At 38.0% G+C, this 1,153,433-nt stretch overlaps 1 protein-coding gene across 2 annotated transcripts; it reads left to right on the top strand.

Moving 5' to 3' along the window:
* Positions 1–186,814: 186,814 nt before the first annotated feature.
* ROBO1 (roundabout guidance receptor 1) lies at positions 186,815–1,090,451 on the top strand. 2 transcript variants are annotated; one of them, XM_063448635.1, is made up of 31 exons: positions 186,815–187,055; positions 345,076–345,196; positions 712,411–712,494; positions 874,635–874,961; positions 991,943–992,100; positions 1,006,859–1,006,979; positions 1,007,568–1,007,706; positions 1,009,053–1,009,180; positions 1,014,863–1,014,987; positions 1,017,602–1,017,773; positions 1,019,434–1,019,642; positions 1,022,714–1,022,795; positions 1,023,523–1,023,691; positions 1,023,781–1,023,947; positions 1,025,427–1,025,548; positions 1,025,815–1,026,046; positions 1,027,303–1,027,424; positions 1,029,018–1,029,189; positions 1,043,448–1,043,645; positions 1,053,077–1,053,103; positions 1,057,651–1,057,693; positions 1,061,573–1,061,727; positions 1,065,315–1,065,647; positions 1,070,929–1,071,036; positions 1,072,549–1,072,693; positions 1,073,047–1,073,292; positions 1,074,183–1,074,592; positions 1,075,184–1,075,336; positions 1,084,124–1,084,429; positions 1,086,085–1,086,278; positions 1,087,791–1,090,451. In XM_063448635.1, the coding sequence occupies exons 2-31, from the start codon at positions 345,109–345,111 to the stop codon at positions 1,087,803–1,087,805; spliced, it is 4,950 nt and encodes a 1,649-aa protein (XP_063304705.1). In that variant the 5' UTR covers positions 186,815–187,055; positions 345,076–345,108; the 3' UTR covers positions 1,087,806–1,090,451. The 2 variants fall into 2 exon arrangements, with proteins under 2 accessions (XP_063304705.1, XP_063304714.1); XM_063448644.1 differs by lacking the exons at positions 186,815–187,055; positions 345,076–345,196; positions 712,411–712,494 and adding an exon at positions 811,514–812,347.
* Positions 1,090,452–1,153,433: the final 62,982 nt, after the last annotated feature.

Genomic DNA, 1,153,433 nt, shown 5'->3' with positions numbered 1-1,153,433 from the left:
GCCCGCCTCTGCACTTTTTCTAGTGCCATGATATCCTTCTTTAGAACGGGTGCCCAAAATTGCACAGCATATTCAATATGTGGTCTTACCAGTGATTTATAGAGAGGCAAAATGATATTCTCGTCCCGAGAATGAATGCCCTTTTTCATGCATGACAATACCTTACTGGCCTTGGCCACTGCTGATTGACATTGCACATTGTTGCATAGTTTGTTGTCTATAACAATTCCCAAGTCCTTTTCGTGTGCTGTTATCCCTAATTCGCTTCCATTAAGGGTATACGTTGCTTGTGTATTCTTTACGCCGAAGTGCATAACTTTGCATTTTTCAACATTAAATTTCATCTGCCATTTGAGTGCCCAGTCCTCCAGTCTATCTAAATCCTTCTGCAGCAAAGTAATATCTTGCTCACATTGTATTATTTTACAAAGTTTTGTGTCATCTGCAAACACTGAAACATGACTTTCAATGCTGTCTTCAAGATCATTTATAAAAATGTTAAATAGAAGGGGTCCTAGAACAGACCCCTGAGGGACACCACTTGCCACCTCTGTCCAGCTTGAAAATTTACCATTAACGACAACTCTTTGTATTCTGTTTTTAAGCCAATGTTCTACCCAAGAACAAGCATTTTCATCGAGACCGATTTCCTTGAGTTTGAACACTAATCTTTTGTGTGGAACTGTATCAAATGCCTTGGCAAAATCCAAATAGATCACATCCACTGCAACACCCTGATCTATACTTCTACTTACTTCTTCGTAGAACGCAATCAAGTTAGTTTGACATGACCTGTGCTTCATAAAACCGTGCTGATTTTTGCTGATAACCATATTCTTCTCAAGGAATTCTTGAATATTATCCCTTAATAACCTTTCAAATATTTTACCAGCCACAGAAGTTAAGCTCACAGGTCTATAATTTCCAGGCAAGGATTTTGAACCCTTTTTGAATATAGGAACCACATCTGCCTTCCTCCAATCCCCCGGAACACTTCCTGAAAGAAAAGAATCTTGAAAGATTAAAAACAGAGGTTCACTTATTTCTACACTTAGTTCCTTAAGTACACGTGGATGGATACCGTCAGGCCCTGGAGCTTTGTTTATATTAACTTTCTTTAGTTGCTGCAGCACATTGTCTTGAGTTAACCAATTACAATTATTCTGCAAGTTTTTAGTAGCAATCATTTGCACATCTATTGCCATGGGTTCTTCTTTAATATATACGGAGGAGAAATAGTTATTTAGAATTCCTTCTTCTGAATTCTACATACTACAGGGCAAACCTTTTCATGTGCTACCCATCACTATGTATATGTGAAATGTGTCCCTGAAACCATGGTGGATCAGGGTACCTTGCACACTGAAAACTCCAAAAGGCAATAGGGGTTTGGGATACTCATACAATCAATAACAAATTACTCCCAGGGATGTAGACTACTATTTCCTTTTGAAGATTTATGTTCAACATATAAATAATGGAGCGGAATGCTGTTGGCAATGTTTCACACATATACACCTTCACAATTAAGGGGGCACAGGTTCTGCAGATCAGTAGCAGAATGGTAAAAAATATTTAGACTAGCACACCACACCTTAGCAAATATTGATATTTAAGAGTAACCATAAATGAATAGCCCAATGGCGTATGTCTCTATAACATCTCCAAAAATTGTTCCTCCATACATCGAACAAATGCTGTCTTTCAGCTAGTGGATCGCCAGCTCACACCTGGTGGTTTTATCCAGTAATAACGAGCTTTTGGAAGCATATCATTGCCTTTATCCATTTAATTACTGGTATATCTTATCCTGCTACTCCTATGGCAGTTTTATTTTATTTACTTCTGATGCCCCTACACAATTTTTTTTTTTTTTTTTGGTAAAATTGAAATAAGTTTTTGAAAGTGTGCTTCAGCACCTTTGGACAGGAAGTGGGTTTAAAAAAGAAAAGAAAATGGAATCCATCAGGGTACTAGATGGAATTTAATGCCCACCACAAATATATACATATTTGTGCCCATGATTCCATGCACTTAGGGCCACCTGATGGGTATTCCATATTTATTGCTAAACATGGGTCTGGTCAGGTGCAACAGTCCTACTGGGCCCCTGTAATACCTGCTGGCTGCGAGGAAGTGAGAGCAAATCACTTATTCCCAGCCTCTTTAAAGACTGCACGGTGAGGGAGAGAGGAGGCGGTAGAGGAGGCACAGGCAGAATGGAGTGAGACAGATAGGAGCTGCAGCAGACCACTACATCCACTCTTCTCAGCCAGCAGCAGGACTCCAAAAAAGCCACCCTCCTAGAAACAGAAGGTATGTTAACAGCAGAGTGGCTGTAAATATAAAAGTTAACATTTATGTTTTTATTGAAAACCAAAGGCAAATATTGGGATACGGCTGAATAAATCTAAAACAAGGGGAAATAAACCAAAAATAGTGCAATACAGTAAATACAATGGATAATGCGCCACATAAAATGCACTCACAAGATGGTGACGAATATAGCGCTCATAGGGTTCCTTCCTCTGAAATAGTTGGGGGGCTGTTGGTCTCACTCTCCACTCCACAAACAGCAGATGATAATATAGGACTCCAGTGGGTAAAGGTTAAAAAGGATGATTTATTGTATAAAAAAGGTGAATAATCACCATAAGCATAGGTATAAATAAAAGAAAAGTCGGTCCTACGCTTTAGGCTGTTCTTTGATTCTTAAGCTAAGTATTATTTATGCTTAAAAAACTGCTTAAAGGTCGCCTTTGGGTAGCGACCTTGGGAGGCTGTTAGTTGATTCTTAAGCTAAGTATTATTTATGCTTACAACTCACTACTTTCAATCACTGTGGTGATATTTGATTTATGTATTTATATCAGATTGTGTATGTGTGTGTGTGTATCTGTGTCACAGTGTTTATGTGTGTCTGTCTCACAGTGTGTCTGAGTTTGTGTGTATCTGTATCACAGTGTGTGTGTGTCTGAGTGTGTGTGTGCATCTGTCACAGTGCGTGTGTGTGTCTGAGTATGTGTGTCTGTGTATCAAGATGTGTATATGTCAGTTTGTGTGTATCTGTAAGTTATGGTGCGTGCATGTGTTAGTGTGTGTATCTTTGTACCTGTGCTTGTATGTGTCAGTGTGTTTATATGTGTATCTGTGCCTTAATGTGGATGTTTATCTGAGTTAGTATGTAGGTGGGTATGTTTGTGTCGGGGTGTATATTTGTGTAAGTTTGTGTGCATCTCTGTGTCAGAGTGTGTGAGTGTCAGTGTTTACGTGTGTGCTTGTTGATGATACTGATAAAAAAAATGCAAGTGAACATTAATTTGCAAATGTGTATCCTACAGGATGCATTTTGTTCTGAATTTTAGTAAAACCGGTGCTTTGTGAATATTTGGAATTACATTCAATGTATAGGATTTAGATTCAAATGCACCCATTTTAATCTGGAAACTAAATACAACCAGGCAAGAGGCTTGAAAAACGGAATTCCGACCATATTTGGCTTTAGCAAATATGAGAATTGCCTTTGTAGTCAAAATGTGGTATACATTAATATATATGGAAGACCCTGTCTATCTCTGTTAGGCTCTCCCTTCCCCATGTGTTATATAAGTTGGAAATGGCTTAGTGGGCTATTTCATGCACAGTTGATTGCTTTTATAGTGTATCATGCAATGAAAATGTCTATTTAAGGAATAAAAATGTATCTACAAAAAGTACCTTCAATCATCACAGAAAAGCATGTAGACTTATTAAAGTACTTATCTAAAAGAACACTATAATGTCAGGAATACAAACATGTATTCCTGACACTATAGATTTTGATCACTATGCAGGCCCCCTGCCTTCCATTCCTGAATTAGATTACCCCCCTTTTTTTTGGCACCACTCCGTTCTCATCACGGCTCACCCCACCCCCACTCCACCTCCTTGGATGATCTCAGACAATCCAATTATTTCCCATAGGAAAGCACTGGGAGGCTATTACGCACGTGCAGCATCAGCATCTCCTCATAGTGATACATTGAATCAATGCATCCCTGAGACAAGCTTTCAGAATTTCAATGCAGAGCGTGGAGTTGCTGAACATCAACGCTGCACCCTAGGCACTGACACAGAGAGCGCCTCTAGTGGCCATCTAAGTGACTGCCACAAGAGGTGCCACTAAACAGTAATGTAAACAATGACTTTTCTCCGAAAAGGCAGTATTTACATTAAAAAGTCTGCAGGGACAGACTACACACACCAGAACAACTACATTCATCTAAATTTTGCTCTAGTATGCACTTGTTGGCTCAGCAACATGGGAAATGTAGTATACAAAATCTGCAGCACAAAGGTTAGATATCACTGCTTTAGTACTTAATTGTTACACCTAGAGCAAGTATTTATGTGGCAGAAATTCTTTATATGATGGAAACAAATAAAACAAAACAAACTCTCCACAAGAGTTATGTGAGTGGTCCTTTAATTTCTACGTGTGTGGGTTTTTGTATACCTATATAAACAAACAAGTGACTCACTGAGCCTGCTCACTTGGAGTTGCTTGAAAGTATTTTCTTTTAAATTAGTTATATTTAAGTATGTGTTCAAAACCAAGGAATTCCATAGGCTGTCATGGTTTATATTAGTACCAATGACAAAGTCAGAGGATCCTAAAGAATGAGTTCAGGGAATTAGTAAGTATACTGAAGAAAAGGGCCTCCAAGGTAGTATTCCAGAAATATTACCTGTGCCATGCACTACAGTAGAAAGGCAGTGGTAGATTAGGGCAGTAAATGTGTTACTAAAGTCATGGTGTAGGAGGAAGGATTTGGGTTTTTTCAGAGCACCGGGCTGATTTTGTGCTTGGGTACAATCTTTATAGCCATGAAGGATTGCACAACAGAAGAGGTTCTTCTGTGCTGGGGGACAGGATGGCAAAAAGATTGAAGGAGATTTTAAACTAGTGGTGGAGGGAGGGACACAGAAATCTACAAAATTAACAGAAAGACGATGGGCTTTAATTCAGCACAAGTGGGTGGAGATGGGGTAGGGACAAGATCAGAAAAGAGAAGTTATGTAATATTAATAAAAATTCACATAGAGTAAAAGTGACTCAAGATAATATTAAATGTATGATTACTATTGCAAGGAGCCTAAATAAAAAAGGGGGAACTAGAGGCAATAGCATACACTAAGCAATATGACATAATAGCCATAAAGGAAACATGGTAGGAGGAGACACATGACGGGGCAGTTAACTTAAATGGTTACACATTATTTAGGAAGCATAGAAAAAAACAAAAAAATTGTAGGAGTATGTTTCTATGTAAAACATTAGTTAAAGCCAAATGTTATGCAAGTGGAATATGACGAGGAAATGTGGAAATGTTATGAGTAGATGTCTGCTTAAGGGCAAAAGAAGGGAAATCAATTATTCGTTGAAATATGTTATAAACCATCTCATATAAATATTAGTGAGGAAGAACAGCTATTAGAGCAAATTGGGAAAGCTGCACATAAGGATAACATGTTAATTAATGGAGATTTTAATGACCTGGACATACATTGAGATAAAGGGAGTTTAGCAATGGGAATCATCTTTTTTAATCAATTAAATGACACTTTCATGTCACAGCTGGTACTAGCACCAACTAGAAAGGATGCTTGTTTGGATCTGGTTATAACAAACAATGTTGATCTTTTGACAAACACTCCAAGTAGGAGAGAAAAAAATCTAAAGAAAAGCAAATGCACATACGGTGTACTATAACATATTCTAATAATTCCAATTGCAATAAGATAAGGACAGCTTTACAACATATTGACTGGCATAAGCTATTTAGTAAAAAAACAAAAAAAAACCCTGAGGATGAATAGAATATCTTCTAACAAATATTTAGGTACATTACTCTGTATAAACCACTAGTACTAAATATAAAATAAACAAATTAAAACAAAGGTGGCTTAGAAAGGTAGACCATGACATTAAAAATGAGAAAAGAGCATGTAAAGCATTTAAATCAGACTAATCAAAGGCATCCAATATAAGATATAAAAAATCCAATAATGCATGCAAAAAAGTGATTTGACAGGCTGAACTAGAAAACGATCAATAGATAGCCAAAGAGAGCAAAACCAACCCCCCAATTTTTTAAAGTACATACTCTGAAAGTTTAGGTATACTAAACAAGATGGGTGTGTTAGATAATGAAGACCAGGAAAAGGCAGTCATTTTAAATAATTATTTTTCCTTTGTGTATATTAAGAGGATCCTATGACAAGAGATATGCAAATGATTGTAAAAAAAAAAAAAACTTGCAGAAAAATTGTGATTGGATAACTCAAGACAAGGTGCTGCAGTAACTAAAGAAAATTAATGTAAACAAAGCTTCGGGACCTGACGGTGTTCACTCACGAGTACTTGAGGAGTTTAGTGTGGAAATAATGTAACATCTGTTTTTAATCTTTCAGGATTCTTTCCTTTCAGGAATTGTACCAGAGGATTGGAGAAAGACTGATCTGCTTCCTATATACAAAAAGGGTTCAAAATATTTGCATGTAAGTTATAGAACTGTGAGCTTAACTTCTGTTGCTGGGAAAATATTTGATGGGTTATTAAGGGATAATATTCAGGAATTAATTGAGAAGAACATTGTTTTTAGCAAAACTCTGCATGGTTTTATGAAACATAGATCATGTCAAACTAACTTTATTGCATTCTACGAAGAAGTAAATTGAATTATAGATCAGCGTGTTGCAGTGGATGTGACCTACTTGGATTTTGCCAAGGCGTTTGATACAGTTCCACACAATAGGTTAGTGTTCAAACTAAAACAAATTAGTCTAGATAAAAATTATTTGGTAGGTTGAACATTGCCTTAAACATAGAGTAGGGAAAGTTGTCATTAATGGTAAATTTTCAAGCTGGATAAAAGTGATGTTTCTTATGGCTTTGTTCTGGGACCACTTATATTTAACATATTTATAAATATTCTTGAAATAGGCATTGGAAGTCATGTTTAAGTATTTGCAGATGACACATAACTCTGTAAACTAATGCATAGTGAACAGGATATTACTTTGCTGCAGAGGGATTTAAATAGATTGTGGGACTGGGCACTCAAATGGCAGATGAAAGTTTAGAAAGCACAAGCAACTTACACCCTAAACAGTCATGAATTAGGAATAACAACACACAAGAAGGATTTGGGAATTGTTATATACAGCAATGTGCAATGACAAATTATATTTTCATCCTGAGAATTTATGCCCCTTTTTGTACATGACAACACCTTACTGGCATCAGCAATTGCTGATGTATAGTCATGTATAAAAAGGGGCATTAATTCTCATGATTAAAATATAATTTGCCTCTATGTAAATCAGTGTGAAGACCACACATTAAATGTACTGTGTAATGTTGGGCACCTGTTCTAAAGAATGATATTAAGGCACCAAAAAAAAGTGCAGAGGCTGGCTACAAATTTAATAGCATGAATGGAACATCTTACTTATGAAGCTAAAAGTTAACAAATTTTAATCTGTTTATTTTAGAAAAACAGCGCCTCAAATGGGAAATTATTGCATTATACAAATATATTTCGCAAACCATTGTCTGGAAATCTATTCATGACACAAGGTCATGGATCTAGACTGAAAGAAAGGAGATTTGGTTTAAGGCAAAGGAAAGGGTATCTCACAGTAAGAAACAATAAGTATATGGAATTCTCTGCCTAAATAGGTGGTTTTATCAGAGTCTGTACAGATGTTTAAACAGCAACTGGATGAATACAAGCAAAAACATAACATTTAGGGGTATAATTTTTATTTAGTAGGGTAATAGCTTCTTGATCCAAGGAGAGATCTGACTGCTATTCTGTGGTCAAGCAGAATTTTTTTTTTTAGTTTTTGCAAAATTGGACATCATTTCAAACTATGTTTTTTGCCTTCTTTTGAATAAACAGCAAAAACAGATGTTAGAAAGGCCGAAATTCATGGATGCATGTCTCTTTTCAGCCTATGTAACTATTACAAGCATTTGTCATAAAATCACAAAATGAGCAGTGGATGCACATCAGGAATGATATGGAGTATAAGGCATTTATATAGTGCTACATTAGACCTTTTATGCTAGGATTTTACAAGGAGCATTATAAAAGAGATTGCTAGTGGACGCAGATTTTAAGAACAGCTCAATCAGGCAATATTGCATTTAGAATAGTAATGAGCAAATTGTAGTATCTCTATATTCTGTAGATGTTCTTAATATACATTTTATGTGTTCATAATCACAATTCTCTGACTCTTTCTGTCAGTCAGAATTTCAGAGAATGGTTGATAAGGAAGTCTGTAAAGACAAGTCTAGGTCAGCTTTCATTTTGCATTTGTCTGAAACATGTTTGGGCTTTGTAGACATACAAATCTAAATCCATGACATGATTGAAAGAAAAAGTACATTAAAAAAATAAAAACATAAATACATGTCCATGTTATCTGTTTAAATGGTCAGTAAAATCTTTATAAAATATATATTAAATATTAAAGCATATGCACTGATCAGTAACCTCATTAAAACCACCTGCCAAATAGCTTGTACGTCCACCTCTTTCTATAATGCTGAATGTGTCCTGTGGTATCTGGCACCAAGACATTAGTCCCACAAGCTGCAAGGTCGGGCCTCCATGGATCAGATATGTTATTCCCTCACATCCCACAGATTGTGAAGGCCAAGGCAACACCTTGAACACTTTGTCATGTTCCTCAAACTCAAAAAATAATTCCTGAACAATGTTTACAGTGTGGCAAGGTGCATTATCCTGTTGCAAGAGTTCACCAATCTCTAGGTAGGTAGTACTTGTCAATTTAAAATACCCTTGAATGCCAGGACCCAAGGTTTTTCAAGCAGTACATTGCCCAGTGCAAACCCTACCATCAGAAGATAGAAACATATTTCTAGTGCTTACTGTCCAAGTGTAAAAGGCAACTGGAGCAACCCAAACCAGAGTTTCTCCTATCTCATTGTTGATGTGTAATAGAGAAGATAAAATTAGGGAAGATTGGCTAAAAATCAGATTGGCTAAAATCAGATTGGCTATCGTCCATTTCAATGATGTCACAAAGGTGGCGGAGTCAGCGCCGGCAGAAACGCGCGGCCTTGGAAATAAGGTGCGTTTTAAACTTTTATAGGGGGGCGAAGTGGGGACAAGCCACCTAAATAGTGGGTTTAGCACTACATGGCCATGAATACATGTTTGTACTCCTGACCCTATAGTGTTCCTTTAATGGAACTTTTTGATGGCTCCTTGCATAAGGCCTGGAGTCAAATTACCCCTCTCTTGGATATATGTGCAGTCTTCTTTCTTGGGTGTGAATAGGTTAACATTCTCACCATGATATAAAAACAGAAAATAAAAATATGCCGTGCCAATGTATTTTTAACCCTGCAATGTGCAACATTGCAACTTCTGAGAAACTGCAATGATTACACCATAGAGATAAGTCCGCCTTTAGTTGCTGTCTTCCAGTTAGCCAACAGAGGCGTTTCCTGGTCCTGAACAGAATTTTCCTCTGTAAAAATGACATAGGTTATGCACCTTACTCATAGAAAATAATTGGTTTAATGGTTTCCTATGGTGTAGCAATAATGCCCACACAGCAAGTGCCACAAATGCAATTTAAGTCTCACTATCACCATAATGTTGAGGAAGGAGGAGACATAGCGAGCAATGAGGGAGCCTCAGCACTGTAAAGAGGAACTTAAAAAAAAGAGTTTTAAACCTTTTTACTGAATGGTGGGTGGACCTACAAAACTAGGGACAGGGACACTACAGCGTAAGCAGGGCCGAACTGGGACAAAAATTCAGCCTGGGCAATTAAAGGCAGAGCAGCCCACTATTAGGGGCGGGGCCAGAAAGGGGGCATGTCATGTCACCACCATTGACACGCACACCCCCTTGCCCCCCACCAAATGAGTATGTTAATGTGACGCTCCTCCAGAGCTAAAATAAATGGCATGAGTTTTTTTTTTGGGGGGGGGGGGGTGGTTTGAGTTTGTGCTGCGTTTGCTGGCGATTCGTCTCTGGTGTCCTCAATAGTGGGATACCAGAGATCAAAACAGGAACCGGACTGTTAAAGAGTTTTGTGCATGTGTGGGGATGTTCCTTGTGTTGTTGTATATGTTTGGACGTTGTATGTGTGTAGAGCAATTGTGTATGTGAAGGGGTCTGTTTGTGGCGTACTGCATGTGGCTAGGGGCTGTAGTGTCTGTGTCTCTGGGTTGTAAAGTATGTGTGTTTGTGTGTGTGTATTTATATAGGGCCTGTGGAGTGTGTGTTGTACTGTGTGTTTGTGAGTGTATCTAGGGGCTCTAATGTGTGTATGCATATAGGAACTGTAGAGCACATGTGTATAGGGGGGATAATGTATGCATAGGTGGTGTAGTCTGTGCCCAGGGGGTGCAGAATATGTATTTATAGGGGATATAAATTAGTGTGGGTGCATGACGGGGGTGTAATGTGTGTGTTTATAGGGGTATAACGTATGAGAGTGCAGGGAGTGTAGTGTAGGTTTATGGGGTATAGAGTGTGTTTAGTGTGTGTATGTGAGTGCCAGGGGAATCGTGTGTATATAAGGGGTATAGAGTGTGTGTAGTGTGTTTGTGTGTAAGTGCAGGAGGTGCAGTGTGGATATAGGGATATAGAGTGTGTATTGTGTGTTAATGCAGGGACTGTAGTGTGTATGTAAGGGTATAGAGTGTATGCAGTGTGTTTGTGTGTTAGTGCAGGGGGTGTAGTGTGTTTGTGTGTTAGTGCAGGAGGTGCTGTGTGTGTAGTGTGTTAGTGCAATGTTTGTTAGTGCAGGGGAGCAGTATGTTTGTGTGTTAGTGCAGTGTGTGTTTGTGTTACTGCAGTGTGTGTTAGTGCAGTGTGTGTTAGTGCAGGGGAGCAGAATGTTTGTGTGTTAGTGGTGCAGTGAGTGTTAGTGCAGTGTGTGTTTGTGTGTTAGTGCAGGGGAGCAGAATGTTTGTGTGTTAGTGGTGCATTGAGTGTTAGTGCAGGGGTGCAGTGCGTGTAGTGTGTTTGTATGTGTGTAATGTGTTTGTGTGTTTATGGCCTTAAAGTATTATTATTAAAAAGTAAAAAAAAAAAAATCCATTTACTCCCCCTTTTAACTTTGCAGGGGGGGAGGGAGCATTCACATACCTGGTGGTCCAGTGAGGGGCCTACGCCATACACACACACATCCCTGGCGGTCCAGCGGCAGGTAATTCAGTCTGTACCCCGCAGGGTACAGACCATCTCTCTCTCTCCCTCTCGCGAGCGCCGTTTTTTTCAGAGCGTTGCCGCCGGTTACCATGGCAACGCTCTGATAATCTCGGAGCTCGCGAGAAGAAGATAAAGGAAGCTGCTCGCCGTGCGCGGAGGGAGACCGGCTCACTGCCCGATCTCCCCTCCGGCCCGTGATGGGTTAGACCTCCATCTTGGGGCCGGTGCTGCTGCGCATGGGCCGGCAGGGGAGATCTCTTGGTCTTTCCTGCCGGCCTCGGCCCATGGCCATCGCGGCCCACCGGGCATTTGCCCGGTTTGCCCGATGGCCAGTCCGGGCCTGAGCGTAAGGAATATAGGTTTGTATTGCTAAAACTTTCGTTTTTCTTTAAGCATTTATTCCTACAAAAAGCCCTGGATTTTTTGAGAAAGTGGTACTTACAGCAAAGAATAGAAAATCCTATCTTATTTGAAATCACATCTTTTCATCCTGTAATACTTCAGCTAGGATTTTCTAAACAGGGAAATACATTATTGGCAGCAGCCTGTGTGTTGTAAAATGTAACATTTCTCTAGCACTAAAGGTTTTAATAGACACATCTTTGCATTTCTAAATATATATATATATATATATATATATATATATATATATATATATATACCATCACCTATAAATATACTTTTTAAATATGCAAGCTGAACTTAAGTTGAATCATAATTGTCTTGCTGGTAAATGTTGTACAGACCCCCAAAAATCTGCTTGACTTCCTGATTCGTGATACATCTGTCTAACACACATTCTGTTAGGTAACTAACTATTGGTAGGTAAATCCGTTACTCTGAGATTTTTAGATACGGAAAGGATACATCTGCGCAAAATATTGACGTGACTCATGCTACACCTGAATTCTTTGTCTGACTCTCACAAACAGCAGGTGCCTTCATTGATTGAAGATGGTTATTTCATGGATACAAACTTGTGTAATATATTGTAATTAGGTTTTATTTGTCACTGTTGAGCTAGGCATGATATGCGTGCAAATCATAGCATCTGAGCTGATCAAATGAAACACAGTTTGGTTAGTTTTTAATCATGTAGTTGTTAGAAATTGAGTTTTCCGTAATGTTTGAGTACTTTTTTTATAACCATTTATAACACTTGTTTCTTTAGTTAAAGTGCGTCTAATCACTCTGCTAAGCAGTCTTATACTATATGTTTTGTGTATGTAAAGTAGGAGCTAAAATATATGCGTTTAGCATGCAGTACTGCATGTGAATGGCATTCAAATAAAATGTTCAGCGAGGCAAGGGCCCTAGAGATATCTAGTAAGAACCAGTTAAGCCAGGATTTGGCTGTACTTCTGGATGTAATCGAACCTCAGACATATCTCATGTCTTTTCAGTTACATTTTCTTTTCTATTGTAATTGAGCATGCTATTTTGTGATAACACAGGGCTGTAAGGGGAGCCGTTTGAATAGTACAACTGATTACCAGTAGAATCTTGTCCATAGGGGCATTTATGGCAGCACCCCACCAAGTTCCATGTGGGTAGAAAATTTATTTGCAAATCTTACAAACACTAAGATCTTTTTTTCTATGGGAGAAAAAATATGGGGAAAAAATAGATTGACATATTGTGCATGTCAAAATAAAATTAAAAAAAATATTTGGGTTTTAGTTCTGCAGGGTCCCTACCTACTCCCTCTGCCTTTTTGGTGTATGTCTTGAGAAGATAAGAGCAACTACGCATGTAAAAAAAGGGACAAGTTTGAAATATGTCCTGTTTCAGCGAGTTTTGCACATGCCTAGTCTCCTTTAAGAGGGAATTTCAGGGACCTCCAATTGAATTGTCTATTGGGCAGCAGAGCAAGCTGCCCATTAGTTGAGACATGCTCTTCAGGTTCCATCATTTGCTCATGAAGTGGTGTTGCAGTGCCTACAGGAAGTGTGCACAAGAGAGCACAGCAGAAGTAGCCCCTGGCACCATCCAAATATAATACACTGCTTAATTATCTTTCATTTAGGAGTTCAATCATTGTATTTATGCAGTCCATGCCAGACCTCCTTTGACTGTGACTCACACACACTCCATGAAGAAATTTTTATTACCACACTGTTTTGTTTTTCAGTGCTTAGTAATGTTGTTCCTTTCTGGTAAAAATATATATTTTTTCCCTTTAAGTATATGAAATGTATCCATCTACAACAGTGGTTCCGCAATTAGTTTTCATGATCAAACAGTAGTCCAGAATGTAGAAACTAAATTAGATAATGCCAGGCACCCATATATTTGTTTTAATGGTAGGTTAAGATACAGTTATTTATTTTGAGTTTTTGCTTTTTTTCAATCTTCTTCAGTTTGTTTAACTACTAATTATAACTAATTCGCTTCGATCGATAAGACCACCTTGTCTACTCACTTCTTTCGATTCTAAAATGTTTCCTTTTTACTCCACAATTTCTGTTCTACATGATGTCATACCTTATTTTGCCGCATATTGTGGCTTATATGTTAGTTATTCAATAGCAAAATACAGACAAGCTCTGAAGTGCTTTAGAAACAATATTGAGCATCAATCACTTTCAAGTTTGGTTGGAGTTATGCAGGGAATATGGGAACATAAATTATAAATATACCAGTAGATTTATTTATTTTATTATTTTTATAGTTTTGAATATTTATCACTGCACTCTATATAATTATTTAAGAGAAATGGTTCTTGTGAGATCCTCTATAGCTACAATTGCAAGAAAAAGTATGTGAACCCTTTGGAATGATATGGATTTCTGCACAAATTGGTCATAAAATGTGATCTGATCATCATCTAAGTCACAACAATAGACAATCACAGTCTGCTTAAACTAATAACACACAAAGAATGAAATGTTGCCATGTTTTTATTGAACACACCATGTAAACATTCACAGTGCAGGTGGAAAAAGTATGTGAACCCTTGGATTTAATAACTGGTTGAACCTCCTTTGGCAGCAATAACTTCAACCAAACGTTTCTTGTAGTTGCAGATCAGACGTGCACAACGGTCAGGAGTAATTCTTGACCATTCCTCTTTACAGAACTGTTTCAGTTCAGCAATATTCTTGGGATGTCTGGTGTGAATCGCTTTCTTGAGGTCATGCCACAGCATCTCAATCGGGTTGAGGTCAGGACTCTGACTGGGCCACTTCAGAAGGCGTATTTTCTTCTGTTTAAGCCATTCTGTTGTTGATTTACTTCTATGCTTTGGCTCATTGTCCTGTTGCAACACCCATCTTCTGTTGAGCTTCAGCTGGTAGACAGATGGCCTTAAGTTCTCCTGCAAAATGTCTTGATAAACTTGGGAATTCACTTTTCCTTTGATGATAGCAATCCGTCCTGGCCCTGACACAGCAAAGCAGCCCCAAACCAAGATGCCCCCGCCACCATACTTCACAGTTGGGATGAGGTTTTGATGTTGGTGTGCTGTGCCTCTTTTTCACCACACATAGTGTTGTGTGTTTCTTCCAAACAAATCAACTTTGGTTTCATCTGTCCACAGAATATTTTGCCAGTACTGCTGTGGAACATCCATGTGCTCTTGTGCAAACTATAAACATGCAGCAATGTTTTGTTTGGACAGCAGTGGCTTCCTCTGTGGTATCCTCCCATGAAATCCATTCTTGTTTAGTGTTTTACGTATTGTAGATTCGCTAACAGGGATGTTGGCATTTGCCAGTGACTTTTGTAAGTCTTTAGCTGACACTCTAGGATTCTTCTTCACCTCATTGAGCAGTTTGCGCTGTGCTCTTGCAGTCATCTTTACAGGACGGCCACTCCTAGGGAGAGAAGCAGCAGTGCTGAACTTTCTCCATTTATAGACAATTTGTCTTACCATGGACTGATGAACATCAAGGCTTTTGGAGATACTTTTTTAACCCTTTCCAGCTTTATGCAAGTCAACAATTCTTAATCGTAGGTCTTCTGAGAGCTCTTTTGTGCAAGCCATCATTCACATCAGGCAATGCTTCTTGTGAAAAGCAAACCCAGAACTGGTGTGTGTTTTTTATAGGGCAGGGCAGCTGTAACCAACACCTCCAATCTCATCTCATTGATTGGACTCCAGTTGGCTGACATTTCACTCCAATTAGCTCTTGGAGATGTCATTAGTCTAGGGATTCACATACTTTTTCCACCTGCCCTGTGAATGTTTATATGTTGTGTTCAATAAAAACATGGCAACATTTCATTCTTTGTGTGTTATTAGTTTAAGCAGACTGTGATTGTCTATTGTTGTGACTTAGATGATGATCAGATCACATTTTATGACCAATTTGTGCAGAAATCCATATCATTTCAAAGGGTTCACATACTTTTTCTTGCAACTGTATAAGTGTTGTACTCTCACACATATACGTGAGTACACCACTGCTGTGGGCTCCTGGTGGATAAAGCTCCAAGAGCTGAAGATCAAAGAAAGTGGCACCTGTGGGGGACAGCATCAGGTAATAACTACTAATAACCTCTGCCACAACCCCAGGGCTACCGCACAGTTAGCGGCATTGTCACAATTGGTGGTCTTTGCAAAATTTGGCAAAATCACAGAAGTTGTTAGAGCCATTTTAAGTACATTTCAAGCACTCTAAATAGAAACACATCCAGATTATTAGCATATGCTTGTGATCTGTTCAGATTTTTTTTTTACTATTTAAAACAAATAGTTTTTTTTTAATGTATATTATTGTTATTCTTTTAAAAAAGAGAAAAAAACTAATTTCCAGAGAAACAAAAATAAAAAATGTGGGACACAGCCCATTTTTATTCCCGGTTATTGTGAAAAAAAAATAAATGTATACATATATTTTTATTGTGTTTTGTAGACTTTGACAAATTTGGTAATTCAGTAAATAATCTTTCCATAGATAAAATATCATATTAAGTTTTAGATACAAGTCTTTATTTTCATTTCCAATCCCTTCAGAGTTGCCTGTTTTGTATGTATTTCTTTTAAATAAATTAAATGTTTCTTCCAGCACAGGAACAGATAACTGAAGAGGAAAACAGTGATACAATCTAGCCATTCAAATCTTTGTTGGAGTTTCACTGGAACAAAATATATAAAATCTCTTAAGCCAAATGGCAGAAAATATACATTTACTTGCAGTTCAGTTTCTGCGATTGTGATCTTATAAGTATAGTCATAAAATCTTCCCCATCATCAATGAAGTACTGCATTGAGCCAGAGATTTGATATAAACTGAAATTTTAACAGTATCCATATCTATTAGCTCAAGGATTCTCAGAAGAACATTAACATATTTCTTATTTTAGTTTTTTGTAATCACAGGCAACTAAAAAATATATATGTTTCTTGTAAGTGCATATATACATTTTGTTGCACAATTGTTGGAACAATTATATATTATCCTAAAATATGACGTGTTTGTTGGTTTGCATGACCATGACAGGTAATGGGTTTTCAAGTAGATGGGAGTAAATGTTTGTTTTTAATCTCATACTTATTAAAACCAAAACTAGTTGACATTTGAAAATGAATCATAAGAAGCTGATAGCTTTTTGCAAGATCGTTTTACTTGCTATACGCAGGGCCGGCTCTACCATAAGGTGAATAAGATGTTTGCCTGGGGCACCGGCCTCTGGGGGGTGCTCACTGGGAAGTTTCCTGGTTGGCTGCTCTTGTCTGCAATTTGGGCTGGTGTTCTGAGCGAGCGGCTCCCTAGCCACCTCCCTACACCCCCATTCAGCTGCTGGACTCCTCTCCCTCGCTTGCCTGCTCAGGGACTGGGGTTTACTGTAACCCAAGCACCCGAGCAGAGCAATCAGGAAGTCGTGACATGACCTGGTATCTCGGCTGCTCCCTGCCTGTGAACAACGGAAGCACGGTGAAGGGAGCAGGAAGCAGCCTGTGCTCAGAGTGCACTGCTCTCCTGCTCCCCCAGAAAAAAGAAAACGTCCTGCAGGCTGGATCCCTTTTCCTCCAGACACAGCATCCATGTATGGCATAACTGGAGACTAAGGGGGATTGTTTACTGTATGAATCATTGTGAATTAGTGTGTGTGTAAATAAAGTGTGACTGTATGTAAAGTGGTGTGAGTTTGTGTAACAGTGTGTGTGTGTGTTAGTCAAAGTGTGAAAGTTACTCTGTATATGTCAGTGAGAGTGTGTGTTAGTGAGAGGGTGCAAGTGACTCTGGGTCTGTGTGTTTGTGTTAGTGAGAGGGTGCAAGTGACACTGTGTTAGTGAGAATGTGTAAGTGATTATTTGTGTGTGTGTTAGTGAGAGTGTGCAAGTGACACTGTGACATGGTGTAAGTGACTCTGGCTGCGTGTGTGTGTTAGTGAGAGTGTGTAAGTGATTCTGTGTGTGTGTGTGTTAGTGAGAGTGTGTAAGTGGCACTGTGTAAGTGACGCTGGCTGTGTGTGTATGTCAGGGAGAGTGTTTGTTAGTGAGAGTATGTAAGTGACACTGTGTTAGTGAGAATTTGTAAGTGACTCTGGGCGTGTGTGTATGTTTTAGTGAGAGTGTGTAAGTGACACTGTGTAAGTGACTCTGGGTGTGTGTATGTCAGTGAGAGTGTGTGTTAACTGCAACTGCATAACTCCAACCAAGTGACACTGTGTTAGTAAGAATGTGTAAGTTACTCTGAGTGTTTGTGTTAGTGAGAGTGTGTAGGTGACACTGTTTGTGTTTTAGTAAGAGTGTGCAAGTGACAATGTGTTAGTGAGTATGTGTAAGTGACACTGTGTGTGTTAGTGAGAGTGTGCAAGCGACAGTGTGTGTGTTAGTAAGAGTGTGTAACTGACAATATCTATGTCGGTGAGAGTGTGTGGTGTTAGTAAGAGTGTGTGATTGACAATGTGTATGTCAGTGAGGGTGTGTAAGTTAGTGTATAAGTGACACTGTGTATGTCAGTGAGCGTGTGTGTGTGTGTGTTAGTGAGAGCTTGTCTCTTTCTTTCCCTAAATACGTGCTCACCATGTCTCTCTCCTATAATGTTTCCCAGTCTCTGTTTCCTAAATATCTAAACAGTCTCTTTATCTTGTACCTAAAGGTCTCCCCATGCTGTTTCTGTTCTTTCTTACTGTGCGTCTGCTTTCACTTAAAGGGACACTATAGGCACCCAGACCACTTCAGCTCATTGAAGTGATATGGATGCACTGTCTCATGGTCATTATCATGCAAAGGTAATTATTGAAGTTTTTAAGAAACTTCAATAATTGCCATTCACGATTAACTCTACCTCTAGTGGCTATTCATGGGGATGTCCAGCGTCACTTAAAACCCCATTGGGAAATCCTAATGCCCATTAAAAAGTAAAGGTGGACCCTAGCCAGCACTGAAAGACAAGTGGCAGAAGGTGGTTTTTCACCCCTATTGCACCACAAGGGTGAGTGCACTTGATGGAGGGGGAAGCGATTGTGCCAGCTAAAGTTTCCTTTTAGTGTCTACTCAGTGCATCTCTTTCCCTAAATGTCTCTTCATTGCAAATCAGAGTTTGGTGAATAAACCTCTGAGGGAATGTAGTTGCATTCATGAGGGGTGGCAAAATGGATTGTTGCCCAGGGCAGGAAGAATTCTTACACTGGCCCTGGCTATATGATAAGAGGTTGTTTCAGTTTAGTTGACAAGCAAAATTAACAAAAATTAGAAAACTGACACTTTCTCCTAGGTGCAAGGCCTTCAAAAATATTATTTATTGAAATAAATAATGTTGATGTTATTTATATTATAGTATAATACATGTATCCCAGTTAGCGACAATTTAGAAATAGAACGCACACAGCCTTTCCTGGTTAGTTTAATGATTTCTAATATTATATTATATTTATACTATAAAAAATGTTAGATAAATAAAATAATCTATCTCTACCCACAGAAGCATAGGAATAAAGCACATGAAACAAGAATGATAGTAGAACCGTTGCCTTCTAAATGATTCCCTTTGAAAGGTACCTATTAAAATAACGATAACAAATAAGCAAACTAAGAATCACAATAATACAGATTTAGTGAGAAAATGTATGCAATTTTAAGGTCGTCTGTGCTTTGTTTTCTTACAGACATACACAGATAAATGTACACACATAGACATAGAAAGATACACACAGACACGAGAGACAGGCACAAGCACACACATACACAGACACACAAACAAGTACTGACGCACACATACACAGACAGGTACACATAGGCACACACAGAGAGACATGGAGAGGCACAGAATTGCACACAATGACACAGACAAACACAACCGGGTACAGACAAGCACAGATGGTTACACACAGACACAGACAGGCACACACAGAGACATATACACAATACAAAATATGCCTCTGTTCCTTGTCTGCCAGCCATGCCCTTTCAGGTCTCCCCATCTCCTTTCTTGCCAGGCTGCTCTTCTCTCACTGTCCAGTTTCATCAGTGAGTTTCAGCATGGAGCAGAAGTAGCATAGTGATAGAGACAGGGAATATGGCACTCTATCATATTTCCTGTGTGTCTCTATCATTGCGCTCATTCTGTTCCTTGCTATTTATTTTATTGTGGATGTGAAGCCTTGGGAGACATTGGGGTTAGTTTTGGGCCCGAGCTCCATGTGTTTAATGCCTTTGTATTAATATAGAATTTTTACTACTCCTACTCGTTTTGCTCTATTGGTTACTTTTCCTAACTTGATTTGTGTACCAAATGGTGAGAAAATACACATATTAGTGTACTGCAAAATATATACGTTATTTATTATTTATACGTTATTTATTTATAGGCCTATTTTTACACCCTTTTTTGTCTGCCTGAATCATTTTCTAAATATTTTTATGGATGATATTCGGATTAGCCACACCATAAACTAAACGAGTCCAGAAGTGAATTTCATTTCTTGGAAAAATGGTACACTAAACCACATGTCTAGTGCCCAACCCTAGCGCTTATAACATGTGGAAATCATGCTACAAATAATGACTATGAAACTAGTACTAAAAGCTGCTGGTCCCCTACAGAATAGGTTTCTAACAAACAAAAATGATTCAGAACAAAAAGCATGCTAGAGAGCATATGAATACCCTAAAATAAAAAAAAATAAAAAATGAAAAAATGTCACTTTAAAGACTGCTATGATGGCTAACTTGTCATGAGTAGAGTGGGCAACATGCTCGGAATCGACCACAATACTTCTAACAAGTGAATGAGCTGACAAAGCACATTGACCAATAAAGTAAACTATTAAATAATCTCTCCAAAAAGGTGCAGCATCTCTGCATAAATAACTCTTGAGTGGGAGTTATTCATCCTGGGCTGCTTTGCCTTATTCTGAAGGATTACTTAATGGTGTGCAGTGTTGTTTATTGTAATTTGTCAACTAATGCTCTTGTTATTTATCTTGTGGTCCATTGCTAGTGCCTTGTTTATGCCACTTTTACTAATATCATAATTATCTACATCGTACTCAACTAGGTTCATTTACAGCCATTTAACTTTTAATTTACAGTACCTGTTAAAATTTGTTTATATTCATCTCTATGTATTTTCTTAATAAAAATTAACCTGCGGTTCGCATGTTTAATATATATATATATATATAATTATATAATTTTCTAAAAAAAACAGGGCAAGACAATTTAAAAATAAATAAATTATGTATATAACAATTTATTTATTTTTAAATTGTTATATATATATATATATATATATATATATATGTATATTTATATAATTTATTTTATTTATTTTTAAATTGTTTGCCCTGTTTTATATATATATATATATATATATATATATATGTATACAAAATCCTGGTTCCCCGCACTCAGTTTAACCGGTCTTGTTCAGTGCCTCGGTGCAACAACTCCAGCCTCTCCATATATTCCCAAAAGAGTGCACTCAGAGGACTTGAATAAACTTCAAATAAATGCTTTATTGAGCAATAATGTGCAGAAATATGCAGTTCAAGTCGACGTTTCAATCCAGACGGACTTTTATCAAGACAATTTTCTAGCCTGCAAAAGATATTTAAATATACATCAGTGCATCATGATTGGAGAGTGAAAACTGAAATCGAGGTTCTGTGATGTCATCAGTGACGTGAATAGATTCAAATAACGTAGTGAGATTCTATTAACCCCATACATACATATATGTATATATATGTATATTTATATAATTTACTTTATTTATTTTTAAATTGTTTTGCCCTGTTTTTATTTTTTGGATTTTTTTTAGAAAATTCTCCTGTTTCTACCTTTCTTAGTTTGACAAAGTGGTGTTTTCACTATACCTTTTTAAACTTAGGTCAATCAAATTGACTGCTTCGCCATCTCAATGTTATGTACTTTATTCAAAAGCATTACCCTTTACTCAGCTGGAAACATTGATTAGAAGTGGAAAAACAACATTTAGAGATAAGAAGACAAGCTTCATTTTAAAAAGGTGGCACAGATTTTTTGATCATTTTGAGGACTGTTTGTTTTTCTGCAGCACAATAAGCTATTACTCATTTGTGTCATGTAGTATGTGCAGTCAATCTGCTTCTTGCTATTTGATAAATAAATCCTATTTCTCAAATATATTATTTTAATGTTTGAATATAGTATTTCATTAGTGTGAATTTTGTGTTATTCTGTAGATTATTATAATTACTATATTAGAGCATTTAAAGCAAAAAAGAATCTCTAACATCATTCTGTCTCCCTCTACATATGTCTCCTGAAGTCTACATGTCAAAAGAAGTTTACCATTACTGTATGGCTCTATAACCTTCTACATATATTCCTGAAAGAGGCTAATTTCTTCTCTTGACTCCTGTCTTTGCCTGCTCATCACACTAATGAACATTCCCTAACAATACTAGCAGCTCCCTTTACTTTATGAATATATCACCAGTCACTAGGCTCCAATTAGACTGCAAGTTCCCAAGAGCAAGGCCGTCAATCTCTTTTGTACCTAAAAAACAAAATCAATACACTCACTATTTTACATATCATAGCGCTGTTTCCTTTCATGCCAATGCATGCATATCACAATTGTATTGGATAGAACTGCTGTGAACTAATAATGAGAATAATATTAATAAACAGAAATGTTTTGCAAAAACAAAAATAACGGGATTGCTGTTGCTGTCAGATCGCCATATGCAAAAACTGAAGGGAACCTCCAAATACGTTTGTACACATTCCACTCAGTTAAAAACACTGATTCTCTTTTTTTTATTTTCAATGGACTGTTTTTTTCATATTTATTAAAGAACACTCCACGCATCATAACCACTACAGTTTACTATAGTGGGTATGGTACAGATAGTGCCTTAGCACCCTCCAATTGTGAGGAGTCAAACCATTTTTGAATGATTTGATGTCTTACATTGGGTCCATCAGGCACGGCTACCCCATCTCCACAATGAATGCCTGAGATCTGGAAGTTCCTAAGCTGTGCCAGGTGGTGATGGTGCTCAAAGTGTTCCTTTATCTGGTATCTACGTGCCAGCATAATGTAATAACTAATAAATACAGTTACTTGGTAAAAGCAGACATCAGTTTCAAAAAGCACTTAACTTTGTCATTGCATTCAACTTTTATGTCCTGATTTGAGCTCTGAACTTCTTGTTAGATAAGTTAAAAGGTTTAATCTATCAAGTGTAACCATTTATGTATCTGTACCCTCCATAGGTACAGAAGAAGGTAAATAAACCCAATCTTCAGAAATATGAGGTTTGGATACTCACAGAGTTTTAACCTGAATTTTTTTTTTATTGGGAGCAAAGAGACTCTTGGAGTCAAATGCAGTCTGCAACTGCAAAGGATGGTTTATATTTTATTATAGTGATATATTGTTGAGAAGAGATGATGGAACTTTTGTTGGGATGTTGGAATGTTTACCAGCTCCATCATATGGACTGAGGATGTTTGTAAGTTATCCAACAGTAGGTGGCGCTGCTGCAACTGTATATGCCTGAACAAAATGCACATTATTTTTAAAAGTTATCTGCATCTTCCCTTGTCAACTGGCACTTTCTGTTTCTAACACTTTGTTACAGTTAATACTTTCTTTCTCATTGTTTCTTACCACCTTGAGTTCAAGTTTACATTATTCCACCAAGCACAACTGAACTGTTATATAACTGTTTTTTTTTTTTTCTGGAATCCAAATGATAAGTGAATAAGTGAGAAAAAAAGTATTTAAGTTCTGTATAAGTGTGGCTACCAGTATCTATGATGCATTTAGAAAAAAAAATCAAAATCAAACTATTCTTTTGTATATGACTGACCTTATTCTAACCTGTTGTGTGAAATTGATTATTTTCAAGGTCTACAACAACGATTCCCTTTCAAGGACATGTTGGTGTATCCTTAATCATTGAAATCATCTTTCAAGGTACAGAGATATGGCTATTGAGATAGCTATTTGTAAATTCCATATGCTTCCTGTTTTAACAACTATAACAATTCATCTTTGGTACATGTGGATTATATTTGGTTCATAAATCGCTGTCTAAAATGTAATTACTTATGATTGTAATTAAGTTACCATTTGTAAAGCTGTAAAAATATACCTTTTTACTATGTACATAACATTTTACATTAAAATAATTTAACCATGCTGAGCAGTATTTTGTTTTTACACAATTTTACAAGCCTAATAATAAATTCCTGTTAGCCACAGTATACAGCCATTATCATTACTCGATTTAATCTTAATAAATTAATTAGGTGATATAAATTATATGTTCAGACAGGCAAATAGACATGTCAGAAAGGTTATTTATTTTCATTTAGATACACACCTTGTTTTACAGAATTCACATAACTCAACACAATTAACTATCCCCTACTGTTTCTAATAGTATTTTTCATGTTTTATTTTATGTAATAATTCCAATATTTTTCTATGTCGATTTTCAATCCAGACCAGATTCCTATTGGGCTGATCAGCTAACCATCTACAATTGGTGCCCCTGTAGAAGTGACCACAGGGAAGCATAAATTGAGTAGAGTCTCTGGAAGCAGTTTAAGCAACTATTATTATTATTATTATTATTATTATTATTATTATTATATTTGGTTTGCTAGGTCTATGTTGCCTTTGAGACTGTAAGGCAGCCCAGGAATTAAAATTACCCCCAACCATTTGCAAAAGATGACAATCCTGGGTTTTCAAAATGGGGTATGCACAGTATTTTCTAATTGCCTGGTAGTCACAAACACTTACCAAAATGAGACTTCATATTTCTTTTTTGCATTTTTCACAAAAGAATCTGCCCTTTCACTGATGACATAATCTACATTATATGTTTTACTGCTCTAAAATACTCATATTTGTGTTCAGCAATATCTCACCAGTAGAACAGTACCCTACCATGTCCAGGTATTATGGTGTTTTGGAAAATGGATCAAATATAAGGCTTGCCCATTTCAGTGTTTACACATCGAAATTTACCAGGTTGGCTATGTTACCTCTGAGACTGTATGGCAGCATAGAAATGAAAATTACGCCTGTGAAGGAATAGCCCCATCACTTGTTTCGGTTGTGTTCGTGGATTTATATTAATTTTTATTTGATTCATTTCTACTTGGTTCGGTTCCCGAAAGAGGACCACCCCAGACCCTCATTAGAACTTGGAAGTTAAGTATCTTGTACGATAACCACAAAGGAAACAATTAATAGAATGCTCCGCTGGGTGGCGGTCATTTTGTTCAAACGAATGTACATGGTCGAGGCAATGGATGAAGGCCATCTTTTCTCCCGAACACAGGCAGCAGGACCTGTTTGTCGAGTGCCTTGAACTGTTTTCGGCCAGGCATTCCCGCGAATGCCAGTGAAGATAGACCTGCTGCCTGTTCAAGTTCCTGACCATCTACACGAATGGCGTTCGGGAGTTATCAACAACCGAACAAAGGGAGCATTCTAACAGTGAAATCTTTTGTGTACCTTATGTGGTTTTTATACAAAAAAAACATGAATGGAGACCGGCCATTGCCACAATTTTCCTGGAACTATTTTGGGCTTCGACCTCGTGGCAGACCGGTCAAACCTTCCCCGCGATGCCGATTAAAAACTACTGAACCGATCTGAGTGATTTACCTCTCAGGAATAGGGGATGGATTACCCTGTTATTTTGTGTAAGAAAGCCTTTGCATGGGCTTTTTAATAAAAGGTTGTGTGTGGCCCTGAATTAAACAGTCTTCTCCCAGCATTAAGCCTTGGCTCATGTGTGGGATTTATGCGATACATGCGATCTTTTACTTCAGGATTATTGGTGTTGTTTTATTCAAGGGAAAGGGAATCCGTGGCGGTGATCTTTTGGCGGACTGCCACAACGCCCATCATGGCATACCATTTGCAAAAGTCCAGTCATTTTTTAGTAGATACACACTTAATCACAAATCCTGGCCAAAGGCACATAGCTGAAAAGAGACTTGCATCCATCAAGTTCAGCCTTCCTCACATGTTTTTGCTGTTGATCCAAAGGAAGGGGAAAAAAACCTAGTCTGTAGTGCGTCCAATTTTGCAACAAACTAGGAAAAAATTCCTTCTTTACCCCCAAAATAGCAGTCAGATGTCTCCTTGGATCAAATGGATATAAATATCAGGGAAAACGCTGTCTGGACCTATAAAAATTAATAAGACATAGTGAAGACTGTTACATATATAAAATAACAGACACTTTCTTGAGTGCACTCACAAGATGTAGGAAGGAAAATCGCTCTGAAATAGCCACCACCTACTCCTGTAGGGGGGTCACACTGAGGATATGCTGGATCTTGTAGATATTAAAATCCGGAACCAAAAGTAGAGCAGGAACAAAGTATGGTAGAAAAGGTATTTATTCATAAATACAATAAAAGGCACTGGTCCAACGCGTTTCGTTCAAACAGAACTTCTTCAGGGACCTTTCAAGTTAAAATTAATAATACATATACCATACATACAAATTCCCGCTGTACCCTCCCTTATCACACAGTCCCAATATATAAGGCAGCTACTAATCTCATTGGTGGTGTGGTGGGTGTGTTCGAGCTTGGTTCCGGATTCCTCAATCACTTGCCGACTCACAGCTGATCGTCAACTTCTTTTTCCCGCTTCCCGGGTTTCAGAAGTGTCGCCGGAAGTGACGTCTGCGTTCCAAAATACCACTTCCGTGCGTTCCATCTCTGATTTCGCATCCGCGTGAAGTGTGGTCCTCGTGAGTCTCTATAGTTATGTATACACATGCGTGGTCGGCGAAAAGCCGAACTTAGAAAAAATTATGATCAGTGACTGCTAATAACATAGCCCATTGGAAAAAAGAAAAAGGGTGTATCAATATCAAATCATAAAACTTTATCAAGTGCAATTATTGCTTCAAATTTTAGTTCATATAATGTCTATTTTTAATTAATTTATACCCTTTAATCCAATACATGAATATTTAAACATATTAAAAAAATTATATATGTATAATAAAAATGCACTCTGAATAATCAGTTTTACGTGAAAGAAAATTATAAATAAAACTGATAATAATTCCCATAAGATTAAACGAAAATACTCCATATATCTCAGACAGATAATTGTAATATTACAAACATCTAATCATCAAGAAAACAAATCAAGTCAATGTCCACATTTAACCCCTTCGGCTCCAGTGTCTGTAAGCAGTGTATAAAATAAGTTTCTTTCTGTCGAAGTCGTTTTAACCTATCCCCTCCTCTCCAATGGGGGGGGGATATATTCAATGCCTTTAAAGAAAACAAATCAAGTCAATGTCCACATTTAACCCCTTCGGCTCCAGTGTCTGTAAGCAGTGTATCCAATAAGTTTCTTTCTGTCGAAGTCGTTTTAACCTATCCCCTCCTCTCCAATGGGGGGGGATATATTCAATGCCTTTAAAGGCATTGAATATATCCCCCCCCATTGGAGAGGAGGGGATAGGTTAAAACGACTTCGACAGAAAGAAACTTATTGGATACACTGCTTACAGACACTGGAGCCGAAGGGGTTAAATGTGGACATTGACTTGATTTGTTTTCTTGATGATTAGATGTTTGTAATATTACAATTATCTGTCTGAGATATATGGAGTATTTTCGTTTAATCTTATGGGAATTATTATCAGTTTTATTTATAATTTTCTTTCACGTAAAACTGATTATTCAGAGTGCATTTTTATTATACATATATAATTTTTTTAATATGTTTAAATATTCATGTATTGGATTAAAGGGTATAAATTAATTAAAAATAGACATTATATGAACTAAAATTTGAAGCAATAATTGCACTTGATAAAGTTTTATGATTTGATATTGATACACCCTTTTTCTTTTTTCCAATGGGCTATGTTATTAGCAGTCACTGATCATAATTTTTTCTAAGTTCGGCTTTTCGCCGACCACGCATGTGTATACATAACTATAGAGACTCACGAGGACCACACTTCACGCGGATGCGAAATCAGAGATGGAACGCACGGAAGTGGTATTTTGGAACGCAGACGTCACTTCCGGCGACACTTCTGAAACCCGGGAAGCGGGAAAAAGAAGTTGACGATCAGCTGTGAGTCGGCAAGTGATTGAGGAATCCGGAACCAAGCTCGAACACACCCACCACACCACCAATGAGATTAGTAGCTGCCTTATATATTGGGACTGTGTGATAAGGGAGGGTACAGCGGGAATTTGTATGTATGGTATATGTATTATTAATTTTAACTTGAAAGGTCCCTGAAGAAGTTCTGTTTGAACGAAACGCGTTGGACCAGTGCCTTTTATTGTATTTATGAATAAATACCTTTTCTACCATACTTTGTTCCTGCTCTACTTTTGGTTCCGGATTTTAATATCTACAAGATCCAGCATATCCTCAGTGTGACCCCCCTACAGGAGTAGGTGGTGGCTATTTCAGAGCGATTTTCCTTCCTACATCTTGTGAGTGCACTCAAGAAAGTGTCTGTTATTTTATATATGTAACAGTCTTCACTATGTCTTATTAATTTTTATAGGTCCAGACAGCGTTTTCCCTGATATTTATATCCATTTGTTCTATTTTGGCACCTATGTGGAAAGTTGCCGTTGGGAAGCTGTTGCTAAGTTAAGTTTATTTATTTATTTTGTGTTTGCACAGTCTATTTGAGTGTGTATTTTGTGTTGTATCGTCTCCTTGGATCAAGCAGCTATTACCCCACTAGCATTCATATTTGTTTTTGCATTTTTTACACACAAACTGCACTTTCACTAATGATATCATTGCCGTGATAGTTTTTACTGTTTTATAACACTCATATTTGTGTTCATTAAAGTCTCCATTTACAGGTTTTATGGTGTTTTGGAAAGTTCCAAATTAAATTCTTTGTCTGTGATGCCATGTAGGTCCCGCAAATTGTAGTTTTTTTAAATCACATAATTATGTAAAAAAAACACATAGAATTAAAATATATATATGTGTACAATATATACCATATGCGGGTAGTTGAACACACAGTCATTCTGGTCATTTAAATGAGGCTGGCATAGAACACCATGATGGCATTAAGAGGTTAAAATAGTCATCTTGCATAGAGCAAATAAGTTGTAAAGTTACCTATTGTTACTAAGACTACACAACATATCAAACAAACTGAGCCCTATTTTGACACACATTTGTCAAACATAATAATGCAGGGATGGAAACATTTAAAGGGACGCTTCACTACCCAAATTAAAATAAATAACTAAAAATCATAATTTAGCAGATATACTCCACTGAAAAAAAATGCATGCAATTAATTATGCATCTTATTATAGGCTGTATATCTAAAACAGCATGTAGAAGCTGCAGATATTTTCAAGCCCTACAATTATTCCCCAGCAGACTTTCTGTGGCTGTCTAATCAGACTTACCAGTATAGCTCAGTGAGGTGTCTTTGCAAAACAGGGCATCTGGGCTATTGCCTGCCTCTTGAGGTTAGCTCCATTGAGCTAAGCAACCAGGAAGTAACAGGATCGGTTGTCTGACTGACAGCCAGGAAGGTGTATCAAGGTTAATTTCATAAACTTTTATATGGAGTGCTTTGACTCCAGTTGGGAACCTTTTACTAATTTGCATCACAGCAAATTCATATAATGTTTGGTGTTACTTTGCTGTGATGCTAAAAAATTCTTGGCGTTGGGGCTTTTGGTGTGTAATGAATCAAATAATATTATCTAGTTTTTTGTTAGTTACGTGTTACGTGTTATAATAGATAAAATCATATAATCTATTGAAATTAGAATGTTTTCTTTTTACTAACTTATCTCTTAGGACCATTAAAATGTCATAATACATTTAGGAGCCATCAAGAGAATATTTTCTCAAAGTGTTTATCGATCATATTTAAGCTGCATTTTTATGTTGTAATTTGTATAATTTTCTAAACTCATGCATACCAAATAGTGGATATCATATCAAACCTATATTCAATTACTGAGCACAAAATGAGGCATTTATAAGACTATATACAAAATGTATAACAATTGAAAAATGTAGCAATTACCTGTACATATTTTGTACTGCAAGATTTAAATGTTTTCTAGGTCATAAAGTTTGTATTACTTTAAAATAGTTAAGTATTTTAGTATATTTTAATACCTTTTTAATGGACTTTCAGAAAATGTTAGTGATAAGTTCTTCCCTTTATCAAGTCAAATGCATTTTTGCCCACAATGAAAGATGCACGCTAAGATAGCTGTAATGCATAGGTTAGAGCAGCAAAAGACAATTCCAGGGTATTGTAAATTTAGGAAGGTTGAAATGATCATCCTGGTTTGCTGTATCTCTCTTGCTTAGAGAACTTGATGGTTTTAAGGCCTGAGCAGGGATTTACCAAAGGGCAAGATACTAAGTTTCTCTAAGCTTTTGTCTGTTCTCAGAGTGCTGATATTTTCAGATTATGTTGCAATGCATTAACTTGGCTCTCCCCGAGTTCAAAAGGGAAATCCAGATGTGTACCAGTGCTCACTGTGCCTAGAGGGTTATCAGCTACAACTTGCTGATGAGGCCCAAAGAAGGCCGAAACAATCACCCAGGGTTGCTGTATCTCTCGTGCGGAGAGAACTTGCCAGCATTTCAGTTGTGGACTGCCCTTATGGGTGGGATCAGTCTGATATGCCCTTGAACTGGTTCTTTCTGCAATGGCACAAGTAAGCAAAAACTATTTTGAGACCTGAACGGGGTCTTACAGAAAGAAAAGCTACTGGGATTTTCTAAGCTTTTACCTGTTCTCAGAGTTCTCATGTTCTCTGCTTATATTGTAAATATGCCCTGGCATGGGAGAATTGGATAAAGAAAATAGGAGCTAAATGAAGAGACTGCAAGCTAAGGCAGGGGGGAGGTAAAACTTCTATGTTCTTTATATCCATTTATTAACAATATGGTTTTAGTGTAATATATATATATATATATATATATATATATATATCAGCTCAACCAGAAAAAGCAGAGTACCCATAAAAAAACTTCTATACTTTGCCTAGAAGCCAATACACATTTAGTCCATTATTTTCCAATTGATAGTCCTTGACTTATATCCGTTCTATATTAATGATTGATACTGAGTGTTTATTTGTTTCTTGTTGTCATCAAAGTCTGAGCAGATATGATGTTATCTTTTAACTAGGCTGTGAATAGTGGATGCAGGAGTTGTGTAAATAGTGTAAATAGTTGCCTCCGGCAGTGAATGTTTTGTACACGGATGTCTTGTATAATGCAGTCAAAATGTACACAATGTTAAAGTGACACTGTAGGCACCCAGACCACTTGAGCTAATTGAAGTGGTCTAGGTACTGTGACCCTTTTACACTTAGTGCTGCAATGTAAAGCATTGCAGTTCCAGAGAACTGCAATGTTTACATTGCAGCTCTAAGTCTGCCCTCTGTGGCTTTCTACCAGACAGCCACTAGAGGGCTTCCGGAATTCAAACAGACTTTTGGTCCGTTATCTGATGCTAAACTTCCTCACGGAACTCAGGCGTTAGATTTTAGGTCTAATGGGCGCACGGCCTTTGCATGCTCATTTGATCTCCCCACGGGCTGACATCAAGGTAAGTGGCTGAAGAGGTTTTAATCCCTTCAGCCCCATGGGAGTGAGGGTGCAAGGTAATAGGAAACTAGTAACATCACGTGTAGTACACTAATGGGAATTTCACATAAATATGGAATGTAGTAAACAAGAACAACACTTTTAATGCAATGATATTAAGCACTCTAGATTAGAACTTACCCATTGTATCTTTATGAATTGTATATATAATGCATCCAAACAACAAATCCAGCAGGTAGAAATAACAACAACAACAAAAAAATCAATCAATAAAATGATGAATACGTTTTGGATGGTGGTGTCCCCTAAACTTAGCTGCCAGCAGTTTCTCCCAGTACAAAACTGGAGTTGCCCCTTTTCTTAAATGAGTGTCAGCTAAAGGCTTTGAGATGCTCTTATAATTTTGCCTCAATGTATGCATGCCTCTGACCCAGGCAGGGTCAAAATGTGTCAGTGTTCAGTTATGGTTATTTCACTCCATGTGTATTTTTATTTCCCTTTGTTTTTTTTTTTTTTATCATTCCACTGTGTGGAAAATAAAGTTTGTATGATATGCATTGGAAGCTGGTCCTGAATTTACTTTGATATAGCAGCTTTGCCAGCAGTGAAATAACATGTTAAGGAAGATCCTGGAGTGTACCAGAGGAATCCTGATTGTGCCTTTTAGGTCTGAGTCAACATTTATTGACTCAGCAGTATGTGAGTGAAACATCTCTATATTTTTTGTGTGGCTTTCATAATTTTGCCATACTACACTATGTGGCTGTGATTTTATGTCTTTGCAAATTCGTATATGTTAATTCAAGAAGGGTCAAGTTTTAATGTTGATTGTGTGATAATCTGTGCACCTGCGCTTATCTTTATTGTTTTCATATACAGAGTTATTCACTAACATGAGACTACAAAGTGAATTCAAAGTGAATTTCAAATTTATGGCCACGCTAGCAGAAATGAAAGCATTTTTGATCTAGAGTTTGATATTCTGATCTTAAATTTGAAATGTAGTTTGACTTCTCACTTTAATAACCCTGATAAACGATTGTGATGTCCTTTTGAGTAAATGAAGCTATTACTGTAAATATTAATTTGTAAAAATTACCAAGGCTATTACTAAAGAAACTAAAAGTCCATCTTTGTAGTGCAATCGGTCTCCTCCACAGCTTGTGATATTTAAAGGAACTTTTTATGAAGGATTAATCTATTTATTTTTATAAAGGTCTGAGCTGTGAATTCTTATTATATGCTTTTAAAGATTTTATTAGTTTTAATCAATCCCTTCATGACTGAGCTTTTACTCAATGCTGTAACAGAGGGCTTTTTGGCATTTCTACTATGTGTTAGGTGTACTGTAGTTTAACAATTCCCTTTACTCATAACTATAAATAGCAAATACGTTTTTGAAGGACAGGTAGGACTTTCTTCTAATACCCATGTGTATACCTAACACAATACTTGTTATGATCAAAATATTTTTTAAAAAATGGGAACAAAAAAAATTTAGTTTTGCTCAGAATAATTTGTGCAAACTAGTACAACTAAAAATGAAAAAAATAAAAAAAAATACATATTAGTCCTAATTGTCAATATGTCAAGGATTTTGAATATTTTTTGGAGGCTATAGGACAAGTATAGCAAGTATTGAATTGCCATTTTACCTTGTTACATTGCATAGTTACCTGGGATGAAAAGAGACATGTGTCCATCGAGTTCAGCTTTTCTCACACCTTTTTTTGCTGTTGATCCCCAAAAAAGGCAAAAAAGCCAGTTTAAAGCACTTTCAATTTTGCAACAAGCTAGGAAAATAAAAATCCACCTTGATCTCAGAATGGCAGTCAGATTAATCCTTGGTTAAAAAAAACTTTACCCTACAATTCAAAAGTTAAATAATTGAATATTGTGTTTTTGCAAGTATGCATGCAGTTGCTGTTTTACAAGTAAACTTTAGCCAAATTAGGCACACTTACACTATAAATCTAATAGCAGTTGCAGAATCCAAAATCACTGCAAAAGTATATATTTGTAGAATGTAGACAGATCGTGGTATTTAACTATCAGTATTTTGACAGTTTTTATTTCATTGTTGTCACCAACCCAGCGAAAACTGTTGGGTGTTTCAGATTATTGTTATTTTCCCAAGCATGTGTCATTTTCACGGTTAATTTCACACACCGTGTATGTTCCATTACTGTAAAGACCCAGATGTGATTTGCATTCTGCTACTACTTCTGATTACAGTTACCTCACATGTATATATTTGCCAGGCTTTGGGTCACATTACAGACATATCTTCATTTTCACATGCCTTTTTACTTGCTTCTGAGATACGGTGCTTGGTGGTAACACGGTCTGTCTTTTAAGGAAAATCATTCTTATAACTGGCTCCATGGGTGATCAGTCAACAAAGGGGGCAATCAGGAAAAATTGCTGAACTGCCTCATTGACAGCTGATGGTGGGAGGGAGAACATTGATTTAAGGTTTTACTTTATTAACTATTTAATTCCAGAAGATGCAGAAAACCATCTGTCATTTGGCTTGGTGGAACTGCACTGTTAAAGTCAGAAGCACTGCCCAACAGTCTGACACTTTATCTATGAGTGAAGGACAGCCATTAACTGCATTCAGAGCATGGGGAAACCCTTAAACAAGAGCAAGGCATACAAGGTCTTGAAATGTTATCTTTCTGTATAAATGCCAGAAAATGCCTAAAACACAGTTTCATCAGAGTTGGCAAGAATCTATCATCTGAAAACGTTCTTTGTCTTACAAATGAGCATAACCACCTAGTGGGTATGCAGCAGCCTCCTGCACAGCAAGAGCATTTCAGCCAATCAGGTAATCAGGAGAGTCATGCTGTGCGCAGGAAACCTGATTACCTCAGATTTTTAAAATTGGGAAACTGCCGATAGTTAGCTCATCCCACAAAGCACTGAGAATATATATTACCCAAAACATGGGTAAAATATACCAAAAAGAAGTCAACCAGTAACAAAGGGAAGGGAAAACATATTTAAACTTATGTATACATAAACGAATTCAAGAACCCTATAGGAAAGGGAAAACAAGAATATATTTAATAACTCTTAAACTCTTAAAGATGGACTTGAAAACGTATGCATACTGCACACAGGTAAAACAGATAACATGGCAGCAATGTACAAGCTTAAGAATGTATGAACAAGACACTGAAACTGTTACATTATAAATTGCAGCAAAAAAACGTCTGGAAGAATGATAAACGAAATGTTGTAACAAGTCTCTAACAGCAGGTTATTTATGCAAGGAGCACATGAGAATTCCATATTGCAGATACAACTAGCATCCGATCTTTCTACTTAGGTTGGTCCTTGGTTTGTTGGTCTTGTCTTGGAGTATGGTTATAATTTGTAAAAAAAAAAAAAAAAAAAAAAATAGAAAGCAGTTAGAAAAAGGCCATATACAACCACAAGATAACCTTACATCTGGAAAGAAAAACAAAAAACTACCACCAGTAGGCAAAACCCTAACACTAGGAGAGGGTGGGATGGGAACTATTGCTAGGTGGTTATGCTCATCCTTAAGACAAAGACAGTTTGCAGATCATAAATTCACGCAAACTCTGATTTGTCCTCAGGAAGTCATAACCACCTAGCAAAGTTAATGGGTAGAAAATCACACAGCTGGTTGTGGTCCTAAGAAACTGAAGGCGTTTGTGACGAAACCAACCTCGCCACTGAGAACTGGAGAAGCCTGGTTGCCCGCCTGCTGCCTTTGGACTATGGCCCTGGGAGATTGGGCCCTTTACAAACAGTATTCGGCCCTAACAGAGTGCATGTCACTCATTCTGGCCCTTTAAATACAGTGGGGCCATTCGGTACTTGCCCTGTGTGAGCAGTGATACCCCCCAGATAGCTATGCCATGGAGCCTATTCATATAATGAAAGACTATGGGAAAGACTTTGGCTCCATGGCAATTAAACTGTATTTGTGTGGTCTGCGTGCCATTCACCTAATAATGTGCACGCAGACCTGAGCTATCTGGGGATATGTTAAATGTCTGTGTTTAATGTATAAAAAGTGACTTTATGTATTTTAAAGAGTTTTATGTTGTTTTGCAACCATGTGGTTAATGGAGTCTGCCTCTAGTCCTGGATAATTAGATTTCCTCTCCAATTATCTCCAGGGCAGAAGGGAGGAAGCCAGGATGCATTGTGGGGATGTTTTACTTTTACTGTTTGAGCCAGAAGGAACAAAAGATACTTTTAGTAACTTTTTAACCCCTGGTCGGATTCATGCCATTTTTTAATATGTTGTTCCCCTGAATGGATTGATTGTGGATATGTATTTTTATGTGAATGTGATGTATGGTTTTAAAGTTATGAAAGTTGTGTAAAAGTATATTTTGAACTGTACACATAATGGGATTAAGTGTCACACTAAGGGGAGGGGATGTGTGGGAGGTAACATCTATGTTATTGGTTATTTTATGCCTCCCCCTGGGTGTGGCCTGTATGTGTACTCATGTAATAAAAACCAGGCTGGGTGCCCAGCACCTCAGACCACTGCTTGACCTTCAACACGGAGCCTTGTCTCGTTCTTGGGGGGATTCACTGTATGCTGTTGGAGATTTGACTGCTAGGAGTGTAAGCTGATGTCTGCTTTTCCTATTCATCTGCTAGCAGCTATTTGTGAGGTTCCAGCTGGAGTGCTACCTTATTCACCTATATCCAGTTCGTGAGTTCTGATGTTCTGCAGTAGCTGTGCCTTTCTGAGGAAAGGGGATTATCGCCTAAACTGGGTTTTATCCTCTTGTATGCTGAAACGGTCCGTTACAATTGGTGGCAAGCGGCGGGATCGTTCCTACAGCCAGAAGGACAGCTACAGAACACCATTTCTTTGGATTTACAATTTGAGGGCAACGCATGTCTGAGTACAGCGACCCTGACAGCACCAGGATGGAACCAGCAGTGGAGTACAATAAGGGTGACATGGATGACCGGGATGCAATAAGGAAAGGCATCTGGTACCAGGCCCTGGATAATGTACAATACCAGCGGGGTGAGAGTCTCCCCAGTGAAGAGCAGCGGTTGCAGAAGCAAGTTGCCCTGCGGATGCCCTTCCTGGGAGAGCAGCCCCTGGAGGAATGGGTGAAGGAACTAGAGCACCGGGTATGGCAGGAGCTATGGCTGGAGGATGCCTACCAGGCGCTCTGGTGGTATATGGCACAGTATATACCCTGGACAGCCGAACATGACAAGCCAGAGGGAGAGGAGTTTGATGGTCCTGGCTTGTTATGGGAGTCCTTTGCAGAGCCTGGCTTCGGGAGCCCTGCGCAAACCAGACTGCAGGACATTTTCTATGAGAGGGAGGCTAGGCATGAGTGGGATGACCCCCATGAGGTCGAGCAAGACCTGGCTCACCTAGCAGCCCTGGAGTGGGAACTGGAGCAAAACTACCAAGATCTCTTCCGCTTCATTGGGAAGGCTCAGCAGGACAGTAAGGTGACAGACCCAGATCCAGACCCCTTCCGCTGGGAAGATATTGTAGAGATTTACTGGGAAGAACCCCAGGTGGCCTGTAGAGATGGGACCGAGGTCTCTCCACCGGCCCTGCAGGGAATTGGGAGCCCAGTCTCCATTCCCCAGCGGCAGGCTGAGTTACAGGGGGCAGAGGTAGTTGGTCCCACCCCCCAGCAGCAGAGTGATATGCCGGGAAGGCAGCGTGAAGTGCAGGGAGAGGAGAGCAGCGTCCTCCCTCCCCAGCGGCAGGCTGAGTTACAGGGGGCAGAGGTAGTTGGTCCTACCCCCCAGCAGCAGAGTGATATGCCGGGAAGGCAGTGTGAAGTGCAGGGAGAGGAGAGCAGCGTCCTCCCTCCCCAGCGGCAGGCTGAGTTACAGGGGGCAGAGGTAGTTGGTCCTACCCCCCAGCAGCAGCATGATTTTTTGGGAATTGGGAGCCCAGTCTCCATTCCCCAGCGGCAGTGTGAAGTAGAGGGAGAGGAGAGCAGCGTCCTCCCTCCCCAGCGGCAGGCTGAGTTACAGGGGGCAGAGGTAGTTGGTCCTACCTCCCAGCAGCAGCGTGACTTTTTGGGAATTGGGAGCCCAGTCTCCTTTCCCCAACAGCAGGACACTGTATTAGGAGAAGAGACAGTCGGTCTCCCTCCGCAGATGATGGAAGTATGCATGGGAGAGGAGCTTATTACCACCTCTCCCCAGCGGCGGATTATTAATGGGCAGAGTGTTCTATCGGGAGAGGAGCTTGTTACCCCCTCTCCCCAGCGGCAGTTTAATGTACCAGGGGGAGACTGTAAGCCCCCCACCGGTGCAGATGGGACCGTGGTCTCTGCACTTACCACACAGGGGGTAGGGATGGTCGGTCCTACCCCCCCACGACAGAACTATGTATCCAAGGGGGAGACAACCGGTCTCCCCATTCAGCAGCAGAGCTATGCAACGAAGGGGGAGACAATCCGTCTCCAGCAACCAGGCTCCAACCAGACTACTCCGGTGGTAGTGCTGGCATCAGGACAGAGTACCGCTGGTCTCTGCCCACTCAGCAACCCACCAAGGCAGCCTACCAGTCCCCTGCACAGCCGGGGTGAGGCACCTGGACATGGACAACTTTCTCCTCTACCCAGGTGTAGTAACCATTTATTGTGGGTGGGCTGTACTGATGTTTATGCTTTGTGGGTGGGTTGCTGGACTAACAAGGGCACTGACCGGCAGGAGGTCAGGTACCCTGTTAGTCTTTTTGGAAAGGGGGAGAGATGTGACGAAACCAACCTCGCCACTGAGAACTGGAGAAGCCTGGTTGCCCGCCTGCTGCCTTTGGACTATGGCCCTGGGAGATTGGGCCCTTTACAAACAGTATTCGGCCCTAACAGAGTGCATGTCACTCATTCTGGCCCTTTAAATACAGTGGGGCCATTCGGTACTTGCCCTGTGTGAGCAGTGATACCCCCCAGATAGCTATGCCATGGAGCCTATTCATATAATGAAAGACTATGGGAAAGACTTTGGCTCCATGGCAATTAAACTGTATTTGTGTGGTCTGCGTGCCATTCACCTAATAATGTGCACGCAGACCTGAGCTATCTGGGGATATGTTAAATGTCTGTGTTTAATGTATAAAAAGTGACTTTATGTATTTTAAAGAGTTTTATGTTGTTTTGCAACCATGTGGTTAATGGAGTCTGCCTCTAGTCCTGGATAATTAGATTTCCTCTCCAATTATCTCCAGGGCAGAAGGGAGGAAGCCAGGATGCATTGTGGGGATGTTTTACTTTTACTGTTTGAGCCAGAAGGAACAAAAGATACTTTTAGTAACTTTTTAACCCCTGGTCGGATTCATGCCATTTTTTAATATGTTGTTCCCCTGAATGGATTGATTGTGGATATGTATTTTTATGTGAATGTGATGTATGGTTTTAAAGTTATGAAAGTTGTGTAAAAGTATATTTTGAACTGTACACATAATGGGATTAAGTGTCACACTAAGGGGAGGGGATGTGTGGGAGGTAACATCTATGTTATTGGTTATTTTATGCCTCCCCCTGGGTGTGGCCTGTATGTGTACTCATGTAATAAAAACCAGGCTGGGTGCCCAGCACCTCAGACCACTGCTTGACCTTCAACACGGAGCCTTGTCTCGTTCTTGGGGGGATTCACTGTATGCTGTTGGAGATTTGACTGCTAGGAGTGTAAGCTGATGTCTGCTTTTCCTATTCATCTGCTAGCAGCTATTTGTGAGGTTCCAGCTGGAGTGCTACCTTATTCACCTATATCCAGTTCGTGAGTTCTGATGTTCTGCAGTAGCTGTGCCTTTCTGAGGAAAGGGGATTATCGCCTAAACTGGGTTTTATCCTCTTGTATGCTGAAACGGTCCGTTACAGCGTTCAATGTCTGATGGTCTCCAGTAGAATCTAACAAAGATTTTCCTGTTCAACCACCATGCAGCTTTCAAGATAATAGGGAGGGGAAGGCCCTTTGCTGCTGCTTTAGTAGCCGAGGCTCTCCTAATTGAGTGTATTTTAAACACAGAAACGTCAATATCGGGGGCGGAGCCTGGCTTCCAGGCTGCATGGACGTGCTGAGACTGAGCTCCAGACTAAATCGGCACAATTTGGGGGAAAAACCCCGAAAAACTTGCACGTACAGCACCTGGAAGGTGATAGCACAGCCTGGGATACCTGGGCGCATCGACTGGTACCAATCGTTAACCCAACATTAACCGGGAACCGGCACCAGTACCGAGAAGCCTACTCGAGACCCTGCCAGGGAGAGGCGGCCGCTCTCTTCGCGGATGACACGGCAGTGGGGACCTCCAAACTACTCACCTCCTACCCCCCCCCCTTCTGGACCAGCGGGGGTTATCCCGGTCCGCTCCGTGTGTGCCACGCTGATCTATGCACGGCGACAAAACAGTGTGATCCCCCACGAGGCATTCCTAAGATGGCGGCTGGAAGCACATCCCTCACGTTGAACCTGCTCCAGCAAGCAACGAACTACCACGACACCACACAGCACCTGAACAAAATATTCAGACGCTTCTGGGCAAAATTAAAAGACCGCCTGCAAACAACGCAGACCTCGCAGGGACCTGCACGAACAGCGGGTAAGCGGGACAGCCGGCAGCGGGGACAGGGAGGCATACCCTTGGGCACAGCGATGGACAACCCACGCAACTCCAAATCACAGAGCCTACCCGGTCTGAAGACCCAGATGCATCGCCCACACCCACGGAGGCTCCAGCACCGTAAGCAGCCAAAGTCCCTCCACTAACCCCGAAAGGGGAGAAAACTCGGGCTCCAGAAGCTGCAGAGTTGGTGGCACAGAGATGCAGGCCCATGCAACAGCCTGGGGCTGGAGGGATACCGCCATACTGTCCACTGCTCTAGCGGCCTCCAATACCTCACCACCAAACGCTAGCTGCTTTCAAAGAGACGGCAATGGATGAAAGAGACTCACGACACAAAGCCTCCAAAAGGTCAGAACCGGGCCCACCATCCATCAGCTCCATCTGACAGACTGCATGACCAGGACTGACAGCCAGGGAGAGCAGAGGGAAAAAATACAAGCAGCCCCGGATCACGGTGGCTTTCAAGCATACTGTAAAGTTAACTGTTGGACAGCTGTTATACTACTGTTTAGCTCTAGGAAAGTGTACCTAAGCATGTTTCTCATCTTATCATTACACCTTTCTACTCGTGTTTAACTTAGCATAATCATCATGCCCTGTTTATCAACCTAATTAAGTTATCTATGTGTACTTTAACTAATGGGACCAACATGTCTAGCTTGTAGGAATCTTAAAGTTCTTCATATATGAGCATATAAATTGTCTCTCCACTACCATTTTGAGAGCTGCAGTGTGAAATAGACCCCAGCGGTAACAAGCTATTATGTCTCACCTATACCAAGCCTTGTTTAAGCTTCACTAGCACCCAACATGTCTAGCTTTTAAAATTGTCAGCAATACTGCTCATTTTATTGCCCCAACACATTGCATGCTCTTGCTTTGTCTTCCGGTTATTGCATAGATAGCCATGATGAACCAGCTTAACGTATACCTAACTGTTTTCTTCCTTTACCTTAAAAAATGTATGCAAACCTAACTAGCCACACACCTGTTATACCTATGATCATTGAGCCTGTTACAGCTGTTGTGGCGATACAGGCACTGTTGTACTTTAAGGCATAGCAAAAATAAATAATAAAAAAAAAAGAAACGTCAATATCAGTCAAAGACATGGAGGAAAGTATCCAACCTACCAGGGCTGTGATCCACATCAGCTGCGGAGGCGTGATCAAAAAATCACTGGTTCCCTAAAAGCAGTCTACAGTCAAGACCAATGGGATTTTGGTTCCCTTGACTAACTGATGGATCAAAGGGTACAAAGGTCTGGAGGTCCATATTGGGTAAACAAAAACTAAACTCTGCACCCTGTCCCTGCGGATCTTCTCCAACACATTCATTAGTAAAGATGGATGGGGAAAAGCATAAGGGCTGGAACCTGTCCATTGGAAAGACAGTGCATACATTTTCCAAGCTCCCTTCGTCCTAATCCTGGAGACAAACCTGGGAGTTTGTGCTGAAGTTTGGACTGCAAATAGATCTACTTGTCTATGACCAAAATTGCTTTCTATCCATTGGAATAGAGCAATCTTTAATTAAACTGTTGCCAGAGAAAAACTCTGGCAAGAGAGAGAATCTGCAAGCTCGTTCACCTCTCATGTGTAGAGTACTCTCCAGTCTCCACTATTGTGCATCACTCACAGCTGGGTTTCTAGTGTGCTTGAAAGGAACATATTCTACAAAAACCCAAACTTGGCTTGCTGAAGCCCAAGACCAAAGATCTAGAGCTTCCAAACAAAGGCTCCTTGATCTTGCGCCCCCTCTGTGGTTTATATAAGCCACACTGTCCTGTTGTCTGATTGGACTTTTACCGGCACCAGTAACTGGTTTAGAGGAAGTGGCTGCTCACAAGTGGCTGCTCTAACAGGGGACGAGGAAGTGGGATTCCTAACCCCAGAATAGACTTCAACTCTTCTCTGACCTTCTTGGGGAGAATGAATTTTGATTCCCATTGGCCACCCTGTCTTAATCAATTTCCTAAAACAGCTGACTTCTTCTGCAAAGTAAAGGGGAATTGTCGTAGGCTGGTGTTAAAGCTACTAATTTCCTGATAATCTTTGCCAGATCTCTCAAGGACTAACTTTGGTGCCTGAGCGATGAGGTCAGATGTACCAATAATTTGTCCCATTTGTCCTGTGGGATTCCTAGTGACATAGTACCGGTGTTCAGTAAAAACACACTTTGAGTGGGAATTAGTACTAATTTCTGTAAATTCATGACAAATCCTAGGTCTTGTAAAAGGGAAGTAAGATAGTCCCTCTAAAAAGCAAGAACTTCCCCATCTGGGTGCATTAGCAGGAAGTCATATAGATAGTACAGACACATGCAACCTCTTAGTCTTACATGGGCTATAACAGATTTCCTAATTCTGGAGAATATGTATGTTGCATTGGATAGGTCAAACACCATAACAGTCCACTGCCAAACCTTTCTTTTCCACAGAAACCTGAGGAAACGCCTGTGTTTCTTGGTTATAGGGACTGAATGGAAGGCATCGTTTAGGTCTAACTTTATGCAGAAAAAAAATTGTTGTACTAAGCCTGGAAGAGCTCATACACTTTCCACCCTGAACCTTTTTCTCATGATGTAAGGGTTCAGAGACCTCACATTTAGCCTGAATGTCAGGGATACCAATGTGGTTCCTCAGGAGAAGGTCATACTCCTTAACTAAGGGAGATCTACAGACTAGTTTGGCAAAATCTCTAACCTCAGAATCATGCTCCATGGCCCATCTGGAGTGAAATAATTTAGATGGGAGAGTCTTTCCGAGAAAACTCACTCTAGCCGTCTGAATATTGCTAAGTTTCCTGTGCTCAGTGAAGCTACTGAACAAGCACTTCCTCAGACTCCCAGTCGGGACTGGATTGGCTTTGGGAGGAAGAATGAGCAAACGCTCTAGAAAAGGAAGGAGAAAGACTATCTAACCTCCAACTAAATTTGTCCTTTTTCTCTGGAAAGTGTTTCTGGTGCTCAAACGGGGGAAATCCTATTCCTCTTTTGGGATCCTGTCCCTTTAATTTTGCGCTTACTCAAATGAGTATGTGGGAAAGGAGGAGCAAAAAATGATCCTCAGACAAGGAACTGGCAGAAGAGACCAGCAGCCTTTCCTTATTATTTTTACGTAGAACTGGGAATGGGATTTTAAAAATCTGAGGTAATCAGGATTCCCGTGCTCAGCATGGCTCTCCTGATTACCTGATTGACTGAAATGGTGCTGGAGCACAGTGCAAGCGTTTTCAGCTCCAGCATTTGACAGGAGGGCAAATAATAATTACCTAAATTTGCAAACTGTGTTAAAAACAGGAAACACTGTTTACAAAATTTACATCTTTTAATTTATCTTTTTCTAGCTGATCAATTAGAAAAGTTATTTCAAGATTGTATCATCTTTATCTATATTATACTTGCAGTATTAATTTGGTTTATGCACTAAAATTGGAATTGTGGAGACATAACAAAGTGAATTACAATTTCTGGTCAATATCACAAAGCGAAAAAAAAAAATTCTCACATTGGAACCTAGAACTCACAGGTCTTGTACTTCTCCACCAAAACAATTTATTGAATGAACTAAGTTGTCTTCCTTAGCTTAAGTGATTTGACATTCTTTAAATAAGATACATTTCTAATTTCACAGACATTTTAGGTCAAATATAACGTTTTTGTTCTGCTTATTTGAAATTCAGTTATTTAAAAATTCACTTAGTAATATAATTAAAAAAAAAAAGTTCAAATCCCTTAACCTCCCTGGCGGTATGATTATGTCAGGAATTTTGTACCAAAAGCGGTACCATTTTTTTGCATTTGAATTACCCGCCCAGTTCCGCCCCCATGTCAGGCATGTCAATCAAATTTTAATTAATCAAATCACATAATTACGTTAAAAGATTATTTAAATATACATGTAGAATTTTAATATATATGCATTTATAGGTATTTAAATTCTACGTGTATACTAATGTAATCTTTTATGTAATTATATGTATTTATCTATATATATATATATATATATATATATATATATATATATATATTTGCGGTTATTTGTATTTTATATATATATATATAGATATATATAGAATGTCATTCTAAGTGTATTTTGTTACCGATATATATATATTAATAACAAAATACAGTTAGAATGAAATTACATATGCATATATAATTTATATTAAATTTTGTTTCAATATTTTATTTATTTATTTTATTATTTTATTTATTTATTATTTTAATTATACGTATTTATATATAATATATATATATGTACATCTATTATATATATAATATATATATACATATTATATATATGTAACGTCATTCTAAGTGTATTTTAATATTAATATATATACTTATATTAATATTAAAATACACTTTGTATGACGTTACATATATATAATATGTATATATATATTATATATATAATATATATACATATTATATATATATATAAATATATTTAATTTATTTTTACACTTGTCTTTTATTTTTATTTTTTTATACTTCCCACCAGCAGGGGGACTGTCTGATATTTCAAACAGTCCCCCTGCTGGCAGATCCACAGCCAGCTATAGAGGGCCATGTGATCGCTCTTTGAGAGCGATCACATGGCCTCCGGGGGCCTGATTTGCCGTGGGAGGGCTGCCTGGGCTGTGAGGCAGTCCTCCCGAAGCGGATCGCGGCGGAGGTAAGTACATCTTACCTCCGGGGGCTCTGTTATCTACCCCGAGCGTGACTCGGGGTTACCGCTTCTGGCAGCGAAAACGCTCGGGAATACCGCCAGGGAGGTTAAAGAAGGAGTGGCAGCTCTTATTTAGCATATGTTTTCCAGAACTAATATTTTTAAAGAAAAAAAAAATATGACCACTATTTAGTTCAACGTACATTATGTGATTGTGATTTGAAAACCTGTTCAGATGTATAGCTATACTTATTCATTATTTAGTCCTTACAATTTTGTTTTTAGCCTTTTGTTAAGAGATAAAAAGTATCTTAAGCTCTAGTTTTGGTTTTGTTCTTTTGTCAAACTAAGAAGAAGGAAATATAATAGCATTAACAAAGTACAGCATTAACATTCTGGATTTCTAAGCTAACTATTGCCATAGTATAAAATATATGTTCTTTAAACGGGCTCGATATTTAATTTCAATCCATAAATTTCTTTGACCTGGCAAAGATTCAAAGGCCTGTTTCTTTTTCCTGTCAGTTGATGACACCACTATCATCCTTTATCCTTGCTTAAACAGTATGCTGTACTTTTTCTTTTGATGTGCGCCTGATTTCTCCACTTTTTACTTGGCCCTTTTCCCAGGCTGCTATATCCTTTCTGAATTGCTTCAGTTAATTGCTTCCACTTGCATTTGATGGCTACCTCTATTAGTTATTACCATTTCTGAACTGCTGCAACATAAGGTACCTGTATCCTTACTGCAAGGTCATGGCAGTCCTTAATATCACATAGCCATATTTCCCAATACAGAAGAGTACAGCAGAAGACTTGAAAAATATTAATTTCTCTAGCATGCAAAGGGTCTAGTCTACTCTCGTTTCCCATGTTCCGCATAAAATAAGCTTTGCAAAAAAGTGAGAAACTTTGCAAAGCTGTCAGAAGAGTGAATGTCAAGAGATGTGTGTTTCTTTAATGTTTTAGGAAAAATGCCAGTAAGTGTTGTACTGCCTAAAAGAGAATACTTCATTATTAAAGCAATGTAGTCTATTAGCTTCCAAACCACAGTGCTGTGTGTCATTATGAATGGCTGTCATATTGGATCAATAAAATAAATAAATCCGCCAGCGTATCGAAAACTATACCAATTAGTTATGTTTCCCTGACATCTGTAGATCATAAGGGAGATGTACACGGATGAAGTGAGCTGATTTTAATCAGCTTCTGAATTTACTTAATACTGACGTTACCATATGGGTTAAGAATTAAGTATTCGCAAGAGCCTGCCAATAAGTTTGGAATGTGTATCAGCTCACATTAAGTAAATGTCTCTAGAGAGGAAAAATAAAAAGATAGAAAAGACAACACCAATATGTATTAGTTAAGATTTATTTATATATATATATATAAAATACTTCACACATAACGCTCTTATCAAGAGCACTTTACACAATATAGCAATTGCTCAAAGGTTAGGTAAGAGCAAAAAGGAATAGACAATATGAGTGAATAAGCATGCAGAAGAATAGCCTTTTGTGGGCCTCAATGGCCTTTATTCATAGGTCTACAAGCAGAATCTCTGCAGCCATCTAACACAGAACATGTAATAGTATAGATTAACCCTCATACCTTCCACCACTAGGATATATGAAATGTGAATATTGGATGTTGGAGTGAGTCAGGTCAATAGGGGACAACTGGTGATGCTAGAGGCATGGTCTAACCTAAAAAAGAGTGGTCCCACTCTGGTGTTATGCATTCATACCTGAATGACATGCCTCTTTCCTAAGTTAATAAACCAACTTAGTAAGCCAATGCACAGAACATTGTTGACGAATTCTCTCATAGATTGAATGTGTTGAGTACTATTTGCACAGCACAAGAAGATCTAATAATGTTCTGGGAAAGATGTCTCAAGTGTCCTCAAATGTGGGACTACAAAGAACAAACCCTGAAACTCCAATCCAAGTCTGTCATCATAAATCTAGGACTTTTATACAATACAAATAAGTATCACATATCAATATATATTGTTTTGTAAATATGTTTCTGTCATTCAAGATACTTTATGAGATATGGCAAGTTATGAAAACTACCTTGAGGCTCCTTTCGAAGAGTGCTTCCTGCATAATATAAAACTTTTTTTTTGTATATTATTTAAGCAGTATTTGTAGTGCCAAAAATATCACATTTAAATTAATTCAAATCCAAACTGCTAAATGATGGCAAGAATATTTATTTTTAAATTCTATTTTCAGTTTACATTTCACTGTTTAATTAATAAACTTCATAATGCCACCTACAGAGATTGAAATGTCACTGATACAAACTGCACCACGCTGAAGAGACCCACAAGGTCAAAACTACAGTCTGCTACTTGCATCTAGTCACTGGTACTTTTGGATCACTGTCTGTGCTCATTTGCATGTCAAGCTTGGAACTCTGGGCTAGTTATTGAAACACGATTTCTCGAATTTCTGTGTCCAAGAAAGACTTTCCAAAGTCCAATTTGATATTTGCAGTTGATGCACAACATAATTTTTTGTCCTATTTGAATAATTAAGGCAATCGTGGGGGCGTGTATGTCGAGGTGAGCGCGAGGTGAGCGCGCGTTGAGCGCGAGCGGGCGCATGGAGTGAGAGCTCTCAGCTCGCGGCTCGCTGGCAACCGATGAAGCATGGTTGGTAGCGGTAGTTTCTAGTTCCCGCTAACCGATATTTGTTAGCCGATGCCAGCTTTCTGCATTTAGCTCTCTGCTTTAGCCACCTGCCGTGCTACAAGTGCTACAAGTGCCCGTAAGTAGCTTTTAAGCTACTAAGCTGCTAAGCAGCTGAAATGGCCCCAGCTAAACTGACCGATCAACTACGCCATGTTAAAAGAGACCACCTACGGGCAGCACATGAGGATGAAGAGCTAGATTCATCACAGATCCCTAACTGGGTGCAAGAGAGTGAGGCCAGCCAGTACACAGATGATCCTGTTTCCGAAAAAAAATTGTATGCTATGTTGCAGAGCTTCAGGGTATCTCTGCAATTCGACCTGAAAGAGGTGACTAACGAGATAAAGAAGGAGATGGCTGAGATTGGGGAGAGAACAAACAGCTTAGAAATATGTTCGGATAAAATCTTTCAAGCTCAGAATAAAGTGGCAGAGAAGGTAACCTCTCTTACCGATGAGTGCAAGTTCTTAAAGAGTAAATTGGCGGATTTAGAGGATCGTTCAAGGAGGTGTAATGTCCGCTTTCGTGGGGTACCAGAGAGTGTCTCAAAATATCAACTCTCAGGATTTATTACGACACTCTGCAGGTTGCTGGTTCCAGATCTTGCTGAGTCAGATTGGCTTATGGATCAAATACATCGACTACCAAAACCACAAAGAGTGGGCTCTGAGATACCGCGTGATGTAATAGCACATTTTCAGATGTATAAGTCAAAAGAAGCGTTGTTTAAAGCGATGAGGAACATATCAGGTTTACCTGATCCATATTCCAGCATACAATTATATGCGGACCTCTCAGCATTAACTATGAATAAAAGAAGAGAATTCATCAACGTAACTAAGATCCTTAGACATAATGCCATTCAGTACCGATGGGGCTTCCCAACTAAACTCTTTATTTGGAGAAATGAGAGAACACATAGAATAAACGAACAGGTGGAAGGTATGAGGCTGCTAAAAGAGTGGGACTTAATCCCTACAGAGATTATGTGTGATACGGCAGGAGCTACGGCAGGAGCCACTCTGAATTTGAACCCTTTGCAAGAACAATGGCAGACGGCGGGATCATCAAGGAGGAAGAAGGAATGAAAAATGTCTGCTAACTATAATTTGGACTTACTGACCTGGGTTATTTAAATAATTTGGGTCTCACAGAACTCAAACTCTCAGGTATCCAGGTATCCAAGAACTCAATGTCGTGAGTATATATATGCACATTAATTACAAAAAAAAAAGAAAAAAAAAGTAATAAAAAAAAAAGAGAACAAAAAAATTATTCATTATTGGTGAATACATTAACACAGATTATAAGGTGGATACTAGGTGGAAAACAGAATAATGTGTAAATATGATGTTAAATTGGGTAAATATGAGAATTTATTTGCCATCTATTGGCTATACCTAATTTATCTAAATTATCTTGAACTATAAGTTCGATAAGTATTCCACAACAATAAGCTTCATAAATATAAGGTACGATTTGAAAAATGTGTTATAACAAGGTTCTTACTTGAAAAAGCTTAAAAAGAAACAAAAAACACTCCTTAAGCATAGGAGGAACTCATCATGATAATTATAATGCATATAGATTAAAGTTAATAAAATGGGAATAATGATATAAGGTGTAAATACAGGGTTGATTTGGGTAAACATTGAACAACTTAATTGGTATACATACCTTACGCACTGTAATGTGAACTATAAATTCAATGATTACACTATAATATTAAGTTTAATATATATAAGGTCTAATATGGACAATGTAATATACTATCTGAACTAACTTAAGGGAGGGTTATCATTGCTACTTTGAATAGTTAATTAGTAGCATTAGTTAAGTTAAGCTGTTAATAGAGTACTGAAATATATTGACGGCGCTGTTATATGATGCTAATGCTGTCTATCAGTGGAAATAAGTATGATGGCATTGTTTATTTGTTGCTAATGATGATAATTAGGGGAAATAAGGTTCAGATAGTAGATGAATTTGGATTGTAAATATTCTCTTAGGCTACTGCATAATGCTATTTAAATTTAAAATGGCAATTAAACAAAAAATAAAAAAAAAATAAAAAAAAAATGCCAGGGAGTTACTATGCATAACTAAAGAGGTAGCGGGACAGGGACTTCAAATAATTAAATAATTAATGGTTGCATGCACCTTGTTTAGTTAGCAGACACGCCCCTTGGATGAGGAATAGGTCGCTTATACTTCATTCAGGTAAAGCGCTAGGGAATAGTATGGCGCTGTGTATATACTTAGGTTGTTTCCCCCCCTTTTTTTTTTTTACTTATTTTTCTTCTTTTTTCTTTTTTTATTATTTTTATCTTTATTTTTATTCGTAATTTTTTCGTTTTTTTTATTTTTTAAATGTGGTGACCTTGCCCTTCCCTGGGTCACTCCACTACCTAGAGAACTAACAAAACTATTATACATTTGTATTTGCATAGTGCATACTGGACAATGAGGAATAACTGAATTGGGATTATGGCCAATTATTTAATTATACTTACATTAAATGTTAAAGGTCTAAATAGCCCTCATAAACGCAGAATGTTAGAGCATGAAATGTTGAAATCAAAAGCAGCAGTGGTATGTCTTCAAGAGACACATTTGTGTGTTAAGAACCCACCTAAATTTAAAATTAAAGATTACCCTCAAAGCTTTCATTCTATGTTCACGACTAAAAGCAAAGGGGTATCAATTTATATTCATAGCGATTGGTGATTTATTCCTGACAAACAATATATTAGAAAATATGGGAGACTGCTGATTTTGGTTGGATTATTAAATGGATTATCAGTAACTATAGTGTCATTATATGCACCAAATGATAAGCAAAAATTGTTTCTCACTATGGCTTTTCGAAAGATAGAACAATACAGGGCAGGACATATATTTATTTGCGGTGATTTTAACTGTGTTCCAGACCCCTTTTTTGATATTAAAAGAGTAGTGGATAAACCACCAAAACAGTTATCAGTCCACCTTGGTAAATATCTGAGGACTTTATTGCATGATTTTGATTATTATGATCTTTGGCGTAATCGCTACTCAAGTGAGAGAGACTTTACTTGTTATTCAACTGTACATAAGACTTTTACTAGAATAGATTTATGTCTGGTGGATATCAAAACCCTGCCCTTTGCAACTAGTGCACAAATAGGTCCAATAACGTGGTCAGACCACGCGCCTTTGAGCATTAAGATAAAAGTGCCATTTTCCATAAGGGGGAAAAGCTCTTGGCGTTTAAATGATAGCTTATTAGATGCTGATGAATACCTCCCAAAGTTGCAATCTCAGGTAGAGATGTTTTTTAGAAATCATGCTAACTGCCAGACTAATGTCACTACCCAATGGTTAGCCCATAAGGCAGTTATAAGAGGCATGTTAATGCAGCAAGGAGCAAGGGTGAAGAGATTACATTCACAGGAAATGAGTAAATTAGAACAAGAGTTGATTAAGATGGAGGCCATACATAAAGCTGCTCCTACCTCACGCTTACATTCACAATTGATGGGGATAAGGTCAGCCTTACATGATCTACAACTTTCAGAAACCGGGAAACATATGAGACTATTAAACCAATCACATTATGTCATGGGAAATAAAGCTGGTAGACTGTTAGCTAATAAAGTTAAACAAAAAAAAATACAAGCTAAAATTCCTTATATAGTCTCTAAAAGAAATGATAAACTATATAGCCCTCAAGATATAGCAAATTAGTTGGCAAGTTACTATTCAGTGCTCTATCAACTAGGAAAAGATACTAATACATATCAGCCATCGGAGGAGGAGATACAGATTTTTTTTAGAGAGGGCCCCCTTACCTAGGTTAACACCACTTCAATGTACCTCCCTCGAAAAATCATTTGAGGAAGAAGAGGTAGTAACAGCAATAAATTATCTTTCTAAACATAAGGCTCCTGGGCCTGATGGGTTTTCAAATTATTATTATATAAAATTAGGAAAACAACTGACCCAAACTCTTACGAAACTTTTTAACTATATAAAAGATACTGGTGGCATTCCCCAAGAAATGTTGGAAGCAAACATTGTGGCTCTACCTAAACCTAATAAATCACCTACACAGAGTGAAAATTTAAGACCGATATCCCTACTTAACACGGATATTAAGCTATATGCTAAATAAATAGCTTTACGGATTAAACACCTCCTCCCAGATCTTATCTCGGAGGAACAAGCAGGGTTTATACCTGGGAGACAGATAGGGGATAATACCAGACATTTTGTGAACTTGGTGGAATGGGCAAACACTTCATCACAACAAGGATTCATTTTAGCATTAGACACTGAGAAAGCTTTTGATCGATTGCATTGGGGGTATATGTCACTTACGCTTACTAAAATGGGCTTCTCATCAACTTTTCGAGCAAGTATATTAGCATTATATCAAAATCCGTCCGCAAGAGTGCTTAACACTGGCTTCTTTTCTGATAAAATAAGAATAGGTAATGGTTCTCGTCAAGGCTGTCTCCTCTCCCCTCTTATTTTTATTATATGTATGGAACCTGTAGTAAGGATTATTAAACATGATACTAGTATTAAAGGGCTGATTACACCATGGGGCATTAAAAAAATAGCGCTGTTTGCGGATGATATTCTGCTCTTTATCAAAGATCCAGAGTCTTCCCTACCTGTACTGATCAAATTGTTAATAGAATATGGGCAGGTATTGTACTATAAAAATAATGTAACTAAAACACAGGCGCTACCTATTAAATTACAACAAACCCTAATAGATAAATTGAAGTTACAATATAATTTTGATTGGCGTACCTCATTTATAAATATTTGGGAGTTAAACTCACTAAAGCAGCTAAAACATTAACTAAAGTAAATCATTATCCAATGCTTCAACAAATTAAAAATACAATGGCAAAATGGGAGGGTCCGGAGATTTCATGGCTGGGACGCATAAATCTCATTAAAATGATGATATTACCTCAGATACTATATCTTTTTAGAACATTACCTATAGCACTTTCTAACAAATTACTTAAGCAAATTCAGAGTACCATTAATGCTCATATTTGGAAGAGGAAACCCCCGAGAGTGGCACGAGGGAGTTCAGGTCTTTCATATGTAAAAGGTGGTCTGGGAATGTCAGATATTAAAATATATTATAGGGCATCGTTTTTAGCAGAAGGGATTAGATTACTCAGATTGAGGAAAATCTCTCAATACCCAATATGGCTAACATTTGAAAATGCATGTTTAGATGCAAATAATATAACATACTATTTATGGACATGCTCGGTTCCTCAGTCTCCTTTAAAACCTATGTTACAAAGTACAAAACTCTTACTAAGTTTATGGAAAAAATGGTGTCCATGTGTAATAAATTTAAATATGATGTTCAAAGCTGCACCAATAACGGCATTAGCGGCCCTCTCTTTGGACCTTCAGATGAGAAGGTGGCAAGAGAAGGGGGTAAGACAAATAGGCAATCTAATGATTGGGCCACAAGTAAAGCTATTTCCTGATCTTCAAAAAGAATTAAATTTAGAAGCTAAAGACTCGTTTGTATACTTAAGGATTAAGAATATAATAAAGGCACATATTTTGGATAATCCAGAAAATGAGGTAAATACCTTACCCACACCAGAATGTATTTTGTCACACAAATCTATTAAACCCTTTTCTTGGTGTTATAATGCACTGACGGAAAGCGCTGCACCAGATAAATTAAAATATATGATTAAATGGGAGAATGAAATTGGGCATCAATTTTCTAGGAAAGATTGGCATTTAGCTATGCTCGGTACCAAGCAAGCCTCACGTAGTTTATCGCTATGGGAGGCGTATTGTAAGGTGACAATGAGGTGGTACTTGGTACCGCAAAAATTAGCACGTATGTATGCAGATTCATTAGGGTTATGTTGGAGGTGTGAGAAAGAAGAAGGTTCTATGCTGCATATTTTTTGGGGGTGTCCACATTTAAGAGAGTTTTGGAAACAAATTCAGAATATGATTTATGATAAGACAAAGCTTTTGATTCCACTGCATGCGGAGAAATTCGTACTTCATATTATTCCAGGGATTAATACTCATGCCCATAGAAAGGTTATTTTAAATATCCTTACGGTAGCAAAAATAGCTTTAGCAAGCAATTGGAAGCAGAAAGTCATTCCCTCAGATGAGGTAGTATATGCTAAGCTGAATAAGACAAGCTCATATGAAAAGATGGCCAGTGAAGTTAATGGATGCCTTGACAAGTATAAAAAAGAATGGCATAGCTGGATAAAGCAACTGAAGTATGCTCTACATAGAGTAATTAAAAAGAGTATTTAAATAGGTAATGTGGTGAATAACCAGGATTCGGTGGGGTGAATTATTATTATTATTATTATTATTATTATTAAATCTTTGTTTGTTTTGTTTGGTTTTTGTTTCGTTTTGTTTATGTTAAGGAAATTATAAATTAATATTGCAACAGATTAATAAAGGAGCATACCACAATTGTAAGTTAGCTGAGAATAAGATAAATTAGAAGGGAAGGTACATAATAAATTGAAGTATTAATAAGGCAACATGGAAACGTTTCTATATAATATGAATATAAATGTTTACAATGTTAATGAATGTTATAAAGGTGCTAATGTAATTTAATGAGTTGAAGGAAAGGGATTCCCTTTTCGCCTTTCTTTCTTTTTTTTTTCTTTTGTGATGAAAAAAATATGTAAATCAATTGTGATGTACTGCTTGTTTCTATTCTTTTTGGAACCAATAAAAAATTACATTGGAAAAAATAATAATTAAGGTGTATTAAAGGTATATCGCTATACTTTACTATTGTGGACTTCATCTAATGCTTGTAAAGGAATCAGAGTTGACTCCGTATTAAAGGTCAATGGTATCATGTAGAATTACAGGTATACATAGCCTTTTAAATAGATAGATGGTCCTAGTCACATGACTTTTCAACATGCAGCTATATAGACTATATATGATATGCTCAATGTAGCCGTTATGCAGGTTTAGTTTGTTATTACAACCCTAGGGACATCAGAACTGCTCGGAAACCTAATACATATTTTATAGTCACATTAAGGTAGCGTATCAGCAAGGTATAGCTTGAAAGACATTCAGTGTAAATTATAAACTGTAGGTGCAGTGGATCTAATTGGCAAGGTCCCATTTTGCCTGTTCAGAAACAGGTGGCAGTTCACTGTGAAATGTCCCAATTTCCTGTAATGGAAAAAAGCCGCCTTAAAATGTTAAACTGCTGAAACATAAGCTTGATAATAATTCAAATGAAAAATAAATAACATATATAAAATTATATGGTGTCAAGCCATACAAATATCAAGGTATCATTGCACTATTTGCTGGTGGAGAAATGCACGCTACAATCGAAAAAACAATATGCATTATTTTGGAGAATGTATGTCTAAGCAAACAGTGTTATATATTTATTCAGTAATCAGAATAACATTGCCTTGAAAATATAATGAACGCTAAGCACTCAGCATTGTCCATACAGAGAATTACTTGCATTGAGATTCAATCTGGCTTTTGAATATTCATCTTGGGTGATGTAGACAAAGCACATAAAAGCTTACTAGGGTGTATGAAATATTTCATTATGATCATTTTAATAGAATCATTTCTAGCTGTATCCAACTGATGTAAGTCTGTATTTAAATTGTTAAGGAATTATTCTGATAATAGAAGCTAAATTTATTATGTGATTAGATTTGACTGTTATCATTAAGCCATAAATGCACTGAACTCAGACCTAGAGTGTATCGTTGTGTATGTTGCCAACAATAGCACGATTACTGAATAATAATCAAATACAAATATGTATGTAGGTATCTATTGCTAACATTGAATTGTGGTGAATTAACAACTGGGTTTCAATATTAAGTTCAAATAATTAGTTTGGAGTTAAGGCATGCTTTCATACTTCAACAATATGTATAAACTATTGGTGTCATTGCAAATTAATTGTGTTAATTGCAAATGTTTGTTTTTTTCAAAATATGACTTTTTTACAGATGGATCACTGACTGAAGCATGAGGTGATGTATCACAAGTAGATGTTCATACAGAGACCCAAAAGATGCGTTTCCACAACCTGCACAGGAACAAACACAGGGAGATAGATAATTAAATATGTGTTTCTGTCTCTGCTTGTAGAGATTTGCTCACAGTGCTGTGTCTTGAGTATAGTTGTTCATGTGTGTATATATCTCCTTAAGCGACTGTGTATCTTAGAAATTGTGTATGTTTCTCTGTGACATGTGTGTGTGTGTGTGTGTTTGTATCTATTCATAAGTAGAGAGTACACAAAGGGTAGTTGAGAATGACAGGGCTAAGTTCTAGTGGGACTTCAAGATTCAGACAGATAAGAAAGTACTGGCCAACCAACCTGACATTGTGGTGGTAGGGAAAGAATGGGAGACTGCAGTGGTGGTGGATGTGGCACTACCCAGTTACTATAACATCAGGAGGAAGGAACATGAGAAGATGGACACATATCAAGGACTGAAAGAAGAGCTAAAAAGGATGTGGAAAGTAAAGGCAGTATTATTTCCGTTTGTGTTAGGAGCACTCGGGGCTGTGACTCCCAAGTTGGGAGAGTGGCTTCAACAGATTCCAGGTTGGACATCTGAGATTGCTGTCCAAAAGAGTGTGGTTCTGCACAGTACCCTCAGACTCCCAGGCCCTGGTAGAGGAAATGAGACTGAGGAATAAATATACCACCCAGGAAGGGTGAGAAAAATCAATATTTGTTTTATATATATATATATATATATATATATATATATATATATATATATATATATATATATAAAGAAATGAAAAAAGTAGCTGCTCACCGGTCTTTTAAAATTCAAAAGTTTTATTAGATCATATTAAAATCTGCGACCAACGTTTTAGTCCCCGCTCGGGACTTTCCTCAGGGTCAGACAAAATGATAGGACAACACATAATGCATGTAGTAAATGACAATATATAGCTATAACAGTAATTAAAAGTGACTCACCCAGGTGCATGGTGTCAATCAAAAAAATGCAATCATCCACACACCAATAGAGTTTATGACATTAAGTACACCATCACTTGTAAAACCCCTTTTGTAATATACAAACTCATGTGCCCGTGTGGCCTCTATTATGTGGGAAAAACTGAGACACCGCTTTGTGAATGCATTAGGGGCCACCGTTCTAGTATTAGGTTGGCCTATAGAGATAGACACTCCGATAAACCCGTGGCCAAACACTTTTTGGAAAAGTGACACCCACTATCTTCCCTCAAGTTTGTGGGTATAGATCACATCCCCCTCCCTAAGAGGGGTGGCAATAGAGGCAGAATGCTTCTTCAGAAAGAAGCATTTTGGATATACCAGTTGGATACGGTAGCCCCTAGGGGTTTGAATGAGAATATCCCCTATTACTCGTTTATTTAGCTCCACAACCTTGTACCAGTATGTTTTTGTTTTTATTTATGATTTTATCTCTAACTTTATATGTATATGTCATCACCCTATTTAGAGGGTCTAATAGGTATTCTATATTAATGGCTATGACCTTCTGTGTTGTGGATCGTTTTGCACATATTTTTTGCACATCTTTTTGCATGACATTGCACTTTATTGTATGGCACGTTATCACTTTAAATAGTACTTTAATTAGCTCTTTATACACAACACGTATATGTCACATAACTGCTCCTTTAAACTTTTGGCACTTTAAGCCACAATGCATGAACTTCTATTATAAACCTTTCAAGGTTCTTAATCACTACATGTAACATTATCCATTAACTTTCATTCACGTTCTCTTGCACACACTTACACAAGGTGGTTTTAAATCAAGAAGTAGATGTACTGTACGCATTTTGTTGCCTAGCAACTTCCCCCTAGCTGGTATCCACTATGGCATGTATCATGTGGACATTTGAGGGTGGAGCTTCGGGATAAGTGCTCGCGCATACCCGGAAGCATAGCCGACGCTTAGGCGCGGTTGATATGCCGCATCCCTCTCAATGGTTTTGATGGCACTCCATTATGTATAGTGGAGCTTGGTGGTCACCTAATGCGCATACCCGGAAGTATACACGGCGGAAACGCCATTGACACCATGCACCTGGGTGAGTCACTTTTAATTACTGTTATAGCTATATATTGTCATTTACTACATGCATTATGTGTTGTCCTATCATATTGTCTGACCCTGAGGAAAGTCCCGAGCGGGGACTGAAACGTTGGTCGCAGATTTTAATATGATCTAATAAAACTTTTGAATTTTAAAAGACCGGTGAGCAGCTACTTTTTGGCATTTCTTTGTATCTTTGGAGTCCAGGCTCTGGCACCCGGCTAATGAGGAACTACTAAGCGTGAGTGCATGGGATTTTTTCTATTATATATATATATATATATATATATATATAAATATTATATGGGCAGCTGACAAGACAATGACAAGATAATGACAAGATAATGGAGCAGAAGAATTCTCCTGCTGAAGATTTTTCTGTAACATAACAACTACAGCATGTACTTTAGCTACTATTATTCTTCCTGGTGTGAGTCTTAAACTATGCTAAATAATTTTATATATATACATACGTATGCATATGTAAAAAACAGATAACATTTGTATCTCTTTTAATGAAATAACAGAATTTTGTAATGACAAGCTTTCGGGAAAACCTCCCTTTCTTAAGTCTAAAGCATCTCTGAGCAAAGACGACACATAGAATCCAAAGTTGGGGCGTGTCCTGACATCCGATGTGAGCGGTCGCAAGTGCTGTGAGCTCCCGGTCGGCTGCAATAATACTGGCATAAAACAAGTGAAAATATCTAATTAATGGGCAACAAAAGGAAACAGACCCAGCCCTTATACACCCAAGACTCGGGCACGCCAAGAAATTCGAATGGACTCGATAAGTATTTCCGAGATACAGTGAAGGTGCTCGGAGAAGGCCTAACTGACAACATGGCGACGCCATCTTGCCCGTGCAAAACACCCGATCCCAGCACAGCAGGAGAGGAGATCTCTCCGACAACCAGCATAGCAGATGGGCTAGCGAACATAAAGGAAACTCTCGCACATCTACCTTCCAGGGATGAACTGGCTAGCATGATAGCAAAGCTAGAATCCTCCGTGCAAGATCAGGTCTCCGCCATTTCTGCAGACATCAGGCAAGTGAACACGAGGGTGGGGGACCTGGAGGAGGATAGAGATCAGATATTAGACAGACTCCTCACCCTAGAACATCACCAAAAAAACAGAGACACCAGAACTCTATACATTATGAGAAATACAGAAGACCTCGACAATAGAGGTAGGAGGAACAACATTAGGATAAGGGGGATCCCGGAATCCCAGGAGAATCCTGAAAATCTACATAATATACTACAATCTCTGTTTAACAAAATTCTGCAGAGGCCAGAAGACACTCCAATTCTATTAGACAGAGCACACAGGGCTTTAAGACCCAAAGGCCTACCACAAGACTCCCCCAGGGACGTAATATGCAGAGTTCATTATTACACTGAAAAAGAAGACATTATGAGAAACGCCAGAGACACTTCAGACATAATGTTTAATAATGCGAAAATAATGATTCTCCCTGACCTGGCATGGCTAACCCTAAGGGGCAGAAGAGCGCTAAGACCACTAGCACTAGCCTTACAACAGGCCAATATAAAATACAGATGGGGTTTCCCCTTTGCTCTTACGGCCTCCCACCAAGGAATACAAGCCACCTTAACTTCAGCTCCGGAAGTAGAAGCTTTTACCCAACGCCTAGGCATACCCAACATAGAGATACCGGACTGGTATGACATATCAGAACCTGAAAAGACTAAACCACAAAACCAAAGACAGACAGGACAAGCTATGGACACGCGGAAAAGAACGTCATGGAAGACCCCGCCAGCCTCACCTTTCCTAAGATCGAGGAAAAATCCAATGACTCCTAGGAAAATAAATTGAAGCAAGGTCTAGAAGAAAAGGGGACACAACTTCTAAAGTAAAAGAGACATAAAATTGCCTAAAGTAATATTGAACTTACACAACCGCTTAATCATCGGCTAAGGGAAGGGTAATTATACTCAGTTACTGCCGAATAGTAATGTTATAGATAACTGAAAATAATACTTATAATCAGCAGCTAATTAAGAATTCATTTGCAACTGCACCGTGATATAATAGATAGCCGATGTTACACATGTAAATGGTATATAGAAAATGCAATTGACATGATGTTAGTACGTAGAAGAAATGTTTTATACTGTCAACCAGAAGGGTCAAGACACCATACTATTATCTTAAGTTGTCACATTGATACCTGTCTAAAACAGTCACATAAATTACACTTGTTCAAAAGCCAGTTAATGACGACAAGCGTCAAACGGCCGCCTTCCGGAGAGGCAACTCAGCAACGGAGGCAAAGAAACAGACGCACTATAAACAGTAATATAGTGCTCCAGCTCACTTGGGATATAACCCACGGCCCTGAAGGCCAAGAGCGGTACCAATACCTACTTAACTCCTACATCATAAATCTGAACACCATCTGGGCTAGCTCCTATTGCTAGACTAACCCAGGCAAGAGTACCGTCTCCTATTTAGAGATCTAACACATATCTATACTTCTCATTTTACCACAACTCATACTAAAGGTAGATCTCTATAACCACACGAGGGGACTCAAAGTTCATCCAGAACTTCCCTTCGTAGTACATCGTATTTGCAACTTCATTGAAATTAATTTGTAAATAGTTAATGTTATATTGTTTATTTGTTTTTGTATTTAATTTGTATACCTATATACCAGCAGTGTCGCACATATACACCCATCCCCAAACAGATACTCCGCTACTCGACTATACCCAACGTATTTACACAGTACTAGACTCCCATAGCGCCATCCCAATTATTAAGTAGACAAAAAATCTGTACAGCACTCAACAATGGGCTCACTGAAAATATGCTCCATTAACGTTAGAGGGCTAAACACGCCAGAGAAGAGGAAGATGGTCTTAACGGACTTAGCGAAAAACAAAACGGACATAGCATTTCTAGAAGAAACACATTTGAGAGGTGCAGAAGCCCCAAAACTCAAACATCAACAATTTCCTCACGTATATTACAATAACTATAACCAGAGCAAGTCAAGAGGCGTAGCAATATTAATAGGGAAACAAGTCCCATTCACGTACTCAACACATATCACAGACGACTCAGGTAGATTCATCATCCTGCAAGGCACAGTGGGGTCAGAACCTATAACCCTAGTGGCAATATACCTACCCAACAAACATCAATGCGGGGCACTAAGGAAGATAATGGCAAAAATAAAGCAAAATACAAAGGGCATTCTCATAATAGGAGGAGATTTTCATATATCGCTAGATGCCAATAGAGACAGCACCTCAACTCACAGTACTCACCTTAACGCCACCAGACTTCAAATGCAACACATCATCAAAACCCACCAATTATCAGATTGCTGGAGAGTATTTCACCCAACGACAAAAGATTATACCCACTACTCCATCCCAAACAAATCATATTCCAGAATAGACTTCTTCCTAATAGAACACAGAGACTTAGGTTTGATATCAGACACTTCGATAGGCCCAATGACCTGGTCTGACCACTCGCCAATATATCTCACAATATCTATCCCATCACTCCCACGTCCTAAAGGAACGTGGAAATTAAACCCCTTCTTATTGCAGACGACAAAAGTGAAGGACTCAATAGAAAAGGCGATAAAACATTACTTTCATGAAAATAAAACTCCAGACACTTCCGCTTTTACACAATGGGAAGCACACAAAGCTGTAATTAGAGGGGAACTGATCAAGTGGGGCGCACAACTCAAAAGGGAAAAAAACAAAAAAATTGACGACCTACATGAACAAATCTCACAATTAGAAGAAGATCACAAACTGTATATGACAGACAAGGCCTACTGCAAACTTCTAGCCCTTAGAGCAGATTTAAAATCACTCCTCCAAGATAAAGCGAAAAAAGCAATCCTCTGGACAAAACAACTCCACTACGCTCATGGAGACAGAAGTGGGAAATTCCTAGCACAAGCCTTAAAACAAAAACAAATGCTCACATACATACCTAAAATCAAACGCCCAGATGAGACTTATGCACACACCACAGAAGAAATAGCGGACACCTTTCATGCTTATTATACGTCTCTATATAACCTAAAAGAAAAAGAGGACAATACAGAGGGAATTAAATCATACCTAGAAACCAAATTCGACACAATCCTCCCAGCAGCTGCTACAAGATCGTTGGAAGAACCATTCACTATAGACGAGATTAGAATAGCTCTAAAACAGACCCTACATAATAAAAGTCCAGGCCCCGACGGGTTTTCAGCCTCATACTATAAATTGTTCCAATCAGAATTAATCCCACATCTATTAGAAGCAATTAACTCTATCCCACAAAAAGAACACATACCAAGACAGGCCTTAGAAGCAACATTAACTCTCCTACCCAAACCAGGGAAAGACACAGAGAAATGCACCAGCTATAGACCAATATCCCTAATCAACGTGGATATAAAAATATTCACCAAAATGCTGGCAACTAGACTCAAACCATTCCTACAAAACCTCATACACCCAGACCAAGCAGGCTTCGTCCCAGCTAGAGAAGCAAAAGATAATACCTCAAAAATTATAAACTTAATATATAACACGAAGTACACCAAAAATCCAACCTTGCTCCTAGCAATCGATGCTGAAAAAGCATTCGATAGAGTAGACTGGACCTTCATGTTCAATACTCTAGAAATGCTGGGATTTGGACAAAGATGGATAAAATGGATTAAGGCAATTTATTCCATCCCCACAGCCAGACTTAAGGTGAATGGACAACTCTCTAGACCATTCACGATAAGCAATGGCACGCGTCAGGGATGCCCGCTTTCCCCGATATTATTCATCCTGACATTAGAACCTCTTCTACAAGCAGTAAGAAACCACCCCGACATTAAAGGCATCATAGTTCAACAAAAGGAATATAAAGTATCTGCGTTTGCAGATGACTTACTCTTCACCATAGAACATCCCACTCTCAGCCTACCTAAATTAATTCAGACTATGGAAGATTACAGCAAACACTCCAATTTCAAAATCAACACAGACAAATGCGAAATCCTCAACATCACCACACCTCTGGATCAAATAAAGAAATTAAAACAAAGATTCCTCTTCCAATGGGCCAATCAATCCATCAGATACCTAGGGATCAAAGTAACCAACACACATAAAACCCTATACAAAGAAAACTTTCCGGACCTATTAGCAGCAATCCAAAAAGACTTAAATAGATGGGACAAACCACATTTCAGATGGATGGGTAGGATAAATATTATTTCAATGAATATCCTCCCGCGCGTTCTCTATCTCCTGAACACCATCCCTATACACATCCCGGGAATTTTCTTCCGGAATGTACAATCTATGCTTACCAAATTCATATGGGCCCATAAACGTCCGAGAATTGCCTTCAACTTACTAACTAAACCTAAAGAAGGGGGGGGGGTTAGGATGCCCCAATATACAAAGATACCACAAAGCAATTCACCTGGGAAGGATTCTGGAATGGTCGAGAGAGGGGAAATCTAGGAAGGCTTGGGTGAACATTGAACAAGCACAAGTACAAATTCCATTAAGATCACTTCCCTGGTCTCTACCCACAGACAAAGAGAACTCAACAAAAGACCTGCCGACCATCACAACTACCCTTCAAGTATGGAAAACCATATGCACGAACAAAGACTTTGCCCCAACACCTTCGCCCTACTACCCAATATCTCACAATCCCAAATTCCCCCCAGGCAGGAATAATACACTATTAACTAAACTTCAACTCAGACCTGAAAATAAGGTAGTTACGCTACAAGATATAGTCACCACAGAAGGACCACTGACTGACATTACCGGATTTAATCGGCCTACGCTATCGCAATCGTTTCAATATCATCAAATTACACACTTTCTATCCAAGGAAGGTCTACTACACTGGCAACCTAGAGAGGCCACTAGATTTGAAAAGCTTTGCACACACCCGCCCAAAACTAAAACAATATCCATATGCTACAAAATACTACAAGAAAACACGAATGGTACACTCCCATGGTACACAATAAGAAATAACACATGGTTTCCCTCCCCAATGGAGGAAAAGACTTGGAGAGCGATTTTTATGAAAATGATAAAAGCCCACTCTAGCATAACGATCCAAGAAATAAACTATACATTTCTATCTCAGTGGTACACAACTCCAGTAGACATCAATAAATATGATTCAAATGCACCACTGATTTGCTGGAGGTGTAAGAAGGTGCAGGGCAACTACCGACATTTATGGTGGGATTGCAGCAGAATAAAGGGATTCTGGAAAGAGGTACAGAGAATTACAGATCAAACAAGCAACGTTTCACTACCACTCACCCCAGAAGCACTCCTTTTCTTCCTCATCCCAATCCCCTTGAAAAAATTCAAACACTCAATAATACTCTATTTTTTAACCGCGGCCAAACTGGTAATAGCAGGGCTATGGAAAACTGATAATAGACCTTCAAGGCGGGAGTGGTTTCAAAAAATTGAACACATTAATAAAATGGAGGAACTGAGACTGTCAGCACTAGACAAATACCACACTTATCACACAATATGGGATCCATGGAACTCCTATCTAAGAAATCCTAGTTAATTAAAGACAGCAGCAAGTTGGGAAAACAGACATATTAATGGGAACTACTTGATCAAAAGTAGCTCAATTGCACCCTCCTTCAAGAGCTCACACATATGCACATGTCGATAGGAATTATCTTGTTTTGACTTGAATAGTTTTATTTTTTTTATAGTTTATACCACAACTGATGGGAACTGATTTACAACACCATTGTATTACATTGAACGATTTTTGTATTACTGTCACATCTACGCATATTGTATGTACACTGCTAACACTTTATACGTATACTACTAATTGTATGTGAAATGGAAAATTGAATATGTAAAACCAAAATAAAAAGAAATTATATAAAAAAAAAGAATCCAAAGTTGAGTTGTGATACAGAGGTTAAAAGGTATTACAAAATGCAAATTTTGGATGAAATCGAAGCTTCCCTTGTCAGTCTTTCTTTGCTGGGATAAGCCCCTGATGGCTGTCATTTTTTATTTACAGAGGAAAATAGTGCGTTTAATGCATTAATGGTATTTTATTCCTGACTGACAGAGACACAAATCTACATGTGTGAAACATCAGCTAGCATATTGCCTTGATTTTTTGTTTTGCTTTTGTTTTTTGTTTTTTTATTTATTATGTATTTATTATTTTTGTTTAGTTAGATAAAGAAAAATATGTTAGACTGTGCATAATGGATGGAATTTGAACTCAGTAGAGGGGCATCCGCTGCTAGAATTAAATCATTTTAATGTATTATACAAATAAGCAATTAAACAATATATCCAAAATGATCAAAAGTAAAGAAAATTATTAGATACACTCCTTTACTTTTGCATATCCCCAGGCTGCACAAATACTGACGTGAGCACAGACCAGGAAATGACTCAGCCAGCCAATGATAAAGCAAACTTTCTACTATAGCACTGCTCTAAATAGGATCTCTAGTAACAAGCAGTTTCTGTGGAAGCTGTGGAACTGTGAAACTGTAGAAGTAAACAGGGCCGGTGCAAGGATATATGTATACACAGACGAAGGCGCATTTTGCCACCCCCAAAATAAGCCTACACCTGTGTGTCTATTAATCCCCCTTTTATCCATCTTACCCATCCTTTTGCCCGTTTTGTGCTTCTTGACAACTTTTTGTTTCCCCTTTCCCTTTTTGCATACAGTATCCCCTGTTTGTCATTATTTTCATGCTTTTGAGTCTTTATCCCGCCTTTTGTGGCTTCTTAACCCATTATGTATTTTATCTCCTTTCTGAATGCCTTTCCCTCTTTAATTTAACTTATCTCTTTTGCCCCCCCCCCCTTTGTCTCTTACCCCTTTTTATGTATCCCCCCGCCCCTCTCTTTTTCTTACTACTCTATATATATATTTCTTTTTGACTAAGAAAGAAAATCAGTATATTGGAATAGAAACACTCTATCACACTCTAACACACACTATGTCTCATAGTCACTCTCAGGGCAACATTTTACTAATCTACATAAACACACACACACACACTTGTTTTATTTAACACACACACAAACAAACTCCCTGGCTTTTAACACACACACACACATACACACTGGTTTTTACACACACACACATACACTCACTGGTTCTTCCACACATGCATACACACTTACCAACCCTTACAAAAGCACACATACACACTCACTAGCCTTTACCACACGCACATAAACATTCACTGGCTCTTAAACACACACATACACACTCACTGGCTCTTACAATTACACACACACACATACACATTCACTGGCTCTTACACACACATACACGCACTGGCTCTTACACACATACATACATACATACATACACACATAAACGCACTGGCTCTAACACACATACATACATACATACATACACACTCACTGGCTCTTACACACATGTATACACACTCACTCATATATACACACTCGCTGTTTCTTATCATTGTTCCACAGAAGTCCCACCAGGTGTTACCTTTTCTCTCCCACAGCACATGGCCACCCTGATATCCCAGCAGCTTATAGCTCTTAAAGCAATGCTGCGGCCGCTACTTGCTGCTCCCATCTCCTTTGAGGCTATAGTATGAGTAACTGTGAGAAGATTCAGCATTGTGCTGGACAAAGACAGATAATTATTTTCTACACAGCATTTAGGAAGCTGTCCAGGATTTTACTTACACGGCTGTGTCCTGAGCGTATTCTCAACAGCTCCCATTGTGCTACACGCTGAGTATTTTTTTAAAACACATTTAACAAATGTCTCTGACAAGGGTACAAATAGGGAATGAACACTCGATTCTCAAGCATGGTTATTTAATTTACTGACAAGTCAGCTTGAATCAGTATTGTTATGTTGCTTTGGTCTTTGTCGTCAATATTTTGATCAGAGTTTTTTTGGACAAAACAAACCAGGCTGGTTGTTCTCAGTTTGTATTTCAAGGTTGTATAGAAGATGGGGGGAAAAAAGCTACGCATTTAGAATTAGAAGAGAACAAAAGTACAGGTCTGCAGGTATCTTTGATTGTAAACAGGAGCTAAACTGACACAACAGGTCTCTTGTGAATTACTTTTTTTGTCAATACTTTCAGTAGACATCAAAAGTGACACACAGTAGAGAAATCTCACATTAAAGAACACTTTAAAAAAAAAACATTCTTCAGAAAAGCTTTCTTTAATGCTGCATACTGCATTTAAACGAATATCGACAGACCCTATTGAAGCTTGAGCATGCAAATTAAATAATATGTGCCATATCAATGGTCTGCAGCAGGCAAACCCTAACATTATGTCAGGGTACCTGAGGCCTCTACCTCTAAGGGAGGTAGAGACTTGGTGGTGTATCCGTCCAGGCGAGCTGTCTCCTCCGTTCCTCGCGGTTCATCCAGTCACTTAAACACCGGCCGCGAGGAATCCACGTCCTTTTCTAGCAGGACGCTCAATACGTGACGTCATGACGCTAGCACGAGCAATCTGTCACTCAAGTGTCCGATATCCAATCGGTACTTTTCAGAGGCGTGATTTCCATCCAGAACCAGGGTATTTAAGCTTACTCCTTACTTCAGCTCATTGCCCTGTCGTGGTTCTAGCTTGTCTAGTCACTCAGTGCTCTGGTATTCTAGTTTGCTCTTTTGGTTTTGACTCGGCTCGTTGTACTACCCTGTTTCTCTGTTATCCCTTGACCCGGCTTGTCTCTCGCTTATCTGTCTTCTCGTTCCCTCGACCTCGGCTTGCCTCTGACTATTCTTTACTCTCGGTACGTTAGTCCGGCCATTCTAAGGCCCGGTATACGTACCTTTCCACTCTTTGTACTCTGCGTGTTGGATCCCTGTCCCGATCCTGACATTACGACAGGGCCAATGGATCCTGCAGGTACAAACAGTCAGCTTGGTTCTTCGGATCCCAGGTTTGACGCCATGGAACATAGGATGGATCAGATGGCTTTGGCACTACAGGCACTTTTGTCTCGTGCTAGTAATCCACCTGAGGAGACACGTACTCCTTCTATCTCTCCTGCAGTCTCAGGTCTAGAGGTAGCCACTGTAGGTGCTTCTTCCCGTATTACCCCACCAGTACGTTATGGCGGGTCACCGGAGAAGTGTCGTGGCTTTCTAAACCAGATTAGCATCCATTTCGAACTACAACCCCGCTCTTATCCTACAGATAGAGCAAAGGTTGGATTTATTATTACTCTGCTCATTGAAAAAGCTTTGAGATGGGCCAATCCTTTATGGGAGAATGATAATCCACTCGTCTATAATTATAATGCCTTTGTAGCTGCGTTTAGAAGAACTTTTGATCCTCCTGGCAGAAAGGTCAATGCAGCTAGATTAATGTTGCGCCTTAAACAGGACAATCGAACACTTGTGGATTATGCACTAGAGTTCAGATCCTTGGCGGCAGAAGTTAAGTGGAACGAACAGGCTTATATAGATGTGTTTCTGAATGGGTTATCAGATGTAATTCTTGACGAGGTCGCTACTAGAGAACTCCCTGAAAATTTGGAGGATTTAATTTCTTTTATATCTCGTATTGATGAACGCTTAAGAGAGAGGCAGAACACTCGAGATAGGACCCGTAGACCCTCCTTTAAACTAGCGCCAACCTTTCAAATCTCTGAGTTCGAAGACTTACGTATTCCTGAACCTATGCAGATAGGCAGTACTCATCTCACTGAAAGGGAGAGACAGTACAGGAGAAGGGAGGGTTTATGTATGTATTGTGGAGTCAGGGGTCATTTACGCCTAAATTGTCCCAATCGTTCGGGAAACGCTCGCACCTAAGTTCCTCTAGAGGACAGGCCTTGGGTGTTTCTACTTTGTCCTCTATTCACAACTACAAGGAGCTCAGGCTTGTGTTACCCGTTTCTTTAAAGTGGGAGAAGGGAGTAGTTAAGACTATGGCACTAATCGATTCTGGAGCTGCTGAGAGCTTTATAGATCAGGGTTTTGCTGCCAAGCATGCTATTCCATCCCAGTTAAAAGAGACACCTCTGGCTGTTGAGGCCATCGATGGTAGACCGTTACTTGAGCCTATTATTTTTCATGAGACCATACCGATTAACTTGACTGTTGGCATCCTGCATAAAGAGGATATATCCTTGATGCTCATTTCTTCTCCGTCTATTCCCATAGTTCTGGGGTACTCCTGGCTGAGGAGACACAACCCTATTATTAATTGGGAATCAGGGGAGATAGTTTCATGGGGAGAGAATTGTCAAGAAAAATGCTTGCGGAAGGTCTTACCTCTTGGATTAACTAATACATCGAATACCTCTGACAATCCTACAGAGACACAAATTCCGCCTCAGTATCTAGATTTAAAGGCAGTATTTGACAAAAAGAAAGCCGATACCTTACCCCCACACAGGTCCTTTGATTGCAAAATTAACCTACTCCCTGGTACCATGCCTCCCAGAGGTCATGTATACCCATTATCTATAAAGGAGAACTCAGTCCTAGAGGAATATATTCACGAGAATTTAGACAAGGGATTCATCAGGAGGTCCTCCTCCCCTGCCGGGGCTGGATTTTTTTTTGTCAAAAAGAAAGATGGTTCTTTGAGACCTTGTATTGATTATCGAGGCCTGAATAAGATAACCATTAAAAATGCCTACCCGATTCCCTTGATCACCGAACTCTTCGATCGTTTGAAGGGCTCTACAATTTTCACCAAGTTAGACCTCAGAGGGGCATATAACTTGGTGAGAATCCAGCAGGGACATGAGTGGATGACGGCATTCAATACTCGATATGGCCACTATGAATATACCGTCATGCCTTTTGGGTTATGCAATGCACCAGCAGTATTCCAAGATCTGATTAATGAGGTTCTTAGGGAATTTCAGCAAGAGTGCGTCATTGTATACCTAGATGATATACTCATTCATTCTAGTGACATTGAGATTCATCACAAACAAGTCAGGAGGGTTTTGCACAAGCTTCTCCAGCATGGCTTGTACTGCAAGTTGGAGAAATGTAGCTTTGATCAAACCCAGGTAACCTTTCTCGGCTATGTGATCTCTGGGGAGGGATTTAAGATGGATCCGGATAAGCTCCAATCCATTCTAGAGTGGCCTTTACCCACAGGTCTTAAAGCCATACAGAGATTTATTGGTTTTTCCAATTATTATAGGCGCTTTATTAAGGGCTATTCTTCCATTATTGCACCTATCACTAACATGACCAAACAGGGGGCTGACACTAAGAATTGGACTACTGAAGCTCTCCTTGCGTTCAAGACTCTCAAGGAGCTTTTCGCTTCCGCTCCAATTTTAGTTCACCCTGACACTTCTCTGCCATTTTTGCTCGAGGTAGACGCATCAGAGACTGGTTTAGGTGCTGTTCTATCTCAAAGGTTGGGTGTTGATAAACCATTACATCCATGTGGATTTTTCTCTAAAAAATTGACCGGTACTGAAAGCAGGTATGACATTGGTGACAGAGAATTACTAGCGGTTATCAAGGCTTTGAAAGAATGGAGACATTTATTGGAAGGTACATTACATCCTGTTACCATCCTGACAGACCACAAAAACTTGTCTTATATCGGAGAGGCCAAGCGTCTGTCCTCCAGGCAGGCTCGTTGGTCGTTGTTTCTTACCCATTTCAATTACGTTCTGACTTACAGACCTGGGTCAAAGAATTCTAAAGCCGATGCGCTATCTCGCCAATATGAACCCTCTGCTTCAGTTGAACCACTTTTGTCTTCCATTGTACCCAAATGCAATATTATTGCTAATACCAGTCTCAAAATTCATTCCCCGCTACTTGACCAGATCTTGAAGTCACAACATCTAGCTCCCGGAAACACTCCTGAGGGAAGAAACTTTGTTCCTCCTGAACTTCAACTGGAGCTCTTACAATGTTTTCATGAAAGTAAAATAGCTGGTCATCCTGGTATTCGCAAGACGTACTCTCTGATATCCAAGGATTTCTGGTGGCCTTCACTTCGTAAGGATATTGAGGAGTTCGTCGCAGCTTGTGAGACTTGTGCCAAGACTAAACTATCTCATGCATCCCCATGTGGCCTGTTACACCCCTTGGACATTCCTGAGAAACCTTGGTCCTGTTTGTCCATTGACTTTATCGTTGATTTGCCTGCTTCCAAAAGACAGACTGTTATTCTCACGGTGGTGGATAGATTTACCAAGATGGCCCATTTCGTGCCATTACCTAAACTTCCGACTTCCCCTGAATTGGCGGAGATTTTTGCGAGAGAAGTTTTTCGCCTACATGGGATCCCTTCAGAGATTGTTTCTGATAGAGGTTCTCAATTTGTCTCACGTTTCTGGAGATCCTTTTGTTCTCAAATGGGCATCAAATTGAACTTTTCCTCTGCCTATCACCCTCAGTCTAACGGAGCTGCTGAACGTACTAATCAAAAGATCGAACAGTATCTGCGTTGCTTTGTTTCCGAACACCAGGACGATTGGGTCGGTCTGATTCCTTGGGCGGAGTTCGCACACAATAACCTTGTTTGCGATTCAACTCGCTCTAGCCCTTTCTTCATGAACTATGGCTTTCATCCTTCGATTTTTCCTTCGGTTTCCTCTTCTCAGGGGATACCGTCGGTTGATGATCATGTCGCCAACCTGAAGAAATTATGGGATCAAACTCGACAAATTCTATTACATAGTTCCTCGCTGTTCAAGAAACACGCTGACAAACATAGAAGAGCGGCTCCTGTTTTTGTTCCTGGGGATAGGGTATGGTTGAGTACTAAGAATATTCGCCTAAAAGTTCCGTCCATGAAATTTGCTCCTCGTTACATAGGTCCTTACAGGGTTCTCACTCGTATCAATCCGGTTGCGTATCGCCTTGCTCTGCCACCTGCCTTACGCATTCCTAACTCTTTTCATGTCTCCTTGTTGAAACCCCTCATTTGCAACAAATTTTCCTCTAAGGTCTCCTCGCCTCGTCCTGTTCAGGTGGAGGGTCGGGAGGAGTACGAGGTCAGCTCCATCATTGACTCCAGAATTTCAAGGGGAAAATTGCAATATCTGGTCAACTGGAGGGGATATGGTCCTGAGGAGAGGAGTTGGGTACCTCAGGAGGACGTCCATGCTTCTCGCCTTCGCAGAGCATTTCACCTTCGCTTCCCATCTCGCCCCGGTTCATTCCGCCCGGTGGGCGTATCTGAGAGGGGGGGTACTGTCAGGGTACCTGAGGCCTCTACCTCTAAGGGAGGTAGAGACTTGGTGGTGTATCCGTCCAGGCGAGCTGTCTCCTCCGTTCCTCGCGGTTCATCCAGTCACTTAAACACCGGCCGCGAGGAATCCACGTCCTTTTCTAGCAGGACGCTCAATACGTGACGTCATGACGCTAGCACGAGCAATCTGTCACTCAAGTGTCCGATATCCAATCGGTACTTTTCAGAGGCGTGATTTCCATCCAGAACCAGGGTATTTAAGCTTACTCCTTACTTCAGCTCATTGCCCTGTCGTGGTTCTAGCTTGTCTAGTCACTCAGTGCTCTGGTATTCTAGTTTGCTCTTTTGGTTTTGACTCGGCTCGTTGTACTACCCTGTTTCTCTGTTATCCCTTGACCCGGCTTGTCTCTCGCTTATCTGTCTTCTCGTTCCCTCGACCTCGGCTTGCCTCTGACTATTCTTTACTCTCGGTACGTTAGTCCGGCCATTCTAAGGCCCGGTATACGTACCTTTCCACTCTTTGTACTCTGCGTGTTGGATCCCTGTCCCGATCCTGACACATTACACACATCACTTGGCATGCTGTAATTTGAAGGATGTCTAGTGTAGCAGAGAGCTATCATAAATGTCAGTGTTACATTCTGACTACACATACTGACTAAAACAAAAATTCAAATCAATTTTGTTGCTTATGGTAATATAAGACGTAAATACACCCATTAGTCGATTATTACATACAAATAATTATGTGATGTATGCAAATATAAATACTGTAGTTGAATTCTGATTTTACATCTGCCAATATATATCCTTAAAGGACTAATAAAGAAACTCAGGCCATTTCATATTGTTGAAATAGTCTGGGTGCTGTGGCCCTGTATTTATAGCTCTTCAATCTAAAACATTGCAGTTTAGTATTCCTAGGACTATAGTGTTTGCATTTCTAATGCTATAGCGTTCCTTTAATGTTAACTGTTCCACACCAACCCTGTTGGCGATTTTTGGAATGGACTATTTGGGGAATGGGCTCCCTATACCTTCAAATTTTAAAAGGTTAGAAGGAAGTAGATTACAGTTTATGGTTTTTCTGCTTTTTTATATTTGATTTAGAGACTGGCAGGGTTAATTACTGAAGTAATTAATTCAAGGTACATTCAAAGTGAATTTCAAATGTAAGGCCAAAATAGCTGAATTGAAAGCATAGCTTATCAAGATAATGTTTTCAGTTTGGTTTAAATTTGTAATTTCATCATGAATTCACCTTGAATTCTAACTTTAGTAAATAACCCTGTCGATAATGAAAAATATATATATATATATATCCTCATCCCAATACACTATATTCCCACCCAAATACATGTTGTAATGGATGGAAATTCCAGCCCCCCCCCCCCCCCCCCCTATAGTGACACTGTAGTCACAAGAACAACTACAGCTTAATATAGTTGTTCTGGTGAGCATAGTCAGTCCCTGCAGGTTTTTTTTTAATAAAACACTGTGTTTTCAGATAAAAGGCAGTGTTTACATTACTCCCTAGGTACACCTCCAGTGGCCACTCCTCAGATGGCCACTATAGGTGCTTTCTTTTTTTTTTCTATATTTTTTCATATTTTATTTTTTATTTATTTTCTTAGACTGTGAATGAACAAGTTCTCATATTTGCATAAAAACAAAGAATAGTAACCATGAAACAAAGAGCATAGTAATTACTATGCACACGTTGATACAATCAAAGAACGTCATTGAACATACATTGTTGAAACAGAAATCGTGAATACATGTTTTTCAGAGCATTATTGGCATTACAATGGCAGAATATACACAGTCGATTGTGTGTGTTGGTATTCAACAGGCTGATTACGATTTTGTTCATGCGCATTAATAATAACTATTTGGGCTCTCTAGTGTTTAAGCTTATGTCTCTAACATTATTAATTAGCAGGCGGGCACAGATATAGATCGTCTCTACTTTCTCTAGTTAGTACATTCATTCGCTCTAGTTTCCCCTCTGTCTTTGTTATCTACTTGTCTCCTATACCTCCCTGCTCTCTTGTTGTTAAGAATGTGTCCCATGGGGCCCATCTATTCTTGAATTGGTTAAATTTACCTATAGCGGATAGTCTTAATTCTTCCATCTTATATATATATATAGTCGACTTTTTGATACCATTCCCTTCTGGAGGGTCTTTTATTACTTTTCCAATTTCCAGTTATGACCATCTTAGCTGCTGTTAGTAGGTAGTATATCAATGAGTGTTTGAATTTGTTCATGGAAATTGGGATGTTGAAGAAAAGGACCATCTCTGGTTTAAATGACATAGGCACCCCAATAATGTGTTCCGTGGTTTTTGTCACCTCCCTCCAGAATGCCTCTAGCCTCCCACAGGACCACCAGATGTGGTGATAAGTGCCCTGTTCTTCCTCGCACCTCCAGCAAGTAGGCGAGTGGTGAGAGTCATATTTGTGAATGTCCACTGGCGTGGTATACCAGTGAGAGAGAAATTTGAAGTTTATTTCTTGAAGGGGTATGCTCGGGTTTGTTTTCATAATTTTGCGAAAAATCGTCTTCCATGTGTCCGCAGTCATTTGTGCTGAAAACCATTGGTTTCCGGCTCTGGTATATAACGGCAGCTGTCTGTCCGTCGTTTTTTGCATTAAGTTATAGCATTTGGCCACTATTTTTTGTGTGGGTGGGTTCGAGCACCATTTCTCAAACAGTGTTTCTTCTCTGGGCTTCCACTGCAGAAGTCCTTCTTTGCTCAAGAAGTGTTTAAGTTGGTGATATTGGAAGGTTTGAGATAAAGTTATTTGGTTTTGTGTCAGTCCCGTGATCATTTCTAAAGATTTCAGTCCCTCATCGGTTATTAAATCACCTAGTGATGTGTGGTTGTTTATGGGTTGGGAGGATTGAGATTTTAAAATACCTCCTGTTCCCGTGGGGAACAGGGGGTTTTGGGATATCGGGTACTTGGGGGACGGGGTAGGTGCGAGTTCTGGGCATTGATGTATCTTTTTCCAAGTCTGAAGGGTAGCAGCTGTTGTTGTGAGGTCGTTCATTATCCTACTTTTAGATGTGGATATCATCCATGGTAGGGCTTGTAGGGGTGTTTGAGTTTGCGTTTGTTCAATGCTAACCCATGCCTTTTTGGATATTGGTGTGGACCATTCCAGTATCCTCCCTAGATGTATTGCTCTATGATAGTTTTGTATGTTCGGGCACCCTAGTCCTCCCTTCTCTTTAGATTTTGTTAATAGTTGAAAGGCTATGCGCGGTCGTTTCTTGGCCCAGATGAAGGACGTGAATAGTGTTTGTATTGTGTGGAAGAAGTGTGTTGGTATAAGTATTGGGATCGTGTTGAGGAGGTAGAGGAGCCTAGGGAGTATGTTCATTGTTATGATGTTGATTCACCCCATCCATCTGAAGTGGAGCTTGTCCCAAGAGTTTAAGTCTCTCGTTATCTCAGCTATCAATCTCGGGAAGTTGGCCTTGTATAATGTCTGGTGTGAGTTGGTTAGTTGAACCCCTAGATATTTAATTCTCTGGTTAGCACATTGGAATGGGAATGATTTCGCTATAGGTGCTTTCTAGGTCAATGCTCTGCATGAAGACACTTAACACTCCACATAGAGATAATCAGAATTGACATTTTCAACCAACCCAATGCTTTCCTATGGGATAGCATTGTGATTGGCTGAGATCATAAATTATGATTATGTCAACCAAGGAGGCAGATCAAGTTTTCTTATTATTTAAGGTGTACAAGGGGTGGGTGGGGGGAGGGATTCTACAATATTATTTTATCTCTAGTGTCAGGAAAACATCTTGGGGCTACTGTAATTTGTTTCCAGAGTCCCATACAATTGATTTAGTTTGTTTATCAGGAGTTCATTTTGAAGTAGATTGCAAAAAAGGGAACCATGATTTGGAATTTGTGTATACTTACTTTTTATGAATTATCTCTTTGGTTCCTATCTAAAATCCGATTTGCTTTTATTAAATAAATAATGTATTATAGTGTACTCAGAAACAAATTGTAAAATATTGGCAAAAAAGGGTGATCTTGAAAATTAAAAATATCTACAAATCACATCTTGCTTGTTTTAACCTACATTTTGTAATTTAAGAGTTTATTTGTTGATATATGAATTATCATAGCAAATGGGAAGAATGGTAAAGCACTACAAAAGCCACTAGAGAGAATAGGGATAGGCATCATGGTCATCCAAACCAAGTGATCACTTTCAGCAGAGAAGAATATTGAATAGAGAGTAAAATATGTGGAATCAAAAATGACAGAAAGAAGCAAATAATAGAGTGCTTTCTTACAGTGGGAGCAGTAAGGAATGTGATAAAAGTATATGACAAACCTGGTTCAGGGAAATAGGAAAAACGTAATCGATAGGACAAGCCAAAAGTCAAGGAATACAGAATGGAGAATAGTCAAGGTACAAAGATTCAATAATATAACAAACTCTTGGATAAGCAATATTGTAAGCCACAACAGGGCACTGAGAAAAAAAATAATTAGCTTAAATAGCCCTAAGAGAGAGAGGTTATCGGGTGTTATGCGACATCAAAAGGAAGGTGCAATTATTTAGGTAGAGAGTTCAGAGCCATATGAGGGCTCAGGTCATCAGTGGCCAGCTCCTGTCAGAATGCTGGAGGAAAGCACAGTCGGAGGAGATGGGAGTGAGTGTGGTACCTCCAGCATGTGGACAAACCATGCCGGAGCACACGTCACTGCAGCACCCCGTAGGTGCCGTAACACTTGTGATTGTGATGCCATGGAGTGGTACAATCCCCACTGTGGTATCCTTGTCACTTTGGGTATAGATTTGGGTATGCACTTTTATAAGGACTTTTATAGCAGGTGAAATGCATTTTATCTTGTGTTTTTTTGTGTGTGTTTTAATAAATCATTTTTATAACTTATCCTAAGGCTCTGATTTCCTGCTGAAAAGTTTAATCTATATCCTACGGTGGAGATTTATAGCACCTGTGCCTTGTGAATTGAGCAATTCAATATTGCTCAATAAATGGTAAATATGATTCCTTTTTATTTCTGCTGTTATTATTGTAGTGTATACTATGTTGCTGATTTATTTATTAGATATCTCTGCTAAGTATACCTAAAATGGCAAGGATCTCAGAGTGCAGAATTTTCCACTCCAAACCATCACAAGAGAGCAAATTTGGGCTCACTAATATGTGAGTGTATATATTTAGCCTTTATTGTACTATATATAGTTCCTTTCTTTTTCTCTTTGTTTTTCACATATTTTTCTCTCGACTCTGAGGTGCAACACCCTTCTCTGCTGCAAGCTATTATGAATTTGAAGTGAACTCTTAATTAAATGTAAATTTTAGGCCAAAACAAGATTTTTTTAAATCTCAGCTTGCAACTATAAATTACATTTAAAATCTTGGTGTTAAACTAAAGCACAACTCTTTATATTTTTATTGAATTTACATTGAATTGACATTGGATTTTTTTTCTCAGTTTTCAAATGTTATTTGAAATTGACTGAGACCAGAAATGTTTTGTTGCTAACTAAATTATTTTTCTTTCATGCTTCACACAATCTTTAAATAACCACTTTAACGTATAAATCATGTTATGCAGTGTATGAACCAATATCAAGGATCATTACGAGACAAGTCACAATTGTCTGTAATCGGAAACGAAAGCAAAACATTTAGATTGTTCCTGAATGACATATTTTACTAAATAAATAATACCTGGGTTGAATTTAAAAGGCTGCATGGTGATTTAGAAAATTAAAAGGTCAATATAAGCCATTTAAGCATTAATGAAATGCTCAGGCTAATACATGTAGCTTTTTCGTAGAATTGTTAAGTATCATTTAAATTTTTGTTTCAAAATGTAATTATTTTTTATATTTACTTAAGCTAAATTTTTGTTTCTGCCTTGCAGTGAATTTTCAAAAACATGAAGGGGGTAATTAAATAAGGAGTTGTGGTGATCATACTTGAATTTAGTAGGATGTAGAAAATCTGACAAAATCCCAAATTTATCACATTTTCCCCCACTCTGTTAATTTTTTAGTTTCAGGTTGTCACAACTCAGTATGTTGTGACTTGTAGTAAATGCCTGCTGTCTATAACATGAGAATTATGGCATTATTCCATGATGCCAACAGAAATCTTGGTGAGGCGGGCAAGGTGGGTGATCTCTTGTCATGCGGATCACCATGCCTTCAAGAAGATCTCACCTTCTAGACTCTGGGGGTTAACCGGGCCCGCCAAACCTACAGCTCACACCAACGCTGTAACAGTATCTGTTAAAATAAATTCTCATCATCACCTAAAAAGATGCTGGCTGAATTCACTTCTACTTTGACTAGGCCTATGCAACCTGATCTGGAGCACCCACACTCAGCTGCCCAATTCTTGAAGCAGCTAGATGACCTCTTTGAGCACTTTTGGAAATCCTGGGATTCTCATCATTCTGCTACTACTCCTTGGACTCCAGAAGAGAATCTGGGGAGTGAGTGTCTGGCAGTATGTCTGAGCCTCCTCTGGGTGATTAGTATACTCATGCTGAGGGCCGGAGGACTATTGGCAGGGTTCCATTCAGGTCTTCTGTCTCTTCCCAGCGGAGAAAAACTTGTACTAGAGGAATCTTCAAGCCCATGGTTTGCAGATGCTGCAATCTGGCCTAGGGCTGGAGGGATGCTCTATATCACACCCAAACTCTCCACCTGTTTAACTTCTTGGATGTTGGAATAGGCCGCCTAAACACAGTCATTACTTTACACAGCCACCTAAATGTTTGATCAGCTGAGTTTATTTAGTTATTTACCTTGTTTATCTATTTTATTAAGCTTTATTTGTCTTTGTCTGCGTGCATGTTCCTCCTTAATTTTCAAACTAAGCTAGCCTTTCTCATCTCTGAATTATAGCATCTATCATTATTCCAAACATGCCAACCTTGCCTGTTATAGCTTGTTATTATTATATTTTTATCATCTTTGAACTGATTATCTATGTTTGAATATTGTGTTCTTGATTACTATTTCACTTGTCATGTCATTATCCTTACCTCCATAAAGAGAAAGATCCCATAGCAAATCATATTGTTCTGGTTTGAAAATGTAAATATTGTTTTCGCACAAAAAAAAAAAAAAAAGAGCACAATCGGGGCTGGAAAACATTCAATGCTGGATATCTTTATTTAAAATGCATTTTTTGTGTACTTTACTGTATTATCTTCATGAACTGACTAAATCTCAGATTGTGCTGACAGCATGGAACTCCATTGATCTTCAAGGTGATTAAAGAATACTCTGTTTCTATAGATATCCCTAATATATGACTAAAGTGATAGAATAAAATTAGCTTCAGCAGCTTGAAATTTTTTAAACAGTAGACCATAATCATATATTTATATATAATGACAAGTGAATTATTATTATTTGTTTCAAAAAAGCATACTTGTCAGCTGACAACTGTGTTTTTCCCCAAAAAATATAATTACAGGAAGGGTATCCACATTAGTATTTGGAATGCATCATGCAGAAACAAATTAAGACTACAATTAAAAATTATGAAGGCCATCTAAAGTAGGCCACCACCTCCCTTATGGGCTTGTTGTGTTGCCTTTTGAAAAGTATTCTATATTGTTTGCTTTACTTTCTATATTTTAAGCAATTTTGAGAGGTGAACATGTTCAACCCCTTAAGGACCAAACTTCTGGAATAAAAGGGAATCATGACATGTCACACATGTCATGTGTCCTTAAGGGGTAAAGCTCTTTTTCTGTTACCCTGATTTTGGTATCTTGACATTGATGTGCCTCGTTAGAGCACATTATTTATAGCGTCATTTTTGTGATTTTACTGTTTTCTGTTGTTTTATGATGTTATCATAATCATTCATAATATTGAGAAATTAACCAGTGTAAAGAAATGTTAAAAATATATATTCCAGTCACCAATATGTTCTATGATTTCTACTTCTATAATATATTCATACCTCAATAAATAAAAATAAATAAAAATAGTACTCATGGCCCCTTCTATGGGTGTACAATGAAAGTGTATGGAATATATAGAACAAAGATTGTTGAAGATATAATTGTTTTAATAAAAACTAAATGGGATAGTATTGAGCCCCGGAGGTTGCATGGAAAAGTTTTATAGAGTTAGTAAATCATGTCCATGATATAATTAATGTATGAACGCTATTTAACTATTTTGTGTACTCAATATAGTTAATTCATGCACGTGATCTACTAAATCATGTATATGAGATAACTATATCATGGGCAGCAGGGCTCTCTCCTTTCTGGCTCTGCCTTCTTTAGTCCCTACTTAGTTCCAACAAGGTGGCAGAGTTGGCCAGCTCTCTGTCAGCCAAGGACTGAAACAGACCAAAGCAGCAATAAGGGAGGTAGAGGCTCACTGAGGTGCCGGCTTTGATGCCCATCATAGAGTTATCTCATGCACACGATTTAGTAGATCATGCACATGACTTCACTTGTGGGCATGATGAACTAAATAGTGAGCATGATTTAAAAAAAAAAAAAAAACATGTTCAATGTCACCTGCAGGGCTCTGTAGGAAAGAGACAGATGATATTGAATAATATCAATATTAGATCATCTACTACCTACTACACTTGCATACAGTAATACAACTAGAGAATTTGTATTTAAAAGGGGATTTTCAAATGCATTAATCCATGGAATACAAAATTGACAAAAGACTCCTCAGTTACTATGAGTCACAATTTTTCCCCACCATAACCGTTTTGGTTTTTGCTTCCCAAGTACTGCCAAGCCTCAATAAGCAAACCAGTAACTAACCTCATGCTGATGATTTGCATTAACAATGAAACAGCTGTCCATGAATGGTTCACTGGCTTTGCATCTTTTCCTAAGTTGTATTTCAAAGTTGTTGTATACAGCAAACACAGACTCAAAGGAATCCATGTTTAAAATGGAATGAGGCAAAAATGTGATTCTTTGTTAAACTAATTTGCATATGCCCACCCAGTATCCTTCGGTAGTAACATCACTGCAAATTTGTGACTTCTGTGGGAAAATCAAGTCTTATGGCTTGACTGGTGTGCAGATTTTTGTTTAACATTGTATTAACTATCCACAGACTTCAGGTGAAAGGGCTTTTCAATCACAATTTTTTCCCCACCATAACCTTTTTGGTTTCTGCTTCCTATAAATATATATAGGTTATGGTGGGGAAACAATTGTGATTGAAAACCAGGGCTTAAGTCCTGCAGGCAATAACCAGGGGGCGGCAAAAAATGCCACCCCCAAATGCCCTGATTGACCCCCCCTCCTGGCAGGCGGCTGTCTCCCTGTCACACACGGCGAGGGAGCTGTGTTCTCCCAGCTCTCACCCTCTCGTGCTCCCAGCATCAGTAGACAGCCCGCGCGGCGAGAGGGAGCAGAGAGGACACAGTTCCTCCCATGTGACAGGGAGACAGCCGCCTGCCTCACTGCAGCCCCACTGGACCCCAGGGACCTATCCATGCCATCTTTCCCAAAAGGTAGGGAGGCTCATTGGGTGGGAAATGTTAATTTTAATAATATTACTAATTTGTATATATGTCTGTTTGTGTATGTGTGTGTATGTCTGTTAGTATATGTGTGTGTGTGTATGTATGTTAGTGTATGTATGTGTGTGTGTGTATGTCTGTTAGTGTATGTATATGTATGTCTGTTAGTGTATGTCTGTTAGTGTATGTCTGTTAGTGTATGTGTGTGTTTGTGTCAGTGTGTGTGTGTATGAGTGTATTTACGTCTGTTAGTGTATGTACGTGTGTGTGTATGAGTGTATGTGTCCAGGAAAGGGGACAACAGCCCCCCGCCATCATCTGGGAGACACCTTATGAAGGCCTATGCTACCTTCTTGTGAGTGCATCTAATTATAGCGCACATAATTTATAATGTGGATTTACACTATGTTTTGCAAATCTTTTTATTTTCAGATAATCAGCTGTTTTCCTATATTGTTGTACATACGTTGATATATATATGAATATAAATATAATTAAATACTAGTTCATGACAATAAGAGAGAGAAAAAGGTATTCTGTACCTCCTGATTGGGGGAGTAAAAATTACGTCACTATGAAATTGAATTAGAGAAGAAATTGCCAGGAGAAAGAGAAAATAACAAGTGTGTCGCTAATAGAGTGGAGGCGGCCAAAGGCAGGGCAACCAGTATATCAATTATCCACAAGGAAAAATTGACTAAAGTTAAAACTTAACCTTTAATACTACGGATAAAACACGCATCCTAATAACCAAAACAACCAAAATGAAAGGAAAAATAAGAAAAGAAGACTATGTACATATATACAATAACGAATATCCTGGGTCGTGGCTAGAATAGTGAGTAAATTTTATAACATGACAGGAGGCTTCGTATTTGCTTAAGTCTCTCTTTACTAGAACTCCACAGCAGCACAGAAAACAACCAATCAGAAAAAAGTTAGGTACTATAAAACTCCCCTCCACATGCATCATTTCCTCTTTCTTTGCTGCTCCGCATCAGTACAGGTCAGAGTACCACTGCCTCCTGCTTATAGTGGGTGGCTTTGGGTTTTATTATGATTTATTAGGATTAATTATGAATTATTGGATTTAATATGATTTCTTTGTTTTTTATTGGGATTGATTATGTTTGGTTGTGCTCTATATGTGATATTATTTATTATGCCTAGCCTTGGGGATTGATGTGCTTTTAGCTCTTCTTTGCGTCCCCTGTCTTCTACTTGGGGGATTTTCCGTTACATTGCGGTGGTTTGGGGGGTCCCTGGAGATAACTATCTACTTTGCTCTCCTCTTGGTTTTTGCCCCTTCCCTCCTCCACCCGCTCTCTCTCGCCCTTCTGCCTTTTTCCCGCCCTCTCTTCCGCGGGCTACTAGTGTCCTTTCGGGGTTTCAGGAGACAAGCCGCCTTGTTGCTGCTCCCTCTGATCCCCCGAGCTCAGTTGCGAGACTGCGGCATCCGGGGTACTCACGGTAGGAGGCGAGTACCCGGTGGCTGGTTTCGAATGCGCACGTGGCCGCCTCACCGCAATGGCTCCCTCTAGAGCCGCGGGCGTCCGACCGCCTCGAGGAAGGTGCGCCTGCTCGCGGCCGCCTCCCCCGTCCACGGTCAGATATCGGCCATTGTTGCCCCGCTGGGATTCCCCAACGGATGTCTGCAGGTTTTTTCCTTAGCTTTCTCTTATGGCACTTTTTCTTTTCTATGACAGTGTAGGTCAGTTTTTTCCTGTGAGCTTTGCTGCCTGTGTACATCCTAATAGGCTGCATGTTTTGCTATCAGTGTACATCCTAATATGCTGCAGGTTTTTGCTATCAGTGTACATCCTAATATGCTGCAGGTTTTGCTATCAGTGTACATCCTAATATGCTGCAGGTTTTTGCTATCAGTGTACATCCTAATATGCTGCAGGTTTTTCTATCAGTGTACATCCTAATATGCTGCAGGTTTTTGCTATCAGTGTACATTTCAGTATGCTGCAGGTTTTGCTATCAGTGTACATTTCAGTATGCTGCAGGTTTTTGCTATCAGTGTACATTTCAGTATGCTGCAGGTTTTGCGATCAGTGTACATTTCAGTATGCTGCAGGTTTTGCGATCAGTGTACATTTCAGTATGCTGCAGGTTTTTGCTGTCAGTGTATATTTCAGTATGCTGTAGTTTTTGCTGTCAGTGTATATCTCAGTGTGCTGTGTGTTTTTACTGACAGTGTGTATCACAAATTGCTGTGAGTTTTACTGACAGTGTACGTCACAGGTCACGGTGAGTTTTACGGACAGTGTATATCACGGATTTCGGCGAGTTCTACTATCAGGATATATCACAGATTACTGTGAGTTACAGGTATATTGGAAACTCAGTTATACAGGCTCTGTACAGGGCGTATACAGCGCCAGCTAATTCTAGGATTCATGTGCTTCTCAGTATATGTTTTCCTGGCCCAGCTATGAGACCTCAGATGAGACTACTCTGGTATGACTTAACAGACCTGGATCTGTCTCTAACTGGTATGGGAGACCAGTCTACGCTGATACTGTACAATTTTATCAGGTTATTGGGGAGAGTCATTGAGTTGGCTATTGTTTGACCCTACTCCTGGAAGAGTCCATGGTTACAATACCCTTCAGGTGGTATGGTGATGGTAATCTATAATGATCCTAAGATATTTCAAACGGATCTGTGAGCAAGTGCATACCGATTCACAGTTTACGGAGAGTATTGCTCAGTGTATCTTACATCCATGGACTTGATAGTCACTGGAACATCTTCCGCTTATATCCGCTACAGCTGGAATACCACCGTTTGCCTGCTGGGCATTTAGGGGCTGCCAGTCCCGGTCAGGTTACTCACTCGGCATTACGCTGTCTAAAAGGATTAGTGTCTAAGGGTCCTATGTCACAAGATACCCTGAGGATCTACAATTTAGGGGCCTCTACCCGAACTCAGAGGTCCCCGTTACTCATTTATGCCCACTGTAAAGCGCTACGGCATTGGAAGGCGCTAGATGAATACATGTTTATAATATATCATGGTAATATTGATTGGCCTGCTATGTCTGTGCCCATAAGAACGGCCTGCTATGTCTGTGCCCATAAGAACGGCCTGCTATGTCTGTGCCCATAAGAACGGCCTGCTATGTCTGTGCCCGTAAGTACGGCCTGCTATGCCTGTGCCCATAAAAACGGCCTGCTATGTCTGTGCCCCATTGATTGGCCTGCTTTGTCTGTGCCCCATTGATTGGCCTGCTTTGTCTGTGCCCCATTGATTGGCCTGCTTTGTCTGTGCCCATTAGAACGGCCTACTATGTCTGTGCCCATTAGAACGGCCTGCTATGTCTGTGCCCATTAGAACGGCCTGCTATGTCTGTGCCCATTAGAACGGCCCGCTATATCCGTGCCCGTTAATATGGCCTGCTAGGTCTGTACTCATTAAAGAGGCCGGTTATACCTGTGCCCCATTGATTAGTCAACTATTCCGTGTCCATTCGTTTGGCCCTTCTGACGGGCCTGCTCTGTGGGTGCCGAACCCCTTTTGGTCGCAAGCCTGGGGACTATCAATGAGGAAAAGCCAGTACCCACCAGTGACAGAGAAATAAGCAGGTGTCCAGGCAAACACCGTTGCCATACTATCCAAGAGGACGCTAGTATACGGCCATCTGAATATGGTGGGAAGGGTGGAAGCCCAAAACCTCATGCCTGAAAGGCTAGGTTTCCTTATGAAGACCCCGGACACACATCCACGGTTTGCGTAAGACCGGCGGTGGAGGCTACCTTCTAGCTGAGATGGAATTTGCGTTTTTACTCTTGTCTACGTTGTTGTTGTTTCTTTTTGTTTTCATGACTTTCTTTTCTTTTCGCTCGGGTCGTTGAGAGGCCTAACTTGACCTCCTCCGACCTCCCGGGCACTAGGGGATTGTGGAGAACGTCTCCAGCTTTCCTCGGACTACCAACGGTCGTCTTGGACCCCGCGCATGCGCACGGGATCCGGACGGTCAGTGGTCGTTTTTTCCATCATTGTTTTTCCGAAGTTTGCCCTCAGCCTTTGCTGACGTTAGCTTTGGTGTACCCTGCAGTTGGTCACCCTGAGTCTCTAGGGACTCTAGTTTGGATCACAGGAGGGTGCGACCCTCCATCACCTCGATCCGAAAATATTGTATCTTCGGGAACAGAGAGCGAACCCCTCTCAGATACGGAACTGGATGATGTTTTGTTATTAGAGGGCGCAGCCCTCCCTCAACCTCAGCCAGACAGTGAACTGGATACAGAGGCATGTTTGGGGGGCACATGCTCATAGGGGGTACCGGTCACGGATATAAACTCTAATGTTTGGATATTTACGAGTACAGCCCGCTCAGGCTATCTGCCGGACGCTATCACGATATTCGTTCACATTAGTAGTGAGCGCGACTCTCTCATACACTCGACACTCTACAGGGCTGGCCTTTTGTTCATCGCACAGGCTTGTACTTGTGCGAGACATCGGCGACTACATGGAGGGGCGTCTTTCCTGCATTCAATTAGTTCTGACGTCCGTGCTCCTGATTTTCATTATAGAGGACTGCCTGGTCATACAAGATATACATATTTAGGCTGGATTCCTCTATTTTATCTCCTGTAATGGCTCTACTGGGTCCGGACCACTTAGGTACCCACACTCCTGGAGATGGATGCCCAGACTATTGCGGACCAACCGCGCGGACAGTTTTCTCCCATATCAAGATGACAGGAGTTACGGAAACCTTCATGGAGCATACGGATACTGCCTTGCTTGGGTGCCTAGGTTAAGGAAGGCCTGTTCTCCGGTCTGAAGGTAACCGTACGCAGGGTTCACATGGTAAGACCGGACATCCCAGTTGTCTTGAGTTCCCCGGTCATTACGATCTTGTGTTAAAATGGCAGGTCTGTCCCATCTCCTCGGAACACATACCTGGTGAGCAGGGTTCGGAGATGGTGGGTCCTCCGTCTATTAGCTATTTACCCCTTGCGGGAGCCATTTTTGTTTTGGATTCCACTAACCTACTTTTCAACTACCGTCAAGGAGACCTACGAGATTTTGTGTGGGTACCTGGGGTACCCAGACACCTTTCACTCTTTGACAAGGACATATCTGGATGGAAATCTGCACTCCGGCTTGCACTTTCCATCCCTTTGAATATTTCTCGGGTTTCACTATTGCAGAATATAGTCGACCACTGTTCCCCCACACGAGTTCAGTTCGGAAGCATGAATGGACGTCCTTTTGGAATCTTTTCTCTACAGAATCCGAGGATTACACAGTCCGTTTGGAATATCGGAATCACTTAGGATACGGCTAGTTTGACCACACTCTCGCCTGCATTACAGATTTATTCTCGGATGAGACATCTCACCAGGTAGGTCAGGAGAGAACGAGAGATCCTACTCGGGTATATTGCAATTTGGTGGTGGATTTAGACGCATCTCTTGTGATTGGGGATCTACCTGCAAGGCCGCGTCGCCGGATGAGGAACCACCCTGCAGATCAAGATTTAAGACATGATGGCAGTTTCTTCTCGCGGCCCTACGTCCGCAAACGGCCTTCGATGGCCTTATCTTATAGTTAGGATAGCCTTATGCCTATCCCACGCATGCTTAAACTCCTTTACTGTGTTAACCTCTACCACTTCAGCTGGAAGGCTATTCCATGCATCCACTACCCTCTCAGTAAAGTAATACTTCCTGATATTATTTTTAAACCTTTGTCCCTCTAATTTAAGACTATGTCCTCTTGTTGTGGTAGTTTTTCTTCTTTTAAATATAGTCTCCTCCTTTACTGTGTTGATTCCCTTTATGTATTTAAATGTTTCTATGATATCCCCCCTGTCTCGTCTTTCCTCCAAGCTATACATGTTAAGATCCTTTAACCTTTCCTGGTAAGTTTTATCCTGCAATCCATGAACCAGTTTAGTAGCCCTTCTTTGAACTCTCTCTAAGGTATCAATATCCTTCTGAAGATAGGGTCTCCAGTACTGTGTACAGTACTCCAAGTGAGGTCTCACCAGTGTTCTGTACAATGGCATGAGCTCTTCCCTCTTTCTACTGCTAATACCTCTCCCTATACAACCAAGCCTTCTGCTCGCATTTCCTGCTGCTCTATTACATTGTCTGCCTACCTTTAAGTCATCAGAAATAATCACCCCTAAATCCCTTTCCTCAGATGTTGAGGTTAGGACTCTATCAAATATTTTGTACTCTACCCTTGGGTTTTTACGTCCAAGATGCATTATCTTGCACTTATCCACATTAAATGTCAGTTGCCACAACTCTGACCATTTTTCTAGTTTACCTAAATCATTTTCCATTTGGCTTATCCCTCCTGGAACATCAACCCTGTTACATATCTTAGTATCATCCGCAAAAAGACACACCTTACCATCAAGACCTTCTGCAATATCACTAATAAAAATATTAAAGAGAATGGGTCCAAGTACAGATCCCTGAGGTACCCCACTGGTGACAAGCCCAAGCTTCGAATATACTCCATTGACTACAACCCTCTGTTGCCTGCCACTGCCTTACCCATTCAACAATATTGGAATCCAAACTCAAAGATTGTAGTTTATTGATAAGCCTTCTATGTGCAACAGTGTCAAAAGCCTTACTGAAATCTAGGTAAGCAATGTCTACTGCACCACCCTGATCTATAATTTTAGTTACCCAATCAAAAAAATCTATAAGATTAGTTTGGCATGATCTCCCGGAAGTAAACACATGTTGTCTCTGGTCTTGAAATCCATGTGTTTTTAGATGTTCAACAATCCTATCCTTTAACATGGTTTCCATCACTTTCCCCACTACTGAAGTAAGGCTTACTGGCCTATAGTTGCCCGACTCCTCCCTATTACCTTTCTTGTGAATGGGCACAACATTCGCTAACTTCCAATCTTCTGGGACTACTCCTGTTATCAATGATTGGTTCAATAAATCTGTTAATGGTTTTGCTAGTACACCACTAAGCTCTTTTAATAGCTTTGGGTGTATTCCATCAGGTCCCATTGACTTTTTTGTCTTTACTTTTGACAGTTGAAATAGAACCTCTTCCTCTGTAAACTCACGTGTAATAAATGACTCATTTATCCTTTTTCTTAACTGAGGTCCCTTTCCTTCATTTTCATCTGTAAATACCGAACAAAAATATTAATTGAGGCAGTCAGCTAGACCTTTATCCTCATCTACATACCTTCCTTCTTTTGTTTTTAATCTAACTAATCCTTGTTTTACTTTTCTTTTCTCATTTATGTATCTAAAAAAACTTTTGTCCCCCTTTTTTACTGACTGTGCTATTTTCTCTTCTGTGTGGGATTTGGAAGCTCTTATAACTTGCTTAGCCTCTTTCTGCCTAATCTTATAGGTCATTCTGTCTTCCTCACTCTGGTTTTTTTTATAATTACTAAATGCTAACTTTTAGTTTTTTACTATTTTGGCCACATCTGCGGAGTACCACAGTGGTTTCTTGAATTTTTTGCTTTTACTGACAAGCCTAATGCAATTTTCTGTTGCCTTCAGTAGTGCAACTTTTAAATAATCCCATTTCTTTTGGACTCCATATAAATTGCTCCAGTCTGATAATGACTCCTTTACACATATTCTAATTTTAGAAAAGTCTGTTTATCTAAAGTCTAAAACTTTTGTTTTTGTGTGGTGTGACTCAGTCACTGTTCTTATATTAAACCACACTGACTGATGATCACTGGATCCTAAACTTTCACCTACAGTAATATCTGATACCAAATCTCCATTTGTTAACACTAAATCTAGTATGCCCTCTTTACGAGTTGGCTCCTCAATGACTTGTTTTAGAGACAATCCCAGTAGGGAGTTTAGAATATGTGTGCTTCTGGCACAAGTAGCTATTTTTGTTTTCCAATTCACATCAGGAAGATTAAAGTCACCCATGATGATAACTTCCCCCTTCATTGTCATTTTAGCTATTTCTTCAACTAGTAGATTATCTAACTCTTCAATTTGTCCTGGGTACCTATAAATCACACCTACACGAGTTACTGTGTGATTACCAAATTCTAACGTAACCCAAACGGACTCTATGTTCGCCTCAATAACCTTTATTAGGCTAGATTTTATGCTATCATTTACATACAGGGCCACCCCTCCCCCTTTCTTGCCTTCCCTGTCTTTTCTATATAAAGAGTACCCTGGTATTGCTATGTCCCAGTCATTTTTCTCATTATACCATGTCTCAGTAACAGCGACTAAATCTACATTATCAGTTGCCATTATTGCCACAAGTTCATGGATCTTATTCCCTAAACTGCGAGCATTTGTAGACATGACTCTAAGCTTATCATTTTTTAACACACTTGCTACAGGCACCTTCTGTCCTTGTTTTGGGGGACAATTGGATTGATGTTTTATCACCCTTTTGCCCCCCCTCCTAGTTCAAAAACATCCTAGCAAAACCTCTGAACTGCTCACTGAGAACATTTGTTCCCTTTTGAGAAAGATGCAAACCATCTTTTTTGTACAGTTTATTTCCATTCCAAACAGAGCTACCATGAGCAATAAAGCCAAATCCTTGCTCCCGACACCATTCACCAAGCCACAAGTTAAAGTCCCTAATACGCATCCGCCTGTCGTTCTGAGTGTTATGCACAGGCAGAACTTCAGAGAATGACAGTGTGGAAGCAACCTGCCGTATATCATTGGCAAAAACACTAAAAACTTCCTTAACCTCTGAAACCTCATTGCAAGCCAAGTCATTTGTCCCTAAATGGACAAGTACATCCAATTCCCCTTCCTGCTTTGCTTGCTTAACAATATTACAGATACGTCTCCTGTCTCTGTGAGCAGTAGCTCCGGGAAGACACCTCACAAGACCACCATTGTCCATCTCCACACCTCTTATGATGGAATCCCCCAACAACAACTGCTTTCTATTAGGCCTCACCATAGTCTTCAAGCCTCTCTGCACAACACCACTAGCCTCAGTGCCTCTCTGCACAACACCACTAGCCTCAGTGCCTCTCTGCACAACACCACTAGCCTCAGTGCCTCTCTGCACAACACCACTAGCCTCAGTGCCTCTCTGCACAACACCACTAGCCTCAGTGCCTGTCTGCACAACACCACTAGCCTCAGTGCCTCTCTGCACAACACCACTAGCCTCAGTGCCTCTCTGCACAACACCACTAGCCTCAGTGCCTCTCTGCACAACACCACTAGCCTCAGTGCCTCTCTGCACAACACCACTAGCCTCAGTGCCTCTCTGCACAACACCACTAGCCTCAGTGCCTCTCTGCACAACACCACTAGCCTCAGTGCCTCTCTGCACAACACCACTAGCCTCAGTGCCTCTCTGCACAACACCACTAGCCTCAGTGCCTATCTCCAGGACACCACTACACTCTGAAAGTGCAGAAAATGAATTATGTAGAACAACATACTGTGCAATATGCCTTTTATCCACAACTCCAAGTCTACCAGATCCTACAGTAATCCATCTGCCATTCCTAGTATGTCTTTGCGGCAATGGCTTTGCAGCAGTTCCAGCCTCAGTTTGTTTACCAGATAATTTACAAATCTCAGACTTCAAAAATACAATCTCCTGCCGCAAGATAGAGAACTGTCTACAGATTAGAACTGTCTACAGATAGGAAGCGGGTCGCAACACCAAGTTTGATGGATCTATCAGCGGATGGTGTTTTTTTTCCGTGTTTGAGATGTTTCGTCAGCTGACATCTTCATTGATCCGTCTACTGTCGTTTATCGCAGTTGGTAAGTACAATTAGGATTACTCTGCTATCTCCTGGAATAGGTACCAGCGACACAAACAGCGTTGGATTGGTGATCTGAGCGTTGAAACAGCAAATACGAAGCCTCCTGTCATGTTATAAAATTGTAGATTATGCTAGCTTTAGTGTACCTATAATCTTAATTTTATTAATGACAGGAGGCGAGTATTTCCCACCCATTCTTATCCCTCCCTTGTTTTATTTTATGGTTTAGTTTAATCAGGTACGTATGCAACGCTGCTTGTCTCTGCTACCTGTCGCTTGCTTCTTATCTCTGTTTTTCATAGTAGGGTTGGGATATCTACATGTTAAGATGATTTTGGTTGCTACATTGGGTACCTACATGTTTATTCAGAGTACATTTCTTTGGATAATCAACCTGTTCGATTCTGTTTTTTCTTTCGTTTCAGTTTACAGTCCATAAACATTATCTGGTTTGACAGCTCTTCTCGGGAGTTTACAGTCCATAAACGTTATCTGGTTTAACAGCTCTTCTCGGAAGGTGGACATCGTTGTATTCATTGTATCTAGGACTTCGTTTCTTCCCCATTATGTTTTCTGCCTTTTATTCTGTTTTTTGTCGCAGCTTGAAAGAGGAAATGATGCATGTGGAGGGGAGTTTTATAGTACCTAACTTTTTTCTGATTGGTTGTTTTCTGTGCTGCTGTGGAGTTCTAGTAAAGAGAGACTTAAGCAAATACTCGCCTCCTGTCATTAATAAAATTAAGATTATAGGTACACTAAAGCTAGCATAATCTACAATTATCAGCTAACTTAATTGCATTCTACGAAGAAGTAAGTAGAAGTATAGATCAGGGTGTTGCAGTGGATGTGATCTCCTTGAATTTTGCCAAGGCATTGACTAACTAAAAGAAATTTGTTTAGATGAATATTCTTGGATAGAATACAACAAATAATGGTACATTTTCAAGCTGGACAAAAGAAGTAAGTAGTGTCCTTCAGGGCTCTGTTTTCGGACAGCTTCTGTTTAACATATTTATAAATGATCTTGAAATAGGCATTGAAAGTTATGTTTTAGTGTTTTCGGATGACACAAAACTTTGTAAGGTAATAAAATGTGAGCAGGATATTGCTTTGTTGCAGAGGGATTTAGATAGATTTGGGGACTGGGCACTAAAATGGCAAGTGAAATTTAATGTAGAGTGCAAAGTTATGCACTTCGGGGTCAAGAATGCACAAACAACTTACACCCTAAATGGTATTGAATTAGGGGTAACCACACATGAGAAATTGTGGGGAATTGTTATAGACAACAAATTAGGCAGCAATATGCAATGTCAATCTGCAGTTGCTAAGGCCAGTAAGGTTTTGTCATGCATAAATAGGGGCATAAATTCTCGGGATGAAAATATAATTTTGCTTCTTTATAAATCGCTGGTAAGACCACACTTTGAATATGCTGTGCAATTTTGGGCACCTGTTCTAGAAAAATGTGCAAAGACGAGCTACAAAATTGATAAAAGGAATGGAGCATTTTAGTTACGAAGAAAGCTTAAAAAATTTAAATCTCTTTAGTTTGGAAAAATTGCACCTCAGAGGGGTTATGATAACATTATACAAATATATTCGGAGCCAGTAAAAATCATTATCTGGAAATCTATCCATAAACAGGGCTATACATAGGACACAAGGTCATGCATTTAAGCTGGAATAAAGAAGATTTAATCTAAGGCAAAGGAAAGGTTTTTTTTACAGTGAGAACTATAAGGATATGGAATTCTCTGCCTGAAGAGGTGATTTTATCAGAGTCCATATAGATGTTTAAACAGCAATTGAAAAAATACTTCCAAAAACATAACTAACAGGGATATCATTTCTAATTAGTGGGGTAATAGCTACTTGATCCAAGGAGATATCTGCATGCTATTTTGGGGTCAAGAATGAATTTTTTCCTAGTTTGTTGCAAAATTGGAAGTGCTTCAAACTGGGTTTTTTTGCCTTCTTTTGGATCAACAGCAAAAATCATGTGAGGAAGGCTGAACTTGATGGACGCAAGTCTCTTTTCAGCTATGTAACTATGTAACTATGTAACTATGTAACTAAACAGTGATATGGTAACTCTGCAAAAAACGGGATACCATAAAGAAGAATAGGGCAGTGTAGAGGTGCCTAATCTAGTTACATAGACAAAGTATCTAAATACCTAATATGAAGCAATGGATATAGGAGTAGGAAGAAATAGTGAAGTGTCTGTATCAGGAAAGATAATCTATGCTGAATCTGCCACTCTGTTTGATCTCCTACTAATATACTGGTTGCCCGGCCTTTGGCCTCCACTCCATTAGCAACACATTTATTATTTTCGCTTTCTCCTGGCAATTTCTCTAATTCAAATACTAGTTCACAGTTCATAATGTTTAACTATTTAATAATATACAGGGAGTGCAGAATTATTAGGCAAGTTGTATTTTTGAGGATTAATTTTATTATTGAACAACAACCATGTTCTCAAAGAACCCAAAAAACTCATTAATATCAAAGCTGAATATTTTTGGAAGTAGTTTTTAGTTTGTTTTTAGTTTTAGCTATTTTAGGGGGATATCTGTGTGTGCAGGTGACTATTACTGTGCATAATTATTAGGCAACTTAACAAAAAACAAATATATACCCATTTCAATTATTTATTTTTACCAGTGAAACCAATATAACATCTCAACATTCACAAATATAAATTTCTGACATTCAAAAACAAAACAAAAACAAATCACTGACCAATATAGCCACCTTTCTTTGCAAGCACACTCAAAAGCCTGCCATCCATGGATTCTGTCAGTGTTTTGATCTGTTCACCATCAACATTGCGTGCAGAAGCAACCACAGCCTCCCAGACACTGTTCAGAGAGGTGTACTGTTTTCCCTCCTTGTAAATCTCACATTTGATGATGGACCACAGGTTCTCAATGGGGTTCAGATCAGGTGAACAAGGAGGCCATGTCATTAGATTTTCTTCTTTTATACCCTTTCTTGCAAGCCACGCTGTGGAGTACTTGGACGCGTGTGATGGAGCATTGTCCTGCATGAAAATCATGTTTTTATTGAAGGATGCAGCCTTCTTCCTGTACCACTGCTTGAAGAAGGTGTCTTCCAGAAACTGGCAGTAGGACTGGGAGTTGAGCTTGACTCCATCCTCAACCCGAAAAGGCCCCACAAGCTCATCTTTGATGATACCAGCCCAAACCAGTACTCCACCTCCACCTTGCTGGCGTCTGAGTCGGACTGGAGCTCTCTGCCCTTTACCAATCCAGCCACGGGCCCATCCATCTGGTCCATCAAGACTCACTCTCATTTCATCAGTCCATAAAACCTTAGAAAAATCAGTCTTGAGATATTTCTTGGCCCAGTCTTGATGTTTCAGCTTGTGTGTCTTGTTCAGTGGTGGTCGTCTTTCAGCCTTTCTTACCTTGGCCATGTCTCTGAGTATTGCACACCTTGTGCTTTTGGGCACTCCAGTGATGTTGCAGCTCTGAAATATGGCCAAACTGGTGGCAAGTGGCATCTTGGCAGCTGCACGCTTGACTTTTCTCAGTTCATGGGCAGTTATTTTGCGCCTTGGTTTTTCCACACGCTTCTTGCGACCCTGTTGACTATTTTGAATGAAACGCTTGATTGTTCGATGATCATGCTTCAGAAGCTTTGCAATTTTAAGAGTGCTGCATCCCTCTGCATGATGTCTGACTATTTTTGACTTTTCTGAGCCTGTCAAGTCCTTCTTTTGACCCATTTTGCCAAAGGAAAGGAAGTTGCCTAATAATTATGCACACCTGATATAGGGTGTTGATGTCATTAGACCACACCCCTTCTCATTACAGAGATGCACATCACCTAATATGCTTAATTGGTAGTAGGCTTTCGAGCCTATACAGCTTGGAGTAAGACAACATGCATAAAGAGGATGATGTGGTCAACATACTCATTTGCCTAATAATTCTGCACTCCCTGTATATATTATATATATGAAATTAAAAGGCTGCTCTCATCTGAACATGCATACATTAGGTACAGCAGGCATTAGGGGCTAGAGTAGGACATGCCAAGAATGGGGTACATTGACGTTGTGGCAGGCTTAAGAAATGTATGATCATATACTGTATTATTTTTGCCTAGGTGAGGTGTTTTTATATAAAAGTTTGCATACCCTTAGTTCTTAATACTGTGTATTGCCCCCTTTAGCATCAATGACAACATGCAGTCTTTGGTAATAGTTGTCTATGAGGCCCCTAATTCTTGAAGGTGGTATAGCTGTTCATTCGTCTTGGCAAAATGCCTCTTGGTCATGTAAAGTCTTTGGTCGTCTTGCATGTACCGCATGTTTGAGAACTCCCCAGAGTGGCTTGATGATATTAAGGTCAGGAAACTGTGATGGCCACTCAAGAACCTTCACCTTTTTCTGCTGTAACCACTGGAGGGTCAACTTGGCCTTGTGATTAGGGACATTGTCATGCTGTAAATCCAAGAACGTCCGATGCACAGCCTTCATGTAGAAGAATGCAAATTGTCTGCCAGTATTTTATAATAGCATGCTGCATTCATCTTGCCATCAATTTTCACAAGATTCCACTGCTTTTAAAGCTCACGCCCCCCCCACCCCAAAAAAAAACACCAGTGAGCCACCACCATTCTTCACAATGGGGATTGTATTCTTTTCCCTAAGGCCTCGTTGACGCCTCTCCAAACATAGGGATTATGGTTGTAACCATAAAGCTCTATTTTGGTCCCGTCACTCCAAATTACAGTGTGCCAGAAGCTTTGCCGCATGTCAAGGTGTTGTCTGGCATATTGTAACAGGACTTTTGCAGTAAAGTCTTCTCTCTGGCAACCATGCAGCTCATTTTTCTTCAAGTATCATCGTATTGCGCTCCTTGAAACACCCACACTGTCTTTTTCCAGAGCAACCTGTATTTCTCCTGTGGTTACCTGTGGGTATTTCTTCGTATTCCGAAGAAATTCTTCTGGCAGCTGTGGCTGAAATCGTTCTTGTTCTATCTGATCTTGGCTTGGCATCAAGAGATACACAAATTTTCCACTTCTTAATAAGTGGTTGAACAGTGCTGACTGGCATTTTTAAGGCTTTGGATATCTTTTTATATCATTTTCCATCTTTATAAAGCTCCATTACCTTGTTACGCAGGTCTTTTGACAGTTCTTTTCTGCTGCCCATGACTCAGTATCTAGCCTGCTCAGTGCATCCACATGAGAGCTAACAAACTCATTGACTATATATACACAGACACTAATTACATAGGTATTAACATAGAAATACATGGTGCCCAGTTGCGAGGCAAGAACAATGGCATGTTATTTTTACAATATGTGTAACTCCTCATAATACATCTCAACTATCTTTGCAACATCGACAAATGGCTAAACCAATGCAAATATATCCCACTTTGCCTGAGAAAGACACATATTTGTCATCTTCTGGATATCCTTATGACTCTTGACTGCTTGTTCGTCACTAGTGGAGGCACATGGGGTTGTTAACAGTTATGTACCATTTTTGTAGATAGGCAGTCTGAAGGAGCGAAATGCCCTGTGTGTGTATTTTAATTTTGGAAGCGATTATTCTCATACCACACCATCACTGCAGTGCAAGAGTTGTCATGTACCCCAATCACTATTATTTGTCAAGGTCTGACCATGTTTTGTCCTGCATGTCCTATATGTAAGACTTCCTGACCTCCTTAACCACACACTAGTGGCTGTACACTGCAACATAGTAATTTAACTTGTTATAACAGGGGATAGGAAGAGGAGAGGGGTGAGGGGCTGTCCAAAGCTCTTGAGGTACACTGAATAATGCTTTATTGGTCTTCCTTGTATGTCCACCAGGATAGATTGCAGGTAGTGGTAAATTCTTAAAGATTAAGCAGAAAGAAAGCATTCATAATAGTAAGAGTAATCTACGAGTCCCTTATAGTTAGCAAAATACAGCGGTACACGCTTCTCCCAGCAATTCCAGAGTTTACTATGAGCTTTTTCTTTCCCTCTTTAATCTAAATTCCATTAGTTCATAATGGTAACTGGACTCCACCATATTCCATACCTCCTGTGTTGAAAGTACAGGTACTGCCCTCCAGGGGATTGCTATGCTGGTTTTCGCCACTAAAAGCATGTGGATAACCACTGTTTTGTTAGGGGAAGTCCATATCTCTGGGTCGATGTGTAATAAAAATCTTTCTGGTTTCAGTGAGAGTCTGACCTGTGTAATAGTAGTCACATTCTTGTGGACTTTAGACCAGAATACATTTAGCTTAGGGCACTCCCAGAAAATATGTACTAACGTGCCAATTGATTCTTGGCATCTCCAGCAAACTAAAGAGGTGTCTGCATATATTTTAGATAACCTTGAGGAAACCCAATACCACCTCATCAGAATTTTGCAGTAAGTTTCCCAATGTGTTAGATGCAACTTTAATCATTTAGATAGTTTGTAGCCACACAGGCAGAGGAAACGTGGTGCCCAGTTCTGCTTCCCATAAGGTCATGTAAGGCAACTTTGTCAACTTAGTGAGAGCATTGTAATATCGTGATAATAATTTAATATGCGGTTTGTTGCCAACACAACATTGCCCAAATGGTGTCAGGAGGGAGTCGACTTCAATTGTTATCTGGAGGTTCACTAGCATGTGTTTTACTCTTAAATACGTGAATATTTCCCTTGGAGGGGGGGACAAGTCTGCTTGTTGTGATGAAAATGATTTGATTCATGATTCGTCAAGTAGTGAACCCAGGTTGGTAGCTCTACCATATATCCACTGCTATTGACATATCGTGGGAAAAAAAATGTGAATGACTGTATTGGAGTATTGTAGGCTAAGCTACTTGATCCCATTTATTTAGTATAAATTTGATGGTAATCAGTCTGTGCTGAGGGGGATGTCCACAGAAAGTGGTGTAGTTTACAAGGTTTGATACATGCTTCCTCCAGGGGGAGCCACACCGGCTTGCTAGCCTGTGTTAGCACCGACAAGCCACAAGCCAGAATTGAGGCCTCATAGTACAGTTTAATGTTGGGGATACCCAGTCCACTCCTGGAGTGGTGTAACCAGGAAAGGCGACTAGCCACTTTTTTCGCTTTTTTTTTTCCAGATGTGGGCGTTGAAAGTGGATTGTAATTTGTGCAGAATCTTATTGGGCACTGATATGGGTAGTGTGCGAAATAGGTACAGTATGTTGGGTAAATACATAATTTTGATCTTATGGATGCGACCCAGCCAGGAAATATCGCCATCAGTCCACTTCTTGAGTTGTTTTTTTAGTTTGCATATGAGTGGGACATGTCCATCAAGCACATGTCTATTCTTGAATAAGTGGAATTAACCGGAGCCTTCTCCGCTGTTTATTTATGATGCCAAGTGTCATAAAGATCATGAGCTAACGATTGGCTTTGGGATACTGAGATTTTTGTAGGACATTTATCGTCTTCCCATTTCATATCCAAAGTGGGATCCAGAGTGCAGGTAAAATCACCACATATTGTAATATGACCATATTTCATTGCATTGATTTTCTTTCAGTACTTTAAGGAAGAGGGGTATTTGTGCTTCATTAGGTACATAGAGCGAGGCTATTGTGACTTTGTAACCATTGAAGGTCCCTGTTAGTATCAAAATCCTCCCTGTCTCATCTTTGGATTGGTCGTGCATCTGGAATACCCAGTCAGAGTGGAAAAATATGGATGCACCTTTGGATTTATGAAAAGAAAATGTTACCTGCGCTTTTTCCTTAATCCCTATGTATATTTAGACAAATGGAGGTCATTTAGTTGCTCCAATGGCCATTGGAGGGATGCCCGCCTGCCAACGTCAAGGCAGACCCCCCCTAAGCGGGTCCTAACACTGACCCTTCAGCCTGCTTCCTTGAGCTTCTGGCAAAGATATCTCTAATGAGACAGAAAGGGGCATTTTTTATATACACCCCTTTACTTATTAACCCTTAATAGGGAACACATGGGATGGATAGCAGCATTGTAACCAGGCTGTGTGATACAAAGTAAATACAAATACAAAAAAAAGAGAAGTCCTGCGCTTAAGCTGCAAGGACTACAACACACATCAGCCCCAATATATAGTAAAAACCAAAGAAAAGAAAATGTTACCTGCGCTTTTTCCTTAATCCCTATGTATATTTAGACAAATGGAGGTCATTTAGTTGCTCCAATGGCCATTGGAGGGATGCCCGCCTGCCAACGTCAAGGCAGACCCCCCCTAAGCGGGTCCTAACACTGACCCTTCAGCCTGCTTCCTTGAGCTTCTGGCAAAGATATCTCTAATGAGACAGAAAGGGGCATTTTTTATATACACCCCTTTACTTATTAACCCTTAATAGGGAACACATGGGATGGATAGCAGCATTGTAACCAGGCTGTGTGATACAAAGTAAATACAAATACAAAAAAAAGAGAAGTCCTGCGCTTAAGCTGCAAGGACTACAACACACATCAGCCCCAATATATAGTAAAAACCAAAGAAAAGAAAATGTTACCTGCGCTTTTTCCTTAATCCCTATGTATATTTAGACAAATGGAGGTCATTTAGTTGCTCCAATGGCCATTGGAGGGATGCCCGCCTGCCAACGTCAAGGCAGACCCCCCCTAAGCGGGTCCTAACACTGACCCTTCAGCCTGCTTCCTTGAGCTTCTGGCAAAGATATCTCTAATGAGACAGAAAGGGGCATTTTTTATATACACCCCTTTACTTATTAACCCTTAATAGGGAACACATGGGATGGATAGCAGCATTGTAACCAGGCTGTGTGATACAAAGTAAATACAAATACAAAAAAAAGAGAAGTCCTGCGCTTAAGCTGCAAGGACTACAACACACATCAGCCCCAATATATAGTAAAAACCAAAGAAAAGAAAATGTTACCTGCGCTTTTTCCTTAATCCCTATGTATATTTAGACAAATTGAGGTCATTTAGTTGCTCCAATGGCCATTGGAGGGATGCCCGCCTGCCAACGTCAAGGCAGACCCCCCCTAAGCGGGTCCTAACACTGACCCTTCAGCCTGCTTCCTTGAGCTTCTGGCAAAGATATCTCTAATGAGACAGAAAGGGGCATTTTTTATATACACCCCTTTACTTATTAACCCTTAATAGGGAACACATGGGATGGATAGCAGCATTGTAACCAGGCTGTGTGATACAAAGTAAATACAAATACAAAAAAAAGAGAAGTCCTGCGCTTAAGCTGCAAGGACTACAACACACATCAGCCCCAATATATAGTAAAAACCAAAGAAAAGAAAATGTTACCTGCGCTTTTTCCTTAATCCCTATGTATATTTAGACAAATGGAGGTCATTTAGTTGCTCCAATGGCCATTGGAGGGATGCCCGCCTGCCAACGTCAAGGCAGACCCCCCTAAGCGGGTCCTAACACTGACCCTTCAGCCTGCTTCCTTGAGCTTCTGGCAAAGATATCTCTAATGAGACAGAAAGGGGCATTTTTTATATACACCCCTTTACTTATTAACCCTTAATAGGGAACACATGGGATGGATAGCAGCATTGTAACCAGGCTGTGTGATACAAAGTAAATACAAATACAAAAAAAAGAGAAGTCCTGCGCTTAAGCTGCAAGGACTACAACACACATCAGCCCCAATATATAGTAAAAACCAAAGAAAAGAAAATGTTACCTGCGCTTTTTCCTTAATCCCTATGTATATTTAGACAAATGGAGGTCATTTAGTTGCTCCAATGGCCATTGGAGGGATGCCCGCCTGCCAACGTCAAGGCAGACCCCCCCTAAGCGGGTCCTAACACTGACCCTTCAGCCTGCTTCCTTGAGCTTCTGGCAAAGATATCTCTAATGAGACAGAAAGGGGCATTTTTTATATACACCCCTTTACTTATTAACCCTTAATAGGGAACACATGGGATGGATAGCAGCATTGTAACCAGGCTGTGTGATACAAAGTAAATACAAATACAAAAAAAAAGAGAAGTCCTGCGCTTAAGCTGCAAGGACTACAACACACATCAGCCCCAATATATAGTAAAAACCAAAGAAAAGAAAATGTTACCTGCGCTTTTTCCTTAATCCCTATGTATATTTAGACAAATGGAGGTCATTTAGTTGCTCCAATGGCCATTGGAGGGATGCCCGCCTGCCAACGTCAAGGCAGACCCCCCCTAAGCGGGTCCTAACACTGACCCTTCAGCCTGCTTCCTTGAGCTTCTGGCAAAGATATCTCTAATGAGACAGAAAGGGGCATTTTTTATATACACCCCTTTACTTATTAACCCTTAATAGGGAACACATGGGATGGATAGCAGCATTGTAACCAGGCTGTGTGATACAAAGTAAATACAAATACAAAAAAAAGAGAAGTCCTGCGCTTAAGCTGCAAGGACTACAACACACATCAGCCCCAATATATAGTAAAAACCAAAGAAAAGAAAATGTTACCTGCGCTTTTTCCTTAATCCCTATGTATATTTAGACAAATGGAGGTCATTTAGTTGCTCCAATGGCCATTGGAGGGATGCCCGCCTGCCAACGTCAAGGCAGACCCCCCCTAAGCGGGTCCTAACACTGACCCTTCAGCCTGCTTCCTTGAGCTTCTGGCAAAGATATCTCTAATGAGACAGAAAGGGGCATTTTTTATATACACCCCTTTACTTATTAACCCTTAATAGGGAACACATGGGATGGATAGCAGCATTGTAACCAGGCTGTGTGATACAAAGTAAATACAAATACAAAAAAAAGAGAAGTCCTGCGCTTAAGCTGCAAGGACTACAACACACATCAGCCCCAATATATAGTAAAAACCAAAGAAAAGAAAATGTTACCTGCGCTTTTTCCTTAATCCCTATGTATATTTAGACAAATGGAGGTCATTTAGTTGCTCCAATGGCCATTGGAGGGATGCCCGCCTGCCAACGTCAAGGCAGACCCCCCCTAAGCGGGTCCTAACACTGACCCTTCAGCCTGCTTCCTTGAGCTTCTGGCAAAGATATCTCTAATGAGACAGAAAGGGGCATTTTTTATATACACCCCTTTACTTATTAACCCTTAATAGGGAACACATGGGATGGATAGCAGCATTGTAACCAGGCTGTGTGATACAAAGTAAATACAAATACAAAAAAAAGAGAAGTCCTGCGCTTAAGCTGCAAGGACTACAACACACATCAGCCCCAATATATAGTAAAAACCAAAGAAAAGAAAATGTTACCTGCGCTTTTTCCTTAATCCCTATGTATATTTAGACAAATGGAGGTCATTTAGTTGCTCCAATGGCCGTTGGAGGGATGCCCGCCTGCCAACGTCAAGGCAGACCCCCCCTAAGCGGGTCCTAACACTGACCCTTCAGCCTGCTTCCTTGAGCTTCTGGCAAAGATATCTCTAATGAGACAGAAAGGGGCATTTTTTATATACACCCCTTTACTTATTAACCCTTAATAGGGAACACATGGGATGGATAGCAGCATTGTAACCAGGCTGTGTGATACAAAGTAAATACAAATACAAAAAAAAGAGAAGTCCTGCGCTTAAGCTGCAAGGACTACAACACACATCAGCCCCAATATATAGTAAAAACCAAAGAAAAGAAAATGTTACCTGCGCTTTTTCCTTAATCCCTATGTATATTTAGACAAATGGAGGTCATTTAGTTGCTCCAATGGCCATTGGAGGGATGCCCGCCTGCCAACGTCAAGGCAGACCCCCCCTAAGCGGGTCCTAACACTGACCCTTCAGCCTGCTTCCTTGAGCTTCTGGCAAAGATATCTCTAATGAGACAGAAAGGGGCATTTTTTATATACACCCCTTTACTTATTAACCCTTAATAGGGAACACATGGGATGGATAGCAGCATTGTAACCAGGCTGTGTGATACAAAGTAAATACAAATACAAAAAAAAGAGAAGTCCTGCGCTTAAGCTGCAAGGACTACAACACACATCAGCCCCAATATATAGTAAAAACCAAAGAAAAGAAAATGTTACCTGCGCTTTTTCCTTAATCCCTATGTATATTTAGACAAATGGAGGTCATTTAGTTGCTCCAATGGCCATTGGAGGGATGCCCGCCTGCCAACGTCAAGGCAGACCCCCCCTAAGCGGGTCCTAACACTGACCCTTCAGCCTGCTTCCTTGAGCTTCTGGCAAAGATATCTCTAATGAGACAGAAAGGGGCATTTTTTATATACACCCCTTTACTTATTAACCCTTAATAGGGAACACATGGGATGGATAGCAGCATTGTAACCAGGCTGTGTGATACAAAGTAAATACAAATACAAAAAAAAGAGAAGTCCTGCGCTTAAGCTGCAAGGACTACAACACACATCAGCCCCAATATATAGTAAAAACCAAAGAAAAGAAAATGTTACCTGCGCTTTTTCCTTAATCCCTATGTATATTTAGACAAATGGAGGTCATTTAGTTGCTCCAATGGCCATTGGAGGGATGCCCGCCTGCCAACGTCAAGGCAGACCCCCCCTAAGCGGGTCCTAACACTGACCCTTCAGCCTGCTTCCTTGAGCTTCTGGCAAAGATATCTCTAATGAGACAGAAAGGGGCATTTTTTATATACACCCCTTTACTTATTAACCCTTAATAGGGAACACATGGGATGGATAGCAGCATTGTAACCAGGCTGTGTGATACAAAGTAAATACAAATACAAAAAAAAGAGAAGTCCTGCGCTTAAGCTGCAAGGACTACAACACACATCAGCCCCAATATATAGTAAAAACCAAAGAAAAGAAAATGTTACCTGCGCTTTTTCCTTAATCCCTATGTATATTTAGACAAATGGAGGTCATTTAGTTGCTCCAATGGCCATTGGAGGGATGCCCGCCTGCCAACGTCAAGGCAGACCCCCCCTAAGCGGGTCCTAACACTGACCCTTCAGCCTGCTTCCTTGAGCTTCTGGCAAAGATATCTCTAATGAGACAGAAAGGGGCATTTTTTATATACACCCCTTTACTTATTAACCCTTAATAGGGAACACATGGGATGGATAGCAGCATTGTAACCAGGCTGTGTGATACAAAGTAAATACAAATACAAAAAAAAGAGAAGTCCTGCGCTTAAGCTGCAAGGACTACAACACACATCAGCCCCAATATATAGTAAAAACCAAAGAAAAGAAAATGTTACCTGCGCTTTTTCCTTAATCCCTATGTATATTTAGACAAATGGAGGTCATTTAGTTGCTCCAATGGCCATTGGAGGGATGCCCGCCTGCCAACGTCAAGGCAGACCCCCCCTAAGCGGGTCCTAACACTGACCCTTCAGCCTGCTTCCTTGAGCTTCTGGCAAAGATATCTCTAATGAGACAGAAAGGGGCATTTTTTATATACACCCCTTTACTTATTAACCCTTAATAGGGAACACATGGGATGGATAGCAGCATTGTAACCAGGCTGTGTGATACAAAGTAAATACAAATACAAAAAAAAGAGAAGTCCTGCGCTTAAGCTGCAAGGACTACAACACACATCAGCCCCAATATATAGTAAAAACCAAAGAAAAGAAAATGTTACCTGCGCTTTTTCCTTAATCCCTATGTATATTTAGACAAATGGAGGTCATTTAGTTGCTCCAATGGCCATTGGAGGGATGCCCGCCTGCCAACGTCAAGGCAGACCCCCCCTAAGCGGGTCCTAACACTGACCCTTCAGCCTGCTTCCTTGAGCTTCTGGCAAAGATATCTCTAATGAGACAGAAAGGGGCATTTTTTATATACACCCCTTTACTTATTAACCCTTAATAGGGAACACATGGGATGGATAGCAGCATTGTAACCAGGCTGTGTGATACAAAGTAAATACAAATACAAAAAAAAGAGAAGTCCTGCGCTTAAGCTGCAAGGACTACAACACACATCAGCCCCAATATATAGTAAAAACCAAAGAAAAGAAAATGTTACCTGCGCTTTTTCCTTAATCCCTATGTATATTTAGACAAATGGAGGTCATTTAGTTGCTCCAATGGCCATTGGAGGGATGCCCGCCTGCCAACGTCAAGGCAGACCCCCCCTAAGCGGGTCCTAACACTGACCCTTCAGCCTGCTTCCTTGAGCTTCTGGCAAAGATATCTCTAATGAGACAGAAAGGGGCATTTTTTATATACACCCCTTTACTTATTAACCCTTAATAGGGAACACATGGGATGGATAGCAGCATTGTAACCAGGCTGTGTGATACAAAGTAAATACAAATACAAAAAAAAGAGAAGTCCTGCGCTTAAGCTGCAAGGACTACAACACACATCAGCCCCAATATATAGTAAAAACCAAAGAAAAGAAAATGTTACCTGCGCTTTTTCCTTAATCCCTATGTATATTTAGACAAATGGAGGTCATTTAGTTGCTCCAATGGCCATTGGAGGGATGCCCGCCTGCCAACGTCAAGGCAGACCCCCCCTAAGCGGGTCCTAACACTGACCCTTCAGCCTGCTTCCTTGAGCTTCTGGCAAAGATATCTCTAATGAGACAGAAAGGGGCATTTTTTATATACACCCCTTTACTTATTAACCCTTAATAGGGAACACATGGGATGGATAGCAGCATTGTAACCAGGCTGTGTGATACAAAGTAAATACAAATACAAAAAAAAAGAGAAGTCCTGCGCTTAAGCTGCAAGGACTACAACACACATCAGCCCCAATATATAGTAAAAACCAAAGAAAAGAAAATGTTACCTGCGCTTTTTCCTTAATCCCTATGTATATTTAGACAAATGGAGGTCATTTAGTTGCTCCAATGGCCATTGGAGGGATGCCCGCCTGCCAACGTCAAGGCAGACCCCCCCTAAGCGGGTCCTAACACTGACCCTTCAGCCTGCTTCCTTGAGCTTCTGGCAAAGATATCTCTAATGAGACAGAAAGGGGCATTTTTTATATACACCCCTTTACTTATTAACCCTTAATAGGGAACACATGGGATGGATAGCAGCATTGTAACCAGGCTGTGTGATACAAAGTAAATACAAATACAAAAAAAAGAGAAGTCCTGCGCTTAAGCTGCAAGGACTACAACACACATCAGCCCCAATATATAGTAAAAACCAAAGAAAAGAAAATGTTACCTGCGCTTTTTCCTTAATCCCTATGTATATTTAGACAAATGGAGGTCATTTAGTTGCTCCAATGGCCATTGGAGGGATGCCCGCCTGCCAACGTCAAGGCAGACCCCCCCTAAGCGGGTCCTAACACTGACCCTTCAGCCTGCTTCCTTGAGCTTCTGGCAAAGATATCTCTAATGAGACAGAAAGGGGCATTTTTTATATACACCCCTTTACTTATTAACCCTTAATAGGGAACACATGGGATGGATAGCAGCATTGTAACCAGGCTGTGTGATACAAAGTAAATACAAATACAAAAAAAAGAGAAGTCCTGCGCTTAAGCTGCAAGGACTACAACACACATCAGCCCCAATATATAGTAAAAACCAAAGAAAAGAAAATGTTACCTGCGCTTTTTCCTTAATCCCTATGTATATTTAGACAAATGGAGGTCATTTAGTTGCTCCAATGGCCATTGGAGGGATGCCCGCCTGCCAACGTCAAGGCAGACCCCCCCTAAGCGGGTCCTAACACTGACCCTTCAGCCTGCTTCCTTGAGCTTCTGGCAAAGATATCTCTAATGAGACAGAAAGGGGCATTTTTTATATACACCCCTTTACTTATTAACCCTTAATAGGGAACACATGGGATGGATAGCAGCATTGTAACCAGGCTGTGTGATACAAAGTAAATACAAATACAAAAAAAAGAGAAGTCCTGCGCTTAAGCTGCAAGGACTACAACACACATCAGCCCCAATATATAGTAAAAACCAAAGAAAAGAAAATGTTACCTGCGCTTTTTCCTTAATCCCTATGTATATTTAGACAAATGGAGGTCATTTAGTTGCTCCAATGGCCATTGGAGGGATGCCCGCCTGCCAACGTCAAGGCAGACCCCCCCTAAGCGGGTCCTAACACTGACCCTTCAGCCTGCTTCCTTGAGCTTCTGGCAAAGATATCTCTAATGAGACAGAAAGGGGCATTTTTTATATACACCCCTTTACTTATTAACCCTTAATAGGGAACACATGGGATGGATAGCAGCATTGTAACCAGGCTGTGTGATACAAAGTAAATACAAATACAAAAAAAAGAGAAGTCCTGCGCTTAAGCTGCAAGGACTACAACACACATCAGCCCCAATATATAGTAAAAACCAAAGAAAAGAAAATGTTACCTGCGCTTTTTCCTTAATCCCTATGTATATTTAGACAAATGGAGGTCATTTAGTTGCTCCAATGGCCATTGGAGGGATGCCCGCCTGCCAACGTCAAGGCAGACCCCCCCTAAGCGGGTCCTAACACTGACCCTTCAGCCTGCTTCCTTGAGCTTCTGGCAAAGATATCTCTAATGAGACAGAAAGGGGCATTTTTTATATACACCCCTTTACTTATTAACCCTTAATAGGGAACACATGGGATGGATAGCAGCATTGTAACCAGGCTGTGTGATACAAAGTAAATACAAATACAAAAAAAAGAGAAGTCCTGCGCTTAAGCTGCAAGGACTACAACACACATCAGCCCCAATATATAGTAAAAACCAAAGAAAAGAAAATGTTACCTGCGCTTTTTCCTTAATCCCTATGTATATTTAGACAAATGGAGGTCATTTAGTTGCTCCAATGGCCATTGGAGGGATGCCCGCCTGCCAACGTCAAGGCAGACCCCCCCTAAGCGGGTCCTAACACTGACCCTTCAGCCTGCTTCCTTGAGCTTCTGGCAAAGATATCTCTAATGAGACAGAAAGGGGCATTTTTTATATACACCCCTTTACTTATTAACCCTTAATAGGGAACACATGGGATGGATAGCAGCATTGTAACCAGGCTGTGTGATACAAAGTAAATACAAATACAAAAAAAAGAGAAGTCCTGCGCTTAAGCTGCAAGGACTACAACACACATCAGCCCCAATATATAGTAAAAACCAAAGAAAAGAAAATGTTACCTGCGCTTTTTCCTTAATCCCTATGTATATTTAGACAAATGGAGGTCATTTAGTTGCTCCAATGGCCATTGGAGGGATGCCCGCCTGCCAACGTCAAGGCAGACCCCCCCTAAGCGGGTCCTAACACTGACCCTTCAGCCTGCTTCCTTGAGCTTCTGGCAAAGATATCTCTAATGAGACAGAAAGGGGCATTTTTTATATACACCCCTTTACTTATTAACCCTTAATAGGGAACACATGGGATGGATAGCAGCATTGTAACCAGGCTGTGTGATACAAAGTAAATACAAATACAAAAAAAAGAGAAGTCCTGCGCTTAAGCTGCAAGGACTACAACACACATCAGCCCCAATATATAGTAAAAACCAAAGAAAAGAAAATGTTACCTGCGCTTTTTCCTTAATCCCTATGTATATTTAGACAAATGGAGGTCATTTAGTTGCTCCAATGGCCGTTGGAGGGATGCCCGCCTGCCAACGTCAAGGCAGACCCCCCCTAAGCGGGTCCTAACACTGACCCTTCAGCCTGCTTCCTTGAGCTTCTGGCAAAGATATCTCTAATGAGACAGAAAGGGGCATTTTTTATATACACCCCTTTACTTATTAACCCTTAATAGGGAACACATGGGATGGATAGCAGCATTGTAACCAGGCTGTGTGATACAAAGTAAATACAAATACAAAAAAAAGAGAAGTCCTGCGCTTAAGCTGCAAGGACTACAACACACATCAGCCCCAATATATAGTAAAAACCAAAGAAAAGAAAATGTTACCTGCGCTTTTTCCTTAATCCCTATGTATATTTAGACAAATGGAGGTCATTTAGTTGCTCCAATGGCCATTGGAGGGATGCCCGCCTGCCAACGTCAAGGCAGACCCCCCCTAAGCGGGTCCTAACACTGACCCTTCAGCCTGCTTCCTTGAGCTTCTGGCAAAGATATCTCTAATGAGACAGAAAGGGGCATTTTTTATATACACCCCTTTACTTATTAACCCTTAATAGGGAACACATGGGATGGATAGCAGCATTGTAACCAGGCTGTGTGATACAAAGTAAATACAAATACAAAAAAAAGAGAAGTCCTGCGCTTAAGCTGCAAGGACTACAACACACATCAGCCCCAATATATAGTAAAAACCAAAGAAAAGAAAATGTTACCTGCGCTTTTTCCTTAATCCCTATGTATATTTAGACAAATGGAGGTCATTTAGTTGCTCCAATGGCCATTGGAGGGATGCCCGCCTGCCAACGTCAAGGCAGACCCCCCCTAAGCGGGTCCTAACACTGACCCTTCAGCCTGCTTCCTTGAGCTTCTGGCAAAGATATCTCTAATGAGACAGAAAGGGGCATTTTTTATATACACCCCTTTACTTATTAACCCTTAATAGGGAACACATGGGATGGATAGCAGCATTGTAACCAGGCTGTGTGATACAAAGTAAATACAAATACAAAAAAAAGAGAAGTCCTGCGCTTAAGCTGCAAGGACTACAACACACATCAGCCCCAATATATAGTAAAAACCAAAGAAAAGAAAATGTTACCTGCGCTTTTTCCTTAATCCCTATGTATATTTAGACAAATGGAGGTCATTTAGTTGCTCCAATGGCCATTGGAGGGATGCCCGCCTGCCAACGTCAAGGCAGACCCCCCCTAAGCGGGTCCTAACACTGACCCTTCAGCCTGCTTCCTTGAGCTTCTGGCAAAGATATCTCTAATGAGACAGAAAGGGGCATTTTTTATATACACCCCTTTACTTATTAACCCTTAATAGGGAACACATGGGATGGATAGCAGCATTGTAACCAGGCTGTGTGATACAAAGTAAATACAAATACAAAAAAAAGAGAAGTCCTGCGCTTAAGCTGCAAGGACTACAACACACATCAGCCCCAATATATAGTAAAAACCAAAGAAAAGAAAATGTTACCTGCGCTTTTTCCTTAATCCCTATGTATATTTAGACAAATGGAGGTCATTTAGTTGCTCCAATGGCCATTGGAGGGATGCCCGCCTGCCAACGTCAAGGCAGACCCCCCCTAAGCGGGTCCTAACACTGACCCTTCAGCCTGCTTCCTTGAGCTTCTGGCAAAGATATCTCTAATGAGACAGAAAGGGGCATTTTTTATATACACCCCTTTACTTATTAACCCTTAATAGGGAACACATGGGATGGATAGCAGCATTGTAACCAGGCTGTGTGATACAAAGTAAATACAAATACAAAAAAAAGAGAAGTCCTGCGCTTAAGCTGCAAGGACTACAACACACATCAGCCCCAATATATAGTAAAAACCAAAGAAAAGAAAATGTTACCTGCGCTTTTTCCTTAATCCCTATGTATATTTAGACAAATGGAGGTCATTTAGTTGCTCCAATGGCCATTGGAGGGATGCCCGCCTGCCAACGTCAAGGCAGACCCCCCCTAAGCGGGTCCTAACACTGACCCTTCAGCCTGCTTCCTTGAGCTTCTGGCAAAGATATCTCTAATGAGACAGAAAGGGGCATTTTTTATATACACCCCTTTACTTATTAACCCTTAATAGGGAACACATGGGATGGATAGCAGCATTGTAACCAGGCTGTGTGATACAAAGTAAATACAAATACAAAAAAAAGAGAAGTCCTGCGCTTAAGCTGCAAGGACTACAACACACATCAGCCCCAATATATAGTAAAAACCAAAGAAAAGAAAATGTTACCTGCGCTTTTTCCTTAATCCCTATGTATATTTAGACAAATGGAGGTCATTTAGTTGCTCCAATGGCCATTGGAGGGATGCCCGCCTGCCAACGTCAAGGCAGACCCCCCCTAAGCGGGTCCTAACACTGACCCTTCAGCCTGCTTCCTTGAGCTTCTGGCAAAGATATCTCTAATGAGACAGAAAGGGGCATTTTTTATATACACCCCTTTACTTATTAACCCTTAATAGGGAACACATGGGATGGATAGCAGCATTGTAACCAGGCTGTGTGATACAAAGTAAATACAAATACAAAAAAAAGAGAAGTCCTGCGCTTAAGCTGCAAGGACTACAACACACATCAGCCCCAATATATAGTAAAAACCAAAGAAAAGAAAATGTTACCTGCGCTTTTTCCTTAATCCCTATGTATATTTAGACAAATGGAGGTCATTTAGTTGCTCCAATGGCCATTGGAGGGATGCCCGCCTGCCAACGTCAAGGCAGACCCCCCCTAAGCGGGTCCTAACACTGACCCTTCAGCCTGCTTCCTTGAGCTTCTGGCAAAGATATCTCTAATGAGACAGAAAGGGGCATTTTTTATATACACCCCTTTACTTATTAACCCTTAATAGGGAACACATGGGATGGATAGCAGCATTGTAACCAGGCTGTGTGATACAAAGTAAATACAAATACAAAAAAAAGAGAAGTCCTGCGCTTAAGCTGCAAGGACTACAACACACATCAGCCCCAATATATAGTAAAAACCAAAGAAAAGAAAATGTTACCTGCGCTTTTTCCTTAATCCCTATGTATATTTAGACAAATGGAGGTCATTTAGTTGCTCCAATGGCCATTGGAGGGATGCCCGCCTGCCAACGTCAAGGCAGACCCCCCCTAAGCGGGTCCTAACACTGACCCTTCAGCCTGCTTCCTTGAGCTTCTGGCAAAGATATCTCTAATGAGACAGAAAGGGGCATTTTTTATATACACCCCTTTACTTATTAACCCTTAATAGGGAACACATGGGATGGATAGCAGCATTGTAACCAGGCTGTGTGATACAAAGTAAATACAAATACAAAAAAAAAGAGAAGTCCTGCGCTTAAGCTGCAAGGACTACAACACACATCAGCCCCAATATATAGTAAAAACCAAAGAAAAGAAAATGTTACCTGCGCTTTTTCCTTAATCCCTATGTATATTTAGACAAATGGAGGTCATTTAGTTGCTCCAATGGCCATTGGAGGGATGCCCGCCTGCCAACGTCAAGGCAGACCCCCCCTAAGCGGGTCCTAACACTGACCCTTCAGCCTGCTTCCTTGAGCTTCTGGCAAAGATATCTCTAATGAGACAGAAAGGGGCATTTTTTATATACACCCCTTTACTTATTAACCCTTAATAGGGAACACATGGGATGGATAGCAGCATTGTAACCAGGCTGTGTGATACAAAGTAAATACAAATACAAAAAAAAGAGAAGTCCTGCGCTTAAGCTGCAAGGACTACAACACACATCAGCCCCAATATATAGTAAAAACCAAAGAAAAGAAAATGTTACCTGCGCTTTTTCCTTAATCCCTATGTATATTTAGACAAATGGAGGTCATTTAGTTGCTCCAATGGCCATTGGAGGGATGCCCGCCTGCCAACGTCAAGGCAGACCCCCCCTAAGCGGGTCCTAACACTGACCCTTCAGCCTGCTTCCTTGAGCTTCTGGCAAAGATATCTCTAATGAGACAGAAAGGGGCATTTTTTATATACACCCCTTTACTTATTAACCCTTAATAGGGAACACATGGGATGGATAGCAGCATTGTAACCAGGCTGTGCGATACAAAGTAAATACAAATACAAAAAAAAGAGAAGTCCTGCGCTTAAGCTGCAAGGACTACAACACACATCAGCCCCAATATATAGTAAAAACCAAAGAAAAGAAAATGTTACCTGCGCTTTTTCCTTAATCCCTATGTATATTTAGACAAATGGAGGTCATTTAGTTGCTCCAATGGCCATTGGAGGGATGCCCGCCTGCCAACGTCAAGGCAGACCCCCCCTAAGCGGGTCCTAACACTGACCCTTCAGCCTGCTTCCTTGAGCTTCTGGCAAAGATATCTCTAATGAGACAGAAAGGGGCATTTTTTATATACACCCCTTTACTTATTAACCCTTAATAGGGAACACATGGGATGGATAGCAGCATTGTAACCAGGCTGTGTGATACAAAGTAAATACAAATACAAAAAAAAGAGAAGTCCTGCGCTTAAGCTGCAAGGACTACAACACACATCAGCCCCAATATATAGTAAAAACCAAAGAAAAGAAAATGTTACCTGCGCTTTTTCCTTAATCCCTATGTATATTTAGACAAATGGAGGTCATTTAGTTGCTCCAATGGCCATTGGAGGGATGCCCGCCTGCCAACGTCAAGGCAGACCCCCCCCCTAAGCGGGTCCTAACACTGACCCTTCAGCCTGCTTCCTTGAGCTTCTGGCAAAGATATCTCTAATGAGACAGAAAGGGGCATTTTTTATATACACCCCTTTACTTATTAACCCTTAATAGGGAACACATGGGATGGATAGCAGCATTGTAACCAGGCTGTGTGATACAAAGTAAATACAAATACAAAAAAAAGAGAAGTCCTGCGCTTAAGCTGCAAGGACTACAACACACATCAGCCCCAATATATAGTAAAAACCAAAGAAAAGAAAATGTTACCTGCGCTTTTTCCTTAATCCCTATGTATATTTAGACAAATGGAGGTCATTTAGTTGCTCCAATGGCCATTGGAGGGATGCCCGCCTGCCAACGTCAAGGCAGACCCCCCCTAAGCGGGTCCTAACACTGACCCTTCAGCCTGCTTCCTTGAGCTTCTGGCAAAGATATCTCTAATGAGACAGAAAGGGGCATTTTTTATATACACCCCTTTACTTATTAACCCTTAATAGGGAACACATGGGATGGATAGCAGCATTGTAACCAGGCTGTGTGATACAAAGTAAATACAAATACAAAAAAAAGAGAAGTCCTGCGCTTAAGCTGCAAGGACTACAACACACATCAGCCCCAATATATAGTAAAAACCAAAGAAAAGAAAATGTTACCTGCGCTTTTTCCTTAATCCCTATGTATATTTAGACAAATGGAGGTCATTTAGTTGCTCCAATGGCCATTGGAGGGATGCCCGCCTGCCAACGTCAAGGCAGACCCCCCCTAAGCGGGTCCTAACACTGACCCTTCAGCCTGCTTCCTTGAGCTTCTGGCAAAGATATCTCTAATGAGACAGAAAGGGGCATTTTTTATATACACCCCTTTACTTATTAACCCTTAATAGGGAACACATGGGATGGATAGCAGCATTGTAACCAGGCTGTGTGATACAAAGTAAATACAAATACAAAAAAAAGAGAAGTCCTGCGCTTAAGCTGCAAGGACTACAACACACATCAGCCCCAATATATAGTAAAAACCAAAGAAAAGAAAATGTTACCTGCGCTTTTTCCTTAATCCCTATGTATATTTAGACAAATGGAGGTCATTTAGTTGCTCCAATGGCCATTGGAGGGATGCCCGCCTGCCAACGTCAAGGCAGACCCCCCCTAAGCGGGTCCTAACACTGACCCTTCAGCCTGCTTCCTTGAGCTTCTGGCAAAGATATCTCTAATGAGACAGAAAGGGGCATTTTTTATATACACCCCTTTACTTATTAACCCTTAATAGGGAACACATGGGATGGATAGCAGCATTGTAACCAGGCTGTGTGATACAAAGTAAATACAAATACAAAAAAAAGAGAAGTCCTGCGCTTAAGCTGCAAGGACTACAACACACATCAGCCCCAATATATAGTAAAAACCAAAGAAAAGAAAATGTTACCTGCGCTTTTTCCTTAATCCCTATGTATATTTAGACAAATGGAGGTCATTTAGTTGCTCCAATGGCCATTGGAGGGATGCCCGCCTGCCAACGTCAAGGCAGACCCCCCCCCTAAGCGGGTCCTAACACTGACCCTTCAGCCTGCTTCCTTGAGCTTCTGGCAAAGATATCTCTAATGAGACAGAAAGGGGCATTTTTTATATACACCCCTTTACTTATTAACCCTTAATAGGGAACACATGGGATGGATAGCAGCATTGTAACCAGGCTGTGTGATACAAAGTAAATACAAATACAAAAAAAAGAGAAGTCCTGCGCTTAAGCTGCAAGGACTACAACACACATCAGCCCCAATATATAGTAAAAACCAAAGAAAAGAAAATGTTACCTGCGCTTTTTCCTTAATCCCTATGTATATTTAGACAAATGGAGGTCATTTAGTTGCTCCAATGGCCATTGGAGGGATGCCCGCCTGCCAACGTCAAGGCAGACCCCCCCTAAGCGGGTCCTAACACTGACCCTTCAGCCTGCTTCCTTGAGCTTCTGGCAAAGATATCTCTAATGAGACAGAAAGGGGCATTTTTTATATACACCCCTTTACTTATTAACCCTTAATAGGGAACACATGGGATGGATAGCAGCATTGTAACCAGGCTGTGTGATACAAAGTAAATACAAATACAAAAAAAAGAGAAGTCCTGCGCTTAAGCTGCAAGGACTACAACACACATCAGCCCCAATATATAGTAAAAACCAAAGAAAAGAAAATGTTACCTGCGCTTTTTCCTTAATCCCTATGTATATTTAGACAAATGGAGGTCATTTAGTTGCTCCAATGGCCATTGGAGGGATGCCCGCCTGCCAACGTCAAGGCAGACCCCCCCTAAGCGGGTCCTAACACTGACCCTTCAGCCTGCTTCCTTGAGCTTCTGGCAAAGATATCTCTAATGAGACAGAAAGGGGCATTTTTTATATACACCCCTTTACTTATTAACCCTTAATAGGGAACACATGGGATGGATAGCAGCATTGTAACCAGGCTGTGTGATACAAAGTAAATACAAATACAAAAAAAAGAGAAGTCCTGCGCTTAAGCTGCAAGGACTACAACACACATCAGCCCCAATATATAGTAAAAACCAAAGAAAAGAAAATGTTACCTGCGCTTTTTCCTTAATCCCTATGTATATTTAGACAAATGGAGGTCATTTAGTTGCTCCAATGGCCATTGGAGGGATGCCCGCCTGCCAACGTCAAGGCAGACCCCCCCTAAGCGGGTCCTAACACTGACCCTTCAGCCTGCTTCCTTGAGCTTCTGGCAAAGATATCTCTAATGAGACAGAAAGGGGCATTTTTTATATACACCCCTTTACTTATTAACCCTTAATAGGGAACACATGGGATGGATAGCAGCATTGTAACCAGGCTGTGTGATACAAAGTAAATACAAATACAAAAAAAAGAGAAGTCCTGCGCTTAAGCTGCAAGGACTACAACACACATCAGCCCCAATATATAGTAAAAACCAAAGAAAAGAAAATGTTACCTGCGCTTTTTCCTTAATCCCTATGTATATTTAGACAAATGGAGGTCATTTAGTTGCTCCAATGGCCATTGGAGGGATGCCCGCCTGCCAACGTCAAGGCAGACCCCCCTAAGCGGGTCCTAACACTGACCCTTCAGCCTGCTTCCTTGAGCTTCTGGCAAAGATATCTCTAATGAGACAGAAAGGGGCATTTTTTATATACACCCCTTTACTTATTAACCCTTAATAGGGAACACATGGGATGGATAGCAGCATTGTAACCAGGCTGTGTGATACAAAGTAAATACAAATACAAAAAAAAGAGAAGTCCTGCGCTTAAGCTGCAAGGACTACAACACACATCAGCCCCAATATATAGTAAAAACCAAAGAAAAGAAAATGTTACCTGCGCTTTTTCCTTAATCCCTATGTATATTTAGACAAATGGAGGTCATTTAGTTGCTCCAATGGCCATTGGAGGGATGCCCGCCTGCCAACGTCAAGGCAGACCCCCCCTAAGCGGGTCCTAACACTGACCCTTCAGCCTGCTTCCTTGAGCTTCTGGCAAAGATATCTCTAATGAGACAGAAAGGGGCATTTTTTATATACACCCCTTTACTTATTAACCCTTAATAGGGAACACATGGGATGGATAGCAGCATTGTAACCAGGCTGTGTGATACAAAGTAAATACAAATACAAAAAAAAGAGAAGTCCTGCGCTTAAGCTGCAAGGACTACAACACACATCAGCCCCAATATATAGTAAAAACCAAAGAAAAGAAAATGTTACCTGCGCTTTTTCCTTAATCCCTATGTATATTTAGACAAATATACATAGGGATTAAGGAAAAAGCGCAGGTAACATTTTCTTTTCTTTGGTTTTTACTATATATTGGGGCTGATGTGTGTTGTAGTCCTTGCAGCTTAAGCGCAGGACTTCTCTTTTTTTTGTATTTGTATTTACTTTGTATCACACAGCCTGGTTACAATGCTGCTATCCATCCCATGTGTTCCCTATTAAGGGTTAATAAGTAAAGGGGTGTATATAAAAAATGCCCCTTTCTGTCTCATTAGAGATATCTTTGCCAGAAGCTCAAGGAAGCAGGCTGAAGGGTCAGTGTTAGGACCCGCTTAGGGGGGGTCTGCCTTGACGTTGGCAGGCGGGCATCCCTCCAATGGCCATTGGAGCAACTAAATGACCTCCATTTGTCTAAATATACATAGGGATTAAGGAAAAAGCGCAGGTAACATTTTCTTTTCTTTGGTTTTTACTATATATTGGGGCTGATGTGTGTTGTAGTCCTTGCAGCTTAAGCGCAGGACTTCTCTTTTTTTTGTATTTGTATTTACTTTGTATCACACAGCCTGGTTACAATGCTGCTATCCATCCCATGTGTTCCCTATTAAGGGTTAATAAGTAAAGGGGTGTATATAAAAAATGCCCCTTTCTGTCTCATTAGAGATATCTTTGCCAGAAGCTCAAGGAAGCAGGCTGAAGGGTCAGTGTTAGGACCCGCTTAGGGGGGGTCTGCCTTGACGTTGGCAGGCGGGCATCCCTCCAATGGCCATTGGAGCAACTAAATGACCTCCATTTGTCTAAATATACATAGGGATTAAGGAAAAAGCGCAGGTAACATTTTCTTTTCTTTGGTTTTTACTATATATTGGGGCTGATGTGTGTTGTAGTCCTTGCAGCTTAAGCGCAGGACTTCTCTTTTTTTTGTATTTGTATTTACTTTGTATCACACAGCCTGGTTACAATGCTGCTATCCATCCCATGTGTTCCCTATTAAGGGTTAATAAGTAAAGGGGTGTATATAAAAAATGCCCCTTTCTGTCTCATTAGAGATATCTTTGCCAGAAGCTCAAGGAAGCAGGCTGAAGGGTCAGTGTTAGGACCCGCTTAGGGGGGGTCTGCCTTGACGTTGGCAGGCGGGCATCCCTCCAATGGCCATTGGAGCAACTAAATGACCTCCATTTGTCTAAATATACATAGGGATTAAGGAAAAAGCGCAGGTAACATTTTCTTTTCTTTGGTTTTTACTATATATTGGGGCTGATGTGTGTTGTAGTCCTTGCAGCTTAAGCGCAGGACTTCTCTTTTTTTTGTATTTGTATTTACTTTGTATCACACAGCCTGGTTACAATGCTGCTATCCATCCCATGTGTTCCCTATTAAGGGTTAATAAGTAAAGGGGTGTATATAAAAAATGCCCCTTTCTGTCTCATTAGAGATATCTTTGCCAGAAGCTCAAGGAAGCAGGCTGAAGGGTCAGTGTTAGGACCCGCTTAGGGGGGGTCTGCCTTGACGTTGGCAGGCGGGCATCCCTCCAATGGCCATTGGAGCAACTAAATGACCTCCATTTGTCTAAATATACATAGGGATTAAGGAAAAAGCGCAGGTAACATTTTCTTTTCTTTGGTTTTTACTATATATTGGGGCTGATGTGTGTTGTAGTCCTTGCAGCTTAAGCGCAGGACTTCTCTTTTTTTTGTATTTGTATTTACTTTGTATCACACAGCCTGGTTACAATGCTGCTATCCATCCCATGTGTTCCCTATTAAGGGTTAATAAGTAAAGGGGTGTATATAAAAAATGCCCCTTTCTGTCTCATTAGAGATATCTTTGCCAGAAGCTCAAGGAAGCAGGCTGAAGGGTCAGTGTTAGGACCCGCTTAGGGGGGGTCTGCCTTGACGTTGGCAGGCGGGCATCCCTCCAATGGCCATTGGAGCAACTAAATGACCTCCATTTGTCTAAATATACATAGGGATTAAGGAAAAAGCGCAGGTAACATTTTCTTTTCTTTGGTTTTTACTATATATTGGGGCTGATGTGTGTTGTAGTCCTTGCAGCTTAAGCGCAGGACTTCTCTTTTTTTTGTATTTGTATTTACTTTGTATCACACAGCCTGGTTACAATGCTGCTATCCATCCCATGTGTTCCCTATTAAGGGTTAATAAGTAAAGGGGTGTATATAAAAAATGCCCCTTTCTGTCTCATTAGAGATATCTTTGCCAGAAGCTCAAGGAAGCAGGCTGAAGGGTCAGTGTTAGGACCCGCTTAGGGGGGGTCTGCCTTGACGTTGGCAGGCGGGCATCCCTCCAATGGCCATTGGAGCAACTAAATGACCTCCATTTGTCTAAATATACATAGGGATTAAGGAAAAAGCGCAGGTAACATTTTCTTTTCTTTGGTTTTTACTATATATTGGGGCTGATGTGTGTTGTAGTCCTTGCAGCTTAAGCGCAGGACTTCTCTTTTTTTTGTATTTGTATTTACTTTGTATCACACAGCCTGGTTACAATGCTGCTATCCATCCCATGTGTTCCCTATTAAGGGTTAATAAGTAAAGGGGTGTATATAAAAAATGCCCCTTTCTGTCTCATTAGAGATATCTTTGCCAGAAGCTCAAGGAAGCAGGCTGAAGGGTCAGTGTTAGGACCCGCTTAGGGGGGGTCTGCCTTGACGTTGGCAGGCGGGCATCCCTCCAATGGCCATTGGAGCAACTAAATGACCTCCATTTGTCTAAATATACATAGGGATTAAGGAAAAAGCGCAGGTAACATTTTCTTTTCTTTGGTTTTTACTATATATTGGGGCTGATGTGTGTTGTAGTCCTTGCAGCTTAAGCGCAGGACTTCTCTTTTTTTTGTATTTGTATTTACTTTGTATCACACAGCCTGGTTACAATGCTGCTATCCATCCCATGTGTTCCCTATTAAGGGTTAATAAGTAAAGGGGTGTATATAAAAAATGCCCCTTTCTGTCTCATTAGAGATATCTTTGCCAGAAGCTCAAGGAAGCAGGCTGAAGGGTCAGTGTTAGGACCCGCTTAGGGGGGGTCTGCCTTGACGTTGGCAGGCGGGCATCCCTCCAATGGCCATTGGAGCAACTAAATGACCTCCATTTGTCTAAATATACATAGGGATTAAGGAAAAAGCGCAGGTAACATTTTCTTTTCTTTGGTTTTTACTATATATTGGGGCTGATGTGTGTTGTAGTCCTTGCAGCTTAAGCGCAGGACTTCTCTTTTTTTTGTATTTGTATTTACTTTGTATCACACAGCCTGGTTACAATGCTGCTATCCATCCCATGTGTTCCCTATTAAGGGTTAATAAGTAAAGGGGTGTATATAAAAAATGCCCCTTTCTGTCTCATTAGAGATATCTTTGCCAGAAGCTCAAGGAAGCAGGCTGAAGGGTCAGTGTTAGGACCCGCTTAGGGGGGGTCTGCCTTGACGTTGGCAGGCGGGCATCCCTCCAATGGCCATTGGAGCAACTAAATGACCTCCATTTGTCTAAATATACATAGGGATTAAGGAAAAAGCGCAGGTAACATTTTCTTTTCTTTGGTTTTTACTATATATTGGGGCTGATGTGTGTTGTAGTCCTTGCAGCTTAAGCGCAGGACTTCTCTTTTTTTTTGTATTTGTATTTACCTTTGGATTTATGTTGTCACTGTGCATGAAAGGTCTGGGTGTCATTTTTTGGTTGGAAATGGATAGGCTTGCTTGCACAGAAGTGAGTTTCCTGAAAGCAAATTATCGCAGCTTTAGAATTAACCATCTCTCTAGCTGCTTGTCTGTGTTTATATGGACAGTTAAGCCCTTTCACATTAAGGGATAGATATTTAAATGAGTTGTCAGCCGTGGAGCTGGATGTGGGGTGAACTTATAGAGATATGCGTCATCAATCTAAATACGAGATTACACTTATCGGGCAAGTTAGGATCTTTCAACATATTCACTGCATGGTATGATTGTGGCAATAAAGGAGGGGGTGTGAGATAGACTGTGGGCCAATGGGCAAGGAAGAGATAGCTGTATGGAAGGACAGATTGTCTAAGGGTGAATAGTGAACCCTATTAACAATCTTCCTGCTCCGTGAGCAAGAACATTGATCGAGGTAGGTGTGATGAAATTCCTCGCTCCTAGGGTCGGTCATAGGGGTCTTGGGGCTAACCACTGCCTGGGTTGCCCTAGTATTAATTACTCACTTATATGGCCTGTTCTTCTTAAACCCTCGAGGGCTGTTAGACTCTGTAGCTGTACTTTTAAACTGTTGCTTTTTTTTTTTTTAACATTTGTGTGACTCAACTTCACTGAACTTGTAACTTAACATATATTAATTATGTGCGTCACATGCATAATATGCAGCCACAACAGCACTGAAATGCTTGTGTCCTATAGCTTGTTACACTGTACTATTGTTTGTGCACTAGGGGGGCAACACATTACTAAATGACACTGAAATAAACAGTCTCGATGTTTACTCTTTACCTTGGGATGTGCCAGTTTATCCAAACTACTGCATCTTTGTGGGAGGTAGTGATAAACAACGCTGCAGGAGAGGTGATGGCATGGCCACGGGGACCGAGGGGGGCTCACCCGGGCCACCCACGCCCAACCCCTCCCGATCCCGACCCGCACTCCACTAACCCCAACCCCAATAGCCCACCCCTCCCTTCCCGACCCCATGAGGTTTCTTGACAAGTAAGCAATATAAAATAACACTGTCTACAACACCGGTTAGCCTTATGAGGCTACTTATGATATGCTCAGCACATAATGTACTATGCTTGCCTCCCCTTATACTTGCCTTAGGATACGAGCAGTCAGAGTAGTCACCCCTTACAGCACCCTATAGTTAAGTTTAGCCTGTGTAAATATGTATGACTATTGTGAAACCGTGACTGCATCTCGTTACTCTGATAAGAGCAGCTAACATGTTATACGGCAAGACTATAATGACATGCTCATAAGCACTAAAACTGAACCTGAGTAATTGAATATATAGCATACTTAACCAGTTTGGCGTTACTTATGACGGGCTCTGCACTTGAAGCATTATGTCGGCCTCCCCTTATACTTGCATTAGGATTAGAGCAGCCTGCGTAATCTTCCCTTACTGCGCTATACAGTTAAGTTTAACCTGTGTAAATATATTAGACTATTGTGCAACTGCGACAGCTTCTCGTTACTCTACTCTAAGCAGTTACCCTGTTATGCAGCGAGCTGTAAAAGACAGGATTATAAGCACTAAACCAGAACCTGAGATGTTTAATATATGGTATGCTTAGTCAGTTACATGGTACACATGAACATTACCGTTGGAGTATTCCCCAATTGCTGATGTGGTTCTTAATTACTATAAAATGAGGCTGCCTCTAACAGGAGATGTTGCATTGTGTTTTATGATCCCAACCTGTATGGAAAATGTACATCCCCTCATCTTTATTCTGTATCCCATTTAACAAATGCCTCAATAAAAGAAAGATTGTCAAAAAAACAAAAAAAACAACGCTGCATGGCAAATTAGCCACCGGTATGACCACAGTTGGGTAAAACTGAAGACTGTGCCCACAGTCTTATTATGTGGCAAGCCCCAGTGTGTATTAGGGGGACCATCTAAAACAAACAGCAGTTTTGTGCTTTTTAAGCCTCCATTGATATGGAATAACCACTATACATTGAAATCTAAGAGAAGTCACGCCTATTCTTAACTGCCCCATAATTCCTGTCGTCCTCTCACATTGTTCCCTACTCTATTGTGGGACCTCTATGTTTTGAGTGTCCACCCCTTTGCCCATGTGACCAGTTTTTCCGGTCAAGACCAAGTTAAGTGTCATATAAATGTTGCTCCCTGTACACATGTTAACTCATACATATTCAGTTAAAACAGTAATGACATAATCTGATAACTTGATGACGTATTAACATAAACATGCTAGTTTGTTACACTCTCCTTCGTGTGTTCAATCGACAGTAGAAGGGGGCCAAGAGCGTAATCTATAAGCACCATTACATAGCTCTTGATCAACATCCCATCAATCCAGACATTTAACTAGCATAGTCCCAACTAATCTAAATATAACTTTGTTTTAGAACTGAGTACTCTGCTATTTAACCTCTCAATTAACAGTCTAGTTATATAATTGGTTTACAATCCTCTCTGACCACTGAATTAAGACATGCATTATGCCAATGTTAAATTTCACCATGGTTGGGCATTCTCTGCCTCACTGGGCACGGTGCATCGGACACCCGACCATTCTGGTCGAAGCTTGGATGGTGAGTGACAGGGTGGAGAAGACAAGTCAGACACTTGCAACAGTCCCCACACTTTCAGTTTGGCTAGGCCCACCTCCGGTTCCAAGATGGGTACGACTCTATCGCCTCACCAGACCAGGAGTTTCGTGGGATATCCCCACCTATATGAGACATTGTTGTTGCAGAATGTTTTGGTGACTGCAATAAATTCTCTGCGTCTGGCCATGATCGTCGCTGACAAATCCGCAAATATGAGATGTGCTGATATGGTTCCAGTAAGGAGGTGAGTTTCCGTGTGTCTGTTAGGAGCAAATCCTTTGATCGGAAAAAATTGAACATAGCGATGGTGTCCCTTGGAGTGTCATTTGCAAAGTGCTGCGGTCGAAGTAGGCAATGCAAAGACATTCGGATACCTCTAGCTGCGGGACCAGGGTTTTACACAGGGTCTTGAGGTAAGCAGGTAGCTTCTCAGTGGTGACAGAGTCCACTATACCCCTAAAACTAATGTTGTTTTGCCTTGAGCGGTCTTCAAAATCGGTGATCTCGTGCCGTAAGATTGTTTGTTCCGTTTCAAGTTTCTGTATTTTGTCTGCAGCTGAGTTGTGGGCTCTGCATTGTTCCTCCATTTTCTGTTCAAGATGAGTAGTTCTGCTGTCTAGATCCGCTATCTCTCTGCTGAGATCTCTCAACAATTCTTGAAATCGACTTGCAGCGTGGTCTTTAAAATCATTAGCATAATAGAAATGCTTTTATCAGTAGCTGGAATGTCCTCAGGGGAGAACTGAGCTTGATCATGCTCAGAGGCCCCATCTGAAGTGGTTGTGTTTGCACCTTCATTGCCATTTTGAATAAACTTGAGGCGATCCTTACAGTTCTGGCATGGGATGTGTGAGCTTTAATTGTTTAGAGGGTGCCATCGGCTTACTGGGATCTCAAGGGTCCTTTTGATGTAAATGTTTGCTAAATGTGGCAACATGCTGTGTCTGGCTTAGTGGTCACGGAGCTCTGACGGCGTTTAGCCACTCCACCCTTTAATTACCATTTTAACCTATGCTTGTCACCTTGTGTTAAAACAAAAAACAAAGTTAGGGTGCGCCTTTAATGTAAATATTTTGTACAAAATATTTACATTAAAGGCACACCCTTCCTTTGTTTTTTGTTCTATCTCTAATTATCTATAGGGAATTAGAGGGTAGCCCCTTTTCTGTAGGTGTGCTGCCGGTATAATATTTATACTCCTTAATTCTGTGGCACTTTAGCGCTGATCCTACCTTGAACTTTTTTACCTATATTGTCACCTTGTGTGTCTGTAAAAGAGGCCAAGCATTCAAGGGTAACCTTTGATCATGGTCATTTAGGTGATATCTGTTATCATTAGGATTTAAAAAGGAGCCAAACAACTATGTGATCATACATGGCTTCATATGATCACCATCCTTCAATAAAATACATTTTATTTGCATGATCAGTCAGTCATACTTTCAAAATCAAAATCAATTACAACATTTCACAATTTCTGCTAACATATGCAAACTTGTGATCACAAATGCATATTTACTTTCTCACTAACTATATATATGTATTTGAAGGGGAGCTGTAAACACATTTTGTATATACATATATCATTTATTTACAGTTTTCCTTCAATTACACTAATTGATCTGACCTGACCATAAGCAAATAGAATCTGGATTACTGAATGTTCAGTGTGTTATTGGAAATACATTTACATGTATTAAAGCTTCATCACTAAAATGTAAATTGTGGTGAGTGACACATTTATACAAAATAAAATTCCAAGCTCAGTCAAGATGTCATCCAACTCAATATTGTTGACTTTATTTTAATGTAACTCATTGTGAATAAACTTCATTAGCCATTCCACTCTGCCCAAGCCCAATTATTTCTTGTCTGTATGTGTCATACCCATTCTTACTGACACTGTTTTTAATTACCCCTTCTATAGATGGCCAATTTATATTTGGATTTTGCTATTGTTTTATTGTATAATAGACCTCAATCTGGCACACTAAATTTATTTTTTATTTTTCTTTGCAGTAGTTATTTATTTTAGTGATCAAAGTGTGTTGTTTTTTTTGTAATGTGCAATATGGAGTTCTAGTGGACAGAATAGAATACCAAAATTGTCAGTGATTTAATTGACTACAGTTATTCATTCCCCTACAGGTAGTTCTGTTTGTTGTTCTAATTCACTGGTCAAGTAATATCAGTCACCTTTCATCCTCTTGAACTGGCAAAGTGCTTATGCAAAAAAGCCAGCAGCTTTGATTTGCCGTTTTCCTTGGTTATATGACTCACACCTGGTAACGTCTTGACATAGATCTATTTAGACATGCTATATAATTTAATTCCACTCTAATTCCACTGTGCAATTAACTCCTAATAACACACAGTAAAAGCAGATGGATGAAACCATGTTTTTACCAATTTCCTTATTTAAAATTTGCCCGCGGGGCTGCGTGTTATTTATTGATAACAACCAAATATCAAAACAACAAATGCCCTCTAAACTAGAAACATAATAATGAAAGTATAATACAAAATAGCCTTTAAATGTGTTTTCGTTCAACTGATCGAAATATCTTAAAAATAACTATAGTTAAGGAAGAAAGGTTTATTGCAGGTTTATTCAGCAAACAGTTTAAATAAAATGAAATAGAAAACCTCATTTTTAAATGGATTAAAAGCTTAGATTTTATGATCAGACATACATGTTTATATTTTTATTTAAAGAGACTTTATTTTTATTATGCTTTAAATGCACATTTAATACTTATATTTATGGTTGCTAATGCTTACACAAAAACTATGTATACACATTATATGTGCTAGCAGATATTTTTTATCCCTTTCGATATTCAATATAATAAAAATATAGCAAATATAGCAACATTTTATAATGTCGCTAGCATGTCCATATTGTCCATAGAATATCTATAAATCAAAATTGTGAAGCACCCCACATGACGACAACAACACTTGAGAACTTCTTATAAAATAAAAATACTTGCATTTTTGAAGTTTAAGTACAATTCACACAACAGGAGGGCACAAGGGTGATACGGTGCTATCCATCATTATCTAGAAAGCTTAAACTATCTTTTTAATTGTTGGAAAAGCTGTAAAACATTGTCTAGAGCAAGCAACAACCCTGGCTTAACCCCTTAACGCCGTTACGGCATTCTATGCCGTCCCGCATAAAATGGGCTTTAAAGCCATTGAGGCGGCATAGAACGCCGTAACGTCTTTGAGCCCTGGAGCCACTGGGATACTTACCTTCCCAACGCTCCGCTTTGGTAGGACTGCCTGACAGCCCAGGCAGCCATCCCATGGCAAATCAGGCCCCCGAGGGCCATGTGATCGCTCTCAAAGAGTGATCACATGGCCCCCTATAGCTGGCTGTGGATCTGACAGCAGGGGGACTGTCTGAAATGTCAGACAGTCCCCCTGCTGGTGGGAAAGTAAATATCTAATATATATACATCTTATATATATGTAACGTGATACGTCATGAATTTTGATGTTAATATAAGCAATGACATTCTATATATATCTATCTATATATAAAATACAAATAACTGCAAATATTTAAATATAGATAAATATATATAATTACTTAAATAACTACATAAGTATATATGTAGAATTTAAAAAAAATATATATGTATATATATATATATAAAAATTCTACATGTATGCATAAGTAATATTTTAACAGAATTATGTGATTTAATTAATTAAAATTTGATTGACGTGCATGACAACCCAGGCAGCAAGTGCAGAGAATTAAATTCACATGCGCTATATTTAACCCTGTAACTTTCCAAAACACCATAAAACCTGTACATGGGGGGTACTGTTTTACTCGAGAGACTTCGCTGAACACAAATATTATGTATGACAAAGATGATATATTTAGTAAAAGTGAAATATGTTGCATTTTTCACACATGAACGGCACTTTTACTGATGTTATTATTGTTGTAATATGTTTTACTGTTTTGAAACATTTATGTTTGTGTTCAGTGAAGTCTCCCAAGTATAACAGTACCCCCTATGTACAGGTTTTATGGTGTTTTGGAAAGTTAGAGAGTCAACTATTAGGCTTGCATTTCATTTTTTTCACATTGAAATTTGCCAGACTGGTTACGTTGCATTTGAGACCGTATGGTAGCCCAGGAATGAGAATTACCACCATGATGGCATACCATTTGAAAAAGTAGATAACCCAAGGTATTGCAAATAGGGTATGTCCAGTCATATTTAGTAGCCACTTAGTCACAAACACTGGCCAAATATTAGTTTTTTTTGCTTTTTTCACACAAAAACAAATATGAAAGCTAACTTTGGCCAGTGTTTGTGACTAAGTGGCTACAATAAAAGACTGGACATAACCCACTTGCAATACCTTGGGTTGTCTACTTTTGCAAATGGTATGCCATCATGGGAGTAAATCTCATTCCTGGGCTACCATACGGTATCAAAGTGTCAGGATCGGGACAGGGATCCAACACGCAGAGTACAAATAGTAGCCAGATACGTATACCGGACCTTAGAATGGCCGGACTAACGTAAGTAGTACAGTATAGAATGGTCAAAGACAAGCCGAGGTCGAGGGTAACAGAAGACAGGTAAGCGAGAGACAAGCCGAATCAAGGGTAACAGAGATAAGCAGAGTAAGGTAAACAAGCCGGGTCAAAACCAAAAGGGATAATAGAATACACAAGCACTGAGTGACTAGAACAAGCTAGAACCACGACAGGGCAATGAGCTAATGAAAGAAGCTCTGTTAAATACCCTGTTCAGAGCAGTAACCACGCCTCCGAGGCGTCCTGAATGGTCCTGCAGCAATTGAGTGACAGGTCGTTCCGGAGGAGTGTCCTGATGACAACTTCCTGCCTAGATGCTGTAAAAGGCAGTCACTCCCTCGCGGCCGGCCTTGCATGACCGGATAGACCGTGGGAAAGGGAGCCATCAGGCCGTCTGGATGGAGGAACAGCTAAGTCTCTACCTCTTTCGGAGGTAGAGACCGCAGGTACCCTGACAGTACCCCCCCTCTCAGATACGCCCACCGGGCGGAATACACCAGGGCGAGAAGGGAATCGAGAGTGAAACGCCCTGCGGAGACGGGGAGCATGCACCTCCTCCTGAGGTACCCAACTTCTCTCCTCAGGACCATAACCCTTCCAATCGACCAGATATTGCAGTTTCCCCCGTGAGATTCGAGAATCAACGATGGAATTGACCTCATACTCCTCCTGACCCTCCACCTGAACTGAGCGGGGAGGGGCGATCGTGGAGGAGAACCTGTTACATATTAATGGTTTTAGCAAGGAAACATGAAATGAATTAGGAATGCGTAAGGCATTAGGCAACGCTAAACGATACGCAACTGGGTTAATTTGAGACAGTACCCTGTAAGGTCCAATATATCGAGGAGCAAACTTCATGGACGGCACTTTTAACCGAATGTTTCTAGTACTTAACCATACTCTATCGCCTGGAACAAACACCGGTGCTGCCCTTCTACGTTTGTCAGCGTGTTTTTTAACCAGCGTAGAATTGTGCAAAAGAATTTGTCGAGTTTGATCCCACAACTCTCTTAAATTGGCAACATGAACATCCACCGACGGTATCCCTTGAGAAGAAGACTCCGAAGGAAGGATGGAAGGATGAAAGCCATAATTCAAGAAAAAAGGGCTAGAATGCATAGAATCACAAATGAGATTGTTATGTGCAAACTCCGCCCAAGGAATCAAACCGACCCAATCGTCCTGGTGTTCTGAAACGAAACAACGTAAATATTGTTCAACTTTTTGGTTAGTGCATTCAGCAGCTCCATTGGACTGAGGATGATAGGCAGAGGAGAAATTCAATTTGATGCCTAGTTGGGAGCAGAATGATCTCCAAAAACGGGAAACAAATTGGGAGCCTCTGTCAGAGACAATTTGGGAAGGTATCCCATGCAAACGGAAAATCTCCCTGGCGAATATCTCCGCTAATTCGGGCGAAGATGGGAGTTTAGGTAAGGGAATGAAGTGAGCCATTTTAGTAAATCTGTCTACCACAGTGAGGATGACAGTCTGCTTTTTAGAGATAGGCAAATCAACAATGAAGTCCATTGCCAGGCAGGACCAAGGCTTTTCAGGAACCTCTAAAGGGTGCAGAAATCCGCATGGAAGCGAATGGGGTAGCTTGGTCTTGGTACAAACTTCACATGCCCCGATGAATTCTTTAATATCCTTGCGTAAGTCAGGCCACCAAAAATCTTTAGAGACCAGCGCATAAGTCTTGCGGATGCCAGGATGCCCAGCCACCTTGCTGTTATGGAGACAGCGTAGCACCTCCAGTTGGAGAGCGGCAGGAACGAAGTGTCGATCCCCAGGAGTCTGTTTGGGTGCCAAATGCTGAAACTTCATGATCTCAGAAAGCAATGGAGAGTGAATCCTGAGATTCGTGTTCGCGATGATATTCCCCTTAGGAACTATGGAGGACAGAAGTGGTTCAGTTATAGTGGATGGTTCATATTGACGAGACAAAGCATCGGCTTTAGAGTTCTTAGAACCAGGTCTATACGTAAGTACATAATTAAAGTGAGTGAGGAACAAAGCCCAGCGAGCCTGCCTGGCGGACAAGCGCTTAGCCTCCCCAATATAAGACAAGTTCTTATGATCCGTTAGGATAGTAACAGGGTGTAGTGTCCCTTCCAGTAAATGTCTCCACTCCTTTAAAGCCTTAATGACCGCTAACAGTTCCCTCTCCCCGATGTCATATCTGCTCTCAGGCCCAGAAAATTTTTTAGAGAAGAAACCACAAGGGTGTAACGGTTTATCCACCCCTAACCTTTGAGACAGAACAGCCCCAACTCCTGTCTCAGAAGCATCGACCTCGAGCAAGAAAGGCAGAGTCGTATCAGGATGAACTAGAATGGGAGCTGAGGCAAAAAGTTCCTTGAGAGTCTTAAAAGCACCAAGAGCTTCCTCAGACCAGAACTTAGTATCAGCCCCTTGTTTGGTCATATTGGTAATAGGCGCAATGATAGAGGAGTAACCCTTAATGAAGCGCCTATAGTAGTTGGAAAAACCAATAAACCTTTGGATAGCCTTGAGTCCTTTCGGCAAAGGCCAGTCTAAAATAGATTGGAGTTTACCAGGATCCATTTTAAAACCTTCCCCAGAAATCACGTACCCAAGAAAGTCTACCTGAGACTGATCAAAACTGCACTTTTCCAATTTGCAGTATAGACCATGTTGCAGAAGTTTGTGTAACACCTTTCTGACCTGTCTATGGTGAGTCTCAATCTCCTTAGAGTGTATTAGTATGTCGTCCAGGTAAACAATAACACAATCATGCTGAAACTCCCTAAGTACCTCATTAATCAACTCTTGAAATACTGCAGGAGCATTGCATAGTCCAAATGGCATAACAGTGTATTCGTAATGGCCATACCGAGTATTGAATGCCGTCATCCACTCGTGACCTTGCTGGATTCTCACCAAATTGTAAGCCCCTCTGAGATCTAACTTGGTGAAGATTTTGGAGCCCTTAAGACGATCAAATAACTCGGTAATCAGTGGGATAGGATAGGCATTTCTGACAGTTATTTTATTCAAGCCTCGGTAATCGATACAAGGTCTCAGCGTGCCATCCTTCTTTTTAATGAAAAAGAACCCCGCCCCGGCCGGAGAAGAAGACCTCCTGATGAATCCCTTTTCTAAATTCTCCTGAATATACTCCTCTAGAACCGAGTTTTCCTGAACAGACAAAGGATATACATGGCCCCTCGGAGGCATAGTCCCGGGTAGAAGCTTAATTTTACAGTCAAATGACCTGTGTGGCGGCAAAGAATCGGCATTCTTCTTGTCAAACACTGCCCTTAAGTCTAGGTAAAGGTCTGGTATTTGTCTTTCTGTGGACTGAGTAGGATTCTCCTGTATGTTAATATTAGCTAATGGAGAAACCTTGCACAAACACCGATCCTGGCAGCCCTGGCCCCACGAGAGTATCTCCCCTAACTCCCAATCAATAATAGGGTTATGTTCTTTCAACCATGGGTACCCCAGAACTATGGGAACGGAAGGAGACGAAATGAGCAGAAGAGATAAATTCTCCACGTGTAGGATACCAACATTTAACTCAATGGGTATGGTCTCACGAAAGCTAACAGGGTCTAGTAGTGGTCTACCATCTATGGCCTCAACGGCCAAGGGTGTCTCCCTTAGCTGGTTTGGGAAATTGTTTTTACTAGCAAAGGCTTGGTCGATAAAATTCTCAGCAGCACCGGAATCTATCAATGCCATAGCCCTTACTACTTCCTTCCCCCAAGTTAAGGAAACTGGTAGCAGAAGCCTGTGATCTTTATAATCAGGAGTAGAGGACAAAATAGAAACACCCAAGGCCTGTCCTCTAGAGAGACTTAGGTGCGCGCGTTTCCTGGGCGGTTAGAACAGTTCGAGAGTAAATGACCCTTAGCTCCACAATACATACACAAACCCTCTCTTTTCCTGTACTGTCTTTCCTCCTCAGAGAGGCGGGTATACCCTATCTGCATAGGTTTAGGAAGCAAAGATACCGTGGAGTCAGGACTTGGAAAAGCGGGGGCTAACCTAAAAGAAGGTCTCCGGTTCCTCTCTCGAGTGTTCTGTCTCTCTCTTAAACGTTCATCTATACGAGAGATGAACGAAATTAAATCCTCTAAATTCTCAGGGAGTTCTCTGGTAGCAACCTCATCAAGGATTACTTCAGATAAGCCATTCAAAAATACATCCATATACGCCTGCTCATTCCACTTGACCTCTGACGCCAGAGACCTGAACTCTAGTGCATAATCCACCAGTGTTCGGTTCTCCTGTCTCAGACGCAACAGTAATCTGGCTGCATTAACCTTTCTACCTGGAGGGTCAAATGTTCTTCTAAAAGCAGCTACAAAGGCGTTATAGTTATAAACTAATGGGTTATCGTTCTCCCATAATGGGTTGACCCATCTCAGAGCTTTCTCAATAAGTAGGGTGATAATAAATCCTACCTTTGCCCTATCTGTAGGATAAGAGCGAGGTTGCAATTCAAAATGGATACTAATTTGGTTTAAGAAACCACGACACTTCTCAGGAGCCCCACCATAGCGTACTGGGGGGGTAATGCGAGAAGAAGCACCCACTGTGGCTACCTCTAGACCTGAACCGACAGGAGAAACAGGGGTATTACGTATCTCCTCTGGTGGGTTATTGGCACGAGATAATAGAGCCTGTAGCGCAAGCGCCATCTGATCCATTCTGTGATCCATGGCTTCAAACCTAGGATCAGGAGAGGCAAGCTGACTGTTTGTACTCGCAGGATCCATTGGCCCTGTCGTAATGTCAGGATCGGGACAGGGATCCAACACGCAGAGTACAAACAGTAGCCAGATACGTATACCGGACCTTAGAATGGCCGGACTAACGTAAGTAGTACAGTATAGAATGGTCAAAGACAAGCCGAGGTCGAGGGTAACAGAAGACAGGTAAGCGAGAGACAAGCCGAATCAAGGGTAACAGAGATAAGCAGAGTAAGGTAAACAAGCCGGGTCAAAACCAAAAGGGATAATAGAATACACAAGCACTGAGTGACTAGAACAAGCTAGAACCACGACAGGGCAATGAGCTAATGAAAGAAGCTCTGTTAAATACCCTGTTCAGAGCAGTAACCACGCCTCCGAGGTGTCCTGATTGGTCCTGCAGCAATTGAGTGACAGGTCGTTCCGGAGGAGTGTCCTGATGACAACTTCCTGCCTAGATGCTGTAAAAGGCAGTCACTCCCTCGCGGCCGGCCTTGCATGACCGGATAGACCGTGGGAAAGGGAGCCATCAGGCCGTCTGGATGGAGGAACAGCTAAGTCTCTACCTCTTTCGGAGGTAGAGACCGCAGGTACCCTGACACAAAGGCAACATAACCAACCTGGCAAATTTCAATTTGAAAAAAACAGAAAAATGGAATGTACTATATTTGACCCTTTAACTTTCCAAAACACCGTAAAAACTGTTAATGGGGGTACTGTTGTACTCGTGAGACTTTGCTGAATCCAAATATGTGTTTTTTTTGCAGTTAAAGCTAACGGTATTATGACATTAACAGCTAAAATGTCTACACATTTGTTTAAACATCTTAATTTCTAACAGTTTTTTAAATTTTATTCATAATAAATTATGTTTGAAATATAAATAGTTCATGACAAATTAAAGCCCAGTTTCTCCTGAACAAAATGATATATAATATGTGTGGGTGCATATAATATGAAAGAGGCGAATTATGGTTGAACAGACAGATAGCGCAAATACCAGTTTTTGTTTACATTTTGTTTTGATCAGAACGTGCACTATTGACTCCGTCCTGAAGGGGTTAAGGATAAACTATGTTATCAGAAGCATTGGGTGACAGTAGCAGGATATTAATATGTCGGCTTATTGTACTAGCACATACACAAGGTATGTGAAATTATTTGTGAAAATGAAATGCATGTTAAAAAAAAACAACATATTAATATAACGATCAGTATTGGCAGAGGTTGTGGATAAAATAGTTAAATTAAAATTGTCAAAATGCCCTTGGGGGTCTGCTTTCTGCAAATATATACTTTGTGTGCTGTTACTACTATTGACGCTGTAGGCTCCACAGCCAAAAATAAATTGAATTCTTATACATATGAAGCATTTTACAATCAGGATAAATAAGTGAATCAATTTTAAGTTATATTTTCTTGTTTTTTTTTTTCTTATGTGAATACATCCATTTATCTGTTATTCATGTTTAATGTTGTATTTGTAGAAATATATGGTATCAGAAAAAAACCTTTTTTATCCATTATAGAATGGTATGTAAAAGTATGGGTATAATTTGTATGCATATGAGTAAATGCATTTATTTGAATGAAACACATTAATTTATTTTATTAATTTTGCTTTTTGTTCCCCTCCTGATCTGAGTTGCGGTACTCCTTTTTAATATTTGGAATAAAAGTCAACATATATCTCAAATGCAGAGTTGCACCTTAGATGATTGAACTTTGGATTCCTTCGAGCAGTATTCTAGTAACTCTAGTATGCTTGGTTGCCTTTAAATGTAAAGTTTTAACCTATGGCGAAATACACATAGTAAAGGTGCCAAAAAGCCTTGGCCACAAAAGCACAAAATCCCAGAAAAGCTGTAGTCCTTTAAGGTTAGTGGCTAACATACAATTATATTTATTTATTATTTAATTTTTTTCTACCAATGGTACATACTAAATAAACTCCATGGTCTGAATTTGGTAGTTTTTTTTCAGTTAGCACTTTTTTAAATCAACAATAATTCTATAATTAATCCTATAAAATCCAGGCTTATTCACCAAGGTGAGAATTCAAAGTGAATTGAAAGTAATGTTTTAATTTAAGACAAGAGTAGCCAAACAGGCTACTGTTTCCAGTTCAGCAATTTTTTTTAACCTTAAATTTGATATCTCACTTTAATGAACAACCATGACTGTCTTGTGCAGAACCTTATCAGGTTAGATGTTGTATTGTGTGCACAGTTGAGTTAAGTACTTGGACAGGTAGATGAGGAACCATAGCCTCCTGTAACACCTATCACTGATGAAAATAGTAGCAACAATCTTTGCGCGCCGCAGCATTTGTAAGCTAATTTTTGCAGGCAAACAGGGACATGTAATATTGTATGTAAATATGTATGTATATATATATATATATATATATATATATATATATATATATATATATGTATCATAACCTGTGCAAAGAACATACAGTTGTGGTGCTTGGTATGTCTCTTCAAAGAGTTGGAGTGGGACATGTGAATGGATTATGCTTTTTTAATTAATAATTATTATTACCCTAATAAGATAGGAAAAACCATTTAGGTCTACAGCTAAGATTTATATATATATATATTGACCTATTGGGAATATATCTGAGGGTGGTATTACACATCTATCGAACAAACACGTATATGTGTGTTATGTGCTTCAAGTGTTATAAGTAATCCAGGCATAGTTAAATATAAATATAATCAGAGACCATGCATGTACATCTTCCTGGCTTATTTTTTATTTTTTTTTACATTCTTTATTTTTGCAGTGCGTATATTGGTCACAGGCATACATATGGTACCCCAACGGCATTCCATATGCAGGTTTCAAGACATTAGTTACAGTGGGGTTTAGACAGACAGTACACTTTTTTTTTTTTACATATCACGTATAGATATCAAGCTAAAAGATGTCGCTTTATGGCTCAACATGCTAGGTCAGGGGTGCGAGTAATTATAGTATAATAACAGGTTAGACAAGACATAGCAATGACATAGTCGTGTTCCATGCTTAAGGAGGGAACGAGTATGCAGTCAAATACTGTGAGTTATTGATTAAGCACTAGAGAACAAAGTAAAAGCAGTAAAGTCATACACTATAATATGTGCGATGTAGTTGCTTATCCAGGAGTATTCTAAGGTTGCTCACCCGAAAAGGCAGGCTACATGTCACAGGTACTGGCACAGTGGGAGAACACATAAATAACATTAAAGATCAAAAACATTTCAGTTACAGGTTAGGCATGAGTGATGGTAGGTTAACTATCTCTGCTTTGTTAGGGTGCTAGCAATGCTATCAATCTTGTGTGTTATAGCAAAAAAGGGTTTAAGGTGGTAAGGCTCAGTGTCTAAACTTAAGCATGCCAAAGTCAGACAGCAATCTGCAAGCATAACAGCACCCTGGCTGCTCAAAGTTCGTAGGTCTGCTCACACTCCAGGATCTGTCGGCATGGTGGGTCCGCTGCTGCTGTGTGGTGGTGTACACGTGGTCAGCCATTGCCTGCTCCAGCAAGTCGGCGTGACCCGGCGTTAGCATCAGGTCGGCTCTAGCATCTCATCAGGTCGGCTCTAGGTGCATCTCAGGAGCGTGATTTTGTCGGGCATCGGTTAACGCTGAGTGTTGCTCATGCTGGCGTGCTGCTGGGTGTCACTGTGTGGCTCTCCTCGCTCGGCAACCGGTTTGTGAGTGTGAAGCTGGTGCATCCGACGCCGGGCCACCACTGCTGCTTGCCAGCCTCGTGGCCAGCCGCCTACACAGGTAGGAAATTGCTTGATTAGCTGTGATGAAGCTGAGTATCCAGCTTCTTTGGGTTTTCCGAGCTCTGCCATCATGTGCCTCCCTCTGCTGGCTCCAGCGCTCGTGGCAGCCGCCAACTGAGTGCTGGAACATGCGGTCGGGCCCTCGGGTGTGGCGGTGGTGCCCCTGCGCTCCGGCTGCCATGCCTCCGGGTGAGGACCGGGATCACTCCCCCGGTCCATGGGGGGGGACAGGGCCGGGTCCGCACAGGTTCAAGCTCCAGGCTGGGCGCTGTGTGGCAGGATAGTGGTGTGGCGGCCGTCCGCCCCACTCACCGCCGGAGAAGGCCCCGTTGAAACATCAGGGTCCTCTCCGCCAGGGGACTGCAGCGAGGTAAGCCAGCCTCTCCCCGGCACCAGCAAGCCTTCTGCTGTGGGCACTATTGCTGACGGTCAGCTTTTTAAAGAAAGACGGGTTTTTTCCCAGGTTTGGTGGTATATCGCAGGAGCTCCTGCTGCTTGCGACCGTCTAGCTCGGCGGTCCGGCCCCGCCCCCCTTCCTGGCTTATTTTTACAGCTTACATGGGGAACTTATCAGGACAACAGAAGTACGTTGTATACAAGTACACAACACCATGCACAACAACCCTCAGATATGGATAAAAGATAGGTATATATATATATATATATATATATATATATATATATATATATTGCAAAAAAAGCAAAGGACAGAACTCAGAGAGTGGAGAAAAGCTTAGAGAAACTCAGTAGCTTGCCCTTCGGTAAAACCCTGCTCAGGTCTCAAAACAGTTTTTGCTCACTTGTGAATTACAAAGAAAACATATCTGAAGCATATCAAGTTGATCCTATACATAAGGACAGTCCAGAAATAAAAAAAATAATAATAATAAAGTATTTAGCCAGAAAAGGTACATTCAGATTACTCTGGTTTTCAAGTACATCCTTGGGGGTGTTAGCTTAGCCCAACATCCAGAGGTTGTTACTATTACCCAATTTAATGGCACTCATTTTATCAACTTTAGAAGGATGAAGGTCTAAGTCAGCCCTGCCGGGATTATGAACCAGCAATCCAAGGGTTGAACAGATTCTACTGATGATGCATTGGCCCACTGAGCTATATCACCAGCAACCTCTCTCTGCATGAGAGATACAGCATCCCCAGACAATTGTTTCAGCCTTCTTTGGGCCTTGTCAGTGAGGTGTAGCTGATACCCCTCTTATATATATATATATATATATATATATATATATATATATATATATATATATATATATATATATATATATATATATATATATATATATATATATATATATATATATATATATATATATATATATATATATATATATACAAATATATATAATTACAATAATAATATATATAATTACATTGAATAAACAAATGATATCATATTAACAGAATTAGTTAGAGCCAACACACTTAATTAATCTCTTTACCTCTAGCGTGCTATTGAGCATCAAAGCTCCCAACTCCTTCTATACAATAAATCATATAGCTCTGCAAACAATGAATAAATACAATTGCTGAGTTCAGCCAATGCTATGTTTACTATTGGATCAATAAACATGGCAACTACAAACAATCATTAAGCCTAAGTAAAAGATAAAGTTATATTTAACATACAAGACTAACACTAACAAGACTAGTTACAAGCAAGCTTTACAAGTACCTAACTAGATGTGACATTGTCAGATGTGTGTCTTTTCTATTAGCCATCTGCTTCTCTGTCTAACTAACTGATCTGACTAGATGGCTTGTTATAGAGTCTTCTATGCACAAACACCAATAGGCAGAGATTCTGATTGGGTGGAGTAATTTCCATTGAAGACGCTTGTGAAAATATGCCATGCCTGTTATGGATGTCTACTCTTGGCCTAGAATTAGCTGGGTTATCTAATATCTATTAGTGATACTGCAGAGTCTTAATGGGGCACCTAATTTGCCTTGATGTTCACACATATTGCAATCATACATGCATACACACACCTACAGGTATGTAAAATACACCAATGAATATGACTAAGCATATTCTTAACATTGGGATCTATATGCCCGTACGTTTATAAAAAATGGAAATAAAACATAAACAGCTGCCCAAACTGTAATAAAATAGAGTAACACAATAAAAATGTTATTTGTTGCATTTAACATTAGAATGTTCTTTTTAACTATTATATCATTGGGCCCTCCATTAGGAATGTAAAAAATCTTCAAACTTACCTTTAATCTAGCGATGTTCCGGCCTCACTGTGGCGGTCGCTCCACACGCTTACATTCATCAGAATAAAGGGATAGAGTCTGTGTACTAAAACCACTTTGTGAAGATATAATGGTTTGGTGGTTTACATGTCCCTTTAAATAGTTTAATTGACTAACACAGCAAAACACACAGCAAATGCTGTTACGTTAAACATTACTTTGATTTATTAATATTAAAAAATCTTCGGTATCATTAATTTTATATCTAAGACTTTGGAGAACCCATGGAAATATATTTAACAAATCCAGGTTGACAGTTTTGTTACACTAAATAGTGCTTTATCAAGAATTTAAGCTGCTGGGATAGATTTGTAACACTTCCACAGCTTCCCATTTAAATGATGTACTGTATTGTAACTAAGAAATGCCATGCTTTGCAAAATAGCTGCTAGATTTGTACGTATATTGCACTGACAAAGCACCATTTAAGGAAATAATCATCTCATCAGTATGTCTGTAAAGCTTTCTTAGAATTTAGTCTCTAAACTTTTATGTTATTTTGTGTATTCTCAATCCCCCTATAACCGTTGTTTTAACAATGAAGTTATTTAAGCTGTGCTATGTTCTTAGCTAAATTACACTTTTGGGTTGCTTTAAATTTGCAATTGTATGAAGAATGTACTGTATTCTTTAACCACCATTGTGCATGGTTAAACTGTCCATAACTGCAGAATTTTATTTAAAAAAAAAAAAGTATTTTTTGATCCTTAGAGATAACCCATTATGACGGATAGCAAAGTGTTATAATGTATTGTAACATATATAATTATAGTGTACATAGTAAATATTTAAAAGGCAAATAAGTTAGGGGGTAGGAAGACCTCTTGTACTTGGTAGCAGGGCAGCATTGACCTCTTCAGAAAATTATCATCCTTGGTTGATACACTAATTGTTTTTTACCTTACGTTTACTTTTTTTTTTTTCTTTGTGGTTTTTGTTGTCTTTGTTTGTTTTTCACTTTTATTACTGTTTTGTTTATTACTTTTGTTAACTAAGATGATTGCACCGGAGAAAGGCTGATGACTCATCACATATTGCTCATCAGAGCATTGTCTGTGTTGTTAGGGTAACTTAGTAATTGAAAACCAATAATGATTCTGGAAACAAAATAACATTCACGGAACTCGTTATGAAAGGCTCAAAAATTGTCGTTTATTCATCCATCTGAAAATGTAAAAATACACATGTGCTTCAACATTTTTCAATCTTGTGCACCTTGTACAAATCTGTGGATTTTATTGTATGCTATTGATTGCTTGTTCTCCTATATGCCCTAGCAGCCTTTTGGTTTAGATTGTTATTCTTGTTGTTGGAACATTATAAAATAAAGCTGAGGTCAAAGCCAGTATTAAAACTTTAATTTGTTATTTGGGTGAGTATTGGAGAAATAGTCATAGACCTAAACGATCATAATAACATGTTTTGCTTTAGCAATTTCTATATATATGTAGTAGGAATAGTATACCTAACAGCTTTTTTTATCAAATTCAATAATAAATATGAGCATATTTAAGAGATATTGTGGGAAAATAAAGTGTTTTAGATTGTGAGCTCACGGATAAGTCTTTTTGCATATAGTGTTTGTGGTTTTGTTTGTTTGCAGTATATATCATTTGTTAGCGTTATATCATTAAAGGGACACTAAAGTCACCAGAACAACTATAGCTTAATGTAGTTGTTCTGGTCAGTATAATCATTGCCTTCAGGCATTTTAATGCGACCTGCATCTCTACAAGGAGGTGCTGATTGGCCAAAACGGCATTTGGCCCCATCCCCTTGCCGATTGGCTAAAAATTGGCAATTCTAATGATGTCACTGGGGGGGCACCTGGAAATAAGGTGAGTTTTCACCTTTTCTAAGAGGGGGAGGGGGAGGGGGCGGGGCAAGCTACCTAAATAGTAGGTTTAGCACTATAGGGTCAGGAATACATGTTTGTGTTGCTGACTCTATAGTGTTCCTTTAAAGTATAGTATTCAAATAGCTGCATTAATAGTGTATAGAAAAAAACATATTTTGTATATCTCTAATACAGTGCAGACATTGTTATGCTTCGGCTATATATCAAAACAGAGGTATCAGTCAATATTCTCCTAGATGTTATAATAATTAACAGCAAACATATAAGAATAAGGATGATATGAAATGGAAAGTGGACAAAAATATTTCAAGAGCTCTGGTACTTGTTGGGAGAGAAACAAAATAGCTACGTTCTGCTCCTCGTGGATATTTATACATATGGGAATTGTAATATTTGCAATGGATTGCAACCATTATGCTACAGCTAGTTAAAGCAACATGGCATATCTGCCTCACTGGCCCAGGGTAAACTATTTGTCGAATAATTATGAGTGAAAATCTTTCTTACTACAAAACACACAGTAAATCAACATCTTAACTGCTCTCCAGAAAAGTTAAACAGTTAGCAGAAGCAAAGTCCAATATGATCTAGCTGGTGTGCCAGGGGGCAGTAAACATTCAACAGCCATTTCGATACACAATAAGAAATGGTTGTACCAATTAACATTGTTTAATCTAGCATTAGATAGTAATTGTCTTTAGTAAAGAACAGTAAGCTGCTTATTTACATGGAGCATCTGATTGGCCACCAACACTAAACAATGTAGATGCAGGCATAATTTGACACAGTTATAGTCCTTATAGACCAGGGTAGTCAACCTTCAGCACTCCCGTTGTTGTGGTCTGCATCTCCCATATTGTTCTCAAAGCCATGATGCTAGTAAAACATCAAGGGAGAGGAAGTCCACATCTGGAGTGCTGAAGGTTGTCAACCTCTGTTATAGATGAACTGATGTGTTTCATAAGGTGGTGAGTTGTTAAGAGAGCAATGTTCAGATGCTATAATTGTTATATAGAATTATATTCCGTAAATGTAATTATGTGATGTAGTAACTCATGTGTACATGCTCTGTAGTGGTTTGTGTTGGCTTAGCAACTTCATTTGTCACATATAATGAGTGAGCATGGCAGTCCTGACAGTTGATGGATCTGCTATGATTGTGCATATTTGTAGAATAAAGCACGTTTGTTTTAACCCCGTTTTTTGCATAATTCTAGGTTTACTTGACTGACTGTCTGGTTTGAATTTGTAATTATGTTGTTTCTTCATCAGTAAGTTTTAATGCCCTGCACTCATTTGAATCCTGCTCAGGTTTGTTCAGCTAGCATATCTAATGAGTTTACAAACTATGGTCTCAATTAAATTCTCTTTGATCAGCATGTGAAATGGTGAAAATCTGTTGGAAAAAGATTATTCAAATGATTTATCTACAAAAGTCACTATTCTATGGGAATTTACTACAAGTCTAAAGTTTTTGTAACAGATTATGATCACTTTAAATGCTGATCAAAATGAATTAATACGATGTGTATGTCAAGCCCAAACTCTCCCTTTGCCTTATCTTGCACTCCCTTACTGTGTCTTCCCTTCTCTTCTTGGAGGTTCAACCTTTCACATGAGTCCCAGGTCACCTGGGTCTGCCTATTCACCACCAAAAACTGGCGGTGGGGCTTTTTCTCTCCATCCAAAGTGGTACCATGTTACGGTCTGTGAATCAGAGGAGAAAGCCTCCTCCACAGAAGCATGGCAAATGGGTCCATTCCAGTGCATGTGAGCCTAAGGTAGCGGATCCTTCCTGAGTCTTAGTTGAGACTCGGAGAGGATCCGCCTCCTTAGGCTCATGTGTGCAGGTATGGTACCCTTTTAAAGGAGGAAGGGTGAAAGGAAGTTGTGAGTGATGTGGGGGGGTTGAATCTTCTCCCCTATTTAACAGCAGTTCTGTTCCTCTTTGCTTTGTTATATTGTGCGTATAGTGATAACTTTCTTTCCTGCTATGCTTCTAATTTCTGGTAATTGACCCTTGCCTGTTTTAGTGTTCAAGAACCTGTGGTGCCTTACCTGACTTTCTGCATTCCTGACCATGGTTCTGTCTGACCCTCATCAGCACTGTGATCTTGATATCATTTGATCCAGCTTACTGCTGCGTAGTGGGTTCCATCTACCAAGACTAACAGTGTATTATTTTTAGTAAATTTGTAATTCTGTCTATCTTTATACTGAATAAAAAAATCAGCATTGGATTCCATAAATAGCTAGTGTAGAACTGGGGAACACTTTATTTTAATTAAAGAAAATTAATTTGAAGAATAGGATGGTTGAGAACAAATACTGAACTACAAGTTTTTGGTTACCAGGAAAATATGTAAAAAGGAAATATAAGGAATATCGGGTGCTCTAAATGAATAATAGTACAAGTGCAGCCTAAAAACACGTGAAATAAGACTTTCAGGTATGGGGTGCCTACGATGGGTTTTATCAAGATAAAGACCCACTACATTTTATTTTGCCTTAAAGGTAAAGGATAATTATCACAGTGTGCGCTTTGACACTTTTGTCTTTGTGGTACCATGAAAATATATCCAGCTAAATAAAACATGCTTGTTACTATTACTGATTTAGAGTTTTAATACAATCGAAAAACACAAGTGCGAGTTTTAGAGAATTTAAATGAACATACATGTTCTTACTCCACTCCTGGATATCCCATACCTCTCCTCAGTTGGTTTATCCATTTGCATGCTTTTACATATCATGTGTGAATATTTAATGCAGGAGAATGATAAGGAAGGCAACAGTCTGATGTTTTATGTGCCTCAAGGCACTTTATCAAAGGTTTTTGATAAAAGGGATCTGGTGTGTGATAGTTTATTCAATTTGAAGGAAGGCGATCCTGTTCAGTTTTCTCAAAAGCCTAACAGGAACACAAGTAAGATTTGTATTTATTACAAAATGCTGAGCCCGTCCAGACTCCTTTAATTTGCATCCCTTTGATTCAAGATACAATCACTGTGTCTGCTCAAAATCAGGTATACTCTCTTGTATTGCTGAAATTGCAGAAAGTAATTTTCTTAATGTTGCCCTGATTAAACCTACGCCACTTGTGCTATTTAACAGGTGTAATGCCACAGAATGTCATAGCATTTAATAAGAGACAATCATTGTGTAAACATGGCATATGAAAGTAAGCACACAGGGAAAAGCTAATTACAGTTTAAGTAATTGCAGTTTTTGAAAAATTGATCTGCGAAGTCCCTGCCTGATTTTGAAAACTGTTGCGTTCCCCTTATCCTTTTGCCTTTTACAACTTTTTTTGACTCCTTCGCTGCCAAGAATGTGTATAGATACTTGTATTGTTAAATTAGCTTGCAAATAAAGTCAGCCAAACGTTCAGTAACAGAGCAGCTCTCTCAGTACTAATATTTGATTGTCATTGGCCACAGTGACTCCATGCCAATGGAAGGCTTTGATTGCAAGAAGAAGAGAAACAAGGTGCTAAAGAGATGTGACAAGTGTGGAAGAAACAGTGAGTATACGTTGGTGCAGAGTGACAGTCAGTAGAAAGTAACAGTACTATTAGAACTGATTAGAAAGAGTTGGACAATGGGATTGCCAATGGAGGTAAGGAAATGTATGAATGTCTGTCTGCTATTTATAGTTTTTAGGCTTGAATTCTTTCTGTTAATTTTGTAGGAACGTGTAGGATATGGGTCTAGATATGGATATTGCCTATTTCCATAATGTACAAAAATATAGGCAATCTAACAGCATGTGAGACAATGTAGCAATATATGGAGACAAAATGTAGGGCAATGTGACAATAACCACAAACATTTCTTCCTCGAGAAGTAATTGTAAAGTTGATAACACTATTCCCATTTTATTTCTTAAATTCTCCTTTACTATAATTTTGCTGATGAGGTAACAGTACAGACTAGATATATGATGTCATTGAGAAACAGTCATGCAACAGCATGCAAAGAACACACATGCATAGAACTATTCTGCCCATTTAGTCTGCCCAATTTTCTAAATACTTTAATTAGTTCCTGGCCTTAACTTAAGTCTAGGATGGCCTTATGCCTATCCCATACATGTTTAAACTCCCTCACTGTGTTAACCTCTACCACTTTAGCTGGAAGGCTATTCCATGCATCCACTGCCCTCTCTGTAAAGTAATTGTTCCGGAAATTATTTTTAAACCTTTGCCCCTCTAATTTAAGACTATGTCCTCTTGTTGTGGTGGATTTTCTTCTTTTAAATATAGTCTCCTCCTTTACTGTGTTGATTCCCTTTATGTATTTAAATTTCTATCATATCCCCCGTCTCGTCTTTCCTCCAAGCTATAAATGTTAAGATCCTTTGTTAAGATCCTTGTAAGTTTTATCCTGCAATCCATGAGCCAGTTTAGTAGTCATCTCTGAACTCTATCTAAAGTATCAATATCCTTCTGGAGTATTGTGTACAATAATCCAAGTGAGGCCTTTCTACTGCTAATACCTATCCCTATACAACCAAGCATTCTGCTAGCATTTCCTGCTTCTCTATTACATTGTCTACCTTTAAGTCATCAGAAATAACACTGACATTACATGATATATATATGAAATTTATGCAGATCACATGTACTTTTTAGGCATTTTTATTAAGAAACTGCTTATTGTTACATAGTTACATATCTGAAAAGAGACGTGTCCATCAAGTTCAGCCTTTCTCACATCTGTTTTTGCTGTTGATCCCAATCCTTCTTGACCCCAAAATGGCAGTCAGATCTCTCTTTGGATCAAGAAGCTATTACCCCATTAATTAAAAATGATATCCCTAAATATTATGTTTTTGTAAATCCATCTAGTTACCATCCTAATGAATCTGTTTTACCCTCCTGCACAAATGCAACCTCCATCCATTTCTGTCAGCGAGAGTCCCCAGTCTATATTTTACCCTTTCTCAATTTCATTCCATCTCTGATCTTATTTGGAGATCCTTATTGTTCTTACTGTAAAAAAAAAAAACCTTAATTTAGTTTTAGACTAAATCTTCATTCTTCCAGTCTAAACATGTAGCCTTGTGCCCTATGTTTAGTTCTGTTTATGACTAGGTTCCCAGTCAATACTTTGTATTGGTCCCAAATATATTTGTATAATGCTATGTGCTATTGAAAAAATATTTGTGAAACAGTTACTGCATACCAAGATGTATTGTTTGATAAGTAATTATATATTATATAATTATATTATATTACATTATATATTATATTTTATTATATATTAATAAAGTTCTCTTGACCATTGCATTATTGGGAACATCGTACAAAGTTGCATACAAAGCTCTCTCTAAAGAGATCATATTGACAAATTATTTTAGCTATTCAATTTTGCTAAAATTTAAATAGTGCCTTGAGTCATTTTATCCAGTAGAATTTCATTTCATAAAGCAAAATGAGTTTGCAACATATTATCCTCGACATGATTGCTCTGGTCCTATAAGTCTTTGTCAGGAAAGAAATGAAATAAGATGAGGTACATTTTTTCACTTTTGATTTCTCGTTTGACTTTAATTAAGTTTGCCTTAGGCTTTCGAGCTACTGGAGTTTATCAACAACAAAACCAAAACAAAAGAAATAAAGCAAATATATTAGTCAGTTCAGTTTGAAAGTAAAAATCAGATAGCATTTAGAATTTTTTTCTTAACTCGATTGATTTTTCATTTAATTTGTTTCGGTTATTTAATCTCTTAAAAAAGAAACTGTACAGCATACAATAATGAACTCCGACATTAGTACTGAGCAACAAACAAGATTTTGTATACCTTGGCCAAATATTGGAGATACTTCAAATATTATCACATATTATTTTCCAAATGGTTTTCCTGTCTCCTTATCACTTATAAATTGAAAACAACAAGGTAAATGATGCTCTTTAACTATAGATGGGTTGTAAACCATATAATACTTTGCTAGTTCTAGAATGCAGAATTTTAGATAAGCTGGAAAGTAAGGGTGACCATTGAGAAAGGCATGGATTACCAAAGTCATTAGCGTCATACCAAAAACAAAATGTATTCAAAAAAGCACATCGCACATTACAATCCTATTAGACCATTTGGGATGAGTTTGAGCTATCATTGGATGGATGCACCTGTAAGGACAATGCAGACCTGTAATACCAGTATCTACATTATTCTTCAGTTATTTTTGTGTTATCTGTACAACTGCAGAGGGGCTACGGAGAGAGACTTATTTTTGTCAAACCAATCCAAAACAGTTTGCCACAGAGATACAGCCTATAGATTCATAAAGCAACAATCATTAAGTTGAGCTGTATTTATTATGGTACTTAGAGTGACACCTTGATGTGACTGCAGCCATTACAATAATATATCCATCTTAAATTGTGAAGCATAAACTTTTTTATAGCATGTAAGTATGAAAACAATTCATGTATGTTTGAAACGATCTATGAGATTGTAAGGCATTGCCATTTGTATATAGATACAAAGTTCACAAAAAGAACATCAGCTTATTTTTATTGTTATATTTTTGTTCACTCAAGGTCTGGTCAAGTGCTTTCCTGAGTCTAGCCTGTTACGTTTAGCCAATCCAGTCTTGTAAAATTTTGATTTGACTCCAAGTCCATCAAATTCAGTTCTGTTACTGTAATGTTAAATTCGTATTAATGCATTGTCATAATGAAAATCACTGTCCTGGTCCTGCTAATTCATAGTCCTGTTTCTGCAAAGGCACAGTCACATTCATAGCTCCTGAATATCACTGTCAAAGTCGTGGTCCTGTTCAGCTACTCTTGCTATAACATTAAATGACACGATCAATTCTTTAAAATAGCAATACACTTCTTGTCAGATCACAAGTGTTCCGGATCATATGTTACTACAGTCGTATCAAAGTCATGTCATGGTTCTATGAAGTCACAGTTCTGTCAAATCTATTTTCAGTCTCTTCATCCTTTTCTGGCTCCTATCAAGTTGTAATCTAGTCATGTAAGTAAGAAGTAAAGCCAGCCAGTAATCCAGGAGATAAAAGAAACCATGATGATGAAGATGTTATATATACATTTAAATCTGTGTATCTATTTCACCTCATTGCTTCATCCGCATTGACTAGTCTTACATGTTTTCACAAAGTTTCAAGACTCCCACTACTCCTGGCGGCAGAAACGACCATAGTACAAATCAGTCCCAATACATACAAGAAAAAACAAAAAAAAGAGTTACTTGTATTGGATCTGATGTGTACTATGGTCGTTGATGCCACCCAGGAGTAGTGGGAGACTTATTTTTGTCTTTCTGTAAGGGAAAGCTGTCATCCCATGGCCGGTCCAGTTATCTGCCAGCTCATTGAGAAGTCTTTGTAAGGCTACTTCACTGAGCTAAACTACTTAGAAGTACCATGACTGGTACTCTGATTGACAGCCAGGTAGGTATAAAAAGGTTATTTTATAAAAGTGCCAATTTCCATTGTAATCAGCACTTTAATAAAATGAAAAAATATATATTTTCATACATAAAACACTTCACCAACCCGAAGTGCTTCATGTGTTTTGAGTGATATCTTTCTTCATGGCTCCTGCTTTTCAGGAGGAAACCCAGGGCATTTGTTGGAATCATTTCATTGTTTTAGGAGTTATATTGTCTTAACAACTTACCATTCCCACCAATTCTAGGAAAGGTTTTCTGGCCTCTGATTCCTTGATTAGCTAATGGATGGTGGCAGATTGAGGGTCTCAAAGCTCCATCTAGAATTAAGGCTCACTTGGATTGTATTTTGCTCTTAGGCAGCTGCAGCTCAAGTTCCTTTGGAAGACATCTGCAGAGAAGATTTGTTTCTTTTGAACTGTATGTGTTTTCTTTAGCATGTTTTCTATAGGGACTAGAACACTTCATATTTCAAACATAGAAACATAGAATGTGACAGCAGATAAGAGCCATTATGCCCAGTAAACAGAAACAGTAAAATATTAGGACAAGACAAATCAAAGTAAGCATAAATACGCTATTTAAAAAGCGTTGTCTCGGGAGCCTAATCACGAAGCGGAGAAGTCGCATGGCGCTGAAGCTCCAGCGATAGAAGCATAATTTAGACTGCCAGAGACCTATACACCCCCTCCAACTCACCACAGGTGCCGGTGAGAAGCGGCGGAACCGATATGGGGCGAAAACCAAAAAAAGTAAAACCCGACCAACCGAGACAGAACCAAGATATCGGGGCCATGTGGAGACAGGCCCATGAAGCAACAATGATACGTACTCCGAATTCTCTGATGATTTCTACCAGCAGGAGGACATGCCTGACAACACGCACTTACCTATAGCGGGGGCCAAGCCTCCAGACCCGGACAGCGCACCGGTAACCACGTCAGTGCTCAAAACCCTGTTGGCGGGCCTTCACACCACGCTACAAGTGGACATGGCCGCCCTCCGCACGGATCTTCAGGGAATAATGGGAAGGCTGGGAATCCTGGAGGACGCCTCCGCGGTGCGAGAAGCGCACATCACCGATATGCAGGCGGAGATCAAATACTTACAGCACAAAAATGCAGAATATGACCGACGGTTCGCCGCCGCAGAAGAAGAGTGCAGAGCGGCCAATATGAAGATAAGGGGGCTGCCAGAAGATATACCAGCAGAAGAGCTGCCACATTATGTACGCAGACTCCTAACGGAATTACTTACACCGAAACAAGTCAAAGCCATCCACATTGAAACCTTATTCAGAGTCCCGAAACCGGCTAGAGCCCCAGCCACTGCAACCCGCGACCTTATAGTCCGCTTCCACCAACGCAAGTACAAGGCCGCAATCCAGGCAGCAATTAGGAACAGAGCTCAAGTCATGTTCGAAGGACACTCCTTAACATTCTTTGCGGATTTAACAGGCGGTACACTGGCATGGAGAGGGTCGCTAAAGCCCTTCACTGCCCTCCTCAGACAACAAGATATAAAATATAGATGGCGCCGCCCTCGTAACACCTAGCAAGACACACAGTTCTCTACCTAACTACTAACCTGTTTATCTTACCATATGCTCTTCCTACATTTAAACATATAAAAATTGTGCAGAACCACTACCGCAATGTTTGCAATGTTATAGTATTCTAACGCGTACTACTGTTTTTAAGCTGTGCACAACAAAACTAAAGAATTACAAAAATATAGATGGCGCCTCGATCGGACACTCATAGTCCTGAAGGGAGACGGCAAACTTATGGTGCACTCGCTACAAGGTGCAAGAGACCTGCTACACACTTTAGGAATACCCCAAGACGCTCTTCAAGAGAACACAAGCCAGCAACACAGATGGGACCCAGAACGAGCAAAAAAATCTTCGTACCACGACGACCCAGGAAGCCCCCCTCTGAGGCGACAGGCAGCTGAGAAGCCTCCGGAGACCCTCAGGTTGCAGACAGCACCGGTCGGGACTATATAACACTCAGCCGCTATTTCGTGGCACCATGACTCAATGTTTATCAGTATTGTTTCTCACCAGTTAAATTTCTTATTGTTTTAGTATTGTTTTATTGAGGTATACAATAGCTCTAGATTGCAAGCGTCATACCGGTAACTCCCCGATTCCACTACATCTATCATGCGCAGCTCAACGCGCTCAGAGCTCTTCCCTCCCTCCCCCCCTCGGCCTTGGGTAGCCGCGGGGGAGCGAGCGAAGAGGCATCGAACAAGTACAACAAACCCATACACAACAGACAGGCACACGCCTTGATGTCATACGGATGTGCCTTGAAACATTATACGCCCATGGACATCCTTTGTAATACCGCATAGTCCTACATTAAGCTGCGCCCGTAAGCTAATATGCAAGATAACCTTACATACATATCCTGCAAATGCCCACAAATACACGTTAAGAATACCAAGGTTCCTAACAAATCTCGCAGACACAGCAATGTTTTGCCCACTACACCTGACACACGCATGTTTTATTTATGCTAATGTTATATCGCTAGTTCTTATCACTTCATAAAACACAATGTGCATGAGTCATTACAATACCCCACTGTTATCATTGTATCTGATTTAAGCGAATGGAATGCCTTTGGGGCACCGTCCACATGCCTGTTATGCATCTATACACGGAAAAATAAAGAATAAAACAAAACAAAGTGTTGTCTCTGATGTGCTCTTTGCTAAAGTAAATTTGTATAAGTATAAAAGTATTCAATTATTCCAGAGATGCAGTCCTACACATGGCAGGCTAGACAAGGTTTCTTCTTCCAATTTTTAAACTAGAGCAATATTTTGTTCTATTGCCTTGTGCGAAGTGCTATATTTTAATTTGGCTACTCATTAACATAATAGCCTTGTTTTCTAATGAAAAGCCTTGTCTCTCATCTTTTAACTACCACTCCCAGTGGTATCATTAGAAATCACCTAAGTGCAATGCTGCCATGACCGAGAGACATAACATTTATATGGTTGAAAACAGACTCAATTTGCAATGACTACAGATCAATAAACATGTAAAAAAGACTAAACTTTGCACTTAGAGTTGCTGTAAAACTTGACTACATGATAGGGCTAAACAGGGCTAAGAGGCAACAAACACAAACTTAATTTGTAATAGATTAATTGAAGCAACAACAAAAAAGTGCAAGTTAAATGGTGTACAGATTACACAAACAAGATAGGAGTTTTGATGTGTTTAAGCAATTATTTTGCAGTCTTTCCCTCGTATCAATATTATTCAAAATATTACCAATTTCTTTTCAGCCTTTATGTTAGATGCATGAATTCATCCATTCATTACCAAGGAAATAACAGAGCTGGTATCTACGTATCTAGGATAAAAACAAATCTATAAGACTCGGAGAGAAAAAAACATGTACATCTCTAAATGCCTATATAAATGGTATACCAACCTGTTTATTACCAATAATCATAGATAAAAATATAGTTTTGTTCAGGCCAGAAAAGTAAAAAAAAAATATTCTATGACATAGAAATTGAAAAATGGCAGGATTATCCCATATACCGATTACCGTATATACTCGAGTATAAGCCGACCCGAATATAAGCCGAGGCCCCTAATTTTATCCCAAAAAACTGGGAAAACTTATTGACTCGAGTATAAGACTAGGGTGGGAAATGCAGCAGCTACTGGTAAATTTCTAAATAAAATTAGATCCTAAAAAAAATATATTAATTGAATATTTATTTACAGTGTGTGTATAATGAATGCAGTGTGTGCGTATGTGTGTGTGTATGAGTGCAGCGTGTGTGTATGAGTGCAGCGTGTGTGTATGAGTGCAGCGTGTGTGCATGAGTGCAGCGTGTGTGCATGAGTGCAGCGTGTGTGCATGAATGCAGTGTGTGTGTGTATGAATGCAGTGTGTGAATGCAGTGTGTGCAGGGCCGGTGCAAGGATATTTGCCGCCGTAGGCAAAACATTTTTTGCCGCCCCCTCCCCCCCCCATATGTCCTGACTTCCCCTCCTCCTCCCTCAGTGGTCCTTACCTCCCACCCCCGTGTTCCTTCACCCCCCCCCCCAGTGGTCCTGACTCACCCCTCCCCTCCCCTAGTGGTCCTTACTTCCCCCTCCCCTCCCCTAGTGGTCCTTACTTCCCCCTCCCCTCCCATAGTGGTCCTTATCCCACCCCCTCCCTCTCATAGTGGCCCTTATCCCCCTTCTCCCTCCCATAATGTTCCTTACCCCCCCCTCCCTCCCATAGTGGTCCATATACCCCCCCCCTCCCTCCCATAGTGGTCCATATACCCCCCCCCCCTCCCTCCCATAGTGGTCCTTATACCCCCCTCCCTCCCATAGTGGTCCTTATCCCACCCCCTCCCATAGTGGTCCTTATACCCCCCTCCCTCCCATAGTGGTCCTTATACCCCCCTCCCTCCCATAGTGGTCCTTATACCCCCCTCCCTCCAATAGTGGTCCTTATCCCCCCCCCCTCCCTCCCATAGTGGTCCTTATACCCCCCTCCCTCCAATAGTGGTCCTTATCCCCCCCACCACCCTCCCATAGTGGTCCTTATCCCCCCCCCTCCCTCCCATAGTGGTCCTTATACCCCCCTCCCTCCCATAGTGGTCCTTATACCCCCCTCCCTCCCATAGTGGTCCTTATCCCCCCCCCCCTCCCTCCCATAGTGGTCCTTATACCCCCCTCCCTCCCATAGTGGTCCTTATCCCCCTTTTTTTTGTTATTAATTTTTTTTTTTATTATTATTTTTTTTTATTTTATTTATATATTTATTTATTTTCGTCCCCCCTCCCTGCTTGATATATGGCAGGGAGGGGGGCTCCTTCCCTGGTGGTCCAGTGGCAGTTCAGTGGGGGGGAGAGGGGGGCTGGCAGAGCTGTACTTACCTGTTCTGCAGCTCCTGTCAGCTCTCTCCTCCTCCGCGCCGTCCGTGCAGCTCCTTCTATCAGCTCACACTGTAAGTCTCGCGAGAGCCGCGGCTCTCGCGAGACTTACACTGGGAGCTGACCGAGGTGCTGAACGGACGGCGCAGAGGAGGAGAGAGCTGACAGGAGCTGCAGAACAGGTAAGTTACAGCTCTGCCAGACCCCCTCTCCCCCGGTCTGTATTATGGCAATGCAAATTGCCATAATACAGACAGTGACTCGAGTATAAGCCGAGTTGGGGTTTTTCAGCCCAAAAAATGGGCTGAAAAACTCGGCTTATACTCGAGTATATACGGTAGTAAGAATTAATTGTATAAAATGAATATATTACCGAGACTCTTATTCCTATTTCAAGCCATACCTATTTGAATTACAAAAAGAGATTTAGCTAGTCTATAGAGTAAGATAGATACAATTATTTAGCAAAACAAAACAAACATAGATTAGCCAGAAATCTATTATAGACCCAAAAACAAGGGAGAACTGTGCCTTCCTAATTTATTATTATATACTTTTCAGCCTAACTTTCCCAAATAGTGATGTGGCACGCACCTCCAGGAGACAGAGAAAGGTGGACCTAGAGACAAGTTTAATGAAATCGAAATTACTACAATTTTACATGCGGATCAACAAATCCTCTAGGACCTTCATTCAAACTAAATGCTCTTCGATATTAAACTCCACAGACATTTGGAACCGAACAAGAACAACGATGGTTCCAGTCGTCCATAATAGACTTTTCTGGCATGAGACTGCAAGACTTTAAATGCTTAGAGATAGTAGGTGTGACGAAATGCCTTTTGTCACTGGGTTTATTGGTGACAAGCTGCCCTTTACCCCTAGCTGTTGGAGGAGCCTGATTGCCAGCCTCTTACCTGTTGACTATGGTCCCTGGGAGATTTGGCCTTTCAGGTGCAACATTTGGGCATATTGGATTTGTATGGTGCTGCTGCTGGCCCTTTAAAAAACATCCGTGGACATATTATGACTTTTAGGAACAATGTCCCTTTAAGACTGTGTAGCAGATTGCATTCAGGCTGTCTTCAATATTATGTATGCTATTATGTGTTAGGTAAATTGTAAATGTGTAGGTTCTATGTGATAAATGTAACAGTATGTATTTTTACGTCTTTTATTGTCCTTTGTCTGCCATGTGGCTAATGGAGTTTTATCTCTGTCCTTGGAGATAATTGGATTACTTCCCAATTATCTCCAGGATAGAGACTCTGTGGAACTGTTTTGGGAAGAAAAAAAAATGCTTCATTTGGTAACAAAGGACTTTCCCTTAACTTTTGAACCACTGGTCTGATTCGCACCATTTTTTAATATGTTGTTCCCCTGAATGGATTGATTGTGAATATGTATATATGTGAATATGTATAATATTTTTATAGAGATGTATGGTTTTAGAGTTATGAAAGTTGGGTAAAAAGTATGTTTTAACTGTATGTATAATTGAGTTTCCTCTCAGGATAAGGGGAGGGGATATGTGGGATGTAACTGTGATATGATTGGTTGTTTTATCCCTCCCTGTGGGCGGTCCTGTATTTGCAACAACTGTAATAAAAGCCAGACTGTGTGTGCTAGCACCTCAGATCATCTTGTACCTTCATGAAGTTTCGGCTCATGTTTGGGGGATTGGAGAACTACACTCTGGGGATTGCTATAATCACTATACTCCCCAGGGTATAATCGCTGAGCTCTGCTAAGAGCTTGTTCCTGTTCCTGCTCTCTGGAATTCGGAGAGGTCCACCTACTGGAAGCTGGACCCTGGTCTTGCGTCCAGAGTGGGTGGAGTCGGCGAGACCCCAACCAAGCTGCGGCGGTTCGTGGGGTCTGCAGTGGTTATGGTGTCAGGCAGAGTGCTTGGAGACCTCAGAAAGCACTAGGAGCATCCATCAGTGGAGGGTACCCGGTCGGGGTGCCAGCGGTTCCGTTACAGTAGGGATCAAGAAACTACACCATTTCTGGCAAGGATATTCGGTGGTTAGTGTCAGGATCCAAACCTTAATTTTGGTATTTCATTCCTTTCATTCACGTTTATGTCTGCAGTAACTATCTTTTACCACTAGTGGCCTCCCTAACCACTAGGTCTAAACTTCGTTCTCTCATACTCACCTGCCTGGACTAATTTCTGATCCTATACGAGGCCACAGCCTGCTAAAGTAAGTTGCCTTTACATTGATTCAAGTTGTGGTTCTAAACGTGACATGAATTCTGATCCTGGCTCATACTGAGAAACCTGCTTTGTTTCCAGACGACTCTTTTCCAAGACGCTTGTGTAACGGAGCTCTGTGTACTCCGACCGAGTACCCTCCGTTGATGGACGCTTCCTAGCTTGCGCCGAGGACCACAAGCACCGCACTGGACACCACAACCACCGCAGACTCCACAACCGCCGTAGCTTAACTGGAGCCGCGCCGCCTTCCTTCCACCCTGGATCAGTTTCTGTCCTCCAGGACCGTGTGGGGAAGACCTCTCCTCCAGGAGAGCGTATCCGGAACAAGCTCTTAAAAGAGCTAAGTGATTAAAGCTCAGGGGAATATGCAGAGCATAGCAATCCCCAGTGTGATACAGCAATTCCCTCCAATAACGAGACATGGCTACGTTTTGAAGGGTCAAGAAGAACTGAGGACTGGGACACCCAGCCTGCTTTTTATTACAAAAAGGTACACACAGGACACTCCCAGGGGGAGGTTGAAATTAACCAATCACATACATGGTACCACCCCCACGCCTCCTCCCCTCAGATAAACACATAACATAATTATAGCATACAGTAAAAATACAGTTTTCACACATACACTGTAGCTTTAAAACTATACATTCAATCTCCATAAAAACATATTTGAACTCAGCATACATCAAACATAAACACTTCCAAAAATCAGCCAAATCCCTCCAGTGGATCAAAAGTTAGCCGGAGGTCCCTTTATGACCGACCGCAAGCACAATTTCCTGCCCAAAACAGTTCCATAGATTTGGGCTGTGCGGTCGGTCAATTTCATGCGGAAAAACGACTAAGTCCCATTTTGAACGGGACTTAGTCTCTGGAGCTGCAAGTTCAGTATGGAAGAAGGTAAGGGTCAGCGGTGTTCGGTAAAATGTGTAGCCGATTTCAGTTCCACAGAATCTTTAGCATACACCGCTGACCGCGTTCGACTGAACAAAGATGGCCGCCGCCACGTGCAATTAACCTGCAGTAACCTCACAGCCTGGGAGGTAAATTGCCTGCACACTTTAACTTCTGGGTGGTCCGCCTGTGTGGTACTTGGTTCAGTAAGCCCTATTTACTGAACCAAGTGGGAGAGAGCCAGGGGCAAGTTATTTTACAGGTCTGGGGACATAGTCTTAAAGGGGTATTGTTCAGCAAAGTCACAATATGTCCCCAGACGGTTCTTAAAGGGCCATACACACCCAATAAAAGTGAATAAGTTTTCAGGGGCACAATCTTCCAGGGGCCATAGTCATGAGGAAGGAGGCTGGCAAATAGGCTTCTCCACAATCCAGGGAAGCAGGGCAATTTTCCATTTAAAGGGCCAGTTACAAATAGCGATTTGTAACAGCTTGGTAACAAAACCTGATTTCCAATTTCAACTTGCTTTATTTCATATTGGACTTTATTACCTTTTTACCTTGTTTGCATACTAACTTTACAACTACCGGAGTCTCAACCCAACCAACCTGCTTTATTCATACTGGACTTTGTTACCTTTTTACTTTTTGTTGGAAACCCCTTTTACTCCAGCCAGATTCAATACAATCTACCTGGATAATACAGACTATCCTAACTATTTGCTTCTATCCTAAATAACACTGCTGCAATTATATGATAACTACATTACTACCTCCAACCAAATCTGAACAACTAAACATCTATCTAACCTGAATTAATTATACCTTCATGTTCTGTTTATCTCTGTCTTATTATGTTATGTTTAGTGATGTCGCGAACCCGAAATTTTCGGTTTGCAAACGGGAACTTCCGCAAACGTTCGCGAACCGCCATTGACTTCAATGGGCAAGCAAATTTTAAAACCCACAGGGAGTGTTTCTGGCCACAAAAGTGATGGAAAAGTTGTTTCAAGGGGACTAACACCTTGACTGTGGCATGCCGGAGGGGGATCCATGGCAAAACTCCCATGGAAAATTACACAGTTGATGCAGAGTCTGGTTTTAATCCATAAAGGGCAGAAATCACCTAACATTCCTAAATTGTTTGGAATAACGTGCTTTAAAACATCAAGTATGATGTTGTATTGATCAGGTAGTGTAAGGGTTACGCCCGCTTCACAGTGACAGACCAAACTTCCCGTTTAACGCACCGCAAACAACCGCAAACAGTCCATTTACACAACCACAAACTCCCCATTTGCACATGTTTTAGTGCAAACTAGTCTAACTACTAATATAGTTGAAACATGCTACTTTTATTCATGCCAGACAACCATGCAGGCCAGACTAACAAACATGCCAGTGCCAATCATAGTTAACCACCTCAGATAGTAACATGGCTCCCTCTATATACAGAGTAAACATGGCTCCCTCTATATACAGAGTAAACATGGCTCCCTCTATATACAGAGTAAACATGGCTCCCTCTATATACAGAGTAACATGGCTCCCCTCTATGTACAGTCTAAACACGGCTCCTCTCTATATACAGAGTAACATGGCTCCCTCTATATACGGTGTAAACATGGCTCCTCTCTATATACCGTGTAACATGGCTCCCCTCTATATACAGTGTAAACACGGCTCCTCTCTATATACAGAGTAACATGGCTCCCCTCTATATACAGTGTAAACACGGCTCCTCTCTATATACAGAGTAACATGGCTTCCCTCTATATACCGTGTAAACATGGCTCCCTCTATATACAGAATAACATGGCTCCCTCTATATACAGTGTAAACATGGCTTCCCTCTATATACCGTGTAAACATGGCTCCCCTCTATATACAGAGTAACATGGCTCCCCTCTATATACAGTGTAAACATGGCTCCTCTCTATATACAGAATAACATGGCTCCCTCTATATACAGTGTAAACATGGCTTCCCTCTATATACCGTGTAAACATGGCTCCCCTCTATATACAGAGTAACATGGCTCCCAGGGCTCGAGTCCTGCAGGAACGCGTGGGAACGGCGTTCCTGCACTTTTTTCACAGCAGGAACGCCGTTCCCCCTGCAGGCACTCAGGGGGCGGCAAAAAATGCCGCCCCCAAATGCCCTCTGTTCCCCCTGTCATGGGGGGGCCACCTGATTGCCTGCCCCCCCCCCCGCCCCCCGGCGGGCGGCTCTCTCCCTGTCACACGCAGCGAGGGAGCTGTGTCCTCTCTGCTCCCTCTCGCCGCGTGGGCTGTCTGCTGATGCAGGGAGCCAGAATATGACGTCATATTCCGGCTCCCTGCATCAGAAAACGGCGCGCGGCGAGAGGGAGCAGAGAGGACACAGCTCCCTCGCCGCGTGTGACAGGGAGAGAGCCGCCCGCCGGGTAAACTTTCCCAGCTATTGTATGTATTAATATCAGTAAACTATATTGGAGCTCTCCCATTTCCCCTTACAAACTGCAGGCTCCATATTCTAGGGATGTAAGCAACTGAAGTGTGGGCAATGCATTTTTTTTTTAGGGGGGGGAGGCTGGGTGGGTGGGCAATGTTTATTTGAATAATTTGTATATATGTATGTCTGTTAGTGTATGTGTATGTATGTCTGTGTGTATGTCTGTTAGTGTATGTATGTCTGTGTGTATGTCTGTTAGTGTATGTGTATGTATGTCTGTGTGTATGTCTGTTAGTGTATGTGTTTATGTCTGTTAGTCTATGTATGTGTGTATGTCTGTTAGTGTATGTCTGTTAGTGTATGTGTATGTATGTGTGTGTATGTCTGTTAGTGTATGTGTGTATGTGTGTATGTCTGTTAATGTGTGTGTGTATGTCTGTTAGTGTATGTGTATATGTCTGTTAGTGTATGTGTGTATGTCTGTTAGTGTGTGCGTGTGTGTGTGTATGTCTGTTTGTGTGCATGTCTGTTAGTGTGTGTGTATGTCTGTTAGTCTATGTATGTGTGTGTATGTTAGTTAATGTCTGTTGGTGTATGTGTGTGTTTGTGTCAGTGTGTGTGTGTGTATGAGTGTATTTACGTCTGTTAGCATATGTACGTGTGTGTGTATGAGTGTATGTGCTTCTGTTAGTGTATGCATGTTGCGTGTATGTGCTTCTGTTAGTGTATGCATGTGTGTGTGCGTATGAGTGTATGTGCTTCTGTTAGTGTATGCACATGTTTGCGTGTATGTGCTTCTGTTAGTGTATGTTTGTAAGTGTCTGTCAAATCAGTGAGAGTCTGTTTGTCATTTAGTGTGTGTGTGACTATTAGTGTGTGTCTGTCAGTGTGTTTGTGTGTGTCTCTCTGTCAATGAATGAGTGTGTGTCAGTGAATGTGTGTGTGTGTGTCAAATCAGTGACGTCTGTGTGTTTGTCACGTAGTGTGTGTGTTACTGTCAGTGTGTATCTGCCAGTGTGGGTGTCTGTCAGAGAGTGTGCTTAGAGGGACACTATAGGCACCCAGACAATTTCAGCTAATTGAAGTGGTCTGGGTGCAGTGTCCCAGTCCCCTTAAACCTGCAAGTGTAATTATTGCGGTTTCTCAGAAGCTGCAATAATTACCGTGAGGGGTAACTCCACCTCTAGTGGCTGTCTATCAGACACTAGAGGGACTTCCGGGTGGTTAGGTGACCAAAAGTCGCCTAACTGATGCTGGACGTCCTCACCCCTGTGCATGAGGACATCCAGCATCTGCTAAATACCCATAGGATTTTAACCCCATCAGTGTCGAATGAGGGAGGGGGGGCACTACAGGGAATTATAGTGCCAGGAAAACAGCTTTGTTTTCCTGGCACTATAGTATTTCTTTAAAAGGAGCAGGAAAAGGTGGAGTCTAAAGAGGAAGGGGTGGGTTCTAAATCAGGAAGCGGTGCGCCCTTGACAGGAAGGGGTGGTAAATTTAGATTAGGGGGTGCTCAGGTATAGTCATGCCTAGGGCAGCACAAAATTAAAATACACCACTGTGTGAGTGTCTGAGTATATGTGTGTGTGTCTGTGAGTGTCTGAGTGCATGTGTGTGTCTGTGAGTGTATGTGTGTGCACGCGTTTATATATGCATACGAGTGGGTTTTTTTTTTGGTGGGGGAGAGTTCCCACACTTTTTTCCCCAGGACTTGACCCCTGATGGCTCCCCTCTATATACAGTGTAAACATGGCTCCTCTCTATATACAGAGTAACATGGTTCCCTCTATATACAGTGTAAACACGGCTCCTCTCTATATACAGAGTAACATGGCTTCCCTCTATATACCGTGTAAACATGGCTCCCTCTATATACAGAATAACATGGCTCCCTCTATATACAGTGTAAACATAGCTTCCCTCTATATACCGTGTAAACATGGCTCCCCTCTATATACAGAGTAACATGGCTTCCCTCTATATACCGTGTAAACATGGCTCCCTCTATATACAGAGTAACATGGCTCCCTCTATATACAGAATTACATGGCTCCCTCTATATACAGAATAACATGGCTCCCTCTATATACAGAATAGCATGGCTCCCTCTATATACAGAATAACATGGCTACCTCTATATACAGAGTAACATGGCTTCCCTCTATATACCGTGTAAACATGGCTCCCTCTATATACAGTGTAAACATGGCTCTTCTCTATATACAGTGTAAACATGGCTCCTCTCTATATACAGAGTAACATGGCTCCCCTCTATATACGGTGTAAACATGGCTCCTCTCTATATACAGAGTAACATGGTTCCCTCTATATACAGTGTAAACATGGCTCCTCTCTATATACAGAATAACATGGCTCCCTCTATATACAGAGTAACACGGCTCCCCTCTATATACAGTGTAAACATGGCTCCTCTCTATATACAGAGTAACATGGCTCCCCTCTATACAGGGGCGTACCTGGAACATTTGGCACCTGGGGCGGATCCTTTATTTGGCACCCCCTCCCCAACTTTGAAATGTAAAAAACAGCTGCAATTTTTTAAAAATGTATGTTTATGCAGTGTGTGTATATTGTGTGTATATTGTGTGTATATGGTGTGTATAGTGTGTGTATAGTGTGTGCAGTGTGTGCATAGTGTATGCTGCGTGTGTATAGTGTGTATGCAGTGTGTGTAGTGCATGTAGTGTGTGCAGTGTGTGTGTAGTGTGTGTGCATAGTATATGCAGTGTGTGCATAGTGTGTACAGTGTGTGTTTAGTGTGTGCAGTGTGTATGCAGTGTGCATAGTGTGTGCATAGTGTATGCAGTGTGTGTATTGTGTGTAGTGTGTGTATAGTGTGTGTATAGTGTGTATGTAGTGTGTGTATAGTGTGTATGCAGTGTGTGTATAGTGTGTGCAGTGTGTGTATAGAGTGTGCATAGTGTGTGCAGTGTGTATAGTGTGTATATTGTGTGCAGTGTGTATGCAGTGTGTGTAGTGTGTGTGTGTGTGTATAGTATGTATAGTGTGTACAGTGTGTGTATATTGTGTGTATAGTCTGTGTATATTGTGTGTATAGTGTGTGCAGTGTGTGTATAGTTAGTGCAGTGTGTGTATAGTGCATGTAGTGTGTGCAGTGTGTATGCAGTGTGTGTAGAGTGTGCATAGTGTATGCAGCATGTGTATAGTGTGTGCAGTGTGTGTATAGAGTGTGTATAGTGTATGTAGTGTGTGCATATTGTGTGCAATGTGTATGCAGTGTGTAGTGTGTGTGTGTGTATAGTGTGTGTATATTGTGTGTAGTGTGTGTATAGTGTGTGCAGTGTGTGTATAGTTAGTGCAGTGTGTGTATAGTGCATGTAGTGTGTGCAGTGTGTGTGCAGTGTGTGTATAGAGTGTGCAGTGTGTGTATAGTGTGTATAGTGTATGCAGTATGTGTGCAGTGTGTGCAGTGTGTGTATTTTGTGTGCACAGAGTGTGCAGTGTGTGCATAGTGTATGCAGTGTGTGTATAGTGTGTATGCAGTGTGTATATAGTGTGTATGCAGTGTGTGTATAGGGTGTATGCAGTGTGTGTATAGTGTGTGCAGTGTGTGTATAGTTAGTGCAGTGTGTGTATAGTGTATGCAGTGTATGCAGAGTGTGTATAGTGTGTGCAGTGTGTGTATAGAGTGTGCAGTGTGTGCACAGTGTATGCAGTGTGTGTATAGTGTGTATAGTGAATGCAGTGTGTGCAGTGTGTTTATAGTGTGTATGCAGAATATAATAATAACAGCCGAGTGGGCTACGGCTGGTTTATATAGAGGTAAGCGGGCTACGGCTGGTTTATATAGAGGTAAGCAGGCTACGGCTGGTTTATATAGAGGTAACATGGCTCCCTATATATACAGAGTAACACGGCTCCCCTCTATATACAGAGTAACATGGCTCCCCTCTATACAGGGGCGTACCTGGAACATTTGGCACCTGGGGCGGATCCTTTATTTGGCACCCCCCTCCCCAACTTTGAAATGTAAAAAACAGCTGCATTTTTTTTAAATGTATGTTTATGCAGTGTGTGTATATTGTGTGTATATTGTGTGTATATTGTGTGTATACTGTGTGTATAGTGTGTGCAGTGTGTGCATAGTGTATAGTGTGTATGCAGTGTGTGTAGTGCATGTAGTGTGTGCAGTGTGTGTAGTGTGTGTGCATAGTGTATGCAGTGTGTGCATAGTGTGTACAGTGTGTGTTTAGTGTGTGCAGTGTGTATGCAGTGTGCATAGTGTGTGCATAGTGTATGCAGTGTGTGTATTGTGTGTATTGTGCGTAGTGTGTGTGTATAGTGTGTGCAGTGTGTGTATAGTGTGTATGTAGTGTGTGTGTATAGTGTGTATGCAGTGTGTGTATATTGTTTGCAGTGTGTGTATAGTGTGTGCAGTGTGTGTATAGAGTGTGCATAGTCTGTGCAGTGTGTATAGTGTGTGTATATTGTGTGCAGTGTGTATGCAGTGTGTGTAGTGTGTGTGTGTGTGTAGTGTGTATAGTGTGTACAGTGTGTGTGTATATTGTGTGTATAGTCTGTGTATATTGTGTGTATAGTGTGTGCAGTGTGTGTATAGTTAGTGCAGTGTGTGTATAGTGCATGTAGTGTGTGCAGTGTGTATGCAGTGTGTGTAGAGTGTGTATAGTGTATGCAGCGTGTGTATAGTGTGTGCAGTGTGTGTATAGAGTGTGTATAGTGTGTGCAGTGTGTATAGTGTATGTAGTGTGTGTATATTGTGTGCAGTGTGTATGCAGTGTGTGGTGTGTGTGTGTGTGTGTGTGTGTATGTAGTGTGTGTATATTGTGTGGTGTGTATAGTGTGTGCAGTGTGTGTATAGTGCATGTAGTGTGTGCAGTGTGTGTGCAGTGTGTGTATAGAGTGTGCAGTGTGTGTATAGTGTGTATAGTGTATGCAGTATGTGTGCAGTGTGTGCAGTGTGTGTATAGAGTATGCAGTGTGTGTATAGTGTGTATGCAGTGTGTATATAGTGTGTATGCAGTGTGTGTATAGGGTGTATGCAGTGTGTGTATAGTGTGTGCAGTGTGTGTATAGTTAGTGCAGTGTGTGTATAGTGTATGCAGTGTATGCAGAGTGTGTATAGTGTATGCAGAGTGTGTGTAGTGTGTGCAGTGTGTGTATAGAGTGCGCAGTGTGTGCACAGTGTATGCAGTGTGTGTATAGTGTGTATAGTGTATGCAGTGTATGCAGTGTGTGTATAGTGTGTGCAGTGTGTGTATAGTGTGTATGCAGTGTGTGTAGTGTGTGTATATTGTGTGCAGTGTGTATGCAGTGTGTGTGTGTGTATAGTGTGTGTTTATTGTGTGTAGTGTGTATAGTGTGTGCAGTGTGTGTATAGTTAGTGCAGTGTTTGTATAGTGCATGTAGTGTATGCAGTGTGTGTGCAGTGTGTATAGTGTGTGCAGTGTGTATAGTGTGTGCAGTGTGTGTATATTGTGTATAGTGTATGTGACAGAACCATCCGTCTGTCTATTTCTTTTGTGGATTCGTCTATTTTGTGCCATCCGTCTAAATGACTGTTTCCAGTATCATAGCCATCCGAATGACTGTTTTCACGAATAAAACTACCGAACGGATGGCCACCCAGAAGAGAAGTGTGCTGCTGGTTAACCTTTTCATCCCAATTAGAACATTGTGGTTAACCGCAGACACTTCTCAATTAAACCGACTTCAGGGTGGCCGCCGTTCGTATGTCGACCACGAGGCAGCGGCCATTTTTAACCGTACGAAAGCCCAGCGGTGTTCAGCTCTGATTTCATGGAACTAAAAACGGACACCCTTTCTGCCGAACACCGCTGAAACCATGGGTCATTCGGCTGTCTCGACAAAACCATACGAATACCAGCTGTTCGGGAGTTTTACCGTCGACCAAAAGTACTTAACCCAGATAGCCTTCCCATGAAGTCGATCGTCTGCCGAAAGACTATAAGAACTTTGACTCCATGGCAATTGAACTATACGAATGGGATCTGAGCGCTATTCGTCAATAATGTGCCCTCAGATCCCGGCTATCTTGGGATATGTGATATGGATGTGAAATATACAGTTATCATAAAGTTATGTATTTTTATGTATATTCTGGTTTTATATTTAAAATGGCGATGGGTCTTTGTCCTGGAGATAATTGCATTTCTTCCCAATTATCTCCAGGGCAGGATTGAGGAAACCCTATTGCATTGTGGGAAAAGTCTATGCCTGTATGTCTGGAATGTCCTACTGTACATCTGTAATTTCAGTCTTCCATTTGGTCCCCTAGGGGAGTGTCCACCAAGTGGGAGACCCGCATAAATACGGGAGGGTAGCCCACAGTAAAGCCAGATCCTGTTTGACCCTCAATACGGAGCTTCTGTCTCGTTATTGGGGGGATTTCTTATTTACGCTTAGAGACTGTTTATGGGAAACTTATGCCGCTTGGTGGATGTCGTGATTCGGCTGTTAGCGGCAGTTCGTGGAGTTTGGTTCGGGAACCAGAGTACGTTCACGGATCCCGTTCGGGAGATTACCGCTTCCCCTGGTTATGGTTCGTGGATTACAATTATACGAACAGAGACTTGATACGGTGAGAGGGGAAGGTGAACTAAACGGCGATTTACTTATAGACACAAAAGGTGTCTTTACAATTGGTGGCAGCGGTGGGATGAATCCCACAACACAGAAGGTCAGCTACACGGCCCAATTGAAGGAAAGAAATGCAGTATGAAGAGTTAAGACGTGCTACTCTTAAGGACATACTAGAACGCCGAGGACGATCAGCAAGTAATTTAAAGAAACGTGAAATTATTGCTTGCTAGTGGAAATGGATGCAACACAGGGAACGGAGAGAGCTAATGTGCCCAGCTGTTTGGATTTAACACCCGAGGAAATACAATTTAACCGGGCAGTGCAAATAAGGCTGGCACACTTTGGCCCCAACCCCTCAGCAGACATTGTGGAACGTGTGCAAGCCGCAGTAGCAGTACACCAGGCGCTCCAGGGAAGAGGAGCTGCAGCAGCAGAGGTACCCAATAACAATTTCGGAAGGAAAAAGGTACCCTTTGCTGCATTTAAAAATTTTATTGAAAATGAAGGAGAGATTGATGGGTTCCTGGCCGATTTTGAGAGGCAGTGTGCCCCACACCAGGTACCCACAGATGAATGGGTCACCATCCTCTCTGGGAAATTATCCGGCCGGGCTAGTGAAGCATTTCGGGCCATCCCAGAGGAGGAGATCACCAGCTACCGGGCAGTGAAGGATGCGCTCCTAGCAAGTTATGCGGTGACCCCAGAAGTTTACAGACGGCGCTTCAGGGAAACCAACAAGCAGGTTGGCGATTCTTATGTAGAATGGGCCTGCAGAGTTCACCGTACTGCAACCCACTGGATGGCAGGATGCCAAGCAGTGTCGGGGGAGGAGGTGCTGCAGGTATTTTTACTGGAACATTGCTTCGATAGATTGCCTGCCGGGGTTCGGGAATGGGTCAGAGATAGAAAACCCTCTACCCTACCTGAGGCGGCCCGGTTGGCAGACGAATATACCGATGCTCGCAAATTGGACAATACAGTTACCAAAGTCCCGGCCAGAGTGGAATACCGACCAGCAGCCACTCCGACTCCAACAACCTACCAACCCCCAGTGCATCGCACCCCAGCGGTACCACCGACCAATAATTATGTGCAGCCATCCAAGTTTAATGCCCGGGATTATTCCCAACCCATCCGGTGCTTTCTGTGCAAACAGTTGGGGCACAAACGCCCGGAGTGTCCACTGAACAACGCCAACCAAGCTCAGTCCTGGAGGAGACCAGCCAACGGGAATCAGCGCCCACCACAGCCTGCTGCTCACTGTGTAGAGCAGGAGGAATTCTGGGGCATCTTGCACGAAGCCGACCCGGTGCAAGCAGCCCATCAGGACAATCGCCAGCAACACCGGCAGACTGTGAGACTGAATGGCCGAGTGGTAAATGGACTTAGAGACACAGGAGCCACAATGACACTGCTCCAAAAGAACTTAGTCTCAGAGCACCAGCACACAGGAGACACAGTGGCAGTGAGGGTAGCAGGGGGAGCCGTATTCCGTTTACCTGTTGCCCGTGTTCACCTGGATTGGGGAGTGGGCGCTAGACACGTAGATGTTGGAGTTATGAAAGACTTGCCCGCTGATGTTCTTCTTGGGAATGGTTTGGCCCCTTTGGTTTCTGTCTATGCTCCGATGGGCCCCCTGGACGTTAACCCAGTGACTACTCGTTCTCAGGCCCGTGCCTCTGGAACCAGCCCACCTGCTGAGGAGACCCAGGTAAGACCCTTTTCCCCGACTGGTACCTTAGATCAGACCCCCTTACGACAGCCGCCTTACCGTATCCCTGAAGCAGTCCGAGACGGAATGCAGAAGGAGATACGGGAGATGACCCAGCTCGGGGTCATCGAGCCCTCTGACAGCCCTTGGGCTTCACCTGTAGTCCTGGTACCTAAGAAAGATGGGACCACACGGTTCTGTGTGGACTACAGACGACGCAACGAGCGGACCATCACTGACGCCTACCCGATGCCCCGGGTAGACGAATTACTAGATCGTATTGCCAGGGGACGTTATCTGACCACCATAGACCTATGTAAGGGCTACTGGCAGATCCCCCTGGCCGAGGATGCTATCCCCAAGCGAAACAAAGCATGGCACCTAGCGAGAGGCCTAATGATAAATTGTTCGTTGACGTTCCCGAGAGACGGGATATTCTGTCACTGTATCATGATACTAAGACTGCTGGACATCCTGGTATTTCCAAAACGGTGTCAGCCGTTTCTCGGTATTTTTGGTGGGATACCTTACGTAAGGATGTCACTGACTATATAAGTGCTTGTACTACTTGTGCATGTATGAAATCCTCTCGTAGAGTTCCTTGTGGGCTGTTGCATCCGTTACCCGTTCCTGAGAGACCTTGGTCTAATCTATCAATGGATTTTATTGTTGAATTACCCCCTTCGAATGGTAACACAGTCATCCTAATGATAGTAGATCGGTTTTCCAAAATGGCTCACTTTGTGTCTCTTCGCAAGTTGCCCACTTCCAAGGAACTGGCTCTTATCTTCGCTAGAGAAGTGTTTCGATTACATGGTATTCCCTTATCTGTTGTATCCGATAGGGGTAGCCAATTTATTTCCAGGTTCTGGAAAGAGTTTTGTTCGGAGATGGGTATTTCTCTCTCATTTTCTTCCGCTTACCATCCCCAGTTTAATGGAGCTGCTGAACGTGCCAACCAGTCTCTGGAGCAGTACCTCTGTTGTTTTGTGTCTCACCATCAGGACAATTGGTCTGACCTGCTTCCTTGGGCTGAATTTGCTCGGAATAATGCCACTCATGATTCTTCCGGCAAAAGCCCTTTTTACGTTATCTATGGCCAGCATCCCGTTGTTCTTCCGGCTGCATTCTCCTCACAGGGCATGCCAGTTCTGGATGAACATTTGGCTGGTTTGCGTAATACTTGGGAGCAGGTTCAGCGTTCTTTGGTGGACTCTGCTGCCCGCCAGAAGGCTCAGGCTGACAAGCATCGCAGAGCGGCTCCTTCCTATGTTGTGGGGGACAGGGTTTTGCTTTCCACACGGAATATTCGCCTCCGGGTGCCTTCTATGAAATTGGCTCCCCGCTTCATTGGTCCTTATCGCATTATACATAAGGTTAATCCCGTTTCTTATGCCTTGGGTCTTCCTAAGAATCTGCGTATACCTAATGTCTTTCACACCTCGTTATTGAAGCCTTACGTACGCAACCGCTATACCCGGCATACTCCCCCTCCCCCTCCTGTCTCTGTGGAGGGTCATGAGGAGTTCGAAGTGTCTGCTGTTCTTGACTCTCGTTTCCTTAGGGGTCGGCTTCAGTACTTGGTACATTGGAAGGGTTATGGGCCTGAGGAGCGCAGTTGGATTTCTGCGGATGCTGTTCATGCTCCCCGCCTTGTACGTTCTTTCCATTCGCGTTTTCCTGCCAGGCCTGGTCCTGCCCGCCCGGAGGGCGTGTCCTCAAGGGGGGGTACTGTAGCGTTACTTACCTTATCCGGGGGCCGGCCGCGGTCCTCTCTTCAAGCCGCGCGGGGTCCTGCGGCTGCACGAGCCGCGCGCGGCTCATCCGACTCTCCTAACAGGAAGACGGGCAGTGACGCGAGTCTCGGGCGCGCTCTTAAAGAGACAGTGGGAGCCTAAATTGCAAAAAGGCTCCCATTGGCTCCTGTCATGCCAATCACCCCATACACTTACCTTTTGGGGGTGTGGAAGTGACAGGAGCCAATCACATTAGTTTGAAGGCTACTTATACTTACCCTTTTCCCTTAGTTCCTTGCCCTATCGTGGTTTCTGCTACAGTTCCCTTTAGTGCTTGTTGTGTTCAGTTGTGTTTCTCCGTATTTGACCTTGGCTTTGTATTCTGACTTTGTTTTCGCTTTATCCTTGTTTGTTCTGTTTGCCGGCTTGCTGATTCCTGTGTACCAGACCCCGGCTAGTTCTCGTTTACGCTGTCTCTTTGTGCCCTTGACCTCGGATCGTTCCTGACTCTGTACTTCTCCTATTACGTCGAGTCCGGCCACTCTAAGCTCCGGTAGACGTATCTCTCCTCTGTGCTGTCTTCTGTTTGGCTGGATCCTGCGTGTAGGGGTATATTCTCGTTACAGCAGTGTGTGCACAGTGTATGCAGTGTGTGTATAGTGTGTATATAGTGTGTATGCAGTGTGTGTATAGTGTCTATGCAGTGTGTGTATAGTGTGTATGCAGTGTGTGTATAGTGTATGCAGTGTGTGTATAGTGTGTGCAGTGTGTGTATAGAGTGTGCAGTGTGTACAGTATGTGTATAGTGTGTGCAGTGTTTATGCAGTGTGTGTAGAGTGTGTATAGTGTATGCAGTGTGTGTGCAGTGTGTGTATAGAGTGTGCAGTGTGTACAGTATGTGTATAGTGTGTGCAGTGTTTATGCAGTGTGTGTAGAGTGTGTATAGTGTATGCAGTGTGTGTGCAGTGTGTGCAGTGTGTGTATAGAGTGTGCAAAGTGTATGCAGTGTGTGTATAGTGTGTATAGTGTATGCAGTGTGTGTGCAGTGTGTATAGTGTGTGCAGTGTGTATAGTGTGTGCAGTGTGTATAGAGTGTGCAGTGTGTGCACAGTGTGTGCAGTGTGTGCACAGTGTATGCAGTGTGTGTATAGTGTGTGCAGTGTGTGTATAGTGTATGCAGTGTGTGTAGAGTTTGTATAGTGTATGCAGTGTGTGTGTATAGAGTGTGCAGTGTGTGCACAGTGTATGCAGTGTGTGTATAGTTCGTGCAGTGTGTGTATAGTGTGTGCAGTGTTTATGCAGTGTGTGTAGAGTGTGCAGTGTGTGTATAGAGTGTGCAGTGTGTGCAAAGTGTATGCAGTGTGTGTATAGTGTGTATAGTGTATGCAGTGTGTGCAGTGTGTATAGAGTGTGCAGTGTGTGCACAGTGTATGCAGTGTGTGCACAGTGTATGCAGTGTGTGTATAGTGTGTGCAGTGTGTGTATAGTGTGTGCAGTGTGTGTATAGTGTGTATAGTGTGTATGCAGAGTGTGTATAGTGTGTATGTAGTGTGTATGCAGTGTGTGTATATAGTGTGTATGCAGTATGTGTGCAGTGTGTTTATAGTGTGTATGCAGTGTGTATATAGTGTGTATGCAGTGTGTGTATAGTGTGTATGCAGTGTGTGTATAGTGTGTATGCAGTGTGTGTATAGTGTGTATGCAGTGTGTGTATAGTTAGTGCAGTGTGTGTATAGTGTGTGTATAGTGTGTGCAGTGTGTGCAGTGTGTGTATAGTGTGTATGTAGTGTGTGTATAGTGTGTATGCAGTGTGTGTATAGTTAGTGCAGTGTGTGTACAGTGTGTGTATAGTGTGTGCAGTGTGTGCATAGTGTGTGTGCAGTGTTTGCAGTGTGTGTAGAGTGTATGCAGTGTGTGTAGAGTGTGTATAGTGTGTGTAGAGTGTGTATAGTGTGTGTAGAGCGGCGGGTGGGGGCCCTAAATGAAAATCCCCCCCTCCCCCATCAAAGGTGACTAGGGGTCCCCAAGCCCCTAGTCACACAACCAAATAAAAAAGCCCCTACCTACCCCCCTCACCCTAAAAAATAGTGAGGGGGGAATAAAATTACTACCCTGTAAAGTAAAATTCAACTTACTATTCAACGTTTTAGTCATGTTGTGTTTGTGGTGTAATGTGATGCATATGTGGCTAGGTGCTGTAGAGAATGTGTGTGTATAGGGGGTATAGCAAGTGTGTGCATACAGGCTATAGTGTGTGTGTGTGTGTGTGTGTGTGTAGGTGATGTAGTTTTTGTAGAAAGTATGTGTTTAGGGGTTTAGTATGTGTTTGCTTACAAGGAATCTAGTGTGTGTATAGGGGATCCAGAGTGTGTGTGTTAAGAGTGTAGTGTGTGTGTGTGTGTGTGTGTATGTGTATATATATATATATATATATATATATATATATATATATATATATATATATATATATATATATATAGTCTAGTGTGTGTTTGAAGGACCCAGAATGTGTATAGGAGATCTAGTGAGTGTGTATTTATAACGGATTCAGAGTGTATATAGGGATCTAGTGTGTGTATATGATCCAGAGTTGGGTAAGGGATCTAGTGTGTGTCTGGAATGTAATGTGTTTGGGGTGCAGTATGTGTGTGAGGGGTGCTGTGTGCGTATGTATGTATGCATATATATATAGAGAGAGATATAGATAGATATATTTGGAAGTAGTGTGTATGCAAGGGGTGCAGTATGTGTGTGTGATGGATGCTGTGTGTGAGGGGTGCGGTGTGTGATGTGTGTGAGAGTGCTGTGTATGATGTGTGTGAGAGTGCTGTGTATGATGTGTGTGGGAGTGCTGTGTATGATGTGTGTGAGAGTGCTGTGTATGATGTGTGTGACAGTGCTGTGTATGATGTGTGAGAGTGCTGTGTGTGACAGTGCGGTGTGTGAGAGTGCTGTGTATGATGTGTGTGAGTACTGTGTATGATGTGTGTGAGAGTGCTGAGTGTGGGAGTGCTGTGTGTGATGTGTGTGAGAGTGCTGTGTATGATGTGTGTGAGAGTGCTGTGTATGATGTGTGAGAGTGCTGTGTGTGACAGTGCGGTGTGTGAGAGTGCTGTGTATGATGTGTGTGAGAGTGCGGTGTGTGAGAGTGCTGTGTATGATGTGTGTGAGAGTGCTGTGTGTGATGGGTGTGAGAGTGCTGTGTATGATGTGTGAGTGCTGTGTGCGACAGTGCTGTGTGTGAGTGCTGTGTATGATGTGTGTGAGAGTGCTGAGTGTGATGGGTGTGAGAGTGCTGTGTATGATGTGTGTGAGAGTGCTGTGTATGATGGGTGTGAGAGTGATGTGTGTGATGGGTGTGAGAGTGTGTGTGATGGATGCTGTGTGTGATGGATGCTGTGTGTGATGGATGCTGTGTGTGAGGGGTGCTGTGTGTGATGTGTGTGGTGTGTGAGGGTGCGGTGTGTGTGAGAGTGCTGTGTGTGAGGGTGCGGTGTGTGATGTGTGTGAGAGTGCTGTATGATGTGTGTGAGAGTGCTGTGTATGATGTGTGTGACAGTGCTGTGTATGATGTGTGAGAGTGCTGTGTGTGACAGTGCGGTGTGTGAGAGTGCTGTGTATGATGTGTGTGAGAGTGCGGTGTGTGAGAGTGCTGTGTATGATGTGTGTGAGAGTGCAGTGTGTGAGAGTGCTGTGTATGATGTGTGTGAGAGTGCTGTGTGTGATGGGTGTGAGAGTGCTGTGTATGATGTGTGAGAGTGCTGTGTGCGACAGTGCTGTGTGTGAGTGCTGTGTATGATGTGTGTGAGAGTGCTGAGTGTGATGGGTGTGAGAGTGCTGTGTATGATGTGTGTGAGAGTGCTGAGTGTGATGTGTGTGAGAGTGCTGTGTATGATGTGTGAGAGTGCTGTGTGCGACAGTGCGGTGTGTGAGAGTGCTGTGTATGATGTGTGTGAGAGTGCTGAGTGTGATGGGTGTGACAGTGCTGAGTTTGATGGGTGTGAGTGCTGTGTATGATGTGTGTGAGAGTGCTGAGTGTGATGGGTGTGAGAGTGCTGTGTATGATGGGTGTGAGAGTGCTGTGTATGATGTGTGTGAGAGTGCTGTGTATGATGTGTGTGAGAGTGCTGTGTGTGCTGAGTGTGCTGTGTGTGACAGTGCTGAGTGTGATGGGTGTGAGAATGCTGCTGTGTATAAATGTTAGAATGGATTGTGTGTGTGTGTGGGGGGTAAATAAACAAATAAAATAACTGGCATTATGTCCCCCCCTCCCTTCTTACCTTTTAGCCTGGGAGGGGGGGACCGGCATGGTAGTATCTGGGAGGGGGGACCGACACTCTTTCATCCCTGGTGGCCCAGTGGTGAGTGAACTCTAGCCTGCGGGCTAGAGTTCACTCTCGCGAGATCCGGTCGTTGCCATGGCAACGCTCCGGATCTTGCGAGAGGAACCCAGCGGAGCTGCAAGATAGAGCTCCGCTGGGTTCCTCTGCTGGTAGGCTGGCTCCCTCCCTCTCTCCCCACCGGCGGCCGCAATATCCTGCATGTGGGCCGGTGAGGGAGATCTTTGATCTCCCCACCGGCCCGCCATGGACTACTGCAGGGCCGGCGCTCTGATAGTGCCGGCCCTGCATAGACCGGCAGGGGAGATCCTGGGACCTCCCCTGCCGGCCTCGGCCCCTGGCCACCGCGGCCCACCGGGCATTTGCCCGGTGTGCCCAATGGCCAGTCTGGGCCTGATCTGTAGGAAAAGGTTACTGACTGTACAAGGTTTGATTTCCTGTTGGTAATTACAAGGCATTTAATTTGATTAGTTAGCTACTTGCTATTGATTGCTGTTTAATTAGCATTTGTGTGCAAATAAGCAGAGGCCTACCCAGGTGTTAAACATTCCTAGTGGGTGGTGATTTTAGGAGTTATATAAGGGTTGTTGTCATTAGCTTGGCTAATATAGCTTGGTTGCTTCATCTAAGTGTTGCTTCTAAGTGTGTGGTTGGAGATATTCTGGAGAGTGTTGCTTCTAAGTGCGTGGTTGGAGATATTCTGGAGAGTGTTGCTTCTAAGTGCGTGGTTGGGGATATTCTGGAGAGTGTTGCTTCTAAGTGCGTGGTTGGAGATATTCTGGAGAGTGTTGCTTCTAAGTGCGTGGTTGGAGATATTCTGGAGATAACCTGGAGGTAATCTTAGGTATTCAGGAGGATAAATAAAAAGTTAAGATTTGTTGTGGAGAGAGGCACTGAGGCTAGTGGTGTTGTGGAGAGAGGCTTGGAGACTATGGTGAGGCCTAATAGAAAGCAGTTGTTGTTAGGGGATTCCATCATTAGAGGTGTGGAGATGGACAATGGTGGTCTTGTGAGGTGTCTTCCCGGAGCTACTGCTCACAGAGACAGGACGTATCTGTATTATTGTTAAGCGAGCAAAGCAGGAAGGCGAATTGGATGTACTTGTCCATCTAGGGACAAATGACTTGGCTTGCAATGAGGTTTCAGAGGTTAAGGATGTTTTTAGTGTTTTTGCCAATGATATACGGCAGGTTGCTTCCACACTGTCATTTGCTAAAGTTCTGTCTGTGCATAACACTCAGAACGACAGGCGGATGCGAATTAGGGACTTTAACTTGTGGCTTGGTGAATGGTGTCGGGAGCAAGGATTTGGCTTTTTTTCTCATGGTAGCTCTGTTTGGAATGGAAATAAACTGTACAAAAAAGATGGTTTGCATATTTCTCAAAGGGAACAAATGTTCACAGTGAGCAGTTCAGAGGTTTTGCTAGGATGTATTTAAACTAGGAGGGGGGGCAAAAGGGTGATAAAACATCAATCCAATTGTCCCCCAAAACAAGGACAGAAGGTGACTGTAGCAAGTGTGTTAACAAATGATAAGCTTAGAGTCATGTCTACAAATGCTCGCAGTTTAGGGAATAAGATCCATGAACTTGTGGCAATAATGGCAACTGATAGTGTAGATTTAGTCGCTGTTACTGAGACATGGTATAATGAGAAAAATGACTGGGACATAGCAATACCAGGGTACTCTTTATATAGAAAAGACAGGGAAGGCAGGAAAGGGGGAGGGGTGGCCCTGTATGTGAAGGATAGCATAAAATCTAGCCTAATAAAAGTTAGTAAGGCGAACATAGAGTCCGTTTTGGGTTACGTTAGAATTTGGTCCCTGAGAAAGTCCCATATTCTGTAGAAGGGCCGAAATGCGTAGGACCATTGTTTGTATTTATTTTATACATTTTTTATATATTATTAAAGCCGCAGTTTTTTCAACCTTCACCCGCAGTCCTGTACTTGAGTGGAAGTATCCAGGGGAATCTCCCAAGCCCCCCATATCATCAGGGGAGGCACCATGAATGCCTGAACTATACAAGATCTTGTGAGTGCATTTCAAATTGCGCAGTGTAAAACTTGTATAAGAGTATTACACTATATTTCTTTTGTATATTTTCATTTAGATAATCAGCCGGTTCCCTCATTGTGTGTGTATATAAATACTAGATTTAGTGTTAAAGGGACTCTATAGTCACCATATAAAAGCAAGAAAGACAGGTCCCCCAGCCTTCCTTCTTGCTTTTATATGAACTTTCATTCATTAAAAAAAAAAAAATCGGTGGTTTTATATTAAAAACTTACCTCCGTTCCAGCGCCGAGCTCCCCGCTAGGCCGCGCCCCCTTTTTCGTCAAAATGACGAAATCGCGGGGCCCAATGGGACGGCTTCGCGCTGGACCAATCGCGTTCTTCATAGAGCGGCATTGAATGCCGCCCTATGAAGAACCTGAGCGCTTTACCGCGCATGTGCGCGGAATGCGCGTTCGCGAGCTGAGCTGTCTGACTGACAGCTCAGCTCGCTTTCTAAAATTATCAATAATAATTTAGGGCCCCCACCCGCCCTGTGCGGCGGGTGGGGGCCCTAAAATTATCAATGAGGGGGGGGACCTACTTTCCCCCCCCCGGCCCCCACCCCTGTGCGGCGGGTGGGGGCCCTAAAATTATCAATGAGGGGGGGACCTACTGTCCCCCCCGGCCCCCACCCCTGTGCGGCGGGTGGGGGCCCTAAAATTATCAATGAGGGGGGGGACCTACTGTCCCCCCCCCGGCCCCCACCCCTGTGCGGCGGGTGGGGGCCCTAAAATTATCAATGAGGGGGGACCTACTGTCCCCCCCCCGGCCCCCACCCCTGAGCGGCGGGTGGGGGCCCTAAAATTATCAATGAGGGGGGGGACCTACTGTCCCCCCCCCGGCCCCCACCCCTGAGCGGCGGGTGGGGGCCCTAAAATGATCAGTAAGGGGGGGGGGACCTACTGTCCCCCCCCCGGCCCCCACCCCTGTGCGGCGGGTGGGGGCCCTAAAATGATCAATAAGGGGGGGGACCTACTGTCCCCCCCCCCCGGCCCCCACCCCTGAGCGGCGGGTGGGGGCCCTAAAATTATCAATAAGGGGGGGGACCTATTGTCCCCCCCCGGCCCCCACCCCTGAGCGGTGGGTGGGGGCCCTAAATACAAAGGGGGGGGACCCTAGTTAACCCTCCCCCCCCCAAAAAAAATATCTCCCTACCTACCCCCCTCACCCTAAAAATAATGAGGGGGGACCATTAACTAAAAACCTGTAAAAAAAATGAGATAAAATCAACTTACCATTCGATGTTTTCTTTCTTCTAAAATCTTCTTTCTTCAGCCCCAAAAAAGGCCAAATAAAAATCCATAATAACCGACGCAATTAAAAAAAAAAAAAAAAAAAAACGAGCGCAAAAAAAAATAATCCATCTTCACCCATGGAGGGCTCCGCGCAGACTGAGCTCCGCAGGGCGGGGGAAGGCTTATAAAGCCTTGCCCCGCCCTGCAATTAGGCTAAGAACACTCTGATTGGTGGGTTTAAGCCAATCAGAGTGCTCTTTGTCATTTTACAAGCGTGGGAAAGTTCTTTGGAATTTTCCCACGCTTGTAAAATGACACAGAGCACTGTGATTGGATGGATTTCAAGCCATCCAATCACAGTGCTCTGTGTCATTTTACAAGCGTGGGAAAGTTCTTTGGAATTTTCCCACGCTTGTAAAATGACAAAGAGCACTGTGATTGGATGGATTTCAAGCCATCCAATCACAGTGCTCTGTGTCATTTTACAAGCGTGGGAAAGTTCTTTGGAATTTTCCCACGCTTGTAAAATGACAAAGAGCACTGTGATTGGATGGATTTCAAGCCATCCAATCACAGTGCTCTTTGTCATTTTACAAGCGTGGGAAAGTTCTTTGGAATTTTCCCACGCTTGTAAAATGACACAGAGCAATGTGATTGGATGGCTTGAAATCCATCCAATCACAGTGCTCTGTGTCATTTTACAAGCGTGGGAAAATTCCAAAGAACTTTCCCACGCTTGTAAAATGACAAAGAGCACTGTGATTGGATGGATTTCAAGCCATCCAATCACATTGCTCTGTGTCATTTTACAAGCGTGGGAAAATTCCAAAGAACTTTCCCACGCTTGTAAAATGACAAAGAGCACTCTGATTGGCTTAAACCCACCAATCAGAGTGTTCTTAGCCTAATTGCAGGGCGGGGCAAGGCTTTATAAGCCTTCCCCCGCCCTGCGGAGCTCAGTCTGCGCGGAGCCCTCCATGGGTGAAGATGGATTATTTTTTTTGCGCTCGGGTTTTTTTTTTTTTTTTTTTTATTGCGTCGGTTATTATGGATTTTTATTTGGCCTTTTTTGGGGCTGAAGAAAGAAGATTTTAGAAGAAAGAAAACATCGAATGGTAAGTTGATTTTATCTCATTTTTTTTTTCTTTACAGGTTTTTAGTTAAAGGGTCCCCCCTCATTATTTTTAGGGTGAGGGGGGTAGGTAGGGAGATAAGTTTTTTTTTTTTTTGGGGGGGGGGGGGGAGAGGGTTAACTAGGGTCCCCACCCCCTTTGTATTTAGGGCCCCCACCCACCGCTCAGGGGTGGGGGCCGGGGGGGGGACAATAGGTCCCCCCCTATTGATAATTTTAGGGCCCCCACCCACCGCTCAGGGGTGGGGGCCGGGGGGGGGGGCAGTAGGTCCCCCCCTTATTGTGAATTTTAGGGCCCCCACCCACCGCTCAGGGGTGGGGGCCGGGGGGGGGCAGTAGGTCCCCCCCCTTATTGTGAATTTTAGGGCCCCCACCCGCCGCACAGGGGTGGGGGCCGGGGGGGGACAGTAGGTCCCCCCCTTATTGTGAATTTTAGGGCCCCCACCCGCCGCACAGGGGTGGGGGCCGGGGGGGGCAGTATGTCCCCCCCTTATTTTTTATTTTAAGGCCCCCACCCACCGCACAGGGGTGGGGGCCGGGGGGGGACAATAGGTCCCCCCTTATTGATAATTTTAGTGCCCCCACCCGCCGCACAGGGGTGGGGGCCGGGGGGGCAGTATGTGCCACCCTTATTTTTAGGGCCCCCACTCACCGCTCAGGGGTGGGGGCCGGGGGGGGGGGGAGGAGAGTAGGTCCGTCCCCCCCCCCCCCTTCAACCACTATTGTGGCCAGACAGCATCCCTGTGGGTTCGGGCTTCAGCTGTCAGCTGAAGCCACGCCCACAGCAGTGCTGACAGGCTGTCAGCACACAAAGCGCGTTCACAGTGCTTTGTGTGCTGATAGCCCGTCTGATGCATTCACCCAGAATGCATCGGACGAGAGGCCTTTTTAGGGCCTCTGAACTCGGAAGTCCCTCTGGTGGCCGTCTGATTGACTGCAACAAGAGGTGTTCCAAGCTTCCAATGTAAACACTGCATTTTCTCAGAAAATACAGTGCTTACAAGAAAAAGGCTCCGGGTAGCTGTAGCACTCACCTAAACAACCTCATTAAGCTGAAGTTGTTCAGGTGACTATAGTGTCCCTTTAACAAATGGAGATGTGGTATCCGATTTTACTGTAGGTGAAAGTTTAGGATCCAGTGATCATCAGTCAGTGTGGTTTAATATAAGAACAGTGACTGAGTCACACCACACAAAAAACAAAGTTTTAGACTTTAGAAAAACAGACTTTTCTAAAATTAGAATATGTGTAAAGGAGTCATTATCAGACTGGAGCAATTTAAATGGAGTCCAAGAGAAATGGGATTATTTAAAAGTTGCACTACTGAAGGCAACAGAAAATTGCATTAGGCTTGTCAGTAAAAGCAAAAAATTCAAGAAACCACTGTGGTACTCAGCAGATGTGCGCAAAATAGTAAAAAAACTAAAAGTTAGCATTTAGTAATTATAAAAGAAAACAGAGTGAGGAAGACAGAATGATCTATAAGATTAGGCAGAAAGAGGCTAAGCAAGTTATAAGAGCTTAAAATCACACACAGAAGAGAAAATAGCACAGTCAGTAAAAAAGGGGGACAAAACTTTTTTTAGATACATAAATTAGAAAAGAAGGTCTTCTGAGAGCTATTTTGTGCGAGGCATCATTCACATCAGGCAATGCTTCTTGTGAAAAGCAAACCCAGAACTGGTGTGTGTTTTTTATAGGGCAGGGCAGCTGTAACCAACACCTCCAATCTCATCTCATTGATTGGACTCCAGTTGGCTGACATCTCACTCCAATTAGCTCTTAGAGATGTCAAGTCTAGGGGTTCACATACTTTTTTCACCTGCAAATGTTTACATGGTGTGTTCAATAAAAACATGGCAACATTTCATTCTTTGTGTGTTATTAGTTTAAGCAGACTGTGATTGTCTATTGTTGTGACTTAGATGATGATCAGATGATGATCAGATCACATTTTATGACCAATTTGTGCCGAAATCCATATCATTCCAAAGGGTTCACATACTTTTTCTTGCAACTGCATGATATATATATATATATAACAGCCAGGTAGGTATAAAAAGGTTATTTTATAACCTTTATAAAAGTGCCAATTTCCATTGTAATCAGCACTTTAATAAAATGAAAATATTTTCACACATAAAACACTTCACCAACCCGAAGTGCTTCATGTGTTTTGAGTGTTCCATTAATAAAGAAGTAGACTTGATATCTTTCTTCATGGCTCCTGCTTCTCAGGAGGAAACCCAGGGCATTTGTAGGAATCATTTAATTTTTTTTAGGAGTTATATTGTCTTAACAACATACCATTTCCACCAATTCTAGGAAAGGTTTTCTGGCCTCTGATTCCTTGATTAGCTAATGGATGGTGGCAGATTTAGGGTCTCAATGCTCCATCTAGAATTAAGGCTCACTTAGACTGTATTTTGCTCTTAGGCAGCTTAGTGTTCCTTTAATCAAGAAGTAGACTCTATATCTTTCTTCATGGCTCCTGCTTCTCAGGAGGAAACCCAGGGAATTTGTAGGAATACCAAAAATTAAGTATATATATATATAATTATATATAGTCAATACAATGTTAAACAAAAATCTGCACACCAGTCATGCCATAAGACTTGCTTTTCCCACAGAAATCACAAATCTGCAGTAATGTTACTACCCCAAAGGATTCTAGGTGGGCATATGCAAATTAGCTTAACAAAGAATCACATTTTTGCCTCATTCCATTTTAAACATGGACAGCTTGAAACACAACTTAGGAAAAGATGCAAAGCCAGTAAACCACTCATGGACAGCTGTTTCGTTGTTAATGCAACTCATCAGCATGAGGTTGGTTACTGGTTTGCTTATTGGTGCTTGGTAGTGCTTGGGAAGCAAAACTATATATATATATATATATATATATGTATATGTATATGTATATGTAAAAAAAACAAAAACCAAGAGGCTGCACTCACCTAAACATGCTGCTGATACACAATTCATACAACAAGATCAAGCACTCACGTTTTCTAAACTGCAATTTCAAAGCTCAAAGAATGTAATAGACTGAGCTGGAACTTGTATATATATCTTAACCAAAGACGTGTGTAAACAGAAAATACAGGGTTATAACTGTATATCTAAAATTACATTTTAAAAAAATGCATCTAGCATAATACTGTTTCTTTAAGAATCACACCGGCAAACAATTATGGCTTCACAAAACATGCAAAATTATTTGAGCACACTGGTGCCTCCCCTCAATGTAGATAGGGGCTATTGATCTACAATCCACTTTTTAGCTGCATGTATATAGCCAAATGCCCTTCACTCGAACATTGGAAAAAATTATTTGGAAATGTATCACAATCGTAAACAAAAATATATAAATATAGATCTAGTCCCCAATTTGTCTTGTATATAGACCTCCTCAGGGACCATACTACTAAAAACTGAATCAAACATAAAAATTACAATAACCCTCCTCACCACAAAATTACAATAGCCCTTCCCAATCTGTGAAATTGAGACAGCCATGTGTGGGAGACTGTGTGCACAAATTTACCAATCACTGGAGGATATGGACACTATTTATATGAACAGATAGGTGGGATGGGTGGGAAGAGTTGATATATATATATCAATATCAATGATGGGGACAGAGATGAGAAACCCCATCCTTCTCCAGTGTATGCTGTTAGAGCCATCTCTGCCGGGGTTTCAGAGACAGCCAACTCATTACTTGGTACAGGTAAATTTAGGAACATTGTGTTGGCATGCATAGAGGTTTGGGTCTTAGTTTTGTGCTCAGAGACTACGTGTAATTTTTTAAAGTACAATTTGACCTCTGTGGCACTGACCCCAGATCCTGTGACTACACGTCAGGAGCAATTTAAAGTTGTTGGGAAATGTTACTCTTTGTTGCTGGATTTATGTTAATATGTATTCAATATTCCTTGTGTGAGTGCTCTCTATTGTTCTACAGGTGATATTTGAAAAATTAGAATATCGTGCAAAAGTAAAAGGGGAAACTAATATATGAGATAGACGCATTACATGCAAAGCAAGATAGTTCAAGCCGTGATTTGTCATAAGTGCGATGATTATGGCTTACAGCTCATGAAAACCCTAAATCCACAATCTCGGTGTCTTTTATTGCACATAATTCCACTTAGAATTAGGCTCATAATGCACCATGTTATCACATCATGAAAAATTTGAACTCTCAAAGCTTACCTTGTAATTTGATCTTAGAATTTTACACCAAGATGAAATCCATTGTTTCACCTCTTTTTATGGTATAATTTGTGATTTGGAGCAACATATCATTACAGATTTAGAACTTGAGTGGAGAGGACCTGGAAATGAAACGGGTACAGAAGCCAACATGCTCAATCTGGATGGGCCCATTCTTCTATTTCCTTCTGTCTAAATCACATAGTCAACTTTAGGAGCCTCCACCTCCTGCATACTCATATGTGGATCAATCTGGTTTCTCGGTAATGCGTCATAATCCTCCTGTTCTAGTATGCATTCCCGCATTGATGCAAACTTAATTGAGGATGGCCAAATTAAATAGAAAAAGACCTGTTAAAATGCTTTACACAATTAAGACATTTATTGAAAAAATATGGTTAATTTACACCAATCCCTGGAGGCTTTTGTACACAATAATTGTGGAGATATAACAAAGAATTTGCTGATTTTAAGCCAATGTAGTGGGGGTAAAAAATATTCAGCTGAAATATTTCCCAACTGGGTTTCTTTCATCTAAAATGTATAATTCTACTCAACTCTCTACAATTCCCAGGGTTGAGAAACCTTTTAAATGTGGACTGCCATATGTCCGGAATGCAGATGTATACAACCATGTTAAAGGGACACTATAGTCACCTGAACAACTTCAGCTTAATGAGGTTGTTTAGGTGAGTGCTACAGCTACCCGGAGCCTTTTTCTTGTAAGCACTGTATTTTCTGAGAAAATGCAGTGTTTACATTGGAAGCTTGGAACACCTCTTGTTGCAGTCAATCAGACGGCCACCAGAGGGACTTCCGAGTTCAGAGGCCCTAAAAAGGCCTCTCGTCCGATGCATTCTGGGTGAATGCATCAGACGGGCTATCAGCACACAAAGCACTGTGAACGCGCTTTGTGTGCTGACAGCCTGTCAGCACTGCTGTGGGCGTGGCTTCAGCTGACAGCTGAAGCCCGAACCCACAGGGATGCTGTCTGGCCACAATAGTGGTTGAAGGGAGGGGGGGGACGGACCTACTCTCCTCCCCCCCCCCCCGGCCCCCACCCCTGAGCGGTGAGTGGGGGCCCTAAAAATAAGGGTGGCACATACTGCCCCCCCGGCCCCCACCCCTGTGCGGCGGGTGGGGGCACTAAAATTATCAATAAGGGGGGACCTATTGTCCCCCCCCGGCCCCCACCCCTGTGCGGTGGGTGGGGGCCTTAAAATAAAAAATAAGGGGGGGACATACTGCCCCCCCGGCCCCCACCCCTGTGCGGCGGGTGGGGGCACTAAAATTATCAATAAGGGGGGACCTATTGTCCCCCCCCGGCCCCCACCCCTGTGCGGTGGGTGGGGGCCTTAAAATAAAAAATAAGGGGGGGACATACTGCCCCCCCCCCGGCCCCCACCCCTGTGCGGCGGGTGGGGGCCCTAAAATTCACAATAAGGGGGGGGGCCTACTGCCCCCCCCCCCGGCCCCCACCCCTGAGCGGTGGGTGGGGGCCCTAAAATTCACAATAGGGGGGGGACCTACTGTCCCCCCCCGGCCCCCACCCCTGTGCGGCGGGTGGGGGCCCTAAAATTCACAATAAAGGGGGGGACCTACTGCCCCCCCCCCCCGGCCCCCACCCCTGAGCGGTGGGTGGGGGCCCTAAAATTCACAATAGGGGGGGGACCTACTGTCCCCCCCCGGCCCCCACCCCTGTGCGGCGGGTGGGGGCCCTAAAATTCACAATAAGGGGGGGGGACCTACTGCCCCCCCCCCCCCGGCCCCCACCCCTGAGCGGCGGGTGGGGGCCCTAAAATTCACAATAAGGGGGGGGGACCTACTGCCCCCCCCCGGCCCCCACCCCTGAGCGGTGGGTGGGGGCCCTAAATACAAAGGGGGTGGGGACCCTAGTTAACCCTCTCCCCCCCCCCCCCCAAAAAAAAAAAAAAACTTATCTCCCTACCTACCCCCTCACCCTAAAAATAATGAGGGGGGACCCTTTAACTAAAAACCTGTAAAGAAAAAAAAAATAAGATAAAAACAACTTACCATTCGATGTTTTCTTTCTTCTAAAATCTTCTTTCTTCAGCCCCAAAAAAGGCCAAATAAAAATCCATAATAACCGACGCAATAAAAAAAAAAAAAAAAAAACCCGAGCGCAAAAAAAATAATCCATCTTCACCCATGGAGGGCTCCGCGCAGACTGAGCTCCGCAGGGCGGGGGAAGGCTTATAAAGCCTTGCCCCGCCCTGCAATTAGGCTAAGAACACTCTGATTGGTGGGTTTAAGCCAATCAGAGTGCTCTTTGTCATTTTACAAGCGTGGGAAAGTTCTTTGGAATTTTCCCACGCTTGTAAAATGACACAGAGCAATGTGATTGGATGGCTTGAAATCCATCCAATCACAGTGCTCTTTGTCATTTTACAAGCGTGGGAAAGTTCTTTGGAATTTTCCCACGCTTGTAAAATGACACAGAGCACTGTGATTGGATGGATTTCAAGCCATCCAATCACATTGCTCTGTGTCATTTTACAAGCGTGGGAAAATTCCAAAGAACTTTCCCACGCTTGTAAAATGACAAAGAGCACTGTGATTGGATGGCTTGAAATCCATCCAATCACAGTGCTCTTTGTCATTTTACAAGCGTGGGAAAATTCTTTGGAATTTTCCCACGCTTGTAAAATGACACAGAGCACTGTGATTGGATGGATTTCAAGCCATCCAATCACATTGCTCTGTGTCATTTTACAAGCGTGGGAAAATTCCAAAGAACTTTCCCACGCTTGTAAAATGACAAAGAGCACTGTGATTGGATGGCTTGAAATCCATCCAATCACATTGCTCTTTGTCATTTTACAAGCGTGGGAAAATTCCAAAGAACTTTCCCACGCTTGTAAAATGACACAGAGCACGGTTATTGGATGGCTTGAAATCCATCCAATCACAGTGCTCTTTGTCATTTTACAAGCGTGGGAAAGTTCTTTGGAATTTTCCCACGCTTGTAAAATGACACAGAGCACTGTGATTGGATGGCTTGAAATCCATCCAATCACAGTGCTCTGTGTCATTTTACAAGCGTGGGAAAATTCCAAAGAACTTTCCCACGCTTGTAAAATGACAAAGAGCACTCTGATTGGCTTAAACCCACCAATCAGAGTGTTCTTAGCCTAATTGCAGGGCGGGGCAAGGCTTTATAAGCCTTCCCCCGCCCTGCGGAGCTCAGTCTGCGCGGAGCCCTCCATGGGTGAAGATGGATTATTTTTTTTGCGCTCGGGTTTTTTTTTTTTTTTTTTTTATTGCGTCGGTTATTATGGATTTTTATTTGGCCTTTTTTGGGGCTGAAGAAAGAAGATTTTAGAAGAAAGAAAACATCGAATGGTAAGTTGATTTTATCTCATTTTTTTACAGGTTTTTAGTTAATGGTCCCCCCTCATTATTTTTAGGGTGAGGGGGGTAGGTAGGGAGATATTTTTTTTTTGGGGGGGAGGGTTAACTAGGGTCCCCCCCCCCCTTTGTATTTAGGGCCCCCACCCACCGCTCAGGGGTGGGGGCCGGGGGGGGACAATAGGTCCCCCCCCCTTATTGATAATTTTAGGGCCCCCACCCGCCGCTCAGGGGTGGGGGCCGGGGGGGGGACAGTAGGTCCCCCCCCTTATTGATAATTTTAGGGCCCCCACCCGCCGCTCAGGGGTGGGGGCCGGGGGGGGGGACAGTAGGTCCCCCCCCTTATTGATAATTTTAGGGCCCCCACCCGCCGCTCAGGGGTGGGGGCCGGGGGGGGGGGACAGTAGGTCCCCCCCCTTATTGATCATTTTAGGGCCCCCACCCGCCGCACAGGGGTGGGGGCCGGGGGGGGACAGTAGGTCCCCCCCCTTACTGATCATTTTAGGGCCCCCACCCGCCGCTCAGGGGTGGGGGCCGGGGGGGGGCAGTAGGTCCCCCCCCTCATTGATAATTGTAGGGCCCCCACCCGCCGCTCAGGGGTGGGGGCCGGGGGGGGACAGTAGGTCCCCCCCTCATTGATAATTTTAGGGCCCCCACCCGCCGCACAGGGGTGGGGGCCGGGGGGGGACAGTAGGTCCCCCCCTCATTGATAATTTTAGGGCCCCCACCCGCCGCACAGGGGTGGGGGCCGGGGGGGGACAGTAGGTCCCCCCCCTCATTGATAATTTTAGGGCCCCCACCCGCCGCACAGGGCGGGTGGGGGCCCTAAATTATTATTGATAATTTTAGAAAGCGAGCTGAGCTGTCAGTCAGACAGCTCAGCTCGCGAACGCGCATTCCGCGCACATGCGCGGTAAAGCGCTCAGGTTCTTCATAGGGCGGCATTCAATGCCGCTCTATGAAGAACGCGATTGGTCCAGCGCGAAGCCGTCCCATTGGGCCCCGCGATTTCGTCATTTTGACGAAAAAGGGGGCGCGGCCTAGCGGGGAGCTCGGCGCTGGAACGGAGGTAAGTTTTTAATATAAAAACACCGATTTTTTTTTAATGAATGAAAGTTCATATAAAAGCAAGAAGGAAGGCTGGGGGACCTGTCTTTCTTGCTTTTATATGGTGACTATAGAGTCCCTTTAATTCACTAAGGGCAATACCAAGGGTAGACAACCTTCAGCACACCAGATGTTATGGACTACATCTCCCCTGATGCTTTGCCAGCATTATAAATGTAAGTGCATTACAGGAGATGTAGTCCACTACATCTGGAGTGACAAAGGATGCCTATATTCTGCAATATACTAATATAACTGTATTTAGAAAAAATAGATAAATTAGTTATATATAATACAATTCATAAATTAAATATAATAAATGTTATATATAACTATACATATTTAGCTTTGCTCCACAAATCAACCTTTCTGTCTTTCTCTCCCAAACTGCTTTTTTTTCCCTTTTGGTCCAAAAATCCTGCTTGATGTTTTGACTTTTCTAGGGATTGCAATTAAATAATTACAGATGAAAGTTGATAATGTAACTACCACTCCCAGAAACCGTGTCCACAAAGGGCTACTCACAGTATATGCACAGCAGCATTATAGAAAATAAAGTGAGCTTCATTTTTGGCTGGGTCATTTTTGGGTTTTGTACAAGTTCACTAAATAAGCTGCCTGGAGAATATTGCAAATGCAATAACTTCTAAAATAAGTCTTTTATTGTTTGTCATTTATATTTGTATAAATAGGGATGTCTTATCTGTGTAAAATATTGATAAGCAGTATAGATCAGTTCCAGTGTTTATAATCTATATCCAGTTCAGATTGTACATTTATATGGATTTCTTACAAATTAAAATAACAAAAATCCCCTTTGTCTTTTTTCCTCACTATATCATGGACTGCCCTGTAACCAGTGTCCAAATATAACAGCAAATGTTTGTCTATAATTTGAGAAATGTAGAGTTACACTGTATTGTCACATTGTATTCCATCCTCTGATCTCCCTATTTCAAACGATCCCCTGCCCCCTTCAGAATAGAGGAGATGCTGCTTGCTTTGTACTGCTTTGCAATTCTATGAGAGCCAGGAGGCAGTAGGACCCTGCATCCTAACAGAGGCTTAGACAAGAGCTGCTGCATGCAACCATTTGTATGCAATGCCTTGTGCTGTCTGCATTAATAGTGATACAGATAACGGGTCACAATTCTCCACTGAAGAAAGGATTTGGATAGAGGTGGACAGCTACAGGGAAGCAACCCCTGGTTGATCTCTTGTTCTTGTAAAGTATTGAACACCTGGTGTCATTTTGTCCCCTATGCCTAAAGGTCTTCTGTGAAAGTTGCATGAATATCTATGTCAATAATGGAAGTGACTGACTTGTGAATGCAATCTCATCTCAGAAGGTAAGTCCCACAGTGGATAACAGTCTGTTTAACATGATCACTTACATATTTGTAAACATTTCATATTTGTAAATTCTACTACTTCCAGAGCAGAGGAGTAACACAAACAAACAAACAAAACAAAACAAACAAAAAACACACATCATAACATTTCACTTACCTTACATACTAAGTCATTTATGAAAGCTGGCTAAATTATTGTATGGTGTTGTTTTTGCTTGTCATGTGAACTCTCTTTCTAGGTCAATAAGTGAATAATCATGTGCTTGTTTGTATCTTACAAAAGGAAATATATCATGAATATACATTGGATAACATGGTGTAACTTTTATATGGGGAGAAGGCTTTTTTAACCCATTGAGTGCAATTTACAAGAAGAGAATAAGAAATAATCTCTGCCAATTAAAAGGCTGGATGCCCCAGCAAGCTTAAATTGATTCTAGATCCATTATTGATCTATTGTAAGCAGGGTTCTTGATGGAATTTGAATTATGATACATTGCATTTATTCGCATCACTCCAGAACTGCATACATTACAGGATTTGGTATCTCAGAACAAGTTGGCAAGAGTATTATGAACCCTATGTAACCCTCTCTCGTATCAGCACTGAAAACAAAAATATAGGAATGTTATATTTTCTGCTTGATAGAAAGAATTACATTTACATTACATTTTACATTTCTAGGATCATTTGATATATATATATATATATATATATATATATAAAACCACAAACACATAGCATACACACACCCTCTCACACACACACACACGCAATAATAATGCAAATATGTTCATATTTGACCAGACATTACTCTTCAATGTAATGGGTATGAAGTGCTGTTGATTGAAGAGGGTGTGCCTACTATTAACCCTAGGAATGCCAGATAGTTTAGTAGCACATGCTGGTGCCTACATAGTTAATTCTTCAAGTTACAGACATCCATGTGAAATAGTGCATAATTCGTCGCATTTTAAGGGTTAAAGGGACCTCATCTGGTCCCTAGAGAGCCAGTTCTTTCATGTAGAGAAAAAGGGGAAGTGTTGCTTTGCATCTGAGTTGTGAGTCTGCATCCATTGTTAGAGTGATTTTTAAGATTTACTGAAAAGGTAAGACTGGAGCTGAGCATGTATCTGTGTGCAGTGCTCAGAATACCAACCTTGCAATTATCTGCAGTGTTACTGCTAACAGAAGTCACTCTGCACCTCCCAATTGCTTCTCATGTGCAGAGAGGGGAGTCAGCAGGAACTCTTTAAGACTTTCATAGTCAAAGGTTGAATGAAACCTTAGGGTTTCTCTGTGGGAATCAGTAAATGTAAAACAGAGTAAGAGGGTCTCTCGGGATCAATACTACCTTTAGCAAAAAAGATTTTAAAATAATCTGTAAAGGCAGTAGCCAAGGGGTTGTCATAGATTTTGCAGTAAATCTCCTTGCAGTACAATGTGGTCAGCTTTACAATACAGAATTAGCAGTGGGATCCTAATGTTCTATTAACAATGGAAAGCAGTGAATGCAAGAATATATTGTTACCATCACAGAGATATCAACTATTAATGTGTGTGTGTGTGTTTGTGTGTGTGTGTGTGTGTGTGTCAATTATTAGTATGTTTGTGTGTATCAACTGTGTGTGTTTGTGTGTGTGTGTGTGTGTGTATCAACTGTGTGTGTGTATCACCTATTAGTGTGTGTTTGTGTGTGTGTGTCACCTATTAGTGTGTGTGTGTGTGTGTGTGTGTGTGTGTGTGTGTTTGTGTGTATTCTTTATTTCCATTCACATACTGTATGCAGTTCAGAAATAAATACTATATTTCATTGTGAATTATTTCTGACATGTCACAGCACATGAAATAAATATACTTAATTAATTTATTGCCATGTGGTTTGCTGTTTTATTAAGTGAGAAAAAAAAAATACAACTTTTGCCATACGCTTAAAGTGAAATAATTTGAGAATTGATTATAGTGGTAAATAGACTGCAGAAAAATAGCTCCCTCTGTTAACCCCACATGTATCAGGAGGTTATTCTAGCATTTCACTGGCAGCTCCACTTTCACTAGAACGATTCATTTAAGGGCTGCACATTTCCCACATGATTTCAGTTGGGTAAACAGAGGTGCAATGCAGCAAATGAAAGTGAAGCTGGGCAATGCAGAGCACAGAGCACCCAGCTAGATGGAAACTTGACAGCATGCTTGCACTGCACGCTTGTTTCACCCAGTGCCTGCTGCAAGGATCTCCAATGTCTTTTGTTTCTCAATCTGATGAAGTAATACAGAATAAGCTAAATGTGACTAAGTAGTCCGATTCTATATTTCAGTATTAACTGCCTTCCAGCTGTTGTGGGACTGGATCTATTTCATTTGACAGAATCAGTAACTGAATGACAGAAACCAGCCATCCAACTATTGTTGTAGTAAAAGTCCCATAATCGTCTGAGAACCTTAGCAATTCCCATGAGGTCACCGCTGAATGTCCAACTCCAACCTTCCAGTTGTTGGATTAAAACCCCCATCATTCTCTAACAGCTACATGAATTCCAGTTAGTTAACTCCTAGGAGTCCGTATGGAGCCCCTCAAGTGGATCAAGGCTCAAACTCTCACAATTCTTTGTCTTTCAGCCAGATATTTCTTATTTCTTGGCACTCAAGAGAGGCTTTTAATTTTTTTTATCAAAAATAATATAACATGTCTGTCTATAAAAATACAAAAAATACATTTAAAAGAATGAGCTAATATTTTTTCCTTGTATATTACATGGTGGCACATACATTCAAAACTGCTAACAAAGAGGTTCTACTGATTCTTAATTCATTTAATTCCACTCACACCCCTCCACTGCTCACCTTTGGCATGGGGTGTGGGGGAGTTTAACAAAAGAAGTCATCCATAGATTGCAGTCCTTACTTGTCAATCACTGTGTGTGAGATCTGTGTGTGGCAGCACAGACCTATTCTCTGCAGCATGTTTCTTTAGATAAAGAAGGAAAGGACTTATTGAGAAAACCGTGGAGAGTGTGGATAGACAATGCTAGACAATGCTCACAGTGCAGGCTCTGGATAGGGCTTATATAGAAACATGAAAACGGTTCTTGTTAGGCAGAATGACAATGGGGTTCATGGAGAAGTTTGTAATAGAGAAGGGTTCTTGTTGTGCTTCTTGAAATGTATGGAATGGGTGCTGATAGTTTGAGGGACCAATTAGTTTCAAAAGATGAGTATAGAACTAGTTGAGACAGATGTAGCATGCTAATGATGGGGATTGTGCATATGGAGTCAGGGCAAGGTGCTGAAAGGTTATGTTTGAGATGCAGCAGTTTTATAAGGATGAGCATTATATTGATAGAGAAGAATGGGCAGCAAGCCAATAGAGAAAGGTAGGGAGTGTTCATAGAAACGGTGATCTCGTAAAGATACACTGTCACCTGACAGATCTAATTTTGCTCACCCCGGTGAATGGTGTGGTAGAGTTATAAGAGTAAATTACTTTACCTTCTTTTCTGGGTGCTGCTGTCTTCAACTACCATGGTGATCTGATTGCTCTAGGCTAACACTCACTTTTAGTCTAAATCATAATTAAAAAGAACAATGTAAAAAAAAAATTACAACTCATACCCAACTTTTCTTATCTATTGAGTTGCAATGTTTTCTCTTTAGGGAATCTTCTTAAGATGCTAACATATAAAGAATCACAAGAATGTGCTGAGATAGAAGTGTAGGAAGAGTCCTTAATACTTGGTTGGGCACTGTGAAATCAATGTGAAATCAGAGAGAAAAATCATGTTGCCTTACTTTATGGTTTACCAATTGTATTCTCTTTAACCCCTTAAGGACCAAACTTCTGGAATAAAAGGGAATCATGACATGTCACACATGTCATGTGTCCTTAAGGGGTTAAACCACATACATTTTATAAAATATTCCTTCTTTTCTTCCTACCTTTACCAGTAGGTTGGGAACTGTGCATAGATTACCATAGATTTGGTGGCACAAGAAGATATAGATATGTTCCTTGATTTAAACTAATGACTTGCCAGCGTGGTGTAATAATGTAAGCCAGATTGGTGTGTTTTTATGATGCAGTACATCATTATGAAGTGTATAAAACTATAAAGGATGTGCTACAAGAAGCATAGGTCCAAACTTTCTCAAATATACTGCTTTAGGATACCCTTTGATATGCATTATGCCACTATTCTGTCTATTCTCAGCCAACCTGCACCTTTCACTTTCAGGCACATCTTCTGCTATTTATGACACCCCACCCCCCTCTCTCGCCCTCTCTATCATCAGTTGTTTTAAGTGTTAAACTCTATCAGATTGATCAGTATAGCTTCAGACCTGAGGAAGAGAGGAAAACTCTCGAAAGCTTGTCTGTGAAAAATTATGTTAGTCCAAAAAAAAAGGTATCATTGCATACTGCAATACTCTGCTATTTTGGCATTTTATATGGTATACACATAATGTGGTTGGAGGATCACCGTATGAGTTGTAATTTAACAACAGTTGGAAAACTACCTGTTGGCTATCCCTAACCTTGGCTTCTTTCTTTCTCTCTCTTTCTCTCTCTCTTTCTCTTTTTCTCTCTTTCTCTCTTTCTCTCTTTCTCTCTTTCTCTCTTTCTCTCTTTCTCTTTCTCTTTCTCTCTCTCTCTCTCTCTCTCTCTCTCTCATTCTTTATGTGTACTATGTAACTGATTACTTGGATTAATGAGAATTATAATGCGACAGGTGATGGGCCTCAACTGTGACTCTTACTTGAAATACTAACATTGCTTAAGCATCATAAGCAATGATATCCACAAGTTTACTTAAAACATAAGGTGTTTAGACATGTTGTGAAAATGCATGGCTTAGCAGCAGCGCAGGTGTTTAAAACACAGGTGGATCTGTCAGTGCATAACTCTCTAACTCATTCAGACAAATCCAACTGGACTAATAAAAGTACCACCTGTGCTCATATATGGATAAAAACCAGACAGGATGAATGACCTTCAAGATTATAACTAAATGTTGTATCTGTGATGCCTCTTGTTGCAACTATGACCGCTATGGAAACCATGATGCACACTTTCAATAGAAGCCATGGTACTTTTATGCCACCATACAAAACATATTTGGGATTCTGAGTACATTCGTGTCGTAATTGGTTGCTAGAATCCTTGCTTAGATTGTTGTAAGGGACAAATGTCTGGAATGGGATGTATCTAAACTGCCCAAGGTCCATAATGACTGTTACAACAAGACTCAAATGAAATACTTTGGTTAGACATTGATACCTTTCTGAATCACTAAACATACACATATTTATTGTATTCTTAAATTAACAAAATATGATTTTATTTTATTAACCTACAGTCATAGGGATAAAAAAACATCTTGACTTGATTTGATTGATGGATGAGTACTAAAACATTTCCTTTTACGGCTTATTATACATTATGGCTGTAGGATATCATTGCATATGCTATTGGCACTGAACAATGAGTTAACCCTTTAATTGTTAATAGCTTTTATTTACCGGTATGGCAATGCAATGGTTAAAACCCAAAATAGCAATTTCAGAAAAAAGCTTTTGTCTATAGTGTGAGTACCGTGTGCTACACACAGTTAAGGATTATTTGAATCTATATACATATATCTATATACCCTATATATACTATGATTTAAAGAGATTTTATCAAGCAGTAAGAAGTGTGTAAAGTCTTTTCAATCTAAACTGGTTATGTGTTCTGCAATTTTCAAATATAAATATTCAGTTTTTTTCAAATACTTTACTCTTTTCTCAAAATTCTTTCACAATTCCCTTGTTCCGCCAAGTTCAGCTAAGTGAGAATGGGCTGGGTAAAAAAGTTTGTTTAAGAGTTTGTATTCATCCCTAAAGTAACTAATGTTGTTGTGAGTTTCCTTCGAGCTCTTCTTATTAATAAGTCCACACTGACTTCTATAAAGGATAACTATGGGAGTTATGAATCACTGAAATAGGAGTTACTTTGCATTTAAAATGATGTGAATTTTGTAAATTTAAATACTTACAAAAAAAATATGTAACATATAAATTTAAAAAAAATAAAAAAAAACATTAACAATGAATGTCTTTGTACAGTTGTTTTCATTTTCTGATACATTTGGCCCCTTCCCTTATTCATAACAAGTTATGTTTGTGAGCAAACTGTGAGCAAGCTGTGATGATTGGACATATGTATTTAGTTCTATTTAAGCACAGAAAAAAAGAAAATTGCACATTTTCCAAATGTTGAACCCACACATCCTTCTATACAGGTAGCTGAAAGAAAAAAAATATTAAAGGCTTTTGCTAGATATATTTAAATCATAACAAGTTTCCTATGTATTTGGTCTTTTATTTAATTCAAAGTTTATTCCTACATGGAGATTCTGCCCAGTAAAGTTTGATACACATTCTATGGATACAGGGTGAAATAATAGTCAAATAAAATAAACTCTTCACTGAAGACAAAGTGGTGACAAATCGATTCACAGAGCTTACTAGTCTTTGGTTACATGTGAGAAATAATTGCAGTTATTAAGTAATAAGCACCAGTTTGTGCACATTCTCCAACTGAGACAGATAGACATTTAATATCAAACTGCCTTTTTCTGATCTGATTTACCCTGATCTGTATCACTGAATAAAATAACTGTATGTAAGTTACCAACTAGACTAACAATAACATGTGTGAATGCAAATACTTTTAAAAACGCAGGGATCCCTGTAGCTGCCTCAAAACAAGTAGACAAGTCCACCCCCATTCTCTAAGCTATGCGTAGCGGTAGTTGAACTTCCTTTTATCAATCCTAATGTTCATCAGTTGAATAACAAGCAGCACGTGGCTTGTCTCGCACCTTCCTGCCCACTAACCAAGAATAGGGTATGACGTTCTTGCAACAGAAAGGCTTTGATGCTGATCTTCTGTTCATTCTCTATCAAGAAAAGACAATGGGGTCCTTAACCCTTCATTGCTAAGGGACTGCATGACAAACATTCACTTTTCCGCAATATGTTAAGGAGGGTTATCTGGCCTGCCCTCATGAAGTGTCCTCTTTCAAATAAGAACTCTTATCTAGGGTATCTAGGCTTAACTGTGACAACATCTAGCGATCCTTTTACAACTCTAAAAACTCTCTTCATATCATGAAGAACACCTGACTACAGTACCCCCAACAAAACCTTTATTTAAACTATAAATGGCTCTGAGGGATCTTTATCTTAGTATTCGATTTTATTGTAATAGGTAAAGATAACTTTGGTAATGGCAATTTCTACATCAATGAGCTTGAATCTATTATACCATAGTCAAAATATCTCTGAAAATTGGACAGCACTTTTTCTTGTGGGGTCATGTAATATGTAATGTATTGTAATATTTTGCTATAACTACACAGTTGAGGTATTTTATATTAATGGGAAAATATAGAGCCAGAGATGTGGCCCCATTTAGTCCCAGAACTCTTACAGTACAATGTTTGTGCCCCCTTTCAATCATCCATATATCCTCCTGTGCAATGTAGCCTCTAAGGGGACACTATGGAGGACACTAAAGTAAATTTCAGGCACATTTATCAAAAATCTTAACCCTGGCAGTGGACCATCTGAAAGATGAAGGGGCCTTGCCAGTACCAGGATTCCATCAGGATGGACAGGTTGGTGCATGCTATGGTTAGCCAGACTGAATCAGAGACAGATCAATGACTGTCCAGTGATCATGTGGAATGTTGATGCTGAGCATGAAGATGCAAAACGTACAATGTGTTTTTTGAGAGAAATGTAAACACTGACTTTTTACAGAAAACTTATTGTAATTTAGTAATTGTAACTTAGTTTATTTAGAATTTGTCCCTGCGATGTTTCAGTTAGTATACATATTGTCCATGCAATCATTTCATAATAACTATTGAAACAAAAAAAAAACATGAAAATCAGTGTTCTACAAAATATAAATATTATGCAGGCACATTTTCCTGCCCTTTAGTTTACCTTTCATGTTTATAGCTGTAAGAAGAAGTAACCGAGAGAGAGAAGAAGATGAGGAGCAGTACCACGATTTCCCTCTCTATTGGTCACTTCTCACTTGTTCTGTGAATTAAATCAAAATTTTGTGACAGTGCCTAGGCATCAATCTTCTTTTACCATAAGTCATCTTTATGTTTTGTGCCATGGATGGAACTCTGAATCCATTGACCATTTTCTTTGTTTTGAGATTTGGAGTTACAGAATTAACCAAATATCCAAAATTAAGACAAAACACAATTAGTTGGAAATCGATTACAAACGGATGCAGGGTCAGTCTTTTTGAGCCAAAACCACTATATTAAGATGTAATGACTCTACTGCATACTGTGTTCTTTCAATCCCTTAAAGGGACTCTATAGTCAACATATAAAAGCAAGAAAGACAGGTCCCCCAGCCTTCCTCCTTGCTTTTATATGAACTTTCATTTATTTAAAATAATTTTCGGCGCGTTTTTATATTAAAAACTTACCTCCGTTCCAGCGCCGAGCTCCCAGCCATGCCGCCCAATAGGTGTGCAATCGCGATGTGGTGTGCATGCGCGGCTTCGCCCTGCACCAATCGCGTTCTTCATAGAGCAGCATTGACTGCCGCCCTATGAAGACACTCAGCGCTTTACCGCGCATGTGTGCGGAATGCGCGTTCGCGAGCTTAGCTGTCTGACTGACAGCTCAGCTCGCTTTCTATACCCGCCCCCCTCCTACTCCAAACTCTGCATGCAAACACTATATATAGAGACAGTGCTTACAAGAAAAAGGCTGCAGGGAGCTGTAGCACTCACCTGAACAACCTCATTAAGCTGAAGTTGTTCAGGTGACTATAGTGTCCCTTTAACCCCTTAAGGACCAAACTTCTGGAATAAAATGGAATCATGACGTGTCACACACGTCATGTGTCCTTAAGGGGTTAAAGAGCTATGACAGCTTAGGCTGTCATGGTTATCTGTTATTTAAAGATCTTTTTCTAAAATGTAATGAAGATCTCCAATAGTTGTCAAGGCAGGTGATGAAGAAAATGATGCAATTATTCAATAAGGTATTGTTGCTGCCAGATCGTCAGACTATGCCTTCTGTGTCCAAATCATTTTCCATTGTGAATAAATATATACCACAATTAAAATTAACCCCTTCATGCCATATCTACTGCGCTAAGTAATGAGCTACGCACAAAAACACCTTACAAATCAGGGGTCTTGCTGATTGCGAAAAGGCCTATATTGAACTCCTCGTGAGAAGGCAGTCTGACAATGGCATCCTATGCCACTATGATTGGATGCCAGGTGCTTTCAAAAATTATTGGTGGTAGTGAGAGCTCCTGGTACATGCCAATTGTGGCATATATTGGGCTATTGCTAAGCATTTCAAACATGAGACCTCTTGCTACCGTGTTACAGAGCCAGCCTGAAAATTGGATCACTGTGACTTAGACAGAGCTAGAAAGGGTAAGTTAAGTGTAGGGTTAGATCAGGTTAGAAATAGTATTAAAGTATGATGGACTTCAGTAATGTGACAGATATAAATACAGACACTGACAATTACAATAAAAAGTATAGTTATACACTGGGCATAATATTCTGTAAACGTGAAAAATAACAAGATATAGATTATTAGCATACACATACATACAAAAACATTTCTTCAAACAATAACCCTTAATGGATAAACTCACAAGGCAGGACCGACTTTGTGTCAATCAAACAGCTAAGCACCTTGGGAATCAAGCTCTTGACACCATTTGATCCAGGCAAATACAAAATTAGATCTTTCCCAAGGATGGCAGGATCACCAGCAATCCAGATTCAAATGCTTTACTTCATATTAAATACCATTAAAATCAAGTCACAGGGATAATTGTCTTTCAATGTCCGAGATTACAGCTTGTATTATAACCACTACATAGCACAAATGTAACTATATAAGGCAACGTGCCCGTAACAAAAGCATCAGGTTAAGACTTCAATCTTGATATATAATGGATTTTTCCCCATCTTTCAGGCTGTCGGACACTGGTGTCAACATGACTAGTTTTGCCACTTGAAATGGGGCTTTTTCAAGTGTAACTATATATGTATAACATGCAGTGAAATGTGACACTTAACAAACTCCTAGGTAGTTCAGGTATTTCAAGTGTTCTAGCTCAGGCACATCTGGTGCAACTAATAAAGCCCTTGATTAGTTGCATCAGGCGTGCTTGAGACAACACTTGTGTTGCATATTTGTGCTGTTGTGAGAGATTCTATTCAGGGGGTTGAATCATTTTGAGACTGGAGAAGTCATTATAAGTTGCATTTTCAATTGAATATGAGGAAACCACTTGAAGCATTCGTGATGTTGAGCTATTACAGTTGCTTTTGTTTGATGTGTTCATTGCAAACAGCTGAAAGTCTGAAAGTTTTGAAATCAAACTTGATTTGCAACTGTACAAATACAGTATATATATATATATATATATATATATATATATATATATATATATAAAATATAAAATAGGAGCACTTTCAGAACTTCCTATGCAAACGTTTCAGGTGAAACAAACAAGGCTATGTCGTGGCCCCACCTGGACAATTTTCATCTTGAAAAAGGTCCAGGTAGGGTTGAAACGTAGATGATCTGCTAATTTATTTATTTTTTAAACTCTGCAGGTCATCTGTACTACCATTCACTGTAATGAATGCGTAAAAATAATGGATTACCTCTGTGTAGTCTATGGACCCTAATCTCAGACCAAATCTCAGACCAAATAGGACATATATAATCCAAACATCATAAACACTACAGCAGTTATGATGCCACTAGTAGCTTGGCTCTTTTTTTCAGGCAATGGTTTGCCCTCTTACCTGAATCCTTTCCAAGCTCCAAGTGACCTGTTGGCCAGTGACAATATCAATCGATCCTGCCAGCATTCTTTGGATGAGAGTATCAGCTGACAACTCTCATCCAATTAATGCAATTCTAGACATAGGAGTATGTACAGAATTGACATTAGCTAGCCCATAACTCTTGTTTGGAACCAACCTAATGGCACCCAACTGATTAAATGTTAAAATCTGTATGTGCAGTGTCTCAAGGTGCACATACAAGCTTCAAACAAGGTGCTTGGCATATCTCACACACCACAACTATTATTTATTGAATAAATCCCTTGTTAGTGCAAGTGATTGATCAATGCACCTACATCATAATTCACATTATTTGAAAATGGACAATTTCAGTATATAAATGAAACTTCAAAGTATGTCAGGTATGAAAGATAAACATACCTTTTAAAAACATTATTTATAGCACTGCAGAATATCATCATAACGTCAAGTAAACTTAAATGAATGTTTGTTTCTAGAACTTGAAACATGTACCCAGTTAATCATGCAATAATATGGCACAATGCTTAGGATAGCGACAGGATTTTGTTTATCTTGATCAGTTAATAGGCTTCATGTTCGAACAATAACGTGAGATAAATAGGGCCGGTATTAACTCTCCTTGATAAATGCACAGTAGGGAATAAGCACATGGTAAAATATAGGACCTGCCACAGAAAGAAGAATACTTTTTAAAATGCGGGTTATGGAAAAGATATAGCAGAGAGAAGATAACCTTGAAGAAAGGACAGTAGACAAGGGGGAGCCTCATTGAAAAATAGTAATATCAGAAAAAGCACTGTAGTCAATAGGGAAATGACTGGAAATTAGCAATGTGATTGCATGAGTCACTTAGCTGATGGCATGAAATCCTGTTAAGTAGAGATGCCAAGCTATGATATATGTCTTCCACCGGCACAACTGTATAAACTTGCAGATTGAACAGTTACTCAAAACGGAACTTTAAATAGCTATGGATGTAGGGCAGTGTGGTTGGAGCACATTGCATACTTTCATTCTAGTAATGTTTGGTATTATGTGATATCATCTTGATACAGCTGATTAATATTTTATTGCTAAAGACAGGATTTTTTTTTAGTTACGTTTATTACTGTATTATCAATTTTATTATATTTCCTTTACACTAGATCATTTATTCTTCAGTCACAAAGCAGATTTGTTTTTTCAGAAAAATGAAAAACATGAACATTACTAATTCCAGGTTTTCATTCTGAATGCATTTTGCAGGCACATGTTTTGCTGTCCTTAATGAGCACAATTACAATTATTATAACAGCATTTTGAGAGAATAGACTGATAAAACAATTGCAGGGCAATCAGTCCGAAATTGGAGCTTCTTTTCCAACACCCCAAATGTGTTTCCTTGTGTCCCACATCTGTGGATCCAAAGAAATGCCACCCAGCAATCAATGCATGAGCCTATTTGACACTCTCATAATTTGTAAACGGTATTCAGAAGATTGAGTCCATGCCAGTGTCATCAGAACACTGTGCATGGGTTATCCTGAGTGGGAACAACCCTAAATCAGCTTCACAGCTTTCTTGGCCCATCTGACTCATGTTGGGAGGAATTTAAAAGGAAAAAAAAAAAAAAGGATTTAGAGTTCCTCGGACCAGTACAGGTGGTGGTAAGTAAATACAGAATATAAGCAATTCAAACAGCCACTACCCAGATGCCCAGGTGTATGTTGGCCAACAGGTTAATCAGAGGTACCCCTAGTAGAACTTTTGTCCTACACCCTCTCTCCACCCTGTGTGCATTGAAGTGGAAAAGAGTGGTCTATATGTCTGTCTAATAAAGTTTAATAATCCTGGGGATGCACTATCTCTTGATACCTCTTGGTGACTGGGGTCTTCATTTCACAAAATACACCTACTCCTAACATGCAATATACCCTAACATCCCCCTCTCACTAATAAGTAGTGTTGTCGCGAACCCGAAATTTTCGGTTCGCGAACAGCGAACGCGAACTTCTGCAAATGTTCGCGAACCGGCGAACCGCGCGAACCGCCATTGACTTCAATGGGCAGGCGAATTTTAAAACCAACAGGGACTCTTTCTGGCCACAATAGTGATGGAAAAGTTGTTTCAAGGGGACGAACACCTGGACTGTGGCATGCCAGAGGGGGATCCATGGCAAAACTCCCATGGGAAATTGCACAGTTGATGCAGAGTCTGCTTTTAATCCATAAAGGGCAGAAATCACCTAACATTGACACCTGTCCTCAAAGCCCAGCCCTGATACACACTGACACAGAGCAGAATAGAGACTGTTCCCCCTACATAGGGTCACTTGGCAGATATGGATTGACACCTGTCCTCAAAACCCCTGATACACACTGACACAGAGCAGAATAGGGACTGTTCCTCCTACATAGGGTCACTTGGCAGATATGGATTGACACCTGTCCTCAAAACCCCTGATACACACTGACACAGAGCAGAATAGGGACTGTTCCCCCTACATAGGGTCACTTGGCAGATATGGATTGACACCTGTCCTCAAAACCCCTGATACACACTGACACAGAGCAAAATAGGGACTGTTCCCCCTACATAGGGTCACTTGGCAGATATGGATTGACACCTATCCTAATGATCCCTGATACACACTGACACAGAGCAGAATAGAGACTGTTCCCTGTCCACAGAGACCATGATACACACTGACACAGAGCAGAATAGAGACTGTTCACCGTCCACAGAGACCATGATACACACTGACACAGAGCAGAATAGAGACTGTTCCCTGTCCACAGACACCAGGATACACACTGACACAGAGTGTCCGCGTGAAATAGGGCCGTGAGTAATGACGTCACGGGTAGCCTGCCCATAGGGTGGAAGAGCTGATAGGACATCTGAAACGTATTGGGATGGAGATGCTTAATTGTTCTCCAAAATGCTTGACACCACCCCATAGTGAATCTCTGCAAACTTTAATACCACCAGAGGAGGAAGAATGTGGCAGCCCACTGGGATTATTCGAAAAATTTCAAATTGATGATTTTCCAGACCCTGGGGTTGACATTAGTCCAGATTTACATCTTGTGACCCATGAGGATGTTCCAGGCACTACTTGTGAAATAAAGACAGATAATAAAGTGAATGATCCTTCTCCTTGGGACTTGCACCCTGTCGTTGAAGGTGGAGTAGGCAATGGCAAGAGCATGCTGTGGGTAGTCAGTGCAAACACTCTCTTCCCGGTGAATAATGAGGAGACTAACTATGATGACGTTATTTGCGTTGAAAGTAATGATGCCAGAGATCTTTTGAAACCATATGGAAGGAACGAATTGGGTAAAAGAAAGGCAAGAGACCACCTGCATATAGACAAGAATACGCATAAGAGAAAGAAGAGAACAGGTGAAAAAGAGAAGCTGCAGACTGCCTATCTGCAAATAGTTGAGTTATGTCCTGAAGATGTCCGTGTTACCACAGTGCAGACTCTGTTTGATACACTACTGAGGAGAGTCAGAGAAACCCCAGATCTTCACGTATTGGATGAGTCGGTGCGTGGAGTTGCAGAGAACGTAGAACAGGAAATATTTAAACTTTTCCTGTGTACTGACAGCAGATATACATAGGATCACTTGGCAGATATGGATTGACACCTGTCCTCAAAACCCCTGATACACACTGACACAGAGCAGAATAGAGACTGTTCCCTGTCCACAGAGACCATGATACACACTGACACAGAGCAGAATAGGGACTGTTACCCCTACATAGGGTCACTTGGCAGATATGGATTGACAAATCCCTGACAAACAGTTACCACATGCAAGGAAGGCAGCAGGGGCGCAAATGACCCACTCCCGACGCGGGAAGGAAGTGACGACAAATAACAATACAGGACTCTTAAGAGGCCCTGTAATTGTAATCAGTCCACTTGAAATCCTTTAACTTTGATCAATTGGAGGGAAGTCTGGTGCAGAGCCACTGACCCATGCGCAGGGCCAGCCTTAGGCCTTTGGGCGCCCTGTGCAAGAAATCTTCACCCTGTCACACCCATGTGCAAGAAATCTTCACCCTGTCATAGGGTCACTTGGCAGATATGGATTGACAAATCCCTGACAAACAGCTACCACATGCAAGGAAGGCAGCAGGGGCGCAAATGACCCACTCCCGACGCGGGAAGGTAGTGACGACAAATAACAATACAGGACTCTTTAGAGGCCCTGTAATTGTAATCAGTCCACTTGAAATCCTTTAACTTTGATCAATTGGAGGGAAGTCTGGTGCAGAGCCACTGACCCATGCGCAGGGCCAGCCTTAGGCCTTTGGGCGCCCTGTGCAAGAAATCTTCACCCTGTCACACCCATGTGCAAGAAATCTTCACCCTGTCACACACACACACACACACAGGCAGACAGCTATACACACGCACACACACAACTGCGACTGACTAGGTTTGTCACCTCCTCAAAAGGACACATGAGCCTACAGGCATTGCGCATGAGCGTCCAGTAACGTGGCAAAAAAATTCCCAGCTCCCCAGAGGCTGTCCTAGCACCCCGGTCATACAAATATTCATTAACAGCTTTTTCTTGTTGGAGCAGGCGGTCGAACATTAGGAGTGTTGAATTCCAACGTGTAGGGCTGTCGCAAATCAAGCGCCTCACTGGCATGTTGTTTCGCCGCTGGATATCGGCAAAGTGAGCCATGGCCGTGTAGGAACGCCTGAAATGGCCACACACCTTCCTGGCCTGCTTCAGGACGTCCTGTAAGCCTGTGTACTTATGCACAAAGCGTTGTACGATCAGATTACACACATGTGCCATGCACGGCACATGTGTCAACTTACCCAACTTCAATGCCGCTATCAAATTTTTTCCGTTGTCACACACCACTTTGCTGATATCCAGTTGCTGCGGAGTCAGCCACTTTTCCACCTGTGCGTTCAGGGCGGACAGGAGTGCTTGTCCGGTGTGACTCTCTGCTTTCAAGCAAGTCAAACCCAAGACGGCGTGACACTGCCGTATCCGGGATGTGGAATAGTACCTGGGGAGCTGGGGGGGTGCCGTTTATGTGGAGCAAGAAGCAGCGGCACAAGAGGACTCAGCCGAGGAGGTTATGGAAGAGGATGGAGTAGGAGGAGTAGAGGAGGAGGCAGCAGGACTGCCTGCAATTCGTGGCGGTGTCACCAACTCCTCTGCAATGCCACGCATTCCTTGCTTGTCAGCCGTCAGCAGGTTTACCCAATGCGCAGTGTAGGTGATATACCTGCCCTGACCATGCTTTGCAGACCAGGTATCAGTGGTCAGATGGACCCTTGCCCCAACACTGTGTGCCAGACATGCCATGACTTCCTTTTGCACAATCGAGTACAAGTTGGGGATTGCCTTTTGTGAAAAGAAATTCCGGCCGGGTACCTTCCACTGCGGTGTCCCAATAGCTACAAGTTTTTTGAACGCCTCAGACTCAACCAGATTGTATGGTAAAAGCTGGCGGGCTAATAGTTCGGACAAGCCAGCTGTCAGACGCTGGGCAAGGGGGTGACTTGGTGACATTGGCTTCTTACGCTCAAACATGTCCTTGACAGAAACACATGACTGTGGGCAGATGAGCGGGAACTGCTCAAGGCGGGAGACGGAGTGGCGGATGGTTGAGAGGGGGCAAGAAGGACAGCAGTGGTTGACGTGGCTGAAGATGCTGGACCAGGAGGAGGATGGCGGCTTAGAGTAGGCGTGCTGCTTGTACTCATGTGTTGATCCCATAGGCGTTTGTGATGTGAGATCATGTGCCTACGCAAAGCAGTTGTACCTAGGTGGGTGTTGGACCTCCCACAACTCAGTTTACTTTGGCACAGGTTGCAAATGGCATCGCTGTTGTCAGAGGCAGACACACAAAAAAAATGCCACACTGCTGAGCTCTGCAATGACGGCATTCTGGTGGTGGACACAGCATGCGTTGATTGGCGTGCTGTCGGGCTGACCCCGGGTGCCGATGCATGCTGTCTGACTGTGCCACTAGCTCCTTGCGACGACCCCCCTTGCTTCCAACTCGTCTCCTCCTCCTCCTCTCTGTCTCCACATCTGAACTTTTGCCCTGTTCTTCTTCTTGCCGAGCGGGCACCCACGTGACATCCATGGACGCATCGTCATCATCAACCGCTTCGCTTGTATCTGACAACTCAGAAAAGGAAGCAGCAGCGGGTACAACATCATCATCATCACACCGTACCTCCATGTGTTTAATGCTGCCTGCCTGAGACATATCCCTGTTATCTACAGCCTCTAGCAATAATGGTTGCGCATCACTCATTTCTTCAAACGGGTGTGTGAATAACTCCTCTGACATACCAAGTAAAGCGGCTGTGGTGCTAGTTTTGGTGGTGGCGGCAGGCGGGTGAGTGCTATCTTGAGAGGTGCCTGAAGCTAAGCTGGAGGAGGATGGTGCGTCAAGGTTCCGAGCGGAGGCTGTACAAGATTGGGTGTCCTGTGTTAGCCAGTCAACTAAGTCCTCAGAACTTTTCAAGTTCAGGGTACGTGGCTTCTGAAAACTGGGCATTATTCTAGGGCAAAAGGGAATCACAGCACCACGACCACGACGGCCCCTGCGGGGTGGCCTGCCTCTGCCTGTCATTTTTTGGGGGATTAGTGGTATTATGCGTGCAAGCTACTGTGAGACCAGATATGATTGGCAATGTGCACTGGAACAGTTCTGCAGAGCACACGCTGAAGGAAGGACTGACAGAGCCGCTTGAAGACAAGTAACTGCTATTCAATCTATAACAGTGAAAAACGAATTTTGGTTTTAAAAGCACGCTATAGAGACACCAGATATGATTGGCAATGTGCACTGGAACAGTTCTGCAGAGCACACACTGTAGGCCTGAGACACCCGCTTGAAGACAAGTAACTGCTATTCAATCTATAACAGTGAAAAACAAATTTTGGTTTTAAAAGCACGCTATAGAGACACCAGATATGATTGGCAATGTGCACTGGAACAGTTCTGCAGAGCACACACTGTAGGCCTGAGACACCCGCTTGAAGACAAGTAACTGCTATTCAATCTATAACAGTGAAAAACAAATTTTGGTTTTAAAAGCACGCTATAGAGACACCAAATATGATTGGCAACTGTCAAAGCACGCTGGAACAGGTCTACAGAGCACATGCTGAAGTAGGCCTGACACCCAGACGCTTGCAGACAACTAACTGATCTTCTATTACAGTGAAAAAAAATGATTTCTTTAAAATCTAAAGCTTAAGCTATTGTTAAAACAGATATGAGTGGTGGCACTGACTGTGCAAATGGGCAAGGCATCCAACCTGACACAGAAGCTGGCAGGCAGGCAACTGCTCTTCTATTACAGTGAAAAAAAATTATTTATTTTAAATCTAAAGCTTAACCAATTGTTAAAACAGATATGAGTGGTGGCACTGGGCTAGTGGGCACAGTATCCAATGTGAACCTCACACAGAAGCTGGCAGGCAGGCAACTGCTCTTCTATTACAGTGAAAAAAATGATTTATTTAAAATCTAAAGCTTAACCAATTGTTAAAACAGATATGAGTGGTGGCACTGACTGTGCAAATGGGCAAGGCATCCAACCTGACACAGAAGCTGGCAGGCAGGCAACTGCTCTTCTATTACAGTGAAGAAAAATTATTTATTTTAAATCTAAAGCTTAACCAATTGTTAAAACAGATATGAGTGGTGGCACTGGGCTAGTGGGCACAGTATCCAATGTGAACCTCACACAGAAGCTGGCAGGCAGGCAACTGCTCTTCTATTACAGTGAAAAAAATGATTTATTTAAAATCTAAAGCTTAACCAATTGTTAAAACAGATATGAGTGGTGGCACTGACTGTGCAAATGGGCAAGGCATCCAACCTCACACAGAAGCTGGCAGGCAGGCAACTGCTCTTCTATTACAGTGAAAAAAAATATTTATTTTAAATGTAAAGCTTAACCTATTGTTAAAACAGATATGAGTGGTGGCACTGGGCAAATAGGCACAGTATCCAATGTGAACCTCACACAGAAGCTGGCAGGCAGGCAACTGCTCTTCTATTACAGTGAAAAAAATGATTTATTTAAAATCTAAAGCTTAACCAATTGTTAAAACAGATATGAGTGGTGGCACTGACTGTGCAAATGGGCAAGGCATCCAACCTCACACAGAAGCTGGCAGGCAGGCAACTGCTCTTCTATTACAGTGAAAAAAAAATATTTATTTTAAATGTAAAGCTTAACCTATTGTTAAAACAGATATGAGTGGTGGCACTGGGCAAATAGGCACAGTATCCAATGTGAACCTCACACAGAAGCTGGCAGGCAGGCACCTGCAATTACATTACACAGGAAAAAAAAAAAGCAGCCTGATGTTATAGCCCTAAAAAGGGCTTTTTGGGGTGCTGTCCTTACAGCAGAGATCAGATGAGTCCTTCAGGATTGTAGTGGACACTGAATACCCTAGCCTAGCTATCAATTTCCCTATCTAATCAGCAGCAGCTAAACTTTCCCTCCTCTCCCTAAGCATGCATCTTCCGAATGAATCGAAAATGGAGGGAGGGAGGTTGGAGGGTGTGGAAGGGAGGGAGTGCTGCTGATTGGCTGGAATGTGTCTGCTGACCGAGAGGCACAGGGTCAAAGTTTGCCCAATGATGACGAATAGGGGGCGGATCGAACTGCGCATGTGTCTGCCCGCCGCGGCGAACGCGAACACGCTAAGTTCGCCGGGAACTGTTCACCGGCGGACAGTTCGGTACATCACTACTAATAAGCATTTGGCGAGTGGTATAAAGTAGTAACACTGAAAGTGAAATAATTTAGTACTTACTAATTACAAACTAGTTACTTACTTGATATATTGATTGGAAATTTTATAAATTTCTAAAACAAACAAAACAAATAAAAACTTAACGCAGCTAGAAATAATAAAGAAAAAGAAATAACAACATACGTCTAGATCTTTGCGTGTCTGGATCAGCGGACTGGCCAGGACATACTTGTAAATGGGAAAAATCTCAATGTATCCATCCTGGTAAAATATTTTATAAATAAATAAATGGTCCTTGTCCAGTTATCATTGGGTAAGGGGCTTGGGGACACACAGTAATGCCTTTCTTTAACACGTACAGTTTTAAGCATATCTAACCGATGTGACCAAAGTAACTTGCCTAATGTCACGTTGACCCCACAAAGACATTACATGAGCTATGAACGCCTCAAACACAGTGGGAAGGAAGCTATTCTTTGTGATTGTTATTTTTACTCACAGGTAAATTCCAAGGAAAATTGAGCAAAATAAGACAATTTTCTTGACTTATCACACAATTTTCCTAAAAGTCTGTAAAAAAATATAAAGATAGATATATAGATAGATAGATAGATAGATATGCACACAATATAATATAAGGGCAAATATGCATAATGAGTGACTCATGAGAAGAAAGAGAGAGATCTTGCTACATAGCTATTCAGACACATTTTTTTTCTGGAAACAGAATCAAGCAGACTGTCGATGTGCAAAAAAAAGAGGCTTTATAGTGTGTAGATATAAGGCAAATACAAGAGTAGTTTACATCTTACAAGAGTTAGCCACTTTTCAGCACGTGTTAACACTTTCAGTGTAAATTGTACACCTTTATCCTAAAGGAACAACACACCAAAGCAGCATAACATCTACGGCTATGGTGCTAGAAGAGTCCTGGCACCCTCTATTGTAGGTAGTAACACCATTTTAAAATGATTTGACTTTTCATCTAGGGTTTGCCAGATGCCGCTCTGTTCCTCCATTACAGCTCGGTGACAGGCAAAAGCTCTTTGTCTGTGATAAGCCCAGTGAATCAAGACTTAGCTCATTGGTTCAGAGCGATCAGCTGATATTATCAGGCAATGAGCAAGCACAGGGCTTAGCTCACTAGAGCTAACGAAAGCTTCTAACAGGAACTACAAGGCTCTCAATAATGCCTGCAAGGAGTTTGGGGAACAGTGCTCAGTAAACCCAAGATAAGTATGCACACCTAGTAATATAAAATAAAAAGTATATAGAATGTAAAAAAAGCAAAAACCATTACCAAAATTGAATTGTGCATACATCTTAGATGTGACAATTCCTCTACAATGTGTTTTTAAAAATCTCCCAGATAATTGTGTTATATTTTCATAAACTTACAATAATGTGTATTATACCCAGGTGAAGAAAACGGATTTTAAATGTGTTTGTTTAAACAGACTAAAACAAAAAAATATAGAACACATTAGGACTAGTTAGGCAGTCAAATGTCCTATTATCCTGGACAATTTTGTATATTTACTCTGTGAATGAATGTATGAAATAACAGTTTGCCTTTGGGAAGAAAAAGCTAAAACATGGCAATTGCTTCTATTTTTTTTAGTTTTTGTTTGCTTAATTTTACATAAATGCATTAAAAAGGCACATTTTTATTTTATTTTTTTAAGCATTTTTTTCCCATTTCTATTTTTTTTTGTATATTTTATGGGTAGTTTTAAAATTTGTTTGCTTTTATTATATATAGATAGGTGTTTGGAAATAGCATCTATAATGATGGCCTCAGTATTGTCTTATGTCTTCAAATGAAAGGTATCTAGCTTGTCAGTTTAGACTTTGGAAGCCCACAGCTTCCTTTAGGCTATTTACTTACTTCTGATGTCTAGTAAAACATATTAAATCAAACTTTTCTGATGTGATAAGGCAAAAGCAATAACAATTAAAAGTCAATTGAACTTTGTAAATAAAACAGCAAACAGAGTGTCTATTAAACATTGTGTTTTCATTAATATTTGTCTTGGGTAGATCTGTTATTTTGCAATGTAATATTTCCCGGAGTATTCTTTTTTCCCCCAAAGATGTACATCACACAAGAGTTTAGAATTATCACTTACGTACAATGTCAAACATTTTGATGCCTTTATTATTTATTTATTTCCGTTACATTTACCATTCAGTTTTTACTTTATAACAATTCCCATTGGTAATGAAACTAAAAGATGTGTGGGGACGAGCAATAAAGTTTGCAGTATATATTTCATTTTAAATTAAACAAAAATTGTACTGGGTGATAGCAGACAAAAAAAATAAAATAAAAAATAGGACAAATAAATGATGGGCATTTTACAGCATAGTAAGATTATCGTAATGCTAACATGCATATCCTATTACTCTGAGCATAAATGCGCCCATAGACCTCCTTATTATAGTCTAACTGGAGGGCTGCTGAATAATCTCAGCATGGTTGAGCAGCAAATGTTGGAGGATAATTGGATCTGCAGGCTAAGGTAGTACAAATGAAAGGATTTTAGGTTGTAGATTGATCGGTAGTTATTTTACGTTGTGGCTTGAAAACAATTTTTTTTTGCTGCCAGTCTGCCATATATCACACAATAAAATAGGAGAACAATAAAGGTTTTAGGAAATTGTATCTACTAAACCTAGTGATGTAATTTTGATGCATGAAAAATCTAAATTGCAACACATAAATCATCGTTAGCACTATTTGTAGAAATGATTACTGCATCGCTTAAAGTGAACTAGTCCCCTTTACTTGCCAACAGTCCTGATCACATCGAGAACATTCGGCTTTTTCGCCTCTGTTCTGGGTGTTTCTTTTGTGTCTAGTTTCTGATGATGCCAAACAAACATGCAGCAAGTGCATTTTTAAACAGAATTTTTAATACCAGGAAAATACATATTTTTCGTAAGCATTACTCCTTATGACAGCTGACACTTTCACTTGCCAATCACTGCTACCTAAGCAAATGCTTCTGCTTTAGAGACAGGTTGGACCGACCCTTGTGGGACTGCATTGTAGTGTAAAACCATTCAAAAATTGATTAATGCTTAGATATAAGAAGGTGACGATGGACTCTGGGCACCATAATCACTTCAGTCATGTGAAGTGGTTTTGGTGCCTGGAATAGACCTTTCAAATTTTCTCATTTTAAAAAATAGGAACTGTGTAGCTCACTCAGAACACACTATTATTAATAGTAGTGCTAAGTTAAATGCTTTCATTTATACAAAGTTTATATTAAAAAGGCACTATAGGCACCACGTCCATTTTAGGTTAACCCCTTATGACCGGAGGGCGTACTATTACGTCCTTTTAAAAGCGGCTCTAAACGCCGCAGGGCGTAATAGTACGCCCTCCGTTTTTTTGTAACTTACCCGGTCGCCGGCGATCCCACGCCGGCGATCGCGGTTGGGGGGACTCCAAGGGAGCCCCCTGCGGCACCTCCACCCTCTTCAGCCCCCCCCGGCCATGTGAGAGTGAGGTCCTTGCGAGGACCTCACAATCACATGGCCGGGATAGCTGGCTGGTGCAATGCCAGCAGGGGGACTAACTGTAATGACAGTTAGTCCCCATGCTGGCTGGAAATAAAATTAAAAACAGTTAAACAAGTGTAAAAAAATATATATATATACTTAGATCATATATATATATATATATATATTATATATATATATGGTCTAAGTATATATATACACATATACACACGTACACATACACTGTCTAGGTGTATTTTAATATTAATATATAAATAATTATATATATATATTAATATCAAATTACACGTAGACTGATACTGATTAAATATATATATATCATTATTGTTATATATATATTTATATATAATATAAAAAAAATGTAAATACGTAAAAAAATTTAATAAAAAAATAATTAAAAATAAAATATAAAAAATATATAATGTGTTTTATTTCGTTCTAACTGTATTGTGATATTAATATATATATATATATATATATATATATATCAAAATACACGTAGAACGAAATAATATATATATCTATATACATAAATATATACGTATATATCACTATATATATACCTATATATAAATAAAAATATTTTAAAAAAATTATATATATATATATATATACGTATATATACACATATGTATATATATATATATATATATATATATACATATATTAATTCTACACATATATTTATGTAATAATTTTACATAATTAGATATCCTAATTAATTACAATTAGCGGGACCTGCCTGACAACCCATGCCGAAAGTATAGGGAATTTAATTTGCTAGCACTATATTTAACCCTATAACTTTCCAAGACACCATAAAACCTGTACATAAGGGGTACTGTTTTACTCGGGAGACTTCGCTGAACACAAATATTAGTGTTTCAAAACAGTAAAATGTATTACAACGATGATATCGCCAGTAAAAGTGAAGTTTTTTGCATTTTTCACGCACAAACAGCACTTACACGGACAATATTATTGCTGCAATACTTTTTACTGTTTTGAAACACAAATATTTGTGTTCAGCGAAGTCTCCCGAGTACAACAGTACCCCTCATGTACAGGTTTTATGGTGTTTTCAAAAATTACAGCGTCAAATATAAGGCTTGTGTTTCATTTTTTTCACTTAAAATTCGCCAGATTGCTTACGTTGCCTTTATGACCCTATGGTAGCCCAAGAATGAAAATTACCCCTATGATGGCATACTATTTGCAATAGTAGACAACACAAGGTATTGCAAATGGGGTATGTCCAGTCTTTTTTAGTAGCCACTTAGTCACAAACACTGGCCAAAATTGGCATTTTTTGCATTTTTCACACACAAACAAATACTACTTTAACTTTGGCCAGTGTTTGTGACCAAATGGCTACTAAAAAAGACTGGACATACCCCATTTGCAATACCTTGGGTCGTTTACTATTGCAAATGGTATGCCATTATGGATGTAAATTTATTTCCTGGGCTACTATACAGTCTCAAAGGCAACGTAATCAATCTGGCGAATTTCAATTTCAAATGTAACGTGCTATATTTGACCCTGTAACTTCCCAAAACACCATAAAACCTGTACATAGGGGGTACTGTTTTACACGTGAGACTTTGCTGAATACAAATATGTGTATTTTATTGCAGTAAAAGCAAACAGTATTATGACATTGACAGTTAAAATGTCATGTAGAACTCAAAAAATGAAAAAAAATCTTATTTTCTCCCATTTTTTTCATATTAAATTATGTTTCATAGCTAAATATTTGATATTAAATGAAAGCCCTGTTTCCCCTGAATAAAATTTATATATATAATAAGGGGGGTGCATTTAATATGAAAGAGGTGAATTACGGTTGGACAGACATATAGCGTAAATGCCAGGTTTTGTTTACATTTTGTTTAATGAATCAGTTTTGGCAAATCACCTTTGTTTCTGTTTATGCAGCCCTAGCTACAGCTCACCTGTGTTTGACTTACACAGCCTGCATATACAGTTGCAAGAAAAAGTATGTGTACCCTTTTGAATGATATGGATTTTTGCACAAATTGGTCATAAAATGTGATCTGATCATCATCTAAGTCACAACAATAGACAATCACAGTCTGCTTAAACTAATAACACACAAATAATGAAATGTTGCCATGTTTTTATTGAACACACCATGTAAACATTCACAGTGCAGGTGGAAAAAGTATGTGAACCCCTGGACTAAGTACATCTCCAAGAGCTAATTGGAGTGAGATGTCAGCCAACTGGAGTCCAATCAATGAGATGAGATTGGAGGTGTTGGTTACAGCTGCCCTGCCCTATAAAAAACACATACCAGTTCTGGGTTTGCTTTTTACAAGAAGCATTGCCTGATGTGAATGATGCCTCGCACAAAAGAGCTACGATTAAGAATTGTTGACTTGCATAAAGCTGGAAAGGGTTATGAAGGTATCTCCAAAAGCCTTGCTGTTCATCAGTCCATGGTAAGACAAATTGTCTATAAATGGAGAAAGTTCAGCACTGCTGCTACTCTCCCTAGGAGTGCCGTCCTGTAAAGATGACTGCAAGAGCACAGCGCAGACTGCTCAATGAGGTGAAGAAGAATCCTAGAGTGTCAGCTAAAGACTTACAAAAGTCACTGACAAATGCTAACATCCCTGTTAGCGAATCTACAATACGTAAAACACTAAACAAGAATGGATTTCATGGGAAGATACCACAGAGGAAGCCACTGCTGTCCAAACAAAGTATTGCTGCACGTTTTCAGTTTGCACAAGAGCACCTGGATGTTCCACAGCAGTACTGGCAAAATAGTCTGTGGACAGATGAAACCAAAGTTGAGTTGTTTGAAAGAAACACACAGCACTATGTGTGGCGAAAAAGAGGCACAGCACACCAACATCAAAACCTCATCCAAACTGTGAAGTATGAAGGTGAGGGCATCATGGTTTGGGGCTGCTTTGCTGCGTCAGGGCCTGGGCGGATTGCTATAATCGAAGGAAAAACGAATTTCCAAATTTATCAAGACATTTTGCAGGAGAACTTAAGGCCATCTGTCTACCAGCTGAAGCTCGACAGAAGATGGGTGTTGCAACAGGACAATGACCCAAAGCATAGAAGTAAATCAACAACAGAATGACTTAAACAGAAGAAAATACGCCTTGTGAAGTGGCCCAGTCAGAGTCCTGACCTCAACCCGATTGAGATGCTGTGGCATGACCTCAAGAAAGCGATTCATACCAGACATCCCAAGAATATTGCTGAACTGAAACAGTTCTGTAAAGAGGAATGGTCAAGAATTACTCCTGACCGTTGAGCACGTCTGATCTGCAACTACAGGAAACGTTTGTTTGAAGTTATTGCTGCCAAAGGAGGTACAACCAGTTATTAAATCCAAGGGATCACATGCACTGTGAATGTTTACATGGTGTGTTCAATAAAAACATGGCAACATTTCATTCTTTGTGTGTTATTAGTTTAAGCAGACTGTGATTGTCTATTGTTGTGACTTAGATGATGATCAGATCACATTTTATGACCAATTTGTGTAGAAATCCATATCATTCCAAAGGGTTCACATACTTTTTCTTGTAACTGTAGATACAGCGCTAACTTCAAAGGCAGCAAAATAGGGTCTGTTACTTGGATAACCTAATAATCCAAGAGGAACAAGGAACAAATACAGAAAAACACGTTTTTTTTTTTTTTTCTTTTCAATCGGATGTTAAAACGCTTTATAAGTTTTTATCTCTTGCTCTGTAAAGTAAAGTTTAATAACACAGAGGAGTCTCCTGCAGGGTCTAAAAGGCTAATAACAGTACAGGACAGTGCTTGACGATTTTGTTTGGAATCTAGGAGCCAGCTAAAAAAGTTAGGATCCAGTTTTTTGTTTTTTGTTTTTTAAAGGGACACTATAGTCAACAGGACCACTACAGGTTAATGTAGTTGTACTGGTGTCTATAGCTTGTTCCTGTAGCCTTTTTAATGTAAATGCAGCATTTTCTTGCTGCCTACTAGGATCTCTAGTGACAGTCACTTAGACAGCCACTATAGGGTCCTGTGTCAGTGCTCTGTATGGATGTTACCCATAGAGAACACGTGCAATATCCTCCCAATGCTTTCCTATGGGCAAGCATTGGCTAAACTGAGATTATAAAGATTGATGAACTTAACTATGGAGGAGGGACAAGCTGCGGCGAAACTGATACAGCATTGGAAAAAGGTGAGTAAAAACACCTCTCATGTGATCAGTAGGTACCTAAACAGACACACACAATCTGACAGGCACACACACACACTAACACACACTGACAGAGACATACACACACAGTGATAGAGACATAGAGACAAACATGCACACACTGACAAAGACACACACACACTGACAGACAGAGACACACACACTCACTCACTCACAGAGACATACACACAACACACACACTCACAGAGACACACACATTGACAGAGACATGCACAAACTGACACATTGACAGAGACATGCACACATTTTCTCACACTCTCACAAATTAAAATTTTTAATTTTAATCCACCTATCCTCCCTACCTTTGGGAGAACTGAGTGGATCTTTCCCAGGGGTCCATTGGGGCTGCTTTCTTCCTGCGCGCGAGGGAGCAGTCTGCCTGCGGCACCTCTCTGCTCCCTTGCATTCTCTGTAGTGATGCCGGGGCCGGAATGACGTCATATTCTAGTTCCCGGCATCACCATACAGCGCGAGGGAGCAGAGAGGAGGTGCAGGTAGACTGCTCCCTCGCGCGCTGCCTCAGCATACCGCCTCCATGCAGCCCAGGGCAGCCGGCTACAACGCTCCATGAGCCAGCTTCCTCCATGCTCTCCAGAGCAAGCAAAAGTGGATTTTGTGCCTATGATGTCCCTTTAATGAGAAAGCACATTCACAAAATACCAAATACACAATTTTACAGAGCTACTTAAAATCACCTTACATACATACATATGGGCATTAAATTGCACCATGTATATGGAATTGTGTTTAAATTCACCACTGCTTTCAATAATGGCAATTCCTAATTTAATCTTTACATGAGAGATAACCATGTGCTAACTACAGGACCTATTGCTTATTCTGCTTCAAGAGTCTCTCATGACATGTATGCCGAGTACAGATGGACATCTAGATGCTTGGACTACATGGACTACTGCAGTCCATATATTTTGGACTACATCTCTCATAATGCTCTTTTAGCCATACTGCTGGCATAGCATCAGGGGACATCTGGTCCACATTTGGAGTGCTAAAGGTTGCCACCATGATAAACATGATGTTCTCTAATGTATGCACTCTCTTATCATTTCTGCTTGTATCTCTTCTTCTCTGCTTTTTCCCTCAATTGACCACTCAGTGATTTATTTTTACTTTTTCGTAGGTATACCACCTAGGAAAACATGCACATCATTGCTTGCAGTAACTGTAGATCTAGTATCTGCAAGCTCTCCTCCTTCTGTGCTGAGTGGAGGCTTCTCACAAAGAACCTGTGCTGACCTGCCATGAACAAGGCTTTCTAGTCACTGATTTCTCAATAAGTTGTAATACAGCTCATTGACAATTCTTTCAAAGTGTCCGTATTTGTGTTGAATGAAACTAAAAATAAACCCCTCCCAACTGTATTATTGACAGTCACAGGGTTGTTTTAGTTTTCAGCTTTAAAAGTGCGTATTTTTCTATTGAAATTAACACTTTTATAAAATAAAACACACGTATTGCACTCTAGCAAGCTGAAGTTTTGGAGTTTTCCTTTGTGTCTCTCTCTCTTCATAACTATCTTTTAAATGCCTGTTTTGGTGTGCTTTTCCTTTCCTAATCTGTCACTATTTGTCTGCTTCACTGTCTCACACCATCTTCCTCTTTGTCATGATAGCAAAGTTGATGGTGCACACAGCACTTTGTTCCTGATTTCTGCTCTGAGAGTGTCTTAGAATGAATTGGGGGAATAGGACAGTAAGAGTTGAAATGAGAGACAAGGGCATTGGTAACAGTATGGAGAAAGGCAGGCGGGCTGTTCTTGAGGTGCGGTTGGACTATGTGATTGAGTAATAAGATACATTGTTCTTGTTTTAAACTACATTTTAGCTGCTTAAATTATTAGTAAAATCTCTTAGAAACAGCCGTGCCCTTTCCCACACTCCACTCACACCCCTAAAATTAAAGTGTTTCTCCTTGTCCAAAATGTTGGGAGTAATGTAATATGAAAAAAAAACAGTTTTACTTTTATGTTGTAATGAGTATAGGAGATGGTTTGAGAGAGTGTAAACTGAAAAGAAGGAGTTTTCAAGGATGTGGTGCCAGCATTATATTCTTGGGCCGTAGGAAGCACAATAGCTTGGACTTTCACTGGATGACACTGTGTAGAGTAGTGTGCGCCAGTCAGGCAATGTATTTTGGTTGTAACAGACCACATATGATGATGGAGAGACTCCCAGCTTAAGAGACGGAGGCACCAATTATAAAAGTGAACTTGTAGTAGTAGAAAGTATACATCCAGCATTGGTTAATTTGTGAGTAGGTATGGTCCAAGCTGGAAGGAAAATATAATTAAAAAAACACCAGTTACATTACAGGTTTTCTGCAAATATGCAGGAGCATTTATTGTCCTTTATTGTCCTCAAACATAACTAAAATGTAAGAAAAGAGCAAAAAAAAAAAAAAAACACATAAATTAGAGAATAAAATGCTATACTTTGTTTGATAGAATATATATTGCAGGTTTGTTTGTTTGATAGAATATATATTGCAGGTTTGTGCCATAATATTACGAGGACGCTACTGATTTCTAAGGGTTGTTGAACATCCATCAGCTGCAGCTTTGAACGTAGATTGGATTGTGAGGCGATATAAAGGCATTAGATGCAGTGCTTTGCTCATGTAATTTATACATGGTGACCAGCTGTGAATGGGTGAGAGTTGGGAAGATCACCAACTGAGCATGGAAGTTTTCACTGTGAGATGCTTTCTACGACTCCCTTGGAGGAAATAACTGAAGAGGCGGCATGTTGTGATGAATATCTTCTTTAATGAGTGTGAACTTTACTCCTGAACCTGCAAAGGTCTCACATCTTTAATGGTCAATTATTTAGTTGTAGGAAATTATATGGCCATTTTTTTTCTGGGGTGCTCTTGCAGCCTAACAAAAAAATGCACAGAATACAAAAAAAAAAAAAAAAGAACAAAGACAAAAAATAAATAAATAAACGAGAACACATCTGCACATCTCACTGAACCTAACAAGCAAAGCATTTCAATTACATAAGTGGAATCTAGAATCAATTACAGTTATAGACCATTGGTTTAATTTCATTGTACAATTAGAAGCACTACAGAAACGTAATTAATGTATTAGAATGAGAAACGTGTGGTCCACGAAACTAAACTATTCTTGGTAAAACACCATAGTGTGTATCCAAAATCATATCTAATAACACTGTGGGATTATACGTGATGTCACATGACTAAGTTCAAAAGAAATAATTCAAGCTATAATCAGTAATGTGTCATTGATTTATTGTTATCCGTAAGGTGTATCCATAAAATAAGACCTTTAGGACAGATTGTAAAAACACTGATATGAGTAAAATTTGGAAGATCATACAGAACAAAATTAAAGGTATTTCTTTTTATATAGCATTAAATGTGTCTGTAGGCCAAAAAGTGTTGTACAGAAGAAACACTGCCCTGCAAGCCACAGCTTAGGGGCCTACATTTCACATCTGAATGTGGCCTATGATTAAATATTGTTCCTTTCTATAAATGTTTGATGAAGAAGTACTTTTTCAACAGACCCTTTTCTGTGAGCAAATCTATAGTTCTCGATGTTACCATCCAGTAGACTGGTTTATATTTAAGTGACTGTTTTAAACTGTGAATGTAAAGCAAGGCATATAATGGTGGGAATTATGGGAATTCTGTTTTAATGATGCATAATTGCAAGGTATATGTACAATAGAATCAGTTATTTTTTCTAGGTAATGGTCCCTTTGAGTTTTTCCTTTTGTGTCCTTTAAGACTTAAAATCAAAACACTCAACTGGTATTTGGGGTTCGTTGGGCAAATTAATGTTCTATTTTGCTGTAAATGTATGTTTCATTTCATCTTCATTAGGGGAACCAGGGGAATGGATTAGGATAGGTTCACCAATTTCTGGATGTCGCCGCTAGATGGGCATCAAGCTGCATCAACTTTGCTATTTGTTAAAATCAATAATGCAAAACAAATTGTCGGAATGTATGCAAATTTTGTTGAGAGGATCACACTAAAAATCACGTGCTTTAGATTTTTGCTGTAATATACTCCAACTCTCACTTTTGATATTTTGTATATCTGGCATGGGCCACTAGCAGTGGCCATTTGTATGTGTAAGTCAAGTAGGACCTTAGAGAGGGGATGTAAGATCTTGAATAGGTCTAAATCTTGGACTGATGGTCTACAAGACATTATGTGAATGATTGCAGCAGGTGTACAAGGGGTGCCTATCCTAAGTAGAAAAGCCATAAATATTATGCAATTTTCATATTGCTATACATTATATTGTAATTGCATTTTTGATTTGTAGAGGAAGAGGCTGAGAGTTGAAGGTCCTGTGTGCCATCTAAATAATTGAGAAAGCAACAGAGCTGGAATTGTGTGTGTGTGTGTGTGTGTGTGTCGCAAGGAGCATGGTGCACGAGAAATCTGCACCTTTAGGTGTCTGAGATGTAAATGTGTCCCTGTATAAGGCATGCATGGGGACACTAATTATAGTCACGAAAACAACGTTAGTTTAATGAAGCTGTTTTTGTGTATAGATTGTGCCTCTGAAATCTCACTGCTCCGTTCAGAGTTAAATAACTTTTTATATATAGAACAAAAACAATCACCCTTGCACATAAAACAAGGAGGTGAGAAACACGTATCTTATTAGACAGTGGTTACAGTTTCCTCCAGGGATATCCCAGCAATAATCCCTCCAATATAGAATAGGTATACACAAAAATGAGGATGCAGCTGTGGATCTACAAAAGAATATGGAACAAATAATAGTGTAACACTGTATAACAGGGTACAAATGCGCTGTATTAGATATATGTACAAGCTGTTATGGTACCAGGTCCTGAACCTGGTACCATTACAGCTTGTACATATATTTATTGTTTATATTTTTAAATAAAGAAGGAATTTGTTTACTCCATATCCTGAGTCCAACTCCGTTTTCCTGGGGGCAGAAGCAGTGATTTCGCCCCCCACCTACATCAGGGGAGGCACCCTTGGGCGTCATTAATTCATCCGTCCTGTGAGTTATATCTAATACAGCGCATTTGTACCCTGTTATACAGTGTTACACTATTATTTGTTCCATATTCTTTTGTAGATCCACAGCTGAATCCTCATTTTTGTGTATACCTATTAAATAACGTTTTCTGTTTATGCAGCCTTAGCCACACACAGCCTGCATAAAAAAAATGGTTTATTTTTCAATCAGATGTTCCTTACTTTAAAAGTTTGTGTCTCCTGCTTTGTAAATTGAACTTTAATTACATACAAGAGGCACCTGCAGGATCTAGCTAGTTAATAACAGAGCTAATAACAGAACAAGAGACAAGAAATTCTAAATTAAACGGGATGTGTAATAAAGGAAGTGTAAACATTAGATAACTCTTTACAGGAAGTATAAGTCACATGCAGGGAGGTGTGACTAGGACTGCATAAACAAATTGATTAACCCCTTAAGGACTGGACTGTTTTTGCGATGTTGTACATTTGCGACCAGGCCTCTTTTTACACTTTTGTGGTGTTTGTGTTTAGCTGTAATTTTCCGCTCTCTCATTTTCTGTTCCCATACAAATTATATATTGTTTTTTTTTCAGGACAAAAGAGGCTTTCTTTACATACCATTATTTAAAAAAATGAAAAAATATGATGAAAAATTGAAAAAAATACATGTTTTTTGACTTTTACGTGAAAAATCTTTTACTCATCTACAAAAGCGAATGAAAAAAACAGCTAAATAGATTAAAAATTTGGTCCTGAGTTTAAAAATACTCAGTGTTTACGTGCTTTTTTGCTATTTTTTTGCATGTTATAGGGCTATAAGTACAAGTAGGATATTGCGGTTTCAAAACATACATTAAAAAAATGTATCAATAGTGACATTGTAACACTGTTATCTGTCAAAAATCTCTGAATAACACCCCACATGTACATATTTTTTTAAAGTAGACAACCCAGGGTATTCAATATAGGTTATGTCCAGACTTTTTTAGTAGCCACTTAGTCGCAAACACTGGCCAAAGTTAGCATTCATATTTGTTTGTGTGTGAAAAAAGTAAAAAACTAAATTGAACGCTAATTTTGGCCAGTGTTTGTGACTAAGTGGTTACTAAAAAGGACTGGACATACCCCATTTGCAATACCTTGGGTTGTCTTCTTTTGAAAATGGTATGCCATCATGGGGGTAAGTCTCATTCCTGGGCTATCATGCGCTCTCAAAGGAAACGTAACCAACCTGGCCATTTTCAATGTAAAAATATTTGACCCATATATTTGACCCTGTAACTTTAAAAAACGCTGTAAAACCTGTACATAGGGGGTACTGTTATACTCAGGAGAGTTTGCTGAACACAGATATTAGTGTTTCAAAACTGGAAAATGTATCCCAACAATTATATCATCGGTAAACGTGCTGTTTGTGTGTGAAATATGCAAAAAAAGTCACTTTCACTGACAATATCATCACTGTGATATGTTTTACTGCTTTGAATCACTAATACCCACAATGTACAGGTTTTAGGGTGTTGTAGAACGTTACAGGGTAAAATACAGTGCTAGCAAATTAAATTCTCTGGACTTTCGACCTGGGTTGGCAGTCAATTGCAATCAATAAAATTACTTAATTATGTAAAACTATTACATAAATACGCACGTAGAATTTAAATATATATGCCTATTTATATATTTGAAGTCTCCGTGTATATTTATATAATTATTTATGTAATTATGTAAATGGACATATGTATATTTCGTATTATTTTTATTTATTTATATATATACATAGATATATATACAATTTCATTCTAAGTATATATATTAATATCAAAATACAGTTAGAATAAAATTTCATATAGATATAATTTTTATTATTATTTTTACATTTTTTAATTTAATTTAAATTACTTATTATTTGTATTTTATAATAATATATATATACAATATATATAGTTATTATATATATTATATCTATTATATATATATATACGCGTGTAATTTAATTATAAGTGTATTTTTATATTAATATATGTACATATTAATATAAAAATACACTTAGTATAACATTATATATATCATATATAGACCTATATTATATATATATATATATATATATATATATATATATACATATATGAATATTATTATTTTTTAATTAACATTAACTTTATTTATATTTTATGATTTTACACTAGCAGGGAGACTGCCTGTCAGCACAGACAGTCCCCCTGCAGGCAGACACATGGACACCTATTGTGACCATGTGATCGCTCTGTTGAGCGATCACATGGCCCCAGGCGTCCTAATCCGCCGCGGGGAGACAGTCTGGGTTGCAGGCAGTCTCCCCACACCAGGAGCAACGCCGATCGCCGCCGGGGGAACGACGGCGATCAGGTAAGTAACTAAGACCTAGATATGGGTGGAAAAATCTACCCTGGATGAGTGGAGAAAATGGTTAATTGAATTGTGGTCGCAATTAATTAATAGTGTAAATAATATTGAAATGATTTCTAAAATGTGAGTGCACGATTTTATGCTACATGTGATGACTGATAAAAAGGTAATTTTGATAACTGCAATATTGAAAAAAATATGTAGACTACAAGACAATTCTCAAATGATATTACATGTAAAGGGACACTATAGTCACCAAAACAACTTTAGCATAATGAATCAGTTTTTGTTTATAGATCATGCCCCTGCAGTCTCAATGTTCAATTCTCTGCCATTAAGGAGTTTAACCCCTAAAGGACCTAGGACGGTTCAGGACCGTCATCGGCATTTTTACATTGCCGACCGCTGACGGTCCTAAACCGTCCTAACGGTCTTAGTTACTTGTATAAGGGGAATTAACCCTAAACGTACCAGGAGATCTTCTAACCATAAAAAGAGAAACAGCAGTACTAGTCCAGAAATGGACCCAATACGTCAAACACACACTGGAGTTATGAATAGGTTAAACAAGCCAAAAGACTAAGCCAGAAAATAAATAAATAAAAATAAAAATAAAAATAAAATTAAAATAAAATTACTGTCTGTAATAATGTATCTGTATGATAACAGACAAACACAGAAATATAATCTAATGTCTTGCAGTGTGGGCTACTGCTCACGCACTAAGTCACTGGCATAGATCTAGAGTGATAAAGATAAGTTTCCTCTAGTACTTGGTAACTTCAAAAAACACCATTTTTTTCAGTAAAAATCTATAAAATTTATTTGAACAGCATCATCAATGGTAGAAAAAATGAAAACGTGATACATAGTATAAAAAAATCGATTGCTATATTTACAAAGTCCTTTGGGATAAGCAGAATCACAGTTAAGCGGTTGCTCACTGAACCTCTGGCCGGTCAAGAGGTAACAGTGGGAAGAAAAGCCGGGAAGTTGGTTTTCAAAATCTTCGCGTGCGTCTCACTCAGTGTTGGTCTGCGTTCCACTGGATCTCGGTAAAAATGCGTCTCCTGCCGTAAATTGCCTTACGCGTTTCGTGACTGAATGATGTCACTTCATCAGAGGCTCGTAATCCTAGGAGAGCAATCAATGTACTTATATAGCTCACATTAACAATATCCCGGACAGCTGCGGACTGTCTTAATCAAGTTAGTATCCTGAAAAAAATTGTGTTTTTTGAAGTTACCAAGTACTAGAGGAAACTTATCTTTATCACTCTAGATCTATGCCAGTGACTTAGTGCGTGAGCAGTAGCCCACACTGCAAGACATTAGATTATATTTATGTGTTTGTCTGTTATCATACAGATACATTATTACAGACAGTAATTTTATTTTAATTTTATTTTTATTTTTATTTATTTATTTTCTGGCTTAGTCTTTTGGCTTGTTTAACCTATTCATAACTCCAGTGTGTGTTTGACGTATTGGGTCCATTTCTGGACTAGTACTGCTGTTTCTCTTTTTATGGTTAGAAGATCTCCTGGTACGTTTAGGGTTAATTCCCCTTATACAAGTAACTAAGACCGTTAGGACGGTTCAGGACCGTCAGCGGTCGGCAATGTAAAAATGCCGATGACGGTCCTGAACCGTCCTAGGTCCTTTAGGGGTTAAACTCCTTAATGGCAGAGAATTGAACATTGAGACTGCAGGGGCATGATCTATAAACAAAAACTGATTCATTATGCTAAAGTTGTTTTGGTGACTATAGTGTCTCTTTACATGTAATATCATTTGAGAATTGTCTTGTAGTCTACATATTTTTTTCAATATTGCAGTTATCAAAATTACCTTTTTATCAGTCATCACATGTAGCATAAAATCGTGCACTCACATTTTAGAAATCATTTCAATATTATTTACACTGTTAATTTGTTGCATTCCTTTTTCCCTAATTTTTTGGTGCCTTTGAAAAGCATGTACTTATGATATAGAGTGACTTGCCATTTATAGCTAAGGTTGCTAAGTAATTCCTTTCTCTTACCCTTCCAATATTGTGGATTTCTAACTGATGTGGTCAAAGTAACTTGCTTTAATGTCACACTGACCCCACAAAGACATCACATGAGGTTTCAAGGCCTCAGACACAGTGGGAAGGAAGTTATTCTTTGTGATTGTTATTTTTGTTATTTTTACTCACAGACAAATTCCAAGGAATAATGTAGAAAAGTGTCTGTAAAAAGATCAAGATAGACAGAACGGTAGGTAGAGAGACAGACAGAAAGATAATAACTAGCATTTTTCCCAGTGGGACTCAAAGCACTTTTCAGCGCATGCTCTCGGAACTAATCAAATCAGCAGCTGAATAGTAATAGAAGTTATTATTACCCATTTGATGGTACTAATTTTTTCGACCTCGGAAGGATGAAGGGCTGAGTTGACCATGCCGGGATTTTAACCTGTGACCTTGCATTTTTGAACAAACTTGGTAGTCAGGGAATTTACCACCAGCTTGAAGATAGATAGATAGATAGATAGATAAAGTGGTGGAACCACTGCCGGTTCGTGGGTTTTCCTTCTCTTTTACATGTGTTTCCCCTATATTTCTTTTATTGTTTCCACTCCCCGTTCGGGAGCACTTCCCCGAAGGGAATTCAATTACCTTCCGAACTGGGACCACCCCAATACCTCATTTAGAATGTTAGGTTAGAAAGTTCACACCTCGCAAAATAAGTGTCAAAACCGCAAACTGTAAGGAAAACAATTAATGAGTGCTCCCCTGGGCGACCGCCATTCATACAGGCGCACGCCACCAGGGGGAGCATTCGTGGATTATTTCCCGACTCATTTGTCTCCCTAACGAGGACCTCCCCGATGTCCCATTAGAACATTCACACCAATTTATCAGAACGTTCATCCTCGCAACATAGGTGTGAAACTGCAAGGGAAGTAATTCATGAGTGCTCCCCTGTTTGGCCACCATTCGTATAGACAAACGCCAGCCAGGGGGAGCATTTATACCCCGAAAGGAGACACTAGACTTGTCTGGGTTTCACACCAGGACCTCGCAAACAGAGACTAGTCGATTGAGGGACCGAGGTGAGGGTTTCTGAGATTGGTGTAGGCACTTTTGGGGCACTGGCGAGTTTGGCAGGCTCTCTTGAGCCTGAGAGACAAAGAGACCAGCTCTTTTCCCGCGGGCGGGCTTTTCTGTGCCTGGAAGACAAAGGGACCCACCCTTTTTCCCACTCCTAGACTCCCAGGCACTAAGGCTCTTGGGAAGGAGACCCCTGGCGGTTGGTGTGTGGAACCCTGTAGATTAAGTGACGGGATTTAGGTGCAAAGGGAACGGAGTCCCTTCCCACACTGGGACCCTATGGAAGGGGAGGATCTTCGGATGTAACCTGTATGATTGTGTGGTAGACCCCTTGCATGGGGTTATGCATAAAAGTTGTGTGTGGCTAATAAAGTGTTGTTGTACCACCCGGACTGTGTGTCGTCCAGTTACTGGAGGGGAATTGGGTCTATTTATATTCTAAATGGGTTCTGACCGGTGGAAGGAAGGGAATTAGTGGAGGTAACCAGTCGGTAGTATCTTGGGGTGTGACCATTCATAATTGTGTGGTAGACCCCTTGCATGGAGTTATTCATAAAAGCTGTGTGTGGCTAATAAAGTGTTGTTGTACCTCCCGGATTGTGTGTCGTCCAGTTACTCAGGAGGAAATGGATCTCTTTATATTCTAAATGGTCTCTGACCGGCGGAAGGAAGGGAATTAGCGGAGGCAACTGGTAGGGTTGCTCTAGGTCCGCTTCAGAGACATAGATAGATAGTAAGATAGATAGATAGATAGATAGATAGATAGTGGAACCGCAGCCTGTTCGTGGCTTTTCCTTCTCTTTTACATGTGTTTCCCCTGTATTTTCTTTTATTGTTTCCACTCCCCATTCAACAGATAGCCAGGTCGATAGCTAATGAGATGTGATTTTTTTGGAACCAGATTGAGGGAAACTGTCCCTGTGCTAAAAACCTGGAGAAGAGGAATGACTGGATAGTGCGAAGCTATAAGGCATGATTACATGTAGTCTTACAATACTTAATCACTTTTCAGCATAACTTATCTTAAATCAACAACACACCAAGCAGCACAACATCTACAGTGTGCTGTAATGGTTATGGTGCTAGAAGAGTCCTGGCACCCTCTATTGTAGGTAGTAACCCCATTTTAGAATGATTTGACTTCTTACTAGGATTTGTCATGTGCAGCTATTTTCCTCCATTAAAGCTCAGTGAGAGGTGGAAGCTCTCTGTCTGTGAGAAGCCCTGTGGATCAGGGCTTAGCTCATTGGCTCAGAGCAGTTAGCTTATGTTTTCAGCCAATGACACAATGAAACAGCGCAGGGCTTAGCTCACTAGAGCTATGAAAGCTCCTAACCGGTGATACAGGCTCTCATTGATGCCTGCAGGGAGGTGGGGATTAGGGCACCGTGGACCCCAGGTAAGAAGTCAAATTATTCTAAAATAGTTTGACTACTTGCAATTCTGAAAGTGCCAGTGCACTCCTGGCACCATAACTACTACAATGTGCTGTAGTGGTTATGATACTGAGAGTGTTCCTTTAACCATTCCCTACTTTTATTTCTTGACCATCTTTTACTCCACAACTCTTCAGCTGACAGCCTTTATTTGCATCTCTTTGTCTTGTGTTTTTTAAATTGATTCATGCCGTATGAATATTTTAGTGATATGTATTACTATGCAGCTGCACCTTACACCAGTGGAGGCTCAACCACAGGGGCAGTCGGGGTAGCATCCCACCAGTTTTCTTACAATAAAAATAAAAAGAAAATAACCTATATAATTCTTTTTTTTATATTGTGTTTTTTACTTTTTTTTTTAGAAACAAACACATTTAATATGTGCGTCTGTTTGATAAAAATGTGTTCTTCCCTATTAAATATTAGTTACGGCAGGCATTCCCCTCTGCTTTTGTTAGGTAGAATAGAAAAAAAATAAGCTTAATCATATTGTCAATCGACGTCCTAGAAATCTAATTACACGCTATGGGAAGTTACCTGTTTCACCGTCTTTGGCTGCCTGGTAGTGCCCTATTGTGCTGTAATAGAGTCCTCTAGGGCAGCAAATAGGTGAGACAAACTAGCCCTTAGTAGACAGGCCAGCCTACTAGCCTACATACTGCGATCCGATTGGCTGTTTGCACCAGGGGGTGGAGTTGTCAGGATTGCTACCCATTGGGGTATGTTTCCCTCCCGCCTCCTCCTACAGCTTTACAGTCCCCCTTTCCCCATCCTACACAGCTCCCTACCAGCCTCACAGCCCCTTCTCTCGCTGCCCTGTCCTTCCCTCACACAGTTTCCAACAAGCCTCACAGCCCCCTCTCTCCTTGTGGCACACAGCCCTGTCTCAAACAGTGGGAGCACTCCGTGCTTCACACAACCCTGCCTCACACTGCTCTATCTGCCTCACACAGTGGGAGCTCTCCTTGCCTCATACGGCCCTGCCTCACACTGCTCTCTCTGCCTCACACAGTGGGAGCTCTCCCTGGCTCATACAGCCCTGCCTTACACAGCTCTCCCTGCCCCACACAAACCTGCCTCACACATCTTTCCCTGTATCACACAGTGGGAGCTCTCACTTACACAGCTCTCCCTGCCCCACACAAACCTGCCTCATACATCTTCCCCTGCATCACACAGTGGGAGCTCTCACTGCCTCACACAACCCTACATCACACAGCTCCCCCTGCCCCATACATCACTGCCTCATACAGCTCCCTCTCTCCCTGTGCTAGCAGCCCCCTGCCCTGTGTAAGAGCTAGCTCTGTTTTCAGAAGGGAGGGTGCCAGCTGGCTGCCATGGTGTTTTTAATTTGCTCTAATGGAGGCAGGTACGGCTGTAATATGAAGTTCCTGCCACCAACCTGCTTCTCTGTGTGCTCTCCTGTTGGTTCCCACCCTGCCTGACTGGTCATACTGAGGCAGGTACCCAATGTTTGTCTTATTAAAGGGACACTATAGTCATCAGAACAACTACAGCTTGATGTATTTGTACTGGTGAGTATAAGCAGTCCCTTCACACTTTTTTAAAGAATAGGCAGTGTTTACATTGCAGCCTAGGGACTCTTCCACTAGCCACTCCTCATATGGCCACTGGAGGTGCTTCCTGGGGCAGTGCTTCACAGTAGGCAGCACTACCGTTCAGCATCTCCACACTCTGCACGGAGACACTAAACTTTCCTCATAGAGATGCATTGATTAAATACATCTCTATGAGGAGATGCTGATTGACCAGGGCTGTGTTTAGCTTGGGCTGGCTCTGCCCCTGATCTGCCTCCTTGACAATCTCAGCCAACCCAATGCTTTCCTATGGGAAAGTACTGTGATTGGCTCAGATCATCACTTCTGATGATGTCAGCCAAGCAGGTAGATAAGTAGCAAAGCCAGCACTAGGAGACTGGAATAAAGGTAAGATTTTATTATATTTAGAGAGGCAAGAGGGGTCCAGAGGGGAAGAAGGGGAGGTGGGGGGTAGAAGGTGGTTTTAACACTATAGGGTCACAAATACATATTTGTGTTCCTGACTTCATAGTGATCATTTAAGCTCTACAATCAGGCAGCACAGGAGCTGGCTGTGGAGAGCAGACTATTGCATATTACAGCTGTAGTGCAAAGTAAAACAAAGAATTGCCAAATCTTCCCTCTCTTCTCTGTTTTAAGGACAGACACCACACAGACAGTAGTACCTCCAATTATTCCCCCAGTTCCCCCTGTATAGCAAAGTAAGGCAGGCACGCAGTGTTAGAAGAGGTGCCTGCCTTACCTTAGTGTTAGAGGTCCATCAGCCACTGCCTGCCCTGAGCCTAGCCCCCAGCCTCTCCAACAGCAGGTACCTGTCATTAATGCAACCTGGCCACTGGACAGGAAGCCCATTTACATTATTAAATTATTTTTTATTTTAGTTATAACATTTTATCCTGAGGAGAGAATAGGATTTATAACTAAAATATATATATATGCAAGAATATATGCCCACATTCACTTGTTGTTCATTATAAAGGAGTTAAAATAATTTAGAAACACAGAAGGTCACCTTAAGAATATTTTTTTGGAAGCAAGACTAATAGTTAAAATGCAAATTATGTTGCAAGGCATGTAGAAATGTAATCCACATATCTTGCCTGGAGGCTGACTAATTGAATTGCTATTGATAAGATGCCACCTAAACAGACATCCCAGCAGTGAGACATAGGTTTATTGTAAATGACCTGTCATTGGGGCATTGGTAATGTCTGTGTCAAGCCTGAGCAATAGTTTTCCCTCTAGCAGTGTGTATAGTACAACTGAAACTCCGAGTACGGAGCATTCACTACTAAAGACTTCTGCCTCAGGTACTGTGTTAATTTACTTACTGGCAAACATTCATTGAAACCAATCAATAAAGCCAGTCATAAAGCGTAGGAAATTTAACAGAATATTAATTATAGAATGTTATAGATGGCTTGAGCAATCGGTTGATCCCATAATTGCTGTTTTGAAATGCATCAAAATAATGCAGTCTATTAAAGGTAAGCATTAAGACTTAAAACACATTCAAAATACACACATTTTTAATAATAACTTTATAAATCTGCAGCATCCGATACAAGCAGTTACATGCTATTCACGTAACTGCTGACTTCAAAATACTGTGGCTGACTAGTTTAGATGAAGTTTAAAGTTTAGCAACATAACAAGAATACTCGTTACCCAAACTAGGTATTTACATATGTATTAAGGCCGTTTGGCCTGTATTTGTGGGAGGGGCTTAAATTAATTCACTCCCCTATATAAGGGACACCCCTTACCTGACTCATATCACTTGAGGTCAGCATCAGAATGATTTCCACTTCCGGGTCATCCAGACGCCATTTTACCTGATTACTCCATGAGGTTTTCTAAGCAGAGCTGTGTCAGGAATCCAGCCACAGGCTTTTCCGGCCTACCTTCTTTCTTCAATCCATCACCGTGGATGGTGTCCAAGTGACTCACAAACCGTAAGTCGACCTACCCGTTACGCCAGGCATCAGTCCCACGGCACCATGCACGGGTCAGGTCCTCACTTTACGGCTGCATTTTGTCTAAGTCTGTTCTAAAACCATTGCAAGTTCATGCATATCATTTGTTTAAACCCCCTACCGGCCATTCAGTGTACTACAGGCTTTTCAGACATTATTGCATTTCATGTACAAACCATCGAACCACTGCATTTTCGCCTACACACTGACCCCTACCGGTCATTCAGTGTACTACAGGCTTCTCAGACATTATTGCATTTCATGTAAAAACCAAACAACCACCGCATTTTCCACCTACACACTGACCCCTATCGGTCATTTGGTGTACTACAGGCATCTTAGATGTTTTTTGCATTTTCATGTACAAACCAATAAACCACTGCATTTTCACCTACACACTGACCCCTACCGTTTTTTGGTATACTACAGGCTTCTTAGACATTATCGCATTTCTTGTACAAATCAACGAACCACTGCATTTGCGCCTACATACTGACCCCTACTGATCATTTGGTGTACTACATGCTTCTCAGACATTATTGCATTTCATGTACAAATCAACGAACAACTGCATTTTCGCCTACACACTGACCCCTACTGGTCTTTTGGTGTACTACAGGCTTCTTAGATATTATCGCATTTCATGTACAAATCAACTAACCACTGCATTTGCGCCTACACACTGACCCCTACCGGTTATTCAGTGTACTACAGGCTTCTCAGACATTGTTGCATTTCATGTACAAACTAACAAACCACTGCATTTTTCACCTACACACTGACCCCTACCAGTCATTCAGTGTACTACAGGCTTCTCTGACATTATTGCATTTCATGTACAAACCAACTAAACACAGCATTTTCGCCTACATGCTGACCCCTACCGGTCAATCGGTATACTACAGGCTTCTCAGACTTTATTTCACTTCAAAAGCAAACAAACTAACTACAGCATTTTCGCCTTTATACTGACTCCTATCTGTCAAACGGTAGGATTAACCCCTTAAGGACATGACATGTGTGACATGTAATGATCCCCTTTTATTCCAGAAGTTTGGTCTTTAAGGGGTTAAAGGGTATTTTAACATACAATCAGCATTTCTGACCCCTACTGGTCAACAGCAAAACTGTCTTCACACGTCATATACAATTTACCAGCCAATATAAATTACACATAAGATTGTTTTAAACATAACCATAAACCATAAATTAAACTCCAGCACGGGCTCAACTTCAGGTTTAATTCACAATAATTTACATTTCACATAAAGACCAACAGTGGTTCTATCAACACTGCCACCTACAGGTCTGTCAAGTACGTTGACAATTTTCATGGGGTGTTACAAGCACCAAAACACTGACACCTATAGGTCAACAGACAAACAACATTTCACATACCAATCAGTATCCAACTACACTGCACCTATAGGGCACTCGGCAGATCTCCAGTGCACTTGCATTTTGCAACACCATGTTCACTGACCCCTACCATTCAATAAGACATACAACAATTCACATAGCAAGCACTATATCAACATCTGGTATAAATACATATATTATTACACAGTAGCAGACGCATCTGTATATACGTCACTGGTAATATAGTTCACATACATTTTTCACAGCACGCTGCTCACACAACAGACTTTCCCCTAGCAAGGGGACATACAACTTACAAGGTGGGGACAGACCACATTTTCACTTGTACATACGGCACTTAATGGGTTAAGATTTAACCAGTATGGCTACGATGTTTAATATTTACACATCACGGCACTTTACTTTTCACATATACTGTACGTATTAAGATAAGCTTGGTCTATGCCACATTTCCTTATGCCATACGGTTTTATCCATTCAGGTTACAGTTACTACTAAAAACTTATATGGATTGTCAGGTTCAATACCATACTACAGGGTGCATACACCTGCTCACGTAGTTATTCATCTCTTACCTTCCCTGGAATAGTAATAGTGTACTGGCAATTAGGGTTCTAGGGCCCAATAGGTATTACCCCCTTTTTTCTCTGCATTATGCTTCGGTTAGTGGTCCCGCGAGGCCAACATCCCGCCTCACACTCGGAGGCATACACCCCTCGGGCCACTCATGAGCTAGCCGCCTCGCATTGTATCATAGAGAGGGCCTCACCTGTCACTCCCCTTCCTATTTTCTGGTTACTGTCACCGAGAGGCCAACATCCTGCCACAACATTCAGTGGCCACAAAAAATCCCCTCACGCCAAGCATAGATAGAGCCTCTCAAGCCACTTGGCAACTAGCAGGGCCTCACCAGTCACCCAAAAAACACCAAGCCTAATCATTTCGCCTTACGGCTTAGCTAGAAAGCCAGTACAAGAACCCTGGGTACAAATAATAATTGCAATCTTTATTGTTATTTAAGTATTTCTCCAAAAGATGGTGAAGAATCACCTCTTCCTAGCACCCCGGCTAGAATTGATACACCTTCAAGCAGAGGAGATGTTGCTAGTCCAGCAGCAATCAGATCCTGGACGATCCCACACATTACCACCGACCTAAGGAGGTGACAAATCCCCTACCCTGCTACAGCAAGGAAAGCAGAGTTATTCAAACTCCTCCATACATCAACGGACAACACGGAGGCAGGGGAAGGCCCAGCTACATCAACTCAGGTGACATCCAGGCTATGCTAGCCTCACTCATAAACTCATGAGCCAAAAAAAAATAAAAATAAAACATTTATGATAGACTGGCAATCTCGAGTTGGTCACCACAGCCCTCACAAGGCTGGGCCTCACGCTACTCTACAACCAGCACCAACCGAAACTCTACCGTTACCTGGTACAATCAATTCTTATGACACACAAGTCGTTAACCCTGCACGTATGATCCCAGCACATTGGGGAAGCAAGGCATATATATGTATCGGTGATGGTCAGATCCAGGGATTCCAGGTAAATCGGGAACTGACCATCCCTTGGTTGGGTTGGCATTTGGAATATGTAGAGATGTTTATTTGTGCAGGTACCCATACAGAAGGGAGTTTGTCCCAAACAAATGGACGAGCACTCTCAGGCTCCAGGTACCAGCACCTCTGAACTACCAGAGACCATTGATATGAGTAGTTGCATTGCATATAGACTGTTGCATATAGACTGTTGCATATAGACTGTTGCATATAGACTGTTGCATATAGACTGTTGCATATAGACTGTTGCATATAGACTGTTGCATATAGACTGTTGCATATAGACTGTTGCATATAGACTGTTGCATATAGACTGTTGCATATAGACTGTTGCATATAGACTGTTGCATATAGACTGTTGCATATATGTTCAAATGGTTCAGGGCACATGACAAACCATGTGTCCCAATACAACTTACAAATAACGTACTCACCATCTGTACACACTAATGCATTTTCAACACTACTGACTCATCACCCTTCCAGACTTGTAGTAGATTTACTAAAGCTCTGGAGCTTCAAAGGGCTCCCATACAGGTATCATAAACACACCTTCAAGGAATATAGCATGCCCTCACTTACAGTCAGCACAACAAAACCATTGGCTGTAAACACACTCATAGCCAAGATTTGCAGAGGGGTCTTCCAATCTCCACCATTTACAGCATGGCACCAAACACAAACACATTGGTATTGTCACAAGGAATCTTCCCTTAAACAAAGACTAACCATAGACTTATTGGCACCACACACCTCCACTACCCCAAGTCTCAACTCGCTCATACCCTCCGAGGAGTTTTCTTACTATACAACACCATTGATCTACCTTTACAGCTATCACTCAAGCATGGGTTGAAGCTTGGTTAAGTAAGACCAATATCATCAACGCAGTAAACGGCTACCATCTACCCTACACACTGGCACTTACATGGCATAAATTGGGCAATCCTTTCCCTGCTCATCTTTCGAGCTAGTAGATTAGCCTACTATCGATATTCGCAGATACTCTGTGCTGGTTATGATAACATATCCAGATGCCTTAGTCATACACTATCTAGAAGATATTTTTCACTAGAAGCCTCACGGCAGCTTAGTCTGGTTGACCACTTGGGCGTCCCAGTACCCCATAAGAAACAGAAGGCTCAGACACTATCATCACATTACTGGGCATATGACTTGAGTCGGCATCCATACACGCAAGTTACCACAAGACAAATAGGGAACATTCTCAACTACATCATTCACTACCTCCTGCTTAGTACTTACAAATGCAAGGAACTACAATCCCTACCCGGTTCCTTAATTTTGCCATGCCAATCATACCACAAGACCACGCTTTCACATCCAGAGTACTTTCCCCTTTTTTCCACACTTCCAACATGACGATCAGAGGATGTCCCTAGACACCTCAGCAACAGCAGACCTGCACATGGGGGGAATTTCTTAACCACTTGGCATGGTAAAAGCATGTTCCTTCCAGGATTGTCTGACACTTCTCCAACCAGATGGTCAGATGCGGCATCTACCACGGGTTTGGCAGCGATCTACCGGGAACAATTGCTTTGGAGCTGTTGGCCATGGCATCCAGGTTTGGAATTTTTTCCACCACCTCAGCCCCTTTGGGAGATCTACCCCATTGTAGCAGCTGCTGTGGCATGGGGTAAGTCATGGTCAGGGTCATCAATCCGTTGTTACTCAGACAACTAGGCACATGTCGTATCATCAACAAACACCACTACTCATCCATAAGGTCATGATATTTCTGGGGAACTCACTTGGTTGGCCACTTATCACATTTCACTTTCATGTACCAGACGGGGGTATACATCCCTGCCGACAATTGTCTCATTTATATTCCAGGCATGTTCATCATACGCTTCCTACAGCCGCCCATACAGTCACGGCCACTCTTTTGTTCCAGAGACAAAATCATGGATTAGACATACTCATGCAGCATAGCATGCACTATCCCATCTAGCACTTTCATCCCATACTTGTAGAACACATAACACAACGTTTTACCTGGCTTAAAGAATCTAATTGGAACACAACATAGCTCAACCTGTGTCATAACATTTCTCCTAGGTTTTGCTTCTTTTTGCCACCTTAAACTATCTCACGCACCATTAATTATATATTTTACAGGCATTCAACAACACAGGATAACCTATGGCCAAAACTACCATAACTTCATGCTATCATACCAGACAAGAATATACTCAGAGGTTTTCAGGAATCCATTCCCCCACGATACTCTCAGAGATTACCAACAGCCATTCAACTTTTCATCCTTATCGGACCTATTAGATCTACAACCATTCAATTATACTACCAAGTTGGGCATTACCAGCCATGCACATTGCCTTTTATGCCTTTCTTGGGCCAGAGAATCCACTACCATCACCACCACTCAGACAGATCATTGTCTTCAATGATCTCACGTACGTAAACACATATATCATTACCTATTGGCTCTACCACATTCCGAAACGAGTCAACACGGACCAACAGTAGAGATAACATACTATCCTACCGACAACAAATGGTGTCCACTTTCGGTCCTAGATTCCTACCTTCAAAATTCTTCCAGGAATTAAATACTGTAATGCATTTAAGGAAATGTCTGGTTAATTTGTATATATTTGACTGTATTAAATCTTTGATTATTCATTTTTGCCCTCTTTATTTACAGGCCTACCGTATCGTCGGTCTCGGCACACCACAACCGACTTGCTCCCTTTATTTTATCCTACGCTTATGCTGGATCCTTACTCCATATATGGCTATTTGCCCCTTACACAAGTATTAAGGCCGTTTGGCCTGTATTTGTGGGAGGGGCTTAAATTAATTCACTCCCCTATATAAGGGACACCCCTTACCTGACTCATATCACTTGAGGTCAGCATCAGAATGACCCTCCCACCCACTCCTCATTTCAACACTTTCTCTTTTCTTTCCATTTACTTTTACTTTCTTACTCCTTGGTGGGCCCTCTTTATTTACAGGCCTACCGTATCGTCGGTCTCGGCACACCACAACCGACTTGCTCCCTTTATATTATCCTACGCTTATGCTGGATCCTTACTCCATATACGGCTATTTGCCCCTTATACATGTTTTCTTTTTTTTTTGAGAGAGAGAATGTCGATGAATGGTTTAATAATGCACTGTCTACTGTTCTTTATTTTGAACACTCCGAATTAGAATGTTAAAATAGATTTATTCACTGGGAATTATGAATAACTAATAATAACTTTTATATTTTAGGAATAGCTGACATGGAAACATTCACTATGATAATTATCTTAGCCTAAAATTTGTATTTGCATAAACTTTTTTTTTTTCTGTTAGTTTGTTTTGCAAAGCGATGAGGAATAATGTGCACAAATATATGCAATGGACGAAAACTGAGTTATTTAGGGAGATTCCAGTGAACATATTAGGTCAGAGCATCATTTTTGCCAAATAGGGTGTTTTGTTTTGGATATGCATGGTAAGAATATTATTTTTTTTTTTTTTTTACAAATTACTCCTTTTACAATGTTTTACAATGGAGGACTGAAGGAATTCAGGGGCAAGTAATTGCTAAGTAATTTAAGAATAAACAGATAAAATCTATTGGTTTCTATGATGATTGCTCCTTAGCAGTTTGGCACAGAATTGCTGAAGTTTTGCATTGATAAAATGGCTCATAGACTGATAAGGCCGCAGCACAAATGTCTTATAAAGTTAATTTATATGTATCGGGAAATTGATGTACAAACAACCTCTGTATGTAAATGAAATTATTCAGATAAGAGGCAGCTCTGAGATTATCCGGAGTGGAGTAGACAGTCAAATTACTATTGTCACAAGCTAAGCAGATGTGCCACAGTAGAATTCCATCTGGAACAGTATAGTAGTGTGATGCTTTACATGGTTATAGGAGTTGGGTATAATAATATGCTAGGTAGGTGTCATTTATTTGCTGAAAGGAATGGAAATGCAGCTCCAAAAATACAGAAAAAATATGAAAAACAAAAACAAACAACGGGAAGTAAACTAGTAGTGTTGTATGTTCAAATATGTGGATACTTATGCACATATATTTTGAGCTAAAAGTTAGCTCAATAAATATGGGCATACGTGGTACAATTATGACTTGTGAATATAATTGAACTTCTTATCTGTATGAATCCTCAGCAGATTATGCAATAAAAGCAGCCAAGACAGATGTTCTCTGGTGTGTTAGATGTTTAACGAACAAATGCCTAATGTGGCTCCACTGTGAAGGTGTGAAGTAGTATAATCCCCACTCTGTGATAATATTCTTACCTGTGGTTTTTATCTCCACCAAGGATGCAGCAAAGTAAAATGATGGTGCAGGATTAAGGTAAAACATGCCATTAATGCAGCAAATTATAATGAAGATCCAGGATAAAGTCAAAAACTATTGTAAAACAACAACAATAAAACAAAAATTAAATTAAAAAAATATACATGGAATCCTTGGTGGGGACAGAAAGCACCTACGTCCAGTGTATTAAAGGGATACTCCAGGTACCCAGACCACTTCTGCCCATTGGAATGGTCTGGGGGCCAACTCCCACTACCCTTAACCCTGCAAGTGTAATTATTGCAGTTTTCATGAACTGCAATATTTACATTGCAGGCTTAAGCTCTCCTCTAGTGGCTGTCTACTAGGCCGCCACTAGAGGACACTTCCGTGTTCATAGAAGCGCTGCCGAAATCCCCATAGGAAAGCATTAAAAGCATTGCCACACTTGCGCATTGAGTCTCCCCGCCGACTGATATCGGTGGGGGATGAGCGTAGGCGGAGCCTTACTCAGTGCTGAGGGACATTGGCGCTGAACTCCGGTAAGTCACCGAAGGGGTTTTAACCCCTTCAGCAACTTAGGATGGGGGGTGGGAGGGAGAGGAGCACTAGAGAGTCCTGCAGTGCCAGGAAAACAAATATGTTTCCCTGGCACTGGAGAATCCCTTTAAGTAATTTATACTGCTTCTGAACCTGTGAGTAGGCTTCTTCATTATTTATTCACCATCGTACACAGTGTGTATTATATATGTGTTTTTTTTTTTGCATATATGCTGAAGACTCCTGTAAGAATACTATCCCCGAGTGGGGTTTATACCACTTCACACCATAACAGTGGAGCCACACTAGGCTTATTAATATGTTAGTGCACATGTATCTTATATTGGTATTTTTTTTTATAAGAACCTACTACATCATGGAACATCTTTCTTGTCTTATTTTATGACAGATTCTGCGGAGGATTCTTACCAAGTTCAATTACACCCACAATTGATGATTGTACCACTTATACGCATATAATTGAGCTAACATTTAGCTCTGAAAGTTTTAATTTTAAGTATATTAGCTTATTTTCCATTTAGCCACATATCTGACCATACTACGCTAATAGATTGCTGCCTGGTGTTTGTTTTTGTTTTTTTACATTCTTCCTGGACGTCTTTCTTTATCCAAATTGGCCAAGAAGAGAGACTTATGGCTTTGTTGTTTTGCTGCCCAGCCTTCTGTGCCAATCACTTAGCCATCTACTCTATCTACTCTATTTTTTTTCTTAATTTATGCTGCTAGTTTATGTTTTTACAATGCAGGAACAAAAAGGAAGTGGAAGAACGTTTGGAATTGTTAAATTGCTTCAAATCTGGGCACAGAGTTTTACATATCATACAATAGGTGAGAGCACAGACCACACACAATGGATACTACCACTTTAAGTCTTGAGAGTAGTAGGTATTTTCACTTACAGTCTGTAACATAAACATAGAGCACACTGTAGTATGTACACTATAAATAGTAATGGATAACACCAAATTGGTCAAACTCACATTTCGCTGAGCCTATTAATTACCAGGCTCAGGATATCAGAGCTCTTTACAGGTTATTAACCTCTGGATCTCTGCTCCCAATACAGGTTTCCTTTCCAGGTTCTTTTTGACCAGCCAAATAATTTCGGTCCATTCAAGGTCAAATATATAACAATTTATTGGGGAAATTCCAGACAAGGTTAAAAAGATATAAAATATATACAAACAGGGGGCGTGGCTAGCCGTGGAGCTTAATGGACGCTTTCTAATCTCGCTCCTCCGGACCCAGGCACAATCCACAGCAATCGGAGGTATTTACCTACCATGGGCAACCCTTAACGACAACATCAGTCCCAGGGGCAATCCGGGAAAACACCTACCGCTAAATCATGCTCACTGGCCAGATACTTTAAAGAGAATCCGGACCGCGAGGCGGAGGCCGCGGCCGCAACTCTTAAAATGGCGGAGACAGAATCTCTCCCGGACTTACAGCCACGAAGCCCACAGGTATCAGAATGTTCACTGATTTCACTGGAAACTACCACTAATACTGAACTAGACATCACAGAACTTATACGAAACTTACCCTCAAAGTCTGACCTCCAACACATGATGATTAAGCTGGAGGCCTATTTTCACTCCAAAATGGAGGCGATGGGCTCTGATGTCCAACAGCTTCACCTCCGGGCCACTGACCTAGAAGAGGAGAGAGACGTCATGCAAGCCCAAATCATTAATATAACATCAACAATGGAAGCTCACACACAATACATGGCAGCAACCCAGTGGCACCTAGATGACCTGGATAACTGCAGTTGCAGGAATAACCTGCGCGTACGGGGACTGCCAGAGACTCAAGATGAAAACTTAACGACAATGCTCACTGAACTATTCAATCTAATCCTGGGCGAACCTAGCGATAATCAGATCCTGATGGATAGAGCACACCAATCTCTCCGCCCTAGGGGACTATCCCAAGACACCCCAAGGGATGCAATCTTCCGAATACACTACTTTACTATTAAAGACTCAATACTGAGAGCACTAAGGGACACTACGCAACCATTGCTCTTCCATGGCAACCCCATACAAATATACCCAGACCTATCCTGGTATACACTTCAGGCGAGAAGGGCTCTCAAACCCATAACGGAACTTCTCCGAAATAGGAACATAAAATACAGATGGGAATTTCCCTTCGCCTTGGTGGTGACAAACAAGGGAAACACCATTTCTATTACCACACCTCTGGATGTCCCACCATTCCTCAGTGCTCTTGATCTCCCAGTCACACCGATCATGGACTGGAACTCACCTCTGCCTAACCAAAATATCTCCCAAGCATCCCAACACCAGAAATGGCTCACACCAGCCAAAAAACGGAAAAATGACCAAGGGTTCCGTTCCCCTCCTATGAGATGAAACGGACCGCAAGACAACCGAAACCACCAAAGACTTATACCCACGGAATGAGATCTCTGCATCCAGCAACCCTCCCCACTTGGCTGGACTCGAGCGACGGACACTGTCTATGTTCACACACCTCTCTACAAGACGACCTACCTGATCCACTACTTGCCTTAGAGTTCAAACCGGAATGCCTAAGAAGATACCACATCGAGGAGGCAACCCACTAAACCATCAGACATTAACTCTGCCAACGGAACTATTGAACTTGAGACTTTTATTCCTCTCTTCTATAGTACAGATCATCCTTAAAGGACCACTCTAGTGCCAGGAAAACATACTCGTTTTCCTGGCAATAGAGTGCCCTGAGGGTGCCCCCACCCTCAGGGACCCACTCCTGCCGGGCTCTGGGGGGAGGAAGGGGTTAAACTTACCTCTTTCTCCAGCGCCGGGCGGGGAGCTTTCCTCCTCCTCTCCTTCTTCCTTGCGACATCATCGGCTGAATGCGCATGCGTGGCAGGAGCCGCGCTCGCATTCAGCCGGTTGCATAGGAAAGTATTTACAATGCTTTCCTATGGACGCTTGCATGCTCTCACTGTGATTTTCACAGTGAGAAGCACGCTAGCGGCTGTCAATGAGACAGCCACTAGAGGTTTTGGAGGCTGGATTAACCCTCAGTATAAACATAGCAGTTTCTCTGAAACTGCTATGTTTATAAAAAAAAGGGTTAATCCTAGAGGGACCTGGCACCCAGACCACCTCATTAAGCTGAAGTGGTCTGGGTGCCTAGAGTGGTCCTTTAAGAGAGTATCTCTCTCCCTGTGCGGTCCGATGCCCGGGACCCAGACACAGTGTGCAGGCGGCGAAGCAAGACCGGGACCCAGTATGCCTGATGTTCAGAGTAGGAGTCACAGTGTGGAGGTGGATTAGCAGGGTCTGGTGCAGGGTAACCGCACGCCCCCTGGTGTTTGTGCAGCCACATACCAAGACCCTGAATCAGCTTCAGCGGATACCAGGAACTAGGAGCATGGAAATAAAGCAGACCTCCCAGGAGCTGAATAGGGAGGCTCTGCAGCAAGATTGTATCCAGTACTAGAAACAAGGCAAGACTAGAGATAGGCACCAAACATGAAAACAATACAGAACTAATAGAACCCAGAACCAGAGAAGGATAGTAAGCTAAACCCAGAACATATACACAAGACATGAGGAAAACATGAACATAACATGGGCATGACTGGACAGGACTGTACATGGACTGGGTATACAAACTAAAACAAGACAAGATAACATAGGCAAAACAAGAGGAGAAACAACTAAGTACTACATATGGAAATTATGGGGATTTAGTCACACTATATGATCATACATTGCATAAGCCTACCAACAACGCCAATGTACCCCATATCTGGCAGGTCCTACACTGCCTAATATATGCTAAAACAACCAAAAGACATATATAGCACTTACCTGCAAGAAAGGGCAGAAGCCTTGAGGAGCTGCCTGCAGGAACACTGAAACAGAGTGAATGATGGGAAACAAACGGGTGTGGCAACATAAAACAAACATTTAAATTAAACCTGGAGACTGGGAATCCCAGGGATGGATTACAGGAATTAACCCAGAAATCCCAGCATAAAGAAAACCAGACATAGAATAGAAAACCAAAAAACCAAGAAAAACTAAACAAGAATTGTAACAAGAGTACTGGATACTAGAAGCCAAGACCAGACATCTCCACAGAACAGAGCAGGACGTGACATAACACCCCTCTTAAGGAGTGAACTCCGGACGCTCCAAACAGCTCCCAGGCAGAGACCAGGAATGGTGAGCGGATCCTGCAACGAAGTCCTCTTGACTTCCACGGAGGCAAGGATCCCCCACCGGAAAGGCCTCCTGCATAGGAACCACCAGCAACGAAAGAAGGTCCACTCAAAAACAGAAGTATTACCAGGAAACAGAATCAGAGCAGGTTGTGACCCAACGCCCCTCTTAAGGAGCGAACTCCAGATGCCCCAAACAGCTCCCAGGCAGAGACCAGGTATGGCGAGCGGATTCTGCAACAAAGTCCTCTTGACTTCCACAAAGGCAAGGATCCCCCTGCCGGATGAAAGGCCTCCTGCATAGGAACCACCAGAAAATGAGCACTACTACGAAACAGGAACCAAGCATCACAAGAGAACACCTGAAGCGACCACCGTACAGCTTAGCAGATCGACCTCCTCCATGACAAAAATAAGGAAGCCATCTCCAGCCGACTGGTCCAGATACAGGAACTCTTGCATGCCGAAACAGGAACTAGAACAAGAAGCAGAACAAGATGACACCTGCAGAGACCACCGAACTGCTTAGCAGATCGACCCCCTCCAAGACAGAAATCAGACAGACTGAACAGGAATGAGGAAGTCATCTCCAGCAGACTGGTCCAGATACAGGTACTCTTGTATGCTGCATAATCCAGGCAGGACAGGATACAGACAGAACAGATCAGGAAAGCTGCAGGGTCCACTCCACGAACTCCAAGGGCCTATGGCCATATGTCAGGGTGGCGGTCCGATGCCCGGGACCCAGACAAAGTGGTAGTATCCATTGTGTGTGGTGTGTGCTCTCACCTATTGTATGATATGTTCTAATGGTTTAGTGTGTTAATTTAGAGTGACTTAACACTGGAGATAGTACTTACACCTATTACAATAATAGCACTTTATTCCGGCACTGTACTTGCACATTTTGACAGAACTTTACAATCTGGGTCCAGATACCAGCTGTTCTGAAGTGTTCCGTCTGAATACAATCCAGACTATATTGCAGCTCATTCGGAGGCTAGTTGTCAAAATCTGGGTATTGTCACATAGTGTGAACACTCTGGATTTTGTATTCCGAATTGTACCGTACAGCACCGTATGGTTTTACTCCACTCCGTACAGGGCTCTTTAGAGTTTAGCGAATAACAATGTTAGTTTTCAGTTCACCACAATATAATATTTCATAAATAAATGCCTTTGTTCTCAGATTTTTGCAGATTTAATTTTCAATTAATTAATTCACCATCAATTCATTATTATACGCCTATATATTTTTTTATATTTATGAAATTCAACACAATCTTAAACAATGTATTCCTTCAATATACCTTACCAATGTAAAGAACTTAAAATTCATGTTAAATGCAGATTTTTATATTTTTAAAGTATATGATGGCAGACTGTTTCACACACTATATTCCATATAACAGTTTAAGTGCAGTGGTAATTTCAAAACATCTTTAATGCACTGTGATATACTTTTCTAAATTTTTCCCGTTAGACTTTTGGCCAGGTGTGAAAATCACCAGGGTCCCTTCAATTAAATCTATTTTTTTCAAATTACTGTTATACAACCTCACATCTTTTACAAAGGCAGACGAATGTGAAAAAAAATTAAAAGGAGGGGAATCATCCCATCACACTTGCTCAGATTAGCACCATTGTATACTAATGTTGTATTTTATGGTTATTTTCCCCTTGTGATATTTAGCATCTCCAATTTAAAAGATAAATGCTGTAAAAAGCTTTTCTACAATGACGCTGTGAAAATGTGCTTTTAATAGATTTCTTTTTTTTTTTCTGGGTAATACAAAAAATACTGAATTGCCCTTTGGTCTTTGTAAAGGGTATATTATTTACAGAATTTAAAATGCCATAAAACAGCTTGAAAAACTATAGGGAGTCTTGCCATAATTGTTGGAAAAAAAATACATTTTTATAAGCCAGTCATGTTTGAGATGGAGTTTCAGCATTTTTTTTTTTTGTACTCATAATTATAGCATTGTTCACAAAAGTTATTCAAATCAGTCTGTTAAATGACATTTTAATGTACTTAAATAGAAGGTGGCTGTGTGCTCATTATGGCAGTTAATTTTTATACAATGCATATTGTTATTATAGCAACACTGTTCTTGATTTTATATGTTACCATTAAAGACTGCATATTTGCCAAAAGAAAATAGTTGTTTGGTATGCCGTTATGTCCTTGAAAGATTTTCCTAGGATTTAAAAAAAAAAAAAAAAAAAAATCTGGAAAAAAAATATTAGTTTTGTCATTTTGTATATGGACTTGGCATACATTTATGTTATATTAGTGAAATGTTAAAACATAGTATACCATAGTCATCCTAATAGTTTGCCTTATTGTAAGCAGCCATCTTAGAATAGTTTACAGAAATGTTCATCAAATTAATTGATTTACCCTTTTTATCATTTGATGGAATGTGATTTGCATTTGGGCAAAGACAAACAAAGGCATAGGACAGAGCCAAAAATGAGACAGTAGTTAATACTGCCCCCTGGGGGTGGAGCTAAGGTGCTGGAACATTAACTGATGCCTGTCTATTCATTCACTCATCAATCTACCGAATAGCAAGAACATAGAGAGAAGATGACATATTTAGAGATTCTAGAATTGGTATAACATTGTGAGGAAAAGGCCCACCTTGTTTGGTCTTTCTGTTTTCTGTCAGTTCTGAGAATCTCTACTCCAGTTTTTCAACAAAGGGCATCTATTATGGAGCCCCATAGCTTTTATAGTGTCCTGCATGCTCTACTTTAAATGGCAAGCAAGTTGTTTTGTTAGCCAGCTCACGCTTTCAGCAAGCTGACCAGTTTAAACTGATTGCTATAGGCCATAGAATGGCAACCTTCGGTACTACAGATGTTGTGGATTGCATCTCCCCTGATGCTTTACCAGTTAGTTAGAACATTATAAGAAATGTAGCCCACAACATTTGGAGTGCCAAACTTTGTTAATATACCCTTAGGTTATTTGCCTCGATCTGACCATGAACACAAGCAGCCCAATTTCTGTCTGTATAAAAAAAAAAAAACATAGATTGCGTACAGTGGTGACATGTTGATTTTGTGTGCGTATTTCTTTTTTTTTTCTGGGAAATATTGTTTTTATAGTCAGTTGTTGTTTTTTCTGTGCCATACAACATATTTCAAAAGCATGACCGTCATTTTGTCCTCTTAATTGGGAAGTATTTGTTTGCTTAATGTACGGATTACTCAGATCCCTTACTCTCAGTAATGAAAACGCACAAAGGTAGTTTAAAGCACAACACAATGTCAGAGCTCAGGGCTGTAGGTCAATTTGAGGATTATATGTACGTGCATCCATGTCTTATAACATTGTGGCCAGCAAGGGTGTCCTGGCTTACAAATAATGTTAACATACTTATTTGCACAGCTTTGTTTGGCAAATGACCTAGTTCTAACACCACTATGGCATCTCTTCAATTCAAAGCAATTCAATTCATTGTTCCCCTATTCTTTGACACCTTCATCTTCACTGTTTTGTTTTTTAAGAGAACCCAGTGTAACCAATAAGTGTGCCTTGGATTGCAATTTATAGCCATATATTCATTCTCACTTATGTTATGATTATTTTTATGTTATGATTATTATTAATTCAATTCATTGTTCCCCTATTCTTTGACACCTTCATCTTCACTGTTTTGTTTTTTAAGAGAACCCAGTGTAACCAATAAGTGTGCCTTGGCTTGCAATTTATAGCCATATATTCATTCTCACTTATGTTATGATTATTTTCTAGAGAATCTATTATGGTTCAGAAAACATACCCTTTTTTACAACTGCCTTATAAATATGCATACCAACCACATAGCACGCCACGTTACAATATTGTTTCATTGTCATTGCGAGAACACTTCATTGAAGTAAAACTCCTGGACAATTTTCCAATGGACTTCTCACTGTAAAGTCATGGACTTTTCACAAAAATGCACTGCTTAACCCCTTAAGGACACATGACATGTGTGACATGTCATAATTCCCTTTTATTCCAGAAGTTTGGTCCTTAAGGGGTTAAGAACATTTTTCGAAATCAGTGCCAGCTCTAAATAGCGTGTAAAGTGCATACACACTTAAAATAAGAATGAGAGCTAAAAAATCCATGTTTTATACTAGTAACTATCAATCTCCTGATGGTGTAATAAACGTTTATTTTAACCACCTCAGTCTGTAATATATCGTTTAAAAAAAGTTCATTTATGATGCCACATACATTGAGAAATAAAAGATGGCACTCATATACTAACTTTAAATCCCAACAGTACTACACAACATATGCCTCCAATTTTATGATGTAGAAGAAAGGTCTGGTCGCTCAGCAACAGTGCAAGAAAATACTTTATTCAAAATACTTTTCCATTTTACTAGTCATTTTTCAAGTTGATCAATGCTTGTTAGAGTCAAGATTTTGCCCAGTCCTTTTTGTAAGGGCACTTACAATCAATAGGACTATATGTTTAAAGGGACACTACAGACCCCTAAAGCACTTGCTGAAAAGTTTTACGTGTGAATAGTGTGTCCTATTTTTTTTTTTTCATTTTGGAAAAAGAGCAAATTTTAATAGAAATTGTTCTAAATTATACTGGTTACCCCATTTCAATCAAACAATAGTGCTGTTACTTCCTGGTTTGGTTAGCTCATTTGCACTGAACTCAAGAGGCAGAAATTGCTCAGAGAACCTGCCTTGCAAAGACTTCTCATGGAGCTGCATTGGAAAGTGTGATTGGACAGCCATAGAAAGTCTGAGCAGGGTTAGAAGAGGAGGGGTTGCAAAGGTAGCAGACAAGAGAAACGCAGGTTTGGAGAGCTGTTTTTCAATATAAGTCCAACTAAAAAATGTATCTTAAAACACATGCAAGATTTCATTTGGAGTATATCTACCAAACAGGGATTTTTTTATTATTTTGTATTTAGGCAGTGGAGTGTCCTTTTAATCTGTATATTGCACAAGCCATTTTAAAATAGACAAAAGGGCAATTCTGAGTTGCGCACATATAGATGATCATGCATCACATCCATCCATAAATACTAGCAAGTGAAGTCTTCTTCTAAAAAAAATTTAGCATTAGAGTTATAATCGTTCAATTTTTTTCTACTTAAAAATTTCAGAGCACTGTAATTCTCAAGCTAGATTTATGTTTATAAAAGGGTTGTGTGAATTTAATTTAGCACATTTAATTTAAAATGCTTGTACTTGGCTTGGAGACTTTTGAGCACTTGCAATTAGTATAATGACTGCTAATTTGAGCTACTTTATTAAAATGCTTATAACCAACCTGCTGTATGAAACAAAATAAAATCGTTTTTTTTAATTATTATAGGTAAAGGATATAGAATGGGAATTTAATTATCGTAGCATGTAAATAATCTGCCAGGAAATTAAAAGATCACAAAAAAAACAAAAAACAAACTGAGAAGCATAACATTCTGGACTCTACTTCCCTTAAACAATGATATTTTAATGATCGAGCGACAGGAGGTGTAACGATTTTAAAAATGAAAAAAAAGTATGTATATATGTTTAGGAGGAATTGTATAAGAATCCCCTGTCCTATTATTTACAGATTGTCAGTTTGTGTCAATACATTAACTCCTCACACACACCACATCAATACCTTTCAGTTTTGCAGAGAATCACAGAGACCATTGGAGTCTGAATGTGTTAGTTGTTGTACAATTCTTCTGCTTTACAATCACTAGACACAAGTTACAATATAGCATCTTCTCATCACCCCTGGGGCTAATAGAGGCTAGCTGCTGTGGAGGAAATGGAAGCTTGATCATCAAAAACTGAGCTGGTATATATGTAACTGTGGCCATGTAAGTGTGTCTATAAACACGTATGCCACTGTATGTGTGATTGTGTGCCTTTGTATGTGACTGTGTGTGATATTGTGTGTCTATGCATTTATGTGACTGTGTTTTTGATTGCGTGTCAATGTATGCATGTATGAATGCTCATGTTGCTAGGTGAATGACTAGTTGTAAATATATGTATGTGTGTGATTGCAGTAAACGATATGGGGAGGGGGAACGTAGCCTTGACTGGCCTAAGGCAGCCAAAACCCAAAATACATTACTGACTCTTAGACCTTGTGACCAACAGCTGAACCTTTGTGTGTTTCAATTAAAATATTGTTCTGCTGAATCCTATTAAATATGAAGTCCTTATCTTCCTCTACCCCAAAGCTGTCAAATGCAAAAAAGCCATCTGTTGCTCTTAATTGAAGTTTTTCTTTTTTCAATTTGCATATATTTGCAAGGCTCATTCCTTTCTTTTTGTATCCCCTTGCTTAATTTGCACTGTAAAATCCAGTATAAAATGTCAGTAATGTAAAAATGTAATTAATAAAAATTTAAATTATTATAATTTAAATATGCTCAAACTTAGAAGGATGCAATGGACAGTACAGTAATTATGTACAGTTCAATTTACTCTATTTCTGTTACTATTTACTGTAATGCAATATATATTCCCTTTGTGTACATTTTGTTGTTATACATAATAGCATTTCAAATTAATGAAAATATATTACACCCCTCTGACAAAACAAAATAGCAAGAGACAAACAAACAAAGGCAGTGATATAGAAATGCAGCATAATGACTTTACTGGATGTTTTACGTGAATAACTACAGTGCTCGCATAAACATTTACAATGTTATTGTATTTTTGAAGAGCAAATATTTTTACAGTAAAAAAGATAAAAATCTTATATATGCATCTACACATTGTACATTTTGCATATATGACAAGCTATACATAAGACGTATTTCAGTAACAAATAAAGAATGTGTGCTTAAATAATTACACATGTATACATATGTCAAAGCAAATGAAAAAAAAAAAACATTTTTACATTTGCACAAGTCTAATGGGTTTAAGGAATTTTAACTCTGGATGAGTACCCCCAGTACTTAGTGGCTTTCTAGGCTAAATCAGACCATCATGCATTGCCTTGCTGAGCTGACATATTCGGTACTCTTAGGAGCGCTCAAATGTCCACCTCAAAGTACTCTGAGAAAATTTTAGTGAGAGGCAGAGCAAGTAAATGAGACAAAGTGCAGATGAGATAAGAGGGAACATGATCGAGGGAACAGGTGGTGGGGCGGGAGGAACGGAGCAGAGAAGAAACCTCTTCTGCTGTAGCGGGTGCAAATGAGCATGAGACAGCTGAAAGAATGTGGTTAGGGGAAAGGTTTGTAGTGGATGGAGAGAGTTGAGAGATCTCATCCCTGATTGTAGAAATATCCTCAGTGAAGTGAGTTGCAAAGTTTGTGGTGGTCAAGATGGCAGGAAGAGGAGGCACGACAGGGCACAGAAAAGAGTTAAAAGCGGGAAACAGTCATTTGGGTTCGCGGGAGAGTGTGGTTATGAGTGTATTGTAGTCGTTTTCTTTTGAAGAGGAAAGAGCCAGACCTTAGGAGCACAGCATAAATTTATAGTGGAGGAAGTCAGACACAGAGTCAGACACAGAGTGAGACTTTCTCCAGCAGCGTTCAGCAGTTCTGGAACATTTTTTGGGGTATCGGTCAGCTTGATGTTCCAGGGTTGTAATTGGGGGCGCTTAGTGTATTTAAGTGTAGAAGGTGCCATGATAGTTGAGAGGAGAGAGTGGAGTTGTAGAGGGAGGTTGCAGTGTTAGGACAGGTGAGATTTGAGATGGGTGAAAGGAGACTTTGGAGGTTAGTGGAGAATTGCAGTAGATCAAGACAATGGAGGTTTCTGCGAGACTGGTGTGGTGAGGGTAGTGTACTTTGGGTCCAGGGTATGTGGATGTCAATGGACAGCAGATGGTGGCCAGATAGAGGAAATGGAACATTTGAGAGATTAGAGGTGATACAGAGATTGGTGAAGATGAGGTCAAGAGTGATTCCTGCTCTATGAGTTGATGAATTAGACCACTGTGTGAGTCCAATGGAAGAGGTTATAGAGAGCAGACGAGAAGCATCAGGGCAGTTAGGGTTTTTGATTGGGATATTAAAGTACCCAAGGAGTGCTAGAGGAGAGGAAATGGGGTAGTCAGGAAGAAAAGTGTCCAATGAAGAGCCTAGGATGGCAAGACGGGGTTAGGGGGCTGGGGGGGAGGATAACTTATGGCAATTCTTAGAGAAGTGAGTTTAAATAGATGGACAGTGGGAACTTCAAAGGAAGTTCAGAGGTATTCAGAGGTGAAATATAGCGAGTGATTATACCCCACACCATAAGTTGAGACACCATGTAGGGCTTAAACAGAACTGACCTTATTGCTGCTGTGCAGATGGTTATTTGCATACAATAGGATAATTAACAGTGCATACCGTTAACCATCAAGTCCTCTTCCTATAACTCCTTTTTCTTGCTGAAAACAACCCTCAAGAAATATTCAGCTCCATTTTGTCCAAATAATTCAAACAACCTGAAACAATGAATGCACCTTGTAAAATTCCCACCCAAACAAGAGGAACCCTTACCCTGCCACCCTGGATCCATGGCAAGTATGAATTATGAAATAACTTCACATTTTCCACATTAGGGCCATTGTCTGGAACAAATTTATGTGGTCCAGACAATGACCCCAACGTGGAAAATGTTGCTATGCATGTAATTCTGTGCTGTATAGTTTATTCCTTGCTAGAGTGTGGCTGATTGCATTTCCATATTTAAACCATGTAACTACAAGTCACACAATATAACAATGATCCAGTATTGGTACCCACGCTAGTAGAAAAAAATGGAATGTATAAATTATAAACTATTTGATCAATTTTAGCATGACATATTTTAGCCACAGAACTGCACTCTTTTTAGTGTTCTTTAAGTAGTAGTTAATTATAATATCTCCAGAGCTCTTCAAAAATACAATTTTATTATAATATAAGATTTACTGTTACATTTTCTCTGCCTTTTTAGTTTTTATGTAATAAAGCAATATACTGATTTATTTCCAAATACACCTCATTTCTGTTATACGTGCTATCTCTTTGTGATGTGTATGCTGCGTTCATGCTAACGTCTGCCTTGTCCATTATTGGATTACAGTTTAATTTTAGGCTTATAAGGATAAAGTGTCTATGTTAACACCGAGTGATACAGAGGAAATCTTCTGACGCGTAATTAATTTCCCTTTTCTTTAAAACCTGATAAATATACATTTAAAAATGTAAAGCTTATGGTCAGTGATTGATCTAAAATCATAAAACTGAGTAAATACAATTTGTAGAAACTGTGTAAATTGTCATTTTAAAGCGACTATAGATTTTATTTCTTTAACTTTTCAAATATTAATAGCTCTCTTATGTTCATGAAATTTCATTAAGGGATAACAAGTACAACTAGAACAGTGCATCTAGAATTCACAAACAAAAGAAGAAAGTAATATATAAAGTACTAAATATAAAACATTTCTAAAAACATTGCAAGGTAGTTTTGTATGCATTTTGAACAGGGCAAGCCGACCATTGGTCCCATTGGCATTATGCCGCCCTTTACCTTTAACAAGTGTGCTGTGCCGCCCATTTGCATATATATATATATATATATATATATATATATATATATATATATATATATATATATATATATATATATATATATATATATATATATATAGAGAGAGAGAGTGTAACACTATATATATATATATATATATATATATTGAGAGAGATCTCTGGCACCCTGCTGCTTTATCCTTTGAAGAGGGGGCTCAGAGATCATATTTCCATCTCCTCCATCAGGTCCTTTTCTCTGCCAAGCCGCGGGATGCATGCCGGGGTGTTGCCATGGCAACGCTCTCGCGGCTCGCGAGAGGAAAGTACCTGATGGATGAGATGGACATATGATCTCTGGGCTCCCTCTTCACAATAAACCTACCTGTACCACTGTACCACCAGGGAATCTCGTGTCCCCCCTTCCTGCCCACATGTAAGAGGCAGGGAGGGGGGAATACATTGTATTACACATTAAAAAAATGACATCCCTCCCCACAGCCCACAAACACACATACACTACATCCAGTACAAAAGCACAGACACTGCATCCATAACACAAACACTGCATCCACTAAACAAATACACACTGCATCCAGTACACAGACACACACTGCATCCACTACACAAACACATACACTGCTTACACTAAACAAACACAGACACTGCATCCACTATGCAAACACACACTGCATCCACTACACACACAGACATTGCATCCCCTACACAAGCAAACACATTGCATCCACTACACACAAACACACTGCATTCACTACACAAACATTGACTCTGCATCCACTAAACATCCAGTTCACAAACACAAACACTGCATCCATTACACACTCTGCATACAATACACAATCTCAGACACTTCATTAATTACACACTGCATAAATTAATGGATGTAAGCATGTTTTGGAGAGCATGTTATATGGTTATATTGATAGGGCATTTGACAGTTTATGAAAAACCTTGACTGGTCTAACTGTAAAACAAATTAGAAAAAAAAATCTAACACAGTCTCTTATTTAAACATTTGAATGATGCATATAAGCCATTGTCTTTAATGTCACATCCATAGTATTACAGGGACTTATTATCCTAATTATTTACCACACAATGCTGTGTAGTGTTATGAAATATTACATCTAGACTTCTGTAACTTGCAAGGTAATAGATGTAAAATGCAAATATAAGTTAAGTGCTTTCAATAATCTGAAAAAACGTCATATAATTAATTTAATCAATTTCTTATTCTTTCTGCTGATGTTCTTTTGAAATGTCCTACATAGTGTGCATGTTAAAATTTCTCATGATCGAGCCAAAGTACTGGGAAGTACTGAAAATGCCACTCTCCTTGTACAAAAGACATCTTAAAAATTAAACACCAGAACAAACTATCTGTGACAGTTTGTAATCATTGAATATTATCTTTTGCTAACAGTCTATGTCAAGGCTGAGCAATTTCTAGAGGGTTTGAATAGTCTGGTAAATGACATATAATATGCTTAGTGGACAGTATTTTCTCACGCATTGTAACAAATAAATTTTTATTTTATTTTTCCACCTATTTAATAGTATATTATATTGTCTTCCTAAATAAGAATAATAGTTTATATTATAATTACATTATTGTTAGCACAATTGAGTTCAATAAGAGCAATTCAATATTTTCAAGCATACATATAATACAATGTATAATAATAATAATTATAATAATAATAATAATATAATTAATAAGAAGATAAATATCAAATAACCTAAACAGAAAGGATACATTTAGCTTGTTTTAGCTTTGAAAAATATATCTTGTATATTATAACACACTCCAGTTTATTGAAGTTCTAATTAGTAGAACCTTTCTTATTATAGATATTTTTTACTATAAATATTGAGTGATACTGGAAGCACAGGCAGAGCTGAGTAAAGTACAGAAAATAACACACAGAGCTGGGCACAATAAAACTATGCTCATAATTATCCCACACAGCCAGGATCATTGTGATAAATTGCACAGAGCAGCAATACAGAGATCCTCACACAGTGCATGTCTCTAAAAGGTTTTGCTTTCTCTCTATCTTTCTAGCCCTCTTCTAGCTCTACCTCCTATGATCTCATCCTCATTGGCTCCTGCTATGGTAACGTTAGCTATTGAATATTGCTGCTGTTATGAAACATGTCAGCTACTCCATTAGCTCTCAGCACACAGTGTGCACATGGTTAAAGCAGCAAAATACTGATAGATTCCAACCATTTCAGCTACTCCTGACTCACTATTAGCTCTAAGCACACAGGGTTAAAGCAGCAGGATGCTGACTCGTTTTCACCATTGCAGCTGGCAATATAATTAATCTGCTTTAATAATATGGAGTCAAGAAGTAGCTGGCATGGTTAAAAGAATCAACAATCAGAGTAAACAAATGACAGATTAAAACAGATTGAAATCAGAATCAGAACAGTCCTCAGAGTCACAGCTCCAGTCCTTCAGTTTGAAACTTCACAACATTTCAGGTCTCAACTGTAGTGTGACTGAGAACTTTAAAGAAGAGTATGTGCAGTAGGAGCTATTAAACTATTAAACTATTATTGACAGGCAGCACAACGTTGTGTGCCAGATATTTCCCCCTTTCATTGTCACCCCCTTTCTTTAAATTTAATATATCAATTATATATTTGTTTAATTCCCCTTGCTTAATCAACCTCGGGGCAGTCACTAGGGCTATTGAGAGAGAGAAAAAGATAATATTATATGCATACATTATGCATGGGCCAAGAGCTGCTGCTGTGCAATCTCGTTATTACTTCCAAGATGGCTTGTTGCTTCTCTTTTCTGTGAGCACTGTAAACCCACTCCCCTGGTGCTAATAGCCAATAATGGCCCTTGAATATAGAGGCCAATAGTACATCTCCACTTCCCCAAATGGCAACTCAATTGAAATTTCTTCTTAAAAGACACTAAGCATGTGCAAAACCTGCTGAAATGGCAGATTTCAAACCAGTCCCATATTTTGTTACATGGATAGTTGCTTTTAAGTAAATGTGTCCAAATAGCTGCCAATGAGAGGGGTGGGGACCCTGCAGAATTGAAACTTATTTCAGAATTAAAAAGACACTAATGTTTTCCTATATTGTTTGGCTTATCACCCTCCCCTCCAGAAAAAAAGAATCTTAGTGTTTCTAAAATACATTTTTCTCCATATAAATATTTATGGGATGCTGCCCCATTTGCCCATATGGATGAGCCTCCACTGAGCTGTATTGAGCCATGCATAGCTAAAAGGAGACATTTGAATTTGCCTGCCTTCAAGGGGCTCAGTGGACCCATTTAAGTTGTCAAACCATTTTTAAACAGTTTGACTACTTGTTTGAGAGAGTGCCACAGCATTTCTGATACCATAGCTAAGACATCAAGGTGTAGTGTTATAGTGCTTGGTGTGTCCATTTAAAATGTCAATAAACGCGAATTTCCGCAAATGTTCGCAAACGGGCGAACCGGGCGAACTGCCATAGACTTCAATAGGCAGGCAAATTTTAAAACCTATAGGGACTCTTTCTGGCCACAATAGTGATGGAAAAGTTGTTTCAAGGGGGCTAACACCTGGACTGTGGCATGCCGGAGGGGGATCCATGGCAAAACTCCCATGGAAAATTACATAGTTGATGCAGAGTCTGGTTTTAATCCATAAAGGGCATAAATCACCTAACATTCCTAAATTGTTTGGAAAAACGTGCTTTAAAACATCAGGTATGATGTTGTATCGATCAGGTAGTGTAAGGGTTACGCCCGCTTCACAGTGACAGACCAAACTCCCCGTTTAACACACCGCAAACAACCGCAAACAGTCCATTTGCACAACCGCAAACTCCCCATTTGTACAAGGTTGGATACCCGGCTAGCCATGTCCCGTTCCTTGTCCTCACTGATGTCATTGAAGGTCTCTTCCTCCACCCAGCCACGTACAACACCAAGGGTCCCCGAAAGGTGACAACAAGCCCCCTGTATTTTTTGTTTAAATGTACACTACTGTTAAGCCAGATATGAGTTGCACTGGTGTGACACTGTGCCCTGGCAGGCCCTGAAACGCACACGTGTGAAGGAAACTGACTGCTATTATATTACAGTATTTTAAATGCAAGCTATTGTGACACCAGATATGAGTGGTGGCACTGGGCAAGTGGTCACAGTATACGCTGTGAGCCTGACACACACACTGGCAGGCAGGCAACTGCAATTAGATTACACAGAAAAGAAAAAAAAAGCAGACTGATGTTCTAGCCCTAAAAAGGGCTTTTTGGGGTGCTGTCCTTACAGCAGAGATCAGATGAGTCCTTCAGGACTGTAGTGGACACTGAATACACTAGCCTAGCTATCTATTTCCCTATTAAATCAGCAGCAGCTACACTGTCCCTCCTCTCACTAAGAATGCAGCTTCCGGGGGCGGGGCCTAGCTGTCATGGAGGAAAGACGCACTTCGTGTGAGCTCCCTCAATATCTCACTTTAAGCAGCTATCAACATGCGAATTTCACCCCAGAAGAGGATGACCCAGCAATGTTGCTCCTACCTGACCGACCTGACATGCTTAATAGCGGTCAGCAACTCGACAGAGTCTTACTTACCTCTGCATGGCAAGTGTGGCCTGGTGCTCACCGGGCGGGAGTGGCGGACGATCTCCCGATCCTGGGATGCCCAGGAGCAGCTACTTCCCGGCAGGAGCTCCGTTACCCCCCCCCCTCGGACCAGTGGGGGTTATCCCGGTCCACCATTGAGAGGCTGTCTGGAGCTAATGGATGCACAGAGCACAGCCGCCCAGGCTGACATACTCATCTGCGACTCTCTCAATATGGTGGCAGCCGTTTCCTCCTAGTACCAGCAAAGCATGGCAGGATATTGAGTCTAAGCTGGACAGACTCTTTAATCAATTTTGGAAGCAAATAACAAGCAGGAAGCCCCAACAAGCTCCACCACAGCCCCAACAAGCTCCACCACAGCTAAGCGAAGCAGTCCCCATTAAAATCCACCAACACAAAAGGCGTTGAAGACAGGACCGGAGGCACAAACAGAAATGCAGAGCCTGCCCCACGTCAAGCACTCGCCTCCACCTTAAGCCACCACAATCCCGCACCGGACGTGAAGCACCACCGGGACAGATCCGACCACCCGACAAAACAAGCTTCCACCACCTCAAGCCGCGAACCCGGCACTCAGCCAGAGACTTGCCTTTGTTGTTCCAGATATCAGGGACTCCCAGGGTCTGCACCTGGCGCCCAGAAGGGATCGGATGAGCACAAGCAGTAAACAGCAGCCTGCCAAGCATGTCCCACTATAGCCGATCCTCCACACCATGCCTTTGATCTCATGAACTGTTCTCTGCACATTAACTAATCGTAAAGTAGCAAGCGTTTAAACATGTCATTATTTCACCTCCTAAAGAGTTTATTTTCATAGTTCCTTACATACCTTTACCGTAACCATTCATGTATTATGTTATTCACTAGTCTCATCTCATGGGGCGACTCTCACTTGATTTATAACTAGTGGTGGAGCTGCTGATATAAATACACAGTTGATAACGTGCAAGCTACACCCTAAACATGACAGCCATCTTTCACAACAATGTACTGCTATATACTCATACCCTCAGTGCAACTAGCCATGATATACGCACGTTCAGCCTAGCATGCTCAAATATAACACACTTCTGTCTAAAGAAAAAAAAAAATAATAATAATACAAAAAAAAGAATGCAGCTTCAGAATTAATCTAAATTGTATGCTGTCTAGGAGGTGGGAGGGTCTGGGAGGGAGGGTCTGCTGCTGATTGGCTGGAATGTGTCTGCTGACTGTGAGGTACAGGGTCAAAGTTTACTCAATGATGATGAATAGGGGGCGGACCGAACATCGCATATGTTCGCCATCCGTGGCGAACACGAACAAGCTATGTTCGCCGGGAACTATTCGCCAGCGAACCGTTCAGGACATCACCAGTCAGTAACTCTTTTTCAACAGGATCATGATTGCTCTAATGTTACTCTTAAATAATGCTACTGTTAAATATTACTAAATATCATGTTTCCAAAAAGAAATTATGTGAATAATTCAGAATAATTAACTCAGAGAAGGGATTGACAAATGCTTCTCTTTTTTAGATATGAAAAGAGGCACTTATAGGCTTTCTCAGACATCATAAGATTTTTTTTATTACATAGGACCAGACACCAATATTGTAGCTGGAATTGGAATTTGTGTCCTATGGAAGACTTTCATCAAGATATGAAAGAAAATATAGATACAGATTAAACAGTTCAACCTGCAGGACAAAGAGTCCAATGGTAGACATCAACACTATCATGAAGAATGGAACGTGATCTATTTTATATATTTACAATGCTCACTTTGATATATCAGATCTATGGAATTTGTTGGAGCTTTATAATTAATAATTATAATATGTACATGTTCAAAACTTTGAGGTTACATTATTTAATGTTTTGTTAAAGTATTGGTGCATCAAACATCTATAAAGTAACTGCTTTACTGATTGTGTAGCTGCAAGCATAACTCAGTACACTTGGGGATCACATAATTAAAAATAGTAATGTTTACTTTTATTTTTTATTTTTTTTTTCAATCAAGAATCAGTATTAGTTACATTTAACCCCTTAAGACCGCAGGACGTACCATGCCGTCCTTATTTGGGCGGCTCTAAACACCGCAGGATGGCATGGTACGTCCTGGGCGGTCTTACCCCCCACGTGGCCGGCGGAACATGGCCGCTGCAGATCGCGGTCGGGGGGCATGCCTGGCCCCCCAGGCAGCCCCCCTGTGCCTGGGGACCGCGGTCTGCAGCTTCCGATCGCAGTGACAGGCTGTCACTGCGATCGGTATTTACCATGTGTCAGCCGATTTTAAAATCGGCTGACACATGGAGCCGGCGGAATTCTCTGCAGCAGATCGCGGTCGGGGGACATGCCTGGCCCCCCAGGCAGTCCCCCTGCGGTCAGTGACCGCGATCTGCAGAGTCTGATCGCAGGGAGAGGCTGTCTCTGCGATCTGAATGCAGAGACAGCCTCTCCCTGCGATCTGATCGCAGTGACAGCCTGTCACTGCGATCAGAGTTACTATGTGTCAGCCTATTGGCTGACCCATAGTAACTTCAGGCAGGATCCCCCTGCAGATCGCGGTGGGGGGCATGCCTGGCCACCCAGGCACTCCCCCTGTGGCCAATTACCGCGATCTGCAGGAGGTGATCACAGTGACAGCCTGTCACTGTGATCACTGATCCTGTGTGTCAGCCAGTGATGTAAAATCACTGGCTGACACTGTCTCTGCCCCTCTCCTCCCCTATTAACCCCTTAATGTAAAAAATAAAATAAAAATTAAAGGTAAAAATAAAATACACTTACATCATTTATATATATATATTATATATATGATCTATATATAATATATATATATACGCACACATTTACACATACACTAAGTGTATTTTAATATTTATATATATAATTATATATATATATATATTAATATCAAAATACACGTAGAAGGATATTGATTAAATATATACATAATTATAATTATATATATATATATATATATATATTATAATAAAAAAATATGTAAATACGTAAAAAAAATTAATATAAAAAAATAAATAATTAAAAATATATATGTGTGTAATTTCATTCTAACTGTATTTTGATTATATATATATATATATATATATATATATATAGATATCAAAATACACGTAGAACGAAATAATATATATATGTATATACCCAAGTATATACGTATACATCACTATATGTATACCTATATATAAATAAAAATAATAGTAAAAAAATTATATACATATATATATATACACACACGTGTATATATAATAATTTTACATATATATTTATGTAATAATTTTACATAATTAGGTATCCTAATTAATTACAATTAGCGGGACCTGCCTAACAACCCAGGCCGAAAGTATAGGGAATTTAATTTGCTAGCACTATATTTAACCCTATAACTTTCCAAGACACTATAAAACCTGTACATGAGGGCTACTGTTTTACTCGGGAGACATCGCTGAATACAAATATTTGTGTTTCAAAACCGTAACATTTATTACAACAATGATATCGTCAGGGAAAGTGAAATTTATTGCCTTTTTCGCACACAAACGGCACTTACACTGACGATATTTTTGCTGTCATACTTTTTACTGTTTTGAAACACAAATATTTGTGTTCAGCAAAGTCTCCTGAGTATAACAGTACCCCTCATGTACAGGTTTTATGGTGTTTTCAAAAGTTACAGAGTCAAATATAAGGCTTGCGTTTCAGTTTTTTCACAATGAAATTCGCCAGATTGGTTACGTTGGCTTTGAGACCGTATAGTAGCCCAGAAATAAGAATTACCTCCATAATGGCATACCATTTGCAAAAGTAGACAACCCAAGGTATTGCAAATGGAGTATGTTCAGTCTTTTTTAGTAGCCACTTAGTCACAAACACTGGCCAAAATTGGCTTTCAAATGAGTTTTTTGCATTTTTCACACACAAACAAATATTAACGTTAACTTTGGCTAGTGTTTGTGACCAAGTGGCTACTAAAAAAGACTGGACATACCCCATTTGCAATACCTTGGGTTGTCTACTTTTGCAAATGGTATGCCATCATGGGGGTAATTTTCATTCCTGGGCTACCATACAGTCTCAAAGGCAACATAACCAAACTGGCAAATTTCATTGTGAAAAAACTGAAAAGTGTAACATGCTATATTTGACCCTGTAACTTCCCAAAACACCATAAAACCTGTACATAGGGGGTACTGTTTTACACGTGAGACATCGCTGAATACAAATATGTGTATTTTATTGCAGTAAAAGCAAACAGTATTATGACATTCACAGTTAGAATGTCACATAGAACTAAGAAAATTTAAAAAAAATCATATTTTCTCTCATTTTTTTTATATTTTATTCATATTACGTTATGTTCCATACTTAAATATTTGATGTTAAATGAAAGCCCTGTTTCCCCTGAACAAAATGATATATAATAAGTGTGGGTGCATTTAATATGAAAGAGGTAAATTATTGTTGAACAGACATATAGTCAAAATCTGTGGTTTGTTTACATTTTTTTTGGTTCACAACTTGTACATTTGGCTGCGGTCTTAAGGGGTTAATGTCTGCTGTGCAATAAAGCATTAGGCTTACAAATTCTCCAAAGACCCATAATGATTCCTTTCAGGTAAGAATTACTTACTTAGCAATTATTTTTTTTTTTTTGTTTGCACGTTTTTACAAATACATTTTTGTCAGTTACATTCAAGCTTGTGATTTGTAGTGCGCTTGTTAAGGTAACAAATTATAATTTTCAGATAACACAGACAGAGAGACAGACAGACAAATGTACACACATACATGTCTTTTTCATACAATACAAACTATATTCTGTGTTATGTCCCATGTGTATTTTTTTACTGACCATGATGAAAGTTTTATCCATGCATTTTAGATCCTACAACTACATATACACAAATTCTAAATGCGTCCCCACATGGGCAGTTATGGAGTTTATTGCCTGCTTTTGCCTTGTAGAATTTTTCGAAACGTAGCATGATATTTGCAAATATATTCACGGCATGTTCTTTTAGAACAGACTGTGATAAAATTTTTAGCTATTTGAACATGGCAGAAATTAAAAAAGGTTTAAGGTTTAGGTTCAGAAATGAAAGCATTGAGATGTGCAGCAATAATTACCTGCTGTCATTTCTGGGGAAAAAATGTGACTTGTGTGTTCTTCAGGAACACTGCCCATAAAACTGATGCTTCAAACTTCACATGATGATAATTAAATTCATGTCCCACAGACGACAGGCTTAGATAGGCTTTCCCTGGAGGCAAAACGAATGCTTCAGCTAGTGGTTCATTTTCCCTCCCAATCCCTACCAGTTAGGGACATAATTAGCGTATGATTGTCATATTGTGTGTATGGTGTATGTTTACATTATCGTCTGCATGGCATAGATGGAATATGAAAACAGCTGTGGATCTCATAGACTTATCTGATTTCTTTGAGAACTTAAAGTTTGCAAGTTATGGACTTGTTTGAAAAAAAGAAATGATTTCAAAGCCCTGTGTGCCTATAGAATGAAAATATATAAATGCAATTTTTTTTTTACTATACATGTGTTTCTCAAAGGATGCAATCATGTGTAGTAGTTCATACCTCTGTTGTGTTAGGTGTGACAGTGAAAATTCAGGGTTTATGAGAAGATGAGAAACACATCGGCAATTATTTCAAATTCTATGCTGTTCTTTGTTATTTAGAAAGAAAAATAGCAGAGTAGCCCTTTATGCGTGATATCCTTGATTAATAAACAAACAGTACCACCAATGTAAAAAAAGTAGATTTATATAGCAGCACATAATATCTAGGGACTGAAAATATAAGGGAAAAAAAAGATGATTTGGTCCATGACATTTTTTTTTTATATATAATACAAAAACAATACTTTGATATTTAAGTTAATCTATTACATACTTGAGGCATATTTCACTCATTTTGGGGAATTTTTTTTCATTTTCGTTTAGTTTAGTTATTTTGGCCTAATGTTTGAAATTCACTGTGGATTCACTTTGAATTGCTAGCAATTATTTATTTAAGCTTAGATTAGGCTGTAGTTGTTCTGGTGACTATAGTAGTGCCATTTAATGATGACAGTTTCTGGAAGTTCTTCATTATTATTATGCATTTATTCCCAGTATAGTAGAGGGAATAATGCATGCTTTACTTCCATGCTGTTTAGGAACCAGAATCAGAACATGCATGTTTTGGTCCACCCAAGATTGTTTATGGTCCCGAGCAGAATCTGTCTCTTTTTTAATTCTGATTGTTCTCAAACCTAATTAATGTGGCAGCTTACATATCTGCATCAAATCCATTAGTCTTGGAACTAATAGCAAACATTTCCCCTTATAGTTGTTAAAAGAGGGAGCAGCTGTTTCTGCTCTTATTACTTAGAATATTAACTTATTTCAAATTATACTTATATACTGCTTTTACTTTTCGGTTTTTGTCTCCACTTATCACCTACACTACCCTAGCACACTAAACCTAACTCTAACACAATCCCTTTTGCTAACACTAACACTATCATCAACCCTAACACACTAACCCTAGCCAAAAAAATATCATGTAAAATAAATGACAGATAACAGTTAATCATGGGCATCTAGCGATATATTTAAAAAAAAAAATGAAACTCTGCCTTTGTGGTTTATACTGAACTCATCTGGATATAGAGATACCCCAACACAAAAAAAACTAACACAAGTTACAGAGTTTGAACCTCTTTGGTTTCATCTGCATGGTGTCGATTCTAGTCCAAAAGTTGATGCAAAGCATGGTAAATCATTAAATGTTGCAAATTTTAAAATGCACTGGTATGCATCTCCGAGATGTCAAAAATCAAGCCTTGGGAAAAGTCTGTCTTGGACAAAGCATTGTGGGCAAGGTTATTTACTAAACTGAGAATTCACATTTAATGCCCGACTAGCTAAACTGGATGCATTGCTGAGTTGAAGCATATTTCCATTTAGGCTATGTTGGCCTTAAATTTGAAATTCACTTTGAATATACTTAGTAAAAAACGTTATGAGAAAATAAGTTTCTAAAATTCTCCCAGAATTATCCAATTCTGTTGGATATACAAATGAACACAGATAAGCATTATTTTTCAAACCTCATCTTTTATTTCTGCAGGTATCATCATCAAGTTTTCTTAAAAATATATGGATATTTAAATATATATATGAGTTCTTGCTTAACTAAACATAGTGCAATACTTAGTGAACATACTCAAATATGATTTTTTGATTTTAGTCTCTTCTCAAATTGTTTAATAAGGACTCATTAGATATTGAAATATAGAAATGTACAACACTGTTAGTAATACAGAAACAGCACAATAATTTACTGGTTTTAATTTTTGGTTTGCTAATTTTTAAAGCTTTCCAAATTGTGTTATTGGATTTGTGTATATACTGATTCTCTGTTCTGTTAGAACTCAGATTTATTCATTAAATGGCCTTTGCAGGTTACTTGTCCAGCAAAATTTAGATATTTTTCTCATTAATATTGCATTAGAAAGCTAATGAAACATTTGGGTGAATATATTATAAATAATGAAGGCATTATTGTTAGTTTTTATACATTCAATTATGCAAATCAGCATCTGTTATTTTTGTTTTGTATTTCAGAAGGTTACAATACATTGGCGAAGGAGCAGAGGCCATTATATATTTTATAAGATAAAAATCTAAAACCATTTTCGTCAAAAATGGAAAAACAAAAAGCTGAGCATTTTAATGCACATTTTTCCTTGAATTAATAAGACTAAAATATAATTAAGTAATCTTTACAATCACTCATCCTAGATATTTAATTTTCTCACTAAATTAGTGCAATACAAAAATAAACCTGTGCATAGCAATATTATTTTGCTTTTTGTTTTAGCTAATTTCATAAGAGCTTGAGTTTGAAAAATGTTGGTAATTATAGAAAATATTACTTGGAAAATAGAATATTTACAAAGGCATTGACAAAGAAGATTATATTATGACATGCCTTATGTACTCTGTTAGGTTATGTACCTTACACACAGCAAGATATATATCAATGCATATATTAAAAAAGATAAACAAATTAATTTATGATATAAAAATTCCTACTTGGAGATTTTGAAAATATGTAAGAAGTACACTTTAAATTAACTAGACAACTGGGTTTCAAAAAAATGTACCGCGCTGTTGTCAAATATAAATAATTATTTTAATTCTACTTTATGATAATGACACTAAACTAGGCATATAGATAGGTATACTGGGTCCTGGATATGAAGAAAATCTAAGAAAGGTTTTTTTTCTTTTATATCTCCCTTGCTGCCTTACGTTTGGGCAACAATAGTTATTTAGGCAATCTCTGATTAATCTCTCATTAATCTTCTGATTAATATTGGTCCTGTTGACTTTATTATTTTATATTAGTGCCATCCCATAGTTCATAGAATGAATGTGTAGCCTCCTGCCTTTTTATATAATCAATAACTCTACTGATCTATATATACACTTTTATTCCACCCAACATGGAATGAGGGAAGTAGATGAGACTTGCATATCTCTCCTTGTTATTACCAGGACACCACACTTATCGTCTGAACCATGTCACGCATGAGGTAAAGAACTCAGGTTTCAGCCCCTTAGTATTAACTCCCATGTCACTATCCAACAATCAATTTAAGAAGAGGAGACCCATACCACTTTTTTTTTTAAGATATCGAAGACATAGCTGTTTAATGTGGCCTTCTAGTGCCAACACTAACCTCTAATTTCAGGACTCTTCCTTTACCTGTCCTGGAGTCTCTATGTGGGAGATTTAGATAAAATATCTTAAAGTATGTTTTGGAAGTTGGGATTTAAAATCTAGTCCAAGTTATTAAAGTAGTCTGAAAAGTGTTGCCTTTTTTGTTTGTGTATTCAGACAGTTTTTGTTGGCTCCTCAATCATTTTGTACCATACTCTATTAATATTGTGTGAATATTCTGACTGTACTCAACTTTACTTTCTAGTTTATCCCTTTTTTGGGAAAAATACTAAATACATGTTAATGCAAATTGAATGAGCTAAACATAAATTGTAATAGAAAATAGGAAGAACATTACATAAAGGTAAACACCATCAGAATTGACCACTCACGACAGAAACAAATTGCAGATTATTCAGCTAAACTTTGATTTTAATTCTTCCCATTTGTTTGTTTTTTCCACAAAGTTTTCAAGTGAATAAACACAAGGATTGAATTCTATGTTTGTTATATAAATTCCTAGATAGACATATTGATAGAGAAACCAATGTAAATGCTAATAGGTTCCTTCTAGTTAGCTATTAGGAGTATGGTAAATTTTTTAAAATGTTTGATAAGATCATGTTTCATAAATGACCAACTTTCTATACATGTCATCTTGTAGAAGTAATGAGGTCTTATATTTGTTTTCTGTGGTCAATTAAATAAAAAAGGCTATTTTAGTTTCTTTTTAAACTTGTTCTCAATGACTCCAGCAGTCTGGAATGTAGGGTTATTCGGTTGTGATCCAATGTTCATGTTTAAAAAACCTGGACTATTTTTTGCCTTTAATAGAACTGCTACTCAGAGCATTTGCTACAAGTCAATATTCCTTACCTTTCTTCTGTATCTAAAATCAATCACAATCTTTACTCTATGTGCAAAAGCTTTTAGACCAAATCATTTCAGTATCATGTTGAATTTTAACGTGTGATCCATCATCTCTAAGAGCTGCTTGATACAGAATTTAGATTTGTTTACTTTTGAAGAGACATAGTTGTGGTCCATTTCAATCAGAGTCAATAGTAAAGCTTCTTTATTTCTCTCTCTAACTAAGCATGACAAAGCATGAGGAACCATGAGTGATATGTTGCCCTTAGATTTTCAAAGTGGTTAGGAGCATAGTATAAAGGTACTTAGAAAATTACAAAATATATCTTCATGTATAGCATATTTTTCTTATAAACAGTTGCATATAAACTATATAACACCGATATTGGTACTATTAGCATTATTATAGTATGTGGAGCCATTCATAAGCAGATTTTGTGCATGACAAATACACACACCTTGAGTTGTGCATATATTTAAAGTATATATTGGGATGTAGATATCAATGCTGTCCCACCCCAAAACGGGGTGCTCGTGACATCTCAGAACTATTAGCGCATTCTGGAATTTATTTACATCTTTTGGAGTGTCTACCTTTTTTCACACAGTATTCCACAGATGTGATATTTGTAGACTATACTGCTAGGTACAGTGCAAGTTTTATTTGTAAATGAACTATTAGTTTGGATAGTACAAAATAGAAATAGTGCTGTGTTCCCTATAAAGTGGCACATATTTGCTATGGCAGGTGTTTGTTAAATAAAAATAATAGAGGATTTTTTATTTATTTTTTTACTTTAAAGTTACGCTACAAATTTATAAAGCTCTACCGAAAGTTCTATAAAACTAAGTAAAAGATTGTCAGTGCTCTCAGAGAAAGAGGTGGAGGGCAAATGGCACAATCACACTGAACTTTTGTCACATATGAAGAATTGCTGCCATTAGGAAACATAATGTATACAAAGTAATATAATCAAACTGGAAACATGAAATGCTGCTTTCTTATGATAAACCGATGCTAGTGCCGAATGAGACGGTCAAAATTGGATTAGAAGTTGTTGGAAAGGTGGTGGACTCTGAAGTTTGGCTTCATATTTAATTTAACTAATACAATACTCGTTATATTGTGTGTATGGTAAATTGTAGCCTTATATATTGGATTGTACAGGAAATAAGCAGGACTCAGTAATTTACTTATCCATGAGTTCCTTTCAAATGGGGAAGAAAACAATCTTCGTGATAACTTTAACTTATTTTTCTCAAATCACACCATGATTCAAACAAAATAAAAAACATGTGAATGTGGGTTGTCAAGACCATAATGATAATCTACAGTTTTTTTTTAACCATTTAGAAATCATTGACAGCGTATAACACCAAGCAATCTATTCTTTAAGGATACAAATCAAAAATGGCAAGTTCTGCTCAGTTAAAAACTAAATGCACGGAGCTGTTAAAGTGAAATCAGAGGACATTTTAAGCTGGGATATAGTGTTTAGTAATTAATGCCATTTCCCCAGTGTACATTTCGGTACAGAAGGAGTTAAACATGTGAATAAAAATTGTATATATTTTATATAAATCTTGGTGCAGGTTATAAGAAAATTAGAAATCTTTATATAAGCTAATTATATATTGGGATTGGCATTGATTACATTATTACAGGAGGGGTGTGTACCGCAGACCCTTTTAAATGATATTGAAGCTGTAACACATGTAAAAAGCAGGTTAATAGCAACAGTTTTTGAATCTACTACTCAAATATTCCTGGCCAGTAATATAAACTAAAGAGGTGAGTTCTTTGCAATCTAGCATGTAGAATTAGTTTATGGGTAAATTATTTAGCAAATGATTTACCTACTATTTATTAATGAATTTACTGATGGCTTCAGTATCATTCATAGGAATCAATCATTTACATTAGCATCAATCATTTACACCAACGATTAAATCATGTAAAATGGAATTATGTCGTTTTTATACAAGTTATTGTAAGGAGTTCGGAAATAATAAAATGGGAAGTATTTACCTTAAAAGTTGCATTCCTGAAAAATATATTCCTACTAAAACGTAGATAGTAATAGATATGGATTGTTGGCACACGTCGTTTGTGAAGTGTAGCAGGTGTACTGTATTTTACACTCCTTGGATACCAAATTAAATAGCAAGAAGCACACAGAAGGGGATTTTACAGCAAACTATATGTCAAGGTGATAAAACAGCTCTATTTATAGAGACATTTAAAACACATTGCAAAAATACAAATAAAACAATATTCCAATTGTACCCGCTATTAATATTAGTTATTGTAAATGGAAAGTTGTTATCATGCACCCTGACTGAACAGTTTTAAATGCCAATTACATATGTAGTTAGAATCGCCAAACAAAGGCTTCTACATATATAATATGTGTACAGTGTGTTTGTATTGCAAAACACTTTACTTCTGATTTGAAATGTAAAAAGTAAGTTAAGCGAAACAAATATAGACCCACAGGTATAATGGATTATCCTGGCTAAACCATTTAATTTAATACAATTCACAATGTTAAAAACAGGTTGTACCTTATGATAATAGAAGGCATACAACACGTTACAATGTATAAAAAAAATTAAATATAATTCCGAAACATATATCGCCTTATTTATTATAATTGTCCAAAATAGGTCCTTATGAAGATACAGTTCCATATAGGATGGAGAGTTCTGGTAACAGTCTGATATCCTCAATGGGTTAGCGAATAGGATATGTAACAAAAATATACACAAAAAAGGCATATCATAGTATTATTATAAAAAGTGGTATACTGATATAAAAGTGAGAACACACTCACAAAAAGTAGCTATCAACTAGCTCATGATCAACAGAATGTATTGGTATAATCCTTATCAAGGATGTAGCAGATGGGTAAACAAGCAGGACACGCAACGTGTGTGGGTGTAGTCTCGACCACAGTCTGATGGAGTATATATGAAGTATGAACATAAGTATATAAAAGAAATACCAATAGTGTAGCATTTTTAGTCTCAGGTGGTATAAGTGATACAAGTCAAAAACACACTCAGAGCTTCACACTTAGTTTTAAAAAATTGCATTGAGAGGTACAATCCCTGCTCTGGGATATACATATATAGTTTTCTTCCAAAATCGTCAGTAGGGCATATGGTGCAAACATAAAAAGAGAAAATATAATTTAGTGCTTTTATCGGGGATATTCTTCTTCTTCCTAAACATGTCTCACCCCGCCTGTTACTAGCTTACTGAGTCCTTTGAGATGTATGTATCTATTTAGTGAAATCCTTTTATTACTTACATCTAGCAATATAAACACCGCAGCGTAGTTATAATGTGTATGGCATTTAAGCATCACTAGTGTTATTTTAATATTTATATTACACACCACCGCCCATTTAAGCGTTTCTTTTTGCGTTCATATTTTACTTCTTTTTATTTCGTAATATTTCCATGAATTGAATGCCAGGCAGATGTCATCTTTAAGAGTTTTTTTTTTTTTTTTTTAAATAAAGTGACCAAGATGTAAACCAAAATTCCTAGAATTATTTATTATAAAATGTCAAAGCTGAAGAGCTATGGATAGTGCATCATATAAAATATATTACAGCCTGGAAGACGGAACCTTCTGTTTGTTTGACAGAGCCCAGAAAACACCTTCAGCTTTCTGTCAGTGACCTTTTCAAAGCTGTATATCATTTCCTAGGACCCTTGGCTTGTTTTTTTTTTATCTCCCACAGGGTTACAAATGACAGTTCAGCAATACCTTCTGCAGCTGTGTTTCACTTGTAATGCACCATTTTGCACCTCCATTCAGAACTTGCTGTGCTGTTCCATAGCAACATTACGTTACATGCTGTGCAGGGGTCTGGTGTAGTTGCATCCACTGGGATCTATTAGTATGTTGTGCCATGTCTGCGGATGAACTTATATTGTATGTCAGACATATATAGACAAGATTTATAGAAATAATATCACTGTTTTATTCAGAAATACACCCAAATAGACTCTTTGTAACCTTTAATAAGTCAAAAACTGTAGAATTTTATTTTGATGTATCAACTGTTGATGAACTACTGAATTTTGATTTGCATTCTTTTTCTTAAATCCTGAAGCATTAACATAAATAATTAATACGTATTTTAATCATCTTAACCTTCTAATGATCCTTTAATGAATCTGAGCAATGTGTCTGTTGACTAAGCAGTGACTCGCCGTGGGTTGAAAATTGACTTGGGCCAAAATAGTCAACATATTCAGGTTTTACTTGTCTGTCCTAAATTCTGCAAATCAGTTGCTGTCTCAACTCACCATTTATGAATAGACACCAGTATTTTACTTGTGATGGTGGATGTTTGGAAATATGCAAGATTCTGGGAAACATTTGCTATAATGGATGACTGAAGTAATCAGTGGAGCTAAACTGAGAGGCAGGCAGTCGCCCAGAGCACCTGCCTCGCAAAGACTTCTTATTGAGCTGCATTGGGAAGTCTGTAATTGGACAGCCACCGCAAGTCTGGGCGGGGTTAGAAGGGGAGGGCTTGCAAAGGCTTCAGATAAGAGATCTGGAGTTTTTACATATAACACCAATGACAAAATAAATGTATAAACTACATTCATGTTTTCACTGTTGTTCTATCTGCTAAACACTGTTTTTTTGGAGGGGGATGGGGGGGGGGGGGCAATGTTCCCTTCTTAAAGATTGTTGCCATCACACCACCTGTAGCTGCAGAGAATAAATCTAATAATCTCTCTCCAAATAGGTAATTTTGCATTGACTTTATGTAAAAAGCAAATTAAAACCTTGCCACCTGAGATTCATTACATTGCTCTTTAGATCTACTTAGTGTAGTGAGAATCAGTATAAAACACAATTAACAACTGACTAAATCCCAATCAGTCATCTCATATTCAATCAGAGCTTAAATTGTATTCTAAATTTTAATGATTTCCATTGCAGTTATATTGTAGCTTTGAGATTGTCAAATAACATCTGTGATTATTTCACATTCATCTCAATAGATTACCATTATTATTTGAGAGTAATACTAAATTCTGTCAAAGTATCATCCTATTATAAATCATCCACTGTGTGTATTATACTCATATATTCATTTCATAGCTCTGAAATCCATGTTCATTGTTTTACTATGGCTGAGCTGTAATGCTTGTATGTGATTATATAAGGTGTTTTCCCTGCCAAAAAAACACTTTATCATTGATTTAAATGGAGTATTGCTGTAGGCATAAACTACTGTATCTCATTTAAATCATGTGTTCATTTCAAGCTGTGTAACTGTATTTCAGTTGCAAGTTTAGAGGATTAGAAACCACAGTCAAATACTTGTAAGAATGGCTGAAAAGACAACATTTCTAAATAGAGAAACAAATATTGTCCTCATATTATTTAAAGAGAAACATTGACTTCCTTGGATTTTGAATATTATATTTAACTATCCATGTATCATCCATATACATGCAGATATGTATTTGTGAGGTGTAAAAATTACAATTAAATGTTGACAGCCCACCACTTTATCCTACAACTAAGCACCTCCATCTTAGCTCTGTCAATCATTGTTATAAGCTCTATCATTTGCATTTGGCATTCAGCATAGAGATAGCATACAGAGTAGAAGTGAAATAAAACAATGTTTTTATTTCCCCATTTCATTTGCATTGTTTTCCCCTTGTCTAAGCTGAGTTAGAAGAATATTTTCTAAATCTTTAAATGGACACTGCAGGCACAGACTACTTCAGCTCACTGACATGGTTTGGATGAAGTGCAATGTCAGAGAAACTGCAATGTCTAAATTGGAGAGTTTTAGACAACCATATTGGCAGTCTTTCAGACAGCCACTAGAGGTGCTTCTTGGAACCCTGTAAATTGACTTTGGACATCCTCACACTTTCCATGAGGTTGTTCAATGTCTTTAAAATCCCAATAGGAAAATACTGATTCAATGCTTTCCTATGGGGAAGCCTTAATGCGTACACGGAACATACCACGCATGCAAATTAGGTTCCACCAGCGAGGGGATGCCGCTAGAGGAGTTGGATACCACAGCTGAATTTGTAACTGACTTTCCTTTAGTGAATACCATTTTATTGAAGACATCTTTTTTACTCAACATTTTCCATAGGTTCACATATTTGGAGCAACTTAACTTTTAGTTGATAGTCCTCTGAAATTTATAATTATTTTAGTCTTTTAAGACACGGTGTGGTAGGATTGGTGCAAAACCTGTTTTATTCAAGAAATACACTTATAAACACTGTGAAAGAAAGTACTTACATTTAAAAGAAACTCTGAGAACCAAAACAAGTTTAGTTTAGTGAAGTAGTTTTGGTGCATCAATCATGCCTCTATAGTCTCACTGTTCAGTTCCTTGCCATTTAGCAGTTAAATCAGTTTGTTTATGCAGCCCATGCCACACATCCCCTGGCTGTGACTCATACTGCCTCCCTACACACTTTCTGAAAAAGATCTGACATATTTAAACATTCTTTGTCGCATTGATTTTTTAACTTATAATTTCTTAATATCCTGCTCTGATAGAGCCTTATTTCCTGGTCTGGTCTGATAGAGACTGTTCAGCCTCCTTTGTGTGATTACATTTTAATTAACAGAGTGTCAGGATGGGAAAGGATCCTCAGAAAGCTATAAGACCAGCTATACTATCAAAAAGCACGGAGAGGATGGATACATAGGCGTATTAGCGGACCTCGGAGTGGTTGGGATTAATGCGTAAATTCGGTTAGAATTTGGAAGTATCGAAACTAAAACTAACCTAACAGACCTGCAGAAGAACATAAAAATAATAATGAAAATCAAAAGACAAATTCAAGGTCAGGTACATAGTTAGGTCTGGTATACTGGAGACAGGAATATAACTAGAGTCAGTAATTTAGCTGGGTCTGTAACACATAAACTGGACAGGAATAACTTGTGGTTAATATTGTAGCCAGGTCAGGAGCTCTGGAAGCCAAACAGGAACAACTCAATTTCATTATTCATACTCGGGTCAGGAACAGAAGTCAGGAGCAATAGCAAACGCACTTACAGGATATCAGAAACCACATAGGGGCACTGGACCAGGTATTACACCATTTTATACATAGCCTAACCATTGCATCAATTTTGTGTCGTTGGTGCATGCACAGTGCTTCAGTCATGACACAGATAGCTAAACTATATAAACAGGCATGGAGACTGGGGCCAGCATCAATTATAGGTGTCTGAAGAATGACACAAACTTGACCTAGTGGAAAATACGCTGTTTCCAAACTAACACCACCGTGGTTTCTGAATTGACACAGCTGTCTCAATATTGGAGCAAAGAGTTTGGGATCATGACTGAACTGACAAGGATGCACCAAAATTGTAATGAGGGCCCATATGATTGCATCTGAATTGACGGAAAAGTGTAAAGAATTGTAAGTTTCCCAACAAATAGCAGGAAATATGAACATCTAAAGTTAACACACTGTGCTGTAAAACTTATACCCGTTTTAATGGAGGCTGTGTAAATCACAGCCAGGGGAGGTGTGGCTAGGGCTGCATAAACAAAGTGATTTAACAGCTAAACTGCAAAGAATCAGTGAGACTGCAGGGGCCTGAGCTATACACCAAACTTGCTTTATTAATCTAAAGTTATTTTGATGCTTAGAGTATCCTCTAAACAGTGCAAATGTATCTTCGTTTTTGTGCTAAAAAACTTACTTTATTCTTCTTTTGTTTTAACAAAAGCATTCAGACTATTATCATAAATTAGTAATATTTTAGTTTTTTAGGTACGGTAATCAATGCTAAAGTATTGCTATATACAAAAGAAAACCATCTCCCTATTTATATATTTGTTAAATTTGGTAAAATATGCATTTTTGTCCAACCTAACTATACAAGTAACAATTCAAGCATACATTTTTCATTTTTCTTCCAATTTATGCACTGTGGAAAAAATATAACCATCTCTGTGATTTCCTTTTCTTTTCAATATATCAACAAAATAGTTTCTAAATTTTACCTTAAATTGCTAAACAACGGTTCACTGAACACTATCTCCTTGTGACAATCATGCCTCTGCAGGTTCTATTAAGCTGTCGAGAAAGTAAGTTTTGATATAGTCTAGATTTTTGTTATTTAAGTATGCACTGAATAGTAAATTGTGATGATACAATCTAGAAGGAAAGAAATAATAAATGTACATCGCTATTCATTCTTTAAACAGACCACGTATTTGGGAGTTTTAAAATATCTATTTTTTTTTTTAACAGGCTCTAACTAGTCATTGTGTTTTTTCTTTATTCCATTTTAATAGTTATATTTAAAATTATGTTAAAGCTACTTTGTCTTCTGTCTATATTACTTCTGATGGCATTAAATGGCTTAACTAGTATCTATGGCTTTTAAAGATTCCCATTTGCATCAGCCATCAGGTATTTCTGGTTCCGGTGCCCAGTATCTTCTTGTCCAACATGAATTACATACTAAGTAACTTCGAGGAATATGTTCATGAAGTCTCTGGTGATCACATGTGCAGGAACAATCCAGAAGATATCAGCCTCTTTTTATGATCTACCACCAGTTGTCACATGCCACAGGGCCGTTAATGTAAAACAGCAGTGTGATGAAAATAAGACTTCTAAATGCATAACTGCATTTTATGGAAGCATATGAAACAAGCTTAGGGGTCCTCTTAAACCCAGTCAATGTTCTTCTATATCAAGCAGCAATCCACTTCGTTAATCAATTAATTCTGGTGAATTGGCAGCAATTTTTAGCTTAAAATAGGCAAACATAAACATGTACAATATCCAAGTCTTGCATTTTGGAAGGTAACATTTTGCAGTGAGATTGGGATTTTACCAAAATGTTATGATTATGGAATAAATCCATTATTAATCAATTAATAATTTTAAAAAAGGTCAGTGTACGAAAAACTTTTAAAATGCTTTTGTTACGTTCTATATTCATTATCTTAGATGTATACTGTTCTTGTCCATACTTTTTGCACACGGTTTTCTCCATACCTTTTGTCTGTCTGTCTAGACATTGTATAATACGAATGATGCTTCTGTATATTTTCATTTTAATACATTTTTGTCTGGTACCGAAAGAGTTACAAAACCTTTGAAATTGGGCTTTGTATCTAAGACATCCAAAAGTCAGCAGTACTCCTTCCTTTGTGTGTTCTGTCGGAGGCAAGGGAGATGAACAGCATTTTCTAGGCTAAGAGGTTGTTCAATAAGGTCAAATGAATCCCCAGAGCCCTGCTCACGCTGGCATTATATTCTGCAAATGCTGACACAAATGAAGCAAAACAGTCATTTATATTCTTATTTATATTATTATGGTAATGCGGCTATTGATAGTAATATCAGTATGGTAATTCAGATAAAATATACATTTAAACTGATAATCAAGTTAGATTAATATGCATGCTTGAGCCACAAATGTACCATTAAAATGCATTCAATGTTTTTTATACCTGTGAAAGCTTTCCTAGTCTGGAGGGCTCGAAGGTAAACTAATAATTAAACTAATGTGTATACTCTCACAAGTGTGTATTTTTTCTGAACATATTTTGATGGAAGCTAAATAGATGGATGTCTTGAGAGACTGGTAACACAATGGACAAAGAGAGTTATATAAAGATAACTAGATAGACAGATAGACAGACAGACAGACAGACAAAAAGGCAGATAGTGTTGTTTTTTATTTTTATTCAGTTTAAAAATCAAGACACTAAAATGTTTAATTTTTGCGGGTCTTGAATTTACTACATTTTAACCATGACATACTATTTTCTATTATAATGTTCCTTACATAACCTCTCACCCACTACATTGTCGAGTATCTTCAGCTGTGCATTATTCATTTTATAATTCTAAATCTAATCTTCCGCAATGAGAAGGCAGTTTTTGTTTTGCTGTGGTTCTGAGGCTTTTCTACTTTTATTAAAAATTTTGTAAATGAATTTAAGGCTTTGGGGGCCTCGTACAAGGTTTTACAGGGAAAGAATTCTGTTGACGAGGACCAAGTAAGTCTTGGAGGTGAGAGTGTGAAATGTGGACATGGCATTAATGGCATCAACATATATTTGAAGATGCAGTATCAGAAGTATGTGTCAAAATTAAAAACTAATGGAATCCAGTGAACCAAGCTGAATGAATCAGATCATTTGTTTTCTTATGCTCCCCTATTCTTTATTTTTTTTCTACATTTGTTGCTTTTTGTTCTTTGACAGAAGTGTGGAAACATATTACCTGTAAGGGCACCTGCAGTAAAAACTCGGATGCTGCTTCTACCTCTTATTGAGTTGTTTTTCATTACCAATTATGTCTTCAGCATTCATTATGGACATTATCATTTGCTATTGATTATTTTGTGTTATCATGGTACCCAAAGAATATACTTTAGTGTTTAATTTAAACATTAATTATCTTAGAGCACAATTGATTATATATTCTCTGCACGTGGTATGATGCTCGTATAGATTCTCTTTGAAATTGATACAAAATCATTTCCAAGGGAAAGCTAACTTTAAATGGAAACTTTAATTTTCATGACTATATATAGTTTTTAAGGCTGTCCGTAGGCATACAGGCACCCTGTACCCAACTGACAATTAATTGTTATCCTGTTAGGTTAAAAAAAAAGATACAATGTAGTGGCAATCTATTTAAGAGTAACTGTTTGTTATTGTTTCCATCATAACTTTGTTTTAATAAACATGAACTAATTGCAAATGTATTGTATTAATTAAGCCCCCATTTTTATAAATTTCTAATAGAGGTAGTAGTGGCTCATGTCTGGCAGTTCGTTAGATGATGGCAAGGAGCACACTATATATGTGATAAAAACATAAAAGGATTAAAGTAAAATGGTAATAATAGGTATGTTCCCAAAATACCCAAAGTATTAACCTTCAAAAACAACACAACAGTGGACCAACAGAGATAAAAACTGTGATCTTTACTCATTCAATACCAAACACACACCAAATACCAAATACCAATACCAAATACCAAAAACATTCAATACACACACACAACACACTTGTAATTGCACCCTTGAAAAAAGCAAGTATCTGAAATGTTGGGGGCAGAAAAATATCTTCCCAGGCCTGCCTGCCTATCTATCTATCTATCTATCTATCTATCTATCTATCTATCTATCTATCTATCTATTTATCTATCTATCTATCTGTAATTGGTCATATTATCTCCTGTGGTCATAGATACCCTTTAATTTAATAAATTGCTGTTTTTTTGTATAATTTGAGTATTTGTTTTAAACAAATGTATTTAAAGTTGTAAAGTGGTGTAAGTGAAAACCCTACACCAATAAGTGAAGCGCTGAATTATGAATTATGTAAACTCACCCTGCGTGGCTTAATAACGACTGTGGTAGATAATATATGTATTATATAATGTTATATATATATATATATATATATATATATATATAAAATTTCAAAAAATTACCGGCACTCATGGGTTTCTCTCATCCAATTTATTGTAGGTAAGTACTGCTAGGTCAACGTTTCAGCTCCCGGTCGGAGCTTTCTTCAGGACACCAAAGGCATTTAACATGATAAAAAACAAACATATATAGGGCATCTAAAACATGAAAACCAATAGACACTCACCTTATCAGCTGAATTCTGTGTTTCCTGATTCTCGGCGTGCACTCAGCGCAACTGCGCATGTCTATGTTCGGCATGAACTTCCGCGTCATGTGATCGGGAGGTCGGGCTTACATCACGGGTGCGTCACAGTATCTAAGCAACCGCTGATACATTCAGCTTAGGTTGCTACTGTGTTACCAGCTGCCCTCAGGAGAATTTCCCCCTTCTGAAGCAAAGCCTTCCTCTCGATGACATCGGGTTCTAATACTCTGATAAGCAGTGCAGCCGAAAAACCTGATTAACAAAACAGCTATCACATCTCACATATACAAATCCGAATATGATTGCTTACACATATCTCTTATCTATGCAATATAGAGTAACTACCATATACAGTAAGAGATGATAGTAATAAAGAAATGACATTAAAGTGAAAACAATAAAGTGTAAAATTATGTGAAAAAACACTATAAACAAGTGTGTTACAAAAAGTGAAAATAAGTATATATAATGTCCAAAAAGTGCAACTACATATACACAGGTCTCTAGATGCCTATATTATGTCTCTAGGTGCCTAAATTATGTAATAACCCTAAGTGATGTGTAGTCAATATTTATATGTGTGACATATTATAAAGGAGTGTTTAATATTTACATATATAGTATGTATTAAAGGGATATTCCCTTAGTGATCAATATTTAAGGAGAGAAAATATGTACAACGTTCATACATGTAAATGAGTGTATGTGCATAATATACATGCCAAAATATTATTATTGTTCTGCCCCTAGAGGATAGATAGGTCGGAAAGGAAAAGATGTTCATCAGGAAATACAGAATTCCATAAGATCATATTTCAGATAGAACTAGGTGAGTGTCTACAGTCATAGTTATCACCATTATTAGGTGCATATAATTTTTATAAACAGAGGAATTTTCCACAAAATGTAATTAAAAATATTTTTAAGGAATTATTCCCAAAGGTCACTCCCAAGGGAGACCATCAGAAGTATTCCTTTTACCCATATACTGGAAAGGAGAAGACATGTCAATCTAAAGCCGAGGATAATATTAAACCAAAAGTACAAAATTATTTACAAAAAAGAGATAAAGGAACATTTTTCGTTTAAACCTCTAGGGGAAACAGTATCCAATTCTACTATCCAATAAGTTTCTCTTTGTAAGAGGAGTCTCCCTCTATCCCCACCTCTAGCTGCCACAGGCACATGGTCGAATGCCACACAGCGTAAAGCAGAGAGTGGATGTTGTTTTTCCAAGAAATGTTGGGCCACAGGTTTGTCCGATCTGCCATCACGATAGGCGAGTCGGATACTTGATCTGTGGCCCCTAATCCTCTCGCACAATGCTGTCTCTGTCTTTCCTATATAACTCAGTCCGCAAGGACATGTGAGTTTATATATAACAAATTCTGTGCGACAATGTATCCTGTGGGCAATTTTGTATATTTTACCTGTATGAGGGTGAGACAGTGTCTTAGAGGGAATTATATGCCCACAGGTTACACATCCTAAACACCTGACACAGCCATTATTCACTTTCCCTGTTGTAGAGGGGTTATAACAGTGGATAGGATCTGTTTTAACCAATAGGTCTCTTAAGTTCTTATTCCTCTTATAACAAAACATTGGCTTATTTGTCAGTTCCTTTGGAAGTGTCGGATCTTGTCGCAAGATGTTCCAGTTTCTGGTGACAGATTCAGTGATTTCTTTGCTTGCGGAGGGTAGTTTCATTGGAAAAACTATTCGGTTGGTTAATTCTTTCGAGGAATTGTTTCCCTTCTGATGTTGTTCTCTTGCTTGACTCAGCGCTTTTTCCAGTACCGGTAGTCTGTACCCCCTCTTCATAAATTTTAAGTACATCGTCCTCAGTTGTTCCTCCCGTTGTTCTTCCTGGGAGTTGTATACATATATATTTACTTTTTTAATTCTTTCTTACATATATTACCTACCACGGTCTTAATTAAGCCATGTTGGATAAGTTTACCTCGTCTATAATTCAGCGCTTCATTTCACTTACACCACTTTACAACTTTTTAACTTTATGGGAGTGCAGAAGAGGATATTTCCACACAAGTGTTTAGAGCTGTTACCATTTATGTTTTGACTTTAGCACCTTGTTTGAACACACACTCCTTCCAAAAGGAGGTACACTTCAAATGTATTTAAAGGTATATGTGCTAAGAGTCTTGTGAATAAAGACCACACTTAATTCTGGTTTACACTGATTTATTGTATTTTGATGTTTAGTTGAGGGGTCTGAGAACTTTCACAGATCTTTGTAAAAGCCCTAGACAGTGGAAAGTGGCAGAGTCACCTAGAATTGAACAGAACATACATAGCTCAATCTCAGATCATGAGATTTCTGAGTGGTGCCCTTTTCTCAGGCCCCCAACCTCCCCACCGTATTCCCACATACTAATCATTATTTTAGCCGTTTTATCTATACAACAGTGATAAAATTATAAATAGTCAACAAATGTAAACAGATTAATAGTAGCCATACTATATAGAATCTTGTGCTACATGTATTTGTTATTTTATGTCTGATATACCAACTTCATCTGCAGTGTTTATTCAGTATTGTAAATACTATTTTTGCTGCTTTGTTGGTAAGTTTGGCAAATATTTTTTTTATATATTTAATATAGGCAACTTATATATTTATGGAGAGCAAAAAATGGGTTGCAAGAGTATTCTGAGAACAGACAGCAGCTTAAATAGCCTGCCCTTCGGTGGGTCCCCGCTCAGAACTCAAGCTGGTTTTAGCTCATCTTTTGCCATTACAGAGAGAACATATCTGAAGCTAATCAGACTGGTCCCACCCATACGGGCAGTCCAGATCCGAAATGCCAACTTATATATTTACTTTGGCAGCTTTATCTGGTAAGATGATAAAACTGCTTCACCCAAATTATGTGTTAATAATCACCATCATAAGCATCCCTACAAACAGTCCCAATCTGGACATGGTATTCACAATGCTTTAGCCTTTGCCTCACTCTCCAGGAACAAAATAGAAAGCTACAGGCTGTGCATGTTTTACATGTAATCATAGCTGACAATTTCAGGGCATTGATGCCCGTGCACAACAGGAAAACCAACACGTGATTGACGGTCAACTTTGATTGGCTGCCATGCAAAGCAAACTGGTATCCTGACATATATTTGCATTGGGCTCATAAATCCAATTTATATCTTGTTGCATTACTAATGATGTACATTACAGATATTCACAAAGCTCTTTCAACAGATTATTAAAATACATTTTAACTAATTTAGCATTATTAAATATGTCTTTGACATTGAAATTAGTGTAGGACTCACCGATATTGGGGTACTCTGAAGTAGTGGTGGGTTTAGAAAACAATATGCCCATGTGGTGGAACTAAATCCTGATATTTGTTAGCTGAGATAGGTGATTTTAAGTAGTCTTAAAACATTTAAAACTGTATATTTATGTATGCTCTATTCCTTAATCTAGAAATTATATCTCTGGCACGTCCACCGTATTGGCTGCATTCCTTCATAAAAATACATTACTAGCTTCAGCCTAGTATTACCACTTTTCACATCATGTTCCACCTATCGAATAGCTGAAAAGTGTTCTTCTGCAAAATAGACATTGTGCATGCCAATGTCTAACAAGGGATTAAATTGGTAATTGTTTTAAACACCCAGCCAAGTTCATTAGGTAGTATATACCGGTAGTCCAATCTAAGTAGTATCTAATGCCATATGAGGACACTTGTCAGTTTTACTGGATGGACCCACAGTTGGGGGACAGATGGTAAGATTCCCCTACTCCACTTATGGATCTGCATCAATCTGTTTGTCTTCACCCATGTTAGAGCTGTCACATTCTGTCTTGCATGGACATCACACCTGGCATGTGGCATGTACATATTTTGCCTGTTAATATCTCATTTGAAACTGTATAGGAAAAGAAAAATGGATAGCTACAGTCATTTCCAAATATGCCTAGGTAATTCCATATTTTCTTATCAATGTGATTGTATTTGGGGTAAATAATTGTACACCTCTTTTATCTTTAGTAGTTTGTATTTCTACATAATAATTTTTTTAAATGAATTTCCTTTCATATTTTTAGAGTTACTCATGAAATAATCATTCACTAAATTGTTTAAAATACTTTCTGTTTGCTAATGTATGGCCTTTTTTTTTTTTGCCTTTTTTCATCTTTTCATAAAAGCATTGTTGTTCTATGGTTTTCAACAAATTAGTTCTCTGTGTTCTGAATGTTTGTTACCATAATTTATGTTATGTTATTAAGAAAAAAAACACAATTTGTTAATATAACAACACGCAATGTGTAATTACTTATTGGCTGTCCAAAAACTGCACATTAGCTCTCTGTCAGGGATTTGAAAAATGAACTGTGTCACAACAGGTTAAAAATGCAATAAAGACATAAAATAGATTTGCAATATATCAGTAGTATTATACAGTTATAAATAAGGAAATTTTATTTTCAGAAATATTCTTTAAGTCCATTAAGAAAATGAACATGGCACCAGTGTCCCAGCAGACACAATGATTTCTTGCTTGATATCAGCAGAAACGACTCCAATAAAGAAAATGTAGTCATCAACGACCTCCAAACACTTGCCCGTCCATGTCATTGCCTTTGTATGTTGTATGAAAAAGACACTTTGGGGAACATACAGAGAAATATGCTGATCTCACGAGTATGCCTCACTAAATTCTTAATCCCTCTTACTCTTCTTCTGACCTTGTTCTGTGTGCTCAGTAGCTTTTGTATAGCTGTGGAGAAAATTGCACACCCATGCTGACATTTGGAATTACATTTTATTTACCACCTGCTTACAAATCACTTAGTCTATTGCTAAAAAAATCTGCAATCAATATTCCAATCTAACCTCCACCCCACAATGTTGGTCAATTCTAACCTTATTTTTTTTGCGCTTTGACAATTTAGTAGAGACATTTGTTTTATGCAAAAAAATATTTTTTTCAACAAAGGATTGTTTTTGAATTTTTACAGAAATTAAACATCTTAGTAATCTAGGTTGAAAGAAGTCCAACAAATTCAACCATTAAAACCTATTCTTTAATGCTGTTGAACAAAACGAAGGCAAAAAAAAAAAAAAACCTAATTGTAAAGATTTCCAATAATGCCAAAAAAGGGGAAACAATGTATTCTTGTCTCCCTAACGACAATCAGACTTCTCCATGGATCGGTATTCTGTTCACATACATGCACAGTTGTGCTCAAATGTTTGCATTCCTTTGGAGAATTGGTAATATATGTACCATTTTTAAAGAAAACATGAGTGAGCAGGCAAAACACATCTATGTTATTTCTTATGGGATTCACATTCAACTGTAGGTTATAACAGAATGGGACAATCATAAAAAAAATATGGCAAGAAAGAAAGAAATGAAATGACCCCTGTTCAAAAGTCTGCATACCCTTAGTTCTTAATACTGTGCATTGCCCCCTTTAGCATCAGTGACAGCATGCAGTCTTTTGTAATAGTTACCTATGAGGCCCCTAATTCTTGCAGGTGGTATAGCTACCCATTCATCTTGGCAAAATGCTTCCAGGTCAAGCAAAGTCTTTGGTCGTCTTGCATGAACCGCACGTTTGAGATCTCCCCAGAGTGGCTCAATAATATTAAGGTCAGGAGACTGTGATGGACACTCAATAACCTTCACCTTTTTCTGTTGTAACAACTTGAGGGTCAACTTGGCCTTGTGCTTAGGTTCATTGTCATGCTGGAAAGACCAAGAGCATCCCATGTTCAGACTTCGTGCAGAAGAATGCAAATTGTCTGCCAGTATTTTCTGATAACATGCTGCATTCATTTTGCCATCAATTTTCACAAGCTAACCGTGCCTTTAGTGCTTACACACACCCTAAAAATCAGTGAGCCACCATTACAGTGTGCGAGAAGCTGTAAAGCATGTCAAGGTGTTGTTGGGCATATTGTAACCAGACTCTTTTGTGCCATTGGTGCAGTGAAGGCTTCTTTCTGACAACTAAACCATAAAGCTCATATTTGTTCAAGTATCTTCATATTGTGCTCTTTGAAACAACCATACTGTCTTTTTCGAGAGCAGATTGTATTTCTCCTGAGGTTACCTGTGGGTTTTTCTTTGTATCCCGAACAATTCTTTTGGCAGTTGTGGCTGAAATCTTTCTCTGTCTACCTGACCTTGGATTGGTATCAAGAGATCCCAGAATTTTCCACTTCTTAATAAGTGATTGAACAGTACTTACTGGCATTTTCAAGACTTTGGTTATCTTTTTATATCCTTTTTCATCTTTATGAAGTTCCGTTACCTTGTTATAGGTCTTTTGACAGTTCTTTTCTGCTCCCCATGGCTCAGTATCTAGCCTGCTCAGTGCCTCCACGTGAGCGCTAACAAACTCATTGATTATTTATACACAGACACTAATTGCAATTTAAAAAACTATAGGTGGGGGGGCGTGGCCGTGCAGCGCGCGAGGATGGACGCGTGAAGTGTCGGCTCCTGCGAGGGTGATTAATTTACCGCGATTAGAGACGAGGAAAACGACATAATTGACCCCGAAAACCACTCATAAGTGGATCGGAACCAACATGTCACACAAAATACCGAAGAAAACGAAGCTACGAGCAGCACAAACCCAAATCTCTCCACTTACCCCGCCGCGCATCAAATTCCAAGATGGCGCCGAAGGCCCAACATCACCAACTGCCAGCTCTGAAAAGAGTGACTGCACCTCGATCTCGCTGAGAACCGCGGAACCGGTGTCAGAACATTCCCTGCAATGCATGCTCCAAAAGCTCCAACAATCACTACAAGCAGAATTTGCCAAACTGGCACAAGATGTCCGCGCTGACATCAGAGAAATCAGCGAACGCACAAATATGCTGGAAGAAAAAACAGAGGAGCTGATAAATGCCCACAACAAAATGGCTGCGGCCTGTGACACTACAGAATCCAGATTAGCGTACTTAGAGGCCAAGCTTGCTGATCAAGAAGATAGAGACAGACGCAACAACGTCCGCCTAAGAGGGATACCTGAGGAAATTAAACCAGCGGAATTGCTGGATTATGCAACAGGCCTCTTTAAAGCACTATGCCCGACTCTCTCGGCAGAAGAACTCAGGCTGGATCGTATACATCGCCTTCCAAGACCCAAATTTCTAGCAAATACAGCTGCCAGAGATGTGATTACACGTATGCATTACTTCACTTCTAAAGAGATGGTAATGAAAGCAGCGAGAAGCCCTGACAACTTTCCTCCGGAATTTCAACGTGTCAAGCTATTTGTAGACTTATCTGCAGTGACACTTGCCAAACGTAAACATCTATCACCTATAACAACTGCACTCCGAGATGCTGCCATCCCTTACAAGTGGGGTTATCCTACTCGCCTACTTATAAGAAAGAATGGAACAGAGCACCAAATCCACTCAGTCGCAGAAGGGTCGAAATTGCTCAAAGAATGGGACATTCCGGTAACTCTCCAAACCGCACCGTCTGCATCCCGAGATCCAGATCGATCACCTACGAAAATCAACCACAACTGGTCCTCCGGACTTAAACTTAACTGAACTGCTCCAGACATCTCTATCGTTTTCTTAATGGATGCGTGAGCATGATTTATTTCTTTTGTTATGACATTTTCCTTGTTTTCTTTTCTCTATGCCTCTTTTTATGATATGTTTGAAAGTTATTCTCGTAAGGTTTAACACTCTAAATATGCGTGTTATATGGTAAATGCGATACCTAGCATAATGGGAAAAAGCTTAAGTTAGTTCACCAGCACTTAGCCAAACCTAGCAATAAGAAAATGTGCTATTTATAAACAATGTTAAGGAATGTGAACTGTTATAGTATAGTGATTTTCACCATAGAATCAATTATGACGTACTAAAGCTTCACCCTCCCCCCCGTCTCGCTCCATGGGGCGGATTAAAACCATTATACCACCCAGGTTAGACGACCTAAGTCTAAACCTCGGAATGTATATAGTTCTCTTTTCCACTTTATTCCCCACACCCATCCCTCTACCTCTCACACACCCTCCTATGTACACAATATACGGCACCAACAAAAATAAGGTCCGAACCACTAATGAGACAAAACTGAAATACTCAAACATAGCTACTACAACACCAACTGAGAGACGTACCACCTTAGTCCGATCTAAATGGCAAATACTACCTATCCTATTTAGAATCATATCCCACTACTCATGGTGTAGAGACAACCAAAACCTACTAAATGGCTTGCTTTTAAAACGCTGTAAGTTGACAAGCATTAACGAGGTAATATTATGGCACTGAATATCCTTTCGCTCAATGTTAAGGGCTTGAATTCTCCTCATAAGAGGCGATTGGCTCTGGAAGAGGCCTGTAAAGCGAAAGCCTCTGTGGTCTTTTTTCAAGAGACTCACTTTTTACGCTCCAAACTGCCCAAGTTCTCTTCGAGACAATATCCCACAGGCTTCCACACTGGGTACCTGAAAAAGAAAAGAGGGGTATCTACGCTAATCAGTAAAGATGTCACCTTTTCATTACATAAGAAAATGGGAGACAAGGAGGGCAGGTATCTGCTCCTCCAATGCCATATTAATAATGAACCATATACTCTCCTTAACGTATATGGCCCACACGAAAACCAGGCAACTTTTCTCAACAAATTACTAACATTAGCTGACGCTCACAAACATGGAACAATAATAATAGGAGGCGACACGAATTTTATCCTAGACAACACCCTAGACTCCTCCTCCGACCTCCGAATATCACGCAAGACCCTTGCACAACGCACTATATGCACCAGTGCCATTAAACAACACCTCCATGACATAGGCTACCTAGATATATGGAGGATACTGCACCCCTCAGAAAAAGATTTCTCATTCCACTCCCAGGTCCACAACTCATATTCGAGAATAGACCGGTTCCTCATTCACTCATCTCTAATACCCCGCATCCAAACCACCAAAATCGGTCTCATAACTTGGTCTGACCATGCCCCGATCACGCTCACCATCTCCACCCAATACCCCACCAAAGGGGGAAGCTCCTGGAGACTGAACGATTCTCTCTTGAGAGACCATAACATTGTCGCACAAATCAAAACGGAATTGGAATTGTACTTTCAGACTAATTCCGCGGCAGACACTTCCATTCCAAATACATGGCAAGCACATAAAGCGGTAATTAGAGGCCTCTTTATAAAACTGGCTAGTCACGCAAACAAAAAGAGGCAAAAGAGATACAACGACCTCATCCAACAAATCAAAGCCTTAACACACACCAATAAAGGAAACCCATCCCAAGATCTCTACCTACAGCTTAAACAATTACAAACCCAACTCCAAGAATTGGAACTAGATAAAACAAATTTTATATTACAAAGGTATAAACATAAATTCTTTGCGCAAGGAAATAAAGCAGGAGCAATTCTAGCTTCCAAACTAAAATCACGGATGATCAACTCAAGAGTAGCTTACTTAGTAAAACCAGACAAAACCAAAATCATGAATCCACAAGACATTGTAGAGACATTTGCACAATACTACAGCTCCCTCTACAACCTTTCCACAGATACAAATACACACACGCCCTCAATATCACAGATACAGGACTTCCTCACCACAATACATCTCCCGACAATAACTCAAGAAGATATAGCCATGCTCACTAAACCGTTCACAGTGGAAGAGCTAGGAACCATAGTTGGGAAACTGCCCTCCCATAAGTCGCCAGGACCAGATGGTTTTACCAACTTATACTATCAGACCTTCTCCGACACCTTAGCCCCACATTTTACTGGACTCATCAACCACTGCTTTTCCGAGGGGGTACTCCCATCGGAGATGCTCCAGGCAAACATTTCCACCCTCCCCAAACCGGGCAAACCAGCAACGATATGCCAAAACTTCAGACCCATCTCACTGCTTAATTGTGACACAAAAATTTATGCCAAAATAATTGCAGACCGTCTCTCAACCATTCTTCCACGTATAATACATAATGACCAATCAGGTTTTATCAAAACTAGACAAGGCTCTGATAACACGAGGAAGATACTAAATATCTTAGCTCACATGGACACACATAATATGGAAGGCCTTCTCTTAGCGCTGGACGCAGAGAAGGCCTTCGATAGACTCAACTGGGACTACATGACCCAAGTTCTACTTAAATTCGGATTCCCTAAAGAATTTATTACAGGCATTATGGCATTATATGCCTCTCCATCTGCTCGGGTATCCAATGCAGGATTCACTTCAAACCCGTTCCACATCACTAATGGCACTCGCCAAGGTTGTCCCCTATCCCCCTTGTTATTTGTATTGTCCCTTGAACCCCTAGCGCAAAAAATCCGACTGAACTCCGATATAAAAGGTATTACCATTAACGACACGGAATACAAACTATCAATGTTTGCAGACGATATACTTATCTCTGTAACACAGCCTACACTATCACTACCACAACTTCTGCATACCCTCGAGGAATATAGCTGCATTTCCTATTATAAACTTAACCAATCGAAAACCCAGGCCTTACCTATACGTCTCCCAACTACAGAGATACTTCGAATGAAACATAAGTACACATTTGACTGGAGACAGACCTCCCTCACCTACTTAGGTGTGAAGATCACAAGCACACTCAGAGGCATCAACACATACAACTTTGCCACGCTACCACAAACCTGTAAGCTACTACTACATAAATGGAAAAATGTAATGCTATCATGGTTAGGCCGGATAAACACCATCAAAATGATGGTCCTACCAAAAATACTGTATATATTCCGAATGCTTCCAATTCCCCTCTCCCCCACGTTACTCAAACAAATACAGTCCATATTAACGACATATGTATGGGAAAATAAGAAACCCAGACTACCGTTAGCCCTGTTACAATCCCCCACTAAAGAAGGGGGCTTGGGATTCCCTAACGTAACAATGTATCACAAAGCTGCCCTGCTAGAACATGCTATAAAATTACATGCACCGAGACATACGCTTCAATGGGTCGACATGGAAAATGGGTATGACCCCAAAGGTTCAGCAATAGACCATATGTGGACCCCCAAACACCTAAGGGACAAACGCAAACCAATTCTGCCACTCACCAAATACATAATCCAAGTATGGGATCACTTCCACCACTCCAAACTTGATGACACTAAATTCTCCATCTGGGCACCGATCACAGCCCTAAACTCGATATCTCCATGGCTATCGTTAAACAAATGGAAAGAAAAAGGAATCTCAAAAATTGCAGATTTGTGTACACAAGGTTCTTTGTTACCGTTCCCGGAGTTGAAGACGAAACATTGTTTACCCCCATCATTCATTTTCCCATATATCCAGCTGCAAAGTCTCATATCTGATAGGGTAGCTACATATGACAAACCTGACACCCACAGTCTATTGATGTACAACCGATGTCATTCTACACCGGTTAAAAATAAAGCTCTCACTACATGCTACAATACACTACTACACCAGATTCCTCGACCAGAATTTAATTATAGGAAACTCTGGGAAGCTGAATGTGCTCACTGCCCCTTAGACACGCAGTGGTTGGCGTCACTACAAGCCCTAAAAGGAGTGACAACCTGTTACTCACATATAGAAGCTCATAAAAAACTAATCTATAGGTGGTACTACACCCCTGATAAAATACATCGGATGTTCCCTCTCTCATCACCTACTTGCTGGAGATGTGACAAAGACAAGGGTACAATGACACATATTTGGTGGGACTGCCCAGAAGTAAAACCACTTTGGGAAGAAACACAACGCATATGGAAACAACTAGGGTTGAACCTCCCACCGATTACCCCTATGTTAGCTCTTTTCCTACTGATTCCAGTAAAGGTACCCCGAGCAGACGCCCACATATTATTGATGACAATACTAGCCACAAGAAATATAATTGCAGGCCATTGGAAAAAACTGGCCACGAGGTAAGGGGGAATGACGGAGTGCGGCGGGACGTAAGCGTACGCACGCACCAGGAGGTGGAGCTCAATGGGGGTATCGGAGGAAGGAGCAGCCACGAGGATATGGCGTTTGTGCTGAGCCCGTGTTGAGCCTGTCGGGGAACTGAGAAGCAGCGCTGCCTGGTATCTGTTCGGAGAAATGCGGACACATAACTACAAGGAGAGGAAGAATTGGGGTATATACTAATTATGGCAACCAATGTTATGTGGATTTATAACCGGACAGCCAGACGTATACCGGAGCGGTAGCTGGTAAAAAAGTGCAGCGATTTTTATGTGGCTTATTATGTGGCTCGGTTCACTTTGCAACGTGGCCGATACCATTTAATGATATAACTTTCGGAATCTGGAACTGCAAATATAGATCAAATCCAGTAACCTTTTTTTTGGTTTGTTTTTGGTTTGTTCCCTTTTTTTGCTACTAACAACTTATTAGAGAACAGCAATATATAAGCAAATATATGTGGCTTAATAAAGTGGTTTAACAGAATGGAAAGGTTATGACCACAAGATTTGATGGCTAACTGTCTGAGAAACAGATGAGGAGAAATCTAACAGCTTACAGCTTAACTCTCACTTGGTAAATAATTTACTACTTTGGTGCTATTTTTGGTGCTCCAGTTTGGTTTGTCCTTGTTAAGGTGGCACATACCACTTAAAAAAAATATATATGTTGGAACTGTAACATCATAGATGTGAATTTTATAACGTTTGATTTTCCTGACCGACATCACTTGTATCTTTGGACCTTTAATTGGATCCCTAATTGGATCATTGGATCAATAGACTTCTTGCAAAACGTGGAGATAAGAGGATCAAGAAATTGGGGGGAGAAAAAAAAACAGCATAAAGGTCATAAAGGTCAAAGACCAATAAAGCCAAGACCAGAGACATTGAATACAAAGACAGATTGTTTTCAAGACAAGATAAAGAAAAGAAGCTGGTGAGAAAGTGAAAGTGGAAAGGAAAAGGGCCCCTTGACACAATAGTAAACAAAGATGGCGATGCCAAAGATCTCAAAAAAAACCAAGGAGGTCAAAAAAGATAACAAAAATGAAAAAGTGGCTTCTAACTTTTTTTCACCACATAATAAACAGAATGAGGAACTATCCTTTCTGGATGAATCAACATTTGAAGATAAAAGAGTTTCAATAACCAATTTTCAAGATTTTATAAAAACAAGCCTGGACAATCAAACTGAAATTTTCAAAAAAGAATTAGAAAATAGCACAGCTCAAATGACAAGGCAAATGGAAGAAATTAACAGAAAAATAGTAAAAGTGGAAGAATTTTAAGAACAAATAACTAACCATTATAATCTAATCACAGAAGAACAAACCAAAATAAAGGTGGAAATAAACAGTTTAGAAGATCGAGTAAATATGATGGAAGAGAGAATGAGAGCTAAAAATATACGGATAAAAAATATTCCAGAAGATATCTCTCACGATAAAATCAAGGACTATTTGAACGGGCTGTTTGCAGCACTAAACTTACAAACTCAAGTTTCGGCAGTGTGTATGGAAAACATATACAGAATTAAGAAGCCACAGGGAATCCAGAATGCTTATCCTAGAGGCACGATGGTTACTCTCCACTCCCTGATTGTCAAGCAGCAAATAATAAATGCAATAAGAAATAAAAAATTCTCAGAAGAGGATAAATTTAAAAGATATCCAAATTTATCAAGATCTACCCAGAGCAGTAAGAATGGAGAGAAAAAGATATTTTGAAAAATTAAAACCACTGAAAGAAAGAAACATCGGATATCGATGGGGACCAGGAAAGGCCATTACAATAAATTGGAACGATACAAGGAAAGTCCTTCTGAACCCAAAAGAATTAGAAGATTGGACAGCTCAACAATTTAAATGATGAGGAGAGAAAACGCAAGAACTTTGGCAAAAAGGGGAAGAGGAGGGGAGAAAGAGATAAGAGATGGGAGAGAGGAAGGATTTTTCTTTTTTTTTTTTTTTTTTTTTTTCTTGCTTTTCCTCTCCCCCGATAAGAGTGTTTGAATATGAAATTGTGTATGGGACATATTATCCCATGGATAAATTAATAGGAGATTATTAATGTACATATAATAGATGAATGATGGGATATAATTTAAAAGGAATTTTTTGGGAATAACAGTATAAATCACTAATGGAGGGGGGAGATGCATTTCAGGACTAAGGGAAGGGGTTTTGTACAGGGGGTATCACAAAAATCAGAAGGATAAAATGATATTGTATATACGGAGGGGTGCGAATTTGAGTGTGATACTTTGATAAGGGATACACAAAGAGATAAATTAATAAGAGTTTGGTTAAATATAACTACACAATAGATAGAGTTTGGTATAGGGGATAGAAATGAATGAATTTTTGTTTACGGATAAAATAGGAGAGGTAATTTTTATAAGTATAAGAGGTAACAAGGTATTCAAATATTAAGATTTACAGTATATTTTCACTAATGGAGTGGGAAGATGCATTCCGGGATTAAGGGAAGATGTTTGCACAGGAGATATCATAAATAATCTGAAGGTTATAATGATACTGTATAACACGGAGGGGTGTTTGTTCGTGATATTTTGATATGGGATACATAAAAAAAATAGATAAATTAGTAAGAGATTGTTTAAATATAATAGAGAATAGATGGAGTGCTGTGCAGGGGATATAAATGAACACGAGAAAAAAAAATTTCATATGGATAAGGTGAATTAAGGGACTAAGGGTAAAACAATACGAACACTTAAATACCAAGGGAAAATATACAGTTTTCGCTGAAAGTCCTGTGAGAAGAATCAGTGATTTATGGAAGAGTATAAATAATTAGTATGGGGGGGGGTAATGAGAGGTAAGGGTTTTTTTTTTTTTTTTTTTTTTTTCTTTCCCCTCTCTTCCTCCTTCTCTCTCTGCCCAGTATGAGGGACAGACAGAGGGAAGGAGAAAGATTGGCTGCTCTGCTCGGATTCCTCCTGTGTAGCTACCACTTTAAGGTCAGAGATAGACCTTAGCCCTAGACATAAGATATTGTCAAGGCTTACAGGTTGAAGAGATGATTAATTTCTATTATCTCTTGAAACAACAAGTAAGAATGTTTGGGAATGGGCTACTCTGTACTATGAGAGCTCAGACGTGTGTGAATGAAATGGGAGAGAGGGCAGCAGGAATAGATGTTACAGGAAAACATAAACCATGAAGTGTATCTCACTAAATGTACAGGGGCTAAATACCCCATATAAAAGAGCTATGATGAGAGGATTGCTAAAAAAAAAAGGAATAGATCTAGCGATGGTGCAAGAGACACATTGGATACGGGAAGATAGGACTAGATGGAACGATGAAGGATATGAGATAATCTCTCAAGCAGCCTTGAGTAAGAAAAAGAAAAGAGGAGTGGCCATAATCCTTTCAAAAAGAATAAATAGAGAAATTATATATGAGGATATAGATATAGAAGGACGGTACCAGATAGTAATATGTAAGTTGGAGGAGAAAGTTTACACTTTGGTAAATGTATACCTCCCAAATGTACTACCCACTAAATGTTTTAAAGAGATTATGGAAAAGGTAGAAAGGGTCAAGATAGGATTATTAGTTATTGCAGGAGATTTCAACTGTGTGGTGGATACAGCTTTGGATAAAAAAACAAAAAATAATAAACCCATAACTAAATATTTGATAAATCAAGCAAGGAACTTGAGAAACTCACTTTTAGAAAATAATTTATTGGATATATGGAGAGTATATAACACAGAGGGAAGAGAATATACACATTTCTCAAGGGTACACTCTTCACTTTCCAGAATTGATCTTCTGTTGGGGGAAGCCAATTTAGTGGAACAAATAAAAAGCATATATATAGAAGAGAATGTCTGGTCAGATCATAGCTATATAATTTTTTCTATAACTGACGTTAAAAAGTACAGATCTAAGACGACCTGGCGTTTAGACGACAGTATTTTGAAGAATAGTAAAGATCAGTTACAAATTAGAGAACTGATTCAACTGTACTTTAGTGAGAATATCTCAGAAGAACTCCCGATAACCACTATTTGGTGCGCATTTAAAGCAGTGGTACGGGGGTATTTGATTAAACTTAAGAAAAGGATTCAAAGAGATAGAGGTCTGACCAGAGAAAAACTATATATAGAGTACTATAAGTTGGCCAGAAGTAACAAAAGATCTTTAAGTAATGAATCTTTCAAGCAACTCTCTGAGATTAAAATGAAAATAGAAAAAATGGAGAAAGAAAGAATAGAGAAAAATCTGGAGAGGATGAAATCCAATTTTTATTACGACAATAATAAGATTAATAAGTGGTTAACAAAAAAACTTAAAAATACAAAAAATGGGAAAAATAGGATTAGTTGTATTAGAACCGAATCAGGAATCTGTAGAAAACCAGAAACAATAGCTAAGGCGTTTCAAAAATACTATGAAAAGTTGTATAATTTACCAAATCAATCAAAAGAAGCAGCTATAAACGATTATCTGAGGGAGATTAGGTTCCCGAGGATTTCGGAAGAACAGAAAATAATGCTAAATGCCCCTCTACAAATTGTGGAATTTACAGGTGCAATTAAAAAACTTGTGAACTATAAGACTCCGGGCCCAGATGGTCTGACTAATAGATTTTACAAGGTCTATGGAGATATATTGGCAGATTACTTGACTAGAACATATAATGAAATCTCTCTGAAAGGTACAGGCCCTAGAGAATTATTACAAGCAAATATAATCCCTATCCACAAAAAAGATAAGGATCCGCAAGATCTAAAGAATTATCGCCCGATATCACTTATCAACGTCGATTCAAAGTTATTTTCATCTATATTGGCAGATAGGTTGAAAAGGATAATTATGGAATTGGTAGACAGAGATCAGATAGGGTTTGTCCCAACCAGACAAGCTAGCACTAATATTAGAAGAATGATTAATGTTCTGGATTGGAGTGATAGAATGCGAATTCCCCTCCTGACCCTGTCATTGGATGCAGAAAAGGCCTTTGACAGGGTCGGGTGGGGATATATGATGGGAGTACTGAGGGCAATGGGCATAGATGGATGGATGCTGTCGGCAATAGGCTCTATTTATCAAAATCCTATGGCGAGGGTAGTGGGCATGGACTTATGTTCAGACTGGTTTCCATTGAAAAATGGCACACGGCAAGGGTGTCCACTCTCACCCATTTTATACATTCTCTCAATGGAACCCTTTGCAATCAGAATAAGAGAGAACCCGGATATCCGGGGAGTACCAACTACGGATAGAGAACTAAAAATAAGTATGTACGCTGATGATACCATTTTGACTCTAATAGACCCAATTAAATCAATTGATAATTTGATAAAAGAAATAGAAATGTTTAGCATTATCTCAAATTATAAAATAAACTCAGATAAAACGATTGTCTTATTTAAAAACTGTAGCAAAGAGTGGAAAAGTGAATTTTTGAAAACTTATAGCTTTGTGGATGCGAAGGGGAGTTTTGAATATCTTGGGGTAACAATATCGGAGAATTTGGATAAAATGGTGGAGATCAACTTTACTAGGCTTTTGAAATCCACTGGGATATCGTTAAAAAAATGGAACCCCTTGTTTCTGAGTTGGTTAGGAAGGATAAAAATAATTAATGCGTACATAGTGCCTAGATGGACATACTTTTTTAGAATGGTTCCGTTAAAAATTCCTCTCCCATGGCTGGAGATAACACAGAGGCTAATTAAAAACTTTATTTGGAAGGGGAAAAAACCACGGATTGGATTAGTTCAATTAACAAATAATACAGAGCAGGGAGGGGTAAACTTCCCGAACATAATAAGCCATTACGAGGCCTCTATTATATTCCACACTCAGTTATTAAATAAAAAAGATTCTGAAAAAACAGGCTGGTTTCGCTTAGAGACCCGAGCCCTAAATGGTAAAGAACTGACTAGGTACATCTGGCAACCCAAAAAAATTGAAAAAGAAATCAGCAGTGTAATTCTAGACTATTTGTTGAATGAATGGAATAAGATTAGAAAAAAATTAAATATCCTGGGAAGCATTTTTGGGTTTATGAGAATAGAAATATTAGAAGCCCTATTGCCAGATTTAAAATTAGACTCTTGGAAGGATAGGAAAATTGAAACTTTGGACGATATAATAATAGGAGATAGAATCAAAGATTTTGTAACTCTGTCTGGGGAATTTGGTCTTCTTCAGGATGAGGCTTTTCGATATTTAAGAATAAAATCCTTTTTGGATAAATCACTTGCTAAGAGTAATATAAACAGTAGTATCCTCATAAAACAGATCTTTGGAAATAATAGTACTCGAAAAAACATGGCAAAATGCTACGCCCTTATAAGAGCGACCCCCAAAAATATAAGGTCTAAACAAATAAAAAGTTGGGAAAAAGAATGCAATATAAAAATAGACCCAACAAAGTGGGGGGATATGTTGATACAGTTAAAAAGAAATGTTCACAACGATATATTGTTTGAGACTCAGTATAAAGTTTGCTATCGTTGGTATTTAGTGCCAATGAGACTAAACAGAATTGATCACAATGAATCTAAAATATGTTGGAGATGTGGAAGCAATTTGGGAAGTTTTGTCCATATTTGGTGGAGTTGTGGATTAATTAGGAGATTATGGGACGAGGTTTTTAGAAAATTGTATGTTTGGGACAAAATTCTTATAGAACAATCTTCAGTAAGGGCCCTCTTACACCTCCAATGGCCAGAGTTATTAAAATACCAACAATTTCTGGTCTGCCATTCTTTTATGGCATTAAAGATATTGATAGCTAGGGGGTGGAAGAGCTCCGTGACAATTGAGTTCAAACACTGGGAGAAACAATTAAAACTTCAGATTAATAACGAGATAGGGCTTTTTAAGAGGAAGGATAGTGTACAGAAATATGAAATGGGGAAAAAGTGCTTAAAACTCTTAGAAACTAATGTGCAACAATAGTAATCTTTTGTGATGTATACACAGAAATGTTTAATAGATAAAAATGACTTTGTATGTTTAAATTCTATTGTAACTTGCTGCCTACTCCCACAAATGTAAGAATGCATGAGGTACGATGTATGAATGAACTGTGAAATATGTTTTAATGATTTAGTTTGGAGGACTGGATGTCTACTAATATTGTCGAAACTGTCTACATGTTTATATGAAATAATGTTTTGATATGATGAGAAAATTTTTTAAAATCAAATAAAGATATATTTGCAAAAAAAAAAAAAAAGGAAAAAACTGGGCTGCCCACTGCCAGCTTTGATAAGGCACAAATCCAGACAGTTTCTCAGATACGAGGTTTTATCTGCCACTACTCCCAAACAGAGTCAAATAGCTACGCTAAACTGGCAAAAGTGGAGGGACCTAGAAATACAAGACAAGTCAAATACGTAAATTGCAAGTCCTTTAGGGTAAATAACAAGCCACATAAGGTCTACAATTCTCGCAGACAACTTCCGAGCTTGATCATTGTACACCGTTGGAACTCTATCTATATGTTATCTATATGTTATAATTGTCCATAAGGAATTGATCCAAGAATAGCGATTGACAGTTGAATCTTGCCTATAGTTAAATCTTGTCACTAATTGATACTGAATAGATACCAGATTTTACCATCGTAAGCTGTACCCTTATCCTTAACCTTTGACGACATAATACGAAAAAGCTATCGATTCATGTTAACTTGTGAATAATACAATATGAACACCAGTGATGATGAATACCTGTACCACATATATGAACCTGCTGTTCCTTGTCACAGATTGTACTGTAAACCACTACTTTGTATAATTGTAAAATTACTTTAACGCCTGACATTTACATCCATCATGTCAACGTACTATATTGTGTATATATACCCTTCCCCCCCCTCTCCTTTTTTCCTTTCTGTATCCCTCCCCTCATTGCAATTTGAAAAATCAATAAAAATTCTAATTGAAAAATTAAAAAAAAAAAAAAACTATAGGTGTGAAAATTTTACCTTTATTTGCTATTTTAACCTGTGTGTGTCACCTTGTGTGTCTGAAACAGGGCCAAACATTCAAGGGTATGCACACTTTTCATCAGGGCCATTTGGGTGATTTCTGTTATCATTATGATTTAAAAAGGAGCCAAACAACTATGTGATAATAAATGGCTTGGTATGATCACTATCCTTCAATAAAATATATTTTTTTGCATGATCAGTCATATTTTTAAATTCAATGCCAAAATTTCACAATTTCTGCCAGGGTATGCATTCTATAAAATAAGGCATTGTGGTTCGTGTTTGCTAAAAATGTATCTCAGCTCCTTAAAAAATGAATTCTACATCCACTCTAGATTAAATCTTCATAAAAATACGCATTTGATACCAAAAACATTGGTAAAATAATGTAAAAGTGAAACAACTGAATAAAATAAGACAATAAAATCCAAGAATACTCGGTGCATTCAAATGATAAAAAGCTAATTCTCTAACCACACTTGTCAAATGCCAATTCTGCTGTTCAGGTTATCTGAAATTTTGCATCAAGGATATTGTCTAATGTGTTAATAAATCATTACAATAAAATGTTTTACCTGGAGTTTATTTTTCCATGGTCGATTCCGCTGATCAATATGGAAAACAAAATAGAGTTTATCGACAGCAAGTAGGACAAGTACGATGAATCAACTGGTGAAGAATTGTTTTTGTTCCTACCACTGTGATGATCTGTTAGCTGCAATGCTAACATTTACAATCTTGAGAAGCTGAAGTCAGAAACATTTGTAAAATACACACAAGAAATGCTTTTTTTCATCCAGAAATAATGGGGTAACTAGGAGCGATCGACATCTTCATCCTCATTCCGGCATGTGAATTAATATTACTAGCGCAGGAAGAAACCCCACAGGCCATTAAGTCCTCTTTGTTAAAACAGGGAAAGCAACTACACAAACCAAAACCACTAAACACAGAACTATAGTGAATTGAAAATGGAATTGAGAAACTTAGCAAACAATAAACTTTTTTCTCTGCAAATCCACTGTTGTTGCCTAAATTATGTGGTTTCCGCAACAATCCAGTACTTAGAGAATACAACCACCATTAGTTTGGCCATTATGCCATGTAGCTGGAGTAAAATTGTTTAGAATAGTGATGGTAGAACTCTTTGTCTGTTGGAAGACAGAAAAGAAATGTCTAACAATTCAATATTCTTTTAGTTGATCAAACCTCAGAGGAAGAGCCTTCAACTCAAACTTGTCCACAACAAGGCTGATTGACGGGTAAAAGTGCCAGGAAAACAATCTGTTTTCCTGTAACTGCAGGTCACCTCTCCCTCCCACCACCCATCCCCCGGTAGCTGAAGGGTGAAAACCCCTTCAGGTCACTTTCCTGAGACCCCGCTGATGTCCCACAGTGTGAGGATGTCCAGCGACGCTCTAGCACAGGTTTCCTGTGCTATGGACATGGAGGTGCCCTCTAGTGGCTGTCTAGTAGACAGCCACTAGAGGTGAAGTTAACCTATAAAAAAAACTGCAATAATTACACTTGCAGGGTTAAGGGTAGTGGGAGTTGGCACCCAGACCACTCCAATGGGCAGAAGTGGTCTGGGTGCCTGGAGTGTCCCTTTAAGTATAATATTATTCCATAGAGTTTTGGCATAAGTGAAACTAAAATAACTGCAAAGGTAATGTTAAGATTATATATGTATACAAATTACAGTGTTAAATGTAGAACTCAATTATACATTTTCATTTCGGATGTTAAGGAACAATAATGAAAAAGGATTAATATTGTGTTATATGTATATAACTCATTGCTCTCATGTTGTTAATTTATACATACATGCAACAACTGGCTGTTCTATTACCATTGATTATGGATTATTATTTTTAGCAATGTTTTAATGTGCATCTATGACTAGAGTCATATATTTCCTGCCTTGTGATCTTATTTGATAGATATTAATATGGGTGGTTTAATGACTCAATAAATCAGCAATTTTGACATTTCCCTCCTGTGATTGATTTTTTTCTCCATCATGTCTGATGGAAGTGTACTCTGCATGGCTCACCTCCTAGATGTTTCCTCTTTTCCCCTGGCCATGATGGTATTCACCAGGCCTTCTGTCATGTGTGTGGCACAGTGTCCCTGCTGATGCATTAAAGATCTGGCTTGCATTCGTGAGGACATTGAAAGGTAAATGTGTAGGGTAGTGTAGTGATACCAGATAAGGAGGTGTAATATTGTTCACCATCAGTTATATATTACAAACCAACAGGTATCTGTATTTGAAAGTGAAGATGTATTCTGTCCCACTTTTCTAGGTGTTAACTGGTCCGCATTAACATTCCTGATTAAACTTTAATGTTAAATCCTGTCTGAGAACCATTAACTCAACCTTGTCAGTTCTTAAACATAAATATTGCCAACTCCAATCGTATACCATGTTTGTGCCCCAGTCTGCCCTGACTATGAATACCTCCTGTCCTTTTTGGATAACAAATGATGACACACCCAGTCATTGTCTATGAATAACACCTTTCTGTAATGTAATGCTGAGCTTGCTTTTTGACTTCTGATTTTTCTTTTCTGAGTTTAAGAGTTTTGCCAATCCATATTATTTGTTCCTGAGCTTGTTTCTGTCTTATTCATAGGCTATCACATATGTGGTATCTTTGTTGGTCATTAGCAATTCCAAGGGCTAAATCTACAAAGTGACTGTTAAGGCTCAGTTAGGCTTCAGTCAATGTTGTGCTTTATCTAAACTGTATAGGTCTACCCTTAAAACAAAATACAAATGTAGTTTTAATCAATTATTTTTTTTTGTCAATACATTTTTTTTTTAAATTAACCCCTTAAGGACACATGACATGTGTAACATGTCATGATTCCCTTTTATTCCAGAAGTTTGGTCCTTAAGGGGTTAAAGGAAGCTCCATGCACCAATACGACTTGAATGCATTTGATAGATTTTAATGCTGTATATTTTTTGCATGCTCAAATCTTTATTGCTTATGCACACAATAAATAAATGCACACAGTCTCAGACTCAACAGCACTAAGTGAGCTGCTTCTAATTCATAGTCAGAGGTACTGCAAACTGGTAGTGATATCCTTACACTATGTCTCCCTGGGTGTCCTCTCCTCATGCAATTTGTTTTGTAGTTCAGATCATTGAGTGCTGTCAGTGTTTGAGTTGTGTGTATACCTTTTTGATAAGGAAGTCTTTTTATGCATGGACCCTGAGGAAGTCCAAATCAGAAGGACGAAACGCGTTGGACCGACCATACATATATTTTTATCTTAATTGATTTGAAAGATTTTACTTTACCTACTATATACAATAAAATCTGCTATTTTTCAACTTACCATCTGAAGTCCTGTATCTTAGTGGTGAACACTGATTAAGAAAGTGGATTACAGCCTGGGGAGGTACCCTATGAATGCCCATTTTCACTACATTCTCGTGAGTGCACCTAATTACAGTGCACATAATTTTTGTCATACAGATTCACACTATGTTCTGTGTATTCTTTTATTTTTAGATCATCAGCTGTTTCCCATTCCATTGTATATACATGTAGTGGAGCTCCAATAGCTAGAATAGGTATCTTCACTGTTCAGTCCTCGTAGCTAGAAGAAACAGTATAACAATCCAAGATCTTTTACCCCCAGCAACTAGACGACACATAGTTCTGTGAGTCAACTAATTTTGTTTTGGCCACACACAACTTTTATGCACAGATCCCTACATGGGGTCTCTCACACAAAAATACAGAGTTTTTCCTCCCGAGATCCCCTGTGCCACAGATAATTGTGTGAGAACAAACTATAACTCTCTCAGGAACTGAAAATTCTACAATAATTTAAAACACAGCAAAAATGCATTTTAATACATCAGAACCCCACAAAAGTCACATAGCTTGGATCTGAACACCCATTTTGAAGAAATATCATTCAGATCCCTTCGGTGTTTCGAGAACCCAAAGTTTTGGCCATTTGGCCACAAGGTGATGCCCCAAAACAGTTCCAGAGAAAACAAGGCAACGCCCGGTCATCTTTCGGGGGTTCTTGCACAAACACTGATGAATGCTCCTCCTGGCTTTTAGTGTACGAATGTTCCCCCTGTTCGGTAGTTTATGCCTCCTGAACACCGTTCTCATAACTGTTCAGGACAATGGAGGGCCAGTGATGCCAGTGTGCCGGGTGTTTGCAGGGTTGTGTAGCTGAAAATAGTTCCACGTGTTCGCGGAGACAAAATGGCCACCATTTGTTTACAAGTGGCTTCGGTTATACAAGCGGCGGCACACAGAGGAAACACTTTCCTTATCAAGCTATTTTTGGTTAACAGTCAGGGTTGTCGGTTGTTAGAAGGTGCGAACAAGGGGGCCACACAGATGGAGGTTCGGTAAACAAATGGAGATGTACGGACAGCCGAACAACAGGGAATAAAAGTATATAAAGAGCGTCCATTCCGCTACAATACATTTCGGTTGTTGTAAGATCGCTGACTGGGGAGTGATCTAAGGGAGGCTGACTATTTACGTATTGAATGAGTATAATTTGATTATCACCATTATATTGTATTTTTTGGTGAAGGTATATAGACCATATCTCTAGTTGCCTTAACAAAAAAGAAGACTTGGTAACGGATTTGATATACTCAATTTGGATCCAAGTGCTGAAGTTTATTTTTTCTTTTATTAAGATAAATATTACCCATAGTCTAGCACACGTACAGTTGTTTGGTTGTAAGGCATTATAAGTATTCAATAATCTATAATATTAGCTTAATAAAACCCTGATTTTACATTTTATATATAGTTTCTATGAATAGCTTTTCCAAAGGATGTTACTTCCCATAAACGTTTCTTTTTTACTAGTTTCACTATTAGATGAAATTGAGTTATGAATATATGTTTGAAAAATGTTTTGCTGTGAAAAATGTGCTCTTGCTAAATTTTCTAAATTTCACAGTCTTACAATATTCACACATTTAAGGAGCTGTAACTTTGCAAAATACTCAGGAAGTTCCACTCTGTTATCTTGGCTCCCAGGGAGATGCAGCAAAAAATGAAAGGCCGGTTTATAATTGTACAAACAATCCAACATGCAATATTTATGAGCAGTCAGATATTTATATCTAAAAAAAAATGTTTGCCCTGTTCAGATGGTTTTCAAATTAGTGTCTCTATTTCCTAGGACTTCAAAGGTATTTGGTGTTCCTTAGCAAACGTACTTCATGACGGTTGTCATCCTGGTGGCCTAGTATATTAACAGACATTAAACATTAACAATAGTAAAATACTCATTTCATGTTCTTTTTACATTTATGTCATCATGCTGTTCTAAACTAAATATAGAGATCAGCATTTTGCTTTTCTTATTTTTTGTGTAACAAAAAGTCACAAGGTTGTTCGCCAAACTGGGAGATGTGGACAATTGTCAAGGGAATTGTAAATTTTAGGTCAAAACAACTGAGCTGTAAAAATAGATGAGTTTAGGAGTATTTTGAACTAAATTTTGAAATTCCCTTGTCAGTTCTTCAGTTCTATACTAATTCTGGTTTAGTGTAAATCTAGAAAGTAATTTTAAACTAGGAGCTCATGTAAGATAGTTTTATTCCCTGATCTAAAAATCTGAAATGGACAAAGAACAACTGAACCTGTCTTCACCAGAATAACTTTTTACAAGAAAGCAAAGAGAGTGAGAGAGTGTGTGTGTATCTTGGATTATATTGCCAAAGTTATCAGTGAGCAGAGTGGCAAAATGAAGGGACATTGCTCCTCCATTTGGATGATACTAAGGGATGACTTCTTGAACAAGCAAGTAGCAATATATTTTATGTAAGTGGGATGTTCCTTAATTTCACTCCAATTTGTGGACACTAACCTGACAATCAAATGATCATGAAAAGGAAACAGAAGGATTGAACTGCAGCAGAGAGAGGAATTCCAGATTCAAATTCTTGGTACAATGGCTCAAAGAGGGTTAAAAAAACCAAGAAAACCTCTACATTATTAATTCAAAGTATTTGACTAAATTTTAATGACTCACATCCTTTTTCTTATTATTTATTATCATTATTTTATTATTATCCTTATTTATTTATTGCATAGTTAAGGAAATCAGTGTTTCTCAACTTTTTCAGCTTAGTACACCTTTAGACAGGTGCAAGGATTTTTACTGCTCCTGGCAAGTATACAGTTTGCCACCCTCTGATGTAACCCACATCTGCCTTCAGTCTATTTTTACTCATTTTTGTCTTTCTATTTTCTACCTTTGCCAATCTCTTTTCCTTCTTGCTCAAGTCTCTGTTTCTTAAATTCGTTCTCTCTGATTTATGTTGGGCATGGCTGTGTTCTTCCATTTACCAGTTACCTACTATTATTTACCCCTTACCCACGAGTTATTGCAGTCTCTCTCTGTGCCATTTCATCCTAACTAGCAAAAGACCCCCACTGGTGACATCACTGCTGGGAGTCCAGTGGCCACAGGAGGCAGGGGAAGTTATGTTATATTTACCAAAAACTGTCCCTCACAGGTGCCACCATGATCTTCTGCCCATTCCGCTTCAGCATCTGGCACTTCAGCTGCTATGAGTCAAAGTCAGAACTCTACTTTCATGCATGTGATCAATGGAGGTTCCCATGAGATTGCTGTATCCACCATTGATAAAACTTTTTTCCCCTACAGCTGTAACAGGTGACAGGACAATATTGACATAACGTAACTCCCCTTTTCTCAAGCTTGTCAAGCGTAGGAAAATATGGAAAGTCTCCACTTTGTCTCAGTATATCTTTTGACTGGGTTGAAAATTCATAAAGATTTAATTTTGGATATGAGGGTGACAGATCCTCTTTAAGACAGCATTTCTATATTAAGATAGCACTGTACACATGTATAAAAGAAAGTTTATAGTTTCCGTGGGAGGTTTTAGTACAATCACTTACAACTTGGATTGCAGGGTAAGTCACTAAAGTGAGAATTTTACAATTAATTACAGTTATTGCACACACTAGTGTCTTGGAGAGTAGGCTAGTCTTTGAATTAATGTTAGTTAAAGGGATAAAACCAGGAGTCTGTTGACAGTAGTACAGCACGGGGTCATATGTGAGTATGTCACAAGTCTCTCAGGAAATGCCATTGGCAGGAAATGTACAAGGCATATGCTTTTGGGTGCCATGTTAGACTTGTCGTGTTTTATTTCAATTATTAAATAAAGGTATAATTTTTAAACATGCTAATTAAGGAGTTTTTTTTTTCCCTCGCTGAGATATACAACTGTTTTTATTTTTGGAGTCTACACAACAATGACCTGTTTTGTAAATCAACTGCACAGAGCATTAAGCAATTAAATTGTTCTAAATTATTGCATTTTAAATAATGTTTCTCCAGTAAATTGTGGGTGGTATGTTCAGTTCTACTCAAGGTATGTTGAATTTGGACTCTTGGGTAGAAGCTATTAGTTGCCTATGAGTTATTAATTAAGCTCCTCTATTGATATTATAGTATATAGTTTATATTATAGTAATATGCTAGCTGGGTTGTTGGGGGTGCAGAATTAAAAATAATGTATCCATCAGATATGTAAATGATAAATGCATTGCCTTTGAAATGTTTTTGGAATTTACATTTTCCTCTGATTTTCATTTACTTTTACTCTTTGAATCGTAGCCAAATATCTTCTCGCCGGTAATTTGTGGATGCATTCGGTATGTTATTTTAAAAGGGTCTTTCAGGTTCAGCTTTTGTTCAGCTTTGTAAAGAACACGCTGGGACTTGTGTAGTTTTTGATCACTGTGGGTTCCAAGATTTCAATTCTAAAAGATCTGAAAAAGATTGAGATAATGTTGCAAAAGCGACAGCAGCCATTAAAAACAGTTATGCACAATAAAACTATTCTGTAAAAAGTCACGTTTATAGGCTAATAGGGCAGTGCACAATGCCTTGCCACCAGGTTGATACTTAGACTGGCGTGCCATAAATACCAATCAGAAAGTGCTTAATATGTACGAAGGGATTTGTATAGTTTCTGGTTTGTGTGTGCATATGACTGTAATCTGAAAATTCTCCATAAAGCTGTCTGAATATGCAGATATAGTTTATCTAGAATAAAGAATAAAAGATTTCATCAGTTCAGGCAAAAAGATTAGTGAGTTTTTTTCCCATGAATTAAATATTGCTCTTTTAGTACAGCTATCATCATACGCAAAAAGCTATCATATTCGAGCTGTGATCACATCTACTTTGTAGAATTTTGATGATCAAATATCTTCTAGGGTTTGTTGGAAAGTCTTAATTAAAATAATTGCATTACAAATAAAATGTATGATAATTGCATGTCTAAGTAATATGCAAAAATGATCCTGGGGGATGTTGTAAACTATTTTAGGGATTTTAGTTAAAGCTAAATCACCGTAAGGGAGGGAATGGTCCATACAGTAAAAAAAAAAAAAAAATTATATTAAAAAAATATATATTTATATATAACATAAAAAATACTCACACTTGCTCATTCACTAAACAGCGATTGCAAATCTTACAGAATGTAATAGCTTTATTTAAAAAAAACCTCACCTAGGCAAACAACAATGGGGGTTTAGTTACATCATATGACCATATATTGCATAATCCTGCAACAATGTCAATGTACCCCCATTCTTGGCAGGTTCTACTCTAGCAGCCTAATTTTGCTAGGTCATTTGTGGTGGTGGCATAAAAGTACTTTCAAATTCGACCAAACAAGATGTTTAAATCTAGCAGTTTTCCTAGCAAATGTATAGTTTTGGAGAAAACACCTATTTAAAAACAGATCTTTCTCCCACCAGTCAGTCAAATCCTCAGCATATACCCTATACCGAATAATTGACTGACAAGGGAAAGCAGAAAAGACCTTCCAGAGGTGCATGTGTGGTGGTTGCTATGGGAATGCATCCTAACTTTAATTACCCATGGCAGGTATAGTTTAAGCCAGCCACATAAGCTATCCTGAACTATTAACACATTGAATTTGTAGGTAGCGGCATATCATGATAGGTAAACAATGTACACAGGAACATCATTTTACCTGCTTCACAGATGTAAAAAGAGGTCACCATAAATGGCCTTATTGATTTAACTGTGGCTTGGGGACATTTGCAAGGGAAATTCAAATATTAGTCCAACATATCTAAATTATAAAAATTCTCTAAATCTGTTATTTTTTCTGGTTGGCTGTTTTGACGTAACATTTGCAATTCCTTTGACAATCCCTATATTTTTTTTTTTTTTACAAATATTATTAATATTATATTCTTCTCTAGTAGGGCAATTCCAGTTTAGTTTTTATGTAATAAATCTAAAAAAAAACAAAACAAAAAAAAACCTAAAAATATATTTGAAACTTTAAATGGAGACACTTTATCTTTGCTTGTAGAATCAGTAGCAATTCATGTTAAATCAGGCCATGGTAAATGGCACTTAGACTGGCAACATCTAAATGTTAATTGTGATGCAGTGAGTTATGGCCTTATGGCATTTGAATTTCCCCGCTTCATTTGTGCTAGCATTACATTTTGCCATCCCATTTCATTCTATACACTTCTCTTCTGATGACTGAATTGCAATTTCTTAAATTTTATGATTTTTCCAGACTCTTTGCTTTTTCACTCCAATGTTTGCCTTTTTACATCTCCTCTACCTCTCCCCCTTTCCTTAACAAGATTATCTCCCCCAGCTGTGCCTGTCACTACAGAGCCTCAAGTAATTGACACAGCATAACAGAGCACACCCAATGACTAATTGAGATACTGCTGATACCAGAATATGTAAAGTAATTGGCATCTAAAACTACCAAGTATATATGCCATGGGACTGGTTTTGCATGTGTGATGTCTAATTTGAAAACAAGTTTACACTTCAGTTTTTCTAATTGCCTGTGCCTCTGCATAATGCAATATTAAATTGTTCAGAGGGAAAACTTAAATTAGTACATTTGGTGCATAAAAAGAAAAATTCAAATCTTCCATATTATTCATGCGCAGGTATTCTCTAAAGTGGACACATTTATTTCGCATAAATTTATAAAAGAAGGGCTGAACATGTATTTATTTATATATATATTGTCATGTAGACCCTTTTCAACCCTTTTCTGCTTATCTATGTATCAGTGTTTAATTTCATCTATTTATCATAGAATCAGTCTCTTTGTCTTTGTGCCTCTTGTCACTTTATCTCCTTCTGTTTTCATGTCACTAATCTCCCATTTTTATCTGTCTCTTCTCCTATACCTTTCTTATTTTATTTTTCACTCTACTGTGCTGCCAGGCCTTTAACCCCTTAAGGACACATGACATGTGTGACATGTCATGATTCCCTTTTATTCCAGAAGTTTGGTCCTTAAGGGGTTAAAGGGACACTAGAGGCACCCAGACCACTTTATCTCGTTGAAGTGGTCTGGGTGTAAAGTCCCTGTCCCCTTAACCCTGCAATGTCAATTATTTCAGTTTCTGAGAAACTGCAATAGTTACATTGCATGGTTAACATCACCTCCAGTCGCTGGAATCAGGGAAGTACAGTAAGGGCTTATTAACCCTTACAATGCAAGGGGAGGCGTGAGGGAGCTACTGTGCTAGGAATACAATTTTGTATTTCTAGCACTGTAGTATGTCTCTAAGTGTAAATAAGGGTGCAGGTAGCCAGTGCCTCCCTGTAGTGTTGTTCTCAGTTCCAGGGCAGTATAGGGAATAAGAAGAGAGAATGTAATATAGTGTAGTATATTATATATTCCAGTTAAATGCAGAAAAACTAAATGCATTTACAGTTTTCTTAAGCTTATATTCAGCTTCAGATTTATGCACGTGGACAGAACAATCCCCGTCTATAGATAAAGTGGTGATCCTTTTGCTTGTTTGCAGATTTTTTGCCACAGTGTTCTTAGGTATTGTGCCAGAGTCTGGCAGTCAGATGTCCTCAGTATACAGAAGAGGGAATAAAAAACAGAATAAAGTGCTCTTTGTATGCATTTTAAAACAATAAAAGCAAATAAAAAAGAGGTATACTCACAAACGGAGAGAAAGTATAGGTCTTGCTCAATCCAATAGGCATAGGTGGTATAATCCCCACCAAGGACATTGCTGCATGAGTACTCCCTTTAAATGTGATTGCACTACAATATTTCATCCCTCATACCCCATGGTAATCTACAATGATTCCCTGCAGCACAGATTGACCCAGAAATCATTCAACATCTATAGTTCTTCAGGAATTCTTATCAACTCCAGGCTGGTGAACACAGTTCATATGCCCACCTGACAGACAGACCCAGCAGTGGGAAAGTGTGGGAATACTGCATTTATAGATGGTGGATCAGATATGCATACCCCATTATTCAGTTCCTCTCTAAATGTAAATGGTCTGTATATGTTTATTTAAATTGATGATAAACAAAGTTTTATACTAGGATAATGCTAGACTCCATAAGGACCTTCTGTGGTCCTTGAATCTTTAATTGGACAGCCATTTGCCATTTAGTTTGCATTATTTTAAAATGCGGTACTGTTTTGACCACCTTGTGTCTGTTCACTCCTCTATCTGAAGATGTCAGGAAATATCAGCTATGAACAAGACAGCAGGAATGTATTAATATGGACGAATAATCATGTAGGTCAAGTCTGTCCTCAGTGAAACAAGATTTGGAAAGGTGACAGGTCAATTAAAAAAACAATAACACACCATTAATTCTCATTAGCCACTTTATTTAATGAAGCTTTTTAATAAAGAGTAGGAACCACTTAGGCCCCCAGAACTGACTGAAATTGGTCATATATAGGTTAGATTTTGGCAGCATTCCTCGGTAATGTTAGCTCTTTTTGACAGCATCATACAATTCTTGCATGTGTTTTGTTACACTTTCATGCTGAAACCATCATCCAAAATATGCACTAATTATTCCTATGTGAACACCAGCTCACACCTACAATACTGTGAACTACTTATTGTTGAATTGGATGGTATGCTCTATATAATGTATATAACTTTTTAATAAAAAGTTATTTGGTAATTTTGATATATTTAAAGATTGCTACTTGAAAAAATATATATATATATATATATATATATATATATATATATATATATATAGAGAGAGAGAGAGAGAGAGAGAGAGAGAGAGAAAGAGAGAGAGAGAGAGATTAGATTGGATTAGCCATATTAGTCCAGTAGACAAAATGCGAAAATGTCAGAGTATTGCAGTATGCAATGATACCTTTTTTATTGGACTAACATATTTCAAAGACAAGCTTTCGAAAGTTTTTCTCTCTTCTTCAGGTCTGAAGCAATACTGATCAATCTGATAGAGTTTAACACTTAAAACTACTGATGTTAGGGAAGGGGAGGGAAGGGGAGGGAAGGGGATGAGTGGGGTATCATAAATAGCAGAGGATGTGCCTGAAAGTGAAAGGTGCAAGTTGGCTGAGAATAGTCAGAAAAAGTAAATAAACAGAGGATAGTCAATAAGCTAGTTGAAAAGAAAAAAAACACAAAAAAGAAAGAAAACTGCAGAGCAGGGCACGCAAGTAAATAGCTGCATATATGTATGTATATAACTTGATCCAAAAAAGGTGAAGCAAGAACACTGAAAAATAACTATATAAGACATTAAGATGTGTGTTTATATAAAGTTTTGGTTGTGTGTCACAAAGCCATAATCTACATTTAGTCCTTCATTTCTGGTGTTGAAATGTGTGATCATTTTCATCTCAAATGTCTTTCGTTGATGAGAGTCTTTGAAATTCCCTTTAAGAATTTTAATCCTGAGGTTTTGGATGGAGTGACCAGTCTGGGTTAAGTGATGACAAACAGGGGTACAATATCCATTTTTCTTGTGGTTCATGATTGAGTGTCTTTGTAGATTCATTCTGAGATGCAACTTAGGACCAGTTTCTCCAGTGTAGCAACCTTTGTCATACACTGTACATTGTATCATGTACACCACATTCGTAGATGTGCACAAATATGATCCCTTAATGTTGTGTGATTTGTTATTGTGTCTGGCTGTGTTATTGCCACATATATGTTGACACAGTTTGCAGAGTGATTTGTTGCATTGTACAGTGCTCCTGTTCTGTGGTCAATTTGCTGCGAACCAATCTCTGTCTCAGGTTGGGCGGTTGTTTGAATGCTAGTATAGGGGTTCAGGAAATATTTCTCTCTGAAATTAATGGTTGTAGCTCTTTAATAATTTTACATACTCCTTCTAGAGCTGGGTTGTATGTAACTATTATAGGGATTCTTTTTTTGTTTTACTTTTCGTTGTATTGTAGGAGCCTTTCCTGTGGTGTTTTTAGGGCAAATATTTTTTTTTTAGATATTGTCCTTTCCTTGTAGCCCTTTTGCCTAAATGACTCGGACAGTGTACTCAGGTGCTGATCTCTGTCTTTTGTGTCAGAGAAAATGCAGTGATATCTGAGAGCCTAGCTGTAGATGATACTTTGTTTGGTGGGATGGGAATGGAAGCTGGATATGTGGAGGTAGCTGTACCTGTCTGTGGGTTTTCTATGTACAGACATGCCATTGGTGACAGTTATTGTGCAGTCCAAGAAACTCACACTATGATTTGAAAAGTTCATTTTAAGGTTTATTGGTGGGTGGAATTAATTGAATGATTTATGGAAGTCTATAAGGCTTTCTTCTCCTTCTGTCTTGAGGGGCTGTGTACATAAAAATCATCTACAGCCAGACTATCAAGTATCACTGCATTTGCTCTGGCACAAAATATAGAGATCAGCACCTGTGTACACTGTCAGAGTCATTTAGGCAAAATGACTACAAGGAATTGACAATATCTAAAATAATATTTGTAACATCCCAGAAAAAGCTTCTTACAGTACAAAGAAAAGGAAAAAACAAAACAAGAATCCCTCTAGTAGTTACATAATTTTTACTTTTTCAGAGTTACAGAGTTTTACTTTTTCTCTTCACTATGCCACTGTGGATAATGCCATACAAGCAATCCTAAGGGCTGGTAGGGCAGCATGGCTAAGCAAAACCGATATCACAAATGCCTTCAGATTACTACCCATTCATCTTTCTTTATGGCATGTTGACGGGGTTAAGTGACGAGAAAAATATTACTTCGCTACTAGACTCTGTACTAGACTGTTCGGAGCAAAAAGTAGCCCTAAAATCTTTGACACATTCTATGACTCTATGCTGGATTCTCTTAAACATTGCTAGAGACAAAAGATGGTGCAATATGTCTAGTACAGATGGACAAGTAATTAAACAACAGGATCTAATGTAGTTCTACTCGCATGCAGTAGAGCTTGAACCAGCTCTAGTATGAATGGCGTACAGCGGTATAATCCCCGCTTATAGGATGCGTGTAGAGTGGTAAGATTTGTGCCAATATGTAGACCATAAGACAGAAGAGAGACAACTGATAGTGCTCGCTGTATAAAATTATATATAGGAGTATAAATAATAAAATGTGTACTCACATATGATTGAGCAGGTGGATTGCTCAATGACTCAGGTGTGAGTGGTATAATCCCCACCTAGGATTTCTTGGAGTAATACTCAGCAGGAAGAAATAGAATCAGAATACTAAGCAGCAATAGTGAAAAAATAATAAAAGCGAAATAAAGAAGTAAAAATGGCACAATCAAAGTATATTAAAAGTAGCCAAAATACCTTTAATTGAATACAGAGCAAAATTATAAAATATCCACGAGAAATTTTTAAATTTCACCTTTTTCTCTTCACTATGCCTCTGTGGATAATGCCATACAAGCAATCCTAAGGGCTGGTAGGGCAGCATGGCTAAGCAAAACCGATATCACAAATGCCTTCAAGTTACTACCCATTCATCCCTATTTATGGCATGTTCACGTGGTTAAGTGGCGAGAAAAATATTACTTCGCTACTAGACTCACGTTCAGAGGAAAAAGTAGCCCTAAAATATTTGACACATTCTATGACTCTATGCTGGCTTCTCTTAAACATTGCTAGATGTCACATGGTCATACACTCTCTGGACGACTTTCTAATGGTGGAAGACAGTAGAAGTGCACCTATAAGTTTAAAAAGAACTCCAGCACTGTTTGCGACACTTGGTGTTCCACTCTCACAAGACAAAACCACTGAACCCACCACTAGACTTATTTTTCTTGGCATCATGCTAGATTCCAATGCTATGCAGGCCAGTCTTCCCGAGGATAAACTCCAATGCATTCACAAATAATTAGCCAAGTTAGGTATTTGTACACATAAGGACCTACAATCCTTATTAGGTTCATTAAACTTTGCAATATTTATTATGCCTCAAGGGAGATCTTTTATATCTAGACTGCTATGCCTGTTACCAGGTCTGTTGGATGTCAGTACCATGAGTTCAGATCCTCTGGCTAGGGCAGATCTGGTCATGTGGCAAGAATTCCTTACACACTGGAATGGGATCTTGATGTTCATTCCTCCAGTATCCGACAAAACCCCATTTTTTGAGTTTGCAGCAATTTAGAATAATCACTGGTTGAGGGGCTACTGGCCTAAAAAGGCACTTGAGTTGCCTTCCTTTTGAGAAACATCCACTCTATTTGAAATCTACCCCATAGTAGCAGCTGTATTCACATGGTACTTGTCATGGTCAGGTATGGCAGTTAGATGTTATACTGACAACATGGCGGCATGCAAAATAATTAATAAGAGTAAGTCATCTTCATTGACTATTATAAAGTAAGTTCGCAGGTTGACTTGGTTGGCAGCCTCACACCAGTTTTTTCTTTTCTGCAAACACATACCAGGATACAATAACTCATCTGCTGATGCATTATCTAGTTGCAAATTTCCGGAATTCTTCACGCTACATACATCTACTAACAAACACCCAACCTATACCCCGGATTTCAACAACCTAATCCTGGATTAACCAATTTATTGGCCCATATCTATAAATTCAAAGAAAACCTATAACAGCTTTGGTCATTTACAAGCGATGCTCAATAGGATATAATATACATGACTGTTCAATTCAAACCATGGTAGCATTTGACGCATTTTGCCACCTTCATCTCAAGCTACCACACAACACTATCAAACTCTATTTAACAAGTGTAAAATACCATATCATGACCACCATGCCAAACCGTGACCCTTTTTATCATCTAACCAAATCCGGAACACACTAAAAGGCAATAACAAACTAGATCACCACACTAACCAGAAAAGGCTTCCAATAGACTGAGCAAAGTTCCGGGTTTTATCTGATATGATATATACACAACCATTCAAACCACATACCAACATGGTCCTAAAGACTTCCATGTACATAGCTTTCTATGTTTGTTTGAGACCCAGGGAATTCACGATTACTTCACAATCAGACAGTAATTTGTGTCAAAAGGTGAATGACTATTATATTCTTTCGTTAAGACATTCTAAAAACAAACAGTCTGATCGCCCATTGGAAGTCCCCTTCTACCCTACCGAGAATCACTGGTGCCCGTTCAAAGTTTTGGACACTTATCTACACCACTTCAGAGACACATCCATAAATTCACCACTGTTCACACTATGCATTAATTCATACTATTTACACAAATGTTTGACCCTGCTATATGTATGCTGCAGCATAGTCAGGATTCATCTGGGCTGGTAATGTTTCATCCGGCTTCAGTTTTGGAATTTTTGGCATAATTTTACCAATGTAGCATTATCATCATGTTTTATAATCAAACTCTGTGTGGTCTTCTATTGCAGTAGCCCATCTACTTCAAGGTTCAGTGCATTGTATATTCATTGATGCTGTTCTACACACCAGTGTTACAGAAAGTGGTTTGATGCGTTTCCTGCAGCTTGAATGACTTTGTCCTTTCTCATTAACATAGTGTTTTGCCCAGAGAACCACTGATCACTGGACTGAACTGCTGATCACACCATTTTCTCTAAATGCTAGAAACTGCAGTATGTGAAAATCACAGGAGGTCAATTGTTTTTGTGATGCTGGAACCACTTAGATAATGTGTATTTCCCAGTCTATTGCTTGGCTGAACAACTACCAAAAGCTCTTTACAATATCCTTATTGCATCATATACTGAGTTTCAACAACATCATTCCCTGATTTCATTGATAGTGCTATTAAATACTGCAAGATGAATATTCCATCAGTTTGCACCAGCCTAATGACACAAAAACACCTTCAGTGACAATGTTACTTTTGCCTTAAAAAAATAATTGATTCTGGAACTGTGTATTGTGTTATTTCTTTGTAATGCCTTGTGGTATCTTACATAGAAATGTTTATAATAGAACAGTTTGATAAAGTTTGATATAGACCCGGTAGGGTCGAAACGTTGCGTTGGCCCCGATAAAGCTGCAAAGCTGCTATTTTTGTTATCCCAGAGTGTCTGAACCGTTATTTATTCTGCATATCTTGAAAGGGAGGCCTGGCCAGCCCTGGCTTCAGAGCAGATAAAATAGAAAGGTGAACAGCGCTAAAGATCAGAAATTGTACATACGTTTAGTAGAAATACTGGCCAGCGGAGTAACTTAAAAAAAAGGAGAAACAAAGATACAAATAATGGTACAGTATGTATGAACGATATAATTCCACAAGAACAAATGGGTTATATTCACACTCACACTTTGAGGAGCTATATCAGCTCGGTGTTAAGAGCTTGGACGGAATAATCCCCGTCTATGGATTTCTTGAGGTTCCAGATCGTTGGTGAGTTTATAGGTGTAAGTATTCGTGATATGAAAAACAAGAGTAAAATACGCCACATGGTCTAGTACGTAAATATAAAATATTGTAGTAAGAGTAGATGATCCTACTTACATATACTAGAGCAACGACCTGCTCTAGTTTGGAGAATTTCAGGTGGAATAATCCCCACCTCGGGATATAGTGGACCCAGGTATAGCAGCAAAGCAGTATTAAATAGGAAGGAGGACAAAAAAAATATGACTGGATAGTTTAAAAATTATATATACTTTAACCCCTTAAGGACACATGACATGTGTGACATGTCATGATTCCCTTTTATTCCAGAAGTCTGGTCCTTAAGGGGTTAATACAATAAGTAAAAAGTGAATAATACACTATAAAACCAGTCCTGTATAAAAGTCCAAAATTTTATAATTTTTAAACTATCCAGTCATATTTTTTTTGTCCTCCTTCCTATTTAATACTGCTTTGCTGCTATACCTGGGTCCACTATATCCCGAGGTGGGGATTATTCCACCTGAAATTCTCCAAACTAGAGCAGGTCGTTGCTCTAGTATATGTAAGTAGGATCATCTACTCTTACTACAATATTTTATATTTACGTACTAGACCATGTGGCGTATTTTACTCTTGTTTTTCATATAACGAATACTTACACCTATAAACTCACCAACGATCTGGAACCTCAAGAAATCCATAGACGGGGATTATTCCGTCCAAGCTCTTAACACCGAGCTGATATAGCTCCTCAAAGTGTGAGTGTGAATATAACCCATTTGTTCTTGTGGAATTATATCGTTCATACATACTGTACCATTATTTGTATCTTTGTTTCTCCTTTTTTTTAAGTTACTCCGCTGGCCAGTATTTCTACTAAACGTATGTACAATTTCTGATCTTTAGCGCTGTTCACCTTTCTATTTTATCTGTCCATTTATCACAAGGTAGAGGGAACACCTTGTTGGTGAACTGCTGCTCACCCTTGAGAAGAGAGCGCTTATTACCCTTTTGCATCTGGCTTCAGAGCACTTGGGTTATTTGGTGAGTATATCTCTACTATAAGAGAACAAGTGGCATATTATTATCACTGTTATTATTATTGTTCTAGTAATCTTATTTGCATATTTATATGTAATCCATTTTTATGTGCAAGTCGTGTTCTGTCTTTCTATCAGTAGTATGTTTACAGTCTGTCTTAAATAATGGATATATATTAAAAAAACAAACAATATATATATATATATATATATATATATATATATATATATATATATATATATATATATATATATATATATATATATATATATATATATACCGGTATATATATAATCTATGGCATTACATTTGAAATTCAGCAAGAGAATACGGGTATCAAAACACTTTAAAACAGGAAATTACAGGAAACAGGAAATTACCAGAAGTTGAGTTGAAATGTAAATATGATTAAATAATGTGAATGCTTTCATTTAACTATAGTGATTTTTTTTGTAATGAATAAAGAGATTCCATTTCTAACAACATGCATGCACATTGAGATTAATCTATAAAGTACAATTCTGGAAATATTCTAAAAGTTAATCAATCAGCAAGAGCATCCCATTATTTTCCGTGGAGGTTGGTCTACTTTAAAAACATTACATTTTGTGTTACAACCTTTTTCACACTTACCTCACTCAGGATGGATCAAGTTTGCATTTCTACAGATGAATTCCTTACATTATTGTATATTATTCCCCCTCACATCCCACAGCTTTTAAGGTACACTATAGTCACCAGAACAAAGAACCACAGCTTATTGTGTTTGTTCTGGTGAGTAAAGTCTAGCCATGCAAGCCTTTTGCTGTAAACACTGTCTTTTCAGAGAAAAGGCAGTATTCACATTACAGCCTAGGGACACCTCCAGTGGCCACTGAACATTCCTCATAGATATGCATTGATTCAATGCATCTGTATGAGGAGTTGCTGATTGGCCAGGGAGGCATTTGGTACTGCCCATGGCCTGCCTCCTTAGCTGAGATCATCAGAATTGACAATCTCAGCCAATCCAATGATTTCCTATGTGAAAGCATTATGATTGGCTGAGATCATCACTTCTGAGCCAGCACCAGCAGACTGGACTAAAGATAAGATTTTACGATATTTAAGGGGACAAAGGGGAGCCAGGGGGCTAGATAGTGCTTTAACGCTATAGGGTCAGAGATAATGTTTGTGTTCCTGACCCTATAGTGTTCCTTTAAATATGCTATAAAAACTCACCTATTCATAGACACAGACCACCCTTCTAATTGCCCATATAGAATCCTATAGTCATAATAATGTTTTTCATCCATCCTCTGTGTTAGCCATAACTTCCTACCATATATTACCCATCTCTTTCTCTTTTTGTCCTTATCACTCTATCATCCTTCTAGATTGCAATCTCACAAGAACAAAGCCCGCTATCCTTCTGTACCAGGATATGTGTATGTTAAAGTATTATCTGTTAAATACTGACTTTCCGGTAACCCTGTTATATCGTACATCAATATAGAACCTGCTGGCACTCTATAAATAATAATAATATCGTAATGTTAAAAAATTCTCATAAGTACTATAATTCTCAGGCTTTATTATACTTTTTTAAATTCATGTACATTTATGTTTATTTCAAATAAAAAATAGCTGTTTATTTTAAACAAGCATATATCTTTAAAAAGAAACTGACAACGGTGACTTTGTTAATATAACATTTTTGTCAGCATAAAATAAAATCAATAAAATACACATACGTGTTCTAATTGAAGCTATAAAATTGCATGAAGAAATGGTTTACCTTATATATGTATCCTGATTTTAACATATTATTTAGAAAAAAATATTGACAAGCTATCTGACAAGTAATAAAAAAAGATGATTGAGGAGTCTTTGAGAGCATATACAAAATTGAAAGTCTCTGCAGTTTTACATTTAAAAGCTGCATTAGTAAATTAGCCATAAAGCTTTCTAAATTGCTAACACTGACAAATATTTAAATTTTTGTTCCTGGAAAACCATTCAACAGAGAATAACTTTGTCATCTACTTAATGCAATGTCCACTAATCATGTACAACACCGTATACAGTATTAGGCTCTTTGTTCTTTTAATTACTGCTTATACAATTTATTCTTCATGTCTCAATCTAAAGTTATACCATCAGCTGTGACTATTTATGTTTTACAAAGACTATCTCCAGGCATGTCCATGGGCATCAGGGGGAGCTTTACTTATAAAAAAGCTTCTCAAACCACTATTATCTGGTCTCCTGGCAGATGAAGTCTCCAGGAGACAAGTCATATTTATTTTCTTAAGGATGTGTACAGAATGAGCATCTATGAAAGATACTTCAGAGATTATTATAGACTTAACTTGCTCATTGTATGAGGAGTTGCTTGTTCCCATCAACTGGCAATTGGGGACTGATGGGAAACAGTGAGATCAAATGGAAACTGAAGCAATGCATTTTGCCAAATGCCAAAAATGAGTACATCCATAAAACAAAATAGGACCTAGATTATTTAATTTTTCATTTTCATTGCATTGAAAGTCCAGCAAAATTCAAATGCAATGTATATTTGTTTTTCCTAAACATTCAAATAATACATAAGGAAAGACTGGAAATACTATACAAGGTTCAAAGGCTAAACAAGGTTCCAATTTTAGTTTCCTGGCTTTCCAGAGCAGGAAGCAAACTCAAAATTGAAGTCAGTGCTCTTAGGTAAGAAACAGACAAGCTAAACCGCACTGTTTCTGTTGTTGTTTATTACAATCTATCCTTCTGAATGTGCAAAGCAACATTTCGACCAGTGTGGTCTTTATCAAGCTTGATAAAGACCACACTAGTTGAAACGTTGCTTTGCACGTTCTTGTGACAATAAATTGCCTGAAATTGAACCTTTGGAGTGCCCTTATCTTTTCTTTTGAAGTATTACATTTGGGATTTGGTGCTGAACCCGGATCTGGTTGCACCCTGGTTCTAAGGTTGGACGATTGAGTGCAGTTCCTGTGTTACATTGAGGATTAGCACTAACAATAACATTTTATTTTACTTTTATTATAATTTATTTTAATTTCTGTCTAACTCTTCACACTAAGTAGCCCTTACATGGACCCTAATTACCCCAGTACTAATAAGCCCCTAAACTCAGTGTCAGCATTAAGACCTAATTCATTAAGAAAATCACTGTAATATTTCTAAACTTTGAAGAAAACAAAACTACTACAAAGTTGTTTAAATTAAGCTTGACATTTAGAACATTAGATTTTAAATGTAACAGTTTTAGTAGACACTCAGGAGAATAAGTTCACTGTATTTGTATTTGACTACATTATCCAGATGGGACTTAATTCTCAGTAGAATTTTAGAGTTCTCCGATGTCTTTCCTCTGAAAAATTATACATATTTTATGGGTCACTTTAACACCTTCCCCTCTCTTTGCATGAACTCTAAAACTGATTATACTGAAGTGACTTGAAAATGTAAACATGGTAAATATGTAAATAGGGTAAATGTGGTTTGTGCTAAATTTTAATAGTCAATAATTACTTCAATAATACATTAAGTTAACATAATATTTGGCTGATGGTAAAACAAATGCACATTTTTCTACCCTTTGTTGTAAATTCAAATAGCATTGCAAAGTAGAGATGTCAATGTATTCATAAATGAATGGCTATATTCTGGATGCGTCTGTATTAATATTTTCTGAAACTTAATACTGTTATTTCAAATCACTCAGTAAGAAGCAAAACTAGAGATGGTTTTACACATCACGTTTCCGTGACCTCAAAATTCAAGGTACCCTCTACTCCCACCTCTAAAAAAAATCCTAAATAAAACATAAAACAACAGATAAAGTGAGTTTAATGAATTTCATAACTGAACATTGCAGGCATAAAACATCTTAAAACATACATTGATATTTAACAACAGCATTTGTATAAATGTGCAGGGCCAGTGCAAAGAATTTTGGCTACAAAGTCGAAGATGCATTTTCCTGCCACCACCCAAATGTGTCGTCACATAAAATGTTTCCATAACTTTCTCCTGCGCTGAAGAACAAGATGTGTACCACTGGAATGTCTTGGTGAAAATCATATAGGTTGTTTTACATATAAGCTGAGAAATATCCCTTAGATCTATTGAACACTTTACCCATCTGAGGGAGCTAGCCCTGCCCTGTGACATGATGAAGACTGCCATGCTACTTGACTTAATGCAGACACAGACAGAACTAATGTTCGATGCATTTGTTAATGGTGGAAGGAAACTAAGCAATATAGCGTCCCGGTTGACTTCTAACAGCCCATTGTGGATTGTGATGTTTTAAGTGACAATGCCTTATTTTTACCTTCTATAGTCATCTTTAGCCTGTATTCAATACATCAAAAAAAGTCATATGGGAAGTATAGGGAAGCTCTGGAACTCATGAGTGTGAGCCCGTACATTGTAATTTACATAACAGATAGCAAGATGTGTAAGATTTATTATTATAGATTGTTTTATTGCGTTGAAGAGCTGCTGTACCAGTCTTTGGTTTTTATTTTATTGTTATATTAGTTTTATCTATTTTGTTGGTGTATGATAAGTTATTAGCCATTTTAAATTATGTTTATACATACATCATCCTATTGTTTTATGTTATCACTAAAGAATTTCTAAACATCCCTACAGGAACAACACTCTTATAATACCAAGTTCAGTCAAATCAGTTTTTCTATACTGTGTATGTTATAACTGTGTATTATCTGATCCTTTGTGATGCATTTATTTGGAAGTACATTATACATTTTACGTAGCCTCCTTTCTGAGCAGCATTTTTGATTTGGGTTGCACTACACACAATCTTTGCTGCTGCTATTATTTCACTAAACATACTGTAATAGGACCTTCTTCTTCTTGATTCTTGTTATTTTAGCAACACCAAGCAACAGAAATATTTGCAAGAAAAACCCTTGAGCCAGTTATTTTGTCAGTTAGACTTTACTAGTGCCATCTGACCCTTGCAACCTCTCCTGTCCAGAAAGTGCAAAGATGGCAGTTGAGACAGCTCATCAATATTATCCTGTGCCTGATATCTCCCAGAGTTCCGTTGACAAACACCACTGGCAATTGCAGCGAATAAGTATAAAACTGTAAGGACATGAAGGGGTGCTGCCCTGCAACAGCACTGTCCCTTTAAGTGTGGGAACCAACTTAGCAGAGAAATAATTCTAGGACACGATAAATGGAGTAATAAAGAAAATTTATTAAGGCAAACCAAAAGGATATAGATATATATATATATATATATATATATATATATATATACACAAAACAAAATATGACAATGCCACAAATATATAAATATATACAATAACCCAATATATACAATAGAGCAGGCAGAGTCCACAATAGTCCTAGGCAAAGGTAAAGGCTTAGTCAGGTTAGTGCAGCCACCAAGTACAAAATGAACATCAAGGGGCAAAGTCCTAAGCAGGTCACACAGAAATAATGCAGCAAGGTCAGAATCACTGGAGAAGGAGTCTAGACAGGAACACTGCAGGCGAACACTGGAACAGGAGGCACAGGACACAGGACCATAAGGACATCGGAACACCGGATCAGGAAACACAAGATACTCAGGAAACAAGACACAGGAGACAGGAAACAGGAGACAGGAGACAGGAGCCAGGAAACAGCAGGTACAGGGTCAAGGATAGAGGATAATGATCTGACAAGGAGTGAGGGGAGAAACCAGAATATATAGGTGCTAAACAAGGGCCAGGTGTAGTGCCTAACGAAAGGAAATGAGAAACAGTGCCAAACAGAAAGAGTGGTGAGTGCGAGTACTGCACGAGGGCATATTGACTAAGGAGTGTCGTGACAGTACCCCCCCCTCAAGGAGCGACTCCCGGCGCTCCAAAACCCAAAGATCCCCCACGGGTGACAGAAGAAAATCAGGACCACCCAACCAGTAGAGGAAAACAAGGAGGAGGCTTAGGAGGAATGAGAGGTGGACAATCCCATGGGAGAAACCAACGAGGCAGAATAGAAACATACAAAAGCAAGGACTGTAGAGTAACATTTAGCAATAGAAGGGCAGACACAGAAGGTAAAGGCACATAAGATAAGAAACACTCCATACCAGTGACCGACAAATGTGTTAACCCACTAGATCTGGGACTATTGCTAGTAACCGGTTCATCACTCAGAAGTCCTGGGTCTGACTTGGTCTCTGGCTTGTGGGATCCTCGGAACAAAGACTGCGATGCAACTTCAGTCGAAGGGAGCACAGTCTCTGCGTAATCTTGGGTAGGCACCACTGGAACCAAACAAGGAGAATCCCCTAAATAAATAGGTACAGGATCAAGAACATTCTGCGAGCCTTCCTCCACAGACCGCAGATATGCATCAAGGAAGGGTTCCCCAAATTTCTCTTCTTCCCTTGTGAACCCAGCTCGAGGTAGTTCTTTATTTGCCGTAGATAGACTTTCAACTGAAGGCAAGTCTTAATTTAACACTTGCTGGAGTTCAGGTGGAGTGATAGACATCATGGTAACTGAAATGTCATAGAAGGAGCTTCCTTCATCATGGGAACAGGTACCTCCTTGTTCGGTTACACTCCTTTCCTTTGGTTAAGCGGCTGATTAGAATAATCTTCGGCGCTTGGTTCAGGTACAAGTTTGGTAGTTGGGGATTCCTCTTGCAGCAGAGAAATTGTTCTACCAGAGCATGTAACTTGAAGAACTGTAGAGTCTTCTTCAGGCTGTGGGTTTAGAACAAGCCTGGTCTCATTTAGATTCTTCTCTTGGGCTTGATCCATCACGGGTTTGTCACGTTGCACCCAGTCTGAGTCTTTGTCTTCTATTTGAAGATAACTGTCTTTTTTACTTGGCGACAACTCATTTTCCACAGTTGCGGTTGTGAGAGGGGTGCCAATCTTCAAACCCCCAGAGGTAGAAGGGTTAAAATTGGAATCATCAAGCCTCCCCACATCAACGTCATGAGCTGCCTTTGGCACAATAGCCTCTTCTTCCACTGGTTGTTCTGAAGTTTTCACTTTTGGTTCTTCAGCCTTCTCAGCCAGTGTCTTGAAAGAAGTAGGTCGTTTACCACGTCTCCTACGTGGTGACTTTTTGACAGGAGATTCAGCTTCAACGGGATTGGTCCCCAATTTCAATGGTCCAACCTTGTCGTCACTTGCATCACCCGGAGCACATTTTATAGGTGACTCTTCTAGTTCGGATGTATTATCCTTTGTGGGACAGGCCTTCAGATCAGATCCCGTTACCTGGTTCAGGTCACTGGTGGTCTCCTCAATTGGCACGGTGAGGTAGGAATTCGTATCTCTAGTTGCAGACTCAGGGGAGTCTGTTTCTGCTTCGTGGTTGGGCAGAGTTTGCTTGAGACTTTCTCTGACCAGACATGTACCCTCTTGAACGGTGTTGAGATAGTTCATCTTGGTAGCCGGTAGCTTCACCTTGGGAATAGGCGATTGGATCTTGCAGAAAAGAGACGGTAATATATGGGTACTATGTGTCTCTGGTACTGAGACAACATTAGGAAACTGCGTACTGGTACTACCTTCCCATTCAGACTGCTCGTCCTCTAAAGCTGCTATGCAACGAGCACCCAGTTCATCAAAGACTTGGTCCATGAGGGGATCGCCAGTGCTGTATAACCCCTCAACATCTTCGTCTTTAGTTTGGGCAGGAAGGCATTCAGCTTTAATTTCCAGAGGGACTTCGGTTTTGCAGTCGGGAGGACCAACAAGCCATTTTCCCAAGTCAGAGTCAGGAGGATTTGTTATGCTATGTACATCAGAAAAGGGAATACCATCAGTATTATCAGGCATAAAGACAGTCATTCTTTCTTGTACAAGATCAATAATAAATTGCACTTCAGGTAACAAGGCAACAAGATTATTGTGCATTACTCTCACTTGTCTCTGCAAATATGATAAAGATTTTTTATGTGATATCTCTTTAAGAGACATACGGATAAGTGTATACACCCTACTTATCACAGGAGGCTCTCTCAACCATATATCGCAATTAGGTAACTGAAAAAGCAATGAATCACATATGTTTTTGTGAAAAGTTTGAAGTTCATAGATAAATCCACATAATACAGATTTCTGGATTTGACAGGAGACATCTATAATAGATAAGCATAAATTAGAGGCCTTTCCAATCTGCCGCTGAATTTTTCCTAACTGATTACAACAAGTCTCAATGAGAGCACACTCTTGCTGTGAATCAGCGTGAATACCAACAAGGTTCTTCATTGTGATCCTAGACATTATACTCTGCCGGTTCCAAGTGGTCAGATCATTCTGTAAGGACATGAAGGGGTGCTGCCCTGCAACAGCACTGTCCCTTTAAGTGTGGGAACCAACTTAGCAGAGAAATAATTCTAGGACATAATTCTAGGACACGATAAATGGAGTAATAAAGAAAATGTATTAAGGCAAACCAAAAGGATAGAGATAGAGATATATATTATATACAAAACAAAATATGACAATGCCACAAATGTATAAATATATACAATAACCCAATATATACAATAGAGCAGGCAGAGTCCACAATAGTCCTAGGCAAAGGTAAAGGCTTAGTCAGGTTAGTGCAGCCACCAAGTACAAAATGAACATCAAGGGGCAAAGTCCTAAGCAGGTCACACAGAAATAATGCAGCAAGGTCAGAATCACTGGAGAAGGAGTCTAGACAGGAACACTGCAGGCGAACACTGGAACAGGAGGCACAGGACACAGGACCATAAGGACATCGGAACACCGGATCAGGAAACACAAGATACTCAGGATACTCAGGAAACAAGACACAGGAGACAGGAGACAGGAGACAGGAGACAGGAGACAGGAGACAGGAGACAGGAGACAGGAGACAGGAGACAGGAGACAGGAGACAGGAGACAGGAGACAGGAGACAGGAGACAGGAGACAGGAGACAGGAGACAGGAGACAGCAGGTACAGGGTCAAGGATAGAGGATAATGATCTGACAAGGAGTGAGGGGAGAAACCAGAATATATAGGTGCTAAACAAGGGCCAGGTGTAGTGCCTAACGAAAGGAAATGAGAAACAGTGCCAAACAGAAAGAGTGGTGAGTGCGAGTACTGCACGAGGGCATATTGACTAAGGAGTGTCGTGACAAAAACTCTATGATCAGGACTCACCTATAGTATCAGTCTTCCATGCTCCCAGGATCCATAAAATCTTAACTTGTTCCAAATAATTTTAATAATGCATTGTGCCAGTTATCCCCTGTGGATAATGAATCAAGGTTGAATAAATGTGGTTACTACTGCAACAAATATTCTGGACATCCAGGGGTAATACATACATGTGCGCATATTCGCATGTATGGACACAGACACGCTGTCCCCTTTTTTAGTATTAAAATCAATTTGATTTCACACTCACATCACTAATGACTTCTAATATTGTAAAGGACAATAAATGCAAAACAGCTTACATATCCCATGATGCTATTATCATTCTAGGCAAATTTTCTGTAGAAGTATCTGAACTAAGTATGTACTGAAAATGCTCAGATTTTCAGAAAAAAAAGTCAGATATACAATACTTTTTTTGTTTATTTGGTCGCATCGCTTATAATTTAAAAAGTTTGATAGAACAGAAGTTTCATAAGAGGAACCAAGAGAAATGTAAATTAATATTTATAAAATGCTGTAAAAATTTAAACACTATTCAAAAACCATGATCTGCATTATTCATTTCAGTCAATAGAAATATGATTATTTCCTACATGCATTGGGGTACTATTTGACTAAGCCATATATTTTAAATAAAATATAAAAAATAGAATTGTCACAGTACACTTTCCATTATCAATATTTTATAATCATATATCATATATCGTGGGAATGTATGTTTTAAAGCAAAATTATTATTATTTTTTTTTTTTTTAAAACATATCTTAGTACTGCTGAATGATATTTTTTGACACAATTAACTACATTTCTCCCAGATCTTCATAATACATTTGGACCTTCCAGTCCATACTAAAGATCATCAGAACATAATCACACATTCTATTTGCTGTAAAAATTTATATAGTCAGAAACTGGAAAATTTAATCAGAACTAACATGGATCGAAATAATCAGTCAAATCGAATACCAGTGTAATATGGAACATGAATATTACCTCTCTATTGGACAACCAGAAAAACAAAAAATATGTGACCCATGGGTTAGTAGACTTTACTCTAGAACCTAAACCATTTCCTTATTTGGACCTGCTTTTCCTTGCCTGGTACTAGAGATATAATAATGATACAGTCCTGTATGAATGCTGTAGGTATGGTTATTTGTAAGCATAAATAGTAAATATGACTTGTAATTTAACCTTGATTTGCAATACATTTGTTACGCAAATTATTAAATGTAACTTTATCTAAAAAGCTTGAATATTCTTGATGTATAACTCATGAAAAAAAAATTACATTAATATTTATAATTTAAAAAGAAAATATTTCATAATCAGTTAAACAATTATAATATAAAGTTGCTAAAGCTTTAGTAGAACTAAACATGAATAAAACAGTAAAGGCAACAATGATTTAAACTGTTTAAAAACAAAACAAACAAACAACTAGCAATCATAGTTTTATGTAACAATATAATGAAATGGATAAATTAATAGCCATAATAAATTATTCAACCGCGTTTTAGATGTAGAATGTTTGCTTGGATAGTGTTGTGTACACTAAAAATATAATTTATTGTGATTTAAGGAAAAAACTTTAAGTTAATAATGTGTTGAGCAAATCATGTTTATATTTACTGCACAAGTTGTAATTTGGAGAATGGAAATAATGGTAGTCGATGAATGCTACATTAGCATTTTTCATTCCGAGATAAATATGACAACACTGCATAATCTTGCAAAAATATTTTCCAGTTCACAAATTGCTTCTCTTTTAGAAATAACATATTTAATCATTGATACTGTATCAACATTTAAAGAATTGCTGGATTTTTTTAAATTTAGTTATTTTGTTTTCTCTTGAGACATTTCACGCATTTTATCAGCTGAATAAATTAAGTAATTCAAAATTTTGATGGCTGTTCGGTTTCCTTGTCAATCCCTATAGCCTTTGCTTAGGCCCAGCTGCATGAGTCTGAAATCGCTCGGCTGGTAATTAGGTATTTATCAGATTGTTTCTGAAAAGGCATGAGACGGTTATCAGACACAATTATCTTTTGAAAATTGAATCCCCTTTTTAAGCCCTGCTGAGGACATTCACAAGAAATGTGAATGTATAAAGCTTAATGGTTTTGAAAGCCCTCTTGCCTTTTTAAGAACAAATATAAGTGAAGAGTCAAAATACCATCTAAGGAGAATATTCGGTACCCTTTTCAGCACTGTATTTCCTTTTGTTCTCCTGTTATCATTTCATCATCATCTATCCTTTTTTTATGAACCAAATTACGTTTATCTGTCAATTCTCCACACAGCCAAATGTCTATCAGTCTTAAAGAATTCTAAGGTCTTTCTTCTGCAATGATCCTTAAAATTAAAGGTTATTCTTTCTTGGTCCCCGAAACCTTACCCATAAATGAAATTAGTCTACACTACTATCTATCTTACCTTAGGTGGCTGAATTGTAACAAACACCAAGTAATTTTATATAACTCTAAAATACCAAGTAAAATACCTCAACTAATAAAAAAAAAATAGTGGGCAGTTTTATCTGCAATAGAAAATATATTAGAGATGGGATAAAAAATACATATTTTTTTGCAACTAGTTATGGGTGCTATTTATTTATCAAGTAACAATAAAATATCATATCAATATTTATGAGAGTGGGTCGTGTAAATATATATCCACATCAATGTCGAGGCTTAATAGGTATAGACTTAAATGTAATTGAGTAGATAGGACACTGTCTAAAAATGATAGATGACAAAGGGCCATAGTTCTGTGCATTCAAATCCAGGAAATGTTAGCCATGAAGCTCTTAAGGGGTCAGGATAAGAGACTATTATTTTTAATATTGAAAATTACTATAAGATAAATAGATGATAGATTGATAAATACATAAAATAGACAGATAGATAGATAGATTGATAGATAGATAGAGTAATATTATTAGTATTTAACGATAAAGTAACATAGCGGCCATACCTGTCTAAAGTTTTTTTTTGGTGCTCAGAGTATCCCTTTAAGACGTATTGTTTCAGTTATGTAAATGGTTAACAAGTAGTTAGCAAATTGTAGAAAACACCTTAGAATACTTGGCAGTATATGAAGAGGCATTTATAGGTGAAAAAAACATAAAAGCTCAAATATAGTACTTAAATGCCTAAATACCTATAGTACTTAAATGTCACTTGAATAAACTAATCAATATACTAAATATCCAAAAATTCATTAGAGTATGGTATATAGGCAGATGTTTGCTTTTCACTGGGTCACTTTTCAGAGTCGCTAATAACACAAAACATGCAAAGGTGTCTATTGAATCCTACATATACATATACCTGGTTTTAGCATGGCAAATGTATATCCATCCTGTATACATTCCCCAAAATACCAGCAGATTTGCTTTCATTACACCTACTATATATATATATTGTGGTTGGGGACAAAGACCGAAGGCAAACAATAAGGTGTGAGCTACATCAGGAAGAGACAGTTGTGGCGTGATAAAACCAATGAACGGGGATGCCTGAAAAAGAGAACCCACCTACTGAAAGAGTATAATAGGGAGAGGTGGGTGGGGTTCCAAATATCACCAAAATATGAGTATAGTTGCTGGGAGAGGGGCTAGATTTAGGCCAATAAAAAACCCTCCCATAACTCCAGGTATACTGTCATTACTTTTGTACTGATTTACCAAGAAGTCAGAGTTGCAAGGCACTAACTATGATTTGGGCCAAGGGCGAAATACCTCCATAGTTAAGGATGAGTGCTGGCCTTGCAAGGCATCTATCTAATGGCATGAGTAACTGACATAATACCTAGGGACAAATAAGGTACCCTAACAGATAGACCAAGCAAGTGGTTGTCGTAAAGAGGGAGGTAGTTTCAGAAAAGCAAGTCACTTGTGTGGTGACCTGGAAAACGTAAATGTGAAAAGTATGACACCTATTTTGACTACATAGATATACACCTGGAAGATAGATGAAAGCTAGACAGCTGAAGTTAATGGTAAGAATAAGTGAATAGAAAAGTGAAGGGCAAATTGTGTACAGTTGTTCAATAACCTAAACCTAAAACCAGAACTTGACACAAGAGAACTAATTCTGAACTCTGAACCATGTTACTGACACCATGAAAATGTGGCAGAGTGATTGGTGATACGGTAGGTAACGTAAGTAAAATGAGCCCAGAATAATTAAAATACTCTAGTGATACCTCTTACCAAAGAAATACCAGAGGAAATTGAACAATATATTAAATTACCTAGTTGACCATGTATTCTAAAATATCCCCAGTTTTTAATGAATGGTATGAAGCATACCTTGCGAGATTTGACGTACTGATATGTTCTTAACATGAATAGATATAAATGTGATAGGCTGTGAATGAGGTCCCCAGTATATTGCAAGATATTGCAATGGCTAATTTCTAGCAACTTCATGACTTTAGATAACAAGTGAGTAGCAGATGATAAATTAGTTATATATCTTCAAATACTATGAGAGTTTAGTTTGAAGTATAATTTAGTATTACAAATTTATAAAATCAGCAACAAATTGTGAACTTTAGGTAGATTAATAAAAACACAAGTAGGGCACTTAGTATAAATTACACTTCGGGATGCAGTGTAGTAAAATGAGTAAAACTTCCTGGAGATTAACTGATGTAAATGCCTAATGACAGATAGCGTGGCCAAAAGAGGTTTAAAATATAAAGTGAGGCCGAACTTAGAGCAATTATACTGACCCACAGTGCCTATGTAGCATGGCTGAACGTAGGCCAAATGCACTGAACCAAAAGGAATATGTATTGTGGACGACTGTAGGCCAAACGTACTGACCCAAAGTGAATATGTAGCGTGGTTGAAAGTAGGTCAAATCTACTACATGATAACACGGTAAATATGTAGTGAATATGTTGGTCCGAAAGTACTGAACCACAGTGAATACGTAGTGCGGCCGAACAAAGGTTGAATGTACTGAACTACAGTGAATATGTAGTGTGGCCAAAAGTAGGCTGAAGTTACTGAACCACAGTAAATATGTAGCATGGCCGAACATAGGTCGAATGTATAATGTCAAAGAGAAGAGAACGAGAGGAGATTGACCGTGGGTCAGGCTCCCTACTCATAAGTGGGTTCTCATTCACCGATGCTGAAAGCAGGAAAGTATACATTTGAGGAGGTTTGGATAACAATGTCACCTTAATAATAATTTTCATTTGATATAGAGCAGATATATGACATGAATTGAGTACATACATCATAGCACTATCACTTTAATTGTTTAGTTTTGATACTGTAGTTTTGTATTGTGTTTTTTATCATAATAATTTTGCATTATATATATTCACAATGCTCATACAAAAAAATAATTAAATGCATGTTAATGTATTTAACACTATTTAGTTTGTTTCCCATGTTAAAATTAGTGTAGGATCCATCGATATTGGGATACTGTGGTGTAGTGATGGGCTTAACATGAAATGGCCATATGGTGGAACTGAATCCCCATATTTGTGTGCTGAGATAGGTGATTTTAAATAGTCTTGTAAAATGTTAAACTGCTTTATTTGTATGTGCGCTGCTCCTTAATCTGCATGTAGAAATTTTGGTGTCAACAGCAGCATCATTACTGAGAAATGCATGTACCCCTAATGTCCTCTTTTTAAGTTGTATTTTTATGACACATTAAGGGTTATCTAATGTATTGCTTTGCCCAGGAAAGCATGCCATTTAAATATCATGCAACTATAAAAAAAAAATTGATTTAGTTGTGCTAAAATACAGGACATGACAGTTAAATTAGTAGCCTCTAAAGCAACATTAATGTATGTTTGTATTTCACAGTGAAAACAAACTTTTTCTGAATATGTTCATCATTTAATTTAGCCTTAAATTACTGGAAAACAAATTAAAGTCTAGTATTATGTGACTGCCTAAATGTATTTCAGATACATACATTACATAGCTCACACTTTCAGTTGACCTATATCTGGATAATCTGTCCAAAATGCTCAGAAGCCAATTTTTAATTATTCAGATTCTATCATGAAAATTCTATTGATTATACAAACATTATTTAACATACTTAAAATGTCCCACTTCTACTCCTAATGGATTTCTTGCTGTTTATAAATTAAAACTGTTTATTATGTCATTATGTTGTGAAATATAAATGCACATTTTAATCATTGCTCTATTATATGCTACCTACTTTATTAATAAACCATACAATATTGTTCCCTAATAAGAGAAAGGAATATATTATTTTATGTATAATTTATAATTTAACTATTAAATTAGAACATCATTCAGCATTTTCATTCATTCAATATATAACCTCTTCACTTCCACAATCAAGTATAAACCATTTTACTTTCATGCACTTTGCAGAAAAAAAATTAGTCCACAAAACCTCTTTCACACTAATGTATATATTAGTAAGGATTACCAGCCTGTAAAGGAGCACATTATTCTTCCAGAATTCGCTATACATTCATTAATGCCTTCAAGTGTGCTGAAAATATCAGATCAAATCCTTTTTTTTTTTAAACAGTAAAGGAAGTTTCAATAGGCCCTTCCATTCCTACTGTCCGAGAGGACGCAGCAATGAATGGACTCTACTGTTTAACTAGTAACATTACATTAGCATTCCAGATAGTGCTAACTATTGTAGTAGCACTTTTTAAAATACCTTTATTTTAGAAATATGATCTAACTATATTTTCTGTTTGTGGGCATTGTGCTCATATGCAGACATTATTTTTACAAGCTGTTACCATTTTTAGTAAGCTGTACTGCTAGTAATGTGTCCTTACCTATAAGCAGGCTATTTGATAAATTGTATTTCTCTCTTTTTGTTACACCTGCTGTATGTGGGGGAAAAAACATAGTAATTATTGCTGTTATATTACCATTTCAGACCCTGCGTGAAACATTGAATGATAAAGGACACTGTATACTGGATAAAGTGTTTAATTCCCCACAAATTACTATAAAGGATGAACAAATAAATTGAAAATAAGAAATGTGTACATTTTCATAATTTGAATATAAAAGTTTGTCTGAAAACGAAAAGCTGTTTTATTCATTGTTTATGTGCTAGCCATACATCTCTTGCTTCAAATTAATGCTATATTTATATTTTTCTAATAAGAAGTGTTTGTTAGTGAAGAGGTTAAAGGGACATCTTATAACAAATGGTTTTATTTTAGCATGTCATAGGATATGGTACAATATATTTGGAATGAGCTTTGATTCTTATTATTTGACTAATCTTCAACCAAGGACCTTAAGCTCCCACTGCGGGTAATGATACCATGTAACATTTGTCATCCAGATGTCACTTGTTGATTACTTTAATTAAGACCTAATTCATTAGTCAGATGGTCCCCATGGTTAACTTACATCAAGGGGTGTCTTTACTGAAGAGTAATAAAATAATGAATTTCTAAAATATAAAGCAAAATAGTTGGTGATAAAGGTAAGTTAGATATGTTTTCAAACTTCTTATTACAACTATTTTTTATTTAATTTTTATTTCACCCCAACTGATAATTTAATGAACAATGCACCAAGTCATGCTATGTGATCATTTCTTGTTGGTTTATATATAAGAAATGGGAACAGTTGTGTAATTTACAAAAGTAAATATACAACAGTCCAAACTCTCAGTAATAGTGCCATTCATACACAGAATGCATACGACATTATTATTATGAAATAATTTTTGCTCGGGGGCGATATTACTTAAATGTTTTATGTGTCCAACCTTGACTCAAATGTATGTACAAATGAATAAAATATCCAATGAGGTGCCACAAGATGAAACATTGTGTGGATTTTCATGAGGCATGAGAAGGACCAAATACAGGGCTAGTTAAGGTCCAGTTGAAACATTTTCTAGTGGTTTATTGTGGTATACTGTTAATAAATAAATTAGTACAGTAAAACATTATAGAGCTAGGTAGACTTATAATATGCATTAACCTTGTGAGATTGATTAGATTTTGTTGTGCATATGATTTTTACCCATTTCTCCATTGCAAGTGGGCTCTAATATGTTACATTTTAAAACCAAAGAAAAAAAAGTTACCTGCTCTCTTACCAAATCCCTATGCGTATTTAAACAAACAGAGGTTATTTAGTTACTCCAATGGCCATGAGAGGGCATGCCCACCTGTCACGTCAAGGCAAACCTATTATGTAGATCCTACATTGACTATTCACCTTGCTTCCTTGAGCTCTGGCAAAGATATCTCTAATGAGACAGAGAGGGGTATATTTATAAAACCTGACATGCTTATTAACCCTTCATTAGGAACACATGGGGTGGGCGGCAGCACTGTAACATAGCTGTGTGACACACTCAAAAGTGAATACAAATACACAAAAACAAGTCCTGCGCTCAAACTCCCACTACTCCTGGGCGGCAGCAACGGCCATAGTAAACATCAGCACCAATACATACAGTAAAGCAACAAGAAGGGTTGCCTGAATTTAATTATTCATTCTTAAGTATGAAATAATAGTGCCTCTACTGGTGTGTCAGTAATAGGAGCCTAAGTAACTGAGATTATTTTTTAGAGTATAGTGATCCAAAATTGTTAATTGAGGAGCAGGACCACCAAATGGAGAGTAGAATTGTAATCAGTGCCAATTCTCCAGCAAGTATCAGGAGTCTGAGTATCATGTGAGTGGAGGTATGATTGACTAAGACACCGTCTTAAATGAGGAAGATGATTTTGCATCTAGCTGTTTTAAAATCGGGTACATCTGGAAGAGTAAGTGAGAGATGTTTGTTGGTTACATACAATTTAAAAATGGATGTTTCTTGTGAATGGGTGGATGGGTAGGGAAGAAAGGCTCAGGGTCTACCATTGGGACCAGTATGACAGCTAAAGTCCCATATAGTAAGGTCTCTTAGCTTGAGGGATTAAATCAGAAGGTAAATAATGATTGTGTGACAAGAAACCTGAAAATGTGAAATTGTGAAATTGCAGAAGAAAGGGTAGGAATATTTTAGTGTATTCCTACAGCTTGTGTGTGGGGTATACAATCTCAGGTCTCTATGTGCCTTCGAGGTAAACAAGAATAACATATGTAAGTTTAGGTTCTTGTCCCATCTTAATAAATTTGTTCACTAGTGTGCACAGTTCTTTTAAATACAGCATTTGTATTTTGATAGGCAATGAGGAAAATTATAAATTATCCCTAGAAGTATATTCAGTTTTAATTTGTCTACACTCTGCAACTATGGGATATATTTTACCTGCGTAAGTAACTAATTAGTAGCTAATTAATGGATGTTAGCAGAGGATGGTTAACTAATCCCAAATATATAATGGAATGTTTCATAAACTTAATGGCTAAATAAGTCAGTGTAGCAGTTATTACACAGTATGGGTATATGATCTGCTACTATTATTTAAAGAGAGGATACCCACAGGTCAGGGCTTAAGAGAGGGAGAGCAGCAGGCTCACCTCAAAAGACCGATAACCGAGGGTGTGCCCATATATCATAGTATATAATATATGTCCCTGATATGAATCCCTTAGAGTCACGGGATAAAAAACAATAAATCTTTAATAAAGCAATATATAAAAAGTCGGTGGTGACTAACCAAAAAGTAATACATACACCTTAAATGAAATGAAAAAGACCGTGCAAAAAAACTGTGTAACAAAAGTGCTATTTACACTGGGTATGAGTCTTGAGCTAAAGTCTAGTTTGTAAAACTAGATAGGTTTAATAATGGTATTATAGGTCAGTAAGACCAGTATTGAGTGTCTAGAAAAGAGGTTATAGACAGGTAGGCGTAGGGAAGGTATAGGTGAGAAGTACCTGCAAAAGTGAATCAAGACTGCTATAATGGGAAAAACACTAAGCGAACCCAGTGTTCTCCCTGTAGTCTGAGACAGGACTCAAACCTATATAGGTAATTGCATAAAAAAGGTACCAGCTGCTCTTAACAGTATAAAGGTAGGTGAGCACAGTAGTGAAAGGGTTAAATGGGGAGATGGATCCCTAAAAGTGGATCTGATATCCTCCCTATGTATAAACTTCTTAGGTGCCACAACCTACATAGTAACTTTGGAGCAGCGCAGGCCCTGTATAGCGAGTATAAAGAGGAAAGAACACAAGAAGAAAATATATATATAGATATGTATCTTTCCCCTTAAGAAAACTCCTTACGAAATCCCTCTATGAAATCCTCTGAGTATGGATACATAATTTCACCTGTCAAGGGCCATGGAGATATCTAGAGGACCTGTAACATAGTTGCTTGTTCGTGTTAGATTTCAACCCTGATAGTAAAATCAATCAGTTACACAAATCTGTCTATACGCCTGGTATAATGGTCTGTAGAACCTATACTCAACCTTAAACTGTAGTACACATCACAGACAGCTAGATATACAGAAAGAGACTACCCATAACGGTATACAGATAGCTTATGTAGAGCAACTCCTTAAAAGTCTGCTCATTGTCTGTCCACTAGTCTGATGGTGTCTATCGCCATAAAATTATTAAACTAAAGACCCAAGATCCAAGATACCCATAGTATTTTAAAAAATAAAGCCTAAGCCTTGCGTCCTACTCTGTTACTATTATTTAACATACTTTTCGAAGCAAAAATAGCATCTAATACATTGGTTTCTATAGCATAAGCAGATCTATTATGCCAACATGGGATTTAGAATACACACTTCAGATCAGTAAACAATGTTTGCACTGTTTATGTGCTATGGAATCACATGTATTACCACTCACTCACAATGCACAGAAGAAGACCTACAGTCGTTTTCTAGAATGAGAAGCTCATACCAACCACGATCTAGCAATATGCTGGCCCTGAGAGTGAAGTCTATGAGTAAGTTCATAATGATAACTTATGTTAACATTTGTGAGTGTCATTTTTGCATTGATAACATCAACCATTAGTTGAAGGAGAAAGAAATAAGGAGAAAATAACAAGAACATTTAATATAATGGCAGAAGAGGCCTTAACTGGTAAAACAATGTATGTGCTTAACACATAGCCTTCAACCGATTGAATTTCTTTCTTTGACCCCTTTGTAGCTGAGCCCCAGGCCTTAATTTATACTTTGAACAGAACGATTCTCCAAAGCAGGTGGTCTCGGGTCATCACCTTTCATATCCTCTCTGTGCCCTTGGTGAGATGATTCACTTATTACACCACTCTAAGCTGTTAATCCAGTTAGGTTCCTCGTCTAGTTTCCATAGAGACAGATGATGGACAAGTAAACATGTAAATAAAATAACTCTTAAATCTGCTCCATACAGCACAATATTTACTATTGCGCAATAAGTAAACAAAATTGATTGTATATTTATTAATAAAACAACTGTCTCTAGTGGTAATGGTGCTTACATTGCCCCTTTGGTAATTAATAGCTCTAAAAATACTTTTTCTCCCCTATAAATTACAATGACTTATGTGGCTATATAAAGATTGTAATGAAATGTAATGTAGCGTGAAATGTCAGGAGTTCAGAGTGAATTCACAGTGAATTTTAAACTTTAGGCCAAACTGAAAACATAGCAGACATGTAGAATCTTACAATTCAGCTATTTTGGTATCACATTTTGAATTGCGTTCTTCACATTGAATTCCATACAATTCATACTACAGTGAATTGTTCTTTGTCTGTTGTTTTAAAAACGATTGAAGTAGTTACTGTTTTTTTCTGCTTCCAATAACAGAAATGGTCTCTGGGGTCTGAAAGATGGACCCCTCAAACAGTACTCTTTGTTGTTTTTTTTTTTCATTAAGAACATCTGGTTGTGTCTATGCTGTTATCAGATATTTTCCCAAATTGTCAATTTTCTAGCAACATTAGTCCACTGTTAACCACTACATTTTGTTTTTGTCTTTTTGCAAAACTGAAAGCACATATAATGGAGAGTCTTTCTTAATGAAACCTTCAACAGGAAACAATATAAGCAGAAAAATTATGTATTTAGAGAGATCCAGTATTTACAAAATCCATCGCACTTACTCATCTCACAAAATTGAATAGGTGTTTTGTTTTAAGGAAAACACCTGACTTAATAAAAAAAATATTGAGGGTTTACTTACAGTATATGATCAAACATTGAATAAGCCTGCCATAACACCAATGTACCTAATTTTTGGCAGGTCCTATTCTAGCAACCTAATGCCTCCTCTTATGAGATTAATCTAATTACTTGGGAAATCCTTTCTCCTGGGGCTCTCTGCATTGTAATGTTAACTAGGGTTCTGTAAAGAGGCACCTATGACAGGGAGAGGTGAAAAACCAAAAGAGTTGGCCTAGACTCCCAAATATATTCACATATAGAACCACTACAGCATAACCATAAGATAGCACAATATAGTTCCTTTAAAATTGGTGCTTTAACTGGTTTTCAACGAACAAAGCACATTTTGGTGCAGTGCTCCCTATAGGCCATTTGTATTGCATACCTAGAGATCTATTGCATGTGTTTGGGAGAGGCTTGAATAGCATGTACATTTCAAAACTTGTCTTTAATGTGACTCTTTATGATCTTGCAAACTGGTAAATACGACATAGATTTTATAGAATGCCTTTAAAAAAAAACTAAATGGATGAGCCTTATTCACATCCTGAATATCTGTGGAGAAAATGTTTGTTTCAGTTTGCCAAACGGTTAGAAAAAAGGGTGTCATATTACAGACATCCAGAGTTAAACACATATTTTTGTATTTTTATGTTATAGAACATGTGCGCCTAAACTACCTGTAAAATAACTTTTATAAGTCATAAGCCTTTACTGTCCCTTTAACATTCAAAGATAAATCAACAAATTATACTTTTTTTGCTACGATATTATACTCATGCTTCAAGCAAAAGACTACAGGAATCTAAGCTGTATCTGTCATTTTAAATTGGAAAGAAAATTGGTTAAAATATAGAGAAGAGAGAGTTGTGATAAATTGGACTTGATCAGAGGTTGTTAAAGCTAAAAAGTGGAGAAGTTTAGTTCTAAGTTGACCGCAGTTTGTTTTGTGTGTGTGTGACCAGTATGTAAGCACTAGAAAAGGATGAGTTCACAGTTACCAAGATTAATTTGAATATGTTATAAATCATATGCATGATGAAGTAATGCAACAAGCAAACACCATTACCCAAACTTATTAAAATTACGATATATTTACTATATTTAGAAAACATGAATATTTACTAGTGATAAAGATGTACTTCCATCTAATGTAAACGATTCTCTTCTTTAGAAAGTTGTGTATAAATGATGTGCATTATAGTGTCCCATGAAGATAACTGCTTTATAAAGACTATAGTGTCATTATTCTGCTATTTATAATGCCACATGCTATTGCCTGGTACCCAAATGAATATGACACTGACATTATATTGCCCATGATTTAGGGACTTAGAAAGAGTTCGTGAATATTGGCAAAGAAAGACTAAAATCCTACAAAGCCTTAGGCAGATTAATGATTTGGCCACCCCTTCATTCTTCTCACCAAATTCATGGTTCCTGTGTCCCTATAGATCCCCTGTGGCCACCTAAGATATTTAGGGTGTGGGTGGTTTAGTATTATGGTAAGGTCTTAGAGTTAAGGGGGTTGCTTAATTCAAGATGCCCTGGACTATAACTACAATAATATGTGAATTATCCATAACCTCATATCCCCCATATTCTACCTTTAATTCCTAATATACATTAGTTGCGTGTCTTTGAATAGAGCCTCCAGCACCCTTTTATTGTATCATTTATATGTTTTAAAAGAGTGATCTACCTGAAAGGATTTCAAGCTAAGGGAGATCCTAATCATGGCAGAGCTGACACATTTATCTCCCAGCCTGCCTGAGATTGGCAGAAGGTATGCTCCTTGGAAGAAACTGCTATTTGCATTTGCTGCTATTTATATTCAGCCTTCTATATTAGACCCTATATTAGAGAGGAGCTGAGGAGACAGAAACAATGCAAACATTTCTTCATATCTCATTTTCTGGAGTAATACAATTGGGAGAGAACTGGATTAATGTAGTCAGCTGCAAGATGGACCTGTTACTTCCACTAATCTTTACCAGACTGGGACATATGTTTCTCAATGGTGCTTAAGAGTAAACGAACCACAACCCTAGCACTAACCCTAAAAAATAAGTAATATTATATATACATAACAATGAAGCATGCATTAAGTAAGCATTACTATCCTGAAATGTTTGGGGCATGCACATTCAATCTCCTGGTTTATTAAAGGGACACTCCAGGCACCTAGACCACTTCTGCCCATTGGAGTGGTCTGGGTGCCAACTCCCACTGCCCTTAACACTGCAAGTGTAATTATTGCAGTTTTCATAAACATGCAATAATTACCTTGCAGGGTTAACTCTTCCTCTAGTGGCATCGGCGCTGGATACAGGTAAGTCACTAAAGGGGTTTTAACCCCTTCAGCAACATGATATGGGGGGTGGGAGGGAGAGGGGACCTGCAGTGCCAGGAAAATGTTTTGTTTTCCTGGCACTGTAGAGTCCCTTTAAAACTGCTCTAATTTCTGTAATGTATTTAATGTAGTGAAGTAAAATAAATATGAGTAAAAACTTTCATTCTAAGATTTAATTAAAATGAATCAGTTACTCTTTTTCTATATTCCTTTTTAATTGACTTGCTTGGGGATTATCTTTGACAGAAAGCAGGAGAACCACCTGTGGGTGGGTTTCCCTGCTCACCCAGTTCTCTTAAAGTCCAGAACTGATTGATAGGTTAGGGAATAACCATATGTGTTTAAATTAAAAGTTAGGCATTTGCTAGCACCTTTAATAACACAATGTATAGATTAAAATTGAATCTCTATATTTTAAACCTTACTTGTGTGTACCATAATAGGATGGTACACTTTAAGGGTTTAAAGCTTCACTAGAGCCTTGCAATGAGACACAACAATGAACTGATCCAGGATCTTATCTATTGCACATAACTGCTGACTAATGCATAATAGGGCATTCTACTGTGGTACTTGGTGTTCTAGTCTTAGGAAAAATCATCTGAAAGCACTAATATTTAATGCTGAATGATTTGACTTCTTGTATTATTAAACAGCTTTAAATCGATTGCATTATGCTCCAAACAAAAAATCCCCAGGTTTTGTAAAACGCAGGCTTTCCAAGGACTTACATATCAACTGCATCCAGCTCCAATACACAATGAAAAGTCCTTAAAGATAACTAATTTATCTTCTATTAAATCAAACCCTGGTAGGTAAAGTAAGAATGTAGACTCCTGGAGAGTCAAACAAAAGCTAAAGGAAGGTAGTAAGCAATCAAAATTCAAAGATTTGAATGGTCACTTGGAAACATTATAATGTTCTGTGAAGTTAGATGAGATTGCTCAGTGAAGTGTGTCTGAATTAAATGATAAGTTGTGACCCCTCTCCCATTGCTTCACTTAAACTCCAGAGGGAACATCAGGATCGGCACTTCTCATTTTTAAGCAATGAGGGTTCTATAGGGCAGTCAAGGCTGCATGCCTTGCTCTCTTGTGATGATGATGAGTGACCTTTACAGCAGACAGTACAGGACATCGTGATAGCTACTGAATCTTATAAGAAGAATGCAGTGAAAAACATAAGGGCTGCTTAGGATGCAGAGACCTGTCACAGCTGTACGCCCAGAGACCCAGTTCATTAATATTATCATACATTCTTCCTAGAACAATCATATTTTCATTTTGTGCTATTTATTTAAATTTGAATTATATAAAGTGTCTATTTTTTAATAGATAATTGTGTATAGTATTTACTTTGTAAAATAAAATTTAAATTGATTCTATTTTCTGACTTGTTCCTCATGTAACCTGATAACATGCCCTGTGAAACATTATTTCATAAGCTGATGACACAATAGAGCATATTTAGGCTATGACTATTTCACACACGATCTAGTCTAGGGCCTCCAATGTTTTATTCTGAATATCTCCAAATGCATTGCTTTGGTAAAGATGTTCCTTATTAATTCTGACTCCTCAAATCTTGATTAGTGAATAGATCAAACATTGCAAGAAGTGCAAAAATTCATAGTTTCATTGATGTATCTGTCTCCCTTGTCCCTCACTCTGTCCATCCATCCATCCATCCATTCAACCAACCAACCAACCAACCATACGTTTGACTATCTTGTAATATATATATATAAAAATAGAATGTACCTTGCACTCAGGCTTCAAACTTGCCAAACCGGGTGAAATACCAGGGCTTAAATATCCAAATAGTAAGGTAATGTGGCTGCACTCATGGATTTTCAATAAAAAAATACTTTTATTCCAGTTTCTTTAAGTCTTGTGGACTTTCATCAGGATCCATATATATATATATATATATATATATATATATATATATATGTGTAGGCCCTTAAGATTTTGCTGCATTCTTCTTAGTAGAGTCAGTTATCACTGTGTTCTGTACTGTTTGCTGTAAAGGTCACTTATAAAGGTCCTGCTCTGTTTGCTTTTAGAGTGGCCTTTTATTGTGGCCAGCCCAAGGCACACCTTTGCAATAATCACACTGTCTAATCAGCATCTTGATATGCCACAACTGTGAGGTGGATAGATTATCTTGGCAAAGGAGAAGTGCTCACTAACACAGATTTAGACAGATTTGACAACAATATTTGAGAGGAATAGGCCTTTTTGTATATAGAAAACGTCTTAGATCTTTGAGTTCAGCTCATGAAAAATGGGGGCAAAAACAAAAGTGTTGCGTTTATAATTTTGTTCAGTTTATATATCTTTGTTTTTTTATTCCCCATCGATTTTCCCCTTCTTTTGTTCAGTGAGTGGTTAGGAGGGTGAAACCCTTGGGGCTGTTGTCTTGTTATCCACCTACATTTACCATTCACGTTTGTCAGCCAACACTTTATTCACCTTTTTTTGTGGATGTGCAGATATTCCCATATGTTTATTCAGTTTATTTTTCCTTCTTTTCAATCTTTTTAGTTTTATTTTTATTCTGCAGTCCTTTTAACTGTATAGGTTTATTTAACTAATAGCTTCCTTTATGCTATTAGATAGGTATCATACATGCGTTCAAGCCAGATCCTTTAGGATTAGTGATTTAGTGACTTACATTCATTATTTTTTAATTTGCTCTTATATTTGATATTCATTTGAATCCACATAGCAATGGGGGCTGGTGAAGCAGGTACCATCAACTTGCAAGGAGAGCCAAATAAGAGGATTAGAATTATTAAGAGGAAAAAAGAGAAGCTCAGTTTTAGAGAGGATGAGATTCTGAAATTGGGAGAGCATACAGTCAGAAATAGAAGAAAGGCAACTGGTGATGCATTTTAAAACAGCGGAGGTCAGATGAGGAGTATATATCTGGTTGTCATTAGTGTACAGGTGGTAGCAGAATCCAAAGGAATTATTAAGTTAGCCAAGAGAGGCAGTATAAAGACAAAAGGGGGGCAAGAATAGAGCCTTTGGGGACCCCAACTGAGACAGGATAATGGGAGGAGGTGTTATGAGAGAAAGAGGCACTGAATGTACATTGGGAGAGATAGGAGGAGTATCACGTGAGGACAGGGATTGAAGAGTTTGAATATGTAGGACATAATTAACAGTGTCAAAGGCAGCAGAGAGTTCAAGAAGAATTAGTATAGAGTAGTGACCTTTGGATTTAGCTGCAATTAGATAATTTTACTTGCCAACATGCTTTCATGAAAGGTTCTCTAAACAGCTACCAATGAGAGGAGAGGGACCTGTTTAACTGAAATGTATTACAGAATTAAAGAGACACTATTTGTTTCCCTTTTTATTTTTGATTACCACCCTCCCCTACAGAAATGAATGTTTCTAAACTACTACAAATACATGTTTTCCCCAATTAAACACTGGCGGTGTGCTGCTCCACATGCCCTTATTGATGATGAGCCTCGACTGAAAGAAACACTACAGCCTTAGGAATACAAATCTGTATGCCTAACGTTATAGTGTTCCTGTCCCTACATGTTGGTAGGTTCCCCTCCGCTGCGCACAAAAACGTTTTACTTAGCTTATTTCAGTGCTGAAACTCCCTTGGCACTGCTTACATCTCTTACCAACGGATATCATGGAGAAGGCCCTGCCTCCTCTGTGAGGGTCTACTCCAATGCTTCTCATTCATGATGTAACGTTTCTGCATACTTTGACCAAGTTTTACTCAATCTGTGCTGTGGAATTAACTCTAGTGGCTGTCAGCATTAAAGATACGATTGGAGGAGTTGAACCTGAAATGTAAACATTGAACTTTCTCAAAAACTGCAATGTTTTAAATTGAAGGGTTAAGGTGATAGGGATGCAGCACCTAGACCATTTCATTAAGATGAAGTGGTCTAGGCGATTATGGTGTTCCTTTAATAGGCTGTGCATAATTCAAAAAAGCTGGTGTCCATTTAATTTTTCCAGTTTTTACAGTTCTCAAAAATACCCATCTTAGTGACAATAAGAGACAATATTATCGATAGTGTATGCGCTAAATACTTAAATACAGTGAAATAAATGTGAAGTTGCAAAATTCAGGTAAAACATTTAAAGCTGGGGTTAAACCAAAGTTAAAGTATGATTAAAAATCATATATATTTTACATGTACTTTTGCATTAAATTTACAATTTGCACAGTTTGCTATTTAGTGAGTCACCTCCAGATCATACAAGATACAAGAGAGTGATGTTATTGATCGATTACCACTAGACACCACTCGTTAACTCTTTCAGACTGGCATTCTCATTTCCAATAGTTTTACCACAAGGATCTCTTCTCCCTCTATACTCTCTTCTTTCTGACATGACCTCCTTTAGTGGATCCAGTGCCGGTTGGTATGCTTATGTCGTCATTTTCCCTCCATCGTGATTTCTTCTTCTGAACATTTTTTATGTATTTTACATTGCTCATGCTTTCTACAAAAAAAGAGCTGTAGTGATGATGTGTACCTCCTTTGACCATCTCACCATTTTTGTCACATTCTCGTACAAATTCCTGCTCTTTTCTTTCATAACTTTTCTCACTATTTCCCCTTTATCTAAACTTGCAAACTATGTGAGGTTGTTTTATCTAATATCTGAAAAAGATTTTTTCAAAAGGATGAATAAATATGTCAAAAAGTCAAATTATGGAAAATTACATAATTTGATTTTTTATCTATGCCTCAGCAGCAGTCCACAAACACAGTTGCTGCTTTATTCTGTATGTATATGCTAACTATATTCCATGTTTCCTATAAATAGTACCGAATGAGTTAATGCATGTTTGATAGGATTGGAGATTTTGGTATGCTTAGTTTAACAAATGTGCTACTAGTTTTATGTATTTGGAAAATATTTGATGCCTCATTTGACAGTCTATCCTCCTACTTCCCCATGACACATGTGCTGACCTCTGTGTCAACAACCCCATGCATGCCAGCTCAGTGTGAATAGGTCATAAACCATTGAAGGGCACAAAAAGAGTAGACTCTATTAGTACTTGTCACTGGCCTAAACCATAAAGCAATAACAAGTTGAGTCAGCTTTCAATATATGTGTTTTTCCTAAGTTTATAAATAAATAAATAATATCGGTTGGTATTTTAACATGTTCGCAATTCAAAAAATAAAAAATATTGAATGAAGAAAAATGTCTTTAATAAGATAAAATATTCATAAAATATATCATTCAATCATTTACCGTGAAATTTCAATTTATGAAACACAGCTTTATTCACCTTCAGTTTAAGTGAACTGCATTCTTTAAAATGAATTGTATCATCACTCTTTTTGAATTGTATAGTGACAATGAACCATTTTCAGGCTCATGTTTTGCTGATATCTTTTAGATAACATTGTGGTAATGCTTGAAGTGGAACAACATGCTCTGGAGAAAAACGGTTTGCTTTGCCTTGTCATCAGCTCTTGTTATCCTGTTCTTCCATCCAGTGTTGGGACAACTGATTCCAGGTATTTTTGTTACGTATATCATTCTTTTTTTCAGTACAGATGTTCTTGGTTTATGAAGATGCTAGACATATATATATATATAAATTAAAGTGTGTTTGTTTAATTATATTATTATTATTTTTATTGTAGACTATTAATGGCTCTAAAGTTTTTAGTTTAGTTTAGTTTTTACACTAAGATGAGCATTATGGAGAATTGACAATGGAATTTAAAAATTCTAGGTCAAAATTGGTCAAATTTAAATTTTTGTTTAGTTTTTTTCTAAAAAATTACTATTAATTTATTAGTTCTTCACAATTGCTTGCTTGCTTAGTGAATATTAGTGCATGCATGCCAGACTGAACAGTATGATTAATGTATGATTAAGATAATTATAATAATGTTATTGTTGTGAAAATGTATTTTATATGGTTATTTGTTTCACTTTTTTAAAAAATATTTGTAAGTACTGGAAAAAATGTCAATGGAAGGCGATGCTGAATGCTAGACATAGCGAATGAATAGCTACATTCTCTTATAGGCGACTAACGTATCTATAGTTAACGAATAGTAATTCTCTAATGGATGTTAATGGGAGAAACTCTGTTCAGTTACCATAGAAGAGTTTATAAATTTAATAGAATCCAGCCCAAATATGTTTGTAGACTCAACTGGCCTCAGATACCCAGTATTGTGAAATGTGCAACTGTTTGGTTTTAGAAATTATTATACATATCCAAATTATCACTACTAAAATGAGAGTGAGTTTCTATATGTAAACATGGAGTAAATAACTACAAAGTTTCAAAGCAGGAGTAGTAATATGAACTAGCAAACAAATAGATGAGAGAAGTAGAAATACTCTTTACTCCTGCTTTCATTAATCTAGTATATATTTGCTTCTGTTTGTACTTTTAACTAAATAAAGAAAAACGATTGGTAAGTTTGTAATAGGTTTGTTCATTGTAAATGTACTAGCGTATCTGTATCCTAATTTAATTGAGTTGTGCTATGCCTTTCTTTAATAATTATGCTTAAAAATAGATTAACAGTTATTGTACCATTCATTTTAACCTTTACTATTCTACACATAAACACTGTTAAATTGTTACTAGTATGGAAACATGCACAACTGCCCTAATGCAATCAGCAAAAGTATTAATGCTGCAATAGTTTCAACAATGGATCCAACAGTCCTGGTTCCAGAGACACCATTCTGATTTTGGACTCCTATCATGCCATCCCAAGTTAAGTTCTCTGGTGTCAAGTCTTCCAGGAATGAGGAAAATGCCCCCAGCAAGCACATTGCGGGTGCATCATTAGATGCTCTTGCACTGTGGAGGCCATTAAGACCATGCATCTGACCTGGGAAGCTTTCAGTCAGCCTGGTATTTGTTCACATTACTCTGAAATGTCTCTTCAATGGGTGACACTACCTCTTTTCTGGATAGGGCCTCCCATTTTGAGCATTGCCAGTGTAATAAGTGGCATCACTGGTCTATGTTTCAATGTTGGTAGATATTGATACACCTTGATACTCCTCAAGGGTAAGAAGTTCTTTTAGATTGTGACAGATATATTTGTTATCACAATTTATTCTATATCTATGTACAATCCTTGAGTATGTGATCATCCAAAATAACTAGATGTTATGCGTCTGTAATATTGTATATTATAAAATGTAATGTTTATTTAAGCAGATTCAGATAAATATTGTTCTCATTTAATTTTTAATTTATTATAATATGAATATAAAATGTCTTATTTGACAAGGATGGTGCATTCTTCCTACGATCAGAGCTCTTTTCAATGAGCAAAAATGGCATATGTTTATGTGGTATAGTAATGCAATAAAAGACAATATAGAAGACAAGAGTTAACCATTTTGATAGACATCTTGCCCAAGGACCACCAGTCACTTAATACAATCCTGGTTTTGATTTGTGGATGTAATAATCTGTAGTAAGAGTGGATTTCTTACTTTTTTTGTATGCTGTTTTGAGCAATCATAGATCATCCACTGACAAAAAGTAAGACTAAACATTTATACTCACTGGCAGCTTATATCTTGGTATCAAATAAACACTGTTAAATTGTTACCAGTATGGAAACATGCACAACTGCCCTAATGCAATCAGCAAAAGTATTAATGCTGCAATAGTTTCAACAATGGATCCAACAGTCCTGGTTCCAGAGACACCATTCTGATTTTGGACTCCTATCATGCCATCCCAAGTTAAGTTCTCTGGTGTCAAGTCTTCCAGGAATGAGGAAAATGCCCCCAGCAAGCACATTGCGGGTGCATCATTAGATGCTCTTGCACTGTGGAGGCCATTAAGACCATGCATCTGACCTGGGAAGCTGTCAGTCAGCCTGGTATTTGTTCACATTACTCTGAAATGTCTCTTCAATGGGTGACACTACCTCTTTCCTGGATAGGGCCTCCCATTTTGAGCATTGCCAGTGTAATAAGTGGCATCACTGGTCTATGTTTCAATGTTGGTAGATATTGATACACCTTGATACTCCTCAAGGGTAAGAAGTTCTTTTAGATTGTGACAGATATATTTGTTATCACAATTTATTCTATATCTATGTACAATCCTTGAGTATGTGATCATCCAAAATAACTAGATGTTATGCGTCTGTAATATTGTATATTATAAAATGTAATGTTTATTTAAGCAGATTCAGATAAATATTGTTCTCATTTAATTTTTAATTTATTATAATATGAATATAAAATGTCTTATTTGACAAGGATGGTGCATTCTTCCTACGATCAGAGCTCTTTTCAATGAGCAAAAATGGCATATGTTTATGTGGTATAGTAATGCAATAAAAGACAATATAGAAGACAAGAGTTAACCATTTTGATAGACATCTTGCCCAAGGACCACCAGTCACTTAATACAATCCTGGTTTTGATTTGTGGATGTAATAATCTGTAGTAAGAGTGGATTTCTTACTTTTTTTGTATGCTGTTTTGAGCAATCATAGATCATCCACTGACAAAAAGTAAGACTAAACATTTATACTCACTGGCAGCTTATATCTTGGTATCAAATATATCAAAAGTTAAAATAGAGATTTTATCAAGTTCAGAAACTTTATAAAAACGTTATACTTTATAATAACATTGCTTCATAAATCCAGCCTATGAAGTCTACGTTATAGAACTTCTCTTTTTATAACTGTGACATATTTTGTTGCAGGCAGATTTCCTGTACAACAATCAAATATCAAAGTCTTATTACTGCCACCTACCCTATACAAAGCCAACCCAGATAGTGTCGTTTTTAGTTGCAATAACATATCTTGTTCTTTCTTAAATGCAGTTTAGCAGGTAATAATGTTTTTTTTTAGTTTGAGAAGAGTGGCTTTTGGTTTTAAACATATCTTAGAGGATAAATAGTTCATTATTTGCTGATAATGTTTATTTCATGGTGTACAAACATAGCTGTATAGTTGTCATGAACCCCAAATCCCAAAATATTTAGTAAAGGTCTGTAGAATGTTGCCACTTTGAATTTAAATAATGTAAAGTACAGAAGCAGGGTCTCCTTTAATTGATTTATCAGATTAGTAAATTCTCTTTAGACCCATCAACATTTACCTGGACTTATTGATTTTTTCAGATTTACTTTTTATATAAATATGTTGTAAGTGTTTATTCAATGATAAAGTCTTCTTCATAGTAGCATTAGCCAATTTACAACCAGTAGCCTGTAGGAATGAAGGGGTATCAATAAACATTTATGTTCATGCAAATGTTGCACTTCAAACTATACAGTTCTTTTAATATATCTTTCAATATTAACATATTAATATATCTTTATATATCTTTAAATATATCTTTAAAGACCAGTGGTAGGACCTCCTGTCCTTTCAACAGTTTCTTCCAAAATGGAATGTCTAGCCTTTCAATTATTAGCTGGGATTTCCAAAATAAGTAGGATTCTTTGAGCTGGCATTAGTCTTTAGGAATGAGATTGTAATGTCCTTAAAAAATGTAATTGTCTCAATATTTAAAAATCCTATGCTGCTAGCCAGAATGAAAAGCTACTGTCACTGCAAACCTACTAATTCTACTACCTTTGATTTCAAAGTTAGTGACAGGAAAGTTACACAACCAGTTTTGTTATATACTTTGTTGTGATAATATTTTTTCCATCTTTTAAAGTGTCCCTGCACATCTGCATTCATGATGACGAGATACGCTTTATTGTGATTGCTTCATTCTAAATACACAGTGCATGATTTGAGTTTGATGATGACTGATGTGCAGATTTCTATAACCTGTACAGAACTTGAATTGGAATTGAAAATTTAGGTGCATCCTTACATAATTATGTATTGGTTTTAAAGTGAAACAACATTAAGTGTGTATACAATGGTAAAATTAGAAAAATAAAACAATGTTTTCACATCTGTGCTTATAAATTACCCTTTTAACATCAAATGCAATTAAATAAAAATAACTCCGTATAGATTTACATATTAGTACTGGTTGTTAAATGCCTAATATGTCTAGGATCTAAATACATTGTTGGTAGCTAACACAAACCCTATACAAGTCCACCCCTAACGCTACATCAACCATACCTCTTACCCTATACCTATACTAACCTTACCCCAAAACATAAAGGATCACTATAGGGTCAAGAACACAAACATGTATTCCTGACCCTATAGTGAAAACCCACCATTTAGGTGGCTTGCCCCACCCTTAGCCCCTTCAGAATGGGTTAAAACTAACCTTATTTTCAGCTCTCCACAGGCCTGCCGATGTTGATCCTGCCCCCTTAGGGACTTCATCAAAATTGCTGATTTTTAGCCAATCCAATGCATTCCCGTGGAAAAGCATTGTATTGGCTAAAATCAGCAAAGGGGTGGGGCCAAACGCCATTGTTGGCCAATCAGCACCTCCTCATAGAGATGTATTGAATCAATGTATCTCTATGAGGAAAATTCAGCATCCCCATGCAGAGCCAGGAAGCCCCTTCAGTGGCCATCTAAAGAGTGGCCTCTTGGAGGTGTCTCTAGGGGCAATGAAAACACTGCCTTTTCTCTGAAAAGGCAGTGTTTACATGAAAATGCCTGAAGGGAGATATTATACTCACCAGAACATTAAGCTGTAGTTGTTCGGGTGACTATAGTGTCCCTTTAACAATACACTATCCTAAATCCTTACACAGAATTTACCTAAACCCAGCCCTAACCCTTACCCTAACACTAACCCAATACTAACCCTATCCTAACCCTAACCCTCCCCTAATACTAACTCTAACCCTACACCTTCCCCTAACGCTACCTCTACCCTTATCCCTCATCCCACCATACCTAATCCTACAGAAACCCTACGCTGATATCAGTACAGATATCAGTAGATAGGTTTCCTAGTTAAAACAGTAGAGATTGGTATGTTTCTACCATCTACGGTTTTATTGCAGTATTATTGAAATATCTTTATTGAATATCTTTCAGCACTGCATACAGTTTATTTGTCAGTTTGGGGACCAATAAAAATGGCCCCAAATGACAAAAGTCTCAGGTATCCATTGATATCTAGATTACCCTGGTGTGATCAGGGATTTATCTCTACTCAAACTGCATTGCAGTCTATGGGGAATTGAAATTCACATTTAATGAGCTCCATTCAGCACTAATCTGTCTATCTGTGACCTCTAAAAATGTCTTCAGTTGACAGAGGGGAGCAATACATTTATATACAGCCTACACACTTACAAAGGTTGTATTTTCACTTGCCACTGGCTAGTGGGTGAGGAAATTTTGAGCCTTGAATGTCCTTTTGGACAAAAAATGCATCCATCATATACCACATGCATGCTTTAACCTACTATAGATAAATATTTTTGTACGTTATTTCTATACATTGTCTAATGGAATCACACGTGATTCTGAATGATAAAGTAATTTTCAACTTTGAAAATGGTATAACATTCCACAAGTTTTTTAGTGCTGACAAAGTATCAGCACAGCACCATACAGCTTAATGCAGAACATTATATGTCTTCAGACTAAAGTGGAAATAAAAAAGTGGAGAACAGAACTGGAAAAATAAAAATTAGATATTTAAAACATTTAGCATTAATAGATTGTAATTTTTGTACTCACAAGCTTTCATCTTTGTTGTTGAGCTCATAACCTCAAGTGTAAATTCAAAAGGTCCAAATGCCATCTTTTATTTAAAGAACTTTTTTTATTGCTTTCAAATATTTGTCTGGTGTAATCTGTGTATTCTGTCTTTCTCTACGGTTTTGTTTCCATCCAGGTTTCGCTAACAAATATTTGCTGATAGACAAGTCTGGCATATTATTTTCCTTTTTTATATTTTTTCTTTTTTTTTTCATTTCTTTGTTTTCTGTATTTATTCTTTATTTCAGTACATTTTGAAATATAGCCAGTTAATTAATTAAAATCTGTAATTTTTTTTATTTTTTTTACCCTTTTGTAAAATTATTATTTGTTTTTTTTATAATACACCATGAATACTTTTAAAATTGCAAAATGGAATAGTCAAACAAAGTGCCTTAAGTTTAATGACATATGACATATAATATCAGCAAGTAAAATTTAAATAATTCCCTTTTCCTCCAGTCTGGCTCCAATCCTTGCCCGGTTTACCGCTTCCAGAGTTCAATTCATATTTGAGAGGGACCATAAAATATTACATGATTGCTCCTTTCTGCAATTTGCTGGAATATACAAAACTTGAAAATCTTGTATCACTAAAACCCCCTTCCATATCAGTGCCCTGGGGTATATGCACATTAGAAAATTTACTACATATAGCATTTAGGGTAGGTGGACAATAATTTACCGAAATGAGTCTGCTAATTTGTAAATCCAGTTAATTTAAAAAACTAAAATATACTAGTATATTGTTTTTTTATTTTTTTAAATATAATAATTAATTTATTTTTCTCATGAACATGAATATGCATCTACTCTTGATGATTCCGAGAAGAATAGGCTCTAATAGAATCCCTTTCAAGCTTTCAGTGATTTCAAATGCCAGGAATACAATAGATTTTGTAATGCATTTCTTGCTGAAAAAAAAATCTTTACACTTCCAAAATATATATTCAGATCAGACGTGATGACATTAGGAAAGAAAGATATGAAAGTTGGAAACTCATCCAAACCAATTTACCTGTCAAAAAGACATTTACCGTTGTTCTAAAATGAGCACCTGTGGAGCTCAACTTATTTCCATGATAACGAACTCAGTCTACTTGCAATGGTTTCAATCTCATCAGAGCTTTACTGAATCCACTAAAAAGCTAGTTTGCATTGTACGGCTCTTTCCATCAATTTATTTTCAGAATAAAATCACAGGTGGCACCGTGATTTCATCCCATCTTAGTAATTGTCATCACAGCCTTGCCCTGAACTGACTGATTGCTTTATAGAGGCAGACACCATTGAGTACCTTACTTTTGTGGTAGACGCTCAATGAACAATTCTAGTTCCAGATCAGATAAAGAAAATGCAATATGTTAACCTCTACATCACCAATTACTTTAGTTTTCAGATTTTCCAAGAATTTTTAAAAATGTTGACCAAAAGGTTCACAATTTTAATAAACATTTATTGGTTTGTAGAAATATAAATTGCATTAGGTCCAATAAAGAATACCACGACAATGCATTTAAAATATATTGTAATTTAAAGTATTATGTCTTAAAAGCTATTCACTTCTGTCTCGGAATTTGAGAAACATATATGAAATATATTAAAGATTAATTGCAGAGTAAATAGAGCTGGCAATTAAAGCCCTGATTACCTTAGAGACAGAATAAATTAGATAATTATCTATTATATGTAATCATCATTTTGTAATATGGTGTTAATGAAAAAGACTTATTCATTGGCTACTTAATCATTAGAAACATCTGTAGTGACACATGCCGATAACTCTTGGAAACACTGCTTAAATGCTCTGTTATGCATTGGTTATAACACTTGTAGATGTGCAGCATGCAATAATAGTTACATTTTTGGCAGAATTTTAAGGGTACTCTCGGCACCATAACCACTATGCCTCTCTGTCCTGGTTATGGTGCTATCCTACAGTTCTGTTACACCAATTTTGAGCAGTTCGACACTAACAGATATTTCTGTGGGTGACTGGATCTGGCCCCTCCTTAGAGATATTACAAAAGTGGAGATTTTTATTTCATATTCGAAACACCAATTCCTTCTGTGTTTGGTCAGAATTCATCATGGTACAATAGGAATAATAACATGACTTTGGATGTATTAGATGTATTATATTTAAGCGATATAGTATTTGTCTAGATTAAAATGTAATGGCTTACCGATTTATTTTTAATTCATTAAAGTCATCTTAAAGTCACATAATGTTTGTGTTTGTCTCTTACAAGAGAAGTCTAGAGGATAAGGAGAGCATTCATTCTTCTCCTCTTTGAGGCTGTTGGCTGTTCGTAATACAATGCACAGAAGAAGGAGCTGAGATGAGAAATTTGTGTCACCAGTGCATGAATACTTGATCAATGGGTAACATTAGATTATTAAGGGAGTAGAACACCATGCTCTGGATCTCAGCAGTCCATTCGCAACTGGACTCCCTGCACCTCAAGTATTTTGAAAATAAATGTTCCTTTTATAATCTTTATATCTTATACTGATTTACGGGCAGTGTTGGAGCAGGTCATTCCATATAGAACCATAATTTTACGTATACATTTTCTTTCTTCTGTTAGATTAGTTCAAAGAGATATAAATCCACTAGCAGATCATGCTGCGTCCCTTCACATAAAATAGTTATTTGATATCACAACTCGCATGCAGGCCTGTACCCATCTACCCTCCATATTAGCACTCCAGACTATCGGGTTGATTAGCACTTGTACTATTGATTGCATATTATCTCAGCCACACAAAGGAAGGTCATTTGACAATTTGCTCAGCGGGTAAGTAAAGTTAGAATAACATTCTTCAAGGATGCGACCAGTAAAGAATGTGATAATGAAAAGAGCAGATGAGATATTCTTTTACCTGAAAAGTAGAATCCATTTGAAAAAGAGTGCACGAATACTAAAATAAATGGTGGGAACAGGTCTTCTAGCTTCTTGTATTTTCTCATTTTTCTTATTGACAGAGATTCTTCTTTCTTAGTAAGCGTGGCATGTTTTTTAGCAGCAGGTTACAAAAATATATATTTTTAAGAAAGGTACAGATTATTTATCTACCTGTCTGTCTGTCTGTCTGTCTATCTTTTTGTCTGTTTGTCTGTCTATGTGTCTGTCTGTCTGTCCAAACTGTCTATATGTCTTTTCAATCTGTTTGTCTATCTATCCCATCTGTTTATATATGTAATATATCTTTCATTTTTACAAAATGTGAAGGCCTACCAATCTAGATATAGTGGTTCTGATAACATATCCGAATTTGGGAAGAAGCCTGCTGGTTTTACACATCTCATGGATATTTTTATAAAAATGTAGGCATATTAAGGTAAAATTATTAATATAATATTAATGGAATGCTTTTTAGAACTAAAAAACGTATGACTTTGTACTTACAAACAATTAGCAATGTTAATTGAAACCGCTACATGCAGGTTATATGTATGCATAGAATTTGACAAAATATAACTTTGTATCTGGAATTTAATTTTGGAATGTATTTCGTTTTATAAAAATAACTCTGTCAATCATGAAACATTTCTCCTTCAGATTGAAAAAAAACTATTTTCTTAATATTTTTGATCTCCTCAAAATACCATTTTCTAAAGGTGACCTTGCGTTTTCTTTCTTTTTTTGTATTGAGAAATAAAAGCTTGAAAATCCTATCAATACAAATGTCACTTCTTGAAAGTGGACAAATATTAAAAGAGAAAAGACTGAAGTCTCCAGATAATGTTTCTGTATGTCATCTTTGAACACAAAAAATACCAGCTGTTCACCTTTTATTAGTCACGGACCTGCTGTAAAAGGGCTGATATAATTGTATTGTTTGATGAAAGTAAAGTAAAAAAAATCCAGTTAGTTGCTAGAGCCCTAATGAATGAAACCATTTTTTTATCATTTAGGGGACACAGCAACTATTCTCCCTGGAAATTTATATGGGTCATTTTGATGGACCCGACCAAAAAAGCCACATGTGCTTCTCTATTTACCTAAGTAAGTCATCGAAATGCAGTGGAGCACACAGAGTGACTCATATGGACATTTAGAAGTAATTTTTGTCCCTATTGCCTGGTTAATAGGAAGTGACACTGTTCTAGATTATGACTGATAGAGGTTATATAGTACAGCTGCTATTATTGTGCCTGCAGGTACATCTTACAGAACAACAACACAAAAATCCTCTTTATATCTATGACTTTGTCAGTCTGTTCTTCTTTTGTACCTAATCCTAAGTGCAAATGGCTTTACTACATATTGTGCTCATACACATTGTTCAGATAAAATATGTGATTATATTGAAGATATTTGTCTGCAACGACAGTTCTTCTTCATTTACAATACTCTATAGCTGTAAACAAAACAAACAGTAAATTATTATATCATAAAGAATTTTTTAAAGACACAATAAATATATATCCTAGAGAGCTATAAGATTTTCTTTTTTAGATATCTATAAGATTTTCTTCTTCAAAATATCACACTGCATCATTTTTATTAAAGGTAATCTAACAATGGTGAAACCAGGGTCATTTTCGTTTAGAGACTTCAGTCTGAAAAAGATGATGAGGTTTGATGGAAAAGAGGTTTAAAACAAGCTTATATTTTCGAGATATGTGAATAGGAAACCAGTAATGACATTTTCTAACAATTTAATATACAATTTTGTGCAAAATATCATTGACGTTCCTATTGCTGCCAACATGATTTGCTTAAAATTAAGTTTATTTTTTTTTTTTCAATATGTAGAAAATTTACTAAAGAAATTAAAATGTTTAAGTGTTTGAATATGTTTTATGGTGCTACAGTGTTTAGCTAACAACACAGAATATGACTTTGAAAAACATATAGTTTCACCTTAAAAATAGTAAGTTGGAAAAATGTATGTATTTTTTATTAAATTAAATTAACTCTGCCGTTGTCTATTTTTAATAATTACTTATTCAATTATTAAACTCCTTGCAAACCTATTTATGTAATCCCATGATTCCTGTAAGGTTTCTCATGTTCCTGCATGGTATGTGAACTCAGGTACTAGGGGGAGATTTGGGTTCCCAGTGTCTTAGTGTATAACCAGAGACACTGGGCTCCCTAAGGCTAATAAAAACCATACTCTCAGACCACAACAACAATTTATGTCTGCCTTCTTTAAAGGATCTCTCCAGGCATCATAATCACTATAGCTTGATGCAGTCAAAGTTCCCAGAGTTGTGAGAACCCCCAACCCATTATAAGGAGTCAAACCTTTGTTACACAATGTGACTTCTTAGCCAAGGTCAACCAGGAGCAATTCCATCCCCTCAAATACCAACGCTGGTAAAATTCCATTAGCTCTACTGAGCCATGACCTCTTCCACTCTCCTGTTCCTCGTATGCCATGTGAAGTGTTGGAGGAAGAGAGAGATGGTGTTTCTCTTGCCAGATCCTCTTCGAGAATTTTAGTGAAGGTAGAACGCAAGTTTTAATGCAGGCCGATAAGTATGATGTCACTGAGGAATTATTTTTCAGAAATGTGAAAACAGTCCTCAATTGAGCACATCAGAAACAATGAATAAGTGATAGTTTGCATTTCTCCTATTTTAGCACTAAAAACAAAAATAAATAATAGCAATATATTGATTTTATTTTTTTCACAGAAGCAAACATGGAAAGAGTAAATGCAATTTCAAATAACATGTTCATAAAGTCGTAATATGGGGTAGATTGTAAATTGTATATTGGAACAGAAAGCTATTGTTTCGTTAGTTTAGACCCCCTGCATTTGAAAGAGCTGCATGCATTTATTAAATGAGAAATTTAGGCTTATTTAAGCCACGATTGGCCTTCAGAAAACATTACTTAAAACATGTTTCTGCCATTGAGTGCTTCTGAGTGCTTGATTAAAATTACTTCGCTTCGGGCATTGTTATAGGTCAGCATAAACACAAAACAGCACTGGAGGGGGTACTTTAAAGTACCACCAGCTACCCACTTACTACCAAATGTTCATGTTCTGACATTACTTTAATTACAATAGAGGTTAGATCCCTTTTATACTGCCCAGAGGGCAAGTTTAATGATGCTACAGCTTATATTTGAAGAGTAAGTCTGGGAAAGACTGGGTCTCTCCTGCTTCATTTTGATCTATAACTATTGTGACAATGTAGTTAAGACTTGGAAGACAAAGAATCGTGCCTGCTCTTTGAAATAATGCAACTTTATAATCTAGCCTTGCAGAAATACTATGTTGCAATCATCAGATAGAGTTAGAAAAAAACATGTCAGTTCGATTTGTGCTCCGTTGTTTTTTTAAACAAGGTAATCGTAATGGCTGAGCAAATGATTTCTGCCATGATGATATGTTTGTTTGTTTTAGTTTTGTTGTTGGTTTTTGCAAAAAAATATAGTTTAATGTTTGAACAGTTTTTGACCTGTAGAAGTCTAAAAGTAAAATAATTAAAGGGACACTATAGTCACCTGAACAACTTTAGTTTAATGAAGCAGTTTTGGTGTATAGAACATGCCCCTGCAGCCTCACTGCTCAATCCTCTGCCATTTAGGAGTTAAATCCCTTTGTTTATGAACCCTAGTCACACCTCCCTGCATGTGACTTGCACAGCCTTCCATAAACACTTCCTGTAAAGAGAGCCCTATTTAGGCTTTCTTTATTGCAAGTTCCGTTTAATTAAGATTTGCTTATCCCCTGCTATGTTAATAGCTTGCTAGACCCTCCAAGAGCCTCCTGTATGTGATTAAAGTTCAATTTAGAGATTGAGATACAATTATTTAAGGTAAATTACATCTGTTTGAAAGTGAAACCAGTTTTTTTTTCCATGCAGGCTCTGTCAATCATAGCCAGGGGAGGTGTGGCTAGGGCTGCATAAACAGAAACAAAGTGATTTAACTCCAAAATGGCAGTGAATTGAGCAGTGAAATTGCAGGAGAATGACCTATACACGAAAACTGCTTTATTTAGCTAAAGTAATTTAGGTGACTATAGTGTTCCTTTAATGCAAAGGGAGTGTCGGGATTGTCCCAAATACCTTTTGGAATAGAACTCATAAAAATATATAATTTTAAATGGTGCTATATAGATTGGACCCAATACAATGCAACCAAAAGCCAGTTTCTTTATACATATTGTTCAAGGTTATTATACCTCCAATAGAGCAACTTTGGAATATATATTACAGGGGGTTCATAAATAAAATTCAATATGACTCTCAAGCTGGTATGATCAGTGTTTTGTGTGTAAACAAAGTAATAATTCTATGTTGTACCCAAGAAGTATTATATCTCAGGTCCATCATTGCTAACTCGGGAGTTAGTGAATAGATCTTTATATGTACATCACTTAATTGCATTGCATTTTATGCCCAGGACTGTAAAAGCTCAAGATGACCTATGTTTAAATACAGAGAAGTATCAGACACAGATATACTAAATGCACGAATCATTTAATTCCAGGCGCACCAGGTGACATCAATACAATTAAAGATTGCTTTGGCTGGAAAAGGCATGTGCCTCATGTCAGATTACGTTTACACTCTACTTTTAAAATGTGTAACCTTTGTGTGGGTTCTGAATCTCCAATCAATTTGTGTAACAGTCACCTTGCTTGGTGTAAGTGAAATCTCTCAGTCAGCACTAACACAAACAGCCTTTTTTTTTTTTTTTTTTTTTGTTAATTCAACATAGTCTGACAGGATCTTGGCTCATCCATTCAGTCTGCAGTGCAGAGGCAATATCTATAGAGCTGTGGAACAAAATCTTTGCATATCTCATTGCCCTTGAATTGTTTCATAATGAATTTAAAATATGATTGAACGCAACTTCACACTTCGAATTTTGGGATAGCAACTTTTTGCTCAGCTGTGGTCATAAGCTGAACTATACCTGAGTTTTAAAATGATCAGAATTGGAATTCATACGTGATAAGCAATGTCATCTATTGTGCGAGATGATGGCCCTGTGTCAGTACTGCTCAATTATCACATGTTCAGAGAGTTGTTAAATCAGTTTTCAGCAGTGTTAACAGAGTGATGTACCTAGATTAGAAAATAAAAAGGAATAGAATAGGTTATTTTCCACTGGGCATTATTTCACATATAGACAGGAACTTAATAAATGTATATAAAATATTTCAAGCACTTTACAAAGCAAATACAGGAAAAAATAAAAGACACAATCTGGGTTTAGACGCATAAGCTGTGGCTTTTAATTCTGTAGCGGAGGAAAAAAAATAAAAATTTAGAATTAAGTGATACCAGTTAAAGCATCTGAGTGCAAGTCAAAGACACATGGGGTCTGAACATATTTACATACAGCAATAAATTCCTTGCTCCTACATTTCAGAAGAACTGTCAACTCAAAACAGAGCGTTATAGCCTTGCACATTCTATAGATCAGGGGTGCCCAATAGTTAGATCCCCAGATGTTGTAGAACTACAACTTCCATGATGCTTTGCGTGCTTTTAGAATGCATTTAGAATAACAAAGCATCATGAGAGTTCTAGTTCTACAACATCTGGGGATCGACCTTTTGAGCACCCCTGTTATAAGTAATTGTAAATTAAAGCCACTTCTTCTAGTTCCGCATTTACCTGCAGTGCTGAAACAAAACACACCATATACATATATGCATGTTTAAACTGTAAAATATTAGGGAGGTATATAGTATTAAAATGCCATGGGCAAAAATAAAATAAAAAATATTACCTAACAGTATAGTTAAAACAGTATCGCCCTTTTCAAATTCTAACTAGATTTTGGAGGCTGAAATATCCTTTAACCCCTTAAGGACACATGACATGTGTGACATGTCATGATTCCCTTTTATTCCAGAAGTTTGGTCCTTAAGGGGTTAAATATTTTTTTCATAACATTTTCATAATAATTTTGGATGGAAATGAGATATTGTCAGTGGCTTGTGACCCTTAGCTACTTAGGGGCCACTTTTTATACATACAGGGTTATTTTTTTTAAATGAGAATTAAAAATCACTTTTTTAAATTTAAAAGGGCACTTTCACTCTCTGGGGACTTCACATAATTTGCTAAGACCCCTAACGATGACATGAAGGAAAAGTGAGATTTATTTACCTGAACCTGTCCTCTTCTGCTTCTAGCACTTCAGCACCATGAGCCAATGTCACTCTGACATCACATGCGTGAGAGTACAGCATTGAAGATCCTCCATAGACACAGCTAATATCACAGCAACTGTCATGGGTGAGGGCTGGGAGATTGACATTTATAATTGTCATTAGTCTAATACTTGCAACTGTCATTAGTCTAATAGTATCTTTACATTTTGTGTCACTTTGCCCCATTCCCTCTAGCATGTGAGTTCATTGAGGAGGGCCCTCAACCGCTCTGTTCCTGTGTGTCCAACCGCTCTGGTTACAACGACATGTTTGTTCGTCCACCCATTGTAAAGCGCTGCGAAATTTGTTGGCACTATATAAATAATAACATAATAATAATATTAATAATAGACAACAGTAGCTCTTCCCAGTTTCTAGACGTTTCAGGTGTAAATGTAAATAGCTGGGTGACAGTCCTGCTTTAAGGCCAAGGAAACCAAACTGAAACCACAGCTGATTTAGAGAATGTTCACAGTTTACAAAATAGATAAAAACTCCTTTGAGAGGACGTGTGTCAATACAAAAGCACTTGAAAAACTAATCAGTAAATAGCAGCTCAAAACATTCATGTGGGACTATACTCCTGCCCACACACCACTCTAAAACAGACACATGATATAAGTGATAAAATCCTATATACAATAGTGGAGCGTTGAATAGTGAACATGCAATATTGCTTACCCTTGTATTATGAACTCAAAGTGAATTTAAAATTGAAAGCAGCACTATCACCATCTGGGGACTTTGCAACTGGATGTGCATGGAAAGGTTAGATTTATTTACCTAAACCTGTACCTTGCGTGCGCTGCTATCTTCTTTCAGCCGGTCCGTTTCTGCTCCTAGTGCTTCAGCATGTGACGCGGGTGACATTGATTCAACATCAAATGCATGAGAATTCAGCATTAAGTTCTATGGAGGATTTAATCCACTCACTCACTGGGCAGCCTGTATAAGCAGGCTCAGATATTAGCTCCTTTATGCTTTTTTTTTTTTTTTTTTTTTTAAGGCAGCATCACACCTTTTCTTTGGTAGAATGTTGAACTCAATCAGAAAAGAGGGAGAGAAAAAAACCATTGTGCAGTATATCCAATTTTTTTCAATCAACAACAAATTCTGTTTTGGGCTCACCTTGAATCACCTAGAAATCCTGGATCTGAGGCTAGTAGGCCTGCTGGCTAAACCACAAATGAGGATTCCTGAATTTTCCAAGGACACAGATTTGCTAAAATATTGAATTTAGTTGTAGATCTAAATTAAAACAATAAATAGCTGTATAAACAAATAGTGAGTGTGTGTGTCTGTTAGTGAATGTGTGTGTGTTTCTGTAAGTGAATGTGTGCCAGTGAGTGTGTGTCAGTGAAAGTGTATGTCAGTGTATATGTATGTGACTGAAACTGTGTTTGTGTCAGTAAGTATGTGTGTCTGAGTGAATGTGTGACTGTCAGTGTGTTTGTGAGTGTATGTCTGTGAGTGAATTTGTGTCTGTCAGAGAGTGTCATGTCAGTGAAGATGTCTGTATTAGTGAGTGTTTGTCAAATCAGTTTGGGTATGTGTATGTCAGTGTGTGTCTGTCAGTGAGTGTTTGTCAGTGTATGTGTATCTGAGAGCATGTGCCTGTCAGTGAGTGGGTGTTTCAGCGTGTGTCTGTCAGTGTATGTGTTGGTAAAACAGTGTGTGTTTGTGGCAATGACTGTATATTTGTCAGTGAGTGTATGTCAGTACATGTATAAGTGAGGGTATATGTCTGTTATTCAAAGTGCATGTGGGTCTAAAAAAGGGAGAGGGTGTGGCCTCGGCAGGAAGGATTTGGTCAAATTTAGATTAGAGGGGGTGCCCGAATTAAGTCTTGCCTGGGGCAGCACAAAACTAAAATACACCACTGGATCCTGGTCCTATAATTCTGGTCTAAGGGGCTTAATGACTAAACTGATTACTGTATATGATTACATATGGTGGAAGGACTAGGGGCAGTTTGCCAGGCTCTTACAACATAAATGATTACCTTTTAATTTATGTACTGTAAGCCTTTTATCTGCATGACTTATGGATAACCACTCCATGTTAGGAACAAAGGACGGTAAACGCTTCTAAGACAAAACAGATGACTCCGAAGATGTAGCTACAGTTTTCCAATTGTTTTGTGTCCCATCACAGATTTACTACTGGTTCTATTATATATACAAAATGCTATCTACCTAGAAACCTGTAATAGAAATGGTCTTGCAAGAGTTTCCCCAACAACAAAATGTGGAATATGAGACATCGTTCACTGAGCTTTCTATAAGGGTAACAATCTAAGATTCTGATGACAGCATGGAAAATTACATGTGTTTAAGGGGTTAAATAGTATTTTTACATGTGGGAATTATCTTCATAAATGTTGAACTCCTAGAGCTGGTGTCATTACCCGAGTCCAGTAATCTAGTGAAATCATTACTTTAGCTTTTGCTGTAAAAGAAAGATCATTGTATTGTAAAGCAACATGCTTAAATTATAACCTTGGTTGTGAAATGATAAGGCTGAAACCATGTCAGAGTAATGATTCTTCTAACTATAAATTGAATGTTCCTCTTGAAATCAAATCACTCTGAAATGGCTTTCTATCATAAAGAGCAACCATGGAGTCATAATATCATATGTATATTATTGTTATATCTACAAAACTAATAATAGAAGCCTCCACAACTCATTGTACGACAGATAACATAAAAATGATAAAGTATTGATTAACAACATGTAAAATAAGAAGGATGACATTATTTGTGGTGCAAAAGATCTACTGAGAGGTCACCTTGTTTTGTGACTGCAGTCTTGAAACACTTTTATATAAGGAAACGTAGATAAAAATGTAATGTTTTATAATAAAAAGTGCCACACCAGGACCAACTATTTTTTAAGTTAGACAAAACACTAGTTGCTAAAATAAATACAACACAGTATCCACGGAGATTCACATTAACCCCTTATGGACACATGACATGTGTGACATGTCGTGATTCCCTTTTATTCCAGAAGTTTGGTCCTTAAGGGGTTAAACTTTCAAATGCAATTTTATAAATGAATACAATAAATGGATTTCTCTCAATGATAACATTTTTTACAGTAAACCGTTAAGAAAAAAATACTTTTTTTTTATGTTTGAAACTATATTTATCATATTATAATCAATAAATTATATTAAATAAATATTACCTACAATATCACCTTTACTTTTCATTCTAGAAATATTGTTTTTAGGTGTCATTTTTGTTTTTTAAATTACTTTATATAACAAATTATCCAGTTTAATAGACACACTAAGCAATATAACCACTACAGCTCATTGTAGAGCTTGTGCTGTCAATAGTCTATGTGCACTATCTTTTATTTTTTTCATCAAATTAGTTGGGAGTTGTGGTGGTAAAGGTACTTAGAATGCCCCTTAAAATGTAGTAGCCATCTCAACTCTCTGTATATTTTAATATGAGTTAAAGTAAACACTGTGCTTCCTAGTACAACATTTGAGAAAATAAATAATATCCTATCAAACAACAATATCCTCAAATGAGGGTTCAAGAAAAGTTAGAACATTGTTCCCTTCAATTAATATATGAATCAATATTAAATCAGTATATTTAAAACATATGATGTAAATCATATCTTCATAATTCAAAGCTAATTCAATGTGAATTTCAAATTTAAGGCCATATGAGGCAAACGGAATTTTTAGTTCAGCTATTTGACCCTACATTTGAAATTAATTTTGAATTTACTTTGAAATATCACTTTAATAAATAACCCTTCATATATGTATAAATAATTTCTAGGTGGAATTGCTAATTGAAGAACAATCAGCAGGTAAATTCCATATAATTTTTCATAGAGAAAGAGTAGGCAAAACTATATCTCCCATAATACTCTTACAATCCTAATGCTGGCAAAGCATAAGGAGAAATGAGGTCCATAACATCTTTGAATACATTGACGTGGACATTTATATCATATATACCCCCCAGTGCGTGTCATGTGATCAAAAATGTCAAATTACCAATGCAAGATCCAGTGTAGTGGAGAGGAACCTACTGATTGAGAATACAGATTAGACTTTCTAAAATGAGCAATAGACTAATTGAATAGGAGTCAGTCGCTGAAGACAACAGGCTTTGTAATTCTATTCTGTAGAAGTGAACTTGTGATTTCCAATATACGTTTCCATTATAATGGGGAATCTTTTACAGTTAATTTTCTCTACATTACCTTGAAGCAATAACATTGAATAACATTGTTCTCATTATACAACTATGTTACAATTGTACAGTTTTATATTCTTAATTTTTTTTACTCCTATCAATGTGCATTTTGGACATTTTGTGATATGTTCAGGCATAAGTGAGAGAGTAACACTGGAGTCTGCTCTAAATGAATAATTAAATAGATATTGTAAATCCACAAAATAGATTCAACATCTAGCTGAGAACTTCAAATTTGGACTTATTCAGCTTGTCATGAATTTCAATAAATGTTTTTCTAAAACAAGTAGATTGCCATTATCAATTATCACAAAATAAATTGTAAAATAAGATTTTTGTTTTATATAAGTACTTATCTGATGACGTAGGTTTAATAAACATCAGTTCTATTTAGATTATAATAATAGTGGATCTTTTAACATTTCACGTAGTTTGCAGGTAAACAGACTTGTGGATCCTTCTTTCATGTAAAAAGGGCCCTGGTGCTGGACTTTTGTTTGGACTTTCTTCTAGCACAAGGGTGGCCAAAAGGTAGATTACCATCTGTTCTACAACTCCTATGATGCTTTGCAAGCCGGGGTTGAACCATTTACCCATCCCAGCAGGGTTGTATTTTTAAATACTGTTTGTGCGTTTGAATGTAAGCATGTTTTCATATACAATATGTGTGTAAGCATGTAGGGGTGTATTTGAATGTACTATTGCTATTGTATGTAGTGCTGTACTTTTATGTATAGTTCGTGTTTGAATGCAGGGGTGTGTTTGTATGTAGAGTTTGACTTTAAATGCAGGTGTACTTTTGTGTGTAGTGTTGGTGTTTGTATATAGATTTGACATTTTATTACAGGGGTGTGTTTGTATGTCATGTTTGTGTTTGATTGCAGAGGTGTGCTTGTATGTAGTGTTTGCTTGTAAATGCAGTTGTACATGTGTGTGTAGTATTGGTGTTTGAATAAAGTAGTATGTTTGCATGTACTGTTTGGAATTTGATAAAGATAAACATACAGATAAACATGAAAAAGTGTAGAGTAGGTTAGCGCTAATAATATACAAAGGAGGCAGCAACCTTACAGAGGGTCACCCTCTAACCCTCTGGGATAAGGATGTACAGGAAAAAAGGGGAGAAAAGGCTGCGCCAAGAGATACAATAAAATAAGTCCCAATAAAAATATAAAAAGGATATATATAAATATATATAAAAGTCAATATAAAAAGGAGGATAAATGTCTATGTTGCGCTGGTGTTCTCTCTTCTTATGATGCTTTGGATCCTCCCGTGATATGTAAAATATAAAATGGAAAAGGACCAATGGTGCAGATTGTGGGGTACGTGGAAAATGAAGAATAAAGATGTAATAAACTCACATTTGTATGAGCTATAACCAGCTCAGGTGGAATGGGCGTTCTGCAGTATAATCCCTGCTAGTAGGATATCAGGAAATTCTGATCCACTGGTGCTGTCCAATTCTCAGGAGAAGGGAGAAAAATATATAACAGATAGTGCTCTCTGAAGATAAGATGTGGTATATACAAAACAAAATAAATATACTCACAGTATACAGTGCAGATGACACTGCACTTGAGATATGGCGTGGGTGGTATAATCCCCACCTTAGGATATATAAAATGCCAGGAAAGGATAATATAAAATTGGAGTGATAAAAATATATATAATAAAAATATGAATGGCACAGAGATAAAGCCAAACGTAATTTATTATTAAAAGTATACAATAAAATCCATTAACGCGTTTCCCCTCAAGGGTTTTCCATTTTGATAAAATTATTATTATATTATTATATATTATTTTATACTTTTAATAATAAATTACGTTTGGCTTTATCTCTGTGCCATTCATATTTGTATTATATATATTTTTATCACTCCAATTTTATATTATCCTTTCCTGGCATTTTATATATCCTAAGGTGGGGATTATACCACCCACGCCATATCTCAAGTGCAGTGTCATCTGCACTGTATACTGTGAGTATATTTATTTTGTTTTGTATATACCACATCTTATCTTCAGAGAGCACTATCTGTTATATATTTTTCTCCCTTCTCCTGAGAATTGGACAGCACCAGTGGATCAGAATTTCCTGATATCCTACTAGCAGGGATTATACTGCAGAACGCCCATTCCACCTGAGCTGGTTATAGCTCATACAAATGTGAGTTTATTACATCTTTATTCTTCATTTTCCACGTACCCCACAATCTGCACCATTGGTCCTTTTCCCTTTTATATTTTACATATCACGGGAGGATCCAAAGCATCATAAGAAGAGAGAACACCAGCGCAACATAGACATTTATCCTCCTTTTTATATTGACTTTTATATATATTTATATATATCCTTTTTATATTTTTATTGGGACTTATTTTATTATACAGATAAACATACACATTGACACATACACATACTCGGATACACACTGACACATACACATACACTCAGATATACACAGTTACACATACACACACTGGCGCATACATATACACACAGATACACACATATACACATACAAACACACAGATACACACTGACACATACACTCACATTGACAAATGCATGCACACTGACACACAGATACACACATAGATGCACACACAGGAACACACACTGACATATACACACACAGACTCACAGATACACACACTTAAGCATACACACTGAGACACAGATACACAAACATAGATACACACTCTTGTGTACATACACACACAAATGTTTCATAGGTGTTGTGTTTTTAGCCACCCTCCTGTTAACATACCTGGTGTTCAGGGGTGTCGCTTCCCTATGATACTGCTGCTGGCTGAGGCTGATGGAAGTGTAGTGCTTGAGAAAACTCTCTCCCCACTCATGTCTGTGCCTCCTCCTCGTCTCCCAAGCACAAACTTTCTATGAATCTCGGAGCAAGTAACCTGCACTCACATCCTACCGGCATCACCGCTATTACAGTGGCCCAGTCAGGCTTTTAAAGGGCCACAAGGCTTTTTTAGTTGCAAGGGCACATTTTAAGCAACAAAACAACTTTAGTTTAATTAAGTGATTTTGGTATCTAAATCATGGCCCTGCAGTTTTATTGCTCAAGTCATTTAAAAATCAAATCATTTAATTTATGCAATTCTAACCATACGTCCCTGGCTGAGACTCACACAGGCTCTCTACAAAGTTTCTTAAAAAGAGTCACATTTTTAGCTTCCAATACTGCACAGTGTGTTTAATTTAGAATGCATTATGTCATGCTCTGTTAATTCCCTGCTAAAGGCTACAGCAGCCTTATATGTTTGATTAACATTTAATTAACATTACCTCTTAAGGAAACACTGACAAGAAGAGATTTGAATATTATCTAAACCTAATCACTTAAACCAATTTAGCTGTCACAACATGTGACCTAAGAGTTCAATATTTAAAGAATGTTCTTAAAGTGGTATGCATTTTATGGTTGTTTAGAAAGTAAAATAATAAAAATAGAAATACAAACAAATGTGATAGGATGTACAGAAAATGTGTTGCATAGCCATCTAAACATTATGACTGAGCGAAAGGAATCTGTAACACCTCTGAACTGTACTGGTTACAAATCCATCACCATACCCATTAACATGATATACTATAGAAGACAAAAAGTGTCCTGCAACCATACATTTGAATGTATCAGCCACATACATTATTTATTCACTGTGGATTTTTTTTTTAAATAAAAAATTCTGAGAAGGAATTATAGTGTTGCCTAATGAATTGTTAAAATAGGTTGGGGATTAATTAGTGCAGGGGTTGAATGGTGGAATGCAAACAAAAGCGATCACAGTAAAATAAGAGGTTGAACACAAAGGGGAATGTTTTTTCTTCCAGGATAGTTATTTGTCTTCCTTTAGTGGAATGACTCATTATATTATTTAGTTCATAGTTCTATTACAGAATACAATGAAAGCACTGTGTTAAGGGTGAAATAAATTGAGAATAAAAAAAAACACTGTTGTGTGATTTAAGAAAAATAAATCTCAGATAACTCAGATTATATTTGACATTTCATGAAAAGTACATTCACTGTTGGATATTGTTATATGTACATTCACTTCTGTATATTTACAGGTACCCACCTTTTTTTGTTCCATATAGCAATAGCGATTAATAGGACCCCAGTGAGTTCTTTGTGGTGACCTTGTAACATATTGGTACATATTATCATATCTCATCGATAGCTCAGGTTTTATTTTATAGCCAAATCTTTTAAATTCACCTTTTCAATAACATAGAAACATAGATGTATAAATACATACATGTATAAATAAGGTATTAAGATACCACACAATAAGCACAAGCAACTCTTTTAACTTGTAATTGGGTGTTTATGCAAATTTAATAAAAGAGACATAGCCATCCAATGAAATAACATAGTAACCAAACATAACATATTTATACCTGTTTAACACAAGTTAGTAAAATATATATTTCAATAGTATTATATTACATAGGCAAATTGACATCCTTTAATAGCATTCTCCAATAAGGCCATCCAATAAGTCCATCCTGTGGAGGACCAACCTAAAGTGTCTTGTGATGACCTCACCCCTAGGTTAACCCTTTTATTCCCACCATAATTAATGTTACAGTTATACTCACTGGGCAAATATAGAAACTGGAATTTGTAGAGGAACGTTTAAACAAATATGCTATCAACCATGACTTTACCAAGTAACTAGTCAATGTAAAAACTATATATAAATAGATAAAATACAAACTGTATTATTGTACAATATTATTATAATGTATAATAAGAATAAGAATAAGAAAAATAAAAGTAATAATAACAACAATTAATGGTATTATTAATATTACTATTGTTATATTATTATTATTATTATTATTATTATTTTATTATTATTAATATTAGTAGTAGTAGTAACAGTAATCAGGATGTAAAAACCACAAGCGGACAGAGTATGATTATAACCAAATCCCAGTTATTCCCAGATATTTTTATATTATATCTTCCACTAGACTGTTGTTTGGAGTCTTTCTGGAACACACAATGACTGGGACATTGTATCTGCTTCTACGAATGGATTAACGATATATTTGTATTACGTAAATCTGAAGACTAAATGAAATGCATCCATGGCTGTGCTCCAAAGTCTATTAAAAAAAAAAATCATGCAGATGGTAAAGTCATGGCAGAATGAGTGATTGCCTTGGGAGAAATCAGTTTGTGTTGAAGGTATTTTAAGCTAATAGTCCACATCATTCCTGTTTAATAAAAATGAGTGTTTTTGTTGCTGTTGGGGGTGCATGATACCTGTTTACAATGCATCTTAATAAGAATGTGTAATAGATGAAGGTGATACAATTAGAATTGTGCTAGAGAAAGGGATGACCTAACTATATTACACATTTGCACCTTATAATCTAGTAAAGAGTTATTGATTTCTTTATTATCATCATATCTATTTTTATCACACAATGATAAATCTGCACACTTGCATATTTGCATATATGGAACACAAATATATAATGATAGTGCTGACCTTCCCATGGTGGCAGATAGCAAAAGGTCCATTGTGTTAGTCTGTTTTTTTGTTTTTTTATTTCACCATGAGGCTTATTCTGATAGTTGAACTTAAATAGCTGAGATGTAAAATGTTTTCAAACCTTGCTAAAAGTTTTCGTTTCACCTAATTTGAATTTTGAAGTCTTTTGTCTCAATATAACTCATGGTTTTGAAAGTAGACCTCAAAGCAGGCCTTAGCAAAGCCTCTACATGTTACGTCAGAAGTGCTACCTTGGATATCACTAAGATTATACGTTTTTTTCACCACTCAGGATATTACCAATCGTGTGATTTGGGAATTTCCTTCTTTACTATTTGACCTAAATAAATGGCATTTATATACATGTTTACAAGTTTTCTAACATTTTAGAATTACATGTCTTCAATATTTAGTGTTTTCACAATGGCTTATCACAGATTTATGTACATATATTCCAATAAATAGTGGAAAGTGATGAAGATAATGTAGGTTGTACGTGTGCATGAGCTTAAAATATTCCTTGACCATAACAGTGAGATGACATTAAAGGTACATTTTTGTTCTTTTTTGTAGATTGAGAGTAAATCCACAGGTGAAACATTTAACAATCCACAAAGTGGATCAATTATGGAACAAATGAATACATTTAGAGACATTATCATTTCTACTGTTTTGTATCTAACAATATCTATTTGCCCTATTTTTTCTCTACATTTATTTTGTGAATATTGATCTTAGCATTTATTAATGTGAAACTGGCAAGTAAAGTCGTGTTCCAACACTTTACCACAAAGATCTTCATTTGCAGAACTTCCATACATGCAGATATTCCAAGAAGTCACACCAGATTAGGGCATTTCTAGTTAGAATGGAGATAAACCTATTGCAACATACAGATTTTCTCCACCACAATTTTCTTAGGACTACACTGTAGTTAAGCTACCAAAATTATTAACATACCTGTGGAAGAAGTGTGTCATGTATAACTGTCCAGTCATCATTCTATTCCTTCACTTGTGGGAACAAAGCAAGAATCTTGAATGAAAAAGTGGATAGCAAGGTTGAATCACATGATTATATTGTGATGGTTATATCATCTTGAAAAGGGACTACGCATATATTATTGGTGGATCTTAGTGACAACATTGCCAAGGTCAGCTCTTCTTCTCAGTAATGCATTGTCAAAATATAGATCCTTCATGGTAAACCCATAAAATCACCAAACATAACTGCACATCATGTTACAAATAAGAAAAATGCAAAAAAGAAGACAGGAATCTCATAATATACAAATATGGTAAAAATTTCAGTTTCTTTAAAAATCAAAAGATGCCAATATTTTTGATCTTTTAACATTGTTATAACAATGCTATAATATCAGAAAATCTCGTGTGATGTTAATGAAATGTCAACAAATTATCTTTGCATTATAAAAGTCACCTTTCTTAATTGTAATAATAAAAAAAATACTTATTAGACCAAATTTGATATGTTAGTTATACGGATCTATAAGTCTTATGTTTTTACAAAACAGTAATTATTAAAATCTTGCATTTTTTTAAATTAAATTCTGATTAGGAAGCTGAGCATATTTTATCACTTATGTTCCCTTGCCTTGTGCTACAACCACAACTGTATGAGACAGTTTTGTTAACACACCAATATTTACATGACATTTCTAAAGGTGAAAATGTACCATGGCTGCAAGCTACCTTAAATGTAATCCATTGATTAAAAGATTTCAGAACTTGTGCACATTTATATTCTCAACTTGTAGCCAGTCAACACAAATTGACATATACAACAGAAGGCTAAAGATTAATTGCTAATTTTATCTCCTTGTGCCACATGTTGTGTACTATAGATATAGAAAGATAAGAAGTGTGGCTACTTTTCTGAAGGGCTATTGATCCTTATCATACTGAAAAAGAACAATCATTTGTTTCTAGAAAACAACTGACAAATAGTAAATATACCTCTATGCGTGTATAGCTAGAATGCACATATAAATGGCACAATACAAAATTGAGTGTGTATGTATGAAAGCGTAATGGTAATGCCACAGGTCTTGACTACAACATATTTATATTGTCATATATTTGTATTTTTGACCACATGTTTACTATGATTGCATCCATTCACAGGCAGTCTCTAAAATGCCTCGAGCTGGGATGATATTTACTTAGAAAGTGATTTAGCAGGAAGAATATATTGAAATCTCCGGTTGTCATGTATGTTGAGGGACTAAGACAAAACCGTACTGTTATGTTAGTATGGTTAAGGTGACATATTTAACTTACACAAAATAAAGTAAAAATTAAGCAGCTGCTACAGATATTATTTAATTGGAGAAACACAGATGGAAGATTTAATGTTTTTAGAAAATTCTTCCAGAGTTATGAAACCGTATAGGACTGCTATTTTGCTTTCTTGTTGTAATGGCAAATAAACGTAGTAAAGGTAATGAATGATATTAAGTGAACCTTTAGATACCTGGTCAATTCAGAGCAGAACAGAGCATACAACTTTGCTAGCCCAAGTGGGTAAAGGAGAAGTCTCATGCTAGATGAAAGGTGAACCTTGCATCTCCCTCTGTTAGTAGAATCAGATCTCTTAAAGATATCACAATGGTTGGTATTAGAATGTTATCACTAGACAAATTGGCAAACTTAATTGTGCTGTATGTTGAGTTTATCAATATTAATTTGTTGCATAGATGGCTGCATCAAATCACTGTACTCAGTATTATCATTGTGGGATTAGTGGGAAAATTTAGAAAACCTAGTTTTTGGAATTCATTATTTAATTCTTGTAATGCATGCTTTAATTCCGTTCTTACTCCATAAGAGGGTTTTAATGTCAATGTGTATGAATAGATAATTTGGTACAAGCCATTGGTAGACATTTAATTTTGGAAGAAGGGGATAAGGAACAAAACTTTCAGGAAAGACACATGTAAATATGAATGAGTTGAACAAATTGTTGTCAGTAGATACATTTGGGATTTTGACTAGTAAGTAATAATGGAGCCAGTTTGGAGAATGATTGCTTATGTTTGAGGTTTTTCGCTTGATTAGTAAGTTATTATGGTAGCGGAGTCAGTTGGAAAATAACTTCAATATATCCACCTTATACTATTCTTGGTATACCTGCAAATGTTTAAACGCAATTCTGCTTTTGTGATCTGAGTGGAAGTTAGATTGAAGTGAGAATAGAAATGTTTAGAATCATGACTGCAAAGTTGCCATGAATATATTTTCCAAGCTTTTGAATAGTACAGTTTATATTATAATGCTTAAAACCCCTGTTGCTTTCCATATTATGGAATATACATAGCTCAAAAAAATAAAGGGAACACAAAAATAACACATCCTAGATCTGAATAAATTAAATATTCTTCTGAAATACTTTGTTCTTTACATAGTTTAATGTGCTGACAACAAAATCACGCAAAAATAAAAATATGGAAATCAAGTTTTTCAACCCATGGAGGTCTGGATTTGGAGTCACACTCAAAATTAAAGTGGAAAAACACACTACAGGCTGATCCAACTTTGATGTAATATCCTAAAAAAAAACAAAATGAGGCTCAGTAGTGTGTGTGACCTTCACGTGCCTGTATGACCTCCCTACAATGCATGTGCATGCTCCTGATGAGGTGGCGGATGGTCTCCTGAGGGATCTCCTCCCAGACCTGGACTAAAGCATCTGCCAACTCCTGGACAGTCTGTGGTGCAACGTGACGTTGGTGGATGGAGCGAGACATGATGTCCCAGATGTGCTCAATTGGATTCAGGTCTGGGGAATGGGCGGGCCAGTCCATAGCATCAATGCCTTCGTCTTGCAGGAACTGCTGACACACTCCAGCCACATAAGGTCTAGCATTGTCTTGCATTAGGAGGAGCCCAGGGCCAACTGCACCAGCATATGGTCTCACAAGGGGTCTTAGGATTTCATCTTGGTACCTAATGGCAGTCAGGCTTCCTCTGGTGAGCACATGGAGGGCTGTGTGGTCCCCCAAAGAAATGCCACCCCACACCATTACTGACCCACTGCCAAACCGGTCATGCTGAAGGATGTTGCAGGCAGCAGAATGTTCTCAACGGCATCTCCAGACTCTGTCACATCTGTCACATGTGCTCAGTGTGAACCTGCTTTCATCTGTGAAGAGCACAGGGCGCCAGTGGCGAATTTTCCAATCTTGGTGTTCTCTGGCAAATGCCAAATGTCCTGCACGGTGTTGGGCTGTAAGCACAACTCCCACCTGTGGACGTCGGGCCCCCATACCACCCTCATGGAGTCTGTTTCTGACCGTTTGAACAGACACATGCACATTTGAGGCCTGTTGGAGGTAATTTTTCAGGGCTCTGGCAGTGCTCCTCCTGTTCCTCCTTGCACAAAGGTGGAGGTAGCGGTCCTGCTGTTGGGTTGTTGCCCTCCTACGGCCTCCTCCATTTCTCCTGATGTACTGGCCTGTCTCCTGGTAGTGCCTCCATGCTCTGGACACTACGCTGACAGACACAGCAAACCTTCTTGCCACAGCTCGCATTGATGTGCCATCCTGGATGAGCTGCACTACCTTTGTGGGTTGTAAACTCTGTATCATGCTACCACTAGAGTGAAAGCACTGCCAGCATTCAAAAGTGGCCAAAACATCTGCCAGGAAGCATAGGAACTGAGCAGTGGTCTGTGGTCACTACCTGCAGAACCACTCCTTTATTGGGGGTGTCTAATTGCCTATAATTTCCACCTGTTGTTATCAAATCTATGATTTGTAATTGTCCTATTTATAGTTAAATCCCCCTCTCATAATATTGTAAAGTGCTACGGAATCTGTTGGCGCTATATAAATGGCAATAATAATAATAATAATAATAATAATATCCCATTTGCACAACAGCATGTGAAATTGATTGTCACTCAGTGTTGCTTCCTAAGTGGACAGTATGATTTCACAGAAGTGTGATTGACTTGGAGTTACATTGTGTTGTTTAAGTGTTCCCTTTATTTTTTTGAGCAGTGTATAATCAGACAACAGAGAAGAATACAATTTTATGAACATTTGCGGTTGCATAGATCTACATAGCAAAGCAAACTGATAGTTAGACTCCATTCAGGGGCATCAAAGAATCCAGCCCCAGCCCAGCATTGAAATTCAAAAACTGTAAGCTTTATTAGATCTTCGTTAAAAATGTGTCACCGTTAGGCTGTGGTGGACACAAGGATAGAAGACAAAACAAGGTGTTATGAGATTTATACCTAAATGACGCTTTTCTCATGAACTCTAAATACATATATAAAACTATCAAGATACATCTATATTCACAGTTTACTCGAGTCACAACTCATTAAGCCTTTTTTTCCATTTTAGTGGTATATCTAATACTTGCTCTTCTCTGGATTGAGGTTTCATTTTCAGAATTAGTAGATGCTCACTTATCTCACTAGTGGAAAATGCTTAGATTCATATTGTTCATGGTTCCCATCTTGTCAGTGTTGGAATCAGGATGATGGAATTTGTGGCTTGTGCGGGAGTAAAAGTACTCTAGTTTCCAGCTAATATATTGCTGCAGATCCCAGTACTAATGATAAACGAAAATAAATATATATGTATTCTAAACTGAAATACACACAAAAGCCCCTTTGTATGTCTCAATTAACAAACAATATATATGGACAGTATAAATTATGTAGCATATAAAACCAGAGAGAATGTAATGCTTTACAATATACAACATTAATCATCTACTCCTCTTTAGCCAAATTGTTGTGTTCATGAGGTATGATGCAGTTAAAGCCAGTATTAAAATCATTTATCTATGTTTACATTCCTGACATATCACATGTCATGAAGTGGTTAATCTTGAATAACATATTTTCTTAAAAATATATCTGGCCATCAATAAAAAAAAATCAAGAACAATGATAATACATTGTATCCTCATAGCACATATAACAATCCCCTTTATTCTATTTTGTAATGTATTGCCAATTGTTCCAGCGCAAGGTATATATAAGAACATTAGGAATGATCAAACAAAATACAATTCTCACCAACAAATCAATGAGGAATTTAATTTAATTCACACATATAATGGAACACATCTATCTTTATTATACGCAGCTTATATTTCTTAATGTAATGTGTCTTATAAACTGTTTTAAGCTGCTGTAGCTGAATAGACTTATCCTTTAGCAGGGTATAACCTTTAGTTAAACAAAATATTGTTAACATGCATGAAGAGTTGGCATGATGCAGAGAAGCAGACATATAACTGTAGACATTAAATACAACTAAATTATAGTCTAAATTCACCTAAACATTTTAATTCTTAACTCAAATGTGAAACTCCTTAATAAAACCACAGAGGCTTTATTTTAGCACTTGAAGGGACACTACAGGCACCAAATGTGTTTCACTCAATGTGTAGGTTATAATACAGTTGGTTATGCTGTGTATTGTTTTCTCAATCTATATTACAGGTCTTTTGAACCTGTAGCTCAGCGGTTTGATTTTCATTACCAAAAGCTGAAAATTACACTAATTCTACAAAACCTTTGCTGCATCCTTAAACCATACTTCTATGGAAAGTATATTCCAAGTGTATGCATTCTAATTTAATTTGTACATGGAGTGTTCTGTATGGTTAATTCTTCTTGAGATGATAGTTTGTCTCTATGGAAGAAACATATTCTCAAAGTCCTTTGCTTCTGTAACCAAATAGTAGCTGATAACTGGTTACACTGTAAAGAGAGAGCATTGAGAGCCTGTTCCATTATTTCTCCTCAATGGTTTTTACATTATTCATGCTAGTTTACCAGACCATTCCTTTGTACATTTATATACTGTATTGTCATAGACTTGATTTCAGCTTGACATGCAGTACATTATGCATTTTAGACTCTATTGCTGTTTGTCTATTATTTGGTGGATGCTGATGGTTTTGTGTCTTTTATTTTATTTTCATCATATTCTTATTACAATATTGTTGCTATTGTGACTGACTTTAGGCCCTTACAGCTAATTAATTCCCTACTGCTGTCATGGGCTGCTGAGGAGCAGAAAGTGAGGCATCAGATGCAATCGCTGGATGTTAATACATGTAAAACATTTAATTGTATGTCTAGTATATTCTGAAAGAGAAAAATTGGGGAAGAACCTCTTTCACTCACATTTTTGAGTTTGGGAGATTGAGACAAGAATTAAAACTGCCTAATGTACGTTAATGTAACTGGAAGTTAGGCATCCCTACAAGCAAAGTAGTTTGTGGTTGGAAGAGTGTAAGTCCCTACTTCAAAAGGTGTTTTTGAGATCTTTGTTTCTTTGTATTTGTATTTGTTTTCCCACCGGCAGCTCAGAGCTGTGAGCAGACCTTTCAACTTTCCTCAACTTTTCTCTAGTTAAGAAATAAAGATCCTTAAATGGGAACAATCACTTTCCTGGATTTTCAGTATCATATTTACTTAGCCCTGTATTTAGCAGATATTTATTTTTCAGGTGTAAAAAATTTAATTAAATGTAAAAATTCACACTTTATAGCTTGAAATTGGGTGTCTCCGTCTAAGCTCTCTGCTTTTATTTATTATAAATTTTGTACACAGGGCAAGCATACAAAGAAGAGGAGAAATGAAGCAGTGTTTTTATATCTCCTGTTCATTTGCATTATTTGCAGTGGCTGTGCCTTGTCTGGGCTGGAGTATATAAATAGTTAAATCTAAACTATGAATTAAAAGAGAAATAGAGCATCTTAAAAAAAAAAAAAAGGTTAACATGAATTATAGGTGATCTTCAAAGTTGTATTCAATGGTGTACATTCCAGAGATGTGACGGTGTGCTAAAACAGCTAACCACCATATTGGTGATGGTTAGTGGCTCATATATACTCAACTTAAACCAAGCCAAACAATATGATTGAGTTGCAATAAGTGTCTGTGTAACCGGCATGCCTTTATTGAAAAGTCAAAGATGAAGGTGAAGGTGAAACTCGACCTTTAGTGGATAGATCCATAAATGACCATGAAAAAAAAAAAATCAACTATTCTGCAAGACTTATTTCAAAGGACATTTTATTTATATTTTATTTATAATATACAAACTTTTGGAAATAGTTTGTAAACTCTAACACACCCAGACAACACTAAAAGAAATCTGCCAAGCATCCAGAATAGAGCTTCTAAGTCAATTACGGATATTTATCTCTTGTCTGCAGGTTATTGATTTTCCACTTATCAATTCACTGCTTATTTTTCAAGTCAACATAAACCTTTATAGGGAATGATGTAAAATCAATTTAAAAATCAATTGATAGTTGAGACCTCTGTACTACTTTTCCAATATTATCCTATGGCATTAAACTGCAGTATATAGTGGGGAGATTTTCAATGTTGATTCAATAGAGTGTCTACTCTTTACTATGATACCAGGAAATGTAACACTTCTCAAAAATTTAGCTTGTCTGGTTCAATATGTGAATGCTGAATATATTTTTGCAAATTAAATATTTTAATATTTTGTTTCGCTTCTCACCTGCTGGTATGCATATTGATGGTAAAGCATATTCGGGTTGAGTTAAAAAGTAACACTTATATTAATAAAGCTGTACATAACGATACATAACAAATACAAGATATATAAATAATGCTTCTCGTGAATTAGAATATATTTAAAGAACGCTTGTCATGGACAAATTGCCCAGATCAGTGGTTCCCAACTCAGTCCTCAAGTACCCCCTAACAGTCTAGGATTTAGGGATTACCCTGTTGTGTCTAAGGTGTTTTTTTTCTTCTTTTCTAAATACACCTTAGACACAACAGGGTAATCCCTAAATCCTGGACAGTTACGGGGTACTTGAGGACTGGGTTGGGAACCACTGCCCGAGATGCACTGCATACAGATTAAACTTTCACATTTACATGTTGCAGTCAGATCATTTTAAAGGAACATTCTAAACACCATAATCACTGCCTCCTGCTACAGTGATTGCAGTGCCAGCAGTGGCCCAGCAACCCCCTATTGTAAGTAGGCAAACCAATTTTAGAATGGCTTGAGATTTGTTGACTGGGGTCCACTGGGCATTGCAACCGTTGCCACCACTAATGTTTGATGGAGAGCTGGAATCTCCCAAGCAAAATCTTATGTTATCTCTAAATTCTGCAGTGCAGGATGAGACTGTCAGCAAATTGCTTTCAGCCAATGAACTAGCCCTGAACTAACTGGCTTTGCTCAGACAGAGAACTTTCTGCTCTTTGTCAGAAGTAGTGAAGCTGTGGATCTCTGCCTGGAACACCAAAGTTAAGAAGTTAAAACTCTTCTAAAATAATTTGACTACTCGCAAAGGGGAGAGGTTCCAAGGGTCCTATAATTACTACCGTGCACTGTAATGGTGCTTGCTTTGTTCCTTTAATACACTGCTTGGATAAAGCTGTATCACTGCCCTAACATTTTACCCACTTTGTTCTCAGCCTACGTTTCTAAGCATTGTGGGAATGACTAAGTGCAGTATGGGTGAGTGTTCCAAGATATACATAGAACAAAAACAATCATTATCTAAGAACAACTTTAATATACAAATGTATTAGTAATTTTGCTTGAAAATTTGTGCTAACCATCATTTTCACATTAATTATACCAACCATCAATTTCTCCTTGATTAAAGAAAATTATACTAAACATTATTTTCTTTGTCCTGTATGTGTTCTATAGCAACATATACTATTAGCTAGGATTAGAGAACATAATTTTTTTTTTATTGGAAATGTTTTTTGGTGCCATATATATAGTTTATTTAATGCAGATCTGTCATGGGCTGAACTCTATTTGTTTTTTGTATCCCTTCTCCAGACTCTACAAGTGCCTACTTGTTCCCCACTAATGCATCTATTTTTAACATTGGTCACTGTCATCACCTGTATTCTGATTATTCTTTGCGGTGAAGAATCCTTTTTCATGGCCCTGCTATCTTCAAGTTACTGACAATGACCTACTGCCACTGCCATCATCTGCTCATATTATTCTTACAACCAATATGGGTCCTCACGAAGACATGTACCATAGAGCAGAACACAGGAACAATATATAGTGTAGTATGTTCTGTAATGTTGGCTAAGGATGTAAGCATATTGTTAATGCACTCACATGATGTAGAGCCTTGAGTGGCTCCAGGTCTAAGTCGGCATATATTGGTACAATCCCCACTTTCAGATATTTTTAAGCCAGATGCAATCAGTGATATCATTAAAAAACAAAACACAGATAGAGTGCTCTATCACAAGGCTTTTTAAAAGTGTCTACATAAAAGCACTAAAACGTGTTAGTGGTTTTATGTAACATTATTTCGTCATGATCTGTCAAGCTTCAGAAAAATACATAAGACAAAGTAATTCCTACTTTGTCTTATGTTTTAAAAGAGAATTGGAACAGAAAAGAAGAATATTTTGGAAAAGATGAAGAGAAGAGGAAACAATTGGAGAAAGCTAGTCACTTTAAAGTGTATATGCTGTCATGTTTACCCAGTAAATTGCAGATCGTGGGTGTTAAAGGACCATGCCATACATGCAGCATTTATTAATAACTGGATCATTTTCTGTTAAAATGCTAACATGTTGAATATTTAAAAATATGTAATAAAATAACTATTATCCTCATCTTCTTTGTGGGTAGAGTTACAAATGTTTTAATTGTGCTTTATAATAATGTTTATGATGGCATGAAAAACAGCACTAGGAAAAACACACAGAGATTTGCTCATTTCCCTCTGTTGTATGCCAATAAAACAGTTTGAGCTGAACTTGGAACATAGCTATGTCTACACAAATTACATGTTGCTCCTGCTCAGCATCGAATGAACCCCGCCAGCTTGTTCCTTAAAACACTATTTGTGTTACAAACTGTTATTAGGTTTTCTATGTTCTCTGTGTATATCAGTGATGTCCCCATTGCCTCTAGCATTGCATCTGATATTGTAACATCTTTAAATAGGGGCATCTGTCATTTAAAACGCTTCAGATCATGTTAATGCTAGAGCCTCTGGCATATTACAGCATGAATGTGGACATTGCGTGACAATAGAAGAAGGTTATACATTTTATTCACACAGTAAAGTATGTCCTCTTTTTATCTGTCTGTAAACATATTTGGACTAGGAATATGCGAGGATTGAATATGATGTGAATGCATAATTATTGTAGGATGCTTAAAGAGGTTTAAAGGGAAAAAATGGTTTAATTCAGTTGAAAATACTATTTTATTTCTAATAAACATTATTCTGTTTTGGTACTGACAATATTAAAAACTAGATGATAAAATAAATATGATGTTGTAAAAATGGGGTCAACTTTCAAAGCTAGTAGAACACTTATATTATATATTCAAATCTTAGTTTCTCTTTGCAGTGTTCAGACAAGTGTTCACTAAAGTTGAATGTGAGCTAGCTCAGTTGGTTAATACCCTAATGGTGGTACTTTTTAAAACACCAGGATCAACAGCAGAATTTGAGTGTCATTAGGTCATGGAATTAAATTGTGTAAGTTGATAGGAATACAAGAAATGTAGTGTGTGAAATATCATACTGACTTTGTATAAGGGTTTCATTTCTGGCAATAAATATGCGATTTTTTTTTTAAATGATTGGAAACTGTGTTGTAGATCAAAACATTTCTAAATGGAAAATCATAGGGACAAGTTGTCAAACATGTATGTAAAATGTTAAAAAAATACCAATACAATAATACTAGTGTGTAAAAAAAAGTATAAAAAAATACTAGCTGAAAAATCCCAAAAATGTAAGCAAAATTGGGGGTGGGGAGGGCTAGCGGCCAGACGCATCTCTCATGAGCTCCGATGCAAATAGTTGATAAACCATATTTAGCCCCAAAAATCAGCGCAAATGGGCAGACACTTACCCTGGACCTGTGCACACAGTCATGGGCTGGAAAATGAAAAAAAAATGGATCGGGCATCCAACAGCCGAGATATCGGCGATCTCTTACGGTGCGCACACCAGGCCGCATGGCCCAATATGGCGCCTCAGGATGATGCATCCTCTTACTCCTCCAAGGACTTCCCCGCTGATTTAGACAAAGGAGCCGTGCTGGGAGCAGTGCCAAAGGTGCAGCCTGCACCACCTGCTGACCAGGAACTGTGCTCCAATATAGCCGCAGTCATCTCACAATTTAAAGCGACAGTAGATGGGGCACTCACCCGAATTACGCTCCTAGAGGCCACCTCCAGTGAACATGATTCCAGGCTCACTACCATGGAGCAGAGGCTGGAAGAGATTCATTTGACCCAGAGAGGCATGGGTTGATACCCTAAAAGACCAGAGACGTAGGTACAATCTCAAGTTGAGGGGCTTCCCTAACACAGTGTGTACCGGGAAAACACTGCACTACATAACGTGGCTCATTTCAACCCTGTTACATGCAAACAGGCAAAGGCACTAAAATTCAACAGCATGTTCAGGTAACCAAAACCTAAAAATGCCCCTACTACTACCACGGCGGACCTTATTCGCCACTTTCAGACAATGCAAGACAAAGCCTTAATCTTATCAGCGGTGAGAGGGAAAACCCCAATCCAATTTGAAGGTTCATCACTACTACTGTTCCCTGACCTAACAAAAAATACCTTACTCTGGCATAGGTCCATGAAACCTCTGCTACAAATCCTAAGATCCCATGAAGTTGCACACTGCTGGGGAACCTCAGACTTTTCATACTCACCCACCAGGGAGGCACCTACAGAGCTAAGAACTCACAAGACCTAGAGGCCAGCATGTGCAGCCTGAAGATGCTACCTGAACAGGACGCCTCAACCTCTCGTCTTTGAAACATGGATCCATCCAATATCCCAGCTTTTACACCTCGGTCAACCCTTGGATGCCTGTCTGCAACACCGGTAACACTGGTAACCTGACTGACCTGATACACACAGTCCTCCAGCTGGAGGTCTCTCCATCAACAAGCCAGAAGGACTATATGAGACCGCACGATCTTGCTGAAACATTATCTGTCGACAGTTCCATCGTTTTTTGTATTTTATTTTTGTTGGCATTCCTTTTTATCCATTGCTGTGCTCCCACTAATTCTTTGTTACCCTTCTCACCCTCTGCAACACTGCAGTTTAACTCAATGGGGTGCTGACATACCCCGACCTGGATGCTATCCAGATATACTCACTCAGAGGGTGCATAACACTTGAGAAGACCCCCCTCCCCGCTCTTTATAGTACGATACAAATGTGCTCTGGGTATAATATAGGAGGGGGCTACCTGTTAGGCCCGCACGCCTATAACTAAATCCTCCCTCCACTCCATACTCACACACACTGTCTGACTGTCATGCTTGTTTCATTATATTGCATCGCTGTTAACCTACTATTTGTTGCATACTCACTAGTGAAGTGAGGCAAACAAAAATTGTTTTGAGACAGCTCCTTAGCAGCATTACCATTACAATAAACAGTGGTGGTTATTTTGTTTGGAATGTCTTTTTAAATAAAAACTCTCAGTAAAAAAAATTTAAAAAAAATTTAAGGAAAATTGTGTCTGTTATATTTTATGTATGGATCTGTTTACTGTTTATAGTATAATAAATAATATGCATTCTTGTTTAGCAATCCTTTAGGGGCACTAAAACAAGCAAAATAATTTACTGTGGATACTCCGTTCTATTAATACAACATGTCTGGTATTACTGTGCTAGTTAAATGAATGTTTTCTATAATTTGTTTTCTTTTCAGTTAATTAATTGAATTTGTGTAGGGTAAATTGTAAACTGTTAAGAAAATATAACACATATAAAATCTAATATGAGCACAGTCCTGTAATAGAAGCAGCTGTTCACAGAAATTTGTTCGTATAAAATCTCATACAAATTCGCCCATAATAGAAGCATCTGCTTTCAGAAATATTTACGTATAAATTTATTAGTGTGTGAGAATAGCAGGTGTTTGGTATACTTGAAACGAATTAGAATTATTGGTGTTTATTGTCATTAAAGGGACACTATAGTCACCTGAACAACTTTAGCGTACTGAAGCAGTTTTGGTGTATATAACATGCCCCTGCAGCCTCACTGCTCAATCCTCTGCCATTTAGGAGTTAAATCCCTTTGTTTATGAACCCTAGTTACACCTCCCTGCATGTGACTTGCACAGCCTTCCATAAACACTTCCTGTAAAGAGAGCCCTATTTAGGCTTTCTTTATTGCAAGTTCTGTTTAATTAAGATTTTCTTATCCCCTGCTATGTTAATAGCTTGCTAGACCATACAAGAGCCTCCTGTATGTGATTAAAGTTCAATTTAGAGATTGAGATACAATTATTTAAGGTAAATTACATCTGTTTGAAAGTGAAACCAGTTTTTTTTCATGCAGGCTCTGTCAATCATAGCCAGGGGAGGTGTGGCTAGGGCTGCATAAACAGAAACAAAGTGATTTAACTCCTAAATGACAGTGAATTGAGCAGTGAAATTGCAAGGGAATGATCTATACACTAAAACTGCTTTATTTAGCTAAAGTAATTTAGGTGACTATCGTGTTCCTTTAAAAGGAATACTCAGAGCATCATAACCAGTACAATCCCCTCCAGTGCTAGGAGAGTGCTAGGAGTGTCCTGACACCCTTCCAGGTTAGGTTGGCACACTGTTTAAAATGGCTTAACAACTTATATCGGTTATCCCAGGCATTAGTCTCCTCCCGTGAAGCCATTAGCTCCCGTAAGGCAGATTATAGTGGTTATGGTGCTAGGCGTGATTCTTTAAAGGTATAACAGTGACATGTAAACTGTTATTGTGAATGCTAGCTTAACTTTTTTGCTTTTTAGTTCATATGTAGGAATTTTTATATGGTAATAATACAATGTTTTCACCTGAATTATAACATTTGGCTTAAATTCTCAAATGAAGAAAGTCCATCTTTTACTAAAAGCATTTTGAATTAAAATTCAACTATTATCTTAAATCAGCAAATAAAATTTGGTAGTTTTTTAATCTGCTGAAAAAAAATGTTCTCTGTATAGGGCATTTAAAAGAACACTAATATTTATTTATTTAAAAGGTTGATGTGTTCCTTAAGTTGCAGATTATGTCCCCACTCCCCACAATTTTAAAATGTAAAATGTAAAAGAAATTATTTTCAGCAGTTGGCAATCCAGCACTGGGCAATCCTGTTGGACACCTGCTCTAAATTTGCAATCACCCTGCAGGGCAAAACAATCAGCTAATCAAATCTAGTTCCTCTCACTAAGTTTCATTCAAAGTACTTGGCAATGTCAAACATGAAAGTTTTCAATAACTAAAAAACTTTACAAGGAAGTACCTCTAGTAACTCTCTTATCAGCTGCTTCTAGAGGCGTCCTGACTAACAAATATATATTGCTCTTTCCCACAAAATGCAGCATTTACATATATCAGATTGCAGGCACAGGGTACATGCACCAAAATCACTACATTAAAATGTATCAGTTTTGATGCTTATAGTGTTCCTTTGAATGTACATTATGGGCACCCAGACCACTATATCTTATTGAAGTGGTCTGGGTGCAGTGTCCCTGTCCTCTTAACCCTGCAATTGTAATTATTGCAGTTATTGAGAAACTGTAATAATTAACTTTCAGGGTTAACTCCATCTGTCTACCAGACAGCCAATAGAAGCGCTTCCAGGTCCTTAGTAGACTTTCGATCCATTAACTGACGCTGAAAGCCCTCACACTTTGCATGAGGAAGTGCAGCCTCAGCTAAAACCCCATAGAAAGATTCAATGCTTTCCTATAGGAATGTCCTAATATGACATGCACATTAGGTCCTCTCCACCCGCTGATGTCAGCGCAGGGGCAGCGGAGGAGGAACCTGACCCAGACCCCAGGAACATCATCCAACTTTGTATTTCTAGCACTATAGTTTCCTTTTAAGAAAACCAAAATACATGTTTTACTTTACTATTGACACCTTACCATTTTCCTATATATGTTGATTACTGGATGTTGCTTAGATCCTTGTATGCTAAAAACTTTGTGAATGGGGATCTTCAAATATCTATGTCCAGGACAAATAGGTTTAAATGTGGAATAACATACATAGGCAGAACTCAGCCAGTCACGTTCCATTTAGAATACATTTGAAACAACTTTGCAAAGAACATACGAACATTTTTATAATTTGCAAATTAAAGAACAAGTTTTAAAAAGATAAATTATTTTCATAAATGAGTGTTTATGAAATGCATCTAATGCTTAAAACATTAATAGAAACAAATATTTTGGGTAGAGATGTCGCGAACATAAAATTTTTCGATCGCGAACGCGAACGCGAATTTCCGCAAATGTTCGCGAACGGGCGAACCGGGCGAACCGCCATAGACTTCAATAGGCAGGTGAATTTTAAAACACACAGGGACTCTTTATGTCCACAATAGAGATGGAAAAGTTTTTTATGGGGACTAACACCTGGACTGTGGCATGCCGGAGGGGGATCCATGGCAAAACTCCCATGGAAAATTACATAGTTGATGCAGAGTCTGGTTTTAATCCATAAAGGGCATAAATCACCTAACATTCCTAAATTGTTTGGAATAACGTGCTTTAAAACATCAGGTATGATGTTGTATCAATCAGGTAGTGTACGGGTTACGCCCGCTTCACAGTGACAGACCAAACTCCCCGTTTAACGCACCGCAAACAACCGCAAACAGTCCATTTGCACAACCGCAAACACCCCATTTGCACAAGGTTGGATACCAAGCTAGCCATGTCCCGTTCCTTGTCCTCACTGATGTCATTGAAGGTCTCTTCCTCCACTCAGCCACGTACAACACCAAGGGTCCCCGAAAGGTGACAACAAGCCCCCTGGGACGCCGGCTGTGTTTGGTCTTCCACCTCCTCAAAGCCACCTTCCTCCTCTGACTCCTCTTCTTCAGACTCCTCTCTCTGCATTGCCTCTCTCTTTATTATAAAGTGTGTTAAGTAGTACTATTCCTATCAGTTTAATCCCTGTTACGTCCCCTATCAGGGGACGCGTATATGGCATCGATTTTAGGAACCGGGAGATGGAAAAAGATGCTTGGTTGGCCCTCCTACTTCAAATTTGGGGCACTGCGCGTGTAATCTAATGTGCCACCAGATAGGAGTGGTGTGTTAAGTAGTACTATTCTTATCAGTTTAATCCCTGTTACGTCCCCTACCAGGGGACGTGTATATGGCATCGATTTTAGGAACCGGGAGATGGATAAAGATGCTTGGTTGGTCCTCCTACTTCAAATTTGGGGCACTGCGCGTGTAATCTAATGTGCCACCAGATAGGAGTGGTGTGTTAAGTAGTACTATTCTTATCAGTTTAATCCCTGTTACGTCCCCAGCATCAGGCCTTTTTTAGTCGAATGTATCGCCCACTGTCAGTCCCTTCGGGATCCATTCCTCAATCATCTTAATAAAGGTGAGGTAATCTAGACTTTTTTGACCTAGGCAACTCAGCAAAGGAAGCAGCAGCGGGTACAACATCATCATCATCACACCGAACGTCCATGTGTGTAATGCTGCCTGACTGAGACATAACCCTGTTATCTACATCCTCTGGCAATAATGGTTGCACATCACTCATTTCTTCCAACTGATGTGTAAATAACTCCTCTGACAGATCAAGTGAAGCGGCTGTGGTGCTAGTGTTGGTGGTGGCGGCAGGCGGGCGAGTGGTAACTTGAGAGGTGCCCAAAGCTAAGCTGGAGGATGGTGCATCAAGGTTCTGAGCGGAAGCTGTAGAAGATTGGGTGTCCTGTGTTAGCCAGTCAACTATGTCCTCAGAACTTTTCGAGTTCAGGGTACGTGACCTCTGAACACTGGGCATTATTCTAGGGCCAAAGAGAATCACAGCACCACAACCATGACGGCCCCTGCGGGGTGACCTGCCTCTGCCTGTCATTTTTTTTTGATTAGTGGTACTATGCGTGCAAGCTACTGTCACAACAGATATGAGTGGCACTGTGCACTGGCAGAAGTTGGCAGAGTAGACGCTGTAGGCCTGACACACACGCTTGCAGACAACTAACCGCTATTCAATCTATTACAGTCAAAATTTTATTTTTTTTTAAATGTACACTACTGTTACACCAGATATGAGTTGCACTGGTGTGACACTGTGCCCTGGCAGGCCCTGAAACGCACACGTGTGAAGGAAACTGACTGCTATTATATTACAGTCAAAAAAGGTTTTTTTTTTTTAAATGCAAGCTATTGTGACACCAGATATGAGTGGTGGCACTGGGCAAGTGGGCACAGTATACGCTGTGAGCCTGACACACATGCTGGCAGGCAGGCAACTGCAATTAGATTACACAGAAAAAAAAAAGCAGACTGATGTTCTAGCCCTAAAAAGGGCTTTTTGGGGTGCTGTCCTTACAGCAGAGATCAGATGAGTCCTTCAGGACTGTAGTGGACACTGAATATACTAGCCTAGCTATCGATTTCCCTATTAAATCAGCAGCAGCTACACTGTCCCTCCTCTCACTAAGAATGCAGCTTCCAGGGGGCGGGGCCTAGCTGTCATGGAGGAAAGACGCACTTCGTGTGGGCTCCCTCAATATCTCACTTTAAGCAGCTATCAACAAGCGAATTTCACCCCAGAAGGGGATGACCCAGCAATGCTGCTCCTACCTGACCGACCCGACATGCTTAATAGCGGTCAGCAACTCGACAGAGTCTTACTTACCTCCGCGTGGCAAGTGTGGCCTGGTGCTCACGGGGCAGGAGAGGTGGCCGATCTCCCGATCCTGGGGTGCCCAGGAGCAGCTACTTCCCGGCAGGAGCTCTGTTACCCCCCCCCCCTCCGACCGGTGGGCGTTATCCCGGTCCACCCCTGAGAGGCTGTCTGGAGCTAATGGACGCACAGAGCACAGCCGCCCAGGCTTACATACTCATCTGCGACTCTCCCAATATGGCGGCAGCTGCGTGTCCTCCTGGCAAAAGCATGGCAGGATATTGAGTCTAAGCTGGACAGACTCTTTAATCAATTTTGGAAGCAAATAACAAGCAGGAAGCCCCAACAAGCTCCACCACAGCCCCAACAAGCTCCACCACAGCTAAGCGAAGCAGTCCCCATTAAAATCCACCAACACAAAAGGCGTTGAAGACGGGACCAGAGGCACAAACAGAAATGCAGAGCCTGCCCCACGTCAAGCACTCACCTCCACCTTAAGCCACCACAATCCCGCACCGGACGTGTAGCAAGCTTCCACCACCTCAAGCCGCGAACCCAGCACTCAGTCAGAGACTTGCCTTTGTTGTTCCAGATATCAGGTACTCCCAGGGTCTGCACCTGGCGCCCAGAAGGGATTGGATGAGCACAAGCAGTAAACAGCAGCCTGCCAAGCATGTCCCACTATAGCCGATCCTCCGCACCATGCCTTTGATCACATGAACTGCTCTCTGCACATAACTAATCGTAAAGTAGCAAGCGTTTAAACATGTCATTATTTCACCTCCTAAAGAGTTTATTGTCGTAGTTCCTTACATGCCTTTACCTTAACCGTTCATGTATTATGTTATTCACTAGTCTCATCTCATGCGGCGACTCACACTTTATTTATAACTAGTGTTGGAGCTGCTGATATAAATACACAGTTGATAACGTGCAAGCTACACCCTAAACATGACAGCCATCTTTCACAATAATGTACTGCTATATACTCATACCCTCAGTGCAACTAGCCATGATATATGCACGTTCAGCCTAGCATGCTCAAATATAACACACTTCTGTCTAAAAAAACAAAAAAAGAAAAACATGCAGCTTCCGAATGAATCTAAAATGGATGTTGTCCAGGAGGTGGGAGGGTCTCGGAGGGAGGGTCTGCTGCTGATTGGCTGGAATGTGTCTGCTGACTGTGAGGTACAGGGTCAAAGTTTACTCAATGATGACGAATAGGGGGCGGACCGAACATCGCATATGTTCGCCATCCAAAGGCGAACGCGAACAAGCTATGTTCGCCAGGAACTATTCGCCAGCAAACTGTTCGGGACATCTCTAATTTTGGGTGCTAATATCAAGTGTCTCTCTTTTGTTACGTGCATCTGCCACAAACGAGAAATATTTCTAAATGTTCTGGAGAGTTTTACAGAAGCTTCAACTGTCTAAGACTTGTGCTAAGAGTTTTCTTTTTTACTGTTACAGGTAAGATTCATCTGTAGGAAAAGGTTACTGATTGCACAAGGTTTGATTTCCTGTTGGTAATTATAAGGCATTTGATTTGATTAGTTAGCTACTTGCTATTGATTGCTGTGTAAATTAGCTATTGTTTGCTAATAAGCAGAGGCCTACCCAGGTGTTAAACATTCCTAGTGGGAGGTGATTTTAGGAGTATATAAGGGCTGTTGTCATTAGCTTGGCTAATAGAGCTTGGTTGCTTCATCTAAGTGTTGCTTCTAAGTGTCTGTGGTTGGAGATATTCTGGAGAGTGTTGCTTCTAAGTGTCTGTGGTTGGAGATATTCTGGAGAGTTTTGCTTCTAAGTGTCTGTGGTTGGAGATATTCTGGAGAGTGTTGCTTCTAAGTGTCTGTGGTTGGAGATATTCTGGAGATAACCTGGAGGTAATCTGAGGTATTCAGGAGGATAAATAAAAAGTTAAGATTCGTTTGATTTAAATAATTGATCTCATTGGAATGGCAGACTTAGTTCAGTGTAATAGTTGCTATGCATTTGTTTCGCGTTCCACTTTTTGGAGGTTTAGTTGTTGTCTAATCTGTAGACAGTTCTCTATCTTGCGGCAGGAGATTGTATTTTTGAAGTCTGAGATTTGTAAATTATCTGGTAAACAAACTCAGGCTGGAACTGCTGCAAAGCCACTGGCACAGAGACATACTAGGAATGGCAGATGGATTACTGTAGGATCTGGTAGACTTAGAGTTGTGGATAAAAGGCATATTGCACAGTCTGTTGTTCTACATAATTCATTTTCTGCACTTTCAGAGTGTAATGGTGTCATGGAGACAGGCACTGAGGCTAGTGGTGTTGTGCAGAGAGGCACTGAGGCTAGTGGTGTTGTGCAGAGAGGCACTGAGGCTAGTTGTGTTGTGCAGAGAGGCACTGAGGCTAGTGGTGTTGTGCAGAGAGGCACTGAGGCTAGTGGTGTTGTGCAGAGAGGCACTGAGGCTAGTGGTGTTGTGCAGAGAGGCACTGAGGCTAGTGGTGTTGTGCAGAGAGGCACTGAGGCTAGAGGTGTTGTGGAGAGAGGCATTGAGGCCAGTGGTGTTGTGCAGAGAGGCACTGAGGCTAGTGGTGTTGTGCAGAGAGGCTTGAAGACTATGGTGAGGCCTAATAGAAAGCAGTTGTTGTTGGGGGATTCCATCATAAGAGGTGTGGAGATGGACAATGGTGGTCTTGTGAGGTGTCTTCCCGGAGCTACTGCTCACAGAGACAGGAGACATATCTGTAATATTGTTAAGCAAGCAAAGCAGGAAGGGGAATTGGATGTACTTGTCCATTTAGGGACAAATGACTTGGCTTGCAATGAGGTTTCAGAGGTTAAGGAAGTTTTTAGTGTTTTTGCCAATGATATACGGCAGGTTGCTTCCACACTGTCATTCTCTGAAGTTCTGCCTGTGCATAACACTCAGAATGACAGGCGGATGCGTATTAGGGACTTTAACTTGTGGCTTGGTGAATGGTGTCGGGAGCAAGGATTTGGCTTTATTGCTCATGGTAGCTCTGTTTGGAATGGAAATAACTGTACAAAAAAGATGGTTTGCATCTTTCTCAAAAGGGAACAAATGTTCTCAGTGAGCAGTTCAGAGGTTTTGCTAAGATGTATTTAAACTAGGAGGGGGGGGGCAAAAGGGTGATAAAACATCAATCCAATTGTCCCCCAAAACAAGGACAGAAGGTGCCTGTAGCAAGTGTGTTAAAAAATGATAAGCTTAGAGTCATGTCTACAAATGCTCGCAGTTTAGGGAATAAGATCCATGAACTTGTGGCAATAATGGCAACTGATAGTGTAGATTTAGTCGCTGTTACTGAGACATGGTATAATGAGAAAAATGACTGGGACATAGCAATACCAGGGTACTCTTTATATAGAAAAGACAGGGAAGGCAAGAAAGGGGGAGGGGTGGCCCTGTATGTGAAGGATAGCATAAAATCTAGCCTAATAAAGGTTAGTGAGACGAACATAGAGTCCATTTGGGTTACGTTAGAATTTGGTAATCACACAGTAATTCGTGTAGGTGGGATTTATAGGCCCCCAGGACAAATTGAAGAGTTAGATAATCTACTAGTTGAAGAAATAGCTAAAATGACAATGAAGGGGGAAGTTATCACAATGGGTGACTTTAATCTTCCTGATGTGAATTGGAAAACAAAAATAGCTACTTGTGCCAGAAGCACACATATTCTAAACTCCCTACTGGGATTGTCTCTAAAACAAGTCGTTGAGGAGCCAACTCGTAAAGAGGCCATACTAGATTTAGTGTTAACAAATTGAGATTTGGTATCAGATATTACTGTAGGTGAAAGTTTAGGATCCAGTGATCATCAGTCAGTGTGGTTTAATATAAGAACAGTGACTGAGTCACACCACACAAAAACAAAAGTTTTAGACTTTAGAAAAACAGACTTTTCTAAAATTAGAATATGTGTAAAGGAGTCATTATCAGACTGGAGCAACTTAAATGGAGTCCAAAAGAAATGGGATTATTTAAAAGCTGCACTACTGAAGGCAACAGAAAATTGCATTAGGCTTGTCAGTAAAAGCAAAAAATTCAAGAAACCACTGTGGTACTCCGCAGATGTGGCCAAAATAGTAAAAAACAAAAAGTTAGCATTTAGTAATTATAAAAAAACCCAGAGTGAGGAAGACAGAATGACCTATAAGATTAGGCAGAAAGAGGCTAAGCAAGTTATAAGAGCTTCCAAATCACACACAGAAGAGAAAATAGCACAGTCAGTAAAAAAGGGGGACAAAACTTTTTTTAGATACATAAATGAGAAAAGAAAAGTAAAATAAGGATTAGTTAGATTAAAAACAAAAGAAGGAAGGTATGTAGATGAGGATAAAGGTCTAGCTGACTGCCTCAATGAATATTTTTGTTCGGTATTTACAGCTGAAAATGAAGGAAAGGGACCTCTGGAAAAAAAAAAAAGGATAAATGAGTAATTTATTACACGTGAGTTTACAGAGGAAGAGGTTCTATTTCAACTGTCAAAAGTAAAGACAAATAAGTCAATGGGACCTGATGAAATACACCCAAAGCTATTAAAAGAGCTTAGTGGTGTACTAGCAAAACCATTAACAGATTTATTTAACCAATCATTGTTAACAGGAGTAGTCCCAGAAGATTGGAAGTTAGCGAATGTTGTGCCCATTCACAAGAAAGGTAGTAGGGAGGAGTCGGGCAACTATAGGCCAGTAAGCCTTACTTCAGTAGTGGGGAAAGTGATGGAAACCATGTTAAAGGATAGGATTGTTGAACATCTAAAAACACATGGATTTCAGGATCAGAGACAACATGGGTTTACTTCAGGGAGAACATGCCAAACTAATCTTATTGATTTTTTGATTGGGTAACTAAAATTATAGATCAGGGTGGTGCAGTAGACATTGCTTACCTAGATTTCAGTAAGGCTTTTGACACTGTTGCACATAGAAGGCTTATCAATAAACTGCAATCTTTGAGTTTGGATTCCAATATTGTTGAATGGGTAAGGCAGTGGCTGAGTGACAGGCAACAGAGGGTTGTAGTCAATGGAGTATATTCGAAGCTTGGGCTTGTCACCAGTGGGGTACCTCAGGGATCTGTACTTGGACCCATTCCCTTTAATATTTTTATTAGTGATATTGCAGAAGTTCTTGATGGTAAGGTGTGTCTTTTTGCGGATGATACTAAGATATGTAACAGGGTTGATGTTCCAGGAGGGATAAGCCAAATGGCAAATGATTTAGGTAAACTAGAAAAATGGTCAGAGTTGTGGCAACTGACATTTAATGTGGATAAGTGCAAGATAATGCATCTTGGACGTAAAAACCCAAGGGCAGAGTACAGAATATTTGATAGAGATCTAACCTCAACATCTGAGGAAAGGGATTTAGGGGTGATTATTTCTGAGGACTTAAAGGTAGGCAGACAATGTAATAGAGCAGCAGGAAATGCTAGCAGAATGCTTGGTTGTATAGGGAGAGGTATTAGCAGTAGAAAGAGGGAAGTGCTCATGCCATTGTACAGAACACTGGTGAAACCTCACTTGGAGTACTGTACACAGTACTGGAGACCATATCTTCAGAAGGATATTGATACCTTAGAGAGAGTTCAAAGAAGGGCTACTAAACTGGTTCATGGATTGCAGGATAAAACTTACCAGGAAAGGTTAAAGGATCTTAACATGTATAGCTTGGTGGAAAGACGAGACAGGGGGGATATGATAGAAACATTTAAATACATAAAGGGAATCAACACAGTAAAGGAGGAGACTATATTTAAAAGAAGAAAAACTACCACAACCAGAGGACATAGTCTAAAATTAGAGGGACAAAGGTTTAAAAATAATATCAGGAAGTATTACTTTACTGAGAGGGTAGTGGATGCATGGAATAGCCTTCCAGCTGAAGTGGTAGAGGTTAACACAGTTAAGGAGTTTAAGCATGCGTGGGATAGGCATAAGGCTATCCTAACTATAAGATAATGCCAGGGACTAATGAAAGTATTTAGAAAACTGGGCAGACTAGATGGGCCGAATGGTTCTTATCTGCCGTCACATTCTATGTTTCTATGTTTCTATATGATAGTTTCTACTGGCAAAACAATGTATGCATTCATTTAACCATTAACAAACATCAACAATAAAACAATGCATCCATATTTGAGATTACAAAACAAATTATTCTATTAAATAAAGAAATGAAAAAAGAGACATCTATAAAATGCATTGTGTTGTAACATACCCCCGTCCGTGGTGATAACCAGAATCAGCTGACATGGTCTTACAGTTCTTTCCAGACCAAGCACACCATTCTAGTACTGAGAGACACTCCATTGAAAGACATACAAGGGAGTCAGTTCAGGAAAATATCTGACCTTTATTAAACAGAATGAAGGTTTTATAACACGCAATAAAGGGGAGATTAGAGGAGTATCATTAATTACCAATCAAATATTGACATCTATTAACTAACAGAATGGACAGATTATACATACAATATTGTATTTGTATGTAACAAATCATTGATATAAAACTTATCTAGGGGGCATTGCTAGGTGGAGACCTCTTAGAATAGGAGGGTGTATGAATAGGGTCTTCTTATAATATGAAAGAACAAAGATGATCATGTGCCAAGCCTATTTATTGACATCAATGTACAAGGCTGTTAGTCATCAAATGAACAGAACTTAACCCTATCACATGTTTAAGAAAAATTACAGAATTTAAAGTGTTTGCATTGGAACTTGCAAAGACCTTTAATAGCTCAAGCCCATCAGTCATGCTCCTCACAAATCCAAAGGAAAACTCCAAGCAACATAATTATTACATGAAGTGTAGTGGTTATGGTGCCAGGAGAAATCTCTGTTACCCACTTTTAATTAACACATGGAGTGGTGCCCAGTGGAACCCAGGTAACAAGTCAAGCCATTCTTACATAGTTTGACTACTTACAATGAGGGAGTGCCAGGGCACCCCTTGCGTCATATCCACTGCAGTGTGTTGTATAGTTTTTGTGCTTGGAGTGTCCCTTGAATAGAGCATCACATGGATCAGATGTACTCTCCTATATAATATACATCCCATTCTCTTTCCAGATTTTCCTGTGCTCTCTGTCACTATGTATGGTAATGAAAACAAAAGACATTTGTGATTAGCAGTTTATGTCAGGCTTTTACAAAGAAAATAAAAATAAAACAATTTTAAAATAAATAAACAAATAAATAAAATAATTAATAGCTAACTTGGAGTGACCTTTCTCTATGTGCATTTGTCTTCAATAAAACAGTCTCTCCTTACAAAATATTTTTTTTTAAGCAGTGATTCCAAAAATATAATTTGAAATGAAACAAAAGGTCAGTCAGTCAGTGTTTGCATTGCTTTTTTTAAATATCATTATAAAAATAAAAAAAATCATTAATTAGGCTACTCATATAACGTTTTTGGTAATATAGTATAGCTAACTGAAAATTGATGACAGCACTGTTTTGATAACAAAAAGAGAATCAATATTATACATGGCCTTGGCTGGAATATTAAATGGATATTTGCATATTTCCCATGTAGTTTCAGTAAATGAAGGTGGCAAGCTTTCTATTTGATCACCTTCAGCAATGACCTTGACAATATGCAAATATGAAACTTGCTCAATAGGGACATTGTGGCAACTCTTCAATTTAACTGTGAAATTAGAGTATTATGTATTTAAACTGAAATTTCACACCTGCTGAACCAGCAGTCTCTGGTCTTAGGTATGAATAGATAATTTATGTTTTGTTTCTGACACACACACACTTGTAATATTTAATGTAATTTAAATATATTTATGATTAAAAACACTGCAAATATTTAACAGTGCATCTGTTTTTTATATATTGTTTAAGGCATGGTTTCTTAATTATGTTCTCGCACAAAAAAAGTATATATAAAGCAATGTTTGGCTTCCACTGTTTAACGGTATCATGGTTCCCACAGGGATGGCGCTCCAACTAGATTCCTGGAAAGCAAACAATTAAATAAGCTCATCTGGGGGATTTAGTACCCTGCAGAAATTCATATTTTACATAGATGCTCATCAATATTAATATCATATACTTGTGTTATAAAATTATATGTCTTCTACTTCTATACAATCAGAAAACGGCACACCTTGGGCACATTTTATTGTTCTCCTGGTGGTAAATTAAATGTTTTCCATATTTTAGATATATTATTTACATCATTCTTAGATTATAGTTTTGGCAAATGCAAGGAAGAGTTCATTTGTTAACAAATACTATTTAATTTGCTAAGGAACATTGCTTCAGGAAACTTAATCGAAAACATATTGTACAAACATTCTTAGCTCAGTATAATGGAACTGAATACACAAATGAACTGGTACAGGTATTTAGAACATATATATTCTCATGGATACTTTTATATCTTTAAATGTTAATAACTGTCTAAAGCAATACCACGGAGGTGGCTTAGCACTAAAGGTGCCAGTGGCATATTTTACACATATAAAATGTTAGGGTATTTGAGCTCCCTGAGACATAGTTCCAGGTTTGGGGTAGAATAATAACGTTATACCCAGTTGATGCACTTAATAATTGATCACATCCATAGATGAGATCAAGGAATAGTTGGAGCCCCATTCTAGTTTAGCATACTCCGCATCGTTATCTTTAATATTAATGCCAGCATTTAATTGCAGGCACATAAAAAAAGTATTACTTTTTCTTGCATTTGTTATTTAATTATTATCTTCTAATTCATGTGATTGAAGCTTTAATAACTGTGACAAATGTTGATGTCAATGGCAGTGCTTTTTAATGCAAATACATTTTGTTGAGAAGAAAACAATGAAATTTGCATTAAACCCAATAAAAAGTCATATGTGAGCAGCAGTTAATAATGAATCTTGGTTTTAGATACAAAGAAGCAACTTTGACAAAGTAGAATGTACGAGAACACAAGGAACAAAAGTAATCGCATGTATTATGGTTAGTTCTGACACCAATCTTAAGTAAACTTTTGTTCACCAAAATGAACCTATAATATTTATATATCAGACCGATCTCATCCTTAATGACAGAGCAAGACCAAAATGTCAGGTAGGTCCAATCTGACCAATAAGTGCATCTTATCTAGACAATCTTGTTGTCTAGCATCGATTATATGTTTATTATAATAATATATCTGTTTATATTTGTTTTCTAAAAAGATGTTTCAGCAATTATATTTTTAAAGTTAAGGTCAATCGCCGCTAATTAGAGCAACCTTATCATAATTTTTAATCTTAGCCTCATTAAAAAGGTAGATAAGATTGGCAGCACATCAGATTAGATTTGAGGATTGAAGGTGGAGGTAGCTATTTCGAGATAAGGGATTTATGGCTGAGTTAGTGTTAGGAAGACTTAGAAGGTTAGCTGTTTTTACACTGTGGTCATACAAGTGCAACTTTATTATATCATCATTCTATTTAGAGAGTGAGTAATGAGTTGTTTAAAAAAATAAAAATACAGGATATTTAAAGTCATTCACTGATTGTAATACATTTTAGTCCTGTTTGCATCTGTCAAACAAAAACAACTAAATCAAGATTAAGGAAAGCTAGCTAGCCAGACATCATTGCCTCAAACCCTAACAGAATGTGAAATGTTAATAAACTGAGACTCATATCATACTTTCTGTAGGAGTGAGCAACACATTAACAAAGTATTACACAGCAATTGGTGTCGTAATCCTCTGATACTCAAAGAATGAATCAGATTATAGTTAAAAATGTCCAAACTACAAATTTAAATTATTATATATATATATTTTTTTTTGATAAACAGAAGTGAAGCTATTTCATCGATCCTTAGATTTTAGATTTCAGATTGCAATATATGCATAAACTACAAAATGTATATCATATCAACCGATCTACAAAAACTGACTTATGTAAGGCTTTAATTATTCAGAGGGCAAAAAAAGATAACCCATTTGCTATTATCACAAGGACAATGAGCAGATGTTGTTATAACAAAAATTATTTGGACCTCCAGTTAGGCCATGATACTTAGCTAATATAGTATTTACAGACAATAGAGGAATGAAGGTTATTGAAGTACCGCAACCATTTTTTGGGTGTAAATTTTCTCTCTATTATACCAGTGTCCAGGATCTGTTGATTAATGTATTTGGGTTTCTGGTTCTTCAGTCCCTTGGCTGAGCTTAGCACAGCTTTAAAGTATTAAGCTGGTAAAACAGCTCAGTGGGTTAATATGACTGCTGTGGTGTTCTGTGTGTAACCTGAAGGTCGGAGCTCTGAATCCCACTGGGTCCACTCAGTCTTTCATCTTTCTGATGTCCATGGAATGAATGAAGAATGTGCTGGGTTATTGTAAAATAATGTGGCTTGCTCTAAAACAAAAGCTAGAACGTGCTAGATATGCACAGGATCATATTAATGGTATTGATGCATTTTTCTTGCTTCATTAGTGAATATTTATATAAAATGTTTATGGTTTAGTACATCTTGGAAGTAAAACATTTTAGTTACATAATGCACACTGAGCTTAGAATACAGAAATTAATGTTTGCTTGGTCTTTAATTGAATTCAATTTACCAATATAAAATACAAGTTTTAGGGGTGTATATGGATTATAATAAATCCTTTAAATACACAATTTTTAATATGCATATCTATTTAGAATTGTGGTCAGGAATATTTTATTTCTGTGATCTCTGTTCTACAAAACCTTAAGCATTAAAATTTTCAGTGGTCATTCCTCTACTGAAGTTCGTTTTATTCCTGCCAATCTCCAGGGAGAGATCTCTCATTCACGCAGCTTTCTAACAAAAGAGATAGACACTTAATTAGTTAAGATCAAAAAAATGTAATTAATGTCTCAAAATCTCCAGTAATTAAAGAAGTAGCTGACATGGAATGAAGCACAGGGAGAATAATGCTGAGTTGAAGTCATTGTGGGTAAAATGTGTTTTAATATCAAGACCCAGTGATATTGCTTAAAGTGATAGGGGACTTATCACATGTAATATGCTTTCTAATTACTTAAAAATTTTTTTAAACCTTTAGACCTTTCTGTGAGACACAGCTATTGCTGTCTCTTGCTGTCAAATAATGTCAGAAGTTAATGATGTTTTTGGGTCAAATGAGTATTTTAACATACCCCCCTATGAGGCGTCAGGGTGAGTTCAAAGTGAATTTTAAATTTAAGGTCAAAACACTGAAACTGTAGAAATTCTATAAGTCTGCTATTCTTTTAGCTTGGCTTCTATGGCCTAGAATTTAAAATTTCACTTTTATTACACTCAATCTAGTAAAATACCTTGTATGGTTTATAATAATTTTAAATGCATTCAGGATGCAGAGCAGTTAAGCTATTGTTACACATTTGCTCATGCAATGGGTAGCGTGTATTACTCTAAAACATGTGAGTTTCATTTAGTTGGGTGTCTATGCTGCTTAGGATATGTCCCCATCTGATTCATTTTGCTGATAGCAGATGGAAAAAAATAGAATTTTTTTCAATGAGTCTTTTTTTGTTTTCTACACCAACAGCCACCACAAATGTTCATAATTTAATACTGTTTTGAAAAAGGACATCAATACAGAAATTTGTGTTTGAAACTGAAGCGCATTCATGTGATTTTAATTAATAGATCTGGTAAATAGATTTATTGTGTGGTATTAAGAATACTTTGTTTTCACATTCTATGTTGTTTATTTGATCAACACTTGCTAAATTAGATCTATATTTAAATTAACAAGACTAACACTGTTATTCGCCAAAGTGATAAATTAATGCAAACTCACTTCAACTTAAAGGTCATAAAAGCCAAATTCAAGTCAGCTTTGCTTTCAGTTTGGCTACTCTGGCCTTAATTGTGGATTTCACTTTGAATTAACATTTTCACTTTAGTAGTAGTAGAAATTTCACCTTAGTAAATAACTCTAGATAAATTAATAAAACATTTTTTTTAATGAGAAAAATTTACTCAAATTAAAATGCATATTTTGCCCCAACATGTTCCATAAGGGTAATTGCGATGACTAAAATGATATAGAGTTTTATGAGCAATGCCAATAAGTACTGTTTAAAACTATTAACATCATCATCAAGGTACGACACCTATTACTGACTACATCTTAGTCAGTGATGCACAATTTTAGAACAGAAGGGAGACTCTTATCCTACAAATAAAACAGGTCTGGACTTACAAAGTTCCAATTGAATAATCAGCCCTATCCTCAGTGCAAAACAGTTGGCAGAAGAATAAAACATCAACAGCAACTATGGTCCTGGAATGAGATCTTGTCAGGTAGGGAAGGAATTCAAAATAAGTTGGTAACTCACATGCTCTCTAACCCAGGAATAGACAACCTTTGGCACTCCAGATGTTGTTGACTACATCTCCCATAATGTTCTTACAACCATAAGGCTGGCAGAGCATCTGGAGTGCTGAAGGTTGCCAACCCCTTCTCTAACCACTCATGGCAGAGAATCCACCTAATCCAACCTCCAAGCTCTAGCATTTCTTATGAAAATCAGCCCTTAAATGTATATGGTCTTCTCCCTGTGAACATGTTTTGTTAGGTCATTATTCAAATGTATGAGCGTCTCTATTTCTCTCTCTTTTTCTCTCTTTTTGTCTCTCTGAAATACATAATAAACTTTATATTTACAGTGTATTTAATTGTATATGTGTGAATATGTTAGAATTCTCAATTATCTACACATGGTCTTTTTTGTGTGCATTAAAAGTAAAGAAGGCGAATGCATATCGAAGGGAAGAATCTCCAATATTAACTTTTGTTTTACACACTGTGCCAAGCATTTATATGTCAGATTTATCACATAATGTTATTAAATAAATTACAGATTCATTATTAAATAAACCCCCACTCTCCAAAAATAAATATGTTACTTTTGAATTATAATGTTATACATTGTTTGTAGTTTATGTAGTTTTGCTATTTATTCCTTATATTGTGTTTTATTTCAGAATTTTGTTCAATATAAGTTTATCAATCGCATTGGATGATTTGGTATTGAAATAAAAATACATCATTTGAATAAATAATGAAGTACTGAATTTCCCCCAAACTTTAGAAAAATTTGGTCTATTCACTAAAATGTAAGATGTAGTAACTTGCATATTGACGTGCAAAATTGAGACCTCAATTAACCAAGTTTGAAATCTTCAATACTTCAAATGAGTTGTAGATTGTCTTCCAGTTCAGTTAGTTTAGCTTCAATTCTGTAAGTCAATTCTCAATTTACTGAAACTTGCTTTTTCATGAATAGACCGCATCACAGTTTTTTTACTTTGTATTGCACATTATACATTAGGGTTCAGATTCATCTGTTCTTTGCTTTATTGGATTTTTAATGTAGTTTTAGGCTTTGTATGGTCCCACGTAACCTCAGCTTGTCTATTTAACCTTAGGAATTATTATAACTGATACATAGACATGGTCTATTCTTGGTTTGTTCAATCTCTATTGTGTTATGACCGGTGATAAAGAAAGTCAGTTTTTGCAATGTATTTAAAGATGATATTGATCAAAACAATGAAATATTAAGGCCATGTTGCAGGAAGTCCATGTTGTCACAATGAAATATGTGGCTGAAGAGACAGTAACTGAAAGATCCATTTACAAACTAGTTAGAAATCAGTTGTGAACATAAATAATGCCCTACCATTAAAAGTCTATCGTTATTTTTCATTCATCTCATATTTTTTTTTGCACTAGACATGTGCTTTAAACAAAATGTTCAATATAATAATAGTTGATTCATCTTTAGGACTGTGTATATGAGTATCAAAAGCTAGGAGTGACTCAATATACCATACCAGATTTGTTGTTATTAATTAATGGAACACTATAGTGTTAGGAATACCGTTTTATTTCCCTAACACTATAATGTCCCTCACCCTTCATGCCCACCCACACTGTCCTCCTGCACTATCATGAAAGCTTTAAAACCCTTTTATGCCTTACCTGATTCCAGTGCTGAGGTCCATCGGCACTGGATATGGCTCTTCCTCCCACAATGTCACTGTGATGTGAATACCTAATGCTCATGTTCTGAAGGGTTGTGCACCACATGCTCATAAAGGCTTCTCCATAGGAAAGTATTGAATCAATTAGGTTTTTGAAGGTGCTGGTCCAGTATAGTTTCACAGAGTTAAACTCTGTGCAAATTCAGGAAGTGCCTCTATTGTCTGTCTTGTAGAATGTATTTGGTGAGATCCTACCAATTTTTCTATTTTCTTTTTCCTTTTTTTATCTTTTTCATTTTTTGAGTACTCAGAAGAACTTACATATAGAGACTCTTTTTTTTTTTCACGCTCTTGTTTCCTGCATTATTTTTTGTCTTTTCTAGAGACTCTGCTACCATTGTAGGCAGGACTAACTATATTAGATCTAATACAGATTATGGTTGGATGTAACACAAGCATACTTTGCTTAATTTTTATTTTTTTTATATTCTTTATTTTTGTTGTGCAGGTGAGTACAAAACTTGGTCATGCGCCACAACAGCGTAGAATAATATGGAAACATAGATAGGTTGAACAGTGGCTCTGAGAACTTGCACATTTTTTGTTTAAAGGTAATATTAGTTACGTAGGTATTTCTAAGTGATAACCAATTATTTAAGAGTAAATATGCCTGTAGCATCCTGACACCTTTGGTAGACAGGGTTACACATATGTGTGAAAGCAACGCTCTAGCATAAACATTCATGCCTTCCTGTAACGTCTTATTATGCTTGCTGCTGTGCTAAAAAAGGTCTATTAACTCACAGTTTAGTAGCTCACAGTTTAGTAGCTCACGGTCTGCCCTAGCATTGTCTAGTGTTCATAATATGGGTTAACATACATGCAGCTGTCGTATTGGTTAAAACTAAACAATTATGCCTCATGTGTGGAGCTGAAAAGACACTGCTAATCTTAAGTGGGATCAATAACATAACATTTTTAACTTGCTATAATGTTCTTGTGTTTGTGTCGCTGGGTTTTTTGTGGCCTCGGTTAGAAAACATAGTGCCAACAAACCAGTCTAGTCAGTCAAAAAAAAAAAAAAATACATAAAATAAATGCAAGGTAATAACTGATTATTGAGTAGGAGGGTATCACGCTTTACAGATTATATGTTTAAATGCTTGAGTGTACCGCTGGGTATAGAAACAGGTTAGTTTATGTGTGCAGGGATTAACCGAACTCTCGAGTGCCTGAGAGCAGGTATCTTAGCGTCCCTTAGTGGCTGTCAGCCCACGCCACTAAGAGGCTTGGAGGGAGAGTCTCTTGCCATGATAGTACCGGTGCCGTGCCTTTTCACCTCCTGAAGCCGTGTGGGGTATTGCTGAGGTGCCCGCTGGAGTCTCTTTGTGCAGAGGGTGAGGCATCTTGGTATAGCCGTAGATAGGGGGCAGTACGTAGCTTCTTTCCAGCCCCTTGCCGCCACTGTCATCTTGGGACGGATCTGGCTAGTGGTGCCTGTGACTTTTCGGGGAGGAGAGATATGTGGAGTCTTGGTGCGGCAGTGATGTTTCCTGCGGTTTCTCTTTATTTGGTGAGTGCGTCTTTGCGGAGTTTTGACTCTCGGCTCCGCAGGGCCCGTGTTAGGAGTTGTTTGAGCTTTTGTGCGGACAGGGCTCTGCGTAGGCCTACACTCTCCTCTGCTTTTCGTCGTTCTGTTCACTGTCTGGGGCTGAGTTGGTTGTGCAGTTGTTCTTTGCTCCAGCAACGCCCAGAAGTGGTCGAACAAGGCATTCAGGGATTGCTGGACGATGTCAGGGTAAGCTCCTGTAGGCTTTGTGGGTTCAGCACCATGAGGTGTGAGTGCAGCAGCCATCTTGGCGGGAAAAGTTGCATCTCGAGTAGATGCAGGCATAGAGGCTCTGCCACTCTGTGTATCCCTTGGCCGGCCAGCGGGGACTGGGATAACCCTCACTAGTCCGTGGGGGGTAGCGGGTCTGCGATTGCCTCTTGCAGGAGCCGTGTCATGCGCCAAGCGGGAGAGCGGCCGCCCGCCCGCCAGGACCATGTTCCAGGCCCCGACGGAGCCCTCGGACAGAGATTGATCAGGGAGAGAGGTAAGAGGGTCAGGGTGTCCCGGTCAGCTCCTGATTAAGGCATACTGCATGATTGGTCGTTTTGGGAGCGCTGGAGCGCTTTATTGTCGCTTATTTCTCCGTTTGGCTGCGGAGCTCCCTCAAACGCATCCAGCCGCCATGAAGTTCAGGCCCCGTCCCCACTTTGCTTAATTTTAATCCATAATATGCCCAGGATCCAGGTTTGATGAATTCTCAGAAGAAAACATTTTTTGATGAATTTGTTTAGATTTTTTGTATATAATTTTCATTATCAAATCTTTCGGAGGTACTGGTGTTTTTTGATTTATATATATGATGTACAGAATATGTACTCTACTTGTACAGTCAATACTGTATATAATATGAATTCAGTTTTTTTCGATCAATGAAATATTTGTGTATATTGATGAATTTTCATGTGAAGTGATGCACTAACTGATTGCCTATATATATATTATATATATATATATATATATATATATATATATATATATATATATTTGTAGTCGGGGACAAAAGCCGTATACATTATAAGTTAGATATATGAGCAAGTCGGTTGTGGTGTGCCGAAACCGACGTATCGGGTAGGCCTGTAATAAAAGAGGGCCCACCTGTAATAGTAATATGTATAAGGGGAGAGGTGGGAGGGATGAACCAGGCAGCATCAGCCCTGTGGTGTAGGGGGCCTGAGTTTAAATAGCCGGGTAACCCCTCCCACAACTTCAGGCTACGCCTTCCAATTTGTAGTCGGGGACAAAAGCCGTATACATTATAAGTTAGATATATGAGCAAGTCGGTTGTGGTGTGCCGAAACCGACGTATCGGGTAGGCCTGTAATAAAAGAGGGCAAAAAGTTGAATAAGATACCTTATTACACATCTTTACGTTGCAAGATTTATAAAGGCTTGTCCTACTCAACTCTAGCTCTGGTTGTGGTATGTATCAAGTAATATACTGTGGATTTCCAGTGTCCTAATGTTTATGGTGTGAGCAGGGACATTTGTCTGGAAGCAGCTGATGCTGTCCTGATTCTGGAGGAATGTCCCGAAAAGGCATTGGGGTTGAGTCCCTGCCTAGTTAATAGGGTTCTGAGGTACATTATGAATTTAGCTGCAGTGAGTGGTTTACCCTGTAGTTAAATAGGGGCATATTGAGATTTGGTCCAGTGAGTGATAACCTGTAAAGGTCTGACATTTTGACCGGCACCTTATTGTCCGTAGGATAGTCCTTATGTCCCTACGTACTACATATGGTAAGAGGATGTGAACTGTTTGGTACTAGGATAGGCACTTAAGATATGGTGTTGTATTCCAGCCAGGTAAGGTTTGTAGTGTTAAGAGAGATTTTTAAATTGTGTGGGCAAAAAGGAGAGGAGTGTCGCAATGGCGACTAGTGAACGAATATCGGTATTATGGAAATCGGTGGTAAACTTGTTGTAAAGGTGAAATCTCTGTTGTATGCTCGTGATGTATAATCAGAGAGGGCAGCTCAATCCAGAAATCTGCCAAATGCCATGAGGCGAGTTAGTGCAGGATTAAGCCATGAAATGTGGGTATAACCAGCTGCTTTATTGTCAGAGAAGCACTTGACAGGTTCCCCTATCCACTCATACCTCCCCAGGCCTTGTAGGTGGCCACTATGGGGTAGATTCCAAAGAAATATTGACGAGGAATAGAAAGATTTTTTTTTTTCTTCAAGAGTCTCAACTGGCTAGACATCTCAGAACCAAAAGTCACTAAATTGGCTGTGAAATCAGTGTGCGCGGACGCATTGGTCCATGTAACTGGGAAATAATGAGAAATGGCGGGAATAACCTGGCCTCCTATTCCAGTGTGGTATGAACCTGAGCCATATGTGTAGGTCTGCTTACAACTAGTGCCAGAAAGCAACTGTCGGTGGGAAGAAGACTAAGCGGTCGGGAAATAAATGTGCAGAATAATTCTCATGGTTAACTTCAATGTGCCCAGTAGGACTGTAGATCCATTCCCACCTCCCCCCTCCCTCCCCCCCCCGCGTGTTCTTCAGAAGAAAAGGTTCCTGGACTCCGATGAGCTGTTCCTTCTCTGTAGGTGGACATGTTCTGTAGCGTATTAGTGTCAAGATAAATGCCTAAGAAGGTCAGTTTGTGCAAATGATGAAAAGTGCCATCGTCTTGTGAATACTAACCAGAGCGGAGTGAGGGCGTTATATCGCGAGGAAGTTATCTATGATAACGGGTGACTGCAGGACATTCGCTAATATTGAGTGTTAGTCAACATAGTGTGTTAGCAAATAAGACAAACAGCTTGGGGTTACTCTTTGCTCTAAAAGTTACACATGTGGGAAAGTCATGACAACCCCTCTGTAAAATGCCACAAACATGCCCTCGGGATGGCTGAATAGGTAGAAGCTTGGAGGCATAGGAAATGTCTGTCTTGCCCATCCAAGCTCCGGTCAACCCCTTTGGCATAGTGCTGGGAGAATTCCTTAGAGGAAATCAATGAGTTGAGGCTAGGGGTGGGTAATTAATATGGTTGTCAGATACCTTCTTAAGCAATGTGATTGTGTTGCGGGGTCTATTAATGCAGACTGAAGGTTCTGACACTCGTGAATACCTGACAGGAGTGTGACCAGACCTGTGTGGAACTGGTGTGTGGAAACCTTGATGTAGAAGTCGATTGAGTGACGGAAAGGGTGTGCTTAGAGGTAGAACTCCAGGTTGTCGATGCAAACCTTCTCTATGGTGAGGAGAAGTAGAGCCACTTACGTCACGAAAGTTTGAAGGCTAGGATGAATTCTGGGATAGTGAGTTTCTGATTGAGTCTGGGATTCTGGTGTATAGAACGACGTGCAGATCATTGTAGTAGTAAGACTTGTACTCTAAGACATTGTGGGAGGCAATCAGTAAGGAGACTAAAATTTACATTTCCAGATGTCTTTGTGTATGGTCAGGGACACAAAGTATGAGGGAGTAATAATGTAAACCGATGTGCTAGGGGATTTGAAAGGATAACATAACCATGAGAGGGATTTGGGAGTCCTGTGGCTGGGATGTGCGTCAGTTCCTGTAGAGATTCCAGTCTCTGTAGCCCATCGTTGATGTTATGTATGGAGGCAAGTAGAGTGGATATCAACTGTTTTTCATGTGATTTGGCCTAGTGGGCAGGGGCCACTGAAAGGTGTGGCAAGAACATTGGCCTCTTGGGGACTGTAAAAAGAGTCAATATAAGAGGCCATGCTGGGTGAGGCCCTAACTCGTAACCTGGAGAGGTTGATGTGAGGCGTTAGCTATGTGTTGGGCCGAGGGGCGTGTACCTCCATATGCGGATGAAGATGGGTGTTGGCCTCACGGAACTGATAATGATGAGGCTAGTTACTGGCATAGCTGGGTACCAGGCCGATAGTTGACATAGCGGATCCGAGAATGGGACGGGTAATGGGTAGTAGCGAGGTGGGTAAACATACCTTGCTTGGGGTAGAATGTGGTTTCCTTGCCAGAGGAATGAGATATTGGAGAACCTAAAGGCAAATGATGGTGGGAGGCAAGTTGAAACTGGAATTGGGCTTGACTTACTGTGAACAAAATATGCCTGTATAATCGGGGTGGTTGTTCTTGAGGCTGGTCTATGAATAGGTAACCTGAGAACATAGTTGTTAGAATCCTGACCCTACAATGGTGGGTACAAGATTCATAGGACATAAATCAAATATCCCTATAAGTGAGTAGGGTGAGGATCCTAGGCCATTACCAGAGACCATGGGGAGTGTTTAACCAATACTGCAACAATAATGGGGGATAGGCAGAGTCATGAGTGACCGCTAATTGGTCCTGTGACTTCTTTAGCTAAAATACATATAGGGGGATATGGAATACCAAGCTATGATGGCAGTTTTGAGCTATCCCGGTAGGACTTAGAATATTTAATTATGGTCGTGCCAGCATGGGAAGGAGGGTGTATGTGTGGGGAATTAAGGATCCCTGGGCGTGGGTCTGTGTACGGCCTGGTGGAGGAATTGCGTGCCAGCGTTGGCTGATGTAACATAGAACAGTTCGAGTTGAGTTGCTGTAGGTTTAGTGATACAAGGGTCGGTAAGGATGATGAACTTGCTTGAGTAGTATATAGCAGCAATGTGTAAATAACCTTTAGTGCATAATACGTGATTATTTTGACGTGGAGTCAGGGGGAACATATGATGGTATGGTAAAGCCTGGTACACTAGGGTTTGTCCCAGGGAACATGACGATACATATGAACATAGGAGTGTGGCGTGTTACAAAAAAGGTTTAGCGAATAGGTGATCGTCCTCCAAATAAGTAATATACCTATCGTGGGAGCAAGTATACAGATTGGCCATAACACATGGTAACAAATGTGAACGTGATGACTGCCTCAGAACAGTACCAAGTCCATGAGTGATAGAATAAGACATATGCGATATATGATGGTAATGCTATATATGTAGTGAATATTAAATGCTTACCAGAGCTGAATTAGTAATGGGAAACTGACAATATCCGTGCAAAATCGTAAATAATAACAAGAAACATAGCAAACATAACAGAACTACAGGGGGCATGTAAGGATAACTAGTAGCAGGCTAAAGAACCTGGACATTTCATATATCAGGGAACAGTGTAAAACTAACAAATTGGTACTATGATTGTGGTGGCTGCTAGATGGAAGCATGTAACTGAGATAGACTGGAGACTAGTTCGGTAGAAATTTGACGAAAAGAAACTAGCGAGTAGGAATGGAACAAAGAGCAGGCAGGAGTAGGTGAACTGACTTAAGTCCTGAACGGGAAAAAGTCCAGAATAGACGGTATGTAAAAACGTAAACGTGTGAACAATTGTGTGTTCATGGATTTGGCCCGTACAGGCAGACTCACGGTTCGTGGATTTGACTGGTACAGGAAACAAACAAGAGGTCAGCTATGTGGATGGAAAGTACCCAGACTTGGTAGACATGGAGGTTTGGTCCAGGAAAAGGCCCGGGAAGCTGGTAAGGGGTCTCATAGCGCCGGCGGGAACGAAGGCCAGTTCTGGAGAGGAGGTGAGTAGTCTCTGACTGCGTGTGGCTGGAACAGTATGATGGGAGTTGTTGGAGCAGGGAGAACTTGGTCCGATCAGTGTGGGAGTCTCTGACCGAATGTGGCTGGAACAGCGTGATGGGAGTTGTTGGAGCAGGGAGAACTTGGTCCAATCGGCTTGGGAGACTTTGACCGCATGTGGCTGGAACAGCGTGATGGGAGTTGTTGGACCAGGGAGAACTTGGTCCAATCATCGTGGGAGTATTTTACCGCATGTGGCTGGAACAGCATGATTGGGAGTTGTCGGAGCAGGGAGAACTTGGTCCGATCGTCCTGGGAGTCTCTGACCGCATGCGGCTGGAACAGCATGATGGTAGTTGTTGGAGCAGGGAGAACTTGGACCAATCGGCGTGGGAGTCTCTGACCGCATGTGGCTGGAACAGCAGGATGGGAGTTGTTGGAGCAGGGAAAAACTTGGTCCGATCGGCATGGGAGCCACAGTAGGCCCAGACCAGCTTGTTTGGAGTTTTAGGCAGTCTGTGTTGATGACCTTTGAACCGGAAGTAGTCATGAACCAGGCAGCATCAGCCCTGTGGTGTAGGGGGCCTGAGTTTAAATAGCCGGGTAACCCCTCCCACAACTTCAGGCTACGCCTTCCAATATATATATATATATATATATATATATATATATTTTTTTTTTTTTTTTACACTATCTATTAAATACTTTTTGATTCTTTTTGAGCAGCATTTTGGAGTGCGGTATCCTTTTTTTTTAATATTTTGCATTGCAGGTTTAAGGAAACAGGGACACTTCACCCAGACCCCATGATCACATTGCCTACAGTGTCCTTTTGACTATAATGTTTCCTCTGTACAAAAGTATTCTATGTCGCTATAGGGCTGTATAGTATATTGTATATGTATGGCTAGGTACCTATGGAAATATTAGTTATGGTAATAAAATATGATTATCATGACACATCCAAGTTAATTCTATTTGGAATATATTTCATTAGCCAATAGTTTAAATACAATGTCCATGCTAATGCAGCATTTTTTTTAGCACCATTTACAATAGTTAATGGGATAATATATCTACTACAAGTGTTATACATGTGCGGAATTATTTTCATTATTTATACATATTCATATTTTGAAAACTACAACATGTCATAAGACATATATTTCTATTTTTTTTACATGTTACATTGTATTAAAATATTCTATTATATGAGTAAAGTTATGAATTGTTGGAATTCTTCCATGCTGTGATAAGGAGCTGGGCATGAAAATTTAGGGGTATCTCTGGTGTGATGATCACATAGAACATGGTAAACGGTGTCAGGGTTATTCAATAAATTGCGAATTGTTGAGAATTCAAAGTGATTTTCAGATTTTAGACCACAGTAGCTGACCAGGAAGTATAGTGACTTGTCGAACCTTTCCAATTCAGCTATTTTGGCCCTGAATTTAAAAGTAATTTTGAATTCCCAGCAATTCTCACTTGAGTTCATAACCCTGTATTTGTAGAACACTCAAGTATTATTATTGGTAGTAGATGCAGCAGAAGCAGAATGTGTGTATATGTAGCTCTAGCAGATTCGACAGGACTCCCCAATATAACAGGGTTATATAGAAAGTTTACAGAAGACTAGTATTTAGGGAGTATAGGCTTTTCTGAGGAGATACATTTTCGGGGATATTTCAGATTCTAGGGGAAAGCCTAGTAGAGTGAGTTAAAAGATAACTTTTACCTCAGAATGTGTTATAAAAGTTATGAAAGGGCAAACATTTAAATAAAATTTTAATATATGTAAAAAAAATGGAAAATCTGATCCTTACCTATCACGGGATCCTCCAGCCATATGCATGCAGCTTGGATCAGGCACTGTTTGAAAAGATGGTATGTGGTGGTGGTCGGGGCATCCTCCTTTTAGTAATGATGTTGGGAAGCAGTATCACTAAAATTGGTGTAAAAACTCTGAAGCCTTTGTTGTCATGTAAAAATGTAGAATTAAAAACAAAGATAAGAATTCAGGCAATAATAATAACTGAGCAGAGACAATTCAAAGCATCATGTGTATAACAGGTTTAAAGGCATGTAATATAATGTAAGCATCAAAACCAGCACTTGTATGTTTACTGTGCAAAGTTAAAATCCCACAGCTTTTCAAGCGGTTTGACAGAACAGGGGGAGTCACTCTCATTCTAAGCTCTCCCTATCTCTCTCTCTGATGTGATAATGAGGAGTTTTCCTCCATCATACAAATATTTGAACGTTGTAAACAAACACTAAGAGCTCATAACGTGCAATGATAGATTCAGCCATTCCAGAAATCTCCAGCCATTTCTGTACCATGAAATCATTGTAAATCCTTTTGTTCAACTGAAAATAGTTTGAGAAAAACTGGAGGGGTTGTAGCCAAAAACCATGTGCTCCCTAACCACTAAGATAGAGAGATAGATAGATAGATAGATAGATAGATAGATAGATAGATAGATAGATAGATAGATAGATAGATAGATAGATAGATAGATAGATAGATAGATAGATAGATGGATGGATGGATGGATGGACGGACGGACAGAACTGTGCATATATAAAACAGTAAAAAGACAGAATTGTTGTAAATTTTAAGAATTGTTGTAAATTTTAATCACAAACCTTGTAAAAGCTCTATGTTTTAAATATATCTCAAGGTGTTTTTTAGAACCAAACCAAATAATTAAAGAATGATCTGCAAATTTACATCAGACGCTATTTTTTATTTATACATTTGGAAATAGGCTACAGAGAAATCAGATTCAATTGTTTGTTAGTGCAAAGTTCAATATTATTATGGACCTCTGAGAAATATAGATTTGTTTCAGATTTGTAATCTGTACTTGTCAACACAGCGGTTGGATGTATTTATTACTATACCATAACATACTCTGGGGCCCATTTACTAAAGCCTCCCAGCAGAAACAGCTGGATCCAAAACCACTGACAGTAATGAGATTTTGCCCTTTGATAAATTGGGTTAAAGTGCATTACCCGGCTTTTTCTACAGCCTCAAAAAAGGGTTTAAGTAAATATCTCAGATGATAAATAACGTAGAAAAATTAAAGTTTATAGGTCATTCTATGTTCAGACGAGTAAATGTGCTTTGATTTACATTATTCTCATAAATGGAAGAATGTTAATATGGATTTGTTGTCAAATGCACACTTATGATGACAAAGTTGGGACATAATGTCATGGATACACTGAGAATGTGGTTGTCAAGGAGACTGATACTTTTTACAGATGCAATATATTGATAAAATGTGTAGAGCACACAAAAGCACATTGAAGCAAGATTTAGTAGTACCATTTTCTTTATAACCTTGATAATTAGGCTAATTGATTGCCAACTGGCAATCACAGGTTGACAAATGAAATTGATGCCTTTAATGAAAGGATTGAAGTTATATTATGTTATCCCAGACAATGTACGTAGCTAAAAAGTTAATATAAAAATTATTAATTGTAATAGCTCATTGAACCATGAAGAAATCCAATTCCATTTTGAATCAAGAAGAGTTTCTCACATTTTAAAGAATCGTGAAAAACGTCTCTTTTGTATATATTGTTACTTCTTTTTGATCAACAGCATTATAGATGAGTGTTTTCCAATCTACATTAGTGAGATGAATAATATTAATACATGCTTTATATTACTACCATAATGTATTATTCACTCCATTTCATATAATGTATTTTAATAAGATTATGAGAACTGCAGATATTTGATATATTTTATACACTTTACCTATTTCCTTGGATGTGTAGATTGATGTAACTCCCTTTAGGGGAAAATTGCTTTAAAAATTAAATACATTTTTGTATTATTATAAGTTGACACTACATTAACTTTATTAGAAATAAAACATGATGGAAATAGCTGGTTGTGATTTTGAAGACAATTTACACAGGGTAGAATGCAATATACTGACCGTGTTAAAGAGTGATCTGATCACTCTAGATTTTGCAAAAGAGCAGTCAATGATTCTTCTGCCACATCTTTTGTTATAGTGTTTTTTGAGTGATAAGATTCTTTTCTTTCTGGATTTCCTCCTTGTAAGAGATTGAGTAACGAACATATCATTTTGATAGAAGGCTGGAAGAATAAGGGAGGTGAATGGTGAATAGGTGAAGATGGAAGGAAGGGTATGATATGTAAGACTTGCATAGAGCATAGGGGATTGCCAAAATGGACAGGGGTATGGGGTTTGACAAACTGAAAATAAATTAATAATATAAAAGCAAAAGTTGAAGGTAATGTCAGAGTAAACATGTATTTGATGTAACAAGAGTGAGATTATGTGGTGTAGTAGAAGAGAAACAAGAAGAAACATATGGCAGAAGAGAAACAAGACAAACATATTGTGTGGTGGAATGGGAGAGACGATGAGAGAATATGGTAGAAGTTTCAAGAGACAGAGAGATCATAGGGTTGAGTGGAAGATAGACAAGCTAAGGATACAGTAGACAAAGCGAGACACAGATATATTAAGAGTTTTGTTGGAAGAGAGACAAGCAAAGGATCTCTTAAAGGGAGATGGGGTGGAATGGAAGTGAGACAAGGAGATAATTTCGTAGAGGGGAAAAGAGACAGAGAGGGCATGGGGTGGAAATAAAGATACACAAGAAGAGCATGGGATCAAAGCAAAGAGAAAGATCATATCTACTAATATTAATGTACTTTGCACACGGCACATAGCATCCCTGTACTGCATATATATACATTGTGCATATTCCATTATTGTAGTAGCAGGCAATGGCAATTAGCCTTGACCCCCAAATTTTGACTGTGGAACACTGTGAAAACCCTTATAGAGAATTCCTGGAGATGCAATTGATGACTGAATACCGTATTCCAGTAAGCAATTGAAAATAGTTTAACAGGGTGAATAAACAATACAATGGAACCGCCAAGTCAGGCTTTTACACAGTGGCTGGGGAAATTTAAAATGTATATGGAAATAAAGCAAAACTACTGGTATGATCACCAGATGCAAAGAAAGAATCACAGCCCTCCTTACTGCATAAAATATTTACAATATTTGCACCTGTCATGCAGTAGAACAACCACCTAGAGACACATTATCTCTTTAGCCCTGTTTTTGTGCATTTTATATTTTTCTTGTAGAACTAACAGTAGTTTCCTGTGCATAGAATTGCATTTCAAACAATTTATTTAATCCAGTATACCGAAAACATGAGATTTCAGAAAGACAAAAATGCTTTTCCTTTAGTCAACATCCTCCAGTATTTAAATAGCAAAATAGAATGTGAATGCCACACTTTAAGAAGTAGATCTAATTCTATTTGTATAGGTTTTCCAAAACTTCTTTTATGTATACATTTTTTTTTAGCATTTGGAAAGTATTTGCTTAAACGTTTTGAAACGGGAGATTCGTTTTTTTTTGTTTTTTTTTCAGGCTCACGGGAGACTAAACAATTCTTGATAGCTCACTGATATCTTGCTTTTGGCAATGAGCCAATGATCACATATTGCCCTTGTTTCTGTGTTTGCTTGTAATTTTAGGGCACAGCCAAGCAAAGTGTTTTTTCGAGTGAATTTAATGTAATTTGGCCACTGTGATTGGTTGGCAATCACTATCCTTGATATTCCAACAAAATAAAGACCACTAGTGCATATGAAATGAAGACTTGGGTGAAATCTCATCTCACGGCAAAAGGAGAAATATTAGATGCTACTGGTATAATGCACAAATAGGCTAATATTGCTTCCAAACAGAAATAAGTGGGAATACATGTGTGTAACTAAATATACAACATTCTGGCAAGTGATTGGCTGAGCGATCAGTATGGTTCATGAAAAACCCATCAAAGTAGGACAGACATAGTGAGTGTATTATTTAATGTTTTGTTATGCATTATCTACGACATATTTAACCCCTTAAGGACGTAGGACGGTTCAGGACCATCATCGGCATTTTTTCATTGCCGACCGACGACGGTCCTGAACCGTCCTAAATTTAAAATGTACTTACCCGATCGCCGTCGTTCCCCCGGCGGCGATCGGCGGTGCTCCCGTTGTGGGGAGACTGCCTGCAGCCCAGACAGTCTCCCCATGGCGAATTAGGACCCCTGTGGCCATGTGATCGCCCAACAGGGCGACCACATGGTCTCAATAGGTGTCCTAGTGTCTGCCTGCAGGGGGACTGTCTGTGCTGACAGGCAGTCTCCCTGCAACTGTAAAATCATAAAAAAAAAAATTAAAGTTATTGTTAATAAAAAAAATTATTATTATATATGTGTATATATATATGATATATAGACATATATTATACCTATATAATATATGTCTATATATCATATATATAATGTCATGCTAAGTGTATTTTTATATTATTATGTACATATATTAATATAAAAAAACAATTATAATTAAATTACACACGTATATATATAATATATATAATAACTATATATATTGTATATATATTATTATAAAATACAAATAATAAGTAATTTAAATTAAATTAAACATGTAAAAATAATAATAACAATTTTTAAAAAAATTATATATCTATACAAAATTTTATTCTAACTGTATTTTGATATTAATATATATATATTTATATCAAAATACACTTAGAATGAAATTGTATATATATATCTATGTATATATAAATAAATAAAAAGAATACAAACTATTCATATGTCCATATACAAAATTACATAAATAATTATATAAATATACACGTAGACTTCAAATATATAAATATGCATATATATTTAAATTCTACGTGTGTATTTATGTAATATTTGTACATAATTAAGTTATGTTATTGATTGCAATTTAAGGGACCTGCCTGCCAACCCAGGCCGAAAGTCCAGAGAATTTAATTTGCTATCACTGTATTTTACCCCTGTAACGTTCTACGACACCCTAAAACCTGTACATGGGGGGTACTGTTTTACTCGGGAGACTTCGCTGAACACAAATATTAGTGATTCAAAACAGTAAAACATATCACAGCGATGATATTGTCAGTGAAAGTTTTTTTGCATTTTTCACACACAAACAGCACTTTTACTGATGATATAATTGTTGTGATACATTTTCCAGTTTTGAAACACTAATATTTGTGTTCAGCAAAGTCTCCTGAGTATAACAGTACCCCCCATGTACAGGTTTTATAGCGTTTTTGAAAGTTACAGGGTCAAATATATGGGTCAAATATTTTTACATTGAAAATGGCCAGGTTGGTTACGTTGCCTTTGAGAGCGTATGGTAGCCCAGGAATGATAATTACCCCCATGATGGCATACCATTTGCAAAATAAGACAACCCAAGGTATTGCAAATGGGGTATGTCCAGTCTTTTTTAGTAACCACTTAGTCACAAACACTGGCCAAAATTAGCGTTCAATTTAGTTTTTTACTTTTTTCACACACAAACAAATATGAACGCTAACTTTGGCCAGTGTTTGCGACTAACTGGCTACTAAAAAAGTCTGGACATACCCCATATTGAATACCCTGGGTTGTCTACTTTAAAATAAATATGTACATGTGGGGTGTTATTCAGCGATTTATGACAGATAATAGTGTTACAATGTCACTATTGATACATTTTAAAAATGTATGTTTTGAAACCGCAATATCCTACTTGTACTTATAGCCCTATAACTTGCAAAAAAATAGCAAAAAGCATGTAAACACTGGGTATTTTTAAACTCAGGACAAAATTTTGAATCTATTTAGCAGTTTTTTTCATTCGCTTTTGTAGATGAGTAAAATATTTTTCACATAAAAGTCAAAAAACATGTATTTTTTTCAATTTTTCATCATATTTTTTCATTTAAAAAAAATTAAATTACATGAGATTATATAAATAATGGTATGTAAAGAAAGCCCCTTTTGTCCTGAAAAAAACAATATATAATTTGTATGGGAACAGTAAATGAGAGAGCGGAAAATTACAGCTAAACACAAACACCACAAAAGTGTAAAAAGATGCCTGGTCGCAAATGTACAACATCGCAAAAACAGTCCGGTCCTTAAGGGGTTAATAATATAGTGTTAAATCCAACCTGAAGAGTACATTTATATTAATTACAAATATGTTCAGGACTAATTATTTAAAGAAAAGCTTTGCGATTATTAGCATCCCTGAAACTCTGTTTCAGAGCAATGCAGAATCGTAAAAATAAATGCAATAAGTAACACGTGCATTAAAATGTAAATACATAGGTATAAAACTATAATTATAATATAACAAAGTGTAAATCGGAACCAGGACTTATGAGTTTAACCCCTTAAGGACCAAACTTCTGGAATAAAAGGGAATCATGACATCTCACACATGTCATGTGTCCTTAAGGGGTTAAATAACAATATACCACTTTGTGGATAAGTCTAATTAGCTGCTAAACATTCGAGTGATTCCTTACAATATCACAAATACAAGACAAAAAAACGAATAAGAATGTAGCGCTTATATAAAATTTGAACTAATCACCTTTTTAGAACTGTTTTACCCGGTTGAAGAAGCCACGTTAGTAGTGGCGAAACGTGTCCCGGATTTAGCACATTGATGCTTTTTTTATTTGTGATTTATATTGTGTTAATAAATATTTTACCTTTTTTCATCGATCCTGGTTCCCAGTACCATTATATATACAGCAGGGAGTGCAGTCCCCAATCTGCACAACGCTTGAGAATTGAGTCATTACTGTATGACTCCATACTTGTGAGTACCCACTTGGGATTTTCTTATTTCACATTTTAAACTTTTTTCAGCAATACTGCGCAATCGGCTGTGCCTCTATTTTCCCTATAAAACAAGATCCATATTGGGGATAGGGGTGGGTCGCCTGTACGGACCCAGAAACGATTCAAACCAGAGCTGGGTCTATAGCTCTCCGTTTGTGAGTGCATATATACTGGAATTAATATATATTATTGTGCTATGTATGATCTATACTATATTTGATAATTTTTATAGATATCTATATGTTTGGCTTGTCAGGGAGAATCCTCCTCCAAACAGCTCTAAAAAGGTGATTAATTCAAATTTTATATAAGCGCTACATTCTTATTTTGTTTTTTGTCCTATAATTATAATATATCAATAATAATATAATGTACCAGTATGTGAGTTTGTAACAGAATAATAACATATACAAGAATTAGATTCCTGCTCTGTTATTGCTACAAAAGATAAATTGATTAATTCGAAGCATTCGATAGCATTTTGGGAGTAGCTGTCATTCAGGAAAAAGTCTATTACTGTCACTCTCTGGGTGAAATCAGAACTTGATAAATACTGCCCCTTATTTGTTTTCAAGTCAATATTTTTTGCTTTATTATACTAGCGTTGTTCGGAATCTGCAGGGTTTGCTTCTGTTTTATTCACGACAAAATAAATTCTTCAGCAACACAAAATGCATGATCTTGGCATATAATGAATCTACTACCTAAATAATGCAAAGAGATGGATGCTTAGAAATGGATATCCCAGCAAGCAATTTAACAGCAAGCACAGGTGGCAGCGTAGCCTATTTCCACAGTGAAGTAATTGATAATTTGTGAAACCCTTTTTTTTTTGGTTAGACTTCCAAGACAGACAATTCCTTGGTGTATTACACTACTGTGCGGTACAGATGTAACGGAAGGCTCGGTGTCACTCAGCAGCGGGTTCTGCTAGTGTGATTGACACAAGAGGCCAGAGTTCATGTCACTCAAATATGTGCTGTCTTGCATAGGGAAAACTCACAGTCGAATCATTGGTGTGATACTTCTATACCATGCTAAGGAGGTATTAATTTTAATGAAAGCGATACATCTTGTGTGCAAATATTATCCGCTGCTGTTTGATATGCACAGAAATTCAATCAACTGCTTAATTACATCTTAACATGAATTCCAAACAGCTGCCTAATTCCCTTGTTCCTGATTAAAAGCATTAGAAAAATACATTTTTTTTAACATTATACTTTTTAAGACACTCTAGGAAGAAATATTTCAGTTCAAGTATTAAAGACAAAAAAAAAATATGTATCAATACTACAAGCGCGGTCACAATATTTAATAGGTATTTAATAGGAACAATCTAAACAATATATTAACATTTTATTATAATACTTGGTGAATAATTTAAAAGGCTGAGCTATACTGAATGCCACTTTGAAGCATAGCAGTTTCTGAACAGAATGTTTATTAGGCCGTATGAATGCTTGAACACTACTAAAAAATTCATACATGTTAAAATGTTTCCAAATCAATCTCTTGCTAAACGTGTAACTGGTTTCTAATATTGAGAGACCACTGTAGATCAGCAGTTTGTATTAAAACAATATATAACTTTTTTTTCTTTAGTTTTCAGTCATTAGTCTTTCATATTATTATCATAATTTTATGGAATAAATCTAATAAAACACAAATTTAGTGTAAATCTACATAATTTGAAAAGCTCAAAAAATGTATTCCCTATACTAGAAATTACTGAGAATTGACATATTCATCAAAATCACATTGGAACCTCTTTTTCTCACGAAAAAATCCCCTCCAGTTGTCAGTTAAGTTAATAATTCCAACTATGTTTCATGTCATTTATGCATTATTTTCTTAAGTTTTAATTCTTAGTGTCTATGATGCCGCTTTTTCAAAATCGCTCCCAAGATAAAAATGATACGTTGATCCATCTCCTTTCTGGAACTCAGAACCTGTTCTGTTTTTGTAAGACTTGTTAAAATGTTAAAATCTTGATACAATTATCTCATGCTGTACATATGATGATGGGAAGTTGTACTATTGGAGTTAATGATCTAAATTTCCCTTTAAAATTCTTTTTAATTTCATCTGAAAAAAAACATTTAGACCAATGTTCTCTATGTTATACATAGACCTACGCATATCTAATCAAATTTATCATTTTGTCACTGGCAGAGAGAGAGGCATTAGCTATAAGTGCTTAGAATTTGGGTTCTTGGGATGTAAAATACCCCTAACACAATTTCACCTAATATAAATAAACTGGCAACAATAATATAATAATATATCTATCCTACACATAAATTATTAGATGTAATGATGCTACATAGAAATATGTTCCAATATAATGATGTGTGTGTGTGTGTGTTATTGTGTTTTTATTTAACTATTCCCAGATGTATGTAGCTTAGTCTGTCCAGAGAAATAAAACAAGTAATAAAACTTTGCAGGTATAAATAAGCTAAAATGTGAAATAGCGAAAGGCAGTTTAGTAGAAGGAGGGAATAGTCTTACAAGTTTGACTTAATGGATGTCCTGTCACATGCATCTATATATGGACCTAATGACTCATTCAATATTTATCTTAAGAGTTAAAATGTGCCATGAGTGAGATATTCTAGTTTAAACACATTTGCTTCTGTCAGTGTAATAAATATATTTTAAGTAGATGGAAATAAATACTTAGGTATATAAAGTTTGGATCAGCTAACTGATCCAATTCTAAGCTAGATACAAAAGTAATAATTAACAAATTCACAAAAAAAAACACAATAAAGAGCTATCACACGAAACCATAGCAAGTTGTCTATCTGACATTGGACCAGTGGTTCACTCATTTCTCTTGCCGTCTAGCTTGTTGTCATACCTTGGTAGGAATGTATACCTCATGTGACACACTGTAATTTTTTAAAACGTGCAGCTCAGTGGGTAATAATAGGCTACCATTATAAGCATGTTCTCTTACGTTAAGTCCATTTTGACATTCATCATCAATGATGCCATGTTATCGTAAATTATACCTGTTGTTGCTTTTTGTTGAGAAGCTATGCTGTTAATCGTACACCGTATAATTCAGTTCTTGAATATTACTTTGCAGTAACATTGGCTCGATTCACAATCTACTTTACTACTACTAAATAGAAAAAAAAGGAAGGGCCAAAAACTAAGCCCAAATGGAGAGTAATGGGGGAGGGAAGTCCCTACCTTTTAATGATCCTAAAGGAAAACACAAAATAAATAAAATAGATAGGCAGGGGAGTGATGCTGGACCAAGCCTGGGGGGATAATACTAAGACAGCTGCTCGCTATGCAAGGAGACAAGCTGATCTTTATCCTATTACAAACAATCCCCCATCCGGCCTGAGAGACTCACAGTAACTCAAAACAGAGTAGTAAATTAGACTTGAGGAAAAAGGGCTAAAAAGGAGACAGCACTGTAAGGAAAAAACCCCTTACTCAACCCCCACTAGTACTGAGTCCAAAGCAAGGATTCCTATAGTGAGAAGGCTGTCCCTGAATACCTCAGCACAGTGGATGGCCCACTTGTGCCTACCAAGTTCCAAGTCATTAGTGCTACCTATAAAGTGCAAAATAATAAAATAAGTTAAGTTAGAGAGGCTAGATCGACGCGCGTTTCGGCAATACAGCACGCCGTCGTCAGGAGCTGCTCCTGACGACGGCGTGCTGTAACGCCGAAACGCGCGTCGAGCTAGCCTCTCTAACTTAACTTATTTTATTATTTTGCACTTTATAGGTAGCACTAATGATTTCTGTTTAATTTAACTTAAGTTATTGAGATAGGCAGGGACTGGGTAGGGACTTGGAACTTGGTAGGCACAAGTGGGTCATCCACTGTGCTGAGGTATTCAGGGACAGCCTTCTCACTATAGGAATCCTTGCTTTGGACTCAGTACTAGTGGGGGTTGAGTAAGGGGTTTTTTCCTTACAGTGCTGTCTCCTTTTTAGCCCTTTTTCCTCAAGTCTAATTTACTACTCTGTTTTGAGTTACTGTGAGTCTCTCAGGCCGGATGGGGGATTGTTTGTAATAGGATAAAGATCAGCTTGTCTCCTTGCATAGCGAGCAGCTGTCTTAGTATTATCCCCCCAGGCTTGGTCCAGCATCACTCCCCTGCCTATCTATTTTATTTATTTTGTGTTTTCCTTTAGGATCATTAAAAGGTAGGGACTTCCCTCCCCCATTACTCTCCATTTGGGCTTAGTTTTTGGCCCTTCCTTTTTTTTTCTATTTACTATTATCTAAGGGTTATTCCCTATGTTGGGAGAGTAATTTTGAAGGCCTCTGGCACTGATTCATTGGCCACTTTACCTGACCTCTGAATCGGCGCCATTATTACTTTATTTTTCGTTACTTTACTACTACGTATACCATCTTAATAGTATCTTAATATTTTATCTAGACATGCACTGCTTAACCTATACTTTTCATTATATTTAAAAATTGTGCAGTATAATCTAATGCCTTGTAAATTGTATGCTTTATCCGACCAACTATCTTGCCAATGCTATTGAGGCATGGTTCGATTGTCTCTTACTCAAATGCACACAAAAATAAAGATTACAAAAAAAAAAGTTATGTGGACATTAAACTTGGCTGAGATGATGTAGTCCATTCTAAATTGCATTGGCAGCACAAAACAATTAGCTTAAATTTAGGAGCTGCCTACTCCCCTGAGGAATATTCTCCAAATTAAAATTGAAATAAAATCTGAATGGTAAAATGTAGGCAAACATTTTTGTAAATAGAATGATGTTTTGTAAAAAAAAAAAAAAAAAAAAGTATGGAAAAAAAAAATGCCGAGGGGCGGAGCCAGCAAGGCAACGGAGCGGTCGCAACTTTCAGAGCTCCTGCTCTAACTTACCTTACCACGGCTTTTATGGTGGAACCCGAAGCCCAAAGACCCCTCACAACTTGCCTACAACCGGCCGACAAATTATGGGCCGCAAAACCAAGAAAGCTAAAGCGGACAGAACCTCCCAAGGGAGAGACATTGGAGAAATGCTGCGGAATTCGCAGCAGGCCGCGTGGTCCAACATGGCGCCGGCCGACGACCTCACCTCCTACTCCTCGGAGGACTTCACACCGGACCTCCTGGAGGGACCACCTTACGGGGCCGTGTCAGACCGCAAAACGACCCCACAGAGGACCGGGGACCCGGTCACCGCAGACCAACTTAAAAAAATGTTAGCGGATCTCCGCAAAGACCTAGCAACTGATATGGCTGGATATAAAGAGGCCATTGCAGGAGCCACATCTAAAATCTCCCAGCTGGAGGTCCACTCCACTACCCAAGACACCAGGATATCAGAGGTGGAAAAGCAAGTGGCAGACTTGGCACAGCGGCAACTAGCTACTTCAGACAGGCTAGACGCTATGGAAGACCAGAGGCGGCGGTATAATCTGAAAGTCAGGGGGATTCCAGACTCGGTCGACACCGCTGACTTACCCCATTTTATGCGACGCTTCATCGGAGGCCTGCTCCCACCAAAGCAAGCTAAGTCCCTGAAGTTGGATGGCATGTTCCGGTTACCTAAACCGGCCAGAGCACCGGTGACAGCGACGGCCGACCTCATCCTCAGACTCCAAACACTATCAGACAAGGCCGCACTACAAACGGCTCTGCGGGGCAAAACTCCCTTTCAATTCGAGGGCGCCGCCATTACAGTTTTCCCAGACCTCACCAAGAGCACACTTACCTGGAGGAAATCGCTGCAGCCTCTCCTGCAACACCTGCGAGCCCAAGATATCCCCTATAGATGGGGCACACCACGAGTCATGATGTTCACACAAAACGGGACTACCCATAGAGCACAGGGATATAAGGAGCTGGAAGCACACCTACTATCAACGGGCATTTTGCAGGCCCCACCGGCGAGAGGAACAGGACTGTCCCAGCTGAACCCGGCCACCATTCGGGAATTCACCCCGAGAGGGCAACGAGGTGCCTCACCAAATGGCTCACTCAACTGAGAGACTCATAGAGACTTGTATGTTCCACCAATACAAAAAACAAAGAAACAACCACAGTTAGAGAATGTTTTCGTTTTATCTGTATTACTGTTCTCCTCTATTTACGTTTTGCTGTGTTTTCTCCCTTATTTTACTTTTCACTTCCTTTAATAATGTGCACCTGGTACTACAAAAGCAAAGCCTGATAGCCTTCTAGGTAATCGATCAAACGGTTCCACAAGTGAGAAACTAACACACATACAGAGAGGACGCACAGACACTTGTTAAATGACGGCCTGCTTACCGCACGGCCGAGTAACCACCACCGCTCACAAAACACTATTAACCCCCCCCCCTCCCTCTGGGAACCAACATTACACTGCCAAACACGTAGTCAAGTAGAAGGAGGTATAACACCATCATAGGTAACATTACGCTGACCCCCCATTCTTACCATACCCATAAGGGGCTTCACACTTGAGACCATCTAACGTTGGATAGTATAATGTCCTAAAAATACAAAATGTGCTATGTTTTTCCTATGAATGCCAATTACTGTTTAATATTGTTGTATGCTATGTTAGCAAATGCTGTTGGGGCACTGCTCACTTACTTGTACTCTAAACGCACAATTAAATAAAGAATTAAAAAAAAAATGCCTTTTCAGCTATAATCACAGCTTGACTAAGTTAAGCTAAATATTTTTATTTGGATTTTAGTTCACTATAATTGAGATATTAAGTGAATAGCAGTGAGTGAGTCAATGGGAACATGACTAGAGCATGCTCAGGGAACAATTAAAGCAGTTTTGTTAATAATAGTCTGTATTAGGTTTCAAACAAATCGGTATTCATCAGAATTTTGGGCAATTGGTGATTAGTGCAAATTCCCCAACTCTGAAACATCATATGGACATATCACAAAACCAACAAAATAGGCAATAGATGAGCCATTTAGTTTGTTTTATAATTTCTGTTCTGTCCATGGCACCAGAAAAGGATGAGGGAAGCTGATTTTGTATTCATTGCAGTATTCTAATAGGCATATTTTCATGCCATTTCCTTTCATCCAAAGATTTTTTTCTGAAACCATCACATTGAAAAAAAAATCGGATTAACCAAAGTGCCACCTGGAAGAAATTTTGTCTGTCTAAACCCAATAAAAAATTTCAGATGAAGACTTCTAAGCACTTTCACATGACCCGGGTCCTTTTAAATATGGGATAAACCATCCCTGCCTGTTATTACCCACATACAAAAGTATGGTGTCCAGAATACTTTCCCTACACTCTTATACAGTGCATGTATGTGCAACAAGCAGTGTTAGATGATATGGCCACTGTCAGTTCAGCTACAATTCTCTTTTTCCACAGCCCAGTTTTTTCCTTGGGCATCTCATCAGCTGCATTTTATTGGTGGAAGGTCCATGAGTCTTTAACTACTCTATTTTTCTCTCTCTTTGAGGAACAATGAGATCATGTATTCGTTGGCAGGAATCTTGTTTGACCTCTTCTTTAGAATTTCTGTATTTGCAGTGGTAATTTTGACCAGATATATTATTGTAAATACTGACTTCCTTCTATTATACCCTTTGAATGCATATTTCTCTATCAACTCAGTCCCCTTATCTTGTAGCTCACATTTATCAGTGCATACTCTCTCATGGAGGAAGAAAATGAACATTCATTTATGCATAAATGGAAGTTGGATATGGCTGAGGTACTGGGTGGTAATCAGTGTCAGGAAAATGCAATGAAATCCCCAGCAAATGGTGCTATGACCATAACAGACTGAGCAAGAATTTCATAATTCTCTTTCTCAAGGGCTTCCAATGCCGTGACAGTGTGGGTTCCTGTGTCCCTTCCTGAGGGCACTGGCTCATTACCCTTGGTGGAGAAATTATTTTTCCTTGATTACTACAAATAATGGGGTTGAGTTTAATCAACAGAGATACATTTATCTCTATTAATGGCAAAAACGTAATGGGAAAAATTGTGTAGTTAAAGCTACCTACTGTCCTAGAAGATGGCAACAAACATTTTGAGCAAACAAGTTTTTTAGGCTTAAAATACAATTTGTTAGTATTAACACCAACAAATTATATAGCTCATACAGTCATTGCTTATTTTGTAGATTATCACAACTATTTCAATATTTAGTTTAAGCCTCATGATGGTTTTCCAAAATATATAATAAATAATAGTCTGTAAGAAGATTTTAAAATAAGCCACGTTCAATTTCTTATTCAATAGTTAAATACCACATTTAACTTTTTGTTCCTACAAAGAATCAATTTTGCTCTTGCTCTGCATTTAGTTACATTAGAGCACTTAAATATTAATTATTATGAATGTACAAATGTGATTAAATGCATATTTGCAAGCATTTTCTAACAAGAATTTAATTTAAATGTTTCTGTACAGTAAGTTGTCTTGCTTTCCGCTGGGTAAATTACTTAAATGTACAATTAAAGCTTACATAATTAATCTTCATTTACATTTCCTTTGAATAGTAAGTCAGGTCTATATAAAAACACAGAAAATACTAAATCGCATGGCTCTGTTTGCACTGGAACACAAAACCTGTAAACAAAACTACAATAGACTGGAATAATAAAAGCTAATAAAATATTTTTATGTCAATTATGTATGTACTTATTTAAGGGACACTCTGGCACAAATAAAACTTTAATGTATTTGATTATATTTTGTTATTTTCTTATAAATATCTGTATTATTTTTTTTTTAATTCTCAAATCATTGTAAAATAAATCAATGAATAAAGATTTGCCGAATGTCTAACCTTTAGCATGCCCATTATCCAAAACTCCCCGTTTTAAACTATTTCCCACTTACCTCTCGTATGTACGCATCTCAGTAACAGAGAGCACTGGTTAATGAGCTAAGCTGCACATAAGTATATCTCTATATGTCTGTCTGTCCTGAACCTATGTTTGTCTCCCTATATAGGCACTCCCATAGCCTAGTGTTGTGTGCTCAGACAGGGATTTATAATTATAACTGGAATTTCAGTTTGTGATTAGATACAAATTGCGAACTGAAATACCAGATAACATTCAATCGCACACTTCTGACTACCTCACTCTCAGTAGCTACCCAGAATTGAAGCCCCACTGCATTGCTCCTTAGTAATATGTTAGAAGTCGATTTAAATAACAAGCGTTATGTGCATACAAAATATATAGTAAGTACTCTATAATATCATTGGTTACCAAGTGTGACATGCTCTACTGAAACAAATAGGAAAAATCTTGTTACCTTTCCAAGACCAGACATAATAGATTATAAGAAACTCATAGCACACCACATTTAATATAAAAAAAAGGATTTAATTTGATACAATTAATACACCAGATAATTGATATACAATACACCATTCACAAATATCCACAAAGTGCAAACTGGTTCCCCACTAAATATGCTAGCAAGTCTACAGCCCTAGGTCAGTATACTTGGTAGCATAACAAATATAAAATAAAACCCTTTCTTTTTGCATATCATTTGGTGTGCTATGGGTTTCTTATCATTTAAATAACAAGCCCAGCCATTGACTACTTCATATTGTTAACTGGAAATAGTGTCATTTTGTTTTGCTATTCCTGCATTTGAACAGCAAGAGTTTGTTAGTTTACAGAACTGCAATTCTTTCTAGCAAGCTGTGTGAAGACGTTGTTGGCTGGGCTTATAACTTATTGATCCTTACTCAGTACAATAGGGAGTAGTTCAGTGGAGATACATGTGTGAACAGCTACTGCGGAGGGGCTTCAGGTGGCAGGGTAAGATAAACTAATAACCAGTATTTCAGTTTGTGATTTGTACTGATTGAAATCTGAAATACCAGTTCTGCAGCAACTGAGATGTATTACTCTCATTGGACTTCAATCTGATTGGTCGTCAACCTGCTTCTTGAACTTTTCACAGGAAGCCACTGGCTTTAAAAGGGCTGCAGCTAGTCCAGATTAGTGTTTAATGCATTATTTTTCAATGCTTATGCATCATACGCCTTTAACACAAATGCTATTTTTCAATCTAGAAAGCTATGTAAGCTTTATTAAAGAAACACTACAAGCATTATAACCACTACAGCCCTGCAAGGGTAAGTAGTCAAACAGATTGAGAACATTTTGACAACTTACCTGGGGTCTGGCAATTTACCCATGCAAAACGTGAGGGCTCACTGAAGTTGTTATGGTTATTAAATTAGACATTAAAAAGAAATGGCCTGACAAGTTTCTTCTTCTTTTTTTTTTTTTTTAATTTGTTCCAATATAAGTGTTTCAAATTACTTTGCAAAGCATTGCTTTTCTTCTTTGTTAATTCCAAGAGTATTCTGAGAAAATAAAAATGGTTGAATTACAGAAAATAGAATAATTTTCTGCTGTAGAAGAGTCTAACTATTAAAATATGTCGTGTGCTATATCAAAAGTAAAAAAATAAATTGAAACAATAGAAAGGGTGCAAAAGTAATAAATAGTGGGAAAAGATCCTTAACCCCTTAAGGACACATGACATGTCTGACACGTCATGATTCCCTTTTATTCCAGAAGTTTGGTCCTTAAGGGGTTAAAGTGATAATTTAGAACATAAAAACTTTATTAAAGAGTTGCAGATTACTCTGTGAGATATTAATAATACATCTTCTGTCGGCGTGTCTGGCTTCCGGTGTGAGCAGCCGCATGGAGTAGGAGCTCCGGCGTTAAACCGTCCTGAAAGCTACAATTCAAGCTACCCAAAGCGATAACTCAACAGATTACCTTACCTTATCATAGCAGAACTTCGGTGTAAGAAATATGTCTTATCCCAAGCAGCCGAGAACTCGAGAATCGGCCAAAATAAAGAAAAAAGACCGCCAAGTACTTACCCAAGATGGCGGCGAGGAGACAGAAACTATGTCGGACGGAGCTTCTGATCAAGAATCCATCTCTTCCAAATATACAGACTCTCCAGTAACGGAGAAGAGCCTCCATAAAATGCTGCAAGAGCTGAGAGCTACCATAAAAGCTGATTTCCAGCGTATTGACAAAGAATTGCGGAAAGAAATCACGAGCCTGGGCGACCGGACTAGCCACCTGGAGAATAAAACAGGAGACCTATGCAACGCCCATAACGAAGTTGTGGACAAGCTCCAATCACTATCAGATGAAAATGAAGCACTAAAACTGAAGCTGGCTGACCTGGAGGACAGATCCAGGCGGCAAAATATAAGATTCCGGGGTATTCCCGACGACATTTCCCACGATGCTCTCCCAGCGTATGTTCTTTCTATTTGCAAGGCCTTGGTCCCGGACTTACCAGACTCTGCTTGGGCCTATGATCGTATGCATAGACTCCCTCGACCGTCTCGTCTACCTCCTGAATCGCCCAGAGACGTGATAGTAAAATTTCATTACTATGTACACAAAGAATCCCTATTGTCAGCAGCGAGGAAAACGGCGAACCTTCCAGACCCACACTCTGCAATTGCTTTATTTGCGGACTTGTCTGCTGCCACCATGGCGAAGCGCAGAGAATTTATTACCATTACAAAAACTTTGCGGAACAACAATGTGAATTATAAATGGGGTTACCCTACAAAGTTGATCGTCTGGAGACAGGGATCAACCCGTGTTTTCAGCGACCCTAAAGAAGGTATGAAGACTCTCTCCGAATGGGGACTATGGCGACCAACAGGAGAAAATCAAGTGGCATCCGGGGAGAGATCTCCGAAGAAAATCCAAAATGAGTGGCACATGGCAGGAGCCCGAACCACAGCGAAATGAACTTTTACAGCTATCATGCACCACATATTTCGAGCAATATTGGTATAGTATTCCATTGTATGCTCCATAGAGGTCCCTATATTGTATGTGTACACCCACCTGGTAACTTAGTGCATATACCACGGCTAAGTCTTGCTATAGGACCATAGAAATAAGAGTAAAAGCGAATGTCAGCATTTTACACCCTGTCAATATGGTTACAACTTCCACCATTTATTTAGTTCTTGGTCGGAAATAGTAATCAATTTGCAGGCCTTGGGTCTGAAGTTACCATCATGGTCTGTGTCACACGATATTGTCCCCTTAGAAGGCGTGCAGACGCTTAAGTCGAACCGCACCCTTGGCCATGCAGAAGGTTCAACTTTAAACACAATGTTCATGCTTTAATTATACTGTTTATTCTTTTACTGCCGTGATTAATGTAACATTGGCCCTTTCAATGTGCTTTATATGTGCACAGGTCGTACTACGACTCACGTGTTATAATCGTAGGTTCCGTCTGATATCCAGACTTCCATTTTAAATTTTAATGTTTAGCCTCCGTTTAAACTTTTGACCTAGATTTAAAGCTAAGCTCGGTTATAAAACCACCCTGACCAATACAACCTAACGATAATAACGACTCCGAACTAAGACCAAAATTAACTTGTTACTATATACTGCAGTTGGACCCAGGTTTATTTGTTGTGGACACCAACCGTACTTTATTCGAATCACTTGTTATGTTGATGTTTAATAGTGATGTTTCCTAACATGAGCAGGGCGCGGCATACCCGCCATGATACTACCCGTTAGGAAAACACGTTCTCTCTTTTTCTGCTTTTGAGTTATATACCACCAGGGCGGTAGGAGCTCCACGTTCCCACGTTCCCACCAACTTTTCAGGTCACCTCTTGAGTGCATCTTTTGGTGCACTCTATATGACCCTCTCTCATCTCCTTCTGAAGGGAGATAATTGTATATACTTTTGTTTGCTGTTCCCCTTTATTTTTCCCCTCTCTCCCCTTCCCCTCGCAATTTCCACACTCCTATACATGCTACCAATGGAAGTTGCACTCATCATTATTGGCTTGCGAAGGAGGCACAAACGCATCCCGATCACTTCGCAAGGCGGTTTATCTGTAAAACAAACATCCACTCAAATTACAGTTCAATTTTCTCATTTGCCCATCGGACGTTTCGGTCTTGTCATTAGCACTTTCTCTATACTGTTGTTGTTATGACTCGTAATACAATGAAAATTATGTCCCTCAACGTTAAAGGGCTTAATAGCCCAAACAAGCGGCGGCAGGTGCTACGAGACATGCATGCCTCTAATGCTGCAATCGTTTGCTTACAGGAAACTCACCTCCAAAAAAAAGGCCCGCCTAGGCTATACTCGCCACGTTACCCAACTGGGTTTCACGCACATGCACCAAACAAAACCAAGGGAGTTGCCATATTCTTCCACTCAGACTGGGCTTTCTCATTGTACAAGCAATATGTAGACCCAGCGGGTAGATTACTAATTTTAGTGGGTGAAATGAACGGAATAAAAGCTACAGTAGTATCCCTATATGCACCTAACGAAGCTCAATATCCTTTCTTAAAAAAAGCCTTTAATAAAATCTCCAAGCTTAAACAAGGACATTTAATAATTTGTGGTGACTTCAATTGCGCCTTAGACCCCCAGTTGGACACCCAACGCACGCACAAAAAACCCCCCACTAAGGCATCTATACAGAATGGCAAACTATTTACCCACCTTCTACACACATCTGATTTATATGATGCCTGGAGAAATTTATATCCTACGGGCAGAGATTACTCCTATTTCTCACACGTCCACACAACTTACTCGCGTATAGACCTTTGTATCATAGACAAATCTACTCTACCACATCTAGTCAGCCAAACCATAGGCCAGCGCACCTGGTCCGACCATGCCCCAATTGAAACCACCATCGAGGTCCCGTACCCCGCCAAGGGTCGGGGAAAGTGGAGGTTAAACGAATCACTTTTAGACTGTCCGAATAACCTTAAAACAATTGCTGCTGAATTAGACCACTATTTTCAGACTAACTCTACCGAACACACCTCCGTTGAAACACAATGGCTTGCCCATAAAGCAGTCATTAGGGGTGCATTTATAAAACTGGGCTCAAAAAACAAAAAACGCATCCAAAACTCCATGATTAAACTTACCCAACAGCTGGAAACATTGGAAAAATCCAATAAAACTTCCCCCTCCAAGTCCATATCCAAACAAATAGCTAAAATACAAGAGGCCATTCATCATCTACATGCAGACGAATATATTAACCATGCTCGAAAATTGAAACAACATTTCTACCATATGGGTAATAAAGCCGGCAAATTGTTGGCGCGCCAATTAAAATCTAAGTACATCCAGACTAAAATTCCCTATATTACATCCAAAGACGGAGTGAAATTGTTTAATCCTAACGATATTGTTAACGAACTATCTCACTACTACGAAGACCTCTACAATCTGGGTAAACACACTGACACGCACACACCCACTATAGGAGAAATTAAGCATTTCTTAACAAATATAACTCTCCCGCATGTCACATCGCAGCAAAACGAGTTGCTGAGCACACCGTTCACGACCGAAGAGGTTGAAACGGCTATCCGCTCCCTCCCCAAACATAAAGCCCCTGGCCCTGACGGCCTCTCCAATTATTATTACATCAAAATGGCATCACATCTGTCCCCCCACATTACAAACATGTTCAATGCAGTCCAAAAATCTGGGTCTTTCCCGCAAGAAATGCTGGAGGCATTCATCATAACTCTACCCAAACCAAACAAACCCCCTACGATCTGCAGTAACCTTCGGCCGATTTCACTCCTAAATGCTGATGTTAAATTATATGCCAAGATCATCGCTAACAGATTGAAACCTTTACTGCCCAATCTAGTCTCAGAAGAACAGGCAGGTTTCGTCCCAGGTAAACAGGTGGGAGATAACACCAGGTATTGCGTAGATATATTAGAATGGGCCATGAAGAAAAAAGTACAAGGCGTTTTTATGGCATTAGACGCTGAAAAAGCGTTCGATCGCCTAAATTGGTCATACATGGAAAGTACGCTATTGGCATTTCAATTCTCCAGCCCCTTCATTAATAGCATTAAAGCCCTATATTCAGCGCCCTCTGCCAAGGTGTTCAATACTGGTTTTCTTTCTCGTAGTTTTCCTATAACTAATGGGACTAGGCAAGGCTGCCCCCTTTCTCCCCACATTTTTATCCTATGCCTGGAACCACTGATCAGAGCGATCAAACAAGATCCCTTAATACCAGGCATACTCACGCCAGCAGGTGAAAAGAAGGCTGCACTTTTCGCAGATGATATCATGTTATTTCTTACCGAACCGTCTCATTCAATTCCGCATGTTATAAACAAATTGCTAGAGTATGGCAAAATATCGTACTATAAGAACAATATAGTTAAAACACAAATTCTTCCCTTTAACCTGGATACACAGCTGTTACACACACTTCAGGCCCAATATTCATTCGAATGGCGCAAAACTTCTATCTCCTACCTAGGTGTCAAAATAGCTCGAACAACGAAACAAACTATCCTAGAAAATCACGAAGTGGTACTAGCAAAAATCTCAAAACAAATTGCATCATGGGATGGGGCAAATGCCTCCTGGATAGGCAGAATTAACTCCCTAAAAATGATGGCTTTACCGCATATCCTATATTTATTCAGAACATTGCCTATAGCCCTTCCTAATGCCCTGCTAAAACGTTTTCAAATGACCTTAAATGCTCATGTATGGAAAAAAAAGCCCCCAAGGGTATCCTTCCGTTCCCTGTGGTACCCCATTAAAAAAGGTGGCCTTCAAATTCCTAACGTTAAAAACTACTATATAGCGTCTGCTCTGGCTCAAGGTATAGATATAATGACACTCAAATCGACACCTGTGTGGCTAGATCTGGAAGTTAAATGTGGTACCTCACTCCCCCTGAGTTATAACTTATGGTCAATGACACATCCAACATCCCCAACCATGCTGTCTACTACAACTTTTTTATTGAAATCATGGAAGTCTTGGAGCTCATTGCTGGGGCCCTGCACGGAGCTACTCTTCGCGGCTCCCTTGCAGGCGCTCACGGCTATCTCCCCGGACTTGCCACTATCACGTTGGATCTCCAGCGGTATTTCACATGTGTCTTCTTTATATACAAAGACAGGTATAATGCCATTTCCTACCTTACAAAAACTCTTCCAGCTGCCACCAAAAGACCTTTTTGTGTACTTACGTTTGAAACATATTCTGCAATCCAGATCCATCGAATACATCAACCCACGAGAGTGGAGCAGGCTAGGGCACTTGTGCTTCTTGGCCCGCCAAAGCACACCCTCTGTAAGATCCTTATCCTTTTGCTACTCGTCCCTATCATCCAATCCAGACGAGAACAAATTGCCATACATGGTCCGATGGGAACGAGACCTAGGTGAAATATTTCCCCTATCCACTTGGGAAACCGCTATCACATACACTAAAAAATCTTCACAATGTGTCACTCACTGGGAAGCCTATTTCAAAATATTAATGAGGTGGTATTTGACTCCTTCCAGGTTAGGATTAATTTATCCAGGCTCAACCCCTAACTGTTGGAGATGTGCTGATCCCAATGGTACGTTGAAACATATATTTTGGGATTGTACAGCTCTACACACGTTTTGGGACTCAATACGACTTTTGATCAAATCAGTTAGTGGTCACGATATTCCACTCAAACCAGCCAATTATATGCTCCATTTACTACCTGATTTAGGCGACCTCTCATCAAGAGCAGCGGTATTAAACATTTTGGTAGCAGCAAAAATTAGCATAGCCACTCATTGGAAAAGTGTAAAATGTCCCATAGTTCAGGAGGTAATAACCAAAGTCAACTCCATTTATGTCTTTGAAAAAAAGTGGGCAATGGGAAAAAACCTGGATTCCTTTAATGCAATGTGGTATAACTGGGAAGCCATTGGTAATCCGTACTCGTTTACGGACATCACTTAATTTACGGACTTAACTTAATTTCTGGTATTAGAGTGTTATTTCATTTTATTCACCAGAGGTACAAAGCTTGTATGATGTATGATGCAGGCTGAACCCCTGATGCAGGCTGAACCCCTGCATAGTAAAAAAGGTTTTGTAAATTTCTATGTTTAACAGTTGCCTTACATGATTACTGTGATGTTTCACTCACTCCTTAATTCTACAAGGGTTCCTTATCCCTTATATAAATCGGCTCCACACATAAAATTCAAGCCAGTATCTTGACACTCTTACCTGATTGAGAACCACTTGCAGATCTTCTTTAACGTGAGCCATAAAAGAGCAAGGTATAATGTATAATGTATAATGCTAATCTATTGATGTCGAAATATGCTACTGTACTGTCATGGCGGATATGTGATCGATTATATGATTGCTTATATGTCTCTTTCCCACCCTTATCTGTACATCTGTAAATATGTGATTTGAGAACAATGTGCTTCACTGTGTGTATTTTGCTACATTTATTACCCCCCCTCCCCCCCCTCTTTCCTTTCTGTATCCCCCCCCTATTAGTATTTTTGTATGAAAAATTCTTCAATAAAAATCATACATTGAAAAAAAAAATAATACATCTTCTATAGTGTGTTTAACATTTTGATTCAATTATATAAGGACCAGAGATAATACATTCTAATTGCAGATGTATCATGTTGCACTACATTAATAGTACTTCACTATGCTAGATTTATCTAAGAACATTCAATATTAAAGTTAAAAACTCTGAAAAAAGTTGCCTAAACAGAATGAGACCTAGTTGATTTGCAATAGAAGACAAAAGTTGCAAATTTTTTTTTTATGGGAATATCCATTTGCTTTTTCTAAAGGTCATTACATTATGTTTTAAAACACATAATTTACAGGAATAATATAGAATTAGGAATACAAACCTGTATTCCTGGTATCTAGTTTTATACAGGTCCCACAGTAAGTTGTACTTACTTTTTCCTGTACCAAGGATCCCTTGGCATTGCTCAGCTCTCCACCTCTCGTGATATCAAGTAGGAGGCTTTGCCTCCTCCAGCAATGACCAATCCAACACTCCTCATATAGGAGAATTGGGGACATGATATGCATGCAAATTGAGTGCTGTGCATGTTTCCAAGCTCACCCATTGGGTAGCATTGAATTGAATGCTTTTTTATATGGGCTTCCATTTCATGAGAGAGTGGCGGCAGAAGCACATCTAGTGGTTTTCAGCATTATATCCGCTAGAGGTGGATTTAACCCTGCAATGTAAACATAAAGGGACAGAGCCACTGCACTCAGAAGAAGTGGTCTGGGTGACTACAGTGTCCATTTACATATATTAAAGGGACACTATAGTCACCAGAACAACTACAGCCTAATGTAGTTTTTCTGGTGAGTATAATCATTATATGCAGGCATTTTCATGCAAACACTGCCTTTTTTGAGAAAAGGCAGTGTTTACATTGCCCCTAGGGACACCTCTAAATGGCCTCTCCTTAAGATGGCCACTGGAGGTGCTTCCTGGCTCAGTGCTGCACAGTAGGCATCTCTGCTGTTCAGCGTCCCCACGCTCTGCATGGGGACGCAGCATTTTCCTCATAGAGATGCATTGATTCAATACATCTCTATAAGGAGGTGCTGATTAACCAAAATGGCATTTGACCCTGCCCTCTTGGGAAAGCATTTGATTGGCAAAAAATTAGCAATTCTGATGATGTCACCAAGAGGGCGGGAACAGTGCTGGCGGATCCATATTGCGCTGGAAATAAAGTGAGTTTTTCATGCTTTTAAGGGGGGAAAGGGAGGGGGCAAGCCACTTTAATGGTGGGCTTAGCACAAACATGTATTACTGACCCTATAGTGTTCATTTAACTGAAATTTATCAGCAAGGCATCATTGCCTGTGCTGCCAATTGAAGGTATCATTATTGTAAAAGTGTTTTCATGATATATGTGGGGGGTAAGGGTTTATCAGCTAAACAGGGCATTGTGATAATTTATGATTCAAAATGAAAAATATCCAAACTGTGAATTTTTCCAAATCAGTTATTGTGGCCTAAATTTCTCATTTTGATTTTTAAATTTACTGCAATTCACAGTTTAATGATTAAACCCCTCAATAATTTGACTAACTTTTCCATCAGTTTAACGTATTGAGTCTTTAATTCTCTGGAAGGGTGGATTCATAGGTACTTGATTCCCTGGGCAAAATGAAGCTCTGAATCTATGTGAACGTTCTTTATTTTTATATTATTTATGTGTTATGCAAATGTCATCTGTCAGTGAATGAATCTATGTGGATATCTATATGAATATTTTAGACCATTAAGTGAATGCATTCTTCAATTTGTGTAGTGTAAATATGTTAGTGTTTTTGTATGTTCCATGTTAGTGTAAATAGCTCAAAGTGCTTTTGTAAGTGTAAGAGTGTAGGAGTGTGTATTGTGTGTCCTTTCTTTGGGAATGTATAGTCATATATATTTGTAGTGCTAGAGTGCTGCAAATAGGAAAATGAATCCCTCACTTGGAAGTCTTTTCCTGCTAGTGTGATGAAATAGTAAATTGAATAATTTCACTATACACTGATAAGCCACAACAGTAAAACCACTGACAGATAAAGTGAATAACATTAATTATAAATCTACAATGACACCTGTCAAATGGGGAGATATATTAGGCAGCAAGTAAACAGTCCGTTTTTGAATCACATGTGTTGGAAGCAGGACAAATGGGCAAGTGAAAAGATCTGAGTGACTTTGACGAGGGATAAATAGTGATGAGTAGATGACTGGGTCAGAGCATCTCCAAAATGAAAAATCTTGTGGGGTGTTCCCAGTATGCAGTTATTAGTTCCTACCAAATGTGGGGCAAGGAAGGACAACTAGTGAACCAGCATCAGGGTGCAGTCAGAGTGCCAATGTTTCACTGAAAGTGCCCTAAATGGGGCCATGAACTGCACCTTGGAGAAAATAAGATGGTACAATCAAATTTTTTTTTAGATTTGGTAGACGATTAGGTAGATTAGGTGTACGTCGCTTACCTGGGGAAGAAATGGCAGAAGGATGTAGTATGGGAAGAAGGCAGGCTGGCAGAAGCAGTGGTATGCTCAGGACAATGTTCTGCTGGGAAGAAGGTTGTCTGGTCTGATGAATCACTTGTTCTTTTAGATCAGGAGAATGGCCGGGTGTTGTGCATTGTTTACATAAGAGGAAAAATGATTGCAAGAAGGTACGCTGAGGTAGTTTTATGCTCTGTGCAACATTCTTCTGGGGAACCTTGGGTCTTGGCAATCATGTGGATGTTACTTTGAAACATACCACTTATTGAGTGATTGTTGCAGACCAAGTACATCATTTTATGGTAATGGTGTTCCTTGATGGCGATGGCTTCTTTCTGTAAGATACTCTTTCAAAATTCAAAATTGTTAAGTAGTGGTTTGAGGAAAGCAAGAAAAAACAGATCAGGAGAGCATACTGAAAATGGTCAACAGTAGCTTGCTCTTTAGTGGGACCTCACTCAGATCTCAAGCTAGTAATAGTTCATCTTGTGCCATTACAAAGAAAACCAAGACCATTTGCATATCAGCCTGATTCCACCCAAAAGAGCCAAGCAACTCTATCTGCATGAGAAATACAGACATTTCAGCCTTGATAGGCCTTGTCTATGAGGCACAGTGAGTAAGAGGTTTACTTCTGGATTATACTTTAAACTTGGAGAAAGTAAAAATACATATGACAAAGAGGAGTTCAAAGTGTTGACTCGGCCTCCAAATTCCCTAGATATTAATCCTATTGAGAATCCATTTTTGCAATCCAATATTGTAAATTATACATTAGAAAAAGCTGATACTGTGGTTAATATGATTGTTGTGTATTATAATTAACAGAGCAACGATATAATCATTCCTTTTAGAGATACATTCATACAGAGTGGGAAATGTTTTCATGCATTACAGCTGACTAAAACCGACAATTTTTGACAATCATCAAAACCGACAACACTTGACAATCATCAATTTAGAACTATTAAAGCCATAATAATAGCATGAATACTCTTAATGTAACCAATATTAGTTATACAAAAAGCATTTACAGGTAGGTGATTTCTATTATTTCTCTCAAGGATTCCCTGATATTATATTATAATAGAAACTGGCACATTATTCTATGTGCGCTATTAGACAGATACAATGATTACATTAGACAATGCAATGCTATTATTCTATCCAAGTTTTAAAAAAGCATAATATATTGGTAATAGTTTTGCTGTTCTTTGTAAATGAAATCACGGATTGATACACTCTGTACTGGATTTACTCTAAATTGAATATTGTGTATTCCAAAATTAATTCAAAATTAATTCCAAAATTACTAAATGTCAAAAAATGTATCTTTTAAAAAATAATAATAATAATAATAATAATAATAATAATAATAATAATACTATAAAAATTTTGTAGGGATAAAATCATGGTAAAAGTTTATGCAAAAATATTAAATAATTTAAAAAACTTAGCCAAAAATATTAAATTGGCAAATGACCTTCTGAAATTAAATGTTTCTTAAAGAGTTGGCAGTAGCAAAAAAAAAATAATGTTTGTATATTAGTTCAGGAGTCTGCAAAATATATATATATATATATATATATATATATATATATATATATATATATATATATATATATATATATATATGTATTATATATGATACATGATTTCAAATAATCTTCTGTTCTTGTGTGAATGAAAACAGTGAAACCTCAGTGCATTACCTACTGCTTTGCTAGGAGAGATAACATGATTTTTGGCTATTACAGAACAGTAAGCCATTTACTCATCAACTGATATAACTAAATTACAATGCCAATTTTATACAGAAGATTTACCAGTACTGGAAAAAAAGGAATACTAGAAACATAATAGCCATACAGTAATAATAGAACATTGATTTTTTTTCAGCTATCATGTAATGAAAATTCTTCATTGACACTTTTTGTCCTTCAGGTTTATCTGTTTAAAACCATTTTATTATATCTTAAATGATTTAACCCAAACCAAATCTAAAATGCATTGTTTTGATTTGTGAACATTGACCAGTAATGCCATCTAGTGAGTGTATAAGCTAACTGCATGTTTGTGAAGTCAAGCGTGCTTATTGTAATTGTACAGTGTCTTGAAAAATACATCAACGATATATTTTTAATGCACTCTTTTCTGTCCTTATGCTCTAGCAGGGTTAAACAAGCTCACAAACGATTCTAAATATAAAGATTCTATTTTTTTAAGAGATAGTAAATATTTTTTCCTGAAATGTTTCAGAAAATATCTGTAAAAGCTCATGTTAATAATGTTATATATATATATATATTTTTTTTTAATATTCTTTATTTTTGTCATGCAGGGATATAACACACAGATTTGAGTAAACATGTCACACATTATGAAGTAAGACAAGAAATATGATGAGCATGTGACATGACGTAGTGTATGCTGCATTTTTTTTTTCTTATAACAGGGTATATAAACATATTGGTCAGACGTGTTCTAAAAGCGGTTAAAATATCAGCTGGTATCCTTAGATGGAGTTAAGCCACGTGGCTAAAGATTAGTACAGAAGGTACCAACACGTTTGTACTAAAAGAATAGAAAGAAAAAATTAACTAAACGTGCGCTGACCAGAAAATAAGATTGAAAACCACTGGCAAATTCAGCATGGCTGCATCTAGCTTTTTATATGAGAAGAAAATTAAATTAATTAGTTAACTTAGGCATAAGGATCAGGTATAGGAAGCTCACTGCTAGTCAGGCTTATTGCGGTCAAGAGAGCAACGTGAGGCACAACAGCTATTACCTCAGGTGAGTAAGTCCCAGTTTTTTTAGTGGTGGGTCTTCTTTGGCAGGTATGTGTAGGGTTAACTGTAGTGTTCCTTCAATGCACACATTGTTATCGCATCCTTTTGCACTAGAATATAAGCAATTATATAGTAGGGTTATAGTGTTAGAAATACAACCTCTAACACCTCCAACATCAGCACTGAAGTGGAACCTAATGCGTATGCATGGCATACGCTGGGCACGCATTAGGCCTTTCTCCTAGGAAACCATTGAACCAGTGCTTATCTGTGGGGGATTTGAAGACACTGGACATCCTCATATTAAACTCCATGAAACAGCAGGATGTGCCTCGAGTGGATGACTGGTAGATGGAAAACCCCTGATGAAGTCTGGATCAAGACAATATTTATAGGGAGAGGTGTTCTGGCTGTTTTTGCTGTTTTTAAATGTTAAATGCGCTATTTACACAGTTTCTTAGTGCTTTGTTTACCTGTTTTACAAGTTTTAACCCCTTAAGGACTGAGCCAAATGTACAAGTTGTGAACAAAACAAAATGTAAACAAAACCTGGCATTTGTGCTATATGTCTGTCCAACCGTAATTCACCTCTTTCATATTAAATGCACCCCCCCTTATTATATATTTTATTCAGGGGAAACATGGCTTTCATTTAATATCAAATATTTAGCTATGAAACATAATTTAATATGAAAAAAATGGGAGAAAATAAGAAATTTTGTTATTGTTTTAGTTCTACATGACATTTTAACAGTCAATGTCATAATACTGTTTGCTTTTACTGCAATAAAATACACATATTTGTATTCAGCAAAGTCTCACGTGTAAAACAGTACCCCCTATGTACAGGTTTTATGGTGTTTTGGGAAGTTACAGGGTCAAATATAGCACGTTACATTTGAAAATGAAATTCGCCAGATTGGTTACGTTGCCTTTGAGACTGTATAGTAGCCCAGGAATTACATTTACACCCATAATGGCATACCATTTGCAATAGTAGACAACCCAAGGTATTGCATATGGGGTATGTCCAGTCTTTTTTAGTAGCCATTTGGTCACAAACACTGGCCAAAGTTAGCGTTAGTATTTGTTTGTGTGTGAAAAATGCAAATACGCCAATTTTGGCCAGTGTTTGTGACTAAGTGGCTACAAAAAAAGACTGGACATACCCCATTTGCAATACGTTGGGTTGTCTACTATTGCAAATGGTATGCCATCATAGGGGTAATTTTCATTCTTGGGCTACCATAGGCTCACAAAGGCAACGTAAACAATATGGCGAATTTTAATGTGAAAAAAATGAAACACAAGCCTTATATTTGACGCTGTAAATTTTGAAAACACCATAAAACCTGTACATGAAGGGTACTGTTGTACTTGGGAGACTCCGCTGAACACAAATATTTGTGTTTCAAAACAGTAAAAAGTATTGCAGCAATAATATCGTCCGTGTAAGTGCTGTTTGTGCGTGAAAAATGCAAAAGACTTCACTTTTACTGGCGATATCATCGTTGTAATACATTTTACTGTTTTGAAACACTAATATTTGTGCTCAGCGAAGTCTCCTGAGTAAAACAGTACCCCATATGTACAGGTTTTATGGTGTCTTGGAAAGTTATAGGGTTAAATATAGTGCTAGCAAATTAAATTCCCTATACTTTCGGCATGGGTTGTCAGGCAGGTCCCGCTAATTGTAATTAATTAGGATACCTAATTATGTGAAAATATTACATAAATATATGTGTAGAAATAATATATGTATATATATATATACACATGTGTATATATATGTATATATATATATATATATATATATATATACACATATGTATATATATATATACATATATTAATATTATAACATATATTAATTTTTTTAAATATTTTTATTTATATATAGGTAAATATATAGTGATATATACGTATATATATATTTATGTATATAGATATATATATTATTTCGTTCTACGTGTATTTTAATATAAATATATATATATATATATATTAATCACAATACAGTTAGAACGAAATAACACACATCTATATATTTTTTAATTATTTATTTTTAATTATTTTTTAAATTTTATTTTTTACGTATTTACATATTTCTTTTATATTATATATAAATATATATATATATAACAATAATTATATATATATATATATATATATATATATTTAATCAGTATCAGTCTACGTGTAATTTGATATTAATTATATATTATATAATTAATTATATTATATTTGATATAATTATATATATATTAATAGTAAAATACACCTAGACAGTGTATGTGTGTGTGTGTATATGTGTATATATATACTTAGATCATATATATATAATATATATTTTATAAGTAAAATGGCACTCACCCTTGCTGATACAATAGTATTCAGCTCAATGCCCTGGTGCTATCCCATGCTGAGTATATATGCAAAAATATAGAAAGGATGCACTCTCCGGTCTTCCAAAGTTACAAAGTTTTTATTCCATCAAATAGTATGTAGTAAGATGATCAACGTTTCGACCCATTCGGGTCTTCCTCAAGATCCACATACAACCATAAAAATAAGCTTTATATAAGACAAATAAAGTGTACTCACCAGATGTGATTATAGCCCTCCTCCCCTTACTCGAAACCCGGAAGTGTCTGCCGGTCATCACGTGGTTTGCGTAGTGACGTAACCACGTTGGGCATGCGTGGAGACGAAAGCGTGGTTACTAGGAAACAAGTGTAAACAATACACGACCGGTATAGTAAAGTTCCGTGTGAAGTGACTAGTAAGATCTGTGTGACTATCTGTCATGGTGTTGGTGAATATAGTTAGTGATGTCCCGAACGGTTCGCTGGCGAATAGTTCCTGGCGAACATAGCATGTTCGCGTTCGCCACCGCAGGCGAACACATGCGATGTTCGGTCCGCCCCCTGTTATTTATCATTGAGTAAACTTTATAATTGAGACACATTCCAGCCAATCAGCAGCATACCCTCCCTAGCAGACCCTCCCAACTACTGGACAGCATACATTTTAGATTCATTCGGAAGCTGCAACCATTTTATTTTATTTTTTCAATTTATTTTTTATTATTATTTTTTTTCAGTGCATATAAATGTTACAACCAGATACTCCCCCCAGACACTCTGTATTACTGCAGATACTCCCCCCAGACACTCAGTGTTACTGCAGATACTCCCTCCAGACACTCTGTATTACTGCAGATACTCCCCCCAGACACTGACACAGAGCAGAATAGGGACAGTTCCCCCTACATAGGGTAACTTGGCAGATATGGATTGACACCTATCCTAAGGATCCCTGATACACACTGACACAGAGCAGAATAGGGACTGTTCCCCCTACATAGGGTAACTTGGCAGATATGGATTGACACCTATCCTAAGGATCCCTGATACACACTGACACAGAGCAGAATAGGCACTGTCCCCCCTACATAGGGTCACTTGGCAGATATGGATTGACACCTATCCTAAGGATCCCTGATACACACTGACAGAGCAGAATAGGGACTGTTCCCCCTACATAGGGTCACTTGTCAGAATGGATTGACACCTGTCCTCAGGGACCCTGATACACACTGGGGGGAACTACTGTCCTCCCCCCGCCCCCACCCCTGCGTGGTGGGGCCATAAAAATAATGAGGGGGGGACCTACTAACCTCCCCCCGGCCCCCACCCCTGCATGGTGGGTGCGGGCCATAAATCACAATGGGGAGGACCTACTGTCCTCCCCCACCCCCACCCCTGCGTGGTGGGTGGGGGCCATAAAAATAATGAGGGGGGACATACTGTCCTCCCCCCCGGCCCCCACCCCTGCGCGGTGGGTGGGGACCATAAATTACAATGGGGGGAGGACCAACTGTCCTCCCCCCACCCCCACCCATGCGTGGTGGGTGGGGGCCATAAAAAATATGGGGGGTCCTACTGTCCTCCCCCCGCCCCCCATCCCTGCGTGGTGGGTGGGGGCCATAAATCACAATGGGGGGAGGACCTACTGTCCTCCCCCCGCCCCCACCCCTGCGCGGTGGTTAGGGGCCATAAAAATAATGAGGGGGGGACCTGCTGTCCTCCCCCCGGCCCCCACCCCTGAGCGGTGGGTGGGGGTCCTAAAAAAAACAATAAGGGGGGATCTACTGTCTCCCCCCAGCCCCCACCCCTTAGTGGTGGGTGGGGGCCCTAAATATCCCCCCCAATCAAAGGTGACTAGGGGTCCCCGAGCCCCTTGTCACCCACCCCCCACCCCCAAAAAAGTTACCCCCTACCTTCCCCCCTCACCCTAAAAAATAGTGAAGGGGCAATAAAATAACTAACCTGTAAAGAAAAATTCAGCTTACCATTTGACGTCTTCTTTTTTCTCAAATCTTTTTTCACCCCAAAAAATCCAAATAAAAAGCCATAAGAACTGACGCAATTTAAAAAATTAAATAAAAAAAGAAACGTGCGCAAAAAATAATAATCCATCTTCACCCATGGAGGACTCTTTGGAATTTTCCCACGCTGTGTAAAATGACAAAGAGCACTCTGATTGGCTTAAACCAGCCAATCAGAGTGTTCTTAGCCTAATTGCAGGGCGTGGCAAGGCTTTATTAGCCTTCCCCCGCCCTGCAGAGCTCAGTCTGCGCAGAGCCCTCCATGGGTGAAGATGGATTATTTTTTTACGCTCTTTTTTTTTTTTTGCGTCGCTTCTTATGGCTTTTTATTTTGGGGCTGAAAAAATAAGATTTTAGAAAAAATAAGACGTCAAATGGTAAGCTGAATTTTTCTTTACAGGTTAGTTATTTTATTCCCCCTTCACTATTTTTTAGTGTGAGGGGGTAGGTAGGTGTTGGGGTGGGAGGTGGGTGACTAGGGGCTTGGGGACCCCTAGTCACCTTTGACTGGGGGGGGATTTTTATTTAGGGCCCCCACCCACCGCACAGGGGTGGGGGCCAGTGGGGGAGGACAGTAGGTCCCCCCCTCATTAATTTTATGGCCTCCACCCAACGCGCAGGGGTGGGGGCGGGGGGAGGACAGTAGGTCCTCACCCCATTGTGAGTTATGGCCCCCACCCACCGCGCAGGGGTGGGGGCCGGGGGGAGGACAGTAGGTCCCCCCCTCATTATTTTTATGGCCCCCACCCACCGCGCAGGGGTGGGGGCATGGGGAGGACAGTAGATTCATTATGTTCCTTCGAATTTCTGCATATAGTCTGAAAATGACAGGTATCATAACCTTCAATAAACAGCTTCAACGAACCAAGCTTTATTAATGGATTCTAGCAATCAAGAATTGAGGGAACAAGGGCTCAAATAAAAAAAAAAAATGGTTTTGTTGTCATTTAAAGGCATATGTATCCTATATGGATCCTTACAAATAGACATAAGCAGGATATTTTTCCATTTTTGTTTCTTTATTTTAGTTATAAAATCTGTAAAAAAAAAAAAAAAAATGAACAATTTATTTTTCTATTTCCTAATATTTCAGATCCTGTGTAAACTATTGCAGTATATGTATACGCAATAACCTCTAGAACTTCAGTTAGTTACAATATTTTTGTAAAGGCTAAACAATTAAATGAAACATTTTAAATGAGTAAATGTATATAATTTTTACACATCTCTGAATAGCAATTGATGAACAAACAATAAACAATTGACATTTTATTTTATAATATGTTACATATGCATTTATTCTTCAAATTAATTCTATATTTGTACTTAAAACAAATTATGTGAATTAGTCATGCTACTTGAGAATGAAATACCCCAAAATGACAAACATGATATCAATTATTTTTTCATGAATTTTGGAATTTTTCCATGATGTTTGGAATTTTTCCATGATGTTTGGAATTTGAATTTGCTAATTTTGCAATAGCAGTTACTCCCCAATGTATGTCACTACTCATTCAGATTATTCTGCCACACATGTCTTCAGTTTCGGGACCCGTGATGAAAATATCCCATCATGCAGTATTTTGCCAACAGGAACTGTTTCCATGCTTGTCAACCTGTGTTAAAAAACACACACCTTCCTCACGCCCCCCTCCCTTTTCCTTTCTGTACCCCTGATTGTTTTGCTAAAAAAACTCAGAAAAGTGATACTCCTGAAATACTGTTGGTAGACATTTGTCAGAATGTAGCACTTCACAATATTTGTGAATGGATTTCTTTATTGTCTTTGTACCACTGTTAATGGTAGGAACATCCTACTATGCTGGGGACTGTTTCCTTCTTTCTCTATCTGAGTTTCCAAAATCCAAGTTGAATGTTCTAGAGAACAGGGCTCTATACACCATCTGACCTATCTTTTTGAGTGCTTAATAAATAAGTGGGTATAACAATTACTGCATCACTGTGCCAAGGGCATAAAACAATAGGTAAGATGATTATCTCAGTGCAATGGAAGCTATACAATGTATCCACCATAATACACATCCTTTTCCAGAATTACTTAATGGATTCTTTTTGTCTTAGTTGCCATGCTGAGAAAGCATGTACGTGCTTTTTTTTTTCCATTAAGACTTAGATTAAGTCTTCACCTTTATCTAAAGTGAGTTTAAATCATCAAAACAGATTTATAGAACCTTAACCTGCTCACATCTTTTGAAGGATTAAATACTTTTTATTTACATGATTCTCAACAAGTAATAGAGAAAATGTATTATATTATAAGAAATGTTGCTGTTTGTTTTAAAACTTGCATTGAGGTCCATTTTATAATTTAATTCTATATCAAAGATCCAGGATTAAGATGTAAACATTATAAAAAAAATCAGAGTGGTCTGGTGGAAACTGATGACCTGAAGACATTGTATGAACACAACGAGTAACCGAACAACGGAAAGCTGTGAAAAACCATTGTTTCTTTTTAAGTTTGCACTTTTGAATTGAATCAATATTTGTCAAATACCTTTGATGAATGTGCCTATTTATCTCCTCTGGGTATGCTGATTTATATTCTTTATAGTGCATAGATGAAAGACACAAGGTCGGTTAGCTGCCAGTTCTAAATGCTGCAAAATAAACTTTTATCTAATATTATTTTTTTTTTTTTTAAATATATGCAATACAAATAATTTATAATACTAGGTAGTTCCTAGCACTGTGTGTAATATTTTAATAGTAAGTTACAAAGATTTTATGCAGTACTGTTACAAAGTTTATGAATGTGCTCTCTTAACAAATATGTATTAAATAATAGGATATCTCCGGAACTCTTTTTATAGACTTTAGTATACGAAAGAAATAGTATTGCTAAAGGCAAACAAAAATAAAATTCCCACTAATGCTCTGTAAGAGGGAATGATTATATTCTTCAGTTATGTGATGTCTGAATGTTTGCTGTGTGGATTAAAAAGAACTGACATTGTCAACCTCATATCTTCTGTAAATATCTTCATCCGTCAGTAATTAAAAGATCAGCTGTTATTAAAGTGATGGATAGGCTGCCCAAATTGAAATACAAGTAGATTTTTGTTAGCACAGAATTAATTTGCTGTAATTGATATGTATATGTACATGTTGCAGATTGCTATAAGGGGCAAGTCACATTAAAGGTTCAGTCTAAGAAATACAAATATGTACCAACACAGTACCATTCTCACTGATGATCTTAGCCAAGCCAGTGCTTAGAGCAGGGATAGGCAACATTCGGTACTGCAAATCATTTGGACTACACCTACCGTGATACTTTGCCAGCATTATGGCTGTAAGAGCATTGTGGGAGATATAGTCCACAGCATCTGGAGTGCTGAAGGTTGCCTACCCCTGGCTTAGAGGACTAACACGCATGTGCAGCAATTCCTGCACCAATCAGAATTTTCTCATTGAGAAGTATTAACTAAGATAGATGCAAATTTAGACGAATCACTGACTGTCCAAAATCTGGACGAATTGCAATTACTTTCAAACGAAATGTACAAATCTAATACACACACTGCATGGACAATTCTCAAATGCCAGATATACCAGTGAAATAACCCATCTAAACAGATTCCCAATACAGGTTTTGTACTTATAACACACAGTAATCTTACGGAACCCTTCACCACTGTCCACAACACAAGATTTCATAGAACATCCCAACCAACAGTGATGACAAACCCTGATCATGCAGTTCTTTATTGATTACATGTTTTATAATTATCTACAATGCCAAGCTTAGGCATCAAATCTGTGTGAGAATCATAGAAAATGCAGTCCATTTGAAGCATCAAGTTTATCAAGCAATGCCTTATAAGGAGGGCAGCATTTATCCAGTATTTTAGCACATTATTTCTGAATATAGTGTAATTAAGATACAGGATAGCTTTTTTTAGTCATAGAGTCATAGGCAACCAGGGGAAGAGCAGTATCTCATAAATTTAAATACACAGAGGGATATTTTAATCTGGCCAAATCATTTTTCCAACAATTGAAATTGTGTTTCATGTGATGGTTTGATTCTGTTAAATAATGTAATTTAAAAGATATGTTCAGGGAAACAATCCAAAAATAGTGCAATTTGGGCCATTAATATAAACATAATATAAATTCTACATATATTTAGCAATACACTGAAAGGCACATTCCCCAATCATTTGTCTCATAGGTCAAGTGAGAAAAAGTAACAAATACAGAGAAAAAAAAGAGGAGACAAAAATATATATTTGTATATGTGTATATTATATAATAATTTATAACATATAAATATATCTATTACCTCATTTTCCCTCTATTAGTCACTTATCACATGGATTCTGAATAAAATCAACATTTAGTCGCTGTCCGCTAGGCAGCAATTTTTTTCCCCATCAATTATCTCTTTTTAATATGTTATCAACGAAACTCACAATATTAAATCAAGCAAACATGTTTGGACATTGTGCTAGTTTGCTTGGTTCTTCATCCATATGACTCTGAGATATGCAATTTGGCAAACAGCTGAGAATTCCAAATTTGAATGCACAAGTTTAGTATCTAGTATTGGCCTACGTCAGTGATACCTCTGCTACATGACATAGGCAGTATGGTACTGGATCACACTTAGCGCATTCATTCACAACAGTTATAACAAAGGTCGTTTCAGTCCCTTATCATTGGAAACTGTGGGATTGAACATTCTACTGTCCAAAGCTGTCAAGAAATAGATCTTCATTGTGTGTATTTCTGCTTGGTTTGTCATTTAGCTGTGAAAATTGTCATGGTGTGAAATAAGAATGGAAAGACATGATTTACTTCCGTTTACTGAGAAGTGTAAGAACATGTAACATTATGCCTCTGACTACTCTGGCTTAGAATGCATTTTATTACTGAAAGCATGTATGGAAAATTAACCTGTTTGGTATTAAGCATAAAAAAATAGATGTAAACCTGTTAGTTTATTGTAAATTTCAATTCTATTTTCTAAGTCTTTTGCATTTTGATAACATGCTAGGACAGTTGTTGTCTTGCTCTGCCATCTAGTGGCAGTACTGCACAATTCATCCGATTAGAGAGATGAGCATTCTCAATTAGTTTTTATGGGTTTTTTTCTGCATATAAATTGCTATTTTTATAGGTGTTGATATTCAACATTGTACAATATTATGCTAAGATGGAAAAGTATATGTCCTCAGCTTTATGATCAACAAAATGCTTATTTTAAACAGAATATATTACTAATTATAATAAGCAAGAAGTTTTATGTCCTCATTCAAAAGCAATGAACTTCTGTATGGAAGGTCTCTTAACATCAGAATGTTAAAAAATATGTAAATAGATGTCTGGAATGATGGACAGACAGACAGGCAGCTAGATCACTAAACAAAAGTTAATTGTAGTTGTAGTTTGCTAAACAGTTAAGTGTAGTGAATTGAAAACAGCATTAACTATAAGATTATTCATTAAAGGGACACTATAGTCACCAGAACAACTACAGCTTATTGCATTTGTTCTGATGAGTAGAATTATTCCCTTCAGGGGCGTACCTAGAGCATTTGGCACCCGGGGCGGGTCCTATTTTTGGCACCCCCCCGCCCCCCCTCTCAAATTTAAATATAAAAACAACCAATTTTTTTATGTATTTAGCACTAAGCAGTGCCTGTGTGTTTGAATGTATGCACGTTTTTGTATGGAGTATATGTGAGTGAATGTAGCGGTGTGTTTGTATGTAGTGTTGGCGTTTGAATGCAAGCATGCATTTGTGTGTTGTGTGGTATTTGAATGCAGTGGTATGGTTATATATAATGGTGGGGTGTGTATGTAGTGTTGACGTTGAAATGCATGAGTGTATTTGTGTGTAGTGTTGGCGAGATTTTTAGATGTCTGCACATATACACATACACGGACATACACACATGCAGATACATATACACACAAACACAGTCACACACAGATACACATTGACACACATGCAGACATCGTGGCGACTCTAGGAACAATATATATGGGGGGGGGGCACATAAGATACCACAGTCAAAACAGGAGGGGGAGGGGGAGCAGTAAAACTTCTCACTAGGGGATGGGGTAATATGCTGCCATTGGCTGTCTGAGGCCAGCATGCTGTGTTCTGTATGCTGGCATCTGACTACACATTTGCATATTATTCACATTAGCCACCCAGATTTCTTGTTGTGGGCTGGCTGACACCTTAATTTCAATCTTTGTTTAGCAGATAACTCCTATTTGCTATCCTTTGTGGGATTGCCATATTTAAGGACACCAAATGTGGTGCTATCTGCTAAACAGCACCCTCATTTAGTATCTTTAAATATGGAAATCTCACATACGGGCACCAATTCAGGGAATGATCTACTAAACAGCTAAAGGATAAAAAAAAATGCCCTTTTCTTATTTTCAGTTGTTTAGCAAATAAATCCCTTATTTGTTATCCTTATGTGGGATTGCAATATTTAAGGACAGGAAATAAGGGAGCTATCTACTAAACACATACGCAGAGATACACACAATCACACATAATCACAGATTTACACAAACACAATTACTGACCCACACACATACAATCACAGACACACAATCACATACACACACAAATATTACATACATACACACATTTAATCATTAAGAGGTCCACCCTGCCTCCCTACCTTGCTCTAGAAGGGCTGGAGTGGATCCTCAGTCCCTGGTGGTCAGTGGTTGCTGCTGGGATCTCTGTGCTCTTTCTGCACAGTTCCATCGCACGCCCTGTAATGATGCCGAGGCCGCGATGACATCATATCCTGGCTGCCGGCTCACTGCAGGGCGAAGACCGTCAGACACAGTCAGATGCACACAGTCCCACACACAGTCACTCACACACAGTTACAGGCAGACAGTCAAACACACAGGCAATCACACAGGCAGACAGTCACACATACACACACAGATTCACAGACAGTCACACCCACAATCACAGGCAGACAGTCACACATACACACAACACAGTCACAGGCAGTCACTCACACACACACAATCACAGGCAGTCACACACACACACACAGTCACAGACAGTCACTCACACACGCACGCACACACACACAATCACAGGCAGTCACACACAGTCACACAGACAATCACAGTCAGACAGTCACACACACAGTGACACACACAGTGGCACACACACACACAGTCACAGACAGTCACACACACAATCAGAGGCAGACAATCACACAGGCAGACAGTCACACATACACACAACATAATCACAGACAGTCACACACACACACAATCAAAGACAGTCACAATTAGGGATCGACCGATATTGATTTTTTAGAGCCGATACCGATACCGATAAGCTGTGAACTTTCAGGCCGATAGCCGATAACTTGCCGATATTCTGTACATTTACCATTTTGAAAAAATAAACTCTTTCTAACGGTAAATGCACAAAATATACATGCCACATGTAGTGGATGAAGTGTATTTAGACAGGGGAGCTGTGTGTGTAGTGGATGCAGTGTGTATTTGTGTAGTGTGTATATATAGTGTATGTAGAGTGTATAGTGAATGCAGTGAGTGTTTGTGTAGTGTGTGTGTATATATATATATATATATATATATATATATAGTGAATGCAGTGTGAATAGTGAATGCAGAGTGTGTGTTTGTATAGTGTGTATAGTGAATGCAGAGTGTGTGTTTGTGTAGTGTGTGTATATAATGCAGTGTGTGTGTTTGTGTAGTGTGTGTATGTAATGCAGTGTGTGTTTGTGTAGAGTGTGTTTGTGTAGTGTGTGTATATGTAATGCAGTGTGTTTGTGTAGTGTGTATGTATGTAATGCAGTGTGTGTGTGTGTGTGTGTATGTATGTAATGCAGTATGTGTGTATGTGTTTGTGTAGTGTGTATGTATGTAATGCAGTTTGTGTGTGTGTGTAGTTTGTGTATGTAATGCAGTGTGTGTGTTTGTGTAGTGTGTATGTATGTAATGCAGTTTGTGTGTGTTTGTGTAGTGTGTATGTATGTAATGCAGTGTGTGTGTTTGTGTAGTGTGTATGTATGTAATGCAGTGTGTGTGTGTGTGTGTTTGTGTAGTGTGTATGTATGTAATGCAGTTTGTGTGTGTTTGTGTAGTGTGTATGTATGTAATGCAGTGTGTGTGTGTGTTTGTGTAGTGTGTATGTATGTAATGCAGTGTGTGTGTTTGTGTAGTGTGTATGTATGTAATGCAGTGTGTGTGTGTTTGTGTAGTGTGTATGTATGCAATGCAGTGTGTGTGTGTGTGTTTGTGTAGTGTGTATGTATGTAATGCAGTGTGTGTGTGTGTTTGTGTAGTGTGTATGTATGTAATGCAGTGAGTGTGTGTGTGTGTGTTTGTGTAGTGATGTAATTTGTGTAAAATGGAGAGGGGGATTTTTTTATGTTTATTATTATTTTTTTAATATTTAAATTGTATTGTTTTTGTTTCTTTTAGCCCCCCCCCCTCCCTGCTTCTTACCAGGGAGGGGGGATATAGTATTCCCTGGTGGTCCGGTGGCTTGTTAAGTACTGTGGGGCGACCGGCAGCAAGCGCTGACTTACCCTCCCAGCAGCTCCTCCAGCTCCCCAGTGTAAATCTCGCGGCCCTTAGTGCCGCGCGGAGCGTTGCCATGGTAACCCGTGGCAACGCTCTGCAGCCGCGGGTCTCGCGAGATTTAGACATGGAGCTGCAGGAGCTGCTGGGAGGGTAAGTCAGCGCTTGCTGCCGGCCCCCCAGGACCGCCGGGCTTGTAATGAGCCTGGCGGTCCTAGGAGGTATTATCGGCAATATCGGTAGCTATATTGGCCGATACCGATATTGCCGAAAATACCGAATATCGGCCGATTATATCGGTAAAACCGATAATCGGTCGATCCCTAGTCACAATCACAGTTACACACTCACACACAGTCAAAGACAGTCACAATCACACACTCACACACAGTCAAAGACAGTCACAATCACAGTTACACACTCACACACAGTCAAAGACAGTCACAATCACACACTCACACACAGTCAAAGACAGTCACAATCACAGTTACACACTCACACACAGTCAAAGACAGTCACAATCACAGTTACACACTCACACACAGTCAAAGACAGTCACAATCACAGTTACACACAGCACACACTCTCTCACTTACTGTTAGCTTGGGCTGGAGGAGGAGTGGATTCAGTCCCTCCTGTGCTGTAGTTGGGGAAGCAGGGACTCCTTCCTGCTTCCCCTCTGTGTTATCAGTAAGTAGCTCCGCCCCCGCATCCGGCTTGGCTCCGCCCCCACGGCCGTTTCAGCTCCGCCCCCAAATCTCTGTGCAGGTTTCCTGCTTCCAGCCCCTGCGTGTGAGCTGTGTCGGCTGCCCGGCGCCCCTGCTGCTACGGCAACCGGTGCAGCCACACAGCTCACTGAATAGCAAGCCTGGCCAGCCCTGGTGGCACCCCCCTGCCTGATGGCACCCGGGGCGGACCGCCCCCCCCCGCTCCCCCCTTAGTACGCCACTGATTCCCTTTAGACTTTTTTGTAGTAGACACTGTCTTTTTCAGAGAAAATGCAATGTTTACATTACAGCCTAGTGATAAATCCACTGGTCACTCCTCAGATGGCTGCTAGAGGTGCTTCATGGGGCAGTGCTGCACAGTGTGCAGCACTGCCATTCCGTGTCTCCATCCTCTGCATGGTGACACTGAACTTTTGTCAAAGAGATACATTGATTCAATACATCTCTATGAGGAGATGCTGATTGGCCAGGGCTGTGTTTGACTTGTGCTGGCTCTGCCCATGATCTGCCTCCTTGACAGTCTCAGCCAATCCTTTGGGGAACCATTGTGATTGGCTCACAGAATCACTTCTGATTATGTCATCCAAGCAGGCAGATCAGGGGCAGAGGCAGAAGCTGCAGACTTGAATAGAAGTAAGATTTTACTATTTTAAGGAGGCAAGAGAGGGCAGAGGAATAGGGAGGGGGCTTGATTGAGGTTTTAACACTATAGGGTCAGGAATACATGTTTGGTAGAAATCTTAAAAGTTTAAAGGAACACCATAGGGTCAGGAACACAATTAGGCTATTTTGATCTTACATTGGAAATTCACTTTGAATACTCTTTGAATTCTCAACAATTCTTACTTGAAGTACATAGCACCTTTAAATGTAGGTAAATTTAGGTAAGCATAGATCTTTAGTTTAACTTACCCAACTTCTATTCAAAATTTTGAGAAGTGGTTTTAACTTCATCACAATTTGTTGTTTGGGGGAAATCTGCTATTCAATTAAAGGGACCAAAACCATATGTCTAACTGTTAGAAAATGGGATTAGCTATAATAAATAGTTTTTTATGTTCATTTGGACAAAATCCAGTGTTAAGTGAATAATGCTGCCAGAGTCAGTTTGCTCTTCACTCCTCATTATATTTTCAAGATCCAATTACATATAACTTGACCGTGAGCTATAGTTGACTTGAGGTTGACCACATCCTTAAGTGAGTTACTGGAATGGCAATATAATTCATATACTCATATATAATGAGTGTGCTTGGTACACTGGACAGTGGTTGATCTATTACAAAGTGTAATAGAAAGAAGAAACAGTTTATGTGAACAGAAAATGTTGAAATATAGCTATAACAGAAGCATGCAATGTTGCTAAAATGTAATGCAATTTTTGACAAGGAACAGAGTAAGTTTTACCCAGATACTGGAAGTAAATAGAAGAAAACTGAGATGTGATATGGCAAAACGGACAGAAAAAACAGTCAAGCAAGTTAGTCTGATAATATAATATAATTAACCAAATGACATCATAATTACATTAACTGCATGAATGTTCATGTTTAAAGTACAACTAAAGGCACCCAGACCACTTCATCTCAATGCCTGGGTGCAATTGTCCTTTTGTATTAGCCGTACTATATAAAACATTGCCATTTTGTAGAAACGGCAATGTTTGCATTGAATGATTAAACCCACTTATAGTAGCTGTCTTTCTGACAGGCAACAGAGGCACTCCCACATCCAGAACCAATCCAAACTCTGTTCTTCAATCAAATACAGCTCATTGCAGCATTTGATTGGAGGAGCATGGCATTTTGCTGAACATACATATCTTGTCCTCTGTGCTTCTTCATTGGAAGTATTGGTTTGGATGAGATTGTGTAACAGTCAGCAGGCATGTGATGGTGTGTGGCAGTCAGCAGGCATGTGATGGTGTGTGGCAGTCAGCAGGCATGTTGACATAGATGGGGTGGAGCAGACAGTTGGAAATAAGGTAAGTAATTTTTTTATGATAGTCAACTTTTAAAACACCAAAAGGGGTGGACAGATGGGAAACTATAGTCCCCAAAACAATACAATTATTTTCAGGACTTCAAGTTCCCTTTAAAAAGTAAACTGTATATTCTAAGGAAACTGTATAAAATGAGACAGGAAACACCAAGGGAATACATTGCTCTCATAAATACCCTAGATTAGAAACTAGGCTCAAGAAAGAACATATAATAAATTGTGCTAAGAGGAAACATATTAAATAATTTACAAAAAGGCATTCATAGGGAATTCATATTGCTTTTACATAAGCCTGGAACTCAGCTACATATTTCTTGAAAAGTCGAAAGACAACCTGTTAGTGTACGAACTAACTCAAGACACAGTGCAAAGTTAAACTGCAATAATTTGGAGCAAGAACTAGACTTTGAAGTGAGTAAAAGTAATTCCCATGATATAGAAGAAACTGCTGAAAAAATAACATACGCACAAAAGAAACAAAAATAAGGCGTGGGCATTCACAAGACTGCCAACAGCATGAAAGATGTGTAGAGTAAAATGATTTTCAAAGTTAATGTCTTTGGTAACTACAAAAAATTGCTGAGCAGTGCATTATGATTGGCATGCCATTGAAAAGTGGTATTGAGTACAGGAGAGTTTATGGAGCTGCATAAAATTGTGATGCAATGAAATACATTTTTACATTGTTTCCTGTTCACTCTCTGATTCTGAATCATGTAGTTTTTTGTTATGTATCGATCTTGTTTTTATATCAGCAAAGTCTTCAAATGAATCCTAAATTGATTTCAGCATGCATAATTGCATCAATTACAAACGGAGGAAAGAAGTCTGTGGAGTTAACTATCTGCTATATTTACAAAACTATAGCTTTAAATCAGAACACAATAAAAAAAAAATACAGAAAAAGATCTCCAGAAATTGACAAATAGGTATCAAAGACTTTAGGCGCATGTTAAATAAACTGCCAATCAAAGCAAGGGTTCATAATAGTTAGCTGCAGGATATTGCTTCTTGGTCCAAACAAGCTCCATTGTTCTTTGAGAAAAATACAAAGTAAAAGTGAGACTAACAATAATAATAATAATAATAATAATAAATGACAGAAATTCCCCCATTGTCTGGTGGGTGAATAACGAGTGATCATATTTTTCATAGTTTTAATATTTATTTGTTTGAATTTTGTTCCTTTTTTAAAAACAAAATTATACTAAAAACAAAAATAAGACCAAACCACATTAAGAAAACTCTCCGGGTTGAAATTTGTCCTCATTTTAGTGCATTATATAGTTAACATATTAAACATTTTCAAAAAAAAAAATCTAATTTAGAAAAATACTCATGGTTGAAGTTCCTACATTTGCTGGAAATCTAGGTAGGTTTAACAGCTCAGTAAATCAAAGCTTTCTAGTTACTTTCAATAGGTGCTTTTCTTTTAAGTCTAGGAGATTTGTAGATCAACACTTGTCAGCAGTTCCATTAGTCAGCTGAAATGAATGAAACTGCCGCCCAAGCTGATAGTAGCTGTGGTATTAGGGATGGGTTTATAGACACTCACATGCTTCATAGCAGCTTCTTTATATTATTCTAAGGGAAAGACTTTTAAATTAGATCCAGATTTGTATTTTGTATCCACTTAAAAGTGCATGGATGCACCATAGAAAGTATCTTCTAAAATCACACTGTCTTAATCTTCAGGGAGAGATTCTTGCACCATAACCCATTGGTTGTATGGTGGTGTGTATCTTTAACTCGGAAAAAATATACATTTAGGAGTGATGAATACACATACAGATGCCTGCACACACACCACCACAAACAAGATAATGGTAATCACAATGTAGCTGATTTTATTGTTTTGTCTCCATGGCATTGTAGCAGCCATTGTGTTTGATTTATAGAAGGCAACAGTGTATTTTATTACAATTGCATTTTGCGAAGACTGTGTGGCAGAAAACACAATCCTGTTTTTCTGCCAATAAGGAGATGAATTGTTCTCTATTCAGTTTTACATCTTTTCTACAACGTTGTAACTTTATGACCAGCACAATTCTTTCACAAAAGCTTGATTACTTTTTTTCAACAATGTATTTGCGGTTAGCATATGAACAATACAAAGCAAACCCGATACAGTTTGATTAACAGAACACTACAAAGCCAACTATACGCTCAGACAACATTGCAATTTCATCACACATACACACAGACAACATTGCAATTTCATCACACTCTAAATCCACATTTTATGCTCTTAATAATTCATATTTTTGCCGTGATGACTGATTTCAATGAGAGATTGATTGTAAATGGAAGCCTTTACATTCCTACAGTGGTAAAAAAAAAAAAATGACAAAAAAAATGAAGAATACATTAAATTAGTTTACAGCACTGCTGCAATTTTCCCTGATTGACTGTTGAGTTATTAGTTATATCGTGCTGTGGCGCAATTATTCACAGAAAGATGCGAGAAAAATCTTATCTTACAAATTCTAAGTATTCTACGAGTAATAAATTTTGGTTTGTGTGCTATCTCTGAGATGGAGAGACATTTACCAGCTACTTTACATTTCATTTGTGTTCTAACAAAGCCTTGATTGCTTCTATTAAATGCATGATATTTTTCTTCGTTCATAAACAGCTATTCATGTAAATGTTAGAGCACAGCAGAGTATCAATTGGTTGAGCAGCCTATGAACAGGAGTTATAAAAAAAAGGGCAAAGGTTGTTGTTTTCTAGTAAGAGTACAGCAGGCTTTTAACCCTTGAAAGCTTAGTTGCTAAATATAGAATTGTAGTTAGTTGCTAAATAGATTGCAAAGTTTGGGCTGGAACATACAGATCATTGTATCCAATAGGGAATTGGCAGAGAGCAAAGAGCTCTTAAATGTAGGTGCCTGTGCTGCAAGTAAGGGCCCTGTTCCGTGTACCTCCAAATTAGTAAATATAAAAAATGAAGACCTCAAGACACAGCGAAATGATTGTTTATTCAACAATCAAAAAGAAGACCAGGCAATGTTTGACACTCCTGGTGTCTTTGTATCCATCACATAGGAAACCACCCTATCTATCAAGCCTGTATGTCATTTTAACTACCCACGGTAGATAATGCATAACAATATATAAGTAAAATAATCGATCAAGCTTCTCACAGAGTGCTATAGTTGACGTCTGGGAAAACACAGGCCTGATTTCTCTTAACAAAGTTAGGGTTTATTCAGTTTATTGAATAACCATTCATCCATTAGAGAATCAAGCTAAAAGTGTCTAAAAAATAATAGCGTAGAGAACATTTGAAATACTCTGTATATCTATAATGTTGGAGGAGTTTTTAAAGTGCACCTTACAGAGACGTTGAAGTAAAACATTTCTGTTAGTCTCTTCTATTTTATACAAGAAGGAATGGCATTTCACTGAAGTGATAAATGAGTGCACAGTCCTGTGCACCCATTGCTCCATCCGAACCACCATCTTGTGGTAATAATGTGGTTGTGTTCTTGACATAGACATTGTTTTATGTGTATAGAATGTCTCTGTAATTTTACAAAGCCACTTGGCAAAACAAACAACATTTATTATATCAGCTTCAAAACCTGTTAGAATATACATATCAATAAAAATATCCACTTGACTTTCATAGGAGCCTTTAGTATAATAAACATTAAATGTTTATTCTCTCCTTCAACAGATGTTGTTTTACCTTGCTGTACTTGTCTATTAGATATTCTAACACACCCCCATGTACATAATATTAATTTAAGGTAGATTTAAACCTCTGTTACTGTTTCTTGAGATTAAAGTATAATAACTTTCAAAGGAAATTATACATAAAAAAATATGTCTTTTTAATAAAAATACAAAAATCTGCTATTCTAGCAAAATCAAATGAAACAAAAAGACAAATAGTAACTCATGAATGTGTAAACTGGGACATGGGAATAGTTATGTCTGCAAAATTATATTTATGTTCAAGAAATCCTTATCCCCCTCCCCCAACACAGACATGCCTTAATCTTCAATGTGATACATATTAAAGGATCTCTTTGCATGCAAGCAAGCTTTGTGGATTTGTACACTTTATATGTTATTACAAACAGAAGGTTTTTCTTTCCCCAACAGCATGCAGCCATTTGTCTTCACACAATAAAGAGATGTCGTACATGACGTTTGTTTCATGCTGTTAAAAACAAACAAATAGCTTTTGCCGAATGAATTTAACATCACTTTCATTCTGGTTTCTGCATAAATTTCAATATAAATTAGAGGAAGTGCTGCTTCGTCTATGGAGAACATATTGTCCCGACAATGATAGTCTTCAGCTTCATCGGAATCTAAAAGTAGCACACTGCTAGGATCCTATTGAATATCTTCTTATTTTTCTTTACAATTTAATATAAGACTCCTAAAACAATCATGTAATATTATAAAAACGATAACGATTTATATATTTTGATATTGATGTGATATGTATTTCTTATGGTCGCTAGGACTTCTTTTTAAAGCACTATCCATCGTTTTTTCTTTTTTTTTTATCTCCAATACAAGCAATGTACAATATTCAGTAGCACCACACAAGGCATCAAACATCTGTTAATATTAGTATCTATACTGGCATGGCATAATCAAGACAGGTGTAGAAACTTTAACATTTATGATGGGTGTTTTCTGTCCAAAATAAAGATCAAGCATAGGTTCAAGTCCAAGTCTGACATTGAATGCTGGGAACATGTAAAACAGTCCTCAGTGCCCAATGGGGTTTTTTGGTCGCTTATTTTAATACAGTGATGACTGGAAAGATCTGTAGTAACAGACCTCCAACCGATCTTGATAAAATGTTTCACTTATGGACAGTTTCTGAGCATCTATGGGGCCCAGTGGTGAGGATTTAGAAGCATGTGCTGTCCATTGGAGGTTAAATTGTTTTATTTAGTTATATTTGTAGTTTTTGTCTCCTTATCCCCCTTTTTGGCAGTATGCAAAATGGACTGGTTCTGGATCTTTTAACCGGACAATACCAATATCATATGTTCCTATTCATGGCTTGGTGATGCTAAGTAAACCAAGATATTGGCCAAGTTATGACCATTGATCTGACTCAGAAAGCTCCAGTCAAATAGTATAGCTGTGGAAAGTGTAGCCTGTCTGAAGTATGCCACTTTTGAGATGATCATTGATGGGCAGATTGACAGATAAACAGACATTTGATTGTTTTGTATATGAAATAAGTATTTCACATTTTTAACATTACTTTCCGTTAACATTAGTTTGTTTACTAACACAAATCGAAAAAGTCTGAAAGCAAGAATGTCATTGAAACTAATATGAATGCATGTGCCTGCATGCATAAATAATATAATGCTCTATGGCTTTCTCCATTATTCTAAAATAATTGTTATAAATGATCTAAAATGCCTATTTAATATATCCAACAATAATTAACTACCTCAAAATGTATAATAGTGAGAGAGGTTATTTATCTTACTTAATAATACATCCTAGACAGCTGTAATACTGTTCTGACCCTGTCATTCCACCATTCTTTTTTTTTTAAATGTATTCCAAAGAGACCCGCACTAATCGATTTCCTATTTAATGCAAAGCATGACTTCTCCTTGTCAGTAAATGCTTGAGTACAAACTGACACAGCATTCCTGTGGGCATATGTCTGTTTTCTACGCAGACTGATTAATTAAGACGACACACGTCATTCTAATACAGGAGAAATACCGAAATAAAAGGTTAGTCGTGTAAGACTGCTCATGCTTAAAGGGCTATTCGTTCAGTAACAAATGCAATTTTACAAGTTTTCAATTCATTGCTATTGATACAGAGTTCATCTCTCAGGCCTAGCCATCCCAAAAGTTATGTGTTCTACTATACAGTATTAGAAAAGTAAAAATAAAACTATACAGTTACTAAATAAAAAGCCCATGGTGGTCAATAAGATAAATATATTATAATAGGGAGTTTTTAGACTTCTTTATGTCACTACCTGCCATGCAGCTGGGCGCTTGTCTACTTACATGGTCAATCAAAATCTTTTTGTGCTTTTTTTTTACTAGTTACAACAGGAATTATGGATTTTATTTGGCCCTTTTTTGGGGCTGAAGAACAAAAGAATTAGAAGGAAGAAGACTTCTCATGGTAAGTATATTTCTTTTAAAAACGGGTATCGGATTTTTTTGTTCAACATCACTGATAGTAGGGTCTGGGGTGAAGGCCGAGATATTGATTTCTGTAGACTAGGGGGTTTGGGAATCTTAATCTGGGGAGGGGTTGTGGACAATAGCATAGCATGAGTGGGGGTGGGGAGGACCCTAGGTCCTCCTCCTTCAAAATGATAACAGGCTCCACCCGGTGACCATAAGTGAGGGACATGGGAAGACATGACCCCTCACCCCTTTATTTTATTAAATATTACCATGCACTGACCATGGGTAGAGGCAGAAGGGGTGATCAGTAATTTGTCCAACTGTAGTAGATATGCCATATGGAGGGTCAAAACCTCACTTATTGTAACGTATATTTTTTTTTAACTTTTTAATGTGGTGGCTGGTCACACCGCCAAATTTTTTTTCTTTTTCATTTTTACTATTTGCATAAAAGCAAGTGAACGATAATTTGCAATTGTGACTTTGGTCCCAAATTTTATTAAAGTGGTTGCTTTGTAAATCTTTGGAATCCCATACTTTGTATAGGTTTCGGATGCGAAAGCACTGATTTTAATCCAGACACCGAATGCATCCGGGGGATTGCTGCAGATTCACTTAGGGCGACCGAATTCTAATCGCATTTGGATTTAGTGAATATGAGAATTTACAACGCAGTCCAAATCCAGACAAAATGCAATGTTTAGTTAATAACCCTAATTGTCTCTAAGTAGTAAATATGAGAAAGTCACAGAGATACAGCAGTCATTAAGAGTGGCAATAGTGGAGGCATGCAGCCACCAGCCTGCACACATACTGCCACAGTTCACCAGCTACTCATGGTAAAGACATTTTTCAGTAAATTATTCATTTTATCTTGTAATGTAGGCATCAGAAGGGACGGATATGTTACAGCAAATATAAGTTTTGAATCACAGTATTTTTGCCATTATTATGATATAAATAACAGCACTATAAAAAATATGCAATTTCACATGCCACGTGGCACACTTAGCAAACTGAAGTTCGGAAAAACACCTCTAAAACAGTCAAATATGAATGCCACCACCAAGTGACATTTTGGATCCACCAAACATTTCCTACCGCTTAACACATACATTCACTAACAACAATATCTAAAGATATACATCACCTAACTGGAAGTGAATGACACTTTAATTTATTTAAATTTGTTTAGTCCAACAAAGTCTGTAGTGCTGAACACACTGAACAAAGTGTATACCAAACCTGGCTGACATATCAAATCAAGTCCTAGACATGTTTTGCTGTTTTTGAAAAGTATGTAATCATTAGAGGGAAACTTATAAAAGTGGTTGAAGGCCTTTGGTTATAATAAGTATTCAGGGTGAATGGCAGAGTAATGAATCAAGAGGCAGTGATGTATTATGATAGGGAACACATTTGTGGAGGGTTTACTGTGGGAGGTAGACATATATTGAACTCGAAAATGCAATATTGTTAAAGTAACCCCTAGAGTGGTCAGAAGATTGCCATATACATATTGAATTTCCTGTAGTTTGGAAAATAAATAAATAAATAAAACTAGATCAGAGTAAGATCCTTCAACAAGCTGTCACTTTTATTATTTGTAATTAGCCAATAAGGGTTTGTCAGCAGAGGGGAATAAGCAGTATACTCATGCCTTATCTAGATACAGGACTGCTTAATTCTAATATTCCCTCAGGGGCACGTTGCAAATTGAATTCTTTCAGCAAAAACAGCTCATAAAAGTGTTACTCTTCTTTCATCATTATTCATATGTATTACTTGTGACACCAATAAACCTTCACATGTCTTCACAAATAGAAAAATCAAGGTGATGCTCTCCTAATTTACAGCTTAATTTTAAAAAATAATAACATTGCGGAAATCAAATACCGAAGGACACCCACACATTTATAAATGAAAAACAAAATCCTCTGATATTCTAACGTACATTTTTAATTAGTGTAAATCTTCATACAATTAGAATTGCCTTTGCATTGATTGCAATTCTTAAGTCGGATCCTGTGGAGGTGGTGGCTTGAAGTCTGTGCTGAAATCTCTCGATTGATCTACAATGAGCGATAATAATCTTGACAAAGAACTGACTTCAATATTGTATCTGAAGAAATTAGAAAATAGAGGGTACTGCATTTGTTATGCTTACTTTATACGTTGGCTCCTCATATACCCCACTGCTTTTACAATAAAGGGCAACATAAGAAGCTCACGGGTCGATTTAATATTGTTTATTTTAATATTATTTAGAAAACCTAGTTAAAAATTATAATTTAACTTCGGCATCAAATATTTTCGGATTTCTACTTGATTTAATAGCATCTGAATTTTTGACCACTGAACTCAATAAATGGTCGACTGGTCGAAATGGAGTTCACAATTTATTGGACACGTGCAACATAATTCAAATGCAGTCATAATATATTGGAAATCATCTCAACTTGCACACTTAGAAAGTAGAAGTGTTCTTATATAGCACCTCTTGATTTTGGGGTGGCCAAATGGGTGCAATCTATGGCTCCTACAATATTGGGCATTACTCCCCTTCTCCGGCCTACATTGGTTGATGGAAAGAAAATGAACATTTGAGTGTTGAGTGCAGTGAGGAAGTGTCCAAGCACCATGGAGAAGGTGGACTAAAATATTCCACTCACAACACCCTCAATCTTCTGGAAAATGCCAGACCAAAGGAAATGTATACAATGTATCATGTGCCATCCCAGATAATGCTGTAAGTGGTATAATTACGTTAAGTCATCCTTAAAAATATCATACAATCTCAAAAGACTTGTATGGTTTAAGCGATAACTCTACATTATTTCCACATCATGTCCCTCATGCTGTTAAGGCTCCACAATAAAATAGCTCCTCTCCTCAGTGAAAATGCAATAATAATTTTATTTATAGGAAATTGATTATTTTAATGATCGATGTGTGTGTGTTTCAGTTTGACAAGTTTTTAATTTTACTTTAGTTGTTTTAATTTTTTTAATACAATATCAGATGTTTAGGTCGGTGGTAATTTAAATGTCTTACAACTGGGAACCTCAGGTTTGAATCACAGTCAGGTCACCTCACACGTAAACATTGTATAATTATAATGCATGCATCTGCATGCATAAATGTTTATATAATTGTTCTGTGCTTAATTGGTGGTGATGCATTAATTATAGCTATGACATTTGCAGAGATAATTTTTCACTATTAACATATGTTACCCCTGCCATGGTCTGCACTATATAGATTTTGATTACTGAGCATGGTGGGGCCATGGAGGTAGATCTGTACAGAAAAAGCTGCCCAGTCGCTAATTTTTAACTACATTTAGCAGCTGCTGGCTGCTCACGGTTTAGTAGACTTGCACTAATAGTTTTGTAGACATGACTTCACTGTTTGATAATTTAGCACTCTCTGTTTAGGTGACATGCCCCCATTCATCACTGGAGTTGTCATGCTTTTATGCATGAAAACCCATTTATCATCAACTTTTTGCTGTTGGATTTGATAAGCCCAGTTGAGGGTTGATGATAGATATTTGACAAATTATATTCAGTCACTGAATACAATATTTTAAATGGAAAATATACAATTTAAAAAAAAAGTTCTTTTAAATAACCTGAAAGTTGAAATCACCCAAACCAAAATGTATTGTCTCCCCCTAGGTCTAAAATAGCTTATATTAAATTGCTTCAAACTGTTAAAAGGCTTTTTAGGAGCTGAAAAGCCATGTTTTGGCTGATAGTATATCAACCCCATAGTCCTGAAAAATCTATTTAAGTGTGGTTACTAATATTGATGATTACCCATCACACTGCAAATATTGGTGGCACACACTTCCCTTTCCCAACAACCTAAACCAGTCTGATGGCACAGATTTATTACAAATGTTTATACACAACTGCAAATGTAATTTGCCTATATGCACCTGTATATGGGCACCTGTATATAATGTGTGCATTATTTATTTATAAAATATTTTACCAGGAAAGATACATTGAGATTTCTCTCGTTTTCAAGTATGTCCTGGGTTTCAAGTATGTCCTGGGTGTATGTGAGCCTTTGCATAATATTTGTGGGATATCATTGTTGTATAAGTAGATACATGTGACTGCATTGGTATATAAATATAGGTTGTTCGATGCAGGGAGATATGTGACTAGTTGTGTTTGTAGGTGTAGGTGACTAGGCCAGTAAGTGTGTGTGAACAGGTCGGTGGATGATGGGTAAGATGTGACAGGGTGGGTAGTTGAGAGTGGCTTTGACTAGGCATTTGACTGTATGTGAATGTGACTGGGTTGTAAATATATGTAATTATGTGAGTGGGGCGAATGTAGTTAGTTGGTTGGCTGTAGGTGGTTCCATGAGATTATATGACAGGGTGTGTGGCTTAGTGAATGTGAGTGTTAGAGTAAGTGAGTGAGTGATGGTATGTAACAGGCTAGGAGTGTGTGACTGTGTGTGACAGGTGAATGTAATAAATGTGTGTGAGAGAGAGGCTGGGTTCACATTACACCCACAAATGTCATTAATAAGTTAGTTGGGTTGGCTATTGTAAAGAGAATTCACAGGATTTGCAGATGGAGTAAATGTGCTTTTCAAAGACTCTGTGGACCCAGAAGTTAAGCCCTCTGGTACACAATCATGCAATGAAAATGGGCACCTCCAGGCCCCTTTAACATTAAAGGCATTAACCCATTTGGTTCAGGACACTGGGCATCCACTTGCCTGCCCAATTCTTCTAAAGTAGAGGGCCAATTTCCACCTCTATTCCATTTGGGCAAATTAGAGAGCCAAAAAGATTGGACTGTTGAGTGCAGTGAGGAAGAGTCCAAGCACCATGGAGAAGGTGGATTGAAATATTACAGGCACAGCACCTTCAATCCTCTGATATTTGTTGTGATATCATTATTCACCCTGCAGCCTATGGAGGGGAATAGTAGGAAAATCTCATCATTATTTAAAATGACTTATTAATATATATTGTTAATAGAGATATGATTGCTAATGTATGAGGAGTTTGCAGTAGTTTATTTTACCTCTTTACAGCAAGCAGAGGCATATTTAAAATTTGGTAAGATAATGATAGTTGGTAAAATGTAACAACTACCATGGGAACAAGTCAGAAACTATTACTCATCATCTCCTGATCTTCTCTATGGGAGCCATTAATAGTCTTGTAAACTGGCAAACCTGAGCTGTCAAAAGTGGGATTATGTAGAGTGAAAATATAATCACAGTAGATAACATTAGTAATAACCACGTTTAGTGGTTAACAACTTATCATCTATTAATCTTACTAATAGAATTGGCAACAAGCCCCAAATAGTAGAGATTAAGACCTAGTAGCTAATATGTGGAACAAGAAAGAAACTAAAAGATTGAAAGATTCCTTCTAAAGATTTCTCTCTGGTTGAATAGGCAAATCTTAAGTTTGGGTATTTTTATGGACATACATTTAAAAATGATCATGCAATGGATATACATTAAAAAATATATTTCAATATATTTTGATATAGCTCCATAGACAGGGCTCCAGCTGCTGTATATCAGTGTCACCAGTTATATTCTGGTCTTAAATCCCTTTGAGGTCAATAAAACGAGCATCATTTAGTTGTGAAATAATACGATCTAAACATGAAGTTGTATTTGAAAAATAGCAAAAAAAGCTAAAGATACATTTCGTAGTTAAACACATTAACGTTTTTCATCTCATTGACTTCACCTCAGAGCAGTATGTAAGAAAGACTTGAAAATGTAAAATTTGCGGGCAAAACGTCCATTTTCACAGGTGCTTCTCTTCCAAACTATAAACTGTGATGCGTATAACATCAATTAGAGTCATCATCTAATAAAGTGTGAATAGTTATAATCATGTATAGTGCATGTATATAAAGCCAGCGTCTTTATAAAGACCTTGCAAACATGTTATGAAGAATTGAGCACCCTTTTAGTAATGCATTCTACAGAATGTTATAATATGTGTTAATAAAAGGAGATAAGTGTTTTTTTGTTGTTGTTGTAAATATTGCTGTTTACATGCACTTTGTAGTGTATATCATACACCGTGTGTTTTACGTGGGATAACTTGATACATTATTGACAATATTTGTCGTTTTTTTATTGTTAGGTATTTGTTAGAAAATTATTCAAGCGGTTAATCTTTTTATTATCGTATACGTCAATTTTACAAAGTGATATTGTATCCAGGCAACACACTATGATATTGGTAACAATATACGCAAGCGACTTTTTCTTTCTTTCTTTCTTTCCTTTCCAACATGAAATATTTGTTTACTAGGTTATTAAGTAATTCCATTCTTCATCTCACTTCTAATAAGTGATATGAATCAGTTCAATGATTTTAATTTCCTTCCTTTTCTATGTGAACATCGTATCTCAATAGCTCAGAAATTACAGCTTTTCAGAACAACACGTTCAAACACTTTTGATATATAGTATTAATAAAATAGTGATGGAACCTCTTATTTATTTACATGTTATTTTAAGAACATCTTCAATGTATTCATAAGTCAGCAGCTGAGATAAAGCCAGTGGGTGAGATAGCTAAGTTGGTTAATGAGCAAACTGTTGAACCTATACAAATCTTGGTGCTGCATCGTCTCATGTTGGCATTGGCAAATCATCAGTTCAGCCATCCAAGGCTGATAATTTAGCCCAGCACTGTTCACATTAATGGGCAGAGCTGTCCTGAGTTTATTAATCTTAGATTGTTGTTTGTAAATAAGCATCTTAATATCGAGTAAAACAAGTACATTTGTTTTGTCCTTTCAAGTTATGGACAACAATTAGCACACTATAATAGGAAATATATATGCGTAAATATTTCACTGATTAATTAATTTGTTTGGCATGGTGGTATAGTTCAGTAGCTTGGCAAGTTACCCGTGTTTATTTAGTGCTAATGAACCTTGGCTGTTTCTGCATAAACTGCTTCAGCATTGAACATAACAATTTATCTGCCTTAATGACAGGCAAAAACATATACAGATTGTTGATGAAGCCTCTGAGCACCACCTTTGTTCCTTTTACAAATGTATTTATTTTATAACTATATAATTCAGGGGAGGGGTGGCCTGGATGCAAATGGCGATAGATGTGTAATCCAGTAGCTCTTGCTCACTTGGGGAATACACAGCATGTTCACAGTGAGTACGGCAGCAAAATACGTTAACTCCACAACCAAAAGGACACATGCCTTTCCCTGATCATGACCAACCAGTCGCCAAAAAAAACAAAAGGCAGCAACAACATCACTATAGGTTGTAGCCCTCGCTTCACTAGCAGAGACAACCCAAGATGGCAGTGACTGCGGCTCATCTCCCACATCCTTTCAGCAGAGATACTAATACGAGCTTATGACCACATTTATTACCCCCCAGAGGAAGGTAGATTAGAAAATGTGGTCCGTATGGAAGAATCAATTTCTCACAAGTGATAAACCTCAGCTCCCCCTCCAGAAGCTTAGCCAACAGGACACATACCTTTGACCAGGGGTACCCAAAAGGTAGATTCCAAGATGTTTTAAAACTACAGCTTCCATTATACTTTGTCATTCTAAAGGCATTCAAAGGCATGCAAAACATCATGGGAATTGTAGTTCTAAAACATTTGGGGATTTACCTTTTGGGTACCCATGCCCTAGACACACTAGGGTGCTGTGAGGTCTAGTGGTGATGATGCATCTGCTCCAGTCAGATAGCTCTGAAGATCACAAGATGATTTCCCTGGAATGGGTGGAATATATGTTGTGCAATATATATTTTTTTTGCGTTTGTTCTCTTTCTGTCACGACCAAATACCAATAAGTTTTGATTTAAAAAAAAAATACAATGCAAACCAATTTATTTTTATCCTGATTTTCTTTTTTTTTAGACTAGCGTTAGGCATTTTGTTACTTATCATATTTGCTGTGATATTATTTCCTTAAGGATCAGTGACCATGTATATGGAATGTAAGGCTCTATTAGCTCAGTATATTGGCATATAGTCTTTAAAGACCATATTATGATCTCAACAAATGTTTTTCTATGGATTTGAATCAAGATAAATGCAGTTTTCAATACCAATTTATTTAATTGCTTTGATTGTGGATTTACCTTCATGTGAAATTAGACTCTACTTAAAAAATAAACGCACCAGACGACTACTTAATCTTGCTGTTCATATCAAACCATGAGAATAAAGAATAAAGTAATGGTCAATGTATTTTTTCCAAACTGTCATTGACAAATCCAGGGAGTGACAGTATCCTAACTGCATAATGTGTGACCTTTTAAGAAGAACATTGTCTGCACACTTCCTTTCTCTTATGTGTGTTTTAAATAGTGTTGAAATACTAAATTCTTCTTGTTTCAAGGGAAATTGTTACTACGTGCCTGGCCCCAACCACTGTCATCTATGGTTGGTTGAATGGTGCCTTTTTGATGAAGGTCTGAAACTTCTGCATCGATTAGACCACCAATGGGAAAAAAAAGAGAAAGTCAATCAACTGTGTTGAGTCTTTGTTGAGGGAGGAATATGCCTTATTCAGAGACATAAACTCACTCCATTTTTTTGGAGTTCCTTAAGGAATGCCTCTCCAAATAACAAGTTCCACAACTTTTTTATGTTACTTCATCCCAAGCTTATTCAATTTTCATTATGCAGTGTAATATGATGTATGATTTCCAAATATCCCCATGGGTTACTCCATCACTTCCTGTTGCTGCAACAGCTTTGTAAAAAAGTTGTTCGCAAATTTTACACTTTGAAAATAGCTATTGCTCCCTGGTCCATTGGCTGTAGGATAGCAGTACTATTTTTCGGCAGGTACACTACCTGTACTTCCGGATGCAGATCATCAAGATGCTTGGAACATAATTTTAAAGTGAATGCCCTTTTCTAGACAATATTCCTTGACAGTAACCAATCCTTAAGTAATGCTTGTGTCCATGCCTTGTTATTTGCACTATAGTAAACAGGTAGCGTGTGCTTATTAAACTGATTGAATGCACGTGGGTTCTCAGAGTGGTAGATGAGAAAAGGCTTTAACTGGAACCCAGAAAAATGTCCTCCCAAACAACAATCTCACCCTTTCCTTAAAAGCATTGAAACCAGACATCGTTGTAGCTTTTTGTTTTTTCAACACTTTGGGCATTTTTTCCGAAATAGCTTTTACATTAAAGATCTGTTCTTGGCTGTAGTTACCTTTCTCAATAACTTCATCGAAGTGGGCAACACATTTTTCATCTGCTTCTCAGTCCGGCTCAATGTTGATAGCTCTTTTATGCAGGTTGATTGTCCAACAAAATCGTTGAAACCATGCATGGCTTGCTGTAAATGTTTCTGCCAATTATTTGCCTCTGCGCGTCTTTACAGTCTTAAAGATACTGAGTGCATTGGCTTGAATTATTAAAGGGCTCATAGGCATTCTTTTTTTTTTATCTGGTCATCAAACCAGATTGCCAGCAATATCTCCATATCATGAATGAGGCCTTTCCACTGCCTAGATATAATGTAATTAAATCCTGTCAATGTTGTCATTGCCTCTTTCACTCTATCCTCATCCTTCAAGATCATCGAAATGGTTGAATGTGCCAGCTCAAAGTTCGAAGTCATATACTATCACTCTAACTTTTTTCCAGCTTCATAGTTGTTTATGATTTTCATTTTTATCTCAAAATTGATAGCCTTCCTACTCATGACGCTTCCTCTAGGTGATGTCCTGCTCTTCCTTTGTGCCAACATTGTGTACTATAGGGTACACAGTACAGTAAAGAACAAATTCATAACACAATAAAGAACACATTTATTTTTGGAGATTGTGAATGCATTGTGTATGTTCGAGGGAATTCCTGAGACTCAGATTCAGGGTATTCCCATACTAGACAGCTGGTCGTATGTCAGAGCGGTCGTTAAGTAGGTAGGTCATTAAGTGAGGAGTACCTGTATTGAAGATAGATGACAGGAGGAGGTCTCTTGAGTTAAACATCAAGTTAGTCTCAATGTGTTTATGACAGCAAATATAGGGTCCTATTTATGTGTCCACAGTGATCAGCTAAGACAGGGTAATCACTTCCTAGCTTAGCCAAATCAACAGTCAAGAGGAAGGATGCCCCCTTTAGCCCTGTCTGCCGGAGATGTTCTGGGACATATTCAGAGCATTCGCAATTGCACAGTCAAAATGGACACTGAGATATTGTGAATTGCGAGATCCAAAATGGTGGCCACTAGGTGCAGTGTTTTGAAACAGGCAGCAAGATAGGCCAGAGATATGTGTATGGGGTAGAGATCCAGAACTTGTACCGGAGAACAAGGTTGTCCAAATTATGGATAGGCAAAGGAGAGAGCAGTGGTATTTGGAAAGATATGTAAATAGTGCAATAATTTATAGTAAATAAAGAAATTATTAAACAACGACACAGATTTCTTCTAACAGAAGAGGAGAGCAGTACTTTGACTTGTGTCCTATTGGAGCAGCAAAGAGGAGGTGCTTAATGTATCCCTTATATACATTTTGCTTTTTTCTCATTGGTTGGTTGCTACTGTACTTTTTTCTTTGCTGGTGCTTGGAGTCAGTAAATCAAGAAAAGCAAAATACACAGCCCCCCTCATGTTGTAAAATTCAATTCATTAACTTCTGGCACCCAAATCCTTAAAATCTTTTAGACAATTTTCCAGTAAATAAAGTGATGTATTTCAGAATAATTCTGAATATGTTCTGGTTAATAGATGTCCATCAACTTCTCAGTTGTCTTTTAAATCAGTTGATATATTAACAATAATTAAAAAAAATGCAAAAAAAACAAAACCCTTAAACAATTGGTTGCTGAAACTGTGCAGTTTTATCATGCGTTCACCTTTAATCTACCTCTTTCATTCAACCTAAACAATCTTTGCGATCAAACATTTTAATTTCATACTAATAACATTAGTAATAGCCACAAGAAGTTAAATCATTTATTTATTCATTTTTAATTTTTTTGGGCACATATAAGAAGCAGCAGTCTCCGAGTTTTTTATGCTTTGTACTACTGCATGAGACCCACGCTTAGTGGTCCTGATGTTTTTCTCCATTTCCTGTATTTGCTCTACTTCAGATCCCAAAGGAAAATATCCTCATCCCTGGCAATGAGCACTAAATGGAACAATTTTAGTCTAGTATCAAAAATGGCTGTAATTACCATGTCTATCTGCCAAACATCTTTGGTTGGGGTAAAACATGCGGAAAGTTGTATAATGGCTTCACAAAGCTTGAAAGCTCTCTGAAAAGTCGTTTCATATATTTGTATCCATGTTAGCTTCCCTGCAGTGCTTGGAGATTGGAGCAATCTGATCTCTTTAGAAATAAGCAAAACTGAATCATTTACCAGTTTTCAATTTTCTTATGAGATGAAGGGAAAAAAATAAACCACTGCTATACTAGAGCCCATAAAAAAAGCATTGCAGATTATTTTCTAACTGAAGTCTACCGTTATATTTCGCAAACATATGTGATCTATTGAACGAACAATCGGGTGAAGAATAATTATAATAAAAAAATGTTAACTTAAATGGTGTATATTTTTATCACACAAAAATAAAGTAACGACCAGAGATCACGGGGATATATGCAAACATAGTGTAGTATGTGGGGTAATGAAAAAGATTAGAGACTGCAAAAGGATAAAGCTGTAAAAAATGTTTGAACCAATTAGGGGTTAGAAAGCAACTAGGGATAGTAATAAATATGTGTTCTTTATCCAGGTACCAAAAAGATTGTGGATAGACCAAACATGATTAACCCCTTAAGGACACATGACATGTGTGACATGTCATGATTCCCTTTTATTCCAGAAGTTTGGTCCTTAAGCGGTTAAACTGCTTAAAGTACAAAATAACAACAACAACAACAAAAAAACACTGCCATGAAAACTAGCATTAGCTACCAGTAGTTATTAAGTAGATTGTGTTGTGGATTTTTTTTTAAGTTGTAAAAAAAGCCTGGTATCCTTACAATTAATGGACCAGTTGTGAGGTTCTAAAAGCCATACTTAGAAAAGCCTGACTGACATCCACATTGTAATCCAAAGTAATTTGTCAATATCTTCTGTTAAAATTTAGTTGATTTATAGAAAATGAAATGCACATCCCTAAAATATACACAAGAGAGCCGTATCAACCTCGCCAGCTCTATATGTGTTGCGGGTTTTAATGCTGGCAAGGTTTTAGACCACATTACTCTCCTCTTCTGTCCTCCTGACCTCCTTCTACCTCCATTCTTCTAGAGTAGATAATATATGCTTCTGTTTGTAAGAAGGGAAAAAAAAATCTAATTTGGAAGGAAAACGCAAAAGGAGATTTATTTCACTTTTACATATAATGTACTTTAACACAACTTGCAGGCAAACTATGAAATGAATTGCTGACATTAGAGACGTGCTAAATAAGTTGCAACTTTCAGTTAAACATATACATCAACACTTCAGGGCATTCACATGGGCAAAATTACTATTATGTTTCAATAATAAAAAGAAAAACAATCTATTTTATTGGTATTTGGATCAAATATATTTTTCTGCTCAACAGCGTTGATTAAATGCATTAGATGCATTACATGCATCTCTCTTTATTGATGTTGTGATGAATGAGGGTCATTCATTTTAACATTGGATAAGTTTGGCTTGGAAAAAAAATCAACATAATCAGCAAATATCTGTCCATAATAATTGTGCTCTCAAAATAGCATTTTTTTTCCTCAGAAGTTGTTTCCCATAGTGGTTTTCCCCACAGTGTTTAGTGGTAATTATTATTAGATTATAAAATATTTGCTAATGTTGGCTAATATCAGGACAAGATGCTGTGAGGGCCCATCAGGAGAACTTACTGCTTGACTTATATGCCCCCAACATGACCACATCCCCTGAAATCCCCATAATATGTTAGTAAAGTAAATATGTAAAGATAAAATCAGGGCAATAGTTAGGTTTTCATTTGGAATTATTTAATAGAACATCACAAATTGTAACTGTGGTGTAGATTCGTGAAGGAAGAACAGGTTCTGGGACCTGTTTTTGCCAGGACAGATGTCCAACGAGAGGGACTGCCCTGGCTAACATGAGACAGTAAATTACTGTTATAAGCTCTGTGAGAGACACACGTTGAGACCCCTCAATACATTGTAGGGCCTTGGGATCTACTGTTTCATGGAATAAAAAAAAAATTATATAAAATTTGCAAATTACAAATCGACTACAGATCCCTTATAAAAAGGACTATAAATTATAGGGCTGTACTTATCATACGATCTCCAATTATATGGATTAGTAAATGAAAAGAAATAAAAGGACTAACTCTTAATACACCGTCATAACTCCATTATAATAATTTTCTATTATAAGAGATAGCTGATTTTATTTCCTTTCTATGAGACAATGCATTGAAATCTAAATTCATGTGTACATTATAAAATAAAATAATTAAATAGAAGTATATTTGCTTCTGAGTGGCAATACTCAGAAAATAATCAACTTGGTGTAAAGAGATATTTCAGGCAATCTCTGAATATCTAGACTTGTTTCATCATTTACATGATGGAGGTCACCCATACATGCCCAGAACCACCTAGGGTGCTTTAAGTGAGGGGCTTAGGGTGTATACATACATTCATAAAGGGATATCAAGATCAACAATAGGCAGTGTTGCACATACTATCATATTTTTTTTCATTTTTTGGGGGGTGACATTTTTTGGAATTGATAAAGAAGACTAAAGATCATCCTACACATTTTATTTGAATTGTTTAAACAAAACAAAACAAAAAAAAACTGGGAATTTGTGACATATTTGTAAGTATTTTTTTCTTTTTTACTTTGGCTATTTTTAATTTTGTGTTTACTGGTACTGTTGAGGTTTAAACTTGCTGAGTTGTCTGTAACTGATTCTAAATTAAGAAATAATAAACTGTGTCCTAAAGATGTCTACTATTTGAAAATAGGCGATTTGTACTCAATTTGCATTTTAACATGAAGTCTGTCTCTCTGAAATCTACTTCTCAAATCTTGGCCCAGCTACAAGGACTTAGTGCTTCCTATTAGCAAAAACTTGGCAAGTCTCATACAGAAAAAAAAAAAACTTGGTAAGCCTACTACATGCCAGGGCATGCTTTGAAAAGGAAAAAAATTAAACAATTGGCATAGAAACATACGGAAGATTGATGTTTGGTTTCCAGAAAATAAAATTAGAATTGTTTGCAATACTTCCATTTTGGCCAAATTTTTGCAACCTAGTATTAAACACAGATTAATCATAAATATGGCTTCAAGAGATCCTGGTTTCAACTTTGCTTTGTTTCATTTTTTAACATCATTTATGTTATAGGCACTAGATCACAGCGGTCCTTTCAATTTCACACCTTTCTAAGGGCTTCATTTGATTACAAGCAAATTGCCAAAAACTAGTTGAAGTGACAAAATTGCATCTGTTTTACATTTTTAATGACATTATAAAAATGTTTCTCCATGTGTTAAATAATTACCGGCTGCAATTTATCACATCTAATTTTCCACAAAGAAACCTAATGGGAGAAAAATACACAAAATACTGAATCCATTCTCAACAAGTAGGCTACATCCCTGTAGACATGGTCTGAAGGTCTCATTAGTCCTGGCAATTTATAATATAACATAATATAGTAAGAGAACTCAGCAAATACAGTTGTAACAAGAGTTTGATTATGTCATCTGATATAGCTATGCAGATTTTGGCCCTCTAAGGACTTGACAAACTTGACAAAGAACTCATAGAGGAACAACATTTTACTAGATCTTCCTAACTTATTTAAAAATAACTCACAAATGGCTTTTCAGAGGCTTCTTCAATTATCTCTGCTAAGACATACGGGTGAAGACAATGCAAAGTTTATAGCATTAATCATTATTTTGAAGCTATTGAAAATCAATAATCTTCTTTTAAACATAGCAATATAAAAAAATCAATAATGCATTTTTATAAAACCCAATGTGTCTAAATACTTGGACTAAAACCCCTTTCAATTGATATATGTACTCTTTATAATGGAAGACTAAAGCTTGCTGGTAATAATGGATCGGTCTCTTCATTCTCTTATCATCACAGTCTCTGGTCTCTTTAGAAAACACACTGTTGGGTATCTAGGTTCTAGTATATCACACATATTTTATCTGAAATAATCATGGAGAGTGGGGCCTCAAGCAGAGGTGAAAAGGGTAAAAAACAGAATTTGTTCACCGACTTGATCATCAATGTTTTTTTCCATATTTAACAATTTTATTGAAATATGTACACTATTCATATATCACTTTAGTGACATTGTCGACCTGTTATTCCAATGGGCAGTTTGTGTGTTCAGACTACTTGTTGCACACTGGACGATATCATCCATGCATTATGTTCTGTAGTGTAAAGTTTGAATGTTGCCATTTCTATTTTAATGGTAATATCTGGACAAGTCTCAGTCTGCCTGAGATTATTGGGAATTTCATAAAAAAGGCAAAATCTGCTATTTTCCTGGTAATTATGTCTTTGTAACTCCTCTAGCAGCCTATCACTGTTGGGAGGGAACTAAATAATACCGGCAGCTGCAAATAACACATATAGCAGCTGCTACTTTAGTTTGTAATTGTTACCACTCTTGGGTAGACTGAGCTAATTCTAACTCTACTGCAAAGATGAATGTAGTATACAAGACACATAACAATACAGCATTTATTAAGGAAAAAATAATAATATTATATTGGAATTTTGGAGACATTTATAAATCACATTTGGTGTTGTGATTAGGATGCCTCCAGAACCCATCAATGGAATTATTTACAATGTTTTATTTATATAATCTCACCATGTGAGTGTGTGCATTTAATTATTTTTTTATTAACACACATATTTGGAGTTCTTATTATTTAGAAATCTTTTAAATAATTGTTTTAGAAATTGTGAAAATCCTTCAACGTTGATGCATATCCAACCAGGAGCAGTTCTTTAAAGCACCACTAGAGAGCAGCACATGCCAATATTTTAACTGTTGTATCCTTAACTATGGAAGACAGAACATTGAACTTGCAGGTATAAAGCAGAATTCACTGATATCAAAAATATTTAATTAATCCAATGCTGTCATTCATTTCTAATAATAATCATACATATCACTCAAGGTGACAATTTTTACTTTTAAAATTTAAAAGTAGAAGGATGTTTTTTTTTTTTTTAAATGTATGATTTTTCCAAAACCACAATAGCAGATTTTTCCAAAACAAATAAAATATAGAGTGGATGAGGAAATACTGACATTTAGAGGGTAACAATTGTGCCAATGAACATAGAATATGGAGGTGTTTAAGTGCTTTGTGATATTTTAAAATAAAAATACTATACCTTAAGAAATAGCTGCAAATCTAAGGTGACAAATGATCACACAACAAAATAAAACCGACTACATTTAAATATATCCAGATACTGTGTTATTCTTAATTTAGGCACTGTGTTTTGATGGCTAGAGTTATCTAGTTATTTGATGGCTAGAGTTATCGAGTTATTTGATGGCTAGAATGATCAAGTTACTTGATGGCTAGAGTTATCGAGTTATTTGATGGCTAGAGTTATCGAGTTATTTGATGGCTAGAGTTATCGAGTTATTTTTAGTAAATCATCTAATTTTTTCTGAACAGTTCTGTCCTTGTCCTCACCCCGACTCACACTTCTTTATCCAGAAGGTATGCATATACATTTGTGTGTGACTTGATATGTGTGTTGAAGCTTATGTACATATAACTTGAGACCACAAATATAGCGTGTGCTCAGGTGGCACTGTGTAAATATTTCATTGAATATATATGTATTCAGTGTTGTATGTGACTGCATATGTAATGTGTTGTCTGTATGTGTAAGACTGCATATCTGAGTTGAATGTATGTATGGTTATGACTATATTGCCTCACCTTGTAGCTGTGATCACGGAGAAGGTGTTTGATCTTGGACTGCTATGCAGTGGCAGGGAGCTCAGGTGATAGGCAATCTAGAGGAGTGGTGCAGGTAAGAATTATATGAGATATTAGTGTATCAGCATGACATCACCAGGACATGTTCAATATAGCAGCTGCTTTGGAGACTTGTGAAGACACTAGGACTTTGAACAAGTAGCACATTGTTTCCCAGTTGTCCAAACTAGCTTTTCTATCAACGGGGGCTTCTTTGAAAAGCAACAGCAAAAAAAAACTGTACACACAAATAGATACAAGTTAAACATATTGCGCAAATAGACCAAGCTCTGGGCCAAGTATAAAATATGGAAATGCTAAAACCCATGGTAGATTTTCTCCAAACAGTAAAACATTCTTAGTTGTGTGGTTAGCCATGTGGAAATAGGTTTTCAATATAAATGTATTGCATTTAAATAAGAGTCTTATCTACAGTTCCAGTTATATCTTTTTATAGAGTATTCCCTTTAACCCCTTAAGGACCAAACTTCTGGATTAAGTCACACATGTCATGTGTCCTTAAGGGGTTAAATATGCTCTAGTTTTATATGAAACACTCAGGTTTCTGTCATTTATTATTATTATTATTATTATTATTAGTGTGTATTGTTTGATTTTCTTTGTTTTTGAAAGAGTATCTTACCAAGAAGGTTTTATTGATATTTTAGCTCCTTTTCAAGTACGTACTTCTGGAACCTTATGCAAGCATATTGGCTCATGTTCAATGATTGAGAGTTTGGCAAATTTTAGGATATGCACTGCAAATAATGCCTTATTATCTTGAAATATAAATTTTACCTTTTTATCCTCTAATTGTCATTTTCACTGTTGACATTCTCAGCAATGCAGACTGTCTGAGAATGAAGCGAGTTACAGTCCACAACTGGACGTAACAGTGCCAATCTCTGTCTCACCAGCTTCAATGGCTTTAGAAGGCACAACAACAATACAAATGCATGATTGCAAGTGTTGTACATAGAATGGCTCTGAAACAATATTAAATCCTTACTGCATTATTATAGACACACTGTCTTGAGCTGTTAAACTCCAAAAGAATAATGTGTTTTCAATAACATCTGTTATTCCGAGATAGCTAAACTTTTCCCGAAAAGTGCATTGGAGACATTTGCGGAACGCAAAGGGATTTAACATAGAAAAATTAAGCAAATAAATATTCAGACATGTCCTATAATGGTGCCATATGTTTTTTTCTGTTTTAACTCCTTTGGAAGATTAGCAGAGTGAACGGTGTAGTGCACGCTATGTATAAATGGTACCTATGTGACAAATGCTTTTGATATTTTTATTTATGAGGGTGAATATGAGCATGGGACCTACCAATAGATCCCATTTTAAAACGTGTATTGGGCTTTGACTCATACAAAGTTCACAATAGTTTATTTAGCTTTGCACAGTTGGTTTTTGTCTAGATCAACTTAACAAATATATCCATCAAAAATCATGACTTATTGCAGTTTATTTTTTTTTTCCTACAATGTTGATTGGTCGAAATGATGCAAGATCTAGCTTCAAAATAACTTTTCCTATTGGTGCCTCTTTTGGTGGCATAAAATGAAAACATCAGCATATTAAATTATAGAAAATATTAAGTAAAAAACTATTTACTTTATTAAAAAAAAAACATAAACATTTTTGAGATTAATGTTTAATTTGATATAGCTACCAAACTACTAGAGAAATAAAATGTCATTAGTTGTTTCATTAATCTGAGAAAATGTACTTTTCATGTGGTAAGGGATGATATTACATTGAAAACAGATCCTGTATTATTCAGAGTAAACAAGCTTACATTCTAGAGTAAAAATACAATACATACAGGGAGTGCAGAATTATTAGGCAAGTTGTATTTTTGAGGATTAATTTTATTATTGAACAACAACCATGTTCTCAAAGAACCCAAAAAACTCATTAATATCAAAGCTGAATATTTTTGGAAGTAGTTTTTAGTTTGTTTTTAGTTTTAGCTATTTTAGGGGGATATCTGTGTGTGCAGGTGACTATTACTGTGCATAATTATTAGGCAACTTAACAAAAAACAAATATATACCTATTTCAATTATTTATTTTTTACCAGTGAAACCAATATAACATCTCAACATTCACAAATATACATTTCTGACATTCAAAAACAAAACAAAAACAAATCAGTGACCAATATAGCCACCTTTCTTTGCAAGGACACTCAAAAGCCTGCCATCCATGGATTCTGTCAGTGTTTTGATCTGTTCACCATCAACATTGCGTGCAGAAGCAACCACAGCCTCCCAGACACTGTTCAGAGAGGTGTACTGTTTTCCCTCCTTGTAAATCTCACATTTGATGATGGACCACAGGTTCTCAATGGGGTTCAGATCAGGTGAACAAGGAGGCCATGTCATTAGATTTTCTTCTTTTATACCCTTTCTTGCCAGCCACGCTGTGGAGTACTTGGACGCGTGTGATGGAGCATTGTCCTGCATGAAAATCATGTTTTTCTTGAAGGATGCAGACTTCTTCCTGTACCACTGCTTGAAGAAGGTGTCTTCCAGAAACTGGCAGTAGGACTGGGAGTTGAGCTTGACTCCATCCTCAACCCGAAAAGGCCCCACAAGCTCATCTTTGATGATACCAGCCCAAACCAGTACTCCACCTCCACCTTGCTGGCGTCTGAGTCGGACTGGAGCTCTCTGCCCTTTACCAATCCAGCCACGGGCCCATCCATCTGGCCCATCAAGACTCACTCTCATTTCATCAGTCCATAAAACCTTAGAAAAATCAGTCTTGAGATATTTCTTGGCCCAGTCTTGACGTTTCAGCTTGTGTGTCTTGTTCAGTGGTGGTCGTCTTTCAGCCTTTCTTACCTTGGCCATGTCTCTGAGTATTGCACACCTTGTGCTTGTGGGCACTCCAGTGATGTTGCAGTGATCACGCTTCAGTAGCTTTGCAATTTTAAGAGTGCTGCATCCCTCTGCAAGATATCTCACTATTTTTGACTTTTCTGAGCCTGTCAAGTCCTTCTTTTGACCCATTTTGCCAAAGGAAAGGAAGTTGCCTAATAATTATGCACACCTGATATAGGGTGTTGATGTCATTAGACCACACCCCTTCTCATTACAGAGATGCACATCACCTAATATGCTTAATTGGTAGTAGGCTTTCGAGCCTATACAGCTTGGAGTAAGACAACATGCATAAAGAGGATGATGTGGTCAAAATACTCATTTGCCTAATAATTCTGCACTCCCTGTACACACAGACGAAAAGTTGCAATTCTGATACAAACTGGTTCTTGCCGATTCAGCAATAACTTTACTTGTTTCTAAAGCAACAACATCAAGGATGGACTTCTGATCTATACAAGCCTGTTTATAAGGTGACTTACATAGATGGCACCCATCAAGTTTATTTACAAAATATTTTTATAAACTTACCCAAGATTCCCCCCCCCCTTGTTTGAACATTACAATCTATTTGGGAAGCACATATATCACTATCAGACAATCCAACTCTATATGAGCTGAAGGTTCAAGTTGCCAAACGTCAGCCTCGAACCCTTAATGACTTGGAGAGGATCTGCATAGAGGTGTGGGACAAAATCCCTCCTGATATGTGTGTAATCCTGGTGGCCAACTAAAAGAAACGTTTGAACTCTGTGATTACCAACAAGGGTTTTGCCACCAAATACTAAGTCAAAGTGGTCAAATACTTATTTCACTCATTGACATGCAAATCAATTTAGAACTTTTTTGACACGCATTTTTCTGGATTTTTTTGTTATTCTGTCTCTCACTGTTAAAATACACTACTACTAATTTGTCAGTGTGCAAAATCAGGAAGGGATTAAATAATGTTATCAATAACTGTATGTTGTATCTATACATCTATTATAACAATATTGCCAATTTAAATTTCTCTAATGTCTAACTGTGGCTCTCATTTAAAATAACTGAAATAAACATAAAATCAATTTAGCTTTACAAGTAATCTTCCAATTTCAACTCTACTAATTCAGAAAGTCCCATTCAGTTAATACTTTCATTCTTTAAGTATACACTACTAGTCCCATGTGCTTCCATCAGCCTTTTTTAATTCATTGAATAGCATGTTCCATAAGCAACCAATTAAACAAGGCTTGCAAAATAAATATCTTAAATAAAGTTTCTTGTTTAGCATACATTAATACTCTACATATCATCTTAGCTTAAACACATCATTGGGCTAAGTACAGCTAAGTGACACGTTTTTTATTAGTGTACCATTTTCCCCATTATTCACACTTCATCATTATGTATTTTATTTCTGTCCCCCATTCTCTAGAATAAAATGACACTATTTATTTGACTACACCAAACCTGCATTCAAAGAGACATACCCATGTCTCATATTGCAGAATTACAAAATCAAGTCTTTTTATTAGTGAATCCTCAGCTTTAACACTTTAGCCTATACGGGTCCTTAATAAATGTCAGCGATTGCGATGAAAACATCACAAATGTGGATGCACAACATTGTACATAGTTTACATACAGTGTATCAGCCTTTCTCTTGATGAGTTACTTATCGTTTTGCCATAGAACGTGGTCTTCTTTTTTTTAATTTGGCAGATGTGTTTGTATGTATCTGTGCATGTGTGTGCGTTTGCTAATGGTTTCAGTATTCCTATGATTAATACTATTATAATTATGAATGTCAGGATAACCTTGCTAGCTATTGAATTATAGGATTACAGTAAAATATCACTATTGTTATTAAATGTATTTATGAAAAGATTATCTAGATTCCTTCGACTCCGTATAACAGGTGATTAATGACAGATAAGTATTACAAGCAGTACGATACATTACATACATAGACATACTATTGAACAAGAACAGAAATCCCTGCCTATGCTCCGAGGTGGCCTGTTACCTTACAATATACTTTATTGTTCATTAGTACTAGAAGTATAAATTTTAAGGGTTCAGTTGTATTAAAATACATACACTTTCTTCTGAATCCATATAAGCTTCAATAACCAGGTTTACAACCATCAATAGGTTTTGCCAGCGAAAGTGAATAAATGTCATCTTACTGAATGTTAATGTCCTTGGTCAGTTTCCTGGAAACTAGTGGTCAATAAATTCAACACGTTGGCAGTTACGAACAAAGCCTAATCCTACTCTGGCCTTAGAATTTAGTGTTACAACATGAATTCACTGAAGCAGGGAAGGTTGCTTTGCTTTATCCTTGACTATAATCAGTAAACAGACATTCTCAGAAAAACATACATATTTAGTCATCACGCAACGCATTTTAAGCTATTTATTGATTGTACTGTATAACGTAAATGCAGTCTGTTTATATGTTTATAATGCATCCATTGTGATCATGAATACGCACTATACACATTCTTAGAGTACAGAAAATTGTAAGAGATTTATAGTAAATTGGAATCTGTTAAAAGACATCAACATCTTTTCTTATTTATTTTTTCCTTATATATTTCCTTTTATATTTGCTGGTTTTTGACTTCATTTTTCTCAATGGCGATATTGGGGTTAACAATTTTCTACCTTTTTATTGGCATATTGTGCACTAACATTATGCCATTGAAGATTATCCAATTTTACTTGTGGTTCTTCCTAATCTCCAGCTATCTCCCCTCGTATTCCGGGGTCATGTAGTATGTTAGTGCTAAGGATGTTTTATTATTATTAATATTATAATATTTATATTGCGCCAACAAATTCCGTAGCACTTTTTTTAGTTGTTATACCTGAACCCACTAGTTCTCCACAACCTTTTCAGAATGTTTGACAGGCTAGTTCATGGTCTATAGTTCTGGGTATACACCTATGTAGCAATGACTGCTCTATTTTCTCATGTTATATTACTCTAATTGCGAGGTTCTCATCTGCCTATCGTATGAGATTTATTATTTTTCTGTTATGACCCTTCTTTGAATGCTATTGTGTACACTGTGCAACTGACTCAATAAAATGCAAATTTTAAAAAAAAATCAACATCAGAAAGATTAGATCAAAAAATTCTAACATAATAATTTAGCAAATCATGGTAAATATAAAACAGTAATCATTTAGGACGGTAAAAATGCAAGTCCATCATACTGACCTTTTCACACATCCCTGTTGCTATTGTTGATTTAAAACAAGTAAGAAGTAGAGAGTGTGATACAATATGGTTGTTAAAGTTGTTACCTGTTATGAGGGATAGTTTAAGAAATACTATTTAGGCAGCTGTTTAGTGTAATATTTGCACAGGGCCGGCGCCTTCATTAGGCCTTTAAAGGGGGGCACCCGCACTGGCTGTATGCTTCACTGGCTCTCCCAGGAGTATATGCTGCCTTGTGCCACCTCCCCCAGTGATAGAGCTGACGGCCGCACCCGCCCCTCACTGCTCTCACCTTCCTCCTGATCATTCAAGAGAGCCTCTGTCTTCCCAATGTAACCACGCCTCTGGCCGCCCACAAAACACTAACCCCGCTGTCCCGCGGCTAACCTCGCTTTTCTCCACCCCCAGATACTTTAACTCCATCCCCAGCCTGCCTCTGCCCCCTACTTCCAGGCACCATAGAAGTCCATAGAAGAGGACGGCAGAGCTTCCATGTCCTCTTCCTGGACTGCATGTGGAGTGTGACCAGAGACAGACTGAAATTTGGAAGCAGAGGAGGTAACACACTGACTGACTGGGCACATTGACTGACTAACTGGCACACTGACTACCTGTCTCACAAAAAAAAGAAAAAAAATCAAGCAGGCATACACTTGATGGAGAGTACATGTGAAGGAAAAAAACAGAGGAAAAGTTGATAGAATGAGTGCATAGACACTAGTTTTCTAAGAAATGGAAATACTCTACACACATAAAGTATTTCAGCTTGCTGAAATCAGTGCTTTCTATGTCTGGAGTCTGTCAATCCTGTTATAATTGGGGCAAAAACACCTCGCTGTGCGTCGCACAGCCAGGAAGGTTTTCATCCACTTCCTTTAGCTCCACAGAACTAACAGAGGAGTCAGATATGCTTCATTAGTGTACCTACTTCCCAACCTTCTCAATGACCTGTACTAGAGCTCAATGGGAAACATAGGAAAGCTGTGATCAAGTGTGCATGCGCACAACAGCGGCTCCAGCAAGTGTGCATGCGCCCTCGATCACAGCTTTCCATTGTAAACCCTGGCACAGACTGAGGACTTAAGAAAAAACAATAAAAATAAAGGCATATTTTCTTTGGGGGTATATCTCCCATACTGATAAAAAAAAACAAATAAACAAAAAAACAGTGGAATGTTTCCTTATGGAGTATAGTGAATAAACATGACACAAACAAACTCGATTTTGTGAGGGGGTGGCAAAATGGCTTTTTGTCTAGGGTGGCAGAATTCCTTGCACCAGCCCTGTATTTGCAACATGCAAATATAACTTCTTGAATTCCACACTAAATGGAATACAAAAGGATGTCTACACAGGATACAGGCTTTTTAATATTATAGAGATAAGTTCTATAAATAAACATTATCCAGATTCTAAAAATGAAAGCCATCTAGTGCTCAGACTGTATAGACCTGAGGAAAATCTGCAAAAACCACTATTCAATATTTACATTTAGGAAAAAATTATCAATAGTTAAACTCTTTAAACCGTGTATAAAAAGTACCTTTTTCCCACCAATATATAATGTGAGTGGATATTCAGAATGTCTTCCTGTATCTCTATATTGGTTTATATTTTTTTTTTATATTTTTTTTATTATATGAAATTTTATTCTTCAACTGAAACTGTACTCAATAACTTACTTCTTGGCAAATAACCAGCCAAATATAATAAATTGCTGTTATACAACAAAATATAAGCTTTCCTTATCAATTTTTCTTATTGATGATATAACAGTAAAAATAGAAACTACAGACACACAAAGTTAATGCTTTTTTTTTACCCCTCCAGGTTAAATGTTTTATTCCCTTTAGTTGATCAAAAGCATAACCACATTGGAACATTATCACCATTAACACAAAATGACTTAACATTCAAAGAAAATAACATACGTCATAGGTTCTCCTTTCCATGGAAGTTTACATTACCGCTTCCTATACAAACAATAAACCATCCCTTTATGGACAGATTGTGTTACCACATGGTTGCACGATCATTTATTTCCTAATCTCATGACTCTGTTTAGCTCCACCCATTTCCCCACAGCCTTTTTATCACTTATCCATGTACATTCTTCTACGTTGTGTTTATAATATCTATAATTTATTTTCCTTTAAACATAATACTTTCTGGCCTGGCTACAGGTCACACGGACTCACAGTCATGCCTTTCTTATGCTAATGGCCCCAGGGTTTCCTCCTCACATATGGTACAAATGGCTTATGAAGAGGCTCACTGAACATCTGTTGCTTACTTTGTAATGGTTAAACTAAAGAATCAGATCAACATCAGCTTAGAGCTGAGCTTCATAGCGTATAAATGTAACTCGCAGATGGAAAAACATTCTTTATAGCTTATTACTTTAACCTTTTATGAATGTCACGCATGAAACAATTGGGCTCACGTAATCTGACGACAGGCTGATGCTGCAAAGAGGCTGACAATTCCCTGTAAACAAAGTCCAAACAGAAATCTTTTAAAAAGTATTGTCTATAATACTTTATAGTGTGACAGTTTTCTGTATTTAATTAAAGGGACACTCCACTGTCTAAATACAAAATAATAAAAAATAAAAATAAAACACTGTTTAGAAGATATACCCCATATGAAACCATGCATGCATTTAATTTTGCATTTTTTCGTTAGGTACTTCCTGATATTATTTTTAAACCTTTGCCCCTCTAATTTAAGACTATGTGCTCTTGTTGTGGTAGTTTATCCTCTTTTAAATATAGTCTCCTCCTTTACTGTGTTGATTCCCTTTATGTATTTAAATGATTCTATCATATCCCCCTGTCTCGTCTTTCCTCCAAGCTATACATGTAAGTTGTAAGTTTTTTCCTGCAATCCATGAACCAGTTTAGTAGCCCTTCTCTGAACTCTCTCTAAAGTCTCAATATCCTTCTGGAGATACGGTCTCTAGTACTGCGTACAATACTCCAAGTGAGGTCTCACCAGTGTTCTGGACAATGGCATGAGCACTTCCCTCTTTCTACTGCTAATACCTCTCCCTATACAATAAAGCATTCTGCTATCATTTCCTGCTGCTATATTACATTGTCTGCCTACCTTTAAGTCCTCTGAAAAAATTACCCCTAATTTCCTTTCCTCAGATTTTGCGGTTAGGAGTCAAATATTAGGTTTTAACGTCCAAGATGCATTATCTTGCACTTATCCTCATTAAATGTCAGCTGCCACAACACTGACCATTTTTCTAGTTTACCTAAATAATTTGCCATTTAGATTATCCCTCCTGGAACATCAACCCTGTTACATATCTTAGTATCATCAGCAAAAAGACATACCTTACCATCAAGACCTTCTCCAATATCACTAATAGAAATATTAAAGGGAATGGGTCCAAGTACAGTTCCCAGAGGTACCCCATTGGTGACAAGACCATGCTTCGAATATACTCCATTGTATACAACCTTCTGTTGCCTGTCACTCAGCCACTGCCTTACCCATTCAATAATATTGGAATCCAAACTTAAAGATTTCAGTTTATTGATAAGCCTTCTATGTGTAATAGTGTCAACAGCCTTACTGAAATCTAGGTAAGCAATGTCTACTTCACCACCCTGATCTATTGTTTTAGTTACCCAATCAAAAATGCAATAAGAAGTAAACCCATGTTGTCTCTGATCTTGAAATCCATGTGATTTTAGATGTTCAACAATCCTATCCTTTAACATTCCTTTCCCCACTACTGAAGTAAGGCTTTCTGGCATATAGTTGCCCGACTCCTCCCTACTACCTTTCTTCTATGGCAGGATTGGTAAGTTACCTTACACAGGGGAACTACCTATCAACAAGGGTTTTGTACAAAGCACTATTAACCCCTTGAAGACACAACTTCTGGAATAAAAGGAAATCATGACAGAATATTTCTGTCATGTGTCCTTAAGGGGTTAAGTGCAAAAGGGTGGTCTAAACGTGAAGGACATGTGAGGGGCACATCAGGCTTATGTGCACTGGTGTGGCTGCACTTATGGCAGTTTAACCACTGGGTATTGGACAAAGGTTTGTATGGCACCATGAAAAAATGGACCAAGATACATACAGATAATAATAATAATAATGCAGACATTGGATAAAGAATTCTACATCAGAACTGCAATGCAGCTTTAGGATACAGGTAGTCTGCTAAAACATACAAACCACACTGTACATTGTAACTTGCATCCAGTGGCGTCACTAGGGTTGGTGTCCCCCGGTGCGGTAACTCATAGTGTCACCCCAACCCCCCTTAATAATGTTTTTTTTCTTTTTACTAATGTTACTCATACATCATAACTCCCATCAGGACCGCTGCAAGGATTCTTGCCGCACTAGGCAAAGAAAAATTTCTCTCATATGCTCTGCCCACCATGTGACATCACAATGCCCCACGCATATGATTTGCCATATAACTTAATGCCAGTGCTGCATACAGTGCATTTTCTCTGAAAAGGCAGTGTGTTTACATTTAAAAGCCTGCAGGAACAGGCTATAGACACCAGAACCACTACATCAAGCTGTTGTGGTTCTATTGACTATAGAGTCCCTTTAATGTAAATTAGAGATTAGTGAGACTACTTACCACCAGTTGAGGACAAGAGGTTTATGATGGGCTTAGGCTGCAATCTGGCTCTTAACTGGTCAGGTGTAGAACAGGCTCTCTGGAGGCTGTTTGTAACTCTGCTCACAAAAATCAACGAACAGGAAGCAGCTATATTTTTTGAGGACCATTACACAGCTCAAGATCTGGGCCTCCTGGGCCTGACTGTGAGTATGCCTACAAGGCCCACCTATAAGTCTACCTACATGGCCTACACCTGAGTTCGCTCACAGTGAGTGGAGTGTATGTGTGTAGGGGATATGTTATGTGTTGTAGAGGATGTAATGTGTGTGTGTTCTTCTGAAATGTACTGTATAGAAATACCAGTTTGTGTAAAGGATGTAGTGTGAGTGTGTGTGTGTATAGGGGATGCAGTGTGTTTGTGTGTAATGGATAGAAAGCAGTGTGTGTTTGTGTATAAGGAATGCATTGTGTGTTTCTGTGTGTGTGTGTGTGTGTGTGTAAGGGATGCATTGTGTGAATCTATGTTTGTATGTGTAAGGGATGCAAGGTGTGTTTCTGTGTATGTAAGGGGTGCATTGCCTGTGTGTAAGATACATTGTGTTTCTCTGTGGGTAACATAAGCAGTGTGTATTTGTGTGTGTGCGTAAGGGATACATTGTGTTTTTGTATGTAAAGGATGCATTGAGTGTGCAAGGGCTGCATTGTGTGTAAGGCTGAGTGTGTAAGGGAAGCTTCTTGTGTTTCTATGTATGTGGAAGGGTGCATTGTGTGTGTGTGTGTGTGTGTGTGTGTAGTGTGAAAGAGAGGGCTTGTGACCCCTCTGTGTGTCTTTCCCCTCCCACCCCCAGGTCCCTCTGTGCATCCCCCTATTAAACTACTCTGTGTGTCTGTGTGACCCTTAGTAAACTTCCCTCCCATCCTGTCCCTTATGTGCTCTTCCCTGCCCCCCTTTCCCTTAGAGTTCTCCCCCCTCCCCTGTCACTTAGTGGTCTCACCTCTCCCGCCCTCCCCTAGTGGTCTCTCTCCCCCCGCCCCTTACCCTGGTGGTCTCTCCCCTCTCTCCCCCCCTCCCCTGGTGGTATCTCCCCTCTCCCCCCCGGTGGTATCTCCCCTTCCCTTGTGTGCCTCCTACCTCCCTGTGTAGGGCTGGGCGGCACGGACCGCAGTACAGGAGCTTTTGTTTACTGTACACGGCCAGACTGACAGGAAGTGTACTTTTTTTGAGTTAGTATACATAAAATCTGCTTTATCTGACTTGTTATTTTTATGTATAAGAGAAAAAAATATAGGATTAACGTATACAAAACTATAGGATTAACGTAAAAAGCTGAATGCATGTTATATCCAGCCAAACACTTGCTCAGCAACAGCAGATACAAAATGTGTTCAGCTTTTTCTTTTTTTTGTTCCAAAAATTTTTTCGATGATGTCACTAAGAGGAGCTAGAGCTACTACCATTGCAATTTTACAAAACAGAATTTTTAAATCTAATACATCACAAGTTCTTTTTCTAATTTCAGAGTTTTGTTTTTTTTAGATTTCCCAGAAACCCCTCATTCTTATTTCACTCGTCACCTTAAATTTATAATTGCACTTGGTATGCAACATGTTCTTCAAAAGGCTACATAAATCCTCTTTGACCTTTGGCATTGTTCTTCTTTACAATATCATATATACAATGTAACACAGCCTTAAACTCAAAAACAACACCTTTTCAGCTTATTAAGTAAAGTATAGCTATCATTCACTCAGGAGTAGTGAACTGGCTTTTACTCGATTATTTGGCATTAAAGTAAATTATATTTAAATAATTTATGCCTCCATATGCCGAGTAAAACTTGCTGAAGAATTACTGTATGTGGTATGTTTATTCTATTTAGCACGTTATAATACAAAAACGAGACATAATCATGAATCCAAAGTTAAAGTACTATAAATAAGCGAATGTGACCATTCTATTAATTTTTTCTGTCCATCAACTCTAAGTGGCCAGAAAATGTAAACATATAAAAATGTGCAAGTTGCTTTTTTTTTGTTTATATTACAACTTTATTACATTCAAGAAAAAGCAGAGTTAAAACACCACCAACCATATGAATGTTAATTGGCAGTATACTTTTTAAAGGCAGAATTTTTTTCTAAGGACGCGGTATTACAGCAACTTTTTTTTAAAACCAAAATGGGCATATATGGGCCAAAAACAACACTCTCAGAATTCTTTCATATTCATTGAGGTATAGCCAGGGTTAGAAATGCGTCCTAATTTTGGGTGGAAAAAAAACCTTCTGGAAGGTAAAGTAATATCATATATAAAAGTGAAATAGACCATAAGGAATGCTGTAACGCTGCTTAATATTTCAATGTATCTGACCGTGATGTGGGAGATAAAGAATAGTGCAAGCACTCTCCCATGAAGAAAAAAAGTAAAAACTAGTATAACTGACATCAGAAAATAAGGGGAAAAAAAATAATTTGACACTTTTGTCTTGAAATCTAAATTTTCCAACTCTTATAAGCTAACTTTTCTTGAAAAATAATGTTTGCATGAACATCAAAATAAATATTGTGAAAGCTGATTATGTAAATTACAATTTAAAAAAAAATGCATATGTGAATACATGTTCCATGACTATAATACATTTTGAAAAGCAACTGAGGAACTTTAAGATGATGCTCAGTGTCCGAAATTGTGCTTTAAAACTGAAAATCATGAATAGGCAAAACTGAATTTAACAGGCACATTTGTAAGAAATGGATTTAGGAAATGAGTGTTTAAAAATAAAGATCTATCGAACAACACAATTTGTGATTTATGCATATTGGAAATGTGTTTTCATCTCGGGCGTGAAAAAGACTATATAAAATAAAGCGACACTGTCATGGCTGTATCAGTTTCCTTTTAAATTCCACTTCAAACTCCTCTACATTTGATTGTCCCCCTAGTCATCCCCAATTCCTCTAGGTCCCTCATTTCACCTTTTTTTACTTCTTCATTTCTTTTCCGGATCTATGTCCTTGGCGCTGCTATCTTAGTGTTCCCAGATGACATGTCTCGCAGGGCCTTTATCTGCCCACACTAGCTTGCGCTGTGAAATTTGCGTGCATGCAAAGTTGAACACTTGACAGAGATCCGAGTGTGGATCGAAACGTTGCTTTGTTTGCCATGTTTCTCCAATAGAACTGCTTTTTGAAAAAGACCCTGAGTGCCTGGAATACATTTTTTTCACTATATGGAGTTTGCCAGCCTAGGTACACTGCACCGAGCTCTACAAGTGATGAGAGTGATGATTCCTCCTCTGTTTGCAATCAGTTGAATCACTTTTGTCCAGATTTTGGACCAAATTTCTTTGTGACGAATTGATGAATAGAAATTACAAATAACAAATTAAGACTATATTGCAATTTAGTCATCTTTTGTTCATTTAGTTTACTACAAGGAGGGAGCTACCGGCTTGCGTCCCCCTCCTTGTAATATGAAAACTGTGCTCCTCACCACTTCCTAAATAACAACCATGCTCCCATCAGTCTATGGGGGTCAATATGACCCCCATATTAGCATCATGGAGGTTAAAATCTCCCTCCTGCCCTTATTGTGTGCCACTCATGCTACAAACACGTCTTCATCAATGTATGCACCCAGCACAGTGCTTATCAAGTTGCTTTTAATTCACATACTGGCCCCAGACACTCAGGAAAGCTACAGACACTTACTATCAGAGTTATTCACTGTGAGAATTCAAATTGAATAAAGTGAAGTTGGTGTCCTCTACTCCCAGTAGCTTGCTTTGCAGTTCTGATCGGACATTTGACTAGGAAATCTTTTTTGGAATAAAGAGTAATTGCTAACGAAGCAGGCTTTTGAAGAAATATTCTGTAAAACATGAAAAACAAATTATTTATTTACTTCGCTATAAAATTTATAAAGATTTGAGAGCAAAAATTATAGCATATTAATGACCTATCAAATGTATTAAAAAACCTAATGAAGGCATTTAAACTTCACTCTTGACATTTACTTTAGGTTTTATTAGCATAATTCATATATATATATATGTTTTCATCCTCTTTACTGATTTTTTTTTTAAATAAAGCTTATGTCACATATCTTTTGAGAAGAATTAATAGCATATATGAAAGTCACTTACCTAACATAATAAAATGCATCATCCTCTTAGCTTTCCTGACTCCCAGCAATTAATAAATATATTTTAGGCTTCTTAGTTATTATATAATAATCTATTACTACTTATGAAACCTCTAGTAAAGATTTGAGGTTTTTTTCCTAGAAACTTGTATATTCTAAAAAATCAGTATGTATAATTCATTGGCTTTTGATTTTGAAGGGACACTTCAGGGACTAAAATAACATCATTTTAAGTTGTTGTGGTGCAAGGAGGCCCATCGCCCCTGCCTGGTGGTACTCCATGCTTCTTGAATCTGAAAATTCGGAAGTTGGATGACATCTGAGGGGGAGTGGACAATTGCCACTGGAGGAAACTTTTGGGTTAAAACCCTTTGAGAATGGTTTAACCAATTGAGGTAAGATTGCCTCCTGGTGCCTCCTGGTGCCTCCTGGCACCATAACAACCTCATTTAGATTAAGTTGTTTTGGTGCCTGGTGTGTCCCTTTAACCCCTTAAGGACCAAACTTCTGGAATAAAAGGGAATCATGACATGTCACACATGTCATGTGTTCTTAAGGGGTTAAGTAAAAAGACAAATCATTTATTAACACATACAATATCCGTGATGCAGCTTTATCTATTAAAAACCCATTAAAAACCCACTTCTTCATAAAAGCGTATCAATTAAACTCTTAATAGCTCCCAACTGATTCCTCTTCTGCAACTGTCACTAGTCTAATACTATCCTTACCTTTTGTGTCATTTTACCCCACTCCCTCTAGCATGTAAGCTCATTGAGCAGGGCCTCAACCCCTCTGTTCCTGTGTGTCCAACTTGTCTGGTTACAACTACATGTCTGTTCGTCCACCCATTGTAAAGCGCTGCGGAATTTGAGGGCGCTCTATAAATAATATAATAATAATAATAATAATAATATCTAGTCAATCTCTTTTTTTGTATTTTATCATTTTGTGCATATTGAATTTAACACTTCCTCATTCTTATATGTGAGAAACCCATTTATTTTTGTTCCTCTCCCACACTTGTACTATGAATTCATTTAGTGAAGGTCAAGTAAACATATAGAGATCTTTGTTTGGACCCTTTGGCTCTTCTTATCCAGTTTTACAGCGTTGACCTTATATTTTAATTTGTTGTTCTGTTTCTTTTATTTTACACTCTTTCCTCTGACATTTCCTTATCAAACCTGAAACAGATTACGAAGCTTGGGGCTGACAAATTGAGCAAATAACATCTAGATATTTCATTCACATCATTTTGAGTTATGCTCACAATTGATGTCACGTGAAAAGTACATTTGTATACCTACATTTATAGATCCTAAGGGCACTCCGCTGTGTCTTGAATTATTTCTTAAACAGGCTTTAAGGTTGACTTTGGAATTTGACAATTTTGAATATTAAGACAAAGTAAATTGGATGAAGAAATTTTCAGGACCATATCAAGACAGCAGATAACACCTTATCTTGATATGACATGCGTAGAATTTTAAACTATCACTTTGCATTTTCCACCTGGTTTTGCTTGTAAACTCCAACATATTTATATTCAAATATGTATGTTTACATTCTAATTCCACACTTTTCTTTCAATATTTTATTCTAATGCTGAAGATTTATTAATTTTCCCACAATTTATACACACATCAAATTAACTTCCACTACATAAGGAACACAAGCAGGAAATGAATTTATTTGCCAAGTGCAGAGGGAATTATGACTCTAATTTGTTCGTTTTATTGTACACCATTTCTTTTAGGTGTGATATGATTAGCAATATTTTCATTCAGGTTTGTGAAACCCGGCCAGCACATGAACATTGCTAGTGAATAATGTTCTTAGATAAATTTGTACCCTGGGTATTAAGTTCTGAGTGAAATATTATGATGTTGTTTTTGTTATTGTTATTGAAAAACCTGTTGGTCTGTGACGACGGAGTGGTCGTATGAGTAATGCGTCGAGAAAGAGGCAAAATAATATCTTGCCAATAAATCAAAGTAAATCGTGCAAATTTCTGATGAGTCGTCATCTCATTTAAAAACATGAGCTTCATGACATACATTAACAGAAGGATTTTCACAAGAGTGAATCAAAATAAAATTGGACATGTGGAATTTTATGACTTTATTACTAAACAGTGTAGTGACTCTGGGGAAATTTTCACTGAGAAATAATTTGATTTGAAATGAAAATATGACATTCGGATTTGTGACTTTACATTAATCTTCTGATTCTTTCTGAACACACAAAGCATTTCATTTGATGTGTTCCGTTACATGATCAAAACTTAAATATTTATTGAACTCAAGCATCTCTAGTGAATGGTGACAAAGATTCTTGTTTCCGCATGTAACTGTTGGGACATCCACAAGCTTGCACAACACAGAACAAAAATGAATCCCCAGGTTTTTATAATACCGAAATCACATACAAGCTACTGATTTGTGCAAACAGTTTGTTTGCAAATGCAAATTCAAAACAGCTGTCACAAACTAGAGTGACCCTAAATATCTAAACAATGTAACCCTGGTAAAAAGATGCTGAAGGGGCTACAACATGATGACAATGTGAATTCTTCTATGAATTTGATGCTTCTCTGTGAGAAGCATGCAGTTGGCAAAGTACAGTTATTGCCGCACATGCACTATAGGTCCTGAAATACCAATGAATCTGAGAAGCATGGGACTGGACCAAGATCATCCATGAGGATGATCTCAGAAGAGGCAGTACTACTGTCTGGTGACATCCTTGTTCTGGCTTACAGGTGATTTTAAAGGTGTTATATACTCTTTTAATTATTATTTTTGTGGTAATAATGGATCTAAGCAATAATAACAAAATATTCTTCATTGTAAGAACTGTGGGATATGAGTTTCCTCTGCAAATATTGTTAGGAAATATTTGCAGAGGAAAGGCACTGAAACTCAGTTTCAGTGCCTTTCTGAAGGCAACAGAAAATTGCATTAGGCTTGTCAGTAAAAGCAACAAATTCAAGAAACCACTGTGGTACTCCGCAGATGTGGCCAAAATAAAAAAAAAAACTAAAAGTTAGCATTTAGTAATTATAAAAAAAACCAGAGTGAGGAAGACAGAATGACCTATAAGATTAGGCAGAAAGAGGCTAAGCAAGTTATAAGAGCTTCCAAATCACACACAGAAGAGAAAATAGCACAGTCAGTAAAAAAGGGGGACAAAACTTTTTTAGATACATAAATGAGATAAGTAAAACAAGGATTAGTTAGATTAAAAACAAAAGAAGGAAGGTATGTAGATGAGGATAAAGGTCTAGCTGACTGCCTCAATGAATATTTTTTGTTCGGTATTTACAGATGAAAATTAAGGAAAGGGACCTCAGTTAAGAAAAAGGAAGAGGTTCTATTTAAACTTTCAAAAGTAAAGACAAATAAGTTTCAGGGAGATAATGCCAAACTAATCTTATTGATTTTTTTGATTGGGTAACTAAAATTATAGATCAGGGTGGTGCAGTAGACATTGCTTACCTAGATTTCAGTAAGGCTTTTGACACTGTTGCACATAGAAGGCTTATCAATAAACTACAATCTTTGAGTTTGGATTCCAATATTGTTGAATGGGTAAGGCAGTGGCTGAGTGACAGGCAACAGAGGGTTGAAGTCAATGGAGTATATTCGAAGCTTGGGCTTGTCACCAGTGGGGTACCTCAGGGATCTGTACTTGTACCCATTTTCTTTAATATTTTTATTAGTGATATTACAGAAGGTCTTGATGGTAAGGTGTGTCTTTTTGTGGATGATACTAAGATATGTAACAGGGTTGATGTTCCAGGAGGGATAAGCCAAATGGCAAATGATTTAGGTAAACTAGAAAAATGGTCAGAGTCATGGCAACTGACATTTAATGTGGATACGTGCAAGATAATGCATCTTGGACGTAAAAACCCAAGGGCAGAGTACAGAATATTTGATAGACTCCTAACCTCAACATCTGAGGAAAGGGATTTAGGGGTGATTATTTCTGATGACTTAATGGTAGGCAGACAATGTAATAGAGCAGCAGGAAATGCTAGCAGAATGCGTGGTTGTATAGGGAGAGGTATTAGCAGTAGAAAGAGGGAAGTGCTCATGCCATTGTACAGAACACTGGTGAGACCTCACTTGCAGTACTGTACACAGTACTGGAGACCATATCTTCAGAAGGATATTGATACCTTAGAGAGTTCAAAGAAGGGCTACTAAACTGGTTCATGGATTGCAGGATAAAACTTACCAGGAAAGGTTAAAGGATCTTAACATGTATAGCTTGGAGGAAAGACGAGACAGGGGGGATATGATAGAAACATTTAAATACATAAAGGGAATCAACACAGTAAAGGAGGAGACTATATTTAAAAGAAGAAAAACTACCACAACAAGAGGACATAGTCTTAAATTAGAGGGGCAAAGGTTTACAAATAATACCAGAAAGCATTACTTTACTGAGAGGGTAGTGGTTGCATGGAATAGCTTTCCATCTTAAGTGGTAGAGGTTAACACAGTAAAGGAGTTTAAGCATGCGTTGGATAGGCATGAGGCTATCCTAACTATAAGATAAGGCCAGGGACTAATGAAAGTATTTAGAAAACTGGGCAGACTAGATGGGCCGAATGGTTCTTATCTGCCGTCACATTCTATGTTTCTATGTTTCTATGTTTCTATTAGAGTCCTGTAATAAGATTACAAATGTGCTGTTCTGAATGGTGTCAGGACACTAGGACGATGCACGGAGCACTTCCTCACTGGTGCATGGTCTACCCTGAGTGGGGCTGACCAAAGAGGTTTTCATGTCAGTCAACCCGGTGTGCATTCAAATCAGTGTTAATTTTGACAGCAAATTTCAATTTAGTTTTAGTCATAATCTTTTGACTAAAAATACATTTTATTCTTAGTCATATTTTAGTCATCTGCATTGTTTTAGTTGTTTTAGTCGACTAAATCTCCTGTAGATTTTAGTCGACATGACTAAAATCAAATGGGCTTAGTTAAAGTGTAATGAGTTATTTAAGTAGAAGTTATAGAGAGCAGAAAGAGTTCTGAGGCAGAGTGTGACGGGGTAGGTGGATTGAAACATGAGAAGGGAGTGTAATGGTTGTGCAGGTTTGTGTTTGGAAGGAACTATACTTTGGAGAGATAATGTGAGAATTGGGGTGAGAGAACAGATCAGATTCTGAGACTATAAATACAGTGTTAACTCATGAGGGAGATGGGAGGGTGGTAAACAACACATGTGACAGTAATGGAGGAACATTCAAGATGGAGTATCCTCTTCCTGTGTGCACTGTGCAGGAGGCAGTCCCTCCCTAACCTTTTTATTTGCATTGTTGTTCATTAACGAATTGCAATTTATTTAGTTTCAACCTTCTAACTTAATTTTTAATTAGTTATAGTTTAGTTTTCCTCACTGAAAACATGCAGCTGACAAAAACTATCACTATGGTTAGCCACCGAAATTAACACTGATTCAAATATCTTTTTTTTGGATGCCCCGTCCTCTTTCTAGATTGGTGTTGTCACCGATGACACAAGTGACCTCCTTAGTGAGTTTTTTGCTCTTGTTAGTTCGCTATTTATTTGTCTACTTGTGTGTTTTATACTTTGGTATTAAAAATAGATATATCAGAGTGTAGAGTAAGCACATCTGAGTGTTTATATTATTAATGGTATTATAATACCACACTAAGTTCATCTAATTTTCTGCCATTTGACATAGCTTGTGTAAGAGAAGAAATAGAAACAGTTTTTTCTCTGTCTTACTTGCATTGCGTCCCTTGGCTGGGCAGAAGTGAATTGCGGCATCACTGAGTATATCTTTAATATATATTTTAAGGAAAATGGAGCATCACATGAGAAAAAAATACACAAGTTACACATTATTTCTTTTATTTTATTCAATGGTGTAATTTCCAGAAAAATGTTGGTTCCCTTTAAAATACTGCAGCCATACTAAGGACATAACAAGCATGATGACATCTGTCCTTTACTTATGTGTGCACTTCTGTTTTTATCAAAATTCAATTTATTTTCTGAAATGGAGTAATGGAAAACTGAAAACATTCATACAGTGGTAAATACTTTCTGATATTGACTTCTGAGAAAAAAACAAAAAAAAACAAAAGAAACACAACTCTATATAGCTTGGAATTTAATGTTGGTAGTCATAGTTACTAAGCTGTAGATTGTGTTAGCACCTTTTGAAGGATATGTTGTTTGCTAGTGCTAAATACGTTATTCCACCAGTGATGGATTTAGAAAACTTCACAAGTCGATTACAATATGATGTCAAATTTGCTTGAAGTCATTTTCAATTTTCTGGTTCCATTCACCGCACCTCCACACTAACTGTACCATCTCCGTATTTGGGAGAAATTAAATCAGAAAGTTTATACACTACGCCATGATTTAACAATGGAATAGTAAATGTTTGATCAAAATAGTATATGTGATAAATAAGCAGTACATACTCAAAGACCTCTTCATTAGCATGAAAATAGAATTGGCTTGTTGTAAATAAGGAAACAGTAAAAAAAAACAGCCACCATTGTAGTCAGGACAGAACAAAAAGGGGGTTTAGCCATTTAATTACCAAGCATTTTGTTGTAAAACTATTAGCATAACATTTATTTAACCCCTTAAGGACCAAACTTCTGGAATAAAAGGGAATCAGTACATCATTCTATAATCTCATTACCCCAGCTTTAATGGAAGTTTTCAATCCTTAAATCTCATCCCATTGCACTTCCATCAATTACATCACCCTTGCCCCAACTCCTATAATTTCAATCACATTCAAATAGTTCCCCCATTCCTGTCTCCTCAATATCTACTTAACTAGTGGTGCAGCTGCAGCTCCTGAGGAACTAAAGAGGAAGAAGGAGCAGTTATGACATCATATCTTCCCTTTACTAAACTATGTCACAGGCACAGCTAGGAGGGAGCAGTGACCATAGTTGTGCCATACAAGATGTGGGGTATAACTAAGGGAGGAGAGAACTGCTGGTAACAGAGCACAGACTAGAACACTGTGGCATCGTAGTAAGAAGACCCCAGTGGACAGTCCTACAGTGCGCCAGTCAGCACTTCAAATGCAGTAATGGTTACTAGCGGTGAGGTTACTGTCGGAATCAGGCTGGTGGTGATTGCTTATGCTACCTTCCCCCAGTCTATACCCATTAAAACATGCTGTCATCTGATGCTAAAATAGATAGAATAATAATATAAAAAAATTTTTTACCATTGCACAGCTAGACCAACTAATTGGTCACAGTTCCTCTAGCTATAAGATAAGGCCAGGGACTAATGAAAGTATTTAGAAAATTGGGCAGACTAGATGGGCCGAATGGTTCTTATCTGCCATCACATTCTATGTTTTTATGTCTATGTTGCTATGTTATCTGGTCCATGATTCAGTGATATTAAAGCTGTGCCTGTGAGTGTGACTTATTGCTCTTATTTATTTTTACTTTTTTTTTCCAAGGGTAAACAGGAGTTATATTGCATATCAAGATTCTACAAACGGCCAGCAATGCAATAAAGAAATGGTAAATAAAGAAATATACAGATTGCACAGTAAAGATTTTCTCATACTTAAACAGAGAACTCTAAGAGCTTCGTAGAGGTGTATTTCTCATATTGTTCCTGTATATGAAACTTGTTTGTTGAGGTGAGGATACCTTAAGATGGCTTCTAATTGGCAGGGTCCCTCATAAAGTGGTTGCGTATGCTGAAGACATACTGTTTGCTATTACAGACCAGGTACCTACTTTACAGACGATCTTGGATGAATTTTCTCTTTATGGTTTTATTTCCAACCTGGACATTAAAGGATCACTCCACTCTTCCAACCCACCACCCCAAAACCCGCACAGTTTAGTAGATACACCCCCAATGAATACATGCACGCATATTTTTATCAATCTATTCATTGGGAGTATAGTCTAAAATAGATACAAAATTCTGCAGTTCTTATGACTGCAGCCCTGGCAAGCCCTCCCCTTTTTTCCCAGAAGAGACTTTCATTGAGAAGCCTCTGACTTGCTCTCGACATGCACGTGTGAACAGGCTTGAGTGTGCACGTGTGCCAGCTCGTGCCGTTTGTGCGCTGCTGAAGCTGGTATGTGGTCTCTTAGAGAGGGAGGGGGAGTAGAGTGTGCCTGCCACTTCCGTTAGCTCTGGGGAGCTAAAGGAAGTAGGAAGGAATCCTCACTGGCTGTTTGATTGACAGCAAGGGGGGAGTTCCCTAGTTAATTTATAAAAGTGCTGATTTCTTCATAGGAATTATGTTGTTATGGTGTCAGGAGGTCCTTATTCTCGAACAGCTTAACCCCAAATGTAACCCCATAAACATCTCTCTCTGCCTGTTTGTTCAGCCACTTGCTCAAGATCTGGAAATTAACAGCAGCACCTGATGCTTTTAGCCAATCAATGAATCCCCATTCATAAAACGTGCTCGAAAAGGAATGAGCACGGTTTAACCCCTAAAGGTGAATAAGCTCCAGGGACCTCGTGGCACCATAACAACTTCATTTTGATTAAGTTGTTATGGTGCCTAGAGTGTTCCTTTAAGACACAGAAGATAACTGAGTATCTATAGAAATATATACTGTATGCGTAATATAACATAATATCAAATATTTACTGTTTTGTATTTTTTTTTATATTTGTAAATATTCTCCTTGGCCATCTATGATTATTCTGTTGTATTTAAATGCCTTTAATGGCTTATAATAGGAGAATGCAATAATTTTCAGTGGCACACATTGCTCCGTGAAATGTTATAACGAATACAACATATTCTAGTGTCAACTCTCTATTTCTTTGTAGACTATCATTACACATGTATTAGTCATGTTTTCTGCTTCTCACCCTGTGCCAAATTTCCTAAAGCAAAGACTGTTTTATATTCTACAAGCTGTTGTTTTGGTTTTAATATAGTCTTTTTTATCCAGATTTCTCTCAGAGAAGTATGTGAGGGAAGGAAATTTTAAATGTGCTTGATCTTTACTTGCAGAGCTGTGACAAACGTTGCTAAATATTTAGAGGCACAGAGAAAAGGCTGGCTAGAGTCTTTGTTTTTGTTGCTGCTAATCCATTGAAGACTGTCAGCTCTTCTTTAACAGAAGCTGAAGCAGCATTTTTTGACCATTCAGGTGTCGAAACCACTAGAAGTCATTTTATTCTTCATTTTTTTCAGGCCTTTTTATAAGGGTCACAGGCGTATGCTTATTTCCAGCAACAAAAAATATTATTTTATATAATGCATATTTTTCAATTCTTTGCCAAATCTATCTAAGCCTGTTCCAAGGAAAACAATCTATTTCATTTGAGTTCTACTGCTTCATATAGAGAGTATATGTTTATTTCAATCGGGGATGGCTGTTCTACACCTGACATTGTGGATCGTGATGATGTGGATTTTACTGTTATTTGCATATGTGGACACATTAACGAAAAATAGAAAAGGATCACGGGGGAGGAATGAAAAGGATCGTGAGTAGTTAAGTCATTTCTAAGTGTAGGCTTTTCTTAGAAGATATAGTCTAGATTGGTGCTAAAAAAATAGCTTTCTGTAACATTTAAATATTATGTCAATATGAAACTGTAGTATCAAGTTGACTGTGAGATATATTAAATCAAGACAGATTAATATAGGGAAGAGGAGGTGTATCTGTGGTATGAAAAAAAACAGCTTATGTAGCTTTTTAATGTAACATTTTTATTTTTTTTTTAATAAAAATATCTCTTCTACATCAATAGGAAATGCTTAGTCATCCAGCTCTGAAAAGGTTAACTTGTTTTCGCGTGTTTATCTTTTGTTGTTTGCTTCATTGAGGTTCAATATATATTAAATATTGCTCATCATCATCAATAGACTGATGTGTAATTGTTACTAATGATTCTATTGATTTTAGTTTGAAATTGCTGCATGATTTGTATATGCTTATAGAAATATAATAAGCAGAATTGAAAGTTCCCCTGTCCAGCTATTACAATATGAAAATGTATAGTTTATTAAAAAAAAAATTAAATCTATTTTTATTCCTTTATGATACAGTGATACTCCCTACAGATGTTAATGCAGTATATGGAATGCAAACTGATTACTGAGTAGCTTCACATACTAAAGTGAGACAGGGACCCAATTGGGCAAAATTTAACTGATGACATACTTTCCATTTGCTAAACAGTAAATTTCACTGACTTTGGGACTTATTTTCAAACTTTAGAACAAAGCATCCAAGTTAGTTAGTTACAAAGTCCACAACACATTACAGATTTTACTTACTCTTACTAGAAACTGTGGCAGAAACAACCTCGCCACTGGCCACTGGAGGAGCCTGGTTGCCCACCTCTTCGCGCTGGACTATGGCCCTGCATTAAAAACCTTTTATTTTCCCTATGTGACCAGTGCTATCCCAGATAGCTAAGCCATGGAGCCCATTCGTATACCGAAAGACTATGGGAAAGACTTTGGCTCCATGGCGATTGAACTGTATGTATGTGATCTGAGCGCCATTCAGTCATAATGTGCGCTCAGATCTAAGCTATCTGGGGATATGTTGAATGTATATGTTTTATGCAGTAATTGTAACACTGTGTAATTGTATGTCTTTTTACTAACATGTGGCTAATGGAGTTTTGCCTCTGTCCTTGGAGATAATTGGATTACTTCCCAATTATCTCCAGGACAGAGAGGTGGGATTGCAATGCATTGTGGGATCTGTTTAAATGTGTAAGCTTGTGATTCGTCCTTTTACCCTTTGTGTCCCAGTTTCCCATCTGGTCCCCTAGGGCAGTGTCCATCAGGTGGGAGACCTGCATAAAAGCCGGGCAGGTAGCCCCAGTAAATCCGTTCTGCTTGATCCTCAAACTAAGTGTCGTCTCATTCTTGGGGGGAATTGGATTGTATGCTGTTACAGTGCGACTGCCAGGAGTGTAAGCTGTTCATATGGTTTTTCCTGTTCGGCTGTTTAACAGCATTCGTGTGTTTCCTGTTCGGGAGTTGGAGGATTCGTATGGTTCCAGTTCGGGAGTTGGAGAATTTGTGTGTTTGCAGTTCGGGAGATTGGTGATTGCAGTAGCTGCCTGTGCATCTGAAAGGGGAATATCGCCTAAACGGTTTTTAACCTTTTGTGTGCAAAACGGTCCGTTACAGAAACATTTTACTAACTCTAATCTTAGTAGCACAAACATGTCTTCCTAATGCTAGAATGATGTAGGGGCTAATTGTGTTAAGGCCCCAGAAGTTAACTTACCCCTCATAGGAAAGCATTGGGGAGCTTGTGTGCATCGGCAGAAATCACCATACTGCACCAATCATTAGTTCTTCATAGATATGCATTAACTCATTGGATCGATATCGAGAGCGTTCAAGGTCTCCATGCTGTGTATAGAGACACAAATGTTGGTCCTGCAAAGATTACAGGACAGCAGCCACTATAGATGGCATTAGGCAGCAATGTAAAGATTTCCTAATTTCAGAAAAGGTGTTCAGTGTTTACCCTGTAGAGAGTGCTGGGACAGACTCTTCATTAAGCTGTTGTGGTTCTAGTTCTTAGAGAGTTTCTTTAACTTGATGATTTTAGTTTCAGTTGGAAGTCTATCCTGAGTTAATATATTCTTCAAAGAGTACCCCTCCAGTGGTAAGTGAACGGTGGCAATGGATTTTAGAACAGTAGATCGTTTGCTTCTTTAGTGACTTCTACAACAGTAAAAACAAATAAATTAATTAATTAAAACATTTATATATTATATATAAATATATTATATTAAAAATTATATAAATGTATATATATATTATGTAGATATATATGTATATATATATTTACTTATAATAAAGTATATGATTAAATAAATATAACTTATTAATATAATAAGTTATATTTTCAAAATAATATGTAATTCTATGGCATTTTGGCAGCTGGATTAGAAGAACTCTGACATATTCCCTTTCCCCTACATCACATGGATATGAGAGCCAGTCAGACTGCCCCAGGCTCACACTTTCTTCAAATGGACTGTAATTTCTAAGCCAGAAAGTATTTTTAGTAGGAAAGGAAACCTAAGTAAGTCAATGCTGACAAAACCTGGAAGTAAAAATATATTTCACACTGTCAGGAGCTGACTAGGCCAAATCCAGGACCTTGCCAACTGTTTTGCCCCAGCTGTTACACAAGACAAGGCTATTTATGGTTATAGAAACAAAGTAAGAACTTCAGCAAATGAGAGATGTTTTATCTCACATGCCTTCTCCCTGAAGACTTTAGGTAGCATTGGTCTAGCTTACACTTTGATGACAAATCTGGTGTTTGCAGCCTCTAAGGTTCTAATTAGGTTCTAGTGTTCCAGAGTATCTTGTGTCCTATTTGGCAGTACTATGTCTCCTGCCCTGTGGGCAGTTGTTATGAAGGAGAGAGAGAGAAGCTGTTTTGTGATAGGATTCAGGTAGTAGAATATTCAATTTTACAGCTTTCAGCTTGTATAGGTAGTGTTACCTTCAGCTTAGCAAGTCTCAAAGATTACCACAAACAGGGGGACTGTAGGGGCCAGAAAGTATTGCATTTCATTTTTGTTGTTTGTCTTCTATTACATGTTTGATATTTACTGTCTTAATGTTGTGGGTACCTGAAAAGTAGTATCACTGAGTGGAGACACTGTAGTTTATGCTAACTAGGATGGCTCAGGCTTTTAGCCTCAGTGGAGGCTAGACAATTTCATGTGAATCTACAACATCAAATATGACAGTTTATTCTGTGCCATCCTACCAAGGATGTGTAAGAAATTGGTTACACTTATACTTCCTATTTAAAACATTTTACAAAGACTTTCAACATTGTGAGTTATGTATTTAGGACAAGAAATGGGGAAACAGACCAATAGCATGTCAGTATCACAAGTTATATAATGGATTATGATAATGACCATAAATGTGGTGGGTCAGTTTGGTGCATATTTGGGATGGTCTTCAAGGCAGTCCTGTTGGCTAGCTCCCCATTGTAGCCCATGTGAAGAGGGCTATGGTAGCATTTATCATATGAGCAAAATATTCAAAGTTAACTTAGCGTACTGCAGGTATGTTTTTTTATGATGCACTCGGCACATTTGTTTCTAGAGTCCCCAGAAGTGGGACACCACCATGGGATGGTTTGACTGAGGCCCCAAACAAAACTATTCTGGGAACTTTGGAGAAATGGAAATAGAGTAGTATTTTTATTTGGGGAATTATTTAGCTATTTGAGTTTGGCGCATTCCTTAATTTAATAAGTGCAGCAGCTGCATCAAATTTAGGAAAAACTGTTTCTTAACAGTTATTTGGCCACCTGTTAGTTTTTATTTTGATTCCATTTCCTCTCACCTCTGGTATGAAATATTTATTGGAATGTAATATTCCAATATTCATGAGAACACTGAGACTGGATGGGAATGTAGTGTTATGCCTTTGATACATCCCTTATTAGTTATCCAGCAAGTTTTATCTCAACCCACAAAGTAGCCCAGAACCAAAATGTCAGGCAATAGATACAGCAACTCAATATGATGATTTCTGCCTTCTTTGGTCCTCATAAGAAGGAAATAGGTGAGGAGGTCCATCTCTATATTGACCATTTGACATTTCAAGACACTAAGAATAGTCAAATGAAAAAAAAATCAGAACAAAAATATTGCATTTTGTCTTTTCCGTAAATCATTGCTGAGATTTCAAACACATTTTTTGCTAAATTGTGCCATTTCCAAGATATATCAATATATTTAATGTATTAGATTGATCCCATCCATAAAGGCAACCAAGTACAGAAATGTAGGAAAACCCTTACGCGTAAGAGAGTTATAGCAGTCCCAAATGATCATTCTTATTAATGGTGATAAGGATTGTTATTATTATATTATTATATTTTTGTCTGTAGCCCTACCAAGTCATTGATGTGTACTACATAGATTTCCTATAATTAAAAATATACCCTATAAATATGCCTTATAAATATTTGACACTTTATAACATCTCTTCTTTGTTTTTGTTTTGTTTTTATTTTTCAAAAAAATGTATCACAATAGACAATACAGGACAGTACAGGACTTAATAAAAAAAAATAAAAATAGACAATAAAACAATAAAACAATAAATACGTTTCGACAGTACTAGCCCTCTAAGATACTGAATCTTTTAGTTTATTACCCTTAATTATCCTCTTAATTATAAATTGGACGACATACCAAATTTAGTATCTTTACTTCAACTTGAGAGAACCTTAAATAACTATTTACTGTCTATGATAAATGATAAACCATGTAAGCATAAAAACAAAACGAACATAAAGTCACACTGTGCCGAGATCTATATATATCCTGATAAATAATACCTTACTATAGGGCTTGATATTTTCCCCTTTACTTTTTCCCTTTCTTCTACTTTCTCTTTTTTTTTTCTTTTAAAAAAAAAAAGTACATTATTAATAGCCAAGAAAACGGCTTTATATAGAGATACAAAATATATCAACATTACAGCCCCAAGACGTATCAACAATGTTAGCTCTGTAAGATGAAAAATTATTAAAAAAAAATTCTGATCTGTCTATATTCATAAGTCACAGAAAGTTTATCATCTTTTATTCTTCTCAAAAGAATGTTTTTTTTTTTTTTTTTTTATTGTTCGCTACGTAGTTTTTTAACAGTAGTGTCCAATACTCATACTGTGCTAAAATCAAATAATGGATACCACTATTTTCCTTATGTAGGGCTTAACTTTTTTACCCATTCCTCCCATTGTTCTATTCTAGGATTAGTATAATTGTCTTGTCTCAGGATTCCAATCTCCATTTTGCAATGGTTCAGGACCTGAAATTTTATCATTTCCCAAATGGGGGAATCAGATAATTTCCAATATCTCGCCAATGTTGCTTTGGTCTCCGTTAGAATGTGGATCACTATATATTTTTTGCTTCTTGAAATTCTAGGCCAGCCTAGATGTAATACAAAGGACTTACAGGTAAAGTCAAGATCTACTTTTATCACCTCTTGACAAAATGTTGCTACTTTGTTCCATAGTTGCCTTAGGTTTGGGCATGACCACCAGATGTGGACATAGTCTGCTCTAGATGAGCCACATCTCCAACACTTATATTGAGAGGATGGGTACATTTTTGCCAGTTTAGTGGGGACATAATGCCATCTATTAATGATCTTATAATGACTTTCAGCTGAATTTAAACAATGAATAGCCTTAGTTACGGCATTATTTGCATTTAACCACTCATTTCTTGTAATAGTAACCTGTAGGTCTTTTTCCCAAGATACAAGGGCTGGAAATGTTGGGCTCAATTTATATAATTTATATAGTTTAGCACAATGTGATACTAAATTTGTATTACTTTTAGAGTTAATTAGATTCATGAATGTATGTAATCCTTCAGATGACTCTATGGCCCTATGTTTATGTAGAAAATGTTTTATCCTTAAATATGTAGATTTCTCTCTATAGGGAAGGGAAAATAACTGCCTAATGTCCTCAAAGGACATAATTTGATTCTGTTGCATTATTTGATCTATATTATTAATACCATTAGCCGTCCAGTTTTTTATATTTAAATCTTCTATATTGACTGTCAAAATGCTGAATGGTATATCCGTGATAATTTTATCCAGTATCTTAAGTCTCTTTTTCCAGTTTTTCCACTGCCATAATAAATTATCCGTAATTAGGCCTATGTTTGTATTATTTCTCTTTTGTAGACTCCAAAATATAGCTAATAAGTCTGGAGATCCCAGTCTTGTGGCTTCTATTTTTGCCCAAGCTTCCTCTGCGGAGCTCTCTTTTAGTGATATAATTAAATGAGCCAACGCGCATGTCTCATATATCTCTAAAATATCTGGGACCCCCAACCCACCTTTTTTGGAGCTCATATTTAGTATTTTTTTATTCACCCTCGGTTTTTTTTTCAGCCATATAAACTTCTCAAAAGCTGTCTGTATCATTGTAAGCCATGGTTTTGGGATTTTAAGAGGTATCATGCGGAATATATAGCTCCATTTGGGCATTAAATATGATTTTACAACATTTATTCTCCCAATCCATGATATCTCTGCAGTTCTTAAGTCTTTAAGTTGTTTATTTATTTGTTTCATCATAGGGAGAATATTGTTCTCTATGATTTTACTTGGGTTACTTGAAATTTTGATACCTAAATATTGCAAATGTTTCTTAGCCCAAGCGAAGTCATATTTATCCCCAATCTTCCCTCTATCTTCCTTACTTAGATTTTTTGCTAATATAGTTGTTTTATCTACATTCAGCTTGAGATTGGAATAATTTCCAAATTCAGTTATAACTTTCATCAATTCATCCAATGATGGTACAGGATCTGTAATGGAGATATGGACATCGTCCGCATATAGTGATGATTTATAATCTTCCTGACCGATTCTAACACCTTTAATCTTTAAGTTTTCCCTAATTTCACAGGCTAGAGGTTCGATATATAACAAGTAGAGCAGCGGCGAGAGAGGGCACCCCTGTCTCGTCCCGTTGCTTATTTTAAACCAGTCGGATGTTATACCTCTCCCTATAGTTCTAGCCCTTGGGAAAGAATATAAAGCCATTACAGCGTCCATTAGCCATCCACCAAAACCAAAAGCCCTCATAGCTGCTATCAGGAAGTCCCACCTGACCCTATCAAAGGCCTTCTCTGCATCTCTTCTTTGAATATCAAAATGCTCTTCATCTTTTCAATTTCCTATCCAGTATATAGTAAACATATACTTTTTTTTATATTTTCTTTCTTTTTTTGTTTGGTTTCGAGTTACATTTTCTCATATCTCAAACATCTATGGATCATGATCGGATTGATTAAGTTAAAAAGTTATAAAACAAAATGCAAAATAGATAACTGTAACAAAGCTTACTTGCAAAGGTCCATTTGTATTTCACTGTCATTTTAGTTCACGAAAATATATTACATGATACAATTTGTAGTTCATTATATATGTGTTACTGTGTTTGACATGTCTCCAGGCAAAGCACACTATAGATGAATGGTGTATAAATGGCTATATGTCACAGTACCATTGTGTATAATTCATATGTCATTTTGTTTTGATGACAAATGAACTATACTGTACAAAATGTTTCAACCTGCATTGTTATTTTTAGATTTTTTTTATCTTTTGCAAGTATAACAAAATAAAAAGGACTGATGAATATTGAAATATTATGTTTTCTATCCCTAAAAGAAGAGGGATGTGTTGATAATGACATTTATTCACTTGTGTTTTGCAAGGTTTTTTCGCTTGTGGGAAGTGATAGTTAAATGTGCTATTCAGCAACTTCGAAACTTGGTTGTTATTTTAGTTATTGCCAATTCAGCTATTTCTAAACTTGCTTGTCAGGTTAGTTAGTGCCTCTGTGATTCAAGATGAATTAAGATAATTAAGATGCTTGAATAGGCTCATTTAAGTGAATTATAAAGGGGTAGTCCAGAAACCCCAATTAAATGCAATATGCAGATTTGTTTACAGTTGGTTATGTTAAGTGTTTATTTATTTATTTTTTATAAAAAAATAATTAAGAACATTTTTTAGCAATCACAAGCTTCACTGTTTCTTGTTTATCACTGCAGTGCAGGTGATTAGATTAACATAATAAAGAAGAGTAAGACAATAAAGCAAGGAGCGGAGATAAGTATGGAGAAATAAAAAAGGAATCAAGCAAGTGGTCCATAGAACATGTGCTATGGTAGAGTGAGGTGAACTATCAACGAAGATGATGTATCGTAGAAGAGTTGTGGCAATCATGAAGTTGAGCCATGAGCTGTTCCATGTGTTTTTCTTTGGCTAGCATTTGTTTAAGTTATTGCTATTATGGTAGTGATGATTCCAGTATTGAAAAACTCTTTTATGCCAGCAGCCATGATGGTTGGGGTGTTCTCAGTTTTTTTTCAGGCTGTCAATAGGCTGAGAAAGTAAAAATGGTCTGGATGGATTCTATCTCAAGCTAACAATAACCATGATGCAACTTGTTTTCAGTGAGACTGCATAGGGGAGCATGTCTACCATTGGTAGTTGTGCTAGGACTAGGAGTATAGTTCAAATGGTTTATTCAGTAGAAAGTTGATAACTAAACTACAATTCCCTAATAATACTGCGATGTCCAGAAAACACTAATGTGCAGAGGATTATGGAAATTAAGGGATATGCTCAACAGTTTCATAGAAAGTTATCGGAGCATAATGATTTGATGAAATGCTTTATGATTGGGGATATGTTCACTTCAGAATCTGCAAAGCCTGGAGATTTACAGCAAATTTAGAAACTTCAAATGTAACTTTATATTTAGTTTTTAATTCATTATTTTTGTATGTATTTTATATATAATATGGAGATACATAAAGCTCTCTCTCTCTCCATATATATCATAGGATTAAAGTAATAATTGTGCCCCTTTTATGAATAACAACATGGCTGGAGTGGCCTCTAATTCTAGTTCTTTAAAGTATGGCAAAGTATAACTGAATCCATATAAGCCATCACAATTTAAGAAGATTCATTTTAAATGTGTTTTTTTTTTTTTTTTTTTACTCGTATTACATTAGAAAGTTTGCATTTTGGGGAAGCAATTAGTTAATTATCATCTGAGCGTTTTCTGATTTCCATTTGAATTTCAATTATGTTGTGATTGGTTAAAAAGGCCAAGCAGTCATTCTGAACACCAATCATATTTGAAACATTTGTTTTCCCTTTTCTCCTTGTAGCACTCTTTATCTCTTTTCTTGAAAAAATGCAGGAGGTTTGTTATATAGGAGGTTTATATAGCGCACTTACCTATGTAAACAGTGTCTTGGTTTAGATCTTGTGGGTTAAGATGATCTACTTCAGTGCAACTATTGTGTACTTTGTATTGTGCTGTCTATGCCTTCCCTCTCTCTAACAAAATGGTTAAAACAAACAAATGCAGGCGTTTTTGCTGCAATAAAATGCAGTACATTGGTAACTCATGCATCTCATTAATAAATGCAGTAAACCAGGATGGACAGATATTTTGACAATGCAGTAAAAGTTCCAGCAAAACATTAAAATAAAAAAATGTCTGCTTAAATGTCTGATCTTAACAAAAGAATAATTATTTTACTTAATTAATATTATGTTCCTGCAAATACATTTCTAAAAGGTAGAGTAACATTTAAAATGTCTTAATTTCTTATGTTATAAAATAGGAATACTTTAACTCCATTAAGAAAATGTTTGTATTATTTTTATAGCTAATGGGTATAGGTAAAAATGAATATGAAAAATGAGAAAGGTCCAAGGAATATCACTTCTCATTCCTGGGGGGAAAAAATCACCCACATGTATGACACTTTATAGTGAATCTGCAAAGACCCCCAAAAGTGACATTGCCGGTTAGGACATCCTGGGTGGGGGTGCAGAAGAAGGTCGGTAAACTTTCCTGAAGCTGTCCTTTGAAGTCACTTTCATCTTCTTCTCAGGGACCTTCTTCGGCTGTTGGTGTTTCATCTGAGAGGAGTAACATTACTGCTATTCTTGTGTGTATGCAAGACTGTGGTCTATGGAGGATTCTGCTAGACCACAGGACCCTCCATAGCATATGACTTTTGATGAGCAAGACAATGCCAGATTTCCAAAGCTGTCACGACGAAGCTCTGCTTTTTGTAAGCTTTTGTTAATCTCAAAACTTCCAACCTTTAGCTGGAGTTCCTTCAAGCTAAATTCCATCTCACCTAAGCAAAAATAATTTCCGGTTTATCAAAAGTAGGTTTTCTACAACAGTCAAAACCAGTCAATCTGGGTACAATTAACTAACTAACTAACTAACTAACTAACTAATTAACGTTTAGCAGGTAATTTCAAAGGAAAGGAAATGTAAAGATAGAAATATGGCAATTCATGTAATGATGAAATGGAACCTTTCACCGGACCCTACTAGAAGGCAGGTAGCTCTTTAGCTGTTTTTAAAGTACAATCCCTCAATTCTTGGACAAAAACTGTTTGTGGATAGTGCAAACATAGATAAGAACCTAAATAGTCACCTCGTAAAATGAAAAAAACCTCTATGATGTTTTAAAAACAGACTCCATGAGAAACTGGTGGCGTTGTTATTTGGGCAGGAGAATTTGTTAAGAGCATAATTTCATATACTTTATTTTTGACTACATCATTATTAAAGTAATGTTTTTTATTTATGCTGCATAAATGAGTTGTATTTAGGTGTATACAATACTGCATTATGTGTACTGTTATGTCCTCAGTAAGGTCTTGCTCTTTTATTATTAGTTTTCATGCACTGACAACTCTAACTTTAAGTCTCCTCTCATGAAACAATGCAGAAAAGCAAAGCACAGTGAAAAATACAGGGCAATGAGACTTTTGGTCTTGTTTTGTTTTTTCATTTTCTCAAATTGCCTCTTTCAGTGAGAAGAGAGAAAGAGTAATAGCTTGTCAGAGAAAATCACAGGGCATTCCAAACTTTTCTCTTTGTGATAAAGACAATGCAAGACATATTGTTTACGGTAACCATCTGGGTGCAATGGCATTAAGTTAAATGCACTCTTACGGAGTGTTTCCAGTGTTTGGGAAAATTACCTGTGATTATATTGGGTTCTTAAGTATACTGAAAGGGCAAACTGGAAATATGACTATAATTGTCCCAAAAAAAGCATACAGTTGTGACAATAAATTGTTATGTGTGTATATTTAGTTGTTATTATTGACGCAGGATCCTTTAAAATGTTTATTTATAAATATTTCATTACATATATTGAGTTGTTTAAAAAATATGTATGTTGTTAGGCGCACAACTATTTGAGTATCTTAATGCTAATTTATTTTTAAAATTATATATTAACCCCTTAAGACCGGAGGGCGTACTATTACGTCCTTTTTAAAGCGGCTCTAAACGCCGCAGGGCATAATAGTACACCCTCCATTTTTTTTTACTTACCCGGCCGCCGGCGATCCCACGCCGGCGATCGCGATTGGGGGGACTCCTAGGGAGCCCCCCCGCGGCAGATGTTCCTCCTCCAGTCCCCCCCGGCCATGTGAGAGTGAGGTCCTTGCGAGGACCTCACAATCACATGGCCGGGATAGCTGGCTGCAGCAATGCCAGCAGGGGGACTGCCTGTAATGACAGTTAGTCCCCCTGCTGGCTGAAAATCAAATAAAAATAACTTAAAATAAGTGTAAAAAAATATATATATACTTAGATCATATATACACATATACACACATACACATACACTGTCTAGGTGTATTTTAATATTAATATATATAATTATATATATATATATATATATATATATATATATTAATATCAAATTACACGTAGACTGATACTGATTAAATATATATATATATAATTATTGTTATATATATTTATATATAATATAAAAAATATGTAAATACGTAAAAAAATAAAATAAAATAAATAATTAAAAATAAAATATTAAAAAATATATAGATGTGTTTTATTTCGTTCTAACTGTAGTGTGATATTTATATATATATATATATATTTATATCAAAATACACGTAGAACAAAATAATATATATATATATATATCTATATACATAAATATATAGGTATATATCACTATATATATACCTATATATAAAAAAAATATTTAAAAAAAAATATATATATACGTATATATATACACATATGTGTATATATATATATATATATATATTAATTCTACACATATATTTATGTAATAATTTTACATAATTAGGTATCCTAATTAATTACAATTAGCGGGACCTGCCTGACAACACATGCCGAAAGTATTGGGAATTTAATTTGCTAGCACTATATTTAACCCTATAACTTTCCAAGACACCATAAAACCTGTACATGGGGGGTACTGTTTTACTCGGGAGACTTTGCTGAACACAAATATTAGTGTTTCAAAACAGTAAAATGTATTACAACGATGATATCGCCAGTAAAAGTGATGTTTTTTGCATTTTTTCACGCACAAACAGCACTTACACGGACGATATTATTGCTGCAATACTTTTTACTGTTTTGAAACACAAATATTTGTGTTCAGCGAAGTCTCCCGAGTACAACAGTACCCCTCATGTACAGGTTTTATGGTGTTTTCAAAAATTACAGCGTCAAATATAAGGCTTGTGTTTCATTTTTTTCACATTAAAATTCGCCAGATTACTTACGTTGCCTTTATGACCCTATGGTAGCCCAAGAATGAAAATTACCCCTATGATGGCATACTATTTGCAATAGTAGACAACCCAAGGTATTGCAAATGGGGTATGTCCAGTCTTTTTTAGTAGCCACTTAGTCACAAACACTGGCCAAAATTGGCGTTTTTTGCATTTTTCACACACAAACAAATACTAACGCTAACTTTGGCCAGTGTTTGTGACCAAATGGCTACTAAAAAAGACTGGACATACCCCATTTGCAATACCTTGGGTCATCTACTATTGCAAATGGTATGCCATTATGGATGTAAATTTATTTCTTGGGCTACTATACAGTCTCAAAGGCAACATAACCAATCTGGCGAATTTCAATTTCAAATGTAACATGCTATATTTGACCCTGTAACTTCCCAAAACACCATAAAACCTGTACATAGGGGGTACTGTTTTACACGTGAGACTTTGCTGAATACAAATATGTCTATTTTATTGCCGTAAAAGCAAACAGTATTATGATATTGACAGTTAAAATGTCATGTACAACTAAAAAAATAAAAAAAATCTTATTTTCTCCCATTTTTTCATATTAAATTATGTTTCATAGCTAAATATTTGATATTAAATGAATTCCCTGTTTCCCCTGAATAAAATGATATATAATAAGGGGGGGTGCATTTAATATGAAAGAGGTGAATTACGGTTGGACAGACATATAGCGCAAATGCCAGGTTTTGTTTACATTTTGTTTCGTTCACAACTTGTACATTTGGCTGCGGTGTTAAGGGGTTAAAGTAGATCTGGCATGTTTACAAATGTTTACCTTAATGTGGGCAGCCATCTTGGTTTTGCATCCAAAATTGCCATTGCCTTTTAATTACTATACATTTTTTATAGAAGTTAGTAAAAGGCCTAGGAGGAGTAAGAGACATCCTACGAGGTGACAGGTTAGTGAATAATTAGGTAGCATTAGTAGATATGTGAATAAAGAAAACAAACTAGAGTTTTGTTGTGTATGTCAAATGGTTAGTTAATAAACTCTAAAGGGTTTTTTTTTACTAAATTCCGAACTGTAAGAAATTAAGATCCAAATTGCAAAATTGAGGCTAAAATAGTAAAGCTTTGACCATATGTGAGTTAGATAATTTTTCCACATCAGATATTTTTAGCATTAGTTGTTCAGTATATATTTTGGTAAATAAGCCTTTAAAGTCTACATACTTTTTGAACTAAATTGAATGCAAAAGTATAGACAACACTGATGTATTTTGAAGTAAATATATCTACCATGAGAATTGTGTCCAACTGCTTTCAAACATTCTATAACTGGTTGTTTTATTAAGAATGTTTTCTATTCTAGGAAATTACTACTGATAATGAGATAAAAGCATCAAGAATGTTTTCCTACATTATTTATACTTACCATCTCTCCATTAGCTTCTAATGGAAAGAGAATGTATCTAGGACCATGGGACATGGGATAATCTGGGTGGAGCAGAGTCATGTATGGTGAAAACATTCAGACAGGGAATTAGGCATAGGCTGCGTAAGAGGACAAAGCCAGATAATTAATGTATTATCTCTTTTATATTTAGCTTAAGATATTGAAGCAACTTTGGTGAATAAAAAACAATTTCATACCTGTAGATGTTTTTCTGTACCATGAGGCAAGATATGCCCTTATCAAGGGAACTTACATAGGGCCAAAGACATTAGGTCCAGGAGTTGGAGAGAGGTATTTCATCTTGCTCTAAGCATGGCAAATCAGACGGCATTACCAAATTACCACCTATATAATGGTTATTAGCATTAGTGTTGTGCTTCTTTACGTTAAATTTTCAAATTACAAGAACTCAAGGTACTTTATTGCCTGTCTTAGTCTGTTGCTTACTGCTAGAATGATTAACTTAGGTTTAAATTATATATAAGAACTCTTGCTGTGTGAATAAACATTATTCTGAGTTTGTATTTCATTGATACTATGTATGTTGCAGATATATGTTAATATAATATAAGCCTTAATATAATTATTTGAAAAAAAACCTTGTTGCCTATGACATCTAATAGCTAGGTAAAGTATTTTGTAAAGAAAATCTTTCACACGTTATAGGTATTCAGAAATTCCACGAAAAAAACAACAACTTTTAATGGTAATTAAGAGCAATGAGATATGATTGAATATGAAATATATTGTTATCATTTTATGTCTGAGATTAAAAACTCCAGTCAAAACTCCAATGTTATGGCAGCTAATTTGGAATGTATGTTCAATCATCATTGGTTTGAGAACGCCATGCACAAAATAATGAGATGCAACAAATTTGCAACTGATTTATACAATGATGTCTAAAAGTTGACTGATAACTAAACTTATTTGTAAAGTGGTCTACTGAAACTAACAAGTTGAACACTACTTTAAATAGCCTGCGTGCTGTACTAGTATAGCAACTAGGATCATTATTCATTTGCTAATTGTGAACAAGCTTTATAATTTGTTGGATTGGTATTTCAGATTGGATGTTTCTTATGTTAGACCTTTAATAACCACACAGTTAAAAGTATGCTGGCAGCTCAAATAGTTAAAAAAAAAAGTCAGTTGTCCTCAGAATCCATCCTAAACTGTGAGACAAACAGCTAGCTCCCAACCCATCCATCATATCACGTGGTATGGATTAGGGGTAACTGATTACGTCAATATTAAGGACCACTATTTCAAAGTCTTTAGACATCAAGACATCAAGGATTCTCGCAGAGCATATTTAATATGATACAACACAACAACTATTAGTTGACTTAAGTGTTTGTTAGTTTTTTTTTAACAATACTCAGTTTTTAATGAAAATTGATTTTGGACTTATATTCATTCAAAAGTCACTTGATCATTCAGATCTTTGTATAAATCATGAGTAGGAAATCCCGGCACTCCAGATGTTGTGGACTACACCTCCCCTGATGCTTTGCCAGCATTATGACTTTCAGAGCATTATGGTAGATGTAGTCCACAACATCTGGAGTGCAGAAGGTTGCCTATCCCATTTTAAACCATTATATATGTCAATATTTAGGCATATTTACATTAGCACCCTTGCTCTAAACCAACTGGGAAAAACAGTTTCTAAAAAATAAGGTTGCAGTACGCCCCTCTGTTCCAGTTGATAACCGCATTATGTATTTTTCACAGAGCTCTGTTTTGTTGATTTCTTTGCAGCAATACATTTAAAACTTCCACTGCAGACTACGATATCGAAATAGTCCAATCCAGTGCATGCCTCTGTCAATGCCAAACAAGAAGGTAGAAGGAAAAATAGAGATAATAATAATTTGCGGGCTTAATATATTTCAGGGTGTTCAAATCTGCTAGCTAGTAAATGAGTTTGGCACCAAACCCTCTCATTTACATTCCCAGTCTGAATGTGTTCTTTAAAGATACTCTAATGTAATAAAATTGATTATGTCTGAAGTTACACACGAGGTTACTATAGCAATTCATATAGATTTTTCCTTCACGGATTTGCAGCTAATGGCCATATCATAAGAGCAGTCATGTGCATAATAGTATATCTAAATGTTTGAGAAAATTAATATAACATATATTTAAAAGTCATGTGATCTTAAAATCAATTTGCATGGAGAACATATTCAGAATATGTAATAACATTAATGATATTTCTCACTGTTTCCCTTAAAATGAAATAAAATAATTTGTAGCCAGTACCATAGTATGCGATTTTAACACATTAAATGCATTTAGAAGACTGTGTTTTTCATCTTGGGTGGCAAATCCAGTTAGAAGTCTTAGTAGCCCAACCAAGAATGAAAAAGCATCATGGAATTTGTAGTTTAAAAAAAATAAAATAAAAAAACCTAGGGATCTACCTTTTGGGGCCCCCTGACATAAAGTATATAGGGGAGGCCAAAGAAAGGAACTTGACGTGATGAAAAAACAACATTTACAAAAAGTGCCATGTTATAATAATTCTGAGTAAACATAAAATGAACAATATTCCTATAATTTCAATTTGATTATTATTGATCATCAGTAAAACAAAAAGAAATAAAAATAAAAAAAACATGACCTGTTATAAATGGACCCACTGCATGAGTATGTCTGCGTCATAGTCATGAAGTCGGTAAAGATTAAAACTAAACAGACATGGGTTGAAATGGACAAAATACCACAATGTTATAGTAGATGTTGAAGCCGACATTAACGAGTTAAAAAATGAAGTACACAATTTCACAAAATGTGTTTTTATAAGTTTTGTACTGTTGTTTGGGTTTATTTTGTACCATAGCACACCTATCACAATTTTATTAAACCACTTCTATAATGCAAAGCATAGCTGAATCCTATAATCAAAATGTATTTAAATGGCTATATATTTACTTAATAGATACAGAGCGATAGTACGTTTTTAGACATTATACCAAACAAAATGCCAATGGGATTAATATTTAAAATAATTGTGATCAAACACTGTATCTTATTCCAGAAAAGTGAATGTATGAGGATGCAATGAATGCATAAGGAAATAAACACGTCATTACACAGACTGGTTGCAGAGTTTGGAAATTGACAAGTAGAAATATCACAATTATAAAATTTCCAACTAACTTATCTGGAGAAAAAAATAGTTAATATACAGTGAAAGAATAAAAGTAATAGAACACAAATGCAGGGAGGGATAAACGGCTACCAAGAATGCTAGTGGACTAATGAAATATGCAAGTTGGAGCCCACGTGTTAAACCCCACCAAATTTGGTTGGTTTTGCAAGTGTTGAAACTTTTTATATGCTATTGATGTTATGCTGTTATCCAGTTCCAGGTCTTAGATTGCTGGAACATGCAAGTGAGCCTTCATTAGTGTGTTCATATCATTTAAATATTAAATCAAGATACACTATATAAATATATAATAATTAATATATACTCACGATCGTTGCATTAAACTGACTTTGGTATTAGTGCATTTTTAACTGTATGCTTTAATTGGGTATTTCAAGGGTCTTGTTTATTAAACCAGGAATACTGGATAAATAAAATGAGGCATTTTAAGTACTTATCCTACTGCTGGAAGACTTAATTATATATGTGTTTTGCTTTTACCAATTGAGACCAATGCATCTTTAACATTTTTATCATGACAGTGATGTTTCTTCAGCAATCCATTATTTTGTTGCAAAGTAAAATATGCACGTTGAAAGACTTTTTTTGATGGGCTGTGTAGATACCGGGAATACTAAGAATTTAATATCAAGTACACAACATTTAAAATATGGAAATAAACATTTTTGGATTCCAATACTTCATGCCCACAGGCGTCTGTTAAATTTTAGAAGCAGATAAATTACAGGATTGCCTTCTCGCCTTGTCCAAGACACTAAGACATAAAGCTTTATTCATACTAACATATACTTTAAACGGTTTAATTGGAATCTCAAAAATAAATGAGATAATAACATACTTTTGACAGATCAGTGCTGGATGTAAAATGTTAGAATTGTAATGAAGTTCTCACAGGTGCATGATTGAGGTATTAAAGGGTAACTATGGAAATATGTGTCATGGGGGTGAAAAACTAATATTTTCTTTCTTCTAAAGTTGAATTATAATTTTTATTATAATATTATATAACATTATTCAGTATCATCTCTTTAAAAATGTTTGATTCTAATTATTTGTAATGACTCATCCATCAAACAAAATAATGTTTTAAGGTTCAATATTTCAGATTCTAGCGCAGTTATAATAAAATATCGCAGATACAATTCAAAACAAGTTTCTATATAATACTATAAATAACATAATTTATACACAATCTGTATGAGACATACAAGAGAAGATTATCATTCAAGATAATGGTTATAATTTAATATTAATGTAAATAGGCAGCTCCAGGCTAGTCTAATTAATGTGCTACAGGAGATTATAAAATAAAACTGTGCTAACTAATAAACACCACAGATTGGGGGTCTAATGATTCTTCCTCTTATAAAACAAATAAGGGGTGGGAGATTTCAATAAATCACGGAAATGATGGCAGAAACAATTAACAAGAACAAAAAAAAAACATCCAGCATTAGCCAATAGTAAGCAAATAAAACAATAAAAACACAAGGAAATTAAAGTCACAACGTTTCATACTAAAGTATCAGGTCTCGCCCACAGGCAAAGACACAATAGTTGGCAACATATGAAAGTATCCATTAGTCAGCATGTCCCTCAACTGCAATTATTCCCTATACTAAGCAGTAAAGGGAAACTAAAGTGAATTTCACCTGATTGGAGTGATTTTGATGCATAGATGATGTTCCTTTTTAAAAAAAAAAAAAAAAAAGTATAAAACAGTGCCTTTTATGTGAAACAGCATGTTTACATTTTTCCCAAACCACACCTCAGTCTGTGAGTCCCCAGATAATCTTTCTTATTAAAGGGGCAATCCAGGCCCTTTCGGAAAAGCTTTATGTTGAAGAGTGTGCTTTCTTTTTTTCATTTTATAAAAAGAGCAGTTCCAATAGAAATTGACACCCTACACCCATTTGTCAAGCAGACAAAATGTCCTGTTACTTCCTGGTTTGGTTAGCTCTATGGAGCTAAACACAAGAGGCAGCAAGTAACCAAAACACCTGCCCTACAAAAAACTATCATTGAGTTGCATTGGGCAGGGTTAGATGCAGATGGCTTAAAAAGGCTGCAGATAGATATACCCCCAATGCAAAATGCATAATTAAATGCATGTAAGTTGTCAAATGAAGTATATCTAATGAACAGTGATTTTTATTTATTGTGAATTTGGGCAATGGTGTGTAAGACCTTCGAAAATCAAAATGGTTCAGTTTTGGTAATATCACATTCAGCATGATGACTCTAAACATGTCCAGTGCATTTCATAGAGAAGGACAGAAACTCTTTTAGTAGCATTTGATTGACATAGCGTAGTGATTGCTGTGCATGGGCCATACATACCCTTTCATTCATTGCTTTGACAATCACTAGATTGGACAAACTCACTGTTATGAACGCTGGCATCCCGAATACCTGTTCTTCCAGACACTCCCGAATCGGCTAGGGACTTTGTGATTATAGCTCTGTTCGTCTGGAGCGCTGAGGCGACTGTTACCGAAATCCTAGCGAGCAGAGAATAGAAAACACAGCAACACAGCAATCGCACACCCAAACATCATTCGGAACTAGATGAAGGGTACAACAGGAATTTTTTATTCGGGCCAGATGGTCTGCTTTTATGAAAGTCAGGATACATAACACACGCCCACAGAAACTCCCACAACGCGCCTACATGAAATACTGAGTCACCGTGACTCACCAGAAAATACAAACATATGAAAATATGATATATTACAGTGTAAACATATCCAAACCCCCACACCTTTTACATGTCCAGATAGCTGGTACCAGAGCTCCCAAACTGGCAAAATAGCGCTCTGATCCCAGGTTCCCAGAGGATACACCACCGAGGTAAAGATTCGAATGACCATGCATGAGGCGGATGCCCACAACAGTTCCATAAGTTTGGTGGTTACGTTCGGTCAGTCCGAAAGTCACCAAATTGACCCAAAAAGGTGAACTGTCTTTGAGTCTCGGTAGCAGCGTGGCTCACTGGGGTAAAAGGGAGAAGATGCCCTCAAAAGAGGCCCCAGGGAATTGATCCTGCCTAGAGTACCAGACACTAGATGACCAAGTCCTGCTGTCCCTGTTCTGGGAACAAGATGGCCACCGCTGTCTCTATCATGTGGCGAGCCAGTGTCCAAATGGCGGCAATATAGCAAGGCCAATGTGAAACTCGGTTCCCCGTCGAAAAAAATAAGTCAGGAGGGAACATGGATTCAGTACTAGGGTCCACCCAAATGCAATCCACAAATGACCACCCCAAATATGTAATTTCGTCACACTCACCATTAATGATGACCTGGAAGCAGAGTAGCTTAAAGGGAATCTCCAGTGCCCGGAAAACAATCCGTTTTCCTAGCACTGGAGGTTCCCTCTCCCTCCCACCCCCCAATCCCTGGTTACTGAAGGGGTGAAAACCCCTTCAGTCACTTACCTGAGGCAGCGACGATGTCCCTCGTCACTATCTCCTCCTCCGCGCCGGTGGGCGAGACTGATCCCGCCCACCGGCCGGGGAGACCTAATGCGCATTAGCGCTTCCCATAGGAAAGCATTGAAAAATAATTTCAATGCTTTCCTATGGGGAAATGAGCGACGCTGGAGGTCCTCACACAGCGTGAGGACGTCCAGCCACGCTCTAGCAAAGGAAATCTTTGCTATAATCCAGGAAGTTCCCTCTAGTGGCTGTCTAGCAGACAGCCACTAGAGGTGGAGTTAACCCTGCAAGGTAATTATTGCAGTTTATAAAAAACTGCAATAATTACACTTGCAGGGTTAAGGGTAGTGGGAGTTGGCACACAGACCACTCCAATGAGCAGAAGTGGTCTGGGTGCCTGGAGTGTGCCTTTAAACTGTTTGGAATAAATGTGAGTGTTACAGTTATTTGTTTTTACATAAAAAACACAGGTCAGCAGGTATCCAAATACTAACAAGTGTACTCTAAAATGAAAATGTATAGAGAGCTGAAATGTTGTTCAGGCGTCTTGTGGAGTCTATGCCTAAACACATCACTGCTGTTTTGGCAGCACAAGGGGAACCTGCACAATATTAGGCAGGTGGTTTTAACTTTGAGGCTGATCAGTATATGTGTTCTGTCAAAACTGTGTGTATTAAGTGGTGATATACTTACAGCAAAATTGTAGTGTTGCTGCAATCATATTATTAGAGAATGTTATGTTTTGGGTGTTAAGGGTAGTTACATGTGGTTAAGGATAGTTATGTATAGGTGGCTTTAAGGAACACAGTAGGTACTACAACTGGTTCATCTTATTAAGTGATTACATTGTCTGTAATCCCCTAGCCCCATCCCTCCATTCAGTGTTAAACAGTTTTTCTAATGTTTTTAAGCTAAATGGGAGACTCCAGCAGCCCATCCTTTCTGTGTTGCTCGGACCACTGGGGAAGCGTTAGCCTGAGCAGCAATGGGTGGCTATGAAAGGCTGAGAGTGACATCAGAAAATGTTCAGCCTATTACAGCACCCATTGCTAGTATGGTTTGGTATGTCTAGAAGGAAGTGTGTAATCTCTGCCTTAGCTGTGGGTGCAAGACTGAGAGAGGCAGGGGACCTTTATTTTGTGTTGAACTGCTCAAAAATGGTTTAACCCCACACACTATAGTGATGCCATAAGGCCACTTAACCCTCATTAGCCCTGCTAATATGAACACCGCAATGCACGGCCGTCTGCATATTGATATGTTGATATGTTGATCTAATGTTGCTATACGGTTGATATAATGTTGATATACTGTCGATATACTGCCTGACTGCTTCATACTGTGATGCACACTCCCCCCCTTCCTCTGTTTTGTACCCGTTGCCTGTGTAACAAGCAATTTAACAAAGCTAATGTTACCTACCTCCACTCTTCTCTTCTATACCCCGAATACGTTGTTTAATAGCAAAATAAAAATTGTCACATTTACAAAAGAAAAAAAAGGGTTTAACACTGAATGGACACACAGGATGCACAGCACTCGAGAACTCTTGGCACTATAACCAATTCAATAATATGAAATGTCAATTATAAGTATAAAGTTGGTTTTGGGTCAATATGCTTCAATATGGTTTTGATTGTAACACATAATTCTTAGCTTGACTTCCAATTAAAGTGCATTAACGAAGTGCAGTGCTGATGAGGTGAGGAAAATGTGGGGACATAGCAGACCAATCTGCAATGGGTTTAAATTCCTTAAAGGGACACTCCAGGCACCCAGACCACTTCTGGTCATTGGAGTGGTCTGGGTGCCAACTCCCACTACCCTTAACCCTGCAAGTGTAATTATTGCAGTTTTTCATAAACTGCAATAATTACATTGCAGGGTTAACTCCACCTCTAGTTGCTGTCTACTAGACAACCACTAGAGGTCACTTCCTAGTTTCTATCACAGGTTTCCTGTGCTAGAGCGTTGCTGGACGTCCTCACGCTGTGTGAGGACCTCCAGCGTCACTCAAAACCCCATAGGAAAGCATTGAAATGATTTTTCAATGCTTTCTTATGGGGAGACGTAATGCGCATGCGCGGCATTTCCGCGCATGCACATTAGGTCTCCTCGGCCGGTGGGCGAGATTAGTCTCGCCCACCGGGCGACGTAATCACAAGGAGGAGCGTCGCGGAGGCGGAGACAGCAGCGAGGGACATCGCCGCTGCCCCAGGTAAGTCACTGAAGGGGTTTTCACCCCTTCAGTAACCTGGGATTGGGGGGTGGGAGGGAGAGGGACCCTCCAGTGCCAGAAAAACAGATCGTTTTTCTGGCACTGGAGTTTCCCTTTAAAGATATCCATTAACTATTATATCATCATATATTTTGAAAAGATTCATCAAATTATTTAGAATAACTCAATAGGTAGACAAGTGATACAAATGATATCCTAAATATGCATCCATTTCCTGTATATAAAATTCTATTACATATGCACAGAATTTGAATTTTTTTTTCTTGAAAATGCATGTTAGCAAAGGGATTATTCCCACATCTCATAATCTTGTCTTCTGAAAGTTGTATGAATGTGATTTGTTTTGACAATGGCAATTTAATTATCACTTTTTTAATGTGAAAGTAATTAACACAACATCACATGCAATATCCAGTTTTTTAGTTTAAACAAGCTAATCTAAATCTAGAATTATTTGGTCTCTAGGGAGATTTAGTGTTGTCAATAAATGAATAGTAAAGAAAACCAAGTGGTAACACGGCTAGAAAAGAAAACCAATAACAAAACATAGTAGTAAGATATTGTAAACGTAAAAGATTTTTCCTGCACAAAATAGTTTAGATCTTTATCAAATCCCCTGATATTGTTATAGTTTAATAAAATGTTATTTAATAAAAGATAATGTTCCTTGCATCTCCACTTCCTGCATCGAGTTTGTAAGTATTTACCTTCTGTCAAAAACACTTCTCCAGTGTTCCGCAATCTGCCATTTCTATACCACAATATTAAGGATCTTACAACACTGCTTCATTAGCAAATATTTATTCTGAAAAATGTCATAGTCAACTAAATCCCATCAGACTAACAGTGGTATCAGCATAACAATAGAAATGGCAATGGTACAAATGGCATCCACCTGTATCCCAATGTTCTGTATATAAGTGGTATCAGAATGATTGTAACTGTAGAGCTCAGTATATACCAACACATGCATTGCACAAGGATACCAGCTAGCAATACCTCACACAGTTATAAAAACAGAGAATTCAAGGTAAATTTCAAGTAGAAGGTCAGGGTTGCCAAATTGACAGTATAGCCGACTTACAGATTATTTGACTATTTTGACTTCGAATTTGAAATTCATTGTGAATTCACTTTGAATTCTCAGTTTATTGAATAACCCTATTGTGGAGTATGGATTCCCAAGTTTGTGGCCAGCTATAACAACAATTGGCAAATAGAGCAACAACAGAACTGTGCATTTATAGGTTGCAGAATGGGGCTGTTGAGTGCTGACCAGAATTGAGAATGTAAGTCTTCAGATGAAATGCTATCAAGTTCAAACTTCCTCTGGAAGCGGTATGAGCATAAATCCTCTTTCGGGGGACAAGCATGAATTGCCTTCCAAGGCTGAGTGGATACAAAAAAGACACTGTAGCTAACAGGCTACTCTGTTAGCTACATTGGCATAAAGTTCACAACTATTGGCCTTTGGAGCAGTTTAAATATGTTCTCTGAAGTGATTGTCATCTAGCATACGTGGGGAAATATTTTAGCTCTACAGAATCCAATAACATCCTAGTTGATCCTGGATGACCTCCTAGCACTGCCACCACGTGTGGTCATATGTACCATGTGTTTCATATCGATGAGGGGAAGCACAAACAGATCTGACAATATGAGTTATGAGTTGATGATGGACATGGTCATAAATCATTTCTCCTTGATGAGAATACTGCAGGGTTATACACAAAATTTAGTATTGTCAGGAATTCAAATGGAATTTGTAATGAATTTCAAATCTAAGACCACAATCATTGAAATGTAAACATTCTCAATGTCAGCTTTGCTTCCAGTTCTTTGGCCTTAAATTTGAAATTTGAAATGAATTCACCTTGAATTGTCGACAATTATCACTTTAGTGAATAAACCTGTTTAATGTATGTGAGCTCTCAATAATGGCATCCAATTCAAATTGGGAGAGAGAACAACTAATTAATTGCTCCCATACGGTTTTAAAGGAGCTAGGTTTAGGCCTGTGATGTAATTCTTAAGGAATTATAGTCTTTCAAATAAGGCAGAGCTATGTGGTGTTGATGGGCAAATGATCCATCCAAGTATCGATTTGGAGGCATTTTAACCCTGAATTTTCCACCAGGACTCCATTGTTTTCCTCTTTGCAGAGACTGTGATTAGCAGACACCTTGGCTTCTCCTTCAGTCTTCTATGACTTTGCAGGTCAAATTATGACAATCAGGGTGATGAAGAAGGGAGATAAATGTTAAGCACACAGAGCACCCTAGAATTATTATTTATGGGCTCACAATAATGGTTATATATAGACATTATGTCCATATAAATACATTATTTTTATATTCTAGTGGCATTTTTAGATATCATATATGATGCCATGTTCCTTATAGGTGTTCAAATGTAGGCTATTATAACTTTTTTAGTTTAATAGTAAAATAGTAATCTAGGATGAAAAAAAGATTGAAATCCATGAAGTTCAACCTTTAAACCCATTTTTTATGCTGTTTCTCTAAAAGAAGGCAAAACACACTTGCCACTCAATTATGCCACACACAAAAACACAATCTTGGCTCCATAATGACACTCAGATCACCACATTTTATATCCTTGAACATTCAGTTTTTCTAAAAAGACACCCAGGCTTTATAAAATATCTATTTATCCAATCTTAGAAGACAACCTCTTTCATTATATAATTCCATTTTATTGATCTTACTGTTTTGTTCCTTTTCTTTGATGTAAGCGAAAAAGCATTTATTCCAGTCTTAATGGATGATCTCTTGTCTGTTTATTTCCACTAATGAACATGCGAGCACATAGCAGTTTGTACTGATCCTGTATATATTTTATTTATTTATTTATAAAATATTTTACCAGGAAAGATACATTGAGATTTCTCTTGTTTTCAAAGATGTCCTGGGTCCACAAAACATTGCATTGAGACATTATGGTACAATAAAATACAAAAACAATATTAATACACAATATATACAAAATTTAACATAGAACAGGTAGGAAATATATAATCAACCATAACATGTGCATTCTATTTGAGATATGTAGAGAGGGATCTCTTAATGGATTTTAGGCTTGGGGAAGATTTGAAAGTGTGCGGGCCGTCGTTCCACAATTGCAGCGCTCTCTAGGAGAAGGAGGATCTGGCTGCTTTATTTTTGTATTGAGGTAGACTAAATAAAGTGCTGGTACTGGATCGGAGGTTATAGGGGTTGGAAACAGCCAGGGAGAGCATTCTGCTCAGGTAGGGTGGGAGTTTCCCAGAAAACACAAGGCTGGAAAGATGACTGGTGCGTCTCTATTCCAGTGACAGCCGGTTTAGTTCTTTTAGCATGTCACAGTGGTGGGTCCTGTAATTACATTGTAGCACAAATTGGCAGAATGAGTTATACAATGTATTGAGTTTATTAAGGTGGGATTGTGGTGCAGATCCATATACTACATCCCCATAATCAATGATTGGCATCAGCATTTGCTATACAATCTTTTCCTTTACTGTAGGGCTTAGGCAGGATTTGTTTCTGTACAGGGCACCTAGTTTTGGATAAAGTTTAGATGCAAGTTTTCTATGTGGAAGCCAAAAGATAGATTGGGGTCTAGCAACATACCCAAGTATTTAAAAGAGTGGACTGCGGTCAGTGTGGCTATTGCCGCGCATGCGCATTCATCAGAAGAGGGAGGAGAGTCCCCAGCGCTGAGGGAGCCCGGCACTGGAGAAATGTAAGAATTTAACCCCTTCCTCCCCCCAAAAGTCCGGCGGGAGTGGGACCCAGAGGGTCGGGTGGACCCAAAGACCATATAGAGCCAGGAAAACGAGTTTGTTTTCCTGGCACTATAATGGTCCTTTAAGCGTATACTTTCACATCTACTAATATTCGAAAAGTTATTTGTCTTCCTGCACCAATTTTGTTCAACTAGGTAAAATTATGGCACAACAGTAATGATTATTTAATAAAATCAGAACATTTCTACAACAAATAAAACATAAGACCAATACATCTACAAAACAATATACTTTCTTAGGGGGCCATACACAACAATAAATGCACAATTTTGAGTTTCTTCTTTGTTTCTTCATGTAGCTACGCATCCTATATTTAAAATAAATATTTCACCTTGCTCCCATTAAATGCATACTACTGCATGTTTGCCTTTTTTATTCCTTTGCATTCTACATTTACAAGGTGTTTATATTTCTTTATCCAGAAAAGGTCTCTCACACGTTAAAGCCACTGCAGACCTGTTGTCTCCCTTTTTTAAAAAAAAAACATACTGAAAACTGAAGGTCTCCTGATTTTCTGTTGTTTAAAGTAAACTGCATTTCTTTGAAACGCAAGTGAAAAAAAAACCTATAAGCTCATGCATTATAATAACCTGTGTGCTGCTGTTGTGTGAAAATCACTTTTTTAATAGTAGTGTTTGTTGTTTCAGGATACCCTGCTTAGTATCTCATAGCACCATGAAGTTAATGTATTTTTAATGACTGTTAACTTGTATTTTCCACAAAGCTCATTTCAGCAGCGAGTGAACAATTTATGGGCTGGGTTTGAAAGAGAATTTGCCATTATGTTCATTTTGGGGGAACCAGAAGCAATGATGCCATTATGCTGGCGGTTTCGAGTTTCATGCATGCTCCATCAAATATTCTCTTAGGAATGTCTGCTATTTATCAGAGACTCATTTTGTATGAAGTGTTAAAGAAATATGAAAATGATGAGGCAGATGCCAAACCTAACTTTAGACAGATATCGATTCCCATGTGGCTGATTTTATTTTTTTTCGAGATCAGAGCTGTGAGTGTAACCTGCCTTGACAAGAAAATCCTTTGATATATATATATATATATATATATATTTCTCAACTGACAAGCTTCAAGTGGTGCAAACATTTTTCTTACTTTGAGCTGATTTTCTACAATGGCGTTAAAGTGCATACATCCTCTGTTGCCTAAGCAACACATTTTCGAACTATGTTATGAGTTAATTCTTTTCATTAAGTCTAATACACTAATTTATCCCAAGTGCAGTTAAAATGAGCGCTTTTTTTTTTTTTTTTTACTTTGTTTGTTTTTTTAGTTTATTTTTTTCGAAGGGCTGAGCAGTTTTTGCTGCATATTTGGTATATTCAATCACTTATTTAACCTTTCATAATCAGTTATCAGAATACATGGCGTTTTGCTCCCAATTAATTGCTCATCTAGTTGATGATTACAGGGTTATTTAGAGTAGTGAAAATATGAAGTCAATTCAAAGTGAATTTCATATTTATGGTCAAAATAGAGAAATTGTAAAAAAAATCTCTAAGTCAGCTGTGCTTTCTATTTAGTTACTCTGACATTAAATTTGAAATTCACATTAAATTCTCACTTTGGTAATTAAACTTGTTGATATTTTTACCCTCTTAAGAAAAAATTAAAGATGATTCTTAGAAACATAAAATTATTGAACAAAGTGACATTTGATGGCCACAATGAGCTCAAAGGGCACACTAGACTGGAGAGTAATCATCTACATTTATGAGATCCATTTTGCAGTATTTGTATATTGCAATAAGTCAGTATGGCCAGAACAGTGTCTTCCATCACATAAATGTAAAGGGTTTCTTTTGTCTCTTGCTATACAAGAGTATGTATTTTATCAGAAACATTTTTGAATAGAACAGGACGAAACTTTTATCAAAGAGCATTTTGCCAGAGCATGTTTGGGAAGTTCACTAAACTAATTTTCAGTACTTATATAGAAATATAAATAAGTTGAATGCAAGTAGGTCAGTGTCACATGAAACTTCCATATGTAAAGAAATAATTCCACTAGGTTTCTATTGATATACATTGTATCTTCCTTTATAAATTACTAGATAAGATTATATAAAAATGTATGCAAAACTGACATGCTATTTCCTTTTTCCTGGCCATATCCATGGCAGCACAACAATGGGTAGCTTTTCCCTATCCCTAATTAGACAGGAACTAATTAAAATTAAGGGTATAAGTACCCCCTCCTACCACCTCCTCCCTCAGTCTTTTTGTTCTTGTCCTATCCTGATAGGACAACTAGTCATTTCAGGACTAAAACATATTTTTCTTTGTGGCTTACCTGAGGGTCTTTACCTTCTGTCCCCAAGGGAGTTCAGCCCCTTTTCTTTTGGAAGTCTTCAGTATATGGCCCTGTGAAAAGGTGTCCCCCTTCATCAGACAAATCTATGGATCTAGACCCCTATAGAGAAAGATTTTCTTCATCAGAGGAGGAACCTTAAGCAGCAGATTTCCTGGAACCAGCTCAAGTAGATCATCTGATATCCAGAGTGTGTAAGTCCTTTAGTCTTAAAGAAGTTGATAAAGAAGAACCTTCTATTTCTAGCAGGTACTTTGCAGATTTAAGAAGAAAGAGTTATTTTTCCTGTGCACAAAACGATTAAGGATTTAATTGTGGACGAATGGTTCAATACAGACAGAAAGTTATCGGCACAAGGCAGAATCTCATGCCTTTATCCATTTGGAAAAAGTGATTCCAGCTCCTGGGATTATTCTCCAAAGGTAGATGCCGCAGTGGTGAGACTGGCTAAACACACTACCCTACCAGTTGATAATGCAGGATCATTCAGAGATCCCATGGATAAAAAGATGGACTTACACCTCGCTAAAGCCTATGTAGCAGCAGGCACAGGGTTCCATCCAGCAGTAGCGCTTACATCAGTGTCAGGACCAAGATTTGGATAGAGAATTTGGAGGAAGACATTGAAAAGGGCAGAAGATCCTCTCTTCTTGACAGCCTTAGAGACATGACTTTAGCAGTGGACTTTACTTCTGAATCATCAGTAGACATGGTTAGAGCCTTGGCTAGAAACATGTCTCTCTCCGTTTCACTATGGCTCAGATCATGGTCGGCCGATGCATCATCCAAATCTAGTCTGTGTGCATTACCTTTCCATGGAGATATGTTATTTTTGGAAAGAATCTAGATGAATGCATAAAGAGGGCTGTGGAAGGAAGAAGAGCTTTTTTTCCACAAGATCAAAGATCAAAGAGGATCTTTTTGTTCCAAAATATATTCAGATTATTCATCCTTTCGGGATACAAGATCATACAGACCAGGAAGAGAGTATGGAACAACCCAGCCATGAAGAGGAGTACAGTCCTCCATCAGAGGTGGAAAATCTAGAGGCTCTTCATTCCGCAAGAATCCCAGATCATTATGATTGGTTTCCCTCCAAGTCAGTAGGAGTAGGAGCATGCTTATCGCTTTTCCAAAAGACATGGGAGCAATCCATAAAAGACAAATGGGTTCTGAATATTATTTGAAGAGGATGTCGTATAGAATTCTCCAGATTTCCTCCAAGTTGCTCTTTTCAAAAGACAAAATGGCCAGGAGAAAGAGAAAAACGGAAAGCCTTAAAAACATTTATTACAACCCTCCAGAAAGTTGAAAGTTATAATGCAAGTCCCTCTGGAACAACAAACTTTAGGATTCTATTCCCATTTATTCCTCACCAAAAAAGCCTCAGGAGGTTGGAGACTGATACTAGACTTGCACAGATTAAACAAGTTCCTGAAGATCCGCAGGTTCAAGATGGAATCCTTACAGTCTATCATAAAGGCACTGTTTCCAAAACACTGGTTAATATCAATAGACTTGGCAGATGCCTACTTTCACATCCCCATTGCCACAGAACATCAAAAATACTTCAGATTTGCGGTGCAAGGAGGCCATTTTCAATTTAGGGCTCTTCCATTTGGCCTCAGTACGGCACCGCAAACATTTTCTTAAGTCTTGGTCGTTCATGTAGCAGAACTCAGAAAAAGGGTAATTTATTCATGGTCAGATCTGCATGCAATACCTTCAATGTCACATATGGAAGATCAACAGAGCAAAAACTCCACTAACAATGTCAGAACATGATATACCTGGGAGCCATGATAACACCTTCAATGGCACAGTTCAACTAACACCAGAAAGAGGTACACGACTTATAAATAAGGTCAGAGAGATGTTGTTATCCAGTGTAACCTCAGCAGAAAAAGAGCATGAGTTTACTGGGTTCCATGTCTTCCACTATAGGCCTGATTCTTTATGAGTAGAACTGTATTTATATATAAAGAGTTAAGATATGTATCTGAAAATTATATATATATATAAAGAGTTAAGATATGTATCTGAAAATTATAATTACTTAATACTGCATATATATTATTTATATGGTCCTGATGCAGGCTCTTACCCCCCCCCCTTTTTTTCTTTCTCTTCCCCCCCTCTTTTTATACATGTGAGTGGAAAATTCTGTAAAATGGACAATGAGCAGCAATTTAAATATATTGGGATCGTATTTAATATGCTTTAAGAACGTTGTGCAAGTGACTTCAGGAAGTAAGTACAAATGCGTTCCAACTGTGGAACGCATAGATGAACCGGAAAGGAAGAGGTCAGGAGAAGTGAACAGGAAGCCAATGCATAATGCCTATGCGTTCCAACAGTGGAACGCATAAACCGGAAACCGGAAGTCCCGCAACATCGCAATTGAAGGAGGAGGAGGAGAGAAAAAAAGTGGCAAGATTTTAAGTTTAAAAGAACCAGAGGACGCCTAGGAAGAGGACAAGCAACTGAGGAAGCCCCTTGAAGGGGCGAAACGCGTTTTGCAAATAGGACTACAGTCCAGAGACTACTCAAGAGAGATTGTAAGGTCTTTTAATTATTTTAAAGGCAATTATTTTATTATTGTTTTTTTTCGTTTTTATGTGCATTTTTTAAGCAATAAAGCACTTTATTACCCACCATCTGTATGCATGAGATCATCCTTCAGAAAGATCCTGACATATAAAGGAGGGAGTGGGGCCCTTTATATTCCACAAGGCGAAATATCTGAGCCCAATTCAAAAGGGGCTCCATCCTTGTGAGCTTGCACTTACTAGAGCACTACTGAGCGTATAGAAATAACCATTCAAACAATATTGCACTATTATCTATTATTGTTTTTTCTGTAGGAATAACCATAGAAGTGTACCTATGTAAAGAACTACTGAAGTAATACATGTAAGATACTCCACCTTAATTTGTTGTTTATATATTTGAAGATAAATCCACCTATCAAGCCTTTTGCACCCCAATTGGATTTACCGCTGGTTCTAAAAGCTCTCAAATCTCATCCTTTGGAACCTTTAGATTCCATTTCGCCTCATCTTCTGACCATAACGACGGGTCTTCTGGTTGCATTAGCTTCAGAACTTCATGCTTTATCTGCATAAGAGCCCTTTTACATTCTTCCATAAAGAGAGAGTGATTTTAAGAACAGTTCCCGAATTCCGACCAAAAGTTATTTCATCATTCCACATAAATGAAGAAATAGTACTCCCAGCATTGCATTCGGAGGAACAAAACGAGGGAGAAGAATCCAACCTGGCATCTATTGATTTGGTGAGATGTCTTTCTGTTTTCTTACAAAGATCTTCATCATGGCGAATCTCTCAAAGATTATTTTATTTTTATTTTTTTTATTTAATAATTTTTATTGTTTTATAGTTTTGAAAGTAAACATACATTGTTAAAGCGAGTTTACAACATAGTAAGAGTTAGCTTATACAGAGTCAGGATTAAACTAGTTGACAATAGGTTACATTAAAGGTAGATCAAATGACAATTACTGTATTCTTCTTATAGACTAGTATATTTAGGGTTTATAATGTCTCTGAAGTTCTAGTTCGGTGTTTCTTCTTTTATCTTTGTATTTCTCGTAGATAAGTAGAGGTTCCATAATTACATACCCATGGTAGGTTAATATATTGCAATATGAAATGCAATAAAGTAAGATAACGTAGATAAAAATAAATTAATAACAGTATGTAATGGTAGATAAAGGTAAATTAAAATAAATTAAAGTAAGCACAAGTAAGCAAAAGCAAGTGAAGGTAGAACAAAGTAAATGAAAGTAAATAAAGGTAGGTAACGGGCTGGAAGACCAAGTTGTTACTAGAGGGGGTTGCTGAGGTGAATTGTTAAGACTATAGAATAATTTGTGTGAGAGTGGGGAGGATGATCAGGTGGGGATAATTATTTTTGTTATCTTTTTATTTTTGTGTGGTAACGACTACAAGTACATGTTGCTATGTTTTGCCGTAATGTCTTATAGTTCGTGTATTTTATTTCAATTTTAATCTATATGTTTAGTAGTCTATGGTGTGCCATTATTGTATTTATTCCAGGGGTTCCAAATCACTCTGAATTTGTTAAGTTTCCCTACTTTGGCTGATGTAATTTCTTCCATTAGTTTAATCTCTTCAACCTTCTGAATCCACTCCCATATCGTGGGGGGTTGAGGTTGTTTCCAGTATTTAGGGATGAGTTGGGTGGCTGCCATAGCTAGGTGACAGAACAAGGTGTGTTCTATCTTTGAGAGTTCTTGTGGTTTGAGAAGAAAGATGTAGTATTCCTGTGAGCAGGTAAAAGTGTTTAGGTAAATTAGTTGGACAATTTTGTGAATTCTCTTCCAGAATTTATGAATGATTGGGCATTGCCACCAGATGTGCGCATGGTGTGCATTTGGGTTTTGACATCTCCAACATATGTCTGGTGAATTGATGTAGAATTTGTGGAGTTTAGCCGGTGTGTTGTGCCAGCGGGTTATTCTCTTGTAGTTACATTCTTGTGCATGAGTGGATATTGAGGCCCTATGGATAGAGGTAAAGGCTTTTTTCCATTGGATACTAGTTAGAGTAGTTTGAAATTCATCTGACCATTTCAGGGTGAAGTTGAGAGGTTGTTGTGGAAGAACTTCTCTAAGTATAGAGTGTATTGTTGATAGAGTTTTAATTCTTGGTGGGTGTTTAGAACAAAGAAGTTCGAAATCTGTTAGGGGCCTATTTCCCATCGGTAATAGAGATCAAAGATTATTTATTATACCCAAAAGGGCAAGAAGAGGTCTTCAAGCATCCAAAGTAGCTATCAGTAGATGGATTGTTTCAACTATCACACAGGCCTACAAAGCATCTAAGATGAAGATCCCAGAGGGACTCAAGGCACACCCTTCTTCCTGGGCAGCAGCGGCAAAAGTATCCCCAGAACTTATTTGCAAGGCAGCCACTTGGTCTTTGGCTAACACTTTTATAAGACATTACCAAATAGATGTGAAGGCTTGTCAGTTTGACCAATTTGGTAAAACTGTTCTTCCTGCATCTGACTTATAAGTTTGATTTAGTTGCTGTGAATTCACGTTTTTTTGGTTTGCTAATACACTGGCATTATTTAATCTTGAGTCTGAGTTTTATTCCCACCCTTGGATTTTGCTTGGGTATTACCCATTGTTGTGCTGCCATGGATATGGCCAGGAAAGAGGAAAATTTATTCATACTTACATTTTCTTTTCCTGGTCATAAGCCATGGCAGCACAAAGAGGGATATTGCTAGTAACAAGACTGAGGGAGGAAGGGGCGTGAGGGGGTACTTATACCCTTAATTTGAATTTGTTCCTGTCTAATTAGGGATAGGGAGAAGCTACCCATTGTTGTCCTATGACCAGGAAAAGAAAATTACGATAAGTATGAATACATTTTCCTCTATATCAGTTTTAGCAACCAAATATACTTACAATCCCTCTGTTTCATGCATGTTTTATTCCTGAAAATATTAAAAGATGTTGAAAAACAAATGAGAAAACCATAGATAAAATGTTGACGTGTAGCATAATCATGTATTTATGCCATAGGCAATTAAGTATTTACTTTGATTTTAAAAAGAAACAGCATATAGATTAGGGGTAGGCAACCTTTGGCACCCCTGAGGCTGTGGACTACATCTCCCATAATGCTCTTAAAGCCATAATGCTGGAAAAGCATCAATGGAGATGTGGTCCACAACATCTGGAGTACCAGAGGTTGCCTACCCCTGATATAATAAGTTTTAGTATAGGATAAACCAAAAAATAATGTGTGAATGCATTCCAGCGTTAGCGCAAACCCAATGTTTATAAATATCCAATATTAATATATTTGTTAACAGACTGCAAGTAAAACGTGTTTTTGAACACTTACAACTTTATGACTTAGATCACCAATGGAAACTCATAACGCAGTGTTTAAATTACTTAAATTGCAACTTAATTAAAGATTTCATATACTAGTGAGTAAAAAGAAAATATGTGCGTGGCATGAATCCAGCATGTTTTACCACTGATTTACAAGGACAATGTGGCAGGGAAAATTCCTAATGCCCAAGGCAAGGTGAGCTCATAGTGTTTTATTCATTAACATTCTATGCATAAACACAGCATACATACTGTAATAGTACTGTCACTTTTAGTCATTTGAATATATAGAATCGAGGAAAGCATTCGTAACTGCATGTTTATGACAAATTACACTTTACTTTTATTGTGGACAAACAAACAACTTTAGATTCCCTTTCTAAGGACATTGGGCATTCAAATGATTATTGAAAACATTTTTGCATTAAAATGCAGTTATTCATAAATAATATCCACAATGTTTTCATATAAGGATTTAACAAACTCACTACTACGTTTTAAATCAAAATCTAATCTGACGTTTATATGAAACTAGTGACAAATCGCTAGCACATAATAAGAGAATATATTAGATAGAATATAGATAAAACATGCTTTTACAGTTTGCTGTTCAGGGATACATAAAATTGTACCAATAAAAAATAAAAGAAATCTATATCTATATCTCTATATTTATCTATCTGTCTCTCTCTCTGTGTATATATACTTGTTTACCTGGGGATAAAAGTTTACAAACTTTACAGTATTCCTTATCTTACAATAGATCTGTGTATTTATGAAATATTATAATAGAAGAAAAAACTGTATCTTGTCACGTAAAATACAGATGACAAAAGTAGATAAATAAAAATGGTCAATTGCACTATTTATAGTTGGCAAAAATTTCGCCATAATTTAAAAACATTTTCAGTTTGTAGGTGTAATCCCTATTTACACTAAGTAAAGTTACTTGACTTACAAGAATCTTCTATACCTGGAATTGGTAACCTTTAGCACTTTGGACTACACCTCCCATGATGCTTTGTCAGCATTATGGGTATAACAGCATTATGGGGGATGTAGTCCACAACATCTGGAGTGCCGGAGGTTACCTATCCCTGTATCTATACCATAGAGGAAATTTATGGCTGCTATTGCAAGCTACAGAGAAGTTACAACATTTGCTCAGAGTCCTCCCTGCCTCCTACTCCCTTCCTGGCTGCTAGACTGAGGCCAGCAAGTTTAATGTGTTACTCAGTCTATGATAGTTATTTTTTTAGTTTTTTAATGCCCTTTATGAAGGAAACTTGAAAGGGAGAAGTGGCAAAGATTAGGGTAATTGGGAATTTGGAGGTTCAATTATTTTGGACTTCATTGTAATGCAAAACAAAATTGCATACATTTGGACAGAGTTCAAAATGGAGACATTAATGAAGCAGTATATTATTATGAGCAATACAAACATTTATTTCAAAAGTTATAGTTTTTTCAGTAAGACAGCCACTAGAACTGTTTTTAACCCTGTAATGGAAACAATGTAGTTTCAAAAAAATTGGAATGTTTTATATTGCAGCTTTAAAACTAAAGGTCTACTGCATCCTGGCCACGTCATTGAGATGATGTGGTCTAGGCATTTACAGCGGTCCTTTCATGAAATCTAGACATTTTCCATTTTAAGGTTGAAAATACTTGTACATATGTGTAAACCATATACTTTCATTCTATATTTTATGGAAGTATATCACACTATTTTGATTTCTGCTTTTCCACATGTGCTGCTCACATTTGTGCCTTCTGTCATTTTGTTCCATTGAGAAGACATGTTGTGAGGGATACCTTTTGTCTATTTTCTCTACTGCAGTTTTACAATAGTTATATTTTAATTTTCTTTTGTTCTGTTAACATTTAATGTTTCTCATTTGTGGAAAAATTGTTTTCCTTTATTTGTGTCTAAAACATTTAGTTTAATATCTTTTGTTGTTAAATGGCAAGCAATGCAATTTCATCCTTAAATATCTGTAGTCTAATTATTTCAGATTTTCCGTTACAAGTTACTATTAGTTATGTTATTTTAGTGTTTCACTGACTATGTAGATCTACGGTGCATTTTATTTATACACATATTGTCACTAGAGAATGTAAATCATCCTCAGTAGAGATTATGTTATTCTTGCCTGTTAGGGAATGGCAGAATTGTTATATAGCAAGAGAAACATCATAGACTAACACATCCATAAGTGTAAATAATCTACTTGTCTCAAGCTGACTGCACTTTTATGAAGAAACAAAGTTGAATTACTTTGTACATGTAGGATAGACTATATGTAGAGTGTACAAAATAATTAACTATATATTGTGGTAGAATAATGTCAAGTGATTTTGGATACATCAAAATAAATCCAGCTAAATATTTTTTTTTTTTGACGGCTTTAGACCTATCAAGGCTATATGCTATATGTGAATATCATTCACTGATCAGTCACAACATTAAAACCACCTAAAATCGTGTAGGTCCCACTCATGCTGCCAAAACAGCTCTTAAGTGTCGAGACATGGTCTCCACAAGACCTCTGAACATGTCCTGGGGTATCTAGCACCAAGACATTAGCATCAGATCTGTTAAGTCCTGCAACTTGCTAGGTAGGTCCTCCATGGATTGGATTTGTTGTTCCAGCACTTCTCACAGATGCTCAATCAGATTGAGATCTGGGGAATTTGGTGGCCAAGCCAATGCCTTAAACTCTTGGTCATGTTCTTTAAACCATTTCTTAACAATTTTTGCAATATGCCAGTGTGCATTATCCTACCACAGTGTATGCAACTAATAAAAAGAGTATGACTACTTCCCCTAAATATAGCTGCCATAAGCCCATGCCTTGTTTTCATAGGACTACATATGTCACTGAATAAATCACAAACATGAAGGTAGCATGCTTTATCAATATCTCTAGTACCACAAGATGGTATTATTGTAATCCAAACATTTTGTTTATAGCATAGGGTAAGGGTTAAGCTTAGGACTAGGTTTCTTCAATCTTAGCGAAGTTCTAGGATATAAATGTGGGAATTGCATTGTTGGGCTGGCAGTGCTCTATGCACATGCCACCATTAAAGGGACACTGTAGGCACTATACACTATGAGGGTGGCTATAGTACCAAGTGTCACCTGGCGCTGTCCAATTCAGTATTACATTTAGAGTGTCTCATTTGGACAGTTAATATCTTATATATTTTTTTATTTATTTACATTCACAGGCGCACCCTATTTCTTTCTTTTCATCATTACATATTTTTTTATTGATTTATTAAGTGTTCTTGCTTTGCAAGACCACTTAATGTTATCTCACATATATATTATTATAGCCAAATTTGCCACCCTAACTCCTCCCACAGTTTTTACACTACTTAGACAAAAATATACCAAAACGTGCAGATTGTTTCCGATCGGATTGCTATTACTTTGTGGAACGTTTTGCCGAATGGTTCTCGGAATATCGTCGTTCTTGTGGCGAAATTTGTCCCATAGGAATGAATGGCAAAGCTAGAGTGGGAGCTGGCAAAAGCTGAAAAATCAGGACATGATTTCTAAACTGCCACCACTCCCTCATTTTCAGGCCCACCTACACAAATCTTATATCAAAACGTTCAGCTATCCCTGCTGCCACTAAAAATGTCCACAGCTAAGTCATAGTACTGATAGTTTTCACAATATGACCATTTGTTTGCAACTCACGCCGTCCATTGACATTCATTGAAACTCCACTCTGCAAAGCTCACATTTGAAGGGCAATTTCTAAACTGCGACTGTGCCTTCATTGTTAATATCTCAGAGACATACTATACATCGAAATGTAGGTCTGAGTCTTGTGATTCTCACAATATAAACCTCTTCACTGTAGGATTTATCGTTTTTAAAATACGACCATTTGAAGATGGCAACCGCCAAAATACTCTGACCTGTGCCAGGCTGCAGCAGCAAGTGATGTCTGTCAGGATCGGGACAGGGATCCAACACGCAGGGTACAAAGAGTGGAAAGGTACGTATACCGGGCCTTAGAATGGCCGGACTAACGTACCGAGAGTGATAGAGAATAGTCAGAGACAAGCCGAGGTCGAGGGAACGAGAAGACAGATAAGCGAGAGACAAGCCGGGTCAAGGGATAAGAGAGAAACAGGGTAGTACAACAAGCCGAGTCAAAACCAAATAGAGCAAACTAGAATACCAGAGCACTGAGTGACTAGACAGGCTAGAACCACGACAGGGCAATGAGCTGAAGAGAGAAGCAAGCTTAAATACCCTGGCTCCGGATGGTAAGCACGCCTCTGACAAGTGCCGATTGGATATCGGACACTTGAGTGACAGATCGCTCGTGATAGCGTCATGACGTCACGTATTGAGCGTCCTGCTAGAAAAGGATGTGGATTCCTCGCGGCCGGTGTTTAAGTGGCTGGATGAACCGCGAGGAACGGAGGAAACAGCTCGCCTGGATGGATAAACCACCAAGTCTCTACCTCCCTTAGAGGTAGAGACCTCAGGTACCCTGACAGTACCCCCCCTCTCAGATACGCCCACCGGGCGGAAGGAACCGGGGCGAGATGGGAAGCGGAGGTGAAATGCTCTGCGAAGGCGAGAAGCATGAACGTCCTCCTGAGGTACCCAACTCCTCTCCTCAGGACCATATCCCCTCCAGTTGACCAGATATTGCAATTTTCCCCTTGAAATTCTGGAATCAACGATGGAGCTTACCTCGTACTCCTCCCGACCCTCCACCTGAACAGGACGAGGCGAGGAGACCTTAGAGGAGAATTTGTTGCAAATAAGGGGTTTTAACAAGGAGACATGAAAAGAGTTAGGAATGCGTAAGGCAGGTGGCAGAGCAAGGCGATACGCAACCGGATTGATACGAGTGAGAACCCTGTAAGGGCCTATGTAGCGAGGAGCAAATTTCATAGATGGAACTTTTAGTCGAATATTCTTAGTACTTAACCATACCCTATCCCCAGGAACAAAAACAGGAGCAGCTCTTCTATGCTTGTCAGCGTGTTTCTTGAACAACGAGGAACTATGTAACAGAATTTGCCGAGTCTGATCCCATAATTTCTTCAGGTTGGCGACATGATCATCAACCGACGGTATCCCCTGAGAAGAGGAAACCGAAGGAAAAATCGAAGGATGAAAGCCATAGTTCATGAAGAAAGGGCTAGAGCGAGTTGAATCGCAAACAAGGTTATTGTGTGCGAACTCCGCCCAAGGAATCAGACCGACCCAATCGTCCTGGTGTTCGGAAACAAAGCAACGCAGATACTGTTCGATTTTTTGATTGGTACGTTCAGCAGCTCCGTTAGACTGAGGGTGATAGGCCGAGGAGAAGTTCAATTTGATGCCCATTTGAGAACAAAAGGATCTCCAGAAACGTGAGACAAATTGAGAGCCTCTATCAGAAACAATCTCTGAAGGAATCCCATGTAGGCGAAAAACCTCTTTTGCAAAAATCTCCGCCAATTCAGGAGAAGTCGGAAGTTTAGGTAATGGCACGAAATGGGCCATCTTAGTAAATCTATCTACCACCGTGAGAATAACCGTCTGTCTCTTGGAAGCAGGCAAATCAACGATAAAGTCTATGGATAAACAGGACCAAGGTTTCTCAGGAATGTCCAAGGGGTGTAACAGGCCACATGGAGATGCATGAGGTAGTTTAGTTTTGGCACAAGTTTCACAAGCTGCGACGAACTCCTCAATATCTTTTCAAAGTGAAGGCCACCAGAAATCCTTGGATATCAAAGAGTATGTCTTGCGAATACCAGGATGACCAGCTACTTTACTTTCGTGAAAACATTGTAAGAGCTCCAGTTGAAGTTCAGGAGGAACAAAGTTTCTTCCCTCAGGAGTGTTTCCGGGAGCTAGATGTTGCGACTTCAAGATCTGGTCAAGTAGCGGAGAATGAATTTTGAGACTGGTATTAGCAATAATATTGCATTTGGGTACAATGGAGGACATAAGTGGTTCAACTGAAGCAGAGGGCTCATATTGGCGAGATAGCGCATCGGCTTTAGAATTCTTTGACCCAGGTCTGTAAGTCAGAACGTAATTGAAATGGGTAAGAAACAACGACCAACGAGCCTGCCTGGAGGACAACCGCTTAGCCTCTCCGATATAAGACAAATTTTTGTGGTCAGTTAGAATGGTAACAGGATGTAATGTACCTTCCAATAAATGTCTCCACTCTTTCAAAGCCTTGATAACCGCTAGTAATTCTCTGTCACCAATGTCATATCTGCTTTCAGTACCGGTCAATTTTTTAGAGAAAAATCCACATGGATGTAATGGTTTATCAACCCCCAACCTTTGAGATAGGACAGCACCTAAACCAGTCTCTGATGCGTCTACCTCAAGTAGAAAAGGCAGAGAAGTGTCGGGGTGAACTAAAATTGGAGCGGAAGCGAAAAGCTCCTTGAGAGTTTTGAACGCAAGGAGAGCTTCAGTAGTCCAATTCTTAGTATCAGCCCCCTGTTTGGTCATATTAGTGATAGGTGCGATAATGGAAGAATAGCCCTTAATAAAGCGCCTGTAATAATTAGAAAAACCAATAAATCTCTGTATGGCTTTAAGACCTGTGGGTAAAGGCCACTCTAGAATGGATTGGAGCTTATCCGGATCCATCTTAAATCCCTCCCCAGAGATCACATAGCCGAGAAAGGTTACCTGGGTTTGATCAAAGCTACATTTCTCCAACTTGCAGTACAAGCCATGCTGGAGAAGCTTGTGCAAAACCCTCCTGACTTGCTTGTGATGAGTCTCAATCTCACTAGAATGAATGAGTATATCATCTAGGTATACAATGACGCAATCTTGCTGAAATTCCCTAAGAACCTCATTTATCAGATCCTGGAATACAGCTGGTGCATTGCATAACCCAAAAGGCATAACAGTATATTCATAGTGGCCATATCGAGTATTGAATGCCGTCATCCACTCATGTCCCTGCTGGATTCTCACCAAGTTATATGCCCCTCTGAGGTCTAACTTGGTGAAAATTGTAGAGCCCTTCAAACGATCGAAGAGTTCGGTGATCAAGGGAATCGGGTAGGCATTTTTAATGGTTATCTTATTCAAGCCTCGATAATCAATACAAGGTCTCAAAGAACCATCTTTCTTTTTAACAAAAAAAAATCCAGCCCCGGCAGGGGAGGAGGACCTCCTGATGAATCCCTTGTCTAAATTCTCGTGAATATACTCCTCTAGAACTGAGTTCTCTTTTATAGATAATGGGTATACATGACCTCTGGGAGGCATGGTACCCGGGAGTAGGTTAATTTTGCAATCAAAGGACCTGTGTGGGGGTAAGGTATCGGCTTTCTTTTTGTCAAATACTGCCTTTAAATCTAGATACTGAGGCGGAATTTGTGTCTCTGTAGGATTGTCAGAGGTATTCGATGTATTAGTTAATCCGAGAGGTAAGACCTTCCGCAAGCATTTTTCTTGACAATTCTCTCCCCACGAAACTATCTCCCCTGACTCCCAATTAATAATAGGGTTGTGTCTCCTCAACCAGGAGTACCCCAGGACTATGGGAATAGACGGAGAAGAAATGAGCATTAAGGATATATCCTCTTTATGCAGGATGCCAACAGTTAAGTTAATCGGTATGGTCTCATGGAAAATAACAGGCTCAAGTAACGGTCTACCATCGATGGCCTCGACAGCCAGTGGTGTCTCTTTTAACTGGGATGGGATAGCATGCTTGGCAACAAAACCCTGATCTATAAAGCTCTCAGCAGCTCCAGAATCGATTAGTGCCATAGTCTTTACTACTCCCTTCTCCCACCTCAAAGAAACGGGTAACAGAAGCCTGAACTCTTTGTAATTGTGAATAGAGGACAAAGTAGAAACACCCAAGGCCTGTCCTCTAGAGAAACTTAGGTGCGAGCGTTTCCCGAACGATTAGGACAATTTAGGCGTAAATGTCCTCTGACTCCACAATACATACATAAACCCTCCCTTCTTCTGTACTGTCTCTCTCTCTCTGTGAGATGAGTACTGCCTATCTGCATAGGTTCAGAAATACGTAAGTCCTCGAACTCAGAATTTTGAAAGGTAGGCGCTAGTTTAAAGGAGGGTCTACGGGTCCTATCTCGAGTGTTCTGCCTCTCTCTTAGGCGTTCATCAATACGAGATATAAAAGAAATTAAATCCTCCAAATTCTCAGGGAGTTCTCTAGTAGCGACTTCGTCAAGAATTACATCTGATAACCCATTCAGAAACACATCTATATAAGCCTGTTCGTTCCACTTAATTTCTGCCGCCAAGGACCTGAACTCTAGTGCATAGTCCACAAGTGTTCGATTGTCCTGTCTAAGGCGCAACAGTAATCTAGCTGCATTGACCTTTCTACCAGGAGGGTCAAAAGTTCTTCTAAACGCAGCTACAAAGGCATTATAATTATAGACTAGTGGATTATCATTCTCCCATAAAGGGTTGGCCCATCTCAGAGCTTTCTCAATGAGTAAAGTAATAACAAATCCAATCTTCGCTCTATCTGTAGGATAAGAGCGGGGTTGTAATTCGAAATGGATGCTAATCTGGTTCAGAAAACCACGGCACTTCTCCGGTGACCCGCCATAACGTACTGGTGGGGTAATACGGGAAGAAGCACCTACAGTGGCTACCTCTAGACCTGAGACTGCAGGAGAAATAGAAGGAGTACGTGTCTCCTCAGGTGGGTTACTAGCACGAGACAAAAGTGCCTGTAGTGCTAGGGCCATCTGATCCATCCTATGCTCCATGGCGTCAAACCTGGGATCAGAAGAACCAAGCTGACTGTTTGTACCTGCAGGATCCATTGGCCCTGTCGTAATGTCAGGATCGGGACAGGGATCCAACACGTAGGGTACAAAAAGTGGAAAGGTACGTATACCGGGCCTTAGAATGGCCGGACTAACGTACCGAGAGTGATAGAGAATAGTCAGAGACAAGCCGAGGTCGAGGGAACGAGAAGACAGATAAGCGAGAGACAAGCCGGGTCAAGGGATAAGAGAGAAACAGGGTAGTACAACAAGCCGAGTCAAAACCAAATAGAGCAAACTAGAATACCAGAGCACTGAGTGACTAGACAGGCTAGAACCACGACAGGGCAATGAGCTGAAGAGAGAAGCAAGCTTAAATACCCTGGCTCCGGATGGTAAGCACGCCTCTGACAAGTGCCGATTGGATATCGGACACTTGAGTGACAGATCGCTCGTGATAGCGTCATGACGTCACGTATTGAGCGTCCTGCTAGAAAAGGATGTGGATTCCTCGCGGCCGGTGTTTAAGTGGCTGGATGAACCGCGAGGAACGGAGGAAACAGCTCGCCTGGATGGATAAACCACCAAGTCTCTACCTCCCTTAGAGGTAGAGACCTCAGGTACCCTGACAATGTCATAGACAAAGCCTTTTGTACACCTGCTAGTGTTTTTATAAATGTATGGTTTAATGTAACTGTGCAACAAAGTTGCAATTAAATGTGCTATATAAATGATAACAGTTACTCCGCCCACTCCAGTTGTAGACTACTGGTGGAGGCAAGAACACTTCACACAATTTCCCCAGAAATTGTAGCTTTTCTAGTTACTAAATGAGATAGCCGGCTGACTAATTTCTTCCTATCATAACCGACCGTTGCATACATACATCCAATGGAAGTTGGCTTGTGGGAGGCCAGAGACCCTCATTCAGTTTTAAACTGCACAAATATGGTTGAACACAATGAAGGGACTGAGGAACTATAACTAATTCCATTATATGAAATTGTTATATTATTATTATTATTATTTATAAAGCTCCAACAAGTTCCATGGCGCTGTACAATGGATGGACTAACAGACACGTATTTGTAACCAGACAAGTTTGATGCACAGGAACAGAGGGATTGATGACCCTGCTCAATGAGCTTAGAGAGAGTGGGATATAGTGACACAAAAGGTAAGGGTAGGGTAGATAAAGTAGTTGCTAGGATAGTGTTCATTGAGGGCTTAGTGTTTTGTTTTTTTGACAATTTCAGGAGAGCAATCAGGGTGCGTGGAGGGAAAGCTGTTGTAGTACGTATAGTGTGCCTCTCATAATAATAGCATATATTCTGTCTTCTCAGGTACTTTAGCCATTGTCAAATCACAATCTATATTATTATTTCATTTTGATATGTCCTGTTGTCATGTCAGGACTCCTTATCTTATTTATGATCACTCACTATCTAAATGTCTTCATGTCTTCAGTCAATTCCAATTTGATCTTCTTTTACTCCACGTAGGTGCTTAATGTCCATCTGATGGATATCTACATGAACTAGACTGCAGGTTCTCAAAATCTTTTCTATTCTCTTATGTAAAATAATATTTTTAATGATACCATTATGGACACCAACATTCCTCTTAATAGAAAATGCAAAAATAAATACAAAATAATTATAGCAATATTAATATTAATTAATGTGCTGATACAAAAACAAGATTACTTTTTATATTCTAAAAACGTTTTACTTCAATGCTTACAAAAGGTCTGCACTTTTCAGATGACATTTTGCATATGTCTAAGTACATTGTATTATCATTGTACTATCTCTTACCAAGGTGTAATTTAATGTGTCAGGTTTGTAACTGTGTAATGAAATTACCTGCTGTGTACTTGTACAGTGCTAATTATAACATGGATCCTGAATAAATAAAATTAGACAATAAAAAGCAATATGAGAAAGAGTTATTATTTTCACTTTCACAATGTTCCGCCTATTTGCATTCCTAAGGCCAAGGTACTGCTGAATATAGTATTATATGCTTTGGTTCACAAGAAATTGGATCTATAGTGTTTGAAAAATTTGGAATAATGTTTACATTGCTCTACAGCTGAAACTGCAGAGAAACAGAATATGTCAGAAAGTGTCACCCGTTGAGCCAGAAAAAATATCAAGAATAGCTCAGATTACCAATTGCTCAAATTGTACAGGCTGTGTTACTTTTAACACGTTTAATCACAGTAAATGTACCTAGTTACTTTTGATACATCATAAATATTGTAAATATTCCCTGTTACCTTTCAGCTACAGCAAATTATTTGATTTAGCAATTATAACTAGTGATGTCCCGAACGGTTCACTGGCGAATAGTTCCTGGCGAACATAGCTTGTTCGCGTTCACCGCGGACGGCGAACATATGCGATGTTCAGCCCGCTCCCTATTCGTCATCATTGAGTAAACATTGACCCTGTACCTCACAGTCAGCAGACACATTCCAGCCAATCAGCAGCAGACCCTCCCACCTCCTAGACAGCATACAATTTAGATTAATTCTGAAGCTGCATTCTTTTTTTTTGTATTATTTTTTGTGTGTTTGTGTTTATTATACATTATCCTCCATAGCCAGTAACCTGTGTTTATTATACATTATCCCCGATTGCCAGTAACCTGTGTTTATTATACATTATCCCTCCCATAGCCAAAACCTGTGTTTATTATACATTATCCCCCATCGCCAGTAACCTGTGTTTATTATACATTATCCTCCCATAGCCAGTAACCTGTGTTTATTATACATTATCCTCCCCATAGCCAGTAACCTGGGTTTATTATACATTATCCTCCCATAGCCAGTAACCTGTGTTTATTATACATTATCCTCCCATAGCCAGTAACCTGTGTTTATTATACATTATCCTCCCATAGCCAGTAACCTGTGTTTATTATACATTATCCCCCATAGCCAGTAACCTGTGCTTATTATACATTATCTCCCCCATAGCCAGTATCCTGTGTTTATTATACATTATCCCCCCACAACCAGTAACATGTGTTTATTATACATTACCCCCCCACAACCAGTAACCTGTGTTTATTATACATTATCCCCCCATAGCCAGTAACCTGTGTTTATTATACATTACCCCCCCCATAGCCAGTAACCTGTGTTTATTATACATTATCCTCCCATAGCCAGTAACCTGTGTTTATTATACATTATCCCCCCATAGCCAGTAACCTGTGCTTATTATACATTATCTCCCCCATAGCCAGTATCCTGTGTTTATTATACATTATCCCCCCACAACCAGTAACCTGTGTTTATTATACATTATCCCCCCACAACCAGTAACCTGTGTTTATTATACATTTTCCTCCCATAGCCAGTAACCTGTGTTTATTATACATTATCCCCCCATAGCCAGTAACCTGTGTTTATTATACATTATCCCTCCCATAGCCAGTAACCTGTGTTTATTATACATTATCCCTCCCATAGCCAGTAACCTGTGTTTATTATACATTATCCCCCATAGCCAGTAACCTGTGTTTATTATACATTATCCCTCCCATAGCCAGTAACCTGTGCTTATTATACATTATCCCCCCATAGCCAGTAACTTGTGTTTATTATATATTATCCTCCCATAGCCAGTAACCTGTGTTTATTATACATTATCCCCCACAACCAGTAACCTGTGCTTATTATACATTACCCCCCACCCCACCCCCCATAGCCAGTAACCTGTGTTTATTATACATTATCCCCCATAGTCATTTATCGTTGGACCTAGTCATCATGATGTCTTAGGCCGGCCCAGAGAGTGAGTGAGTGAGTGAGTGAATAATATAATATATATGTTCAGAAACATATTAGTAATATTTGTAAATCGGGTTCATGCAAAGAGGGTGAAAAGGTATTAAAGAAAAACACACTTATTGCATCAAATTTACAAAGCCAAACTTTTAAAAGCTTTCCTCGTTTCTTTCTCGGGATGAGGAATATATCGGTTGTAGACTGAGGGTTTCCATCTGCCCAATCTTTTAATAATATGCACTGGAGTGTCAGTATTGAAGGAGACCGAAGCTGCCCCTATTCTAAATTAAAGACCCGAGACATGGGTACAACCCAATCTTAGGAGTAGTGTTCTAATGTAGAAGATGAATTTAGCCGTAGTCAGAGGGATTCAGTGAGAGTAGTGGTGAAATATGTGTGGCATGACTGAGTGTGGGTAAGTAAGAGTCAAGTATTTTAAGTGGGCACTAGTTCTAGGTGGGATAAAGTGGTATAGCCGATGGATGAGTAGTTTGGTTCGTTTTAGAGGTTTGTAGAGAAAGTATATAGTGATCATGATTTTTAGCGATATCCAATATTTTTAAGGTGGTCTCAAACAAACATAAAATGCTATATAAAATTTGTGGGAATATCGAATAGTCGTGTACAGTAAATCAGAGAGGGCTCAGAATATCGAACCATCGATCGGTAACCTGGATGAAGTAGGGGGTCTATCTGTTTTATTAAATATGCGGTAATATGCTTTTAAAGGGATAGGACGTTAGGAAAGGTGTGTGATTGGGATAAGTGGTTGTGGCTGTATTTACCTTATCCTGGGACCGACCTGGCTCCTAAGCTTGAGCCGCGCGTGGCTGGATCACTCCTGCCTCCACACGAGCTGCATGTGGCTTGATCTCCTCTTCTGACTTAGCCGCGTGCACTGACCGCAGTGATCGGTCACGTGGCCCGCCTGGCACTAGGAGCACGGCTCGAGTCACGAGCTCGCTCTTAAATGGGCAGTGGGAGCCAAAAGTTGATTCAGGCTCCCATTGGCCCACGTCATTCCAGCACCCCCACACATGAACGTTTTGGGGGTGTAGGCATGACATGGGCCAATAAAATGATAAAGGATATTTAAACTTCCCTAGCCCTATCCACTTTGTCCTATCATGGTTTCTGTGTCAGTACCCTTTAGTGCGTTCCTTGATTAATTTGGTTATTTTGGTATTGACCATGGCTTTGTTCTTGACTCTAAATTTATCTTTAACCCTTTCCTGTCTTGTTTGCCCGTGTGACTGATTACCATCTACCTGACTCTGGCTTGTTCTCGTTTTCGTGGTCTCTCTGTTACCATGACCTCGTCTCGTTTCTGATTACGCTTTATTTCTGTCTGACATTTAGTCTGGCCATTCTAAGTCCAGGTAATAAGTTATATCCTAGTCTTGTCCCTTTTTATCCTAAACGCTGCGTGTTGGGGTATTACATCATGACATTATGATAGGACCATGGGCCCTGCAGGTTTAGGACAGCAAATGGCCTCCTATGAGGCAAGATTTTAAGAACAGGATCTCCGTATGGACCAGGTTGCCCAGGCCCATCAGACACTTTTGTCCAGAAATGCTTATTTGGCCCCTGAGACACTGGTATGCGTACCATCTCAACCCGTACCTCCCATTCCAGAGGCATCTATCCTGACTAGAGATGTCCCGAGTAGTTCGCTGGCAAATAGTTCCTGGTGAACATAGCTTGTTCGCGTTCGCCTCAGATGGCGAACATATGCGATGTTCGGTCCGCCCCCTATTCATCATCATTGAGTAAACTTTGACCCTGTACCTCACAGTCAGCAGACACATTCCAGCCAATCAGCAGCAGACCCTCCCAACTCCTGGACAGCATCCATTTTAGATTCATTCGGAAGCTGCATTTTTTTTTTTTAGACAGAAGTGTGTTATATTTGAGCATGCTAGGCTGAACGTGCGTATATCATGGCTAGTTGCACTGAAGGTATGAGTATATAGCAGTACATTGTTGTGAAAGATGGCTGTCATGTTTAGGGTGTAGCTTGCACGTTATCAACTGTGTATTTATATCAGCAGCTCCACCACTAGTTATAAATCAAGTGTGAGTCGCCGCATGAGATGAGACTAGTGAATAACATAATACATGCATGGTTAAGGTAAAGGCATGTAAGGAACTACGACAATAAACTCTTTAGGAGGTGAAATAATGACATGTTTAAATGCTTGCTACTTTACGATTAGTTAATGTGCAGAGAGCAGTTCATGTGATCAAAGGCATGGTGTGGAGGATCGGCTATAGTGGGACATGCTTGGCAGGCTGCTGTTTACTGCTTGTGCTCATCTGATCCCTTCTGGGCACCAGGTGCAGACCCTGGGAGTCCCTGATACCTGGAACAACAAAGGCAAGTCTCTGGCTGAGTGCCGGGTTCACGGCTTGAGGTAGTGGAGGCTTGTTTTGTCGGGTGGTCGGATCTGTCCCGGTGGTGCTTCACGTCCGGTGCGGGATTGTGGTGGCTTAAGGTGGAGGCAAGTGCTTGACGTGGGGCAGGCTCTGCATTTCTGTTTGTGCCTCCGGTCCCGTCTTCGACGCCTTTTGCGTTGGTGGAGTTTAATGGGGACTGCTTTGCTTAGCTGTGGTGGAGCTTGTTGGGGCTGTGGTGGAGCTTGTTGGGGCTTCCTGCTTGTTATTTGCTTCCAAAATTGATTAAAGAGTCTGTCCAGCTTAGACTCAATATCCTGCCTTGCTTTGCTGGTACCAGGAGGACACGCGGCTGCCGCCATATTGAGAGAGTCGCAGATGAGTATGTCAGCCTGGGCGGCTGTGCTCTGTGCGTCCATTAGCTCCAGACAGCCTCTCAGGGGTGGACCGGGATAACCCCCACCGGTCTGAGGGGGGCATAACGGAGCTCCTGCCGGGAAGTAGCTGCTCCTGGGCATCCCAGGATTGGGAGATCGGCCGCCTCTCCCGCCCGTTGAGCACCAGGCCACACTTGCCACGCGGAGGTAAGTAAGACTCTGTCGATTTGCTGACCACTATTAAGCATGTCGGGTTGGTCAGGTAGGATCAACATTGCTGGGTCATCCCCTTCTGGGATGAAATTCGCTTGTTGATAGCTGCTTAAAGTGATATATTGAGGGAGCTCACACGAAGTGCGTCTTTCCTCCATGACAGCAAGGCCCCGCCCCCCAGAAGCTGCATTCTTAGTGAGAGGAGGGACAGTGTAGCTGCTGCTGATTTAATAGGGAAATCGATAGCTAGGCTAGTGTATTCAGTGTCCACTACAGTCCTGAAGGACTCATCTGATGTCTGCTGTAAGGACAGCACCCCAAAAAGCCCTTTTTAGGGCTAGAACATCAGTCTACTTTTTTTTTTTCTGTGTAATGTAATTGCAGTTGCCTGCCTGCCAGCCTGTGTGTCAGGCTCACAGCGTATACTGTGCCCACTTGTCCAGTGCCACCACTCATATCTGGTGTCACAATAGCTTGCATTTAAAAAAAAAAACTTTTTGGACTGTGAAATAATAGCAGTCAGTTTCCTTCACACGTGTGCGTTTCAGGGCCTGCCAGGGCACAGTGTCACACCAGTGCAACTCATATCTGATGTAACAGTAGTGTACATTTAAAAAAAAAAAAAAATACAGGGGGCTTGTTGTCACCTTTCGGGGACCCTTGGTGTTGTACGTGGCAGGGTGGAGGAAGAGACCTTCAATGACATCAGTGTGGACAAGGAACGGGACATGGCTAGCTTGGTATCCAACCTTGTGCAAATGGGGAGTTTGCGGTTGTGCAAATGGACTGTTTGCAGTTGTTTGCGGTGCGTTAAACGGGGAGTTTGATCTGTCACTGTGAAGCGGGCGTAACCCTTACACTACCTGATCGATACAACATCATACATGTTTTAAAGCAGGTTATTCCAAACAATTTAGGAATGTTAGGTGATTTATGCCCTTTATGGATTAAAACCAGACTCTACATCAACAATGTAATTTTCCATGGGAGTTTTGGCATGGATCCCCCTCCGGCATGCAACAGTCGAGGTGTTAGTCCCCTTGAAACAACGTTTCCATCACTATTGTGGCCAGAAAGAGTCCCTGTGGGTTTTAAAATTCACCTGCCTATTGAAGTCTATGGCGGTTCGCCCGGTTCGCCCGTTCACGAACATTTGCGGAAGTTCGGGTTCGCCATTCGCGAACGGAAAATTTTATGTTTGCGACATCACTAGTTATAACACTTGGTAGTTATATTTTGATGGAAACTTTTTATTAATTTACTGTAACAATTTATTTAGGGAATGGTCAAGAAGACTATTAAAAGGGGCATATATGAGGATTGTTATAATCTAAAACTGGTCTTACTTTGTTTATTCACTCATCCTTTGCATAAAAATGGGGTTATAGTATAACGCAGGCATAGAAAATCTTCAGCACTCCCAATGTTGTAGACTACTTCACCGATAATGGTGTTTCAGCCATAATGATGGCGCAGCATCAGTGGAGCTGTAGTGCACAACATCTGGAATGTCGAAGGTTACTTACCATGGTATATCATATTAGAGATTACATGTGGCCACCAGTGCTGCTATAGCTCCAGCAGGAAGACTCTTAGTAAAAGAGCTAATACATCTAATAAATCTTGTCTGTTTTGCTATTTGGTTGCAGGTAGAAAAAGTGAAACTCACACGCAATATTTTTTCACCAGTCACACAGTAAATGTGCCAATGGAAATAATAGAAATTTTGACAATACGAAAAATAATTGACAGAAAATATTGTAGGATATAATGGAAACATTTTTTAATGTTTCCCTGCATTCCTGTCTATTTTACATAAGCTAAATAAGGTTTTATCTTGAAAGAATTTATCGTATGAAACAATGTTAAAGTCAACTAGGTGGTAGGATTTTTACCTTCTGAAATTATAGTAGAATGAAAGGGATTTAGTACATTGTACAAGCTGTTTTATCACAGATCTTATCAGTCATTGGGATCAATTCTACTAGAAACAATACATTTTAAAAGTGCACAATTTATAGTTTGAGCTTAAAAATTGGCAACCATTATATCAAGATTTTGCTATCTCTGATCAGGACACCAATGAATAGGGCACCATTGTTTAATAATGGAAACTCATGCACAAGAAGCGAAAAAAGTGTAGTAAGCATCACGCATTAGATGCTATTCAATCACTAAATTAAGCTGGATGTCTGTGCTACCAAGACATGTATCAACTGCAGTTATGATTTGGAGTTTAGTGGAATTTGCTTAAATTATATGCTTAAATATAATTAGCACTTATTTTTCCTCTTTTTGTGTAGGAAATGAGTTTCTAACCTTCTGGGTCTGATCCCCAATGTGGGTTCCCATGCCATTTATTTGTAAACACAATGATTCAAAAACACATAATATATATTAATACAGTCCCAGAGAATTGCCCACAACAGATATAGCAGCACTGAATTCATCAACACAGTTGACAATGCGAAAAGGCAAACAAAAGAAATTGCAAAATATGTTAGCAAAAAGTAAGCAAGTTTTCCACGTGTGAGTATACAACCTAGAAAAAGTAAGCAAAGATGTCTGACTAAAATGAACCATGACAAAAGGTTCAGCAGGCTGCTGTTATGGTTCAAACATATGTCTTAAAGTGGCAGTATCAATGTCTGGGGACTTTATATAATTTGCCAAGCCCCAGTGATATTACTTATACACATGAAAGCGGCAATACTGGGGGTCCATTGGCCAGAGTGGCAGGCAAAGTTGATTTTAAATTACTTAAACCTGTACCTCGCAGGTACTGCCATCTTCTTTTGGCCTGTTCACTTCTTTGCATGCACGAGAGTACAGCATTGAGGTTTATGAACTCAAAGATTGTATCTTTATCAATTTCTCATTTCGCTGGGGAGGGGGGTGACAGTGCCTCTTTAATGTCTAAAACGTAATATTTCTAAAACTGAACTCCTCATCTTTCCAATCTCAGATAGTCCTCCTTCATCAATCTCCCTGCAAGGCAAGTGAGACACCTATTACCTCAACACCTCAAGCTTGCTGTCTTGGAGTCGAGTCTTATCTTTTCTCTTCACATCCAGTCTGTCTCCAAATCCTGTTACTTCAACCTTAGAAATATTGCCCACATTCAAATTTTTGTAACTTAAAATAAAACTAAGGCACTTGTTTATGCATTCATCATTTCCCAACTTGATTACTCACAACTCATCAGCTCATCAGCATTCCAAATACCTGCATTGTCCCTCTTTAGTCTAAAATGAATGCAGCAGCCGGGCTCTTCTAACTGACTGACGTCTTTTTGCACACCTCACTGTTGCCAATTATTACATTGGCTTCCTTTAACCTTCAGGATCCAATTCAAACTGCTGACACCAACCTTCAAGGCCCTCACTAACTCCTCTTCTCACTACATTTCTTCTTTACACAACAAACATACCACTATTCTATCCCTTCTCCTGACATCTTTTCATTCCTGCATTGCCAAGTCTCATTTGCAAGACCTTTCAAGGGTTGTCCCATTCCTTTGGAATTCGGTACCCCATGCCATCAGACTCACCCCTTAGCCTCCAGTCCTTTAAGAAGTCACTGAAAAATCTTCCTGGGTGATGCTTCTCTCAACAAATTCAAGATATCTCCATATACATAAGATACTATGTTCTCTTCTATTCACCAGTAGCCCATATAAATAGGCTGCATGTTCATAGATCACACTCCATTTCTTTCTTGTTTGTGCTCTGTGTGTTTTCACAAGCACTATTGTGTGTAGGGTAATTAAGCACAATTATTTTGTCAACAAGGCCCTTATAATGCTGTTTGAATGGTAAAAAACAAACACGTATTATAATGTTTCCTCTTTGGGTTTGTGAACCAATAAGTGATAAATAAAGGGTGTATGGGTCCCCCACCCCCAACACAGATTTTATCTGGCAAAAAAGATAATTATACTACCATATAGTAGTGCATTTAGAGGTACCCAGTGATTTCTCTCTATTTCTCATATTTTTCCTCTTTTTAGTATAATTTTAAAGGATTAAGCTTTGGAGGGGGGTCACTGGAAACATATTAAACGCTATTTTACCTCTACCAGTGTTCATTAATTACTCGAAAGGTGTCCTACTTCTTCTCTTTTTCTTTTTTATTAAGATATAGAATGCTTCAAACATTGTTTTACAAAATCTATACAATATGCAAAAATATCTCTAATTATTTAAGGCAATAGCAACAAGATGCATGCAACTTGTACCAATGCATGCAGTGTCCCTTTAAGCATGCCCAGACTGCATAGCCGCCAGTATAAATGCTCTATATCTGTACTCTTATTTCACCTTTATTAAGGTTTACGAAACTGCAGGCAGTTTTCAACATGTCAGTTAAATAGAAAGTCAACACATCATTTGATCCCTGCCAAAATAACTAAACGATTAACTGTAATTGTCCAATATTTTGATTGCACACAGTTTCTTTTAGTAAAAAAAAAACCTAAGCTAACAAAGGGTATACTTTCACAACAACTTGCAAATTTTTTCATAACAAGGGATTACATAGACATAATGTAGCTACACATTCTTTCCGTGAACTCCCGAGAACACAAGTCTTTTTGTGTAAATGCACGGAAGACACATAGCTTTTTATCTATGAAAAAAATTAAGTCTGCTTGTTCATCCTTCCTAGAAACATGTGCATGTGCAAAGCTTTCTCTTCTTACCGCATTCATGGTTAGCCAGATCACATGCATTGGAGGACTATTAACAAAAAAATACTTTGGCAAACTTTCTAGATGCTGTGCTTATCGAACTTTTTAAACTACACAATCAGTGCGGTTTTCACCTTTTCCTCAAACTTTTTATAAGATATTTTAAAACTGTTCTCCTAATCATCGCAAAATGGACAGAATGTTCAGATAAAATGCCACATTAATAAATGAAATTACATGCAAGTTAAACCCTATAATTTTCATTAATGAGGACACTATCAGAAGGAACATATTCATACTGAGCATACTGATTATAGTTATTCTGAAAACATTAATACTCTTTTGAGATGATGTGATTAATTATTACTCAATGGACTTGCTTAAATGTAGACATGGTATATAGATAGATAGATAGATAGATATATAGTGTATAATAAATAAATTAATATATATATATATATATATATATATATATATATATATATATAATTTTCTTGTTATTTCAATGGGAAGATCATGTTTTAAAATAATGTGCAATAAATTCTTTATTAGACAGTTTGATAAGACACTATGAATCATGGGATGCATCAGTTTTAATGTAGCACCAGGATATACATTTCTAAGGCAGCCTGAGATAGATAGGAGTCACTGTCTTTTACAGCTGCCGGCACTACTTATATTCTATCTTTATTCAGTGGTCTTACGTGTTCCCAGATTGCACCGCTGCAATCTATAATAAATGCGGTGGCGAGGCACATATTCCTGTCCACTTGCACCTCCCACGCCTTCCCGCTCGGTCAGTCCCTGCATTGGCTTCCAGTAAGATATAAGGCTCAATTTAAAATTCTGGTGCTTGCTTACAAGTCCCTACATAATGCTGCTCCAACCTACCTATCCTCCCTAATACATAAGTATGTCCCGTCGAGGCCCCTGCCCTCTGCCAAAGACCTACGTCTATCCTCTGTCTGTACTCCCACCTCTGATGTCACCTCCAAGATTTCTCCATGGCTGCACCTCTTCTGTGGAACTTTCACCCAGTCTCCACTCATTCAAAAAATCATTGAAAACACACTTCTTCAAGAAAGCATATCAATTAAACTGTTAGCAGGTTTTTATCCCCCCCACCATGACTCCTCTCCTGCAACTGTCAAAAATTACCTACTAAGCCCTCAATGAATTCTTTTCTAACAACCTACTTCGTACCTCTACGTTTACCCTTTGTGTCACTACAACCCACTCCCTCTAGAATGTAAGCGTGGCGTACCGCGGGCGTGCTGACCGTATGTCACTCACTCACGCCCCACACACTCGATCAGCTGCAGGGATTTTCTCCCTGATTACACAGGTTTTTAACAGGCATATTGAGACACAATCATGAACTTGCTCCTGACAACGGCGTGTATTCACGCTGAAACGTGCGTCGAGCGTTTTTCTTCCTTTGTTAATTTACTTTTCACTTTAGGTAGCACTTAGGCAGTTAGTATGTGGTGATTATTTAGTTTACCAGATTATTTATGATTTTAGGACAGGCAGCCTTTGCTCTTGGTGTGGTGCTCTCGGGATCCTGGTTATTAGGTTTTTTACCCAGGGTCTAGGTTAGTCCATCCACCTATAAGATTTTCCTAGGCAGCCTTATGATAGTAGGGACCTATTCCTACATGTTTTGTTTTGGACTATTAGCTCCTATTTTTAGGTAGCTGTGGGTTAGGGTGGTATAGGGGATCATTTGTTCTATCTCTTTCCCCTCCACCCATTATAAGAGCTCCCCATCTCTTCCTTTCCTGTCATCTGGTTTTACTTAGGAGCCTTTCTCTGTATTCAGAGCTACCAATCTGGGATCCCCTTGTTTCAAGGGTCTCCTTCTTTTTATTTATTTTTGTCTGGGTTACCCCCTATCCTGTAGCTCTGAGGTAGGCATTTGTAGGATAGAGCCCATAATTTTGTGAAGCTGTGGATTTACCCTATATCCTTTTCTCTATTATTGTACTATGCCCGCAAGTACTGTAACTATCACTAATTTAGAGCAGACATACATCCCAATGTTTGCCCAGTATTCTATAAAAATAGTGGAGCATGTATTAGAGTAAAATAATGCAATTTTGAGAATTTTGGAGCCATTCACAAACATTTAACCTTCGGTCTCAAACCTTATTATGATGTCAGCAGAACCCAAAATGGCATTATTTTCATATAACGCACCATTATGAATTCTATATTACCTGCATAGTCTTGCATTTAAGGACACATTTTTCTCACTGCCCGGTGCTCTGACATAAGCCGTATGTAAAAATGAATGATGGTACTGTGCTCTGGGCTTTTAGTTGAGCTAGTTTGGTTTGATTTAATGTCCTCACTGTTTTAGTGTTTACACAAACTTTCATCTCAGGGCTTGATGATAAATGTATACACACATTTCATAAAGAGAACGGTTCCACATATTGAACAATTTTCTACTTGTCCTACAGATGGCAGAGCTATATTGGTGATGAAAGGTTTGTTGCAAACCTTGAGTTTTTTCTTCAGAAAGGAAGGAGACTTTTTGTATTTTCTTTGCAAGGGATGGAATACAGAATAAATCAGAAAGATATGTTTATTTAAGTCATATGTAATTATAGTTGACTTAGGTGTTAGGCAGTACAAACAGAGAGTAAAAGTTGTACCTTGAGTTTTCAGGTGATACAATTGTAGATGGCAGACATCAAATGAATTCCCATTGGTTTTCGTCATGTATAATTGGACAAGTTAAAACACATAGCACATTTGCTATTCACTTTAATTGCATGACTGAAATGTCAATGAACATTTGTCCCACAACCGTATAGTCTCTGGGAGACATAATGATGTAGATGCAGGAGAATGTAATTTTGGTACTCATACAGCAATGACACAGAAATTGTACATGTCCTTCTGTAAAAGAGACTTTTACTAAATTGCATGTTCACAATCTCTAATTCTTTCATTTACAGGTTTGTACAATGTGTAATACATTCCTCTTGCACTTAGAGGTCATGTATGTTTCTATTTTACTATTATTATTATTATTATTATTATTATTATTATTATCATTTTGATAGCATCAACATATTCCTCAGATCTTTACAACTTTATACATAATATATATAAATATTTAAAGGAACAATCTAGGGCTGTATAAACAATGTGACAACATCTACTTGACAGATAATAGAGCAGTGAGACTGCAGGGGCATGGCGTATACAGCAAAACCACTCCATTAAGCTAAAAAATGTTGGTGGCTGTAGTGTCCCTTTAACTCCTAAATGGCAGAAAATTGAGCAGTCAAACTGCAGAAGCATGGTCTATATACCAAAACTACTTTCTTAAGCTAAAGTTGTTTTTGTTCTTAGAACATGCCTCCCTTATTCTAGGCTTATGAGTGGCCATGTTGTTCTGAGCCAATTCAGGTGATTTATGAATAGCAATGTATGCAACTAAAATGTAACTCAGAACAAAAACACTGAATCTTATTTAGACAGACTGATTTCTAAACATATGTATTATAATTTAAATACACAATGCTGTGATTATTATTAGCAATATAGAGCTAATAGAAAAGAGAAACATTAAGACAAAAAAAATGAATAAAATGGATTTGGGCCCAAAATAGGGACTATCCCTCATGTGTATGGACACTTGGGAGGTATGGCTTAGAATGTCTCTTTCATTTTATCACTGTGTTCCAATACACATGATTTTGCCTCTGGCCACAGCTGTCATGGTATTGTAGACCCTCTCTGTATTTCAGTGTGATAAATTCAGTACTGTATTTCACTGTACTAAGCAAATTCTTCACTTAACAATCTAGAGAAATAAGCAGTCATTCGCACTTTCCCACAAAGTGCTTTTGGTTCCCGATAGCTGATATAGGCCAGCCAAAGGTAGATTCTCAAATGTTGTTGACGTACATTTTCAATAATACTTAGGTTTTAAAAGGCAAGATAATATAGATTGAAATAACTAAAAAATAAAGAGTGTCAACAAATTGACAATGTGTAGACACAAACATACCTAACAGTACAAGTAATTAGATTCATAAATTCCCTTGTCGTTGGAATTTAGCAAAACAAGTAAAACATAAGTATATATGTATAAATTATAGATTTGGCACTGCCGCAGATTTGTAAGTATAAGTTAGATTTTGTAACATACTCTTTTTAAGTAAGTCTTTAACACTTTAAGCCATAGTTTTATATCTGTCAATCTGCAGTGCTTTTTACAACCCATGCAGAATATTTCCTAGAGATATTTTATAGTTTTAGAATGTCCAGCATTGTGCTGCTAAAAGGATTTGCAATGCCTTCCAAAGACGTGGCACCCAACCAGGTAAGCCCAAAGCATTCCCACCTGCATAAACATTCCAAGTCCAAATTTATTTTTGCTCACTTCTAGGTTGTTAGAAGCAGAATTTGCCTTCCATTCAAGCTATGAGTCATCCTGTAAGGGAGGGAAAGTATAGAAAGGGACACACTTAATGTACTGATTTTCACGGACATGTCTGAAATCAAAATATATGGAATTTGAACATGATATGGTGTATCATACACTGAAACACGATTTGGGAATCGGTGTGAGATATTGAATATTTTTTCAGATGCTGTGCATAGGATGTATGTATTAAATCCCTAGATTTTGCAAATGTTCACAGCAGATAAGCTTAGACATATGTTAACACAAAACACATCTAAAAGACATACACAGTACAGTATAGCATAATTTTAAATGTTTGTATCTTTTACATTAGTTCGTATTTTATTCTCTTTTGTTTTAACCATTTTTTTTTTAATTTATACGTTTTTTATTCTTTTTATAAGCAAAAAGTTTACATAGGATCAACATGTATTTGGTACACATTTCAAAAACTCTGAAAGAAAAGAATCCATTGGTACATAGTACGCGATGATACAACAAAACATTGATGTTATACATATAATGATATACATAGTAGTTATACAAATAAAGTAAAAAATACATTTTACTTAGGTTCACAATTAATTAACAGATTGTAGTAAAAATTGAGGGTTTTGCTGAGATTAAGTAGGGTTAAATTGTCACATCTTGCAGAAAGTGTTTGTGGATTGGGTGAGTTCCCTGTAAGAAGAATTTAATGAGAAAGGGGGGAGTGGGGATGTGAGAGGGGGCAGAGGTTTAATGCATTTGGTTTTCTCATGAATCGTGTCCACGGTTCCCAAATATTGGTACATTTTTTGTATTCTTTTGAGATTGCATAAGTTATCATTTCCATTTGTTTAATACTCTCTACTCTCATGATCCATTCCCTCAATATAGGGGCTTGTGGCTGTTTCCAGTGTTTAGGGATTAGTTGGGCCGCCGTCATGGTCAGGAGTTTAAATAGTATGCACTGTGATTTGGTTAAGTTTAAATTTGGGGGAGGTTCTTGGAAGAGAAATTGTATTGGCGCTAATGAAAATGTTATGCCCATTATCGATTGAATTAATGTGTGAATTCTGCTCCAATATTTGTTGATAATTGGGCATTGCCACCAAATGTGAGTGTGGTGCGCAGTGGTATTATCGCATCTCCAGCATTTATAGTCTTCAGTGTTGTGTATTTGATTGATTTTCGCTGGGGTGTAGTGCCAACGGGAGATACGCTTGTAATTACTCTCCTGGGCTATTAGAGAGATGGAGGCTTTGTGCGATGACATGAATATAGCTTGCCATTGTTTATGAGAGATTTCGGTTTGTAGTTCTTGCGACCATTTTTGTGTGTATTTTGGAAGTTCTAGTGATTGTAAATCTCTAATCATTTGGTAAATTGTGGACAGTATTTTTTAATTGAGTTTATGATTCACGCATAAGTTTTCAAACCCTGTCAAAGGGCGGTTTCCTTCCGGTATTAGGTTTTGGGAGTTAATAAATTGTTTTAGTTGAGTATAGTGTAGTAGTTGGTTTCCTGTTGGGGGAATAGAGGGGAAAATCTGTTGCACAGTTTTCAATGAGTTATTTGTGGTCATATCTCTAAGCCTCAGAGTGGTTCCTCTGTGGTGGTTAACGTAAGCCTTCCCTGATTGGCCTCCCTGAAATTTCAGGTTGTTGGTGAGTGGGTACAAAGGGGATGGATATGGAGAGATCTTGGTTGTGTTTACGAGTTTGTACCAAAGCTGGATTGTGGCTTTGATGGTTGGGTGTGGTTCGATGTGGAATGAGGTGTGGGTGGGCTGTTTGGGTAACCACGGGCGGTCTTTCAGGGGTACGGCTGAGGATTTGTTTTCTATTTGTACCCAGTGGTGAGCTGGTACATTTCGTGTCCATTCGTATACTCTGCTTAAATGGATTGCTTTGTGGTAAGAGTCAACGTCTGGAAGGTTCAACCCTCCTTTATCCCTACTTTTGATGAGGGTCTCATATGCTATTCTCGGTTGGGAGTTTGACCATATAAAGTTGGTAAGTGTATTTCTAACTTTAGAGAAGAATCCTGCATGTAATTGGATTGGGAGGGCCTGAAGAATGTAAAGTAGGCGTGGTAATATATTCATTTTAATGATGTTAATTCTACAAAACCACCCGAAGCATGGTTTGTGCCAGTGTTGTAGGTCTTTGGTGATATCTGCTATCAACTTGTGGTAGTTCAGATCATATAGGAGTTTTAGTGTACGTGGGATGTGGACTCCCAAGTATTTGATGGAGGTGGGTTGCCATGTAAAATGAAACCTCTTTTTGAGTTGAATGTTTAGGTATTTTGTAGAGTGGAGAGGCATCAGGTCACATTTAGTTAGATTTGCCTGAAAATTGGAGACTTTACCATATAGCTCCATTTCAGTTATGATAGTTGGTATTGTAGTTAGTGGTTTAGATATAGTAAAAAGGAGGTCATCGGCAAACGCCATAACTTTATATTCATGGTTATTTACTCGAAGGCCTCTAATATTTGAGTTGTCTCTTATCCCTTGGAGGAATGGCTCAAGGACGATTATAAACAGAAGGGGTGAGAGGGGCAACCTTGCCTAGTCCCGTTTGTGATTGAGACCTGTTGTGAGAGTTGACCATTTATTCGTAAGCGCGCCGTTGGTTTGGAGTATATTGCTGCGAGCCATTCCATCCAACGTGGGCCAAAACCTAGAGCGTGCGACGTGTGTGTAATTATGGTCCAGTTGACCCTGTCAAAGGCCTTTTCGGCGTCTATTGCTAGAAGTGTGCTGTGAATTTTGTGTGTATGGGCCCAATGAATCAGGTTGATTATTTTCATCGTGTTGTTTTTTGCTTCCCTGCCAGGAACAAATCCTGCCTGATCCTGATAGATCAAGTTTGGAAGAAATGATTTGAGTCTGTTCGCCATGATCTTCGTTAGAATTTTAAGGTCAATGTTTATTAGGGATATTGGTCTATAGTTTCCGCACCCTGTTGGGTCTTTGCCCGGTTTCGGGATGAGCGTAATTGTTGCTTCCAGAGACGCCTTAGGTATTTGGTGTGATAGCTTTTGAGTGTTATATGCTTCTGTAAATGGGCGTGCTAGAATCGAGGTAAAGGTTTTATAATATTTCCCTGTGTACCCATCTGGTCCAGGACTTTTACCTGAGGGTAGTGACCTGACTACATTACTAAATTCTTCTAACGAGATGGGTTCATCTAGAAAGGCTACTTCATTAGGTGGGATTGTTCTCTTAATTCTTGGGTGTAAGTATGCGAGAATTTCCTCTTTGGTTGGTTGAACTTTTGAAATGTTATAGCGGTTAGTATAGAATTTATGGAATTCTTTAATTATATCTGGCATATTTTTAGTCAATTTCCCTGATTCTAATTTAATTTCTGGGATAAAGGTAGATTGCTTGTCTGGTTTCAGTGATTGAGCGAGTAGTCTCCCTGTTTTACCTCCTTTTGAATAGTAAAAGTGTTTTGTCAGGGCTACTTTGCGTTTAGCGTGTAGTTGTAGTGTGGTCGTGAGTTCAGATCTTTTTGATAGGGTTTATTTGTATGTATCGAGGGATGAGTCGTGGTCGTGGTGTGTAGATTCTAATGTTTTTAGTTCTTGTGTCAGTTGGACAATTCTTCTGATGAACTCCCCTCTCAGGACAGCTTTGTGGGCTTCCCAAAGGAGAGGTGGGGCTGTTTCTGGTTGTGTATTTTCCTCAAAGTAGGCAATAGCTGCTTTTTCTATACGTGTTATGTTATCTGCATCATTTAAAAGTAGGTCATTTAATTTCCACTGAGTAGATGGATGTGGTAAGTGTGGGATGTTCAATGTCAGTGTCATCGGGGCATGATCTGACCAGGTAATTGGACCGTATGCAGCTGCTGTCACTAGAGTCAGGTACCTGTGTTGGAGAAATATAGAGTCAATACGGGAATATGTGCCTGTGGGCAGAGAGTAGAAGGAAAAGTCCCTGCGTGAGGGGTGTAGTAGCCTCCAGCAGTCATATAATTGTGCCTCGAGTAACGTAGAATTCATCTGCTTTCTAGTTTGTGTCATGTGTGGCTGTAGTTTGGCTGTGGAGTCTAATTTTCCGTCTAGTGAGATGTTTATATCTCCTCCTACTATTAGGATACCCTCTTGGAAGTCTGATAGCTTATGTAGGACTTTTTTCAAAAATTGGTTCTGTTTTTTGTTGGGTACGTAGAGATTAACTAGTGTCACTGTAGCCGTGCCTAATGTCCCCTTCACAAACAGGAATCTACCTGAGTCATCTGTTAGATGCTCTTGAAAAGTAAGTGGAGTATGTCTGCTTATCAGTATCGCTACCCCTCTTCATTTAGATTCTGAGTAGTGACCATAGTAGCCCTGAGGATAGTCTTTACTACGAATTTTTGTGGTTATTCCCTTACATAAGTGTGTTTCCTGAATGAAAACGATGTCCGCTTTCTGTCTATGAAAGTCAGACAAAGCTAGGGATCTCTTTTCGGGGGTGTTAAGACCCTTGGCGTTTTGTGTTAGTAGTGTTAACGAGGTCATTGTTAGATATCTAGTCTGAGTTGTAGGAGTGGATGAGTTTTTGGTGAACTGTTTAACCATTTTTATTGTTGGGTTCCAAGTGATTCTAATATCGTGGATTTATACTCTTTTTGAAAATGGTTTACATATAATTAAGCATGCTAGATGAAGTCTCATGATTGACTATTTCTAATACAAAGTATATTGATGGAAAAAAAATTAATACCTTTGTTTCCACTAACCTCAGACTCTGTGATCAAACACATTTCCTCTGAAAGGTTGAAACTACTTCATTCTGGTTAATTGTGTCTGAAAGTTCCCCTTATCATAGTTTTTGTTTAATATGTAACAACTTTAACCCTTTAAGGAAGGCGGGCATTCTATGCCGTCCTTTTTGGGGCGGTCCTAAACGCCGGCGGGCAGCATAGAACATCCCTGCCGTCCTTTGTACTTACAGGGTCCCCGCCATTCCCCCGACAGCGGATGCTATCCTGGGGTCTGCCTGGGAGCTCAGACAGACTCCCTCTGCCTGATCTGCCCCCCCCCCGGCCATGTGATCATGGGGTCCTCGCGTTTACATGGCCGGAATAGCCGGCTTATGCAGTGCCTGCAGGGGGCCTGCCTAATGCCTGCAAAAAAAAGTTTATAAAGTTATTAAAAGTTAATAAAAAGTTGTATAAAGTAAATAAAAGTACTTGGATCATATATATATATATACATATATATATGTATATATATATATATATATATATATATGTATATATATATATATGATCCAAGTACTTTTATATACATATACACATATATACATCATTAATAAAAGTGTATTTATGTATATATGTTGTCTTGTTATTTTTGACCCTGAAGAAAGTCCCGAACGGGGACTGAAACATTGGTCGTTATTTTAAACTTCATTAAATAAAATTTCATTTTTTAAGACTGGAGAGCAGCCATTTCTATTTGGATTTATATTCATATGATCCTGATGAAAGTCCTGAGAGAGGACTGAAATGTTGATCCTGGAACTATGTTTTAACTCTTGCACAATAAAGAAGATTTTTTAATTGAAGACCGTGAGTGCTACCCTTTCTGTTTATACTTGGTTATTTAAAGTCCCACGGTGAGCACCGTTTTTTAATTTACTTCATGGACAGCCTGTGTGCAAGGATTTTGCATTGAATTATTTATATATATAATCTAAGTACTTTTATATACATATAATAATACATACATCATTAATACAAGTGTATTTATATATATATATATATATATATATATATATATATATATATATATATATATATAATTATATATTAAAATACAGTTAGAATGACATTAATTATATATAAGTCATCCCCATTGGGATAAAAGGTCTGACCAACAGCAGTGCAGGATACAAAGAGACTAAACTTAAAAAAGACTGTAGACCTGAGTGGGTGTGTTTATAGATTGTACTTACAGTGTCTGTTCATGCAAATTGAGGCTCATCTGATATATGTGGTACAATATATAAATTAAATAGCAATGTCACCACAATGACATACCCACAAGGCATGATACATAAATGCCCCAGAATTAGCATATTGCACATATTACAAATCTCCGGTCTTCCTCTTGAGGAATGATCTTTAATCCTATCTTGGGGAGATGATGTAGTTAAAGCATTTTATTCTTTTTTGTTTAGTGGAACTTGGTGCAGATTCAGTCTCTTCATTCTCCATTTTGGGTACAGAGCAGTATTAGGCTGTAATTACATCTAGTGTTTATTTTGGCGGCAAATTTCAATTTCGTTTTAGTCATAGTCTTTTGACTAAAAAGCCATTTTAGTTTTAGTTGTATTTTAGTCATCCAAATTGTATTTGTTTTAGTCGACTAAATCTCCAGTAGATTTTAGTTGGCACCACTAAAATCTAATGGGTTTAGTTAAAGCCTCTATCGGTCTCTTTTGTGAGTCATAGCAAATATAGTAAAACATATTAATATATTGGATATAATAACTTGTATTTTCCGTAACTGCTTGGTGGCAAGTTATGAAGCTCATTGATGTAAAATATCACAATATAACATGTGATCATGTGAGTTTTCTGCAGCCTGAAACATTTTGAGTGATTTTGGCCATGGGTACATCCCAAAATGATGCCACGTGACTCATTTATTTTATAATTTTGCTTGATTGCTACTTGCACTGTACATGTTACATTTCCCGTTTTGGAAAAATAAAACATTTCTATAACTGAGGCATCTGGTCTACAGAAAGCACCTTAAATTCCATTGCAATTGAGTTAAATATTCAGTAAAAATGAATATTTAATAAATAAAATACATTTAAATAATATGGGTATTGTTTTAAACTTCATGGGTAAAGTTTAAACACCAGAACATGTCCAAAATGTATAAATGAAAAGGATAACAAAACTAATGCTAGTAGAGACAAAACCCATACATCCTACCTATACAACCAGCCGAATAAAAAAAACTGGTTAAACATGTATTATTAGAAAAAAAATAAAGGAATTAAAACACAGTTGTAAAGAAATGTGAGAATGAAGAATTGTTAAGAACAAAAGCAAAAAGTGGGGATAACAATATCAAGCTAAGACGGAGAATAAAACCTCAAGATAGGAATTACTAAATAAATACACCAAGGAAATTATAAAGCAGAAATGAGATGGAAAATGGAAGCAAGAAACATAAATTGTACAAATGTGACCATACTAATTATCACTGGCATGCATAAGGCTTGCTCAATCATATACTCTGTAGATTATAGTAAAATAGCATTTAAGTGCAGATTAATGCCGAGAACCGAGCTACCCTATGTAATTTTCCTTGTGCAAGATTGATGTTCACCCACAACTTTAGAAGTAGTAGTTAATGTTGATTTATGCCATGTCAAATGGAAAATATTATATAGATTCCTGTAACACAGCCAAATTCTGTATTTATTGCAGCGCGCTACTGTTGGCCTTCAAGTCTTCTGATTTATATTTTCAAACTACACTTGAAGTTCCCTGTGAAGAATAATGCAGCAATTTAAGACATTAATTAAGTGCTAACGCAACCTAAATTATTCAGTTTTGTCTTATTTATGCTTCATAAACAAGAAAGTGTAAAAACATTATTTAAAAGGCCCCTTTTGTTATAGAATATTAAGAACTTCAATTTATCGAAAACATGGTTTATGTTTAACAAATAATTAATATGACCCTTTGAAAAGCCATATTTCTATTCAACATCATGCATATGGGAAAATGATTCTGAACTCACCACTGGAAGTTTACTTCAGGAGTGCTTTCATTAAACTAATGCAGGTAGAACCTTGGTATGCTGTGCAAATACAGAACATCAGTATGGATCCTTTTCTGAAAAAAAATGGATATTCAAGGGGGATGTTCAATAATTTTGAAGTTTAAGCTCATTTGCATTCTGGTTCTGCTACAAGATTCACAAAGCCGCAAGAACTATGTTCAGCTTCTCCACACTCTGCATTGAGATGCTGACTGCTCCTCATAGAGATGCATTGATTCAAAAAATGTAAAGTGCAGTGCAGCAATTTGCCACGCATGTGCACTAGCTTACCAATGCTTACTTATGGGGTAGCATTGCATTGGCTGAGATCATAAAGACTGATGATCTCAACCAAGGAGGCAGGCTGCAAATAGGCCAGCACTGTGAGGCAAGAAAGGCAAATACATTTTACCTTTTTACTTCATTGGGCGGGTCCAGACATTTAAACATTGAGTAGGACAGTGGAAATACATGGTTGTATGTCTAACACTTTAGTGTTCCTTTAACTTGTTCTACACTGAGACCCATGTAATGCATACCCACCGTCAAACATAAAATTATCTTGGTGACCGACTCTTAAATTGTAATATTATATACATGTACTATTCTGAAAGATATTATATTCTTCTCCATGATAGAGGCTTGTTCCATGCATTGGGGAAGATGTGTGCTACAACAAACCATATACCGTGACTGATTGCTTGGTAACCTGATAAATATGATGTGCCCATTCCAACAAGTCAGTGTCTACTAAAATGAAACAAGGACCTATTTTTGGTCTGAAACCATAGGTGAAGAACCACTGCGCCAGAGTCTTGACTCAGAACTTCAGCTAAGTTGAGAAACGTGTCAGACACATTTAATCCATAAAGATCATTGATGGTGTCAGCCTTCAAGGTTCTGAGAGACCACAGTATCTGGTTTCAGTTGGCTTTGAGAATATTAGTAAAAAATATATATTGACATGAAGATACATGAAGAAAATTTTGATTTTACAAATACTCTCAACCCAAGTCCTTTTGGCACACAGCTTTAACAATTTTGCAATACAGTGTAGTGTATTGGAGTTATTTCATTCAGCAAGTTAATTTGTCTGATTCATATTATTCCAATTAGATAATGTATAATCTAAAAAGGTTAAAATAAATAAAAGACAAAAACTATTTTTCATTTTCTAAAAACAAAAAACTGACCTACAAGTTAATGCTTTTAAAATAAAAATAATAAAAATAATAAATAGTTATGACAATTGAAAAAAAAAAACCTGTAAAACAAATGTAAGAACCCAATTAAGAGCAAAATAACATGGAATGAATGTGTCATAAATAGTTCTATGTTTCATTGTTAAATCTTTAATATGTTTAATTTTGTTTTTAAGGTAATAGTCTTGCAGAGAAATTCACTAAAGTGTGAATCCTCATTAATTCATAATTGATGAATATGAAATTCCAATTTTAGGCCACAAATTGCAAAATGGAAAATATTTAAGCTTACTTTAGATGCCTGACAACTCACAGTTTAGTGAGTAACCTCGTAAATGTTTTCATGTAAAACATTTCTTTCTATTAAACCTGCGTTTAACCCCTTAAGGACCAAACTTCTGGAATAAAAGAGAATCATGACATGTCACACATGTCATGTGTCCTTAAGGGGTTAATCTACTTACTATTGTGATAATCACCACTATCTAAAAGATGTCACTTTATATATAATGAAATAAGACAATTCTATACAGAGCACAAATATGTAGGATCTATTTATTTAAGATCTGTTTATAAAATGCAATTGAACAGTTCTAATTATACTGAAGCATAAGGAAATATATTTATGATTCAGATCATACTTCATAAAAAAAAATAGATAAATATGTTGAGGTTGGTTAACCTACCCTGCGTTAGTGTCAAGAATTGCACTGACAGTATTGTTTTCATCAAATTAGGGAGCCCTGCTTATATTTTGCTGTTACTACAACAATGTCTGGAAACATATATTCATGTGTGAATATAATTTGGTCACAAAGTTTAAGCAAAATCACATACCATAGTAGTGGTTCAGACAGGGAGTTAGCCAAAAAATGATAGCTACATCATAAGATGACTGGTGTAATTTGAATAAGCACTCAAATTGTTTCAATTTTAGGATTTCACTGGGTTATGTGCATCACATTGCTTCACATTTATACATAATTATGGCTATAAAGAATTGTGAAATACAACATTAAATATATAGTAAATGTATAGCCCCTTGCTGTATGATTAACATTTTGAATAATTCTGAAAGTGGAACTGTCACTCTGTTAATGGCAGTTACGTGTTTTCTCATACCATTTCTCAGAATTATATTCTGGAGGGAATAATGCAGTGGAAGAATTACATTTACCTCCGGTACAGTTATGCAATATGGGCGACTTTGGTGCCCATTACATCTAGATTGCACTTAGGGACGTCAGGAATCTACGGAGAAATGCTGTACAAGTGCATGGGAGCTCAGGCACTCCGTCAGTATTGCTGATTTGTGGATTGTGTTGAATTTTGTTTATTTCTAATTCTGGAGTATTCCATGTTCTATTTAGATTACTGACCCTCCCACTGTGCCTCTAAAATATAAAGGTTAGTATCCCCAACTCCTGCATCCAAAGCATCATCTTGACGCAAGTCCGTTTCACCTCCAGGAGATTATCACTAGCTATGATCTTCTAGCTAGACTACTTTTCCTCTTAACATAGAATTAGAAGGCATGGAGCAGGGACAGCATTCACTACACTGGGCTTGAAGCACGTGCCAAAGAAACCAATTTCTGATGTCAGATTCAAATATACTTCACTATTCTCAGAAACACTTTTTCGTCTATTAACCAGGGCCGGACTGAGGAAAAAATTTGGCCCAGGCATTTAGAGGCAGAGCAGCCCAGTAGGAGGGGGTGGGCACAGAGGGAGGCCGTGAACATTTTAGTTTGCTGTCCCTCCAGGGCATCTCATGCTGAAGTTCACTTGCATGGAAACAATGCCCTGTGTTTTACACAGCACAAGCAAATATAATCACACTATTGCAGTGCATTTGCTGCTGACTATGTGTGTGCATTGAGTTGATTGTCTGTGGTGTACTGTGTGTAAAGCAGTCTGTTTGTGGTGTACTATGAATGGCTAGCGACTGTAGTGTGTATGTGTTTCCAGTGGCTTTATAGTATGTGTGTGTCTAGGGGCTGTAGAGATTATGTCTGTCTGTCTAGGGGTTGAGAAGAGAGAGAGAGCACATGTATGCATTTGTCTATTGGATGTAGTGCATCTAGGGGGTGTACTGTGTGTATACAGGTTGTAGTGTGCATGTTTATGATTATGGGCTGTAGATTGTGTGCACAAGGCAGTGTGTGTTTGTATTGGGGCTTCAGTGTGTGTATGTACAGGGGTGATAGTGTGTTTCTAGGGGCTGCAGAGAATGTCTGTGTGTCAGGAGGATGTAGTGGATGCATTTGTATATGGGGTGTAATGTGTATCCATATAGTGTGGGCATCTAGTGGCTGTAGTGTGCCTGTATTGGGGGTTGCAGTGTGCACATGCATGTATCTTTTATTTGTCTGTTAAGGGGACTTTAGTGTATATGTACAAGGGCTGTTGTGTGTGTATTGGGGGATTTCATGACTTTGTACAAGGGGCGTTAGTGTGTATGTACAGGAGCTGGTTTGTGTGTGTGTGTGTATGTGTGTCTGTGTGTGTGTGCATGTATATGTGGCTTTCATGTGTATGTACAAGGGATGTTTTGTGTGTGTGTGTGTGAGTGTGTATATAGGGACCTTTTGTTTGTATGTACAGGGGCTGTGTGTGTGCATAGGGGGCTTTAATGTGTATGTACAGGGGCTGGCGTGTGTGTATGTATCGGAGGCTTTAGTTTGTATGTGCATGGGCTGGTGTGTTTGTGTGTGTGTGTATAGGGGACTTTAGTGTGTATGTACAGGGGCTGGACTGTATGTATGTATAGGGGGCTTTAGTTTGTACGTACAGGGGCTGATGTGGGTGTATGTATAGGGGGCTTTAGTTTGTATATACAGGGGCTGTTGTGTGCGTGTGTGTGTGTATGTATAGGGGGCTTTAGTGTGTATGTATTTGTATAGGCTTAAGTTTGTGTACAGCTTGTATTGTTTAGAGGAATGGGCCTTCAGGGTTCTGGGGTGGAATATTAAATATATGTACAATTCATAATACGACTACTACTACTACTACTACTAATAATAATAATAATAATAATAAATACCCATACATACATTATGTATTATGCAAAATTAAATAATACTTAAAAAAAAAAACTAAACAAAAAAGCTACATTTGTTCCCCCCTCCCTTCTGTTACCTTTTGTCAAGGGAGGGAGATATCCTGGTGGTCTAGTAGGCTGAGTGAGCACTCTGGCTGCTGCTTCCGAGGAGCTCCAGCATTACTGAGAGCATTGCCATGGTAACCAACGGCAATGCTCTCAGTAACCGAAGCTCGCGAGGGCAGAGCACATGGTCGACCCCAGCAGGAGATCAGCAGCTCCCTGCACCGCTCTGCCTATCTGTGCAATGGGCCGATGAGAGAGATCTCTAATCTCCTCACGGCCCATCAAGGGACTTTGTTGCATGTTTGGGCTTCGCTCACAGTTTGCCCGATGGCCAGTCCGGGCCTGCTATTAACTACTTAGATATGCGGGAAAATCTAAGCAGTTAATAGATGATATAGTATTTTAATTGATAAGAAATATAAGCAGACAATCTGTATTATGTATAGTTTATATTTTATATAAATTGCTTTTTTGACCAATAGGACAAAGCCTTTATCTCACAAGTTTTAGCAAGAGTAAAACCTTTTAGTCAGCTTCCAAACGTGCTAAACAAAACATAATGATAATTCTGAGCATGTGAAGATTAAAAGACTGTTTATTATGCTAGGAAATAGAGAGATGCAATCATAATTAACAATATACATTAACAGTGAATTTCCATAAACCATCTTTATGAAACTATAGGATGTTGTATTTTTCAGAATTTTAGTAACACACAGCTTTCACGTCTACACACGACCTTGAGACACGAGTAAATTATAGTAATCAGCAAAAGACAAGGCACAGCTTTAAGTAACAGTACATTTTGTTACATTTGTCAGTAATTATTCCTTCTTAAGAATTTTTATATCAGTTGATCCTCAGGGATTTGCAATATGTCAGACAAAGGCTTCATGTCCTTGAGAATGCTTCCTTCTTTAAAACATCATTGAAGAGAATTAAGACATTATCTGCTTTTTAAAAAACATTTTTGTAATACCATATTAGTTCCATCATATTTAGTCAAAAATGAAAACTTTTTTTATCATTATTTTTATTAATCTTCAAATCATATATACTGTATGCATTTATGATCATATTATTTTAATAGCAATAATAATATTTTATTGTGTAGAGAATGCAAATTATCAATATTAATACAATTGTAAAACAGAGAAATATTTTACACTGTGTACACAAATATATGTAGACACCCATGATCTATTCTATTTTTTTGCCTTTACCATTGCTAACTGATGTTCTTTTTCAGCACATATCCATGCAATCACTCTGGAAAGAAAGTTTTAGTAGAATGCAATAAATCTCTGTAGAGTTCTGTAACTAAATGCATTTCCATCAATATGAGATGTCATCTTTCCATAAGTCATATTTCAAAATTTAGGTTGTGCTACTCTGGACAGATATACTTGTTGTTTTTGGTGTTGAATCATGTCGGTAAACAGCAGATCACCTACAAAGTAGCAAGCTTCACATCCTCACAAAACAAAATTGTGGTATGAAACACTTAGTAGTGAGTATTTCATGTTAGGACAAAGCATGTTTTTATTTTTTATTTTTATTTTTTTAATTCTTTATTTTATTGAGGCATGTGATTATGGTGGTACAGAAAGAGAGGGAGACTTGCAAGAGGTATACATGTTAGGGTCATCATAACAGATCAGATATCTGCTAGGATTAACAACCTCATTTTATGTTATATTAACAAGCTTAAACCTTTGAGTTGTGTATGCTAGTTTACTGTAGTATATGTCTTATACTGTAGGCTATACAATCGCGATCAGAACCTGAGCTGACCCTCTAGAGTTAACTATGTTAAGTGTTGTAGTGCACATGACTGACTGGCTTAAATGTGGCAATGACAACCTGTCTATGCTTTTCTTTTAATCAACATTAATAGTAGGTCCAAAGGCAGTAGGTATGTATATTTTGAGTTACACTAGTGAGTATTGTGGCTAGCATGCATGTGATATAGCGCTTTAAGTTAGCTTAACCCCTGGGGTCCAGGCATAATCGATGTTGGTTAGAGGCATGGTTCGTTGTAACTGCGTATTCTTGGTGGCTGGCAACAAGCCAATTCACCATGGGGTATCAAAAGTCAACCGACTCCCTGAGTCGGCAAGAACTGGGCTCCTGCAGAACTGTCCCAGTGAGCCTCAGCGTCATGGGTCATTCTGTGTCTCGCATCCCGGGCCTGTGTGGCTGCTGGTGCCCCCGCATTGACCAGCGCGATCTCCGCCCGCATGGTAGTGACTCCCCGGTTGGGCGAGGCAGTTCTGCTCCTTGGGTCACTTAAGGGTCGGCCCACGGGTGGTCTCTGTGCTTTTCCCAGGTATTTACTGCCAGGCGTTGGTATGATGTAGGTCCTATTTGCACTACGACTGTTGGTAGGGCGTCCAGCTGCAGCCCTCTTTCTCCGGCGGTGAGTTTTATATAGTGCCGGTTTTGCAGTCAGGTTGATGCGGCCTGGCTGTCCGCCCCTAGGGGGCTGCTGGGGTCGTGTTGCCTTGTGCCCTGGTTCTCCTCTGTCCGTTTCCCCTGTGGCTTGTGCCAATGTGGCGCGTTCAGTCAGTTTGGACCAGAATTTGTCAAATATAACTCCAAGGGTGTCCGTGACATGATCCCTGGGGTCTGCTTGATCCATTTGCGGTATTGTCTGGCCCAATGCTGCTTTACTTGGCGTGTCCGCCATCGTGAGCATCACAGCTTGAAAGGTCTGCCGGGTGTCCAGAGGTGTGCTGGCCAGAGGCAGCTCAGGTCTTTGGGGGGGGGAAGAGATGAATTGTGTGTGCCCCCTCGTCGGCCAGAGAACCGGGAGAGCGGCCGTCTCTCCACGGCTCCCACCCGCACAGACCGCTCGCCGCACGTGGTCCGCCGGTGCCAGGGGACCAAGTATCTGGTATCCCCGGGCTCAGGTCGGTCTCGTGCAGTCAGCAGTCGATGTGTTTGGGTGGTCGGGCGATGTACCCGGAATCTTGGCTCCAGACTCGGGAGCCCACGCTTTGCACGTCTTGTCTTCTTGGCGATCAGGCTCCGCCAGGACAAAGCATTTTTAAGTGACAAAAAGTGAAAACTGTACAATGGAGGCGTCATGAAATGTACTTTTTAGCTGAAGAAATACACTCACATTTGTCTAAGACTATACATTTTAGTGTCAATGGTTTGGTGAGTTCCCTCTCCTGTTTTAATATGACAATGTCCCCATACATAATGAAGAACCCATACAGAAATGACCCATACTTAATACTTAACTGGCTAGTGTAGAGCCCAATCTTCAACTCAATTAAGTGTGGTTTGGATTACTAACTGTAAAGCAGGTAAAAATAATAATAATCTCTCAGCATCCATGATTTGTGGCAAAATGGAGGTTAATCTCATCAGTAATGTAATGCATCTAACCTAAATGGGATACCAACTCCCAAATATACTTTTGATCATTAGGAGGAAAATTTAATTTTTTTAGAAACAAAACATATTTAAGAAAAATGACATGTGTTACCTTTGTCTGTGTTAATATTTTTCCATTATCAAAATGTATCCTAGCTTTAGCATGCTTGAAATAAACAAAACCATACATTAATGGTGTTACTCATTACACAGAAATTTAATTTTCAGTCAGTATAAGAGATGCCTTGCTGTAAAATGACTTTACTGATGGGTTGTTCACTTCTACAGTTATAAGATATTTTAGGTTAATACACGTAAGTAATCATAACCCACAAAGAGTAACCTTAAAGTCCAAATATAGTTATTAAACATGTATGTATAGTTTCAACCCAAGATAATCCCTACCTAGGAGTGACCCAGGAGTAGAGTAGACTAGCATTTATACTTGCACTTGCAATGTATTACAGATGACTTATGGAGGAGGTGCAAAGAGAAATAATGGTAATAGATCCAAATGCCAAATAAATATTTCTAATAAGAACCAGATAAATAAATGGTATATCATGCCCCTGTAGTCTCACAGCTCAGTCCTCTGCCATTTTAGGAGTTAACTAGAGCAGTTTTTCAAGGGTGAAACCCAAGTGCCGAAATCATCTGGAATATCAACTCTCAAAACCACTAGAGGTTACCCACCAGGAGAGTTAACAACCCAGTATAAATGGTAAAATTACTTGTACTTCAATCTCTATTTGGTAAATAGTGTTAGATGAATAACCACACAAAAAACGTGAAAAAGAAGTGATAAAAAAGTAGATATAAAAAAAGTCAAGACAAGAAACGCTATAATAAAATAAAAGGGGAAATTAATAAGCCAGCCTGACCTGTCCTATATTTGATATGAATTCACCTAGGTATATAGTGATCGCTCCAATAGCAATATTTAGACAAAGCTGGGGCTATTTGAGATGAGTTCCAGCCAAATGTAGTAGTTCAAATGAAAGGAAGAAAATGAAAAAAAGGAGTGTAAGGAACAATAGTAATTACCCCACCCCTAGCTTATCGGTCAGAGGACTCACTACTCAAAGTATGGGAGGTGAGGGTAAAAAAATTCCCCCTAAAATGTAACATGAAAATAGAGAAAGTATCTGGGATAAGAACAGACAGCATGGAGCCTGAGTTGGTGTTATGTTAAAGTACTACCCCAACCAAAGCATGCCATTTCCCCATTAATATACTACAGTGCTATGTTAAGAGCTATCCTCCCCACACTGACTGATAATCAAATTTCCAGTCTGTCCCCAGTTTCAGAATCTAATACTGCAAAAAGTGTTAGTGAATAAAGCACTAGCTCCCTATGCTTACCCTACGGATAGCTAGCTTCTTCAAGGTAGCTCTAAGTTAAGAATATCTGGCTACATAGAAAACCCTATTAAAAGAACTAGACTAATGGCAGCGTCTTGCTCGACGCGCGTTTCGGTGCTATGTTGCACATTTATCAAGAGTAGGCTGTGTGAGTCAAGGCAGAAGAGGTGTGGCTAGGGCTCCATAAACAGATTCAACGTGATTTAACTGCTGTATGGCAGAGAATGGAGCAGTGAGACTGCAGGGACATGATTTATATGCCAAAACAGCTTCATTAAGCTTACATTTTTAGGGTGCTTAGAATATCCCTGGAAGACAGTATCTAAAATTAATTATTATTACCATAAGAGCTTTTTGCATCTGACATAATGAAAACCTGGCTAGTAATATATTAAACCATGTTATTGCATCCTCACCCATACTTATCTCAATTCCATTATGGTGAAAATGATTGTCAATGATAGCAAAACATGAAAGTGAATGAGTAATTAGATTATTTTTGGTTTTGTGACTTGCAAAGGAGGAAGAAACAGCAAACAAGACTTTGATTCAAGCACGCTCAATATTTAATATATTTCCCCATCCATTCTATGATCTATCCATATTTTAATTTCAGAAAAAGTACTATATTGATTTCTGTAGGTATACAATGCACATCATTTTTTCCTGTTTATAACAAAAGGAATATTTAAAGGAAAACAATGCTGTTATACATACCATTGGGACGTGAACTTAAAAAAGCAAATCTACAAAAGCCCTGTGACAATTCAAAAAGAAAACAAAATTAGCTTGTGCGACTTTCTGATGTGTATAAGCCAACTGAGGCACTAATTAGATTATTTTTAATTATTAATTCTTTATATTGTTAAAGAGATTAGAGGTTCTGTGCTGTGTATACATGTCTGGCTTGTTGATCCCTATGCAAATCTATACCCAGCACAGTGTCTGCTGAAACCACAGTAGCCTGCATCTTAATAGAAGAGAGAATTTTACAGTGGAAAAAAAATATTCCCTAATGCTATATCATTTATGCAAAAAACATTGAACTGAGTATTTATGATTAAGTGCAAATAGAAATTACTACCCAACCATTAGATTTTTTATATGTTACATAATTACAATATTACATATTCATATCCATTTGTACCAAGCTCTTAAATCATTAGTACTCCACAAATGATTTTTCAGGAAACTCTCAAGAACCCTGCTGTTTTGATTTATGATATAATGCAAAAATAATCCTTCCATTTACTGTGTTTAAAGATTTAAAATACATTAACAGTATATTATATTAAAACTGCATCTAGCTTAGATTGTGGAGATCTTTCAAATATAAAGCTCTACAAACAGGGCAAATGCCATGTGTATTAGTGCTTATCTCTATATTTAAAGGATTTCCTGTATCTTAAAATATATTCTTGTCAGTTTTGACACAAAAATCACTTATCTGTATTTGATGCATTTTATGATTTGTGAGTAAAATGTATAAAGCGGAAACAAGTATATTTAAGTGCATTTTTGAACTGTAATATAGGGTATGCTGTTCTTAACATTCCAACGCCATGAATGTATTTTTGATATGCACGTACAATTCAATTACAGCACTCAATAGAATTATGGTTATGTTTTTTGTTGTTCCAAGGCTCATGAAATATCTTGGAAAAATATGATTATTTTTTTTCAACATAAATAACATATAAACCATAAACATAACCTTGATATACAGAAAAGATGTGAAGCACTATACAATGCCATTTTATCTAAACCTGTGAATATCCAACTGTCTCCAAGAGATAGATACATAAAGGTGTAGCTCATTTGTATGTACCATTTATGAACATGATCTGCCCATTGACATAAAGGGTAGATCATGCAATATGGCCTACTAGTTAATCCAAACCATGCTAAGACGCTTGTATGCATTCACTAAATGCCAAATAATAGATTTATTAAAATACAAAAATAAATAGAAAATGTAAACTATTTAGCTATAATAGCTGAGTTAGGGAGTTGGTTCAAATCAGCAATTATGTCCTGGATTGTCATTCACTTTTAAATAAACTACAATCCTTTGTTTTGTGAATAAATAGTATTGTCAATGTACCATTCCTTTACAGCTTTGCTACCATCTTTCCCCAAAAATAAGAGTGGGTCTTATATTAATCTGTCCCCCGAACAACGCACTAGTGCTTATTTTCAGGGGAAGTCTTATTTTGGGGAAAAACATGTGCTAGAAAGCAATGTTATGCTTGGGGGAAGTCCCCCGAACATATACCAGTTCACTAGGGCATGGAGTCCTGCAAATCTATGTTCGGGGAGATACGCAAGATTCCATTTGCGAGTAAACTAATCTATGTTCAGGGAAACTTCCCCAAACATATATAAGCTTACTCGCGAATGGAATCTTGTTTATATCTGTTCGGGAAACTTCCCTGGGCATAGATAAGCTTACTCACGAATGGAATTCCGCAAAACTATGTTTGGGGAAAATTCCCTGAACATAGATGAGCAAACGACTAGGGCTTGTTTTCGGGGTAGGGCTTATATTAGGAGAAACCCCTGAAAGCAAGCTAGGGCTTATTTTCAGGGGATGTCTTATTTTAGGGGAAACGCGGTAACTTATTGGAATCTGAAAAAATTCAATGTCCGGTTGCTAACAGATATGTCACGGCAACAAAAAATCAACTCAAATAAAAATCTATGGTAGCCTACATGTAGAATCACAAAGTAAAATTATTGAGTGACTTATAATATAGCAACCATGATTAACAATTTTTAAAGATTGCTATTACAGAAGACACATGTGAATAAAATTATTAGTAATACACATTTCATGTAAATACTAAGAAATGATACAGAAATCATCATATTACTAGTAAATACAAAATACTGATACTGATTACAATAACAAAGCAATAGATCCAGATGAAAACATTCAGACACAGACTGACTGCAGTAGACACTTTATTCTGACAGACAGACAGATAGAGCGATAGATCAATAGATAGATAGAATCAGCCTAACTAGAATACTAATATAAAAATAAAAGATCATGTGATGTATGACATATTAAAATGGCTGTAATATAGTAATATATTCTCAAATGAGATTTGCAGGTATATGTTATCATTAAATATTAAAACGTTTGTGTACATTTTGAATTGATGTTTTATATAAAATGTATAAATATATATATATATATATATATATATTCAGTAAAATCTTGTGATGTATTTAATTTTCATATTCCCTAGCTGATGACAGCCAAGACAAAGGGTTAGTGAGGTCAGGAGCTTAGGATGTTAAATAAACAGAGCAATGTGTGTGGTTTCATTTTCTTTTCAATGCTTCTTCCGTGACACCCACCAGTGACAGATGTAATGTTGTCTGCCAACGGTCTCATGTGTTAAAGATATTGTATTGTAAAATATTATTTGAATGTACGCAATAATTCACAAATACATTTTATTTTCTTATGTGTAGCATTCAGTTGATATTTGTATCTTTCATGGTTTGTTACATTCTGTGATGATACTGAGAATACCGTGGTGGAGGCGAAACTAGGTTATCTGGCAAACAGTCATAACTGTCTGTTGGTACTCCCCAGAACTGTAACACTTTTGTGTTTTGCTCTACCCTGCTTTGTGTCTCTCTCTTTCTTTCTGGACCACTTTCACCCACTTGTGTATATCTCCTGATTCCATCCTTCTTCATCCTGACCATGGGTTAAACTCTTTGTTCCTCTCCCTGGTCCATCAGGAACTTTGAGCTGCATGTAGATTAAGTGACCAGACAGGTGTGATATGACATTCAGTCTTTTCCCACCTCCTGCACTCATTCTGTGCAGCACACCGAACTCCATGACAGACCAGGCAGAGGAATATGCAGATCCTCCCATGTGTAACAGCTTGGCCATGCTACAATGAGGAGCACTGCAGGGAGTGGATGATGTGGTCATACCACATACCATACTACTAGCAGGGCTCAAAATTTCCACTCACTACTAACCATTGGCAAGATACTTTTCCTAGCCAAGTCAAAATTTGCCCCTGCTATGACTTGCAGTGGAGAGTAACTTTTTAAGTAGTAAAAGACTACACATTTTAAGTTCTGCTACTAGTAATACATTTTTACTTCCTTTATGACTTGTGAGATGCATGGACTGTCTAGTTATCACAAATGTCAATGCTCTTTAGCAAGTTCTGCTTCCTATTGTTTAATACTGTATAAGTTATTCCACAAGTACCATGGTGCTATGCATGTTCACTTGCGTCCTGTCTTTTAGCCTCTGTAGTGTGGAAAGCAGGAGCAGAGCAGAGAATCATTGTGGTCTTCTGCCCAGTCTGTCATGGTAGTGTGAGTGAGGAAAGAAGTCATCATATCCTACCCTTTCTCCATTCATCTCAAATGCTGGGAGTAGAGCAGGATTAACCACAAGGAAACTTTAGATTGTAGACTAGAGGCCAGGGATGAGACAAGGGCCCTATAACATGGTTTTTCCTGGCCCCATTTACCATACTACATGAACAATGAAAAGGGGACTCCAAACCCATAACCCACCTATAAACCTGGAGCATCACTGACAGACCAAGCAGAGTAACACAAATGATCCTCTGTCACAGTCCCAACAAGTAAGTTGGGGCAAAAGGGGAAAAACACAAGTAGGTGAATTGTAAGAAGAGATGCAAAATGGGATGAGGGAGAAAGGAGAGACATACAAGGTGTAATTGAGGCATGGGAAGTCATACAAGAGTTTAAGGAGAGACATAAAGATGGAATGAAAAAATTAAATATGCAGGGAGAGTTTCCAACAGAAAATTATGCTACAGGCACCAAGTGCCCTATTTATAAAGAGAAAAGAAACCAACATGTATTACTCACTATTAGACATCTACAGGCTCAGACCATTCCTCAAATTGTCATTTTATGCTAGGAAATTGCTTATCTTACATTTATAAGCAAATAAATAAAACTTGTACACTTGGCATGTTTGTTACTGTTAAACAGATTGCTTGCCAAAGTGAAAAGCATGGATAATACTGAGAAAAACTAACATGTTTACAGTTTATTGATCCGATGGTAGAAAACATACTGTGCTGACAAAGATGTATCAATATCCTTTTTCCAGATTAGACTATTCAATCAAGGTGTACAGAATCAGATAACTGTGTTCAATTAATAGACAAGAGTAAATACAGATCTCATCCAAAAGCAATGACATATTATTAATTACACATTAAATCAGACTAGATCTATACATATTATTTTTTTTTTTTCAAGATACTTTATGGTTAAACATTAAACCACAGTTCATTAACACAACCTTTGTTGCTTTCATGAATTTTTCATGTGGTCCTTAAGATTGAATATCCTGCTTACATTTTTCATTCTAGATATAGTATCACACAGGCCATTAAATGTTGTGATTAGTATATTGTATAGGCTAGTAAAATTATTATTTTTTAATCCAAGGCATTACCAGATCATATTGAAATTCAGCTTTTGACAGGAAATAATTTGTCCTTCTGTTTTTCAATGGTTTATTGATCACTAGAAAAAACATTAATAAAACCTTTATTTACCTACATTATATATCCTAATATGCTGATATGATCACATTTTACCCAATGTCAGAAGGTTAATTTACATTATAAATCCACAGTCACAGATATCTTGTATTATTCTATTATTCAAACTTTACATTTTCTTTGTATAGCTGTAACCTGGAATGTTTTATCTCTTTAACCCCTTAAGGACCAAACTTCTGGAAAAAAAGGGAATCATGACATGTCACACATTTCCTGTGTCCTTAAGGGGTTAAATACATTTTGTGAAATTTCACTTATATAAGCAATAAAACAGTTTTTAAGGGGGTACTTAATTTTACCAATAATTTACCTAATTCCAAAGGCAGAATAATTGACCCCTAAACTCCACAACCACCAGATTCTTTCCTCTTTAAAAATAACATTATATGTATTTGAAACCAGGGGTACTGCTAGCGGCCAAAATATCAGTGGCTTCGACCCAAAGGTAAATGGTATGGCTCCTCCCACATATATTGACTAAAGCTCCTCCTAAAACCAACCCTATACCACAAGATCAACCTTAAATCCTAACGCTCCATAAATCATAGTGTGACACCAAATCTTTTTTTAATTCTGAGTATTATGTAAATCTATATTTATAAACTCCATAACCAACCCATGTACTCCAGTGAACTAAAACACTGCACACATAGCAATACCACAAGCATTATATAATATACCTCAAATATCATGCATTTGTGGCACTGTTATAAATTATGCAATTGGAAATGTTATTTATCTCTCAAAACTTTTCAGGACCCGACTCTAGACTCCAGCCCCATTTAGACCCTCAGTGACAGTCCTTCTCTTCATCTATTTTTATTTATTCATGACAAAGTAAAGCACACCACAATATATTTTCATCATTAGTTTTATAAAATGGGTTTCTTCCATTGCCGAACAAAAAACATACGTTTATGATGCCCATGCTCAGTTCTAAGCATCATTGGTACTGGTGAAGCTTGCCACTCTGAATTACTCTTCACCATCTGGTTCTGTGATTGACAAATCTGGACTTAGTGAATGGCAAAAAATAGTTGTTCCTTAGGGCATAGTGCCAAACGTAAAGTTTGGTGAAGGCGACATAATGGTATAAGGTGGTTTGTCATGGTCTCTCTCCATCACAGTTACCAATCGAATAATGCAAGGGCAAGTCTGTGAGATGATTGGTGCTTTTTTCTACGTAGTAGAGTGTCTAAAGAAAATATGCACAGAGAATGGACTTGGTTTGCTGTAGAACTCTGGATCTCATTCTAACTGATACAGTAGCTACTGACAAATTTTCACATTTGGAGAACTTGCAACATCCAATTACACAACATAAAACCACCATATCTTGCCCCTATTAATAGAGGAGAATTGAAGATTATATTAGCTTTAGTGTACTAATAATCTTAATTTTAGTAATGACAGGAGGCGAATATTTGCATATCTTTCTTTACTCAAAACTCCAGCAGCATAGAAACATAACAACCAATCAGAGAAAAGTTATGATGCCCATAAAAGGCTCTGTCTATTACATCACTTCCTCTTTCTTTGAAGCGAAACAACAAATAACTATAAATATAACCATAGGAAACGTCAACAATTCAGTAACATAACAACATATCCAACGTCAGAAATTCCGTGATGTAGATGTATGAAGGGTGACTCTTTGTCTTGTTGAGAAGACATTCATACTGCAAGAAAAATAAAAAAGGTGAAAGGTCTTTGGCATGATAATTTGTCCGCATGCAATCCACCTAAAGAACCTGATATAACCATGGATGTCTGAAGGTTAATTTATCCATATACTAATTCTAAACTAATGCTATTCAATAAGTGTAAATATACAATCTAATACAAGTACAAGTTCCATTATTCACCATATACAATTTGTTTAAGTTACATGTCTAAGTCTTAAGCATATAATCAGATATCTTTCGTGTCTTCCTGAACATTAAAGGCATATTCTGATCCACTCGAGTAAGATATGGGAGGGATCCTATAGGGTGGGAAATATTTGCCTCCTGTCATTACTAAAATTAAGATTATTAGTACACTCAAGCTAATATAATCTTCAATTTTACCACATGACAGGAGGCTTCATATTTGCATTTTTAAAGCTTCGAATTGACTAATGTGAAGGAAGCATGAGATGTTTGCCGAAAGTAAAACGTCCTAAAAGTACTCTCTCGCGTCCAGTCCGTGCAACGCATAATGTCGGCCAGGGAGGCGCCGGCCGATAAGGCTTGGGAGGCTGCCGCCCCTCTGACTGAGGGCGCTCCGAAACAAGGTTCAACGCCCGCAAGAGATAATAGCCAGCGCATCCATCTGGCCAGTGTTGTCGTAGACACTGGTCCGTGAGGTCTTACGTAAGAAATCAGGAATTGAACCGTTGAATAAGTTTGCAGGGGGGTCGTGATTTCGGTATACCTCATTAATGATCTGACCACACATAATTTGGGGTCTGATCCAAAGTATAGATATGACACTGAAGCTGAATCTGACTTAGTGCGTCTCGATATGGTAAAGGTAACTCCTTCTGGTGTGAGAGAGAAACCGTCCACATTGAACACCCTAACGTCTGCCACTCGTCTAAATGAGACGAGGCATAATAAGAGGGCTAGTTTGGCTGACAGTTGTTTCAGTGACAGGTAGGGGTTGTCCGGCCATTCCCTAAGGAATTTCAGCACCACCTCCACCTGCCAGAGGCGTGAGTACTTGGGTGCTGGGGGTCTCGTTAATTTGGCACCCCGCAGTAGCTGGCAAACCAGTGGATCTTGGCCTACTGGCCTGCCCTGTACCGGGACGTGTGCCGCCGATATGGCGGATCTGATCACATTGAGGGATCTATATGATCATCCCAACGAGAACAGATGTGATAGATAGTTAAGGATCAGTGGGACAGGTGCAGTAAAGGGATCGGAATCCCTTTCCACACTCCAATCACTCCAGGCCAACCAGGCGGAAATATAGCACTTCCTGGTGCCGGGAGCCCATGAGTCCCATAGGAGATCTTTAGATATCTGTGATAGGCCGTGGACTGACCAGGAATCCCTAAAATCGTCCAGGCCACTAGCTCCAGTTGTCCTTCCAGGACGAGGGAGTGGGTTTCCCCTCAAGGTCCCGTCAGAAGTAGAGGGAAGGTACGAAGCAGAAGTGGATTCTCGTGAGACATCTCCAGTAGATCTGGAAACCATGGTTGGCTCTACTAGAGGGGTGTTATGAGCAGGAGCGATATCTTGTGGGTGCGTGTGTATCGTAGCACCCGTGGGATCATGGAGAACGGTGGGAATGCATACGCCCCCTGAGTGGGCCAGTTCTGGAGGAATGCGTCCATAGCTTCGCTTTTCAGGTCCGGGAGCCAACTGTAGCACCTTGGTAGTTGGTGGTTGGTCTTGGAGGTGAACAGATCTATTGTTAATGGATCCATCCACCGTCGCAGTTCTTGGAATATCTCTTTGTTGAGTGTCCAATCGTTGTTGTCTCGCCAGTGGCGTGAGAACCAGTCCGCTGTCAGGTTGGAGATTCCCGGTAGATATTCCGCCTGTAGCGTGATGTTCTGTGTTAGGCAGAATTTGTAAATGTCTTTCGTGGCTTCTGTCAGAGCTCGAGACCTGGCTCCGCCTAGGCGGTTGATGTACTGCACCGCCGACACGTTGTCCATGTGGAGTAGGATGCAGCAGTTTGATTTGTCCTTGGCCAGGTCGCGTACTGTATCGCGCCTTTCTTGAAGAGTGTATGGATCTCTTTGTCTACCAGGCATTCTTGTTCCGCTGACATGTGTATTGGAGGAGGGGGGGCGGTCTGTATGGGTTGTGCTGAGAATTCTATGACGAAGCCTCTTACCGTCTGGAGGATCCAGGCATCTTTGGTAATTAGCTCCCAGTTCTGTAAGAAAAAGGACAGGCTGCCTGCTATAAAATTGGAAACATTTTGGTATGTAGGTGGACTTACCATTAGAGAAACGGCCGCGTCCTCGACCTCTGAAGCCCCTCGACCTCCCTGCCCCTTGGTACGAGGAGGGCCTTTGCGTCATAGATGGGAAGAAGCTTGGGGCTTGTGGAAATGATCTGGTGGCTCGCTTCCTCTGCCGACCATCCCTCCCAAAAACACCTCTTCCCGGTGGGGTGTGGAAAACCTGTTTGAGTGAGGTTTGGGCCTTGTTCAAGGTGGTGAAAAGGTTCACATGTTTTTTAAGCTCTGTGATAAAAGCGTCGCCAAACAAAAGTCCTTGCGCTTAGCACCTAGATCCAGGAGCTTACTATCTATGCGGATCAATGCCGACCTGCATCTTTCGGTGCACAATGCGGCGTTGGCGTTGCCCAGAAGGCACACTGATCGTTGGGCCCATTCACGTATGATGTTCGGGTCGAGTTGAGAGCCCTCGCTGAATGCTAGATCCGCGAAATACAGTATTTTAGTGATGGGGTCGAGTAGGTCCAGCACTTTGTCCTGTGCTGCCTTCATGCCTTTCTCCACACCCTTTTGAGGGTCTCGTCCTGAACGTGACATGAAGACCACCACCGTGTTGTCAAAATTCGGGTGTAAGCGCTACTTTATCTGGCAATAGTGGCCTGGGGCATTCGGCCCTGAGGCGTGCCCGTACTTCTTTTTCCAGAGGCTTGCGTAGCCAATAGTGTATGAAGCGTGTCAAATGGTCTGGTAGTGTCCATTCGGAAGAGCGTGGGTGCCGGATGGTACGTGGATCAAAGAGTGGGTTCCCTTGGTAGTCCATGAACATTCCGTCTCCAGTTTTTCCGGCTTTGTTGTCATTGGTGTTTTCTTTGTCTCGGTCGTCTTTGCCGAGAAAGGTCTCCTTGACGTATCTCGAGGAGGTGGGGGGTAGGTCCTGCCACTCTTCCTCCTCTGATCGTGAGCCGTCCCCATGCCATTTGTCTACCACGTCCAATGCGTGTGGTACATAAGAATTCTCTTCGTCTGAGGATTGTAGTGCTCGGGGTGTGGGCAGTCGTCGTTCTGTGCTCTTACTCCGTTTAACGGGTATCTTGCCTTTGGCTTTTGAGGAAGGGGGAGAGCCCTTCCTTTGCCTCTTCGCCTTGGAGATTTCAGATCCTGAGGCCTCCATCGGTTCGGTGGGGGGCTTGTGTCACCCTGGCTTTGGGGTAGTGCCCTCAATAGGGCCTTTTCCACTGAGGCCGCTACTGCGGCATTAATCATAGCCTGAAAATCTTGGCTGGTCTGAGTATCCTCCATGACTCGTAATGTTCTCTTTCGTCCTGTTGCGCGATAAGAAGAATCGGTGGGGAGATGTGATGAAGGGTCAGTACATATGGTGCCAGACTCCTGGTACAACTGGGGGTCGTCCATTAGTAAATCGTGTATATAGGTTAGGTGTCTACCCAGAGGGTACCCGCAACTGAGCTGTCTGGTATGTGCCTGGTAGTGGTGTGGTCCGGGTTCACCACAGTTGTACGCCAGAGCTGAGTGCACAGTCTAATGGTAATCAGTGATTAAGCTGAGGCGTAGGCCTCCGTGCATGTGATCGGGGTTCACCCCGGGTGGTGTGCCGTGGTAACCCAGAGGAAACCCACATCAATGTGATAATGGTCAGTGAGTGACCGTGCATGCATATCTGGGGGGTCACCCCAGGTGGTGTGCCATGAAAAAATACCCAGAGGACACCCACATTCAAGCTGTACGGTCAGGTACAGTAATACAGTATAACCCAGTGTAGGGTGTATTAATATAGTATGTCCCTGAGTAGGGAACAGTAGTATAGCATGACCCTGTGTAGGGTATAGTAACATAGTATGACCCTGTGTAGGGTATAATAATAATATAGTATGACCCTTAGAAGGGTACAATGACATAAAGATCCTGTGTAGGATGTATGAAAATATTATGTCTCCTTTAATGCATGCATGTAAGTATTTGTTTGTCAGACCCTGTTGGCAGGCATAAGGAAAAAAATATATAGAGAAACTGAAGTAAAAAACTTTCACTCTCCCAGGTTCACTTGTGAGGGCATACACATGTGGAGCCCGGCGATCGGGTGAGTTCCCGATCCGCCGAGCGAGCAGGGAAGGCGGCCGTCGAGTATCTTGCAAGCCGCGAGATCCAAGATGGCCGCTGCCCGCGTGCGAAGATGCGCAACGGATCGCGGTCGCGCGGCAAAAACAAGCAAGTTAATAAAAACGCTGACCCAACCTCCCTCCACCCGTCCCCATACAGTCCCCTGAATATGTGAAGTCGGTCCGCGAGGTGAGCGCAACACGGGTGGTCGTGGCGCCAGCGGATCACCAGACATTAAAAATTGAATGAAGTGTAAGGGATAGGTATAAGGGGGGCCAAGGTAGCAGATGTTAGCAATAAATAAAGTAATATACAGTAGTATGACAATTAAGAGACAGTGTAAAATAAGAGTATATCAGAGAGGCAAAATACTCTGACCTGTTGTATGGCTGGAGCAGCAAAGAAAGAGGAAGTGATGCCATAGACAGGGCCCTTTATGGGCATCATAACTTTTCTCTGATTGGTTGTTATGTTTCTATGCTGCTGGAGTTTTGAATAAAGAAAGATATGCAAATATGAAGCCTCCTGTCATGTGGTAAAATTTATTTTCCTATCATTCAAACACCAGAGATTTAGCAGGTGATAAATTACTTTTAATGGTATTTACTATGTGGTTACTCATAAGTCTAAACTATCCAACGATTTTGTTTTCAAATAAATTATTTTAAATTCATTTTTACAAATCATATTTTATATCTCTACAATTTAGAGATAAGTAAATAACCCTATAAGTAATATAAACCCCATATGTATAAAAGTGTTAAAGAGAATGTATAATCATGCTCATTTGAATTTTTTATGGTAAACTGATGATGCTCGGTGGATGACAGCATTGCTCAACTGTTTCTGGTAATATGTATATTAATTTAAAATATTTATTAGTGATGTCCCGAACAGTTCGCCGGGAACCGTTCGCCAGCGAACACGCGCGATGTTCGGTCCGCCCCCTATTCGTCATGGAGGTGGAAGGGTCTGGGAGGGAGGGTCTGCTGCTGATTGGCTGGAATGTGTCTGCTGACTGTGAGGTACAGGGTCAAAGTTTACTCAATGATGACGAATAGGGGGCGGACCGAACATCGCTATGTTCGCAGGCGAACGGTTCCCGGCGAACTGTTCGGGACATCACTAATATTTATACTTTAATTCACTAATATGGCAATTGTGGACAATGAGCAAAATAAGTATAAAACAGTTTTTGCATCTTGGCAAATTTAGCCTAAAATGTGCATTTTCCTTTACAATCCTCCAAGATTCCTGGTGGAAAAAAATAAAAACTACTTTTGTTATAAGTACATAACTGCAATCCTTTATAAATAAAATAAACCAAAATATGAAGTTATCTAACATTCACGCTGAACTATTACATCTCTTATGTAGTAGATTTCCCCCCCATAAATAAAACATGAATTAGTAGAACATTTATTTTACATAAATACCTCTTTATAAAACATGTTTCAGTTTTATCACAAAAAAAATATATGGCCTATTTTAGAATTACAATTACTGTGAAGCTACCTTAGCATTGTCCTTTGTACCTACTATATATCAGAATATGAAAAATGTAAAAAGTGATGGCTCAATAAAAACTATACATATAGCCCTTTGAATCTCGTGTAGCTGTTCAAAGCTTTGAGATGTAGTTCATACTATATTTCGGCTTATACAGAAATGTTCAGGTTATTTTGAGTCTCATATCTCATAAGCTGAGACATCTTACAGGAGGCACGGAACATTATATATAATTTGAAGCTCTCTCGATCTTGTGAATAAAAAAAAATGGCATGCATGATCAGGATGTGAGCTCATCAGCAATAAAATCAATGTCTCACTTTCTTTTAAACACATGAGCAACGTAAACAGGTATGCAAGCAAGAGAGGCTTATTGGTAGCCATGACTTAGTATATTATATATGCAACTCATGCAGTGAATAAGTTATCATTCAAGATTAACAGTAACACTTTTAGACTTTTAGAGGGAGTGCTTACTTGAAGGGACACTCCAGACTGGAGCTGACCACATTTTGTTATGAACAATGCAGTCAAAAATATGCGCAAAACTACATACAAAAAAAAAGAAAAATAATGAAAATTATTTGATCTTACACCATTTGAATATCCTGCATTTACTCCTTGGGGTTTGAAGTTTTCTGCAGAGAGCTTTCTTCAAACTAGGAAATAACTGATGCCTGTTCATGAGCCGGACACTGCCCAGCAGGGGTTTATGTGACATTTAGTTTAGCTCCAGGAAAAAAATTATATTCTTCCAAAAAGATGAATGGAAGTGCTTCTCAAGTTGTTAGCAGCTGTATCTTTTTTATTTATACTTATCGCTTGTAAGGAGTAAGTTACAGGGTGAGGTCACTTGTATAGCAGCCATCCACTCTAAGGTCTAAAGTACACAGCATACTTTGATCAACTAAAGGAAAATTCTGATGTCTATAATTGACTTGATTGAGAATAGCTTTTTAAAATATCTACAGTTATACACAATCTGGCCTGTCCTGGCATCCTCAGCTAAACAATTTTGTGAGCTTGTGAGCCCCCTCATCCACACAAACACATACATTAGCCATACATTCATGACTAGTAACATACATATACCTAAGTAGCCACACACTTGCATACAGACTTTCATAGAGTCAGACACACACACACACATATTTAGCCACTTCACTCATATATAGCACCAACATATCTAAACACCAACGTAATTAGCAATACAGTCACACAGAAGTATAGTGTCACAGGTGGCGGTCCAAAGGCCGGGACCTCTGTATGCCTGATGAGGATGATGGGAGTCTCAGGATGGAAATGGACAATCAGGGTCTGGTGCAGGGTAACCACACGCCCCCTGGTGTTGAGCACCAGGGTTTGTGCGGCTACATCCAGGGCCCTGATGCAGCTTAGCGGAAGCCAGGAGCTGATATTAAGCATATATGTTTCAAGTACAGAAAATAAGGCAGGACTAGAATAGGTACTAAACAAGATAAGACAACACTAGAATAACCCAGAACCGGATCAGGACAGAAAGCCGAACATGTTCACAATACATGAGGGAAACATGAACAGGACATGGACAGAGCAGGACAGGACAGATAAAACAAAACAAGAGATACAAGGCAAAACAAGAGGAAAAATTACAAAGTACTATATATGTAATAAATATTGGAGATTTAGACATACATAAATGGCCAAGATAAATGCAGCCCACCACTGCGCCAAATAATCCAATTATGGTGGGTCCTAACTGCCTAGATATGCATGACTGAAATGAGACTGGGAATTCCAGGAACGGAATAGAGGAATGAACCAGGAAAACCCAGCATAAAGAAAACCAGACATAGAATAGAACACCAGAAAAACCAAGAAACACTAAACAGGAATTGTCCGAATGTCATACTTGTTTGAACTGCCAAATCCTAGTTTGCAAACTAAAGCCTTTTATTCTATATGTTTTCTGCAAATGCATTTGTTTATGATGCCTTGACCTACATTTGAGGTCATTATAAATATTACTTGCATATTATTTTTTGTACCACTATGCTCACTCATACATCTAATGCACTGTTTAATGGATTAGTTTCAAGTTACCAAGGTATAAACACCTGAATCCATTACAAAAATTTGACTGCAAGCAAACTTAGATATGTTTTCCACTGAGAAGGTATCCCTGTAAATAGTTGTGGAGGGACACAGTCTCTTTACACCATAACCAAAGTGAGATGAAGGTTCCTAGTTATAATTCTTAAAGAGATTCTATAGTCACCAAAACAATTTTAACTTAATTAAGCAGTTTTTGTGTATAGATAATGCCTCTGAAGTTTCACTGCTCAATTTACTGCTATTTAGGAGATAAATCACTTTTGTTTCTGTTTATGCAGCCTTAGCCACACCTCCCTTGGTTGTGACTAACACAGTCTACATTAAAACAAAACGGTTTCATTTTCAATCAGATGTTACTTACTTTAAAAGTCTGTATCTCCTAATCTGTAAACTGAGCTTTAAACACATACAGGAGGCTCCTACAGGATCTAGCAAGCTATTAAAAGACCAGAAGATAAGAAATTCAAAATTAAACAGAATTTCCAATAAAGGAAATGTAAACATTAGATGACTCTTTACAGGAAGTGTCTAGGAAGACTGTGTCAGTCACGTGCACAAAGGTGTGACTAAGGCTGCAACCCTGCAAACAAAGTAATTGAACTCCTAAATGGCAGAGAATTGAGCAGTGAGATTGCAGGGGCATGATCTATACACCAAAAAATGCTTTATTAAGCTAAAGTTGGTTTTGTGAATATAGTGACTAAAGTCCCCCTGAAAAAATCTAGAAAGTAGCATGCACTAAAATCTGAATATTTCATATTTTTACTACTAATCCTTTATACAGAACTAACTTCCTGCACTATACTGTATGTATAGCTTTATCTAAAGCAAACAAACTATGCTTTTTATGAGCAATGACACTTTTATAATATTATTAAATGTTGTCCAGTATTTCGTTTTGAAATCTTTGAACTAACTGCATCTCTAGCCTGTACCAGCCGAGTGAATGTATGGACAGGCAAATTCTGATACAGTATGTCTTTGCCTGAGTTAAAACTCCATATATAGTCATAATACTATCTGGAGGATGATTAATGCTTTACTTGTGTGATGAGGAATGGCAGCTAAGACACAACAATCACCTGGCTCCATTATATATAAGCCTCGGCAAAGGCAACAGCTGCCTCACAGACAAGCCATCATTACCCTTGTTAGGATCCACAAAGGGAAATGGTATCTGAACTAATCTGGTTTAATTAAGACAGACATGCCATGGTCCAGAAGAACGAGCAGGGTCAACTCTCATGCAGTTTTTAAATGAGGCATATTCTAATTGGAATCTAATTGAAAATCTGTACTGAGAGCAGAACTTGAACTTTCTAGGCCCCAAATATGAAGTTACTGCTCAAATCTTGTTGTGTAATAATATGAAATTGTTAATGCTCAATTAGACAGTTATGTAAAAGTTAGCTAAGCGTAATGCAATATATTAAATACTTTTGTGATGTCTACTTTCAATTTGCAACATATGTTTGGATCGAGTTCAAAGAAATATTTAGCAAAACAAAGATTCATTGTGGCTGATGTGCGGCATACAACTTTTTAGCAATTTTCTTTTTTTTTTGCCAGACAAAACTGTGCAGTCCTAAAACTTCAAATCTGTGGCTACACACATTTTTTTAATTAAGAAATCTGAACTTTTTACCACATTGGAATCTATAAAATGTATTCAGTTTTACCACATTTTCATAATTGCTAAACTTCATGATTAAGTCACACATTGTATAATACTGTGGAATTACAGGACGTTTCGCATGAAGCTGTATACATCATTTAAAAATGATTACCTATTTCTAATGATATATCTTCTTTACTGATGTGATATTAAAGCATCACTAAAGGTCAGTTCTCTGGTACTTGTGAACCATACTCCCACCAACTAGGGGAATAATTAGAAGATACATAATTATATATATTTTAAATAATGTATAGTGATATTATTTGTGAAAATTTCACTTTTTTATCTGGTGAAGCAGTCACCAACCTGGCAGCTCAATCAGATAAAAAAGTTAAATTTATTGTAAACACTTTTTACACGATATATATTCATTTATTTCATTTATTTTTTATTTTTCTTTAGAAAATTCCACTTTTTTTTTTAATCTGGCTGAGCAGCCATATTGGGTCAGACTATACTGTTAACTGACCAGCTGCGGCTGAACCTAACATCCCTGCTGTTCTGTGTAGACTGTGTGAAACTGCAGCAGCAGGTAAGTTAGGTTGAACAGCAATTGGTCAGAAAACAGTAGACTCTGACTCAAAAGTCAGAGTCAACTGTTTCATTCTCAATTCACCTGAATTTGACCCAATCAAGTGCCTATTTAAATTCTAGATCTCCAAGCCAAGCTATAATGTTTATATAATTTATATAGTTTGCTTACAATGATTGGCCTATTTTTGTGCCATTTTAGTTGGTCTAATTAGTTTTCTGAATCATTTTCTTGTTACCATAATTTTGTCGAGCAGAACCACCATGTGTCCAAAACTTGCACCGGAAATGTTGTCATTTTCTGAAAAAAAGTTTAGATGAAACAAATCTTCTTGCGGTGCAGAAGTTTACTTTCTGTTGATATCAGTTTGAATAGGATGAGTGACCTCTGACTGTGTAATCACAGTCTGTCATTGTACAGAAGTGTTATTTTTGTACAGAAGTTATCTCTATCTGTCTATCTCTCTCTCTCTCTCTCTCTCTCTCTCTCTCTCTCTATCTCTCTCTCTCTCTCTCTCTCTCTCTCTAAAACAATCTATTGCAACATGAGATGTGTGTCATTATTGATACCCCAACATATATAACAATTTACAGCATATATTTTGGACAACAAGTTTCTTTAACCCCTTAAGGACACAACTTCTGAAATAAAAGGGAATCATGATGGAATATTTCCGTCATGTGTCCTTAAAGGGTTAACTTTTCCTAAAATACACATCCCATGTGGAGCTGACATTTACTGGACATGGTCAACATTCCCTATGAAAAGAATGAGATGGCTCAGGTTGTCTGACAGGTGCCAGCTGACTCCTAGCCCGTGCAAAGTTTTATGCAGGGAACTACAACCTGTAAGGATTTATTAAGAAACAGAATTACTTCAAATGTGACTATCCTATTTGTTTATTTTATTGTTTTGCATTTTCTGACGGTTTTTCTTTTTTTTTTGTTTACCACTCTTTATTGACACTTAAAACTAACAGTAATTATTATATTTTGTTGAATCATTTTTTAGTGATTTGGGATTGAAGAATCACTATTCTAAGCATTGTCTTGCATAAGCAACCAACTTGCAAAATGCTAAAACATCATGTGATTTGGAGATGTTTTTTTTGTAAGTGAATAGACACAATACTTTTGTCAGAATATTACAAATATCTTTAATATATATTTTTCCTTTTTGGTTTTCTGTATGTTAACAGACATCAAAAATGTCATAATGAAAACAAATATATTTGTATCGATACTGTCAGACTTCTTTAGCATTCTATAATTTTAAGAAATAGCATACAAAAGTATTGTGAATTTCTCTCTACCAGTTGTAATAAAGAGGTGTAACTAAATCGCAGAGGCCAAAATGGTATAAGCTCAGCCATGTTAACCTATTAGAAATGTACTTGATCTTCGAAGAAACAAAAAATTAAAAAAATTGTATTGATAATTGATTATCAGTAATTAACAACAAATTTATGTAAATTAAAAAAAATACAGAATGCAAACAACAAGGCATGAGTCTGTCAGTTTGTGAGGCTAGATATTCTTTTTAAGAAAAATAGTTTCATTAACTGACAGCTGTAGTGTCAGAAAATTGACTTAAATTGTAAAACAAAAATCCAAGAAAAAATGACCATAAATACAAATCAAATACAGGGCACGGGAGCCATTGTTTCTTTGTTTCAAAAGAAATAGAAGCTGTGTGTTTGTGTTTTGTGGTTATTACTTATGTCAGAGAATTTCCTATTCTTACCAGGTTTTGTCTTGAAAGTTTGTACATTATGCCACTGCCTTCCAAACCACACCAGATGGTCATTCTCAGAGTGGAATTATGTTTCTGTCATTAATCATGTTGACAGCCAGCAAGATTCCCAGCTTGGCTTCTCAATATACCTCCCTTATTTCTGCTCGAACCTGATGTTGCATAATTTGACTCATCGGTGTTTGCTAATAAGATATAACCTTGTGTGATTTGGTGAAAGCTAACGGATGCCAAGCTTTTATTGATGTAAGACAACAGAAGGGAAATGTTTTAAAATGAAATAATATGCTTCCTCTTCTTTTTTTTCATTGCCACACCATATGTATCTTACGTGATTTCTTTCTCTGAATATCAACATTTTGATAAAATTATGTTTTAACAAAGAAAAACAATATATGGTTTAACTTATACAGCTTGTAATATGAATGCTACAACAAATATTATTTTGTATTGAAGATTACTATATTTTTGTCTTAAAGTCCGGATGGTCACAAGTGTTTTCTATTTAAATAGTCCTATTACGTGAGATAATAAAAATATCTGAGCATTTTTATTCCCAATCAAAATATACTATGGCGTCTTCTATATTCTAATTTATATTTTTAAGGAATTATATTAGCATTTCTTCAAATGTGTCTTCAAAGGTTTAACTTGCCATGAAATTGACCTTTGGTATTTATAAATAATTCTTATCTATCTTTAGCCTACAATAATTTCTCATTATTGAGTGTGTGCATGTGTCATAAACTGATAAACTCCAGAATTAACTATTTTCCACATGACTTGCTATGAAGATCTATTGGCATTTTTTTAGGATTTTTTTTCTACTTACATATTTAGTTTGTTTCACCTTTGTAGCCCTTGTAAATGTTCAGACCATGAATATACATGAATCTTTTACAAAGCTTCATATATAACTCCACTCCTTCAAAGACTTAGAATAAAAAATTACCAAAATAGCAATCACATACTGTAACTTATTTCTTCATATGCTACTCGGTAATATACACTTTGCTTTCTAATTTTCTTTAGATGGACCGCAATTAATTATATAAAAAATAAGTGTGATTTGATATTGTATTATATATTAGTAATTAGAGATGTCCCGAACAGTTCGCCGGGAACTGTTCGCCGGCGAACATAGCTTGTTCGTGGGCGCCGCGGCAGGCAAACATATGCGATGTTCGGTCCGCCCCTATTCGTCATGGAGGTGGGAGGGTCAGGGAGGGAGGGTCTGCTGCTGATTGGCTGGAATGTGTCTGCTGACTTTGAGGTACAGGGTCAAAGTTTACTCAATGATGATGAATAGGGGGCGGACCGAACATCGCATATGTTCGCCCGCCGCGGTGACCGCAAATAAGCTATGTTCGCCGGCGAACAGTTCCCGGCGAACTGTTTGGGACATCTCTATTAGTAATATGTTTAAAAATTTAATTTAAAACAAATAGGATGATCAAATAATTTAGGAATATAATAGAAAGAATGTATTGCTTACAGTATCCAAGCGACATTTGAAACATTTTATAAAACAGGTTGATAACATTACATGTGTGAAGTAAAAACAGGAATTTGAACACACTGCCCAAAAGCAGTCTTTGTTAGTGGTACTTTTGAATAAAAAAACAGAAACTATGAGAGCTCTGAGAATAGGCAAAAGCTCATAGAAATCTCAATAGATTGCATTTTAGTTAGTCCCTGCTTAGGTCTGAAAATATTTGTGCCACCCATATGGCCAATCCAAATACTGGCAAAATCCCTTTGCATGAGACAATTCTTAAAGCCTTCTTCGGACCTTGGACCTCGTCATGAAAGTGTAGCTTTAGGCACAGTGAGGGTGGGGTCCACATCTGGATTACCCTTTTAACTTAGGGATACCCTAAGTAAATGCACTGCAAAAAAAATAGAGAAAATGAGAGAATGGGCAAAAGCCTAGAAAAACCTCAGTAGCTTCCCTTTGGCTAGTCCCCACTCAGGCATAAAAAATGTTTTTGCTCACCCATACCATTACAGAAAGTATTTTTTAATTACCAAAATTTATACTAAACATCAAAAAAGTAGTCAGAACTATTTAAATCAAATAAATCTTAAGCAAGGAATAATAGGCATTTGAGGACATCATATGGTCATTCTATATTACACCCACCAAAGAACACACCTATACCCCAAGTTAGCCTCCCTGAGGTATTATAATTGGAGTCACACACAGATCCAAAGAATGGATCTCTTCAACATTGCTGAGCCCTTGCCCATTGAATGCAGGACTTTTCCTTCTCCAGTGGAGATGGAGCTTTAGCTTACCTGCCTTATAAATCAAGGTAATAGTGGCTAAGAGTGATTGAAGTGGAAGCCGTGATCCCGTGGGAATTGCATTAAGAACATTTAGGAAGTAAATTTATAATATGTTTCAGTTACCATCAGGGCCTGGATTTTTCCACACTCTAGAGGATTTCAGTGCAAATTTAAGATCCTCAGGTGTAATGGGCATCTCAAGTAAATCAGAGGCTTCCTGTGAAAGTGTTACACTAACATATGTAGCAATGATGTTCTTCATCTCCATGGAGATGCTGAACTTTCCCCATAAAGATAGATTGATTCAATGCATCTCTATGAGGAGTTGTTTATTGGCCAGTGAAGTGTTTGACTTCACAACCCCCCCACACCTCCTCGGCTGAGATAATCAGAATTGATTATTTCAGTGAACCCAATGCTTTCCTATGGAAAATCAGTAGTGTTTTCTAAGCTGAACTAACAGATGTGTCTCCTTGACAAATGCAATGTGTGTGTTTGAGGCTCTGAAATCTCGTAGGACATGAATACACTTTTTGAGGTCATTCACACCTTTACCATTAAAGGTGGTGATCTGCAAAGTACTTGGGTGTTCATCCATAGGAAAAGTAAAAATATCCATAGTAAGTTGCCTAGGGAGAAAAAAAGGCATACAAATGCATACTGTGTAAGCACAAATGCACATTAATGGCTTACACATGCTCATAAAGACATGTACAAAACCCACCAAGGGAAATATAGAAGGCTGTATGTGACAGACATGGAATGGTGTAAAGGAAAAAAACATTTAGCAATCATAATATAAAAATAATAAAAAGAAAAAATAATCTTAAAAAAACAGCTAGACAAGACAGATTCTCTGGTAACTTGTGTGCATGATGGAAGCAGTAGCCTACATAGTGGAACCTGAGTCATACCAGCAGGTTAATGGGCACAATACCCAGGGGGAAGCAAGTGCCTAGTAGGGCTAGTGTAAAAAGTGAACATACACTAGAACATTCTTCAAAACTTCAGAATGATATTGGGAAACATCAGAAGAAAGTGAGGCGCAAAACTATACTCGGGTATAACAATGGTAACATATTAAGTGCAATGGGCAGATAAATCAGCATGAGTGAAAATGCAAAGAAAATAAAAAAATATAAACCAATGGGAGAACCCTTGCAAAAAATAATAGAAAAAAACATTCCACAACTTGGTTGTAACACAATTCGCAACAATTTGACTACAAGAGACCTAGTTTGATCAGCGGCCAACAGGGAAGTGGTCTGGATAGGCAATATCAAGGGAAACTAGTCAATACACTGAATTTCATGATGTGTTGGTGAGTGGGGATCTTTTTTTGAGCAGTTGTAATATATGCCCTTAAACACTGAAATGCTAGGTTAGCTTGTTGATTGACTGGCAACAATAATGTAAACCCAGTTTACAAGAGGCAATGCATATTATTTAACACTCACTTTGTTCTGGAGTCATTTTTACGGGTCACATTTGTCTTGCTGAACTATGCCATGAAGAAAGTCCTTATGGACTAAAACATCCACATTTTGTCTAAGTCACCATGTTTATATGTAGTGAATAAAGGCTACATTATATAAAATCAGAAGTCCAGTGAGTGCTTTCATTTTTACAACATTGTGTGTGGGCCAGAACAGCACTGAGGTAAAGATATTGAGAAAGGACTGTTGGCTCTTTGCAAGGATATATATATAGTATTAAAGTGTGTGCAAATATCTATCAGTAAATCTTTTTTCCAAACAAACGTTGAATATATTTTATGGACATTTTTTTCACGTCAGGAGCATTTCTTTTTAAGCCAATTTTCCCTCAGAGTTTTATGATACAATTTATTAGGGTCCACTTTGGATTTAGAAATAAATATTATTTTTACAGTATATTCTTTCAAAATTTACAATGTAAATCTTACTTGCTAAAATTTCCTGCATTGTCAGTTATTAAATATGTGCCCTGTTTGACTTTATTTTGGCTGTTGTCAAGAATGTTGATAAATGAATCAATACACTGACAACAGTTTACACAACCACAGACATTCACAGCCCAAATATAAACACATTGAGGCTTTTACTGCAGTTATATACTGGGAGATTGTGACTGTAGTGTCACTATACAGTCAAATAAGGAATCAGGCAAAAGAAAAAAATATTTTTCAGACAAAGCAGAATAAACAAGCTAGACAAGTAATAATAAACAGTAACTAGCAATACTGGTGTGTGACCAAGGGAGAAACTGTTTAACAAAAGTCCACACTTCTCACAAGCTACTACAGGAGTCTAGTTGTGGAAATGTAACACATCTTACCTCCATAACCAGGAAAAGAGATCATGACATTGAAATGGATTGCTACGCTTGCTGAGAGAGTTTTAGCAGAAATCAGACACAATGAATGAATTCAATTTAAATGGTTAAGAGATGCCTTTGCTTAAAGGCATGTCCTAATGTGTTTTATACCCCACCTCCTATAGACTGTAAGCTCGTTTGAGCAGGGTCCTCTTCAACCTATCGTTCCTGTAAGTTTTTTTGTAATTGTCCTATTTATAGTTAAATACCCCATCTCATAATATTTTAAAGTGCTACGGAATCTGCTGGCGCTATATAAATGGCAATGATAATAATAATAATAAAATAAACAACAAACTACAAAGAAACAACGAAGAACTAGAAACAACAGAAAGAACAGAGAAAAGTCTATCACAAATTACTGCAGACTCAACTTGCAACAGTGTCCCTTACTGTACACTCTGCCAAACACACTCATTATATATTGTAAATAGCTTGCCAATTACTTCATAGCAAGCTTTTCATCCTTCAGAGAATGAATAAATGAAAGCTGCAAAGATAAGCAATAACTTCCATTCGACACAATGTAACTAGTGCATTAAGAAAGTCAAGATAATTCTTCAAAACCTAGAAGCAGGCTGGCAACTTTTAGTCCATGGGAGAACTACATACAAATAAAAAATTTTCACATCAAATTCTGAGATTCTAGGAGATATCTTGATGGGCAAGTTCAGGACTGCAGAACAATGAGATTGCAGGCTACCAGCCCAAGCCCATATAGTTCTAGAATAGCAAAGGCCTGTAGTATTCCTGCCTGCTATATTACTAATGCAGTACTCCCTTAAAGGCATCCAAAGATACTTCTAGTTGCTTCATATTAAAAGGAAAAGTGTGCTATGTGTCTTCCATCCGCAACAATTGTGTGCTAGTGGCCCAAGAGGCAATGGTTCAGATGCTCCCGTGCCAGCTTTTTTTCTGCCATAGCCCATAGACTTATATAGACTGTGACCCCAGTTTAGTTTCATATTTTGTTTGTATAGACCTCTTTTCTCTAAACTCGCAGTTTGTAGTGATGGATCACAAAGAAACACACTAAAGCAGGCTTTCCCAAACTCCGGCCCTCCAGATGTTGCTGAACTACAACTCCCATGATTCTATGAATGAAATAGATAGGCTGAGAATCATGGGAGTTGTAGTTCAGCAACATCTGGAGGGCTGGTGTTTGGGAAGCCTGCACTAGAGTAACAAATATGGAGCTTAATAAGTACTTCAGTGACCCCTGTTATATTAGTGGCTGCCATTTAGCTGTACCAGTATTACTGCAGTAATGTTAAATATGATCTATGAACCTTTAGTAGTATTGCATTAACTTATTGTCAATGTGTACTTTAATGCTTTCGAGTTTATTTGAATATTTTTTTCAATTTGTATTTTATTCATTTTAGAACAACAAATACATTTGTTTTTTCCAGTATATGCAAATTTAGTGTAATGTGTGAGCATATTGACAACGTATTGGGAACAAAGTTAAAGGGTTTAACAATAGAAAGCAATAATACAGTAAGCCAGTAATACAGTGTATGGCAGTCTTTGCTATTTAAGTAGTTACTGTGGTCGATAGAGGACCTTAAGGATCAGTGTCCAGTAGCAAAGTTCTGTGGATCGTTGTAACGCGGTGAGTCGCGGAGGGGACTATACGGCTTCTTCAATCTCTGTGTGGACTCCGTTATTTGTCGGGTTTTGGTTTCACGCCTTTAGATAGTGGAGTCAGCTTCTTGAGCGTGATGTTGGACGGAATACTGCGTCGGCGGTCTCTGGCACCATCCGAGCCCCCCGGATCTTTGGTGGGAGGAGGGATGCTTTGCTGTGGAGTGGTTGTTAGGCCTGCCCTTTGTAGAAAGAGCTCCAGGTCGTCCCCTGAGGTGAGTGTATAGCTCTCTCCTTTAATTTCTGTGAGGAGGGATCCCTCCAAGCCCCAGCGGTACCTGATAGTGTCGTCTCTTAGCTTCTTGGCTATAGGTGCCAGCTGTCTCTTTTCCATGAGAATGGAGTGTCCGGGTAGACAGCTATTCTGTGGCCGTCCATCAATACTGTCCCCAATTCTCTGGATTTTGCGAGTATGGTGGATCTCACGGATATGTCTCGGGTCAGCACTATTACATCTCTAGGTGCTGATTCTGGCGCTGCCGCTGACTTCCGCACTCTAAACGCCGAGGTGATCTGTGGTAGGTCGAGGTTATCGGCAATGCCCATGGCTGTCAGGAGGCTGTGGGAGTAGGGCAAGAGCTGCGTGCTGTCGACCTTTTCGGGGATGCCTCTGAGGCGCAGATTTTTCCGCCTGTGTCTGACCTCCATTGTGGTGAGTGAACGTTTCATTTGCTTCACCTGTGAGGTAAGCTCTTGAATATCTCGGCTTGCGGTGCTCATTTTTTCGTCCCTGGAGGTTTCTCTCATTTCTAGTGAATTGACCTTCTGCCGTACCCCCTCCACTTCTTTCTGCATTTTCTGGAGGTCGCCCTTCCATACCTGTCTCATCTCCACCAGGAGCCGTTTTATGTCCCCTCTTGTGGCAGGCGCCTCGTCTTCTTCAGATTCTGTGGCAGAGGATCTAGGAGAAGGCAGTGAGTCTTCTTCTTCCAGGGAGGCTTCAGATGCCTCTGGTGTGCAGCAGGCCTCAGGCACCATCTTGGGTCTCTGTGAGTTCGCCGGCCGCTCAAAAGCTAGCCTGATGTCAGGTTGCTGGGTCTTGGCAGGACCTTGATGTCTCTTATTCTTTTTCCCCATAGTCTCTTCTTTTGGGGGGTGTCTGTCTCTCGGGTCGGAATTCTACAATATTGTAGTTTTTCCGTGTTATTGCTCTGGGTCTGAGCGGAGCTCCGTGGGAAGACGTCTGCTCTGTTTCGCTGTCGGCCACGCCCCTCTATTTGAATATTTTAAATCTTATGTTATCATTGTGACTGAAATAACTATTTTAAAAGAAATGGATGAACACATATGTAGCTGCAGTTACACTGTGGTTAGAATAAATTGCATTGGGGCAAAGGGTTAGATTGTCACTTACAAAATTAGCAGGAGTAATAAACAAGAGTCATTAATGTTAGTGCACTACAATAGACACACTATAAAAGGTTTACTCATATTACTATTATACTTGCAATGCACATTTTGTTTGATAATTCAAAACATTGTTTTCAATGAATAAATAATCTGGAACCATATTTTGTGTAATCCTTTTTTATATACGACCCTTATTTAGACTCTAAATGTACTCTCTCATACTTGGTTAAGTAGAATTCTAACATATTTGCATAGCTGCACATCATGGCAATATTCTAACTACAATAGCAATATTCAAAGTCAATATAAAGACAATTGATTCTATATTGACTGCTGAAAGCAATGAATATGAGATTGCACAGAGATGTTTGTTATCCAGATGGGATGTCGGGTAACTGGAAACAATTGTGTTCCATTATGACCATTTTGACCATCTCATTTTTCATAATTTAGCAGAGAGAATGCATCATTCTTTAGAACATTAGCTCCAGCCTTTGTAGTTTACATTATTTCTCAAAACACTGAATTTACTAGCAAGTTAAATTTACCCTTTAAATCTGCCATCATTACGCACAACTTGTAACATAGTGATGTTTGATTGTCATTATTTGAAAGTTGCAATGCAATAACCCAGGCAAGAGACATCTAGTGTAACGTAATATCATGACTGACTCTTATAATAATGATTCGGCTAATAGTATTGAACCATTTAACGAAAAAGATACTGAATTTATCTCATTTAGCATTTTTTTGTCCAGAAGGCAACACCATTAAAATCAATGGTTTGACAAAATACTCATGGACCATTTTCACCTCAAATAGCACTTATGGTATCAAATAGTGAAATAATGACCACAAAGTATATCTGTTACCAAGGAGTTATATATTCATTTTTATCTTGCTTCAGTTAATTATTTTCGATTTCAGTTGATTTCTTAGCATAGCTTTTCATGAATTTTAAATCAAAGCCGGTAAAAAAAAAGTCAGATGAGGTTTGCTAAAGATGCACTACCCACAAATCACCAACTATGGAACTTAAAAAAAAAAAAAATAAAGGAGAAAAAAATATCAGACAAAGCCATCTTGAATCCATTTCTCTGCTAATTGACTATCAAATATTACCAACTTGAAAGAGCAATTTGTGAAGGCATAGCCAATCAACAGCAAAAAGGCCCCCTGGGAGCATTAAGCTTACTTAATTAATAAATAAATAAATGAAACTGAGTTGGGGTTCATGAGACACTATATAAATCAGGGCTAGCCACCGGGATGAAGGTAGATACATACTAACCATTGTTGAGCCGGTGCATGGACACCTACATTTATATACATCGCGTACTTTGATGGATGAGGTAATGATTATGAGCAGGATGTGACATGTCCACTCCTCCATTTATTCATTCTGTGAGGGGTTTATTATTCTATTAGTGAATCACCACATGCAAATTATATGAACGGGATAATGAGGTTCAAATGGGATATTCTTAAAGCTATAAGACAGTGCTTTCTTTGAAGGTATATGGGAAAACCACCACCAAAACTGCTTTCTGCAGCCTTTACAAGCCCTTCCCTCTTTCCCCAGCACAGACTTTCTCTCTGTGCTAGGAAATACTCCAGATAGAGCTTCTCAGTGTGTGTATGCAGCTTTCCTATGCTTCTCAAAAAGGTCTAGTACAGCTCTGAGAAGGCAGGAGAACACTAGCACTGTGCATCTGCTTTTTCCATGAGCTCCGTGGAGTTAACTCAAGCAGGAGAAAACCTCCAAGGCTATAAGTTCCTGTTGTTTCTGACACCATTTATAAAAGTGGCGACTTTAAATAAAAAAAGGACAAATATGACTGACTCCAGACGCACGAAGAATTTCAGCAAGCTGAAGTGTTTTATGTGTCAGGGTGTTCCATTAAGGAAAAAATACCTCACTAATTAAGTTTCGGCTTCGCATGGTTTCATAAGTGATGCGAAATCTTTACTACTAAGCAAGTGACCACTATTGGTGTTAGTTTTATGGGGGAGGGTGGGATTAAAATGATGTTTCAGCAAATATACATTTATAGTTCCTTAAAGAATATAACATATCAATCAATGCAGCGATGAGCTAACCATTTATTTTTTATTTATTTCCTTGACAAATAAATGTGATGTTTTACAAGGAAAGTAGTTTAGTGCTAGTAGCTTCTTTATCCACATTGATGAATTATGAAGCAAAAGCCATTTTTAATCCTCAGTGCAGACGCTAATAGACGACCATAAAGTCACGGCACAGCATGGTATGCGTTAATAGTTTGTTCTTGTCATCTTAACAAATATATGTCTGACAACAATCACTTCCCTTTAGGAATTCTTTTCTAAAACATCAATGCGGCCAAAATGAACGTCATCCTTGTTTTATCTCAGTATGAACATTTTTTTGTGTAGCCAGCAGCACATCATCTGTAAAGGAGCAGATCAAGGACTTTGACATGACTGCCTTGCTTTAAAAACATAACAGGATATTTTAAATGAATATATTTATACTAAGCTATTCTGCAATGTAGAATTGCTACTAGCTAATTCATCAACATATCCATTTGCATCCAAAAAAAGCAATGGAACTTTTCATAAGAAATGTAAAAACCCCTTTGTTTAACATGACTTATGATTCGCTCTGCTTTGCAACATATATTAAAAAAAGAAGAACAATGAGGAGGGTATGGCCAGACCTCTGAGGCACATGAACATGTATCCCAATGGCTCAAAGAGAAGCACAAGCAAACAATACATAACATAATTCATTAAATCTCGGTCATGCATACGCTGACCAAAAGACAATGTCCTTGGTGAAACCAAACAAATTGATGGATAAGCCATCCAAACATTGAAACCTTTCCCTCTTGGGTTGTGAGAGGCCTCAGTAGACGTAGGATATGGCATCCAGCTAATGAAATCTGCAGACAATGAAACAAGTTTCGGAGTTGGCCAGATCAGTGGTGCATTTAATTTGCAAAAAAAAAAAAAAAATACTTCTGGATAGCCATCACAGACTAATCTGGGATGATGGATATTTGAAAAAGGTAACTTGTGCACTGAATACCTGCTACTGTGGCACAATCAAAGTAGATTTAAAATAACATCAGCACTGGGTTACAAAAATGCTATAGAATTGATTGTTAAGCCTGAACTAATATACGTTATATGAACTATACATATACCATATACCAGATCATTGCTCATAATTATGCAAAATATATCACCAATTTCATTGTAAATAAATGAAGAAATGCTAATGTTGTTTCAAATTGTATATCTCCTAATTTAAAAGGGAAGTTTGGCAGTCCAAAGTTTTGGGATTTATTATACTAGAATACACTCAGTTTTCGCATCCTTAGTGCGTGCTGGAGAAGACTTTTAAATCTGTCCAACAGAATATAAGGTATTAATATAAGTTATTAATTAATGGATTCCTATTCACAAACTGTGAACTTTATAAATTTCTTGACCTATATAGCTTTGCTTTCTATCCACCAAATACTTTGCCTAACGCACATTTGTTTAGATGTCCTTAGCTAGAATATTCTAGTGTTCCATTTTACCAAGATTTTCAAAGGTGATATCCATTATTGAACACAACAGAAAATTAGAAGAAATTCTGAGAGTGAAAAGGTTTGGAGACCCTAGAATGTCTGAATATTTCCAAAACTGTTAAGAAATCTAATTTTCTAGAGATAATCTGCAATATATTCTTTATCAACTTTTCTTTAGTTATGTTTTGTGTTTAACATCATTGCCAGTCTCTTATTTAGGACCAAATATTAATGTGTCTGACTATTCAAAATCATGTCATTATATTGTGAATTTGTGATTGTTGTTAGTACTACTACTTCCAATGTATCTCTATTGTATTTCTTCTTCCATTTCTTACCTTCCCTTAATGGGATTTATTGTTGATATTTTATATTATGGAATAATACAACATTTCTCAATTCAATTTCAAGTCATGAAATAAAGACAAAAATGGAGAGTACTGTTGTAATAAGATAAACATGATAAAAGTTAACATCTTAATCTGTCAATTCAGTAAGCTGAATTGCATGGGAAAATAATTTGTAAATGTGTGAAAGTTTCTGGGGTAAGAAAGAGTAACAGATTGAGAACAAAGAGTAAGAACAAGGAAAATGGGGAGGGAGAAGGTAAGAAATCAAGGTGGTTTCTTCTCGTGTGTCCAGGTTGTTTTTGCTTCAGATGTGTGAGATGGTCAAGTCTCCTGAATGTTGACTTTGCCTAACTAACAAAAGACATTTGCTTGTAAATCTTGTAGGCAGTAAAGAAACACTCCAGTCACTTATTGCAGTTTAATTTGAAGGTTGGATAGTTTGAGCAGTGTTATTAAATTTGTTTGCAGCAGTTCTTTTAGGAAAGTAACCGTGTTCATAATAAAATTTACAGATTTGTTAGATAGGGCAAAAGTCAGCAGTCAGAAGTTAAGGTAATATATTGGAGAACCCGTCAGAGCTTAATGACTTATATTTTTTAAGTAAACATATATCTGTCATCAATTCTCAGTTGGAGATAGGAAACGAAAGAGATGCACTAGGGATGGTAGGTGATGAAGATTTCTGTATACGCGTAAGTGCCAATCGGGTTCAATACACACAAAGCCATCTGAAATACTGCCCACAGACATGTATCACCAATGTGGCATAAAGTGTAATAGAAGCTAAGCACTAATACATCTGATAATATCGAAGACCAAGAAAAAAATTGCAAATAAAGATCATTTTCACATAGGAATAGAGGTTTTAGTAGCCATGGAGAATAATACAAGCATAAAGAGCATGTGATAGCACCCTATCAAGGTCACCCCTGCTATCCGAGCTTATATGGGTTCTGTGAACTATGCTCCTTTGACATGTAATCTGTAAAAACTTCCTCCCAGTTGTACTGGGATAATTTTCCTGTTAACTCAACCATTAGTCTTGACTAGACAAATTTTTACCTGGCAAAGAAATACCCGATAGGGTAAAAAGTTAATAGAGTGAATTATTTGCGCTCCTGGGCATTTTAAATGTAAAGAACTATTGTGAGAAATAGGATTATCAAAAACAGTTGCATTGATATTAGGTTTCAACTTAATGTTAGTCCATCAAGCATGATGTGGGACGTATGTTTATGGGTTACATGCAGACTGCATGTGGAGGGCATGTAGAGGTGCAATAGTCTCCAGGCAGGGTAAGTGATTCAACATTATTTGGCAACTGTTGTCCCTACCATCTTTTGTCATATCTGCCCCATTCAAGCCCCTTAGGAAATATAAGTAGAAGATCTCTGTACCTCTGGACTATGAAGGTTCCTAGGTTTAAATCTTTATTCTTCTCTGTTTTGCAGTACCAAATACACAGTGATATTACAACCACAATTGTCATTAATATTTTGTGAACAAAATAGATTGTATTCATGATACTTCTCTCCATAAAATTTTGTTATGTGCTGGAATTAATAGATGACATTGTGGTCAAACTGAAAAAAAACATAATATGCGCAAAATATTTAGCAGTTTACGTTTACAAGATCTTTTACAATGGCTTTTCCAGTGTTGTTGCAAAATATGCTGTTAATTTGCTGCTAATGTTTTGTGGTTTCCAAGGTCTGCTGAAGTACTCACATCGATAGGTATTTGGTCTATTTTGAGTTGTGAAAATGAGAACATAACTCATAGTACTGATGAAAGCCAAGGACTTTTAACACAATTATACCGGTGCATTTGTACATATTGAATTACAATTCATTTAGGAAAAACTAATTTTGTACTGTTATAAAATATCTCTAGCATTCAGTTATGTCCCCAATGGAGTGCAATGTTCTATTGCTTCAAGAAGAACATAGATTAAAAACCTTTATGATTTTAGATTCTAAACAGGAGTCCAAGATTGATGTACAATTGGAAAGAATTCATTTAACGATCGAATCAATAATGATAACGCTGCATGCATTTTTTATACAAAGGCATTTGCCTTTTCTAAAGTGAATTTCTAAAGATGGGGAAAATGAGTGTACACTGTATGTTTAGGGTATATTTAAACTGATAATACGTTTTAATTCAATCAAGTCATGGGTGCTTCACTGCAAGACCAAACATTTTTGTGAAGTACTGAATCATTCGGCTTTGACTCTCTTGTGTTCTACATTGATTATTATATTTATGTTAGATGAAAGGCCTCAGCGATGGAAACATTTGGTTTGTAAAGATTCAGTGATTCCAAGTTGGAATAATGGAATCTGAAAGTTTGTTCGTTGGCAGAGAATTTTCCGCAGAAGCTGTATATTGTCACCAGGTGTCCTTGCATGTTACATAGAGCTCTGGACAATAGTTATTCTGAATTATTGTAACATCCTCAGGGTCTGCAGGAAATAGACAAAGCATGAAATACTGGCATGTACAAATGTTCTGTGCATTTTTCTAAAATCTCACATATTACAATCAATGATGCTATTCTACTCCCTGGATGAAAGGCACAACATTTCATGAGTAAAAGTTAAGTATAACAAATGTGAGATTAATTAAAATATGATTATATATATATATATAAATTTTTGTCAGAAGATACATGTTTTTAAAAAAGATGATCAAGATTTCTGATGGTGGGATCTTAATAAATTGCACAATGGTGCACTTGTTTTCTTGTTTTTTTTTCCCCATAGTTAGATTACACTCAGGGCAGGTGCAAGGATTTTTGCCGCCCTAGGCAAAAGTAAAGTTTGCCGCCCCCCCCCCCCCATATGACATCACAATGCCCCATGTTAACTAACGCAAGTGCTGCAGTGCCGCCGTGTTTACATTAAAAGTCCTGCAGGGACAGGCTATAGACACCAGAACCACTACATTAAGCTGCAGAGGTTCTGGGGACTAAAGTGTCCCTTTAATGTGAGGTAAATTAGAGATTAGTGCCACGAATAATATACTAGATTGCCTACTTACAATCAGATGAGGATGGTGATGGGCTCTAGCTGCAGTCTGGCTCCACTCGTCTGGTGTAGAACAGGCTCTCTGGAGGCTGTTTGTGTTCTGGGAGAACGGAAAGCAGCTCCATTTTTTTTAAAGGCCCTTTACACAGCTCATGGTCTGGGCCCCAGGGTCCACCTTCATGTTCCACCAAATAGTTTGTTCACAGGAGTAGGGGATGTCCTGATATGTGTGTAAGGAATGCATTGTGTGAATCTGTGTTTGTATGTGTAAGGGCTGCAATGTGTGTTTCTGTGTATGTACGGGATGCAGTGTGTGCGTCTGTAAGGGGTGCATTGAGTGTGTGTAAGGGGTGCATTAAGTGTGTGTAAGGAATGCATTGTGTGTTTCTGTGTGTGTAAGGGATGCATTGTATGTAAGGGTTGAATTGCTTGTGTGTGTGTGTGTCTGTGTGTGTAATGCATTGTGTGTTTTTCTGTGTGCAAGGGGTGCATTGTGTGTGTGATGGATGTCAATCTCTCCCTCCTCCCTTGTCACTCTCTTCTCCCCCTCTCCCTCCCTCGTCACTCTCTTCTCTCCCCCCCCTCGTCACTCTCTTCTCTCCCCCCCTCGTCACTCTCTTCTCTCCCCCCTCGTCACTCTCTTCTCTCCCCCCCTCGTAACTCTCTTCTCACCCCCCCTCGTCCCTCTCTTCTCTCCCCCCCCTTGTCCCTCTCTTCTCCCCCCTTGTCCCTCTCTTTTCCCCCCTCTTGTCCCTCTCTTCTCCCACGTCCCTTGTCACTCTCTTCTCCCCTGCGTGTCCCTCTCTTCTCCCCCTCCCTTTTCACTCTCTTCTCCCCTCCCTACTCTCATTCCCCCTCCTAACCCCATCAATTCCACTCCCTGTCAATTATTCCCCCCCACCTTGTCAATTTATTTCCGCCCCCTTTCAATTTATTCCCCCCACCTTGCCTGTCCATTTATTCCCCCACCCTCCCTGTCCATTTATCCCCCCTCCCTGTCCACTTCCCCCCCTCCCTGTCCATTTATTCCCCCCCCTGTTAATTTATCCCCCCCTGTCCATTTATTCCCCCCCTCCCTGTCCATTTATTCCCCCCTCCCTGTCCATTTATTTCTCCTCCCCCCTCTCTCTCCATTTATTTCTCCTCCCCCCTCCCTCTCCATTTATTTCTCCCCCCTCTCCATTTATTCCCCCCTCCCTCTCCATTTATTTCTCCTGCCCTCCCCTCCCTCTCCATTTATTTCTCCTGCCCTCCCCTCCCTCCCTCTCCATTTATTTCTCCCCCCCTCCCTCTCCATTTATTCCCCCCCTCTCCGTTTATTTCTCCCCCCACCCTCCCTCTCCATTTATTTCAACCCCCCTTCCCTCCCTCTCCATTAATTTCTCCCCCCTCCCTCCCTCTCCATTTATTTCTCCCCTCCCCCCTCCCTCTCCATGTATTTCTCCCCCCCCCTCCCTTTATTCCCCCCACCCTCCCCTACCTATGTTGTAGCGTGGCCAAGCTCTGTACTGTCCGCGGGTACAGGGAGCTTTTGTTTCCTCAACACTCAGTGTTCACTTCCTGTTAGTCCGTCCGGGTACAGGAGACAAATGCTCCCTGTACCGGCGGACAGTACAGAGCTCGGCCACGCTACAGTGAAGGAGTGACAGGAGGGAGCGTGAGCGCTTCCCTCCTGTCAGCTCTTCTCTTCATGCTGCGCCCGGGCGGTGCGCCCTCATGGACACACCAGCCCGGGCGAAGCTGCAGCCGCCTGAGGCGCTCGACAGAGCGCTCGGGCGGCTGCAGCATTAGGGGAGCCGGCGCTCCTGGCGGCGCCCCTTCCCAAGGGGCGCCCTAGGTGGCTGCCTAGTCCGCCTTAATGGTAGCGCCGGCCCTGATTACACTTTGTAAAGTCTACCTTGCCCTATACCTTATATATGGATTTAAAACTCAATTTTTAATTTTTTTAAATTAAAACCAATAAATTCATAAAATAAATATAACAATGCAATACTAAAACAATGGGTTATGCCAATCTGTTGACCTCTTTTTGAATTAAACATTTTGAATTAAATGTTTTATCTAAATAACAGATGATCAGGCTCAGGGTCAAGCATAAGAATAATCATATATTTACTATTAATTTAGTTAATGAAATTAAGAACATGCTGGTAGCATTGACACTGTCAGTTCATTCACCAACCTTTTGTCATGTCATTTGGTTAATCTCTCACTATGTTAATGTTATGTTAATTCCAAAAAGGTCTCGGTGCATACATGTTGCACTGAATGAGTTTTTTCGTTGTGGTTTGTTTTGTTTTTTTGCACATATTCTGGTATACACACCCAATTTTGCTACTTAAGGGAAGATTAGTATACGGTTATTAGACCGTGAAATGTATTGTACATATTTTGACACTTTAGAGTATTTCTTATAATCTATAAATATTTGCTTTACTCAATATGTTGGTGCCCTCCCAAACTTTTTGTAATATTATATTAAATTATCTTGACATAGGCTTGTTCTGAAGGCAACCTGATTGTCATATGTGAGTCAAGTGTCAAGAATCCTTTAAAATCCTGGGCTTCAAACACTGGAATAAATGTGCATTCATTGCAATCTCAACCTTAGCAAAAGAGGTCCTCATCCGTGTCTGAGGCTTTCTTTTTTTTTTTTTTTTTTTTAATAGTTTTCAGTAAATCTTTAAATAATCACATTAATACAGATTTGTATATGTGGATCATATCAATTAGATGCTATTTTTAAAGCAAGAAATAAATATCAACTTTAAACAAAAACGTTTCATTAAATACTTAATAAACCTATCTAAAGTGAATCTAAAGTCACATGTATCCATTATAGATAATTGTTTTAACATATTTTTTTCCTAATGATGTATAGCAGCTTCAGTAATATAAACTGAATTGTCCTTTTTCTTTTCTATAATCATTTTTACCTTTATATTCACCTGGAATCTAATCACATTCTGGATGACTTCCAATCGGGATTTCGACCTGGTAGAGGGACAGAGACTGCCCTGGTTAAAGTCCACGACGATCTCCTTTGGGCCTTGGACAGAGGGGAGGAAATTGCCCTGGTACTCCTGGATTTATCGGCGGCCTTCGATACCATCGATCATGATAGATTGACAGAGAGGCTACTTACTGTGGCTGGTGTGGATGACAGGGCGCTGGCTTGGGTGACCTCGTTTCTCCACGACAGGGCTCAAAGGGTAAAATTGGGGACATTTTACTCCTCTAACATCTCCCTGATGTGTGGAGTCCCCCAGGGTTCGGCTTTATCTCCAATCCTGTTTAACATCTATATGAGGCCACTGACCCATATCATCCGCCGCCACATGCTTCCCTATCATATCTATGCCGACGATACCCAGTTGTACTTTCGCCTGGCCAAGAAAAAGGAGGATCAAATCAATCTTTCTTCCTGCCTACAGGATATCCAGTCGTGGATGGGAGCCAATTATCTAAAACTTAATGGCTCCAAAACTGAATGCATCATCTTCAGTAACCAGGAGGTGAGTAGTATCTTTCCCTCATGGCCGGACTCGTTTTCTCCATCTCCGAGTCCTGCCACCAAGGTCAGAGATCTGGGAGTCATTTTCGACTCCAGGTTGACACTGAAGCCCCAGATTAATCAGGTGGTAAGCTCTTGCCACTACCACCTGAAGCTTCTGAGGTCTATTTTTAGATTCATTACCCCCTCCGATCAAATCTCGGTGGTCAACGCCATCATCGGTAGCCGATTGGACTACTGCAATGCTCTGTACCTTGGACTGCCTCAGAACATCATACACAAGCTACAGTTGATACAGAACGCAGCTGCAAGGCTACTTACGGGTGTGGCCCGCAATGACCATATCACTCCATCATTAAGAGCCTTGCACTGGCTGCCCGTTCGTGAACGGGTTCTGTTTAAAAATGGTTGTTTGGTATATAAGGCAATCCATGGTATGGGACCAGACTATCTGAAGGATAAATTCACACGCTATGCTCCCAGTCGATCCTTGAGATCGGCTGATTTAGCCTTATTGAAGATTCCAAATTTTAAAAAGAAAAAGTGCGGAGGGAGAACGAGTGATGTTCAGGGAGCGCAATTTTGGAACTCCCTGCCTCTGACATTAAGACTTGAGAATGATCTACTGAAATTCCGCCGGAGCTTAAAAACAGTTTTATTTGCTCAGGCGTATGGGATGACATGAAATTTTTAACTTGGTTCAAATGCATGTGATTATAATGCTGTGGTTTTGCTGGATATTGTTTTGTCTGTTTTATTGCTGGTATGCGCATCGAGACCCTATGGGTAATAAGACTGCGTTTTCTTAAGAATTTTTAATAAATAAATAAATAAATAATAAATTATATGTAAGCTAAAATCAGTAAAAAAAATTATTATAGACATTAATTAATTAAAACATAAGGCAGCCACTAGTTGGTGCCATGTTAGTGAACCGCAACATCTCCTTAAGAAATGTGAGAATTCCAAAAAGGAATCGTAATTTAGAAAAAAAAGATACTTTATTTACATTCAAATCTGCCATATTGTCTTACATTTATATAAAGAACAACAGATGCATTAACAATGATGAGTTTGTGTTCTCTAAACCATATTACAATAACATTGGAATGATATTCCCCATTTGCTCGAAAAATCCCTGAGTGTATGCCAAGTTATTCCTGGAGCAGAACATGTTTATTCCTGAGGCCAGACAATGCTTCTAGCAGTGTTATCCCTGTAATAACAATAAAGCTGACAGAAAGTCACCAATACCTCATCATACAATAAAATATCAGTAACCATTAAACCGGAAAAAAATGCTCAGAAAAGTGTTGCTTTTATTAAAGATCTGAGCACACTTACCACAATAAATGTAAGTGGAAAAATAAAGAAAGATAAAATTGTCATAAATTTGACTAATTTGGTGCAGTAGGCAATTTTTCATAGGGTGTAATAATATGAGGTTAAACACATGCGTTTAGTGGTAGCTGGAGTTCACTACTTGTGTTGGATTATTTTTAATAGAAACTACAGAGATGGATCGTTTACATTGGAAGGCCTTGAGAAGAACGTTTTATTTTGCTATTTTTATGCATATACTGTGTGTGTGTGTGTGTGTGTGTGTGTGTGTAGCTAGCTTAACAATAGCTTTTTTTCTGCTTGATTGGATATAAATATGAATTAAAGGTTTGTTTTTTCTAACTGTATAGAGAATTTATATTCATATTTAACTATTCCCCACTGAGCTCTTTATATGTCTCATCACTGCTCATTTGTCACAGACAGACTTTTTAACATTAAAGGGACACAATAGGCACCCTGACCACTTCAGCTCATTGAAGGGTCTGGGTGCACTGTTCCAGTACTCTTAACTCTGGAAAAGTAATTATTGTAGTTTTTAATAAACTGCAATAATTACCGTTGAGGGTTAACTCCTCCTCTAGTGGTTGTCTACCAGACAGCCACTAGAAGGACTTTCGGATTGCTAGGCAACATTTTATCGCCTAAGTCATGCTGGAGATCCTCACGCTATGCAGGAGAACTTCTAGTTTCACCGGAATCGCCATAAGAAAGCATTAAATGATGCTTTCCTATTTGAAAATTCTAATTGCTAGCATGGCCTGCTGCATTAAGTCTCCCCCACCGGCGGACGGCGGTCAAGGAGTAAAGGCGGACAAGTCCCTGGACCCAGGTAAGTGACCCCTTTTACACCGCAGTGGGGGGAGCGGGAGGTGGGCACTATATATTGCTATACTGCCAGGAAAACATCTTTGTTTCCATTTAACTTTGTTTGATAATGGGAAGGCTTCTGAAGATGTTTTGCCTGTAGGAGTGCATAGGATTGAAACCCAACTCTGACTATCAACACGTTAGAATAGTATGTTTTGTCAATGCAGTAAAGTGAAGTTGAGTCAGTTAGAAGAGATAAACTGTCTCAAATGCTGCCATTATTTGATTCAATGATAGCAAAATAGGATTATATGTAAATAAACATAGTCTGTACTATACAACATAAGGCTCTGCTAAAACAGAAGTATGATTATTTAGATTTCTGGTGATAAATTACCTGCGGAAAGACAAAGGGCCTCCCTTTATGTTGGCCTAACTTTCTAGGCTGAAACATATGCAAAAAACATCTGCAAATTTTTCTAGTGATTCTCTACAGATTGCACTGGATAATTTATTGAACAATAACAAGGAAAATACTCATGATCTGTCCACTTCTGCCTTGTTGAAAGCACTGGATTATATATAGCACCTGGAATTTTAAGCATGATAAAGTAGAATGGTTTCAAGGCTCCCAAAGCATCATAAAATGGCCTAAATGTGTGAAATTGATAGTTGTATGGACTTTGTAATGGTATACACGCTTCAACAAAAATGGTTTCGTTTTGAAACTTTGCCACAATGGAATATGGCACACTGTATGGAGATTAAATGACAGGTTGTCAAAGATTGTGAAATATACTGTATATTTACCTAAAAAATGAATATTCCATATTGTAGGGTATTTTCCATTATGTGGTATTTGCGAGATTTGACATATAGTTGGCAGAAGTTTGCAATGAGTTCTCAGTCTAAGAATTACAACAGCTGTTAATGTATTGTAGGAAAACACCCAGCCTTCATTGTAGCTGCTCAAACTTACGGTCCCAATGGGATACGTTAACTATCCACTGATGCAATGTAGATTTTGAAAGAAAACTTCAGCAGGTCCCTTCTCTCCCGGTGTTTTGCTAAGATTAAGTGACTTCCTGAACTGTTTTTCGAATTGTATTGTCTGGAATATTCAACTCTGTTGGTCTAAAATAGCTAATAGTTCTCAAACTTAACTGTAAAACTTCAAACAGAATTCTATAAATTTACCTTTGTTAGTTTAAAAGGCAATTTATGCCTAAGCATGCCAAAAATGTATTGCATCCCTAATTACATCCATTTTACAAATACAAGGACAGGATAAGACGCTCAGTTGTTCTGTTCAATATATAAATTGTCATGATATGATATTGGAGGGTCAAAGATGATGGATGATTTTGGAAACATAATTTTTTAGAAAGTTATTAGATAACTGTAATAGTCTTGCAAAAGGAGATTTACAGATTAGCATAATAGACTAGGCTGCTGGTCCATGTTTCAATCTATTTCAATGGTCTCTTATGGTCCTGGACAGCTGAAAGAGTCACAGACCCTGGATATAATTACATAACTTAGTACTGTGTAATCTAGAAAGTGAAGAGGTATATGTAGAGACATTTCTACAGTCTCGTGCAAATCCTTCACTATCTTCCATAGTACATGTTCATCTCTTCTGCTCTTCTAAAAATTTCACAATGATACCATCAAGAATGCCAAGAAGCAGACAATGTTTCTGAAGAAGGTATTTAATTGTAAACATATTTTAGATGCTTGAAAAAACTTCAATTCCTCCAGATCTAGTTTCTAGATCGCTCTATTAAATGATATGCTATTTAATCTTGCAGGTCAAATGGCTAATTGGGCTGAGAATTGGTTTGAGAAAAGAATGTCACAAATCAGACCTTTCTGTCTTTTGGGAACTTGGCAGGTCACAGTCAATATCATGCTTTGTTCTATTAGAGACTAATGTCTCTAATCCATTTAGCATACATAATGCAAGGGAGAATATTGAAAAAACAACATATTGAAAAAAGGAACATACATTTACCACAATGTTAATCTCTAGTATTTGTGTAGAATGAGCACAAGAAGTGTGCTTCTACCCCTAAAGATCTCCTCGACACTTTAACCCCTTAAGGACCAAACTTCTGGAATAAAAGGGAATCATGACATGTCACACATGTCATGTGTCCTTAAGGGGTTAAGCACCATAAACATTACGGCATGGTACAGCACCCCTACTATAAGTAGTGAAATTATTTTAAAATTGTTTGATTTTTTTTACCTGGGGTTCATCGGCGAAACTCCCTGCCTCCACTACTTCTGTTAGAGCAGGAAGTTCCATCTTAGGAACTTCCATTATCTCTCCTGAGCTACACCCTGTAGAAAATCACTCTCAGCTAATGAGCTAAGCCCTACACCAGCAGGCTTAGCTCATAAAGAGAGCTTCCAGCTCTCTGTCAGATGTAGTGGAGGTGAGGCATTTGGCAGATGACATGTAAAAGTCAAACTGTTCCAAAATGTCAGTCTCAGCCCTAGCAGAAAGCTTCTGGATATCTATCAGAAGTACTATTACTCTCTCTGTCATTACATACAAATCCCTCTGCTGCCTCTTGTCTCATTTCCCCATTTTAACCTTTAGATTGTAAGCTCACGGGCAGGGTCCTCTACCTGTTGTATCTGTCTTTTCTTATTGTGTTTGTTTTTTCCCAATTGTACAGCGCTGTGTAATTTGTTGGCGCTTTATAAATGCCAGTAATAAGCAGAAGAAGCAGGGAGCATCACACAGCAAACCCTGGGCTGACTAGTCACAGTGGTTATGGTACTTGGAGTGTTCATTTAGGGTGAGCCATATTGTTATATCCTGACATACTATATGCAAAAAGACTTGTAGATACATTGGTAAAAAGTGTCAAATAGTTCTTGCTTTTTCACAATCCACTGGGATATAATAGATTTCTATCCTCATGTCACTGTGAAGCTTTTTTCTTTTGTTACAATTTTTCTTTCTATCTTTCACCACTCTACCGGAACTGTAATATTTTCTTTTCCAAGATGTGTTCTTAATTATGTAAGGTAACTGTTATAATGTGGTAATATGTACGGGTCTTAGTAATCATTAATCATACTAAGCTTTTGTATGTTCCATCTGTGAGTAGCCCTTATTGGTTTGTAGGCTCCGAAATAAGGTATCACTTGGCTTTAATGGGAACTCTGTTTAGAATATAAAATTGGCTAAAGACTAAAAAAGGGTGACATGCTGATGGACTCAGGTAAAGGCAATTGACCAAAATACATATGAAAGTGACAATAAAGTCAATGCATCAGTGGTTTATTTCAGCTTTAATGACTTAATAATCTGGTGCAGTAATTTTAAACCACTTAAAATTTAGGATAAAATGGGCAAACTGGAAAAAATATTGAACATTGTGCAGCAGAAGAAATAATCCACTTCAATTATAAAGGCTTACATTTCAAACATGGAAACATAGAATATTGGATTCCAATATTGTTGAATGGGTAAGGCAGTGGCTAAGTGACAGGCAACAGAGGATTGAAGTCAATGGAGTATATTCGAGTATTTTCGAAGCATGGTCTTGTCACCAGTGGGGTACCTCATGGATCTGTACTTGGACCCATTCTCTTTAATATTTTTATTAGTGATATTGCAGAAGGTCTTGATGGTAAGGTACGTCTTTTTGCTGATGATACTAAGATATGTAACAGGGTTGATGTTCCAGAAGGGATAAGCCAAATGGCAAATGATTTAGGTAAACTAGAGAAATGGACAGAGCTGTGGCAGCTGACATTTAATGTGAATATGTGTAAGATAATGCATCATGGACATAAAGACCCAAGGGCAGAGTACAGAATATTTGATAGAGTCCTAACCTCAACATGTGAGGAAAGGGATTTAGGGGTAATTATTTCAGATGACTTAAAGGTAGACAGACAATGTAATAGAGCAGCAGGAAATGCTAGCAGAATGCTTGGTTGTATAGGGAGATGTATTAGCAGTAGAAAGAGGGAAGTGCTCATGCCATTGTACAGAATCTGGTGAGACCTCACTTGGAGTATTTTACGCAGTACTGGAGACCGTATCTCCAGAAGGATATTGATACTTTAGAGAGTTCAGAGAAGGGCTACTAAACTGGTTCATGGATTTCAGGATAAAACTTGTAAGGAAAGGATAAAGGAACTTAACATGTATAGCTTGGAGGAAAGACAAGACAGGGGGGATATGATAGAAACATTTAAATACATAAAGGGAATCAACACAGTAAAGGAGGAGATTATATTTAAAAGAAGAAAAACTACCACAACAAGAGGACATAGTATTTAGAAAATTGGGCAAACTTGATGGGCCAAATTGAAACATAGAAACATAGAATGTGACGGCAGATAAGAACCATTCGGCCCATTTAGTCTGCCCCATTTTCTAAATACTTGCATTAGTCCCTGGCCTTATGTTAGAGCTAGGAGAGCCTTGTGCCTATCCCACGCATGCTTAAACTCCCTCACTGTATTAACCTCTACCTCTATTCCATGCATCCACTACCCTCTCAGTAAAGTAATACTTCCTGATATTATTTTTAAACCTTTGCCCCTCTAATTAAAGACTATGTCCTCTTGTTGTGGTAGGACAAGCTTAGGTTTGGGTTACCAGCTTACTACAACACTGAAGTGTGAATAAAGCCAGTAAATTTTAATTAAAGTCGATTGTGTGAAAATGTGTAATGCTTTACAAGATCATAAGTGGAAAAATTAGGCCTATAAACAACATGGCTTTATCACATGTAAATCAACTGATCCATTATTAAAGGGCCACTGTAGGCACCCAGTCCACTTCAGCTCATTGAAGTGGTCTGGGTGCAATGTCCATTTTGCACCTAGTGCTGCAATGTAAAACATTGCAGCTCTAGGTCTGCCCTCAGTAGCTGTCTACCGGACAGCCACTAGAGGGCTTCTGAAATCGAAACGGACCTTATCTGATGCTGGACGTCCTCACGCTGCACACCTTTCCTATGGGGAAATCCTAATGCAAGTGCAGTGGAGGAGTGTGGAAAAAGCCTTACCCAGCACCAAGGGACATCAGCGCTTGATTCAGGTAAGTTACAGAAGGTGTTTTAATCCCTTCAGTGCCGTGGGAGGGGGGCAGGAGGGGGCGCCAGGAAAACAGCTTTGTTTTCCTGGCACTATAGGATCCCTTTTAAGGATAATGTCCTAAAAGCTACAGTATACAGTAAATGTAATCATATTAAATATTAAATATGATCTGCCTCTGCTTGATGTGAGCTGTGATGCATGAACAGCTGAAGCATTACAATCGTGCCAAAACAATTGGCAATCTGTTTTACAATGTTTGTACAATGAGGTCTGTCATACAATGGTAAGAACATATAACAATGGAATACGCCATTGTAAAAAATAGTTTAGCAATAAAAATTGCTGTTGTAGAATAGGGTCTGTAGTCACCTGCAGCTATTTTACTAATGACCCTAGTAGTTCACAAGTCAATCAAAGCACTTCCAGGTTTTTAAATGCATGGATTTGTTTTATATATTTCATTTGTATCAGATGCTTCTAATAAATTCCCCACTTTTAGAGATATATATATTGACCTCATAATACATTGAGCTAAATAAAAATTTCTGGACACAACATGCACACAGGGCCGGATTAAGAGCCCAGTGGGCCTGGTGCTGATAATTATGATGGGCCTAATTACAAAATCTTATTGACCAAAAACACTAAAACAGTCCTACCTCCTAAGCGTCATGTATCTGATGGAGATGATGCTGTAGTGAAACTCATAGGATGCAACTATGAGAAAACACATTCCCTTTGCTAATCTCATGCTTTCATCTTTCAAGTAAACCCATACCCCCTAACAGCAGTGTCCAGTAAAGCAGGAAGTCTATGGATGCGGTAAAGGGTGGGCTACTGACACAAATCACATAACCAGAACGTCCGAAAGGGCGAACATACACAAAAAGGGGGAATGTCTGTGTCCCTATGTCTCCCAGTCCCTTAGTGTTTGTGTCCTCATGTCTCCCAGTGTCCCCATGTCACTAGGGGACATTGAGAGACATTGGGACACTGGGAGACATGGGGACACAGATACTAGGGAACACTGGGAGACCTGGGAAATCTGAGACTCTTGGGGACACTGGGTGACAGACACGAGGGGACACAGGGAGACATGGGGCACTGAGATACTGTGATATATAGGGGACACTGGAGACTTGATAAAAACCTGGGTACAGGTCAAAATGTTGCGGTGTCCAATAAACCTGCTTAAAGCTATCACAGTGAGTGCCTGAGATTTTTTCTTTTATACTAGGGGACACTGAGACACTACGGGCACAGAGACACTATGGGCACTGAGAGACATGGGGCACTGAGACACTGATACATAGGGGACACTGATACATAGGGGACATTGGAGACTTGATAAAGACCTGGATACAGGTCGAAACGTTGCGGTGTCCAATAAACCTGCCTAAATCTATCACAGTGAGTGCCTGAGATTTTTTCTTTTATACTAGGGGACACTGAGACACTAGGAGACATGGGGACACAGAGACATTGGGAGACTAGGGGACTTTGGGAGTCTAGGGAACACTGAGACACTAGGGACACTGGCACACTACAGACACTGAGAGACACCAGGGACACATGGCGATACTGAGATACTAGGGACACTGGCTGGGAGACATGGGGACACTGCTATGTCTCAAAGTCGCCCAGTGTCCCCTTGTCTCCCTGTGTCTCCATGCCTCTGTGTCCCCATGTCGCCCAGTGTCCCCTAGTGTTTGTATCCCCATGTCTCCCAGTGTCCCTTAGAGTCTGTGTCCTCATGTCTCCTAGTGTCCTGATGTCACTAGGACACTAGGGGACACTTAGAGACATGGGGACACTGGGAGACATGGGGACACTGAGACACTGGGGACAGTGGCTGGGAGACATGGGGACACAGACTAGGGGCCACTGGGAGACATGGGGCCACTGTGTCCCTAGTGTCTCAGGGTCATGGGCGTCCGAATGGGGGGATAAAGGGGGGTACTTGGCCCCCCCGGATTTTTCAGCTTGTGCTGCTATTTTTCGTTTTAGTGTGAGAATACAGTGCAATACCAGCTGGCCAGTAGGTGGCGCTGTGAATGGAGAAAGGCAGGAAGCTACAGCTTATCCCTGCCTCTCTTTCATGACTGAAACCGCAGGGGAGCAGCACAGAGGCAGCCTACAGAGCAGGTAAGTGAGGGATGGGGTTGGGGAGACCGCATAGAGGAAGGTAAAGTAGAAGGAGCAGAAAGGTTCTGCAAGGGGCAGGAGGGGTCAGCAAGGAATAGAAAGGGGCAGCAAGAAGCAGGAAGGGGTCGAAAGGTTTTCAAGGAGCAGGAGGGTAAAGTAGAAGGAGCAGCAAGGAGCAGGTGGGGTCAGCAAGGAGCAGGAGGGGTCAGCAAGGAGTAGAACGGGTCTGCAAGAGGCAGGAGGGGTCAGCAAGGAATAGGAAGGGGCAGCAGGAAGGGGTAGGGACGGTCTGCAAGGAGTAGGAAGGGTCTGCAAGGAGCAAGAGGGGTCAGCAAGGAGTAGGAAGAGGCAGCAAGGAGTAGGAAGAGGCAGCAAGGAGTAGGAAGAGGCAGCAAGGAGCAGGAAGGGGCAGCAAGGAGCAGGAAGGGGCAGCAAGGAGCAGGAAGGGGCAGCAAGGAGCAGGAAGGGGCAGCAAGGAGCAGGAAGGGGCAGCAAGGAGCAGGAAGGGGCAGCAAGGAGCAGGAAGGGGCAGCAAGGAGCAGGAAGGGGCAGCAAGGAGCAGGAAGGGGCAGCAAGGAGTAGGAAGAGGGAGCAGGAAGGGTCTGCAAGGAGCAGGAAGGGGCAGCATGGAGTAGGAAGGGGCAGCATGGAGTAGGAAGAGGCAGCAAGTAGCAGGAGGGGTCAGCAAGGAGTAGAAAGGGTCTGCAAGGGGCAGGAGGGGTCAGCAAGGAGTAGTAAGGGTCTGCTAGGAGTAGGAAGGGGCAGCAAGTAGAAAGAAGGGGCAGAAAGGAGTAGGAAGGGTCTGCAAAAAGCAGGATGGGTCTGCAAGGAGCAGGAAGGGGCAGCAAGGGGCAGGAAGAATCAGAAGGAACAGAAAGGATCAGCAAGGGGCTGCAAGAAGCTGGAAGGGGCAGAAAGAAGCAGGAAGGGCAGTAAGAAGCAGGAAGGGTCTGCAAGAAGCAGGAAGGGCCATCAAGGAGCAGAAAGGGATCAGAAAGAGAGCAGAAGGGCGCAAAATAAGCAGAAAGTAGCAGAAAGGTGAAGGAGCCTCAGAAGGCAAAGAAGACTGTGTCAAATGAAGGAGAAGAAAATGAGATTGGAGCACTTCATTCTGGACACCACAACATAAGGCGTTGGTACCTGGGCCTGGCAGGGAAACTTTGGACCTTCTCATCTCCCCAGGTAAAAACAAACAATATCAGTGTTAATGTGTTCACTTTTATTTACTGAGTGTCAGGAAACACAGAGGGCCGCTGGGTAGGGGTGCCGCCGATTGGCTAGATGGGTCAGCTAGCACTCTAAGCCAATCAGTAGCTCCCCATTCATAAAAACGTAAAACATTTTTATGAATCGGGAACTAGCGATTGGCTTAGAGTGTCAGCTGACCACTCTAGCCAATCAGCGGCACCCATGCCCAATGTCAATCTGCACTTCCTGACACTCTGTTTCAGAAGTCGAATACCACTGAGCGACCTGGAGATCTCGAGCTGAAGGAAGCCTTTGGGGGTAAACCATTTGAGAGCGGTTTCACCCCTTCAAAGAAAGAGCACCTAGGGGCCTCCTTGCATCACAGCATTTTCATTTAGATTAAGTTGTTATGGTGACCAGAATGTTCCTGTAATTTGATGAAAGGAACACTATAGTGTAAGGAATACAAACATATATTCCTGACACCATAGTTGTGAAAACGCTATTCATCCTTGCTTTATGTGAAAATGACTATGCTCCTTCCCTTTCATGACACTGTCAAAAAGGGGCCAAGCATGGATGTCATTACAATTATGTCCCCCCTCCCCCCCGGAAAAATTCCTGCGGACGTCCATGCTCAGGGTCCCCATGTTCCCCAGTGTCCCAATGTCTCAGCGTCCCCATGTCTCGGAGCTGCTGTCTGGACTCTCTGTGCAGAACTGCTCCCCACGGATCAGTGAGTAGAGAGAGGCAGGGAGGGAGATGCCGTAACTTCTTATCACTGCCTCTCTCCACACAAACAGCGACCCCTACTGGCCGGCGCTGGTATTGCAGAATAATCTATGTTTATACTGAGACAGACATTTGTATTGCCGGTATTACTGCAATACCGGCACTGGCTAGGCAGCCTCAAATACCTGAGAAATACTTCTGAGAAATACCTGGCAACCCTAAGAAATACATGAGAAATACCTGGCAACCCTAAGAGTAGTGTGTAAAAAAAAAAAAAAAAATGTAAAAAAATTTTTTTTTTTTTTTTTTTTTTAAACCAATGGGCCTATTCCATGGGCCTGGGCCTGGAGCTGCAGCTCCATCAGCCCCTATGTTAATCCGGCCCTGCATGCACATACCTAGGATGATTGGGTGTCTAGAAGGTCCATACGTTATTTCCTTAAGTCGATGAAGGCAGAAAGGTGATGTTGACAAGTAAAGCATGGAAGTAGTTTCAATGGAAACTTTGTGGAATGTGTTTGGTAAAATAGTCAATATGGCATGCTAGTGGGTAAAACATTGCTCGAATTGTTGGCCACTAAAATAAAGTGTGTTTGTCATTGTTTGTGTTTGTTTCACGTTTGCCAATGCTTTTCATTTAAATAAGCTTATTGCTTATTTTCTGTTGGCAAGTTAAATAAAAATACAATTTGAATAAAAGGTCTGTGCTGTGCTAGAAATACATATTGGAACTTTTCAGAAATGTTGTTCTAATATATGTTCATATTTATTCCATAGAGAATCTAACTACATACTACTAATACTGCAGAAGATACAAATTGAAAAGTGTTTTCATTATTTTTTTTTTATTATTGTTTATTTAAAAGTTTTTCATACAGTGACAAGTGAACAGTAGAGACAAAGTACCCTGGGTTGCATTACAAGCTACAACATGTTCGCAATCGGCATTTAAATAGTGCAATCAACAGTGAATAGGTGTGAATCAATACAGTTGTCTCATACCAGTGGTGACCCCCCCCCCCAAAATCCTCCACTGATCCCCGTCCAGGGCCCCTTTCTGGGCTATAAGCCTTGACCCTGGCCGAGGTCCAACAGAGCAGCCCTGGGTTCCGGCCGCACTGCCACCCCTACGCGGGCCCCTATTTTGACCCCCTATCCTGTGCTTACATGTGGCAAAAATGCTAGACTGTATACCAGCCTTGGCCTGTTCTACCCAACATACATTCATATAGTACAGGAGGACAAGTGTGTGCAACGTGTCATACCGTAACCGTGAGATGCGATGATAGTGATCGATGTGCATAGTGCCAGATCGATTGATAATGTAGACTGCGTAACCAAAACTTTAGAATGACACACATGGAAAAAACAGGGGCCCACCTCTCATATCGCCATCCGCCATGGATTTGCAAGAAGGCTGGAACATGCTGCTGCCTTCTGCCTCCCAGGGGAGTAGAAAAAGTGGTTTATTATACCCCTAGGGTATTACTATTAAGTGTTATCAATGATGCATTTTCATGAAATTAATCTTACATGCACTCATAATAAAGTAGATGTTTCCCTTTTTCATTTAGTCCACCAACATTTTGCCTGAGGATAATTGGAGCTGTAGGTCAGCATCACCTTGGAAACTACATTTTAAAAAAACATAAGTTAAACAATAAAGGAGCAAGAAATCACAAGATTATCACAATAGTTTCTAAGGAAAATCAAAGAAACAATCTGCTTAAATTATATTGTGCACACCATTCGTCATTATGAACTTTTAAAGTCTAAAAATGCTAATTCATAGTTAAAAAGGCCAACTTATAACAACAGAGTTGGAGAATATTTCCAAATTGGTCATTGTTGCCTAAATCTAGCAAATTAATTTTCAATTTAATGACAATTCAATGTTTAGTGAATAAATCTTCATGTGTATTAAAGAACCACTTTGAGTACCATAACAACTTTATAAAAATGAAGTTGTTATTGTGTGCGGAGTTCCTAGGCACTGGCTTACCTGAAGGGGTAAACCATTTTTGAATGGTTTAACCTCAAAGTCTTAAATCAGATGCCTGATCACTCTGCCCCTTCAGTTAGGCTACAGGAAGCTTCAGAACTGCATTCATTTAGGAAGACTCAGAACAGGTGTCACTGATAGGAGAGTAGTCAGATGATGCTATTAGCCTATCAGCAAGGGCTCCGGACTGAGCACTTTGGGGTTAAACAGTTAAATTACAGTTTAACCCCTTAAGGTAAACTGGCACCTGGGACCTTCGCACATTGTAGCAACCTTATTCTGATGCCATTGCTATGGCTCCTAAATCCCTTTAATAAATATATGTTGTAGAGGAAAACTTTTATACAAAGCATTTGTGAGTGTTTGAAAGTCTGTAATGACTTTCGTAAAACTATTTATATGGCTTGCGTTCAAATACATGAAGTTCTTTTTTAATTGAACTCAAATGAATTTCTCATTATAAACACAGACGTTTGACATGGTCAGATTACTCCCAAGATCATAACCCTCAAATGTTGTACAGCTGTTAGGAATTCCCTTGAAAACCATGTGTCACTAAAGCAAATGGAAATTATTTTCATCATTTTGGACTACAGATCTAAACAAAACAAACCTAGACAGGGCATTAGCGATTCTGGAACAAAGTAAAAAATATATGGTAGCATGATAATTTAACAGATAGGAGCAGGGTCAGCCCAAGACATTGTGCTGCTTGGGTCCAAGCATGAAATGCTGTCCCCTCTCCCCAAGGATATATGCATCTGCAATGGTATTGTGTCTATATGTGTGTGCTGTGGATGAAATGTGTCTGTGTGTGTGCTGGGGATGCCGTGTGTGTCTCTGTGCGTGCTGGGGATGAAGTGTGTGTCTGTGTGTGCTGGGGATGAAGAGTCTATGTGGGTGAAGTGTGTGTCTGTGTGCATGGGATGAAGAGTCTGTGTGGGTGCTGTGGGTGAATTGTGTATCTATGTGGGTGTGCTGGGGGTGAAGCATGTATGTGTGTGTGCTGGGGGTGCAGTGTGTATCTGTGTGTGTGCTGGGGGTGCAGTGCATGTCTGTGTGTGTGTTGGGGGTGCAGTGTGTGTGATGAGGGTGCATTGTATGTGTGTGTGTGTGCTGGGGATGTGGTATGTGTCTGCATGTGCACTGAAGCAAATACACTTACCTATGCACTGTGCCTATGTATGTTCATGTGTGTCAATATGTGTATCAGTGTGTCTGTACCTGCATGTGTGGCAATGTTTGTATCTGTGTGTCTATACATCTGTATGTGTCAGTGTCTGTTTCTGTATCCCTGCATCTGTATCAGTGTGTCTGTGCAACTGTATTTGTGTCAGTATGTGTATCAAACACTGACACAGATACAGATACACACTGACATGCATACTGATGTACAGACACAGATAGATGCATGCAGATACAGACACAGCGATACACACACAAACACACACAACAATAAACACACACACACTACACAGACATGCTACACACACATTACCCACACAGAGATACAAACACTACACACACAGATACACTACACATAGATACACAGACACACACATTACCCACACAGAGATACACACACAGATACACTACATATATACAAACACACACATTACCCAAACAGAGATACACACACTATACACATATACCCTACACATAGATACACACACACATTACCCACACAGAGATACACACACACACTACACACACAGATACACTACACATAGATACACACACATACCCTACACATAGATACACACACATTACCCACACAGAGATACACACACACAGATACACTACACATAGATACACACACATTACCAACACAAAGATACAAACACAGATACACTACACATAGAAACACACACACATTACCCACACAGAGATACACACACATATACACACACCTTACACACACAGATACACCCACAGAGACACACACATACACACAGAGATACACTACGAATTTCACACACACACACACACATTAAAAAATGAAGCCAGTTTCTTACCTACTGCTTGCTGTGGCTGGTGAGAGTTGGGAACCTGCTCTCCTGATCCGGCCCCATCCTCGCGGCTCCCGCCTCCTCCCACGCAGACGTGTCAGTGAGCTGGGAGGAAGTGATACGCTGTCACTTCCTCCCAGCTCTCCCTGAAATTATAGAGCTGATAGAGCGCTGCAGTGCACGGCTTGGCCCCTCATTGCACATATCCATCAGGTGGCCCTAAGGCCATTCAGTGGCAGTGTTATCCTTGTTTACATAGTGTTGTGACCCTTATGGACCCTGATGGACCTCGGGAACCCCCGTCATAGATGATGACAGGGGTTGTAAAATGCTGCCTGGAGCCATGGCCCCACAGCGGTCTATGGATGGGCTGGCCCTGGGTAGGAGTTAGTCTTAACTCCTCCCTAATACACAAGTATGTCCCGTCTGGGACCTAACGCTCTGCTGAAGATTTATGTCTATCTTCTGTCCGTACTCCCACCTCTGATGCTCGCCTTCAAGACTTCTCAAGGGCTGCACCGTTCCTGTGGAACTCACTTCTCTCCTCCATTAGATGCTCACCGAGTCTCCACTCCTTAAAAAATTCATTAAAAACCCACTTCTTTATAAAAGCGTATTAATTAAACTGTTAATAGCTCGGGACTGATTCCTCTCTTGCAACTGTCATTAGTCTAATACTATCCTTACCTTTTGTGTCACTTTACCCCACTCCCTCTAGCATGTAAGGTTATTGAGCAGGGCCTTCAACCCCTCTGTTCCTGTGTGTCCAACTTGTCTGGTTACAACTACATGTTTGTTCATCCACCCACTGTAAAGCGCTGCAGAATTTGTTGGCGCTATATAAATAATAACATAATAATAATAATAACAATAACCTGCAGGTGACCACAATCTTCATTGGAAGACAACCGCAGGTCCTTCTCCAGCTATAAACCACCAAATGCTCAAGGATAAATTCTATACAAAGTGAAAAAAAGTGAGAATCTTGACCAGTTCAGGTACAAATAGAAAATGTAGTTTATTACATCATAGTGAAAATAAGCAAAGTGATAACAAGACACGGGGTAGCTAATTTGTTTTGTGACTTGACATCACTTCCCCATGGACTCTGAAAAGAGTAAGCAGGGAAAGAAAGAAAGAAAGAAAGAAAGAAAGAAAGAAGAAAAAGACAAACATGTGTCTTATAGAAAACCTATCTATTTATCTATCATTCTATCTATATTTTGTCAGAACATCTAAGAAATAATAAGAAAAATGTTTTTAATTAAATAAATTAAATAGAAGGGCATGTGTTTTATTTGAGTAAATTCTTGTTTACTGTTGCTATATTTATTATTATAAAATGTCTTCTTCCTCGGTCGACACCTTTATATTCAGTGGCAGTGTTATCCTTGTTTACATAGTGTGGTGTATCTAAATATTAGCAATGTACCAGTCTTTTCAGTACTTAGGAATCAGCAGTGGATATAGTGAAGCAGACTTAAGGGAATTCAGTGGATCATATTCCTTGTCTAGTTAAAGTATGTGAAAGAAAATATTTTCAGCTGAGGATCATTATACAATTGTAGCTGTGGAATTATTGCTTTGTTATAACTTCCAAGGCAAATATTTTCTGAATGATATCCCAGAATATAAAATAGGCACGTTTTAAACAGGTGGAAACCCCATGGCAAAATCAATATGTAGGAACCCGAGAAGGGAATGTCTCTGATTTGTTCTCAGCAAGATCAGTTGTCTGACTGAATGGTAGTCCCCGCTTTAAAATAAAGCTCGGATTTCTCGACAGTTTGCCAGTGGATTTTATTCCGGCGCAAAGTCCAAAACCATGGAGCTATGAGTCTCCCATGCTGTTCCCTTACAGCTCATTGCAGGGTTAACCCGAGCAATGAGCTGTAATGAACATATGTATTGGCAATATAATATAACAAGATTAAAAAAATAAAAAGATGAAAAGTCATTTAAAGAGAAAAGTGCAAGATATTTCTGTAATATATTTAATGTTGCACTCCAATAGCTGGTGTAAAAAACAGGCTTATACTTGAAAAGAACACTATCGTGTTAGGAATTCAAACATGTATTCCTAAAAATAGAGTGTTAGACTATCTTTTAGGGTCCCCGGTCCCTTTTCTGTACATAAATAAGGTGATCTTTTATTTCTCACCTCGCTGATATCGCCGAGGCTGGCTCCACCTGGCTCTGCCTCCATGGCTGAGATAAGCAATCTTGATTAATCTAAGCCAATACAGGCTTTCCCATAAGAAAGCATTGGAATGTTATTGCGTGCAAGTTGCGAAAAGCCATGGAGCGCCAATTAGTAGCTCATTATAGAGATGCATTGGATCAGTGCATCTCTATGGGGAGCATTCAGCAACTCCATGCAGAGTGTGGGGACACGAAGTGTAGGTGCTGCACACTGTGCATAATTGGACTAGGAAGCACCTCTAGTGGCATCGGGGTGACTGTGACTAGAGGTGTTACTAGTCACCAATGTAAACATGGTCTTTTTTCTGAAAAGGCAGCGTTTACATACATTAGAAAAAAAAAATTATGCATAAAACATTGTAAATCAACAGGAAATGTACATGCAACATTGGTGCTGAGATATAAAAGACAAGTACAATTAATTTTATTTTTGATTGGCTTAAAGGGAGAGCAATATTAAAAAAGCTATTAAATCACCTTGTTGTAATCTCCTGCTAATCTCTCACCACCTCTTAATATTTTTCTTTATCCTATTACTTTAACCCCTTAGTGACCAGACTGCTTTTAAATTTTCTTACCGTTAAGGACCTGGGCTGTTTTTACATTTCTGCGGTGTTTGTGTTTAGCTGTAATTTTCCTCTTACTCATTTACTGTACCCACACATATTATATACCGTTTTTCTCTCCATTAAATGTTCTTTCTAAATATACCATTATTTTCATCATATCATATAATTTACTATAAAAAAAAATATAAAATATGATGAAATTAAAAAAAAAACACTATTTCTAACTTTGACCCCCAAAATCTGTTACGCATCTACAACCGCCACAAAACACCCATGATAAATAGTTTCAAAATGTTGTCCCGAGTTTAAAAATACCCCATGTTATTAGTTTTTTTTTTTTGCAAGTTATAGGACAATAAGTAGCACTTTGCTATTTCCAAATAATATTTTTTTTTCAAAATGAATGCAAGTTCCATAGTAACACTGATATCTGTCAGGAATCCTTGAATAACACTTCACATGCATATATTTTTTTAAAAGAAGACAACCTAAGATATTAAACTTGGAGTATTTTGACTCTTTTAATGCTCTTTTTATGCAACCATTTTACCACCAATTTATGCCAAAGTTAAAAAAAAAATAATTGGTGTTTTTTTTTTGACTCACATAGCAATTTAAGAGTACATGTACTGAGCACTTTAAGGGTTACTGCCAAAGAGCACCCCAATATGTGTTCAGCAACATCTCCCAAGTACAGTGATACCACCCATGTATAGGTGTGTCGTGTTCTCTGGGGGCTAAAAACCTTATTTGGAGGGTGCGCATTCCAGTCTTCCAACTTGGAATTTTCACAGCTGGTCATCATGCACCCACGTCCTATTTGGGACATTTTTGAAGCCGGCCAATGTAATTTACCCCCATCAAACCATATATTTTTGAAAAATAGACACCCTTGGGTATTTCAAATGGTGGTATTTTAACACTTTCCATGCACTAATTCTACCGCCAGTCTTTGTCAAACATTTGAGTAGTCATTTTTTTTTCTCACATTGTACTTTAGGCATGGATTCTCAGTTCCTGTTATGTGTTACTGACAAAGAACACCCCAATATGTGTTCAGCAACCTCTCCTAAGTACAACAGTGCCCCCAATGTACAGGTTTTATGGGTTTTTGCAAACTTACAGGGGTCAAATGTAGGGCTTTCTCAATTTCCATGTTTGCACATTGAAATTTGCCAGATTAGTTTGCTGGGCCTATGTTGCCTTTGAGACCGTATAGCAGCCCAGGAATGAAAATTAACCCCATCATGGCATACCATTTGTAAAAGTAGACAACCCACGGTATTCAAAATGGGGTATGTCCAGTCTTTCTTAGTAGCCACTTAGTCAGAAACCCTGGCCAAAATTATCATTTAAATTAGTTGTTTTTGCATTTTTCACACTTAAACTGCCATTTTGCCGATGATATTATCAGTATAATAATTTTTACTGCTCTAAAACACTCATATTTGTTTAGAGTAATGTCTCACGAGTGCAACAGTACCCCTCAAATACAGGTTTTATGGTGATTTGGAAAGTTACAGGGTCAAACATAAGATTTGCCAATTTCTGTTTTTGTAAATTGCTATTTGCCAGATTGGCTATGTTGCCTTTGAGATGGTATGACAGCCCAGAAATGAAAATTAATCCCATCATGACATACCAATAGAAAAAGTAGACAACCCAGGATATTCAAAATGGGGTATGTCCAGGCTTTTATAGTAGCACACTTAGCCACAAACGATTGCCAAAGTTAGCATTCATATTTGTTTTTTTTTTCATTTTTTTACACAAAAACTGAACTTTTACTGGTGATTCAATCGTTGTGATAGGTTTTACTGTTTTAAACACTCATATTTGTTTTGAGCCTCTCGAGTATAACAATACTCCCCATGTACAGGTTTTTGGGTGTTTTTGGAAAGTTAAAGGGTCAATATAGGGCTTGCCCAATTCAGTTTGCCATATTGGTTTGCTGGGTCTGTGTTGCCTTTTGAGACCATGTGGTAGCACAGGAATGTGAAATAGCCCCATCATGGCATACTATTTTCACATGTAGACAACCCAGGGTATTCAAAATGGGGTATTTCCAGTCTTTTGTAGTAGCCACTTAGTCACAAACGCTGACCAAAGTTAGCTTTTTTATTTGTTTTTTATAAATGTTTTTATTTTATTTAGATTATATGTATATATATATATATATATATATATATATATATATATATATATATACACATACACACAAGGTCAGAAGGGCTGCACTCACCTAAACATGCATTTATTCACGGATTTATTACAGGGTGCTACTGGGACCAAAATACAAAATACACAAACCAGTGCACTCGCTTATTAACTAAACAGTGATTTCAAATCCTACATAGTACTATTTAAAAACACCTCACCTAGGTAACAAATAATGGGGGTTTGGTTACATTATATGATCATACATTGCATAAGCCTGCCAACTGCATCAAAGTACCCCATTCTTGGCAGGTCCTACTCTAGCAGCCTAATGCTTGCTCTTATGAGATTAATCCACTTACTTGGGAAATGCTTCCTTACTGGGACTCTCTGCAAGTCAAGGCTAAATAGGATCCTGGAATGAGACACCTGTGGCAGGGAGGGGTGCAAAACCCAGGGGTTGGCCTAGACCCCTATAATTATAAACAAGGTCAGAAGGGCTGCACTCACCTAAACATGCATTTATTCACGGATTTATTACAGGGTGCTACTGGGACCAAAATACAAAATACACAAACCAGTGCACTCGCTTATTAACTAAACAGTGATTTCAAATCCTACATAGTACTATTTAAAAACACCTCACCTAGGTAACAAATAATGGAACCTGCCAAGGTCTGCCAAGAATGGGGTACTTTGATGCAGTTGGCAGGCTTATGCAATGTATGATCATATAATGTAACCAAACCCCCATTATTTGTTACCTAGGTGAGGTGTTTTTAAATAGTACTATGTAGGATTTGAAATCACTGTTTAGTTAATAAGCGAGTGCACTGGTTTGTGTATTTTGTATTTTGGTCCCAGTAGCACCCTGTAATAAATCCGTGAATAAATGCATGTTTAGGTGAGTGCAGCCCTTCTGACCTTGTTTATAATTATAGGGGTCTAGGCCAACCCCTGGGTTTTGCACCCCTCCCTGCCACAGGTGTCTCATTCCAGGATCCTATTTAGCCTTGACTTGCAGAGAGTCCCAGTAAGGAAGCATTTCCCAAGTAAGTGGATTAATCTCATAAGAGCAAGCATTAGGCTGCTAGAGTAGGACCTGCCAAGAATGGGGTACTTTGATGCAGTTGGCAGGCTTATGCAATGTATGATCATATAATGTAACCAAACCCCCATTATTTGTTACCTAGGTGAGGTGTTTTTAAATAGTACTATGTAGGATTTGAAATCACTGTTTAGTTAATAAGCGAGTGCACTGGTTTGTGTATATTATATATATATACACACACACATATAATATACACAAACATATACATATAATGTGTGTATATACTGTGTGTGTGTGTGTGTGTGTGTGTGTGTGTGTATATATATATATATATATATATATATATATATATATATAGATATAAATAGAGAGAGAGAGAAGCAGTAAACATGATTGGGTGGTTCGTAAACACTGACCTCCCTATTCAGGTTCAGCAACACCAGGTAGACACTCCAGTGGTGTCTTGGGGCTTAATCCCTAATGTCTAAAACAAGAGTGACAACAGTCCACTTTCCAGAGTAAAAACTCCATACGTGGATGTCAACTGGAAAATAGTAGCAAAGAAAATAATAGTAATGACAAAATAATAATGGTATTTAAATGTACATTGTAACTCATATACTGATCAAAGAAATGATGGGCCAGAAGAAGTTATCCAAAGCCAAGTGGGTAAGCCGCTGTTTACTCTAAGTAGAATACTTCCTATCAACCAGAATTCAGACTTTAACGGATATGGTCTACAGCTGGAATAGGATCTTAGTATATATGTGAGTAAAAAAGTCTAGGTAGTAGATTTCAGAATAACAGCTCTATAGGTAGCTAATAGAGAGTTGAAAAGAGATAAGGAAAATATATAAATGCTTAATCTAAATAATCTCTTGATACGTAGTAGAGAGAATTAACGTCATTGTGTGAATTTGTTGTGGTAAAGCTACACATATCAGTTGATTATAACACTGCAATTACTATGTGAAGCGGTGTTACAATAATGTTGCTGTTTGAACTAAATGTTCATGAGACAGCTCTGTCTATCAACCTTAGAAGTTGCTTGAATACTGTTAATGTGTAACCTGTGATTGTTCAGGAAATAATACAAAGTACCTCAGCATTTGTATGAGGCTCTATCTTTGGCCGAATACAGAGTCTTAAGAGATAAGCCCTTTGGAATCGCAGTGTAAGCTAACTAGACGATCAGAGAAACTCTACTATTTAAATTTACCATTAATGACAACTCTTTGTACTCTATTTTTAGTCAATGTTCTACCCAAGAACAAGAATTTTCATCTAGACTGATTTCTTTGAGTTTGAACACTAATCTATTGTGTGAAACTGTATCAAATGCCTTGGCAAAATCCAAATAGATCACATCCACTGCAACACCCTGATTTATATTTCTACTTACTTCTTCGTAGAATGTGATCAAGTTAGTTTGATATGACCTGTGCTTCATAAAACCATGCTGATTTGTGCTGATAACCATGTTCTTCTCAAGTAATTCTTGAATATTATCCCTTAATAACCTTTCAAATATTTTTCCATCCACAGAAGTTAAGCTCACAGGTCTGTAATTTCCAGACAAGGATTTTTAACCCTTTTTGAATATAGGAACCACATCTGCCTTCCTCCAATCCTCCGGAACACTTCCTGAAAGAAAACAATCTTGAAAGATTAAAATAGAGGTTCACTTATTTCTACACTTAGTTCCTTAAGTACTCGTGGATGAATGCCATCAGGCCCTGGAGATTTGTTTATATTAACTTTCTTTAATTGCTGCAGCACCTTGTCTTGAGTTAACCAATTACAATTTTTCTGCAAGTTTTTAGCAGTAATCATTTGCACATGTTTTGCCATGGGTTCTTCCTTAATATATACAGAGGAGAAATAGTTATTTAAAATGTCTGCCTTTTCCAGGTCTTCATTAACTAACACCCCATTCCAGTTTTTAGTGTACCTATACTTTCATTTTTTTATTTTTATTTTTAGAATTTATGTACTTAAAAAATGCTTTGGAGTTGGTTTTGCTCTCTTTGACTATCATTTTTTCATTTTGAAGTTTAGTGAATCTAAACGCCTTTTTGCACGCGTTATTGGCTTACTTATATCTTTTATAGGATGCCTCTGATTTGTCTAATTTAATTGCTTTAAATACCCTTTTCCGATCACATGGCCCTGGAGAGCCAGAGTGGCCAGAGCTGCTCAGGGGGACTGCTGGGGTCTCCGGCAGTCTCCCCCCCCACCGTGATTGCCAGTCCAGGTAAGTCCAGGGATCCTATTTGCCGCGGACGTACTAATTACGTTCGCGGTCCTTAACAGCCGTTTTTTGACGGACATTCCTAGTAGGTTAAAACGTTTCTCCTATCTTTTTTTTTTCCAAGTGATAATATACACCATACAGCTAGCACAAAGATGGATAAGCTGTTGTTTTTAATGTTAATTTATTTACCTTACAGAAGTCATCCTCTTTTGGTCTGCATAATTGTCAGACTGACAGATCACAATACATTGCAGATTATCTATATCTGTGTATATATAACAGTAAATTCTGGTGAACACATGTTTTGCTAGGATTCTTCAGAGTTTCGGTCCACAATAAGAATAGGAGATCGGTTCAGTCTGTTGACACAGTTTTCCCAAATGCACTTAAAGTACAATTTTACCTTCCCCAGAGTTGATAATTTATATTACCAATTTTCAGTTTTATGCCATATTTCCAGACAAGAGGTTTTACCGTGGACATGTTATTAGTATTTTTAAAGTATTTAAATAGCACCAACATATCATGCATATTTTCATATACAGTAGATGATTGATGCACATAAATAATAGCAATATATATTTTAGCTATTGTGCTCTTAATAAAACAAGGAAAGTGGTCATGGTCATGATTAAACACGTTTTACAGCTTCAATGGAATAGTTTATTATCAGGGTGGGTACAAGGATTTTTAGCTCTTTAACTATTGTTGTTGTCCATTGTATATGTGGTTGACATCTTAGTTGATACCTTAATAATCAGACAAAAATTATATCCACATGCTTTTGAGTGGTGCCTGAAAACCTATGCCTACCAGTCTTAAAAAAACAAAAACTGCTACTTCAGATTCTATTCATTTTTCTCAAAAGTGATATGTTTAATCAATGGTGGGTGTGAGGGGACATGCACAAACTTGAAACTTTTCCCATTTCTAAACCATTTTACTCTCTTCAACTCCTGGTAGATAACACTACCAGAAGCCACTTCATCTGTATAGTCTCAATCACACAAAAGTAAAAAAGAAAACTGTGGAACATCTTGCAAAATTGGTGTGTTGCGCATGGATATAACTTGTCCCATTATATCTTGCAAGGCAAGAAACTCTTTAAAAGTCCACTAGCGGCATTGTATTGACATTCTGAATGTGCTCTATAACCAAGAGTAGTCACTAATTTCTTTATGCAAACCATTAAAACTAGACACTCTTCGATGGTATAAAACACAGAGATAATATCTAAAACATAAAGAGTAAAAAAAAAATTCAATATTTGAGTTAAACTCATATGTTGCCAAAAGGAAATAAATTAGTCAGTCGTGGAAAAAACTGCTTTGCTTCATTGATTTCTCATCAGCATTAAACGAATTCTAAATTTTGCCACGCTGAACCCTTCATGGGAACATATGCGTGACTGATATAAAGTGTTGGGGGAAAAAAACTCATGTTTTAAATTTAAGAGAAGATATGGTCAGAGTTCATCAGAAGCAGAAGAGTTTTACTGAAAGATGAAAAGATGGAGATATTAAAAGCAGTGAAGATAATCAGTTACGCTGGTGAACATTTTGGGGGTCATGTTATGGAATCATATCCTAGCTGGTGAATTAATGATGAAAGATGATTATTTGAGGGTACAACAGAAATTCAGCAAAAGCTTCTAAAATAAAATAGTAACTGTACTAAAATAATGCATAAAATTGGCATTCATACGATAATGATGTTGCTAATACAAGGTATACGAGTTAATGAAAAAGAAATACGTTATAATAGGAATCTTTCGTTTTCATAAGATAGTGGGTTTTTTTTTGTTGTTATAGAACTCTTTTAGAGCATAGCAATAAAGAAGTAGATTTTTCTCTGAATCAACAATTGTCTTTAGAGCATATTTAACTATGGGTTGCATAATCATGCAATCAAGCAGCCCGCAGTCATTAGCTTCTTATCAAGGTCATCAGTTGAAACAAAATATATATTTTCTTTATAACGTATCAGAACTCACAACAGTGAGTTTTGGTGAAGGCACTTTAAAATAATTGTAATATCTGTAGCACAGAACTATCCAAGCCCGCGTCTGATGAGGTCAACATTCCATCTATACTATTAAATCTAGACATGATAAGATATGATTTTTCTGTGGCAAGGCAGATTCGTATCAGGTGATGATATTTACATTATGTAAGCTATATATAAAAAAAATGGTTTGTAAGGAAAATTGTTCTTTTGTTTTTGTAGGAAAACGTCTTACAATTCCTGGGAGCAGAAAGGAATCCAGAAATAGAAAATAAATATTTAACAAAATCTGATGTCATTGTAAAAGATCAGTTATTAGAATGATGGATGAATTCACTGTATAATTGTGTAAAGTAGAGTAGTGGAAGGGGATATTTATGAATTCACAAATAAAATATAATTAAAGAGCTACAGTAAGCTCTATTCTATTCTTTTGCTGGTACTGTTGCTACCACATGTACACACTAAAAAGCTTTTAATTTTGGAAACAGTGAAAATGTTATCACCAAATATTCACTTAAAGGAATATTTATTCCCTCCGGCCATGTAAAGGGTTAAAGAACAGTTTATACACTTATCTGGTTCCAGCACTGATTTCCATTGGTGCTGTGTTGGACTTTGCTTTCTCTGCCTCCACCAACATCTGCCAATGAGTAGAACCTAATGGTAGACAACCACTAGAGGCAGTCTTAACACTGCATTGTACAGATTACAGCTTCCCAGTTTCTGCACCCATAAGATTTCAATGAGATGAAGAGATGAAGTTCTCTGAGAGTCTATAGTGTACCTTTAATATTTTGTCAGTCACACACCTTTGCCTGCTGGTGTGCATTTTAAAAATATTTTCTCTAAAAAAAGGCTTGTTTTGCAACATAACAAAAGTATAATATTTTATAAAGTGGTATAAGTTTTAATAAAGATAATCAATTTCTTTAGTTGGATGAGATAATTCTCTTCTTTGCAGCCTACCTGAATAGTACAAGAACTTGTATGGACAGAGGGAAGCGTATCTTCCAACTGCAACCTATTTGTGTAAGGTACGAACTTGTAGATGTGTTGTTTTTTTTTTTGCAAATAAGCAGGGAGACCAGGACAGGTGATTATTTTGCAACATAACTCATGGAAATATCTTCAGTTGTCATGGTGTTTCGATCATACAGTAATATTACTGCATATTGATCAATCACATTATTATTATTATTATTATTATTATTATTATTATTATTATTATTGCCACTTATATAGTGCCAACAGATTCTGTAGCGCTTTACAACATTATGAGAGGGGGGGATTTAACTATAAATAGGACAATTACAAGAAAACGTAGAGAAACGATAGGTTGAAGAGGACCCTGCTCAAATGAACTTACAGTCTATAGGATCACATTCTTCATCATACTCATTTGCTACATTCTTAGAATGCTCTCAGTTCTAAACACACTAACATTTACTCTTGCACATTAAACATTTTATCTTTGAGCAATTCCTTCTCTTGCTTAAGCCAGGAAAATAAAAGAGAGTGTTTCCTATTAGAACCAAAATATTTAAGCTCACTACTCTTTATGATATCTCCCCCATAATTAGCATTTAAGGAAAAAAGGACACACTGATAAAACACATGAAGACAATTTAATTTCTGAGTATTATCACAATTTTCTTTATGATATATATATATATATATATATATTTTTTTTTTTTTTTTAAAAGCATACATTCTTTTTTGATGATTTATTATTTCAGGCTATAGCTCAATGAAATCCCAATGTTAACATATCCGCTGTGTTTAAATTATAATATACAATTAGTTCCATGTTGCTCTATGCTTAAACAACAAAGACGTGGGCCACAGAGGATGAATGGATTTTCTGAGAGATTAGTTAAACCATATCATCATTTAAAAGGGGAATGACATCTGAAGCATTTTAGTCATGGATGCCCTATTTTCCGGCTATAAACAATGGTTGCAGTAGCTGCTCACTGCATGACTCTAAAAAGTGGCTCATAAAACAAATCTTTTGGAAATCTCTCCTCTAGGATCTTTTTTTTTTTTTTTAGAAATGTACGTTCCACTGTATAATTTTTATAGATATTTTCTTTGCACCGTAACATGACTTGAATAGTAGAGCCTAGAAACTTACTGTAATTTGAAACAATACGGAAGCTATAAAAAATACATCCTGTAAACTGTTGGTTAGGGTAAACAAAAAAAAAGAATAATTTAAGTACCATTTATTTATATTAAATTATATTTTATTACTATGGTAATAAAGGTCAGTAAGAAACTGAGAATCTAATGATATATTTACTAAACAAAGAGTTGTGGTAAAAGAATCGCAAGATAAAATTTTTGCAAAAAATGGTCCAATTATATTCCGGTTTACCATGTATGCTAATATTAGCATTCCAAATCATTTCATATATTTGGATAAACATTTTACATAATTTTTTTTAACATATTAAATTAATAGTAAATGATTCTTAACGTTTTTCCAAAATAAAAATAAATAATTTGGAAAAGTTTTCAACACATAGGGGGTTTGTTTACTACATAGTTACATGTGCTGAAAAAGAGACATGGGACCATCAAGTTCAGTCTTTCTAACACCTGTTTTTGCTGTTGATCCAATAAAAGGCAAAACAAAAAAACAATTTAAAGCACTTTCCAATTTTGCAACAAACTAGTAAAAAAAAATCCTTCTTGACCCCAGAATGGCAGTCAGAAGCTAAAAAACATAAAAAATTACATCCCTGAATATTATGTTTTGGTAGCTGCTGTTTAAATATCTGTACAGTCTCTGATAAAACCACCTATTCAGGCAGAGAATTCCACACCCTTGCCTCAGATATCTCAGATTTTTCTGATTTAAATACTTTAAATACCCTTTGTTATTTATAATTTCTTGGACCTCCTTGAGGGGGAAGATCCATACAGGGGACTTTAAATAATGCTGATTAAGGAACTGACAAAACCGGAAGTGACGCGCTGCAGGTCACGCCACATCACTTCCGGTAGACTCAGCCGGTAACAGAAATCATCCAAAAACGCCAGGAAGTGACCTCACTTCCAGTGGAACACAGAATAACCACTTCATTCAACACAGTAAGGGCAATTTGCCCATATAGCACAATGATTGGAGGCCATTAATTACATGAAATGAATAGGCTAGTTGAGCACAGATATTTAAATGGACTCCTGGACCTGGAAGACATCACAGCCAACTGAAGAAGCTTTCACAGCGAAATGTGTTTTGGCATACAAGAACTGAACCACCATAGACTGATAAGTTCCCTTTTATTTGTTTTTATGTATTTTCATGCATTTTTATTCACCTTTGATTTTAAATTAATAAATAGTAGATTTCAGCACTGTTTGGTAGCCTGTCCTATTCCAGATTCCAGATTGGGGAGTGTCACCCCATAAGTTGACACTAAGCATTTACACCTGAGAGCCAAGATACATATGGGCTCTTATTAAGGTGAGAGTATCATTTATAGAGTGATTTTAGTCTATTATAGACAGACATACTGCACCATAATCACCTATTTTTGTTTGCCTTGAGATCCCTGTTTACCCAAGAAGGTGGAGTGCTACCTATAAAGACACATCTGCGTTATTATAGAGCCTTATCCTCAGGCTCTGAAGATTATGAGTTTGTCTACTTACATTTATTTTGCATCAAGTACATTGTAAATACCATCTGCACTAGATTTGTTTTGTGTTTTTCTATTATTCATATTACCCCACATCGATATTTATATAACCATACAGATGGGTAAGGTATTTTCTGCTTGTCTACCATTTAGCGCTCCACCCACTGATTATAAGGTTTATCCGTATTAATCTTTTTTTTCTCTATGTATTTATGGTGAGGGAAAAAAGGTATCCCCTAATGGGTGTTTAAGAGCAGCTATTCACTACTTTGATTTTGAAGCACTATTTACTTTTCACACTGAGCTCACTAGTGAGTTACTTCTGTTACACATATCAATATCATATAGCTTTTTTAGAACATTAAAGGGACTATGAATCAAGTCATTATGGGGCCTGGAGTCTATGGTACCTTCTTATTTTATGTGGTTAAACTGTTTTGGAAAATGGTTTAACCCTGTAAGATAAGAAGGCGCATAGGGACTCTGGCCCCTATAATGACTTCATTGAGATAAGGTTGTGTTTCTTTCATAATGTATTTATTTTATAAAAGGCAGTATCACAAAATGTTTAAATATTAGTATTAACTATTTTTTTTGTTTTGTTTTGTTTTCTTCAATAATTTTGAAACACCATGTAGATATTAAATCTAATGCTGGCAATTTTGGTAATTTTTTTCTTGAATAGAATAGAGGTCAGATCACTTGAGAGAATTGATGAAAGGTTTGAAGAGAAGGTTCTTCTAAAATAAAGCTAATCCAGATGATTTTACACCAAGCTTCCTTTCTTCAAAAAGCATTCATGTCAGATAAGACTTATTCATGTCTTCTGTCTTGGGACCATATTTACTGTGTTTGTTATGTTTAGCCCCTGGTGTACAGCAGGTCAGACTGTCCTACTCAGCAGGTCAATAATATTCCTATTCCATCTCTCTCAGTGGGTGTCCTTGAACCTTACGCAACGCAAGACTCTTCGGCTATAAAGTCTGAAATCTGTAGTTATTATTAATAAAACAACAGCCTTTATACATTTTGTTAGCAGTATACATTGCAATTTATAATAAAAATATACCATTAGTGAAGTCATCTAAGTAACAATAGGGTTTTTATATGATCATATATACAAATAAATGTTGCAAAAACAACACTCTGGACTTAAAGTTTTTATAGTATAAACAAAATATTGGGTGATCTCCAAGACACAGTAGGAGTCCTTCCTTTTTTATAGTCCCTGACTCCTTTGTGGACTAAGTCAAGCAATTTTATTTCCAAATTGAAAAGAATGTTTTTATAAGAATGCTGATAATTTATACAGGAAATTGCATAATTCGCTCTTGTCCAAAAGAGTTTAACAGACAGCTCGAAGTTAATGGCTTGGTGTTGTTTGGTTTAGTGCAATAACTGCTTTGCAAGAGTTTAAGAGAAAGTTAAAATATCATTTTCTTTATTGAAAGGAACTGTACTTCCAGAAGAAACAAACTTAATTTCATCCAATAGTCCACAATTTAAAGAAATAAATCTCTAATTGGAGACAAGCGATTTGCTTTTTGTTTTAAGGAACTGTTTAAATGACCAAAGTATAGAAAGCAGAATGATTAACAAAACTACTAGATAACATTGTGAAAGCACAATTATGGCCAAAATCTGCATATTTTATTCAGCTGATATGGACTACAAGTACAAATTAGTGGTACTAAGGCGCAAGACATACCCATATAAAGTCAGTTCTGAACAATGTGTGGCCTCACACAGAAACAGATGAATGAAGACTCAATATAAAAAATATATTAACCTGGGATGATTTGAATAGCTATTGTTATGCACTATGTCTCTATTATATTATGTCTATGTCTATTGTTTATCTATTTTGTTGAACGACTGCACATTTTGCAGACTTGTAATAATAATTAAGAAAGCTATGTATTGAATCCCGTCGTCCCTGATCCACAAACTGTTGGATTAGAGACTAGGGTAAAGAGGTCAGGGTGGTGGTACCAGTTCCACCTAAATGTGGGCTTGAACCCCAATATTTACATAAAAATTACAGAAAGATGTACAGATTGGATAGCTCCCCTTTAAAAGAAAGAAAAGGGGGAAGCTCCCAATAAACCTGGTGTTTGAAAAAGAACGCCAATTGATACAAACATATACCTATAGATATGTCCAATTGAAAAAGGTAGCTACAGGGAAAGCCTATAAAGATATTTGAGACACTATATAAACATGTATCCTAACATAAACAGTGATACACTGTAACTTTATTAAACATACTGTAGAGAGGGTACGATGTGTCAGTGTCCAAGAAATGCTTTAAACCCTGAAATCCCATGTGGATATATCTCAATATCCAAATAACAATTAAGGCATATCAAATGCTAAAATATTGAGATGTATTTCTATTGAGTAATCCACAGAGGAGAAAAAAGTAAATGTAATACCTTAAGATCTTATAGTAGTTAAACAGGTGGAACAGTGGAGACAGTATAGCATAGTATGAGAAAGGACACAAATTGTCCGTTATTCAATAGCTTTAAAGTTGCTTATTAAATGCTTAGGAGTGATAGGATAGAATATATACAGTGGTAGAAGTAATACAATAGAGGAAGAAATCTCCTAATAATCACCACTATTCTGAACTCCTATAATCTCCCCTTAACACCTTCATGTGTGTTCTATCGTTGGTAAATTGCTATGCTCTATCCCCTTAGACTCTGTCCCCTTAGACTGCAGATCCAAGAAGAAAAACCCGCATTTCAGAGTACAAGACTCCTTCGTCACGAAGGAGTCTTGTACTCTGAAATGCGCGTCGGGTTTTTCTTCTTGGATCTCCCTCACTCACTGAGCACCTCACGATGCACGAGGGAATCCTTCATTGACACTTATTCAATTTTTCTTTTCGTTGGCTTAAATGTTTATTCCTGTAGGAGCTAGACTAATGTAGTGATTGCAGTCTAAGGGGACAGAGCATAGCAATTTACCAACGATAGAACACCCATGAAGGTGTTAAGGGGAGATTATAGGAGTTCAGAATAGTGGTGATTATTAGGAGATTTCTTCCTTTATTGTATTACTTAATAAGCAATTTAATAAGCAAATTTAAAGCTATTGAATAACGGACAATTTGTGTCCTTTCTCATACTATGCTATACTGTCTCCACTGTTCCACCTGTTTAACTACTATAAGATCTTAAGGTATTACATTTACTTTTTTCTCATCTGTGGATTACTCAATAGAAATACATCTCAATATTTTAGCATTTTATATGCCTTAATTGTTATTTGGATATTGAGATATATCCACATAGAATTTCAGGGTTTAAAGCATTTCTTGGACACTGACACATTGTACCGTCTCTACAGTATGTTTGATAAAGTTACAGTGTATCACTGTTTATGTTAGGATACATGTTTATCTAGTGTCTCAAATATCTTTATAGGCTTTCCCTGTAGCTACCTTTTTCATTTGGACATAAATATAGGTATATGTTTGTATCAATTGGCGTTCTTTTTCAAACACCAGGTTGATTGGGAACTCCCCCCTTTTCTTTCGTTTAAAGTGGAGCTATCCAATCTTTACATCTTTCTGTAATTGTAATAATAATAATTATTATTATTATTATTGCCATTTATATAGCGCCAACAGATTCCGTAGCGCTTTACAATATTATGAGAGGGGATTTAACTATAAATAGGACAATTACAAATAAGCTTACGGGAACAATAGGTTGAAGAGGACCCTGCTCAATCGAGCTTACATTTTATAGGAGGTGGGGTGTAAAACACATTAGGACAGGAATTTGCAATCAAATAAGGTGGGCTGCCCTTTAGGAGAGGTCAAGAGACAGGTATGTAAGGTAGGGGTTAGTCTTGGAGGCCATAAGCTTTCCTAAAGAGATGGGTTTTAAGGCACTTCTTAAAAGATGCAAGACTAGGGGAGAGTCTGATGGCGGTAGGCAGGCTATTCCATAGGAAGGGAGCCGCCCGCGAGAAGTCCTGCAAGTGCGAGTTGGCCGTACGGGTGCGGACAACGGACAGGAGGTGGTCATGGGCAGAGCGGAGAGACCGAGAAGGGACATACCTATGGATCTTTGAGGAGATATAAGAGGGGTTAGAGTGGTTCAGTGCTTTATAGGTGTGAGTTAATACCTTGAATTGACTCCTATAGCATACAGGAAGCCAATGTAAGGACTGGCACTGGTGTGAGAGAAACGACTAGAGAGGAAAATCAGTCTAGCAGCAGCATTCATTACGGACTGTAGGGGTGCACTACGGCTTTTGGGAAGACCAATCAGGAGAGGGTTACAATAATCCATGCAGGAAATTACTAGAGCATGGACAAGCTCCTTGGTAGTATCTGGTGCAAGAAAGGGGCGGATGCGGGCTATGTTTTTAAGATGGAATCTACAGGATTTGGCAACATGCTGGATGTGAGGCTCATTAATAACTACTGTTTTAATTTGTCTGGGTTTGTGTTTGGTAGTTATTAGGGTTTTAAAGCATCTATAGTTTTGTTGTGGATAAATTATTGCTTTGTGTAGTTTAGGGGTTGTGTGACATTTAGGTTACAGCTTTAAAATACCCACCAGTGTAAAATTAGTAGCTCACACCTGCTTACCCTGGGGGGTAGGGAGAACAGGGCATCACCCCATATTATGTAATAGCCCACACAATGACAGATTACTGTCCACTCCCAAGAATTTTGTTTAAAGTCCCCCTCCAATACCTACAGACTGTCACCCCCCTGTTATTTTATGATGTCATCTCATTGACATGAGACCTTTCGAGCGAATGGGCAGCAATGACTACTTAGTAACTAGCTTAAGACTTTTGGGAGATATTTCCCTACCTATCGCATAGCAGGTGGGGGCATAGAGAGGTTTAAAACCGTCCTTATAGTAATATGGGGGTCTTATTGACTCCTATAGGAATTTGTTTTTATTTTTATTTTTACTTTTTACATAATTAACCCTCACATTGCTGAGGTTTTTTTGTTTTGTTTTTTTACCAATTTGCCCACTGGCTGCTATTATCTTGCCGGATGCCTTCGGTTCTAAATTCTATTATTTTTGGTGCTGTGTGAATATTCTAATCCTGTACTTTGTATAGGGTTCAGATGTGAAAGCACTGATTTTAATCCAGAGACCCAAAGCAGATTGCCGCAAATTTGTTCAGGTCAACTGAATTCTGACTGAAATTCTGGGATATTCACTGGATTATATCCATTCAGTGAATAACCATGTGAGTGCTCTTGTGGAGTTTTGCTACTTTATACATGTACATTCACATGTACATACTACTGGACACGCACTTCGAGAACTTAGGGACAATAGAACTGTGATTCAACCACATGAAGTGTGTCTGTATACACATAATAATCCAGAGTGCCCATCCAAAATACAACAGGAACAGTTAAGGACATCAGTAGCACCAGATGACTTGCTCTTTCTTACAAATACCGCTAGTATTAATGTAAAGAACACTCTTCTTTTTCATGAAGTGATAGAAGACCATACAATGGTACAGCATAAACCTGAATAGTTATTTAAATGAGCAAGATATTGCTAATATTAAGTTTACCTGGCATTGGGGATCAGGTACCCATAAATAATAAATGAGCTGTGTATTTTTTCTGATAAACTGTTTTCAACTTTACTGGTTTATTTCTGATAAACTGTTATTATGAAATGTATAAGATGCATTTGTAAGATTTAAGAAGGTTTGTTTACAGGAACAAAGTAAATTGTGATCAGATGTCCTAGTATGCGTTATGCCAAAAGCTTTGTATTAGATGTGGTTCGGTGCTTCTGTTAAAGTCCCTGATAAGCAGGGCTCATGTCATTTATATCCTGCTTAAATAACCTAGCTCATTATTTTTGAGTTTGGGAACATCCCAAGTTTGTGAAAATACAGCAATAGATCAAAGCCAGATTTAAAGAATTAGAACACCCATGCTTTGACATATTGTAAGGATATGCGTAACATCTGTAAGTATTGAAAAAATCAAAGCCATTTCGTAAGTCTACCTGTGCCGAATAATGTTTTGATTAATCTCATATTGTTTAGATGAGAAAACACAATTTATACTTTATTGTTGCAGTTATTTGTTTTCATAAGATCTAAATATTTAACCTTCAGAAGGTTACCAGACTTCAAAAGACAGAGGGTTGTTTTTGTATTGTTGTTTGATTGTTTTGCTTTTTTTAACGTATGTTAATGTTTGATCTGTTTTCTAATGGATGTTTCTAGTTTGACATATAATTTGTGTTTGAGTAGACACAAGAAACATTCTCATATAGAAATGGTTTGACTTATTTGTGAGTTATTTTCTGAGTAGAAATCATTCAATATGTGCTTTCTGTCTTCAAATAATTTCTTAGATTACTAACAGGGCCATTTTACTGATGAATATATATTTCAAGACTTTTTGGATTAAAAGCTTTTCACATTAGTCTTGTAAAGTATTTCAAAAACTAAATTCTTACAGATTTTGATTGCATGTCATGTAGTAAGCACATTGCTAAGAATATTGTAAAAATACAAACTCATTACCATAACAATAATTGTAAGAAGGTACTCTCTATGTATAAACCAATATAATACACAGGTTGCAAACCTAGGTAGATAGTTCCCTAAAAGTCAAAACACAATAAGGTTCCCTTGAGAAATGCTTCTCTTTTAGTGCCGAAGTGTTGGTGACTTGTGTCTTGCCCTGGCATTCTGGTACATATTCTGTGCTATTAGCTAGCTTTTTTCACTGTGTTTACTTGATTTTCTTTTTGTATGTTCATTATTATTTTGTACTTACAGTTACATGTAGTTATTAATAATCTGGCTGATAGCATTTTGGTTGGCAAATATTATAATTGTATGAGACAAATGGCTAGTCTGCTCAACCATTCCTCCTCCCCCCTTGCTTGCCACTCCTAGCTATAAATTCCTTTATATAATTCTGTTTTTCTACTCTTTAGACCGAAGCTTACAACTATCCCTGCAACAAGGCCATTTAATTTTACTCGACTCAACCCAATTCGGCTCCTGACATCCCCAGCATATCCTGATGTCTCAACATTTTGTTCTGACATCATTCGCTGTACCAATTTCTCTGCCCTGTCATGGTTTCTGCATACCTGAGAGCACGTTATACTGTAGTACCTATTCCGTTTTCTGACCTTGGCTTGTTTAAACATTCTTACTCTACCTAACCCTGACCTTGGCGTGTTTCTCGATTCTGTGTACCTCTGTTACCTCTGATCTGTTTACGTTTATTCTGTATCAGCTTGAATATATTCTGACATAATTCTTTTTGCAAGCTTGGCCACTCTAAGGACTAGTATACATACCTACCATGTATCAACCTAGGTTTGTGTGTTAGGGTCATGTTAGTCCTGACAATATTGCAAATTTTGGTGCAAAGGTCCCATTTGCTCTCCTTGAGATCCATAGAGTCATGTAATATTTAGTGATACAAAATGGTTCAAACCGTGCTAATAAGAGATATCCTAAAACACCTGCAGGATTGTGACCTTCGAGGAATGAGCTGGATTTATGAGCTAACCCCTGGTAGAAAGCCAGGTTTTTTTTAAACATTCTAACATTACTGTTAGGCATCCATTAAATCTGTCATCTAAATTATAGTATTTATCAGTGAAATATTCACAGGAATGTGATTTATTGCAGCAATACATTACCTAAACGATAAGGGAAGAAAACTAGATACCTCACTGTTCTATATTCAGACAATCCATCAGACATAAATTTAATCAAAGTCACTATAACTAAGGGTAGTAAAGTTCCTTTAGAACAGAAAGTAAAAACAGACACAAGGTGTTGGAAGCCTTGTTTTTTTTTAGATTCTTATTATAAAATAGATACAATGACAACACTACACTACAATTAGCCGGTATAATTTTCACCAATTTAAAAAAATCCCGTAATAGCCATATTACAATGTACAAGTGATAGACTCAGGCTCAACTTCAGAAATGATGGGGCCAGCTACACGGTTAATTTACAGCCCACTCAATATTTTAGTTATACTGCTCTCCTCATCTTGTTTGTTTGTGCTCAGACTATTATATTTGTATTCTTATCATTTTCTGGTCTACCCTATCCATCTAATCCTTCTCTGTTTTCAGCTTTTTGCACCGTGTCCTTCACTTTTGGTGTTCCTTCTCAGCTATGCTTTTCTTCCGCTTGTTTTCATTATGGTTTGCTACCTCACTGTTTTCTACACACACACACACACACACACACACACACACACACATATATATATATATACATGTATATATATATATATCTTTCTATTTCTGCTCCTTGCACACTACATTTCTGTTTTCACATTGTTCTTTTATCCTTTTCCCTTATTCTTTGTTGGCATAACCCTGTATCTTATTTATTTTATTTGCATTCAAATAAATATCCCTTTCTATTCCATGACAAGAATTATTATTATAAACTTGTACACACACGTTTTCCTGTTGACCTTTGTGACTGCAACACTAGCAACAGCTCATGTAAAGCTCCACTCTGTCCTTAATGTAGCCAGCCTAGCATTATGGTATATGGCACCCTATTTTGGCACTCCCAAAACTGCTAAGCCACAGATTGTTTTCATTCTTCTAAGAAAACTGGGAGTTGAATCCAATGCAACTGCCAGCAATTATAGAATAATCTACTCTCTCATGATGTGCTCATAATTCCACTGTACCTTTAAGATGGATTGCAGTTTTGCCAACTCCATAGGATTCAATGTCAGTCACTTTTAAGTGAAATAAAGGATGCATAGTTCAATGGTGCACCCTGACAAAGTTGGTTTCTAGCTAGCAAATGCTACATTGGGCTCCACTGAAATAAAATTTCTCAAGTCACCTCACCTTACCTTATAATAAAGACCTTTAAAGTACTGTCAGAAGTCAACTCTTTAAGGTTATACTCTTTGTATTGGCAAACAAAATACTTCAAAGATAATATCTATTGTACCTTATACCTTATGCCTTATACGTTAGTTTTATGTAGCTGTTTTACCACTTGTAGAAGCTGAAATATTGTGCTTGCTATCTATGGATTTTTTTTTTTTTTTAATTCTTTATTTTTCTTGTGCATTAAAATACAAAACAGAGTGGTCCGTAGCGCCACAACAGCGGTTACAGATCCGTCAGCGGTCTACATGGTCATGGCATATATAAACTGCACATTTTATTTTTTATATGTGAATATGTCACGATAGAAACAGAGTTAAACTAAAAAACAAAAACATGGTAAATACTCGTTTATGTCATACTTCTATTTTGTTGGGTCTCGGGTGGGTCGACCGCTTAAATTATGAGATCTAAGATATTGGTGCCTCGTTCAAAAATCAAGTAAACACAGGTAAACAATGCCTGAATATTTCAGACGTATAGATAGGGCGTCTTAGCTTAATTTCACACATTCTGTTGTGTTATCCTGCGTGGCATTTGTATGTTGCGAAGCTGGCTAAATTAGTTATATCAGTGCATTTTTACTCCTGTCTTATGGAGGTGCCCTTTGTTGTGTAATCTTTTGCTGGGTAGTCTAATAAATAGCGGAGTGACCCAAGTTTGGGGCTTCGCGTCGGGGTTATGTATTCCGCTTCTAGGAGGTAGTCTTCCTACCAGTAGGCGATGTTAGGTGTTGTCGTGGTGCAGACTAAAAAGTGACAGCGTGCTGCACGTCCTGTGTCTCAGATTATAGTAGTATTTGCGTGCGACTGTGTCGTGCAACTAGTTATATTTAATTCAAGTCGTTTTTAGCTACTGGGTTACGGAGGTGTTGGTGTGTCATTTCGCTATTCCCTCTTATGTCACCCCGTGGGTCCTCCGGGCCGACAGGAGGGGGGGTCTGAGTGTTGCCTAGCGTGGTAACAGAGAGTGATAGGAGCGGAGAGGAGGCCGCATGTGCGGTCGCCCTGGTAAAATAATACGTGTTTCAGTTGCTCATTAGAGATAGTAAAGTAGAATAATACTATATAACAATAATAATAATATAAAACCCTAATAATAATATAAAACAATAATATAAATGAGGCTGAGGAAGGATTAAGTAAGTGGTAAGTCCAAGTGAGGAGTCAAAATGTCAAATAGGTGCATTGTCCCAGTGGTGTCGGGAAACAGTTCTTGGGTCTTTCTGGGTCTTTAGGTGCCGGTTCCTTCAGAAGGCTCCTGCCTTGGACGCCGCGGCACAAATATTGTTGCCCGTTCAGGGTCCCAGCTGTGTGGAAGCCTCTTGGTAGTTTGGGATGTCGTGCGGTGCATAGAATCTTGTGGTAGGCCCAAAGCCTGAAGTAAGTCCCGTGCCCCGTGGAGGTCGTGGACCACATGTTTCTCTTCGCCCTTCTGGATTAGGAGGGAGCGGTCGGGGCGCCACCTGTATGGTATGTCCCTTTGTCTGAGTATCGTGGTGAAGGGTTTTAACGACCCCCTCCAGGCCAACGTGCCTCCTGTGAGATCTGCAAAGAAAGACAGGACATGGCCCTCAAACGTGAGTTGTGCCCGGTTTCTGGTCGCTGCTAGGGTTGCGGCCCTGTCCTTCCTGTGTTGAAAACGTATTATCAGGTCTCGAGTGGCCGTCGCTGGGGCTCTAGCCGGTTTTGGGATCCTAAATGTGCCGTCAAGTTGGATGGCTTTGGCTGCTTTCGGTGAGAGAAGTTCAGCCAGTAGCCTGCGTGTGTAGTGCGGTATCTCCTCGGCAGGTATGTCATTGGGCAGTCCCCTTACTTTTATGTTAGTCGCTCGGCGTTCATCCTCTACAGCGGCGAACCGCCGTTCAAAGTCTGCATTTTGTTTTTGCAGGTGCGTGATCTCCTTCTGCATGGCGGTGATACTTGTGCTGTGAGCTGCTGAGGAGACTTCCATGGCTCCCAGCCTCGAGTTTATGCCTTGCAGCTCCACCCGGAGGGTGGCTATGTCCCCTTGTAGCGTGGACTGTAGGTTAGCCAGCAGAGACTTTAATACTGAGGTTGTAATCGGCGCCCCGTCTGGGCTGTGGGGTGTGGTAGTAGCAGCCGGTGGTTTCGGCATAACGAGCTCGTCCTCCTCCAGGGAGATTTCATCGGAGAAGTCAGAGTAAGTGTCGGCTAGGGCGGCCATCTTGGGCCCTGGTGCTCCGTTTGCTTTCCTCCACATTGCTCCGATATCGTGGTTGTGTCCTTGCTGATCCGGCTTCGGCTTTTTAGATTTCCGACCCATGTCTGGTCAGCCACCACTTGCCGGTTTTTGTGCCGATTTTAAGGGTTTTTGCTGGTCTGATTGTGCTAATTCCGTAAGAATTTCTCTGGAGCTTCAGCGCCATGCGACCTCTCCGCTTCGCAGCTCGCTATCTATGGATTTTGATGTGAGTTTATATTTTTCAGTTGTAATGCTAATATGAGAGTAAAATGTGTTGGTAATCTTCACAAACTGAATGGGTATGGTTCAGAAAGTAGAAAAAATACATTAAATAAACCAGAACATAATGTTTCCCATCACGTGCACCACCTTGAAACTAGACTTGGCATTCATTTTTGGACGAATAGGTATTTTTTCAAATTTTGAGCTATTCGGCCATCATTCCAAAATCTAAGTGGCTGAATGCAAAATTCAACTAAAGAAATGAAGACTGAAATTTTGCTGATGGAAATTGGAGCAAGGAGAAAGGGGTGGGCAATTTGATTATTTAAAAATAAAAGCAGTGGAGAGTTATTTTCTTGATCAAAAAAGGAACAAATGTTTCTTGAGAAAAGTACGGTGATTCAGGGCTGGATTAACATAGGGGCAAATGGAGCTACAGCTTCAGGCCCATGCCCATAGAATTGACCCATAGATCTACTAGTTATGATCTTCCTATAAAATGTTGTGCAGAGGGAATGGAAAAAATGCAGGAGACAAACTTTTGAGGACTTGTTGGTTATAAAATTAAAATCTTAAAGGAACAGGACGAAGATAGCCTCTAGTGGCTGCCAGGGTGGAGGGAATACAACTTTGTATTATTAGAACTATACAATCCCTTTAAAGTGTACTTGCTGTTTTTATCTCTCCGCCAGTTACAATGCACTTGGGGGTTATAGCTGGTTTCTGTCTATAAGATAAAATCATATGACCATCAAAATAGGGTCAATAGATTATTAACCAAGCACTGCAGTGGTTACTATACTGATGTTGCCACATGTTCATGAGCATTTGAGGATAGTGGTGCATGTATAGATTTTGCGTCACTGCATTCAAACTCCAGCATTGAAATTCCATGTCCAAACATATTTATTTTTATTTTTTTATTTTTTTTATGTTCACAAATTTGATTTAGTTTTAGAATGTATTAAGATGCATAAAAGCCTGATACTATGGTTGTATATTCCCTGCATCAATCCTTGCTGTAACAGAGATAAATTGAGATACATTTGCATTTTTTTGCAAGTAAAAAAAATACCTTTTTACCTGTTCTTACATACAATGAAACTCCCAGTAATTTCAATTATACATCTTTTTACACCAATTTAGCACTGAACATAATTAAACAGCATGTGATATTTAGGTCCTATTGTTTGCTTTAGTTCACACAATATAAATCCTTGTGATAAAGATTTATATTCTCCACACCTGTTGCACAGTTGTTCTGTGACACAAAACAGTACAGTTTTGAAATGTGACAAAACTACAGATGCCTTTGGCTCTCAGATGTTTAGAATCTTGAAATAGCATGTTAAGTTAGGGAAAATTTCATGACTTCAGATGTAAATTTAATTACCCATTACCTCACAGAGTAAAAATCTTTTGAAGTGCGTACTCCATCAAACTTAATAAGGAAACAGTTCAGACTGCAGTCTGATGGCTTTTTTACTGTGATAGGAGGGGGAAAAATGAAATTATGAAACTCCAGTTATGCAGTAAATGATTTTCTCTAAATTAAGTATGTTTATAAATCATAATGCTTGCTGTAGGTAACATAAATACCATCTAAAGAAAATTCCAAACTCTTAATGGCCTCAAACAATCTGGAATGCAATATATGTGTGTATCACTTAATCCAAAATGTATTAAATTAAAACATATCCTTCTCATATCAGACATGTTATATTAAAGAAAGAAAAACAAGAATTCTTTCCATTATTAACAACTAGAGACCTCCACTTTTGTTGTCATTGATGAACTCAACTCTTACATGACACAGCCAGATATATTAAGTGATTTAATTTTTTGGGGATAAGGTCTGCTAATAATCTAATATTTCTAATTAAACTTTTTAACCCCTTAAGGACTGAGCTAAATGTAAACGTTTTGATAAAAAATTAAACGTAAACAAAACTTGGAATTTGACTATATGTCTGTTCAACCGTAATTCACCTCTTTCATAGTGCACCCACACTTATTATATACAATTTTATTCAGAAATAGGGCTTTCATTTAACATCAAATATTTATATAAAAACATAATTTAATATGAAAAAAATATAAAGCAAATTGAGAAATTAATAAATGTTTAAATTTTTTTAGTTCTACATGACATTTTAACTGTGAATGGCATAATACTGTTTGTTTTACTGCAATAAAATACACTTATTTGTATTCAGCGATTTCTCACGTGTAAAGCAGTACCCCCTATGTACAGGTTTTATGGTGTTTTGGGAAGTTACAGGGTCAAATATAGCATGTAAAATTTTTCAATTTTTTCACATTGAAATTCGCCAGATTGGTTACGTTGCCATTGATACAGTATGGTAGCCCAGGAATGAGAATTATACCCATGATGGCATACCATTTGCAATAGTGGACAACCAAAGGTATTGCAAATGGGGTATGTCCAGTGCTTTTTAGTAGCAACTTAGTCACAAACACTGGCCACACTTGGCGTTCAAATTAGTTTATGGCATTTTTCACACACAAACAAATCTTAACGCTAACTTTGGCCAGTGTTTGTGACTGAGTGGCTACTAAAAAAGACTGGACATACCCAATTTAGAATAACGTGGGTTGTCTACTATTGCAAATGGTATGCCATCATGGGGGTAATTCTCATTCCTGGGCTACCATACGGTTTCAAAGGCAACGTAACCAATCTGGCGAATTTCGTGGGATCGTCGGCGAGCAGGTTAGTGGGAAGGACAGCTATGCCGCCCACCGGTGTTTAGAGCCGTGTACCCAAGGACGGCATAGCACGCCTGCCGTCCTTAAGGGGTTAAATGATTTTCTCAAAATATAAAAAAATCAATAACATCACAAAATAAATCAATTTATCAAAAAAATCTAAATATAAAAAAAATCAAATATTAAATAATTGGAAAAGCTTATCCAAAAATATAAAATTGATGCCATAGTGAGGTATTTCTCTTTGTTTGTAAATCATGCTATTATATGAGATAATTTGGATTTCATTCTCTTCGATTAATTGGATATTCTTCAATATCTGTATTCCTAACACTACAGTCCTAATACCCCTTGTGATTTAGCCTCTCCCATTTAGGTTCATTTAGGCTCCCCATGTGTCGAAATAATACAAAAATAAATGAATAATTCACCTTTTCTCTCCCTCTGTGCTGCCGCAACCTCCTTCTTTGAATACGTCATCATGGGTCAATCAAATTCGACTCATAGACAAGTATTGGGGAATGTAGGTGGATACGCAGCACACTCTGCGATGCACCAACAATTCCTCCATAGAAACTCATTGTTTTCAATTATTCTCTATGACCATGATGGCACTGCGCATTCATGTGTGACATCACGGTAACTTACGGTATGAGAGCCAGGAAACCGCTCTTTCAAGCCTTCTATTTGATGTCATATGATGTATGATGTAAAGGGTTTTGGAGGATAGGACAGTGTGTCCAGCATTGAAGGTACTATAACAACTTCAATACAATGAAGTTGCCAAAGCGCCTACAGTGTTCCTGTAAAGTGAAGTTAAAGGGACACTCCAGGCACCCAGACCACTTCTGCCCATTGGAGTGGTCTGGGTGCCAACTCCCACTACTCCCAACCCTGCAACTGTAATTACTGCAGTTTTTATAAACTGCAATAATTACATTGCAGGGTTAACTCCTCCTCTAGTGGCTGTCTACTAGAGCCTCTAGTTAGTAGATGTGTGGCTGTCTACTAGACAGCCACTAGAGGGAACTTCCTGATTTCTAGCAAAGATTTTCTTTGCTAGATCGTCGCTGGACGTCCTCACGCTGTATGAGGACCTCCAGCGTCGCTCATTTCCCCATAGGAAAGCATTGAAAATCTTTTTCAATGCTTTCCTATGGGGAGTGCTAATGCGCTCAGGTAAGTGACTGAAGGGGTTTTCACCCCTTCAGTAACCGGGGATTGGTGGGTCGGAGGGACAGGGTACCTACAGTGCCAGGAAAACGGATTGTTTTCCTGGCACCGGAGTTTCCCTTTAAGTAATTCATTTCTAGTTTCTACTTCCTACAATTACAAAAGAAGATTTCCACCTTCTTAGACACATGTGACTTTCCTTTTTTCTTCAACAGCTGACTTTTCTTTTTTGTATGTATACAAATTACTCATTATTATATAAAACTTTTATAATTAAATTTAGCCTTTAAAAGCGACCTGCTCTTTCCCGGTTTCCAATCAGTTACTGGTTTAGTGAATAAAATATATATTTTAAAAAACAGGGGGCGGGGCCGGGCCGCCATGCCGGCTGGACGCGTGTAAGACCAGCTCCCGCTATGGTCCAGCTTTTTGCCTAATTTGGCGGGTTCAGCCTGGCACCCGAGGCCACAGAGCAATCCCCACACAAACTTGGGGTACTGCCACGACTTTAAAGCCTGGAAACAACATACCGCTCCCCCGTGGCACGACATCCAGCAACTGCGGCCTACCTGGGCGGTGAGTGGAGTGGACGGCCGCCATTCCGCTATCCTGCCTGGGGGCAGTAAGGAGACAGCCTCGGGGGCCCTGGCCCCTAATCCCCCCCCCACTGGACCGGGGGGGTTATCTCGGTCCACCCTGGGGCCCTAAGCATACCAGCACTAGGCGGAGGACATACTCACCTCGCAGGAAGGCGGCGGAGACTGCTCCAAACCTCGAGCACTCTGCGAAGATGGTGACCTCTCTCGGGGCTCTTGGCACCCGGTGCGGGCAGATATGGCAACTGGAAGAATTGCGGCTTTAAAGGCTCAAACCGGGCGGTAACAATCGACACCGAGGCCCCACAATAGAGAATGCTGGAGGCCCTGCCACTACATAATCAGGGTGAAAAACATGAAGGAACGGGATGACCTCCTATGCACCCGCCGTGAGCTGGAGACCCTGAAGCGAGACGACGCACAAAGACAGGACACAGCCGGAGTGGCAGTCTGGATGTGTGCATCCACATGCAGGGATGGAATCCTAATGGTGGAGAGGACTGAGTGATCTCTATGTGGGGACTGAGGGCACCTCTTAATGCTTAACTTGCAGTAACTCCGCTTAACATAGCCTTGTTTAGCAATTTAAGTTTAATTTTCTTTCTTAATACACTCTGCTGGCTAGCAAGACGTGGAGGGTCTCAGGGATCATTAGCAACAGTGGCATAAGTACTTCTGATCTGTTAACTACCGTTTTAGCTTAACCTACAACCCAGACCTGTGTTACTCATGTTATTAATAACTAGGCTTATGCTCAGATTAAACTTGTTTTACTTACTAAATGTCTAGATAAAGCATAAAGTTGATGTGTTATAGCATATATCTAAGTTGGTAGCTTACCTCACGCGATACCCTGTCGCTTATGCTAGCATACAACCAACTAATCTAATTGCAGTTATGCCTTAGCATATGTGGCAAACTATACACAAGCCATATACTTGCAGAGCTGAGTCCAACTAGGTCTGTGGAACGTAAATTTAGTCTCATGTTATATTTGCATGTGTCACTTTTCTGTCTATGTACAATCGATTGCTTATACCTGCTATTAATATAAAATTGTGCTTGTCCATCTTGTGCCCTGCATACTGCATGTGGGAATTGTTGGAGGACTGCTCATGGGGCACCTCTTACCTGCCTGTACTACACAGCAAAAATAAAGAATTAAAAAAAAAAAAAAACAATTAGAAAACTGGAAATTAAAATAATTGTCATAAAAAAATAAATATCTGATATATTTAGTTTCCTAAGCACAGTGAACATACAGCTCTATTTTAGGTGCTAGTTGATTTGATGGCCTTTGTTGAAGTTAATTTTTCAGAAATTGTTTATGATGTAAAGAGATTTATTTAATCTTTGGGTGTCTCATTTTACACTACTACAATTCCTGACATTCCATTTAAAATATAGTCTCCTTGAAAAATTTTTCTAATTTGTTTAAACAAATTCACTTACAGGTAATGAATGCACTGCCAGGGTTTAATTTGAATGAGTTATTTTTGCAATTTGTCTCTTGTTTACTTTATAACGAGGTAGTGTTTGTAATAACACCTGGGTTGACTGTACAGAGGCCTCAATTTAATATTATTGTGTGAGCTTTTCAAATTATCACAATCCATTAGAGAAACGTTTCTAATGATTTATCTACAAAAATTCCCACAAACTTTAATAGTGACTTCTGAAGACAAATCATTAAATAAAATTTTTTTTTAATAGATTGTTAACTTTTGAAAAGATTATACAAATAATAATAAATAAATTGAAACCATAGGCAGTTGCAGTGATATGCCAACTGATTTGCAAAAATTGTCTTCAGAACCTAGACGAGACGAGCTGCGGATTTTTTTCCACTAAACTTATTTTAATCTAAATTAATTGATTGCGAGCTCAACACAACACAATTTATTTTGTCACTATAGTAAGATATAGTACTAATAATAGCCTAGATATTCTTACAGATAATGTCAGTATAATAACAACGATTGTAAGAACAAAACAATAAAACATATAAAAATAAAAAAAGAGAAATAAAATGCAAAGTTGTAATAAGAAATAATTATAACTTGGAAAAATATCAGATTGAGATAAAAATAATTAAATAAAAACATAATGACAAAGGGTTTACCAATTTATGGAGCTTGCGTCCAGCTAGTCCTAAATGTTTTCAGATTTAGAAAATACATAGGTCTGTAATAACTAATATACAATAATCAAATTATGGGTCAAAGTTAACACCTCACAGTGATCTCACAAGCAAGGGAATTTGCTTTTTGAAGAAATATGACACTGATATAAAAAAAAAAAGAATGACAATAAAAATATGTTGGCACTTGAAATCTAAGTACCAAAATCACTTCTTAGTTAAAGTGGTATGTTGCATAGACTCTGTCCCTGCAGCCTTGCAATGTAAAACGTTGCCATTTCACAGAATTCTAATCTGAACATTTGGCTGTAAACACACATCTACTAACTAGAGGCTCTTAAGTTTAGCTTGACAGAGGCTCCTAGGAGTTGAAACGATGCACCTTGTGTCTCAATAAATGTGCCTGGGATTATATCCAATTTGTGTTTGGTCTTTTTTTGTTTTGTGGATTACCTTGGAGTGGAGCCTATTTGACTGGTGGCACTTCCATTTCCCTCTTATTTGTGTGCCCCTCTCATCTCATAAAAAGATTCTCATAGAGAAGCACTGGATTTAAAGAAAAATCTGATTGGCTGACTATGGCAATTGGTGTACATGTCCAGTAGGTCCCCAGTGCTACTGTATGAGAAGGATTGCATTAAAACCAGAAATCCCGACAGAAGCTGGAAAAACAGTGAGTTAACAGTGAGCTAGATAAACAGTGTTTTTTTTTTTAATTTTAAAATTAGGAGGAGGGGTGGACTCTGAAAGTTAAGGAACATTAATATTCTGACTACATTTATTTATCACTAACATTTAAGTGTTTATTTATCAAGGATATCTTGTTTTGTCCAACTAACGAGCAAATCCATTTAATTAATGTTGTCATTTTATTAAGTATAATAGCTGATAAACTTAAAAACTTTGTTAAATTAAAATGCTGTTTACTAGCTCCAATCCCCCCTACACCCACTACAGACCCTTCCTGCACACCCTAGAGCCCAATTACCCTCTACACACATTACAGCCCCTATGCCTCCAATGAGGAAGATCTGTAAATATCTTTACCGGCTCATGCGTGCTGGCGGGCTGTTGGACCCTTCCTGCACACCCTAGAGCCCAATTACCCTCTACACACATTACAGCCCCTATGCCTCCAATGCAGGAAGATCTGTAAATATCTTTACCGGCTCATGCGTGCTGGCGGGCTGTTGGGGAACTCAGCAGAGCTAGCACATAAAGGTAGGACCTGCTCTGTTATCAGCGCAATCATTGCAAACATATTTTGTCTGCAATAAAGTAATTAAATTTGCTATGTTTGTAAGCATGTGTTCATGATTGCGGGGGTTGGGTGCTTACTTTGGATGGGTGCTTACTTAATTTCACCTTGTGCAGGTCACATTAAAATAATGGATCATAAATCACGTAACATAACTATTAGTCATTCGTGCCTCTAATTCATTTTGATTTCCCCAAGAGAGAATTTAAGAGAACATTATTTTGCTCATTCTACCATACTGCTATCATCAAAAGAGAGAAAACAAGGATCTGAAAAGCCAAGCTGATTACAATCAATTGTTTATACATAGTACAGATAGATTTCACAAATGAGATACACACGGAGAGCAATGCAGCCTGCATTAACAAGAGACTTTCTGTATGTAAATACTTAACAATTTACTCTGACAATATATGTAAATAATCACATCCATATGTTTCTTGTAATTTATCCTGTTTTAACCATTACAGGAAAGGATAGTCTTCAAAACAACACTCAAAACACATAAAATACTTCAGCTTGCTATGTGTGAAGAATATATCCTTATTCCATTACTGATCTCAATTGAAAACAATACTTATGAATGAACCTTATTGGCACACCTCCTTCTCTGCCCTGGCTGTCAATCAGACAGCCAATCCTGTACTTCCTGGTAGTTAGCTCAGAGAAGCACTAATTAATACAGCTCAATAAGAATACTTTGATTGGACAGACAAAGAATGCATGTGTTGGGGGTAAAAGGGCTTGCAGTAGCTGCACATGCTACATCTTTTTACTATTAATGGAATGACAGTTGGTTAGAATGATTTAGGCCATTAAAATATATACATATATATATATATATATATATATATATATACATATATATATATATATACACACCAAATATGTAAAAGCATAGGCTGCACTCACAGACTTTATGCACAAAAAGTCTTTATTCCATCAAGCAAAAAGATCGACGTTTCGGTCCACGCAGGGACCTTCCTCAGGATCAAGTGACATAACCACAACATTGAAATAAACCAAATATGCATATATTTGGTTTATTTCAATGTTGTGGTTATGTCACTTGATCCTGAGGAAGGTCCCTGCGTGGACCAAAAAGTCGATCTTTTTGCTTGATGGAATAAAGAATTTTCGTGCATAAAGTCTGTGAGTGCAGCCTATGCATTTACATATTTGGTGTATATCAACATCCCCATAAAGGACTGGCACCCAGCAAGTAAATTATTGCTTTAATGCATATTGATTTTGAGCGTGAGTGCAAGGAACAAATATTGTTTGTATATATATATAGGCATATATAACAAACCACTTGGCACCCTGACTGGGTACCTCCGCCAAACACGCTCCCTAGCTATTGCCGGGACACCATCAGCACTTCAGACCCTAGACGCCACAGCTTGACTGGGGTCTCACCATTGCTTCTCACCCTGGAACAGGGTCCTGGATCCAGCTTCTAGTGATTAAAGCTCTCCTGCAGAGAGTATAGCATTATAGCTGGTACACCCAAACACTAGTCGAGACTGAGTGAAGGGTTTAAAGGAACTTGTTTATTATGGTCAAGTTGCCTGCTTATATACATAACCCTCAGCAGGGGGTCTCCAAACAATACAATGCAAGCCCCTCCCAAAGATCTCTGTGCCTGGAAGATAATCGCGTTAAAGACCGGTAAGTAAATTAATTCCCAGGTATAGAGAGGCAAACGTAAAAATATAAAACATAAAAATACCCCAAAACATCATAAAACATAAAATAACTCTACAAATAATACATCCTTAAATAGCCCTGATCTGAGCACCCAAGTTCTCCAAATAGTGCTCAGATCCATGCAGTGCAGAGGAAATGCCACCGTGTTAAAGTTCTGCCCGGCCGCACACGTGGTCCTATGCCCAAAACAGTTCCAGGGCATTTGGTGCTTTGGCCGAGCCCCTGCGACAGCAATAATGGGTGCTCTAGCTGGCTCTTTGTTTCCCTTAGTCTCAGGCACTTTCCCTCCAAAAAGCGCTCTACTGGCAGATTTCAGAGTGGTTTAAAACTACTAACCAAGTTAGTACAGGAACTGCACGATGACCTCATGCCGAAAACAGTTCCATAACATTCGCGGCTAAGTCCTGCTGAGTTGACCAGGAACCCACAAAGTCTTCATGCTAAATTTAGTTCCATAACGATCGCGGCTAAGTACCGCTGAGGTTAGATTGTGGGTTTGGTTCATGCGAACGACCGAGAGCCAGCTTTCGGTTCCATTCGCGTAAAGTGAAAGTGCCGAACCAGGAGCACCCAGGGAAAGCTGCTAATGGAGACTGGAGAAATTTAACTCCTTAAAAATGTATTTGTAAATAGCGCATAGTCCTTGGGCAGGAGGCTAGCTTGCAGGCTCCTCCAGGAGCTAGTAGCATAGGCATGTTTACCACAGCATACAATGAGTAGACCATCCAGTAACCCCCAAACAACAACCTATTGACGGAATAAATTCAGAGCGCTTTCTGATATCGTACATCACCAGTTTGAATCTCATACATATTCAGATTTAAGGCCGCTATATATATATATATATATATATATATATATATATATATATATATATATATATATATATATATATATATATATATATAGCGTTTTACAGTACCTACGTTCAAAATAATTTTCAATAGAAACATGGTCAGATCAATCAGTAAGGCTTATTGTTCATGTCATTAAATCACTGATCTTTATGTACTCATATTAAGGCACACCAAACTAATCAAATAGGTCCTCCAATAGTAATATCTCTTTATCCCACATATAGCAACTGGTATCCAGTAAAACACTGTATCACTACTGCCACAATTTAACTGGTCAACCAGGTAACATGCCACTTCTGTCATTACACGTTAAACATCTCACATCAGTTAAATTAATATTTTACCTCAGAACACTATTCAGGAGACTTGGATCAGACCCGTTTACATTTTGAGGATTTTATTTAGAATTGGAGCTGTATCAGCTGCTTATAGCAGAGATATTCCATGGCATATAATCTAAAGACTAGGACGCTTGAAATTCTCTGTTTACAATAGATATTCCGCAAGAAGAAAGTTCCAGAGAAAGTTAAGGAAAGCATTTAAGAGTTTGGCTTTGCCAATGTAAATGTAAGTGTGCATTTTGGAATTCTTTTTGGCAACTTTATTTACAGACATACCCGTACATTGGTTTCGGCACACCACAACTGATTTTCTTCTATACCACAACTTTTTGTTTCCAACCACAAATATCAAGGCCTTTAGGCCTGAGTTGGTGGTGGTGTTACCCAGCCTATATAAACTCAGGAAACCTCCTTACCTGGGCTATTTATGTTTGTTGTGTATAGTGATGTACCGAACTGTCCGCCGGCGAACAGTTCCCGGCGAACTTAGCGTGTTCGCGTTCGCCGCGGCGGGCGGACACATGCGCAGTTCGATCCGCCCCCTATTTGTCATCATTGGGCAAACTTTGACCCTGTGCCTCTCGGTCAGCAGACACATTCCAGCCAATCAGCAGCACTCCCTCCCTTCCACACCCTCCAACCTTCCTCCCAGCATCCATTTTCGATTCATTCTGAAGCTGCATGCTTAGTGAGAGGAGGGAAAGTTTAGCTGCTGCTGATTAGATAGGGAAATTGATAGCTAGGCTAGGGTATTCAGTGTCCACTACAATCCTGAAGGACTCATCTGATCTCTGCTGTAAGGACAGCACCTCAAAAAGCCCTTTTTAGGGCTAGAACATCAGGCTGCTTTTTTTTTCCTGTGTAATGTAATTGCAGGTGCCTGCCTGCCAGCTTCTGTGTGAGGTTCACATTGGATACTGTGCCCACTTGCCCAGTGCCACCACTCATATCTGGGGTCACAATAGGTTAAGCTTTAGATTTAAAAGAAATAATTTTTTTTCACTGTAATAGAAGAGCAGTTGCCTGCCTGCCAGCTTCTGTGTCAGGTTGGATGCCTTGCCCATTTGCACAGTCAGTGCCACCACTCATATCTGTTTTTACAATAGGTTAAGCTTTAGATTTAAAATAAATAATGTTTTTTCACTGTAATAGAAGATCAGTTGCCTGCCTGCCAGCTTCTTTGTGAGGTTCACATTGGATACTGTGCCCACTTGCCCAGTGCCACCACTCATATCTGTTTTTACAATAGGTTAAGCTTTAGATTTAAAAGAAATAATTTTTTTTCACTGTAATAGAAGAGCAGTTGCCTGCCTGCCAGCTTCTGTGTCAGGTTGGATGCCTTGCCCATTTGCACAGTCAGTGCCACCACTCATATCTGTTTTTACAATAGGTTAAGCTTTAGATTTAAAATAAATAATGTTTTTTCACTGTAATAGAAGATCAGTTGCCTGCCTGCCAGCTTCTTTGTGAGGTTCACATTGGATACTGTGCCCACTTGCCCAGTGCCACCACTCATATCTGTTTTTACAATAGGTTAAGCTTTAGATTTAAAAGAAATAATTTTTTTTCACTGTAATAGAAGAGCAGTTAGTTGTCTGCAAGCGTCTGGGTTTCAGGCCTACTTCAGCGTGTGCTCTGCAGACCTGTGCCAGCGTGCTTTGACAGTTGCCAATCATATCTGGTGTCTCTTTAGCGTGCTTTTACAAAGAAAAAAGGTTTCCAGTGTAAGCTAATAGCAGCCAGTCAGTGTCCTTCAAGCGGCTCTGTCAGGCCTTCCTTCAGCGTGTGCCCTGCACAACCCTGCCAGCGTACTTTCACAGTTGCCACTCATATCTGGTGTCTCTATAGCGTGCTTTTACAAAGAAAAAAGGTTTCCAGTGTAAGCTAATAGCAGCCAGTCAGTGTCCTTCAAGCGGCTCTGTCAGGCCTTCCTTCAGCGTGTGCCCTGCACAACACTGCCAGCGTGCTTTGACAGTTGCCAATCATATCTGGTGTCTCTTTAGCGTGCTTTTACAAAGAAAAAAGGTTTCCAGTGTAAGCTAATAGCAGCCAGTCAGTGTCCTTCAAGCGGCTCTGTCAGGCCTTCCTTCAGCGTGTGCCCTGCACAACCCTGCCAGCGTACTTTCACAGTTGCCACTCATATCTGGTGTCTCTATAGCGTGCTTTTACAAAGAAAAAAGGTTTCCAGTGTAAGCTAATAGCAGCCAGTCAGTGTCCTTCAAGCGGCTCTGTCAGGCCTTCCTTCAGCGTGTGCCCTGCACAACACTGCCAGCGTGCTTTGACAGTTGCCAATCATATCTGGTGTCTCTTTAGCGTGCTTTTACAAAGAAAAAAGGTTTCCAGTGTAAGCTAATAGCAGCCAGTCAGTGTCCTTCAAGCGGCTCTGTCAGGCCTTCCTTCAGCGTGTGCCATGCACAACCCTGCCAGCGTACTTTGACAGTTGCCACTCATATCTGGTGTCTCTATAGCGTGCTTTTAAAACCAAAATTTTGTTTCCACTGTAATAGAAGAGCAGTTGCCTGCCTGCCAGCTTCTGTGTGAGGTTCACAGTGGATACTGTGCCCTCTTGCCCAGTGCCACCACTCATATCTGTTTTTACAATAGCTTAAGCTTTAGATTTAAAATAAATAAAAAATTTTCACTGTAATAGAAGAGCAGTTAGTTGTCTGCAAGCGTCTGGGTGTCAGGCCTACTTCAGCGTGTGCTCTGCAGACCTGTGCCAGCGTGCTTTGACAGTTGCCAATCAAATCTGGTGTCTCTTTAGCGTGCTTTTACAAAGAAAAAAGGTTTCCAGTGTAAGCTAATAGCAGCCAGTCAGTGTCCTTCAAGCGGCTCTGTCAGGCCTTCCTTCAGCGTGTGCCCTGCACAACACTGCCAGCGTGCTTTGACAGTTGCCAATCATATCTGGTGTCTCTTTAGCGTGCTTTTACAAAGAAAAAAGGTTTCCAGTGTAAGCTAATAGCAGCCAGTCAGTGTCCTTCAAGCGGCTCTGTCAGGCCTTCCTTCAGCGTGTGCCCTGCACAACCCTGCCAGCGTACTTTGACAGTTGCCAATCATATCTGGTGTCTCTATAGCGTGCTTTTAAAACCAAAATTTGTTTTTCACTGTTATAGATTGAATAGCAGTTACTTGTCTTCAAGCGGGTGTGTCAGGCCTACAGTGTGTGCTCTGCAGAACTGTTCAAGTGCACATTGCCAATCATATCTGGTGTCTCTGTAGCGTGCTTTTACAAAGAAAAAAGGTTTCCAGTGTAAGCTAATAGCAGCCAGTCAGTGTCCTTCAAGCGGCTCTGTCAGTCCTTCCTTCAGCGTGTGCTCTCCAGAACTGTTCCAGTGCACATTGCCAATCATATCTGGTGTCTCTATAGCGTGCTTTTACAAAGAAAAAAGGTTTCCAGTGTAAGCTAATAGCAGCCAGTCAGTGTCCTTCAAGCGGCTCTGTCAGGCCTTCCTTCAGCGTGTGCCCTGCACAACCCTGCCAGCGTACTTTGACAGTTGACACTCATATCTGGTGTCTCTATAGCGTGCTTTTAAAACCAAAATTTTGTTTCCACTGTAACAGAAGAGCAGTTGCCTGCCTGCCAGCTTCTGTGTGAGGTTCACAGTGGATACTGTGCCCTCTTGCCCAGTGCCACCACTCATATCTGTTTTTACAATAGCTTAAGCTTTAGATTTAAAATAAATATTTTTTTTCACTGTAATAGAAGAGCAGTTAGTTGTCTGCAAGCGTCTGGGTGTCAGGCCTACTTCAGTGTGTGCTCTGCAGACCTGTGCCAGCGTGCTTTGACAGTTGCCAATCATATCTGGTGTCTCTTTAGCGTGCTTTTACAAAGAAAAAAGGTTTCCAGTGTAAGCTAATAGCAGCCAGTCAGTGTCCTTCAAGCGGCTCTGTCAGGCCTTCCTTCAGCGTGTGCCCTGCACAACACTGCCAGCGTGCTTTGACAGTTGCCAATCATATCTGGTGTCTCTTTAGCGTGCTTTTACAAAGAAAAAAGGTTTCCAGTGTAAGCTAATAGCTTCCAGTCAGTGTCCTTCAAGCGGCTCTGTCAGGCCTTCCTTCAGCGTGTGCCCTGCACAACACTGCCAGCGTGCTTTGACAGTTGCCAATCATATCTGGTGTCTCTTTAGCGTGCTTTTACAAAGAAAAAAGGTTTCCAGTGTAAGCTAATAGCAGCCAGTCAGTGTCCTTCAAGCGGCTCTGTCAGGCCTTCCTTCAGCGTGTGCCCTGCACAACACTGCCAGCGTGCTTTGACATTTGCCAATCATATCTGGTGTCTCTTTAGCGTGCTTTTACAAAGAAAAAAGGTTTCCAGTGTAAGCTAATAGCAGCCAGTCAGTGTCCTTCAAGCGGCTCTGTCAGGCCTTCTTTCAGCGTGTGCCCTGCACAACACTGCCAGCGTGCTTTGACAGTTGCCACTCATATCTGGTGTCTCTATAGCGTGCTTTTACAAAGAAAAAAGGTTTCTAGTATAAGCTAATAGCAGCCAGTCAGTGTCCTTCAAGCGGCTCTGTCAGGCCTACAGTTTGTGCTCTGCAGAACTGTTCAAGTGCACATTGCCAATCATATCTGGTGTCTCTATAGCGTGCTTTTACAGAGAAAAAAGGTTTCTAGTGTAAGCTAATAGCAGCCAGTCAGTGTCCTTCAAGCGGCTCTGTCAGTCCTTCCTTCAGCGTGTGCTCTCCAGAACTGTTCCAGTGCACATTGCCAATCATATCTGGTGTCTCTATAGCGTGCTTTTAAAACCAATTTTTTTTTTCACTGTTATAGATTGAATAGCAGTTACTTGTCTTCAAGCGGGTGTGTCAGGCCTACAGTGTGTGCTCTGCAGAACTGTTACAGTTCACATTGCCAATCATATCTGGTCTCACAGTAGCTTGCACGCATAGTACCACTAATCCCCCAAAAAATGACAGGCAGAGGCAGGCCACCCCGCAGGGGCCATCGTGGTCATGGTGCTGTGATTCCCTTTTGCCCTAGAATAATGCCCAGTTTTCAGAAGCCACGTACCCTGAACTTGAAAAGTTCTGAGGACATAGTTGACTGGCTAACACAGGACACCCAATCTTGTACAGCCTCCGCTCGGAACCTTGACGCACCATCCTCCTCCAGCTTAGCTTCAGGCACCTCTCAAGATAGCACTCACCCGCCTGCCGCCACCACCAAAACTAGCACCACAGCCGCTTTACTTGGTATGTCAGAGGAGTTATTCACACACCCGTTTGAAGAAATGAGTGATGCGCAACCATTATTGCTAGAGGATGTAGATAACAGGGATATGTCTTAGGCAGGCAGCATTAAACACATGGAGGTACGGTGTGATGATGATGATGTTGTACCCGCTGCTGCTTCCTTTTCTGAGTTGTCAGATACAAGCGAAGCAGTTGATGATGACGATGCGTCCATGGATGTCACGTGGGTGCCCGCTCGGCACGAAGAAGAACAGGGCGAAAGTTCAGATGGGGAGACAGAGAGGAGGAGGAAGAGACGAGAGACGAGGGGGAGGTCGTCGCAAGGAGCTAGTGGCACAGTCAGACAGCATGCATCGGCACCCGGGGTCAACCCGACAGCACGCCAATCAACGCATGCTGTGTCCACCACCAGAATGCCGTCATTGCAGAGCTCAGCAGTGTGGCATTTTTTTTGTGTGTCTGCCTCTGACAACAGCGATGCCATTTGCAACCTGTGCCAAAGGAAACTGAGTCGTGGGAGGTCCAACACCCACCTAGGTACAACTGCTTTGCGTAGGCACATGATCTCACATCACAAACGCCTATGGGATCAACACATGAGTACAAGCAGCACGCCTACTCTAAGCCGCCATCCTCCTCCTGGTCCAGCATCTTCAGCCACGTCAACCACTGCTGTCCTTCTTGCCCCCTCTCAACCATCCGCCACTCCGTCTCCCGCCTTGAGCAGTTCCCGCTCATCTGCCCACAGTCATGTGTCTGTCAAGGTATAAAATATGGCATATACTGCGCCCAAATATTATACGTATAAAACAGAAAAAAATAATAGTGCAATACAGTATATATGCAAGTGGGACCCCCTTCTTTTGGACATTTGTGCCTATATATATATATGTTATATTTTATAATAAATAGTCTATTTTAATACATTTAGACTTTTATCTTTTGTTATTTTATACTATTACTTTTTTATGTCCTGTTAACTACCTGGTGCCAGCATATCCTTAGGTGGGGATAGTACCACCCATGCTGTGAAAACTAGAGCAGGTCCTTGCTCTACAAATTGTAAGTACATTAGTTTATCCTATTACCCTGATTTTATAGTACTTACTACACCATCAGAGCGTTTTTTTCTCTTTTATCCCCATTGTGCATTTGGAGGACCAATACCATCTTTACCATCCTGTATCCTTAGACGGGGATTATACCGTCCACGCTGAAAAAAGTAGAGCTCTTATATAGCTCTACCGTATGTGAGTGTTTTTCTTACAGTTACCTAGCACAAATATTTGCACTGTTATATACTGTATTGCACTATTATTTTTTTCTGTTTTATTATTTCGAGGTATTTTACCAACTTTTCCTCGCAGAGGTGTATGTACGTATAATATTTGGGCGCAGTATACGCCATATTTTATATCTTCTGTTTCACCATAACACAAGGTTTGGGAATCCTTGTATTGTATACAGCAGCCCCTATTGTTATTTTATGTTATAGTGAGCGCCTATATACCCTGTTTTTTCTTCATGTGTCTGTCAAGGACATGTTTGAGCGTAAGAAGCCAATGTCACCAAGTCACCCCCTTGCCCAGCGTCTGACAGCTGGCTTGTCCGAACTATTAGCCCGCCAGCTTTTACCATACAATCTGGTTGAGTCTGAGGCGTTCAAAAAATTTCTAGCTATTGGGACACCGCAGTGGAAGGTACCCGGCCGGAATTTCTTTTCACAAAAGGCAATCCCCAACTTGTACTCGATTGTGCAAAAGGAAGTCATGGCATGTCTGGCACACAGTGTTGGGCAAGGGTCCATCTGACCACTGATACCTGGTCTGCAAAGCATGGTCAGGGCAGGTATATCACCTACACTGCGCATTGGGTAAACCTGCTGACGGCTGACAAGCAAGGAATGCGTGGCATTGCAGAGGAGTTGGTGACACCGCCACGAATTGCAGGCAGTCCTGCTGCCACCTCCTCTACTCCTCCTACTCCATCCTCTTCCATAACCTCCTCGGCTGAGTCCTCTTGTGCTGCTGCGTCTTGCTCCACATCAACGGCACCCCCCCAGCTCCCCAGGTACTATTCCACATCCCGGATACGGCAGTGTCACGCCGTCTTGGGTTTGACTTGCTTGAAAGCAGAGAGTCACACCGGACAAGCACTCCTGTCCGCCCTGAACGCACAGGTGGAAAAGTGGCTGACTCCACAGCAACTGGATATCGGCAAAGTGGTGTGTGACAACGGAAAAAATTTGATAGCGGCATTGAAGTTGGGCAAGTTGACACATGTGGCGTGCATGGCACATGTGTGTAATCTGATCGTACAACGCTTTGTGCATAAGTACACAGGACGTCCTGAAGCAGGCCAGGAAGGTGTGTGGCCATTTCAGGCGTTCCTACACGGCCATGGCTCACTTTGCCGATATCCAGCTCGAAACAACATGCCAGTGAGGCGCTTGATTTGCGACAGCCCTACACGTTGGAATTCAACACTCCTAATGTTCGACCGCCTGCTCCAACAAGAAAAAGCTGTTAATGAATATTTGTAGGACAGCCTCTGGGGAGCTGGGAATTTTTTTGCCACGTTACTGGACGCTCATGCGCAATGCCTGTAGGCTCATGCGTCCTTTTGAGGAGGTGACAAACCTAGTCAGTCGCAACGAAGGCACCATCAGCGACATCATACCATTTGTTTTCTTCCTGGAGCGTGCCCTGCGAAGAGTGCTGGATCAGGCTGTAGATGAGCGTGAAGAGGAAGAGGAAGAGTTGTGGTCACCATCACCACCAGAAACAGCCTTATCAGCATCGCTTGCTGGACCTGCGGCAACGCTGGAAGAGGATTGTGAGGAAGAGGAGTCAGAGGAGGATTGTAGCTTTGAGGAGGAGGAGGAGGAGCAAGACCAAACACAACAGGCATCCCAGGGTGCTCGTTGTCACCTATCTGGTACCCGTGGTGTTGTACGTGGCTGGGGGGAAGAACATACCTTCAATGACATCAGTGAGGAGGAGGAACGGGAAATGAGTAGCTCGGCATCCAACCTTGTGCAAATGGGGTCTTTCATGCTGTCCTGCCTGTTGAGGGACCCTCGTATAAAAAGGCTGAAGGAGAACGACCTGTACCGGGTGTCCACGCTACTAGACCCCCGGTATAAGCAGAAAGTGGTGGAAATGTTACCGAATTACAACAAGTCGGAAAGGATGCAGCATTTGCAAAATAAATTAAAAAGTATGCTTTACACAGCGTATAAGGGTGATGTCACAGCACAACGGGAATATAACAGGGGGAGAGGTGGAAGTCATCCTCCTCCTCCTCCCACGACCACGCCGGCAAGGACAGGACGCTTTAAAGACGTGTTGTTGATGGAGGACATGCGGACCTTTTTAAGTCCTATGCATCGCCACAGCCCTTCGGGATCCACCCTCAGAGAGCGAATCGACTGACAGGTAGCAGACTACCTCGCCTTAACTGCAGATATCGACACTCTGAGGAGCGATTAACCCTTTGACTACTGGGTGTGCAGGCTTGACCTGTGGCCTGAGCTATCCCAATTTGCGATAGAACTTCTGGCCTGCCCCGCTTCAAGTGTCCTGTCAGAAAGGACCTTCAGTGCAGCAGGAGGTATTGTCACTGAGAAGAGAAGTCGCCTAGGTCAAAAAAGTCTAGATTACCTCACCTTTATTAAGATGAATGAGGGATGGATCCCGAAGGGACTGACACTGGGCGATACATTCGATTAAAAAAGGCCTGATGATATGAGCTGCCTTGGGCTAAAAATGGTCCACACGCTGCTGTATTTTAGCTCTGAATGACGTTTGACTTGCGTGACTTATCCGCCACCAACTAGGGTTCAAGCCGCCATGTTTTAGGGCACTTTCTGCCTGTGAAACAAACATCAATTTTTCTGGCCGCTGCTACAGCAGCGGCTGCAACAATACCAAATTTTTCAGGCATGTGTACATGCCTAATTTTTAGGCCCACTGGTGCAGCACTTTGGCTTCAAAAACCAAACAAAAAAAAAATCCTCCAAGATGGCACCAATATACCAGTGGTCTAAGCATCTTCCCACCTTGGCCTAAAAAGGGGAGGTGATTCAACAATTAAAAATCTCTGCCATTTACACGTCCACTAATAGGAGACGCGGAAGGTATTAAACTGATATGAACAATACTAAACTCACCACTCCTATCTGGTGGCACATTAGCTTGCTCGCGCAGTGCCCCAAATTTCAAGTAAGAGGACCGACCAAGCATCTTCTTCCATCTCCCTGTTACATAAATCAATGCCATATCCATAGAAATTGTAGAGAATATCCAGGATAGTTTTACAGAGCCAAATCATGTTGCCTGTTGAAAGAGGTGACCTTGCTCGGGTCCCAGGTGTGCGGTTCCTAAAATGGCTGCCATATACATGTCCACTGATAGGAGACGCGGAAGGTATTAAACTGATATGAACATTTACTAAACTCACCACTCCGAGTGCTGTTATTTATTTAATTTTTTTGTGGTGAGGCTTTACAGGACAGAGTGCTTCTCCACGGGACATGTTAACTCACGGGCAGCTGGCTCATCAAGGAACCAGAGCAGCTTGAACGAGGTGACCTTGCTCGGGTCCCAGGTGTGCGGTTCCTAAAATGGCTGCCATATACACGTCCACTGATAGGAGACGCGGAAGGTATTAAACTGATATGAACAATACTCCACTCCTATCAGTAGGTCCGTCCCATTGTGATTTATGCGCCCCACCCACCGCGCAGGGATGGGGGCCGGGGGGAGGAAAGTAGGCCCCCCCATTGTGATTTATGGCCCCCACCCACCGCGCAGGGGTGGGGGCCGAGGGGGGGAGGACAGTAGGTCCCCCCATTGTGATTTATGGCCCCCACCCACCGCGCAGGGGTTGGGGAGGACAGTAGCTCCCCCCAGTGTGTATCATGGGCTTTGAGGACAGGTGTCAATCCATACCTGCCAAGTGACCCTATGTAGGGGGAACAGTCCCTATTCTGCTCTGTGTCAGTGTGTATCATGGTCTCTGTGGACGGGGAACAGTCTCTATTCTGCTCTGTATCAGTGTGTATCATGGTCTCTGTGGACGGTGAACAGTCTCTATTCTGCTCTGTGTCAGTGTGTATCATGGTCTCTGTGGACAGGGAACAGTCTCTAGTCTGCTCTGTGTCAGTGTGTATCAGGGACTTTGAGGACAGGTGTCAATCCATACCTGCCAAGTGACCCTATGTAGGGGTAACAGTCCCTATTCTGCTCTGTGTCAGTGTGTATCATGGTCTCTGTGGACGGGGAACAGTCTCTATTCTGCTCTGTGTCAGTGTGTATCATGGTCTCTGTGGACGGGGAACAGTCTCTATTCTGCTCTGTGTCAGTGTGTATCATGGTCTCTGTGGACGGGGAACAGTCTCTATTCTGCTCTGTGTCAGTGTGTATCAGGGGCTTTGAGGACAGGTGTCAATCCATACCTGCCAAGTGACCCTATGTAGGGGGGACAGTCTCTATTCTGCTCTGTGTCAGTGTGTATCATGGTCTCTGTGGACGGGGAACAGTCTCTATTCTGCTCTGTGTCAGTGTGTATCATGGTCTCTGTGGACAGGGAACAGTCTCTATTCTGCTCTGTGTCAGTGTGTATCAGGGGCTTTGAGGACAGGTGTCAATCCATACCTGCCAAGTGACCCTATGTAGGGGGAACAGTCTCTATTCTGCTCTGTGTCAGTGTGTATCATGGTCTCTGTGGACAGGGAACAGTCTCTATTCTGCTCTGTGTCAGTGTGTATCAGGGGCTTTGAGGACAGGTGTCAATGTTAGGTGATTTCTGCCCTTTATGGATTAAAAGCAGACTCTGCATCAACTGTGTACTTTTCCATGGGAGTTTTGCCATGGATCCCCCTCCGGCATGCCACAGTCCAGGTGTTAGTCCCCTTGAAACAACTTTTCCATCACTTTTGTGGCCAGAAAGAGTCCCTGTTGGTTTTAAAATTCGCCTGCCCATTGAAGTCAATGGCGGTTCGAGCGGTTTGCCGGTTCTCGAACATTTGCAGAAGTTCGCGTTCGCCGTTCGCGAACCGAAAATTTCGGGTTCGCGACAACATATACACATCTGCAACTTAGCAAAAGAGGACTATGGAAAATTGAGAGTGGGATCTATGTACTCCTGCTAACAGACAAATCCCCTCTACATTGCCACATCTTTTTTTTTTGTTAAATATAAAATGCACATTTTTGTTTATTTGTTTTTCTGCTATTGTTTTATTTATATATGTATATAGTATAAGGCAGTGCTCCTCAATCCTCTCCACAAGGCACACCTAACAGTCCAGGATTTATGAATTACCCAGGTGTGTCTAAGGTGTTTAGAAAAAGAAAAGAAAAACCTTTAGAGATTTTTTATGAAACACCTTAGTAGGGATGTGCATGGGCAAAAAATTTGGTTCGGTTTGGTTTGGAAATTCGGGTAAGTAAAAAAATGTGTCTGCTTCGGCAATTCGGACCAATGGCATTCGGTTCAGTTCGGCACTTCCGAAATTCAGGACTTCGTCAATTCGGCACTTCAGCAATTCGGAAATTTGGTCATTTGGATCCTAACCTCTAAACCTAACCCCTAACCTTAACCCCTAAATCCTAACCCTAACCTTAACCCCTAGCCCTAAACCCTAACACTAAACCCTAACCCTAAACCAACCCCTAAACACTAAGTCTAAGCCCTAACCCCTATCCCTAACTCTACCACTAACTCTACCCCTAACCATACCCCTAAGCCTAACCCACTTTGGAACTTCGGCAATTCGGAACTTTGGCAATTCAGGACTTCGGCAATTCAGTTTGGTTCGGCAATTCGGCAATTTGAACTTTGGACATTTGTTAGCATCCGAATGTCCAAATTGTAATAAATTAGTCCGAATGTACATTTGTAACGAAATGAATTGCACATGTCTACACCTTAGACACACCTGAGTAATCCCTAAATCCTGGACTGTTAGGTGTCCCTTGAGGAGAGGATTGAGACTGGTATAAGGTGTTTAGAAAATGTAATTTGTTCAGATAAAACAATAATAGGGATTGCTGACTACAATTAACATACATTCCATCAATTGAAAACCATATATTTTTTATTGCTGATGCTTCTGGATTGCTATATGAGTTAGAATGCTTACTAAGTCCTCTATGGATCTTTAGATGACATATTAGTAAAGACATAATGCTTCAGCAATACTATGCATTATACAATGCTTGTTTAACCCCTTAAGGACACATGACATGTGTGACACGTCATGATTCCCTTTTATTCCAGAAGTTTGGTCCTTAAGGGGTTAAAGGGGGTGATAGTGATTCATGGATATAGTAACCTAGCAGAAATTGTACTAAGCATATCCTTTTCCCCAACAAACAAGTAATACAAAAATGCTGAATGTAGAAAATGCTAAGGGTTCCAGTTTCGTAGACAAGACACATAAGATGACTATAAGATATAGGAAATGTGTCTATCCACATTCAAATGAACTCTAACAGGGTTATTTACTAAAATGAGAATTCTAGGGAATTAAAAAATAATTTCAAATGTAAGGCCAAAGTAGTTGAACTTTGACCATAGATTTTAAATTCACTTTGAATTCCCACAATTCCCACTTTATTAAATAACCCTATTAATTGAATATTATATTAAATTGTATATTATCTATTACACTAATATATTTTTTTATCTGGCTTGTCTTATACCAATGATCAAACTCAAATATGAATCATGGGTGAAAAGTACATTTCTCTAATACAGAAGAAAAACAGTTTAAAGTTTAAAAGGAGCAGAAAAACTGATTTATTCAGTAGATGTCGGAAGCAACTTTTTCCTACAAGTTATTTTTTTTTATTTAAATAATCTCACTAATGTAATAGCACACTTTGCTCATGCAGACCTTCAAGAAATATATTTCTCTTTCCATTTTTGCAATAATTGCTGTGCAAATGCATCATGCTCCTTTAAGTCCTTTTTCATTTGTTTGAAAATCTTCGTATCTCTTGTATTCCCTGGCCAAAAATTGTAGACATTGACAGAGTTCCATCTGTGTTTACATAGTCATGTCCAGTGGTACCTTTGACATCTTTCCTGATGCCGATATGAAAACTATGGAAGCACAAAATAATTATCTAAGGCAAGCATAAGCAAATACTGATTTCAAATACTGATTTAAACAAACATATGTCAGTCAAAATCTTAGCAAACATCAAACAGTGATTTATGTCACGAGCCTTGTACTAACAATTGGAGGACCATTTACGCAAGTCTGATATACGATAAGATTTTGGCTAGAGAAACATCTGCAAAAGTGCTGGTCTTCTCCTAATCAGTGGCCTTTTTAGAAGCATGGTTATATAATTAAATAGCTGATGAGTCATAAGTTAAGATTTTTACTTTCACTATACCTTCATGATATATTATATGATTGGCAAGTAATTACATTACTTAGAGGTAATTTCACAGCTACAGGGTATTTTCTTTTTTTATTTTTCTTTCAAATTGAAGATTACACTTTCCCTTCTGTCAAGTCTAATGTGATATATAAAACTCTATAGATTCACCATTTCATTGAATTTCATACAGGTTTGTATTTCTACCGTAAGATACAAAACATTTCTCCAGGACCAATTTAAGTCAACCAAGAACCAGCTCTTATCATGTGTATTATATTTTACACTTTTAGAGCCAATTCTTTAAAAAAAATAAAAATAACTCACATCATGTTCTTTACTTTTTTATGTTAAACGTATTGCTTTTGAGTCTGAAAAAAACGCACGTTATTATTCAGCCCAGACTTAATTATTATAATTAGGATGTGCAATTTGTAAAGTTGGCTGTCGCTTTACGCCACATTATGCATAATTCCTTTTCTCTTTCAAATTAAGCAGGTTTAATCAGTTTCTCAAAGACAGTGTCTGGTCATGCCTTTTTGCAGTACTCTTTGATTCTGACATTGAATTCAGGTCCCGACTCCTATATAATTAGCAGGTTTGATATGTTTAACTTTCATGAAGCTTTCATCTCACCATTAATTCCTAGCATCTGTGATAGGCAAGTTGGGCATCTTTCATTGTACTAATCCGTAAAAGGGAAAATCCGTCAGATTCTTTCTAAAATTTAACCCAAACAATGCCATTCGGTGCTACATAATTTACCTATTGGTGTCTGCTATTAATGGAGATTTCACACTGAGGTTCTCTGGGGCAGACACAGTCCACGTTGCATTTAGATAGCCATCTGTCATATATTATCATGCAAACTAAATATATTCTAATAGGAAAAAAAGTAATTTCCTTAAAACAGTATCAGTTAATGAATAAAATGTAAACAATGTGTTAGATATGCAAATGTTTAAGATGAATTTTGGCACCAAGAAGACTTCTATGTTTAGTTGCTGTTTCTTATTGACATACCATTTCATTACGTAACAAGCAATGAGTACAATATGCATTTGAATGTTAGAATTTTCAAATTTCCTAGGCAGATCATCAGTTGTTACAGTCTAAACAGTTAAATAGAAACAGAATTCAACACTCAAACTTCAAAGTAAAAGATAATTTTAAAATGGCATGTGATAGATGAGATGTGAGTCCCGTCTTCACTGCGATATTAAAAAACATTCCTTATGGGTCCAAGTTTTATTTGTTTATACAATTAAAATATGTAGGTAGGCTTTGAGGTCTCATTGGAAATTGATTTATATTAAATATATCTGTCTGTCTTGACATAAGTGATTATTCTCTTAGAAATGTAGCATAGTGAAAGAGAGAGAAGAAGAAGAAAGTTGATATACATAATTGTGGTGAATGAATAATGTCATGTTATATTATGATACAAAAAAACGAAAAGGTCTTTTAAATTATTTTATTATATTAAAAAAAACTTTTTTGCATTTACAAATTTTGGTTATTCTACAGCAGTCAGGGTGTCAGAGATTGTCGCTCGTCCTTCCATTTCAGCTGCTACTGGGATACCACACACATGGGCCGCCATCAGGGTGGTACAGGCAGTACATTTGTAAGGTGTCCACATATTAGGAGGTTTGTAAGGGGTCCCTGTAGTGCTTATTGATCCGGTTGGGGACATCTCCCTGATCCGTACTGCGTTAGCTAGCTGAATCCCAGTGGGCCCTTTATCAGTGTTTGTAAGTGTCTGAGTGTGTCTCTGACTGTACGTGTATCTATTGTGTGAGTGAGGGAGTGAGCGAGTATGTCTGGCTTGGTGTTTGTTTGACAGAGGGTGTGTGTATATAACTGTGTGTGTAAGTGTGTATATCTAGTTGTGTGTCTGTCAGTGTGTGTATCCAACTATGTGTATGAGTGTGTTTGTCTGGCTTTGTGTCTGACAAAGTGTGCATGAGTCCCTGGCTATGTGTATGTCTAACAGTGTATGAGAATGTATTTGACTATCTGTAGATTTCCAACTGAGTGTATGTTTGATGCTGTATGTTGAATGTGTGCCTGACAGCAGGAATCTGTGTGTGCTTACAACGTTGTGTACCTGTGTATGTGACCGAATGTGAGTGTATGACATTGTATATTTGTGCCTGCCAACGTGTATGTGTGTATTCTGAGTGTGTGTATGACAGTATATTATAGTATATCTGTGTGTGTGGCAAGAAATGTGTATTTAGTTGATAGGGGGCCGGACAATATTTTTTAAGGCATTTCCAACCATTCACAGCCTGTGCTTGGCCACTGCTGGCATCACACATATTCTTTCACTGTATTGCTATTCTTTAAAATGCTAGGGTGAGTGAGACAGCATGTCTTGTTTTGCCAGCTCCTTGGGGGAGTGAGAGAATCCACAGTTGCTATCTATGATTGCAGCTCAGAAGTGTGACTTCAATCAATCCCAGGCAACCAACTGATGATGTTGTGTCACACTGTGACATTTGTGAATTAAAATAATTAAATAAATCTGTGGGTCATCTGATTCCATAACTTTGAAGAGAATTTGGACGTATAACCAAACAAACAATGCAAAGGACAATCATGTTTGTTTGATTTGTGATTCACAGTTCTGTCCATGGCATTAAAAAATGAGGTGATTGATGTAAAAAAAAAGATTATTGCTGGTTAGGAGACAAGCACTAAATGTTGAATTTATTCACAGATGAAGTGAAATGTGACCAATGGAGGGAAAAAAGGAGGAGCATTGATAATATTATGTACAGCATTTGGAGGTGCTAAACCCCCACAAGGATGACTATTGGACTACACAATTTTGATTCAGCCAAACTAAATGTTTCTACCATGCACAAGTTCAATATATGTAAAAGGTTCAAAATGTTCACTTGCCACTGCCATTAGCGAGTGAAAATTTAGCCCTGACAAGTAGAAATTCACCCCTGGTGAGTATGCTTGTACATAGCTTAAAAAAATAACATAAATAATGTAGCATGGGCTGTGATCCATAGACAATGGCTGGTTCCTGGTCACTGGTCCTAAAAAACAATTTATGTTTGTGCTCATTTGCATGTCAAGGCAGTAACTTTGGGATAGTTATAGAAATTTGATAATCTAAGTTTCCCGAGTTTCTGTATTTAAGAGGCACTTTCAAAGTCCAACTTGAGATATGCATGTGATGCACAACATTAATTTTTTTATTTGTAGTGTTAGGAGTTTTATTGTGAATGGTCTTTTGTTTCAACTAGCTATACTCTATAAGATTTCCAGTTCCAGACTAGAACAATGGAATAGTGCATGGCTGATTGCTGGTAACTGATCCTTTTTGGATCTCAAAACAAACTATGTTTGTTTTTCATCTTTCTTTAAAATAGAGTCCATTGATGAGGGTACCTGCAGAAATTCAGAGTGAAGTCTACAACACAATGCCTGTCTGTGTCCATTTCCATGTCAAGCTGGGAACTCTACGACAGTTGTGGAAACATGATTTTTTTCATGACTAAAAGGGTTTATCCAATATATATATATATTTAAAGTATACTTAAAGTTATACACATATATAACTATTACAAATTATATATTTTTTTAATGCAAAATGTTTGATTGACTGTACAAATTGTCGTATATTATCTGGGAATGCAAGGTCCTCTTCATCTTGTCAATAACAAGGACCATCAATCACTTACTTTCTCCCTAACTTGCTATTGATTGTGCAGTTGGCCAAGCATTATTTGTGAATAAATGCCATGGTAATTTAATTAATTCCAGCAAGTTCACTGTCCTTGAACTACTAAACTGGAGTATTAGCTAACAAGGTATTATGAGTCATTAGCAAATCTACATATTTTTCTTTCGTGATGCCTTGGGAATAAGCTCAGCTTGACATGAATAATTCTAGTGGTCTCCGTTTAAAAAAATAAAAATAAAAGTTACTTCATCGTTTCTGCCATGGACTTTAAAAAAAAAACAAAAAAACCTTGCAAAATTAATTCTGAAACATTTTAGTTATATAAAATTGTATAATTATTTTTATATGTCAAAATGATATGTGATTGTGACATTATTTGAACTTTCATAAAATAATATCTAAAAGAAAGAAAAAGTGATTAAGGCTTTTTGAAGCATTTTGTTAAAATATCATATATTCCTATGCAAGGATAAGGAGAATCCCACCGGACAACTTCTGTAAAACATCCACTGGCTATACTTGCCTCTCAAAACACTCCCATAAGGCTGTAGATGAAAGAGTCCTTTCTTTCATTCTTTTCTTTCATGCAAGTGAACAATAATGTTAAGTACTATTTGCCTGTTGGCAGCAATATTGTGGAGCCCTGCATAGGAGAAGATTCATTTTATTGCGTTGTGTTTGTTTTTTTTTTGTCTGTTTTTTTTTCTTGTGAATAAAATTGAGGGCCTTGAGTCCCCATCCTTTCTAGCCACGTGGCAGGTGGGGGCATAGGGAGGTTACCGCATGGCAGGTGGGGGCATAGATAAGTTGTTAAATCTTGCTTAATGTAATATGGGGGTCTTAATAACAGTCTGAATGGCAGCGTACAGCAGAAAATTATTTATCCCTATTCGGACTTAAGTGAATAGCCTCATAAGACTAACCTAAAAAATCCCAATTGCAAGGAGCTTATCAATAAAGTGCTAAACAAGTGTTGTAAAAATACAAATTAGCAGCAAACACTCCACATTAAAATAGGCACTTAAACCAGAAGAACAAAAAAACACAAATAGTGTTGCACTTTCGAATAATTAAAGTGCATCATAATCAGTGTTAAAATGCATTTAATCAAGTGTATGCACTAGTGTGAATAAAATAATCAATACTTATGTAGAATGGTTTCACAAATCTTCATATCCTAAAAAGTGAACATAGTGCAAACATAGTGGATACTGGATTAAAAAAAAAACACTTAAAATCCCCCCAAATTATACAATTCACATCTATCAGAGCCTATTCCCTGACTAGGTAAACACCTTACATGAGTCTGTCATTTTATGGTGAATTAGCTGCAGCAGTAAAACATAAAACAGAACCAGGGGGTCCATATTAGTGTTATAGCTTAAAGGAACACTCCAGGCACCCAGACCACTTCATTGGAGCCCATTGGAGTGGTCTGGGTGCCAACTCCCTCTACCCTTAACCCTGCAAGTGTAATTATTGCAGTTTTTTTATAAACTGCAATAATTACCTTGCAGGGTTAAGTCCTCCCCTAGTGGCTGTCTACTAGACTAGACAGCCACTAGAGGGAACTTCCTGGTCCCTAGCACAGATTATCTGTGCTAGAGCATCGCTGGACGTCCTCACGCTGTTTGAGGACCTCCAGCGTCGCTCTATTCCCCATAGGGAAGCATTGAAATTCACTTTCAATGCTTTCCTATGGGGTGCGCTAATGCGCATGCGCGGCATTGCCGCGCATGCGCATTGGGACTACTTGGCCGGTGGGCGGGATCAATCTCGCCCACCGGCCGACGGAGGAAGAAGGAGGAGCGGCGGGGGAGGAGCAGGCAGCGACGTGGGACATGTCGCTGCCTGAGGTAAGTGACTGAAGGGGTTTTCACCCCTTCAGTAACTGGGGATTGGGGGGTGGGAGGGAGAGGGACCCTCCAGTGCCAGGAAAACGGATTGTTTTCCTGGCACTGGAGTTTCCTTTTAAATTTATAATTGCACAGACAAAAGATCGCTTGCATATATACACAAAAAATGCAGAGTTTCAGTCATCCGCACTCTTTTTCAATCTCTCAGCTTTGTGATGTTGCATTCCGATCATGTGATTCACCTTTGGACCCGCCTCCTTTGACAAGTTTCATCCAATCACATGGGCTTCATGTAATGTTGGCTTTACGCCTCTTTTTCCTATTATATGGCTGCAGTTCTCAGTTAATACGTAAAAATCCTTAGTTCTTCACAACCCAATCTATCAAGATTAGCAACTTAAGGACTGTACCAAATGTACACGTTGTGTTCAAACCAAAACGTAAACAAAAACTTGAATTTGCGCTATATGTCTGCTCAGGCGTATTTCGCCTCTTTCATTTTATGTGCATCCACACTTATTATATATCATTTTATTCAGGGGAAATAGGGCTTTCACTTACCATCAAATATTTAGGTATGAAACATAATTTAATATGAAAAAAATATAAAAAAATGGGAGAAAATAAGAATTTAATTTTCTTTTGTTCTACGTGACATTTTAACTGTGAATGTCATAATACTGTTTGCGTTTACTGCAATAAAATACACATATTTGTATTCAGCGATGTCTCACGTGTAAAACAGTACCCCCTATGTGCAGGTTTTATGGTGTTTTGGGAAGTTACAGGGTCAAATATAGCATGTTAAATTGTTTATTTTTTTCACTTTAAAATTCGCCAGATTGGCTACGTTGCCTTAGAGACCGTATGGTAGCCCAGGAATGAGAATTACCCCCTTGATGGCATACTATTTGCAAGAGTAGACAACCCAAGGTATTGCAAATGGGGTATGTCCAGTCTTTTTTAGTAGCCACTTGGTCACAAACACTGGCCAAAGTTAGTGTTATATTTGTTTGTGTATGAAAAATGCAAAAAACGAATTTGAACACCAATTTTGGCTCCTCGCAAGGACCTCGCAATCACATGGCTCAGGGGGGCCATAGAGGAAGGAGGGGGACTCCCTGGGCGTGGGATCGCCAGTGACCGGGTAACTACATAGGATGGCTTGAGCGTTCTATGTCACCTGCCGGCCTTAAGAGCCGGGTCCTCAAAGACGGCATGGAATGCCCACTGTCCTTAAGGGGTTAAAACTTACATAGTAGTAAATAAAAGGACGACATGTTACATAGAAACATAAAATGTGATGGCAGATAAGAACCATTCGGCCCATCTAGTCTGCCCAATTTTCTAAATACTTTCGTAAGTCCCTTTCCTTATCTTATAGTTAGCCTTATGCCTATCCCATACATGCTGAATCTCCTTTACTGTGTTAACCTCTACCACTTCAGCTGGAAGGCTATTCCATGCATCAAATACCCTCTCAGTAAAGTAATACTTCCTGATATTATTTTTAAACCTTTATTTATTATGTTGTTAATAGAATCAATAAGGTCACCTAAGAATTATACATACTTCTTGAATTAGACATGAATAAAGTGTATTAAATATAATTGAAAAAGATATATATATATATATATGTATATATATATATATATATATATATATATATATAATATAATATAATATAATATAATATATATGTAATTAAGGTAACTGACAACATCGATGCTAGGATAGTTGGTGCTAGATGTCACCAAATTCAAGCCCTTTCCATGAAGGTCACCATAAGCCCCAGATGAAATAAAGAACTTTACTGGACTATTTTTTTTGTATTACCGAACATTTGTTTTGCAATTTTATAATCAATTAAAAATGCCTAATGTAATCATGTGGTATGCATATTTCATTGTTCTACACATATTTGTTTGTCCTATAGAACCGGAAAATATGTCTAATAGATTTAGGAATGTACTGTGCTGAAAATCAAGAATATGTTTTCTTTAAATTGTGATCGAGAAAGGGATAATGTCTATCATTGACACTCTGGGTATAAATACATGTTAAGCACATAAGTCCCTGTGAATATAATTACTCCAATTCCATAGAAAATGAAAGTGATATCTCTAGGAATGATTCAAGTGGGCAAATAACCCTGAATGCATATCAGAACATTATTCTGAGTGCTTCCCTTTTGTTACATTTATATATGGGCGTGTTTTTTAGATTTAAACTGTGAAACGTCTCATATTATGCTGTCACTAAAGTGAAACAAATATCAAAAGATGATTTAGAAATATATTTTTATCGTACCAAGTACAATAGATCATTATCAACTATTTTACATAATTATATCTTATCTGATATAAAGAAGAACACATAGCTGAAAGAAGTGATAAATAAAGTTGAGATGTGAATTGCTCGGCAAACATTAATTTTTTCCATACATGGTAATGGGAATGGCCAACGTCCAGGTTGTGACCACCTTAGGTACTCTCTTAAGATCCTGCTGCTCGCTAAATAAAAGTGTGCAACTGTGGTTCCTCAGCCTCTGCTCTGATTTACCGCTGAGCACAAAGACTAGAAGTATGATTACAATTATTTGTACCTGGCAGAGGTGCAGACCACACACTATCCTACTGGACCATCAGGAACCCCAGCTAGACCACCAGGGATCATACCTTTCTCTTTGCTAAAAGGTAGGAGTATATAACACAGAGCACCACACACACATCACATTCAGCCAGCAGACACACATACACAAATCCAGCATGTACCACTCATTACACACAGCGCACAACACACTCACATTGCACATCCAGCACACACTACGGAGGGCAGAAGGAGAGACAGTATGTCCAGGGCTGTGGATAGGGGCCCCAATCATTCTAGCTTAAATTATTTTGTGTTTCAGAATTAGTAGAATATGATCAAGGACAAGTAGATTATTCCATGTTAGTCTCTTGGATAAGTAAATTTTCCTTAATTTATACAATCCTCAAATAGTTACTTTTCTGATTTATCACTTCACTGGGAATTATGGAAAATTGATGAGCTTAACTACATTAGATGACTAGATTAGATGGCTGACTAGTCGGGCACTCAGTCACAGACTGACAGCAGCTTGCCCAGTGTGCTGATGGGTGCTGATGTCAAGACCACCGTTACCTTCAAAAACATACTACTTTCCATGTAATATTATATTGCTTATCTGTTTTTACTGATTTTAATGCCATACAAGGTGAAGCAACTTCATAGTTAAACATGGTTTCAATAAGGGTCACTTCTCATTATAATTATTTGGTAAAAAATGCCATATGCAGGGAAATGAAGCTAGACCATTGGACTATAGCTAAGAGACATATATAGTTTAAGTGATGCATTTCAGGTGAAAAATGTTCATGAAAAATTTAATAAACAATATATTAAAAGATCAGCTTAAAGGAACACTATAGTCACCTAAATTACTTTAGCTAAATAAAGCAGTTTTAGTGTATAGATAATCCCCCTGCAATTTCACTGCTCAATTCACTGTCATTTAGGGTTAAATCACTTTGTTTCTGTTTATGCAGCCCTAGCCACACCTCCCCTGGCTATGATTGACAGAGCCTGCATGAAAAAAAAAACTGGTTTCACTTTCAAATAGATGTAATTTACCTTAAATAATTGTATCTTAATCTCTAAATTGAACTTTAATCACATACAGGAGGCTCTTGCAGGGTCTAGCAAGCTATTAACATAGCAGGGGATAAGAAAATCTTAATTAAACAGAACTTGCAATAAAGAAAGCCTAAATAGGGCTTTCTTTACAGGAAGTGTTTATGGAAGGCTGTGCAAGTCACATGCAGGGAGGTGTGACTAGGGTTCATAAACAAAGGGATTTAACTCCTAAATGGCAGAGGATTGAGCAGTGAGGCTGCAGGGGCATGTTCTATACACCAAAACTGCTTCATTAAGCTAAAGTTGTTCAGGTGACTATAGTGTCCCTTTAATTTAAAACAAGTATCAAGCCAGTAAATAGTGTCTACATTCTTCTTCTAATACTTTATCTTAATTTAATTGCAATTAAATATTGAGCCTAAAAAAACTATTGATTTAACTACCCACATGTCTCCTTTTCTAACATTTAATATTTGCATAATCTTTCTTCTGGTTATTATTTTAAATTCCCTTGATTAATACGAGCTGGATATAAACCATTAAGCACCTCAGGGGTATGTAACTGTCTTCCTGTAATAAAACATTACCTGGTAGACTGTGACTTTTTTGTTGTGATTGGCATTGTACTTTCAATGTTCTTGCATCTACTATACACCTTTAAAGCCTATCAGATAAAATGCAACTTAATGAGAAAAAAGTAAATACCGTTTCCCCTTTTATTAAGTTTGAATATGCAGGATATATAATCAAGAAGACAAAGTCCTAAAAGTAAAAACATTAAAAAAGTAAAATCTGGGAAACACGGTGAAGTCAAAAGCATCACAGTAGGCTTTAAATGTACATCAGCTCTTATGTTCAGAAAAAAAATAAATCATAGATATAGTAGCACAAAGGAAAAGACTGAAAGAGAAAGAATTTATTTACTATAATAATTGTATAGATTATTTTTAATTGAATTGATGCAGTAACGTATTAAAAAGTATTTTGTTTCCAGATTTCCTAATAATTTTGCGGATAGTTATATCAATTACCAAAGTCTGTCTTGGTTTAGCAAATCAACAGCTTTTCCTATTCTGCTAAATGTTTTTGGCACCCCCAGATGGGGAAGACAGCAGCCAGGGATAGAGCTCGGAGGTGTCAGATCACAAAATGAGATTGTGGTTGTCATTATACGCCAGCATGCTCTCTTGGCAATGAGCCCTTTCCAAGTTATAAAACCAGCGCTTGTGCCATTTGCTAATTCTGCATAATTAAGCAGCAATTATACAATGCATTGTCAAATTGCAAGCCTATCATCTGGCTCTCCCTTGTTGGGTTTTAACGCCAGTTGAGCTATTGATTTGCAATAAAACACAGAACATACATTTTTTTTAAATGGTCCAAATAAAAGAGTAGTATAGTATTCGTTAAATTATCTGTTACTTTGCTGGATTTTTTTCACCCTATTTAATTATCATATAATGCTAATTAGCCACAATAAACTAACAAACATGAAAACAGGAATAACACAGTATGATAGAATATATGTATATTGTTGCTTTTTGTGTGTATTTTGCATTCATTTTCATAATTTTACCATATACCTTGCAGAGTTACCAGGCTTGATTTCAAATGTCATTTGTTAGGCTGCCAATTAGATGTATAAAAGATCATTTTCAACCCAAAAAATCATTAAACCTGCTTTTTTTTCTTCACAGTTGGTTATTATTGGAACTATTCAGAATCATTTTCATTTTATATTAAAAAGCGTTGGCAGTTCAGTTCAGATTTAATGAAGGCAATATACCTTATTTATTCCATGATATGTTTTTTAATTATTAAGGGCCTCTCAAATTGTAGGAGACAAAAAGCAGCTGACTTAATGGCATAGTCATTTATTGAAACAGAGAAATATTGTGATATAAAGTGAAATAGTCTTAAAATTGTACATGGCAATATGAAGAATATAATTGAATGTCTTATTTACTTGCATAGCGATGTTTGACAACTGCATTATTGTATTAATTTAAGGAAAATTATGTGGTATTAATATATACTTTCATACTTAAAGGAACACTCCATTGTAAAAAAGAGTTTTAAAGGAACACTATAGGGTCAGGAACACAAACATGTATTCCTGACCCTATAGTGTTAAAACCATTATCTAGCCTCCCTGGTCACCCTCTTACCTCCCTAAATATAGTAAAATCTTACTTGTATTCAAGTCTGCAGCTACTGGCTATGCCCCTGTCGGCCTCAGACCTACCCCTGTCTGCTGACATTATCAGAAGTGGAGCCCATCACAGTGCTTCCCCATAGGATTGGCTGAGACTGTCAAGGAGGCAGATCAGATGCAGAGCCAGCATAAGTCAAACACAGCCCTGGCCAATCAGCAACTCCTCATAGAACTGCATTGAATCAATGCATCTCTATGAGGAAAGTTCAATGTCTGCATGCAGAGGGTGGAGACACTGAATGGCAGTACTGCTCACTGTGCAGCACTGCCCCAGGAAGCACCTCTAGTAGCCATCCGAGGAGTGGCCAGTGGAGTTATCACTAGGCTCTAATGTAAACACTGCATTTTCTATAAAAAGACAGTGTTAACAGACACACCAGAACAAATGCAATAAACTGTAGTTGTTCAGGTAACTAGATGTCCCTTTAATCATTTAGTAGATATACAACCAAAGAAAACATGCATTCATTTCCTTTTGCATGTTTTCTGTGGGGATATAAAAAATGATCTTTCAATAGCTACAGATCTAGTGTCTACAGTCTTTGTAAGCTCTTACCTTCTTCCAAATGATGGTATTATTTTTAAACCTTTGCCCCTCTAATTTAATACTATTGTCCTCTTGTTGTGGTAGTTTCCTTCTTTTAAATATAGTCTTTTCCTTTACTGTGTTGATTTCCTTTATGTATTTAAACGTTTCTATCATATCCCCCCTGTCTCGTCTTTCCTCCAAGCTATACATGTTAAGATCCTTTAACCTTTCCTGGTAAGTTTTATCCTGCAATCCATGAACCAGTATATGTATGAAAAAAAAAAAAAATATGCACACAAAAAATATATATACACAAGTACACCTAACCAACTTAATGGTAGGAATATGCAGAGGTACTTAACTGCGTATAAGATGGATACAGCTTCCCAAGAGGTTTCCCCCAAACGAACCTCAAATATAAGTATGGATATAGACAAAAAAAATGGGATACAGCTGAATAACTAGAAAAAAAAGAATATAAAACACATAGTGAAGTACATTAACAATAATTGGATTTAACCCACAAAGATTGCACTCACGAAATGGTGTAGGGTAATGCGCCTTTAAGCCCACTCTGGGCTAAAATGGTATTTGCCTTCCACGGATAGGTTGCTCTGTCTTTCACAGGAAATGGAAGAATGCCAGTTGAAGTATAAAAAGTATTTTTCTTTATTCAAAAGGCAATAAATAGCCTTGAAAGATTCAATCAGTAAAATTATTAAAAATAACTGCAATCTAACGCGTTTCGTCCAAACAACTTGGACTTCATCAGAGAAAATTCTGCAGTTTTAACAATCACATAAAATACAAAGCATGCATAATCCCACCCCCAACAGAGTCCCTTAAATACAACCAGTCCGTGTGTTGATTGGAGAATTCTCTCCTGGAACCACTTCTCCCATTAGGGTATATTGCCTCCAGATGGCTCTTGTTTTATAATTCCGCGGCAAAAAGGCATAGCCGTTTTTCATCTGTCTAGCTTATCAAGATTTGCGTTCCAAATGTCCGTTTCCGGTTGCGTTCCAAGCGCATACTTCCGGTTGCGGACGGCGACGTACGTCATGACGTCAGCGTTGCGTTCCAAATGCGGCATATGCGTTCCAAGCGTGGAACAGCCACTTGAACAGTTAAATAACTGAAAAAAATCTCAAAGTAATCGCAATCAGTGATCAGACTTTCAAATTCAAAATAAAAACTCATAAATAACAAAGAAATACATCATCATCCAATAGAGCTGTAGGACTTTCATCTTCTGCCAATTGCTATAGTATAAATATATACATAGACTCCAAAAATTATAATGAGAAAAATTATATATGTGATCAATAAAAAATATATAAATAAATATAAATGAACTAGAAATGAACCAAAAATAAATGAATAAAATTAAATAAAAATAAAATAAAAATAAAAATAAATAAACTGTTAAATAAAAATAAATATGAAAATAAATATAAATAAATATAAATATAAAAAAATAAAATAAAAAAATGAAAAAAATGAAAAAAATGAAAAAAATGAAAAAAATGAAAACAAAATAAAAATAATAAATAATCAATGATAAATAATGAAAAATAATAAATAATAAAAAAATGTAATAATAATAAAAAATAAATAATAAATAAAAAAATAAAAATTAAAAAATAAATAAAAATAAAAATAAAAATAAAAATAAAAATAAAATAAAAATAAAAATAAAAGTAAAAATAAAAATAAAAAATAAAAAATAAAAATAAAAATAAAAATAAAAATAAAAATAAAAATAAAAATAAAATTAAAATAAAAATAAAAATAAATATAAAAATAAAAATAAAAATAAAAATAAAAATAAAAATAAAAATAAATATAAAAATAAAAATAAAATTAAAAATAAAAATAAAAATAAAAATAAAATTAAAATAAAAATAAAAAATAAAAAATAAAAAATAAAAAATAAAAAATAAAAATAATAATAATGAAAAATAATAAAATATCAATCTAAAAAGAAAAAACTTTTTATGTGGCAGAAGGTGGAAATCCCCCCTAAGTTCCAAGGACATCTTTAGAAAAAAATACCCTTATACCATGAAACTGGCCAAATCAACATCTATATTTAAACCTTTGGGTGATAAGGTATCCAATTGGTATATCCAATAGGTCTCCCGTTGTGCTAGTTTCAATTCCCTATTTCCTCCTCTCCAGTGGGCGGGCACATGTTCTATACCACAACCCCTAAAATCCCTCCAATTAAAGGCCTGGCATGTAAGTCGGGCTTGCTCAAGAATGAACCTAGGCTTAACTCTTCAATTTACAAGTCATATTTCTGGAATTTCTTTCCCAGTGAAGTCCAGTATTGGATGCCACACGGATTTTGTGATTTATTTATTGCAGTGTCCGTGTGGCAAACAGTACGTGGGAAAAACAAAAAGACCTCTTAAAATACGCCTCATGGAACATATTAATAATATAAGGAAAGGCATAACAACTCATTCAGTGCCAGTGCACTGCAATACATGCCAGGCCTTTAATTGGAGGGATTTTAGGGGTTGTGGTATAGAACATGTGCCCGCCCACTGGAGAGGAGGAAATAGGGAATTGAAACTAGCACAACGGGAGACCTATTGGATATACCAATTGGATACCTTATCACCCAAAGGTTTAAATATAGATGTTGATTTGGCCAGTTTCATGGTATAAGGGTATTTTTTTCTAAAGATGTCCTTGGAACTTAGGGGGGATTTCCACCTTCTGCCACATAAAAAAGTTTTTTCTTTTTAGATTGATATTTTATTATTTTTCATTATTATTATTTTTATTTTTTATTTTTTATTTTTTATTTTTTATTTTTTATTTTTTATTTTTAATTTTTATTTTTTATTTTTTATTTTTTATTTTTATTTTAATTTTATTTTTATTTTTATTTTTATTTTTAATTTTATTTTTATTTTTATATTTATTTTTATTTTTATTTTTATTTTTATTTTTATTTTTATATTTATTTTTATTTTTATTTTAATTTTATTTTTATTTTTATTTTTATTTTTATTTTTTATTTTTTATTTTTATTTTTATTTTTACTTTTATTTTTATTTTATTTTTATTTTTATTTTTATTTTTATTTATTTTTTAATTTTTATTTTTTTATTTATTATTTATTTTTTATTATTATTACATTTTTTTATTATTTATTATTTTTCATTATTTATCATTGATTATTTATTATTTTTATTTTGTTTTCATTTTTTTCATTTTTTTCATTTTTTTCATTTTTTTCATTTTTTTATTTTATTTTTTTATATTTATATTTATTTATATTTATTTTCATATTTATTTTTATTTAACAGTTTATTTATTTTTATTTTTATTTTATTTTTATTTAATTTTATTCATTTATTTTTGGTTCATTTCTAGTTCATTTATATTTATTTATATATTTTTTATTGATCACATATATAATTTTTCTCATTATAATTTTTGGAGTCTATGTATATATTTATACTATAGCAATTGGCAGAAGATGAAAGTCCTACAGCTCTATTGGATGATGATGTATTTCTTTGTTATTTATGAGTTTTTATTTTGAATTTGAAAGTCTGATCACTGATTGCGATTACTTTGAGATTTTTTTCAGTTATTTAACTGTTCAAGTGGCTGTTCCACGCTTGGAACGCATATGCCGCATTTGGAACGCAACGCTGACGTCATGACGTACGTCGCCGTCCGCAACCGGAAGTATGCGCTTGGAACGCAACCGGAAACGGACATTTGGAACGCAAATCTTGATAAGCTAGACAGATGAAAAACGGCTATGCCTTTTTGCCGCGGAATTATAAAACAAGAGCCATCTGGAGGCAATATACCCTAATGGGAGAAGTGGTTCCAGGAGAGAATTCTCCAATCAACACACGGACTGGTTGTATTTAAGGGACTCTGTTGGGGGTGGGATTATGCATGCTTTGTATTTTATGTGATTGTTAAAACTGCAGAATTTTCTCTGATGAAGTCCAAGTTGTTTGGACGAAACGCGTTAGATTGCAGTTATTTTTAATAATTTTACTGATTGAATCTTTCAAGGCTATTTATTGCCTTTTGAATAAAGAAAAATACTTTTTATACTTCAACTGGCATTCTTCCATTTCCTGTGAAAGACAGAGCAACCTATCCGTGGAAGGCAAATACCATTTTAGCCCAGAGTGGGCTTAAAGGCGCATTACCCTACACCATTTCGTGAGTGCAATCTTTGTGGGTTAAATCCAATTATTGTTAATGTACTTCACTATGTGTTTTATATTCTTTTTTTTCTAGTTATTCAGCTGTATCCCATTTTTTTTGTCTATATCCAATCCATGAACCAGTTTAGTAGCCCTTCTCTGAACTCTCTCTAAAGTATCAATATCCTTCCTCAATAATAAAGAGTCCTTCAGAACGGTAAGAATTTAAAAGGAAATTTACTTAAAAATAAAACATAAAACAAGTGCAAAAGCAAGTGCAAAATCAACCGTATATAGAGACTAAAAGTCATGCTTGGACTTTTAGTCTCTATACACGGTTGACTTTGCACTTGCTTTTGTTTTTAATTTAGTGTCTTATCAGTCCCAATCCATCCATTTCCCATTCTCTATTTGGGTTTTTCACTAATAATTCTTGAGGTCTCACCAGTGCTCTGTACAATGGCATAAGCACTTCCCTCTTTATTCACACACTTCTAAATGAGCTGCTGTACAAATCATTGAGAAATATTAGCAGGGATACTCTAGTCATGTCTCTAGCCAAGTGTGTCAAGTCTAGCCTAGTTCAGTGGAGCTAAAGGAAGTGGAATAAAGCTTCCCTGGCTCTCTGGCTAATAATTCATAAAAGTGCTAATTTATATTGAGATAAAGATACACTCTATGTACATAAAGCACTTCAGCAAGTTCTACAGTGTTCCTTTAAGATCAGAAGCTGTTGGGAAGAAGGATGTTAAATGGGTTTTCAAACAAACTTAGGATAAAACTTTGCCCACAATAAGTGGTATGCATCCTTCTCTAATCATAAGACATGTAAGACATGGTGGCACAATAAAATATTATTTTATATGCTAGTATGCTATATTTTTGAGTTGATGGAGGCAAAGGCTTAGATTTGTTGTTGGGTTTTTTTTTCACGAGGGAGATTAATAGAAGGTGTTGTAAACAGCAGTGTGTCAAAGTTCTAAAAGTGGAGCAATTACCATGGAAACCAATGGAATGTTTCTGCTGACACCATTGGTTACCATGGCACCTATGATACTTTTAGAACTTTGCCCCATTTTTATTGCAGCAACACTTAACCTCTCTCTGTGTTTCAGAGAGTGAAGATATATGACATTTGCGTATATTTTCCATATTTAAGGAAAGTACATTATTATGCCAGGGTCTTTCTTTAAACATGTCCTTTGCAGGTTGCCTAAATTTGATGAACGTCTTAATTTACCCGTAATTAGATATGAAAACTATATATCCTAAGGGTTTCCCAATATAGCTTCTCTGTAGAACTGTAATAATGTTTTTCTCCCACGGTAACCAATTATGTTTTATATGTCAGTTTTGCATTTCTTTGATATAGTTTATGTGTGTAAATGAGAGAGTAAAACAAATCACGTCATTCATTAAATCATTAAGGTTCTATTACGGATGCGGTTTTTGTATTAGCATTACTACTTCATATGTTAAGAATTCTGTTTGTAGGATTATTTTCTAACTTCTCAAGCAGTTTTCAGTTCTTGAGACAAAGTATATTTCGTTTTAAATGGAACTATAAACAAAACTGAAAGGGTTACACATGGGCATGAAGGATTTAAAGATCTATAGCCAGTCTGCAATGCTTCAAGCAAGGAGAACATAACCTGGAGAGACATATTTGTTTTCTTGTTTGAACTTGGGAGGGTTTACGATATCTTGCTGTGTTGACAAGTAATGTGTTATTAACCTGAGCAGTTGAGCACAGTCCTCTTACTTTCTACTACAATAGCTATCCATCCATCTTACTGTGCTTTTTAAGTGACTGCTTACATGTTTTGCCTATAACGCATGACACAAACTAATTTAAAGAAATAGAAATATTGGAAATAGTTAGCAAATCCATTTCCAATTCTTAAAAAAAATGACTATATCATAGCTGTTGTTTTCTGTTGTAGTTTTTTGGAGTCACATTTTTCTTTTTTCTAGCAAGAAATATATGTTGATTTTACCAGTATAGAAAACCAAAAAAATTTCTAATGGCAGGTCACAAATTTGACAATATGAATTGTTTTTAAAACAAAATATTATTGAGGACACAGACAGGAGAAGGAAAGAGAACACTTTGTTGTGTTTTTTGTGTAGTTAATAAAAAGAAATAAAGGCCAGTCACAAAACTCTAGTAAATGTTTAGCTCTTATGAAGTTGAGTGTGATAATCACAATATTTCACTGGAACATTTATGTGGTAATATACTTTGTTATATATCGACACCGGTCTCAACAAAATCGAGACGCCGGTGGGAGGGGGTTAGAGTTTCCAGAACAAAGTGCAAATGAGGGACAGCAGGACAGGACCTGAAAATCAGAACTGTACCACCAGGATTGGGATGGTTGTGAGGCATGCTTCTATGTGTAAATAAAGTTTAAATTAACACTGAAGTTAATATATTAGGCCTGAAAGAGATATTATATGGGCACTCTGGAGATTGTCAGAGAAAAGTCAATGTTCACCTTGTCACTTTGACAGCCATTACAGAGTCTTCCTGTTTGTGGTCCTGTAAAGATTGTAGGACTGACGTTCGGAGTGTCAATGCAGGTAATGCTAGTTGGTGCAGTGATTGTCATGCATACTCATGAGCTTCCAAATGCATCCCAATCAGATTAGTATTGATTATCTCAGCCAGTGGAGGAGGGTCAGTCACGTAAAACTGAGTTATGTGGTAAAGTGTCATTTGTTAGTGCCTAATCACAGCAGGCTTTTTCAGTACTATCAGACTGACACAGGAAACCTACATCAATCCAGAAGCACCAAATGCGTGTTTGGCAAATGGTAATTCAAAGAGACCTGCTGTGATCCATTGGCGGCCATCGATTCCCAGAACTTTAACCATTAGAATGTGCCGTCAATAGATTTGGGGTTTGTAGTATACCTTTAAATTGGAAGTAGGTTAAATAATTGTATGATGTATTTGACAGTGTGGCAGGCATCTAGGACACTTGAGAACTAAGCGACTACACTTAGCTAGGAGATCTGCGGAGTATGGATTTTTAGTAGTGATGGATTATTATGGTTGACCTCATAATATAATGCTAACAAGGTAATTCTCTGAAATAAGAATGCAATGTGAAGCCAAAGTGAATTTCTAATTTAAGAAAAAGTAGTTGAACTGGAAACATAAGTGGCTTAGAGAACATTTCCAGGTTGGCTATTTTCACTTTGAATTTGAGAGTGACTCACTTTGAATTCTCAAATATTTCAATGAGAATTCCCAAAAGTTAGAAATGTTATTCCCTGCACTTTTTAGACTTTTCTCTGTTTTGCAATATTATTTTATAGAGTACAGTACCATTCAGAATATGCACCTCAAAAATCTTGTTTTAAAGGGAATTAAAAGAATATTGTACATATAAATATGTATGTGTTCAATATGTTGAATTAAATATAAATTAATTAATTATTAATAACTCCAGAAAAGTAGCTGCTCTGTCAGAGAATGCCTCATTATGGCATTATTATTTTTGCATGTATGCTGAAACTCTTGAGAGCTTGGATTAAAGGCACATTATGGCCTTATTAATACAAATGTGTATCCCTAATGCTATACTGCCCTAGTCAAGGTTTAGGTTACCGGCCCACTGCTGTCAGGGTTAAAAACATGACTTTCCTTACCTTTTCTCCTATGTAGTATTGGTCTCCAGTATGCAGCTCTGACTCTTTTGCTGAGACCATCAAGAAGGATGATATTCCATCCAATGCGTTCCCATAACATTCGGCGGCTAGTGCGCATGTGCGGCTGTGCTGTGCCAATCAGATGGTCTCTTTGAGACTATTCGGTTGTAATAACTGAGTTTTACTACACTATTTTGAGGAAGTGCTTCTAGTGGCGTCATTCCTGCAGAAGTGAGAGGAAGTGGCCTGGATGCTTAGGAGTGGGTGACTTATTTGTCTAGTTTAAACATACAGTACTACGCTGTTATGTTTGATTAAACTGTATAGGAACCCAATGCAGAACAATGGTATATCATAACTCTTCAAGTTGACCTTTTTGTTCATTTCACAAATGCTGTCAAAAATCACCAGGGTTAGTCAAAGCTAGAAAATTACTTATATTAACTTAGGACTTTATGATATATTCATTGTTTTGGTATGGTCCTCTCCAGTCCTAAGAATGTTGCTGCTTCTTATGAAGCTCTTCTATCCTCTTAGTAGAATTTGCACACCGAAGACAATATGGAAGACCTAGATATATTATAGCGTAGAATTCACAAATCAGTTTAGCTGTATATCTAATGATTGATCCCAGATCATATCCTCAGCATATTAAAGTGTATGGGTGGTCTCCATCGGTTTATGATTCCCTTTAAGCTATTCTTATTAAACCCTTTAGTTATTAACATTTATTCTATCCTAACCACTCCCTGTCATTCTGACAAACTGGCATTGATAATTGATTTCTCTAAGAGATCAATGTTGCAGCAATTAAAAAAAAAAAGAAATTCAATTAAAATGTCAAGTCACTAGATTTACAGCTTCAAAAACTTCCCTAGCAATTTTAAATTGATTTTTTTTTCTACTGCTTTCACCGTGTATAATATCTCTGTAAATCATATTTTACAGATGGATGTGTGTAATTACTTACTTTTACAAGAATGTCCTAAAAGTTTACTTTATATAAAAAAAAAAGACATTAAAAATACCAAAACTCTAAATCACGGTGATTGAAAATTCCTACTACTATTTGAGATTTATAAATTGTGAGAGCAGACCATAAATGTGATGATAAAAAATTAAAAAAAAAAAAAGAATATGTAACACATTTTTCTTTCCGGTGTTAAACCTTTCTCTAGTTGCAATTAGTAAAATTCTAAAAAGGATTTTGCTAGATAGGCCTTAAAGGAACACCATAGCGTTAGGCATACAATTGTGGAATCCTAGTGCTACAGTGCCCTGTTGGCCATTTAGGTTCCTGGCCACCTACAATATTTATGATCTTGAATGGTTGATTTCAATCAATCCAAGGCTTTCTCATAGTAAAACATTGGGGGGCTAGTGCACATGCAAACATGCAGTCCACCAATAAGATGGTCTCTCTGAGATCTACTTTGCTATTCCATGGAAAGCACCTCTATTGGCTCTCTGAGTAATGGTCACTAGAGCCATTTAACTAGGTAATAAAAGCATTGCTGTTCTTCAGAATGGCAATGCTTTCAGCTGCAGGATTAAAATGGTGTGGGGGGGTATGGCACCCCCCATTGCAATGGGGACTGCGAGGGAGGGGACAAAGAGGGACAGTATAGTGTTGGGAGCACAGTTTTACACTATAGTGCTCCTTTAATCCTACTCCGGATAAAACTAAACACCTCATGTAAATGTAACCCAGCTCTAGTCTTAAACTCAGTAATCCTAATCCAATATTCCTGAACAGCACTTTACCACAGCTTCAAAATGTTAATCATTTTAACACAACCACACCATGTTGTATGACTCTGACATTAACCCCTTGTTAACTTTAAACCCCCATTACTCTAACCACGTCTACCATTATCTTTAACCCTGTATGCATTTATACAGCTGCATACACTCACAATACTCACAGATTCAAACACAGTACATTAAAAGCAGAGCAGAAATATGTACGTACACACATTTACACATATGCAGTAAAAAAATCCAAAAAACAAAATGATAAATGGGCTTAAAAGATGATTAAAGGACCACTATAGTGCCAGGAAAACATACTTGTTTTCCTGGCACTATAGTGCCCTGAGGGTGTCCCCACTCTCAGGGAACCCATCCCGCCGGGCTCTGGGGAGAGTAAAGGGTTAAAACTTACCTTTATTCCAGCGCTGGGCGGGAAGCTCTGCTCCTCCTCTCCGCCTCCGATCCTCCCTTTCGGCTGAATGCGCATGCGCGGCAAGAGCTGCGCGCGCATTCAGCCGGTCTCATAGGAAAGCACTTACAATGCTTTCCTATGGACGCTTGCGTGCTCTCACTGTGATTGTCAGTCAGTCAGTGAGTCAGTGAGACAGCCACTAGAGGATTTGGAGGCTGGATTAACCCATTTATAAACATAGCAGTTTCTCTGAAACTGCTATGTTTATAAAAAAAAAGGTTAATCCTAGAGGGACCTGGCACCCAAACCACTTCATTAAGCTGAAGTGGTCTGGGTGCCTAGAGTTGTCCTTTAATGGCTAGGGTTCAGTCATTAAACATTGAGCTAAACCATCATCAGGACAAAATGTCGGTGTTTCGAACCCAAATGCCTCACCCAAATGTCCCAAATGTCTCATAGTTCAGAAATTCCTTTTATCCACTTTTGCATAAAATATGATCTTAAAAAGTTACTTCAGTCGCAATGACCACTTCGGCTTGTAGAACTGGTCATGGAGCAAGCAATCTGTATGTGTAATGTTTCTCCTTGAAACACTGCCTATACAGAGATACACATTTGTGCCGGGTCTAGTTGCACACCTGACATAGACAGCCCAGAACTGTGATCTAGACAGCCTAATGAGCGTTCTGTGCAAAAAGTACTTCTGTCGTCAGAACACTGAGAACAAATAAGATTCACTTGCAAACAGGGCTGTGAGCGCACCTGGGAGTAGAAGCCAATTAGACTGTGTGCACTCTACTGCCATGCACACAATCTCTTAATGTGCCTTAATGTAACTCTCCACCCATCCCAGTGACAGCACTCAATGTAACTCTCCTCTCTCTATTCTATTTTAAATTATTCTTTCAAATTACTTTTCTCCCCTTGTCCAACCCCTGGTTCGCCCTTCAGCAAGCACACGCTCGCTCAGTTCAATACTTTTCTATGTGAAGATGCTGATTGCCATTTTTGCAGCCCCAGCCATGCATGCACAGCAGGTACATCAAATGAGAAGCATTTGAATTCACCAAGATTCAGAGCAAGATGATGTAGCATGGCAACACAAAGCAAAAGAAGAACGGAAATGATCGGGTCGGCCTGGATACCATAGTTTTATACTATTTCGAGAGATTATTTAACCCCTTAAGGACACATGACATGTGTGACCGGTCATGATTCTCTTTTATCCCAGAAGTTTGGTCCTTATGGGGTTAATTTAAAAAAGGGGAGCGGGTGCTTGGTATTTAAAGATATATGTTGACTAAGACTAATGTCTCAAAAAATAAATGGAGCGAAGAAGCTACATGGAGTAACCCTTTAATAGTTGTGCATTGTCAAGGTTACAAAAAATGCTCAATAAAGAAAACAAGTGAGAAAGAGTAGACATTTATAGTAGAAATCTATAACAATTTTATGAAAGGTTCATATTCACCTTTATTTAGGGATTTCCTCTTGAATACTCTTTAAAGGGAACCCCCCTCTCTCTCTCTCTCTCTTTTTCTTTATTATACAATTTTAGGATTAGGCTCTGGGATTGGAGATTTTCCCTCTGTAAGAGTTGTTGCCTCCAACTTAGTGAGAGTTTTCTTTCTTGTATTACAATAAATGCTGCTTTAAACTTAAGAAGATGTTCTTATAGTTTTCTTTTAACATTTGAGCAGCTTCAATAATGCCCACTATTTGCAGACGCAACGTGGTTGCAGATCTGTCTTTTGAAACTGACGTTCACTTTTCACCTTGTTTAATCCTTACTACCTACTAGGTTCATTCCATTTAATAAAATATTAGCCAATCTTGTTTTGAGAAGCTAGCTCATATATGTAAATTAATTAAATCAACATTGTATTTTTTGTCATTTATTTACATTTACATTTCATTTCAATTATCTCATTTACAAGGTGGAGGCATTTAAAAATTTTATGGTATCTCTTAAATTACATTTCAGATGAGATCTAAAATATTAGCATAGAAACAGAATGTCTCTTTGATTTTATCAGGTCAGTTGCTAATGTTATTTATATATTTGTATTAATTTTTTTTTTTTTTTTTTAGAAACACATATAATACAAATAGCTTCACAATAAATAGCTTGGTAAAACAGATGTGATATGATAGCACCTGAATACGTTAGTTACTTAAAGGATCTTCACTATTTAACATCCAATCAGAATACATAGTATAATTAAAAGTCACTTCAAGTCAGGCAGTTTAAGTTAACTAAATTGGGGGTCAGCAACGTTTTGACCATTAAGTAATTTGTATTGTTGTGACTGTTAGACAACTGCTTAACACATTGCTGACTTAAGCTTGAATGTATGTCAAATTAATATTTTAAGTCAGTTGGCAAAACCAAATGTAATGTATATATTCCTTTAAAATATTGTCAGCTGATTGTCTGAAGATCCAGACCTTTTCGTCACAGTTCAAGGGCAATCATTTAACAAGTCATTATTCGGAAAGCGTTAAATGCTCTGAAACTAAAGGTTTGCCATTTTTTTCTCGATTGATCTTAGAAATACAGTATTACATGAGATGACTTCCTTTGAAGTAAAATACCTTTGAAATGTGGTAAAATAGAGCAGAAGTTTAATGTTTCAATGATATGACATGGGCCAAGCTTTCAAAATGAGCAATGTTATTCCACACAGCAGTTTTACAGCATGAATAGAACCTATGAATATCTTCAATGTAATTTGGATCAGTGGCTACCTGCCTGTTAGACCTCATCAAATAAAAGCAGGAGCAGTGGCGGCTCTAGACTTGGCGAGGCCTTAGGCGAAACTCATACATGAGGCCCCCGCTAACCCTGTTATTGGAAACAAATAGCAGTTGACTTGTGTGTGTATAAGAAGCTGTAGATATATTGAAGGGGGAGCTTGCAGTACTGGGTATAGAGAGCTAGTCTTTGTATACATCGTTGCATTGTCTACCTGTGTGTACCTGAGAGTGTGTGTCTGGCAGTGAGTATCTTTGTAAATGTATGTATGTTTCTCTAAGTATGTGTATGTTTGTGTACTGCCTGTGGCCTTTGGCATTAAGTTCATGGCGAAACTATGTTTTATGACAGTGTGTAGAATGATTGCCTTCAGGGGGTGACAGGGTGAGTAAAGGGATAACTGTGGCAGGGTGAGTGTAAAAGAGCAGGAGAGTGCCAGAGTGCGGAGAGTGGTGCCCGTGTGTTTAGAGGGAGAGATAGTGTGTATGGAGGGGGTGACAGTGTGTATGGAGGGGGGTGACAGTGTGTGCGGAGAGAGGTGACAGAGAGTGTGGGGCAAATTACATAGTGTGAGGGGGTGACATAGTGTAGGGAGGTGGCACAGTGCGAGGGGGTGGCATAGTGCGAGGGGCTGACAGAGTAAGAAGGGGTGACAGAGTAAGAGGGGGGTGACAGAGTAAGAGGGGGGTGACATTAGTGTGAGGAGGTGACATTAGTGTGAGAGGGTTACATTCGTGTAAGGGGTGTGACAGAGTAAGAGGGAAGAGACAGAGGGGGTGACAGAGTGAGAGGGGGGTGACAGAGTGAGAGGGGGTGACAGCGTGAGAGGGAGGGTGAAAGTGTGAGAGGGAGGGTGACAGAGTGAGAGGGGGGATGACAGAGTAAGAGGGGGCGACAGAGTAAGAGGGGGCAACAGGGTAAGAGGGAGGAGACCTAATGTGTGAGGGGGAGACCTAGTGTGAGGGGGGGAGACCTAGTGTGAGGGAGAGGGTGACATAGTGTAGGGGGGTGACATAGTGTTAGGGGGTGACAGGGTGAGAGGTGGGTGACAGGGTGAGAAGGGGGTGACAGAGTGAGAGGAGGTGACAGTATTAGGGGTGACAGTGTGAGATGGGGTGATGGTGTGTGGGGAGTGACAGGGTAAGGTGACAGAGTAAGTGGGGGGTCACAGGGTGGGTGACAGAGTAAGAGGTGGGGTGACAGGGTGAGGGGGTGACAGGTGAGGTGGCAGGGTGAGAGGGGGTGACAGGGTGAGCGGTGGGGTGAGAGAGGGTGACAGGGTGAAGTGGCAGGGTGAGGGGGGATGACAGATGGGGTGGCAGGGTGAGATAGGGTGAGGGGGGGTGACAGGGTGAAGTGGCAGGGTGAGGGGGGGTGACAGGGTGAGGGGGTGACAGGTGGGGTGGCAGGGTGAGATAGAGTGAGGAGGGGGTGACAGGGTGAAGTGGCAGGGTGAGGGGGTGACAGGGTGAGGTGGGCTGGCAGAGTGAGATAGGGTGAGGAGGGGGTGACAGGGTGAGGGGGGTGACAGGGTGAGGGGGGTGACAGGTGGGGTGAAAGGGTGAGATAGGGTGAGGAGGGGATGACAGGGTGAAGTGGCAGGGTGAGGGGGGTGACAGGGTGAGGTGGGATGGCAGGGTGAGATAGGGTGAGGAGGGGGTGACAGGGTGAAGTGGCAGGGTGAGTCGAGTGACAGGGTGAGGGGGTGACAGGGTGTTGACAGGGGGTGACATGTGGGGTGCAGGGTGAGGTGGCAGGGTTAGGGGGGATGACAGGTGGGGTGGCCGGGTGAGGGGGGGTCAAAATGTACCTTTTTCCCTGGTGGTCCGGTAGGGTCAATCTGTCCCTGGTGGTCCAGTGTCCTGGATGGCTCCCTGGTGGTCCAGTGGGCTTTCCGGTCTGCAGTTCCGCCGGATGCAGAGCTGCAGACCACATGGGGAATGTCTCGTGATCTCCATTCAGAGCGTTGCTGTGGTAATCCGCGGCAACGCTCTGATTGGCTGGAGATCGCGAGACATCAGTCTGCAGCTCACACCCGGCGGAGCTGCAGACTGAGGCTGGCTCTCTCCCCGGGCGGACTGACAGGATGGGCCTCGCACTCGGCGGCACAAAGGGCAAGGCGCCGGGCCCCCTCCTTTGCCGGGTCCTCGGTCATTGACCGAGAACCCGACATGTCAGTCTGCCCTCAGGCGATTTAGGTGGCCGCGAGGCCCCTGACTGCGCGAGGCTTTAGGCGGCCGTCTAAATCGCCTAATTAGAGAGCCGCCTCTGAGCAGGAAACAGGCGATAAATGTGTTCCTTGAAGCTCTAGCAAGTTTAGTCATTTTATATAAAGTTTTTTGTGTGTGAAATACATTTGAGTGTTTGTACAAGCATTTGGAAACAACAATAATCTTAAATCTTTTGTTGCCGGTCTGAATTCTTTTTTTTAACATCGTGGCCACACAGATGACAATTACTTTTAGTATTACGGCTAATTTAAGCATGCTTCTGAAAGAATACATATTGTTTGTCTTTTTTTGATTTATAATTTTATGTATTCAAACCTACTTTGCTAATGTCAGGTTCTTTTTAGAAATTGAGGCAACAATTAATTAATGATGACCCACAGGGGGATGTTGTAAGTGATTTGAAAATGAAACACGAATAAAATACCACTATAATTGCCATCTGAAACTAGAAAAAACACAGTCTTTTCCATTGCAATATGAGACATAGTAAAAGGAGTGTAGCAAATTGTATGCCCAAATTGTTGACTGCAAAGATAGTGGTTTGATAGTTAAGAGAAATCTCAGCCCACTACGGTGACTACGATGCTATGCCTGGTTAGGAGTAAAAATGCTTGCAAATGGTTTGGCACTTAAATTTCTCCCCACACACTCACCTTACTGGCACAGAATCTGTTTTTGGACTCCTCCATACACTTACAGCAGAAGTTAAGAAATCTGCTTTAGCTATTTTAAATGTGTGCAAGTTTTTAGGTCATTCATGGGCTGAGTGCAACAGCCGACTCTCTCACTGATAAATGACTTGAAAATCAACACAAAAGTGACATGGCTAAAGCAGAATTGAACTTCTGCTTTAACTGTAAGGAGGAGACCAGAAGGTACTTGGAGGCCCTGGGGAACTAAGGCTAGTTTCAAAGAGTGTACAAAAGGTTGCAAAAGGTTTGACCCCTTACAGGAGGATAGAGCCCTATGATGCTTCGAGCGCTCCTAAAGCTTTAGTCACAAATTCTAATCACAATATGGTGAACTTACTCTGCCATGATCAATGACGTGCGTACCATTAATTTTGGTAATATTAACCCAGAACTAGGCAACTACAAAAGTAAACTTGAACTTCATGTTTGGATAGTTTGGTATATTCTATTAGGCTGTTTTATGAATTGTAGCAATGACAATAAAATTTATTTAAAGTTCATTTATCCAAGAGTTGCTGTGCAAGACATTTACCAAAGCATTTTCCAGTAACTAACAGCAACACAGTCATCATCATCACGTCAGAGGTCAATGCAATCTACTCTTTCCTGCACACTTATAACAAATACATCAATTTTATTTTCTTAAATACAATCATTCATTTCTTTTACTTCTACCACTTAAATCAATGAGATATATATATATATAAATAAATATACCGGTATATTATTTGTTATTATTTTTTTTTCATTTTCTCTGTGCATACTAAACATTATGTGAGGATCTTCTGTTCTGTTTTCATAAAAAGAGCATTTAACCCCACAGATGTTTTTGGCCTGTTGACTGCTCACCCTCCTTTTTGACTCTCTTTTGCATTTTATAATAAAGATACTTTTTGTTATTCCTGCTCCTCCTTGTCTCGGGATCCTATTTTTAGTCTGTTGTCCCAACAAAGGGTTATTCCCAAGAGACTCCAATTGTCACGAGATGGAGTGACGATGGCCAGTGATCACAGTCAATAGCTTTGATTAACAATAAGGTAGAAAATTAGCAATGCTAGCATTCAGCCATCCTGCCTTCCCCTCTCCATATGCTCATTACAGACTATACTGATTGCCTCACAGCATGTACTCCATGCAGACTACATGTTGAGAGCCAGCAGTAAAGGTGCACTGGAGAGGTTACAATTAAGACAGTGCCAACACCAAATGCTAAAAGAAAAATTTGGGAAAACATGATGCATTCATGAAAATTTGCTCTGCGTTTTGATGAATAAGATGTTGTGTCACTTGATTGTTACCCCTCTGTTGATGCTCTACGTGCCATGTGTGGATTTAATTGTGTCTGGAAATGTAAAGAACAAAATGTCAACTTCTGTGACAACTATGAACCTATCTGCAGCTGTAATGTTGTTTTCAACAGACTCAGAGGACTCTGAGAGAGAACATGACAGTGGGACTCCGATACCCCCTTCTGATCATGATGACAACTCAGTCGTCTACACAGGTACAGTGTCTCTTTAAAACATTTGACTTTTTTCTATGTATAATTAACTCTGTTTACTAAATCATGTTGGCTGTTGCCTCAGTTTCTACTTCCAAAGTCTTTAATATTTCTTTTATATTACTTTTCCTATATATGTGTGCATATATTTATTGATGTTTAAAAAAAATGCCTCACATCATCATAAAATCAACATTTAGCCTTTGTGTATTTTTATTAAGATATTATGTGGAACAAAGAAATGTGAATAAATAGATATGAATGTTTGAAAATGAGATCTTAGACTGATATATATATATATATATATATATATATATATATACCGTATTATTTTTTATTTTTTATTTTTTTTGCAATGTTCCATCTTCTCAGGACATGTCTCAGTCTTTTTGATATTAGTGGGATTTACACTAGAAGACTTTTAATTCAGCTCTCTCCTAAAAATATTAGTTGGAGAAGGGCTGGGAAGAAAGAGACAGTGCATGTCTGTCTCCCTAGCTCCTCGGCTGGTATATCACTGTCTAAAGTAGTTTGAATGAATGGGAGGGACTGCTTTTCAGAAGTGTTATTTCCACCAAACTTGTAGAGAACAGGACATGTCCCAGTTCTAGCTTAATATTAAATAAACCAAGCCCTAACTTTAATCTTAGTCTTATCCATAATTATAACCCTCATTCTAAAAACTAATGGAGGAAAAAAAGGATGTTATGAAATTATACAAAATTCTGCACAATGTATCAGGGGACATTACCATGGTGGTGGGATTCTGGAATAATTCATAAATAATCCATCTGTCTCGGAATCTCTCAATAGCATTATTTTCCCATAATAACATGCTTTACCATTACCTTTCCTCTGTATAGAGATTAGTAGAGTGATCAAGAGAGAGTGAGATACACAATGTGGGTCGCATGCAGAATCGTGTGTACCTGTCGACTGCTTCATGTGAATTGATAGTAAAAGAGTTGCCCTAAAAAGCCTTATTTCACAATTACTTAGCTCTTGATTTCTCTCTTCCAAAGTTAGCCTGGAAGGTCATAGGCGTCGCTAGCTGACTGAATGATAATAAGTTGAATTGACTGGTTCCGGTTTACTCCCCCAAAACTCTAAATCATACAGGGGATATTCAACAAAATCAAATTCCTCATGGAAAAAAAAAGTGTGTGCATGTTTGTATATCCATGAATAGGCTTATGTATGCCCTTTCATTTTACAATTTTATGTGTTTATTATTTCTAACAATACTGTACCATGTTTTGTCAATGTGTGAGCTTACTTACTGTGTTTAAAGCATTGTAGACATACATTCTAAGTGAATGATGTTCTGCCTGTAAACTTGTTATTGAGAAGGAAGTTAATCTGCCAGTGTGCTATTATCGACCACTTGACCATTAAGTTAATTACAAAGACACCTAATCTGATTAATGCTTACCTGGTTTTAGCTCTTATTATGTTATAGTCATTTTGTTTGTGTAACAAATTGTGGCAGAGCCTTGAAGGAGTTCGTTTTCTTGTAGTTCGTCCCTTTAACTATATCTCTGTATCTCTGCATGGCATATGTTTATTACCTCCATAACAGCGTCTCTATCTTTAAAATAGTAGGGGGTTATACTCTGCTAGGTGGAGCTGTTTTCTCCTTTCTTTTTTTTTATCATTGCTTTGCTTCCAACACACGTCTGTTAATGTCAGAAGCGCATCAGTTATAATAGCACAGTGACCTCCTTTCTCTGTTCTCGCCTAGAAGAAAGCTTTTGTTATTTTGCAATTTATAATGCTAGCTGTACAGGCGGGTCACAAAGATCAGGCTTGATTGACAATATTTAGATTGTTTCCATTCAACTCTAGCTACCCATTGACAAAAGGGATCTTAGTTCTTTTTGATGTTTGCCAAATCACGTAGTTATTAACATTTAACTCATTCACTGGTAGGACGTTTGCAATGGGTTCATGGATAATGCTAAGATGGCAATATTTACTATTGAAGGATAAGGACAACATGCAAAACTGCAAAAAGTAAAAAAGCATAATACTATCTACTGCTATTATTAATAATAATAATGGCACTTTGAATATGGACAGTATATATATATATATATACGCAGACTAATAATTCTTAGATACTTTACATGGAATAAAATAAAAAATAATAAAAACTTACATAGAAAAAAAATACATACACAGACATATATTGCAATGATTAAACAAGAGTACAATGAGAACAAATGCATCTGTTTGTAGAATGGAGGTTCTCTCTTGTGAACAAATCCTTCAGTTTACAATATTTTCAATGATAAAAATTTTCAAGGATAAGGAATACTAACAATTCTAACACACTACCTTATTTATTGAATATTTTAAATAAAAAACTAAGATCATTCTGCCACCTGACCAATTACTTTCCTATCTCTTAGACACACATTGCACCAGGGCATATGTTCCCTTATCTCTTCTGACAGGTCAAAATGGTTTTGAGTGGTGCACTCCTGGCCTTCCAGTCCAGCTCTCAGATTGTATCCCTGGGACATCTTTGCCCAGACTCCTAAGCAATAGTTGCCTAGGTCCTTGCAATGCCTTTTAGTGACATAGAATTCTGGTGCATATAGACCAACTGCAGATCCCACCATTATCATCTTTGAGAATTGCAACAAAAAAGTTCATTAGAAAGATTAAGTGTTACAATGCTGAACCATGCTACATAAGCATCTTGACACGTGTAAACAATTTTAGTTATGTTTCTTATCGATTACATTGATCATTAGAACAGAGTAGTTGAGGTCAAATTTGACCATTTTCTGTAGTTGCAGCCACCCTCTACAAGGTGATACTGATCTCCCAAGAGATTTGGAGGGTTAGGATATTCTGTCCATGTGATATATTGTGTAGTATATTTCTACTGTAGTTCTAACCAAACAATTCAAATTTAATTAAATTACTGGTTTCTGGTCCCTGTACTACACGTAATTTAGACACGGGGCTAGGTTCATATATCTAAGAATATATTCAATTTGTGGCTATGTTAACTTTGTCAGTGCATTTAATTTTTAATGGCCAGCATATATTATTTGACCACAGTTTATAATTTGTAAAATACTTTTTTTTAAATATCCGTCACCTAATCTTTCTAGAATATAAATAAAAGAAAGGGAATTTGAATATGATCAACTTGCTGTGAGATGCTAATAGCTTGATTATAGATTATTACTATTAAATCATCATCTCATCAGTTACCCACTTTCAAGATGCATTTAATGCATTACAGTGAAGGAACGAACAAACTTAATGCAAATATGGCAGGAACATGGAACAAGAGCTCTGAGGGGGTGCCTTCCTGTACAATGGGCCCTGCACCCCCTCATTATAGAAAGTGAAAAAAATGACAGAGACTGCTGATAAAATCAGTGACATTTTCAGTAGTGTGGACCAAAAATGTACCTAATATAGTGGCCACAAGTATAATTGTTCTTAATAACTTTACAACAATCAATCAAGGTTTAAGAAATGTAATAATTATTTTTATTTCTATTTAACATTTCTTTATGCTTATCACTAAAATTCATCTATCATTTAAAGAGAAACTTACAAATTAGTAATTAGCTCCTAAAATAAAGCAATTTGACTGTGGGATATTTTGGTATGTTTGAAGCTAGAACAATTATTGTTAGTGTCCTAATATGTGCATTTTTGTATAGCTTGTTTGCATTCCAGAACTTTAGATAAAAAGGAAAGGATTGATGCTGTACCAGGCATAGGCTACCATGAAGCATTTCCTGCATACTGGGCTAAAGATGCTCTATCTCTGCTCTGGATACAATGTGTTTCCAGCAATCTTCAGACACACATGTTGCAATGAGCATATTTTGACATTTCTCTCCTCTTTGATTGCACCAGCGGGTTATCCAAGTATATCTAGGCCGACTTGGAATTTATTCTTTAGCAAATATATTTTGTGTTCTCATTCCCTATCTCTGTACACACATGTGCCTGCAGGATGACTTGATCTGTATCAGGTATGTACGGCATCTCTTTTTTTTAAGAGATCTATACTTAGTAAATGACATTAGGACTAGTGCATTCTATATTGCTAAAGGAGCCATGGACAAACTTTGCATTCTTGTGAGTCAACTCACTAAACCCTAAAAACCAATCCTCACTCACAGTTTACATTATCCTCCCTTTTCAGAATCCCAACAATTACTCTTAGAACTTTCCCCAACTCTCCTAACAGCATGAATATACACTCATCCTGCTTCTAGCTATCTATCTTACTGAAATCCATCCAATCACAGTGCTCTGTGTCATTTTACACAGCGTGGGAAAGTTCTTTGGAATTTTCCCACGCTGTGTAAAATGACAAAGAGCACTCTGATTGGCTTAAACCCACCAATCAGAGTGTTCTTAGCCTAATTGCAGGGCAGGGCAAGGCTTTATAAGCCTTCCCCCGAGTCTGCGCGGAGCCCTCCATGGGTGAAGATGGATTATTTTTTTGCGCTCGGGTTTTTTCTTTTTCGTCAGGTTTTTTTTTGCGCTCGTGTTTTTTATTTTATTTTTAGTTCGACGGGTATGATGTTTTTTTGTTTGCCCTTTTTTGGGGCTGAAAAATTAAGATTTTAGAAAAAAGAAGACGTTGAATGGTAAGTTTAATTTTACTTTACAGGTTAGCAATTTTATTTCCCCCTCACTATTTTTTAGGGTGAGGGGGGTAGGTAGGGGCATTTTTATTTGGGTGGGGGTTGGGTGACTAGGGGCTTGGGGACCCCTAGTCACCTTGATGGGGGGGCGGGGGAGGGAATTGACTTAGTGCCCCACCCGCTGCCCAGGGGTGGGGGCCGGGGGGAGGACAGTAGGTCCCCCCCCTCATTACCATTATGGCCCCCACCCGCCGCCCAGGGGTGGGGGCCGGGGGGGAGGACAGTAGGTCCCCCCCTCATTACCATTATGGCCCCCACACACCGCCCAGGGGTGGGGGCCAGGGGGGAGGACAGTAGGTCCCCCCTATTACCATTTTTTTTACAGTGAGCAGCCACAGGCTGCTCACTGTTTAGTGGACATGCCCCTACTCGCGGTATAGCGAGTAGGGGCATTGGGGAGATTTTAATCTCCCTTATGCTATCATGGGGGTCATATTGACCCCCCATAGAGTGAGGGGGTGACATGGTGGGCTTACGAAGTGGCTGGGAGCACTGCTCCCTGCCACTTCTGTCTTTACATATTACAAGGAGGGAGCTGCATGCCGGTAGCTCCCTCCTTGTAATAAACCGAACAAACCAACGAACAGTGATATTCGGTGTTTGTTTGTTCGTTTGATTTTTCTATTCATTCATTCGTCTGTCTGATGAATGAATGAATAGGTGAAATTCCCGTTCGCATGTCCAGGTGTTTCACTGGGCATGTGCGGGAATCTCACAGTCTGTGTAGTGTGGGCAGATGACGTGTCCCTCAGGGACTTCACCTACCCACACAAAGATGGCGGCGCCCTGAATAAAGATTGGGGCATAAAATAAAGAATAAAAATAGGTAATATGGGGGGCTTAGGGGCATTTGGGGGTGACTAGGGGGTCAATTGGATGTAGTGGAGGCGGGAGGGGGGTTAAAAAAAAAACGGGATTCGGCATGACAGTGCCGCTTTAAGTTGTTTTGTTGACTATTGTGTCCCTTTAAGGTGGGCATGATGTAGTTGATTAAAGTGCCATCACCAGACATAAAATTGAGGACTGGGGATGCAAAGTGTATTGTAAATAACCTGTGATAGTGGTGGATGTTTGTGGTAAATACATGTTTACAACCACATGCTCAACTGCAGGCCACAGCACCCTCAGCCAGAATCTACTAAATCTAGCTGAAATATAAAAATAGTATAGGACTACAGATTGTTCATTAACAAATTATTTTATAAGATTGTAAAATTATAGCATCCTCCTATTGCTTAAAACATCCTTAAGAATCATGGGGTTTATAATAAGGGCAGCTTTTACATAGTAGTTGGGTTAAAAATCCACTCCTTAAATTAACAGACTTTATACAAAGAGGCATGACGAACAGGCACATTTCAGCTGCCTATATGTTTTGTTAATGAAATGTCAAGGTGATTGAGTCACAGATTCACAGAATGAATGGGTAGATATTTGGGGAATGTGAGTTGCTTCTTAGGCTGAATACGTTCATTCTCTGAGATTCAGGTTAAAAATTGGGGTTCAAATACAGGCACATGAGGGAAAATTATAATATGTGATAGCGTAACATCCTCATTATGATTCTTGTACCCCAAACTGTTAGACAACTTACAATATAAAATCTTGATAGTGATCTCCTATGTAAATGTACGGTATATAGTGACAGATGGTACCAGCATGTAGTTCAATGTGCCATGCAATTTATATATGGAATAAAAAAAAGTACATGTACTGTAAAGCTGTGTGCAATTAGAATGCAATCATACTGTAAACATCATTACAAGTCTGTAAACATCATTACAAGTCTGCAAGGCATCTTCCTTCCCAATGTGTTTCCTTTGCAAAGGCTTTCTCAAGGGGCTGGGAACAGGTAGGATCTTATGGGGAAGAACTAGATTCTTGAGAGAGAGAGAGAGAGATGTCAAGTGTTTTAGAGTGAACTCAGAGTGTTAAATCTTCAAATTCTCAGAAATTCAAATTCAAAGGGCAGAAACTCATTTTAAACAGACATTTTTTTGTATGAAAATAAAAGTAATTATAACATAAATAGGCGAGCCTCCGAAGTGGGCTGCTTTCTTTAAAATTCACAGGCCTATTCTTTGACCAAGACCATCCCTGACTACTAGATGCAAAAAAAATGCAAGACATGTATTATGTTAACTTGTACTTATATAGGATAGAATACTTATTGATAGGAGGCAGATACAAAGAACTGTGGCATTCAACTATTTCTTTCTGATAAGAGATCAGGAATGCTGTATTATATAAAAACAACATGTAGGCCCATGTAGCAAAAGCACAGCTTAGTGGAAAGGGGCCTTGACAGGGCTAGAAGGCGGGCATAGGAGGAAGCATGTAGGGATTGGTGGTTTGAGGGTTAGGGGTTGGGCTATATAAATAGGCAGCCATCTTAGAAAAGTAACTTTTAACTTGCCTATCTGGCTGAGGTTGGGTTGTCCCGTTCTGTCACAGTGGAGGGATAGGGAGCTGAAGGATAAGAAATAGGATCCCCATTAGAATGGTTGAATATGGTTCTTGGTACGTTTGGTAGGTTTTTGGCATGCCCGTTACCAGTAATTCCTGTCTCTTCCGGGTTGACGGAGTTTAGCCACACCCCCTCTCTGACGCGGTCTCATCACGCTACATAATGCGACCGCGCCAGATACAAGACACTGGATTAATGAACAGCGTTACCGCGAACTCTAACCGGCTAAAAGCTCTCTACAACTTACCTGTGTACCGACCCGGACTTGAACTCATCTACCCGTCTTCTCCTCTCCTCGACCACGGCTATTATCTGGACTTCTCTCTTCCTGTCTCCTAAAGAACCTCCCCGGAGGGGAACTCTGGAACCTGAACTTCACCCTCTGGAAGCTAAGTTAATCGTTTCATCTGTTACACGAACTTTCCTCTCAAGGACTCCTGAGCATTCATTATTTGGTCTGCTCTCAAGTTTTCCAAACAGCTCTGCTGCAGCCTGCTCGTTAAACATTCAGGCTCCAGCTGATAACGTATACTGCTAACTTTAACCTTAAAACAAATCACTATTGTTTTAACCTTCATTATAGCTTCCTTCATTAACTTAATTCTTGCAACAGCAAATATACTAGATTGCAATTAGGAAGCCGCTTACCAACATTGAAGTATTTAAAGATACAGTACCTGTATTATCCTACCACCAAACAATTAAAGATACAGTACCAGTGTTTCCCTACATTGAATTACCAGTTCCTATATTATATTCTATAATTCTAAATCATCAATTAATTCCTAAGAAATCTGCAGATGAGCTCCATCTTAATCTATGTAAACGTGACAGTTTTGAACCCTGTCGGTGGCTCAGAACCTGGTGGGGTAGGGGTATCCGGGTATACCCCTACCATGGTTAATTAAAATGTTGGCACTTTAAGTTATGTTCATGTTGGGATACTGTTATATGTTATTTATATATAGGTCATTGCCTTTTATATCTTACTGAAGGATAAGGATGTGATGGCAGGGTGTGGGGCAATGACCTTATTTTTTCTTTGTTAATTTATTACTATTTAATAAAAGCTGCGGACATTTTTGACCCATATACTCTAGTGTCCGTGTTTTATTGGGATAGGTATGTGAGGGGTTTTGACCTGATTCCGCCTGCCCATATGGCGACTATGCACCTGTCATGTTACATATACATTACTCTAGCTATCTGCACTGTAGTCGCTGTGATTATTCCTCTGGTGAATGCTTGTTGCACAATTCTATAATAGTAGAGAAGGCATTGATGCAGAGGAGGAAAAGGTGGCATGTAACTGTTGACAAGGGGTAGGTGTTATATTAGTGTTACACTCCTGTACATGGCATGATAGTGTCAGTGTACTGTATAGGGGTTAATGTGTATTATCTATATTGTTTATCTTAATGTTTATCTATATTATTTATGTTTATAATACAATCTGTATTCATTACTTAAGATATTTAAATTGGAATGAATCGTATATAGATTTGCTATCTTTTTATTGTGATACAGTCTGGTTGCTGTAAATATTTGCATTAACATTATGTAAACCCTGTTTCTTCCATAATGAAAATCAATGACTGCAGTTGTCAAAATTATACCTTTTCTGAAATGTCCCTGGTAGTATTGATAGCACACGCTGCAAACACAAGGACTTTTTTTTTTTTTATCAAATACTTGACTGTCTGGTTGTAAATGAGCTAAAACATTGTTTCTTGTCAATAAATGCATAAGTGATGCTTTTGGTGATCAATAAAGTATTTGCCATTGACTGGCTGAGATAGGCCATCAACCAGCAATCATCCTTTAACCATAAGAGTGCAGGAAGATAGAGATTTGCAAGAAATCTTAGTCTGTTAATGCAATTCCAGTTCACTGCACTTCAATGTGTAAGGAATAATCTTGTATTATTTTTGTCTTCATGTTAACTTCACAAAGATTGTTATCATGTCTAATTTTATGCATGTCCACTGCTTTCTTCAATAGTGAACCAAACGTACTACTATCATAACAGCATCTTAAAGGAACACTACAATGTTAGAAATGCAAGCTGTATTCCGAACATTATAATGTCCTTCTGCCACCTCCCCCCAAATGCCCCTAACTACACAGCAGTTAAAGGGTTAAACAAGCCTTTTCTCACTTATCTTATTCCATCACAGAGACGCCTCAGCGCTGGCTCCACCTTTGTCTCTAACCCCTCCAAAGCCAGCCCAAAAATGAACATAATGTGCCTGCACGGCGAATGTTACATGCTCATTAGGCCTTCCCCATAGGAAAGCATTGACTCAAGGCTTCCCTACGGGGGATTTGAATAAGCTGGATGTCTTTCAGGCACAGTGTGAAACTCTGTGAAACAGCAGGAAGCTCCTCTAGTGACTGTCTGGTAGATACCAGTGCGAAAAATAAATACCCACAAAAATAAAACAACAACAATGTCAAATAGCCATGTTTCGAAAAACTGTGTGAGGTGAAACCAGAGTGGACAAATCATGATTAATTACTGTGTTATTACTGTGGTTCCCCCTAAAATGTTTAGGAGAACATTCTATAATTATGGGGTATCCCTATCAAGGACTTGTGAGTGAAATTGTGGGTACTCATAGAGAACAAAACACTCTTGGAGTGCTTGGTGTCCATAGTATATATATATATTTTAAAAAGTGTGGGTGTTGTGTAATACATGAATTTTAGCAAAGTAAGGTTAGGTACCCCCATATCCCAAAGGCTTTTAGAACAACCAGCTTTGACTTTATTAACAGATGAATAACTATGATTAACGGACCTTATTGCTTCACAGTCAATCAATTTCTTCTGTATTTCACACATTATGGCCGGTGGAAACAAGCTCACCCATATCAATCATTGCAGCACTAGTAGCAGATGGACTATCGCATCTGTGGCCCAATATCTCCAATATTCCTGTCCCTACCCGGTATCTCTTGCAGCACTAAAGCTCTGACATATACAGGGTTACAGGAATTCTGCTGCTTTGGACTTAAATGTAAAATCCCCTTTGAATTCATATTTCATTCCCAACAATTCTCACTTTAATAAATAATCGAACAAGTTTTCCTTTTAAGGAACAACTCAACACCCAAGATACAAAACATAAAAAAAATCACTGCTATATTATAGTGTATTTACTAAGTTAGCATGCTCTATTTTAAAAAAATATATGAGACACTGCAAAGTATTTAAAGTTTTTGAATGTTTTTAAAATGTTTACTTTTATTTAATTTTAAACACATAATTTAAAACTTTGTTCATCACATCATAAATTGCAATGGCATATGGTTTTAATATTCTAAACACTGATACATACAACTGTCAAGGTGTCCAAGAATTCGATAATTATTTAATCTTACTCCACATTCAATTTGGGAAGTACGTGTGATCTATTTGCAAATAAGAATCTCCCTCTAGTGGTAGTTTTTAAGAACAGCAAGTATTTTAGCAGGTTTTTTCTACAGCCTTGGTTTAAGGTATTTTGTTTTGTTTTTTGCATTTTTGAACGTCAGTGCATTGATATTAGTTTGGACATTTGCATTTTTAATCGTTTCAGGATTGTGTTTTGTACAATAGTTTGCCACATGCATTCTGCTAAAAAAAAAAGCTATGTAAAAAAGCACACAAATGTAAATACGGGTGCCCATATCACATTAAATATAAACCCTCCGCTACCACTTATATATAGAGTTGGTTTCGGAACCAATTTTAGCATGTTAATGTTTAACCCCTTAAGGACACATGACATGTCTGACATGTCATGATTCCCTTTTATTCCAGAAGTTTGGTCCTTAAGGGGTTAAATAAGAACACTTTCATTTTTGTTCTAAATTATTATGATCTCCCTCCCTCATTACAAAACCGATTGAAAAACCAACATAATAAGAGGAATCTCTGCTATAACTGCAGCTCCATACTGATTAGCGTAAGCTGTCATACTATAGACGTATTGTACAAGCATAAAAATAAATAATATAGATTGAGATACAAATGTATGCACCGAATAGTGACTTCTTGTGAACTGACAACTAGATTTCAAAATGTTGGCTTAAAAAAACGAATTTTGGTGAACATGCTCTGACTACTTTTCAAATGATATTATGTTGGCCTATATTTTACAAATTAGTAGGCAGTTTTTATGAAATTATTATTTTGTGAATTGATTCCTTATTTAGCTTTGTTTATTGGTGTATTTATATTCATTTCATACATATTGTAGTTTTATTTTCTTCCTGCTAATTGTCAAATCATCTGATCATTTGCTGTCCCATCAAACATTTGAAGGTGTATTTATTAAACCGAATTATAGCCAAATTGCTGAAACAGCCAAGCTATGGCTAAAGCTGAGATGAAGAATTTTTCTAAATCCACTATTCACCTCAGTTTTGCCATTTAAAGTTCGGGATTTAGGGAATAACCTTATGTTGTGTTTTGTTTTGTGCATTGCACCTTGCTTATATCGGTTTATATTTCACTAGGTACTTTTTGGTGGGGTAGCTCAGTTGGTAAATTCCCTGATTGCAAAGCCTGTTCAAAAATACTAAAGGTTCAAATCCTGGCTAGGTCAACTCAGCCCTTCATCCTTCTGAGGTCGCTAAAATGAGTACCATCAACTGGGTAATAATAATGTCTATTACTATTCAGCTGCCAATTTGGTTAAATCCCACCAGGGTCAACTCAGCCCTTCATCCTTCCGGGATCGATAAAATGAGTACCATGAATTGGGTAATAATTACATCTATTCCTATTCAGCTGCCAATCTGGTTAATTCCGAGAGCATGCACTGAAAAGTGCTTTGAGTCCCACTGGGAGAAAGGTGCTATAGAAATGCTAGTTGATATTATTATTGTCTACTCCTAGTTTAGATCATAAAGCTATAGGGTATATTCACTAAACAGAAAACTGTGTTAAAGGGACACTATAGTCACCTGAACAACTTTAGCTTAATGAAGCAGTTTTGGTGTATAGAACATGCCCCTGCAGCCTCACTGCTCAATCCTCTGCCATTTATGAGTTAAATCCCTTTGTTTATGAACCCTAGTCACACCTCCCTGCATGTGACTTGCACAGCCTTCCATAAACACTTCCTGTAAAGAGAGCCCTATTTAGGCTTTCTTTATTGCAAGTTCTGTTTATTTAAGATTTTCTTATCCCCTGCTATGTTAATAGCTTGCTAGACCCTGCAAGAGCCTCCTGTATGTGATTAAAGTTCAATTTAGAGATTGAGATACAATTATTTAAGGTAAATCACATCTGTTTGAAAGTGAAACCAGTTTTTTTTTTCATGCAGGCTCTGTCAATCATAGCCAGGGAAGGTGTGGCTAGGGCTGCATAAACAGAAACAAAGTGATTTAACTCCTAAATGGAAGTGAATTGAGCAGTGAAATTGCGGGGGAATGATCTATACACTAAAACTTCTTTATTTACCTAAAGTAATTTAGGTGACTATAGTGTTCCTTTAAATTCTAAACTGAATTGTAACATTTAATACAAAAGGCAGGCTAGGCTAGAGGGTAGAAATGTCTCTAATTTTACGTTTTATTTGGACAAGTTTGCTATTTTATCCCATTATGTGCAATTAAATGTTTAATTCTCTACAATTAACAGTTTAGTAGATAGACCCCATGACATTTCTAACAGCAAAGTAATCCATGTGTGTTTAATAGGCAACTAAGTTTACATTGTATCCCTTTAAATAATAAAACCTTTTATTCATAATGCACATTTTGCATTACGAATGACTGTTGTCAGTTTTTCCATTTTCACATGAAATGCAGCTTAGTAAGATTGATGTGGATTCAACTTTCCTTGGTTCCACCACTGGCCGTACAATGAAGGTATTCCGGCACCAGTGTTAGTTTGCTAACAGACGGAGCAGTCATTTTATTTTTCAATACATCAATTACATTTCAAAGTAAAAGTTAGCCCCAGAACAAGCACAGCCGTGATTCATGCTGTGATGTGCACGCTGAGACCCACTGAAACGCTCAGTACGAAAGAATAATGGAAATATAGGCCATTTACACATATGTATGACATTATGCTTAGGAAGGAAGTACTTCAGACACATGTGCTTTGGCTTCAGATTCTATTTTTATGAATTTGGCAGAAAGAAAAATTTAGCTCACGACCCACTTCAGTAGTTTAAATCCTACATCTATTACTCTGAAAAAGAGTTCAAATAGTTTGTAACATCAAGACCCGTCATGTAAACTCTTTTCTTAAGCCGTTTGTTCACAAGACTAAATAATAATTATTAAATATACTTTCTAAAAATTTTAATGTACTTAAGAGACTATAGTTCATGTGTTAAACACATTTAGAGGAATAGCTACACTTTGTAAAACATAATAGGTCCTTAGAGGAATAATTATGCTTGGTAAACATGAAAGGGCATTGAGTCAATTTTGATTCTTTGTCTCATTATGTTTCTCAAGGGTCAGTGTAGGCACCGTAAGTGCTATATGTTGATGTAGTGGTTATGGTGCCAATAATCTTAGGGTGTTCTTGGTTAAACAAGTTTGAGCAATTTGACCCAAACTGGTGGGCCTCTGGGCACCTGTATCCAGCTACCTGTTCCTCTATTACTAATGAGGACATTTCCCATTAGCAATATCAATTTAATTCATATTTAAAGCCATTCGTTGGCTGAGCCTGTTGGCTAACTTTAAGGATCCCTGGTTTCAGCTAAATCACAATAAAAAAGAATGTAGTGGTTATGGTACAGTAAACTGACCACTAAGGATTCAAATCTTTAACTTTGCCATCAGCATGATTTGGTCTGATTCTCTGAAAGAACAGATTCTTATGACAGTCTAGACCTTCAGTAATCCTTAATGGAATAAAGGGACTCTCCAGACACCAAAGAATGATCGCAGATGGCAGATGTGTTTGAGCTAAAATGTGTTGTCCAGTGTCTCCCATTTCCAAGATCAAATGTTGAGAAAACCAAAGGAAGACACACATCTGAATGTTTCCCATATAACTGTTTCCCAAGGCTTTATGAGATCTGCACAGATATGAAGAGATACTCAAATGCTTTTGCGACTGGAACAGGAGCAATTTCATTCTTCAAAGCACGAATGCAGCTACTAATGAAGACTAAAAAAAAGCCAGCATGCTTGCCAACTAGTGTATAGTCCAGTTGTTTCCAACCCAGTACTCATGTCACATGAAAAATCCAGATTTTGAGAGTAACTCCACTGGAATAGAATGTAAAAATACCTAAATTCTGAACTTCTGTTGTGCCTACTGGGCTTGGTAAGAAACTGCTGATGAAACAATGAATTAAAAAGGTGAGAACTAATGAGTAATAGTTGTGATATGTACTGAAAACAATACAGAGAAGTTTGAAGATCCCTCAGAGCTCTAAGCAGGTTACTGGTTTGACCCCCTTTGCATTGTTCACATAGGGGTAATGAATGGGCCCAGAAAATGAATGTCCTGGACCTCTGTCTAATCCCTCAGCTCTAAGTGGCCGCCTAAACTCACCTTGTAATTATTCTTGCTCTGAAACAGTAGGAGAACCAAGAATGTCCAAGAAATTTAAAAGTATCGCTGCTAAAAGACCAGACCTTAGTCAAAAAGAAGGCATTGTACATGAAAGTCTATCATTTACCTTTTATTATTTACATTCCTAATGTATGCATGCATTAAACGTGTCCCAACACTTACACTGTGATGACTTTTCTTTGGCAGAACAGCTGTTGCAGATTATATGTGCATCTGAAATAGTCCATGACAGCTGGAATTCCAAAAGTTACCTAAATTTTATACGTATGTAAAAAGTCTGAACAAAGATACAGTGATCAAACTCTGATGCATTATGCTGATAAAAAATTTTAGTCTTTACAACACCAATTCAATATATTATGCATTGTAACTCTTATTACTTATATCCTAGTGTTAGATAAATTAAAACATAGGGAGGTACATCTCAACCAAACCCAAAGGCCATCAAGATGTGCAGATCTGGGTCAGAAAAATAATTTTCCATGAAAGAGATTTATGTCTCCACATAGCATTCAATTACATGTGTTGGATATTTGACAAAATGTGATTTATAATTGGCCAGAATCATTGCACAGCCGATCCTCTAAAATAAAAATACTCAAAGCCTAATTTCCACGGGCTTGTAACAAAAATGTAATTTTTTCTATCCTTGTAATGCTAATTTTACTTATTATTACAATGTGATAACTTGCGGAAATACTGTGAGGTTCTCACCACAACATGAATGTTTAACTGTGGGAGTTTAAATAGATATTACATTTCTCTGACAACAAAGAAGAGATCTACAGACCAACAAAAAATATTTGGTCTTTGTTAAAAAGAAATCGTCATGTTTTATTGCAACAAAGCCTAGCATCTTTTCAGCTTGTAAATGTTTCTATTTTTAATATACCAAAGAAAACTCAACAATGATTTGGAGAAACTGGTAGAGTGCCAACGTTATTCAGTTGTGTCATCTTTTTTTAGACAAACCTTGATAACTGAAGGGTCCTAGTTTCATGGTCTAAATAAAGAGTCCTGACCCTGAACTCATTGGATACACTGACTCTTCGTTCATAAATGTGTTACAACATCACACATGGCTAAACCATGTAACAGGCATATGTATGATTACTTCCAGCCTTTGACCTCACCCTGAGTACAACAGTTTAAGGCTCCTCCTTATTCTGTGTTTTGACCAGGAAGGTTAATTCCACACCCTCCCATCCTACAGGTTTGCAGAATATCTGTTGTTCTACCTCACGGTCCTGATGAAGCACTGTGTGGGTTAAACTGTTTGAGATAACGAGTGGGTGGCTCGTTATTGCTGATTAAACGTCACAGTGCACCCTAAGGGCTGGGCTCTCCATGGAATGAGCAATCCATGGATGTTGATTTTCTATCATACAGGCAGATCATAGCCGTGTGAGGAGATACTAATGTATAACCCAGCAGTAGGAAGCAATCATTTAACCATAGCCCTAAAACCAGAGAGGACACAATAAAGCAATGAGAGAGGAAATAAGAAAGTCTGAATATGAAGAAAAAAAAACAAACAAAAGACACACAAATGGGGCATATTTTTTATTTAGTTTTAATTTTGAATTTTTTAGTGACGGGGTCACAAGTGGGCAGAAGAAACAACTGAGAAGCAGTGTGACTTTAAATGTGATTGTATGTATGTTAGTAGGTGTCTGTATGAGTTTTAGTATGTCTCTGTAGAGTGCATGTGCATGTGCATATATAAGTGTGTGTCAATGTAAACATATTAGTGTGTCCCTGTGTGAGTTTGTCTTTGTATATGTATACAGGTTTCTATTTATTTATTTATAAAATATTTACCAGGAAGGATACATTAAGATTTATCTTGTTTTCAAGTATGTCCTGGGTCCACAAACATTACATTGTTACAATAGGCTACAATAAAGTACAAAAAAAAAATATTAATACACAACATATATACAAAATTTAACATAGAACCGGTAATAAATATATAACCAACCATGACCGGTGCATTCTGTTGAGATATGTAGAGAGGGATCTCGTAAAAGATTTTAGGCTTGAAGAAGATTGGAAAGTGTGCGGGAGGTCGTTCCATAATTGTGGCACTCTGTAGGAAAAGGAGGATCGAGCCACTGTCTTTTTGTATTGAGGTAAACTAAAAAAAGTGCTGGTACTGGTGGTGGGAACAACTATGTATGTTAGTGTGTCTATGTGTGCAGGCAAATGCATATGGATGTGCATGTGTTATATGAGTTTGTTTCAGTGCTAGGGTTTATCTTCGTATTCAAGCTAGTCTGAATCCATTTACTGTGTATGTCTTTGTGTGTCACATTTGCAGTTAGGTTTCTGTGTGACAAATTATCTATTAGACGTGCACAAATCCTTTTCACCTGTGACAAATGAATCAAATTCATGTTAATGTAAGTCCTAACAAATCAATTCTCCCAAGATTGATGTGACTGATCAATTCCTTTGGGCATAGATTGACATGAATGTGATCAGCTTATCGTAGGTGGAGAGGATTTGGTGACAAACCTAATATGTACACGAGGTCTATGTGCTCATGTGGACAAGGTCCCACAATATTGTTTGGTTTAATGCTCTGCACATGGTAATGGCGACACTGCAGTAAATATCCAAATCACAAAGTGACTAAGTGAACCATGATATTTACTTTTCATAGCACTACAAGGGCTACACTACTACAAAACATTGCTTTGTGGGAAAAAAGGGGTGTCTGGAAGTTGTAGTTCAAGTATCAGCTTTGGAGTTGAACTTGCATAGCTCTACAGGGAGTGCAGAATTATTAGGCAAGTTGTATTTTTGAGGATTAATTTTATTATTGAACAACAACCATGTTCTCCACGAACCCAAAAAACTCATTAATATCAAAGCTGAATATTTTTGGAAGTAGTTTTTAGTTTGTTTTTAGTTTTAGCTATTTTAGGGGGGATATCTGTGTGTGCAGGTGACTATTACTGTGCATAATTATTAGGCAACTTAACAAAAAACAAATATATACCCATTTCAATTATTTATTTTTACCAGTGAAACCAATATAACATCTCAACATTCACAAATATACATTTCTGACATTCAAAAACATAACAAAAACAAATCAGTGACCAATATAGCCACCTTTCTTTGCAAGGACACTCAAAAGCCTGCCATCCATGGATTCTGTCAGTGTTTTGATCTGTTCACCATCAACATTGCGTGCAGCAGCAACCACAGCCTCCCAGACACTGTTCAGAGAGGTGTACTGTTTTCCCTCCTTGTAAATCTCACATTTGATGATGGACCACAGGTTCTCAATGGGGTTCAGATCAGGTGAACAAGGAGGCCATGTAATTAGATTTTCTTCTTTTATACCCTTTCTTGCCAGCCACGCTGTGGAGTACTTGGACGCGTGTGATGGAGCATTGTCCTGCATGAAAATCATGTTTTTCTTGAAGGATGCAGACTTCTTCCTGTACCACTGCTTGAAGAAGGTGTCTTCCAGAAACTGGCAGTAGGACTGGAAGTTGAGCTTGACTCCATCCTCAACCCGAAAAGACCCCACAAGCTCATCTTTGATGATACCAGCCCAAACCAGAACTCCACCTCCACCTTGCTGGCGTCTGAGTCGGACTGGAGCTCTCTGCCCTTTACCAATCCATCCATCTGGCCCATCAAGACTCACTCTCATTTCATCAGTCCATAAAACCTTAGAAAAATCAGTCTTGAGATATTTCTTGCCCCAGTCTTGACGTTTCAGCTTGTGTGTCTTGTTCAGTGGTGGTCGTCTTTCATCCTTTCTTACCTTGGCCATGTCTCTGAGTATTGCACACCTTGTGCTTTTGTGCACTCCACTGATGTTGCAGCTCTGAAATATGGCCAAACTGGTGGCAAGTGGCATCTTGGCAGCTGCACGCTTGACTTTTCTCAGTTCATGGGCAGTTATTTTGCGCCTTGGTTTCTCCACACGCTTCTTGCGACCCTGTTGACTATTTTGAATGAAACGCTTGATTGTTCGATGATCACGCTTCAGAAGCTTTGCAATTTTAAGAGTGCTGCATCCCTCTGCAAGATATCTCACTATTTTTGACTTTTCTGAGCCTGTCAAGTCCTTCTTTTGACCCATTTTGCCAAAGGAAAGGAAGTTTCCTAATAATTATGCACACCTGATATAGGGTGTTGATGTCATTAGACCACACTCCTTCTCATTACAGAGATGCACATCACCTAATATGCTTAATTGGTAGTAGGCTTCCGAGCCTATACAGCTTGGAGTAAGACAACATGCATAAAGAGGATGATGTGGTCAAAATACTCATTTGCCTAATAATTCTGCACTCCCTGTATATTTATTATCTTAGTTGTCCTCTATTTTATTTGTATTCACTTATTTAATATGCAGATGTATCAAACTGGGGGGATTATACACTGAGGAGTGAAAAGCTAGGCCTGAAAATCTGATTTTGCAATTATGTTGTCAGTTCAGTTTATAGTAAAACAAAACATAATCTCACTGTTTAGGAACAAAACAATCAGGATAAATATCCCATAATCAAATGCTAAAAAAAATTATCTTCCGCATATCTTTACTTGCACTTTATTTACAAGTTTGTTTAATGTGCACATTTTACTTTAGCATCGTAAACTGGGTTTTTGGATCATGTGCTATACAGCACCCATGTACTTACAAATTAATGAGAGAATTGTAAAAATAAAAGAGACCAAAATGTGGTGCAGTTAATTAGCTTGAACATATTTTGGTTTATTTTCTTTGCGTTTAATTACCTCCCTTTCTGAAAATATATTTTGCCATACTTGATTAAAAACTGCCAAGCATGCACTAATGATCGTGAATACCCAAAACAGGTCATGGAATCTCCGCTTACACACCAGATGTTTCACATCTTTAAATGTGGCATGTTGTGGTTGCACGCACCATTGGAAACAGAACGCGGCTTACCAGTGATGGCTGATATAATATTACAAAGTACAGTATGGGCAAAATCATGAGTGGGAGATAGCCATGGCTTATTTTCTGCATTGAAATGCGGCTATAAGCTTGTGGCTTGAAATACCCACTCAATGATATAATGATTTGTCCATACCTTTATATTGAGGAGGGCCATATAACAATCATTATTCATACATCAGGATATAGTATTTGGCTGGTGTGTGGCACGGTAATACACAATAACACTGTTAAATATATAACAATATATAACACAGGTAGATTATATATAATATCTTATTATTTTGATAAAGGCCTGTGTAGGCCAAAACATTGATTCACTTGTGTTCTAAATTGCACTAATAAACCTATGTTCAACAATACCTATATAATATATAATATATATGATATAAAAGCAAGTTAACCTAGGTTACTGCTGAGGATCCACGAGAACACAAAATAGAACCTCACACTATCCAATTATTCCTCAAGAGAAAAAGCAACGTGCTGTTATTAATAACAGATTAATTATTTGAACTGAATGTTCTGCATTGCAGCACAGTCTGAATTTGACAGCCCAACCACTCTGCATTAAATTCGGTATCTTTGCTGTGTTTAGTGTAATGACCATAAAGTGAGCTGGAGTGAACTACACCACAGTTGTAGTGGTTACGATACTTTTATAAACTAGAAATATCTAAAAAATTAATTTAACACAGTTTGACAACAGTTAGTTACTTAATATGAGTTGCTTAACACTTTCCCTATACTTATATGGTTTGATGTTGGTAAATGTACCACCCATTAAAGAATTCACATATAACACAATTTGTGTTATAGTTTTTCAGATTTATTAATCCCTTAAGGATTAAAGACATTCCTTTCTGTCATCACAATCTGGCTCATAGAGACCCTATGTGAGAATGGAATGTCCATCTTATTTAGAAGGGTATATTGAGTCCTGTGGTCACTAAATGACTAGGACATTCCATGTCTGAGTATTGTCTTTAAATGCCAGATTGTTATTATGACTGGACCTTCCTTCTGCTCATTAAGGCATCAAACTAAAGCTGCCGAAGGCAGACCGTAAATACAAATAATAGGTGTTAGTTTGACTCTGTATGTGTGATTGTCAGAGCGCATGCTGCTTTCTAAAACCTTTAATTGTAACCACTGCAGCTTGGTTATGTTGTCAGAAATATCTTGGTTTTGTCGCCATTTTAATGTCAAGTCATTTGTGAACGGTTTGACATAAACTGAGACTCTTCCCAGAATGCATCTTGAGAGAATCCTCCCTTTGGTCTCACTGATAATTATCAATTGCATGGCAGTGATTGGCAGGCTCAAAACGTTCAGCCAATCAATGTCATCTACGGACTATTCAGGTAACAATAAATTGATAGTAACAGGTTTGTGAATGTTCGTAAAGTCTTGAGTTATTATGAAAGATACATTGAAGATAAGGCTTATAATAATGTAATGTCCGAGCCTGAGTACCGTAACTATTGATAATTTACTTAAATGCAAATATTTCTGTATCTTCTAATTTTAACCCCTTAGGGACCAAGGTCTCTTTGAGCTGCAATGGGGTTGTGACCTTTTTGGCACTTTTGCCATGTGTTAATTCTAAAACAATTTCCACATTTCTGTTGAAGTGCACCCATATATTATATATTACATATATTTTTTTAAAAGAGAAATAGGGATTTATTTTGATACCCTATATGCACACATACCACAATATTAGATGTGAATAAAATATAAAAAAATAGGGGAAAAATAAAAAATAAAATAAAGAAAAACACACAAGAAAGGTAACTCAAAATAGATTCACTAATTAGCCCTGATTGTTAAAATGCCCAATATGTCTAGGTTTCCAATAGTAGAAGTTATAAAACAAATACCGAAAATACTGCATGGTTTTAAAGCTAAAACTTTGCAAAATTTGGCTTGCTGAGATTACATATTTAATTGTAGTCACAAAATCCAAAACACAAATGAATATATTTGTAGAAAGTACATCCCCTAGACTAAGCTATATAACTTTTTGACACTTATAATTTAACCATTTTGTCACAAACCTAGCTCAAATTAGACCACACATGTGCCACAACTGCAAACACCTCATATTTATATTCTGCCACTGTTCTCAAGTACAATGATACCCCACATGCATACATTCTACCCTAATCCTGCCCCTAATCCTATCCCTTATTGTGTCCCTAAACCAACCCTTAATCAAACCTCAAATTCAATCCCTAATTCAAAAATTCAAACACTAATCCAACCAATAATCCTACTTATAATGCAACTCATAATCCTACCTATAATCTCATTCCTTATCCCAGCCTTCCTAAAACATCCTCTAATCACAGCCCCTATTCCCTAATCAGTACAGAGGGCTCTCTGAGAGAGAAAAAGGACTCATGAACATTTTAAAAGCATTCATTGTATACACCCTTTCCATCAAGTATCTTCCCTAACACTGCTTTCTTGTATATATGTTACATTAAATATAATGCCCTTTGTGGCGGACCGCCTGGAACCCCGACTGGGTACCTCCGCCAAGCATTCTCTATAGCTATCAGGACACCATAAGCTCTATAAGCCCCTAGGCGCCACAGCTTGGCTGGGGTCTCGCCATTTCCTCCCACCCTGGATCAGAATCCTTGATCCAGCTCCTAGTGGTCAGAGCTCTCCTCCAGAGAGTATAGTTGTTAGAGTAATTATAGCTATATAGCCTTTCCGCCACACATAAGCCGAGACCTAATGCTGGGAGTGGACTGACTTTAATGGGACAGGGTACAGCAAGTTTATATACAGACCCCAGCAGGGGTCTTCATTGTCTTCGCCACAAGCCCCTATCAGGAATCTCTGGGCCCGGGAGATAATTGCATTAAAGACCGGTAAGCTAATTATCTCCCAGGAACAGAGGCAAACATAAAATTCAAAAACATAAAAATACCCCAAAACATTATAAAAACATAAAATAACCCCACAAATTATACATCTAGCCCTGATCTGAGCACTCAAGTTCTCAAAATGGTGCTCAGAACCATGCAGGGTAGGGGAAACACCACCATGTTAAAGTTCTGATACTTGGTCCTATGCAAAACAGTTCCAGGGCATTTGGTGCTTTGGCCGGTCAACTTTCGGGAGCTCCTGCGGCCGCGATATGGGTCCGCCTGGGTCTCTGGTAGCGTTTGTTTACCTTAGTCTCAGGCACATTTCCTCTAAAAAGCGCTCTCCTGATGGGTTGCAAAGTTGTTCAAAATCCCGGGCCAAGTGGTCCGGGAGCTGCACAGTCACCTCATGCCGAAAACAGTTCCATAAGATTTGCAGCTAAGTCCCTCTGAGGTGACCAGGAAACCACAAAGTCCTTATGCCGATTTTAGTTCCATGACAAACATAGCTAAGTACCAATGAGGTCAATTTGTGGGTTTCTTCATGCGAATGGACGCCGGGGAGCTAGTGTTCGGTTCCATTCGAATGAAGGGAAAGTGCCGAATCAGGGGCACCCAGGGAAAGCTGTTAATGGTGGCTGGGGAGATTTAACTCCCAAACAGGGTCTTTGGAAATGGTCCATAGTCCTTGGGCAGGAGGCTTGCTAGCAGGCTCTCCAGGAGCTCGTGGCATAGGCACGTTTGCCACATATCTCCCCCCCAAGGTAAGACTAACCAGGTACCAGACCTCCTGCCCAAGGAGTTAGTCGAGAAGCATGAACAAAAACAAATGGCTAACCTGGTAGCCTCCTATGCCATGCTCTGCCCTAGTTAAGTTCACTTTGTAGTGGGTGTATTGTCTGTCACCCCTGGGGTCTCCTGATACCAGGCCCTGCCACTGTGGAGTGAGATCGATTGTCTCCCCTTTCAGAGATGCCTGTTGTTGCTGGGAAGTGAGACCAATTGTCTCCACCCCCAGTAACTCCAGCTGTGGTTGGGGAGAGGGACTGGTTGTCTCCTTTCCCTGCAGCATACACTGCTGCTGGAGAGTGCGACCGGTTGTCTCCCGTTTCAGAGATGCCTGTTGTTGCTGGGAAGTGAGACCCGTTGTCTCTACTGCCTGTAACTCCAGCTGTGGTTGGGGAGAGGGACTGGTTGTCTCCTCTCCCTGCAGGGTACACTGCCGCTGAACCTGGCGGAACAGGCATTGGTAACATGCTCCAGCTCCCATTCCATGGTGGCCAGATGGATCACGTCTGGCCCCAGGTAGTCAGCTCTAGGAATATCCATCAGGGCTTCCCTGGTACTGTGGATGTCCCAGAGCTGAAACTCTGCCGGACTCCCAAAGTCAATGTCCTCTTTAAAGGCCTCCCACAGCAAGCCTGGGCCTTTATAGTCCTCACCCGCTATCACACTATCCTCAGTCATCCACTGGTCGAGCCAGGCTGCTACCACTCTAGCACCCAGTAAGCCTCGTCCAGCCACAGCTCCTTCCAGACCAGGTCCTCAAGCTTCGTCACCCACTCCTCCAGGGGTTGCTCTCCCAGGAGAGGCATCCACAGAGCCACTCGTCCCTGCAACTACTGCTCCTGGCTTGGGAGGTTCTCTCTCCGCTGAACCTGAATATCTCCCAGAGCCTTATACCAAAGCTCCCTCCGAGTGACATCCCTCCAGTCCAGTAGGCCCTCTTCGTAGACAGGACCATCCTCTCGGGTCAAATTGCTCTGGAGTCTCCAGTTGACCCCCTCCTTGTATGGGGATGCTGCCCGGGGGCTAGCTCACTCCATCCCTTTGAGTTCCTCTGCAGACAGGGACGCTGCACGAATGCTAGCACTACCCCTCTTGTCAGTAATCCATACAGTATTCCAGTGTCCCAGGGATGCTGCCACCAGATGTGGCAGACCGCCTGATACCCTGACTGGGTACCTCCACCAAGCACGCTCCATAGCTATCACCAGGACACCATAAGTACTTCCAGCCCCTAGTCGCCGCAGCTTGGCCAGGGTCTCGACGTTTCCTCCCACCCTGAATAAGGGTCCTTGAGGGCTATATTGACTTGCCCGCACATTAGCCAAGACTTAATGCTAGAGGGTGGGCCATAAGCCCCTCCCAGGAATCTCTGGGCCTGGGAGATAATTGCGTTAAAGACCGGTAAGATAATTATCTCCCAGGAACAGAGAGGCAAACATAAAAATATAAAATACCCCAAAACCTCAAAAAACATAAAATAACCCCACAAATTATACATCTAAATAGGGCCCCCAAGTTCACAAATAGCGCTCAGATCCATGCAGGGTTGGGGAAATTCCACCGTGTTAAAGTTCTGACACGTGGTCCTATGCCCAAAACAGTTCCAGGATATTTGGTGCAATAGCTGGTCAACTTTCGGGAGCTTCTGCATCCGCAATATGGGTTGCTCTGTCTGGGTCTCTGGTAGCATTTGTTCCCCTTAGTCTCAGGCACCTCCCCTCCAAAAAGCGCTCACCTGGTCGGTTGCAAAGTCGTTCAAAATCCCGGACTAAGTTGTCCGTGAGTGCACTGTCACCACATGCCAAAAACAGTTCCATGAAGATCGTGGCTAAGTATCGCTGAGGATAATTAGTGGGTTTCTTTATGCAAACGGACGCCAGGGAGCTAGTGTTCGGTTCCTTTCGAATGAAGGGAAAGTGCCGAACCAGGGACACCCAGAGAAAGCTGTTAATGGTGGCTGGGGAGATTTAACTCCAGATACGGTCCATAGTCCTTGGTCAGGAGGCTAGCTAGCAGGCCACACCCTTTTTTTCTAAATCTGTTGTCTCAATTTTACCATGTAACCTTTTGTGACAAATAAATATTTAATTGAAACATAAAATTAAACCGTGTCATGCTATTTGAGTAAATAGGTTGGTGATCCAATGAGAAATCTGATTTCCATTATGGAATCCAGAAGGATCGCCCCCCCCCCCCCCCTTTTTGTGTCATAAACGGCCATTACTTTTAATCAATAGCATAAACAGTTGTAGTTTAAAAGGTTACACTTGATGGATTTGAGTCTTTTTTCAACCTAGATTTCTATGTAACTGTTTGGAATTTGAGAAAAGAAAATGTAACTTAATATGTAACATGTGAACAACCCACCTAAGCCAAAAACAATTATGTCTCCATGAAAAGAAATATCAACAAATAGTACTTCTTCTTCATTTGGGGTGGGTTATGTTTTCTTTATATGTTTCAGAACCTGGATGAGGTAAATTCCTGGCTATTGATGTGTCAGAGGCTCTGAAACAGAAAATGTTTGCATCCTTTCATGGAGACATTTTTAATGAATACCCAACATACCACCCAAGCTCCTTTGCTCTAGGCAAATGGTTCTTAATCCTTTAGTCCGGCTTTTTACTGATCTATTTTGTCATCAATGGACAAAGGTAACATCCCATATTCGCATGGCCCAAGCTGAATTTATGAGTTCTAGCATGATATATTTATTTTTAAATAGCCCACATTGTGCCAGTGCTTATTTAAAGTTGCTTGTTGTCAGAAATATAAATGTAAGATAATGTGGTAAATAACTCCAAAATTATGTCTCTAGGTAAAATTGGCTTCCATTTTTTTTTAAATTCCTATCACATGTCTGGTTGTCTGTATGCCTCGCTACAGCTACACATGCATTTTGAACTACTGAAGGGAAGGCCAAACTCTCAGATTTCTATGCAGATAACTGATTGCTCGTGAGAATGCCTGGAGCATCATGCGCCAAGGATGTTTTACTCCACACATCAGTGCTGGGAAGTAATTATGGTGTTTATTTACCTCCTCAACATTTACTTTTACTAATTCAGCCAGTGTGCTACATGCATAACTACATTACGGAATTTATTATTTGTGTGTTTTGTTTTGCTTTAAAATTGTATTCTCACAATATTTTCATTCAGACAGTTCATCATTTTCTACCCAGAAGGACACCTGTGCTTTTTTCTATCTTTTAATCTCTCTTCCGCAAACCCAGTCTGTTCTTCAAAATCAATTAATATCTTCTTAATTTCTCCTTATCTACAATATTTGGCCTTTGGGGATATTTTACAGCCATGTCAGATGTTGACAACTCACAAAATGAATAAAACTCTTTCCATCCATATGCTTGGAACTTTCTGCTCCGGTGTTGGCCAATTATATCAAACCTAATAAATTAATCTGTTTTTCTGTCAAAAGTTAACATACTGTTAACAAGCCTTTCTCATTTCTATCATGACTAATGAAAATGCAATAGAAATTCCTCTTACTTCTGAACAGTGGCTGTCCCGAAATATGATCAAATGATTGTTGCCATCAGTATAGTCTTGACATAAGTTACAGGACGCTGAATTTGGTGTGCACTTCATCCTGAGAAAGAGTTGAAAGGTCTCAATGCACAAACACAAAATTTTACTAACATTATTTAGAGAAAATAAATTTCTTCATGCATACTGAATATATTTCAACTGATTGATTTGCAGTTTGTTCTCGAAGGGTTTACTTTGCCTTTTATTTACACATATAGTGGAAACAAAAAAAGTAGGTGGTATCAGAAGACTTCATTTGACAGAGGTAAACTTACATTATGATTTCCATTCAACAATCTTATGAATATACAAATATACTTTGTGATCAATGCAGCCACCATTAAAGAATAACCAGTGTGATACATTTTATTGTGCCCTTGAGCGGGGGCTTCAGAGTAAACAAGAACTAAATCTGCAATATTTTGTGTTGCATCCGTTCGTCATGCTTACTGGAATATCGTTAGCAGGATATATGAATGCAGATGATTAATAATTACTGGAAGAACCAAGAATGATCAGATTAAAAAAAAAAAACAGTAATGGATAAAACAATAAAAGTATTTGTTAGAACTAGTGAGTCATTTAACCACATAGATATGCAAATTACACGGATACACGGATCATTCGTTGTATGCCTTTAAAATAGCTCTACCAAATGGTTGAGTTCACCAAACACACATATTATTCTTGAAGTTTGGGCTGTTTCTACAAAATGATGGCATATTAAATGGTTATTGAACCAAATCTGTTGCCAACTTTCTGTTGTTTTATTGTTCTGTTATTTTTTGTTTGTTTGTTTGTTTTGGGTTTTTTTCAATATGAGGGCTTATCAATTTTCAATTAACATCAAAAAGAAAAATGCAACAGAGAAATCGGTTACTAAACAAGTAGAAGGTAAGTAGATCGTAGATCTATATGAAATGAGTCTTGCTTTAGAGATATTGCCAAGATAAAAAAAGATTAAATATTGTATTCTATACATCTTCTTTCTTTAAGGCCTTTGTTTTGCCCAGTTGGAATGATAGATAGCTTTCAGTGTTTAATCCATTTCCTTTCCCTCTTAACACATCATGTTTCTCTTACCTAAATCTGATCTGAGCCAGCAATCAAGTTACACAACAATGGAAAACACTAAACATTCTGATACTGCAACCATAAACTCAGGGACTTAAAATAGTCCGTACGTTTATGGACCGATAACTATCAACTGAGACGCATATTGCAAAAAAAAATAAGCAAATGTCAGATTTTGATAAAGAATTAAATTATACTAAATTAATTTAACTTCTGCCCATCCTGCAAAATGCCTTTTGTTTTAAATAATATGTTTTACGATATTGCCTTGTCCTTCATACAGTTTTTAGTAAATAAATAGGTTTTGTTCTGTTGCTCTGATTCTGTTTTCCACATTTCATAAGGTTTTTTTTTCAGGTAAAAGGTGACCATGCTGCTGCTCAATGACACAGAGATTTAGACTCTTGAACTCTATCTACGGCTAAATGTTCTTTTCTGACTTTATAGGATGGCTAGTCTTTCATTTTTAACCCAAGGGATATTCAAATCCAAAGTTCCTTACAAGACCTTGAAATGACTGGAATTGGAGCATGATTAAATATTTCAAACACACTTGTCAGCAGTTTAGAGTAAATTTGAATTGCAAAATCATTTACATTACAAAGGAAGAAATATTATAAGATGGAATAGTTCTGTCTCTGCGGTATAATGTAAAATATACAGCTTTCTAAATAAACACAAAAATATACAAGTATTTTCTGATTGTCAAAGTGATGTTAGGCAAAGGAAAAGAAAATTACTGTTTTAAGAGCTGCTGTAAAATTAACTTGTCAGATTTTTTTGTTTGTTTAAAAGCTGTTTTTTTTTTCTCCTTCAAATATGCAGTTATTTAAAATGGAAACACATTTTAAGGGATGTTTATTTTAAATGTTAATGCCATAATAATAAAAAAAAAAATACAGCGCAAGGTTACTCAGATCATAAAATATTCTGTTTTTAAAAAGTGGTTTAAGTATTAAAAGTTGGGCGATCACCATAGAAACCAGTGGAACAAGCAGGAACATTTCATTCCCCCCCCCCCACTTTCTAGAACAGAGCACCCCCATAGTGACAGTTTAGATTAGCTGCTTTGGTAAAGATAACACCTCCGATATCACCAGCTGATATGTATTACAAGTCTAATTAGATTCAATTAGCATTATAATCCTTAATTTTCTCTGTTTTATGTTTTATGTATCTCATGTTCCTACACAGTTATTACCCTTTTCAAGAAGCTCAACAAAAAAAAACAAAAAAGAAAAAAAAAAAAACACAGTTTAACGAGGTCTGTATGCGTTTATCACAGAGATTAATAGATTTACAAATAATGATAATATTTGGTCTCCAGGACTAGGACCTCTTCTGCAACTGTCACTAGTCTAATACTATCCTTACCTTTTGTGTCACTATACCCCACTCCCTCTAGCATGTAAGCTCATTGAGCAGGGCCCTCAACCCCTCTGTTCCTGTGTGTCCAACTTGTCTGGTTACAACTACATGTCTGTTCGTCCACCCATTGTAAAGCGCTGCGGAATTTGACGGCGCTCTATAAATATCATAATAATAATAATAAATGTGGTCTGTCAAGTGTATCAAGGGCTCCAAAGCAATAAAGTCTAACTTTAACAGGAATGGTAAAAGTCAGTGGTTTTTCACTATTTTATCTACTTATCCCATATATTAAAAAAATAAGTGTTTGTGTGAAGTATGTGAAACACAAATAAATTTAGAAATACACACTACTGTAGCTAACTATATCCTGGGACTGAGTACCTTCATCTTGGCTCCCTATTAATCCCTATAAAGAGTTTTTAGCGCTATCATTGACTATAGTTTGTGGAGGTGGAGACACAGAAACACAGTAGTTTGTAACATGATATTAAAGACAATGGAGCATCAGATACAAAAATATTAAGACAAGCTAAATGTGATTTTCTTTTGCTTTATTTAATGGTGTATCTTGCCTCTTTAATATGTAATCTGTAGAAGTGAATCAATGGGCTCCACAACTGTAAAATTCACAGACATGTGCAGTCTATACATGTACATCACAGAGCTCCACGGCTGTAAAACAGACAGCAATGCACCATTTGTATCTCCGAATAATCCAAAATGGACTAGATTTAATAAGCTTTGCCAAATGATTCAATACTGTTAGAAACATTTCCCAACATTTTCCCTACGAACATTCCCCTAGATTTTAATGGGGACTTCTGTAGATAAACCACACGGAAACATTTCTAGCAGTACTGAATCATTTGGAAAGCTTATTAAAATTAGGTCAATGAGTGCAACACATAATTCCTCCGTATTGAGATTCACAGTAATATGTCATCAATAAATATATCACAAGGCTCAACAAAATTCACAGTATTTTTTGTGTAGTATCGGTGAATATTTGGCATAACTCCAAAGCAGTATGATTTATAACAGTATGGTGTCTGCATGATTGCATCACAAAGTGTAATAGCAATAAATGTAATATAATTATTTAATACGTTGCAGCTTGATGTCACAACAATAAAGCTCAAACTAATTTGCAACACGTATTATTTTACTACAGAACTCCATAAGAGCAGTACCTCTATACTGCATGTATACTCAAGAGACACGAAGAGCTCTACAGCGGTGCAACTGCTTTAAATGTGCACATACAATTCATTAACTTGCTTTGTGTAAAGATAATACATTCTTCTTTTTTTTTTTTTCTTGGACCGTCTCGTGAATTATTATTAAAAGATCCGTTAAACAATCCCCTTTCTTCTGCTAGTTCAATTTCAGGAGCATATACAACTCTCTATACTGTGTCATGTAAATGAATAGCACACTAGAGCCATACAAATACTGTAATATGCATTTAAATTGCACTGAATCATTTTGTGTAATGAAAAAAAAAATATTTTTCTATATGACTGAAAAGCTATTAAGAGATTCCTTAAACCAGGGGTTCTTTTTTTTGTTTGGCAGTTTATGTCTGAGCATAATACGGGGTATATGTGTATATGGCATATACATTTGTCACAAGTAACGAATGTTCATTTAAAACGTATATAACTGGTCATTGTATAAAATAGACATCAAATAATCATTTGGATTTAAAAACCAAGATAAGAAAGTGAATACATGGGCTTTCAGAATATACACTAAAAATAAATTAGAAATGGTAAAAAAAAAGCTGCAATACCTTCGCTAAATAAATCCTAAGGAGACCTGATTTTGAAAGTAGAATAGGATTATAGATTAGTGGATGACTTTTCACCTTTAAGATCAACGCTCATCCATTTTCTCTCCTGTGACAATGATTCAATTCGTTCATCTGCTTTAGGCAAATTGGTTTGATGGTCTTAGCTCAATACCCCAGACATTGGATATAAATGAAGAAAATCTGTCCTGCCCAATCCTAATGGAGTGTGAAAGGCAAGCCATTCACATCTCCAACTGTAAAGCATACAAGATGACACAGAGGAAATGAGTATAATAGCAGACAATATTTGCTTTTTATATTCTAGTTAGCTATGCATCTATATATTCTAGTTAGCTATATATCTATATGCCATCAATGCTAAACGGAGTTTGAATGGAATTACTATATTTACATATTGTGTTAGAGTTGATTTATCAGTAAGATTAAATTTAACTGTTTCACAGTCTCATTGCTTTACAGTATAATGGAATAGTTAAAGGGACACATTAGTCACCCAGACCACTTCAGCTCAACAAAGTGGTCTGGGTGCCAGGTCCCTCGGGTTTTAACCCTTCATATGTAAACATAGCAGTTTCAGAGAAACTGCTATGTTTACATTTGGGGTTAATCCAGCCTTTAGTGGCTGTCTTTTGGACAGCCACTAGAAGAGCACCTGCAATGCTGGATGCAAATTTTGAATCCATCGCACAGAGCGTCCATAGGAAAGCATTGAGAAATGCTTTCCTATGGACTCTTTGAATGCGCGTGCGGCACTTGCCGTGCATGTGCATTCCGCTCCACTAGGGAGCTGACGTCGGCAGGGGAGGAGAGGTCATCAGTGCCGAGGGAGCCTGGCGCTGGATAAAGGTAAGTGGCTGAAGGGGTCTTAACCCCTTCAGCGCCACGGGAGGGGGTTTCTGAGGGTGGGGGCACCCTCAGGGCACTATAGTGTCAGGAAAACCGCTTTGTTTTCCTGACACTATAGGGATCCTTTAACTATTGGGAAGTGATGTTGGGACCGCCTCTAGTAAACTCTATTTCTCCCCATAGGGTGTGTTACAAGATATTTACCGTAGGAGTGCAGAGTTGGGAGAGACAGCCCACTCTCCCCACATGCTCGTTAAAGATATTCCAGTGCAGAGTAAATGACAGCTTTGAAAATCTATTTTCAGTCTTCTTCTAAATCTTCAACCGCAGGTTTGCCAAGGTGTAATGATGGGGACTTATAGGCAGAGAAGTAGAGACTTTGTGACACTTGGTACTTATGATGTGGTCATGACTGCACTTCCTGCAACCTCTATTGCTATGCCACTGATGGTTATTGTTACAATACACTTAACACTAAAGCATTCTGCAACAGGCTACATTGCCTTAGAGGGACCCATCATTTTTTTGCATAACATGGATAATGTATAGAGTTATGATTTAGCTTATAGCTCAATTGCAATTCATCTAAATTTAAGCGAATCGGCAGGTTGTCCAAATTTCGAATTCCGAAATGCCATATAGACATATAAACGATCAAACAACTAGCACAATGATGTGTTTCATTCATCATTCTGTCTGTGGCGCCAAAAAAAGTTATTGATGGGTACCAAGTGGCAGAAAAATGCTCCTATCAATGTACTGGAATATATATGGTAATATTTATATTTTGTAAGTAAGTAGATTGATTTCCCATTTTCCTTCCCTTTTGGTTCATCCGAGTAATTCTTCTGAATATTTGCACATGAACGGCTATCAGACTACCCAAACAAAAAAATTGACAAACTAAAATTATCCAATGTGCACAAGTCGTATAATGAATTTATCTTATTTGCTACAAAATTGAGATTTCTCAGGCATCCTTGACCTTCCCTTTATTGTCACTGGTATTACAGTGCACATGCCATAAGCCTCTCCTCAGCATTGCTTTTTAATATATGTAGTTCAACACTTAACAGTGGTGTTGAACTACATATGAAATATATTCTTGAAGGCAAGAATAAAATACCATCTGTTTGCTTACAGTATAGTTGCAGTCCTATTTATTTATTTTAGTTTTTTGTTTTTATGAATTACGTTATTTGAGATAATATATGTACTACAGAAAGGTATTTGCATTAATTAGAAGTCATGTGGTGTTTTAATTTCATGAGTACACACACATTTAACACTACACAGTAGAGGAATTAATTAATGTTGAAGTGATTCCAGGAAGTCTCTAAAACTTTAATTTACACGAGGAGAAAGAGACAGGGGGGTTTCTTACACCATTACCTAAGGAAAGTGCATAGATCGCTATGGTGCGTAAAGTGTCCATTAAGACATTCATTTTTATATTATAGCTCTTTGCTGTGAAAGGGCAATTCTAAGCACACGAACCAATACTCCATATTTGTTTTTAGTTCAACAGGATTCCCTTGTTCCTGTGCTTCTTTTTACTGTGGCTTATAATTGCAGCAATAAGGTCATCCATTTACTCTAAAATATAACAGTATGCAAATTTGTTTACCAGGTGGGTGGGCATATGCTTGGTAAATTACTAGCCCTTACCCAGGGTCAGTTCTATACTATTTTCTGCACTAGGCAAAACAAGCTACTTGCACCCTCCTTCCCCCAAAAAAATACAAACTTTGTGTTTCTCTTTCTTCTCCTAGCCCCTTTGTGTGTCTGTTTCTCCCTTCCTAAACCCATCTGTGTGCCTATTCACCCCAGCACATTTGTGTGTCTCTTTCTCCCCCAGTCTCTCTATGTATCTCTTTGTCCACTGCCCCCTGTGTGTCTCTTTGTTGTCATCCCTGCTGCCCTATGTCTCCTTGTTCCCCCAACCCTCTGGGTGTCTTTTTTTGTCCCCCAGACCCTCTCAGTGTCTGTGTCCCCTTCCACAGCCCCATTGTATGTCTTTTTGCCCATCTCAGCTACTTGTTGTGTGTATTTGTCCACACATCCCCTTTGTGTTTTTCCCTTTATCCCCACAGTCCCTCTGCATGTCTCTTTGTGCAACCCAGCCCCTCTATGTATCTCTTTGAGTCCCCTTGCACTTCTGTGTTAATCTATATTCCCCCAGCCCCTTTGTGTGTCTCATTGTCTCTCCATCCTTTCTTACCCTATCCCATTATGGTCTCTTCCCCTCACATGTTTACCTTAAGGTAGCATGGCTTAACTGACCTCAGTAGATGATCTTCTGTTTCCTCTACCTGGTATGACAGCAAGCTGTTATTTGGTAGCAATGAAGGAGTTTGTGCTATGAAATACACACACACACACATATATATATATATCTCTAAATTGAACTTTAATATATATATATATATATATATATATGTGTGTATTTCATAGCACAAACTCCTTCATTTATATACTGCTATGCTATCTATTTTCTGTTTGCTCTTTATTTATATATATATATAAGAGCAAACAGAAAATAGATAGCATAGCATTATTTTAATGAATGAACTTTAATATATATATATATATATATGTGTGTGTGTATTTCATAGCACAAACTCCTTCATTTATATACTGCTATGCTATCTATTTTCTGTTTGCTCTTTATGTATATATATATAAGAGCAAACAGAAAATAGATAGCATATCATTTTTTTAATGAATGAACCTGCTGCTGCCTTCAGCAAACCGAGAACCCCATGCTGAGCAAAGGTTTGTAGGATCTGCCTAGTGCCTTCACTGATGTCAGTTACAGGATCGGCTGAAACATTCTCAGCTACATCCTTGCCTGCAAAGAACTCGCAGCAGCCAAAATATATTAGATTTCTTAACACATAGTTTATAATTCATAAAAATAAATGTCAACTCCAATCTGGAATTCCACTTAATATTAATTATCATCTTTGAGAATAATCACTATGTGAATGTCAGAAAAGGGTGTCTTTCATCCCACTGATAATGTACATTACAATTATAAGCTATCATTTTTGTTGGAAGCTTTGGGTGGTCACATTTGCATTTCTTTTATGTAAATACATGAGATTTCTGCTCAGTTTTATGTGGGCAGACACTGTGCTCACAATGACCACAAGAGAATGGCTGAGCGAGAGACTTTTTAAGAGAAAAAAGAGAGAGAGAGAAAAGAATGCATGACGGAGATACAGAAATTGTTTCCCGAATAAGCGCATTTACCGAATATAATGATTTGTTTCTACGGCTTTAGTTTTCAGTAATTTGTAGATAGATGTCATTATTTATAAAGTTCTTCCTGAGATATTGCTCAGTGTTTGTAGTTTCCAAACAGATTCGATTGCATTTTATATTTTGACAGTGGATAATGGAGCTTTTAGTGTATTGGAAATGAAAACTGTCATATCTAAGATGAGAAGGTTGAACAGTTGGCTGATATACAGTGATGTATGTGCTGCTTTGTCCTTGATGTTGGTTCCTGCAGTATGGCAAAAGATAAGTATTTGAGATCCTAACAGCATGTTTGGATATATATCCACGCACAGTAATGCATAGCAATTGAGGTTACAAGTTTCATAACACCATTAAAGAGACATTGTGATGGACAAAATTGCATTACCTTTACTAACTTTAACATCAGTCTATATCGTTGTGAGAGGGTTCTTAAATCAGATATTTGTTATATTTGATTACATTTCTGGTCTTTAGATTTATTTTACCATGTGACGAGAGGACAGTAGCATCTGCTCTATTTGCAGTAAACTATTAATGACAAGGAAATAAAGGACATTTATATTACTATGTATGTGTATATGAATAAACCCCTGACTCATTGTCTTTCTCTAAAACCTCTTCTTAAAGGAACACTATAGTCACCTAAATTACTTTAGCTAAATAAAGCAGTTTTAGTGTATAGATCACTCCCCTGCAATTTCACTGCTCCATTCACTGTCATTTAGGAGTTAAATCACTTTGTTTCTGTTTATGCAGCCCTAGCCACACCTCCCCTGGCTATGACTGACAGAGCCTGCATGAAAAAAAACTGGTTTCACTTTCAAACAGATGTAATTTACCTTAAATAATTGTATCTCAATCTCTAAATTGAACTTTAATCACATACAGGAGGCACTTGCAGGGCCTTGCAAGCGATTAACATAGCAGGGGATAAGAAAATCTTAATTAAACAGAACTTGCAATAAAGAAAGCCTAAATAGGGCTCTCTTTACAGGAAGTGTTTATGGAAGGCTGTGCAAGTCACATGCAGGGAGGTGTGACTAGGGTTCATAAACAAAGGGATTTAACTCCTAAATGGCAGAGGATTGAGCAGTGAGACTGCAGGGGCACGTTCTATACACCAAAACTGCTTCATTGAGCTAAAGTTGTTCAGTTGACTATAGTGTCCCTTCAATAAACATTATAAAATTAGAGTAACCAATAATACAATACTGTGTCAAAAGGGATATTTCAAAATGTATTATAGAAGGACAAGCTCTCCCCAAACATACATTAATCTCAACTTGTTTAAGAAGCAGATTTAGCCACAACTTGAGTCTTTATCCAAATATTAGAAAAATAGTTCTAATTGTTGGGGTGGTTTTGTAAAGGTTCCCTTTAAACAATATATCCTATTACAAACAATAATTTGAGATCAAACTAATGTTCTATCTTGGATTATTCAGTCATAGGTTACATAATCAATCTGAAAGTAAGTGTAAAATGCAAGTAAGACAGCAACAAAAATGGTCCAAATGCACCAATCACAATAAACCTCCCATCAAATCCTGTTATTATTATTATTATTATTATTATTATTTATAGAGCGCCGTCAAATTCCACAGTGCTTTACAATGGGTGGACGAACAGACATGTAGTTGTAACCAGACAAGTTGGACACACAGGAATAGAGGGGTTGAGGGCCCTGCTCAATGAGCTTACATGCTAGAGGGAGTGGGGTAAAATGACACAAAAAGGTAAGGATAGTATTAGACTAGTGACAGTTGCAGAAGAGGAATCAGTTGGGAGTTATATTTTCTATTATATGTTTGTTTTTCAAGATGTACATGTTTTTAATTTCTTGTTGTGTAAATCTGTTCTTTAAAAACTTGACCTATAATTTCTACCAAAATGTTCTTTGACATTCCCTGCTGTGTGACTTGGTTGATGACTAACATGACTGAAGGGATACTACAGTGTAAGGAATACAAAGTTGTATTCCTAACACTCTAGTTCCCTCTCCCCCCCTCGTTTTCGGGGGCCCCCTGGACAATGAAGAGTCAAAAAAAACTTTATTCACTTACCCGATTCCAACGACGTACAACGACATCCAACATCAAAGTATCAGTGATTCAATGTTTTCCTTTGGGGATTTAACTGATGCTGGATTTTCTCAAGCAAAGCGCGAGGACATCCAGCATCAGCTACACGACCCAACGTTCGGTAAAATCCCCTGAAGCTCCACTAGTGGCTATATGGTAGACAACTTCTAGAAGCTGCCTTTTTGCTGCAATGTATCCAGACCACTTCAATGAGTCTAAATTGATCCTCAGAAAGAAGATCTGTAACAAAAAAAACATACATATGAGTTTTGTACGGCACATATACACGCATACTGCATATGTAGTAATATACCGTACATTATACATGCTGCTTTAGAATGTTTGTAAAAGAAAAGAGGCAATCGTAAATGTATAGAAACCTCTGCTAGTGAAAACCTCTACAGATTTCCTTACAACAATATCCACATAAAAACCTGTACATGATTGTACCTAAATCATTTTAAATAAATAGGCAATGGTTCATGCTACGAGAGCTTTTCTCCTCCACACTTCCTTTTCGACTTTTCTTACGATCCACTATAAGTTCAAGCTTTTCATACATAATTTTATTGTTGTTGTTGAACACAAAAAAGAAAAAAGAGAAAAAACACTCGTGCTTTCCCATTATTAAAGTCGAACTGCTCTTCACTCAAGTCTCATTTCACGAGCCTGTGTCTCCATAGACACTAGTTGATGAATAGGCCACCAGAGAGTCATTTGTACTGTTATAGAATACATTTGGATATAATTTCCCTAGAAACTAGATAGTATCTGACTTTAAACTCTTAAAACCATTAATTATTCTGTTATATTAATATTTTTTTTATGTCAGTAGTTATATGAATTCTTATTTTGGTTTGTTCTCTAAAATGACAATTATGTTTTATGTTTTTTTAAGAAAACACTGTTTTTGGTTAGACATTCATATCCTGGTCCTCCCACAATAAAAAAAAAAAAAAAAAAAAAAAAATTCTCTATTCCAGCAACAAGGCTATCTTCTTACCTGATCTTACTCTGACATTATGTGGAAAAGGGAATACACCTAATATGTGTAGCATTTAATAGCAAAATGCTGTACTTACAGACTCCAAGTACTATAAACACTTCAGATCAATGAAGTGATCATGGTGCTTGGAGTAACCCTTTAAAAGGTAAGCTGAATACCCTTAAAGGGTCCCTTTATGTCTAAAAACAAATATATTTTAATGCGTATAATTTACTATAATTTGCACAAATATTTCCTAAACTCTTAAAATGTACATTTTATTAGCTGCAGAACTGGCCTGTACAGCTAATAATTATTCATCTCTTTTTTACCCAGCCCTCACGTCCGAGGCTTCCTCCTGTTTTACCCAGCCATCACTTGCAAGGCTTTGCCCAATCATATGCTTCTAATAGAGAAATATCAAGGACAGATTACCAGTCCAATATTTTCCATAGAGATGGATGGTTTTATTGTTGAGATTTAGGGATATATATATATATATATATATATATATATATATAGGGATATATGTATATATGCTAGGGGTGTATTAGTTCAAGTGTCATTTTAAAGAACAGGGGTAAGTATTACAAATGGTTTAAAAACGTACCTGTGGCCCACTAGGTGCTAGTCATCTCCCCTAAGAGATCTGGAAGCCTTCTACTCTGAGCTAGCTCAGCTGACACTCTTAGCCAATGAGCTATCCCTGCACTGCAGTTTTTAGCTCAGTGGAGCCAACAGACGTTCAATGCAGGAGCATCCAGCACTCCTGTTGCCTGCTGGACCCCAAGTAAGTTTGCAAACAAATTGGTTTGACTACTTACCTTGGGAGGGTGCCAGGACACTCTTGGCATGATAATGTCTACAGTGTGGAGTGCTCCTTTAAGGTTTAACTTTTTTGAATTCATTAAAATTGTGATTTGCTATTTAATACTGTTGGACTTGAATTCTTACCAATCACCCACTGTATAAGATTGATTTAAGTTGTTTCGTAATTCCATTATATCAGATATATATATTTATTTATAAACACCCAACAGATTTACTTTGATTCTTCTATAACATCTTAACTAAAAAATATACTATATAGTTAGACAATGTATTCATTTTACTCATTTTCCTAAAGTTAATCATTATTAAGAGATAATATGAGATGAACTGTAAAATAGTATCCTAACTCTTGCTAAATAACAGGATAGGCTAGAGCAAGGGTACACAATATTTGGCACTCCAAGAGATGTGGACTACATCTCCCATAATGCTATAACAGAGGAAGGGTTTATTCAACAAGTCTACATTGTACCTTGTTTCGGGAAGACAGCTATACAATATGTGTACAATTGAGATGCAACAGACACAAAAAAATATCAGGCAACTAAGATCCAAAAAAATTACAAATATTGAGGATAAATGATCAAAAACCATTTGGTGTCCAAACCCCCTTGTAGTGTTGGGGTTTAATAGTCAAATGCCAAAATATGACCATTTAAGATAATTTTCTACACCAATTTTTCTCTTACAGGCATTTTACCTTGGAGACATTTAACTGTGTTTGGCATCATCATGATACTGAACTTGGATGCTTTCAAAAAATGAAGGCATTGTAGGATTAAGAACCTCTAGTAGCTTCCTGATCCAGTGGCAACCACTAGAATCATTCTGACTAACATATTTCCTAGAAATACATTGTTTGGAATTGTCAGGCTGCAGGGATAGCGTCCTGGCACCAACACCATTACACTAAACATAATGTACCTTTAATGTGCATGTGTTGTTTTTTGATTGGGTGTCTTAGTTCAATTTAATGAATTTACTACATGGGAAAGATGAAGACAGTTTCCCTGTTATCTGGCCAAACACTGATCCTCCTATTCAATAATAGTATGTTAAAATTATGATATCTATCTAAAGTATATATTTATATATATATTAATGCATCCATACTTTTTGTTCCACAATCCATCCACTACCAGTTTTTGTAATTCTTCTACTAACATACAATAATAGACATATAATGTCTATTTAACTATAAGTATTGCGTCAGAATAAGCAAATGAATAGGCAAATCAAGAATGAAACACTTAGATGTCTGTGTGTAAAGCAGCTTTCATTTTGTTGATGCAAAAACCAATGTCTTGAACATATACCTCACTGATGATACCTTACAAGGTTGAAACGATCGTCTGGGGTTGCCGTATCTCGTGCAGCGGGAACTTGCTGGCATTTCGGATCTGGACTGCCCGTACGGGTGGGACAAGTCTGATATGCTTCAGAGATGTTCTCTCTGTAATGGGATAAGTTGAGCTAAAACTAGCTGGAGATCTAAACGGGGACCCACCGAAGGGTAAGCTAATTGAGCTGTTGCCTGTTCTCACCTCTCTTGCTACTTGTTTTTTTTTTTTTAATGTCTTGAACATAGTTTTATGTGTTTTTAAAAAACTATAATGCAAATTTGATTGCCTATGTAATGGAGTAAAGACCACCTAATACACTGAAATAAGTTAGAGAGTGGGTGGATCAGGTATTACACTCTACCCATATTTTCAATTGTAACTGTGATTGACAAGGATCTAAGATGGAGTCCCACATGCATGATAATAATTTGTTAATTTCTACATTTAATGTTAGTTTTCTAAATTCACAATGTAATATACTGGTTAAATATAGAGAACGTTACCTTGATATCAAAAATCCTGTGAAGTTACAGCTCTCTTTCAATTCTAGCACTTTGCTATATAGCATATTTATTGCAATATAAAACCTGCAATATTAAATGGAACCTTTGGCAAGTTAAATCTATGTACCTTTCAAATTTCAACAGTTGCTTCTTTTGAGGACACATCAAGAACAAATGAAAATGTCCTTTGTTTTAGAAATATTTCGAAACAGAAAATAGTTTGCTTTGTACCTTGTTTCATGTTATAAATGCCAATAGGTCTTTGAGAAGCGCCTTTGCTTTATCCAAATGAGAACATTGTATCCTTTCATGTGATTTGTGACTGTACAACTGCTGAACTCTCAACCCAGAAGCAAATATAGCACTCAATGCAATACACTTTAAAGGTTCAAATATTTATTGAAAGGTACAGAACAAAAACATAATAAAAAAAAGATATAATAGATAGTGTTACATTCATAATAAGTTAAAGTAGATGTTTTTAATAAAGTTTTGACTGTGTCCCCTGTAATTTGAATATAAAAAAACTCAAACTCATAATTAACTAATAATTAACAAACTAATAATTCCTCTAATTTTCTGTATTGGTTTTATCCTGTTGAATGATAAGGGAAGGTTGCAACATAATAGCGGCTATGAGGTTGATTTACTAAGAGGCTTAAAAACAGGCTTAGCGCATCAAATGTCCTAGCAAAAAAAAAAAAAAACGGTACTAATAACTAGCACGGCTCAGGGGCTGACTTCAAAGAATGATTTACCACTTACAGGATGTGTTTTCTCTCTGTGTAAACTTTTGTGCAACTGTTGAGTGAGTGCAACACCCAAGAAAAACAGCAAACATTTGTAGCAGCTACAACACTGCCATTATGAAGCATCTAATGAAAACCAACATAGTTAGTGTCCTAAGACACAAGTATTAACCCAAGATAGCCAAATGGCTGTTACTTTCGACCCAACATGGACAGCAGATGGGTCAAAAAATGAATAGATAAAACTTTGTAGTGTTTCTTCTGGCCTTCTGTGCTTTCTGATAGGTTGGCTTTCAAAGCAAATTATACAAAAGTGAGGCTTCCTTGAGGAGGGATAGTTTACTAGAATACTTTAAGCCAACAGGGGCCAATAATTTCCCATGTCAGAAAAAAAGATTGTAATTTTTGAATGCTCCTGTCCACTCAATTAATATTTACATGATCTTATTTTTTTATTTGCCAATATATTTTGGTATTTATTTTAAAGCATTTGTTTTGGGGCAGAGGTATTGCTAGCTTCCAGAAACATCTGGAACTTGATCTGAAAGCAAAACTCAATTATCAATATCTTACAGCTGCATATTACTGTACTATTTCCCCACTATGCTGCTGTGTGAGCCAGGATGTTAATGAAAAAAAATGTAGGTATCAAGAATATGCTGCATAAGAAGGTATCCTGGAAGATGGTTAACTCAGTGATCTTTTTGTATATCAGGTGAGTTAAACCTTAACTGTTGTTCTGATGCCAGTCAGCTCTTGCTAGGTAACCTGACTGGCAATGAATAGCTAATAATAATTTTACATATGGTTTCTTTATGAAATTCTGTCAGAAAATAAGATCTTTCACTCTCAAACTTAGAGAACCTTAGCCCCCTTACGGAGAGATGTTTCACATTTGAGACCAGTCAACGGCATCCTCTGATTCTGTTTTGTATTGGTGGACGAAAGTTATCTTAAATAAAACCAGAGAGATTGGGTTATGGGCACCCTCTAGCCATATGGATATTGAGACAAAGGGACTAAGTATCACCTGGTCCAGTTATAATTGTCTAAGGGATTTGAGGACCAATTAGCCTTGCATTATTACCCTCCACATTACAGGCCAGGGGTGAATGAAGAGGTAGGAAAGGAAACAGGCCTAATTGCGAGACATTTAATCTGTATAGACTACCTTCATTTCAGCACACACAGCTGGAAGAAAAGATGTGTGAAATGAATTAACTTTCATCCTACTACGCAGTTACCCAGATAAGTAATTAAGCTTATTTAATTTGAGGATTAAATCTACAGTGGTCATGCATGTGATCTATCCATGTTCATTGCATTATTGTGCCCTATACATTTGTGTCTAAAAGCCAAATAGTGCTTCATGATTTGTCTTTTTTTTTCATGATATTATCTTTTTAAATGTTTTTCTCTTACACATGTACATACACATACAATCAGTGGTGTAACTATCACAGCCTCAGGTTTCGCAGCTAAGACTGGGCTGGCCACAGCTGCGACCCCTGCGACCGTGGGCCGCTACCACTTGGTGCATGGCCGCACCAGCTTAGGCTCGCCATTACCAGGTGACCAACAGGAGAGGACCACACTGTCAGCCCTCTCTCGCTTACCTCCCACGCCAAGAGAGGATCCACTCAGCCTCAGGGATGCAGCCCACTATGCGTGTCGGCATCATGAAGTCAGGAGAGCTCCATACAGCAGAGCTCAGCACACATGCACCATTTGTGGGCGTGGCTATGCTAACCATGCCCCCATTCATATAAAAGTCCCGACTGTCCTAAACACAGAGCCATGTTGTTGTTCCTAGTGTGCCTTGTGTCACTAGTGTCCCTTTAGTGCGTTCCTGTATCCTTTGTGATAGTTCTTTGGTTTTGACCCAGCTTGCTCTCGACTATTCTGATTTCTGGTTTCCCTGACTCAGCTTCGTTCCTCGTTCCTCATTATTGTGTATTTCTGGCTTCCCTTGACCTTGGCTTGTTATTGACGTTTCTTGTAGTTTTCTCTTTTATCCGGCCACTCTAAGGACCGGCTTAGGGAGTTTCTTTCTGTCTCTGTTTCTACAGGTGGATTTTCACTCTGCATGTTGGGTTAATCATTAGACACACAACCTCCTGCTGGTTAGGCCACTGTTTCCCTCTACCCAGTCTCAGTGACCACTTCCTGCCAGATCGGACAACATTGTCTGCTCAGCCACGCTACATTGACAGTAAAGAACAGGTAAAGAGGGGGATGGGGGAGAGACACATGAAAGGGGGATTAAAACATGCAAGATATGGAGGAATTTGACACATGGAAGGACTGGGGGGATTGACATATGGAAGGGACATGGAGAGAAGTTGACACATGGAGGGACTGGGGGGAGAATGGACACACAGAGTGACGGGGGGAATTGAGATACATGAAATGGACTTGGGGGATTTGAGACACATGAAAAAGACTGTGGGGAGATTGACACATGGAAGGGACTGGGGGGATTGACACATGGAAGGGATAGGGGAAATTGAGACACTTGGAATGGACTGGGTGTAACTGAGACACATGGAGGAACTGGGGGGGTTGACACACATGAAAGGGACTGTGTGGATTAACACATGAAAGGAACTGGGGGAATTGAGACACATGGACGGACTGGGGGGTGACATTGACACATAGAAGAGACTGGGGGGAATTGAGACAAATGGAAGGTACTGGGGGTATTGACACATAAAAGGGACCAGGGGGAAATAGAGTCACTTGGACAGGACTGCGGGTGGAATTGAGACACGTTTAGGGACTGAGGGAGATCAAGACATATTTAAGAGACTTGGGGGACTGAGTAACATGGAGGGATGAGGGGAATTGACACATGGAAGGAACTGGTGGGAATAGAGACACATGAAAGGGACTGGGGGATTTACTAGGGGGAATTTGGACCCAGGGAAGGGATTTGGGGGGTATTGACATATGTAAGGGACTGGGGGTAATTGACACACATGGAGGGTCTGGGGGGCGGTAATTGACACATAGTAGGGACCGGTAGGATTGACAAATTGATGGAAGGAGGAATGAGACACATGGTTGGGCTGGGAGTGGATACTCCCACATAGGGGGAGGCTTTTAGTTATGCCTCTTGGTACAATAAAGACACATGAAAATTGGCCATGTAGTACAGGAACGTTCTATGGGAGGATATTTTTACCTCCCAGGTTCATCAAATAAGGTTTCATCAGCCATACTATGGAGCACAGCATTCTAGCTTCAAAATTACACAATAGAGACGTAAATTGGATATAACAAAGCAACATTATAGAATAGGAGATAACAAAGAGAAATGATAGAACATGAAATACAAGAGAGAAATAACATGATGCACCAATAATCCACATTTTTTAAAGATTTCCTATCCATCTAGCTATCGTAACACGTAGAATAAGGCCCTGGAAGTGTCACAAAGTCAATTTAATCCAATATAACATCATTTTGATTAATTATATTTTCAATATGTCTAATCTCACACAATTTTAACTGATAACCTAGTCAGAATCTCTCGCCAGCATCTCATACTATGGATAATAATAAAATACTTTAACTGTATTGTAATTGCAGCAGAAGACGCTTTGAGGAGGTTACATTTTGCTGTAATGTAATGTAATGTCAGCTGAACGACCACCTAAACTATAAAAGCTCCCATGCAGACAGCAGTCGTCCCCCCTGTTCAGAAGGTTTGACAGTGTTATGGCCTATTTTCAAGATGATGCTAAGTCTGGGGAACACAGTACAAACTGTTTAAATTATACTTATAATATTGCACAGATAATATTGCGGATTCACAAAGAGTTGATTATTTTACAAGCAGTAATGTCAAGAAATCACCATGTTTCAGGACTATATTCAGATGTGATGATCGTTGCTTTCTAGTTACTTCACTGAGCCTAATGTAGAACAGATAAAGTTAATTTTATCTTAAAAAATTAGTTAAATTATTTTCCTGTCCAGCAGCCAATCTCCCATTACGTGATAACAGAGATGATTAAAAATCAACAATTTTACTGTTAAATCAATTGTATTGCTGATTATATCCCACTTAATGTAATTCTGATCATGTTTTTAAGCTTGTATACATGTTTGTTTCATAGTTACATCATTTTATATTACGGGCAGCAGGCGTAACTAATTATCTTAACATCACAATGAGAAAAATAGAAGTGTTTGGGAAAAAAAGGCAAATGGATTTAATGAATTCAAACATCAAATACCAGCTACTGTATGTCCAAAATAGCTAAATGTGCTCTGCATGCTTGTTAACTGGACTATGTAGGCTGTCAGTGATGGCAGGTTTGGTTTGCGAAGGCTGGCCTTAAAAAGAAAAAACTTGTTACGAGTCCATAGTCTGAATCCCCCAGACTTTAGAAAAAAAAGGTCACATTAAAATAGTTAAAATCCCCAGGGCAAAAGAAGAGATTAAGTAGCCTTCTCTCTCAACAGAGGCCCTACCAGACAAAGCGTACTATTGTGTATTCAGTACACTATCTCTTTCCAAGACTGAACTTCACTTTTGTGCTTCGTGATTTTGGTTTACAAAGTGTTTGAGGAGGCTGTACATAATGGCTTATTGGCACCACCAAGCACAGTGTCCCGAGTGTGGGAACATGCGAGAAATCTGTTATTCTTATGTTTATTTTCAGTATATGCCTTAGATTAGGAATAAGCAAGTGTAGCTGTTGCTCAAAAGTATTTCAGTGTATAAGATGAAAGCTGACTGTCTAGGAACAAGCATTGCTCAGAGAACATTTTATATGTTTTACTCTCTCTCGCACTCTCTTTCACTCTCTCTCTCTCTCTATATATATATATGTATATAAATATATACATATACACACACACACATATGTTCAAATGAAGAAAAAGAATATTATTTAACGTACAAATATTTGTCTGCTAAACAAATTAATAATAATTAAGTATGTTACAAATTATCTTGTTAATTATGCTTTGCTATCATTGTATTTTTGTACTTCCTAACTCCTAAAAGTAATATTTCAAGGAACACTATATGCACACTCAATGAAGTGGTTTGAGTGCCAAGCCCCCCTTTTTAAGGTTTTAACCCTGCAATGTAAAACATTGTTATTTAGCAGAATCAACAATTTTTACAATACAGGATTTAAATGCCTCTAGTGGCCATCATATTGATACCCACTAGAGGCACTTCTGCAGAAATAGGTGAGTAAAGCTCTGTTATTTATATCAGATGGCCACACAGAGACCATCTAGTTGGCTCAGAGTTCTGTGTTGTCATGCATTCAGACTATATTAATCTCACTGATCTCGGCCAAGAATGCAGGCTGGCAGCATGGAGACCGATGCGAGAGAGAAAAAGTAAGTATGTTTTTTTTTTTACAAAGAGGGAGCCAGGAACCTAAACCTTTAACAGGGCTCTATAGAGTTGTTTTAAACTTGGCACCCTTCAAACAGGAGTTAGGAGACAAGCATACCACAATCGTAGATGGGTGCAGTAGCTCAGGTTCCGTCTATATCTTGAAATCCAACATATAGTAAAGAAGCGACATCATTACACTTATTTTGGACAGGAGATTTTATCGCAATAAAAATTAGACCCAGAAATGCTTCATGTCATTGGGGAGTCTTTGTCAAGCTTGGGCACAGATTTAGAAGGAATACAATCTCTTGTTTGTAATAATTCTGGTGTTACAATTTCTATTTCTATTGTTTTTAGGAAAATTCAGGCAGTTTGAGTATTATGGGAAATGTAGTTCCTAAATATCTGGACTATAAAACTTAGCCATCACTGTCCAAGACCATGAAGATAACACATAATAAAGAATAAAAAAGATCAGGGTTCCATTCACTTATATATGGTAGTATTATTCGTTGCACAAACCAGCAACACTAATTGAGAAAATGACTCTTCTCGACTTTCTAAGGTATGCAGTTCCATGCATAGTGAAAACAAACGTGGAAATTTCCCTGTTTGACTAGTTTTACCTTACATTTTAAATCCACATTGAACATTAATATATGACTGTTAGACTTTCTTGTTATGTACACTATACAAAATTATAAACACAACACTTTTGTTTTTGCCCCCATTTTTGAGCTGAACTCAAAGATCTAAGACTTTTTCTATGTACACAAAAGGCCTATTTCTCTCAAATATTGTTCACAAATCTGTCTAAATCTGTGTTAGTGAGCCCTTCTCCTTTGCCGAGATAATCCATCCACCTCACAGGTGTGGCATATTTTAAGATGCTGGTTAGACAGCATGATTATGGCGCAGGTGTGCATTAGGCTGGCCACAATAAAAGGCCATTCTCAAATGTGCAGTTTTATCACACAGCACAATGCCACAGATGTTGCAAGTTTTGAGGGCATGTGCAATTGGCATGCTGACTGCAGGAATGTCACCAAAGCTGTTGCCGTGAATTGAATGTTAATTTCTCGACCATAAGCCGTCTCTAAAGGCGTTTCAGAGAATTTGGCAGTACATCCAACCAGCCTCACAACCGCAGACCACATGTAACCACACCAGCCCGGGACCTCCACATCCAGCATCTTCACCTCCAAGGTCGTCTGAGATCAGCCACCCAGACAGCTGCTGCACCAATCAGTTTGCATAACCAAAGAATTTCTGCACAAACTGTCAGAAACCGTCTCAGGCTCATCTGCATGCTCGCCGTCCTCACCGGGGTCTTGACCTGACTGCAGTTCGTCGACGTTACTGACTTGAGTGGGCAAACGCTCACTTTCAATGCCATCTGGCACTTTGGAGAGGTGTTCACTTCATACATAAATCCCGGTTTTCACTGTACAGGTCAGATGGCAGACAGCTTGTATGGCATCATGTGGGTGAGCGGTTTGCTGATGTCAATGTCGATCGAGTGGCCCATGGTGGCAGTGGGGTTATGGTATGGGCAGGCGTATGTTATGGACAATGAATACAGGTGCATTTTATTGATGGCATTTTGAATGCACAGAGGTACCGGGATGAGATCCTGAGGCCCATTGTTGTGCCATTCATCCACGACCATCACCTCATGTTGCAGCATGATAATGCACGGCCCCATGTTGCAAGGATCTGTACACAATTCCTGGAAGCAGAAAACATCACAGTTCTTGCATGGCCTGCATACTCACCGGACATGTCACGCATTGAGCATGTTTGGGATGCTCTGGATCGGCGTATACGACAGCATGTTCCAGGTCCTGCCAATATCCAGCAACTTGGCACAGCCATTGAAGAGGAGTGGACCAACATTCCACAGGTCACAATCAACAACCTGATCAACTCTATGCGAATAAAATGTGCTGCACTGCGTGAGGCAAATGGTGGTCACACCAGATACTGACTAGTTATCGGACCCTCCCGGACCTCCCCAATACAGTAAAACTGCACATGTTAGAGTGGCCTTTTATTGTGAACAGCCTAAGGCACACCTGTGCAATAATCATGCTGTCTAATCAGCATCTTGATATACCACACCTGTGAGGTGAATGGATTATCTCGGCAAAGGAGATGTGCTAACTAACACAGATTTCGACATATTTGTGAACAATATTTGAGAGAAAAGCCTTTTGTGTACATAGAAAAAGTCTTAGATCTTTGAGTTCAGCTCATGAAAAATGGAGGCAAAAACAAAAGTGTTGCGTTTATAATTTTGTTCAGTGTATATTCCTCTAATAATGAGGTCACTCATATTCTGAATGTTTATTAAATGGGAATGCTAATGCATGGATGGACAGACAAAGTCTACATTTTAGACTAAAGCTAATACACTTTAAGTCATTTATATTTGCTATGCGCGAAGGACTCCTTATATAGATATATTCACAGAATATGAAGATATAAGAATACAGTAATAACACAGGAATCTTAACTATAATTGCTAGAAGAATTCAATCATCTGAATAATGCAGAATGCAAGGGAGTCAGGTCACTTGATCCAACCTCATACTTCTACTAGACCTGTTTGACACGCTGTTTGGATTACGTGTTGCTCTAATGAAAAGACGGTGCCCTGTGATGACCTTCAAGACATTGCAGTGATTTGTTTTATAAAATAAGAGTATCACATTACAAAAAAGATCATATTTTCATATGTTAAAGACAGAATGTCTTTCTTATGAACCTCCTTATGGCCTACAGTTATGTAGGAAACAAATAAAACATTTGTTGAAACAGCTCAAGATTTAACCCGTTTGACTACTGAATTATGTGACGAGAACTATTTTGGAATGCAAACTATACCATAACTGTTAAAGGATGTTTTCCGCAAGAGGCGTCCTGCTGCAGAAAAAATTGAAAGACACATAAGAATCTCAAATACTCTTTAACTCCATCCAAAAAGTGTCTGGACCTGACGACAGTACTGTATAGAATGTCTGAATTCAATACGTTAGTATACATTCTATCTAGATTATCTTGGAACTTAAGCTGCTGTTGACAGATGTAGTGCTTTTTAACTTTCAAATTCAAGAGTATAGTCTGTGCATTTTACTTCCTCCTATTTCCTGAAATGCTTAAAAGACTACTTTCTACCTCCATACATTTTTTAAACATGACTTGTGAAATGCTTTCATGAACACATAATTTAATTGTTATTCTATACCATAATGTTATACTGAGACATAATTATACATCAGTGTTTAGCTACAATGTATTTAAACGTTTAACTTTTTTTTTTTTTTTAAACTGGAAAATAAAATTTAAGACTTGCCAATCATAGCGGTAGGTAATACGTGTGTGGGCTGTGATTTAACCAAACAAGGATGTCACGAGTTTCAGATAGGTGCCATGTTACACACTGACATGAAGAGACTGGCCTTTTTTAAATAAAAAATAATAACAATAGTCCTAATATTGTGTAACCAGTTGTAATTTATTTTACTGTATTTAAGTTTACGTGTACGGTACCTGAAGTAGCAAAAAAGGAACTATTTCCAGGAAACCAGCTCATCTGCATTGTAACTCCCACAATGCATTGTGTTACTTAGCACTGCATCACCTCTGTATTTGTTGACAGTCTCTCTGGCTCTCCAAGGATATTGGTCTAAAACTATTTTTATACATTACTCCACTGCACCATAAATGGCAGAATTACTTGCAAACAAAATCGCCAAACATACTACCAGGCTTCCCGATTCTTCTGATTTCAGGAGGGCAGCTGTATTTCAGAGGCCTGTGCTTCCACCCTGACTTTGTTCCCTGGTGCCCCACTTTGGCAACTGCAGGGAACTGTTCCCAGCAAGCGTATTGTGAACACATCATAAAACAGCTCTTTCTGCATGGTCCACCCTTATTGGGTCCGCCTCCACGATTGTCAATCAACCTGACATGGATTTGTTCGGCCAGACCCAACACCTTTTCAGGAAGGGCCACCCCTTTTGGTTGGTGCAAGTGAGACAATTCAGGTCACTGGCCTGACCCTTTTTACCCTCCCGCTGGTGATGTTGGGATTATCTATTTAACAATAAAGGGTGTTAGATGTTAGAGGTTATGTTCTAGGTAAAAATGTTGTAAACTATATATGCTTGCTTAAGTCCTTCATGTGTGAAGAGTGTGTCCTATTTTTCCATTTTACAAAAAGAGTAGATTTCAAATAAAAATTGTCACATTTACAAATACACCTTGTTATACTCCCACTGGCTATCAATCAGAAAACCAATCCTATTACTTCCTGGTAGTTTAGCACAGTGACGCTAAATTCAAGATTCAAGCTATTGCCTAGAGCACCTGCCTTGCAAAGACGTGTCACTGAGCTGCATTGGGAAGTCTGTGATAGGACAGCCACAGAGAGTCTGTGCTAAGGAAAAGGGGAGAGTTTGCAAAGGCTGCAGACTATCTGCAACTATTGTGAGCTGTTTTTACATATACTCTCAATGGAAAAATAAAGCAGCAATAAATGTTTGAATGCTGTCATTTGGTTATATCTACTAAATTGTTAAATATTTTTTTTTCTTAAATGCATGTTCATTTAACAAAACATATTAACCTTATTGTTTAGCAAAGTCAAGGCTTTGAAAATAAATTATACTAAAATATCATGAAATATACACACATTTGTATGTATTTATATTTTTTTTATGTATTTTGTCACAATTCCAGATTGAACTATTTGTTATAATTTGGATTGTTTTATGTATAATATAAGGCATTATTAGTAATTTTATGTGCTGAAGAATATACCGTATATACTCGAGTATAAGCCGACCCGAATATAAGCCGAGGCCCCTAATTTTACCCCAAAAAACTCGGAAAACGTATTGACTCGAGTATAAGACTAGGGTGGGAAATGCAGCAGCTACTGGTAAATTTCTAAATAAAATTAGATCCTAAAAAAATTATATTAATTGAATATTTATTTACAGTGTGTGTATATAATGAATGCAGTGTGTGCGTATGAATGCAGTGTGTGGGTATGAATGCAGTGTGCGTATGAGTGCAGTGTGCGGATGAGTGCAGTGCGTGTATGAGTGCAGTGCGTGAGTGCAGTGTGTGTGTATGAGTGCAGTGTGTGTGTGCAGTGCGTGTATGAGTGCAGTGCGTGTATGAGTGCAGTGTGTGAGTGCAGTGCGTGTATGAGTGCAGTGCGTGTATGAGTGCAGTGCGTGTATGAGTGCAGTGCGTGTATGAATGCAGTGTGTGTGTGTATGAGTGCAGTGTGTGTGTGTATGAGTGCAGTGTGTGTGTGTATGAGTGCAGTGTGTGTGCGTATATATTCATTGAATATTTATTTTCAGTGTGTGTATATAATGAATGCAGTGTGTGTGTATGAGTGCAGTGTGTATGAGTGCAGTGTGTATGAGTGCAGTGTGTGTGTATGAGTGCAGTGTGTGTGTATGAGTGCAGTGTGTGTGAGTGCAGTGTGTGTGAGTGCAGTGTGTGTGAGTGCAGTGTGTGTGTGAGTGCAGTGTGTGTATGAGTGCAGTGTGTGTATGAATGCAGTGTGTGTATGAATGCAGTGTGTGTGAATGCAGTGTGTGTGAATGCAGTGTGTGTGAATGCAGTGTGTGTGAATGCAGTGTGTGTGAGTGCAGTGTGTGTATATGAATGAAGTGTGAGTGTGTGATGCAGTGTGTGATGCAGTGTGTGTTTGTGTATGTGTTGGTGGGGGTGGTCATTTGATATATTATTAATTATTTTTTTTATATATTTTTTTTATTATTATTTATTATTTAATTATTATTATTATTTTTTTAATTATCTTTTATTTTTCGTCCCCCCTCCCTGCTTGCTAGCTGGCCAGGGAGGGGGGCTCCTTCCCTGGTGGTCCAGTGTCATTGGTAGTTCAGTGGGGGGAGAGGGGTGCTGGCAGAGCTGTACTTACCTTTCCTGCAGCTCCTGTCAGCTCTCTCCTCCTCCGCGCGGTCTGTGCAGCTCCCTCTGTCAGCTCCCAGTGTAAGTCTCGCGAGAGCCATGGCTCTCGCGAGACTTACACTGGGAGCTGACCGAGGTGCTGAACGGACGGCGCGGAGGAGGAGAGAGCTGACAGGAGCTGCAGGAAAGGTAAGTACAGCTCTGCCAGCACCCCTCTCCCCCGGTCTGTATTATGGCAATGCAAATTGCCATAATACAGACTCTGACTCGAGTATAAGCCGAGTTGGGGTTTTTCAGCACAAAAAATGTGCTGAAAAACTCGGCTTATACTCGAGTATATACGGTAACCAAATACTTAGATCTGGTCTGGTCTGATGGTTGGTCCACTGAATAAAAAAACATAGTGACTATGAAAATGGTTATTTTTAGTTAACAAATTATCTTATTAATGTATTTAAAGAAAGAGTTCAGTCCACTTAGGAGAGTCAATTTAAACATTCTGTGTAGTTTCCAAAGTTAAATATGACCGCGATAAATTTAACCAAGAGACCAGTCAATTTGACTGTATACATTTTAGAACTTTCCTCTTTTGGTATAGCCTGGGCCAACTTTGCTCTTTGTGAACAGATCTCTAAATCCATAGTTTACTGAGCTGCTATGCAACTAAAATATATGTCATCTACAACGGCTAGACTTTGGCAGAGATTTCTTGTGGTATTGTCAGATGTAACGATCAGCACTCCTATGTAAAGGGTGAAAGATTGCAATGACCTCATAAATCATGTTTTAAACATTATGTAAAGAAAATTATGAAACAGGAGCTGAAGGATGATTTTGTAATGCATCAGTCTCAAGATCCTAATCTTATAGGCAGATTGGGTAGCACTTAGTTTTCCCAAGATCTTTCTATTCCATTAAAAAATATGGAATAACCTTTTGAATAATATTAGGAGAATGTGTCCGTAGAACACATGTGGTCCTGGATTCAGTTAACAAATAGATGTTGAAAAATCCAGTAGACAGTTGGACATTTTGGTAATTGTCAGCATATTATCTAATCCAGACACCTGACAATGTAGGTTTCAAGTTCAAGGGTTCAGCAGATTAGGTCCAATGATCACAAACAAGAACGGAAACATTGGAGATCCTGAGGCAATTTTGTAACAATTATGCAAGCAGCAGAGCAAGGGAAAAATGATTAGGAAAGTAAGATTATCATGGAAGTCAGATGATTTAAATACGTTACAAAGACACTTTATTTTTTTCTTAAGGCAACCATATCCTAGATGAAATCATGCAATTATATCTATGATATCTATCCAATTGTTTTTGGAACAATAAAACTAGTACTTTCAAGAAATATTCACTTGTGCTAAATGTAGGGTGGTGTTAAAGGGACACTACTGTGTTAAGAATACAAATTATATGTTATAATTTAGGTCCCAGACTCCACCTGCAGGGAGAAAAAAAAAGGTAGTTGTCATACTTGTTCTCCCTCGCAGTGCCAGTCTGAGTGGGGAAACTCCGCCTTCTTCCATAAGCTCATTGATATTAATTATCTCAACCAATCTAATGATTTCTGTAGGAGAATCCAATACTATTTCATCAGAGGTGCCTGTGGTGGCTGTTTGAGCAACAAGCACTCAAAGCATTCAAACTATGCAATAAAAAACATTGACGTTCTGCAGAATGCAATATTTTCGACTGCAGGGTTAAAACAGAGGGCCATGGCACTCAGACCACTTCATTGAGATGTAGTGTTCTGTGTGAATATAGTGTCATTTTAAGTTGTTTTCTTCTGATGTAATTACTATTGACATGTATAAGTAAATATAGAGTCTGCTTGTTAAATGCAAAATGTAAAAGCAAAACAACAATGCACACTTGTACTTTTCAGTAAATGTTAGGTAGTATTCAAGAGGGTAGTGTAATGTTATATACAAGATTTGTATTAGTAAAGCGTTAACTGTCACATTAGTTAATTTCTAAAAAGAAACACAGCAGGGTTGTCCTTTTTCCCCATTACTTTTTAAGTTCTTCATGTAGCACACATGAAGGCAAGGGTTTACACCTATGCACAAAGTTATAGGAGCAGTTTATACAAATTGGGCTTGCTAACAGGATGTGATTTAATTGACAGACTGACTTCCATATATGATTAACTTATGAAAATATATGGAATTTTGCTGAGAAATAAACATGGAGAGGAATTGAGGTTTCAAGTTCAAAAACAACATGTTCCCTCCCATGTACTGTGCAATTTAGCTTATTGTCTGCATATTCTTTTTTATAAAAAAATGATTTCATTAAATGGTCTGATTATTTGTACAAAATTACGTTTTAATTGTACTATGGTATCAAAACATTTTCTCTGCTGGCTTACAGTAAATGACATGCCATTTATAATAAAGTGCATACAGTATAAACATGATACATTTAAGCAGAAAATAGTAGAAAGCTAAGCCAGTTGTAAATAAAGTGCATTGTGGAATACACCACTAGTGAATTGATGTTGTTTTATTTCACATATTATATGGTAATAAAATAAGGGATAATAATTCAATAATTGGATTTGATTACATTTCAAGAATATATTTGACCACTGAGGCTGAAGTGTCACTCTTTGCAATAAAAATACTGTAATTCCTTTCTAGCATTTAGGAACAAAACGCTCTGTATGATTGCCCATAATAGCACACATGCAGATTTGACAGGCTTCCATGCTGTGTCCATGCGTAGGGCAGGCAAATAATGAAAAACATTAGATATATTATGCCTTTGTGAATAAGCATTCATTAACCTAAGTACATGCACTCCTACATAGACCTACCTGGAAACATGGTTGAATCATTACACTGATGACATCAGTACTTGCTCTGTCAATTTAAATGAAAAGCACATTGACTTAAAAGCCTTGAAAACATTGTGTTAATGTATTGAATAGTTTAAAACTGCTATACAGGAGTATAAACATAAATTGTGTTTGGACCTTTTTAGAGGCATCTCATAGAAACATATAGAAACATAGAATGTGACGGCAGATAAGAACCATTCGGCCCATCTAGTCTGCCCAGTTTTCTGTGTCTTGGAGTCTCTCTTTAACTAGGATTTCTAAAATATCGCCTTAAATACAAATAACACATATTTAAATATTTTGTTTCTATTTTGTATTCTTTTAGGCCAGTTGCCACAAATGTGTTTCTATACTAGAAGCTCCAAATGCTGTAATTGTGTGAGTGAACACCATTGGCAACTCATTCAGTTATTGCTGTTTCTTGAATAAATGAATGTGACCTACAGTTTCACCAAGGGTTGCATAGAAATGGAAATGTATTAATTAGTATAACTATCCTCAGTAATATCCAGACATTTGAGTTCATTTAGATAATCCCTGGTGACCTGATACTCAGCTGTTTGGATCTCAAGTTGAAACTGTGTTATTTAACAGCTGTCCACACTAAGTGATTAAACATGGTTCAGTACCAAAAGCTAATTAGGAGTTTATTCACTAAGCAGAGAGCTGTTAAAAACAAACTTGCAGATTTGATACAAAAATATTAACCATTTCTGCTCTGCTAGAGATTGACTTTTTTTCTCTCTAAAGATCTAGATTTTGCAAGCTGTCCATCCTCTCACCGCATCCTAAAGGGTTACCAAAACCACCAATGAATTGAAGTGGTCATGGTGGTAGGAGTCTGTACCTTCAGTATTTCTGCTTGAAACATTGTACATATAAACATATTTGCACTTGTGTTCTGGGGATTTCCAACCGGTCACTACCCAGCTTCATACAGAGAGAAGCACATGGGAGGGAGGAGGCAGCACAGGCAGCACGGGAAGAGAAGCTGGAGTGAGCTGATGTAGATCCCACACTTGCTTCCATCAGCCTCAGCCAGCAGCAGGAGCCAAGGCAAGCCATCCTCCTACACACAGTACAGCGTGTGTATGTGTCAGTGTGTGTATCTGAGTGCATGTGTATATGTCTGTGTATGTGTGTGAGTGTTTCTGTGTTGTGTTTCAGGGTGTCTATCTGTGTGTCAGGGTGTATATGTCAGTGTGTCTATCTGTGTGTCAAGGTGTTTATGTCAGTGTGTCTATCTGTGTGTCAGGGTGTATATGTCAGTGTGTCTATCTGTGTGTCAAGGTGTGTACATGTGTCAGTGTAAGTATGTGTCAAGGTGTTGGCATATGTCAGTGTGTGTATGTGTTGGTGTATATATATATATATATATATATATATATATATATATGTGTGTGTGTATATGTGTCAGTGTGTTAATGTATATGTATACCTGTGTAAGTATGTATGTATGTATGTGGCAATGTATGTTTATCTATTCATATATCCAAGCAATCAAACACCGACAGAACATGCAAACACACTCCTGAAATCTAGCACAAATGTTACATACAAACACACCCCTGCATTCAAACTCCTAAATTATATAAATACACCCCTTCACTCGAACACCCAAATGTACATACACATTTAAAAACCAACACTACATGCAAACACACCAATGCAATCAATTGCAAATATTACATACAAATACAGATCTGTATTAAAACATAAAATTATACACAAACACCCCTGCATTTTAAAGCCAACACTACATACAAACACACCCCTGAATCCAAAGGCAAACACTACACACAAGTACACCAATGCATTTCAACGGCAACATTATAAATACACCCCTACGTGCCATGCTGCACCCCTACATGCTATACTCTGTACAAAAATATGCTTCCATTAAAAATGCACAAACACTGCTCACAAATACAACCCTGCAAAGATGGGCAAATGGTAAATACCCAGCTGGCATAGCACTGTTGGACTTGCATGACAGATAGGGATCTACCTTTTGGTCACTCTTGCACTAGAGGGGGGCCCAAAAGACTTCCTTGCACCAGGGCCCTCTCTACATTATTTCTGCCGCTATTTCCATTGTCAGCTTGCAATGCATGCTGCCAAGAGATGTGGTGAGCTTCCCCTTGCAGGCATATTTCTCCCTTCCCTCCCTGAGTTGAGCCCTCTTGCCTCTCAATAAAATAAATCTTGCAAGTTTTTTTTTTTTTTTTTTTAACAAAATCCCAAGCATCCTCTCTTTGCTGGCTCAGATTGCACAGATGCACTTTGAGTTGGTGAATTGGTGCAGTCACAGACTTCTTTGAGAAACCTGTGATTGGACCATGCGAGGATCTGGCTGACTTCAGGAAGGGGCATGGAAGGCAGCATCGGGAGCTTTGCCCAGCACTGGATTTTAAGTGAGTAAAAAGCTTATTTGTTTTGCAACTTTACAGTTTAATGAAGGGAGGTTCCTCATTAATAGTGCCCGATTGGGCATGAAACATTGAAAAATATCCCCTACCCCAAAAATGGGTTGGAATAAACCTTTAAATATAGCAAATAGTTGTCTTTTTATTTTAGCCTCACTGTAACTATAGTTTAATATATGAAACACGCAATTTAAAAAAAAAAAAAATGTATAAAAGTATTTATAAGAAGAGTCATCCCGGTGAGCGGGATCAGTCTCGCCCCCACCGGCTGACGGAATCAGAAGGAGGAGTGGCGCGGAGGAGGAGGCAGCGACGAGGGACATCGCCGCTGCCTCAGGTAATTGACTGAAGGGGTTTTCACCCCTTCAGTAACTGGGTATTGGGGGGTGGGAGGGAGAGGGACCCTCCAGTGCCAGGAAAACGTATTGTTTTCCTGGCACTGGAGTTTCCCTTTATGTAGTTCAATGATAATCATTGTGAAATTTCAGATGGAACACTTATGATAAATTTTTCTAAAGATTTAGCTTGTCACCTGTCTATCATATGTCCATATATTCCTCTGTACTCTGTCCTTTGTTTTACAAGGATAGGCAGGTACTATGCAGGGCAAAAGTTCTAGTCTAAGTTCAAACATCTGCAGAACTGATGTGGAATGGAAAAATACATTTTGATTGGTTCAGGAATTTGCAAAAAAGTATATCTAAATACCTCCCCCCGCCCCCCCCCCCCACACACACACCCACATAGAAGAAGAAGGATTTGATCCAGCATGGGATTAGCTGAAAGCATGTTTCCAGATATGCTAAGAATAATTATTTTGATTTCACTATCACGACATTGGTAAAAGCAGCCTATTACTAAAATAAAGTGCAATATTTATCCCAAAAAACAAAAAATGACCAGATGAATTTCCCCTAAATTAGACATTTGCACAATTAACTATTTCAGTCTGAATTAAGCAGATATTTATCGGTTTGATGCAATGTACTGACTGGAGAAAATGCTAAATTCAACCCCCCCACGCTTTGCACTAAGACCACCAGATGGTTGGCCCAAAGCCCACAGGTGTGTAGGATGGAAGAATAAGAACTGTCTTACAATATAATTTATTATCATTAAATGGAGAAGTATCCTTTTACAAGTAAAAAAGTGAAGAACAGCCTCTGGCAGTTACCAGGCAGTGGAACTGACAAAGCAAGTGATTAGACACAGTTATCTGTCACTGTGTGTCATATCGCTGCTAGTATGAACAAACCATAGTGGAAGCAGGAAGATGAAGCCTAAAGCTATGGAACTTCAAGAACCTAATGTAAAATCCAACAAGTTCATTCATCATTCTGCAGTTTGTAGCAATCTTCGCCTAAACCTTTTTAATGGTACAGTTTCTGTGGATAATCACGATTTTCATGTTGTTTCATGTATCGATTTACATTATAAATAAACCTATTGTTAGTAACACATAACAAAAAATTTATATTCTCAAAAATGATAGATTGATGGATGGGTGGTTGGATGGAACCTTTACACCTTTCTTGTGCCATATTATAGTCTGTGGAAAGGCCACGTTTCCATCCTGCGTGATGTTTTATTTTTTCATCCTCTTCTTTGTATGGTAAACTACTCTATCCATGATTTTATACACAGATTAACAAACAAACTTTCAAGGTAAAAAATACATATGCTGTTTATCTTAGTAAGAAATTGATGGAATTTTTTTTCGGCATCAGTCATTGTTTCCATCAACTACTGATGGAAGGGTGGCTTGATGTTCTTAATTTTGCTATGCTGTAGTCCATCATTACCATTATAGATTTTATTTGGGGTTAAAAATATTCACCATAAAATAATTGGGACAGAAAGTATAACTGCTATCTATAGTAGGGTTGCCAACATCTCTGGAGGAAATGTTTTAAGCGTTTGGACCATGGTAACATTTCCATTGCCATTTCACTAAAATACGTGATGATTGACAGAGTTGATGTGCACAAGAATTAAAAGGACAATAAAATCGAATTCGAAAAATCTTTTATTTAAAAGACTAGACATGTTAACATATGTGCTCCAGAACAATTAAAAATAGATATTTCTCCATTGTTCTATTGCTATTATCTTGCAGATCATCGTTTTCCATAATATTATTTCTGATCTTTGTCTCAGCTAACTTGCCTGATATGCCCTGTTCCTTATCCCGAGAGACTATAGATCTGGGATTTTCCTGACAGTTTGGGTGTGGGTGCTTGTTTTAAATGTTTTCTACTGTATAGTAGTATAAAGTATCTCATTGTTTTACATATAAAGACAGGTATATTGCACGCATCTTCAAAATATTAATACAATTTTCAAGACGATGTTCCAAAAGGGAAATAAGACACAAAACAATATGTGATTACACATGATACCACATTGTTGTCCTTTTAGTGCCACTTTGTAATAAGTCCTAAGCATTGTAATAAGCATTGCTCAGAACCCTGATAATGCCAACCACCCCAAAAATTATATGACAGCAAGAAAATGATGTGACTCATTATCATCTCAAAATGTTATATATTATCGAATATTTCTAAATGTATGAAAAATGTAGAGTGCTTTACTTTATGTATTATGTTTGATGTTGTATATGTTGTTGCAAAGTTCTGCTGGAATTCATTCAATAGTGTGAGATTGTTGCTGTGGTGTTTTGTTCTTTGGATTGCAAGAGGCAGTATACAGTTGCTGTAGAGTTCGGTTTTATTGGACTACATTCGGCAATGTGAAGTTGGTGACTTTTATGATTCAACTACAATGTGTGTAGTTGCTGTGAAATAACGCTGCGATCAATACTGCTTGGCAGTGTGTGTAGTTGCTGTGGAATTCTCGTACACTGTCTTATTCATTATTCTGAATGAACAAGCTGGGTACTCATTTATTAGAAGAAAATGTAGATCCGCAAAAAAACTTACTTTTTCCATTTTCACACAACCATTTTCATGCTGATATTTCAGAGCAAGCATTTAATCACACACCTCTTAACACTTTTATCTTCATTAGTTCTGATCCTAGAATGTTCTACTTTTTTTTCTTTAAAAAAGCACCTTGAGAATGTCTTATCAGTTTGTTTTAACTTCTGATGGAATTCAGTAGTTCATTATAAACTCACATTTTCCTGCAAATCCTTTAATCTTCTTGATCCAGCGTGTGATACATTGAGACAATAACGCATAGATGGCCATGGAAATATCATTGGTTTCACGCTGAACAGACACAGAATGCTAACGCAGTTTGTAGTTCAGCATACTGTATTTTTTGCACAAAAGAAAACTCACAAAGTGCAACACAGCAGGACGCATGGTGAGTGGATGAATAAGGAAAAGTATAAGAAGTTTGTAAAAGAAATACAAGATGGGCAGCTGAAACTATGCATTAAAGAAGTAGGAATCCGTCTTTCTTTTTCTTTTAAACTTTATAAAAAGTCAGCATAGAAATGCTTTGCGCAAAAATATGTTGAGATTAAGAGCTGGGTGATGCGTGGCTTCGCTGTCTGATAGTGCTGGCACCAACTGTGATGAAAAGATTGATCTGCAATAGCATTTCATAAAGCCATACATTTGCTATTTTCTTTTGTATTTGTCAAGATTTTCTGAACTAAAGCTAAAGGCTATTTTTTTTTCTATGTTCAGTTACAAAGAAATGTTAGCTTCCAATGCTGATAACTAGTTTTTAAAGGAACCATACATTATTTTTTTAAATGTGCTACAATTCTGTTTGGTCCACTAAGACCTCAAACAAATCTACAGGTTGTGTGTGCCTTTTTAGTACAATTTCTTTAATATTATTATTAATATTATTATTATGGTATATATATAGCGCCATCAAATTCCGCAGCGCTTCACAGTGGGTGGACGAACAGACATGTAGTTATAACCAGACAAGTTGGACACACAGAGGGGTTGAGGGCCCTGCTCAATGAGCTTTCATGCTAGAGGGAGTGGGGTAAAATGAGACAAAAAGGTAAGGATAGTATTAGACTAATGACAGTTGCAAGAGAGTAATCCATCGGGAGCTATTAACAGTTTAATTGATACGCTTTTATGAAGAAGTGGGTTTTTTAATGATTTTTTGAAGGAGTGGAGACTGGGTGAGCATCTAACGTAGGAGGGAAGCGAGTTCCACAGGAAAGGTGCAGCCCTCGAGAAATCTTGAAGGCGAGCATCAGAGGTGGGAGTACGGACAGAAGATAGACGTAAGTCATCAGCAGATCGTAAGGGCCTAGACGGGACATACTTGTGTATAACGGAGGATAGATAGGTGGGAGCAGCATGATGTAGAGATTTAAAAGCAAGAACCAGAATTTTAAATTGAGCTCTATATTTTATAGGAAGCCAATGTAGGGACTGACAGAATGGTGAGGCATGGGAGGTGCGACCGGACAGGAAGATGAGCCTCCCTGCCGCATTCATTATGGACTGTAACGACGCAAGTTGGGAGCACTTAAGACCACTGAGAAGCGGATTACAGTAGTCAAGGCGAGAAAGGACAGTGGAATGGACCAACACCTTAGTAGCATCTGGCGTTAAGTAGGGGCGGATGCGCGCAATGTTTTTGAGATGGAAATGACAGGATTTGGCGATAGATTGAACATGAGGCTTGAAGGAGAGGTCAGAGTCAAAGAGAACACCTAGGCAGCGAACCTGCGTGGTGGAGCTGATGGTAGCACCGTTGACTTGGAATCAGACAGACACAGGAGTAACAACACTTGAGGGAGGAAAGACCAGAATTTCAGTTTTGGTCAAGTTTAGTTTAAGGAAGTGGGCAGCCATCCAGTTAGAAACAGCAGAGAGGCAGTCAGAGACACTAGTCAAGAGGGACGGGGAGAGATCAGTTACTTTCATTACTTGAAAATATATTACTTGAAAATATTGCTTTCATTACTTGAAAAGGAACAAACACAAAACAGTTACTTATCTCTGGGGTGGTCTTCATTTATAGCAAATCACCATGCTGCCTGGCCTTACAACTGCTTTCAGGAGAGATATCTACACAAACTATTGCTCAGAATGCTCCAAAAAGGTTCTAATGGAAAACCTGCATGGAACACCTATGCGTGGAGGGGTGGTTATTGTCCTGAAGACCTATATATGTAGACATCCATAGAGGTGCTATTAGCAAAGAAATTGAGGATCTAATACAGGTTTAATCACTGGTTTTGTATGTTGCAAAGTAACAATTTTCAGAGTTGCGGTACTGACTAATCACATGTAATACAATTTTAACATAAAATATGGAAATCATCTCAAATGTTCATCTGGCCTAATTCTATGGAATATGTGTAAGTAGATCTACATGTATCTTTTTACAAACAATACAAAGAGACTTTTGCTATTTTAAATAGTGATGTACCGAAATGTTCGCTGGCGAATAGTTCCTGGCGAACATAGCGTGTTCGCGTTCGCCACGGTGGGCGAACACATGCGCGGTTCGATCCGTCCCCTATTCGTCATCATTGAGTAAACTTTGACCCTGTGCCTCTCGGTCAGCAGACACATTCCAGCAAATTAGCAGCAGACCCTCCCTTCCAGACCCTCCCACAGGATCCATTTTAGATTCATTCTGAAGCTGCATTCTTAGATAGAGGAGGGAAAGTGTAGCTGCTGCTCATTTGATAGGGAAATTGATAGCTAGGGTATTCAGTGCCCACTACAGTCCTAAAGGACTCATCTGATCTCTGCTGTAAGGACAGCACCCCAAAAAGCCCTTTTTAGGGCTAGAACATCAGTCTGCATTTTTTTTCTGTGTAATGTAATTGCAGTTGCCTGCCTGCCAGCTTCTGTGTCAGGCTCACAGTGGATACTGTGCCCACTTGCCCAGTGCCACCACTCATTTCTGGTGTCACAATAGCTTAAGCTTGCATTTAAAAACAAAAAAAATTTGTTCACTGTAATAGATTGAATAGCAGTTAGTTGTCTGCAAGCGTCTGGGTGTCAGGACTTCAGCGTGTACTCTGCCAACATCTGCCAGTGTACTTTGCCACTCATATCTGGTGTCACAATAGCGAGCCTTTAAAGAGAAAAAAAGTTTTTCACTGTAAGCTAATAGCAGTTAAGTGTCTGCAAGCGTCTGGGTGTCAGGCCTTCAGCGTGTACTCTGCCAACCTCTGCCAGTGTACTTTGCCACGCATATCTGGTGTCACAATAGCGTGCCTTTAAAAAGAAAAAAAGTTTTTCACTGTAAGCTAATAGCAGTCAGTGTCCTTAAAGCGGGTGTCAGGCCTTCAGCGTGTACTCTGCCAACCTCTGCAAGTGCACTTTGCCACTCATATCTGGTGTCACTATAGCGTGCCTTTAAAAATAAAAAAAAGTTTTTCACTGTAAGCTAATAGCAGTCAGTGTCCTTAAAGCGGGTGTCAGGCGTTCAGCGTGTACTCTGCCAACCTCTGCAAGTGTACTTTGCCACTCATATCTGGTGTCTCTATAGCGTGCCTTTAAAAAGAAAAAAAAGTTTTTCACTGTAAGCTAATAGCAGTCAGTGTCCTTCAAGCGGGTGTCAGGCCTTCAGCGTGTACTCTGCCAACCTCTGCAAGTGCACATTGCCACTCATATCTGGTGTCACAATAGCGTGCATTTAAAACCCAAAAACTTTTTCCACTGTTATAGATTGAATAGCAGTTAGTTGTCTTCAAGCGGGTGTCAGGCCTACAGTGTGTACTCTGCCAACCTCTGCCAGTGCACATTGCCACTCATATCTGGTCTCACAGTAGCTTGCACGCATAGTAATACTAATCAAAAAAAAATGACAGGCAGAGGCAGGACGCCCCGCAGGGGCCATCGTGGTCATGGTGCTGTGATTCCCTTTTGCCCTAGAATAATGCCCAGTTTTCAGAGGCCACGTACCCTGAAGTTCTGAGGACATAGTTGACTGGCTAACACAGGACACCCAATCTTCTACAGCTTCCGCTCGGAACCTTGACGCACCATCCTTCTCCAGCTTAGCTTCGGGCACCTCTCAAGATACCACTCACCTGCCTGCCGCCACCACCAACACTAGCACCACAGCCACTTCACTTGGTATGTCAGAGGAGTTATTTACACATCCGTTTGAAGAAATGAGTGATGCGCAACCATTATTGCCAGAGGATGTTGATAACAGGGATATGTCTCAGGCAGGCAGCATTACACACATGGACGTACGGTGTGATGATGATGATATTGTACCCGCTGCTGCTTCCTTTGCTGAGTTGTCAGATACAAGTGAAGCGGTTGATGATGACGATGCGCCCATAGATGTCACGTGGGTGCTCGCTCGGCAAGAAGAAGAACAGGGCGAAAGTTCAGATGGGGAGACAGAGAGGAGGAGGAAGAGACGAGAGACGAGGGGGAGGTCGTCGCAAGGAGCTAGTGGCACAGTCAGACAGCATGCATCGGCACCCGGGTTCAGCCCGACAGCACGCCAATCAACGCATGCTGTGTCCACCACCAGAATGCCGTCATTGCAGAGCTCAGCAGTGTGGTATTTTTTTTGTGTGTCTGCCTCTGACAACAGCGATGCCATTTGCAACCTGTGCAAAAAGAAACTGAGTCGTGGGAAGTCCAACACCCACCTAGGTACAACTGCTTTGCGTAGGCACATGATCGCACATCACAAACGCCTATGGGATCAACACATGAGTACAAGCAGCACACAAACTCAAAGCCGCCATCCTCCTCCTGGTCCAGCATCTTCAGCCATGTCAACCACTGCTGTCCTCCTTGCCCCCTCTCAACCATCCGCCACTTCGTCTCTCGCCTTGAGCAGTTCCCGCTCATCTGCCCACAGTCAGGTGTCTGTCAAGGACATGTTTGAGCGTAAGAAGCCAATGTCAGAAAGTCACCCCCTTGCCCAGCGTCTGACAGCTGGCTTGTCTGAACTATTAGCCCGCCAGCTTTTACCATACAAGCTGGTGGAGTCTGAGGCATTCAAAAAATTTGTGGCTATTGTGATACCGCAATGGAAGGTACCTGGACGAAATTTCTTTGCACAAAAGGCAATCCCCAACCTGTACTCGATTGTGCAAAAGGAAGTAATGGCATGTCTGGCACACAGTGTTGGGGCAAGGGTCCATCTGACCACTGATACCTGGTCTGCAAAGCATGGTCAGGGCAGGTATATCACCTACACTGCGCATTGGGTAAACCTGCTGACGGCTGCCAAGCATGGAATGCGCGGCTCTGCGGAGGAGTTGGTGACACTGCCACGACTTGCAGGCAGGCCTGCTGCCACCTCTTCTACTCCTCCTACTCCATCCTCTTCCATAACCTCCTCGGCTGAGTCCTCTTCTGCTGCTGCGTCTTGCTCCACATCAACGGCACCGCCCCAGCTCCCCAGGTACTATTCCACATCCCGGATACGGCAGTGTCACGCCGTCTTGGGTTTGACTTGCTTGAAAGCAGAGAGTCACACCAGACAAGCACTCCTGTCCGCCCTGAACGCACAGGTGGAAAAGTGGCTGACTCCGCAGCAACTGGATATCGGCAAAGTGGTTTGTGACAACGGAACAAATTTGTTGGCGGCATTGAAGTTGGGCAAGTTGACACATGTGCCGTGTATGGCACATGTGTGTAATCTGATCGTACAACGCTTTGTGCATAAGTACACAGGCTTACAGGACGTCCTGAAGCAGGCCAGGAAGGTGTGGGGCCATTTCAGGCGTTCCTACATGGCCATGGCGCACTTTGCAGATATCCAGCGGCGAAACAACATGCCAGTGAGGCGCTTGATTTGCGACAGCCCGACATGTTGGAATTCAACACTCCTAATGTTCGACCGCCTGCTCCAACAAGAAAAAGCCGTTAATGAATATTTGTGTGACCGGGGTGCTAGGACAGCCTCTGGGGAGTTGGGAATTTTTTTGCCACGTTACTGGACGCTCATGCGCAATGCCTGTAGGCTCAAGCGTCCTTTTGAGGAGGTGACAAACCTAGTCAGTCACACCGAAGGCACCATCAGCGACATCATACCATTTGTTTTCTTCCTGGAGCATGCCCTGCGAAGAGTGCTGGATCAGGCCGTAGATGAGCGTGAAGAGGAAGAGGAAGAGTTGTGGTCACCATCACCACCAGAAACAGCCTTATCAGCATCGCTTGCTGGACCTGCGGCAATGCTGGAAGAGGATTGTGAGGAAGAGGAGTCAGAGGAGGAATGTGGCTTTGAGGAGGAGGAGGAAGAACAACCACAACAGGCATCCCAGGGTGCTCATTGTCACCTATCTGGTACCCGTGGTGTTGTACGTGGCTGGGGGGAAGAACATACATTCATTGAGATCACTGAGGAGGAGGAACGGGAAATGAGTAGCTCGGCATCCAACTTTGTGCAAATGGGGTCTTTCATGCTGTCGTGCCTGTTGAGGGACCCTCGTATAAAAAGGCTGAAGGAGAACGACCTGTGCTGGGTGTCCACACTACTAGACCCCCGGTATAAGCAGAAAGTGGCTGAAATGTTACCAAATTACAACAAGTCGGAAAGGATGCAGCATTTGCAAAATAAATTAAAAAGTATGCTTTACACAGCGTATAAGGGTGATGACACAGCACAACGGGAATCTAACAGGGGAAGAGGTGAAAGTCATCCTCCTCCTCCCACGACCACGCCGGCAAGGACAGGACGCTTTAAAGACGTGTTGTTGATGGAGGACATGCAGAGCTTTTTAAGTCCTACGCATCGCCACAGCCCTTCGGTATCCAGAAAGCAATAAAGTGGAAACCACCTTCACACAAATATATTGGAATACAACCTGAGGAATATATCCAAAATTGGAATATTCTATATAAGTGTACAATAAAATCTGGAATGATAAAAAGTGTATATCATAGCGTAACACAGTAAGATAATGATAATAAAGTGTGGAGTAAGTAATGCACTCACAAACAAACGTGTAAATCAGGCCTCTCACCCCCTTGGGGTATATGCAGTATGGGACTTGATAGTAGATCCAGATGTTATAATGTCTTCAGAGATATGAGAAAAAAAGGACCATACATAGTGAAAGTACGTATAAAAATATCAAAAGAGAATCAGAGAACGACTCGACCGACAGGTAGCAGACTACCTCGCCTTAACTGCAGATATCGACAATCTGAGGAGCGATGAACCCCTTGACTACTGGGTGTGCAGGCTTGACCTGTGGCCTGAGCTATCCCAATTTGCGATAGAACTTCTGGCCTGCCCCGCTTCAAGTGTCCTGTCAGAAAGGACCTTCAGTGCAGCAGGAGGTATTGTCACTGAGAAGAGAAGTCGCCTAGGTCAAAAAAGTCTAGATTACCTCACCTTTATTAAGATGAATGAGGGATGGATCCCGAAGGGACTGGCAGTGGGTGATACATTCGACTAAAAAAGGCCTGATGAGATGAGCTGCCTTGGGCTAAAAATTGTGACCCTATGTAGGAGGAACAGTCCCTATTCTGCTCTGTGTCAGTGTGTATCAGGGTCCCTGAGGACAGGTGTCAATCCATATCTGCCAAGTGACCCTATGTAGGGGGAACAGTCCCTATTCTGCTCTGTGTCAGTGTGTATCAGGGATCATTAGGATAGGTGTCAATCCATATCTGCCAAGTGACCCTATGTAGGGGGAACAGTCCCTATTCTGCTCTGTGTCAGTGTGTATCAGGGTCTCTGAGGACAGGTGTCAATCCATATGTCAAGGTGTCAATATGTCATATGTCAGGTGTCAATCCATATTCATTGTGATATAGGAATGTTGGGTGATTTATGCCCTTTAGGGTTAAAACCAGACTCTGCATCAACTGTGTAATTTTCCATGGGAGTTTTGCCATGGATGCCCCTCCGGCATGCCACAGTCCAGGTGTTAGTCCCCTTGAAACAACTTTTCCATCACTATTGTGGCCAGAAAGAGTCCCTGTGGGTTTTAAAATTCGCCTGCCCATTGAAGTCAATGGCGGTTCGCCCAGTTCGCCCAGTTCGCCCAGTTCGCCGGTTCGCGAACGTTTGCGGAAGTTCGCGTCTGCCGTTCGCGAACCAAAAATTTTGTGTTCGCGACATCACTAATTTTAAATTATAAACTGCCGAATAGTTGCTATTCGTTGTAGCGGATGTTTTTCTAAGCACTGCCTTTAGTCCCTCTTTGCTTGACATTCAATGTTGACCTACAGTACATGGGTGTGTCTATCACAGTGAGTCTGTGCTATTCTCTGTTTAGTCATTGCGCATGTTGCAACAACATATTGGATAATGCAGGTTCTACCAAATTTGTCAAAAAATCTGAATCTCTTTAAGACTAATTTCATACTGCTGTTCCATTCAAGAATGGACAAAATAAGTATGTGTTACAATGACTATGTGTGTTTTCTTTTGCTAAATCATCCTGTATTTATGATATCATATCATCATGATTCCAGTTTGGACTAATTTAGATTATCCTCTATAAGGGTAAATTAATTCCCTTTTTCAAAGCCTTCCAAAACTTGCAAAGTCATGAGTAAGTGTACCCACTGTTTTCTCCTGATCACTTTGAGTTTTTAATAAAAATAAGACATCTGCAACATCCAGATTTGTCACCTCAACAAACAATTATTTGTTATGTCATAAATGTAGTGAAACTCCCAATAGTCGCATAACAGATCTCATAATTCAATAAACGGATTACTCCAACCTATTTTTATTGTTATAGTTTTAGCATTATAATTCCCTATTGGGCATTTGTCACTTGGTCCCCCACTTTTAATTTATAAAAACCTGTAAAACTAGCATAAAACTTACCTTACATCCAGCGCCAAGCCAAGTATTCCAAGATCCATTCCATACCTCTGTAGTCAATGTGCGTCATCATTCAGGGTTCCTGATCCAATCACAGATGCGGAGGGAGGGCTGGATAGAGAGAGGGCTCAGGAATGTAATGTGGGTGAAGGGGAGGAGGGACAGCTGGATGAAGAGAGGGATCAGGAGTGTAATGTGAGGAAAAAGGAGGGTGGGATGGAGGGAGGACTCAGTGTCAGTTTGTATATAAAGTGGAGGAGGCTGCATGTAAAGCTGACTGATTGTCAGCCTAAAACTGTAAGAAAAGGAAGGCTGGACAGACAGAAAGCTGTCACTGAATGGGGAGAGAGAGCAGACAATTAAGTATGTGAAGGGGATTGGGGCACAGGAGAAGAGAGAGACAGCACTTTGAATTGTAAAGGGAAGGGGGACACAGGAGGAGAGAGAGCCCGTACTGTTATAAAGTAAGGAAGGGGGGGGACACAGGGGAAGAAAGATTCTGCGCTTGTATTATAAAGTAAGGAAAGGCGGGCATAGGGGGGAAAGAATTGACAATTTGATAAAGTAAGGGCATGGGGGCACAGGGAAATAGAGAGCTGGCACTTTTAACGTAAGGAGAAGGGGCACAGGGGGAGAGAGAGAGAGAATGTTCTATGAGATTCAGTGACCCATCAGTCACTGATGTATGTTAAGGGACGGGGGAAGTGAGTGCTGCACTTGCAGTGACTCTCACAGCTCTGTCTGCACTGTGACGAATCAGGTTACCTATGTTGCCAGTGTGCAGTGTGCACTGACAACAGATTTAAAACATGCACAGAATTGACATTAGGCAGCTCAAAATAGTGTCCCATGCTGCCTATATCTAATGTGCTTGGGGTGCAACAAATCCTCGGCACAAAAGTGCAGATATCTTTGGATGTGTAGTGTTTTAAGCAGAAACACTGCACAGCCAGATCCCTACCAGCATAACCACTTAAAAATGCAGAAGTAGTCATGGTGGTTGGAGTAACCTTTTAGTGTCTAGAGCAGCAGATAAATAATTAATGTGGCAGTACCTGCCTTGTACCACTGTTTCCATAAATAATATTTCACTCAATATTCCCTGGCTTTCCCTACCTTCCTTTCTGGACTTACACTGAGAGTGCTCTTCCCCATCCTACCCTCCAACAGTTCCAGAGAGTTCAGGGAAGCCATTAAGACTTCAGCGGGACAAAGCTACAAATCACCTGGAACTCCCATTTGGCTGCCCTGAGGCTCACCTCCCGGTCTAGTCCCATCCTCGTTTTACCCCGCTCCTGTGTCACCCAGGAGAGCGCTAACTGGAGGGAAAGTACAACAGACCTTAAGGAACAATTGGTCCATGAAAGCCAGGGGGTGCTCCCTTTTTCCACGGCATCAGAACACCCGTAAGCAGTAAACTTACGGAACTCATTTCGGACAGAATTCAGCGAACGGCCAGTCAGAACTTTAACCTGGTGGCGTTTCCCCACTTTATTAGGGATCTGAGTGCTGAGTGCAGGGATTTTGCCAGAATAGGCGCTCAGATCAGACCTTTATGGCATATTGAATGTGGGAGTTTATGGTTGCTTTATTATTTTTAATTTTTTATGTAAGGCATTATGTATCCAGGAGATAATTGAGTTAGCATGAGATCTCCCAGACACACAGACGCCAGGGAGTGATTACCTATGTGAACAATGGAGACGTCCTGCTGGGGGTCTGTGTATAAAAGACCACCTTGTCCCAATAAACATTTTTACTGTCCCAACATCGTCTGATGTGTGGGGTGAATAAAAGCTATAACACTAAACAGCGCTTTTTTCCAGCTTGAGGGATATTCCAGCGGAGATACCCAGTCAGGGCATAAGAGCTCCGCTACAAATTCCATAACAGACTTTTATTTAATGGAATAACTATGTGATAGAATTTAAGTTTTATGGACAATACTAACTGCAGTCGATGAAACATCCTTTTGTGATACAAATAGGATTCAGACCTATAGTAGTAACAGAACCCTTTCAAATGGGTAAAGTTGAAAACATTAAACAAGAAATGGTGTAGTTTGCTTCGAATGATATTTTCAGATATCATACAACTTTCATCAATTCAACTCAACCATACAGATATTTTTGATGCATAGTCATAGTGAATGTCCTCATATAATATTTCTAGCTGAATGGTGGGCTTTGCTGCTGTCCAGTTCTCATTTTTTGTAAAACTGCTTGTAAATGGTCTGCTCCCTTTAGAGTTCTGTATATATATATATATATATATATATATATATATATATATATATATATATATAGATGGTTCTATATAATCTCTTGTAATGGTGCTCGGGGTTGTGCTATGTTATTTTAAGACACAATGCTTTTCAGTTTCTATTATACTTTGTCAAGGAGTAAAATTGCTACTGGCAGTAAAATCTTGACTCTAAACTACGAGCTGCCTGTTTGTGCTTTCAGCTATCTCTGTATGCCTCCTTCCCGTGCATCATATTCCTAAATGTTCCCATGACCCACAGAAAGGCCACATAAAATATCGCATGCACATGTGCATTATTGAATTCCCTTATAGATGTGCAAGATATCCTGCAACAGGTTGTTCCGCACACGGTCAGAACTGGGTCCCAGACAACTTACATGTCAATGCCACAAAATTGTATTCATTGTGTGCACAAAATCTACACAAAAAACAAGATTGATATTCTTTCAACTAAATCTATAAACAGAACATTAAACATAAACACACAGTTCAGGATCTAATATGGTCTTAAGTGGCATGCCATTAAAACATTGACAGTATAAGGTTTTAGGGATACCTTACAGGGTAACAGATATAAAAACTGGGATATGCCTTTATATATTTTATAAATAATTAAACATTCATAAACTCTCAGTATGTGCTTGAAATAATATTCCATTACTCAGCAAAGCGTTGAAATAACTTTTGTCAGGCAAAACTTTACTTTTAAATGGGACCAATTTACCATCTAATCCATGGAAAGCCATAATATTTTTGATAGTATCTCTTAATTTTAAAAATATTTTATTCATCTCCCTCCCGAGTTCCAACTAAATTTTTTATGAATTGTGTTTAACAACCATATAGTAGACATAATTATATTACTTCATTTTCTTTCCCTAAATCTTTACCATATTCAATAGTTTTGCTGGATTTGATAACCACAGAAGAAATTGCAGGCGAAAAGAAGATACGTCCAGAAAGTGCAATTTGATCTTTATTTTAATACAAGAATTTTACACAAAGTATTTAAGTCTCAACAAGGGCTATATTTTTGATTAATAGGCATATCACTTGTCATCAATTGTGATGGTCTGTTGAAATATTTAATTGAATATTCTTTCACTTTTTATATTATGCACAAATTTAATTTATATGGTATTCCACATATCATTTCCATCCTATCATTTTCCTTTCTTTAATAAAACACTTTGGAACGTGGTCAATATCTTTTTATTGAAAATAATTCAGCCTGTGGATTAGCATCATTATAAGATCCATCGACTCAAGTAACTCGGCTTGCTCATAAGATGTCTTTTCGCCACAAAGTCTTTCTTCTAGTATTTGAATGTACAACTGGATTCTCTAAAAATATATGCTCTCCAAGGTCAGTATAACAAAGATTTTTTTTATGCTTATTTTTCTTAAATAGAGCATAGGTGTCATTAGATGTAGGGTACGCAATGCAGTAGGTAATTAGGGTGAGGGTTTTTAGGTCACTCTCAGCTGTGCTTGAAGAATATCATTATGAGTATTTCAGTTCTCTGGTATCTTGAAGACTGGTAACTCCTAGCCTTAAATAACCATAAGTCTCCCAACCCTTAAACCCCACTAACCTTAATTCCCCCTAAAATATTAACCTTAACTTAACTTCCAAGCTAACTCAAATCGTGTCCTAGCAACACTGTAAGCAACTTTAATGTTGGTCAACATTTGGTCAACTAATATAAAATGCTTATAATAAATAGATTTTACCAATAAAGCTCAACATTAGCACAAAACGCCATTGTGCTTGACAATATATTATCCACTAAAAACATATTCTATATATACCATTAGCTTTTGATCAAAATGTATGCTTGTATCTCACATACAATCTTGAACAGCTACCTCATTTGCTATGTCAGGTCATTATACCTTAGTTACAAAGCAGTTTATTGTACCAGAAGCATTGCCCATGGCTCAATGATTAAGACAATTTATATCCAACCTGTGCCATTGTGGATCTCCATATATAAACGTAGGTTCCTTGAAAATATCCATTGAAACGGATCGACGGGCACCCCGACTGTGTACCTCCATTGAAGGATGCTCCTAGCGCTTCCTGAGGACTCCAAGCACTGCAGCAGACACCACAACCACCGAACCGGAGAAGCATTCAAATGCTCTCAAGCATACAAATGCTCTCAAGCATATGAATGCTGTAAACAGCTGAACAGGAAAAGCATACAATCAGCTTACACTCCTGGCAATCAGCATGCAATCCAATTCCCCCAATAACGAGACAACACTTCGTTTTGAGGTCCAGCAGAACTGGCTGTACTGGCACATACAGCCTCTTTTATCCACAATCCACAAACATAGTACTGCCCACAGGGTTTTGAAATACAACCAATCAATCCGTACAATACACACTGACACTCCCACACAAAATCCTCCCCTCTGCCTGTGATATGATTACTGAACACAATTGGTAATATAATTATCACAGGCAGAGAAATACAGTTTTATAAAACATATCACTGGGACCCCAAAACATGCAATAACCCCCTAAAAAACCAGGGGATCTGGGTGAACCACATATCCAAAATTCACCCAGATCCGTTAATTAGTTTGGAAAATACAGTTTAATGCAGATTCCGCAGAACATATACATGCTATATGAAAAATAATTACTGTATAATGTGTCCCCTGTTGTATCGTTTAAAACTACTGCACAATGTCTTTGTGCACCAAATACCGTCGAGATGGCACCGTGTAGAAAAGTCCAAACAGTGTCTGTGAGCTAAAATGGCCGCCATCCATTGTTCTCACCATGTGCTTCATCCATTGTTCTCACCATGTGCCTCTGATACATGAAATGGTGGCCACCCAGTAACTCCACAGTATGTCCCCAGATGGTTCTTAAAGGGCCAGCAGCAGCATAATAAAATACAATATGCCCAAATCTGTTATTTCAATGGCCAAACCTCCAATGGACCATAATCACATGGCAAGAGGCTGGCAAGCAGTCCTCTTCAGGCACAAGTGGCGGGGCTGTTTCCGCCACATCCATGAAAGCTAGTTTTTAAAATTTTGCGTTAATTTTACATTGTACTGTATATTCCAGTCTTAAAGTGGTTTAATCAGTGTCACGATTCTGGGAACCAAAACACGCTAACATACACACAGAAAAGGTGCAGTACCGGACCTTAGAGTGGCCGGGCTAAGCACAGAAAGAATAGTCAGGAAACAAGCCGAGTAAGGGGAACCAGAAGACAGAATAACGAGAGACAAGCCGAGGTCAAAGGGTAGGAGAAAGTCGCAAAGTCGGATACAGAAGCCAGAGAGTACGTAACCAGAGAGAAACACAAGTTCAGTAGCAATACTAGCAAGCAAAGACCACAACAGGGCAGAGAGAAACAGGAAAGGTAAGTATTTAAACCCATAGATTAATTCTGATTGGATAATTTCCAATCAGAATTAACAATCACACGGGGGAGATATCTATACCTCCCACTGTGATTGAGGCACTGTGCCTTTAACGCCGGGTCAGGTGGCTGACCCCGGCGTTTACAAAACTGGGCGGTCTCCCAGCATGCAGCGTCATGCATGCTGCCGCTGGGGGACGGAGAGGAAGACGCGGGCGGCATCCGAGGCTGGGAGGATGCCGCCCGCCGAGCGTACGCCGGGAAGGGGACCGCGGACGGCTGGAGGGTGAGTGCCGCGAGCGGACTGCAGCCTCCCCTCGCAGCTGCCTGCGGGATCCTGACAATCAGTTCATGATGCTGAGAAGGTATTTTAGATAAGTCCAAGATAGTTTCTGGAAATCAGCCCATTCTGTAGCTATATACTAACTTAAACTAACTTATACTAACTTATACTAAGGATAAATCTGACTACCATTCTGGGGTTAAGAAGGAATTTTTTTCCTAGCTTGTTGCAAAATTGGAAATGCTTCAAACTGGGTTTTTTTGCCTTCTCTTGGATCAACAGCAAAAAACAAATGTGAGGAAGGCTGAACTTGATGGATGCAAGTCTCTTTTCAGCTATGTAACTGTAACTATGTAACTTCCAGTATGGAATAAAAAAAGGCAAACTTTGTAAAAATGTAGGCCATTTTGAAATGATCATGTTTGCCCTCTTAATACCATGGCAGCCAACTAGCAGTGAGAATGTTATAAGGAATTGTGTACACATAAATACCAATAGATGGCTGCACTCCTATCTTAAGTAAAATCCAATGCTTTATTTAGAGAAGTTTAAAAGATCAACGTTTCAGTCCACCAATGGGACTTTCTTCAGGATTTGATCTTCTTTTAAACTACTCTCAATAAAGCATTTGATTTTATTTAGGACCCGAGTGTGGCAATCTAGATGGGGATTAAAGCATGAGTGTAAGGATTTGCTATTTGTTTCATGATATACATCATGTGTTTATTAGTTATATATTAAACTTCACAATTGAATTTGCCTGCTTAACTCTGCCAGTTTCCAAGCACTGTCTTGCTCACCCTCTTGACTTTGAAAAGGTTACAGTAGGGCAGAAGGGGTTAAGAGCTAAGGGAGAATTTCACATGTGGTGCCCTACGTTTAATTGCATTAAGGTATTATTTTCCAATCCAAAGTAAATATTACCAAGCTGTAAAAACAGGGTAACAGTTCTGGCTACGTTCTTTTATAACTAGACATTGGTAAAACGATTAGGGTCTTTCTCCAGTAATCTGATTGCGGATTAAGTTACATGTATTCTATTCCTTTTGTATCAGATATGATCAAATACAAAACATCAGTTCTGAGGCATCTCAAATTCCGCTAAAGAAGAATTCAGAGGACATGGGGGTGGATTTTTAAATATATGTATTCATTTTAGATTTATGTTACGTAGTATCTTTTTCGTTGCACTGCACTTTAAATCTTTCATTCCGTGTTTGTGTTTGTGTACATGGGCTCAGGAGCAAATAGAAAAAGAGTATGATAAATATTTAAAATAGATGTATAGATTGTAGTCACAGTTATAATGATAGAAAATATGTGGGACTATCGTTTAAGTGTATTATGCACAAATTTCTCATTAATGAAAGTTTGAAAATGGGCAATATCAACACAGATGGAGTACTTGTGCTTTATGTAGCCCTAAAACATCCAAAAAAATATTTTGTGTCATAAATATTGACTTAAAAACTATTATGATCACTACACAGGATCTTGAAATAGTGTGTTTTCACCTGATATACTTTTATCTACTCATGCCTATTATTTAGTTATGTTTTGCAGAGGGAGTGCTCTAAGTACTGCTTGTTCATTCAAGGGCTCTGATTTTTGTTAATTGATCAATGTCTGTGAATGTCTTGAGAGGCACAACATTTTTAAGTGACTCACATTTCCCTGTATTTTTTCCACCTAATCCCAGTTTTCCATTAAATTAACTAATGGAGAGGATACATATTTAATTTTATGTTTTTTACTCTCAAGCTGCATCCTTTGCAATATTTGTTTCAGTCATTTATTTATGTGATTTGCAAAGCATTCCCAAACACTTCCTGTACAGAGACATCTAATGTTTAAACTTCCTTTATTCCACAGTCTGTTTAACTTAGAATATAGTATTCCCTGCTCTGTTAATAGTATTCTCGACCCTGCAGGGGCTTCCTGTGTTTCATTTAAGCTCAATTTACAGAGCAGGAGATAATTCTACACTTCTAAAGCAAGTTAACATCTAACTCATTCAGGCTGTGAGAGTCACAGACAGGGTTGCATAAACAGAAATAAAACTCTGAACTCCTAAATGGCAGAGAATTGAGCAGAGAGACTGCAGGGGCATGATATGTAAACCAAAACTGCTTCAGTTTGATGCCTATATGTCTCTTTAAGGTTTTATATTTTCTCTTTAATACTGGACCTGTCTGTGTCATTCAGTACACATGTCAGTCTAAGTTTTCACCCAAAATGACCATAAAAATGAACATGAACTTGAGTAAACTCAATAATATTATTCCTTAAAAAAAATTGTGATCGCTGTGCGTGGTTCTATTTTGTGCTTTATATCTTTCTGAGTGAACAACTCTACTCCTTCTTAAAAAATGGCAAGATTTTTTTCTTAGTGCTTACTAATAAGCCGTGTAATTTTTGTTCTTGCGTCAAACAGCCCACGTAGAATCCACCCATTGTGTTTAAATATTAACTGCGGACTACAATCAGATAAAAAGTCGGAGTGGATCAATTCCGATGCGATTAGTATTCCAACTTGCAGATGATAATATCAATGACAGGAGAACAAGTTATCTCTTTGTTGAAATCATAAACTAGCATGTGATTAAGCCCATAGAAACACATCTGCCTAACCCACTGTCTAAAATCTGTCATATCCCCAACTCATGTATATACCAGAGACTAGGTCACAGGCATAGGCAACCTTCGTCACTCCAGATGTTTTTGACTACACCTCCCAGATGCTTTGCCAGCATTATGGGTGTAAGAACATTATGGGGGATGAAGTCCACATCATCTGGAGTGCCGAAGGTTGCCTATCTCTGGTAGGAACTAGAACTAGGGGGATTAGAAAAATTGACAATTGACAACAATATGTATTACTAGTCCTTAGAATCACCATTCTTAACAAACAACATACAAAGGTGAAAAGAAATGCAGATAGCCATTGACAGAAACACTAACAAATTTCAGCATGTCAGAGATACACAAACTCGAGTCATCCAGATTTAGATTACCAGAATAAAAATAATCAAAGGACAAGCCAGGATAGAACCAAATATCACCAAATACATTAAGGCAAGAGCTTATAAGGCCATTCATCCCTGTTGACACTGATATTAATAGTCAAGTTAGCTAGCTTTATTGGTTTTCATCAATTTAATGCCAAAAGAAGATGCATGTTCATCTGTGGGGGAATGGTGGATTATTTTAGGCAATGGTCAAATGATGCAAGTGAGACCACAATAAATAGGCTGACAGCATCCTGCATCTCAATTGGCAAAAGAGAATAATGTTAGATAAGACACACCAGACCATAATGGACTATGACCAAGAAATCTAATTATGGGTCTTGTAAGATCCACAAGAATGAAATGTAATGCTCCCCAGGGTGTCATGGTGCATTAATGTATTATTCTGAATGTACAGGACTTTTATCAAAATAATAGGAAGTATACCAAATTTTCCAAAACCTGTAACACAGTCTAAATAAAAAAGATGGAATTTACCAATGATGAACCCCCAAAAAATGCAGACTGTTCAAAATTGATCTTAAGGACGTTGGAAGTCAAGTTGGAAACAAACACCCACTGAGAGATAAATATTAGTCTATACTAAAAATTAAGATGGTGTGGCACTCTAGGCCCGAGGTAGGCAACCATCGGCAATCCAGATGCTGTGGATCACATCTCCCTTGTTGCTTTGCCAGCATTGTATCTCTAAGAACATTATAGGAGATATAGTCCACAACATCTGGATTGCTAAGGGCTGCAAATCCCTGCTCTCGGCGGTAGTTTATCTCAGATCACCAGCAGGAGCTCTGTTAAAGATGGATCTTCTGTCCCCCACAGTAGATTCAAAATACAATCCGCAGGCTTCACAATGTAGATGACCTGTGATCAACAATAAAGCTGACTATTATGGACCTACATTGTGAAACCTGTGGATTGTATTTGTTTAGTTGCTTTTTTTGTCTAAATTTGCATTTTTGCACACAATAAATCACTGTTTAGTTTATAGAACCCAATGACGAACTGGAAATTTTGTCCTCAAAAAGCTTTCTTTCCTTTTGTATGGCTTGTAGAATCATAACATTCGCAGCTGGTGAAAGAGCAGATAAAGGCTTTTGAGAAGATATGAAGATAATTTTTTTTTTTTTTCATTTTTACTTCCAGCAGATATTGCTGAAACCCGCAGGGCCAGATTAAGTCCTGCAGCAGAAACATGGAGAAACAAAATTAGTTTGCTTTCAATGTCTCTTGCCGAATGCTGCTTCTGCTGTGATGTTTCTGAGAAAAAAAAATTCTTAAAATTCTCAACTCCCGACAACACTGAGGACAAAGGTGAAAGAATTATCTTCCAGAAAAAGATCTGCAGAGTAATTACACCTTTCTTATGTAAAGATAGACCAGCTTATCATAGATCAACCACTAACATCACATTAATTAATCAATCGTTCTTATTAATAAATATCTCAATCCCTCCTGTGAAATACAGGTTATTTAAGATCCCATTTCCCATGGGAGAAACATGCATGTATTATTAATAATAATTCATAAATCAGCTCTCAAGCACTTGCTTGGCAGAGAATTAGACAGAAAACATGTTAACACATTGTCTGCCTGCGATTGACTCATACTGTAGGCTAACATAGATAAAGAGTTTGGTTTACCTGAATTATTTAAAAATATGTTGTTGTTTTTTTGTTGGTTGATTTACTTTGCTGGTTAGTTGCTTTACCTTTTTTATAATGCAGTTATCCTTATACTTGCAATATGGGGATTGTTTTAGTGTTTGCTTTCGTTGTGTCTCTTGTATTGGGTTATTTTTGTCTCTATAGACAAACTATGTAAAATTAGGGACTTTGCATCTTGGTTGCACTATGAGGTCGTTAATTGACTGCCCATGCTGGGTCACATGATTGATGGCTAAGGTCAGACTCTAGTCAGCCAAAGTAAAGTTACACATAACAAGTTGTGAGAAAAGGAGGGGAGGAAGGCTTAAATTCTGGAAACTAATTCATATTCTAGCAGGGCCTTACTGGATCTACAGAAAGATAAAATAGTACGAACAATTACACAACAATAAACTGAGAATGAAACACTTTAGGAAAGAAATGAAAATGCATAGATTGAATTATAGAAGAATTGTATTATGCAAGAATCAAAAGCATGACTATTCAACCATTTGAACTATGTTTTAACCAATTTCCTTGTACCGAGGTAACAGTATGTATTAACCCATGGCCTGTCAAAGATACTGTTGTACCGTATCAGCCCACATTCTATCTCACAAGCCAGATTGTATGCTAAAGGGCCACAATAATTTGGCAGAGGAGTATATATTTCTGATTTACAACCAAGAAAAATAAAAATATTTATTAACATTTTCTGTTCTTATAAGTGGTACAAAAATGTGTAAGGGTCATGTGCCTAATGAGTCCACCGCTTTTCATGGTAATTTCCCACCTTTAAGTCCCCTTTTAAAACAGAACACTTTGATAAATCACCCCAACGTTAGTAATTTACATTGTAACATAGGCTGAAAAAACTCCCACGTTCATTAAGCTCAACACTTCCTTATGAGTCCAAGATGGCAATGAGATTCCTCCTTCAATCAACATATACTAGTTCTGCATAAGTTGTGATATATACAGCCCTGTTAAAGGTACTTCAAATTGTTGTACTCCAAGTGCAATTGTAATTAACAATAATAACACTGCAATGGCCATCCATGTATAAGCTCATTTGCCAACATCAAGGCAAACCCCACCAGGTGTTAACACCATTCATATTAACTGTTAAATCCCTCAACATACTGATTTGGAAAACATACTGATTTAAAAAAATAAAAATAAATCTGCTAGATCCAATAAAATGTACACTTTAGTTAAAGAAAAAAACATGCTCTTTTTGTTTTCATTTAAAGTATACTTTCTTCTGCTCTAGGTGAAATCTCCTTTCTTAGTATCTCAAAGTATGACCACTGCACTTTTTGCCATCCTGTTAATATAGAGGTCACTATATACACAATTTTTCTATAATAAAATAAATAAATACATTTTTCTCTCCTTTCTTCATGACTGACTTATATCCTCCTTATTTATTTTGTAGCTTGTACTTTTTCCAGTTTCATGATACCCCTTTTTTAAACTAGTTCACAATAATTGAGGTGGTTGACTAAACACTGATTTATAACGGGTCATAATTATATTTTATGTGAATTACCGGTATGTGAATTAATCGTCCTTTTGAAACGTGACATTACCTATGGTCATTTGTAACTGCTGACTGAGATTGCACATTGCTGCCAAGGCTGCAGTCGGCAACAATTCCTAATTCCTAACATCTCTATTTTGGTCCACTTGTACATGTATTTTACATGTCGAATGATTATTGCTCATCCAAAAATGCATACATTTACATTTATCTATGTTAAATCAAACCTGCCACTTGCCTTGTCTGAAATAGTTTAAACTGTACAAATATTTGGTGTACCTATACTTAAAGGAACACAAATGTCTATTCCAAACGGTATAGTTCCACGGTGGCTATTTAGATGACTGGCACCACCTTCATGAAGAACAAAAGTACTTTTACTTACCTTTCCCCCCTTGCAGTTCCGCCCACCATGGCTGGCCACACATCATCCCAGTTCCCATAGGAAAGCATTGGGAGGCTGGTCCCTCTTAAATAATAATAATAGGAACATTTATAAAAAAAAATAGAGTTAATATAAAAAACTATTATAAAAAAACTTTTCTTTAAGCCATGTTAAAGGCATGATCATCATTTGGAGAGCCTTAGCCATGGCATGCCAGCATTGGCTAAAACAAAAAAGCTACTCATTACCCGCTCCCTGTACTGTTCATTTGATGTTCTGGCTCTGTGGTGTTGTTGGCCTCTTTCCTATATTCTGCCTTGTAGTTCTTTTTTTGTCTTTTTCACATATTTTACTTGAATTTATCCTTAATGATTTTCATTATACTGTGGATTCTACATTATATTTTATATAGTTGACTTGAGTTTACCCAATTTCTTTTCAATGTTATTTCTTATACCATATCAATGAAAAAAATTGCCAAATTTAGCATTTTCTGCAATGGAAAAAGCAAAAGCTCTTTCTTTCGTTAAATGTTACTGTGATGTTTATTCAAATAAATGTAATTTGGATCATGCCTTAAAAGAATCAAATAATGGTTAAAGGACATTTGAGGTAAGCACATGAATCCACTTTGCCTCCTATTCCTCATCCAGTAGTTCATGATTGGCAATTAGACCAGAAGAAAAGAACACTGTATCATATAGACATCCAGGATGTTGTGTAGATTCCATTTTATATGTTGCTTGTTTAGTTTATAGAGTTGTGACCATTTGCCTGACATTATTCAGAGTGCTCCATTCATATGTCTGAAATTGATGGGGGACTGTTGCTAAATGAGTACCATCTATAAGCCTTCTAAAATTAGCAGCATAGCTTTGTATAACCTTGATCACTGTGTACTGACACGTATAAAAAGAAAATGTCTAGAATATATCTTTAAAAAAAAAAGTTGTGGTTTTCCTCGGGTTTGTAATGCAGAATGAAATCAAAGAGCTGTGCTTCTCAGAAACAGCATGACATACGATCTGCAGCTAAACTCTTAAATTTGCATTAGTGGTACACTGCTTACTGTGGGATGGCTGGTTATGTTACATACATCAAGAAAAATGCGGGATTTTCTGCTAGTAACAGTCAGAAAACCACAAACATTCAAGGAAGGCTATATCCCACGTAAAATGAATGCATTCAAAATGTGAACGGACTGCAAAAAGCGAGGCCCTACAATTATCATATCTAACAAGAAAATACGTTTTAGTGTAGCTGTATGGAATATTTGTTTGGATATTCACAAAGCATTCAGTGTTTTCAGAATCTGATCACTTGCTTTCTGAAATGAAGAAAATGAATTAGGGGATCCATGCTTTGCTGCAGGAAATTAATCAGCTCTTTCCTTATTTATGACTTTAAATATATTAATATATGTATTGTTCTACGTCCTCTCCCTATGGTGTACCATGTTATATTTTCTTCTTCCTGCTTCGGTCCAATTCTATTGAAAATCTGCTCTCTTGCAGTATATCTTTATCCCTGTTCTTCCTGCTTTCTTCCTTCACCCTGCCTCTGTCCTGCCCGACTATATTCTAGTTATTCATTCTTACTTCAAATAATTACATCTAAATCCATACCTAAAACATTGTGATGTTTGAGAAACTTTCCTCTTGCAAAAGCTACAGCAAGCATGTCCAACTCAAAGTCTAGCACAGGCAAAATAAACAGGGTTTAAGTTCACGTGGGCCGTAAAAAAAAAAAAAAAACTGAAATTTTCATAGAACTTAGGTTTCTTTTGAAAAGTACAGTATAAAAAAAAACAGCATCCCCCTCTACTAAATCCCAGCACCCTCTCTCTAGCCAACAAGCAGACTCCATTCACATTGCCACTGCCAGTATGCGACTCGGGAGTCCGGCCTCTGGTATACCCCAAATGGCGCCGTCCGCATTCTGTGACAAAGCTGATCTTCCTGCTAGTTCTTGAAACACTGTGAAGGTGGAGCACGTCGACGTCACGTTGGAATGTGGCGTGGCGTTGCATGCCTCCATGCACCTCCAGGTCCTCCACTGTCCAGCTGCGGCCATCGCAACACTGACCGACACACACACTCACTGTCACACACACACACACACACTGACAGACACACACAGACACACTCACTGACAGACACACACACACACTCACTGACGCACACACTGACAGATACACAGACACACTCACTGACAGACACACAAACACACAGACAGACACACAGGCAGACCCACACACACTCACTGACACAGACACACTCACTGACAGACACACAGCCACTCACTGACACACACACACAGACACACACACACACACACTCACTGACACACACAGACACACACATACTCATTGACAGAAACACACACTCACTGACAAAAATACACACACTCACTGACACACAGACACACACACACACTTACTCACTGACAGACACACCCAGACAGACACACACACACACACTCACTGACAAACACACACTCACTTACTGACAGACAGACACACACACACATTTACACATTCTTGCACACACTCACAAGATTGTATTTTTCTCTGGGGTCCAGTGGGGATCTTATATCTGGAGATCTCCTACCTACTGCTCATTGCTCCCTCACGCACGCAGTTTAGTGATGCCGGAATATGACTTTGTATTTTGGCACCCGGCATCACTACAGACGGTGCACGCAAGGGAGCAGTGAGGAGCAGGAAGACTGAGCTTCTCCAGCGACCTCTTCTCCTGGCCGGGTAAATTTTAGCAGAGTAGGCAGCTGCAATTTGGAGAAAGCAGGTGCCTACTCTGCTTTAACACTAAGCATGTACTTGCGGCTTGCAGCCCGCGAGTTTGACATGCATGAGCTACAGTATTCCATTTAAAAAGACTTTGAAGCCATACAGTCTTTCTTGTGACAAAGATATCATCAAATGTTCTTGATACATGAATGCCATTTACCTTCATGGATATAAATTAACTGAAATTCTGTATGTGATAATAGACAAACCAACTCAAGATCTAATGAGGAAAATTGTAAATATTTAAATCTCTCCTGTGTAGAAACCATGTGTGACCTTATGTAACAGATTTAAAATATATTTTATCGATTTTTATTTATATACAGTACTTTCACACATTTATGAGCAGGTTTTTGAAGTTTGATCAGCCTGTTTCCATTGGGGTATATTGTCACTTTGGGTAGGTGGAAATCAGACCACATGATTCTTAACCAATCAGAAAAGAATGCAGACTTAAGTTATCATATAATATCTAGAGCCTTCGTAAAAATGTAAATCCATCATGGTACCCAAGGAGAAAAAAACAAAAAAGGGACACTCCGTGCTTTCTTTGTCCTATTATGTTTTAATGCATTATAAAGATTGCCAAGACAATAATAAAAAAAAGGCTTTGCTGACTTTGCAATAACCTCTCGCCAAACCAGCAAATGAATCGTGCTTACTATACTTTTTATAACACTACTTTCTTTTTTGAGTTTTTCTCAAGGTACCTTATGAGCACAGCAAGGGTTTCTGAGATTTGTAGCTCAATGGTCAGTCTCCTAAAAAAATAAACACCATGACATAATTTGCAACAGAACAAAAAAGAAGTACTGTAGAATAGATCGGAGGCCAAAGAGGAGCAAAAGAAGTTAGCATGAGATTTAAAACACCCAAGAGCTAAAATCACCAACATGACTAAATATAACCTAAGCTACATTTACATCAGAATATTTCTGGGTGCCTTGAGTGTCCCTTTAATAATTTGCAGAAGCTACGAGTAACTTCATGACGCAGGACTCTGTATAACTCAGGACTATACACGTATTTGTACAATCCACTAAATATAAATTAATATATATGCAGGTAGATTATTTAGCTGTTTGTTTTGTGTTTAGAACACTCCTTTACTAAATGTTCTTTAATTAAAAAAAAAAGAAAAGTAAAAGAACTTGCTTTTAATGACCAGGTTATTTTTACAGTTTAATGGGTCTTTAATTATATTCCAGGCCATGTGTGGGTTATGTGGGAACCGAATGCCAACTCTAGGGCAATGTAATATTCACCACAGCATCAATAAAAATCTAAACAAATGTTAGCAAGATATCAGATAAAGATGTATTCTATGAATTACCAATATAAATATAGCCATGGTTTGCGTCGTTTAGTGATTTGTTTTAAGTACTCTTCCAATGATGCATTTGTTTATATCCTGCAGCCCTTATTGATTTTATGAATGACCTCCTAATGGATATAAATGGTGTGTTTCAGATGTGATAGCTAAAATATCTCTTCATTAAATTTGAAGTATGGTGCTACTCTGTGGGTAATCATATGGAAAATTAAGTGTATAGCTTCTCCAGCAATCTCTAGCCAGCAGGGGAGAAAAAATTATGGAAAGACTGAAAATTTGAAAATGATTAAAAAGATGATCTTATTCATGCATTTTTTACAATGCCGTGATTAAGTGCTTTGATATTAAAGAGCATAGTATCTGTGGTGCTGCGGTCATTTTAACTAAAATTAGTTAAAGGGATACTGTATACACTTAGCTCCCCAATCATTTTAAAGTATACAAGAATCTCTTTTATGTGACCCAAGGGCATGAAGGTTCGAGGGTTTCAACATCAAAACAAGACTTTCACATCTAAGCATTTTTTAACCTAACATAGTTTCTTTCACAGTTTGTTATAAGGTTTCAAATAACAGGTTTGAGCTTGATTAGTATTCCTGGGTCCATATTATCTCATAAAGCAGGTGAGAAGACACTGACGTCCATAGGAAAGCAGTGAGTGGGCGATTTGAATGCGCGCGCGACTCTTGCCACGCATGCGCATTCGGATCTGACGTCGGCAGATGGTGGAGAGTTTCCCAGCACAGAGGGGGCCCGGCGCTGGAGAAAGGTAAGTGACTGAAGGGGTTTTAACCCATTCAGCCCAGCGGGAGGGGGGCCCTGAGGGTGGGGGCACCTAATAACCCTAAAGTGCCAGGAAAACGAGTTTGTTTTCCTGGCACTATAGTGGTCCTTTAACTTAGACGAATTCCTTCTGCTCATGTTAGTACAAATACATTTTCCAGCTTACACATTAAAGGGTGCTCTGTACTCTGTTATCACAGCATGAGAGGGAGATCATGATTGTCACGTTGTATCGTGTACAAAATTTTAATTATTCATTGATATCACAGTTTATTCCGTGAACATGAAACATATAACATATAGTTAGTCAGTACATAACATATAGTCAGTACAGAGGAATATAAACATGTTCTCCCTTAACTAGAAGCAACTAGTAAATATATCAATGTTCGACAAAACATACTTTTACAAAGAGAAAAAGTGAGCAGTAGAAATTACAAAATGAACTACCTCAGTGTAGCTGCCTCTCAAGCCAAGCTATGCTATGCGACCCCGGCAATTAATTGACTACAACCAATGAATTCGTACAGTGGAGTTTCCCGCATCTGGACATATTCACCCTAAATACTGCCTTAAATACTAAAAGTCAAAATAATGTTCCTGTTTTCCAATTAAAATAATATTTTTGCATTACACTGTTTTCATTGTAGGCAATTTTATAAATGTAAATAAAAAAAAATCATGTAATATTAAACTGTTTATTTTACTTAATCAGTTCAGATTAATTTTTAAATTAAAGTCTAATCGACTGAATTTTGTTTAATATAAAACCAAAATGTATTTACTTAAATTAAACGGCATAATATAAGGTAATATAAAAAAAGAATTTTGTATATTGTAGTATCTTACTGGAGAAGTAGCCAGCAATCCCAGTTATAACCAGGTTTAAGAAAGCAAACACATCAAGACCTAATGCAGTATAAGGCAGGAAAGTATATATGACCTTTATATTTTAACAGCTGGTGTAAGGTTCGTACAAAACTTTCTCTTACTACTTAACATGTATCTTTTAATATTAAAGTAAACATCGCAGAGGGAGTGACATGACACTACATTGTCCATGTAAACAAGACTGTCCTTGTTAAGAATTAAGGAACTTCCAGTTATTAACTATGTAACCCTTTTGGAAGAAATTAATAAAATTTGTCAATTTTCCGCTAATATGAGGTTTGTTTTTATCTGTAACGAAGCCCTTCCAACTTTGCAATGTGAAACAAAAGTCATTCATGCACTGGTGGGTAATTCAGTTAGACAAAATAACAAAATTCTACTCAAGATACAGGGTTTGCTTTTCAGAAGAGGTGAAAAGAGCTGCACGCTTAATTAAACTATTGATTGTTTTAGTCACCTGTTTTTTCACGGTATTTACTAAAATACATTTTTTTGTTATGTGACTCCAGAGCTGATGACGAATTTAAAATAAATAAATTGAGTAGTTAGGCTGCGTGTTTGAATAGCACACAAATATCAAGATAAATACATCAATCTGGTGGGTACTTGGCGATGTTGACAAGAATATGTGTATGATGAATGATGAATGTTTTATTAGTAATACGTTTATTTCAGTTTATGTAAAATGTAATGCTGTCAGTGAATCACTAATAAATTATTTGTAACTTTTTTAATTTGTATGTTGTTCCCACACTACATTGTGTCATTTCGGACCTTTATAGCAATGTTTACTAAAACAATATGTTTTAATAATCTATGCATTTTATAGTATAGATTTAAGGCATGCAGTCACCTACATGCTTCACTCGTTATATACATTCTTTTTATTTTTTACATAAAATTTTCTACAATCGTGATTTTGGTTTTTGTATCTAGAAGCAAAATGAATAAATGTATAATAATTAAACATACTAATTCACAGAAATAACTTATATTAAAAAACAAGGAAAAAGGTGTGAAGGTAGTGTACCAGTGCGAAGGTACTAGAAACACATAAGGAGTACTATGAGTTGCTGAAATGCCAATGGGAGGCTTGAAACACAATGAAAACAAAAAAGAATATATTAATAAAGTATAATGTTAAAAAAATGACAAAAAATTAGCAATCACCCAGACTAAATAAATTGTGAAAAACCTAAAATGAATGAATTAAATGAAATACATGGCTTGATAAATAGGAATCAAGAAATTCTAAAGTTGCAGTATATATATTATGCGCTGGAGCACACGTATAAAAAACAAGTTCTATAATATTTACATTTTTTATATATTGTTTTAGAGGCCTAGCATGTTTTTTAAATGAACTTCTTTTATTAATTAGATTTTTTTGTTTTTGTCCATTTTCTTACATTTCATCACTGGATTTCACTTTTAAAAAACACATGCTATAAAGTGCAGAATATTTTATGCAAACCTGTGTAGAATGTCCCAAAAGCGTAGAATAAACCAGACACATTAGTGGGGTAAACATTCATACAGATTACAGCATGTTATTGACATATTTAATCTTGCACTCTGTGTCACACCATTTTTTCCCTATACATCTCTTTTGACTTAGTTCATCACTCTAGTCATAACCTACTGTACATTTGTCATATTTCATCTCACATTTGTGCTATTTAACCCCTTAAGGACACATGACATGTGTGACATGTCATGATTCCCTTTTATTCCAGAAGTTTGGTCCTTAAGGGGTTAATCCATATTCCACATTTCACACCAAACACCATCATTGCACAACATTGCTATAGATTGTCTCATACTTGTCATATACCTTCAGACATTTCACCAGCCATTTTCCTCATCACATTTTGCCCTACGCTCACTTCTTTTTTTACAGCTTGGCCTGCTTAAAGTAACTGTAATAGGACTGTGTATTAAGCATGACCTGTTACATCTGCACAGATCATCTTTCTCCTTCAGCTCAAAGCCTTCCCTTTCAATGTAAAGATGACCTTATGGTTAATCAGAGAGAAAGTCTGAGATCTCATAGGGGCTCTCAAAAACACAGGACTACGGAATTACTAGGGGTGGGCCTGCTGGCACCTCTGAGTAGATGCACTGTAGCCAAATATTGTTGGATATGTTATACACATAATTTAATATTTTTAGATAAACTTTTAAAATGATTTAATACTATGAAAAATATTTTAATTTTGTAATAGTTTAATATATTTTTTTAGATATTTATTCATTTTTTTATGAATTGATATTTTTTTATATATGGTATACATGTTTTGATATGTTTTGATATTTTGATATTTAACTGGATACATTCTTTAACTGTAACAAACACAAGGACTATGTTTTTTTAGAATTTGTCTCTGGATGTAGGGACCCAGTTCATTGAAAGAATGAGCATGTTGCATTGTTTCCAGACAGGAGGTATGTCTCTTATTTACCACTGATTACATCTACACTTCTTCCACAAGCACTAGTGCTGCAAGAGATATGACAGTAGCAATCAAGAGGTAATTACCAATTGGAAGCTTACTATTACTTAGGAGCTTGATTTTTCAAATGTTCTTCGAGAGGCTTATCAAGTGGCTTTTCTTTTATGCATTTATTCCCCTTTTCCTAAGGTTACATGCTTTCCTGATGCCTCCTTTGCATGAAAAAAGTATATAATGTACAGGTATAGTGTTAAGTCGAAAAAACGAGAAGAAGAGTCTGCGCTAAATAACAGAAAAAGCTGCAACCCTAATTAGGGAATCCCACAAAACCCTAATAAAACAAACTGGAAATAAAAAGAGGGGGGAAGGGCTGCGCTGGAAAGTTGTAATACAGTATAAACCAGACCAAATGGTCACAATACGATGATAACGGCAAGGATTGTTTCCCATACTATTGTTGTTTCCCATACATTTCGGAGTACCAAGGTTGGATTGACGAATGATTCCTCCAGTTTATCCGGTAGCGGGGATCATACCGCTATAACGCCCAAAAGTCTAGAGCTGGTTCAAGCTCCTGCAAATGTGAGTGTATTATCCTATTTTTTACTCTTCATTTTATCCTTGGAGCCGCAATACTTCACTATTGGCAGTTTGTCGTGATTCCTATTTTGTCTCCACATATACGGATTATCCTACTACCCGGATGGATCAACTCCTGAGAACTGTATAGATATCCCACCAAGTTATATCAGTGAGACTTTTTATTTTTATACTGTATTTTTATCATTTCCAAGGACTCTTTTTATATTTTTCTACATTTGTATCTAGAGACTTATCCTTGCCGTTATCATCGTATTGTGACCATTTGGTCTGGTTTATACTGTATTACAACTTTCCAGGCAAGCCCTTCCCCCCTCTTTTTATTTCCATAGTGTTAAGTCGGTCTGACACTACCGCCGCTATGATCAAAGACAGGTGAAAACATTAAAACAACTAATGCTACTGCTTCTTATTGTCACACTACCCATCCTCTTGTAGACAAGGCAAGAGTGTGCTACTTTCAATTTGACAATTAGTCTGCAAAAGGTATGGATTTCATGAATATAAGAATTTTCTCTGCTTTGTCAGCCCCCCCTCCTCCAACCCCTCTGTACACCGTTTGCATTTTTTATGTGATTTTGATAGAATGACGTCATGATTTTTTACTGCTACGATTGAGTCCACATTTTTTTCCTGAAGCAAAGTGTGATTTGTTCAGTTGATATAACCCAGCATTTTTATTTTCTTGGTTCATACCAGAAGTACATGTGGGCAACTTTATTATCACTTCCTCTACAATCTTATATTTGTCACATGATGACATAACATCATGTCAATAACTTTTCTTAGTGCCTGTCTTTTTTTCTGAGTATAAGAAAGAGGTCATGTACAATGGATAGGATTAAATACAAAGAAGGGTTGGAGTTAACCCCTTAAGGACCAAACTTCTGGAATAAAAGGGAATCATGACATGTCACACATGTCATGTGTCCTTAAGGGGTTAAACACCTTACTGTGCCAAGCAAAAAATGCACTACACAGTCTGTCAAGACTATATTTATAGTAGCAAATCTAGAACATTTCAATGTTCACCCATAAGGAGAGAACTCAGACATCTCCCAGATATCTAAACATATAACTAGTTAATTTTAGAATATCACATATAGACCTTCAAATCTAAGTTTTATTAAATGATCTTGGGGTTTTTTCCAGACAGATTTTGTTAAAACAAAAGTATTTTTTTCGAAGCACACAGTGTTTTTTTTATTTTTTTTTTATTTTAAATAAGTAGCCCAATACACAGCATAGTAGTGTTCGTGCTACATTTCACACATTTTAATAAAATCTATATAAGAAATAAAAGTCTGTCCACTGTGCGACTGCAGCTGTAAATAAATTATTCTGCACGGGGATACAAAGCAATGGATCAGACTATAACACAAATGTGAAAAGAGATTTACTTTTTGTATAAAAGAATAAGAAAATTAATATTTTAGAAGCCCTGGGGAGCTTTTCCTATTGTTTGCATGTCAGTCTCAGCCACTACCAGTAGATCAATTTAACAAGAGCAGTATATGCAATTTCCTGAATAAACAGTAATGACATATAGTACACTCCACAGAGTTCATGACAGCTTTGTGTAGGGTGAATGAGATGTGCTGAGGAATATGATTGTATTTTCAAGCCTTGACATCATATGTAGTGTTCGGGAACATGCAAAAAAAAACTGATCTGCTCATTGGGTCATTTAACACTTTTATGCCTGTTTCTATAAAACTGGAATAAACCTGTACTTATATGGAATATATTCTGTAAATCTGCTGTAAAGCTGTATATATAAACATATAACTATATATGAACATGTATCAGAAATTATATATGTACAGTATATGAAAACAAAGCATATTCACATTAGAAATAAATTAAAGAATGATTATTAGACTTGTGCACGATCAAAACAATTAGATCATCCAAATCGACTGTCATCCATACAATTGTTTCAGGAAGAATGATTCAGATGAACCAAATTGGCACGTAAACTGGCCAATCAACATACTGTAAAGTCTAAATATGATGTATATATTTTGCAGTACACTAACAGGTGCCCTTTCCCACCATTTGGTGCACAGAGCAAGTGAGAAGAGGTAAAAAGAGAAGGAACAGTAAAAAATATATATTTATATATTGTATATTTATTAAATATATCATATAAATGTAGATGTATTTTTAGTCTTTTTGGGTTTTTTGGTGCTTTTTTTTTTCTCTATCGGTCACTTCTCACTTGATCTGTGCATAAAATCCACATTTAGTGTCTATCCCCTAACTTTCAATCATCTATTTTGTTGGACAATAGACAAAACTCCAAATTAAACAAAAAGGTTTTCACCCATTGCCCATTAAATTTTTTTTTTTGTAATTTGTTAATATGGCATTTTGGAGTTCAGGATTTTGGACCAACTACCGATAACCCAAAATTCAGATGACCAGCGTTTTGGAAGAAACAGAATGCACAAGTAGGGATTTATAGTAGTCTAAAATAATCATCTATAATATCATGGATTTATTTCTCTGCTGTCAGGTGGGAACTACTCGATGGTGACTTGCCCATGGGGAGACATCTAGGGCAGCCCCCACAAGATATTTGCTAGAAATTTATTTGTCATAAATAAAAAACATAGACATGAACAAACATGTAAACACATGCATGCAAACATACACTAATACCTACAAAAAACCTGGCAAGTACTCATATAGACACACAAACAGGTACACCTTTACGTAAAACATATCCATGTACATGAGCTGTACGAATAAATGAGAGAGAAATTAAATATAATATTTTAGTGAATACAAATTTAATTAACAAAGTTAATCTCTTTATTGCTATTGGGCCTTTATTGCTATAGGGCCTGAAAGTCCATTTAATTTTATTAAAGTTATCAGACATGTAGAATATTGCATTTTGCATCTCTTAAATGACATGCATGCAAAATGCATCTATGCTTTCAATAACCCTTGTTGAAAAATGGAAATTAATTTCTATGGCTAATCCAGCTCTGGGTATAGAATACCTAACTATAACCTTATTAGTGTATAGTCTAAGATAGATAGAAAACAAAGAAAGAGAGAGAGAGAATGAGAGAAATCCGGTGTGTGCAGGGGTTGTGCCATGTGTGCATAAGCACACCCTAATGCAGGTCCAAATTATATTCCTTGTGCCCTATCTAGGACACTTGTCACAATTTTGTGTGCGTTTGGCTTAGCTTGTTGTGTTTTTGAAGAAAATTTTTGTTTGCTCATAACTATCACTTGAGCAAAAATGTGTATTTTGCACTCCTGATTTTAAGTAGAATCCTTTAAAGGGACACTATAGTCCCCCAGACCACTTCAGCTCAATGAAGTGGTCTGTGTGCAATGTCCCTCAGGTTTTAACCCTTCAGATGCAAACATAGCAGTTTCAGAGAAACTGCTATGTTTACATTTGGGGTAAAGCCATCCTCTAGTGGCTGTCTTCGGACAGCCACTAGATGCACATCTGCGACACTGTAGGCATATTATGCCTCCATCGTGCAGAGCGTCCATAGGAAAGCATTGAAAAATGCTTTCCTATTGACAGCTTGAATGCGCATGCGCATTCGGCTCCGCTGACGTCGGCAGAGGGAGCTGATGTCGGTGGTGGAGGAGAGGTCACCAGCGCCGAGGGAGCCCGCCGCTGGAATAAGGTAAGCTCCTGAAGGGATTTTAACCCCTTCAGCACCATGGGAGGGGGACCCTGAGGGTGGGGGCACTATAGTTTACCGCTATGTTTTCCTGACACTATAGTGATCCTTTGAGTAAAGTTGAGATAGTGTTTTACACTGAGTGTAAACTTTGATGCAATGCTGTGCACACCATGTGTTTAGGTGGTACAGTATGTGCCTAAAGATGATCTATTGTGTGTGTAGGGAATCTAGTCTGTTTGGAGCACTCAGAGTGTATATAGGAGATTTCAGGTGTGTAGAAGATTCAGAGTGTGTATAAGGATTCTAGTGTGTGTATGTGTGTGCAGAGGATCAAGAGTTTTTCACAGGGTCTTGTGTGTGTGTGTGTTTGTGTGTGTGTATAAGGGATGTAGTTCGTGTCTGGAATGTAATGTGTGTGAGGGGTGCACTGTGTGTGTGACAGGTGCAATGTGTGTATGAAGGGTGGTGTGTGAGTCTGAGAAGGGCACTGTGTTTGTGTGTGTGAGAGGTGCAGTGTGTGTGAGGGGTTCCAGTGTATGTGGTGGGGGTGCAGTATGTACTTGTGGTGCAGCATGGGTGTGTGGCGGAGGCAGTGTGTGTGTGTGTGTATGGACAGGGTGCAGAGTGTGTGAGTCGGTGCAGTGTGTGGGGGTGCAGTGTGTGTTTGGGGGGCAGTGTATGTGTGTGCATGTGCAGTGTGTGTAGGGGTACAGTATGTGTTGGGGTGCAGTGTGGGAGGGTGCAGAGTGTGTGTGTATAAAGGGTGCAATGTGTGTGTGAGTGTGCAGTGTGTGTGTTTGTGGTGCATTGGGGTCCAATTAAAGCAAATATATATGTGCATTTTTAAATTATTTTTTTAATTAAAATTATAGTTTTTATCCCCCTTCCCTTCTTACCTTTGTCAAGGGAGGGGGACATTGCCAGCAAGCCCTGGTGGTTCGTCGGTGAGGCACTGGTTGTTCCAGTGGGGAGGGACCTCTAGCCTGCAGCTTCTGTGGCTAGAGTTCACCCTTGCAAGATCAGAGCATTGCAATGGTAACCAGAGCTGCTGGCTAGAACTCCCCTGGGTCCTCTCTCTCCTCTCCCTGCCCTCCCATGGCTGCCCATTTCAGTGCCTGTTTCACCGGCCCATGAATGTTCAAAGCAGGGCCCGCCATGTCAGCTTCAGCCCATGGCCATCGCGTCACACCAGGCATTTGCCCAGTTTGCCCGATGGCCAGCTTGACCTGGGGTTATGGTTAAATAGAAATTGGTTTAGCAAGGGTTAAATAGAGTTAATATTATAAAATACCTTGGAATGCACCAAGGACACAGACTGCATCAAAACGTAATTGCTGAAGGTATATATATAAATATGCATGCATATTATCTCACTGGGATCTGGAGCTTTTGAAAACCACAAGGCAAAAAGAAACAGATATCCACAGGAAAAAGTGCTTGCTAACAGAATCCTCAAAGGTAGTCATCAAGCCAACATTGTGACATTCCTCACTGAAAAGTATAGTTGCTTGAAATAATTAAAAAAAAAAACATACAGCCAAACCACAAAAATAAGTATGAAGGCAATATGAAAATGATGGACATTGGTAGCCTTAGATGTTTTGTGCGGCAAATCCACGCTTTGTCAAAGGCTTAGATAGAGTTAACTATAGGTATGGTTATATAGGCTTATGATTAGAAAGGATTAGGTTAACTAGGGTTCAGTTTAGGTAGGGTTAGGTTTAGCTGGTGGCTAGAATAGGCTATGGCTATGGTTGTAACAATTTACATCTCTATAGTTAGCATGGTTTGGGCTTTGTTATGGTTAGCAAAGATCAGTTAGGATTAGATCGGCTTATAAGTACTGTAAAATAGTGATGTGGGTAAGAATGGTGGTACAGTTAGTGTCACTCACTAAATAGTGTTTCTGTGACGCAAGATAAGAGGTCAAAATGAATAATACCTCCATTTTTACCCTGTACGTTCACCAAACAAACTGTCAAAAGTGTACATGTGGGCTATTGTGATATATATCTGCTATTTTTTTTAACTAGTAGAACACACAGTACAGTTGAGTACTGCAATTTTGTGCCAAAACTTGACATGGGCCCAATAGATCAACAAATGACACCTAAAGTTTTTATGTCTTTCACGTTACCTTTTGACTTCTCAAAAATCTGGAAAGAGTCTACATGGGGGTATTGTTGCTCTTAGGGATAGCAGCAGAATACAAATTGTGATTAATTGTAATAGAGGGAACCACTCTGTCTGAGAAATTAAAATGAAATGTGTGCAGAAAAACACAACACAATATATAGAACCAACAGTTTTCACAGAGTTTCATGATGAAATGGTTAAATTAAAAGTATTAAAAATATTTTAGTTAAGAACACTGAAGGGTCTACTTTGCACGTGTGTGGTTTTATGTAACGCTTCTGGGTACTGCGACTGCTGGTAATTAAAGTTTCCATTTTAACATGTTTGGCAAAATTTTAGCTTTAAAACCATAATTCACTTCCTCCATGATGTTAGTCACTCTATCCCTACAGTCATCAAACAATTGCTAGAAACCCTAGCTAGCTAAGTGGGTGCTATGCTGGAGAGCAATAGGAGTGCTGGTAGGAAGTCTCTCCTGCTCAACTTGTCCGTCAATTTTTCAGCATGCTGATCTATAAAGAAGAGATGATTGACAGGTGGGGAAAAGTCTTTGTTAGCAATTCTGCCAGCACAATGCATACATGGAAATGTATGCTACATGAGAGATACATTTTTAGATAAACCATTTAATTATGATAAACCAAAAAAATAAGTAAAAATTTCAAAAAGTCTACAGTAACAAATGCACATAATTTAGAAAAAGCCTCAATCACAAAAAGGGTTTCATATGCCTGTGATGCTATAAAGCCTAGTAACAATGTTCATTTGCTGCAAAGTTTATAGAAAATGTATTTAAATAAAATGTGAACCATGTCAGTCATGATATATGGAAATAATCAATCTGCATGCATTGGTCCTAATTAAATGTTTATTTACAGTTGGCGTATTATCAGAGTTGTGTTTTTTTTAATATTGGAAAACAATTTGTCATTTTAAACCAATCAATAAACAGATTTTAGAACTAGCAGTGCTTATCACTGAAAGCTTTAAGATGGATATCCAGTATCTGACTTGGGGTCTGGGGTCAAAGAGCTCGATGCAAGGTGAAAAACTCTGACCCTAAATCTAAACCTGTATTATTATTATTATTATTATTATTATTATTATTGTTATTATTATTATTATTATTATTATTATTGCCATTTATATAGCGCCAACAGATTCCGTAGCGCTTTACAATATTATAAGAGGGGGATTTAACTATAAATACGACAATTACAAGAAAACTTACAGGAACGATAGGTTGAAGAGGACCCTGCTTAAATGAGCTTACATTCTATAGATAATCTTCCATAAGCTAACAAAATATAAATAAAAAGTTACCAGTGCTCCATGACGATCTGCAATATTCGTTTATTTCAACATACTGCCTTTACAGCATAAAAAGCCAACGTTTCAGTTAGTTCCTCATCGGAACTTTCATCAGGGTGTATGTATGTATGTATTTATGTGGATAGTTAATACAATGCTAAACAAAAATCTGCCCACCAGTCAAGCCACAAGACTTGCTTTTCCCAGAGGAATCCCACATTTGCAGTGATGTTACAGTGATGTAGGTATATATAATGGATACAAATCCTTAACTAGTACAGTGCATGTGAGAGTTGAATGAGTTAGTTCAGCAAAAGCTAATTCATGTATCCAGCAGATGGCAGCAGTGAGCCTGCAGACACGCTGTACTACTGGGTCACATTTCTAACAACAAAAGAGAAGAATTGTAGGCGGCCCCTTTAAGCAGAGTTGCTGCTAAGCTGCATTCATCGCCTGTTTAGAATGAAACTGGGATCTGGTCCGGGCAGAGCGGGAGGCAGTAAGGAATAAAGGGGTCCTGCAAACTTCAGAGCCAGAGGGAGACTTATTACCCCATACCAGATAGAAGCCCAGCCAGGACAAATCCTGAGATCCCTTCATTGGCAGCTCCTGTATTACTTGGAAGAGATCCAGAGGGTGCAAAGAAGTTGTATGGTCTTCACATGGTTCTTGTGCTGAGCATTCCATAAGCTCACAGACTGGAAGTGGAGAGGTCTGTGTGTCCAACACTGGCTGGCAGGTATCACTTTTCTGTGGCCAGTAAAGGGTGGCCAGCACAAGCTATCTCCAGGAGTGCCTTGCTAATTACATTTGCAGTGATTTTACTACAATCCCTCTAGAAGAAAACTTATCTGGCTGATGAGATCTGTAGGTTTTGGTTTTTTGTTTTTTTAAAGTTGAGCTGTGTCTGTAATCTGCGTTAGATGGGAGCTTTGCTACATGTGAGTGAGGTTGTATTTTCAAGAGTGCTTCATGGTGACAGAAACAGTAAGTGCTGAGAGCTGCTCCCCCCCTAAGCCTACTGGGATTTAAACATTTGTGGAGTGGACTGGACTTTACCCTGACACTGGCTGCTGAGGGGCAAGGCTCAATACTATCTCCATCTTTTTGGACTGGGATTTGAAGGTTGCTTATATTAAGCTGTCTGGAATTACAATTGTTCAAGAAGGGATTCTATTCGTTTTTGGTGCGTTTGGGAAGGATTTCTGTGGCATGAGATTTATCACAGGGTTATCTTAAGTACAATGATCGCGGAGTTTGCTCAATTCTGCCTGCTGTGTGGAGTAATATGCATCTCATCAGGTAAGAGATTGGGACTCAGAGGGTGTGTGTCTATGTAACAGTGTATTATATTGTACCATTCTGTTTGATACTAAGTAACATTCTGTGGCTGTTAACAGCTTCGTGTATCAGTGATTCTCAGTACGTTTAAGGGAGAGAGAGAATGTGTGTGTGTGTGTGTGTGTTATAATAATAATACGAATAATAATAATATATCATATATAATAAGGTTTGAGTGTGAGACTGACCAGAAATTGATAAATAGATAAACAGCTGTAGATGTTTATGTGAGTATGTATGCTTATGTATGACTTTTGTGTTGTTTTTATTTTATTAGTTGGCTAGTTTGTTGTTTTGTTTTTGTTTTCTTTAGTTTTGTTTTAAAACGTTTCCAAGGCTGTATTTGGATCTGAAACTCTTCCCTTTGGGAAGAGGATCTTTGCACCCTTGTTTGGACTTTTAAACTAGAGGTTCCAAGAGGTTCTGCAGCAGTCTCTCTGCCTTAGGTACCGAGTTCTGTGACTGACCGGTGACACCTCCATGGTGTCACAAATCATTAAAATCACACTATTAAAAAGGGGGGCATTTGCCACCCAGACAAGCAAGCCAAGTCTACAGTAAGGTGGTTTTGTACACATATCATATTCCCCTAGAGCTTTTATGCCAGTGTCTTAATCCCTTAATCAGCCCTAATTACCTACTTAGAATGCTGGGAAGAACAAAAGTAATGAAGATTTTAGCTCACTCTTTGTAGTATTGTATCCTACATTGGATTTTACGCTGCCTTATCCTATTTTACAGAAATTATGCTATTATAATAGCTGTGGACTGCAAATCTAATTATTTGCAACCAGACTGCAGCTGGATAAGTGTGTTGACCATTGAAGTCCTCTAGCCTCCCCATGCCAGAAGTAGCTTATCCTTGTTTAGATCATTTTTTTTAACTTAGTTCCATAAAAACTCAAAATGTCCTGCCAAGGAATCCAACCCAGAGGTGTCTGTAAACCCATGTCTTTTAACTAGAATTGGTAAAGGCTTTGGAAAAGGGAGACTGTTGCTGGACTCAAATATTTCTGGCGTGAGGTCAAATGAGCCTTTCTCTTACAGATGTTTAAAATTAGCCTGATTATTACAGTAGATCAGGTTCAGTCAGGAGAAGCTGTTGGCTTTCCTCCTGACCAGGCAGAGCAGATTTGAATGAGATGCACAGGAGACTTGTTAGAAAACAAAGTTCAATTGACAACTTAGAGGTATCTTATTGTCTTCCCAACAACAGGGACAACACTTAAAGGAAGAGGTCACTTCTCTTACTGTTTTGTGTAGCCTTAGGTCACAATTAGAGTATATTATAAGGTACTACCAGGAAACCACCCCCACCTCCATCTTTTCGAAATTATTTTTTTTTTTACCTACTATAGAAAATGAGTCCTTATGTTAACCATATGAATTCAATGAGAAAGAATATGACGCAATGTAAAAAAAATGCACTCAGCCTTACATGATGATTTACAGTAGAGATATATATATTTTTTCTCTTTAATGAGCCCTAACCTTTATGTATTCATGCTATTCATTTTGAGTTGACCCTGCTGGAATTCTAATGTGTGACCCTGAAGTTTTAATAGAGAATATTATTATGGCAACTAAAGTAAACCCTCTTGGTGGGGATATAATATAAAAGTGGAAGATGTTCGCTCTATTTCATGTGTCCTCCTCATTAAAATGTTGCTCTCTGTGACCTTGAGAGATCCAACGCTTGTACCAAATGTACAAACTATTTACACTGTCAGTATTTCAGGTGGCTCATCACTTTACCATTGCCAACAGTTGTCTTTGGCCCCCTCCTGGGTGACAGATATTCCTACTGGGTGTCTAATGTAGCCATGCTCTTTAAACAGATCTTACAAACTAATCTTGTCGTCAACACCAGTTGCCTAGCCTCCTTTACCAATCTTTTGTTTCATTTTGGTAGCTCCACTAGGGGTTGTCCATTACACATTGTTCATAAAGTTGTCTCCTGAATACCCTTCCTGCTGCTTACCCATGGACATATTGAAGTCTAGACTAACAAGGCCTGGGCCTATAGTAATATGCTGAAGAGGGGTGCAGGATCCGATTTTTAAGTGGATATATATTTTTATACTGTATCTCAATGGAACTACATCTTTGCCAACATGCAGCGCAGATGGATGTTAACAGTAACATCCAGACACCTAGGTACAGTTTCATGATCACTAATTAGTAACCGCTGCCACTATGCTTTCATGTCACAGCAACACAGGCATTAAGTCATCTGTGTAGACTGTGGAATCTGGACTACTAGTGTAGCCTAAATCCACCAGATGACTATACCTTGGTATACCACAGTAGCTTCTATATGCAATTTGTCGCTTCCCATATCACGGACTTTGTGTATGTCCTCACAAAATCCATTATTAAACTCTCCTCATATCACAATACAGATTGTAAAATTCTTTTTTTTAAATTGATTTATTTTTTTTAATCAGTGGTCAGACAAGATAGAAGAAAAGGACTCCTTGCTACCTTGAGATCATCTGAGATCAAATTGTAAATAAGAAATCATAGCATGTCCAAGCTCTTTTTTTCCAGAAAGCACAATGTTGGAAGTATCTCACTAACACGATACAACACCATGACTCACCATAATGGTAGCCTCCTCCAGTATGAGAACCTATGAATACATACATAATTAAAGAGTGGCTCATTTTGAGTATTTGGTCAACCAATAATAGAGATTGATAAGCCAAGATCTAGTAGAGGAGCTAATGTGTTAGTATTGGTTATTCACAACAAATAATGTGGAATTCATAAATGTGGTAATGGTGAGGAGGAGTCTTAGACTTTTTATTCTGCAAAATGTATTTGAAAATCAGCAAGTAAAGTCCCAATTCCAAGTGTATTTATTAGAATATGCCAGAGAAAATTAATTGATTTTCACATCAATTAAGATTTTTAACTGAGTCTGTGCCTCACCATTAAGCCACAGTGAGGGTTATTCATTAAAAGTGTGAATTGTCAAGAATTTAAAGTGAATTCAAAACATAACTGAATTGACTTTTCCAATTCAGCTAATTTGGTGTATAATTTAAAAAACAAACGCTGAATTCTTAGCAATTCACACTTTATTGAATAATGCTGTGTGAGTGCCGCATGTTTCTCTATTACCTATGTCTAGTCCCGAATTGTTTGTTTATTGATATGAAGAGACATGCAAACATTTGTGCAATTAGGTTGCTTTTCCTAGTACCATTTGAATGAGTTTGTGTATTTGCTTACACTTGTTTGTTCATGCATGTTTGTGTGTGTTTATGTGCATTTACCTTGTGAATGACCCCAAATACAGAGCAAAGAATTGCTCTTTTCCTGTAATGTGAGAGTAAAAATAACTAACCTGGGAGAAAAGGATAACTTATTTATTTATTGTATTTTTATTTTTTTACTTTCTGCTTTTGTTCCCTTGTTAATTTATTGCAATGGGTTAGCCTTAAAAGAGCTTGATCACCCCTGTGCCAAAGTTTATTTGCATGTTTAAAGACAATTGTCAGGATGATCAATGGAGGAAGAAAAGATTACAGCAGAGATAATGGACTAGAGTGCCCATTAGTTACTATTTGAGTTTGGGTTACTGGTTGTTGAATGTTATCTAGAATCCTAGGGTTATTGATAACAGTCTAGGTTTACAAGGTATTGTAGTCAGGGCACAATGAATTAATCGCTAGGTCTCACAATTACGGATTGCTCATTGACATAAAAATAGTATACTTTATATTGCATTCTGTTGCTGTTGTGTGGCATTGAAGTGACATAGGACAGTCAAAAGGCTTGCTGAGCATCATGGGAAATGAAGTTCACAAACGTCTGGAATGCTAACATTAGTTCCAGGTCACAATGCATGTACGATACAAATCATTGAACAGATTTACTGAATCCTTTGTTATGAAGGAGTTAAAGGACCACTCTAGTGCCAGGAAAACATACTCGTTTTCCTGGCACTAGAGTGCCCTGAGGGTGCCCCCACCCTCAGGGACCCCCTCCCGCCCGGCTCTGGAAAGGGGAAAAGGGGTAAAACTTACCTTTTTCCAGCGCTGGGCGGGGAGCTCTCCTCCTCCTCTCCGCCTCCTCTCTGCCCTGTCGGCTGAATGCGCACGCGCGGCAAGAGCTGCGCGCGCATTCAGCCGGTCGCATAGGAAAGCATTTACAATGCTTTCCTATGGACGCTTGCGTGCTCTCACTGTGATTTTCACAGTGAGAATCACGCAAGCGCCTCTAGCGGCTGTCAGTGAGACAGCCACTAGAGGATAAGGGGGAAGGCTTAACCAATTTATAAACATAGCAGTTTCTCTGAAACTGCTATGTTTATAAAAAAATGGGTTAACCCTAGCTGGACCTGGCACCCAGACCACTTCATTAAGCTGAAGTGGTCTGGGTGCCTAGAGTGGTCCTTTAAAGAAGAACTATTTTGGTTAGTATAGTTCCCTAAATATATTTCTCGATTGTAAGCTTGTTAGAACAGGGCCCGCTCCTGTCAGTCAATTACTTTCTGCTATGGATTCCCATAGTATAATTGCAAAATGTAGCAGAACATGTTTAACGTTTCCTTTTTTTTATTTTATTTTTTTATAAGCTTTCTAAATCAGGGCTCATTGTTGTCCTGCTTAGCTGAATGTGTGCAATTATATATCTATTTTTTTTTTACAAAATACTAAATACATGTATGTTTAGTTTACCCAATGTGCAGAACTGAGGAATATGTTGGAGATTAGAAATAAAGACAGGAATTCTGAAGCCATGGCTTTCCAAGTTCTGGGTATTATAAAGATTGGGTGAGCACAATAGATGTTTAAAGGACCACTCTAGTGCCAGGAAAGCATACTCGTTTTCCTGGCACTAGAGTGCCCTGAGGGTGCCCCCACCCTCAGGGACCCCCTCCCGCCCGGCTCTGGAAAGGGGAAAAGGGTTAAAACTTACCTTTTTCCAGCGCTGGGCGGGGAGCTCTCCTCCTCCTCTCCGCCTCCGTTCCTCCCCGTCGGCTGAATGCGCACGCGCAGCAACAGCTGCGCGCGCATTCAGCCGGTCACATAGGAAAGCATTCATAATGCTTTCCTATGGACGCTTGCGTGCTCTCACTGTGATTTTCACAGTGAGAATCACGCAAGCGCCTCTAGCGGCTGTCAGTGAGACAGTCACTAGAGGATTAGGGGGAAGGCTTAACTAATTGATAAACATAGCAGTGTCTCTGAAACTGCTATGTTTATAAAACAATTAGTTAACCCTAGCTGGACCTGGCACCCAGACCACTTCATTAAGCTGAAGTGGTCTGGGTGCCTAGAGTGGTCCTTTAAATCCCCTGCAGATAGAGTGCCAGAGGTTGTCTGTTGTTGGAGAGGCAAGCAATGCATTACACAGTAACTCTAAAAATGGGAGTTATTGTCCCCAGAGTTTATGTTGCCAGAATTTACTTATCTACTTAAAGGGACACTATAGTCATTAGAACCACTACAACTTAATTTAGTGGTTCTAGTGTCTATAGCTTATCCCTTAAGGATGAGCACTGTAAAGGCAGCCTTTTTCTGAGAAAGGGCAGTGTTTACATTACTACCTAGGAACACCTCAAGTGGCAGTCACTCGTTTAGCATCTTCCATGCTCTGCCTAACAAGGTTTTTTGCCATGCTTGTGCAATGTAAAAGCATTGGATTGACTGAGATATTTAAGACTGATGATCTCAACCATGGATGTAGAGCCAGCCATGGCAATACAGGCAAAGCATGGGGAAAAAAAGGTGATTAAAAACATCTTTCCTAATTAATATAAGGTGGGCATGTTTGTATTCCTGTCACTATAGTGTTCCTTTAGTGTACCCAAATGCTTAAAGGAGAAGTAAATGGGATCAGTGATTTACTTCAATACACAACATCCCTGAATTTCCAAGAAAACAAGCACATTTTGTCTTATGTGACCAACTTTTGCTTTTTTAAACATCTAAATGGTTCCACAGTGCCAGGCCCACATGAAGGACAAAAACAAAACTGTACTCAATCTAGTCAATTAAAAGACATCCTTTGTTAAATACCAAGTATTACATCAGAACACAATGTGCAGAGGGGGCACAAAGAAGGGAGACGCTAACGCATTTTGTGCCGTACATGGCACTTTCTCCGTTAAAACACAGTCTCACAATTTACCTTTATACATATCCCTTCCACGATTTCCCAATTTGAATCAAATCAGTCAAGGACTCTGACTTTTTACAAATGTTTGCGCATGTGAATGCATGTGCACACATTTATACAAATGTGTCCCACGTTTGGGTGGCATGCAAATAGGATTGCATCCCTGGTGATGCTCTAATTGGCCCACAGAAGGGGTTTGTCAGCATGGTGTTAGCGCGCTGTGCTCCAGGCACCACACACAGCAGACAGTGCAAAGAATGATGCTGAAGTGCTCCCTGCATGATCCTGGTGCCTACAGCACAGCACAAGCTGACTGCACTTACGCTGTGCTTCCTAGTTATGTTCCCTGGTGTCCCCGGGTGTCAGACATGAAGCAACCAGACCATGATGGTGGGACACTACTCCAAAATATGGACTTTACCACCAAGATCAGGACACAGTGAGACTTTGTACCTCCCTATTGTGACCTTTCATGATCTATTATTTAAATAGATCCCCCTAAATGGTTGCATGCAGCTTGTCAATCTCCTTCCCCATACCTCCCTTCCTCTTCCCCTCTCCCCCTCCTTTTTTCCCTTTCTCTCCATTTCTTGCTTTTTATCCACATTCTGTGATTTTCTCTCCTCCTACTTTGTATAGCCCAGTTCAGCTTAATCTTTTGCTCTCTGTGGGTTTATGTTGTTACTTTTTTTTTTTTTTTTTTTTTTTTTAGATAAACACTGATGCATACCTTCTTGCAACATCTTAGGTCTATTCTATTTATCATATACTACTTCAATTTGGTTTGGTGGGGTGTGTATCCCCTATTATTTCCTATATGTTAATCTCATTGTTAATTTGTTCACGTTTGTATGTAATTTATCTCTTTACAAATATGTGTGTAACATAAAGATTGTCAAAGTACCATATGTTTATATTCTGTGGTTAAGCATGATAGGTGTAATCCATACTGGCTGGGGTAGCAGAATTTGCTGTTCTATAGGCCTCTGGCGCTCAAGGGCTTAATATGCATTTGCAATGCTTGTTTTCTCCTTTCAATGCCATCCTTATTTATGAAGGGTTGAAGGACACATAAGAAAAACATTTTCGTTTTGCACATGGAATTGTTACATGGTGTTGGATAATTTCTGGAATGTGTTTGACTCCCACTGCAGGTATTGTGAGTCTGCGGAGCTCAACCGCATAGACAAGGTCGAATTTCTTGATTTATTATTCGATGCTTATTATTATTATTTTTACTTTCAGCACTCAGTGCAATTTTTTTTTCTTTATTCAATAGCTAGAACTTGACTTTATATTAACTTTAAAAATATTGTCTTGAAACAAAAAGTAGAATTGAATAGTGCACAGCATTTAAAGTGACTCTTAGTAATTTTTTCTTTATGTAAATTTAAAACAATCTACACCACACTATTATCTTCATCCTGCTATGTTTTGCAGCACTCCAAAAAATGTTTTGTGTGCTTAGTTTTTTTTGTCATCCACTTTAGCAATTTTAAACTAACCTCTAATTAGTACGTATAGATCTAACATTTTATCTGTGGACATAGTCATCTTGCCAGACTTGAAACTTCAACACACAAAATTTGAAGAAAACTTGAAATGGCAATATTGTTAAAAAGAGGCCCCCAAGGCTGTGTGATGCTTGCAGTCAATCAAAAACATGGAATATACACAGCTGAACCTATAGGACATTAAATTCTAACTATTAGATGCTCGGAATTATTATTAATAATTGTTAAGACTATATATGTATATATGTATATAAAAACCTCCCAACATGTTCTGTCTGTAAATCGGGACAGGTGGGAAGAATTTGAAGGGAGAGTTGCCAGTGGCTTGGGGCATGTCAACAGCAACATCCACAATAGGTGGGGTCGCGTAGTAGAAGGTAGTCTCATCGAAAAAGAGACAGGTTTGCCACCTGACAAGCAGCCTGACCGTCTCCCAGAAATCAGGACCATGCAGGGAGCACTGCTGATGGACTCCCTGCATGGTGCTAATATCCACTGCACACCGCGAGTGCATCTGAATGATGTGCTCATGTTGCGCTGCCTGGGTAATGCTCCCTAGTCTCCGGATGACACGCCAAAAGCCTCTGCTTAGAGTCCAAGAAACGAATGAATCATTTAGAACAATGTAACATGAGAAGCAGAATAACCTGTTGTGTGATGTGTTTACTGTGCGAAGCTCGCATTATTGTGTATAATGCACATATGAAACCCACATCTGTAATATATATATTTCTTGCTAAAGTTTAGATCTGGGTTGGTGGCAGTTTTAAAAAAAAATAGTTTTTCAATAAATATACACTCCAGTAAGTTTATAGCAAGGACCAGCTGTGAGAATCCGAGCACTGGCTTTCAATTTGCCCCATCCCCCATTTCTCTAGGTATCCTGGCAGGGGTGAACGTTTTCAATGGGGCCACAGTAGCTGGAAGTGCTGTTGGAGAAAACAATAGGATTTATTCAGTAAACTGGCAATTGAGGAGGAATTGACAAGGGAGTTGCAGTTTATATGCCAAAATAGCCAAATTAGAACAATTTTCATACTTAGCAATTTTTAGACTCTTCTATTTGGCCTAACAATTGCAATTCCCTTGTTAATACCCAATTCCTGTGTTAATGAATAAGCCTCAATGAAAGATCCCCAGTACTCCTTGGCAAAGTAACTTAGGGCAAGTATATGATTTATTTGCTAAGGGTCTGCACATTCTACTAGAGTAGGAAAACAAAGTAGGAACGAAAGAAGTAGTTTTTATTGAGGGTAAGATATAACCCTATATATAACAGAATGGCAATTGTGTTCAAAAATACAGATATTGCTAAAACCCACAAAGCAGAGACAGATCACAGAGTAACTTAAAGCATCACAATAGTGAAACACAGTGATCACTCCTAAACATGTACCCAATGACACCACATTATATCCAAAAATAAATAGCCATGTTATACAGAGTAAGAAATAATATTCCCAATATTCTTTGTCTAATTCAGTAATACTGTCCATTCATTAATCGAACATCAATAATTATCCTTGCTCTGCTCCCTCGATATATTGGTTATATACAAGAAAATATAAATTAAATTTGAGTAGGAAAGATGTAAACGGAGTTATAAGTATGGTAATATAATAATTATTTTATGCTGCACTCATTTTTTCCGATTACCCATACTGTAATGTCATAAAAATGTTTGTAAAAATATTTTTAATGGTGTCAGTTTAGAGCAATTGTTGACGAAAGAGTCTGCTGATAGATTAATGACCATGCAGTCCCAAAAATATACCAATCAACACTTTGTACTCAAATTTTTAAATACCTTGGAGATAAGCCGACAAATATTTTTGCACATTCGGTGGGTGGCTGTGTTTTTCAGATGATATTTTGACAGGTGGTCTTGTGAGCGGCATCCCCAATTCCAGAGCGTAGCTTAAGCACGGGGATGAGATTTGGTTACAAATTAATGAACACTTGGGAAAGATGAATATGCATTCGTTATTCACCAACTGTGTATAAAAATACACAGCAACTGCAGTCCCAAAAATATTTAGTCCTTAAGACTGCCATCTGCAAGCAACTCTTATGCTTGCCATCTTTTAATTCTGTTCCTGGTATTTGATTTATATATTTATTTATTTTTTTAAGTAGACACAGTCATTGACTGCCTTATTTTGCCATTGGTCATACACTAGTTCTTCGTTTTGATAGCCTAAAGGCAACGATGGAGCCATTCATGAAATAACTAGGGCATAATTTGTCAATTTACCCCACAGAGCTATGAGATTATGCTATTTATATCTCCTTTTGTTGCCTTACAGATAAGGTAACAATCAGGGATGAAAGGACCAGAGAGGTTGTATACTGATCCTTTCATCGTATTACAATCAATTTGCCATACATAAAAGGCCTGTAAACCCCGAATAACTTGCAGTCAATTACTTTTATTTGTAAGTATGAGCTAATTAACTAGTTCATTAATAAGAATGCATATTCTTCAATGATACAGTTTATTTTGATGTACAAGGATACAAATGCAACTGTAAGGGTGAACAGTAAACACAATAACCAATAACCAGTATTAGTTGTTAGATGTCCACCTTTGGATGGCATTGATAGTCTGAACAAGCGGGGGCTCTTTGCTCTCATCCTGTCATTGTCATCTAGAGTCTTGGAGATATTCACTAAAGTATTGCCCAAGCCACAGCAGAGTAACTAGGAGTTAGGTACCAGGAGAGACCTGGTTTAATGTGTCAAGTCTTAATCTCTCATTGGTTGAATTACTTAAAGAAACACTCCATATACCAAAAGCACATTAGCGTGCTGAAATATTTTATGTGTGAATAGTGTCCTCTTTTTAATTTTGCAAAAAGTTCAGGTTTAAACATAAATTAGCACTTTTAGAAGTTAACCTTGTCACACCTACTGACTGCCAATAGGACAACCAGTCCTGTTACTTCCGGATATGATTGACTCAGTGGAGCTAAACTCAAAAGGGCAGAACACCTGCACTGCAAAGACTTCTCATTGAGCTGCATTGGGAAGTCTGTGATTGGACAGTCACAGGAAATCTGGGCAGGGTTAGAGGGGAGGACTTGCAAAGGCAGCAGACAAGAGATATGAAGCTCTTGCAAGCTGTTTTTAGATAAACCCTTAATGGAAAAATGCATACTTTTTTGCATGCCTGTTTTCATTGGAGGTATATCTTCTAAATTTCACATTTTGGCAGTAGTGTCCTTTTAAGTCATGTAGTTAATGCTATAGATTAAAGGTTGAATATATTACCTTTACCATTTATCATTCACCGAATTGGGAATTGTGCAGAATTAATCAGGGAACTGCAAAATACTCAAATTTGCCAAGTTTGGAGAATGTTGGTTTAATTTTTGTGTTTTGGAAAATAATATGCCAACTCAAGTCTCAACTTGGTCATTTTAGCTTAAATTTAGATGTTTCTTTTTCAGTTCAAAACCATTTGCTGTCTAGTGCATGAATCTCTGTATGTCATTAAGATTCCGATTTCTGTTCAAGTTTGAATGTCCTATTTATGTACTGAGATTATTTTCCATATACTCTTACTGCATTGAAAAATCTCTCTTTTGCCGTACAGAACATTTTCATGTGAGGCAACGTAATAGTTTTACATGAATGGACACAACTAAAACACACAAAGACTTAGTTTTGACATAAACAAAAAAAAAAAACGAAAACTGAAATGAATACACCGTATGCATTAAAGAGGAATGTTATTGATTGAATAAAAATAAGGAGCGCTCAGATGTGCAATTAGATTATGGGAATGTAAAACACCTGGATTATGAATGAGATTTCTCAAAGATCCAGTTTCACACAATGCCTGCAGCACTAAATCACATATCTATCACATTTAATGTAACAACAGGCATGTGAAATGTTTCATTATTGCCTTTTACTAGCTAAAGGAACTGAAAATGTTTTAAGGACTGGCACTCTTAAAATTAAAATGCCATCAGTTGTGATTTGACTTTCTTTTAAGCATTTAAGGAATATTTTATGATCTCTTCTGTTTAATACACAGATGAATGCTAAATAGAGAATTTTTATTTCATTATTTTTTTTTCAATCATTCATATTATAAGCCAGAAAAAATGATAATTATTTTACAACATTACCATGTCCTACATGGAACTATACCAATTATTTTCTGATTATGCATTTAAATTATGTATTTGGTATAAAAAGTGATTTATTTGAAAAAAAAAAAAAACTACAGTACTCAAAGGTTTTGAACAACTGTTCTAAAAATCTGCTGTAATGTCTCAGTGCTGGGACAAATTTTACAACATTTTGAGGACAATTCAACATACGTACAGTAGTACATATAACCAGTAAATCTGTTATGTTCATATTTTAGTGCTAACTTTATCAATTCTGTGATTAGGAAAGGGAGAGTCTAATAGGTGGGCATGCCAATTACGAAGGTAGCATCACTAAGGTTTTGCCTCTAACTAAAGGGGCATACCATCCCAATGTGCAGCAGAAGGAAAGGCAGTCCAAAATGGTTGCCAAATGATGAAGCACTTGTGTATCAGCTCTGTAATTCAAAACGTACGTGGTGTAAATGTTTTAAAACATGCGCTCATTTGGCACTGTGCCTCAGTCTTCTTGGCACAGAGGGGCAGAGCTACTTAGTCAGGTGACCGAGTGGAATGTTTTCACATAAAATCATGTGACATGACACACCTGATCTTTTGGATCAGATGATGAATGGAATTACATTATCTGTTCGACACATAATGTTGTGTTGGGTATACATATAGGATGGTACATGAAAGCCCTTTCTGCCTTTTAAAAAATATATATGTAGTACGTAAGGTGGCTCTTGAAGATAAACCCTTAAAGGAACACTATAGTCACCTAAACAACTTTAGCTTAATGGTGCAGTTTTAGTGTATAGATCATGCCTCTCTGGGTTCACTGCTCAATTCCCTGCCATTTAGGAGTTAAATCACTTTGTTTCTTTTTATGCAGCCCTCATCACACCTCCCCTTGCTCTGATTGACACAGCCTGCACAAAAAAAAACTGGTTTCACTTTCAATCAGATGTAATTTATCTTAAACAATTTTATCTCTTGTTCTTTAACCCCTTAATGACCAAACTTCTGGAATAAAAGGGAATCATGACATGTCACACATGTCATGTGTCCTTAAGGGGTTAAATTGAACTTTAATCACATATAGGAGTCTCTTGCAGGGTCTAGCAAGCTATTAACATAGCAGGGGATAAGAAAATCCAAAATTAAACTTGCAATAAAGGAACTTGCAATAAAGGAAGGATAAACATTAGATTACTCTTTACAGGAAGTGTTTAGGAAGGCTGTGCAAGTCACATGCAGAGAGGTGTGACTAGGGTTCATAAACAAAGTTATTTAACTCCTAAATGGCAGAGAATTGAGCAGTGAGACTGTAGGGGTATGATCTTTACACCAAAACTGCTTCATTAAGCAAACGTTGTTTTGGTGACTATAGTGCCCCTTTAAATCTTGGTGGAACAAACCAACAGATTAAACACAAGGTTTTGTTTTGGTTCAGTACGTGGACTATTGTCTTTGTCCTAAAGGGGTTAACGTAGGACAACCAATGTTTATTACGGCATTTTCTGGCAAAGAGTTATGGGAGTTTTAGTTTACTAACAAATATAGAGCTATGCATTGTTGAATGTCAGTACTAAACAGTTTCTGAACTTTGTTGTCAAGGTAAGATTTTTTTTTTGCCCATGTGTTAATCTTTATACACTATCTTATTCTCTAGAGAATTTAAATTGTGTAGCACATTTGGTAACATTTATTTAAATTAAATGAATGCTTGCATAGTACAATTAGCTGGAATAAAGCCACACTAGTATAAAGAATAATTTTTGCCTGTAGTAAATCAATGTATACACTAATGGGATTTATTTTTTTAAAATCTGGAGTTGTAGAGAGCTGACTTTGAAATTGTACATTTAATCCACACTGGGCAAGAAATCTCCAACTATTAGAATATTTTTCCAACTCTGTAATTTTTAATATTTTGAAATACTCCACAGTTCAGAATATAATGAACAAACTATAAAATAAACTTTATGATTTAAAAATGAAAACATTTCCCTCATTATTTTAACAATGCCAAGCATGTTAGCAGCATTTGGTTCAAATCTGCAATCTGATCAATTTCTGAATTTACTGCCAATATAACTTTGCATTTGCTGCTCAAGTACTTAATATTTGAACTCAATAAAAAGAAATAAACTTCACATGTTAAAAAGAAAAAAAAAACTGTTCAGATATTATGAACACGTTGTTGGATTTTGTTTGTGTGAGTTATGTAAGCTTAAAGGATCACTATAGCGTCAGGAACACAAACATGTATTCCTGACCCTATAGTGAAAATCCACCATTTAGGTGGCTTGCCCCCCCTTAGCCCCTCAGAATGGGTTAATACTTACCTTATTTGCAGCTCTCCACGGTTCTGCCTGCACTGGCCCCGCCCCCTTGGTAACATCATCAAAATTGCCGATTTTAAGCAAATCCAATGGGGAAAGCATTGGATTTGTTAAAATCAGCAAGGGGGAAGGGCCAAACGCCATTTTGGCCAATCAGCACCTCCTCATAGAGATCCATTGAATCAATGCATCTCTTTGAGGAAAATTCAGCGTCTCCATACAGAGCGTGGGGACGCTGAATGGCAGGGCTGCCTACTGTGCAGCCCTGAGCCAGGAAACCCCTCCAGTGGCCAGTTAAGGAGTGGCCACTTGGAGGTGTCCCTAGGGGCAATGTAAACACTGCCTTTTCTCTCAAAAGGCAGTGTTTGCATAAAAATGCCTGAAGGGAACTATTATACTCACCAGAACAATTACATTAAGCTGTAGTTGTTCTGGTGACTATAGTGTCCCTTTATACACTAAAGCGATTTTTCCATAGTAAATGGAGCCACAATTAAAACAATTTCATTTTATCTTACAACTTTATTTTTTTATTTTTAATTTTATTTTGGTTTGCTTTTTTCCTTTGTTATTTTTGGTTCAGTCACATTTTAACAAAAGAAGAACATGAAATGAATGTTAAAAGCATGTCATCTGTTCGTATGGTGCTAATCAGAAAAAGTGCTACCTTTTGGGGTCAGAATAATCTGTAATGCCGCATCCTAGATAGTGGATATTTAAATTGAAATACTACCCAATATGGCCTCTTCACCTTTCTTCCATCATTCAATGTAATAGGGTTTCATTGGGTTTTACTTTCTTAGATACATAGATAGATGTATCATCAAATGTCTATTGTCTCTGTGGCCTGTAAATGACACGCACAACTGATAACATCTAAAAATTGTGAGGTTCAAAGAGAGACTAGCAGTACGGCATATCTATTGTACATTCAGAAAAATTACACTATTTTTAAAAATTTGTATTTATTGGTTTTAAATAGATAACAAAATTATTACAATAATACAAAGATATCACAATAAAATGAGGAGAGGTAAGAAATATTAATAAAAAAAATCATTTTTCGGTTGAGTAAATATACGGAGTCCATTAACACATCATAGTGCAGAAGTGTATAGTGAAGGTTAACAAGCCCATCTCCAGTAACAGCTTGTAAGAAATTTCAGAGACAACATAAACTCACAATTGTTAAAAAAAAAAAAATGTACTATAGTACAAAGAGAGAAGCATGAGGGTAAATTATAGATGCATTAAATGGTAAGAATTTACTTTCACATTTTTAATAACTATTGCAACCTAATATTTCTGCAAATCCCCTTTAGACAAATTGTATCTTCCTAAACTGGCTTGGCTTAGTTAAGCGAATGACACCTTGTACAATAACTCGATACGAGTCCCATCATTGGAGAGAGCAATGGCAAGTGCTGTGCTTTCTCGAAATCCTAAAAATGGAGTCTGGAAATACAAGTTGTTAAAATTCCACAGAACATATAAAGTGGGCAATGCAAAATAATGTGTGTACTTTTTTTGAATTTATTACTATTATTAAATTCCAAGAAACGTCTTAGCCATTGAGTTCCACGTATATATTATTTTTACATATCAGAAGATTAAAAATTAGGCTGTCTATCTTTTGACCTTGTGGAAATTAAAGTATTGTTACAGTAATGTATAATTGCAAGTCTCAAGTCAAGACCAATATTTTAAAGCTGCACTGTCCCCCCATATCCAAAATGAGTATTTCATAAAGATAACTTCTTATGACTGAAATCCCAACCCAGTCAAAAGATATACTGTCTTAATATATCTTTGCATGCATTGTTATTATTAAGAAAATGGCAGACAAAATTATGATTTCTAAGTCACATCAACAGTGACGATGTACAAAAACATCAATAAATCATTGTAGCATTTCATTTTACTCAGTGATTTTCATTTTTGCTTATCGATGCTTCATGTTCAGTTGATCGTGACTTTCATTTAAAAAACAAAAGTTTTGATAGTGAAATGTGCACACGACACAGTGTTAGATAACTTTCCTGGAGCTCAGTAGACACATGAAGAAGTCCATGGGTCCGAAATGTGCATGACATTAGTGTGAATAACCAAATAAAGCTTTGATTTCCTTGGGTAGCCTATTCATTTTGTCTTCTTTCATTTGAAAGTTTTGACTTTAATTAATTACATTTATAAATATATATATATTTGTTTCTTAGATGCTTTCATTTTCACCAACGTCCTTAGACATTTTGCAATGCTTTTTAAAAGCACTCAATTTTTTATGGATCATAACCGATCTACATATATCTGAAGTGCCTATTTTACATATCCACCCACTGAGATTTCAAATGGTAACAAAACACATTAGATAATTATAATTTTAATATTTCGTATAAAGTAAAGATGTAAGATGAAGGTTTGCTGCCTGATAAATAGTGTATGCATTTATGCAGGAGATAGCAGCTTAGTCCTTTATTCTGCCTCAGATTAAAATAAAAGCTTTTCAGGCCTACTGTGTCTTGTGCTGAACTATTTTAGAAACACTAAAATGTTAAGCTGTCAGGAGAAAGGATTAGAATCTCTGTCTATTACAGTCAAAGAACAACATTCAGAGACACTTAACACCATGGTCTGTGTTCATGCAGTGAAAAATCTCACTTTACAAAACATTATGGGAAGATTCTCACTTAAATAGATCTACTCTTAACTGGCTCTAAAACCAGCGGGATAGGACATGTCCAGCAATAATAATGTCACATTTGGGAATGATACTGATTTAAACTTAATCATATTTACCTATTTATTTTTAGTAACTGTATTGTCAAACCTGAATACTTTTAGAATTGCAATTCGAACTGATATAAAACTGATAGAATGTTTTGGGCCTTGTAACCATGATGTGGTCTATTGGTAAAAATCTGTGCTTTCCAATTTTTTTTTAGTAGTGGAGGAAAAAGAAGCATACGGAAATGTGATTCCAGACACACGCCTGTGTGCATTAACAATTCAAAGAGATATAAGCAACTGAAATTCATTTATCAGACCTCCCAACTTTCGGGAACCTTTAAACAGTTAACATGCCAGCCTTGCATAAATACCTGTCTGTGCATGCCCATTAGTTGCGTAGAAATCTTCCTGCCCATCTCAATGAACTACAACCATTATTGTGCATTTTTCTAAACCTCTTCTGTATTTTTTATTATTTCAATATTTTTGATGGGGTCCTAAATCAGGTCAATCAAATTGAGTCCCTATCACGTTGGCAGGTCTAGTTTTATAGTGGAATGTATCAAACTACAGTGTTAGGGATGGAGTTAGCTTTGGAATTCACACAGTGTGGCTAATTACAGACTTAGGGGAAGGTGAGTAAAGTTGTTTAAGGAACAGAATGACTGTTGTGTGTGAAGGGGTTTAGCAAGGTTTTAGACTCACAGTGCCAATTAGGGGAAATTGCATAGTAAATCCAGATGAGAGGTCAGAAGCATGTTTATGTACTTCCTGAAACAATAACGTTGTCTGGACTTTTGGGAGCCTTATTAAACAAATAATCAGTAATACAATATTGTTTCAGTCGCAAAGATTAAAATCTGTACAATCAATAGTTTATGTGTGCTTAAGTTTATGGCTTGTAGGTTTAATGCATCTATACCTTTTAATGCTATGAGGTTTATGGCTCTTGAACATGAGAGAGCACAACATATCTCGTTGACCTACTACTAGAAAGTCGTAAGAGTACACTTCCTTGTACACAATAAAACACATAGCCTGCTGTGATCAAAGGAATGCCCCCAACCCCCCTTCTCTAAAATGCAATAGTGAATAGAGCACAAGGCTTTTTGTTAGTGTGGTTGGGGGATAAGTGCTTGTTTTGAGACTGCACTATGTGTTTACACTGGTTTCAGGTCTCGAAGCACACTATATAAATTTACATGACTCTTAGTATTATGTATTAAAAATAAGTCAAAATAACTTTTGAACGTTAGGTGTCTGTTACTTATAATAATTAGTCACAGGTTGCTATGATGTTGTGCATTAGTATTAATATTACACAAAGCAAAATTTAGCAAACATAATAAACACACAACTGTATTAACGAAACTTTGTAAAAACAGGTTTGCGTCTATTCCCTTGAATTCAATCACATTCAATCTTTTGTTGATAATTGTTGGATAAAATTTTATTAGTCAATATTAACTCGGTTATTACGTAAAAGTGAATTTGGCATCATATTTTTGCATACTCATATCAAAGTTCTTTGCTGAGTACCAGTGAAAAACATTTCCTACTGAAGTAAGCAGCAGTAAAATTTGCATCTTTTTATAATTTGGAAAACATTAGCTTTGTTAAGTTACCACAGTCATCAAACTGTTCCGAGGCATGCAAATAAATCCTATAATTCTTAACACACTATGGCACCCTAGATGTAGCTCATGCAAAGCCTTCTGGGACTAATTCATTAGACGTGCAAATAGACTGAGCAGTATTCACAATAAAATACAATCATTTTTTTTCACAATCTGGCTAAGACAATGTACAGATTATAACTTTATCTTATATCAAGGTCCTCTTTTTATGTGACATTTAGGCCTTGATTTTATATTTTTGGATAAGAGTTTCAAATGATTTCATATTTTTCATAAACTTTTAAATGACTTAATCTTATTTTTATAATAATACTTATTTTATATATCATATATTTTTTATATATATATATATTTTTTTTTAGAAAAAAAATATTTGAAAAGCTTACCGAAAAATATAAAATCAAGGCGTTATTTAGCAATCATATAATTGTGAATGGGAAGGTACGGTGACACAAAATGGTAATGTCTCTATATTATTTGTTTACCTTCGGTCATTCAGTACATTATTTTTTATCTCGTATGAGGGCTATAAAAAAAAAACTTTTTTTACTTGTGAGTGAGATACTTCTCCTTATCTTTGTTCCTGTTATTTAAATGTGTGACGGCTTCTGTCATCTTTCTTTCCTATTGTGTGGAAGGTCAAGTGGCTTTGTCACGGTCATATCTGTCAACAATATTTAAAATGCTGAAGGAAGACTAGACATACATAATATTAGAAGATGGATTTAGTAGATTTTACTAGAATATCTTTTGCTGGCTGTTTCCGAAATAAACATTTATTGACTAGCTTTTTTGCTGCTATTTTTAACTTTGTAAAACCTGATAAATATCATCAGGAGTGTATGTGCAATAGCTTCTGCACCAATGCTGCCTGCATATGAAGAACCACTACCTTATTTTCAAAACAAAATATGACTGTACCCCTTTTCCACCAGTATGGATATTGCGCTACTCCTTTATCATATATAATACTATATAATATCGTGGTTGTGTATAAATCTGTGATCGTTCATGAAATATTTATATTTGTTTAAAAGTGAAATATTTAGTATAATCAAAGTATTGTGAAAGTGGCACTTAGGGAAAGAGCCAGATTAAGGTTGCCCAGAACCCTAGGCAGAATACCAGATTGGGCACCTTTTTTTAGAGACCTGAGCTCGGTTCTGCGTGTTGTGTAAATTGATAAATTGCAGTGTGTATGAAAGTGCATGTAATGAAATGTTGCGTGTGAATGAGTGTTATGTTGGAGGGAGATTGTGTGTGCTGGTTAAGTGGTGTGTATGGTTAATACATTTTTTATATGTAGAAGTATGTGTAGGAGTCTAAGTGTTGTGTGTGTTGAGTGGTGTTGTGTGTGTATGGGAGTCTGAGTATGGCTGAGTATTTGTATGTATGTGTATAGTGTATCTGTGTGTGTGTGGAGGAAGTTTTTAATTTGCCCCTTCCTACTTACCTTGTAGCAAGAAGGGTTACTACTACTCCAGTGGGGAGTATTGTGCATGCGGAGTATGAGGTGAATTTCACTTTAAAGGCTCCCTTGCAGTTTCAGTGCTTAGTCAATGACTCATAGCCCTGGCTTTAGTGTTCTGAATCATTGAAAAGTACCAGGGTGTGGGAGTGGGTTCCACAGGGGAGTTCTTAAAGTGATCTGCACCCGATAGACGTGCAGACCACTAAGCTCTCTTGAGCAGGGAAAGGATGCCAGGTTGAGTATGGAGATCTTTTGAACTACCCAGCCAGCTAAAGTGTTCCCCTCACAGACAGAGCCAGAGCTCCAGGTCCAAACAGGGGTCCACAGGGCCTAATACAAATAATAATTATAATAGAAGGCTTTCTGTGCCACTTCACAGGTAATCTGTCTCTGATTAGGGAGATGACACGTGACTCCCTAGCATGCATTGCAAAATGGCCACCCTCAGCAAATTCAAAACCATTAGCATGTCAACAAATATGTTCAGAACCCAGACATACTACAAAGTATTTCAGTCTTGAAACAGTTGCTAGTTTTGTAAAACTATGCTAAGATGCATCAATCATTACTATGTCATTGTGGCATAGTTTATTTAAATGAAGATTCTAATATTTTCTCAAACATTACCTAAATCATACCTAGACCGGGCTGACCTGTCATCTAAACTGTGTGGGTAACTTATTCAACTTAGATATAGCAAGAAATATTTTATGAATAATAACACCAAACAAATCCACAATTCAAATCAACAAAATAATACTAAACGTTATTTAAATATATTTTTGGATAACATCATTTTTCTTAAGTTTTGTCTGTAGGATAGAAAATAAAATTCAGCTTTCTGTATAGGACAGTAAATAAAATCGTAATAATATCCCATGCCAGTTAATAAATTCACAGCAATATATTAATGTTTTCAATGCTTTAAAAAATGACAAACAGACACTTGTGTTTTCAATTTGTTGCAACTTGTTTTACTATTTATATTGGTCAGCAGGAAAGATAACCACAGTTCTTATGCTTTTTATTCGACGGTCATGTCTTATGGTGCTAAGAATTCCATGCATTCTTTAAGTTTGCTGTGACTGACTAAAAGAATCTAATTAGGGTAAATGGAAATAGTACAATGCAGTCGGAACAGGGCATACAACTGTAACATGATACCTGCTATTCAAAGTTCAGACATTAAAATTTGCAGACCAAAAATAAACTCCTACTTCCTTTTTCATACCACTTGAAATACAGACCTTGTTGACTTGACATTGCTTGGTGCTGGTGTTATATGTGGCGTTGTGATGGGTGTTGCTGTTTGGGACGAGTTTTAACGTGATTTGCCTTCAAGAAAAGCTTTGTAGCTGGGAAGATAGCTGTGCTTCACAGATCTACTTAATAGCCATTGGGAGTGATGGGAAACACTCATGCTCTTTCCTCCCAAAGCAGACAATGTATTATAGGATCACAGGAACACAATCAAGATATGTCAAAGCTGGTATACAGTGCACAGAATTGAAATCTCTTCTTGAGTAACCACTTGTGGCTGAAATGACCTGCATCTGTTATTCTTAATGTATTAAGGATTCATATCCATATTGACATGTTACCAGTTAATGAAATGTATATACTATTTCTTAATATATAATCTCTATGAATATGCTCCTTAAAACTTATTAGTTCCAGACATTTTCAGTAGCAATGGGAGTAGCTGTGAAAGCCAGAGTTTTTGATTGACCCCTTAAGGACCAAACTTCTGGAATAAAAGGGAATCATGACATGTCACACATGTCATGTGTCCTTAAGGGGTTAAACAGATTCAGTTCCTGTAGACACTATGATGATTTTGAATGCTTAAAGGAACATTTAGGTGGCTTGCCCCTCCTCCCTATAAAAGGTAACACAATATACATTATTTTCAGCGCTGGCCCCACTACTATTCAGCCTCCTTGACTGACATCATCAGAATTGATTATCTCAGCCAATCCAATGCTTTCCCACAGGAAAAGCATTGGATTGGCTAAGATGCATAAGGAGGTGGGCTGAAGGGGGGGGGGAACAGCTGCTTGGCCAAGTTCAGCATTTCCATGCAGAGCATGGAGTCGCTGAACATTCGTGCTGCACAGTGTGAAGCACTGACCGAAAAAGCGCCTATAGTAGCTATCTCAGGAGTGGCCACTAGAGGTTTTACTAGGGAGCAGTGTAAGTACTGCCTTTTCTCTGAAAATACAGTGTTTGCAGCAAAAAGCCAGCAGGGACTGATTATACTCACCAGAGAAAATATAATAAGTTGTAGTTGTTCTGGTGACTATAGTGTCACTTTAAGCACAAACCTAAAAATGTAACATGAACATTCTAGGTGTTCACATTTTTGTCCTTTGCCTTTGCTATAAACTAAGACAATGATCCAAGGGACTAAGCATATTTGGTACAGCCAAAATAAATAGAAATTTGCAAAGCACTACTGCTAAAGTCTAACCCTACTAAGGAGTAAGCCTAACTCAAGCACTTCTTACCGAATCCTTATCCAACTTCTGTTTCTTACAATCCACATTAGTATTGGCTGTGCCAAAATGACATCGCTAGAATAGACCACTCCATTGTTTCAAGATCAATTGTTTTATTTACTAGGAAAGCAATATTTTATAAGTAGGAAAGTGAAACAAATAAGAACTCATGTCTCCACTGTGCCATCCTTTACAGGGATTTTAAACTTCATTCATTGAGGTACACTGTCATGATAACTAACACTTAATCATTAATTGTATATAAAGAAAAGGCTTTTGTTCATTAAGTTCTATGTTGAAACATTTGGATTCATTGTCTCTTTAAAGAGAATCAAACACATATTTTCTTTTTCAAAACCTGGCTTAATGTCCTTGATTCGTGTTGAATTAAAACATTTCTGAATATTTAAAGTCCCTAATAAAGTAGCGTTCCTATGCAATATCTCCACTGGAGATTTAGGAACGGTCTTAGGTTCGATCTTGTGGGTTCATTGGCTTCTTAAAATTTTTCCACGTTTCTTTTTTTATATATTACTCATTTTTCGTAGTGTAGCCTTTGAAAGATTTTCACTGCCGTGTTGGAGCTATAAAAACACAATTGTACTTGTACACATGTAATTTAAGATTGTGAAGCTGAGACTTAAATTACACAGTACCCCAAAAAAAACTTCTATGATCATAAAGTGTAAGGGGTGATTAAACCTGCCTTGTTACACTTTAGTTTTAGGTCAGGTGCTGGCAATTTTGTTTATACTGTGTAAAGGTTTTAAGGTGTGATTATTCAGACACTTGGCTGAGTAACTTATACATATTTAACTTAGCCCATGCAAACAAAGAATGCCTTGTTTCCTACCCTTTATATACAATTAGAGCAAGGAATGTTCACTGCCCATGAAGGAAAATGTTTGAATTTGCTTGTTTTACAATAAATTACACTACCGACAACTGCTCATTTACATGTTGTAAAATGTACTTTTTTTTCGTGGTCTTTTGTTCTCTCTTTGTAATTATTAACTATCAAGTATGTTATGTCTGTCAGCGTGATTTGTAGTCTAAGGCACTTTGAAAGTTAATGTGCTTTAAAAGTAGTAATTACAACACCTTTGCAGTGCAAAATTTAAACATTTTATCTAGAATGTATTTCAGTCAAGAAAATAGCGTCATTATAGAAAATGAGAGCAACTATACACAGCAGGGCAAAAGTAGGGATTTAGATTTGAAAGATGTGCTTCATAAAAAAAAAAAACCTTTTAGTTATATTATGTGTTCCATATGTGTAAAAAACATTTGACAGAGATCTGATATTTTACAGATATTTTACAGACTGAGGCCTCGATTTAATTTGTTTGGATCAGCATAAGAAATTATCACAATTAGTTTGTAGATAACTAATTTGAAATGTATTTGTTTCCCAGCAGATTTTAATATTTTTTTTGATAATCCAAACAAATTAAAGGGACACTATAGGCCCTTCATCACTTAATCTCAATTAAGTGGTCTGGGTGCATTGTCCCAGGCCCCTTAACCCCTGCAATGATAATTGCAATAATGACATTGCAAGGTTAACTCCACCATTATTGGTTGTCTACCAGACATCTGCTAGAGGGACTTTCAGTTGGTTGGGCGACTTTTGGTCGCCTAAGTGATGCTGGACGTATTTGCACAAAAACCCTAGAGAAAAGCTTTATACAATGATTTCCTATGGGGGAAGTCCTAATGCGATTGTGGTGCTCGCTGCCCATGAGCGTTATTCCCCCACGCAGGCTGATGTCGGCAGATGACGAGCAGAGGCAGAGCCTGAAATAGCACTGCGGGACATTGGCACAGGAAACAGGTAGATGATAAAGGGGGTTTATCCTGAGGAGGTGGGGTTATGAGAGAGAGGGGCACTATAGTGCTAGGAAAACAACTTTGTTTTTGTAGAACTGTAGTTTCACTTTAAATCAAAGCCTTAGTCCATTAAAGGGATATACCAAAAATATAATTGTGCGTTAATTAAAATGCATAACTGCCTGAAAGTTACTTTTTATCAGCAGTGGATCTGTGAACTCGTGTGCCATTGAGCATTCATGGCATCATTCTTGTGTCCATTTTTATGAAGGATACTGCTATACAGTGACTTTTTATTCAGAACCATCTGTGCATCATGTTCATGGTGCCGATTCCTCGAGATGAACACATACACACACATATCATTGGAGCATGCTGGAATGATACCAGGGTTAGGCAACCTTCAACACTACAGATGTTGTGGATACATCTCTGATGTTGCTCTTCAAGCCAAAACGCTAGTAAAGATTCAGGGGAGATGCATTCTACAACATATTTCGAGCCAAAAGCTGCCTTCCCCTGCAGTAGACAATACAAGCTTGTTGTGGTATTTTGGTATTCTTGATAGAGAGTTCCTGATTCTGTTTAGTACTTTAGTCATTTGATCCAACTTGTCTCGTTTTCTTTTGCTGTTATTTCACACCCCTTGACTAGAACAGTCTTATTGTTTGTGTAATTTCTGTATTCCCTGTCCTTTACTAACTTTCTGGCCACTTTTTCATTCACTTTTGTCGTTATGCTCTGTGTTAAGTTATGTCATTCTAAGGAGCGGTAATATGTATCTTACCTATCTTTCTACTTCATTTAGGATAGTCTTAGATTCAAGTTCTACTTAAAGTATTATGCAAAACCTCAGAGAATGTTTAATAATAGAGATTATGAACTAATGATACAGATTTAATGAGTACATTAAGGTTCTTAAGGCAGCTGTTAAACTTGTTGTAAATTGAAGTGACTTCAATTCAGTAAGAAGGGAGCTCAGTGTTTCAGCCGTAGGGACATTAGATAAAGTTCCCTTCTTGAGAAATAGCCAGGGGGCTGAAGGGCCAGTAAAAGCTACAAGTCAAAAACAATGATAGTAAAACAATGTTCTAGCTTTTACCTGGCTTCCATCAGCATTATTTCCTGTTTAAACCTGTTGTTTTGCCTTAATAAAAACATTTATTGGTATTTTGGTTTCTATTGACGTTCAAAGAAAACTCATTGACTGAAAGACTGACTACACCAAACAAAATAATAAAATCTTCATCCTAAATTAGATTATGGATAGTGGATCATGGTATACACTTATTAAAGGGACACCATAGGCACCGAGACCACTTCAGCTCATTATTAAAGTGGTCTGGGTGCACTGTCCCTGTCACACTTAGTCCTGCAATGTAAAACATTACAGTTTTGGAGAAACTGCAATGTTTACATTGCAGCACTAAGACAGCCTTTAGTGGCTGTCTACCAGACCAATGCTTTCATATAGGTAGGGCCTAAACGCAGCGATCGCCGTCCATGCACATAAAGCCCCCCAACATCGGAGCAGGGGGAATGCTGGCCCAGCACCAAGGGACATTGGCACTTGGATCGGGTAAGTAAACAAATTTTTTTAAACCTTTTTTCTACCAGGGGCGCAAGGGAGAGGAGATCCAGAGGGATCTATAGTACTAGTAATGCAACTTTGTATTCCTAGCACTATCGTATCCCTGTAACTATTGGAGAGCTCATCAAGAAATGTGAAAATGTTCTCTACCCCTTTCCTCACCTGGAGGTAGGAGTGGTAAAGTAAAAAAAATTGACACACAGCATAACATGTGTGTTCTTTGTTAAAATCAGCTTTTGTGTTATGAATACACATAATATGAACCATTTCCGTATTTATTCTCTTTTTTTTCAAAGAAGAAATATAGTGCAGAGTATATGTACATTTCTTCTTCCATTTGCTAGGTGAGATCGCAATTTTAAGATTCTTTTCTTTGTAGTTATATTCCCATGTAATCCTACTCCACCCTGCAAATCACAACAAAATGCATCGTTTTGTGATTAAAGTACGCTGTATAATGGCCAACAGGTTGGAGCAGGAAGGTTTGTGTGTGAGTGGGTTAAAAGTGCATTCATTGTCTCTGTGATTAAGTAAAAAAAAGTGTCACAGGAAAAAGATTACTCTTATTTGTTTTTTTGTACTCGCTTTGTTTCCTAAGGTTGTCATCCATTCAGCCAGAAGCTGAACCTTTTCTTCTGGCTGAGCAAAAGACTAGTATACATTTTATTATATTTTTGTTTGAGACCAAGTTCTTACAACTTTGTAACATCAATTCATGGGCCTCTTAAAGCATGCTGTTCATATTATTAATAAAGTAAAGTCATTGTTCTCAAAACACAGATACAGATGTTTTCTCAGTTGGAATGTATTTAATTGTTGACCAGAAAGCTCTAGAACAGGCTAGCTAATTACTATGATTCTATTCCCAAACTTAGGCCTCAATTAAATATTTTTAGGATGAGCTTTTTAAATGATTTAATATTTTTGGATAAACTTGTAAAATAATGTGTTTTCATTTATTTTATTTTTTAATTGTAAAATATCAAAAAATATATCATATATACAAACATGTATCAATATACATAAAATATTTAAATATATGTTTTAAATATTAAATAGTTGTAAACATTAACACAAAAATATTAAATAGTTTTAAAAGTTTATTTAAAAATTATTAAATCTGGGTGTTAGTAATATTTCATGGAAGTCATGAGTAAAGATTATACACAATGGTAATGTCGAAAATGTGCTTAACTTGAATTTGCATGAAAATGTGGAAAACAAACTTTATTGTTCACAATCACAGCTGATAGTATATAAAATAACAGAGATAGTGCAGAACCTAAACAATAAGCTGTCCAAAATAGGTATGTCTATGATATTCCACAGAATTTACTGAATTCCCATTATTGTCTGAAAAGTTAGAGGAAGCTGGTCCATCCTATTTAACTCACAAATTAGATAAGTATTATTTTGTAAAAAAATAAATAAAAATATTTAGCAATGTATGATATTTCAAGCATGTTAGAGAAATTGCATTATCTACCAATGTCGACCAATTATGCATATTCCATAGTCAATAAAGGGATATGATCAAAGATAGAAACCTACATAATAATCTGCATTGGACCATGGTCATTTTCATTGAAAGCCACCACCAATACTATAGCTTGCTAGCAACTCGATCAATGAGTTCCTAGCAGGCACCAGCGTTCAGTGGCCAATGAATTCAGTAGGGACCTAATTTAGCAGTATTATGAATCATTTGTTGAGCTTCTAGGTTTCCAAGTCATAACAGCCGCTTTCATCTTGAGTTAGGTAGATAAAACTCAGGTCTTAGTAAACTGACCCCATAATATTTTGACAGGTAATTTAATAAAGTCTTAGTTGTCACGTCTAACGTTGTAACCTCATGAGTGACTCAAAGCTACCTGGTTAAACACATTACAGGATCGTGCAATTAGTGGAAAAGTTCTAAAATATGTCAAATTTGAAGCATCACATTGTCTTTTTTTTCTGAATAAGTTTACTTGTGTTTTTTTTTTTTTGGGGTGGGTGGGAGAGGGGGAATTCACAGAACACCACAAATAATGATAGACCAATGGATGATTTTCTTTTCTGCAAGAAGACAATCAAATGTTATGTGCAACATCCCTGTGTTTTGTGATTATGGGGTTGCACACATGAAGCTCAGGGCATTAATTGTAGACTAAGCTCTATCATACTGTCATTTTCACAATAGGACAGTTTCCTTGCATTGATCATGCTCCTCTCCAGATGCTGTGTTCTCTCTTTACATCTCTTTTTTTTATGAAAATGTTTGACAGGTGTTGCATGTACTAAATGACTTGCCTGGGGCTTCTCAGCTTCAGTAAAACATGACGTCAAGGAGTGAAAGCCTATATTAGAAGGTATACAACATAACAGAACAAAGCAATATGGAAACATATATTTTTTTCTAAGATGTCTAGTTGAAATTCATCCTCCCACCAAATAAAGGAATTGAAATGCTATGCATTTAAAAATATATATTTTGTTGATCTGTAGATTTTCAATGTGGAACTGCAGATTTTTATTTGGTTATTCACGCAATGTCATCTTATGGAGTAACGTTTTCTCTCCAGTTATCGTATAGTATCTTTAAAGAGGAAGTTAATGCTCCATATAAAGTATACTAATATCTCATAAATAGTTTTAGTCTAATCGATGAAGGAACTTCTACTGGTGCAGCTGGTGTGGTTGCACTTAGGGCTCAAAGGAGCCTGGTCAGGCACCGCAGCCCTTTATCAGTGCGAATGGGCCTCTTTCACATCGGCAGCCGGAAGTCAGTGCCAGTTACATCCTCCCAGGTGCATATAGAGAGCCTTGCATGAAAGACAGAGCCAAGGAGGAAGAAGCACAAGCAGCATGGGGGGCAGATGGAAGGAACAAGGAGAGAACTGCTCCAGATCACACACTGCCATCAGTGTCAGTCAGCAGCAGCAGGACCCCACGCTAATGTATGCTAATATAAGGGTTGTTGCAAATATAAAAATGATGACGTATGTATATGTGTGTGTCAGTTTGTGTGTGTATATTAATCTGTGTCAGTGTGTCTATATGTCAGTATGTGTGTATCTGTGTGTATCTGTGTATCAAGGTGTGTGTATGTGTCAGTGTGTGAATCTGAGTGTGTGCGTATGTGTCAGTGTGTATGTATATCTCTGTAAGTATGTTTGTATGTGTCAGTATATGTGTCAGTGTATGGAAGTAGCTCTAGCTTTACTCTTCTCCAACAAATGAGTTCTCTTTTGAGCTCATGGTCCCTATAGGATGTACTTTACTGAGAAGGAATATGTACATATGGGATTGCTATATCTGTTGTGTAGAGGGAAATTGACTGACATACTGGATCTGTGCCACGTATATTATGCTGACTGAATGTTGTTTGTTGTTTATAATGGCTAGAGTGAGCTGTGTATAAAAAACAAAGAACATCACTATATGGAAGATACATCAAATAGATAACATCAAATAGATCTATCCCTTGCAGCCACATAGAATGAGTATTGGCAATTAGTGAGCATTGATGGGGATGGTGTAGCTATCTGTGATTGATGTCTGGCTACATGGGAAGGATTATAAGTAATGGAGCAAGTTGAGCCTTCCAGGGCCAGTTATAAGATCTTACTTTGTCTTAAATATAAGAAATTTTCACTCTCTCATTTTCTGCAACCCTGCTACTAACCATGTCAACAATTGATCTTCACCCGGTAATAGCATCAGTTCTTACTAGCAGATCAACAAGTTAGAATTAGGGTATAAACAATAGGGTGTCTGTTAGTTGTGGTGAGGTAACAATTTACTTGCAAAATTTAGCCTGGGATGGGTTATGAATAAACCACTGAACGTACTGTTAAAACTGTTAAAAATGCCACAGACACCATGTCCGAAATACAGTTTCAGTGTGAGTCCACTACAGCGATCCTCCCTGCTCGTGGACCGAGGAAGGTCGCTTCTTGCTACTGCTACAACTCGAGTGCACACGTACAGGAAACTAATCATTGCATTCTAAATAGATGTAGGTAGCTAATTTACATTTCATTATAAAGAGACGTAGATAACTAATTTGCATTGCATTATATATAGCTATAGATAGCCATTTACTCTATGGAAATTTAAATTGACGTAGACAGCTAAATTAGGAAGGAGCTGAACAATTTGATTAATATTGGTGAGACTAACTATACCTTTGAATTATTCCGTTAATTACTAGTATATGTACATGATGAATTAGTCATTTGTTATAAATTAGCCATTTGTTCCGATTATTTGTTTGCAACTAAAAATGGAAATATATAACTTTACTTTGAAGAGTTATCAGGCTCTTTTTTTATGTAATGGAAAAATTAACTCAGATACGAGTGTCACAATGGTTGTTGTGAGTAGGTGACAGCTATTTATTTACCCAGGTCACTGAGACAGCATAACACAACCTGTTCTTCCACTTATCCATTGAGAAACAAAGGCTGGATTACAAAGGGAATAGGAAATGAATGTGGCTGCCAACAATTCTGTGGAATTTAAAGTGGGGATGGACAGAACTCTAGCTTTTATTAATCTAAAAATCCAAGCACCATCAGCAAGCTAATACATTTTTCCCAAATGAGGTATTTTGTTCAATTGGTTAATGCTCGCAATATATCCTAGATAAATTATTTAGTTCATATTTTGGCAGAATCACCTCACATTTTCATCTTTTGTGAAGGCAAGGTAGTACAGTTAATCTGGATAATAATATCCATATGTAGATAGATAGATAAATAGATAGATAAATAGATAGATAGACGAACGGACGGGCAGACAATGTGGATAGACGGATGGATAGATAGATAGATAGACAGACAGACAGACAGACAGATAGATAGATAGACAGATAGATAGATAGATAGACAGACAGACAGATGGACAGACAATATGGATAGATGGATGGATAGATACATAGATGATAGATGTTTATATATTGCATCTACGTGGTTGTAGGCATTTAAAACTATCAGGTGGAAGAGCTGATCATCATGTAAAAATTAATGCTTCTTTGTAACAATTAAGTAAATGCTTCTTAATACGCTAAAATCTCCAGATATCCCCCTGATATGTTTTGTTAGATCTAATAAAAAGCCTGGACAGGAATGTACATGTCTTAGCAATTAATGCTCTCCTCGCAAAAGATGACAAGGGAGTGTAGAGGATTAAGGACAAAAGGTATGCAAACCACCTGGATTAACCTATTCATTAGCTGGCATGGCCTAAGTAACAAACCTCCTTAAGGACAGTAGTGATCTTAAAACCAATGACAAAAAAAGAATAAAAGGATAATGAAGTTAGTTTCACAGAGTTTCACAGAGTGCCTTTCAAGAAGAAGCTATAGAGTATTGATTGTTAAGCTGTTCCAACTCTTGATCTGGTAAACCTATCTTTAAAAAAAAAAACAAAAAAAAACCAATAAACCATCACATAGAATTAATCCAATAACTTTTAATAAAACACTGCAGAATTCATTTATTTCATAAGCATCTTATAATGTCATCATTAAAGAGACATTGTTGATTAAACTGAAAAAACCCTCTGTTTAGCTCTAAAAGCACAACCTTAGCTTAATGAAGTGGTTTTGGTTTATAGATCATGCTACTATAGTCTCACTGCTCAATTCTCTGCCATTTAGGAGTTAAATCACTTTTTTTCATGCAGCCCTATTAACACCTCCCTGCATGTGACCTTGCACAGCCTTTCTAAACACTTCCTGTAAAGAGAGATCTAATATTTAAACTTCCTTTATTGTAGAATTTCTTATGTCCTGCTCTGTTAATTGCCTGCTAAATTCAAGTTATAGAGCAGGAGGTAATCTGTTTGAAAATTAAACTATTTTATTCATACAGGTTGTGTGAGTCACATTTTATGCTGGTTTTCAAATAGCTTCAACTGAAAGCTGTAAAGCAAATTGTTACTTTCGTTCATTTAACACTAATTAAGCTGTGGGCAAGGTATTAGAAGCATTGTGTGGATAGTTTTGTGTGTGGTTTAAGTTAAGGAAAATATTTATGGCTGGGTATACCATTTCCTCTTGCACACAGCATTGCACACCCTCGCACAATTTGTCTCATTCATCAACACCATTCATATTCTGAATGACAGAGTAATTGAATGATTGAATTATGGTAGTATCTGACCTTACACGTGATTTCTTCATGATTTATTGAGAAATCCCACAGATTCAGTAAGTATACTCTCTATATATTTCATAATATAATATACATCAATACTTTTGCAGTAAAAAGGAAATAATGCAAACAGGGAGGGACAGAAAGGTTTGCAAATAGGGATTTATCATTTAAAACAAAATAATTAAATGAATAACAGAGTGAACATCAACACACGCATTATACCTATCATCTGTGTCTGTTGTGTCACTTGAAAACTCTGCAGTCTAATGTTCTTTCTGCTTTGTCGCTGTATCACAAGACGCAGTTAATGACATGAGACTGACATAGATAGGAACTGTATAGAATGTCCTGAATATACAAGACTTGGGTCCCCGGTACTTAATGATATGTGCGTACTGTTGACCTTACGCTTTGTATATTTTTCATTGAGCTGTCAACTTATGCCAAACACCTAATTTACTGCTTTATCATTCCCACTTTACAAATAAACATTGTTTGCTCTAATTCCACCCCTCACCCCTTAAAACTCTCCTTCTTCACATGACCTCGGCATCGCAAAATGAGTATGCGAATTGCACTTCAGTAAACCTGCTGTCACTGGAATCAGATCACTAAGGGTCTCTTCACTAGGCCAAAATGTAGGCCGAAAAAGTTGAATGGTACAAACGTATTCATATTTTTAGTTATTCGATGCTCCATACTGGTATATATAACCATGGAGACATTGATAGAGCCCAAACAGAAACTTACATAAGTTATTAGGCAATAATTACATTAGAAGTATTTTTTTCCCACTTATTTTATTAGACTTTTTTCAAAGTGAGTTTAACACGGGGTGAAGTATCTTTTCGTTCTGCTTACTGTTGTATTGTGATATGACTAACTAATCTGAATAAATCCACTGTACAATATGTATGGGCAGCCTTACAAAATTTAAAAGAGCATGTGCCAAGAATAAAGAAAGAAAGAATTATGCACGGTTGCAAAATAAATAGGATTTGAGGCCATAAATTATATATTTTTTGTTGTCTAGGTGGAGGTAATGAATAAATATTATTGGAGAGGCACGACAGTTGGTGAGAGGCAATACAACCTTTTCTCAGAAGTTCTCAGAAAAAATTACCACTGAACAAAATGTTTTGTTGTTTTTTGGTTATTTTTTTGTAATGTTTATCCAGTTTTCTGTTAAATAGTTAATCCAACTCTTTTTTGGCAATACTCATTTTTTTTTTATTTACAATGCCCTATATGCCTTATATTTAAGGCATGTTTTAAAACTTATCTGGAATCCAGTGTTGGGCGAATCTCCGAGTGCTTATCTACACGCCACATACAACGTTATCCCTGCACTTGCGTGGTCCATTCAAAGGTTTCTCATACCAAAGCCTCTGATAGGACCATCTCGCCATCTCAAAGTGCTTGTAGGTGCTCTTAGGCAGCAGGAGATGGGGGAGGAAGGCGAGGGATTATTAAACTTAAACAAATTATTTTTTTTTTGAGAGAGGCAGGAGGGACTGCAGAGAAGGTAGAAAGGTGGGATCAAGCTTCCCTTCGCAGATACTGTGCCAGCAATGGAAAAGCTCAAAAAGTCATTTGCCAGCATGCAATGCGCGCTGACGACATATGTAAAAAAAGCACAGAATTTATACACAGATTTAGCAATTAGCAAGTTAATGAAGTTTAGGCCAGGTATGCATTACTTTGAAGGAGGAGAAACAGTGGGTCTGTTTCTACTCCTCTCTTTTGCTCTCTCTATACTGACTGACAGGTGAAGTAGGCAGAGCTTATCACATAAACTGACAGAATACACATTACTGTACTCCATGTTGGAGGCACTCTATTTTAATAAAAAAAGTACAGTAATGTGGATTTCGAGTTATTTGCACAATTCACCAACACACTTTTGTTGGATATAAGGGATTAAACACAATGATAAGGTTTCTGGAAATTGATGATTAAAAAGAATCCCAGACTCTCTTCAGTGAGAAATGCATCTGTAATCTACAGATTATCAAATCATTTAAACGATTGTACGCTCCATGTTAATAAGGTTGTAAGATATCTTTATACACACCACTCCGGCATTCAGAGGATCGGGACACTGGTGGGGGAGGGTAAAAGAAGGGTGGGCCGGAGACTGACTGGTCAAAAAGGTGTTCACCCAATTTATTCGTAGGACAGCCATGAATGCATACCAGACTGATTGCCAATCATGTAAGACCAGCCCACCGAGAAATGCCCTAGCAGACAGCACTATTACAGTGATCCCTGCAGGGTCTTAGTGTCACGAACATAGCTCAAGTGCATCTTATGATGAGGGACAGGACAAGAAAATTGTAACTGTCCCGGCACAATCGGAACAGTTGGGAGGCCTGTATTCATAGCAGCTTGCTCTTGCATTAAAATAAATATTTTCAAACAAAAATATTCCTTCACATATACTAACCCTTTATTAAATACCAAATATAGAAAAAGCCCTTATGTTATGTCCAACTAATAATTAAACATTATGGGGCCAAATCATTCCTAAGACCAAACAGTGCGTACAAGAACAGCACATTTTATACTTTCATTGAAACAGCTATGTTCATAGCTTTTATTGTAGTTTTTATCACATTACGTTGTCAGCTAAAATTCCTGTTTCAGTGTTAGCAGGGTTTAAGTGACTCCATATATATTGATAATCCCCCTAAACAATGCATCCCTATTTGTTGGAATTTTAACAAGAGAATAAAATGCTGCCCCCTAAAATGTAATGTTTTAACTACAACAAACAGGTATTTCCATTTTTCTTGCATAAATTATAGCAGTAGCAATTAATCAACCAGTCATATGAGCTTTTAAAACCACACAAAGCCCTCCACTGCATCCGAGATGTCTTTCAGTATAACTAACCCCTTAAATGACGCACCCTTATAGGAAATTGCCAAGACATTCATTGTCGTTCCCTGTAACAGTTACTCACATAGAACATTCAATTTTACTTCCAGACTGCACAGATCACAAGTGGGATACGCCCAGTCTTCATTGCCTCACTGTCTGTATCCTAAACGTATTACCATAAAAAAAATCTTTTGAAAGGAAACAAAGTGTGTTCTTATCTCGTCAGCAAGTCATCCATCATTGAAAGCTTACTCATGCATTCAAATAAAGTGACCTGTATTGAGTCAGCATCGGAATTGCTATTTCTGGGTAATTATTTTTAAGGCACATTTACAACATGGTACTCGCAAATACAATACCTTAAATATGTAACATCTTATAAATAAAAATGATATTTATCAAGGAATAACTAGGTCATTAACCCCTTCTTTGAGAGCGATCACATGGCCCCCGGGGGCTTCTTTTGCCGTGGGGGGGCTGCCTGGGCTGTGAGGCAGTCCTCCCTAAGCGGAGCGCCGGTATGGTAAGTAACCCGGGCGCTCCAGGGCTCAAAGCCGTTACGGCGTTCTATGCCGTCCCGCTTTAAGTGGGCTTTAAAGCCGTTGTGGCGGCATAGAACGCGGTAACGGCTTTGAGCCCTGGAGCGCCCGGGTTACTTACCCTACCGGCGCTCCGCTTCGGGAGGACTGCCTCACAACCCAGGCAGCCCCCCCACAGCAAAAGAAGCCCCCGGGGGCCATGTGATTGCTCTCAAAGAGCGATCACATGGCCCCCTATAGCTGGCTGTGGATCTGCCAGCATGGGGACTGTCTGAAATGTCAGACAGTCCCCCTGCTGGTGGGATCTGTAAAAAAAAAATAATTAAACATGTGTAAAATTTAAATAAATATATTTTTATATATATATATATATATATATATAATATGTATATATATTATATATATAATATATATACATATTATATATATATATTTAACGTCATGCATAGTGTATTTTAATACTAATAGAAGTACATATATTAGTATTAAAATACGCTTAGTATGACGTTACATGTATATAATATACATATATTATATATATAATAGATATATACACATATATTATATATATAAATACGTATAAATAATTACAATAATAAATAAATCAAATAATAAAATGAATAAATAAAATATTGAAACAAAATTTAATATAAATGATATATACATATGTAATTTCATTCTAACTGTATTTTGTTATTAATATATATATATATATTGGTAACAAAATACACTTAGAATGACATTCTATGTATATCTATCTATATATAAAATGCAAATAACCGCAAATATATATATATATATATATATATATATATATATATATATATATATATAAATACATATAATTACATAAAAGATTACATTAGTATACACGTAGAATTTAAATACCCATAAATACATATATATAAAAATTCTATGTGTATATTTAAGTAATCTTTTAACATAATTATGTGATTTGATTAATTAAAATTTGATTGACATACCTGACAACACAGGGAGAAAGTGCAGAGAACTTAATTCCTGGTGTTTTGGAAAGTTAGAGAGTCACATATAAGGCTTGCATTTCATTTTTTTGACATTGAAATTTGCCAGATTGGTTATGTTGCCTTTGAGAGCGTATGGTAGCCCAGGAATGAGAATTACCCCATGATGGCATACCATTTGCAAAAGTAGACAACCCAAGGTATTGCAAGTGGGGTATGTCCAGTCTTTCTTAGTAGCCACTTAGTCACAAACACTGGCCAAGTTAGCGTTCATATTTGTTTTTGTGCTAAAAAAGCAAAAAATGAATATTTGGCCAGTGTTTGTGACTAAGTGGCTACTAAAAAAGACTAAACATACCCCACTTTCAATACCTTTGGTTGTCTACTTTTCCAAATGGTATGTCATTATGGGGGTAATTCTCATTCCTGGGCTACCACACCATCTCAAAGGTAACATTACTAATCTGGCAAATTTCTATTTGAAAATGGAACATTCTATATTTAACTCTGTAACTTTCCAAAACACCATAAAACCTGTTAATAGGGGGTACTTTTGTACTCGTGAGACATCGCTGATTACAATTATGGGCATTTTTGTGCAGTAAAACCTAACAGTATTATGACATTCACAGCTACAATGTCAGATGGAAATACAAATTTAAAAAAAAAATCTTATTTTCTCACATATTTTTTTAATTTTATTCATAATAAATTATGTTCCATATATGAATAGTTAATGATAAATTAAAGCCCCGTTTCTCCTGAACAAAATGATATATAATAAGTGTGGGTGCATATAATATGAAAGAGGGGTACTACGGGTGAACAGACATGTAGCGCAAATTCCAGTTTTTGTTTACGTTTTGTTTTGATCAGAACGTGCACTATTGACTCCATCCTGAAGGGGTTAAGATGCCAACAATTTGCTTCACATTTACTTTTACACTTATTATGGAAAACATTTTAATGAAACTTTTTGTTATTATATTTAGAGTGATGGCTTTAATCTAGAATTTATACACCTACTGTCCATTAAATGTTCTTGTCTTGGTACCGTCTTCTTTTATATTAAAAGGCCATTAAACTAACCACAAAGCACTTACTCAAGTGTTATAAATGCATGTGGACTTTTAAAAAAAATGTGAAAACCCACTATACTGTTTACTTAATCAGTTTAGCCTGTTGCTAAGGACTTTTCTTTACTTTTTTGGAGAGAGTGTAGCAAAACGAGAGCAAAAGCCGTATAAAATATATATATTTGAAGACTGTTCACTAACTAATTAATTACAGAGCTGGCCAAAGTTTACGAGGCCCATTCACTGAACAATTCCCTGTGATTAGATGAGCAATCAATATATAAAATTTAGTTCATAATAAACTGAAGTGAAAAAAGTCAGCAATTGAAGAGAGTTATAGCTTTTTTCCCCCTCTGTTTTGGCCTATGTTATGCATGTTTGTTCTCAACTCACTACAGTTTGAGAGTTTATTGAATTGAAAAGCAAAAAATTTCTTACTCAGATGAAGTCACAACTTGCTATTCTAGACTATGTTTTGCAAGTCCGTTTTCAATTTGCCATAATTTGCTGTTTAGTAAATAAATCCCTCTATGTTTAGAGTAAACGCCCCAATCAGTACTTACAATTGTAATAAATCAGTGTCATGTCTCAGACAACATGACTAAGCCTAATTGTATGTATATTGTTGGACCACACACACAAACAAACACACACACACACACACACACACACACAACAAAATAACTTATAACAAGCAAGTTAATATGGACAGACACAAATATTATAATGGACACAATTAAATGAGCTTAAAGTCTTGAGGACTTGGGTTGACTGTAGTATCTGTAAAAAAAAATAATGCCTTTTTAGGCAAATTTTAAATTGTTTATGATTAACAATACCAAATTTGAAAGATCTAGAGAAACAAAACTGAAAAAGAAATGAAAGTTAGTTTTCAGTTATTATAAGAGAAAATGGATAATTTAGTTTAGATATTTTTTTTCTGGGTGGGACTTTTTGCACAGTCTTCAATGTTTCTATGAAAGACCATTGCTGTTTCTGCTTTTTGACTCTTTGTGACATTTCTTTTAGAATTATGATGCTCCGATAATTTGAAAACCAGACCTCATTGCACTGTGGGAGTCAGGTTTCTCCAATTGTATTCTTTTCCTGCAGTAATAAAATGGGGATCTTGCTTCACTGAACAGTGGTAAAAATCTGAAACCTTGCTCTCATCATGGGGCATGACAAGAATAATTAACTAAGCTTTGTTCTTAGTGAATATCAGTTTTCTTAGTATTTTGATAACATTTTCGTTTAAATCATTTACCTTTAAACATAAGAGGAAATGTTTCTTTTATGGTAATCTTACCATAACAAAAGGTATTTAACTTTGAGGTATTATGTGTATATATTTATACAAGTTTTATTAGCTTTTAAGAGGTCTAGAACTCCCTTCCAGAAGCTACTATTCCCTCCTACGATCAAGCAATATCCTGTGTCAGCGCTCAACGTGACCTGTCAGCACTAGGCATGGAGCCATAAAAAATAAAATAGACCAACTGCTACAGGTTAGGGGTTTCTGTGTTTTTTCCTATAGCGAGGTCATTTTAATTACTCCCCCATCAGAGAGTGAGATATTTTCTTAATGCAAACAGTACCTTATATTCAAGTTGCCTTTTTTTGTGTTTTTGAAGAAAAACGCTCTAGCTGTGTCCACAACTTTCTAGTTTGCGAAGTTATAAGCTTATAGGTACTTCTACAGTATTAGGGAATGCCATGTGCATTACATCTTAGAAGTCATAAATGAACCTTGAAGTTTGTACCTGGAAATTCTTTAAGGGAGTAATACCGGTAGCTTTCTTTGTGAATTGAACCAAGTTAGTTACCTAACCTTGACATTGAATAAAGTTATTTGTTTAGAAATATTGGTGATCTACGGAATTTACACTGCAAATTGTGTGCAGTGTTAAACACATGATGCTATATTTTTGTTGATATATTTTACAGTACTTTAGACTATATTATTTCATGGAAAATCCGGACGGTAAAAATCTGGTCCCAATGCAGCAACATTAAAAGCAGATGATACCATTTTTGATTAGTGCTTCAAATAGGGATTACCTGTGTCCTTGTTAGACTACAATTCAAATTATTCTTATTATCCAAGATCTGTAGAGAACATTGACAAACAATAGCTGGAGATACTCGGGTTTCCCCAAAACGTTCCAGAATAAATATATCACCATGGAGAATTAGGCTCTTCTTTCAGGTTTTAAATTTCTGCTACCAGGTGATCAATAGGTATACACTTACCAACTGTCCATGTGTGGCATGTAGTTTTATCAATACTGTAGCTTATGGATGTAAAATGAGCTGGCATGCAGCTTATGCACACAACATTATTGATGCACACAACAGTGGCCATATATGTCATGCTTTGAACTCATCATGGAATAAGCTTGTTGTGTCCATATTGTAGGTGAAAGTCTTGGAAATGCATAGGTTGTGCAAGTGGCAAGGAATTAATTAGGAGCAAGGTTTCAATGAGCTCAATGTATATTTCATTTGATTTGGGTCAAGTTGTCCATGCTCATGACAAAACCAACTCTCTCTTTTATACTTAGAGTGTTGATACAATTAATCAAGTTAGATAACTAGTCCATTGATAAGGCAGGACACGTGACTAGGTACCATCCCTGGTAAAACTGATGACTATTTTATTCACTCTTGTGTATACACTCATTTTTTTGTAAATATATATATATATATTAATAAACCATGTATCCTTATGCCAAGCAAATCCACATGATGTAATATATGTTGAATTAAAAAATGATTTGATGCAGAAAAAAATTGAGAATATAAATGGTTAGTGATTATGAAGTAGATCTCATTTTTCAATCCTTCATTAAAACTAAAATATTTAATGCTAATGGGTATTTGCAAGGTATCAGTATGTTTGGGAATGTAGATTCACAAACCATACCTCAGCAAATAAAATGTGGCTATAATGCCACTTCTATTTATTGCAGTTTCCTGTGTAAAAACACATCGGCATCGGTATACCAAGTGTAACTTACATTTTACAAAGACATCACTCTATACCAATCTTATAGCCCTAACCCCCTCTCCCCCCTTTGCTGTGAAGTTCCCAAAATGGGAGCTGATGTTATGTATAGTTCAGTTCCCTGCAAGGGAGTCTGATCAGTATAAGAGGAAGAACACGGTGTGAAAGCTGGGTAAGATATACTGAAAGATTAGTAGAAAAAAGGTTAATATTCTACATTGTCCCAACTCTTCAATTCTAACGAGGTCTCTAGAAGGATGCGTCATCTTTTGTTCTGTACAATAATAGCGTTGCTTGTAAATCTTGGTGATTTTTACTTAACACAGATAATTATAATTTACAGGTGCACTTTACTGATTTTATATGTTGATGAATCACAGAACAGTCCATAAATGATTGTCATATTGTTTTCTTTTATTTTTTTTACATGTTTCACTTGGATTTTTCTTCTTTTGAAGTTGTGCACATGCCACTGGTGTTATATTTGATATGCAGATACTTACTCAAGATTATTGTATATATCAGGCTAATGTAGTACAATGCTTAAAACAGTTCATAATGAAGAATAAAGAAATAGAACAGGGATTCTTTGGTGGTGACATGATGTTGTATGGAATAAAATATATCAAAACAACATGAAAGGGTAGCTGAAAAGAAACATTACATTATACTAAGAACACATTTGCATTATAATGTAACAAAAAGACGCTTTGAGAGAACAGACATGGCAATTAGTCTGTACCAAACATTTTAAATGGCGTCATCATTGCTAGCTTCTAATCATTATTGCATCAAAGATAGTGATGCAGACTATTTAACAATTAAGAAAATGGCAAGAAAGTTTTCTTTTCAACTTATTGTGAATTTATATATAGTGTTCGTTTTTAGCCATTAGTGATTTCTCGTTTTCCTCGAATTGTTTAGTCTGAAACTACAAGTCCAAATAACATCACCAGATGGATTATATTATTTGCAAGGAACATTATTAAAATAAATAAATGATGCTGGTGTCGATAGAATGTGTTAGTGATATGAAAGGCTCCAAAAAGACAACCTAATGAACTTTTAGCGATTCTAACAATAAAAAAACCCTTGTGTTATAGCTATTGGTTTGTGAAAAGCAAATAGGGCACATTTGTTGCATTGCTTCTTTACTTTGTGTCTATTCACCACTCGAGAACACAGAAGAGTTTACAATAAATGTACTAAGGAGAGTTATAAGCTCTTACATAAAAGCACTGTAATGTTGAATTATAGTGCTGACTTATTCTCTAGCTGTTGTGCAATAGACAAACACAACATATAAACTATAGATACATAGAGGGAGATAGAAAATGAGAAATGCTTTTCTCATCTTAAAGGGACAGTATAGTCACCCAGACCACTACAGCTCAATGAAGTGGTCTTGGTTCCAGGTCCCCCAGGTTTTAACCCTTCAGATGTAAACATAGCAGTTTCAGAGAAACTGCTATGTTTACATTGCAGGGTTAATCCAACCTCTAGTGGCTGTCTTCCTGAGCCTGGTGCTGGATTAAAGTAAGTAACTGAAGGGGTTTTAGCCCATTCAGCGCCAAGGGAGGGGGGCCCTGAGGGTGGGGGGGTCCTAAGGAGTACATAGTGTCAGGAAAATGAGTTTGTTTTCCTGACACTATAGTGATCCTTTAACTGTCCCAGTTTTAATTAAGTGTTTAATTAGGTCTGCCTTCCAGGACAGCACAAAGCCCACATAATGGCCTGTTTAAGAGTTTGGTTCCTCAACCCCATTTTTGTGTGTTGAAGATTAATAGGAGTTGCAAGGTAAGCTATGTCAACTTAAGCAGTTGTGGTTGGACATTAAATTTAGAGGTTTGAAATTAGGGTTAGAAGCAATTAAGAATTTGGGTGAAGGTCCATTTGCAGGTTAAAAATTAGGGATAGGCATTATTTGAGCTATTTACCTTACAACACTCATTAATATCAGTGGTGTCAAAATAGTGGCATCAATGGCATCATAGACCACTTGTTCTATACCAGGCTTCCCCAAACTCCGGCCCTCCAGATGTTGCTGAACTACAACTCCCATAATTCTATGAATGAAATCATGGGAGAATGAAAAATGAGAATCATGGGAGTTTTAGTTCAGCAACATCTGGAGGGCCGGAGTTTGGGGAAGCCTTGTCTATACCCTGTATATTTAAACTTGGCTTTATTTCAATATTGGTGGAAGAATATATACAAAAGTAATAAAATAATCATTCCTATTTTATCTTTAAAATGTTGCATCAGTTTCATTACTAATGTTCCTAAATCTTAATTTCTTGAGAGCAGATAATAGTATTAGAGAGACAATATAGTCACCATAAGAACTACAGGTTAATGTAATTGTTCTGGTGTGTATAGTATGTTCCTGCAGACATTTTAATTACTTTAATCACTGCTTAGTAACACCTCTAATGGCAGTCACTCAGACGTACACTAGAGGTGCTTCCTGGGTCTGTGCAACACTGATGTTTGGCACCTCCAAGCTCTGCATGGAGACGCTGAATGTTTCACATAGAGATGCTTTGATTCAATGTTTTCCCGCGCATGAGCATTAACCTCCCAATACTTTCCTGTGGGAAAGTATTGGATAAACTGAGATCGTCAAGTTTGATGATCTCAGCCAAGGAGGCGGAGCATGGTTGGAGCCAGCAGCGGAAAGTCCTGTACGGCACTGGAATAAAGGTAAGTTTATATCATTTTAAAAGAGGCAAGGGGAGCCGGATATCTTAAATGTGTTTTTAACTTGTGAGTCAATGTATTGCACTCAATGTTTCATGAGTTGCAAAGCTCATATGAATATTTGCAATCTATAATCACAGTAAATTTTTAATGATATAGTTCTTTAAAAAAAAATAAGTTAATTTAGCAAAATTCTTAGTTAAGTTTGGTAACGTTTTCTTTTTTCTCTGAAAGTATAAAGTGTTCCCACTGTCACAGGAGCTAATGTTAGATGCTATGCTTGAACAGTAGAGTTGAAGATAACGGTAACATAAGATAAAAGGTTTACCTATTTATCTGAGGTAGGACCTACTGTAAGGAAGAGGGGGAATATTTAAACAGCTTCTTTATTCTAGTAACCCTACATTTAAGCAATTGTTTAATTCGCAGCTTTCAGCACATTTTCTTAGCTGCTTAGTGCAGAGAACAGCAGGTCTGTAATATGAGTAAAGTCTTGTGCTTTTTGATTAGTTTAAAAGGCAGCGATGGATAAAAGCTAGGATTTTGCTTCATTTTTATTTCACATTAACTGATTTAATGTCAACTGATCTGGTTTAACTGAGCCTAAGTGACCATCTATTTATAGAACTTGCAAGGCTCAGGAATGATTTTAGTTGGGTTAAAGGGGATTAATAAAGCCTAATTAACAAGCAGTGAAAGCTGTGAGGCAGGGGTGGAATACAGAATCCATCCATGAGTGCCACATCTAATCTGTTGATCATTATACTTATCCAATAATTAATACAGGAATATTTCTGTACTGTTTCGTGAGTTCGATCAATGAGGCCATTTTAAAGGATGCCACCACGGTTCCTATGTTTAAGGATTTAAAAAAAATAATCCTCAAGAGATTAGGATTTGTAGAGTAACAAACTGTCCATTCTTCCATGAATTTAAGTCGTTACCAGAAAGTGTTAATCCTCCCATTTAAAGTTGCTGATGGAGTCCAGGCAAAATAATGGCGAGTACCAATTTCCATCTCATTTTCCTTCTCCTGGAAGATTCTGTATGAATCTTCTGTGTCATTCCACAGAGTGTTTGAAGGCCACTTTATTGAATGGACAATGCAGGCATCTTCCCAGAGCCACCATCAAAAGACCAGAAACTCCAAACAGGGGGAGGAGAAGGACTGGATGGGGATGGAGTGAAGGAATAAATCTAGAAAAGGAGATGATAGAGGGAAAATATTTTAGGATGGAATATTCTCCATCTGCGCCCACTTTTTAGCATACTGAAGCATTGACTATTTATAAACATATCTCTGGATGTTTGTCCTGATGTTTTAGGAACGTTTTTACAACCTGAAAGTAGCAGGGTAACTAGTTACCTTCTCATAATAGCCCAGCCCTCAGGATTTCCCTTCACATTGTACATTGATTTGATTTTTGACCCTAGCATGTCATAGATGAAATCTTTTCTCAAGTACAAGTAACACAAATATTAACTTGCAACTACTGTAGAGTTACTTCATAGATGGTTTAGGATCGATCACTAAGAGCTTATGCTTCTAATTATTTAATTTTCTGTTTCCCTAACTAGAGAAAATAAAATACGACACAAAAAAGTTAATCAATAACAATTAAAATGATGCACTATAATTTTTCTATGATTGCTCACACTTCTCCAGTGAGCACTTAAAAATTAAACTAAGCACATTTTGACTTCACAGTGTCATGGAAAATAATGTAAACGTTTTATTTGACGCATGGGATGTATTAGCACATAAATTGAGGACAAAGCATCAGTTTTATGTGTACATTGCTACTGAGGGAGAATAGGAAAATATCTGTCAGGCCCCCTGCACGCGCGCCGCTCGTGGCGGCTTCATTTACACGCGTGCCGCTTGCGGCGGCTTTACTTTCCCTCTCACCACGAGCGGCGGCTTAAAGTGCCTGCTCACCACTTGCGGCTGCCTTAGTGACCACAGGTCCCGCGTGCAGCGTGCATAAATATGCGCCCGAGTCACCTGACCCGAGTCATGATGTCAGGGATCAATGTGGAAGATTGCAATACCTTCCACATGTTATAATTAACTCTAATTGGAAACTTGCCAATCAGAATAATCCTATGCCTTGTTTCCCTGTTGTGGTCTTCTGTTAGCCCAATAGCGCCTTTACTCTGTCTGATCGTTGGTTACTGAATTTTGGCTTTGTCTCTCGTTTACTCTGTCTTCTCTGATCCTTGACCTCGGCATGTCTTATCGTTGCTCTGTATTCTATACTCCTTTGACGTTGGCTTGTACACTGACCTTTCTCCTTTTGCATAGCCCGGCCACTGTAAGGTTCGGTATTGCAATTGTTCCTCTCATGATCTGTCCATGTGTTTGGTTCCGGAACCATGACAATATAATTGTGTTGTATGTTTTTGTTTATTTATTTATGCATTGTAGACAGATTGGGTTACAAAGCATTAGTAATTATTTGATATGTCTTGTCTCATCCTTCAGAAAAATGACTTAAACTAGTTTGTGTAGAATGTAATAATAAAATTGTAGGATACGCTGTAGTTATGGCAGTATAATACATAGAAATATACCTAAATTATCCTAGTTCTGCATTCTTGCAAGGAATCTGCTTTTATTTTGTGGGACACCCAACTGGGAATAAAATATAATGTTCAATAAAGTGGAAGTCTAAAGTAGGATATAGGGGTGTGACCCAGGACAGGAAGCAGGCCAGCACCATATCCAAATGGCACTTCTATCCATACCTCCCAACACTTCATATGAACAAAGAGGGACACTTTCATTTTAATGGTGTGAGTGGGTGTGTGGCCAAGGGAGGGGCTTTTCAGAGACATTTTAGGTGCATTAATAATGACAGTTGATGCAACTAAAGTGTAATGAAGAACAAAAACAATGTATCTTACTAAGACTTATTTCTAAACACATTTATTGTAGTTTAAAGACATATTCCAATTCAGCCATGTTATACACCCAGACACACCAACAATAAGGAGCTCCTAGAAAAGAGGGTCTTTTGGATAGAAAAGAGGTAACTTGGGTCCATAATAGGGTCTGTCTGACACTTGGGAGGTATGTACTGCACAAGCCCTGTATACTTGTAGAAGCACTCTGGTATGCAGGACTTTGGATATATAACCTAAATGAGCAGAACTTGGGTTTCAGATCAGAATACAGTACAGTTACGCCAAATCTAGCACAGATTATTATATTACCTAACCCCGAGGGAACCTTTTCATTCACACATAGATAGTTGAAGGATCAACACTAAAGAAAAAGAGAAGAAAAGGGTTGAATAAAACTATCTTGAATAAATGAAAATGATTGTGTTGCACTTTCCATTAGTTCAAACTTTTTGAAAAAGTGTTGGTTTAAAAAAAAAAAAAAACTATGGCAGCTTTCAGAATTACCCAATTTTAAGAAATCCTCCGACACTTTCCCATCTCTAGCCGTTAGCTGGAATTGCAAATTCCAAATTAATTTTATTATTTTCCGAGTAGACTTTTTTTTTTTTTAGGGCTTGGAATCATTGAGAAACTGGCAACTAATTACTATCATTTACTTCTCAGGCTATAACGGTTACCAAAGAGCTGTCATCAGACAGGCTAAAGGTTCTAAATAATAGTAAGACAGATGTTGAATGTGTCTACAAAGGCCTTGTGTTTGTACATTAAATGCCTGTAAGAGTTAATAAGACCTCTGAACCTGAATTAGCTTACTGTCAATAGCTAATTCACTTGTTCTGCAGCTTCGTCCATACTGCTGAAAGCAAACAGCTCTGACAGCTCCTTTCATAGGAATACTGAGTAACTACCTATTACAAACTTAATAGGCCTGTGCACCTAATTGTCTGTACACTGAATTCTTTACCCTATTAATATGCATGTTTATATCAAGCTAGAGTTCTCTGTGTCTTATTTTTGTTTAAGCTTGATATACTTTATGCTTTATAGAAAGACTCTGTAAATATGATTGGTCATAGATGCAAGACCTATTTCCATGAAAATTGGTATTTGTAGCTTCCCTGGGATTGTCAACCCTTCTATAATAGGCACTTCATATCATTTGCATAATTTAAATGCATCTTTTACTTTTTAATATTCGGTTTTACCCACTCTGCTGTTGCTTTAGAAAAAGCAAAGAAGAAAGCAATTCAAATCATAATATGGTTACTGAAATATTTTTTTTTGATGAAAGTAACCATAAAGTATGGGGGGAAAAAAATCATTAGATGTTAGTCCTTGGTATTGTTCTTGCATCAAAGGGCATTTTATACAAATGAAGCACCTGTCAAGTTATGACAATGAAAGGCAAGAGAAAGGCTATAGCTTTTGAAAATAGTGAATCTTTCATATTTGCTTTTTGAGAGAATGTATAAGAACATATACAGTGAAGGGCATTAATGAGAATGTTCCATGTTTTAACTTCAGTTCTCTTATTGGTTATGTATTGCATTATTTCATCCTGATTCCATCTCCAATATGTACTTTAGAGATTATACCATTCCCACAACGTCACCTTTAGCACATATAGGTCACCTCCTTTATCCTGAATTATTTTTTGACTGTCCCTATGATGGTATTTCTCCGAATCAGGTCACTTCAGAAGGGGCAATTCATTGGCATGTAGGCTAGAGCTTTACCAATTCATGAAGCTATTAATATGCTGTTAATTTCGAGTGTTTTAACCCCTTAAGGACACATGACGTGCCTGACATGTCATGATTCCCTTTTATTCCAGAAGTTTGGTCCTTAAGGGGTTAAAGGGTTTCGCAAACCCTTTTTGACACTGAACACTTTTTACTTTACAGTACCCTATTATGCGTTGGTAATAGGTCCACCTCTTAAAAACATGTAAAAAAAAAAGTTTTTGGGAATGCAACGTTGGGCTCTGAGCAGGCGAGGGAAGAGTGAGTGGGCAAGGAAGGAGGAATTTAAAAATAAATACATTTTTAAATGGAGTTTATTTAATGGAGGAGAGCAAGCTTCCCCTCGCCTGCAAGAGAGACAATTGTTACATCTATTGCAGTTGCCCAGTGCATGCTGATGAGAGACATATTTTTTGCACAGGACTGATGTTTGGTAGTCTGAAGCAGAGTTCTGGGCTGCCAAAATCATGTGTGTCGGGGGTGTAGCTAGCCACAGGCACACAAGTGCAAATCACTATGAATGTGCCACATTTCAAGCAGGCTCCTACCAACATGACCACTTAAAATCACTGAAGTGGTCATGGTGATTGGTATAACCCTTTTAGTAGAATTTTTACCAAATTTCCTAAACTTCATACATATCATCACACCAAGCGCGGTTTCCAAAAGTTTAAACTGCACCTCTGTTGTATTATTATTTTGCTAGCACACAAACAGGTAAACCAATTTCTTTTCTTCGAGTGTGTGGGAAGATGAGTCAATCCACATCTGCAGGTGGTCCTGTTATATGTAGAGAGATGCGGTACCTAATTTGTAAGAAAAAGAAAATTGAGTTTTATTAGTGTTAAGACAATTAAGCCTGTATAATAACCTAAAACCTTTGTTCTGTTAGTATGGTCAAGGTTTGATCGTAAAAAGCACTTATTAGTGTTGTGTCTTAGAGATTTCTAAAGTACTTGTTTTCTGCAATGTCTGTCTTATTTTACTTTCTAATGTGATGGGAATGTTCAAGAATATTATTACATTAAGCAGTCAACCAGTGGTGACGGTAAATGACTTGTTCAGCATAACTTTCAGCTCAACCAATCTGACTGTTTCAATAGATACAGTCATTATTGGGTCAGATAAATAAATAAAGCAACTCCACAACTCTATGGTGGCATCTCCTTTTAATACTCAGAGTCATCAGAGGGGAAAGTTTGACAAAGACCTCACTAAGTGCTACATAATGTAAAGATAAAGTACTGTAATGTAAAAAAAAACACATTTATCACACTGATTAAACCTAGACTTCAGGAACCATGTATAAGCTTAATATTCTATATATTTTAGTTAGGACAGACACTAAAACACTTAAATCACTTTTGTTTCTACAATATTTAAAACACAATATAATAAATAAATATAATTAATGTAATAATGTATAATTAATGTAGTAGATTACACTGTTCACATTTTGGGTTTTTTTGCTCACTGTTTTGCTTGACAATGCAAATCTACAAGCAAAAAAAACAAAAAAAAACAGTATTATTGATATATTCTTTTCAATTAACGATGTCATTAATACTTAATACACAGACATGTTGAATCAATTATTTTACAATAAATTTCACACGTGTAATCATAATTTGGAATACCACCATTGTCAAATAATAATGATATTTGTGTGGTCTGGACCTCAAACATATTGACATGCAAAAGACATTGTCTTGCCCCACTCTTAATTTATCTTTTTAACACCCAAGACTTAGTAAATGTCTTGATCACAAGTCACAACACACCTGGGGCTCAGCTGGTGGTGATGTGTCATATCTCTTGTGAAGTGGTTTATCTTATAGCAAGGCCTTTAAATTATGCCCAGTAACTAGGACGCGACAGAAAATGTAAACCGAGGGACAAGAGGATATATTTTACTGAGCATTGGCCATACATCTTCATAACAAAGTTCTGTAGTTGGAACGAGTTCCAGGCACCACAGGCACTTAAAAGTGTTTATTTATAGAAGCTTCTATCTTCTATATAGATTATTCTAAACAAGTTATGGCGGTGAAGGGTTTCATGAAAATGTATGAAAACTCCTGGGCATCCGTCATACAAATATATGTGCTCTCATTTATTCTTTTGTTTCTGCATGCAGAAGATTTAAATTGAGTGATACCCTGTATCAGTCTAATAATTTACAAAGTGCTTATAGGTTATACATTTAATGTATAAAACGTAACATGACATCTTTAACTGGAAACACGTTGAAAATGTAGAGATATTTGCACTGAAAAGCTTCACTTTGACTGCTTCCAGGGAGAGAAAGAGTGTAGTCCTGAACAGAAAAATAAAAAAGTGTGGGCCTATCAACAGCCACAGAAGCTGCATCCCTCTTAAAGGAACACTATAGGGTCAGGAACACAAACATGTATTTCTGATCTTCTAGTGTTAAAACCAACATCTAGCCACCCTGTCCCCTCTTACCTCCCTAAATATAGGAAAATATTACTTTTGTTCAAGTGTGCAGCTGCTGGCTCTGCCCCTGATCTACCTGCTTACAGCTGACATCATCAGAAGTGATTCTGTGAGCCAATCACAATGCTTTCCCATAGGGTTGTCTGAGACTGTCCAGGAGGCAGATCAGGGGCAGAGCCAGCACAAGTCAAACACAGCCCTGGCCAATCAGCATCTCCTCATAGAGATGCATTGAACAGTGTGCAGCACTGCACCAGGAGGCACCACTAGCAGCCATCCAAAGAGAGGCCAGTGGATGTATCACTAGGCTGTAATATAAACACTGCCTTTTCTCTGCAGTGTTTACTGCAAAATTATTTTACTGCAGGGAATGATTTTACTCACCAGAACAAATACAATAAGCTGTAGTTGTTCTGGTGACTATAATGTCCCTTTAAACACACAACTCTACAAGCAACAACCCCAGAAACAAGCAACCATACATGTAACCTACCCTCACAAATGCAGCATAACTACCACCTCCACACACACAACCCCACAAGCAGCATTCCCATTAACATACAAAACCACAAACAGCCTCCCCCACACGTTAACACATCCACCTTCTCACACACCTGTCCAACCTATCATCCAATCACCGACATAGTCACATTCACCATTCATTTTATAATTTTATCCCAAACTTGTCACATTTACACATCCAATCAAAGATGCCAAACTAGTCACATCCACCCATCCAATAAAATCCACTCACCAAATTCTTGGATGTATATATATATATAAAATCAGCCACAGATCTTGTACACAAGGAGTTTAATTTCAGCTTGCCCAGTGCAACAAGCAGATAATCCTTGAAGAAAGTTAGCTTAGTCTGACTGAAACGTTGACAATAACCTAAAAGTTATATATGAACTTAAAAGTCCTTGGAGTGCCGTTAATTTGGAAGGTGGTACATATATATACCACCTTTGAGGTGCTTTGAGGACTGGCCTTTGGGCAGCAAGGATGGTAAATCCAGCTCTGCATTACGGCGTTCTAAGTACCACTAGTATAAAAACTAGTATATGTATGATAGTTAAATCCAGTAAAGAGAAAGGATTTGCTGTACATATTGCATTTTTTTTTGCACTATATTATAAAAGGTACAGGCAAATGTGGCCCCGTGACAGTTGTTATACATCTCCAATTAGATGTGTGATGGATTTGTTCTTCAGTAACTGCAGGCTTGGTACTGTTGCACTGTCCCTTCAGTAACCCAACGATTATAATATATGAAACAGATTGCATATATTTGAGGTGGCATTATTTTTTATAGCAAATAATAAAATGCACTGTATTTTAATCAGTGTGAATGTATTGTCTGTAATCAAACATCCAGTCTATTTGGTAACTCCGAGGAGCAGCTGTGCGCCTACAGGCCTAACTGCACCTAATTAATCCCATTGAAATCCATCTACCTTCCAGGAACGCTGCTTCATTTTGGACACTTGTTTATGCTGTAAGAATTGTTTACAATGAAACTTATGCCTGAAAGGGACATTTTCTATTGCTGGCTTTTTGTGATTATCTTAGTTGGTGTATGTTTGTAAATACAAAAATCTAACCATCTTGGATACTCATGTTTTTAGCTTTGGTCAAATAAATGTAGGTCTTTCCTAAACTGTGATTTATTGTTCAAAATTTCAGTCCTTAAACAAGACATGTTGAAGGCTATCATGACAAACCAGTAAAACATATTTGTACAAATTGCAGGAAAACAATAAAATTTTGCCCTCCTTCAAACGTTTCCAACAAGCCTAAGTGATCTGTTGCCATGGTTATGACTATATACTAATATAGTGTAAGCGTCAGTATTCTTTTGAAAAGAACACTAAATCCCAACTAAGGATTCTGTTTTTATCATAATACCCACGAGTGCTAATTTACTTGACGTGATATGACAAAGCATGATATCATATATACAGTGAAGTTCGTAGACCTCATTTCTATTTAAAATTGCTTGTGATTTGTAGATGATGTATACCTTTGTATTTGAAACTGTACATGTAATATACTAATATTGTATTTAAAATGCACCAAAATATTTCATAACATTGTAAAATGTTATGCGCAAATAAATTATGGCAAATGCATTTAGGGATACAGAGATTAGCTATGATTAGAGACCTGTACAATTGAGCTCGCCGTTTAAAGAAACTGGGATATAATTACTAAAAATTAAATGTACGTAGTGTCCAGAAAGAATGAAATAAAGATTGTCAGGTTCATATCTAATTATATAAATTAGTTACGTAACTATGTCACATATAAAATAGCTTAGAATAAGTTCTTAGTAAAGGGGTGAGAGTAGAAAGTGAGAGGACTAGATGAATAAGGTGAGATTAACGTGGACTGCTTTTCAGACAAGAATCAATCAGTAGGCTTTAGTACATACTTGGGTTTGTACAACTGCATTACTTTAAAAGACAATACACTATTTGGGACTCTGATTTGATTGTAGAATGTCATTACATAAAAGTGGAGCAGAATTAGAAAAGCATTTTAAAGGCTGTAGACATGGATAGGCTATACGCTCACATACATGACACAACTAAGTAATTTCACAAGATTTGGAAATGAATGATGGAAGTTGAAGTAGAAAGATCAAGTCAAAAGTAGGTTACAGTAGCCAAGACACTACAGAATTCATAATGAATATTTCAATTTTACTCAATGACTTTGGAATCTTTTTCCTACAACAGTTTCCTTGTTCCTCTGTTGCAGCTGCAACTTTGCATTTGAACCATTGTTCATTTTGTGCTTACCTGTTTTGTATAGCTAAGGCTGTGCGAAGCAGTCATGATGGACTATAATGAGGCAACGTGCTTATGTGTGTGCTGGAGTAATCAATACTTCAGATAACAACTGGTTGAACAAAATCTACAGTAGTGTCCTGTAAGAAGACATATATTTCAAGATATAGATGGCATGATGTAGAGATTGACTTTATGTGAGGAATGAGAGAGGAAGGAGACTATAATGGCACCAGGACAACATGCTGTAGAGTAGCTTTGACAGTTGTAACACTCACTTTGTAGAATGAATGGTGGTCAGCACTTGAGAACGAAAAGAGAAGTAGTTCAGTTTGGGAGATATCAAGTTTCAATAAACAGGTGTATACCCAGTTGAAGTCATGAGAAGCAATTAGTGACATTATCCAAGAAATATAATACTGATATATCTCAGTATCATCAGATTCAGGTAACACTAGAATACACAAATTATTAGAATGCCAAAAGAAGTAGTATAAAGGAAAACAGAAAGTAACCCAGAAGATAGACTCTGGATACTCCAACCAAAAAAGAACAATGCCAAAGAGGCAAAGGTTATAAAGGGTAATAACCAGATGTGGGTGGCCCACAGTGTCAAAAGCAACAGAAAGGTCAGGCCATCTCAGCAGAGAGTAGACCTTTTAATTTGATGATAATTAAATAATCACTTTGGTTGAATCCGTTTTAAAAAAAAATACAGTGTCAAAATAAATTGTAGAGAGGCAACCAGAAGCTTCAATGAAAAAGAAGGAGGGATACTGAATGGCAATTAAAGATTAAAGATAGGGCTTTTTTGAAGATGGGAGAGATAATTGTATTTGAAGGGTATTGGGAAGATACCAGAGGAAATAGAGTGAGGGAAGCAATTAAACTGAGAACAGTTAAGTTTACCCAATTATATGTGTTCATTCAGCATCCTGGGAAAAAAAACATTTAGGATATCCAGAATTCTGAGAAAATTCCAGATAAATATACATCAAACGTCTAGGTGTTTTCCTTTATTTTCTTTAGTTTTTAATTCAGAAAGCAACAAGGCTATATTAAAGGGGTTGTATTTTGTTTCTTATTTATTTATTTTTTTATTTTATACATCCACAATTGGTTATCAATAATTCTTTTTTTTTCATATAATTTTTTTTATTGCTTTTAAAATAAAAAAATGAATACAATTAGTGACATAGACAGACATGTACAAGAACAAAAATGTGTATACTAACATGGTACCCATAATTATAAATATATACAGTCATATATATGTATATATAGATATATATATATATATATATATATATATATATATATTTGTATTTATCTAATAAGTAAAATTTTGTTTTTTACAGTTCATTATAAATCTTTATTTAAAAAATATAACCAAATGTTTTCAATCTTTCAAAGAAGGAGACATTTTACTAACATGTGTATATGTAACCTTGGGTAAGATGAACTTTCCCTTTAAATACATGTGTTTTTGAATCAGAAATGGAATGCTTGGAGTAAATTGATGTTATTTTGTTCCTATAATAAAATTACAGAATTTGTCTGAATTGATGCAAATATTTCCTGTGTAAGGAAACCTTGGCATTTTTCTTTTTCTGTAACCCTTTGATGACCAGCTTTTTGTATCGACAGGAAAGACTGATTATACCTGTCTGCACGCATTTTTTATTTTTAGTTTAAAATGTCTCTTCCTGACCTGTCAGAAGATCTATAGCTGCCTTGGGTCTAAATAATCTATTTCATTCTTAAGTATCTACTTCCTCCATTCTTCGTGGGACAACACTCTTCAGTTAAACAAATGTTCGCTTTGTCAACCGATTTATTTTCCCATACAGCTGGAAAAATTGCAAGAGAAAGCATTTATTTTCAACAGAAAAAAAAATTCTAATTTTGTGTCAATGTTAAAACTTTCAGAAAAAAAGCAAAACATAAAAATACATGTAAAAATAAATATATGATTTTTATTATCAATCTTATCTGACTGAATTGTATTCTTTAGTCTAGGTACTCTCATTGAAAATTATTGTTTTCACTTGCTTATACGTTTTGGGGATGAAGTTAACTTGTCAAGTTATTGACTGATGAAGCATTAACAACAATACTAAATACAATATATGTATTATACTAGCCAATTGCTTGCAATATAGTTTGAAAAAAGGTTTTTAATTATTGCCAGTATTTGGTTTATGTTAATCATTCACAACAATGAATTTTAAGTGATACAGACTCCCCCAACATTGGTGGGACAGTGCCAATTTTGGGGTCCTGTCGCACAGTCCTGATACAGTTCCCTGTTGTCCCACATCCTCAGGCAGCACAGTGAGAACGCATCATTAGATGGACATCCACTGTGCACAGCCACTAGTACCCTACATATAGCGCTTCTAGAGCTTTCTCCACAAGGTCCTTCAGGTTTGGGGTTGACCAGACAGGCCCCTATAGCCCATTTTTCCAGGTAGCCCTGCCGATTATGGTTGTCACTGCGTGATGCAAGTTAAATCACTGGTGACAAATCTTCTGAGGCCTGCCCACACATGCCGATCTGCACACATCACAATGTTGGGAGGCATGGACTGATACCAGATTGCAAAGTACATGTTCTCTTTCAGTTTATGTATAGTTTGTGTGCAGATTTTAGAGCTGTAAAATAAAACTTCATGACAGTCCCCATCACGTATACACTCGTCCACAATCTAAATATAGACATGAAACTTGAGAGTCAGTCCAATTATGGCACCCAGTGAAAGCCAGGCATTCAGTCAGTAAGGTACCATTAGAGACTTGTGGCACTTCTAAGAAATTATGATTACAATATGTACTGGGGGTCTCAAGAATTATGCAGTCCAGCAATACTATGCTTGAGGCTACACCTGTCATCTAAATGCTGTGATAGCCTGTCACAGAGTCGGATGTTTCAGCCTATGCTGCAGGGCTGGAGTTACCCTATGTACCCAATATACCATGGGATAGTTGTGTATTAGGCTGAGGCTAGATACTTCTCTTCACCATGGTATCACTCAGGGGTCAAGTTCTGGGGAAAAAAAGCGTGGGATGTCACCCAAGATTCACTCCCCCCCCAAAAAAAAAAAAAATACTATCACTAGACTTACTTACAAAGTAAAACATGTCAAAATCCGACCCTTCAAAATGTAACTTTTAATTTTCTCAAAAATCCAGGCCAACGTTTACATACAGGGGTTGTATTTGTGATTCAGCAGAATACTATATGGGCGAGGAGATAAAATAATTGGATATGATAACCTTCATAAAATTCAAAATTAAACTGAAAATGCATATAAAAACTACATTAAAAAAGTTACTTCAAAAGTATAAAATTCACAGAAAGGTGAATTGTGTGCGAAAAACTGCATTAATCATTCTTCAAAATGTATCAGAGAATAAATGGGTTCATAAAAAGCTATACAAACGCCCCATGTGAAAGAGACTGCTGAGTTTACTTTTATGAATACTGTTCAAGAATATGGATCATTTTAATTTTGGGCCTTCTATTCTAACCCAGGAAAAAATGGTCCAGTAACGATCAAAACTGAGGCATGTCTGTAATTAGACAGCATCATTTCCCACAAACCTGGATATGGCATGTATGAGGGGAAATTGCTGTACTGTGGAGATGTAACAGAATACAAGTCTGGGGTCTTTACAACACTAAGGCAGACTAGATCTGTGAAATTAGCCATGAAATTGCAATACATGTATGAACAATATAAAATATATATATATATATATTTATATATATATATATATATATATATATATATATATATATTATAACTGTCTCAAATAAATAAATAACTGAATAAAATGGAAATCTGCAATTGGGGTTACTACCATATTAACAGGACACTGTAGACACCCAGACCACTTCAGACAATTGAAGTGGTCTGGGTGCTGTGACCCTTTTGCACTTAGTGCTGCAATGTAAAACGTTGCAGTTCCAGAGAACTGCAATGTTTACATTGCAGCTCTAAGTCTGCCCTCAGACAGCCATTGGAGGGCTTCCGGAATCCAAACTGACTTTTGGTCTGTTATCTGACGCTGGACGTCTTCACGGACATTCAACTACAGATTTTTTTCCCACAGGAAAGCATTGAATAATGCTTTCCTATGGAGAGGTCTAATGTGCGCGGGGCCATTGCCGCGCATGCGCATTAGGTCTCCCCTGCTTGCTGACGTCGGTGGGGGAGGAGCATGGGAGAAGTCCAGCACTGAGGGACATTGGCGCTAGATTCAGGTAAGTGACTGAAGGGGTTATAACCAAGGGAGGTGGGACGCAATGGAGGGGGGACCTATTAACCCTATAGTGCCAGGAAAATGGCTTTGTTATTAAGATATGATTTGTATTCACAGCAATATTACAATATCCACACATGAAATGCAATGCTGTGCTTTTATATGTGTTAAAAACTAAAATAAATACATAATATCATGGATTTTGGCAGAGTTTAAAGTATGCTACAGTCACCTAAGCAACTTTAGCTGAATGAAGCAGTTTTGGTATATAGATCATATGCCTGCAGTCTCACTGCTCAATTTTCTACATTTTAGGAGTTAAATCACTTTGTTTATGCAGCCCTAGGCATACCTCTATGCATGTGACTTACTCAGCTTTCTTACACTTCCTGTAAAAAGTCTTACACTTCCTGTAAAAAGTCATCTGATGTTTTTACTTCCTTTATAGTAAGTTCTGTTTAATTTAGATTTTCTTATCTACGTTTAATTAAGCTAAAGTTGTTTTGGTGACTATTGTGTCCCTTTAATGCTAAAATTAATTACATGTGCCAAAGAATAATTCCCGCTTTAAAAATATTTCTTTATGAATTCGAAAAGATTGTGTGGAAATTCAAATTAGCACAAGTGTTTTTTTTTTTATTTCTCTTTTTAAAAAATTGTATTAAAACTGATGTGTTGTGCATGTGAATGTATAGTATCAGTGGAAAGCCCAATCCCTTAGAAACTGTATGTGTATACTGCATATCTGTACACTTGAAGCACCTAGCAGTAGTACCTCAGCTTCTTTCTTTAACACGTTTAAATCTCAGAAAGTTACATATTTAGAAAGAACTTGAAATAGTTCAAAATAAAGCATTTTCAATAAATATTTTAACCAGTTCTAAGTGTTTAAAATATGATTGTAGAAAATACAATTTTCTCTCGCAGCTCTGTGTATGCTATATTTTTTTCAGTGTAGCACCTTATCCGGTACTCTTTGTACATTTTTGTTTCTTGCCTCGAGGCACTATGTCTTTTTGCAAGTTACTGCTGCTTATCTGGTTGTAAATATGACACATGTTGTCAGTTATTAATGCAGAAAGGAAATACAATACCCTTTGTCTGTGCATAAAAAGAAAATGCATACCAGTGTATATTACTATACTGCAATAAAATCACCTTTGACTTTAAAAAAAAAAGTTGATTATCGAGATATCCGAGGAGTAGCATTTACATACCATAAGGCAAAATTAACAATTTTGCTCCCTGCAAGTTAGTAGAGTGAAAAATACTAGGCAAAAATTGCACACCTAAGATAATTTGCATTGAATGCCACATTGTGCCTTAACCCCTTAAGGACACAGGACATGTGTGACATGTCATAATTCCCTTTTATTCCAGAAGTTTGGTCCTTAAGGGGTTAAAGGTACAGTTTAGGCACCATAACAACTTCATGTAAAGGAAGTTGTTATGGTGCCAGGATGTCCCTGGTGCTGTCACATCTTAAGGGAGTAAACTATTTTTGCATAGTTTAACCCCAAAGTCTTTGTTCCAGCGTCAAACCTCCCTCCCGTTTTGTCTTCCTTTTTCTAAAAATCTTTACACCGGAAAGGCTCTTGCAGGATTGGGCAATGACAAGGCTGATTGTCTGAGAGCAGTCAATAAATCCACATTCCTAAAACCTGGTGCCCTGAGTATTCCTTTAAATGCCTTATATTTGTATACCTTACAAGTGTCCACCTTTAGAAACAGCAGTACGTCTATAGGACCCAATTTCCTAATTCTGTGTAAAGAATTAGAAGTCAAATCACAAAACAAATTGTAGTGATTTCATTAGCAAGTTGTAAAATGTAAACTAAACAAACTAACTTAAAACAAAATCTCAAGGTTGGCAGATTGAAACATTTTTAAAGCTCTCTTATTTTGTTTAGATATTTTTAAGTTAGTTATCAAGTTACCATAACTTGTTGTTTAGCGAATAGACCCCTTTGTATTTTACGAAAACATTAAAAAATTAAAGGAAAAAAACTGACAAGAAAATGACCGTATTGCTGTTTGCTGCCATTTTTCTATAATATTGCTGTATATGATGGTCTCGTTTTGTGAGACACACATGTAATCAAGCCTCAGATGTTGGTTGAATTGTTGCTAATATATTGTACATAAAGTTAAAGATTATAATTTGCTTGTCAAGGTCATTACATGCCTCAGGCTAACTTGTCACCAACATTCCTGTTAAATATGTTCTATCTGACAATCAAGAGCATTTTAGATCCTTTGTCCTGGTGGCCCTGCTTGCATTTTTACAAGGATTTCAAGGGAAAGGTCATATTACAGTAATAAGGGCAGAATTCTGGGTAATGGACAGGCTAGTTACTTTATCTAGTGTAATGTTACCTTTCATAAACAGAGATGTTCTCCGGTCATATCCGGTAAATGTTAACCATTTCTAAGGATATTAAATGTCTATATTTGTAGCATCATTTTACTAAAATATGTTTCAGGTCAACGATGATATGCATTCTATTATACATATTAACCATGGAATAGTATAGTTAGTGTAATTTGTATATTAAGAGTTATTTTTAGTGACGTAAATGTTCGCTCTGTTCTATTATTTTATAGCAGTTGCCAAAGAATTGTGAAATGTTTAAAACATTTTTTAACGAAACCCTCGATAGCCAATGCATTGTCTTGTCTACTCATAAAACATTTAAGAACCATTTTATTATAACATATAATACTAATTAAAGTGTTTTAGGAAGAAGACCACTAAAAGGCCGCTCTAAATAGCAAAACATTTTTGGAAATACCATAATCCCACTTAATAACTGAATAGAGTTGGAGATACTTTAGCAATATGCTCCCAGTGTGTCTCCAAAAAGAGGGGATTACCAAATGTTGTAACTTGAGAGTGAAAAGACAAACAAAAAAAGAACCCAAACTATGTACCTCCAAACACACATAACTGTATCAGATATATATGAAATTACAAAAATAGCATCATGAAAAGGCCTGCCTTTTCCCAAATAAAATTTGTTTGTAAATCACAATGGAGCTCTACTTTACTCACAATTCCATTGTCAACTGTAAAAAAATGAATTGTTATTTGGGGCTAGTCTTTTTGTGATTTTTTTTTCTTTAAATATATTTTCACGCAAATTTGTTTAATAAAGGTATATCCATTTGGAATCATATTGTTTGAAGTCCTTTTTTGTGTGTTCTTGCACTCTCAAGATAAACAGTAAATTAATAACGTAATATAGTATGTAGTTTTGACTTCAGAAAGTTTGAAAACATCCTACAGTGGATTCAATGTAGCTACCCCATACCAATTATGCGGGTAAATAATGAAATGCATTTTACACAGTTCCGAACTGCAGAAGACGGAATTTTGAAAAACTTTAAGGGTTACCTTAAATCACTAAATCACTAAATTACAAAAGTTTGGGATAGAATGGTGTACATCACAATTATTGTTCCAGTAAACAGTGAGTATACACCAATCAGTAACAACATTAAAACCACTTAAAACCACTTACAGGTGAAATAGAATATTGGTGATATCATTACAATGACATCAGTCACGGGTTGGATATATTAGTCAGCTAGTGAATGTCAGTTGGTAGCAGGAATAATGGACAAGTGAAAAGATCTGAGTAACTTTGAAAATAGTTATGGTTAGTTGACTGGGTCAGATCATCTCCAAAATGGAAAGTCTTGTAGGGTGTTCCTAGAGTGCAGTGGTTAGCACCTGCCAAAAGTAGTGTAAGGAAGGACAACCGGTGAACTGACCTCCGGGTCATGGGAGCTAAAGGCTTATTTTTGCACGTGAAGAGCTAGTCCATCCGGTCAAATCACACAGAAGAGCTACTGTAGTTCACATTGCTAAAAAAAATAATGTTGGCCATGATAGAAAGGTGACAACAAAATATAACCTATTGCTAAAATATGTCTTCAATAAAATCCTACACTAGTACCTTACATTTTATTCTGAACTACACCAGCACATCAAAATAGCTGTCTTCTCCCTTACATAGTCTGTATGTACTTAATCAAATCAAATAGTATCAAAAAGTACTATAATGTCCTTATATCATGCATATTTTAAGTAAAGGATAATTCTGTATTAACCAGACAAGCTCACATGCAAAATATAGAACACATGTATGTATTCATGTTCATGTGTAAAAAACATGTAATTTGTTAAACTTAATAGAACAGATTTTTTTTGGGATATGATTGTATCTTACTCCTGTAAGGCTTTATATAATTTACTGCGCAGTTTCTCAATAATGAAAAGTTTTGTTCTTGTGTAATGTCTTCAACAGACTTTTATGATCCCATTTATCAATGTCTTGCTTATGTGCAAGTGCTTATTGTCTTATTAAGCTGAACAAACAATGCTTATTTCATTCTTTGTTAAAAGTGAATGGCCACTTTATTTATACACATTCTGTAAATCACTGCTCTTTGATATCTTCTGTTGAGACTTATGTCTAAAAGTTAATGATTATCAACCAAAAAGTTTGTGAGTCTAGTGGGGGAGGGGTAAGAGACTCATCATCAAGAACATAAACCGTAGCTGTGTATGGAAACTAAAGTAATTAGAGCAGTTAAGCATTACCATATTTAGATTTGATACATGTGATCTCTGCGGAGTTTTGAAAGGTACATTTTATATCTCTTAAATCTCTTAAGTGTGTTACAATGCATTGCACTCGCCTTGGCACTCAAAGGGCTTTAAACATCAACTGGTACATGAATACCACTGTTGATATAAATACAATTTATACTTAACATCTATATTATAGTATTTAATTATTTTTTTGTGATAACGTAAAGTACATTTTTAAACATGTGTAGTCATTCCCAAAATGTGAATAAAATGTTTACATTCTGACACCTTTTCTCTCAATTTTGTAGGTTCTCGTCTTCGTCAAGAAGATTTCCCACCACGAATAATAGAACATCCCTCAGATCTAATTGTCTCCAAAGGTGAACCAGCCACTCTAAACTGTAAGGCGGAAGGCAGGCCAACTCCTACAATTGAGTGGTACAAAGGAGGAGACAGAGTAGACACCGATAAAGATGATCCCCGTTCCCATCGAATGTTGTTGCCTAGTGGATCTCTATTTTTTTTACGCATTGTACATGGACGAAAAAGTAGGCCAGATGAAGGTGTCTATGTTTGTGTTGCTAGGAATTATCTTGGAGAAGCAGTCAGCCACAATGCATCGCTGGAAGTTGCCAGTAAGTGAAACAACATATATTTTTCCTGCTTCAGAAGTGTGTTGTGCTTTTGATTAACAGTTTACTGTTTAATCCTACTTTTTACATCAACTCCATAGTAAGTAATTAACCTTTCTGTTGAGATTGTGTTCCATTCATCCATAAGAAGTGGTTAGATGATACATGGAAGGTCCTTAAAATTATTTTACCTGTCCATCCATGACAAGTTTATTTTTACTTATAGAGACAACCACTCATCCAAATTACTATGGCCCCTCGTTTGGTTTTCCATGTGTAAGTTGAAGATATAAGAATAATAGAATCTATTTTCATATACAAGTAATCAGTTTAAAAAGGTTTTTTTTCGTAGGCATGGGGAGTTTTAAGAAGGCCTACTCTTAGAGTTGCAATCTTCAACCTGGTACCCTCACTTTTACTCACAACTGTGTCATTGTCTAGCATCAATGACTAATCTCACAAGATAGATGACATTAGCTGCATTTTCCTGTGAATTCAATTTATCTAGCGTATTCTGCTAGTGTGCGTTGTGGGAAAAGATGCAGATGCAATTAGGCTCTTTCACGGTTTTCAAAAACAAGCCGCTTTCTAAATATAGCGATTAGGCTCTACAAGTCTACCAATATGTCTATTTCATTATTTACACGTCTAATGTTAACTGTCCAATATTTTCCGCACCATATATAGAAGAATTCTAGGTATCTTTAAGATTACAAATTGCGCAATAAAGAGAGTTTGTGTGTGCTGGTAAAACATATTGTATATCATACAAAGCACATACGGTATATGGCAATATATATATATATTTAAAAAAATTTAAAAGCCTATTAACCAAAGATAGCTCTCCATTTACTGTAGCACTGCAATTCCCGTGACAATTCTCCAGTTATAATTAGCATTGCTGCTCATCATAACAGATTTAGTGTCACAACAAATGTTTAGATTTTATCATATCACAAAATTCCTAATATATTGTTCTGGTCAACATGTATTTCAAAACACTGCAAATGGGATATATAGCTTTAAGATGTGATACACTCTTAAGATTTTATTATGTAATCTCACTAGTCTGAGATTTACTAAAGAGATAAATTGTTGATCAGTTTGTGATGCATTGTAAACATTCTTCTGATATAATCTTATCAGAATGATTTGGATAATAAGTCTTTGTCATATGTATGTACTGTCAAGATAACAGGACAATATATGTTGTATCAATAAGGTTTTTTACAGAAGACTAAATCCAAACTAATTAGTCTACCTATCATCTTGATAGGTATAATGAATAATGCCTATTGCTGTAAATTATCTGCTGTATAGATTGTATAAAGAAAGAAAACAAATCTACTTACATTATTGCATAATATAAAGAGGTGAAAGTGTGCAGCACAAACACTGTTGCTCTGAATGTCTATCTCTTTATCTATCTCTCTGTGATTTATTCATTCCTACTACATGATACATTATATATACCTGTTAGAGAGAATAAAAACACAACAAGAGAGCTTTGAATTTATTCTTTTTTTTTTTTTAATAGTTTTTCATTGAAAGGAGATATGCACAACAGAGTAAGTCGTGGATCAAGGTTGTCACAATCGTGACTAAAGCATTTAAAACAATGTAAGACAAAGCTTACATTAAATAAAGCTTTGGTTATAACAAAGACAGTTAAACTACTGAAAGAGTGTGAAAGTTTAATCACCGCATTAACATTATATCCCAGATTCCACTCACGTTTCATTTTTATTTTTCAGTTTATTCCAACTTGAATATGCCAATAATACAAAATGTACCAATTATTTATCAAGGATAAAAAATCCACTTATTCAAAATACCATTAAATATAAAGTAATGCAAATTTAGTTCTCATTTTAGCCAGTGCTTACTAATATTCTTAAGTAAATAAATTAACAAAACAAAAAAACATGTATGTTCAAAATCTGTCCCCTGATATAAGTCAATTTAGTTTGTTTTCGTATAATAATTTATGTAGGTAGTAATTTAAAACCAATCTGAAAATGTATTTAGTACAGCATTAAATAAGTGAGCACCGCACATACATGTATCTACTTCTCCAAGTACATACAAAAACTAGAGATCTGTAGAGTCACATACATGTATCTATTTCTCCAAATACATACAAAAAATAGAGATCTGTAGAGTAACATACATGTATCTACTTCTCCAAGTACATACAAAAACATCTGTAGAGTCTCAGCGTGCTCTTGGCCATAATTATTTAAAAGTCAACAAGCAGGAAATTGAACATACATGTTAGACAAAGTCATGGCTGGGAATGAAGTGAATTTGTGTTTTGCTACTTCCTCCAAAACTTTCACTTTCAGCCTAATGTTTTGTAGATTTTGGAACACGGATTCTAAGATCAGAATATAGACAACTGATTGGAATTATACTTGCTTCACATATTCTGATTTATTTGTTAACTGTAAAACCTAGACCCTATTTGATCCTGGATTTTCTTTCACCAATAGAGTATCCTTATATCTCTCTTAAAAATGTTTCAATTCCCTTCCTGTATTAGCCTCCTGTCTCCCTGCTGGGATGCTATTCCATGAATTTAACACTCTTCACCTTATTGTGAAGAAATACTTCCTGACACTTCCCTGGAGCCTGCCAAGATTCAGCTTCAGAACGAGACCTCTCCCTCTATCAGCCCGCTTCTCAACCAGGCTTCTCGTGTACTTTATTTATCAATAGTGCATTCATTCCACTCCAATGCAACATTATAGCAGGACTGTGACCTGGGAGCAAATAGATCAAATCAGGGTTTATGCACCACAAAGAGCATGCCATTGACTTACACGATTTCTGCTTTTGTTTTCTTGTTTCTGGAATCAACGCTTAACAGAATAATTTCTGTAAAGCATTTCTGTTTAATTAATTTAAACTTTCATTAAATACTTTTTACAAAAATATTTTTTTTCTGTGTGTTCTGCAAACATAATTATTTTTGCAGAAAGTAGTTACGTTTGCAGAACGCCCGCGCCACCCCCATCCAACCCTTCCCCCGCCCGCACCCTTCCCCCGCCCCGCCTTCTAAATACACACACACACATTCACTTACAGATACGCATACACTAGCTAACAGAAACACACACTCGCTAACAGAAACACACACACACTTACAGACACACTCACACTCACTAACAGACATACACTCACTAGCAGATACACACACACTCACACTAACAGACACACACACACACTCACACTAACAGACATACATACACACACACTAACAGACATACACACTAACAGACATACATACACACACACACACACTAACAGACATACACACACACTAACAGACACACACACACACACACACTAACAGACATACACACACACACTAACAGACATACACACACACTAACAGACATACACACACACTAACAGACATACACAGACACACTAACAGACAGACACACTAACAGACAGACACACACACACTAACAGACAGACACACACACACACTAACAGACAGACACACACACTAACAGACAGACACAAACACACTAACAGACAGACACACACACACACACTAACAGACAGACACACACACTAACAGACAGACACACACACACTAACACACACACTAACACTAACAGACATACACACATACTCACTCACTCACATATTTAACACATTATTTTTTTTTTTTATTTACCCCCCCAGGCTCCTTACCTTTGGGAATGCTGGAGGGGGGGTCCTATTTCTCCCTGGTGGTCCAGTGGCTGCTGGGCAGTGCTGGCGGGCGGGCGGGCGGGCGGCCGGCGAGGGAGCACTTCCTCTGAGCTGTCTGCTCAGCTCCCTCGCGCGCCGCACAGTGAGGCTGGGAGGCGGAGCCGGAATATGACGTCTCAGAGGAAGTGCTCCCTCGCCGCCCGCCCGCCCGCCAGCACTGCCCAGCAGACCGCCCGCCCGCCAGCACTGCCCAGCAGACCGCCCGCCCTCACGGCATGTCAGTTAGCCGCAAGGCTAACAAGGCATTTGCCCTGGGCGTTTGGGGGCGGCTTTTTTTGCCGCCCCCTGGAAAATGCCGCCCAAGGCAAATGCCTTGTTTGCCTCGCGGCTAATACGCCCCTGTGTGTATAGTGAATGCAATGTGTGTTTGTGTAGTGTGTGTATAGTGAATGCAGTGTGTGTTTGTGTAGTGTGTGTATGTGTGTGTCTTTGTGTGCAAGTAAGTGTATGAGTGTGTCTGCGTCTTACCTGGCCAGGGAGGGGGGAGATCGTGTTCCCTGGTGGTCTGGTGGCATGGACTCTGCAGAGGGGGCATGCAGCACACTCTCACTTCCCTTTCCAGCAGCTCCCCTGTCTAACTCTCGTGGCCTGTGGGCCATGTGTAGCGTTGCCATGGTAACCCATGGCAACGTTCTGACGGCCACGGGACTTGCGAGATTTAGAAAGGGGTGCTGCTGGGAAGGGAAGTGAGAGTGTGCTGCAGGCCCTCTCTGCAATGAACAGGTAGCCGAGGGCCCGCAAGTACACGTATACATAGCAAAAATCGCTACATATAAGTGTACTTAGGCAATGTGGGGCCCGGAACTCCCAGGACCGCCGGGCCCATGACAACCGTCGTGTTTGTCATGCCCTGATGGCGGCCCCGATTTTTTTAGCTGTCAAAATGTCAAATATTCTTAGCAATTGCGCACAATCAAAATACATTTTTACAAGTTTGTGACAAAATATTCACCCTCCTTATTAATTCCATACTGGTGGAAATAATTAGGCACCCATTTATGTGACCTGTCATGTTCTTAATACCCATAGCATATTGTAGATCATTAACCCCTTAAGGACCAAACTTCTGGAATAAAAGGGAATCATGACATGTCACACATGTCATGTGTCCTTAAGGGGTTAAAGCTTAGTGGACATCCTGTTAAAATTAAATCTGTAAATTCTGCCATTTTCCATGTGAATATACATCAAAGACTGAGGTTTCTTCATGCATATGAAATATACAACTTAAAGTGATATACTGCCGTAAAACTACCCTGTTTGATAATTTGTTGGAAAGTAATTTGCATAAAAAGCCTTGTGCTGCATTAAAATGGCATTCTAAGCACTTAATCTGCACAGCTTATTTAGTGGCTCTAGTGCTGTCTTTGGGAGCCTCCCCACATTTTTTGTGAAATCTTTTCTGAGTAGTTTGACACAAACATGGCAATCCCGACACCAAAGAACATCCCCTTCCATGCAGTTAGTTAATGTAAATGCTCAGTTCTGCATTATTCATCTAATCTGGGATAGCACTTAGGTTGCTGAGCTAAGCACTTTCAGCATCCAAGGTTGGATGGGTAATTTCAAAACGCAACTTTAACATTATCAAACAAGCGGCTCAACTTTAGAGGTCTGTATAGGCTACCCAAGGTTTGGTAAAACATCTTAGAATGTATTGGAAAAAAAAAGGGAGGACAATACCCTAAGACTTTTTACACCATAATCACTATAATAAACTGTAGTGGTTGGTAGGTTTACAGTTTACTTTAAGAAATACTGACTGCTTACATCTAAAAATGTTAAAGGGACACTCCAGGCACCCAGACCACTTCTGCCCATTGGAGTGGTCTGGGTGCCAACTCCCACTACCCTTAACCCGGCAAGTGTAATTAATGCAGTTTTCATAAACTGCAATATTAAACTTGCAGGGTTAACTCCTCCTCTAGTGACTGTCTGCTAGACAGCCACTAGAGGGCACTTCCGTGTTTATAGCACACGAAAAGTGTGCTATAGCGTCGCTGGACATCCTCACACTATGTTTGGACCTCCAGTGTCACTGAAATCCCCATAAGAAAGCATTGAAAGCATTTTTCAATGCTTTCCTATGGGGAGGTCTAATGCGCGTGCACATCGATGACATCGGCGGGGGAGGAGCGTGGGCGGACCCTGAACCAGCGCCGAGTCCCTGAAGGGGTTTTAACTTGGGATGGGGGGTGGGAGGGAGAGGAAACCTGCAGTTTAAAATAAAACAGTTTATTTTCCTGGCACTGGAGAGTCCCTTTAAGTCATTAATAAATTCACAGTGTAATGTTCCAAAGTGTAAACTGTCGGGAATTTAAAACAAATAAAAATTTGTACCAAAATAGGCAAATTGGACAAATTTACCTAGTTAGCAATGCTTTCATTTTTGGCATAGAAACTGAACTTCACTTCTGATATTGTCTGGCTGGTGATATGCATGCAATCATGTCAGTTTAATAAGGTAATCACAATAACAAGAATCCATTTATCAAATAAATACAATGACTAGACATATACTACTATATGTACAGAGGAAACTATAACTGTGGTAGATCAGTCTCAACATACCATCACCAGATCGCCATTAATTATCAGATAAATTGACGGTTTTAAAACATCACTTTGAAACAATTTTCAAATGTAAGCTACTGGTAGTTAAAGTGCCGTTATGAATGTATAGCTGTTTACATTACTATAGCACTCCCAGTTTGTTAATCTGTGTGAGTAAAAAATGTCTGTATGGCATCTGGAAGATGAATGGTCCTCTATAAACAGTAGGTAAAAGGGTCTGTAATAGTAGAACACAAATGAACACACATATAGCTTTCGAAATGCACTTTCATTCCTGGATAGTTCTAATATATATGTATTTATTTATTTATTCTTCTAAACATATACCATATCTATTTTCACCATGCCTCTGAGGACAAGACTTCCTACTAACTTAATAGGTGAACTCCTAAACTAGGATTTATATACATAATAATAAAATAATAATAATAATAATAATAATAATATCTGCTGACTAAAAGTGGAAATAATTTTCCATTGAACTTTCTTTACACAATAAACTTTATAAAGTCTCCACGCATATATACATACATATAATAAACAGAGATAAAAACACTGTTACAATGGCATTCCTTCCATCTGTACAAGTGGGAGCTTGTGATGCACTGGACACTACTGGTTATGATAGTGGTAGCAGGAGAACCTGAATGGGGTGGGTGTCTTCCCGTTGCTATATAAAGCTTACTCTTATGGGCAGAAATGCATTTTAACTTTGAGAAGTACAAACATATTAAAAGCCTCTATAAAATGTTAGATGTACACTTGGGATCTTGTATATATAAGGGCACCTGACTTTACAGCGTTGTTACAGATGTTATAGCAGTGGTGCTTAAAGGTAGATCCCCAGATTTTTTTTAAAACTACATCCTAAAGGCATTCTAAAAGCATGCAAAGTATCATGGGAGTTATAGTTCTACAACATCTGGGGATCTACCTTTTTGGGCACCCCTGTGCTGTAGTAATCTATGCCCTTTAAAGTTTATAGTCAATGTATCAAATGGTACAGAGGATTCAGAAGGTATATCTCATGCACCAAATGGGTTTAAGTTATAGAATGTGATGACCTGGGCTTCCACACCATAAGGCTTAGGATATGTATATAAAAGGGACACTTCACACCCCTAAAGTACTTTAACTTTCTGAAAAACCTTTATGTGTGAAAAATGTGTCCTTTTAAAAAAAAAATAAATAAATAGCAAAAATGCAGATTTCAGTCGAAATGTATACTTTTATAAATTAAACTTGTGACACCCCTTTGGCTTTCAATCAGACAACAAATCCTGTTACTTTGTGGTTTTGTTAGCTCAGTGGAGCTAAACCCAAGGGGCAGAAATAGCTCAGAGGGTTTCCAAAGGCAGCAAACAAGAGAATTGTAAGTTTCACAGGCTGTTTTTAGATTTACCCCTAATTAAAAATGCATAATTAAACGCATAATTCAAGTTTTAATACAAGAGATAACATCAAAACAGTGATTTTTATTTATTTGTATTTGGGTAGTGGAGTATCCCTTTGAAGCTGTAGAAGCAATATGCACCTTAAATCCTCCTTTGTCAGTTCTACCGCTACATGGTTCAATATCAACTGCCTTCCTTATACAACAACAATATACATCTATACAATGTCCTTCATAATATTAAAGGACCACTTCACAACCATGAGGCTCATCATCTTTTTGAAGAACTTCATGAGTGAGGAGCGTCCTATTTTAATTCTAACTTAAGAGGGTCGATTTCCATGAGAAATCAGCACTTTCATAATTACAGTTTGAAACATTTTGCTTCCTCATTCCATTAGCTCCCCTGAGCTAACGTATGTCGCAGGCTCACTCTACCTGACCACACCTGCCTGCTCCTCACAGACCTCGCATTAGACCAGCGTTCTTCATTAACACTGTTACTGTGCATGCGCACCAGCATTTCCTGGTGCTTCCAGGGAAGATGGAGATGGCTTGCAAAGACTGCAGTCATAAAACTGCAGTTTTTGCAAGTTATTTTTAGATACACCCGCAATGACATCATGCAGCAAAACATATAATCGTGTTCTCTTTGGGGTATATCCACTAAATAGTGATTAACCCCTCTCCCAATTATGGAGCGGAGAGTTCCTTTAATGTAGTGTCACTACTTTTACTTCTGTTTTGCTTTCAGAATTATCTAGTATATTGGGGTATTTACTAAGACAAAAATGTGGAAAATTAACAAAATAATTGCAGATTTTAGGTCAAAGGAGGCAAAATAGAAAAATAGTGTAGTTGAGTTGGTTAGTTGTTCCAGTCCAGCTATTCTTGTTTAGAAATTGCAATCCCCTTGTTAATTCTCTACAATTCCCAATTTAGAGAATAACTAAATCAATGTTTGTAAGTCATTAGATGGAGGTGATCAGTCAGCCACACGTCACAGACTTGTTCCAACAATTCCAATATTTATATATTACATAAGTAACACAACATTAACATAGCTCGTAAAATGTGCAGAGGGAGCAATTTAAATGCCTCTAATGTTGTCTAAGCTATTACTTCAAAGTATATTCTGTGGTTATAGAGATAGATAATTATACATAGCTAAAAATGCCTATTGCTTTTTTTTTTTTTTTTACATTTAATTGTATGCCAGTGTTATAGACCTCAATGTTTTATTACATATGAAAGCAGATCCCGTGCATTTTATTTTTTTTTAACAATTTAATCCCTGGATTATATTTGCTTCTAAAGAGGTATATTTCTAACATTTTCGTTTGGAAGCATCACATCAAAGTTATCATAGTTTTGCTACGTTTTGTTCACAATTTGTTTCTATAATGAAAATGCAAAAGATGAATTATTAAAAAAGAACCGTGCTAAAATGAATATTAAATATTTAAAATTTGAATGAAAAAAGCTAATCCTTAATCCGTTATTCACAAAATCTCAGTTTAGAAGTTGATCTAATGGAGTGGTAAAATGGAATTAAAATAAACATTTTTAACATCTCTGTTTTCTCCTTAATGTCTTAAATAGCTTTTTTTTTTAGTTATTTAGAAAGATACTTAACCAGAAATAGCTAAGTAAAAAGCTACTTTTCATGTCTTAGCATGAAAATACAGTTTGGTTACAAATACATACACATAACATACTGTAAATAACCATTAGCAGTTGACTGCAAGCTCGTTTGAGCAGGGTCCTTCAACCTATCGTTCCTGTAAGTTTTTTGTAATTGTCCGATACATAACACCCCTCCCCCTTATAATATTGTAAAGCGCTACAGAATCTGTTGGCGCTATATAAATGGCAATAATAATAATAGTGTAACTGTAGAAAAAATTGAGTTTGAGTTTGCAAGTTTGTGGGAGATTCATAGCTACCAGCTAGCCTAAACTTGGTGGGGCAGTCATGATTTGTCACTCCTGTCTTACTTTCTTGGGTCTCATAGTGACCTCAGTAAGCATAGCTCAAGTGTGTCATTAGAGGAGCTAGGACTGCACAAAGTTCAGTCTGGGTCAGGAATTGTGTTCCTTTTGGAATCCCTTCATGAGACTGGCCAGGGATGCTACCTTGCATGGCAGGCTACCATGCACCTTTTTATGGCCACTTGCCTTTTTAAAACTTTTTTCTACCGTTATGGCTGCCTTTATTGGGAAGTATGGAGATATGATGTTTTCTGTTATTCTACAGTTGCAAGTTCTTTATAAGGAGTCTGAATTCCTCACTTCCTGGTTATAACAGAGATTGCGCTAGTTGCTGGAAGTGGGTAAAGAGGGTTGCAAAGAGTCGTTGGAAATCTGCTCACACCTCTCAAAGTTGGAAGGGTTGAAATTGGAACAGGGGGTGGGCCGGTCTATGGGAGTTTTGCCTGTGATGCTACTTGCATCATTGGTGATGGCAACGGCAAGCAATCTGGCCTATAGATGGGCGGCTACCTAAATAAATGGCATATCAGCATGCTTGACTTACTGACTGCCTTCCTGGTGTGTCTCACACCATTCATAGAGTACTGCAGAAGTGCTCTCTGCATGGTCCTAGTGCCCTGACATTAATGATTTTAATTGACAGGTATTCACTGTTTAGTAAATAATGCCCATGAAACCCTTTTGTAATCAATGTTGCATGAACATGTTGAGGACATAAAACACATATGTGCACTCATTTATTTTCAGTTCTTATCATTAAAATAACCAAAAATGACACTATTTAAAGTTGTGTAAATGTTTTCAACATGTGTACAAATCCTTACTCCCTGCTCCCCTCCAAAAAAATATTTTTTTTTTAATAAAAGATGCAGAAACCAGGGATTATCTCAACTCATGCCTGTATTATGATTTTTACCCACTCCTCAAGAGATGAGGGAATATGGTATTCTTATAGCTGGCGAGAATACAATAAATACAATGAGATGGCTCTTCTACTGATGACATATTTTTGTGAGTATGAATTTGATGTAGTGTCTGGACCCCCCTATTCCCAGGGAAAGAGAGAGATGCTCCTTAGCGTCATCAGTTAAGCAGTTCTCAGTCAGCATATGGCGGCTGCTCTCTCAATTTAAGCTGTTTCCTCCAGAGAAAGGAAAATTCCCTTCTGACCTGCCAGACATCTGCTGGTTCTCTTACCAGCAACACCACAAGGACGGGATAATGATATCTTCACTGTGATTAAAAGAGCAGGATCTAAAGAAAGCTCCTTGCTTGTCTCTGATTAATCAAACTGCTAAACCTATATGGATTTTCTAAAAGAAGATAGCATCACAAACACACCTTTATTTATTGATGCATTTTACAGTTTCCCTATGAAATGGCATTCTAAGACCAGTAGCTCTCTGTGCCGTGCTTACATTATTTTTATTTTTTTAAAGCCATTGTTCTTGTCCTGACAGACATAATTTAGTGAGAGACAGCATTTAGTGCATTGCTGGCTGAGCTGCTTGGGGTTGCAATCCAAAAGCAGATACAGGGCAAGAAGTGGCTTCAAATTGGATGTCTGCTATATATAAAACCATCGTTATTCAGATAGCAATTGACAGAACGACAGGCCGACTAGTATTTATGGGCGTTTTAGTTTGCAGTAGTTGAAATCAAATGAATAAAGCTTTAACTTTAGGAATATAAATGGGGGTGTGGCCAGGGGCGGAGTTCTTCTGATAAATTTTAAGTGATTTTTCAACTAAAATGTAATTCAGGACAAGAACAATGCATCTTATTTGCACAGACTGATTTCTAAACACATTTATTTGTGGTTTGAAGGCACATTACTGTGAGCATTAGAGCTTTGTGGCTTTGTTATACACTCAGACACACCAACAATTTAGAGCATCTAGTAAAGATGGATTTTAGGATTGGAAAGAAGAACAGAGGGCCTAACATAGGGACTGTCCTTCCTATATAGGGACACTTGGTATGTATTGAAATGTCTGAAGGCACCATGGATATATATTGGTCAAGCGGTCAGTTTAATATCATTCTTTTTTCAGTATAATTATGGAAATATGAAGAGTTCCATTAATCAAAGTTTTAAAAAGAATAAGTAACCCATGCAATATATATATATATATATATATATATATATATATATATATATATATATATATATATATATATATATATATATATATGGAAAACAGAATACCAGAAAGTGGTAGAACATTCGCTTGAATATTAATAAAACTTCAAAAAAAGAACCCAATTGTTTTTCTATACCTATGCCATAATGTATTGTTTTTTTAATTACAGAATATTTGTGGCATAAAACCACAATAAAAGTAAATATAAATATCAGTGACATACATTTTCTGCCTTTCAAATATTCTGCAATCTCATTTCGTTTTGGGAGCAGCTTTAATGATATACTAAATTATCCAACCACATGCCAGGGCAGGGAGCAGAAGGTATTCAGGGGTAACGCATGCACCAGTCCATGCAATATTCTGATTATCTCCGAACTGTGAAACTAACCTGTCGTCAGCAGGAATCATTTTAGTGATATGACCCCTGTATGCTAATTAAATGATGGATTGGAGAAAGACTGTCATGATCACTGAGCCATATTAACATTTGAAGCTTTGCTAAATGATGCACTTCAGATACTTAACACCACCATGTAGACAGGTCTCCAGAGCAGGGGCTTTCAGCATAGGTCCTCGGGGACTGCAGACATTCCTGGTTTTCAGGATAACTCTTCCTTAGCACAGGTAAAATATAGAAATAGAATATAAAACACCTGAGCACAACCAGACATAGGTTGCCAAAGTCCAATTAGTTTGTCTGGTGAAAAATAAGAAAATAAAAAATAATAATAATAATAATAATAATAATAATATATATATATATATATATATATATATATATATATATATATATATATATTATTATTATTATTATTATTATTTACTTATTCACCATAAAAATATTATAACGCATTTAATAAACTAATGATTTATTTATATATAGTTTATTGAATAACCTATTCATTTAAATATACTGTCAATTGTTTTTATATAGCTTACCTTATGGAAATATAAAACTAGTTTTGTTGCCTTATTTAAAGGGAGAATGGGGAGGGGGGTTAAGTCTAGGTTTCCCCCTTCCCCCCCTCCCCCCCTCCCATTTTAATGTAATGTTAACTTGTTCCCTGTATATAACACATCTAAGAATAAAAATGAAATGTAGAAATCCACACTGCAATATTTACTTTTATCATGGAACTGAGCACCTCCATCCATTGTTTTAACCTCATAGTAATTTTCAATGTTTCATACAATGGTGTTATATCCAGAGAACTAGCGATTCACATTAATGGTAACATAAAAAATGTGCATTCTAAATAATGAATCATTTTCAAGCTATGTAGTTCAATACTCACTTTACCCAGTAATATGTCACACACACACAAAACCTACTTCATAAGCTTTCAAATCTGGTGATAAGAATCTGTGATGGTGATGGTGAGTCACAGTAGCTGTGGTTAATAGTCTCATGATTCTAATTGATAAACAGGATATTACATTCAGGATCCACTCATTACATTCCAAACATAAATAGACAAATATTCTTAACCACTGCAACTTACATTTCCAGACAATAAATTTCCAGAATAAATAAATTGCTATATTTAGTCTAACATTATTTTTATGTTTAGCGATTGTGTTATGAGTTTCATAACTATGTGAAGTATGGGTGAAACTCTTGTTTGTGATGTTCCATTGTAATGATGCTTTGCTATGGAACATAATTTCTCATAACCATATATAAAGAGAATTTCCTTGTAAATGTTAAAGGATTACACCAAGCACCATCACCACTACAGCTTTCTATAGTGGTTATAGTGCCAGGAGTCCCGCAGAACACCCTATAGTTATGAGTAAAATAGGTTTAGAGGGGCTTGATTTCTTACTTGGTTTACCGGTCACCACTCCTTGCCTCCTTAGAGAGTCAGACACTAAGAAAAAGTGTAGCAAGCCTTTCAGCTCTTGTAGAGTAGGTGACCAGCACCCAGCCGACCCCACATAAGTTGTCAAACTATTTGAATACTTACAATGGGGGATGGGGGGGCAGCATGGCGCTCCTGGCACCATAATCACTACAGCGCCATGGTTATATTGTTGGGGTAGTCATTTGACCCTTTGCTTCCCCACACTTTTAGTATAAAATACTGTCAAATAAGTGATGGTCCAGGCACTCAACGTGAAACCTAAAAATGCAGACTTAATGGAGCATATTTGAGCAATGTTTCGACCCCAGAAGGGTCTTTTTCAAGCCTTCTCAAGGTGTCAAAACATTGCTTACATCAGCTCCAATAAACATGCATATTTTAGTTTCACCTTGAGTGTCTGGACCATCACTTATTTTCCTGAACTCTAAAGTGAGATTTGGCCTACCGCAGGCCCAGTTACAACCTGGGGCACCCCAGTGTCCTGTACTTTATTAAAAATAATGTAGGCATGTTGTCAATATCACTACATCGTGATTGGAGATGCAGATCTCACTTCCCTCTCATTAACCCACCAGTTGCTGACCATGGATCCTTCTCTACATCACAATGTTCTTCAGCAGCTAATTCTCCCAGCAAAAATGCTTATTAAAATGTGTTTAACTTTAACTCTGCCTGTTCCTGCTAATAATGATCATTTATTAAATCGGTAGCTGACTTTTATGCATTTGTTGCTGTTTTGCATAAAATTCGGCAAAAACAAAACAAGCAGCCTTGTAGTACTCAGTGTATTTATTCATTCTAGTGTAAAATGTAAAATCTAAGGACCACATGAAGGGCAGGAAATGCAGGCAATGGTCACACATTACAGCCTTCTGTATCATTGTATCTTAAATAGAGCTGTGTGCTTTGGGGCATGCATGTAACTGAAAAAGAATCTGTTTATTATTCAGCTCTGCAAGGGTCTGCTGGACTGTGGCGGATGTAAGCAGTAGATCTTAAAAGCAGTATGATGATGCTTGTAAGAATCATTACGAGAATCAGTACATCTTTGGAAAATCTATTCTGGTCTTTCTTCCCTCTATGCACTCAGCCCAAATGGTAATCCCTTTTGTGTGGAACTTGCTGCTATTCCTATAGTCTTTACGAGAGAAGAGCTCAGGTTTCAAGATTATTTTTTTCATGGCTTTTGATTTTTTTTCTTTCTTTCTTTTTTTAATCTATGCAGATCCTGCTCTTAGCTGCTTTTAGATAAGCGCATAAAATACAACAGGCTTGGTGTTCAGGTGAAGTTTGCACTCTTGAAGTTAAGATTTTGTTTAATTCCTTATTAGTCGTGTGTGTATTTTTTTTTTTTTTTTACTTGATTACGTGTCTCCCACACTTTGAACGGTACACTTCCTGGAGAAAACTTTCAGATATAACAAGAACTTAACCACTTCATTCTCAAGCGATCTCATATTGTGCCTTACACGCGGGACTCATATCTCATGACATTGAAAACAAAATTATGCCTTTGTTTGTTGGGTTTAGTTGTTTGTATTGTTTTTGCTGTCAGATGTGTTTGTTGTGACAGTATTTGACAAGCCAGTAATTATTTTAATTTTTCTTCTGAATAATGGAACCACATGTAATCTGAAAAGTGGATTCACAACGCAATTATTTCCTTCTCATCATATGTTTACAGCATTGGGATATTTCACTCAGTCTTTCAACTAAGTTGATTTAAAAAAATATTTTTTTAAAAGGTTTAATTTGGCTGCTTAAAGCCAACCTATACCTGTCCAGTTCATTAATAGCCAAGGCATCTCACTGGTTCTTGACTTGGGCAAGTGGGTATCAGGTGGTCTCTTGCACTATACATTGGCTCAGTGAGTAGAAGAATCAGCTGATCCTACTCAATAAATTAACTAACTCGCCCTACCACGCATGGGTGTTTAATAGCCATTTTTTCATTAGCTTATCTGATTAATTGAGGAGTCACATGGTGGTCTGTTTCTTTTTTTTTTGAAAGAAGACCAGAAATTTGGGTTTGTTTGTTTGTTTGTTTTTTACTGTTTGCCTCGTGGAAACACACTGATGCCAACATGCTACAGTTGTGAGGACATCAGTCAATTTTGATCTAAGATCTCCAACTTATACAAATAGTCTGTCTGACCTATCAGGCACAGACTGGTGCTTAATGCCTAGCCAAAGACTGATTTTATGTGTTAATTAAGGAAGTGTAGAAACCAAGGATTATTCGATCTGATGGCCTGGTGCTTGGCAGACAACATGAAGAAGACAACCAAGATGCTTGTATCCTGGTACTCACATATCATATTGTTAATGTGGAGGTTTTCCGGTCATATACATTTTATTCTTATTTGGATGGCGTTGATGGCACTGACAAATACAGATGGAATTATATTGCATATGCAGAATAGGAATTTCTATATTAAAAATCATGCCAGCAAGGAAAATAGTTTGACCATGAAAAGCAATTTGATGACTGCTGCATGTAGAAGATATGGTAATTAGACTGCCCCTTTAAGTTGCTTTTAAAAAAATAATAATTTAAGATGGCTTAAATCAGAACCAAATTTCCTATACTGCTACTATTATCCAGTCCTTTACTGACAGTAAAAAAGTATACAATAGAATGGTTACGCTCACAAGTGTAGAGCCTTACCAGGCTCTATGTTATCAGCTTCAAGGTGCCAATACTGGCTACGATGTTTCATCCACAGGCAGACTAGCAGATAAGAGATACAACTCCAAAACGTTTATTTGATAGTAGAAATTAAAAACAGCACATCTGTATTAGCAGTGTGCAAAGCAGAGAATAAATATATACACTACCGCAATATAAAGTCCTTAAAAAGTGCTGTGCAAACGCGTTTCGACATATAAGTTGTTTTTTTTCAGTGCAAGCAATAGTCACTACTAGTCCCTTCCCTTTATATATGTGATCTCCTTGATGACAAAACTCAAATCACCTGTTGCCGCGTCTACTTGATGGTCACGTGATGCTTCGTACTACTGGTTGCATTTGTGCGTCGGTCCGGCACACGTATGATGTAATTTCCGGTTTAGATATTTTTCGTGTTAAACATCAATCGGAAGTAATGTAGCGTCCATTTTTGAAGTGGGCTATTTCACCCATAAGAGGATAATAATGTAAACAGTATGCTCTGTGGAATTACAAATACGATGATTAAAAACAGAAATATAATAGTCTCAAAGGACTGAGAGTAGACCAATGACATATTCAGAATGTGTACAAAAAATACTTTAAAACAAAATATTTGCATTGATAAGAACCCAGCAAGGTGGAAATATTTTTATATAAAAAATATAAAAAATACAGTATAATATATAAAATCTCTAATACCTTACACCTAAAATGAAAATAAATATAAAAGTAAAAATAAAACCAAAAACATACATATTGGTTTAAAAAAATGTTTTTGGGCAAATTCTAAATCTAAGTTTAAGCCATTGGGGCTTAAAGTTTCCACTTCAAATATCCATCTGCTTTCCACCTTACTTAGTAAAAGGCCATAAAACTTAAGCAAGTAGGGTCACCACTGTGGACTTTAGCAAAATATGCTGATACACTATGCTTAGTGTACCCCGCAAGATGGGGTCCAGCCCCACAACACCACCCAAGTGAGACCAAAACCACATGGTGAATCTTGGGCAGTCTCCAGTCTGGGGTTCACAAGGACACCCAATGCCGCCGAGTCTTTCCTTTTGGTCTGGGACAGGACAGGTACCTCATCCTGGCATAGCAGAGAAGATCTCCCCACCAACTATGATGCACTCACATGTTTGCCAATCCTGCAGGACTGCCTTACAAATTCTCTACGCTTCCCGATATCAGGAGTTGGCTGACAGTGGACTTAGTTACTCCTCTGAGTAAAAACCACCAGGCCCACTACCCAATACCAGTTTAAAGCCATCTTACCTGCATATGTCTGTAACCATTTGTCTTAGTTGGAGTTATCTTCTAGTTTACCTTTAGGTTCTGCCAGTCATTCTCACCTTACAACCTCAAACGCCTCAACCTTATAAGGGCGATGTTGGTAACAACGGTAAATCATCTCACCTTTCCTAGCAATGTGTTATGTGTTATGTTCAGTCCACTATTTCTAAAATCAATGTTCAAGTATCGACTGATCATTTGTGCAACCCCAATCCTTTTATATTCCAGACATATGATATTGATTACCTTCGGTTAAGCCTATACAATGCCTCACATCAAGGCATACTAATGCATCTACATCTAAAATGTCTAGTCAATTTCACATGCCAGTTAGCATGTATATACGCTGTCTCACTAAATATGTTCGGGTTGTCTGTTTATTATACCAAATATGCTTATCTCTATCTCTAACCTTAAGAATGTCTGTTTCTTAGTTACAATATCTGACGACCAACTATATACAGTAATTTGCTTAGACACATTAAACTTGCCATACTACTATCTTATATTGTCTGTTATTACTATGCTTATCTTTTCTGTCGTGGTATCCTAAACTTGTTCTGCTATTTCTGGCACAACAAATATAAAGAATTAAAAATAATAATAATAATACAAAAAAAACATATTGCAATTAGTGTACCTATATAAATAATTTCTTTTTATTTTAATTTATTTCAGGATCTACGTGTTCACGGTTAAATATTATATTAAATATAACCATTAAGGGTTGTATTCTCACATGCAATTTAATAGTATTCTTATTCACCAATGTAAGAATTTCTCTCTGGAGGAGGAGATCTCTTGAGTTGTAAACATCACAGATTCAGTCCATGGAGTAAATTTACTTATGTAAACAGATTTAAAAATAGGCGTATTGTTTAGTGGTGTCATGGAGATGTCTGTTTGTGCACAGTAATAGACTGTTATGAGTATATTTAATACATCAGCCAAAGCTGATGCCATTTTTTAGTAATCTCTATTTTATTTGTAAACTAAAAATTAGGATCGGTGGGTATATAGGGAGTAGATTTTTGCTTTGTTTCTAATTAAAGGAACACTACAGTGTCAGGAATACAAACATTTATTCCTGACATAATAGTGCTGGAATGCAGCGTTAAGTGTCTGTTCCCCCTCTCTCAGGAGATTAAAGGTGATTTTACTTATTTTTTCCCATGCTGTGCCTGTCTCGCTGTGTTTGGCCACACCTGGCTTTGTCTCCATGGCCAATCTTGATGATCTCAGCCAATCCAATGCTTTCCAAAAGGAAAGCATTGGGAGGCTATTGTGCATGCGCAGCAAAATACAATGCTGCACCAATCAGTCTCTCCCCAAAGAGATGCATTGAGTGGAGACGCTAATTGCCAGTGCACCACACTATGAGGCACTGACACAGCAATAACCTCTAGTGTCTGTGTGAGCGACTGCACCTAGATGTGTAACTATCCAGAAATGTAAACACTGCCTTTTCTATGAAAAGGCAGTGCTTACAGTGCTAAGGCTGCTGGGACAAGCTATAGACACCAAAACCACTATATCAAGCTATAGTGATTCTGGTGACTATAGTGACCATTTTAGTTTGAATGACACAAAAGAGACTAAAATAACTGGAAATTTGGAGAAAAAAAATCAAACTTAACCATAGTCACAGCTTTGACATTTAGGTTTAATTCACTATAATAATAAGTTTAGAGTTTGGTGGTAAACCTTGCAAGTGTCACGTTATCATTGGTTTGAATGTTTGTTTATCTATTTTTAAATAAACAAAGTATTCACCAGTGTGAATTTTGTCCTAGTCACAATGTTTTTTTTTCCATATATTGATTTTATTCACTAAGCCCTAAATTATGGGAAATCGACCTAGGAAATTGCAAGATTTACACCCAAATAACCAATATGGAGATTTTTTCCCGGTTTGGCCTAGGTTTTTTTTGGCCTAGTATTTCTAAATCCTTTGACTTAAATCTCAGTTTAGTAAACGGACGTCAGTCATGTTTTTCAACCCTTGTAGAATAATGACACCTGATTCTAATGTTCTATTACGTTAAAATATAAAAAAAATTGTAATTGATGCTTATAATCTCAAAAGAGTGTTTTTTAAATGTTTAATTGTTGTTTTAGTAAGTAAAAGTATCATGATTTACATCTAAAGCAACTTCGTATTATCCTGAAATAGTCTTGTTTATTTGGAACATGCAGGCAACAAATGTGTTTACATCTCAGTACATGGCCATTAAGGATTTGATTAAGGACCAGGTAATTGGTGAAGTTTATGCAATGTGATTATGGGCTGTGAGAGAAACATCACAGTAACAGAAAGAGAAAACAATACTTCTATTTCTTTCTTAACCCATTAAGTGGCAGTGATAGTCATTACAATTTCTACTTCAATAAGAAACACCATACAAATTTAGTGATAGCTGGGCAAACTGAGATGTTTTTGCAAACAGAACATTTCATATAGGCAGTGGTTTCCATCTCATTCCTCAAAGCATACCAATAGTCCATAATTTAGGGTGATTCCTAATTCTATTATAATATGGGACTCTGAAAAAGCTTGGAATGTGTTTGCCTGAATGACTGGGTTGAGATTGGGAGAGGTGGCCCTAGCCAATATTGTCCTGTTTTTCAAGCCTAGGTGATACTATCGCTGCAAATTTTAGACAAATTTAATTAATCAATTCAGATTTTAAAATCTTCCCCAAAGTGATAGCGAAGCGCCTTAATCCCCACTTAACCTTTCATCCATGGACATGATACTCATACACACAAAACATCAATTGCAAATAGAAAGATAAGCTTTTACTTATTTGGAAGTCATCATAAAAGCTGACCCAACACAATACTTTCAAGAACAATCATACAAAACATTGCTTCGCTGGTACACCACACGGTTAAGCTCAGCCACATGAACAGAATGGCCATAGATACTTGTTAGGACCTCTGTGGGGAGAGAGGAACCAACCTCCACATTTGGTGGTTCTGCCCACATGACAGCCTAATATTGGAGGGAAGTAGTTGCCCAAGAGAAAACTGCTTTCAGTATACATATAAACCTTAATTCCTGGGCATGCCTGCTTTCCAGACCCCCAGAAGAAATTACTACAAAGGAAAAAAAACCTTAACATAATAGACCTAGCGACACGTAGGGCTATGGCATAATCCTGGCTAAAACCTGAGAAACCTCCTATGTCACAAGTTATCACTTACATAAAAGATAACTATTTAATGGACAAGTTAATGGTGCAGGTTAGGGACACTTTACATACATTTCACCAAGTCTGGACACCATGGGAACAATATAACGCATAACATAGCAATGCACGACAGGACATATGATCTGACCCACTGACTCTCAGTGTTATGGGAATTATATTTTAATTTCATATTTTTGAAATTTAATTTTATTGAGTTTGTTACTCTTGCACATACCCAAAATATAGGACATGTTATGCTACCAATACAGAAGAATAATTTCCGATAAAGCAAATGTTATTGTTAATGTGATTTAACATGTAAGCACTTAAAAAAAAAAAAAAACCTGCAGACCTTTGTAAGCATGTTATGAATGCACATATTTGCACAATTTTTTATGCCTGTAACCAAATAAAGAATTGGAAAAAAATATTAAGAATGCGTCCATACTTAGGATTACCGAAATATAACTTGTTTGCAAAGCCATAGCAGTAAGTCTTTTCATATACCGTACATTGATTGTATGTTGCTTCATCAGGTCTGAATCCCATGTCTTTTGTTAAGTGTAATTCTCAGTTTAAAATACTGTTCTGGTCCCTTTGTTGAATTGGCAATCAGCCACGTATTTTATTTTCCCTGCATGTGGCCTGGCAATGAGGATATTTGTCACATCTTAAAATGAATAATTTCTATACATCTGGATGTCCTTTTATTGTGTTTTCTTTTGTGGAATGCTTACAAAGCAAAATATTTTTTTTTTCTAGGAGAGAACGAAAAGTAAACTGTAGAGGAGTAAGTCTGCTTTCTTGGCATCATATTCCTTTTTATTGCAAAGATTGATGAGTTTAAAAGCATTTTCAATCTTTTGTTTAGAAAACCAGGATATACTACTGCCAGGCTGTATATTATTAGTTCTTTCTTTCAAGAATTGAGTTCCATGAGGCCATAGTGAGCCGAATACTTGTGCTTTTCTAGCTGTGTTTGTCTTACCTGTCATTCATTCCCTGACATCAAAGTTATGTTAAAAAAACCAGAGGAATAGAAAACTGCTTTGAATGACTTGTAATAGTAACACTTTGTCCTGATCTGACAACTATGGTTAGAATAAGGTGAGTTACAGGGTACAAGTCTACAAAAGGTAGAAGGTGGGCACATGACCCCTGTATCACTCAAATGTTCTTTTTAACACTGCTGTGCTGTAAATGAATACGTGCTATGTCTAAAATAAATTACACCTATTCGAGCTGCTGTTTTCTAATTCTCTTCACATTTTACATGTGTTTGCTGGGTCAAAATATGATGGAAATGGCAATATTCCACTCTTTGACAATTCAGCGGTTTGACAAACGTAGGCAATATTAACCTCAAGCACTCATTAAAATATACTATAACAGGCATCAACAATCTATGACATGTTTGATAAGCTCTGGGCTATCAGGAGACCCAGCGGGACTTTAAATATCTGCTAGTGCAAACAGAGCGGTTATTGCAGGTGGTGGGGGACAATCCTCAATTTACGCATTGCAGCAGTTAGAGGAAGTGATCACAGGTCACCTCCTCGCAGCACTTGTGAAGAGGTATCCACACTCTAATAGAGCAGCCTGCAGAAACTATCGCTGTACCTGGTCAGCCGGTCCCCACTGACTCCTGGCAGGGAAGCCATCCACACTGCTAGATATACACAGAAGCCACATATAAATAATACAAACAGCCCACACACAAACACACACACAGTCCCCACAAACACCATTGTCAATCCCCATACACACACAACCCCACAAGCAGCCTCTCACATGCAATACCACAAGCAATACACACCATCAAACACACAATGTGACATATCAGCCATACTCACAATTGCAAAAGCAGCCCCCATACACAGCCCACATTCCTAGGTATCATACACAATACCACATGAACAAATACAGTTTAACAGCCCACAGACATACAAATACACCATTGCAAAGCAACCACAGCACCCATAAATGACACAAGCACAATATGGCACCATACACACCTCAATTTAAAAAAATAGGCCCGGCATACCAATGGATCTGGTTTTGGCACAGTGCTACCAATATGTTGTCTACCCCTGTAGTAGATTGTTCACTTGTATCAGAAGTATGAGATGCACAGTGTGGTTGAGGTTTAATCACTAATTGTAGAGAAATGGATCCACAATTTGCAGTTTCTTTTTTAGTTTGTCACAATTCTCAATTTAGAGAAGGACCCCAATTGATTTAGGAGGATCAGAGTTTAGATTCTTCAGTGTAACTAAAATTAAAAAGCAAACAGAACTATAATACAAAACATAAAATAAAATACAATAAATACAATTGTGTCACCGTCATGCCAATTTGTCTATAGGTCATTGTCCAGGTCACCTAAAAGAAAATAAAAGGCAATGCATTAAGACAGGATGGCTAGGCTATAGAATGTTTCTGTGTTTCATCATTTGGACAGCCTCAAATAAGCAAAAAACTTTAAGAAATTCAACAATGGGTTTTGCATTTTTCTTGAAGTAGTTCATGACCTTAACCCCTTGACTACACTGTCTTGGGGGTTAGTTGTCTATAAGAATATTTTAGATATGTTAGACCTATGACCCATTTGTCTTAAAGAATTCCCCTGGAGGTTTTGTTTTGTACAGTGTTCAAGTTATTATTCATCAGGTACAGTACATCAGTTTTATACTGGCAAAATATATGGCCTTACTCCAAAAAGTGAAGCACAGTAGGGTGGTTGAAATGCTCACTATGGGACAAATGCCACCATTGTTGTAATCACAAACTGGAAAATCGAATTTCTTATACAGCAGAAATAACGAGTAGTCTATGCTAAATTAAATTATACAGTTTTTAAAAGGGATGTTTTGAAATTAGTATTAGAATGAATGTGAAATATTTTTGTATTATCTTATTCTTATTCGTATGTGCTATTCTTTTCAATGCCCATTGTATTATCAGTTTTACTGTATCATTAGTCATTTTGAAATAGAATAACATTGTATTGTAGTATCTCATAAGACTCTTCTATTGCACTAACAATATTTTTTTAAAAAGCAGGCTTTCGGGAGCTGAGTGCTTTTGGCTCAATTAAGTAAAGCACTTTTGAGAGCTTGTTCATTGAACATAATGCTAGTCCAATAAAAAGTGGTATTGTAGGACAATGTGATACTCTATTCATTAATGTGATTACTTTATATGCCAACATGGCAGTTACATATAGTTACACGTGCCCATTTTTCTCACATCTGTTTTTTGCTGTAGTTCCAAAAGAAGGCAAAAATCCAGTTTGAAATACTTCCAATTTTGCAACAAACTAGGAAATGAATTCTTGACCCCAAAATGGCTGTCAGATTGATCGAGAAGCTCTTACCTCATAATTTAAATATTACATCCTTGAATATTGTTTTTTTGCATGTATGCAACTAACTGCTGTTTAAACATCTGTACAGACTCTGATAAAACCACTTCTTCAAGCAGAGAATTCCACATCCGTATTGTTCTTACTGTAAAAAAGCCTTTCAAGTCCTGTGCTGTTGGTTTTCAAGGACCAGTTACAGGGCGGTAGAGAGTTTCATGGATAGAAGGAGAATTTCATAACTATAAATCAGAAGAGAAGTTATGAGAACAAGAGTGTAAAGGGTTATGAAAAGGGAAGTAATACCATATGTATAACATGTAGCCAGCTGTTTATGGGGAATTACATTAAAGTAGAGTAGAGATGTCCCAAACAGTTCGCCGGGAACTGTTCGCCAGCGAACATAGCTTGTTCGCGGTCGCCGTGGCAGGCGAACATATGCGATGTTCGGTCCGCCCCCTATTCATCATGAAGGTGGGAGGGTCTGGGAGGGAGGGTCTGCTGCTGATTGGCTGGAATATGTCTGCTGACTGTGAGGTACAGGGTCAAAGTTTACTCAATGATGCCGAATAGGGGCGGACCGAACATCGCATATGTTCGCCCGCCGCGGCGACCGCGAACAAGCTATGTTCGCCGGCGAACAGTTCCTGGCGAACTGTTTGGGACATCTCTAAAGTAGAGTAATCAACAGGTACATTCAATTGGTTTCCATGGTTAATGCTTTACTTTTAGAATCTTAGATGTGCTTTTTAAACTAATCCCATATTATACAGCTCTCCCTTTAACAGGTCCCGCTTTCCTTCAAAAAGAAGCAGGTTTTTTGATGTCCTCCCAGAACAGGGAGGAAAGCCAGTTTCACATTTTGCATCAATATTTAGTTACGGTCTTGGCTGATCGCTTGATCTAATGTTTTGACATTTTATTATTTTAGCTTAGTCCTAAAGCATTGGATTACTTGAGCAGACTAGCAAGCCTACTATATTTTCATCAGCAAAATATATAAGAAAATCCCACGGATAGGAAGAAAAGGAAACAGAAAACGAATGTTTCTACACCGTTTCATGCTTATTTAGTAATACTTTACTATCCGTTTTAGGGAAAAACTAATTGATATAAACTGAAACAATAATATTTACATTTTATCCTGTGCAAAAGTAAAAATAAAGACTAGAAATTCAATTAATAGCAGACTTTTGGCAACAATGTGAAATTACGGACACATTTTCTCAAGACTCTTTTTTTTTTTGTCCCGGAATAGGCTTTGGCTTGATAGCTGAAAAAGCAAGACAATCACGTTAAATTGATCTATATAATCCTATGTACCTAAGTAAAGCTAAATTGTTGAAACTTCTCATGCTGAAGAAAAGAGATTTTAATTATAAGAAGTATTATTATTTGATATAGCAAAGATAATTCTTTCATCACTTCAATTGTTGGAGACACTAATGATAGTGGTAGCTGAGAGGCTTACAGAAAAGAGCAAAAGACACTACAAAAAATGACAATGTGTGATGTTAAAGAGATTATAGTTTATGTATGAATATTTTTTTATTTTTGTAACAACAAAAGGCATATCCAGTACTTTGAAGTCTATGTTACACAATAACATACATACAAGTGCAGTGGGCATCAATGTTTTTACAGAAGGTACAGTAAAAAAAAAAAAGAAGTGAAGATCACTTTTTCTATTTAATTCCAAAACAGTGAGATTTTGAAAAATAGTGCCATTTCTCATAGACTATTATGATAAATGCAGTTCAAAAAGGATATGTATTTATTATCTCTAATGACTAAAGTGTACATGAGAATGTTTGCTGCACATACATATCCAAATTATATGTATGTGATATCATGATCAACCACATATGAATTAAAGTAACATTATAGGGTCAGAAGCACAAACATGTATTTCTGAGCCTGTAGTGTTAAAACCACCATCTAGCCCCCCTGGGCCCCTCATGCCTCCCTAAATATAGCAAAATCTTACTTGTATTCAAGCCTGAAGCTGTAGCTCTGCATGCTGTTTGCCTCAGAATAGCAATTTACTGCCTGACTTAACTACTTGCCTATTATGTACACTGTGAACTCTACTGTTACCACTACCTAAACCTACCTATACTATAAAATTGTGCATGTTACTAGTATGTCCCTCATGTAAAGCGACGAAAACGTTTGAGGACTGCTTTTGGGGCACCTCAGGCCTGCCTGTACAACTTATATGCACTACAAAAATAAAGAATTTAAAAAAAAAAGAATAGCAAGCTGTCTGCTGACATCATCAGAAGTGGTGACCTGATCCAATCACAGTGCTTCTCCATAGGATTGGCTGAGACTGACAAAGAGGCAGATCAGGGGCAGAGCCAGCACAATTCAAACACAACCCTGGCCAATCAGCATCTCCTCATAGAGATGAATTGAATCAATGAATCTCTATGAGGAAAGTTCAGTGTCTGCATGCAGAGGGAGGAGATACTGAATGTTTGGATGCATTTTAGGCAGCCATGACCCAGGAAGGATCTCTAACAGCCACCTGAGGAGTGGCCAGTGAAGTTATCACTAGGCTGTAATGTAAACACTGCATTTTCTCTGAAAAGACAGTGTTTACAGCAAAAAGCCTGAAGGTAATGATTCTACTCACCAGAACAAATTCAATAAGCTGTAGTTGTTCTGGTGACTATAGTGTCCCTTTAAATAATTATTGGTCGCATGTACACAACATTCTGGATATGCACCACATTATCTGATGTTTTGTTGCTTGATACACCAACCTATGTCCATATATTTCAAGAGCACTGTATATAATGCAAAATAAACAAGCCACATAATATTAGAGTGTCTTCATAGACCTGGTCTTTGGTGGTGTGACATTGAAAATCCATGGTTGGAATTCCTACTAAAATAGCCACAATGTTTATAAATAGAACAACCCGTCATAAAAAAGTAGACTTTAGGCAAATATCTATGTTATCCCATTATTAGCACACCAACTGGGGGTGGTAAATTAACCGTCTTATCAGTGATTGACTCCCAATCTTTTTTTAGGGATGGGGAAGAAATACAGAACAGGATGATTTCACTTGTTCATAAAGATCTATAATTATCAGGACTTGTTCCTATCACTATTGCACGTTTGAGTATAGACGTGCTGCATTTAAACTTGGTTATATGTGAGCCAGTGGTTAAATGTCAAAACCCCTTGTTACTGTACTTATTCATTTCCTCTCTTAACATGAATGGCTGCTTTCAAATATAACTTCTAAAAGTTTTTTTTTTTTTTGCAGAGCCAACAATCTAGTATACCTTTAATACCTTTTAAATAATACTTAACCTTCCTTTCATGTTTTAGTATGTGATAGTCTTTTTTTTTTTCGTCGGGGAGAGGACGTGCTTTCATATTAAAGAACATATGTTGATCAAGATTATTATCTTGACTTTTTTTCACATCTGTAGGGCTTTGTACAAGCCTTTCTGTACTTGGGTGTGGTTTAAAGGAAAGAGAGGAGTCTTTTGTAATTGAAACAAAAGAGTGTGTTTTATATTTTTTTACTTAAGAACTTCTAATCCTTTCCTTGGAATGCATTTACTGCTGTCTCTTATTGAGATTTTAATGTGCCTTATTGAACCACAAGTATTTTGCTAATGTTTTTTTCATGCCTTTGTCTTTGATAAGAATTTTGAAGTAGTTGTTTTATACTTAATTATTATTCCAAATGAATCATTGCTTCCAGTATAAACCCTTGGTATTGTTTAAAGTATATTTATAAATCTGAGAAAATGTAATGTCTTGTGCATATTGTATCAACGTACTTTCGGAAATCAGTTTAAAATAAAGATAAGCTTTATTAACGTTTTTGGGTAGCACAGTGAAGGGTGCAAGGCTTGACAAATCACTTACTTAATGCCAATTACTATTAGTGTGAATAGCCAGGAAGCCAAAATTAATTTCTAATTTCAGATTTAAATCAAAATTAAAGCCACATTGAAAAGATTCTTCGGGTCAGAATTCATACCTCTCAAAATCCAATACTGATCCAGGATAAAAAGAACAACCGAAGGTCACACAGCAACTTATAGTTAGTTGTACAGTAAAGGGGGGGCAATGTTTCTTATTCAAACTCTGCATTCTAGATTAGAGAAAGTCGCAGATCCTATTCCTGCAGACTAATGAAACACAGGCAGCCATTTGTTTACAAGAATGGTCTATCAATCAACTTGAATCAAATAAAATCAATTATTACTTTTATTATTTAAAAAAAATCATCAGGAACATAAAGGAGGAGGAGCACTTGGCAGATGAAGGTAGTGCTCTTCATACCTCGGTTCCACATTATCAGAAACTGATTTATGCATCCACAATGTAAGATTTGGCAACAGTGAAAAGGAGAGGGCAGTTAGAAAAGGGAGCCAAAAGAAAAGAGGGGAACCTATTCCAAATCTGACATGTCACCCTTTCATGTCCTTCCAGGGCTACCTGTGCACAAAGAGATATTGAAATGACTTAAGTATGGACAAATAGCCCCAGGTTACTCAGCGCAGAACAAATGTGTCTAATGATGTTCTCTCAAAATACCAATTGGGGGCTATTCTATGGTGTCCCCAGATGAACAGTAGGGAAATACCCAGGGAATAATGGAAATTTAAGGGTAGTTTTTTTTCATGGAGTTGTAGAAATATGGACTTATCTCCCAGCAGATGTGGTAGTGATATATATATAGTGGAATAATTCAAGAAACCTTGCAATATTGAGCATCCAAAAAGATCTAGAAGAAAATACATTGGCAAACCCAATTATCCATTTTTATTTAATTTGCTCTGGAAACCTTTTTTTCCTACATCATACTCACTGACCTGTACCTTAGTCCACATTTCCCACTCTGTCTCTTTGCATTAACGATGTCACGGAGGGGTGGCACCAGCCAAGAGTGGTTTCTTGGGAGTGAAAAGAAAATGGAACGGTGCCATTTTCCAAGCAGTGAGACCTGTTCTTGTGGTTTCAGCAACAAAACAGATTATTATCATTTTTACAAAGCACTTACAGTGTCTCTCAAGCCATGCAGGTGTATATTTTTAATTGATGAATAGGGTTTTTGTGGGAAATATATTGAATAGTATTATGTGAACATCTCAACAGCCACTTCCTTTAATATTAACTGGAGAGATTAAAAAAAATAAAAATCAGTTATCAAGTACAAATAAACAAAATTATTTTATTTAGAACAATACATAAGAAATAATTACTCATATTCACAGTATTTTATGATCTTTACTTTTCAGATTCCCATGCCTATATGTCCCAATAGTTCTTGGTGATTGGGTTCAAAATAAATAAATACAAAATAAAAATTGTGTTGCTTAAAAGAACATGGCCGGTTCCCCCAATGTTTTCTCACTGTGTTCTACCATTTAAAGGGACATGACAGCAAATAGAACAACTACAGCTTAATGTCTCTATCCTGCCGCTGCAGACTTTTTGCTCTAAGACTGCCTTTCAGAGAAATAGGCAGTGTTTACATTACTGCCTAGGGAAACCTTCAGTGGCAGTCACTCAGATGGCAACTAAAGGTGCTTCCTGTGTCAGTGCTGCACAAGTCACTGCATTTCTATGAGGAGATGCTGATTGGTGCACTGCAGCATTGTGCCACGCATGCGCAGTAGTCCCCCAATGCTTTCCTATAGGAAAGCATTGGATTGGCTGAGATCATCAGTTTTCTCACCCAAAGGGGCAGAGTGGGGCAGTCGGAATAAAAGTAAGTTTTCATTATTTTTAAAGGGGTCAAGGCAGGGCCGAGAGCCTAAAATGGGTTTGTATTCCGGCCCCTTTAGTGTTACTTTAAGTAATTCCTGGCCCAAGAACACTTGCTTACCCAGTTGAAGATCTCACTGTTTTGTCCAGCAACACTTTTATATTTTGATAAATTTAGCCATCATCACTATGCAAAGACATTTAATCATTGATTGGGTGAGAACAAGGTGACTTAAGTCACAGCACTCAGGGAGAACACCTGGGTACCAAGACTGTGTTCCTCTTGCTGGCCTAAATTAGCTCTAAAATTGATATAGTGTTGGACTATGAAACATTGTCCCTTTCTGCTTCCATTTCAAATCTTGGCATTCATATACCCTCTGACCTTGATCTGCTGTAAAAATTGAGTTATGGTCTCCTTTAACACAATTGGAAATGGGCTGTAAAACTAGACATATTTATTTCTTGGCATGGTGTGATTATAATAAAATGAATATTCGAGATTGTGTAACCCTCTCACATTATTCCTGGCCCCAGCCCATGTATTGTGTAGCCCATGGGGTAGTTTGTGTCAAAGGATGCATCAAAAAGTGTTAATGTTAATAGTATTTGGTAGGTATTCTTTGCTAGTAGGGATAAGGGTTATTTAATAAAGTTTGTAGGCCTGTTAATCCCATGACCACACCAAGATTTTCCCTCAGTCTGGCTCTGTCACCTGGTGTGTGAGGGAAAATGTAGCTTGAAGGCATGAGTGTCCGTGCTTGTGCTACATGTGTGATGCAATGCAGGGCTTTTAAGCCTATATGTCAGTGCTGAAGCAGTGCTTGGCGGATGACCAGCCATAATTGGCTAGCTGGCCTTGCAGGCTGTCTTCCTGGCATGCATGCGCACTGGGATAGTTCAGTCCCCTTTGTAGGTGATAAGGTGTCCTCAGCTTTAATTTCACCACAGACACGCCTACCAGATGCCCCCCCCTCCCCCATTTCCACCCCCTCCCAAAGCTGGCAAGTCTGAGAGTTAATTGCTGAGAATTCAAATGAGTTTATAGTGAATCTCAAATTTTATACCAGAAATGAAATAAAAACATGGCTGATTTGTTATTTTTTTCCCATTAGGGCTGTTTTTATCTATCAGGTTTATTTACTAAAGTGATTATTGTGAGGAATTCAAAGTGAATTCATAGTGAATTTCAAATATAAGGCCAAATAGCTGATCTAGAAAAATTATCCAAGTCAACTATACTAGTTTTGCTAGTTTGGCCTTAAATTTAAAAGTAAAATCAAATTCCTCACAATTCTCACTTTAGTTAATAACATTTCAAAATGTTAAATTTACTTGAGATTATGAAGCAAATCATTTTGGTGAATAATCCTAATAAAAATAATCCTATTTTTCTTAATACCTGGATTTCTCATTACTCACTTGTCAGTGAAGGAAAAAAATAACTAAACAATAAAAAAGATGGGTTAATAATTGCATCTGTATTTCTAAAATAATTTTATGGCTACATTTTTCCTGACTTCCAATAACAAAACATAGCTAAGATTGCATTTTTCAAACTGTGTTGTCACCAATGGTTCTTTTCCTAGAAATAAGTGAGACAACTACGGGTAATTCTAAGAGCAGCCTGTGTGCCAACTACATTAGACAATAGCAAAGTTCTATCTTACAAGCATGCACAGTTTTGCGTAGAGATTAAATATTGCACCAGCACGCCATAGAGTGACAGCTGTTTTAGAGACTATCCATAGTATAATTTAACATAGCAAGCTGCGCCGTTTATAATACATATTCCGTATCATTTAGGATAATAGATTTCTTCGAATTTTCCCATCCTAAACTTTAGCCATTCTTGGTAAATAAATGGTTGTCAGGGGTGATTCAATTTCCTTGTGGGCAAGAAACGATGTGATTAAGACTAAAGATACTTTTCATACAAAAAAAAACCACTTTTTTAGATTAAAAAAACAAAGTTGGAAGAAGAGAAGTACATGATCATTTGCTAGCCTTGCATGGAGCAAAGCCATCTGATGAACTAAAATGTGCATTTTCCACATCATTTAAGATATTACTTTTTTGCTTTTTTTTCCATTGCAGCTTTGTTTCAACTTTTTAAACATGAAAATACTGGAAACATTATCATCAAATTACTATTTAGGGAAGGATACATTATTTGGTTTAGTAGTTTTAACTATTTATCAATTAAACAAAGCTCCATATTATGTAAACTGATGAAATTTGCAAGAAAATAAATTTTGCTATATTATAGCATTGGCAGATCAACTCATTAATTATATCACTGACTGCCAACTAGTGAATGTGTTAATTGTTTCATTATCAAAATGTTACAACCACAGCAGATGGAATTCTATTAAAAACACGGAGGAGGAGGAGTTATTTCGTAGGATGCCAGATATCCTCTGTCCGTTGCATTTAATCATAAAGAGTTTGAGTAATTAAACAGAAGCACATTTTGTAAAGTAATTGGACAAATTTAGTATATTATGATTTGTTTAATAAGTAATTCAGTTATGGATTAGCCATAAAACATCTGTTCATTCTACGAGCCTTTCCTATGTATATTAAAAAACGCAGATTGAATAGTAATCATGACAGTAGTTTAAAAATGTTTTTTGTTTTAAATGAAGGGAAAAAAAGATTATTAGAGACACAACTTGTAACTGGTATGTCAAGGCAAAATGCAATATAAAAAATGTTCGTTTATATAATAGTATGTAACGACACTCTCCTATTCTTAAAAATGTGTATATTTATATATCATTAGTGTTTATGGAAAGAATGGTACAAATCATTCTAACATATCATTTTCCTGAAATTGGAAACTTTTTATTTTAGGGGTGTGGTTGGGAAGTGGTCAGGATAGGGTGTATTTCTGACATGTAAGCAAAAATACAACTTGGACCAATGTACCTAATTTGCGAAGACTCATTTCTAGTGCCACTGTTCCAGGTGGTCCAACAATGATGATTCTCTATGCAAAACATTTGATTGCACGATGGACACGAAGAGGCATGATGGCAGAGAAGGTGAGTCCCCAATTGTGGAGGACTTGACCTGGCACTGAATTCCAATAATTATTTTATTTCAGGTTTATAAGAAAATGAGTAGATGACTTAAAATTAAATACTTAAAAAAAAAAAAAAAAAACGGGTTGGAGTAAAGCTTTAATAAGAAAGTAGCTGAAGTAAGTAGACACATTTTCTAAATATACATCTACACACATACACACACACATAACCGCACACGTGGTGCAATGATACAAATTACTTTGTGGTTTGATAGCTACTAATGACTATACTGCAAAATGTATTTATGTCAGTTATAGGCCATGGTAAGATCCTTAATGATAATTTATATTTCCCATTGGAAGAGACATCATGTACTCTCATTTCATATTTGCTCTTTTGTAGGGAACTATTTATAGGAAAACAGCGCATCCAGGCTTATATCATATGGGTACCGTTACCTCAAAACAGAATGCACCTATCATGGTTGATTATATATTTCCTACCTGTTCTATGTTAAATGTTGTATATATTGTGTATTAATATTGTTTTTTGTATTTTATTGTACACTAACTGTAACAATGCAATGATTTGTGGACCCAGGACATACTTGAAAACGAGAGAAATCTCAATGTATATTTCCTGGTAACATATTTTATAAATAAATAAATGTCTTTAAATATAGCCAGCGTTTTTTGTTATATATCGAGGATAAGGACAGGTGGTAATCTGTCTTCTTTGAGTAGAGACAGCTGGTATTTTCATTTGGCTTTCATAGTGTTTTCAAGTCTATGCTTCCCTCCCAGCTGATACGGTGCTTGTTAACATATTCAAGAGTATAAATTATCCTGGCTACCAATTTCTTTTTTCTTTGGGCAGAAACCAAAAATGTCTGCATATTTCATATGTGTGTTTTTATTTAGCCAGAAAATGCTGCTTGATTTTGTTTTCTAGATCAAATAAAACAGATGTTAGATTGGGCATTAAATAAGGTTTAAAACTGGACCAAAACCTTAAGAAAATATTTAACAATTAGTAAAATGGATATGACACAACCCACTCCTGTTTAGTATAAATATATCATGTAACAATTGTTTTTTATGAATAAAGAGAAATTTCTAAAAGCGGATGGACCTATAAGGAAATATAAGGTTTAACATGTTGTCTGATAACAATTACTATGCAGAATATAACACCATATTTAATAAACATTATTCCAAGCAACATAATGCACTTGTACTTTTTTATATAAACAAGAAACAAAACAAAATATTATTGATAGACACCTGCCATTTATCACTTTTATCCTTAATGAAAGATTATTTACTCAAGAGATGGATTTCTTTCAATGTATTATTGTAGATGTGTTTTTAAGGTTAATGCATTAAAATGCCTTAACTATGTTGCATGTTAGAAAATCTGATAGCCACCTAATAGCCACAGTTTGACCCCTGGTGTCAGGGTTATTACAACAGACTTCATATTTCAGGGAACATGGCTAAATTCTCAGGGCCGTGTATTTATGAGCTCCCATCATCATGTTCTGTACTGATTGATTGATGTTTGAAACTTGCAAAAAAATCAGTCTCTAACTTCTCTCCAGCGAGATAAGTCAGTTCTCCATAGAATAAGAGCTGCATTGTGATACTCTGCTTCTTGAATTATGTTATAGTTTGGACTGTCAGTTGGTCATTTGTGAACATGTCTTATTCTTTGTGTTATGAGTGTTCAACAGTAATTCGACTGACAGCTGAAACTGTGATGTAACTGCTAAACTGTCCCATTAAAAAAAAAAAAATTATAATAAAAATTATAATAAAAGGGTTGGATGAAATAAAGAAACAAACAAACTCAACAATTAATTTCAACAATAGAAAGGAACATTTCCATCTTGTATCTGAACAATATTCTTGTGTACCCCAAAAGTGAGGTTATCCATTAAGAGACAGGAATGCCTTAATTTAAATGGATTTCATTTGAAATGGCACACAGATACTGGTGTAAAAGTTACACGTTTTGAGGAAGCAGATAGCAGGGACTGCTTAGAGAGATTGAAAGGGAAAAAAAAATAAAAACAAAAGCCATATTCTGATCGATGTTTCCTGATTCACCCAATCAGAATACATCTGGAATTCAAATCATTGCTAATGCACATGTGGGAATTAATGTTTGATCCATTAAAGGGACACTGTAGGCACCCAGACCACTTCAGCTAATTGAAGTAGTCTGGGTGATGTGACCCTATTGCACTGAGTGCTGCAATGTAAAGCTTCTAAATATGAACCTTCGTGATGAAAACCTGAAAATTCATGAACAAAAACTGCAATAAATATTTAAAGCTACCTAGTCATGGCTACAGTTTTACTTTTTTTTTTAGAAAATGAAAAACAGGATGTGCATAGTTGTAGAAGTAAAATAAATAAATAAATATATATATATATATATATATATATATATATATATATATATATATATATATTCAGAGCTTGGTTATTTAGATATGATGTTTATGCAAATTGACCTCCTGCCTTTTAACTGCCCTATCTTCACATTTTGCAGTAAAAATATTAATAAAGTGTTCATAAAGTGATTTATTGACGTATTAGGAATAAACTATTTGTTTTTCATTTTAACACAGTGTATGTGAAGATTTTGTATTATTATTTATAGAATGATGACCATTAAAGCCACGACTGATCCTAGGGTCACAGATGCCTAGGTGAAGAATTTTTTGGGTGACCCAGGTGGGCATGGTCATCTTATTACCTCCACCCTTTTACAAATGTCTAGACCAGCATGCATGTTGCTATGGCAATGACTCCACCTCTCCATTAGAGGCTGTAGTTGGGAGTTAGGGGATTTGGTGAGGGACTGGGTCAGTAGAAAGGGGTTAGGTGCTGTATGGGGGATTGGGGCCTTAATGGGGGACAGGGGCTATATTTGGGGTAGGGGCTGTATACGAGCAGCAGTGTGGGATAGGAGTTGTAGTGGTAAATTGAAGCTGTAGTTAGGTATAAAGGCTGTAGGTTATCACAGGAGTTATTAAAATTATCATGGATATTCATGCACAGTAAAAGTTGTATGAAAAATACAAGAACCAAAAAATCTAAACAAGCGCTTTCCAAGCAGAATGGTATTTTATATGTATATTGATCTTATTATATAACATATGTTTCTGACTTGGCACTATATTTATAATATATATTGAGCTAGGTTTTCCTACTGTTATCTACTGAGTCAGGAATCATTTTTGCAGACATAGCAGAGTTTATTATCCCTTTAAGAAACAGTTTATTATAATTAATTGCATATATGTAGTTCTACTACACTTGGGAATCTTGTTTTTGACTAACCCTGCTATACACAGTCTAGTTTTTCCTTTATGCCGTTACATGGGAGTAAAAATAAACTTAGTGATGAGGTCTCCCCCAAGGGCTGATGTATACTTAACATTCTTAAGAAAGATTCAATGGTTTGACAAATATGTATAATGGACCTCACTCATGATAACCTTAGGCTGCATATAGTGGATTCCGATCTTAATGTTCAAACATTTTCAGAAAAAAAAAATACATAATTATGTGGTTTTACCTTTTTTTTATTTTGCTTTCTTGTGTGAACGCAGAATTACCTATTTCTGCTCACTATATTTTGCAGTCCTTTGTTGTTGTCTTCGGAATTAGTTAATCTCATGTCCTATAATTAGTTAGTGGTTTTACCAGCATTTCTCCGATGTGATGTTCTGCTGACACAGCAAATACAGGTTTACTGCTCAGCTTTCATCTTAGTAATAGTTAGATCCAGTCAAAGGTTTTAAGATTAAACTTACCAGTTCATACACTATGTCAAAAATAACATGGATTACTTATTGCCATATGCAATCATAATTTTACCATGAAATGTTGCCTTGCAACAGATATTCATTTTTGACCTGTGTGTCAAGAAGGATGAAGCTACTGCCATGAATGTAGATGGAATTTGTAAAAGTTGGTGGGATGATCCACTCATTTTAATCCACTTTAAAAAATGCAAATATTTTCACGATTTGGTTGGTACTGGACTACTTCCCCAAAATGGATACCAAAATAATACAAAAAAATTTTTTTTTTTTTACAGGTATACAGTTTTAAATATGACATAATGTGCCACACGATAGCTTAATAGAGCTTCAAAAATAGAAAATATTATTTAATAAAGCCTACTAAAGAGAAAGAAAACAATGGTTATTTGAAGTAGAAGGCCTCAGCTGTTTTCAGATTTTGTGCAACTTGACTTTCCTGAGAGAAAACTTAGAAAATGTATTTTTGAGCCACTCTCTAAAGTGATAACTAAATAACCTTTAGTCCCAATATGTGTAATCAACAAACGTACCTTTTTGTTAGGTAACATATTGGACAGAACCTATATAATTACTGGCAACTTTCCCCATTCACCATCTTGGTATACATATACTGAACAAAGGAACTATTGAGAATAGACCACAGGATTACAATTTTTAGACCAAAGCATTTGAATTGGAGAAGAGTCTCAAACTCAGCTATATTTCATGGTTATTTCTTTACGATTTGCAATATCCTGGTTAATTCCCTATAATCTTCATTATTGAATGCAAAGACATTAATTATTCTAGTAAAATGCCCCTTTAAAACGAACCATTTCTTATGAAATGGAACTCAATACCAGATTGTTTTGGCACAGATTGTATTTTTTTATCTGACAGGGAGGAATAAAGACAATCCATGAAGTGAGCTATGCTTCATGATTCCACTATTTATCACCAAGACTTAATATATTCAATGTTAATTGTTACCTCATAGTCCGCGGTAATCTCGGACTGCAGCTTCTGACAGCATTCATCAGTTATCTGTGAACCATTGTGCAAAATTGCAAATTCTTAACATGCTCTTTCCTCTGAGTTGGCCGCTTTTAGGATTTCATTAGTTCCGTGCAAAGGCTCTCAAACTCACTAGATATTTCGAATTTTTGGGAGATAAATCGATTCATGCTTCTTGCTGTTTGTTAGAAATTACTACATTGTGTTGAAAGCTGTGTAGAATTGTTAAGACGTTGCGGTGTTGTAAAATCAGCGAGAAAGACTCATGTTTGCAACCTGCATCCTAACTTATTGCTGTTTTTCCATATATTGATATTAGCAGTAACGTTGAGCATATTTGCAGAGTCTGTCAGGATTTAAAACATATGTCTTTAGGTGTCTGCGTGTATAACGTTACAGAACTGAGAGAAGCCCTATATATATTCAGCAACGTGATGTATTAAAACAAAACACTGCTATTCAAAACTTTTAATTTCTTTGTCATTTGAAACCGTGTTGAAAATACCAATGTTAGCGACAGTTTATTTTTAAGGATTTTCTGGAGGTACCGAAGAATTTTATATGCACTAAATTTGATGCTTAGTATTAGCGGCTCATTGTTAAATGGCTGCATTTGTTCTTGTGAATAACAAGAGGGTTTGTTTCAAGTGTATGTGATGCATTCGTTAAAGGAATGGTTTGTTGTAGGGCCTATAAATAGGGCTTATAAAACGTGGCTGTTTAGCTTTTCGTAACACTGTTGAATGTGATTTTGCACATACTGAAACACTTGTTCTCCAGGCTAATATTGACTGTTTAGGAAACCCAGACTAGCAATTTGTAATTGTGGTATTTGGTACATTAATGAAGACTGACTCCTGTAGCTAAGTATACAAGAATTGCAGTATCTTATAACAGAACTGTCATTAAATGTATGCTTTAAAATTTGTGTGTCAATATATAACATAATTATCAAGCTTCAGTAGCAGTCAGTATCATGTGCGCTTGTGTGTGCGTGTGTGTGTGTGTGTGTGTGTGTGTATGTATACAAATGTAAGAAATGGAAGAAATCCTTTTGTAGGTGTGTATATTTCTTCTGCATTCCCATCCACCTATTCTACACTTACCTCCACCTCTTCTAGACTAACTTCTACCTCCTCTGCTTTCACTTCCACATTGGAGTAGGGCATGCAAGACATTTGTATTTAACTGAATTACAACAATTCATTTTGTATTTGTTTAAGTGGTAGTTTAGGACGAATTTGGTGTGGGACCTTGATGTCTAGGTTGAAGTAGACTCTAGCAGTACTTTTTTTTTTTTCACACCAATGCAAACAACGTATGGCCTATTTTTTACACAACACTTCTCCTGATTCAACTTTAAAACTGATTGACTACGTCAGGCTGTCATTTAATTATTATTTTAATATTTTGAAACTTTAGTGCAACATAAGAATAGAATAAGGTCAAAAACAAAAAAAATGGGCAAAGGGAAAAATATATCTAATACGATATGTCTATCCAACACAGTGATTGCATTAGTTATATTCTGTAGGGTTTATAGTTAATTACTTTTGAAAAATCTGAATTTAAAAAAAAAAAAAAAGCTTATGTAATTAGCACAGATTAATATTACCCATAAATAATTATTCAAGTCGTATATTTTATATAATATTTTAATGCTAAAATTTTACTCATAACTAATCTCATCATGACGGAATTCTTCTACTGTATATTAATTAATAGAAAAAAAGTGAAACTAAATTAAAAGTCTGGACTATACTACCAACAGAATGTCAGAATTGTCCTCCGGGTATTAGATTCCAAGGATACATAAATTAATAAGAACATCAATTAGTGTCAGTTATATAAACATATATTTAGTGTAGATGCTTGGTTTAATAAGCTTTAATTGATTGTTAGTGGTGTACTTTATTTTACAATTGTTGTAATTATATTACTGCAGTATAGTGCTTGTTATTTCTTGCTGTTATACATTTCCTTATTAATAAAAAACTAAAAATCAAATAATAATCAAATAATAATGTGTGTGCGTTTGTGTGTGTGTTCATGTGTGTGTTCGTGTGTGTTGTACTAACATTTTTTTTTATCCAATTAATTTTTTTTGCACTAAGTAAAAACATTTTTTCCATCTCTCAGAAGCACAAATGTCAGTAAACCAGAAATGTGATGAAGAATGCATTTTCAATGTAACTCAAGAGTTATGGCCCTTTCCATGACAGATAAAAACGTTTGTACCGTGCTTAGAAATAAAATTAATGGCATCCTCATTTCTACATGACAATTTAATTGGTACCTAAACATATGGAAGTGGTGATAATAACGTTTTTTGCTACTAAAATTAAATATACAGTGATTCTAGATTTATACATTGCCAGGTGTGTGGTTTAAAGGGCATGGATCATCAACATATTCTATAATCACATTGGTGTTTCAAGATGGTCTAAAGTGCTATAACATTTCAATTGACTTAGGTAATCAAATCATACACTATTCAATGGGATTAATTCTTGTATTTTTGAAATGAAGTTTATATTTTATTGCAGAGTAGATATAATGAATAAAAGTCCAATAAAGTCATATTGTTGATAGCGAGTTGTTCTTTTGGTCTGTTTTCAGAAAATAATTTAAATTGCAACTCCCATTTAAAACTGGGTTTAACCCCTTAAGGAGACATGACGGAAATATTCCGTCATGATTACCTTGTATTCCAGAAGTTGTGTCCTTAAGGGGTTAAATGGTGGAGGTCATCTATAAAATGTAGTCTAAGTCCATAAAAGCTAATAATGATGTGGTTGTCTTAAGGCTTGTTAGTAAGTTCTCTATACAAACAGAATAATGCATTTCCCCAAATCAGGTCATCTTGACTTCTTAGGGGACTTAACTTGTAGGATAAATGTGTGGAATTTGTGAAACTTGCCAAACCTGAGTTGATTATAAGGTTTTCCCAAGTTGCACTTTTAATGGAAATCATCATTAAAATTTGGCTTAGAATGATCGCCTATGAAAATGCACCTTACCTCCTAACATTTCAAATGGACAAAGAGGGACCCTTTAATGTACAGAGGGGCGGGCTGTACAGAGAAATTATAGGTGACTTACTAATAACAATTTATGCAACTAAAATGTAATTTAAAGTGATAACAATGCATCTTATTTAGAAAGACTGATTTCTAAAAATGTTTATTATAGTTTAAATACTTATTGATGTTAGTATTATTTCTGTAGAGCTTTGTTATACATTCAGATACACCAACATTATGAAGCTCTTAAAAAAGAGAGACATTCAGATAGAAAAGACAGAGAGATTTAAGCCCAAAATAAGGTCTCTCCCTCCAAAATAGGGACACTTAGGAGGTATGATGTCCAACCCAGAGGCACTTGACTAATTTAGCAAATGGTGTTAATACCCTAATGGATTTCCAAAAAGTGAAAGTCTAATTGAAATTGTGAATGTTTTTTTTACTCTGAAAAATTGGAATTACATTAAGCGCTAAATTATGTCTTATAAATGGCCTTTCCTGTTTTCTTTTAATTTATTATTTAATCATTTGTTTAATTATACCGCATACATTTAGGTTTCTTTAAATTGAAATTTAAATATTTTTTTCCAAATATTTTGTGGACATTCTGGTATTTTTTTTAATCCGTAAATGTGAGGCTTTCTACATAAACAAAAATCTGATAATGTTGCTGCTTACTTCGACATAGGCTGTAAAAAAAAAAAAATAATAACCTTACACCACAAAGGCATCCAGAATTACCAAATGTAATGCTACTGACTGGATTCCCTTTGCAGAGTACTTGTTTATACTAAATAGCAATTCCTCAATTGAAGTCTATGGGAGCTTGTCCATGCTCTAGTAATTTCCTGCATGGATTATTGTAACCTTCGCCTAATGTCTTCCCAAAAGCCGTATTGCCCCACTACAGTCTGTAATGAATGCCGCCGCCAGACTGGTTTTCCTCTCCAGTCTGTCCTCTCAACCCTCACCCCTCTATCAGTCCTTACATTGGCTTCCTGTATCCTTTAGGAGTCAATTAAAAATGCTAACCCATACCTATAAAGCATTGACCAATTATAGCCCCCCTTATATCTCTTCACAGATCCATAGGTATGCCCCTTCTCGGTCTCTCCACTCTGCTCGTGACCTTCTCCTGTCCGCTGCTCGCACCATACAGCCAACTCACACTAGCAGGACTCCTCGCGGGTGTCTCCCTTCCTATGGAATAGCCTGCCTACCTCCATCAGACTCTCCCCTAGTCTTCAATCATTTAAGAAGGGCCCTAAAACCCATCTCTTTAGGAAAGCTTATGGCCTTCCAGAGTAATCTCTACCTTGCATATCTGTCTCTTGCTCTCTCCTAAAGGGCAGCACGCTACTCTTTCCTCCAGCTCTGCTTCACTCACACCTTATTTGATTGCTATTTCTTGTCCTAATGTTTTTAATACCCCACCTCCTATAGACTGTAAGCTCGTTTGAGCAGGGTCCTCTTCAACCTATCATTCCTGTAAGATTTCTTGTAATTGTCCTATTTATAGTTAAATCTCCCCTGTCATAATATTGTAAATCGCTATGGAATCTGTTGGCGCTATATAAATGGCAATAATAATAATAATAGGAAAAATGCTATTCAGTAAACAAAGTAAACCCCTAGCCCTATTATTGTAGAGATCTGATTCGAGAATTCAATCCAAATCAGTGGAGGTATTTATTATAAGTAGAATTAATTAAAATGTACTTTTTTTATAAATTCGAAGACAGCCAGACATAATGTATGTCTATACTGTAATCCATGTAATATATTGCTTGAGAGGTATATCTTGTGTATGGCAATTGATTATTTTTGGATGCGATATGGAATGCGGGTGAAGGATATCTTTGTTTTAAAGTTCTACATTTACAAATCTGGACCACCTGCTATATATCTGATGATGATTATTTTTTAACACTATGCAGTAAAAATATCACCTGAAAGATAATACTGGAATAATGATTTCAGAACACATCAAGTGACGTCGCTCACAGCTGTTTAAGAAACAAAAAAAAAAGATAAAATTTAATCCTGGCAGCTGTGACAATCTAATTTGACACCGAAATCAAAGTCAGTGATTTTGCACCTGGCCCTCTTATTTAATGTCTAAAATGTTTGCAATCAATAACAGATTTCTTCAGATTGCTTATTGTAAGAACAATGTCAACCGGTTGACTTTGAAAAGATGCCGATAAAATCTCATCTATTCATTTTTAGATTTTTTTTATTTAAATTAAATGCAGTAAATGTATTAAGGAACACTCAAAAAGCAAGAACTACAACATTTTAAAGTACTGGTCAATCTTTTAAAGAAGATGATTACAAGAGGTGTATAAATGGCCCCTAACTAGAGTAAGCTAATGGACCTTCTCCTATTTCAGTGCAAATTGTTGATAAAATGTGTCAAACTATCTTGGCTCTTCTCTGCCTTTTCGGCTTAACAAAAGTAAATTTATTGCCATAAATGTAAGGTTTGATATATATTTGACATATCTCCAAAGGAGAGTTCCAGATAATTATTTTGAAATATTAGTCATTCATGATATTACATAAAAAAGTCAGGAGGTTACAAAATGAGCATTGTCACTGATACGTAGTCCAGTTGTCCCATAAGTTGTAGAGCTGTTCACATTCAAAACAAGTTTGAAATATCATTATGATGGTTTCTAAAACTTTGCCAAGTCAAAATCAATATTTACATTTTATCAATTAGATATTCTTCCAGCATAATTGGCTATACATAAATATAAAAATGCAAATTATATATTTCTCCAATGGTTTTGGAATAAAGGTGTTTTAGGGATATTGTAGACATGTCAAAATTATTTTGAGATACATTAGCTAAGAGGTGATAAGCCCACAGAGTAGTTATGTCAGGGTGCCATTTGTTAGTCTATGAACATTTGGAAAGCTGGATAATGAAGCAGTGTTGGCATTTTCATGATCTGTGTACATTTTGGATTCAATTGTGTTGGTTTTGATTCAAATGTTGAATAAAATATAGTAAAGATCTGATGCTGACATTCCAGCAATGTAAGGGCATCTTTGTTGTCTGGGACTTGGCTAGGACTAAGCAGATTGTTTGACAAGTTTCATTTTGGGTAACACCATGGTAATTTATCAGGATGTAATTGGTGCAGCTAAAACAGTTCACACATGTATGAAAGCCATGTTTCAAAACAAACAAAACAAAACAAACCAATGGCACACTGGATTTAATAAGTAATCACCACCCAGTAGGGTTAGAAAAGCAATTTATTTATTTTATATTTATTTATTACTATATCACTGAATTAAGCCAGACGTTGCTGAGAGAGTCCCTGGTTTTGCTAAAGGGTCAACCCAGACCCCTGAACAACTTTAGCTTGGTGAAAAGCTAATATGAAGTTGTATGAAGAGTGTGTCCTCTTTTTTCATTTTGCAAGAAGTGCAGACTTTAATAAAAAATGACACTCTTATAAATTCATCTGATTACACCCACTTGGGTTTCAAGAAGACAACAGGTTTCATTAGCTTAAAGGGAATCTCCACTGCCAGGAAAACAAACCATTTTTCCTGGCACTGCAGGTCCCCTCTCCCTCCCACCTCCCATCCCAAGTTGCTTACCTGTATCCAGCATCGATGTCCCTCAGCGTTTGTTCAGGGTCCGCCTATGCTCCACCCCCGCCTACGTCATCTGGCGGGGGAGACCTATTGAGCATGCGCGGCCGCCGGCGGAGGAGACCTAATGCGAATGCGCGGCACTGCCGCGTACGTGCATTAGACCTCCCCATAGGAAAGCATTGAAAAATAATTGCTTTCCTATGGGGATTTCAGCGATGCTGAAAGTCCTCACATAGCGTGAGGATGTCCAGTGACGCTATAGCACACTTTTTGTGTGCTATAAACACGGAAGTGCCCTCTAGTGGCTGTCTAGTAGACAGCCACTAGAGGAGGAGTTAACCCTGCAAGGTAAATATTGCAGTTTATGAAAACTGCAATAGTTACACTTGCAGGGTTACGGGTAGTGGGAGTTGGCACCTAGACCACTCCAATGGGCAGAAGTGGTCTGGGTGCCTGGAGTGTCCCTTTAATGTAGCTGACCTCCAGAGGCAGCAATTGCCCAGAGCACCTGACTTACAAAGAGTTCTAATTGAGCTGTATTGGTCAGTCTGTGATTGGACAGCCACAGAAAGTCTGTGCGGGGTCAGAAGGGGAGGGCTTGTAAATGCAGCAGACAAGAGCTCTGTAGGTTTTGCAAGCTGTTTTTAGATATATCCCCAATGAAAAATACATAATTAAATGTATCCAAGTTTCCATTTTGGATATATCTACTAAACAGTGATTTTTATTTATTTTGTATTTGGGCAGTAGAGTGTACCTTTAAAGTTTAAACCAAGCAAAAACAGACAAAAAAAAAAAACAGAGCACCTGCACTCAAAGTCTTATTGCACCATAACCACTACAATAATCTGTAATGATTATGCTGCTTAGCGTGTCCCTTTGAATTGAAAGTATTTGTTGCCATGACAGCAGAAAATGCATTTGAAAGATGTATTTGTCACATTAAAGTAATGAAAATGAGTTAAAGCATAATGCAATGACAGATATGATTATCTTGCCAGAACACTTAGTTAATGTTTTGTCTGGATGGAACAGAGCTGCTGAAATACTTGGTTTAGTCACAATTTATGTATATTGTAAAGCAACTTTGTGTACTGTTGCCATGTTATTAAGGTGGATATTACTAATTATTGCACTATTTGGGTATAAACAAAAGCATTGCATAGACAACAATCATTGCATCCTGTTTGTATTAACATGCGTGTGAATAGCTTTAATTGACAATCGAGAGGCTTATACAAAATATACACCTGGAATACGGCTTTTCTGTCAGCTAATACTTTGCTAGGAAGCTGAACAGATCTTCGTAAACATAGACCACAGTTAAGTAGGATATTCTGGTAGATTGACATTTTCCCTGTCAGTTATGCTGTAAGATTCAGACTGGTGATAAATGATTGGTGTGCGGTAAATTGTTTTTGAAATAGACATTTACAAATGCGTACTTACAGTGAGAAAGCAATATTTAATCATTTGCACATGAACATGGCCTTCACATCTGCAGATGGTGGTTGTCAACAGGGCTACAAATGTGCTAATATTTACACATATCCTACCCTTACTCTGTACTTATTAAAAACACAGTATTCCTCTATGCAAACCCTTTCTTTATAATTCTTATCATTTACTTTAAATCCCTATTCTCTGTGTTCCGATGTCTCAACTATAACCATTATACTTTACGTATTTAAATACCCTCGTTTATACAGCGATATCCCTGTGTAATAATAAAAAATAGTAATAACTTTTGTTTTAAAGCCCTCCCCCCTCCAAAAAACAAAAACGTTATTAAATCACTTAATGCATTATTTCCACTTTAATCAAATTGCCAGATGATTAATTGTGATGACAAACAATATTATATTTTAATATATTACATTATTTTTCCAGTCTCTTCTCTCCACTATTCACTGGTACCCTCTTATATCAGGTGCAAAATGACCTTCATGCACTTTTATAAAAGAGATGTTGGCACTATATACTGTACTATAATGGTGGGCACTCCCAAAATGAATTCCGATTCTCTCAATTTACAATTTTACTTCTTATATGCCTTTTTTTTTTATCCCTATTTAGATATGTTTTAATAAATTGGCAAAGCTCCAATGTTGGATTAAAGAATATTGCCCATTGGGTATTAACTAAGTCAGTCAGTATTGGGGTTTCAAATACACTTTTGAGCCATTGTAGTGCTTGCTCATTGGATTTGCTTCAGGTTGACATCCTGGTACTTATCCTGTGAATTTATCTATGTCTCAACCCTAATAGTTTAAAGTAACGCTCTCGTACTTTTTTGATTTAGGCATCAACGCTGCAGCCAAAAGTATCAATGTTGTTTCTGTTAGAAACTGAAATGTGAAATGATATTGTCTGTAATGCAAATTGTGAGTTCCTGTAATAGTTTACATTTTGGCAACAGTGAATTATTTTAAAAAAAGGCACATTCTTTGTGTTATTTTTAATTCATGAAACGGGTCGAAACAATCCATTTAATGAATTGCAACAGAAAAAAAAATCCCATCTAATATGTGCTACATGTGCACTTTTTTCTACACAGTATTGTCCACTGTGCATTTACATTTAATATGATGACTGTTCAGGTTTGCAGAGGAGCTTTGGCTTTTCTTAACTAGTGTCCTGTTGGCTGGGATAGTGAGAGCTCGAGTTTAAAAATAGTTGATGAACTATATGTTTGTTACCCTTGTGTTGGAAAAGGTCCAAGTAACAACAAGAGCCCATTGTACAATAGAAAACATTTAAAAGTCATATAGCTTTGTTAAATATTGTGCTGCCTATAAAAGACATGTCTACTCTTACAATAAACACTTCCTGCTGAAAATCCCCAGTGCATTCTTGCTGATCCTTTAAAAAGAAAACTTCGCATGATAGCATAAAACATCTTTAAGACTTTATAATGAGGTTGAAATGAGTTCGGATATTCAAACATCAAAGAGCACATTATTTAGAAGTCCTGCGTGGAGGATGAATATTTACAGCAGTCTTCTTTATCCATATTTAAAGGGACACTATAGTCACCTGAACAACTTTAGCTTAATGAAGCCGTTTTGGTGTATAGAAGATGCCCCTGTAGCCTCACTGCTCAATCCTCTGCCATTTAGGAGTTAAATCCCTTTGTTTATGAACCCTAGTCACACCTCCCTGCATGTGACTTGCACAGCCTTCCATAAACACCTCCTGTAAAGAGAGCCCTATTTAGGCTTTCTTTATTGCAAGTTCTGTTTAATTAAGATTTTCTTATCCCCTGCTATGTTAATAGCTTGCTAGACCCTGCAAGAGCCTCCTGTGTGTGATTAAAGTTCATTTTAGAGATTAAGATACAATTATTTAAGGTAAATTACATCTGTTTGAAAGTGAAACCTGTTTTTTTTTTCATGCAGGCTCTGTCAATCATAGCCAGTGGAGGTGTGGCTAGGGCTGCATAAACAGAAACAAAGTGATTTAACTCCTAAATGACAGTGAATTGAGCAGTGAAATTGCAGGGGAATGATCTATACACTAAAACTGATTTATTTAGCTAAAGTAATTTAGGTGACTATAGTGTTCCTTTAAGGGTTACTTTATGCACATTCTGTTTGAGAAAGCTGCAAAGCGTGATGCAGAATATATCAGCACCATACGCAGTAGTGTTGCACTCGTAAACCTTTATATGCAGGTATATCTTTCATACAGGTAGAGTGACATTCCTGGGAAGCCTCTGCCAGTCTGCCCATGTGACAGTAGATATCTTGATCTCTATGACCTTGTTCTCTTTAGATTGGTGTTGAGGTTTGAGTGAGATTTGCCCACATTGTGAAACCTTAGACTAATTTTAAACTCACATTTTGACACCCAAATCCAGCCACACTGTTTTCTGTCTTGCATCCTGTTCCCATAGAAAGGGGAAATAGACAAGCCACAAGCTCATCGCTGTTCCCAGGTATGCCAATGGAGGGTGTGGGTGGGGTGGGAAAAGAAAGACGAGCATGTTATTACACACCAACAGGAAACACACTGCTGAAGGCTGTTTCAATTATCAGGTATTATTACCATATGCAGCAATGTCGGGAGTACTTCTATGGATTATAACACAAGCTTTGCTAGTACTGCATGACTTATTGTCATGGCTTATTATCACTCAGTGCTTCTTTTATATATATATATATATATATATATACATATATATGTATATAGAGTATACTGTATATATTATATATATTATCAAATATTAACTGAGGACTCACTTAAAGAGTTTTTACCACCCACAGAGTTTTGAAGATAAATGATATTAGGGACTTTAGAATGGGACAGCACCGATTGGCTGGTGATCACTTAGTACTTCCTTGATTGATATTGAGAGAGTAGAAACAAAAATAAGCATGTAAACTGCAAACTTTGCAAGCAACAATTTTTCACTTTTTCAAATTATTTTGTGTATTATTTGTTTCATGGTGCATTATATACATCGGAGGTGCCCAAAAGGTAGATCCCCAAATGTTTTAAACTACAATTTCTATGATGCTTTGCCATTCAAACGCATTCTAAAGTCATGGGAGTTGTAGTTTTAAAATATCTGGAGATCTACCCATTGGGCAACACAGATCTAGATAATATTGAAAAAATAAAGTGATTTCCAAACTTTACCTGCTTTTTTACCACAATCAGAAGGTTTTTTTTTTTTTGCTATTATTATTATTATTATTATTATTATTATTGCCATTTATATAGCGCCAACAGATTCCGTAGCGCTTTACAATATTTTGAGAGGGGGGGATGTAACAATAAATAAGACAATTACAAGAAAACTTACAGGAATAATAGGTTGAAGAGGACCCTGCTCAAATGAGCTTACAGTCTATAGGAGGTGGGGTATTAGAAACATTAGGATAGGAAATATCAAGTAGGAGTGAAGCAGAGCTGGAGGAGAGAGCAAAGCACTATCCCATAGGGACAGGTATGTAAGGGAGAGATTACTCTGGGAGGCCATACGCTTTCCTGAAGAGATGGGATTTAAGGCCCTTCTTAAATGATTGAAGACTAGGGGAGAGTCTGATGGCAGTAGGCAAGTTATTCCATAGGAGAGGAGCCGCCCGTGAGAAGTCCTGCAAGCGTGAGTTGGCCGTACGGGTGCGAGCAGCGGTCAGGAGGTGGTCGCGGGCAGAGCGGAGGGTCCGAGGAGGGGCATACCTCTGCATCAGTGAAGAGATATAAGAGGGGCTGGAATTGTTCAGTGCTTTAAATGTATGGGTTAGCACTTTGAATTGACTCCTATAGGATACAGGGAGCCAATGTAAGGACTGGCAGAGGGGCGAGGTGTGAGAGGACCGACTGGATAGGAAAATCAGTCTAGCTGCAGCATTCATTACAGACTGTAGCGGGGCAGTACGGCTTTTGGGGAGACCAATCTGGAGAGGGTTACAGTTTTATATTTCTATTTTTGTTAACTTTTAAACTTTAACAAGAACCCAACACAATGAAATAATCTATAAAGAATAACTAATATTAATATAAAAAATAAAGGGAAAAGCAGGTATAAATACAGTGTTTTATATGTACCTTTTCTATCTTCCTTGTAACATTTTACTTTTTTTAGTATTTTATGTCTCTCGGAGGATTTACTTTGAGGTCAAGACCACTATTTAAAAAAATAAATAAAAAAATCATATAAATTCCTCAATATCATTCATCTTCAAAACTCAGTGAGTGGTAAAAAACTAAGATCTCATTAAGTAAATCCTAGGTGAATATTTGTCTATAAATATGTGTGTTAGTGTGAGGTTTACATTACACAGCAAGAATACAGGAAATGGATCTATACCGTTTTCCCACAGCCCTTACGTGTAGAATGATCAATAGATATCACATTTCCGTTGCCATGACTCAGAACAAAATGCTATTTTTGCTTGTGTCTCCTTTTCCCTTATTATTGCCAAGGGATATAGACCTATCTAATTGCCATCTCTTTTCCTACAGCCTATTTAGGGATATATAAACAGTGCTATATATTCTAAAAAGTGTTTTCAGAACTTTCCTGGTAAATTAATGACAGGTCTGCTAATTTTTCGAAGTGATGAGATATGCATTCAGAAGCTGTTATATTATAATGATTAAAGTATTTAATACATTATAGTTGTGTGTCTAGAATCTAGATGGCAGCTTAATTGGTATATTGTTTTCTTCATCTCTTGAGATGGAGACATGTATTTCCGTTACCTATTATAATATATTTAGAAAAATGAATAATTCAATAAATATTGCATTTTCTTTGATGGTTTATTCAATGCCCTTTGTTATTAACAGAAACATGTTAGAGAAGCTATATTAAAAAAAAAGACACACCATGTTCTGCAGTTTTTTTTTTAATTCTGCCCATATATGCAACATGGAGAATACTTAAAAGATCATTGTTAAACTTTTTATTATTTTTAAATATAAAGTGCAAGAATATACAAATGGGACTTTACAATGGCCTAACAGAACAAGACACAGAAATAAACTACAGCAGTTTAGCTTGGACAAGCAGATAACAAGGGAAATTACTTGGGTAAAACACATCCAGCAAACTAATCATATATAAAGTTGTTTTAAATATTTAAATGTTATTTTCAATAAATAAATGCATTGATTTTTGCAGTGGTAAGAAAATGTTCCCACTTAAATGAATTGATGTTTTAGAATAAGTGTCTTAAAAAAAATATGGAGTGTAATGTATCCAGGTGGAACGAGAGGTTGTTATGTTTACAATCTGTATCTAACATAACATATCTTTATAGAAATTATATAACGTAAAAAGTAACAGAAGAGTAAGTAGGTAAACAGGGTGGGGAAGAGCATGGGGGTACAGGTTGTTTGATTTAGGGGTAGATTGCATGTCTATATATGCCTGAAGTAAAATAAATATAGCTTTTAGAAAATTAAGTAAATATAAGAGTTAAATAGACCTCCCATCACAATGTAAACCTGAGATCTAAGAACCTCTACGACGTTGGGACGTTATAAGTTTTTGTAATGTTGTTCCGAAAAACTACTGTTTAAATAGGGACTGTGATTTTGAATCCATATTAATATTCACACAACCTGATGGCTGTGGTATTTTTTAATACAATATTTTGTTATTTGTATTTTATTTGAGGCTATCAAACACTAACTGGCATGCAGTAAAAATGATTCCAATCAAATATTATGAGAGTGTCTCTGCATTTTGAGAATGGCTAAATATATACTTGTATTACTGGAACACAATATGTGGATTGATTTATAGAAAAAGAATCATAGAAAAGGATTCATTGTCATTTTTCGTATGGTTTTAGATAAATATGTTCAACTGATCAATAAAGTAGTACAGGAAGGTTGTCTACCTACAACGTGAGATACTAATACAGTAACATCCCTCCTTACAACTACACTATGGTGTTTTAGCCTAAGATAAGAAGGAACCTAGGGCTCACATGAAAATGTGTCAATATAAGACCCAAGACTTTTGAAGACCCCACTCGGGGCTCCAGTCATAGTAGGAGTGTCACTGGTCAACCTATAAAGCTCTAAACAACTCTGTCCCCCGTTACATTTCTTCACTAATCTGCAGGTACACCCCTTTCTGAGCGCTCTGATTTGCTGATGACCTTCTCCTTTTTGTGTTTTCAGGACTTTTCACTGTTGTCTCCTTTCCTTCCTACCTATAATCATCAGACTCTCCCCTAGGATTCCATCATTTAAGAAGTCCCTTAAAACATATCTCTTCAGAAAAGCTTATGGCCTTCTAGACTAACATTTATTTCACAAACCTACATTCCACTCTCATCTTCCTGTTCTGCTACTTTCCCACACTGATTGCAATCCCCCCCAAAAATAATACAAATGCCAATAATAATAGTAATACCCCAGGTGAATAAAAAAACACAAAACTTGCTGTTTTCCCAACTTCATCTTTGGAACCAAAAAGTCAAATGTGTATTGTCAGGGATTCTGATAATTGCTTCTCCCAGTACGCTATGAACTAATTTCAGCTATTTTGGCTTAAAACTTGAGTCACATTGAATTTCAAACAATTTACATTTGTCCCAGTAACCTTGTTATTTGCCCCCTCCCCCTCAATATTTTTTTTTTTAAATATGATTTTGTTTTCATATTTAGCATACTGTCCAATCATGGCAAATTTACCAGGAATTGAAAGATTTTGAAAACAACATTCTTGTCACTGTGGATTACCATGCCCATGTTACTGAGCAAACTCAGCACCTGATGTGTTAAAGATGCCCTATCCCTTGCTGGATGTTAATTTTACTTAAAACAAAAACAATATCAGCTGCAATCTCTAATGAAGTCACTTGACATTGCACAGAGCCCATTCACGAGTTTTGATCTTTAGGATGTGTCAACATTAATTGAGTGCCACAAAGACCAACACACTACTGTGTTGTTTGTCTTACAATTTGACAGAGTGTGAGTGAATACATTGCAGATAGCAAACATCATTTAGAGTAAATAGACATAGAAAAATAAAATAATTCGGGATCTAATATATTCAGGCTCTGTGCGCTGCCCCTAGGTGGCTCTTTCACAAAGTTTCTCTGTTTTAATTGGGAACATTTATAAAAGAGTATTGTCCCAGCATTAAAGGGACTGTCTCTAAAGCAGTGGGATTATGCATGACTGTCAGAAGTTTTTGCCTCCAGCAAGTCATTAAATCTCCCTGTGTTTTCGTGCGCCCTGTAAAAAAAACTGTGAGCAGCTAGAGAGAAGCTTGTGATTTATGTACTTCTTTTCTGTGCTCACTCTTCATTATAAATGTTTTTGTACTGAAAAAAAAATACATATTACTCAGCTGACCTTAATGTTTTGTATTACACAGATAGTACTTCCTCAATAAATGAATAAACATGATACAGCATCTGTCTGGGTGATCCTTTCCCAGTAAGAGAGTTAGTACTTTGATTACTGAGGTGGGTTGCGAAACGTAAATTATTCATATATCTGTTGGGTTTTCAGATGACACACATTGTCCCTTTATGATTAGTAACTCCTGCGTCTTGCACATTCAAATGAATGGAATAATATATAGGAATAACAGAATGGAATAATTAGGGATAATAGAAGGTGATAGCAACAAAGGCAAGGCAAGATTCTAAGTTTCCATTTCAGACATATTCTGGGTTCCACCAACAAGTCTGTCTGCAAAGCCCCCAGCACCTGCCCTCTGTCTTCTTCTGCCCGTTACCCAAAACTTAATGTCCTATCATTATTTCAACTGTTTCCTTTTTGCATCATCTAGGAAAGATGACAAATTAGGAGGTCTGTTGCTATACCAATTTTCTTAGTGGCAGAAGAGATGTCATCCACTAAGGACCACTAAGAGATCTATGTCTATTTCAGTACAGATCTGTACAACACTGCTCCGTCCTATAATGTGGAATTAGAGTTCTGGGTTATGATGTAAACTTCAAAAGAGAAACTGGCTTACTTCATTACATCACCATTGATGAGTTCCTCGTTCCTCTTCATGTCAATCAAAGAGAGCAGCCATACATTCAAAGCTCCTCACTATCAACTGTCATCTGTTCTCTACAGTGATGGTGGTTTATCCATGGTATGAACCAAACTCAGATGCCCTGAACTTTGCATGAACTTGTCTAATAATGCAAGTTATACTTGTTCTGGAGAAGTTCCCTGGTATACCAAAAAGTGGGACACCAGGGAACTAAGTTGGAATGGTGGCACGGGATCTTAAAATTGGGACTGTCCCACCAAAATCGGAATGGTTGGGAGGCATAGATGCCACTATATATCTTGTTGTATATACATAAGAAAACATTATTTGGACGTCGTCATTTAGTGATGATTCTTCTGGAGCCTAAAAATAATAAGCCAATAGAGCTCAGCATACACAAAACATGTTTTAACCAATATGTAAACAATCCTTCAAGGTAACTTAAAATCACCTTTCGCATGTACAAAATGTGGGGATTTAACCACACCATGTAACAATATTGTATTTCGATCACTGTTTAACAAGTACCCCGAGATCTGTGGGTCCTCAGCATGTATGACCATTGTTCTGCCAATCCACACCCATTTTATAGTCAGCAGCAATTTCACCATTGAACCATTGCTCACTGAGCAATCAGTGTCATATTATGACCAAGCAACATTAATGTAATGCAAGTATGATTAGTGAACAAGCAGTGCAATATTTATTTTGCAATAGTAAATGCTTGAATAAATAATAATATAGAACATTTAGATTTAATCAAATTGATATCTTTTTAACAAAAAAAAGTGTAATTCAAAAATAAAACATGTTTTGTTTTTCACTGCTAACTGTATTCTTGCGTACAGAGTGAGCATGGCCTTAAGTAGTGAATTGTGAAGATCTCACAAGGAAATGGAACATTAGGCCAAAGTAGCTTATTTTGAAAAATAAACTGTTTTCTAGAACAATTGCAATGTTCTAAAATGTATAATGCACTTTTTAATTCTTCTTAATTCTGCAATTTGACTTCAAATATGTTAAACCCTTTCATTTTTTGCAGCTTATATACCTATCTCTGGCCCCTAAGGTGTTAAAATATTTAGTAAAATAACAAATAAAATAAATATTGATCTGTTATTTCCTGCTGTGAAATAGTGATGTTATAACCACCTCCATATCTGTTTTTTTAGTTTTCATTTAGAACAATTCAACTGTTCATTTCGAAGTCGCTGCAGAAATGCTTGCATTTGTATCAGTGAAACATTCTCTTTGTAAAATGAGATTACTAGCCTCACAATCTGTTCAACAGAGGTGTTCCCATGAGTATTCTAAGAGTTAATCTACAATCTGGAAACAGCTCTGGGGTCTGTTCTTTTTTTAAATTTTATTGTACATTTTCCTAAAATGCTTGCTAGACACATAAGGTTTAAGTATTACATCCCTGCACAAAACACGTTTTGTATAACTGCATACAAGTAACTGATCAGGTCTGACGGGATAAATCATTCCTTTCATATTTTCTTTATTTTGTCTAATGTGTAATATTTGCGGCGTTTGAGAATGCTTAAATGATTTTTGTTAACTTCAATACAACTTTTGAATAAAAAAAAGATGAGTATTTATCACGTTTAGTTCTTTGTTAAAGAGAAACTGCCACTTCTAGAGAATTAATAGTTCGTTGTTCCTTCACCCCAATAAAATGTATTTCTGAGTTTTTGGGTTGTGTGATGCCACAAAAGTTCCTTTAAAGTAAAGTTTGAGTATGCTATTAAAATGTTGTTATGGTGCGTTATGCGTTATGCGTTATGGTGCGTGCTTGCTGTAGAAGTGGTCTGCATATGAGCAGCCATTTTGGACTATTCTATTAGTCATCGTGGTATATGCATGGCACCCCATTTATGACACCGCATGTGCCTGTAGTAACACAAATAGCCTCACGGGGTTGCTTAACTACAGATCCCCTGTCCCCTATCCTTCATACTTTGCAATCACAGCATGTATGCTTCAATGACTTAACCCCTTAATGACACAACTTCTGGAATAAAAGGGAATCATGACGGAATATATCCGTCGTCTGTCCTTAAGGGGTTAAATAACAACCAAACTAAACAGTTTTACAAGCAAGTGTATTAAACTAATAATGAGTAGAACACATTCCATCAATCAGGGAGGCTGACAACATTAGACTATGAGCAAAACTCCTATCCTAAAATCTGCACTAAATATTGGAGACAAAATGCCAAATCTACAGACTGTACCTGCAAATTCGGGAGTATTGGCAGGTATGCCTTATTACATTAAACTGTTCTTGAGGGATACTAAACCTATATAAAAAAATTATAATGATAAATGTCCATTTAAAAGTACATTAGGCCAGAAGTTGACAAGACGTGTGATTCCTTCGCCTTTTCTGCAATCAGTGAGACAGGCTATGTTGATGATAATCGTTGAGCTAGACCGAGGGGCAATTGAAGCACTTTTGTCATTGTCATCATGTCAGCATTCGGTATGATGCTTGTCAGCATTCCGTGTGATTCCCATGGATCCTCATAGACTTATACTCTTTCTAATATAAAATAAGGGAAATAAGAAGGGGCAGCCTCTGACACTCGTTCTGGGTTATGGACCCCTATATAAAGATGGATTAGCATAGTAGGAGTTGTAGTCCACAACCACCTTTGCGAAAATATATGTAGTTATATATACATATATTTTGGGGGGGCAGGTGTGCTCTTATATATATATTGACACCAGAATTACACAACAAGATACACAACTGTTAGGAAAATCAGTATGTGCTTTAGGAACAAAGGCTCTGAAAATGGAATGAAAAGGTGTAGATGTTTTAAATAACCCTTTATTAACATTTCAAAGTGCCCAGAGGAAGGGCGTCAAACATAGGCCTCCCAGCTGTTTACAGACTACAACTCTTCTGATTCTCTGCCAGTCAATGGAATTTAAATAATTAAAGGAGTTGGAGTCCAACAGCAGCTGGGAGGCCAGATTACAAAGCACAGGGTCTTTGTCATAGCAGAGTCATACCTTGCAGATATCATATTCAAATATTAAATATAAAAAATCATTCAGAAGAACATAGTTTGTTATTTCCATTGTGCACAATAAATATTATCTATAACTGAAGCAATGTGTTCTAATAAAATATAAAATCGTGAAGGCAAAGCCTGAGCATCAAAACATCATCTTAATAAAGTGTTTTTTGGATATAGATGCTGCCTCTGCAATGTTCACACCTACTTGTGGATGTAATTCAGAGAGCTGCTAGGGGCTTCTGATGCAATTAAATTCAATAACTGAATCCATTTCATGTCGGGTATCAGCATGAAATGGATACAGTGTGCATATATTATGTTTCTTTCAGAGAAGCATTGGATTCATTGCTTCTCATAGTGAAGCACAGGATTGGCAAATTGCTTAACATGTGCTGTGTGTTCTAAGTACTTCTCTATGAGAATCATATGATTGGACAAAAAAGGTAAAAAGGTAAGTTAGCTAGTAATTTGAATTAAAAAAAAACAAGGAGGGTGTTTAATCTAAATAGGCTAAAGAAGTCTTCTAATTAAAAAAAAAAAGGTGTTTTTTTTTTTATATATTTGGGGCGTTCCGTTAAAATATTTCTGTAATGCCATTGACAGAGACCTTTCTTTCTTAATGTTACTTGAATATTTATTAAGTTCCCTGGAACTCCTTGTATGTTAATTCACTGTATAGACCAAGACAGACTTGATTTGAAAGGGCTGACTGCATTATAAACTCCAGTATCCGCTGAGCTGATACACATATCTTCCTTTGATGTTGTTGTTTGTTCTAGAGTTCTTGTGGCTGTTGCTGACCACCACATAGGCAGCTGTTACAGCAGTGCTTGCCTTCATGAGGTTAGCACAAAAGAGAGTAAGCTGTTCCAAATCTCTTCGTCTGCACTGACTTTTTGGGTGGCCTCTTCTTGCCTTGAAATTAAATTCTCTCTCTATAGGAAAATGCTAAAATGAATCATTATAAAATAGCATGTTATCTGTAAGTTGCAGGTCACCAGTAAGGTCCTTCACAATTTATCATCCTCACCTACGATTGGTTTTATCAAATTCTATTCCAAGGTTATTAACGGTAATTCATGAAGACTGCTAAGGAAGTCAGAAAATGGCTAATCACCTGCAATAGATCAGCGAGGAGGACATTTACTAATGAGTTAAAAGTGTAGACAGTGAAGGCAACTATGAAAACTCATATATTATTCTAAGAAAACGATATCCAGGGTGCATTCTAGGGTTTTAGGGGTAATAAGTTGGAAAAAAAAGAGATATACTCTCTAAACAACACTCAGATACAAGCTGCTGGACAGACAAACATGGGTACTCACTGACAGGCACACATACCCATACAAAAATGGATATGCAAAGCCACACACATATATACACACATGCGCATACATACACACACACATACACACACACACACACACATACGTAACATTTGAGACATACTCACTGATACACAAATCCAGGCACAAACTGCTGAGCAGACAAACAAGAATACTCACAGCCAGTCACACGCACACAAACTATCACAGGGTTATTCACTAATGTGAGAATTGCCAGGAATTCAAAGTGAATTTCAGTGATAATAGTGCATTGTGCTAGAACAGGTGCAGCCATTAGAAAGTCTCTCAGTACATGCTGCCTTCCTGCTCTCAATGTGTAGCAGTTGCGACTTCACTCCCCAGTGGAGTAGGGAAGCCAAGTTTGATGAAAGCCTTCCCTTTTAGTCATCCTTCATATTTGCTTTCCTTCTTGGTAAGGAGTGTGGCTGTGTCCTCCTCCACCCAGCAGCTCCAGAGACAGAAGGTACCTGCACTTAAAGGTACCGGCAGCACCGGAAGTGGTGAGGTCATGCCACATGTTCTCAGCTCTCACGCTGCACACAGGGAGCAAAGTGTAGGCCAATAGATTTACTTTTTGATTCCCCAAATCTTTTGTGCCTTATCGGAACGTACCTTGAAAACCGTGTATATACAATTTTGGTAGTGAAGAAGTTAATATTTCCCCCCACCCCCATCTGGGTTTGCATTCCACCAATACTTTTAGGTGCCTTAAGGGATGCCAGACATGAACAAGGGCTCTCTGGTTTCATCACCAGGTTTTAGCTATCAGGATACAGGACGTGTTTTGCAATCTATTGCTATGGTTCATTTCACACAGTACATGTGCATAAGGCACATCTTCTAACTTTGCATGTGGAGATATTTGGGCCAACATTTTTTACATATCTTCTGTGAGTCTTCACACACTCGTTATACCCAGACTCTTTTACTTCTGATTGACTAGAGGCCTACAAAGAGATATTCCTGACAGTTCGAAAATTTAGTTTTTGTGTTTTTTTTTTTTTAAATCTCCTAAAGAAACATGTAGCAGCTAAGCACTCAGAAGAAATAGTTCTGAGTTTACTTTTGACACCCATTTATAAGAGCAGACTGATGTGTTTCAGGGCCGATGCATATATTCATATATTCATAGCGCATATATATAAAAAAACAACTTCACATGGAACGAACAAAAGTGCAATTAATCCATAGCACATATGGTATGTGACTATACTTGTGAGTATTATTTTCTAATAAAAATGATCTTTCTTCTTTAGAAAAGAGATAAACAGTTGCAAAACATTCCACTTTATATTTGATTAAACAAAGAACCCAAAAGAAAGGGTATAATGATAAACTTTTAATGCAGCGAGCAAGTGATTGTGCTTTTATCCAGAAGCTCGAAGGCATCACCAACTCTTTACTGCACTGCAACCGTTTACCTCTGTGCTATTGGCTTTTTGATGTTCTCTATCCTTTTTTCATCAGTTTCTTCTTTCCATGTGGAAAGTGAATATAACTCATCTCTGCTGGGATTAATTTAATGCCGTCTGCTAAAGCAGCAAGCCTTCACTGGCAATTGCTCATAAGCTGAGCAAGCATCATTCTAGCATCTGTTGACAATATGAAATTGGCACAAGAGCCAGAAGAAAGGAAACAAACCAAAAACCCTTTATGACGCAAGGCAAACATTACGTATTGAGTAATATCTTTGTACTTTGCTAATGATAAACATTTTTTGAATTCCTGAAAACAAAAGGGTTATGATTAACTCCATTCAAAAGTGTGGGATTTGCAAATAGCAATTTATGACAATGGGAGAGGCGAAATAACATTGCGAGTCATTACAATACATCCAATCTCCACTTCAGTTGTTTTCATTTTAGCAGTTATATAGGTTTGTACTTTAGCTCATCTTGTAGAAGCAAAGCATTTCCTTGCACTCATAGCATTTGGTTTATAATAAAATTTCCAACAACGTGTGTAATGGGAAAAGGAGGTATTCCTTGGCTTAAACATATTTATATATTCTCACCTAAATACGTATCTGATCAATCCTACCTCCTCCCTTTCAGATGTCCCACAGACTACTAAATAAAAGCACCTTAATTAATCTGAAATCATTTACCTTTATACATACTTCCCAAGTGTCACCTAGAGGGGACAGTACCTCTTCTTGACCCAATTCTTTATGTCCCAGTAATTTGGTGTTCCTTTTTTTCCAAGAGCCATGAAGGTACCGAATGAATGGACATCTAACAGAACTTTAAACACATAAAAATAACAGTAATATTTGTTAATACATTGTACTTGTTCTGAATTACTTACTCAATTACATCACTATTAGCTGTAGGTCAGCAAGTCACGCAACCTTTCATAGAATATAGTTGACCCCTCAGCCTCTAGTCATACTCTTAAAACGCAGATATTTGTGTTTCTGCATTTGAAATGATAGGAGGCTTTGGTAGGGGTTGTGCAGGTGACTTGGGGAATGGGAATTCCAATATGCCAGCAGAATGTAAAAAGTATACCTATATGGAATTTTAATGTCCATACACTACATACAGTTGACTACTTACAAATCTTGTGTAAAAAGTAAAGAAAAAGACACATTAAATAAAAATAGCATTATGATTACTATTAACAGATGATATGGTATATGCGATGACTGGACATTTTGACTTAAAACATTAGCATTATACAATAAACACAAGTAAATATAGTATAATTGACATGTTTTGACTTTCCTTAACCTTTCTGAGCATTGCACACTCCTTTGGAGCCCACTCGGTTAAATTAAATAATGTTCTTGGTGCTAAAACCAGAAAAAGTGATAAAAAAATAACCATTAGTTCTATGTTATAGAGAAGACAATAACTTATTTACATTTGATTAATACAGAGCCAGGTTTGTTCCAATTGATATTGACATTCTATCTGGGGTAAGAATATGAACATCCTGAGACAGGAACTGAGTGCTGCATTCGGTGTTTTGTTTAACACATTTTATAGAGAATCCACATGGAAATGATGTTCATGCAACCTCTAAAAGATCTTTCTCCCATTTTTTCCCTTTCATGGTAAAAGGCATGTGCTTGCACGTGAGTCGAAGATGATTTTCTCTGTTTAATCCTCTAATTAGACTATCTTGCACAGATGGCATTCAGACGTGTTTAGTTGTATAGAAGGCATGTGGTACTCATATTCATGAATTTTTATAAGATACAGTTTTTTAAAACTTTCCATGTTGGATACAAGAATGAAAAGTGTATATATCCTTTCTTGGGTTTGTCTCCTTCTCCTTTTTTTTTTTGATTAATCAAATGAATAACTCGGGAAACAGCAGTTCCAATTAATACTGTTATCATTTATGTTAAGCTCCTCATTCAAGGTCTTCTTATCTCTTATCCCAAAACACAAATTGTTTTTGCATAAAAACATATGTCTGTATCAAAAGGGTTCACTGTCCTTTCGTTTCTATAAGAGGCACTAATTATAGATCGAATCAACTAAAAGGAAGGTATCATTATTTTCAAGACGTCCATTTATTATAGGCAAATGAGACATTTCCCTATATCTGTTTCTTCTCTCACTCTCTCTCTCCTCCACTTTATATATCCTTATGGTTATTGGTGCAATGCGTGATATAGAGCCCCCTCTAAGGTTGAATATTCCAGCATAGATATAGTTTGACAAATCTTGTTTAATAAACACACATTGTGCATCTAATAATTATATAAAATACTGTAGTTATTTTTATAATTAATGGTATTTTTATAACTACACTCTCCTCCCTGACAGGGAAACGTAGCCTGGAAAGTTACAGATCCACTTTAAGATTGGGTGCAATACGATATTAATTGAAAGTTATTTAAATGATTTAAAAAAACTCACATTTATATTTTTGAGAGAATGGTGTAAAACCAAAATAGGTGAGCTTATAGGAACACTATCTGGTCAGGAACACAAACATGTATTCCTGACTCAATAGGTAATCATTGGATTGGCTGGGATTGCCAAGGACGTGGGGTTGGAGCCATATGTCACCCTGGTCAATCAGTATCTCCTGATTCAATGCATCTCTATGAGAAGTTCAGTGTCTCCATGCAGAGGATGGAGACACTGAATGTCAGTGCTGTACACTGTGCAGAACTGGCCCAGGAAGCACCTCAAGTAGCCATCTGAGGTGTGGCCAATGGAGCTGTTCCCTACAAAATGCACTGTTTACTGCAAAATGCTTGTAGGGACTGACTATACTTGTCAGAACAAATACAATTGTTCTGGTGACTATAGTGTCCTGTCAAAAAAAACAACTGGATGTGATGGAGGTACAAGAATTATGCTTACCAGTAACGTGTAAAATTCACTCCCTTCTAGAGAAAAAAAATCAACTGATTAATCACATAATTTATTCCATAGCGATTTCCATGTAAATTCTGCAAGCTACAGGGCAGTAGCGCTATATTGCCTTGGGCGACACTTTTAGGGAGGCAGCAAAAAAAGCCACCCCCCAAAACGCCCTGGTAAATGCCTTGTCAGCCTCTTGCCGTGGGGGACCAGAGAGCTAGTTGGCTGGTCACCTCATCGACCCCCAGGCTGGTATCTCCTGATGTAGGCGGGTGGCGAGGGAGCACTGTCCCCTGAGCTTTCCCTGCTCAGCTCCCTTACATGCACTGCGGTGATGCCAGAGCCGGAATATGACGTCACTCCGGCATCATTGAGAGGTCTGTGAGGGAGCTGAGCAGGAGGATCAGAGCTCCCTCGATGCCAGCCTGAACTCTGCTCCTGTCTCCCAGACCGCCTTCCAGCCCAGCCAGCCAGCCCAGCCAGCAGCAGCCCCACTGGACCAGAGGGAAAAATCCAAAATGTAAGCAAAAAAACTATTGTGAGTGTGTTAGTGTGTGTTTGTTAGTGAGTGTGTGTGTCTGTTAGAGTGTGTGTGTGCCTGTTAGAGTGTGTGTGTGTGTGCCTGTTAGTGAGTGTGTGTGTGTCTGTTAGTGAGTGTCTGTGTTTGTCAATGAGTGTGTATGTGTGTTTGTCATTGAGAGTGTATATGTGTTTGTCAGTGAGTGTGTATCTATGTGTGTCTATCAGTGTGTATATGCGAGTGTCAGTGTGTGTATCCGTGTCTGTCACTGAGAGTGTGTGTCTGTCAGTGAATGTGTGTGTCTGACACTGAGTGTATATATGCCTGTCAGTGAGTATGTATGTGTGTTTGTCAGTGTGCATCTGTCAGTGAGTATATGTGTGTCCCAGTGTGTGTGTGTGTGACACTGAGTGAGTGTGCGACTGTCAGTGAGTATGAATGTGTGTCTTGTCCGTGTGTGTGTGTGTCTGTCAGTTAGTGTATATGTGTGTCTGTTGGTGAATATGAGTGTGTGTGTAACTGTGAATGAGTGTGTATGCCTGTAAATGTGTATGTTTCAGTGAAAGTGTGTGTTGATTAAACAGTGTGTGTGACAATGACTGTATCTGTAAGTGAGTATATGTCAGTGCATGCATCAGTGAGGGTGTGTGTCTGTCAGGAAGAGAAATTTGTAAGGGGGAGGGGCAGCACAAAACCAGAATACACCACTGGCAGTACTGTGTATGTAGCTTCCAGTAGCACTAAGCACTAAGGACTTATAGTTTTTGTCCGAAGGGGCGAGTCATTGGCCATATTTGTAGATAGGAAACAACTTGAAAATTTCATGTCAAATGTTTTTTTCCATGATTTATTCATTTTATTTATGTATTTTTGTCATTTGCCAAGCTTTTTACATAATTTACAGGTTCTTGCTGCGGCAGATGGCGCTGTAATGTTTGATTTATTTCAATCACTTTAATTGCTAAAGGCTAGAAAGAAAGTCAAACAATCATATGAATGTCAGCAGAGGCTGAAGATGGTTTGATGAGATTAGAGAATAATATAGGCTATAAAATGATACTTGGAGTGATTAAGAAAGGTACTAAATCGTAGCTCTTTCACATAACAATACAAACGTCTTGATTGCACTAAACCACCAATAAGAGTCAGTTGTCTGTGATGAAAAGATTGGTGATTTTAACAATGTATCTCAAGCAGGAAACAGGATTAGAATTGTTAGCACATGTTTTATGTAGTTTTCGTTTATCAAGAAATGATTTTAATGGCTTTATACAATGAAGTTAGTTGTATTTTTGTTACATTTTAGATATGATTCTGTGTACTGAATAGCTAGGGAAAAATCCTTATTAAACCTGTTATCAGCTTTTGTGGGTTAGCAAGATGAAAGGGTGCATTGTATGTGAATATTTATATCATACCAGCTGCAACAATTAACACATTCTCCTCTCTCCTGTGTAAATTTTTCAGTTTTAGTAAATACCTCCCAACAGGGCCAACAGGGCCGACCGGGACAAAATTCCACCTGGGCAATTGAAGGCAGAGCAGCCCAATATGTGTGGGAACATTGCTAGAGAAGGGTTTGTTGTGTCTTTAGCAATGACATGCACACTTGCCAAACTGGGTATGTCAGTGGGATGCGCAGAGCCCTGCAGAAGAGCTCTGGCATAAGGGCTCAACATAAGTGGAATATCAGAGGACTAAATATCAGAATATCAGAGGAACAGGGTTGGTAGAGGATGTTATGTGTGTGTGTGTGTGTACATGAAGGGTGTTTGTGAATCTGTGTGTTTTTGAAGGTTGTTTGTGAGGTTTCATGTTTGAGGGTAAGGTTGCTTGTGGTATTGTTTTATGTGGTAGACAGGCTATGGCGCTGTGTATGCCTGTATGTGGGGAAGCTGTTCATGAGATTTTGTGTGTGGAGAGGTAGATCCATGTTGCAATTCTGTTTGTGGAGTTGCATATCTCACAGTGTTAATTTTTTCGACTGACAATTTCAGTAAAATTTTGGTTGACTAAAACTAAAACAATTTAGATGACTAAAATACAACAAAAACTAAAATAGCATTTTAGCCAAAAGACTATGACTAAAACTAAATAGAAATTTGCCGCCAAAATTACCACTGCACAGAGGGGCTGTGGAAGGGGCAAAAGAGACAGACCAGGGCTTGGGAGAGAGAAACCTAGAGGGGTTGGGAGGACACAAAGAGACACAGAGGGGCTGAGGAAGGGGCAAAATAGACAGATACAGGCTTTAACTTAACACATTAGATTTCAGTTGTGTCGACTAAAATCTACTGGAGATTTAGTCAACTAGACCTAAAACAATTCAGATGACAAAAATACGACTAAAACTAAAATGGCTTTTTAGTCAAAAGACTATGACTAAAACTAAATTGAAATTTACCGCCAAAATTAACACTGTGTCTCGGTTTGCATCAGTGTTTGAATGTCCCTTTATTATCAGATATGGTGAACTCTTTTTCCCATTCTCTAAACTCAATTACTCCGCTAAGTACTCACTTTAACTGTTTCAGAGCCAGTGGTATGTATACGTTACACTACACTTACAGTTAGGTTTTCACCTTTGCCGCCAGAAACACCTCTGCTTGACCTGTTATCTGCGCTTGACCTGTGATCTGCCCTTATAGAGATTTTATTAAAAAAGGGGAGCAGGTCTTTCTTCTCATAATGGGTTAAAGCATTTACACTGTCTCATGGAGCCTCCTGCACAGTAAACTCTGTATTATATAGATTTGCTGTGTACTGACCTTTTTAAAGCTTCTTTTGAGCTCGTAGTTTTTTTAATGCAAGGTTTCACCTGTCAAGTATTTTCTCTCTGGAATTATTCTACCAGAAAACTCCAAGATAAAAGATAAATTGAATGCCTCGGTAAGCTAAACGGTTTGTAAAATCTAACATATGCAACAATTACCTATTTTCTTCCACTGTGCCTATTTAATCTTCTGCCGAATACAGTAATCATTTCTTATATTTCAAATGGCTTGTATTAAATTGGTTGGAGCAATTGAAAATATGCATTATCAGAAAGTGCATCGTTTTATTTAAGTACCAGGCTATTAGGGCTTTGAAAGTAATGGTTAGTTTGAAATTTATAATTTTAAGACACTCGTGTTTGACATCTAGGAATAATGCAAAAAAAATGACACATTGACTGGCAAATTGTAACTATTTAAATACGCTCTATGGTGCATTATTTTGTAATCTGTAGGTTTATCAACTAAACAGTGATTTCCGATGCATTGACAGATTTCCTGTTGCCGTTTCATTCTTACTTCCTGTTTTGTGTAAACTCCTGTATTAAAAAGTAAAAAATAGATTTGTAACATGTTGTTGAGGTAGTATCCTGGAATGCAATACGTATTACTGAAATTTTATACGTTGGCCACATAAGTGGTACTGGAACCATAATAAGCTGCCACGATAAAAATATCTACTGGCATACTTATGTGCATGTCATAATATTGTATATTGCTTAGCAACTCCTGGAGAATTTCCACAGTCAGCAGGGGGCTACAGAATATTCGCCAATCTGGGCAACATTCCTCTTAACCAAATTACTGAAACAAATACGCGGTCCAAGTTGGATCTTAGCAGAAGACAAGTGAGCTTCAAGCTCACCCTGTTGATTGAATTTTGGATTAGCTTTGAACTAACACTTTATGAATGAGAGCGTTTCTTGTTTTCGTTTACTGTTTTTTAATAAGTTGATCATTTGGAGTCCTTTAAACTTTCTAGACTCCAAATAGCTATGTTTTATAGCAGGAGTGGCCAAAAATGTGATCTGTAGTTGATGTAGAACTGCAACTACTATAATGCATTGCCAGAATACAAGGATTCTTTAACCCCTTAAGGACACATTACATGTGTGACATGTCATGATTCCCTTTTATTCCAGAAGTTTGGTCCTTAAGGGGTTAAATTTTTTTTTACATACAATTAAATACAGAGTCATATGTTATATTTGTGTTATGATATGAATGTACAGTTCAGTGCCCTCAAAATTGGACTTTCAGCATCAGGTTTCTCAGACTGAAAAAAATTAAACCAATTATATTATTGGACATATGTATATTTACTTATTTAAGAAATATTTTCTATTTACGGCCCTTATTCAGCATGTTTCATGGAAGTGAAGTTAAAGGGACACTTCAGGCACCCAGACCACTTCTGCCCATTGGAGTGGTCTGGGTGCCAACTCCCACTACTCTTAACCCTGCAAGTGTAATTATTGCAGTTTTTTATAAACTGCAATAATTACCTTGCAGGGTTAACTCCACCTCTAGTCGCTGTCTACTAGACAGCCACTAGAGGGCACTTCAGTGTCCCTAGCACAGGAAACCTGTGCTAGAGCATCTCTGGACGTCCTCACGCTGTGTGAGGACCTCCAGCTTCGCTCATTTCCCCATAGGAAAGCATTGAAAAGCATTTTCAATACTTTCCTATGGGGAGCTCTAATGCACATGCGCGGCATTGCCGCGCATGCGCATTAGGTCTCCCCGGCCGATGGGCGGGATCAGTCTCGCCCACTGGCCGACGCAGTCACTGGGAGGAGCGGCGGCGGAGGAAGAAGCGGCGGCGGAGGAAGAAGCAGCGACGTGGGACATGTTGCTGCCTCTGGTAAGTTACTGAAGGGGTTTTCACCCCTTCAGCAACCGGGGATTAAGGGGTGGGAGGGAGAGGGGACCTGCAGTGCCAGGAAAACAAATTGTTTTCCTGGCACTGGAGTTTCCCTTTAATGTTATCAAAACCACATCAATGATTCATTTGTTACAGATTTATTTTTCAGTTTTGCAAATAATCTTACTATTTTAATTTTATTCTCTAAGTAATTCTGAAATAAACAGACTAAACTTTAGTATTTCAAATTCTGAGCAGTATTTTTGCGTAGCATTGTATTCTTGAGTTTTGTGTCTTTTATTAGGTTTTGCAATTTCTGACACAGAAACATTAACCCCTTACTGGCAGATGATATGCCAGGTCATGATAGTATAGGGATGGATCTGCCTCGCTCCAGGTTCAGAAGGAAGATAACCTGTTAACTGATTTATAGTAGAAGAAACCCTTTAAATTGTTTGTCAAGTTTAAAATGTACTGTGCTTGATTCAAATCGTGTTAATGAAAAGATATCACTTTGATTCCTTAAAGGGAGTAAGCTGACAATGAAAATGAGGAGTCAAGGTGAGGAGTTCGTAAACATTTGACTGACTAATCATGTCTAAGAAGGTCAGGGGATGTTATGGGTCACTGCCTGTCAGAAGAAATAAAAAGGATTGAGGGTTTTGTTTCTTTTTGCAGTAATGATACCTTAAACAAACGTCCTTGAACTGCTAGTGCCCTTTACCTGCTCGTATCTCTTTGTATAGTCTATGGCTGCTTGTGTTGGATATGTGAATAGCAAGTACTAGGGGTTTAAATTGGGCAGTATATATGCCAGTGGTAATGGCTGTGTTTATAAATGCTTTTAACCACAAGTATATTTCACTGTGACATAGACATTAGCAAAGTTTACCTGCAGCCATGTTGTAAATGTCAATGTAACTATTAGGTGTAACAAACTCCCTATAAGGTGTTAGACTCTAATAAAGTTATTTTGTAACCCAGGATTGCTGTAAAAAGGTCAATGAACACTCCAGGCACCATAACATATGTTCCTTATATTTTATTGTCATTGTATCTCCTCGCATAGTCTCTTATTACTGATTAAAAGTAAAATCTGGTTATTTTCTTATATTTAATTTTATTTCATTTTTTTTCATATAATGCATTAAATGTTGGGCGGGCTAATTCCACATATGCTTGTCAAACTAATCATTTGAAGTTGGGGAAAGAATAGGAAAAATCTTTTACTTCATTTTAGTATTCAACCATACTATTACCGTAATTTGCAAACCATAACATTGACTCAGAATGTATTTGCTGTACTGATTGCGTACACACAGTTTTAAATGAATGTTTTGTTCATGGTAGTAACATCAGACTTGTGTCAGTATGCAATTTGTGTACACCAAAATAAATTAAAACACAACTTGGAGTTTTTTCAGATTTTTTGCGATTTGAGTAATTGGGCCTAAAAATTTAAATTCACTTTGAATTTACATTAATTCCCAATAATTCACCCTGTAGGTTTTTTTTTGTAATATGCCCTACTGGGTATTGTGGAGAAGGTCCCTGCTCTCAATTTATAGTAAAACATGTAATAAAAAAGGAATATTTACGTGAAATCCAGTCCTGATGTTACTGTACATGGTTCATTCATAGGCTTCTCGTAGAGTCCAATGGGGCTGCTGGGCGCCGGCTGATCACTGCATTCGGTGAGGGAGCACTGATCCTCCTGTTCAGCTCCCTCGTGCGCTGCGTACTGATGCTGGGGCCAGACCAGTGCTCCCTCGCCATCCACTCGGAACGTGCCGTCGTTGCCAGCCTCGGTAGGCCCTAAGGTGGCCAGCCGGTTAGCTCCTGGGCCCCCCAGGATAAAATGCTGGCAAGGCATTTGCCAGGCCGATTGCTGCCCAAGATAAATGCCTTAGCCTCACAGTAAATACACCGCTGGTTGTGTGAGCTACTTAACTTTGTTTTAAAAAGACTGTTATATCTATTGTGGCTACATTCATTCCCTGACTACAGAAATATCAAAGCAACATGTGAACAACAAATTTAATTAAAAGCATCAATTTTTTTATCTTGCAATTTGAGCTAAACAAAATTTTAATTCAAAATAGCAGTAATATTAAATGATATCAGTAATTTCATTTTAGCAGAGTGATAGAAAGTAATTAAACGTCAAGAACATTTTGGAAATGGCAGGTAATCAACTCTTTTGTTCTCTTTATATATGCTTGAAATCATCAATTTAACCTAAAACAAGTACTAGTATTTAAAAAAATATATTTATTTTATTTTCACTTTAAGTATTTGCAATATAATTACCAACTGTGAATTATGTATTTAGTTCTAAAACAAATATGCAGAAATATTTTACAAAAATTAACATATACATATTTATAAATATGCATTTACAAATATAAAATCATCTACCCTTTCACAAAGAATAAAACATAAATATATGAAAGACTTAATGTAGGAACCTATATACATTAGGGCAGTAGACAGAAACCTGAAAACCTGAATTCGGGACTATCCCACCACATTCTAGATAGTTGGGCGACATGTATGTATAATATTGCAAGAAGTCGTTTTTAATGTGATATTATATGAATCAATCAATCTTTTTGCTATTACCAACAATTTATTTTGCCCTTTTAACATACAGCTAAGAGGTTGGCATCTATATATTTTCTGGTTAATAAAAAACGTTTTACAAAATCTGACTATACCTTAATTCTTATAGTTCTGCAAATCTAGCCATAAATTCTAATTAAATACTTTCCATGTATGAATTCTGAGTTGACTTCAGGGTTTGCTGAGCGCCAGCAAAAAGTTGGAATGTCTTCAGTGTCATACATGCCGAAAAAAAGGAAATTCTGTCGTAGACTGGTCTTTTTAATATAATTCTTGAAACATGATAAATCCCACTCCTATTTGAAGTTAAAGTATAAAAAAATTACATCTGATGGAGGCTGTCTGCCTCTCCTTTTATGACACTGAAGCATATCTAAAAAGCCTTGGCAGTTCATTTCTTGGATAGAAAAAAAAAAACCGAATGTGAATTTAAAAGAATGTCTGTCAACCTGATTTTACATTGTGACGTTTTGGTAGATCATCCACACTTAATCAAACCATTTCAAAGAAGTTTTGTACGGACTGATTAGGTGTGGAATATTAATCTTTTTTCACCACACCCAGTTATGTCCAAGACAGCTCATTGCTCACAGTAGCATGGCGTTCCAAACCAACGTTTAATTAATAAAAGGCTTCATAAGTTTTTTCACTGCTTTCTTTGTACTCTTTCATATGTACTTAAAATATACACAGGTTAATATGATCATTTTGTGCTTCTGTCTTTTTAAATACATTTACAAAATAAATATTTTGTAAATGGAATTACTGTGTTGAAGGAACCTAGAAGAAGGTTTTTTTAAATTATTTTCTAGAGAGCCGTATGTAGTTAATACAAGTCTTGCTCATAGTAAAAGGTTTCTTGTTAACATTCCTTACTTTAAAATGTTTTATGTCAGTTTTCGTTTACATCGCCATGTTTTTATGAACTATTTAATGAGAATTAATCATTAAAATTTACAACTCCATTTACGTTTGAAGTTGAACATTGGTTTCTAAGGGGGATTGCTTAATAAAAGGATAAATTACCTCTTAAGGGCCAAATTACTGCATTTTGGCTGTTTTAACCAAACAGGGCTTGTAGTCAAATTAAGGTTTCCTTGTAGACTTGAACAATTTGTAGGTGACTCCATGACCTACCAACTTTGCACAAGACCAATATATTTTAATTGCACGAAATAATTTGTAAACATATTGTCTGAATTTTAGAACAATGCTTGCTGTGGCACATGAAGTTTATGTATATTTTATTGTTTTTCTGTTTGCTGTGTAATGATATAATGTTTTTTCCATCACATTTATGAAGCCTACTTAGATATATTTAACATATTGCTATGTACAAAGGAACAAAAGAAGACAAAAATACGTGAAATAACCAACTTTAAAAATTGAAATCTCAGTGTGTTATTTTTTATTTTTTTTAAGTAATGATTATTCCATGTGACAATGGCTGTAGAGTAAAACTAGAAGCAAGTTAAAGCAAAAGATTAAAATTCAGGGTCTCAGGGAAATTAAAGGCCGTGTATTTTGTAGGCACAAATAGCATAGTGACAAATGTTGGTTTGGATTCTTTGGTTACAGGTGACCAGTAATGATCTGCTGAGAAACAGAATTATCCATCTGCTTAGCTTTCAACCCACAACGGTGTATCAATAGAAGGTTTATTAATATGAAAGAACGGACAGCATGCTAATATTATAGATGTAGTATATTTACCTATCATTAACTGCCTAGCTAGTAAGCTTACTTCCAAATAAAAAATAATGCATGTCATTAATCTCTTTGGTGGCAGATAAAGTCGGTGACCAACATATGAGCGATCCCATTACGGAGACAGATGAGACCTTTTAGCATGACAGCAGCAAAACACTCCATATTTCATCTACTTATTAGTGAGCATCCCTGATATGTACAGTACAGTGACAGGTGGTGGTTAGTAAAGATGGCCAAAATAACCATTAAAGGGATAGCAATGTCTTTTCCATTCTGTCACTCTCCTAGGCCCCTTGGATCATAGTTTACTTTATTGTATATTTTATCATTTTTAAAACTCACTACTTCTTCCAATTAAGAGAAGTCAAAGCAGCCAAATCACAAAAATATTTTTCGAGCTGTTTTGTTTTTATTCATTCAAAGCCTTAAGTCAGTTTTGCATTAACAAAACATAAAAATTATACTGTGTTGTTGCCTACTTGAACTTTACTTTTGCCACCTAACTAGGTATCATGGTTCTTCAAACATCTGGCCCCTAATAAGGCATTCACAATGTTTTCGGTATGAACTTTTTTTGCATTGTTCGGGGTTCTCATGTTTTCATCTCAAGAATTCCCTAATTTTTATTGCTATTTATTAATTGGTTTTCACAAACAAAATTCCCACAGAATTCCAGTGAGTGAACTTGTTTAAACACATTTTTAAAATTTTTAAGGATCAACAAAGGAAAAAAGTGATCCCACATAAACAGGAACACTTGGAATGAGGGCCTTTCCCAAATGCATAATGATGATCTTCCTAAATATACAGTAAAGACAAAAAGAGAATTGGGGGTACACCTGGAACATGCATTATGCACAAACAGTGCTGCCGTAGTGACAAAAATATATACATAATACATATTAAGGAACATTGCACACATACAAGTAAAATTTGTAAAATGTATCAGCTATGGAAACTAAATTGTAATTTGATATAGTATCTCAGAAGAAAAGACTAAGAGAAATGTAGTGGTGTATTTTAATTTAACATGACAAAGCTTTATGGTCTGCAGGTTAGTTAACATATAAAAAAATCACTTACACTCAATAGCTGACTGAATGTATATATAGATACAGTATAATTTACTTAATATTTCAGTACTAGACTCAGTTTATCCCCAAAAAATTATATGAAAGAATCATGATTTAATGATATTTTGTTTTCCGGTCACGTGTTAATAATTTCCATGTTGCCATTTTGAAGTGTTTAGAGGCGTTTTTATCTATTCCACTCTAGGAGTTTAGAATAATACTTTTTTTGTCAAAGGCCATATTTTGGTGCTCCACTGAAGTATCTTTGTCTATTCTGGGAATGGTTCCATTTACGCGTTTTTCTTACTGAGGGCCACAGTACATTATCGCCTTCTCGATCATTGTTGGAAGTGTTGAGATCTGAGAGCACCAGCTGCAGCAGCTGTGTTTCCCCTCGGATCATGAAGCCTCTAACTTTCATCTCTATTGCTGTCTCAGCTGCTCATCTCAAGCAGAGTTCTACCCATAATTCAAACTAATTTCAAAGCAGTATAACTAACCTCCATGGAATGCTTTTTACTAAACCACAAAGCTATTTACTTTTTAAATATTCCTGAAGATTCCTTTTTTTTCAATTTGTATTTTCTTTTTCAGGGCATTTTTGCCTGCGACACTAACAAACTCTTACAAACATGATTTTTAAAACATGTTATTAAAATGTACTCTGTTAAACAACCGTTGTTTAAGCTGGTTTTATATTTACTGGGAATAAATATTTAGGAATTCATTACAGGCATGAGGGCTCCTTGTTTGTTTAGTTCTTAAAGAAGAATTGTGCAAGATAGATAAGCTTCACACATAGAGAAATTAGTGCCATAAAGGGCACTTGTCTTGGTTCTTTGTATTGTTATATGCAACAGCAAATAATTCTGCAACAGGGAACGGTCTCCAAACAGAAGGCAGGTCAGGGCAGGTGGCAGACTGCTAACATTGGTCTGCCTTCATGCGAGAAACATGAAGTAGGACAGATTATGTGAATGCAATAGCAAGGAGCTTTTGTGGTCACACACAAAAAAGGAATTTATATTTTTAATTATTACTCACGTCCAGTTTGGGGACATTGTTGGTAATTATGAACATTGAGAAGAATGTTAAAATGGGTAAATTCAGATTCCAAATAATTAATAGTCATGCACTACTGTCAACATAACTTAAGTATTGAAGTATAAGTTTTTTTAGAATTTTCATTCTGCTTCTGACCCGAAGGAGAGAATAAATTCTTGAAAGATTTTTTATTTTTTTTATATATGAATTAATGCATTGTTAGTCCAATACAAAAGTATGATTGTTTTCTGTAATCCTCATCTTATTTTGGTAGATAGATAGATAGATAGATAGATAGATTGTTCATTAGTTTAAGTACAATGTGCTTGAATGCAAGTGTCATGGATAATACAAACACTATAACATTTCAAAATTGTATTACATATCATCCAGACTTCACGAAATACATCATCAATAGATCAATCACCAATGGTTACCTTTGCTCCTTAACAGTGCAGCATTGTAGTTGTACATCAAAGCCTGTATTTACTATTCATGTTTTACACAAAGTAAATATATAGGGCATGTTTGCTCAAGTCTAATTTGTAAAAAAGCTCACAAAGTCAGAGTAAAAAAAATCTGTACAGTTTTTTTCCTCTTTTTGTACTGGGTTTTCTTAATTTTGCATCTGGAAACATTTTATACATTTGAAGAGATCAGCACTGAAGACAACTACTGTAGGCAGTATGATTCACTTTGGAAATTCTTTGTAACACTACAATATACTTTTAATGGTTTCTTTTTGGTTTATTTAGTTGATTTGGCAGACATTAAATGCACACTCCACATACCATAAGCACTACAGAACAGTATAGTGGACATAGTGCCAGAAATATACCTTTTTAGAACAGTCATCTTTCCCATGGCCTGCCGGGTACCACTCCCCACCTACACTACAGCCTTCAGAGAGTTGTAAGCTAGCTATCTAAGCTAAACCTGCAGTTCAAGGTTTAGCTCACTGGTTGACAGTAATCAACTGACACTCTCAGTCAATGAGCTAGTCATACATTGAAGAGAAGAGCTAAAGGAAGCTCCAACACATTATCTTATGGCAGTCCTTGCTGCAAAGAGGACCCCAGGTAAGAAGTCAAAAGATCCTAAAATGAGGGTGTCTGCCAGGGCACTCTTGGTACCCTAACCCCTACAGCATTCTGAATTGTTTAAAGTTAAGAAGTAGTCATGAAGTGCTTTGAAAATAAGTCTCTAAAAACTTTATGACTTAAAAAGGGGCAATTTAGATTTAAAAAGTGTGCTAGTTACTTCTAAGCAAAATAAAATAGAAAATTCAGTTTACTTATATGGGAATTATAATATTTTAAAAACAAAAGTATGACTTTACAAAATCTGCGGAATGAGAAGTCTGTTTTGCTGAAGTTTCCTGCAATTTAGATTAACTTTGCTTTCATCCAAATTAATTGACAAATCACACTGAGGTTCATTCACTAATGTATAAATTATAATCAACCAACATTGGTACCCTGAGAGGCTGCGTGCTGGTGGCAGTGGTGGGGTTAAGGAGGCAGGCCAGTGATGCAATTGCATCACTGGTTCCCTCCAAATGGGATGAGCCGGCTCAAGAAGAGGGCGTGTCTGTTTAAATTGCTGGCAGGTCAGCCTGGCATGTTTGCATGCCAGGCTTCCTGCCAATCAAGCATGGCACCCCACCAAGGGCACTGTTTCAGTGCTCTCTGCAGGGTCATAGTGGTGTGAGTGCAGTGCTAGGGCATTTAATGATGGCCTTGCGCTACACTTTTTAGGGACAGTTTCCTGGTGTCCACAGAAACCGGCCACTGGGAACAAAGTCAGGGCAGTGGAACAGGACCTGAAATTCAGGACTGTCATGCTGAAATTGGGATGGCTCTTAGACATGCTATAATATGGTGAAATAAAAAACTGCAAAATTAAGGTAAAAAAATTGAGTCTGAGAATTTTTCTGATTTTGGTATTTTTCGCCACAATTTCTGGTGTAGTGAATAAACCTAACTGAGTTTATGTACAGGGTTAGTTATTCTAAGAATTGCCAGAAACTAGCCATGGATTTATGCATATTAGATCAAAATAATCAAATTAGAATCAATCTCCTACTTGTGAATTTTTCCAGTTTGACTATTGAAGAACAACTTGCTATGTTCTGCCAATTTATTCATAAGCATTATAACACCAGTAAACATCGACATAATTTGTAACAATGCAAATACAGCCAATTTGGGACAGTATGAGTGTCCTTGAGTGTCCTTGCATTTTATAGGATACACAGACTTTACTGCATATTGAACATAAAAAAGTAGAATTTAATGTATAAATGTATGTATAAATTCTAAATTATCTGACCTTTCCTCATAAGGGTATTGATTTGGTCGACAGTAGTATTAGCGATTGAACCATTATTTCAAAGACGTGGTTACTTGACCATTAGAATGCACTGAAGAAATTCTACAATATATAGATTTTAGTCTGTAAAGGTCAAGATTGGTTTGTTTGAGTGTATTGGATTGTTCAGTAATATGGTCAAAGGTTGTGGGAGGGAAATTGCATAAACTACAATTCACAGAAAGTACTTGTCAGTTCGTTTACAGCTCAGCAACCTTTACTACTGTTACGGCTAGGGTTTTGCTTTACAATAGGAAGCTTGTATTGCCTTGTCTACAAATCTAAATGACTATTGTTAAAACGTATGTAAAGAAATTAAACCAAGTGATGCATGTTCACAAGATTTACTTATTTAAATACTGCAAATAATTGCTATTATGGCGTTTCTATATTATACAATTTTGTTAAGTATATGTTTATTAACATTTAAATGGTAACATTTTGCTTACAGTTATGGAACGGTTACCTTGCAAAGACATTGAGGGACGGCAATTAAAGGACCACTCTAGGCACCCAGACCACTTCAGCCTAATGAAGTGGTCTGGGTGCCTGGTCCAGCTAGGTTTAACCCTTTTTATATAAACATAGCAGTTTCAGAGAAACTGCTATGTTTATATAAGGGTTCAGCCAGCCTTTAAATCCTCTAGTGGCTGTCTCACTGACAGCCGCTAGAGGCGCTTGCGTGATTCTCACTGTGAAAATCACAGTGAGAGCACGCAAGCGTCCATAGAAAAGATTGATAATGTTTTCCTATGCGACCGGCTGAATGCGCGCGCAGCTCTTGCCGCGCATGCGCATTCAGCCGAAAGGGAGGATCGGAGGCAGAGAGGAGGAGGAGAGCTCCCCGCCCGGCGCTGGAATAAAGGTAAGTTTTAACCCTTTCCTCTCCCGAGAGCCGGGCGGGAGGGGGTCCCTGAGGGTGGGGGCACCCTCAGGGAACTATAGTGCCAGGAAAACGAGTATGTTTTCCTGGCACTATAGTGGTCCATTAATATTTGTTCAAGTGCATCTTATCTTATTTTGGACAAACTCTTTAGGCATGTATCCAAAATGTAGTAACATAAGAAATGTAGTGCCCATGTGCCAAATATTGCTATCAGGTACAGAGAGAATAATTTAGGAATTATGGGCTAACTAAGCAAATTTAAATAATGAGTACAACAATCTCAGCATTAATTGTTAAATATGTATAGAACCTCCCACGCCATTCAGTTATAAAGGTGATTTTATAGGTCCTAGTCTTTCTGTCTTGTATATCTATAGATAACATTAGTGCTTACTGGGGTGCCTCTGTGATAGAGCATAAAACATATATAACAGTAGAGAAGTGACAAAAATGTACTAGAATTAGGAGAGCTATGGTCCAAAACCATCTGGGGTTCTTCAGTTCAGCACCGTTGTCTTAAAACCAAAACAAGTGGAGAGCAAGTAGAGAAAGGTGTATGTAGAAGGCGTGTGTAGAAAAGAGTAGTAAAATTACAAAACATAATATTCATTGATATCATTTTTAATCTGTAGGGTAACAGCTTCTTGATCCAAGGGTAAATCTTACTGCCCTTCTGGTCAAGAAGGAATTTTTTTCCTAGTTTGTTGCAAAATTGGAAATGCTTCAAAGTGGGTGTTTTGCCTTCTTTTGGTTCATCAGCTGAAACAGATGCGAGAAAGGCTGAACTTGATGGACACATGCCTCTTTTCAGCCTGTTTAACTATGTAAGCTGTTGCCAACTATGATCACTAGGAATAAAAATTGTTTTTGTGTAATCTTGATGTTTTTAACCTGTTTGCCTTCCTCGGTAGTAGGTATTCAATATAAAGTAAATTTATATATTTTATAAAAAGCTCATCTTGTGTGAATCGACCTTCTGGTTTTGAAGAAATTATCTTACCTTACCACTAAGAGATAATAGCTCACATGGGGTACACACTACCCTGTCTTGAGTGATAAGATCTGGCTAGGAAATAGAACCCATGAAAGCCCACCTTGAAACCATACAACATTCCTCGCTAAAGGCAATTACAAGGTAGACAGGTATAACATATTAAATACCACATTTCATCCTACATGAATTAGTTCTAGCACAAGTATCCTATCATTCAGAGAAGAAAACATATTCTTAGAGGAGTCAGTAATGTGCCAATCTGTATGTGTTTGTAACTGGATGAAATGCAGTGTCTGCCTTTATTTATACAGTCTCTGGATATAGATTGCTGTAATTAGCACCACTTGTTGGTTGCAACTTCTATGTAATGGACACAAACATCTGCACTTCCAGAGAGTCATCAAAAGGGTTCTTTTATGCATAACCACTTACAGCTTGTGAATTAGTGCATGCAAGCAGGTTGATTAGGGATGCTTTGGTTTTTATAGTGGAAGTCAGCAATTATTCTATGTCAGCAATTATGACATGGAACGAGTCCAGCGTGTATCTATTAAGGGTTGGTCAAGCTATTAAAGGAAAAGACGTCTTGAAAAAAGCAAATTGTTTGTGTTTTGAGTCTGTAAACCTTTTGATTACCAAGAGCACGGAGTCAGTCATGCTTAAAGCTTCAGTTTTTGAGAAAGAGTGCATTTAGAAAAGCTCAAGTAGATGTATAAAGGTTATGGATCATGTTGAGTTTGATGTCACATATTCCTCCCAAAGGTTTGCATACTATAGTTGACTGAAGGGGCCATTAGTTTATGTTTTTCTGGGCATTGTCTGCTCACTGACGAATGGAACTGTAATCTGATTGGCTGCAAACAGCCATAGGAAAATTCAATTGTAACTTATTTCTTATTAGGTTAATTTGGGGTTTTTCAGCCCTTTCAGCTCTCATCAAATACTATTTCACAAATTAAGAATTCCAGGAGAAGTAAAATACAGATTGTTCCATACTTATCAATGTCTCTCTAAAATTACCTACATGTTCTGTTTCATACTAAATCCATTTGTTTTAAGACACGAATAGTCCGTTAAGGGTTAATTCGCATTGACATTGACACATTTGCCTTCATAATAAATATTTTATTGATTGATGAAGTCATATTTTGTCACTTTGTTTCTATTATTAAAGTAGAACATGATGATAATTATGATCATTTATATACAATAAAAACTCCAAATACCTAATGTTTTCTGGACACATTAAAGTGGCATAAATGTAAACATATGAAATAAACGCATTACTAATGAACTGTCAAAACTCAAAAATTAAGTTTACATACAATGCTTAAAAAAAACAAATTAAATATTTGGAAATATTGGCGTATTTGATCCCCATATTGCTGTTTTAGAGAAATATAAACTACTTTGACCAACTCATGGTTAGGTAGGATCATTGTGATAAAAAAATGAATGTGCTTCCAAAGAATCTTTGCCTCTTTCAAATAAAAATTAGGTTCATTACTCACTATGAAATGCCATTACAGGGTATGTTCCCTAAAAACTGGTAGAAAAAAGATTAGTTTTAGCACATCTAAGCTTTATAAACTTTTAACCATATTGTAGAGAACACCAGTTCATATCTTTAGTAGGACAAGCTTTTTAAACAGGCTCGTATGCCTTTATTTGAACCACACCCTCTAATGACAGTCAAGGATAACTAGACACCTTTTGGGACTCTATACTGCTCACATACAGAAATGCCTGCATGCATATCTCCACCTTTTTCCCTTCTCTTTTATTCTCTACTCATGTTGCCCTTCTCTGTAACCCTAAACCACACTATTTCAGCCAAGTGCACATCTTACGCACCTCACCTATAGCTTAATTACTTTCATATACTTTTTAATACTTACCGTATGGGACTCTTTATTATTTCTTTCATCCTAAATTCTAGTAATGTGGTTTGACATTTATTTGCACTTTATTCACATTGAAACCAGTCATGAAAAGAACACTCCTGGTTGGAATTTACACATTCTTTTTAATGCATTACATAGATAATACATTAAAATATGCAAAAGCAATACATTTAAAAAGTAATAAGATACACATTTAAAGGGTAACTCCAGTGCCAGTAACTTACCTGAGGCAGTGACGATGTCCCACGTCGCTGCTTCTTCCTCTAGTAGACAGCCACTAGAGGTGGAGTTAACCCTGCAGGGTAATTATTGCAGTTTATAAAAAACTGCAATAATAACACTTGCAGGGTTAAGAGTAGAGGGAGTTGGCACCCAGACCACTCCAATGGGCAGAAGTGGTCTGGATGCCTGGAGTGTTCCTTTAAGTGCAGCTTTGCTGCAAATACCTAGGCCATGTAGAATTGAGAACCCTGTGTGAGAACCCAAAAAGAGGAAGTCACTAATGCTCACTTACCTTTATATTGCACTGCTGAACATAAGCAGCACTTAATGGGCACATCATGATTTTTGGATTTGTAGTTGATTGAACAATTTAAAAAAAAATACAAAGAAACTATAATTTACTTGTACAGCAGTATTTTTCAGTGATAAACAGGAAAAAATGCAAGCTGGATGAAGGGCATAAAATCTGGGTTTGTGGCGCACAATAAGAATATTATGAAGAAATAAAAAAAAAAATGAAACAGATTTACAAAAAAAAAATTACCGTAAAAAAATCTTAGAACGAATGACTGCAGCGCAATGTACATATTGCACTTAACTTGTTTGGGTGACAGGACTGCCTCTTTAATATTTTCAGAAAAGAAATAAATAAACATGAATCTTTTCATTTTGGCAAAAATGCATTTTTGCCATTGGTATGCATGGCATTTGGTTATTTTGTTTTCTATATTGTTTATGTTCTCTGACAATCTTATAGTTTTCATTTACTATACTACAATTTATTAAATGTGGCCAAGACTTTTGTTCTTTTCAGAACTCTGTAAAAAAAAAAACAGAGCAGATAGTATTACTCCCTGCTGATTCAAATTGAGATCAGAACTTTTTGGCAGGCCGCATTTTTCTGTTATTATTTATTTATTTCTTTTTTTACTGCCAGCTACATTTACTGTGCTGAAAATATATATTTTCTTTTCTGTAAAAAGTAATTTGTGGGGGGAAAAAATAATAAAGTTGTGATTTATCAGTGACGGCAGGAAATTTGTCTAGATTCAGTAATCAGTGATGTAGGCAATACGCCAATTGTGGAAGAAGAAGATTTGTAATAACTGATTTCTTTGTACAATATATTGAACAATGTTACTATTTTATTGTATCATATGAAACAATATAATTATTGTTGATTTATGCCATGTCTTTTTAATAAATTCTTAGCTACATCTTGCCAACCACAAAAATATCAAACCCTTTGATTGTATTCCTCTGTGCAAAGTAATTTTCTGCATGGTCGGGGCAGAGATTTTTAGAAAGAAATGTAAATTCTATAATAATTGCAGCCCAGCAGAAAAGATCACTACCTTTATATATAGCGTGCTGTTCACCAAATGACCTCTTGGTCCCAAGCAGAACCTCAAGATTTCTTCATGAGTAACATGCAAAGATGTCCTCAAATAGAGGCAAATGGACTTAGTTTACCACCAGGTCAAGCTGCTGCAAAAATGTCAGAGCTGCCGAATAAATTGTGAATTTACTGTAATAACCTGAGTGTATCAGATTTACAGTCTATGACTAAGTATTACATAACGTGTAAGACACCGGTCTACTCCTATTACCATTGTCTTGTTGTGATGCTGTCCTTTTTGTAAGCTGTATTTGTAACATTTAGTTTGCTCTATATAATAATATACATTATGTGTGCTCAGTTACATCATATTTGAAAATACCCACCAGGTTGCCATTTTGTTTTGCTGCTCATATTGCTTGGTTATATTGGTATAAAATGTAGGTCAAGTTTTAAATACCAAACCTGGCACCTGGTCATTGTCCTTTGATGCCTACACAGATTTCATTAAACAAACATATCAATTTTATAGATATGTGCAAGGAGTGTGCTTGGTGTGTCTATTTAAGTCTCTGTTTGAATATTTTCAATTAACCCATTAACCTTATACTCTTTGTATTTACTGAGTCAAAAAACTGGTATTTTTGTGCTTTTCTCCAGCATATCTTTTAAAAGTAAAGTTTATTGGTAGTTTTTTTTTTATAATGCCCAGTTTTAATTTGATAAATAAAAACAATGAATAAAGTTGGGTATTCAATCAATGTCATCTCGATACACACCCTAATAAAATCTTTTGAGCACATATGTGATTAACATTGAACACTTTGGCGTCAAGAAACAAAAAACAAAAAATCCCTTTGACCCCTTTGAGGCCCATGTATAGGGCAGCTGCAAATATTTTGTTTTACAATCAGCTGTGGTAACTGAAAGCATATCTACATATATGTATATAGTGATGAGAAGGCTTGGAAACAAAGTTCTAATACAACCTCATCACCTATGAGTGAAACATGGCTGCCATTTTTTCCTGTGTAGAACACTTAGCACATCAATAATATATCTAGCATCACACCCCATTGTGCTAAAAGCAGGCCTATTTACTGTGTATAGTACTAATTTCTACCTTTAGTATATTAACATTTAATCTGATAATTATAGTGTGTCTTGCAAGTATACTCTCACTAATAGACACAACCACACTTGCATATTCATATAATCTTTGTTTTAACTTTGAAGTGTTATGGTTTTTTTTTGTTCAATGCCCAGCCTAGTTTCCAAGAGTTCTAGCTACAAAATGACACATTGTACCAACTATAGAATCAGCTTGATCAATGGGATCTACATATATAGTAAAGTTGAGCAAACTGCTCAGGCGTGGGGGCCAGGGGGGAGGACAGTAGGTCTCTCCCTCCACATTCTTATTTATGGCCCCCACCCATCGCACAGGGGTGGGGGCACTAGGTTTTTTTTTTTTGTTTGTTTTTTTACGGTGAGCAGCCACTGGCTGCTCACTGTTTACTAGACACGCCCCTACTCGCAGTATAGCGAGTAGGGGCTGAATTTACTAATACTCAGTATTCTTTACGTAGTATTAGTAAATGTGGCTGATAGACCAATTTAGGTCTTTCAGGATTTTTGGTAGATAGCTCCCTAATACCGTGTGAATTAGGGAGTTATATACTAAGCGGCTGCTTATTTTATGTTATTTTTAAGATTTCCCTATCCACATTTGTTTGCAGGGCACTTGTCCTACTCTTACCCCCATCCTACTTCCTTTTGCAGCCCTCTAGCCCTTCCAGGAGTTTTTAGAGCCATTTTTGTGGCCAAAAGTTCGGGTCCCCATTGACTTCAATGGGGTTCGGGTTCGGGGTCAAGTTCGGGGTCAAGTTCGAGCCCGAACCCGGACTTTTTTTTCAAAGTTTGGCCGAACCCGCCGGACCCGAACATCCAGGTGTCCGCTCAACTCTAATATATAGGCATGTGTAAATATTCACTAAAGTGAGAATTGTCGGAAATTAGATTTTTAAATTTAAGGTCCTAAAATTATCCAAGCCAGCTGTGTTTCAAGTTCAGCTACTTTGGTCTTAAATTTGAAATTCATTTTGAATTCACTTTCAATTCTTGACAAGTATTGCTTTAGGGAATATTCCTGTATGTCATATAGATAATACTAGACTCTTAAACACAAAACATACACAAACAGACACACAATAGGTCCTTAAACACAACAGTTACACACACATAATACTATATCAAATTAATATGTCAAAAACATTCAAAAACACAATACATATGTACTAATATGCATGCACATACACACAATAAATGTACATTCTAGTAAAGGAGTCTAGGAGTCTAATTGCAAATGCTGTAGATACATAATGTTGGTTTAACATTTTATTTTGAGTAGCAGGTTTGGTATGGAAGAGGTTAAAGATAATCAAAGACAAATGGTATATAATCCAAAAATCCAAAACATAAAAAGGGCTGATAAAACACAGTGGCATGGTGGGAAGAGCCACAAAACAATGCAATTTTTGGCAACAGGAATGTTTAAACATCATCTCCCGTGCTGGCCTTTTTTCTTTCAAATGTAAGCCTTTCAAAAACATCAGGTTTGAAGCCATAGCACGGTATTGAAAACATATCTGAAATATCTTGATTAAAGACAGCAGTATTGGGATATTGCCATAAGAATAGAAAGACCGGATTGTTACAGAGAAACTCGTGGAAGGGAGAACTCTGGTATTTGTGGTGAAAGGGAATTGAAGAGAAACAGAACTTTGGGATTCATATTTCATGAAATAATGTGTGACAGAATAGGAAGGCAGACTGGGCAAAATTGACATCATTTTTTTCTTCGCTTCACTGTAAAAAAGATAAATATGTCAACATTAACAAACGCACTATTGTACTGTAGAGCAAATGCTTTTGTTAACGTTGAGAGTGGTGAAGTGAGAGGACTAGCACAATTATTTGCGGTATAGGCGTAACAACTAGCACTAAAAGGGTTAAATATTTTAGACCCTAACTGGCTCAAAGGGATTTATTTATTATATTATAAGGTGTGTTCAGCTTAAAACAACTTACATGAGGTCAAAACTCCAAACAGCAGAGGTGGGTTCTTCAGCCCAAGTCAATTTTCAAACTCACCGTAGCTCCATGTTTAGTAAAAAAAAAAAAAGCCCAAAGAATTCAAAGTCCAGGCCATTCATATTTTGTTAATACTAAAACATTCAGTGTTTATATAAAACATTTATAAACAGCTAATAAAACAAATAGTGCATTTGTATGCTCTCCAGATGTATGTTTCTTTGGAACTCGCATGCAATTTTAAATCAGTTCAGTTATGCAGGAAAAGAAAGGGATTATAATGCATGACCAGATGTTTAGCATTTTCATTGACAATCTTTCCAATTTCTTGGGAAATCTATAACAAATATTGCTTTTTAGTAAATGTGTGTTCTAAATTGTCATGGGAATCTGCCATTTGAAATACATTTGTAAAACTGATAAACCTCAGTGGAAACATTACATGCTTTCTGCACAATTTGCTTCCTTATTGACATTATATCTGAAGATTTATAACATATTATCACATATTTTGTATTTCAAATCAGATGTGATATTATCATGAGCATCCAGAGATCAGCTGGTTATAACAAATGCAAAAATCTTACAGCAATTCTGATGCCAGTAATATAGGGATTTTTTAGGCAAATCGCTTTCTGTCTTTTGAAGAAAAAAAAGGTCTTCCAATAATATTTTTGCTCAACTGTCTATTGCATTACATGACAGTGATGCCATGCATAACATTGATTTAGCCCAAATTGACAATGTGTAACAAGTTACACACAAATTACTGTAACCTTAGATCTTGCTCTACAACTCAAAATAAATTATTTTCTCACCCCTCTTGGGTGGTGTATTATGTATTCCTCATTTTTGGGTCATCTACCATAGACCTGGGAATCTAAGGGTTCTGCTCAGTATTTTAGCTGTTCCTAGAACTGCACTCTTCTGGACAGCAGTCTCAGATGTCTCAATTGGAATCTGTTGAAGCAATTCCCCCAACTTGGGAGTCACAGCCCCGAGAGCTCCTATCACAACTTGACTGATAGGAGCACCTTCACTTACCCCATCCTTTCTAGCTCTTCTTTCAGTCCAGGATATTTGTCCATCTTCTCATGTTCCTTCCTCCTGATGTTATAGTCACCGGGTATTGCCACATCCACCACCACTGCAGTCTTCCGTTCCTGGTCTACCACTATGATGTCAGGTTGGTTGGACAGTACTGTCTGGATCTAGATATACATATACATACATACTCAGGCACAAAAATACCATATGAGCACATTTGTACTTTGGCATTTCTTCAATATTGACATATATTTTATCTCTCCAAAAACTTTCAGTCGATTTTTTTCTAATTACATTGTATACCAGGCATGTACAAATATGTCAATATTGCAAAAAAATCCAAAATACACATGTGCTGATATTTTTATGCAGATGCCTGAATATGTATACAAATTATGAAGTGTCAAGGCTTAAGTAAGTATGCTTTTTACTTACCTTAGCAGCTCATTTCACCCCAATAAGCACGTCATCAGTGTTTACTGGAGAAAGTTAATTAGGAGCTGTCTCTTCTGGATAGGACTGCCTTGCTCTAACCTCACTTCCTGTTCCTCTGTAATAGTATATCACCGAAGAATAATGATACAGCTTCTGTTCACTAACCAATTAACTCAACTGAAAAAATAGGCAAATATAGCTAAGTTAGGAGCAAAACCCGACCTGTCCATTCACCACAACTCGTTGTTCAGCTAGTTTTTAAAGTCATTTGACAGATATAAACTTTGTGTTATTATTTTTTTTAAAAGGCCTAAGTTTGTTAAATGTAGATTTGAAAATCTAATTGTTTTATGTTATTAGAAATCAAAGATTGATGACATTAGAAGGCTGTTTATGCTAATTAGCCACCTGCCTATGGCAGACTGTAAAACTGCCTCGGCTCACAACTAAGCATAAGGTTAATTTGCATTTAATCCTAAATTAAAATATGGTATCCTAAAATATGGACAGCTACCTTGCCATGATTTGTGTGACTATTCCTTTATATTAATATACTAAACCCGTTTTTTTCCTGACAAACACTGATATATTAAGGCAACAAAAAGAAAAAACAATCTTCAGGCACTCAGGGTGTTCAAACCGCAGGCAGATTTAATGGTACAAAAAAAGAAAAGCAACGTTTTGACCAGCCAAGAGGTCTTTGTTGCCTTATCGTTGTGGGATTGCTGTTTCTGTTCCAGCGCACCGGGTGCTCACTGGGAATGAGTGCGGCTCCTACGTGCATCTTTGAAACACGGATATATTGTGACACAGGGAGCCATGTACAGAGAGATTAAATAAACTCCACACACATGGTCCTTACCACTACTTGTTCCGGTGGGAAATCAGCAAAAACCTTCATTGCAAGAGAGATTCCCTTGAATTTCATATCCCTTTTTTAAAAGGGTGAGTTTAGACATTACATTAGCGCTCCACTGGGTCTTGTTTGTTGTGACCTTTTCTACTTTCATTACCCCACTATTCTGCATGTTATTGTGTTAAGGTTGGAGGTACCTTCACGTGTGTCGAGCTGCTTAGCGGAACCAGGTTCTTCACCAAATTATAAATTTGAGCGCCTAGGAAAGCACGGTTTATTTGTTATCACTCTTTAATTTGCATTTAAAGCTGAATGATTATTCAGAGACTACAATTCTCCATTTCAAAAAAATAAAAAATGACTAGACTTTTTATATCTGCTGTAATACAACCTATAGGTTTTATTACTTCTATACAAAAATGCTGGTATTAAAGAGACTAGAATATGCTATCAATTCCATGGTCTGCCTGTATTCATCCTTTTTTTAAGTATTTGTTTCTGTGTAAACATTTCAGATTTAGACGATGACCTATTTATACAGTGACTGCCGTTTTTCAAAAAGATGCAAAATTATTGCTACTCCCACTGTCTTTGTGTTAGGAATGGGTATAAGGTAATTACCTGGGATGCTATTAATAATGGTGGCAGATGCTTTAAATCCCAAGGCCAAGTCCCGTCTCTAAAAGAGTATTGATAATGAAGACGAATAGGTACACTGCTCAGACAGCTGATATATTTATTATTCATCAGTCAAGCTGATGGTTACATATCCGTTTGCATAGTTGTGTAATTTCTTAGTACAGCAGTGTGCAAATCCTGCCTCCATATCAATATTCAGTTATTTCGTTAATATATCATTTCATCCTAACCTCACCCCAATAACATTGTTCAGTATTTATTTAAGTAGCAAATTTTGATGTCCAAAATCAAGAATGTTGACTTTGCCATTTGACAATAGTTCAAAATATGTGTGTACTTGGGGAATGCTCTTGAAGATGACAGTGAACTTGTCACCCATAAAAAATGTGTATGCCAATATCAGCATAATTTATATCATGTGCTGGTGCAATTGCTGGCAAATTAATGTATTAAATTAGATGTCTGCCTGATATTTGCTCTTCCTTTATTAAAACCATCTTTGCAATGGATGTATATGGATGCACATATTATTCAGCGTGTTAGGCTGCCACAAAAATTGTTACAACTATGAATGCAATTACGCAAAGTAGATGGTGGGAACCGCACTCAATCCCAACGGCCAAGGGTGCTCTCGATCAGGACCAGCAATCCCAGAAATATACATGAAAGAAGAAAGGACCACAGGCACTCCAGATTGAAACCGTATGCAGATTTATTAGGAAAAAATGCAACGCCAAGCTCGGCGTTGCATTTTTTCCTAATAAATCTGCATACGGTTTCAATCTGGAGTGCCTGTGGTCCTTTCTTCTTTCAACTATGAATGCAATATGACAATGGCATAATCTAGGTTAAAAACACAGAAATTATTGCAATATAAAATGCTACATCTCACTAAAACCTCTCGTTGCAGGAGCGATTTTTTTTAAACCGGTCACTAAACAAGGGTGTATCGTAAGGCGTGAAAAAAATTAAAGAAAATATTTAAGAAAATAGTGTGACTGTAAATTCTTTTAGAATTTAGAACTTTTTGGGAGCAGTTCAGCACAGGATTAGTTCAGTTGATAAATTAATCCAATTCCTGTGCTATGTATGGATGAATGTAGGGAACACATGAGGTATGTTTATCATAGTATATTATTCAGAGTTTTGGGAACTCAAAATATTAATTTCTTAATCGTTTTTTAGTCTTTCCAGAGGTGTGGAGATGTGTCGGACTGTGTACTTTTTTATTAAAGAAACATTGGAAATATCAAGCTAACATGCTCTAGGTGAAAACTAGTGATGGAAAAAAAAAGAGCTGCAAAAATAATAATAATAATAATAATAATAATACATAATAAATTTTAAATGTTGCCGGTATAATGAACAATTTTATTCACAGATTGTGCTTCTTCTTTAAATCAATGAAATAAATAGAATCAGCTTCATGTTCTTGTTCTCTGAAACCGCTTTACAAATCCATATGCTCATATAAACCATTCCTGACTCGTAAAGAAGAAAATACCATGAAAAGCAGAATATCAACTATATCAATTTACCTCGATGGATACGTAATCCAAGGGTGAATTGCAAATCATTATTGTACTTGAATATCTGAACTCTAAGTAGATGATTCATAAACACTGCAGAGATTTCTTTCTGAGCTTTCTCAGAACGCGAGTATTGACAACCTTATATGTGTGCTGTTTCATCTCATAAATCATTTAGTTATGTCTGTTGACATATTTTGTTAAGTTTGTTCTAGATGATTTTGGAACAAGCTTCCACTTTCCTTTTTTGAAGGCAGTTCTTGTCAATTAGCCAGTGTTTTAAGATATGTACCTTTGGCTCTTTTGTGGTCGGCGTAAGAAATTACATCAGTTTGTCAGGATTTATCGGCGTCCAAAAGGGAGTGTGGTGGAAGCTGTCAACAAATTCCACTGCTCTCATGAATATGTTTCAGATACAAAATCACCAAGGAACTCAAAAAAATGCATATTGTTTTTTTCCCGTACTTTTTCCCTTTGACATAAGAACTGTCAAGCTGATAAATTTTTTCACCCAGACTTCTTCAACAATTGTTTGTGGTTAAGGAATGTGACCCTACATTAATAGAACCCAAATAAAACTATCTAAAAACAATTAATTGAGAAATGCAGTAGTAGAAATGTTTTTTTTTTTTAGTTTTTCTGAGTTTTCCAGATGCTAGAGATCAGGGAATGATAAGGAAGTAATAACAGAAATCAGATATGGTTCATTCTTACCACCATTAAGAAAGAATGGTTTACGTTGGTAAAAAGAGAAACGAAAATGTCCTTCAAGTTTGAATTTTACATAGAAACATACTTGGTCTTGGCTTTAGGTACCAAACTTGCAGTAAGGGAACTTTTTTTGATCCCAAAAATCCAAATTGGATTTTACTGTAGGAAACCAATATCCCTTGTTCACTCTTCCATTCTATTTGATGCTGTCCTTATATTTATTTTTCTCAACTCCCGATATGGTGCTCACCAGTTCGCCTTATCCATTTATGGCATTATTGATAGTGGTGTATAGACATTTCAGATGTTCATATAACAGGAAAAATGGTTAAAAATTATAACAGCAATGAAGATATAAAACTATTGTCAACACTTTAGTCACCAGAACAACTATAGCTTAATGAAGTTGTACTGGTGTCTATAGGTTGTCCCTGCATGTTTACATTGCTACCTACGGACACCTTAAATGGCAGTCACTTAGACAGCCACTAGGGTCAGTGCTGCCCAAAAATCCCCATAGAGGAACCGAACATTCCCCATAGAGATGCATTGATTCAAGGCATTTCTTTAAGTAGATGCTGATTGGCTAAGTGTGGCGTTTTGCCATACATGCGTGATTACCTCCTAATGCTTTACTATGGGAAAGCATTGGATTGGCTGAGATCATTAATTCTGCTGATCTCAGCCAAAGGGGAAGAAGCCAGCACAAGAAGACCTATGTGGCGCTGAAAATAAGGTAGGTTTTAACCCTATTTACAAGGGGTGAGGAGGGGGGCACCTAAAATATTTTTTAACACTACACAGCCAGGAATACACCTTTGTATTCCTGACCCTACAGTGTTCTTTTAACCCCTTAAGGACCAAACTTCTGGAATAAAATGGAATCATGACATGTCACACATGTCATGTGTCCTTAAGGGGTTAAGAGCACTTTTTTAAATCTGGCTACATAAGTAAAAAATAGGGACGCCATAGGTTTTTTCCTTACCTTTACTAAGCACTTAAAAGGCACTGTCCTAACAAGCAGCAAAGTCCCAGTATGATGCACTACACATAATTATACAAAGAACCAATGGGGATAAGTGTGACACTAACTTAGCAACTAACTTGAAAAGAAAGTGTTCCATTAAATCAATTTATTCAAAACCTAAAATCAAGAAATGTGCAGACATCCTAATTACAGAATATGTCTCAGAAGATTTACCTCTTGGAAATGTAATCACAGATCCAAAAGTGGAAATAAAGAGTCGTTTTTTTTTTTTTGTCCATGAGATCATTGACACAATTCATAATTTTCTTCACTGCCCAGATTTTTTTTAAGCTCAGATGAGTTTTTCTCATGAAAATAATGCTACGGTATACTGTGCAACTTCCTGTTAAATCATGCTTTCATTGTGCGAACCTGGTGATAGAGGAAAGCCAGGCTGATGTGCATGATTGCATGAATAAAAAAAGAAAAAAATCCATTGGCTGTACTTTTTATTTTAACCGAGGCCGAAGTGATGCATAGGACTAGTTTATCTATAACTTTGTAAGTGGATATAACACCTCCTCAGCTATAATGCTAAGCAGCTGTTTCTTAGTTAAATGGTTCACTAACCATATTATCTAGTACATGAATTAAGTGAGATATCCAAAGATAGTCTTGGTAATTGAATTAACCATATATAAATAGACAAAATCCCCATTTTAATCTAAAGTCACAAGCAAATACAGGCAGCTGATAGTGATTTCTTTATGAAATAAATAAAAGTGCTTTTTAGAAAGGCTCAATACAATGACTTGTGTGTTTTCTAGATAAGGATATCTTTTGATTTATGACCGTACATAACCACTGTTCAAAAGAGGTAGAATCTAGTATAGATAAAATGCCTGGGAATGGCTGTGTGGTCCAGACTGTGTACTTACTGAGAAAGATTTGCAATGTATAACTTGGTAGCACAGTAAATAAAGATAACACTCAGTACAGTAAAAAGGAATGTTTAGCTGTAGATTATTTTAAGTAATTGATGTGTATCCTTTAGTAGAAAGACAATTTGTGCCTCGTCAGGTGCTAAACTCCTGATGCTAAGCATCTTGGGAGCTGAAGTTGAACCACATCTGGTCAATGTTGGCACAAAGTTATGTTGTCCTCCTTCGGCCCTATTTTAGTAATTCTTATCTATATACCCGCCATGAAATGATAAATATTTTCACTTTAAAATATTTTTTTCAATACAAATGACCAATTTTTCTAGTTTATGGGGAATGACAAAAAAAATGAAGGTTCGGACGTGCTGATAGTTCTGTTTTAGATATTTTGTAGATGTACCTTTCCTGTTTCCTTTGAAATAAAAGTTTTACAGTTTGGCGTACAAAATGCAATTTCAAAATAAAGTTTCCACCTGAAAATGCGTTTTGCAGAAACATAATCTCACTGAAGTCTTCAAAACGTTGTTATTTCAAAGTTATGTCAATGCCACTGAAAAACGATAAAGAGCTGTGTACACCCCCTGGCATTATTTTTGTACATCAAAGTACACAAATTCTCTCATCCTACAGTTGAACTAACCAGACTCACATATTTGTTTTATAAATTTAGAAATAGTTCTAATAGCTCACTTTTCTTACACATTTCTAATGAGGAAACTTTGATTGAGTTTCATATTCGAATGACCCTTACCATTTGCATTGTTAGGTAGCTTGTCTAATAGTTTTAGCATGTCTATGCATTGTTTCAATACCGTTGCTTGGCAGTTGATCTAAAGAGACATGATGAAATTGCTTTTGATCCTTTTTGCTAAACATCTGTAAAAATTCTCATGGCAATTGGCCATGTGGTTACAATTTGCATCTTGGTGTGTGCTGATAGTATAAAGATGTATCTATGCATCATGCAAACATCTGGAGGTTACGTGTAGATATTTTTTTTTCTCACTGCCTTATTTATGCGAGAAATGTATTCAAACTTGTCTGAAAATAGGCGTATTAAGATAGATTTAGGGGTACTGTGTGATCAAGTTGATGCTTTATCAAAATTATTAAAAAAAAGCTGGCTCTGGAAAGGTGCAAATTTATGACAACTTAGCATAATTATTTTGTAATGGGTTATTAATTAATGCAAGGATTATCAGGAATTTCTAAAGTTAGCCCAAAATAGCCCATTCAGAATAATTCTCAAGATTCTCTATGTTCAGTATGGCTATTGTCGTCTTACATTTGAAATCCACTTTATTATTATTATTATTATGTTATTCTTTATATAGCACCAACAAATTCCATAGTGCTTTACAATGGGTGGACGAACAAACATATAGTTGTAACCAGACAAGTTGGACACACAGGAACAGAGGGGTTGAGGGCCCTGCTCAATGAGCTTACATGCTAGAGGGAGTGGGGCAAAGTGACACAAAAAGGTAAGGATAGTATTAGACTAGTGACAGTTACAATAGACAAATCAGTTGGGAGCTATTAACAGTTTAATTGATGCACTTTTATGAAGAAGTGGGTTTTTAATTATTTTTTTGAAGGAGTGGAGACTGAGTGAGCATCTAACGGAGGAGGGAAGTGAGTTCCACAGGAACGGTGCAGCCCTCAAGAAGTCTTGAAGGCGAGCATCAGAGGTGGGAACTTTGAACTCACTTTGAAGTCCTGGCAATTCTCACTTCAGTGAATAATTCTGTAAAATACATATAAATTTTTATTAACTAAACAGGACATTATGGAGTAAATTGATGAGGAAATAGGCCCATATAGCCAAACTGTAAAAAATCCTGCTGTTCAGTTATATAGGACTAACATTTACAGTGCGTTTGACAATTTTCCAAAGTCGGTTGTGTAATAAATGTAAAAAAAAAACGATTTCTATATAAGGTGTAAAATAAAATGGAATAACAAGAATTCTAGCAATTATTTTAGCATGACTATTGTCCTTTTGCTATCGTTCTATATTTTTCTATCTACTCTCATTACAGTTTAAAACAGAATTGGGGCACAGGCTACTGCAACTTATCACTGCATGTTGGTCGTTCTTTCACTCCAACCACTTATTATTATGTTAAGGAATTTAATGAGGAAAGATTTGTTTATTTCTTTTTAGTTTTTAAATGCATCTCGTGGTCTACATATTATTACTCAACTTAATGGGACTCATTTTATCGACCTTAGAAAGATGAATGGTTGTGATACTTCAGTTGGCTCACTTAAGCACTGAGCTATTTTTCATTACTCTCTATGTAATATATCTTCCCCTATACCATTACATCTTTTTATAGCATTGGTATGGGAAATGCCTGCTTACACATACATACAACATCACTGAAAGATAACTAATAGTACAGCAACCATATTGCATTTCTGTAATTAACATGAGTTTCTAGGCGTTATGTATGAGGAGAGGACAATATTCCTGTAACACAATTAACTCAAGTATTCAATTGATTTGCATGGTGTTTACTCCAGCTATTAAACCTGCATTGCCCTTTATGAAAATATAGTCATTTACTACCATTATGCACATTTTTTTAACATAAAGAACTATTCAGCGGTAACTCAAGCATCAGATATCAGTTTTGGAGGGCCCCATGCCCTTCGGAGGCTCATTTTACTCACTGATTCTAGGGAACAGTTTTACAAAGTTCAACATAGTCTCTATGTTACTCATATTCAATTAGCACTTATTAAAGGAAACATATGTTTGAGGTTATTATAATCCTGTTAACCTTTATACACAGCTTTGTAGCTTGAAGTGTTGCTGTGATTCGTAATGGTGCCATTTTGACTATAATTCATAACTGCTTTATTCTTGCAACAAAGTACTATTTGATTAAGATATTTGTCCTTCAAAATTATGTATTGAAATCACAAATTAGTTTGACTATGGCCATATGAAATTCAAGGAAGGGGGTCATAAGCACAACTGATGTAACTGAATGAAGAGAAAACAGCCCTTTTTTCGAAGCATCATACACACATTTCCTTCCACATACATTCATTTTTGCAATTACATAGGCTTTACACCTTATGATCTGCAATAAATGTCCGAAGAGAATTACAGAAGCCCTCTCTTGAATGACAGATGTAAAGTCTGTAAATTGAAAAAAAAAAAAAAAAAAGAGGATTTTAAATAACATATAATTCTAGTAGTTTTACAGAATGTCCTTTCCCTTGTAACATTTCAGCTTTAGTTATCATCTGAACACATACCCTTTTCAATAAATGGCTTGCATGATGACCCGTGACTTTTTCATGTGATCCATCTAGGATTTTTTTACTTTTTAATAACACATCTTTTTTTTTTTTTTTTGTAACGTTATACAAACTGCCCTCCCACTTCTAAAAATTCAGAGCATTGTTATAAATATGGGCCTGATATCAATTTCCATGAGACATTGATCGTATTATTATTGTTTATTGTTTTGCGAATCACAGTTTGCAGGCAGTTGCATGCAGTCGGCATATAAAGTGTGCCACGCTTTTTTGTTCCCATTTCCTAAGGGGAATAATTATGTCGGATTCCTGCAGTGTGAATAAAGGAGAGTGGTTTGAATGTATTTTCCCCTAGTGTCATTGATCCTATCCCTTTAATAGTATGTGGTGGGGGGAGGTTGGCATTTCTGCACTCTGTTATCTGAAAAAAAATGTAATAAGAGGAAACATGGTGCTGTACAGACTGTTTCATGGCTGGACAGGGCATCCAGATAAAGATCATGCTAATTTAAATTTTGTGCTCTAAATCAACTTGACTTTTTTTTTTGTCTGCAGGGCTGTGTGAGCTTCATTCTGTTAGTGGAATTATAATTGGAACAAATGTTTTACATTTGGGAAATAGACAGCTGCACTACCTCTGAAACAGAACTCATTGAATTCTTCTAATATTAATACATTGTTTTCAAGACACATCTTACTAAATTACCAGTAGCTAACAGGTTACTTTCCAAATGGCTAATTTGATACATTGTTATCATTGCAGATGCACCTGAGAACTAGGTAATTTATTTATATACTTATCTTAAAGGTCCTATGCTGTAGGTATTATATGCTCTGTACGAGTCCCTGCCAAACACTCAATGGAAGTCAGAGAATTTTGGTGAGCGAGTTGCGGTGGTGGCAACTGTTTTACAAAGCGTAATCTAAACTGAAAAATCTTTTGTTTCCACTTCAAAATTTGTGAAGCTCATGTATTTTATGAAAATTAATAAAAATGATTTTGATCCAATATTTATTGGTTTCCTTCATCCTTAAAGGAACAGTACAAGGACATCACACCCTGCTGTATTTGTTATTGCACCTGGAGTGCCCTCTCAGTGTAGTATGTGAAACGTCTTTGCACAGTTTGTTATTTACTTGGGTTCAACTGGGCATCCACACTGCTTCTGGTCTTTTCAAGCTGGAGAAGTTAAATATAAGTTTGTGTAATACTGGATATATATCCCTGGCTGAAAGCACTGCTCTGCTACTCCCAGCCATCAGCATCTATCATCGGTATTGGATTGATTTCTGTACAATTTAGAGCTGACATAGCTGGGTTTTAATATGTAGCTCTTCTATGAGATTTTTTTTTATCAGCTTGGCCAGAGACTTAGATGAATAAGCGCTATAGCGGTATTTGCGTAGAAGACAATAATTGTGCAGATCGTATTTTCTATTCTAAAATTTCAGAGGTAGCTTTTTTCTGACATCCTGAATCAGCACAGCAAGTTATGTGAAACGTTTTACCTTGTGCTGATCCTCGGCGACACCAGAGCTTCTGCCAGTAATTTCGACATAATTATAATCTTATTTAAATGCATATTCCAGCTTCCATGTTTGGTCTCACCATATCAAATGCTTAATTGCTTATTGTGCCTAAAGGTGTATTAAAAAAAACAAAAACAAAAAAAACTACCAACACATTAGAGAGCTTTATAGCTATCCAATGATACAAAGTCACCCTATACAAACTATAGTCTCATATAAAGTGCAGATCTCAAACATTTGCAGTGCCAGGGCTATCACTATAATAGGGCTTAGAGTCGATTTTGGACACCTTCTGCCATTTTATTTAGAGCATTTGCTTTAGTGCTAATTTCTGTATAGTAACTTTAATTTTTGGAACATACATCTCAAAATACATTGATAGTAAAAAGCCCATTGTAAAACGGGCATGCAGAAAGCTATGGAAAGACCTAACTCAGCTAGCCAAAGCCTCGTGATAGCTGCAGTCTTGTTCCTGGTTCACATACACACATATGTAGATACAAAGAAAACTCAATTATCACTTGCGTGCAAATTTCTATATAGAATACGTATGCTCGCATGCTTTTCGAAAAAATAATCATGTTTAAAGAACTAAGGAAGGAAAATAATTATGATATATCTACAAAATGAATGGGATGCATTCAGTTAAAAATGATAACAGATGCTGCGAGCTACACTAGGGGATCCATTTATTTTTCTTCCTAAAAAGGAAAAAAAATGGAAATAATATACATTTGTTTTCCTGCATCAAACTTTTTGGGTTGCGTGCACCTTCTGCTCCAAACTGACATGGTAAATTTATATGAGATGATGTGAATATTTACATAACCAGTATGTGAGAGCAAACACTCAGTATATGTGTCAGTTACCAGATCCACTATGTTTCCCTACACTCGTTCTTGCTGCCTGAACAAGAAAAGTTGTTGTCCTGTAGTCTATGTAATTCTACCATGCAGGAGGAAAATAAGATAAAACATCATGCGGAAGGGTCGTCTTTGAATAATTGAATAAGCATTTCTGTGTACTACAGAACAGCACTTTTCATTTATTGCCCAACCACATGAAGAAGTTAAACATATCTAACAATAGACAGCTATGAATGTGTAGTTGTGCTTACATTTTCTGAAATGAAACAATTGCACATTTTCATGTATTACAGGTATTTTTTTAAAATCCAGTCGCATTCTCCAACAATCTGACTTTTTAATGGAATGTGAAATTAGTGGCTGAGTTTTTAGTGTTCCGAGCGATAAGGTCAGGGACAGAACATCACCATTTTATCAAGACTGTGCCCCTCGGAGAGACTTGTCTAGTTAATTCAGCTGCTATCAACAACTTTTTTCTTTTTGTTTATCCACAGAACACATGCACAAACAATATAAAGCTGTATTTCTTTTCATGGACCACCGGTTCAAATGAGGCAAACATCTTGCAAGCACGCCTGTCTCCTAAGTTCCATCTTTTACATGAGCGCTCAAAAATGAATGTTTACCTAATGTCCTTATAACTAAATATTCTTCTGCTTTGAGAAGTGTTTGGAGGTCTTAGTCTGAAAATTCAAGCTAATTAGCCCATCTTTAGAGCTCTTGGCATAATTTAACATTCAAGTAATTTTTCTATTATGTTAAAACTTCTCTTGTAAAAGTATATCCACTTCTTTCGTTCTTCGTACATAAATTAATAGTTCTCGCATTTCTTTATTCTAACAGTTTTGCTCAGGCAGCTGTTACTACATACAATAGAGGAATTTCTATATTCTGTGATAAGGTTCCCTTTTTAAATGAACTGTGCATGTGGGTTTTTACAACAAATTTTAAAAAGGGCATGATGTCTTCTTGGTTTGGCTTAGTTCTGTTGACTTACGAATTGTAAAGTGGCGAAACAGTTAAAAGCAAGTGATATTTTGCATAAATTCACTTTTTTTTATGTATGGGTGAACATTTGTGCAACAAATTGCAATTTATCTATCTTTTTGTCTATCGACCATCTAGGTTTGTTCCAGAATTTCTCGGTTTGACAACTGTTTTGAAGGTTTAGATTTCTCTCCAAAGGATAATATAAAAAATTCTAATTTTCTTACTCAGTTTTTATCAATGACTTTATGGATCTTATTTGGTCTTGTTATATTGATTGTTTATGTTCATATACCTAGCCATCATGTCTAGTCTTCTTTTCGTATAACATTCGTGTAATAATCAGAGGACAGTGAAAGGAAGTTAGCTTCTGTTTATGAATATCAAAGTGGAAAACTGGGTTGGAGTTAGCTTGCTGGTTAATATCTTTTCAAAGGCAAATAGGCATGGTAGAACGTGATGAAGAAAAATTAACTGATAACGTAACAGACTATTAACTATTATGGTCGACACTTTGTTTGAATTTAACAGTCAATTGATTTGATAGTACTTTTTATTCTTCTAAACTTTTTGTTTATTTTTATATAATATGTTCTGGATAATACAAAGAGATGTAGATGCCTCTATCTGAATAAAACATTTTACGTTTTTTGCTTGATTAGCTAAAAAAAAATAAAAAGGGCTCATCCTCTAGGAAAATCATTTATCTTTTTTTTCTGAGCTGTAGAAAATGTTCTAGACTTAATTACGATTTTCCACCTTAGTGATTATTCACATGAACAAAGATCATGCCGTGTTTTGGATGGCAAGATATAAATGTGGCAAGTTTTTTTTTTCTTTTCTCTTCTTTTTTTGTTGTTGATCTGTGTAATTTACTGGAAAAAGCCTGATTAGACTGAGCTTGCAAAAAGGGTGGGGAGAACCAGGCGTGTATTAGCAATCTCACCTTTCATTTGCCTTTATTTTATGCAAGGAAGAATTTGACAGATTGTATAAAAATAATTTAAAATAAAAGGCTGAATTGCTTTGAAAGTTAAATGTGTAATACACATAAAATAGAGTCTTGTGTGAGAAACATATTCTTGCGAAAAATTAACATTTGCACTCAGTGATGGAAGAAATTAATATTATAGAAATCATCTAAATCAGTGCTCCCCAACCTTTTTATCGCCGCGGACCGGTAAACGTTTGATAATTTTTCCGTGGCCCGCTTGTTTTGATTTAGTAAGACAAAAAAAAAAAAAAACAGTCACATATATTAAAAAAAACACGCAGACACATACATAGTCAGAAAATCACAAACACAGTCACATAAAGACATAGACTCAAAATTGTGTGTATGTGTGTGTGAGCGGTGCAGTGTGTATGTGAGGGTGGCAGTGTGTGTGAGAGTTGCAGTGTGTGTGTGGGGGGCAGTGTTTGTGGGGCAGTGTGTGTAGTGTGTGTATGGGGGAAATGTTTGTGGGGCAGTGTGTGCAGTGTGTGTATGGGGGCAATGTTTGTGGGGCAGTGTTTGTGGGGCAGTGTGTGCACGGGGGCAGTGTTTGTGGGGCAGTGTGTGTAGTGTGTGTATGGGGGAAATGTTTGTGGGGCAGTGTTTGTGGGGCAGTGTGTGCATGGGGGCAGTGTTTGTGGGGCAGTGTGTGTAGTGTGTGCATGGGGGCAGTGTGTGTAGTGTGTGTAGTGTGTGCATGGGGGCAGTGTTTGTGGGGCAGTGTGTGCATGGGGGCAGTGTTTGTGGGGCAGTGTGTGTAGTGTGTGTATGGGGGAAATGTTTGTGGGGCAGTGTGTGCAGTGTGTGTATGGGGGCAATGTTTGTGGGGCAGTGTGTGCACGGGGGCAGTGTTTGTGGGGCAGTGTGTGTAGTGTGTGTATGGGGGAAATGTTTGTGGGGCAGTGTTTGTGGGGCAGTGTGTGCATGGGGGCAGTGTTTGTGGGGCAGTGTGTGTGTAGTGTGTGCATGGGGGCAGTGTGTGTAGTGTGTGTAGTGTGTGCATGGGGGCAGTGTTTGTGGGGCAGTGTGTGCATGGGGGCAGTGTTTGTGGGGCAATGTGTGTAGTGTGTGTATGGGGCAGTGTGTAGTGTGTGCATGGGGCAGTGTTTGTAGTGTGTGTGTAGTGTGTTTATGGGGCAATGTGTGTAGTATGTGTGTGTGGGGGCAGTGTGTGTAGTGTGTGTATGGGGCAGTGTGTGTATGGGGGGTAAGGAGGCTTTTTAAAAATGTATTTAATTAAAATTAATATATTGATGTCCCCCCTCCCTTCTTACCTTTACTGGGAGGAGGGGGGACATTTCTTAGTCCCTGGTGGTCCGGTGGGGAATCCCTGGTGGTCCCAGCGGTGGTGAGGTGAACTCTAGCCCAGTTACAGGGCTAGAGTTCACTCTCGCGAGATTTGGAGCGTTGCCGTGGTTACCGCGGCAACGCTCCAAATCTCGCGAGAGGAGGACCCGGAGGAGCTGCAGGTAAGAGCTCCTGGGTCCTCTCTCTCTCCCCTGCCGGCTGTCAGCAATGTGCCTGCAGACCGGGGAGGGAGATCTCTGATCTCCCCTCCGGTCCGCAGGCACATTGCAGGGCTGGCACTTGGGCAATGCCAGCCCTGCATTAGCCGGCAGGCTCGCACACCCCACACCCCTGGGCGGCCCGGTACCGTTTGATCCACGGACCGGTACCGGTCCGCGGCCCGGGGGTTGGGGAACACTGATCTAAATGATCACTTAGTGATCAGAGAGGAAGAAGGAGGCTGAAGGCATAGTAAAACACTTAAAGGGACACTATAATCACCCCGGCCAGCTCATCTTAATGTCCTTTTAGAAACAGCAATGTTTACTGTGCAGGGTTAAATTCACGTCTATTGGTTGTCATTATGGCAGCCACCAGAGGCTCTTCCGCTGCACAAGTAAAACTCAGTCATTTGGCGTGGAAGCCGTCAAACATTGATTAAATTAGGTCCCCACTTATCTTCTATGTGGAGCATTGGATTGAACCCTTACAGAGGAGGCCATGTCTCTTCTGTGACATCGTGGAGGCGAAAAGGTGGGCAGTGCCGAATGAGCTTCTGAGCTGGTAAAAGGTAAGTAAAACTTTTATTTTATTATGGAAAGTGAGCAGGTAGTGGGACCTAAATACCAGAAGACGACAGGGGCACTATACCAGTTAGGAATGACAGCTTGTATTCCTAACCCTATAGTGTTCATTTAATTGATGGTTGTGTAATGCTCTGTATTGTACTAATACTTGACATTACTATATGTTGGTATTTTGCCCACTCACAGACATTACTTTACAATCCTGCTGACAAGTTTCTTGGGTGACCATATCTCCAAAGCTGCCATTAGGTTTCTTATACCTTCCATGGTATTTTACTATTCTTTTGCAGTTGGCAACAATGTTGTTTTTGCGTCTGATGTAACACATGAAGGAACACTTTAGGTAACACAGCAACTTATCCCAAATAAGTTGTTATTGTGTCAGGAAGTCTTGGATGCTGTCTTACCTTAATGGGTCAAATTGTTTACAATCTGTTTAATCACAAAGTTATGAAGATGGCACCTGTCTGCTCTGGTCCACTCATTCTGTCGATGATCTGAGGCTTTAGTGAGAAAGCCTTGGGCTGGCTGAGAGTGTCAGCTGATGCTCTCAGCCTATCACTATCTGCCCAGTCACAAAACTGTTCAAGAAAAGTACACAAGACATCATCCATGACAATCTGGTTATATTCCATAATGTAATGTTCTACTTGTTTAACAATAGCAGGTCTGTATAAAGATACAGGCAAAATATAAACAAGGCATATAATGTATTTAGGCCTTTAGGGTCCAAAATATGATAACAGGATGTGATGTCAATGGCCCTTAAGGGGTTAACCCCTTAAGGACCAAACTTCTGGAATAAAAGGGAATCATGACATGTCACACATGTCATGTGTCCTTAAGGGGTTAAAGTAACACAGCAAGGGTGTGAAAAGGTTAAAAACCTGTTTACTAATAAAAACTTTGTTTTAAGGACTTAGGAAGTGCAGTAGCAATCGGGACAAGTTGCAAGATCATCAAATAATCAATTTTAACCTTCATTATGAGTCAGCGAAATTGGCTAACATTCTGTTATCAAGGGATCCACATTCCCTCGGACACATTTTAATAGGGCATTAACACAGCTTGCACACACATATGCTAAATTCATTGAGTACCATCTGTTTAAATAACTTTACCTAGACTACCATAAAATGCACAGTTAAATGCCGCATGATATGAACTTTTTGGCTTGAGCAAATCTTCATGGGAAATTATTATATTTTCCCTCCAATGCCAGGTAAAACTACTAGTTGCCAGATATTAACTCTTTCATACCTTTCTCTCAACAAAGAAAGGTGAATATCGGCTTTATATTAGTTGGTGTGTGAATAAACCACCAATAGTTTAAAAAAAAATAAAACATGTCAAAGCAGCTTTCAAAAAACCTCAGAGCACAAAAGCTGTTGGTGTGCTTCCCCGGTACCCTAATTACAAAGCATAAGTATTTTTACGTCAGTTAAGGCTGCCTGCTGCTTGCAGGCCTGCAAAATGTCATTCGGTGCTGTTAAGTGGCAGTTCCTGTGTTCAGACTTACCATCCATGTCTCGCCATACTTCCTCCTCCCTGTTACTGCTGTGGCCAAGTGTATGCTGGGTAGAAATACGTAGCACCTGGTTTGATATGAAACATGTGGACACACAGCGGTTAATGTCTGTTGTTCATCAGCGTCTTTTATCTGCTGTCATTGTGTTACTTCAGTAAGTAATCAGCCATTATTACTTGCCTACAGTCAGTTTGCATTACATTTAAAAGACATCCCTGTTACTAAACATTAATGTGAATTCTTATGTATGCAGTAAATATTGATATGTAAATTATTTCAATGTTAGGGTTATATATATATTTACTCATATTGTCTCTGGCAGACTGGGACATGTATGTACTGGCATTACACTGAGGTTTGAAATTTGAAAAAGTGAAACATTATTACAAATGTCATCGATTCTTCTACATATGTAGCATTGAAGTGTATATATACAATACACAGCAGATAACACAAATCAATTGTTTACTAAATCGTATCTTATTAATACACAGGAAAGTGTGATAATTTTCTATGGCAACATTTGATAATGAAAATAAATGATTTGCAGTTTTGTACCGGATTTATAATACCGGCTGTTATAAATGCGATTTATTTTCTTTCAGCGTCTGACTGTAGAGAAAATAATGAGTTACTAACAGCGCTCTTAATATAATCCATGTGACCTATGACCCTTTTAGCACTACTGTATTTTGTCTTTTAATACATATACCCCTTTCTGATCTATTGACCTTTTCGCTTAAAGACACTATCTCTGCTTACGATTACCTGAAGCGTTTTTCAGTACGTAATTTAATAGAAGAGTGACCCTTGTGTAACGTTGATGTAAGGGTACATGTGTACGCTTAAAAATAATGAATAAAAACTTGCCAATTATATTCACAAATGTTTATTATTTGTAAATTCTATTATCTAGAATCTGGTGGTAATATGTAGTAATTCTAGGGATTAAACAGAAAGATTCCACTAAAATTGAACAAGTGCAGCAATTTACATCATGGGGGACAAAGCTTTAAATAGGATTGTATTATCTAATGCAGGATTAGGATGAAACAATAAGGAGCCTCAATTATTTTATATACAGAACTGCTTGTCACAAAAACCCCTCTGCATGATGTTAATCTCTTCTACTGCTTTTATTTTGTTTTATATAAATATAAATATATATTTTTTGTTTGCTATGTCCTTCCATAAGTCTTTTATTTTTTCATTGAGAATTATACTTTTACCACCAATGACACAAAGGAAAGACTTTAAAAAAACCATATGAACAAATCGTGTAATAAAAATAATTTGAAAAGAAAATCAGTTCGCCATTCTACTATGTGAAGCTTATTTTTTTTTAAAAATGTAAAATTCAGCCCTGAAGTATGTATTTTTTACTCATTAAAATTGCAATCAGGTATCACTACCCTTGAGAATTTCTGCATTGTGAGCTTGATGGAGTCTGGTTGATTGATTTTGACAGATACGGTAGGATACACTAATAATTACATTGTGGACATGGAAACAATTCCCAATTGCTTGCTCAAGCAATAAAACAATAGCGGTTGCTGTTAAAATAGTTAGTAGTTAAAATCATGGTCTGCAATAACGTCTCTTTAAATTTTTCTTCTCTGCGTAAATGCTTTACTGTCAATAAAGATTCAAGCAGTGGACATTAGATAGTCACATAATAAAATCAAGTTAATTGGCTAATTATAGAGTTTATTTTATATAGTGGCTCTTGCATCTTTTAATTTACAAATAGCCCCCCACTTTTCATAGCACTGGGTAATATGAACATAGACGTTTGTAAGAAACATACATCACCACATGAAAATAATAAGTAAACTGTACATGAAAAAATATGTAGTCATTAAAGGGAAACTGTAAGCATCAAAACCACAACATCTACATGTATTTGTCCTCTTTTCAGACAATGTAAACATTGCTGTTTCTTAGAAACAGCAATGTTTACATTTGTCGTAGAAAACACCTCTATTGGCTGTCAGACAGATATCCACTAGAGTCGCTTCCTCCTTAAAAGCGTAATTTTTTTTGCTTCACATTCAGCAGCATCACGCACAACATAATAATACTGAATGCATCTATTGCTTTACATGGAGAAGCATTAGATTTGCCAAATGAGGCAATTGCTTAGCAGGCACTGTAGCTCTGCAGTGATCTCTATGAGAAGCATCTAATTATATCAGAGATCAATGATGATCTCACAATAGTCGGTTTTGGGCGCAGCAAATCTAAGCATTGGATTAAAGGTAAGTTTAAAGTCTTAGATAAACCTTTTCTTTTTAAAAAAAATCTAAACCTACTAAGGGAATATTTATTTTTACAATTAGACTGCTCCTTTAAGAAAAAGGCAATAGAACAAGAATAACTTTATTAATCCTGCAAAATATATTTTGAAAGTTCTTATCTGTGTACTAAAAATGAATTGCTCTAACAGTAGACCTGTTGGTCCTAAATGTATGTTCAGCGTTATAGTGAAGGCTGACCTGACAGTGTTACAGTAGAGTTACAGAGGCAGATAATAGCAGGTACTTAGTCAATTAGTCTTGGCAAAGCTTGGCAATGTAATGGTTGTTGTTTTCATTGCTCAAGAATGAATTATGTTCATTGTGTACCTTGACTGTTGCATGTGTGGGCTGGATGCATGTATGTTTTAAAGTCTATGTCTCCCCCATGTGTATGCTTGCCTACTGTAACTTGGAAAAATCTCTACAGACTACATTTAATATATATATATATATATATATATAGAGAGAGAGAGAGAGAGAGAGAGAGAGAGAGAGAGAGAGAGAGAGAGAGAGAGAGAGAGAGAGAGAGAGAGAGAGAGAGAGAGAGAGAGAGAGAGTTAAACAGTTGCAAATGCACAGCTATTATAGAGGGATATTTTCATTAAATTACCCATTGTACAGCACTACGGAATCTGATGGCGCTATATAAATAAAATAATAATAATTGAATTATTTTTGGACAGTGGCTTCCTAAGTACATCATTTGAAATCTATGGTTAATGCATTATTTTAATTGGATCACCTTTGGGTAGTGGCTGCCAAAGTACATACCATAAAATGCAGTGAAATCTGTCCCTTGTCTATTACAATCAGGCACAGATTTCAAAGAAAAACAAGACAGGCACTTAGGCAACAAACAATGTCAAAGCCTCTCAAGACAAATACATTATTATGCAGTCATTAAGCATAAGGGAATTCCAGCAGATCTGAATTGTATATGGAAAGTTTAATGTGATTAATAACAATATTGAAACTGCAAATATATTCTACTATATACTAAAATATGGCACTGCTGAATGATTACTTACAAAAATGAAAACCTGTAACACTCGTTCAGCTGACCAGATCGTCCAAATATTCTGTCTAAAAAATATTTGGGAAAACAATTAAAACAACCAAAAATGGGTTTGAAAATGGGCCAATCAGTGTATTGCTAAATAGTTACATAATGTAAATATCATGTATATATTTTGCATTACAGTGATAGGAGCATTTTCCCACTGGACGAAACCGATGTCTACTATGTACTACTTTATGAGTTTTGTCTTTAACCCCTTAAGGACACATGACATGTGTGACATGTCATGAGTCCCTTTTATTCCAGAGGTTTGGTCATGAAAGGGTTAATGGAACACTTTAGATATCATTCTTTAATAGTTTAGAATACTGTGCCTCCATTTTTCTATAAAAACTTAAAAAATACAACTAAATGGAAGTGTAATACATCTCTGGGACAAACTCCTAACTGCAGCTCTATCCTCCCGTTGGAAGACTGTTATCTATTTAAATGCTTCACATAAGGAAGCACTGTCCATTGTAGACATAGATTCATAGACAAAGTTTGATTGCACATCCAGCATTCAGCGTCATCAGACAAAGACAAAGAACGGATTCACAGGGCTATTTGCTAAATTGAGAATTCCAAGTGTATTCTAAGTGGATTTCAAATTTAAAGTGAGAGGAGTTGAATAGTAAGCATAGCCACATTTCTCCATGTTGGTTATTTTCACATGAAATTCTCACTTTCGTAAATAACCCTGTTAGTGATTAAATCTGTTGTTGTCTGATGCCCCTAGTGGATGTCTAAATAATGTAGGGAATGCAAAATGTAAACAGTGCAGTTCCTCAGACACGTCATGGTCTTCATATCCAAGGCTGCCGAAGCAGAATCTGTGTTCTAAAATGACTTCATTAACCCCTTCACTACCAAGAGCTTTAGATTGAAAAAATATTAGCATAACATTTATTTGAAGCAAGGGGTGCATAGCTAGCATATAAACATATCACAACACAGCAATGTTGTTTATAAATCGCTTTGCAAACAAACTGAAACATTAAAAATACATAACATTCACACATTTTTAATGTTTCACATATCTGTTCATCCTTTATAATAATACTTGGGACATTAAAACCAGTGTGTAGTATCCTGTGTCTTGCAAAATTTTACATAGGGTCTGAAATGCTTGTATAAAAGCAAAAAAAATCACTTTTTCTCACATATAATAGGTGTGACAAACAAAGTATATATATATATATATATATATATATATATATATATATATATATATATATATATATATATATATATATATATAAAAAATCATATCTTTCTAAAAATTAAGTTATTTAAAACTGATACAGCAATCTTTATCAACCTATGGACTGCTAATGCACACAATAGTAGTCCATTTACTTCCCCCCTCAATAACTGTTAAAATGGTATCACCCAGTGACACTTCCTGTACTGTTTGAAAGCAGGGTGTAAGCTGTCATTTTCAGCAAATGTATATTCATTGGATCAGTGACTAGTGGCAAATAAACAAATTCCTCTACAGGCTGGTTATCATAACTAGAGTATAAGTGAGGATGAGGGGGGAATTCATGGGTTAAATCAGGGGTAGGCAACCTTTGGCACTCCAGATGTTGTGGACTACATTTCCATGAAATGCTCTTACAGCCATAATACTGACAAAGCATCATGGGAGGTGCAGTCCAAAACATCTGGAATGCCAAAGGTTGCCTACCCCTGGACTACATTTACACAATACATTAAAATAAAAAGCTTTCACTGGATTTTGGTAATGGAGGGGTTAAGATTAAGTGATGCTGGTGCTTGAAGTTTCCCTTTAACTTTTCCAACTCTCTTTCATTAATGTTTAAATGAGTGAGTAATGGAGTGAACTTTGGAATAAAGGAATTTCTGACTTTCCTTTTAAATAAAACATGTTTTTAGGTTGCTACTCACTATCTTATCTTTCGGAAACTACTCTTCTGTCAGCCTTTCTAAATATTTGCTATCCGACCCACGATCGCTGCCTATACCCGAATGATTATATTCATAGTGGTCTGATGCAAAATTTCCTGTTTAAGTAGCAAATAATTTTGTTTAAAATCAACATCATCTCGACAATCAAATGCTGAGTGGAGAGATGGCAACTTTCACGTTGAATCATGTCACTTTCTTATCTGCAGCAGCACAATTTACAAAACATTTCTTCAAATATTTTAAATACCTGTTTGAAGGGAAACCACACATTTGATAATATCCCAGAAATATGCAGCATGTGATGTATTTATGCATTTAGTTTATACTGAAACTTTTCGGTACAGATGTACTCTGTATTTCAGCAAACGTGTGCCAACTGTCTGTTTCAATACAGGTACTCAGTACTTCCATTGAACCTGCAGTGACATTGATTTTTAATTTTTTAATGTCAATATCATATTAAAAAATCTATATATTGCACATCTGACAAGTCTGCTACATTCCCAAACTGAGGTATAAATCGATTACTCATTAATGCAGTCTTTTCACTCCAGGAAATAATCAAAACAGATACTTCCTAAACCAAAAAGTAAATTTGTTCAGGAGTTTTGCATTTCCTTTGAAAATTTACACTTTGTCATGGAAATGCTAATAATTAACACCTATATTTTTGTAACAATATTAAAACAAGTATTGTTAATTGTCTTACTTTAGTGCTTCATTAAAGTAGTAAAATTTCTGCAAATATAAAATTTACGATTGTTAACATGTGTAATATCAGCAAAATTTAAGCAGTTACCAAGTTACCAAGGCACAATGACTTACTAAAATGCCCAAATAGGATCCAGCCAATGCTTACTTACTGATATGATTCATATAAAGGGGTAGCTTAAGGAATACCTAGATAGGTTTGTTCCAGGAGCTTAGTAAGAAAATGTGAAAGATTTGATGAAATATTTTTGATAACTTCCGACTAATTTAAGAGCTGCCAAGTAACTAGGTCTCTTTATGTGACACTTGATTTGCTCAGTCCTCTGTACCAGGTGTCTGGAGGACTGATTATTAATCACACTCAAGCTGCACTAATAATGAAATGAAGACATTTAAGTTCATATGTTAGTATTTCAGCTGCTCTCAGCGCATGGGCAGTCTGTTACTTGCTTCAGATTGGCAGGACTTATTTATTGGTGGGCAAAGAAGAAAGAATCACAGGCACTCCGAATTTAAGCCGCAGGCAGTTTTATTGTAACAAAATGCAACGCAACGTTTCCACCGTAAAGGTCTTTGTCAGCTTTTTCAGCTTTTTCAGCTTGTTACAATAAAACTGCCTGCGGCTTGAATTCGGAGTGCCTGTGATTCTTTCTTCTTTACCTGTTATTCAGGGATAGCTGGTCCTGATCCGGAGCACCCGTGGCCGCTGGGAATGAGTGCGGTTCCCACTATCAACTCTGCTTATTTACTGGTGGGGACATTGACTGTGATGTCAGTTATGTCACAGGTACAATCACCCACTTGACCTGCACCTCCCAACCCTTCCTCTCCTAATATCAGAGCTGCCACAGGTAGGCCTACAATGTAGTCCACATAACCAGCCACACACATGCTCTTAGTTATCTATGACATAAAGCATTAGTTACCTATGCACACACACACATACCTACTTGACACACACAAATGGAAACACATAATAATTAGATGTGCACCTAATTAGACATACATGCTTAATTTGATACATGCACTCTTTCAATTAGTCCTGTTTTTGAAGCCTACCTTTCCTCCATGAAATAACTCTTATACCTGGACTCATTTGCCAAATCCAAGACTGTGAAATCTAGTCTAGAAAACTAGTTCCAAAATATTTTCCATGATACACAGTCATTCAATAAAGTACAATCGCGCAAAATGGTACCAGCAAAACTTTGGAATCCAAATGCTGATCACAACATACTGTGCCTGGGAGATATTATGGTCAATGGAATCATTGTTCTACTTTAACTTGGATTGTTGTAACTTTACGTTGACAAAACAGTGAAAACTGAAGATGTTTTAGCGCGAATTCACATCACATTAATCTTGAATTTCCATTTTCTGACTATAGGCAGTTACACACATTGGTTAGAAATGGGCTTTGTTCATTGTCAGTTGAGAAGGGGGCCTAAAATTACAAATTATTTATGGCTTGTTATGTGCTCATTTTCTACTCATTAGTATTGTTTCATTCAAATTATTCTTTATAGAGTACATTGTTATTTAAGTATAAAGTGTACATTGGTGTAAATTATATTTTGGAACCAAGAGGCTCTACTGAGTTGACAAGAGAGGTTTTTGACTTATATAATTTTCTGCTAAATATCATGCTGTTACTAGGACTGAAATAAATTTGAGGTTAGGATTCTGGAGAACACTGATCTATATTTTAGAAAGTATAAATAAAATAATGCATTCAGAGAACAAAAGAACAAAGTTTGCTTCTGAAATGTTAAATAATCGTTCCAGGTTTATTCTCTGAGTGCCAAAAGACTGCATGCAATCTATAGAGGATATATTGGGTTTGACTTAAATGGGACAGTTGTCTGGTACATTGGCAAGTATTCATACTCCAGGTTTATGTTATTCTGTAAAACTTCTTAAACTAATATTTTTCTAACTTTGTCTTATCTTGTAGCATTTATATATTTTATAATAACATTGGATCAGAAACTGTATTTCATTTCTTTATAAAATATTTGAAATGTTTCTAGTTATGCAGTTTTTTTTTTGTTTGTTTTTTTATAACCTGTAATGTTACTAATCAGTTTTCTCAGGGTTATTTAAGTATACAGGATGAAACTCCTACCTTCATCACATATCAGGTTTAATATTATGTCATTTGGCAACATTCGTGAGCCCATCCTTCATGGGAATGTGGGAATTCGCATAAGACTAAATGCCATGTTTTCTTGAAAAATAATTATGACTGCCAGTGAGGAATTGCAACCACCACCTGGGAATTTATATTTTCAGTGGTCTGACAGCCTTTTTATTCATCCACCCATGTTGGAGTTATTCCTGGAAAAAGAAAGGATAGTCTGCCTCATCCCCCAAAGTTCTGAATGGGTTATAATCAGAATGTTTGATCTGAAAGTTCTAGTTTGGCCAATTGACATAGCTAAACCTCTCTGCTCCATGTCGAGACCCAACATTTAGATGATAAATACTGCAAGGTAAAAATATACATGCAGACATTTCCAACATCACAAACTGACCCTACAACGAAGATCCTCTGATCTCTCCAATAGGTTATTTTTTCAGGTTATGTGATAGGGAAATCGTTGCAATAGTGTGACTTAATAGCGAGTCTTTGCAAATTCCATTTCTCGATGAGAAAGGTTTAAGTATCACTTAGGTAAATTAAAGGACAACTTATTTCTTTATGTTGGGCTCAGTATGAGTTAAAATATTCTAAGGTCTCTGGATCAGCTGATTTTGAGGCTTCCAAAATACACAGAGCAACGCCCCTCTGGCACTTACATTTTAAGGAAAGGAAATAACGATCTATCTACATATAGAATCAAAACTCACTTAATGACTGTCTGTTGTCTTACAAGCGAAAATGCCAATTTGCCTTGGAGACACTGTCTTAACCAGAAACAAATGTATTCAATTATCTGTGCAGACTTTGCTCCTGCCAGGAAGTACACTGCCTTTTTTGATTCATATTATTAAATGTATTTGACATGCATTTTATAATGGTAGCCTGATTTACAGTGCACTACTGTTGCAAAAGGAAACTTAGAAATGCTAGTATAATGCTTCAAAATAATTATAGACAAGCTCCAGTAGTCTTCTCCAACAGATATTTATATCCGAGTGCTTTTTTCATTCTCTCCACATTGTGAAAAGTATATAAAAAATAGCTTCTTTTAAGAACATTGTTATCCTATTCCCTTACAGCAAAATAAATATTGAGTTTTTCAAGTAGTTAAGAAACACTATAGTGTTAGGAACACAAACCTGTATCTAATGCTATAGTGTCCTCAAGTGTCCTTCCCCTTGTGTAATATGTATTCATAAAATATATAACTTAACTTTTCCAGTGCAGAGGCTCTCTGCCTCCTGCAACATTATTGAGGAGGCCTGGCCTGCTACGTGATGGTCCAATCCAAATCTCTTTGGGGACCTGATGTACATGAATGGCGATGTAGACATAATTCATTGGCTGAGAGTATCAGCTGACACTCCTTTATTGATTATTTCCATTCTAGCAATAGCACTAGATAAATTGATATTGCTAATGGAGAAGTGGAATTTCACCCAGGGGAAATTGATTATTTCCATCCTAGCAATATCAATAGATAAATTGATATTGCTAATGGAGAAGTGAAATTTCACCCAGGGGACCCAGGTAAGGTATAAACCATGGGAGAATGATGTCACTTGTAAAGATACACTATAGGCAGTGTTTAAACTGTTGCCCTCTCTTATGGCTGTCCCTCCGACAGCCAGTAGAGGGACTTCCTGGGGTCAGTACTGCACAATTTGCTGCACAAACTTTCAGCATTTCCATGCTCTCCACTCTGAACTCTCCCTATTGAAATGCCTTGAATCAATGCATCTTTCAAGGAGTGGTGATTGACACAGCATGGCAATTGTCTGCATATGTCCACTAGTGCTTCTCTATGAGGGAGCATTGGATTAACTGGGATAATCAGAATTGATGGTCTCAGCCAGAGGAGGTGGGGAGGTAGAGTGGAGATTGGCCACTACAGTGAAATCAGGGTAATTAAAATCATTTATTTTATTAGTATGGGGAACCAATAGACTAAATCATTAGTGTAACACTATAGTGTTTTGAAATCATTGAGTGCTCCAGCAAGCTTTTGGCACTATAACTACTGCAACATATGCTATAGTTGTAATGGTGCTTATAATGACCGACCATTTAAGTATACTTCCCAGAGCCAAGACAAAAGGTTGGATGCATGTGAGTAGCAAATTTCACACCAATGTCAAGCCACCTTTATTTTCCATATATACTTTATTTTATGTTCCCTTTTCATATACATTTGAGTTAAAGGGACACTGTAGGCACCCAGACCACTTCAGCCCATTGAAGTGGTCTGGGTACCAACTCCTATCACCCTCAGCCACTAGAGGGACTTCTGGGTTCTTAGACAACTTTTGGTCGTCTAAACAACGCTGGACGTCCTCACACTATGCATGAGGACCTCCAGTGTCTCTGGAACCCCCATCGGAATGCATTAAATAATGCTTTCCTGTGGGGAGGTCTAATGAGCGAGCATGGCCATTGCTGCGCATGCGGACATCCGCCGGCAGGGGATGAGCGTGGGCGGAGCCTAACCCAGCGCCGAGGGACATCGGTAAGTAACTGAAGGGGTTTTAACCCCTTCAGCAACGTGGGATAGGGAGTGGGAGGGGGGCACTGCATGATTCTGCTGTGCCAGGAAAACGGGTTTGTTTTCCTGGCACTAGAGAATCCCTTTAAAGATTTTTAAAAAAGTATTCTCACAGGTCCTACAGTGTTACAGTGCTCTTTGAACACAAACGTTTGAGAACTTCTTTACAGCATCCAACCACTTCTACATTTGTGAAAGTTTATTTAGCTGATGCTGATAAAACACTGAATTTCACCAGGTATAACACATTACTTAATTTACATTTGTATGATAATTTGCAGCTGTAATATTTTCCCAAGCTGTTGTTTATAGTGCTTATGCAAGTTTAGCACATTTTTGTTGTAAAACCCATTTACAAGTAAAATGTGAATGTTAATGAACTCAATAAAAAAAAATCTGTGATTATATTTTTAAGAATGAATGCATCCATTAATAGCCCATTTATAAGGGTAATTAATTAATAAGTAGCCTTATTTCTTGCTCACATAACAGTAAATCGTCTGTGCATTGTAGTCCAATTAGCGACCTTAATATGCACAAATCCTTTCTCCTCACCTCTGGAGCCTTTCCTAACTCGGATGTTAATGACAAGCAATGTTTTATTTAACTCTAATAGATATTCTCTGTGTTCACATTCTCTCTGCGAAACTGCGAATTTGAGCCTCCCCCCCAAAAAAACATAAAAAAAATAAAATGAAAACCCTCTTGTAATAGTTCTTTATAAAAGAATAGCTTGCTACAAATTGTCAGCAATTTAGGAGAATGAAATATGAAGCATAGAGGAACATATTTGGCACTGACACTTGGCTCGCTTATTCTAGCAACAATATATCAAAGAGAACACGCATGGAATAATTTAATCCAAGTCCTAATTAAACAGTTGTGGTAAATTACATTCTGCACATATTGCTTCAAGGTGATTCTGTGTACAAATTAGCTAAACACATTTTCCAGCAGAAAACTTTTTCTTTCACTAGTAAGGTATGCTTTTCATTTTATGTTCAGTCCCTGGAGATAGCTTTAATAATTGAAACTGGTTCTGTTCCTTCCCCCTACACAAAATGATCTTGCTGTACGGTTTATATTTGTATTAGAAATATGCTGTTCATTGTGCTCTGTTTTGGATCTCTACTCCCATCATACTCAGCAATACCTATGTGTGTGTTTTTTTTTTTTTTTTAAACCTAGGGATACTAGAATTTATACAGGCTTATTAATTAAAGTTACAATTCTAAGTGATTCAAAGTCAATTTCTAATTTAAGGTCAAAATAGCAAAACCTCGAAAAATTTGCGGCTTGGCTTCCAGTTTGGCTACTCGGGCCTTAGTGACTAAGCCTTATATTGATCTACATATCAGTTAGCCATGATCATAACAATTACCATGTATTTCTGGGTTTGCTGTTGAGTCTCTTTGATTGTCAGTCGTTGTGCATCCGGAATGATGTAATACATTCTGTGGCTAATTGTCCATATACTGGTCTGCAAAAGGTGATAGTCAGTCAATAAACGTTACTAATTAGTTACAAAGTGTTGTAATGTGTAGGAATGCTTGAAGCAACAGCAAAACTCAGAAATGTGTGGTTTTCACTACAGCACTTTTAAGGGCACAACCAGTGCATGCTCCTTGAGGTTCTAAAAGTAGTAAGGAGAGTTGGGTTTGACTTGGGTATAATCCCACCCAGCCCAAGTAAATGTATTTTCCTCAATTTTCCTCAAATTTAAACTCTATTGGCTTCAAGAGAATAATAGCTCAGGAAGGATCTTAGATAAAACGTACTGTATCTTTTATATAGAAGTACTTTCAGTGCAGTTTCGGTGATCTATGGTTAATTATCTAACATCTATCTTGAGAATTACTGTATATCACGTCCCAAGTATGAGTTTACTGCTAAATATTCTTTAAATTGTCAAAACAAGAAGTATGGAGACTAAATGTTTCATGTTTTAACTACCATTATTACTTTATACTACTCGCGTTTAGTTTTCAAAATATTATTTTGCATTTACAAATGGAATGTTATGTACTTTACTCAAGTTTCCGAGTTCTAAGCTAATGCTAGTGTAACATATAAAGTAAATAGATGGTGTTTGTGATACGTATAAACAAATGTCAACCCTAGTGTGGTGCCAAAATCAATACTGTAAAAAAACAACAAAAGAAAAAATGGGGGGAGGCAGGAGGTCAACACAAGGAGAGTGCCAAAGAAGCATGTGGTCAGGGATAACTGAAGGCATAAAGCCAATAAGCTGACATGGTTCCAGAGAAGTATAGACAGTTATTCATTTCTGCTTAAAAAAAATGTACATATATTTTAGACATTTAAAAATGAAAAAATACTAAATATTATCATAAATCACAAATTACAAAAGTGTGTGTGTGCGTGTGTGTGTGTGTGTGAGCCACTTTTCTTGCGTCCTCAAAATATTCTATTAATAACAAATGCTTCTAACTAAACGAATATGGATGATATGAAACATCTTTCTGTTGCAGTTTTGTGTTATGGAAATTGGTATATATCATGATCATTGCCAATCCATTGAAGGATGATTCAAAAACATATTACAGAAATGAAACTGTATAATACAAGTCATGTTGGTATTGCAAAGTTGACCTGACTTTGTATTATGGTATTAGATCTTGCATCTGGATAGAACAAGCAATATGCACCCAAAGCATTTCAAACATTGCTTGTAGGATTACATTTCTTTAATATTGTGATGAGTACTGCAATACACAAAGCAAACAAGGATATCGATTTACTTTACAATATTCTCATACATTTATGCTATTGTTTCTTACAGTTTTGCGAGATGACTTCAGACAAAATCCCTCTGATGTAATGGTGGCAGTGGGTGAACCGGCAGTAATGGAATGCCAACCTCCCAGAGGTCATCCTGAGCCTACTATATCCTGGAAAAAAGATGGTACACCAATAGATGACAAGGATGAAAGAATAACTGTAAGTTATTAGACTGGCATATGTATTTGTATATATATATTGGGGTCATAGGAAGTTTCTCATGGACGTGAGAATGAACTGTCAGGTTGTGAGATTTAAATTATGGGGATTCTGATGGAGTCTTTCAGCATTGTTAGTCTGATGGGAGTGAAAATATCTTACTTTTTATTGGGTTCCAGTCTTAGTATCACAAAAGATTGAACAGCTAAGGAAACAATTCTCCCCTCCTTGCCGTTCTCTTTCTCAACCACACATAAATCATGCTTTCCCTACCCTTCAGACTTTCTCCCCAGCTACTGAACAAGAGGTGGCTGCACTTCTCCATTCCTCTCGCCCCACCACTTGCCCACTTGATCCTGTCCCATCTCACCTCATCAGATCTCTCTCCCCTTGTCTTGTGCCTATCCTAACACACATCTTTAACTGCTCTCTCTCTTCTGGCACTGTTCCTGCTGACCTTAAACATGCCACTGTAATACCTATCCTGAAAAAACCATCTCTTGACCCGTCCTCCCCCTCGAACTATCGTCCCATATCCCTGCTCCCTTACTCATCAAAGCTTTTGGAAAGACTTGTCTTTACCCGTGTGTCTCACTTCCTTAATTCCAACTCTCTCCTTGACCCTCTTCAGTCTGGCTTCCGCCCTCTCCACTCTACTGAGACCGCTCTTATCAAAGTGACTAATGACCTAATCTCCGCTAAATCCAAAGGTCACTACTCCATATTAATTCTCCTTGACCTCTCTGCTGCCTTTGACACAGTTGATCATTCTCTCCTCCTTCAAACTCTTCAATCACTCGGTCTCTGTGACTCTGTCCTCTCTTGGTTTTCCTCCTATCTCTCCCAACGCTCATTTAGTGTCTCCTTTTCCAAGGATACCTCCTCCCCTCGCCCTGTCTCGGTTGGAGTTCCCCAAGGCTCTGTCCTTGGTCCCCTTCTATTTTCTCTTTATACTGCCTCTCTTGGAAAACTTATTGCCTCTTTTGGATTCAACTACCACCTGTACGCTGATGACACTCAGATATACCTCTCCTCACCGGACCTCTCCCCGGCCGTCCTGCAACGTGTCACTGCTTGCCTCTCTTCCATCTCTGACTGGATGTCGTCACGCTTTCTCAAACTTAACCTCTCTAAAACTGAACTCCTTGTCTTTCCTCCTCCTAATACTGATCCTCCTCTCTCACTCTCCCTTCAAGTCAGTGATATCCACATAAGTCCATCCCTACAAGCGCGCTGTCTTGGCGTCATACTTGACTCTGGTCTCACCTTTGAGTCTCACATCCAGTTTGTTGCCAAGTCCTGTAGGTTCCAACTCAAAAACATAGCCCGCATCCGCCCCTTTCTTACGCAAGATGCTACCAAGGAGCTTGTCCATGCTCTAGTAATTTCCCGCATGGATTACTGTAACCCTCTCCTGATTGGTCTCCCCAAAAGCCGTACTGCCCCGCTACAGTCTGTAATGAATGCTGCAGCTAGACTGATTTTCCTATCCAGTCGGTCCTCTCACACCTCGCCCCTCTGCCAGTCCTTACATTGGCTCCCTGTATCCTATAGGAGTCAATTCAAAGTGCTAACCCATACATTTAAAGCACTGAACAATTCCAGCCCCTCTTATATCTCTTCACTGATCCAGAGGTATGCCCCTCCTCGTACCCTCCGCTCTGCCCGCGACCACCTCCTGACCGCTGCTCGCACCCGTACGGCCAACTCACGCTTGCAGGACTTCTCACGGGCGGCTCCTCTCCTATGGAATAACTTGCCTACTGCCATCAGACTCTCCCCTAGTCTTCAATCATTTAAGAAGGGCCTTAAATCCCATCTCTTCAGGAAAGCGTATGGCCTCCCAGAGTAATCTCTCCCTTACATACCTGTCCCTATGGGATAGTGCTTTGCTCTCTCCTCCAGCTCTGCTTCACTCCTACTTGATATTTCCTATCCTAATGTTTCTAATACCCCACCTCCTATAGACTGTAAGCTCATTTGAGCAGGGTCCTCTTCAACCTATTATTCCTGTAAGTTTTCTTGTAATTGTCTTATTTATTGTTACATCCCCCCCCTCTCAAAATATTGTAAAGCGCTACGGAATCTGTTGGCGCTATATAAATGGCAATAATAATAATAATAACAAATAGAATACTTCATTTTTTTTTCAAATTTTTCTTTTTGCTTAATTTAAAGGGACACTGTAGTCACCAGAACAATTACATTTTTATTAATGTAATTATGTAGTTGTTCTGGTGTCCATAGCTTTTCCCTGCATTCATTTTGCTAGAAACACTGCCTTTTCAGAGAAAGTTTACATTAGAGCCTAGGAACACCTTTAATTGGCACTCCTCAGATGGCCATTAGAGAAGTTTCCTTGGTCAGTGCTCTGCATCGAGGTGCTGAACTTTCCCCATAGAAATGCTTTGATTCAATGCATCTCTATGAGGAGGTGATTTTCCAGAGTGGTGTTTGGCTCTGCCCTCACCCCACATCCTTGGCTAAGATCATCAGAGTTGGCCAATCCAATGCTACGTGGAAGCATTGAGATTCTAATGATGTCAGCCAAAGAGGCAGATAGGGGAAGAGCCAGCACCGGTGAAGCCACACAGTGCTGGAGATAAGGTGAATTTTTACTATATTTAAGGGGGGCAAGGAGGGGCCGGGGGTCTAAATAGTATTTTTAACACTCTAGGGTCAGAAATACACATTTGTGTTCCTTTAAAACACACTCTATGCACCATAACTACGGCAGCCTATTGTAATGGTTGTAATGCAGTCATTCTTCAAGTACTATCCTCCAGTTTAGTAATTTTTTAAAACAATTATGTTAAAAGTGTTTGCTTCAAATATTCTCTGTCACTTCAACTTGATTTATCTTAATGCTTGGAAAGTGTGCAGCTGTTACATGGCAACAGTATAGCTGTCATAAATACATATATGCTTGCATATTTCATGCGAGAAATGTAAATTTTATTGTGCCTTCGCAAAGGGGTGCCACATGTGGTATAATTAACAGGGAATTAAGTATCTGATTTAATTACTCATTTGAGAACTCAAAATATATGCAGCAACTCTGAATGATATAACAATACACCTTGATTGTCATACAAGACACACAAATTAGTTCAAATGGCATACCTGCAAAGTCCATTAGCAATGATCTGCTGTATTAAACATAGCGCTACAGCCAAATACATGTTATAGGAAAGAATCATTATAAAGCTAAGACTGCAGTTTTGACCAATTGGGACTCCTCGGTATGACACTTGTTTAGCTGCTAACTATATTTTAGGAAAAAAGTATATTAAACGCACTGTTTATTTTCCTTGACACTGTTTATTTTCCACTCAAGGTGAGGTGATATTATCCATTTCATCAAAAGAAGATGTGCTTCATATGAAGCCAATGCTGGTCAGGTCTTTACTTGTTACCCAAAAGGGGATGATTTCATAGAAGCCAATCTTCTACAATACAATTTAAGGAACAGAGATATTTATTTTTTAGCTAAAGAATAATTGACACTATTTGAATAAACTTTAATGGAAATGCCGAACGCTCAGTTTCAACTTTTCTTATATAACCTGTCTAAGCATGCTGGTGTCATGCATTATGTTAGAATGAAAACATACAGAGTACATATGTTTACTACATGCAACAGTTTTAAGAAAGGCATGTACTATGTTTAACATCTGGAGCATACACAAAGGACAGGGTTATATTGTAGAAGAATCAGGAAAATGTCTTTGGGTACCAGTCGTTAGCATGTGTTTTGTGTATGGTTCATTTCCTTGTACGTCAAAGGATGTACTAATGAAACCCAAGAATATGAAACTCTACTAAGCAATAATTGTACAGTAATTCTGATTATGTCTAAACTGTGTATCAAGATGTTGATCCATATGTTAAGGAAACTGCAGACTCTTATGTTCTTTTACTGCTGGTACCATCTGTCCCTGTACTAGGAATAACATTACTGTCTGTTGCTGATGAAGAATGAGCAATAAACTGATTTGTATTTTTCCCATGATTGAAAAGCAGGGTTGTGAGTAATCGTCTTACTGATATTTTAGGATTTTATTTCCTCCTTCAAATAATGAAATGTTTTACAAATCTGAGATGTGCTTAATAGGTTACACAACACAAAACCATTTTCAGCAAGTATTTAATATATAGAATATTTTCTTAAATGTTCTTAGTCCCCGACAACATGGAAGTGAAACTTTTTTTATGATTACAAAGGCGGGTCATATGCTAAGATTTGAATGTCAAGAGAACCCATTTCCCCAAATGGTATGAAAGTTCTTTAATTCAGGGTTTTGGGTATGCCCTCAATTTTTTTGCCATACATATTAAAATAAGCTTAGCGTGCCTATGGTAATTAGAGTTTTTCTTTCCTAACTCTATCCCGAGTCTTGCACTAACTTTGAAAAAATAAAAAAGAACAGGAACAAATAGTGTTCACAGTATTAAGAGAAGTCCACAATAACATATAGAACTCTACAATTAATATCCATTATTTATAGCCTCACTATAACAGATTTGGCAAACAAATATCACTGTTTAGTAGATAGACCTCACGTGGAAACTTGCATGCATTCAATTATGCATTGGAGTTATAAAAAAATAAAAAACACTTGCAAAACATGCGGTTGTTTTGTCTGCTGCCTTTCCAAGCCCTCCCCTTCTAACCACGCCAAGACTTTATATTGTTGTCCAATCACAGATTTGTATGCAGCTCAATGAGAAGTCTTTGCTAGGTTCTAGGTAATTTCTGCCTCTTGAGTTTAGCTCCACTGAACTAATGAAACCAAGAAGTAACATTACCTGTTGTCTGCTTGGAAACCAGGTTAATTTATAAAAGTGCCAATTTGTATTAAAATCTGCACTTTTTGCAAAGTGAAAAAAAGGAAACACTTTTCGTGCATAAAGCTTTTCCGCAAGCTAAAGTGTTTTAGGGATCTGAAGTGACCCTTTAAGTAATTTAGCCCCTTCATGCCAAGGGGTTTAGCGAATAAAATCTAGCTCCAAAATATATCATGTGTGAAGAAGGTGAGTACCAATTTTTGTTGTTGAACACCATATGTATCAGCTTCTTGTGAACATTTTGCTCTTAAAGGGACACTATAGTCACCTGAACAACTTTAGCTTAATGAAGCAGTTTTGGTGTATAGAACATGCCCCTGCAGTCTCATTGCTCAATCCTCTGCCATTTAGGAGTTAAATCACTTTGTTTATGAAACCTTGTCACACCTCCCTGCATGTGACTTGCACAGCCTTCCATAAACACTTCCTGTAAAGAGAGCCCTATTAAGGCTTTCCTTATTGCAAGTTATGTTTAATTAAGATTTTCTTATCACCTGCTATGTTAATAGCTTGCTAGACCCCGCAAGGGCCACCTGTATGTGATTAAAGTTCAATTTCGAGATTGAGATACAATTATTTATGCAGGCTTTGTCAATCATAGCCAGGGGAGTTGTGGCTAGGGCTGCATAAACAGAAACAAAGTGATTTTACTCCTAAATGACAGTGAATTGAGCAGTGAAATTGCAGTGGAATGATCTATACACTAAAACTGCTTTATTTAGCTAAAGTAATTTAGGTGACTATAGTGTTCCTTTAAGTACAAAAATTCTTGGACACATCTGTGTGTACACTTTATGTGTAGCTAAATCTTAAACTAAAAATAGTCTTTTAATGATGAATTTAAATAAACATGCCAATCGTGATTGTTGTTTAATGTGGTTTGGAGCCTCCCTTCTAATGAGGTTGAAAGTAGTTTTCTCCCACCTGCTATAACAAAGACAAAGAACAGATCAAAGGAAAATGTGGTATTCACAACACCTGTACCCCTGAAGGATTTAGATGTAGGCTTATTGTGTTAGTAAATTCATATTTAACTCTTTCGAACAATGGTGTTGTAACATCTCCTTTGTTTAACAGGTTTGTTACTATTATGTTGTAATCTTGCTTGATAGTGTGATCATGTTTACTAAGCGATAAGCAATGAAATTAATACAATGGTGCAATGAGTGGACTGTGTAGTAGTAACTCGACTTGTGCACAAATTCTTTTCAGCTGGTATGAACAAATCAAATTCCTTTTAATCTACGTCCAAACAAATCAATCCATCATGGACTTACCTGCAGAGTCTTAGTCAATGAATAAGAATGCACAGGTAGAACCTGGACGGATTGATTTGTTTTGGCACAGATTAAAAGGCATTTAGTTAATTTATACCAGTATGCGTTGCATAGGACAAAGCATCATGGAAGATTTAGTTTTAACACATCTGGGGATCTACCTTTTGGGCACCCCTGAACTAGACTTATTGTAACAACACATAATGCATAATCACATTCTGATTACCAAAACTCTTGTGGTTAGTTGGGTCCCAATTTTTAGAATTTACAGGAAAATCAGGCAAACTAGAAAAAAATGTCTTAGAGGTTAGAGGTTATGCTAACTAATTGTTTGCTATTTCATAGCAAACACTTAGTTTGGGATTTTAACTTACAAAATTCAAACTTCCATGTGGTTAACACAAGTCTTATACACAACCGTCAACTTTTGTTTTAGAGGTTAAGCTATCCATAATTTATTTATTATTTATTTATTTATTTATAATACAATATTAATACATTTATTATATAATAATACAAATAAACGTAAATTAACAGTGCAATACATTGTCATATATGGAAATGTTATCTCAATTTTTCTTTTAATGAAAAAGAGTTTTATCAGCCTATGATAGATGTTTCAATTTCCCCTAGCAGATCTCCCTTCCCAGGTACTCATTCTTTAGTGAATGCTGCACACTAACTTGTTCTTTGATCTTCTTCTGTGATGTTTATCCCATGCTAATAACTCCAGCAGATCTTTGCATCTCACTGCTTTTGAATTGGATATCAACCTGTACAAAGTAAAATGAGCCTTAGATGTATTTCTCCGACCCTCTTCAAACTTTGCCCTGCTTTATTCATTGCTCTCACACTCTGATGTGTGACTGGCTTATCTTCAGTACAAAAGATACCAGCATTTGAATGACTTTTCATTCTGGACAATATCACAAGAAAACTGAAGTATTTGAAAACAGGAAAAAATGGTTTAGCTTTTTCCTCCATGCTTTGCTTTCTAATAATTAATAGGTAACATATTCAGCCACCATGTACAATGTACAATGTATGGATGAAACAAATGTGTATCTATTTGCGAGACAAGTTAGAACACAAAAGAAGAGGTGGTAAGGGACCTGCTTAGATGAGTTGAAAATGTTTTTCTGGCCACCAGTCTCTTTTCAGTTTACTGCCATATGGTGTTTAATAAATACTCCCTCAATATACCTCTCATCCAAATTGATGCGAATGTTGCATGTCATTCTTCAGCTCCCAAAAAATACCTGCTTAGTGAATAATCCATTTTATGCGCATTGTGGGAAATGTGGCCCATAGACATCTATAATGCCAAGGTTATTCATCACTACACTAGACTGTATCTACCCATTCACCCTCGATTTTATTTACATCCTGCACTCAGGATCATTTCCTGACGTAGGACAATAAAGTGATCCTGTCTACATGGAAATAGAAATGTTTATTTTATTACCTGAAATACTATTTATATAGTTGTGGTTTTTCAAACAATGTCAAGATATTACAGTACATTAGTTAAAGATATAACCCACTAGTCTTAGCTACTTTGCATGGATCTTCTATTGACAATATGTTGTGTTAGATTTAGAGACCACGGCAAAGGCAGAAGATCGTGTACACTTATTGTGATTTATCTTTCTTTATACTGTGCAAATAAACTGTAAGCAAATCAGATTGCCATTTACCATAACCGATGGAGCCAGTAGTAATATGTCTTTATTGTTATGGTGGCAAATATAATTATGTAATTTCGAAGTGGGTTAGATTGAATAAATTCATAATATCCTGTAAAGCTCTATGGAATCTGTTGGCGCTATATAAATGGCAATAATAATAATAATAATAATAATAATAATAGACACACACATATATACAGACACACATACACACAAACACACAGACACATACATACAAACTCACACATACACACAGAGACCCATACATACAGACACACACAAAGACACATACACACAAACACATACATACATACAGACACACACACGTAATCACATACAGACATACAAACACACACACACATACATACAGACACACATACATACACACACACAGACACATACATACGGACAGACACACATACACACAGACACACAGACACATACACACAGACACACACACACACAGACATACAGACACATACACATACACAGACAGACATACAGACACACAGACAGACACACACACACACACACACAGATATACTGATACGGACATTCTCTATCACACACACACACAAACTGTTAAAAAAAAATGTAGTGACTTACCTGGGGTCCTCATGGTGATGGAAGTCAGAGCTCCCAATCTGACTCCCTCCTCTCCTCCTGCATGGCGCTCTGTTGGTTGGGAGGAAGTGACAGCTTCCTCCCAGCTCTGATATCATCACTGGGGCCTGGTCACACTCTTAAAGTGCAGCAGCGCTGACCAGGCCCCAGGAAATCCATTGCCATCAGGTAGCCCCAAGAGCATGGTCCACCCAATGGGCTCCTTCAATGCGGCCCCAGCTTTTTTTCCATGCGGTCAGTGCCGCACCAAAATGCTGGCGGGCACCCCGGTTGCAGGGGTTCGACAGGACGGCTGAGCCCCCTGGAATGACGTGCCCGGTCGCAGCTGCTAAACCCCTGCAACCACGGTAGTTCCGCCAGTGTCCCTGGGGCTTCCCCTTGTCACTGTATGTACTGTAAATACACCATGGCGGTATTATATTTAATTATGGGATAGGAGCTTGGTAACCTGCTTGCTCAAAAAAATGTGTGCCCGTTTCTGGCACCAAAGTTATGGTGTCCTGTGCAGTAATGAAACAATTCAACGGTACTTGTATTTAGAAGAAAGGAATAGGTATAATTCGCAACACCTCTCGCTTGACGATCTCTTAAGTAGATAAATATGAGTGTGGCAGATAATTAGCTTCACTTGCTTTTGGGGAGTAACATCAGAGGTGCGTGAACATCATTGTGTTGAATGATTCTCGAGAAGCTTCCTGTGTATCGAATCATTTAAATCAACTGATATGCTTAAGGGCAGAGAAATGTAGACATACCAGACAGCAAGTTCAATGGAAGTTCATCTGGTACTGATCATAAGATGGTAAACTTCAAAGTAAACGTTCGCTGAAGTTTTCCTATAGAAGGAAGAACACGTTTTTTTATTAATTGCCTAAAGATATATAGGCTATACAGTTATTTAAGTTGAGTTTTGTTTTTTTAAATCAGTTTTAAACAAGCCTTTTTTAAATAATTATATTTACAATACAGTGTTTGAAAATATTTTATTGTAACTTTTTATTTACAAATTTGACTATATGGACTTTTTAAAGAAACTAAGAATAATAGTTCAGGTTAGTCATAAAACAAGACTTTATAAAAACTAAAGTGAAAACTTTAAGCTTCTGATTGACAGATTTAGAACTCTAGAAGCCACAAAGAGGTTAGCAGAAAAAACATTGCTAGACTATGAGGTTTATTCGCTAAACAGAGAGGTTTTTGTCATAATAACAACCATTTATTTGGTATAAATACTGCGTATATATTTTTTATGTGCAACAAGCTGTTATTGTTATACAATGTTTTTATTGTAGACAATATGCATTTCTTTGGTCAGAGATAAGAACTGGATTCATTTATATAAATAATGCCTAAGTACAACATTAAATCATATACTTTAATATGATATTGCCATATTAAATTCTAAAACAAAAATAGGATGCAGATAAAGATTCACTGTAAGTCATGCCAGTTTTTATCCTTTATAGGCACAAAGTGGTACTTTCTATATCATATACAGCTGGCAAAGAATTTGAGGGGATTATTATTTTTCTATGGGATTATTTTTTTGTTCCAAATTGTTTGTTTGAGACTGATTTTAAAAACACATTTTTCAGCTAGCCACAATTCACTATCTAGTGAAAAAAGTCATACGGGTGAATGTTAGAAAAGGGCTTAATTTTCATTTGAATGATGAATGCGCTCTATAGAATAACTGCTTTCATCTGATTGCTATTGATTACCAGTTAATCCAAGGTCAGGCTTTAGCAGTTTGTTTGTACTATGGGAGTCCAGCTAATGAGCTTTAATTGTTAGTTTATCATAAAACTCCTCACTTTCTGTTTGAAGCCGGGTTAACCTCTACAATCATTTTATAAAACATCACATTCAGTGTTTGAAATACGGGACCGTTTATGATTCTGTATATGAAAAGCGTGTGTGTATTTTGTCTGTGAGTTGTTACAAGAGGAACTAGAAGGAAATGTGAAATAATTGGGCCAAAAAGTATATATGATGAGCTCAGTCTTTATGGAGAAGAAATGAGACCCATGCATGCTCAAATCAAAGACATCAACATCATTACTCACTACATATGAGTTTTTATCAGGATTCATATTTTTTTCTATGTCCCATTAGTTTTATTTCTGTGACCTTTAACTTCATTTTCTTTTACTTAAGTAGTTACTCCAAACACCATGACCACTTCAATTATTTGAGGTTGCCATGGTGCCTTGAGGCTGCATGTGCAGTGTTTCACTTTAAATGTAACTCATCTGCTCCTGGAGGTCTAACTCCAGCAGCAACATAGGGGTGTCATTAGCTGGCCCCAAACTTGAGTTTCAGTCTGGCTAATGTGAATTCTGTACATATTCCTATGCACACAATTGCATTCATTAGCTGAGAGCAGTCAGCTGACAGTGAATGAGGGCTGGATTGGCTTCCGTCTTCTGCAGCTTAGCAGAAGCTGAAAGCATGTAACCCAGGTGCACAGGAGGCTCTGAGCATGGTGGGGACTCAGATAAGAGTGCAAACCATTGCTAAATGGTATTCCCCATTATCAGAGAACCCGACTAGGGTACTCCTGGCATCCTAATTTCTACAGCAGGCTGTAGTGGTTATGGTGCTTGGAGTAAGCCTTGAATGAGAGTGTATAATTAAATAAATGTTTAGTGCAAAATTAAAACAATAATCATGATAAAAAGTGATATATCATTCAAATACTTTTCATTGGGAAAAAAATATTTTTGTATACATATAATCAAATCAAATATGAATAGGTAACTGAATTAAACTAGGTATTTTTTTTAGCTTCCTATGAGGTCGCACCCTGTCATTCATTATTTTATGCTGGGAGGTCTCTAAATGATCTCATCATGAAAATATTAAGCCATAACGCATTCCATAAGATTTGCATGGAAATTCCCAATCATCATCAATCTTCAGTTTAGAGGCATAACTTGTCCCCACCAAAGGGAGTATCAGTGCATCTTACAACATTCTTTATGTAGAGACTCGAGCCAATGTGTTTTGAAAATCCCAGTGATTATGCACAACTAAGTGATTATCAACAGAAAAAAATATAACACACCCAAACAACTAATTAATGTAGAATAAGAAGAAACAATTCCAAATACAGTATGACTCCAAAGTTATGACCCATGAACATACATTTAAAAATGGTAATTTGCATGCAACTCTAAAATCTCTGATGATTATGTATTCTTTCTGAGTATTTTATGCATTTTTGATTTTGAAGAATAAAGCATCAGGCAACACTGCTACACTGGTTTAAAACACTTTCCTGTACTACAAACTAGACCACAGAATCTCATTAGTATTTGGACCATATGATTTCAGAAAAATAGGAGCCGAATCACAAAGCTCTCACTCCAAAGATATTTAATTGTAGCAATTATATCAACTATCAAATACCAGGCTTTATTTATTTACACTGAAATAAACACACACACACACACACACACACACACACATCCATTTGGCAGCTTAGCTTATATATATATATATATATATATATATATATATATATAAATAGAGAGAGAGTTCAATTTGAAGAATAATTGTCATGTATAAAGCACTGCAGGTATGTTATTGTGCACGTTAGTGTTCAACATGTGCACTATTTCTATTCACACTTACAACATCTAAGCCTTAATATGTTACGAATGATGTGAGGAGTTTGGTTGCAACATCCATCTTTATATTGTCTGCATTTTTGTTATGTTCCAGGATTCAACTTATTCTTTTCATATGTTAAAAAGCCACTCGGTAGATCTCTGAGGACTTTAGCTATTCAGTTCCATGAAATTGTATACCTTTTCTTTACCTTAACACTTAATCTTATTGCAATTTTTCACTTTGTCATTCATCCTATTTAGTGCACGTAAATGGAATTATTGTGTTGTCTCTTAATGAGTTTAACATGAATGGAAATGAACAGGTTCCAAATAAATAAATAAAAAATAAATGAAAAAAGAGAGCATATTGAATAAGAACCAAGATTTAGAATTTTTTTTTTTATTTGTCATCTATTGTCCAAGACCTTTTACGAGTCCCTGTAGAACAATTGAAGACCTGCAGGCTGTAAATGGCCTACAAATTATTTCATTATCTAAATGAAGACCAGCACTTTAAGGAGATTTAGGCCAAGTCAAAATGTGTATTCCAGGAATCGGTGAGGAACTAAATTATTTATTCAGTGCCCAGAAATGTTGAGTTTCTGAATGTGGGTCACATGTGCTGATCCAGAACTTGTTGTGTCACTTCACCTGGCCCACGTCAGATCAAAGAATAAACTTTTTCTCAGAAATCAATCAGGCCAGTCTAGGAAAGTGCTGTCGTTTTTAGGATTGATCCTGTGCCTTCATGGATTGGTGCCAATGACATGACAAATGTTCAAAATGAAAAGTTGTCCTAAATGGGAGGTGTGAGGTATTATATAGAAACCCATTTTAGATAAATATATGTATATATACAAAAACATAGGCACATTAAGATGGAAATGACCAGTGTCTAGGTAGGAATATGATGCACTATGCTAGTGAATGTGTTGCTCTTTCAAATAGTTTGTATAATAAAGTCATTGTGATTCTTTTCATCACCTTTTTGTTGCATCTCCTTAGGGCAAATAGATTAATTTATTGTTCATCCGTGCCAGTACATGGATCTGACGCTTGAAGGCTATCAATGATTTCATGGCTGGACCATTTTAATCTCTTTGTACTGAAGCTGCCAGTCAATGACTCAGACATTACATCTATTGCATAGTAATGCAATTTTATAATATGTAGTTTAGGAAATAGCTTTAAAGACAAGGTAAACCACAATGCATAGCATAAAAGAGCCACATTTTATATTGGCATTTAAAATATGTCATGGGCATTGTCAGAACTATTGATTTTTGAACACAATCATGAATTTGTTGCCTTCTTTCTTTATATTCAGTTGGAAACTCATGTAGTTCTAGACATACAATAACGTAAGCATATTTTTCCAAAAGATTAATTTGTATATTTGTATGATTTACTATCATATTCTACAGCTTTGTAGAGTATAAGTATGGAGTAATTGACATGCACAGACATGCACAGAACAAAGCAGATTTGCACAAAATGGACCATGGGGGGTTTTGAAGGATCATATAGTGATAGAATTATGTATTCTGGATAATAACCTGGTATATTAGCAATGTATTAAATACTGCTATAAAATCAGCATCTCCTTTTCTGCACATTATATATTTACATTTAACTTATTTATCTTGTTATCTGGGACTTTTATATAAAAACTATTAAAATGTCTAAAGAAATATAAAAAAAATGTGAGATTTTGCTAATGAAATTTTCAGATGTCTAGGTTGAAATCTAAAAAAAAACTTACAATATGTATGTATATTACATATGTATGTATGTATATAGATATACAGTGAGGGAAAAAAGTATTTGACCACCTGTTGATTTTGAACGTTTGTCCACTGACAAAGAAATGATCAGTCTATAATTTTAATGGTAGGCGTGTTTTAACAGTGAGAGACAGAATAACAAAAAAACGCATTTGACAAAAAAGTTAATGTCAAAAATTGATTTGCAATGAATGAGTTAAATAAGTATTTGATCCCCTATCAATCAGCAAGATTTCTGGCTCCCAGGTGTCTTTTATACAGGTAGCGAGCTGAGATTAGGAGCACTCTCTTAAAGGGTGTACCTGTATAAAAGACACATGTCCATATAAGCAATCAATCAGTCAGATTCCAAACTCTCCACCACACCCAAGACCAAAGAGCTGTCCAAGGATGTCAGGGACACAATTGTAGACGTACACAAATCTGGAATAGGCTACAGGACCATCGCCAAGCAGCTTGATGAGAAGGTGACAACAGTTGGTGCAATTATTCGTATATTGAAGAAACACAAAATAACTGTTAGTCTTCCTTGGTTTGGTGCTCTATGCAAGATCTCACCTTGTGGGGTTTCAAAGATCATGAGAATGGTGAGGAATCAGCAAGAACTACATGGGAGGATCTTGTTCATGATCTCAAGGCAGCTGGGACCATAGTCACTAAGAAAACAATTGATAACACACTATGCCGTGAAGGACTGAAATCCTGCTGCGCCCGCAAGGTCCCCCTGCTCAAGAAAGCACATGTATATTCATAGGTGTGACTATCATTGTTATGAAATTGGACCAAAGCTCCATGTCTCTTATTAATATATCACTACCTCTTGTGCAAAGCCTGGTAAATGTCAAAACTTTGTTAAGAGTGAAAAGTGAAAAATCATGAATTTTATTTGTTTACTTTTATTTATATATGCTTGTTTTTTTCAGATACGAGGTGGAAAGCTTATGATCACCTACACCAGAAAAAGTGATGCAGGAAAATATGTCTGTGTTGGTACAAATATGGTGGGAGAACGAGAGAGTGAAGTCGCAGAACTTACAGTGTTAGGTAAACAAATGTAAAATCTGAACAAACTAACAAATATATATTTTTTTATTTTTTTTCGAAATTACTTACCAAGCTATATAAATAGTTGTAAGGTCACCGAAACATATATATATATATATATATATATATATATATATATATATATATATATATATATATATTGTTAACGCTCCAATCCAGGAACCTTTGTCATTAGTGTGTTGTGTGTTATATCTGTTTGTATTTCAGATGTGGTGTTTGTGCACTAAACTTGGAACAGGGGAGAATTGCAAATTGTTGGGCAAAATATATTATTTTGTTACATGTAATTGATTCACAAATTGATGTTTCACAAAGATTTCTATTTTTGTAAATCAAAAACTGTTAAAGTAAAAGAAAATTGTGTAACTTCCACTTTTTTTTTTTTTTTTACTTAATTTCGCATGATGATCAGGGAGCCTTTGCTCCATAGGAGTTTTTAAACAAAATTAATTCTACTGCTAAAGCTAAAATTCTTCCAATGTTTAGATCATTTAATCACATCATTTAAAAAAAAAAAAATAGTAAATGTAATATTATTTCAAATTATTTTTATTGTTTAAATTCTAGAAAGACCATCCTTTGTGAAAAGACCTAGTAACATGGCAGTTACTGTCGATGATAGTGCCGAGTTTAAATGCGAGGCACGGGGTGATCCTGTTCCTACTGTTCGCTGGCGAAAAGATGATGGAGATCTACCCAAAACACGGTATTCTTTTAATTTTCGTTTTAATACAAAATATGATGCTGCCATTTGCTTAACTGTTTGGAATTACATGTAGACGTTCAATCTGCCAGATATGAAAATATCGTCTGCAGAATTCATTAATGTTCCAAATTACTGTACAGGCATGGAGTAAGATAAAGATGGTTGTCTTAAAATATGAATAGGGGACAAGTAAGGACATGCTAATACTAAAATTTATGATAACAATGTGACAATAACAAAATGCTATATTTCCACTTACCAGACATGGAACTCATTACTCTTAAGGGCACTTAAGATCTAACTATGTAGGCTTTTCAACAGATTTCATCCCAAGTTGTGCCATGTGTTAAAAGATATCAATAGATGTACCAATCTAATAGAGCAGGCTAGGGGCATATTATTGAAGTATCAATGAAAGGTAATGTAAATACAAATGTATTAGGAAAATTGCTAGACAGGAAAAATGTTAGCATACCAACTTGACAAATTTATATCTATGTGACTAATGTAAAGGTAATTTTTTTTTAGCTAACAGTATCACTTTATAAATTAAAATACAGCTAATACAGTGTCATATTAGAAAAACCATCAGCAATATGCTTTGGACTATGTTAGCAATACATTTTATACATCTAATACACCATGTACCATAGGAAACAGTCTTTATTCTATTCTTATAGAGAGATGTGATAATACATGAAACAAGACAAAGATAGAATTAAAGAGAAAAACAGTAAACAAAAAAAAAAAAACAATCAAGCTCATGTGTATCCTAAGACCATGTCCACAGTATTAATGCTAACAGAGCTAGATCTAACTGACTGTGTGAATGTTGTGGCCCGTATAATTTCACTGAGATACCACGCTTAAAAATTTAGCAAAAGTTAAATGACAAAATGTAGTAGATGATACGAGGAAGGAGCAAGTTTCATGCAGAGGGATAGATGTGCATTTAGCTCTACAAATTCAGATAACAAGTTTGCTTGTAGTGTTAGTTAGGTTCTATTGTGATTACTGTTTAATAGAAAAGTGTGTGGGTTAAAGGGAACCTACAGTCTCAAAAATAACATTAATTATTTCAGGATTGTTGTTTCCTTCTGTTCTCCTACCTTCTCTCCAAAGGCATTTTCCATTTAAAAAAACTAAGCAAAATAAAGATTATTCACCTTGTGTTCAGCACTGGGAATCCTCTGCTTCAGCCCCCACTCCACCTTCTAGGTCACTATCGTGTTGCTTTAAATCACATATATACTTCTATAGCACCCTATAACACACAGTCCAATCTCACGCAGTTTTGTATTTTTTATTAATTATACCATTTTCTTTTTATATTTGTTGCTGTTAAGATATGAAATAAAGGATGATCACACACTGAAGATCCGAAAAGTTGTAGCGGGAGACATGGGATCCTATACGTGTATTGCCGAAAACATGGTTGGAAAAGCAGAAGCGTCAGCGGTTTTAACTGTTCAGGGTAAGCTTTAGACATGAATCTTCTTAAGTCTGATAATGACTGAACAGAATGTTATTCAGTATACTGGTACATTATACTAAACAATAATATCCTCTTCTACAAGCTATGCAAATGGACATGTCATTCCATGTTCTGCAAAAAAAAAAAAACGTTAATATGTATTTGTTTAAAGATTCTGAGATAAAATTCCACTTTTAGCATTTCCTTTATCCCTGCAAGTAACATAAACTGATGTTTAGTTTTTTTTTTTTTGTTTTTTTTAAAACAACACATTTTTTTTATCATGTTCATAAATTATGTTTGTGTTTAGTTTAAAATAGGAAATAGAGAAACAGAAAAAAAATAAAATAAAAATATCCTTTTTTTTCCCTTTGGATTGTTTTTACATAAAACACGTTTTCATTTCCAATAAGTTATTGCTAGTATTTTGTGTTAGTTCTAGAAACAAAAAAGTTATGTTTAAACGTTTTTTTATTTTTTGAAAATTTTAAGATAATGCTGCATAGTTTACCTCTGTGCCCCTTCAAGCAGCCTCTAGAAGTGTTGTCAGTGTATATTTTGCTTTTGCAATATACAATATTTTGCATACTGGATTGATGCATATACTTTGGACTTGAGTGATGGCCTGGGGTAGATCTTCAACAACATGTAAACACTTTTTCTAAGTGCAGTACTACATTTTGTACTTGGCATTTGATTGCTGCTGGAGTGGTTATGATGCCAGTAGCACACTGGCACTATTGCTGATTTTGGGTCAAATCATTTTGCAATAGTTTCCCTCTTACCTGGGTTCCACCCTGAGCCTATCCTGCTGGGTGATCTGCATCCAACTTCTACAAAGTTTTTCATCTGCCATTCATGGGCTGAAAGCATCAACTGATCACTTTCAGCCAATGATTGTCTATCTTTGCATAGCTATATGTCCAGAATTGGCATAAGCCAGACCCGAACATTTGCTCCAGACTGACTAATGATGCCCTAATGGCACCTCTAGCGGTGAAGGGGATAAACTCTGTATATGCTGCGTTTCATAGCAAAAAGCTGTACATACAGACTCCAGGCACCATGACCAGTGCATATCAAGGAAGCAACCCTTTAAAAACATATAAGACCATACAGAACTAAGTTAGTTGTAGACAGAATGTGATATATATGTTAAAAATATAACTTTTTTGAAGCTGCAAGTTTTAAAAACACAACTTTTTTAATATGGGTAAATGTTGGAGTTTACTCTGTGGCAGAAAGCAAACATGAATATGTTCACATGATGTTCGACTGTAACCTGAAGTTCTTTCTTTTAAAAGGTTAAGAGCAATATACCTTTGAGGTCTAGAGGTCTAGTGTACGGCAGGATTTAGTCTTTCATCTTGGAAGCAGTGTTTACTTTTTGTATTGATCCCCCTGATAAATGTTCAATGAAAGAACTACAATGCAGAGACCGTATGGAACATTAAGCCTTGCATATTAACTCTATCAATGATCTTTACTTTTTTCTGCAGAGTTTTTGGTTTTCATTGCTCAGCTAATGTAGATGTAACAAACCTCGACAATTATCCTTATTGACCAATAGATAAACCAGATTGACACATTCCTGATTTATAGGGACGTTATAATCCCAGTTCTGTAAACCACAAAATGTCAATACTCCTTTCACCTTGCAGGCTTTTCAAAAGAACATATGGTTTCACAACTGAAATCTAAAAGAAATAAAGAAAAGATTAACAATTGAATAATGTAAATTAAATTGTTACATATTTGGCTAGTTTTCTGCTGCTCCCAGACTATAATTTGCTCCTGCATTAACCAGGAAGAGATCGGCCAATCCCAGCAAATCCTGTTCCTCCCATTGTACAGATTTGAATCGTGAATACCCAACATGACATCACAGTAATATAATATACGCTAGACATTCGAAGTATGAGTGTATAACTAATTAGCTAAAACCACATGCAGTATAATACTAGTCCATTAAACTGACTTGAAAAAAAATTAAGACTAAAATTGCATAAAAAAAAACTAAACATTCAGTTCTGTAGAATTGTTGATTTTTTTTTCCAGCGCTACTAATTTATCCTAAATTTTGATATCTAATTTTGATATTACCATAGTTCGTTTTCTAGAAATAAATGGCTTTGTTTATGTGAGATGCATTTAAGTTTATTCATTATAGGGTCCTAATACTTGTGGCTAAGCAGATAGTTTTCTAGGGGAAGAAAACTGTTGCTTTGAATACTTATGGTCAGATGTAAAATTGCTTTAAGTTACAGTGTGAAAGAAACCGATAGACTGTGCCTAAAACAAGTCATGTCATGGGTTCCTATCACACTGTATTTAATTAACATAGCTCGAAACAAGGTATTCATTTCCTTTAAAGTAACCAGATCTTTATGAACAGAACAGCTGTGAATGAGATAGCCACCTTAATAACTTAAACTAAATTCCGCTTTACTTTTGACCTTGGGAAAATCCATTTTAATTTGTGCTTATCATGCGTTCTCTGTGAATGGAGTAATAATTTTCTCCTATTCTAAAAGATTTAATACAAAATAATTTGTATTGTTCTACATTATTATTGAGCTGTCATAATGAGTTTTATTAAAAGGGTTACATTTTAAATGCGGCAATGATTTATGAGAATAGCTTTTGCGGTATAATTCAGTTAGAGTGTCAGTCGGAAGCATCCTAATCTCAGATTTCTATGTATGCATTATTTTTTTTTCTTTTAAGTATATTTATATATGCATGCTATTAATCATTTGTGTTTTCATCTTATGAGTTTGAATTTTATTTTATACATTTTCTTTTTTGTTTCTTTGTTTTTTTCATTTTAGTTGTGTCTGGTAAGTTGAATTTTTATTCGCAATTGCATACCCATCACCTAGTCATGGATAAAGCTTCTCTCATCCTTTCATCTACACCCATCATTGCCCACCACCAACCAATCAGATTCAATGTTTTATTTGTCACTGGCAGCCCAGACATACTGGTAAGAGTGCGTTCCACTTGAATTAATGATATCACAGGTAACACATTGCAAAATTCTGGTTGCACAAAATCTATCACTAATATTTATTATTATTATTAAATACTTATGTCAGGTAACAATACTAATTAAATATAAATAAATTGCTTCATATACTTAATATTTTTTCTTTACTTTTTTGCTTCTCATAACACATTTTTCTCTTAACTATCTACCATCTACTACCTTGTGTTCTATGAAGAATGTTCACTATAAGTATGAAGGCAATTAATTACTTTATATATGACTATATATATATAAAAAAAAAGTATATGTCCCAATGAAGCTTTTATAAATTTGTTAATTTTGAAAATTAACATCTCTGGTAATGGGCTCCAAGGTTGAAAACTGATTATCAAAGCCATTCTTAAATATTTCTTGAAATTAGATAACATGTAAACAATCATTGGAGAATAGGCATTGCAATGTTTTAAATATATCTATTTACTTGCAGTCAAAATAGATTTTCTGGGATATAAAATATTCAATAATGTAAAATGCATTAGAAATAAAAATGCTGGTATATGCGACTTTAAAGTATAAATTAATTATTATATTGCTTTATTATAAGTACAATTCTATAGATATAAAATGAGAGTAACACGTGCATAAAGGAAATTTTCTTCAATATTGGTGGTTACGAAATACAATTTAATTAAAAAATGTCCTTTGGTCAGCAAAACAACCATAAAAGAATGAATCAATGGGACTGTCTAAATCATTTTTCCTGGATATTCATTTCATAGTATCATCCTGTTTTTCCATTACTATGTCTTTTTTAGAGTGCAAATGCTTTGCTCTTGTGATTCTCATTTTCCATATTTCTCCTACTGATGCTGCTGCCAGCCTACTATTTAGTAGTGGGTAATATTTTATTTAACACTTCTAACATTAAAGGAAAGTAATGTGGTTGCATGTATTAAATGTTTCATTTTTTTCTTCAAAAAAAATACTTTCCCAAAATCTAGATTTGTTAACTGTATTAAAAATTGTTTTGTGATTTTTGTTTCTCCTCTGTTAATGCAAATTAAAATTGTTGTTATGTGAATAGAACAAAGACATGGTCATCCAAGGGAATAGTTTTTCTCTATTTTCCCCACACTCAAGACAAGATCCCCTTATATGTCCTAAAACAAAAGCATTTTACATGCCTTTCTACCTGTGATGTGTTGTTCTTGCCATGGTCATCCCACCTCCCTGGCTGAGATCAGCAATTTCCTGCACATGCACACTAGCCTCCCAATGCTACGGTATAGATAAGCATTGGGAGACTAGTACGCATGTGTAGGAAATTGCTGCTCTGCGCCAATCAGTATCTGCTCATAGAGATGTATTGATTCAATGCATCTATGTGAGGAGAGTTCAGCGTATGCAATTCAGAACATGCATTGAATGTAGGTCCTGCAAAGATTGCAGGACCACATCCAGGAAACCTTGCTAGTGGCTGCCTGAGTGACTGCCACTATAGGTAAAAGTAGACAGCAATGTGAGCACTGCCTTTTCTCTGAAAAGGCAGATTTTACATTGCTCAACCTGAAGGGACATGCTATAGACACTAGAACCACTACATTAAGCTGAGTAGTTTTGATGACTATATTGGCTCTTTAAGACCAATGGCATACTTTGTCATCCTTGCAATCTTCTATGATAAGATCTTCTATGATTGATCAATCTCAATATTGGCAGTCCCATATAGCATATTCTTCTTCTTCTTATTATTATTATTAAACATATATGACCATTCATTATGGATTAGAATACAGAATGTTAAGTTAACAAAAATCTTCAGTGCTCCTCTAATAGTTAAGAAAATATGTACTCTTCAAGAAGTAAATGCAAAATTGTTATTCCTCTGGTTTTAACCACCAGTATAGTATATATTCTTAAATGAGGCTAAATCAGTTTTTTAAGCTTTTCAATAATAATTGTATTCTTGATGGGAATGTAGGCTGTAAACATTAAGTAGGCATTACATGCATGCACATGGAGTTTTTAATAAAATCCTGTGACTATGTTCTCCAGATGGAGACACTGTATTTGGCCTAACAACAGTTACTTTTCCAGTATCCCAGAAACATATGCTTCTTTGCACATCCTGTTTACTGTTAGATGAAGTGACCGTACAAATTGTATAAATCAAGTGAAGAGGACCAAGATACGAGTGTTTGCACTGTCATCAGGAGCAGATGTTTCAGATTTCCTTTCCTTTATATCATTCACATACAGTTTTACAAACTTATTTTGTCTAAAAAAATACTTTAGTAACATACTGAGCTGATTTCAGTCAACTGCAAAAAGCTGCCATCCGCTTGAAAACCAAGACATATTCGATAGATGTTGATCCTAGACAGTTTAATACCTTATTGATTGTGAAACTAACACTTGGGTCAATAAGTCAATATATTAAGATATACCATTAAATTTTGAAAGCACTGAGATCTCCTCTCGATCAAAGATGTAGCTACCAAACAAAAATAATTAGGGATGTGGAAAACTCTGTATGCGAAAATGCACACGACATTTTGTGGACATATTTGCATATAATAAGTGAAATTCTCCTACATGTTATGAAATACGTACGTTTGTTAACTATGGATTATTCTGCTCAAATTTTCACTCCCCCACTCCAAAAATAAATCTAACTTGTTTTCTCTGTTTAGAACCACCAAATTTTGTTGTGAAACCTCGAGACCATGTTGTTGCGTTGGGTCGTACGGTAACATTCCAATGTGAAGCTGCTGGAAACCCCCAGCCTGCTATCTTCTGGCAAAAAGAGGGAAGCCAGGTAATTGTTTTCATTCTTGAGTCATATACTTTGTGATCGAATTACATGAATTTAAGCATGAAATTTAGATTACGTGGTAAATTTTACCGGTCAATCATCACTTCATCGAGCTATAAATAAATAAATAAAAAATAAACTACAGAATCAGTATTTGTAATGAGATGTATTCATTTAATGCCATAACTGATTTGAAGATGGCTTTGGATGAATACTTCTCTAAATTTGGATATCAAAATAGCTGGCAATACTTTGGAGCAACAACATACATCATTAACAGCGGCAGATCCATAAATGATCTGACAGGTACAATTCATCACTTCATTCTGGCTGTATTTCTCCGATACAAACATGTGTTTGATTACATCAGTAAAAGGTCATCCATTTATCAAGTAGCTACCACAGATTTTTCACTGCAGGAGAGCGTTATTTAGTTTCCCAAATATGACAAGGTATTTAAATGTAAATTATTCATGTATAGCAAAAAGAAAGAAAGAAACAAACAGACGAGCATAATGTTAGTAAACTTGCATATACAGAATGATGTCTTGTGGCGTTAAGTAAAATATATCAATCATATTGAAGAACTGTATTTCTTGTGACAGTAATTGATATTTAAGTCAGTTCATATGTAGTACACTATAGGGGATCTATGTGGCTAGCCAAATAATAAATGTTCTGAGCAAAAAGATAGCAAGATTGCCCACTAATGCAGTTTAGAATTGTTCCAGAGAAAGGTTTGGGTACTTGCAAAAACAAAACTAAGAAATGATATCCACAAGGGGTTAAATTCTAATAGCCAGAGATAAATATTCACTTGCCAATTGCGATTACTTCCTATACCTTATACACTCTCATGGAACTAGAAATGTAATAATTATAATATCCAGGTGTTTAAAAAATACTCTACACCACCATGAGAGGTTATTTTTAGAGAACATTCTACTGATTGTAAAAGAGTTAGTCATTCAATGCATGCTAGCATCAGATATTCAAAGGACCATGTTGTGATGCTGGAATTCCATTGAAATTTTCAAGTTTTCGGGAGTACACATTTATCATAGGTGATAGTTCAGTGGCTTGTCAGTGGGCTAGATGAAGTTGTCACTTGGCTGGATTGTGTTGTTAACGGTTTGACAAGTGCACATTTATCACAGCTCATAGGTTAGTGGTGTCAAGCCTTCAACTTTTAGTTGTGATTGAACAAGATGTTCTTGAACTCTATATATAATAGCATATGTCACAACATTACAAATGGACAATGAAGGACACTTTCATTTTAGGGGTGTAAGTGGGGCTGAGAAAATGTAGGTGACTTACTACAAGTTATGCAACTAAAATGCTATTTAGAACAAGAGCAATGATTCATTTATACACACTGATTTCTAAACACATTTATTGTAGTTCAAAGACACATTAAAGCAGGTATTATTGCTGTGGAGCTCTGTCAGGGACAGTAAGAATTTGGAAAAGAGTGACATTAGGATAGAAAAGAGGGACAGAGGGATTTAGGCCCAAAATAGGGACTGCCATTCCCAAGTAGAGACACTTGGGAGATATGTAATATCATTCAGTGGTATGTCTGCCATCATTTTACGAAGAGGTTTTATTCATTAAGGTTATGAGTGTAACTGGTTGGAGGGATAAACTAATTATGCCACAAACCCCTGCTGGCAGATATTTATATACACATTTAAGAGTATCTATCTAGTAAAAAGGACACTATCGTCGCCAGAACAACCACAGCTTAATGTACTGGTTCTGGTGTCTATAGTCTGTCCTTGCAGGCTTTTCAATGTAAATGCTACCTTTTCAGAGAAAATTCAGTGTTTACATTGGTGCTTAGGAACAATCTAGTATCAGTCACTCAGATGGCCAATAAAGGTGATTCCTGTGTCAGTGCTGCACAAAATGCGTGGAGACACTGAATATTCCCCATGGATTCAATGCATCTCCATGTGGAGATGCTGATTGGCGCAGTGCAGCATGTGCAGGCGCATTCGTTTGTAGGTGCTTTCCTATGAGAAAGAATTGGATCGGCTGAGTTAATCAAATTTGAGCGGAGAGACCGAGAAGCGGCATACCTATGGATCTGTGAAGAGATATATGAGGGGCTAGAATTGTTCAGGTGCTTTATAGGTATGGGTTAGCATTTTGAATTGACTTCTCTAGGATACAGACAAACTCCTTGGTAGCATCTTGCGTAAGAAAGGGGCGGAAGCGGGCTATGTTTTTAAGATGAACTCTACAGGATTTGGCAACATACTGGATGTGAGGCTCAAAGGTGAGGCCAGAATCAAGTATTTCACCAATACGCCAAGACAGCACGCTTATGGACTTATGTGGATACCACTAACTAAATGAAGAAAACAATTCTAATTTACTAAAAAAAAAAAAACATTCTAAAATAACATTTTATTCCATTGCAATTGGACTGTTTAAATTGAAATGCAAGCCTTTTCTTTCCTCTACCAATACATTTGCCACCAGATATTAAGCTTTTTTTCTGTACTGTACTTTAACACAATATAATAGCTTTTTTTCTTACTGTGAATTTGAAATATGTAGTATAAACTATAAATACAATTAGTCTAACCATTTGTCTCTCTTTTTCTAGAACTTGCTCTTTTCCTACCAACCTCCACAATCCACAAGTCGTTTCTCTGTGTCTCAAAGCGGTGACCTCACTATTACAAACGTTCAAAAGTCTGATGTTGGCTATTACATATGCCAGACTCTAAATGTTGCAGGGAGCATTACAACAAAGGCCTTCTTAGAAGTCACTGATGGTAAAGTGCAAATATTTTGATTCAAAAGCTTTCAAGGTCATAGAATGCCCTTATCTTTGTAGCCCTTCCTCCCCCAAAAAAGGAGTCACTCCGTGCCTTCACTTGTTTTACAGCATTCTTTGTGAAGCAGGCTTTTAATTAGTGCTGCCGGAGTTTATAATTGCCTGTTAGTTTCTGGCATGGAATAAACTAAAATAAGCACTGTGTGTGAATCATGCTGCATTCTAATGCCGAAACTTTTTACAAATATTTTTCCCGCATCCAATTAAGAATATTTTTTAATGGGCTATTGATTGTGAACGTTTTTCTTTAAATGTACACTATTATAATTTAGTTCACACATAGGTAGTTGTTATTCTGGTATGGAAAGCTTTTGTTAATATGCTTATATTGTGTTTTCAACTGTCCATATGCAAGAAAGATGCTTTACGAAATGAAAACATGTAGGTATTTTGTTACTGACCGTAAAAAAGGTGCATTGTCATATGCAGTATAGGCTCCAAAAATATATCTATATTTATTTATTTAAGAAGGGAATATCTTGTTAGGACATGATCCGACCATTGGGTTGCCAGTTTGTTGCTGACTCCTGCCTTTAATATCCTATAGATTTTGTATTTGTTACTGCTACCTTTGGTCTCATTTCCATTAATCTCATATTAGCTCATGGACCATTTCACATGCTCTTTGTATAAAATTGCTCTGCATGCTAGATCCTTGGTTTGCAGACAAGGATATTCTTTCCTTTTGTACCAGTTTGTACAATAGTGTATAACACCCTTTGTTAATTAATTTATTGTAAACCATTGAATAATCATTTAATGTAAACATAGAAAATGTTGTCACTTGACAAGTAAATGTAATAATAATTACAGTAGTAATAATATTGTTTTTTATAGTCTTGCGCTGGTGTGACAGGTCTTTCTAAAATAAGTATGTCGTTCAATATATCAGATGTAATTCTGCAAACCATAGCAAAGTCCTTGAAGACAACACACCATTGTGTTTTCAACAGTTCTGATTTAGATATTAATTTGTGAATCTCAATGTGCAGGGTCTGCAAACGCTTTAAACCTTCATATTTTTTTGGTCTGTAAAATGCTTCCAAAATATTCATACTATTAATATTAAAACCATATATCAGAAATAGTGAATAATAGGGTTCCATGTATTTAGGAACATGAGAACTCTGCTGATATATGTTTCTTGCATATCATCCAAGCATCTGTTTTTCCATTAATGTAATGGATAAGAAGTTGGGATATGGATGGGTGCACGATGAACTAATGCTTTTCTTTCACCTCACTGTATTATTCTTTTTTTTGTGGATAAAACGTATGAAACTGCATATGTTGCTTCTCAGCACTTTTAGTCATTATAGGAAAATTCTTGTTTTGGATTCTAAAACTGCCTTTTCACTTTCAAAGTTCCAGAATTCCAGAACGTTTTAACTGTCTCTTCTTACAAATAAGAGATACAGTTTCAGTATTCTGTGTCATGCTTATCATTAAAATTCTCCATGAATAATGTATTCTTCATAGTTTAATTACTAGCGTAATTATCTTGTGTTTGTTTCAAAGCCTAAAGACACCACTGTTGCTTGATTGATTAGAAAATTGCTTCCAGTTGTAGAAATCTATTTCCTGTTTCCTTTCGGCAGTGGTTGCTGATCGGCCTCCTCCAGTCATCCGTCAGGGTCCCCCTCGTAATCAAACAGTACCTGTTGATGGCACGTTGCTACTGAATTGTATAGCTACAGGCAGCACGGTTCCCACAATCCACTGGAGAAAGGATGGAATCCTAGTCCCCACCCAGGATTCTCGTATCAAGCAACTTGAATCAGGAGCACTGCAGATCCGATACACTAAGGTACCATTCGAGATTTTTCACACCCTCTATTTGTATCGTAAAGTAAAAGTATCATCAGATTATGATATTATCAAAAATTAAAGTTACATGCATTGTAACTTCTGTCTGTTTTATTTTGTAATTAATCCGTGTAAGTAAATATCCTTTTTCCTCCTAAATTACTTAGTCTCTAAAACATATGGAGAGAGAAACCTGGAAATCTCAGTGTCAGTATGGGATTTATATGATTGCTCTAAGTGGAAATCTGAAGCTGCTACTAACTGTCCCACCCAAATGTAAAACTATACAAACATTTTAATTGGACCACATCCTGAGATGGGATCAAAGTCTCCAAGAACCCATGAAGCCTTCCTAATGTTTTCCTTGATCTGATCAAAGACCATATTACGATTCACATATCCGAGTGAAATCATTGCTCACTTTGTTTATGTAGCAATGATTTAATCAATCAATCGATTTATCTGAATTTTAAACTGAACTATTAGAAGTCAACTCAAGGTGACTACTAGAAGCCTATTCACTAGCTATGATATATACCAAAATATGCTAACTTTAGCTGGCTTGGATAAATACAAATGCGACTCTCTTGCACCAAACTTGGTATATCTCTTTGTAATGATTGACCTGTGAGATGTAAGGGTTAATAACATGTGCTTGGTTATTTGTGGCTATTTGTTAACCAGGAAGGAGGGACCAGGTATTTTTTGTCTTCTCATCCTATGTCCAGGGGTAAATCATTAATGCAACTTGTTCAAATTTCTCTATTTCAGTCACCAGAGAGATGCTGAACACTATTTACTAAGTGCTCTGAAAAAAAAAGCACACTTATTTTCCCTTATTCCACTAAAGATGAGAATGGCACTTAAAATATGTATTTCCTAACTGTACTCTATAGGAATCCATGCAAAATTATTAATAATTGTAACCCTGGATACGGTACAGCACAGTTAACCATTGCCTGTTAAATCTAGGGAGATAGAGGGAGATATTGATGCAAGGTGGAATGGGCATCCCCTGGTATTTTACTAGAATGGGTTCTCTACTGTAGATCCTTAACCCCTTAAGGACCAAACTTCTGGAATAAAAGGGAATCATGACATGTCACACATGTCATGTGTCCTTAAGGGGTTAAGGCACAATACTGATGTGTCTTTGGTGTCTTGCATGTTGTGGTGCTCAGTATATATATATATATATATATATATATATATATATATATATATATATATATATATATATATAATGAGCCGGTATATTAAGCTTTATTGGACCAATCTATGAAATGTGACCTTTAGGCCCTTATACTCCACACCAGGAGTGTGTGAGCAAGGTGTAATACAGTGCCTATGGATTCTGGCTGGTAATGGGTCTGTTGGTCCCCATAGGGTATATAACTCACTACACTAATTATGTTCATTTATACACCTACCCTGATTGATGGCCAGAAGAATGGCATTGTGTTATTTCCCATTGGTCAATTAATGAAATCCTCTGGAAGGGTACAGGGATCCATTCATGTACGGTATTTCCTATTTTCCTATAATTCTTCAGGAAAAATATTTCTGTGAAAATAAGAGTAGATGGCTTTGCAATGACTTAAGAGACCCTATTGAATTTATTTCAGTCTGTCTATATATCTATTAATAGGCTCTCGCTTCAACCTAGTATATGTCTCGATACAGGTTACCACACCTGCACTTACACACACCAATTACAGATACCTTTATGTGCAACGAGTGTGAACGAATAAGTGCCCATTAAATATGATTGCATTTGTACATATTTTTACATATATAAAAATATATACGCACTATATTTGGACACATTCTGTCTCATCTGTCTTACACACACACACACACACACACACACACACAGAAATACAGAAGACTCAGGAGATAAGAAAGGATCCATAGTTTTGAGGCATCCAGCAGTGTTAATGTAGAGCTGTTTCTGGTATCCATGGAAGAGCATTTGAGCTGTACACTGCAGTGCACAGACACCTCCATGCTTCTTTTTGAGTTATTCAGTTCAAAAGGCAGGGTTTGGCCAGTAAACACATTGTGGCACCCGCTGCCTGCAATTTACCATAGTGGCGAATAGTTAGATAGTGTGGTTACAGTAATCTTGTTCACACAGCAGGGTGTAGGGCAGCACAAGAGGAGCCCAAGGAGTGAATCAATTACAGTGCTATGGGATGGTGGGGCCTCGTGTCTCCCAGCACATCACGTCAAGCATGCAGCTGCTTGAATAAGTAGTCTCCCAATATTAAATACCCATAATTAAAACAATAATAAAATGAAAACAGAAGAGCCTTCTGCCCCCCACCTTGCTGTCTCCGGTCTGGTTGGCCTTTTGGAGAACATACAGCTCTGTCACTGTCTGTCAGTCCATATATCTGTGTCCATTTGCTAATCTCACATGAAGTCAGCATAATGAAAAATAGATGTATGATTTGTTTATATGTGCATTTGTACAGTCTAATCAGCTTTATTTATATACAAAGGAAAAAATGCAAATATATAACTGTGACCTTACTTAACATTGTCTCTACAGAGAAACGTAATTTTAGTTCTTTCTTTGTGTTTTTTTATTTTTTTTATATTATTTATTAATATTGCAGTATATAGAATCAGATTAATATTTTTTTGTGTGTATATTAAGACATAAGAATGCTTTAAGATTTACAAACATTTAAACAGACACATACATTGTTAAAGAATTATTTGTTTGGCAAATGGAACAAGGGATTCCATAGTTTAATGGTTAAACAACGGTTTTCATAATCCAGCATTTAATGTTCCATGCGTCCTTTTACATGCATTTACTTTCTGCAAATATTTGCATTTCTAATTGAGTAATTAGCCTGATAATGGTTATTATTAGTGTTACTATCCAAATATAGTAATATATTTTGCCACTTTTTTTGAAGTGATGAAACACACTGGCTCTCTGAAAACCTAATAGCTCTCCTACTAAGCCAGACCATTCAATGCTAGATAGAAACATAATTACTTTTCCATGCCAGTGAATTTCTCATAGTTTGAAATACTAATTTTAGGCCTTATTTTTAGCTAAGTGACACTGGTCGCTACACCTGCACTGCATCAACTCCAAGCGGGGAAGCAAATTGGAGTACGTACATTGAAGTCCAAGGTAAAAAGACAGCTGTTAAAATGCTTTTCTGTGATTTATTTTTTTAAATCTGTTTTAGATTTATCCATTTTAGAATTCATCCTGTGAAATTAGATTCTACCTGTGTTCTTTATATATTTTTGTTTCTTCAGAGTTTGTTTGTTTTTTTCTCAATAAATGGAGATTTATTTAAAAGGCACGAAAAGAAACATGCTTTTTTTACATAGTTACATAGGCTAAAAATAGACATCTGTCTATCAAGTCCAGCCTTCTTCACATCTGTTTTTTGCTGTTCCAAAAGAAGGCAAACAATCCAGTTTAAAACATTTCCAATTTTGCAGCCATTGGGTATGGAGTTATTACATAGTTTGTACAACAGAGATACTATTTTTATATTTGTTGTAAGTGTATTTCACTGAAGTAGGGTATGCTTTTTGGTAATGTTAACTCACATGCCAGTTCTGCACATTTTGGCCAGTCATTCCAAATGCTAAATTTGACAGTTAATAATAAAATGTATAAAAAATAGCACATGAAAACAGCTGGCAATAGAATCCGTGTTCACAGTTATCCATTAAGCCGGAAGCAGATTTTACCTAGCCATCTCGTGAAACTGCCGAACAGATTAAAAAACAATCCGTTCAAGTTATACGCAGTTTTAAAGGCTATTCATTAGAATGTGGAGTAAAGGAATAAAATGCTATTTGCGCTAGTTTTTTTTACTGTGATACTTTTTTATTATTCTTAGAATTTGGTGTTCCAGTCCAACCACCCAGAGATACTGATCCAAACCTGATTCCCAGTGCTCCATCAAAACCAGAAGTGACCGATGTCAGCAAAAACACTGTAACATTATCATGGCAACCAAATCTGAATTCAGGAGCCACTCCAACATCATACATCATAGAGGCCTTCAGGTACTGCACATACAATTGATGAAAGATAGTATATTTAAAATATTGGAAGAGTTTGCTTTATTGCATTTACTAATGTCTATCTCTTTCAGCCATGCATCTGGAAGTAGCTGGCAAACGGTGGCAGAAAATGTAAAAACCGAATCGTTTGCCATTAAAGGACTGAAACCCAATGCAATCTACCTCTTCCTTGTGAGAGCAGCTAATGCATATGGAATAAGTGATCCAAGTCCGATATCGGATCCTGTGAAAACACAAGGTATTTAGTCTGATAAGTTTGTCAGTGATTGTGAATTGCTTTTCCCATCATGCTACCAAACTATCTATAGTGTCACGGTATAGGACCAATGTCTTAGTCTCACATTTCCATGACAAAGGATAGTCCTCAAATATCATTCCAGCAACTGCAGAACTACTCACAGCCAGCACTTATCTGGGAAAAGCTGACTGAGTATAACTGGACCTGAACTTTTTTGGCTTCTCCTGTCCAGAGATGAATATGTCCAATGCCAATGAGATTCAGTGCCAACATGTAGGCACCTATGGGATACGATATATCAAAATAATATTTTATTAAACAATCCCTTGCTGTCACTCAATGTTCTCTATAAGTAGTGCAAAGCACCAAAGAGTACAAACACACCACCTAATGGAATATGGAATGTTATCAATATATTAATGCAATGCTCTTAATATTTCAAGTGGATTGTAATGAGACATGCACTATAGATTTCCACACTTAACCACAGGCAAGTCTTTAAAGTACCTTAATAGGGCACTTTTTCACTTATAGGAGTTCTTAAAATATTGGTTTGAAAACAACTGTGATAATGCAGGGCATCTTTAATAGGTAGCTGGGGGATGAGCTATGAAAATTCTGTAAAAGTGGCACTTTTACAATTATATTTATTATTTTAAAAGATAGTACGAGTCACTTAGTAATTTCACAACCACGTAGACATTTAATAGCCAGATTTAGCAGACAAAACAACTGCCATTCTGTGGCAAATCCTCAGAGACATCTTATTGTTTTCTGTGGGGATTTTTCTTTATTTAGAACTTAACTCCAGAACTGTGTCTGTTTTTGCCTTGATAAATATTGTCCCATATGAGTCATTTGCCAAACCCCTTTCATAGGAATATATCAGCAATTATTTCTAATACACTAATTACATATTGTAGTAGAAGGCATGCCAAACTCCAAAATCTAAAGAACCAGCTTTATGGATGGACCTCCTCTTGGTTTTTGAACTAACTAACTAGACCTTGAATACTAATAATTGGTGTCAGTATTTGTGTCCCTCAAGTTTTAAGGCTTGACAAAGTGGGTAAGACATTTTTCGGTTTACCTACTTTTTTTGGAAGAATAATTGTTGCTTGTTAGGCATGATAAATATCCTTGGTGGGTCAAAACACTGCCAAGTAATCTGTGTTGCTTGGTGGAATAACCTTTGTAGGATCTCATGATTCATCATCATTCTACTGTTTTGTTTCAATCAACCTATAGGTTTTTTATAAGGTAAATATATCTTGCTTAAGCACATTCTGTAGATTAAAACTATTATAGTATAGATTGAGTTTGAGAAATGCTATATTATAAGGGTATTAACGTCTATCTAGGGCAGTATAAATGTATTGTAATAAGGGCATTACAGTAAATTTCTATCATGACTAATACGATGATTGTCCATAGCTAATTTTACATCATTTTATGATAATACCATCTTATTTATTTCAGATGTACCTCCAACTACTCAGGGTGTGGATCATAAACAGGTACAGCGAGAACTAGGCGATGTGGTTTTGCACCTCCATAATCCAACAATTCTTTCATCTTCGTCAATAGAAGTGCATTGGACAGTAAGTAGATACAAATTGCTGTTGCTATTGTTCCCTGCTAAGCCACAGAATTTTAAGTCTCAAGCAGATTTAAAAAAGAAACTTTTCATAAATGGGAGGTTAATACCATGAATACAATATATGATTTCGTTTAAGTCATACAAGACTCCTCGATTTTCCTATTAGCATTTAAATTGTTCTTTTCTAAAATGATGAGAATGTCAGTATTAGAAAGCCCACGCTGGATAAAATGTCCTCATTATGTATATGAATGTATCTTTTTTCAGGTGGACCAGCAATCACAATACATCCAAGGTTACAAAATTCTTTACAGACCAAGCCCAGAAAGCCGCAGTGAGACAGCGTGGTCGATCTTTGAAGTCAGAACCCCAGCAAAAAACAGTGCAGTAATCCCTGAGCTAAAGAAAGGCGTAAATTATGAAATTAAGGCTCGTCCCTTTTTTAATGAGTTTCAAGGAGCTGACAGTGAAGTGCGGTTTGCAAAGACACTGGAAGAAGGTGACTTCATTCTAAAAGTTTTATAGTTTTTTTTTTACTTTTGTTTAATTTAGTTTCAGAAATGATACTTTGTGTACTTTTTGCAGTAATTTATTTTAGGTGATAGGGAAACATAGAAAAACCAAAGAGATGACAGGCTAGTATGTCACTGCCCGGTATTTGAAGATGACGGGTTTCTTTTTTTGTTGCATGTGTTACACAGAAATAAATATTCACAGTACTTATCTGGGTGCAATGATTAACAATTACTATAAGCATATTAGGCAACTGTCTGGGTTTCTATCAAAGGTTCTGCAATTATAGCATATTGCTTCCAGGAGATTACTTTTTGGGAAGGAAAAGTGTCCACGATTGGACATATTTTGTTGCTATTTCCCAATCATTGACCTCTTTAATATTAAATACGAGAGTTGTGCATTTGAACTCAGCCGAATTGTAATTTAGCCATGTTGTGGTCGTTTGGCTGGATTCCATATATATGTTGCTATTTCCCAATCATTGTCGTCTTTAATATTAAATACTAGAGTTGTGCATTTGGATTCAGCCAAGTTGTAATTTAGCCGCGTTTCGGTCGTTTGGCTGAATTCCATACGTCTGAAGCACCACATGGACCATGCAAAGTACAATGGCCTAACATGATTGATTTGGTATCGGAGTTCCACCCATGGCAACAAAAAAAAGATGATTGAAGTAAAAAAAAAGATGATTGATGGGTACGGGACAGACACTAAAGTTTGATTTTATTCCCAGATTAATTAATACATAGAGGGAAAAAAAGGAAAAGGAGGAGCAGTGATCCAAATAGTGCTCTGATCCAAATAGTGAGACAATGCAAAACTGATAATAATATAGTATAATAATATTTATCTTAAAAAATGTACATATATTCAATGTATATATTATGCAGGATATTGATTGGACTATTTTTTACACCTGTTATATTTGGTCCGGATGTTTCCAAAATATTTAGGGCTATTCGGCCAAACCAAAATATCATATGAACTATTGTCTGACATTCCGAAATTTCAATTTCGAGACATGTAATTCAGCTAACTAAATTTTTCTGCCATGCACAAATCTATTAGATTTTACCAAATCCCATATTACTCCAGGCCTTAAGCACTCCTAGCAGGACTGAGTTCAATGTTCCTGGATAACCATGGCATTACTCGCATGTACTATAAAAAAGGTAGACACCTGTCTTATTGATGACAGTAGAACATAATTTACTTTGTTTTGTCTGTTTTCTTTAATAGCGCCCAGTGCTCCACCTCAAAGTGTTACTATAACAAAAAGTGAAGGAAATGGAACTTCAGTTGTGGTAGCTTGGCAGCCTCCTCCTGAGGAGACCCAAAATGGAATGGTCCAAGAATACAAGGTAACATGTTTCCTTCCAATCTCAATGTTTAGTATCTGTTAAGAAACAGTGTCTGCAACAATTTCCCATTTTTTGGGTGTCTTAAGTAGTTGTAAAGTAAATCAAGAGCATATCACAGTACCCAATGTGTTTTCGTAAACGTAATTCATCATTTAAACATTTTTTTAACAAATAACTATATTTTCAGAGAACATCAATGTTTTTAATATCCGAGAACATTCTCCTTTGTCAGTTCACGGTAACCAATTAATGGTTATATATTTTTTTTTACTTTTCACCTTAAAATGAGTTGTTCTGCTTAAGAAAAAAACACTTACTGAATGTTATGCAGATCTATCAGTTTATTATTTCGGCAATCGTTTTTAACTTGTAAAAACAACTATATTTGTTAAAACGTGTTACCTGCTCACAAACCATGACCTCCAGTTGTGTCACAAGACTACAGAAATATACATTGATATCACGCAAATCTATTAATGGGGTAAAAGTTTGTATAGTTAAAAAAAAGTCAGTGGCAACTCAAATATTGAAATGACCATAACAACAAAAAAATTAGGTCACATTTTTGGAAAACATTTTATAAGATAAGGTGAAAATTAATTTCTAAACAATAAACTACAGTAGTTTTAATTTTGGATAGTACTATAATGGAAAATGTGCAAAAACCTAATATACACTATGTAAATGAAAAGAAACTAAATCTATTAAATCTGTGGATGGTTATTTGCTGCCATCTAGTGGCAAACATCAAGAATGAAAAACTTGAAAAAAAATCAATCAAATAGATATGGATATGAAGTAATGGTGACGTGTGATTGTTTTTAAAGCCTTTTTATTACCTGTAAAAAAAATATATATTTTTTACAGAAAATAATAATAAAAATGACATTTAATCTGCTTGGAAGACTTTTTCATATTTAATCTGACCTATTACCAGTGACTCAAAAGCATTCAAAATCTTTAATTGTTAAGTGGGATTTGCTGGGACAGTTCCACTAACATTATTTCTGGACATTTTGCTATTTGCCATAATATCCACTATTAACAAAAAGCTGTATACAAGTAAATATGGCAATATGTGTGTATATTAATACACACACTATCATAGTGCAGACTTGATATATACAATTTCCAATGCATACTAAAGTTTATTAAGTAAACAAGGTATGTAAATTAAAAATCTAAAGAACTTTAAATCTTTGAATATAATTTTTAATTCTAATTACAAATCTTTCCAAAATCACAATATTCAGTACCGTTAAAATGTATTTTAAAGAAAACAAAACATAGAATATACAAAATTAAACCATAATTTCTAAAAGTCTGTAGATCATGACCACAAAAATTCCTGTGCATATATTTTATTATAATACGTCAATATATTAAATGGGGCTGTGCTATGATGTACACAACTATCTTGTATGTCCCTTAAAAGTACGTATTATGTTCGTAATAAGCTGCAAGTTTTTATTAAGAATTTTGAACAAAATGTTGACCCTCATTAATGGAAAACTGTATAATAAGTGGACATTATTGTGCATATGCAAATAAGCTTCATGTTCTTAATATTGCTATTTCCTCTTTTTATCTAAGGTTTGGTGTCTTGGTAATGAAAGTCGTTATCACATAAACAAAACAGTTGATGGCTCCACCCTTTCCGTGGTCATTCCATCTTTAGTTCCGGGCATAAAGTATAGTGTTGAAGTAGCAGCAAGTACAGGGGCAGGTCCTGGTGTGAAAAGCGAACCTCAGTTTATCCAGCTGGGTAAGTAATTAATAGATTTCAAATCTACTAGATCTGTCATGTGGGATTTGATTGTGCTACAGATATAAGACAAAGCATTGCATAGTTTTCTGAGTCAGTGGTCGATAGCTCCATTGGGTGATCCAAATCATGATCTGCCCAGAATATCTCCTCTGTAGCTTGAGTCTTATTTATCTTTCAGAGTTCCAATCTATTTTCTCAATCTCTAGGTCATGTATTGATTCTCTTTCTTGAGCCCCTCTCGAAAAGGCTTCAACCTCCTGACTCTAGCATCTAGTTTTCTTAACAAACTCCTATGTAACTTTTCTCATCAATTAAAGGGACACTATAATCACCAGCACAATTACAGCTTATTGTCAGTGGTGTATTTTGGTTTTGTGCTGCCCTAGGCATGACTGAACTCAGGCACCCAACCTAATCTAAATGTGCTCCACCCCTTCCATTTGTGACCACACCTATTCCTGTTTAAAACCACCCCTTCCTCTTTAGGCACCGTCTCTTCCTCTTTAGGCCACACCCTTCCTCTCTATGCATTAAAAGTGGATATCGAATGCCTATATTTTGTTGTTCTTTTGTACCATTTCAAATGTTGTTTCTACTATTTTAAGAGATAATCTTTAAACAAAATAAAGAAAAGTGTAAATTAAACTACTTTTACAAAGATCAGTCATCATGTAAACTATACTATATGGATCACAGACACCCAAGTTCTTTTAATTAGCTAGTGGTCAGTCCACATGAGCAGTAACACCACACCAAATCTTTAACCGATGTTAGTGGACATTCATACACCATGTGTGTCATTCATGAAAGACAGTGCCACTGTACATATAAACACATCCAGTCCTTTACACTACTTTAGCCTAAGCACATACAATCACACACCATTCACTCCATATTTACATCAATCAATCCATCATGAAACTGACATGATGAGGTTTTTAATAACATAGATAACTTTAATTAAACAAATATATAAATATGTTAAACTGAAATGCAAATTGTAGAATCTAAGAGGATGTTGTCCAGTGTGGTTTCACAAAGTCACTTGCTTTGTATTATTTTAATAAATATTATTGTCCAGTCCTTGCATAAGAGTCAGAACCCTACAAAAGTGCTACCTCCAAACAGATGATGTTGGGGCCCAGTTGTTCTGTAACATCTGTGGTTTGTGTTTTACCAAGGATGTGACTGTCAGAATCCTGTGCTCCTTTGTCTGATCCAGTGTTCTGTGATCCAGTATCCTGTGCTAGAGCTTCCAGCGGTCTGGTATCCCGTGCCAGGACTTTGGAGCTTTATAATTCAATACAACAAATAAATAAAACTGTAAACACTTAACTTAAATAAGTGCAAACTGTTGAACATTACACTGAAGATTTTAGGTAAAATAACTAATTCAAACTTGTAAACTAAAGTGGCTTTCGCTGAACTCTCTGTGTGGCAAAGCTGCTGATAAGCTCATCATAGTCCAAATATTTTGTGAGTTCAATTTCTATTGCCAACACTGCCAGGTAGTTCAATGTTTCCTCTCCCATTCCGAATCGCAAGTAGTTCTTCACGCGCTTCAAAGTCGAGAAAGAACGCTCAGTTGAGCAGTTAGTTGCTGCTGTACACAAAAACATTCTTAAAGTGTTCACATTTGAATAAATGCTTTGCAATCCTCTCTCTTATCATTCGGAACATAGCCAGAACAGAGGTGTCCTCTGCAGAAGAAATTATGGTGTATGAACGAAAATGGAGGCACTCATCATAAAACCACTCCTGTTTCAAGTGTTTGCTGTAGGAAGAACAAAGGTTATTTGCATGCTGTGATATTGCTGATGGCTCACTTTTTGATAGGTCTGTGATGAATTTAAACTTTCCAAAGAAAGAGTCATATGCGGTTTTTCTTCTTTCAAGTTCAGCAACCAAGTGGTCACAAATAACATAAAAGGTGTTAATACGAAAATTTTCTTGAGCATCCTCTGCTTGCTTCTTGCTAGATGTTGCTGAACTTTTCCTAGCTTGTACATCTTTCCTCTTAATCTCATGATCCTTGACAGTTGACTTTTCCATTGCTCTAGCTTCGTAAGTTGAGAACATTTCTCTGGTGTCTCGAACAAACTGGATCAGTGACTGTTACAGGTCCACTACAATGCTAACATCAATGCTAATGATTTGGAGTTTTTCTAGGATAGTACCCAACAAACCACTCAGAAGTGAAGTCTCCAGACGTATTTTATTTAAAAGACCTTCAGCTTCCAAATAAAGGTATTATATGAGACAAAAGAATGAGCAGGCTTCAAGGCAACTTTCAGCAGCATGCTTCCCTACTAGATTTAAATAGTGTGCAGAGCATGGAATATGCACAGGAAGTGGCTTTCTTGCCAGAATTCTGGCTTGCAATCCTCTATAATGGACAGACATATTGCTTGAATTGTAATATGATTGACCATGACAGTTGGCAATATCAAGATCATATGACTTTGGTGAGGACCAATCCAGTTGTCATGATTTATGTGCAGGATTTGGAATGAAATACAGAAAGAGCTCAATCAGTAAGCCTTCTTGTCTGTGTAAAGTCCAGATTCTCATTTTGAATTATTCCATGTTTAGCCACATGGTCTCTGGTGCAATCATTTAAAACTCATTCAGCAGGGTCAGAGCCCACTCCTATTTGTACGACAGGATCATCAAATTCTCTTGAACTCGAAGGTCCTTCACCTGATTCAGAACCCTTAGTTTCTCTGGCAATACTGCTGGTAGCTTCTGAAGTGTCAGAACTGCATGTAGCAACTACATCAGTGTCACAAATGAGTACTTTGTTAAATCTTCAACCATGACCTTGTAACTCATTACTTACCCAGTCTGCAATACTAGGACAAGTCAGCACACACAGTCAGCAGCTTTGCCTGGTTCCTCCCTGCCACTACTCAGTCAGCACCAGCGGAACTTCTAAACATTTGCCTCCTCCTTCTGCACCACATTCCACCTGTGCCACAGGGAAACCGGAAGGAGGCCCCGGAGTGCTGAACATCACAAAGGGTGCATTTGAATACCGAACACTAGTGTTGTTCGTAAGCCAAATGCACTGACATTTTACAGGCTGTTACTCTGTAAAATTTCAGGTCATTTGGCTTACGAACAACACTAGTGTTCGGCATTCGAATGCACCCTTCGTGTAACTGTTACATTCGAATGCCGAACACTAGTGTTGTTCAGAAGCCGAATGCACCCATCGTGCTGTCGGATTACCATGGCAATGGTTTGTTGTTCGCGCAGTCAAAGACTGTAACAGACTGCGCGAACATTTATGATCAAGCTAGTTCATCAGCAGGGGAAGAAAACTTCTTTAAGTAAGCTGCGAGGGGGGAATTTTAATGTCTTTTAATGAATCTCATTTGTAAATGCAGCAGTGTGAATGTATCTATCACTACTAACATGGCATTTTGCCGCTCCTTTGAAAAGTGCCGCCCAAGGAAAATGCCTTGTTACCCTTGTGATAGATACACTGCTTCTATTGTATTCTTCTGGTGAGTATAATCAGTCCTTTCAGGCTTTTTGCAGTAAACACTGTCTTTTCAGAGCAAATGGAGTGTTTATATTACAGCATAGGGATACCTCCAGTGGCCACTCTTCAGATGGCTGCTAGAGATACTTCCTGGGGCAGTGCAGCACTGCCATTCAGTGTCTCCACCCTCTGCATGGAGACACTGAACTTTCCTCATAGAGATGCATTGATTCAATGCATCTTTATAAGGAGATACTGATTGGCAGGGGCTGTGTTTGGTCTGTGCTGTCTCTGCCCCTGATCTACCTCCTTGACAAGCTCAGCTAATCCAATTCTTTCCTATGTGAAAGCATTGAGATTGGCTCAAAACACCACTTTTGATGATGTCACCCAAGCAGGCAGAGCAAGCACCAGCATACTGAATTAAAAGTAAGAGTTTACTATATTTAGGGGAGCAAGGGATGGTCAGGGGGGGGCTAGATGGTGCTTTTAACACTATAGGGTCAGGAATACATAGTGTTACTTTAAGCTAAATCTATTGCTCTAAATCATCAAATGTCCCTAATTCTTTCTATCCACAGTTCAAGTTATTTCAATTTCTTAATCTCATGCTGAGCATCCTCTGCAATCAAGCTGTTGTATTTTTCTGTAGTTTTTGAAAACTAGTTTTAGAAAACTTCCTGAGATTCTTTTTGCAAGCCTTTCTCATTCCAAAAACAATTCACAGGTAAATATATTTATATATATATGCTATTTGGTGCAGAACAACTACAAACAAGACCTACTGAAACCCTGGAACAAAACCATGGGACACTTCAGATGTGCCAAATATATAACATTGAAAATTGTGTTCTTAAAATGAATAAATAAAGGACCAATTTCCCTATTTGGTCTCTTGACAACTTCACTAAACACCAGATTTCGTTCAGATTGCAGCAGCAATTCTCATATTCACTAAAGCCAAATATGGTGGGAATTCAGTCGGCCCGAGCGAATCTGCAGCAATTTCCCCATTGCATTCAGTGTCTGAATTAAAATTGGTGCTTTTGTATCTGAATACTTTACAAAGAATAGGATTCTGAAGATTCACAAAGCACTGATTTGAAGCTGAATAGGGACTAATTCACAAATTTATGTTCACATGCTTTTATGCTTATTCTTTAATTCGGGGCCCTGATTTGAAGCCTCTAGGTGTCACAGGCCCACTGGTCCCTCTCCTCCGCAAGAGTGGTCTCAGACCCGGCAGGCGCGTCTCATCATGACACGTTCCCACATGGCTGTGGGAACACCTCCACTTACTCACCTTCCTCCCAATTGGCGCTGCTCTGATCATGGTCACACTCCTGTCCGAGATGAGACTTATCTACAGTTTTTGTACACTTTGTTTTCCTGAACTCGGCCTGTCCTGTAATATTCTTTATATTACATTAAAACCAGCCATTCTAAAGTCCGTTAATACGTTTTAGGGTTTCTTTATTTTATTTCTTTGTTACTTAAGTTCTGAATGTTGGGCATTAAGGATATCCTGACACTGGGCCCAGTTTTGAAGTGTTCTGTCCTGATCTCAGTTGTCGGGCTAGTAATAGTATATTGTTGGTTTTCGGAGACAGTAAGATTCAGGGAGGATGAGAGAAGAAGTCTGAGAGGTACTGCATTTTCATATCTTTTTAAGAAACATCCTTTTCAAAATTGATGTTAAAGTTCTCTAAAGTTCTGACTCATCTAGTATTCTATTTGGTTTGTTTAAATAGTATCAGTTGAGAACTTACAAAATCTGCATTTCATCCCAGTAAATTTAAGAATCATTACTTTTTCTTTCCTCATTTATTGCATTTTATTGACATTTTATACTGTGAATATCACATTAATTAAAACTCTTGGATTACAGTTAAGTCAAATTACTTTTTCCAGGATATTCTCCAATGCATATTTACGTCATAAGAATTTTTGTATTTTTTTTGTTCTAGTTTATAACTTAGTTTATAAGTTCTATACTTATGTGTCAATTTTTTGCGTTGGAAGCTGCTTTGCTGCCAATAACATCACATGCATTGAGATTATGGAGGGAGTTTACAGCAATTAAAAATTATATCCTTTCAAATATAATGCATCAATACTCCTATAAATGTGTTCTCTTAATCTGTGATGAATGTATGTGGACGTCTGAAACTTATTAACTTCTTTCCCTGCTTGGAATTTATTGTACTGTTCTTAAGAACTAAAGCCTCTCCAAGGTAACTGAGACTGAAAGATGTCTGACTTATTTTAAAAGAACTAAACTAACTAGTTCCATGCCTTCTAACATTTCCAATGGCATAGAGACCACTTATTTTTATAGGCTGGCATGGGGCCCTCATTGACCAAATATAAGAAACAACTTAATGAGCTGCTTTCTATTAAAGAAAGAGATTCATTTCAAGCATATAGTGTTTTATTTAAAAATGTTCTAGCACACCTACTTCATTACAAAGATGTTATTGTGAGTATTCTTGCCACACATAAATGATATGACTTTTTTTTTTTTTTTTACTAACGGAAGACTCTAACCTAGTAAATATTTGTAGATGGACGTGATTTCCAAAGTTGTGCTGTCATTTCACAAACTGGGTTTGGGAGGCAAACCCGGAACACGTGGTGTTGCTGAAATGCATAAATTCATACAAAATACAAACAAAGAAAAAATACAACCATGCTAAATATAGGTTCATTCACTAAACACTGTGCTTTAGTGAATCATTTTAGCTAAAGGAGCAAAGCAGATTTGGCGATTTTTTACAAATCGTAAATTTTTGCCTACATTTTTCAATTCGATTTTCAGTTTATTAAAATCCATTTTTTTTTAGAATAAACTCATAATACATGGTTACTCATAATGATCTTTCTGAAGGGTAAACATGAGGATTTGGCGACACCATATTGCATATTGAGACCTATTCTTTATAAAAAACATGACCATGACATAGTAGAATGTCCACATGATAAATGGTAGTAATATTAACATAAAGAAAAATAATATAAGGTGAATTTGGGTTACACATATTTGGAAAAATCAATCATAGTATTCCAAAAGTAATTCCAATAGTGTGTGGCGTGAAAAGTAGTTCCCAAATTAACACACATGCAAAGGATATAGTACATGATTTTTAAGGCTTTCTTGAAGTTCTAGCTCCTGAATTAACACACATACGAAGGATACAGTACATGATTTTTAAGGCTTTCTTGAAGTTCTAGTTCCTGAATTAACACACATACAAAGGATACAGTACATGATTTTTGAAAATTACAGAGAACAGTAAGTATCGAGTCACTGTAATCTATATTGGCCGGAATGAAAGGGGTCTTTATCTCAAGGACTCTCAAACATCCCAGGCTTGTCAGGCAGTCTTGTTAGTGAGTGAATATGAGCATTCTATTTTCTTGTATTTACCCTTTATTGTGACCTGATCCACTATATCTGATTTGGTTGGAATGGTGGCTGTTCAGCAGTTGTTCACATACTTGACTGCCATAAGAATAGTTCTAGCCATGGTAATATGCTCACCCACTGTCGACTAATATGATGCAAGGGTATAACCCTTTGTTCTCTTTTTTTGTACATTGTATACATCTCATAAAAAGGTGTTTCAGCAGCACAACTTTTAAAAAAAGCACATTCTTGGCGTGCTTCCAATTCTACACTGTTGTCTATGTATATTTGTGGCACTGACCAGGCTTTTTGGGTTAAACACATCAGCACTTCTCACACTAAAAGTAGCACAATAATTGGAAAAGAGCATTTTGGAACAATTTAAGCAGTTGTAATACAGCTAGAGTGTTATCTCTTATTTTATAATTAGATAAAGGCCCACCAAGGTTTCGATGTGACCAAAGCAACACATGTTTTTTTTTTGTGATATTTTGAATTCAGCAAATTAAAACCGCACTCTATGCACTACAAACAGTAGTGGTTAAGGTGCTCAGTTACCAGATGTGATTGCTACGTTGGGCATTAACAGTCCTTTTGTCCTGAGTTGGTTTAAAAAAAAAAAACTAAACTAAACATGTTTCCGTATTATAATACCAACTCATAGCAGATTAAAACAATGTTCTTTGGCTGATTATGTCTATAAACAGTTTAAAGGATTACCAGTAGATGGTGCACATAAACTCTGCTGCACTGTAGTAGTTATGGTGCCTAAAGTGTGCTTTTAAATTCCAAGAATTCTTCAACTCATCAATCGTTATTATTATTATTATTATTATTATTATTATTATTATTGCCATTTATATAGCGCCAACAGATTCCGTAGCGCTTTACAATATTATGAGATGGGGTATTTAACTATAAATAGGACAATTACAAGAAAACTTACAGGAACGATAGGTTCAAGAGGACCCTGCTCAAACGAGCTTACATTCTGTATTTTATAACTTGCTTATATTATCCTAAGATTTACAATTTTTATTTGCTAAAATTAGGAATGATTAAGAAAAGAGCCGTATTTATTGCATGGTTTATTTGATTATCAACATGAATACATAAAATTAAATAATTAGTAAAATAATATTTAAATTTTGATTCCAAAATGTTAAAATAGAAATTATTCCTAACCAAGGAAATTTAAATAAAATTGACACAAGTGCTGCAGAATCTGTTGGCGCTTTATAAATGGCAATAATAATAATAATAACAATATTGTAAGCAATGTTCTCGAATAACCACAAGAGGGCAGCATTTCTTTACCATAAATCTATATGTTCATGTTTGTAATGGCATGCATTATTTGTCACAAAGGAGATCTTGATTATATGAAGTAGATACATAGATAGATATACAGACAGATAGCTAGACATACATACTGTGGTTTATAATTCAAAACAAATTGTAGAAATGTTATATTGAAATTGAAAAATTAAGGCTGGTGTGGAAAAATGCCCCCACTCAGCTAGTCACAACAAAGCTATTTTAACCTGAATTTAGCAAATCACAGTTTATTGAAGAAACTCAAAGTATACTACTAATACTTTTCAGTCTTTTCTGTTTCATGTGAGGGAATGAGATATTGAGGAGATTGCGAAGACAACCATATTGTTTCTGTCTAGAGTACAGTTTATCACACACACACACACACACACACACACACACACACACACACACACCTATAATACCTACTTTGAACATGTCACAGAGACATGAAGTCATATGAAAGCCATCTATTTCCAAATGGCAACCGAAGGTCATCAGTTGATCCTAATTGATGATCTAACACTTTTTCTATTAATGTACTCCAAAACTCACATAATGATTTAATTTGCTTATTGTGATTTAGAGGAACTTGAATCACTGTATCTGTGACGTACTTTGTAAAAAACTCATGTCAGCTTGAATATTGAATTCTAAATTTGACATCTTTCTCCCCATTTCTGTCATTCTACAAGGGTTTCCTGTTTAGAATCCTCTTAAAATGAAATTCTGCTAAGCACGTGTATTGCTTTTCCTGAAATGTAACTGATTTAAATTATTTTAAGCCTCAGGACTTAAGAAGTAAATTCTGTTGTCTTAAAATTAGAAATGTGCGCCAGTTTTTTCATCTCCCATCACAATCTCAGCTGTGCTTTACAGACAAAGAACGAGATATTGGGTGGCAGTTTAAATTCATTGGTCATGGTACATTTTATGATTCTAAGTCCATCTGGCACTTCAGTCGAACTCCCCTCGGCTGCCTACATAAAACCTGAACCAGCCCAATGTAACCCTCCAGAATTCACTGTGAAAACCACTAAACCTTGTAGATACAAAGGGTGTATTAGGCAACAAAGAATAGGCCTGCTTTAATGAACTTTTAAGTCTCTGAACTTCTCTAAGGATCATAGACATAAAACTTTCATTCGACAAATGGCCATAGCAGGTGATTATTTAAAAGTATTACTATTTGGTTTAGATATTTCAAGGCTCAAACGGTACGGAACTGCGTTATGAAGAAGTTGTAAAAATAACGTTTGCATGTTTATCTATGAAAATCCCTTGATACTTTTGAGACATTTAACATTAACTCAAAAAGCATCAAAACCAGTATGTTGAAGAACATGAGAACCTTCATAGATATAACCGGCTGTAAAAACAATGAGTAAATTACAGAAATATTCCTTTTTAGATACTTTTTTTTAACATCCTTACTGTAGTATCTTTCAGTAGTGATGCAGGTCTTTTTCTTGCCTGTTACTAAATCATATAGAAAGAGCGGGTAAAAGAAGTCTATGGTAGATATTGGAAGACTCGTTAACAGAATATTTCTAACAAATAATCTTATTTCATCTTTAGATCAACAGTTGTGGAGAAATGACAAAAAAAAAACAACAATCTGTTAATTTTGAGTTCTCTTATTTTTGCCTAAAATTTGCAAAACCATTTTTAATATGTTATGATTCCTAGTTTAATGAATAATACCTTCCTATATTACTTAATGTCTAGCTGATATGAACATCCTTTAAACACTGAAACTTTTTTTCAGATATCAAAAGTTTTTTCAGATATCATTTCCATAGCGTTGTGTCCATCTTATAACATGATCAGACCTTCAATTATGATACAGGCACTATTGTGGTTATGGTAAAAGTAGTCTTTGGGTGCCCCACCCCCCTGTTTTTTGAGGCTCTAAAGGGCTTTTTGTGCTTTACATGCAACCTATCAGTACTGTACACTAGTGTTGGTTATTAGAATGTCTCTTTTGATGAATGATGCCATTATTTACTTTTGACCACAAATATACTTTTCTATGAGTACTTCATTGGCAAAACATATGAATCAATCCACCTAAAGGCAGAGTTTTTGCAAAATATGAATATTTAAAGAGAATTATTCCCATTATCATGCCCAAATATTGTATTTGTTCCAAGAGAAAATTAAATGCGTGACTGTTCTAGTTCCTGTGAAATTGCTGAATGATATATTTAGAAGCATCCAGTGTGGCTTGGAGGAGACTGTGGGGATTGTATTGCTCACAAAATAGAATTAAGGATCAGCCATTGGGTTTTGATGGATGAGAAATGAAAAGGAGATTTGGACTAATTTCCATTTTTTGTTGGGCATGATATGACTTTCACGTGAGGTTCTTTTTAGTATACCTTGGTCATCCACTTTTGATGATGTTTGTATCTGAACTTGATTGACAGGCAACCATGACATAGGCTTTGATAAGGTGCCACTTGGATTACGTATTGATCCATATCATGATTTTGGTTTTATCAAGAGTCCATTTTCTTTGTTTTCCCTACTCTACAGGATGCAGTGATTCTGTGACATTGATGTTGGCAGGTGTCCATATGGAAATATATGAATTTATCCACATCTTGTCAAATGCTCAATCAGTATATTATATTACTGACAGCTCAGCAAGCGTGCTCATTTTCTTAGTAATGGATACCTTTATCGGATTGCAGTGTCCACCGTTGTAGCGATAATTGCTATGGATAATTGGAATGTCCGATGGCATGAATGTGACTTGCCATCATCACCTTAGTGAGCACTGTTAGATCATTTGTTGAGTTGTGGAATTTTTGTAATTATATTCTGAGACACTGTCAAATCCCAGTACAATTTACTATTAAATTATTAATATGCTGAGATAATTATGCTGGAAAGAAAAAAGTTTTATTTTAATTAAAAGATAACTTTTTAAAATTATCGGCTGAAATATATGTAAAACATATGGATAGTTTTTTTATATCATATGTTGACATGGTTTCACTCGCCAATGACATGGGCTTCTCTCTAATGCTCTGCGTCCTTTAAGAGGACACTTCAAAGAAACTTAGGTGCCTAAAGATTATCTGTCAGTACTTCTCTTTTAATCTAATGCATAAAAGTAGTATCTGGTGTTATTTCCTTTCTTGTGTATGGGTATCTCTAGACCCTCTTATCACTACACATGACTTCCACAGAGATCATCTGTGTTTTAACAAATGTTTCCCATGATACCCTTGTAGAATTTAATGTTGTACATTTTTTTAAATTTTATTGTACTTCTCTCCTTTGACTACTGTGAAAAAATCATCTTCACAGTGAAAAAAAAATGGAAGGATTATGACATTTAGAAGGGAATATGTGTGTCTACGTGCGTGTGTAAACAGACCACAACAATTTACATTTATGTAAAAAGTTTTCTTATCTCAAAAATGAACATTCCCCTTCCTCCATTATGTTGTTTACAAAATAATCAACCCCTTTTAGGATTGCTAGTCAATATGTTTTTTTCTTAACTCTCTGTCTCGACGATTACTCGTAAAATACCCCCTACTCTTATTTGCTCCTCAGGAAACTAGAGGCTGAGCAAATATGCTGCTCACGTTTAATGCATAGTTCGACCACTTATGTCAAGTGTTAAGTGGTTATGGGAAGTTGTTGTAAACTGTTTTAGATTTACAAGCACTTACTTTTATAGAGCAGGATACACAAACTGAAGGGATTATTGTGCCTAGTCGCTCAATCATGATTTATTCAAAAAGGTTGTAAGAGTGAGTCATTTGTCTTTAAATAGACTTTTCTCGTCTAACTGGCTAAAAATAAAATGCATTGCGTTTTAACAAACCAGTAAACAGGAGATATCGTCCAGAATCAGAATAATGTTTTTTTTTTTTTTAGAATATGATAAGATAGAACACAGTATATTCTGATATGCGCCATAATAAATATTAGTGTCTTTTTTGTTTTAAATCGCCAACTGAAAATCAAATACAGCAAAAACAACGAATATTCAAATACCTCCATTGAGAAATCTACGTTCAGTCTTCAAAGGACTTCTGACCTCCCAATATATAAACATGGCAAACAAGAAAGAAAAAATATCAGGGTGCTATATAACAGTTGGATAATATGATTTGTATTTTCGATTCCAGAAATTGTCTCAATGTACTCCATTAGACTGCTCATATTCTGATCTGACAGATTAATTCCTGCAGTGTCGTGAAGTAGTAGAGATAGTCCAGAGGGGCTAAGAGGAAGGGGGTCTAGTAAAGGAGCCATGTGTTTTAATGTAGAGACTGTTTGAGACTGAATTATAATAAAGCAAGGGTCAGTATTCAGATCACTTCCCTATCAGACTTTTAACTTGTTACAAGATAAAGCCGCACTTTTTTTTAGACTCTCTCATTTAACCTCCTATCTTTTTTAGTCTTATCTTTTTCTATAGACTGAAAGTACTGATCTGTTCTTCAATATCCGGAAAGCAGTCAGACAATTCCGATTCGCTTATATTAGACATTAGATTACTCGTTTGGGCACTCTGACATTTTATCATACCCTTGTATAAATCTTGTTCCAAGTGAAAGTAAGTTAATTAAGTAAGCCCAGAGACTGTGAAGCTGATTGTGAAAGCAGAACATTATCTTTTATTAAAACAATTAGACATCAACATGAATATACACATCCATGAACATTAGTTTGTCTTCTGCTGAAGAAATTTGTTCTGAACATGGCACAATTTCTCCTATCTTTGTGATATCTATTGTACATTCGAGGTCATTATCTGAAAGAGAGCTGTTCAGATAAGCAGTGGGTCATTGCCTTCCTGGCTTATTCTAGCATGTTAAGCCTGGCTGCACAATGTATTTTAACTATGACTAACATTTACAGTACAGGCATACATGATAATGCACAGAAGGCAAGTGTATCAAGGACTTTGAAGGTTTGCAGATATATAATATTTTAAAGGAGGGAGAGATATTTCTCTTATGGTGCAATAAATTATATATTTACCAACGTCAGAGAAACAGTATATAGTTTTTTTTTCGTGTATACCTACATTGCAATTGGGTTGGATTTGCTTTAAGGGCTCGGTCGGATGTGTAGGGCTATTCTAATTGGTTTTAGATCTGATTGATGTATTCCTAGAGATTTAAATAAAATAGTAAATCTTTTTATATTAAGAACTCAGTTCTACATGAGAATATCTACTGTTGCTTACATATCCACGATAGTAGTTTTATTGGTGCTGAGTTTTATGACATTCTCAGATTCATCAAATGCAAAGTCTGGCCTTTCAAAAGACTAAGTGTTTTATCATATCACAAGCAATAACCACAGTCATCTGACGACCTAACATTGACCTGGACAATAAATGAGCTCATGGGAAATTATATTGGGTTCAATCTGTCTGGGACAAAAACATTGGTTTAAACCAAAAATGTATCCTACCTCCAAAGAAACCAATATTCCATGTTACCTGGATGATAGGGTCTCTCAGTCTTGGATGGAGCATAGAGAATACAGTGAGGGAAAAAATTAGATGATCCCCTGATGATTTTAAACGCTTCCCCACTGACAAAGAAATGATCAGTCTATAAATTTAATGGTAGGTGTATTTTAACAGTGAGAGACAGAATAACAAAAAAAAAAATGCAGAAAAAACGCATGTCAAAAAAGTTATAAATTGATTTGCATGTCAATGAGTAAAATAAGTATTTGATCCTCTATTAATCAGCAAGATTTATGGCTTCCAGATGTCTTTTATACGGGTAACGAGCTGAGATTAGGAGCACTCTCTTAAAGTATAATCTATAACTTAGAGCTGCTCAATTTCTAAAAAAATAATAATACTAATAATAACAAAAATAGTAGAATATATCATTATAAATACATACCATCTGTCAATTTAAGTTTTAGGAGAAAGGATGATGGTGTATACTCTTCTACAACCTCATTATTTTTGAGAAACACTAAATATTTCCCTTTTTAAAGAAAATCTATGACTTTGACAATGAACTAGCATGCATTATATTCTTTTTCTTCCAGATTCATTTGGAAACCCAGTGTCTCCAGGTGACCAAGTGAGCCTGGCCCAGCAGATTTCAGATGTGGTAAAGCAGCCGGCTTTTATCGCAGGCATTGGCGGAGCTTGTTGGATAATCCTAATGGTCTTCAGTATTTGGCTGTACAGACACCGAAAGAAACGCAATGGGCTTACCAGTACCTACGCAGGAATTCGAAAAGGTACTAGAATTCAGTAGATCTCTTTTGTCATTTATTATCTTAATAATGAATATATTTCATAAGCACGACTGTAAGAGGAAAGAATAGGCATGAAGGCAATTTGCATTTACAAGATCCTGTGTGCAATGCTTGCAAGAGCTTAAACTCTATTTTTTTATTTTATTTGTTTCAACATAGTATTTATTATGTGTTGCTATTTATGAAAATACAACAAAACACGCAAATCGGCACGGAGGGTTACACCAGATTTTACAAAAGCAGAACTGGGCAGATTTCTTTTTTTAGAAAGCACCAAACATTGCTTGTGTTGGACAGTGGGGAGATTAATAAAAGCTAAATTATTACTTTGATTTGAAGAACACCCACATCCCCTGAGTGGAGGATATTTTAAGCTGCAGTAGTTCTCACAGAAAGCCTATTAGGTGTTCATAAGTTGAGTGTGTCGACATAGGAACAACTAGTAACAGAAATACGTGCAATATAGAGTTGTAATGACTGCCTATTGTTCCAGTAAGAGATGCATCAATGTAATTTTTATAGTTGTTCTTCTTAAAGAGACATACAAGGTTATTTACTACAGTTAGAATGTGTCAGGAAACTAAAAATGAATTTCAAATGTAAGGCCAAAGTAAACTTGAAGCATAGATGACTTTGATTTTTTTTCCAGTTCGGTTACTTTAGCCTTACATTGTAAGTTTTTTCTCCAGAGAAGCATTAACAAAGAGGTCCCCACCTCCACTACAGCAGATAGAGAGCTGTAATCTCCTGTTTCCATTAGGGCTAGTTCATCTGTAGAGAGAATTAGCTCCTGTTTCCATTAGGGCTAGTCCATTGGTTGAGAGCATTAGCTCCTGTTTCCATTAGGGCTAGTTCATTGGTTGAGAGCATTAGCTCCTGTTTCCATTAGGGCTAGTTCATTGGTTGAGAGCATTAGCTCCTGTTTCCATTAGGGCTAGTTCATTGGTTGAGAGCATTAGCTCCTGTTTCCATTAGGGCTAGTTTATTGGTTGAGAGCATTAGCTCCTGTTTCCATTAGGGCTAGTTTATTGGTTGAGAGCATTAGCTCCTGTTTCCATTAGGGCTAGTTCATTGGTTGAGAGCATTAGCTCCTGTTTCCATTAGGGCTAGTTTATTGGTTGAGAGCATTAGCTCCTGTTTCCATTAGGGCTAGTTAATTGGTTGAGAACATTAGCTCCTGTTTCCATTAGGGCTAGTTAATTGGTTGAGAGCATTAGCTCCTGTTTCCATTAGGGCTAGTTTATTGGTTGAGAGCATTAGCTCCTGTTTCCATTATGGCTAGTTCATTGGTTGAGAGCATTAGCTCCAGGTTCCATTAGGGCAAGTTCATTGGTTGAGAGCATTAGCTCCGGTTTCCATTAGGGCAAGAGCTGACCACCTTCCATCAATGATCTATGCCCTGAGCTCCTGTCCTGTAGGATGCAATGGAATCAGGTTAAACCTGGGGGCACCTGACAGACATGAGCATGTTTGATAATGTGCTTGTGCTGGGTTTATTGGGAATTTTTCTGTGGTATCCCCAGAATAAGATATCAAAGAGCAAGTGACTATCTCATAGAATTTCGAGTTGTTATGAGATATGCAGGAAACAAAATTGAGATTATATATTGATATGTGCTTTTGTGTAGAAAATGGTCATATTAGATGGTTCGATTGACTTTTATCTGCTGTGAAAATCTATGGTTTCCTTTGATTCTAGTTTAATTGAAGCATGGCTGCTAATAGCTAATACATAATATAAATATAACAGAATGCTGAATGACTCCTATTACTGAAATATGTCAATGCCAGGATCAATGTCTTATTACAGAAATATATCAATACACAGGATGGCGTCCAATTATTGAAATATGCTCCAGTTGATTCTCCATTACTGACATATCCCATTGATCAGGCTGATGAACACTTTTCAAAACAAAGGACAAGTAAAATGGGTTAAGCGATAATTTGACCATTAAGAGTCCTATTAAAAACGTGTATTGAACGTTTTAATATGTGCCTACAAAACCGTTTTGTAAAAGAAAAAATATATAGTCCATTTCAAAATTGCCTGGTTTACAAAACAATTTACAAGTAATTGGATGAAAAGGTATATTTACAATTCGTTTCTGCAATCATATTGTCAATGTCAAAAACAAGCTGGGAAATCTTCTAAGCAGAATATTGTACTTGTATCTATCATAATTATCTCCAGATAATTGCCCTTGTGTGGTGTCCTGCGCAGTCTGTCAGTCACTGCTATGCAGAGTCAATCACACAGTTAGGGAGGGAAGATAGGTATAACCAGAGTTGGTAGTTGTTTGAGTAACACCCATGAAGGCAGTGCGATGCTGGCATTCTTAATGCTGCATAAGATGTAGGTTTTAATAAAGTATCTCATTAATGAGATTTATCACTGATCACTGCGTTCAGATATATAGAGTGAGATTTATCAAAGTGTTGCCAACATATTTAACGTCTAGTTTTCAGTGAATATTTGGTGCAATTGATTAAATATTTTTGGGTTGTGTCATCACTTGTTATTTTTGCTTCCTAACTCTTATTTTTGAATGTAATAGAGAAAAAATGAAAAGCCTCTAGGGGCCAGAAGACTGGGAAGAAAATTCCGAACCCAACTTCCGTGCCCCAAGAGAGACGGTCACCTAGACTGGGTAATAGGGCATAACCCTGAAATTACAAACATGAAAGGGAGAAATTACCCAACCCGGGTGTCTTACAATAAGGCAACCAGATGGGTAGAAGCCCAGTCCAATCTTAAGCTAAACGTAGCAAAAAAACAAAAAACTTTATTAAAGTCTATTAAAAGACTGGGTCAGGATAGTAATAGACAGAGTCCTATAAGGAGAACGATAGCTGCATAGGTAATCAGCTTTCAATAGGCTGATACAATTAGACAGGCCTCTTGCTTATAGGTCGAGGCAGTATGCTAAGCCATGCAGCAATCCGGGAAACAAAACAGCAGTAGGGACAGGAGGGGGGAGAGAAAAAATAAAGTAAATAATCTCACACACAAATCCCCTAAAGTCCTGTGCTAGCCCTTATTCTCCTAAATAACACCTTTGTGGGTGTTCTATTCTAAGACTAGACTAAGTCCATACAAATATAGCCCCAGTTAAATCACTAAACGAACATAAGTGCAAAAAGGTGCTGAAGTGCTCAAGTAAGTGAAGACAGACTGAACCCGACGCGCGTTTCGGCGTAACCGTACGCCGTCATCAGGGGTATCTGAAGGGAGGCTGTCCCCGCGGTTTATTTAAACCGGTATCTCAATTAAGTCCACCTGGGTATCTACCAATCCCGTGTGCTCGGAGCATTAGCCGGCTGACGAATGGAACAAAGAGGGGGCGTGGCATGAATATGCCGTTAGTCCAGCCCATCACGTGTTCGCCGACCAAAAACAGAGACCAGTGCACTTAGACCGGGAGGATTTAACCCCTAGAGTGCCCAGTTGTTTCCACTGAAAATGTAAACTAAGTATCTTATTAAATCACTTAGATATAAATGTGTATAAACAGGAGCCAAGAGCTAGTTTGTAGTATAATTTACACGTATCCGTTATAGCCGGTTTTATAACAACCTGGCAACATAGAAACAGATACTGTATTATCACTAACAAATAACTATAGATTTCCTCCAAGTTTATATATTTATGTAAGTGAATGGTCTTAAATTGACAGGGGATACAAGCTTGTTATTAAGATAACATTGTTTATCAGAATACGGCAGTACTTTAAATGAATGGAGAGTAAGAGAAGCCCTCATTCAGCCCCATAGGTGAACGTGTTTTAAGATGATAGATCCAGAAAGCTTCTCTCTGTCTAAGTCTCAGATCCCAGTTCCCTTTCCTAGGGGGTTGTGGTATATGCTCAAGACCCATAAATCGAATACCCGCTGAGGAGTGGTTATGGTGTTGGTGTAGGTGTCTTGAGACAGGCGTCTCCAGATGTCGCCTAACTGAGTTGACGTGTTTGCGTATCCTAAGTCTGAAATGGCGAAAGGTCTTTCCCACATATTTAAGACCACAGGAGCAAATCAGCAAGTAAATTACTCCTGTTGTATGACAATTAAAAAAGGAACGAGGTTTGAACATCTTTGAGTCACCCATGTCAGGGATTGTCTTGGATTGTCTACTAATGAATGGGCATGCACTGCAGTGACCGCATTGAAATGTACCCATAGGTAAGTATTTTTGGAAGTAGCCAGAGGGGGAAGTTGTTGAGAGATGACTAGGTGCTAAAATATCTCTCAAGTTCCTGCCTCTTCTTGCTGTGATCGAAGGGAAAGGTGGCAGGATTTCTTTTAGATGCTTATCAGACTTGAGGATGGGCCAGAATTTTCTAAAAAGATTTGACATAGTATCCCATCCTGCATCAAACGTACCAATGCAGCGTATTGTGTTCTGCTCAGTCTTTCGACTCACATCTGTGATCAGTGTTTCACGTTCAGTCTGGATAGCTCTGAGGTAAGCTCTTTTTAGAACCCTATTTGGGTAGCCCTTGGTCTTAAACATATGTCGTAATTCATTCGCCTTAAGTTTGAATTCTTCCATTGTTGAACAATTCCGGCGAAGTCTCAGGTATTGACCTATGGGGATTCCGGACTTGAGCGGTGTGGGGTCATGACTGGTCCAACATAGAAGGTTATTGGAGGCCGTCTTTTTCCTAAATAAGGTTGTATCAATTTTGCCCCCAGACACCTGTAGCGTTAGGTCCAGAAAACAAAGCTTTTGACCTCCCACTTCACTAGTGAAACGTAGATTGAACTCGTTATTATTCAACAAATGTACGAATTCCTTGAATTTATCTGATGTGTCTAATCATATCAGAAACACATCATCGATGTATCTTTTCCAGTAAAAAATCTGATCGATGTAAGGTTTCAAAACTGGGTCTAGCTTAATGCATCTCTCCCACCAGCCGAGATGTAGATTGGCATATGAGGGCGCACAAGACGTCCCCATAGCTGTGCCAGTGGTCTGGTGGAAGATTTTGCCATTAAACAAGAAGACATTACGGGTTAAAATAAATAGATTACGAATTCCTTGAATTTATCTGATGTGTCTAACCATATCAGAAACACATCATCGATGTATCTTTTCCAGTAAAAAATCTGATCGATGTAAGGTTTCAAAACTAATTCCTTGAATTTATCTGATGTGTCTAACCATATCAGAAACACATATATCCCCTGTCAATTTAAGACCATTCACTTGCATAAATATATAAACTTGGAGGAAATCTATAGTTATTTGTTAGTGATAATACAGTATCTGTTTCTATGTTGCCAGGTTGTTATAAAACCGGCTATAACGGATACGTGTAAATTATACTACAAACTAGCTCTTGGCTCCTGTTTATACACATTTATATCTAAGTGATTTAATAAGATACTTAGTTTACATTTTCAGTGGAAACAACTGGGCACTCTAAGGGTTAAATCCTCCCGGTCTAAGTGCACTGGTCTCTGTTTTTGGTCGGCGAACACGTGAGGGGCTGGACTAACGGCATATTCATGCCACGCCCCCTCTTTGTTCCATTCGTCAGCCGGCTAATGCTCCGAGCACACGGGATTGGTAGATACCCAGGTGGACTTAATTGAGATACCGGTTTAAATAAACCGCGGGGACAGCCTCCCTTCAGATACCCCTGATGACGGCGTACAGTTACGCCGAAACGCGCGTCGGGCTCAGTCTGTCTTCACTTACTTGAGCACTTCAGCACCTTTTTGCACTTATGTTCGTTTAGTGATTTAACTGGGGCTATATTTGTATGGACTTAGTCTAGTCTTAGAATAGAACACCCACGAAGGTGTTATTTAGGAGAATAAGGGCTAGCACAGGACTTTAGGGGATTTGTGTGTGAGATTATTTACTTTATTTTTTCTCTCCCCCCTCCTGTCCCTACTGCTGTTTTGTTTCCCGGATTGCTGCATGGCTTAGCATACTGCCTCGACCTATAAGCAAGGGGCCTGTCTAATTGTATCAGCCTATTGAAAGCTGATTACCTATGCAGCTATCGTTCTCCTTATAGGACTCTGTCTATTACTATCCTGACCCAGTCTTTTAATAGACTTTAATAAAGTTTTTTGTTTTTTTGCTACGTTTAGCTTAAGATTGGACTGGGCTTCTACCCATCTGGTTGCCTTATTGTAAGACACCCGGGTTGGGTAATTTCTCCCTTTCATATTTTTGAATGTAGCTTACTGTCGGGTTCATTGTTTAGTAGACGGAGCCCAAGATGCAGAGTAGTGCTAAAAGCAATTTACCAGGTTCGCAGTACAAAGGGCATCAGATGAAGAGAGTAGTCGGGGGAAGTCAGAGGTCAGGACATGCGGCACAGGTTCAAAGGCGATTGTTCAGGCAAAGGTCAAAGATCAGGATACATCAGGACAGTTACTAGGTCTTTATACAATCAGGAGCACCGTACAACTGAGCGAAGTGTGTACCATTTAAAATAGGAAAAGTGGGTGGTCTTGTTAATTGAAGTTCCACCCTGGTCTCCACCACCTGTACCTTTAAAGGGCTCTGTGTCGGTGCGCACGTGCCCTTTTATTCTCCTGAAATTCTAACTTCTGTGTTGTTGCACATGGAAGCAGCGGCGCTCTCACGAACAGACTTCAGTTCTTCCTGTGTTCGGGAGCCGGCGTCCGGACGAACGAGTTCTCTCTGCAGTATAGGTAAGTGGTGTTTGCACGAGCAGAGGTGCTGTTCACATGAACATGAGCAGTCGGCATGGGTAGTTGCGCAGATCGCGCTGTCTGGAGGGCCGTGCTCCGATATAGTGTCCTCATGGAATGAGAGAGAGAGACGCAGTGTGGGAACATGAGGCAGGTGAGTGTGGGAGCGAGGTCCCTAAACCTACTGTTTCAACAATGTACCAGATTTATCAATCTTTCTGCTTTATATTTTCCATCAGAAAAGTGTTCTATTCCAATTCTCGTTTTTCCTCCATGCTAGATCTGGTATTTACTGCCGGTATTTACTATAAAGAATACAGTCACTTTTTATATTACTTTTGAACACTTTATTGAGGACAAACAAAATAATGATGGAAATTAACCGTCACTTTTCAGAAGACGTTTATAAATATCCCCCAAACCTCTACCTAATGAGATATTAGGTCCTACATTAAATCCGTCATGATAAGTTCTCTTTATAAATACCACTTACCTTTACCTTATCATAATTATGCAACTCTATATCTCACACACACAAAGCTTTATTGATTTATCCCATAATATTTCATATTTTGGAATTGCTCATGGAAACCGCAGTAAGGTATTGGAGTTTAATAGGCTGTTAGGCGATTTAATTTACTTTCACCTCTTTTCATCTGTTTTTCAGTTCTTTAAAAATCAAACAATGTTTACATAGGTCAAAAAGAAAAGATGTAATGACTGTAGCCTTCCTTTCTTGTTTTTTTTCTTTTTCACAACACATTGTGTCCTTGAGATTTTAAATTAATGCTGGATACGCTTCATTCTTGTTTGAATAGCTCTGCACTTAAATGCATCTATGCTTTTATGACAGCTTGTAACTATGGCATTATGGTAGTTTTGGATCTTGCTAAACTGCATAGAGTGTGTGAAAAGACATAGCTGGAAGAAAGTACAATAGAATTCCAAAGACAGACGCTGCTGCTCTGCAAATGAAGACCAATTTATGAACTGACTAAATAAAGCCAATACTTTGTTTTCCATTTAGTGTAATCAGAATAGAATTTACAGAAGGTTTGTTTGTTTTTAATACATAATAGGAATAATAGCAGTTACATTTTAAAATGAAGCATGACTACTAGGAGGGCAAAGAAAGAAATTATTTATGTCGAGTTTGTCTGTCTGCCTATTTATCTGTCTATCTATCTGTCTGTCTGTCTGACTTTTTGTCTGTCTGTCTGTCTGTCTGTCTGTCTATCTATCTATCCATCCATCTATCTATCTATCTATCTATCTATCTATCTCATGCCTCCCAAGTGTCCTTATTTAGGAGAGAGGGTCCCTATTTTGGGCCTTAATCTCTCTGTCCTTCTTTTCTGTCCTAATGTCTCTCTTTTACAAGAGATCCATATTGTTGGTGTTTCTGATTTATGTAACTGGGCCCTACACCAAAACCACTAACAATGTGTCTCTAAATTACAATAAATGTGTTTAGAAATCAGTCTGTGCAATAAAAAAAAAAAACACACACATTGTTCGTGTTCAAAATTTTTATTTGTAAGTCATTACAAATTTGTAAATTTCTCAGAACAGCTCCGTCCCTGGACAACCCCTGCTCACACCCCTAAAATTTAAGTGTCCTTCTTTGTCCTTTTGAAATGTTTGGTGGCATGCTATTTATCTATCCACACATCTATCCAATAGGATAATAAACTCTGATTTGAATATGTGCTTCTTTGGTAGAAACAAATGTTTATCATTATCGACATTAGAGGTGTCTGTCAATGAAGCAGCGAAATATCTAGCAAGTGAAAACTGAATTAGATGTCCAGCCAAACTTCGAATGTTTTGTGTCTATAAACACCTGTGCACCGAGGCAGTTCATTGTATGGTGTCATTATATTATTTGGGGTGGTTGGATGGGCATACTATTATTTCAATCACCATCTTACAAGAGTCAGTAGGTAGTCTTCAGGTAAGCATAGTCTATTCTGTAAATTTTCTGGCAATTTTGCTAGTACAATATTTGATTACCGTACATTTCTGTGCCTACCTGATGCTGATTTAAATGAATTGCCTATTAATTTTAGTTATGAATAACTTTTGAAAAACACACAAGGTATGTAAATACTGACAATTCTGCTTTTATCAGTTGAAATCCATGTGTCATAGGAGCTAAAAAGCTGTCTTATTTTCCGTTACAAACGAATAAGATAAAAAAAAGCGTAATTTATTTTTCTTCTACCCTGTTCTGAATGAAAAATACCAAATCAATGATGTGACTATAAATTGAGTAGAACAGCGTGCCTGGCATATTTCTAATTTTAAGAACTAATCCAAAAATATTGGCAGACCTTGTAGAATAACCAGTTCTTGTTCACGTTCTTTGCCCTTGTAAAACTGAATGGAGATTATTTACACGTCCGATATGGTAGGAAGTTATGGAGGAATCCTGCAGTCCACTTAGTCCCGTAGCAGTCGATATTGATTAGAAAAGGATTTATAACCACAACAAACAACTCTCTTAAGCAATGTGTTTGCTGCATTATTCATACATGGAATTCAAAAAGCACTAACAATTGGAAATCTTACTAAGGCAGCTTGAAAGGTATTTGGAATGCAATCACCGTGCACTGTACGTCATTCACAAGGCTACTTATTTGCATTTGATTTACTAGACATTGCTTGAATGCACTAATGTGATATGTTCCCTTCTTTCTTCAGCTTAATAACCTCTTTTTTTTATTTTGATTTTTCAGTTCCGTCTTTTACCTTCACACCAACAGGTACATATATAGTATTTGCACTTCCTTCCCGTCTGTGTTTGTTGCATGTGCTTTGTAATCATATAACTTTGCTGCTAATATTTCCTGATCTGTTTAGACGCTGGTTCAATGATACCGAACAAAGGGGCAGATTTACTAAGACACCAAAAAATTGTTCAAGTTAAGCTCATATGCTCTATGTGTATTTATCAAATAGCAAGAAGATATATCTATAAATTCAGCTGCCGAGTGACCCAGGGCTGCCTTTTTTATTTTGTACACTTTTTCCACTTTATGTTTAATCTTAATTAGGATTCCTTTGGTAATATTTTAATAGTTTCTCTTTATTTTCTCCGTTACTAAAGACTAGGATAAATCAAACTGAATATTTTTACTGAACTGGGAAATGCTGTGAATTCTTCAGTGATTTTCAAATGCATAGCCAAAATAGGCAAAGTTGAATTGTAGTTTGACTTGAAATATATTTTGGACTGAAATGTGAGATTATCTGGTCACTTTTTGACAATTCTTGACTTATCGAATAGCAAACTCAGACAGTGTTGAATCCACATTGGTAAAAGGAACACTGTAGTGTCAGGAATACAAAGGTGCTCCTGATTCTATAGTCCTGAAGTAACTGTTGCAGTAAAAAAGGTGATTTTGCTCACCTTTTCTCCCTCTCCAGGCTAGTCTTGCCAAGGCTGACTCCACCTCCATGGATGAGATCATCAGTCTTCATAAAATCAGCCAATCCAATACTTTCCCTTAGGAAAATGCTGCACTGTGCCAATCAGCATCTCCTCATTGAGATGCATTGAATCTATGCATTTCTATAAGCAACATCCAGTGTCTCCATGTAGAGTGTTAAGACGTTGAACGTAGGTGATAAACACCGAAACTCTGAAATAGGAAGCACCTCTAGTGGCCGTCTGAGTGCCCCTGAAAAGGCAATGTTTACTGTGCTACCACTGCAGGGACATGCTATAGACACCAGGACCACTACATTAAGCTGTAGTGGCTCTGATGACTATGGTGTCCCTTTAAATGAGGGCTTTTCTAGGGGGTTTGATTGGGGTGTTCGCTCAAGATGAACTAGGACGTATGGAAGAAGTCATCTGAGTCACCTTGAATATCCTGACTATTTCTTATCATAAGACAGTTTTTTTTGTCATTAAAAAAAATATATTGTTCTATAATTTGTACCATATATACTTTATACCACTTAGGCTATAGTATACAGATTTATTTTAAACCTTTTAAACATGACAATAATCTCCAACTAAAATAAAGGATGTTAACATTCCTAGCTTGTTGCAAAATTGTGCTTCAAACTGGGGTTTGTTTTTTTTTTTTTTTTTTTTTTTTGTTTTTTTTTTGTTTTGTTTTTTTCCTTTTGGATCAACAGCAAAAAACAGGTGTGAGGAAGGCTGAACTTGATGGACGCAAGTCTCTTTTCAGCTATCTAACTATGTAACTATGTAACTATGTAACATTTTGTTTTGCATATTTCAATTTATTTTCTTGTTGAAATATAAGTAACATAAATAAGTTGTGAGTTAAGTCTGTATTGGGAAGCCTAGCTAGCTTCATTGGTGGTAGTCCCTACTTTTTGGCATTACCTCAGTGAAAGATTTAACTCTGCCTCTTAAGTTTTAATCCTGTTATTGTAATCACCGCAGGCAGTTATCTCTGCTTTGCAGCCCTCGCCGCTTGGAATTCTTCTAAAAAGTCCAATTTGACTTCTTTTTAAACGCATTCCTGGTTAGGAAATTCATAGCTGCAGAATCCATCAGCATTTGCTGTGTTGCTAATCCCTTTTAACCCCTTCTACTAATGGAACACTTAAAAATAAACATTTTCTACTATTTAATATATTTTTGGGTAATTTCAAGCAGAAAAGGCTATAAAGCATTGCATTAAATCAGTTTGTCTACAGCAAATAATACAGGTGTTTTTTATATTTTATCTTTTCCCTGATCATCTCATGACTTACCATTAACGGTGTGGGGGTGTACTCTAAGCAGTGAGCCATTGAGAATTATCAAATGAAGAACTTAATTTAGGCAAATAGAGATAAAAGGAAGGAATTATGGTCTACATTTTTTTATCACTGTTTGAAGACATATTCATAATTAAAAAAAAAACTGTCACCCATAAATTGTGTGAATGAGAAGGTAGGTAGGTAGGTATGTAAGTAGGTAGGTATCTATTCAGTCATGACATTGTGCTGGCAAAATCACAAGCAATTGAACATTTTAATTTTTTTACCTAAAGATCTTTTTCCTCATTACGTGATATGGCCCAATATGGCCTTTGTAAATGTAATGCAGAAGCTAACCCCATAATGTTGTGTGCACTATCCCACAATTCTTAGGATGCATGCGAGGTATTGCGGGATGCCACTACATCGCTTGGAAATAGGGTGGGCTTGTGAACAACTGCTTTAGACAAGTCTCTTGGCTTTACTGCTATGCCAACAGCCTAGCCGTAGAGCCCAAGAAAGTAAAACATATTGTATAATACACAACAATTATGAAATAGTCTTCTCTTTAAAATGACACCAAGTCATGATGGTCATGTGAGGTCCTATTTAAATGCTTTCCAGATAATTTGCATTCAAAAAAAACTTTCTACCCACACAGACTTGTCAATGTGTTGCCCACATTCTTTGGTACAGAATGCATTAGAGAAGGAATGTCCAAGTTCTGCTCTTAAGATGATATTCTAATAAAACTCCCACAATTCTTTGCCAGTCAACAGAGAATTATGGTTGCTGTGTTCAGGGTATGAACAGTCTAGAACATTCTACTTTTTTCTTTTAGTGGTTAATTTTTGCTTGGAAACATTTTGTTCAACATAATTGAAATGTTTAACATTTTTATATTTCATTATAGTTTTGGAATGGATATTTATGTTTAATGTGGTAAGGTGAGCGCAGGTTAGGTTAGCGGAAACATCCTTCACCGTGCCTGCAAAAATACCCTGAGGGAAGGATTAAGTGCCTACGTATGCACTTTTTGATAAATTAGTGTCTTGCAGGTGTACAAACAAAACTCTCTAGGCTTTAACCTGAATATGGTTTGTTTTGGATCAGTTGTTGCTAAAATATTAAAGGGACAGTTGCATTTAATAATATATACCTATCTTCACTGTGAAAGCTTAAAAATATCCACTCAATACTCTGTTTTAATATTAACACCACCCGTGTAATGACTTCATAAATGTAGGCCACAAGTTAGTAATATTGAAGCCCCTGGAACAACAGCTCTTGAATTTCTGAATTTGCAATGTGGTAAATGCTGTCAAAGTATAAATAAAATATAGGGCTATTAAAAAAAAAAAAAAAAATCTACCACATACTTATCAAATATTTACATATTAGAAAACCTCCACACATTTCTTTCCTTTTTTTCTGTCTGTCTGTCTGTCTGTCTATCTATCTATCTGTCTGTCCAGTCTGTTTGTCTGTTTGTCTGGTCTGTTTGTCTGTTTGTCTGGTCTGTTTGCCTGTTTGTCTGTCTGGTCTGTCTATATGTCCCTCTGTCTGGTCTGTCTGTCTGGGCTGATTGTCTGACCTGTTTGTCTGTTTTGTTTGTATGTCTGTTTGTCTGGTCTGTTTGTCTGCGTGGTTTGTTTGTCTGTCTGTTTTGTTTGTATATCTGTTTGTCTGGTTTGTCTAACTGTTTTGTTTGTATGTCTGTCTGCCTGGTCTGTTTGTCTGTCTGTCTGTTTTGTTTGTATGTCTGTCTGGTCTGTTTGTCTGGTCTATCTGTTTTGTTTGTATGTATGTCTTTCTGATATGTTTGTCTGTTCTGTTCTGTTTGTATGTCTGTCTGTCTGTCTGGTCTGTTTGTTTGTTCTGTTCTGTTTTGTATGTCTGTCTGTCTGGTCTGTTTGTCTGATCTGTTTGTATGTCTGTCTATCTCGGTTAGTTATGTGACCAGATTACATGTCAGCATTTAATGTAAAGAACTGGTGTGGTAGTCATTGCAGAGGTAACAATTCTGTATATCACCAATGTACTATTATTCGTCTATGCCCCTTTAATAGATAATATTATATAACCCTGTAGTTTCTATGATAAATATGTGCATAGATTTAATAGCCAGTATTAGATGGATGTATTATTTTTACAACTCTGTCATAGTTTTAAGGAAGATGTTCTTGTTTATGTTCAGAGCTGTCCTTGGATGTAGAATGCGCTCTATTCTGATAAAAATCTTCTTGAAATATAATCTCGATGATCTATTTGCCATCAAAGTGAATTGTCACTTCCTACTTTAGTCCTTAATCTAGAGGATTTATCATTTATGCTGGCATTTGCTTACAAAGGAATACAGTCAGGAAGGCAATTACATGCTGTATACGAAAAGTAAATTGTCATTTTGAGTCGTTATTGACAAGAATCTATGGATTTTATGCATCTTGCATTGTGCAATCTAAATATTAATATTGGTTTAAATTGTATATATGTATGTATTCTAACATACTTTACCATTACTATCATGCTATTTTATGCAGCTGAAATTCTTATGCTGACAGTTGGCTATTTTTATGTATTGTTTTAGTGGCATACCAACGAGGCGGGGAAGCAGTAAGCAGTGCGGGCAGGTGAGAAAACATAATTTCCGTCAAAATACTGTTCCTTTGTCATTTCTTTTTACAGTTAACAATGTGCTGTGGGCTTCTTTTTTAGTGAAGAGCTTAAATCAAGAGTTTTATGTTCTCTCCGTAGGTTCATGGAGTACATATTTGAATCCTTAACTAAGCATGTTTTCTAGATATTTTAACGTAATAGAATAAAACATACAGCGTTTTCTGTTGTCACTTACGGTGCATGCATAGCTGTTTTATTAATTAAATCATTAAACTCAGAAAGGATTCATTGTACAAGGTATAGCACATGACGCACATGAGCCACCAGAGGGAGTACTTTGGTTAGAAATATATGTAGTTTGAGATGCTACTCAGTGGATGCTTTTACACTGATTGGCACTCATGACAATAAAATACCAACTTATATTTTAACAAATATATTTATATTGTACATCGATCTATCTATCTATCTATCTATCTATCTATCTATCTATCTATCTATCTATCTATCTGTCTGGCTGTCTGCTCATTTATCTCCTTGTAGTTCTTTCATCTGTATCAGTCTATCAAAATGTCTATCTTTTAAGCTAGTAATCTATCTCAATATTAAGCAGTCTATGCATAAATTGTGCTCTTGCTCTTGATTTAAAAAAAAGATAATGTGTATTTTTTCATGTGTAATGTTGTCAAACATGTTAGGGTCTAATAAAATTCACATGTAATGTTGTCAAAATGTAAAAGGTTCTAATGTTCTATTCTAAGACTTACTGGGACTTAAATCATGTTCCCACATGTGTAACTTCATTTACATATATATAATTACAACCTACATATTACAACCTACATTTCTGAAACATTTCTCAATCATTCTTTCTTCTCTGTCTTCATCGTTTGTGGCTTTTTAACAGCACTGTACAAAGTGAGCCGTGCACGTTCAATAGCTTTGTGCATGGTGAAATAATTTGGTTCGGCCAAATTATTTCATCCGAAGAAAAAAATGAATTTGGCCAGATAGAATTTCATCAGTGTGGCAGTTTGGCTTGTCCATATAGCATCAGTGCAAAAAGTCCAAGGAAAACAATAGGACAAAAAAAAAAAATAAGCCTATCAATGTACTGCAAAATATAGACATAATATTTATATGTGTTGATATATTTTGCAGTACAGCTCATTTATATGTTGTTGTTTTTTTCATAAAGGTTATTCCAGTTAGAATTTGTTTGACCAAATTCCAACCTAATAGAATGGAATTTTCCATTTAAATATGGTCCATGGTTGGTCAGTATTCATAATGTTGAGCTTCCAGTTACTTTTAACCATCAATCATATCTCTTTTTGATGGAACACCAAATCATGAAGCAAACAAACATATTCATCCATTGTCTGTGCTATTTTTTTTTATTTTTATATATGGTGCTTAGGGCATTCAGGTGATCCATCAATTGACTAAAATTCAGACAAAGTGCAATTCATTTAAAACCAAATGCACGTGCATGTACAGGCCTATGTAGGAGTACCACTGCTTATTAACAGGGCCATCTTTAATATTAATTAAACCCAGGGCAAACAATTGCTTAGGCCCCCTGGACTCTGATCTCACCCCAACTCCCAGTCATGCAATCACACCTTCTATCCTAGCACCACCCAAATAAAACCAAAACACAGATACAGACACATTGACACACAAACACGCACTGACACAGAGACACACACACTGGCATACACAGAGATACACACGGACACATCCACACACACAGATACACAGAATAACACACGCAGATACACACACTGACACACACAACACAGATACGCACACTGGCACATCCACACACAAGATACACTCACTGACAGACATACACAGGCACACACAGTGTCACTCAAATACACACCATGGCACATCCACACAAACAGATTTACACACTGAAACACAGATATACACACTGGCACATTCACAAATCCACACACACAGATACACACACTGAGACAGATACATACACTGATACAGATACACACACTGGCATGAATACATACACAGATACACACAATGTCACACAGGTACACACGGACACATACACAAATGCACACACTTGCGCATGCACACACACTGTTAGAATTTTCATATTTGCAGCCTCCCTCCTGTTAGCATACCTTTTGTCTGCAAGAGGTTGGCTTGCTTGTGGTGCTGCTGTCTAAGGCTGAGGCTTTGTATGCCTTGCAGCAGCAGCTTACTCCTACCTCTCTACTCCCCGCTGTTCCTCCTCTCTCTCTATAGCTGGGAGGAAGCGATGGACTGTCATTTCCTCCCAGCTGGACGATACTAAAGGGGCCCTGCCTTACTCTTAAAGGGGCTGCAGCAGCAGAACTGTTGTGGGCAATGGGTCCCCAGGAGTAACAGGGCCTGGGGCAGCTACCCCATTTGCCCTGAGTTGAAGATGGCCCTACTTATTAAGTACATATAATAATATCAGAGAGATCAGTTTCAACCAAGAAACAGAAGTTTGGTATATTACCAGATGGCAGTGTGTATAGCTGCATACAATCTGTAATGCAGTACATATAAATCATACCAGAATATACTTAATATTTTGTGTTTTATTTATAGTTGTTCATTGTCACTTTGTGTCAAAATACAATTTCAAGGTGCTATACAAAAATATATATTAAAATTCATACACAACGTCCTCTTTAAATATACACCCATAATCCTATTTATTTCTTCTCTCATATACCTGACTAATGTTCTTATCCCCTAGCAAGGGACAGAAAATGTGCAGTTGTTGGGATATTGGTGACTACAGCAGGATTCTGTGTCGGAAAGATGCACACTGTGCAAAAATGTGAGACATTAAATACTCTCCTGCGTATACTTACCAGTACAGATCAAAACGTTAATATTTATTTAAATGGCTAAGCCTATAGGATTTTTAAAAATGCACAAAGTCTTATAGTGCTCTAACAATTTAGTTACACTCTGGTGTCAAAGAGGATCTGTTATTGTGCATAACAATGTGACCTTTAATTGGGTCTTGAAAGAGCTGTATAGGCATCCTGTAAAAAAGAACTTAAACAATGCAGGTCAATACATTGCTGACTACAGAGTGAGGCCTGACAACGTTTGAGGGGGAGGGGAACGCTGAGGTTTTGCCAAGGACCCCTGAAGAATTTTTGATAGACACAGAAAAAATAAATACAGATTTCAAATTCTAAATCTAACTTATTGAGCACATGGAATTTGGGATGCACATACTCACTGACGTCCATCATCTCTATCTTCTCGCTACCTCTTTCTTATGCTTGTCTATTATGACACATAATAGGAGCATTGGAAGTGTCTAGTTCACAGGTAGGCAACCTTTGTCACTCCAGATGTTGTGCACTACATCTCCCATAATACTCTTACAGCCATAATGCTGGCAAAGCACCAGGTGAGATGTAGTCTACAACATCTGAAGTGATGAAGGTTGCCCACCCCTGGTCTAGTTATTGAAATGAGTATACTACTTCGTAATGGCCAACATAATACTGCAGATAAAAAGTTACATCTATAGAGGAGGAGAATAAATGAACTTAGCATGTTCTCAGTAAAGAGACAGTGATTGCAGAGAACCACTTGCAGTTTTAAGGGGACAGGGAGAGTCTCAGAATATAAATTAAAAAAAACAAATGTCACTTAATTTCAGTTTCCATAATTCAACACCTTCCTAATGATATTATTTGGAGAACTGAAGTTGGAAGAACACTTTAAAATGTACTTTTTATTGATATATAGTCACCTTTTTAAAGCAATATTCTTTTTAAATATAATACTTTCTGGACCTCTCATTAATGTTGTATATTTTCTGCCCTATTGATGTTTTGGGTTGCTTAACTAGAAGGTTTTCTTCTGATTCTTAGGCCTGGACTTTTAAATATAACTGAACCTGCTACACAGCCATGGCTTGCAGATACCTGGCCAAACACTGGAAACAACCACCAAGAATGTCCTATCAACTGCTGCACATCAGGGAATGGAAGCAGTGATAACAACCTTGCTACATACAGCCGGCCAGGTTAGTTCAGTCAGAGGTTTTATCTGACACTTTCTTAAACAGAATGGAATCCTTACATTGAAAGCAAACTAATTACAACTATTACGCCAATAATAAAGTAGCTTAAGAATGCCACCATTGTGTCTTGAAGTTGTCATGTGTAAATCCTGAACTATCGTTGCTCATTGACAACATTATTACCAAATGTCAGGGTGATCTATACCTTCATCTTTCATTATATTTTCACTTTAACAGATAAATGTACCATTTTATCTTAGAGCTTAGAGATATTGTATTTATAGCTGTAGGAGTCATTATAATCTTACTTACTCTTAGTCCAGTGCCACCAAAATGTGTCCATGGGTGTTACTGTATTGTAGTACCCATTATTCATTGTTGTCCCTAGTATGTTGTGATTAACCCTGCTTGAGGATACTTTCCAAACTGAACAAGCTTCCCAGAAAAGAAGAGAAACAAGAAAAAAACCTGAGTAACATTTGGAGTGACATTTTACAAGTGAGCAAGAGAACCACCTGAGGGGGGTTCTCTTGCTCTACTGTCTCTCAACCCATACTAACAATAGGGAGAACTGACACTCCACTAGATGTAATTTAGATGCAAAACTCCAAGGTTACCTTCCAAATTTTCTTTCAAATAGAGACAACATAAAAAAGGAGTTATAACACCTATCCTGATTACAAGAGATTTATTCCACCATGTGTGGAACCGGCAAGGTTTCAACATAACTAAAGGGACTTTCTCAAGGCTAGGGACCAAGTTACAATACACAGCTTAAATACACATTTAATAGTCAATTAACACCCTATAGGTTAGAATTTACAAAACAGAACATTGAACCCTTACGACATCGGTTGTGTGAGTTAACCCGTAAAATTATGAAACATAATTCCTAAATAGTACACTATTTACATATTATACAAAATCAATTGCAACACCTCCTATGTTTTGACAATTATCCCATCTTTTGAACTGAGAGGTCTCTGATATATGTGCAAGGCAGGGAATGCAGGAGTAGAAAGCACAATTTACTTATCAAAAAACAAAAAATAAAATTATGTAGGTCAATGTAAATGGGACAAAAATCAATACGCAACAATGATGTGGGACATTTACTAATACTAATAAAATCATATAAAAGAAAAAGGTCAAAGTCCTGCTGAGCCCTCTTGGTTCTAATACAATCTAAATTGCATTTTTAAAGAGATGTTATCTGTCCTAAACCCTTTGGTTAGGGGTAGATTCAATGATTTGACACTTTAACTGGGCATTGGACTGTGTAAATTCTGAAACAACCGACTTATCCAGTTTTCTAGTCCGAATAGCGATTATGTAAACATCTAAAGTGCCAAATTATTGATTCTACCCTTATCAAACTAGGGGCCAACATTTTAAAAAAGTTTTAAATTAAAATCCCCGAAACTATATAGATGAAATATAACAATTTTAAATTGAGCCTAAAGTCTGCACTTTAAGCCAGAACTTGTAAATGTGCGGTTCACTTTTTAATTGAAATATATATTTTAAATATACTGCTGCAGAAAAATTATATGAAAATGTTTTAATCTGTATCAGATGTTATTAAAGTGCATTTTAAATAACACTCTGAAAGATTTAATTGCATTTAATCAGGACGAAGATATTGAAACCCAAGGTGATAGATATATATATATATGTATGTATATATATATATATGTATGTATGTATATATATATATATATATATATATATATATATATATATATATATATATATATAAAGAAAAAAAAATATAGATATATATGCAGACATTTAAAAGAGAAACCTCTGATTAGCTTTTGGAAAGGTTGTTCCTGCTCTGTCTGGTAGGATTTTAGACAGCAGTGATACTGAAAACTCTTATGTAAGTATGCTTAACAAACTACTTTTCTGTGTTTACGGTAATTGGGATCATTAGAGAAATTATAATACCTTATTTATTTATTAATACGTTAAAGGAACACAGTGTCCTGTAGTGGTTAGGGTTCCAGGAGTTCCCTCATGCCCTCCAAATGTAAATAGTCAAACCATTCAATAATGATTTTACTTATTACCTGGGGTCCCCACCTTTCCGCTACTCTGCTCAGCCACAAGTGAGAGCCAGAAGCATCTGCTAGGAGTTCCAGCTGGGCACTTCCATTACAAGGCTCAGCTCAGATTTGAGACAATCCGTCGAATAGGAAACAGGGTCATTGCCTGGTGGACTCCAGGTTAGAAGTTACTAAATTGCTTGACTATTTGCATTTTGGGGAATACCAGGGCACTTATGACACCATAACCACTACAGTTTTAGTTTGGTAGGATTTTTTTTTTTTACTTTGCTTCAACTTGTTTGGGTGCACACATTTAATTAACCTGTCTACCTGTTATTAGTTATTAGTATGAGTAATGTTGACACTTTGACAGCATAATTCAAATCATAGTAATATCAACCCATAGAAAGTCTTGAAAAGAATGTGAAAATGCTTTTATAACAAAAAACACTACCTCAAATAGTTAATACAAATATTCTATATATTTTATTTTGATATAAAAATGATAGTGTTTTTGCATGAGCTTGACATGCTTGCCCCTGACTTGATGGCTTGTGCATGTAACATTAGCTAACCATTCCTCTTTAATCAGTTCCATAAATGAAAGGACAAATAAGCATTGTAAAATATAACTAGCAAAATTGATAACATAAAAATTTAAACATGTGTATCTGAAATGTCCATATAGAGTTGCTTGATCACATCCCGACATTAGGATGAGCTATGCCATCCTCCAATAGAAGGCCTTGAACACCTAATGATCTGGCCCTCCCCTGGTCCAAATTCTTACCCTTGTGATCAGCGGACCTGTCTGACAACCCAGGCAGTAATCCTGCAACCAGTAAATGTGACACAATGCCAGCCGTAAGCCAGAAAACTTTATCATTCAGTTACAGATATCAGTTTAAAATCTTGGCCTGCACGTGCTCTTATTGTAATCACCACCAGCACATTGAAAAACATAAAGTAACTGCAATAAAGTACTGCAATGCAATAATAGTTGCCAAGAGATATTTTATATTATGTATACACACATAGATACTGGGTAAAGCCAAACAACTCAAACACCAAAAGAAAATATGTATCAAATTATCGCTATACATAATATACAGGTATGTTTCATCAACTTCTTATTGCTCCAATTTTGGGTAAGTAATATCTGCTGATTTTCAACCCGAAACCTATGTGCTTTGCTATGTTCTATTTTTCTTGTACTTTTTCCTTTTGAGAAGCCTATGAGTGTCTTTCTAGGATGCAGATTTAAAGTATGACCTCAAGCCTCATGCATTGAAATGAGAACACTCCTATAAGGATACTGATATATAACTGAGTATAACTATACTTTTATATATGATTGTTTTTCAGCATGCAGTTGAGTTGTTTTTGTTTGTTTGCCTCCTATATTTGCTTCTCTTAAGAGATCTGTATCTGTCTTGACATTACAAACACTGTTTTCCAAATAATGGTACAAAATATCCAAAAATTAGGCACATTTTAGGCAAATTGGCATGAATGACTTTATTTTACTTTATTTACTAGCGGATTGCATAGCTAACTACAACAACCAGCTGGACAGCAAACAAACTAATCTGATGGGTCCTGATTCTGGAGTGTATGGTGATGTGGATCTAAGCAACAAAATCAATGAGATGAAAACCTTCAACAGCCCAAATCTCAAAGATGGTCGTTTTGTCAATCCAGGTCAACCCACCCCGTATGCAACCACTCAACTGATCCAGTCAAACATAAGTAACAACATGAACACAACTGGCGGTGACATGGATGAGAAACACTGGATGCCTCCTTCACAGCAGAAACCAGACGTTGCACCAATGCAGTATACCATAATGGAGCAAAACAAAATCAACAAAGGTGAACAATTGTAAAGACAAAATATTTATTAATGCACTGTGGGGATTGTGTGTCTGTCGGAGGGTGGAAGGGGGACTTTGCATTTCCATTCGTGTGATAATGACCTTGGGATGGTACCAAAAGAGAAAAGAGGGTTGCACTCAATCATACAAATCACAGGGTGCTAACTGAGTATGGGTCAGCATACCCCATAGAACATGTATCAAGGAAAACATCTCAGGCACTTACTGTGATAAGTTAAGCAGCTTTAATGGACATCGCTTGGGATGGTGACTGGCCCAAGTGACTGAATTAAAGATTTTAGTCCATATCGGAAATGCTGTAGGCAAAACTGGAAACAATGGTGAATCTCAAGAGGACACCTGAAGCTTTTCCCTTGACGAAGAAGACTGAAATTCTTGTGTTTGTTATTATGTGATCAAGAAAGCAAAATTGTAACTACCTGAATCACAATACATTTCCTAACAGTCATCAACTCTACTGAGCTTTGCATCCACCCAATGCAATTTGTACAGGCTTTAGGGGCACTCTATGACCCCCTTTAATAAAATGATATAATTAATTTTAAGTTAACTTTCTGATTTAAGTACATTTCCAGTAAAAAAGGATCTCATCCTTGGTGGTCTGTTAGGCTTGGCACAGTCTATGCTTTGCAGAACAGACCTCACAGAGTTCATCCTTCAAATATGCTATGTAAGCAGTCTCCTAATAATGCAGTATGTGCATGGTTACGACATAGAAAAACTTACTTAGAGAATAACTTTCATCAAATTTCACTTCTACTTACTTTGTTTTTTAAGTTCATTACATTTAATGAAACATAATGATATTTTTTAAATTAGGTATATTGATTATTTTTTATTTTTGAGAACATTTTTACTCTCTATCTGGTAGGGCGGACATGTTGTGTCAAACTTGTTCTATTTTTCCGTGTGAAACTGCAGAAGCATGCTAGCTAGGTTGAGCAGCAGTTAGTCGGATAATAGTAGAGTTTTACTCAACATGGCTGCTCAGCCAGAGGAAAAAAATGAAATGTTTGCCAAAAAAATCAATACACATTTACAAAAAAAGATCATTAATGTTCATTACATGTAATTAACTTATTTTTTAAATAAAAAGTGAAAATTTGATGACCGTTGCCTTTTAAAAGTCTGAACCTTTTGTGTTTTTGGCGTACTTCGTCAAGACTAAAAGGGGTAACTGAATTAACTCCAAAAGTAATTGGTTTGAAATGCCAACATGCAGCATATGGCGTAGGGTGAGTGCATATGTTTAGAAGATTTAAGCCTTTTTTTAGTGTTATTGAATTTATTTTAAGCTTCTCACTGCATTTTGTGCTCTGAAGATTAAATTGCAATTTGCTGTTATTTTTCTTGGACTGTGTGTGTATCTATTGTTCACAGCGCAGCAACTTTTAATTCTCCGATGTACCATTCGAGTGCCCTGTATTTTTTTTCCTTATTATTAACTTTTATTGGAAGGTGAAGTCTTCTGGGGATCTTGGCTTAGATCTTTTAATAACGGGAAGCTGCTTTTGCTATTTTCCTACAGCATGTTCAGATCCGTGGGGCTACTATACATGGAAATGTAGAAGATCGAGATTAACAGTGTCAAAAAGTTAATTAGCACTCAGCTAACCTTTGCTTCTGAATTTAGCAAAGCAAATAATAAACCTCAGATAAAATAAAATCAAATAAAAGAAAATTAATATACAGAGATTTGATCTAAATGTTACAGTGGGTGACGGATAAGTTGAAGGAAAGAGAATATTTAATTTATAAGGCAGATACTATACAGTCATATCATCGTGAGGCTCTGATTAAACATAGATCACTATCACAATTTGGATGTCTAACAGAAGCTTAATTATTGCTGTGTCCACAAGAAAACCACTACTTGGTGAATTCACTACACACAATTGTGCATTGGAGTGTGTAAAAAGATAGCTATTTTAACCATTGAAGTGTCAGAGCTTTGAACAATATATTCATCCGAGTTAATGGAAGGTAAAATTGTATTTTTTTTTTTTGTCATCATTGAAAGGACCCTTAACGCTTGTTAAAAAATAAAATAATAAGAAAGAAACCTTTTGATGTTTAAAGAGCCTAGTTTTCTGGAAGTCTAAAATAAATTGCTATCAGAGTTAGCAAGAGAAACATTGGAATGTAGCTCAGTAGTCTTTAGGGCATGTTCCGCTAATGTAATATATTGGCGTAAAAAGAAATAGGTATGTCATTTTTCTCTAGCCTTCAGGCTACCGTACCATGCAATCCACTTTAATAACATGATCTACAAAAGTGGTGTCCCTGGGATCCAGATCAGTGCCAGCTTTGAACTGTTAAACGTATCTCGGTGACTTGCCAAATAATGAAATGAAATGTCCCAGCAAAAGGCCATGTCATTTCACAGCTGCAGTGCTCTCAGTTTAATCTGACCTAGTTCTCCTGCTTGACACCGGCAGGACTTGGGGAGAATGAAGTTGTGAAAGGCATGTGACTGGTAGTTACTTTTCTCCTCACTGATATTAAAATACAAATTAAAAAGCAGAAAATTACATTTAAAAGAAAAGTAAAGGTAAATACAAAAATGTAATTTCTAGCTAAGCCTTCAGCGTTCGGAGCATGTTTTGCAATCACAGCAATGTTTAGTTTACTCTTAATCATAATTGACACTTTAGGCTTTCTGATTCTCTGAAGACCTCCAAGTTCATTTACTTTTTTCATAGCAGACGTGTCACTAAATAAATACATATTTTTTTAAATGTAAACAGACAAGATTCCACAGTTGAGAAGGGATATTCTCTTTGATTGGATTTCCAAACCTCTTTTATTCTTCCATTGGTTAAATAGTACAATTTGTAATCAGAATATTGACTTCCTAGATCATTATGACCATTATCGAACACCATCTGTTATACTCTATGAGACATTACAAATATACAGCTTATTAAAAAGACCTTCTCTATTTCCTCACCTTCACTAGCCCCTCTTCCTCATTGTCTTCTCTAATTATCTTCCTTATCTTTCTATCAGTTAAAGAAACAATGTAGTGTTAGGAATACAAATCTGTATTCCTTACATTATGGTGCCCCTGACCCTACTTGTAGTCTGTCCTGCCTCTGTATAAAATAAAATGTTAAGAGAACTGATGATTGTATTACCTTTTTCCAGCACCAAGGCTCCCTTGACGCTACTTACTTCTCCAACTCCCTTGACGTTCCTCATGCTTTCTTATGTGGGCTACCTTACCGTATGACTGACTTCTACTCAGTGCAGTGGAAGTGCCTCTAGCGGCTCTCATCCTGATAACTATTAGAGGTGGACTTAACCCTGAAATGTAAAAAAAACTGAAATGTATTACATATCTGGGTTAAGAGAACAGGGACACTGCAACCAGGCCACCTCATTGAGATGAAGTAAAAACCTGGGTGACTATAGTGTTCAACATCATGAGCTGTCTGAGCAAAACTGCCTGCTCTTTTTATTTCTTTTTTTTTGCTATTTTCTCTATGAATATTCTCTGATTTATTTTTAGAAAAATGTAACTCTGTTCATGCTATTCCTAGATCTAATCCCCGCTGTTTGTTAAATCTCTACTTTGCTCATTTTTATACTTCCTGGGCAACATGTTTACTAGTTCCTTGTTCCTGGTTCTGTTGCATTTATTAAAGAAAAGAGCACCATGTAGCCACAAGTCAACAGTGGCCTAGATGAGACACATACACTTATTGCTTCTTTGACAAGCAGGGTTATAAAGTTATAAACCTTGATTTGTTACTTCTATGTAGATTGCTAGTCATGTAAACTGATGCTTACCAATATACACATACACATGATGTTCCACACTCTAGTTTTAGTAGATCTGGATTCTTGACATATCATAAATATTTTAGTTACTACTGTGTCAGGAAAAATACAAGGGACATTTAAGAGCAGGGTTAGTGATTGGTTGCCACAGGTTACCATATTATATAACACACGGAATTAAAATGCTTAGTGGTCAATAGTGTTACATATCATGTGCGTCAACTATAGTATATAATTTCCCTTTAATGCTAAAATAATAATACCCAGAGCTGATAGGTTGTGGTGATATAGCATACAGGGCATTGGTAATGGAGGTCAGGATGTGACCTTTAAGGGTTCACGATAATGTAACCCATAGAATTCTCTCGAACAAGAAAAGGAAGGCTGCAGGTTCTACAGCCTGGATTGACCACGGGGGAAAGTACATTCTATACAATATCACGATGATATATATTAGCCCCCTGTTGTTCCTTGCCTTTCAGACTTATTTCAGTATGTCCCTTGTATTGAAAAGCAGTTTCTACTTATGACTCTATTATAAAGAACTACATAGGTACATTCTGACCTTCCGTGTGATGTAATTAGACCCTTGCTCAAGGAGCACAGCTGTTGTTCAGTCCCTTAATCATACAGTGTAAACATAAATCCTCCATGTCTATATAGCATTAATAATGGTAGCACAAAAGCTCTCAAATGCTCATGCCTCTAATGAAATGTTGCTGACGGTATACATATAACACATTGTCAAATAACACTATCAGGATTTTTCAGCAAGCTGGGAAATGTTCTGAACTGACCAGGCAATTGCACATTTTATCTCATAATATACAAATTGGAAAAAAAATCACCAAGTCAGCAATTCTTCCCAACTTAGTTCCATTGACCTAAAAATTGAGAACCCTTTGTTAATTCCCAAAACACCATAGGTTAGCAAATAGCCCTAAACAGCTTTTTTTCTGTATTTGTTTTTGAATTTCTGTTTACGTACAATACAACTACACAATTGTAATTTATTTGACACATAACTTTTAACTCTATCTATCTATCTATCTTCATATATATGAGCCAAAAGTGATGTACATATATAAATACACAAAAAAAACAGAAGTGTAGTCACATGACTTAGAATTTGCTGGTTTAATAACTAAATAAATCAATCAATCAGAAGGATCTTGGGAATGACCAGTTGGAGTGGAAACGTTGATCACTACATATATATTTGATGTATTCAGATATTAAACAAACAAAGTATAAGCACTGTGAGTGCACCCATCTTCTTTGTGGTTAACTATTTTACAAGGTATTCACCAAGGAAAGTATGTGTGTAATTTTATACTTCTGAGATGCAGTGTCATAGTTTTTTTGTGTGTAATTTTACATAACGGTCCACTTTAATGGAACAATGGCGTTGGTATTTTCAAAAATGTTTACATATATACCTAATTAAAAAAATATTTGATTTTTCTTTTTTTTAGATTATCGTGTTGCAGATACTATGCCTGCAACTATTCCCTACAATCAGTCCCATGACCAGAATACTGGAGGATCATACAACAGTTCTGATAGAGGAAGTAGCACGTCCGGTAAGCAGTGGCAGCAGCTTTACTATCCAGTTCAGTGCAGTCACATCCAGTGCAAACATTACAATTGGAGGTGGAAATACAGAAATATTTGGCTGGACTCCCTTAGCTTAGAATGTTTTTTTCTCTCCTTGCTAAATAGCATTTCCTCCATTGAAGTCTATTGAGAAATTGCTGTTTGGCAAGCAGAGTAAACCATTAGAATCCAGCCCATTGTTTCTGGTTTTTGACTCCTGTCTCTGTGCTCTCCCTGCACTGACTGTCAAATGAAGAGGAGAGCTTTAGCAATGGCCTCTATTGCAGTCTATCAGCAAAACCCAGTAAAAAATTATCGACTGGATTTGGCCGATATTTTTATTCAATTTACACTGGGTTTTATGCTAGTCGAAATTCTAGCATTCAAATCCGATAAGTGAGTCGGATGCTCAAGAAAAACCCTCTAGTAAATGTGTTTCAGACATATTGGCCTATATTAATGACTAACCATTGGCTTTGGAAGAGGATTTTAAATTCCATTAGGTTACTGTCCACCCATTATGCTCCCAAGGTGGTGCTGGTAATTAAAACAATGAAGCAGGGGGATATAGTGTCCCTCCGTGCCCTCATGTGTGGTCAGCTATTGGGGGCTACCATTGAAATAAGCACAGGGGGCTTAGAATTATTCAGCTTTTTCAGTTAAATCAACTATTTTTGTTTTGGCACTGTTGTGCCCATACCAACATTATAATAACTACAGCTCCTATTGTGTTTCTGAAACTAAAGAGTTGCAACGCTGATGTTATCATTGCCTATCCACATTGGGTGGACTACGTATATCATCAAAATTGGAGTTACTTCCAGAATGGATTTTCCATTTAATCATGTTTCAAAAATATTACTAAAATTAAAAAAATATATATATATTTTTATAATTGATATATTTGGTATATGCTAGAAAATATGTTATTGACATTATATAAGATTAAATAAATGTACCCATAATCAAAACCATGAAATATGCAAAAAAAAAAAAACTAGAGAAAAAGAGTTCAGAAATGATTAAATTCAAGTCTATGCCAGCTTTTCTAAGTGAAACAAATTATTTAATTTTGCCTAAAACTATTTTTGGACAAGTACAAATTATGTATGTTCACTGTCTTATTGCAACACTGAAACCTTAATAGATCATATCAAGATCATATTGTATTTTAAGTTACAGCAATTAAATAATAAAAAAGCACTTGGGAAAATATGTCTACAGCTCATTTGTTTTAGATGATAATCTATAATGCAATTAATTGCTAGAGGAAGATCACTGCAAATGATGTTGCTTGTAAAATTCATTTGTGGCTTTATTGCTTTTTTGGTATTTATTAGCTATTAATGTAATGAATATGTTTCTAGGTGAATTATGTCTATCTTAATTTCTCCAAAAGATTTATATTAGCCGGATAATGTAGAAATACATATTTCTGCAAAAAGCCAATAACAGAGCAGAAATCAGTGTTAATGTATTTTTTCACTATTTCTTTGCAGGAAGTCAAGGTCACAAGAAGGGCACGAGGACACCAAAAGTATCTAAGCAGGCTGGCATGAACTGGGCTGATCTTTTGCCCCCACCACCAGCACATCCACCACCACATAGCACCAATGAAGACTATACTTTATCAGCTGATGACAGGTAATACAAATGTAAACCTTTTGGTATTAGAAAAAAAAAATTGATATATGCAATAGGAATTTTAATGGTGATTATGCATAAATAATTCTTGATTATTTTAAAGTTGTAAAATGGAGCTGCAGAACTCTATTGGTTACCATAATAACAGTTCCATCTTTAGAACTTTGCTCAAATTATGCTTCTTTCAGCCAAAGTGAATATTAATGAAGAATCTGGGCAGTTAAAATTTAATTAAAATATTAAAAGTAAATAATTGTAGCAATTTAAGTTTAAACTTTAAAACCTATCTAACATATCAAATCTCATTTAAAATGGGGATGTATGTTGATGATTGTTTCTAAATAATATTTTAGCTATGACCGAGAACTTCCATGTCCTATGCCACCAACACGAATGTACCTTCAACAAGATGAACTGGAAGAAGAAGATGAGAGAGGACCAACCCCACCAATACGAGGTGCGGCCTCATCTCCAGCTGCTGTGTCCTATAGTCATCAGTCCACTGCTACCCTTACCCCTTCACCCCAGGAGGAACTTCAGCCGATGCTCCAGGACTGCCAAGATGATAATGGTCACAACCAACATCATCTTGAAAGAAGGTACAGCAGCCGTACTCCTAAAACCCTTTTCTTATTGGAGTAATAGACTTTTTTTCATATCTTCATCTGGTTACTGTTAGAAGCTTTTCAGATTTTATGTTTGTTGGCAGCTTTACAAATATATCCATAAATATTAGACATTTCTCACAAAATGGTAAAAACAAATATGTGTGAAGTACAATGTTATAATCATTGTGCAAATTACTGTGGATTTTGTTTTATTGAGAGAGGCAATGGAATTTGGGTCCTTATATAAGTCTGAATAATCCTTAAGTATATGTTTTTTTGTTGTTTTGTTTTTTAAAATTTACCAATGTAATATCCCCATGGATTTGTCAGTTATGCAGAAGTAAAATGGATATAGTAAGATAAATGTTCAACATCTGCAATCGTTCATAACAATGTCATGCTTTACCTTTTAAGGATAAATTAGCTAATTGACTGTTTTTCATGAAATCAATAATGTGTTTATGCTTTCTTGTGGATATAGATTAATTCCATCCAAGTCTCTCATAGAATAATGGCTGTTAGCTTACTTTTTGTGTCAGTTTTAATTTGTTATACATCATGTTAAATTAGTGATTGCTAAACATGTGACTTTGGAAAGAAATTTAACAAAACGCAAATGAGTTGTAGACATGATTAAATGTGAGAACTTTTTTTCATCAGTTGCAAATCTTAAAATGCATATGATAAAGCATCACAAAAAATATTATTTATTTACTTATAATATGGATAAAATCTTCCTATTTGGCTATCTGTCTGTCTGTATCTATTCCTACCACATACTCCAAACGTATGCGTGGACCTGCTCCTCTGTCATTAACTATGGCATTACCATATATCATTTTCTAAATACATGACTTATTTATTTATGATTTCAATTGCAGGCGCCATCAAATTAGTCCTCCTCCACCCCCAAGACCCATATCCCCGCCCCATACTTATGGTTATATTTCTGGACCAATAGTCTCTGACATGGATACAGATGTTCCAGAAGAGGAAGGGGATGAGGTAGACATGGAAGTTACAAAGATGCAAAGTCGTAGACTTCTTTTACGAGGCCTGGAGCAGACACCAGCATCCAGTGTTGGAGATTTAGAAAGTTCTGTAACTGGGTCTATGATCAATGGTTGGGGTTCGGCTTCTGAAGAAGACAATGTTTCCAGCGGACGATCTAGTGTCAGTTCATCTGATGGATCTTTTTTTACGGATGCTGATTTTGCACAGGCCGTAGCAGCGGCTGCAGAATATGCTGGACTTAAAGTAGCGAGACACCAAATGCATGAAGCAGCAGGAGGTATGTTTAATCTCCATCTGTGTCATCTGTGGAACAACTCATAAAATGCTAAATAATGCCATGTTTAGTTACAACTAACCATGGTTAACCAAATTAGATATATTTACTGTATATAGTTATTTTTGTTAATTAAGAGACTTTGTAAAGTCAAATCTTTAGAATCACATACATAACATAAACAATTAAATTTGCAATGTCCATATCTATCTCACCTTCATGCCAGATTTGATGTTATAACCTTTCATCCCACTTGTGATGTGACTCTGCCTTTGACCTAGTTATGTTATTGCATCAATTGCTATACAATGGCCTTGAAGAAGGGGTCCAATTTGCAAATAGCACGTGTCTTCAATGTAATAAAGCATTAAAACAAAAATACTACAAACATAAAAGAAAGGCATTCCAACTAAAATGATGTTGTTTATCTAGTACACTCTTAAAATATACATGGCTTTAAACCATGACAGATCTCCCTTATTAAGATTAGGAATTGGAAAATCACTGGTTGTTTTTGTTTTGCAGAACTTGCCTGAAAGAACTTTGTATAACAAAAATACCTAAACTAATATGATTTTTGTTCTTGTTTCCCAGGCCGAAGACATTTCCAGGGATCTCACTGCCCTAGGCCAACAAGCCCTGTGTCAACTGACAGCAATATGAGCACTGCTGTAATGCAGAAAAGCCGCCCCGGTAAAAAACAAAGACACCAGCAAGGGCATCTACGAAAAGAAGTCTACACAGATGGTAAGTTTTATTCAGTATTCTCTAGGTTTATGTTTAACCAAATGTATAAATATAGCTTTTTTTTTCTGCTCCTCATGTTTCTGCTCCTCTCTATTGCTCACCTCTCACTTGATCTGTGAATATAAGCAACAGATCAATCATCTCTTTTTTTTGGTGCCATTGGTGAAAATAAGAAGTAAATATACTTGGCCATTGAGCATTTTATATGGTTTGTGACTCATGTAAAGTTTGTCTTGGAGTCTGGATATTCATCTGATATTACCTGTACTGCCTGGTTTGAGCACCTTGCAGCCAGTAATGGACTACTTAACCATATAGATGAGTGATGTTGATTGGAGGTTTTTATTTTTACAATAACATGTATTTCAACCCTATTTTCCTAACCGTGAAATTAAACACATAGGAATATGAATATTTGTTCATAAATGTAGCTGTTTTACTATTTTTTATTTTCAACACCAAATGAATTCATTTTTAGTAAACGGTATACAACTGAAGGATGCAGATTGGATTGACAACTCTCCCTGCACTATGTGCAGCGTATAGGGACTTCTCCTTTCATATGTTCGTTACTGATTATATCACTGTTACATAAAGGATTCAGGCAACCAAAAATAACGCTCAGCATCTTCCCATCTGCTAGATGAATTAATAATAAAACGAGTACAGGCCATTTGTGTTTGGACCAGTTTTAAGTGATCTGCTCTTCAAAGTTTCCATGGCAGTTGGCAGCATATCCTCAGCTAAAGCTGGATGGTGCCACATTGCAATGAAACATCGAAGAATAAAGAATGCTGCCAGAATCTTATTTAAGTACTGAGCAAGTAGTGGTAAGGGATGTTAGTTTGCTTCTGAATGTACAACTTGGTGTTTTGTCACCTGGCAGTAACTTAAAATACATTTGCCAATTTTCTTTGTAAGTACTATGCCAAATCATTATTTTTCTTCAAATGAACAAGGCAAGTGCTGTGATGACTCTTACATTAAAGTATGTGGAAATTTAATTAGGTGGTTCTGTTTTTGCAGGAGTAATAATATGTAAGATATAAAGGGTGATTAGTTTGGTTTATATTAATTTTGGCATTGTTTTATATACTTAACATCTAATGTAATGTTTATGTGATACCCTACTTCCTCTTGTCTAAGTCCATCCCTAATTCTCGGGGACTTCAATATTCCCATTAGCCCACCTTTGACCTCAGAAGCCTCTAAACTACTTTCAATTACTTCCACCATTAGGCTATCGCATTGGGCTAATTCTCCTACCCATGTAGCTGGCAATGCCCTCAACCTCAATTTCTCTTATGCACGTACAGTATCTAATATCTGCAACACTTAATTTCCTCTTTTTGATCACCACCTCTTATCATTTGCTCTCCTTACCCAACAACCTCAGACTGACCCCCCTCAACTCAGTGGGAACCTTAATTCTATTGACCTCCAGCAGCTGTCAGCTTCTATTGATTCACAACTGCTATCCATCTCTTCCCTCTCCTGTCCCTTACTGGCCATCTCTACATGTAACACTACCCTCACCTCTGCCTTGAACGCTGTAGCCCCGCTCCAAACATGCACCTCGAGGATGGCACACCCCCAACCGTGGCATACTATATCAACATGCTACCTACAAAGATGCTCCCATTGTGCTGAACGCTCCTGGAGGAAGTCTCGCACCAAGGCAGACTTTCTCCATTGTAGATTCATATTGTGGTCATACAGTGAAGCCCTTGCCCTCGCCAAAAAGTCATACTTTTCCTCTCTCATTAGTTCATGCTCCTGGAATCCCAGACGTCTCTTTGACAACTTTAACTCTCTTCTTTGCCCTGCTGTGGCCAGCCCCCAAACCAACCTTACTCCCGATAGCATGTTACTTTACCGACAAGATTGAACAGCTAAGGAAAGAATTCTCCCCACCTTGCCATTCTTTTTCTCAACCACACGTAGATCATACCTTTTTCTACCCTTCAGACTTTCTCCACGGAACAAAAAGTGGCCGCACTTCTCTTTTCCTCTCGCCCCACCACTTGCCCACTCAATCCTGTCCCATCTCACCTTATCAGATCTCTCTCCCCTTGTCTTGTGTCTTTCTTAACACACATCGTCAAATGCTCTCTCCCTTCTGGCATTGTCCCTGTTGACCTTAAACATGCCACTGTAGTACCTATCCTAAAAAAACCCATCTTTTGACCTGTCCTCCCCCTCTAACTATCGTCCCATATCCCTGCTCCATTTTTCCTCAAAGCTTCTGGAAAGACTTGTCTTTGCCCGTGTGTCTCACTTCCTCAATTCCAACTCTTTCCTTGACCCTCTTCAATCTGGCTTCTACTCTCTCCACTCTACTGAGACTAACAACCTAATCACAGCTAAATCCAAATGCCACTACTACATACTAATTCTACTTGACCTCTCTGCTGCCTTTGACACCGTTGATCATGCTCTCCTTCTTCAAACTCTTCAATAACTCTTCTCTGTGACTCTGTCACGTGGGACTGTCATGTGGATTTCCTCTTATCTCTCCCAACGCTCATTCAGTGCCTCCTTTTCTAATGAGACGTCCTCCCCTCGTCCTGTCTCGGTTGGAGTCCCACAAGGCTCTCTCCTTGGTCCCTTTCTATTTTCTCTTTACACTGCTTCTCTTGGCAAACTTATTACCTCATTTGGATTCCACTACCACCTGTTCACTGATGACACCCAGATATTTCTCTCCTCCCCGGACCTCTCCACTGCTGTCCTTCAACGTGTCACTGCTTGCCTTTCTGACATCTTTGACTGGATGCCCTCCCGCTTTCTGAAACTCAATCCCTCTAAAACTAAGCTTCTTGTCTTTCCTCCTCCTTAAAGACACAAAGCTGTGGGTATTATTGCTGTGAAGTTCTGTGATGCACTCAGAATCACCAACAATATAGAGTTTTTAGAAAAGAGGGATATTAGGATAGAAAAGAGGGATGAGCAATTTTGGTACAAAATAGACACTGCCCCTTCTAAGTAGGAATGCTTGGGAGGAATGCTCTTGTATGAATGGGCCTATGCAAATATTGAAACAAATACCAGTAATTTGAGCAAAGCAATAGCCACAACTTTATTTAAATAGAAACTTTGCAACCAAGATTTCCCGACTGATGGATTGGTTTACATAAACACCTAGCTGGCTTCCTGCCCACTGATTAATAAGCAGATTTTGAGGTTTTCATCAGATCAAACTACAGCAAATTTAGTGGACAGATGTCAGCTGGGAGCACCATTTGACATTTCCAAACTGTAGGACACGATCTTGCTCTCAAGTTGAGTAATCTATTTACTAAAACTTATCAGTAGTATTCCGTTACCTCCTAATCTAATTAACTGCATTCTTAAACAGTAAAGGACCAGTGATAATTAGTTTTTAAGATCCTGATGGAGAAAATCTCTGCTCACTGCAACATCTTGTTTTTACACATGATTTCAAACTATTTTTCTTTTCATTTTCTGGATGTAGTCCCTCCTCTATTAAACTCTATGTGACCTTTTTTGGTGATGGATCCCCTTAACTTCTAATGACAATTAATAATTCAAAAGGCTGAGCATGGAGGTACTTATAATGCAATATTAATTGTTGTGTATGCTGTCTACACATCCCCTGGTTGCTAGACCTGATTGGAAACACTTGTCATCTTGTGTATAAGAATGGGGATCTCATTGTCACTTCTGCCACTCTTTTATGTTTGTTATAAGCTGACATTCACACTATGTTGCTTATCATCATAGTAGGACTTCAATATTAAGCAAGGAAGATAAAAAAGCAATACATGCTCATGAAATATTAATGAAGGAACAATGGCAGAGCCTTGTTTAAATGTTCATGGTGATGCAAGTGACATTTAAAATACAGAGGACACAGACATTTTAACCACGTGGTTGCCCTGTATAATCATATTATTTCAGAAATCTGTTTTACAATTCAGTTTATTTTTGATATGTTAAAGGGGTTCAAGAAACTCATGCCTTATCCATAGTATAAACGTAGCATCTAAACTCTATTTCCTGGAACTTTAATTCAGTATCACATCACTTGAAATATAAAAAAGGAAGAACAACGATTCTCAAACTACTTGATCAAAAAATATAATAATAGTAAAAATGTATATTTTTAGAACAATGAATGGCACATAGATCAGGATACTTTTTGGCTCTATTCGCTGGAGTGCTGCAATTCTTCAGTTTCTGTTTTTCCCTGGACTCTTTACCCAATAGCAATTATTTGTATTAACATGGATACATAAAGAATTACTTTTCCTAATAGCGTAACCAACAAAGTCTGCGTACTGTGTTATCCCCACCAAAGCTTTGCTCTGTTCTTGAAACCCTATTCATGTAAAGGTCATAAATTTGTTGAGTGGAAATTTTGAGCCCCGATTAGTATATTTTTTTAATTCTGTTTTTTTCTGCGTTGCGAGAATAAGTAGTGGTGGAGAATGTTAACAAAAATAGAATGAATGGGGAAGGAGAATAAAATATGTAGGAAATGCAAACAGAAATGCAGGGTCGTGACAGAAGTAAATATGAACAGAAAATGGTGGAGAGGGGAGTGGATGAGGAGAATGGTAGAGAGTGGTAGTTAGTGGTGGTGAATGTTAAGAGAAACTGTTAAACCTCTTATCTAAAGTGTTGGGGCAAACAAATTTTGTGCAAATAAAAGAACAGCCTATAATCGTCTCTCCTCATGCCTTCACACACAATATCGACCCCTGCCACAAAGGTAATGTGTGTATTCTCCAGAGTAAATTGGAGGAAAATGAAAATATTTTCATGATTTTGAAAGAAGGAATTCCATCATGAAAATGCCTTAGGTTGCCTAGATTTTATTAAAGAATCTTCTACAATGTTTCCTCTTTTTCACAAAGAACAGCAACTGGCAAACTGTGCTAAAAATTTCTGTTATATCCTCGTTCCCATCCTTAGCCACCTTGTCAGGCTTACTAAATTTGCTAAAGGGGAAGCATGTCACATATCTTTCCCTACCTTGCTGTTTGCTGTAGAAGCAATCTGATTAGGAATTTCATTACAAGTCAGCAATTTTTCAAAGAGGAGCATAATTTTTCCATTATTATATGAAAGCTTAATATTATAGATCTCTATCTAGTCCAAGAGAGGCGTTTTGAGGTTATTTTTCCGTCTGTGAATATGGGTACTTAATAGTTGAAAAAACAAATACAAAGGGCATGGCATGGGGTGAGTGCAAGTCATTGGACAATAAGTGTTTGTCCGTTTTATTACCTAGAGATATGCTCAGGATAGTGCACCTGGATGTCTTGGCTCAGGTCCAGACCGATAGAAATAAAATAGGATTTTTTTGTTAAATTATCTGATTTTCAGAGGTTATTACAGGAGGTACACTGTGCAGCAAATGAATAATGTCACACTGAAAATGTACAGTTAACTGATTTTTCTTTATAACATAAATACCCATCAGTGAGTTTTTTTTTTAATTCTTTTTATTGGCATTGAGTATATTTTACAGTTTATATGTTGCAATATTATGACGTTACTTGTTAGAAAACAACTTAGATCATTAACAGTGACAGTATGTGAGATTAGAATAAAAAGGTAAATAATCCATAATTTAGTTTCTTCAGAGAAAAAGTGAATTTAAGGGTGGGCACGAAGTTCTTGGGGGTCACAGAAAGTACTGTGTATCAAAGGAGTTAAAGGGACACTATAGTAACCCAGACCACTTCAGCTCAATGAAGTGGTCTGGGTGCCAAGTCCCTCAGGTTTTAACCCTGCAGATGTAAACATAGCAGCTTCAGAGAAACTGCTATGTTTATATCTGCAGGGTTAAGCCAGCCTCTAGTGGCTGTCTTCCGGACAGCAACTAGAGGTGCATCTGCGACGCTGGAGGCATATAATGCCTCCATCATGCAGAGCATCTATAGGAAAGCATTGAGAAATGCTTTCCTATTGACAGATTGAATGCGCGGACGGCACTTGCCACGCATGCGCATTCGGCTCCGCTGATGTCGGCAGAGGGAGCTGACGTAGGCGGGGGAGGAGAGGTCACCAGCGCCGAGGGAGCCCAGCGCTGGAAAAAGGTAAGCTGCTGAAGGGGTTATAACGCCTTCAGCCCAGCAGGAGGGGGACCCTGAGGGTGGGGGCACCCTCAGGGCACTATAGTGTCAGGAAAACTGCTTAGTTTTCCTGACAATATTGTGATCCTTTAATTTTATTAAAAAAAGACCAATATAACATATCTGATTTAGTTTATTGTCTAATATAAGCATCTTGTCTTCCTTCAGTTTTACAATACAGTTAGCATTTTAACGTTTGCATTAATTGTACATTTATGTCAAATTTGGAACTGATATTTTGCATTTATTTAGCTGTTTTTTCATTTTAATGCTCACTTAGAAACAGAGGACTATTATATTGTTAAGAAAAGTTAGGTAACTTTGTATTTAACTAGCATATTGCAGCATATGGCACTAGATCTTTTAATACAGGAGCATGTTGGAATAAGATATTTTTTTTATTAATCTTGTTATTTCGCTGCACTGTAGGAAAAAGCCTCTTATAATTGGCTAGCTGGATTAGCGCAGGCAGCTGCTGCGAACAGTACGCTGATTTGATGAATTACGTTGCACAGTAAATATGATCAGAATTGTATCTATACAGTAAATTTGGCCCATAGACTACAGTGATTGTTGCAATTAATTACATAATTTTCAAGGAACAATCGAGTTCTAAATGCAGGTTATGCTAGTTAAATACAAAGTTTTTGTCTTAAATCTACCAAACCCACGTCAGAGAGGTATATTCACTGAGAACTATTTAATCTACCGATTTTGCAAACCATTTATAAACTTTGCAAAACACTATAGATTTAATAAAACGCCATAACATCATAAGATATAATAGCAATACCCATAAGCTTTAAATACACTTGCACCAAGTATCTATCTTACAACTGCAGTTAATTGCAGGCTGCTATTATTACCATCATATAATCCATGTAGTGTACTCATGTTAAAATCATTTCTTCCCATTCCCTTCTCACTGGCTGCTAGAATAGAGCCAATAAGTTTGACCTACACAAGCTTATATAGAGTGTGGGAGGAGGGAGACCACCATTTACAACCAGCAGTTTGTATCTCTGCAGAGGAACAGAATGGTGTCCTTCCAGATAATTTTGTCTCATTTGCAGGTGAAGATAGGTTGGGCTAAAAGAGCAATGCAAAAGTTATCATGTGAATGTAATTAAAACTATCTTGTATTGGTTTCCCTAAAGGTACCCTCATATAATACTTGATTTACCTATTAACAGGCTTGTCAGAAAGTACATATTATGGAGCTTGTTCTAGAACCTAATGCTTAGCAACATGTTTTGAAAGCATTGTTATATGCTGGTTTGATTATTAGTAATGTCATTGCTTTGGAGCTGGGATTACCCTGGTTCAAACCCCAGTCACAGACCAGCTTACCAGCAAGTGTCCTTGGACAAGACTCTAAAAGGAACACTAGAGTGTTAGGAATACAAAACACTACAGTGTCCCTCTGCTCTCTTCCCTCCCCCTAAACTAATGCACATGTGCGATGAATGACTCAATGCTCTCCTATAAGGATTTTGAAAACGCTGGATGTCCTCATGCAAAATGTGAGGATGTCCAGCTTCATTTCATGTAGTCAATCTCCATGAAACAGAGGGAAGCGCCTCTGGAGGCAGTCATAGCATTGCAATGTAGACATTGCACTTTCTCTGAAACTGTTTTACATTGCAGGGCTAAGTGAGACAGGGGCACTGTGCCTAAACCACTTCAATGGGATGAAGTGGTCTGGGTGCCTATAGTGTCCCTTTAATGATACATATCCACCTACCTCAAATCCTCAAAGATTGTAAATTAGATTATCCTATGTGACTGTCTACATATGCAAGGGAAACAAAAACATTTGTTTACAGCTGCAAATTATTCTAAATGTCATGACCTCTGAAAATTGTTAAGCAATGTAAAAATAGGAAATATGGCTCATTTATCCATTATTCTCACATAAACTCTGTGTGTAGTCTGGAACAAATAACCTTGATATGAATTTTCAGACAACACTCGACCTAATCAAATGCTTTTGTAATGCATAGTGTGTTCAAATTAGATTTTATATACCTAACACTATGTCACATCATTACTGGTTCAGAAAGTAATAAGGACTTAATTTTGTAGGCAGATGATTCCCCATCCATCACAATGGCCTCTATGAAACGACTTAGAGAGATACATATATAATTTATAGATAAAACTTGTCATAATATGTCACCACCAACTCCTGCTTGACAGAAGGCAATTATTATACTTCCCAGATGAAAACATTAAAAACTAAAAAATTATAAAAAAAATAATAATGGTATAATAATGATAATAATAATATTAATAAAATACAATTTTATCTAGCCCCACTAAGTACCAAAGAGTTAAGAAATCCATTCATTTGGTTCTAAAGAGATCAATGAATGGAATTTTTTTTTGTTTTTTTGTTTTGTCTGTGATATGTAAAAACTTCTGTGGATGTGTTAGATGATTTTTTTTTAATCATTTTTAGAGATACAGGGAGAGATAATTTTAACCCAGTGTCTTCTACACAGTAACAGAACAGAAGATACTATGCATTTCTTGAAGCATATCTGGTATTTTATTAAATTAGAAGTAGTGAGAACATGCACATGATTAAACATTACACTGATTTCTGCAAATTTAGTTGTATATTGTGGTATTTTATTAATATTTAAACCCTCTTACATGTACTTTAATATCCGTTTTTCAGATCTACCACCACCACCATTACCACCTCCTGCTATAAAATCTCCAACTGGTCCAACCAAAGCACAGCTTGAAGTGCGTCCTGGTTTTTCACAAAAGTACTCTTCTGTAGATCAAAGATTAGACCGGCCTGCTGAGAGAAAAGGAGCAAACTACAGAGGGAGGGAAGAAGGAGATAATAGACAGCATGCAGATGTACGGACTAATTCAGGAGAAAGGAGAGAATCTCTAGAACAACAAATTGATGGGAAAATGAGAAGAGTGAAAACTGGGAGACGAGAAACTACAACGACAAAAACTCAACTTCAAGGTATTTATTTTGTTGATGATAAATGAAATGGTTCCAACAGATAACATAAGGTCTTGTTTGGTAGTACAACTTCAGAACTTCAATAATATATAACATAGATGTTACTCATGACATAAAACTTGAATATCAAACTTAAGCTTGCGTTAAGCTGACCCCCATTAAACAGCACAAATAAAAAAATCCACTGTGTTTCGTTAGTGCTACGTTTGTGCTTTTTCCTGACATAAAATGAAGGATTTGTGCTGCTTTTAGTAGTACGATTATAGCACTAACAAAACACAGTGGATTCCTTTATTTGTAGGGGGGCCTGTTTCACACAGCCTCAAACTTATTCAAGTTGGAACAGTATAGTTATTCAGGGAACTGCTAAGAGGGATACAATATATGCAAATAATATAAATAGCTTATTTTTTTATTCCATTATCTTTTGGCATTGAAAGAATACGATAGTCATCCAGGCCACTTCATCTGAATAAAGTGGCATAGGTGCCATGTCCCTGTCCTTTTAACCCTGACAGGAAAAGCATTGGTGTTTTTCAGACACTGCATTGTTTAGCAATGAAGGGTTATGTCCACCACTAGTGGCTGCCAGCATTACAGACACTAGAGGCGCTTTTGCTGCACTGACCAAGTAAAACTTGGTCAATTGACGTGGAAAGGAAAGCACTGATTCAACCCCCATGCAGTGCTCACTACACATGAACTTTAGGTACCCAATGATCCTCTATGAGAAGCATGGGACTGGACCATGGTGGAGCATAACATGCCTCCACCATGATGTCTTGAGAGGCAGAGAATCTAGCAGCACTGAAAAAAGGGTTAGTAAAACATTTGATTTTTATAATTTTATAGCAAACAGGGGAAGGGTGACCTTTATTCCATTTTGTATTCCTAAAGCTGTAGGGTTCCTTTAATTTCTTTTGACAGAGAGTAGCACAAGTAGGAGATAGTCTAGAAATGTTCAGTTACTGTGAACATTGGCCTCTGACTTCACAAAACATTACGATGAGAGTTTACGATGTAAAGTCTTTTTTATTGTAAGACAACATTGGTAGGTAATCTGAATGGTTAATAAGCAGGCTCATCTTTGGGCGAGTGCATAGTCTTTAAGACACTTCCCAGTACCTCATATAACTCAACCTCATCAATAATTCAAAGGTTCCTCACCTTTTGTTGTAAACCAAATTATTTTCACTATTTGCACAGCAAGTAGCAACAGAGACATTATTTGAATGTATTAAAACTATTTAAAAAACATGAAGACTGTGTTTCTACAATTGCAACTTACTAGATAATATCTAAACCAACAATTTACTAGGACAAATTTACATTAATGTAAAATGTTATGTATGATGATTGTTTAATGTAGGATCATTTCGTAATGCTTTTCTTTTCTCAATACAAAATTACTAATTTCCTTTAGAAATTGAGGAACATAAATTTTACTCTCCATTATTTTAGATGTTGTACTGTTATTTACGTATTAAGTTATTATCTTGCTATATTTCAAAATGGTAATATATTTACATCAATAAGCATTCAAGACGCAATTTTGACAATAGAGAATGAAATAGCATGTTATTTTAACATAACTTATAAAATATGCTTTGCTCTATCGTTGTTGTGGTTTTAAGCACATATACATATTTCCACAGAGGATATCGTACCCTATTGTAAACCAACATTCCCCTCATCAAACAATCCTCGAGATCCTAGTTCCTCTAGCTCGATGTCCTCAAGAGGATCTGGTGGAAGAAGAAGGGCAGATCAAACAACAGGACGCAGGAATGCTGCAGAAATGCAACTTTTCGGAACATATGAGCAAGGAGTTGATGAAGATGAAATAGAAGTAATGTCATTTTAAATTATTATATTAAATAATTAATGTATTCTTTACAAGGAGGACCATCAGGAGTAATTTTGATCGGCTACACAGAAAGGCAACCATTTGCTAGTCTGAGATCGCTAAACTGCAATTCTCATTGCACCTAATTATAGTATTTAGTTACCAACAGCTCCAAACTCAGAAGAACAGTCCACATCCTTGGACTGTTTATGGATGGACATGTTATCAATTATTAAATTACTGTACTGACATGTTCCTTCCTGTACCTACCAATCCCCATCTGTTAGCACACTTGCCAATGTTTGCACATAGAAGTTAACCCTGGGCTGCTTTTGGGTCACAGTGCATCTAGAAGGGTAGTTGTAAATAGTTGCATCGATTTTTCCTAATTGCATTTAATATAGTGGTATTTTATTAGGTGTGACTTTGTTTAGGGTAGGTTGATCAAATAAGCATTGTGCTTTCACAGCCCCTCCAACAGCAACTGTGAATGGGCACCAGGACCTTGCAGAAAGTGCTTCAACAGCACTGTCCCAAAGATTTTGTAGGTTGGGAGCCAGCTACACAGGCCCTTTATTTATTATTATCACTTGCTTCATCAGCGAAATCCCCGCAGCCACCCTCTCCTGAACTAATACCACCCAATGTTGTCAGGTACTAAGCAGAGTAACCAAATAAGTTGTACTTTACCCCGTAAATGAATTTTTTAGTCTAAATTCTAATCCTAACCATTAATCAGATCTAATACTTCGCTTATACTTCCATTTTTCTCTGCTTTGCAAACGGTTTGCAGCAAAAAGTCAATCGATATCATGTAACATATTTGATGTTCAATATTGGCAGTAGGTAAAGAAATATTAAAATAGTAGATCTAATGGTTATGACATTTCTGCTTGGCATATCTTACAAGCTGATTAGGACTATGCCTTAGTGCTTCTTCATAGATTGGCTTTTTAAAGTAAATAACGTCAAGTATATGGTAAATTGGCTTTAGAAAGAAGAGAGTAAAATGAATCTAAGCATTTAATTTCTCTCAAAATGTATACATTTGTCATAATGATAACACTGAACCCAACGAATGGTTATCATGCATAATATGGTGCGAGACAGGAGATTCTGTTTAAGGATCTTCTAATTTATAAGTGGTAAATATTAATCCGTCTGACTGCATGTTGTATTGATTCATTTGTTTTCATGTCATAAGTAACAGCTGTTAAAGTGCATCTTGGCCTAGAAAACAACCCATCTAAACAGCTGTTTTCATCTTCTGGGCTTAAGATGTGTATGAGAAAATAAGTTTCTAGATCTTATTATTTCTATAACTTTAGTTTGACTTAAAATTGTTGAGTTAAAATTGTATATAATGTTGCATGACAACTTGCCTCATAGATTAAATTATTAGCCAAATGTGGAAATTTAATATATTTATTTTTTATTGAAATATCCAAGCAGTTGTCCTGGGGAAAATGAGCTAAATAAAATTTTGACATACATTTATTTTATATTATTTGACAGGAAACAGAAAGTTGAAGGCCAAGAAAAAGGATGGAGATCTTATCAGATATTAATCCCTTAAGATGCCTCAAGACGAATGACGTTATACCAGAGATGCTGTTCAGTGCAATCAAATTGTACACATTTTTTCTCATTTTTATATCCATAATATCAACTGAACACATTTTTGCTTCATTTGTTTACACCCTTCCCCCTTTGTATACATCTGACTTTGACATTTACCAAAAGCAGCACTTACCATAAAACTTTCTTACTTCTCCGGCCACAAAGACAGCTCTCCGAGAAGCTGGTACTCATGCTGCTTTTAAAGATTAGACCGCAGAAGGTGCAGAGACTGGAATACTAAGCTTATTTCCTACTAATCTTATCACGTCTGTTGCCTATCAAGTCCTACCTGGAGGTGATGCAGTGCACTGCCTCTGAACCGCCAAAGCACCAACGTCCGTCTTTCTTAAACATTTAAGTAATTGAAATCAACCACCTACGTCATAAAAATTCATGCACAAACAATGATATTTTTTTCTGACTGTGTGTTAGGTCGCATTTAGTGGAAAAACTATTTTATCAGAGCTTTTTCATCATAAATGTAATGATTACTGTTACAGCAGTATTGCCCATCAAACCATTATTATCAGCAGTATGGAGGTAATTGCATTGTAAATATGTATTTTCATATGTCTCTGTGGTACTTGTCTCTCCTACATCCATTATTAAGGTATCTTTGGTACTACATCTTATTGATTATATGGAAGTCAAGCCAGCGAAATGCCTGGTGGTTTTGCGTTACTTAGGAAATCTTTCAGAAATCATTTATTTTTCCATTCAACAGCATTTGTAGGAAAATAAAAGGAAAAAAAAAAGAATTCTAACATTTGTAATAAATGCCAAGCAGGAAATGCTATTTGGTTGAAAAATTTAATGGCTCTTCGTAGCCAATCAAGCATAAAAAAAAGACATGCCACTTCAGGAAATTTGGTTTGACCTTTTTGTTTTGTAATGCACTGTTTTATTGGTTTTAAAAGCACAATCACTAAACTTTATTTTTAAACCATTGTAACTATTAACCTTTTTTGCCTTTTTGATAAATGTTGAAAATTATAATTTTTTTTGTTTATGTATTTTGTTAATGCTGAGTTCTTTTTGTTGTTGGACTGTTTGAAACGATCATCATACCTTAGAACTTTACTGGGTCATTGGCACGGAAATCTCTTGTCCTCTTCTACTGAGGAACAAACAGTCTGGACCCAAAACTAAAGGGGTGAATGCTGTAGCATTTTTGAACAGGTAGTAGTCAGGGATCGCTACCAGTTCCCCCAACTGGAGAAGAGTTGTTTGACCAGGTGGCCCAGCAAATCCAGGAGCTGTTTGGCCAAACCCAGTAAGTTCCTATGTATGAAGATAATAGATGGTTTTAATATTGTATCTCAAATGATAGCATGTGTGTAATGCTTCTTAACAGGACTGGCTCAAGGGAGGCAATTAAGTCTTCGGTATATAACTCTAATTCAAGAAGGACATAATGGCTACATTTTCTGTGCTTCTACATGAAAGAGTATTTACATAAAAATCCTAAATTTCACATATTTATTTACATAGAATTAAATCACTGACCGCATTATGGAGACATTGTACATGGTGAGAAAATCTATACTAGCCTCATTATTTCACTCACTGTTTATTTTTATGGATTCCATTTTTTTATGCTCTCTCATAGATTTTATTTGAGCGCAAGTTAGTCAAATGCACTTGTTTCAGAAAAATCATATCAATAGATGCAAAAAAAAAATAAGATAATCCAAAAATAACTGGACAAATATTTTATTTTAAATTTGGGCTTTTATAATAAAGGCACTCAATAAACAAAATGTATGCAAGTACATTTAACAAGATTAGGGTTTCAAATCCAACACATATAGTTTAATATGTGTGAGAAAATGTAAACCTCCATGGGATTTTTATTAAAAAATACTCTTTCAAATAAGAATCGTAGTATGTTAGCTTCTATTTCCTTTTTTAGTATTATTATTATTATGCCCATTTGGGCAGCCAGTAATGATATAAATGCTTATTGCACACCTTAGGTTACCTATATTATTTATACCATAGGGGCAAGTGGGTCAATGTTTGTAGAACTTTACCACTCCTGACCTGGTTATTGGAAAAACAATAAACTTGTGTTTCCTGGTAAAGGCACAAGGGTGAATACTGTGGCACTTTAATTCCCTGGCTCTGAGTGAAAGGCTTGTTTTATTAGTATTTTTATTTTTACTGTGACAGCTCTTTTCGCTTTTCCCAGCTTAGTAAAAATACTTGATTAGGTGTAACTCCAGACTCCAGGGTACAATTGTAGTGTTATTCTCGTCTTACTGTTTGATATTGCAGAAAAAAATGCCATCTTCAAAATGTTCTGCCTCTGCAATAACTGTCAGTGAACACATTTGTCTTAGTCGTTTATTGGATATTCTGGTACCAACCTTAAAAAACAGGACTTTGCCCTTTACTGTTAAATTTGAAAAAAACAAAAATGGAAATCATAGATAGAATAAATATATTTTTTTGCATTCAAGTAATTTATCTTAAATTTATCAATATACCAAATAAATATTAAATTGTATTATTTGGGCTTTATTTACTAAACACTATACTATAGTAAAAAAAGAACTGAATTGCAAAAGCAAAGCTGTGACTATAGGTAAATGTTTCTAAATCAACTATTAAATATTGCATTGATTTTTAATTCCATTTTTAATTCGCTGTAATTGACTACTTGTTGGGACAAGCAGTGCAGTATTTGGATATTAACTCACTGGTGTGTTTTGATGAATTGTCAATCAATTTGCAAAATTAAAATCTGGACTACATTTGGTCCCATTTAAAAACCTATTGCACAGATGGTACATTAAATAACATACAAAATAAATACATATAAGACATACTATAAGTAGCTTTTCTTGTTGTAAATTCCATTCCTTAAAACCCTCCAGATTACCAAGAAAAATGATATTTAATGTCTATGCCCACGATGAACCTCTTTTCATTAAAGTTAAATTATTTTATTTGCATTCACCGATATCAAGAAAAACTGGACATGGGGATAAAGAATGACAGTGTGCCCAATTTTTGTTATCAGAATACACTTTCAAGCATAGTTAGCTCAGATTTGGAAACTTGAGAATTAATTCATGTGTTGCTAATTACCAAATAAAAGACATAATGTAAGCAGTGTTTTCTCCTATTCATAGTTAATGTAATTAAGATTTATGAAATTTACTTTTTCGATAATATCTCTGATTATTAATGATGTGCTAGATACAAGTTATATTTACTTCTCCTAATACCACATGAAATAATCCCCTGTGTCTTGTACCTACTGACCCTATGGTATAAATTAATTGTATTTTGCTCTTACAGTGAGGGTGATAGAAGAGACAGCACAATTTAGCGTGCTCCCTTTTAGCACTCAGAGTTAAAAGACCGAACTTATTGAAAATGAAAAAAAAGAACTAACAATAGAAATAACAAATTCAATATGTCTAAACAATTTGGAAACTGCTGAAATCTGATTGGTCAGTTTGGTGCTCGAAATTTGGCGTATGCTGTTTTCTGTCCATGAATTCTGTAGCTGAATTGTAATATGTACTTTGATTTGTCCTTGGTGCTAACACATAATAGTGCTTTTTTCATGGGCAGCCATTGGGTATCGCTGCACCTAAAAATAAACTGATTTCTTAAATATTATGTTTAACAAATTCTTTTTTTTTAAGCAACAACAACAAAACAGAAATAATTAAATCATTGAAAGAGTGAAAAGTGTAAGGGAACAATTCATGTGATTCATGTTTTATTATGCTCATTAAAAAATAAAAATAAAAAAAAACATCTTATTTTTAGCCATAATTTTGCATACTGATGATCAGATAATCCGAAACATAATTTTTTGTCACATTATTTATTAAAACTGTTCTCAAGTAATCGCTTTTGTGCTGTGGTGTTTTCTTTTACAATTTACCATGAACCACTTTTAGATAATTATGTGGTAGTGTTACAACAGACTTTCATCATGGCCATTAGCCTCTCAATAAATCTAATAGGTTCCACTTATCTTTCTGTGGGAATTTCCTGTTATAGAGACGGAAACGTGCTTTTCACGGGCATATCTAATTTTATAACAGGAAAAAAGGAAGAAAGAATAGGAGCATTCACTTGTTAACCTAGCAGATTCATGTGCACAGTAATTTGGTACAGGAGTTTTAAGTGATAGTTTGTACACAAATGTGTCCAGGTCATAATCAGAAGCATTGTACGCTCAAAAGGATCCATGTTTTGACCTGAAACTAGACTCTGGCTCGTAACTTTGATAATAGCCAGTTTTATCTCTGAAATACATATACAAATACATATACACAAATATACCTTCTCAAAACTAATATCAGAATTCTTTGGTAAAACGGAATTACAGAAAATAATGGTGTCAGGACATAATTGCCATTGATATATAGAAATACAAAATAAAACAACAGATTAAACAAATCGATTATATCATTTAACTAAGACGTAAAAGAAATAAAGATATTTCAATCTCTGCTATTTTTCCTATTTATGACATAAACTTGTATCAAAACAGACTGACATAAAAGGTAGATAGACATACTGACACACAGAGAGAGAGAGACAGAGGCACAGACAGACAGATATGAGATCAGCTGATCAATAGATTAATAAACATTTGTATGCCAATATGAATAGGTTTAATAGAAATGCATACAACCAATTTCAAGGATACAGATTGCACGGTGTTACATTATGCTTAAAGACCTGCCACAGAAAAGAGAGCTGTATATTTAGAGGTCTACTAAAGTCACCCACAGGGGCAGAATTACTGCTAGTGCATCCAGTGTGGCTGCACAAGGGCCCACATGCTGTGGGGGCCATCAGGTGGCCCAAGCATTTAGAGCCACCCAATGGACATTGCTGAACAGGGGCCCAGTTGGGTGCTGCAGCCCTTTAACACCACCACCAGGTCCTTGTAATATTGTCAGTGCTGGGAGGAAGTCACAGCTGGTCTACAGATAGAGTACCTGGCAGGACAGATGAGAAGCAGGAACTACAGGACATGCATAATAACTCCTCAGTTATCAGGATGCAGAGAAGCCACCTTCCTGCACATAAATATATGTTAAACGGAGGGTGACTTAAAGTATAACAGTTATGACATTTGTGTGTGTGTGTGTCTGTGTATGTATATGTCAGTGTGTGAGTGTGTATGTGTCAGTATGTGTATGTACATATGTGTGTATCTCTCTGTCTGTGTATTTATAATTGTGTGTATCTCTGTGTCAGTGTATGTTTGTCAGTGTGTCTATATCTGTGTGTCTGTATGCATCAGTGTGTGTATCTGTGTATGTGTCAGAGTGTGCTTCAGTGTGTTTGAGTCGGTGTGTGTATATGTGGGCCAATGTGTTTGTATACCTGTGAAAATAGGTATGTCAGTATGTGTATCTGTGTAAATATGTATCTATATATCTTCATTCAAACACCAAACTACACACAAATAGACACCCCCTCATTTAAAAGCTAGCACTACATACAAACACACCCATGCATTTAAACAGAAATATTACAAAGACACCCCTGCATTAAAATTACAAAATATATACAAACACCATTTCATTTAAATACCAACACTACACACAAAAGTACACCTGCATTTAAAAATCAAACTAACACACCCCTGCTTTCAAAAAGAAACATTACTTAGAAATACATCACTGGCAACAATACATACAAGTACACCTCTACACACACACACACACACACACACACACACACACACATATTACATACAAATATATGATTACATTCAAATAAATAAACACAACCCTGTAAGGATGGGCAAATGGCAGATCTCCGGCTGCTATAGCATTGTGCAAGTTGTATGACAGATAGGGATCTACATTTTGGCCAGACATGTGCCCAAATGGGCCCAAAAAATTCTTGCACCAGGGCCCTCACTACATTAGTTCTGTCACTGACCACCCAGACCAAATTAATCTTAAAGAGGTGATCTGGGGAAGTGGTCCTGTATTTTTAATGTACTGTAAGATATTGCTGTTTTGGAAAAATGTTTACACTAAAGAGTTAAATACACCTCTAGTGGCTCTTTTCCTGACAGCAACTAGAGGCACTTACTCACTCAGAATGGAGTCAAACTTGGTTCTTCAATCAAATGGTGCATTTGAATGGAGGAGCATGACTTTTGACAAATGCATCTCTATCGGGTTTATTTTCTCAAGTGAGAATTCAAATAGAATTTAAAATTTAAGGCCAGAACAGCCAAAGTGAAAGCACACTTGATGTAGAGAATTTTGGCCTTAAATTTTAAATTAACTTTGCATTCTCGCTTTCGTAAATAACACTTTATGCAAAGATTTTCACTGAAGAATATTGAGGAAGACGTCAGCAGGCATGCTGATGTCTTCAGAGGGTAGTTTTGGTGGTGGAAATGAGATAAGTAAATGTAACTTTAACTTTACAGAGAGAAGGGGGTAGAGAGTGGTCACACTGATAGAAGGGAACCTATAATTCAGAACAAAATATTGTTATTTTTGGGACTATAAATTCCCTTTAAAGTTGGCAATTTGTGACTTAACTTTTTTTGCTTCTTTTTATGGAAGCAATGGGCATTGCTAGTGGGTTTAGTGTGTAACAGACAGTTTCAAGAGGTGTAGAAATATGACTTTATTAAGATTTAAAAGTTGCTCTTAATCACCCTGCTACAATGAAATGACAGACAGTACATTGGTAGAACAAAAACACAAAACACTTAAGGAACAACTCTGGAACCATATGCTTAAAACCCGATAAACATTTTGTGTAGACGTTTTAATTTTTTAAAGAGACTAGAGCTCCAAGTGGGGTCCTGAAAAGTCCTCGATCTAATTTTGTCACTTTTGTACTGTTTATTACTGAGTCCCCTGTAACACTGAGGGACAAATATCAACTCTAGTTACATAATATTTTTAGTAATAGTTTGACATCTTACCTGGGGGTCTACTGTGTGCCCATCCACACTTATCTTCCTGGACCTCTTTTCCTTCAGATAATCCCAGCAGTGCAGGGCTTAGTTCTTTCATTGAGAGTAATCTGCTGACACAGCAGTGCAGGGCTTAGCTCATAGGCTGAGAGTGGTGCTTAGAATAGGAGATCGAACAAGAGTTCCTATGCAAGAGCTCCTGGCTCTCATACAGGCAAAGAGAAGAGTGGCACCCAGCAGACCATATATATGATGTCAAACCATTAGTATACAGTTTGACTACTTACACTTGCGGGTGACATGTTCCTTAAGTATACAGGACCCAATGTTATGAGAAAAATTCTGCAATGATAGAGTTAATGTGCATTTTATATTCTAGAGCCAAGTGAACTATAATCAAGAATAATACAAAAAAGAGATAGCGTTGCGCCTATTTAACTGAGTATAAGTCCCAAATAAAGTGTCACTGGGGAAGATCAGAGGTCCTTGGGTAGACTCTTCTTCAGAAGAGGCTATGTCAGAGTGTTTGTGGATATATGCAGACAAGAAGGAGATATGATGTCAACCAATAGGGTAATAAGTCAAATCCAAAGTGAGATATATTAAAATGATGGTAATTCACTCACATTTAAAAGAGCTATGACCAGCTCTAGTGTAAATGGTATGATCCCCACTTATCGGATATGTAGGAAAAGTGCATCCTTCAGTGCAGTCTAGTTATTCAATGCTCCAAGAAATAGAATAAAAAGGCACCAATAGTGCTCTCAATATGATAAAATACAGTATAAGATAAATACAATTATACTCACAAGTCTAGAGCAGGATACACTGCTCTATAGATAAGGTCACTCCTCGGAGAGGTGGTAATATTAAAAATATCCTCGGTAAAATCGAGATGGAATGGGTATTCAATTTAAATTGGTATTAATGCAGAACATGATTTGTTTAATATTATTTAATGTTATATTTCTTACTCTGTATACTTTCATTATCTGTACCTATTATTCAATGATCATTTATTAGTAATTATATTAGTATTATTTTAATAATTTTATTTGTATTATTTTTGTTTTTGCTATTGCATCTTATGTTGTTTTTATTATATATTCTCTATATGCATTTTTATACTCCTTACCCCCTTTCCCTTTTTTAAATTCCACTTAACAGGCTTGCTATTCGCTTGAGATGTTTTTTCTCTACTAAGTGCTGCCAGCCACAAGATGGGTCCAGCACTTGCCAACCAGCCAACCACGCATGCTCTGTAAACGGCCAGCCGATACCCGCATCATATGTGGAATAAGCTAGACACGTGAGCCACAGAGCCTTCCGCGCTTGGCTCCCACATATCCCACTGGACAGACATGCGTGCTTACACTCTGTACACGCCCCCTACCCAGTCCAGCCACTACCGGACGATTTGCTACATTTCCCATGATCCCTTGACACTCAGTTCACGTGTCACATTACCAATCAAATACTTATATTACCAATGCTCGTTTTTAACATATGCTCATAAAAAAAGCATTCCTTATTTTCATATATTTGTATCTTATTACTTTCATTTATGTTTAATATGTTCGTTCCAATCTATTTTCTTATTGGCTAACTCAATTTTGGAGCCAATTTCAATTACTCGGTATCCTTATTTAAACATAGTCTGCCAGGTTGTTACTTTTATTCCATTTAAAGAAGCCACATATGGTGAAACGCATTACAGTAATTTTAAATTGTGTATTTTATCAATAAAAGTTTTTTGGTCACTCAGTTGTGCCAATCTTCTTTTTATTGTATTTTATATACACTTTTTAAATTTATTTAACTTTTTCATAGCTTTTTATTGTTCTTGTACTCAAGCAATCCGAGGTGGGGATTATACCACCAATGCCTTATCTATAGAGCAGTGTATCCTGCTCTAGACTTGTGAGTATAATTTTATTTATCTTATACTGTATTTTATCATATTGAGAGCACTATTGGTACCTTTTTATCCTTTTTCTTGGAGCATTGAAGAACTAGACTGCACTGACGGACGCACTTTTCCTTCATATCCGATAAGTGTGGATCATACCATTTACACTAGAGCTGGTCATAGCTCTTTTTTTTTTTTTTTTTTAATTCTTTATTTGTCATGACATAGCAAAACAGATTGACAGAGAATACAGTGTCACATAGTATTGGTTTACAGCTTGAACAAGGTGTAACAGGGTTGCAATGCATTAATCGCCTGGCTAGTTATTGGGTTACCCCTGTCTCCCAGCATCCCCGTTCACTCTCGCATACGTTACGGCTCTCTGTGGGTAATCTGGTGTGCCTGATCCTAAAGCGTATCTGCCCTCCCATTGTCGGAGTGAGTTACTGTCTAAAGTTTTTCCGGGCCATGGGATGCTCCCTGTGGAGCGGCTGTTTGGGCTGCTGTCGTCTATCCCTAGATAAAATGTGCCTCTTGTGACTGTTCCCATGTATGCGGAATGTTGGTCATTTATTTTTTATTTTGTGACAAAAGTCAGAAGAACTATAAAGAAGGAAAAAGCGAGAGAGAAGATCAAGAGGGGGGAGAGGGGGGGGGGCGTCCGGGCCGTCATCAGGATCTGACTATGCGTCAGTGTCCCAGGGTGAAGTTTTCCCAGGGTTCCCAAATTTTTTGAAAGGATCTGGAAGTGCCCCTGAATCGAGCTGTAAGATCATCCATCAAGTGGACCTCTTTTACTCTGTTAATAACCCCCACCATGGGAGGTGTGCCTGGTTTAAGCCAGTCGGAGGCTACCGCCCGCCTGGCCGCTAGAGTTATCTTGTGGAGTAGCTTTTGCTCGTGCCTAGTCCAGCCCTCTAGTGTCCTACTTAAGAGGAAGAGCCATGGGTCGAGATCTGGGGGTCTGCCGAAAACCTGCGCCAGTAGCGCCTGTATTTGTTTCCAGAAAATGACCATCAGTGGGCATTCCCACCACATGTGGACATACGTCCCTCTCTGGCCACATCCCCTCCAGCACACGTCCGTGGGGGTCTTGTGCATTTGGTATAGTTTAACTGGCGTGGTATACCAGCGCAACATTGTTTTGATAGATTGTTCTTGAAGGGAAACACATACTGACGAGGTGTGGTTCGCCTCCCAGATCTCTTGCCACTCTATGCCTTCCAGCGTGTCACCTAGGTCCCTCTCCCATTGATCCGTATAGGCTAGTTTGCCCCAGTCCCTTGCTTCCGAACAGAGGTGAGCGTACATGCGCGCTATCATGCCTCTGGGTATAAGCTCTTGGAGGCAAATGCGTTCATAAAACGACATCTGTTTCCGCGCTGCCATCTTTATGTGCGTCTGGTTCGCGAAGTCCCTGATTTGTAAATATCTAAAAAAATCAGCGGGAGTGAGATGGCCCTGCTGTCGTAGGGCCTCGAAGGGGACGACCTCTGTTCCCTCGTATAAGTGACATATGCGTTGTAAGCCTATGCCTTCGAGGTTTTTAAAGTCTCTCGCCGACATCCCTGGGACGAAGGCTTTATTGCGTAAGTATGGCATAAGCGGGGAAGGGTCTGATGTCAGCTGATATTTAAGCTTGGAGGTGTCCCATATTTGAAGGGAGTTAATGATTGATGGGCATGTGGCCCTGATCTCTGGTCTAAATTCCTTTGGGACCCACATGAGAAGCTGTGGGATATCCGCGCCCGTCATCAGGGACTCTATGTCCGCCCATTTGCGCTCCCCTGGTGGGGAGTGCCACATCGCCACCTGTGATAATTGTGCCGCCATGTAATAGAAGTATATGTGAGGGAGGCCCAGACCCCCCCTCGAGCGCGGCCTATATAATATAAACCTGGATATTCTAGGTCGTTTGTTCTGCCATATAAAAGCTCCGATCGCCCTCTGCAGGGGCTGTAGGGAGGCCCTGGTAACGCGTATAGGGAGCGCCTGGAATAGAAATAAGATTCTGGGCAGGATGTTCATTTTAACGGCGTGTATGCGCCCTATCCATGAAATTGGCCTGTCTACCCACGCTTCCATCTCCCTCACCAGCTGTTTTAGCAGTGGCGTATAATTACGGTCATAAAGGTGGTCTGGTTTGGCTGTTAGGCGGATGCCCAAATATTTGAGTGCCTGTTGCTCTATATTTATATGGTAAGTATCCCGTATCCTAGCTGTGGTTTCTGACGGTACCCCTATGGGGAGGGCGCCCGATTTTGCCATATTCACCTTATATCCGGAAATGGCCCCGTAAGTGCCCAGCAGCCCTTGTAGGGCCCTCATGGATCGCACCGGGTCGGTCACAGTCAAGAGCACATCATCCGCGTAGGCCGAGACAAGGAACTCCCGTCCCCCCACCCCCACACCCGTGACATCTGGATGCCTCCGGAGTGCCTGCAGCAAGGGCTCCAGCGATAGCACGAACAATAGGGGGGAGAGGGGGCAGCCCTGCCTCGTACCGTTAGACAGTTGGAACGGTCGGAGAGGGGCCCCCGAGATTTGCACCTGTGCCCTGACGTTAGTATACAGTGCTGTTAGTAAGGTCATGAACTGGTCTGGGAAGCCTAGGTGGGTTAGCAGAGTGAACAGGTACGGCCACATCACCCGATCAAAAGCCTTTTCTGCATCAAGTGACACGAAAAGCGTTGGGGTTTTCGTGGCCGCCTGCCTCCATATTAAGTCGATATTCCTGCGAGTGTTTTCAAATAGCTGTCTGTTTGGTATAAAGCCGACCTGGTCGGCGTCTACCAGGGACGCAAGGAAAGGGTTCAGGCGCTCTGCCTGAATTTTCGCTAGGATCTTCATGTCATGGTTTATAAGCGAAATAGGCCTATAACTCTCCGGGGCCAAAGGGTCTTTATCTGGTTTTGGCAGTAATACGATGGTGGCGAGGGACATGTCCGGGTTGGGAGCACCGCCAGTTTGGAAACTCTGGAATACTGTTGCTAGGTGAGGGACTAATTCCTCTCGGAATGTTTTGTAATAACTTCCGTCGAACCCGTCGGGTCCTGGGGCTTTATTACCTTTCAGTAGCGTTATTGCACGGTCTATTTCGTCCGGTGCGATCTCAGCCGCCAAGGCGTCCACCGCCTCTTGAGACAGCCTAGGGAGGCCGAGGTCCCGGACAAATCGTAGGGTTGGTTCGTCCGTCTGCGACAGTCGTGGGTTTGCAGTTGGGGAGTGGTTATAGAGGGATTTGTAATAGTCCGTGAATACTTCCGCGATATCTCTAGGTAGTGTTTTGACAGTCTTATCCGTATGTCTGATGGAAGCTATGTGGCCTCGTTTCGCCCTGGGTCTGAGGACACGTGCCAGTAAGGTGTCCATTTTATTTGCCCGTTCGTAAAAGTTTCGCTTGGTCCAAGTCATGGCCCTCACCGCATCATCCACCAGCAAGGTCCGTATGGCATGGCGAGTTGCCTCAACCCGTCCATACGTGTCCCCGCTTGGCCGGTCTTTATGTTTTTGTTCTAATGCCCGCAAGTCTGACAAGAGTCCCTGTAGTTTTTGGGTTTTCACTTTCTTTTTAACAGTCGCTATCTTAATGAGAGATCCACGTATTACCGTTTTGTGGGCTGCCCACAGGATTTCCGGGCGCATGTTCGGTGTGTCATTGGAGTCGAAAAACTCCAGAATATCCGTACGGATCTGCTCGACAGTCTCCGAATCCCTTAAGAGGGATGAGTTTAGCTTCCACGACCATGGAGGGGTAACGCACAAGTTCCCCAGTGTAACGTGGACGTCCGCGTGGTCCGACCACGAGATGGATCCTATCTCTGACCCGGTTACCCGTGCCAGCGAGCGCCCATTGACCAAGAACATGTCGATTCTAGAATAAGTACCGTGAGGTGTCGAGTAAAACGTGAAGTCCCTCGTGCTTGGATGATGTGCTCTCCAGATATCCACCAACCCGGTGTCCACAATAAATTTGTGTAGCTGCCTGTCCTGTCCCCCCCTTCCACCGGTCCCCGGGTCCCCCCTGTGTGCGCTTCTATCTATCGCCGGATTCGGCGCTGCGTTCAGGTCACCACCCAAGATGGTGAGCCCGTTGTTTAGGGTGCTGAGTTTGGCTGTTAGGTCTGCCCAGAAACCCTGGTCCGGGTGAGTGGGGGCATAAACATTAATGAGATGAACCTTGTGCGAGAGGAGTGTGCCAGAAACTATTATGTACCTCCCGTTCGGGTCCGCCGTGGTGGAGTCAATTTTGAAGGGGCAGCTGTTGCGGATTAATATCGCCACCCCGTTATGCTTTGTGTGTTTGCGTGCTTCATATGATACCTGAAATGTGTGATCCTTCAGTTGAAATTTTGCCTGTCTCGGCAAATGCGTTTCTTGTATAAACGCGATGTCGGACTTCATTCTCTTCAGTTCCCTGAAGAGAAGCCGCCTCTTGGTCGGCGTGTTAAGCCCCTTTACATTTAAGGATGATATCTTCAGAGCCATCCTAAGAGGTTGGAAGTTTCGTGCGTTCGCGCGGCCGCCCCAGTCCCCCTCCACAGGGTGAGAGAGGAATAGACAACAGGGTTAGGGTAAGAGAAGAGGTAAAGAACAGAAGAGAAAATAAACAAAGGAACAATAAAGAACCGCAGCCTCGCACACGCGGTGCTTGGCTGACTTCGTCTGGACTTATCCGTCGCCAGACTGGTGTGGGGTTCACATCTCCCCATCTCGTCCGCGCACCGCGCTCGAAGAGATGTGGATGCATGAGCCGCAGACCATGTAGCGCTATCTTGCTATTAGTTAATTTTGCATATGTGCGCCTTGTGTTCTACTCCTTTTTGTAACGTGTCATCGGTAACCGGTTTGTACATAGGTTTCAGGTAGCAGGTATACCACTTAGCAGGGCTAGTAGGAAGTTGTGCAGCTCCCCAAGAGTTGTGTGTGTGTGTGTGATGCCGCTCATCCCCCTGTCCTCAATTACCCCCCGCTGCGAAGTGGGCTCTCGAGCCCCCTCAGGGTCCCCCCCCCCCCCGGTGCCCCCCGCACATCTCCCTTCTCTGGGACTACACCGGTCCACTGCCCCCCCTAACCTTCCTCATGGGGCCCCTCACCTCCCCCTTGCTACTCATACAAAGCTTATGCTTATACTTAAACAATATATAAAAGAAATATACACCCATGGCCAAATTATTGTTTATACATTCGGATATAATGCGTTCAATAGATTCTGTCTTGCAGGTAATGGCCTCACTATCTATGTTGACCCTACGGTACTTGCTGTCCAGGATCACATTTATAACATTTATGTTGACCATTTATTTCATGAGTAGCCAGTCGGGCATTCTTAATCATCATGCTTAGTCGGATTTTATAAGGTCCAGCCTGTTCAGAATCCTTGGTGCTCCAAGGTTTGGACAATAGCGTGCGGGGTCTGTACCTTGTACTCTGTACAGGAGACCCGCCGCTACATGCCTCAATAGCAGGTTGTCCCCCAGTTGCCTCCCCCCCCCTCCCTCCCTCCCACTGACATCTATGGGGCGGCCGAGATGCGCACCCCCCCCCCCCCCCCGTGGATCCCCGGCTTGTGCACTAATTCCCATTCCCCCCGTCCCCCTCCCTCCCCCCGTCAGCTCTGGGGTGACCGAGACCCCCCTCTCAGGTGGGGCCCCTCCTTGTGTGCGCTGTTCCGCTTCCCTCCCTCCCCTATCAACCATGAGGAGATCTAAACCCCCCCCCAGGTAAATCCCCAGCATGGGAGCTCGTTTCACCCTCCTCCCCCCCTCCATGAAATTACTGTAAGCCACCCCCCTCCCAGGACTTCCGAGGTCCCTCCCCCCACCCCCAAGCGAGCCCGCCAAAAATACAAAGAGCGGGAAAATGCAGGGGGAAAAATAAAAGAAAAAGAGGGAGAAGGGAAAAAAAAAGATCACCACCGCCAGCCATGTCCCCGGACCTCCTGGGACTGAGTGTTAAGCGACCCAGACATCCCATCCCCACCCACCCAAATAAAGTCACAGGTTCCCCCCCGCATCCCCAGTCACTCTCCTGCCCCGCTTACATTCTCCAACCGTCCACCCATGTACTATACCCGGTCCGAATGTCAATGCCTCCGGGCTCTTGCCTCCTGCCACTCCGTCGGCAGGGGTGCTAGGTCGTCACCGGCCTCCTCTCTCTCCAACAGCTGAGCTGGAACTGGAACCTGGAGCTCCTGAAGGAACTTCTTGGGGTTGCCCCCCGGTGCCAAAATCTGGGCTCTCCCCCCGCGGAAAGCCAGCAGCTTGAACGGGTGGCCCCAGGCATAGCGCACTCTGGCCTCCCTGAGAGCTTCTGTGATCGCTCTCCACTCCCGGCGACGCTGCAGCGTGCTGGGGGCCAAATCTTGATACAGCTGCAGGGTAACTCCGTCGTGGTGCAGTCCTCCATCTCTGCATTTCGTCATCAGGGCCTCCTTTGTGGTGAAGTGGAGGAACCTGATGATAACGTCGCGCGGGAAGTTGGGGTTCTGTCTCCGAGCCCGGAGAGCCCTGTGCGCCCGTTCGATGCACCATTGTGTTGCAGGTATGTCAGGCAGCAAGGGTCTGAACAGTGCCAGGAGTGTAGTCTCCAAGGGGCCCTCATCTTCTCTCTCCGGTAGCCCCCTCAAGCGGACATTGTTCCGACGGGAGCGATTTGTCATGTCTTCCATGGCCAGCTCCAAGTCTGCCACCTGGGTTTCCAGCCTGCGCACATGTGACACTACCGCGTTGTGCGCCAGAGTCGTGTCTTCAAGGCGCTCTTCCAGCCTCGCGGTCCTCTCTCCCACCGCAGAAATCTCAGCTCTGAGGACCGAGGTGGACCTCTCAATCTCCCCTGCCAGGTAGGTTTGGACTTCGGTTAGCTTAGTGAGGATTTGCGCTGCCTCACCCCCCTTGGGACTCGCGGCCCGCGGCCCGCGCGGTGAGGGGGAGCTAGGAGTCAGGCCCAAGTCGGCGCCATCTTGGCGCTCCGCAGTGCCTGCCTTTTGGACGGTCAGCATGTCCAGAACGGAGGTCCCGGGGTCAGGACCCTTCTTGTGTGGCTTCTTAGCACTTCTTTTCTCCATTTTATTTCGGAGTAGAGTGAGGTAAATTGCGTATTATTAGCTAAATACAGCGCTGTGGGAACGGAGCTCTAGCTAGTTGCGTCCAGCTCGTTCCCTGGTCAGGCCACGCCCCCATAGCTCTTTTAAATGTGAGTGAATTACCATCATTTTAAGATATCTCACTTTGGATTTGACTTATTACACTATTGGTTGCCCTCGTATCTCCTTCTTGTCTCCATATATCCACAAACACTCTGACGTATCCTCTCCTGAAGAAGAGTCTACCCAAGGACCTCTGATCTTTTCCTGCTGCTCCAGTGACACTTTATTTGGGACTTATACTACGTTAAATGGGCGCAGCCCAATCTCTTTTTTTGTATTGTTCTTCTCTGATTTGTTGAAGGACTTAGACTTAGAGGGATTTCCTTCGCTAGGGTTGCTGCTATGTTCATAAATTGTTTGTTGATTAGCGCTGCCCTACTGTTGTAGTGTGTATGTTTCACTTTAAAAATTCTGCTTGTGTATTCAAATTTTCTAATTGAGAGCATTGAGAGGACTTATGGAGACTTTAATTGTAAAAAAAAAGTAAAAAATTGTCTCTAATAGATATAGAAATTAATTATCTCAAAGACAAACGTATGCCCTTCACAGAGACTAATGTATATAAACAAAATTCAATTCTTATTCAAAGTAAAATCAAAAAGATAGAAATGGATACAAAACATCTCAAAATAAAACAATACATAAGGGATAAATAAGATTATGCCAATAAACAAGTGAGAACATAGCACTTAAACAAAAAAATACATCTCTGACAGTTACTCCTCCAATGACAATCCTCCTGAACCTACCAACTACGGTAGATCCAACAACCCCCACTTCAAACTCAAATCCAAAATACCAGCACAATATTACACAATATCAATCACATCGCTCTCTGTATAAACCACGTACACACATGACCAATTGAAACTACTATCATGCCCCTGCATATAAATTTTCACATCACTACCAACCTCAGTGCCACCCACCACTGCACAGTTATCGTAAACCATCTTACCAAGCGCCTACCACATGGTCACCAAACTATTACAATGCATAAAGTCTTGATAAAAGATACAATTCACCCAAACCCCAAATACCTCACTATACTAATCACCACAAAAAATACTCCAACTACCTCAAGTCACCCACTATTCAAAATAATCCCAACAGATATCAGTTACTATCTTTAGACTCTGAGATTGAAAACAAGGATAATTTTTTTGAAATTTGCACCCACCCCAACCCATTTTTTCCAACATCCTCCCCGTTACGGTCAAGAAAATGGAACTTAAGTCCAGAGGCAAATGCAGCAGCAGACGAACACAAAAGAGAGAGTCTAGATAGGCAATAAACACTTCCAACGAAGCATATTGTGGCATTTTTAATGTATCCAACAAATTATGCGCCAACCAGATATCTGTCCTTAACAAAGGCTTAAAATTTGCCCCAACCAATTCTTTTAAACCTTTTGAAGCATTTTTAGATGTAAATAAGTTTGTCTGCAAAGCCACCCTTAAGAGATTTTTTAACTATAAAACAAATGAATCAGCAATTTTACCTTCCCCCTCCACACAAGCACATCATTAGGTCGCCAATACCAATTTGAGTCCTTTTATGGTTGGTAAATATAGCAAAGATTTCTCACTAAACATGAAATAAAAAAATAAAAAAATAATTTGAGAATGGCAAATGTATTTCCAGAATAGCTGATTTTGAAAAAAAAAATGAAACACAACTATTTATTTTCTGCTGTTTTTCTCTTACCCTTGGAACTCTCATTTTAAACCCCGCACAATAGCCTGGTTAGTAAATGACCACAAGAAGCAAATACAACAGTTAACGAAAAGCGGAATTGTGATAAAGTTAATTACTGATTTATTGACACATTAGACTTCTAATTTCTTTCATTTGGGCCTCCATGGTTTATTTTGAAATGTAATTTGTGTTCATGTGAAGGTTGTCATCTATTTAAGCAATTTGAATAATTAGTAATTCAAACTTTACTTGCATGTTTTTCCCTTTATTGACTAAACTAGTTTTCGTTGCACATTCAGAACTCACAGTATTACAGTTTTTTTTTTTTTTAATTGTCCATCTGAAAAATATTTATTTAGCCAACAATGCTAAAGTGGAAGGTCCCAATACCATTGCAAATAATTTAAGTATGTAAAAACCCATTATAGTCTTAAAGCCTCTCAATTAAACTCTTGCTCCAAGGACAGAAGAACTGTAAAAACAGGGAATTGTCTCCTTCTTTAAAAACCCCATCCAGATTAAGAGCATTGCTCTTATACAAATGTAGTTACTTACAATTTGTAAAGTGCGATGTTGCAAAATGACTATCTGGCAAATACATTTAGTAATTTTCTTGTCTTATTTGAATGACTTTTATACACTGGAAATGGTTTTAACATTTTCCTTGATACATTTTAAAGTACACAATTAAATTGTATCATGCATTTTTTTCAGTAGAAGCTCTAAAATTTGACTTTTAGCAGAAGCATTATTTTCCCAAAGGGATGTTATAATCAGTAAGCTATGAAGCATTGGAATAAAACAAGTTGCATATTTAACTTGTATTTTATCACTCAGATGTTAAAAGAATTCTGCTTGTAGAACTGTGTAAAATCAGAATTACTTAGGAAAGCAAAGGCATAGCTTTTTAACAAAAACAGTTATTTAACAAAACGGGTACATTGCATAGGCCTCGTGTCGCAATAAAACGCAAATGCTAATTTATTTGTTTTTTTTTTAAGCGTCAGTGGACACAGGATGTGCGTGTCTGTTGGGTGTGCACCCATGGAAATGTATTTATTTATTTTTCATAAAATAGGAACATTTATTGAATTTGTAATACATTATTTTATCTATCAAACTGGGCCATTTTTTGCTATACTTGCTATAGCAGGAATTCCGTGAATAAATAAACAATTTTCACAAATTTCACAAATGTTCGTCCAGATGGTCAGCTATCTAAATGTGAAGCAAAATAGAAGGCATTGACATAAAATAGTGACTGGGATTCCTCCCATTATAGTGTGAATATGCACACCTGGTGAAATCTTTGTGAATGCAAGTGATGGCAGTATGTAATTTGCTTGTCCAGATGTATTGACAATAGTAAGATTTGAAGACACATGACTGGAGGCAATGAACTTATTTCAAGTCTTGTTTTTCTTTTTTTTTTCTGTAGATTTTTTTGTTGTTTCTGCTCGCTTTGTATTTTTTTTTTTTTTTAACCCATTTACAAACAGGCAATGCATGAAGGGAAAGTAGAGAAACCATCATTATTGTGATTAACACTTAAAGCAGGAGGCTTCGGAATTCATTGCTTAATTAGGATATTTTTTTCTGATACAAGCCACGACATGCTATAGGAGAACATTTGGAATGGAAATACTCATTTGGATTCTAACAGACAAAAAGATTGCATTAGAACTCTAAGAACAGGCAAAAACGAAATTGATTAACTTGCCTTTTGGTTACTCCCCACTCATCTCAAACAAGTTTTAGCACTGGTGTTCCATCTGTAAGTACAGTCCAGGACCAAATACACAACTTCTGTAATGGCAAAAGCCACCAGCAGCAATATGCAAACACCTTGCTGGTCTTGTTTGGCTAACAAATGATAGCAGTAATCTCAAACCATTTTATGAGGTGGGATCCCTGAAAACATGTCTATTCACAATGACTGATCTTCAAACCTGGATCACAAGTTTGGCATGTGACATCAATACTCAAGCTGTATATACTAGATTCTCAATGGAAACCTTAACCAGTATATTTTAGATACTCAGCTCTATCCTCTCAATTAAAAAAATATCTTTCAAGTAGGGACTCCTGTGAGGTAATTGATACAACTGATATACTGATTCTACAGGCTCATGGGATGGCAAACCCCTTAGAATACTTCAAAATGCAAGCACACAGATTCCATCTCATGAACACGTTTCAGCCAATATGTAAAATCATGGCTTGAGAAAGGCAGCCCATATTGTCAGAAACGTTGTCATGTTGTGCAGTATAATGAGATCTGCATGCTTGGCTTCTCTCTGCATTTCAATTATAAGTAGTGAAATCTAGACCTAAAATTACAATACAGGCTATTGTGCTATATACTACAAACTCTACCTGCATATCCAAGAATCTAATTTACATTTTTGACCAACATATTGTGGGATCTCAATGATATATAAACTATAACTGCTTAAAGGACCACTATAGTGCCAGGAAAACATACTCGTTTTCCTGGCACTATAGTGCCCTGAGGGCGCCCCCACCCTCAGGGACCCCCTCCCGCCGGGCTCTGGGGAGAGTAAAGGGTTAAAACTTACCTTTATTCCAGCGCCGGGCGGGGAGCTCTCCTCCTCCTCTCCGCCTCTGATCCTCCCTTTCGGCTGAATGCGCATGCACGGCAAGAGCTGCGCGCGCATTCAACCGTCGCATAGGAAAGCATTTGCAATGCTTTCCTATGGACGCTTGCGTGCTCTCACTGTGATTTTCAAAGTGAGAATCACGCAAGCGCCTCTAGCGGATGTCAGTGAGACAGCCACTAGAGGATTTGGAGGCTGGATTAACCCATTTATAAACATAGCAGTTTCTCTGAAACTGCTATGTTTATAAAAAAAAGGGTTAATCCTAGAGGGACCTGGCACCCAGACCACTTCATTAAGCTGAAGTGGTCTGGGTGCCTAGAGTGGTCCTTTAATTAGGTACAGATGCTATTCTTTCTACTGTGTCTGACCAATGACTTGAAAACCCTTGACCACAAAACATATTATTACTATATGGAAAACTACTGACGCAATGATTTCTCATAAGTGCTGAAGACAAAATATGTACTAATATACTGTAATATACCTTTAGCAAATCTTAATTTTGTATCAAAATGATATACCGTATTTTTCGTTGCGTAAGACGCACTTTTTTCCCCTCAAAAGTGAGGGGAAATGTCTGTGCGTCTTATGGAGCGAATGTGAAGGTTTACTTACCTGTCTTGTAGCGTGGGGGCACCACAGCGCGCACCGCGGTACAGGAACTTCAATTTCAGGTTCCGGTTTCTGGCAGGACTGAAAGGAAGTGCGCACTCAGTGTGCACACTTCCTTTCAGTCCCGCTGGAAACCGGAACCTGGAATTTAAGTTCCTGTACCGCGGTGCGCGCTGTGCTGCCCCCACGCTAAAAGACAGGTAAGTAATTATGGGTCAAGAGGAGGGGGTACACTATGGGACAATGGGAGGGGGCGTACTATGGGAGGGAAAGTGCACTATGGGACAAGGGGAGGGGGGAGAACACCATGGGAGGAGGGGGGAGAACACTATGGGAGGAGGGGGGAACACTATGGGAGGAGGGGGAACACTATGGGAGGAGGGGGGACACTATGGGAGGAGGGGAGGGCAGGGGTGAACACTATGGGAGGAGGGGGAAACACTATGGGAGGAGGGGGGAACACTATGGGAGGAGTGGGAACACTATGGGAGGAGGGGGGAACACTATGGGAGGAGGGGGAACACTATGGGAGGAGGGGGGAGAACACTATGGGAGGAGGGGAGAACACTATGGGAGGAGGGGGGATAACACTATGGGAGGAGGGGGGAGAACACTATGGGAGGAGGGGGGAGAACACTATGGGAGGAGGGGGGAGAACACTGTGGGAGGAGGGGGGGACACTATGGGAGGAGGGGAGAGAGGGGGGAGAACACTATGGGAGGAGGGGAGGGGAGGGGAGGGGGAGAACACTATGGGAGGAGGGGAGTGGAGGGGGAGAACACTATGGGAGGAGGGGGAGAACACTATGGGAGGAGGGGAGGGGGAACACTATGGGATGAGAACACTATTTGACAAGGGGATGGGGGTTAAAGAACACTATGGGACAGGGGAGGAGGGGTTAAAAATCATTATGGGACAGAGGAATGCAGGGTTAAAAATCACTATGAGACAGGGGAGAGGGCTTAAAAGATCTCTATGGGACAGGGGAGGGGGATTAAAGATCATTATGGGACAGTAGAGGGGAGTGGGTGGTAAGGAACACTATGGGACAGGGGAGAAAAAAAAATATTCTGAACAAACTTTCCCATAGTAAGAAACATGTTCAAAATGTGTTTTTTTCTGGGTTTCCATCTCTAAAAACTAGGTCTTATGGTGTGGTGCGTCTTATGGAGCGAAAAATACGGTACTTAATCTCAGTATGTGCATGGAGTCTTAAGTTTCTCACAGGTCAAAATGTATGTTGATGTTTCTGCATTCAGGATGTGGATATTATAACTTGCACATAAGATATTCACATGTCTTGGTTAATGGAACCTCATGGACTAAAATAATTGTGATGGCAGAGTGAATTTATTTTCAGTAGATTGGCTACTGCCACTTAGGTAAAGACTTATCAAGGAGTGGAAAGTGCCATATGTTGAGAGTCATTCTATAGGTCTCCATGTTGATTATCCCTTACTTAACACTTTGCTTCAGAACAGAATCTGCTTTTTTCTTTAATAAATCCTCTCTCACCAAATGTGTATGAATCGTGGCCTGTTTTGTCAGCAGGAATTAATATTCGGATTCCTTTTTTTTTTTTATTGTGAGCTTTAGGGTATCATACAAAAGCAGTTATTAAATTCTGCTAACCTAATTTCTTGTTTTATTCCTTCTGCCCCACTCCCTCGACATTGAAATGCTTGTAATGTCATTGTTCATGTTAACACTCTTTAAACCATGCATCCTTTAAACTAAAACCTTTATATCAATCTACATCACCTCCCATGTCACCTCACTTAGCATCTCATCTGAAGCAATCTCAATGTTTCTTAATGCTAATATATTTTCATTTCAGTACATGTTACATCAGTTTATTAAGTTTATGTCACTTCTCACTCCTTCTTGTGTAAGATAATAAAATATAAAAAGGAAATAAGCAGCTTAGAAAACAGGACCCACTAGTGAAACCCACATTTATTGAAGAGCATTCAACTAAACAAACGGTTCCCTTACTCAACACCTGTCCCTTACTCAATGCATAACTGCCCTCCAATTCCTATTGATTCCTGTGTAACTTAGTAAGGCTTGCCTAGCAGAGTGATTTGATTGGTTGGCTTACAAACCAACCAATCAGAGTGCTACAACTGAGATTTCAATGCAGGAGAAAGCCTTTATAAAGAGTTTTCCTGACTTGAAAGTTTAGTTGGCACAGAGTCCTTACAGGACTTACATGGATTTTTTTATGATGACATTTTTATATTTTTCTTGTGTTTTCATTTTGTTGCAATGTGGGTCTTTTTTATTTTTAATAGCATCAGGCTGTAATGGATTATTATGCCTTTTTTTGGATATGGATAAGGATAAACAAAGTAAGAAAAAAAAGGAATCTTGCTGAGATTTTTTTTTTTTAAACTGTATTAGATTTATTGCCCCTCACTATTATTAGGATGTGAGGGAAGGTAAAAGATTATTTTATTGAGTGGGGGGGAGGGCGGGGGGGGGGCTATGGACTTGCAAACCCTTAGCCACCTTTTTGGTTAGAGTTGGTTAGAGTGGGGTTTGGACCTAACATTGGAATGTCCACCCCACCATTAGGACATGTAACCCTGTTATATTAAACTTATTTTTTCCACTATAGAAAATACATTATTTTTATATGCCTTGGTTTATTTATAGCATCAAGATATTTACAGCATAAAGGTAGCCTTGATTTCATCCAAACACACACATTATGAGAAGCATCCTACAATATAACAGATAATGTTGACCTTCTGTCAAACATTCAAGGTAACTCTTGGAAAAGTGATAGTGATTGTAACATGATCACCTTTGGCCTCAATTAAAAAAAAAAGAAAAATACAAATGGCATCTATTCCAGAATTTCAAAATGAAAAAAGGGGGACATTTTAATTTTAGGAGTTTGAGTGGGATAGTGACCAAGGGCTGGGCTGTTCTGAGAAACTACTAACAATAAGTTAAGAACAAGAACAATATATTATATTTAGAATACATTTATTGTAGTTTGCAGACCTATTACTGTATATTGTGTGAGGTGCTCTGTAATACATTCAGACAGTGGCTGAACTAATGCAGAGAGGGCCCTGGTGCAAGAGTGGCCAAAAGTTAGATCCCAATCTCTTTTACAACTCCCATGATGCTATACCAGTTATGTATCTACCATTTTCCCATTCTTGCAGGATTGTATTTGTGGGCAGTGTTTGTGCATTTGAATGTAAGCATGTTTTTGTATAGAGTATATGTGTGCATGTAGGGGTGCATTTGTATGTACTGTTACCATTGGACTGCAGTGGTGTACTTGTGTGAAGTGTTTGCTTTTGAATGCACTGGTCTGTTTGTATGTACTGTTGGCTTTTAAATGTAGGTGTGCTTTTGTGTGCAGTGTTGGTGTTTGATTGAAAGGGTGGTTGTTAGGCTATTAAAGGGCCACTGTTCAGTGATACAGCAATATTACCTATAGGATGGACTGAAGTACATAAGCCACGCGATAGACCCCCTGAATCAGCGGAGAAGTTCCATCACTGCACTCAGGCCTGTTCCTCTTAAACAAGGACAGTTTAGAGGTATGATATGTGGTTCTTTGATATCCTACATCTTTTTTTTTTAAAAAAAAAAACTAGTTTCAGTAGGATAACGGTAACTTTCCAACTTATTAACTGGTGTAAATTTTTCTTTGAGAAAAAAACATGTAGATAAATGTAACACATTTTTTTGGTATTTAACAAATATTAAAAAGTTGTAATAAATGTAAACATAAATGCAAGCCTATTAGGAAGATTAGTCAAATTTAAAAAAAAACTAAAAAAGCATTTAAAGTGAAATGTGTCAAGGCATCATACTATATATAAAATATAGGGATGACAATAATGCATGCAAAAAGGCAACTACACAGGCTAAACTAGACAATTAAACCAAAACAACCAACGACAATGTACCTTATACACACACAATATATATACAAGGATACTTATCAAATGTAGATGAATACAGCCTCCCTCGGATCGCTCCCAGCTAGCGATCAGCTTGGCCACAAGAATATGCAAAAACACAACGAGGGAACCGGCTGTTGGTCTAAATAAGAATGAATAAAGAAAATATAGTGTAATACAGTTTACAATATAAACACTGCGCAATATGAAATGCACTCACAGGATTTTGGACAATTCAAGCATGTATGGTGCCTCCCCTGAAGATATGGGGGGCCTGGGGAGATCCCCTGGATATTTCCACTCCAACACAGGACTCCAGGTGAGGTTTTGAAAAAGTGGCTTTAATTCAATATAAAAAATAAAGATAAAATAAATATAAACAAGGTCCACTAGACAATTAAAGCCTGATAGCTAAAGAAAGCAGGACCAAACAAAAACTATATAGCGAGCTTAACTTAACACAGGTAAACCACTACATTGGTTCTATATTTTCAAGATTCTATTCTTTCAGGGATCATACCGAAGGCCTGGAGACAGGCAGACGTAGTTCCGTGTACTAAGAGGGCTCAAAATAAATGCCTGGAAAGTAAGTGTCTATTTGTGGTTGGGGCATTATTTTCAATGTTATTAAGGGATAAAAGGCAGGTGAATTAAATGTCTCTCAAAATGGATCTGATAACATTTAGACCTGAAGAAAGAGGAAATATTGTCAGAGTAAATATTTAAAAAAAAATATATATATATATTTCTCACAGGGTATTCTCAAAAGTGAGAATTTACAATGAGTTTAAAAGATAGTAAAATCATAGATAGGGGTGTTTTGCACCCCTCCTTGTTACGGGTTCTTCATTTCAGGACCCTATTAAACCTTGTACTGCAGAAAGCAGTGGGGTACATTGACGTTGTGGCAGGCTTATGCAATGTGTGATCATATACGGTAACTAAACCCCCATTATTTTTACTTAACCCCTTAAGTCCGGAGGACGTATATTTACGTCATTTTAACCCCTTAAGGACCGGCCTGTTTTTGCGATGTTTGTACGTTAAGGACCAGAGCAGTTTTAACACTTTTGTGGTGTTTGTGTTTAGCTGAAATTTTCCGCTCTCTCATTTACGGTTCCCATACAAGTTATATATTGTTTTTTTCAGGACAAAAGGGGCTTTCTTTACATACCATTATTTGTATTATGTCATATATTGTATTTAAAAAAATAATAAAATATGGTGAAAAATTAAAACAAAAAACATGTTTTTGGACTTTTACTTGAAAAATCTTTTACTTATCTACAAAAGCTAATGAAAAAAACTGCTAAATAGATTCAAAATGTTGTCCCGAGTTTAAAAACACCCAGTGTTTACCTGCTTTATTGCTTTTTTTTGCAAGTTATAGGCCTATAAATACAAGTAGGAAATTGCTGTTTCAATATATATATATATTTTTAAATGTATAAATAGTGACCTTGTAACACCGTTATCTGTCATAAATCCCCGAAACACACCTAACATGTACATATTTTTTTAAAGTAGACAACCCAGGGTATTCAAAATTGGGTATGTCCAGTTTTTTTTAGTAGCCACTTAGTCACAAACACTGGCCAAAGTTAGCATTTATATTTGTTTGTGTGTTAAAAATGCAAGAAACGCTAACTTTGGCCGGTGTTTGTGACTAAGTGGCTACTAAAAAAGGCTGAACATACCCCATTTGCAATACCTTGGGTTGTCTTCTTTTGCAAATGGTATGCCATCATGGGGCTAATTCTCATTCCTTGGCTACCATACGCTCTCAAAGGCAACCTAACCAATCCGACAAATTTCAATTAAAAAAAAAAGTAAAATCAAGCCTTATATTTGACCCTGTAACTTTCACAAACACTATAAAACCTCTACATGTGGGGTACTGTTATACGCAGGAGACTTCGCTGAACACAAATATTAGTGTATCAGAACAGTAAAATGTATCACAGCAATAATATCCTCAGTCAAAGTGCTGTTTGTGTGTGAAAAATTCAAAAAACTTCAGTTTCACTGACAATATCATCGTTGTGATATGTTTTACTGTTTTGAAACACTTATATTTGTGTTCAGCGAAGTCTCCCGAGTAAAACAGTACCCCCATGTACAGGTTTTAGGGTGTCATAGAAAGTTACAGGGTTAAACACAGTGCTAGCAAATTAAATTATCTGGACTTTCGGCCTGGGTTGGCAGGCAGGTCCCTCAAATTGCAATCATTAAAATGACTTAATTAGGTAAAAATATTACATAAATACACATGTAGAATTTTAATATATATACATATTTATATATTTGACGTCTACGTGTATATTTATGAAATTATTTATGTAATTAAGCATATGGACATATGTATATTTCGTATTGTTTTTATTTATTTATTTATACATAGATATATATATCATTACATTCTAAGTGTATTTTGATATAAATATATATATATATATATATATATATCAAAATACTGTTAGAATAAAATTGCATATATAAATATTTTTTTCATAATTATTAATAATTATTTGTATTTTTTGTTATTTATTTTTATTTGTATTTTATAATAATATATATATACCATATATATAGCAATTATATATATATTGTATATATTCGTGTGTACTTTAAATATAAGTGTATTTTTATATTAATATACGTATATATAAATATAAAAATACACTTAATATGGGGGGCGTGGCTGACCACCGGGCAAGATGGCCGAGTTCTCACAACCCAGCATTAAAAGGCGCAAATTAAAGCAATCCGACAACTCTTAGGAAGATGTCTCACCACAGAACAAAAAAGTCGACCTCGAAAACCGACAAAATGAACTTCTTCGGCCACAAAACCCAAACAACACACGCGGCCTCTCCGCAGGCTGCCCAAGATGGCGACGGAGATTCAGACACGAGCCTCGCCTTGACGGAGCAAACGCTGGCCGACCATATAACGAAAAGCTTTCTAGCACAAGCTCTGGACGCACAGTCCACCAAGCTAATATCCTCCTGGCAGCAAACAGCCGAAACACTGCGGAAGGAAATGCAGGAAATAGGGGCTCGCACATCACAAATGGAGGAGAAAATGGGGGACTTCACGGCGGCCCACAACAGCATGGCAGATCATGTCCAACATCTTGAAGACAAAGTGGACAGACTAGAAGCTCAGATGGCCGATGCCGAAGATAGAGCTAGGAGGAACAACATTAGGCTTCGAGGAGTGCCGGAATCGGTCCAACAGGCGGACCTTCAGGCCTACGCCAGAGGCCTACTGAGGGCCTATGTGCCTGATATCCCGGCAGATATGATGCTAATAGACCGGATACACCGCATCCCCAAACCGACATACCTACCAGATTCTGTACCACGAGATGTGCTATTCCGAGCTCACTTCTTCCATGTTAAAGAACTGGTCCTCAAGGCGAGCCGCACGAGGGACCAACCGCACGAAGATTACCCGACAGTCAAACTCTTCAACGATCTATCAGCGGCAACGCTGAAGAGGAGAAAAGCCTTTCAACAGGTAGCAGAAGCCTTACGGCAACACGGCACCAGATACCGGTGGGGTTACCCGACCAAAATGTTGATCCAGCATGGCGGAGCATTCAAACCTGTCTTCACTCCAGAGGAGGGCATCAAGCTCCTAAAGGAATGGGACATTCTGTCAGGGTACCTGAAGCCTCTACCTCTGAGAGAGGTAGAGACTTAGAAGTTTATCCGTCCGGACGGCATGTCTCCTTGGCCCCTCGCGGTTCACTCGGTCTTGCTAACGCCGGCCGCGAGGGAGTCACTTCCTTTTATAGCAGGAGGACCGGAGGCCGACGTCATGACGCCAACCCGGAACGTTCTGTCACTCAAATCTCGGGAGACGAATCAGGACTCGCCGGAGGCGTGTCTTCTCTCCCTAACCAGGATACTTAACAGTGGCTCTCTCATTTACTCATTGCCCTGTCGTGGTTCTAGTCTGCCTAGTCACACAGTGCTTTGTTATTCTCTTGCCTTTTGGTTCTGACCCGGCTTTGGTATTTACTCTCCTGTCTTTCTGTTATCCTTGACCCGGCTTGTCTCTCGCTTACCTGTCTTCTTGTTCCCTCGACCTCGGCTTGTCTCTGACCATTCTATCGTAGTTTTACGTTAAGTCCGGCCATTCTAAGGACCGGTATACGTATCTGCTACTCTTTGTACTCTGCGTGTTGGATCCCTGACCCGATCCTGACATTACGACAGGGCCATGGATCCTGCAGGTACAAATTGTCAGCTTGGTTCCCCTGATCCTAGGTTTGACGCCATGGATCATAGGATGGATCAGATGGCTCTAGCACTACAGGTGCTGCTATCACGTCCTATTAATCCACCTGAGGAGATGCGTAATACGTCTGCTTCTTCTGTGGGTTCAGGGCTAGAGGTAGCTACTGTAGGTGCTTCTTCCCGAGTTACCCCACCTGTACGTTATGCTGGTTCTCCTGAGAGGTGTCGTGGGTTTTTGAACCAGATCAGTATCCATTTCGAACTACAGCCCCGTTCCTACCCTACTGATAGGGCAAAAGTGGGATTTATTATTACCTTACTCATTGAGAAAGCTCTGAGATGGGCTAATCCGTTGTGGGAGAATGATAATCCATTAGTCTATAACTATAATGCCTTTGTAGCTGCTTTTAAAAGAACTTTTGATCCCCCTGGCAGGAGGGTCAATGCAGCCAGATCACTGTTGCGCCTTAGACAAGACAACCAAACACTTGTGGATTACGCACTAGAGTTCAGGTCTTTGGCGGCAGAGGTAAAATGGAATGAACAGGCCTATATAGACGTATTTTTAAATGGATTATCCGATGTAATACTTGATGAGGTAGCGACAAGAGAGCTTCCCGAGAACCTGGAAGACTTAATTTCCTTTATCTCTCGTATTGACGAACGTCTAAGGGAGAGGCAGAATACTCGAGATAGAACCGGTAAATCTTCCTTTAGACTAGCACCATCATTTCAAATTTCTGAAACCAAAACTCCACAGGTTTCAGAACCTATGCAGTTAGGCCTTACTCGTCTGTCAGAGGAGGAGACACAGTACAGGAGAAGGGAGGGACTGTGTATGTATTGTGGAGCCAGAGGTCATGTACGTTTGAGCTGTCCCAGTCGTCCGGGAAACGCTCGCACCTAAGTTTCTCTAGAGGACAGACCTTGGGTGTTTCGATTTTGTCCTCTACTCATAACTACAAAGAACATAGACTCCTATTACCGGTCTCTTTAACTTGGGAAAAGGGAACTTTAGAGACTATGGCATTGATAGACTCCGGCGCTGCTGAGAGTTTTATCGACCAAAAGTTTCTCACCAAACACACTATCCCATCCCAGTTAAGGAAGACACCCTTGGCTGTTGAGGCCATTGATGGTAGACCTTTAGTTGAGCCTGTGATTTTCCGGGAGACCACACCTCTTAACTTAACTACTGGTATTCTACACAAGGAGGAAATATCCCTACTACTCATTTCATCTCCTTCTGTTCCCATAGTCCTGGGATACTCCTGGCTTAAGAGACATAACCCCGTTATAGATTGGAGATCAGGGGAAATAGTTTCGTGGGGTCAGGATTGTCAAGAGAATTGTTTAAAGAAAGTGTCACCTCTTTGTAGTGTCAACGCACTTAATAACGCTACCGACTCTACCAAAGTACAGATACCGTCCTTGTATCAAGATTTAAAGGCAGTGTTTGACAAAGGAAAGGCTGATACCTTACCACCACATAGGCCTTTTGATTGCAAAAGTAATTTACTTTCTGGTACTATGCCCCCCAGGGGTCATGTATACCCTTTGTCTACGAATGAAAACTTAGTTCTAGAGGAGTATATTCGTGAAAACCTAGACAAGGGGTTCATTAGAAGATCCTCCTCTCCTGCTGGGGCTGGATTTTTTTTTGTTAAAAAGAAGGATGGTTCTTTAAGACCCTGCATTGACTACCGAGGTCTTAACAAGATAACCATTAGAAATGTATATCCGATTCCCTTGATCACCGAGCTTTTTGATCGATTAAAAAGTTCTAAGATTTTCACTAAGTTAGACCTTAGAGGTGCTTATAATTTGGTGAGAATTCACGACGGAGACGAGTGGAAAACGGCATTCAATACTCGATATGGGCACTATGAGTATACTGTAATGCCTTTTGGTCTCTGCAATGCCCCGGCGGTATTTCAGGACCTTATTAATGAGGTTCTTAGGGAGTTTCAAGATGACTGTGTGATTGTATACCTTGATGATATACTTATACATTCCAGGGATATTGAAACTCACCACGGACAGGTCAGAAGGGTTTTACACAAACTTCTTCAGCATGGCTTATACTGCAAATTAGAGAAATGCAGCTTTGACCAATCCCAAACTACCTTTCTTGGTTATGTGATTTCTGGGGAGGGGTTTGAAATGGATCCGGAGAAGCTCCAATCCATATTAGATTGGCCTTTACCTAAGGGTCTCAAAGCTATCCAGAGATTTATTGGTTTCTCCAATTACTACAGACGTTTCATTAAGGGATACTCCTCTATCATTGCTCCCATCACCATTATGACCAAACAAGGGGCTGATACTAAGAATTGGTCTACTGAAGCACTTCTGGCTTTTAAGACACTCAAGGAGCTGTTTGCTTCCGCACCAATTTTAGTTCACCCTGATACTACACTACCTTTCCTACTCGAAGTTGACGCTTCTAAAACAGGTATAGGTGCCGTTCTGTCCCAAAGATTGGGTGTAGATAAACCATTACATCCTTGTGGATACTTTTCCAAAAAATTGTCAGGTACTGAAAGCAGATATGACATTGGTGACAGGGAACTACTAGCGGTTATAATGGCCTTAAAGGAGTGGAGACATTTATTGGAGGGTACTTTGCATCCTGTTACTATTTTGACAGATCATAAAAACTTATCCTATATTGGAGAGGCTAAACGACTATCATCTAGACAGGCTCGTTGGTCCATATTCCTCACTCACTTCAACTACGTACTCACATATAGGCCAGGTTCTAAGAATTCTAAAGCCGATGCCTTGTCTCGCCAATTTGAACCTGCTGCCGTATCTGAGCCGGTTTTGTCCTCTATAGTACCCAAGTGTAACATTATCGCTAACACTACTCTCAAAGTCCATTCTCCGCTACTTGATCAGATAAGGAGCTTGCAACATCTGGCACCTAGACTGACTCCGGCTTCCAGACATTTCGTTCCTCCTGATCTCCAATTGGAGCTCTTACAGTGTCTTCACGAGAGTAAGGTGGCTGGTCATCCGGGTGTTCGCAAGACGTATTCTTTGATCTCCAAGGATTTCTGGTGGCCTTCGTTACGGAAGGATATTAAGGATTTTATCGGAGTTTGTGAGGTCTGTACTAAAACTAAACTACCGCATTCGCTTCCTTGTGGCCTTCTACAACCTCTGGAAATTCCTGACAAACCTTGGTCCTGTGTGGCAATGGACTTTATTGTGGATTTGCCTGTTTCTAAAAGGCACACTGTTATCCTCACCGTAGTCGATAGGTTTACCAAGATGGCACATTTCGTACCTTTGCCTAAACTCCCGACTTCTTCTGAATTGGCGGAGATCTTTGCTAAAGAGATTTTTCGCTTGCATGGGATTCCTTCGGAGATCACTTCTGATAGAGGCTCCCAATTTGTTTCCTGTTTTTGGAGATCATTCTGTTCTCAATTAGGCATCAAATTGAATTTTTCGTCCGCCTATCATCCTCAGTCTAACGGAGCTGCCGAACGAACCAACCAAAAGATTGAGCAATACTTACGTTGTTTTGTTTCCGAACACCAGGACGATTGGGTCGGTTTGATTCCTTGGGCGGAGTTTGCGCACAACAATCTCGTTTGTGACTCTACGCATTCAAGCCCCTTCTTCATGAACTATGGCTTTCATCCATCTATTCTTCCCTCGGTTTCTCCTTCCCAAGGAGTGCCGTCGGTTGATGTCCATGTGGCCAATTTGAGGAAGTTGTGGGATCAGACTCGACAGATTCTTCTACACAATTCTATGCTGGTTAAGAAACATGCTGACAAACGTAGAAGGGCGGCTCCGAATTTTGTTCCAGGCGATAGAGTTTGGTTGAGTACTAGGAATATTCGCCTTAAAGTTCCTTCCATGAAATTCGCTCCTCGTTATATTGGTCCCTACAGGATCTTGACTCGAATTAACCCAGTGGCGTATCGTCTAGCTCTCCCAGCTACTTTACGCATCCCGAACTCCTTTCACGTGTCATTGCTGAAACCTCTAATCTGTAACAGATTCTCCTCCACAATCGCCCCTCCGCGCCCTGTTCAGGTGGAGGGTCAGGAGGAGTATGAGGTTAACTCCATTATTGATTCTCGTGTCTCCCGGGGGAGAGTACAATATTTGGTTGACTGGAAGGGTTATGGTCCTGAGGAGAGGAGTTGGGTACCACAAGAGGATGTTCATGCTCCTCGCCTTCGCAGGGCATTTCACTCCCGCTTTCCATCTCGCCCCGGCTCCTTCTGCCCGGTGGGCGTATCTGAGAGGGGGGTACTGTCAGGGTACCTGAAGCCTCTACCTCTGAGAGAGGTAGAGACTTAGAAGTTTATCCGTCCGGACGGCATGTCTTCTCGGCCCCTCGCGGTTCACTCGGTCTTGCTAACGCCGGCCGCGAGGGAGTCACTTCCTTTTATAGCAGGAGGACCGGAGGCCGACGTCATGAAGCCAACCCGGAACGTTCTGTCACTCAAATCTCGGGAGACGAATCAGGACTCGCCGGAGGCGTGTCTTCTCTCCCTAACCAGGATACTTAACAGTGGCTCTCTCATTTACTCATTGCCCTGTCGTGGTTCTAGTCTGCCTAGTCACACAGTGCTTTGTTATTCTCTTGCCTTTTGGTTCTGACCCGGCTTTGGTATTTACTCTCCTGTCTTTCTGTTATCCTTGACCCGGCTTGTCTCTCGCTTACCTGTCTTCTTGTTCCCTCGACCTCGGCTTGTCTCTGACCATTCTATCGTAGTTTTACGTTAAGTCCGGCCATTCTAAGGACCGGTATACGTATCTGCTACTCTTTGTACTCTGCGTGTTGGATCCCTGACCCGATCCTGACACATTCCCATCATACCCACCGCGACAACCAACCAACCGATCAAGAAGACCGAGCAGGAGTGGAGCAAAGCCCGCAAGAGACTCACTTAAACCGAGACTGCAATCCGCAAGTATCACTCACACAGCAAACACGATCCGACCATACTAGACATACCAACCGGCACCACCTTCACGTACAACTTACCACACCTGCCTCACACTAATATGCCCACATGCATACATCACTATACAACACACATGTAATAAATACACATTGACGCGGATGTCCCAGTTACTGGGCCGCGAGGCATGAGCAGCCCGCTCCGTTATTACAAAAACTACCTTACGATCTCAATCTGAACGGACTAGCTCCAAAATATCAGAGCATACTAATTCACATTTACAGTGTTTGTATTGTATGTAGAATTCTGTAAGATGTATATACCAATGGCTGTGCATTAAGTACCAAGCCCCACGTACAAATCAGGGGCTAACACCCACACATCAAACCAGTAATGTATTCACCAATGTGCTTAGCAATACAAGGCCTATGCGGGGAAGCAGGATATTGGAGTGAAATCCTATCTAATGGGGAGCCCTTCTGGGTGACCCGTGAGCTCTCTAACACGATACCCGACCGACGAAGCAGGCTAGCATCGCCCCTATGCGCGACGGCGATTATGTCGCGCATATCGGCCATGGGCTGGGCAGAGGTCGAGTGTCCCTCCATCGGGGGCTAAAAGGACAGAAACAACTGAGACCTGTGTAAAACCCCAAAGGTCGGGGCCTATTCTAACGCTAAGCGCATGACGTTTACCTAACCAAGCCTTTATAATATATCAGGCACATCACATAGAACTCAACAGCCACACATGGGAGACCTGCACAACTCCCATCCCCGAGGTGTGGATACTCCACGCCAAACTCTCTTTGGAGAGAAATACGTTGACCCCATCCAAGTTCCTTCACCCTGGTTACACCCCCTTGCCTTATATTCCCCTCAGGAGAGAACAGAACTAAGAAAACCATATGCCCACCCAACAAATGTATTTTGTCAACAAATGTACAGAGCAAACATGTATGGGGTACAAGGTGCCCTGACCCAGCAACATGTCCCAAACCGATGTCCATAACGATCAGGACCCACAACACGCGTGGGCTGAACCACCCACATAAGCGCCGCATTCTCCTGGAAGAGGCAAAACGAGACAGGATAGATATCCTATGCGTCCAAGAAACGCATTTTGTGACCAATAAAGTCCCTAAATTTGGGCTTCCAGACTACACAACCCAATTTCACGCCACGCATACCTCCAAATCCAAGGGGGTTTCGTTCCTACTACACAACTCACTAACGTTTGAACTACTGCATATTAAAAAGATACACAAGGCAGATTAATAATATTGCACTGTATGATAAATGATACAGAATATGTATTGGCGGGCGTATACAGCCCCAACACAAACCAAAAACAATTCCTACAAAAGATCTTGAACAAGCTCCCTAATCCGACGCCTGGGCACACGGTCATTTGTGGAGATCTGAATCACGTGTTGGACTCCCGAGTGGATACAACTCTCCCAGGCCCCTCCCCACGACACACCACAACTGGCCCACAGAGCAAAGCAATACTCAAACTCATGACAGAACATAACTTGCATGATGCGTGGCGCACACTACACCCAACTGACAAAGAGTTCACATACTATTCACAAGTCCATAAATCATTCTCTAGAATAGACCACATATTGGTTTCGGGACCACTGTTACCGAGAATCACCCAGTGTGAAATCGGAGACATAGTGTGGTCGGACCATGCACCACTTACAACCACAATAAGAAGCCCCTTCCCTCATAGAGGCAGGGCGCCCTGGCGCTTAAATGATTCTCTATTGCACGATTCGGCCTTCCTCTCACAAATGACACAACATCTGGAACAATACTTCCAAACCAATGATACCTCAGATATAACACCCACCTTACTATGGCAAGCACACAAACCGACCATACGAGGGCTCCTAATCAGTAGGGCCTCATACGTTAAACGCACGTCCAACGCAGAATATCTGACCCTACTGCGCACAATTAGAGACGCTACAACTGCACACACGATCACCCCAGATAACACCCATCTAACAACAATTGCGACTGCTACACAACGACTAAATGACATCCACGTAGCTAGAACGGCCTATACAATGCAACGCCTCAACCTGAGGCAATACTCCCAAGGTAATAAAGCAGGGAAAGCTTTGGCAACTCTGCTTAAAAAAAAACAAGCCCGATCCAAAATCCCCTACCTACTTTCAAACAAAGGGGATAGACTTTACAACCCCCAAGACATAAATGACGAAATGGCCAAATTCTATCACAACCTTTACAACTTAGAGCGAGATGACAACACCCACCAACCCACAGAACTGGACATCAGTAATTTTCTAGACCTCACGACTCTGCCATCTCTGACGGCGCAACAAAAGGAAACAATACAGGCTCCCATTTCCACGCAAGAAATACTACAAACCATAGCATCCCTACCCCCTGGGAAGTCTCCGGGTCCAGATGGTCTCACAAACCATTACTACAAAACTTTTGCCACAATATTGGCCCCCTACATGACCCCAGTGTATAACCACATTATCACGGCGGGTATAATGCCAAAAGAAATGCTCATGGCACATGTAGTGACGCTTCCTAAACCAGGGAAACCACCAAACAAAAGCCAAAATTTGCGTCCAATTTCACTCCTCAACACAGATACAAAAATATTAGCTAAGATATTTGCCAATAGGCTAGCCCCAATTATACCCACATTAATCCATGCAGACCAAGTGGGGTTTGTGGGAGGACGCCAGGGTGCAGACGGGGTGAGGAAAGTACTGGATCTGTTGGGTGGGCTGCGGGGGGGAAGTGAGCCAAGTGTGTTGGTATCGCTGGACGCCGAAAAGGCTTTTGATCGCCTCCACTGGCCCTTTCTCCACGCAGTCCTAGGGAAATTTGGATTCCCCCCACAGTTCACTGCGCTAATTCATGCGTTATATTCCCACCCCTCGGCCCAGGTGGTAAACGGGGGCTTCTCCTCGACCAGCTTTAACATCTCCAATGGCTCTCGCCAAGGATGCCCCCTATCCCCGATACTGTACATACTTGCTTTGGAACCCCTTACACAACTCATCAGAAACGACCCCAAGATACAAGGCATTAGAATTAAAAACAAAGAATACAAACTTACTCTGTTTGCGGACGACATCCTCCTTACACTACAAAACCCACAAAGCTCGCTAGCCACACTGCACGAACTGATTCACCAATATGGAAATTGTTCCTACTATAAATTAAACATAAACAAAACACAAGCGATGGGAATTAACATCCCACAGACAGAGATGACCCACCTCAAAGACACGTTCGCATACGAATGGCGCACGGACCACCTTAAGTTTCTAGGGATAGCACTGACAAAGACCTTGGCAGGCATCCACAAAGCAAACTACGCCCCACTTCTCACAGAACTCAAAACTCTCATACATAGCTGGAAGGGGAAATTTATCACATGGGTGGGCAGAATAGCAGCAGCAAAAATGCTACTCCTCCCGAGAATACAATATCTATTTAGGACGATCCCCCTGACAGTCCCCAATAGCCTGCTACGCGAAATACAGAAAGTAATAAACTCGTTCATATGGAATAACACTAGACCTAGAGTTGCAAAAACCACCCTCTACAAAGCATTCCCACGGGGAGGTATGGGCTTACCAAACATAACCAATTACTACAAAGCGTCCATCCTAAGCCAGGTGCTAGCCACTAGCGGCAACCCCAATCCCCCCCCAATGGGTGCATCTGGAAGCATTCTACACAAACGACTTCACTATAGCGTCTCTAGCCTGGATGTCCAGAAAGCTACGACCAAAATTTAGGGATATCCTCCCCACAACAAAACTCACATTACATATATGGGATCAATTTGGAGACACACACGTTTGGAAAGGGGGTACCTCTTTAGCAATGCCCCTGGAAACACTAGCCCTAACGATACCGGGCTTTAATCCAAGGGTGTGGCACAATCACGACATCACTCACCTGTTCCACTTATATCAAGGTCCAACACTTAAAACATTTGAGACCCTCCAAACACAGTGTGGAATACCCAATAAAGCACTTTTTTCGTACATGCAAATCCTATCATGGTTCAACACGCAAACGATCTGCTCGTATAACCCTGTAAATGGTCTACAGCTGACGGAAGTGGAAAAATTAAGCCTTAACCTAATACCACAAAAAAAACTGATTTCTCTGGCCTACGCTATCTATAGCACCACAGCAGAACCCCAAGCATATACGTTTACAAAAGCATGGGAACAGGAAATGAGAACCCATCTTACTGAGAGCCAATGGGCCAAAGTATTTCGGGCACATACGAACCTCACACTGTGCGCCTCCCACATAGAGATCACACGTAAGATCTTGTACAGGTGGTACATGGTACCAGTAAGGCTCCAGAAAGGCAATCCCAGCATACCAGACACATGCTGGCGATGCTCCAATCACAAAGGGTCCATGCTACACATCTGGTGGTCTTGCCCGAAACTGAAGCAATACTGGTCAGATATCACAACACTGATACGGGAGAGCATGGGGGCTAGTCTACAACAGTCCCCCGAAATCTACATCCTACAATTACTCCCGGAAGATCTCCACAGAACCCAAACATACCTTATATATCACATATTGGTAGCGGCCCTCCAAACAATCAGCAGACATTGGCGCAACCAAAACCCGCCAAAAATAGCACAATGCATAACAGCATTACAGATGACAAAACGCTACGAAATAATGGCGCGAAAAAACAAACTTCCTAGACCATTCATAAGGGCAGCATGGGAATTATGGGAGAAATATATGACGACAATAGAGGGATGACCCACCCTTGCAACCGCACTATAGGATAGCCTCACAAACCCTACAAGGCACATAGCCCACTCCGACAGCTGTGACCATCCTGGTAACAAACACAATGTATTGTAAGCACCTACAATTGAAAGCACAAGACGACAAAAACCACGACAAAGCAGGAAACTTATGATATTCATGTATAAGGGACAACCATGTAACGTTCCTAAAAACGGCACTGCAGTTCAGCAATACCATGTAGACTTCTAGAGGAAAAGCTTGACTCTCCTTCTCATTCCTCCCTTCTGTCCCCTCATCCTCCCTCACCTTTCCCAAGGATATAATGCTAAACATATCGGCAGATTGTTGAGACAAAAGACCACCAAATTCCTACAAGAAATAATATGCATGTTGTAATGACACATTGTAAATGCTACAATATATTTTGGATATATGTTCCCCTTGTTCTCCACCCCTCCCTCTTCCTTTCTGTATCCCTCCCCATTTTGAAATCTATAAATCCATTCAATAAAATACTAATTACAAAAAAAATACACTTAATATGACATTATATATATGATACATATACATATATTATAAATAGATATAATACATGTATATATATATCATATATATATATATATATACACATATTATTATTTTTTTTTACACTGATTTTACACTGTTTTTTTTTTTACTTTATTTTTTTGATTTTTCACTTGCAGGGAGACTGCCTGTCAGCACAGACAGTCCCCCTTGCAGGCAGATACACAGACACCTATTGCGGTCATGTGATCGAGTGATCACATGGCCGTGGGGTCCTGATCTGCCGAGGGGGGACTGCCCGGGCAGACAGGCAACCCCCCTGGACCGGGTGGAGCACTGATCGCCGCCGTGGGACCGATGGCGATCAGGTAAGTAGCCCCAGACCGTTATGACGGTTCAGGACCGTCAGCGGTCCAAACGCACGTTTTACCGCTGACGGTCCTGAACCGTCAGCGGTCCTGAAGGGGTTAAAAGCGGCTCTAAACGCCGCAGGACGTAAATGTACGCCCTACGTTTTTTTTTTACTTACCCGGTCGCCGGCGGTACCACGCCGGCGATCGCGGTTGGGGGGACTCCCAGGGAGCCCCCCCGAGGCAGATCTTCCTCCTGAAATCAAATGAATATGAATAAAATAAATGAATGAATGAATTGAAATGAATAAAATAAAATAAGTGTAAAAATATATATATATACTGAGATCATATATATATATTATATATATTATATATATATATGATCTAAGTATATATATACACATATACACACACACACACATACACTGTCTAGGTGTATTTTAATATTAATATATATATAATTATATATATATATATATATACAAAATACAAAAAAGTCTTGCACTCCTACCAAAACAGGTTTTAACCTGGTGCTTGGTTGCACAATAAATATAAAGCCAAAAAAGACCAGCACTCTCAGGATTTTCAAATAAATAGAAAAATATTACTTTACTCCGTAGTCAACGTTTCAGCACCTCTTGTGTGCTTTCATCAGGACAGCATACAAAACATAAATGAAAATACATTGCTTAAATAAGAACATCAATTAGATTGGGACTCACTTTTCAGGTGTGACACTAACTAATTCATGATAGTCTCCAGCCTCTAGATGCCAAACGCCGGGAAACATCTCCTTCCGGCTCTTGTTCGCGCTGTCACGTGATCCGAGTGACCTCGTGACGTTACCGATCACTATGGAGATCGAGACGCCATTTGCGTCTAACGATCCACCCTCCAGTTACTTCCTGGTAGATCGCGTTTCCCATCACTATGGGAACGCACTGCGCATGCGCACTAGGTCTGCTATTCCGGAATCCGGATACATTCTCGTAATAAATACGAGTAGGTATCTATCTATCAAAGTATCTGGCTTCAAACATAGAAAAAGCTAAAAAAATATATACAGAGGAGCCTGTGAACTTATAGCTACCCCAATAATACCATGAGTTATACATATCCTCCCGTGAGAAAAGATCATTTAAAGATATAGTGGACTCAAGGGAATACCGTTCAGGTCTTCTATGAAAAAGTGCTCAATATTCTTGCTGTGTGGTGAGCCATCCCTGTAAGGATGGCCAGAACTATTGAAAGGCAGTATCACCCACCACTTGGGAAATGCAGGGTGCTACTGGGACCAAAATACAAAATACAGGTCCCAGTAGCACCCTGTAATAAATCCATGAATAAATGCATGTTTAGGTGAGTGCAGCCCTCCTGACCTTGTTTATAATTATAGGGGTCTAGGCCAACCCCTGGGTTTTGCACCCCTCCCTGCCACAGGTGTCTCATTCCAGGATCCTATTTAGCCTTGACTTGCAGAGAGTCCCGGTAAGGAAGCATTTCCCAAGTAAGTGGATTAATCTCATAAGAGCAAGCATTAGGCTGCTAGAGTAGGACCTGCCAAGAATGGGGTACTTTGATGCAGTTGGCAGGCTTATGCAATGTATGATCATATAATGTAACCAAACCCCCATTATTTGTTACCTAGGTGTGGTGTTTTTAAATAGTACTATGTAGGATTTGAAATCACTGTTTAGTTAATAAGCGAGTGCACTGGTTTGTGTATTTTGTATTTTGGTCCCAGTAGCACCCTGTAATAAATCCATGAATAAATGCATGTTTAGGTGAGTGCAGCCCTCCTGACCTTGTGTATATATATATATATATATATATATATATATATTAATATCAAATTACACGTAGACTGATACTGATTAAATATAGATATAATTATTGTTATATATATTTATAAATAATATATAAAAAAATGTAAATACGTAAAAAAAATAAAATAAAAAAATAATTAAAAATAAAATATTAAAAAATATATAGATGTGTTTTATTTCATTCTAACTGTATTGTGATATTAATATATATATATATATATATCAAAATACATGTAGAACGAAATAATATATATATCTATATACATAAATATATACATATATATCACTATATATATACCTATATATAAGTAAAAATATTGTAAAAAAAAAAAATATATATATATATACGTATATATACACATATGTATATATACATATATTAATTCTACACATATATTTATGTAATAATTTTACATAATTAGGTATCCTAATTAATTACAATTAGCGGGACCTGCCTGACAACCCATGTCGAAAGTAAAGGGAATTTAATTTGCTAGCACTGTATTTAACCCTATAACTTTCCAAGACACCATAAAACCTGTACATGGGGGTTTCTGTTTTACTCGGGAGACTTCGCTGAACACAAATATTAGTGTTTCAAAACAGTAAAATGTATTACAACGATGATATCGCCAGTAAAAGTGAAGTTTTTTGCATTTTTCACGCACAAACAGCACTTACACGGACGATATTATTGCTGCAATACGTTTTACTGTTTTGAAACACAAATATTTGTGTTCAGCAAAGTCTCCCGAGTACAACAGTACCCCTCATGTACAGGTTTTATGGTGTTTTCAAAAATTACAGAGTCAAATATAAGGCTTGTGTTTCATTTTTTTCACTTTAAAATTTGCCAGATTGCTTACGTTGCCTTTATGACCCTATGGTAGCCCAAGAATTAAAATTACCCCTATGATGGCATACTATTTGCAATAGTAGACAACCCAAGGTATTGCAAATGGGGTATGTCCAGTCTTTTTTAGTAGCCACTTAGTCACAAACACTGGCCAAAATTGGCTTTTTTTGCATTTTTCACACACAAACAAATACTAACGCTAACTTTGGCCAGTGTTTGTGACCAAATGGCTACTAAAAAAGACTGGACATACCCCATTTGCAATACCTTGGGTCGTCTACTATTGCAAATGGTATGCCATTATGGGTGTAAATTTATTTCCTGGGCTACTATACAGTCTCAAAGGCAACGTAACCAATCTGGCAAATTTCAATTTCAAATGTAACACGCTATATTTGACCCTGTAACTTCCCAAAACTTCCCAAAACACCATAAAACACCATAAAACCTGTACATAGGGGGTACTGTTTTACACGTGAGAGTTTGCTGAATACAAATATGTGAATTATTATTGCAGTAAAAGCAAACAGTATTATGACATTGACAGTTAAAATGTCATGTAGAACTAAAAAAATTAAAAAATATTATTTTCTCCCATTTTTTTCATATTAAATTATGTTTCATAGCTAAATATTTGATATTAAATGAAAGCCCTGTTTCACCTGAATAAAATGATATATAATAAGGGGGGGTGCATATAATATGAAAGAGGTGAATTACGGTAGGACAGACATATAGCGCAAATGCAGGTTTTGTTTACATTTTGTTTCGTTCACAACTTGTACATTTGGCTGCGGTGTTAAGGGGTTAAATCTACTTATTTTTTTCAAAATGTCAAAATAAACCCATTGTAACAGAGGCATCAATGGGATTATATCGTCAATAGCGTAAATCTAAACAGCTTGATGTTGATTGATTTGTAAAAAATTGCGAAAACAAAGAAAGATAACTAAATACAGAAGAGAACAATAGTTTTGAAAATAGCTAAATGATGTGTAATTATGTTTGTATAACAAGGGGTGAAATTATTTGATCAGTTAAAAGAGTTCTAATTTGATTTTTCTCTAGTGTGTTTAGAAAGATGTCATTTTTTTAACACCACTTTTTATGCGCTAACTTTTTTTAAAAAAACCTTCATGAATGGTTTCATTTAATTAGCTTTGGCTGACATTTGCAAAGTACATTAATAAATGCTTTGAAGTGGTGTATTGTGGAAACATGTTGCAATGACACACACAAACCATACACCTGGGATGCAAATATTTTCAGACAGTACAAAGGTTTTCAAATACTTAAACAAATACGATGATATCATTTTTTTTAAATCATACATAATTACATAAATCAACATCTTTATATACCATTTTTCTGCAAACAGACTTGTAACTGTATGTATGTGTCTGAATGTTTGTATGTGTCTGTGCATATTTGCATGTGTGTGAATGCTTGCATGCATATACTGTTTTTTGCAAGTTCAGCTGTTTATTATAGCTTATATTGACCTAAAGAACTCATTCATAATTCAGTATCTTATATAACAGTGTTTGTGTTCCCTCGGCTCTCATATTTTACCACCTGTATGAAGGTTGATTAATTATTTAACCTGAATTATTGGACACAGAGCTTTTATATACCACCATTTATTCTATATTATCGGGATCATGAACATTGTGGACACCTAGCACACAAAATGGTCTTATCAATGGATTTCCCACATTGAACTTTCATCGCTTGGGATCTCACAACAAAGACCCATAATGTAGCAACCTGACTGACAAATATTTCAGTATTCTTTTTCTCATTATCTGTGCTTTCTGTGAGTTGAAAGCGTAGTAACAACCCCCTGAGAAGAGTGTTTTGTTGGGCAGTATTAGATCATTCAATGTTAGGCTCTAAGGTTGCCATACCTATGTAGGATTAGTTTCAGTTACTCCTGTGGACCCCACATGTTACTACCATTATATTTAAATTTCCACACTGTGTGATATTCCAGCAAGAAGTGAATGAACAAAAAGCATTTTATTTGGTATTTGGTCTATACCATGGGGAGGCAACCTTCGGCACTCTAGATGTTTTGGACTACATCTTCCATAATGCTCTTACAGTCATAATGCTGGCAAAGCAGCATGGAGGTGTAGTCTACAACATCTGGAATGCCAAAACTTGCCTACTCCTTCTCTACACCATTATTTTATTATTATGATGATTATTAGTATTATTACACAACAAAATAATCCACAACATTCTATAACAGGACTATATGTATATGCGAAAATTCATTACTACCCCCCGTCCCCCCCCCCCCCCCCACTAAAAACAAGGCTTTTGTGAGTAAACAAGCTTACAATTTATTGTACTGATTGTTTTGGTTGTGTTTACCGCTAGGACTCGGTAAAGCTATACAGTCCTGTTGGGGACATAGAAATAGGAGCTCTAAGAAACTCTAAGAATGACACTTGGGAAAGCAAAGGTTGACAATCAACCTGTTACAGGAAATACACTTTCCGGCACACAAGAGGAATGTAGATTTATACAAAATATTAAGCTTTATGTATGTTTGTGTGTTTGGTAATGTGTCCATGTGTTAGTGTGTTTGTATTGTTGTGTGTACCTGTGTCTGGGAGTGTGAGCTGCACACTCTGGTGGTGTGTATCTGGTGTGTGTATTGGGGAAAAAAGGCTATTAGGAAACATTGGTATCATTCAAATATTTGGAAATCAAAAAACAAAAACAAAAATGTATGCACTTATTTAATATCCTTTCAAAGAAAACCAAAACAAATATATTCACCATATTTCCCATATTTGCAGAAAGTGTATCATTATCAGAAACCTAAAACAAGAAACACACTATATATTTAGCAATACTGAAACCATAATGTCTTGGTGCCAGATACAACAGGACACTTTCAAAGGTTTTGTAGAGTCCATGCCTCGAAGCTTTAGAGCTTTTTTGGCAGCACAAGGGGGACCTACACACTATTAGGCAGGTGGCTTTAATGTTGTGGCTGATCAGTATATCAGTGCTGCTATGGCTGGGTTCACATCTAACAAGTGCATAGTAAAGCATCTCAAAAACAATACATTAAAGATCCCAGTTGCATGAGATCATTTGGGGATACATTTGGGAGATAACCCCTCAAGATAGTAAGCCAAACATCAAAATAAGATTCAAACCACAAAAACTTGCTAAGTGAGTAGCTTTGATATTTAAAAAAAAATTAAAGAAGCATCAAAGAGATAATGATATTGTCAGACTAGGATAAAAGTTAAAGCCCCATATAAAACAAAAGAAATAGACAGACCTTAAGCAAAACTATAAAAGGAGAACAAAAGATCTTGACTCTATTACAATCTTGTAGAATCACGCAAAGCTCAACCCAAGCTGCACCCCAACGCGTTTTTGCTATTCTCATCAGGGGGTGATAGGAAACAGAAAAATATATATATATAAATAATTGATTTATATTTTTACTGATTCTGAGATTGTATTTTTTTTATATGGCAACTGATTAAAGGTAGTATTTTATACATTTCCCTTCCTACCTTCTGAAATACACAGACCCATATAACTATACAGTGTCTGATAAAATTAGCAAAGAATCTATTAAATCAGACAGATCTATCAAATACATTTGTCATTTTCTCCTGAATAACCTTCATAATACAGATTCTATGTAATTACTGCAATCTGTGCTGTTTTCTTTTTGGTAAATAATTTTGAACTATAAACCTTGCATCTATAATTGATCCTCGCTGTAAATTGCACTGATTTATATGTAACCTGCATACATTCATTGTTGCATCAGAAAGCGACTACAAAATATTACAGCACACCTGTCATGCAAAAACGACCTGGTGGCACTTCATAGAGCATGACATTGCTTCTGTGTGTTGCCCTAGGGAAATTACCAGCAAATGTATTGATACATTTATATTTTATTTAAGAATATTAGCTCAACCTCCAAGCCATCTGTAAGAAATAATAATTGCTACGGCTCGATTTAGGGAGCAGTTTCTATTTAATGTGAATTTTTGATGGTTTTTATATTCCATGAGGCAGAATCACAGATATTGTTCGGCATTTAGGTTTGCAAATTATTTATGTAAAATACAGACAATGAAGATTTACTTTCTTGAGCACAATGTCTGTGCTTTAACCATGAGAAATACATGGATTTTGCTAAAACGTGTAATATTGCAATATTAGATATTTTTACTTACAATGTATTTTGCGTAATACATTTTGCTCAGAGAGAAATTGTAGCACATAGGTCAACTGAAATTGTAGCACATAGGTCAAATGAGATCGCACTGTGTGTCCAGTGAGAAAAACACGGAATTGTGGGTAATAAACCGCCCTGAATACTAAAGGTCTCTGAGTCCTGAGATAAGAGGACTTCTGCCATCATAGTTAGAGCAGACTTTTACTGCTCTACTTTTGTAAGTGTGAATATTTCCCCTTACATATACTTTGAGTTTTAAAGACATATTACCCTATGATCTCTGTCTTTTTGTGTTTGTTTTACATATTTGCATAGCCCTGAGGGGTGATCCACGCCAGTGGCGTTAAAATTGTGAGTGTGGATTTGCTACCCCATTTTTCTTCACGTGTTGCACATTGCACATGCACTTTCAACAATAATATTAACAATTATTATTGTATTGTACACTATTAAGTTATTTAAAGTCATAGCGCACCTTATTTTTCTTGCAATTGTATAGTGGTGTTTTTCTGAGCTATTTTACACTTTAAGGTGCAGCTTTTTTAAGATTGTTTCACTTGGAATAAATAAATATTTGTATTCACTATCACTAAATATATAGCGCCTACTATTTGCCTGTAGATATTTCTTTTATACATAGGTCAACTTCGCCAGTGCAAATGATAATGTGAGCACAGAGCTCATCCCCATTGTCATCCAAGATGTGGGTGGAGATTTCTATCCGAGGTCCAGGATATAAGCTTTTTCCTTCTGTCAAAATTACAAGTGCATATTGATCATCTTTTGCTCAAGAAGTAAGAGAAATATACATAACAAAAATGTGACTGAATTTTTAATAGATATCAATGGATATTATAAGGTGTAAGCGTGTAAGCTTAAATCTCAGTGATCACACAGTGAATAACATAACTTCAGCTACCTACCTACCTATAACATGGCATCGATGAATCCTGTGAAACTTGTGTACAAACCTTGAAAGGACATGTGTTTTTTTTGGCCCCTACAGCTCGGGCTCTTACTTGTCATTTAGTTAATGCAGAAGTGATCTTCTATGTAAAGTCAATGGTAGTCTGAGAGAAATGTAGACAGATTGTCCATGAAGTCTCAGTCTTTCATTATTGCTCAAAGTTAGATGGAGTAATAAAGATGTCAACTTTCGAATTAGCCCAGTGAAATGCAAAGGAGCACCAGGAATCATATTATTTTTATTATGCTACTTGAAAATAATTTGACAAAATCATTTGGCATGACACTCACAATATTCCCTATAATGGGCTGTAGTGGTTATAGTACTTAGTTTACCACTTTTAGAGGTATCTGAGCAGTCTAGATTAAAAATATAAGTGCAGCTGAATACACATTCTTAATATGAAAAATGCCAGTGGCAAAAATAGTATATAATCACCAGGGACGGGAATCAATTGAAATGTAAACTAGAGAAGTTTTAGTGTCAGCAGAAGGTGATTTAAAAATGAGAACGAACAAAGGTCCGTATATTACAAGTCGGGATTATGATTAGTTGTGCCCAGTTCAGTGACATCCTCAAATGATAATATAATAGGTGCTAGTCAATTACAGAATGCCAGATACAGGAACAAATATAACAATTGGACTTTCTGCTAGATAATTATTCACTGTAAAGAAAGACACACAAGTGACATTACTTCTATCCACTGACATATGCTCAAGAAAACCTTACTGACCAGTAAGGTAGCCTTGTTAGTGGAATTATTATGAAGAGATGCTCTACTAAAGTGCCAAGCATCACAATGTCTCTCTTGATGTCAGAAAGGGACTCTTGAGAGGGAAGATGCTTCTTGTGAAACAACTAATGTGACATTTAGTTCATAAGCCATTAAATGTATGGAATCTTTTTGATTATTTTTATCTAAAATATATGCGACTGATTGTCCTTGATCTAACGATTTTCAGAATTCAAACAGGTGATGGTGTCCCAACTTTTGTTTTTTCTGGAGATCACATAAACTAGACTGATGTAGTTCTATGGTTACTTAAGAACTGTTCAACACAGTATTCAAACAAACAATGGCTTTCTTGGTTTGACGTGCTGAAATAACTTTAGCAGAATTCAAACGGATGAATAGTATTAAATGTTAATGGTATAGACAAGCATTAAATCAAGGCAGAACATAAAACTACAACATATTTAGAAAATCATAGCTAGATTAAGAGACAGATAAAAACATAAAGCTATACATTCTGTAACTTGATGCATGTCTACTTACAGTCAAGTTTGCCAAGTCATTATACTTAATATCCTGAAACACAATGCCTAGTTCCAACATATGTCACAGTTCTGTACAATAGGTAACAAGACAAATAATTCTAGCAAAACATGTTTGACATAAAGGAACATTAGGTGAATAGGGCCCTGCCCAAAGAGATCACACCCCTGCTTAATAGCATGCCCATCCCTATGTAATACCCATTTGCTACTGTAGTTAAATTGTATTGTCTTTGAATGTTCATTCTTTAACAACAGTAACCCTCAAAGAGCTGTTTCCATTCTGGTGGCAGATCTTGGAATGTCCAAGGTATTTTATTAAAGTGATTATATCTTTTCCACTACTGGTTCAATCCACTTGCTGACTTCTTCTTGAAGTCCTTTTTCAATATTCTCCATGGATGATGGTTCAAGTCATCCACTCATATTGGCAATGAACACCAAATTATGGAAAGGTCTTTGTGACGAAATGCCTTTTGTCACTGGGTTTATTGGTGACAAGCTGCCCTTTACCCCTGGCTGTTGGAGGAGCCTGATTGCCAGCCTCTTACCTGTTGACTATGGTCCCTGAGAGATTTGGCCCTTCAGGTGCAACATTTGGGCATATTGTATGGTGCTGCTGCAGGCCCTTTAAAAACCATCCGTGAACATATTATGACTTTTAGGAACAATGTCCCTTTAAGACTGTGTAGCAGACTGTGTAGCAGATTGCATTCAGGCTGTCTTCAATATTATGTATGCTATTATGTGCTCCGTAAATTGTAAATGTGTAGGTTCTATGTGATAAATGTAACAGTATGTATTTTTATGTCTTTTTATGTCTTTTATTGTCCTTTGTCTGCCATGTGGCTAATGGAGTTTTGCCTCTGTCCTTGGAGATAATTGGATTACTTCCAAATTATCTCCAGGATAGAGACTCTGTGGAACTTGTTTTAGGCAGAAAAGCCATGCTTCATTTGGTCACAAAGGACATTCCCTTGACTTTTGAACCACTGGTCTGATTCGTGCCGTTTTTTAATATGTTGTTCCCCTGAATGGATTGATTGTGAATATTTTATGGAGATTGGATGTATGGTTTTAGAGTTATGAAAGTTGTGTAAAAAGTATGTTTTAACTGTATGTGTAATTGGGTTACCTCCCAGGATAAGGGGAGGGAATCTGTGGGTTGTAACTGAGATGTTATTGGTTGTTTTATACCTCCATGTGGGCGGTCCTGTATTGGCAAAGATTGTAATAAAAACCAGACTGGGTGTGCCAGCACCTCAGATCATCTTGTGCCTTCATGAAGTTTCGGCTCATGTTTGGGGGATTGGAGAACTACACTCTGGGGATTGCTATAATAACTATACTCCCCAGGGTATAATCGCTGAGCTCTGCTAAGAGCTTGTTCCTATTCCTGCTCTCTGGAATTCAGAAGCTGGACCCTGGTCTTGGGTCCAGAGTGGGTGGAGTCGGCGAGACCCCAACCAAGCTGCGGCGGTTCGCAGTGGTTATGGTGTCAGGCAGAGTGCTTGGAGACCTCGGAAAGCACTAGGAGCATCCGTCAGCGGAGGGTACCCGGTCGAGGTGCCAGCGGTTACTTTTAATCATTTCACAATTTAGTCTTGTTCTGACTGCTTTCAACTTCATTTTTGGTTGATATATTTTGGGCTGTTAAGAAATGATTATCCGACTTTCTGCAATGTGAACATTGCAACATTAAATCTTCAGATGCAAGATTTTATTTATCCTACAGGCAACACATATAGGCAACACATATTCCTTCTATGGTTATGCCCTCTAATGTAGAACATTTGATTCACTTATGCATGAACTTTGCATTTAACCACCTTGTGCCTAATGCTTGGCTTTGAGATATTTCACATTGTATAATGGATTTTCTTTGATGGTAGCATTTTACAGATATGTAATGGGCAATATAGTTTTTTTTTCAGTTTTTGCTGAGTAAGTTGAAATCTGATAGTATGCATCTGGTCACCTGAACTTTTATATCATTCTATTTTGTCCACAAGTGCATAGTGCAGTTGTTTAGTATGTACATACAGTATATGCTTATAGTTCCTTAGCTATGCACTTAACCCCATTGTCCGTGTAGATTATCCAATTTGCATTGGGTATTGGGAGTAGCGAGCAATAAATGACATTGATCAATTGATATCACTGGGATTGAATGTCGGTGGACTTTGGAAGATTGGATAGCAATAAATGTGCAGCAGAGTTTTCCTGATAGTATATAGATTTCCCACAGTTTCCAGAAAAATTTAAACATGTCCATGTAATCCCCGTTTAATCCAAGCCAAATCATTTACAGTTTGCTTAAGAAAAACAGCTTACCATTTATAGGTGAATACCCATGCAATTTAAGTAATGAGGCCCACATCCTTTTTACTGAGTGTCTTTTCCTTATCTGTTATCTTTGCCTCATTATTTTAGGGTTATCAACAGTCCTTTTTTGAGCAATGCATCCTGCATGTCATCTCTTCTCTAAAGAGAAACATTTCTCGCACAACGTTCCACAGCTGTACGTTTCCATTATTTAGTTTTGACAGTTCAAATCACATATTGTTCTTGTTTCAACTTTTCTTCTGTTTCTAGAAAAAAACTGTATTTTGTTTTATAACCTCTATAATGATTTGCTACAGCTCCATTTACTGTCCAGTCTGCCAAACATACACATTATGAATGATGCAGTTTGAAAGGATTGGAATTTTTTCTAACACAAGGGGACAGTCCAATGCAACATTGTGTTTTATACAAGTTTTTCTATTTTGATAGTTCACACTAATGTACGTATGTGTACTTGGGAGCACTGTTCCTGCTCTCATTGGTTTATTAAATGAAACCGTGATCATTAATTTAAGAATGGGGAAGATAGTACCAATACAATTCATTATGACTTTATTTTGACCAAAAATACACAGGTAGGAAAGCATTGAAACAATTTATAGCTGTAGTTTGCCCTTGTAATTCTCTGTGCGTACAGTTTTCGAATGTCATTTTCATTGAATTTATTCCACCTATATTTCATCTACACATAATTATTAATATTTTGCGTGATAGAATTAGGTTGGTAAACTTTTCAATTGTATACAACAAATGTTTGCTCTATCTAACACCTCTCTCCATCCATTTTAAAATACCTTCATATAACTGTCTCATCTCCATCCCTGTTCCGTAGGCCCTTATTTCACACTCACAGAACTCTCTATTTTTCTAAGCACTTCCCACCCACCCTTCCTCTCACTCACCCACAAATCCTCTTGCCCCTCGTCCTCTCGCATACCTGCCCCTCCTCTTGTCCACCCAGGTTCCTACTAAATTTATAGTGCACCTCCAGCTGTTTGAGATCTTATTCAATTACCTCCTAATTACATTAACATTTTACCAATAGCTGCAACTCTCCATGAACGTTTTTTGGCCATCACTTCCAAATTCCCCCTGCTACCTCTTGTCTCAAATCCCCAATACAGCCTTTAGAGGGCTATCTAACTACCCACTATAAAAGAGCTTCAATGGCTAGTTCTCAGCTCACAGGCACGGCCCTCTTTATATTTTGTATTGGTCTGTGTATTGTACTTTCTCCCCTAGTTGTACAGCAACTGTTGGTGCTTTATAAATTCCATTATGAATAAAAAAGTGCAGGAAGTGTGCATGGGTGCTATCAAGAAATTAACTATCGAGTTTCATGATTGTGGTTTATATGACTGGATATCCATTCCTTTATCATAATAAAATAAGGCTTAACATTATTTAAATATATGATTCCCATAGTTTATGATATAGTGTTTTCATGATAATGTCAAGGGATCGTGGCATTAACCATATTCTACATTATTCTAATCGTTTCTCTATTGGCAGCCCTCACATGATAGAGCAGTAGGAGAAAGACATATTAATCACTCATAAAACATTTAGATTAATCAGATACACTCATTAACTACAAATCCAATCAAAAGGAAGATAATTTGTCTTCCTTCATGTGCAAAATACAGTTATTTTCTAAATGACTTGAAAGATTTCGTAATTTCTAAATAATACCAACTGCAGGACCTCATTAATACACCATATTAAATTGCACCCCACCACTAACTTTAACCCTTTAAGGACACGTGACATGTGTGACATGTCATGATTCCCTTTTATTCCAGAAGTTTGGTCCTTAACCCCTTAAGGACCAAACTTCTGGAATAAAAGGGAATCGTGACATGTCACACATGTCATGTGTCCTTAAGGGGTTAAGGGGTTAAATCAAAGAATAGATATTTTAAATGTGTCTTAAATGTAGTGTGTTCATAAGCATTCAAATGAAAACTGCCACTAGAATTATAATCTGCCCATTTTAAATTGTATTCGAAACTATTCAGAGTAGAGAAAGGGATTTCAGAAATAAAAAGGTGATATTTGATGCAAATATTATTATATTGTAACATATGTTACAAAATAGCAAGGGTTTTAAAAAAAGAATTAATTGCATATTAATGCATTTCTTACCATTTCACACCAGTTGGTTCAGTGAGGTTTGCCGTCATCCAGTGTAGTCTATACCTGACAGTTTTATCTTTCTCTTTGCCAGAGAGATTGACAGCCCAATTAAATTGCATCTGCTAGAGGTGAGTGGTGCGTTGTATGCCATCGAGTCTGTTTTCTGCTCACGTCATCCTCCACAGTGCTCAAATTTGCTTAATTTCGCAATAACACCTGGGGAAAGATGAGTTGAACATTTAATTTTTTTTTATTATTAATATTTTTGCAGACGCTTGCCTAAAAAAAGGAAAATCGTACATCTGTTTTCTTGGTCAGATGTGAGAAAGTCTAAGCACGTTAAGATAGATTATCTTTAGCTATCTTTGAGCTAAAGGACTCTGGGGGACATAAAAACAGAAGCGAGTTTGTATGTAAGTCAAATGGCAATCAGGAACTTGCATTCTTAATTGACACCTACAATATGGCCTCTTGTTTTACAACGTATGTTATAATTCACTTGCACTTAATGTTTTATCGTGTGCAGCCTGTTGAGCCCATTGAGATTTCTTTCATCCATAAGCAGTTGGTTAAACATGTTACCTAGCTTGTTGCTGGTATAATTCTGCCCAGATCAATAAAGGCTAACGTGTAATCATGTCTAAAGGCTGTTTCCTTGTTAAAGGATGATAATAGTGGAATTTCCTTCAATGGATGTGTAGCTCCTATGTTTTTTTTCCTATAAAGCTATGCATTCTTTTGCATCTGAAGGATGAAGACTTCATGTGCGATTATGACTTTAATGTAAATTCTATAAGATGTAGATAAAGTTTGCAAGCCATATTGGTAATATTTTCTAGAGATAAATGATCTAAAAAGGAACTTCCTTAGCCATCGATTGGATGGTCAGGAATTTCCATGGCTTTGGCTATTGGATGGTCAGTGTAGTTGAATCTCAGTTTTTGATTGCCCCTCCTAAAGAGCTGAGTAAAACTAAAGGGCATTGTTGCAGGGGTAAATGCAGATTTGGTCATAAAGAAGGGAGATGAAACAGTTATTTTATTTTATTTTATTAGAGCAGGCTAGCCATTTGATGTAAACAAGTTAAATATTTGCCAACCAAAATCCTATCAGCCAAATTTTTAATAACTACATGTAACAGTAATACAAAATATAACAGTAGTAAACTATATGTACTGTTTGTCACAAACCAAGCAAATATAGCAATATTTTCAGAATTTTTGAATTTTCTATGCAGAATTTGGCTAAAGCTGACTCAAATTAGTTTTTAAAGGTTGTGGCAGAATGAGAAGCCTCACATGGAAATATATGTGCCACAAAGCATCCCAATTTAGACCTTCAGTGAGAGAGAAGTTGTTTTCTATCAATGAAAGGATTAGTTGTAATTCGTATTTTGTAGTTTATCCCTCACTTGTACATGTGGCCTCCACTATGTGGGCCAAACTATGAGATCCCTGAAAATGAGAATTAGGGAACACCGACTAGCAATACTAAACAGGGGGTCCTTATAGCTGCTGAATACAAGTGGCTTTACAAATTAAATATATATATATATATATATATATATATATATATACTTATAAATATTATAGATTATATACTGGGTTTATTATTGATTCAAGGACACTCCCTGTATAGGGAATATAGGAGACAACATTAGAGATGGACCACTGTCTTTAAATAGTCTCATACAGAGACAAAACACGTAGATGTTTGGTCCATCTACCCTGATCACATCCGGACTTGTGATCTGCTCCTTTAAGGCAGCCGCGACCTTTTTTGAAGTTACCGGCCACGGCTCAACACGAAACTTCAGCTGGCTGTGCTCCCCTGTCTCGGCTGGGTGTCACAGAGAGGACGAGTTCACACCAGTCCATATCATTAAAAGAATGGGCAGATGGAAATCCTCCGTCTACAACACTTATATCCCGCAACCTGAGAAAGAACTCAGATAGCTTTTAAATGTTTAGCATTGTGAGTTTGCAATAAAGTGTGTTTTCTGCTATATCTTTTTGTCCTCTTTATTACAGGCCTACCTGTACGCTGGTTTCGGCACACCACTACCAACTTTCACTCTGTCCTCTATTTCCATATACGATTTAAGTTCTGACCACAAGTAAAAGGCCATAGACCTGAATTTGCGGGAGGAGTTTTCCCTGTATAAACTCTACCTCCCTACTTACCTATGCCGTTTCCTGTTTGAGCGACCCCACCCACCACTCCCTCTAATAACTAACTATAATTATCACATTACAACTCGTGGGCCCTCTTTATTACTGGCCTACCCATACATTGGTTTCGGCACACCACTACCAATTTTCCCCCTGTCCTCTATTTCCATATACAATTTAAGTTCTGACTACAAATATATATATATATATATTTAAATATATATATATATATATATATATATATATACATATACATACACACACGCATTCTACATATATATTTAACTATTAATTACATAATTATTTTATTTTATTAATTATAATTTAAAGCGAACTGTCTGACAACCCAGGCAGACAGTCCAGAGAATTTAATTGGCAAGCCCTATATTTAACTCCGTAACTTTCCAAAACACCATAAAACCTGAACATGGGGGGGTATTGTTATACTCGTAAGACTTCACTGAACACAAATATGAGTGTTTAAAACAGTAAAACTTATCACGACAATGATATCAACAGTAAAAGTTCAGTTTTTGTTTACAAAGATGCAAAAAACAAATATGCACACTAAATTTGTCAAGCGTTTGCGACTAAGTGCCTACTACAAAAGAATGGACCCCATTTTGAATACCCTTGGTTATCTATTGTTTCAAATGATATGCCATGATGGGGTTAATTTTAATTCCTGGGCTACAATATGGTCTCAAAGGCAACATAGGCCCAGTAAACCAATCTGGCAAATGTCAATGTGCAAGCATTGAAAAGGGGTAAGCCCTACATTTGACCCCTGTAAGTTTGCAAAAACCCATAAAACCTGTACATTGGGGGCACCGTTGTACTCAGAAGATGTTGCTGAACACATATTGAGGTGTTCTTTGTCAGTAACACATAACAGGAACTGAGTTTTCATGCCTAAAGTACAATGTGAGAGAAAATTAACAACAACAAAATGACTACCCAAAAGTTTGACAAAGACTGGTGGTAGAATTATCACGTGGAAAGTGTTAAAATACCACCATTTGAAATACCCTAGGGTGTCTGCCTTTCAAAAATATATGGTTTGGTGGGGGTAAATTACATTGGCCAACTTCAAAAATGTCCCAAACAGGACATGGGTGCATGATGACCAGCTGAGAAAATTCCAAGTTGGAAAACTGGAATGTGCACCCTCCAAATAAGGTCTTTTAGCCCCCAGAGAACCCGACACAGCTATATATGGGCAGTATCAATGTTCTCGGGAGATGTTGCTGAACACATATTGGGGTGGTCTGTGGCAGTAACCCTTAACCCTTATTGTTAAAGTATTACAATAAGTAATAGTAATACAAGAAGTATTTTTAATTTGCTATGTGTGTCAAAAAAATCACCAATTTTTTTATTTTTTTTAAATTTGACATAAATTGGTGGTACAATGGTTGCATGAAAATAGTCAAATACCCCAAGTGTAATACCTTAGGTTGTTGTCTGCTATGAGTCTGGATCCCGGCACTGCCAACCAATGTAGCGGAGTGCTTGTCTCTCACAGACTATCTCCGCTGGTAATCCAAGTGAGGCTCAGGAACAAGTACTAAAACCCAAGAGAATAATGTCCTCGGTTAGTAAAATAATCCAAAAGTATTCTCTCACGTTTCGCAATGACTGGACGACACACAGCATCAGGAGCAGAACTAAACTTTTAATCCACACAACTTCCTTTTAAGCATTTCTCCCATGCAAGGGAGACACCCACAATAGTTAGTACAGTAACCAATCGTGTATATGTTACCCATACATCTCCTCCCCTTAATATGACACATAATCTACTTATATAGGATTTTACTCGGTTTTCAGATGTACCCCAAATATGCAAGATGCACTGATACATTTTATACCCCCTGATAGCCCTGATCTGGGTGATCAACATATTTAAAAATCACCCAGATCGGACCAGGGGTTCGGGAGTTATGTGGAAGTAGAGATTTGACCGACCGCACACGATGCAGTTGCCGGAAGCAGTTTCATAAGTTTGGGCCTTGAGGTCGGTCATTGTTCGGTACATAAAAAGCATGAAAATCCCTGCCATCAAGGGCTGAACTGGGGTTCGGCTGAATGACCTTGTTCGGGAGATTCATTTAAACGAATGATGGACTAATTCGTGGTTTTCGTTTGGTAGTTCTGGAGCCCTGGAGGTCTTAGCGGTGTTCGGGTAAAATGGCCACCGCCATGTGTTCTTATGCCGAATAGTAGCCACCTAGCAAGCCCACACAGAGGGTTACTCAATTGCCAATTAGCTGGTGGTTACAATGAATTAAGGGGGTAAACGAGAGGCACACTTATCCCTAGGGTGGTCTGATTGTTCAGTAGTTTCATTTGTATGATGAACGGAGGGATTTTACCGAACAAGCAGACCAATGCTGCATACAATAGTAATACACATAGCAGGAAATTAACTAAAGCACATTTTAACACACAATTTTAGCAGACAGCCCAATGCAATCCGCTACAGTTGTCTTCTTTAAAAAATATATATACATGTGAAGGGTTATTCAGGGATTCCTGACAGATATCAGTGTTACAATGTAACATGCACTAATTGTGAAAAAAAAATGATTTGGAAATAGCAAAGAGCTACTTGTACTTATTGCCCTATAACTTTCCAAAAAAAGATAAGAACATGTTAACATTGGGTATATCTAAACTCAGGATAAAATTAAATTTAGAAACTATTTAGCATGGGTGTTTTTTGGCGGTTGTAGATGCGTAACAGATTTTGGGGGTCAAAGTTAGAACAAGTGTTTTTTTCATTTTTTAATCACATTTTATAAAAATATAGCTAATCATGTGATATGATAAAAAAATAATAGTATCTTTAGAAAGATAATTTAATGGCGTGAAAAACGGTATGTAATATTTGTGGGTACAGTAAATAAGTAAGAGGAATATTACAGCTAAACACAAACACCGCAGAAATGTAAAAACAGCCCTGGTGCTTAACGGTAAGAAAACTGAAAAACGGTCTGGTCACTAGGGGGTTAAAAATACACTTTCTACTTATTCACAATTCTCAGCTAAATTGTCATGGTTTTTACAATGATCTATATTTCAGCACAAAACACACTTATCGGTTTATGTCAATTTATGGGATAATTAAATTAAATAATGAAATCTAAGTATTTTAATAGCATGAGAGCAACCTATAAGATAAACGTAAGGATATAAAAAGTATGAAAGCATCTTATCAGATAAACCTAAGGATTTAAAGAGACTTGAAAGATTTAAAGAGACTTTAAAAATGAAATGTTTCTTATAAAAATATGAAAATGCAGCTGAATGCACATTATCAACTTATAAAATTATATTATACAGATGATTCATAACTGTGAATCACATATAATGGACAAATTATATATTCAAGGGGTTCTGGAATCATTCATAATACGTCATGAAACAGAAGGTTGAATGCTTTAATAAAGCCTCCAGAACCATGTGATATAATTTTTTCCCCAATAATACTGGTTTTGCCTTTTATATTACATGATTTTCTTAGCTCTGCTGTGCCAAAACATTGCCAATTGTTTGTATACAGCCTCAAGCACGAGACTTGAACTGACCTCATCAGACATAGGTCAGATAACTAAATAACTATTACTGAATACAATTATAGCTGATTATATGGAGATTGCCCTATAGAGAGTCCTATACTGAAACAAATATCAAGCATTAACTATTGAAACAGTTTGCTGTAACCAAAATTAAAACCATCATAACTTATCCAGTCAATTAAAGTTCTTGATTACCTGTCTTTATAAAAAATAAAAAACAAGCAAAGAAACAAAAATCTCAAGATTTCTCAAGAGATATCAAGTCCTGGTAGAAGAAATGATACCTTTAACACCTGTATATAAAACATGCATTTGTGATATAACATTCTAATAAGCTAAAAAACTCAACATACTATTACATTTTAAAACAAAATAAAAGTGCGTGCTTGAGTGTGTTTTCCAGATTCATGGCAATAAAGAAATAGATTTGTTTTGCAAACTAATTGGAAAAAAACAAAACATCTAGCTGTGGACTCTGAGCCATTCCACCTTCAGCACAGTAGATATTATCACAAAAGGTCACTGTTTGCAAGTGTGGACTATGACATTTAATGACCAAAGACACCTGCGAGATTCTGATAGGTTGACTCAAAGGCTGACAGAAAGGGTCTCTAACCTGGAATTACTTTCAAAGATGATGGATGAAGTGGTCCTTATCTGTAGTGCACAGCTATCTGAAGTGTGTATTTATTGGTTGAACAGAGTGGCAATGCTGTAAGCCCACATATAGGTTTTAGTTCATTTAATAGAAAACATTTAGAATTTTAAAAAGATTTAAAACTTAGAATGTTTTCGTTTTTCCTGGATAAACATATTGTCAGGTCTATGTATATATTCTGCTTTAGGTCGATATACATTTATATCTGTCATGTTCCCTAGATTATGTTTTAATATAGTTGGATAGGTATGAGACGTTTTGTACCAAGAAAATGACTGCTTATTTGCTCTTTTAAAAAATATATATTGTATCAGTCCAATTTTGTGTATCACAATTTAAAATCTATTAATAATTGGCATTTGAGTTGGTATTATACTACAGCATAGATATAGTTGTAATATAATTAGATATAAATATATCTAATTTCTCCTTTCCACCACTAACTGCATGCATAAGGGCAGTGCAAGACCTCAATAACTGATCTACATCACAATTATTGGGGTGATTATGTGGGGTCTTGTCAGATAATGAGTAATTTACAGGCATAGGCAACCTTCAGCACTCCAGATGTCCTGGACTACGTGTCAGGGTACCTGTGGTCTCTACCTCCGAAAGAGGTAGAGACTTAGCTGTTCCTCCATCCAGACGGTCTGATGGCTCCCTTCCCCGCGGTCTATCCGGTCATGCTAGGCCGGCCGCGAGGGAGTGACTGCCTTTTACAGCATCTAGGCAGGAAGTAGTCATCAGGACACTCCCCCGGAACAACCTGTCAGTCAATGGCTGCAGGACCAATCAGGACGCCTTGGAGGCGTGGTTACTGCTCTGAACAGGGTATTTAACAGAGCTTCTTTCATTAGCTCATTGCCCTGTCGTGGTTCTAGCTTGTTCTAGTCACTCAGTGCTTGTGTATTCTATTATCCCTTTTGGTTTTGACCCGGCTTGTTTACCTTACTCTGCTTATCTCTTACCTGTCTTCTGTTACCCTCGACCTCGGCTTGTCTTTGACCATTCTATACTGTACTACTTACGTTAGTCCGGCCATTCTAAGGTCCGGTATACGTATCTGGCTACTGTTTGTACTCTGCGTGTTGGATCCCTGTCCCGATCCTGACATTACGACAGGGCCAATGGATCCTGCAAGTACAAACAGTCAGCTGGCTGCTCCTGATCCTAGGTTTGAAGCCATGGATCACAGAATGGATCAGATGGCGCTTGCGCTACAGGCTCTATTAGCTTGTGCCAATAACCCACCAGAGGAGAAACGTAATACCCCTGTTTCTCCTGTCGGTTCAGGTCTAGAGGTAGCCACAGTGGGTGCTTCTTCTCACATTACCCCCCCAGTACGCTATGGTGGGGCTCCTGAGAAGTGTCGTGGTTTTTTAAACCAAATTAGTATCCACTTTGAATTGCAACCTCGCTCTTATCCTACAGATAGGGCAAAAGTATGATTTATTATCACCCTACTCATTGAGAAAGCTCTGAGATGGGCCAACCCACTATGGGAGAACGATAATCCATTAGTTTATAACTATAACGCATTTGTAGCTGCTTTTAGAAGAACATTTGACCCTCCAGGTAGAAAGGTTAATGCAGCCAGATTACTGTTGCGCCTGAGACAGGAGAACCAAACACTGGTGGATTATGCACTAGAGTTCAGGTCTCTGGCGGCAGAAATCAAGTGGAATGAGCAGGCGTATATGGATGTATTTTTGAATGGCCTATCTGATGTAATCCTTGATGATGTTGCTACCAGAGAACTCCCTGAGAATTTAGAGGATTTAATTTCGTTCATCTCTCGTATAGATGAACGTCTAAGAGAGAGACAGAACACTCGAGAGAGGAACCAGAGACCTTCTTTTAGGTTAGCTCCCGCTGTTCCAAGTCCTGACTCCACGATATCTTTGCTTACTGAACCTATGCAGATAGGGTATACCCGCCTCTCTGAGGAGGAAAGACAGCACAGGAGAAGAGAGGGTTTGTGTATGTATTGTGGAGCCAAGGGTCATTTACTCTCGAACTGTTCTAACCGCCCGGGAAACGCTCGCACCTAAGTCTCTCTAGAGGACAGGCCTTGGGTGTTTCTATTTTGTCCTCTACTCCTGATTATAAAGATCACAGGCTTCTGCTACCAGTTTCCTTAACTTGGGGGAAGGAAGTAGTAAGGGCTATGGCATTGATAGATTCCGGTGCTGCTGAGAATTTTATCGACCAAGCCTTTGCTAGTAAGAACAATTTCCCATCCCAGCTAAGGGAGACACCTTTGGCCGTTGAGGCCATAGATGGTAGACCACTACTAGACCCTGTTATCTTTCGTGAGACCATACCCATTAATTTAAATGTGGGTATCCTACACGTGGAGAATTTATCTCTTCTGCTCATTTCGTCTCCTTCCGTTCCCATAGTTCTGGGGTACCCATGGTTGAAAAAACATAACCCTATTATCGATTCGGAGTTAGGAGAGATACTCTTGTGGGGCCAGGGCTGCCAGGATCGGTGTTTGTGCATGGTTTCTCCATTAGCTAATATTAACATACCGGAGAATCCTACTCAGTCCACAGAAAGACAAATACCAGACCTTTACCTAGACTTAAGGGCAGTGTTTGACAAGAAGAATGCCGATTCTTTGCCTCCACACAGGTCATTTGACTGTAAGATTAAGCTTCTACCCGGCACTATGCCTCCGAGGGGCCATGTATATCCTTTTCTGTTCAGGAAAACTCGGTTCTAGAGGAGTATATTCGGGAGAATTTAGAAAAGGGATTCATCAGGAGGTCTTCTTCTCCGGCCGGGGCTGGGTTCTTTTTCATTAAGAAGAAGGATGGCACGCTGAGACCTTGTATCGATTACCGAGGCTTGAATAAAATAACTGTCAGAAATGCCTATCCTATCCCACTGATTACCGAGTTATTTGATCGTCTTAAGGGCTCCAAAATCTTCACCAAGTTAGATCTCAGAGGGGCTTACAATTTGGTGAGAATCCAGCAAGGTCACGAGTGGATGACGGCATTCAATACCCGGTATGGCCATTACGAATACACTGTTATGCCATTTGGACTATGCAATGCTCCTGCAGTATTTCAAGATTTGATTAATGAGGTACTTAGGGAGTTTCAGCATGATTGTGTTATTGTTTACCTGGACGACATACTAATACACTCTAAGGAGATTGAGACTCACCATAGACAGGTCAGAAAGGTATTACACAAGCTGCTGCAACATGGTCTATATTGCAAATTGGAGAAGTGCAGTTTTGATCAGTCTCAGGTAGACTTTCTTGGATACGTGATTTCTGGGGAGGGTTTTAAAATGGATCCTGTAAAACTTCAATCTATTTTAGACTGGCCCTTGCCCAAAGGACTCAAGGCTATCCAAAGGTTTATTGGTTTTTCCAACTACTATAGGCGCTTCATTAAAGGATACTCCTCTATCATTGCGCCTATTACCAATATGACCAAACAAGGGGCTGATACTAAGTTCTGGTCTAAGGAAGCTCTGGGTGCTTTCAAGACTCTCAAGGAACTTTTTGCCTCGGCTCCCATTCTAGTCCATCCTGATACGACTCTGCCTTTCTTGCTCGAGGTCGATGCCTCTGAGACAGCAGTTGGGGCTGTTCTGTCTCAAAGGTTAGGGGTGGATAAACCGTTACACCCTTGTGGTTTCTTCTCTAAGAAATTTTCTGGGCCTGAGAGCAGATATGACATCGGGGAAAGGGAACTGTTAGCAGTCATTAAAGCCTTAAAGGAGTGGAGACATTTGTTGGAGGGGACCCTACACCCTATTACGATTTTGACAGACCACAAAAACTTGTCCTATATTGGGGAGGCTAAGCGCTTATCCTCTAGACAAGCTCGTTGGTCCTTATTCCTGACTCACTTCAATTATGTACTGACTTACAGACCTGGTTCTAAAAACTCTAAAGCCGATGCATTATCTCGCCAATATGAACCTTCTACTGTACCTGAACCAGTTCTTTCTTCTATAGTTCCGAAATGCAATATCATTGCTAATACGAATCTCAGGATTCATTCTCCATTACTGGCCGAGATCATTAAGTTGCAACATCTAGCACCTAAACAGACTCCTGCGGGCCGTCATTTCGTTCCTCCTGCTCTTCAACTGGAACTTTTACAGTGTTTACATAATAGCAAGATGGCGGGACATCCTGGTATTCGCAAAACTTACGCGTTGATCTCTAAGGACTTCTGGTGGCCTGCTTTACGGAGGGATATTGAGGAGTTCATCGCTGCATGTGAAGTTTGTACTAAAACCAAACAACCCCATACGCTTCCATGTGGATTCCTGCAACCCTTGGAGGTTCCAGAAAAACCATGGTCCTGTTTGGCCATGGACTTTATTGTCGATCTACCTATCTCTAAAAGACAGACTGTTATCCTCACCGTGGTTGACAGGTTTACTAAGCTGGCACACTTCATTCCCCTGCCTAAACTCCCGTCTTCTCCCGAATTGGCAGAGATATTCGCTAAGGAGATTTTTCGCCTACATGGGATACCCTCTCAAATTGTATCGGACAGAGGCTCCCAATTTGTTTCCCGCTTTTGGAGGTCCTTCTGCTCTCAACTTGGTATTAAATTAAACTTTTCTTCTGCCTATCATCCTCAGTCTAACGGAGCTGCTGAACGTACCAACCAGAAAATTGAACAATATTTACGATGCTTTGTTTCTGAACACCAGGATGATTGGGTCGGTTTGCGATTCTACTCATTCAAGCCCCTTCTTCATGAATTATGGTTTTCATCCGTCTATTCTTCCTTCGGATTCCCCTTCCCAGGGGGTGCCGTCGGTTGATGTTCATGTTGCCAATTTGAGGAAGTTGTGGGATCAAACTCGACAAATCCTTGTGCACAACTCTATGTTGGTCAAGAAACACGCTGATAAACGTAGAAGGGCGGCTCCGGTCTTTGTTCCAGGTGATAGGGTATGGCTGAGCACGAGGAACATCCATTTAAAAGTGCCCTCCATGAAGTTCGCTCCTCGTTATATTGGACCCTACAGGGTGCTGACCCGTATCAATCCAGTTGCGTATCGTTTAGCTCTTCCTAATACCTTACGCATCCCGAACTCGTTTCACGTTTCATTGCTGAAACCACTCATATGTAACAGATTTTCCTCCACAATAGCCCCTCCTCGCCCCGTTCAGGTGGAGGGTCAGGAGGAGTATGAGGTTAACTCTATTATTGATTCTCGAATCTCCCAGGGGAGAGTACAATATCTGGTTGATTGGAAGGGATATGGTCCTGAGGAGAGGAGTTGGGTACCTCAGGAGGATGTTCATGCTCCCCGTCTCCGCAGGGCGTATCACTCTCGCTTCCCATCTCGTCCCGGTTCATTCTGCCCGGTGGGCGTATCTGAGAGGGGGGGTACTGTCAGGGTACCTGTGGTCTCTACCTCCGAAAGAGGTAGAGACTTAGCTGTTCCTCCATCCAGACGGTCTGATGGCTCCCTTCCCCGCGGTCTATCCGGTCATGCTAGGCCGGCCGCGAGGGAGTGACTGCCTTTTACAGCATCTAGGCAGGAAGTAGTCATCAGGACACTCCCCCGGAACAACCTGTCAGTCAATGGCTGCAGGACCAATCAGGACGCCTTGGAGGCGTGGTTACTGCTCTGAACAGGGTATTTAACAGAGCTTCTTTCATTAGCTCATTGCCCTGTCGTGGTTCTAGCTTGTTCTAGTCACTCAGTGCTTGTGTATTCTATTATCCCTTTTGGTTTTGACCCGGCTTGTTTACCTTACTCTGCTTATCTCTGTTACCCTTGATTCGGCTTGTCTCTCGCTTACCTGT

Source organism: Pelobates fuscus, chromosome 1 (assembly GCF_036172605.1).
Source record: "Pelobates fuscus isolate aPelFus1 chromosome 1, aPelFus1.pri, whole genome shotgun sequence".
NCBI classification, from domain to species: Eukaryota; Metazoa; Chordata; class Amphibia; order Anura; family Pelobatidae; genus Pelobates; species Pelobates fuscus.
This window is presented reverse-complemented; position numbering and strand designations above follow the sequence as displayed.

What these genes read in the sequence shown, in the direction of transcription:
- ROBO1 (XM_063448635.1), top strand. Translation starts at nt 345,109, where the DNA reads ATGCTCTGGAGAAAAACGGTTTGCTTTGCCTTGTCATCAGCTCTTGTT. An exon ending in GCAGTAAGCAGTGCGGGCAG is followed by an intron (nt 1,057,694 to 1,061,572) that starts GTGAGAAAACAT and finishes TCTGATTCTTAG; the next exon opens with GCCTGGACTTTTAAATATAA. An exon ending in AAAAGAAGTCTACACAGATG is followed by an intron (nt 1,075,337 to 1,084,123) that starts GTAAGTTTTATT and finishes TCCGTTTTTCAG; the next exon opens with ATCTACCACCACCACCATTA.